Source organism: Sus scrofa, chromosome 2, assembly GCF_000003025.6.
Source record: "Sus scrofa isolate TJ Tabasco breed Duroc chromosome 2, Sscrofa11.1, whole genome shotgun sequence".
In the NCBI taxonomy this organism is placed as follows: domain Eukaryota; kingdom Metazoa; phylum Chordata; class Mammalia; order Artiodactyla; family Suidae; genus Sus; species Sus scrofa.
Genome location: NC_010444.4, coordinates 34599054 through 35752486, shown reverse-complemented (window position 1 = coordinate 35752486; position 1153433 = coordinate 34599054). Strand labels below are relative to the sequence as shown.

At 35.5% G+C, this 1153433-nt stretch overlaps 1 protein-coding gene and 2 long non-coding RNA genes across 4 annotated transcripts; 1 reads left to right on the top strand and 2 right to left on the bottom strand.

Moving 5' to 3' along the window:
- LOC106509395 lies at positions 57467–187735 on the bottom strand. 2 transcript variants are annotated; one of them, XR_002341543.1, is made up of 4 exons: positions 186974–187735; positions 185981–186126; positions 147854–147976; positions 57467–57560 (listed from the first exon to the last, which is right to left on the bottom strand). It is a non-coding gene; the product is annotated as an uncharacterized LOC106509395 (long non-coding RNA). The 2 variants fall into 2 exon arrangements; XR_001306932.2 differs by lacking the exon at positions 57467–57560 and adding an exon at positions 144820–145737 and having other exon boundaries at positions 186974–187734.
- On the top strand, positions 288313–821372 carry LUZP2 (leucine zipper protein 2). Its single transcript, XM_003122913.6, has 12 exons — positions 288313–288737; positions 522210–522327; positions 526333–526403; positions 531280–531361; positions 537521–537583; positions 654726–654788; positions 660075–660137; positions 720318–720392; positions 734725–734892; positions 774945–775037; positions 815956–816042; positions 818000–821372. Exons 1-12 carry the CDS (start codon positions 288676–288678, stop codon positions 818096–818098), a joined length of 1044 nt encoding a protein of 347 aa, XP_003122961.6. The 5' UTR covers positions 288313–288675; the 3' UTR covers positions 818099–821372.
- Positions 416083–429875, bottom strand: LOC110259288. Its single transcript, XR_002341542.1, has 2 exons — positions 428433–429875; positions 416083–419583 (listed from the first exon to the last, which is right to left on the bottom strand). It is a non-coding gene; the product is annotated as an uncharacterized LOC110259288 (long non-coding RNA).

Here is a 1153433-nt window from a genome sequence, read left to right as displayed (position 1 = left end):
GAGACAGCCTCTCAGGGCCTCCTAAGGCTTCCTAATGTGTAAGAGCCCCTGCTGTCCTGTCATGTCACAAGCCAGAAATAAAAGCTTTGCCTTGTGCTCTTTCTCAGCAAAGCTCTACGGTCTTTGAATTTCAGATGTAGGAAGAGACAAGTGCAACAATGCATATACTGTTGCTTGGGGAACAAAACTATTCTTGAAATGTTAGAAGCTCGAAAATTGCAACATATAAATGCAAAAGGTCTCTCAGATACCAAGTTTATTTTGTTATGTATTATTGCCAAAATATAAATAATTTTAATGCTGCATTGGGTTTGTGCATGTGGTCACGGGAGCACATGTGAGTGGCTGAGTCTCAATCAAGGTATGTGTTTATGTACCTGCTATGACCACTGGACATTTAGAATGGAGAATTAAACAACTTCTGGGATGGAGAAACCCATAATGTTCCCCTATTCAAACTCCATATTTAAGAGTGTGACTGGACAACAGATGTGCAAAACATTATAAACAAAGCAAGAATTCAAACTTAGTACACATAAATTCTGCTTAACTAGACAAAATTAGTAGTTCCAGGAACATTCTACTCCTATATCTTGCTTGTTCTCATTCATTACATTACCCCTACACACATACACACTTATAAAAAATAAAGCTCACTTTTCATACATGCTTCAATAGTGTTGCTTCTGAAGTTTGTTTTTTAAACATTTTTGTCTCTGAATGGAATGATATTCTTCCATAAAACATTATCCCTGAATTATTTACTTACAATAATTAAGAACTTACAGTGTGTCAGGTATTGGACTGATCCCACGAGACATGTTACAGATTAAATCGTATCTAAAGAAGTTATTCCATACTATCCTTTTAGAAGAAAAAAGTATTTTCTCTGAAATTCCACTAACATGTCAATTGAGCATTTCCTATAACTTACTTTGTTTTCTATGTTGCATTATAAGTATTTGAATTTTAAAACTTGCTAATTACATGTCACTCTGCAGCAATGTAAACATTTAAAAATATTATAAAAGAATGAATGAATGGAATGACTATATAACAAATATAATATTCTAGGAACCAATTTATTTTTTCAATGGAGCTATCCACTTTTAAACAGATATAATATCAAGGTAGTACCTTAATATCAAGGATAATGATGCAATTCTAAAAACTTTGGGTGTGTTCATTTATTATTCATGTAATAAATATTGTGTGCCTATTTGAAACATCAGTCCATATTAAACAACTGAGATACGGAGATGAATTAAAAAGACAGAACTTTTAATTAATCTATTAGCCAAAATTAATACACAAGCAAATAAGGCATTACTATCTAGTGAAAGAATAGTCAAAAAGTCATGGGGAAAATAGAATAATAGCATCTTTAGCATTTTAAATGACTGATTAATTCCACTGGATAGGGAAATATTTTTAACGAGATGATATTGCTAGGTATGTATTCTTAACTGAAATTATGTATAAAGGCACAGAATCAGGAAGAAAGCCTGGTAGAATAAACTATGATGTGAAACAGACCTTGATGTCAAACTATATTATAAAGCTATAGTAGTGCCAAAAGTTGATATTAACATAAGAACAGACAAATAGATCAATGGAACAGAGAGCTCAGAAATAAACCCACACATACATAGACAATTAATGTTCAACAGATCTATAATACACAATTGAGAACACATGCTCTTAAGTTACTAGATTATTCTGATTTTCACTATACTCCAAGAGTTGAGTCAATGACCTGTGACACCTGAAAATCTTCCTAGGTAATTGTGACATTCATTCTTTTTATTTTTTCTTTATTAAAGCACAGTTGATTTATAATGTTTCTGAATTTAAATTGGTACAACCACTATGGAAAACAGTATTGAGGTACCTTATAAAACTAAATATAGAACCACTGTATGATCCAGCAAGCCCACTCTTGGGCATATATCTGAACAAAACATTCTTTCAAAAAGATATATGCACCCCTATGTTCATCACAACACTATTCACAATAGCCAACACATGGAAACAACCAAAATGTTCACTAACAAATGAATGGCTTTAGAAGATGTGGTATACACACAATGGAATATTACTCAGCCATAAAAATGACAAAAATAATGTCATCTGCAGCAATATGGATGGAACTAGAGATTCTCATATGAAGTGAACTAAGTCAGAAAGAGAAGGACAAATACCACATGTTATTACTTACATGCAGAATCGACAATATGGCAGGGATAATCCTGTCTACAAAACAGAAACAGATCAAAGATACAGAGAACAGACTTCTGGTTGCCCAGGGTAATGTGGGATGGACAGGGAGTTTGAGGTTTGTGGATGAAAACTCAAATTTTGCTGAATGACATTCACTCTTGATTGAGAAGCATTACTTTAATTATAAAACTCTGCCACTTCTAAGACAGGGTTTATGCTCAGAATATCAGCTTTTTGTCCCCTTAATATAAATAAAACGGGTGGAGAATTCAATAAAAAGCCCAGTTACATTAAAGAGTCTTTCCTCCTTGAAGTGAAAAGTAAACCAGATGCCAAAATACTCCCTGCACAGTACAATGCAACAGTTCTTATGAAACAGTAGTTTGGCACCTTACTTTTTAATCTTGAGCAACATTATGTAGACTAGTCAATAAATATGGCATTTTAGTTTCATGCATCTGAATGGGCTAGACTTCAAACATGTACAGCATGAGGATACTATAAACACTTTGGGGCAACTGTCAAATGTTTAAAAATGTTCTTTCATATTTGTATCACATTTTTAATTGTCAAAAAGATAAAGAATGAGGTTATTTTCCCTGTTTGACCCCCAAATAACTTGAGTATCACAAAATGATATACAAATTAAAGTTATTGTTGGTTCCAAAAATCTTCTGTATTCTTATCTTGTCAACTGCCTTTGTTTAAAAGTGATTCTTCTCAAATTTGTGAAACATAGGGATTCAAAATTCAGCTCAGCAAAACATTTTTCTTGCATATGCATTTTTGATAAAAGTATTTCAAAAATTAAGAGGCCACATAGAAAGGGGAAGATGGTACATCCACCAGTATCTGAGAGTCATCAACCAAAAATTACCAAAACCTTTTCTGCCCTGTACATATGGATTTTATTCTTAAAACTAATATTTCCTTTCACTACTTATCCTCATGAACTGCTAATGGAAAATGTTTTTCAAAGGGGTATCCTAATAACAAACATCATTACATTAAAAAAAGTTGAGTCGATTTTTCCCATATGCAATCCAACAACAAGGCCTATTTATTCTGCCTCCTAAATAGTATTTCGGATGCATCCAGATATCCTCCATGTTTGCTGTTATCTTTCTAATATAGTCCAACATATATCTTGCCTGGCCAACTCACTTTTACTTAATAAGCTGCCTATTTCCACTATTTGCCTTTTTAATCTATTTCTACATAATTCCTAGATTAATCTTTTTAAAAGTTATAATAAAATCTTTCATGGATTTCCACTCTATGTCAATTACATTTCAAACTTACCTTGGCTTATATGTGAAATGATCATATATATTTTTCCAAATTAGTGCACCTTTTAAATTAATAAGTATCCAGGAAAATAGGTATAAACTAGTATTTTTTGGAGTTCCCGTCGTGGTGCAGTGGTTAACGAATCTAACTAGGAACCATGAGGTTGTGGGTTTGATCCCTGGCCTTGCTCAGCGGGTTAAGGATCTAGCGTTACCATGAGCTGTGGTGTAGGTTGCAGACGTGGCTCGGATCCCGCACTGCTGTGGCTGCAGCGTAGGACGGCAGCTACAGCTCTGATTAGACCCCTAGCCTGGGAATCTCCATATGCCGTGGGAAGCAGCCCTAGAAAAGGCAAAAAGACAAAACAAAACAAAACAAAACAAAAAATAGTACTTTTCATGTCAAACTGGTCCACATGAGCACTCGTCTCTATAGAGTCTGCATGAGATGATCTATATCTTTAAATCTTGATTTTGTTCTCCTCCTCTCAGACTGGTCCAAATATAGTAAACTGTTTTCAGTTCTTTAAAGGAAAAAAAAATTATCTTTAGTTATTTTCTCTACCTGGTATTCTCCCCTCTTTCCTCACATGATTTAAATGTCACCTCTTCACATCTTTCTTTTCTGAACATCCCCTCTGATGTCATGCTTCCAACCCAAATAATGATCTTAGATTCTTGAATGCATCTTTTATAGAATGATGTGCACTCTATTAATTTTTCTCTCCTCTACTATAATACATTGTAACTGATTGAAAATAGGGGCTATGTCTTATATACTCAGCACCTAAGCACAATGACTGGCATGCAGTGGTCTTTCAGCCAGCATCAGATAATAAAGGAGTACAAATTGCTGACTGATCCCTGGGGAAGGTGTGGCTAACACTGCAAGGTGGTAATGAGACATTGCTTCTCTGTGCTGTAACTTTAATGATAAGTCAGGCCTTATCCCAATAGCACATTATTCTCACCCTTGAGAAAATGAACCACAGGAAAAAAGTGGTGTGATTCACCGAGCCATGCCGTAACATCTTATATAGATGACTCCTGATTCTTAATTAGTAACCAAACTTAAAGACATCTTAATAGAAATATTATGTTGTGTGGTAAATAAAAGTGAAGGAGACAGGGTGGGGGGATGTGCTGAGGTTTGGGATGGAAATACTATAAAACTGGGTTATTATGATCATTGTACAACTATAAATGTAATACAATTCACTGAGTAATAAAAAATAAAAATAAACAGCTTTAAGAATTAATAATTTAATTTTAAAATAAAAAATAGAATCATAATCTTAATATCCCTTATTTCTCACCAAATTATAATTGTACCATCATAACCCTAGGGAGCTATCAATTCGTATCTGCACAATTATGATTATCAGTTTTATTTTTCCTTAAATGTATCCATCATGTCACTTACAAATTAATCTTAAACAAGGAATATGTATCCCAAATCTCCAGAATTAAGTAGTCATGCCTTATAAGTTATCACACTATGATCCATATTATATTACATTTTCCATGTCATCTTCCATTTTATCCACTTATATGTTTTGCCTCAGACTAAAATCAGTTCTCAAAATGAGAGACTGGGCCTTATTTTTGTTCCCTTCGGATCGAGCATAGGGTTTAGTAAGTAGTTTGTTCAAAGAGGTTCCTTCAAGTAATAAATTTCCTTTTTGATTGTGTGTTTTCCATATTAGGATATTTCTTATCTCCCCATTTCCAATAGGCAACTACATAAACACCTTGTCCTGATGTTCAAAGCCCTCTGTAAACTGATCCCACTCTAACTACCTACTGATACAAAAAACTCCCATACTACAATGCAAAATCATGCAGCTACCAACTGTAGAGTGATAAACACCATCCAAAAAAATATCACAAGGACTTTGCCTTGCTTCTTCCACCTTTTTGGAATTTTTGGATTTGAGAACATGTGTCTGTGTGTAATTTCTTTAAAAACAGTGGATTAAAGGGAAAGTAGTGTTCTGAGGAATACGATGATTGGGTGTTGGTATAAACAAGGCAATGAGTAGGACTTCTGATTGCAGTGGTCAGATCTTATGGATTCAAGATCAAAGTCAATGTTCTGTGACTTTGAATTTAGCCATTATCCATAGCAAAGCTTTTGATGTTTTTTTTCTTTTTTTTTTTTTTTTGAAATTTTGAAGTAGTCATAGGGTAGGATGTAAAATATTAGAAAACGTTGTATAAATGAGGGTTATTTTGTTTGCTTTAAAGGTATTATCAAAGCAAATGCAAACAAACATATTTCTTAGAAAGCTGAAGCAACTGGAAAATGGAAAAAGTTTATAAGCAATTTTATTATTGGTAGAGATACTTCATTTCCTTTTAGCTTTTTGTAAAGTCTTACTTTCATGATCAGAAATACCAATAATGTAAGTAGCTCCAGCAGCTTTTTACTACAGAAAAATTATCATGAGAATCAAAAGTAGCAAACCCATTTTTTCCTTCCAAGCATTATTAAATTGTCCAACATTTCAATGAACTTTTCTTAAATGTATACCAAAGTTTAGCCAAAAAATTATCAGTTCCTGACCCACTATAAATACCTCTAACAATTTCCATAAGAGTAAAATGCATTCACATAAAGATTTTAGAACATACCATGACATTTTATCATGCCAAACAAAACTGTATGTGATTGTTGCCACAATAATTCCTTTAAATAAATCTTTGAGTGCTTAACACCATTCATTTCACTTAAATATCATTTATTACTGATTTGAAGAGGTGCTTATGAACTAAGGGGATCAGAACTTTGGAAAAATATTAATAAACCGTGTAACTGTTAGTCCTGGGAAAACTGACTGAATTCACATTTTATCATTTAAATACTAACCCTCCCTTCTCCCAAACATTTATTCACTTAAAGTGGTTATTAAACCCAGGCTCTGGGTAAACTTGAATGTTCATCTCATTTAATTATCTCATTATTCATAATGTGCAGATATTTTTATTCCCATTTTGTGACTAAAGAATCTAAAGAACAGATTAGCTAATTTTCCCTTGGTCACATAACTAAAACAAAGAAAGCAAAATAAAGAACATTCTTCATCTCTAGTTTATTTTGCTCTGTAATTTAAGCCTGAATATCCTTCAGTTATTCACTCATTTCCCACCTTCACCAAGAAACATTTGTTGACCATATCATGCCATTTTACCTATATACCTTAAAAATACATGCTTAGGAAATGGGTAGATAACCTATTTCTAAAAGGTTTCATATATGGAGGTCTTGTAAGTGCTCAGTATATACCAGTTGAACACAGCAAGAAGCTGAAACAGTATGATGTTCCATAATCTACAAAAAATCTAGTTATTTAAATCTAACATTATTTAAATTCAATTGATCATTCAAAACTGGAATGTAGATGCATGATCTGATCCAATTAGGTTTTATGTGGATGAATTAACAGGTAGGCCAAGTGTCTATTCACTTTATTATTAATTGAAAATTCAATTAAAATATACTATTATTATTACATGGAATAAAATACCTCATAACTGACTTTCTTAACAAAACAATATTTTCCATATCCTCTGAAACACATACTGATTAATGGCCACAACCTACTGATGCTTATGGCTAGCCAATTACCTTACCATCCTAAAATATTAGTGTAATTAGTTTACCAAGAGTCAACTGAATAAAAATCTATCCTCTCCTAATGTTCAAATCATTTCTCTTACTAACTTTCTCTGCTAATAACATCATTATATAAATCCCGATTGCAAAGACTTAAAACTTTAATTCATTTAAAATATAAATGTATTTAATTAAAACATACAAACAGGGAATTCCCATTGTGGCTCAGCAGTAACGAACCAGACTAACATCCATGAGGATGGGGGTTTGATCCCTGGCCTCACTCAGTGTGTTAAGGATCCAGTGTTGCCTTGTGCCGTGGCATGTGTCACAGACGTGGCTAAGAACCTCCACTGCTGTAGCTTAGGTGTAGGCCTGCAGCTGCAGTGCAGATTCAACACCTCTCCTGGGAACTTCCATTTGCTGCTGGTGTGCTCCTAAAAAGACAAATTTTTTTTTAAATTTTTAAATTATGTAAATCATAAGTGTACTATTTTGTATGTTTGTCATTCATTACAATAAGGTTTATTATATCTTTAAAAATGATGATTTTTTACATCTACTTTAGTTGATTATACTAATGTAATTCTTACAAATCTTTTAAATTTCAGAAAAGAATGACGAGGACAATAATTGGCCTTCCCCTTTATATGAATTGACTTATATTTAACTGAATTTTTTTCTTATTAGAACCAACTCTAATCACAAAATTTTATTAAAATAGAACATCACAGATTTCAAATATATTTTAAAACATAATAATTTTCAAAAAGTAGGCTACATAGCACAGTAGAATGTTCAATGGAAAAGAAATCAAGAGGTTTTCCCTATATTCAACTATCCTCCTGGGCACATGAGAAGATGAGCCTCAGTAAACTCATCTATTACAGATAGTACGTAGGTGAAATCATTTCAAAAGTCACTTCCAGATCTACTTTTTTAGATCCTCCCCCCAAAAAAGGGAGGAAGCAAAGGACCCTAAGTATTTCCATGTTACTGTTTATGAATTTTAAACATCCTTTAAGAGTGCAATAACTTTCTTCTTATTCTGCAATACTGATGATCAGAATTCTGCTGAAGAGGATCATCAACTTCTCTCTGTAAATGTATGTGTACTGAAATAACTTAAACAGTTTTAAAATGGCAGGTTATCAAGTCAAGTGTTAACGGATGTGGTTTCATCGTCCTGAGATTTATTTGGAGGATGAGTCTTCTCTTTTTTTTTTTTGTCTTTTGTCTTTTTAGGGCCACACACGTGGCATATGGAGGTTCCCAGAATAGGGGTCTAATGAGAGCTGTTGCCGCCGGCCTGCACCACAGCCACAGCAATGCCAGATCCAAGCTGTGTCTGCATCCTACACCACAGCTCACGGCAACACCGGATCCTTAACTCACTAAGTGAGGCCAGGGGTCGAACCCGTAACCTCATAGTTCCTAGTCAGATTCATTTCTGCTGTGCCATGACGGGAACTCCAGAATCTTCTCATTTTTAATATAGTGTGGTGGCATTTAAGCTTTACAGCTTATCTATATAGCTGAATATTATTCTATTCTCTCATCTCTCATATCTGTCACATCTGAACTTTTACTATAAGTTCATAACTAACAGAATTCAAACTAATGCATTTATTATTCTAATGATGAGTTCCTTAGTTGTCCCAGGAGAAGCTTAAGCATATAATGTTAATTTGTTTGTCTCCATATAGTTCAGTTTTTCTTTAGATAAATTAGGTTTCAACAGAATTTATTTTATATATATATATATATATATATATATATATATATATATATATATATATATACCATGCTCACATTTGTGGAGCTTTATCTTGTGTGCATTAAACTTAATCAGCAAATGTAAGGAGAAAATTAATAATTGAGGCAATTTTGTACTGCATAATCATTTTATTTAAGAAAAGTAACATGAAAACAGAAAAAAGAAAAAAAAGAAAAGTCACATAAATCTTTAAATTTAAATCCTAAATAATGTCTGATTATAAACATTGCAAAATAAGGAGAATGACAAATGTAGTAGCAACACTGCATTCTTTTAAAAGATGACAAAATACTATATACACTTTGTAATATTGAAAAAATTTCCTGTTCTCTTTTTATCAGGGGATTATATAAAAAATAAAATTGGAGGTGATTATTAAAAAAATCACCTATTTGCTTTCCATTGTATAAATATGGTGAATCATTTATTTGTATGAGATAAAATTCCCTTTATTTGAATTATTATCTCACAAAATTGAAGGAACTGGCTTAATCATTTTAGTTACAAAACTAGCTTATATCTTTAATGAAAATCATAAATTTATATCCTAGAAAAATTTTTAAAGTTGAGTTCAGCAGTATACTTTTGTATGGCTTTAATTAACCATGGTTTTGCTTTATTTAAAACAAAATATTTCTAACATTATAGCCACATGAAAATCTATAAAAAGATGTTCTGAAACAGAAATAAAAACATTTGAAATTACTCTCATTCAGGGCCTACAAAGGCTTACCAGAGCTTTAAAGCTGAGTAAATGATTACATTTTTATAAGTATTCAGAGACTTGAGGCCTCTGTGGCACCTCACTGTTCCCAGGTATTCTGTTTTCCTACATCCCAAAACTACTCAGAGGAGGTTTCCTGGGTTCACATCAAGCTGCTAGATCAAGACTGGTGTCCTTTCAAGTTTTGAATAAAACAAACAAAGCTAAAACACCATTATTCACAGATGCATTCTTAGGGAAAAAATTGTTTTGAGCAAAGTAAAAGTGTTAAAAAATAATAACCTGAATAGTAGAAATGGCAATCTTAAATCTTTAAAACACTTAACAAAAAATATATTTTATGTTTTAAAATGTTTTCCACTTACATTTTATTTTTTCAATAAATAAATCATTGAGTACACACCAAGAAATTCTATTATTTTGCTTTTCTTTGTATATTTTAAATTTTATAGGTCATTTATTTTGTTATTATTGAAATGAACTAATTTTCAACATCATTTAACAAGTCCATTTTTCCCTTTGCAGAATTCAAACATACCAGAATATATGGCTTCTAAAATGTAACTGAAGACTTAAGTAATTTTAATGAAATCTACCACTGAAAATATCTATAGCTGAGCAAAAATTATTTTAATGTTCAACAGAACATCCTACTAGAAACAGTGACTACAAAATGGTATTATATTTAATTTTTCTTAACATTTTTTCCCTTACACTTATGAAGATAGATAACACTGTTTATAAGTTAAATTTCCAATGTGTATACTTTTATTTATTTTTAATTTTCCCAAATAATCTATTTTTGAAAGTAAAGCACAAAATTGTCAGGAGGTTATGCAAATATGCACATGAGGCTAAATTTTAATATGTTATTTTACTTGAAACTTTTCTGAATAGAAGTAGCCATTGAGAATTAGACACACTTAGCAATCTAAGAATCTTTTATTCTATAGTGAAGTCCATCATTTAATCTAGAAAACAATAAAGACATTTAAAAAGTTCCTTTGAGTACAAGCTATTCACATCATTTTTCTCTCTCCTTCTGCCAATGAGTCTTTACAATTTAGCATAAAAAAAATTCTTGGAAAATTATCACTCATCTGCCTATGGGCTAGTGTTTATTAGAAACGTTTTTAATATTATTCAAACCACAGAAAAATAGTCTTAATAAGTTTTCTCAGCTTTATAAATATTTGGAAAACATGAGTCTTTTTTAAACAAAATCCCACTTTATTTTCTAATCCACTTTCTAAGATCCAAAGTATACAGAATTGGATGCCAAAGGAAACCAAAGGAAGGAAAAAGAAAAAAATATGATGACCAAATATGAAAATATAACAATTAATTATAGTCAAAGTCATGAGGACAATATAACCATCATAGTAACATAAAGCCATTTTTGAGAATTTCTTTGGCCTTGTAAACCTAATGTTCAATATAAACCTAAAAAAGTTGATCTATTCCTTGAGCATTGTTGGGAAGTTACATGCCAGACAGTATAATAGTCATTCTGTAATTGTATTGTGTTCATTATATTTATTTATTTTTATTTTTAAAAAATGTTTTAGAGCTATAGGGGTGGCATATAGAAGTTCCCAGGCTATGGGTTAAATCAGAGCTATAGCTGCTGGCCTATACTACAGCCACAGCAATACCAGGTCCAGCCATGTCTCTGACCTACACCACAGCTCGCTGGATCTTTACCCCCCTAAGTTAGGCCAAGGGTCAAACCCACATCCTCATGGATACTAGTTAGGTTCTTTTCCACTGAGTCACAACGGGAACTCCTTATTATATTTATTTTAATACATAAATGCTCTAAAAGATGAATGCTATTGTTGTTCCATTTTATTGATGAGGATTCTGGGATAGAAAAATATTAAATCAATCATATCAAGATAACTTAATAAGTAGTAGAGTCCTGGTCTATTTCCAAAATTTTTATTCATCATCAATTCATATGACCTGTCCAAGGAACTCACATGAAAAACAGCCTTCATTGTCTATGCACAGAACCACATAATTACCAGTAACCTTAATATTTATCTTACACAATGCCCCAAACATGTGCTTAGATTGCACTCCACAGTACCCACCTACATATAAACACTAAGGACAGATAACTCATTCTCTTCCCTTCCATCTCTGGGGGAGGGGTTTCTTCTGACTCTGAGATGCATTAGTGCCAGACAATACTTCAAGGCTCCAAGTTCAATGACAAACAGCTAAGACTATCAGTCTCATAAAACTTACATAAAATGGAAAAGATAATTCAAAACAAATAAATAAGCAAGACAATATTACATATTAATAATTGCTTTGAAGAATCCTAAATAAGTTAATGGGATGGAGACTGAATACATTTTATTTATTTATTTTGCTTTTTTTTAAGGGCCACACCTGCAGCATATGGAAGTTCCCAGGCTAGGGGTCGAATAGGAGCTACAGCTGCCAGCCTACACCACAGCCACAGCAACAGGGGATCCTATCCCACAGGTCATAGCAACGCCGGATCCCAAACCCACTAAGAGAGGGCAAGGATGGAACCCGCATCCTCATGGATACTAGTCAGATTCATTTCTGCTGAGCCACGACAAGCACTCCATGACTGAAGTAGGATTCATTTCTGCTGAGCCATGACAGGAACACCATGACTGAGTACATTTTAAATTGAACAGTTATAGGCCTTTCTAAGAAAATTTAACCTAAAACCAGAATGATATGGAATTTCTAACTATGTGAAGATAAGGAGAAAAACATTCCATGCAATAGAAAAAAAAGATGCAGATTTACTAAGACAGGAAGCAAGTATGACTTATACTAGGTAAAGAAAAGCAGGTTGTAAGAACTGCTTGTTTGTCTGAAGAAAAGAGATTGCCTTAGAACTTCATGAGAAGGATGGGAGAAGGGACAGGACTTGGGACTTTTTTTCTTTTTTTTTGGCCGCATCTGCAATATGTGAAAATTCCTGCGCCAAGGATCAAAACAATGCCATAATAGTAATAACAGTGGATCCTTAACTGCTAGCCCACTAAGAAACTCCCTAAAGCTTCTTTCTAAGAGCAGACAGTTTTACACAAGGAAGGGACTTTTACTTATTATTTATTTATACATTTTTAAAGAACCAACCCTGTGTGTCAACTCAATGATAACAGGCCAGAATGAAATAGGGAAACCCAGTTGGAGGCTGTAGCAGTTAGATGATATTATCTTGGACTAAGTTTGCATCAGCAGAGACATTATGTGCGTCCTTTCTAAATAGGTTTTGGAAGTAAAATGCACAGTTCTCACTCATAGATTGCACGTGCAAGGGAAATGGGGAAAAGCAATAGGAGATTGTTTGCCTCAAGTTTTTGACTTGAGCAAAGAACGTTTGTTAATGATTTACTAATACAAGGTTGACTTAAGAAAATGAGATTTAATTCAGGAGAGAATCAATGACTTATTTGGGGACTGGTAAGATTGAGATACCTATTAGATACAAGAGATGAAATCTGCCTCTATGTTTTTCATCCACTTTTTCTGTTTCTAACTCTTAGTTCCAGAGTCATAAAGATAATCAATTCTTCTGCATAGCAGTACTTCAAATATTGGAGGTCTTCTTTGCTCTGCTCAGTCAGTTAACCTTCCCTCTAATGTTTGTCTTGAGACATGTTTTGCTCACAATTTCATTGTTCTCTCCTTTGGATATGCTTCAATTTGCTTATATAATCCAAAGTGAAGGTCTGAGAATTAAACATAAGTGGACAGAGCGACCCTTGAGAGATACTTTATTTTTTTTAATTTTTTTTAAATTTTAATTTTAATTTTAATTTTTTACAGAATAAAATACATACATTTAAACACAATTACATCCACACAGATTATTATATCATGGATCTTAAGGAACAAATTAAGTGACTCCCACTGGAGAAGTGGAATGGAAAATATGCTGAGACAAATAGGAAATTTATTCTATAATTTATCCCATTTTTATGGTTTTCATCTTTACTACTTAGTTTTATCAATTACATTTCAATTTTTCTTTAAAAATTAGCATTATATTAAAATTGTTATATTATGCAACTAAAATTTAAAAAGAAGAAAGCCTTATATACCATTAAATATTTTATATAGCATAATAAAAAGAATGACTTAACTGGTAAGAAAAACAAAAATAATACACCCTCTGAAAATAAGTAAAACATAAAATGCATAAATTGGTTAAAAAACAATGTAACTATATAAATATGTCCTCACAATTTGTTACATCTTATTGTTTCTTCAATATAGGCATTACACCATTCTAGGTGATGTGATAAACAAGACATTATAGACCTTACATTGTACCATGGAGAGAAATGGTTATTAATAATACAATTGTAGAACTATATTATTTAATTGCACAGTCACATTGTTTAATTATAATTATCATAAATTCTTTGATGGAGAGGAAATCGGAATCAGATGTAAGACTTCAGCATTCCAAGAACAATGTCAAATGACCCCCTTCATGGTGGATTATGCACTTATTTACTATGAGATATATTTCTTCTCCAGAGATTCCTTGTTTGTGTACCAATTGTAGATTTTTTGATTTGCAGTTATTCTGAAGTTTTGATATAAAAGTCTATATGTATATGAGATTGTTTTAAGTTGTTGTTCTCTTAATGGAAGTTCATCTCCAGTGTCCCGCATTTGTACCCACCTCTTCTCATGATTTCTGATTTTGATGGTATAATTGTGCATGGATGATTTTGTATCTTTACTGTATATAAACCTTTACTGGTAAGCCTTGTCATTTGTGGCATTTTTGTCTCCTGTTGTTGTCTTTTCTTTCCTGCCTAGAGAAGTTCCTTTAGTATTTGTTGTAAGGCTGGTTTAGTGTTGCTGAATTCTCTCAGCTTTTGCTTATCTGAGGAGGTTTTTGACTTCTCCTTCAAATCTGAATGAGAGCCTTGCTGGGTAGAGTAATCTTGGTTGGAGGTTTTTTCCTTTCATCACATTAAGTGTATCATGCCACTCCCTTCTGGCCTGCAGAGTTTCTGCTGAAAAATCTGCCGATAACCTTATTTGGGTTGCCTTGTATGTTACTTGTTTCTTTTCCCTAGCTGCTTTCAAGATTTTCTCTTTGTCTTTAATTTTGGTCAGTTTGATTAATATGTGTCTTGGTGTATTCCTCCTTGGGTTTATTTTATATGGTACTTGTTGTGCTTCCTGGATTTGAGTGAGTGGTTCCTTTCCCATGGGAGGGAAGTTTTCGGCTATTATCTCTTGGAATATTTTTTCTGTCCCCTTCTCTCTCTCTTCTTCTGCCACCCCTATAATACGGATGTTGGTGCGTTTAACATTGTCCCAGAATTCTCTGAGACTCTCTTCATTTGTTTTCAATCTTTTTTCTCTTTTCTGTTCTGTATCTGTAATTTCTTCCAATCTGTCCTCCACCTCACTTATTCGTTCTTCTGTCTCCTGTATTCTGCTGTTGGCTGCTTCTAGTGCATTTTTTATTTCCATTATTGTATTTTGCATCTCCTCTTGTTTGTTTTATATCTTGTATCTCTTTGGTCAGTGTTTCCTGTAAGTTATCCATCTTTGCCTCCAGTTTATTTCCAATGTCTTGCATGATCTTCAGCATCAACAGTCTAAAGTCTTTTTCCTGGAGGCTGAGAATCTCCTCTTTGCTTAGCTGATTTTCTGGGGTTTTTCCTTTCTCCCTCATCTGAGTTATAGTTCTCTGTCTTTTCATGTTTGTAGGTTTTTGGTGTGGTGACCTTTTTATAGATAATAGAGCTATAGCCTCTCTTTACTTCTGGTGTCTCGAGAGATACTTTAGAGAGGAAGATTTTAACACTTAAATCATAATGTGCCAAGCCCCCTATTCTAAGAAGTAACAGATTAAAAGATCCTAGCATTTAGAACTTTATCTTCTATCACTTAAGAAATTTGCATCATTTGGCCTAATTGAATTAATTTAGGAATAGGACAGGTTGATAGCTAAATAGGGAACAGAAAACTCTAAGGACGGTAGCTGAGGTTGTATATGAATGAGAAGTGCAGTGATACTGTATTAGTCAGCTAGAGGTGCCATAACCAAATACCACAGACTAGGTGATTTATATAACAAAAATATATTTTACCACAGTTCAGGAAGCTAGAAGTACAAGATCAAATGTTTAGCCCAACTGGTTTCTCCTGAGGTCTCTCCTCTTGTCTTGTAGAAGACCATCACTTTGCTTTGTCCTAAATGGCCCTGGCATCTCTTACTCTTCTTATAAGGTTACTAATCCTATAAGAGCACTGCCCACCTTTATGATATAATTTAATCTCAATTATCTCTTTAAAGGCCCTGTATTTCAAAATATAGTTATACTAGGGGTTAGAACTTCACCATATGGACTTGGAGGGCGGTCACAATGTAATTCATAGCAGTCGCGAGTTGGAGAATTTCCAGCAATGGGGAAAAGAATATTTAAAGGGCATGATGAATGATTTTATGCAACAGAGGGAGTGATGATTCTTTAGTGCACTATAAAGTGGGACAACATATGGAACTGTCTTGAACCAAAACTGGGTTAAACATATACTATTACCTACTTAGGACTTCAATTTACTCTTTAAACCATAAGACAAATCTCAACATATGGAATTGGAAGTGTCCTAAATGTTGCATATTCATCATTATCTAGGCAATGGGAAAAGTCTACAAAATAATGTCAGAGGCAGGAATAGAGCCTTGGTATTCTAACTTTTAGACTCTCACAGCCAAATTATGTAGCTAATTCTGTCAACTTCATTTAAGAAAAAGTAGCTTGAGTTTGAGACTATTTAAATTTGACAAACTGTCAAACAGAGAGAACATGAATCAACTAAGGCTGCTTTAAGATATTGGAAAAACTGCCCTATGGGAGAGAAATGAGACTTGATTTGTATTGTCCAGAAGGTAGAGCTCGGATCATTTGGTGGAAGTCACTGGGAAATTGTTTTACAAAAAGGCTCTTTTATCAATTATATTGCACATCAAGTTAATGTTTCATATTTTAAGAATGGGAGCTTCACCTCTGCAGGGGAACAGATAAGTTGAACAGCAACTTGAAGCGCAAAGGGAAATCAAACATGGATTAGATATCTGAATTATACGGATTTCAAAGTTTTTCAAACTCTACCACCCAACATTCTGCAATAAAAAATGCTTCTACAGCTTAATTCAATATCTATGAAAGACATTGAAACATAAATTTACTGAGATACTTAGTAGGAACTAAGACGATATTATTCAGTAATTTTTCAGCCCGTAATTGAGAATTCAAAACTGCCCAATTTGAAGTCAAAACTACTTCTGTTCCTAGATTCAAAATTCTCTTTTGAAACACAATAAAAATAATACTATCTTAAATTTCCCTCCTTAAGTATGGGAAGTAATACTCATAGCATACACACTTAGGGTTCAGATTCTGAATATTTTGATGTAAAATCTCTCAAGTATCCAAGATACCTTTTAATGGTCAACACATTCTCAATATGTTGTGAATTATTAAATATTTCTGTAACTAAAATAAAGCAGTTTATCAAAAGTAATTCAAACTTCAAATTTATGTCCGAGTTGTAGACTGAAAGAGGCAATATGAGAAATTACTGCTCTTCTCACCTGAGAAACTCAAATCTCCTATCTCTCATAAGAGAATGAGGAAGAGGATCAAGCTCTGCCAGGAGTGGGGGAGATGGAAGTGAGACCAAACTGGTTCTACTAAGACGTCATCCAAGCCTATGCCTCATTCCACCTCTGAATAGAAGCTTTGCAGATGTCAATGCACTTGAGTCATTGTCCATGAGGAGCCATTACCACTGAATCCATTCTGACTTGCAATATCCCAAAAGAACAAATTTCTTAAGGGAGAGATGAGTCAATGCTACTTTCTTCTTTCTTCATATCCTCAAATGAATTATATTCCTTTTTTTAAGTAACTGACAGAAACCATCCCATCAAAACAGGAGGTGCAGTAGGGAATATGGAAATAGCTGACATTCAGTTTATTCAAGTTCCCACGAAATCTATTCTAATATACAAATAAATGTTCTATGTAATTTGTTAAAGAGAAAATGTAAGAAATTCTATGGTAGTCATTACTAAGCTTCTTCCATTTACATTTAAAAAATTATTTTTATTGATTTTTAAGTAAGAACCAGAATAAGAATACTCACCCAATAAACTATATTACTAATGTCGATGACACTCAAAAGTAACATCAGCTCATGTACTATCAAATATTCAATGTTCTCACAAAATTGAAAAACAACATAAACTATTACATCTTATAAATACATATAATTCTTATATTTATAGATATTTGGAAGCAAGTATTTTTCTCAAATACTAATATTTCTATATTAAGAAAATGCATATGATAGATGTTCCTAAATAATGAAAAAATAATTTATCATGGAGGGAAAAAAGCCCTCAATTTTTCTAACATAAGCAGTATACATATTCAGTTATACACATGCAACCTTCAAATGTCATGCTTAATTACTGTCTTGGAACTAGTTTAACCACATGAATATGAATCAGACTTTGTAGTTATTTGGTCTTTTAAAAAATATCTGACTCATTATGCAAAATGAGCTTTTTTCAATCCCTGTTATTAGAAACAGGAATTTTATCATACATTAGTAATTCACGGAGAAAAATATGAGGAATGAAAAAGGTAAATAAAATTACTGACTAGATGTTTGATCAAAACATAAAATATAAGTCATATATATTAATATAACGATATATGAATAGGCAAATATCTATATGAATATAGTAATGGTGTAATCAAATTAATGGATTTTACTAAAGTGCATGGGCAATTGTTTTAATAGGGCAATGAACATTGAAGTGAATGTGCAATAAATCAGAGTTGCTTACAGGCAGAAAGGAAGAAAGTAATTTTGTTTTCCATGGGAATTTATTGGTAGAGAATTTCTGTTTGATGGACAGTGGGAAGCAAAATAAAACACAAAAGTAATGAGATAAAGATCATTTTGTACATTTGAATGTTTAAATGGCCTCAGTTATAGACACTCTAAATGAAGATGTTCCTCAAAGCAGTGTACTTACAGCATTCAAAATCTATTTCAAGATGTTTAATAAGATTCCATTTAATTTGTGAACTTTTAAAACTGTTTACTAAGAAAAAAACAAACGCTCATATAAACTCTGTCACATTCTGTTTGGTCAACTACAAATTTCTTTGTTTTTCAGTTGAAAAAAAGTAAAATGTACATGATATAATCTATTTTATATGTTTATTCTAATTATTTTATTACTTTATTGAGACATGTAGGAACTGTAGCACTTTAAAAAATATTATAGTTGATTTGCAATTTTCTGTCATTTTGTGTGGTACAGCAAAGTGACCAGTTTATATATATATATGTATACATATATATAATTGACTCAGTCATACATACATATATATATATATATATATATATATATACACATACTTTTTCTCACATTATCTTCCATCATGTTCCATCACAAGTGATTAGATATAGTTCCCTGTGCTATACAGCAGTACTTCATTGCTTTTCCACTCCAAATGCAGTAGTTTGCATCTATTAATTCCAAACTCCCAGTCCATCCCACTACCTCCCCCTCTCCATCGGCAACCAGGAGTCTGTTCTCCAAGTCCATGAGTTTGTTTTCTGTAAAAAGGTTCATTTGTGTCATATATTAGATTCCAAATATAAGTAATACCATATGGTATTTGTCTTTTTCTGACTCACTTCGCTTAGTATGAGAGTCTCTAGTTCCATCCATGTTGCTGCAAATGGCACTATTTTGTTCTTTTTTATGGCTGAGGAGCACTTCATTTATAAAAAAGAACAAGACCAAATGGACGAGTTACTATTTGGGGTTCACTACTGGGCTGAAAAGTTTATCTCAATCTATCTAGAATCATGATGTTATATTTTCCTATGAAATTCAGCACTAGTATATTTTAATTATTTTCAGCTACTTTGTGCTGGAAAAAAATCCAACACAGGTGAGGAAATTGCAGAGTAGATAATTTTATAAAAGTACAAAAATCTGATTTTTTAGAAAGACAGCAAATTAAAAATGGTATATTGTTCCAGTACCATAATTTATAATAATGGTAATAATAATTAGTTATTATTATAATCAGACTAATGATGGCATTAAAAATATAATTTATATAATACTTTCTCATATGTTTATATCAACTTATCCTCACAACAATCTTCTTTGCAGGAAAGGAAAAGTACTATTTTTACCATTTTATAGATGGCAAAACTAACGCACAAGAGTTATGTAACTTGGCCATGGCCATTCACTGAAATAAGAAATATTATGTTCATTAGATGACATGGCTTTATAGTCATGGCATGGGGTTTGCAATTGCTGGAATTAATTACACATCCAATTATGAGAAAAATTATAAAGTGACTAAATATACCAAGGGAATATTTGCAAATAATTACATCTATCTCAAACAAGGGAAACACAGGTCAGTATTTTTTTTTATCTTTTTCTCAAGAGTTGATGGTATTTAGCTAAAATGAGAATATCTGACTGAGTCTCTTTCTTCATTTCTCAAGATTCATGTTCCTCTTCTAAAGATATCCATGAGCTTATGGATTGTATTAGTTGAATTAATGCTATTCTCCTAGAATTCTCTTGTTGCAAGATTATGAATGCTATTTCTACTAATAGGAACATCAGGCCTATATATTTTTACTATCCAGTCTTACTGCCCAACTGCAAATTTAATTTGCTCATCAGTATTTTTTATTTCTGCTTTTTATGTTACCTCTAATTCCTTCACTTATCTCTGTTTTTGTGGTGTCTTCTCTAATTTTGAGTTATCTTCCCACTGTCCTACCATTTAATGTTTCCTAATTTTTTTCAGTCCCTATTATGTATTCTTTCATCTAGGTTTTAAACCATTTTTCACCTTCATTCTCTATATTATCCCATCTTTCTAGATTCCCCCTGGCTGTGACTCAATCTCTCTTCACTTCCAATTCATATTGCCCCAAAATTTAGCATATCATATCTCACTTTGTGTCAGTCATCAACCCAAAGTCATTTTATTTTGGGTCATTTTCTTCTGGTGCTTTATGTCACTAATGACTTCCAAATCACCAAATCAATGGATAGTTTTCAGACTGTCTCTCTGCAACCCTCAGGTGAATTTGACTGTATGTACTTTTGTTCCTGGATTCTTTTGCTCAGTCTTTTCTGTAAGATATGCCAATGTTATAATATTTATACAAATAGTGTTTTTATCCCTCTTGATTTATAATACTATGTTTATAAATATAAGTCATACATTGAGCCTCGGTTGACATATATCTGAGATGGGTGCAACTGAGGCTATTAGAGACACCATTGCTATGAATATCCATAAACACTTCTTTTACTGAGATAAGCACACAATCCTGACGGGATATGGCACTGCTGGGTCCTGGAGTATGCACACATTCACTTTTAGGAGGTAATGCAAAAGAGTTTTCCAAACTGTTTGAAGGTAATTTATGCAGCTATCAGCAGTGTCAGGGAATTCTACCTAATCTACATCTTCACCAACTTCTGTTATAACTATTAATTCATCAGAAAATGCAAGTAAAAGTTACCAGTGCATCACCCAAGAACACTAAAATGGTGAAAATAATACCTTTCCTTTGTTATACGGAAGACTCTTGTGAGGATTAACTGATGTGGACATATGTGAAAGTATTCTATAAATTATTATTATGTCTTTTTCATTTCAAACTCCTTGGATGATGCACTGGTAACTTACAGCTTTATATGTATTTTTCTGATAATTAAATGTGTGAGTAAACTTTTTATATGTTTATTGTTCATTTGGATAATCTCTTTTGTGAAGTTCATATTTCTTTATTTTAAAAATTTCATTTTCGGCTTATGGCCCAGCAGAAACGAATCCAACTAGTGTCCATGAGGACGTGGGTTAGATCCCTGGCCTCCCTCAGTGGGTTAAGGATCTGGCATTGCTATAGGCTGTGGTGTAGGTTGTAAATGTGGCTCAGATCCCACGTTGCTGTGGCTATGGCATAGTCTGGCAGCTATAGCTCAAATTCGACCCCTAGCCTGGGAAGTTCCATATGGCACAGGTGTGGCCTTAAAAAATAAAAAAAAAGCCTTTTCTGGAGCTCCCATCATGGCTCAGCAGTTAACAACTCTGACTAGCACCCATGTGTATGCAGGTTTTATCCCTAGCCTTGCAAAGTGGGTTAAGGATCTGGCATTGCTGTGAGTTGTGGTGTAGGTTGCAGATGTGGCTCAGATCCCACATTGCTGTGGCTGTGGTGTAAGCTGGCAGCTACACCTCCAATTCAACCCGTAGTCTGGAAATCTCCATGTGCTGTAGGTGTGGCCCTAATAAGCAAAAAAATAAAAATAAAAAAATAAAAAAAACCTTTTCTTTTTCTTTATTGGTTTGTAACATTTATCTAGGTATTTCTTTCATCTTTCATCAAATAAATCACATATCTTCTCTCAGTCTGTGCTTTTTTCTCTTTTATTGGTAAGTTTTGATAAACAGTAATTCGAAATTTCAATATAGTGTAACATCATTATTTCTTCTGGTATAATTCATGTTTTTTGTCTCAAGAAATCTTTGCCTACTACAGATAATAAATATATTGTTCTATAAAAGCATTATTGCTTAACTTTCACATTTAGTTCTATAACACGACTGGAATTTATCTTAAGGCACAGTGTAAAATACAGATCAAGATTAATTTGATTTTTTTTTAATTGTCTTTTTGACTTCTCCAGGGCTTCTCCTGCAGCATATGGAGGTTCCCAGGCTAGGGGTCTAATCAGAGCTGTTGCTGCTGGCCTATGCCAGAGCCACAGAAACGTGGGATCCAAGCCACTTCTGCTACCTACACCACAGTTCATGGCAACACTGGTACATTAACCTGCTGAGCAAGACCAGGGATCAAACCCACAACCTCATGGTTCCTAGTCAGATTTGTTAACCACTGAGCCATGACGGGAACTCCTAATTTGATTTTTTTAATGTGGATTCCAATTGACCTAGAATCATTTATTCAAGATTAACTTTTCACACATGCACCACAGTGTCACCAGTGCTACACAAAGTAATAATTATATGTCTGAACCTGAGTCTGCAATTACTATTCTATCCCATTATCTGTCTCTCTTTGTTCCAGTTTCACAATATCTTAATTAATGTCCCATTACAATGAGTCCTGCTATCACAAGTATAAACCTTCAGCTGTGTCCTTCTCAGACCCAATGTTTGTGGGTACTTGCATTTTCATTAAATTTAAAGTCATTTGTTAATTTAACAGATTGCTGGGTTCTTATCTGGATTTATTTGTGTCCATGTAGATCAATTACATAAGTTATTTTTTATCACATGATTTTTTTGTCACTTTAGTATTCTGAGAAGAGCTTATTACTAAGTATCAGGGATTTCTAATATTTAGGTGTAGCAAAGTTTTTAGTTATGTGAACAAAACTGGTATTTTTCCCGGTATAGAATGATGAGGGAGCACTTTTCAAAAGCATTTTACATTCTATCACTTTAATAAGTTTATAGCATTTTTTAGGAATGGCAGTCTTATACATGTATATTTTCAGATATATTTAATAGTGCTCCCATGTTTTTTGCTTTTGGTGGTATATACACAAAGAGTAACTAAGCTATTGTATCAAGTGGACAGTAAAAAATCAAAAACATTACTCCAGTGGGATTTAAAATCCCAGCTGCCATTAAGTATTATCAATTCCTTTGCCATTTCAGTTGTTACTTTTATCTCCTATAAATATGTGGCTATGTTAATAATATTTAAAACCTTTATGCATAACAACACTATGTCTGTATTTATTCAATTTGAACTCATTACACCTTGAAATAGGTGGAAAAAGAAAATACTAGGGACAGAACTGCTGCATTACTGAAATTGATTGTTATTTAGAGATTTGAGATTTCAAGCAGGGTAGGGGTTCTTTGTCAAAGAAAAGCTTTCAGGCTATAATTATTTCAGTGGGATTAGCAATCTCAGAACCCCACTAGAGTCAGGGAAGCTCTTCCTGGGTCTATCTCTTGAGGAGATGGACCCTGATAAATTCTCATTCATATCCAATCAGAAGGTCTCTTTTATCTACAACTGGATATAGATCAAATCCCTACTAAACTCCTAGGGTGCTAGGCTTTTATGGATTAGAGGTAGGCTAGAGAGGATAAACTTTATTATCTCTTAGACAAAGAAATCTCTGATCAGTGCTCATTAAAATAAAATGTTCTCAATTGCCAAAATGACTTCCATTATGTCTCTTATTGTTCAAGAACCTGCATTCTCCTACTACACAAAACAATTTATTTTAATTTTTAAAAGCTGCTTTCTTGTATTCTCTCACATAGGTTGGATGTTTTTAAGAAGTACAGACATTGTACAATTCATTTGCTTGTAGAATTTTTAATTAGGGATCCATGGGTTGCATTCATGAGTTTCCCACAGAATCATCAAAGCCAGCTTCTTCTTGCATCTTAAATTGCCAATTCCTTGCTAACAATATTCAATTTGAGAAACTGCAATAAGGCAAATCTGTACCCATGATTCTCAGAATCTTCAGAAATGCAGATTATAACTCATTAATAAAACATACCTTAAAACCACTTTTTCCATCAATCAAATTGTCAGAAAACAAAAAAGATTGGTTGTCCCTAGTACTAATAAAGGCATGTAAACTGGTAAAATCATGCAACTTTGAATTTAGGGCAAATGATAGTATCTTCCAGATCCAAAATGAACATACATCTGCAATATCATGATTATAGATATAATCATGATATTGCAGAAAAGAATTATGCAGCATTGCTTATAATGACACATGGCCTGAAACAAGCTAATCATTCATCAATGAGTAACTGGTGAAATAAATTACAAGAGCTCCATACACTGGAATACTATGAAACCATAAAAAAGAATAAGCTAGATCTTTATTTTGGTATGAAAATGCAACCGCACCTGTGGACAGAGAATCTCTGTAAAGCCATGCAGCTATCAGCTATATAAGAAACTACTCCCTAAACTAAAATATTTGAAATGAATAATATACAATTTCTCTCCCTATAGATACTTTGTTATGGGAAACTGTACAGTATTTGTAAGATCACAAAAAATAACAAAATAAAACCTACTCTTTCTGGAAATTACAAATACAAATCCTGTCACATTACTGTGCTGGATACCTACTCAGCTTTATTTGACATTTAACATACTGTATTATAATTAATCCAGGCAAAAATATAAAGTGACAGTGAGTAGGAAGTGTTACACAGCCAAATCACAAGGCTACAAATTATAAAAGAAGACTAAATTTTGCCTCAAGCAGCAGTGTGTGGTATAAGGCATCTTGTTTAAAATTCAGAAATGAACAAATTGTTATTCTATTAATTATGAATGTTTAAAGTTCAAAACTTTTATTAATTTGTTTTGAAGCAACCGTGTTAAAACTAGAAGGTTAGATTATTTCTGGTTTGAGAGTTGTATCTAAGATACTGTTAAAAATAAGTTTCTGCCATGTCTTCTAGCTTTAAAATACTCTGTGTATGATTATTTCTCCTTAAATTTTGGGGGCAAAGGTGGAGGAGACTGAACCTAAGTATTTTCAAAAAATACATTACAGTAATAAAGTACCATCTTTCTTATTCAGCTAAACTTGTTCAGTTAATGAAACATTGTCTTTTTTACTGTGTATACAGTACTATGCCTACCTCAGTGAGTGTCATTTCAAAAATCATTTTCTGATTGCTTATGAGTCCCCAGCTGATGTTACCATTTGATTCTCTATCTCTCAAGGACTAGAACACTATCATGTAGACAAACTCTAAAGAGTAGAAAAAAGTATAGTTTTTTCTACATAAGGGCATTTACATTTATGTTTTATTTTAAAAATATTCTATAGACATCATAAAAACACTAAAAATTAAAAGAAAAGAAATCAATAGATATTTTACACCCTTCCAAATCAATTTTTCATGTCTTTGTTCCATTTCATTTTTTTTAAATATACATCTATAATTTTGCATAGTCATAATCACAGGTTGGATTTTTTTTTATCCTACATGGAATGTATCTTAACTTGAAATATTTGAAGATGTGTTGTATACTATAGACTGAAGCTAAATATTTAAAAAGAAAATAGATTAATAACTGTAGTTAACAGAGGAAATTAAAAATTAAGTTGATAAATTATATTGAAATAAGAATAAATAAAAAACATTGAGGGTGAGTTGTAAACATTTTTAAAGTTTATATAATATTCAGTGAAAAATACTGAATTTTTCTCTTATAAATAATAAATCCCTCAAAATAGAGATTTTAATGATATAGAAACATGTAGAATTTGGAGAAAATATAAGTCATAGATAAGAAGAGAAACAGGATTAAAAAACAGGTTAAAATATAAGGTATTGAATTTTATATTAACAAACATACACCAAACAAGGTGGCTTAAAAGACCAAATGGATTATTCCAAACCTCAATTCACTCAAAAATTTATCTACTCATCCTCAACATAGTAAAGGCCATATATAACAAGCCCACAGCTAACATCACACTAAATGCTGAAAGGTTGAAAGTTTTTCCTCTAAGGTCAGGAATAAGGTTTTCATCATTGCTTTTCAACAAAGTACTGGAAGTTCTTGCCAGAGGAACTGGTGGGGGTGAGGGTGGGGGAAGGGCATCAGAATTAGAAAAGTAGCAGTAAAATGGTCTCTATTTGTGATGGCATGACTTTATATTCTTATATGCCATAGAGTATCCTAAAGATAAATAATTAATGTACAAAATCAGTAGTGTTTCTACACACTAATGATGAATCCCTTTTACAAAAACATCAAAAACAGTAAAATATTCAGGAATAAATTTAACTAAGGAGATGAAAGATCTCTATGAAAAATATTGATAAAAATAATTGAAAAAGACAAAAATAAATGGAAAGGTATCCCATTTTCATGAATTGAAGAAACAATATTGTTAAAATGCCCATATTACCCAAAGCTATCACTACATGCAACACAATCCCTCAACCCCCATCAGAATGCCAATTACATTTTTTTTAACAGAAGTAGAAAAAATTCTAAAATATATATGAAAAAAAAAACCACAGAATATCCAAAATAATCCTTAGAAAGAAGAACAAAGCAAGAAACTCCTCTTCCTGATTCCTATAGCATAAAACTACAGTTATCACCAGTACAGACTGGTATAAAAACTGATTCATGGAGCAATGGAACAGAGTCAAGAGACCAGAAATAAGCCCATACATATATAATCAACACAGGGGAATCAAGAATACTCAATGGAGAGAAGACAGTCTCTTCAATAAATGGAAATAGAAAAATTGGATATTTACATGTAAAAGAATGAAACGAGATTCCTATCTTAAACATCACTCACAAAAAAAAAAGTGGAAATGGATTAAAAACTTAAATAGAAGACCTGAATCCATAAAACTCCTGGAAAACATATGGAAAAGCTCCTTGACATGGGTCTTACAATGCTTCTTTTGGAAATGACACCTAAAGGATAAGCAGCAAAGTTAAAAAATAAACAACTGTGGCTATATCAAATGAAATTGCTTCTGCACCATAAAAGAAGTGATCGAACAATTTAAGGGCAACCTACAGAATAGGAGAAAACATTTTAAAATCATCTAAGTGATGAATAGTTAATATAAAATATATATAAATAATCCACACTATTCATTAGCAAAAATAAGCAAATAATCCAAATAATCCAATTTTGAGGAGTTCCTGGTATGGCACAACAAGACTGAAGGCATCTCTGTAGTGCCGGGACACAAATTTGATCCTGGCCCTGGTACAGTGGGTTAAAGGACCTGGTGTGTTCCACACAGGTAGCAACTGTAGCTCACATCTGGTCCTTGGCCAGGGAACTCCACATGCCTCAGGGTGGCCAAGAAAGAAAGAAAGAAACAAAAACAATCCAATTTTGAAATGAACAAATAAGAAGTACATTTTTCTTTCAAAAACAGGTATACAATGGCCAATAAGTACACTGGGTACTAAATACTGGGCAGAATTTTCAGCTAGTACTCAACATCACCCATCATTAAAGAAATGAAAATCAAAACCACACTGATATATCACCTCATGACTGTTAGAATGGCTATCATAAAAAATATAAGAAAGAACTATAGCCAATGAAGATGTGGAGAAAAGAGAACCCTTTTGCATTGCTGGTGGTCATGTAACTTGGTACAGACATTATGGAAAATAATACGAAGTTTCCTTTAAAATTATATATAGATCTATTCTGTGATACAGCAATTCCAATTCTGGGTATATACCCAAAAGAAAAAAATTACCATGTTGAAGAGCTATGTGTACATCCACGTTCACTGAAGAACTACTAGGTTGTTTCTTTACGATACAACTAGAATTTGAAACCAGGCAATCTGACTCTAAACACATATAGGAATTACTATGTAAATTTACACTAATTTAAAATGTGTAAGAGTGTATTAGGATTTGCTATGGAGAGGCATAGGAGAGCTAACAAGAAGATGCTTAGAGTTCAAGATTAGAGCTTTCCTAATGGTCCCCTGAATCACATGCATTTTCTAAAAGCAAATTTGAAGAGCTTGAAATGTGAAATATGGACTAAGAGCTAGATTACCAGAGCTTAAAGAACATAACATGAATCCAGAGTTATGAATAAATAATGCTTCCTAGGGGTTTTATAATAAGTTCAAGCTTGCTACATTTTATAGTTTTCAGTTGGCATTATTTTTGCTAAACATCTGTATAGCTTGTGACTGTGAGGCTTGTTACATTTGCATTCACCATCCTACCTTCTTTCAGATAAACATCTAATTTTTTTATCACAAAACTAAAACAATAAGAAATATTTTTGGTAATAAAAATTGTTGCCTATGTATCAAGAAGTGACTTACCTAATGTCCTCTGATCTTACATAGCCTGTAATGAATACATGCAAATGATCAAGTGGGAAAAAAATATGCAAGTTAACCTTGCTATAAGAAACTAGTGCTTTCATGTTTTTCTCTTTGTTTTCTCATTGAATTAAATGGGTTTCATTCTGCAATCTTGTTGAAAGACATAGACTTATGAGCTTATAGGAAATTCATTATTTTTTCTTCACCAATTCATCTGATACATATTAGTGAAATAACTACTATGTGCCTTCATTGGGGACTTAATAGTGAACAAGTCAACCAAGTCTCCTGCTTGTTACTATTAACAGAGAGTCTTATATTTTAAAAAAGTCAAAACTGAATCAATAAAAGAAATACAGATGGTGGGGAGTAAGTGAAGGTAAGAAATAAGGCATATACAGAATAATGGAAGGATCTTTAACAAAGTTATAAAATTTGGCTTTGATGTTTAACTTTCACGCTGAGAATTGAAGAAAACAAACAAGCTAACGGTGAAAATATTGTCATTAATTCACCTATAGATTCAACTATCAAATACAAACTTCCATAATTGGAATTTCCATCATGGCTCAGAGGAAACAAATATGACTAGCATCCATGAGAACGCAGGTTTGATCCCTGGCTTTGCTCAGTGGGTTACAAATCGGGTGTTACCCTGAGCTGTGGTGTAGGTGATCGCCAACGTGGCTCCAATCTGGCGTTTCTGTGGCTGTGGTATAGGCCAGTGGCTACGGTTCCAATTAGACCCCTAGCCTGGGAACCTCCATTTGCTACAGATGCAGCCCTAAATAGACAAAAAAAAAAAAAAAAAAAAAAATTCTATAATTTATCGTAACTTGGCTATAAAAGTCATATTAGATGGTGTTCTGCTATCAAAGATTAGGAAAGGGACTCCAGAAGCAACTAACAGTTTCTTTAGGATCAAGGGGTGCAGCACAAGGCAAGCTTAATTTTTAAAACAGCAATAAAATCTACTTGCATTAATAGAGAACTAAATATTCTTTTCAGAATGCATTTGTAGTTGTTAAAGTATTTAAACTTAGTAAGATACATTTTATTCCTGTTCTTCAGATGAAAAATTCGAGGCTCAGCGAATTTAGCGTACAATACAAAGTATACAAAGTTATTATAGTCATTAAAATTAATTTTGATCTCCTTGTAAATCTATTCTACTGCTGAATAGCATTGAGAACTTTGTCTAGATACTCATGTTGCAACAGAAGAAAGGGTGGGGGAAAAATGTAATTGTAATGTATACATGTAAGGATAACCTGACCCCCTTGCTGTACAGTGGGAAAATAAAAAAATTATTAATAAAATAAAAAAAAGAAAATCTTGTTGCCAAGTGTAAAACACCACAAAAATATTAATTTTGACATTATAAGAGTAATAATAAAAGCAATAGTTGCCCTTCAATGACTATCATTCCAGACATTTATGTTTATTGCCTGATTATATAGGACATTGATTCTGCAAGTTGAAATAATCAATCCATTTTACAAAATGGTAAAGCTGAGCCTTAGAGGAGCTCAAGCTAATAAGTGGGATATGAGTACTAAGTAGAATATCTAAAATTCAACCCCAAACTTGATGCACAACAACTTCAATGCACATTTCTTAATGCCAGTTGCCCTAAGAAAATGCATAAATGTGTTTTACCATAGAATGGGGAGGAAAAAAAAAATCAATAGGAATTAAGTGGCTACCACTGGGAACGTTTTCCCCTAGCTAATATACAGATCAATTGATGAGTTTTATTTGATACACAATTATTAGTGTACATAAACTTTCTAGCACACAACCTTAGTCACATAGGGAAAACACCAGTACTTTCAAATAAAAGAAAATCTCACATTATAATGTATTCCTATAGGACTTTTCAATTTAAAAAACACTTTCAAAGACTGTTTCTCAGGTAATTCTCAGAATAACCCTGTGATGTTGCTGTTATTATTGTATTTCTTTTTCACATGAGATCACTCCAACTTATTGAGGTGAAATGATTTCTTTAAGGTTCCATAAACAATAATAGCAGAACTAGCTTCAACCCATATCCCTTGATGGTATGCCTATGGCTCTTTACAGAGTATCATGTTTCTTTTCATATGCCCAAGTGTATAGGGACATAAAGAAGAATAGGGTGGAAGTTAGAGGATAACAATAACCATGTAGGCAGTTTGGAGATCTTATAGGAATATTTATCTATATTTTTTAAATTACCATAGGAAAAATGTAAACAGTACTTTTTGAAAGTAATTGCCTTGAAAATACCTGCTTAGTTTTTTGATATAACTGCTGTCAAAGGAGTCATAATTGATCTATAAACTGGATGGCTTTCCCACCCTATTGTGAAAAGGGTTAGTGCTGCTGGTTTGAACAAATATATCATCACTGCGGTGAAAGAAAAAGAAGCAAACAAGGATTAGGAGAATATGGAAGAAGAACAAAGTTTAGTAAAATTAGTAATTAATATAAGAGCCAAGAAGTCAAATCTATATTGTTCCTCTATGAAGTTTTCAAGAATTGTTAGGTCACTGGAAGCCCAATGATTAAAACAGCATTGGCAGGAAACATAACACAACATAAGTAAAGAGCACAGACTCTGAGCTTAGGTGGAACTGGCCTCAAATCACTAAATTCTCAAATTGCTAGCTGTTGATTTCAAGCAAATAGCTTAATCCTTCCAAGCTTTAGTTCCACCACCTATAAAAATAAAATATATACCTAACATCAAGAAAACAATTTAACTTTATGAAAGCACTGTGAGGCACATAGTAGGTATTTAGATACTCAATAGGCATTTTTAAAAATATCTCTCTTCTCTGTTAGTCTTCTGCAGAATGTATAAAATAAAAATGGATGAATAATACCACAAGAATATTTCCAAATGGAAAGTCTCTGTTTTTGCAGTGATTTTATTATTTTAATAACATAATGAAACCATATGCAACTAAAATTATATTCTAGAATGATGTTATACTCATGATGAATCTGTTTTAGATAATTAATATGTTTTGTGCAAGTTAATTTGTAATAAAAGTCTGACTGTATATATTTTTTTTCTTTTTATAGTTACACCTGTGGCATACAGAAGTTTCCAGGATAAGGGTTAAATCTGTGCTGCAGGTGCTGGCCTACAACACAGCCACAGCAGTCCCAGCTGCATCTATGACTTACTCCACAGTTTGCAGCAATGTCACATCCTTAACCCACTGGGCAAGGCCAAGGATTGAACCCGCATCCTCATGGACACCATGCTGTGTTCTTAACCCTCTTAGCCACAAGAGAAACTCCCTGACTCTATTTCTGATATTTGATAGGTGTTAGTTCCAATCTCCACCCTTCTCTTTCCTCTCTGTCCCACACCCAGGTGAGACAATAAAACAGACCAGGAACTCCTTTGCTTGACACAGGTGGAAAAATTCAAACCACACAAACCCTGGTCCTCTTACCTGGGAATCCTCACCCCAACCCCACCACAAATCACAATATAAGGCAAACCTATCATCTACTTCCCTTAACTGAAGCCATCTAGAACCAGGTTTGATATCTGTCTGTTCTCCCCAGAAAGCCCCATTATGTGAGTGAAATGCTTTGCATACTCTCTTGGTATGTGTATAGAGTTATTAATCCTCACATGTGAACCAATTTTGGGTGATGGGGTTTGACAGTACTCTCAAAGGGATGATTTAAAGACAAGATAATTTTCATAAGACAAAAAATCGTATTAAAGTGTGTGCAATAAAAATGTTGAGGACTTGAGAATATATATATACATATATGTACATGCATATACATATATATATGTATTCAAAATTCACATATGCATGTGTATTTGTCTATGTTTATATTTACACACACATAGGCCAAACTCAAAAGAAAAAGCACAATTTGTCTTGAAATTCTTAGAAAGTATGATGGCTGGAAGCACACTACAAGATCAAGAGACATGGAAAGAGGCTTTTACTCCTGATTGGGGCCACTAGACTCTAGCTAGGCTATCTTTTTAATATGACCCAATGAAACCTAGGTGTGAATAGAAATAACTTGTGAATAAAAAATAAAATGAGTGGTTAGAGATCCAAGACTTTGCTGTAGGTTTCAGTTCAGAGTATACTTTGACAGCTCTTTTAAATTCCATATCTCTTTAGGATGTGGAATGCCAAGAGCAGCAGCATTACCTCTTTGATCTCTAGAGTTCTTGGAATGAAATATAAAACTCTCCATCAGTGTGTACCTTCAGTGATGAGCTGAGGGATTTCATTTTGCAAAGTTAATTGGACAAAATACTGGCTCTCAGAACAGAAAACTCCATTTTAGTGTGATTTTAAGTAATGTTTTGACCAAAGTCTGCTACACAGTATGTGCACCATTAAATGGATATTTGAAAGAAAGTTCTGCATAACATCAAACACCTCCATGTTTTTTTTTTTTGAGAGAGAGAAAAAGAGAAAGACAGAGGAAGAAGCTTTAAAAACAGTTCAAAATGGATTTTATTATAATCCAAATTTTCTTACTAAATGTCTACTATGAGAGTACAGTATTCTTAATCTTTTCTTTAATGCCTAATTAATTCACATGAACATAGGAAACAGGCTTAGTGATGAAGGTTCTACTATTGTACTGTCCATAATACTGTACTATGTATTAGTACAATATAGTACTATTGTGCTCTCCATTATATTATACTCAATTATAATAGATTTAATGTTGACCACCATGAACCAGATAATTTTTTTCCTTTGCTTTCATCTTCACAAACACAATTTTCAAAGGTAATAACCACATTAATGAAGTAACTATGCAATTATATAATATTTGTTATTAATTTACTAAATGCTTTATTTATGTTAAGACACCATATATGAAATAACATATAACCTGGAAATTGGAAAGATTTGAAATATTCCCTCAATGGCTCCCAGGCAATAAATAGCAAGGTAGAACTTAAATATATTTATGTGTAATTCTGTACTCCATTCTCTTTAAGTATTCCACTATCATGCACAAAATAGGTCAGTTAGTCCACAGTGAATACTTCTGTTTTCATAGGTTCCTCCAGAAGTACAATGTTCAGTAGAGTAGCCAGGATCCACATGTGATTATTAAGCTGTTGAAATGTGGCTAATCAAAACTGAGATGTAATATATAAGTCTGATTTCAAAGACTTAACATTAATATATCTCATTACAGATTACATACATACAACATAAAATATCTCATTAGTAATGGATTATATTGATTGCATGTTGAAATGATATTTTTAATGTGGTGGGATATATTAAATATATTTAATCTCACCTGCTGAGATCAGGAAAAAGACAAGGATGTCCACTCTTGCCTCTGCTCTTCAACAGAGTTTTGGAAGTCCGAGCCACAGCAATCAGAGAAGGAAAAGAAATAAAAGAAATCCACATTGGAAAGGAAGAAGGAAAACTATCACTGTTTACAGATGACATGATACTATACCTAGAGAATCGTAAAGACTCTACCAGAAAACTGTTGGAGCTCATCTATGAATTTGGCAAAGTTGTAGGATACAGAATTAATACACAGGAATCAACAGCATTTCTATACACTAACAATGAAATGTCAGAAAGACAAATTAGGGAGGTAATCCTGTTTACCATCGCATTCAAAAGAATAAAATACCTAGGAGTAAACGTACCTAAAGAGACTAAAGAACTTTACTTGGAAAACTATAAGACACTGATGAAAGAAATCAAAGATACACAAATAGATGGAAAGACATACCATGCTCTTGGATTGGAAGAGTCAGTATTATCAAAATGACTATACTACCCAAGACAATCTACAGGTTCAATGCAATCCCTGTCAAATTACAAAGGACATTTTTCACAGAACTCAAACAAAATATTTTAAAGTTTGATTGGAAGCACAAAAGACCCAGAATAGCCAAAGACATCCTGAAAAAGAAAAATGGAGCTGGAGGAATCAGTTTCCCGGACTCCAGACTATACTACAAAGCAAAAGTCATCAAAACCATGAGGTAGTGGCACAAAGATAGAAATATACATCAGTGGAACAGGATAGAGAGCCCAGAATTAAACCCATGCACCTACAGCCAACTAATCTATTACAAAGCAGGCAAGTATATACAATGGAGAAAGGACAGCTTGTTCAATAAGTGGTGCTGGGAAACCTGGACAGTCACATGGAAAAGAATGAAATTAGAACACTTCCTAACACCATACACAAAAATAAACTCCAAATGGATTAAAGACTTAGATAGAAGACCAGACACTATAAAACACTTAGAGGAAAACACAGCCCACTCTCTGACATGAACGACAGCAACATCTTCTTAGATCCACCTCTTAGAGTAATGACAGTAAAAACAAAAATAAAACAAATGTGACCTAATTAAACTTAAACGTTTCTGCACAGCAAAGGAAACCCTAAACAAAATGAAAAGACAACCCACAGAATGGGCGAAAATCTTTTCTAATGAATCAACGAAGGGATTAATCTCCAAAATTTATAAACACCTCCTACTGCTCGATACCAAAAAAACAAACAACCCCATCACAAAATGGGCAGAAGATATAAACAGACAATTCTCCAAAGAAGATATATGGATGGACAAAAAAAAAAAAAACACATGAAAAGATGCTCAACATCACTCATTATTAGAGAGACGCAAATCAAAACCACTATGAGATACCACCTTACACCAGCCAGAATGGCCAGCATCAAGAAGTCTACAAACAATAAGTGCTGCAGAGGGTGTGGAGAACAAGGAACCCTATTACACTGTTGATGGGAATGTAAATTGGTGCAACCACTGTGGAAAACAGTATAGAGATTCCTCAGAAAACTAAAAAGAGAACTACCATCCCACTCCTGGGCATCTACCCAGAGAAAACCATGACTCAAAAAGACATATGTACTCCAATGTTCATTGCAGCACTATTTTCAATAGCCAAGACATGGCAACAACCAAAATGCCCATCAACAGAGGAGTGGATCAAGAAGGTGTGGTACATATACACAATGGAATATTACTCAGCCATTAAAAGGAACGAAATACTGGCATTTCTAGCAACATGGATGGACCCAGAAATTATCATGCTAAGTGAAGTCAGTCAGATAATAAGACACCAACATCACATCAAATGCTTTGACTGACATGTGGAGTCTGAAAAAAGGACAGACTGAACTTTGCAGAACAGATACTGACTCACAGACTTTGAAAAACTTATGATTTTCAAAGCAGACAGTTTGTGGGGTAGGGGGATGCACTGGGGTTGTGGGATGGAAATCGTATAAAACTGGAATTTGATGGTAATTGTACAACTATAAATGTAATATATTCATTGAGTAATAAAAAAAGAGTAAGTAATTATTTTAACAAAAATCATTTAATTTTATTATTTTAAAACAGACATCTTAAATGTGTTTTTAACTTTCCTATTATCAATGCCCAAATAAATCTCTTTCAATTCAACAAAACACGCTCTGTTTAGTATAACTTGAATTTTTGCAATGACAAATTCCCACTTTTCAACTCCATACATGGTCTTAGTATACAGATTGCAAACATAATTACATAATTTTTGCCCTATCCTAAGATCCATGTTTGGAAAATCTTAAATAAAAAACAAACAATTCAGAGATAATGAAAGGATCACACCTTCAAAGAAGTGAACTGTTTTTTACTTAGCTGTTTCCCTCAAAGTCACCCACAATTCTCCCATTTCTTTGTCTTCTCCTACCAATATTTGCTTTGTGAATCTTCACTATCTTTTTGTGAGATTAGGAACAGTTTAGTTTCTACCTTTGAAAATTCTACCTAAAGGGAGTCTTGTTAATACTCCGGGAAGAGCCCTTTTTAAAGGTAAAGTAAATGATAAATAGAAAGATGTTACAGCTAGCGTTTCCTTGGTATGGTCAAGGAAGAGCAAGAAAGCCAAGGTGATGGGAATGGAGGAAGCAAGTAGGGAGTGGTAACTTATATAAGGAAATTAGCAGAGGAATCAAATAAAACATGACTTGTAAATTGCTGTAACAATGTTAGGATTATATTTTATTCTGAGTAAGATGAGAAACTATTGAGGGTTTTGAGAGGAGGAGTTATATGACTTAGCAAAATGTGAAAAAAAAATCACAAATAATTGGTGAGTGAGTGACAGATATGGGAGAGTGAGGTGACTCAAAGTACAGAGACCTTTAGGAAGCTAACAGTGATAATCCAGGTAGCAAATGATGTAGTTTTGATTAGAGCAGATCTGGAAAAGTCGTGAGACTTTCCAACATGATTTGTTGGTAAATAAAATGAAGGAAAAAAGGAAAAATTTTAACTTTAGTGTTTTTATCCTCAACAGTGATGGTCTTGATAAGAACAGCTCAATCTATTTAATAAACCACTTTAGGAGTTCCTGTCATGGCTCAGTGGTTAACAAATCCGACTAGGAACCATGAGGTTGCGGGTTCAATCCATGGCCTTGCTCAGTGGGTTAAGGATCCAGTGTTGCCATGAGCTGTGGTGTAGGCCACAAACACGGCTCGGATCCCGCGTTGCTGTGTCTCTGGTGTAGGCCAGCGGCTACAGCTCCGATTTGATCCCTAGCCTGGGGATCTCCATATGCTGCAGGTGCGGCCCTAGAAAAAAAAGACAAAAATAAAAAAAATAAAGCACTTTAGTAAGATATAACTAACATTCAAATGCTGCATATATTTAATATATATAACTTGATCAGTTTGGAGAGAGTATACATCTGTGAAACCAGCCCCACAAATCTATTCCATAAACATATCTATCACCCCCAATTTTCCTTTCACTTTTATTATTACCAGCAGCAGTAGTTAATAGTAGTAGTAGTGGTGTTAAGAACACAACAAAAATCTACCAGTTTTAACAGAGTAGAGTGGGTTCAAGAAAGAATCAAATCACAAGAAGGAAGAATCATGGATAACTGTTCAAGGAGTTTTATTCTATAGTAAAACAGATGCAGGGGGTGGTAGCCAGGCAAGGATGCAGCTTTGGGAAAGGTTTTATAAACTTATACAGTTTCACATGTGGTGATGGTAATGGATGATAGGAGGAATTCATGGTGCAGGAGAGAAAAGAAAAACTCTTAGCACAAGTGCTTGAATAGGTAAGAATAATAGGAACAGATGAACAGTAAAGGGATGTTCTTATACTTACGTTAACTGTATCCACTGAAATTCAAGAATAAAGCAGAGTATAAGTTCACCAATTAAGTCACATTGTTAGATTTGGTATTGAAAATATGTGGAAGTTCTTTTCTGATTTCTTTATTCTCTCCAAAAGAATGAGAAATGTGAGTGTATGTTAGAAGTCTGAGGAGTCAAGATGTGTGAAATACATGTCTGGGAGAATGGAAGCGTGAGTTTATCAGCTTAAAGGAGTGAAATAGACGGGAACCCCTGAGAGATTAGAAGGTCATAAATTTAGATCGAGATCAATTATTAACTTGCTTATTTTTCCATATGCATGGAAAAAGATGCAGAGATAGAAATATTGAACTCAGACTGGAGATGAGTTAGATGAATTCTTAGAGACAGAAGCAGTAGAGTTAAGAAAATAATGATTAAGTCAATTGACCTAAAGCAGGAAAAGAACAGGAATGAGAATATAAGGTAAATGACAGGCAGAGGAAAAACTAATATTTAAGATGGGCAAGAGAGGCAAATTTTATTTGAAGTTGGCACATTAAAATGAGTAAAATGGAAAGATACTAGGTAGTCATTAGAAAGTGTGATGCTTTGAGATTTCGGAAGGCCGGAAATTACTGGAAAGAAAAAGACAAACTCATGGTAGTACTGGGAGAGGCGACTGAGGGTCACAGAAAATGGAAAGCCTAAAGATGTAAAAAGCTAGGTAATTGGAGAGAGAGAGAGAGAGATACACAGAGAGCAGGCATATTACTGGGAAATGGAGGAGAATGCCAAAATCCAGCAACAAGGTGTGGTCCAGATGATGTAATCTGATGTAATTAGCTTAAAATGAAGATGACAGAGAGGAGAGGGTAACAGTGGTATGCAAATGCTAATAAGGACCAAGATAGCACATTCATTGGGGGTAAGTTATAAAGTTGTATACTATTATGTGAGGCAGTGTCCCCAGAGGACATCCAGATTTCTCTTGGGGTGAGAAAGTTTAGGGGACATTCAGATAAGACATTAGGATAGAAGCAACTTTACTGAACCCATATTATGTGTTCCAGGCATTATAGAGAAAAAAAATTGAGTCATGAGGAGATAAACCAGAGTTTACAGATATGAATGAAGCATAAACAATGAGTACTGAATATCCTGTGATTACTAAGGTTAGCACAGTTAAAGGGCAGTCTGAATTCATCCTGAAAGTCTCTTAGAAGAGGTCAATGATCCATTTTAATTATAACCTCCTTCCTGGAACTGGTCTCTTAGACAGATTGTGATGGTCATTTGCGTAGTATGAGTAGAAAGAAAAAGGAAAATCTGCCAAAATTTGCAGCACTCTATGGGTTCCCTTTTTAAACCTGCCAACAGCAATGCCAATGCCAAGCAATTAATATATTTCTCAAAGGTGAGAAGTTATAATATAGTCGATAAATTTATGTTCTTGAGTATATTTTGAAATATTTAGCTAAAGAATTTCAAATAGTCTTTCATTAAATAACAGGTTTCTTTTTAAGCATAATTTTATGTAAGTATTCTTAAATAAAATACTTAAAAATGATAACTTTTCAGGAGTTTGCCTGTCCAAAGAGGTAATTCAATCTAGTGTTTCCTGGCAAGGAAAACATAGAACAGCTTCTTTCCTATTTTCATTGGTTCTCTATCTTCCTCATCATTGGAATCTGGTGATTACATGTCATCTAAAAGTAAAAACTCAAAGCGCTCAAAACATTATATATAAAAAAGCTTAAAAGACCTACACAGAATATAGCATGTATAGACTAGATCAGAATGGACTCCAAGTGTAGTCCATACACCACCTTATCAGAAATATCTAAGGTATTTATTTATTTGAGGCTGTATTCATGCCTGAAAGCATCTTCTGAGTCATATTCTCAATGTATAGGATGCTAAAAGACTAAACACACACATATATACACACTAAATGACAACTATTCTGGTTTCAGAGAGTAGGATTTAGAAGATGAAGAGACCATACATTTATGTTAATCATCAGGGATGATTGCTTTGACCAGGAGTATAGATAACCAGACTTTTCTTTCATTGTTACCATATGCTCTGTTCAGTAATGTTTTAAATTGAGTTCCCCTCAAGAAGCAGTCCCCAGACACAGAGACAAAATTTTGAGTACAAATAGTTTATTTTAAAGACGAAGGAAATATTATTTGGAGAAAGCAAAGTGTGGTGATTTTGTACTGTGTCAACTATATTTCTCACAATTACCTTCTCTGTATGGTTCCAGGTTAAAGCTGGCCACAGGTAAATGTGCACAAGTTTGGGAAGACAGCACCTATCATGCTTACCAGGTCAGGGGAGAATGCCAGGGATTTCTCTTGTTCAACCAAGTCTGACTGATCTGTTGGGTTGTCTTGGTAGTGAGTGGCAGTAGCCAGGTTCGCACCTCCCCTGATCCCACAATATCCCCTTGTCAGCTTCTTGGAGTGCTGGACAAGCACATATACAGTTATGTGGCAAACAGCTCTAAACTGTGAATCACCTGTGCAAATAAGGTCAGAGATGGTGTGAGACAAATGTGGATTCCTGTGTATCCTCATGAATTCCAGTATGCATCTCTTTCCCTCTCTTCACATCAAACTTCTTTTTCTGATTTCCAGGCCTGCCGATATAGCACAACTTCAAGCCCCCAAATAATGCAGAGGCAACAGCCTTCCATATTTTAGTCCCCTAGCTTTCATAATTTTGTAAATTTTTAATCTGTAGAATAAATCCTTTATTTCTTATCACTTGTAGTGATCCTACCTTCCTAGTCAAACTGTGATTCCTGAGACAGGGAGAAGAAGAAAACCAGTCAAGAAGGAATGATCAAACAAGCTACTACTATACTATAGTTGACTGGAGCTCAATTCCACAGAAGACTCTGGGAGCCAATACAAAACATGTCTTCTCTGCTAGAGTGAGAGTTCTAGCAGAGAAGGAGCTGAAATGCTTAGCCACCTTCTTCTGTCAATCACAGGTTAGCACCAGCTCTCAAGGAGTAATTCTCCAAGTTTTATAATCTGTCACATCTATGAGTAAATTAGGCTCAGGTGGCCAGATAAAGCCCTCCAGCAAAGAGACACTACTGCTGACAGATGGAGGCTGAATGACCTGAGCAGGACAGTGATAATAAAAAGATGTGTGAGTCACAGAAAGAATCATTTATGAGAACTTATAAGAATTAGTTCTTTTATCTTTATAGCAACTCTACAAATTATTCAGTATTATTTACATTTGTCTTATTCATTAACACAACAAAGGTTGGGACAGCTTTGGCAAACTTCCCAAAACTCACAGAGGAGGTAAGTGAAGGAGTTTGGCTTTAAACCCAAGTGTAAATAATTTCAGTGTTTTTATTATTAATAAAATCTAATTTCTAATAAGACATTTTAGAAAGTTTTCCAAATACATGGTTAATATTTTAAATATTAATTATATCTTTATACTACAAGAAAACAGTAACAAGATAATTTTAAATATTTATATTTTTAAAGTGCTGAAAAACACAATATGCTTACGAAAAAATTATCAAAAGTAATATAAGACCTCTGCCTTGAAAACTACAGAATGCTAAGAGAAATGAAAAATCTTAATAAAGGTGGTAATGTTAACATGGCATTCACCAAAAATTGATCTATAGATTCAATTTAATTCAAATCAAACCCCAGCAATGATGAGATCAATGTCATGAAGGCTTTCCCCCGTTTTCTTCTAGGAATTTTACAATTTCTGGTGTCACATTTAAGTCTTTAATTCATTTTAGGTTAAGTTTTGTGTATGGTGTAAAGTAAGAATTCTATTTCATTTTTTTTCATGTTGATGAGAGGTTTTCCAAACACTATTCACTAAAGAGGTTATCTTTTCCCCGTTGTGTATTCTTATAGTACCCTTGTCAAAGATCAATTGATTACGTATGTGTGGGTTATTGCTCTGCTCTCTATTCTGTTCCACTGAGCTGAATATCAGCTTTTATCTCAGTTTTATATTGTTTTCATTACTGTAACTTTGTAATACATTTTGAATCAGGAACTGTAATGGTTCAAAGCCACAATATGATATCACGTCACACCTGTTAGGATGACTATTATTATTTTGTAAAAAAAGATGACAAGCACTGGTGAGGATAGGAAGAAATTGGGACTTTTGTATACCGTTCATGAAAATGTAAAATGGCATGGCCACTATGAAAAATGGTATGAGGTTTTCAAAAAAAAAATTAAAAATAGAAGTACCATCAATCTCACATTAGGTACATATTCAAAAGAGTTGAAATTCAGGGTTAGCTGCACTCACATGTTCATTGAAGCATTATTTTAAATAGCATTATTTAAAATAGAAGCAGCCTAAATGCCCATTAAAAGACGACTGCATAAAGAAAAATGTGGTATACATACAATGCAATATTTTTAAAAAGCTTTTATTTAATTTATTTTTTTATTTTTGGCCATACCTGTGGCATGCGCAAGTTCCCAGGCCAGGGATAAATCCCACACTATAGCTGGGATCTGAGCCACTGCAGTGACAAAACTGGATCCTTAACCCATTGTGCCACAAGAGAACTCTCATACAATGGAACATTATTCAGGCTTAAAAAGAAGAAAATCCTCATGTGACAAATTAAATGAATCTGGAGTACATTATGCTAAGTGAAAGAATCCAGTCACAGAAGGAAAAAAATACTGTATTGGTCCATTTATATGCGGTATCTATCTAAGGTGGTAAAACTTATAGAAACAGAGAATAGAAAGATGGTTCCCAGGGTTGAGAGAGAGGGGGCAATGGAGTGGTGTTGTTATACTGCTAAAAAATTTCAGTTATGTAAGATCAATAAGTTTTAAAGATCTATTTTAAAACACTGAGTCTATAGTAAGCAATACTGTCCTGTGCACTTGAGGTTTGTAAATAAGGTAGATCTCATGTTAAACATCCTTACTACAAAATCAATCAACTAATAAATTTATTGAATGTCAGTTTAAAAAAATATATACCTCTTGTTGATAGTAAAAAGAATAATACCCAGGTCTAATTATTTACTGTATCACAAAATATAGAAAGGACACAAACAAAAATCTCTCTAGCACCTGCCTAAATAGTACCCTGACAGCGACAAAAAAATGGTATTACATGAATATCAGTGTTGCACCAAAATAACACAATTAAATTTGCTGCAGCACTAATTGATACCTATGTCATTATAATTATTCATACTAGGGTCACCAAAGTTAATAAATACTTGTTAATTGCCAAAGGCAATTTTTCACATTCTGCCTGGCAATAACCTGTAGCTGTGCCAGAAAAAATTTTTGCAGCATTAAAATCTGCTCTAAAGAGCTGCTGAGCATGTCATTTCACTAATAATTGATTTTCTTCCCTTCATTTTCACAATCCTTCAGGTAGAAAAAATACTGACTAATAAATTCACAACACCACAGGTAAAGATCTTTTCACATGTTCAGTTGTGATGCTGACATCCTATTGTGCTCCATTTGAATAACTGTGTATAACATTTCATGTCTCTATGTAAACTAATAAATCTTTTTTTCTGTATAAGAAAAACAATTATTGACTTTTATATTCTTTTTAAATAGTACTGATTACGTCTAAATTATTCAGCACCTTTAAAGCAACAATTTCTGAATATTCCCTTAGCTTTTAGAAAGAGTTTAAATTACAGAATTATGAATTTTAATTCATTGCTTCCTCTTTTATCTTAGTGTTTGCTGCTCTGCTTTGTCACATCACAAACACAGATAGTAGGAAAAAACATAGTAATTATGCAAAAATACCGATTTTTATCTACATATACATGAAAAATGTACGTGCAATTAATTGTTAAACATTTACTTAGTGCATGGTATGGAGTTCAATTTAATAAGAGTTAAAATGTAGTTTCTGCACTAATCAATATGGTCTTATAAGCTATGAGGTTAGTATGTTCAAATTTTTTGTTGTTGTTTTTGTTTTTGTTTTATTTTTGTAGCACAGCCACAGCAACGCAGGATCTGAGCTGCATCTGTGACTACAGCTCACATCAATGCTGGATCCCTAACCCACTGAGCAAGGCCAGGGATCGAACCCTTATCCTCATGGATACTAGTCAGGTTCATTACCACTGAGCCACAACGGGAACTCCTGCTCAATTTCTTTGATGAAGAGAAATCAAGACAGAATTATATGTCTTTATAATTTATTGGGAGTATCTTTGGTGAAAAAAAAGAGGAGGAAGTATGAAAAGATAGTGTGGGCCTTTAGACCAGTATATAATTCTGACATTTTTGAAGAAGTGAGGGGAGGAAAGATTGGACAAGGAGGAGATTCAGACTTCAGCAGAGTTCTAAGAAAGTTTGATTAGGCAAATAAAGAGTCCATGACAGAGTTGCCTGTCTGAAGAATTCAGAATTAGTATCTCTACCACATTAAGTTACTGAAGAACAGCCCACAGGAATAATATTCTCGGCACCGAATGCCATCCTCAATTTACAGGGAAAGCTGCTGGAGCTATCAGCTAACAACACATCTCCCACTGGGCATGAGCAGTGCATTTTCCTGAAAATATGTCACCACTTGAACCACACAAATCATCTTCACCATGAAGTCCAGCAAACAGCTTCTAGATAATTCCTCTTGGGCTCTTTTTCTGAGGGGAAAACCTAGAAAAGGTGTGTGTGGGGGGGGACCTAGAAAAGGGAGGGAAGAGAGTCATGGGACAAACGTTTCCATCACTGAAGTTGGTCTCAGGCTACAATTGGTGCTCATCCTCTCCAGTCAATCGACTATATATAGATCAGAAAATGGGCAAAGGATCATAACTTTGTTCTGCGACTATCACTCTCTAAGTCTTGTGCTTTATCATTCTTCTTTTCTAGTTACAGATTATACTAGTCATAGTTCTCCAAATAAACAGACCAATAGGTGATGAAAGACAGACTAGATAGGTAGATAGATAGATAGAGAGATAGATAGATATAGAATAGATAAAAAGGAGATTTATTTTAGAAATTGGCTCATGTGTTTCTGGAGGTGATTAGTCTCATCTCCAGCTGCAGAATGAAGGAGGAAGACAGTATAATTTAGACAAAGGTCCAAAGCCCTGAGACCTGGGGACTGAGTATGTAAGTCTTAATCTCAGTCTGAAAGTCTGAAAACCAGGGGTACCTATAACTGAGGGTAGGGAAAGATGGATGTCTCGGCTTAAGCACTGAGAAAGAAAATTTACTCTTCCTCTACTTTTTTGTTCTTTTTGAGCACCCCCCAGGTTAGATGATGCCCACCCACATTGGGGAGGATTATCAGCTTTATTCAGTTCAACAATTCAAATGCTAATCTATTTCAAGAACACTGAGAAATGCAGTTTTACCAGCTATTTGGGTACCCCTAGACACATAAAATAAACAATCACAGAGATGTTCAGTGGGACCTTCGTTGGCTGCTCATCTATTCTGCCCCTAGGGAGAACATGGCCTATTAATCATTTCCACAATTCCCTGCAGATCAAGTTCCCTTAGCTTTCTCTTTAACACTGCTGATAACTGAGGGTCTTCAGATTCCTGGCTGTTAAACACTGTAAGGTGACTTCTATTTCACGGAGTCCCACAGTTTTATTAGATATTAATGAGCCCAGCTCTGTACCACCTCCTTTGTTGTCACCACTTGCCTACACTGGAGTGTCATTACTGAACATTTTTGTGATGTTGATTCCCCTCTAAGCAGAACATTCCTAGTCGCTCTCAGCCATTCCATGTTGGTAACACTCTGGTGGGTCCTCTGTTCTCATACAACATACTCACTCCAGTATGACCACTTTGCCCTGTTTATTTATTCTTTGAGAGTTTGCCAGGACAATTGAGACATTACTTCACTAATTATTTTCCAGTTCTCTAGCTTCTAAAAGTCATTCAAGGAGGAATTTTGCTTAAGTGCTCAGCATAACCTTGTTAGTTAGGATATCAACATCCATATTCTGTTTACAGTTGTGGAAACCTAGCTTTCAGAGATAAGCACCTGGCCCAACATCATGTAGTTAATTTACAGTCAGAAGTAAAATGCAGATCTTTCTTGGTTCTAAAACCCACAGTAAATAAATAAGCAAAGATACATGTACTTAATGTTCACTACAGCACTATTTACAGTAGCCAAGACATGGAAAAAACTTAAAGATCCACTGACAGAGGAATGGATAATGAAGATGTGGTACTTGCACATACTGGAATATTAATCAGCCATAAAAAAGAAATAATGCCATTTGCAGCATGGACCTAAAGATTATCATTACAAGTAAGTCACAGAGAAAGACAAGTATCATATAATTTCACTTATACATGGAATCTAATTTAAAATGATACAAATTAACTTATTTACAAAATAGGAACAAACTAACAGATTTTGAAATCAAACCTATGGTCACCAAAGGAGAAACCATGATGGGGAGGGATAAATTAGGAGGATGGGAATAACATACACACAGTACTGTGCATAAAATAATCAACAAGGACATATTATATAAGCACAGGGAGGTCTACTCAAAGTTCTGTGATAACCTAAATGAAGAAAAAAAATGGATTTATGTATAACTGATTCGCTTTGCTGTACACTTGAAACCAATATAACATTGTAAGTCAGCTATACATTTTTTTTTTTAAAAGAGTGATCTGATTCCATTTTATGCATTTTGCTAGGATGTTTAAATTCTGTATCATGAGAATTACACAAAAGTCAACATATTCTGGCTTTTCCTGATTCACTTGGTCAGACACCCTTAAAATCCAATTATGGAGTATTCTTTTGGTTCTGTCCCACCATGCAAACTAATTCCTCCAGCTTCTTTGTGGTATAATGCATTTCCTCCCTTATTAGGCTCAGCACATTCCTGTCCAGGGTATGCTGAGATTTAACCCAAGTTAACAGTCTGGTAGCAGGAGAGGATATTTGGGTCACTTCTGAGGGAACACCTGCTACTTTGCAATGGGGAGGCTTCTGCAGCACCTTCTACCAGAGGAGTAATGCTAGCTAGCTATATTAGGGAAGGGTGGCTAGCCTCTCTAAACTCTGAGATTTGAAGGACTGCTGATGAGATAATCCCTGAGATAAGGTCTTCAGAGATTCCATCTAGATAGCCTCATTCACGTTTCAGGGTCTCAGTTTTCCCAACCAGTGTCCTGGACTTATAATAAAGGATCTACTTTGGGTGGGCATTTATTCATCTCCAAAGCTCTAAGACTCTGGTAGGTCAGCTGTTGTTCAGCTATTCTGGCTTTTCTACTTTAGAAGATAAAGAAATTTGTAAGCTATCAAAGAATTCCTCTATTCTCACATTTAGGCTTTAACTGTTACTAGTGCCTTCACATATCTCATTAATACCACTTAGCAATAATCAGCCAATGCTGTTGTCTTTGTATGCATTGTGCCCCCTCATATGTTTCCAATCCTTAAGTCATCAAATGCACTAGGGGTGTCTCCCCAGGTCACCAGCAATGACAGTAATGGGACTGTCATCTGTGCTTCATTGTATGACTCAGGATGGTGTCTTCCAGGAGGCAGTGAGGGAGCCATTCTTATTGCCTGTTTTCTTACACTGTATCTAGCTCCACTTGTTTTACTTTGGGTCCTCTGAAAAGCAGATGACAAGATTACACAAGCAAAAAGTGTATTGGGAGAGATTCCTATAAAGAGCAAAGGAGCTCAAGTAAAGGAGGAGGAAAACTTTCACACTGCACTGCAGTGCTTCCAGCTGTGAAGAAGGGGAGGTAAAGGAGGACTGGTTAGGAAGAATCTCAGTCTGCAGTTTAAGTGTAAGGAAATTTTGAAGATGGAGAAATGTAGCTCTCAAGCCAAGCTCTCCATTCAGAATCATTCCTCATTCGGCAGGAACGGACCTCTTATTATACTCATGCCATGCTTAGTCAATGTTTGGGAGCAGACTGTGGGAAGCAAAGTCTTGATTTGAATGTGGTGTAAATTTATTGGTGGGCAGCAGCTGGAACTATCAGTCAAATATGCTCTGTACAAGAGAAGAGTGATGTGTTTTCATGGTGTTCACATAGAAGAAGTAAATTGTATAAATAAAAATCTCAATACAGTATAAAGTGATAAGAACCCCATGTGCTATGGATGAAATGAACTGGCAGTTTAGAAAAGTGAAATTATTTGATGAAAAGGAAATAGGGAGCACTGGTCTGGAAAGAGATGATGTCTACAGGATATTTCATGAGGTAGGTAGTGATGGTAACTGGGGCTTAAAGAATGTGAAAAAGGGATAGGGCTGAATTTTGAGGTAAAGAGTTAAAAGGCACTCCATTCAGATGAAACAAAGGAAAACATGAGCTTCTTTGGGAAAGGGCCAGGAATAGGATTTGGACAGTGTGAAACAGAGTTACTGGAGAAATGCGTGGGAAGATTCTTGTGAGTAGAATTCATCATCTATTCTCCATTCTGGACTCTGAAATCACTTCTTATAGAACTCAAGTACATTAACTTTGTGAGATTGGTTGTTTTTTGTAACTACTATGAACTCAAGATAAGAAATATGATTACGATTTTTAAATTCTTGCACCTAAGACTATGCTAACAATGAATAATGTTCAATGAATATGTGTTAATGACCGGTTATCTATTAATAGAGATGAATAACTTTGGATGCCAGACTCACAAATTTTCCTTTTATTGCTGTTGTTATTACTTTCATTTTTTTCCTCATATGAGTCATCTCAATAGTAAATCAAACTTATTTAAATGAGATACTTTAAATAAACTTTCATAATAGTTTTATTATTATATAACAAATTCAAAAAGCAATGACATTTTAATTTTAGTTCACTGGGTTACCACGCTTATAGTAGAAAAAAAATATACGTAAACAAGTGATTAAAAAATTTAAAAAAAAATTAGTTCCCTTCCTCCCATTAGTGCTAGTGCTTTTTGACATTACTACCTAGCCACTTTTTAGTATTTAATTTAAAATGTATTATTCTTTTTCTGATTATAAATATAATTAAATCATCATAATATATCTAATGAGAAATAATCATACTTAATATTTTGATTTAGTTCCTTCTGTTTTATTTAAATATTTCTTAATTTCTTTTTAATAGGATTTAATTGGCTCAAGAACAGTTTCCTCTATATTTTAAAGATATGGTGTAAAAGAAGAGGTACAGGAGAATTTCAAACATTTTAAAAATAATCTGATGTCAGTTATTGCTTTGCCTTAAATAGCCAGTATGGCTCTTTCCTTTCTATAGAGAGATAATTTTTGATATTTTTTTTTTTTGCTTTTGCTTTTTAGGGCCTCACCCATGGCATATGGAGGTTCCCAGGCTATGGGTCAAACTGGAGCTATAGCTGCCTGCCTACATGACAGCCACAACAACAGCAGATCCAGCCACGTCTGTGGCCTGTACCTCAGCTCACTCATGGCAACGCTGGATCTCTAACCCACTGAGCAAGGCCAGGGACTGAACTTGCAACCTCATGGTTACTAGTCAGATTTGTTTCCACTGAGCCACAACGGGAACACCAATATTTTCTTTACTCATATTCATTATAGGAGCTTGGAAACAAAAGTGTTGCCCAAGTCATGGCATCTTTTCCTAATGCTTATTTTTGATTTTTCAAATTTCATTGATGTTATTATAAAATCTTTATTCTTTATAAAAAGATTTGTATGCATACTTTAAAGAATCTCACATGGATTCTTTCTAGGGCCACATCGTGGCATATTAAAGTTCCTGGGCCAGGGACTAAACCTGAGCTACAGCTGTGGCCTACAGCACAGCTACAGCAACCCTGGATCCTTCAACCCACTACCTAGGCCTGGAATTTAACCTGTGCCTCTGCAGTGACCCAAGCTACCACAGTCATATTCTTAACCCACTGAAACACTACTGGAACTCCTACCTTGGATTTTTAATATTCTCATATATTGTGTGCCTAGGGCTCTTGCTAAAATAGACTTGTGATAATATCTAAAAAAGCAGAACAAAGACTCAGTAGTATTCATAGTATTTAGAAATATTTAGCTGTTTTATTACACATAACACATATTATTAAATGCTTCTGTTTTCAGGATTATTTTTACCTTGGAGGAACTTAGTCACAAAAGTACATCATTTCAACTATTAAATAGAAGCACGGAATCATCTCTGCCTCTGTACGGAATTTGATCTGATTATTAATATTGAGTAAGTCTTCAAATTTACCACTAAAGCAAATCATTTAAATTGAGGACTTCAAGAGCTTCTTGGCTTTTGTGCTTAGTCCATTGAGAGGAAACGTAATTAACATAACTGTGAAACATAATTTCCTAAAGTGCTATTAAAAGAGTGCAAGGCATTTGAGCTTATGAAGTCACATCTGTTTGTGTCAGAAGCCTCACTGTCTAGTCCAATAAATACAATAAAGAAAATTGGTGTTTTGGAAGTTTTTTTCAAACTAAAAATTTGAACACTAGAGAATATTGAATTTTAGAGTTAAAAGAGATCTTGGAAGTATTCTAGTATTTGATGGCACATGATTTTTTTCCTCAAGCAACAAATCCACTTTATTGTTAGAGGTCACATTAAGTTCTATAGTAACAATTTTAATGCTGATACTGGCTTCAGTGGTGGAAAAAACCGACAGTTGTCCTTTAGTATGTATGAGAGATATCAAAATCTGAAGATACTCAACTTCCCTATATAGAATGGTGTACTGCAGTCAGTCCTCCATATCCATGGGACTTGAATATACCGTGGACAGAAAACACCATACATCCTAACTATATTATGGATAACAAAACCATACATGTAGGAAATAGACTGGTCTGATACTTACAGAGTATTTAACGATTTTAAATTTGACAATTTTAATTTAGTTTCTTCTAAACTTACATAGAGAGACATCAGTTTTCCAATGCTATGTAGGAATAATACCAGCAAATCCCAAGAAAGAATTTTGGACTCTCAGTTCCTAGATCAATGCTTTCTCTACTGTCTCATGTTTCCCCGTGAGGAAGTCCCATCAAAAGCTAAGTCTTTCATAAAGGCTTCTGAGAATGATTTTGCAAGCTGGTTTTATATATGTATCTATATATCCAAATAAAACATTATATATATATATATAGTTTGTATATATATACATCCAAATAAAATTTTATATATAAACTTTTATTTGGATGTATAGATATATGGCTTTCCAATCCTTATTTACTCACTATCTACAACTGTACAATGAAATTTAAGTGTATTGTTGAATCAAGATAGTCCATATCTAAGTTATTACTTTGATCTAGCACTTGTAAAAACAGACAGATTAGCTATGATGGTTCATTAATTTCTTTATTTAGAGATGTCAAACAATATCCACATAAATGTTTTTCAAAATGTTAAAGGGGTTTTCCTGTTCAACTTGTAGTTCCATAGATCCAGGCATTCACTTAATCCCTTTTGAAAAAATAAATTAAGTAGCAGGTAGGCATCTTTTGGCTCTGACATACCCCATGGTTTATCAAAATGCAGTTTCTCAGAAGCTACATTTTGACTTTCATTCAATACTATGGAGACAATGTTCTTGACCTAAAACCCAAATTCCTTAAATCTAGCTTAGTACTCCCTAGTCATCTATCTTGGGACTTATTTTCTCCCTTAGCTATGTACTTTCTACTTCCACAGACTGAAAATAATTTTCCCTTGGAAAGATAAAACTATAATTGTTTTTCTATCATTTGTAAACATTCTGAGATCAAGTAATAAGTAAATTCATTTTGTTCCCTTTCATACTCTAGGTATTTCATATTAAAGGGCATTTTGGATTTTAATTCTAAAGTAATATGATAATCTCTACTTAATTTTGAAGTATACTAATATTATAGACAGGATTCTTTTTTGTATGTTGGAGTAATTACTGATATCTTAATTCACCTTTTAATGGGTTTAGGTTCAACTAACATATTGTTACAATACATGTTATTTTTTCCAATAAGCATTGTCATAACTTTTATTGTGATGTATTTTAAAACTTAAGAGTAATACAAAGAGCCTTCTTATACACTTTACCCAGATGCATTAATTGATCCATTCCTTTATTATTTCTGTTCACTCTTCTCTGGATCAGCTGACAGTAAATTTCAGATATGGTACCTTTTATACATAATAATTTTACTGTTTACTTCTATAACTACAGTATGATAAAGACATTAATATTGATATTTCTACTATATGATATATATTCCGTATTTGCAATGGTTAATTTTAAGTGTTAAACTAACTGGCCATGGAGTGCCCATATTAAACATCATCACTGTGTATGTTTGTGAGGGTATTTCTGGATGATATTAGGATTTGAATCAGTAGTTTTCCCTCCCCAGTGTGGATAGGCATCTTCCAATTTGTTGAGGTCCTGAATAGAACAAAATTGGAGGAAGGAAGAATTCACTTCTTTTTTTCTTGAATGACTAATTGGGATGCTACACGACATCTTATTTTCTCTCAGCCTAAGACTGGGATTTACATTATTGGCTCCGCTAATGCTCAGGATACATATATACAGTTGACACTTGAACAACACAGAATATATAAGCAGCATTAGCAACGGAGAAGTTCAGAAATTAGCACTCATATATAAAGGAAAATATAACAAAAGATTAAAATTATTTTTTTGAGAAATTAAATAGTTTTTTAGCCAATGATTATAAAAATAGTTTATCTTCAATGAAAAAAAATCTTACAGTATACAACAGAATTAAAGGAAAAATAAAACTAAGTTTTTACCAAATAATATCTTATATATTTGTATTCTGTGTGTGTGTGCACACATGCATGTGTCTGTATGTTTGTGTGTGTCTCATAATTTGATCAACAAAATCTCATGGGTAAATTTCCATATTAAAAATTGTATGTGTATTTTTCTTTTTTTTTTTTTTTTGGCCATGCCTGTGACATGTGGAAGTTTCTGGGCCAGGGATCAAACCTGTGCCACAGGAAATGACCAGAACCACTACAGTGACAACGCTAGATCCATAATCTTACTGAGCCACAAAGAATTCCCTTTACTGCTCATTTTATTAGAATTCAAATACATTTTTAACAGCTAGCATTAAAGTTTTTCTTATGAAAGATAAATTAGTTTTATATCTGTAGACCATTTTGGAATAGGTACTGCGACTTTTTTGGTATCTTGTAAAAAGATATGAATAAAAGTGTATGCTAAATTTTTATACATAATACATATTAGAGGTTGGAAGTGAGATGGAGGCCAGAGAGATAAAAGGATCCTGACATCATAGGAGGCTAAATTCTGGAGAGAGAGATGGCTTCTGGGAAATTCCTATTTGCTGGTACATTGCCACACAACCTTAAAGTATTTTGTCAATACTCAGTTCTAGACAGTTTGGGACTTATGTGAGATACAATACATACATTGTTCTAAAACCTATGAAAATCTACAATAATATACAAATCTGGGGGATACTGATTTGCTTAAGGAATATTAAGTGAAAAGTAGCATGTTCAAAGTATAGGTTGCAAGTTCAGCTTCTGCAGGAAGGTGAACCCAAATGACCAAGAATCTAAATCCAAACTATCACATAGTTTTAAGGGTACCTGCTTTTTTACAAAATTTTTATCTGGTGAGGTTTTTCATTTTAATCTTTACCAAATTCATTTATCCAACATATATTAATCACAATTCTAGGCCCTGGGGGTATAATATAAAAACAAAGCATGTTTTTGTGTTCTCACAATGCTTACTATATGGTGCATATTTGTGAGTTAATTCAGGAATGAAGGGTAGCAGGAGATGGTGGAGTGAGGGTAATAAACAATATTTATGTGAAAAACAGAAATAATTTATAGATGCAAAATGATATTTCATTATATTAATTGTGCTTTTAGTTCTGTAGGTGTTTCCAGGACACATCTCCTATTTCTAACAGTAATCAAATAAAGACTCTTTCTTTCTGGTCTCATTATCAGCCTTAAAGATGCACTCAGGAAGAATATCACATGATCTATGTTTTTATCATCAGCAATTCAAATCTGAGTCCCTTCAGAAAAAGTAAAGTTCAGCTCTGTTCCAGTAGAAATTATCTCCTCTTGGAATTTTCTAATATATTTAGAATGTTGTAATAAGATTTTATTCGAGAATCAAAAGTACATTGATATTTTGTATCTAACCTGTAAGTGTTTTTCCCCTTAGTGAAATTAGTTACCCCTAATTTCTTCAATGACATATCTAATTTTTTGCCTATTGAACATAAATGTTCTTTTATAAAAGCTACCTTTTCATTAAACTCTGGTCTTTATGGTTGAGATTTTTATCAACCATATTAAATCATGAATATTATCCACAACTGGAATTACATCCCAGAAACATATTCTTCCTATATTAGGAAACTGCTGAAACTAATAGAATAACTGGAAATTATTTATTATGGCTTCATCTATCCTTGTTTGCCCCTTTCTCCTCATCACTGACTTTCTTGCATATGCACCTAAATTGCTATGCTAAAGAATTCTTAATTAATTCTGTCCTTAGAAGCTAAATTCCTGGTTTTCCATATCTCGCTTCCTTTATGAAGCTGTTGTTTATGCTAGATTATGACTGCAGATAAAGAAACAAACAAAATAAAAGCAATTCCTAGATGCCATTAGCAATAGATAAGAGAGACCATTAAGTAACATTTATTAAATGTTCATTATGGTCCAGATATTGTTAAACATTACAGAATCCATCTCATGTGTTCCTCATGTTCTTTCACTGTTTATTTCAGGAGTGAGCTTGGGGTGACAGAAATTACTCTAAAACAGTTTATAAGAGTGAAAATTCTGATTCGTGGTTTGCCATGTTTTTGGTATACTCTCTTTCACTGGAATGGTGCATTTCTTTATTGTGAAAGAAGTTAGCATATTTTCACTAATATAGCCAAACTTACTGTTCTTGTAAGGAAATTCCTGTTTACACAGGACTAAATTATCAGAGTCTTATTAAGGGAAATGTTGGCCTCATGCCCATGTGTATCAAGACTCATCATAACCACTTAAGGACTCAGGCCAAAGGAAGCCCATTTGTGTGATTCCAAAACCCCAACAATATAGGGAAATAATATAATGAATCACAATCTGGTTCATAAAATTTTCTTCCTAGATGATATATATATAAATTACATCAATATTTTGTTGGCCACTTTAAGTAACATGGTCATGCCTGATTTTAATAGGGGATCAGGAAGCATATTGATATCACATCTCCAAAGGGAGATAATTAGAAGTATTTGGTGAAGATCCACATTGACTATCACATACACGAAGCTTACTTCATCAATATCTGTGGTCTGATTTCACCATTTTAAATTTCACAAAAACACATTTAAAATGACATTTTTCAAAATGACTCAAGAGCTTACATTCAAATCAATTTTGTAAAGAATCCTATAATAAATGAAGAAAAAAGGTCTCACTGAAAAAATCTGCTGACAAACTGAAATCTAATAGTATTCATTTTTATATTAAACAGGTTAATATTTCTGCATGGATCATTTGATGATTCATATTTTACTTTAGGACCCTTTTTATTTATCAAGTTATCTTCCCTTAAATGACTCTATACTGCAAAATATATTACTAACATATCAAATACAGTAATGACCCTCCAAAACTTATAATCAGTATAATAGCACTTTTTCCAGCATATTATCTTCCACGCTTTCATCCATAAACAAATATATTTTTAAAAGGTAGAATATTATCAAAGGTACAACTTTTATTTGCTTTATTTTCTTATACATATTTTTTGTTAACATTATGTTTATAAATGTAATGGCTGATCATTTAAAATAATTTCTTTTATTCTTTAAATGTTGTTCACAAAATTCTATTAGGTATGTAGCATTAAAATAAGTACAGTCTATGATATGCATCTTGGAATTTCTTTGATTATTTCCTAAGAATAAATTGCTAGGGATAGAATCACTGCATAATTCAAAGATGATTATTAATCATATATTTTTATCTAATTATGTGCACCTATGATCCATAAAAGATTACTTGGCAAAATGATTAGTGAAATCTCCCCATTAAATGAGGAGATTTAAAATTTTTATATCTCTTATCAATCTATTTTAATTTCTTTCTACTCTGGAAATTGCATCTATTATTTGAACATCTGTGTTTTTATTAGACTCGGGACATCTTAATAAAATTTTTATAATGTACTTTAAACAAATCACTACATGAAAAAATTATGTGGTTTTCCTGACAAGTAATAGGAGTCCTATAGCATATATGATCTATATGATCTATATGCTATAGAATATACATATGATCTATACGTTAAAGAATAGATGATTATTCAAGATTCTTTTTTTTTTTTTTGTCTTTTTTGCCATTTCTAGGGCCGCTCCCGCGGCATATGGAGGTTCTCAGACTAGGGATGGAATCCGAACTGTAGCCACTGGCCTACGCCAGAGCCACAGCAACACGGGATCCAAGCCGCGTCTGCAACCTGCACTACAGCTCACAGCAACGCCAGATCCTAAACCCACCGAGCAAGGCCAGGGATTGAACCCGCAACCTCATGGTTCCTGGTTGGATTCGTTAACCACTGAGCCACGACGTGAACTCCCTCATTCAAGATTCTTAATAACATTTCTGAATGGAGTAAAACATTTTAAAGAATTGGAACAGTTGTAATTTTTAGTTTGTCTATTCATAAGTTTTTCACTTAAGAAGCATTTTTTGAGCATTTAATATGTGCCAGACTCTATGGTAATCATTGGAGATGAAAAAGTAAATGATACAAAGTTTGTATTATGGAAATGAGGTAATAAGAGGGTAAAGTTCACAATTTTCCAGTAAGAGCAGCCAGTAGTGTGGGAGGGAAAAGCACCAAAACCTGAAAAATATGTTACCAGCTATACTGCCCAATGTAATAGCTACCAACCACATGTACAATACAAATTTGAATTCAAATAAGTTAAATTTAAGTGAAATTCTTCAGTCACACTGAACATTTTTCAAGTGCTTAATGAACACATGTCACTAGGCCTATTATGTTGGCCAGTGTAGACTGTAGAACATTTCCATCAACACAAACATTTCTCTTCTATGGTCTAAAATATAAGACATGTGTGAATGAGGCTAGATTGACAATTACTCCCCATTCCACTTAACCTATTTAACTGTTGACGGGAAGAGAGGGGTTTCCTAAAGCTGAGTAAATCTTTTTCTTTCCTTTAACTCTCTTTTTCTTTATTTTACTTACTTTATTTTTAAAAAACATGTTGGATAAAGCTAAATAAACTATTATTTTAAGTTGTGATATTTTGTCTCACTAGATGTAAAGACTTCTATTAATCCAGGAAACATGTCTTTGATTTAGGTAATGCCTTGAATAGACCCTTTGGATGTGGAAATTCAAGGCAACTTTCCAGGCATGGCTCTGTGAGAATTCAGGAAAGTCAGTATTATTTCTTTTTAAAGCAAGTCTGTTTGTTCTGTTGCACTGGAGCTCCTCCACTTCAGAGACTCCTTGTCTTTGTGTTATTCAGGCACACATCAACCTTAAAATAGCATTTGTTCACCTGGGAAACAGTGAGGAAACTTAAGGACCTTAGCTAAAAGGATACAAGATACTGGTATGAATAGTTATTTGGTCCCTCAAAAGGCATGCTGCTTTGAAGGCTTCCAATAAACTTCAAGGCAAAAAAAAGGTAAATTTTATTCCAATTTATTTTGAATTTTATTTCTATAATCATCATCATACTATTAATATAGTGCCACTATGTAATAGTTGAAGCATTCCAGTGAGTAGCAACGGGAGATGGATACTAAAATGACAAAAAGAAAAAAAAATTAGAAAAAATAAAGGAGTGTGGAAAGAGTTGAAAGAGATCAAATTTGTTGGTTTGAATACAATACAGACCACTAAAGCTGGATTATACTATTATTCTATGGGTCAGCTGCATATAACATTCTGATGATGACAGACATTGGGATGTAGGAGATTTATGAATGAATTTTCAAAATCATCAGTGAATGGAGACAGATGATAGAAGCTTTGTTGATAACTATGATAACGAGGGGTTGAGCCTATAGCAGTAAAACGACGATTAAGAATTTCAGAAGTTTTGTTTGCTGTCATGGTTTGTTTGTATCAAGGAAGTGGAAAAACAATCTTTTTTTTTTTTTTTTTTTTTTTTTTTAAAGTCACACCTGTGGAATATGGAAGTTCCCAGGCTCGAATCAAATCAAAGCTGTTGAGGCCTATGTCACAGCTTGTGACAACTCCAGATCCTTAACACACCGAGTGAGGCCAGGGACCAGACCTGTATCCTCACAGAGATAACATTGGTTTCTTAACCCACTAAGCCACAACCAGAATTCCAGAAAAATAATATACTGACATTAGCTATACGGAGCCTGAAAGCTGCAGATAATGTCTCTAGACCCCTATACCTCTTGGGTGTGAGAGAAAAAAGTGCTTTCATTTAAGAGAGAAAGTGGTGTCTCCCAAAAGATCCAGTTGCAGTTGAGGAAAGCAGGTAGACGTTACATTGCTGTTAACATGTGCTAAGAGTTACGGAGGGTGAGTTGAGAGGTATTAGGAAGAACCTACCCAATTAAGGACTGAACCAGAGTACAAGAGACAAAAAGAATATGACTTTGGTTAGAGGAAACTGCATTTGTTTGGTGACAAGAATGACAGACATGGGGAGAGACTGTATCTCCTAAAGCTTGAATACATTCAGGGCCCAGGTGGAATGTGGATAAATCAGCAGTAGAAATCTTTGCTCAACGTTCAAGATAAGTGTTACTGAGTTGTTTGAGCATCTTCTGTAACAACAACAGCAGCAACCATCCATTTGCGTAAGTTAATGGTACAAATTCTTTGGCTTCTTGAATTTTTAACTTGTTAAAATTTTAACCATCTATAGTCTAGATGGTTCAAGATTTTCCATAATGGGCTATGAAATTTTAACCTGGGGGTTATGAGGCTCAAGGCAATCAATGTTTTGGGGTCCCTCTTATCTTTGAACCTACACCCACAAAGTTCATGCTCCTTTAGTAATTTAAGAAGAATTTAATGCATGCCCTCTTTGAAATTATTGTGCTAGCTGCAGATGTGGAAGATAAAACCTTTTCAAGCATGGAGCTAATAGTCTGAAGATTAAGATAATAAACAGCAAATTAAAAATAATTGTTTTATTTAATTACAGTCCTTGTAAATGTTCCACAAAGATTTATGAAATGCTACAAAAGTATATTGGAGGACTAGCTGGCCTAATAGAGAGAGGGCAGTGAGTGTTTAGGGTGAGTGGGGAAAGGAGAGAGAGGGAAGTTTTCTATAAAGAAATACAATTTCAGCTGAGAATTGAAAGAATACTGGTGTGAACTGAGGAGGAAAGCAAAGTGCATTCAAGGCAAATAAATTTGCATAACTTTATGTAAACAAAATAAATGAATTGTGGGAATGAAATGAACAATATGAGTCAATTACATTATCTTTGTATAATGACAGATGTATGATAACTTTGTAATGTATAGAAATACTGAATCACTCTATTGTGCACATGAAAATAACATAATGCTATAGATAAATTACACTTCAAATAAAAAAATAGGTAGACATTTCAAGAAAATTCATCAAATTTCTAATGATAACTATCTATGAGGGTAAATTATAGATTGTTAATTTTTACTTTATGCTTTTGTGTATTTCTGCAATGAATATATATTACTGTAAAAATAGAAAGAACACAACAAATGGCATTAAACGTTAAATAAATAAATAAACAGGTAAATAAATAAAGGTTTTAAGAAAAAGACGGGAATGCTGATTACTAATAGTTAGAGGACCACGTCTTGGCATACTGCTTCCTTCTGAACAGCCCCATCATGAGGTTGTAGAACCCCAATTTACAGGAAAGCCGGGTGGAGAATGGAAGGAGGAAGAGGTCACTGAGTTGCTTCCTTATTAGTGAATCATCTCAAACGTCATCACTGGATGTCACAGTGGCTGCAGTTTGGGATTCAAGATCGCCTTTGTTGAGGGGGTGATCTTTGTGATCTGACAATAACTACAGTAACTACAAAATGGGTTTTCTGCCCACTCCAGAAGACTATGACTAGCAGGCTTTTGTAATAGAAAAGTATTTTACTGCACAAAAATTGAGGTGAAAAGTTGTTTGTCTTAGGTGTTAGGTTCACCTAACATATTCACCTCCAGAAATGCCATAGAAAATATCTGAGTCTTTAAATAAATCTTGCAAAGTTTATCACTGTATGTGAGATGTCTTAGAGCTAATGTTTAATAAGTTAAAAACAGTTCTTTCCCTGAATCTCTAAATGGAAAGAGTCAATCAGTCATTACATTCAATCCACTAAAGCAAATATTCCCATAGTATGCCTATTCCTTCCTCCATTAAGGCTAGTTCCTCAGAATCCTTTAAGAGATACATCTGTACCTGATGCTGATCTTGAATTAGGTACTACTGAACTTGAATGTGAATGTTATAGAAAAAATGTATATAAATATATACATAAATAAATAAGTACACATACACATACACATATACCCACATATATATTTAACTAGAACCATGTGATAATTATATTCAGAGTCAATGGAACCTCCTTTCTTTCAGGGCTGGTTTTACTCAGGTGACTTTAAGAATATTTGATTACCTAGGTTCATCTTTGGCTACTATTTTTGTATTTTCTCTGTTCTTTTAAGTTTTATCTTCTGCTTACATCAAGCAGGTCTTAACAGCTACTTCTTACCAACTTATTTACTCATTCATTCAATAAATATTGGGTGTTCCTTATGGTAAGAAAATTGAAAGTTGGAAATTGATATATCATTGGAGAAAACAGAGAGAAATCCTTATCTTTGCCAGGCTCGCTACATTGATTTTTTATGTTGACTAACATCATCATATTTTATTTCATTAATTTCTTGTCCTATTCAGAATGAGGATTTTTTTTCCTATATTTTTCTCTGCCTTTTCTTCAGATTATTTCTGCTGTCAGTAGTATCTAGCATATACTGACCTGGATGCTTAGACACCCACTTTTCATCCTTATTTTCATATTACACAATCTACTGCTTTACCAATCCTCTGAATAATTGGCCATCTGTGCACAGAACAAAATAACTGCCATGATATTTCTGAAAAAAAGAATCATCAACAAAAAACCAAAACCCTGTTTCCACATTTTCAAATTTGCTTTTGAAACGCTTTCAGAAAAATCTCCACTAAATTTCTTTTGGAATGCTGCAGCAATTCTATTTGCTAAAGCAATGTCAGGATCGCATAATAACTCCTTTTCAATAAAAACTAAAAAAGTATTGCCAGTTCTTAGAAACATTGTTTCATTTGATTCCAAAGCAAGGAGATAATAGAATCTTTATTAAAAGCCTACATTCTCATGTTACTCCTGGAGTACTACATTCAAACTACAGTTAGTATAGGCAGTAGGATAGTAAAAGAGCAACACAAACAAAACGGAGATATAAAAGGATAACCGACAATTGATAAGTTAAAAAAGGAATAATAAAAATTATAATTCTAGTTTTAATTATGAAAGTAATTGTTATTTTGAATGAAGAACTATAATGTAAAATATTTTTAATGTTACAATTAAGGTTTTTATTAAAAATTATTCATGAGTTCTTATACTTAAACATCACGTACTAAACACCTTCTTTAGTGAGCCTAATATTTTTGCATGCAGTTAAACTGCCAGATTTCTAAATTCCATGACACACCTACACACGTAGGCATGAAAAAGCAAGCAGAGAGTGTGTTTTGTGACTGTTATTACTGGTGAAGAGTGATTCTGGAAGTTACCGGAAAGTTAATATTCTCTAAATTCATGGGAATAATATTTCACGGTGTTTAGACAAAAATGATTATTTTCCCCTCTTGGTGAAGAAGGCTATAAGGGGAAAGCCAAAGTATAAAAATCACTTTGAAATGATGGAGCAGAGAATGTGGTAGTGTTCAGAAAATACAGAATGAATTTCCTGACAGAGGATACACTGCTTTAGAGAGAAAGACAAAGTTTGTTAATCAAGTAATATAAAATTCAAAATGTGACTAGAGCCAAGTAATCAAGGGTAAAGCAGAAAACCTGTAACAGAATACTGACTCTTAAGATTCACTTTTGTTTCTTTTTTTTTTTTTTTTTTGTATTTTCTAGCGCCGCACCTGTGGCATATGGAGGTTCCCAGGCTAGGGGTCGAATTGGAGCTGTAGCTGCTGGCCTACACCACAGCTCACAGCAACACCAGATCCTTAACCCACTGAGCGAGGCCAGGGATCAAACACTCCTCCTTGCGGATACTAGTCACTTCATAACCACTGAGCCATGGTGGGAATTCCAAGAAACACTTCAAGAGAGTGTTTAGTAGACTGTCTAAATATGATGAAAATTAAATGTTAGCATTTTAACATTAATTTATAATACATAGATTTCAAGTATGTCATATAAATGTACACATATCCAAACACATACATGCACAATTCTTTTTTTTTTTTTTTGCCTTTTCTTGGGCTGTTCCTGCTGCATATGAAGGTTCCCAGGCTAGGGGTCCAGTCAGAGCTGTAGCTGCCGGCCTACACCAATACCACAGCCACAGCAATGCAGGATCCGAGCCGCATCTGCAACCTACACCACAGCTTACAGCAACGTTGTATCCCCAGCCCACTGAGCAAGGCCAGGGATTGAACCAGCAACCTCATGGTTCCTAGTCAGATTTGTTAGCCACTGCCCCACGACAGGAACTCCTACATGCACAATTCTAATTTATTATTTTTTCATATTGTCAATTGAAGAGCATTAGCAAAATGGTTTAGGCATTACCTAGACTTATTTTGGAGACAGGGAAATATACCAATGCCACATTTCCAAAATCTAGCGGATGAAGGTGACATCTATTCATTATTGGTTATTATTCTCTATTAGAAAATGTATTGTCCAAACTAAACCCAAATAATTCTGCTTGTCACTATGAGTTGAATATTACTGAGCACCACATTTAGCATACTCTATGGTTATTAACTGGTGCCTATTTAAGCTTACGCTTTAGGAATTTTTCTCAACTATTAAGCTACCTTTAATGAACTTGAGGTTATGTGTAATGCAGGTAAACTTTCAAATTTTAGGATATTTTCTAATCTTATGAGCTATGTGATTTTAGCAAAATTATCTGAATTAATCCAAGGCTTAGATTCCTCTTCTTTGTAATGATTGCCTGACTCGTTACATTTTCTTGGGCCCAAATGTGTTAATTTTTATGAAAACACCTTATCAACATTAAAACAGGATAGACATGAATTTTTTGGTAATGTTATACAAAAAAAATTCAAATTTTTTTTATATTTTTTTGTGTAATCCATGTTTAATATGAGAAACACTTTACTACTCAAAACAAATCTTTCTTTCTCAAACTGAGTCAAGAGCAGTGGTGAACTGTATAGTGTGTACTATGCTTAAAATCTCCATATAATATTTAAATAATTTATAAAGATTCACTTTTTTTTTCTTTTAAGTTTTTTTTTTTTTTTTTTTTTTTTAAAGGACTGCACCCACAGTACATGGAAGCTCCCAGGCTAGAGGTCCAATCAGAGCTGCAGCTGCCAGCCTATACCACAGCCACAGCAATGCAGGATCTGAGCCGCGTCTGCAACCTACACCACAGCTCATGGCAACGTCGGATCCTTAACCCACTGAGAGAGGCCTGGGATTGAACTCACGCCGTCATGGATACTAGTTGGGCTTGTTAACTGCTGAGCCAAAATGGAAACGCCAAGTTATTTTTTATCTATGTAAATTTATACATAATACAAAGCTTCCTAACTGAGTATGATACGGGATTCAGGTGAGCCACAAATGGTATGATATGCCATAAACAACGTTTGTAAATTTTTAGTTTTCAAATCATTTTGAATGATTTTGAGTGTACAGAAAACATTCAAAATAATTTTAACACTCAAATTTTCATAAAAATTGTAATATTTGTATGGCTCACTCTATCAAAATGCCTACATTTGATAATCTTCTCCTTATCTGTGTATAAAGGATTTAATACATAGCCCCAGCAGTCAGAAACTTCTCTTCTGGGATCACAAAACATCTGAACTTGACTTTTTCCTTGAAACATCAAAAAAGTGTGATTTTTATTGTAGATAGGTTAGAGTGAAAAATTTTTATGTTTCTTAAATATTAAAAGATCTAGTGTTCTTTTTAAAGTAATTATACATTTTTACAATACATGTATAAAGCATACATGTATGATGTATCATTATCAATTGTATTAGTAGTAGTATTTGGTTTTAGATGTTTCAATATAGAATATAATTAACTATGGTATTACTGAGTGATTGATTTTGGAATTGTAATGTTAACAGTTAATCAGATTTTCTCTCATGTTGGAACTGTGTTTTGAACTGCCACTTGTTTTCCAAAATATCAAACCGTGCTCACTTTTAAAAATTAAAATTATTCACTTTAATAATTCATAAAAGAAGCCTTTATATTCCACATAATTACTTTTTCAGAATGTTTATATTTTACGTGAGCATAAAGTTTATATTATTTTAAAATAATTAGTTATTGAATTAAATGAAAATTAATATAAAATATTTCCTATACTGTACACTGTACACCAGGATAATGGGTACTATGTAAAATAATTATCTCAAATTTAATATAAATTCCTCAGAGTGTTTCTATTCCATAGCCTAAGGGTTTTTCCTGTCTGAAATGTTTAATAATGCAATGGTGCCCATCAGACCACCAACAACCTTATCAAAAAAAAAAAAAAAGTTGAACTCACTTCAGCTTTATTTTTTTTTGTAAGTACAAATTAAAAAACATTATGATTCTATGAGATCAGTTATTACATTTTCATATCAAGATCAAGAGGTGTTTTGGAAAATACTGCAATCAACAGTTAAATCCAAAACGTCTCACATAGTTGCAAAACTGCTTATTTTCCTCGCTGACTTGCAATTTCCAATGCTATGTTTCACATCAATTCATCAAAGAATAAAAAATTTACTTCTGAAATAAACTTGTAACATGAAATGACAACACTTCAGATGACATAAAGACAATGCAAACCCAGACAATTATTAGATTTAAGAAATATCTATTGCATATAAATGAATTTAGAGATGTTAGTCTTTACATACAGTTAATAGTACTAGCCAGAACCTTTGAAGAGAAATATTTAAAATACATATATTTATTAGGGAGAACTATGCAAAAGAAATATCAAAACAATTAATGAATACTTAAAAAACAAGATCATGGAAACTTGCATAAGTTTGTGAGGATGGTGCTACTGTAACAAGAAATAGGAGACATAGATTTATATTTGCAGTAAGAAAACACTGGAACACAAATAAAATATGTTTTTTAGTCACAGAGACACGCTCATATGTATGCATATCTTACAGGTTTGAATAAAAAAATAAACATTAAATATATGTAATAAAATAAAAGTTTCTAGGTTCACCTCTTTCAGCTTCAATGCAAGAAGATAGGCTCAGTATAAGCACTCTTCAATCTTATGCAGAAGTGTTGGCTGTCTGGAAGAAGGATTTTGTCAAGAATTCTATCCATCTATCATGGTCATTTAGGTTGTTTTCTATATCTTAATGATTGTTAGTAATGTTTAAATGACCATAGAAATGTGGATATTTCTTCAAAATCCTGATTTTAATTATTTTGGATATATATATACACACACACACATATAAATATATATACACATACATACAAAGTGATGTTATTCAGCTTTAAAAAAGAAAATTGTGTCATGTGTACATCATGGATGGATCTGGAGGATATTATGCTAAGTGAAAGAAGTTAGTCACAGAAGGAAAAATACTGCCTGATTTCACTTATATGAGGTAATTAATATAGTCAAACTCCAGTACTACAAAGCTACAGTAATTAAAACACGGCGGTAGTGGCGCAAAAACAGACATATGGATCAATGGAACAGAATAGAGAGCCCAGAAATAAACCCACACACTGACGGACAATTAGTCTTTGACAAAAGAGGCAAGAATATACAATGGTGTGAAAAACAATTTTTTCAGCAACTGGTGTGGAAATGTTGGACAGTCCTGCGTAAATCAATAAAGTTAGAGTACACCTTCATACTATGCATAAAAATAAACTCAAAATGGCTTAAGTACTTAAATATAAGACATGACACCATAAAACTCCTACAAAAGAACATTTGCAAAATAGCTTCTGACATAATCACACTAATGTTTTCTTAGGTCAGTCTCCCAAAGCAATAGGAATAAAAGCAAAAATAAACAAATGGGACCTAGTCAAACTTATGGTTTCAGCAAACACAAATGACTTACAACAGCCAAGACATTAAAGCAACCTCAATGGCTCAATTTCCACCTACAGATTAATGAATAAAGAAGATATGGTATATAGATAAAGATAGATAGGTATAGATAGATGAGGTATATAATGGAATATTACTCAGCTATAAAAAGAATGAAATAATGTCATTTGCAGCAACATGAATATACCTAGAGACTATCATTTTAAGTGAAATGAGTCAGAAAGAAAAAGGCAGACACAATTTGCTCAACAATTTGAGAATAACCCCCACTTTTCAAATTTCTTGAAGGATAGCCATTGCTCTTAAAAAATGGGTTACTTAAGTGAATTTTTAAAATACATGAATGAACTTATTTGAAAATTGACAAGACTTTGAATGTAGATTAATGATGAAAGACTCAGTTTTAGAGAGGAGAAAAATTTTCACTTTGGAGAACTAAGTTTGAAATTAAAAAAAAAAGTTTAGTAGAACAACATCTGCATATTTTTGAAGGAAGTCTTCAACATTACTTTTAAACTATTGATATAAAGATCTCCATTTGATTTCAAAATCTACTTTTATTGGAAATCTCAACATATTTTTCCTTCAAGTTTGAGATATAATTGGCATACATTACTGTATAAGTTTAAGGTATATAACATAATCATTTAACTTAAATACATCATGAAATAATTACCATGATAAGTTTAGTGAACATCCATCATCTCAAATAGATATAATATAAAAGAAAAATGTATTTATCATGCTGCAATCAGAAGACACTGAGATGCAAATAAAATATATCTATCTTTAACATATATTTTACATATAATACATATCTTTTACATATAATCTAATTACATAATGGACAAGTGTTACTATTTGCTCATTATGGCATCATATGAGAACACTGAGGTGCACCCTAGGGTCAGTATATTAGGGTCAGATCACCCTAAATATAACCGTGGGTATATTTAGGGTGATGTGACTTCAAATATAGATTAGGTAGAATAAAAGGAAATCATTTTGGGTTCCTGAAGAAGCTTGCAAAGGTCTTGAATGGGATTGGCAGTCCCATTAATATGTGTGTCAGGAAATGAAGGAGCCATAGGAAGATGTCAGTGGAATAGAACACTGTCAATCTAAACAGCCCTGAAGGAGATCCAAATAAGAAAGTTTCATGAGATCGCTCACTAGAAGTGATCTGGCATAGCACTGATATTGTCATGAATAAAGAAAACATAAGTGGTTCTAAATATGAATGTCAAAATAATTATCACAAGGATTAATGCTTGGATTATCAGGCATCGGTTCTGAAGTCAATTTCCTCTTCAATTAGCAACATTGTGTCATGACCACCAAGGCCAGTGGCCTAAGGATGGTTAATGTCTATCAAGAAAAGCCAGAGAAACCCCTAGATTGCCCATAATGTTTGTTACTTTGGAGGGCAGTGCTATTTACCCTACAATACAAGTATACAGGTTCTGCTAGAGAACTGGAGCTACATTATTTGGGCACTAAAATCCCCACCAAGATTGCTTTGTACCTAATGTACCTTTTGGCATAAGTCACTAAATTGCCTTTATTATATAACTTAAAAAAATTTAAACAAACAAGAATCCTCCTCTAGAGAGTTTCTTTCGCAGTTGATACCATCCATTATAGCACACTAAATTAAGAGCATAAATGTACATTCAAATTGATCTGGGTTTAAGATCAAAATTTCTAGCTCTGTGGCCTTGAGCAAAGTCATAAGGTTCTTTAAAGCCTTTTTTCCTTCATCTATAAGATATTGATTACAGAACAATTCACATACAGGATTGCACTGTGTGAATTAAACGAGAAAATGCAGGTAAAGTTCATAGTCCATTGTTTACTACCTAGTGAGTTCCTGGAAGGAGTTCTCAAACAATCTAAATACAGAGGCTCAGGAAGCAGGGAACTCAAAATAGGAAGAAGTAAAGGGCAATTTCCAGGAACATGCTGGAAGGAGAATATAAGTTCATGAGCTCTGTGGCTGACATCATGAACCACCCATCCAGGTGCCAGTTATGCCAGAAGACAGACTCTGGAAGAGAAGTCTTTTTGGTAATGAAATCGGTAGAATAACTGATGGTATAAAGTATTTCTACAATGTTTACATTGCTGAGGGAGAACCTGGGAGGCTGAATGATACACAAATAGTAACCTAAGGGAATGGAAGGTGAGAGTGACAAGCATATCTTGCTTTTGGGTAGAAACGAGGAAGAGAGGGGAACAGGATGACTTTCCAGATGCAGAGCTCAAAAGGAGTGAAAGAGGCCTTTACAATGAGCTTGCCTACAGTAAACTATGTAAAATGCACTCACAACTCTCTCTCCTAACAACATAACTAAGAAGTTAAAACCTTGATATGATTTAAAAAAAGAGTGTATCTTGAGTTAGACCACAAAGCCTGCTATATTGCCTTAACCACAGCTGCTACCAGGGTCTAGCAAGGAGAGAGATAAAGAAACCTGCTTTGCTACATAAATAATTAAAATGCAATATGATGCCTGCTTAAATAACAATTTTAAATTACATACACACAGCAAAACAATACAGCTAAGGGATTAAAACAAATTGCTTGGGAGAGATAGGGAAACTCTCCAAATGTAGATGTTTGAGTTTGGGCCTTGTTATAGAAAAGTGGGACATCAAGACAGATGATCAAGACATCAGGACAGATAAATACCATGTCCACAGGCAGAATGTAAAGACAAGCAGGTGAAGGTAAGGTGAAAGCAAGTTTTTGTGGGAAGAGAAGGAAGCAAGTCACTGGGATGGTGGGGGTGGGGGCGGTTACTACAACAGATTCATTCCTGATTTTAAAAGACTTGTCTGGAGTTCCATCGTGGCACAGTGGAAACAAATCCGACTAGGAACCATGAGGTTGTGGGTTTGATCCTTGGCCTTGCTCACTGGATTAAGGATCTGGAGTTGCTGTGAGCTGTGGTGAAGGTCACACATGTGGCTTGGATCCTGCGTTGCTGCGGCTGTGGTGTAGGTTGATAGAGCTCCGATTAGACCCCTAACCTGGGGAACCCCCATACCTCCATATGCTGTGGGTGCGGCCCTGAAAAGACAAACGACCAAAAAAAAAAAAAAAAAAAGATTTGTCTCCACAGAGTTCCCATCATGCCTTAGTGGAAATGAATCTGAATCTGACTGATACCCATGAAGGCACAGGTTCGATCCCTGGCCTCACTCAGTGGATTAAAGATCCGCAATTGCCATGAGCTGTGGTGTAAGTCTCAGACATGGCTCACATCTGACATTGCTGTGGACATGGTGTAGGATGATGGCTGCAGCTCCAATTTGACCTCTAGCCTGAGAACCTCCATATGCTGTGGGTGTGGCCCTAAACAAAAGGGGAAAAAAAAAACATAAAAGACTTGGTTCCAGAATACTGTAGTGAAATTGGCCTTAACAGCTGTGAGAAATGGGATGTTCTGAAGACAGAAAAAGTTATCCTGTAAACAGATGTTTTAGAAAGACATAAACCTTATTAAGAGTGCTTAAATTGCATTGGGACATGAAATATAATAATTAGTAAAACAAAAAAAATAAAGGCAAAAATGAAAAATTTTGCTTTAGTTCTATGTATTGAAATTTGACACTTTCCATTAGCCTCTACATGGAATAAAACATGAGCCAGTGCAGCTGCCCACCCACAGCACCAGCTCAGGGTGGAGACCAGGAAGGAGGCACTCTGTGCTCTGGGAAAAGTGGCAGAACAGGTCTTCAGATAGTTAGACATTTTTTAGGAGAAATTCTTATGAGCCCAATCCTCGCATCTCCTAATAACTAGAAAAACACTAAAATCCTTCAATGATGACTGATGTCTGTGACCAGTATTAACCTTCTTAAGACCAGCAGCAAACTTCTGTAAAGTGTGTGCATGGCTGCATGCACCTTCCCCTTCACCTTTATGACTTATATCTTGATATTCCCCCTTTCCTCTTTGGGGCAGTATTTCAGATAAGCCCTGCAGAGGATATCATGAACCACTCAACCACCCATAGCAGCGGGGGTGGGGGTGGGGTGCTGCCTCCTGGGCTATGGTTAATTGGACAAAACAAAAGATGTCATGGTCGTCTGTGAAAACAGCCAGTCCCAAGCAAGGATGGGCCAGTGAGCCCTGAGGGAATTCAGGAAAGAAACGAAGACTGGCCTACAGCTGAAGTGTTCTCAAAGGAGTGATTCTAGTAAGCTCAGACTTTTACTTCTTCCCATAGAAATTGGTTTTCTGTAAATCTTTTTCTGTAAATCTGGTTATCTGTAAAACTTTTGTTCCTATTACCCTCCCTATGTTGCAAAAACTCATATATCCTGGCTTCTCCTCCAGCGGTTTCTCAGGGCTACTTGAGATGCTGTGTCCCAGGAGGGTTAAGTCCTAATTTCACCCCAAATAAAAGTTAACTCTCAACTTTCAGGTTGTGCATTTTTTAGTCGATAGTTCCTAGGCCTATCATAGAAAATTACCACAAACTTGCTGGCTAAAAATAAAGGAAATTAATTTCTCACAGTGCTGTAAATTAGATATCTGAAATCAAGGTGACCATGGGGCCTTGTTCCCTATAAAGGCTCTGGGGAAGAATCTTTCCCTGCTTCTTCCGACTTCTGCTAGCACACAGCAATCCTTGACATTCTTTAGCATTACCTGATCTCTGCCTAGGTCTTCGCATGGCATCTCCCATGTGTTTATATCTGTGTATTTTCTCTTCCTATAACACTAGTCATAGAAAGTAGGACTCATTCTAATGCAGTATGACTTCATCTTCACTTGATTACTTCTGCAAAGATCCTATTTCCAAATAAGGTCACAGTTTGAAGTTGAGTGGATGAAAACTGGAGGAGGCACTATCCAATCCACTGTAGGTCCAGCATTTGTCCCCACTGAAATTCATATCCAGCCCACATGAAAAATAAATTCTCCTCATTCTCATCCTACCATCCCTCAAAGTCTTAGCTCATACCAGCATCAACTCTAATTCCAAAATTCTCATCTAAATATCATCAACAGAAAGTTCCAAATCTTATTATCCAAATCATCGAAGTCAAGTATGCTTATGAAATTTTATTTGAAATCCATGATAGAGCTATTATTGCTAATTGCCATTGTCATACTTGCACAACTTAAATGGTAAGAAATGAATGAAACATAAGGCAAGGTAATAGATTTTAGGTGAATGAGCTATATGTTCACTGGGGAAAAAAGCTAGACACAAAGGAACATTTAAATCAAATACAGAACAGCCATACGTACCTCTGCTGATAGAAGTCAGAATAATGGTAACATGGGGAAGCAGATGTTAAATGTAAAAAGTAAGAGATATAAAGGAAACTTCAGGAGTGAAGGAACTGTTCTATATCTTGAGTTTGTTATCATGGCATAAAACATATCAAGCTAGGAGTTCCTGCTATGGCTTAATGGGATATGTGGCAGCTCTGAAGCACCAGATTCAGGTTCCATCCCCTGCCCAGCACAGTGGGTTGAAGAATCTGTCGTTGCAGCAGCAGCAGCATAGGTCACAACTTGGGCTCACATTTGATTTCTGGCTCAGGAACTCCATATGCCACCAGGTGGCCAAAAAAGAAAAAAAAAAAATCAAGCTGTACAGTTAAGGTTTATGCATTTTATTTAATTCACAATTACAAAATAAGTCAAAATAAAAAACAAAATACAAAAAAAAAATTCCCCATATAAAAACTCCCTAGAATGTTTTACATATACCTGATAAATCAGAGATGCTTTAAAATTTTAAGTAAACATAGGATGCAAGTATAAAAGAAATTCATAATAATCTAGAAAAAATGTTCCTTCATATTTCTTCACAGATATTTTATTTCCATCTGGGAATATAACATGTGTATGGTTTAAGATAACATCAGAGCATGATTCATTGCAACAAAGTTTAAAGCAAGTACTGTTTATTGGCATTTGAACAGTCATTTATGTTTTAAGTTAATATATTTTAATTCAGGTATACAGAGGCCTTTAAAAAGAGATTTCCTACTTATCTGAGTTTTTATAAACCCACAAACTTTCTGCAGTAACGTCATTAAAATGAAAGGATTTTTGGTGTATATACTAGCATCACATTAATCTCAAAAAGTCTAATAGGGTTTATAGTTAGATGACAGGATAAAAACCTAATGTCAGAGCTTAATCACTTAAAAAAAAAAACAGCACCATTGTGGTATAATTGATACACAAAGAGCTACACATGTACAATGTGTACAATAATGAGTTTGGGCATATGCAATCACTCAGGATATTTCCATCATCATTAGTAAAGCCTAAACTGTTAATTTTATGTTTTATCATTTTTGAGACTGAGCTGCTAATTAAATAGATTATAGAAAGGATGTTGCAAGACTGAATTAAGAAATTAGGATTAACATATAAGATAAAACTTGTAGGTCAAATTCTACTTAAATATCAGGGAAAAAAAGATTAATAAAATAGACCCCCTTAATCAGTTTTAGTTACTGCAGTCAACTACAGATTTCAGTGGTGAATTCTCATGTCAACCCATTGTCTTGCCTAGGACATGAATCTTCTCTGTCCCTGCAGATTCCTCCCATAGTAACTTTGTAGCCTTCTTGGTTATCAGATCTTTGAGATCAACTGTTGAGGTATCCCAGTGCTTATGTTCAAGTAACCATTATTTTACTTCATAATGGCCCCAAATCACAAGAGGAGTGATGCTGGCAATTCAGATATGCCAAAGAGAAGTCCTTCCTTTTAATTGAAAAGTTTAAAGTTCTTGATTTAATAAGGAAAGAAAAAAAATATATGCTAAAGTTGCTAAGATTTATGGTATGAAAAAGTCTTTTGTTTAATTGTAAAGAAGGAAAAAGAAATTCAGGCTAATTTTGACATCACATCTCAAACTGCAAAAATTACATCTACAATGTGTGATAAGTTCTTAGTTAAGCTGGAAAAGGCATTCGATTTGTACACTAAGATGTTTTGGAAGAGAGAGACATAACATGTATACACATAACATTTATTACAATATGTTGTTATAATTGCTCTATTTTTATTATCAGCTATAGTTGATAATCTCTATATTATATTATATAAATTAACCTTTATCATGGTGTGTATATTGGAAAAAAAGATAGTACACATATGGTTCAGTACTATCTGAGGCTTCAGGCATTCACTGGGGGTCTTGGAACATATCCTCTGTGGATATGAGGGGGGCTACTAAATGTTTAATGTGAAAAATCCAGCATTAAAGAAGCATTCTTTGTTAAATGACTAATTCAGTAATACCTATGCATTAAAAATCCATTTTAACTAAAAAATACCAAACACAGGTCTGCAAAACAAACAAATAAAAATGGAAAAGTTTACCAAGATGATGAAATCAATTCTAATTCAGAAAATGCGTAGGCACCAGAGTAGATATTTTCCAGTGTCTTATGACTACAAATAACTATTAAAAAATATAAAACATATAAAATAATTTCCACTAAACAGTGAATCATGCTATCCTTGACCACGAGAGATGAAAGCAAAATTTTAAGTAATTGAAAAAAACTCAAAGATGACTTGTGTTAAAAATATTTCTTCTTAAAGTAATATCAGCAGACAGCATCTGCGAAAACAAGAAAATACTGTTTGAGTTCCTCTCATAGCATACTCATTTAAAAATGAGGGATATTTTCCCTCTAAATAGATTCTGTTGGATCTCTAAATATCATTTCTAGCAAGATTTATTAGGTAAAAAGGGCAAAAATCCAAGTCCTCACATGATGTCAATAAGTGCCTTAGGGCTGATCAAAAGGATGCGTTTCCATTTAGAATGTCACATAATTATGGCTGGCAACTTGTTTACTGTGAATGCAATAACCTGAACAATCTAATAAAGATTCAGGAAATAAGCTTTAAGAAGATTATATAGAAAGAAGTCTTATTATGGTTCAATTAAAAGTCTGAAACACGAATACACTTCCGTTTTCATCAGTTAAAAGTCTGTAACAAGAATACATGTTTGTTTTCATCATTTCATAGAGTCTATTTATTCTCGAGTTGTTTACTATCTTGACTTATTCTCTTTACCTTGTATAAGATTCTGCAGCAGCATGAGTCATGTTGCTGGATAATAGTTTCAGTTCTCTTTGATCTTCAGTTTGATTCCAAATTTAATAGATACGGTTAAATATTGTCTTTGTCAATTTTCACTTGAATTCAGTCATTCTCTAAGAATCAATAACCTCAAGTACAAAATACTTGGTATTCCCCTCACTATGAAACCTGTGATTCACGTGGTATTGGAAAAGATCTACTACATTGGCTCTCAAACATCAACGTGTGTCAGCGTACTTGAAGAGACTGACTGTTAATTTAGGTTTTTCCAAAACCCCATCTATATTCCTTTTTTCCTTGAATCATTCCTGGCAACACTTGGACTAGTGACCATCCTCTGATAAGCCAATACTAAAAAAATATTAGAGGTACAAGAGAAGAACTGGAAGAGATGTCTGGTAAAGATGAAAGGGAGGAAGTCAGAAAAGTGGGGAAATCATTCAGTTCAAGAAGTTAGTTTGACCCCAGTGAGAAAGAGGGGAAAGGAAAAAATATTTGATACAAAAAAGGCTTAATCTGTAGTACAATTCTAAGAATGCTTTGGCAAGAGGATGTTATGGGCCAAAGCTGCCTGCTAAAGCAGTTCTGCATTCTACAGGAAGAACACCTCCTTCAGTATACCTACTCCACTGGCTAGGAGCAGCCTTTGTGCAAAAATAGGGCCAGACCTAAAAGGGCTATAGTTGGGATCATTAGTTAATTTTGTTCCCTGCAGAAAGAGATCTGAGTGTGACATTTTCATAGCCAACATAGCTTGTCAAAACACAAATTTCTGGGCTCTATCCTGAAGAGTTTCTCATTTAGTAAGTTTGGGGGTGGATATGAGAATTTACATTTCTCACAAATTGCATATGCTACTGATCTAGCAACTACATCATGGGAAATGCTAGTCTATATATAAGAGCATTTGCTGGTTCGCTTTCCTCTTTGGATATGTTAGAGTGGAAGATAATATATGTGTTAAAATTAACTTTTTTGATACTTTTGTTTTTTTCAGAGCTTTATTTAGTAATATACTGAATAGTTCAGTGAGTGTTAGGTTAGAAAACTGCATAAATGCTGCTATATGAAACTGCTTTAAAAGCACTTTGCTGGTATAAAAGAAAACCCCTGGGATTCCTTTATTGCTTTGTCTTATTACCTCGGCTAAGAAAACCTAACTTTCCTTCGTTATATTTTAATAGCTAATACCACATATATTAAAACAATACATTGAGAATAATACATAGAGAGACTAAGGTTATAAGGTGAGAGTATGGTTGGAAAAAAGGGATTTATTTAATGACCCAAATTTACTAAAGATGCTGAGACAAATCCCAATGTGTTGTATCCAGAGCACGTGATTAAGAAAAACAAAACAAAACAAAACAAACAAACAAATAAAAAACTTAATGATTCTCTTGCACTGGGAACACACAAATTCCCGCTGAGTATTTTCTTATGTAAAATAAATGTTTGGACAAGAATTACAGCGGGTAATTTAGATAATCAGACATTACACCAAGGGCTACAGCAATAAGCAAAATGATTTTTCCCAGCAAATGAGCGGGTACAAAAAATAAGATCTAGTGACTTGGACAAGAATGAGAAGTAAGTGGAGCTGAAATTCAAGAAAACCTGTGACCTATGAGGCAACACTGGTACTCAGTGATCCTCAAAAGATGATCAGATCTCTCACTGTTGAAAACAAAGAGAATACTAGAGGAGAGTGAAATCCATTTCCTGCAGCAGTGGAACAGCTAAATATTAGGTTCGGTAGAGAGGTGAATAATAAGATCCTTGATCTGAAAACTAGAATCAGAGAGAGGGACCAATATCCTAATAACATGAATTCAACCTTATTATTAAATGAATGAGAAAGTAAGTAATTAGCATAACTAATAATGAAGATAAAACTCATAGATATAGGCTGCACACTTAAAATTTGACATCACTGTAAGGAAGAACATAAGCAAACACTGAGAACATACTACAATTAATAAAATAGGTCAGAAAACTAGAAAAGAATATAGGGGAAAAAAGGCAAATAGAAATTATATTCAAAGAAGAGGTGAAGCATCCAACAAAAAATATTTCCTTAGTCGCATAGTTTAAGAAACCTCACCAGATATTTATTAAGTAAATGAGATTTTAAAAGTGTCTTAAAAAAAAATTGCATATATATCCTGCAAGTCATGTCATATAAGTACGGGAAGTAAATGGTACAACGTTTTCCAATGGAAAGTAAACTCAACTGGTCTGTGTTTTGTTTTATTCACAAAGTCCAAGTGAACGAAAAAGGAACTTCTGCCTCACAGCTTTACTTTTCCAAGTTTGTATTGAAGGTCATTAATTTTTGAAAAATGGACGCTTTCTATAGAGACATATATACAAGATAAATTCAACTGAACTCATATCTAAAGCCTAAAATATAAGAAAATAAATTTTAATAATTTAGTGTTGCTTGTAAATGTTAATTTTAATGAGGTTAGTTTTGAGTATGATGGAGTATACAGGTAGTGTTTACAGTTTCCTTAAGCCTAATTAAACAATATAGTTCTATACAATGTTGAAAGTATTATTTTTAGTAATTTTCCTGTAGGATTGGTAAAAAAAAAATATATATATATATATATATATTGGTTATAGCACCATGCGAATGAGTTTCCCATTGCTTTCTGATAATACTCTTCTTTGGACCTAACATAGTTCTTCTTCCACTGCTAATAATGTGAATGTAAACACTTCATATCTGAATATCCACTAATTGCTGGAAAAATTACTTTTTTTTTTTTAGTGTTTTTACTGCATATGCTCTATATTTAGTCTTTGAATATAGAAAGTATGTGAACTCAGTTTCTGAAGAGATTCTGTCTTAATTCAACATTATAGAAAAAAAATGTCTGGGGTACGCTATTTGAGAATGATGTTTTCATTGTGGTGTTGAGACATTACATTTTTCTTTTTTCTTTTTTTTTTCCCTTGTATTTTTGCCTTTTCTAGGGCTGCTCCTGCGGCATATGGAGATTCCCAGGCTAGGGGTCTAATCGGAGCTGTAGCCACTGGCCTACACCAGAGCCACAGGAACGCGGGATCTGAGCCGCGTCTGCAACCTACACCATAGCTCAGAGCAATGCCAGATTCTTAACCCACTAAGCAAGGCCAGGGATCGAACCTGCAACCTCACGGTTCCTAGTCAGATCTGTTAACCACTGAGCCACGACGGGAACTCCTACATTTTTTTTAATATGCTTTCATCCTTTCTTGAAAAGTAAATTCACATTCTGAGCCCTTGTTCCTGTCCATAATCCTCTTCTGTTCTGTGGCGGGAACTGAAAACGCAGGGTAGGGGAACATGGTGTATTTTATACTTGACTAATTTTTACACTAGGAATGACAACCAGATTATGTATGAACTTGAAATTATTTCCAACCAGGCAGTCATAGACACTATGAAGCACTACTATATGCCTTTTGGGCTCTTCCTTAGGTTTACCATTTAATTTTGAGTTTCAAGTTTATTTAAGTACTGCTATAGGGAGCTCCCTTGTGGTGCAGTGGGATAAGGATGTGGTGTTGTCACTGCAGAAACTTGGATCAGTACAGTGTCCTTCCTTGGCTCAGAAACTTCCATATGTCACTGGTGCAGCCAAAAAAAAAAACGAAGTGTTATAGATTAAACAATATGTCCACCCCCTCCCCACCAAATCCACACTTGAAAGTGAAAGTAATCCCTATTGTGATGGTATCTGGAGATGAGACCTTTGAGAGGATATGATAATGAAAATAGAACTCTCATGAATGGGCTTAGTGCCCTTATAAAAGAGACCCCTGTGCCATATGAGGCTACAGTGATAAGACAGCTACGGATGAATCAAGAAGGAACCTTCAGCAAATCTGCTTGTGACTTGATTTTAGACTTCTCATTTCTGGAGTGTATTAAAAACACATTTCTGTTGTTTATGAGCCACCAAGTCTATGGTCTGTTATAGCAGCTCAAACTTGCTAAGACATGTACACTGAGACTACAATAAAGGGCAGAGGGTAGGAAACATTTTTAACATTACACTATAAGAATTTTTCCTTTTGAAGATTTTATTTTATAGCATTTTAGATTTACACTGTAAAAAATTAATAAACAGAAACTCAATAGAGCCAGGAGACCAGAAATGGTAGCTTTTACTCTTTGTGATAACAGCAGAGCCAAGCAGAAGAACAAAGACTCCCTTTATTTCCTGGCAGGGACTCAGCCACCAAAAAGCCATGAAATCTTCGCTTACTGTCCTCCCAAATTTGTTCCCATCTATAAAGTCCAATGCCTTCCCTTGCTGTGCAAGAGACTCTACATGGCTTGCCATGATTCCAGCCTCTGAATTGCAACTGTTTGCTGATCCAAAATAAATCCATCTTTGTTGAAGAAATATCTTGCCATCTCTTTGCTTTAGGTCAACAATAGAACAATTGCTCAGAAATTACCACATTTGAAAGAACTAGAGCTCTGGAAGAGATCAAACTGAGTGCTTTCAGCACAGACTTCACAAGAAATTATAATGAGCTTAACTAATCAATACAAATTAAACTCCTGAACGCTTTTGGCACACAAAAATACTCAAGATTATATCTGATAGGGACATAACTGGCAAGAGCATTTTAAACAAAAACTGGAATAAAACATCTATAGAAATTTATAGTCCTTAAAAAATATTGAGAATCTAGATCTTTCTTAAAATTTTATACCTTTTTGAAGCAATGAGAATACTGTGAGAAAATATTTATCATAAAGATCTGCTGAAAAAACATAATCAATGAAAGAATAACCACAAACTGGGTACCAATTGCCATTATGAGGAATATCACCTCATATTCATAAAATAAAAAGTGTGCAATATAAGACAATATATAATGAAACGTCATATTGAATGAAGATAAATATGATTTTTAAAAAATATGAATAATATTGGGTTATAACAGTACTACATTTTCATACCACTTTATTTTAAAGATGCATCATATATACTAAGAGTTTTACATAGCAAGATACATTTGATAGGGATGTAACTAGCAACATCATTTTAAACAAAAACTGGTATAAAACATCTATACAAATTTATAATATCAAGTAGGTTAAAAGTCTTCATATGATATGGAAACAAATCTTACTACATATTTGCATATAATTTGCAAAAGACATAAACTACATAAATTCATTAATACTCATTTTTTAAAATTTTTCCAGTTTTAATGAGGTACAGTTGAAGTTGCAATATATTTAAAGGATGTGATGTGATGTATTAATAGATGCATATATTGTGAAGAGTCTCAAAATCATATTAATTAACATATTCATTACCTCATATAATTACTTTTTTGCTGAGAACATTTAAGAACTACTATAACAAATTTAAGTATACATCAATCATAGTCATTATGCCATACTTTAAATCCTCAGAATTCATACATTTTATAACTGAGAGTTTGTACCCTTTGACCAACCTCTGCCTATTTTTAACTCCATTCTCCCCATGCACCCCATCCCCAAGTTCCTGGCAGCCACCATTCTAATCTCTGTTTCTATTCTGCTTCTATAAGTTAAATTACTTCTTTTTCTTTCTTCTCCTTTTCTTTCTTCTTTTTTTTTTTTTTCAGATTCCACATATAAGTTTAAATGATCCCTTGTGGTATTATTTTTCTAATGTGTCTGGTTTATCTCACTTAGCATAATGCCTTCTAAATCCATCCATATTGTCAAAAATGGCAGGATTTCTTCTCCTTAAAGGCTGAATAATATTCCTTTATATATATCTATATACATAGATATATAGATATATATATGCAGCAATAATATATATTCATTGATGGACCCTCAGGTTGTTTCCATGAATAATGCCGCCAGGAACACAGGGGTAAGGTAGTCTCTTTGAGTTGGTTATTTTGTTTCCTTTGAATATATACTTACAGTAGGATGGTAGTCCCACTTCTAACTTATTAAGGAGCTTCCGTATCTTTTCCACAGTGGTTGAATTAGTTTATATTCTCATCAACAGTATATAAGGATTCTCTTTTCTCACATCCTCACCAGTATTTATCTCTTTTCTTTTTGATATCGGTCATCCTAAAAGGTGTGAGGTGATACCTCACTGTAGTTTTGATTTGCATTTCCCTCATGATTAGTGATATTGAACATATATTCATGAAGCTGATGGCCATATGCATATCTTCTTTAGCAACAAAGGTCTATTTAGTTACTTTGCCCATTTTTTAATTCAATTTTTTTTCCTTTGCTAATGAGATATATGAACTCCTTATATATTTTGGATATTTACCCCTTATTGGATATACATGGTGAAAATATTTTCTCCCTTTCCATATATTTCCATTTCATTTTGTTGGTGGTTTCCTTTGCTGCGCAGAAACATTCAATTTTATGTAACCCCACTTGTTACCTTTGTTTTTGTTACCTTTGCTTTTGGTGTCAAAAAAGAAAGTCATTACCAAGACCAATGTCAAGGAACTTATGCTTATGTTTTCTTCTAGAACTTGTGTGGTATCAGGTCTTACATTCAGGTTTTTAATTCATTTTGAGTTCATTTTTGAGTCTGATGGAAAATAGGGGTTCAATTTCATTCTTTACATATTGATATTATTTTCCCAACACCATTTACTAAAAAAACTATCTTTCTACCATTATGCATTCTAGCCACCTCTGCCGAAAGTTAATTGGGGGAGGAAGGCAAGATGGTGGAAGAGTAGGGGGACACGCTCGCCTTCTCCCACAAACACAACAAAAATCACATCTACAGGTTAAATGACTCGCACAAAACAGCAATTAATTGCTGGCAGAAGAACCTAAACTCCAATAATGGCAAGAATCTCGTGATATAACTGGGTAAAACAAGAGAAAAGAGGAGAGTGAGAGAAGGAGAATCGGGGCTGGACGGGCACTCCCAAAAGGGAACTGTGGAGGAGAAAGGGATCCCACACCCTGGAAAGTCACCTACTCTAGGGAAAGATCAACCAAATGGGAGGGACCTCCAGATGCAGAAAAGAGCGCAGCAATAAGTCTGAGATCTGAAGAGCAGAGTGAGAACTGAACAGATCATCCGAACTACTGGCACAGTCACCTACAACAGAGACGCTTGGGTGGGGGCTGGGCACCGAGACCTTGGCTCAGGAGGTTATTAGTCCCAGGGAACGGGCTGGGGTGGGCAGTGCAGAGACTGCTAGGGGGAGTAGGAACCTGTCAGTCGGGTTGTCGGGGCAGAGACTGCCTGGGGGACTAGGAAGCCTAGCATCGCAGGTGGAGGGAACAATACACTAAGGGCTTGTGGGGTGGAAAGCCACATCAGAGGTAACCTGGGAGAAGAGCTGGATCTGCAGGAGAGAAAAGGCACCACTGTTGGGAGGGGAGAGGAGGAGGGGTGGGCCACCATAGAATACTCCCCGTACGCCACAGTGAGCTCACTTGCCTGCCAGCTATCAGAAAGCTGTCCCTCCCAGTACATTCCCCCCTCCCCGTACACTCCCACTCCCCCTACCCCACGCACATGCACCGGACCTGAGGCTGCCTGCCACCCCGAGAGCTGGCCTCACTATTTGCAGGGAGCCGACCATGGCAGGGGCTTTCCCTGCCCTGGCCTGCCTGCCCCCTGGAGGGGCTACACCCATGCAGAGCAGCACCCAGCACCGCCAGCCCCCTGGAAAAGGCCCACAGCCCAGAAAAGCTGGTACAAGCTTGGCTTGGCCATACAAAATCTGCCTCCATTGTGGGGTGATCCTGCCAATCCTGGCTGCCCTGGGGAAGAGCCCCTTGGGTTCTCAGAAGCCTGGCTAAGCTGCTCCAGACATTGGGGGTGCTGCACTCCTGTGGAACAGCTGCCCAGCACTGCCAGCCCCCTGCAAGAGCCCGGACAGCCTAGAAAATCTAGAACAAGCTTGGCCCGGCGACACAAAATCTGCCTCCATTAGGGGGTGATCCTGCCAATCCTGGCTGCCCTGGGGAAGAGCCCCTTGGTTTCTCAGCAACCCAGCTAGGCTGCTCTAGTCCCTGGGGTTGCTGCACTCCCGTGGAACAGCTGCCCAGCACCGCTAGCCCCCCTGCAAAAGGCCCGCAGCCCAGAAAAGCCAGAATGAGCTCAGCCCAGCCGTACAAAAGCTGCCTCCATTGGGTGGTGGTCCGTCCAATCCTGGCTGCCCTGGGAAGAGCCCCTTGGGTTCTCAGTGGCCCAGCTGGCTGCTCCCACCCTTGGGGGGTGCTGCATTCCCACAGAACAGCTGCCCAGCACTATTAGCCCCCTCTGCAAGAGCCTCACAGCCCAGAAAAACGAGAGCAAGCTCTGCTCAGCACGTGAAATCTGCTTCCATCGCGGTACAGACCTCCCAGTCCTGTCTGCCCTCAGGAAGTCCTCCTTTGCTTCAGAGAGACCCTGTCAGCCCCATCCACCCTCAGGAAAAGCCATGCTGCCTCAAAGAAGACAACCAACAATGCCAGCCCCTCAGGAAACATTCCACAACAGTGCCGAGGCAAACCCTGCCTAGCCACAGGGAGTACAACTCCACCAAGAAAAACAAAACCAGCAAGATGAAGAAGCTGAGAAACCTCCCCCAGTTAAACCAATAGGAGAACTCACCTAAAGCAGTCAACAATGAAACAGATCTCGGCAGTCTGACAGACTTGGAGTTCAAAAGGGAAATTAGTTAAAATACTGAAGGAATTAAGAGCAGATATGAACAGTAATGCAGATGCCCTCAGAAAGGACTAGAAAATATAAGGAGGAGCCAAGAAAAACTAGAAAATCCATTTGCAGAGATACAAACTGAGCTAAGGGCAGTAAAAACCAGAATGATAATGCAGAAGAACGAATCAGTGATATGGAAGATAGAATAACGGTAATCACCCAATCAGGTCAGCAGACAGAAAACCAAATGAAAAAACATGAAAGCAATATAAGAGACCTATGAGATAATATAAAGCAGGCCAATCTATGAATAATAGGAATATCAGAAGGAGCAGAAAAAGATAAGGGAATGGAAAATACATTTGAAGAAATTATCACTGGAAACTTCTAAAGGATACTGATTTCAAGACACAGGAAGCACAGAGGGCCCCAAATAAGTTGAACCCAAATAGACCCACACCAAGACACATTATAATAAAAATGGCAAAAATTAATGATAAAGAGAGGATCCTAAAGGCAGCAAGAGAAAAGCAGAATGTTACCTATAAGGGAACCTCCATAAGGTTATCAGCTGATTTTTCTTCAGAAACTCTACAGGCCAGGAGGGAATGGCAAGAGATATTTAAAGTGCTAAAAGTTAAAAATATGCAACCTAGAATACTCTATCCAGCAAGAATATCATTTAAAATAGAAGGGGAAATGATTTTTTGTTCCAAAAAACAAAAGCTAAAGGAATACAGCAATACAAAACCTAGGCTAAAAGAAATATTGAAGGGCTTCTCTAAACCAAAAAGAAAAGAATGAGGAAGCCACAGTCAGGGAGCAGTCACTCAGATAAGCCAGCACACATGTTTAATCATGAACATGTTTAAAACAAAATAAAATTAAAAAGAAAAAAAAAGAGTCATCAAAATCATAAAATATGGGCAAGGGATGGTGAGGAAATAAATTCTCTTTTTTTAAAAAAAATTTGCTTTTCTTTCTTTCTGTTTTCTTTTTTTTTCTTTTGTGTCTGTTTCTCTTCTTAATTTTAGTATAGTAATGAAGTGTTTGAACCTGCAGGCCCATCAGGCTAAAACACATAATTATAGGAAGGGGTTAGTATTCTTTAAAAACAGAGCAAACCACAAATCGAAACCAAACACTGCATTTGCAAAAAATGAAAAGAAAAATACTCAAACAGAAAATAATTGGAGACCATCCAACCAAAAATGAAAGGAAGAAGGGAGAATCATAGACTCAGCTGGAACATGAGGTTTAAAATGGCAATAAATAATCATCTATCAATTAGCACCTTAAATGTCAATGGACTGAATGCTCTGATCAAAGTACACAGAGTGGCTGAAAAAGCAAAAACCTTCAATCTGCTGCCTACAAGCAACCCACCTTAGGACAAAAGACACACATAGATTGAAAGTGAAGGGGTGGGAAAAATACTTCATGCCAACATACATGACAGGAAAGCAGGAGTTGCAATACTCATATCAAACAAAATAGACTTTAAAACAAAAGACATAAAGAAAGACAAAGAAGGATACCATTTAATGATTAAGGGATCCATCCAAGAAGAGGATATTACTATCATCAACATATATGCCCCAAATATAGGAGCACCAGATACATACAACAAATATTAACAGACATAAAGGGAGAAATTGATGGGAATACAATCATAGTAGGAGACATTAATACCCCACTCACACCAACAGAAAGATCCTCTAGACAGAAAACCAATAAAGCAACAGAGATCCTAAAGGAAACAATAGAAAAGTTAGACTTAATTGACATCTTCAGGACACTACATCCAAAAAAATCAGAATACACATTCTTCTCAGGTGCACACAGAACATTCTCAAGTATCAACCAGATATTGGGACACAAAGCTAACCTTAACAAATTATAAAGCATAGAAGTTATTTCAAGTATCTTCTCTGACCACAATGGCATGAAACTAGAAATCAACCACAGGGAAAAAAAAATGAGAACAAATACTACTACATGGAGACTAAACAACATGCTAGTAAAAAACCAATGTGTCAATGAGGAAATCAAGAAGGAAATTAGGCGTTCCCGTCATGGCGCAGTGATTAACAAATCTGACTATGAACCATGAGGTTGCGGGTTTGGTCCCTGCCCTTGCTCAGTGGGTTAACGATCCGACGTTGCTGTGAGCTGTGCTGTAGGTTGCAGACGTGGCTCGGATCCCATGTTGCTGTGGCTCTGGCGTAGGCAGGTGGCTGCAGCTCCGATTGGACCCCTAACCTGGGAAACTCCATATGCTGCGGGAGCGGCCCAAGAAATAGCAAAAAAAAAAAAAAGAAAGAAATTAAAAAAATACCTTGAGACAAATGATAATGAAGACACAACCTCTCAAAATATATGGGATGCCACAAAAGCAGTGCTCAGAGGGAAATTCATAGCGATACAGGACTTTCTCAAAAAAAGAAGAAAGATCTCAAATTAACAATTTAACCCGCCACCTAAACGAGTTAGAAAAAGAAGAGAAAAGACCTAAAGTCAGCAGAAGGAAGGAAATTATAAAGATCAAAGAGGAAATCAATAAAGATTCAGAAAACAATAGAGAAAATACATAAAACCAAAAGCTGGTTCTTTGAAAAGGTAAACAAAATTGACAAACCTCTGGCTAAACTCAGTAAGAAGAGGAGAGAAAGAACCCAAATAAACAAAATAAGAAATGAAAAAGGAGAAATCACAATGGATACTGCAGAAATAAAAAAAAAACAACAACATGCGAGAATACTATGAACAACTATATGCCAACAAATTTGAAAATCTGGAAGAAATAGACAGTTTTCTAGAATCTTACAGCCTGCCAAAACTGAATCAAGAAGAAACAGACCAACTGAACACACCAATCACTAGAAATGAAATTGAATATGTCATAAATACACTCCTTACAAATAAAAGTCTAGGACCTGATGGCTTCACAGGTGAATTCTACCAAACTTATAAGGAGGATCTGCTGCCCATCCTCCTTAAACTTTTTAAAAAAATCGAAGAAGAAGGAACACTCCCAAAGACCTTCTATGATGCCACCATCACCCTTATTCCAAAACCAGACAAAGATACCACTAAAAAAGAAAACTATTGGCCAACATCTTTGATGAATACAGACACAAAAATCCTCAACAAAATTTTAGCCAACCGAATCCAACAACATATCAAAAAAATTATACACCATGACCAGGAAGGGTTCATCCCAGGTTCACAAGGATGGTTCAACATACGCAAATCATTCAAAGTCATACACCACATTAACAAAAGAAAAGTCAAAAATCATATGATCATCTCAATTGATGCAGAAAAAGCATTTGACAAAGTCCAACATCCATTCATGATCAAGACCCTCACCAAAGTGGGTATGGAGGGAACATTCCTGAACATAATCAAAGCCATTTATGATAAACCCACAGCAAATATAGTACTCAATGGGGAAAAACTGAAAGCCTTCTCACTCAAACCTGGAACAAGACAGGGATGCCCACTCTCACCACTGCTCTTCAACATAGTTTTGGAAGTCCTAGCCACAGCAATTAGACGAACAAAAGAAATAAAAGGCATCCAAATAGGAAGAGAAGAGATAAAACTGTCACTGTATGCAGATGACATGATACAATACATAGAAAACCCTACGGACTCAACCCAAAAACTATTTGAACTGATCAACAAATTCAGCTAAGTAGCAGGATTAACATTCAGAAATCAGTCGCATTTATCTATAATAACAATGAAATATTAGAAAAAGAATACAAAAATACATTTTAAAATTGCACCTCAAAAAATCAAATACCTCAGAATACACCTGACCAAGGAGGTAAAGGACTTATATGCTGAGAATTATAAAACTTTAATCAAAGAAATTAATAAAAATGTAAAGAAATGGAAAGATATTCCATGTTCATGGATTGGAAAAATCAATATTGTAAAAATGGACATACTACCCAAAGCAACCTACAGATTCAATGCAATCCCTATCCAATTACCCATGACATTTTTCACAGAACTAGAACAAACCATCCAAAAATGTACATGGAACAACAAAAGACCCAGAATTGCCAAAGCAATTCTGAAGAACAAAAACCGAGCAGGAGGCATCACTCTCCCAGACTTCAAGAAATATTACAAAGCCACAGTCATCAAGACAGTGTGGTACTGGTATCAAAACAGACAGACCGACCAATGGAACAGAATAGAGAACACAGAAATAAACCCTGACACCTAGGGTCAATTAATCTTTGACAAGGGAGGCAAGAACATAAAATGGGAAAAAGAAAGTCTATTCAGCAAGAATTGCTGGGAAACCTGGACAGCTGCATGCAAAGCAATGAAACTAGAACACACCCTCAAACCATGCACAAAATAAACTCAAAATGGCTTAAAGGCTTAAATAAAAGACAAGGCACCATCAATCTCCTGGAAGAAAACATAGGCAAGACACTCGCTGACATCAACCGCATGAATATTTTCCCAGGTCAGTCTCCCAAAGCAACAGAAATAAAAGCAAAAATAAACCAATGTGACTTCATCAAACTGACAAGCTTTTTGCACAGCAAAGGAAACCAAAAAGAAAAATAAAAGACATCTTACAGAATGGGAGAAAATAGTTTCAAATGATGCAATGGACAAGGGCTTAATCTCTAGGATATATAAGCAACTTATACAACCCAACAGCAAAAAAGCCAACAACCCAATGGAAAAATGGGCAAAAGATCTGAATAGACTGTTGTCCAAGGAAGATACACAGACGGCCAACAGACACATGAAAAAATGCTGAACATACTGATTATAAGAGAAATGCAAATCAAAACTACCACGAAATACCACCTCATACCAGTCAGAATGTCCATCATTAATAAATCCACAAATAACAAGTGCTGGAGGGGCTGTGGAGAAAAGGGAACCCTCCTGCACTGTTGGTGGGAATGTGAACTGGTACAGCCACTATGGAGAACAGTTTGGAGATACCTTAGAGATCTATACATAGAACTACCATATAACCCAGCAATCCCACTCTTGGGCATATATCCAGATAAGGATTTCCTTGAAAAAGACACATGTACCTGCATGTTCACTGAAGCACTATTTGCAACAGCCAAGACATGGAAACAACCCAAATGTCCATCGACAGAGGATTGGATTAGGAAGAAGTGGTATATATACACAATGGAATACTACTCAGACATAAAAAAGAACAACATAATGCCATTTATCGCAACATGGATGGAACTAGAGACTCTCATACTGAGTGAAATAAGTCAGAAAGACAAAGACAAATACCATATGATATTGCTTATATCTGGAATCTATTATAGGGCACAAAGGAAACTTCCTACAGAAAAAGAAAATCATGGACTTGGAGAATAGACTTGTGGCTGCCCAGGGGGAGAGGGAGGGAGTGGGAGAGATCTTGGGGTTATCAGATGCAACTTGGAATGGATTTACAACGAGATCCTGCTGAGTAGCATTGAGAACTATGTCTAGATACCTATATTGCAACAGAACAAAGGGTGGAAAAAAAATGTATACATGTAAGTGTAACTTGGTCCCCATGCTGTACAGCAGAAAAATAAATTAATTTTAAAAAAGTAGGTGGAATAAGTCAGTACATAAGAGATTCAACTGATTTTCAGCCTTCCTAGTATGGGATTCCTTTTTTAAAAGCAGCTTTCAAAAAAGTCCTTCTTTATGATAAATGTTTTATCTGGTAGCCCTTAAATTCTCATTGAGAGAGAATTTGAAGTTCACCCACAAGCAGGTTCCAATGTTAAAGACTAATTTCCCCAAAACAGTTGCTTACCTCTCTCGAAAAAGAGCAATAAATGCTATTTTCCAACAAGATACCTCCACACAATTATATTTAGTAAGAGACTAAATTTAAGCATCCAGAATAGTCATAATGTGCTAAACTCAAATTGGAGGCTAATAATTTATGCTTATTATCCCTCAAACTAATCCTGACTTTCCCAAAGTTATACAACAGTTAGCTTTATTTTTAAAATATTTAGGGCACATATAAGCTTTCAACTATTGCAAATTTTCTCTTTCATCGGAAACTAATTTGATTACTGCAAAAGTTGTTTTCTAATAAAATTATATTTTAAAATAAAAAAAGAAAGTTAATTGGACATATACGTGTAGACATAATCAGTCAGTCAATTTTAAAATAACCCTTTATTTATTCAAACTTGTCCCCAAAATGTATTGCCTCTTTTATTGCCCTCAAACATAAAAATTGAAATTCACATCAATTGCATTGAGTATTTCATTCAGTGAGTGAAAATAATGAACTGCATTTGAACCATATAATGTGTAGTAATTTTATGTATGACCACACAGTATACACATATATGCATATATGTATGTAAATGTGCATATATAATACATAAAATATAGATTAACATATACATATTAGAAATTTATTTTTAATAATTTGTTGCATTTTTGCACTTCCCTTAACAATTTGTAGATATTACTAGAAATTAATCTATATGTCTCTCATTATTTATTTTCATTGGTTACAAAATATTTCATGAGTTGAATGGTTGGTAATTAATTCAGTTATTTTTCTACTGATACATCTAAACTTTCTATTTTTTCCCCACACTGTGGTCTTTCAAACATGAATTTGATAATGTACACCTGCACTCCATCCCTGATCAAAGAAAGAAAAAAACTTTTACAAGACACAGAATCTTATCTGTTTTACTTCTTTTTTTATACCTTGTGCACCCTAAGTTACACATAAACACAGACGCGCACACATTCTGCATTCCTTATCAGAACTTAGCTCAGTTGTCATGTCTTTAGGAATATTTCCTTTGAATTTACTAAATATGTGTTTGTACTCAGTGAAGTGCTTCAGGTCACAATGTATTAGTCTATAGCACTTACTACTGTCATACTACATTAATTTGTTATTTGTGTGTAATTGTCAACCTTGGTTAAAAAAATAATATCCTTGATATAAAGATTTTTTTCCTGATTTTTAGTTTTATAATTCTTTTTTTTTTTTAATAGTCACATATGGAAGTTCCTGGGCCAAGGATAGAATTCATGCCTCCACAGCAAACTGACCTGTCATAGTTAGATTCTTAACTTACTGTGCCACAGGGGAACTTCTAGTTTTTTCTATTTCTTGTCATCTCTTTAAATCTCTAACAAAGCATACATTTTATAGCACTTAATATATTTCATAAATACGTGTATAGTAAATGCATAAAAATTATAAATCACATATTATAATTGAAAGTTTAAATTAATATTTGAAGAAAAGTTGGAAGAAATAGAATAAATCTGAGTAGTTTTAAAAATTCTAAACATCGGTAATCCAAAATATAAATTAAATTTTGAAGTATTTTAATAGAAAGACAAAAGAGACACATGGGATAGAAAATGTTACTACTTTAGACTAATTAACATGAAATTTCTTACAAAAAACTTAAATCTAAAAAGAATACTTTTATCTAAGGTTTAACAAAACTAATTATTTTCCCAAAAAATGATTTTTCTCATACCTCTTTTGAAATTAATATCTTAGGAATAATGAGAATAATCATAATTGCAAACATTTATGGAGAATTAATACATGCCTAGTACTTTATAAGCATTTTGCATACATTACAGCAAAAGCTCTTTATGTACCTTAACTCAAAACAAGTCTATTATTTCCATTTCAGTTAGGTTGACGTTATGTAGCCTGGCCAACTTCCTAGAGCTAGCAAAATGAAGAAAAGCAAGATGCTTAATCTTCCACTTAATAAGAGCAATTAATAACAATAAATAAAAAGATAGCACAGAAAAAATTCAAAGAGGATCTTCACATGGTTTGAGTTTTATTTCTGATTTCTTCTCCCCACATTTATTTTTGTTTTAAGCAGTTCAAGACACTTTTAATTCTCTATTGCTGAATAACAGACCTATAAAAATATAATGGTGTAAGCAGCATTGATGACTTTCATAACACTATGGAATGAATGTAGTTAGCTGAGTGATTCTTCTGTTGCACATGTCATCAGATGGGATTATTAATTCAGATGCATTCAGTTGATGCAAGGCTAGACTGAAAGACCCTGAAAGGAGGTTTCAATTATAATGATTTTTCACCAGACATGTCTTCATAGTGATCTTGGGTTCCTTGCAGTATATTGGTCTCAGGGTGGTTGAACTTTTTATGTGGTTTCAGAAGAAGGAAAGTGAAAGCTGCCGGTACTAGCAAAGGCTGAGCTTGAATTGAAAAGTCACTTTTACAAATTCTGTTAGACAAAACATGTCATGAGACCAGTCCAGATTTAAGCGAAGGGAGAATAGATCCTACCACTTGATGAGAAGGTCATTAACTACTTGGAGGGAGGGAAAGAATTGTTGGTGACTAACTTTAGGGGTTCCAGCACAGATTCACATCATGTTTTACTATTTTTTTTTCAAATACTTATTTTTCTAGTCTGCTGTGGAAGTGCTGGAAATACAATGTGGGGGAAAAAAGTAAAAGGAAATAATATAATTATAAAGAAGGCTATATAACCCAAATATTAGTATCTTAGTTTGGAATCTTGAACTGGCTCTGAAAAATTCTGATTTTTCTTCAGGCTTATACAAGGACAAAGAAGACCAAGCAGCTTGAGCCAAGGGCTAGGAGCAAGAAAGATGAATGTGGTTTTGGAGGACTGCACTTAAGTCAGTAAGACTCAAAAAAAAAAAAAAAAAAAAAAAAAAAAGGAACTTGATGAGTACATTAAGTATAAGATTAGAAAAGAAATGAAGGAACTAAATGTGGAGGACTTTGAACGAGGATCTAAACTCAACATTTTCTCCCAGAACCAGCCTTGGGTTCACTCTGAAATTCAGTAGAGACAACATAACTAAGGAAGAATTAAGAGTTATTTTGACTCACTCAGAGATGTCCAAATCTTGTCAAATGTTTGATCTGTTTTTGAATACATATTTTCCTGGTCTTGAAATATAATGACAAATGCTTTGAATAAGCATGTTCTTGATAGTGGCAAACCAATTATTTCCATGTAAAAGGTTTTAGAAAAATATATTCTAGGGAAAGAATGTAAACATTCTCCTCAGAATTACAAAGTTAAAGAAATTATTAAAAAGTATACCCTGCAATGAAATTATTATTTTTTAAACTCCAGCTAATAAATGTGGCCAGTCCTATTAAGCACGATAAATTAGAATCTAACTTCTACTGCATGAACTCAGGATACATAGTATGTTCCCATATTCCATACACATGCACATACAGCCTATCTGCCTGAATAGTAACAGCAATACACATATCACCAAAAGCAAAAGAAAACAGAGAGGGATGGATTAACCCAATTTTATACTCTTTTTTGATTGAAATCATGGTTGGTGAATAAGAAACAACAGAAAAGAGAGAAGCAACTTGAAGATTTAAAAATGTATTTTGAGTTTTTTTTTAACAAAAACTTACTTAATTAGCATATACTATGTACTCTCCAGCCCACTTTTCTAAACACTTTATAAATATTAACTTATATAAGCCTGATAACAACCTTTTACAGCAGAAACTACTAGTATCCTCATTTTACAAAGGAGATATATAAAGTTACAATCTTGTGGAAAGTCACATAGGTAGTTAATGGCAGAGCCAGGCAGACAAGTTCTTTGCCATTTCTATGTGCATTCTTCATGATTTCTTCTCAGTTTATTTCCCAGAAGGAATCAAATATGTCACTATTCACATATTCAACAAGATTCTTAGCAGTATGGATATAAATTCAAACTAAAATCCAACTTCCTGCCTTCTTTGAACTAAAATTTTTATTGGATAAGACAAGGATCAACTAAGACTATAGACAAGAACTTTCACAACAGGGTAAATAAGCACCATGAAGGAAATAAACCATATTTACCTGATGGATAACTGAGAGTAGAATGTTTCCATTATTAGTTGATTAGAAAAGACATTAAAGGAGGTAACATTTGAAGGAATTTCTACATAATGAGAAGGACCCAGCATATGAAGAATCAGGACAAAAGACTGCAGAACCAGGAAGCAACATGTGCACAGGCCTTAAGGTGGAAATGCACTTTGTTAAAGGAACAGAAGGAAGGTGAGTATAGTTAGGAGTGAGGGAGAGTGTAAAGAAGACAGGGTTGTAGCCAGGCAGGCAACAGACTTTAGTGGGGCCTGTGGAAAACAGTATAAAGGAGTCAATGTTTTATTATTAAAAAAAAAAAAAAAACTTTAGGAGTTTTAAAAGCAGGAATGTAACAGTACCAGAAGGAAGAGTTATTGTATGTTATTTTACTTTCTTAGTGATGAGAGTGTCAGATTAAAGTCATCAAAATTTTAAAAAGTTAGAAGACACTGCATTGAACTCTCCTTGCTATTCTGTTTATAATGACAGCTTCTTAGCATATGCAGAAGTATTTCTACATTTCATAGGAGACTATCAAGATTAGTGCACAGAAAAGATGGATTTCTTTGGCATATTTTCCTTTATTGTAGAGGTGGTATGCACAGAGCTTTCACTCTTGAAGAAGACAACTTTGGTTCTATTATATTATTCAGAATTTTAAAAAATAAAGATTTCTTCCCTTTAATTGGACAATATGTTTCTGCAGTTTTTATTATAATAAATTTTGCATATAAAATAGATACATTTCCTGAGTTTTAGTTTTTATTAATCCATTTGTCTGAATTTAACTCAGTATACACCAAAAAATTCCTTTACCTTGCCTGTAAGACTTCAACTATTTTTAACCTCTTTTAATAACATGCATTGATCTTCAGCTCTTATTTGAATGTTGTGTTCACTGAAAAAATTTTATAAAGTTTGATTTTATATAGTTTACTAATTTATAGTTTACTATTATTTTGTATATTATTATTACATGTTTCTAGTTATAAAGACTTTTCTCTTTTCCTGAAGATAGTATCTACTCCAGGTAAATAGAGGGTATTTAATTTAATTAAATACAAGTTCAAAAATGTTGGCAGAGCTTTTGGAATTACTGAAAGAAAACAATGTGAGGCAAAGCAGAGCCTGAGAAAGACAGAAAGCTGCTGCAAATATGATGGGCTGCCAAGCACAAGTTAAAATAAAAGCTGCACAGAAAGAATTGGAGTCATAAAGAAGGCACAGACACTGCCAGACACAGTAGTGAGGAGAGAAGGAAAGCCTGACTTTTCTCTCTGCTCTCCCTCCAGTCTCCCACCAGGCCTCTCAACTGACTAAACGTGACAGGAAGCCTGGTGGCAAAGGCCCCTGAGAAGTATAGTATGAAGAAGTATAATTCTGAATTCAGACCTCTGTTATGACTTGAAGATGAGGTTTAGGTTAGAAGGGTAGGGAACGAACCTATAAACAGATAACCAAATGACAGGATATAGACTCAACTAAGATCCCAGTAGGCAAAGATAAGTATATTTGACACAGATAATTTAATGAACAACTTTTATGAACTTTCTTTTATTTTCCATTGCTGCATAGCTGTTTCTATATATATATGTATGTATATGTGTATATATATACACATATACATATACATACATACACAATAATGCATTTGTGACCTACTCTGCAGCTTGTGGTAGATGCTGGATCCTCAACCCACTGAGTGAGGTTAGGGATCAAACCCACATCCTCACAGAGAGAACAATGGCTCCTTAACCCACTGAGCCACAACAGAAACTCCATGAAATATTAACGCCATTGGTAAAGCAAAGTTTAAGGTCATCTGCCCTCTGTATCAGAAACCTTAATTTCCATCCATTCTTTGCTTTGTAAAATTTAATTGTTTTCTTTTTTAGGGCATCTGGCCATGTACTAAACTTTGGGTTGTTTGTGACCATAACACCAAAACTACTTTTCTCCCACCATAAGTGAAAATCCCTTTCAATTTCAAAACAAAGTTAGAAGAAAGGTAGAAACATAGTTCTGCATGCCCAGCTTCTCTCCACAAATTCACCAATCAAGACAGACATTTCTGGAAGAAGGAAAGCAATAAGAAGATGAAGAGAGAAGCCAGGAGTGTTATGTTAGTTGATGACCAGATCTATGGAAGAAAGCATGAGAATAGGGAAGAAAATCAAAATCATATGTCTACTATATATAGTGTGTGTGTGTGTGTCTGTGTGTGTCTGTGTGTGTAGTGAAGAGAGATTTAATTTTGATTGAAGAAAAGAAAATTCTCATAAAGATATAAGTATAACAAATAAGGAAAAAATAATATGTTAATAAAAAGTGGACAGAGGAGGAGTTCTCATTGTGGCTGAGCGCTTAGTGAACCCAACTAGCATCCACAAGGACGCGAGTTCCATCCCTGTCTTCCCTCAGTGGGTTGAGGATCTGGCATTGCCACGAGCTGTGGTGTAGGTCTCAGACATGGCTCAGATTCCGTGTTACTTTGGCTCTGTCGTAGGTCAGTGGCTACAGCTCCGATTGGATCCCTAGCCTGGGAACCTCCATATGGTGCAGTTGTGACTCTAAAATGACAAAAAGACTAAAAAAAAAGGAAACATGGACAGAAGAGTTGGAGGGCTTGTGGCTATGACAGGTAGTTAGTTATTCATCTTTTATCATAGTGCATTTATAGGTTTTGATTGATTTTGACAGATCAAGAAATAAGAGTATAACCATATTAGAGTCATATAATTGGAGAAAATTAAAAATCAAAAATTATTTAAAATAACTGGTTTCAAGGCCTAGTAATGAAGTTTGTGTGTGAGAAGTTAGAAAAGGATAATTCAGTATTTATGTTTTCATATTTTTTTAAATGTATTCATGTGTGTATATACATATATATATATACATAATTATTGTTCAAATATATTAACCTAAATATTGATTTACTTACACTTACAAGTAAAAATTTTTCCACAAAACATGGAAAGAATGAAAAATTGAATATGTCACCGAGATGCTCTAAAACACTCATTCTCATATTCTTATGACAAAAGTCAGCAACAAAGGATAAACAGTTATGTAATATCTAATAAAACCCAAATTGACCAATCAATACATGTATTAGGATTGAAATATTTTACACTAACATTTATTTATTTAACATAGCTATTTTGTTTAATTCAATTCACTGATTAATATATATTAAACTATGTGTATATATATATGTGCATATATATGACATTTAAATCTTTTCCAGAAGATAGAAAGTTATCATTAATATTTGAAATCCATGCTTACATACTCATTCCAAATAGATGATAGTATTAGGCTCAAATATTTTAAAATCATCTCATTTCTGAAGTCCTATATTATTACAGGTATTTTTACAACTTACATTAACCTTCTTTTAATCCTCGAGTGATTTTTTTTTTTTTACAAATAATGATTTTATGTAATTACAAATTTAAAAGGATGCTTATGTTTCCATAGGTCTCTACAGCCCAAAAGTCATATATATCCCACTCTGGATTTCTAGGTTGAAGGGGTGATTCTATTTGGTCTATTTGATTTTGAAGAAATTATATTTTATATGTAGCCCACTTGCTTTGGATGTGTTGAATTTTATTTGAGTTATTTTCAAATGTACAACTTGCATTTCTACTCATAATTTCTTAAATATAATGGTAGCCAGTTTATTAAAGTATTAATATTAATAGGGAACAAGCCTTGGATTCTAAACATCTATTATGACACTATACTAAAGGCTTATTATTATATTGTGAGTTTAAAAATCATATACTCAATAAGCAACATCTTTAGGTCTCACAGGTGTTAAGGGCAGATAGTGATAAAAAGGCGTAATTCTGGAATGCCTAGCAATTTGCCACCTACTGTGCTGAGCTAAAATTAGGCAAAAAAGAATAAATCCTATTGGTCATTGGCTAGCAAAGTAACATAAACAGATTATTTCAGTGATATACGGCTTCATCTAAGCATAGGGAGTGTAAGAAGGCTTTTTAAAAATACCTGAAAAAAATTATCAACTGCTGGGAAATTACAACTAGGACTTAAAGAAGCCCAGCATAATCAAAATACTATATAGCCATACCTTGGTGACAAAGTGAAAGTTTGCCTTGCAAAGAATTGCTCAGCGTTAAGTCATCAAATCATCAAATTTCTTTCTAGCATGGATTTTTAATGAATAGTTCCATGCTTGAGTCTATAACTGCTTTTTCCTCCTGTTTCCTTCCCTATCAATTAAAAATATCTCGGAATAGATTTATGGGAAACTCAAAACAAAGCAAGTGAAGACACAGGGGAAGGGGCACAAAGCACGTTTAATTTATTTTGCTTGTTCTACTGTGCATTTCCTTTTGGGTTGGGTACAAAGCCCATATGTCTAGTCACATTTTCCTAATTGTGTTTTATTAACAAGTTAAAAAGATCTGTGTTGACATCTGAGAGTAATTTATAAATAAAATCATAGATAGAAGGATATATGAAAATGACATCCTCCATTTTTAGAAAACAAGGAGACCATTTCACCTTCTTCTTAAGAGTTTGGAGGCACAGTGAATCTAAGCCCATATTTCAATCTTTGCAATTCCTCTCTAGGAATTAAGCCCATAAGCACTTCTTATCATGAGGAGATACCTCCAAGGTTTAGGCTAAATAACCTTAAGACATGTAAGAACGTAACTCCAGAATTAGCTCAGGGATCTCTCAGGGGATACAAAGACGACTGTCTCAAGGTGCCATTCCTTGTCTATTAGGAAGGTAAAAGACATCAATTTTCTTTCTTCTGTTTTGCTGCATAAACTATGTGAGATTCTACTCTAACTTCACAATCACTTTCATACTCCACTAATGCATATAAACCTGTTAATGCTTACTCAGTAATAGTCTGTATTCTCCCTCTCTTTTATGATGATACCAAGGACTGTTAGCAAGATTGTTTTATTTCCCTATCATAGGTAAAGGTGACAAGACTCACAGAATCCCATATCAGTAGATTTTAAAAGTTAGATACAAAGTCAGTATAATAAATCATCAAAAATGCTCAAGGGGCAGATAGTGCTCATAATTAGATATATGCTAAGACCTGCAGCTGTAAAAACATTCTAAAATAGTTCAGTGAGAAGACTACATAAACAGTTAAATCTCCAAACACTGCATTCTTTAAGGTGTTTTGCCAGGCTTATGTATGATCTACAGACATAAATCCAGCCTTCTAGCCTTCCTGGAAGACTAGGAAGGTTTTTTTCTGAACTACACAGCACTATATTCACAGATTTATCATAGTTGTTTATTCTGGTGTCAGTTTCTTCTATACGATTCCAAATTGAAATCTGATCCTTTATACCCCCTGGATACTGAGAATCAAAATCACACTATTGTCTACATTAACATGACTTGGTTATTATACAGTCTTCATTAGTATTTTTTACTTTTCCCAGATTTCTATGCTAAAGCATTTGAATATTAATAATGGGAACTTCCCAAAAGGCTCACCAACTCTTCAACGAAAGCAGCAACAGATGGTTTGGTTCCTATAATATTTTAAATTTCCTCAAATGTCTCACTTGACTGTTTCTATCAATCCTGAACTACTGTACCATGATTTTGATTCAATCTCAATCAAGCCTTCACTTTGAAAAAGCTATTTAAAATCAAACTTCCAATCTCCAGTTGCTCCTGATTTTGGAGTTCCCTTCCTTCTCCCCATGGGAAATTTCTCCAAAAGCTTTATGAATTCACATTCTGTTACTGGTGTCTATAACAGATACACTCAGCTTTGTCTTATCAAAAGGTCTTATTGGTAATATACAGGGGAGTCCAACACTGACAGCCCTCAAAGGCACTGACTACTTTTTTTCAGATTTTTGACAGAAAAACTAACAAAGGATTAGCATAGCCTATAAATATCAAAAAAATAAAGCATTAAGTATGTCATTACTGAATAAAATATGTTTAAGATACTAGTTCATCCTTCCATAGACATAGGTGAGTGATATTTATAAAACTAATATAGGAGTTCCCGTCATGCCTCAGTGGTTAAAGAATCCTACTGGGAACAATGAGGTTGCGGGTTCGATCCCTGGCATTGCTCAGTGAGTTAAGGATCCGGCGTTGCCATGTGCTGTGGGTTGCAGACGCGGCTTGGATCCCGTGTTGCTGTGGCTCTGGCGTAGGCCAGTGGCTACAGCTCCGATTCCACCCCTAGCCTGGGAACCTCCATATGCTGCGGGAACGGCCCAAGAAATGGCAAAAAGACAAAAAATAAAATAAATATAAAACTAATATGTTAGTTTTTGTACTTGTTTATAGCTTTGCTTTCAAACAATTATATTACCATAGCAGTATGCCTCTTTCTCTCATAACTGGAAAAACTGTGTCTCAGTTTATCATCACATCAATTTTTTTAATGTAATAATATTTCCAACACTGCATTATGTATTCAACTGTAATACCATATGCCATAAAAATTTTCTAATGATTCATTCATTAGTTCATCTATAGGATAGGCTAACATAAAGCAATCATATTCTTTTTTTTCCTTATGAGTGCATGAATGAATAAATGCAAATAAATATGAACTTTTTCATATTATCTGTTCATTTTTTATGTCTAGTACTAGTAATACATGTAACATCTACAGTTTGCAGCATACAAAATAATACTGATATAGGTAAATTTATCTTGTAAACAGACGACAGAAAATTAAGGTATCTATAAATATAGTATAGTATTGAAGTACGCTTTTCTCTTCCTTATGATTTTAATAATATTTCCTTTACTATAGCTTACTTTAACAATACAGTATATAATACATATAATATACAACATACAACATAGTTTTAATAGATTTTTTTATGTTATGGTTAAGTCTTCCCATCAACAAGATGGTAAGCAGTTAATCTTAACTATTAGTAGCTAATATTTTGAAGAGTCAAAGTTATACACGGATCTTCCTCTGTTCAGGGGATTGGCACTCCTACGCCCTGAGTTTTTCAAGGGTCAACTGTATATTCTCTCTTTCCTCTGTATAAGTATATAGTGAGAAATGGAGAGTACACACACACACACACATATATATATGAGAGAAATAGAGAAATATATAATATACATATACAGTGATATATATAACCACATACGTTAACTTTTATAATAATCCAGTGAGGAAGGAAATAATATACTATTCTCATTTTATGATAATTTCCAATTTAGAATCATATAAAGCAGAAGTCTGAATAGTTCACTGCAAATAACTTATGACTTCCATTAAACTATAATACTTCTCCACCTTTTCCTTTGTAACATATATCTCTGTGGCTGGCATATCATGTTCTCCAAAAATGTATAGGAGCTACATTTTATCCAAGATAAGTGTACAATGGCAATAATTATTGGTTTTATCCTGAGACCAGTCTAATAAGAGTCAAGGGTGGAACCATAAAAGGAAAGCCATTTTGTAGTATTAGAGGAACATGATACACTCAGTCATCAAGTAAAAGATGAGTGTCTCTGGGGCAGAGCAATGTGAAATTAAATTCCTTTTAAAAGAATATCATTTGGCATATATTAACATGAATTATTAAGATCCTTTCCAAAGTAGAGGAGGAAAGCAAGAGTTTATTCTGACCATCTCAGAATTTCAGGAGCCCAAACAGCAAATTCCTTTTGTAATATCATTTACACATTTTATGTTATGCATCTTTTCTCATCTGTATTGGAGGTATCTCATAGGACTGCTGAGGTTAACTAAATGAATATATTTGAGTCATATAAAAAGCCTCATATTTATGTAAATGCCCTGTAAGGATTACCTATTATATGTTGTTTCACGACACTATCTAATTTTTGATATTTAACAGGTGTTTTGCTATTGTCTTTGTGTCCATTAAGATGAGTGAAGTGATAGAAAATAGAATTAAAATTGTGTTAACACTAAGGCATACCTAGAGGACAAATTTTTCTTTTTCTTTCTCTTTTTATTTTTTAATTTTTTTTTTTTTTTTTACTAAATTTCTGATGCAGGTATTTCTCTCATAATCTCTCATCTCTATTTATAATCTGGCCCACCCCATCAAATTTATTCCATCAACATTAACAAATAAACACACTTTATATACACAAAATTAAGTAAGATCTAATGAATGGCATATTTCTTGGTTATTTTAACTTTCTGAGATGGTAAGAAAAATGTTGACTTTATTATAAGCAAAGGATATTACTGAATATCATTCTTTTGGAACACTGAAGCTTCTGGAAATTATCTAAACATAGGAACATGCATATAAATTTTATCATTTATTAAGTTATTCATAATTCTTCAGAAATTATTACATGTGTGTAACTAAAAACAAAACAAACTGGTTACCTTCTACAGACAGAAATATACATTCCAGAGGAGGTTTAATCGATACCCCTCATACAAGGAAAAGCCAGTGTGAGATAATTTGCAAATTTATTTCAGTACTCCTGATTTATGAATATGTCTGTTATTTAGATTTTACTTAGAAGAATTTCTTACATTTTTCCAGTTGTCTTACTGAATTAATGAGTTAAATAAAATCTTTAACACAGGTTTATTTTATATCTGCATGAGTTGGGTTTTTTAAAAAATATTACTTTGTTAAAAGCATGAGATTTTTAAAAGTTAACATGATTAACTTATAAATAATTTTTGAAGGTTTTTTCATTTGTCTAAAAGTTTCAAGAAAAAAATTAATTTTTAAAATTAGACATGACTATTTTAAAATATTGCTAAATGACCACACTTGCATTCCAAAGGCAGATAACCATTCAGAAGAAATTTTATTCTTAATACAAACTTGTTTATCACTGACAACATAAGAATTTAACATAAGTGATCAGGTTGCCCAATATTTCTTTTGAAAAGTAAGTTCAAGACAAAATCAACAAAGACTGTTCATGCATAAAGTGTAGCAAAGGAATTCATATCTCATTGCTTTTATTTTAACAGGGTTTCACTGATGTTATTCTGGAGAGCAAGTTATAAACAGTAAAAAGAGAGAGGCTGAGATAGTCTGATAAGCAGATCTATTAAGTGGAACTGTTGGAAGTGGGGAGATTTTTTACTTGGTAAGTTGTAAGTCACTGGCTGGCTGTAAGGCAGCATATATATTCCTTTTTATGGCCATGGCCGCACTTATAGCATATGGAAGTTCCTGGCGTAGGGGTCGAATTGAAGCTGCAGCTACAGGACTATGACATAGCCATAGCAATGTGGGATCCAAGCCACATCTGTGACCTGTGCTGCAGCTTGCAACAATGCCAGATACTTAACCCACTGAGAGAGGCCAGGGATTGAATCCACATTCTCACAGACACTATGTTGGGTTATTAACCTACTAAACCACAATGGGAACTCCTTGGAACATTTTAATAAAATAAACCATGTTTATTAAGGATGCAGTTTTTCTCTGTGTGGCCATATCCTGAAACAAGTGAGGGTCTATGGGAAATTCTCAGTAGTCAAACTGTCCTAATGACCTGGCTGGCTGCAAGCATTGTCACCATGGAAAGCAACTCCTCTATCCTCATAGAATTTTCTCCTTTTTAAAGCCGTGTTTCCTATTGCTTATGCAATTTAGTTAAATTTTAAATATGCTATCTTCCCTATTGTTGCTTTGTTTTGTATGTTACTATTTACATTTTAATAAATTTATATCCTGTGTCTTCCTAACCAGATATGCTTTTTAAATGTAATCATGGAGTCTTCACCATTTTACATTATCAAGAGTAGAGATTGAAAGCTCAGTTGCTAATGAAGTTGAAAAGTCCCATCAGTGAATGCAAGTGTGTGGGATTCAAACCATTAAATATTAAAATAAAATAAACATACATCATTTCTTTGTTTTATCATGCTGCTTTTATATTTATTCCATCATTTCAAATGTAACTTTAATCCATCCATATTGATGCTGCTAGTTAAAGCAAACAATTTAATATGTTTAGTTGTAAGTAGGGATTAATTAATTTACAAAGCAAGATTTTATGTTAATCCCTAGGTCTGATATAACCAGTCTTTCAGTAGTGCCTGGGTCTTTCTCCACAAATGCCTTAGTTCCATAATTGACTCTTTAAAACCCCCAAAGATTCTGATATAAAAAGTAAAACCAAAAGACAAAATTATATGCATAAAGAGTAGTGATTAAATGCCTAAATTTATAGTACCAATTTGTGGGGTTCTTTTTTATCATGGGAGGAAACTATAGAGAAAAATTATCCATAAATTAAAGAGGCTAAAAATTGTGAAAACTTCCATACACATAGAAATGAAAAAAAAATTTGCTAGAATTGATCCATGGAGTAAAGATCTGAATGAAACATAATCATACACTTTTAAAGTCCACACATTCAAGGGGAAAGAGGACAAAAGAGGTTCCATGATGCAAATGTTTATTGCCTCTTCATAATCACATATTGTGAGTCTTCACCTGGAAACATACATCCAATTACTGCATGCCTCAGAAAATTGATAAATATTGGGAGGAGGAAATAATCGAAAGAAATGTGGTCTGTTCATTCCAAGGGCTAAACTGGAAGTTACAATGAACTGTGAATATTGATTTAATGACTATTCATCATTAAACCATATGCCTATGGACTTGCAGGTATTGGTTTAGAAGGGTAGGTGGCGATACATATGAATCTTTTGTACTGGAAATCTGAGTTTTTGCCTTAACATCTGTCTCAGAGACAAATGCAGATCATCAATATAAAAAGATACACTCAGAGATGGTCCACATGTTCACTATGCTATATGCATAGCAGTCTAGAAATTTAATATTTCAAAAAAGATGGCAGACATAAAGAGGAAGATATAGGCTTTATCATAGTAATATGGAAAGGATGGAGATTCTGATAAGCAACATGGGTTAGTTACTTACTCAAAAATGTGCTTGGCAAAACACTATGACTAGTAATGTATTATTCTAATACATAAAATCTTAATACATTTTAGTCTAGAGAATATAGCAGGTAAATAGGATCGTTTTCCATATGTGTAATAGAAATTTTCTATATGTGTAATAAAAATTGGATATAATAATATCCAAATATGCGATAATAACTATGTTGTATATTTAATGAAGTATACATCAAAGCTCTCTCTTCAGAAAAAAATACATGCACACACACACACACACATACACACAAAAAGAGAGAAATAATAACAGAGAGACAGAGAACTGAAATCAGCAGAGAAAAAAATTCTTTTTTTTTTTTTTTGTCTTTTCTAGGGCCACTCCTGCGGCATATGGAGGTTCCCAGGCTAGGGGTCCAATCGGAGCTGTAGCCGCCGGCCTACACCAGAGCCACAGCAACGCCAGATCCGAGCCACATCTGCAACCTACACTACGGCCCACAGCAACGCCGGATCCTTAACCCACTGAGCAAGGGCAGGGATCAACTTCATGGTTCTAGTCGGATTTGTTAACCACTGCACCAAGACGGGAACTCTGAAAAAAAATCTTTAAACTGCAGGCATACCTTGCTATATTGTGCATCTATTATGCTTAGCAGAGAGTGCTTTTTTTACATATTGAAGGTTTGTAGCAATCTTGTGTTGAACAAGTTATTCTATCTATACCATTTGCCAGCAGAATTTGTTAAGCTCATGTCTCTGCATCACATTTTGGTAATTTCTCCAATATTTCTAAATTTTTCATTATTATTATATTTTTTATGGTGATCTGTGATATTTGATGTTACTACTGTAATTGTTTAGGGGAATTATTAAATGGCATAGTCCATGTAAGAGGGAAAACTTAATTGATAAATGCTCTGTGTGTTATGACTGCTTCACCAGTGTGCTATTCCATGTCTCTCTCCCTCTCCTGCATCCACCCTAGTCGCTGAGACACAACAATATTGAAAGTAGGTCAATTAGGTTTTGGTTTTGTTTTTGTCTTTTGTCCTTTTTATAGAGCCACATCCACGGCAGATGGAGGTTCCCAGGCTAGGGGTCTAATCGGAGCTGTTGCTGCTGGCCTACACCACAGCCAGAGCAATATCAGATTCGAGCTGCGTCTGTGACCTACACCACAGCTCACGGCAATACCAGATCCTTAACTCACTACAACCTCATGGTTCCTAGTCAGATTTGTTTCCACTGCGTCACAACAGGAACTCCGAAAAGTAGGTCAATTAGTAACCCTACAATGGCCTCAAAGCATTCGAGTGGAAGTAAGAGTTGGCACGTGTCTCACTTTAAATTAAAAGGTAGAAATGATTCGGCTCAGTGAGGAAAGCGTGTCAAAGTCAACATAGGCCAAACACTAGGCCTCCTGCACCAAATAGCCAAGTTGTGAATGCAAAGGAAAACTAATTGAGGGAAATTAAAAATTTTAATCCAGTGAACACATGAATTATGTGCAGAAAGTTTGCCTGACCTGAATAGAAGAGCTGAACAATCACAACATTCTCAAAAACCTAAACAAGCCTAATCCAGAGCAAGGCCCTAACTCTCTTCAATTCTGTGAAAGCTAAGAGAGGTGAGGAAACTGTGGAAGAAAGTTTGAAGATAGGAGAGGTTGGTTCATAAGGTTTAAGGAAAGAATCCAACTCCATAACATAAAAAGTGCAAGGGGAAGCAGCAAGTGCTGATATAGAAGCTGCTGCAAGTTATCCACGAGATCAAGCTGAGATAATCAATGAAGGTAGCTACATTAAACAACAGACTTTCAATGTAAACAAAATATCCTTACATTGGGAAAAGAGATCTCTAGGGTATTCATAGCTAGAGAGAAGTCAATGCCTGGCTTCAAAGCCTAAAAGGACAGGTTGACACTATCATAAGAGCTAATGCAGCTGGTGAATGGAAGTTGAAACCAATGCTCATTTATTGTTCTGAAAATCCTAGGGCCCTTAATAAATCTATTCTGTCTGCACTCTATAAATGGAAAAACAAACCCTGGATGGCAGAACATCTATTAACAACATAATTTAATGAATATTTTAAACCCACTCAAACTTATTGCTCAGAAAAATTAAACAAATTAAAAAAAAGATTCCTTTAAAAATATTACTATTTACTGACAAGGTCACCTAAGAGCTATGATAGAGATGTATAATGAGATTAATGTTGCTTTCATGCCTGCTATCATAACATCCATTCTGCAGGCCATGGATCAAGCAGTAATTTCAGCTTCCAAGCTTTATTATTTAAGAAGTGCATTTCATAAGGCTATAGCTGCTATAGGTAGTTATTCCTCTGACAGATCTGGACAAAGTTAATTGAAACAATCCTAGAAAAGATTCAGCATTCTAGATGACATTAAGGATATTCATGATTCATAGGAAAAAGTAAAAATATCAATATTAACAGGAGTTTGAAAAGTTGATTCCAGACCTTTATGAATGATCTTAAGACTTTTAGTGGAGGAAGTAATTACAGTAGTGATGGAAATATAAGCGAACTAGAATTAGATGTGGAGCCTGACGATATGACTGGATTACTGCAATTTCATGATACAACTTGCACAAATGACTTGATTCTTAAGGATGAACAAAAAGAGTGCTTTCTTGAGATGGAATGTATTCATTGTGAAGATACTGTGATGGTTGTTGAAATTACAACAAAAGACCTTGAATATTACATAGATTGAGCTGATAAAGCAGCAGTAGAGTTTGAGAGGACTGACTCCAATTTTGAAAGAAATTCTATATATAAAATGCTATCAAACAACATTATATGCTGCAGAGAAATAGTCTGCAAAAGGAAGAGTCAATAAATGTGGCAAATTCCACTGTTGTATTATTTTAAGGAATTACCACAGCCATACAAGTTTCAGAAACTACCATCCTGATCAGTCAGCAGTTTTTAACACCAAGGCAAGATCTACCACTAGCAAAAAGATTGTAGTTCACTGAAGGCTCAGGTGATGGTTGGCTTTTTTTAAACAGTAAAGTATTTGTAAAAAGGTATATACATTGTGTTTTTAGGCACAATGTTATTGCTCACTACAGACTATAGTTGTACTACTGCACAGCTATAAACTACAGTATAGTATAAACATACCTTTAACATACACTGGAGAATCAAATACTTCATGTGACTTATTTCCGCATTTGCTTTATTGCAGTGTCTGGAACCAAATCCAAAATATGTTTGAGGTATGCCTGTATAGTTAGTGTTCATTTCTGGTAGGTAGAGTTCTTAGAGATGAAAGACCATAGTTTTTAAACTACATAGTCCAATAATGAGGATTATGCATAATTAAAGATACATACTTTTCCTCAAAGTACAAATTATGAACTTTTAGATTTTCAATCTTACTTTACACAGTAATATTGCCACTTTCCAAGAAGAAAGAAAGAGAAAAAAGATTATTAATCAGTTGGTACCTACTGTGTGATAGGTGTTATGAAAATACATCCTTATTTGTATTTTTTTAATATCCATTGAAATCTTTATTGTGCATGGTAAACTGGCGTTTTTACATGTAGGAGAAAACTAAGTGTATTTTATGCAAATTCATAAGTAATGGAGCTGTAATTCATATTTATACTTCTAAAGTTCAGTAATACTGCCATGGGATTGTGCCACAGTCGAAAATGATCCTTTGTAACCATTTGCTATTCAAATACTGACCTATTAAACATTTCTTCATGCCATAGCCAATAATTTGCATACTCAACAGAGGACACTGGCTATAAATTAGTCATATATAATTATACCACATATTGCACACTCTGTTTGTTCATAACAAATCTCTATTTTTAAATGAATTCTAGAGAAGAGATGATTGTTGCAAAGGTGCATAAGAAATTCTTACACTTAATACCAAGACAGTGAAAGGCACTGTGTTAGGTTTTCTGCACAAGCCAATTATATCCCTTTTGCTTTTCTCCCCTATACAGTCAAGTCTGGAAGACTACATTCTGAAGATTCTACATTCTCTAGAATCTCATTCAGTCAGTGTTCTAATTTATAGAGCAACAGTTACAAGCAGACTTACAAGCTTGGAAGGCAGAAGCCTTACATCATTGCCTATATTAATGGCAGGCATCCATGGCTTTTTCAGACATGAGATTTGACAGCAGCTTCTTGTAAATCTCACCTTCTTCATTGCATCATCTGTGAATTTTGGAAACACTTTCCTGACCTATAGCAGAAAAAACTTGTAGAATCTACAATCTATTACTAAGTCTGTGTGTTTTCTTGACCACTTCTCTAGCCCTTCCAGTTCTTCATAAAGCAGCTCATTTCCTGTATCAAATATTTTATTGCCTAAATACTCTAGAAATGCTTCTGTTTTCCTGAGTGAACTCTGACTGATATAGGAGATGCAAATGCATTGATTCTTACTAGTTAGTTTCTGCTTAGATACACCACTGTGCATCCATATGTAGGAAGAAACTTCAAGTCTAAAGATATAAACATCTAACATTTTTATTTATTTAGTAGGTATTATCAACTGAGATATATTCCCTTCCTGCATCCTGAGGTAGGTCTCAACCATTCTCTTTAGTAGGCAGAATTATATAAATTCAACACCACCAACAATGATTTTATATCAGTGTCACAAAGACTAACAGAGCTTTTTAGAGTCTCCATCAATTCCTCAAAGCTCTATCTTTCAAGATGTGGGCAAAGTTCTACACCTTCAACTACCAGATCTTTTATTGTCCTGATAGATAATAGATAATTCTCAGATTTCAAGACTTATTTAGAAGATTCATCATCTCTTGCTGTTATTATCTTATAATGATAATTATCAGATACTACTACAATCATTAATTGAAGGGATTGATATTATTAATCTATTACTAACAGGGGTTGCTGGGGCTCGATTTTAAGCTTGAAAGATATTTTATAAAATAAAATGCTTTACTTACGAAAATACAATTCAACATATCATTTTCTCTCTTTAAGGTACTGTTTTAAATTCTGATGTAATATCACCTAACTTTGTATTTTTTTCTCCTCACTTTGTTGTTGGCAGGAGGGATGAGCGTAAGTGGGAACAGGTCTGGAGCTAGAAAAAAAAAATGTAGACATCTAACAAACTGTATGTACTTCAAAAGAAAAAGTCACTTTGCTACTAAAAGAACTGATGAAAGTTGTTCTCTGGAACCAAATAAGGTCTGGCAGTTAATGGAAATCATTTACAAGTGAAATGATGAGGGAAGTGAATTATTTCATGGATACAGGAAGTTGGAAATATTAGTGTCACGGAGGTGAGCTTTTAAATTATTCCATCTTCACATTAGAAAATCACAATTTAAATTTTAACAATGTCATTTCCTTAAAGCTTAAAAATATCATGCTCAATTCCCAGTATAGGTCATATGGAGATGGGGCAAGTTTATAATCCACTAGAATTCCCTTTACATATTCAAGCACCTAGACAACTAAGGTTTATTTAGTCATATAAGCCTCCAAATAAAAATACTATTCTAGGCAGAAGGAAATCAGAAAACACATCTGATTTGAAACTTTACTTGTTGTCCCTGTTACATTCTTGAAATGCCTTTGCTGAGATTATACAATGATAAACAGTATAAAATAACCGAAAATTTGTACTAAGGACAGAACCACATTTTTAATTTGGCAAGTCATCAAAGAGGGTACGAACTGAACCAAAACATTTTGTTTTTCCCTTTCATTTCCCCATGTCCGTAAAGATTAAGGTTTCTGATAATTTGAACAGAGGTATTGATAATCCTAAAAAATAAATGTAGTGAGATTACCTTTGGAAACTATAATTTAAGGAATATTGAAAAATAGAATTTTGTTTAAAGAAATATAAGAACTCATATTCTATTGCCAGGAAAAGAAAAGAATAAAAGTTTTTTTCTGATAACATGCTACGGTTATGTAGTAATTTAGAAAATGAGGTAATTTATTTTTTTAGGTTCCTTAATAATTTGTTAATAGGATACTTTTCTCTATGCATCTGAGAACTTCCCAAAGGACAACCTGTCCATCCAAAATAAAGAAGGCTTCTGAGAGGTTAATTAAAACCAATCTCCCCCAAAATGATAATATAGATCAAGAAAATAAACACGGAGTTCCCGTTGTGGTCCAATTGAAACAAATCTGACTAATGACCATGAGGTTGCAGGTTCAATCTCTAGCCTCGCTCAGTGGGTTTGGGATCCTTTGTTGCCATGAGCTGTGGTATAGGTGCAGACGGGACTTGGATCCCACGTTGCTGTGGCTGTGGTGTAGGCTGGCAGGTATAGCTCCAAGTGGACCCTGAGCCTGGGAACCTCCATATGCCATAGGGTAGCCCTTAAAATAAATAAATGAAAATAAACAGCATGAATTGAATTATTTAATATTCTTTGAAAAATAAAATGAAATCCTTATGTTTTAATTTAATTTTTCAAATTAAATAGTCAAAATTTTCAACTCCTAAGTTAGTCGATTTTTTTGTATTTGAGCAAGTACAGTTTAGCTGACAAACCCCTGGTTCTTTTTTGAATGATTATGTACATTTGCATGTATGGACTTCCTGAAAATAAATTGTTAAGGATTCCCCCTCAAAAAAAAAAAAAAAACTAGTTCCAATGTATTTATTTTATAGCAATAAGATATTGCTTAGCACACCTATATTCTAAACCTCTGCAAGTCTGCATTCAAAACAGTTTTCTAGAACTAATAAATAAAGTTTTTTTTTTAATATGTGTTTGGAAAAGAGTGAGTCCCTATCACAAGACTTTAAGCCAATGTTGGAAAAAAAAATCTCTCTGAGGCACTGGAGCTATGGATGGGATGGCAATTTTAGTTACTGAGATAGAACTCAATCCTGGAAGCCCATCAGTTATCTGATGACCATTTAAAAACAAACGTAAGTATCTAAACTCAAATCTAATGAACCTTAATGTGTAGCGAGCAGGTTCCAGGCATTGTTAATAAGCTCCCTGAGTGATTCTCATCTATCTTGTTTTTAAACAATGCTGGAGAACCACGGTATTCAATTTTTTTTAAAGACATATACATAACAAGAACCTTTACTAAGAAAAAAAATCTATAGAGAATGAATCATATTTGAAGTGCATCCATCACTTAATTATAGAAGCCTAAACTGTTAAGATTAACATTAAATTCAGTTTGTCCATTCTGACCTGGTTCTCTATAATTAGCTGGCAAAGTGACTTGAATTACAGATCTCAGGGAAGCCAAGCACTATATTTTCATCTGTGTGATTACATTTTTTTCTTTCTTTCTTTCTTTTTTTTTTTTTTTTAGGGCTGAACTCGTGGCATTATGGAGGTTGCCAGTCTAGGGGTCAAATTGGAGCTGTAGCCACCAGCCTATGCCACAGCCATAGCAATGCCAGATCCGAGCCACATCTGCAACCTACGCCACAGCTCATGGCAACAATGGATCTGTAAAATACTGAGTGAGGCCAGAGATCAAACTTATGTCCTCATGGATATTAGTCTGATTCATTTCTGATGAGCCATGACAGGAACTTCAGTGCAACCAGACTTTCATTCCTATATTCAGTAAAAACTTACTAAGTGGACCAGACATTATTCTCTTGAACTCCTTGACATCTGATCCCCACTCTTAGACTCCCTATATGTATCTCTTTACTTGACACTGAGGCTATGAAGGATTGATCCTTTTAAAATATCCTATCTGACCCCAAGTTCTATTTTCAAGGATGTAACACATGTGGGGAGGAAGACAACCAACACATGGGCAGGTGCCCTATGTTTCTGAGAACATGTGGCCTGAGACCTAATCACTTCCCAGCAGACCCCAACAAAGACAGTGGCTGCTCTCAACTTTGATTCAGTATTGATTATACTTCACTTTAATAAATCTGTAAAAACGAACTCAAGATTTTTTGCAGCTAAGGATATTTATGAGCAAAAATTCAGAAGCATGCCAAACACAGAGAGATTCTAAACGGAGTAGAGAATATTTCCAACCGTTTGGTTCAGCTTCTAGAGAAAACAAACAAAAAATCTGAGGATGTGGGCAATGCAACATAAAAGATGCGCCTCTTAAAATATGGTAAGCACTTCTCATTGAATAATTTGTCTCAACAGACTTCCTATAAAATCTGCATTTAAAAATAGCAGAAGGAACTATATCTAGTCACTTACGATGAAGTATGATAATGTGAGAAAAAAGAATGTATACATGCATGTGTGAATGGGTCACCTTGCTGTACAGCAGAAAATTGGCAGAACACTGTAAACCAGCTATAATGGAAAAATACAAATAATTATAAAAAAGGATGTTATTAACATCTGACACTTTACATAGTGTCATTTTTTCTTGTGATCAGAACTTATAAGTTCTACTCTTTTAACAGCTTTCAGATATACAATACTTTTGATTAACTACAGCCACTATGCTGTACATTACATCCCCATGGCTCATTTATTTTATAACTAGAAGTGAATATGTTTCAACTCCCTTTCCTCATCCATCCACCTCCCACACCCACCTCTGGCAACCACTAATCTGCTCCCTGTACCTATGAGCTTCATTGCATACCTGAAACTAATCAATGTTTTACAAATTATACCTCAATAAAAATAAATTTAAAGACAAAAAAGGATATCTATTTTGAGGATGGGTCTTACAACATTTGCATTTGTGAACATACCTATATCAATATTCCAGTTGTATTCACTCAACTAACAAGATAAAAAAGAATCAAACATCATCATTAGTCTAAAATTGGCTGAGTATATAATATCAGAGAGAGGTTCTTTGTTTCATTAATTTTTTTTCACACCTACAATAATAATTCCACAGTGATGGCAAGTAAGCTTCAACTCATATGCCAGTGTAAAACAATTGATAGCAAAACAACAACCTATTAAGAAAGAAATCAAGTTCAGAATCATCAGAAAATTAAGCCCTGGAAGAATGTCTATTTCTGTCATGTGCCAGTGAATGGAGGTGGTGACACCTGGAATATATTCATGTCCACCATGTCTGTGTTATCACATTACATTATAATTATCTTTTTATATGTTATATCCCTGCCAATATAAGCTTTTGTTGGTCAGCAATTAGATTCTATTCCTCTTTATATCACCATTTACTTACACAATTCCTGGCACACAAAAGATACTAATAATTGCTGGATGGTTGTTCTTTACTACTTGGCAGACAGTAATACATGGAAGTGAGGAATTAAGTGATGATCACAGTTCTCTCCCTCTGCCAGGTAAGGTCAAATCTCTGTGTGCCTGTGTTGACTGAAATACCCCTCCAGACCACTACTGTGTCCAGACAAACCTAACATTCTGAGTAAAGAAATCAAACTAGACTAAAACGGAGATGTGCAAGTACCTGGAAGTATATTAAATAAACATGCATCATAGGTGTCAATACTTAAGATTTTGTATTATTCAGTGAAACTGAGATGATTAACTAATATCTCAGAGATAACCTGATATCCAGCGGATCTCATTTGTCTCCAAACAAGTTTCTTCTTTAGAAGCATTTACTTATCAATCAAAGATTTAATGACAATCTTGTTATAAAAAGAGAATTTGGAAAGATGTAAATAAGTTTATGGCATATTTTATATGACTAAGAAACTTGCAGTCCATGGACAGGGAACAGAGCAGCTGCAAAGAGACAAGGAAATCTGTGGAAAAGTAAATCAAGTCATCCAGTTAGTGGTTCAGTCCATTAACCCTACAGCCACTTTTGACATTGCCGTGTCCCTTCTCTACCATGCACTCTCATTTAATCAATCACAAAGTCAAATCTACCTGACAGATTTCTCTTGAGTTCTTCCACTTCTATTTCTATTATCACTGGCTTTTCCACTATCTACAGTAACTTCTTTAAGAGATACCCTTTCTCTCAGCCTCTCATCCTTCCAATTCACATTTTCAGTGAGAGTGATGTTCCTTAAACAATATGATTTAATCTGTTTTTATCTTGATTTAAAAGAATAACAACAATCACCTGCCTTATACCTTGCAATGCTCTCCTTTCTTCCCTGAACTTCAACTACCTTGTCTTTGCTAGAATTAGAGACACTGGTTCTATAAATTCAGAAGTATCATGATTTTCTTCTTTATATTTATTAAAGAAGTTGAACAGTGTCTGGTATGAATTTGGGAAAGGCACAGGAAAATTTAACAATATTGAGACAAAATACTGGAAGGATTTTAAAATAGTATCAAGGAAATATAACAGAGAAAACATTTATTTTGCCCTTACTGCAGCCCAGGCATCAGCTCATACACTTTTTTTGATACTTTCACAGGGGAGAGGCAATTGTATAGGCAACAAAATTGTCTGTCAAAGAAGTTAGAGTATTTATTCAAAATCAAATATCATTAAGTGGGCAAAGCTAGGATTCAAGAGTGAGATCTCTATGATTTGTTCTAGATGTAGGGTATTTTACATCTACAATGCAAGGTATTTTAAACATATTTTAAAGGAAAATAGGAGATTTATAAGACATCTCAGGCATGGAATAATGCAACAGACATAAATATTAGTTTGGCAATGCCATAGAAGCAGTAAAAACTGGTAGTGTGATCAAAAGGGATATAGGCTAGAACAGAATGAGGAAAAAGGAAAGGAGGAAATATCGTCTGCCCTTCTGCCATGAATTATACTGCATGGCAGTATAATTATAATTATCTGGGGTTGAGGGAAGAATTCAGAGGCAAACTTCGAGGTATTAAAAGAATAAATGTAAGGTGCTTTCTAGCCTAGGTTAGGAAAAGTGTTGCAAAAAAGAATCCAATTTCTGCCAATGTTGTGATAACCCACTTAGGTAACTGTGGTAAAAGGAAATAAAATGTGCTATGTCTAACTTTATTAGTTGAGAAAATCCTCCTAGCAAATTAAAAGGAAATGTAAGACTAAAAATGTAAAAATTATGATTATTTTGTCAATGCTCAAAGAATAACTTTGAAGTACACTCCTTGGAGGCAGTTATTAGAAGATCAAAAACAGATCCTATTTTAAAGTAAAAGTTCACAAATCTTGTTGGAAACCTCTGAAAATCAATTTATTAAGACAGTCATTCTCACTTGCTTTCAAGCATCTTTTAAATGGGAAAATGTTTATTAACAGACTGTTGGTATAGCATAGATGGTTTTAATAAAATAAAGTATGCATAACTAAGAAAGGAATGATGCAATCTGAAAATTATAAATATAAAATTTATAGACATGATTTTCTTAGCACTGGGAACTATGTCTAGTCACTTATGATGAAGCATGATAATGGGAGAAAAAGAATGTATACATGTATATGTAACTTGGTCACTATAATGCACAGTAGAAAAAAAAATTGTATTGGGGAAATAACAATAACGAAAATTAAAAAAAAGTAATTGTCCAAAGCAACCAGAAAAAAAATTTATAAACATGATAGCAAAGAGAAAGCACAGTGATCAACAGATTCAAACAAGGGATAAAAGGACAGAAAAAATTACCAAAAAAAATTTTATATGATTTTTTTGGCAGGATAAATTGTATGTTATATTTTATTATATCATGGCATCTGTGAATTTTAAGATAAAAATTGTACACTTAATGTTATACTAGTAGAACTCATTTATACAAAATCTTCAACTTTTTAGAAAGAGGCGCTAATATCAGATAATTATTTATATGAACACTAGTTTCATGGAACAAGCAAGATACCCATATTTGTTTACAAAAGCAGAAAAAATATAAACTGAAAATTCACTGTAGTATATGCTCTGAGAGTAGAAATTTAGGAGTAGCCTGAATGTCCATAAATCAGAATCTAGCTAAGAAAACCTCATTCATCGGATGAAATTTTAAATTTAAAAAAATTTAAATTAAAAAAAATCAGAAGGAAAAATGAAATATATACCTATGAGATATTATTCAGATGGTAACTATGGTGAGTAGTTTCAATTTAAATTTATTGCAAAAAAAAAAAGGTATATTGGACAACAGTGGTCCTGAAGGGAACAAATGGTAAAATTAAAACGTTATTTGTGTATAGTGGGATTGTGTGCTATTTTTTCCTATTATTTTAATTTTAATAAACCATGCTGTCCTTATCATTTATTATTTAAGTCTTTGGTTACATACAAAAATGTATCAATTATATGTAAAATTATAAATTTATTTTGGATATAAGTAAGTCTATTTCCATTTTCAGTTGTTTAAATACCACTTTGTCTTGCTCTACTTTCTAATGAATTTATATATCCCTGGTAACCAAAATAATGACATGCAGAAGTTGCTCACAAATAGTCTAATCAATAGCTTGATAAGTGAAGAATTGGATATTGCAGCCAAACTGCCTAGCTTTAAGTTGGAATTGCCATTTACTGGCTAGGTAATCATGAACAGGTTTATTCTGTATTGAACGACTTGGCTTTTTCATCAGTAAAATGTGTTAACAATAATGACAATATTTACTTGCACTATGAGGATTGAGTATGTTGAAACATGTGGAATATTTAGATGAGTGTCCAGCTCAGGAAAAGTTAATTACTATTAGAACAAGAGTAGAAGCTGGAGGCAGAGCAAGGTGGTGGAAGAGTAAGAGGTTGCACACACCAGCTCCAATAAACACATCAAAACAACACATCTACATGTAAAACTACTCCCACAGAACATCAACTGAATGCTGGCAGAAGAACTTAAACCTCCCAAAAGGGCAAGAAGCTCTTGACATAACTGGGTAGAACAAAAGAAAAAAGAAAAAGAGAGAAAAGGAATCAGGACAGGACTAGCATTCCCTGAGAAGAAGCTGTGAAGGGGAAAACTATCCCACCTCCTGGGAAGCCACCTAACTGAGGAAAGATCGATTGAGTTGGCTGGATCTTAAACACCCCGAGAAAAGCTTAGCAGCTGGACTGAGAAGAGCAAAGCAGAGTGAGAGCCACACAGATCATCTGAACCACCGGCCCAGATACCACAGCCTGAGTGTCCAGGGCTGGACACTGAGACTCAAGCTCCAGAGGTGAGGCCCAGGGAGAGAACTGGGGATGGCATGAGGGGCTAAGGAGCAGTGCACCACGGGCTAATGAGGGGAACACCACGGCAGAAGGGAATCCGGGAGAAGGTTCTGACCCGCAGGAGAGGCAAGGCCCCATTCCTGGGGAAGGGAGAGGAGAAGGGAAGGGCCACTATAGGAAACTCCCTGCACTGAAGCTTGTGCATGCCCTCAGGCCTAGAGGGTGGGGCAGTTCTGCCTAGGCTCCAGGCTGCTAGAAGCCTCTTGCTCCTTTAAGGGAGATTAGGCACTTCTTGTGCAGGCTACCAGTGGCCAGGCACCTATTGCGGGCTAAGGGCATAAGGGGGCTAAGTACAACATGGTGCCTCTTGCACGATCCACAGGTGGCTGGGACAGATTTCGGTGGTCATCTCTGAGGCCAGAGGGAGGCATGGCTTGCCACCACTAGGGGCATGTGAGGGGGCTCCACCAGCAACCCCAGCCACTCAGGGGTTTCAAAAAAAGAAAAGAAGAGGGCATTGCAACTAAGCACTATACACTGTTGCTCTCACTCCCCTTGGAACACACCCGTCCACTGCCACTGCCAAATGCTCTGGGTGTTGCTCAAACACCTGGTCACTGTCCCTTTCCAAGCCTATAACTAGGAGCAACTGGTGCAGCACCTCCTGCATGGGCTAAGTGGGACAGGGTGCTTCTTGCATGGTCTGCAGATGGTAGGGGCAAACCCCCACAGTTATGCCTGATTCCAGAGGTGGGCGTGGCCCACTGCCATTGGAGATATTTGAATGAAAATCACTTGCAGCCCCATTCACCTAACGGGTACCACAGAGGAGGGCATTGTGACCAAACACCAACAGTTGGTGCTCTCGCACCCCCGGAACACACCCACCCTGCTGTTGCCACTGCCAAATGTTCCAGGCAGTACCCACATGCCTGATCTCTGTCACTTCCCAGGATCCTGTAACTAGGCACACCCTTTACAGCACCTCATATGTGGGCTAAGTGAGACAGGTTTCTTCATGCATGGTCTATAGGTGGAAGGGGCAAACCACCAGTTATCGCTGACTCTAGAGATGGTCATGGTCTGCTCCCAATAGGGGTCCCTGAACAGGCACCACCTGCAGTAACAATCACCTCAGAGCAGGGTACTGCAATCAAACACAAGATATTGCTGCTCTCATTCCACTGGGAACTCAGGCACCCTGCTGTTGCTACGGCCAAATGCTCTGGTCACCTTGAAGATCTGCCTAGAGCTTGTTACCACTTCCCAGGGCCCTGCAACTAAGTAGCCTGTGCCACCTTCCTGCAGGTCCTTGCTGCTATTAAGAGCCCAATGACCAGGCACTGACTGCTGGCCTTACCCATTGCCTCCTTCTCCCTGAAAACACACTGAGCATCCAGGGAACAACAGCCTGCTCACACCGAAGAAAGAGTCAGCAAATATTCAAACTCCCACACCAAAAATAAATAGTAACCCCACAAAAAGTACAAAGGGGTTTTCTTGCATAGAAGTAGCCTTACAAGACTACAGTTTGGCTTCCCCAAACTCAAAGAAAAAGAAAAGCACAAGCAAGATGAAGAGGCACAGAAACCATTCCCAGTTAAAAGAACAGGAGAATTCACCTAAAGTAGACAACAATGAAACAGACCTCTGCAGTGTAACAGACATTGAGTGCAAAAGGGAGGTATTGAAAATACTGAGGGAATTAAGAGAGAATATGAACAGTAATGCAGATTTCTCTAGAAAGGAACTAGAAAATATAAGGAGGAGCCAAGAAAAATTAGAAAATTCATTTGCAGAGATACAAACTGAGTTAAGGGCAGTAAAAACCAGAATGAATAATGCAGAGGAACGAATTAGTGATGTGGAAGATAAAATAACGGAAGTCACCCAATTAGGACAGCAGACAGAAAACCAAATGAAAAAACGTGAAAGCAATATAAGAGACCTATGGGATAATATAAAGAAGGCCAATCTACACATAATAGGAATTCCAGAAGGAAAACAGGAAAAGGGGATTGAAAATATATTTGAAGAAATTATGGCTGAAAACTTTCCAAATCGAAAGCATGCTAATATTCAGATACAGGAAGAACAGAGGGCCCCAAAAAAACTGAACCCAAACAGGCCCACACCAAGACAAATGAGAATAAAAATGGCAAAAGTTAAAGAGAGAATTCTAAAGGCAGCAAGGGAAAAGCAAAGCATTAATTATAAGGGAACTCCCATAAGGCTATCAGCTGATTTCTCTACAGAAACACTACAGACCAGAAGGGAGAGGCAAAATATATTTAAAGTACTGAGAGGAAAAAAAAACTGCAACCTAGAATACTCTATCCAGCAAGAATATCATTTAAATTAGAAGGGAAATAAAGAATTTCTCAAACAAACAAAAGCTAAGAGTACAGTAATACTAAACCCATTCTAAAAGAAATACTGAAAGGGCTTCTATGAATTAAAAAAAAAGAGAGAGAAAAGAGAAAAGGAAGAATTAGGATGGAGGAAACCACAACTGTAAAGCAGTCATTTAAATAGGCCAGCATACAGATCTAAACATGAAGATGTTAAAAAAAAAAAAAAAGAGGAGTTCCCGTCGTGGCGCAGTGGTTAACGAATCCGACTAGGAACCATGAGGTTGCGGGTTCGGTCCCTGCCCTTGCTCAGTGGGTTGAGGATCCGGCGTTGCTGTGAGCTGTGGTGTAGGTTGCAGACGCGGCTCGGATCCCGCATTGCTGTGGCTCTGGCGTAGGCCGGTGGCTACAGCTCCGATTGGACCCCTAGCCTGGGAACCTCCATATGCCGCGGGAGCGGCCCAAGAAATAGCAACAACAACAACAACAACAAAACAAAAAAAAAGACAAAAGACAAAAGACAAAAAAAAAAAAAAAGACATCAAAATCATATAATGTGGGGAAGGAAAGTAAGAAAATGTAGATTTTTTTTTTAATTTTAATAATGTGTCTGAGCCTACATGACTATCAGGCAAAAGCAAGCAGATATAGGAAGGGCTTAACATGCTTAAAAAACAGGGCAAGTGCAAATCAAAACTGAACATTACATTCACAAAAACTGAAAAGTACTCAAGCATAAAGTGAAAAACCATCCAACCCAAAAAAGAAGAAAAGAAAAACACAGAATAAAATGGAAAACAAGGTTTAAAATGGCAATAAATATGTATCTATCAACAATCACCTGAAATGTCAATGGACTAAATGCGCCAATCAAAAGACACAGAGTGGCAGATTGGATAAAAAAGCAAAAACCTTCAATATGTTGCCACAAGAAACTCGCCTTAGAGCAAAGGACATGTACAGATTGAAAGTGAGGGGATGGGAAAAGATATTTCATGCCAATGGACAAGACAGGAAAGCAGGAGTTGCAATACTCATATCAGACAAAATAGACTTTAAAATGAAGGCCATAAAGAAAGACAAAGAAGGGTACTATTTAATGGTTAAAGGATCCACTCAAGAAGAGGACATTACAATTGTCAATATATATGCCCCCAATATAGGAGCACCCAGATACCTACAACAAATACTAACAGACATAAAAGGAGAAATCGATGGGAATACAATCATAGTAAGAGACTTTAACTCCCACTCACAACAATGGACAGATCCTCTAGACAGAAAAATCAATAAAGCAACAGAGATCCTAAAGGACACAACAGAAAAGTTAGACTTAATCAACATTTTCAGGACATTACATCAACCAAAAATCACAATATACATTCTTCTCAAGGGCACATGGAACAGTCTCAAGAATTGATCACATACTGGGGCTAGCACAAAGCTAACCTCAACGAATATATTACTACAGAAATTATTTCAAGTACCTTCTCTGACCATAAGGGCATGAAACTAGAAATCAACCACAGGAAAAGAAATGAGAAAAAAACTGACTACATAGAGACTAAACAACATGCTACTAAAAAGCCAATGGGTCAATGAGGAAATCAATAAGGAAATTAAAAAATACCTCAAGACAAATAATAATAAAGAAACATCCACTCAAAATCTATGGGTTGCCACAAGAGCAGTGCTCAGAGGGAAATTGATAGCAAAAAAAGGCCTTCCTCAAAAAAGAAGAAAGATCTCAAATTGACAACTTAACCCACCACCTAAATGAATTAGAAAAAGAAGAACAAACAAAACCTAAAGTCAGCAGAAGAAAGGACATCATAAGGATAAAGAGGAAATCAAAAAAAGAGATTGAAAAAACAACTGAATAAATCATAAAACCAAGATCTGGTTCTTTGAAAAGGTAAACAAAATTGAGAAACCTCTTGGCTATACTCACCAAGAAGAGGAGAGAAAAAACCCAAATAAACAAAATCAGAAATGAAAAAGGAGAAGTCACAATGGAAACTACAGAAATATAAAAAACCATGAGAGAATACTATGAACAATTATATGCCAACAAATTTGTCAATCTGGAAGAAATGGACAACTTTCTAGAGACTTACAACCTGCCAAAAATTGAATCAAGAAGAAATAGATCAGGAGTTCCCATTGTAGCTCAGTGGTTAACGAATCTGACTAGGAACCATGAGGTTTCGGGTTCAGTCCCTGGCCTTGCTCAGTGGGTTAAGGACCCAGCATTGCCATGAGCTGTGGTGTAGGTTGCAGACATGGCTCGGATCCCGCATTGCTGTGGCTGTGGTGTAGGCCAGCAGCTACATCTCCGATTAGACTCCTAGCCTGGAAACATCCATATGCCGTGGGAGTGGCCCTAGAAATGGCAAAAAAAAAAAAAAAAAAAAAAAAAAAGAAATAGATCAACTGAACATACCGATCACTAGAAATGAAATTGAATATGTCATAAAAACACTCCCTACAAATAAAAGTCCAGGACCAGATGGCTTCACAGGTGAATTCTACCAAACATACAAAGAAGAACTTATACCCATCCTCCTTAAACTTTTTTAGAATGTTGAAGAAGCAACATTCCCAAAGACACTGTATGATGCCACTGTCACCCTAATTCCAAAACCAGATGAAGATATCACCCAAATATCATTGATGAATATAGACGCAAAAATTCTCAACAAAATTTTAGCCAACTGAATCCAACAACATATAAAAAAGATCATATGCCACAACCAGGTAGGATACATCCCAGGTGCACAAGGATGGTTCAACATATGCAAATCAATCAACATCATACACCACATTAACAAAAGAAAAGTAAAAAACCACATGATCATATCAACAGATGCAGAAAAAAACATCGGACAAAGTCCAACCTCCATTCATGATCAAAACTCTTACCAAATTGGGTAGAGAGGGAACATCCCTTAACATAATCAAAGCCATTTATGACAAACCCATGGCAAATATAATACTCAAGGGAGAAAAGCAGAAAGCCTTCCCACTAAAATCTGGAACAAGACAAGGATGCCCACTGTCACCACTGTTATTCAACATAGTATTGGAAGTCCTAGCCACAGCAATTAGACAAAAGAAATAAAAGGCATCCAAATAGGAAGAGAAGAGGTAAAACTGTCACTGTATGCAGATGACATGATACTATACATAGAAAACCCCAAGAACTCAACAAAAAAACTACTTGAACTGATCAACAAATTCAGCAAAGTAGCAGGATTTAAGATTAACATTCAGAAATCAGTCACATTTCTGTATACTAACAATGAAATATTAGAAAAGAATATGAAAATATAACACCTTTTAAAATTGCACCCAAAAAATCAAATACCTGGGAATACACCTGACCAAGGAGGTAAAAAATTTATAAGCCAAGAACAATAAAACATTAATCAAGGAAATTAAAGAAGATGTAAAGAAATGGAAAGATATTCCGTGCTTCAGGCTTGGAAAAATTAATATTGTAAAAATGGCCATACTACCCAAAGCAACCTACAGATTCAATGCAATCCCTATCAAATTACCCATGACAGTTTTCACAGAACTAACAACAAACAATCCAAACATTTATATGGAACCACAAAAGACCCAGAACTGCCAAATCAATTTTGAGGAACAAAAGCCAAGCAGGAGGCATAACTCTCCCAGACTTCAAGAAATATTACAAAGCCACAGTCATTAAGACAGTGTGGGACTGCTACCAATACAGACAGACAGACCAATGGAACAGAAGAGAGAATGCAGAAATAAACCCTGATATCTATGGTCAATTAATCTTTGACAAAGTAGGCAAGAACATAAAATGGGAAAAAGACATTCTTTTCAGCAAGCACTGCTGGGAAACCTGGACAGCTGCATGCAAAGCAAAGAAACTAGAACACACACTCACACTATGCACAAAAATAAACTAAAAATGGCTGAAAGACTTAAATATAAGACAAGACACCATTGAACTCCTGGGAGAGAACAGAGGCAAAACATCCTCTGGCATCAACCTTACAAATGATTTCTCAGGTCAGTCTCCCAAAGCAGCAGAAATAAAAGCAAAAATAAACCAATGGTACCTCATCAAACTGAAAAGTTTTTGCATAGCAAAGGAAACTAAAAAGAAAACTAAAAGATATCTTACAGAATGGGAGAAAATAGTGTCAAATGTTGCAACCTACAAGGGCTTAATCTCTAGAATATATAAACAACTTGTACAACCCAACAGCAAAAAAGCCAACAACCCAATGGAAAAATGGGGAAAGGACCTGAATAAACATTTCCCCAAAGAAGATGTACAGATGGTCAACAAGCATATGAACAAATGCTCAACATCCCTGATTATTAGAGAAATGCAAATCAAAACTACCATGAGATAGCACTTCACACCAGTCAGAATGGCCATCATTAATAGGTCCACAAATAACAAGTGCTAGAAGGGGTGTGGAGAAAAGGGAACCCTCCTGCACTGTTGGTGGGAATGTAAACTGGTACAACCACTATGGAGATCAGTATGGAGATACCTTAGAAGTCTATACCTAGAACTACCATATGACCCAGCAATCCCACTCTTGGGCATATATCCGGACAAAATTGTACTTAATAAAGACACATGCACCCGCGTGTTCACTGCAGCTCTATTCACAATAGCCAAGACATGGAAAAAACCCAAATGTCCATCAACAGAGGATTGGATGAGTTAGATGTGGTGTATATACACACAATAGACTACTACTCAGCCATAAAAAAGAATAAAATAATGCCATTTGCAGCAACATGGATGGAACTAGAGACTCTCATCATGAGTGAAGTAAGTTAGAAAGAGAAAGACAAATACCATATGATCACTTATATCTGGAATCTAATATACAGCACAAATGAACCTTTCCACAGAAAAGAAAACCATGGACTTGGAAATAGATTTGTGGTTTCCAAACGGGAAGGGGAGGGAGTGGGAGGTATTGGGAGCTTGGGGTCAACGGATGCTCATGGAATGGATTAACAATGAGATCCTGTTGTGTGGCACTGAGAACTATGTCTAGATACTTACAAGGCAGCACGACAATGGGAGAAAAAGAATGTATACATGTATGTGTAACTGGGTCACCATGATGTAGAGTAGAAAAAAAAATTGCATTGGGGAAATAACTATTCAAAAAATAATAAAAAAATAAAGAAAAAAAGGGGAAAAAAGATTAGAAGTTGAAGAAGTATCTCTTGCAATTGAGGCAAGTTTTGCATCTCATTCATTGTTGCGCATCCCATATCTAGCACAGTGATTGGCATCTAATCAATGATCCAATATTTATTTAGTGACTCAAATAAGGTATGAAATAAAGACTACTTTTGAGGTTGTTTTAAAAAAGCTTTAAAAGTGAATTAAATATTATTTGCCAACTATAAAGGCAGGCTTTATGCTAAACAATGAATCTATAATGAGTCCTTATCCTAGGGGACTTAAAAGTCTGATGAGAAAAAAAGACAAATAAACAGAAAATGAAAGCACATGGTAATGAGTTCTTTGTTGGAGTTGTAAGCAGTTCTGAGAGCTCAGAAAGAGAAACTAGCTCAGCATGGAGAGGGAAAGAAATCCTCCTGGAGAAGGAGATTCTGCTTTAGTGTCTGGATGGATGGCCTTGCCATTCAGAAACTGCAAATACAGAAGAAAACAAATGTCTGAGGCTGTTGGGAACGTCTATGTTCATCTGAATAGGGGGGCCTCTGGAACAAACAGATCGAGTCTCTAGGCAATTAATGAACACAAGTAGATCTACATTTTGAGAAATGCTTTTAAAGGGGAAAATGCATTAATATGATTACAAAAGTATGTATAGAAGTGAATACTTATTAACACGAATAACAGCATATTACTAAGTATAAAGATATGGCAAATATCAAATATTTATAAAATACTTCCCCAAAATGTAATTGAAGCATTTACTTAGCTGTGTGTCTTACTTATATACTACTGTTTGGCTTACATTTTTAGTAATATACTATTAGCCCATCTCTTCCATGACAACAGTTCTGAAATAAGATTTTCTACAGAGAGAACAGAAGGATAATGCATCCTTCCTGCTGGTAGGTGATTGAAATGTAATTTTTATTATAATGGTTTGGAAAAAGCTCTCACCTTCACAATCCCTTACTGAAAGAAAACAAACAAACAAACAAACAAACAAACAAAAAAACACCCAAAAACTGTCTATAATTTAATCTGTAGTTTCTAACTCAAATTATGCTTCTTGCCAAAGGAAAAACCTTATGAAAAATCCTTTTGCTTCATCTCACTTGGCATGGTCCCCATTCAGCTGAGCCTGGATGCCCCTGCTTTTCTTCTCCTTCCTAAGCTTCCAGAGCATCAGGAGATAGGGGCAGGGGCATGGAAGACGGGGGTATGGAAAAGTTGCTATTAAGCCCGGGTCCTAATGCTTCCAAACAGGGAGGAGAACAATGCCTAGTGTGAGCCTTTTTCTTAGGTTCAAATACAGGGTCCAGAGAATTAATGAGATCCAACAAGGCAGTTCTTTTTTTTTTTAATTTAATTTATTTTTTATAGCAGAATTTTTTTTATTTTTTTATTTCCCCAAAACATTATTTTTTTCTACTATACAGCATGATGACCCAGTTACACATACATGTATACATTATTTTTTTCTCACATTATCAAGCTTCATCATTAATAAATCCACAAACAACCAATGCTGAAGGGGGTGTGGAGAAAAGGGAACCCTCCTGCACTGTTGGTGGGAATGTAAGCTGGTAAAACCACTATGGAGATCAGTATGGAGACACTTTAGAAATCTATACATAGAACTACCATATGACCCAGCAATCCCACTCTTGGGCATATATTCGGACAAAACTTTCCTTAAAAAAGACACATGCACCCGCATGTTCACCGTAGCACTATTCAAAACAGCCAAGACAAGGAAACAACCCAAATGTCCATCAACAGATGATTGGATTAGGAAAATGTGGTATTACATAATGGAATACTACTCAACCATAAAAAAGAACAGAATAATGTCATTTGAAGCAACATGGATGGAACCAGAGAATCTCACGCTGAGTGAAACAAGGCAGTTCTTTACTTGAGAAGGAAAGAGACTGGGTATGGAGAGTTATAATGGAGGTAATACTGGAAGCCCATTAGCCTCACCAAGATAAAAGATCAGCATGGAGAAATAGCGATTTGAAGCTGGAATAGTGTTCTAAGTCTCTAGCACAAGAGTTGGTTAGATTCTTTTTTTTTTTTTTTTTTTTCCCTGTAAAGGGACAAATAGTAAATACATTTGGCTCTGTGAGCTATATGGTCTTTGTTGCAAATACTCAACTCAGACAGCAAGAAAGTAATCACAGACAATATATAAATGCATAGATACAGCTGTGTTCCAATAAAACTTAATTTACAAAAATTAGTAGCCAATGGGTCTGACGCACAGCCATAATTTGCCAACCTCTACTCTGGACTATCATGAGAGTCTGAAAACTTAGAACAGGCCCCAGCACGGGAAAAAAATAAAATGAAAATAAAAATAAAATAAAATAAAATAAAAGCTCTCTGGTTGTCTTTGGAGCTAGAATAGGGAGGATTACTCCTTATGTCTAAAATAAAATTCATTGGAAGAGTTTATAAGCTCATTGGGTGAATCCAACAGATTCAACTGCTCATAAAATAGCCAAATAGAAATTTACAGAGGCAAGAAGTCATATATTTTAAATGAATGTCACAGACAACAAATGATACAGAGAGGAATAAAAATTATTTCATACTGAGTGATCAGAGAAGACTCCATAGAGGAGAGGAAATTTTAATAATCTCTTAAATCACAAAGAGAATTTAAGAAAATGCACAAAGTGGAAATGTAACTCAAGTGTGAGTAAATGGGAGCAAAAAGTGCAAAGGTTGCAATCCAGGATATCAAACACCATTATTCCAAGGAGCAATAAAAAATGGCTATTGAATGTAGCCAGTGTTTATGAGGAAATAGTCTAAACTATAGTTATACATGACATAGAGTCTGTTAGACTTTTATCTTCAGACCAAGAAGAAATACAAAGAGAATGATTCTCTTTCCTTGATGATCTATTCCATAGACACTGTAATTTTCAGAAGCAGAAAAAATAAGTACAAAGACAATCTTCCATGTAATAAATCCACCTGGACTATGTAGGCTGTGGAAGTTATCACTATTCTATAGTGCATGGGATTTGTAGCCTCAATCCCCTAGGACATTCTGCAAAATAGAGACAATTCAGTACACCCTTTCAGGAATTGCAATGATAATGAAGTAGAAAAAAAATAATATATTCTGCCTCCTGGATGCCTAGCTAGATTACAAAATAAAAATCTGGAGCTGCATTAGCTCTGTTATCTGTATTTGCAAGCAGTTCACAAATAGTGGGCTGAATGATATAGATTTGCACATTCAGTGTAATAGTACTGAAAAAGGAATAATAGTTAGCTATTTGAATAAGTAGTGAATATGTTCTCTCAAAACAAATTCCCACTAAAAAAACAAAAATATTAAGAACAGCTTTTGTGGACAAGGGATAGCAAAATAAATGCCAAAATGATCTTTGTTCTACAAACACTCAAGTTCTATTACATTATGTACAAGTATTCACTAACAAGTCTTATTTTCTTTTCCAATTTATTTTAACTCTATGAATACTTAAGTAGAAAATCTATCTCAAAGGTAAAGAATCTGTGTGACTTTATTAGGAGTTTGGTGTTAAACTTCTCTCTAAGACTTAAACTTTTAAATATGGAATTGCTCTTTAGTGCAGATTATTCTATTTGAATCAAACTATAGTTGATCCTTCTCTTCCACTCTTGTTCTCTTGTTAGTCTGACTGTTTAGAGAATGGAAGACTTTAAAAAAGAGCACTTTATATAAAACAATCTATTTAAAATGTTGACTTTATAAATGTAAACTTTAGTACCTGATACTAAATGTTATCTTTCAGAACGTTACTTTTTATAAATACGTATCTGGAAGGAATTTTTTTTTTTGTATATTAAACTTTCTTCTTATAAAAATATAACTAAATATTAGTTGTACTCAACTCTGTCAGATATTTTGCTATTGTTTTATGGTTTAACTTTTTTGATTTACATAACATCCATATGAGCCAGATATTACTACATTCTACATTTATTAAACTGAAGCAGTTTCACCAATTCAGTTTCAATCCATCTGATTCAAAAATCTATGTTCGTAAAGATGAAGTTATTGCCTCTTTAACTGTATATAAATATGAAGATATTTGCTGAAAGCACAGTAAACACTAACTAAATTCAAAATTTAAATGGATTTCAAATTTATAATGGAGATTTGGTTCCATATAGGAAAATAATTTTAAATTAAAAAAAAAGCCACAAACTCCATCTGCTTCTCTAAAGCAAACTAGTATTTATCCAATTAATAGTCAGTAAATACCAGCAATATTTAGATCATCTTGTATTAGGGGGCTTCAGATATAATTTCTGAAGGAAAGAGACCTAGGACACCTAAGAGATCTGTGAATAAGCTCCAAGAGAAGCTTATTTCAGATCTCCCTGACATTGCGTACACATTTTTGAGTATACACATAAACTTTTCTAGGTTGAGGGACCATGACTTTCATCACATTTTTAATATCAGTGACAATCCAAATTTAATTACCACTGTCCTGAAGGAAATGGACCAAGGTAGTACACTTTCAGACTAGGCCACTTAGGACATCCAACCTAAGTAAGAAGAGTGTACAAATGCCCCCAGAGACTTCTTCTAACCTATCATTCACTTTGGGGTGGAAGAGTCAAACTCTAGTATGTTCCTAGAGTTCTTGCTGTATAAGTGAGAATTCTAGAACATGAGTACAGTCACCTGTCTCTCTCTTTCTACCTTAGAGATACAGCTAATTTAGCAACTACACTACCAGGAATGATGGACTGACAGGAAAACCACTAGAGTTAGCTTGGATGATAATGACTCACCTATCCTTGTGATAAAGATTTTTTCATGGTCAAAATTCCCTAATGGATATTTAATGGTGATTTAAAAATGTGATTTCTGAGATCATATTTTAATACATTAAATGAGTGCTCCCCATTTCATTTCTAAGAATGGTAGATATAGCAGTTTTAATACGTGACAAAGTTACTGTCTTTCACATTTTCTCTTCTAAGAGTTATTTCATCATTCGCCGTCATTGTCATATGATTATTTAGTGTAGCAATCACAGTGTGGGGGAACATATTAAAAAAAAAAAAACATGCTGGAGTTTCAGTTTGCATGCTCAAAGAATGAATAAGGAGCAACTGGACAATGCTATTTGAAAACTAGGCTGCCTAGATTCCACTCATAGGAAGTATATGTCCTTTAAACTTTTCTCTCTTTTTTTGTTTTTTTTTTGTTTTTTTTTTTAAACTTCAAAGGAGGTAGAGGATTGCGGAAGCAGTGGTGGTGTGAGGTTTAGCCTAAAGATATTAAAGGTATGCAAATCTCTTTTGAGGCAAGTCTGTTACCCCCATTGTCTGAAATGTCTCATTAGCAGAATTAAACTCCTAGGTTAAAAGAGTTATTTGGGGTACTTTAAATGTATAGTACTTCACAGGACAAATGTTTGTGTAAACTTTTGTGTCTCTTTGGCTGGTTATGATTTAAAGATGAGTTTACTTACAGAAATAATCTTTGAGTGTCTCTCTAGCCTCATTTTTTAAATCAATGCTGTCACCTCCACTGCAATATGAGTTGGAAACATCATTTATTACATACAGCTTTTTGTTTCATATCTTTCTACTTAGACATCCGCGTATGTGTGTAGTTTTCTTCAACCGCTCTATCCCCCAAACTCTACTCTACCTTGTCTAATAAGCAAATTCTTCTTTTAAGAGACAGATTAAAACATCATCTCTTTGGTGAGTTTTTTTGTTTGTTTGTTTTGGTCTGTCTTTTTGGGGCCGCACCTGCAGCATGGAGGTTCCCAGGCTAGGGGTTCAATCGGAGCTGTAGCCTACACCAGAGCCATAGCAACGTGGGATCTGAGTCACATCTGCAATGTATAGCACAGCTCATGGCAATGCTGGATCCATAACTCACTGAATGAGGCCAGGGATTAAACCCGTGTCCTCATGGATGTTAGTCAGGGTTCAGTAACCACTGAGCCATGACGGGAACTCCAAGTCCTTTACTAATGTCCCTATTCTGCCCTTACTATCCCAGATGATCCTTAAGGGATTCTTTTTCTATGATCCCACTTGTACTATATCTTCACCAATGAGGTTCTATTCTTATAGCTAATTACTAAAGATAACTATTTTTTCTGAAACACCTTTAGAATACTTCAATTTATCTCTTGTTCTACATTTGCAAACCTATGAATATTTCAGATTTATAGAATAAACACAATTCATATCCATCAGTGACCGTTAGGACACAGAGAATTAAAGTACCAACACTCAATGAGAAGAGATAGTGATGGATCAAGGGAAGGTTTACTGATAAAGTCTATGAACTGAGTCCAATTCCTGATAATTACTTGCTATACATATTTCAGTTTATACTGATGCCATTTAAACACTGTATATTCTTCCATAATTATGTACTTCTGTAACCTTTATAATAATCCAAGACGTAAATCACAAGGTAAAAACACAAAATGGGAATTGAAGTGGGAATATACACTCCAAATGCAATAGAGTATTATTTATTTTATGGCTACTAAGGGTAATATTCAAAATTTTATTAATGTAAGAGTGTTATCTATATTGTTCTCAAAAGTTGAATATTCTCTTTGGAAATTCTGCAAGTTTATTTCATTATATCCAACCATTACAGCAAAAGCATGCTCAGTTCAATAGAGATAGGCCGTATATTTAATTATATATTATATTCCCAGAATAAGGCTGCAAGTAAAAAAAAAAAAATTCCATATAATCAAAGGTAAGAGCATCTAACACCCAAGTTTTTGACTGATATATCAGTGCATACATTTTGAATCTTCTCTAAATGGTAAGTCTATATTGCATGAAATGGTAAGTCTATATTGCATGAAGCTTTCAAGAGCACAGAAATAAGGCAATGCAGTTCCAATCACAGAAACACACTTACTGTATTGTATTACTACTTTTTTTTTTTTGTCTTTTTAGGGCCCCAGGGGTGGCATATGGAGGTTCGCAGGCTGGGGGTCAAATCAGAGCTGTAGTTGCCAGCCTATACCACAGCCAAAGCAATGCCAGATCCAAGTCACATCTGTGACCAACACTACAGCTCATAGCAATGCCTGATCCTTAACCCACTGAGTGAGGCCAGGGATCGAACCTGAGTCCTCATGGTTACAAGTCAGATTCGTTTCTGCTGAGTCACAACAGGAACTCCTATTGTATTACTTCTTTATTTTACCTTTCTTCATTTAATTCCAGCAAAAGGAAAGTGAAGAAATAGACAATACAATTATATTTTAAAACTAGGAACAGGTAAGTGACATAAAAGGAAGTAAGATTGCTACACTTCACTCATCTGTAGCTTGTGATAAAATAAATGCCTAGAGCAAGCCTAAAACATATACAGAAGGTAATATATTAATTAAAATGGAATGCTAAAAATTATTCAAGTAATCTACAGCAAGGCAAATAAAAAGAACCAGTTCAATGTGAAATATAGAGCCAAACATAAAATACATAATAAAATGTAATTAAATGATAAAAACACCAAGTATAAGACAGAGATTCATAGAATAGATAAAAAACATGACCCAGCTGTATGATGTCTATAGGAACTAACTAAAATATAAAAACATAAGCATGTTGAAAGTACAAAGATAGAAAAAAATATAAAATTTATATATTGGAGTTCCCATCATGGTGCACCAGAGATGAATATGACTAGGAACCATAAGGTTGCGGATTTGATCCCTGGCTTCACTCAGTGGGTTAAGGATCCAGCGTTGCTGTGAAGTGTGGTATAGGTCACAAATATAGCTGAGATCTGGCTCTGCTGTGGCTCTGGTGGCAGCAACAGCTCTGATTAGACCCCTAGGCTGGGAACCTCCACATGCTGCAAGTGTGGTGCTAAAAGGAAAAAAGACAAAAGACAAAAAAAAAAATTAAATATTAATAAAAAGTCTATATTAATATTACACAAATAGATTTTAAGGACAGAAAATTAATAGGAACAAAATGGCCATTAAATAGTGAGAAAATAATTAATATATCAAGAAGATACAGACATTCCTGTCATGGCTCAGTGGTTAATGACTCCAACTAAGACCCATGAGGTTGCAGGTTCCATCCTTGGCCTTGCTTAGTGGGTTAAGGATCTAGTGTTGCTGTGAGCTGTGGTGTCTGTCGTAGACACAGCTCCTATCCTGAATTGCTGTGGCTGTGACATAGGCCAGCAGCTGTAGCTCCAATTCAACCCCTAGCCTGGGAATCTCCAGATGCTGCAAGTGCAGCCCGAAAAAGCAAAAAAATAAATAAATAAATAAAAAATAAATAAAGATATAATGCTATATGTGTACATACCAAAAACTAGTGTCAAAATAATGAAGCAAATATATAAAAGCATGAAAAGATATGTAGACAAATCCACATTTATTGATGGATATTTCAAAATTGTACTTTTGGTTACTGGTAGAACAATGAGACAGAAAATTAACAATGTTAAATGCGGGGAGCCAAGAAGATACAAGGAGCCAAGGAAGGGAGCTTGCCTGAATGGTGCAAAACAGAGGGCAGGCTCCTAATCAGAAAAAAAGGACCTTGCCTGACAGCAGAAAAACCTGAAGGCAGGTTCCTAACCAAGGAAGGGAGCTCACCCGAACGGTGCATGCCAAAGGTGGGCTTCTGGTCAGGATGAAGGCCTGCCTGTACAGTACAAGCCGAGGGCAGGCCTCAGGTTATACGGTTCTCATTTTGAAGTTGATGGGGAAGAATTGGGGCTTTCCTAGGAAAACAATTTCCATGTTTGCGCCGGAGAACATGGATTGTTTCTCCGGTGACCTAGTCTTTCCTGTTTTATTTGTTATTCAGTTTTCCTCAGTCTTTCCTGATTATTTACTTATTATTCTTATTTTCCCTTCTTATTTTCCTGTGCTGATTTGTGATTTAACAAAATTACAATAATAATACAATAAGAATTTCATCCTGAAAGATTTTCCCCTATTTAAATCCAACTCAATTAAAACATAGTGTTTATCTACTAACTAGTTCTACAGTAAACTTTAGAGTTAGGATTTTAATAAGGTTCATAGAAGTTAGACATATATTATTCTTCATCAAAAGAAACCCAGCTGTGAGTTTTGTCCTTGATTTTAGAAACTTTTAGCGGTAGCTAGCTAAGTTGATTTGTATGTTTTCACACTGTCTCTCTGCCAAGGACACTTTGAAAACAGACACTAGTCTGAAGACAGGATTTTTTGTGTTTGTAACTTCTTCAGCTAGTGGGAATTGGCTGGCCATGAGATGGTTTGTACCGGGTCTCCTCTTTCCCACATGATATGCTGTGCCTGTTTGTCCTTGAACTGTACTCACTAAATTTAATTAGGCTAAAGATTTTAAAACATAACGTATTGCTACTGTACCATGTGATCAAAAAACAAAGCCCAACAGTTAACCAATGTACTTTTAACACTATGATGTAATCTGTAGTGAAAAACTGTCTATATAGTTAACCACCTATGACAATAAAATTTGAGCAGTCCAGTGCCCTGACAGAAGGGACAAAGAGGCTGTCTCTGTTCTTTCGCCGACACCGTCCATCTCCTATCAGGATGTATATACCCTGGCTGCTAGACCCGGTGTTGGAGCTGGCCTGCAGCAGTTAAAAAATAACTGCATAATTCCATCGAATAGGCCACAGCTGACATCCATAGATAATTCCAGCAATATCAGCAAACATACTCATTTGAAGCGCATACCAGAAAACTCCTCAAAATTGACCAAAAGACCTTAATATATTGAAAACAATTAAAATCATAGAGTATATTCTCTGACCAAAATAGTATCAATGTAGGAAAGAATAAACTCAATAGGATTGAGTTGTTCAAATCTTGTTTATTTAAATGATGGTTCTGGGGGGAGGGGGATGTTTGTTTGTTTTATGATTGGCCTTTAACTGGCTAGCTCGTATGAACTGAATTCCTGAAATATTCTCATGATAGAGTTTTGCATTCTCAAGGTTTTTAAATCACACTGCCTAAATAGTTCATATCTTTTGATTTGTGATAAACGCCTTTTCTCCTTCTAGGAGTCTGGAGCTTAGTAATGATTTCAGTAGCCATGTGCATACATGACCAAAATCCAATAAAATCCTAGACTCCTAGGCTCAGAGGAGCTGTCCTAGTAGAAAACACTTGCCAAGTGTTGTCATATTTACTGCTGGATGAAGTAAGCATTTCTACTGTTGCTCTACTGGGAGAAGGCTCTTGGAATCTTTTGCCTCATTTCCTCCAGATTTTGCTTCTTATGCCTCTCTTTACTGACTAAGCTTTGCATTCTTTTGTTGATAGATTTTAATTATTAGTATAAAGACTTCTGAGTTCTAGTGAACCATAACATTGGGGAACCCTCAAAATAATGTTAAACTTAAAATCGATAACTGAAGACCAAGAATGCAATTACCAAATGTTAGGAAATTAAGTAGGTCACTAGTAAATAATACATGAATCAAAGAGGAAACCTCAAAAGAATTTCTTTTTAAATATGTATAACTGAATGAACATAGAAACCAACATATTAAAATTTGTGGAAATTAGACAAATCAGGCTTAGAGGGAAGGTGACAGAATGAAATGCTTACGTTAGAAAAGAGGTAATATCTCAGATCAATAATCTAAGTTCCTATGTTAAGCTAGAAAATAAGAAGAGCAAAATAAACAAAGGAAACATGAAAATAAATAATAGAGAATAAATGAAGAAAGATAGAAAATACAACAGAAAATAAATGATACAAAGTTCAAATATTTTAATTTCTAAAAAAAATCAATAAAATTGATAAACCTCTAGTAAGTTTGACAAATATTAGAGGTATAAGACATAAAACATCAATATCAGTAATGAAACAGGGGGTATCAACAAATTTTACAGCCATTACAAGAATAATGACATTTCTCAAACAACTTCACACTTATAAATCCAAATAGAAGACATGGATAAATTCTTCAAAACCCACAAACTATCAAAACTCAGCCAGGATGAAAGAGATAACCTCAATAATCCTGTATCTATTGAAGAAATTAAATTTATTATTAAATAGCTCCTGAAAATCTGGATGTCCAGATAGTTACTGGAATATTTATCAAACACTATAAAAAAGGTCAAGGACCATCTTACATAATTTATTCCAGGAGATTCCTGATGATAAAGATGATTATACAAGTGTACTAATCAGTAACCTGATCAGAGAATATTGTAGATATAGAGACGGACATAGTAGAAAAATGGAACAGAATGTGAGGAATAGGCCAATTCATTAATTTTCGACAAATGAATATAAGCAACTCAATGTAGTAGAGACAGTCTTTTCAGTAGAATGTTCTGGAGAAATTGGGCATCCATAGGTTAAAAAAATACAGAGGAGAAGGAGGAAGAGGAAGGAGAAGAGGAGAAAAAACTTTGATCTAAATCTCACAACTCATATAAAATTAACCAAATTAACTCAAGATGGATCATGGTCTTAAGTGTAAAATACGAAATAATAAATCTTCTAGAAAAATGCTATAAGAGAAAAACTTACTTTTTTTTTTTTTTTTTTTTTTGCCCTGGTAAACAACAAAAACCTGCACAGTTTGACTACCTGAAGAATTGTTCAAGAACTTAAATACTTCAAGTACATATTCCTCCCTCAATTCATCTTCTCTTTCTACATTAAAAAATATTTCCTATTTATTTCACTTTTACTCCCATTGTATTGAATAAATCCAAGTAAAATTCGGATCATTTTAAAATTGAGGCAGAATTCTACTGAATGATTTTCCTAGAATTAAGCCATTTAGGATATGCTTCATAGACAGTTTCAAAATGTATATTCTTTGGCAGAGGGAAAAACAAATAACAGTCTACATAATTAAGTTGAAATCTTCAATAAAAATATTACCTCAATATACAATACTGATATTTTTGAAAATAGTATTTCTGGTGCCAAGAGTCTAATGCTGGCCATTCTATTCTTTAGACTGAAGTTTTAGAATGTTAAAATGGCAGTGTGATGATGTAAAATTAATGGCATCAGCATTTCTCCAAATTTCATGTTTGCATTTTGAATCAGCTTGCATTTGCCTATATTTTATATAAATCCTGAAATGGATTTAAATGTTTTTATCTTTGTGTCTTTTTGGTTTGGAGTTATTAATAACGATTGGGGAATAGCTGCTTTACTTTAAAAGATTGCTCCATCTAAGAATATTGTGTATAATTTAAGAAACTTGAGAAAACTATAAAAGCCCATCAAGCATCATTTATAGTCTCAGGTCACTAAGTTTGGTTAGCTTATTCTTCACTAGTTCATAAAAGTAAGCCGTGGATGATTTCAGCAATTTGTAATTCCTTTTTCTACTTCATTTTGGGAAGAAACTCAATGCCAGATTCCTGACTACAAATGCTAAATTCCCTTTTCTTTCAGTCATCCATCAAAGTATTTGCTTTCCAAATCATTTACAAAGTGTTTTACTCCCTCTTTCCTTCCTCCCCTCTTTCCTTTCTTTCCTTCATTTTTATTTTTCTTTTTATGCTGCATTTTGTAAGGAAAAGAGGATATTGGTATTTGTTAATAGGCTCTGGATTTTGCATATGTTCTTTTGTTTTGAGTGAGAAATTCCTCACTCTGATACCTGATTCTGAATACACTGGACCTCTGCACTCTCCAATAAAAGTGGGTACTAAAGAGAAAGATTCTGATACAGCAAGTAAGAATTTAACAATTTCTTAAGAGGAAAAAAATCAGTGATTTCATTTATATTGATTCCATCTTTGCCATCATCTGTTCACTTGTTCATTCTTTGTTTTTAATAAATTTTATTGAAAAAATAGACAAAATATATTGTACACATTTCAAGTATGCCATTCAGTGAGTTTTGAAAAAAAAGTGTACACCCAAGAAATCACCATCACAATGTGCGAAACATTTCCATCTCTTGGAATGTTCTCTAACTCTCCTTTACTGCTCATCCTCCAGCCACTAAGTCAACCACTGATCTGTTTTCTATTCACTAGTGTCCCCTGTTCCAGAAATTCATTTAAAAAAAAAAAAAAAGTCAGGCAGTATGTACTCTTTTGATTTTATTTTCCTCAAGACACTATTTTTATTCAATAAAATGTTTTTAAGACGCAATCATGTCCTTGCAGGCCATGATACTTTATTGAAGTGTAATATTCTATTGTATGAACCTGCCTCAATTTTTGTATCCATTCATCTAACGATATAAAATGTAATTTGTTTCCAATATTACATTGTTACATACAAAGTGGTTATATATCTTTTCTTAAAAATATTTTTGTATACATACGGTTCCATTTCTTTTAGGTAAGAATCTCTGGGTTAGGGTCAGTGTATGTTTAACTCTCAAATAAATAAACTTTGTTCCCCAGTGGTTGTAAAATTTTGCACTCTCACAAATTAAAAATTCCAATCAGTCTCTATTACTGCTAATCTTTGGTACTGTTGGTCTTTTTAAATGTGGTTTTAATTTGCATTCCCCCATGTCTCATTCATTATCTTCTTCTTCTTATTTTTATGGCCACAGTTGCGACATATGAAAGTTCCCCAGGTCAGGGACTGAATTCAAGCCAAGGCTGCAACCTACGCCACAGCTGCAGTGACACTGATCTTTCTACTACGCCAGACCAGGAATTGAACCCACTCCTCTGCAGACCTGAGCCACTTAAGTCAGATTCTTAACCCACTGTGCCACAGCATGGACTCTTCTTATTTATTTATCATCTTTTACAAGATACATATTAAAATTTTTATTTTTTTATTGGTGCATTAATCTTTTTAGGTTCGATGAGCTGTAAATTTTCTAAATTCTGAATACAAATAATTTGTAAAATATACATAAGGCAAGCATTTTTTATCAGTGATTGCCTTTTCCTTTTTTACAATTACATTGGAAGATCATTTTAATGAAATGTTTTAATTTTTCTTATATAATTATTAATTTTGTTTGCTATTTAATATTTGCCTACCTCAAAGTCACAAAAAATTCCTATGTATTTTCTTTTAGGATTTCATAATTTTAACTTTAATTTTATGTTTAGATAGATTTGGGATTATTTTCTGTGTATGCTGTGAGATAGAACTCAGAGTTCATTTCTTCTGTATGGCATCTATTATCCTAGAACTATTTGTTTAAAAAAACAACTTTCTTTTCACAATTTATTTTTTTAATGTTTTATTGTAGTTGATTTACAATGTTCTGTCAATTTCTACTGTACAGCAAAGTGACCCAGTTATACAAATATATACATTCTTTCCCTCCCCTTATCCTCTATCATGGACAGAACATTTTTAAATTTTTAAACCTTCAAAAAAAAAAAAAAAAAGTTTGGCCTTGACCAGTTTCTGGGGAGTAATCTCTAAGCTCATGGAATGTCCTACCTCATAAAAGTGTCTTTGTTTACCTCAGAACCTTGGGCCATGCCTCGTAGTCTACTCTGACAATGCATTTTATAATGAGAGCCTTGGGCCATGTAGTATCATCTGGACCTCTGGAGATACTGGAGACTAATGTCAGCCTCAGAGATCATACATACTTCACTGCCCCCAAATAAAATTCCTGGTTCACTAGGGCCTGGTTGAGCTTCTATGTTTGACAATACTCCAGTCTGAAAGAAATAAGTGCTGTCTACATGACTCCATTGGAAGAGCACAATAGGAAGCTTGCACCTAGAACTCTCATTGACCCTGACTTATACACCCTTCCCCATTGCTGATTTTAATGTGTATAGTTTCACTGCAATAAACCATAACCTTAAGTATAGCAACATTATGGAATTATATGAAATCTAACAAATTATTCTGAAGGAGGTCTGGGGAATCTCTCAAACCGCAAGTACTTCTGGCCAAAATTAATTACCTATATATGTGGTCAATAAGACTTCCTTTTTTGTTATATATTTGTATACTTTTTAGCTCATTGTTGGAGGCATGGATGTGCTACATGACAAAGAATGGAAAGAAAAGACTGGCATCATAGAGTGGCTGTAGAAGGTCAGTCTATACAAAATCTTATGACTCTTTCATGACCCTTGAGTCAAAACAAATGAGAACAACATCAAAGAATGGCATCTTGAAAACTAGATTGCTGAAACATTGATGTTGCTGATGGAAAACCATCAGCTCTGAAGTTCTCAGGACTGGAGCCTTGGGGATTTGTGGGAGAGACCATAGATGGCTTGAAGCAAACAACAAATTACGGCCTGGGAGGGCTAAAACATTTACGATTATGTGCTTAGGAATGCCTGTCACAGCATATCTTGTTTCCAATCTAATTGAAGTAAAATACCGATGTATCCCCTGCACATACAAGGAAGTAGAAAATAGTAAATAAAAACCATGAGTTGGCTGAGAGGGTGTCTATTGCCTCTTGAAGGCTGTAGCCCCCGATCCCCACTCTATTTCTTTGTCTCTTTCTTATTTCTGTGGCACTGTTGACTTTGGGACCTGGGTTGATGAGAAGGCCTCATCAGCTCATGATATCAATTATTGTAGCTATATATTATATTTCAATATCATTAACTACAAGCCTTATATAGCTTTTTAGAAAATATTTTTTGGCTGTTTGAAGTACTTTATATTTCTGCATATATTATAGAATCAGTCTTTCATTTTCTGCTAAAAACACTGCTAATATTTTGAATGCGGTCATCTAAAATATTGGACCAATTTGGAGTGAAATGACCTCTTAAAAATACTGAACTTTCTGATTCATGGTCATGGATATCTGTTCATTTAATTAATCTTCTTTATTTTTTCATCACTATATTCTCACCTCTTGACTTTTTCTAAATATCTGTCTTTCCATAGCATCTGTTTCCCAGTGCAAAAGCTGTCACGGTCATGCATGCTTTAGCACTTCAGGAATATCATGCTTCCCTTGCGAGAACAATAGGGGAGCTCAGTCCTCAGGCTAAGGAAGGACCTGGACCACCAACCAGACAAGGTAGGCTCTGTCCAAATCCAAAATAATTTTGCAATGTCAACAGTTATGCTAATCTACCAAGAATCGTTAAATATTAAATTTAAATGTCCAATATTAAATATTGGAAAGACAAAGAGAAATGGAGACAGGGAAGGAAAAAATAAAAGAAGTGAAAGAATAAAGTATGTTTTCTCTGTTACATTTCTATAACCTTTTAGAGAACAGGAACCATATTTTATTATTCTGTGTTACATACAGTCCTTCCCTTCCTCCCCTCACACACACTATAGCACTTCATCATGATTAAATAAAACCTTACGTAAAATCTCTAATGTATTTGTGATTTGTATTTGTGTCCTCTATTTACCAGTTTTTTAGAATATTCAGTATTTAAAAGGTAAAATGCTATACACACAGCTTTGATTCATGTAACATTTTAAAGAGTTGCAGCAACTCAATTTCTAAACCATATAGACAGAAAACAGAAGAAGCAGCTTCAAACACAATTTATACTTTTTTAAACAGTACATGGTTTTCCAGCTTTTGCTTGAATGCCAAAAAAAGGAAGATTCAACTGCCAAAAAAACCTACCTGAAAAAGCTTATATTAACAACACTTACCAAAAATTTTAAGGATTCACTACATTTTCTATTAATTTTCTAAATGAAAATGATCAAAAATTTCAAACAAATTTTAAGTTGTTGATTTTCTAACCTTCATAATACATTTCATAATACATTTTTTTCCTTTACTCTGAAGCAAAAATCTTTTTAGTTTTGTTTTCTTCCTTTTTAATTTCAGTTTATTAATAGATAAAGGCAAATTTTGTTAACTATAAATTATCAGTCTCCTGACATACTTAGATCCTATTCATAAGATATGAAACCTCATTAATTTAAGGCTGGTTGAAAAAAAAACAAAAATCCCTCAAAGTCTGCACAGTAAATGCCAAATCAATATCCAATTTATGATCTTTGTGTGCTCTTATACATATATGAAAAGATAAATGAATAAATATAAAAGGTTTAGCAAATAGACTATAGAAAGAAAACCATCTAGCAAAAGTTATTCTCATTTCTCATTTAACTCTTTGTTCAATAATATGGAGAAAATATTATATAGTGTGGCTTTATGTGTGTTTGTTGTTTTTACCCATTTCTGGTGACCTAATTATACATGGTAAATATGAGGATCTCTTGTCACAGGTTGATGTTCAGTGGAGAACATCCTGATAGAAGGGATACTAAAAAAAACGTAGCCAAAATTACTTGGCCTGTTGAAGTCCAATCATTTCTTTCATCAACTGTCACATCTATGGAATAACTATGGTCACAGGTGTGGAGTCTATGCATAGGATCAATTGCCGGGATCCCTAACATGAAGGACCCTTTAGCTATTGTTGTTGCTATTACCAGAACCTAAGTCCCTAATAAAGTGTGATATCCCAAGAAAAATCAACTGACCTCTCAATAATAAACTGACTTCAGTTGACCCTTTCTATCCTAGAAGAGACTACAATTCAGTCTAATAGAGATAGACACACAATCCAAATACATGCTTGACTTTGATATCAACCAGAACTACTGAGGGCTTAGAGGATGTCTGATCCATCAGTATGAGATCCCATATAGCATCATATCAAACCACAGGACCCATATAAAAACAGCAAAGAGTATGCAGGAGTAGGCATATGACCAGAGGATTTACAACTTATATCATATATTCTACAACCTAGAGTCTGCCAATGTTAAAAAATTATCAAAACACCTGAAGCACTAGGTTGGAGTCAATATTTGGCTAGGGTGATTTGCTATCCTTAGGAATTCAGTAAAAAACTTAAATCAATAAATTTTAGGTAGTGCTGTACCTCCAATAAATAAAATACACAGTATAGGGACCAAGAGTGGAAGCAGGAGTGACCTAACTTACCTCCAAATCTCACTGACTTATTTGAGGAACTCGTCCTTTCTGTTTCTCTAACTCTGGTTTCTGTAGCTTTCAAGGTCCTATTTCCCAAAAGGGAAATACTTTTTTCAGGGGAAAAAAAAAAACAAACAAGCAAACAAAAACAAAAAAACAAAACAAAACAAAAAAACAAGACATCCATTGAACCATAAGCTACAGCTGTAGCTTCAACATTTCAGGAATCTTATGCCAGTGAAGGAGTTGCTGGGTTGCAGGGATACTTACATGCTACAGGCTGGGGAGAAATGTATTAGCACCCAGTTGATCCATGTGGATACATTTTGTTATGCCCTAGCTAAATTTTTACGGTAAATAACAAGAGAAATAAGCAAGGCTTGAAAAAAGCCATGGTGATAAGTAGTTTGGGTCTCTAACAGATGACTCTGTTACACCTAAGCCACAAAACCACCAGAGGTGCTAGACTAGCTGAGTATACTGTAGAAGAAGATAACTTCATTATCATTTGTGTGTCCAATCCAGCTACATGAAAAGGACCGCAATCTCCCTAAACTTTACCTTCCAAGTTTCTCCCAGCACAGGAGTTTTTTTCACGACTTAATAAAAGAAGTATATTTCAATGACTCAAAGGGTTTTTAAGGGTAGATACTAATATGTACTTCCCATATTCCTTTTCAGGAAGGAACAACTTTAGTCCCAGCTGCCAGAAATGTAGCTGAGCAAATTTCAGCTGAGTACACTTTAAAAATCATCTCAACTGAAGAGTGCTGCTCTGTTTAAGTACATAGTCCTTGCTGGGAGGTACATGTTCAGTGATTGCTTGACATGGGAATATAAAGTTCTGTCCCCCTTGCTTTAATTCAGCAAAACTCTGAAGAGTTATTTCTATTCTCCGCACACAATTCTGCCCCCACTTTACTTCCACCAGTGTTGATCTCAAGAGCATTACTGAATAAAATTCCTGTTCACTAATCTCCATTTAACATTCTACTTCCTAAGAAACTCAACATAAAAATATGATCTCATAGACACTAAGATGCTAGTTTAAGATAAAGTATTGAAATTGAAAAATGTTATTCATTTGATTTCTTTTTATGAGTACAATAAAATATACCATGAATAAAAATAAAAATGTGCTTTTTGATTCATATGTTGCTATTTGAATTATAATTTAAAGGCTCAATTAAAACCAGACCTTAAATCAAAGAGACTTTGGAAACACTCTTTTGTAACTACATAGGCTATAAATCTTTGGTTCATACAAGGTCTATTTTAACACTAGATGAGTCCTTCATTCATTTAATCTGTTTAATGATATAACAAAGTTTTTAATAATAAAATGCATTAAATAATTTATAATATTTAGATTTATGGGAATTTTTATTGAAAATCTGATGGATATTAATAATAAAAGATAAATAATAAAGACATAATTTCAGAAAATGTGATACATAAATAACAACAATGGATAAGGCCTACCAACCTGGCTTTGTTACACTTGCTTTATTTTACTCTGAGGCTAATTAAAACTTAAATTGTTTTATCCTAGTTAGATAAAGCAAGATTCGTGTAAGCATTTACAAATTAGCTGTCATTTAGTGTGTTCTATAAAATAAAAGTTGTATAATGTATTCCATTATTAAAAACAGACAAAAATATTTGCAAACAAATTTTGAAAGAAGGTAATACTAAACCATGTCTTGAATAATCACAATTCATATTAATATATATGTCATTTAAAGAAGAAACTAGTAAAATACTCTTAATTACCACATGTGATTTTGCCAATGACATTAACTGAATCATTTGGGTCATCCATTTACACTTCTCTCAATAGTGAAATATATTTTAGGAAGTAATAGCTCAGAGATACCCTCTATTTATTCATATTCAACTAATTTTTGATGAGCTTCTACTATGTATAAGGAAGATGGCTACAAAGGGAAGAGAGAAATATAAATTTGGAGCTATTTGGAACTTGATTCAAGGGTGGAAACCAGAAGAGAAACAATCAAGTAAAATAATTACAATAGGTATTAAATTTTGTTAAGAAAATTAATAGCAAATGTATTAAAATATAAGCAACAAAACAGGGTAAAATAATGGCTATTAAATCATGATTTCAACCTTCATATATTTACTTTGTGTATTTGAATTTCTAACATAAAAATAACTTTTTGGAATTGTAGTAAATTTTAGCTAATTTAATTTAGACTGAGGGTGTTTTTTTTTTTAAAGTACTATTTGTGAATTTTTCACTTCTTCTAAGCACAAAAAAATAGTAGATCATCAGTTTTGTTACCTCAAAATATGACAAGAAGAAAAAAATTCCAGAAGAACTTACAACACTCATAATCACTTTTCTTTTGCTAAGAAAATTTGCAAAGTTTTCTTTGCTTCCCAAAGTTCCTTCTATAATGATGCTCTTTGGCTTCAGTTTTGGCCTGGGTAAAACATGAATTTTAATATTCAACCATTTGTCCTCTGTCCACAGTGTATATTTGGCATACCTACAGAATTTAGTGTTGGATAATTTCCACCTTCGTTTAGAAACTGGCATGCTTCCACTTTCTAAATAATGAGAATGCTGTAATTCATGTGTTCTTTTTTTATACAGGGTGTCAAAAATCCCAATCATATTAACAGCCCAATTCCAATAATAACGTTAACTCCTCTGAATAAAAATTTACATGAGCAGTTTTCACTGGTCTTGATGCCTCTCTAATTTCTTTTATTTTTTAAATTATGAGATATTTCAATCTTAATCTTAGCACATGAGTATATATAATATTACTTTAATTATGCTTTCTGTCAGCCAAGTGTATTTTATTTCAGACAAAAGAAAGCATGATTTTGCAGATCAATACTTACCAACAGTAATTTCCACAATGAGGAAGACTTTCCACAAGTATATCCACTACACAGTGCTGTTAAAATTATGGATTTTAATCCCAGAAATCAAGTTTGAATCCAAAGTGTGTTGGAGAGTATCTCAAACCAAGCAAATTAGCCCATGTAGGTCTGACTCTAGAAGTCAGCATCAATCTCCTATATTTTGGTCCACTAGAATTTTTTAGAAAGAAATCTTCAACTTTCACATTTAGGGAAACATAATGAGATAGCCACAACTAAGAACCTAGTTTATTTTAAAGTCACAAATATCAAAGAACAATGTAAGGGGTAATTTGAAAGCTTCATTTACAATGAATGTTAAATAAACCAAAATGATTTCTTTTTTTTTATCCAAAGCCATTCCTATAGATTATAGGGGAGGGACAATTTTCTCTTTACCCTTTAGGTTCTAGGCTGAGTTCCACTGGGTCAAAAGATTAACGAGAGAACAACGAACAGAAGTTTAATAACATTTATACCTCCTGTACACATAGGAGATATCCCAGCAAGCTGAGGAATTCCCTCAAGGAAATGGGCTAAGCCATCAACTTAAATACCACCTCAAGCTAAAGACAAAAGTAGATGTTGAGATAGAGGATGGAGGGAGAGGAAGGCCAGTCATGCAGGTTGTCAGGCAAAACACAACAGCCAAAGGTATGGTTGTTATGCAGATTGAAGTTCACATCTTCTACATTCATAAGAGTTTCTACTGTTTTAGTCTTCCTCCTCTTCCTGGTACAGAGAGGAAGACACACTTAAAAATGGAGATTTTCCTTATGCATGTAAATCTCTCTTACAAAAGTGTAACTGTTGTACAATAGTTGATATCAAGGCTAAAAAAGGGCTATATTTATTTGAGTATTCTTAAGAACTGTAATCCAGGACACAGATTTTGGTAAAACCAAAAGTGTGTTCCAGGGAAGAGAAAGAGCCAGTGTCTTATAAAGGCAAAAGCTGCAGCTTATTAAAGCTATCTTGCAAGAATCATGTTTGGCTGTCAAGAGTTATTTAGGGTAAGGGTCTTATAAGAACCTTGAGTTTTCAGAATACGGTACAGATGTTTTGGATACTTATGCTTAGCTAATAAGTAGAAAAAGTTCAGATTCTAACCAATCTGAAACAAGCATAAGTTCTACTTCCTCAATGGCCCACAGATCCATTTTGAGAACTCTCTTAGCAATATCAACTCCATTTTGATTTTCCTTTCACATTTCCCCCTTTCAACTGAGATTGTTCTTTGGAAAACACCCATCCATTTGGTTATTTGGCAATGGCATCTACTTTCTTGGTGCTGAGAAGGCTCATTACCAGAGATTCATGTACCACAAAGGAGGAAAAGAGGTGATTATATGAGAGGTATGTGTTTAGAGATTTTTATAGCCACATTTGAGCATCAAGTGGCCATCTAGGAAATGAGCCATTGTTGTCATTCAAAATAGCAGAAATTCATGGATCTTCATCAGGAGGAATCTTATAGGAGTGATTAATCATCTTCAGGCACTGAGCTATCATTATTCCTGTGCAGAGTGTCACAGTACAGCAGCAAAGATATAAAGCATTGACAACTTATGGAATACACAAGCAGTAATTAATAATACATGAATCAATAGTAATGCCATAAGCAAAGAATTTAGTCAATTTTCATCTGAGACAAATTAACCTTTTAGTATGTCACCAAAACTGGATTTGGGGTCACTCATAGCATTTATTTGCCTTTTCATATGACTTATCAAGTAGGTAACATTAGATGATTCATCTGGTACAAAAACACATCTAGCTTTTATTACAGCACAGGTACCACCTTGGAAGGCTATAATAATATCAAAAGCCATTGGATTGTTTAAGACTGGATTCCTTATTAAAGGTACCTCAGAATTTAAAAGATGTATAGCTTGTGGCTGTCATTTAGGGAATGTTGGGTACTTGTTGGGTAAATTTGGTTAAAGCTTATATATGTGTAATGACCTCTTCTAGTCCCAGTGAGGAAATGAAACATTCTGCCAAATTATCATACCAATGAAAGACTAACCTAGCTCATCTTGCTTTTTTAAGAAGAGGTAATTTTCAGGGGCCATGTTGAAGGTTGCACAAATTTGCCCTTGAGTCCAACGAAATCCTAAGGTACAATGTTTTATTCACCCCGGAGGGAGATAAGGCCAGAGGTTAGGTCCACAAAAGGATTAGTTTCATTTGAGGCTACCCAGTAAATACCATATCATCTATCCTAATGAATTCCAAACCAATTACTAGCTTTTGAAGTAACAATTTCAGTACAAGAATTACATGATGCCCATATGAGATGTCAGGTTTTTTTAGGCAAGTTCATCTTTATATGGTTAAGCTGTTGCCAATAAAAAGGGGCTTTGGTACTTACTCAAAGTCCAATATTAAGCATATATATCTGTTCCATAATGGGGAACCATGACCCCTAAAAGATGAAATGACAATCTTCACTTCTGGTCTGGTTCTTTCCCAAGATTGGGCCTTGGTAGCATTAACAGAAAGCAAATACTGAAATATGCTTCCTATTCTTATTGCCCTGTTCTATAGCTTTTCTTCAATTGAGTGCACAAATAAACAAGTGGGTCAACATAGTTTCAAATTCATCATAGGTGATTTTCGTCCAATGCAACAAAAATTTACAAGATGCGTATGTTTTAAACAGAAAATAAGCTGGAGTTCTAGACCATAGCTGCCCAGTGGCAATACTTTAAAAACCAAACACTGCATAACTGAGTACTCACTAAGATGAAGGATTCCTTCCCTAGATAAAGCTGACAATAGAGGATATCCAAATAAAAGCTCAGAACCTCAACCAAATGGGAGGTTCTGAACAAGGAGGACTTACCTCATAGTCCAAGGCCAATGAGGAGCCAGCAGAGTGAAGGGTGATTACTTGCGATGGAGGCAGAGGTAAATCACTCAAGATTCCGTTTCTGATATCACGCAATGTTGAAGAAAAGTATGATGGCTAGAAAAAACAGAGAGCTTTATTTAATGTCTTAGAAACTGCAATTCAGGAGACACAGATTTAGGTAAAACTGAAAGACTGTCCTGGAAAAAAGAAAGGGTCAGGGGCTTATAAAGGCCAAAGCCACAAGATTGGTAAAGTTGTAACAGTTATGATTGATTCTGAAGCAAAAATGGAAATATATCCTTAAGAGGCTGTTGCAAGTTGTTTAGGGTAAGGGTGCAATAACTATCTTGAATTTCTGGAACAATGTGAAGGATGTTCTGGATGCCTATATTAAGATAATAAGTGGCCGAATTTCAGTTTCCATCTGGGCTGAGATGTGTATAATCACACTTTCTCAGTGGCCTCCACACTTCATTTTAGAGAGCTCTTCTAGCAATTCCAAATCCATTTCAATTTTCCTTTCATGTAACTTCTACTAACTTTTTTTTGTTTGCTATTTCTTAAAAGTAATCAGCCTAAAATAATACTTATGTGAAAGAGACATATCTAAGGGTAAAAAATTCTACTTGCCTGCAAGACTAGATATGGAAATCATTTCCAAAAACGAAAATCTTTTTATCTGTCTTAATTTTATTTTATTTTATTTTTTTTTTTTTGTCTTTCGTCTTTTTGTTGTTGTTGTTGTTGCTATTTCTTGGGCCGCTCCCGCGGCATATGGAGGTTCCCAGGCTAGGGGTTGAATCAGAGCTGTAGCCACCGGCCTACGCCAGAGCCACAGCAACGCGGGATCCGAGCCGCGTCTGCAACCTACACCACAGCTCACGGCAACGCCGGATCGTTAACCCACTGAGCAAGGGCAGGGATCGAACCCGCAACCTCATGGTTCCTAGTCGGATTCGTTAAGCACTGCGCCACGACGGGAACTCCTGTCTTAATTTTATATATTAGGAAAGCTTTACTATATACATTTAAATTGATTTCAACTAAAGAAATAGCTACACAAAAGAAACAAATCCACTTTATACTTTTGATTTGGCTGACCTTCTTTATCCACACTTTATCTTAAGAATGTATTTTTTTCCGAAAAAGCAAAAAGGGGGTCCATTGATCATTCATCAGTTTATATATCCCCAATGTTGGATAAAACTAAAAAACAAACATACTTCACTATCATAGATTGAAAGTCATAAACTGAATGCCTTTAGAGGCAATATTCTCATATTTGAATATATTTTCTTAAAGTGGATGTTTCTGAAGAATAAAGGCAAATCTTTCCCACTAGCTTTATTTAAAACAGCTATGGCTGCTTCATGTAAATTTCAAAATATTCTACCAAACTGTGCTCTAGAAAATTTCATTTGCAAACTGTACAGGGTATTGTTTTTTGTGTCAAACAGAGCTCAATATTGGCTGAGAACATAAAGACTGGCCATTGATTGACAGCTAAAGAATCTGCAATCATTAATGTTGCAAAATTAATTAGCTCAATGACAAAACATGGGATAAATTATCTTCCTTCCTGAAAAATATAAAACATCCTGGCACAAAAACACATTTTGAACAAATCCACTTGGAACGGAAGCACAATTTGTATGACTCTTTGGCATAAGGATTATCTTAAGCTAGTTATTTTAAATTAATAGTTGATATAGAAGAAGCTCTGTAAAGATATAGAAGTTAGTTATCCTTTTGCAAGAGACCTTTACATTTATAAAAGAAATCTTTTTTTTTTTTTTTTTGTCTTTCTGCCATTTCTTGGGCCCCTCCCGCAACATACATCACAGCTCACGGCAACCCACTGAGTGAGGCCAAGGATCGAACCTCATGGTTTCTAATCAGATTCATTAACCACTGTACCATGACAGGAACTCCAAGAAATCTCCATTTTTAAAGGTATCTTTCTCTCTACACCAGGAGGAGAGGTATGACTAAATCACTAGAAACTCTTCATCACTACAGAAGGCAAAGACTTAAAACTGTATAACAATGACACACTTGTTTATTGTGCTTTGCTCTATAACCTCCCACAACTAAATGCCTCCATCCCCACATTTTCTTTTTTCTTTAGCTGGAAATGGTACTTAAGGTGATGGCTTGGGTGTTTTTCTAAAATTACTCACTTTTTCTCGTCTCCAATATGTATACAGGTGTACATGTTATTAAAGTTCTGTTTGTTTTTCTCCTATTAATCTGTCTTTTATTACAAGGAACCTTAGCCGAAAAACTCGAAGGATACAGGAAAAATAATTTTTCCTCTTCTACAACATTTATACACATAGTAGGTAAAAAAAGAATTCTAAGCCTAAGTCAAAACTGACTCTAGGAGTTTCCGTTGTGGCTCAGCCAAAATGAATTTGACTAGTATCCATGAGGATGCAGGTTCAATTCCTGCCCTCGTTCAGTGGGTTAAGGATCCAGCATTGCTGTGATCTGTGGTGTAGGTTGTAGACACATCTGGGATCTGGTGTTGTTGTGACTGTGACATAGGCCTGCAGCTACAGCTCAGATTCAACCCCTAGCCTGGGAACCTCCATAAGCCTCTGGTGCAGCCCTAAAAAACAAACAAAAAACTGACTCTAAACATTATACCCCATTCTATACAAACTCACACACTTGTTTTTGTATTTTGCTTTTTAGGTCTGCACCTGTGGCAGAAGGAGCTGCCTATTTTTTCTATGCCACAGCCACAGCCATAGCAATACAGCATCTGAGCTGCATCTGTGACCTACACCACAGCTCACAACATCACAGGATCTTTAACCTACTGAGTGAGGCCAGCGATCAAACCCTCATCCTCATGGATATGGGTTCCTAACCCACTGAGCCACAAGGGGAATTCCAACATTTAGTTGTATTTTGATTATTCCCTGACAACTGTCTGTAATGACCAACTTTAAGAAAATTTTTGTATAAGATACTTCACAGGATTGCTAAGTATAAGTTAATTAAATACTTGTACATATCAGTATGTTTTAAAAACTAAATATTTACATTTGCAGGGGAAAAAAATTTGCCACCCCAAAATATGGGTCTTTTGAGCTGATGGTTATTTTAGCCTGATTGCTTTTAGAAACAAAAGGCTCAAGAAAATCTTTTACCTCCTTCTCTCAACTGCTTAAAAGAATTTAGATAAAGGGCCTATTCCAGGAAAATAGCTATATCTATAGATAATTAAGGTATAATAGGATCTATATGTGAAAGACTGGGGGAAATTCAGCAAGGTCTCTTTGATCCTGTCTTTCATTATCTCTGTATAGCCCAGCAAACATTTATTTACTAAACATTTGCTCTCTTTCATTTCCCCAAAAATATCCTTTCTTCTCTTTAAAGCCACAAACTCCTACTCCCCTTCTTTTCTCAAATAGTCAATAAACTTCCATTGCCTAACATGTCCTTGGGGCCCATATTCTTATGAAACTCCCATATGTACATGATAATTAAATTTGGTTTTCTCCTGCTAATCTGTCTCATGTCAATTTAATTCTTAGACCTGCCAGAAGAATCAGAAGGGTAGAGAAAACCTTTTTCCTCTTACCCACACTGAGTTCTTACCTGGGGCACCATTTTGTTATCATGTAACTATATTTTCTGTAATCATTAAAATAAATTGTTTTGAAAATACACTATACTTATTACAATTAGGTTAAATATCAAAATCAAATGGTTAATAAAACCTGATTTATTTCTTTGGACTCTGGATAGTGTAGGAGACTGAAAATTTAAAGGATTTTTCCCTTTTTTGCATGTATCCCTCTTATAATCACTTCCTCTTCCCTTCACAAAGTACATATTAGATCAGATATGCAAATACAAATTATTTCTGGTTGTGATTTTGTTCTTTCTTACTAAAGAGAGAAAAGTGGTATCTGCAAGACATAGTGTGCACATGTCCAAGATTCTTTAAAAGATTCAGCCCCTACTTAATCAGATAGATCACATATGCAGAATACTTAAGAGAACATTCAAAGTAATTCTATCTACTGAGTTCATAAGAGCCAGATCAGAACCCGAAGAAAATAAGCTGAGCAAAACCAAACACATTTGGCAACTTCTATAAGTTAAAGTCAGTGTACCCATTGGTGCACTCAGAATTGGCAACTGTACATATAAGTATCTATCAATGAGCACTGGCTTGCAGATGAAAATGTTCCAGTTAATAGAAGAGGAAATTGCAGGGAAATAACATCTGTCATTGAAGATTTAGCTCTTAATACAGAGTAAGCCTTGTTAAAACCTTCTACCTAAACATAACTTCGATGTCCCAGAAAGTCCCCTACATTAAGATCTAAGTAAAAACAGCCAGCCACACACATATCATTGAACACCTCATGTCTGTATATGTGTGGCTATGTATGTATATCACTCTCACAGGGAAAACATCATGACACATGCTGATCCTAAGAGAGTAACATGGTTAGAAGGATAGAGCTAAATTTATAAGTATAAAATGAATAGTTTAACAGTTTTTTTGTCAGAGAGCTCTAATGGGAAAAAAAGAAAGGATTTAAAGTTAGACAATCTACATTTAAGCTACAATATTATTTTGGTAATAACAATGTAAACTTGGACACATTCCAAAACCTCTCTAGTTGTCAGTTTTCTCATCTGTATAAAAGACATAGTGCTACTATGTCCAGAAATGTATACCATGTATCCCTGGGACAACACCTAAGTAAAGATCCCTAGGATGCTTGAGAGACACAAACACCATTATATAACAATGTGGACTTCTACCCCATCTCTATCTGAGAAGAGGATCCACTACAGAGATGAAAACTCAAATTTCTGCCAAGGTGAGTGGTGAGCTCAGTCATACTGTTGTTTGGATCCCTCTCCTTCTCCAATTCTCCACTATTATGAAAGTTACATGAAATCAGGAATCTTTGCTTTATTAACTGATGAGAACCAAGAATTTGCACACATGACAAATTATGACACACATGACAAATTATGGGATGGAAGTGACAGCAGATGATCAGGGAGATTCCTAGTTACCTTGTTGGGCAGATTTTAGAAGTAAAGACAGCACTGTAGGAGTTCTTGTCATAGCGCAGCAGAAACAAATCCAATAGGAACCATGAGGTGGCAGGCTCGATACCTGGCCTCGCTCAGTGCGTTAAGGATCCGGCAGTGCTGTGAGCTGTGGTGTAGGTCAAAGGCACAGCTCAGATCTGGCATTGCTGTGGCTGTGACTGGCAGCTGTAGTTCCGATTGGACCCCTAGCTTGGGAACCTTCATATGCTGAGGATGTGGCCCTAAAATGCAAAAGACAGCACTATAGATACAATTTGCAATTGTCATGTGTTCATAATTTTTGTTTGTTTATATCATCTTATAGAATGATTATATGCTATTTAGAAACCCAGGACCAGTATATCAACTCAGAGGTCCAGCAAGAAAAAGGAGAAGAGCTACTGCTTAGGAGATATAAACCTTAAGAGACTGAGTAAGAAGATGGATTCCCAGAGTAAGAAGTAACTGGGAAATTATTATAAGAACTCTGAGCCTGTTTACTGGTCAAGGCCTGAGAAAGGGTCCAAGGTATTCTCTATACAGCCCCACCCAACATAGGTTAGTGGACAAACTAAAAACAATATAGGATTGAAAGTATTTAGATGACTGAAATGATTAGATGTCATTGTTATATGCTAATTTCCATACTATAAAGTGCAAACTGTCAGATTCCAGAAAAAAGCCTAGCATTTTGGTTAGTGCGTTTTGAATGAAGTAAAAGACAGAAGGTAGAGTGGTCATTTCAGAACAGAACAAAAACTTGAGTGAATGTAATAGCCAACATATGCATGATAATTCATAGGAAACAAAGTAATCACAGAAAAGAGGAATCTGTTATTATATCCTTCCTCTTATTTCCTTATGTTTCTTATTTGTGATGGAAAGTCTGCAAGAAAGTTTTGGGCCAAATCTAGATAAAGGTATGGGAACTGAATGAAAGCTGGTAAAACCATCTGACAAGGCAAGAGAATAATACATATTGTGGATCAACTGGAAATAACTTTGACCACAAAGCCAAAGTTGTTAGCTGATGGTTTTGTCACTGAAGCAATGGGACCCAAGGAGCCACTGAGGGTCATTAATCGGAGAAGAAAATAATAAAAAGCAATGTTTAACAAAGTTTAACTGATGGTGGTACCACAGGGAAATGTGATAAATGTGGGAAATTAAGCCGAAAGGAATAAGGCATAAAGGTAGGGAGTTTTGCTGTTTTGGATGTAAAGAATTTAATCACAGTGAAAGCAATGAAAAAAGATTATTGTAAAAATAGACACGTTTAAGAAAATATCAATACTTTTGACGTGTAACTGACCATAGAAGAAGAAAATGAGGAAAAGTTTAAAGTGATCTCTATTATTTTGGTCCCGAATCAAAATAGAGTAAATTTCCACTGAAGAAAAAGAAAACTGAGGAGTTTCTGTCATGGTTCAATGGAAACAAATCTGACTAGTATTCATGGGGACACAGGTTTGATCCCTGACCTTGCTCAGTGGGTTAATGATCTGGTCTGGCATTGCCATGAGTTGTGGTGTAGGTCTCAGACAAGGCTTGGATCTGGGGTTGCTGTGGCTGTGGCATAGGCAAGCTGCTACAGCTCCAATTCAGTCCCTGGACTAGAAACCTCCATATGCAGTGGGTGGGGCCCTAAAAAGACAACAACAACAACAAAAAAAAAAAAAAAAAAAAGAAAGAAAGAAAGAAAAAGAAAACTGGGATGGCAAGCATCTTACATGTTTATCATCTATGAGGTACTAATTTTTTTTTGCATTTTATTTCATTTAATATCCACAGAAGGCCTATGAGGTATCAACATTTCCCTGTTACAGATAAAAAAACAAAGAAACAAACAGGCTTTGAGAGTTTGGATAACTGGGTCATTGTTATCCAACAACAACAAAAAAATTTAAGAGATCCAGGATTCAAGTCTACGTCTGCCTAACATTAAAGCCCATATTTTTTCTCTGTTAGCTTGCTACAAAGTACTTTCACTATCAAAAATTAATGTAAAGACATTACAGAAAATCACAGTCAAGTCCTGTAAAAACATACTGTCAAAGTAATAACAACAAAGAAAAATGGGAGTATTCAAAATTATCAATACAAAACTCATGTTAAATAAATGGGAATTAAAATGAACATACAGGAGTTCCCGTCATGGCGCAGTGGTTAACAAATCCGACTAGGAGCCATGAGGTTGTGGGTTTGATCCCTGGCCTTGCTCAGTGGGTTAAGGATCCAGCGTTGCCGTGAGCTGTGGTGTAGGTCGCAGACGTAGCTCGGATTCTGTGTTGCTGTGGCTCTGGCGTAAGCCGGTGGCCACAGCTCCAATTCAACCCCTAGCCTGGGAACCTCCATATGCCACAGGAGCAGCCCAAAAAAAGGCAAAAAGACAAAAAAATAAATTTAAAAATTAAAACATAAAATGCACATACATATAAAATATATATGTTCAAAGCAAAACAATTGGTTTTACTGAAATTAATGATTTGCCTTGCTATTTTTGAGCTCTTATGGCTAGACTAATAAAAAAACTGACGCAAGAAAATTAATAGAAGTAAATGCTTTAATTCACATGCACAAATATGTCATAGAAGTAAGTTCTAAGAAGTGTTAAAGTAGGTAGCTTTTATACTTTTTAGACAAAGAAGAATGGACAGGACAAAGAAATTTAAGTTTGAGGTACCCAATTAGTGAAGAATCTAAGTGGAGTTTGGGCTTGGGGTTGTAAATAAAAGTAACAAGATTTATTTATATAGGATTCTCATTCAAATCCCCACTCTGTCAATAAGGATGTCCTACTTTCAGATGTATGCAGTTCACCTTTAACATGGGAGATTTATTTACGGCTTTCAGGGAGACAGAAAAGAGTGTAACAGCAATCCTCTTGCATTGGTTGTTTCTTAGGTAACTTTATTTCAAAGTTATCAATATACCATTGTAACATATTTGGGGGCAGTGCACCTTGAGCCCCCATACTATCATAAGAAATGTAAAGGCTTTCAGTATATATTTTTTAGGCTTTTAATTTTAAGGCAGTGTGGTTCATTCCAAAGTCAGAGGTGATATATTTGGAATCAAAGGAATGAATAAATGATTTTTTTTTTCTCATACTACCACCAACTCAAGTATAATTTAGCTTGACCCCATTGTTTTTCATTAAAACCCGATGTTTACCTCTCTCATTTGCAACACCACAGTACAACTATGGATTTATGTCCAGCCCTATACCCTAGATGGTTATAAGGTATAAGGATAAGAATTATTCTTTATCTCTGCATATCAAGGGTACATTTAGAACTTAGCATAATATCTAACATGAAATAAGAACTGAAAATGAGAAGAACAAGACCAACTAGTATCAATAGAGTTGGCCTAACTCTATTAACCTAAACTGGCATAAGATCTGTAAATCATTATTTTACTTAACTCTTACAATCCAATGAGGTAGGTATTATATTATATCCATTTTACAGATGTGAAAATTAAGACTGAGAGGAAAAAAGGCATTTGCTCATAATCACAGGATTAGGTAATTGCAAATTTGGCAGCCAAAGAATCTGACTCTAAAGTCAGTGTACTTAGCCACTCAGTAATTTCATCTTTTCATTTAATAGGCATTCGGTTATTGTTTGTTCAGTGAATAAAGGAAATAAAATAAATGGCTGTGTGATTACAAATGGAAATCATATTCCTCTAATCTATGGGAAAATTACCTTACTGGAGATAGACAACAAGAGCCTAACAGTATTTAGATGTATATATTTATCTAATAAACATAGGACACATTCACATTTCAATTTTAGTTATTCTGAGTGTCACAAAAAAGAGTGTCTATTAATTTATTAATTAGGGGTTCTTCAGAGAAACAGAGCCAACAGAATACTGGAGAAATATATATATTATATTTACATCCACTATTATGTACAATACTTTTATGTAGTTCTGTATATACATACAATTTTATGTAAAATATTATATATATATATATATAATATATATGCGCACATATAATTGTTTTACACAATCATGGAGGCTGAGAAGTCCCACAGTCTGCTGTTCAAGGTAGAGAATGTGGAAATCTGGTAGAATAATTCAATCTTAATCTAAAAGCCTGAGAACCAGGGAAGTAGGTAGTGCAAATTCCAGTCTGAGTCCATATGCCCAAGAATCAAAAGCATGGATGTATGAAAACAGAAGAATTCGTATGTTCCAGCTTAGGCAGAAAGAGCAAATTTCCCCTTCCTCTGTCTTTTTTGTTCCATCTGGGCCCTCAATGGGTTGGCTGATGCTGACCCATATTGGTAAGAGTGACATTTTTCATTCACTCTATGCATTCAAAGGCCAATCACTCCTGGAAGTACCCTCTCAGATACACTTAAAAACAATGTTTTATAAGCTATCTGAGAATCATTTAGCCCAGTCAAGTTGACACGTAAAATTAATCATCACAGGGCAATTACATGAAAAGGTCGGAAAATGCATTAACCCATGGATACGCATAAAATTCAAGATTTCTCTCCTGTTTGGGAATTCAATGGAATTAGAGACCTTGAAACCAGCTTGAAAAGTTGATACCCTGTTTAAATATTTTGTATATTGGGGGTGGGGATGGGAAGAATATGTATGTTTAAACTAAAGTTATGGGAGGAAAGACAGTACTTGTAAATTTTCAGAGATGAATTCTATGTTTTTCTATTCTTGGAACTATAAATAATGCTCAGTTTTTTTATACTGCATATGTGGTAGAAGAATATGATGGACATGTACTATAATATATTATTTTTAATAATACTTACACCTATTTTTGTGGAGACAAAATTGGTTCATTAAGTATTTGTCATTCTGCGTAGAATATTGCTTCAGAGGAAAATATTGGGAAAGATGCTTTCTTACGCTCTGTACCTTCTTACCTATTTGGACGTATGGCAAATATCTGTACTCTACGACAATGGGTTGGTTCCCAGTGATGAGAATAACATATACTTTCCATTTTCTCATATTAATATTCATAAAAAAACAATGAAAGTGAAATATAGGAAATATATGTAGGAACTTATAAGCAAAATCAAGGTAGGAGTTCCCATCGTGGCGCAGTGGTTAACGAATCCAACGAGGAACCATGAGGTTGCGGGTTCGGTCCCTGCCCTTGCTCAGTGGGTTAACGATCCGGCGTTACTGTGAGCTGTGGTGTAGGTTGCAGACGTGGCTCGGTTCCCGCGTTGCTGTGGCTCTGGCGTAGGCTGGTGGCTACAGCTCCGATTCGACCCCTAGCCTGGGAATCTCCATATGCCGTGGGAGCGGCCCTAGAAATAGCAAAAAAAAAAAGACAAAAAAAAAAAAAAAAAAACAAGGTAAAAGGGAGCATCCATTGGCTGCTGTTTCAAAGTGAAAACTCAATGTATACTTATACAATAGTAAATATGTAAAAAGCCTATGATTATTAATTTTACAGTGTATATTACTGGGAAAATTTTGTCTTTATTTTTATATTATATACATTATTAGTTGCAATTTGATGCACTGATTATGAGCCAAGCACTTGACTAAGGACTGCATGTATTATCTTCTTTAACCTTTGCAACCATCACATGAGGGATAGAAGAATATATTTAGTTGCAAAATTTTATTTTTTTAAATAAGTGCCTATAACGTTTATAATTTGCTAGGTACTATTTAAGCACTTCATAAATATGAATTAAATCTTTATTACAGACTTCTAAGTAAATACCATTCTTACTCATATTTTACAGATGGAAACTGAAGCAGAGAGATTAACTAATTTGTCCAAAATTGTACAGCAATTACACAGTTGGGCAGAGGTGCAAATCTAGTCACCCTGGCTTTAAACTAGAGATTATAGGGTGGTGAAGACATTTATACAGGTGTAAATAGATAATAATTAATAGGAATGAGTTATTAATTTGAAGTTTTTCTGTAAAACTACTCTTAGATCCAGGCAAGAGATTCCTCTGTCTTGGCTCCTAAACTTCAGAAGCCCTTCTTCTGTCCCCCCTTCTGTTGTGACCTTTCCATGGAGAAAGGAATACAGAAAGTGGAGGAGATGTACAACCTAGGACCCTTTCCCAACTCTCTCCCAAACCCCATACTGGTTCTTGAGCCTGCAGTGCCCTGCACACAAGATTCATGGCTGCTTCCACAGCCTGCTCAAGGCTCTTCACCAACTCTATCCTCTCTTAAAGTTGACTGCATTCCCAGTGTGTGTACTCAGGCCCAAGGAATTGCCAAGGGTGCCTTCTAAAGAAATTGGAACTGAGATTAGATGTGCAGGCTGAGAAGTCTGCAACATGTTCCTGAGACCATCCCAGGATAAGATGGAACAGTAAATTATGAAGAAATGGGCGGGCCTGTCTAGGGGCTTATAGCCAGATCCTTCTGTACCACCACACCGATGGTTTCCAAGAATTCTAAATCAAAATCTAGACATCCAAGTCATTAAAAATGTATCTTATACCACATATTCCTATTTCATTTATTTGTCGATGGACATTTAGGTTGTTTCCATATCTTGGCTATTGTGAATAGTGCTGCTATGAACACAGGGGTGCATGAATCTTTTTAAATTATAGTTTTGTCCAGATATATAGAGATTATCACACCAAGTGAAGTCAGAAAAAGAGACAAATACCATATAATATCACTTACATGTGGAACCTAAAATATGACACCAAAGTACCTATCCACAAAACATAAACGGAGTCAAAGACATAGAAAACAAACTTGTGGTTGTGAAAGGATGGGGGAAGGAGTGAGATGGACTGGGAGTTTGGGGCCAGTAGATGCAAACATTGCATTCAGAATGGATAAATAATAAGGTCCTACGGTATAGCACAGGGAACTATTCAAGTCTTCTGGGACCAACCATGATGGTGGAAAATATAAACATGAGAAGGGGTGTGGGTGGGTGTGGGTGTGTGGGTAGAATTGAGTCACTTTGCTATACAGTAGAAATTGACACAATATTGTAAATCAACTATAATTAAAAATGAAAAATGTATATTTTTCAAGGTAAAAGGAAAAGAAAGTATTTTATTTATTTTCAACTCTTGTTCAATACCATAAAAATACTGGGGATTGGTCTTTCCAGAAAAACACATTCCTACTCTTTATGATATTCTACTTCCTTAAATCTGGTTATAAACTGTGTGGATGAAAAAAGTAGAGCACACAACCTATTACTAACATGATAAAGGAAAAATGTGTTTCCCCTTATCAGCTCAATTATATTTCATTAGTACTGTGTTTGACAGATCTCTTAAATCTCAGAAAATCATAATATAAAGAATAATGAAGCAATCCTTCAATTATTTACCTGGTAGTGCATCTAAAAAATATGATACACTAAAATGTTAATCAATTTCAGATTTCCCAGCCTTTCATCGGCTACCATGATTTTCTCAAACCCTTTGTCAAATGTAAGGAAACATATGAGTTTCAGGTTTCTTTGCAGGTTTTTAAGTGTTGATTATAATTCTTTTTTGCTGTTAAAATACTCTGATTTTACTATATTTTATTAAAGGAAGTTAAATTTTTTTGTTTGTTTGTTTTTAGTTAGTTTTTTCTTAGTTATTCCATCAGATTAGCTATTCCTTTCATACAATGTCTCACAGTGTAGAAATTGTGTTTTATTTGATCAAAAAATGCTTAAGGGAGAGGAAGCAAGATGGAGAATGGGATTAAGACATACAAACTAATATGTAAAAAGTAAATAAGCAACAAGGATACATTGTATAGCACAAGCAAATATACCCATTATTTTGTTATAACTTTAAATGGAGTACACAGTCTTTTAATACCAATCTGAGTCAGTGTATGTTATACGTACTAAACTACCACAACATCTTAAATCAACTATACTTCAGGAAATGGTTACAATTTTAAACTAAACACAACTGTAAAAATTCAATATTTTGACTTTAGTTGGAATATCAGAACTGAAAACAAATATACCAAGACTAGCCAAAAAGAGTAAGAAGGAAAAGACAACCATAAAAGGTCAACATTTTTTATCAAAAGTGGAACTTCCATTTCAAAAGTCATTATTTTTTAAATTAAAAGTTAAAATATTTTTATTTTGAAAATTGAGCTTTGAAAGTCTTAGCATGCATTAGTGTAAATGATGTTCTACTATATTATATGAGTCAGCCAGAAGATGGACAGTACATGCTTCAGGAAAGCAAAAAAAAAAAAAAAAAAAAAAAAAAAAAAAAACACAAAAAAAGTTCAGAACCATATTGTATTCCACTTAAAAAGTTTTCTGTGTGATCATTTTGAATAGATTTTTTTTAATTAAATGATCATTATTTTATGAAGGTGAAATGGAAGTACTTGTCATACCTATCTAGCCCTCTTAAAAACATCCCCAATACTATACAGACTAAACTGGGCTCTTTTTCAGATTTCAACTTTTTCTGAGCCAATTTATGCTTCTTTACCATGGCATTATTACATAGTTCAGTTCAACTGCCTAGATAGAGACTACAATTCATCCTTTGTGGTAAATCAAGAGACATGTAATTCATAGTATAGTCTCTCAAAACAAGTTGATTTTTAAAAACCATAACAGATAATGAGTATACACTGCCATTTGGCACTGGAAAAAAAAAAAGAAAGAAAAAGAAAAAGAAAATCAAAAAGAGAAGAGATACTCAGCAAACTGCACAACAACAATCGGACAGGGGAAACACTGTCTGTCATTTCATGGCTTTGTCCATGCAATCCCCAGAATCAGGATGATTAGATGAATGACGTGGATTTTTCAGTTGTGTATCATATAAATACTGGCAAAAGACAAAACAGAACCACACGTGTGGTCTACTATAAAACGGCATTGTTACTCAGCAAAACATTTAGGAAAACAGATGGTTGTAGAATTTCAGCATAGATTTCAGAAAGCATTCTTATTTATATTGTATTGTTGTGTAAGCTGTGATTACACAATGCTTAATGTGTAAGAAATGTTTGAAAAGTGAGATATTTCAACAAATGTTCTATTTGTTGGATAAAGTCATTTGACTCACTTCTTCCCTCCACCCCCACACACCAAGTCAAGGAATTTTGGAAACTGAGAGACTCATTATAGCAATCTTTTAACAGACGTGGCTTAATGCTAATCAAAGGGCAATTTTAGACAAGTTTATGTTCTATAGTTAAAATAGATTTTGTTGTTGCTGTTTTCAGTGTGAGATCTTATACTTTGCAGCAGCACAAAAACACACTGATGGCAACATTTAAAAGGCCTGCGTATGTATCTTTGGGGAGAAAGAATAGTTAACAGTGACATGATATTTTTTTCTATCATTTTTGTCAAAAACTATTTAAGGTTTTTAGCTTCTAAGAAATCTTTGAATCCTTTTTGGGATCTGCTAAATCTAATTCTAAAGAGGGAAGTGAAATAAGAGTGAAATATAGACACACTTGAAAGAATTATTCATTAAGAACAGAAATTTAAAATAAAATAGAACTAGATGTGCAAAGCCACACATTTCAAGAGTTCACAAATCTTTTGTTTTTGCTGTGGCTACTTAAGGTGTCTTTGGCATTTGGCTAATTCATGCTGAAGATAGTATACTGATGAATATATTAATGTCTTATACACATCTGTTACATTCAACAAATGGTAGAGTAAATATTGTATTGGAATACTTCTGAGTACAGATTCTATGTGGAGTGCATTTGTGCATCAGACTCTATGGTGCTAGATATGGGAAACAAAACATTAAGCAGAATGTAACTCCTTCCCTTTGAAGAGCTGACAATTTATACTTTTTCAATTGCCTTATTTTGATAAATAAGCAAATATGAGACACAGAATGTTACTATTAAATCATAAGTATTGTGTTACATAGAAAAAGTTCAGGTTATAGTTTAGAGTCTATCCCCATGGAATTCAATGATTTTGTATACTCATATCCAATCAGGTTAGTAACACTTTTATCATAAGTTCTCTTATCAGTATGCTGTATACCCAAAACTAACACAATATTGTAAAATAATTATGCCTCAATTAAAAAAAAAAAACTTAGGAGTTCCCATTGTGATTTAATGGTAATGGACCCAACTAATATCCATGAGGACACAGGTTTGATCCCTGCCCCTGCTCAGTGGGTATATAAGGATCCAGCATTGCCATGAGCTGTGGTGCAGGTCATGGAGGTGGCTTGGATCCTGCATTGCTGTGACTGTTGCATAGGCTGGAAGCTGCAGCCTCAATTTGACCCCCAGCCTGAGAACCTCCATATGCTGCAGATGCAGCCCTAAAAAGCAAACAAAAAAGAAAAAAAAAATTTTTAAGGATTTCAGAAGTGGAAAGCAGCTTTTCTTCACTTCATTTACATTTCTAATTCATTGTCTAACAATCTCTAGCATCTTCACTTCCAGTCCTCCCATGGTTTCCAAATCTAAAAGGTCCTCAACGTCTCATATTAATAATTTTAACAATAACTGCCAAAAATAAGTTACACAATATTTGTATCCTATCTTACACATTCCTTGCATTTAAAAATCCTTAAAATAATCATATGAGGTAGGTAATATAATTATTCTCTTTTTACTAAGGAGATATTTGTTTTTGGAGTAATCAATACCCCACTAATCAATCAATTGATTGCTTGATTCAACAAGTATTTACTTACACCTACTCTTCCCCAGGCATTAGAAGGGGCATAAAAGCACAATTTAAAAAAAAAATTCTCTGCCTTCACAGAGTTCGTAATCTAATAGTGGGACAGTTAAATTAACCAACAGCTCTAATAGAATGATTTCTAATAAATGTATGTTAGAGAACAAAAGAAGGCCATCTAAAAAAGTCAGCGAGGGTCTTAAAACATTTCATAGTGTAGGGACCCTTAACTAAGTACAAATTATATAGAGAGAAGTTTGTGAGGGGAGTAAAAGTCATTGCAGGCAAAAAAGAACAATACCCATTAATATAACTTGATTATTTGTAAGTCATTTGTACTTCTGTTAATCACATGTTCTGCAAGAATGATTGAAGCAGTGGGCATTCAACCCATGAGAAAGTAGCTAAATGCTGGAGCCAGACTCAAAGGATTTTGTTTCTTTTTTTATTTTTTTTTTTAATTTTGTCTTTCTGTCTTTTCTAGGGCCTGTACCCATGGCATGTGGAGGTTCCCAGGCTAGGGGTCTAATCGGAGCTGCAGTCACTGGCCTATGCCAGAGCCACAGCAATGCCAGATCCGAGCCATGTCCGTGACCTACACCACAGCCCACGGCAACACCAGATCTCCAACCCACTGAGCGAGGACAGGGATCAAACCCTCAACCTCATGGTTCCTAGTCAGATTTGTTAACCACTGAGCCATAATGGGAACTCCAGGATTTTGTTTCTTATTTAATTCACATCAGATATCATGATTTGATAAAAGCTGCATCTGCTTATTAAAAAATATTTAAAAGTTAAGATTATGATTAAACTTTGATGTGAGCATGTGATTAGGATATTTGATGGAGGGATGGATGAGATCCTGAAGAATTTTGGAAACTGTTAAAAAAAATTCACAATTAAAAAGCTCTTGCAAAACACCCATCCTGGATGTTTTCTGAACTGTTAATTTTGTAGCTCAATCTAGCTCTGTGTAACTATATGGGATTCCTCCCTTCCAATTGCGTCTTTCTACTAAAATTGTTATCAATATGTCACTACAATTTCAAAGAGAACATTATTTTGAATAGCAATTTACATTTACTTATTTCTGTTTTTTTTTTAATCACTCCATGATCCAAAATTTTCTCCTACTAAGTTTTTTAAGTTAGCAAGACAGCATAGCATTTAGAGCATTAGCTCTTAAATCAAGCAGACTTAGCCTTTCCTAATGCTGGCAGTGCAGGTAATCCCAACGCAATCTTACTTTGCAGGAACTATCACCAATGTCTTGCCATTAAAATTCCTCCGAACTGGAGGCTGACTGAGTTAATGACCATTTTTAATTTTTCTAGGTTTGTGTCAGTCATCAGTCCTTTGTGGTTATCACTGTAGGAAACACATTTCAAAGTTTATCATGTGGAACTTTTGAAGCTAAACAAGAAGACAGAAGGAAGCCACCTTATTTTTCTCTACACATAGGAACTTAGAGCACAAAAACAGCTCTCTAAATAAATCTCTCTACCAGCATGTTTTCTACTTTCTTGAGTCATTCATATTCTAGAAATAAGTGAAAGAGTTCAAGTGTTATGAAAAAGGTTCTCCTTCAATCTCTTTATAAAATATATATGAGGTCATTGTTTTATTTTCATTTTTATCTTATTAAAACATTCAAAATGGTGGCACAAAGAATCCCATTCTAGCGTATTACATGAGAGTTTAAAATTAAATCCAACTCTGAATTTTAACATTGTTTTCAGTAGTTCCCTAAAAACAGAGGTTTTACATACAATTTATAAACTAGAGAAATCAAAGCTTGAATTCATAGTAGAGTCAGATTTAGCAAATTCTAAAGAGAGAAATGAATTAAGAGTGAAATCTGAATAAATGCTTTTGTGGCTTTCTCATATACTGAGAGTGTATCATACTTCCATAGTATATAGTGAACAAGAAAAATTTGGGATACTTTTGAAACCTCTGGCATCATATAAATATTTTAAGGCACTGTTTAAATTGATACAATATCTCAGAAAAAAAGATAAAACACAAAGCAAAATCCATAAAAATATGTATCGTTATTGTTTATATATGTGTGTTCAAAATTTATTATAAGTCTATCTTCAATCAAACTATAAAGAGATGAATAGATAAACAGACATATTGAGAGATGCAGTAGACAGTGCAAAGGCAAGGGACCATACTGACAGCTGTGAAGAATAAATCATAAGGGACTGTGGTAGGCAGAATAATGACCCCAACATATCACCTTATATGGCAAAAATGGATTTTGAAGATATTAAGGATCTTGAGATGGGGAGATTGGCCTGGATTATCCAGGTGAACACAATGTAATTACAAGGGTCCTTAAGAGCAAAAGATGAAGGTGGGGGGGGCAGTCAGAGAGAGATCTGAAGATGCTATGCTGATGGCTTTGAAGGTGGAGGATGGAGTTACAGCAAAAAAATGCAAACAAAAGTATTTTCCTAGAAGCTGGAAAAGGCAAGAGAAAAGATTCTCACCTAGTGCTTTAGTAGAGATTCTGTGCTTGATGACATTGTGACTTCACCTTGTGAGATCCATTTCAACATCTAACCTCCAGAAATTTGCATTGGTTGAAGCTACCATATTTTTGGTGATTTGCTAAAGCAGCCAAAGGAAAATAACAGGGGAAGTAAAGATATCACCACAGAGATAATGTGGGAGGTCACTGCAGTAATTAACCCAAGAACGAATGGGAACTTGGACTAAGGTGCTTACAGAAGAGAGGGTATCAAATGTTTGAATTATAGATACTACACAGCATTTTGAAGGACAATTTTAATTGTTTACAACTCAATTAAGTATTAGATGTAAGGGAAAGATTGAGGTCAAGGATTAAGCCCAGCCTTTTGGCTTGAGATACTTATTTATTGAGATGGATAAAATGTTGAAAGAATGGAAGGAAGAAGTATCTATTAGACATCCAAGTGAGTTTGTCAAACAGCCCACTGGCTATTCAAGTCTAATTTAAGGAATGAAAATTAGGCTTGAAAGATAAACTTATAAGTAACCACTTTTTTTTTTCTTTTTTCGTCTTTCCTAGGGCGCACCTTAACCCACTGAGCCAGGGATTGAAGCCACAACTTCATGGTTCCTAGTCGGATTCATTAACCACTGAGCCACAGCGGGAACTCCTGTAAGTAACCACTTTTAAATAATATGTAAAGACAGGCCAGGGAGGATGACCTTCAAACAGAATGAAAAACATAGAAAAGAGGTCCAAAACCTAAGCTCTGGGTCTTTCCAACTTTGGAGATGGTGAAACTAACAAGAAAAGAAATACCAGAGGAAACTACAAAGACTAAGCAGTAGCAACAAATAAAATAGGAGATATGGAACAGGTGAATATGATGAAAAGCCTGGGGAAAGACAGAATCTGGGAGGAATGAAAAAAATGCAGCAAATGTTGACGAGAAGTCAACATAAGGCCTAAGAAATGATTTGATTTCAGCAATGTGTAGGTTATCTGGGGCCTTGACAATAGCACTTTCTGTAAAGTGTTAGGGAAGGAGTCTGACTAGAGGAATTTGAGTGGTTTGACTTGCTAATTTGGTAAGTATGGACACATTTCTTAACCTCTGAAAAAAATGTCAGTTTCCTCCTCCGGAATATGAGATAATTATTCATATGTTATAAAGTTCTTGTGAAGATTAAATGATGGAATGCTTGTAAAGTGTCTCTTACAATTTCTGGCACACAGAGAAATGTTAACTAATTTCCTTCCTTTTCTGTTCCTCTACTACATTCCACTGAAATAAATATTGTATTGATATATTTTACACAATGAATAAGAGACAGACAAAATATGTATGCAATCTGGGTAAGATGCGAAATTACTCTACACTTTAAGACACTGATATGACTACATAGCTCCCATTTCTTGATTCATGGAAAATCCAGTAACCTCTGAAGAATTTCTGTAATCTTTCATGAGTTCCCATTCTCTGAATTACCACTGGTCTGAACAGTTTGATGCTTCTCAATTAATTTAAGGATAATTTTATTCTCCCTATCAATTTGTTCACCTGCAAATAACAGGAAGCCAAAAAATAATGTCTTAGCATTAGAAAAAATGTTTAATCACCTTATAAGACCAAATGTAGTGATTCTCAGCTGATGAAGAAGAACAGTGATGCCACAGAGAAGCCAGGGAAAGCAAAGCTGGCTTCTGCTTTCTTATACAAGTTATTTTCTCTCAAGATTTTTACTCTGTGGTCACACAGTAGCCGTTCTTAAGTCCAGAGCCATAGATTACCCAGAAAGGAGAAAGAAGAAAGCAAAAGATCAAAAGTGTACGTCAGATAATTTAATTCTTTAAAAATAGTATTCCTGTAAGGCCCACCTGCACCTGAGGCATATGGAAGTTCCTGGGCCAGAGGTGGAATCAGAGCTGCAAGTGCAGCCCATACCACAGCCACAGCAACACAAGATCCCAGGCACATATGAGAACTGTACTGCATCTTGCAGCAATACTGATCCTTAACTTACTGAGCCAGGCCAGGGACAAAACCTGCATCCTCATGGAGGCAATGTGGGGTACTTAACCCCCACTGAGACACAATGGAAACTGCTAGCAACTTTCAATTACATCTTATTGTTAAGATCTAAATACAATATCATCTCTCAATGGGTTTGAAGGATAACTACTGTTCTTTCCAGCCTAGGTAATAGAAGAAAAAGAGATCTGTGAAAAGTAAGAATTATCAAATCCAGAGTTTATATCTGTTTGATGCAGATGTCAACTCAAGGCAAGAATTATCAAATCCAGTGTTCATGTCTCTTTGATGCAGATGTCAACCCACATACACACTGATAAATATACTCCTTATACATAAGCGTAGACACACAATGCTGAAAGTGAGAAAAGACCTATGATGAGCTGAGAGAGACAGAAGTTTTATGTTGTAGGAATGCACATTATTTACAAATTATTAGAAATATCTATATATTTCTACATGCAAATGTTCTCTCTTCTATTTTGTTTGCCCTAACTCCAAAGCAAATGGCAAGAAAGCAGTTTACTTTCGCACTTCAAAAAAAAAAGAAAGATCCATTATACCAGTACAAAATATTAATTAGTAAATATTAAATAATAATGGACTTTTATTTAAAAAGGAAACCAGGTGATTTTAACAATTCTCAGTCATTAAGATGGTAGCATAGAAATGTTTCTTCCTTCCTTTTCTCTAAAGCTGTTAACCAAGGCAGACAATTGGTACATTAAGGCATAGATTGAAGAACATAAAGTGTGGTTTGAGAATAACTCAAAGAGATGTTTTTTTTTTTTTGGTTTTTTTTTTTTTTTTTTATCAGCTCATATGTATGTTTAATGCAGATACTTTTGCACTCTCTGGACATAACCCCCTAACTACTGTTACATTTTTAGTAGGGAGAAAGAGATGGTTTTAAGTGATACACAGATGGATATTTTTAATTGTAATATATTTTTAGTATCTTTTTGAAAAAAAAGCCTATATATCAAAAGAATGATTTTTATGAATGTGAATGCTTACACCTAAGCTATATAATAATAAAGAAAAATACTAAATAAATAATGGTTATGGTGGTAGTTTGATAAAGTGAAAACTGTAACATTAAAGTAGAATGATTAAATTTGAGAAACATTAGATCAGGCCATTTTAGATTCTCTCTATGAAAACACAGAAGCACCCAAACCATCTCCAACTCAGAAAGACCAGGCCATTCAGGTCCGCAGGAGGGTCCTCGGAAAGATGTCACAGACGTGTGAAACTGAAGAAAGTAACCAGAGAAGCCACAGAATACATTCAGCAAAGAGGATATAAAAGCTGCTAAACTGCTCATGGGAGCCAGGGGAGAGATTAAGCAGTATTTGTTCCTAAAACCCTCTGTTTCTTCCTGTTCATGTTTCCTTGTTTCCTTGCTATCTCAGGCCCTCTGAGGTCAAATGATTCCTTCCCTGTGTCTGATCAGATATGGTGCTATTGGTTTTAAGAAGCAGTGTCATATTCTCCTGAGACTGAAGTCAAGAGAGATGTCCATACTACCTGAGAGCTAGTAGGCACAAAGGAAAGTCTTTTTTTTTCTTCGACCAGCCTCCTTCCAAAGAGCTGCCCAAGACATGGTTTCAGGGATGCTGTTACCCTATGTTCCAGCCACCTCAAACAACTGCTCAACTTATCACTGATGCTCTCAAACATAGGTGCAGTACCAGATATTTCACTTTTTTCATAATCCATTTGACAATATCAAAAACTTCAGTAATAGAGACATGGAATTGATTGTTAATGATATGACTTTGGACAAAGTAGTTTCTTTTATTAAAACCTTGAATCTCCAATTCTAATCGATGCACTTATATATGTATACATGATTATGTACTTATAATCATGTATATAAATTTATACATACTGCATATACATTTATAAATACATCTGTGATTTTAAAAATTAAATATATTTGCTTTTCCTAGACAGAGAGATGATGTAATCGACTATACCTAGAAGCACATTTAAATTAACCATACTAATTCTCTTGAATAAGATTTATTATAATCACTATACAGACAGATTCATCTTAGATTACCCAGGTTAATATACTGAAATGGACTGTACTTAAAAAAAAAAAAAAAAGCCCAGGATCCTCTGGAAGCCTAAACCAAAAGTTTAGTTCAGTGGTTCTCATCAAGGGATGAGCCAAGTGTGTCTTCTCCCCTCCAACCCACAGGAGATATGTGACAATATCTGGAGACATTTTTGGTTGTCACAGCTGGGCAGGGGTCAGGTGTCAGAGGCATCTTGTGTGTAGAGACCAGCTCTGCAGCTAACCATTCTACAATGCACAGGATAACCTCCATAAGCAAGAATCATTTTGCCCAAAATGTGAACAGTCTGGGAGGTTAAGAAACCCTGCTCTAGAAGGATATGGCGATTGTTATAATTTGATTCAGAATCTTAGTCCCTATGACTGTTGGCTCTACGGAAGTTGTTATATAAAGTGAAAAAAATATATAGAAATACGTATAAATAGAAAAACATTTTTTCTGCAATCTCATCTAATGCTATCTTTGCAAAGCCAAACATTCTAAAAATTAATTAGCTTGGAGTTCCTCTTGTGGCTTAGTGGGTTAAGAATCCATGGAGTTCCCATCATGGTTCAGCAGAAATGAATCTGACTAGTAAGCATGAGGATGCAGGTTCGATCCCCGGTCTTGCTCAATAGATTAAGAATCTGGTGTTGCCATGAGCTATGGTGTAGGTTGTAGACGTGGCTTGAATCTGGTGTTGCTGTGGCTGTTGCGTAGGCCAGCAGCTACAGCTAAGATTCAGCCCCTTGCCTGGAAACCTCTTTGTGCCTCAGGTGTGGCCCTAAACACACACACACACACATACACACAAAAGAATCCAACTGGTATCCATAAGGAGGTGTGTTCTATCCTTGGCCTTGCTCAGTGGGTTAAGGATCTAACTGCCACAAGCTGAGGCACAGGTCACACATGTGGCTTGATCTGGTACTGCTGTGGTTGTGGCATATTCCTGGGGTTGCAGCTCTGATTCAGTTCCTAGCCTGGGAACTTCCATATACCAACGGTGTGGCCCTAAAAATTAAAAAAAAAAAAAGTTAACTAGCTTGGTCTTCTGTGTATACAATTAGATCTATGTCCATCCTTTTCTATCTTGCTCTCTGCCTTAGAGTGCTGATCCCATCAGAGGGATTCAGATTCTCTCTGAGTTTGGCCAATGGGATCAACTGAAGAATAAAAAGAGAGAGAGGGGTATGCTTATATATTTCTTTCCTTAACTCTTTCTTTGCCAAGTAATCTGTATCTGTTTCCCAAAAGTCTAATGTTTTCCACATGAATTTCTCCTTCCTGGGTTCCATAATCTCTCCCTTTTCTCCCATTTTAGAGTTTTGTATGTTAATATCTCTACTGTTATAAACTCAGGGTTACTGAACTATTCCATTTCTTTTTCCTACTCTGACTCCAAACTTCTGATATAATTCTCGTGCAAATAAAAAGCCTTGAATTACACTGAGTAATCTTGTGCTTTTAGCTACAGAACTAAACCTGTTTTTAAGTATCTTTTGTGTCTCTGTGTTTATCTAGTGCATCGCTGCTGCTTTATGTCATGCCCACCTAAATGACCTAATATATCACCCAAAAAGTAGCACCGAGGAGAAAAAATAAAAATACATACAGTTCATAAAACACAAAATTTTCCATGTGTTCTACTATTCAATCACAATAGAACATGAAAGATAATAGTGGATGAAATCAGTTCTTACAGCTTGTGAAAATGTCTCAATTACCTTTGCTCTATTAATATATAAGATTTGACAATTGTTCTCTAGGTAGCAACTAAGATCAGACTATGAACATATGCTTGTGGCAAACTTAGCACTGTCATGTCAGATTGTGCCTTCACCCCACCATCTGCTTGCCATATATCTCCTCCAGACCCTTTTCCATCCTGCACATGGAAGGTAGCAGTAACTTCCTAGTTCATGATCCAATCTCCAGTATTCCTACACCACTTCATTCAGCAAAATACTGCTATTCTAAAATGTCAGTTTGATCTTCCCTGCTTAAACTTTTAGATTTTTTTTTCACATTTGCCTACTGAATACTGCTAATCTCCTTAGCAAGGTTTTTTTTTTTTTTTTTTTTTTTTTTTTTTTTTTTTTGCAAACTGAGCTTGGTTCCTTTATGACAAAAGACACTATCTTACATTTCTTCAGGAATCTGCACTACACCAGTTAAAAGTAATAGGTTCACTTCATACTAATTTGAAAAAAAAGGTCAGAATATCAAAGTCTAAATAATTAGTTGTCTGTTAACAGTTCTTTTATAGTGAAAACAGTGCTTTGTTAAAAAAAATGTGTTTGATTCAGCTTATAACTTTTTCTTGAGGTATCCATCAAACTCTTGTTTGCAGTAGAAATGTTCTATGTGTAATTCCTCTTTAATTGCCCAAAATATTAAAAAGGAATTAAGATTTAATGTGAGTCACAATTTTACTTCTTCGGAGGAATTTAAGTGAAGAATATCATGGCTATGAATAAAATGTGGCGCCACTGTTATGATTCAGGCTGTAGCACCAACAGTTAATCCATTATTGTTTTCACATCATCAGTGCAAATATCAGCACAGAGAAAAAGACAAATAATTGCTCAGTATTACTAAGAAAGTGGCTTTTGCTGACAGACACCTTAAAAGATTTTCAGGTACCCATAGGGTTCCATGGATCACATTTTTGTAACTGCTGCTATAAACACTGAATTAAGGTCTTCAAACTGCTTCTGTCTTTCTCAGAAATCTCTGCTTATTGCTAACAAAGTACAAGAAATCTAGTTGAAGAGAAGAAAGATGGAACCATGGACCTTATGTTCTGGTATTCATGTTGTTTGTTCAGGGCTTCAATTATGTGTCTTCTATCCCATGTGTGCCCTTGGACCTGGGCCAAGATGCTGCTCCTCTCTGGAGCTTTACTGCAAGCCTGCCATCTGTGTTTCCATAGCATTTTTATGTGGCATATGACAGTTTCTATCATATTGCTTATAGCTATTAATTTGCATGTCTTTTTCCTTTGATAAAAATTGAGTAGGAAGCATGTTTTATTCACTTTAGCACCTTGATACCTAGGGTTGGTACATCATAGATACTAATAAAAAAAAAAGGAGAAAGAAAAAATAATGAAACAGTTCAGAGGCAGTGGAATTTCTAGCTGTGGGGTTAAGTTTTCATTGCAGTGACTACTGACTTATTGGTAGGCATCTTTTATGGCAGGCTTACTATATTTCAAGCATGGTCCTAAGTGTTTTCCACATATCTCACTTAATCCCTATACATTTTTTTTTACATACATCATGTATTATTCTCAACTCCTCCCATCTGTAACTTGTTGAAACACAAACTGAAGGCTAAAATTATAAGTGAATTTTTTTCCTAATGTTACTCCACTAACAAATATTGGAGTCAGTATTCATAATATAATACTTATCTGAATGTTAGAGACTTCCCATCCAAGAAATAAAGCATGTTTATGGAGGCTTTATTATGGAACTTTGTTTGATGACAATATCACCTGTGTATGTTGATCTGAGAACACACGTCATGATCGGATAACTATTTTTCCACTCAGGTAGGGGATTGCTTTTGGTTTCCATGATGTTTTTATGGCACTGACTTGTTTTTTCGTGATTTTTATTGAAATATACTTCTGTATGAAAATACTTTTCTCCTGGTCCTATTAGCTTCTTCACACAAAATAAGTCTAAACTTGTGTCATGTTGCCTGTCTCGTTGCATTTAGCTCAGGGACCTTATAGTCTAATGGTCAATGGCCATGGCTGGGGAAGAGAAAAACCAGTTTTAAAAGCAGAATCACTCCTAATCACTGTGAAATAAAACTTAAGTGGGCTTCTCCTCTCTAAAGGCTATGATGTTCTTATTTTCTAGATGCAATTCTCCTCTCTAAAGGCTATAATGTTCTTATTTTCTAGATGCAATTATCTCCTGGTAGCAGACTTCCCCAAACTGCACTCGGCGTATAGGGACATATAAGCATGATTTAACTTGTTGCTACTAGAAAACAGTCTGTCTTGATGGGGATATCTTGATGCAGGGAGTATCCTTCCATCAGGAAGATACTTAGGTAGGCAGAGTTTTCAATGAAGGTACATTTAGTAATTCTGGATTATAATAGTTTGAGGATAATATTCCCCTTAAAGTCAAAGTGAGTTAGTTATCTCCCACTTGACTGCAGAGGGATTTTTTTCTCTAGGCTACAGAATTCTTGGGGGTTTTTGTTTGTACGTTCATTTGTTTTGCTTTTTTTTCCCTCAAGCACTGTACTTCCTCACTACAGTACTGGATTCAATGATAAAGTTCCTTCTCTGTACTCTATCCTTCTAAAATGAGCACTTTTCCCATATTCACCTCGGCCTTCTCAGTTCAGGCAATGCCCTGGAGATACCTGATCCAGAGTCTCATTTTGCTGTCAAACCATTCAGTGGTTTTTGACCATGGCCCACAGGAAGACATACATTGTACATCAATAGCCATGCAAAATAAGAATTTTACAGAAGAAGTTTTGTCTTACAAAGTGCAGTATACTTTGATAGCCTTTTATATATTCTCTCTACAGGTCCACTAAATTGATTATGTGATTCACTAATAGGTCATAATCTTCTGTTTGAAAATGATAATCTATTCTAAAGTATTTCCTCCCAAAGTGTAGGGTTATTAAAGAAAAGCCATCTAAAATTCATGGATAAAAATACATATTTACCATAAGAAAACCAATGGTGCACTGGTTCAAAAATTTTGCCATGCATCAGAATCACATGGAAGGTTTGTTTATACATCCACAGATTACTGGGCTCCATACCTGGAAATCTGATGAGCAATCCAATAATTTGCATTTTAAATAAGTTACCAGGTAATGCTAATGCTGCTGATTTAGGGGATACACTTTGAGAATCACTGGTCCAGGGGAAAATCAAGGATTTCCTCCCGCTGAGCCTTTATTTAAAAGATATGTCCTCAGAGTTCTAAGGATGCCCCCTTGTGGCAAGCCAAGTTAAAACTTTGGAAGACGACGCTTTCAAAATACCAGCAATGAAAGTAGTAGAAATAACAATCAAAATTAAAATATCCCCTCCACATTATCTAAGATCTTAGACATTAAATGATAACAGAAGATACTATGAAAAACTCTGTTAATAAGTTTGAAAATGCAAATGAGAAAAAAATAAAAATAAAAAACACCCTCTGTCTCTCTCACAAAGAACTATGTAAGCAATAAAACATTGTGGTCAAAAAGCCAGAATTTAGAATCAAATGAACCTGGGTTCAAAGCTACTATTTTAGTATATAATACTGAGCAGGCTACTTAACTTTGCTAATTTTTATCTTCCTCATCTATAAAGTGGCATAGTGATAGCACTTTATACCTCTTAATATTATTATTATAATTAAGTGCATTACTATATAAAGACTGGAGGATCCTGATTTAAAGTTTAGGCCATGAGACTGTGTCCTCAATTTAATATCTGGAAGTGCAACCCTTGGGCCACTAGTACGCACATTCCCACTGTCAAGCCTTCCATCAAATGCATCTTTCCCTAGATACATCCAGAAAGAAGTGCTATTCATACCAAAGAACTACTGTGAATTCAGAACTCCTATATATCCTTTATCTCTCCACTGGAAGTTTGCTCCTTCAGAACAAGTGAATGTGCTACACAATTCCTGGCTGATGACAAGACTAAAGGTTGATTGACATAGCTGATACCAAGACATTCCCAGAGATTGTCTTCTTTACACTGTAGACATGTCTCATGTATGTGGTTCAAACTGAATCCCATGCCCTGGGGCTTGCCTGTGACACCAATGCAGGTGTCTATTGCAGGCTCCAGTGCAATGATTAGAACAGTTTTCCTTTCAGTTCTGCGCTCAACCAGAAACGTACAACAGTGACATGGGCCTGAGTCTCCAGTGCATGGCTCTTTTTTTCTTCCTTTTTCTTCTTTTATTGAAGTAAAGTTGATATATATATTGCAGGTGTACAATATAGTGATTCAAATTTTTAAAGATTATATTTCATTTACATTTATTAAAATATTGGCTAAAATAAGGCTATATTCTTGATGCTGTATAATATATCCTTGTATCTTTAGATGCACTCAATAATTTCCCTGCACCACAATCACATAAACAAAAATATTCACTCTTCAAAAACAAAACTAAAAGCCATTAAAAACACAACTACTGGAGTTCTCCTTGTGGCTCAATGGTAACTAACCTAACTAGTATCCATGAGGACATGGGTTTGATCCCTGGCTCCACTCAGGGGATGAAGGATCCAGCGTTGTTACAGATGTGGCTCAGATCTGGTTTTGCTGTGGTGTGAGCTGGCAGCTGCAGCTCCCATTCAACCCCTAGCCTAGGAACTTCCATAAGCTGCAGGTGAAGCCCTAAAAAAGAAACAAAACAAAACAAAAAAAAGTTTTTTTTCATTACTAATAATTTGCCTATTTTCTTACTATCTGAAAATAATGAAAGGAAAGTAAAATTATCAATTCCTGCCCTAAAGGAGCTCATTGTGTAACTAAGGAGATAAACACATACTGAATTTCTTTGATCTAAAGAACTGTTCCCACATTTGAATATTTCTCAGATTTAGATGATGTTTTAAATGTAGTAATGTTCTTTTTCTTTCTGAAAGTAAAACCTATTAATAAAATCAACATCATATTTATAAACTGTGGTTTATAATTTCAGAATCAAAACCAGGAAAGTAAGAAACTAACTATAACACAAGGGCTTGTGTAAATGTCTGAGCAGATACTTGTAGGTTATATACCTGTTGGGAGACGATTTTGAATAATAGAAATTTTGAGAATTGAAAATGCAGACACTGACTTTGACACACACGCACACACACACACACACACACACGTTCTATGTCCTGATCCCACTACCAATATTTTTACAGTCATCACTATCAAAATTCATAATTATAAACCTCACAATGTTTTGATATAAAAGATGGCTGTTCCTCATCTCTGGGAACTGACCAACCTCAAAGCATTATTAATAAACATATGACAGCCCTCAAGTATTTAGAAATGGTAGTATAAAAATAAATCACAGAAAAAAAAAACCCATAAATCCCAACCTAAAATGTTAAAGCATGTTAATAAAATATAAAACCTGTTCCTGCATTACTTGAAAAGAATATATCTTTCTTGATACGGATAAATAAATGTGACATGTAAAGTTTCAAAATTGAAACTTAAAAATTTAATTGCAGGACTGAGGATGAAAAATATCTATATATTTGGTTAGATTGCAAAGGAAAATAAATCCCATAGCTTTACAAAGAAGCTTACATTTGCCTAGAAATGACAGCAAAAAATGAATGATGCTGTCTGAGAAACAATGTCATTCATGAGCAAAGGTTGGCATCTGGACCTGCTTTTAATCAGACAGCTCTAAGCTCTGCAGTCAAACTAAAACCTTCTGTGCCGCTGTAAATATTCACTTCCAAATGTATACATAGTTTTAGAAATGCACAATGATTCTCTGAAATAGATGCCTGTAATTTATCTGTTCATTTTGTTAAAACTGTGACATCAACCAGAAGAAAATAAAATTTGTTAAGTATTTTCCTTTAAAATATACATTTCCATCTCATTGAGTGATGTTGAAAATGCTTATGAATGGTGCTTAGTTCCCCATCAGGATGACTCATTCAATATACATAAGCAGATGCAAAATGTATGAGACCTATTTACAGAACTACAATAATAAATCTATATAATACAATCTTAGACTTTAGGCGTGGCATTAAATTCTTCTTCATTTTGGGTAAATCACTAGAACCACCAAAGCCTTGTTTTCTCATACCTAAAATGGGATAATAATATCTACCACATGGGTTGTTACAAATATTTAATAAATAATCCGGAAGTTCCCATTGTGGCTCAGCAGTAACAAGCTGACTAGTAACCATGAGAATGCAGATTTGAACTCTGGCTTCACTCAGTGGGTTAAGGATCCAGCGTTGCCGTGAGCTGTGGAGTAGGCTGCAGACACGGCTCAGATCCTGCATTACCATAAAGCAAAAAAAAAAAAAAAAAAAAAAAAAAAAAAAAAAAAAAACCTACACAAAATATTTTGTCTGGGGCCTGTTAGCTCAACAAATTGCACCTTCATAGCTTTATTATGATCCTCAAAGTAGAATAAAAGATACATGGTATGAATTAACGGGTTTTCTTATCTAAAAAATATATACAGGGAGTTCCCTTCATGGCTCAATGGTTAACCAACGTGACGAGGAACCATAAGGACGGAGATTTGATCCCTGGCCTCCATCAGTGGGTTAAGGATCCAGCGTTGCTGTGAGCTGTGGTGTAGGTCACAGATGTGGCTTGGATCCCCTGTTGCTGTGGCTGTGGTTCAGGCCAGCAGCTGTAGCTCAGATTTGACCCCTACCCTGGGAACTTCCACAAGCTGCAGGTGCGGCTCTAAAAAAAGTAAAATAAAAAATATGTACAGGAACATCTCCATAAATAAAAATAAATGCCCAAAGAAAACACATTAGAGAGAGATTATATTCTTACAGATGAATTCACTAAAATGTTCATTTAAATATTGCATTCCTTGAATTCACTTAAAATCTGACTGATAACATTTGATTTGTATGGGAATTTGCAGAAGTACATATCATATAAAGCATGGTATATCTGTATGTCTTTTCAAAATGCCAAAGTCCATATACTTTATAGATCTGTAAATTAAAAGTTATCTTCTGGTCTGAATGTTTCTATGTTTCAAAAGAACTTTTCATTTATAGGAATGGAAGTTTTATAGTAAGTATCTGTGAGATGAGTGAAATTTGGGCCTGAAGATTTACAGACAGACCATATCTAGCTGTGTAAACTACATGCATGCAGCAGACATGTAGCTGTTTCTGTGGCTGTGGGTCTGGAAGGGGGAACAGAGGAGGCAGACCAGAGTGAATAGAATTCCTTGTCTTTTACAGATTTGCAGCATATCAGAGAATATATGGAATTCCAGCTGGTTGAGTTTCAGGGTTTCTTTTTCATTTTGTACTGGGCCCTGAAACTTGTGTAAGAAAGTCTATATAGAGTTAATAAAAAAAAATCTAAAGGGAAAAGGATAGGTTTTTTTTTTTTTTTTTTTTTTTTTTTTAAAACATCATCAGAGGAGTGCTATGCCATAAGCAAAAACTCTCATAAGAAAGACTTTCTAATTACTGAGTTTGTAATCTCTGGATGCTCTTACACATGGGTGCTCAAATATAATACTCTTGTCTGCCACATAACCCTCTCTATCTCTCACTGACATGAATTAGCCTCCGAGATCTCCGTATCTTACTGCAGGGGTTCCGTTTATGAATGCCATTGCTGCTTCAGTTTCAGATCTAGAGAAACACAAGCTATCCTCCAATAACAGGCTATTCATTTGACTCAAACCATGACTGTCAGTTTCATGTGAAGCTCTGCCTTGAGTTCTGCTGGGAAGGTGCTGTGAAATCATCTGAAGGACAGGGATACAGTTTCAACACTGACTCATTTCATCTAGGTTCAAGGTAAGGTCAACAAACTCAGAACACAGATTCAGAGCCCATTTTCTATATGCTTTATCCAAACTTTATTCATATTCACAACTGAAAATTTTAAATGTGTGTCCTTGAACACAGAAACAATCAGGGAAATAGCCTAAATTTTGAAATCTTCCATGGGTTGGAATTAAAGACTAAACCACTTACTTGACAAGTGAATCACTCTCTAAACGAATTTCCTCATTAATAGTGGATCAATTGTATCATATTTGTATGTTTTTTTTTCCACAAAAGATGGAAAATTATAACCGAAGCCAACAATCAGTAGTAGAGGGAAAAAGATATGTGGATATTTGCCTTCTTTCGGCAATTTATAATCTGAATTCCTTTGAAACACTTAGGAATTTTCCTGCTTGTGAAACAAAGCCCTTTATCAAAATTTAAAATGTTAGATACTTACTCTCCTGACATTTCCAGCAATAAAGCTAAGTGGCATAACGTAGAGTCCCTTAATCACATGCATTCACCCAAAATTTTGAGTAATAGGCTACTGATGCCCATTAAGAATTGAGGACTGTCTAGAACCTCTTCTGCTGAGCATGGCCTTAGCAACCTCAGATAAACTAGGTTGCAGAAGCATCAAGGGTGACTATTCTAAAGGCTGTGCTAGTGCCCAATGTCAATGCAGTAAGCTCTGATGTCCATTACCAGGGGCAACGATACTAGTGTCTGTGCCAGGGCAGCACTGCACCACAGTTTATAGCATTGTTCCTCTGCTGTGTATGTGTGTGTGTGTACATATATATCCCCTCCTTGATTATAAGTCCTTCCTGGAGATTCTGAGTCTTGTCTGACAACCTTTAAATAAATTTTCTACTTGTATTAGCTAGAGTTGTTTTCTCTTGCTTGAACTAATAACTCTGATTGATGCAGCAGATGATAAATATATTCACATATTCCAAGAGACCTTGACAAATGACACAGAGATAAATAAAACTTCATTTCTAAGCAAAGATTTCTAGTCTAGAAAGGCCAGCCAAATCATATTGATGACTACACTTTGGAGGAAAAACAATAGATGTTTATTTCATTGTGTTGGAGAAATAACTGCTGAATCTGAATGCACAAGATCACTTTCAAAGGAATAAGTTAATTTAAAGAAAGGAATATCACTTGCTTTAAGTTTCTGTGGATGATATGGATAATATAAAAATCCTCATATAATATGACACTGTCATGCCTAAAAGATGTTAACAGACACCCAGGGCCAAGTTCATAGAAGACTCTCAGGAAAGGCCTTTTTTTTTTGGTCTTTTTGGGACCACACCCATGGCATATGGAAGTTTCCAGGCTAGGGGTCAAATCAGAGTTGCAGGTGCCAGCCTACAGCACAGCTCACAGCAATGCTGGTTCCTTAACCTACTGGGCAAGGCCAGAGATTGAACTGAGGTCCTCATGGATATTATTTGGGTTATTACCCCTGAGTCACAACAGGAACTCCAGGAAAGGATTTTTGACTTGCCTCTATAACGTACAGTATAAGGAAAAGGTCTACATGTATTCTTGGCATCTCAGTTGCTGAGAAAGAAGTCTGATATTTCTGATGATCTTATAGAAGATACCAGGGAATCATATATTTGAGGCTCTCTGAAACTGATGAACCCTCTCCTTTACACAAAGAAGATATGTGTTTGACTTAAAAGTCAAAGAAGAATAGAAAGTGTCCTGGAATTTTGGCAACAATAATCCACACATTTCCCTTATTTGGTGCCCTGTAATTCCTTTGATAGTAGAAAGGAATCCAATTACCCCCAGCCTTGGGTGTCCTGGCCTTTTCATTGGATTTACTTAACTTCTTTACTTGACCTCTCTCTCTGGTATCTATTCCTCTTTCGGGAGGTTCTCTGGGATTGATTTGCTTCTTATACCTAGTCTCAAATATACCTTTTGGACTTTATGTAAAACATAGTTTTTCCTCTGGTAAAACTATGGGATTTCTATGATTTAAAATGACACTTCGTCTCAGTTTTTTGTTGTTTTTTTCTTTGGGCCTCAGGGTTCTTTCTCCTTTGGACCCAGTTCTGCCTTCCTAAGCCACTTCCTGGCATCAATACATCAGCCAAAGTCCCATCTCTCTCCCAAGTACAAGGAGGAAACTACATCCCATACTTATCAATGAAAATCCTTCAGCTGAAAGAAAAAATCTCCAACTAAAACAGATCTAACAGAATAGACACTCTATTCCTCAATCAGACATTTATATTAGAAAGTTTTAGTCTTGGTATAGTCACTTAGTAATAATATGAATGACTCAAAGACATCACATCTTTCCACAATGTGGAAAGAATATTGTCGATATCTTTTCTCATGGCCCCAATATTTCAGCTATATCTCCAGACATATTCCCATAAGAGAGCATCCAAAATAGGAAGGAAGGGAACAGGGATTAAGTGGGTCATTTTTCCTATGACTTTCCACTTTAACCAAGAAGGGACATTTTTCACAGAATATTCTAAGATGATCCCTTTCATCTCACTGTGTGACTCATTCCCTCCATTAAAACAGTGAGTTCCGGCTGTGCTCAGAAGGTTAAGAACTTAACATTGTGAGCATGAGGGTTCAATCCCTGGCCTAGATCAGTGGGTTAAGGATCTGGTGTTGCTACAAGCTGCAGCATAGGTTGCAGATGCGGACTGGATCCTGCATTGCTGTGGGTATGGTTTAGGCCTGCAGCTTCACTGGCCCAGGAACTTCAATATGCCACAGGTGTGACTTTTTTTTTTTTTAAAAGAATGTAAAATGCCCTGGGATAAATACCTTGGCAGCCAACAAAATCTGATTTTATTTATTTATTTAATAAGAAAGAAAGTGTTTTCTTTTGGATAAGTAGCCGACTGTGGGTGTGATATCATGGCTTCCAACAAGGTTTAGAGAGAGGGAACAACTTCTCACAAAACTCTCAGGTTTTAAATCAGAAGTTTAGGACCATGATCCAGATTTCAGTAAAGAGGTTATATTGATTATGACTAAAGCATAAATTGTACCATTCAGTCATGAAGGGGGAACTCTTTGGTGTCTATGATAAATGTCTTTGCTTCTGTTTCCTTTCTTCACTTTTGAGGCATGATATGAGGCAGGGATGGCTGCAGGAGTAGTGGAGCTGAGATGTCCACATGAAGGAGATGAATTGCACCCACACATTTTTTCTAAAGAATTCTGGATCTTGGCAGGTGAAGAAGTGAAAAATTACACGTAGAGACCAATGAGCCAAAGGCAGATATAAACCTTGCTTTGTATGAAGCACTGCACCCTGAAGAGACTGTGGAGATGTGGCTCATGGTTTTAAATGTTAAGAAAGAAGGATTCAGCTGAAAACTATTCTGACTATATCACAGAAAACACTGTTGACTAGCTGGGATATCTTCTAAGATAGAAGGCTTTAGAATAGACTTTTAAAACAGAAATTGTAACAGCACATCCTCAGTCAATATCCATGGATGCATAACACAGTTTGTAATTAATTACCTGTATTAACAGAATAGGTTGGATCCAAACAATTCCCACACACTAGAATCATCTTTGTGAACTTTTACTCTTCTGTCATATTATTTGCTCCAGAAAACAGTCTTGAACTTGACTCATCAACCTTATTTTATCTTTAATAAGGGAATTTAAAAAATGTCAATGTAAAATAACTGAGCAATGTCAGTAGCAATCGATTTAGGGAGTATAACTGTAGCAGTAGTAATAAAATATAAAATCTTTCACTGACATTTTATTTTCCTGACTGGATGAAATAGCTAGTAGTACCATCGATCATTTTTTTTAACCTCATGCTAAGGACCTGATCTCTCATGTATTATTTTTAATGGTTATAAAACCCTGTCTCAGAAATAAATAAACTGTTTTAATTCACTCAGGGCTATGCAGCCAGTATTAAAATTACAGGCCCCGTCTTCTTTCCTTTTTTGTCTTTTTTTTTAGGGCCACACCTGTAGCATATGGAGGTTACCAGGCTAGGGGTCGAATCAGAGCTGTGGCCACTGGCCTACACCATAGCCACAGCTATGCCAGATCCAACCTGTGTCAGCAGCCTACACCACAGCTCAGGGCAACACCAGATCCTGAGCGAGGCCAGGGATTGAACCTCATCTTCAGTCAGGTTCATTTCCGCTGAGCCATGATGGGAACTCCAGGCCCTGTCTTAGAATTCTAATAGGTTGCTTTGGAAAAGCTACCTTGTCCCATAAAACCTGTTTTATCTTGGGACAATAACAGATAGATGTTTTCTCAGGATGCCAGATGAACAAAAGAAGAATAGGAGAGAACAACAAAGAAAGAGTTACTGCTTCTATTCTAAGTAAAGGTTGAAGGAAAACCTAGCAACAAGGCTGATAAAATATTGCTTCCATTCCAGGAATAGAAGTCAGGATTGTCCAGAGAAAAAAAAATAATAATAAATAGGATGTGTATGTGTGTCTAAGTATACAGATATAGGTATAGATATATTTCTTACGGAATTTCTTGTCTTTAGGGGTTTGGGTCTTTTATTCTAAAAACTTTCAACTAATTAGATGATGTTGACATGATGGAGAGTAATCTACTTTATTAAAGTCAACTGATTTGAGTGTTAATCTCATCTAAACAAATATCTTCACTGCAACATCTAGATTGGTATTTCACCAAAAATTGAGTACTTGGGTGCTATTGCCAAATGAACACATAAAATTACTCATCATATCAGGGAATTGACAGTTGAAAAACGCTCACAGAACATTGATAAAACATAAACTGAGACAAATCATCCCCTAATACTGGCGTTTGCTACTAAATCTTAATATATTAATTATATATTAATATATCATAAGTAATATGAATAATAGTTCACACCAACCTTTATATCATTATATACAGTACATATCACTTTCCCTCCATCAAGTTAATGCACAAAAACATCTCAAACTATATTCAATAATTTAAGTATTAAACATCTAATACAAGACATGCAATATGCCAAGCACAGGAGACAAAAGGAGAAAAAAAAAAGACAGTCTCTGTCCTCAAAGGGGCTAATAATCCGATGAGGGGATCAGAGAAATAGAATGCCTTTATGTAAAACAATTAAAGTTCCTGTTGTGATTCAGTTAAGAACCCCACTAGCATCAGTGAGGATGCAGATTCAATCCCTGGCCTCACCCAGTGAGTTAAGGATCCAGCATTGCCCGGAGCTGTGGGTTCAATCCCTGGCCTCACTCAGTGAGTTAAGGATCCGGCATTGCTCTGAACTGTGGGTAGGCCTGCAGCTGCAGCTCCAGTTCAACCCCTAGCCCGGAACTTCATACTCCGCAGGTGTGGCCGTAAATCAAACCAATTAGGTCTTCTTTTTATTACTCGTCAGTGTCAAAGCCAAGGTTATTACCTTTCTTAAAGCTGCATTGTCACATCAACCATTGTCTGATAGGTTGATGAAGGTGAATTCTGTACCTCCAAAAAGATATCTTCTTGTTATGGACAATTTACCAGCATAAATAGAAATATTAACAAAAATTTTCAAATCAGTAATAACAACTTATTGGAAATAGAATGCATACACATTAAGGATAAAAGAAATACAAACTGCAAGGATTTTATAATTACAATGGAAGTCCTTATATTAATTATGGATTAACACTAGAGTTTTAAATATCCAAATGTCACATAGGTACTGAATAAAAATGTGGAAAGGGCCTTGCTCAGAGTATTGAATTAAAGTTATTGGTTGCTCCCAGAATCAGTGAGAAAACAGGTACTTTTGATTTAAATCTGAGTTCAAGAATCTGCTTTGTCATTACCAGGTACCAAGCAGCACCTGAGAGTAGAATGCTCTTAGGATTATTTCCTTATTTGCATTAAATTTGAAGCATAGGAAAGCACAAGAGAGTATGTCACAGGAGAATAGATAACGAGATTGTCTATTATATTTTGCACCATTTATATCCTGTGGTATATAAATTGCTAATATAATGTGAAGTAAAATTGTTTCTCTTCTCTACCTGCATAATAGCTGCTGATATGCACATACACACAAGACACAGACACACACACACACACCATCCCTGTGAAATAGAGCATGTAATTCTACATTATGAAATTATCCTTATTAGACACACCTAGAATGATTTCTTGCTGTCACTTAAAGGTGTCTCGTGTTATCAAAAAAGCCAAGAACTCCTGAAATACACTGGTTTATACAGGAATAACTAATAGGCTTAGAGGCTGGTGAAGACTAGCAAGGTAAAGGGAGCAAACACAGACATGAATTTTTGAGCCTCACCTTTGTTCCTGTTGTTCTCTGAAAATTTCATTTCTCCAACTAATGGACTTAAGAAGACATGGGTTGATGGGAGATGTGATTGGAGAATGTCACGTCCTCCGAAGCTATCCAGTAACAAATGTGCTTTCCATACCTTTTGTTTCATTCTGGAAAGAAAAACAAATTTTGATAAATGTTTCTTAGAACACCACGTAAAAATGAAGAGAGGGTGAGAGACTAAATATCAAACCGGAGGCTTTTCAGCTTAAATCACAAAACTTTAGAGATGGATAAAATTTCCTAGACCAAACTTCTCTCTTTAGAGCTGTAGTGACTATTAGTCAGAGAACTGGAGGTTAAACTGTTGTCAAAGAGGGGGCTTACTTTTCTTTTCATTGTATTTTAATTATAAAATCATAGATTCACATTTATAAAAATTGTGAAAATAACTGTTTTGGGGAGTAGAAAATGTTATAAGAATAGAAAAATAATGCATATATTTTTTTTAAATAAGGTACATTACTGTGTTTTCCCATATAGTCTTTTGTCATTACACAGACAAAAATCTTCTCTATTTAGGAAATAAACTTCTATTTAAACTTGTGACACAGAAATGTTGGTAATATGGATAAAGAAAAAATTAAATCAGATTTATATATTTAAGTTTCAGGATCAGAACCTTCCTAAGCAAATAGAAATATTAAATTATCTTCTAATTATTGTAATGTTCATGGATGCATGAATAATTTTAAAATCATGTTTTAACTGTGTACAAAGTAATATAGTAAATACAAAGTAATATAGTAAATACATAAAGCAAATCACACATGTATCAGTTAAATACGTAAAGTAACTTAATAGTATAACAGTAATAATAGTAATATAAACACTTGCACTAACTTTAAGGGTTTTCTCCTGAGGTTTAACATTGTTCTTTCATTTGGAACACATTCTTTGTTTCTGCATTTGCTTGACTCTACCTGTTGGTTTTTATGAATTTAATAAAACACCCACCTCTCCCAGTCTTGAAGGAGTGGCCTCTTGCACGAAATAAATCTTATCTTGCAACACTGTCCTCTCTCAGGATTGTCTCGCATACCTTGGTGATTGTCCATGCAGCCTATTTTATTTTTAGAGGCTCAAAGTAGTGGAAGATGTGAGAAGACCGGTCTGTGTCCCAAAGGGGAGGATTTCAGTCAGCATCTTGATTTAAGCCGACTGGAAGCCAGAATCTCAAGCAACGTCTTTTAGAGGATATTTACACGTGGGACTGCCACCTGTGCCTGGTGATGGATGTGGAGGTGTCTCCCCGGGCAGCCACCAAAGAACTGCACCAGACATAAAAACGGGGGCTCAGGTCTGAAATCGTGGCGCCAAACGTAAAACCCAGGGCACCAGACGTAAACAGGCATCAGACGTAAAACTGGGGCAGCAGGCATGCGTGAAAGCTACCCCGTAGAAATACCGGCGCCCTGGAGCTCGCAAAGATGGCGCCTGCCAGTGTTTGTCCGCTGAGGGCATGCCAGTGGCCCCTCAGAAGATGTCAAATAGATGTCTCCCCTCAGGCCGACACTCTGAGACAATCAAAGAGCCTCTCCACACAAAGTCTGGACGCAGCTTGATCTGACGCTTCCACGCTGGGCCGGGAAGGTGAGTCCTCACGTGCTAGAGCCCTGGGAACATTCTCAGCCTGCTTACAGGTGTGTCTTCTGGATACAAGCTCCCATGGTTTTCAAGGGAAATGTTTTGGAGGCCTGCTTCTCAGGTGTAGGTCTTAGAAGTCAGGGGTGCCCTATGTGGGCTTCAAGCTCCTCGCTCCTCAGGGAGAAGCTTCCAGTGTTGAAGTGCCTCGGGAGTATAAGACCAGGGGTGGTTGAGCCAGGGGTGGGATTTCTGGCCGGGTTGAGTCCCAACCTCTCCTACCTGCCTTCTTGCCGCTTTGCTCTCCTCCACCCAACATAGGTATTGCTGCGCCAGTTTTCAGGGTTTAATTCAGAGAAACCTGTTCTGTATGTAGCTGTAGATTTGACATGTTCTTTGGATAAGCTGAGTTCGGGATCCTGTCACATCACCATCTTGAACCTGAATTTGTCTAACTTACATAATATTCCTCCAGTATGCTCCCCAGTCCTCAGTTTGATTTTTTTTTTTTTTTCTGTTTTTGCACTGGGCAAACAAATCTTTATTCCTGAAGCTGAAAACAGGCATGCTCTTCCAATTGGGCCAGTGCCCCATCCCAGGCCTAGCACATTGAACTTGGAGACCCAGGCCCTCCATCCCTGAGTCATGTTCTCTGTATGTGTATATAGAGGGGATTCCCGGGTGACATCTAGAGGTAGCCCAGTGTCAGGAGGTTCTTATGGGTACCCTGTCGCAAGGTGGGCAGTCTCAGGCAGGGGGACAGCATCCCCTTGTCTCCCTCATTAAAGCAGCAGCTGTTATTTTCAATTTGCTTTTTTATATTTTTATTATTCCTTTGCCTATTTAAAATAGACTTAACACACATATATGTACATTAAGACAGAATATCACTGAATTTGACATTTTTAAATCTCCTTAGAAATGGTGCTATAGTGTATATATTCATCCATGTCTTGCTTTTTTCAACACTGTCCAACAATCTGTTTGTAAAATTCCTCCTTATGTATGTTATATGACATGCAAATATAAGTTTGCAACAACCACTCTCATACTGTATTCACAAGCCAGAAAAAGTATTTTATGAACAATATTTTTCTACCTAAGCCAAATAAGGTGTATCAAATACTTAGTATTTGATTGTCATTTTATCTGTTTATGATCAATTTTGTAGCATAAAAGTAAATGCTAATTTTGAGTCTAAAGATGGCTTCTCTTCCATCTCAGGCCCAATATAAAATAGTATCTTTATTTACCTCCCAGGTATTTTGAAGAATATTTCTGACCATGATTTATTAGCAAGAATAATACTAGGGAATTTGAAATTAAAATGAAAGGGCATGATTGTCTGTGGGAGGTAGGGAGGGCCTCCAGATAGACAGTTTTAAGGATGCTCTCCAAATTTGAAAATATCATATTTAATTTTGTGTAATTTATTTCTGTAATTTTATTTCTTCCAAATTTTATTAAATTTTTAATTTTTTATTATAGAGATTTACACTGTTCTGTCAATTTCTGTGATACAGCAAAGTGACCCAATTATACATTTATGTACATTCTTTTTTTCACATTATTCTCCATCATGTTCCATCACAAGTGATTTTCCAAATTTTAGAGTGATTTTATCACATACACATTACACATACCTAGAAGACAAAGACAATCAATTATTGGGACAATTTCTATATGAATCATCAAAAGAGTTTTTTCCTTAAAAGAATGGATACAATAATAGAAAAAAGATCTGTTGTGCATTAGTAGTCACTAAAACCCTCTCTCTTTTTGTTTTCATGACACTACATTGACTGAATTCCATTCCTGTTTATGTTCTAACTACTCCGCAAGAATACACTCAATATTCTGATTGCCTTTTAGATGCCAGGTACTGTTCTTGGAACAGGGAATAAGCCATAATGAAAGACACGGAAGGAATCATTGACTGCCTTTGTCAAAAACTAAGCAGATCTACCTCATGTGGGTTTCACTCGGACTAGACACTTTTACACTTAGTTTACCTGGACATTAAAAGAGAATACTCTCGAGTTAGATCTTCAGCTCTGAAACTTCAATATGGCAGGTAAACTGCTAATCTGGCCTTCCTTAAAATTATATTCTTGAAAATATGTCCCTAGCTGATAAGTAAAGAGTGCCCTGTGTTAGGGACAGAGGGACACATTCAGCAGTGGAAGTCTGCTCCTGGCTGAATTTAGCCGCTCTTGTCATGAATAATTCAGCACAGACTCCAAAACTGAATACTAGCAACATACTAAAAAGAAAAATGTGACAACTACCCGGGATGACCCTCCTTTGATTTTCCTAATTATATTAAAGCTTCAATTATATTAAAGCTTTTTACCTGATTTAAATATAATTTCACTATGATTGTGTACTGTGTAGGGGTAAACAGATACAGTTTTTTTTTTTTTTTTTTTTTGTCTTTTTGGTCTTTTGTTGTTGTTGTTGTTGTTGCTATTTCTTGGGCCGCTCCCCCGGCATATGGAGGTTCCCAGGCTAGGGGTCCAATCGGAGCTGTAGCCACCGGCCTACGCCAGAGGCACAGCAACGCAGGATCCGAGCCGCGTCTGCAACCTACACCACAGCTCACGGCAACGCCGGATCATTAACCCACTGAGCAAGAGCAGGGACCGAACCCGCAACCTCATGGTTCCTAGTCGGATTCGTTAACCACTGCGCCACGACGGGAACTCCTAGATACAGTTTTGAATCACTGAACTGGGCCTTACCTTGCACTTTCCCATCCAGAGTTTCCAAAATTTTCTTAGCTCTCTCTGTTTTTATTAGACATTCAAGGAATCTCAAACACGTGCTCTCTCTACCACCTAAGACTGCCATTTGCACTTAAAAACATATTACAAACAGGGAAACATATGAACTGCAGATAAAAAGGAGACATGCTGTATTCAGATTTTACCACTAAGAGGCTGACAAATGGTTGGAGGCACTAATAATCTAGCCTTCAATAATGAGGATAATTCTATAGCTTAAATTCCATTCAACAGAGCCAGGTCATTCCAGAATTTGGCAAGACAAAAATGATCACATCTATAGCCAGTCAGGTCAGCTCAGGATGAGAACATAATAAAGAAGGTGGATTCCATTCTGACACCAGCAACTTTTGTAAGATTCCAGACAGGTAGAGAAATTCAGAAAAAGAACAGATAGTTCTGGAAACAGATTTCTAATAAACTGCTGTGAATTGCTTCTTCAAGTAATAATACCCCTTTTTAAGAACTACTATTTTTAAATACTGTCAGTTAATTGTACTACCATAATCAACCATTATTGCAAACATTAAGATGATGTTACTTTTTTAAGGTTCTGATACATGTCAATCACAAGACTCACGTCTCATATTCTACTTTTCCTAAAGAATTAGTTCACAAAGTAGATATTATAATCCCAGCTTCATAAGGAAAGAAACTTGTTTACTTCATGATTCACTTCATTTAATTGACTTCACATGATTCTGATTTTATAATCCCAACTTTAGGGAAAGAAACTTGTTTACATCATTGATTATTTACTTAATTTAATTGACCTCACATGATTCTGATTTTATCTCAAATGGTAACTACTTAGGCTCAAAGAAAACACATTCCTATATAGACACAATGGTGTTGCTTCATATGCTGCATGTCTAAGTTTCTATATACTGTTTTTCTCCGCCACATGCATCAGTGTCTCTCATATTATTTTTTATTCATGGCAATAGGTATTTTGTGAAATTATTTTCAAACTGTTGTCTCTTTGTGCCACAAGAATGTAATGTCCTCAAGGACAGAGAATATGTTTGTTTTGTTGCTGCATGTGCAGAGGTTAGAGCAGTGCTTGGTACATAGTTGGCACTCAGGAAATATTTGTTGAATGAATGGACAAAGAATATCTTGAGTAATAATGTGATAAGTAGCAGAGCCAGGATACAAGCAAACTTGGGTTTTTCTTGAGTGGCCAAAGCCTATATTTCCTTTTATGTTTTTTATTCTACATTTCACGTTTTATATATAGCCTCTTAGCTCAAGGTTATCAGGTTTTACATATGATGACATTAGAATCTCCGATAATTGAAGAGTTTTGTCCAGTGAGAAAAACCCAGCCTGCCAGGTGTGAGAGCATTGCCACAGCTTTCATGTCTACCATATAGGCACATTATCTGGGTGAATTAGATTCTTGAAAGAAAATATATGTCCTGAGATCCACTAGATTGTAACCAAGATTAGACAATGATAAACTCATAGAATGTATATCAGTTTTACCCCCTCAGCACATCAACCACAATAATAGTCGAAAACTCCAGGGTTAGAGCTGAGTTCAGCTACTGGAAAATAAACCATGGAGCTTTTTAGTCAACTGTATCATTAATATCAACTTAAACATTCCAGTGATTATAAAAATAGATAACATAAGTGTAGGTTCTGTTAAAAAAAACAACAACTCTACCTCGGAATGTTTTGAGTTTATTACAGTTTGCAGAAACCATCTAGGCAAATACATTCATTCATTTATTCATTCCCTTCATAAATACTTAATGAGTACCTACTATGTACTTTTTGCAATACTGGGAACCATGTACCGTTATAAGTGCCAAATGTCAGAGGGAATACTAATTAATTCAGATAATAGACTATGTTAAACTGTCCAAACAAATATTATTTAGTTTTATATCTAATCTGGAAATATCACCAAGCAGTCTACAGCTGGTGCTTCATATCCACAGGTTCTGCATTCTATATGCAGTTTGTTGAATTGGTGGATGCATAACCCTCAGGTAGGCAGGCTGACTAATGTGTCATTTTATGTAAGCAACTTGAATATCCAAGGATACTTGTTTCCATGAAGGGCCTGGAACCAATTCCTCACAGATATGGAGGGAGAACCATATGTTAATGTACTTGCTTTGTGGGTTTTGGTAATTCTTAAAAAAAGGTACCATATGTGTTTGACACTAATTTTGTGCAGCCATTTGTACCATATCAATACCCGTAAGACATAGCAAATTTACTCCACTTCTGATTTTATTGCTTGCACATTTTTCATTTATTTACAAAGTAGAATTCAAACTGACTAGGCTCAGGATATGCATTAAGTCATCACTGCTTCCTCATCTTTAGTAAAAAAAAATTTTTTAATAGAATGGACCTAGGAATGTGGATAAGGATTGGTAAGCCTTGGTGATCTCTAAGACCTTTCTTGTTATCTGTCTCATCTGCTCTTGTGCATTCATTCTTGGTGATCTTGAATTGTGACATCACTATCAATCTAGTTATTTTTGCTTGACCACAACATTATTTTTACTTCTATCCCCTCCAGTAATCTTCATATTTAAAAAAAATCTGTCACAAAAACTTACTTCAAGTCCTGTGTTTTATCTGCCTCTGAATGCTCAGTCAGTTTTACTAGAAATGTCCTGAAGCAATGATGGACCCTTCATGACTTGGCTGTAACCGAACTTTTCACTTTCCTCTTTTGGTACTTTCCTGTGACTCCTTTAAAATATCTATCACTTAATTGCAATGTATACATGTAAGGATAACCTGACCCCCTTGCTGTACAGTGGGAAAATAAAGATATTAAAGAAGATGTAAAGAAACAAAACAAGAAAATAAAATAAAATAAAATAAAATATCTATCACCCCCACACCAAGCCCTATCCTACCACACACATACATATACACTTTGTACTTTTCTTAACATTATATTAATTTCCCCATATCCATAATTCCACTGCTATTTTTCTTAGGCTCTGTCTGATGAATTCCTACTCATTTAGCCAGACATCCTGGCACAGATGCCACCACTCATGGGACTTTTTCTAAACTGCATGGCTTTGTGGCAACCTGTGTATTTGCCTATTACAAAAGTTACCACTATTATTGTAAACTCTTTCTTTTCCCTTTGTCTCTTTTATGGCACAGACAAGGGGCTTTTCTTCATTGTGATGCTGTAATTCTTAGAAGGACGTGTGAATGTCTGATAAATATGATTGAATTAGACTCGTAACAAGAAGATGCCATGATTCATTCAACTAGACATTTTTGTCAGGTAATTAAATGTGAGATTAATTTAAAATTAATTACTATCACAAAATAACAACAAACATGCTATAATTTTCTACGTATAGGATCCTTTTCTTATTTCTTATTAACGTGCTAGGGCGAAAATGAAAATCTTTATTTTAGGGAGCATTTTACTATAGAAATATCAATGTTTTAAATAATGATGAAATTTAACTTTCTGATTATTTTGTTTCTTACTTGGAAGTTAAGTGCATAAGACGTGCTTACACCCAGGTGCATGATACTGTTTAGAATCTCTGTGATAAATATGTTAAGAGAAAATTTAGTTCCGGGAAAGTGACATGAATCAGATCAATGAATGGAGTTACATTATATGCCATAGAAATTTTATGAGCTTGAATTTACAATGTCCAGTGTACAAATGTAAAATTATGTATTAGTAAAACATTCTAGATAAAATACCAAAGAAACTAGGAACAGTTTTGAGCTCCAGGAATGTTATGAATTTAAGTTCTTTTGTTTATACTCAATCAGAGAGATAAAATTGATTTGACTCCACATTTATTTAGCAAATAACATTTGGATATTTTGGGGCTATCTACAGCAGCTTCTCTTGCCTAACCTTAAATCCATTGCAGATTTACTTTCCCTCACATAAAATGCTAATCCTATCACTCTCTTCATTGCAGTTGTTCAATGCTTCTTAAGAAATGAGTGAAAACTTCTTAGGTGGTATAGGAGGCTTTTCAAAAACAAGTTCCTCATACCTAAAATCATATCCTGGCCCTCTACACCTTACATGCTATGCTTCAGTCATACTCTTCTGCTTGTTGTGCTACATTTTGCTGTGATTGGAGACCTCCACTTGTTTACATGCTATTTTATCTGCCTGGCCTTGCTTGTCTGCTCAGTAAATCAAAGCTCCTATTGGAGTCCCCTTCCTAATGCAGCCTATCCTATTGTACTGGTTTTAAAGTTCCATTATAATCATAATCAGTATTTTTCATTGTTATTTTAATATTATTTTTTTAATAAGCACCTGTTACATTCTTCTTATTACACATGAAACAAAAGATAGAGTGATGAACAGTAACATTTATCATCTCTGATATCTGGATGTATAGAGATGACGAGTGGGAAAGTTAGTCAGTATGAAAGCAATGACAGTAAAGATGGTCCTAAACTTCACAAAGTTTCAACTTAATTTTTTTACTTTACAGTGGTATGAAAGTGATATACATTCAGAATCTTGACATTTTTAATTTTGAGCTTTTGCCATGTTAGCAATATGTGGCACAGTGCTCTCTTGTGATGTTGGACAGCAGCAGGGAGCCTAGACTTCCAGTTGGCCATGTGGTAAGAGGATAAACAACTGATACACTGACGGCCATTCTATACCCAGACAGCCTTTCCGTTTTTCACTTTCGGTACAGTATTCAATGAATTATATGAGCTGTTCAGCACTTTATTATAAATGAGCTTTGTGTTGGATGATTCACCCAACTGTATGCCAATGTAATTGTTCTGAGCATGTTTAATGTCGGCTAGGCTAAACCTTGCTGTTCAGTAGGTTACATGTAGTAAACACTTTTTTGACTTTCAACTTTCTCAACTTACAATGGATTTATTAGGATATAATGTCATCGTAAGTTGAAGAAGATCCATAATATGACAGAGAAAGGTGTGATGTGAAATTATAAGGCAAGGAAACCAAACCAAGTGAAAGACTAAGTCTTCTCTATGGAAATGATATTTTTAAGTTGAGACCTAAACTCATATCAGCCAAAAGTATTTCATATTAAGAAAGCAGTGTGATATAGGAAATAGATGAAAGGTTTTGTCCCTAGGCAGAGGAAGTAAAATTCTCATGTAATCTTTTGGGTTTTTTTTTTTTTTGACTTTTTTTTAGGGCTGCACCCGCTGTATATGGAGGTTCCCGGGCTAGGGGTTGAATGAGAGCTGTATCTCCTGGCCACAGCCACAGCAACACCAGATCCAAGCCGCATCCTCCACCTACATCACAGCCCATGGCAATGCCAGATCCCGCTGAGCAAGGCCAGGGGTCAAACTCATAACCTCATGGTTCCTAGTTGGATTCGTTAACCACTGAGCCACAACGGGAACTCTCAATTCTCATGTAATCTTGAGCGAATCATTTACTTTGTGCCTCAGTGTTCTCCACCCTAAAATAGAAAACATAATATCTAAATCTCCTTGAATTACAGAGATAATTATATATAACATAATATGAAAAGCTTATATCATTTTTTGATATTTATGGAATTAAAAGCCTTACCTTTTCCAGCAAACCATGGTAAGAAAAGTGAGAACTTCTGAAGATATTAGGCTCAATCTCTGTGGAAGAGTCTTTTTATTTTTTTTATATTTTGTTATTATATTTGATTTACAATATTCTTTCAATTTCTGCTCTACAGAAAAGTGGCCTGGTTACACATATAAACAGATAGATAGACGGATATAGATATATACATTTTTCTCACATTATCCTCCATCATGTTCCTTCACAAGTGGTTAGATATAGTTCCCTGTGCTGTACAGCAGGATCTCATTGCTTATCCACTCCAAATTCAGTAATTTGCTTCTACTAACCCCAAACTCCTAGTCCATCCCACTCTCTCCCCCATCCCCCTTGGCAATCACAAGTCTGTTCTCCATATCCATGAGTTTGTTTCTTTTCTGTAGATAGGTTCATTTGTGCCATATATTAGATTCCACATATAAGCAGTATCATATGGTATTTGTCTTTCTCTTTTTGACTTACTTCACTTAGTATGAGAGTCTCTATTCCATCCATGTTGCTGCAAATGGCATTATTTTGTTCTTTTTCATGGCTGAGTAGTATTCCATTATGTATATGTACCACATCTTAATTAATTCATCTATCAATGGACATTTAGGTTGTTTCCATGTCTTGACTATTGTGAATAGTGCTAAAATGACCATGGGGGTGCCTGTATCTTTTTCAATGAAAGTTTTGTCCGGATATATGCCCAGGAGTGGGATTGCTGGATCATATGGTAGTTCTATATTTAGTTTTCTGAGGTACCTCCATACTGTTTTCCACAGTGGTTGTACCAATTTACATTCCCACCAACAGTGTAGGAGGGTTCCCTTTTTTCCACATCCTCTCCAGCATTTGTTATTTGTAGACCAGTGTGAAGTGGTACCTCACTGTAGTTTTCATTTGCATTTTTCTCATAATTAGTGATATTGAGCATTTTTTGATGTGTATGTTGGCCATCTGTACGTCCTTTGGAGAAATGTCTATTTGGGCCTTCTGCCCATTTTTTTTTTTTTTTTGTCTTTTTGTCTTTTTAGGGCCACATCCACAGCATATGGAGATTCTCAGGCCAGGGGTATAATTGGAGCTGTAGCCACCAGCCTATGCCATAGCAACACAGGATCCTTAACCCACTGAGCAGGCCAGGGATTGAACCCACGTCCTCATGGATACTGGTCAGGTTTGTTACCACAGAGCCACAGTGGGAACTCCTTCTTCTGCCTATTTTTCAATTGAGTTGGTTGACTTTTTGCTGTTGAGATGTATGAGTTGTTTGTATATTTGGAGATTGAGCCCTTGTCAGTTGCATCATTTGAAACTATTTTCTTCAATTCCTTAGGTTGTCTTTTTGGTTTTTCTTTTTATGGTTTCCTTTGCAGTACAAAACTTGTAAGTTTGATTAGGTCCCATTGGCTTACTTGTGTTTTTATTTTCGTTGCTTTGGGAGATTGACCTAAGAAAACATTTGTACTGATGATGTCATAGAATGTTTTGCCTGTGTTCTCTTTTAGAAATTTTATGATGTATTGTGTTATGTTTAAGTCTTAAGCCATTTAGAGTTTATTTTTGTGTGTGGCGTGAGAGTGTGTTCTACTTTCAATGGATTTACATGCAGCTGTCCAGTTTTCCCAGAACCAGTTGCTTAAGAGACTTTTTCCCATTTTATATTCTTGCCTCCTTTGTTGAAGATTAATGGAAGAGTCTTGGAATTAAATGAGAAGAATGGTCTGTGAATGGACATATTAACATAATGGCTTTTATAATTAAATATATGATAATTAGTTCCAGGCTCCAAAGAACTGCCCATTTGAGCATTATAGATTGTTCAGATGGAAGTATTTTAAAAATATCTATAATGATCAACTAATCTGAGATGGAGAAAAAATATTGCTGGTGGAAGTCTTATCTTTGACCATTCTCTTTGGAAGAAAAGTGTAACTCAAAACGGACAGCATTTTGAACATAAAAGTATAAATATATACCCAAAGGAAATGACAAAAAGGAAGATGTAAACTTTTAAAATTTTGGTTTTTTTTCCTACTCCCTCTTTTCCATTATTTAAAAGGTTGCCTTAAGAAAACTATCCAAATGTGAGTTATTCTAGACTTGTTATAATATGAACGAAATATATCCTAATTTGCTATGGATTGTACACAGTTGATAAATTTTGAATTTTTAAATACATTTTATAAAAATATATATTTTGTACATCTATCAGAGATGCAATTCAGTCAGTGGTTTAATTCATTGATATACCAATATTCTTAAATGCGCTCTAAGGCAGTTTGAAACTGTAGAAAATAATTGTTTTTAGCAAGGCTCTTTGTGTTTAACTTGGAAAGACTCTCTACTTACAGCAAGGGTGCATAATAATAAGTCCTTGGCTTAATACCTGGACCTTAGCACACAAAGGTATTCAGGCTTTTATAAAAATGTTTTTGAGAGCTTCCTATCCTGGGGTCGGGTGGTGGTCCATTACTAGACCTTGATTCTGCTTTCTGTAGTGAGGCCCTTTGTCCATTTTCCTCCACAACATTTCACTACAGTCTATGGGAGTTTTTCTTTTTTTTGCATCCCCATTCTCTACATTTCCATATCTATAATAAATACTGGGGAATATATCCTCCTTGGGAAGTAGTGCATTGTTCTCAGCCTGTGTATTGTTAAAGAAAATTAATGACTAAAGAGTGTTGTTAAGTCTACATGAATCTCTGGAATTTTTAGTCTAATAGTTTATTTGGCACTTGAAACTTAGTTTGACACAAAATTCTTTTATTAATTTTTACTTTGCCTTATTATAATTGTATCCTTTTATCTCAGCTTTAGGAGAATACTTTAAGACTATCTAACGTCTGTTGTATACCTACACCTTTAATTTGATCTTTGCCCTGAGATATGTTAGCTCTAAGTTCCTGAGCCTCAGTTTCTATCTACTTACTTTTTTCCAAGGGGCTCTTAAAAGTCCTCATAGAAAGATGGCTAGCTTCTCCCAGAACAAGCTGTCCAAGAGAAAAAGGCAGAGGGTATTATTATTTGTATGGTCTATCCTTGCATGGAATACTAACATATAAATTAATGCAATATGTGCAGCATCTTTCTGCTGAAAACCAGAAACATGTATGAAAGATATCAAAAGGAAGGTAATCTAATAAGAGAGATATGCTGACATTATTAATTAAAAGATTCAGTATCAAAAAGATGTAATTGCTGCCCCAAATTATCTATAGATTCAATCTAACCCTAATCACATTTTCATCATAAACTTTTGTAGATATCAACAACCTAACTCAAACTTTCTGTGGAATGGCATTTGAAATATATATACAAAAGAAGTCTGAAAAGGAAGAAAAAATTTGGAAGATCACATTATCTTTTTTCAAGTTTTTTATAGTGCTAAATTTATCAATACAGTGTTGGCAAAATGATAAACATAGAATAATGGAACAAAATAGAGAATCTACATTTGAACCACACAAATAGATTTAATTGATTTGACAGAAATTCAGAAGCAATTCCATGAAAAAGAATAGTCTTTTCAACAAATGATGCTGGAAAATTTGAATATGCCTATCTTAGAAAAATGGACCTCAACCCTTATTCTATACTGAAATATCTATAACTATAAAAATTTTTAAAGAAAACATCTCTGTGGACTTGGGTCAGGCAAATGTTCTTTAGTAGAATATAAAAATCACACCCAGAGTTCCCATCATGGTGCAGTGGTTAATGAATCCAACTAGAGAACCATGAGGTTGCGGGTTTGATCCCTGGCCTCACTCAGTGGGTTAAAGATCCGGCATTGCTGTGAGCTGTGGTGTAGGTCGCAGACGTGGCTCAGATCTGGCATTGCTGTGGCCCTGGTGTAGGCTGGCGGCAACAGCTCTGATTAGACCCCTAACCTGGAAACCTCCATATGCCGCAGGTGCAGCACTAAGAAGACAAAAGACAAAAAATAAAATTAAATAAAAAATCACTCTCAATATATGAACATCAATAAATTGAATTTATCAAAATATCAAATTTGATATTTGAATTGAATTTATCCAAAATTAAAATTTCTAATGTTTGAAAGATAATGTTAAGAAAAATAAAGGACATGCAACAGATTGGGAGAAATATTTGCAAATAAAACATGTGACAGAGTAATTATATGCATACTATGAAAAGAATACTCAAACTCAGTAAGATGAAGACGCACTGCCCAATAACAAAAAAGCAAAAAAAAAAATGTTTTTGACTTATTTAAATAAATAAAGCCAGAATAAAAAGATTACACAGTATATGTGTTTATGTGAATTTTTGAAGAGGCAAAATTGTAAGAACAGAAAGTAGATCAGTGGCTTCCTGATTCACTCTGGGGATGAGGAGTTGACGAAAAAGTAGCAACATTAGGGAATTTGGGGGAAGTGATGAAATATCCTCTACCTTGTTTGTGGTTATGTAACTGCATACAATTGTCAAATTCAAATAATTGTACATTTAAAAGGGTGAATTTTGCTCTCTGAAAAAAAATTAAACTGAAAAAAATACTGTATAGGTGTCTCTGAAAATATTGATAACACAGTACCCTCAATCCTCATTCACTCCATAATTTCTGTCCTCCTCTGATCCAGTGCGACAACAACGTAAAACTTAATGGGTCAAGGGAAATGACATGCTTCAGATAACACATGCTTTTTAAAAAAAAAAAAAAAAAAAAAAAAAGAAGGTGAAGGAGGAAGAAAGGAACTTGATATCAGATACTCAAAATATAGTTTTATATATTAAAATTGACCATGAGAAATTTAGTGTGAAGGATGGGATTGAAGTCCTTAAATGACATTGTTTGCATATGTACCTTGTAAGCTATCTCAATCTTAATTTTTTAGCTCATCATGCCTTTTATTCAAATTGCATGCCGAGTTATCACTGCGTAGAATTGGCATTTTATTTGATTATTGAAAACCTATTAAATTTTACTTTAAAGATTCAAATTTCTACCCTGTAATCTGTCATTCTGAGGTTTTTAGTTTCCAGATTTATGTTGGTGGGGCTTAGGGGTTGCATTCCAAGACAAATGACTTCTGCCTTTATTTGGTTTCTTTTAATCTTCTGTCAGCCGAATACTTCACATATGGCCTCAGCTGAATACTACACATATTCACTTAATCCAGCTCATCAAAGCTCCTTTATGGATTTTCTTTTAAATGTGAACATGTATATATTTGATAAGTCTTCATTAATCACTTTGTCATTAATCCAAATAAGTGTCCTCAGATTTGTGCAGTAATTTTCAGGCTGGCAACTGTCTTAAAATAAAGGTATTTTCAGCCATGGTCAGTGAGAGTGAATGGCAGAAACTGAGGTCCTTCATATCTCTGCTTGTTAATCACAACAGAAAGGCATTTAGGAATTTCATTACCACCTACAACAATCTCATTTGAGAAAAAACTGTTGCTTATCATGTCTTGGACTGCAAAGAGTCAGAAGAAAAAAATCAGTAACAAGAAATACTGTTAAAGTCAATAAAACAATATCAAGCACGTCATCTTTATAAATAAAACTTCTGACTAAATTAGACAATGTTTTTACTTTTGTGTATAAGAAAAAAACACTTTTTTAAAGCTGAGGAGATAACAGTATTGGAATTTGTATCTTTAAGGTATATGTAAAGGAAAGCCAACAGAAAAGGGCTTAAACCAATGAAGGAAATTAACTAGCCCAAGTGACTTGCAAATTGAGAAAAGTATGCTAACCATCAGAATCAGTTTGATCCAGCACCCTCAACTGGTGACATCCAAGGACGTAGGTTTGGTGTTTTGCTCTGCTCTGCCTTTTTCAAGCATCGTTTTGCTCTCTTTGGTTAGCATCAGCTCCAGAAGCAACATGCTTCGCTGTTTAGATTGAGAGAGATTGCAAGAATCTCTCATCCTCAAATATCAAATGAAAATTCATGGTTTCAACCACGATTGAAAAGCCTAGGTGCCTATTCCTGGAACAGTCATTGTGGCTCTTGATTGACATGAACCAGAGTTATAAGCCCTTACTGAAATTAGCACTAGCTATAGCAAGGGAGATGGACTTCTTTGATTGGAAAAGCAAATGGAATTCTAATCCCTGTAGCTAGGGGTAGGTTTAGACCTACCAATCATGTTTGCTATATTAAAATGAGGAAGGGTAGCTGAGCAAGCAGATTGCTCATCACATCCTAAAGGACATACAGTCGGTGCTGGACAAAACTTTTTACTGTTTGATAATTTATTAAATTAATGGCCATTGTAGTTTTACCAGTTATTAAAAATATAGGCAAAATCCTTCACTATTCAAATTCTATGTTTTTTTTTTTTTTTTTTTTTTTTTTTTTTGTCTTTTTGCCATTACTTGGACTGCTCCCGCAGTATATGGAGGTTCCCAGGTTAGGGGTCTAATTGGAGCTGTAGCTGCCAGCCTATGCCAGAGCCGCAGCAACGTGGGATCCGAGCCACGTCTGCAACCTACGCCACAGCTCACGGCAACGCCGAATCCTTAAGCCACTGAGCAAGGCCAGGGATCAAACCCGCAACCTCATGGTTCCTAGTTGGATCCATTAACCACTGAGCCACGAGGGGAACTCCTATGTCCTTATTTTATAAATAAACTTAGTAACTTCCTTGGAGAGTTGTTATGAGGATTGGAAAAGATAGTGCATGTAAAAGTCCTTTGCCAACTGAAATATGCTATCTTTGAAATAATTTTTTGAAGGTATTGACATTATTTTATAAAATTATTTGTAGTATAACAAGACTTCACATTTTGTTGTTTTATGTTATTTTGGAATGTTTTAAAATTATTTTTTACTGACAGAGTTTTCAAACTTGAGCACTTGAAAGCCAGTACAATAAAATAGAAAAATATACCCAAATTAGTTTTCTCAAGTTAAGAGTGCAACAAGAATCAAAGAAATTATATCTTTTTAGTAAGCACTGAACTTTTCTTTTTTCTTAGGAATAAATAATTGTGAAGGATAATCAAATAGAGAATTGCTTTAGAAAAATATAGTAGTAGAAACTTGAGTGAAGTGAGTGAACCTATTTTTTAAGCATCCTACTGCACATTTTTTTGCTTTTTTTGGGGGGGGAATGGGGAGACTAACTTTAATTTCCAAATTCTAGATCTAGACTAAATATTGCAAGATTCAAAGAAACCAAAAAACGAAACCAAAACAACAACAAAAGCCTAAATCCTAAAATAAAAGATTCATCTCAGCAAATAGGGAAATCATTATCATAATTGTCACTGGGTTTTTTTTTTAATTATTTTTTATTGTTATTTCCTACAACACACTTTTCTTTTCCCCACTGTACAGCATGGAGACCCAGTTACACATACATGTATACAGTCTTTTTCTCCCATTGTCATGCTGCCTTGTAAGTAAATAGACATAGTTCTCAGTGCTACACAACATGATCTCATTGTTAATCCATTCCATGAGCAATAGTTTGCATCCATTGACCTCAAGCTCCCAATACTTCCCACTCCCTCCCCTTCCCTCTTGGCAAACACAAGTCTATAATCCAAGTCCATCATTTTAGTTTCTGTGGAAAAATTCATTTGTGCTGTATATTAGATTCCAGATATAAGGGGTATCATATGGTATTTGTCTATCCCCTTTTGACATATTTCATTCAGTATGAGAGTCTCTAGTTCCATCAGTGTTGCTGCAAATGGCATTATTTTGTTCTTTTATATGGCTGAATAGTATTCCGTTGTGTATATATACCATGTCTTCCTAATCCAGTTGTCTGTCGATGGACATTTGTGTTGTTTCCATGTCTTGGCTGTTGTTAATAGAGCTGCAATGAACGTGTGGGTGCATGTGTCTTTTTTTAAGGAAAGTTTTGTCCAGATATATGCTCAAGAGTGGGATTGCTGGAGCATATGGTAGTTCTATGTATATATTTCTAAGGTACCTCCATACTGTTCTCCATAATGGCTGTACCAGTTTACATTCCCACCAACAGTGCAGGAGGGTTCCCTTTACTCCACACCCCCTCTAGCACTTGTTATTTGTGGACTTATTAATGATGGCCATTCTGACTGGTGTGAGGTGGTATCTCATGGTAGTTTTGATTTGCATTTCTCTTATAATCAGGGATGTTGAGCATTTTTTCATGTGCTTGCCATCTGTATATCTTCCTGAATAGAAAGGTTTATTCAGGTCCTTTGCCCATTTTTCCATTGGTTGATTGGCTTTTTTGCTGTTGAGTTATCTAAGTTGCTTTTATATTCTATAGATTAAGCCCTTGTCAGTTGCATCATTTGAAACTATTTTCTCTCTTTCTATAAGATGTCTTTTAGTTTTCTTTTTGGTTTCCTTTGCTGTGCAAAAAGCTTATCAGTTTGATGATGTCCATTGGTTTATTTTCCTCTTATTTCTGTTGCTTTGAGAGACCGACCTGAGAAAACATTCGTAAGGTTGATGTCAGAGCATGATTTGCCAATGTTCTCTTCCAGGATTTTGATGGTGTCTTGTCTTATATTTAAGTCTTTCAGGCATATTGAGTTTATTTTGGTGCATGGTGTGAGGTGTGTTCTAGTTTCATTGATTTCCATGCAGCTGTCCATGTTTCCCAGCAATACTTGATGAAAAGACTGTCTTTCCCATTTTATGTTCTGGCCTCTTTTGTCAAAGATTATTTGACCATAGGTGTCAGGGTTTCTTTCTTGGTTCTCTATTCTATTCCATTGGTCTGTCTGTGTGTTTGGGCACAAATACCACACTGTCTTGATGACTGTGGCTTTTTAATATTGCTTGAAGTCTGGGAGAGTTATATCTCCTGCTTGGTTTTTGTTTCTCAGGATTTCTTTGGTGATTCTGGTTTTTTTTGTGGTTCCATATAAATTTTTGGATTGTTTGTTCTCGTTCTGTGAAAAATGTCATGGGTAATTTGATAGGGATTGCATTGAATCTGTAGATTGCTTTGGGTAGTATAACCATTTTTACAATATTGGTTTTTCCAATCCATGAACATGGAATATCTTTCCATTTCTTTATGTCTTCTTTAATTTCCTTGATTAATGTTTTACAGTTCTTGGCATATAAATATTTTACCTCCCTGGTCAGGGGTATTCCCAGGTATTTGATTTTTTTGTGTGTAGTTTTAAGGGGTATTGTATTTCTGAATTCTTTTTCTCATACTTTTTTGTTAGTATACAGAAATGCGACTGATTTCTGAATGTTAATCTTATATCTTGCTACTTTGCTGAATTTGCTGATCAGTCCAAGTAGTTTTTGGGTTGAGTCCTTAGGATTTTCTATGTATAGTATCATGTCATCTGCATACAGTAACAGTTTTATCTCTTCTCTTCCTATTTGGATGCCTTTTATTTCTTTTGTTTGATTGCTGTGGCTAGGACTTCCAATACTATGTGGAACAGCAGTGGTGAGAGTGGGCATCTCTGTCTTGTTTCAGATTTTAGTGGGAAGGCTCAGCTTTTCTCCATTGAGTATTATATTTGTTGTGTGTTTGTCATAAATGACTTTAATTATGTTAAGGAATGTTCCCTCTATACCCAATTTGGTAAGATTTTTGATTATGAATGAATGTTGGACTTGGTCAAATGCTTCTTCTGCATCTATTAGATGATCATATGGTTTTTGACTTTTCTTTTGTTAATGTGGTGTTGTAGAACCATCCTTGTAAGCCTCGGATGAATCCACCTGGTCATGGTGTATGATCTTCTTTATGTGTTGTTGGATTCGGTTGGCTAAAATTTTGTTTGTTTAGAATATTTGCATCTATATTCATCAAAGATACTGGCCTCTAGTTTTCTTTTTTGGTGGTATCTTTGTCTGGTTTTGGAATTAGGGTGATTGTGGTGTCATAGAATGTCTTTGAGAGTGTTCCTTCTTCAACCTTTTGAAAAGGTTTTAGGAGGATGGGCACAGTTTCTCTATGTATGTTTGGTAGAATTCACCTGTGAAACCATGTGGTCCTGGGCTTTTATTTGTAGGGAGTGTTTTTATGACATCTTCAATTTCATTTCTAGTGATTAGTTTGTTCAGTTGGTCTGTTTCTTCTTGATTTAGTTTTGACAGGCTGGAAGTCTCTAGAAAGTTGTCCATTTCTCCCAGACTGTCAAATTTCCTGGCATATAATTGTTCATGGTATTCTCTCGCATGTTTTTTTGTATCTCTGCAGTATCCGTTGTGATTTCTCCTTTTTCATTCCTTATTTTGTTTATTTGGGTTCTTTCTCTCCTCTTCTTAATGAGTCTAAGCAGAGATTTTGTCAATTTTGTTTACCTTTTCAAAGAACCAGATCTTGGTTTTATTGATTTTGTCTATTGTTTTTTGAATCTCTATTTTATTGATTTTCTCTTTGATCTTTATGATTTCCTTCCTTCTGCTGACTTTAGGTTTTGTTTGTTCTTTTTCTAATTCATTTCGGTGGTGGGTTAAGTTGTCAATTTGAGATCTTTCTTCTTTTTTGAGGAAGGCCTGTATTGCTATGAATTTCCCTCTGAGCACTGCTTTTGTGGCATCCCATAGATTTTGAATGGATGTGTCTTCATTATCATTTGTCTCGAGGTATCTTCTAATTTCCTTGATTTCCTCATTGACCCATTGGTTTTTTTAGTAGCATGTTATTTAGTCTCTATGTAGTCAGTTTTTTTCTCATTTCTTTTCCTCTGGTTGATTTCTAGTTTTATGCCCTTGTGGTCAGAGAAGATACTTGAAATAATTTCTATACTCTTAAATTTGTTGAGGTTAGCTTTTTTCCCCAATATGTGGTCAGTTCTTGAGAATGTTCCATGCACACTTGAGAAGAATGTTTATTCTAATTTTTTTTAGATATAATGTCCTGAAATTGTCAATTAAGTCTAAATTTTCTATTGTTTCTTTAGGATCTCTGTTGCTTTACTGGCTTTCTGTCTAGAGGATCTGTGCATTGATGTGAGTGGGGTGTTAAAGTCCTACTATGATTGTATTCCCAGCAATTTCTCCTTTAATGTCTGTTAGTATTTGTTGTATGTATCTGGGTGCTCCTATATTTGGGGCATATATGTTGATGATTGTAATATCCTCTTTTTGAACGGATCCTTTATCCATTAAATAGTGTCCTTCTTTGTCTTTCTTTATGGCCTTCATTTTATTTTTTTATTTTTATTTTTTTATATTTTCTAGGGCCACACCCATGGCATATGGAGGTTCCCAGGCTAGGGGTCTAATTGGAGCTGTAGCTGCTGGCCTTTGCCAGAGCCACAGCACTTCAGGATCTGAGCCATGTCTGCAACCTACACCACAGCTCATGGCAACACCAGATCCTTAACCCACTGAGTCAGGCCAGGGATCGAACTCACAACTTCATGGTTCCTAGTCAGATTCATTAGCCACTGAGCCACAAAGGGAACTCCTGGCCTTCATTTTAAAGTCTGTTTTGGGAGTTCCCCTCGTGGCGCAGTGGTTAACAAATCTGACTAGGAACCATGAGGTTGCGGGTTCGGTCCCTGCCCTTGCTCAGTGGGTTAACGATCCGGCGTTGCCGTGAGCTGTGGTGTAGGTTGCAGACGCAGCTCGGATCCCGCGTTGCTGTGGCTCTGGCGTAGGCTGGCGGCTATAGCTCCGATTAGACCCCTAGCCTGGGAACCTCCATATGCTGTGGGAGCGGCCCAAGAAATAGCAAAAAGACAAAAAAAAATTAAAAAAAAAAAGATAAATTAAAAAAAAAGTCTGTTTTGCCTGATATGAGTATTGCAACTCCTGCTTTCCTGTCTTTTCCATTGGCATGAAATATCTTTTGCCATCCCCTAGCATTCAGTCTGTATGTGTCCTTTGTACTAAGGTGAGTTTCTTGTAAGCAGCAGATTGAAGGTGTTTGCTTTTTGATCCAGTCAGCCACTTTGTGTCTTTTGATTGGAGCACTCAGTCCATTGACAATTAAGGTGATAATTGATAGATGTTTATTTATTGCCATTTTAAACTTCGTTTTCCAGTTGATTCTATGGTTGTCCATTCTTCCTTTCTGTTTTTGGTTGGATGGTCTCCAATTATTGTCTGCTTGAGTACTTTTATTTTCATTTTTTGTGAATGTAATGTTCAGTTTTGATTTATGCTTGCCCTGTTTTTTAAGTAAGGTAACCCTTCCTCTTATTGTATGTTTTAGCCTGATAGCCCTGTAGGTTCAAACACTTCATCACCAAAATAAAATTTAAAAAAAAAATAAAAAAAAAAGAATCTATTCATTTCCTTATTTCCCTTGCCCATGTTTTATGATTTTGATGTGTTTTTTTAAATGTTATTTTATTTTAAACATCTTCATGATTATATCTGTATGCTTGCTTATTTATGTGACTGCTCTCTGATTGTTGTTTCTTCCATCCTAGTTCTTCCTTCTTTTTTTTTATTTTTGTTTGGTTTTTTTTCATTTAGAGAAGACCTTTCAGTATTTGTTTTTTAGATTTTTTTTTTGTTGGAGAAATTTTTTATTTCCCCTTCTATTTTAAATGATAGAGTATTCTAGGTTGGATAGAGTATTCTAGGTTGTATATTTTTTCCTTTCAGTGCTTTAAATATCTCTTGTCATTCCCTCCTGGCCTGTAGAGTTTCTGTAGAGGAATCAGCTGACAGCTTTATGGGGGTTCCCTTATAAGTGACACTTTCCTTTTCTCTTGCTGCCTTTAGGAACCTCTCTTTATCATTAACTTTTGTCATTTTTATTATAATATGTCTTGGTGTAGGTCTGTTTGTGTTCAACTTGTTTGGGGCCCTCTGTGCTTCCTGTATCTTGAAATCAGTATCCTTTAGATTTGGAAAGTTAACAGCGATAATTTCTTCAAATATATTTTCAATCCCCTTTTCTTTTTCTTCTCCTTCTGGAATTCCTATTATGCATAGATTGGCCAACTTTATATTATCCCATAAGTATTTTACATTGCTTTCATGTTTTCTATCTGCTGTCTTGTTTGGGTGATTTCTATTATTCTATCTTCCACATCACTAATACGTTTCTTTGCATTATTCATTCTGGTTTTTACTGCCTTTAGCTCCATTTTTATCTCTGCAAATGAATTTTCTAGTTTTTCATCACTTCTTATATTTTCTAGTTCCTTTATGAGGGGGTCTGCATTACTGTTAATATCTGCTCTTAATTCCTTCAATATTTTCACTATCTCTCTTTTGAACTCCAAGTCTGTCAGACTGCAGAGGTCTCTTTCATTGTTGACTGCTTTAGGTGAGTTCTCCTGTTTCTTTAACTGGGAATGGTTTCTGAGCTTTCATCTTGCTTGTGTTTTTCTTTTTCGTGGTGGAGGTACATTCCTTGTGGCCAGACAGGGCTTGCCCTGGCACTCCTGGGCCTTGGAGGTCTTCCCGGGGGTGGATGGTGCTCGGAGGATTTCTTGGGGGAAGTGCAGCATTTTCCGAGGGCAGACAGACCTAGCCTGCTCATTCCGAGACAAAAGAGTGCTTCCCAAGGGTGGGTGGGACTGGCCTGTGCACACTATGGTGGAAGCACCTGTGGGCAGGCAAGGCTTACCCTGGAACTCCTGATCCACGGAGCTCTTTCCAAGTGATGATGGTGCTGGGCGGATTGCTCCGTGGGAGTGCAGTGCTTCCCCAGGGCCGACAGGGCTAAGGAGCACTTCCCAAGGGCCGGTGGGACTGGCAGGTGCACACTGCAGTGTAGGCACACTTTCCATGGCCAGGCAGGGCTTGCCCTGGCACTCCTGGGCCACAGACCTCTTCTTGAGGGCGAGCGGTACAGCATGGCTTGCTTTGCAGGAGTGGGGCACTTCCTGTGTGCGGGCAAGCTGGCTGGGGAAAGCTGCAGTGGTGGATGGCTTTCCAAGGGTGGGGAGGCCAGTCCGCAGGGATGGCAGGTGGTTTCTGGCCAGGCATGCACAGGGGTTGGGGAGGGGAGATGCACTAGGAAGCTCTGCTCTCTGATAGCTGGCAGGCAAGCATGCATGCTGGGGTGCAAGGAGTATTCTATGGTGGCCAGCCCCTTCTTCTCTCCCTTCCCCAACAATGGTACCTTGTCTCTCCTGTGGGTCCAGACCTTCTACCAGGTTCCCTCTGTTGTGGCTTTCCACTCCCCATCCCTTAGCGTATTACTCCCTCCACCCGTGATGCACTGCTTCCTAATCCCTCACGCTGTCTCCACCCCACCAACCCCAGCCTGCTCCCAGGGACCTACCTCCAAGCCTAGGTCTCCATGCCCAGCCCCACCGTGTGTCTCAGATTTTGGTGTCTCTGCCAGTGGTTCATATAGTCTGTGTGGCTCTCACTCTGCTTTTTAGATCTCAGACCTCCTGCCACTCTTTTCTTGGATTCTGGAGATCCCTCCAACTCAGGTGATCTTTCTGTCAGTTAGGTGACTTTCCAGGGTGTGGGTTCCCTTTCTCCTTCACAGTTCCCTCTCTGGAGTGCCAGTCTGGTCCTGATTCCCCTTCTCTCTCTCTCCTCTTTTTTCTTGTTTTACCCAGTTATATCAAGAGATTCTTGCCATTTTTGGAGCTTTAAGTTCTTCTGCCAGCATTCAGTTGTTCTTTGTGAGTCGTTTTATGTGTAGATGTGTTTTTTTGTTGTGTTTGTGGGAGAGGGTGAGTGCATCCCCTTAGTCTTCCACCATCTTGCCTCCTCTCAATTGTCCTTGTTAAATCAGTTTAAATAATCCTTAACTGAAGAGTCATATTAGCAAAAATAGATAAGATTTATCTCCACATACATTGCATATGAGTGTGTGTATACTTTTACATATGCAAATATAGAGTTAAATAATCAGTCTAACCCTTAGCAAGTAGGTAGTCCTTTCATGTTATCTTTTAAGAATATGTGTTTTAATTCATATCCCTTTTTAAAATTAATTTCAAAAATAGGAATAAATTTGCACTGTATGTGAATCATGATATATTAGCACAAACAGGCAACTTATCAGCTTGCTGATTCAGTTGGATTTTCATAGACAGATACACTCAAATATATTAAATATAAATAATTATGAATATGCTCATTTCAATTTCCCACAATTTCATCTTTATTTTTAATTACACAGCAACACTGATTACCAATAATGTTAAGTATAAACTTGAACAGAATGGCATTTCTTAGAACAATCAGAGAGCTTGATTAACCAAAGAATGGTGGAAGGTTTCTTTTCTTTGGCCTATGCTGATATCTGAGATACTTGAGGCCACTGAATATATTGCATCGTGCTTTAAAAGGCCAGAAAACAACAATGTGTGGCAAATGTACAGAAGCTCATAGTATGAGAGGTTAGTATTTTGCCTTTTTAAAATTAAAAGTGCTTTAAATATCAAATATACAGTAAAGGAAACATAGCTGCATTACTAAGAACCCATCTACTAGGCATAATGATTAAATCATAAAGAAAGGATTGAATTCACTCCTTCAACTCATACTGGCTATGTGAATGTGGGCAATTTATTACTTAAAACTACTTGCTTTTCCATTTTCTCACCTGAAAATGACAAAAAATAAATAATAAGACCTATCTCATAATTTCTCATGAAAATTTCATTATATATGTGTGTGTATGTATATATATATATATATATATATATATATATATATATATATATCTCCTTCTAATTTGGGCCTTGAAATATCATAGGTGCTAATATAAATAGTAATATTTTATTACATTAGATTTAAAAATCTGAGTAACACAATATTTTGCTAAAAGTTAGATTTTTGTTTTAAAGAAAAAGAGAAAGTCCTTTGGATATCTGTATCGCAAAGTACTTTTCTTTTGTGTGAAAAACCACACTTGTGGTTGCACCTGGGAAGGGGGGAGGCAGTGGGATGGACTAGGGATTTATGATTAGTAAAAGTAAACTATTATATTTAGAATGGATGGGCAATGAGGTCCTACTATACAGCACAGGGACTGTTCTCGTGAGATAGGGCATGATAGGGGATGATATGAGAGAGAGAAAAAAATATATGTATATGGATGGGTAACTTTTCTGCATTCCAGAAATTGGCACAACATTGTAAATCAACTATACTTAAGAAAAATAAATATATTAAAAAACACAGTTCCCACAATGGGATAGCCAATTCCCTATGTCTGTCTTTCTATCTGGCATTTATCTATTATCTGTCATCTGTCTAACAGTCTACCTAATCTTCCACTAGTTCTGCTTCTTTGGTTGAACCCTCACTGATTTAGATATGGTTTCCATTGTAAATTATTTTGAAAAAAAAATCACAAGACCTATTCCTGTTTGAAAATTTCAATAATGTTACATTAAAGTTTCTAAGACAATCTGGAATAAAGAACCCTAACTTTTCATCAAAGAAAATGGAAAACAATTTTATACTTATTTGAACTTACATTGTGTGTTTGGATTCTACATAATTATAGAATATTTGAAAAGTGGTAAGAAAACAAACATCTTCCTTCAAGGAGCTCGCTGTCCTTGAAGGAAAAAAAAAATAGAATTTTTGACTGGACTAATTGGTATAAAATGCTTTTACAGCACTTAACCAGCCAGTTGATGGATATTTGTGATTGAACAACTCCTGTACTGAAGATTGTTTATTTTATTGACAGGGTAATCAATAAAGGAGATTTAATGTGTTCTAAACAGTTACTAAACTTTATCCATCTTATTCTTAATTAGGGTTGTTTGTGGTTTCTTTGACTACCTTTTTTATTCAAAGGGGGAAAGGATGTTAAAACATAGAATATGGTTTGTAGCTCCAGTGAATCTTGGCACAATCCAAATCTCATTTAGATTTAATAAATTATTAGAGCTAATTGTGTTCTGACAATTTCTCATTTGGAGATGTAGCTCTTAATGATTTTGGTATGAGGCATCTTGGTGCTAACACACATTTGAAATTGTCATATGGTGTTCAATGAAGTTGTGGTGCTCCTGTTTTATTCCAAACCTATATGATGTTAATTTTTCAGAAGCAAAATTTATATTTTTAAAATGAGTGCATATTTTATTTATTTATTTATTTATTTATTTTTGTCTTTTTGCTATTTCTTTGGGCCGCTCCCGCGGCATATGGAGGTTCCCAAGCTAGGGGTTGAATCGGAGCTTTAGCCCCCGGCCTACGCCAGAGCCACAGCAACGCGGGATCCCAGCCGCGTCTACAACCTACACCACAGCTCACGGCAACGCCAGATCATTAACCCACTGAGCAAGGGCAGGGACCGAACCCGCAACCTCATGGTTCCTAGTCGGATTCGTTAACCACTGCGCCACAACGGGAACTCCAGAGTGCATATTTTAAAATCAAATCAAACAACTCTTGAAAAACTAGATAATAATTGCAGTGCTATACAATGCCAGAATATATAAAGGTTGATATATTTTTTCCTACATTTTAACATGAGGTACATTTATGAAATTTATGATTATTGAATCATTTAATTTCCACAAATATCAGTTTTGTTTCTGGAGCCTCAGTTACTCACCTGGCCAGCAGATAAAGGGAGTGACATTAAAGATGGATAAGAACCTCTAAACGTGGTTTCAATAGGAAAGAACAGAAGAGGCAGGGTAAATAGATTCAGGATTGGTAGTTTGAATAATGTCAGGGGTCTTTTAGGACTGGGAAGTTTTCCATTGTTGCTTGGTACCTTGCCCTGAGGTAATCAGAACAAGAAAATAGTGGAGCAGAGTCTGAGTCTGCTCAAGTAAGGCTCTGTATTGGTTGCTTTGCAAATGAAAGGAGCACTCTCAGGTGAGTCTTTTACTATCTCAAAGAACTGCTTAGCCTTGGGAGAGGGAGTTTCTCCAGAATCTGCAAACCTCCATTTGTCAAAGCATCAGAAATACAGAAAATAAAAAAGCTTGAGTAATACTCTGTCTCCTTTCTCTAACCACACAGTTCTCTTCCCAGGAAGCAAACAGTACTAATAATTTTATTTTCAGATATAATCTATGTGTTTTCTAATATATGCAGTTGCACATTTTTTTACAAAGTATTTGCATACTGTACCTTCTACTGTAATGCACTTTGCTTTTAGTTAACTATATATAAATACTTATATATTAGAAGATTTTTATATATGGCTTCCAATTTTTCTTTGATTTATTTTGCAAATTAGTTCTGAAGAATAACATTAGATTAATATATTTGATCATTCTTTTGAAGGACATTGTTTTAACCTCTTGTTATCACAAATGAATTTATAAGAAATATGTTTATTCATATGTAATAATACATATATGGTTATTTATAGGAAACGAGAAAAAATGCTGAATTAAAGGGACATGGATTTATTTATTTATTTATTTTTATTATACTTGATTTACAGTGTTCTCTCAAATTCTGCTGTACAAGAAAGTGACACAGTCATATTTTTCTCATATTATCCTCCATCATGTTATATCATAAGTGGCTAGGTATATAGTTCCCTGTGCTATACAGCAGTATCTCATTGCTTATCCACTCCAAAATTCAGTATTTTGCATGTACCAGCACCAAACTCCCAGTCCATCCCACTGCTTCCTCCTCCCCCCTAGGAAACCATCCCTTGGCAACTGCAAGTCTGTTCTCCAAGTCCATGAGTATCTTTCTTTTCTGTAGGTAGGTTCATTGGTGCCTTATATTAGATTCCACATATAAGCAATATCATATGGTATTTGCCTTTCTCTTTCTGACTTAACTTAGTATGAGAGTCTCTAGTTCCATCCATGTTGCTGCAAATGGCATTATTGTGTTCTTTTTTATGGCTGAATAATATTTCATTGAGTATATATATCACATTTTCTTAATCCTTTCATCTGTTAATGGACATTTAGGTTGTTTCATGTCTTGGCTATGGTCAGTAAGGCTGCAGTGAACACAGGTGTGCATATATCTTTTTCAGTGAAAGCATTGTCCAGATACATGCCCAGGAGTGGGCTTTCTGGGTCATATGGTAGTTCTGTATTTAGTTTTCTGAGGTACCTTCATGCTGTTTTCCATAGGGATAGTACCAATTTACGTTCCTACCCATAATGAATAAGGGTACCTTTTTCTCCACACTCTCTCCAGCATTTTTACTTTGTTGACTTGTTAATGATGGCCATTCTGACCAATGTGAGGTGGTACCTCATTGCAATTTTGATTTGCATTTCTCTAATAATTAATGATGTTGAACATTTTTTCATGTCCCTGTTGGTCGTCTGTATATGTTCCTTGGGGAAATGTCTATTCACGTCTTCTGCCCAGTTTTCAATTGGGTTGTTGGTTTTTTTGCTCTTGAGTTGCATAAGTTGTATTTTTTAGATATTAAGCCTTTGTCAGTTGCATCATTTGAAACTATTTTCTCCCATTCCATAGGTTGTCTTTTTATTTTTTTTAGTGGTTTCCTTTGCTGTGCAAAACCTTGTAAGTTTGATTAGGTCCCATTGGTTTATTTTTGTTTTTATTTCTGTTGCCTTGGGAGATTGACCTAACAAAACATTTGTACTGTCGATGTCATAGAATGTTTTGCCTGTGTTCTCTTCTAGGAGTTTTATGGTGTCTTGTGTTATGTTTCAGTCTTTAAGCCATTCAGAGTTTATTTTTGTTCATGGTGAGAGGGTGTGTTCTAGTTTCATTGATACACATGCAGCTGTCCAGTTTTCCTAGCACCACTTCCTAAAGAGACTTTTTCCCATTTTATATTCTTGCCTCCTTTGTCAAAGATTAATTGACCATAGGTGTCTCGCTTTATTTCTGGATTCTCTATTCTGTTCCATTGGTCTGAATATCTGTTTTTGTACTAGTACCACACTGTTTTGATTACTGTCACTTTATAGTAATGTCTGAAGTCTGGAAGAGTTATGTCTCCTGTTTTTTGTTTGTTTGTTTTTTGTTTGTTCCCCTCCCAGGGTTGCTTTGGAAATTCGTGGTCTTTTATGGTTCCATATACATTTTTGGATTGTTGGTCATTTGATAGGGATTACACTGAATCTGTAGATTGCTTTGGGTATTATGGCCATTTTAACTATTCATTCTTCTGATTCAGGAGCATGGAATATCTTTCCACTTCTTTGAATCCTCTTTAATTTCCTTGAGTAATGTTTTATAGTTCTCAGCATATCAGTCTTCCACATTGTTAGTTAGGTTTATTCCTAAGTGTTAAATTTTTAGCGGTGTGATTTTAAAAGTTATTGTATTTTTGTATTCCTTTTCTAATATTTCATTGTCAGTATACAAAAATGCAACCAATTTCTGAATGTTAATCTCATATCCTACTACTTTGCTGATTTCATTGATCAGTTGAGTAGTTTTTGTGTGAAGTTCTTCAGGTTTTCTATATATAGTAGCATATCATCTACATAGAGTGACAGTATTACCTCTTTTTTTTTCAATTTGGATATCTTTAATTTCTTTATTTTGTCTGATTGCTGGGACTAGAACTTCCAATACGATGTAGAATAAAAGTGATAACAGTGGAATTCTTGTCTTATTCCAGATTTTAGTGGGAAGGCTTTCAACTTTTCTCTTCTGAGTATTTTATTGGCTGTGGGCATGTCATAAATGGATTTTATTATGTTAAGGTATGTTCCCTCTATACCCGCTTTGGTATGAATTTTTTATCAAGAATGGATGTTGGCATTTTTCAAGTGCTTTTTCTGCATATATTGAGATGTTTGTGTGGTTTTTGACTTTTGTTAATGTGGTGTAGGACATTGATTGATTTGTATATGTGCAACCATATTTGATGTCTCCCACTTGGTTGTGGCGTATAATCTTTTTTATATGTTTTGGATTCGGTGGGCTAAAATTTAGTTGAGAATTTTTGTGTCTATATTCATCAAAGATATTGGCCTATAATTTTATTTTTTCATAGTATCTTTGATTTAGTTATTAGGGTGATGTTGGCTTCATAGAAAGTCCTTGGGAGTATTCATTTTTCTTCAGCATTTTGGAAAAGTTTAAGAAGGATGGATATAAGTTCATCTGTGTATGTTTGGTAGAATTCACCTGTGAAGCCTTCTGGTCCTGGACTTTTATTTATAAGGACTGTTTTCATTACATATTAAATTTCATTTCTAGTGATCAGTCTGTTCAGTTGATCTGTTTATTCTTGATTTACCTTTGGTGGGCTGTATGTCTCTAGAAAATGGTCCATTTCTTCTAAGTTGTCCAATTTGTTGGCATATAATTATTCATAGTGTTCTCTTATGGTTTTTGTATTTCTGCCGTGAATATTGAGATTTCTATTTTTCATTTCTTATTTTGTTTGAGTTCTTTCTCTCTTCTTTTTGGTGCTCCTGGCCAGAGGTTTGCCAATTTTATTTACCCTTTCAAAGACCCAGTTCTTGGTTTTATTGATTTTTTCTTTTTCTGAATCTCTATTGATTTCCCCCTTGACCTCTATGGTTTCTTCCCTCTGCTGACTTTAGGATTCATCTTTTCTTCTTTTTCTAATTCATTTAGGTTTTGGGTTAAGTGGTATATTTAAGATTTGTCTTCTTTTTTGGGGAAGGCCTGTATCACTATGAATTTCCCTCTGAACATTGCTTTTGCAGCATCCCATAATTTGTGAATGGTTGTATTTTCATTATCATTTGACTTGAGACTTGTTTGTTTGTTTGTTTTTAGTCTTTTGTCTTTTTAGGGCTCACCCACAGCATATGGAGTTTGCCAGGCTAGGGGTTGAATTGGAGCCGTAGCTGCTGGCCTACACCACAGCCACAGCAATGCAGGATCCGAGCCATGTCTGCGACCTATACCACAGCTCACAGCAACAGCAAATTCTTAACCCACTTACCAAGGCCAGGGATCTAACCCACATCCTCATGGATACTAGTCAGGTTCATTAACCACTGAGCCACAGCAGGAACTTCTTGAGGTATTCTTTTTAAATTTACCTTTTCATTTACTCATTGACACATTGGTTTTTTAGTAGCATGTTTTTTAGTCTCCATGTAGTCATTTTTTTCTCACTTCTTTTCCTGTGGTTGATAGAATAATAGAAATCACCCAGTCAGGATAGCAGACAGAAAACCAAATGAAAAAACAGGAAAGCAATATAGGAGATCTGTTGGATAATATAAAGCAGGACAATTTATGCATAATAGGGGTTCCAGAAGGAGAATAAAAAGAAAAGGGGATTGAAAATATAGTTGAAGAAATTACGGCTAAAAACTTTCCAAATCTAAAGGAAATAGATATCAAGATACAGGAAGCACAGAGGACCCCAAATGAGTCAAACCCAAACAGGCCCACACCAAGACATATTATAATAAAAATGGCAGAATTTAAAGATAAATACAGGATTCGAAAGACAGCAAGAGAAAAACAAAGAGTTAATTATAAGAGAACCGCCATAAGGCTATCAGCTCATTTCTTTACAGAAACAGTACAGGCCAGAAGAGAGTGGCAAGATATATTCAAAGTTTTAAATGGGAAAAATTTTGCATCCTAGAATACTCTACTCAGCGAGAATATCATTTAAAATAAGAGAAAGAATTTTTCTAACAAACTAAAACTTAAATAGTGTAGCAATACTAAACTCATTCTAAAAGAAATACTGAAAGAGCTCCTGTAAGTAAGAAGAAATGGGATGAAGGAAATCACCATTGGAAAGCAGTCACTTAAATAAGTCAGTATACAGATCCAAGGGAAAAAAAATCTATTGTAAAAGCAGTGATAAACACGAGGAACAGCAAAAGGACAAACATGATGATGTTCAAAAAGGGCACAAAATCATAAAATGTGGGAAGCAAAGTAAGAAAATCTAGACTCTTTTTTTTTTCTAGAATGTGTTTGAGTCTATATGACTATCAGACTAAAGCAAACAGATGCAGGAAGGGAATAACGTACTTGAAAAACAGGGCAACCACAAATCAAAACCAAACATTACATTCAGAAAAACTAAAAAGAGGAGGACACAAGCATAAAATAAATGGAAATCATCCAACCAAAAATATAAATAATAGAGAAACATAGAATCAACTGGAAAACAAGGTTTAAAATAGAAATAAATACATATTAACCAATATTTACCTTAAATGTTGAAGGACTGAATGCTCCAATCAAAGGACAGAGTGACAGATTTAATACAGAAAACAAGAGCTTACAATATGATGTCTACAAGAGACTCACCTTAGGGTAAAGGACACGTATAACTTGAAGGGATGGAAATATATATTTCATGCAAATTAAAAACAAGAAAGCAGGAGTTGCACTACTCACATCAGACAAAGTAGACTTTAAAATGAATGCTATAAAGAAGATAACAAAGAATACTATTTAATGATAAAAGGATCCATTCAAGATGAGGATATTATACTCCTCAATATATATGCCTCTAATACAGGTGCACCCAAATTCATACAACAAATACTAACAGACATAAAAGGAAAAATTGATGGGAATACAATAATAGTAAAAGACTTTAACACCCTACTCACATCAACAGACAGATCCTCCAGACAGAAGGTCAGTAAGACAAAGAGATCCTAATTGGCACAATAGAAAAATTGGGCTTAATTGACATTTTCAGGACATTGCATCCAAAAAAAAAAAAAAAATCAGAATCTACTTTCTTTTCAAGTACACATGGAACATTCTCAAGGACCAGCCACATTCGGGGGCACAAAACCTCTGCAAATTTAGGAGTATAGAAATTATTTCAAGTATCTTCTCTTACCACAGTGGCATAAAACTGGAAATCAACTACAGGAAATATGTGAGAAAATGGATAAACATTTAGAATTATGATGTATGTTGACAAATTTTCCTGTTAAAGATCATTACAGTTTGCATTCTCACCAACATTTGAGAAAGTCTGTTTCCTTCACTCTCAAAGTCATGCTAGCAAAGTATTTATCAATTTTTTAATCTTAAGAAAAACCATATTTCCTCTATATTTATTTAAGCATATATATAAAACACATGTAATTATTAATATTGATATATTTAATATTTATTTATGGTTTTTTAGTTATAATCAACATACTTGCCTCTTACATTTCCTTTCTCATATTCTTCTTTTATGGTTTTTATATTAATGCCCTACCAGTTTTATAAAATACTTTTAGGAATGGTCCCTCCTTTTGCATTTTTGAATATATGATAGGGATTATCTGCTTCTTGAATTTATGTTAAAAATTGCCTTAAAATTGTGACTTGCTAAGTCATAACATGTGGCTTTCATGAATCCATATGAGTCAAATTTATGACTTTTACCCATGACTTTCATCTGTTTTCTAATTTGGAATTTTGCATGTATTTTAAGTTCAAGACAATTTAATAATATTGTAAATCAAAGTTTAATATTCCACGAGTTGTCTGATTATTTTATTCACAAATGAAAAAAATAAATGGTGCCCAAATTAGAGAAATGCTTTGCCTAAGAATGGATTAATGATTTTCTTAATACATGAACTTAAAATCCCTCTGTTGTTCACACACATACTTATGTTATTAAAGATTTCTTAGTAGCACTAAGTTTGCACCACTAAGCTTTTTTTCATTAAAGTCCTCGTTCACTTTTCTTTTTGTTGATTTATTAGTTTCTGAGAAATAGATGATTCAACTAGAGTAGTCTGCTTCTCTTAGAAATGTTTTACAAGTTGCCTAAGAACACAGCATGTCACATGTAAGCGTATTCTCACTAACACATTAAAATTATGATACTACTGTAGCATATTTGCTCCCTGACCTTATCCTACTCCACAAGGACTCAAGAGAAAGGACACCCTTCCCATGGTATGTATTCCTCACCACTACCCCATTTTGTTCTTAAGTTTTAGTTCTTCATTTTAAATGAAGAAATAAAGCCTCTACTGCAGATGAGTGATGGCAGGAATGAGGGATGATATTCTTTAACCTAACTCTACCCTTACTAAGTTGGCTCTCTTGTCATGACAGGTCCATTGACATAGTAATAGCTTAACCCAACAAAACTGTCACAGAGCTTACAAAAATATTTTGCACAATTTTAAACAAAGCTTTCCCAGCTATTAAGTATCTATCATGTATTGAAACAAAGAAAATTTCAATAATAACAATATTGTATTTGTATTTGCATTTGTACTCTTGATACCTACTAGAAATAATATGGTGCTATAAGGATGTAAATTAATATTATTTTGATTTTTCTATTTTTTATAGGTAAAGTAGTGAGACTTCTAGAGATTCAGAGAGGTGCCATTTTGTGAAAGATTATGCATTTTTTTACCCTCTAGCCGGGCATTCCTCTGAATTCACCATACTTGCATTATTATCACTGAGCTTTTTCCTGAGTGTAAGAAAACAGGATGCTTAGCTGCACTTATAATCAAGCATCAACTGAGAAAAAAAAAAATCACCTTTCTGACAGTTCCATCATGAATATTACCTCTATAACAAGAGAAGCCAAAAGAATATTGAGGATACATCAGATGTGATTAAGCTCTATATTTGAATACCTTCCCTTCTCAAGACTCATTCCAGAGTATGACATGATATTTGTGGAAAGTTAATAGATACAAATTCATATTTAATGTGATGTGTCACAGTTTATTTTTTGATGCTGAAATTATTTTCTGTAGACAGAATTCAGTAAGATATAAAAAGGAAACATTGCCCTTCCTTTGGAGTTTCAATGGACTAATGTGTGGTTAAACAGTGAGTTTATTATGTAAGGATGTCAGAAATCATTAATGAATGCATTTCTAGTACAGAAAAAAAAAAAAAAGCTACACCAGTGACAGTAAAATCCACTCACTTGGTTTAATTTTTAGAGCTCCGTTTCAAAAAAGTCTGACAACCAAATGTTGCCTGTATAGGGACATTTTTTTTGCCTACAGTTGTTTTGAGATGCCAGATTTCAAGGGGCTGTTTGCAGATTCCATTTAGGGGATAAGTACTTAATGCCCAAATTGGTTAATTGAACCTATTAATAATCAGTAAATAAAATTATAATACACAAAAAAAGAAAGATGAAAGTATGTCCTCATCACTTTCTCCCAGGATCTCCTACCCTGGAAATGACATTATTGTTATTTTAATAAGTGGGAATTAAATAATCTTTTCTTCTTCCCCATTTCTAGCAGCATAATTTTTTTTCTTTTGCAAAATTCTAACAAAGAGGAACTGCTTGGCTCCAGTATCCAGGCATACTACTTCAGTGACTTTTAACAAAGAAGGACTGGCTAGACCAGAATGAGTGAAAATATCTTAGGCTATTCAGACCGAATGAACCATGAACCCAATGTGGTGCCACTTAGCCATTTAGATGACAAAAATCCCTCTCCTTTTTTTTTTTTTTTTTTTACTTTCTTTCAAAAGTTATTGTTCTTTCTCATTTGATGAATACATGTTTGCAAATTATTTAATAGTTTAAATAAGTTAAATTGAGTATTAACAATGATGTGTAATTTCTCACTTAATTGAACTGTACGTGTATTGTAAAACAGTTTGTTTCAAACTAAAAGGGAAAGATATCTTCATAATCATCCAGTCTAAATCCCTTGCTTTACAGAAACAGAAACTTTTGCTTTGGAATAAAAAATGACTTGCCCAAATTCAAACAGCTAGAATCCACAGTCCTGCTAAGTATGTACTGTTGTACCCTATACTCTGACCACATATGTGTTTTAATTCCTTTTATATCTCTGCTACACATTTGCATATACGTGGAGTTCACCCTCCTTCTTTCTCTATCATTTTGTACACTAGACCATTTCAAATGTCATTTAAAAAGCTTTTCTTACACCCTAATAATTCTAGTAGGATGTACTTTCTGCTTCCTTTACATCTACCTTGTTATTTAACTTTGAGGATCTAAGATCCACTCACTTTTAGTATTATTATTTGTTTACTTGCTTCAATTCTTTTTTCTACCCTCCTTCAGCTATAAGTTTATTGAAGACAGACAGTTATTTTATCTTTGATGTTCTCTATTATATCTAATATAATATCTCATTTAAAACAATCAATAAGTACATCTATTTTTTGTTTTTAATTTGCAGCTGTATTTTAACTCAGGACCCTGACTTCTGACTCAAAGCAATGTAGCTTTTTTTCCTACTACACTGCATAGTAAGCAACACCAGCAGACAAGTCAAATAGATAAGGAAGACTGTATTCATGACTATTGCAATAGAGGAGAGTTCCTCCTTTGAAACAAAGGGTAGGATAGTTTTTAACACAGGGAAGACCTGGTGGAAAGGTAGGATATTTATGAGGATTTTGGTAAATGTGTTTAGGTTATCTATTTGCTAAGTAGCTCCTAACTTGGGTTTCCACATTCATATAGAAATTGGGAGATAGGGGTGCTATTTTTTTTTAAATAAATACATTCAAAGAAGTGCTCCCAGGTGCCCAAGAAAGACTTTCATATGTATTAAAACTGGCGAAAGTCTAAGAGAAGGTTTACATTGCCAAAAAGAAGTGAAAGAATTTACAACTGCAAGTTTTCCAAAGCAAATGCTCTAAAAAATAGAAAAATAAAAGGGGGGAAATCTGTGGCTTACAGTTAGGAAGAAACCTATCTAGAATTTAATTAAGCTGAAGAGTAGGTTAAGATCATTGGTAACCCTCAATTCTATTAACAGTGATACTATAGTTAATTTTTGAGGCAAGTAATAGGAAAATTATTCCTTTTAATTATTATTAAAAAATGGACTAGTTAGCCCTTTTACTCCTTTATATAATCAGAAGTTCCAAGGAACTGTGGGTCCAGGACTGGTTAACAGAACAGCCTAAGGATGTCACTAAAGACTATTTCTTGATTTATTTGTTTATTTTATTATAGTTGATTTACAGTGTTTCTTCAATTTCTCTTGTACATTAAAGTGACCCAATCAAATAAAGTTCCCTGTGCTGTACAGTAAGAACACATCACCCATCCATTCCAAATGTTACAGTTTGCACCCATCAACCCCAAACTCCCCATCCATCCCACACCCTTCCTCTACCACAGCCACTACCCCCAGCAACCACAAGTCTGCTCTCCATGTCTGTGATCTGTTTCCATTTTGTAGATAGGCTCATCTGTGCCGTAGTTTAGATTCCCATGTATAAGTGATATCATATGGCATTCAGCTTTCTCTTTCTGACTTACTTAACATAGTATGAGAATTTCTAGTTCCATCTACATTGCTGCAAATGGCGTTATTTTGTCCTTTTTTGGATGAGTAGTATTCTGTTGTATATACATACCACAACTTCTTAAACCATATATCCATCCATGGATATTTAGGCTGTTAACTTATCTTGGTTATTTTGAATAGTGTTGCAATGGGGAGTTCCTATTGTGCCTCAGCAGTAACAAAACTGACTAGTATCTGTGAGAAAGCGGGTTCAGTCCCTGGCCCTGCCCAATAGGTTAAGGATCCAGCATTGCCTTGAGCTGCAGTGTAGGTTATAAACAAGGCTTGGATCCTCCATTGCTGTGGCTGTGGCATAGGCCAGTAGCTACAGCTCTGATTTGATCCCTAGCCTAGGAATCTGCATATGCTGCAGGTGTGGCCTTAAAAAGACCAAAAAAAAAAAAAAACTGTTGAAATGAACATAGGGGTGCATGTATCTTTTTGAATGAATGTTTTGTCCAGATATATGCCCAGGAGTGGGATTGTTGGATTATATGGTACTTCTATATTTAGTTTTCTGAGGTACCTCTATACTTTTTTCCATAGTGGTCACATCCATTTCTGATAAAACCTCTCCAGAAAGTGGGCATAGAGGGAACCTACCTCAACATAATAAAAGCCATATTTGACAAACCCACTGCTAACATCATTCTCAATGGTGAAAAACTGAAAACATTTCCACTAAGATCAGGAACAAGACAAGGATATCCACTTTCACAACTACTATTCAACATAGTTTTGGAAGTTCTAGAAATGGCAATCAGAAGAAAATGAAATAAAATGAATCCAAATTGAAAAGAAGTAAAACTATCACTGTTTGCAGATGACATGATGTTATACTTGGAAAACCCTACAGACTCTACCAGAAAACTGTTAGAACCCATCAATTAATTTGGCAAAATTACAGGATACAAAATTAATACACAGAAATTGATTGCATTTTTGTATACTGACAGTGAAAGATCAGAAAGAGAATTCAGGGAAACCATCCCATTTACTATCACATCATAAAGAATTAAAATACCTAGGAATAAACCTACCTAAAGAGAGAAAAGATCTATACTCTCAAAACTATGAGACACTGATGAAAGAAATCAAAGTCAACACAGATGGAAAGGTATACCATGGTCTTGAATTGGACGAATCAACATTGTCAAAATGACTGTACTACCCAAACCAATCTACAGAGTCAGTTCAATCTCTATCAAATTACCAAGGGCATTTTTTTCACAGAACTAGAATGGAATATTTTAAAAGTTATGTGCAAATACAAAAGACCCCTAATAGCTAAATCAGTATTGAAAAAGAAAAACGGAATTGGAGTAGTCAGGCTCCTTGACTTCAGACAATATTACAAAGCTATAGTTATCAAAACAATACAATACCAGCACAAAAACAGAAATATAGATCCATGGGACAGGATAGAAAGCCCAGAAATAAACTCAAGAACCTATAGTCAACTAATCTATGACAAAAGAGGCAAGATCATGCAGTGGAAGAAAGATAGTGTCTTCAATAAATGGTACTGGGAAACCTGGAAAGCTATAGGTAAAAGATGCAACAGAAAGAGACTATTAATTTCTAATATTCTACTGTGGTATGTCCCCCATGCTGGCCAAGTCATTATCATGGTCGCAAAATTAGAACTAAATCTTCAGCCACTTCTTATAATGACAACAGTATATTTGGGACAACCTATGGAATGGGAGAAAATAATTGCAAATGATGCAACAGACAAAGGCTTAAGCTCCAAAATACATAAACAACTCATACAACTCAACAGCAAAAAAAACCCAAACAACCCAGTTGAAAAATAGGCAAAAGACCTTAATAGATGTTTCTCCAAAGAAGACATACAGATAGCCACCAGGCACATGAAAAAATGCTCAGTACCACTAATTATTAGAGAAATGCTCATCAGGACTACAATAAGGTATCATCTCACATCAGTTAGAATGGCTATCATTGATAAGTCCAAAGAACAAATGCTGGAGAGGGTGTGGAGTGTAAATTGTTACAACCACTATGGAAAACAATATGGAGGTACCTCAGAAAACCAAATATAGAACTCCCATATGATCCAGGAATCCCACTTCTGGGCATATATCCGGACAAACATTTCATTCAAAAAGATACATGCACCCCTGTGTTCATTGCAGCATTACTCACAATAGCTAGGACATGGAGACAAACTAAATACCCATCAAGAGATGAATGGATTAAGAAGATGTAGTACATATATGCAATGGAACACTACTCAGCCATACCAAAGAACAAAATAATGCCATCTGCAGCAACATGTATGGAACTAGAGATTCTCATACTAAGTGAAGTCAAAAAGAGAAAGGCAAATACCATATGGTATCACTTATATATGGAATCTAATATATGAGACAAATGAACCTATCCACAGAAAAGAAACAAACTCATAGACTTGGAGAACAGACTTGTGGTTTCCAAGGGGGGGTGGGAGGGACTGGTATTTTAGTAGATGCAAAATACTGAATTTGGAGTGGATAAGCAATGAGATCCTGCTGTATAGCACAGGAAACTATATCCAGTCACTTATGATGAAACATGATGGAAGAAAATATGAGAAAAATAATGTGTATATGCATGTATAACCAGATCATTTAGCTATACAGCCAAAATTGACAGAACATTGTAGCTCAACTATAATTTAAAAAAGGTCTCAATCGATTTCTAGGTAATATATCCTTTTAGGCCTCATTGGCTAGAATTTGATCACATTCTCCTTCCAAATGTGAACCTAGAAGGATGAATCAAAACTCTTGATTATTTTACCACTATCAAGATTTACTCCTGTATTCATTGAGTAAGAATGTGTTTTAAAAGTTTTTCTTTTTTTAGAGTTCCCATCGTGGCACAGTGGTTAACGAATCCGACTAGGAACCATGAGGTTGCGGGTTCGGTCTCTGCCCTTGCTCAGTGGGTTGAGGATCCGGCGTTGCCGTGAGCTGTGGTGTAGGTTGCAGACGTGGCTCGGATCCCGCGTTGCTGTGGCTCTGGCGTAGGCCAATGGCTACAGCTCCGATTAGGCCCCTAGCCTGGGAACCTCCATATGCCGCGGGAGCGGCCCAAAGAAATAGCAAAAAAAAACAAAATAACAAATAAAAGTTTTTCTTTTTTTTATAAGAGTATAGAAATGATTATGGGGTAAGCAGCCAAAAATGTTAATAGCGATGTTGAGCATAATTTGTGTTTTTGTCCATCTGTGTGTCTTCTTTGAAGAAATGTCTATTTATATCTTCTGCCCATTTTTTGATTGGGTCACTTATTTGCTTTTCGGTGTTGAATTACATGAGTGGTTTGTATGTTTTGGAGATTAATCCCTTGTAGGGCACTATATTTGCAATTATATTCTCCCATTCTGTGGGGTGTCTTTTTGCTTTTTCATGTTTTCCTTTGCTGTGAAGAAAGCTTTTAAGTTTAATTAGGTACCATTTGTTTATTTTTGTTTTTACTTTTATTATTCTAGGCAGTGGAGTGAGTGTTATGTTTTCTAATGTTATTATAAACAATACATTTTATATTGCTTTTTATATTTATTTTGCTGGTATAAACCATGCAGTTGATCTTCATATCAATTTTAAACCTAGAAATTTGCAAAAGTAATTGATAATCCTAATAATTTTACTACTTATTTTCTTGGTTTTTTTTCTATGTAAGTTTTCATCATAACTTCTCTAAATACTGACAGTTCTGCTTTTTTCCCAATTCTTATATTTTTTTGTTATTTTCCTATATTACTGCCTTGGTTACATCTTGGGTTCAGTATTGAATGGAATTGGTTACAGTGGGTTTTCTCCTTTTGCTCCTGATATCAGAATGAAAAGTTTTGACTTTGGAGATTGAATAGTTTTGTTAAGTATTTTTAACAAATTAGGATAGTTTCCTTTTTGTCTACTAAGAATGTTTCCCATGCAGGTGAATTGATTGAAGATTTTTTAATTTATTTCAGAAGTTTCTTTATTAGATTACAAAATGCATGCAGAAAGGTGATCATATTCATGTGATTATCACCTAGATCAAGATAGTGAACAGTAACAGCACTCACACAAAATCCATTTATACTCTCTGCCGGTCACTTTTCCTTTCCTTCCCCTCCCACCCATAGATCAGTAATGCCTGATTTTAGAACTTATATAAATAGAAACATGCGATGGATTCTCTTTTGCTTTAGTCATCTTTAACTCAAATTACTTTCATGATACCCATGTTGTTACGTATAGCTGTAGTTCTTTCAATGCCATTGATAAATGGTATTCAGTGTTTTGACCACTATATGTTTATGTGTTCCAGTGCTGGTGGTTATTCATGTTGTTTCCAGTTTTTGCATACTATGGATGGCACTGCTCTGAATGCTCATGTGCATGTAAGTTTGAGAACACATATATGCGTTTATATTACATACATAACTAGGAATGGAAATTGAGATATAAAGTATGCATTTGTTCAACTTGACTAGATATTGCCAAATAGTTTACCAAAGCAGTTGTTACCATCTTATACATTCATCAATTGTGTATGTGAGTAACAGTAGCTCTAAATGAATATATATGTATTTTTCTACTTTCTATCTATCAATCATCTATCTGTATATGTATCTATCATTTTTGAGTTTAGCAATTTTAATTAGTATGTAATAGTCTTCAATTGTGGTTTTAATTTGCACTTCTCTGATGATGAATGTCATTAACAAACTTATATCATCATTTATGAAGTGCCTTTAAATATAAATTTGTACATCCATTAAGGAAAACAGCATGAAGGTTCCTCAGAAAATTAAAAATTAAATATAAAAATATGATATAGCAATCCTACCTCTTGGAATATACTGAAAATAATTAAAATCAGGATTTCAAAGAAATATCTGCATTATTATGTTCAGTCTAGTGTTATTTATATTAGCAAAGACGTGGAAAAAAACTTAAATGTTTATCAATAAATTAATGAATAAAATGTCGGATATCCATACATTAGAATATTAACCTTAGCTATTTGCTACAACATGGATGAACTTAGAAAACATTATGCCAGACACAGAATAAATGCTACAGAATTCCACTATTTAGGAATCTAACATAATTGAACTCATGGCAGCAGAGAGGAGAGCAGTGGTTACCAGGCACTGAGGGAGGGGAGAATTGGGGAGAAGTTATTGATCACAGTGTACATAGTATCACTTATGCAAGATAAAAAAGTCCTAGAGATCTACTGTACAACACAGTGCATGTAATTAATAATATCATATCGTATATTTAAAAATTAAGAGGATAGAAATTATGTTAAAAATTCTTATTAAAAAATAAAGGAGGAAGCATCTAGAGGTGATAGTGACGATAGTTTTAGAGCATTTATCTCTTTCAAATATATGTATTAAATATATGTACAGCTTTTTTGGATGCTAATTTTTTTTTTTTATCTTTTTAGGGTCACACCTGCAGCATATGGAGGTTCCCAGGCAAGGTGTCAAATCAGAGCTGTAGCCACTGGCCTACACCACAGCCACATCAACATGAGATCTTAACCCCATCTGCAACCTACGCCACAGCTTATGGCAACGCTGAATCCTTAAGGCACTGAGTGAGGCCAGGGATCAAACCTGAGTCCTCATGGATACTTGTCAGACTAGCTTATGCTGAGCCATGATGGAAATGCCATGTACAACTTTTTCGTATGTTAATTAGAGCTTAACTATTTTTTCTATTGAGTTGTCTGCATCTTCTTAATTGAAATATAAGATCAGATTGTTATATAGCCTCTGTCAAGCTCTTTGATAACTATATGTATTGCAAAATACTTTCGTCTAGCATATGGCTTGTTTTCTATTTTTTAATGACATTTAAAAAATGAACTTATTATTTATATAATCCAATATTTTATGCTTTCTTATGTAGTAGAATTTTTGCCTACATCCAAATTTTGAAGATACTCTATTTTGTATTCAAAAATTTTGGTTCTTTTTTATTAATCTACCTTTGACGTTTAGGTTTAGATTTACAATTCCTTTACTATTGATTTTTGCATATAATATTGTATTAGTTTTCTGTTACTGGTATAACAGACTGCCACAAATTTAGTGCCTGAAAATACACAAATCTGTTATAGGTATTTGGTGTTTTCTTAACTTATTTTCTGTTCCATCTGTCTATTCTTGTGTTGACATCATGTCATGTTAATTACTTCTATTTTTAATAACTCTTTGTATCTGGCAGTTATGCAGCTAAATTGTTTTACTTCAAGTTTACCTTGGCTTATAGAGGTCTTTTGAATGATTAGAAATATTTTAGATTGACATTGTCAATTTCTAGGAATTTTATTTGTACTGAATTAAATTTGGGGAAAAACTGACATCTTTTTAACATTTTTTATATATTTAGATCTTCCTTATGTTTCTTCAACAACATTTTGTATTTTTCAGTGTAAAGATCTCTAAGCTTCTATGAGATTTGTTAATAGCTGCTTCATGCTTTTTATTTTTGTTTTTCAAAATATTTCTGTTTTTTGCTAATACATGAAGTGCAATGTATTTACCTATATTAACCTTTATTCAGTGATGTGTTATGTTTATCATTTTGAATAACTTCTCTATGGACAGCCAAATACCCTGCTCTGCTTTTAAAAGAATTTTAGCTTAACTGTAGGCATTTTAGTCCAAGACACATGGGAATTAAACAAATGTTATAACTGGACACCTGAGAAAACAATTGATTCTCTAATATTTCCACCAAAAGCTATGCTAAATAGTCTCTTACTCACCAGCCTTCTCTCTGACTATGTAAAGCTTGTATTCTCATCCTCTGTCCAAACCCAGAATCAACAAACACTCTCAGGGAAATATTGGCCATCAGAAGGTCAGCTGACCTCCCTGTCGTATGTCCTTCTCTGGAATCTTAGCTCTTAGTATTTAAACTTAGTCTTTTAGCAGCTCTCTGATGCTTTTAACAGAAGAGTCTTGTATTTTATCTGACATTATTATTATTATTATTTGTCTCTTTTTAGGGCTGCACCTGTGGCAAATGTTAGTTCCCAAGCTAGGGGTCAAATCTAAACTGCAGGCATACGCCACAGCCACAGCAACACAGGATCCAAGCCCTTTCTTTGACCACAATTCACAGCAAAGCCAAATCTTTAACCCACTGAGCAAGGCCAGGAATTGAACTTGCATCCTCATAGATAATAACTAGTCTGGTTCTTAACCCACTGAGCCACAGTGGGAACCCCTCATCTGACTTCTTTGATTTTTTTTTGGTGCTGATCTCCATCAGACCTTAGAGGGATATTGCATGTTGGATTTTATCTAGTTATTATGTAAAAATATTTAATTAAAATATATTTTAATACTAGAAACTAAGTTTGAGGAAGAAAAATTATTTAATCTTTTCCTAATGGATTACTCATGGATCCTGGTCAGGCTCATTAACTGCTGAGCCACTATAGGAATTCCCTATTTAAATTGTTTTTGATCTAATGTTTGTACACTGTTAAAAATATTCCTTGTATACTTCAAAGAATATATACTCTAAATTTGGAACACAAATTTCTATAACATCCTGATCGACTTTGCAAATAATTGTAATTTGAATCTTCTTTGGAGTTCCCATTGTGGGTCAGTGGCTTATGAACCTGACTAGTATCCATGAAAGTGTAGGTTCAATCCCTGGCCTTACTCAGTGGGTTAAGGATCCAGCATTGTTGTGAGCTGTGGTGTAGGTCACAGACAAGGCTCAGATCCCACATTGCTGTAGCCATGGCGTAGACCTGCAGCTGTGTCTCAATTTGTCTCCTAGCTTGGAAACTTCAATATGCTGCAGTTACAGCCCTAAAGAGCTAAATAAGTAAATAAATAATTAAATCTTCTATTTCCTCTGTTTGTTACTCCTGAATGTTGATTAATTGTACTCCCTCACATATTTTCTTTTCGGTTTATGAGTTTATGTTCTTTAACTGAGGGGTTTTTGTAAATATAAGGTCTGTCCTGATCATCTTTCTCTCCACACAGCTTTGGATTGGCTTTTGCCAGAAATCAAAGCAATAACCTGGCCTCAGATTTTCAATTATTATTATTTTTTTTTTTGTATGAGGGGTTCCGTCGTGACACAGCGGAAACTAATCCAACTAGGAACCATGAGATTGTGGGTTCGAACCCTGGCTTCACTCTGTGGGTTATGGATCTTGCATTGCCATGAGCTGTGGTGTAGGTCACAGATGTGGCCTGGATCTGGCAATGGCTGGTGGCTGGATCTGGTATGGCTCTGGCATAGGCTGGTGGCTACAACTCTGATTAGACCCCTAGCCGGGGACCTCCATATGCTGCAGGTGCAGCACTAAAAAGACAAAAAAAAAATTGTATGAGGTTTCATTTTCTCTTTTTCTCTTAAACAAATTGCTTTCATTCTTAGAAGCTTTAAACAATGAACATATATTATAATTTATTATTTATAAATTATAAATGGGCCAGGAATTCAGGAGAAGCTTAACTAGATGGTTCTGGTTTAGGATTTTTCATGAGGCTACAGTCAAAGCACTGGTCAAAATTTAGTCATCTGAAGGTTTCAGTGGGTCTGAAGGATCCACTTTCAAGATGGCTCACTCATGTAGCTATTGGCAGGAGGCCTTAAATCCCTGCTTTTTATTGTTAAATGTTTTATTTCCACATGAACCTTTTTATAAGAATGTCTTAAGTGTCCATACCACATGGTAAGAAATTCCCCCATAGTGAGTGACTCAAAAGAGAATACAAGGAGGAAGCTTCAATAATTTTATGCCATACTCTCTAAAATCAGACATTATACTTCTGCCATATTCTATTTGCTGTGAATGAGTCATTAAGTCCAGCCTACATGCAAAGGAGGAAAATTAATTCCACTTTCTAAAGGAAGAAGTACCAATAATTTGTGTATGTATTTTAAAATCACAGCAATTTTTATAGAATTTGCATGAAATATAAGTTCAATGCTGATAACTAATTAGGAAAAGCATTGTTTAATGTATCTTAGGAAGTAGATTTTTTCTTACTCAGATGCAAGGCTCAGATAATTTATCTTTTTCTCCCTGTTTAGAGTTGTATTTTGTTAGTTACCCCTTTTTTATTGTTATTTCCCCAATACAATTTTTTTTTTCTGTACAGCATGGTGACCCAGTTACACATACATGTGTACAATCTTTTTTCTCCCGTTATCATGCTCCATCATAACTAGACAAAGTTCTCGTGCTACACAACAGGATCTCCTTGCTAATCCATTCAAAATACAATAGTTTGCATCCATTAACCCCAAGCTCCCAATTCATCCCACTCTCTCCCCCTCCCCTTGGCAACCACAAGTTTATTCTCCAAATCCATGATTTTCTTTTCTGTGGAAAAGTTAATTTGTGACATATATTAGATTCCAGTTATAAGTGATATCATATGGTATTTGTCTTTCACTTTCTGACTTACTTCACTCAGGATGAGAGTCTCTATCCATCCATGTTGCTCCAAATGGCATTCTTTTGTTCTTTTATATGGCTAAGTAGTATTCCATTGTGTATATACCACATCTTCCTAATCCAATCATCTGGCAATGGACATTTGTGTTGTTCCATGTCTTGGCTATTGTGAATGGTGCTGCAATGAACATGTGGGTGCATGTGTCTTTTTTAAGGAGGATTTTGTCCAGATATATGCCCAAGAGTGGGATTGCTGGGTCATATGGTAGTTCTGTGTGTAGTTTTCTAAGGTACCTCCATACTGTTCTCCAGTGATTGTACCAGCTTACATTCCCACCAACAGTGCAGGAGGGTTTCCTTTTCTCCACACCCCTTCTAGCATTTATTACTTGTGCAGGCAATTCTGCACAAGTAATTACTTTTATTACTTGTAATTACATTTATTACTTGTAATTACTTTTTTATTATTTATTTATATATATTTATTATTTATTTATTTATATTTATTTATTTATATATATTTATTATTTATTACTTGTAATTACATTTATTACTTGTGATGGCAATTCTGACTGGGGTGAGGTAGTATCTCGTGGTAGTTTTGATTTGCATTTCTCTAATAATCCGGGATGTTGAGAGCATTTTTTCATTGAAACATTCAAGGGTGAAGCTATATGTGGAGATGTCAGTATGAAATCTCCATTGTATAAGTCCAAGGCATTGACTCATTATCTCCACCCCGCCATTACAAATAAAGCCACATGGTCACTAAGGTTCTCGCATAGCTTTAGGACAGCAAATACACTCTTGCTCTGTGCTCTATACCCTCTAATTTCCCTTGCTTTCTTCAACGTGAAAATACAACCATAAATTTTGAAATATGTTTATTGTATAATATCCTGAATGCTTAAGGTTTTGTTGTAAAAGCTGTGACAAGATAACCATTCTAATTCATTAGAAATGGAATCTCTGAAAAGAGATTTATAGTGGAGTCATGCACGAAATCTCAATCGAAGTATTAGGTACCACAAATCTACAGTAAGCTTTTGGCTAGCCTTTGCATGTAATTTTCACTGACCAATTCTGCCTGTACATATTTCTAAAATTATTTTTCTTCTTCTCTCTTGTACTGATTCTTCTACCTTTGATGATGCATCTAACTCTGATAGGTTCACACGTTTTCAAGGTGGCTGAGTATCAAGACTTCGTATTCACAAAACATTTCAAGTTACCATTTGCCCAAACATTGTTCCATCCTAAGAGAAATTCTTAATTTTATAATTAAATTTAATATATAGCTAAAATTATTATATATAATTATCATGATGTAAATCTTTGAATTTTAGTTATCAGTCTTTCTATTTGTTACTTTTCTGGTGGTAAAGTATTAACTATTTTTATCACCATTTAGCAAAAGAATGGTAACATCAGTATTTATTGTATTCTTAATATTCACAAAGCACTAAGTTAGGCAATGGAATACAAAAATGGAAAACAGTCTAGTGTTACTTTCATAGAGCTAATATTATAAATATTAAAGAAAACTTGGTGACACAATGCACTGTAATATGTAAGTTGAGTGCTTTAGGGAATAATAATGAGAAGAGGGATTTTTTTATTATTCAGTGAATTTATTACATTTATAGTTGTACAATGATCATCACAATCCAATTTTATAGGATTTCCATCCCACAACCCCAGTGCATGCCCCCACACCCCAAACTGTCTCCTTTGGAAACCATAAGTTTTTCAAAGTCTGTGAGTCAGCATCTGTTCTGCAAAGAAGTTCAGTCTGTCCTTTTTCAGACTCCACATGTCAGTGAAAGCATTTGATGTCGGTGTCTCATTGTCTCGCTGACTTCACTTAGCATGATAGTTTCTAGGTCCATCCATGTTGCTAAAAATGCCGGTATTTTGTTCCTTTTAATGGCTGAGTAATATTCCATTGTGTATATGTGCCACTCCTCTGTCGATGGACATTTAGGTTGTTTCCATGTCTTGGCTATTGCAGATAGTGCTGCAGTGAACATTGGAGAACACGTGTCTTTTTGAGTCACGGTTTTCTCTGGGTAGATGCCCAGGCGTGGGATTGCTGGATCAAACGGGAGTTCTCTTTTTAGTTTTCTGAGGAATCTCCATACTGTTTTCCACAGTGGTTGCACCAGTTTACAGTCCCACCAACAGTGCAATAGGGTTCCTTTTTCTCCACACCCTCTCCAGCCCTTATTGTTTGTAGACTTTTGGTTGATGGCCATTCTGGCTGGTGTAAGGTGGTATCTCATGGTGGTTTTGATTTGCATTTCTCTAATCACGAGTGATGTTGAACATCTTTCCATGTGCTTTTTTTTTGGCCATCCATATGTCTTCTTTGGAGAACTGTCTGTTTAGATCTTCTGCCCATTTTGTGATGGGGCTGTTTGTTTTTTTGGTATCGAGCTGTAGGAGGTGTTTGTAAATCTTGGAGATTAATCCCTTGTCAGTTGATGCATTTGCAGATATTTTCTCCCATTCTGTGGGATGTCTTTTCGTTTTGCTTAGGGTTTCCTTTGCTGTGCAGAAACTTTTAAGTTTAATTAGGCCCCATTTGTTTGTTTTTGTTTTTACTGTTATTACTATAAGAGGTGGGTCTGAGAAGATGTTGCTGTCGTTTATGTCAGAGAGTGTTTGGCCTGTGTTTTCCTCTAGGAGTTTGGTAGTGTCTGGCCTTCTATCTAGGTCTTTAATCCATTTTGAGTTTATTTTTGTGTATGGTGTTAGGGAGTGTTCTAATTTCATTCTTTTCCATGTGGCTGTCCAGGTTTCCCAGCACCATTTATTGAACAGGCTGTCTTTTTCCCAATTGTATATTCTCACCTCCTTTGTCATAGATTAGTTGGCTGTAGGTGTGTGGGTTTGATTCTGGGCTTTATATCCGGTTCCACTGATCTAGATTTCTGTCTTTGTGCAAGGACCACACCGTTTTGATGATTTTTGCTTTGTAGTATAGTCTGAAGTCCGGGAGCCTGATTCTTCCAGCTCCATTTTTCTTTCTCTGGATGTCTTTGGCTATTCTGCGTCTTTTCTGCTTCCAATCAAACAGTAAAATATTTTGTTCAAGTTCTGTGAAAAATGTCTTTGGTAATTTGATAGGGATTGCATTGAATCTGTAGATTGCCTTAGGTAGTATAGTCATTTTGATAATAATTAACTCTTCCAATCCAAGAGCATGGTATGTCTTTCCATCTATTTGTGTCATCTTTGATTTCTTTCATCAGTGTCTTACAGTTTTCCAAGTAGAGGTCTTTGGTCTCTATAGGTAGGTTTAGGCATAGGTATTTTATTCTTTTGCATTTGATGGTAAGTGGTATTTCTTCCCTGATTTCTCTTTCTGACCTTTCATTGTTAGTGTATAAAAATGCCATTGATTTCTGTGTGTTGATTTTGTATCCTGCGACTTTGCCAAATTCATGGATGATCTCTAACAGTTTTTTGGTAGTCTTTAGGATTCTCTAGGTATAGGATCATGTCATCTGCAAACCGTGATAGTTTTCCTTCTTCCTTTTCAAGTTGGATTCCTTTTATTTCTTTTCTTTCTCTGATAGCTGTGGCTAGGACTTCCAAAACTATGTTGAAGAGTAGTGGCGAGAGCGAACATCCTTGTCTTGTTCCTGATCTCAGCGGGAATTCTTTCAGCTTTTCACCATTGAGAATTATGTTTGCTGTGGTTTTGTCATATATGGCCTTTATCATGTTGAGGTAGGATCCTGCTATGCCCACTTTCTGAAGGGTTTTTTTTATCAGAAATGGGTGTTGGATTTTGTCAAAGGCTTTTTCCACGTCTATTGAGAGGATCTTCAGTTTGTTAATGTGGTGTATAACACAGATGGATTTGCAGATATCAAAGAACCCTTGCATCCCTGGGATCAATCCCACTTGATCATGATGTACAATCCTTTTAATGTATTGTTGGATGCGGTTTGCTAGGATTTTGTTGAGGATTTTTGCATCAATGTTCATCAGTGAAATTGGCCTGTAGTTTTCTTTTTTTGTGGTATCTTTATCTGGTTTTGGTATCAGGGTGATGGTGGCCTCATAAAACGAGTTTGGGAGTATCCCTTCCTCTGAAATTTTTTGGAATAGTTTCAGAAGGAGAGGTCTTAGCTCTTCTCTAAATGTTTGATAGAAGTCGCCTGTGAAGCCATCTGGTCCTGGACTTTTGTTTGTTGGAAGTTTTTTAATCACAGTTTCAATTTCAGTTCTTGTGTTGGGTCCATTCATCTTTTCTATTTCATCTTGGTTTAGTCTTGAAAGATTGTAGTTTTTTAAGAATTTGTCCATTTCTTCTAGGTTTTCCATTTTATTGGCGTATAATTGCATATAGTAGTCTCTTTTGTTCCTTTGTATTTCTGTGATGTGTGTTGTTACTTCTCCTTTTTTATTTCTAATTTTATTGATTTGAGTCCTCTCTTTTTTCTTGATAAGGCTGGCTAAGGTTTTATCAATTTTGTTGATCTTTTCAAAGTACCAACTTTTCGTTTCATTGTTCTTTTCTGTGGCTTTCTTTGTTTCTATTTCATTGATTTCTGCTCTGATCTTTATGATTTCTTTCCTTCTAATAACTTTAGGTCTAGTCTGTTCTCTCTCGAGCTGCTTTAGGTATAAAGTTGGGTTGTTTATTTGAGCTTTTTCTTGTTTCTTGAGGTGGGCTTGTATTGCTATAAACTTCCCTTTTGGAATGGCTTTTGCTCCATCCCATAGGTTTTTGAGTGTCGTAACTTTGTTGTCATTTGCTTATAAGTATTTTTAAATTTCCTCTTTGATTTCTTCAGTGATCCATTGGTCGTTTGGTAACATGTTGTTTAGTCTCCACATGTTTGTGTTTTTTGCAGATTTTTTCTTGTTGTTGATTTCTAGTCATATAGCATTGGGGTCGGAAAAGATGCTTGATAGGATTTCAATGTTCTTAAAGTTACTGAGGTTGGCTTTGTAGCCCAGGATGTGATCAATCTTAGAGAATGTTCAATGTACACTTGAGAAGAATGTGTATTCTGTTACTTTTGGATGGAATGTCCTATAAATATGTATGAAGTCCATCTGGTTTAATGCTTCATTCAGGGCCTTTGTTTCCTGATTGATTTTCTGTTTGGATGATCTGTCCATTGCTTTAAGTGGGGTGTTAAAGTCCCCCACTATTATTGTGTTATTGTTGATTTGTCCTTTTAAGGTTGTTAGCAGTTGCCTTATATATTGTGGTGAATCTATGTTGGGTGTGTAGGTATTTAAATTTGCTATATCTTCTTCTTGGATTGATCCATTGATCATTATGTAGTTATCTTCCTTCCCCCTTAAAATATTCTTCATTTTAAAGTCTATTTTATCTGATATGAGTATTGCTACTCCAGCTTTCTTTTGATTTCTGTTTGCATGAAATACTTTCTTCCATCCTCTCACTTTCAATTTGTATGTGTTCCTAGAAGTGGAGTTGGTCTCTTGAAGACAGCATATATATGGGTCTTGTTTTTGTATCCATTCAGCCAGTCTATGTCTTTTGGTTGGGGTGTTTAGTCCATTCACATTTAAGGTAATTATTGATATGTAAGTTCTTATTGACATGTTATTAACTGCTTTGGATTTGGTTTTGTTGCACTTTTTTCTTCCCTTCTTCTCTTGTTCTCTCCTCTTGGGGTTTGATGAGTATCTTTAGTGTTGTATATGAGTTGATTTTTCTAATTTGTTTGTGTATCAATTGTAGATTTTTGCTTTGCAGTTACTCTGAAATTTTGATATGTGTCTAAATGTATATATATGAGACTGTTTTAAGTTGGTCTCTTAATGGCAAGTTCATCTCCAGTGTCCTACCTCTGTACCAACCTGTTCTCATTATTTCTGATTTTGGTGACATAATTGTGCGTGAATGATTTCATATCTTTACTGTATATATACATTTACTGGTGAGCCTTGTCATTTGTGGTAGTTTTGTTTCTGGTTGTGGTCTTTTCTTTTCTGCCTGAAGAAGTTCCTTTAGTGTTTGTTGGAAATCGGGTTTAGTGTTGCTGAATTCTCTTAGCTTTTGCTTATCTGTGAAGCTTTTGATTTCTCCTTCAAATCTGAATGAATGCCTTGCTGGGTAAAGTAATCTTTGTTGGAAGTTTTTTCCTTTCATCACGTTAAATATATCATGCCACTCCCTTCTGGCCTGCAGAGTTTCTGCTGAAAAATCTGCTGAGAACCTTGTTAGGGTTCCCTTGCATGTTATTTGTTTCTTTTCTCTAGCTGCTTTCAAGATTTTCTCTTTGTCTTTAATTTTGGTCAATTTAATCAGTTTGATTAATATGTGTCTCGGTGTATTCCTCCTTGGGTTTATTTTATATGGTACTCTTTGCACTTCCTGGATTTGAGTGGGTGGTTCCTTTCCCATGTGAGGGAAGTTTTTGGCTATTATCTCTTAAAATAGATTTTCTGTCCCCTTCTCTCTCTTTTCTTCTTCTGGCACCCCTGTAATATGGATGTTGGTGCGTTTAACATTGTCCCAGAGTTCTCTGAGACTCTCTTCATTTGTTTTCAATCTTTTTTCTCTTTTCAATTTCGCATCTGAAATTTCCACTAATCTGTCCTCCACCTTGCTTATTCATTCTCTGCCTCCTGTATTCTGCTGTTAGCTGCCTCTAGTGAAGTTTTTATTTCAGTTATTGTATTTTGCATCTCTTCTTGTTTAAGTTTTATATCTTGTATCTCTTTGCTCAGTGTTTCCTGGAAGTTATCCATCTTTGCCTCCAGTTTATTTCCAATGTCTTGCATCATCTTCAGCATCAACAGTCTAAAGTCTTTTTCCTGGAGGTTGAGAATCTCCTGATCACTTAGCTGATTTTCTGGTTTTTTCTTTCTCCCTCATCTGAGTTATAGTTCTCTATCTTTTCATTTTTATAGGTTTTTTGTGTGTTGACCTTTTTATGGATGGTAGAGTTGTAGCCTCTCTTACTTCTGGTGTCTGCCCCCCTTGTGGCTGAAGTTTGTACAGGGGCTTGCTGTAGGCTTCCTGATGGGAAGGAGTGATGCCTTCTCACTGGTAGGTGGAGCTGATTCCTATCCCTCTGGTGAGTGGGGCTTAGTCTCTGGATGGGATTAGAGGTGGCTGTGTGCCTGAGGGGTCTTTAGGTAGCCTCTTTACTGAGGAGCGGGGCTGTGATCCCACCTGATTTTTGTTTGCCCTCGGGCTTCTTGGTGCTGACGGGTGGGGCCAGAGTTTCCCAAAATGGCCACCTCCAGAGAAAGGCACACTGATGAATATTCCCAAGAATTTGCTTCCAATGTCCTTCCCTCACAAAAAGCCATATTCACTCTTGTTTTCCCAGGAGGTCCTCCAAGGACTGCAGTCAGGTTTGACCCAGATTCCTATGGAGACATTGCTTTGCCCTAGGACCCAGTGCATGTGAAAGTATGTGTGTACCTTTTAAGAATGGGGTCTCCATTTCCCCCAGTCCTGTGGAGCTCCTTGCACACAAGCCCCACTGGCCTTCAATGCCAGATGCTCCAGGTGCTCTTTCTCCCAGTTCCAGATCCCCACATTTGGAGTTTGATGTGGGGCTCAGAACTCTCACTCCTGTAGGTGAGTCTCTGTGAAACAGTTACCTTCCAGTCTGTGGGGCTTACCATCCAGGAGGTATGGGGTTTCTTATATCGTGTAATCACCCCTGCTGCCTCTTGATGTGGCCTCCTCTTTGTCTTCTGGGGTAGTATATATTTTTGCATGTTTCTGGTCCATTGGGTGAATATTGCTCAGCCTTTAGTTGTGAATTTTCTTATTTTTAGGAGAGAAGTTGAGCTCCAGTCCTTCTATTCTGCCATTTTAATCCCATCTGAGGGATTGTTTTTATGTAAGTTGGAATAGGGGAGGGAGAATTAATAGAGAATGTTTTATAGAGACAGACTTTGAATTAGTCTTTGAATGATGGAAATAAACAGTTTAGTTGAAACTGAGCTGGTGGTGGGGAGGAAGGTAGCATCAGATGCGGTGCAAAGGAAGAGACAGTGGAAAAGACAGAATCTCAGGAAGATAAATAATAGCAAGGCCATTGGAGACATGAGTATTCAAGGAACATTCAGACAACAACATGTGTTCAAATATCTGAAATACAGGGTATAACTGGTGTATGACAGTGTGGTAAAGAAGGTTGAAAGTTTGTAAGGCTTTGAACAAGATGATGTGGATTTATGATTTATCCTATGGGGGTGGATTATAAACAAGGTGATGAGAGATTTCAGATAAAAATGAGAATTCAGATGATAAATTATTAAAATGCTAGGATGTTCAGGACTTTTGTTAAAGTAATGCATGTTTGAGACTGGTCTTCCTAGACTCAAGTCACAAATTTGACCAGTTAAATTTCCTTCAGAACAAATGTTCCTTAATTTTTTGTTGTTGTTGTTGTTGACTGTCATTGATACATCTGAACTGCTTTTCAGATACACAAACCACTGATGTCTAAATTCTTTGAGTATGCTTCCTTTGTTATTAAGGGAAAAAAAAACTGGGAAGATAGCAATTAAAGAAGGGTAGTGATTATACTTACTTGCTATGACTGTTGTAAATCTAAGATGGCATCATGTGAAAAAGTTCACATGGCATAATTTTGTTTTTTATTTAATTATTTATTTACTTTTGTCTTTTTTAGGATCACACTCATGGCATATGGATGTTTCCAGGCTAGGGGTCTAATTGGAGCTGTAGCTTCTGGCCTACACCACAGCCACAGCCACACCAGATCCAAGCTGCATCTGAAACCTACACCATAGCTCACAGAAATGCTGGTTCCTTATCCCACTGAGTGTGCCCAAGGATTGAACCTGCTTCCTCATAGATGCTAGGCTCCTTCCACTGAGCCATGATGGGAACTCCTGCACTGCATAATTTTAAACCAATCCTTATGACAAAGTGAACATTTGATGAATGGTTTACTTAAACTCTCATAAATTTGGCTCAAATATAATTTTTTTTAATACCTTGGGTCTCTGGATGCCACCACTCCAGCCATGCTTAAGATAATTTGTTAAAACTTAGCTCATTAGGGTTGTCATTTAATCTAGATATCCACATATCTCAGAGAAGAAATGGTTCTTTCAAGTAAAATTGACACTGATTCATATAAATCAAGGTGATTTTAGTAAAAACATGCAGGAATTTCAACCAAACAAAATTTATGAGTTTATGTTAGAGTAATGTTTATGTTTTGTGAGCTTGTTTCCCTTTCCTTTGTACATTAGATAACGCAAGGACTCTGACTTTAACTTGGGCAGTAAGATTTTCTTTTTACAGGATATAAACTAAAAGACATTGAATTGTGAGTTGAGTCACTCAGCCAAAATCTCTCTAGAAACTCTCTATAAATTTATGGGAAATTGTGACCAATGCCTTCAAATCTGTTTTGTTTCCCATCACTCTGAGTTGCTGTTTACTTGAATTTTTTGAATTTCAATTCATAGAAATTTTATCATCCTTTTTTTTTTTTTTTTTGTCTTTCTGTCTTTTCTAGGGCCACTCCTATGGCATATGGAGGTTTCCAGGCTAGGGATCTAATCAGAGCTGTGGCTGCTGGCCTATGCCAGAGCCACAGCAACTCGGGATCCATGCTGCCTCTTCGGTCTACACCACAGCTCAGGGCAACACCTGATCCTTAACCCACTGAACGAGGCCAGGGGTTGAACCCTCAACCTCATGGTTCTTAGTACGATTCATTAACCACTGGGCCTTGATGGGAAGCCCAAAATTTTATCTTCTTTTTAATAAATTAATGAAAAATCTGGACGTTTGACTGCAAAGCTTAGTACACCTAGACCTCTCTCAGCAAGGTCTACATTGATTAAGCAAAGAAGAAAACATTCAGTTGACAGGAGGTGGTTTTATGACTCCATACTTTTTGCCAAACCAAGTAATACTCATCTTTTAAGCAAACATAAATCAAATAAAATACTTAAAAGTTTTGGGTTGCTTTAGAGACCAAATGGAAGGGGAGAAATAGTCTCTCATTAGCATCATTCCCAAACAATGAGAACTTAAATTCTGCGCTTCAGATCTGTCATGTTTCAGTTTCTTTCTTTGGCACTAATACTGAAACTTTCAGTATAATACAAAAACTCCCTGTGCTTCAATTTCTTTCACCTTACAATAACAACAGGAGAATACTTGGCCTGATTTTTTTTCACTGTTTTATCTTCAGCACCTAGAACAGTGATTGATGCCTTAGACTTCAATAATACTGAATGGATGTATGAACAATCTTGTTTGGTTTTAGGTTAAAATGAAGCAATGTATGTGTATGCTCTATTGATGAAGTTTGTTCCAGTAAAAGGGAAAAAAAAATAAACAACAACAACAAAAAACAATTGCTAACACAAAATGAAAACCAACTGAGAAGCATTATAATTGATTATCATACCAAAACTGCAGCCTGGATAGCTGTAAATCTGGCTGTAGAACTGAAGGGAATCTTTAGAAACAGGGCTTTTAAAACAAATGTCCTTCTTCTAAGTCTGTTTTTTCTGAATGTTGTCTTTATTCTGTCAGAGAAAATTTTCTATAATAGTTGACTGCCTAATCCTAGGCTGAAATCCTCATAGCTGCATGATCAGAGAGGAAGGAGTTTCTTCTCTCCCAGCTCCAATTTTTAAGGAAATGCTAAGGAAGTGTTCTAATTGTGATGAGGAGGTACTTTTCTATTATTTTGGGGAGGACAGACATTCTTTGCAGAAAATAGAACAGTAGCCATTAAAAATCACTTAAAACAATGTTTTACACATATAAAACATTTAATACATGTTAGATCATATTACTGTTGTTTATAGTTAAGGGTGAGAGCAATGTATGTGGAACTGGCAGTCAGAAAATGTCAATTTTAATCTGGCTGTCATTTAAAAAAGATATAAATTGGTGTGGCTCTCTCGTCATCACATGCTTTAAGTATAGTGTCAATGACAGCAATAGTTCACCTGGCTTTTGCATTTTTTTTTTTGGCCACGCCCTGAGCATGTGGAATTTCCTGGGCCAAGGATTGAACCTGAGCCGAAGCAGTGACCCAAACCACTGCAGGCAATGCCAAATCCTAAACCTGTTATGCCACAGGAGAACTCATACCTTGATAAGATAAAATTTGTTTATGGTGCCTACCACAGTGCCTGGCCTGTGGTAGATTGTTCATAAATTCCATTTTACCCCTCTGTTCTCTTAACGAATGGGTGGTTTTCATCTCAATTCTGACATTTTCTGTGAAGCCTCAGAAACTCACTAAACTTCTCTGTCTCAGTGTCCCCCTCCACCTGTTAACTTGATGACTAATTCCTTCCAAATAAAATTGTTTGGAAATTAGAAGAAACAGTATAAATGATCATAAGCCTTTGATAAGTTACATTTAATATTTAGACAAAGGGATAGTTATACTAGCTGAAAAATAGGTTTCACCATATCTCTTTTAAATAGCTAACACTAACTCAGACACTGGAAACTATAAACTAAAAAACACATTGAAATGTCATAATATTATCTAGTTATAACAGATAAACAACAGATTCCAATATTACTGTATAAATTATTGATGTTGCATAAGTGAGCGTTTATCAAGCTATTTGGTGAGAAATAAAGATGACTAGAAATAAGTGAATATTAGAGAAAGCCCACAGATACGACTGCTGCTAGACTCAAGGAAATCTCACTCCTGAAAGTGAGGTGTTAGCAGGCTTTCATGTCTAGCCCACTTTCCATCAATTTTGAAATATATTTACATGATAGATTCTTAACATCTTTCTTTTTTAAAATCTTACATATGTATCTTTAAAGAACTAGTCTTTACTCATCATACTAAAAAAATAATTTGTGGTGTAGAAAGAACCCAGCTGCCACAATGAGGAGTCTCCAGATATGAATTTATTACACATTACTGGATGCAGGTGAGAAAGTATAAGTTTTTATCAGAAGGAAGCTTCCAATTATACCAACAGGAATTAATACTTCCAAGGTCTATAAAATTTGTAAGGTAAAATCTATGATCGAGGCCATATGTTGAGATGAAGCATTATTAGGTAAGACTACCAGGGAAGATCTGGGATTTTGAGAATTTTCTGGAATGTGGGTGAGCTGTTGAAGGACTCATTTGATGAGCAGTGAGGCTTTGGAAGAGAAGTGATACGTGATACTAGAATTTTATGGCCTAACCAGGTATATCCTGGAAGGAAAAATAAGCTTTCTATTCTGAATGATTTTACATTAGAGTGTATTCTGCTAGATAGCCATCCATGTGCAGTGAGATACTACTCCACCCTGTATGCCATATGCATCCCTCTTTCCATGTTCTGTTGTGTTACTCTACTCAGAATGCATTTCATCTCTGCTTCTCTTTTTTTGAAATGACTTATACTTCAAAATTTAATCTAAGTTTTCCAGTTTTGTGAGTGGCCAAAGGACAGAAATTGTCTACAGAAGTCACAGATTTGTATTCTTTCTTTCTTTCTTTCTTTCTTTCTTTCTTTGTTTGTTTGTTTGTTTGTTTCTTTCTTTCTTTCTTTCTTTCTTTCTTTCTTTCTTTCTTTCTTTCTTTCTTTCTTTCTTTCTTCCTTCCTTCCTTCCTTCCTTCCTTCCTTCCTTCCTCTTACTTTCTCTTTTCCTCCCTTCCTTCTTTCTTACCTTTCTTCTTCCTTACCCTTTCTTTCTGTCTTTCTATCTCTCTCTCTTTCTCTCTTCCCATGCCTGGAGCATGTGGAAGTTCCCAGGACCAGGGATCAAACCCATGCCACAGCAGCAACCCTAGCTGTCACTATAGTCACAATGCCTAATCCTTAACCTGCTGCACACAAGATGATGAGGCCAGCTCATCAACCCAGATCACAAAGTCAGCAGTGCCACAGAAATAAGAAGAAAAAGACAAAGAAATAGAGTGGGAATAGGGGGCTTCAGCTCTTCGAGAGGCAATAGCCACCCTCTGAGCCAACTCAAGGTTTTTATTTACTATTTTCTACTCCCTATACGTGCAGGGGATACATTGGTATTTTACTTCAAATAGATTGGAAGCAAGATATGCTAGCACAGGCATTCCTAAGCACATAAAGTAATCATAAATGTTTTAGCCCTCCCAGGCCGTAATTTGTTGTTTGCTTCAAGCCATCTATGGCCTCTCCCACAAACCCCCTAAGGCTCCAGTCCTGAGAATGTCAGAGCTGATGGTTTTCCATCAGCAACATCAATACTTCAGCAATCTTGTTTTCAAGATGCCATTCTTTGATGTTGTTCTCATTTGTTTTGCCTCAAGGGTCATTAGAGAGTCACAAGACTTTGTAAAGTATAGACTGACCTTCTACAGCCACTCTATGATGCCAGTCTTTACTTTCCATTCTTTGTCAACATCGCATATTCATGCCTCCAACATCAAGGGAACTCTGTTCTTTGCATTTCCATTGCATTTGATGATTTTCTTAGTCCTTATGTGGTTCAAGGTACTTTTAATAGTGTTTGTAATTTAAATTAGTTTATTACATATTATTTAGATGTAATCATAGATTCACATGCAGTTATAATAATACAGAAGGATCTTGTGACTATTTACCTAGTTTCCTCCAAGGGTAATGTTCTGAAAAACTAGCATAATATCAAAACCAAAATGTTAAAATTGATAGAATCAGGACTCAGAATATTTCTATCACCACAAAAATCCTTCATGTTGCCCTTTGTTAGTCATGCCCACTTTCCTTCCAACACATCTGCTGTTTAACCCCCAGGAAACACTAATCTGTTCTCCATGTCTATAATTTTTTCATTTCAGAAATATTATGTAAATGGAATCATACAATATGCAGTCTTTGTAGATTTTGCCTTTTTTGCTCAGAATAGTATCTTGGAGATTCATCCAAGTTGTTGGCTTATTTTTATTATTAAGTAATAGTATTTCATAATGTAGGTAGGTCCACCATAATTTGTTTAACCATTCATCCACTGAAGAACATCTGGATCGTTGACAGTTTGGGGATGTTAGAATAAATTTTCTGTAAACATTTGTGCACAGGTTTTAGTCAATACAAGTCTCCATTCATTTTATTTATCTGGGATAAACACCCAGGTGTACAACTTCTAGGTCATATGTCGGTTGTATGTTTAGTTTTTTTTTTTTAATTTTAACAATTGCCAAACCGTTTTCCAAAGGGACAGAACCTTTTTACATTCTTGTCTGCAATGTAGAAGTGATTCAGTTTCTCTACAGTTTGCTAGCATTTGATCTTCATCATTTTTTAAAAATGATCTATTCTGATAGATGTGTGATAACATCAAATTATGTTTTTAATTAGAATTTCCCTAATGGCTAATGATGGTGGACTTCTTTTTTCATGTATTTATTTAATATATGCTTATCCTTGTGGGTAAAATATCTCTTCCTGGTTTTTGTTCATTTTGTGATTGGATTTTTTTTTTTTATTGTTGAGTTTTGAGAGTTCTCTCAATGTTCTATATACACTTGTCCTTTGTGGTATTTTCCTGAAGTCTGTAGCTTGTCTTTTCATCATCCTTTCAGGGAATTTTGTAAAGAAATAGTTGTTTTTAAAACTTTGTATGAAGTCCAACGTATCAGTGTATTCCTTTTTATAAGTATCATACTATTGATGTCAGTTTGAGAACTCATTGCCTATTGTTAGCTCCTGAATATTTTACCCCGTTTCCCCCCAAAGTTTTATAGATTATGTTTTGCATTTAAGTGGGGTGGGGGCCACTTTCTCTACCTCCTAGTAGGGATCAATGTGTTGACTCCCTATTTGATCTTCTCTGACACAACACTAGCTAGTGTTTTAGACATATCCTAATAAGAAAGCTGGTAAGAATGAAAGTCTAGGCTGCCCATGCAACTTTGGTTGCCATGGGTAAGGATGAGCTACCATTCTTCCGTAGTATTTGGCTAGATTAAAACAGTTATTGTCCAAACATTTTCTCCCTTGCTAGGCTGTCTCTTTCATAGTCTTGGGTAAAGAAAGCACACTTTTATTGGGCTTATTTTGTGTGTGACTGTTGGTGTTTCTGGGTTACCAGCTTCTTCAGGTCAAAGTGTGTGAATACTAGAAAAGAATACACAGTTCACTCTCCAGTCTTTTGTTCCTTGGGTCACAATATTCCAGTCTGTCTCCTCACCACTTTTTATAACTTTCTTAAATTATTTCACATATAATGTCCAGGATATTTAGTTATACATGGTGGGAAAATTAGAAAAGTGTGTAACTTTGCCATTTTTCCAGTATCTTTCAATGGTGTTTTAAATTATGTGTGTGGAGTGTGTGTGTGGAGTGTGTGTGTGTGTGTGTGTGTGTGTGCATGCATGTGCACATGCACTATGTCTCCCAGGTATTTCTTAAGTCTTTGAGACCTGATGTGTTGTTTTGTGGCTTGGCAATTGTATATATCATAGCACCTGGGTTTATGGTTGCAATGGATACTATTAGTTTTAATATTCAACCTTACCACTTGGCAACATCAGAAAGGTGGCCCTCTGTAGCCACATCTTTGCTACTGGGTCTTGTTCTTCAGGCTATCAGTAGACATTTGACTCAATTTGGGTCATTTGAAGTCCTGTTCCTGAGAGATTTAAATAAAATGTAGAGGTATGTAGAAAGAAGATGAGTTCAGAGATTGACATAGAGAGATTAAGAAAGATAACAAGATTATTTCCGTATCTTCATGTAAAGAGAACTTTGAAACTGAGGGTAGCTGCATTCTTCCATTTGGGCCAAAGAGGGTAGTCTCTAGAAAGAAAAAGAATGAGCCAACACATAAGAAAATCAGGGTAAGAGACACAAAGAGAGCTCACTGCCTACATTGCATGTTGTGTTTAGATCCTGTTCCAAATCTTTCCCAGAGCAGGTACCATTTTACATCATTTTTCATGTCCCTTTTTTTTCATCCTTTCCCACTGTAACTACACTTGGTTTCTTCTATTTGTGATCAAATAATAATAATTCATGCAATAGCATATACACATTGGATGCATATGTGTGAACCCATATTCCTTAGCTTCTCTTACTTTCACTTTGATGTTTTTTTCCTTTGTTACTTGGTCCTCTCTTATTTTATGTTGACAGTAGTGGACTAGCATTATAGGTAGAGGACTAGTAAGAGAATATTTCAATTTTGTTTTTCCATACCTTCTATCCTAAGACTCACAAAGTACATAATACTTATAAAATACTGTCCACCTCTGGAGTTACTAGCAGATAAAAGTACATTAAACTGCATCCATTGCTTGGAAGCAGTGGAAGATTGATATTCATTCAGTTTGACAATGCATATCTAATTGCCCACTTATTAGTGCAGTAACATTATAGACACTTTAGAGCTATGAAATATTTATATAGAAATGCCTGACTCATAATTTTAAGTAGATGCACCAAGTATGTTTTGAGGACTTTATGACATTTGGAGTTTATAATTATTTACTTCATTAGGAGGAGGGATGTTAAAAGTATTTACTGAAAGTTACAGGAAAGGGTTCCTATTCCTGTGAGCATTATGGTTCATGAACTGGTGGGAAATCACTCCTCTTCTGACACAAGATTTGGTGGAGTTATCAACAGCAAGCTCGTAAAAGCCCTAGGTAAGATCTAGGATCTTTATTAATGTGAAAATGTTTCCTTAAATAGAAAAATTCATTGCACAGAGGTACTTTAAAAAAAAATTAGAGTATAGTTGATTTACAGTGTTGTGCCGATTTCTGCCATTTGCATGGCAGATGGATGCAACTAGAGTTTCTCATACTAGATGAAGTAAGTCAGAAAGAGAAAGACAAATACCATATGATACCACTTATATGCAGTATTTAAAATATGCCACAAATTATCCTATCTACAGAACAGAAATAGACTCACTGACATGGTGAACAGACTTGTGGTTGCCAAGTGGGTGGGGGGTGGGGGAGAAAGTGGACAGGGAGTTTGAGGGATGGTAGATGCAAACTACACAGAGGTACTTTTAAAGCCTCTTTAGAAAATTCTCTTTATTGTTTGAGAGAACCATATACCAGCAACATAACCCCATTGGATATTTAATATATTAGTTATTATCATTTGGTTTTCTTATGGAAATTATATATAGTTTAGGATACGTTAAGACTCAGAATGTTTTTGACTTATTTCACTCAGTGTGAGTCTCTAGTTCCATCCATGTTGCTGAAAATGGCATTATTTGGTTCTTTTTATGGCTGAGTAGTATTCCATTGCGTATATATACCACATCTTATTAATCCAGTCATCTGTCAGTGGACATTTGGGTTGTGTCCATGTCTTGGCTATCATGAATAGTGCTGCAATGAACATGCGGGTGCATGGGGAAATAAAAAAAATTTTAAAAAAGAATACCTTTTCACAATCAAAAAAAAAAAAAGAAAGAAAGAAAGAAAGAAAGAAAAAGACACAGAATGTTTGGAAAAGGGCTAGGAAAATGTCCTTATCTAGAAATGAAGATGAGGGTCACTTGTAATTTTCATTCTAATCATGATAACCTGCTGTGGATGTCCTTTACTTTAATCTAATTTAGTTCACAAGACAAAGGATACACAAGTACAACTATCCAAACAATAATTTATGGAGCAGCAACTATGTGCCCAGGGTGGTGAAATCAGTTCTCTATATTCATTGTTTTCCCTAATTCTCACAAACACCAGTGAAAAAAGGAGTATTGGCCATTTTGCATATGAAGAATCCAATTTTTTTTTCTTACTCAATGAATTTATTACATTTATAGTTGTACAATGATCATCACAATCCAATTTTATAGGATTTCCATCCCACAACCCCAGTGCATGCCCCCACACCCCAAACTGTCTCCTTTGGAAACCATAAGTTTTTCAAAGTCTGTGAGTCAGCATCTGTTCTGCAAAGAAGTTCAGTCTGTCCTTTTTCAGACTCCACATGTCAGTGAAAGCATTTGATGTCGGTGTCTCATTGTCTCGCTGACTTCACTTAGCATGATAGTTTCTAGGTCCATCCATGTTGCTAAAAATGCCGGTATTTTGTTCCTTTTAATGGCTGAGTAATATTCCATTGTGTATATGTGCCACTCCTCTGTCGATGGACATTTAGGTTGTTTCCATGTCTTGGCTATTGCAGATAGTGCTGCAGTGAACATTGGAGAACACGTGTCTTTTTGAGTCACGGTTTTCTCTGGGTAGATGCCCAGGCGTGGGATTGCTGGATCAAACGGGAGTTCTCTTTTTAGTTTTCTGAGGAATCTCCATACTGTTTTCCACAGTGGTTGCACCAGTTTACAGTCCCACCAACAGTGCAATAGGGTTCCTTTTTCTCCACACCCTCTCCAGCCCTTATTGTTTGTAGACTTTTGGTTGATGGCCATTCTGGCTGGTGTAAGGTGGTATCTCATGGTGGTTTTGATTTGCATTTCTCTAATCACGAGTGATGTTGAACATCTTTCCATGTGCTTTTTTTTTGGCCATCCATATGTCTTCTTTGGAGAACTGTCTGTTTAGATCTTCTGCCCATTTTGTGATGGGGCTGTTTGTTTTTTTGGTATCGAGCTGTAGGAGGTGTTTGTAAATCTTGGAGATTAATCCCTTGTCAGTTGATGCATTTGCAGATATTTTCTCCCATTCTGTGGGATGTCTTTTCGTTTTGCTTAGGGTTTCCTTTGCTGTGCAGAAACTTTTAAGTTTAATTAGGCCCCATTTGTTTGTTTTTGTTTTTACTGTTATTACTATAAGAGGTGGGTCTGAGAAGATGTTGCTGTCGTTTATGTCAGAGAGTGTTTGGCCTGTGTTTTCCTCTAGGAGTTTGGTAGTGTCTGGCCTTCTATCTAGGTCTTTAATCCATTTTGAGTTTATTTTTGTGTATGGTGTTAGGGAGTGTTCTAATTTCATTCTTTTCCATGTGGCTGTCCAGGTTTCCCAGCACCATTTATTGAACAGGCTGTCTTTTCCCCAATTGTATATTCTCACCTCCTTTGTCATAGATCAGTTGGCTGTATCTAGAAAGAAAGCCCAGAATTAAACCCACGCACCTACTGCCAAGAATCCAAGTGTTTTGATGAAGTTAAGCATTGATCCACAGTCACATATACAGGGAATAGTGGAACCAGGTTCTGAACTCATATCCAGCTATACAATTTGCTGTGTTAATCAAATTGCTATATTGTCTTTTTGTGAGTGCCACATTTTTTTTCTTCCCTAACCTTTAGACTATTTTTATTCTCACCAAAGGGAGCCTTTGCAGGAATTAATTGGTGTTCAAAGGTCTAGTGTTTCTCATTAATTCATAGTATCCTTCTGAAATTCTCTAATTTCCTTTTAGGAAAAAAAAAGGATTTACAAATGATAAGAATGTGACTAGTTTATCTCAGACAATGATCATGGATAGGAACTGAATTTTTCAAATATATAAGACACTGTGCAATTTAAATGGATGACTCTATATATCCTTCATTCACCCAATCTGCAGTTTTCATTCATACATGCTAAGCTTTAGAAGATGCATTCCTTATAAATCTTGTATTTTTATGGCTACATGATACGGAATAATAAAATTAGTCATGTTGCTTGGAATCTTAACAACACAGATTTCACCACTTTGTTTTAGGGGAAAGATTTAGTAAAGACAGCAAGAATACACTCAGCTAAATTGAATACATATTAAACTTGCAAACAATATATGTGGATTAGCTAAGGGCAAGATACAGGCACTGTCGCCCCAAAGGAAAAAAAAAATGTCTCAATAGTCTACTGGGATGATAAACTATCATTTCAAGTGTTAAAATAAAACTATCAGATTTTGAATATGAATAAGATTACATCTACTTGAAAGATTTGAGAGAGATGAAGCAGGAAGTTTCTAAAAAGGAGATATTTGAGATGGGACTTGAAAGGGGGTTATGATTTTAGCCATAGTGGAAAAGTTCATGAGAGAAAATAAGATACTCATGAGGAAAGATATAGATAAAGCGAGGCCATTGAATGAGGCATTGGGTACAGTAAATCTAGAGCAGATTTCCAAAGTGACTAATGTTAAGTCATGCTGAATGTCAGACTGAAGTTTTTGTGTATCATTTTATGAGAAGTCTTGAAGATATTTTTGGCATTTTTGTTTTGTTTTGTTTTGCTTGGAGATAGGGTAGTCCAACATTATAAGCATGAATGGTCACTTGTATGGGAGAGTTAAACCAATCTGGAGTGATAAAGTAATCCCTAGCCCAACCATAAAATATGTCATTAGATATTGATTTAAGGGGAATAGAAAAGCAGAGGGACAAGCTAATGCAAGTTGTCTAGGCAGCAGAAAATAAGCATCTAACTAAAGGTTTAACTGAAAAGATCTATTCTGGGGATGCTATAAAGTTAATTAGAGCCTTGGTTCTTGGCCAGTGGTTATATAGAAAAGATAGGAAAAACACATGCATTCATAAATGCTCTAAGAAGATATTGGAAAGAAAACACATGTGTGAACCTCTTTTTATTCTTAGAATCCCTCCTGTAATTAGGTATTTATTACAATGATATAGATGGTAGGAATGGAATTTGGAATCTAATGTGACTCCAGGAATTGTTATACTGCCAGGCTTCATAAAGATAGGAAGATTCATGAGCCAAGGCTGTGCTAGGGGTCATAATGTCTTGTGGTCCCTGCTGAATCAGGAGTTTGTTGGTATTTAATTTAGGACTCTGCATTATCATCACAGACACTTTGATACTACATGCTTTTTTTTTTTTTTTTTTTTTTTTTTTTTTTTTTTTTGCAGTTCCCAGTGAAAACTAATGATTCTCTCTCCAAAACCTAAATTCTGGATTCTAAAGAAAGGGAATATAATGGGCCTATTTTGTACTTCTTTATGCTTGCTGTCACTTCTATCTCACAGGCCACCAGACAGTGATATCTGTCACAATCATTTTTGACTGAGAATAGTAAAGTCTCAAAAAATACTCATTTAAACGAAGCAGAAGTCTATTTCCTTCATGTTAAAGAAACTTGGAGGTAAAACATCCTAGAAGGTGTGTCAAGGGAGCAGTATCCTTCTCATTGTGGCTTCTATTTCTGGGGTAACATCAAGGCTATGATATTTTGGCCATTATGTTTACATTCTATGCATCAGGAGGGAGAAAGAAAGGGGAAACTTCCTAACTAGAAGGAATTGTGTGCATCTGTTGTTCATTCATCTAAGACAGGAGAAAGATAATTGATATTGAGAGGCAAATAGTGGTCTCTGGCTTAATTTCATAGTAAGTTGGCGACAGGTTAAATGCCTGCCACTGGTTCCAGATCTATGGTCGAGTCAAAGCAGAGCTATGCCAGCTAGAGACCTGCATAACCTGCCTATGCCACTTTCTAACAAAGGGCAGTTTTCCTTAGACAAAGGCTGAGAGCAAACCGGCATTATGATTGGCTTGCCCAGGACAAGAAGGTTGGGTAAAAAGCAGGTTTGGGGTATAGTAAGCTTGGTAGTAACAGGGAAATTGATGAGATGAATTTTGTCCTCATTAAGTTTTTACTGATGGCGGGGCAAAACTGCCCATAACCATGTTTCTGCGGGCCAAATAAAATTAATACAAACTAAGCTATGATATTATAGTAGTAACTCAGAATCTATGCAATCATAGTCTGCTTTCCAAAGGGGACACGTGGCCTCTTATACTATTTAGAGTTGTAGAATTGCTTTCACTTTCATTCTAGCCATAGGCTTTTCCTGCACTCTCACCTCTGAAGTCAGGAGTAAGAATTCTGCATTTACTTGCAAGTGGTAAATGGTATTCTGCATGAAGATTTCAGTCTTGTTACTTTCCAGTGCACACTTCTGCTTCACAGTATGAGAGGGTTCAGGACCATGGCTCATCTGTGCCCCCAGAAGAGCTAAAAAGGTCAGTGAGTTTCTCAAATTCAGAGGCAATTTATTTTTTTCTTATCAACGGGCTCCTGTCAGAGTAGTCAAGGCAGTCTGAAGTGGGAAAGGTACCAGACCCTCCTATATTAAAATTTGAAAACTCTATCCCCAACCAGTGCATCACATAGGAGGCTGCATTCCGAAAGACAAATGAGTACTTGGAAGAAACTTCAAAATATCTCTTAAGATTTACCTTTGAGGATTTTTGTTTGGAGCCTATCTTTTAGGCTCCTAATTTCACATTATTTATGTTTCACATGTGCACATGCACGCACATACACACACATCCTTATTCTAATTGTCATTTAATCCAAATTCTACCCAACCTCTTATGTTCAAAGCTCGATTTTCTAACTTGTTAAATTTGACCTTCTGCTTCACTTATTTCTCCTTGGTATCATCATCTCTCTTACTACAATCCGAATATAACCTATGGTGTTTCTGCTCATTCTGTAGCATGCATTTTCAACTGCACATTAGAAATTGTGTCTAGTACAAGTTAATATTTTGTTATGGTGGATATTGTTTTAGGGTTTTTTTTTTACATTTGCATTAATATTCACTTTTTTAGACTATTCATCTTTGTAGCTTTTGTATATGCACAACAGAAATAAGTTTGGGTTCATCCAAACACTTTGTAATTAAGAATGGTTCCATATGATGCTCTGTGACTAGGAACTGCTGGGTCAGGTAAACAGATGAGTGTGCTCTTGAATTTATGCCAAAATATCAATTTTTATAGTGTACTTATTTTTTGTTTTGGGGTGAAGATTGTATTATATTCAAAATAAAGAATCACCTGAAAAGTAGTATAAATTTTCCAAAGCCTTATGAAGAAATACTGTTATGTGAGGTAAGTCTGTAGTTTGTGACTCCTCTTAATATAGCCCTATGAGCTGAAGAAGCAGTGGTTCCCACCTCAACTTCCCCTCCCTCACTGCTCCCCCACTCCCCAGCAGCAATAAAAAGCAGCACGTAAGCTTTTTCCTAGACTCCGTTTTCTGGGAACTTGGACGGTTATCTCCCTAGGGCAACATGGACACGTTTCCTTCATCTGAGGTACCTGGCCATCTTCTGCTTGCCATTCATAAAAACACAGCCATTCTGTGTGTTCCCAGTGATTTATTAGATTCATCAACTCTTTCCCTCTGTTCTGTGTGGCATGAAAATTGAAAGGCAGCTATGCTCACCACTATACAACCAATGCTATTTGTGGCATGGAAATTGAATTTAAGGGAAAGAGACAGAAGCCAATGCTAATTTCACCAGAACCAAAAGCTCCTAATAAAATATTATCTCTGTTTCATTTTTAACCTTCCTTAAAGTTCCCTCCTTTATTCCACCTGCTAAGGGCCCGTTGGAGCTCATGAGGCCTTAATTTTCATTCAGTCTCACTTTGCTATGGCAAATACCAAAAATTTAACCTATGGGGGTTAAAATTCTTAATAAACAGTATGAAGACTCTCTTTGAGTTGTTTCTACTACATTGCAATCACCTAGGAAGGGAAGGAATTAAAGATGTAGAGCATGAGCTTTCCCCTTCTGAAGCTACAGGCAGACTTAGGAAAGATGTGTAGAGACATGAGAAAAAAGATGGAAATTTATTCACTCAACAGTTTTTTTAAATGCATCCTATCTGCTGGGCTTTTGAGCATCTGTAATTCAGTAGATACATAACACCAGCACTATATGTGTATCAGAGTAGTGGTAGCTACAAAAGCCCTGGACTAGCAATAAAAGACACTGCTTTTAGGTTAAATCCTGCTTTTGAATAGCACTGTGACCTTGAGCAAATCCACTGTCCACTCAGGGACCCATTTGTCTCATCCATAAAATAAGAATGTTGAGCTGAGTAAAACCCAGTTCTCTTCATCTAAAATACAGTGATACTAGTTCCTTTGTGTGGCATTTTATTATTCACTTGCAAAATGAGAAGATTTGCAGGGGTGGCTTACTTTAGTGATAGTAAAAATATGTTTTTTCAAATATATTGAGTGCTATATAAATGCAAAGCAGTTGTGGGTGGGTTTAGATATGTTTTAATGCTTTTATGTTAGCTTTCATAAAACCACTACACTATGCTACAACATTTGAGCATCTGTTATATTTCTTGCTCTATATTTGTGTACTAGGAAAAAATTTAAAAAGAACCTAGTTTACAAACATGTATTTCCAGAACTAGACCAGAGCATTTGTTTATTTTTAGTGAACAAAAGAGTAAAAAAAAGAAAGTTAAAACCTGCTGCTAAGTTTTTGTTTTTGTTTTTTTTTTTATTTCTAATTCATTTCTTTTGTATATGTATTTCTTTTCCTTTTCCGGCTATTTACTGAAATCTTGTGGTGAAATAAGACATTTTTTCACTTTGTTGCAGGTGATTTATTCACTGTCCAAACACAGACTTTATCTCTTGTTCCTAAAAAACTTTGCACCCTATTCCCCTTACACCTATGCTCTTGGTGTCAATTGATTAGCACTAGTGGAAGTTGTGAGCTGACTTTCCAGGGAATAGTGAAATGGGCTGAAAATACATGTGAAAGTTGAATTGTAACTATTAAAAGGTCTTTTGACATAGCCTAGGTTTTGTGCTAAGAACATCAGTTTTTGCTGCAAACTCCACCACTAGATTATCGTGTGTTTAGACAGTTTCTTAACACTTCTGAGTCTCAAAGATCTTACTGCAGAATTAAAAATCTCTTTTGTTTTGGAGGATGTTAAAAAGAGTGGTAAGTACCTGGCAAATCACTTAGTATGCTGTATATGATCAATAGATATAAAATAATCCCCCATCCCTCAGCATTTTCAACCCCATTGCCAAGTTTGCCTTTTATTATCATCCATGAAGTAAAAAGCTAAATATGTATCAAATACATATTTATGACTTGCACATTGTCTGTGTCTTTCACTAAGTTTCTAGGAACATATAATTCCAGCCTGACAGTGTATAGAACAAAGTAGGTTTTAAATGTATATTTGTTAAGTCAAAGAATGATCTGTATTTATATTATGGTTAAGGCTACTATCAGGATTATCATAAAAAGTACTAAAAAGTTAGAATTTATGCTAACTTACGTGTAAAACAGAAAATAATGAGGAGCAAAAGGCAGTGTCAGTTTTTGTATTCTCAATATTTCATACTAACTGGCATTATAATTTTAGGCCAGTTTCAGAGTTAATATGTGAAGAAGAATCAAACTAAATAAAAAGGGGGAGGCAATGCTTTCTAGTTGTCCACTGTTTTTTCTTTATAACCCTACTGGTATATGAAAGTTTTGAATTACTGGATTTTAGAGCTGGCAAGGCCTTTGAAATCCTCAAGCCACTATCGTTTCCATCAATACTTGTAATCATTCATACATTGATTGAGCACTTTTGTCCAGTGAAAAAAATGCTAGTCAGAGAAAGCTTGTCTCTTTCTCTTTGTCCTTTTAAGATTTTCACTATAATTATGGATAAATCCAGCCACTCATTCAACATGCATTTATTGTCTACAAGTCTCTTTGGAGCCAGACATCTTGCTATATGTTTGAGACAAAGAGATAAAATAAACAGTCCCTTTATGCAAAAAGTTCACAGTCTTGAGAAGGGGACCGACAAGTAAAACAACCATCAGTAAGTGGTCTTATATAAACAGTAATAAGTACATAATAATACTTATTTATTATGGAAAGTTGCTGGTATGGTGACCTGCAACAGCATAGTGGATTATGTAATACATGGACATAATTTTAATATGCATGTGATATTTAATTAGATACAGAAAGATGAAAAGATGATCAGTAAGAAAAACCTGAATGTATAAAGATAGGAAGGTGAGACTAGCATGCGTTTGGTGATCCACAAGTGGTTCTGCAGGCACTGAGGTAGGGAATTCTGAAAAATCACAGTTTATGAGGCTGGAGAGTGAGCAGGATTAACACCTGAAGTATCTAGTATGTCTGTGGAATTTCAGCTTTGTATTCTGTTTTAGGCTGTGAGGACAGGTAGCATGGTGATATGATAAAACATTGTGGAAGATGGAAGGGAGAAAAGGAAAATAGGTTATTGAGCTAGACTTCTAAAATAATAGGAAGATGATTCAAAAACTATAAACACAGCTAAAACTGCGTTTGGAATTAAATATACACATTTTAAAGACTGTGTCTTGGGAGTGGAATATGAACCATGGTGGATAGTAGGATTCATTGCAAAAAACCACCTTCCAGAACAAAGACATGGTATCCCACCTGCTGTGCATGCTGCTGGCTGACAGCTCTCAGTTGTCTACCTCTTTGGAGATTGCCTTTAGATTTGAAGTGAGGTTCCTTGCCCATCAGGCATACTACCCTAGGTCTTCTGTATCCAAAGACTGAATTTGGAATATAATATTTGAACCTCTTAACCCAATACTGAAAAAGGTCTGAAAAGCTGGGTCACGCTCGCTTCAGGACTCCACCTACGGTCCCGCTGAACTACATGACAGCTCAGTTCTCACTCTGTCGAATGATGCTTACTCCTCTTTGCTTTCACAAATACAACATTTTCTTTATCTCCTATACACTAACTTCCATCTCAGAGTCTGCTTGCAAGTACCAAACAAGAAATGTATAAAATTTTATTTTCCATATTTACCTTATGTGAAATGTCTTTTTGTCTTCCACTAAATTCTATTTAATTTCGGAACCAAATATTCCTATTACTCATTATTACTTACCACCTTCTGTAATAGGTACTCATGTCAATCAGCAACAAAATTTAAATTTAAATATAATCAAATTACTATTTTATCATCTCTTAGTATGAGAAAGCACATAGGAATAGTGATAATCCCATATATAGATATTTTTCATAATCATAACTATTTTTAAAAATTCAAGTCTGATGGGACAGGCTAGAAAATGGTTACAAGAACTCAGGGAAGACCATCAATGAAAAGAGTCCTAATGGGATCTGTGGCCTTTGGTGGAGGGACAGGGGCACAGTCAGTACTCAGAGGACCCCACAGATGGAACCCAGGGAATAACATTTCATACATTCTTTTTATCACTTGAGTTATCTCTCTGTTTCCTCCAGTTGAACCCAACCAGAAGCAAAAGGGCAAGGAAAATTGTTGATATAATAGCAGCTTTCTGTTGATCAAAGCATGATGAAAAAGGATGGAACATAGCTTTAAAGGAGAAAATATCAAGCACAAGTCACAAAAACTAAAGTTGCCGTAAGTGATGGATCTTTTTGGAAAAGAAAATATGTAGTAATTATAAAAAAGATAGTGAACAATTGCTTAGTGTTTTTAACTCTTCCTTAACACTATGACCACTATGTACTGTAGAAAAATATTCAGTCAGTATTTAATGGATGATTAAATTTTAATGAATGAATAATTCTATTTTCCTTAATGACAGCTCTAGGCTCCATTTCTTATTGTCTTTTTGTCTTTTAGGGCCGAACCAGTTGCACATGGAGGTTCCCAGGCTAGGGGTTGGAGCTGCAGCTGCCGGCCTATGCCACAGCCACAGCAGCACAGGATCTGAGCCATGTCTGCAACCCACACCACAGCTCACAGCAACGCCAGGTCCTTAACCCACTGAGCAAGGCCAGGGATCAAACCCGCGTCCTCATGGATGCTAGTCAGGTTCACCCACCAATGAGCCATGACAGAACTCCAAGATTCCACTTCTTATTACGGCTCTGAACTTAATCTCTGGATTTCATTTTGGTTTACATATCTTCCAATTATTACAATTGGCTATAGATGGGCACTGGTTGATAGCATTTTCCCTCCCATCCAGGACTGATTTCATCTCTCTTTTATCTTTATCCAGATTTCTATTCAGTTGCTCTGTCTTGCATTTGGTATTTTAAATAGCTCTTTCACTTTTTTTTTTTTCCTCTAAATTCTTCCCATCACTGTCCTATTTCACACCATCATGATGTTTTCCCTGGCCTATTAAGACAGAGCCCATATTTGACTCCTGCAAATAGTTTAACTCTACACCAATCTTTACTCCACACTGCAATTCTAGTAATTTCCCAAACTTCAAATATTTTCCATTTAATATATTTTGTTGTCTTCCATCAAGATAAGATAGTAGAGGACTTGTGCAGTTTCTGCAATCTGGCTTTTGTTTTATTCTTAAGTCATATATTTCATCATTCTCCATCATCTCCTCTGATTCCCTGAGTTAGCCAAATTGAACTTACTTGATTTCTTCAACAAAGCATGTTCTCATATTTCTGCTGCCTGTGGATGTCTTTCCTGCAGCAAGCCTCACTTCCATCTCCATCCAAACACTACTTCCAGATCAGCTGTTTATGCAATGTCTATCTTTTCTGAGGGATTTTAAGTTCCATGGTCTCTTCTACTCTCTCACCTCCTCTGTTTCTTTTTCTCCCCCTTTCTTACTCCTATTCCCATACATTAGCACAGCACCTGTTATATATCTTTTAGTTTTTTAGTTAATAGATATTTGTGGAATACATCATGTCTTCCAAGAGAGGGATTGACATTATTTTATAAATTTATTGAAATATATTTTAATTCTAATAAACTAATAAAAAGCATAAAAATAAAGATATTTAAGAGCAAAATTGGCTTTTTGCCATTCATTTATAGTAACTTACACAGAAGCATCAAGAGCTGGAACTTATTTCCAGATATTGAGATCTAAACTATACTGACAACCGAGGCATTTTTTATGTATTAGGAAAACACAAATACTCTTAGGAATAATATGAGTCCTATACATATAAACTGTCTTCACAGAGAATTTCTACCATCCTGTACAGTCTGTATGTAATGGAAGATATTTTACTTCTTTCCAAAAATTCTTTATTTCAATAAATTTTCATTAAGCAGCAAATATTGCTATACCTGATATCATGCTAGGTAGTGGAGATAAAAATAATCATTAAAAGAAGCAAGGATCCTTCTGTTATGAAATTAGTATGTTAGTTTAGGAATATAATCAAGAAACTCAAAAACTACATATCAGCTGAGATGCAGATAAACAATGGAGGAAAATAGATCAGAGCAAATGTATCAGATAAAACCTAGTCAAATGAAATAAAAAATATTGAGTTATGTAAAATATATTTATCATGAAATTAATTACTAGATAAATATCCTTAATTACCGAAAGAGAAAAGGAAAAAATTCTAAAGTGTAGCAAGAGTAGCTACAAAAAGCACCTGCTACCCGTGGGGCTGAAGAAAAACTTAAATTTTGAGGAAGGCCCCGCAGGATTGATATTAAGACCACTAAAGAGGTTGTCTTTCTGCTGCTCAAATACATTGTTTGCTGGCACCGTAAAGAGGAAACTGGAAGAATAGCTCAACACCATAGGAAATGCTAAAAGGGCTATCCTGAACATGCCACTGCACAAAAAACAAAAACATGAAGAAAGAAAAAGTTTTCCTTTCCTCCTCCATTCTTGTCCTCTCATTTTAGTGCCTCCATTGTCAGAACTTGACAGAGAGCCAGCTGGCAAAAGAGAAGTGTATGTTTAGCAACCAACTCCCATAGCAAAAAGTGGCTATGAAAGGATAGGTGTGAGGTCAAGAGGCAATACATTAATAACTAGCACAAATCCCTCATACTGTAGGATTTTATCAGGGGTCTGTGTGAAGTAAGGAATCCAGCTATAGATTTCCCTGGAGGGGAAAAAAAATTCAGAAAGAGGAAAGAAAAATTGCAAAAAAACTGAAAGCTGGGTCACATTTGGTAGGCTTGATGAAGAACAAGGAAGCCAGCATTGCTGGAAGGGACATAGGAGATGAGTTCAGAGAGATAACAAGGAAACAAGACAGACTCTTGCTTTGAGTGAGATGGGAATTGATCTCCAGAGGGTTCTGATCAGCAGAATGATGTAATCTTAATTAATTTTAAAAAGTCCACTTTAGTGTCTGTGTTGGAAAATAACTGGGTTGTCGTGAGGAAAACTGGAAGATAAAATAACCAAGTATGATAAATGAAAATAGCTTGGATTGAAGTGGTTGTAGTGGAGGTAATAAGAAGCTGTTGAATTGAGTATGGAAGTAAAAGTTGGCAGAGTTTAATGATGAATTGTAGAGGAAATGTATGAGAGGAAGAGAGAAACAAAGAATGATGACAACTTTTTTTTCTTGACCTGCTGAAGGGATCAAGATGTCATGGAATTGTGATGGGGAAGACAGTAAGAGTTTCAGTATGAAAAAAATAGTTCAATTTTAGATATTTTAGTTGTACTATGCCTGTTGGACATCCAAATGGGGATGTCCAGTAGGCATTAGGATATATTGCAGGCATAGGAGTGATCCAAGCTAGAATCTTATATTATATTTACAGTCATTGGCTCATAGATTTGGAGACATTATGTAATCTGTGAGATTAATATTAAGATCAAGTGCAAATAAAGAAATAAAGAATTGGACAGTAAGCTTGGGGACATGATAATATTTACAGGTTGGGGCTATGAGGAGAAGCCAACAAAGATTTTAAGACAGGTGGCCAATAAGGTCAGATGAGAACCAAGAAACCCTAGTAATACAGGAGTGAAATAAAAGAGCTATTAAGGAAACGTTATCATTTTGAGCCAATGTGGTTGATAGGGGAGTAAGAGAAAGATAAAAGTTGACCATTGGATTTGTACCCTTGCAGCTACCCACATTACTTCCTCTCTTTATCTATAATTTCTCCTTGTCCAATTAACAACCAATGAGATGCAGTTTTTCCTTGTAGTAATGCAAGTGGATCACAAATTCAAGTTTTAAATGGTTGCATAATTACGTAACTGGAGACTACACTTTCCAACTTCCCTTGCTTTGTGATTATTTATACCCCATGGGATGTAATGTAAGTGCTTAGTTTCTATTTCAAGGTCACTTTCTTAGAGATGCTTACGTTCCTCTTTCCTGTTGTTTTAGAAGTCATAATGACTGGAGCAATCTTAAAATCCATTGTAGCACAGGACGCTATATCCAATCTCTTGGGATGATGGAAGATAATATAAGAAAAGGAACATATATATATATATATATATATACACACCCACACACACAAACACACGTATATATGTACATATTTATATGTATATATGACTGGGTCACTTTGCTACACATTAGAAATTGGCACACCATTGTAAATTAACTTTAATAAAAATATGAAAAAAAAAACAAATTTTGAGCTTAGTAAGTTTAAGTCCTAGAGAATAATGAATTATTATTCGCATGATTGCTAAAGGAAGGCCAGAGAGAAAATGTTTATTGAAAACTGTCACCAATGAGATCAAGGTATATCCTAACACCCTCCACCCCCTCATAAAGATCCATTGGTTGTTTTAAGTATTTCTATCATTAAAGGAAGCTTAGATATTGTAGTCTGGTGTTCTTTCTCATAACTAGGGAGAACCAAACTAATTCTAATTTAGTGTCATTGTACTTAGCTCTTAGAAGAAATGTTATGTAAATAAACTCTTGGTATCTTCTTACTTTCATTTTGTTAGGGTATTCCAATGTTAATATTTTAATATGTGTGACTGAGTGATTTAAGATAAATTAGGTTATTACTAAAGTTTAAGATAATGGTTCACTGGTATTGCTCGCTCTAGAAACAAAACAATTTCCTGAAGAAGTTAGGGAATAATTCCCAGTTGCTTCTGGCATCATTACAATATTCTAATACAGTTTCCTATGTGGAATTTAGGTATTTCCTTTGAGAGACAAAGCTAACCTATGTCAGAAAGAGTCCTGGTCTTGCCTAGAATGAGAAGAATGAGAATGAGAAGATCTAGTTTTGTGAGAAAATAAGTGGTATTTTTTATTTACCTTCAAGCAGAAATCCCCATAAATACGTGAAGGCCAGACGTTAGGAAGAATGACATCTCCAGGCAATAGGACAGTCTGTCTGTATTCTAAGCCATGACCCTGCTCCTGATTGCATTATCTGGATTCAAATCATGAGACCCTTCTATCACTGTAACTTTCAGAACTCACTTAGACAGGTTCTTTCTTTTTCTCTTTTTTTTTTTTAAATTAAAGTGTAGTTGATTTACAATATTTCTTCAAGTTCTTTTGTTGTACAGCAAAGTGACCCAAGCAGACACATTTCCCTGTGCTTTACAGTAGTGCCCAATTGCTCAGCAATTCCAAATGTAATAGACTACATCCAAAAAAAACCCAGAGTGCCTCCCCCCCCACCTTCCCCACTGGGAACTCCAAGTTTGCTCTCCTTGGCCATGATCTGTTTCTGTTTTCTTTTGTTTTGTTTTATTTTTTTAGATAGGATCATCTCTTCCAATTTTATATTCCACAAATAAGTGATATCATATGATATCTGTCTTTTTCTTTCTGGCTTACTTCTCTTTGTATGAGACTCTCTAGTTCCATCCATGTTGCTGCAAATAGCATTATTTTGTCTTTTCATGGCTAATATTCTATTGTACATATTACCACATCTTAATCGTTTCATCTGTCAATGGACATTTAGGTTGTTTCCATTCTTTGGCAAATAACACTGTGACGAACATAGGGTTGCGTGTATATTTTTTAATGAAAGTTTTTTTTCTGGATAGATGCCCAGGAGTGGGGTTGCTGGATCATATGGTAGTTCTATATTTAGTTTTCTGAGGTAAATCCACACTGTTTTCCATATCAGTTATATCAGTTTACAATCCCATCAAAAGTGAAGGAGGGTACCTTTTTCTCCAAACCCTCTCCAGCATTTTTTTTTTTTCTTTTTGCTATTTCTTGGGCCGCTCCCACCGCATATGGAGGTTCCCAGGCTAGGGGTCTAATCAGAGCTGTAGCTGCCAGCCTATGCCAGAGACACAGCAACACGGGATCCGAGCCGCATCTGCAACCTACACCACAGCTCACGGCAACGCCGGATCCTTAACCCCCTGAGCAAGGCCAGGGATCAAACCCGCAACCTCATGGTTCCTAGTTGGATTCGTTAACCACTGCGCCACGACGGGAACTCCTCCAGCATTTGTTACTTCTTGACTTGTTAATGATGGCCATTCTGACTGGTGTGAGGTGGTACCTCATTGTAGTTTTGGTTTGTATTTCTCTAATATTTAGTGATATTGAGCATTTTTTTTTATATACCTGTTGGGCATCTGTATGTCTTCTTTAGAGAAATGTCTGTTTAGGTCTTCAGCCCATTTTTCAGTTGGGTGGGTTTTTTTTTTTTTTTTTTTTTCTTTTTCTGTTGAGTTGCATAAGTTGTATCTTTTGGAGACTAGGCCTTTGTCTGTTGCATCATTGGCAAAGATTTTCTCCCATTTTGTGTGTTGTCTTTTTGTTTTTTTAATGGTTCCCTTTGCTGTGCAAAAACTTTTGAGTGTAATTATGTCCATTGGATTATTTGTGTCTTATTTGTCATTATTCTTGGAGGTGGATCAAACAAAATGTTGCTGTGATTTATGTCAAAGAGCGTTGTGCCTATGTTTTCCTCTTAGGACTTTTATAGTATGTAGCCTTATATTTAGATCTTTAATCCATTTTGAGTATATTTTTGTGTATGGTGTTTGAAAGTGTTCTACTTTCATTCTTTTCCCTCTAGCTTTCCAGTTTTCCCAGCACCATTTATTGAAGAGACTATCTAACACTGTATATTCTTGCCTCCTTAGTAATAGATTTGTTGACCAGAGGTGCTTGTGTTCATTTCTGGGCTTTCTATCATCTTGCTATTGATCTATATTTCTTTTTTTGTGCCAGTATCATATTTTTTTGATAACTGTAACTTTGTAGTATTGTCTGAAGTCAGGAAATTTGATTTGTCCATTTTCATTTTTCTTTATCAGTATTGCTTTGGCTATTCAGGGTCTCTTGTGCTTCCATACAAATTTTCAAATATTCTGTTCTAGTTCTGTGAAGAATCCCCTTGGTAACTTGATAGGGATTTAATTGAATCTGTGGATTGCCTTGGTAGTATAGTCATTTTGACAATATTGATTCTTCTAATGTAAGAGCATGTGTTCCATCTGTTCGTGTTTTGATTTCTTCCATTAATGTCTTATAGTTTTCAGAGTATAGGTCTTTGTCTCTTTAGGTGGGTTTATTCCTAGGTATTTTATTCTTTTTGATGTGATTGTAAATGGAATGGTTTCATTGATTTCTCTTTATGATCTTTCATTATTAGTATATAGAAATGAGTTGATTTCTTTGTATTAATTTTGTAGCCTGTAACTGCCAAATTCATTGATGAATTCTCAGTTTTCTGGTGCTGTCTTTAGGGTTTCCAGGTATAGTATTATGTCATCTGCAAACAGTGATAGTTTTACTTCTTCCTTTCTAATTTGTATTCCTTTTATTTATTTTTCTTCTCTAATTACTGTGGCTAGGACTTCTAAAACTATGGTGAATAATAGTGTTGAAAGTGATCATCCTTGTCTTGTTCCTGATATTAGTGGAAATGTTTTCAGTTTTTCACCATTGGGAGTAACATTAGCTGTGGTTTTTCATATATGATTTTTATCATATTGAGGTAGGTTCCCTCTGTGCCCACTCCCTGGAGAGTTTTTGTCAGAAATGGGTGTTGAATTTTGTCAAAAGCCTTTTCTGTATCTGTTGAGATAATCATATGGTTTTTATCCTTCAGTTTTTGGATGTGGTGTATCACACTGATAAATTTACAGATATTGAAGAATCCTCGCATCCCTGGGATGAGTCCCAGCTCTTTCTGAGAGAAACAAATACTGGGTTTCACAATACTTTATTTTGCAATATTTTTCACACCTCATCTCTCTTAAAAACACTGTGCTATTTATCCCAAGGTGCTGCTTGATGTTTTGTCAAATTTAAGATCCCATTATACTACATATAATAACAATCTAAACTATTATCAGTGATCCTTATATGTGAGATACTGTTTTAATTACTTTACTCATTTACTCCTTACAACTCTATAAAGTATAGGCGATTATTATTCCCATTTTACATTTGAAAACACTAAGGCAAAGAGTAGAAGATGAAGGGAGTTCCTGTTGTGACTCAGCAGGTTATGAACCTGACTAGTTTTCATGAGGATGCTGGTTTGATCGCTGGTCTCATTCAGTGGGGTAAGGACCCAGTGTTGCCATGAGCTGCACTGTAGGTCAAAGACATAGCTTGAATCTCACAGTTGCTATGGCATAGGCCAGCAGGTGTAGCTCTGATTTGACCTCTCGCCTGGGAACTTCCATATGCCGCAGGTGCAGCCCTAAAAAGAAAAAAAAAAAGAGTAGAGGATGAATAATTTACTCAAGGTTACATAACTGATACCATTTAGAGTTAGGTATTCATGATTGACAAGAGATTCTGAGATTTTAATCCCAACTTTATATTTAAACTATAAAATAGTCTAAAAACACAAACGCTTTATTATCATTATAGTTTGCTTACCTACTTAATGCCTTACATAGGGTCTTAGTCAATATTGCTCTTTGAAACTTATAGAAAAGTTAAAAAATTGTGTTCTTTGACTATAAAGAAAGGTCTTGGAGATTAACACAACACCTTGATTTTATTTGCCAGTATTCAGTGTTTTTTCTGAGAAGCCAGTTTATGCTGTTTCCCCAAATTTATAATAGGAGATCATGTATTTTGTTCATGTGAAATCTTTTACCTAAGAATTGCAAAAGACTCTACAAGTGTTATCTCATTAACAATCTCATCATGTCTATATCATATGATATCTCTGAAGTAGGTGGCAAATAATTGAAACTCAGATGTATTACTTGACTTATCCAAGGTCACAGACCCAACCCTTCATAAAAGCAAATAAAAAATGTGTAGATTAATTTATATTCAGTTCTCTTGCTGCATTACTGCATACCAACCAAGGTCTTTCCTCAATTATAGTCTCAAAACAGAGTTGCACCCTTATTTGATAGGTCCTGAAGTAAAGGTTAGATCTGACATTGGCATCTCTCTCTTTGCTGTGGTAATAATGACAATGTTTTAAGTTTGTGTGGTGGATGATAACAGTTTGGTCATTTTTATTGTATCATTTGATTTTCCAGATGTCCTAGGAGGTAGATAGGTTAATTATAATGATCCTCATCTTCAAAATGAAAATACTGAGACTTAGAATAATGAGTACTAGTTTTATTGAATGTTTACAGTATGCATGCAGAAGGTTTTACAAGTTGTATATCCTTCAAGTCTAAAAGAAAATTAATGTGTTAGGTACTAAAATTGTACCCATCCTAAAGTGGAAGAGACTAGAAACTGTGATTCAAGAAAGTTAAGTGATTTGCTGTGATTATAACAGACTGCATTTCCCAATCTGTTTATTAATTCCCATGCTATTGGATCTGAGGACCCAGGAAGTCATCTGTAGTGTAAATATTGGAGGTAGGTATCATCACTACATCACACACACACCACACACACACACACACACACACACACACACACACACACTCATACTCATCACTACACACACACACACACACACACACACACACACACCCTTCACCATTATCATCATTCATCATTATCAGTGTCTTAGATTTGGTTCCCTCAGAACAGACTGAGACAAACAGGTTTTCTGGGAAGAATCTTTAGGAGATGTGCCTGAAATGAGGCAGATTGGATAAGAGAAGAAACTGCCTTGAAATACAAGTAGTGATTCAGTTGATCCTTTGAGGAGCATTTTTGTTGAGAGATGGCCCTTCACATGTTCCCCAGATTGAGCAAGGAAGTTCACCTTGATATCCAGACACAAACCTGTCATTGGCTAAAAATAACCCCTGGAAAGGAATAACTTTGGGGAAGACAGGTCTTGGCAGTAAACAACAGTTCCCTCTAAAAGCAACAGTTGTGAGCCACTGCAACAGACATTTCCAACAGAGAGAGTAGCTATGTGGGCTGAAAAGAAGGATTCTGAGCAGAGCACTGCAATGTTCATTGCAATCAGTAATACTCATTATGCATACATCTATGTCAGGTACCTCAGTCGGGTACTACACTAAGATCTTAAATGCATGAACTTATCCAATCTTTACAACTTTAAGAGGTAATTGGCATTATTATTCTTATTTTATAGTTGATGGAATTAAAAATATTTCCCCAGGAGTTCCTGTCGTGGCGCAGTGGTTAACGAATCCGACTAGGAACCATGAGGTCGCGGGTTCGGTTCCTGCCCTTGCTCAGTGGGTTAACGATCCGGCATTGCCGTGAGCTGTGGTGTAGGTTGCAGATGCGGCTCGGATCCTGCGTTGCTGTGGCTCTGGTGTAGGCCGGTGGCTAGAGCTCCGATTTGACCCCTAGCCTGGGAACCTCCATATGCCGCGGGAGCGGCCCAAGAAATAACTAAAAAGACAAAAAAAAAAAAAAAAAAAAAATTTCCCCAAAACTATACAGATGCCACCTTTTGTACTTCGCCACAGTGTGCTGCCTACCTATATTCAAATTGCTATTCCCAAGTTTTATAAGTATTATCTTAACTTCTCTGAAATCTCACAGCTATATTTTCTATTCAAAATTGATTTGGGGGTAGGTTAAATGAAATTAAATGAAACAACAAATGTAATACACATACTGTCTGGCACATAGAATGCATGCAACAAATTTGTAGTTCATTGTTGTATTCATCCATCTCAGAGAGACTGGTTGGACAAGTATATTCTAACAGATGATTGATGTAATCTTTACCTCTTATTGCCTGAAACTGCCACATCACTCCATACGTGAGATAGAATTTAGGAATGGGACTGAAGAGCAGAAAATAGTTTCCTGGGAGTTCCATCATGGCTCAGTGGTAACGAACATGACTAGTATCCATGAGGACATGGGTTCGATCCCTGGCCTTTCTCAGTGGATCCAGTGTTGCCATGAGCTGTGGTATACGTCACAGATGTGGTTCGGATCCCAAGTTGCTGTGGCTGTGGTGTAGGCTAGCAGCTACAGCTCTGGTTTTACCCCTAGGCTGGGAACCTCCATGTGCTGCGGGCATGGCCTTAAAAAGCAAAAAACAAAGAAAAAAACAACAAAAAAAGAGAAAATCACTTTCTCACCTCAACCCTCCTCATACAGTACAACACTGAAATTATTGTAGCCTGTCTGTGCAGTGAGGCTTAATTTAATTCTTTGGTCACTCTCACCTTGAGAAAAGAAATTCCTACATCATCATCAGGAGATTCTGAAATTCATGGCTAAATACAATACAGAAATTCCTGCACAGAAATAGAACATGAGAAGAGACCTAGGGACTAATTAGGCAATTTTGTTTTTAAGTTTTTATGTGGTACTCTGTACACATTAAAATCAGAAAAAAACTAACAAGTTTTATGTTCCATCTCTGATGTGAGATGATACTTACTTCACATTACCTAGCAAAATGCCTTGCACTGCCAGTACTTAATTAAAAATGATTATAAATTAATGATGTATTAGGACAGTAAACTTATAACTTTTTTTTCTGTTGACATCCTAGATCCAGCATCCAGTGTGACCTTAGATGTCATTTACCCCTCCATACTTCATTTTTCTATCCACTATAGTAGGATTACTTGTTTTTATTTCCCCACATACTTTGAGACTTTCAGAGTGCTGTAAAGTCCAAGTTTTATTACCCAATTACATTTTTATGCAATTGCAACCAAATTTTTGTGCATTCTGTTTCTTTCAAATAGGTACATTTTCTATTTGAATCTGATTGATTTTGCAGTGAATGGGTGAGGTCTCAGCATAAATCCATGTAGTTGTTTGGTGGACAGCTGTATTTCCATAGATATCATGAAAATGGAATGCAGTGAATAGAAACTTAAGTTATCAAATGAGAATGAGAGACCTGAACTAAATGCAGACTTAAATTTTACATGGGTTTTACACAGTTTCTTTCACATTCAGATGCTAGAGTGCTGCAGTGTTGAAGGAAAATGCGCCTGAGATAATTCTAATGAAGCAATGCATGAAAATAATAGAAATCTCAGTATTGCTAGCCACAAAATAAAAGGCAAGAAAGCACACCTGGAAGTATAGGAAAACAGTATGGGAAATAAATCTGGGGAGATGTTTAAAGTAAATGTAATCGGGAGTTCCCGTCGTGGCGCCATGGTTAACGAATCCAACTAGGAACTATGAGGTTGCCGGTTCTATCCCTGGCCTTGCTCAGTGGGTTAAGGACCCAGCATTGCCATGAGGTGTGGTGTAGGTTGCAGATGCAGCTCGGATCCCGAGTTGCTGTGGCTCTGGTGTAGGCCGGTGGCTACAGCTCCGATTAGACCCCTAGCCTGGGAATCTCCGTATGCCTCATGAGCGGCCCTAGAAAAGGCAAAAAGACCAAAAAAAAAAAAAAAAAAAAAGTAAATGTAATCAGTATCTGCCATAAGAGTTGTCATACCCAGTTCCTCAAGAGAGGGAAAACAAAAGGGGATTGGCAATAGACATCACTTTTGAATATATCATATAAGTCACGAAATTCAAGTAAATGAAAGTTCAAAAGTGGTGTGGAAAGGCTTAACGGGCTAATGTGATGTTTGAGGTGAATCAAAATGTTATGAATTTATATGCATGTTTGTTTTATACTTACAATAACCCATCCTAAGCCAGTGTTGTGACCAGAGTATAGAATATGCTGATTAGGTACATCTTAAGGTGTATGACTACTTCTGAAACCAGGACATTGTGTCAGCCCTATTCAGATCACCACCTAGAAAAGACAGAGATTCTTTAACAAAGGGAAATAAACTGTTACATACAGAAGGAGGATAATGGGCAGCAGAGCAAGCAGAAAAACATAGCAAATATCCACCAAGACTGAGCATGATCCCTATTATATATAAAATTGCATATGTGCATGTGTGCATGGATGTATTACACAGATATGCTATATATGTATATATACAATATATATTGTGTTTATAATAAAATAATATGTATAATGTACACATTTACTTACTTCCTACTCAGAAAAAGTAGTGGAGCAACAAATATTTGGTGGTTATGATCTTTATGCAAGGTCACGTTGGGTTGAATTTTGGCATGAAATTTTCAGCTTTGATTTCAGTAGCATGTACAAAGGTATGTTTGATATCTGATTTGGTAAAATGTAAGACTGCCAGTATGACTGGGAACATTTATATTCCTTGATATGAGTCTTTGGAAGAAATGCCGTAATGACTATCAAAGTGTGTGGTCTAATTTTTGGGTTTCATAGAAAAGAAACAGAAACAACTAAAGCAAATGTGTGACTTTTTTAGAAATGGAGAAGTAAACTAACATATATTGATAGTTTCTTCAGTACAATTCTGATGCTGTAGTTTTTTATTATACTGTTCCCTAAAGAGGCTGTATGTATGTATGTATGTATGTATGTATGTATGTATTTTTAATATAATGATTTTTATTTTTCCATTATATCTGATTTACAGTATTCTGTCAATTTTCTACTTTACAGCAGGGTGACCCAGTTACACAGACATGAATACATTCTTTTTTCTCCCATTATCATGCTGCATCATAAGTGATAAGACATAGTTCCCAGTGCTACACAGCAGGATGTCATTGCTAATCCATTCCAAAGGCAATAGTTTGCATCCATTAACCCCAAGCACCCCATCCATCCCACTCCCTCCCTCTCCCCCTTGGCGACACAAGTCTATTTTCCAAGTCCATGATTTTATTTTCTGTGGAAAATTTCATTTGTGCCATATATTAGATCCCAGATATAAGTGGTATCATATGGTATTTGTCTTTCTCTTTCTGACTTACCTCACTCAGGTAAGAGAGAGAGTCTCTAGTTCCATCCATGTTGCTGCAAATGGCATCATTTTGTTCTTTTTATGGCTGAGTACTCTTCCATTGTGTATATGTACCACATCTGCCTAATCCAATCATCTCTCGGTGGACATTTGGATTGTTTCCATGTCTTGGCTATTGTGAGCAGTGCTGCAATGAACATGCATATGCATATGTCTTTTTCAAGGAAAGTTTTGTCCAGATATATGCCCAAGAGTGGGATTGCTGGGTCATATGGTAGTTCTATGTGTAGTTTTCTAAGATACCTCCATACTGTTTTCCATAGTGGTTGTACCAGCATATATTCCCACCAACAGTGCAGGAGGGTTCTATTTTGTCCACACCCTCTCCAGCATTTGTCATTCGTGGACTTATTAATGATGGCCATTCTGACTGGTGTGAGGTGGTTTATCATGTTAGTTTTGGTTTGCATTTCTCTAATAATCAGTAATGTTGAGCATTGTTTCGTGTTCTTGTTGGCCATCTGTATATCTTCCTTGGAGAAGTGTCTATTCAGGTCTTTTGCCCATTTTTCAGTTGGATTGTTGGCTTTTTTTGCTGTTGAGTTGTATAAGTTGTTTATATTTTAGATATTAGGCTCTTGTCAGTTGCATCATTTGAAATGATTTTTTCCCATTCTGCAAGTTATCTTTTTGTTTTCTTTTTGGTTACCTTTGCTGCACAAAAGCTTGTCAGTTTGATTAGGTTCCATTGGTTTATTTTCTCTTTTATTTCTGTTGCTTTGGGAGACTGACCTGAGAAAATATTCATAAGGTTGATGATGTCAGAGAATGTTTTGCCTCTGTTCTCTTCCAGGAGTTTGATGGTGTCTTGTTTTATATTTAACTCTTTCAGCCATTTTAACTTGATTTTTGTGCATGGTGTGAGGGTGTATTCTATTTTCACTGATTTGTATTCATCTGTGAATGCTCGCTGAAAAGATTATCTTTTTCCCATTTTATGTTCTTGCCTCCTTTGTCAAAGATTAATTGACCATAGATGTCTGGGTTTATTTCTGGATTCTCTATTCTGTTCCATTGGTCTGTCTGTTTTGGCACTAGTACCACACTGTCTTGATGACTGTGGCTTTGTAATAGTGCCTGAAGTCTGGGAGAGCAATGCCCCCTGCTTGGCTTTTGTTCCTCAGAATTGCTTTGGCAATTCTGGGTCTTTTGTGGTTTCATATAAATTTTTGGATTGTTTGTTCTCGTTCTGTGAAAAATGTCATGGGTAATTTGATAGGGATTGCAATGAATCTGTAGATTGCTTTGGGTAGTAAGGTCATTTTTACAATATTAATTTTTCCCATCCAGGAACATGGAATATCTTTCCATTTCTTTACATCTTCTTTAATTCCCTTGATTAATGTTTTATAGTTCTCAGCATATAAGTGTTTCACCACCTTGGTCAGGTGTATTCCCAGGTATTTGATTTTTTTTGTGTACAATTTTAAAAAGTATTGCATTTCTGTATTCCTTTTCTAATATTTCATTGTTAGTATACAAAAATACGACTGATTTCTGAATGTAAATCTTATATGCTGCTACATTGCTGAATTTGTTGATCAGTTCAAGTAGTTTTTTTTGTTGAGTCCTTGGGGTTTTCTGTATATACAGTATCATGTCATCTACATACAGTGGCAGTTTTACCTCTTCTCTTCCTATTTGGATGCCTTTTATTTCTTTTGTTTGCCTAATTGCTTTGGCTAGGACTTCCAATACTGTGTTGAATAACAGTGGTGAGAGTGGGCATCCTTGTCTTATTCCAGATTTTAGTGGGAAGGCTTTCAGCTTTTCTCCACTGAGTATTATATTTGCTGTGGGTTTGTCTGTCTTAAATGGATTTTATTATGTTAATGTATGTTCCCTCTTACCGTGTTGCCACTTTGATAGTTTTTATCATGAATGGATGTTGGACTTTGACAAAGAGGCTGTATTTAAATTAAAACCAAAATAGTGCATTTTTATAAAACCAAGAAACAGGGAGTTTTAACCACAGAGAGAGTGGAAGTACTGTATGAGCATCTTTAACTGCAAAAATTCAAACATAGAAGACCTTAAGTTAGAGAACTTGTATATTGGTTGTTTTTAAGAGGTACTGTAGTTCCATTATTTGGCACTTAATGTGTTTGAGCAGCATTATTCTAAGTAATAAGCAACAAAAAACAAAAGTTAGATCCCAAAATGTATATTTGCTTTACACAATCTATATTTTAAATCAATAGTGCAGATCAAGTTAAAAAAAATTCTGCTTATGGAGGAAGTGTGGTATAAAAAAAAGTTATTTTAAAATAAAAGCTGAAAACAACCAGATTAGAAATGAGACAACTTGAGATCACTTTCTCCTCAGAAACTAGTGAACTGTATTGACTTTGGGATATTTACAAGTTCTCAATTTTTCTATCCCTAAAATAGATAAATTGAGTTCAAATCCAAGCAACTGATTCCTGTTATCTGTGTGATTATGGACAATCTATATAACTTCCTGAGCTCAGCTTTTATATCTATACAACAGAAATAAGAATATCTACTCCACTGAATTGTTGTGAGGATTAGTTGAATTCTTCTTTTTATAAAGCACTTGTAAATATCCATACATTATGTGGAAGTTAGCACTCCCCGTTAAAGAATATATTGTATCCTTGAAAAAAATTAATAAATAAATATGCAAGTGTTTTGCAATTCTAAAAAACTCAGATTTAGCAAGTAATAGGTTAAATTCTATACCCAAAATAAAATAAATATAAAAGGTTTATATACATCTGGTCATGTCACAGATTGATATTATCTATTGTATAATCTCTTGGAGCATAAGAAACTACTATAAAGCATAGCACCATAAAACAATCTCAGTTTCTGTTGGTAAGGAATTTGAGAGCAGCTTAGCTGCCTAGTTCTGCTAAATTCTGCTTATGGTGTCTCAACAATTTACATTCAGGTTTTCAGCCAGGGTGCATCACCTCAAGGTTACCTGTGCTACAGAATAAACAGAATTGACTTACCACTACTTTCCCATGTTCCATTGCCCCCAGATCTACACTGGTACTACGTGATAGGGAACTAATTGTGGTGGGAATAGCAGGAAGCAGAGCCATTTGGGGTTATCTTCGAGGGTACCATGACACCCTTATTTAAAATATTTCAGCGGCTATCCATCACTTACAAGATAAAATTCAAGCTCTTTACAATGAAATGGAAGTCTTGTAAGAAGCTGACCCTTCCTGATTCTCCAGGCTTGTTTCTCATACTCTGTCACCCATGTAAACACTCCATTCTAAATAGTAATGCAGTCTTCTTCACTTTACAGCATAAGCTATTTGTAGTTTTTTAATAGTGATATTATACTGAAAATACATTTTTATATTATAGTTATAGCTAATAATTATTAGGCACTTCTATGTCCTTCTTAGTCGTATTTAATCCTCACACACTGGTAGTATTATTTTCCAGATAAAAATGTTAATTCTCAAGTTTCAAGATAAAGGAAGAATAGCATGAGAAGAATGCATGCTTTCAGTACAACCTAGAGTGATAATTTAACCTTGGCTAAAGTCTGATATATGGTCCTCAAATGATCTTTAAGTTAATGACTGTTGATGTCATATTGAATGCTTATAAAGCAACAGGACAGTGTGTGTGCTTGTTGAGATTCCTTAGCATGATGTATCATATCCATTTGATATCTATGCTGGGTCCTGAGTTTTATTTACCGGGGCTGGCTGCATAATGGGAATGTACTTATGTGATCAGTTCTCCATAAATGTCTTAACCTTTGAGACTCCATTCAGTTTCCAAAGGCAGAGATATCTTACATTATTCCTGTGTTCTCTGATAGAGAGAAAGTTGGTCTTGTGTGATTCTGGTAAGGAATGGAATCTGAAGACTTCATGTGATTTCTTTTGATACTGCCTAAAGAATTTTTCTCCCAGTTGCTTTTACTTTGTGTCCTTTGTTGTAACAAATCTTCTTCATGAAAATAATCCACTGTTGGATTCTGTGACTCCTGATAACTTTCTGAATGTGAGGGTAGTCAAAGCCTCTGATCCAGTGAAAGGCAATATGGTATTCAAACTGGGAGAGTTTGTCTCTAGAGTCAGAGCTCTGTTATGACCTGGGATCAGCATTCATAGTCATATTCTTGCCTTGTAAACTCCGTATTATCCCCCATGGTTTGTATAGATGTTATCTTCCCTAAGAAGATTTCTTGACTTCAAAAGCTGAATTAAAACCATTGAATAGTAACTTTTGCTTGCTCTTCCAGAGAACTTGTTCAATTGCTTAGTAATTTCATATTTACATTAAATGCAGCTCCACTGAAATCTTCAAATTGTCATAATTGACTGGTAAAGTTTACTAGGATGCTCTTAATAAACTAATAGATAAATGGGTGAATGGATTAATGGATAGATAGGTAGAGGATATCCTAGCCAGTGTTTTATTACAAATAAAAATGACTATTATAAAAAATCCCATTTTGTAAATAAATTTTACATAAAGTGAAACACAGATATCAAGTGTAAAATTTTATAAAATGCCTCAGTAATTTATAATATGCATCAGTAATTAAAGCTAATAAAACTTAAATTTTTAAAATTTGATGAGCTTTAAAAAATTTGACACCTTTGTAACCAACATCTTAGGATATAAAACATTTTTGATTGACCAGGAAAATCTCCTTATACTTAATTGCATTCAGTAAATATCCTTTTTTGGCAACTGATGGTCTGATTTTTATTACCATAGATTAGTTTCCCCTATTGTTGAATCTCATATAAATGAATCAGTTATAATGAAATTTCTGCTATATGGCTTACTTGGTTATAACTTATCTATTTTTAAAACTCTTATGAATATACATCAAATATGCATCCATTCTTGTGTTGATAAATATTTGAATTGTTTACAAATTTTGTATAGTTATGAATATAGCTATTATACATATTTTTATAAAATTCATTTTGTGTATGCACACTGTCATATCTATTGAGTAAATGACTAAGATTGAAATTGCTGGGTCAGAGTATATGCATATGTTTATAGGAAGTGGCCAATCCACAGCGACTGTGCCACTTTATAATGTAAATAGAATATATGAGTTCAAGATGTACCCTTAAACTCTGACTCCCTTGAGTCTCTTTTCTTCTTGAGTTGTATTTAAAAATTTTATTCTTAAGTACCAACACAAAGTCATTATATCTTTATGATGACTTTATATTTTTATCAGTAAGCAATACACCTCTTTATCTTTATTACTATTTTATATCATGAAACATTTTTTTTCTAATGTTAATTTAACCACTCAAGTTTTCTTATACAAATGTATTTATTTGTTGGGTCTTCATATTTAAAATGTATTTCTTGTAGGTACAACCTCTAGTTGCATATGTAACCAATCTGACAATCTCTTATTTTTGATCAATGCTCTTAATTAAATTTCAATTAAATGTAATTATTAATATAGCTTGTTTATGTCTACTATTTTACCATTTGTTTTCTATTTCTCCCATATAAGCTAGTGTTCCTCTATTCTTTCTTGCTTGCCTCCTTTTGGACTAATCTTTCTTTGTTATAATTTTTCTCTTTCTGTATTTTGGAATATGTACTGTATGTACTTGCACTTAGTTTTAATTACTTAGTAAATATTATGCATTCATATTTTTCATATTTTACCTAAGGTTTTACAGCTTCCTATAACAGAACAAAATATCCTTCTATTTGTATAATTCCTTTACCATCTCTATCTCTTGTGTTATTGTTGCCATATATTAGTTTTATATTTTCAAGCCATAGAATGTAATGTTACTGTTTGTTTTTTTTTTTTTGCCCACGCAACTCCTGCATGACAGGCGTTTTATTCATGTGCATGATCTCGTTGTAATGTTACTGTTTTTTTTACTTTCATTGAAAAGAATAAGAGAAACGATAGTCTTTTGTATTCACCTATGTACTTTACTGGAAGTACTCATTCTTTCCTATAAATTTGCTTATATTATATCATTTCCCTTCAGCCTGAGCAATGTCTTTTAGCGTCTGTGATAGAGCAAATGTTCTGTTAAGAATTCTTTTAAGGTTTATTTATTTGAGATTTCTTTATTTTGCCCTCATTTTAAAAGGGTATTTTTGCTGAATATAAAATTATAGATTTATTACTCTTCCACTGTCTTCTCCACCTTATTGTTTCTGTTGAGAATCTGTCATGAATACTGACATTACTTTGTATTATGATGCTCCTGTTTAAGATGTTCTCTTTTACTTTTCTTTTTAGCAATTTGAATATGATATATATAAATATAGTTCATCATGGATTCATCCTGCTTAAATTTGGTGGAACTTCTTGCACATGTAAAGGTAAGTTTTTTAAATGTATTTGGCACTTGGAGCATTTTTAAAATACAATTTATGTGTCCTAATGTTTTTCTCATATCCCTTTGGGACTCCAAATATAGACAATTTAATATGATACCATAATTCACTAAATTCTTGTTCATATATTTCTTCAATTTATCTCCTCCTTCAGATAGGATTATTTCTATTTCTGTGTCTTCAATTTCACTAACCCTTTATTTTTCAGAATTGAAACTGCATTTTTATTTTATATATTATATTTTAAATTCCAGAATTTTCATTTGTTTATTTTTTTGTGGTTTAAATTTCTCTGCAGTCATTGTCTACTATTTCAGAATATGAAGTAGATTCAAATATAAATTTCAAAATCTGTGTTGCTTTGGGTTCTATTTCCACTAATTAGTTTAACTTTTGATTATGAGTACCTGTCCATGTTTCTTCATGTGTCCAGTAATTCGATTCTGTGCTTGACATTATGCTGAATAAACTATTGAGATTCTAGATTGTGTCATCTTCACACTAATGAATGTTGAATTTTCCTCTCTAGTTAAATTACTGGTGCTCTTTATATTACTGTCAGGTTTTTAAAAATTATTTTTGTGGTGAATCTCTGTCAGTTTTGTCATTAGTTCTGAGAAACATCTTTTATACCAAGTTATGACTCTTATTCCAAAAGCTAGCACTTTCTGGAGTTGCAGCTAAATGCATAAGGTATTTACAAAGCCATGTTTGGGCTTCTCCAGTCTGGATGAATGAGAATTACAATAGCTCGTAGTTTTACAAGAAATTTTGTATCTCTATTCCAGACTCATTGCAACCACAGAATAGCCGAACTAGGCCTTTCAAACTCTGGTTTGCATTTATGAAGCCCAGTCCTTGGCCAAAGATCTATGGTAAATCTCCATGCAATATTTTGGAGGTTTTTACAAAGCTGCTTCTTCCTGTGGTACTATTTCTTACAACTCCTAAACACTTTAACACATCAAAACATTGCCTCCTCAGCTCATGGGATTATTGTTTCCTTTGTACTCAACCTTCCTATGATATAGTGGTTAAAATATTCCTCTTGAGAAAGCTGGTATGAGCATGGCTTGCTTTCTATGATCCTGCTCTTCCTATTTCCCAGTGCTTGAAATAGCCTTTTCATTTTTTCTCAAATGTTATATTTGTTGATAGTAGGAAGATAAGTCCTATACCAATTATTCCTTCATGCCTGGAAGCAGACTTCTCGTCATTAATTATGTTTCGAGTTAAATATATTGTTGAATGAGAGGATATTTTGTCCATAGTCCAGTGTTACATAAAGTAAGCATGGAAAAACTATGGCTTAGAAATGTAGATTTAACAGTGGTTCTGTAATGAGAGATACTCATAGAAGAGCCATAAATTGGGTCTTAAATTTATCTGTTGTGAAATTCACTGAGACAGGGCAGCAAAAGGAAACCAGGAAATAAACCAGATGCCATTGTTTAAAAGTTAGGTGGTTAGGTTAACTGATCCAGTGAATGGATCAATTCAGCAGACCAGATTCTTTTGTAAATATAGTGACAAATATGAAAATACTCTTAAAAACAGAGCTTAAATTTTACACATTAAAACATTGCAGTGCTTAGTACAAAAGACTTCTTTAGTTTACACAATGATTCATTGAGGTCTCAATACTCTGGTGAATTCCCAGTGTAATTGCCAAAAGCAGAATTATAATTTATTTCTTCCATGTGGATAAAAGAAAGCAGAGCAACAGATTTCTTTTTATTGTGTTTATCTCTTTCTCCAAGTGCACTGACCTTGTCCCAGAGTAACTCACATACAGGGTAATACTAACAAAGAAGAGGACACAGGATTATATCCAGGGCAACACGTGTAAGGTAGATAAGGTTCCTGAGTACCTTTTCCTTTCTGAGGAATCCCCACTCCAGGGCTCTTGCACAGACTTCTAACCTTTCATGTCAACCAGCAGAATAACGTATCCAGAAGATGGGGAATTCAATGGGTCAAAGCCATTCAATGTATTTGACTCAGCTCAAGAGAACTAGAGAGCATAGATTTTGGTCTTGGTTTTGCCTTTTTTTTTTTTAATATTTTTGTTTTGTTTCATTTTTGTATGGAATACAGACACTTGTATTAGCTTTATCTTTTTCTTTTCTTTCTTATGGTATATTTGGTTAAAAAGGGATAATTGGCTTTAATAAAGTAAATTTCCTTCAGATAATTTTCATTAGCAACAATAAAACAGTGAATGTGAAAGCTGTAAACATATTTCAGTGAACCATGTAAAACACCTTTTTTTTTTTTTTAAGATTTTAACCCATGGGTCAACAAATATCTGAATAAAATCAGTGACTGACTTAGAAAATATATAAATTAAAACATAATTCCTACAATATCTTTACCTTCTTTAGCACCAAGAAAAGTGAGAAATGTCCCTCTCCTATTCTTAATAGATTTATAGCGTAGTGAGGAACAGAAGCATATAATTATTAACATTATAAGTGCAATATCAAGGCAATCTGCCAATGCCAAAATACACTAAAAAGGGACACATTACCTAGTTTCTGGTGCCAGATTAGTGAAGGAAAATATTCTAGAAAGAGGTGATGACCTTCGTAAGTCTTAAATAATTAAAGTAAGCTACAGTTGTCCCTCAGTAACTGAGGGAGGAATTGGTTCCAGGACCCCCACAGATACCAAAATCTTGTCATGCCCAAGTCTCTTTTATAAAATGGTATTATAGTATTTGCATATAACCTGTGCACATCCCCCAGTATACTTTAAATCATCTGATTATTAGTTATAATACCTAATACAATACAAATGCTATCTAAATAGTGGTAAGTGCATTGTAAATGCTATGTAAATAGTTGCCAGTGCACAGCAAATGCAAGTTTTTCTTTTGAAACTTTCTGGAATTTTCTCTTTCAAATGTTTTTTAATCCATGGTTGGTTGAATCTACAGATTTAGAACCCACAGATTGACTATACAGGTAAGATGAGTGAGTGAATCCTTTTGGAAAAAGGACTAACATGAAAGATGGTAAAGGCACATCAAAAAAAATTTCTGTTGCTTTGTTTAGAGTGCAACGTGGAGGTAAGGCGAACAGAGAATAGACAGGTATTGAAAATATTAAGAATAATTCCCTAGGATATTTAAAGCATTAAAAATATTTGCAGTTAAGTATATTATACTGGGAGGTGAATTTGAGAAATATCCACCTGCTAGTAAGAAACACTTTAGAGTCAGGAGTTCCCTTTGTGGCTCAGTGGTTAACGAATCTGACTAGGAACCATGAGGTTGCGGGTTCTATCCCTGGCCTTGCTCAGTGGGTTAAGGATCCCACGTTGCCATGAGCTGTGGTGTGGATTGCAGACGCGGCTCGGATCCCGCGTTGCTATGGCTCTGGCATAGGCCGGCGGCTACAGCTCTGATTCGACCCCTAGCCTGGGAACCTCCATGTGCCGTGGCAGCAGCCCAAGAAATGGCAAAAAAACAAAAAAACAAAAAAACAAAAAAAAAAGGAAAAAAAGTAACACTTTAGAATCAAAAGATGATAAACCCTAAACTTGTGACAGGTTCAACATAGGGGCCCCATGATTACCATAAAGAAATACTTAGGAAGTAAAATCTGTAGAACTTGTTGACAGACTAAATGTGAGAGAAGTGAGAGCTAAAAGTCATGATGATTCCCAGGTTTCTAACTTGAGTGACTGAATTTTTGGAGATATGAAGAAATAACAGAAGGGCGATCAGATAGAAAGAGGACACTAAAAAGGGGCACATTACCTAGTTTTTGTGATTGAGTTTGACTTTGAGGTACCCAAGAGAAATCTATATAAGGGCTCAGTCAAGAAATCTAGGCTGCAGATTTAACGTATTGGAATAGTAAAACAAATCAAACTAAAACTAAACAAAAAAAAAAAAACTCTAAATTCACCATGGAAAGAAAAATATAGAATTTTATAAAAGGAGGCTCAAGGATGAACCTCTATAAGATTTTGGAGTTTAGAATAGAAAAGGAGGAGTTCCTGTTCTGGCTCAGCAGGTTACAAACCCAGCTAGTATCCATGGGGATGTGGGTTCAGTCCCTGGCCTCACTCAATGGGTTAAGGATCCTGCATTGCTGTGAGCAGTGGTGTGGTTTCTAGATGTAGCCTGGATCTCATGTGGCTGTGGCATAGGCTGACAGCTGTAGCTCCAATTTGACCCCTAGCCTGGGAACTTCCATATGCCACAAGGACAGCCCTAAAAAAACAAAACGAGAGAGAGAGAGAAAAGTAAATGTAGAAATGATGAAAACATAGTACTCTGAGAGAGAAGAAAGAGCAGGACAGTTAAATGGGAGGAATGATAACCTTTTCAACAAATGATGCCAGCACAATTAAATACCCACATGAGAGAATTAAATTGAACCCCTATCTCTTACCACATGCAAAACAGACTCCAAATGAATCAAAGCGAAAACAATAAAACTCCTAGAAGAATGGAGTTCCTGTTATGGCTCAGTGAGTTGAGAACCTGACTAATATACATGAGGATGCAGTTTAATCCCTGGCCTTGCTCATGGGGTTAAGGATCTGGACTTGCCACAAGCTGCAGCATAGGTCATAGATGCAGCTTGGATCTGGCACTGTTGTGGCTGTGGTGTATAGACCAGCAGCTGCAGCTCTGATTTGACCCCTAGCCTGGGAATTTCTAGGGGAATTCTATATGCCATAGATGGTGAGGCCCTAAATAAAAAACAACAACTTTTAGAAGAAAATACAGATGACTCTTTAAAAGCACAAGTAACAAAAGGGAAAAACATATTAATTGGACTTCTTAACAGATACCATCAAGAAAATGATGATCTCCATAGATTAGGAGAAAACATTTTCAGATCACATATCTAAGGATGATATCCAGGATGTATAACAAATTCTTAAAAAAAATCATGCAATTAAAATGGGAAAAAATTGAATAAGCGTATTTCCAAAAATTGTATATGAAAGGCCAACATATGCAGGAAAAGATGCTCAGTAAGATTAACTATCAGGTAAACACAAATCAAAGCCACAATGAAAGACCACTTTATAACCACTAGAATGGCTATAATAATAATAATAATAGTAGTAATAATAATAAATACTAAATAATACCAAGTGTTAGGATGCAGAGAAATTGACATTTTCATATGTTATAGTGGGTATAATAGTGCAGCTATTTTGGAAAGCAATTTGACAGTTTTTCAGAAAAATTAAACATAGCATTATCATATGACCAAGAAATTCCTCTCCTATGTATAGACCCAAGAGAACTGGAAACCCATGTTTACAAAGGAACCTCTATATGAATGTTCATAGCAGTATCATGAATAATAGGCAAAACATGAAAATTACCCTAATGCCCATCAATTGATGAATGGATAGACACAATGTGTTGATCTCTGTAATGGAGCATTATTCAACAATAAAAAAAAAAGAATTAAGTACTGATAAACACCACAACATAGACAAACTTTGAAACAATATTAAATCAGTCATGGAAGACCACATATAGTATGATTCAGTTTATATTAAATGCCAAGAATTAGACAAATCCATAAAGACATTAATTAGGTTGGTTCTTGCCAAGGTTTGGAGAAGAGAGAACTAAGGGAGTGGTGGTGACTACTGGTAGGTTCGGGGTTTATTTTAAGGGTAAAGAAGATGTTCTGGATTTAGTAATGATGATTTCATAACATGGTAAATGTATTAAAAAACACTGAATTATACACCCTTAAATGGTGTTTGGGTACCTGAATTGTCTCAATAAAACTGTTTTAAAAAATTGCTTCAATGTCTCCCAATTCTAGCATTTTATGGAGACTAGCCCTACAGTGAAACTACATGGGTTTTTTTTTAATGTCCTTTTTTTTTAATGTCCTTTATCCAGACTTGAGAATAGTTACTGCAGAAAACTTTTGCTGAGTTCTGTGATGTGACTTAGCATAGGGCAAGTGATTTCAGCTAAGTGAATCTCCTATCTGCACTGCTGAATTTTAACATTCATATACCAACTCTCTGAAGCCATAAGATCAATTCTGGATTTGAGATTTTCCTGTGATAGTGTGTACAGAATATCATGGGTGATGGAGACTTAGAGTCTTATAATTCCTTAAGAAGAAAAGTTTGCTGGGAGGCAGATCTATACTGGAATTCAGAATATGATACATCAATCCTCTAAATCTGCAGGAGCTTCCACAATCTCACTTAGGTTCACCATCCAAAATGTGTTTGCCTGATGTTCCTATGCCCTCCTAAAGTTAGATATCTTCTTTTTCTGCTTACAGAAAATCCGTAAAGGTCAACAACCTTGTGGTTTTGTTATTGGCATACAATACAGTGGCACAACATATCTAAAAGTTGTTTTTTATTTAGGGCCTCACCATACAACTCAAATAATCACTATCCAAAGTGAGCATGAAATCTATTGTAGATAATTATGGCAGGAACAGACTAAAATATGTATTTTTCTTTGGAGTTAGAGTTCTGTTATAAGAAAGTATTGTGCAGTTTGTTTGTTTTTTGTGACATACAAATCACAAGTGAGTTGATTTGTATATGTCTCGTTATATCTGTTGTGGATCTTTGTATGGCCCAAGAGGACAGTATGCAGTTTGCAAAAGTTATTACTCATCTATTTTATTGGCCTGGGGTTTAAAGCAATATCTGTTCTGTATGAGTGAATTAACGTTAATCCCATTAGAAATAAAAACAGATCAGCAAATTAGACAGTTAATCATTTAAACTTGTATCCTTTTTAAAATAAAACTTTATAACAAGTGTATTTTTCCCACAACTAACATCTTCAAAGATGACGCTAAAGGGGATATTTCATCTAAATTTTACTGTAAATGGCTTGTCCTTGAAACAACTGGAATATGAGGTAGACCATCTGGATAGGAATTTCTGGAGACTACCTGACTTTTGCCCTTTAGGATCTTAAGTACATGTCAATCTCTATTTGAACATCAACTTTGTATTAATCACTGGGTTAGTTATGCTAGTTATGATGTTCTGTAACAGTAGGGTTTGCTTAAGATTTAGAAGAACCCAGTTCTTTGTTGAAAAAAAAAAAATCCAGTCTTCGGTTTCCTCATCTCTGTAATAGGGATAATTTCTGTTTCTCTAGATTGGCTTTTGTAACAATCTAATGAAATAATGTGTAAAGTAGTGCTGCATAGATATTTCACCAGGATATTCTGCTGAACTATGAAAAAAAATATGTATACCATGTTGTAAAAGTCTTAGAATTGAACACCTCAGAAGATGAAGTTAGCTCTGTTTTCCAGAATCACTTTTGCAAAATGTATTTGGTTTGATTTCTATTATTTCATTTTTCTAATTAATTTCTCAAAATAAAGCTTACTAAATATCAGATGTCCCTTATAGAACATTTAGAAAACATAGAAAACACAATGAAAGATAAAATCTTCTACCTTCCAATATCACCACTCTGAGTTAATTACTGTTAGTATTTTGATGACTTTCTCAGTTGCATTTCCTCACCTGAAGAAAAGCAACCCTTTAGGTGAATGAAACTGGGCCATCATCTCCAACCTCACTGCCATTTGCTGGTAGAAACAGACAAATTGAAATTAGAGGAAGATTGGGAATCTTTAAAACACAGAAACATTAGACCTCTGAACTGGCCCTAAACCTCTTTATAAGTCCTCATCTGTGGACTAAGAAGCTTGCAATGGCAGTACCAGCTCAGGGTGCATTTCTGGACGCTGCTCACCCCTGCTGTCCTTCTATCTGCATCAGACAAATCATTGTACATGTCTAATTAGAATAATGTTTTAACACTATCTCTTGAGCAACATTTTCTCAAACAGTGTTTAATCAGGTGAGGGACACCTGCCTGTGACTCTAAGCTTCTGCGAGTCTTTCCCAGTTAATTCTGTCTCACCTCTTGCCTCTCAAGCCAGTTCAGTTAGTGGCAGATTAGCTTTCTCTCCTGTCCCCCGCCCTGCGCCCCCCTCCCCATCCTCTGGAGAAAGGGGGATAAAAGATCAGCCCCAGGCCGGTGTGCAGCCCGTTGACCTGGGCGCGCGGGGCCATCGCTGGGAACCCCCTCCCTTTCCCCGCGCCGCCTCCGGTGCAAGTGACAACGCGCCCTCCAGGCTCGGGAGCGGCGCTGAACAATCCCGGGTAGGGCTCGCCTCGCTGGTGACATCACTCCCGAAGATACTCCCCACTCTCAGCGCCTGCCTTCGCGAGGCGTCCGTCCGTTTGTCGGTTTCCTTCCGTCCGCTGCTGGAGAGGGCTCATTGCTGGCGGGGACAGAGCCGGGCACCGAGGAGCGACAGGACCTGGAGGAAGAGGGAGAGCTAAAGCAACGAGGAAAGGAGGACCCCGGCAGGCGACAAGCATGAAATTCAGTCCAGCGCACTACTTGCTGCCTCTCCTGCCGGCTCTGGTCCTCAGCACCAGGTGAGTCCAGGAGCGTGAGTGACCTGAGCTGAGGGGCGCTGCGGGTAGATTGGTCCCACCGTAGGTCACCTACGGGGGCCAAGGACAGATATTTAAGCTGTTTATATCTCCCGCCTAAGTTAGGGGGTCTCTCTGTAGTCCTCTCCCGTTTCAGAAGGACTCTGAAATCCTCTGGGAGAGGGGAGCCCTTTTCTAGTTATCCTAGTCCTTAAAGAAATCCTCAGTATTCCTCCCCAGTGAGGGGACCATGTACCTTTGCCTTCCAAAGACTTGTCTCCCTCAGGCAGTCCTACTATCAGAGATAAAATGTGTTAACAGACCAAAATAAAGAAAGGAAATTAGACAAGGAGAGTGTTGTCACCAGGCAGTGTCTTTACATCGGAGCTGCCTTAGTAACCAAAGAGTTTAGCTCTTCCCCTAAGTGTGTCTGATTTTAAGGTACAGAGAACCAAAAAACAAAACAAACAGAAAAAGATTAATCTTGGGAGATGATAAGCGTTGCACAAAAGTTCCTAGACTTGAGAAATGGTCTATTTTAACGTCTTGAGTAGGCTTAGAAGTGGGCATTTTTCTTTTCTCTGTCTAATGAACAGGTCTAATTAAAAAGCACACAAGGCGATTAAAAGTTAGAAAACACTCCTAGAGTGCTGATGCAAGGACCCAAGTCAGAAACAATTAAGTAGTGTACTCCATCACTGGCCATAGATGGGACTTTCAGCCCCAGCACAGAGGAGCTATTTTTAGTGGAGGTTTCAAATGCTGTGATTGAATAGAGTTTTGTGACTCCCCACTGTTGATCAAGTCCCAAAGTTGGTGATGGGCTTGCATTCTTCTTCCTCAAGGGCAGCACAAAGGTGGACTGTTTCATTGCCCAGGACTGAGCCTTTATTCTACATGGCCTGAACATCATATTGGCAGCAACCTCTTTTCCTTGGCTACTATAAAATAAAATGACCCACACAGGATGAGGATCTTTTCAATTCTATGTGAATGGAAACATTATCTGATTGTGCATCTGATTGAAAATGAAGAGGGGAAATAGGATTATATCTAATTCTTAAATTGAGAAGTGTGAAGGAAACTCATTATCTGTGAAAAATCAGAGTAGCAAAATTCTTGATTCCATTCCTAATCAACATGCTCTCTTTTAGGCTCCTGTAACCAAACTTTCCTTTTAGCATGAGGACTATTTGATTAGTTTTTGCTTGCAAACAAGACCCAAATGACTTTGCTGGACTAAAATAGAATATGGGTTCTTTATTTTCTTTAAGGATTGCTTGTCACTGGACTTCACAAAATCAGGTGGTTTTAAAATCACTTTGTTTCCTGGTATTATAATAACTTGTTCCACTTACAGGGCCCATTTTAATATTTGTAGCTAACTCCAAACATCTCGGTATAAATCATGCATAACAGTCATTTTTTGAAGTGTTTTGGCATTTACTCTGAATGCTTGTGTTGTGGTTTAATAATTACTTATGGATTCTTCTGGAGAAAGGAAATCCTTAAAGTTTATGGGACTTAAGTAGATGTCTGCCAGCATATGCAGAAAATAATAAAATATTTAAACAATGGAAGCCCTGCCCACAATTATTTTAATACAGTGAATCGCTAGTGTTCCAAAAGTACATTTGCTTTTTTAAAATGCTGTAATTTAAGTGATTCAGAAAGCTCTATATTCTCTAGTTTCCTAAGTTTTAGTGTTGGTTATATAATACAAAAATGAAGAGCCATCATCTTTCCATTCATAAAAATGTTAATTTTTATTAGGATAAATTTGTAAAAAATAATCAACATGCTTTTCTCCAACCATAATTAAATTAGTCATTCCTAGTTTACTTTAGAAATGAAACTTCTGAAGTGTTGGTTACATGTGAAAACTGTGACAGGTGTTCTTTAAATTTTTTCTCTTGACAACTCACCAGAAAGAGCATGCTGCCCTTTAAAATGTGAAACTTCTCCTAATCAGTGACATGTCTTATTGTGATTACTCTATAACAATTTATTTTGCTGGTACCTAAAGTACCTCATGACAGTGAGAAAACTTGACAATTTTGTGCTATCTATATGTCATTTTGCAAAGAAGAGCCTAGGTTTCAGTGGATTCTAACAGAAGTTTATTTTCTTTGTATTATTTAAGGATTTTGTAGGCATTTGGTTAATATATGGGTTAGAGCCTAAAATGAACAAATTTGCAAGAAGAGTTGCATTAGTAGAGGTGAGCTTATTGTCCTGCTGAGAAAAACTGTGTAGCTGAGCCATGGCCACCTGTGACAGTGGGCTTTCTAGCCAAAAACTTCTGTTAACTTGGTTTCTTAATCAGTGGTCCTATTTGTGAAGCAAAAACCATTTCACATGCTTAAATTGTGTTGGATGCATTAGCAGAGGGTGGCAGTTGCTAGATTTTCCTATAGCCTTTGGGTGTTATCATGTTTTTGTTGTTGTTGTTAAGGTCTTTTCAAAGTGAGAAAAATAATGCAGATCTGAGATTCTTCATTGAAAAAAAAATGTATTTTCGTCAACATTTTTTTCTTTTGGGATCATTCTTTAATACTTTGCTATTATCTTTCTAGTAGGTATAAATTCAGTTCTTGTTTTAAAGTAAAACAAAACAAATGCTGCAATTAGAGAAAGATAGTTAATATAGCATAGTATTCTAACCACAAGGATGAAAACTCTGAAACAGTTTTGCCTTTTAAATATGAATTTTTGAATAGCTGTCAGTCTTCGATTGTTCCTCATCCCCACCTTTTCTGTAGGGGCTTTACATGTTGAAGCACAAACATTCCATAATTTTCACCATAGTGCACAATATTCATGCCCCACAATCAGGGTTGCTTTATTTGTCCTGAAAGAAAGCTAAATGTTCACCTTCAACAATAGCCTAGAACTGTTCCCGGTTTTACTAGTAAAGCCCATAGAGTTAAAGAGAGCTGTTTAATTTCCTGGCATATTGTTTCTCCTGTTTAGAAAGTACATACAAATTCAAAAAAATGAGTTAATGTTATGAATATTGTAGCTAATGCAGAAACCCATTTAACCTGTACACATGTAAATGCCGTCAAAGAAAGCAAACATATGTGTTGGTTTAATATCTTCAGAGTAGAATGACTTTACTTTTTAAATAACTTTGTTCTGTAAAAGCATTAAATTGCTATTCCAAAGCAGCTAGCAATTCACTTCAGAAAGATGTAGTATAGGTACTGAAAGGAATAGTAGGGTGAAAAAATCTTTAGAAGTTCTTGGTGAAAAGGGACCCATGGAGTGCTGGAGAAGGCTTGAACTTTAGTGTGCTGAACCTCTGTTCCTTTATGCTGTGAGTCTACTCTTGATAACTTTGGATTATTAAGTTTTAAGTGACTTAATGGGGAGAGAACATGGCAGGGAGGAGTGAAGGTCTACTGACTTTTGGTGGTTTTCCATCAAGCAAGAACTTTAAGCAGATGGTTGGTTAGAGTCCTCCCAATAGGAGTCATCTTAGAGGTCTGTCCTGGGCCCTCAGATGAGCAGTCACACCACATGATTACTTTGGGATCTATTTTTAGATGGTACTATATATTGAAGATGCCCCAGGCCTATTTGCCCTGTTCCTTAATCTAACCTCAGAATCAAGTTGATAAATAGGATAAAGGAAAGACAAGAGTCACAATAAGAACACAATAAGCACCCTAAATTTGATCTTTAAGTAAATAAATATGATGTTGGAAGGAGTTTTACTTTAATTTTCCAAACGGATCCAAGGTGATATGTGTCCCCCCCGCCACAGGCCCTGGGCACTTTTACATGACCCTGCACACATTTCTTTTTAAGAACTGCACCATTCTATGTAATTGAATTAGAGAAATGTCTACATGATAGTAACAGAAAAAATTTTAAATTCCAGTTCTGGGCTTTAGTTGTCTATTTCCATTGGCTGTGTTTAAAATGACTGATTCGTGGAGTATCTTTGTGTTAAATTTTCCCTATGACTAATGAAAGAGATACCTCAGACATTTATGAATTGGCTGTACAATTGCCCCAGACCAAAGTACATGTAATTGAAAGGGAGAACTTGATCTTCTACCCAAGAAGCAAAAATCACTGAAATCAGTGATGGGTATATGGGTGTAATGAAATTATATTTTCCCATGTGTGTCAGGAGAGCACATGGTGTGTGTGTGTGTGTGTGTGTACATGTGCGTATGCATGCCTGTTTGTGACTGACCTTGGAGGAAAATATTTTTAATAAATAGGGCTAAGTAATTTAAGTAACTTGATTAAATGAATAATGCTTAAAATTAAATTTTATTTTCTAGAAAACAAAAAAATCCATTGGAAGTTGTTTTCATAACATTCAGAAATGTTTTTGATATTTTCATTATCACACATCAAAAGTGTACCTGCAGTAAGTCAATTGTTGCATAAGGCATCAAAGTAATAAAATAATGTTAGTTATAAATGCATTGCCCTATAATATGTAGTCACTTTCAGAAGTAATTATATATATATATATATGTGTGTGTGTGTGTGTGTGTGTGTGTGTATGTATAAGATAAAGTTGGATAAATATTAACAGCAGAGATTTTAAACAAAGTTTGAAGTGTGAATATAAGAAAGAGTGAATGATATCAATTAAAGAATACCAAAAATAACTTCTGCTTTCCAATAGCAATGAGAGAAATGATATTTTGTAATCAACTGTAATATTGTGCAACACTTGTTAGCTGTGTGATGTTAGGTGGTTTTATCCTCTTTATCCAGTTTTTTCATGTAGGAAAAAAAAAAAAAACTCATTTAAACTGTCTGAGGGAGCTGTGGTAAAGTCTGAATGAGTTCATTTAAAAAAGAGTTTACCATATCCCCTGGAACACAGTAAGTACTTAACAAAGGTTTAGCCTGTTTCAGTATTACTAAATGGTTGTTATTTTCATGAATTTTTTGTATCTTTATTTATCTGGACATAGCAGAATAAGTGAAAACTTGGATACAAATCAATTGGATGACACAAAATTAAAAGTCATCATCCAGAAGAAATAGAAGAGGGGGAGCAGGAGAAATAATGAGGATTATGTGATAACTATGCTGGTCCTTTCAAAAATATTTTGGTGGCCAAGTGCCTGGATGGTGCTATGCACTTTGGAGAACACCATGAAAAATTATAATATCTAATTTTATCATATAGCTTTAGCACAAAAGTATATAATTAGCTATTTAACTTGTTAGCTACACATTAATTAAATTGCATTTATAGTGCATAAATAGTAATGTCAAATCAAAGCCATAAGCATCAATGAATAAAAAGTTACTTTAAAACTACATAGGCAAGATTGATATAAAAGTTTTTACAATTTTATTTTCTACTTGTTAATCAATCCCATCATCCATTAGCAAGCTGTAAAGGGACAAGCACTCAGAGAAATTAAGGGAAGAAAATGTAACATTGAGATTTTTTTCTCCTATTGACCACTGTTTAAGGATTGCTGATACAGAAAATGTTCAACTACTATGTTTTAAGAATCATCACATAAAAGGGCTTTTATACTAAGCCAGTTTTTAAAACAGCTTTAGAGATTATGTAGTCTCAACTAGTTTGCACATAGTTTGTCATAAACTCTTCGTGTTTGTGGAGTGAAATTCTGACTATTAAATGAAAAGTGTGTATTTTTGCCATAGATTACTGTATGTGTATGCATATGTGTCAATATATGTCAACTGAGTAGACCATAGACCATAGGGTATGATTTGCTAAGGAGAAGTAAAAGATATAGATCATGTCAAGGCTGCATCAGAAAAGGGCACGTGTTTACTGGGACATTGAGAAATGTTGCCTCATGATTATAGGATAAAAAAAAATTCATAATAAACCATTCCATTCAGACACAAGCTAAAGTTCAACCAAATAAACACTGTGCTCTGAGAATGCTTTCATAAACACTAGGAGATATCATTATACCATAGGTAGTGATTGCATTGCAATTATGTCTAACTTGTTTGGTGCTGCTTTTGAGTGTTTTAATCTCTTTGAGTGTACTTTAAAGAGTCTGTTATTGGGAAACATGCTGTGAATGCAATGTTGTATTCTCATCCAAAGCCCTTCATTTTAGAGGTGAGAAAACTGAGGTCCAGAGTGACTGAGTCTTGTCTAAGATCACAGAGGAAAATCAAAACAGGAACCCAGAGCTTTCTCCAGTACTCTTTCTCTTCTCTCATGTCATGATCGCTTCCCAGGACATATTTTCTGTAATTAAGCCACATTGGTGTATATATATATATATATGGTGCCTACCTTATATCCAGAACTGTATTAGCTATTGTGAAGTATAAAGTAATTTTAAAAACTTTCTGATCACATAGAACCATTATAGAACAACAGGTTATAGTCAAAAAGGGAGTTATGGTAATAAGGAATTCAATACCGTTTGTTCACCTGTATTCAGTTGTGGGTTTTTTTGATTGTTTGTTTTGTTTTGTTTGTTTTTGTTTTTTTGAAGAATGAGTTGGCCTAAAATAAGATTTCAAGGTAATTTTCAAAACCCAAAGCACTGATGAGTTCTCACCTTTGCACACAATTTATCTTGCAAGAGATACACCCATAATAGTTCTTGTTTATTTTTCAGTTTTATTATAATGTGATATTTTTATGCTTTGGGGATCTTTTCATTGATGTAAATGTAGTTTACATCAATGAAAAGTTTATCTTTCCTATAAATTCAGTTCTTAGTAGACATTTGCTTATATACTCAACACCTATTAAATCTATACTTCAATATATGGTGTTATTTAATGGGTAGCATACCGAACTACCTTATAAAGATTAGATCCTAAATATGTTTATATCTAGCTTTAATGTATGATGAAATTGCATTTCATGTAGTTCAGATGTCTTTAGACAATTTATAGTTATATAGCATTTTTTAGAGTCAGGTGGTCATAGATTTCATTCTGCACATACATACTATAAAATCTCTGCCTTTATATAAGTTTCTTAATCATTCCGAGATTTAAATTTCTCATTCATAATATGGAAGATAATAAGTTCCTTAAGGGCCACTAGAATTGAAGAAAGTACATTTAAGTCCTGTATCAATGCATGCACATTGCTATACCCTGTAGTCCTTCAGGAAACCCTAAGATGTATTAGCTATCATTGTACATAGAAATTACAGTTTAGTGGTTGACTTTGCATTGGACACCTCAAGCAATAAACATTTAATTATTTTATTAAAAATTAGAGTAAATGGTTTCCTTAAATGAGTTTCAAAGTTCTTAACCGACACAGCCAAAATGATGAAATTGTAGTTTATTCTTGATAAGATTCTTTTAGTGGGAAAGGTGAGAAGAGAATTGAGCTCAGTGAATGATTCTTAAGAAAAATGAAACAAAAAGAATGCAATGACTTGCTGCTTTCCAAAGTAGTCCTTTGAGCTGAGCTAAGGTATCAGCAAAGGTTAATGCAGATTCTGGGCCAGGTTTCATCGCATATCCCCTATGGAGGATATGACTTTCTGTTCCTCTTGTTTAGTCATCAAAAGGGTTATGAGGGTTTCTAGTTCCCTACCCTTTAGACTCTGTTCAAAATACAACTCTGAGCATCTAGAAACTCTTGCTCAGTGAGTAGCTTGAGATAAATGGGGTAGGAGTTACAGGACATGTCTGTGCTGTCATATGTGTTAAACCCAGAGAATATGGAATCAAACAGATTTTCGGTCAGCCTTAATTACTACCTGATATTAAAAATGTCAATTAATAGTTCCTAGGCTTATTTTTCTCATCAATAAAAAGGTTGTAACATTGCCTCTCTCATAGATTTGTGAAGATGGTTGAATAAGCTAATGTACATAAAGAATAGTGTCTAGCACAGAGAACTACAACTCAGTATATTGTCAATCTTACATTATGTGAATGAAAGGATTAGAGAGATTTTTTACTGAACCAGAGTTTACTTGAAGTTTAGAAAGAGCAGTCCTTATTAATTAGCATAGGTAAGACAAAAGTGTTGGTGAAGAGATTTTGGAGCCCAACCTTATTATCCTTTTTTATTACAGATAAAAAAAAAATCTGAATGGATAATTTTTCCTCCAAGCTCACGTGAATTATTTGTGGTCAGTGTGAAAGCTAATTCTGTCTTATCCTAACCAGTTCCAGTTAAGGAACACTGATTTAAACACTTGCAACATCCTGAAGAAAAATGGTGTAGAAAAAAATGTCTGGTATGAGTTTTTGCGTCTGAAAGCTCCAAATTATGTTTCTAATTGTGTTGCTTACCTGGCCAACCATTAAATATAATTATTGACGTTATATTAATATGTCATGTTAATGCCTTTAAAGAAGGTATATTTTTCAATTTTACCTAAAAATGACAGGACCAAAGTGCTGTATCTTAAAGTAGAGAACGTAAATACCCTCAAACCTTTGGAGAAGTTGCAAGTTCTGGATTTTATAATTAAGTTGTTTCACAGTGGGGTGAGGTTGGTCATGATCCCTACAGAATGGTGGAGAAGAAGGGACTAGGGTGGCAGAGGGAAAGAAGAAACCTAGCACAGTAGGGCACTCTGAATGCTGTGTACATGGGCAGAGATAGTAGAAGTAGAAAGTAAAGTCCCCAACCACTAAGTCCACTAACCTCCCCTTCCCCCATCCCCCCTCTCTATTTTTGTTATTTTGTTTTTAATTTTCTCTCTTCTAATGGGGGCAATCATTCATTGCTGGGCTTTGCAGTAAACTTAAGTTCTTAGTATTGGTCAGGAAAGAGAGAGGGGACCCTATAAAAGAAACAAAGAAATGCATGAAAAATTGAAGTGGCATGTTGGCAAGAAGCAGACATGGTTGAGTAAGCTTTATATTGTTGAGAGCATGTAGCTTTTTCCTTCATGTGTCACAAAGTGAAATGTGAGCTCATTGTGCACAAAAGAAGTTCACATAAAAGTGGGGGCAAACTGTTTTTGTTTTTGTTTCTCTGACGCTACAATTTAGAAAAACATTAAAAAAGATATTGAATCGCTTTTGTAGGTTGTAGGTATGTCTTTATTTCAATTGGCATTATATACTATGTAAGGTACAAATTCAGCTTGCAATGTTGAGGACTAATTATTGTCCAGGAAATGTGCTAGATGCTAATAACTCTGTCATTCAACCCTCACTCGCTTGCAACACATTGTACTTATACATGTTTTATCATGAGGGAGGAGTTTTGGACACATTAAATAATAATCCCATATTTTCACAGCTAGAAAATAGTCAGATCCTGGCTCATCATTTCTGAGAATCATTTTCTGAATGAAACTATAGCACTGCTTGTAAAATCTAATCTCTGTTTAAATCACACTGAAGAAAAAATAATTTATAATACAAATAAAAATACTGAAACTAAACTATCTTGGCAAATAGCTACATGTTAGAATCAGGTGGGACAGGCTATATTAAAAATGCTCTTAAAGCAGCCAGCCAAAAAAAAATTCATTAGTTTTAAGCCAGATAAATCGAAGCTTGTACTTTAAATACAGAATTGCAAGCTAACTTCAGTATTTCTATGTAGAAAACATGTATGTCCTCAGATCAGTATTTTTCAAAGTACATTTCTCAGTGTACATAAATCAGAATTTCCTGGGGCGTTTATTTAAAATGCTACATCAGGAAGAGTTCCTGTTGTGGCTCAGTGGAAATGAATCTGAATAGCATCCACGAGGATGCAGGTTCAATCCCTGGCCTCGCTTAGTGGGTTAAAGATCCGGCATTGTCATGAGCCGTAGTGTAGGTTGCAGACACAGCTCAGATCTGGCATTGCTTTGGCTGTGGTGTAGGCCAGCAATTGTAGTGGTGATTCAACCCCTAATCTGGGAACCGCCATATGCTGCAGGTGTGGCCATAAAAAGGCAAAACATAAAATAAAATAAAAGGTGACATCCTTGTCCCAAACATTGATGAATTAGATTTTGTGTGGGAGAAACCAGGAAATTTTTATTTTAATATGGAATTCGGATGCTGTGTATGTACATGGAAGCTTGGAAACTGCTACTTCTATGTTTGAAACGGTAGAGCCTAGAACACTTGGATCTTGGAGACTTGCTTAACATGGACATTGCAGCCGAAGTCAGGAGGATGGAAAAATGGTGGTGCTTTAGTAAAAATCACACCTATTTTCCCATATATATAAATAAATGGAATAGGTATCTTGTCACATATGGAGCTGCATTTATCAGTCAAGTTACATGAAAATAAGTCTACGCCTCCTGTGCATTTCAGCAAAGGGCTGAGAAAAATGCTCAAATAAATTAAATGATATAAAGCTATATGACATGGATTTATCAGGGGCATACTCTATTTAAAAAGCACTTGACAGCAAGGTAAAATCTCGTAGATAACACTGAAAAGAATGGAAACTTAATCCACCTCCTCCTTTACATTCTTCACTTCAGGTTATAAAGTGGTAGTGAAAACTAAGATATGTGCATGAAGCTATATCACTGCTTGTTTTCCTACTTTAGGTAGGGCCTTTGAGTTTTTAGACCAGGGAAGAGTAATGTTTAGCATGGTAAAAATGAAAGTTTTGATCTCCCTTCTCCCCCTTCATTAATTAGTAGCAGTTGGTTTTGACTGATGTGGAAAAACAGATTTTTGGAGTTACCATCCTGGTGCAGCAGAAATGAATCCAACTAGGAACCATGAGGTTACGAGTTCAATCCCTGCCCTCGCTCAGTGGGTTAAGGATCCAGCGTTGCCATGAGCTGTGGTGTAGATTGCAGCCTCGGCTCGGATCCTGTGTTGCTGTGGCTCTGGTGTAGGTCAGCAGCTGCAGCTCCAATTAGACCCCCATCCTGGGAACCTGCATATGCCACGGGTGCGGCCCTAAAAAGACAAAAGACAAAAAACAAACAAACAAAAACAGATTTTGTTGTGATTAATCTTCTGTATTAACAATGTGCAGCTGTGTCAACCATATTTGCCTTTGTTCACCTCCGGAGTAATAAAGGACTCAAACAATGATAGGATAATAAACAAAATCCAACACTTCTATATCTTTTCTTAATTAAAAATTTATTGGAGTATAGTTGATTTACAATGTAGTATTAACTTTTAGCTTACAGCAAAGTGAATCAGTTATACGTATACATATATGTATTCTTTTTTTCCCACATAGATTATTATAGACTATTGAGTAGACCTCCCTGTGTTACGCAGTAGGTCTCTGCTAGTTATCTATCCTATATATAGTAGTATGCATGTGCCAACCCCACCCTCCCAATTTATCCCTCCCCCCTCAGTTTCCCCTTTGGTAACCCTGAACTGGATCTCAAAATCTTTGATTATGTTTCTGTCCTACAAAAAAGTTCTTTTGTGTTATTTTTTATTGGATTCCACATATAAGTGATATCATGATATTTGTCTTTCTCTGCCTGACTTACTTCACTTAATATGATAAATCTCTAGGTCCATCTATGTTGCTGCAAATGGCATTATTTCATTCTTTTTCATAGCTGAGTAAAATTCCATTGTATATATGTACCACATATTTTTTATCCATTCCTCTCTTGATGGACATTTAGGTTGTTTCTATGTCTTAGCTATTGTAAATAATGCTGCAATGAACATAGGGTTGTATGTATCTTTTTGAATTATGATTTTCTCCAGATGTATGCCCAGGAGTGGGATAGCTTGGTCATATGATAGTTCTATATTTGTGTTTTCTTTTTTATTTTAATTAGAGTATGGTTGACTTACAGAGCTGTGCCAATTTCTGCTCTACATCATAGTGACCCAGTCATCCCCCCCAACAAATACATACATACATACAAACATTATTTTTCTCATGTTATGAGTCTACCTACAAAAAAGAAACAGATTTACAGACATAGAAAACAGACTGCTTGTGGTTGCCAGTGGGGAGGGGGAGGAATTGGGGATGGACGGAGAGTTTGGGGTTGGTAGATGCAAACTATTACATTTAGAGTGGATAAGCAATGAGGTCGTACTATTTATAGTACAAGGAACGATGCCTAGTCTCTTGCACTAGACTATGATGTAAAATATGAGAAAAGAATATATGTTTAATGTCTTAAAATGGGTTAATCCTCACAATAGACTTCTTATGAGGTGGTTGCTGATGTTATCTCCTTTTTATACTTGTGGGGATTAAGACCTACAGGGGTTAGATTACTCACCCGAGGTTATAAAGTGGTAGGTGGTGGCCTCTCAAGTCCAATGCCAAATCGTGCCTTTAGCCCTTGTTCTTAATCACTGTGCTCCAGCACCTCCTAGTGTGCCACTTAGAACAGTGGTGCGGCCCCAATTCTGCATCAGCCTCGTTTGTCCCTTCTGATTTACACAGTGAGAGGACAGAAAAATGTAACTTCCTCTCAGGTTTCCTCTAAGCTCACAATTAAATATGACTGAAGATCCTTTCTTTAATGTTCTAACTAAAATAATGTTTATTTTTATTGTGAAAGAAAATTAGTCATGTATTTGTGCAGTATTATCTTTATACGTGGAGGCTGTCTTTTAAAGTCTGTCAGGGATCTATGGTGTCCTACCATTTGGCTCCAGATGGCTCCCAAGTTTCAACTGTGGAGTTTAGAAACAAATGGTAGGAATCAGACTGACCTGCATTCTGATTGCAGCTGTGTGATCCAAGGGAGCTATAGTTACTGCTTGGACTTATAATTTGATTTTTTAAATTATGACATTAGTTAAAGGATTTTTTTTTTCTATGTGTAAGAATTGTACCACATTATTTCTTTACTTTACTGTATTTAATGCATTTTTATACCTCATTAAAGTACTTTATAGATTAGGACTTTAAGGATTAGAAAAGTTAATATATCTAAAATTATAAAATTACTAAAGGAGGTAAAATTTGAGCCCACGATTTGATAGTCGTAGCCTCAAGGTCAGGGTCTTCTAGAGTGAAAGTTAACATTAAAATTTGTTGTGTTAGGTATTTGGGGAGAGACTCAGAAAAAAGAAGATGTAGAGAAACACATGGAGGCTATTGTGAAAACCAGACATGGGCCGTTCAAGTATATCTGTGCATGAACAAAAGGGTCTGGTGCATAGTAGCTGTATGCTCTGTTTGTAAGCAAGCCCTCACAAAATCCCCATGTCGTGAGCAGTATCACCTTTGTTTTAGAGATTTGAAAAGCAACAAACTCATTATTTGAACTCAGCCTATATTGAAAGCTGACATCATAATAAAAGATGAAGAATGGCAGCCAGATTTTCCTTAGAAAGTTAAACTAGAACTTCACTTCCATTAGTAGTCAGAAGATGGCACTGTGAAGTATGAAGTATAGTACAGTTATCTGTTCTAGATTTAACCTATTTATAAACTGACACATTCATCTTAAAACTGATGTCTAAAAAAGTTTGGCTTCATTTCATATCAAAATAATTACTATATAGATATATTACTATATTCTTGATCATGTATGTATGCATGTGTAAATATATACTATATAGTATGTGTACAATTTAAACAAATTATCAATTTTTTTTTCTTGTCTTTTGCCCCTCCATGGGCATATGGAGGTTCTAAGGCTAGGGGTCTGATTGGAGCTGTAGTCACAGGCCTACGCCAGAGCTACAGCAATGCCAGATCTGAGGCGCATCTGACACCTACACCACAGCTCACAGCAATGCCAGATCCTTAACCCCACTGATCGAGGCCAGTAATTGAGCCTGCAACCTCATGAACAAGAACTCTTTTTTTTTTTTTTTTTTTTCTGAGAAGTTTTTGTTTTGTTTTGTTTCGTTTGTTTGCTTTGTCTTTTTGCCTTTTCTAGGGCTGCTTCCAAGGCATATGGAGGTTCCCAGGCTAGGGGTCTAATCACAGCTGTAGCTTCCAGCCTACGCCAGAGCCACAGCAGCTGGGGATCCGAGCCACATCTGCGACCTACACCACAGTTCACGGCAATGCCCGATTCTTTACCCACTGAGCAAGGCCAGGGATCGAACCCACAACCTCATGGTTCCTAGTCGGATTTGTCAACTGCTGTACCAGGATGGGAACTCCTTTTTTTTTTTTTTTTTTTTGAAATTATCGATTTAGTTCACATAGTTATTGGACAATTTTTTTGGAGAAATTATCCTTGAAAATAGGCTTTATTTGGAGACACAGAGCTGTCAGTTTGATTTTTAGATGTATGGTTTCCTCCTTAGTGGAATTAGACCTGAAAATTTCATAATGTACCCATTTCCCATATGTGTTCTTATTTAAAATAGTTTTCAAGGGCAGTCTTGCCGGGAAATAGGCATTATGTGAGGGAGACAAGAGTATCTGTCATTTTTTTAGTGTGTAAATTTAAATTTTTGTACATTCCCATATGTTTCCACATCATCCTCTGTAGCAATTAGTAATAACTCCTTTTTATAGATGAGGAGACTGTGATAATGATAGGTAGATGGCCCAGAGACAGGGCTGAGTTTCACTTTCATAAGACTTTAGTAACTTTGGGATCTAGAAAGTTGGAGTGTTAATGAAGCAGAGTTGCCTTGTCTTAGTCTGCTTTATCTCCTGTAACAAAATAGCATAGATTCAGTGACTTAAGCCACAAATATTTACTCTTCACAGTTCTACAGACTAGGAAGTCCAAGATTAAGGTGCTGGCAGATCTGGTGTCCACCGAGAGCTCTCTTCTTGGTCTTCTCATTGCACCCTTACATGAGAAGAATCATTGTCTTGTGTGTCTTCTTTTAAGAGCACTAATATCATCATGAGGACTCTACCCTTATGATCTCTCATTACTCTCAAAGGCCTCACCCCCTCATTCCATTCTAGTAAGGATTAGGAGTTTGACATATGAATTTTGGGTAGAACAGAAACATGCAACCATAATATGCCTATTGGAAGACGAAGCAAGGCTATTAGCCTGGTGGGATTAAAGGAGGTGATGTGTATGCAACATTTGACATGTTTGGTCACACATAATTTTGGTCCCATATTTATTTGTGTGCTTTTCATAAGTTGTCATGAATAGCTGCCTATAGGCCTTACCTCTTTAATCAGCCACAATGCACTTTCTTGGTATATATCAGAAAACTCCAAATAACAGTGCCTTAAATAAGATAGAAGTTCATCTCTCTCTTCCCTAAAATATTCATAGAGGAGGAAATGCAAGACTGGTTGATTCTCATGGCCAGAAGCAGGTCTGCTTTATAACTTTCCTGAACCTGAAGCACCTTTCCCTGCATCAAAGATATATGTAATGTTTTGTGACTGTGTTGATTTGAAGGTGATATATTAATATTATATATACTTAAGCCTAAAAGTTTACTTTTAAAAATTTAAAAGAAGTTTTAAAATGCTTATGGGGTCCCCCAAAGTGTCATGGGCCTGAAGCACCGTGCACACAGAGCCTAATGGACAAGCTGGCCCTGTCAGCAGGACCCAGGCTCCTTCCCGCTCTCTGGACCCTAGCCTTCATGGTCCAAGAGGGCTGCCAGAGCTCAACTCACCCTTTTGATCAATAGCATGGAAGAGAGGCCCACCATCTTCCACGTATAAGTATTTCTTACTTGCTATACATAGGAAGGCTGAAACTTGCAGTCTTCTTCTTGGGATGATATAGTCAGGTAAAAAATCAGGGTTTTGTTACTAAGAGACAAAGGGAAAATGGGTATTGGAAGCTCTGTCTTATTTACTTTGTCTTCCCTTCCGACTGCTTCTCAAATTCTCTGCTAGGTAAATGATTTCCATTACTCCAAAATAAGCTTTTCTTTTCTGAGTACAATGAAGTAGACATTGGATATCTCTCACTAGAAATTAAAATAAATGCAAAACAAAGAAACAAACAAAAAAATAGATGATGGTAAGTTTTCTGTATGGAGTTTACTGTTTTTATTTATAGGTAAGATAAAAGCTTATATCAGTGGGGTTTTGGCTAAGAGATGGGAACCAAAATAGGAAATAGTTTGAGCTTCAAGATAGGGGTATTTGTAATTAATTATTTTATGTGACTCCAAGACATTTACCAACAATGAAATAATAATCAATAGATGGTAGAGCCTTGAACCTAGTACATCTGTTCTGAAGGTGACCACTTTCAAGGTAAGATTAACATGTATTTTAGGGCTTCATACAGTGGTTGACACTTAACAAGTACTTAAATATGTGTTTTACTCTTTGCCTCTGTGGTTTTCTTTGTACCTTTTTTGTAGGTGAAAAGAAGATGATATAGATGATTTTTAAATTTTAAGGTAAATGATGATATTTTTTCAGTAAATTATGTCTGTGCTTTAGGTTAACTAACAAATCACACTGTGATAATATTCAACAGGCATCCACACATTTATATTTGGATCTTAAAGTACCAGGGGTTGCCATTTTCTCAAAGTCTCCCGCTTACAAGGAATTTTTCTTCAAGGGGAAAAAAAAGAAGGTTGAAAAAAAAATGTGTATATAGCTTTGGCCAATGGGAAGAGGGGTGCTGTGGTTATGGAAACAGAGTGACTGAAATAGTGAATCTTGGATACTAGGCTAACCAGGCAAGAGGGTGAAGCCCAGATAGTGCTGGAAGCAAAGGAGAAGTAAAGGGGCTACATATCTCCACAGGGACTGAACAATACAGTAGTGGATACAGGCTGAGAAACCAGAAGGGTGTAGTGGCCAAATATTGGAAGTATAAACTTTAAGAACCGTCTTAGAATCATAACATTTCAGTTCTCAGTGGGTTTTTACTTTCTACTGCAGACTTTAATTTTATGAAATGTATAAATTGAGGCTCTTAGATGTCAAGTGACTTATCAAATGTGATGCAGTTATTTAATAGTGTGACCAAAACAGGGGAACAAATCAAATAAAAATACAGCATCAGTCTTTCAAAAAACATCAACAGAATTTGATCATAATTTACCTAATGTAAAGCTTTTTGAAAAATTGTAAATGAATAATTTTTTCATTTCAAATGTCCAAATTATTTTTAACAGAAATATGAATCTTAAAGAAGTCATAACGACTTTGGGTTCTTACTTGGTCTCTTTCTAACTCTTACTAAGAAAAATTTAGTATTAATTTATAGGTGATAAAATAGCTTTTCTTGTCAATTGATCTTTTACATTCTGATTCTAATATTTTATCCTTTCTGGCATGTTTTTATTCTTAGTCTCTCTTTTTCTTTATTATGATTATTTTAACAAAGTAGGTGGTAATTTATAGCCATCTGAGACATTAATTTTTATTTCAAATGATAGAGACCAGCTAATATTACAAGATTCTCTTGGAGATAAATTAATAATGCATTTGTTGTCCTGCTGGTTAACCAAAGTGAAATCATTTTTGCCTGGTTTCACATTCACAAAAGTTTTGATCATGTCTGAGCTGGAAGCATCTAAACATGTAAGAAAGTCTACAGAGTCATAGGATAATTAGTCATGATTCTGTAGTAATCATTGGTAATGTTTTAGTTTATTTTTATAATCAATGTAGCAAATAAGAGAAAGAAATGGATGAGATTTGTCCCAGGCCAACAACTATGTTTTAAAGCACTTTCAGATATAAATTTATCAATACCCACTTTTAAATGATATTTCTGTTTTGAATGTCTCTTTAAAGAATTGAAATCATAATTTTTAATATGATCAGGATCTGTATAGCACACAAAAAATAGAGTTTTTTCTGTGACTTCTCTCTATCCATCATCCCTTACAGCTACAGTAAGTGGCAGGGCCAAGATCTGGACTCTAGACTCTTGATTCCAAAGCTTTAATTGTACCATGAAAGATCAGTCGATGTACCCCATCTATCCTAAGCAAAGGCTCAATTCTCGTAGAAATGTGTAAATTGTTCTTTCAGGAAATCACCAGCTTTTGTCTACCAGTAACCTTTCAGACACTGAATGTAGAAAGTGTTTATCCCAAAGAAGTGGTGAAAGGGTGATAGGCTGGGAAAATAAGACTTGCCAGACAGAATGCTAAGTGGAGGACAAAGTAAGAATGGAGCTGATTTAGTGTTTGGTATGTACAAGTTTAGCACATTCTGCCTGTATAGTCAGGATTCCCTGGCGGCGTTTTGTGATAAGAAGCACATCTGAGGAAAACAAACAATGCATCAAAACCCCCAGACCTTTGGTAAATACAATGTTTTAAAGATGAGTACTGAGCACAGTGACCATAAACAGATGCCCATGGTGCACCCCTGGTAGTGAAGCAGAGTTTGTTGAAGAGGAGATTGAATTAGTGGGAGAGAAATTCTCTACTTAGCACAGGCGGTGACTTTCTGTTGTTTGGGGGGGAGGGGTTTGTTTTGTTCTGGCTATAAAAAGGGATCTAGGAGACAGACTGGCAGAGAGAGGGAGATAAAGAGTTGGTGATGATGAGTCCCTTATTCCTCATTCACAGTGAAACTGAGTGCATAGTAACATGAGAAGAATGGATGCAGAATAAGTGAGTTTGCCCATATTGCTGAGCCACGTGAAGCAAACCATAGCCTCTGTATCTCGGGAGAGCAGAGCAGGTAGAGGAATAAGGAAGGTATGCTATGGTATTTAGGGGAAATTCAGACTGGGATCATGCCCCTACCTCTCTCTAGCCCCATTTTCAGCTGGATAACTATGAATTTCACTTTATGGGGAGTGGTAAGGCATGGTGAAACCAACTGAATTTATGATCTTATATAAGAAATTATTAGCCTAATTCTGTGGTTAATGATTGTGAGGGTTTTTTTGTTGTTGTTGTTTGTTTGTTTGTTTGTTTTTCCTGGAGAGTTTCAAGGATGAGGAGATTGAGATTATGACAATACAGCAATGCTACATGAAACTAATTCTCCCTACAGGTGTTGGGGAGAGCAATGCTGTTGGCATAAGCCCCTCAGATGAGAACAGTTTGTTGAAGTGGGCAACTCTGGAAAAGCCCATTTCACAAAACCAAGGGAAGGTTGGGACAGGCTCAGGCTCTTTAGGATTTGAATGTAAATACTGAGTTTTCATATGACTTTGGGTCAGGAATTCCAAAGAATTGAGTGACTAGACTATTAGCAACAAGCCAAAAGTTGTAGTGAACAATCACTGTCATTAAGATTTTCTGCTGATTTGAGCCCTACTGTTTATTCATAAAGGAAGCTGAGAGGTCAATCACTTGCTGTTTCCCAGATTTCTGAGGAGAAACTAGAGCCAGGCAGCCTATCATAAATTCTTAGAAGTTAACCCAGAGTCTTGGTTGCCAGGGTTTTTTTGTTTGTTTGTTTCATTTGTTTTTCTTTGTTTTGTTTTTTTTTCTGGAGTAGATTATGGAATCATATGCTCTGCTCAGTAGCCACGGTGTGTGAGTTTAGAGAAAAGAAATGGATAGTTATGCTGGGGAGACCATGTGTTCCCTAACTTATTCTCTTCCTGAAGGAGAGGTGAGTCTCCTGAAACCAGGAATCCTGAGCAATAAATGACACTTTTGGCAACCAACAAGATAATAACTTGTCAATTGTTTGGTTTAATAGTAAATTAGGGTATGTAAATTAAATCAACTAATACTTACTAAGAACCTATACATATTAGGGAATAATGTTAAGTGCTTAGGGGCCCAGATGCATGAGAAATTGACTTTTATGGAAGTAAGGGAGACCAGATATCCAAACAGAAGAGTAAAGTTCCCCCTACCTCTGGGAATAGAGAGGAGAGAGTTTTAGAATTTATCACAGAACTAAATGAATTTTCTATGAATTTCAACACTAAGAAGTATTCAGGAAAAAAATTGTCTAGGAAAATAAATCTTAGGAAGAAAACAACTATGTATAAAGCACTAAGATTAATAAAATCATAACAATAACATTCAAAGTTGTAGCTAAGAAGAATTGTAAAAGTTAGTAGAAAATATATGGGCCATTTGCCGTTCTTCCATATTTAAAAAAAAAAAAAAAAACCTTTCTTCTAGTCATATAAATTTGAATTAAAATTGTCACACAAATAAATTTCATTTGACTTGAAGACCTCAAGCAAATTCTACCTTAAGAATTTATATATAACTAATGTATTATCACTAGTTACAAGTATACTTTATATAATTTTCAAATATGCGAAGGATGTTTTATTGGGTTCGCAAATAAGTGACACAAATCTTGCTTTGAGCACACACTACATGCACACACACATGCACATACAGATACACATTCATACACATACATGCATGCTACATCTTCAGCTTTGTATAAAGTTATATAATAACTGTACAGTCTTGCCTGTGTCAGGGTGGAGAATCAGGTTGACTGGAAATTTTTCAAAATTAAGTTCCTATCTCCATAAGATAAGGAGAGAATTAAAATGCAGCTGGCAAGGGAAATAACAGAGAGAGAATATGTTGCAGGGAATTGAGAGGATATCAGTTTGGTCCGGTGCCCAACATTCCATCTTGTGGAATATTCATATGAAAAAATAACATATTGTAATGGGTTTTAGAGGCTGTAGTGGATTTTCTGCTGGTGTCTGGCCAGATTTTCTTCACTAGAAGTGTCCCCTCTGTTGATTGTTTTTTGTGGTAACAGTTGTTTTTTTGCTACCAGTAGCTAAGAAATAACCCAAAAAGTAACAAAAAATTAATCTTTAATGAGATTTTTGGCCTAATCCTGATTTTATTCATCCAATATTTTTAGCAACACCTCCCCAATAGGGTTCTTCTCTTTATCCCTATGATTTAAGGATTTTCTGTCCCATATCACCACCCCTCACCCACAACTAATTAGGCTTCCTCTTCCATCCTGTATACTATACACCCTCTCCCTCAATCGTCTCCTATTGTCTCCATTGTCCCCGGTACCTTATCCCGAGTTTATACAGTCAACAACCACATGGGTCTGTCTCTGTAGTTCATGCTCCAGAGCTTCCCTTGGGACCAAGTAGAGCTACTCTTCTGGTAGGACCACTTCTTTGCTGAACGTTTTTGTCCTATCATGTTTTCTTCTCACTTGTGGAGATAAAAGAGTTTCCAAAGAAGGCTCCATTTAGGCTTTACTTTTGGGAAAACTGACCTGAAATAGAGGTTGATCTAACTGGATTTGAATCTTAGTCTTCCACATTACAAGTTATGTGACCTTGAATGAACTGTTGAAAATCCTTTATGATAATCTGTTTCATTTGAATTGGAAAAATAACCAATCTGGAAGTCCTGTTGTTAAGATTAACAGATAACAGCTTTAAAACACCTGACACTTATGCATACTTAATATATGCTACTTTTCGTTACCATTCAATTATGGAAATTAATGTAAAACTTAAAGGTATTTTTTTTTTTTTGAAATGCAAGTAAGTTTTCTGTGAATTTGAAATTCTGTGACCACTCAAGTTGGAATAACCTCTGTGATGCAATCCATGCCTGAAGGTTCTCTCTGTAGATTCCTTTCCAGGGTTTGAGAATTTCTTTTTACCATATATATTATTTTTCTTTTGTAATCCTTCTTAACACAAAATATATAATTTTTAAAAATCATGTTTTCCCTGATCTAAGTTGAACCATATAAATGAAATCTTATTTGATAAAGGTAGTTGCCTGTCCAAAAAAGTGTTGGTAAAGATTAAGAATACTGGAGTTCCTGTCGTGGTGCAGTGATTAACGAATCTGCCTAGGTTGTGGGGTCAATCCCTGCCCTTGCTCAGTGGGTTAAGGATCCGGTGTTGCTGTGAGCTGTGGTGTAGGTCACAGACGCGGCTCGGATCCCGCGTTGCTGTGGCTCTGGCGTAGGCTGGCAACTATAGCTCCGATTCGACTTTAGGGAGTTCCCGTTGTGACTCAGTGGTTAACGAATCCGACTAGGAACCATGAGGTTGTGGGTTCGATCCCTGGACTTGCTCAGTGGGTTAAGAATCTGGCATTGCCATGAGATGTGGTGTAGGTTGTAGACATGGCTTATATCCTGTGGTATTGTGGCTCTGGTGAAGGCCAGGCCAGCAGCTACAGCTCCAATTTGACCCCTACCCTGGGAACCTCCATATGCCTCGAGAGCGGCCCTAGCAAAGGCAAAAAAAAAAAGAAAAAACTTTATGTTTCTGCTCAAAGTTTTCATGTTGCATCTGAAAAAATAAAAATTCCTTTATGTATTTACACTTAGGGTATGTGAGAGAATCTCTTTAATTATATCAAAGTCCAGCCTTTTTAATCACAGAGAAAGTAATTCCCTTCCTATAAAAATCAGTTTCTTTTATATTCCTGTTTTTAAAACAACATGTTCTAAGAATTGTTTTTTGAAATGTGGTCTGCTGAACATTTTCTATCCATTAAATTTCTACTGATTTGTAAAATAAAACAGAGGTGTTGAAGGGGAAATGATTCTTTGAAATGAAGGGACCGAAAGGTCTTTAATTTATATACTTTATTAATGAATAAAATAACAAATACTAACAGAGGATAATTAGACAGCACTTATATGTTAAGATATTACCACATTTAATCTATTTTTTCTATATGATGTATCAATGAGTAACCTACAGCTTAGTTAAGAGACTTACTTCAGCTAGTCATTTAGTCAGTGATGGAACCATAATGATTGAGCCCAGGGACGTCTGAAGGCAAAGTCTAGGTTCTTTGTCACTTTAACCATAACTGTTTAAATCTTTTGAGTATTTTGAAGAAAAATCTGATACAGCATTTTTTTCCCTTATAACATTCTATATTTAGAGATTAGCCTAGTACAAAATAGATAGATATCTGAAGGTATATTATCCTTTCCTTAAATCTTCAGAGAGAAATCTGAATTCACTTGATTTAATTTTGGGCTTTAAATGACTCTCTCTGTATCTCTCTGTCTCTGTCTCTATTTCTCTTTCCAGTTCTTTCTCTTTCTCCCTTTCTCTCTCCTGGCTTCCAACTCTGTCAAAGGGAATCCCTCCCCACACTGATTTAATTACTTTAATTTTTGTGAACTTGGTAAATATGTCTTTAGATTTAGGTGTTTAGGATAAATCAGGGTGAATTCTAAGGATAGAAAGTTACTTTTCAGAAACAAGAAATATTTTAATCTCAAAAAAGCATAAAGAAGTACCATAGCCTGGGTGAGAGAAGGGTGCAGCCTCTTCTTCCTCCCTAAAACAAATCCCAGTAAAACTGCTAAAAACTGAAACTGACAGCATTAACGGCCTGAACTTAGCTGGAACACAGATTGGGACTTGAACCCATGTGCCGGTACTCAAACCCAGCCTAAACCCAGACTGGGACATAAACCCATGGTTTTAAATTAGAGTCACTCACCCCGTGTCTGGACTCACTGAGGTTCAGGTTTTTCATGTCTCCACGCAGAAGGAATTCAGTGAGAGATAAAGTGATAGGCAAGAAATAGATTTGTTAGGATAGGACGCTTGTGAGAGATGCAAGAGAGTAGGCATGGAAGCTCTGCCCAGAAGATCTGGTGGGCTAGTTTTATCATCCAAGGGGAATGGGAGTTGGAAAAGCCCCCTCTTCCTTTCTGGGAGTCGCAGCTTCAAATCCACAGAAGGGTGGTCCTCAAACTCTTGCCCTTGGTCTGAATATCACTGCAGGCCTAAATCCCATCCCCCACTCAATGACCTGAGGCAATTCGCAAGGCTCCACTAATGAAGCAAGGCTGCCTAGTTCTGATGGCTTTTTGAGCAGTTTATTTACTTACAATGATCTCCCATTGTCCCCTAAGTTTCCTTCGTTATCTGTGGTCCTTTTTTGGGACTTCTAAAACTACCTATGTCTACTCCATCCCATTTAACTATTAAAAAGGACATGTTTATTGACTGTCCCAAATACAGTTGTTAGAACATAAGTTTTGTTTTTGTTTTTGTTTTTTTTTAAATATCAGAAGGGAATAGTAGGTATTAATACAAACTATCAAGTTGTTCTTTTCTTGGTCTTTCCACTATTTATTTGTTCCTAGTTCAAAGCTAGTCAGCAAATGGAGGAGAACGGCATTATAAACTAGTTTGCTCTCACAGTCATATCTTTTTTTCTGAGTTCTTGCTCTACATTTTGACTTCAGTTGTTCTTCAAGCAGTTGTATTTGAGGACTGTCAACATCACCACTCACAGACCCTAATGCTTTACTCTAAAGGAGCCTTGAGTTTCAGAGAGTCCTGTGTGTCACTGAATAATGCAATCTGCCATCTGGGAGAATCTAGGAAATTGGATGTAGGTTTAGGGGAAAAGACAAAGATGTGAAGTAAAGTGTCTTTCTTACAAGGTTTTATTGTTTTGTTTTGCTTTGTTTTGTTTTTTATCTATTTACAACACTTTGAGCTTAAGTCTACTAAGGACAAAATTGAAGACAGGATGCATAAGATTTCCAGTCAGGACTGGACTGTGAACATATTGGAAGAACAGATATAATACTTCTTACCCCTCTACCACTAACTCTGCAGAATGTTGTTAGCGAAGAGGTTTTGCATCTACCCAGGGAATAGCTTCAGTGAGGCTACACATGTACTAGAATGTATAGTTTTCTTATTTCTTGGTTTTCTTTATTTATTGTTTTTTATATGAGGAGTTGTGCTTCAGATTTTAGTTAAGTATTACTGTCTAGATATAGCTAATTTGTAGTAATAGTATGTGCTTCCTAAAAAAGAATTGGAAAAAAAAATAGCTGCGTTTTTTTCAAGAAGAGATTTTGGTCTTTTAAAATTTGTGAGTGAACACAATTATCAGGAAATTTTTCACTTCATTTCAATGGCTTTAGACATGAAAACATTACCAACACAGCCTGGGATATTATTTTTCTCCTCTGTGCTAACTCAATATAACATCAGCATCAGGAACAAAACAACAATAGCAACACCTTTTGGTGTCAGGCATCTATAAATATTTACTTTTAATATCTGATTTCTTCAGTTTCACTAGTTTTCTTAGGTGATTACTTCATTTCAGAAGCTTCATAGTTATTTGACTCTAAAGTAGCACTGTAATGCATAAAATCTGTAATATCTAAAATCTTAAATTTTGAAGAATTTGAATGGTAGCATTTTGAGGATTTTACTCTCACAGGATGAAATCTGGTGGAAAGACAGCTGTCAAGATGCAAAGAATTACTACTACCAACAGAATTAAATGAATCATACTTTACAAAAAGTTGCTGTCTGTTCCAAAACTCACTAGTGCATGACCAAAAGGAATGTTTGGAAATGGAACTCTTATCAACACGAAAAGAAGGCAGAATTGAAAAATGATTGAAATGAATATATGACGTGTGTGATCACCTTTGGACATCACTTTGAAGTACTCTGTGCCATGGAAGTCAGGTGTAATTTTTATATTTTCCTGTCCAGGGAAATCATATATATAATTTTTAAAGGTTACAAGATTATTGAGATTGCATAGGAGAATCTTTGTGTATAAATTTAAAATTTAGTAAGCTGCTGAAAAATACTTAAAATTTTTACCAATGGAAAAGAGATAGAAAACGTGGTCTTGTCTCTCACATGCATTTTACTGTGTTCAGTTATCCTTTTGTGCTGGAAGAAGGAGAACAATGAAGCAGGGGCCAACATAAAACCTGGGCCAAACTAGATTTAGGAGATGTGAATGTTTCACATCACATTCAATAGTCAATAGTCTTACCATTGAATGTATATTCATATGTAGTGAGAATGCTGAACCTTAACCACTTCGATGTAGGTCCCCAGAACTTTGTTCCTTTGGAAAATGAATTTAGCAAAGAGACTGAGGGTAGTGAGGTAATTTAGTGTTTATTTAAAGAGAAAAGAAAGAGAAAGGTACAGAGAAAAAAACACACACAGGCAGGCTGGTTGGTGGAGAAGGTAGGAAGGGAGAAAAAGACAGAAAGAAAAGAGTAAGAGAGAGAGAAAAAAAAAAACATATGCTTTGGATGTCATTTAAATCACTCTCTTGGGGGCAGTCCTTCTAGGCTTCCTCTGGCCAGTCATCTTGCTTTTTCTGGCTTTGGCCCGACTCAGAGCCCCGCAGAAGGGTCTCTGGGAAGTCGATAGGAACTACTTTGGTTTGGTGCCCCACCTTTCTCTGACCCCGGAAGAAACTTTCTGCATGGGTGTAGTTCTGGAGGTCTCCTTGAACTCAAGAAAGAGAAATAGATGCTATCTTTTATCCAAGCATGATGCAGCTTTTATCTTGAAGTTATTTGTCCACAGAGGACAGATTACAGTTGCTCAGCCTGGGACCCATCTGTCTCCTGCTTCATATGTATATTCTTTTCATAACCATTTTTATTGAAGTATGGTTAATTTACAATGCTGTGTTAGTTTCAAGTATACAGAAAAGTGATTCATATGTATATATGTATATACAGACTATATACAATGTGTAAGTATACAGAAAACACAAGAAAGGGGTGCGGTGGGGGTGGGGGAGTCTGTTTTAAAATGAAGAACAGTGTTAAAAGTAGACTGTGTATTTTTTAATTCCCTAGGTATGTGTTTCTACACTTGGATATCTCTGTAAATTGGTACTGTGATTTGCTGTAATTTTTAAGAGACTCTTAAGAAACTGCTCTAACCTGTTAAGAGAATGTTATACAGCAATATCCTTATACTTGAAGGCAGCAGAAGAGTAAAAAGAAGCTAAGCAGTAGGTATGGCAGTGTTTTTCAGGGGAGGAACAGCTTAGCATTTCAAGGTTAAAGAAGGAAAACTTGATGATGTAATTTGTAAACTTATAGTATACTTTCTTTATAAATCAATTTGTCATTGCCCACCTTACTTTTCAAAAAGTAATGAAAAATCTTTCATAGAAGTCCCCATGTCTAGTTTAATTAAAAGGAAATGTATTTGGAATTACAAGTTTAATAACTCTAGTTCCAGTGAAGCAGATCACAATGAGGGAGCAGCTGCTTTGGAATTCAAAACAGATGGTGCCTTTCTTTTTCTATTTAGATTTCCCTTTTGGAAGTGATACACCCATTGAATATCAGTTAAGTTGTGATTTCATGATTTCTATATCATGAAACACTTCTGGAAGAATGATGTTAGCAATGTCTTATAGTTTGCATGAGTATTTCCTTTGCTGATCTGTAAACATAACCAAATTAAATATAGGAAATATTTTTTTTACAAAAAAATTAAGAAATTAGAAAGTGCAGAAGAACATTTTTTATACAATTCAATATTTGGCAATAACTAGCCCAGAGATTTTCTAGTAAGTACGAATAGCTTGTTTTATTAGGAGGGTGTATTACCTATCAGGAGAACAATAAAGAGAGTTGTTTGAAAGAAAGCTATAGAACCAACTTGCACAGGAGGCTTTCATAATAGAGCACCTACCCCTTAATAAACATGTCTTTAAACTCGTAACAGAACTTAGCACTTTGTGTCAGAAGACAGTAAATAGTAATTGGTATAAATATTCACATGCTCTTATTTACCTAATTCTAAAACTTGAATCTTTATCAGGTCTTTCTGTCGTGTTGCTGTGGGTTTTTGTTGTCCTTGTTGTATTTTCATGAAAGAAGGAAAATCTGTTGATTTAATTACATAATACAAAGATATAACATAGCCATGGAACTGTTAAATTAATCTATAGGCAAGTCCTGGATGTGTGAGCAAGGTGGAGGCTACTCATTTAGTCTGAAGGTCCTTCAAATGCTAGATCTGTCATAGGTGTCTTTGTGTCCTGCATAACTAATTGTCAAAGCTTGGCCCCTGTGTTGAAAAAATATATTTTGATAAATTATCAGGCTGTTTGCATTTGAGGTGACATTAAACATTTTTTTATTCCTAATCCTAAAGAATTTTACTTGGGCTTTTATGTAATCAAGTAAAGAAAGATGTAAGAGCAAATAAAGCTGCACAATCATCCTTTTGACAAGAAGAAGCTCTCTGGGCTTCTTAGTTGAATCATTGGCTTTGAAGCAACTAAGAAAGAATATTATAGCTTAAAGCAAGATTTATGTCCATAGTGAAGCTATTCTATATGTATAATTTGGAGGAGTCAGTAAAGACTTTTTAAGAGCCTTTCTATTCTCACTTTCTGTGTTCACTTTTCACACACACAAAACACAGGACTGTCCTCCTTGTTTCCTACATCCACATCATAATTGCAGACTGAAGATTTCCAGTCAGATTTCTCTCTACCAATCCATACTTGGTATTTCAGTGATTATCTAATCTCAGTGTGTATAAAAATAGTCTTGACAATTTATTCTATAGTAATAGAATAATCTCAGTGTGTATAAAAATAGTCTTGACAATTTATTCTATAGTAAACCTCTCGACTTACTTTTAATCAGCACCAGCTATACAATGAGAATCCCTCTGGCGTGAATTTTTTTTTAATGATTTTTAAAAAAATAGTTTATTTTAGTTTTAAGAAATCTGGGGAGTTTATTTATAGTTTATTTTAGTTTTAAGAAATCTGGGGAGTTCCCATCATGGCTCAGTGGTTAACAAATCCGACTAGGAATCATGAGGTTGCGTGTTCCATCCCTGGCCTCACTCAGTGGGTTAGGATCCGGCGTTGCCATGAGCTGTGGTGTAGACTGAAGATGCACATCGGATCTGGAATTGCTATGGCTGTGGTGTAGGCTGGTGGCTATAGCTCCAATTAGACCACTAGCCTGGGACCCTCCATATGGTGAGGGTATGGCCCTAGAAAAGACGAAAAAAAAAAAAAAGGAAATCTAAGTGTTCTCCAAGATTTAGGTCCCTGTATGTTGTGCTTGATATGATATTCTCTCATCAAATTTGCGGCTTAAGGAAATGACTCGTTTTAATTTGAAGTAACATTTAATTTTCAAAATAAAAATGTTTATTTTTCATGGCATTGTAGACAGTGTAGAAAACATGAAAAAGCACAAATGAAAAAAAAAAAAGTAAAAAAACCCTGTATTCAGTATCGTTAACATTTTGTATAAGTTGTTCCTATACCAGGGATCATGTATACTGAGTTTAATGGTAGTTAGTGAATAAATTAATACATGTTAATTCACTTAAAATATCAAACCCTGATTTATTTAAAAAAAAAACAACAACTTACTTGAAAATATGTTAATTCACGAATAAGAATCGTTAAACCAAAGACATTGGTAATGGCTTTCATTTCATCAGAGTAGAGTATTTACATTGCCTACTTAGCTCTAAATCAAGAGCTGGTAAATAGTATTCACAGGCAAATGAACCATAGGAGATAACAGCATTACTTTAATTGAGGTCCTACCTAATCTCTCTGTATAGGTAAAGATTCAGTGGACTTGGTTTTATTAGAATCCTGCATCATTGCTTTGTAAGATATTAACTCTGACCCCAGTGAAATATCTTTAATCACAGTCTTTAGACTAGGCAGTGAGGCATAAAACATTAGATAAAAGTGCAAATATAATTCATATTTTTTACACAATGTAAAATAAAGATTTGTTAATGTGTTCTTTTGTGTCAAGCCCTCTTTAAAAAGCAGAGATCAGGTAAGGCATCAGGACAGTGAAAAGTTGAATTGTTATTTCCACTTATTTATCTCATGAATGAGTCAGAATTTATATTTACCCTAAACAAAGATGTTGGACAGATGCTGACATGGGATCAGAGTCTAGTTTTCAAATTAGTTTTCTTGGTTACTGGAAGTGTTTCAGAAATTGAGCTGGCCAGTTCCATCATCTTCTGCCAAGTGATAAAGATGTTAAATGCTACATGTCATTACCAAAACTAGTATATTAAATATTTTAAAGCTAAAATATAATGTATAGCCTGTGCATTAGAATTCAAGTCATGAACCCTGGTCTCTTGATACAGCATGCATCAATTTTAAAATTTAAAAATGCATGGCCCAATTTTAAGGATTAGGTATTCACCTGAGAATTTGAACTTTGATGAAATATGCTGGCAACAAGCAACAGCTTTATTGACAAGAGCTCTTCTTTAAAAAGACTCCATTCTAATGACTTCTGAAGCACCTAGTTGAAAAAGTTCCTTTTTTTTTTTTTTGATAGACCAATTCCTTAGCTCCTTCAGGAGCCTTCCCAGGCAGCCAGGGATTAATTCCCAGTGGCAGCTGCTGCACCCAGCAATGGGATCCTTTAACACACTTCCCCAAGCCAGGGATTGAACTAGCGCCTCCACAATGACCCAAGCCACTGCGGTCGAATTCTTAACTCTCTGTGCCACAGTGGAAACTGAAAAAGTTACTTTTTTTTTTCTTTCTAATTCAGAGCTCACATATTTTACAGTTTAGCTAGTGATAAGCCACACTCTCCCTGAAATCCACTGAATACCATAGAAATGCTATTTTTACTTAGCAAGAACAATGTTTTTAGACTTTAGCCAATAAACTCTTTCAGGGTCCTTGGCACAGCATTTGCGTAGGAGGAAATGAATACTGCACTTGCCACAAAGTACATTGAATCAATTTAATTATGAAATATTTTGTATCAGTTTCTTTAAACAATTAAAATGAATAGGGACAGTATTGCTCAGTGAGGAGAAAATGAAAGTTCTTGCCTTCAGTATCACATCAAGTAAATCAATTTTCTGTCAGTTTAGAGAATCAAATAAAGTTATATTTCATCCTTTTTCTGATGTTTTCATATCATAATCTCAAAATCATTGAATCACAAGCACTTAACTCTTAAACCGTAACTGTATACTTACAGTTTAAATGGCTTATGAATAAGCCCAGGGTCATGAAACAGGTACAATGATGGTGTCCTTGAAAAGACCTAAGGTTTCTCTCTCCATATTTTTGCTAAACTTCCCTTCTGTGAGTATTCATTTGTTTTTATTGGGGGTTTCACTGACTAAAACCTCTGCTGTGGTGAAGCTGACACAAGCCTTACCAATTCCAATTCTTTTCGATTTGGCATGCTGTGGTGAAAACATCATTTTAAGAATTATATACAGGTAGAATTTGAAGAAACTGTAATAAGTGAGCTTTCTTTGTCCTCAGGCACATTCTCATTCTCTTTTCAATAACTCAACAACTACTTTTGTTTTTGTTTTATGTTTATTTATGGTTTAAGGTGGCTCAAATTTATATAAATATAGATTGTATGTGCAGAAAACAATATGTATGTGGAATTAAAATTAAGACAAATGACAAAAGATAAATTTTAAAAGATTTAAAATCGAGGACCTAATGAGGACAACAGAAAAAATACAGATTAAAAAGTATACAATTACAAAAAAATACAAGATTAAACTAGAAGGCTTACTAGAAGTTGGCTATAAAATTGGAGGTAAATTTTTTTTTTTTTTTAGGAGGGTACACTTTTGCCTGTCACTGAGACCAAGAAAACTTGGTTTCACAATTGCCCTGAGATATGGTAGTACACAAAATAGTAAACAGGATTTTCTTCAACATCTTAAAAATGAATAGAACAATGAGTTCTGTAAGACTATTTTTCATGCTATTCAAAATTAACTATACAAGCTTGGGGTAAGATTTAGCAATATAACATTAGTGCAAGGCAATAAATTTTTAGATTTGGCATCAAAACCACAATCCATAAAAAGAAAAATTGATGGGGAGAAAATATTTGCAAATCACATATCCAGTAAGGACTAGTATCTAGAATATGTAAATAACTCTCAAAACTCAATAGTAATAAAACAATCTAATGAAAAAATGGGCAGTGATGCAGACAATTCAACAATGAGGATATACAAGTGGCAAATAAACACATGAAAAGTATTCATTCAGTAGCTTTATTCATCAAGTAAATGCAAGGTAAGACCACAATGTGATATCAGATACACTTATGAATGAATCAAATAAGAGATTCAACATCAAATGCTGGCAATGCTGAGGAGAAACTGTTTGATTTGCACATTGCTGCTATAAATGTGAAATACTAGAGCCACTCTGCAAAACACTTTGGCAGGTCTTTAAAAAACTAAAAACTAAACATGCAACTATCAACTATTGTGCAGTCCAGAAATTGCATTCTTGGACATACTGAAAAGTCCCGAAAACTCATTCCCACACAGCTGCCTGTGCATGCTTGTTCATAGGAGCATAACTTGTAATAGCCAAAAACTGAACTCCAGTAAGTAAATGATTGAACAAATTTTAGTATGTCCATACCACAGAATATAGTAATATTCAGATATATGTGATGACTTGCATGAATCTCCAGAAAATTATATTGATTGAAAAAGTCAATTCTGAAAGTTTATGTACTGTATGATACCACTCATACAACATTCTCGAGATGGCAAAATTTGGACATGGAAAACAGATTAATAGTGTCCAGCTGTCAGGTATGGGATAGACATGCCTAGGTTGGTGGATTGATTGTAACAAGGATTTTTGTGATGATGAAATATTCTGTATCTGGACTACATCAGTGTCAATATTCTAATTTTGATATTGTACTATAGTTTTCCAAAATGTTACCATTAAATATAACTAGAGAAAAATAACATTTTCCTAACAACTGACTGCACATGTATTTATATTTTGTTTCTCAAAATCAAATTTTAATTAAAAGAAAACTTGGTGGTAGAATGTTGCATCATGGGTGTTACACATTTGGTTTGCTCAGGCCAGCCTAATTGAAGAATATATTTCAATATTGTCTTCCCATAAGATTTTGTCAGCATCATCCTGCCTTCCTGGCCTCTTATCAACTTGTAACAACAAGTAGAGAAATAGTCTTCCCTTAAAAATTTTCAAAACTGTTTTTATGTATTAAAATATTAGTTTTTCTAAACTTGAATGGTTAGGAGGCATAATATCACACTTTCTGGGAGCAAAATTAAGTTCATATGACTGTAGCATTATGAATACGCTGTCACAGTTGGGATCAGATTGGGGTTCTTTTAATGTGATGATGAGAAATCAGGACTTAGATTAATGCTAAAGAAACCAGGGGAAGATAATAGTAATAGATATGTTAGGGTACTACTATTTTTTCTGATTTTCTGATATTCTCTGATATGTTATATGCACACATGCATAGGTGTGCATGCATACACACACGTTCACATACAAGTATTTTTCCTAGGTAACACGTATTTAAGAAAGGACCTTTAGGAAATCTTATGTATGCTTTTGCAGCATATATTTCTTGAGTATAAAGTAAAAACTCAAATTTAAATAGGAAGTAAGTAAGTGGGATCCAGGAATGTGCACAGAGATGTGTAGAAACTAACAGTACTAACCCTTATTTATTCTTTAGATTTTATATTAGGACGCATCTACAAAGGCTCTTTTTATTTTTATCCATCATTTTAATGAACCTCTTAAACCAAAATAGCATACATATTTTCAAATGCAAAAGGGATGATTTAATATTTTTCACTTAAATATGTATTTTCTTCCTTTCCATCCAGGCTTCCTTTCTCTTTCTATCTGTCTATCTTTGTCTCCTTTTTTTTTTTTCTATAGAGAATAAATATTGTTTGAAGGGAGATATCCATCACTGTTCATGGGTTGATCTGTATCTCTTTGTGCTTGCTAAAGCAATCATTCTACTATGAATTGCTTAACTTCCTGTAGGGCTCCAAAGCTAATACATCAATTAGCGATAATTAATCAGTTATGTCACTAATGACATGGAGAAAAGAAATGCTCACAAGTACGTATTATTACTTATGTTACTGACAAAGCTTTTCTAACTGAAACTTGATTCATCAAAGTTCTATTCATGTGTGATTTATTGACTCAAAAGCTATGATTTTATATCATTAATAATTAAAGTAGGAGGTCTAACTTTGGTTTGAGGATGCAGTTTTGATCCTTTTTACATTTTTTTTGGATAAAATATAATGCCAAAAACAATCTAAGAGTTATCACTTGTAACCTTACACTGCTAATTTTGGTCATCTTGCTCTTTGAATATGAAACTGTATATGTATGTACGTGCTATGTGCTTCATGTGATTTTGGTAAATTAGGTTCTCATGTTTAAACAGCCTTCAGCCAGATTATTTTAATACTTGCCAGTGTTTGGCAGTTCCTGTGATATATTAGAATCTAGTGATTAACCTGGGCTTTATTTCTATTTAAGAACTTATCTTTCTGTGACAGGCCTTACTTTGTGTTTTTAGTCACACTGGGGCAGTGGTTTCAGTTCTTCCATGGAAATGAACCAGTCTATTAAAGTGTTCCCTTATCCTTTTGCTCCCCATTGCAAGGCAGCAGTATTCAGACAGTACTTCAGGAGACACCACTGTGTGTCTTGGAGGTGAAATTCTACACCCCTGTAGATGGTTTTAGGCATGAACTGGCTTAGTTCACTTTAACATGGGGATAGTAACTCCAAAGATTTTTGCCCATAGCTAAATTCTTTGGGAATGGATTCTGATGCTTTTTATTATCTTTTATTGGAATACAAGCAGTGAGTCAGTGGTGACCTCCAGTCATAACTCTCTTATCACATTTGGGATTCTGGGAGCCAAGTTTCTTTCCTTTAATGTAAATATTTTTAAAAAATTGTATTATGGCCATTCAAAGAACAATATATTCTGAAGATATTACTTTTGTTCTTCCTCAATATGTTTATCTTCTGGAAAAGAGATAAATGTGCTTTGGTATATTTTGCTGAAAAGAGCAGACGAGAGTTAAGGCTACTCTGAATGTCTCCATGAGAATATAGATGGATTTTTTCTTTTTTTTTTTTTCTTTTTTTTTCCTTTTTAGGGCCACACCCATGGCATATGGAGGTTCCCAGGCTAGAGGTCTAATCTGAGCTACAGCTAATGGCCTACGCCACAGCCACAGCTACCCTGGATCCAAAATGCCTCTGTGACCTCCACCACAGCTTATGGGAATGCCAGATCCTTAACCCACTGAGCAAGGGCAGGGATCAAACCTGCAACTTCATGGTTCCTAGTCAGATTCATTTCTGCTGTGCAATGATGGGGACTCCCCTAGATGGAAAATTTAAAAAAATAATTTTAATTAATTACGTATCAGTTCAAAAGTATTTTTATGTATTAAAATAAATTTTCTAAACTTCAAAGGTTAAGAGGTACAATATCACACACTTTCAGATAAGTAGCTGTGTATCAGGATATGTTTTGGAATATTTGGGGCTTTAGTAGTTTAATGCTGACTGGAATATGAGAGTCTCCATTTACTTTCTTTGATTAAATAAGACTCTCTCTCTTTCCACCCCCCCCCCATATATATGTATGTATATGTTTTCTGCCTCACTCTGTCTCACACATGCCATTTGTAATTGTTGGCATCTCCTGGAAATTTCTTTCTGTTCTTTCAGTGCTTTTATTCTTCAGTTCCCACCCTTGCCTCCCACACACAAACCCCACTTAATCCAGCCTTGAGAAAATCAGTTTTTACACTGAGCATGCTCTTTTTTTCTTACAAATTGGATCACTCAGCAGTCTGCTTCTGGGTCATTGCCTCATTTTCTTTGCAAATGCTTCAGTCTTCTTTAGAGTTTTAAAAATTTCTCAGAGTCTTAAAAATCTTTCAGACACAAAGTTCAGAATACAAATAGAGCTGAATGAAGTGCAATTTATAATTGGTAGTGCTGGAGGATTTGGGTTTGTGACCATAGAGATGAGCATTATGAGAAGCAGGAAATTGCAAATTCACAGGTCTGGACTTCCGTTCCCTGTTAGATGTCTTTGCAGAGGTCTCTCAAAGTGACTGTTATTGAAAATATAGCTCAATCCTCTATTCATAGTAGTTGGGAGCATTTTGCTTTGGTGGAAGTAGTATAAAAGTTTCCTTTCATGAAAATGTGATGGCTAATTGAAAATGCAAAAGGAAGTAAATGATTCTTTAGAGTCAAAATCATCTTTCTCAGCATGTTTCAAGGGACACTAGTTTCAGTAGACATTAATAGGCATTAAATGAGCAAAATAATCCTCTTGGGGAAATGCTGGGTTTAGGAAAGTTAAACAAGTTTCTTTATTGCAGGAATTTTTATAATCTTTGATATACTAATGTGAATGAATCTCCAAGGAGTGGATAAATATGCAGAAATCACCAAATTAATTTAGCCACCAAAGAACATCTCATAGAAGTGTAGGGTTCTTTGAAGAATGCGTTGGGAAATGCTGTTATCAATGCTGATAGCATAAATAATTTTTTAAGGATGATTCTAACCTGGTGAAACATTCTTTTTTTTTTTCTGAATGTAAGTAGTAACCTCAAATCTGAGGTCAAGCCAGTTCCCTTATTAATGCTGAAGTAAATATTCATTTAATTTGCTCCCACCACCTGATCCTTTTCTATGGCGTGACCAGAACAAAGCAGCTTGGAGAGTCTACTTTCTATCAAGAGGAGCTGAAGACGGTACCCACCCATTCAAACTCTGGAATCCTGCAAAGTAAATTACCTTCTACGGTTTTCTAGTCATAAATTCGCTGGCTGCTAAAAAGAAAAGAAAAAGATACTAATTCCTAATTGCCATCAGTATAAAGTCCTGAAAGATAGAGGTGCTATCTGATATCACATTGTATTCCCTATACTGCTCACTGTGTTTTATACATAATATGTCATCAGTCAGTAGCGTGCTGAGTTATATCCAAATTAAACTTCAGAACATTAAGGAAGTTTGAATTAAACTTAAAACATCCAAATTAAACTAAACATTCTTCTTAGATTGTGTGCATAACTTGGCTTTCGTCTGATGACTTACTTCTTCAATGATACCTATTCCCACCCTCTAATCCTAATCAGTCAAAACTGTCATTTTCTTCCATCACACTATATTCATCCTCCATATCATACAACTCACTTTAGTTTCCAATCACCTAATTGTTGATGTAATTTCATGGGATTTTTCCCCCTGTATGGGACAGTAAGTTCCACAAAACAGAGACTAGGTCTGTTTTGACCATTATGTATTTATACACAAGATCTAGCCTAGAAACAAGTATATTGTAGCTATTCAATAATTAGAATGAATGAATAAATGTATAAATGTGAGCATGCTTTGCCTTATCTCAGTGCTCAGCTTGAGGCAAAATATTAACTCAGGTAGTCAGTGTAGGAGCATGGACTTCAATGCATTCTTTGATGTGGCCATTGGTTAACATTTGTGGCTTAAGAACTCCAAGAGAGTAACATCCTCACAGGCCTTGTTTACTATAGAAAATGTACCTATGCCTAGATGGACATTAATCCCTAATCCCCTGTCAGTCAGTTTACAGGGAAAAAGGGCAAAGAAACTATGAGACTTATGGGACATTTCCACTCCTAAGACCCCATTGGAGAAGGACTGATATAGGTAACTGGGCAAGGCCAATGGGAGGAAACCACCTCTTTCTGGACCCCACATTGGTAAAGCCCCTTCGTTAAGTAGTAAAAACCCCTATAGGACAATAGAGAGAGGGGGCTCTTCTCCCTCTCCCAGTAACCCTGGGAGCTATTTGCTTTCCTTTAGTAAAAACTTTGCTTGCTTGCTGCCTGTGTGTTCACGGAGTTCATTCTTCAACTGCGGTGAACAAGAACCCTGATTCTGGTTATCATCTTTCTGGCATCTAGCTCATGAGATCAAACTACTGATTCAACCATATAGCAAAAAACTCTTTATGCATTAGCTTTCCAAGGGGAAAGAACATAAGTAGTAATGTGTAACTGCTAATCATAGCCCTCCTGAAAGTGTATGCTATATGTTCTAATACCCAAAAATAATCTTTGAGGAGTATTTTTTTGAGAAGCACATTAGAATATAAACACACATAATTAATTTGTCATTAGAAGAGACACTATTTCTGCCACTGATATTGCCCTCTTTGAACAAAAGTTAGTCTATGCTTGTTCAATGTTAGGAATTTATAGGTTGAAGGCTTTTAACTGCCAAATTATGGATAAATAAAAATGTTGTTTTGCTGAAATCACTGGTAGTACTATAGCAGTTCTCCACAAGTGGTAATGTTTACCTCATTTAGTAGGGCAAAAGAGTATGAATATTTGACAAAGTTAACCAATAATACAAAATTAGGTATCAGTAGTTTAGTAGCTATAACTTGTCAAGTTATATAAATCCATCTATAAACTATTGAAAAATTTTTTGGAGTTTTATCATCTATTTGAAAAGTAACAATATTAACTTGTATACTTTTAATAGGTTATTATAAATTACTGATAAATATCCCCATTTGATCTCCAAAATATTTATGGATCTCCAAACCATTTTGGGAAGAGAAGCCATTTGTGGGGTTTTTTTGGTTTTTTTTTTTTTGGTTTTTTTTTTTTTCCTGAAAATAAAAATACATCAAAATTTTGTTTTTACTTTAGAGTTTTATTTCTTGTGGAAGTTTTGATTGAAATGCCTACAAATCTTGGCCATTAGCATACTTTAATTCCTGTTCCTTTTCTTCCCTCCATATCCTGGCTGCAAATTTCAATACTATTACCTTTCTTTGTTTAATACAATCACAGTATCCATATTTTAATACTAAGGCATCTAAAATTCAAATGCAGTGCAAACAATTACAGATTCACTAAGAAGATTTACATCATTATCTTCACTTCAGTCCTTCAGGGCAAGTTAAATGCACAACTTCGTCATTAGCATATTTGACCTGCCAATTTTTCTGCTTGACATCTGGAACAGTTGTTAGGTGTGAAATTTAATTTTTGATTAAACTATTGCTCATGAGCTAAGTGCCAGCCTATTTATCATATGCATATATACACAACAACATAGATATAAATATATAGTATTTTCTATAGTAAAAATACCACCTTTCATTTTCACATTCTTGTTTAACTATTGCCCTGTATTGTATGACTCTCTAGAAAATACATCTAAAAAAAGATCTGTATTTGATTTTTAAAAATACTGTACCAAGTACCATAACCTAGTCAGCTAGTCTTCCAGTTGATGGACATTTGAGTTGTTTATTTTCTTTTGTTTCATTGACTATCCCTGTGTATACAACAATTCATTATTATCATCAACATATTTTTGGGATGCAATTTAGAATTAGATTTTGGAATGTTTGCCAATATTAAAAAAGAGATAGAAGTTCCGTCATGGTGCAGTGGTTAACAAATCCGTCAAGGAACCATGAGTTTGCGGGTTCGGTCCCTGGCCCTGCTCAGTGGGTTAAGGATCCAGTGTTGCTGTGAGCTGTGATGTAGTTCCCAGACGCAGCTCGGATCTGGCGTTGCTGTGGCTGTGGTTGTAGGCTGGCAGCTACAGCTCTGATTAGACTTCTAGCCTGGAAACCTCCATATGCCACGGGAGTGGCCCTAGAAAAGACAAAAAAAAAGACCAAAAAAATAAAGGAGATAGATTTAGTTACTTTTTCAATGTATTTATGGTCTATTTTCATTTCTTTTTTATGTAAACTGCAGTTCAGAATCCCTACTCATTATACTATGGGATTGTTCATCCTCATTTTCTTGAAACATAATGATTAAATAAATAGATACATAGATCAATGATAGTTGATAGATAGACATTAACCTCTTGTTGGTATATAAATGCATATATCATTTTCAAAGTTGTCACTTTTTTCCCATCTAAAAGTGGTTTCCTTGAGTTCCTGCTGTGGTACACTGGGTTAATGGTCTGGCTTTGTCTCTGTAGAAGCCCTGTGGCATGGCTTGCAGCTTGGCTCAGATTTGATACCTGGCCGGGGATCTTTGACATAGTGCGGGGTTGTCTGAAAAAGAAAAAAAAAAAAAAAAAAAAAGCATTCTCCTAATGGGTTTCATCTACACACTTGTAAATTTCATTTTTTTTTCTAACAAATAGAATAAAATTTCTAAGATATCAATCAGTTTGTTTCAGTCTGTTGCTTAAATTCTCCATCCATACTGATATTGACCACACCAAGTATTTTTCCACTTTTTTAGACCTCTTAATGTGTCCTTTGGGCCTGAAGCATTTTAGTTCCATTCTTTCAAATGCCAACTTCTCTTTATTTAAGATGCAGCAGATGTAACATTTCCCCAGAGAGAATGTCCCTGACTCTAAAATTTCTTCTTTTCCTTTCCTTTATCCTTTAATATGATGCCTTTTGTTACTGCATTGTGGCTCTTTTTACTGAGATTTGCTTTTTCATTTATTTGTTTACTTGATTTTCTTTTAACTAAAGTGTAATCTTAATTTAAGTTGTGTTCATTTATTGATGCCAACTTAGTTTATAGAACCATTTCAGATATATAGTGGATATTTGTTAAATATCAATTGAATTAGTTGGCAAATAGATCCTCAATATGAAATATTTAACATTGTAGAGATCTCTTTATATCGCTTTGAAATTGGTATTTTCATATCCATTTGTTTACTCTTTTTTGCCAGCATGATGCTTGCTTAGTTGTTTTATTCTTAGTTTTATTTAAAGCCTCCAATCTCCTAAATCATTTTATTTGACTTTCAAACTGTCTTCTCTGTTTCTCTGATGTACTTTCAAAAAGATATGTCTAGAATTTAAAATATTTTGGTCTCCTGATGTAAAAAAAAGTAAACATAAAATTTGTTCTTGCTAACTTGTATTACAAATTCCATTCCATTTAGCTCTTCCTTCCTTTATTCTTCCAGGGCCTTTGTCAGGAGCCTCTTGTATTTATTTTATTTGTTTTATTTTATTTATTTATTTATTTATTTTTGCTTTTTAGGGCCACACCTATGGCATGTGGAAGTTCCCAGGCTAGGGGTCCAATCGGAGCTACAGTTGCCAGCCTACGCCACAGCCACAGCAACACCAGATCTGAACCATGTCTGTGACCTACACCACAGCTCATGGCAAAGCCAGATCCTTAACTCACTAAGTGAGGTTAGGGATCGAACCTGCAACCTCATGGTTACTTCAGATTCATTTCTGCTAAGCCACAACAGGAACTTTTTCTTTTCATATTTTTTAAAACAATAATTGTTTGTTTTGTACGAGTTTTGGAACCTCACTTACTAGCTCTTTGTAGTAATATCTTTATTATCTATTTCACTCATACTCTGCACATATAATATATGGTATTCAGCATAATAATATTCATCTTGCTGAAATAATAGATGAATAGCACATAGGGATTCAATATATTTGCATCTCTCCTTATCTGTCCAGGTTGTACTCTATATCTTTCTGCTAAATTATTTTAAATAATATTTTAATTATTAAAATATTTTTAAAACATTATTTAAAAAACACAAGAATTAGAAAAAATTCCACAAGGACAGATATCACTCCTTAGGCTTCTTTTAAAAATGTACACTTATTTTAGTACAGGCACTAAAGCGTCTCCAAATCCATATAAATTCTGTGAGAATGAAAGGAAATTGCTTTACCCTGTCATTTTCTCTTTGTCTATTTAATATATGTCTCTAAATCTTTAAAATGTCTTAATGACAGACTAGTTTTGGGACGTTAGGTGTTTTCATCAGGTTGCTTTTAAGAATAAATAATTTTCCTTAAATTTCACCCATCTCTTAAACTTTTAAGATGAAATACAAATTTAAAATATGTTTTTATAAACACTGTAGTTTTATACATGTATATTTAAAATATATACACATGCACCTACATGCACAAATACATAGATATAGCAGTAGCAGATGAGAATTTTAAAAGAGAGATAAATTGACAGACAAGGTGATTGAATATTCAATGTTTTTTTTAACTTCCTACATCTAGTAAAGATAAGGAAACCATCTATAAATCTCTTACTGTAATTATCATAAGGAGGGACAAATCAATATTCCAAGAATATAATTTTTTATGGCATTGAATTGTAAAAACAGTTCTCATATAGGACCTTCTTTAATTGTTTAAACAATGCAATAGAGAGTGTCACCTAGAAAAAAAATATGTATGTATATATTTTTGCATTTTAGAGCTGCACCTGCAGCATATGGTGGTTTGCAGGCTAAGGATTTAATCACAGCTACAGCTTCTGGCCTATACCACAGCCACAGCCACGCTGGATCTGAGCTGCGTCTGCGACCTACACCACAGCTCACGGAAACACTGGATCCTTAACCCACTGAGCAAGATCAGGGATCGAACCCACAACCTCATGGTTACTAGTCAGATTTGTTTCTGCTGTGCCATAACGGGAACTCCATAGAGAAATATTTTCAATGAAGATGTCACTATTTCTTTTGACGTCCCTTAGCAATGCAAATTATCTAAATTCTTACAAATTGAATGTATAAAATCTCCTTTAGAGATTTCTCACTGAAGAGAAATATGAGGATGAAACTTGTCTCTTAAAAATTTGTTTATACAACGATTTTTAAAATAAGTTAGCATGTTGACTTAGACAATACTACCAATCTAAATCCAAGAAGCACTTGAATGCCATAATGATGTACTGAATATGTAACTGTTGAGTAATTAAGCACAGGTCTACATTCTAAAATTCAATTAGTGATTGTTAAAAGACACTTTGCCTACACATGTAAAAATTTTTAATCTTAGATATTTAGTTCTGATATTCTAAGTTGGTTTCCTGAAGTGTGTTTCTAAGACAATCTTGAAATTGTATAATGAACTGAACTCAAGACTTTTGTGTTAAAATATGTGTGCTGAATTTAAATAAAACACATATGTTTTCAAATCAGAGATTCGTTTATTAGTAGTACAGAGTAGGTACTACTGATAAAAAGATCTTTTTAAAAATGTCTTGGCATCACTTCTGAAGCAAAATGTGTTAGATTTCATTGAGGTATATTTTATTTCATTTTTTAATTTTTTTTATTTTTTATTTTTTGTATTTTCTGGGGCCACTCCCACGGCATATGGAGGCTCCCAGGCTAGGGATCTAATCTGAGCTTTAGCCACCGGCCTACACCACAGCCACAGCAACACGGGATCCGAGCCTCATCTGCAACCTACACCACAGCTCACAGCAACGCTGGATCCTTCACCCACTGAGCGAGGCCAGGGATTGAACCCACAACCTCATGGTTCTTAGTCGGATTCGTTAAGCACTTTGCCACGATAGGAACTCCAAGGTATATTTTACAATTTTTTGCTCTAGTCAGAAACATTAAAATAAAATGTTTTGTAACAGATGATTACAAATACTTTTTCAAATACCACTTATTATGACAGTTTTTTGTTTGTTTTGTTTTGCTTTTTTGCTTTATAGGGCTGCACCCTTGGCATATGGATGTTTCCAGGCTAGGGGTCAAATGAGAACTATAGCTGTCAGCTTAGGCCACAGCCAGAGCAACATGGGATCCGAGCTGCATCTGTGACCTACACCATAGTTCATGGCAACACTGGATCCTTAGTCAACTGAGCAGAGCCAGGGATTGAACCCATGTCCTCATACATACTAGTCAGGTTTGTTACCACCGAACAACAATGGTTAATCCTTACTATGATAGTTTAATGCCAAAGAGTCAATATTTTCCATGATAAGATCTACCCAAAAATGGAACTTTATTCTTAAGGAAATTAAATGTCTTTTAATTATGAATGTTATATTTACTACTTTGCATCAACTTAAAAATATTAAATTAAGGCGTTACAGTCATGGCGCAGCAGAAACTAATCTGACTAGGAACCATGAGGTTGTGTGTTTGATACCTAGCCTTAGTCAGTGGGTGAAGGATCCAGCATTGCTGTGAGCTGTGGTGTAGGTCACAGATGCGGCTCGGATCTGGCATTGCTGTGGCACTGGCATTGGCCAGCAGCTATAGCTCCAATTAAACTCCTAGCCTGGGAACCTCCATATGCCGTGGGTGTGGCCCTAAAAAGGACAAAAGACACACAGACACACACACAAAAATGTTAAATTAAACCAAGCTGTGTTAACCGGAAGACATACAGTATTGAGCTACTTGTGTGCCTGTTTTTCTCAATTAGTTTTTTATACAGTCACTTCTCTAAAATAAAAGGCACTGGTACACTACCTTCATGCACTCAAAAACCATACACATGTACATACACACACACACACACACACACAATAGAAACATGAATAGGTAAGACCTAGATGAAGATATAAAACTGAAATTAAACACATGAACATGTATATAAACACCCTTATAAGAACACAATATTAAGGAGCAAAATAAGTCTATGTTCAAATACTGCCTATGTCATAGGATTTTTTACATATATTGTGACTTTTGATTGTCAAGTGACATACACGTTAATGAAGACCTGTATTTTAAGCAAGGAGGAGTATAAAGATAAGTATAGCCTGAAATTCTATAGTCATCAGTAAGCAAATTCACCATGTGTGACATGTTTTAGATTTCTCTTTATATCTTAAAAAATGCTTAAGTTACCATAATAGGAGTTTCTGTTATTTATATTCATACACATTCCTGAGAAATAGAGTAAGTCTATATTTCAGAGAATAGATGGTTTATCAAAAATTAATCATGTGAGTTTAATCACCTAAACATCACAAGTAAATATGTCAACAATGTGCCTTTTCCCTTTTTCATTTGATATTTGTTAAACTGATAGTTATGTTTTTTCTAATGTTAAGTGTCAATTTGGAGTATATTTCTTTATGTGAGAAAATGCTACTTATAGCTAATATAAAGAATGTATATGGGGAGAGGCAGTGAGGATAGCCTTTCAATTTCCATGTTTCCGTGAAACAAAATATTTTGTATAAGTGCTGGGACAAAGCCCTTATCTGGGTTTTACCTATGATTATTCAAAACAATTTTTGGCAGTATGTTAGTTTACTAGTTTAAATGATAATCACATTCAGTCATACAGATAAATGGTTCATCATTCTTTTCAATGGCTATGTCACTTAACAGTTTAGCTCTCACTCACAGATTTATGGTGATGATCAATGCCAAAGACTATATTTATTTAGCAGTGAAACTTGAGGTCTCAGGGTTGCTGAATATTACGAGGTTTCCTCGTTTTGACTAAAAGAGGAAATTTTTTTTTTTTTTTGGTCTTCTTATCTGTCCCTGTTCCAGAAAGATAGGACATGGCAGTAAATATAATAGAACTGGACAGTCATTACATCAGGAAACATTGTATCAAAAAAGTATTAGGGGGAGAGTTGGCTTATTTAGTTATTTTTGGATGCACATTATTTTTCATGACAAGCAAGTTGATCATGTAGATCATTTAAATTTATATATAAGAAAAACGAGGAGTTCCTATTGTGACTCACTGGGTTAAGAACCCAACATAGTGTCAATGAGGATGTGGGTTCGATTGCTAGCCTCTTTCAGTGGGTTAAGATACGATACTGCCACAAACTGCCGTGTAGTTCACAGATGCAGCTTGTATCCAGCATGGCTGTGGCTGGGGTGTAGGCCTGAAGCTACAGCTCTGATTCAGTCCCTAGCCCAGCAATATGCTGCAGGTACATGTTTTTTAAGGTGAATATTTGATTTATTTAAAGTATGAGGAATGAATCTATGAAAGGGATACATTGACTTAGTTTAGCCACTTTAACAAGACAGCTAATCTTTATATGGGAAAGCCACTGCAGATCAGAAGTCCTAAAAATCTAAAAACACCTTTATTTTGTTCTCAAATTTGACATGACTATATCTATGTGACCATGTCTCTGGTAGGACATATCCTACACTTTGTGCACTATCCCAGAAATATTTAGAAGCTTCCAAAGAAAATGAAGGGCTTCTTAACATTTCATATGAAAATGTCCATGAGCACAGATACAGCTAAGATGAACTGCAGTATTTCTGGATAGCCAAATTCAAATATTGTTGAAGTAGATAATTTCAAATGAGACAAATTATATGACTCCAAATATTCACAATTTTAGCTAAAGATACCTATATAGTCATGTTGCTGTTTATCGTAATTTTGGATACATCAGTTGGAAGATATAAACAAAATTACTGTTGTTTAGAATGGAGAAATAAGGGATTCCCATTCTCTGGGGTGAAAAAAAAAATACGGTTAAATATAGAAAGGAGAAAAACCACTCTCCCATGAAATGCCTGACTTATAAAAGTATATCCTGTGCAATAGATTTTAAAATATAATATTATACAAATCTATAAGTGGCTGTGGGTTTGAGAAATTTTATGATTCTAATTCCCTGTTGCATAGTGTAACATGTCATTCTCATTACAATGACTCAGATGTGCTAACTCTTCTGATACTAATTGCTAGAGATGACAGTGTACCAGAAATATTTTTAAACAGAACCTGCCTACATTTATATATTTAAAATATAAATCTAAAGCATAAAGAATAATTTTGAAGTTTCATTTTGTCTTATTTTTAAAACTGTACACTGGGGTGTAATGTAATTAACACTGCTGTACATTTTATAAAGAAGTTGTTAAAAGACTAAATTCTAAGAGCTCTCATCATAAGGAAAAACATTTTCTTCTTTCTCTTTTATTTATATCTATCTGAGATGATGGATATTCACTAAAGTTATTGTGGTAATCATGTCATGAGGTGTGTAAGTCAAATTTTGCTATACACCCTAAGCTTACACAGTGCAGTGTGTCAATTATATCTGAACACAAGTGGAAACAAACAAAAGAAGATGATGATCTAGGAACAGAAAAAAAAAAGCTGTACCCACATTATTTGACATTTGATTAACACTATTATCAGAGAAGGACTGATTTTGTTACCTGGGTAGGTTATTAGAAATGCTTAATGGAGTATTAATTACATTCTCACATTGAAAGAGCATTTGTTTATCTTGCAGTCCAGACCTGAGCATCTACTTAGACTTGAGGTGTCTCAATGTATATCAGATGCCAGTGCAGCCTGGCCACCTCTAGAGGAAAGGACTGTATTTCACTATTGAAAATCTCTCAATAGTAGCAAATTGAGTCTTTTTAGTTACTAAAAAAGGTCGTCTCCTTTAAATCTCCTTACTCTCTTTCTGCACAAAAAACTGATTTTTAGTGCTTTAAACCTACAGAAAAGCTATTTTACGTGCATTCAAATGAAACAAGAAACAAATTGAGGGTAATTATCACATTTTTTGAGATTTTGACTACAATTTTTCATGATATTATTTCAGATTTAAATATCAGCTTTGTTATCTAAGATTAGAAAAGTTGCCTTAGAATTCCAATTTGCTTAATTTAGGAGGATGATAATTCATAATATTCACATATATATTACAAAGTATAATTAATTATACGTACAAGGGGGTAGATGTTTTTGAATCATCTATTTCAATACTATACAATATAATATTAAATAATCCTTTAGTTAAAAGAGAAATCATAAACAAGCATAATTTTACAACTAAATTACAAAAATATTTTATGGAGTTCCTGTCATGGCTCAGTGGTTAACGAATCCGACTAGGAACCATGAGGTTGTGGGTTCGATCCCTGGCCTTGCTCAGTGGGCTAATAAGGATCCGGCGTTGCATGAGCTGTGTTGTAGGTCACAGACGTGACTCGGAGCCCGTGTTGCTGTGGCCCTGGTGTAGACTGGCAGCTACAGCTCTGATTAGACCTTTAGCCTGGGAATCTCCATATCCTGCCGGTGTGGTCCTAGAAAAGACAAAAAAAAAAAAAAAAAAAAATATATATATATATATATATATATATGTATATAGTCTATATCATAGAATATTACTGGGCAATTTAAAGAATGAAGTACTGACACATGTTACATGATGGGCCTTGAAAACACTGTGCTAAGTAAAATTATCCACTAATAAAAGGACATATTTCATGATTCCATTTATGGAAAATTCTAAAATAGCCAAATTCATTAAGTACAAATTATACTATTGATTCCTACAGGTTATGTCTTGGTTTGGGGTAGGAGAGTGAGTAAAAACTGCTAAGAGGTTTGATGTTTCTTCTTCAACATTGAAGAGGTTCTATACTGTGATTGTAGGGATGATTTTACAATTTTTATTTATATACTAAAAAATAGTGAAAGGTGTGCTTTAAGTGAGTGGAGGTTATGGTTTGTAATGTGTATCAATAAAACTATTAAAAAAAAACCCTGAATAACAACAGCAACACCTCATATGTCAAAATTTGACTCAATCACAGTATTACATATGGGAAATATACAGCTTTAGTTACTTTCAGATCTGATAAGAATTGAATAAATAGAAATTTAGGGATAACTTTAGAACTGGTTCATTTTCAGTATAGCTTGTCAAACACATTTTAGATTTTTTCTCAATTTTATTGAGAAATATCTGATTTTTATCATTATCTAAGTTTAATTGCATCTAACATTTGTGCTACATATTACATTCCATACATAAGTGATACCATGTGGTATTTGTCTTTCTCTTTCTGACTTCACTTAGGGAAAGAGTCTCTGGTTCCATCCACCTTGCTTCAAATGACATTATTTTGTTCTTTTTTAAGGCTGAGTAGTAGTCCATCGTGTATATGTACCTCATCTTCTAATCCATTTATCAATCCATGGATATTTAGGTTGTTTCTGTGTTTTGGCTGTTGTGAATAGTGCTGCAGTGAACAAAGGCGTGCATGTATCTTTTTCAGTGAAAGTTTTGTCTGGATAGATGCCCAGGAGTGGAATTGATGAATCATATGATAATTCTATATTTAGTATTCTAAGGTACCTCCATAATATTTTCCAAAGAGGTTGAACCAATTTACATTTCCACAAACAATGTAAGAGGGTTCCCATTTCTCCACACCCTCTCCAGCATTTGTTACTTATAGACTTACTAATGATGGCCATTCTGACCAGTGTAAAGTGGTACCTCATTGTAGTTTTGATATGCATTTTTTTTTTCGTCTCTTAGGGCCACACCCACAGCATATGGAGATTCCCAGGCTAGGGGTCCAATTGGAGCTGTAGCTGACAGCCTACATCCACAGCAATGCAGGATCCGAGCTGTGTCTGCAACCTACACCACAGCTCATAATAACGCCAGATTCTTAACCTACTGAGCAAGGCCAGGTATCGAACCCACATCCTCATGGATGCTAGTTGGGTTCGCTCATCACTGAGCCATGACAGGAAGTTCTTGCATTTCCTTAGTAAATAGTAATGCTGAGCATTTTTTCATGTGCCTGTTGGCCGTCTGTATTTCTTATTTGGAGATAATGTCTGTTCAGGTCTTCTGCCCATTTTTCAATTAGATTGTTGTTTTTTCGCTGTTGAGTTGTATGAGTTTCTATATTTTGAAGATTAAGCCCTTGTCAGTTGCATCATTTGAAACTATTTTCTCCCATTCCTCCCATTTGGTGGGATGTAGGTAGGTTATCTTTTTGTTATTCTTTTTTATGGTTTCCTTTGTTGTGCAAAAGCTTGTAAGTTTGCCTAGGTCCCATTGGTTTATTTTTGTTTTTATTTCTTTTGCCTTGGGAGACTAATTTAAGAAAATACTAGTGCGGTTGATGTCAAAGAATGTTTTGCCTATGTTCTCTTCTATAAGTTTATGGTGTCTTGTCTTACGTTTAAATCTTTAAGCCATTTTGATTTTATTTTTGTGCAAGATGTGATGTTGTGTACTAGTTTCATTGATATACAATGCAGCTGTCCAGTTTTCCCAGCATCACTTGCTGAAGAGACTGTCTTTGTCCCATTTTATATTCTTGCCTCCTTTGTCAAACATTAATTGACCATAGCTCTCTGGGTTTATTTCTGGGTTCTCTATTCTGTTTCATTGGTCCGTATGCCTGTTTTGGTACCAGTACCACACAGTCTTGATTATTTTAGCTTTGTAATACTGTATGAAGTCTGGGAGAGTTATGCCTCCTGCTTAGTTTTTGTTCCTCAGGAATGCTCGGCAATTCTAAAAGTCTTTTATGGAACAAATATGTCTATTGCTTTGGATAGTACAGCTGTTTTAATGATATTGATTTTCCCAGTCCAGGAGCATGAGATATCTCTCCATTTCTTTTAATCCTCTTTAATTTCCTTGATTAATATTTTTATAGTTCTCACCATATAAGTCTTTCGTCTCTTTGATCAGGTTTATTCTTAAACTGTTTAAATTTTGGGGGTGTTATTTTAAAAGTTATTGTATTCTTATATTCCTTTTCTAATATTTCATAGTTAATATATAGAAATGCAACCAATTTTTGAAAGTTAATCTTGTATCCTGTTACTTTGCTGACTTTATTGATAAGTTAAAGTAGTTTCTATGTGGAGTCCTTTAGTTTTTTCTAAATATAGTGTCATATGTCATCTGCATGGAGTGACAGTATTATCTCTTCTCTCCCAATTTGGATGTTTTATTTCTTTCGTTTGTCTGAGTGCTGTGGCTAGGACTTCCAATACTATGTAGAATAAAAGTGGCGAGAGTAGAATCCTTGTCTTGTTTCACATTTTAGTGGGAAATTTTTCAGCTTTTCTCTTTTGAGTATTATACTGGTTGTGGGCTTGTCATAAATGGCTTTTATTATGTTAAGCTATGTTTCCTCTGTACCTGGTTTGGTAAGAGTTTTTAGCTTGAACAGATGTTGGATTTTGTCAAATGCTTTTTCTGCATCTATTGAGATGACAATGTGGTTTTTTACTTTTACTTGTTAATGTGGTGTATGACGTTGTTTGATTTGCATATGTTGAACCATCCTTGTGAACTTTGGATGAATCCCACTTAGTTGTGGTGTGTGATCTTTTCTATATGTTGTTGGATTCTGCTGGCTACAATTTTGTTGAGAATAATTACATCTATATTCATCAAATATATTGGCCTATAATTTTCCTTTTTGGTGGTATCTTTGTCTGGTTTTGGTATTAGAGTGATGTTGGCTTCATAGAAAGTCCTTGGGAGTATTCCTTCTTCTTCGACCTTTTGGAAAAGTTTAAGAAGAATGGGTGCAAGTTCTTCTTTGTATGTTTGGTGGAATTCACCTGTCTGGTCCTGGACTTTTGTTTGTAGGGAGTGTTTTCATTACATATTTAATTCATTTCTGGTGATCAGTCTGTTCAGTTTATCTAATTCTTCTTGATTGAGTTTTGGTGGGCTGTATGTCTCTAGAAAGTTGTCCATTTCTTCTGGGTTATCAAATTTGTTGGCATATAATTGTTCATAGTATTCTTTTATGGTTTTGGTATTTCTGCAGTATCTGTTGAGATTTCTCCTTTTTCATTTCTTATTTTGTTTATTTGAGTTCATTCTGTCCTCTTCTTGGTGACTCTGGCTAGAGGTTTATCAATTTTGTTTACCCTTTCTAAGAACTACTCTTGGTTTTATGGATTTTTTTTTCTATTTTTTTGAATCTCTATTTTATTGATTTCCTCTCTGATCTCTATGATTTCCTTCTTTCTGCTGACATTAGGTTTTTTGTTTGTTCTTTTTTAATTGTTTTAAGTGGTGGGATGTTGATTTGAGATTTTTCCTTTTTTTTGAGGATGACCTGTATTCCTATGAATTTCCCCTCTAAGCATCCTGTAGATTTTGAATGGTGGTTGTGTTTTCATATCATTTTTAAATTTCCCTTTTGATTTACTTGTTGACCCATTGGTTTTTTAGTATCATATTTTTTACTCTCCATGTAGTCAGTTTTTTCTCATTTCTTTCCTTGAGGTTGATTTCTAGTTTCACACCTTTGTGTTCAGAGAAGATACTTGAAATAATATCTATATTCTTAAATTTGAGTTTAATTTTGTGCCCCCATATATCATCAGTCCTTGCAAGTATTCCATGTGCACTTGAAAAGAATGTATTTTCTGATTTTTTTGGATGTAATATCCTGAAAGTCTAACTTTTCTATTGTGTCATTTAGGATCTCCTTTGCCTTATTGATTTTCTGTCGAGGGGATCTGTCCGTTAATGAGAGTGGGGTGTTAAAGTCTCTTAATATTATTTAATATTCCCATTATTTTCTCATTTTATGTCTGTTAGTATGTATCTGGGTGTTCCTATAGTAGGGGCCTATGTAATGGCCTCTTCTTGAATCACTACTTTAATCATTAAATAGTGTCCTTCTTTGTCTTTCTTTATGATCTTTTTTTTTTTTAAATCTTTAATGTCTCATGTGAGTATTGCAACTCCTGATTCCCTGCCTTTTCCATTCACATGAAATATCTTTTTCCATACCCTCACTTTCAATCTATATGTGTCTTTTGCTCTACAGTGAGTCTCCTATAAGCAGCATATTATAGGGGCTTTTTTTCTAATCTAGTCTTCCACTCTATGCCTTTTTATTGGAGTGTTCAGTCCATTGACACTTAAGGTAATTATTGATAAATATGTATTTATTGCAGTTTTAAACCTTGCTTTCCAGTTATTTCTGTTTCTCATTTGTTCCTTTCTCTTTATTGATTTTTATGGTTAGATGATTTCCTTTTATTTTGTTTCTCTTATTTTTAGTTTTTGTGAATGTATTGTTTGGTTTTGATTTGTGGTTGTTCTGTTTTTCAAATATGTTAACCCCTTCTTTTGTATGCTTGCTTTAGCCTGATAGTCATTTGATAGTCATATAGGCTCAAACACATTCTTAAAAAAAAAAAAAAAAAAAAAAAAAAGTCTAGATTTTTGTACTTTCCTTCCCACATTTTATAATTTTATGTAACTTTTCAATATCTTAATGTTTATCCTTTTGCTGTTCCTTGTATTGTCATCACTTTTACAATATTTCCTTTTTTCTCTTTTAGATATGTTTATTGGCCCATTTAAGCGAATACTTATCAATTGTGTTTTCCTCCTTCCGTATTTCTTCTTCATTTTTATTTAGAGGAACCCTTTCAGTATTTCTTTTAGAATGGGTTTAGTATTGATGTACTTTTATTGTTTGTTGGATAAATTATTTATTTCCCCTTTTGTTAAATGGTATTCTTACTGGATAGAGTATTCTAGGCTACAAATTTTTCCCTTTTAGAATTTTGGATATGTCTTGCCACTGTGTTCTGGCCTGTAGTTTTTCTGTAGAGAAATCATCTGATAGCCTTATGGGGGTTCTCGTATAATTAACTATTTGTTTTTCTCTTGCTGTCTTTAGAATCCTCTCTTTTTCTTTAATTTTGTCATTTTTATTATAATATGTCTTGGTGTGAGCCTGTTGGCATTCAACTTGTTTGGGGCTTTCTGTGCTTCCTGAATTTTGGTATCTGTTTCCTTTAGATTTAGAAAGTTTTCAGACATAATTTCTTCAAATATATTTTCTATTTCCTTTTTTTCTCCTGAAATCTATATTATATGTAGATTGTCCTGCTTTATATTATCCCATAGATCTCATATTGTTTTCATATTTTTTCATTTGTTTTTCTGTCTGCTGCTCTTATTGGGTGATTTCTATTATTCTATCTTGCAAGTCACTAATCTGTTCCTCTGCATTATTAATTCTATTGTTTGGTGCCTTTAACTCAGCTTTCATCTCTGCAACTCAATTTTCTCATTTTTCTTGGTTCCTCCTATGTTTTCTAGTTCCTTTCTAAAGTAATCTGCATTACTTTTTAAGCCACTCTTAATTCCTTCATATTCACTGTTAATTCCTTAATTATTTTCACTCTTTCCTTTTTGATCTCAGTGTCTCTTAGACTGCAGAGGTCTATTTCATTGTTTGCTGCTTCAGGTGAATTCTCTAGTCCTTTTAACTGCGAATGGTTCCTGAGATTCTCATTTTGCTTATATTTATCTCATTCTGTGAATTTAGAGAAAATAACTATTGTAGTCTTAGAGTGTTACTTATATGTAGGAGTACCCCTGGTTATTTTATGAGGGCTTTCTATTTGTGTGTGTGTGTTGGCGGTGGGAGCTGGATGCTTCCTGTTTGTTTTTTCAGTGTGTGCAGACTCTTATCCCCTTCATAGGGTGCTCCACTTGCTTCCAGGGAGATGGATGCACTTGTCAGGGCTACTAGTTGGACAAGTGGGTTGCTGGACCCTTGACAGTTACAAGGACCCACGGAAAAGTGGCACAGGCTGCTCCTAGTTGCAAAGCCCTGGGAAGTGACAGTCACCCTCAGACAGGTTTAGGCAGTGCCTGGAGCATTTGAACTTAGCAGCAGCAGGGCGTGTGCATTCCCAGGGGAGTGAAAGCAACAACGTCTGGTGCTCAGTTGCAGTGCCCTCCTCTGTGCTGACCTCTGAGGTGACTGCTGCCACAGGTAGTGCCTATTCCTGGACAACTAATGCTGGCAGACCAGACATTTCTCTGGCTGGTTTGCCGCCTATGCCTTAGTGCATGCCGGAGGTACTGCCACCCACAGCCAGCACAAAAGTGGCCATCATCCATAAAGCACACAAAAGGTGCTGTTGTCCATAGCCCACTCAAGAGGCACCTTGCTGCCCATAGCCCCACCCTCCAAGAGTCCACACATTCTCAGAGAAAGCTATTCCTATGGTGGTTCGCCTCTCTTCCTCTTGCCCTCCCCAACAATCCTGCTTTCTTCTGCAGGGTTAGGCCCCCTCCTTGGTTCCCTTGGATGTGACATTCTGTTCCCCAGCCCTTGACTCATCACTCCTTAGCCCCTCAGTCTGTCTCCACACAGCCAACCCTAGTCCTCTCCCTGGAACAGACATCTGGAGCCTGAGACTCAGCACCTAGCCCTATTCTGATCGTTTTAGGATGTGGTTTGCTGAAGGTAGTACCAGTTGTCTGTGTGGGTGGCTCTCTGCTGTGCCCTTCTCAGTCTAGCTGCTGTGCTTTTCTTTGAGGTTTTGAGTTCTCTCCATTTTGGCTGATTTCCCTGTCAGTTAGGTGGCTTCCCTGGGTATGAGTTCCTTTCCTCTTTCACAGCTCCCTTTCAGGATTGCTAGTTCAGTAGTGATTCCTCCCTCTCTCTTTATCCTTTTGTTCTGCCCAGTTATGTGGATGGTTTCTTGCCCTTTTTGGAGGTTTAAGGTATTCTGCCAGTATTTAGTTTTTTTTCAAGTCATTCTACACATAGATTTTTTTTTTTTATTTGATGTGTGTGTGGGAGAAGGTGAGCATTGTGTCTTACTTCTCCCTCATCTTGATCCCACCCCCCACTATCATTTTAATTTGCATTTCCTTAATGACTAGTGATGTTGAACACCCTTCTCATATCTGTTTGTCTTCTGTATATCTTCTTTGGAAAAATATTTATTCTAATTATTTGCCCATTTTAACTGGGTTATTTGTTTTACTGCTATGGAGCAGTCTGAGTCTTTTACATATTTTGGATAATAACCCTTTATCAGATATATGGTTTGCAAATATTTTTCCCATTCTTTAGATTGTATTTTGACTTTATTGATGGTTTATTTTCTGTGTAGAAACATTTTAGTTTGAGATCTATAAATATATTTAATCAACTAATCATTTAATTCAAAAAAATTCAAAAAGTTGAATTTGGAGCAGCATAACAAAATCAAAGAAATAAAAATTTTAGGAGTAAAAGTAAAGCAAGAAATACATGGTGTAGACAACAACCAACTAAATAGACTGTCTAAAAAAATTAAATTCTTAGAAAAATATATAATAGAATTAGCTCATGATGAAATACAATACTGAATAAATCAAGTCTAAAAAAATTGAAAATGAGAATTAAATATATCACCTTTCATATTTTCATTAAAAATAAACAAATACCAGACAACACCAGAGGTGTCTTCACATACAAATAGCACTGTCTTTACACACTACATACACATGAACTCTACCTATTTTCCAAGAATATTTAATTTTTATATAAACTCCTCTAGAAAATAGAAAGGGCATAAAAGCTAAGCAGTTTATATTATGAAGTTAATTTAACATTGTAGACAAAACAAGATAAGGAAAACTGAAGAAAGGAAAAATAAAGGTCCATTGTTCTAAATGTAAATGGAGTATTTAAAAACTACATTTATTGGGGTTCCCATTGTGGCTCAGTGGAAACAAATCTGCCTGGCATCCATGAGGATACAGGTTCAGTCCCTGGCATTGCTCATTGAGTTAAGGATCCACTGTTGCCATGAGCTGTGGTATAGATCTCAGACGTGGATTGGATCTGGCGTTGTTGTGGCTATGGCGTAGGCTGATGGCTACAGCTCTGATTTGAACCCTAGCCTTGGAACTTCCATATGCCTCAAGGGTGGCCCTAAAAGGACAAAAAAAAAAAAAAAAAGAATATAGTGGTTGCACAGAAATCTCTCTTGGATTTAAGTCAAATTGAAGCAAATAGAAAGCATAAGTGTGAAAAATCAAAGTAATTTCAATGGGAAAAAGTTTATCTTGCATTAAGTAACAAAGACCTAAAAATTCAAATCTTGACCAAAAAAGAAATAACAAAACCTGTGAAAAAAATCAATATTGTAATTATTTTAAGGTATATATCAAATTGAGTAATGAATATTATTCAACATTGATAAGTGAAATTCTAAGTAGATGTATTTGTGGTTCTTATTAAAGACTTTTTGTTGGATATTTAAATATTTTTTAAACATTTGTGAAAGCAATTCTATTCATCACATTTTTAGATGGTGCTAAATTAGACGTGTTTCTTAATATCCTAAAACATAAGCAAAATGAAAGTCTTGGCAGATGAGAAAATTAGTCACATACCTGGATAATGTTTTTTGATGGAACATGGACCTAATGAGTAGTAGGCTTCAGAGAAAGCAATACAGCCATAGCTTTGTAAAAAACTTATTGAAAATAAATGTGTCAGGCAAAATTTTGTAGGTTATAATTGATGATGACTCAAATCAGAATCTATGGAGAACTCATCATCTTCATAGCAGAACTAGAATTCACATTCTCCTCCTATCAAATGTTCTTAAGAATTATACCAAGGAAACCACTTGGCACAGATGAGATCCCTAAAAGTATATGGTATTTTACATGGATCTTGAAGGATGTGTAAAGTTTTCCAAGTGGAGAAAGATAAGAAAAGCAGTCCAGGAAGAGGTCAGAGCCTATGAAACACTGTATTGTTTTTATGTGAAACAACTGAAGTCACGTGTAGTTCTAACATAATATGAGGGGGAGAAAACTTAAGAATAAGAATGATAATGTGGATGAGGGTTACGGAAAGAGAGCTTTATGGGGGTTCTGTAGAGTTGTTTTTTGCGTTGAAAAACTGGATCAAGCAGATTAAAAACTAACAGAATGAGCTATATAAAGATTTTAAAATACGTAAAATAAGTGTTTTGTAGGAAGGCTTTGAAACACTGAGAGACCACTGTCATTGTATATTTAAATTAGTAGGGTATACTTTATAGCATAACATGGATTTGTAATTGGTTGTAATTCAGTGATAGTTCTAAAAGGAGTATTATCTATTTAATATGATGCGGGGTCCCAAAGATACATTACATTCTAATTTTTATTTCAATGGTAGAATTTTGTTCTCAAAAATGAATCCTGGGAAGCGATAATAAACACAACTATAGGAACAAGAATCTATCAACAGTACACAATAAAGAAAGGCTACAATTGGCACTTAGGTCATGAGTTAAGGAATGATGAAAAGATGTGATTATAGGGCCTAAGAAGATAAGAATCAAGGAATTAAAATTAAGGTACTGCATTCATGCAGACTTGTTGATCATAAGCCCTTTATGAATTGGAGTTGATTAATCATCTTTTGATGAAACACTTGTCTTTGGAAGAGTGAAATGGGGTGAAACTACTTGTGAAAACTGAAAAGCTTTGCTCATGCAAAGGACAAGGTATATAGAAGCTGGAAACAAGGATGGGTCTGACCGTTTCCTCCTTCTGTTTGAAAATGGAGAGAATTGGGAAGTCAGAGGAGCAAGTGAAGAATGCAAAAGGAATTATCAAAGAACAATTCAAAAAATAATACTTCATATTAATGTACAAGTTTATTTTTATGGGCTAGGACACAGTGGACACTGATGTTCTGTGGCATTGAAAATCTGTCATGAAAAGTTAATTTACTGACGCATATTTATTGAGTATCTACTATACAAAGGTGCTCTTTTAATTTTAGAAATACAAAGTAGACATATGTAGACCCTGATCACATGGATTTCAAGTTAGTCTGCCTCATTTTCTTGTGTTTTAAGTTAGGGATAATTTTCTATGTTGTTGAAAAGATTAACTAGAACACTGTCAAATTTCTGATAAATTCATTGGAGTTCCCGTCGTGGCGCAGTAGGTTAACGAATCCGACTAGGAATCATGAGGTTGCGGGTTCGGTCCTTGCCCTTGCTCAGTGGGTTGATGATCCGGCGTTGCCGTGAGCTGTGGTGTAGGTTGCAGACGCGGCTGGGATCCCGCGTTGCCATGGCTCTGGCGTAGGCCGGTGGCTACGGCTCTGATTAAACCCCTAGTTTGGGAACCTCCATATGCTGCGGGAGTGGCCCAAAGAAATACCAAAAACACAAAAAAAAAAAAAAAAAAAAAAAAATTTAGTCACCTCCTGCCTCCCTATTTCATACTTGCCTTTATCCCTCTGATTGTCAACACAGTCATGTGGTGATACGCGTTATTCTGGTACTTTTTTTTTTTTTTTAAGGACCATACCCATGGCATTTGGAGGTTCCCAGGAAAGGGATGGAATCAGAGCTATAGCTGCCAGCCTACACCACAGCCACAGCAACAGCAACATGGGATCTGGGCCTCCTCTGTACCACAGCTCATGGCAACGCTGGATCTATAACCCACTGAGCGAGGCCAGGGATCAAACCCACAACTTCATGATTACTAGTCAGATTCGTTTCTGCTGCACTATGATGGAAACTCCTTATTCTGGTACTTATTTGACCTCAATTAACTCCAATTTCAGGGACGCCAACTCTTCTTTGTTAGCATAAGAAAATGGAAGAAGATGAGGGAAAAAGGGTATGTGAACATTCAAGAATTTTTTTTAAAAAAAACTAGTATAATTATAAAGATGGATAGCTCCTGTTCTATGATTTTATTCTATTTTATTTTATTTCACATTATTTTATGAATTATGCATTTCGTAACTATACTTTTAAAGTTATTTTTGAAGCAGAATGATGATTAAAGAGTATATATCTTATTTTTAAAATGAACTACTCCATTTTCTTCCTTAAAAAGGAAATGAAAACCTAAGGTAAGTAAAATAGTTGTTCAAGTGCAGAGTTCAGGTTAAACCCAAGAACAGTGTATTTAACTTGACTTTTAGTCCACTGAACTATTCCGTTTACTTGATTGCCTCTACTTGAAGATTTGAAAGTGTGTGAGGCATAAGCTTTGAATATATAATTTTTCCTCTCAAAAACATGTATTCAAATAAAAAGCAAACTTTGCATTCTAGGTGAACTCTTTAAATGCACTCTGTAGGCTTGAATATGCAAATATTCAAGTTCTGAAAGTTTCCTCCTACTTCATTCAAAGAGTTAAAACCAGTATTATGTGGTATCTAGTCACCTAATTTTATTTAGGATGTTAGCACAAACTGTATCACTAAAAGAAACATGTGACTCTAATAGCACTGGAATTGAGGTTTAGGCAGCATATTTACATGCTTAATTTCTGAGCAAAATGGGAAGGTTGTTCATAGCTGTTCAGTTTCATTTATCTAGAAGCCACATCTGGTTCAGCATCTGAGGGGCAACCAAGGCTGTGCTTTGAGCTAATAAGTAATCAATAATTCGATTTATAAGCCAGAAAGAAAGTTTCTCATAGGTTTTTAAAGGATATTTGATCTTTTCAGCTGATAATACCTTCTGAGGATGACTAATCAAGGGACATTTTCTCAGTTAGCATGGATAGACTTTGTTAGTTGATTCTTCTTTAAATGTATATATTTAAGATAAATTAGATCTAGTGCTCCATAAATAAATGGATTTATTTATTTATTTATTTATTTATTGAGGGCTGTACCCATGGCATATGGAAGTTCCTGGAGTAGAGGTTGAATGGGAGCTGCAGCCACTGGCCTACGCTATAGCCACAGCAACACTAGATCCAATCTGAGACCTGTTCCATAGCTCATGGCAATGCAGATCCTTAACCCACTGAGTGAGGCCAGGGATTGAACCTGCATCCTCCTGGATATAAGTTGGGTTCATAACCTGGTTGAGGCACAATGGGAACGCTAATAAATGGATTTTTTAAAGAACCCTAGAAAATGTTTTACTACCTTACCTAATTTAGTGATCCAAGATCTAGAGATAAGGATAGGTATAGAGAAAATGGTGAAATTATTTAACCCATGGAATATTATTTCTATTTAATTATGTACTGCATTTAAACAGTAGAATAAGGAATTCCCACTGTGGCACAATGGGATCAGCAGTGTCTCTGCAGTGCCAGAAGGAAGGTTCAATCCTAGATCCCTGGCTGGCATGGTGGGTTAAAGGATCCAGTGTTGCCACAGCTGTGGCATAGGTTGCAACTGCAACTTGGATCTTGTCCCTGGCCCAGGAGCTCTATATGCCACAGGGTGCCCCCCTCCCAAAAAAAACCATGTAGGGTAAGATTTTTAACATAACGGCTAAAGGCATTCCCACCACACAACTGGATTTTCAGTGAAATGCAGGCAGATAAACATGGAGGAGACTAGATATAATTGTCCTTTGAACTTTGTGTATAGGCCTGGCTAACAGGAAATCTTGCTGCATATGCTGGCCCCAGAGTAGCAGATACATTAAAAGAAGAAAACACCTGAAAGACTAACTATTTTAGAATGGTCCTTGATGCTTAAGATCCAAAAGAGTTTCAAAATAATCCAGGAAGATAAACAGGCAAATTGGTGAAATTCTACTCACCATCCTTGTGAACATATATGAGTCATATTTGGAGAGAAGATAACAAAACAAATTCTAGTCTAAGAAACTTACTGATAGTCAAGAACAATACAGCATTTATTAGTATTATGTTTTCTTGAATAGCATAACAAAACAAAGAGAATAAAAAATACTACCACAGATATAGTAGCAGATGCATTTATTGAGACTGCACTCCTAAAGTTCTCATTCATTTCCAGATTAATATTTTTAAAGTACAAAACTAATAACCCTGGTAGGAGCTAGGTTTTAATTGCAAGTCTAAACAATATCACAAAAATGTAGGCAGAAAATAACGTCAACAGTGAAATTAAACAAGTACTTCATCACTAAAAAAAGTAAAATACTTTAACCACAAGTAACTAAATGTCACATATTAAACTTCCTCTTAATAAGTTATTATTTTTTTGTTGTTAATTTATTTTTTTCCCACTGTACAGCAAGGGGGTCAAGTTATCCTTACATGTATACATTTTTCCCCCACCCTTTGTTCTGTTGCAATATGAGTATCTAGATAAGTTATTATTATTATTATTTATTTATTTTTGTCTTTTTGCCATTTATTAGGCCACTCCCACGGCATATGGATATTCCCAGGCTAGGGGTCGAATCAGAGCTGTAGCCACTGGCCTATGCCAGAGCCACAGCAACACAGAATCTGAGCCCCGCCTGCAACCTACACCACAGCTCACGGCAATGCCGGATCCTTAACCCACTGAGCAAGGCCAGGGATCGAACCCACAACCTCATGGTTCCTAGTCAGATTCGTTAACCACTGAGCCACAACAGGAACTCCAATAAATTATTATTTTAAGGTTAAATACATTAAGCACTAGTTCTTTTGCCTGTGAAATTAATCATTTTGAAGAAAAGGAATGATAACAGTTTATCAGGAGATATAAAATCCAACAATTTAACACAAAATAATTGCTATACAAATTATGTAAAAGTCCAGTTTCTACATTAACAATAATAAAAAAAAGTTACACAGCATGAAAATATAGAAAAAGCATGATGGATTTACAGGAAAATAAAGCAGACATTAAAATGTACCTTTATTGTGCCTAGATGTTGGGCATAGAAGACAAAAAATTCAAAGCAGCTATTATAAAAATATTCAAAGAATCAAAAGTAACTGTTGAAAGAATTAAAGAGGGAAGAAAAACACTCACTCATCAAAAATGAATAACAATAAAGATAGAAATTATTTCTTAAAAGACTAATGGAGGTTCTGGAGTTAAAAAGTGCAATAAGGAGTTCCCATAGTGGCTCAGCTGACATGAGTCTGACTAGCATCCATGAGGACATAGGTTCCATCACTGGCCTTGCTCAGTGGATTAAGGATAAGCTGTGGTGTAGTTTGTAGACACAGCTAGGATCTGGCATTGCTGTGGCTATGGTGTAGGTCAGCAGCTACAGCTCTGATTCAGCTCCTATCCTGGTAACCTCCATATGCAGCAGGTGTGGCCCTACAAAGACAAAAAAAAAAAAAAAAAAAGACAAAAAAAAGTGCAATAATATAAAAATAATCAAGTAGTGAGGCTCAATTGTAGATTTAAAAAATAATTAGTATCATGCAATCTTAACTACAAAGGGAGATAAAAGCACAGAAAAAAATAGAAGAGCCTCAAAGAAATTTGGAGTACTAATAAACATGTCAATATATACATTTTAAAAAGTGCCAGAGAGAATAGAAAGAAAGAAACAGGAAAAATTTTTGAAGGAATAATTAGCAAAATTTTATGAAAATGCTATCCACATTCACTAAGATCAGCAAATGCCTAGTAGGTCTAATAGACACATACCCAGATGCAGACTCAAAATAGTGAAATCCAAAAATGAGAAAAAATCCTGGAAACAGCAGGAGAAAAATGACTCATCATGTATAAAGTTTATGTATGGTATAAGGTTATAAATGCATATTATATTCCCAGTATAATTTACAGATATATTTCAGATACAGTGGAGGATAGAAAGCAGTGTGATAACATATTCAAACTCCTAAAATAGGAAGAATAAAAACCTGTCAATAAGGAATTTTATATAGAGGAAAACTCTCTCCAAATTAAGATATAATAAATACATTCAAATTAAACACAAACTGAGAAAATGTTTCGCTAGAAGATCTACTTTAAAAGCAATAGGAAAGAAAGTTCCCAAGGAAGTCACCCTGTAGAGGAATTCTAACATACACACACACACACACACACACACACACACACACACAAACTTTAAAAACAGAATATATAAAGAATAAATCAATTATTTGTTTATTCCTTCATCTGTATGTGGATATCTGAATTATTTTTAGTTTTGGCTATTTAAAATAAAACCAGGAGTTCCCGTCGTGGCGCAGTGGTTAACAAATCTGACTAGGAACCATGAGGTTGCGGGTTCGGTCCCTGCCTTGGCTCAGTGGGTTAACGATCCGGTGTTGCCCTGAGCTGTGGTGTAGGTCGCAGATGCAGCTTGGATCCCGTGTTGCTGTGGCTCTGGCGTAGGCCAGTGGCTACAGCTCTGATTCGACCCCTAGCCTGGGAACCTCCATATGCCGTGGGAGCGGCCCAAAGAAATAGCAAAAAGACAAAAAAAAATAAAAAAATAAAAAAATAAAATAAAACCAATGCTGATTTGAATACAAAATGTTAAGTAGGCACATGTAAAAGACTGAATATTTACATATATATTCTTTTTTTTTTTTCTACTGACAGACTGAAAAATAAATTGCGTAAAAACAATTATAGACTATGTTGGAGGGGGGCGACAAAAAAATGGTGAATTTAATTAGCAGGTAGAAATGAAGAAAAACACAGAGGGTAAATAAGAAAGTTATTTAAAAATCATGTAAATGTATTTGTATTCTCCTTTCCTTTCTTGGCTTTTTAAAAGGATATAAGGTTATTCAAGTAATAATTATAACATTGTAGTTTTAGGACTGTACCCTACATAGCAGAGTTATCTGTAACAGTAATAGCACATATGTGGGGAAGAAAATGGAGCCACAGAAGGGTCCCTTTTATACCTTACTATAATTAAATTAATATAAATCTAAAGTAGATTATGATGATGTATATCCTAAACCTTGGATATGTATCATAAGAAAATAACTTAAAGTTAATAATCACTAAAGAAACTTAAAATGTTATTCTGGAATGTATGCATTTAATATAAAAGAAAATAACAAAAGAAGGAACAAAGAAAAAAAGAGACATATGGGAGGGAAAAGGCAGATGGCAGATGTTATTCCAACCATGTAAGTAATAATAACAAATGGGAGAGCATTTAAAAAACATGAGAGGTTTTAGAATAAAGCTTAAAGAGAAAAACAGTAAAAAAATAGCTACAGCTACTTCAGTTTGGTAATTGACTTAAAACATAAAAAGGGACAGTAATTTGAAACAACAACAAAAAGAGGAAGGGGAAAATAACTTAGCAGAAAAAGTACTATTTTATGAGACATTTTTATACAAACCTCATGATAATCACAAAGCAGAAATCTAGACCAGAGACCAAACCATTTAAAAAAGAGGAAACGGAAAAACATCATAAAGAAAGACATAAATGGAAGAGAAAAGAAACAATCAATTTACAGTTATACTCAAAAGGCATAAGGGTCGAATTTACCAATGAAAAGACACAGAACAGCTGGATGGATTAATGGACAAGACCCTATGATATGCTACCTCCTAGAGTCTCAGCTTAGTTCTTAAGACAAATATGCTCAAAGTGAGGGGATAGAAGATAATACTCCAAGCATGACAGCCAAAAGAAAGTGGGAATAGCTATACTTGTATCAGACAAAATAGACCTCAAACCAAAAAGAGTAACAAGAGACAAAGATGGGCATTATAGTGATAAGGAGAGTAATTCATCAAAAAAACATTATGTATTAATATATTAACATAGGAGTATCGAAATACATAAAATAATTATTAACATAACTAAAGGGAGAAATTTATAGGAACATGATAATTGTAGGGGACTTCAACATCCCACTTACATCAGTGGATAGCTCATCCAAATAGAAGTCAACAGGAAAATAGCAGCCTTAAATCTTAGATGAAATTTTAGACCTGATCAACCTGACAGATTTATACAGAGCATTCCGTTCAAATGAACTAGAGTACACATACAATTTAACAAGATTGTGAGTTCCCAGTGTTGCTTCAAGTCACTAATTCATTCCTCTGCATTATTCATTCTGATCTTAAATGCCTTTGAATCGGCTTGCATCTCTGTAAATGAATTTTCTAATTTTTCTTGGCTGCTCCTTATATTTTCTAGTTCCTTTCTAAAGAAATAAAAACAAAAATAAACCAATAGGACATAATCAAACTTAAAAGATTTTGTACAGCAAAGGAAACCATTAAAAAAAAAAAAAAAGACATCCTATGGAATGGGAAAAAGTAATTTCAAATGATGCAACTGACAAGGGCATAATCTCTAAAATATACGAAAAACTTACACAACTCAACAGCCAAAAAAAACCCCCAAAAAACAAAAAACAAACCAATTTTAAAATGAGCACAAGACCTGAATAGACGTTTCTCCAAAGAAGATTTATAGGTGGCCAACAGGCACATGAAAAAATGATCAACATTACTATTTATTAGAGAGATGCAAATCAGAACAAGTATGAGGTACCACCTCACACCTGTCAGAATGGCCATCATTAACAAGTCAACAAATTACAAATGCTGAAGAGTGTGTGGAGGAAAGGGAACCCTCCTTCACTGTTGGTGGGAAGGTAAATTGGTACAACCACTATGGAAAACAGTATGGAGGTACCTCAGAAAACTAAACATAGAACTACCATTTGATCCAGCAATCCCACCCTTGGGCATATATCCGGACAGAACTTTTGTTGAAGTTCATAGCAATGCTATTCACAATGGCGAAGACATGGAAACAATCTAAATGTCCATCGACAGATGAATGGATTAAGATATGGTATATATACACAATGGAATACTACTCGGCCATAAAAAGAACAAAATAATGCCTCTTGTAGCAACATGGATGGAACTAGAGACTCTCATACTGAGTGAAGTAAGTCAGAAAGAGAAAGAGAAATACCATAAGATATCACTTATATCTGGAATTTAATATAAGGCACAAATGAACTTTTCTATGGAAAAAAAAAAAAACTGATGGACTTGGAGAACAGGCTTGTGGTCGCCGAGGGGGAGGGAGTGGGATGGACTGGGAGTTTGGGGTTAATAGATGCAACCAATGCTTTTGGAGCAGATAAGCAATGAGACCCTGTTATACAGCACAGGGAACTATATCTAATCACTTGTGATGAAACATGATGGAGAATAATGTGAGAAAAAGAATGTATATGTATGACTGGGTCACTTTGCTATACATCAGAAATTGACAGAACACTGTGAATCAACTATAACAAAATTTTTTAAAGAAATTGAGAGATCGGGAGTTCCCGTCATGGCTCAGTGGTTAATGAATCCGACTAGGAACCATGAGGTTGCGGATTCGATCCCTGGCCTTGCTCAGTGGGTTAAGGATCCGCCATTGCCATGAGCTGTGGTGTGGGTTGCAGACACAGCTCAGATCCTGTGCGTTGCTGTGGCTCTGGCATAGGCCAGCAGCTACAGCTCCGATTAGACCCCTAGCCTGGGAATCTCCATATGCCGCGGGAGCAGCCCTAGAAAAGGCAAAAAGACAAAAAAAAAAAAAAAAAAAAAAAAAAAAAGAAAGAAAGAAATTGAGAGATCAAAAGTAAAAAGAAATTTAACAGAAATTTACAGCTATACAAGCTATAAATTGTTTTTTAAACTTTTTTTTTCTTTTATACATTAGGAAATTTAAATTCAGGTAAGAAAGGATTTATCTGAAATGATACAGTTAAAGAAGACATAAGGGTAATAATGAAGGTAAAGCCTATGTTCAAATATTAAAAAAGGTAACATGTGAAAGAAAAGTCATTCTATGGATTCCCATGGGATAGCAATAGTATCAATGAATGAAAGATGAAAGTTTTAGACAGAAAGACTACTGTGCATAGTATGAAAAAAAGTAAATCTGACAACTTAAGCTTCTTTAAATCAGATGGGCTGCCATAAGGAGCAGTGGTTTCCCCAGTTACGGAGATACTGAGAAATAAATGAAATTCCACTTTTGGTGGTAGTTTGAAGGATGGATGCATCTGTCAAAGATTGCATGAACTGTCTCTTAAGACACATTCCATCTCTAAGAGTTTGTAATTGATTATTTATGGGAAAGTGATCTCCTTTGTTTAGTGCTTCTCAAGCAATGGAAGATGTGCTAAAAAATACTTTGAAATGGTCCTTTGCTCACTGTCCATCCAGTCTTTCAGAGTTTTCTTCTGCTGAATACCTCTTTTAGCTCCCATTTATTAGAAAAGGCATTTATATATCATGAAAAAGTGTTTCCCTGCTCAAATTGTATGTTTAGCATAGCAAATACATTTAACTCAAGTGCTAGCTACAAATTAGACTTTATAGCTGCCTGAGGTTGTGTCATATATGATTCTATATGTACTTTGGGTTCAAAATTTGGAGTCACATTCTATGAGCCAGGTATTAGGCATCCATGGCATAAATCAGGGAACAAATTAGTAGTTAATTTGGTGTGTGAAAAAAGCAACATGAGCATATGATTTAATAGATTAGAAAAATGTATAATTTTTGGAGTTCAAAAATTATCTTTTTTATGTTCTGAGAAGTTGAAACTAAGTCTCCTTGAATATTCTACTGATTTTTACCGGACTTTTGAATCTTTATCCATCTTCTTAGAGATAGGTAAGTCTATTACTTAGCCCCAAACTTTTCCATCAAAACAATATGCTTCTAATTCCTTTAAACTATCTCTAAGAAGGGATTTCCAAGAATATTATATCAGTATAGAAACTGTCATGTATAAATATCATTATCTCTTTTAGAGGAGTTGACTGAGTGTCCATTTGTGCTACTCTTTCTGTATTGCTCGTTATTAAACTGTGCAAGGCTGTCTTTTGTTTCCATATCGATATGTGAGGACAGTTACATGAATGTTCATTCTTTAAATTCTGAAGTTGAATGTACAGATGCACATGAACTAGCTTTTGGATGAAACACATAAGAACAATAACCGATGGTGAATGTTTGGGATGGGAACACAATAAGTAATACTATTGTACCGTCATGTTAATTCTGCTTAGAATAATCATGTAGCAAGTTTCACTGTCAAATTTAACTATCCTAAAAAGTTGATTTATTTCAACTTTTAGAACATTGTAAAAATCTTATTATTCTTGTAAATTAAAGGTTAAAACTCTGTTGACTAGATTTGGTAATTCAGACCTGATTAGTTTTCTTGTCATTTTTATCACAATAAACTATAATAGTAATTAATGTAAACATTTTGTTTATATAATTTTATCTGGAAAACAAAAGATATTGTACTCTGAAGACTCATTACAATCCTGCCTCTCCCTATATGAATACAGGGCTTATTAGCCATTATATAAACATAAAAGTGCTCAATACAGAAAGGAAATGGGGGGCTCTATTTCTCAACCTTATAGTCCAGAAACCATGGACAGCCAATTTTCTCTTCACAGTTCATCATTTCATGTGTGACTCTTCTTTGTGTGCAAGGGTCGTGGCATGCAAAAGCTGAAAACAAAATTAAAGGGCAAAGCTTTTATCTGTGACACAACTGATAATTGTTCTGCATCAGGAATCGCAGATAAAAATTTCTCAGTTCCTAACCATTCACAGTTTAGACTGAGTGGTTCTCTAAATGATCTAATTTCCAGTTGCAAAATATTTCCCATTATCTAAAGACACAAAATAGTTTGAGCTTTTCAAAAACTTGTACAGAAGAGTTTCTTTTCTTTTTCTCTTTTTTAAGCATAGATATTAACAACTTGAGAAAATTTATTCTTAAATATCAGACACAATTTTAACATCTTTAATGAAGTATGATTAATGTGTAAAAAGCGGTACATATTTTATGTATGCAAACAAATGTTTGGGGTTAAGTGTAAACCCATGAATCCATCATCACCATAGTCATAACCATCACCTGACAAAGTTTCTTCCCACTTATATTACTAGTTTGTGTCTGTGGTGGGGGGAAGGTGGTCTAGTAAACTTAATATAAGATCTACCCCTTAACAAGTTTTATTTATTTATTTATTTATTTTTTGTATTTATTTTTTTATTTCTTTTGCTTTTTAAAAAGTCTTATCAAATTGTTATCATATACTTGTTTTAAAATTTTGTGAAAATTTTCTGAGGCATATATTTTTGTATTCAACATAGTATTACTTAGATTGAGCTAGATTGTTGTTCACTATTTTTCACAGTTGTATACTATTCCATTTTTTGACTCTGCTACAAAAAAATTTGTCCATTTTCCTGTCAAAGGCCTTTGGGTTGTTCCAGTTTTTTAATTCTTACAAGCAGTGATGTATATCAACAGTCTGTCTTCTGGTGTATGTGAACCAAAAATTCTCTTTGAAGTGATTACTGGGTCATGAAGTATATAAATGTAAAACTGTACAAGATATAAGTTTTACATAGTTACAATTCAGTATTGTTAGCCATAGGCACTGTACTGTATAGTAGATCTCCATAATGCGTTTATCATTCATAACTGAAACATCTGTCGTTTGACCACCACCTCCCCATCCCATCCTCCCCTCAAACCCTGGCAACCACTGTTCCACTTTATACTTCTTTGAGTTTTTAAATTATACATATATGTAAGATCATGGGGTATTTGTCTTTCTGCAGACACAGCTTTATAAGTACTTAAGCCCATGACAAAGATGGTTTTTAGTTGGCTTTCAGCTAATATGTAAGCAAAAAAATCACTAAGCAATGATAGATGGTAGATTTATATGCATATATATATGAAATTATTAAAAATAAAAATAGTTATTTTTCAAATGTATTATTTTAAAGTGGAAAGTTGCCCAAGTAATAAGTACTGGTACTTATGATAAAAAGATCATTGAAAAGAAATACCTTCTATTTTCAAATGCTCATTTTTACATACCCCTCTATTGCATGAGATTCTTCCTCATGGTTCTCATAGGGACTGCATAGCTACTGTCCTAATGCAGATCTTGGACATCACATTAATTTGGATTTTCTCTCCAGTTTACAAATTGCTAATTCTTTGTCTTTTCTAAATAAACCTCTGTTAAAAACTTGTGAAATTTTAGTTTTAATCAGGGCTTCCCAAGTTTTTTTTATGAGGAATGATTTTTCTTCAGATGCATGTGTAGGGCTTGCCATAGCATTTAAAGTGTAGGTACTCAACAGCTATTACTATTATTAATATCTTCCTGTTGCGTATTAGCATGCTAATTAGGAATTCTATTTTTACTTTAACACTTAGTTTATTTTATTGCTTTACATATTCAGTGTACCATAGTTAGTTAAGCTTAGGCATTTAAAGGTATTGGAAGTTTCCATTAAATTATTCAGGAAAGAATTGTTCATTTCCTCATTTTCTATGGTATATATAAATAATACAGACTAAAATACTTTGCTTCTTTATGAATATTCCCAAGGATTTATACAACCTAAGTAGAAACTAGAAATCCCTCAAATCATTTCTTTCAATACTTCATTACCTATGGGAATATTTAATACATCTAATTGAATCATTTTCGATTTTATTTGTGATTGAGCTTCATATTTGCTTACTTTCTATTTTTCTTAGCTGTGTTTGTGTGTGTTTGTGTTCATATGTATATGTGACTTATAAATAAGCATACATATCGTGCTGTTCTGGAAAGTAAATGTTACTATTTTCAGGGAATTAATGAAATCATTGTCAAAGAAAAATTGCACTGAAAAATAGTGCTGAAAATGTTAAGGGCTATTGCAATAGGAGAGAGAGATTGAAAGAAATTCCATTGAGGCAAAAGGTGGGAGAGTTTTAAAACACTGGGTGAGCTATTGGAAAAGTATTGGAATGTGTTGGAAAGGAGTTTGGCCTGTATCATCAGGTCATCTATGTTTCTAATAGGCAGTTATCAAAGTTGGGCCCCTACGTTCCCACAGAGACTGGGAAATAAGTGTGCTGTCTTTCCTGATGATTGCAGTTCACAATGATGACTCCCAGGTCTTTGAGACAGACCTTCCTGGAAGATTACCAGCTTAAAGGGGCAGAGAAAGAACATAAAATTCCAAGTTTGTACACGTCCTAAGAAAGGGAGGGTTAGGAGCATATAGTCAGGAAGAAACCTGTCTAAAGTTTAGTCAAATTGAGGAGGAAGTTGAGTTCATTTGGTCATTACTTTATAGATTATTCTTTGCTGCATTAAAGCATTTCTGTCATTACCTCACAAGTATTTCTTTCACTCACTATCTCTTACCATTTGAAGCTTTGACTCTTTTTAATATAATTTCATCTTTTTAAATTAAGGTAACCAAACTCTATGGAAGCTTGGGCCAGTTAAAAAATAATGAAGGAATAAATGAGAGTGAGAATCAGATTTCAGGGTACTTATCCTGGCACTTTCTAACTGCACTTTTCTTATTGACCATCGCTTTTCCTGCTAATTTATCTGGTCCATTCTTTCTTTTTCTGTATTTGCATAGTAGGTTACTATATTTTGGTGTTCATTATTTGAGCTATGCATTTTGGATGAAATTCTTAGTATTTAAAATATGAATAAGCTCATCTAATTTGATATTATTTTTTATTTAATTGACTTGTTCTCAGTTTCCTTATTTATATTTTAACACAGATTTAGACTAGAATGTGTCGAGATCCATGCTCCCTATGATATATTCTTCCATGTACTAGTAATCGCCATGTATGAGAGGTTTTTTTTTTTTTTTTTTTTTCTGTACCAGCAAAAGCACTTAAGCTGGATAATCTATTTAATCCCTAAAGTACCCAGTGAAGCACATTTTTCCATTATACAGAGGAGAAGACAATATACTAAGAGAAAAAGATGGCATGGTTTGTCCATATAAGAACCTGCAGTCTTGATCAGATTTATCTTCAACCACATAACAGATTTCTCATCACAATAGGGCACTGCCTCATGGTCTTTCATCCTTTTCACCTGACTCTCTTCCTTGCTGGGATGCCTCCTCTCTTTATTCCTTTTGATTTTTAAAAATTATTTCCTCTGTCATCATTTTCTCTTTTTCTACAATATGCTAGGGACAGGGCATTCAAATTCAGTTGGGCAAGGACCCTACACTCAAAACATTCACCATCCATCCCCATTTTTATCATGATGCTATATGTGGAATTTGATATTCCCTCAGTATTTCTTAGTGAATCGGTGAATGGAGTAATGAAACTCTACTTAATCTAAAGATAGTTCATTTCCTCTGTCATATTTTTCTGGAAAAACAAATGCTAAAAATAGTGTCTAGCACTTAAAGTTAGTTTTAGCTCAGGAGTATTTTTCTGTAATCTGATATATTTATATTATAAATATTTTAATGATTATTTACTAATGGAGATAGGGAAGGAGTAATCATCATGATTTGAGGCTTTCATAAGATTATTAGAAATTTTATATGAATTAGCTATACTATCAATGTAAAAAAAAATGCTGTTTTAAAAGTAATTGACATAGTGAAAATCAAAAAGTACCTAAATTGCAAATGGAAAACAGTCACCCAAGTAAACCAAAAATGCTAATAATCTTTTCCAATGAATCATAGAGAATTAACTTTTTATCTATAAAAAGATAGATACATAGGTGATAGAACAATTAGAAAAAGAGAAAATTTTAGCACAAATACTTAACCAGCAAATTAATTTAGTTATTTATAAAGGTAGATTGCCTGATACTATATAAATATTATAATACATTTAGTGTTAATTTCACTGATTATGAGAAATATAATTATAATGAATATAGTTTTTTAAAGTTATTAAATCAGAATAAATTAGTGATTCTATAAAGAAAAACACTCTATAAACAGTAATTATACATTCCATCACTGAATGTTTAAGAATTGATGCTTTTTCACTATTAGAGAAATGCAAATCAAACTTACAATGAGGTACCACTTCACGTCAGTCAGTGGCTCTCATTAATAAGTCTACAAGTAACAAATGCTGGAGACTGTGCAGAAAAGGGAACCCTCCTACACTGTTGGTGGGAATGTATATTGGTACAACCACTATGGAAAACAGTATGGAGCTACCTCAGAAAATTCAATATAGAATTACCATATGATTCAGCAATCTCACTCCTCAACATGTATCTGGACAAAACTTTCATTCAAAAAGATACATGCACCCCCATGTTTATTGCAGCACTGTTTGCAACAGCCAAGACATGGACACAACATAAATGTGCATCAAAAGATGAGTGGATTAAGAAGATGTGGTACACATACACAATGGAATTGTACTCAGCCATAGAAGAGAACAAATAATGACATTTGCAGCAACATGGATGCAGCTAGATATTCTCACACTAAGTGAAGTAAGTCAGAAAAAGAAAGACCATATGATATCACTTATGTGGATTTTAACACAGATTAACCTATCTGTAGGCAGAACAGAAACAGACTCAGACATGGAGAGCATACTTGTGGTTGCCAGTTGGGAAGGGAAGGGAGTGCGATGGACTGGAAGTTTGGGGTTAGTACATGCAAACTGTTACATTTAGAATAGCTAAGTAATGAGGTCCTGCTGTATAGCACAGGGAACTGTATCCAATTACTTGTAATAGAACATGATAGCAGATAATATGAGAAAAAGAATGTATATACATATATAACTGATTTGATGTACAGCAGAAATTGACAGAGTATTGTAAATCAACTATAATAGAATTTTTTAAAGATTTGATGCTTTTGACATTTGTATGTTCAATCTGACCTTTTTTAAAATCACCTCTTAAAATCATTAGCAATTTTATTGTAATAAATATTTAATTATTTATTTGAAAAAAAATCAGCTGCTGCCAAAATGACACTGCTTCTTTTAAATAACCTTTTAAAAATCAAAATATTGTGACATCATTCATTTATTATGCATAAATTCTTAAAATGAACTTAATATTTTAAAGTCATGTCTTTATAAAATATTTTGTTCATCTGTTTTTGACACAGAGATTCTTTTCTGTACTTTGAGGTAAGCACAAATTTTCACTCAGAACTTTATAAGGTTGTAGAATTAGAGCAAATTTAGGGGAAAAAAAATCCCTTCTGTTTCTTGTAAATTCTGTATTTCATAATTAGATATATTGTTAGAGTTAAAAATAAAAATAGAGATATAAAAATGCAAAATTACCTCTAATAATTAAGTAATCAGATACCTTATTGTTTACCTTATTCTATTGGCTATAAAATAAAAGGATTTAAATGAAATTTAAGAGTTCATGTTGTGGCTCAGTGGGTTGAGAACTCGACATAGTGTTCGTGAGGATTCAGTTTCGATCCCTGGACTTGCTCGATGGGTTAAGGATCTGGTGTTGCCATAAGCCGAGGCATAGGCCACAGATGCAGCTTGGATCCTCCATTGCTGTGGCTATGATGTAGGCCTGCAGCTCCCGCTCCAATTTGACTCCTAACCTGGGAACTTCCATATGCTACAGATGTATTCCTAAATAAATAAATAATTAAATAAAAATAAATTTTAATAAAGACTTAATATGACATAAAAAAGTACAAATTTCCTGGCAGGCATTGTAAAGAACCATCTTTATATATTATAAAGAACCATTTGTATATATTAAAGAAAAAGCTGAAATTCAGATATATTATTATTCATGATTGTGCCTATAGTGATGCAGTTTGTATATTAGTTAAATATTACATTCAGTTCTAACAATTGAATTGTTGGAATTCTAACAGTTCTAACAATGAAACATATACAATGATGGCTTTAATGCAAGAGAGGTTTTAATTTGCATGTATCATAAGAAGTCTGGAGCAAGTCATTCCAGGTCTGGGATGATGGCTCTATGTTGACATCAGGATCCTGGACTTCTTTTTTCTAGTAATTCACTCATCTTCAGCATGTGCTTTTTCTCCTCGTAGTGAAATCTCCCAAACTGAGTTCCTTTTATATTGGAATAAAGAAAAGGGAAAAAGTCAAAGCATAAATGCTCATATTTTACCCATTTATTTTAAGAAGCTTTCTCAGAAATCCCAGGCAACACTTTCAAAACTTACATCTCATTGTTCGGAAATATATGATATAGGTCAAAATATACTTTTTTGTATTCACACTTGGCTATCATCAACAAGGATAAAATGAAGGAAAAAATGTGACCATGTTTTTTGGTTAACCAAGTATCTCATTTCTAGTTATTTAAGAAATAGAGCTAGCATTCGAAGCCAGATTTGCCTCATTCCAAACCCAGGGCTGCTAATCTTTATTTTATAGAATATTCTTTCATTTCTCTAGAATACATTAATATTTTAAAACTTATTTATAAATAATAGCAGAGTGTTATATTAACGCTCTATTGACAGTATCATTATGTGAATTTGAAAATTATGCCATATTCATTAAATCAATAGGAATTGGAAGGATCTTGGAAAACTATATAAATGAACTGGCACACACTCACTACCTCTGTAAATTTTTTAACTTTTTGTTTTATTTTTACATTTTACATTTTTTTCTAACTGGACAGTTTAAGATTTTTGCTATTTGGCAGATTAAGCTTTCTTGATTAAATTGCAATTGAAATATCAAATGACTGTTTTGAAACTTCAAGATTGGAAGAAATACACTCTGTAGCTAGGGCACAATTGCCTTCATGTGTTGGATAATGTTTAAGATAGGCATAGCAATTTTGCTAGATAATAATCTCCATTCTCCTATTTTTGGGGAGAATAGAAGCCTATCTCTGAAGAATTTCACAGGGGAAAGTTATTGCAACTGATCAATATGCTTCTAGTTTTAACTTTTAATGCATTGCTTTCCAAACTCATACTCTGCAAACCCAACTGCCCCACTACCAAATAATGATAGAAATGAAATATTGTGTGATTGTATGGATTTTTGTTCTTAGATTATGTTTAGAAGTTAAGTCCAGATGACACATTGTTTAGTAGACTGAGTAGCAGTTGGAGGTCATTAGAATTGAGTTAATAAATTCCACAAAATATAGAGATTAAAAACATTAAAAAGAAAATCACTTGGGAACATTACAGTGGAGAAAAATCAACATAAGTAGTTTTACCTCTTAAAAAACATGAAGGAAATGTCCTAATAATAATAACTCTCAAAACTTCCTTATTTAAAAAATAAGAAACCATATATTAGCAATTGCCATATATTTTGTTAATTCATCCATACCACAAATACTATTTAAATACGTATTTTACAGTAGTCTTTTAACCTGACAATAGTCTTTTAAGGTGAGAAAGACTGTACTTATCCCCAAATGGCCTACACAATTAACTACAGAAATTTGCAGGCAAGAACTTTATCTGCTCATTATACCTACATTCATAGCTGCCAGGATAAAATAGGTATATAAAATATATGGATAAACTAGCAAATGAAATTTATTAAAGCTAATTTGTTAAAGACTATTTAAATACCCAGTTTTTAATTCTTCTTAAAAGAAGTACTGGTAAATTCCCGTCATGGCTCAGCAGTAATGAACCCAACTAATTCCATGAGGATGTGGGTTTGATCCCTGGCCTCGCTCAATGGGTTAAGGATCCCGTGTTGCTGTGACCTATGGTGTAGGTTGCAGATGTGGCTCAGATCCCACATTGCTGTGGATGTGACATAGGCTGGCAGCTGCAATTCTGATTCGACCACTAGCCTGGAAACTTCCGTGGGCTGCATGTGTGGCCCTAAAAAAGCAAAAAAAAAAAAAAAATAATAATAATAATAATAATAATAATAAATAAAATTAAAAAGTACTGGATAGCTTAGTTGTCACTTTAGTAAGATTTAAGATTTCCTGAGTTTCCTGATGTTTAATGATTTTCAGCTATAACCCACAGGACTTTATACATACATCTGCAAATCCTTCTTTATTCATTTCTAGGAAGCCAGTTAACTTAGTGAAAAAGGAACTTTATGTTTTATTGTATTCTGGTGCTGCTTAAGGACAGCACTGTTTAAATCCTTTGTAATTGTTTCAAAAGTTGTGTATCAGGCAATTAAGAGTAAAACAGCTGTGTATCTAGTTGCCTACAATACTAGAAAGATTCATTTTCTTTCTCTATTGCCTGTCATGTCAAATAAAGAGGCTGAGAGTTTATCTGTGATAAACATACTCTCTTTAATGCAAGGGGACATTCCCTTCATTTGAGCACCTAGAATAGTGTCAGCCTAAATCTCCTTTTGCTTATTTAATTAGCAAAAGCTCCTGTTAATCACTTTACAATGAAACTTTTTGAGTCTCACATTGAAAAAATATAATCCTTTCACAAAACAACAAAAAATTAGAATGAGCTCAGTAATAAAGGTAATTTGCATTTTTTAGCAAATGTGTTAAACAGCTGATGAATTATTCAACACTTGGTATTGGTTCTGCAGACATAATGAACCTCCCTAATTTGAATTCCATACCAAATTATAACTTTTATTCCATGTTTATGAATTGAAAAGTGTTCATTAGCAAAATGCTTTCATCAATGTACTATTTATTGTTAATAGGGAAGTATATATATATATATATATATATACTTTTTTTGGCTGGGAATTTTGCTCTAGTGTTACAAGAAGAATTCCTTCCACTGATAAAAATAACTTTATCACTATTATTAGTTTTACTGCCATATTATGAGCAAAATATGAGTGTAAATCTACTCATTTTAAAAATAATATTGGGTTTGTTTCCTAGGCGTCACATGTTGATTACATAGAACACAATTATAAATCTATTTCTCAAAGCCCTGAGGCTGATTAGCTCACCTCAGTTGTGAGGGGCATAGAACAAAGGTCTAGCAAGCTAGGACTGTCTATTTAAAATGCTTCGTATCATAATATTTCTTCAAGGAGTTCCCATTGTGGCTCAGCAGGAATTAACTTGACTAGTATCTATGAGGGTACGGGTTTGATCCCTGGCCTTCCTCAGTGGGTTAAGGATCTGGCTTTGCTGTGAGCTGCAGTAAAGATCACAGAGGTGGCTTAGATTCCACATTGCTGTGACTGGGGCATAGGTCAGCAGCTATAGCTCAGATTTGACCCCTAGCTTGGGAACTTCCATATGCAGCGGGTGTAGCCATATAAAGACAAACAAACAAATAAACATTAAATAAACACATACATACATGTATACATAATTAATATTTCTTCAAAAGGAAAAAAGCATTTCTCAATTTTTAGGCTTGGGTGTATACTTTCAATGGAAAAATAAACTTATAATGATGAAGAAAGTACTTTCACTAAATATATGTATATATGACCCTGTCCCATGCATTTTTAAAACACCATGTTATGTTTAAAATCCAGCAGATGCACCAATCATCTGCAAATAACAGTAGTCTACAAGTATTTGCTAGCCTGTATTGAACATTTGCTGTGTACCTGGCTCTTAAGTGTTTTCACACATTTCTCATTTTATCCTCACAACAAACAAGATTGGGAGATATATGTTACTGTACAGTTTCATTATGATGAGTTGACACAAAGGCAATTGAGTCACTTTCCTGAAATTCAACAGATCATGGCTAAAGAAGGTGTTCAAAGCCTGTCCGGACTGACTTCATAGTCCATGCCAGTCACTCCTGAATACTGGTGCCCTCTCTAAAACATACTGCTCATGCTTCCTATTGAGCCACAGCCTTTATTCTAGTAAACATGATTTTATATGGAAGAATATAAGCTTTGCACACTTCTACTACATAATATTAATAAAATAGTTCATGAAAGAATTTAGCAAATTCTTATATCTTCTAATAGGAATCAATGCTGGTCATTTACAGATCATATAATTATAGCACATTTCTGTTTAATAAAAGTCTTTTTCTTTCCATGAATCTTATCCAAGTGTGTCTTAGGCAGATAGTTTTCAAAGAAATACCTTGGCTTACTACAATTCCTAAATATTTTTCTGCTAAATAGAAAATTACTAAAACCACAGGAATTAGCAAGATACGTGTCTCACATTTCACTGTAAAATTTAGATTTAAGATTTTCTAAAATAAATTGTACTGATACAAATCTGTTCTTCACTTTTAGTAATTTGATTTTTTATGTAAAATTAAAAAATCATTCTTAATAATATGGTTCAAGTCCTTGCACCTGACAGGAGCTCAATAAATATTGCTTTCTTCCTGCTCTCATTTGAATCTTCCTAAACAATGTCCAGTCAAAGTGAATGTAATTAGTACTGTGGTTTTCTATTAAATTTACAACTGGAAAAATGTGTGCTTGACTCCAACATCTTCTGGTTTTGTCAAGATTTGTGATTTTTTAATTTTTTTAATGTATTTGTCTTACCATGTATGAACACTCATGAATGAGGCTAAATTTATCTTCAAGCATAAGAGAATAAAAAAGGAATACATAAAAGTAGACTAGATATTCAAAGCATATTCACATTTGGAAAAGAGATCTAGAAGAGAAGACATGTGATAAAAGCAACCATCTGCAGTTGTTTCTCAGATTTGATCGAGGCTGTCAATGGACAAAAAAATATGAAGGAGAGAGTATCAATAAGATGTCTCATGGATGTTTCTACAGCCAACTCTTAGTAATGCTTTGGCCTCTGTTCTATCTTCCTCAGAGTTGTTCTAGTAATTTATATATATAATATCTATAAACTTCTAGAATATACATATATAATCATCTTTTATATAGAGTAATCATATATAATTATTCCAGAATATATATAATTTTCACATTTAAAAACAATTCGCTCACTGAAATTCCTAGATACATAAAATATCCTAGGGCTGTTTTAACTCATATCAGGATGAAAAAGAAGCTAACAAACAAATATGATATTTTAGCCATTTGCCAGGAACTGGAATACACTCTTTCTCATTTTCCACTCTACCACCATGTCCTGTTTTTTTGTTTGTTTTGTTTTGCTTTGTTTCTACAGTGGTCTGGACTCCAAATAGAGGGCATATTTTAAGAGAAGCAGTATAACATATAGGTTAAGAGCAGAAACACTGAGATGTGGCTAGGTTTTGTGAGGAACCTATTTTGGGATCTAACATCACGTGTTGCTTTGAAATATCATTTCAATTTTAATATTCTAAATAACCAAGAAAAAGTTTATTTGGCACCCTATGCCCAACACATCCAAACTCTAAATTCTAGATTTTATTTCCACGATAGGGGAAGAACTAAAGTTCCTCATTTATCTCTTGTTCTGATTTGCTTAGAAAGGAAATAAAGTGTTAATAATTTTGGGTAGAGTGAAAAGGAAAAGTCAAGATATACCCTGCTTTTAAATTACTTTTACTTGCATTATTTTCATCTTTCACTAATTCAAATACTTACATATTAAGTGCCTACTATGAACTAGATTCTCTAAAGACTGTCAGTGAGTAGAATAAAGTCTACTATCTGGATACCAAACTCTGATCTTATCTGTAGAGATCAAATAAAACTTGCTGACTTTCTAAAATCTGTCCTACCCCACCCATAAGGCTCATAACCCCTGTTATTGAGAGGTGGTCACTAAATGGCCAATATTCTGGCATGATACCCATAATTCTTTAATATTCGATATATTAGAAAGTTATTCTTTATATTTAACTGCCAACTCTTGTGCTGAAAATTGATAACAATTCATTTCTGTTCACCAGAGAAGAAAACAGCTGGACACTTTTCATTCTGTAATTATACCTCTAATCTGCTGCTTTTGGTTAAGTAGGGAGAAATGATTTGGTTAAGTAGGGAGAAATGATTTATTGTCTTACAATCAGACAGAGCCCTCAATATTGCTTTGTTGCAGTAACAGCTTTTTCACAGTTATTTTGATCTCCTAAGAGAAGATTGACCTCCTTTAATACAGGGTCTGTAGTCATAGTAATATCTGTTGTACCTACCCTACGTATACAAATGTTGTTGCTTAATGTATTATTTTGCTAATTTATATATGTCATAGGCAAACTGCACAAGTGGAAATTAGGTACTGATTTGAAAAGAGGCTAGAAGAATGCATTCAGTCATCAATTATTTAAGCCTCTGTTTTTGTCAAAGTTACAGTTGTAAGTCTAGAAATGTATAAGTGATGACAGGTAGTCCTTTCTCTTGTGTCAGTTTATTTTAGTCAGGAGATATGAAGATACACATAACACACACAACGCATTCTACTCCAACAACAAAATCAAACACAATAGCCATGACGTAAAACTGCATGGTGTAAGTATGGCACATGCTACTTGTGATTTTGCAGCATATTTATTTAAGGAACTTATGAATAAAAGGTCTCTATTGAGTAACAATACTTTTGATGTTGAGCTAGGAATCAAGGCCAGGTTCTTATGGATACTTTGCTGAATATACTTCTGTCCTTAATTATGGAGCTTTTCTGTTTACTTCCAATAATTTTTTTTTCCCTAGCTAAATCTTCACAAAATAAGAATGCAACAAAGCATTTTCTTTTGGAAAGATATCACTTTCCTCTTTCCTGGGAGTTCTGCAGTAGTTTCCTATTGCCTTTGTGTTCATCAGCAGAATTAAAAACACAGGATTATTGAAATTCATTGGGCTTATTTCTAAAATGTATTATTCAGAACTCTATTTCTATTAAGTGTCCTTTGAAAAAGAATTCTATAGTCAAATAACTTTGGAAATACTATATTTTATGTTCCCATCTTGAAAAATCAGAGTGAATGTGAGCATGCTGAACAAAGTAATAGAAACAATCTTAACTTCAATTAATCAAATATTTCTTAAACGTTCTTGATGATGCTCTTTATTGCCTCTCTTCTGTTATAGCTTGAAAAACACAGGTTCTGAGGATCATCTTAAGTTATGTTGAATCTGTATAAATAGTAGCATAGTTTTGTCAGTTCTTGTCATTAAATTGTAATTTTAGCTAAATGCCCTATCACCTTTTTAACCTGCCATTTATTATTTTCTTCAAGAGTATAGAGGTGAATATTCAAGAACTTCTGGCTTCTTAAATTCTAATGTTTGTATTTATTTATTTATTTATTTTGTCTTTTTGTCTTTTCTAGGGATGCTTCTGTGGCATATGGAGGTTCCCAGGCTAGGGGTCTAATTGGAGCTATAGCCACCTGCCCATGCCATAGCTACAGCAACATGATATCCAAGCTGCATCTGCGACCCACACCACAGCTCACAGCAACGCTGAATCCTTAACCCACTGAGCAAGGCCAGGGATCAAACCCGCAATCTCATGGTTCCTAGTCAGATCGATTTGTTAACCACTGAGCCACGACGGGAACTTCAAATGTTTATATTTCAGGAAAAAAATGACAGTTTTCCATTTAAATTATAAATAAATCTATTATGTTTTCAGTTTTATAAAAACAATTCTACATTTTATTTTTTTCTTCATAAACACTGTAGAGTTTTTGGAGTAGGCATTTAGGTTTTTGTTTGTTTGCTTTTTAGGGCTGCACCTACGTCATATGGAATTTCCCAGGCTAGGGGTCGAATCAGAGCTACAACTGCGAGCCTATGCCACAGTCAAAGCAACTCAAGATGCTGGCCACATCTGTGGCCAATGCCACAGTCAAAGCAACTCAAGATGCTAGCCACATCTGTGGCCTATGCCACAGTCAAAGCAACTCAAGATGCTAGCCACATCTGTGGCCTATGTCACAGTTCATGGCAACGAAGGATCCTTAACCCACCGAGCAAGTCCAGGGATTAAACCTACGTCCTCATGGATACTGGTTGGCTTTGTTCGTTACTGCTGTGCCACAATGGGAACCATGCATTTAGGTTTTTGAAGAATCTGTGCTTTGCCCTTGTATTTGATACCAGTTAAACTGTTAGTCAGGGATCTTTCTTCTTTTAAATGTTATAATGGTACATGATTAGAGTTAAGAGTTCGTAGGTAAAAAACAGCTGATGTTTAAAGAAGACTGAAAGGAGCTAAGTTCTTGTATGCATGTTGCCTATAAGATCTAATTTCACTCTCCTGACAGCTCTTTGAATTAGATGCTATTATTCCTATTTTATCAATAGAGGCTTATTTTGTAAGAGTCATATCCAATAAGTGGCAGAGCCTGGGTTTAAAATCAGATGACTCCTCTCTTCTTTTGTTGACTCCTCCATGGAGCACTTATATATTCTCTCTGTGTGGTGGTGTGAATGCTAAAAAAATTACAAGGACAGTTATAAACATGAGTAAATTTAGTGAAAAAATACAGAAAACACATAAACAGACTCTTTCACTCCCTCAGATTATATTCAGTATTTAATTGACTTGAAAATCTTAAAACATGGTAAGAAGACCTCAGTATTGCTATTTCTAAAGAAAAAAGTTCTGCTCCAAACATTCAGTAAAACTGTATTTGACTGGGCTTGTCCAGCTGCCATCAGCCAGAATTCAAGCTTGCTTGTGAATCAATAGCCAGTGTCAGGTCCAAATTGAATTTTATTGCTGTTAGTTTCTTGAGTCATCATTTTATGTATCACAACATTGCTTAAACCAACAGAAAGGATTTTTTCCAACTTAATTTTTTTTCACTGATCTATGCACTTCAGAAACTGCTTTATTTTTCACATTCCTTTTTTGATAAGTGGTATATAATATTTTAAAATAGAGAATATTCATGTACTTCTGGTTTTTGTTTTTTTGTATTTGTGTTTTGGGGTGTGTGTGTGTGTGCTCCCTGTCTTCTGCTGAAAGAGTTTTCTTTATGAGTCCTTAAGAATCGGAGTTCCCATCGTGGCTCAGTAGTTAACGAATCCAACTAGGAACGATGAGGTTGCGGGTTCGATCCCTGCCCTTGCTCAGTGGGTTAACGATCTGGCGTTGCTGTGAGCTGTGGTGCAGGTCGCAGACGTGGCTCGGATCCTGTGTTGCTGTGGCTCTGGCGTAGGCTGGCAGCTATAGCTCCGATTCGACCCCTAGCCTGGGAACCTCCATATGCCGTGAGAGAGGCCAAGAAATAGCAAAAAGACAAAAAAAAAAAAAAAAAAAAAAAAAAAGGAATCTTTTCTAGGCTCTTAAATAAAGCAATGGCATGCAGGTAAGGGGTGAACAAAGTGGTAAGGGTGACATTTTTACCCCCTCATTTAAAATGGATTTTTCTTAAAGATCTGCTCTCAGCCAGACCAGTTTTGTTCAAAATTTTGTTTTATTCTCACAGGAGACTGAATCTTTGTAGTATGATTTATGAATGCTGTTTCTAACATTAAATATTAGATGACTGATGAAGACAAAAATTAGCCAACTTATAATTAACCATGTTCAGTAGGAGAGAAATAAATCACAGGAAATTTCAAATACATTTTTTTTCATGGACCTATACCATTTACTGTTCACTCTAATCTTTCTCTTCCAAATTTTGACCATGCCTGCTAGTCCCTCAAAATTAGCTATCACTCCTCTTTTTCTTTCTCAAATACCTTTTTGTGGAGATGCAAAGAAGAGACTAAAACCCACGGAATTACTATCAAAAAAGAGCCAATGTTTTCAGTGGTGGTTCTGGGTACTTTCTATAGAAATGGAAAGGTAAATAAACAGAAGCTTATGTGTTCAATAATAGTCTGTGGAAGCAATAAATCTAAACTTTGCATTTTCAATCTCAAACTCAATAATCATATCACATTACTCTCTCACTTCAGCAATCTGATCTGGAAGCCATTATGCTTCCTTTTGGTTTTATTTTGTGTTTTAGAGTGGTCTTATTTGTGAAATTCAGGTAGGTATTTACTTAACTCTTCCTAAGACATCTGAGAAGGTTCTTTTATTTCTTTTTTTTTCTTTCTTTTTTTTTGGCTGTGGCATGCAGCACGAGGATGCTGGCATCTCAGTTCCCAGACCAGGAATTGAATTGAACCTGGGCTGCAGTGTTGTAAGCACCAAGTCCTAATGACTAGGCCACCAGGGAGCTCTTGAGGAGTTTCATTTTATAAACAAATCATATGAAAAATGTATCTTATTCTCAGGCATACCAACAAAATCTTCTTAGCATGGGTTCAGATTCCCCTCAATGAGCTTATTATCTTAATTTTAGTGACCTGACTTTCAAAGAGGCAGTGACCATTAAAAAGTCATAAATTTTCATGAAATAAATCTTGATCTGTTTTCATGCTTAATGACAAAGGATACGTGACCTTGTTCATGATTATTATAACTCAGTATTCCATTTTAAATTAGAAAATTATGAATGGACTAAGGGTGATGACATTAGTGTTAAAATTAAAATGTGTGAAAGTCATGGGGGATAATTAATCCTCAGCAGGGAGCCCAATCCTCTGTTGCTTCTATAGGAGGATTCAATTACAAATATTCTTTGGGGACCTATAATTTTTGTATTTCTCTTATAGAATGTTATTAACTCTATAATATATTCTTTCTGTTTTAACTCACTGTATTAATTTAAAACCCAATTATATTTGTTGAGTTTAAGCTATCAAAGCTTCTATTCTTAGGTAGGTAGTACAAATTAAAAATAAGCAAATAGTTTTATTGGCTATCCTGAATAATTCTTTAAAAAAATAGGTCAGGGGAATTTTCCTATATCATAGGTCAAAACAATTTGTATTATGACTTTTTTTTTCCTAGAGGGTTGGATGAATGGACACAGGTATATAAATTCCTGTGAGAACCAGGGAACCTTGGAGCAGGGTGTGGGTGGAAGAAGGCATTAGTTTGGGATTTTATAAGGGAGAATCAGGTGATTGTTATACCCAAAATATTATTTCAGATTTTTCTGATTAGAATTATTTTCATGACCCACTAAGGATGAGAGAGAGATCTGGATGAGGGTTTACTTCCTAGACTTGATTCTTAAAAAAAATAAAAATAAAAACTTTTTGGTCATCCTATTCCTGAGGTATTCTCTTCTATAATCACTGGCACTGGTGTGAGTCTCTCTCAATTTTGTGAAACCAGCCATGAAATATAACAGTGTGGAAGTTATAGGAAAATATTTAGAATGTTTTTTTTGAAACAAAAAGCATCTTCTGTTAACTAAATATACATACTGATTTCTGACGTCCCTAGCAAGTAGTGGAAACAGAAATAAAATGGTTTCTGCCTTCAAGAGATTCTAAGCCTAGACAACTTTGCTATTGCTGTTGTTTAAGTAGATGAAATATATGTGATCAATGCAGAAAAACTATGGGAGCAGAGAGGAGTAAACAGTGCATATGGTATAGAAGTATCAGAGAAGGATTTCCAAGTTGTTCCATGGATGCTAGACATTATATGTTCACCCGAATTTTCCTTTTGGGGAGGAAGAGATGTTATTCAGTACAGATTTCCTGACAAATGAGTCCAAAGTCTAATATGCAGAGAAATGCTTTTTTTCTTTTTTCTTTCTTTCTTTTTTTTTTTTTTAGGGCCATTCTCCCAGCATATGGAAGATCCAGGGCTAGGGGTCCAATCAGAGCTATAGCCGCCAGCCTGCACCAGAGCCACAGCAACTCAGGATCTGAGCCGCGTCTGCGAACTCCACCAAAACTCACAGCAATGCCGGATTCTTAACCCACTGAGCGAGGCCAGGAATCGAACCCGCATCCTCACTGATGCTAGTCAGGTTGCTAACCGCTGAGCCATGATGGGAACTCCAAGAACTGTTCATTTTTAAACTTCTTTTTCTTTTTGCTTAGAAATCTATTTACAACTTTGATCTGTCTTTCTTGTCTCCAATTATAAATGTATGTTTTGTATCAAATATTTACTTTATACTGAAGAGGAAACAATCCCCTTATTAGGTGAATCAGCATCTATCCCTTAATTTGCTGGGCCACTGTTGACTCATGGATCATGCAGTTTACAGACACCAGAAGGTAAGGATTAAAGGAGTAAATGCCAGAGCTTCCTATTTGTGAATTAGATATCTCACTGACAGCAGTAGCAGTTTCCCTGAAACTGAGATTGGCAGTAATACATGATCTGAGTAGTAATTTATGACTTCATTTAACTGGTCCTTTGAGGATGTGAAGAGAATTGGATTTTTTTAATTAGAAAAGTGGTTAAAGGAAATGTGGATAGCAAAAGGAAAAAAAAATAGAGCTTTGGAGGAAGGAACCTGGCTTTCTCGTCTGCTCCTAATGACCTTGAATAAGACAATCAGGAAAATATCCCAGCCTGTTACCCATCTCCAAATCCCCAGTTCAGGCTCAATTAAAAACAAACAAAATTTTTATTTTTTTTAAAAAAGATTGTATTTAAAAATAAGGATACAAAGGATTTCCCATTGAGGCTCAGCAGAATCAAACTCAACTAGTATCCATGAGGATGTGCATTAGATCCCTGGCCTTACTTAATGGGTTAAGGATCCAGCCTTGCCTGGAGCTGCCATGTAGCTTGCAGGCACAGCCCAGATCCCTAGGTGCTGTGGCTATGGTATAGGCCGGCAGCTGTAGCTCTGATTCACCCCCCAGCCTGGGAACATCCATAGGCCCCAAGTACAGCCCCTTTTAAAAGGAAAATAAAATAAAATAAAATAAAACAAAACAAACAGTAATACTAATATGAATAATAGCTTCTTTGTGTTGTATACTTATGGGATTCCAACACCTCATTACTAACAATTTACATTACTTTTCTCACTTTATCCTCACAATTCTGTGATGAAGTAACACTATTATAGATGAAATGCTAAGCTCTAGAGAGAATAAGTGATTTTCCCAAAGTCAACTGCTCATGAAATGAATATTCTAGCCTTATATCCATGTTTTTCTTGTTTACAGATATATATAATAACTGTTTCCTAGCCTCCTTGGGCCTGAGCTGCATTTGGAAGAATAAATATCCCTACTTACTTAATGTTGATGGTTTATATTTCTAGATCAACTCAGACTTAAGTTATTAATTTGGACATTTGCCTGTTTCATTCTTTCTCCCACTTCATGTAGATAAACTTCAGCTTCCATAAAGTCCAGAGCTTATAATGTGGTAGCCATTGGACATGCCATCTTATTATCTTTTGCATATGTTCTTATTATTCCTACATCTCTAATTCATCACTGTATTCTCATCTCTCTACATCTCTTTTAGAGGCTGGTGTTTCCTGGTCTTCTGTTGCCTCCAGTGTTCTACCAAATACTCTCTCTCTGTCATTTCTCTGTGTCCCTACTTCACAAAGCCACTGTGAGAATAAGTGAGATGATGTATGTGAGTGTGCTTTACAAAACTTAACACCTTTAATTTCCTCCTCAGCAAAATGAAGAGGATTCAACTAGATACTCTCTAAAGCTCCTGTGGCTTAGTGATTCTATTATCTGTGATTTATTAACTTGCTATTCAAGTGAAAGTTATTCTGACATTAGACTCCAAATATCTTAGTTTACTGCTGAGGCAGGCTCTAGTAAGCATTACATAAACTGAAGGGAGAATTGAATACACTCGAAAGAATTCAAAAGATTCTTTACATTAACTGAATCTCAAAGTGGTGCTTTAGGTTACAATTTTTATAAAGAGGTCTTTTGATTTTCTTCAAATCATATGAAGTACATACATAATTGTAGGTTAGCATTTTAAAAAGACAGACTACTGCTTAAAATTATATGACAGAGAAATTCTTCTTGCTATCTGACCTTGACCTGTTGCTTCATTTGCTTTCAGTTTGGCTTATGGCTAAATTTGAGCGAGGGCCTTTTCAGCTCCTCTGATCCCAAACCGAACATTCTCAATTCAAACACTGAAACTTAGTCATTCTGTGACAATGACTATGTTCACAACTGAAGTAATTGGGGTTTAGGGAAAAAATACTGAATGCTTTCTCCTAGAGTGTGATATTCTAGTTAAGATTTCAATATTTGGGTTATTTTAGTGTGATTTATGTGCATTTAACATTATTTTATTTTCTCCTTTGATTTACAAAAATTAAAACTTATGTTCTTGTGTGTGTATTTGACATTCAACTTTCCATCAAGAATTGTGAATGTTTTATAGAATATTGTTACAGTAGAATAATCTACTCACTTTTCAAAATAAATAACTGAAGGTGTATAACGGTAGCAGAATATGAGACTCTTTGTAAACTGTGCCTTGTTATTCTTAATATGGTGGTAGAACTACTAAGTATACCAACATATGCAGTTCCTTTCCAGATGGTAATGTTTTATTTCATACTTTCAATTATTAAACACAGTTAATTTTTATCAGTAATTCTAATTAACTTTATATTACTATTTCATCACCATTTACCTTGTGATGGAAATAAAATATAGAGGTTAGTAATTTATAAAGATTGAGTCTCTTATTCTTTATACCATTTAAAAGTCATCTACAGTGTCTTCAGAATAGGAAATACATTAACCATATCCATGCTTTGTAAAATGATTCTCAAAATATATGATTTTTAAAAATGTGTTTAAAAATATAATTTAATATAAATCATATACATGATTTTTTATTTTTTTGTTTAAAAACAATATACTTTAAAAACTATAATATAATCATATATTTAAATTTAAATATATAATTAAATATAGTATAATATAGTCATATATTTAAAATATATGATTTTAAAAATTGTTCTTTTTTGGCTTGTGTACACAAATATTAATATTGATTTGAAATACACAAAATATTAATAGTCATGGTTTTTGAACATTTATGATACACTAGCAAATAGATTTGCAGTATCTTTAATTCTTTAAAATATGAATAATTTCCTTATTTTATGTGGGGAAAAACAAAATGGAGAAAAGATAATTACTTGACCAAGATCACACACCAAGTGAAGGGCAAAATCATGCTTCAGACACAGGTCATTCCAAGTACAAAGCACAACTCTTTGCATATCCACTACTGCTGCCCTTCTGGTTTTAATATAGTTATTGTTTTGGATAGCAGTTAATTCAGTTACCTTTTACTCCACTACTTACTGGAGTCCAAATATCTTAGTCATAACTGATGTTCTTCTGCATTCCTTTGGACAGATAAATGGGAATGATCTGTATTATGGGACAGATAAATGGGAAAGTGCAGTAAGAATGAAATTTTGAGCTGCTTTTGTCCAAATTCTGACTGTGCCTTTTAATTGGCTACATGAAACCAGACATTATGGGGAATTTCTCAAACCCACAGCATGACTCCAGCTTCACATATCTTATATGACCTTGAGCAAGTTATGTAACTACTCAGCAATTCTCTTTTGCCATCTAAAAAAACTGTGATGATAATATACAACATTTCAAATTCTGTGATATTGAGTGCAATCCAGTTCACAAAACAGGCTGCACTTTGAGAGAAGATAGTTGTGTCTTTCAGAAAAATAAAAAAACAAGCAATCACTTTGAAAAATATTTATTTCTAGGATATTCACTAAGAATATTTGAGCAATTATTACCCAGGTCATATTGTCTTTTAATTAAAACCTAATGCCTACCAGTTTTTATTATAGAGTCCTTTTCAGCCGGTTGTGACTGCTCCGTAATACACTGATTACATCCCATGCAGATTAACAAAGAGCCATTGGGGAAAATGACCTGGGTAATAGAGTGCTGACTGGAAATAGAAAACTCTGCTAGGGCACATTCTACCTTTAATTGGGCTATTGAGCTAGGATCTTTAGGTTCACTCTTCCTTATAGTAGCCATTCCTAATATACTTTGTTATAAGTCTCTTGGTGCTTCATTCAATGAGATCTATTCTTTTCACTGATTTTGGTAATTAGAATTTGTGGAACATTCACATTTGATTTGGGATTTTAACTTTCCAGCAACCTTTTTAGCAGGAGTATTTTACAATATTTTAAAATTCAATTGTTTATTTAAGAGATGGAACCAAAATAATATGAGCAAAAACATGTGACATACAGATGAAGGGAAGCTATGTGTTTCTTATATTTCTCTAGTTTTATATTTTTCTCAGTTCTCATTGTCTCAGTATGACTGTCAACATTATAAATTACTTGACATATATCTGGAAGTCTTATACCAACCTTCGTTAGTGCCCCTGACATGGACTTCTGAATGCTAAAGCTTACCAGGAGAGACGTGTGCAGTACAGGTTGTGTAGTCCAACCAAAGCAATGGGAGGGTGCTGGGAAAGAACCTTTGCCTAGGTGGCACTCTCTGTCTTGGAAAAGAGCACAATAGAAATGACCTTCTAAATAATGCTGCCAGGGAAGGTTTTACCTAGTGTAAGGAGAGGTAATAAAATATTCCTTTTAAAAGTCAGAGCTATATAATAACAATGATAGTGAAAGAGAATGAGAATCACAAAGAAAGAGGCCAGTCTTTCATTAGAATGCTTTGTGCTTTTAAGAATAGAATCCATTACAGACTTCTATCATTGATGCGTACAAGTCACACAAAACTCTTTATTTTCCCGCTGTCTCCAGTGTGTTTTAGGTGTTCTCCTGTAAGATTTGAGCAATTTGATTATTAATCTTTGCCTTTATAGGCTGTTTTTCTTTGTTTCAAAATATAATGGACTGGATAATGGGGAATCTTACTTAGAAGGTGTGGCCTGTTCAGAGTTTTATATGGCAGTGCACATTCAGTAAGACTCAGGGGTCTGGTGGTGAAGCTCTCCTACTAGGACTCTCAGCTTCTCCCATGGATCCCATCCACACTGGACAGCACTGTTAGATTAATCTATCTAAAATGTACCTGCTACTCATTTGCTTTCTAAATAAGTTCAATTAAGGTCTTCTATCGTATGCTTATAAATTAATTCACAGCTTTATTTCATTATTCCCTTATTCCTACCACACTCTCATTTACTTTATCTCTTCCTACTTCTTTCCCCATACACTGTATCTTCTATGCTTTACCTTCATTATCCCTCTCCCTTTCTCCATGTCCAAGTCTTTACGTGAGTGTTACATCCCTTAAAATGCTGAGACTGCCTGCTATGGCCCTTAAGCTAAAATTAACTTTTCTCTGTTCAGAGCTCTGTTCAGATAACAGTGTATCTCAATATTTCATGTAACATTTTTTCATCCTCTACTTTACATTATAAATGTAATTTTGGGGGCCTGTGCTTATGGCATGTGGAATTTCCTGGGCCAGAGATTGAACCCGCGCCATAGCAATGACCCAAACCACTGCAGTGACAATGCTGAATCCTTTACCTGCTGCAGCACAGGGGAACTCCTAAATGTAATTTATAGTTACACATTCTTAGGCATTGCATTATTTCTATTACCTTTAGCTAAATCATAAGCTTCCCTAATAGTAATTTATTATTACTTCTTATGGTTTGGGGATTGATTGGGTTCAGGTGATTACTTCTTAAGAGTATTTCTGAGGTAGCAGGCAGATATCATGTAAAGGTTGACCAAGATGGCTCACTCACATAGCTACTGGTTGATACTTGCTATTGGCTGGGAACTCAGCTGGTTCTGTCGTCTGCAATGCTATAATTTTCTTTTATTTTAGGGTGACCAATTTGTCCTGGTTTTCCTAGAGCATTCCTTATTTTAGCACTGACAGTCCTATATCCTCGATACCCCTTACAGTTTTCAGCAAAGTGGGATGCTTAGTCACCCACTCAGCCTTAGGCATCTCACAACTTGGAGGCTGGGTTCATGGGCTCAAAGCGTGAGTGTTCCAAGAGTATTTTGCAAAACTTACAAGACTGTTTATGGACTGACCTCAAACATTACAGATCATCACTTCTTGTGAATCTTATTAGTGAAGCAAGTCACTCAGGGAAGCCCAAATTCAAGAGGAAGGGAATTAAACCCCACATTGAAGGAATGGCAAAATCACAGTATAGGAGAGAAATTGGGGTAGAAGATATCTCTGGAAGATATAATCTGCCAAACCTGTGTTACGTAATTTTCAGAGGACAGGATTCAATTCATGTTTGCATTACCTCCATGTATCTTTCTCAGAGTACCTTGTACTTAGTAGACATTTAATAAACACTTAAATACAAACAAGGAGGAAACTCTTTATCCTAAATTTATTATTAATTATTCCTTATATTTAAAAATTACATTCAATTTTGATTAGATCTTTCTGAATTTATGTAGTTGAAAGTGACAAATTTGCATCCATTAACCCCAAGATCCCAATCCATCCCACTCTCCCCCCCACCCACCAGGCAACCACAAGTCTATTCTCCAAGTCCATGATTTTCTTTTCTGTGGAAAGGTTCATTTGTGCTGTATATTAGATACCAAATATGAGTGATATTATATGGCATTCATCTTTCTCTTTCTGACTTATTTCACTCAGTATGAGTCTCTAGTTCCATCCATGTTAATGAGATCCTGCTGTGTAGCACTGAGAACTATGTCTAGATACTTACAACGTAGCATGACAATGGGAGAAAAAAAATTATGTATACATGTATGTGTAACTGGGTTCCCATGCTGTACAGTGGGAAAAAAATGCGTTGGGGGAAATAACAATAAAAAATAAATTAAAAAAAAAGAAAAAAGAAAGTGACAAATTTGGATCAGGAATAAGAGAATCCAAAAGAGGAAATGTCCCAGAGAACATCCAGAATCTGTTACTGATTTGGAACTTTGGCCAGTCTATAATAGAGCCATGGTTAATGTTTGGAAAGGCAATAACTAATAGCATAGTTGAAAAATTAATGCATTATTTTACAGATATACAACTATAGTAGTGGAAAAGATGAAACAAATAAGGAAATCATATTTATGCTTTAGCATTTACATTCAAATTTTTGGTGTACTAAGGAAAAACATACTCTCAAGTTATATAGGGAACCAGACTTTGCTGTCCCAGTAAGTTTTGTCATCCTTGTATACAAACAGCCCCACTTCCTCTTACTTGTCCTATATTAGATCCTATGAAATATCATACACCAAGTGAAATGTGATAAATTTGAGGCCTTATTATGTAAGGAAAATTATGTAATTGTCAATGACTAACAATTAAATCTTGTGCTAACCTCTCCTAAGTAATGGATTTGCATCTCTACATTAGCCTTGGTAAGTTAACACAGAAATTTGGCATTTGTTGTAGAGGTTTTGAACATTCTTAAAGATCCCTAAAAAATGAGTTCTGGGCAGGGAATGCTGTGCTTCTCAAATTCTAGCAAAGAGGAAGTTTAATCTTGGTCAGTATAGAGGGTCAATTCCATTAGATTCTCAAAAAGGGGTCAGTCACAGTTTGTGGGCAGCTCTGATGGCATTCATTCAATGAGCTGAAGCACAGAAGTTAAGCTCTGATGAGTACCAACAGAGAGTGCATTTTACAGATCCAGATGCCCTCTAATTGCTTCAAAATGTCAGGTTCTCCAAGAAGGAGCAAAGAAGTGCAGGCAGTGGAGAACTAATTGGTTTGGGGACATGCAGCTTTTCTAGGTCATTGATTTACATTAGGCTCAGGTCAGTAGTAACTCAAATTCATTCTCCTCGGTAGCAGAGTACTTTATGAAAAATCAGGCCTGGATGCAGTCCAGTTTCTGCTGGCTGGTGTTTGGACCTTAAAACCAAAGTACAACTATCAGCATTGTTGGTATATTAGGGATTATTCATATTTGAGATTTTTGACTTCAACATTAAACTATTGCCTTTTAGGAAATGAGTCCATTTTTCACAAAAGCTAGTTAGGAAGGCAAGACTGTGACTGTTTATGCATATAGCATCAAAACATTTCAGAGACCTGCAGAGAGAATGTACGAGTGTAAAACAGATGATCACTTTGTTAATTTTAGTGAAGAGGTGGGAAGTGATTCTGATAATGAAATGTAAAAGAACCAATATTTACTGCCTTTGTTTTCAAGGAGCTTATAGGGCCCTCAGCATAGGACTAAGCTTCATGTCAGTGCCCTGCTTCTGGGATAAATTTTGGCTCCAGAGACATGGAGTAAATGTAATAATTTTGTTGTAACTTTAAATGTTTAGCAAAAACTTGTTTCGGTTTTCCTAAGACAGAAGATGTCACATGCATGTTGCTGTGTTACTCATCCCGCCTCTTCTATATGCCAGAGTAGCTTGGCTTTATCCGTGTCCTGGTGAATTTACAAACTATGATGACTCTACCTTACAATATACCTGGAATCATCTCCATGTTTGTCCACATCAGCTCCATAAGGCACGACAGACAGTAATGTAATCCCAATGCATGAGCTTTGTATTTCTTGAGGCATCCATTCAGTAACATGTATAACCTACATTTTACTTTTTCTCTATTTATCGAACAGTATATTACAATATATTCTAAAACTATTTCATATGTTCCTGCCAATAATCATACATAAATCAGAATAAATTTTTGATTTTAAATTGTGTGGCTATCTTAGAGGAAAAGATTATGTTGACTGAGAAATTACGTAAGATTCATGAGGCATGTTGCCTTTGAGGTCATCTCTGAGAGACTGGTAGGATTTTTGTATCAGTAATAGGATCTTAGGAATGATATTTCCAGTTTATGGAACACTAGCACTATCATCAGTGATGATGGAATATAGTGAATATATTTAGGAAAGTATATTTATTGTTGAAAGCAAGGAGCTTATTAACAAGTTAGTTGAGTATTGGCTAGGGGAGACTGATGCCTTATTATAGAGCATCTAAAATGGCATTAAAAATATGTAGTCGATGGGAGTTCATGTTGTGTTACAGCAGAAACAAATTTGACTTATATCCATGAGGATGCGAGTTTGATCCTTGGGCTCGTTCAGTGGGTCAGGGATCCAGGGTTGCCATGAGCTGTAGTGTAAGTCACAGACTCAGATCTGAAGTTGTGGCTGTGATGTAGGCCAACAGCTGTAGCTCTGATTCAACCCCTTGCATGGGAACTTCCATGTGCTGTGATGCCGCCATAAAAAAAAGGAAGTCAGACAAAGGCAGATATCATATGATATGACTTATGTGTGGACTCTAATAAAAAGGATACAAAAGAACTTATTAATAAAACAGAAACAAACTCACAGATTAGAAAAATAACCTTAGGTTTACCATATATGAAACTGTAGTGGGGAAGGGAGGAATTGGGAGGATGGGAATAACATATACACCCTACTGCATAAAATAGACAATTAACAAAGAACAGCACAGGGAAATCTGCTTGGTAATTTGTAATAACCTATATGGGAAAAAAAGGATATATGTAAAACTGATTCACTTTGCTGTACACCTGAAACTATCACAATATTATAAGTCAACCATATACAAATAGAATGTTGAAAATAAAACAAGGTATGTCTGTAAAAAAAAAAATTAATCAGGAATCCATAGGCAGTGGCAATTATCAACAGATTCCAATTATATTTGTGTTAATCCAAAGAGGAAAAAATGATCTCTGTTCCTCAGGATTTCTATAAAAAATAAAAATCTTGGCTCAGAGATCCTTAAGAATCAAGTCATCTCCAGATATTAGAATGTAGGGATTCAAATTGATGGAACAATAATATTGGGAATAATTAATTATTGTTATCATTGACTGTCAACATTCAAGAAATCTGTGCAGAAAAAAAAAGTAGAAAGCCAACCATTTTTAACCCCTGTTTTCAGCCAAAATGTATATCCAGTTGGACTATGTCATGATGATATTATGATTGTGAGAAGTGGGACAAATGTTTATACTTTGTTTCAGTAGTAGAGTGGTAATCTCAGTAAGAGATTGCACTTTGAGTTGCTAGTAGGAGAAAATATGTCAGGTCAAAAACAATATCTTTGCAGATGTAAAATTAAGTTTAAATATTAAGCAGGCATGCTATATATCTGTGTGTATATATTTTTTTCTTCAAATGTGTGTTAACATTTTCATATTAAACATTTAATTTGAATTGTTATTCAGCTCAGGGAAATCTTATACATAATAATACACACGTTTGCTACACAATAAATTTTCCTTCTGTATAGCTCTATAAGGGATAAAACATACTTTAATTTTCTTTAATCCAAATCCTTGGTCACCATGTAGCTTTACATACTCAGAAGTATCAGACTTTCTGACCCTATGTTTAGCGCTTCCCATAATATGGTGAGCGCCATTAGTTTTAAAGACCTTTGAGGCTTAAATTTAAGTGTCCAGATATAATCAGATTAAGAGGGAGAATGGGACATGCAAAGCCTCCGAAAGAGAATAATTACTTTTTGTGACAAAAATTAGCAAAGCACTAGACTCTAGATGAATATTAAGACTGCCTTTTTGTTTCATAAATGGAAGTTTAATGATAAGTAAAGCAGAAAATTGCATTTTTCTTGTAATGTACTTTTGGTTTAACTCCTGGCATCTTCCACCATCTCTGCCTTATGTAGAATCACATTAGATTTAAGTTTGGATTAAAAAGAGTGATGATAATTCATTCTTTAGTCAGGTAACAAACATTTATCAAGCACTTGCTTTTTGCCTTGTAGCCAGATTTGTTAGACCAGGTCTTGGGAATGTAGAAAAGAAAACTGGAGTTTCCTCCAGAAAGAGTCTTATGAGAGACAAGTGCTATACTAAATGAGTGCTATACTAAAATATAAGCCATAGAAATATATATTTTTTGTACAAGATTATGGACCCTCAGCAAGTAAATAAAAACAGAAGACTAATTTTGCCTTAAATTTTCATCTGTTGAAACTGAAACAGAAGAGTTTCTTAAAACTGGGCTGAAACAACAGGATGGTGTAATAAATGGCTTCATATAGAAGTGGCCCCCTGATTTAAATCTTTAAGCAAAATTTGGCATCAGATGGATGAAAAATATCACTACATTGGCAGGTTGGATGGAAATAAGGATAGAGAAAAATTAATATGCACATATCTATATTTTACCATGTTCAGAGAAAACAAAAGTCATGCTTTTGTACCCTGAAAATAAGCTAATCATTTCCAGAGAAAAAGGGGCTATTATTAAGAAATATGATGCTAATGCAGATAGTCATGCCATCTTCAAAGACAGAGCTTTGCAGTAGTCTGAAATCAGTTTGATTTTGTGTCTATCTAAAGCATATCCTTATGGAACATGGGATGGCTGCTGTTGCTGACAGCACAGTGCAATAGCTTTGCCTCCAGAGAAGTAATTCCAAAGATAGGCTTACTGCCAGCACTGCAAATCTGCTGACACCAGAATGTCAGGGCCAATTAGGGATTGGTATAGTAATCACAGTGAAGTCTTTGGGTCTGTTCAAATGGCCAAATGGTGTTTGTTTGTTTTTGTTTGTTTGTTTGTTTTCATTCTCCAAACCATTCAGTACACTTTGGAATCTTTTTCAGTAATCTAGGTAGATAATGATTGCAAAATTTGTTTGATGTTATACTAATTGGATTATCCACTGTGTGCTTAGCTATCAAATGTTAAGCTTCCTTTTCACTGAGAAATGTTTTCTCCCTCAACAATGAGGATATGAAGAGAATCATCCTTTGGGGCTTGAGATATTTTGATTTAGGATAAAGAAAATCTAACACACAGATTCCAAAGGAAAACTGAATTTCTAGATTAGAATCAAGAAGATCTGCTATGCTGTAAATTCTCAGGTATGGAATGTATCATAACCCCAGGTCTCAGTTTATGAATCCCGACCACACCATTACTTCCTAGAAGTCATCTCACCTCTCTTGAGAGCTTACTCCTCATTTATGTAGAGTCCTATCATCTTTGAGTCATTTCGTTGGAATATCCTTCCTTATTTTGCCTACAGTTGTCATCTCTTGAGCCTACCCTCCACAGGGTATTCATAATTGTCCTGCATCAGACTCTTCTGACTTTCAAATTTAAACATAGCAAGTAGGAGCCATTGACCATGTCTTCAGGCTGAACAACTACTGATTCTTTGAGCTCATTCTCCTCTGTTAACTCTATTTTGTCTTTTCTTCCTCCTCAGTTACCATGTTTTACAGTTTTTCTGTGTTCCTTTTAAAAGGCAGAATCACTTGAGACTCATCATTGGTGTGATATGCTGAGATATTTATCAATAACATTCTTAGCATTTTGATGACGTTGCTGTTGAACTCCGATCCAGCTGCTTGCTGCTTGGAAATCAATACCCAAGAGGCAGTTGTAGGTAGAAAGGGAAGTTGCTTTTAATCAGAATGCTGGCAACCTGGGGAGAAGGTGGACTTGTGTTCCCCAAAAACCAACTCTGAAGATTCTCCTCAGCCATGACAGTTTTTAAGTGAAAGTAATCACAATTAACCACTGAGATAGGGTATTAGACTAGTAGCCATTTCACACTGTTTATGGGCCCCTCCACACTTTGTGATGTTTCTTTAGATGCTATCTTGTTCATACAGTTTGTGAGATTACTGGGAGGGGAAGCTAGGGAAGAGACCTGGTTATTGTTAGTTACTTATTCTTCATTTCTACTTATTTGATTTAGAGAAAAAACCAGTAGGTTAGGTAAGGTATCATGTGATCCAAAGATTGGAAAAGTGTGCTCAGGCCCGAGATGAGCAGAACATGGGGGTGCCTGGTTTAAGATTAGTTATAACATAGCTTTGCTAACGTGACAAGAAGAGGGGATTCATGCTGAGGGTAGTTTCCTGCAAAGAGCTGCTTGCAACATTACTAAATTTTGGAAATTCATGAAGAAATAAAATAAAGTTACTATTTTTCATAAGTCAAAATGCTTTGCCATTCATTTTCGCACCTAAATTTTAGTGATGGAAAGAAATCTAAATTTCTTTTTGTGTGTGTGTGTGTGTCTTTTCTCGGGCCACACATTCGGCATACAGAGGTTCCCAGGCTAGGGGGTCTAATCAGAATTGTAACCGCCAGCCTACACCAGAGCCATGTCTGTGACCTACACCACAGCTCACTACAACACTGAGCAAGGGCAGGGATCAAACCAGCAACCTCATGGTTCCTAGTCAGATTTGTTAACCACTGAGCCATGAGGGGAACTCCAGAAACCTAAATTTCATTACTGTTCTTTTTTTTTTTTTTTTTTTTTTTGGCGCCAAGGCATATAGAAGTTCCCAGGCCAGGGATCAAACATGTACCATAACAGTGACCCAAACCACTGCAATGACAATGCTGGATCCTTAAACTGCTGCACCACAAGAGAACTCTTCAATACTGCTCTTTGTTTTTAGGTTGTTAAGTAAACTTATAAAAATATCATCTGTGTGTTCCCGTCCAGAAGATATATTGAACTTATTCCCCCTGGTGTTTGTGAGTGTGATTTTATTTGGAAATAGAATCTTAATGTAAATTGAGATTGAACTGAAGTAAACTGGGCCCTTAATCCAGTGACTGGGGTCCTTTATAAGAAGAGGACAGGAGACACAGGTGAGGACACACACAGATGGGAATATGTCACATGAAGACACAGATACACAGAGAGATGTCCTGTGACACTAGAACAGAGATTAGAGTTACACTTTGCAAACCAAGAAACAGCAAGGATTACTAGTAACAACCAGAAGTGAAGAGAAGCAGCACTGCCCTGCCAACATCTTGATTTGGGTTTTCTAGCCAGAACTGTGGTACTTTGTTATGCAAGTACTAGGAAGCTAATATAAGGCTGTTGGAGCTTTAGAGGCTCAGAGAGATCTGTATTCAAATCTAGTTGTTTCACTGGGAAGATGTGTATTAAGCACACATCTCTTAATAGCCTCAATTAACAGTGCTCAAATCTGTTACATGTAGATAATGGCCCTTTAATGGTGTTTTTAAGCTTAAATGAGATCATGCGTATTGAAAGACTAGTACTTTGGCTGGTGCTGGGAAGATGCTCTGTAATGGTAAGCATGAAGACAAAGGATGGGGGGGCCTGCTGTGTGCTAATTACATTCACATTACCTATGAAAAGAGATGTTCATCGTTGTAAGTTCAATGAGAAAATTAGGTCCAGAGCCATGAAATATCTTGGCAAAGTTATATAACATTGTTGTTAGGATTTTCACTCCTGTGACTTTTAAGACCCTCTGTTACTCATATGACTATATTATCTCATACAGCAGCAGGGCCTTCACAAATGCAGTTAGGTTTACTAATACACTGATGTGAAAATACAGAGATTCTTTTGGATTATTTTGGCTGGGCTCAATGTAATCACCTGAGCTTTTAAAAGAGATTACCAACCCAGATGAAGGAAGAAATGAAAATGAGAGAGATTTGAAATATGAGAAGAATTCAACACCCTCTTCCTAAATTGAAGACGCAGAAGTGTATATAGCAAAGAAATGAAGACCTTATCCTACAAACTCGAGAAACTGAATTCTGGGAACAACAAAATTCGTTTGGAAACAGATTCCTTCCCATCTAATGCAGAAAGGAACACAGCCTTATTAAAACCTTTATTTTTGTCATATGAGACCCTAGACACAAATTCCAGCTATGTGGTGCTGACTTTGTGGTCTACATTATTTTAAGATAATAAATGGGCATTGTTTTAAGCCACTAAATTGGTGATAACTTGTGAAGTAGAAATAAACGAGTGATTGCGATTGGCTCTGTTAAGTTAAAATAACATAATCCTGATTCCCTGTGTTAAAAAATAAAATGAGGCATCTTAAAAATTTTAAGAGTGTAATTTAGCAAAAATTGATTCCAGTTGGGCAGTGCCAAACTGGGCCAACAGGAACAGGGAGAAAGACTTATGTTGAAAGAAAAAAAAAAAAAAGATAAGCAAAGGAAGGAAAATACACTATCAGCTATTTATAATTGCCAGCCAGTTGGCTGTTTGTAATTGGTTGTCCCTAGTGTCTTGATTTCAGAACTTTTAGGTATTTAGAGGCTTAGATTTCATTTTGCTTTCATAGGCTACCAGGGTATTAGAAACACCTCAGTCTGACATACCCCTTGTTTAATAATTTAAAAACTGTATTGGTTTCTTTTTACCAGCTTACTTAATAGATTAAATATATTTTATTTTATTTTATTTTAGTGGCTGCACATGGAAGTTCCCAGGCTAGGGATTGAATAAGAACTGCAGCCGCCAGCCTGCACCACAGCCAAGGCAATGCAAGATCCAAGCCACATCTGCACCCTACACCGCAGCTTGCAGAAACACTGGACCCTTAACCCATTGAGCGAGAGCAGGGATCAAACCCGTGTCCTCATGGATAACAGTCAGATTCGTTACCTCTGAGGCGCAAAGGAAACTCCCTCTGTGTTTGTTTTGATTTAAACAAAAATATTTCTAAGAAAGCTGAATGTGAGAAGTTAGGTATTATTTTATTGGGTAGTCTATCCAAATTGTTCTGAATTTTCTCCACCCAATATATTTCATATTATTATTTTAAAAAAGTATTTCATTTTCACTGTATATAAAGAGCAAGAATTAAATGAGCTCCATTATTGCTAGCACTTACCACTGATAAAGACACAACATAGCACTTTGAAATCTCTCTGACTTAGCTAGGTATGTCATTTCTTTTTTTTTTTTTTTTTTTTTTTTGGCTACAACTGTGGTATGTGAAAATTCCCAGACCAGGGATCAAACTTACATTGTAGTGTGGTCTGTGCCACAGCTGTAGCAACACAGGATCCTTCACCCATTGTGCCACATGAGAACTTCCAAGATATGTCAATTCTTGATCATAACAGCAATGCAATATTGTTCAGACATAGGTGTTTATAAATAAACTCTGATAAATATATATCTCTACATAAACAGGAAAAAGAGATACAGACATTATTGACACATAATTATTTTTATAATGTTAAATGTGAACCTAAATCTATCAGTCTCCCAAAGCAATAGAAATAAAAGCAGAAATATACAAATGGGACATATTTAAACTTGCAAGCTTTTGTACAGTAAAGAAAACCATAAACAAAATAGAGAGACAACCTATGGACTGGGAGAAATATTTACAAATTATGCAAAAAACAAGAGCTTAATTTCCAAAATATGCAAAGAGTTTATACAATTCAATAACAAAAAAATAAACAATCAAAAAATGAGTGGAAGACCTAAATAGACATTTCTCCAAAGAGGTCATTCAAATGGCCAGTAGATACATGAAAAGATTCTGAACATTGCTAGTGATTAAAGAAATGCAAATCAAAACTACAATGAGGTATCATATAACACAGGTCAGAATAGCCATCATTAAAAAGTTTATAGGTAATAAATCCTGGAGAAGCTATGGATTTCCACACTTTTGGTGGAAATCTAAATTGGCTCAGCCACTATGGAAAACAGTATGTAGGCTGCTTAAAAAACTAAAAATAGAATTGCCATATGATCATCAATTCCACTCCTGGGCATATATTTGGAGAAAACCACAACTTGAAAATATATATGCACTCCTATGTTCATCATTCTTTACAATAGCCAAGACCTGCAAGCAACCTAAATGTCCACTGACAAATGAATGGATGAATATGTAGTGTGTGCACGCACTCATACACACAGGCATACACAATAGAATCCTACTCAGCCATACATACAAAAGAATGAAATAATGCCATTTTCAGCAACATGAGTGGACCTAAAGATTATCAAACTAAATGAAATAAGTCAGAAAGAGAAAGACAAATACCATATGATATCACCTCTATGTAGAATTTAGAATATGATACAAATGAACTTATTTACAAACTAGAAATGGACAGATACAGGAAACAAACTGTGGTTACCAATGGAGTGGGAGAAGGATAAATTAGGAGTTTGGGATTAGCAGATACAAACCACTGTATATAAAATAGATAAAACAACAAGTTCCTACTATATGACACAGGGAGCTATATATTCAATATTCTGTAATAAACTGTAATGAAAAAGATGTGGAATATGAAAAATAATATGGAATGTATACATCTGAATCTCTTTGCTGAACTCCAGAAACTAACACAAGATTGTAAATCAACTCTACTTCACTACAAAAAAAGTAGAACTAAATCCAGATATATTGAAATGTTATGTGGACATTTTCTTAGAAAATTCATATTTGGAGTTTAGGAAAGGAGATTTTTTTCCTTTTAAATTTTTTGCATCAGATTTTACAGGTTGGATTTTGAGGGTAGTGATTACAGCCATTAAATCACCCCTAACCTAGAATCAATGTTAAAATACCAACATAAAGTGAAAATATTACCTTTATTATCAAAGATGCTGAACTGAAAAGTTGCCTTGGATGTAGAGCCACCACTGGTCTCTGTCAAATTCCCTTCAATACCAAAGTTGCTTGTCAATATGAATAACTCCCTTTCAGAGAAGTCTTTCTTCATTCCTTGAGGGGAGTAGTGGAGTGAGAATAAGGGAAAGTAGAGGTTTCTTGTTATTATTTCATGAAGAATAATTACTATTTTATGATGGAACAGTTGTCAAAGGTAGAGCAATGTAAATCTATTTTAAAATTCACAGCTTGGGTAGACTATCTAGGTACCTTAATAATTACATAATGTAATTACTATAATATCTAAATTTCTAAAGTGAAATTTACTTATCACTTTTTGTTCCACTTGCATATGGTTATAGCATATTTCCTTTCAAATATTCAATAAAAATCTGGTGTATTTGGTTCAATGGTATGAGAGGTAGGTTCTTTTAAAGAAGTGTAGGGTCTGAGATTTCCAATTTAAAATACAAAGGCAGAGTAAAAAGGCTGGTAAGCTTTTAGGAGGTGCAGTTTTCCCATCCAGTCTTGGCATCTAGCTCCCAACAAATGATTCCAAAGTTATTTCTGAGTAACCCAAAAGAGCTGAGCTTGATTCTCATTTTTTGAAAGGAGGACAATTTTCTAGGAGGAGATTTAGTTCATTAGCTTACATGTCAGAGGAATCTTTATCTCAGGCTTCCAGATGTTAATGCCTTTTGGAATATTTGAATATCATCCAAGTGAGAGCCAAAAATATGTCACAGAAACTAAAACATTGTGAATTCAGGAGACATTGCTTGTATCTGAAAATACAGTACATGTTTCTTCTCATGACCATGCTATTCTTCCAAAGAAATATTTTATAAAGTGTGTTGTGAGAGAAAGGGGAAATAGCTAAATATCTAGTTATATACATGTATAAGAATATAACTCAGCATGTAAATATGAATTTTTTTTCTGAATCCATATTGATGTAATAAGTGAAGATGTAATCTTATTTACAGAACACTCTGTGATGAACTTATACTCACGTCCAGCTAATATGTTTGCTATGAAACCTTTTTGTGAGGTAGTAAAGAGAGAAAAATACAGGAATACAGGGTTAGTAATCAAAGGACCTGATTTCATGTTCTCTTCTCTTACCATTGATGATATTAGTCATATTGCTATATTACATAACCCCTCTATCCCTGAGTTTTATCATTCGTAAAGTGAGATTTAAAGGATATTATCTACAATACATTTAATTGTGGGGATGAATTTTGAGATTTGTCTGTGTAAATTAAAATGTACTAAACAAATGTTAATTCAGCTTTTCTTCTAGCTCAGTATTTAAAAAATCAGATGTATCATTCTACCCTCTGACCTTAACCAACATGCTAAATCCTATGGTTCTTAGCATTTTCTACCATGTCTTAATGGTGTAGTCTACTTTTTCTATAGTATGAGGTCCTCAAAAGTATACTTTATTTTATTCATCTTTTGTTCTCCATTTCCCACTTCATATATATCTCACATGTATTTGCATTACTATCTGATGGATAAGTTAATTCATTCAAAAGATGACGTTTGAAGATATAACATTATTCAGGTTGTGATTTGTGCTAAAAACACAATGTTAAAGTAGAAGTGGCACCTGTTATTCCTAAATGGGGGAGTTTCATACTATAACTAAACAAAAGTAAATTGAACTAACAATGGCATTAAGATACCTTTTTGGCTTTTTCTCCTTATAGTACCCATTTTTTGTCTCCTATAGAAATGCAGAAACATCAATAACATGATATTCTATGGAGACAGTGAAGAAAATAGAGATAAATGGATAGCATAGAAAGCCAAGAAAGAGGGTAACATCATAGGCAGTGACACTCAGTAACTGAGTTCTGATTTTAGCTCAGTCCTGTATTCTTTGTCTGACCTTGGCCCCATATTAAATTTTTAGTCTTTTAACATTCCCAAAGTAATGAAGTTACAAGTAATAACTTTACATACTTCTAAAATTATGTATTGAGATTGTTCACTTATTTGACCATTTTCTTTAAGAAACCCATGCTCTAAACTTTAGAAATGTCTTCTTCAGATGCCTGCTGTGATTTTGTGGAGACAGTCTCTAGTTTGATTATAATATGACTAGTATTTAAGGGAGATATTTTATGAAATAGTTCCTAAAATGCAAATTTATTTTTGGATATTATCTTTTAGGGAGAGGTGTTAATTGAAATTTCATCCTGACCAAGCTGGAGAGATCTGCCAAAAGAGAGCAGGAGGATATATGTATATATTAGGTGGCCACTCTGGCTGCATGTGGAAGTTTCTGAGCCAGGGATCAAACCCATACCACAGCAGCAACCTGAGTTTCTGCAGTAACAACATCAGATCCTTAACCCACTGCACCTCTCTAAGGGCTCCCCACTGAATTCAGACTAATAACAGTCTTTGAAATTAGGTTTCATATAGAGTGGCATCAACATCAAAGGACAATGCTGAGTTAGAACTTTATATTGTAGATACTTATCAGAACCATTTTATTTTTTTTAATTTTTAATTTAATTCTATTTTATTTTTAATTTTATTTTATTTTTTTACAGAATAAAATGCATACATTTAAGCACAATTGCATTCACACAGATTATTATACCATGGATCTTAAGAAACAGAATGACTCCCTCTGGAGAAGTGGAATGGAAAATATGCTGAGACAAATAGGAAATTTATTCTATAATTTATCCCATTTTTTATGGCTTTCAACTTTACTATTTAGTATTATCTATTACATTTCAGTTTTTCTTTAAAAATTAGTGTTATATTAAAATTGTGTGTATTATGCAACTAAAATTTAAAAAGAAGAAAGCCTTATATACCATTAAATATTTTATATAGCATAATAAAAAGAATAACTAACTGGTAAGAATAGCAAAAATAATATACCCTCTGAAAATAAGTAAAATATAAAATGCATAAATTGGTTAAAAAAACAGTGTAACTATATAAATATATCCTCACAATTTGTTACTTATTGATTCTTCAATATAGGCATTACACCATTCTAGGTGATGTGATAAGACATTATAGACCTTACATTGTACCATAGAGAAATGGTTATTAATAATACAATTGTAGAACTGTATTATTTAATTGTACAGTTGCATTATTTAATTATAATTATCATAAATTCTTTGATGGAGAGGAAATCAGAATCAGATGTAAGAAGACTTCAGCATTCCAAGAATGATGTCAAATGACCCCCTTCATGGTGGATTATGCACTCATTTACTATGAAATATATTTCTTCTCCAGAGATTCCTTGTTTGTGTATCAATTGTAGATTTCTGGTTTGCAGTTATTCAGAAGTTTTGATATAAGAATCTATATGTATATGAGATTGTTTTAAGTTGTTCTCCTAATTGCAAGTTCGTCTCCAGTGTCCTGCATTTGTACCCACCTCTTCTCATGATTTCTGATTTTGGTGGTATAATTGTGCATGGATGATTTTGTATCTTTACTGTATATATACCTTTACTGGGGAGCCTTGTCATTTGTGGAATTTTGGTTTCCTGTTACTGTCTTTTCTTTTCTGCCTAGAGAAATTCCTTTAGTATTTGTTGTAAGGCTGGTTTAGTGTTGCTGAATTCTCTCAACTTTTGCTTATCTGAGAAGGTTTTGATTTCTCCTTCAAATCTGAGTGAGAGCCTTGCTGGGTAAAGTAATCTTGGTTGGAGGTTTTTTCCTTTCATCACGTTAATTATGTTATGCCACTCCCTTCTGGCCTGCAGAGTTTCTGCTGAAAAATCTGCCAATAACCTTATTGGGGTTCCCTTGTATGTGACTTGTTTCTTTTCCCTAGCTGCTTTCAGGATTTTCTCTTTGTCTTTAATTTTGGTCAGTTTGATTATTATGTGTCTCAGGGTGCTCCTCCTTGGGTTTATTTTATCTGGTACTCATACTTCCTGGATTTGAGTGAATGGTTCCTTTCCCATGTTAGGGAAGTTTTCGACTGTTATTTCTTGGAATATTTTTTCTGTCCCCTTCTCTCTCTCTTCTCCTTCTGGCACCCCTATAATACAGATATTGGTGCATTTAACGTTGCCCCAGAGTTCTCTGAGGCTCTCTTTATTTGTTTTCAATCTTTTTTCTCTTTTCTGTTCTGTATCTGTAATTTCTGCTAATCTGTCCTCCACCTCGCTTATTCATTCTCTCCCTCCTGTATTCTGCTGTTAACTGCTTCTAGGGAATTTTTTATTTCAGTTAATGTATTTTGCATCTTTTCTTAAGTTTTATATCTTGTATCTCTTTGCTCAGTGTTTCCTGGAAGTTATCCATCTTTGCCTCCAGTTTATTTCCAATGTCTTGCATCATCTTCAGCATCAACAGTCTAAAGTCTTTTTCCTGGAGGCTGACAATCTCTTCATGGCTTTGCTGATTTTCTGGGGTTTTTCCTTTCTCCCTCATCTGAGTTATAGTTCTCTATCTTTTCATTTTTATAGGTGTTTGGTGTGGTGACCTTTTTACGGATGGTAGAGTTGTAGCCTCTCTTACTTCAGGTGTCTGCCCCCCTTGTGGCTCAAGTCAGTATGGGGGCTTGCTCTAGGCTTCCTGATGGGAGGGGCTGATGCCAGCCCACTGGTAGGTAGAGCTGATTCTAATCCTTCTGGTGGATGGGGCTTAGTCTCTGGATGGGATAAGAGGCAGCTGTGTGCCTGAGGGGTCTTTAGGTAGCCTGTTTACTGAGGGGCGGGGCTGTGATCCCACCTGGATTGTTGTTTGCCCTGGGGCTTCTCAGCCTGACTGATGGGTGGGGCCAGATTTTCCCAAAATGGCCACCTCTAGAGAAAGGCAGGTGCCAAATATTCCCTAGAGCTTTGCTTTCAATGTCCTTCCCTCACAACAAGCCACATTCGCCCCTGTTTTCCCAGGATGTCCTCCAAGAACTGCAGTCAGGTTTGACCCAGATTCCTATGGAGACCTTTCTCTGCCCTGGGATCCAGTGCACGTGAAAGTCTGTTGAGCCTTTTAAGAATGGGGTCTCCATTTCCCCCAGTCCTGTGGAGCTCCTGCTCACAAGCCCCACTGGCCTTCAATGCCAGATGCTCCAGGGGCTCTTTCTCCTAGTGCCATCCCAGCATATGAGGGTTTGATGTGGGGCTCAGAACTCTCACTCCTGTAGGTGAGTCTATGAACCAATTAGTTTTCAGTCTGTGGAGCTTCCTACTCAGGAGGTATGGTGTTGTTTATTTCGTGAAATCGCCCCTCCTACTTCTTGATGTGGCTTCCTCTTTTTCTTCTGGAGTAGGGTATCTTTTTTAAGGTTTTCAGTCCATTTGGGTGGAAATTCCTCAGCCCTTAGTTGTGAATTTTGTTGTTTTTAGGAGAGAGATTGAGCTCCAGTCCTTGTATTCCACCATCTTAATCCTCTCCCAGAACCATTTTATAAGAAGAAATCTTTCTATAAGCAAATGTCATTTCTAATTTAGCTCAAGAGATGAAATAAAATGAAGAATCTTAATTATTCCTGAGAACAATAACCTTATTAGACCAAACTTTTCAAGATTTATTATTTGGGATATTATAATGACTTGCACCTGAGCTTTAAAAAAAATTGAAGTTCCACTTCTTTTTTTTTTTTTTTAATCTGTCAAAGACTTTGTCTAAAGCAATGGAGATAGTAATGTGATATCCTCTCTCCTGTTTTGAAGTATCTTTTAAGAATTAAAGTATAGATAGTTATTCTATTGAATTGATATTCAATGTCTCACAGTGTTTTAATGAGCATAGATTTGCCTATTTATTGCAATACATCTGTATATATTCATCAGCCATTTTAGGGCTAGGTAGAGGAAAAGAGCCCTAGACATCTCATAAACTGTTGCCTGAGTCAGAGCCTCTCCAGCATGAAGCTAGTAGTATTCCCCTACAGATTAGATCTGCAGAATTTGACTATGACCTGGGAGGAGAAGTCTGTGTCCTTGTCTGCAACCATTGCAAGGTGGAAGATGTACCCTAGATGTATGTGGCAAGGTGGAAGATGTACCCTAGATGTATGTGGCAGGCTTAGATGACTGAGGGCATCAATCACTCTTATCCCACCTACTTCATAGGGCAGAAGTTCCAGTATAAGAAGAAAGCTAAGACCTAAATACATACATGAAAGCTACTGTCCCAGCCCCTTGCCTCTTCATAGAAGGTATCATCTGAGAGAAGTGATCCACCAATACTAGCTCTGTAGCAGTGGTGCCAAGTGTTAGGCATATTTGCAAGCTGTAACAGAGAACTTGGAAGCTCTCCACAAGTGGTCTGTTTTTATCCAGAACAAGAATGTGCAGCAAGTTCAAGACTGCTCTGGAAAACAGTTTAGATTATAGCAATTAAGGGGAGGATGAAAGCAACATGAGTGCAACAAGTTTAATTTATAAACCAGCTAGAAAATCACCAAAGAGAAAGCAGGAAAGAGCAAAGTACAAAGATCCCTCCCAATGTCTTCATTGGACAAATGTCTGTTTAGGTCTTCTGCCCATTTTTCAACTGGATTTGTTTTCGTGATGTTGAGTTGTATGAGTTGTTTTTATATTTTGGAGATTAAGTCCTTGTCAGTTGCATCATTTGCAACAATTTTCTCCTATCTTTTAAGTTGCCTTTTTTTTTATGATTTCCTTTGCTGTACATAAGCTTGTAAGTTTGATTAGGTCCCGGTCCCATTAATTTATTTTTTTAATTACTCAATGAATTTTACTACATTTATAGTTGTACAATGATCATCACATTCATTTATTTATGTTTTTATTTCTTTTGCCTTGGGAGACTGACCTAAGAAAATATTAGTGTGATTGATGTCAGAGAATGTTTTGCCTATGTTCTCTTCTAGAAGTTTATTGTGTCTTATCTTATGTTTAAGTATTTAAGCCATTTTTAGTTTATTCTTGTGCATGGCATGTGGGTGTGTTCTAGTTTCATTGATTTACATATAGTTATCCAGGTTTTCCCAGCACCACTTGCTGAAGAGACTATCTTTTTTCCATTTTATATTTTTGCCCCCTTCGTCAAAGATTAATTGACCATAGGTGTCTGAGTTTATTTCTGTGTTCTCTATTATGTTTCATTTGTCTCTATGTCTGTTTTTGTACCAGTACCACACAGTCTTGATTAGTGTAGCTTTGTAATATTGTCTGAAGTCTGGGAGAGTTAAGCCTCCGCTTATTTTTTTTTCCTCAGGATTACTTTGGCAGTTCTGGGTCTTTTATGTTTCAGTGTACATTTTTGGATTATTTGTTCTCGTCCTTTGAAAAATATCATGGGTAATTTGATAGGGATTGCATTGAATCTATAGATTGCTTTGGGTAGTATGGCCATTTTAACAACATTAATTCTTCCAATCTAGGAGCATGGAATATCTTTCAATTTCTTTGAAGCCTCTTTAATTTCCTTGATGAATGTTTTATAGTTCTCAGCATATGAGTCTTTCACTTCCTTAATCAGGTTTATTCTTGAGTAATTTTTTTGGCTTCCATTTTAATAGGTATTGTTTTTTAAAATTCCTTTTCTAATACTTCATTATTAATATACATAAATGCAAATTATTTCTGAATGTTAATCTTGTATTTTGCTACTTTGCTGAGTTTATAGATGATTTCAAGTAGTTTTTGTGTGGCATCCTTTGGGTTTTCTATATGTAGCATCATGTCATATGCATACAATGACAATTTTACTTATCTTCCAATTTGGATACCTTTTATTTCTTTTGTTTGTCTAATTGCTGCAGCTAGGACTTACAATACTGTGTTGAATAACAGTAGTGAGAGTGGGCATACTTGTCTTGTTCTAGATTTTAGTGGGAAGGCTTTCAGCTTTTCTACATTGACTATTATGTTGACTGTGGTTTGTCATAAGTGGCTTTAATAGGTCTACAGATAACAAATCCTGGAGAGGGAGTGGAGAAAATGAACCATCCTACACCATGGTTTGAAATGTAAATTGGTACAACCACTGTGGAAAACAGTATGGAGATATACCTCAGAAAACTAAATGGAGAAGTACTGTATGATCCAGCAATCCCACTCTTGGGCATATAGTCAGACAAAACTTTCATTCAAAAAGATACATGTATCTCTGTGTTCATTGTGGCACTATTCACAAAAGCAAGACATGGAAACAACCTAAATGTCCATTAACAGATGAATGGATTAAGAAGCTGGTGTATATTTACACAATGGAATACTACTCAGCCATAAAAATGAATGAAATAATGCCATTTGCAGCAACATGGATGGAATTAGAGATTATCATACTAAGTGACTTAAGTCAGAAAGAGAAAGACAAATACCGTATGATATCATTTATGTGTGGAATCTAAAATATGGCACAAATGGGAGTTCCCATTGTGGCATAGTGGAAACAAATCCTACTAATATCCATGAGGATGCAGGTTCAGTCTGTGGTCTCGCTCATTGGGTTGGGGATCCAGCATTGCTGTGAGCTGTGGTGAAAGCTGCAGATGTGCTAGGATCCTGCATAGCTGTGATTTTGGAGTCAGCTGGCAGTTGTAGTTCCAAATTTGACCCCTGGCCTGGGAACTGCTGTGTGCTGCAAGTGCGGTGCTAAAAACAAAACAAAACAAACAAACAAACAAAAAAAACAGAAAATCAATTAAAATATGGCACAGATAAACCTTCCTATAGAGAATAAACAAACCCATGGACTTGGAGAACAGACTTATGTTTGCCAAGGAGGAGGGAGAGGGAGTAGGATGGACTGGGAGTTTGGGGTTAGTAAGTGCAAACTATTGCATTTAGAATGAATGAGAAATGCCTGCTGTATAGCACAAGGAACTCTATCCATTCATGTGTAATGGAACACGATGGAAGATAATATGAAAAGAATGTATATATATGTATAACTGGGTCACTTTGCTGTACAGCAGAAATTGACAGCATTGTAAATCAATTATAATAAAAAAATTTAAATCCCTCTTGAGTCACAATAAGCCTCAAAAATTAACATAAAACTTCACCCCTCCAAAAGGGCTCACATTTAAATGAATAGACTATTTAAAACAATAGAGAAATCACCTGGCAATCAAGGCTACTAACTTAGTCAAAGAACAACTGAGACAGACAGATTAATAGGTCAATAAAATAGACAGTGAAAGAGACACTCCTGTTCCCAATTTTATAGGAAAGGAAAGAGGTTCAAAAGAGACTAATGCCCTGTTCCATATTTACCCAGGAAGTAGGATAAATCAGATGCTGTCCCTTTCAATTTGATTTTCCATTCTAAAATCCATAGTTCTCTCCTCTGTCTTCTGGTTTATTTATTCACCTTCTACCCATAGGTGACTATAAGCAAGGGCAAGAGTTCAGTAACATAATTATCTATAAGTGGTTAGTAGTGTCAGGTCTTAAGGGGACATGTGTTTCTCAACTGACATACCAGTAGAATCTTCATTTCTAGATGGGTGAAGTGCAGATCTTTATACAATACACAGATAATATTGGTTTTATTAAAACCCATCTCTTCTCTTCTGGGTTCTTGTGAATATCATGCTGAGATGTTAGAATAACTGTTCACTTGATCCATCCTGTTTTCTAGCATACTGGTCTTTTAGTCTCCTGGATGTTGATCATCTTGGGATATGGAAGCAGAGGAGTAGCTATTTATGAGAAAAGTCTAATGCTTAGGTATCGTATGATTTGTTTATAGAGGTATTTGAAAATACACAATAATTAGAAATGTCCCAATCTACTGGAAAGACAAGCTTTTTTTGTAGAAATTCAGACATGGTTTTAGGTGTTTACTTTATAGCTGTGTGTGTGTGTGTTTGTATATCTGCATATGTCTGATTATAGGAGGTGGGAATGGTTTTATCTAGTCTTCCTTTGTGATTCCATTTATTTAACCAGCCTTATAAATGTACCTTGGGTTCTATGTTTGTTACTTAACTTTATAAGGTACAAAGGGCTCTAATGTGTTCCTTACTTTAAGGTAGTATTTCCTAAGCTTTGTTTCCAACCCAGTCAAGAGCCAAAAAGAAAGAAAACACTAGAGATTATGCCAGGTAGAAAATAAAAGACTATGACATTTTTCAGACCTGAGCTTATGTTTTCAGAAATTTCATAGAATTACACAGTTGATTTTTAGAAAATGTAGTTTATGGGATTTGGAGTCAAGTAGAACTTAAACTCTACCCCTGGCTCAAACTGGCTATAGATACTTGAGTAATTAACCTTTACTAACTGCCTCTGCAAAATGTAAATAATGACACTTTCCTCCCCCTAATAGAGGGGGTTTTACATAAAATTATCCATTTGGTGCCTAGCAGAAAGCCTGAAATCTGTTAGGTGTTTTATTGACCCAACTTTACTTCTCTTTCTACGCCATTGACCATCTTGATTAGAATCATATTCTATGTACACTTCGATATATTGCTAAAACTGAGCATTAACAAGTGACATTTTCCTTTTTCATGAAACACTGTTTCTACTCAGAGCAAATTTCCTCCATGGATTCTTCAATTACAAGGTCAGAATCATACCTCCTGCAGAAGTGTTATAGTAACTGTACCATGACATCAATGAAGATTGATCATCTCTCAATTATCTTCACTGTTATAGTCAAGACCATTGGAGTAGATACTATGTTTTAGAGAGATTACTAGTTCAATCATGTGATAATTCCTACTCTCTTTAGATGGCATCTTGCATAACATAAATATATTTTGTAACAAAAATGCTTGGAATTTCACACATCAACAAGTATATAGACCCAGAGTTCTCTTATTTAAGTAAAGTGGCTGCTATGTGGAGAATCAGAAATTTGAATTTAGTTCTTTTGAGGTATCACATTCTATTTTTAATTATTCATTTATCTGTTCTAAAAATTTAAAGCAACAGTTTTCTTCATATAAGGACAGTGTTGAGTACCAAAGTGGTATAGTGGAGAAAAATGCCAGATGTAGAGACAAGAGATCTCTGTTCTGGTTCTCTCCTTGACACTACCTAGCTCTGTGATCTTATAGTCAGTCAGTGGCATAGAGTACATATTTCCACCCTTGCCCTATTTTTCATATGTGTAATATTGCTCTTCCCTTGCTGGAACCATTCACTAAAAATTATCCTAAAAATAAAAGTAAGGGTGTTCCTGCTAGAATAGAAAGAAAGATTGAGTTACAAATTCATGGCTTAATGTCACAGTTACAATTCTTTTTTTTTTTTTTTAAATGGCTGTACCCACAGCATATGGACATTCCCCGGCCAGGGCTTAAATCCAAGTCACAGATGCAGTAATACTGGATCCTTTAACAAACTGCACTGGGCCAGGGGTTGAACCTGTGCCTTTGCAGAGACCTGAGCCACCTGAGAGTAGGATTCTTAACCCACTGCACCACAACAGGAACTCCTGATTCTTAATCAGTTGAACAGACTTAAAAAATTACTAAACTTCTTTGAGACTCATTTACTGCTTATGAAAAGAGAGATTGAACTAAATCTCTAAGACTTTCTGTTTGTGTCTCAAATTTAAGCCACATGTAAAAGAATGAAATTAGAACACTCCCAGCACCATACACAAAAACAAACTCAAAATGGATTAAAGACCTAGATGTAAGACCAGACACTATAAAACTCCTAGAAAAAAATGTAGGCCAAACACTCTCTGACATAAATGACAGCAACATCTTCTCAGATCCACCTCTTAGTGTCATGACAGTAAAAACTAAAATAAACAAATGGGACCTAATTGAACTTAAAAGTTTCTGCACAGCAACGGAAACCCTAGACAAAACAAAAAGACAACCCACAGAATGGGAGAAAATCTTTGCAAATGACTCAATGGACAAGGGATTAATCTCCAAAATTTATAAACTCCTTCTGCAGCTCCATACCAAAAAAAACAAACAACCCCATCAAAAAATGGGCAGAAGATATAAACAGACAGTTCTCCAAAGAAGACATACAGATGACCAAAAAACACATGAAAAGATGTTCAACATCCCTCATTATTAGGGAAATGCAAATCAAAACCACTCTGAGATACCACCTTACACCAGCCAGAATGGCCATCATTAAAAAGCCTACAAGCAATAAGTGCTGGCGAGGGTGTGGAGAAAAAGGAACCCTATTACACTGTTGATGGGAATGTAAATTGGTGCAACCACTGGGGAAAACAGTATGGATATTCTTCAGAAAACTAAACAAGAACTACCATTTGATCCAGCAATCAATCCCACTCCTGGGCATCTACCCAGAGAAAACCATGACTCGCAGAGACACATGTACTCCGATGTTCATTGCAGCACTCTTTGCAATAGCCCAGACATGGAAACAATCTAAATGTCCATTGACAGAGGAGCGGATCCAGAAGATGTGGTACATATACACAATGGAATATTCATAAGCCATTAAAAGGAACAAAATACCAGCATTTTTAGCAACATGGATGGACCTAGAAATTATCATGCTAAGTGAAGTCAGCCATACAATGAAATACCAACATCCAGTGCTTTCAATGACATATGGAATCTGAAAAAAGGATGGACTGAACTTCTTTGCAGAACAGATGCTGACTCACAGACATTGAAAAACTTATGGTCTCCAAAGGAGAGAGTTTGGGGGGTGGGGGGATGTGCTTGGGTTGTGGGATGGAAATCCTGTGAAATTGAATTGTGATGATCATTATACAACTACAGAAGTGATAAATTCTTTGAATAATAAATATATATATATATAAAAGATAAATTGTAATCATGCATGTGCACACACATACATATACGTACTTAGAAAATATAAAATTTTATCTAAACATGTTTAATTGTTCAATTGATTAATTTTTATTAGAGATATACTTTGGAATTCTGGTATATATTTATTGCAATGAAGATTAATTTATAAGGTACTATACTTCAGTAATCCAGGTTAACATCAGCATATGAAATGAAGTCTGAGTTTGAGTATAAAATGTTATTTAAAATATAAGACAGAGGTTTTTCCCTCCTCTGCAAAATGAGCAACTCCAACAAATATCTTAGGGTTATCAGGCTGATTCTAAAGCCACATATGTGACACATGGCTGAGTTTAAAATATTTAGATTTCTACTCTAATTTTATTCACTAGTTGGCATGAATGTATGTCCCAGGACTGGCCATCACTTCATTTCTCACTTTCCATGGAGGAAAGTGCAGAGAGCAATGTAAGTACAGGAAGTTCAAGCTGGGCCTGATAGGAACTGTATAGAGTGAAATGAGCCAGGGTAAATTCAGATCATATGTTAGGGGATTAATACTCAGTGATAAATAGTGTTCTCAACTCAATAAGACTGTGAGGACTGGAAAAAGGAAAGGCGGAGTGTTGAAGGATAACAATTGCTGAAAATATGCAGGATTTAGAAGCAAGTGTAAAAGCAATACACAGAAGTTAAGACAGTTTACCTCATGACAACCACAAAATAGGCAGCTTTGTTTATTACTTGTCAGCCATAGTACTGTTTTAGAACCTCAGGGAAATCCATTTTCAAAAATACGATCAATAATTCTGTGTTGTAGCAGTCTAACAATTACTTTCTATAAATCCAAATGAGAGGAAATATTAATGGTGTAATGATGGAAAAATGCATTCTGGAAGTTGAGATTGCAGGGAAACCCCAGGATCACAGGGAATGGTAGCCATTTCTGCTCTCAGAGCTGGTTTTTGAGCTATGTCAGCTCTGATGAGTATCAAGTATCTGTTTGGGGAAGTCTTACCTCCTTCCCATGAAGACAGTAACCACACAGTTCTCCGTGTACTACATTGAAGACAAATAGAATGAACAAGATTATTAAAGTTGCTATAACTGGCTGTCATATATTTAGCCTAGTGTCTTTGCCTATATCTAGCCTAGTGTATTTGCATTAAGAGGGACATACTATCTTTCTTATCACTGAAAACTCAGCTTGGCCAGCATGAGTGATGGAGCTTTTCACTGGGTAGGGGCCAACAGTAGGAGCAAAAATCTTCTCTACAGCATTGCTCTCCATTACCAGGAAGCTGACACATGGGAAATTTAAATTGAGCTATTACTAGACAGCAAAGTGTGACTTCAGCTGATTGAATGTTGTGTCTGTGTACAGAGTGACATGTTGCCCACAGAGGTATTGATTAGCTTCGAGTGCTGGGAGAGCTCAGACTCCATTTTTAGTTCTGGTCTATTGCTCTAAGGTCATCAAGAATTTGCTGTACCTGCAACAACTTAAAGTGCTTAAGTGTCCGTTTGTAGGAACTTTAGATCATTTGAGAAGGCTGACTGTATGGCTTTCTGGTGAAGATTCTGGACATTGTTAAATAGAGTTGAAATTTATAACTAAAGCAACTAAATGAAAAATAATTGTGGGCTGAGGAAGGAGTACATATAATGTAGACACTTCTCATTTGTGCTTTAAAAAAAATATCCTGTGTTGACAGATCTATCTTTAAAAACCTTGTTGGATGTAGGTGCTACTTTGGGGTACAGTATCCCACATTCATCACCATTATGTAGCTGCTGTTTATCAGGTACAGGATTCAGCCCAATTCTGTGACCATTTACATGAGAGTAGCTGTGGACCAATCAATATGCTAGGTTATTGGCATATAATGATACTAAATGATAATGAATATTTAAAGAGTGCCTGCTACTGCATTGCCTTATTTGATCCTCATGCAAACACAGTGAGGTAGGAATACTTATATCCCCACTTTACATATAAGGATTCTAAGAACCTTGTTCAAAATCACATAGCTCATAAATGATGGAACCTCTCAATTCTGCCTGACTCCAAAATTACTTTTTAACCAAAATCATATATTTCCATTGAATGTGAGAAGACACATCCCTTTTTTTCATCTTTTTAGCTTTTATTGAAGTATAATTGATTTATAAGTTTATTCAACCTTTTTGATTTACAAGGCTATAACTTTGTGTTCTTTGTATTCTCTCACATCACTACCACAGCCTTCTAACACAACCTTGTTAATTTCTGCTGTATAACAAAGTGATTCAGTTATTATATACACACATCCAGCACAGGGAATTCTACCCACTGTTCTGTGATAATCTATATAGGAAAAGAAGGCACATGCCTTGATCTCAAGTTCTCACTGTAGAGTGGGACAGTGAGACATGTAAACTCATCACTTTCGAGTTTATTCTTCCTCTTGACATCCCAGTGCACTTTAGAGGAAGTGCCATTGTCCCCACTCTAGCCTCTAAATTCCTTCCTGATATGGTCACTAACTCCTTCTGGATCTTTACCCCCATCACCTTCTCTATACTTTCTCGCTTCCAGCCATAATGATTTTCCTCAGTCTCTCTGTTTTATCCCCCATTTGGGGCTCACTTCTCTGGTTCAGTCTTCATTATTTAACTATTACTACATCTGGGGATCACAATTTAGGTATACTTTCTTGGACAGACCTTTCTAATTCACAGATATAAATTAATTCATAACTTTGTATTCCCATATCACTATCATAATTATATGTTTACAGTGATTTTTTTTTTATTGTGCTTTCCCATAGCCTTAAAAATCCTGTGGGGAAGGATTATTTACATTTATAGTTTTAAATATCTTGTAAGTATATTAATGAGTATGCTACCAAAGTAGTTTTAATCCTTTTTTTTGTATTTTTTTGGAGTATAGTTGATTTACAATATTGTATTCATTTTAAGTGTACAGCAAAGTGAATCAGTTATAGATATACATATATCCATTCTTTTTTCCCAAATAGATTATCACAGAACATTGAGTAGACCTCTCCGTGCTATACAGTAGGTCCTTGTTAGTTTCTATTTTTATATGTTGTAGTGTGCATGTGTTAATCCCATCCTCCCAATTTATCCCTCCCTTTTAGAAAATAGCATCTTTGATGATAATTCAAAATTAAGTGAAATTTCAAATATCCATTCTACCTGGTCATACTTTGGTACATATGAGGAAACAAATTGATAATATTGATGAATAAGTAAACATTTGTTGAATGAGTTAATGAATAAATTAATGAATCAATCTATTCAGGCATCCTTGCCCTAAAAGGAGGCATTTGTCAATGGTGGCTCAAAAAGAACATTTAAAGACCTAGGTCTGCACAGAGTGCACTGATCCTAATTTTTTCTTATCAGTTGGTTAACTTTGGAGCTAAACCTCTTTTCTGTATTCATAGCTTTAAGGAGTTGAAGGTATTAAAGTAGCTGAAAAAGAGCATAATAGAATAAGTTGTGATAATATGGGAATTAAGGCTAGCGGCTTTTTTTTTTTTTTTTTTTTTTTTACTATGGATACGTTAGTATTACATCTTTGTGATAGGTTTCATGTCTTGAATTTTTTAAAAATCCCTTACTTGACGTAACTTTTTTTGCTATATAAATTAAAATACATGTGATTTCCACTGGTCTTACATTTCAAAATCTTACAAAATTAAAACATTTGGATCATTTTTTCCAAAAATGTTCAGCCCTTACAGTGTGTAAGAGTTGTTGTGCTAGCTACTGGGAATGTAATAATGCCAGTCTTCACCCTTATGGAGCTTGGAGTTTAAAGGAAAAACATAATAATAAAAACTAACACTTTATGGTCCACTCCTCTAAGGAACTTACATATCTAACCCATTTAATTTTCATGAAATCTAGTGAGATAAATACTCTTTTACCCCCATTGCTTATACAAACACCCAGACTATAATATATAAAACTTTGCACACTAATGGAAATTTAAGTGTAATATATGCTATAGTAGATGTGGGAGTGCCCAAGCAAGATTTGTTATACCGTGTCAAAGAAATATTGAGTCAGAGTTTGCCAAGAAGGTAACTGTGGTCGAAATGGAGCTGTTACTGGGAAATATAAATGGCATTTACAAAGGTATTGTATTGATTTTCTTCATTATGATCAGTCCTTGCCCTCATTAGTCTGGCATTTATTGATTGCTCATCATATGTCATGCTTATTTTTAATGTTATATAAAAATTATCCCTTTTAATTCTCACAACTAGCCAGGATGTAGCTGCCACATTCATTGTGTTATGAATGAAAAAGTGAATGCATAGAAAATAACCGTTATTTATATATTCTGGCTTTCATAAGAGCATGTCATGCCTAGGAAATGGTAGATAAATTGGGGTTATTAGAATATTAAGATAATCATAGGGGATAATTTATCCAAAATTAGCCCTGAGTCAGACCATGTGTATGATGTCATTGATACGTTCATGAAGGAATGTGTTAAGATTTATGTTTTCAAAGACCATGTAGTATAGAATGTGAACAAGAGACCAATTCAGATTAAATTATGTAATTCTAAGTCTAGAAAGGTGAAAGTTGAAACAGAAAGTGGTTTTGAGGATAGAAAAAAATGAATTCCAAAACTAATTAAACCTAGAATTGATAGATGTGATCATTTGTATGGCAGGAGGTAGAAAGAAAGAAACAAAAGGAAGGAAGGAAGGGAAGAAGGAGAGGAAGGAAGGAAGGAAAGGAAGGAGGGAGAGAGGAAGGAAGAAATGTTGATTAAATAGTTTCACACTTGGGCAGATTGGTGGAGGGATGGGGTCATTATCAGAGGAAATGCAGGAGAGGAACAAGTTTGAAGTTATTTTAATTCTGAACAGATTGTATTTTAAATGCCTGTGCTATAGGAGAAATAACATTCTAGAGCTGCCAAAAGCTTACTTTATTTAAATAAATGAAATCATTATGACTTTACAAATTAGTGCTCTCTGTTAAGTAAATGATTATTTTGCCACAACATATTTCCATTAAATGTGATCTGCTTTCATTTTCTATTGTGATCATGTTTACCTTGAAGGTAGTCTATTAGTACTAGTGTCTCCTTTCAGAAATATAGTTTGGTTTAGATCTCAACTTTGCTTAAACACTACAGTGATTTTGTGAATGATTTCCTTTCAAAGAGAATCAATGGTGAGCAAACAGGTGGATATGTAATTCATATCTTCCCTATGGATAGAAACATTCCAACTGGATAATAATATTCATCATCTAATCTGTGTATTTTTACATAACTAATTGTATTTAATGTTCTCCGTGCACACAGATTTTTATACCTATTCCATGGCATATTGTTTTAAGAATAGAAAACCTGTGCACTAGACCTACTTACTTAATTTTCTTTAGTGAGCTTCATCAGTCCTTTTCTCTCATAGAAATTTATTCACTTTTTAAATTATTTAACTTGATCTTTGCTTCTTACTAAGTTAGAGAAACCTAATGATGCTGACATTTGTTAAATATAATATTTAACAAATAATCAGGTGAAGCATCTTTCTGCAGAATCCACAGGGATAAGTGTTCCTGCCACTTCTACTCTAGGACCACACTCCGAATGTTCAAGGAAGAGATCTTTAACAACCACCTCCCTCTCTCCAGTTACCTGGAGACTTCTGTCTTTCAACACTGCAATGGCTACTTGGATACCAATTCTATTTGCATTGTTAATAGTATTTCTCTGACTTGTGGAGTCCAAGAACAAATGAAATTTCAGTTACACATACAATAAAAAGGTGACTTCATTAAGACATAGAAGGGATGATTTCATATTCAGTCAGGAAAGTACATTAAAACATACACATTTGCACACGTACACTTAAATTTTAAAGCTTACTGCACTTACCTTTTTTTTCCTTATTCAAGCTTGGAATGAAGAGGGTTTTATCATTAAAAAGTCCTGCTTCACATTTTTCCTGGAACAAATAAGACCTGTGCATGCTGAATTCGAAATGCATGTGAGAGAGGAAGCAGCAAAAGTCAAGCTGAATCTACATTATTTGAAAAACAAACCCAAATGAAGATAATGTGAACAATGAGTATTTCTAACATAAGGATTGCGAAGGGAGGGAACAATAAAGTGATTAAAAATAAAAACAGGGAAAAAATGTAAATTACAAAGAGAATGATATTAAGAGGTGGCAAAACTATCATTCAAAAAACATGTTTAATCCTGACTTAGTCACTAGCTTAATCTTTGTTTTCGCCTTTGTTTTCTGTTTCCAGAAATTTCTAAAAATCCCTTCTCTCCATTTGTGAAAACTCTGTACATCTTAAGCCCTGAATAAAAATATTTTATTAGTAAATTTAGCAGCCATTCCTAATCTCCCAGGCAGAGGTAATTGCCTCCTCTCTGTATATTCTGTTTACCTCTATGGTACATGATGCTATCAGCCTGTTTCTTTAGCCATGTTTTAAATGTCTCTGTTGTCCAAAAATATAGCACCTGTCATAAGATGGGCCTAATAGATTATAATAAATGTATGTTGAACAAGTATATAAATTAATTCTATCTCTCTCAAATCTAATTCATTTTTACAATAACTACATTATATATCTATCTAAGCACAAACCAAGAAATACTTGCTTCCTCTTTCTCCTCCCACCTCATCTGATCCAATCTTCTGTAAATCCTCTCTATTCTAGAAAACATATCTGTACTCAGTTTCTTTTCATTTCTACTCTCACTTACACTATAATTCAAGCCATCATCATCTTTTTCTTGGACTTTTGCAGTATATTTTAACTGACCTTACTTATACATTGGAAAACAGAGCCCTGTATGTTAGCCTATGCCAGTCTTTGAGATGTCATCTGCTCATTTCCTTTTATTCACTCTGCTCTAGCCACAATGATTTTTGTGTTTCTCAAATGTATGAAAATTGCTCCTGATTAAGGTCTTAATACTGCAGTTTCTCTTTGTTAGAAAAGCTTCCCCTAGAACTTCCTATGACACAGTCCTTTGTGTTTTCAGAGAGATATTACCTAATGACTCACCTAAAAGTTGCCTTTCTTGACAGTCCCTACCCACTACTATCACACCATCACTTTATTTTGTTTTCTTTATTCTTGTACTTATCATTTAAAACCACCTTGTTGATTTGATTACTTCTTTGTAATTTACATCCCCAATTTCAATGTGATGTCTTGGTATCACAGATGCTATCTTGTATATGGTTCTATCACAAGAATACAGAACAATACCTAGCATATAATACTAATACTCAAGAAGTAGGTGTGTCGCATGTATAACTGAATTGATTAATGTATCTACATATCCTCTTCCAGGTTCAATAGTTAAGTTTAAAGTTTGTCATTAGGAGATCATAAAATATTAATTTTGGGGTCACAATTTTATTATTTTTTTCGAAATACATTTTATAGACCTAACTTTTCCCCCTATATGCAGAGATGATAAAAAGGAATCCCTCTTACCTTTATCCAGTTTCTCTGATGCTAACTTCTGGCAAAACTACTATGTAGTATCATGACCAGGATATTGACGTAGAAAACATTAAGAAACAGAATAGTTCCGTCATCACCGTGATCCTTCACGTATTATTTACTTACCTCCCTCACACACATTCCTGTCCTTAATTCCTGACAACCTTTTAGTGTCTTCTCCATTTATAAATCGCTATTTGAAGAATGATGTATAAGTGAAATAATAACAATGTGTAAACTTAGGAGTTTGACATTTTTTTTTCTCCTCTAGGCATAATTCTCTACAGATTCATCCCAAACTGTTGCTTTAATTCATAGTTTATTCTTTTTGTTACTGAAAATTTGGATGAGCCACAGTTTGTTTAACCATTCATCTGTTGAAGATTATCTGTTTTTTTTTCCAATTTGGGGGCTATTACCCATGCAGATGCTATGAACATATGTGAACAGGTTTTTATGTGAACATAAGTCTTTATTTCTTTGGAATAAATGCCCAAAAGTGCAATTGCTGAGTCGTATGGCAGTAGCAGTATGTTTAGTTTTCTGTGCAACTGACAGTTTTGAGGAGCAGCTGTAGCATTTTACCTTCCTGTCAACAATGTATTAGTGATTCAGTTTCTCCACTTTTTTACTTTTGTTGTAACACCATTTAAACATTTTATTTTTGCCATTTTGATAGGTGTTTGGTTATATTTAACTATACTTTTAATTAGCATTTCTTTAATATAGCTTATTATGTTGAACATTTTTTTCTTATTTTTATTTGCTATCTCTATAACCTCATTGGTAAAATGGCTTTATAGGTCCTCTGCACATCTTCTGGTTAGAATTTTTTTTTTCTAAGTTGGAGTTTAAGAGATTTTTATGTATTCTAGATTCTAGTCTTTTGTTATATTCATAGTTTGCAAGTAGGTTCTCCCAGTTTATACAGCTTTGTCTTTTTCTCTCTCAATACTCTCTTACACAAAGGTTGATTTTTAAGATTTATGAAACCAAACATAAATTTTTCCTTGTATGAATCATAGTTTTGGAATCGAGTCTTGTCTAGCTCTAAATCCAGAAGATTTCCCCCTATGTTTTTCCTCTGTGTTTTTTGTTCTTCTCAAAATTTTTTATAATTTAAAGTCCATGATTCACATTGACTTAAATTTTGAGTAAAGTATGGAATTTAAGGTAGAGTCTTATTTTTTATTGCTTTGTCCATGGATTTCCCATTGTTTAAGCACCATTTGTTGAAAAGTGTGTCTTTCCACCATTAAAACCACTTTGCATCTATGTCAAAATCCAGTTAGTCATATTTGCTTGAATGTATTCCTGAGTTCTCTATACTGTTCCACTGATATATGTGTCTATTCTTCCTCCATCAATACATCACATTCCTGATTACAGTAGATATATAATATCTTAAAATTGGGTAGACTGAGTCCTCTCACTTTATTCTTCTTTTCAAAAGTATTTTATCTATTCTGCATATTTTGCCTTTACATATGCATATAATCTATTTAAAAATTAATATTGTTTTGATAAGAATCATGCTAAGCTCATATCAATTTGGAGAGAATTACCATCTTTTTTTTATGTTGTATTCCAATCCATGAAAATGGAATGTCTCTCCATTTATATAGATACTATTATTTTTCATCAGTGTTTAAAAATTTTGAGCATAAAATCCTATACATCCTTTGCTAGATTTGCACCTAAGTATTTCTTTTCTTCCCATTTGCAAATGATACTCTATTTTTAATTTTACTGTCAACATTTCACTGACAGCACATAAAAATAAAATTAACTTGTTATATAGTTTTTTGGTATGCTGCTGCTTTTGAATTTATTAATTCCAAGATTTTATCTATTTTTTTGAATTCTTGGGATTTTTCTGTGTAGGTAATCATGTTATCAGCAAAGGGTAACAGTTTTATTCCTTCAAAACTTCATTATCTGCATTTTTAAAAAATTTTATTTTCTTACCTTACTGCATTAATTAGAACATCCCACACTATGTTAAATAAGAGTGGGGGAAGCAGATATCTGTGCATTGTTTACAATCTTAGGGGAAAAGAATTAAGTTTTTACTTGTAGATTTTTTATAGATGCTCATTACCAGATTGAAGAGATTCTCCTTTATTCTTAATTCTCTGAGTTTTCACATGAATGTGAATTGAATTTTGTCAAAGAAATTTTTTGCCTAAATTTCTATGATCATGTGATGTTTCTGCTTTAGTCTGCTAATATGTTGGATTGCCTTGTGTAATTCCTCAGTATTTAACAACCCTTGAATCTAAGGACTAAATACCACTTGATCATGGTATATAATTCCTCTTGTATGTTGCTAAATTCTGTTTATTAATATTTTGTTAAAAGATTTTTGATCGGAGTTCCCGTCGTGGTGCAGTGGTTAACGAATCCGACTAGGAACCATGAGGTTGCGGGTTCGGTCCCTGCCCTTGCTCAGTGGGTTAACGATCCGGCGCTGCCCTGAGCTGTGGTGTAGGTTGCAGACGCGGCTCGGATCCCGCGTTGCTGTGGTTCTGGCGTAGGCCGGTGGCTACAGCTCTGATTCGACCTCTAGCCTGGGAACCTCCATATGCCATGGGAGCGGCCCAAGAAATAGCAACAACAACAACAACAAAACAAAAAGCCAAAAAAAAAAAAAAAAAAAAAAGATTTTTGATCTATATTCATGAAGACTATCGATCAATAGTTTTTTTTGTTTTTGGTATTTTTATTATTATATTCATTTAGTCTTGATAATCAGGGTAATACTAGCATAATATCTTATGCTATTATTATTATTAGCATATTATTTTATTGGAAGTGTCTCTTCTGTGAGATATTGAACAGAACTGGTGTTAATTACTTCTTTAAACATTTGATAGAATTCTTTAGTGACACCTTCTGGGGCTGGCAGTCTGTTTTGGAGTTTTTAAGTTACAAATTATAGATATCTGTTGCCTTTAATAGTTTTAAGGCTCTTCAAATGATCTGTTTCATACAAGATGAGATGTAGTAGTCTGTACTTTTCAAGTGGTATGTATAGTTCATCCAAGTTGTCAGTTTGTAGAGTTGTTAGTAGTATTCCATCTTGATATCTATATAGTTTGTACTGACATCCCTTGTTTCATTTCTGATATTGGTAATTTATACCCTGTCCTTTTTCACACTCTTGCTGGAAGTTTGTCAATTCTATAGATTGTTTTAGAGAACCAGATTTTGATTTCATTGATATTCTGTATTATCTTTTGTTTTTAATTTAATTTATGTCTGCTCTTATATTTATTATTTCCTTCCTTCTGCTTGATTTGAATTTAAATTGCACTTATTTCTGTAGGTTCTTCTGTTATAAGCTTAGGTTATTAATTTGAAATTTTCTTTTCTCTCATGTAGGTATTTAGTGCTATGAAATTTTCTGTCAGCACTGCTTCAGCTGTGCTATATAGTAATTTTGATATACAGAAATTTCATTTTAATTCAAATCAATGCATTTTAAAATATTGCTGTTTTCCTCTTGTTATGTACAAGTATGTTGTGTAGTTTCTAAGAACTGCATATTAACTTTCTCTTATCCAGCTGTACTTTGAGCACCTTGTGGTAAGAGAACACATTGTGTATGATTCCTATTCTTCTAAAATGGTGGAGGTTTATTTTATGGGAAAAAATGTGGTATATCTGTCTTTTCGTTTTCCTTTTTTTTGGCCATACCCACAGCTTCTGGAAGTTCCCAGGCCAGGAATCCAACCTGCAGCACAACAGTTACCAGAGCCACTGCAGTGACAACACTGGATCCTTAAGTGTTGGCTTAGCCACAAGAGAAATCCAATATGTTATATCTAGATTATAGGTCCCATGGGTACTTGAAAAGAATGTTTATTCTTCTGTTGTTGGGTAGAGTGCTACATAAATGTTAATTAGATCCCACTGGTTGATGATGCTTTCTTCTATATTCCTGCATATTTTCTGTTCAGTTGCTCTGTGCATTGTTGCTAGAGGTTTTGTCAGGGTTTAAAAGGTTCCTAAAGCTCTGATGATATTTTTTCAGTCTATTTTCTCTTTTATTTACATAGGGCAATTACTATCATCCTATCTTCATGTTTGATGATTTGTTTCCTCTGTTCTCTTTATTCTCCATCTGAGCTCATCCACTGTGATTTTTATTTTGGATGCTGTAATTTTTAGTTATGAAACTCTATTTAGTTTTCCTGTATAATATCTTTTTATTTTTGATGTCTTTGCTGAGACTTCCTATGTTTTCATTTGCTTCAAGTATGTTTATAATTACCCAATGAAGCATTTAATGATGGCTTCTTGAAAATCATTGTCAGATACTTTTACCTTCTCTGTTATCTCAATGTTGATTTTTATTGTCTTTTTCATTTAAGTTGAAATTTTCATGATTCTTGCTATGATAAGTGATTTTTTAAAAACCTAGACAATTTGTGTATTATATTATGAGACTCTGAGTCTTATTTAAACCATCTCTTTTAGCTGGCTTCCTTTGATACCACTCTGGTAACATAATAGGACAATGCGTTGTTACTGTCACGTAGTGGAAGTACTAGTTCCTCACTAATCCTCCTTTGACAACCTAGGGAAGAAGGGCATTTCTCATTACTGCTGGACAGGTTTGGGAGTCTTCACTGTCTCATTACTGCTGGACACGTGTGGGAGTCTTCACTATCTATATGGCCTGCACTGACATCACTTGAGAGGTGGGGTGTGTATGGCATTTTTACCTCTGGACAGCAGTGAAACTCTTGAATCCCAACTAGGCCACATGCGACAGCACCACAGGTGGGAGTGAGAAAAGCACTTCATTACTGTTTGGCGGGGTTTAAGTCCAGCTTCCCCACAGTCTCCATTGACATGTTGAGGAGAGGTTGCCATGACCCACTAGGGATAAGCATCCTTCTATGATACCATCATGTTGCAGGGTTTGGACTACTTCAGTATAGTCTGGCAAGGATGGAGGTTGGACTACTCACAAGTCTTACTGGCGAGAGTTAAGGGGTGACCATTGTTGTTTTTTCTTTTCATTTTGTTTTTCTGCTGTGCTCGACTGCAGTTGAGAGATAATTTTATATATATATATTTTTTTTCGTCTTGTCAAGCTGTCCCTTTTCACATCCTTTGGCTAGAGACATTAAGTTTTTGTTGAAACTCTTATTTCCTTTGTTCTTCCAAAGTTTCCGAGTTGTGGTTTTTACAATTCCAAGCCTGAGATACATAAGATAAAAAGAAAACCAAAGTCTTCACCAGCATTTACTTCCTTGAGTTCCAGGTTTACTAACCCATCTACTTTGCTAACCATCTTTCAAAGTCTTTGTGTGTTTGTTTTATATATAACTACCAGAAACTTTAAGTTGGAAAAATAGAGAAAAAGTCCATCTATTTCATCATTTTGGAAATAGAAGTACTTGTAATTTTATACTACAGTTTACTGAATAACCTTAGATATTTTATGCAACATTTCATTTTACAAAATATTTCTCCATGAAACTTGACGTGCTTCAGATAAAGGTGCCATTACATTCTTATCCTTACCTTTCATAGAATTTGTTTCTTCTGGTAATTGTAATCACTTAGCATTTTTGGATAAAGTTTATTTTTGATGCATGTGCAACATCTCTTCACATCTCCTTGAAGAACAAAAGCAGGTTTTATTTACCCTCAGGGCAGTTGGTCCAGTGCCTTACACATGAAAGGCACTTGTATATTTTCCTTAAAAAATAAAAGTCATTTGCACTTGCTGAAACTTAATCAGAATGTGTAAAATGTTGGAATTTCTATGTAATAATTATGGCTCAGTGGTGACAATCCTGACTAGTATCCATGAGGACATGGGTTCAATCCCTGGCCTCACTCAGTGGGTTAAGGATCCAGTGTTGCTGTGGCTGTGGTGTAGACTGGCAGCTGTAGCAGCCCAAAAAAGCAAAAAAAAAAAAAAAAAAGACGATTGTAGTTAGGTATTTGCAAAATCATTAGTCATTCTTAGAAATAGTACTAGTATTTTGGACCTATATTTGCTAAAAATAAGTGTATCTTTTCTCTGTTTCTCATTTAGAAAACTAGACTTTTTTTTTTCTCTAATGCCAGAGGTACTTTGTGAATTCTAGTTTCAAAATTAAATAGACACATTTTAGTTATAGAGTCCAGAGCTAAAATATAATTATCAGTAATTCCATAGAAAATTGTCAACTAAAAAGAAGCTTTTGAAAGGATGAGAATTTTATTCTGTTGCTTGTATGTTTTACCCGCACCAGGAGATAGTAATTTCCAAACCTTTACCATAAAAATTGGAATGAAAGTTCTTAACCATTTTTAATTCAAATGAAAGCATTTTAATTCTAAAATTAAATGTTCAAATAAGTTAATATCCATTTTTCAATACAGAAATATTGAATTTAACTTAAGTTTCAATAAGATATTATATCTCTCTACTTCTCAATTTTTTCCTATTTAAAGTTGAAGTAATGATAATACCTGTTCATTTTTTCATAATGGCAATATAGCAAAAAGAAACTCACTTGAAAGTAATTTATAAATTATTAACTTCTACACTGTCCACCTCTCCATGCAGTTATGTGAATTTAAAAGAGTGAAAGAGCTTAGAATATGTCAAAATCACAGTATGTTATTATCTCTGAAGGGTGATATATTTTAGATTAATAACGTGGTAGCAGATATGATGCCAGAATACAGTACCAGAATCACTGAACTGTTGAACATTTAATTCCATCATATAATATATATTGTGTGAACACATGACCCACTTGTGGATAGTTGAAAATAAGTTCTGTGGAAGACATATACACACAAACACATCTATGCACATATCACATATACATAAACTCACACTGGGAGTGAGGAAATTAAATTACCCCAAAGAAATTCAGAGCAAAAATCAATTAAGTCTTGATGTGATTTACCAGAAATTTAACCTATGTCCAGGCCTCATTTTCAGTGAGTGCCCAGGAGGTGACCATGCTTTCTGTTAAATATTGAAAACCATCCATTCCAGTTGGAAATAGCCTTATAAATGTCCATCCCCACTCACTGTCTACCTTGGCCTCTTCCCTGGAACTCTTACCCTTAGCACTGTCCAAGAGTTAATGTGTGTATCAGCAGGACTTTCATGATATATTTCAATGCAAAAGCAGCCACCTGTCTAGTTCGTTCGTTCTTTCTTTTGCATTCTCAGCACTTATCAGGTCATTTTATATAATAAGCACTCAATATAAGTTTGTTGAATAGATGAAATGGTTTACTTTTTATTTAAGTATAGTTGATTTATAATGTTATATTAGTTCCAGGTGTACAACATAGTGATTCAATATTTTTATAGATTATCCTCCATTTAAAACTAATACAAAATAATGACTAGTTTACCCTGTACTATACAATATATCCTTGTTGCTTATATATTTATTTCATAAACAGTAGTTTGTATCTCTTAATCCTATACACCTTTAACTATTTTGATGCCTATTCTTTCTTACCTCTTTCTTTTTTTTTTTTTTTTTTTTTTTTTTTTTTTTTTTTTTTTTTTTTTTAAATTAAATTTTATTTTCCCACTGTACAGCAAGGGGGTCAGGTTATCCTTACATGTATAAATTACAATTACAGTTTTTCCCCCACCATTTCTTCTGTTGCAACATGAGTATCTAGACATAGTTCTCAATGCTATTCAGCGGGATCTCCTTGTAAATCTATTCTACGTTGTGACTGATAAGCCCAAGCTCCCGATCCCTCCCACTCCCTCCCCCTCCCATCAGGCAACCACAAGTCTCTTCTCCAAGTCCATGATTGATTTTCTTTTCTGAGGAGATGTTCATTTGTGCTGGATATTAGATTCCAGTTATAAGTGATGTCATATGGTATTTGTCTTTGTCTTTCTGGCTCATTTCACTCAGTATGAGATTCTCTAGTTCCATCCATGTTGCTGCAAATGGCATGATGTCATCCTTTTTTATGGCTGAGTAGTATTCCATCGTGTATATATACCACATCTTCCGAATCCAATCCTCTGTCGATGGACATTTGGATTGTTTCCATGTCCTGGCTATTGTGAATAGTGCTGCAATGAACATGCGGGTGCATGTGTCTCTTTTAAGTAGAGCTTTGTCCGGATAGATGCCCAAGAGTGGGATTGCAGGGTCATATGGAAGTTCTATGTATAGATTTCTAAGGTATCTCCAAACTGTTCTCCATAGTGGCTGTACCAGTTTACATTCCCACCAACAGTGCAGGAGGGTTCCCTTTTCTCCACAGCCCCTCCAGCACTTGTTATTTGTGGATTTATTAATGATGGCCATTCTGACTGGTGTGAGGTGGTATCTCATGGTAGTTTTGATTTGCATTTCTCTTATAATCAGCGATGTTGAGCATTTTTTCATGTGTTTGTTGGCCATCTGTATATCTTCCTTGGAGAAATGTCTATTCAGGTCTTTTGCCCATTTTTCCATTGATTGATTGGTTTTTTTGCTGTTGAGTTGTATAAGTTGCTTGTATATTCTAGAGATTAAGCCCTTGTCAGTTGCATCATTTGAAACTATTTTCTCCCATTCTGTAAGTTGTCTTTTTGTTTTCTTTTTGGTTTCCTTTGCTGTGCAAAAGCTTTTCAGTTTGATGAGGTCCCATGGGTTTATTTTTGCTCTAGTTTCTATTGCTTTGGGAGACTGACCTGAGAAAATATTCATGATGTTGATGTCAGAGAGTGTTTTGCCTATGTTTTCTTCTAGGAGTTTGATGGTGTCCTGTCGTATATTTAAGTCTTTCAGCCATTTGGAGTTTATTTTTGTGCATGGTGTGAGGGTGTGTTCTAGTTTCATTGCTTTGCATACAGCTGTCCAGGTTTCCCAGCAATGCTTGCTGAATAGACTTTCCTTTTCCCATTTGATGTTCTTGCCTCCCTTGTCAAAGATTAATTGACCATAGGTGTCAGGGTTAATTTCCAGATTCTCTATTCTGTTCCATTGGTCTGTCTGTCTGTTTTGATACCAGTACCACACTGTTTTGATGACTGTGGCTTTGTAGTATTTCTTGAAGTCTGGGAGAGTGATGCCTCCTGCTTGGTTTTTGTTTCTCAGGATTGCTTTGGCGATTCTGGGTCTTTTGTTGTTCCATATAAATGTTTGGATTGTTTGTTCTAGTTCTGTGAAAAATGTCATGGGTAATTTGATAGGGATTGCATTGAATCTGTAGATTGCTTTGGGTAGGATGGCCATTTTCACAATATTGATTTTTCCAATCCATGAACATGGAATATCTTTCCATTTTTTTACATCTTCTTTGATTTCTTTGATTAAGGTTTTATAGTTCTCGGCATATAGGTCCTTTACCTCTTTGGTTAGGTGTATTCCGAGGTATTTGATTTTGTGAGGTACAATTTTAAAAGGTATCGTATTTTTGTATTCCTTTTCTAATGCTTCATTGCTGGTATACAGAAATGCAACTGACTTCTGAATGTTAATCTTATATCCTGCCACTTTGCTGAATTTATTAATCAGTTCAAGGAGTTTTGGGGTTGAGTCCTTAGGGTTTTCTAGGTATAGAATCATGTCATCTGCATACAGTGACAGTTTGATCCCTTCTCTTCCTATATGGATGCCTTTGATTTCTTTTGTTTGTCTAATTGCTGTGGCTAAGACTTCCAAAACTATGTTGAAGAGCAGTGGTGAGAGTGGGCATCCCTGTCTTGTTCCAGATTTGAGTGAGAAGGCTTTCAGTTTTTCCCCATTGAGGATTATATTTGCTGTGGGTTTATCATAAATGGCTTTGATTATATTCAGGAATGTTCCCTCTATACCCACTTTGGCGAGGGTCTTGATCATGAATGGATGTTGAACTTTGTCAAATGCTTTTTCTGCATCTATTGAGATGATCATATGATTTTTGACTTTTTTTTTGTTAATGTGGTGTATGATGTTGATTGATTTGCGTATGTTGAACCATCCTTGTGAACCTGGGATGAACCCAACCTGGTCATGGTGTATAATTTTTTTGATATGTTGTTGGATTCGGTTGGCTAAGATTTTGTTGAGAAGTTTTGCATCTATATTCATCAATGATATTGGGCGATAGTTTTCTTTTTTGGTGGTATCTCTGCCTGGTTTTGGAATGAGGGTGATGGTGGCCTCATAGAATGTCTTTGGGAGTATTCCTTCTTCTTCAACCTTTTGAAAGAGTTTAAGGAGGATGGGCACCAATTCCTCTTTATATGTTTGATAGAATTCACCTGTGAAGCCATCTGGTCCTGGGCTTTTATTTGTAGGGAGTGATTTTATGACCTCTTCAATTTCATTTCTAGTGATTGGTCTGTTCAGTTGGTCTGTTTCTGCTTGATTCAGTTTTGGCAGGCTGTAAGATTCTAGAAAATTGTCCATTTCTTCCAGATTGTCAAACTTATTGCCATATAGTTGTTCATAGTATTCTCTTATGGTTTTTTGTATTTCTGCTGTATCCGTTGTGATTTCTCCTTTTTCATTTATAATTTTGGTGATTTGGGTTCTTTCTCTCCTCTTTTTAGTGAGTCTGGCCAGGGGTTTATCAATTTTGTTCACCTTTTCAAAGAACCAGCTCTTGGTTTTATTAATTTTCTCTATTGTTTTTTGAGTCTCTATTTTATTGATTTCTTCTTTGATCTTTACAATTTCCTTCCTTCTGCTGACTTTAGGACTTCTTTGTTCTTCTTTTTCTAATTCATTTAGGTGGAGGGTTAAGTTGTCAATTTGGGATCTTTCTTCTTTTTTGAGAAAGGCCTGGATTGCTATAAATTTCCCTCTGAGCACTGCTTTCGCAGCATCCCATAGATTTTGAGAGGTTGTGTCTTCATTATCATTTGTTTCAAGATAGTTTTTAATTTCCTTCTTGATTTCCTCATTGACCCATTGGTTTTTTAGTAGCATGTTGTTTAGTCTCCATGCAGTAGGTTTTTTCTCTTTGCTTTTCCCATGGTTGATTTCTAATTTCATGGCATTGTGGTCAGAGAAGATACTTGAGATAATTTCTATGCTCCTAAATTTATTGAGATTCGCTTTATGTCCCAATATGTGGTCGATTCTTGAGAATGTTCCATGAGCATTTGAGAAGAATGTGTATTCTGATTTTTTTGGATGTAGTGTCCTGAAGATATCAATTAAGTCTAACTTTTCTATTGTTTCCTTTAGGATCTCTGTTGCTTTATTGGTTTTCTGTCTAGAGGATCTGTCCATTGATGTGAGGGGGGTATTTAGGTCTCCTACTATGATTGTATTCTCATCAATATCTCCCTTTATGTCTGTTAATATTTGTTGTATGTATCTGGGTGCTCCTATGTTTGGGGCATATATGTTGATGATAGTAACATCCTCTCCTTGGATGGATCCCTTAATCATTAAATAGTGTCCTTCTTTGTCTTTCTTTATGTCTTTTGTTTTAAAGTCTATTTTGTCTGATATGAGCGTTGCAACTCCTGCTTTTCTGTCATGTCTATTGGCATGAAATACTTTTCCCCAGCCTTTCACTTTCAATCTATATGTATCTTTTGTCCTAAGGTGAGTTTCTTGTAGGCAGCATATTGAAGGTTTTTGCCGTTTTATCCACTCAGCCATTCTGTGTCTTTTGATTGGGGCATTCAGTCCATTGACATTTAAGGTGATAATTGATAGATGATTATTTATTGCCATTTGACCCTCGTGTTCCAGTTGATTCTATGGTTCTCCATTCTTCTTTTTTTTTTTTTTTTTTTTTTTTTTTGGTTGGATGGTCTCCTGTTATTATCTGCTTGAGTGTATTTTTTTTTTTCATTTTTTGCACATGCAATATTTGGTTTTGGCTTGTGGTTGCCCTGTTTTTTAAGTATGCTAACCCCTTCCCATAATTGTGTGTTTTAGCCTGATGGTCCTGTAAGTTCAAACACTTCATTATTATATTAAAATTAAGAAGAGAGACATACATACAAACAAAAAGGATTATTTACCTCCTAACATCCCTTGCCCACATTTTATGGTTTTGATGACTCTTTTATTTTTTTCTTTTTAATTTTATTTTGTTTGAAGCATGTTCATGATTAAATCTGTATGCTGGCTTATTTGAGTGACTGCTCTCTGATTGTATCTTCCTCAGTCCTAGTTCTTCCTCTTCTTCTTCTTCTTCTTTTTTTTTTTTTTTCTTTTCTTTTTTCTTCCCTTTCCTTCCTTTCTTTTTGGTTTAGAGAAGCCCTTTCAATATTTCCTTTAACCTGGGTTTTGTGTTGCTGTACTCTTTAAGTTTTTGTTTGTTGGGAAAAATTTTTATTTCCCCTTCTATTTTAAATGATATTCTTGCTGGATAAAGTATTCTAGGTTGCATATTTTTTCCTTTGAGCACTTTAAATATCTCTTGCCATTCCCTCCTGGCCTGTAGTGTTTCTGCAGAGAAATCAGCTGATATTCTTATGGGGGTTCCCTTGTAGGTAACATTCTGTTTTTCTCTTGCTGCCTTTAGGATCCTCTCTTTATCACTAACTTTTGCCATTTTTATTATGATGTGTCTTGGTGTGGGTCTGTTTGGGTTCAGTTTGTTTGGGGCCCTCTGTGCTTCTTGTATCTTGAATCCAGTATCCTTTAGATTTGGGAAGTTTCCAGCGATAATTTCTTCAAATATATTTTCCATTCCTTTATCTTTTTCTACTCCTTCTGGAATTCCTATTATGCGTAGATTGGCCCGTTTTATATTATCCCATAGGTCTCTTATATTGCTTTCCAGTTTTTTGATTCGGTTTTCTGTCTGTTGACCAGATTGAGTGATTTCCATTATTCTATCTTCCATATCACTGATTCGTTCTTCTGCATTATTCATTCTGGTTTTTACTGCCCCTAGTTCAGTTTGCATCTCTGCAAATGAATGTTCTAGTTTTTCTTGGCTCCTCCTTATATTTTCTAGCTCCTTTCTGAGGGTATCTGCATTGCTGTTCATATCTTCTCTTAATTCCTTCAGTATTTTCACTATTTCTCTTTTGAACTCCAGGTCTGTCAGACTGCAGAGATCAGTTTCATTGTTGACTGTTTTAGGTGAGTTCTCCTGTTGGTTTGACTGGGGGTGGTTTCTCAGCTTCTTCATCTTGCTTGTTGTCTTCTTTCTCCTGAGGGAGTTGTACTCTCCGTTATCGGGTAGTGCTTGCCTTGTCACTGCCCTGGAATATTTCCTGAGGGCTGTCGTTGTTGGTCAATCTTTTTTTTGAGACAGTGTGGCTTTTCTGGAGTGTTGATGGGACTAACAGTGTTTCTTTGAAGCAAAGGAGGACTTCCTGAGGGCAGACAGGACTGGGAGGTCCACCCCACGATGGTAGCAGATTTCACTTGGTTCTCAGCACCCCCTGGGGTCTTGGGCGGGTAGCAGGGCCTTTGGAGACTCAAGAGGCTCCTCCCCAGAACAGCCCGACTCAGAAAGACCGTCTGAGATCTTTTCCCAAGTCGGCCAGGCTTGTTGCAGCTTTTCTGGGCTGCAGGGGGTCCTGCCTGGAGCTGGCAGTCCTATGCAGCTGGTCCACTAGGTCTCAGCACCCCCTGGGGTCTTGGGCGGGTAGCAGGGCCCTTGGAGACTCAAGAGGCTCCTCCCCAGGACAGCCTGACTCAGAAAGACCGTCTGAGATCTTTTCCCAAGTCGGCCAGGCTTGTTGCAGCTTTTCTGGGCTGCAGGGGGTCCTGCCTGGAGCTGGCAGTCCTATGCAGCTGGTCCACTAGGTCTCAGCACCCCTTGGGGTCTTGGGCGGGTAGCAGGGCCCTTGGAGGCTCAAGAGGCTCCTCCCCAGGGCAGCCCGATTCAGAACGACCGTTTGAGATCTTTTCTCGATTCGGCCAGGCTTGTTGCAGGTTTTCTGGGCTGCAGGGGGTCCTGCCTGGAGCTGGCAGTCCTATGCAGCTGGTCCACTAGGTCTCAGCACCCCCTGGGGTCTTGGGCGGGTAGCAGGGCCCTTGGAGGCTCAAGAGGCTCCTCCCCAGGACAGCCCGACTCAGAAAGACCGTCTGAGATCTTTTCCCGATTCGGCCAGGCTTGTTGCAGCTTTTCTGGGCTGCAGGGGGTCCTGCCTGGAGCTGGCAGTCCTATGCAGCTGGTCCACTAGGTCTCAGCACCCCTTGGGGTCTTGGGCGGGTAGCAGGGCCTTTGGAGGCTCAAGAGGCTCCTCCCCAGAACAGCCCGACTCAGAAAGACCGTCTGAGATCTTTTCCCAAGTCGGCCAGGCTTGTTGCAGCTTTTCTGGGCTGCAGGGGGTCCTGCCTGGAGCTGGCAGTCCTATGCAGCTGGTCCACTAGGTCTCAGCACCCCCTGGGGTCTTGGGCGGGTAGCAGGGCCCTTGGAGACTCAAGAGGCTCCTCCCCAGGACAGCCTGACTCAGAAAGACCGTCTGAGATCTTTTCCCAAGTCGGCCAGGCTTGTTGCAGCTTTTCTGGGCTGCAGGGGGTCCTGCCTGGAGCTGGCAGTCCTATGCAGCTGGTCCACTAGGTCTCAGCACCCCTTGGGGTCTTGGGCGGGTAGCAGGGCCCTTGGAGGCTCAAGAGGCTCCTCCCCAGGGCAGCCCGATTCAGAACGACCGTTTGAGATCTTTTCTCGATTCGGCCAGGCTTGTTGCAGGTTTTCTGGGCTGCAGGGGGTCCTGCCTGGAGCTGGCAGTCCTATGCAGCTGGTCCACTAGGTCTCAGCACCCCCTGGGGTCTTGGGCGGGTAGCAGGGCCCTTGGAGGCTCAAGAGGCTCCTCCCCAGGACAGCCCGACTCAGAAAGACCGTCTGAGATCTTTTCCCAAGTCGGCCAGGCTTGTTGCAGCTTTTCTGGGCTGCAGGGGGTCCTGCCTGGAGCTGGCAGTCCTATGCAGCTGGTCCACTAGGTCTCAGCACCCCCTGGGGTCTTGGGCGGGTAGCAGGGCCCTTGGAGGCTCAAGAGGCTCCTCCCCAGGACAGCCCGACTCAGAAAGATCGTCTGAGATCTTTTCCCGATTCGGCCAGGCTTGTTGCAGCTTTTCTGGTCTGCAGGGGGTCCTGCCTGGAGCTGGCAGTCCTATGCAGCTGGTCCACTAGGTCTTAGCACCCCCTGGGGTCTTGGGCGTGTAGCAAGGCCCTTGGAGACTCAAGAGGCTCCTCCCCGGGGGAGCCCGTCTCAGAAAAACCGTCGGAGAATTAGGTCGATCTATTCACGGCCTGGCTAGGCTTGTTCTAGCTTTTCTGGGCTGCAGGCCTTTTTTAGGGGGCTGGTGGTGTTTGGTGCTGCTCTGTGGAAGTGTAGCCCCTCCAAAGGGCAAGCAGGCCTGTGCAGGGAGAGCCCCTGCGGTGGTAGGCTTCAGGCAATTGTTGAGGCCAGCCCTCCTGGATGGCAGGCAGCCCCAGGTTCGGCGAGAGCGTAGGGGGTGGCGGGGGTGGGGGGAGGGAATGCACTGGGAAGCACAGCTTTCTGCTAGCTAGCGGGCCTGTAAGCTTGTTGTGGCGTGGGGGGTATTCTATGGGGACCCACCCCTTCTTCTCTCCCCTCCCCAGCACGGGCGCAGACCAGGCTCTTCTCCCAGGTTCCCTCTGAGGCGGCTTTCCACTTCCCCGCCCCTAGAGTATTGCTCCCTTCCTCTGCGACAGCTTTGTTTTCTAGTCTCCCAGGCAGTCTCTGCCCCGTCAAATGGTTTAGAGACCTCCCAAGCAGTTTCCGCTCTTCCCCGCCCCCTAGCCCGGGGACTAATCTCTGGAGCCGAGGTCTCGGTGCCCAGCCCCCACCCCCAGGCGTCCCCCGGCCCTTTCTTGGGGACTAACCTTCGGAGGCGAGGTCTCGGTGCCCAGCCCCGACCCAGGTGTCCCCCGGCCCCCTCTCGGGGACCAACCTTCAGAGCTGAGGTCTCGGTGCCCAGCCCCCACCCAGGCGTCCCCCGGCCCTTTCCCGGGGACTAACCTCTGGAGCCGAGGATTCGGTGCCCAGCCCCCACCCAGGCGTCTCAATTTTTGGTGACTGTGCCCGTAGTTCAGATGGTCCGTTGGGTTCTTGATCGTTTTTCCGTACTCCGACTTACTGCTACACTCTTCTCTGCATCTGGAGATTCCTCCGGTTGGTTTGATCTTTCCCCGGTAGGAGACTTTCCAGGGTGCGGGATCCCTTTCTCCTCCGCAGTTCCCTTTCGGGAGCGCCGGTCCCGCTCGGATTCACCTTCTCTCACTCTCCTCTTTTCTCCCGTTCTGCCCAATAATGTCACGAATTTCTTGCCGTTATTGGAGTTTAGGTTCCTCTGCCAGCGATTGGTTGTTGTTCTGTGCGAGTCATTTCTTCTGTAGATGTGTTTTTTTTTTTGTTGTGTTTGTGGGAGAGGGCGAGCGTGTCCCCCTACTCCTCCGCCATCTTGTCCTCTCCCTTTCTTACCTCTTTCTGAAGACAAAGGATGATAAGTTTGATTCTATTTTGGTTAGCATTAAATTTGCTTGGTCTTGTTGATGGAAGGGAACTAAACTTCCAAATCTGACTTTTGTTTTACTTCTGGCCTCCACATCTCTCAGCTTCAACATGTCTATCTATAAACTGCCTCCACTGAACTACCACAGTGTGTCTTGACATTGGAAATATTATCTGGTATGCTTTCCTGACTTCTGACTAAATAATATGTATTAATCCTTTATCCATTTGCACAGTGCCTCTGCCTAGAACTCTTACTGACACCTCAGACGGAGCTCAGGGGCACTCCTGAGTGTTCTGATAGCATAATTCACTTATCCCTTTATAGAATGCTTCCCCCTCCATGTAATGACTGAGTTACCGTATGCCTCTTCCTCTACATTTCGTTTTACTTGGGGAAGGAACTATGCTCTCAAGAGCTCATTACATGGTGTCACACATGAATGCACAAGTAGACTCATTGTACTGAAGTTTAATTTATAACAGGCCCTGTGCTGGACTCTTAAAATTTTATCCTGGTTAATTACTGTTTTAAAAGTCAAGAAAATTGAGATTCATAGAAAGAAACTAACCTGCTCAAGGTTAGTAACATAGAAGCACCATCTGAATTTGAGCTGGAGTCTGAGTTTAAGCCCAACCTGCATAGTAATATCTCATTGCATTTGTAGAGACGGGTAAATCTGTGTTGTTGTTGTTGTTTTCCATTAAGACACAATAGACATTGGACATTCATGGCTCGCTAAGAAGGTATCATTAATCTCTCATTTGATTTTTTTTTTCCGCATTGAACAGTTCATCCCATGTGAATCCTATCAAGAAATGCTCCATGGTGGATATATCAATAAAATTCAAATGTTCCTGCACTTTTAAATTTTCTAAGTCACTAGTTAAAAAACCTAATATTCTTAATAGTGAAAGTCTTATGATTCTATTTTTACTTTATTTTGCTCTTTTTAAATGTTTCATTTAATGAAATATTTTTCATTAAATGTTTTGATATTTCAAACAGTTTATGATCTCCTTTATTCTTACAAATGGGTTACAAATAAAGTTGTGTGATGTCTGCTTTCTATTGCCATCACAAAACATTGTCTGTCTATACAGCTCTACTCCTTAGTTTAACTTCATTGTCCTTAAAAATGAAAAAGTAAGATAAATGCAAATGGTGTATACCTTGTAATCTTCTTTCTTACTCTGCCATTTTCTTGTTCTTCCTTTATATATCTCTTTGTCAAAACTACAGAAATTCCTCCCACACTTAAGGAAGGTAGACTCGCAGGTTGGTAAAATCAGGGACTTATCTTAAAGACCACTAGGTTCTCAGCTTAAATGCTAAACCGCTTGCCCATAAGGTAACCTTATTTTATCTTTCTGAACCTCAGTTTGCTAATCTGATAATAAAAAAAAAATAGAAATAATAATAATGCCCACCCTCGCAAGTAAGCAATTCATCATTTTCCAGTCTTTCCAATAGTGTTGAGGAAGGAATGCCCAGACCCCGCTCTAGTTTTTCTAAGAGTGAGACATAAGCAGGAATTTACTGAATCAAAAAACAAACATAAAACCCCAAGACTGTCATTTTCTTAGTTCAAAACCCCATCCTGTTCTCATCATAGGCTGGAAACACAAAAACTCAAGGGAAAAATATAGAAAAAACTTATAATGGGATATGCAAATCTAACTAAGTCATAGTGGCTTAAAATAACGAAATCAGGGTTACTGAAGGAATAATTTTGTCATTATTTTAAACTACAAGCAGAAAAATGAGTTCTGGACTTTCTTTTTGTCTTTTTTTTTTTTTTTTTTTGGTATGGCATTAATAGAGAAACACAGAAGGGAAATTGGTAGTCTTTAATCAAAGAAGCACTTTGTATGATCTCATTAGAAGATACATTCCATGTGAACTAGAAATATACCTCTTTTGAAAGGGCTATATTCCTATCAAATGGTATGTATGGATCACTGAAGAGGCATGGGTTCGATCTCTGGCCCTTCACAGTGGGGTGAAAGATCCAGTTTTGCCACAGCTGCAATGTAGGTTGCAGCTGAAACTTGGTTTCAGTCTCTGGCCTGGGAGTTTCCATATGCCACAGGTATAGACCATAAAAAAGTAGAGAGGAAAACTGATAAACAGATAACTGAAATGAATTTTCTAGACTTGCTCAAGTAGTATAAATCCAATACCTATCTTAATGCCAGCATCATAGATTTTATTGTCTAGTCAGTATTCATTCATTGAGGTATTGATCTATTTATTAACTCTTAGTAATATTCACTTGAGTACCTAGTGTGTTCTTGATTCTGGGGATAAGGGTAATAATAACAATTTCCCTACCCCCAAAACTCATATCTCAGAAGCAGAGACAGAAATAAAACAATGATGACAAAAAATAGAATAAAACTTGTAATCAAGGATAGTGAGTAGAAGATATTTTTCATGTCATTTTTTTCAAGATCCTATTGAATTAGAAGGTAAGAGAATGAAACATGTAAAATCATAATTTCACAGACTGTCCCTCTTGAAGGATAGGAAAGAAAATAGGTCATGGTATTTTATTACAGGTATGAATCATATGAATCTATATCATAGAGATGACAGGACATAGTTTTTTAAAAAAAGTATGGACTTTGGACTAGAAACAGCAGACCTGCTTTCTCAATCTATTACGTTATGATTAGCTGAGTAGACATAGGTGGTTTGCTTTTCTTCTCTGAGCCCCAGATATAATAATATAAAGTACTTTCTATAATGCCCAGTACATCGTTCCTCAGAAAAATATTGTTATAGTTGTTAATCTGTATTTAAGAAGGCGAGTGATATAGATAGGCTAATAGATTTTGATAAAATGAAGATATCAAGGGATAGTGCAAGCGGATTAGGATCGGTAAGGAAAGACAGTGAGAGAGAAGGATCAATGAATACTCATGGTTATATGAGATGTTGGAGATTACGATTTCATAGGTGAAATATTTGAGAGAAATAACAAAGTCCAGATTCATCCTTTGTTTTCTGAAGTGTAGGGTAAAGTCCTTGGAGAAAAGACTTGTGTGTGTGCACGCACAATGTTGAGAAATAATTTATAGTTATCCACAGAAATTCAAATTTTCTAACTGAGGACCAGAGCCCTCAATTAAAGGAGGAATATAACCAAACCCACAAACTGTATTGATGAAGTGGTATATGGGAGAAGATTAGCTGGGTAGCTTGAGAATTGAACCATATCATTATACGTGAGGATGGCCTTCGGGTATATGAGGAGTGGGAACATGAGTAGTTAAGAGCCAGAGCTTGGGGATTCAAAGGTTGGTACATTTTAGCTTTTTAATATTTTAGCTTTTTTTGAATACTTTACGTAGGGTCTTTAGAGTTACAACTTATAATGTGCCAACCTATTAAACTTATTGTCTTTATAAGTAGAGCTTTGTCTATGAAATGCTGAGTAAAGGAGTGGCTATTGGCGATTCCTTAATAAATGGTAGCTTATCTCCATTATCCTCCTCCACTGAGAAAAGATAGAAATGAGAGTGGTCCTGGAGGATAATCTGGTTTTAGCTAAGATAAGGAATATAAGAGAAGAGCCTGTATTCTCTAAATTGTGCATCCTATCATCTGCAGAGAAATTCAGAAACATTCATTGCAGCATGTTCTAGTGATCATAAGGCTTTAAAGCACTGACACATAAGCAGGGGAAAACAAATTAAACTACTTCTCCACTGTGAAGTCTTAAAACACATTCCCAAGTGACATTGCACAATGACTTAAAATTGTATTTTTCCCTTTTAGACATTCTGTCAATAGTACCTATTTCCTTCTCTCCCCAGTAGACTTTCATCAATGAGAAGGTAACCTTTTAACCAGTTAATATGGTTGAAGTGGGAAACCACAATCAATGAATCACAGAACTTGGTAAATGACACAGCCAGTTGGATAATCTCCATCTAACCTTTACTGAACTTTAGCCAGTTATTTTTAAAGAAAAGACTATTGTGAACCAACCCTAAAGTCAACATAATGATGAAGGCTGATCAGTGTCAAAATGAATGTTAAGAGCAATAGAGAGAAAATGGCATCTTATTCCTGAACTCTAATCAACATTAATTAATTGACATCATGAAGTTGAGTGTCTCCTCTACTTTATCATGGTTTTGATTCAGAGTCTGAGAACTGTATGACAACATCCCACAATATGTGCCATGCTATTTCATGTGTCACATGAAATGACACGTTCTGGGTTACTTTATGTTAGAGATCTGCCATCTCCAGTCCACGGGTCAAATATGGCCTGCTGCTTATTGAGCATTACTGATTTGAGCTGTGCTGATACAATCACATTTGTTTGTGTTATATTCTCTCTGGATAATGTCATCCTAAGTTGAGTAGTTGTGTCAGAGATCAAATACTTCCCAAAACCTAAAATATTTACTATCTGGCCCTTATAGAAAATAATTTTCAATCCCCTCTATATATAATAAGAAAGCTTTGAGGGTTAGGAAGATATTCTAATTTTTTATACTTTATTAAGGCAAGAATTTGTTTGCACATTCTCATAAGTAATACGTTATTCTCTACCTCATGGATATTAAAGTAACAAATCCTGTGTTCTACAAGTTATACCAGTGAGAATTGTATTTTACTTCAGCACTAAAAGTTCACTTTGTAAGAAAACAAAAATTCTGCTTTTTTAGGTTAGATACAGTCTATCATCATTATTATTACTTCGGGGGGAGGGGAAGGAATTTCCCAAAGCTCCCTTGAATCACACAAGCCTAAATAAAGTATATTTTGAGATGGTTTTCATCTTTCTGTTATTTAACTAACATAAAAGGGAAAAGTTAATATATTAACTTTTGGTTCATTGGAAAGTCAAAAGTAAACCAGCCTGTTTAAAACCCTTTTAATGAAGATATGAGGAAATAAATAGTACATATAGTCCCATAGTACAGAAAACTATGCAAAATGTTATTTTCTGAGAATTAAAATTTCACAATCAATATTTAACATTTCAGAGCAGACATAGGAAAAAGCATGTTAAATAGCTACTAGGCCAGCAAGATCTCACCATTGTCAAATAACCGATTGTCAGAAAAATATGTCCATAGATAGAATGGAGGTATTCCAGCCTTGAAAAGAAGACTTCTTGACTGCCAGAGATGACAGTACTCATTCTGACAGTGTCATGGAGGATACCAGCCTGTCTCTTCAGGGTTCCCAATATATCTCTTATATCAGTTAGAAAACTAGTGTTCTGGTTCAAATACCCATCTCTGAGAGTTAGCTTAACTTGAATCTTGCCTGAACAGTAGAAACTCTTTGAAGTACTGGGGATTCAGCCATTTGAGCCTGCAGAGGTGAGAGCCACAGCCTGGGCTGAGATAGTCTCACAGTGTAAAGCCACATGTCATGCCTCTTGGATGACAGAAAAGAAGTGTTTCTTGTCAATATATAGAGCATACTATATGGCTTATTATTCTTTAAGTGTAATACAGTAGACAACAGCCCTTCCCCCCCAAAGTGTTTGTGTCTCTGTGTGTGTGTATATTAGATTGAGTTGTGTTAATTATTTTTATATATTCTAAATAGGCTAATCACAATCAAAGCTGGAAAAACAAATTAGACTGTGAAATATTTACCATCTGAAGGATTTTCCGTCTTTGACACTAGTTGAGGTGGTGACAGTTCATCTATGTTGAAGAAATTGTAAAGTAAATTATACTCTGAAATAAGCAGGGATGGTTGGCACACTTTTTATATTTGCATGCTTTTAAATTTTGGAGCAAAGATGATTCCTGTAAAGTTACCCCCTCCAACCCCGAACCTACCTACCTAGGAAACATACCTTGTGTATTCTTGTAGCTTTTGTTTATCCTTAAGAAACATGGTGGTCTTTAGTTGCTTATACTTTTCTGTTCTTTTCAAAGCACTGTAGGAACTTTTTCAGTAATGTACCATGAATCTCCATAGAAATTAAAATGAGAATTGGTTTCTTACCTATTATTCCTATAGATGCACTAACACACTTAAGACTGACTGGAATCATGCCCCTTGAAGTGCTTCTTTTCTTTCCCCAAGATAGGTACAACATGTCCTGATTTATTTATTATAAATAATAATATTTATTAGAAATTTCAATTTTCTATACTAAATCAAATTTATTAAATATAAATACAGTTATATAAATTGTATTAAACATAATTATAATCCATAATTGTAAAATAATTTATTACTTTGTAAAAAAGTAATTACCTCATGCTGGTCTGGTCTTGCATGTAGAAAAGAAAGACAAGGGAATAGATGTGGGATTATACACACATACATGCATACATATATATATATATATATATATATATACACACATACATACACACACAGAGTACAAAGCAATATGCTAAATAAAGGAGTTCACACAAGAGATTATATATACTATGATTAATATATAATACATTGTACATTACATATAAACAAAGCTATCTGCTAAATTCTGTAGGGAATGCAAAACTTTCTGTAACAAATTTATCTTCTCAGGTGAGAGTAAAAAACTTAGTGTAGAAAACAAGACATGTTAATAAAATGCACCAGTCTCTAAAAATGACCCTACTAGCAGACAGCCTGCTACTGCTGCTGCCTATTTCTGGCACCAGACGTGATCTGAAATGGGAATGTGATACAGATAGGACTTGGAAGTGAAGCATTTATAGGTCTTGGTATTTTACATTAGTTTTCAGAATAAGTGACATTTCAGGGTATGTTGATACCTACAAATTCACTGAAAACCTACAAGATGTTAAACTATTGAAATGTCAAGACAAATTTAAAAGATCTCATGTAGGTTTCAGGAGGCTATCATGTAAAACCCAATATCATGTAAACATCTATATATTCGGATATTGGGATGGACCTAAGAAATAATAGGCATTTCACGGTTTTGTGAAAGGGCATGTGTTTTTCTAACACAGTAATTATTTTTTCCTCCAATAATTTAACATAAATCTACGTAAATTGTCTTCTAGGAAAAAAAATAACGTCATGGATTTGCATATAAGAGAAAAGATTATGGTCCACTAGATTCACCCATACCATTACCACTGGTGTTCTAATGTGAGTGTAGGTAGGACAAGTATGCCTTTTTGATGTATGTCTGCAGGTATCTCGAGTAGGAATCACAGAATTATCCATGTATGAATCCATATTCTCTACCAATCAAAGCTTGAAAATCCCTGTCCATTCATCAGAGCTATCCTGATATCATTACCAACACGCAAGTCCATATATCAAAAACAGATGTACTCCAGTATCTCACAAATTCTACCTAACATATGTGGGGAAGGTAGGCAGTTACAATGCACTAATCGTAATCAAAAAAGGAGACAGACTTTTCAACATGTTAAGAACATGCAAAATCTCACACAGAACATAAACCAAACTGATGAAATACGTTTACCTTATAGGCATCATGGGCTTATTAGGATTTAATCTAATCTGTTTGAGAGAACACAGTTTAAATTCCTGCAATGAAGTAGTATGTTTAAAAACAATATAGGCTACAACCAGTAGATATTAAAGGGGTAAAAGATTACTGAGCTGTTGTTTGGAAAGCAAAGCTGGAACCTAGAAAATCAGTAGGATCTAGAAAGGAAATCTGAGCAAACAGAAGTAAAACATTATGGTGCTTTGATATGAATTGCTTTTTTCAGCCCTAACGACTGTCTTGTCCCCTTGACACTAGGCATGTTCAAAATTACCTTTATGTGTATGTGGCCCTTTTGCAATTTTTTTTTTTTGTGCTCATGTTCAAAGTCATTCAGGAGCAAAGGACATATAAAAACATTCCATCTGAAAATAATAAAATAAAACTACAATACTTTCAAACATTTAAAAATAAAACTAGACATTTAGGTCACCTCAAACCAAACTCAAATATATTAAGGTTGACTTTAGTTGTCATTTTATTCTTAGCAAAGGATACACAAGTTATTTCATTCAAAAATTTAAAAAAAATAACTTTCTGAAAGATCAGGTTTCCATTTCAGCTATATAATCATCCCTTTTAAAATATCAATCAATCAGAATCTACAAAGTGTAAGATAACCAAGAGAAAAAATAGTGGAAAAAACTATGTATTTATGCATTTTTCTAAGTTGTGTTTTAGTACACCTTATCATTACAAAGAAGTCCTTATGGATATAAATTGAAATGTTCATGTAAGCTGATATAGCTCAGATAAAAATACATTTTTTAGAAATTGAGTCACTTTTTTCAAAAGTTTTATGTAGAAAAATTTATAAATTTTGACCTATTTCATATATTTAATCATCACATGTTTTCTACCTCAAAATCAATTAATAAATCTCCCAAAATGTAGCCATTTATATTTATACAATTATGGACAACAATATGGATTTTATACTCTCATTAAATGAACCTTTAACTTTTTTGTATGTGACATGTACAATAATTATTATCACATTTGACATCTTTCAAATTTTGATAAAAAGCATAAATACATATTTTTAATTTCTCTGTCTATTAAAAAATTAAGTCTAAACTAGTTTAATTATTAAATGGAAGAAGTTAAGAGCACACACTCTGAAGACAGGAGACCTGAGTTTATATAGCAAGGTAAAAACTTAACTAGAAGTGTATTTTTTTTTTATTTTTTAAAGTTTTATTGAAGTATAATTGATTTACAATGTGTGTCTTTTTCTGCTATACAGAAAAGTGACCCAACCATGCATATATGTATATTACCTTTCTTAAGTTATCTTCCATCATGGTCTATCCCAAGAGACTGGATATACTTCTCTGTGCTATACAGCACAACCTCATTTCTTATGTATTCTTAATGTAATTGTTTGCATCTGCTAATCCCAAACTCCCTGTCCATCCAACTCTCTCCCCCGCCCCCTTGGCAACCACAAATCCTTTATGTCTGTAAGTCTGTTTCTGTTTTGTAGATAGGTTTATTTGTGCCATATTTTAGATTCCACATATAAATGATATCATATAGTATTTATCTTTCTCTTTCTGGGTTACTACAGGTATGTTCTTGAGTAAATTATTTCTCTGTGCTTCACTTTACATGTACATGAGTTTTTTGAGTATTATATGTTAAGAAGACTTAGAACAGTCTAAGAAAATTGGATAAAATAAAACATAGTATTAAAAACAAAATAACTTTAGAATTCTCATTGTGGCTTGGAGGGTTAAGAACCCGACATAGTCTCCATGAGGATGTGGGTTTGACCCCTGGCCTTGCTTAGTGGGTTATGGATCCAGCATTGCTGCAAGCTACAGCATAGGTCATGGATGCATCCAGGATCTGCTCTTGCGTAAGCCAGCGGCTGGAGCTTTAGTTTGATCCCTAGCGTGGAAACTTCCATATGCTGCAGGTACAGCCACAAAAAGGAAAGAAAAAATATATTTTTTTAAAAAAATGGTGCAGAGATTCTGTTCATTTATTTGCATTACCTGCCTGCCTGGCCCCTGTAGACAGTTGAGTTGCAAGTGAGAAATAATAGGGGGCTATGTTCACAAAATTGAAGGTGTGATTGACCTTTCCTCCTATTTCTTTTATTTTTTAAACAAAACATCAAAGTGAACAATTGCTTTACTTTTTGTTTCTTTGTTGTTAAACAGCCAAGTACTTCTTAGTTTGAATCTAGCAAAGATGAATGATTGCACACCCTTGTAACTCAGTGCTCAATAAATCAGTCTTTCATTTGATCTCTGTTAATGGCCATAGTATTTTTAGACAGAACATAAAGTTATCCTTGTTACTTCAAAATTATTATGAAAACAAAAGGGAAATAATGATTCTACCAATTTGAATTTCTATTAATGGGAGTACAAATAGTGACACTATGTGTACTTTATTAAAAAGTGCTACCAAAAATCAAATGAAAACACTTGCTTTTATTTTGCCATTGCAGAACATGATACAAAACACTTTTGTTTTGCAGATATATTTCATATGCAATATATAAGATGTCAAACATCACATCAGAAAATGGTATGTTTATACTTAGAAGCCATAATGTATAAATTTCAATATGTAGTAAAAGACAATTTTTTCACTAAACTAGACAAAGTATGTCATATTTAATATATCTGTTTACAAAGTATGCTTTTTTTCTGAAGTGATCAATTTAAATAAAGTTAATGCTAATTTGGTTAAAGATGTTAGAATCTAGGCATTTCTAGCTCAATGTCTTCTATAACACAATAGGAAAGAATCTAAAAGAATACAAAAGAAGAAAATTTATCTTTAGTGAAACTGAGAGGGAAGAGAGGCTGTCAGATGCTTTAAAACTTGGAACAAATCAACACAAGATGCTAAGGAGGACATTTGAGGCACACCACAGCATTGACTAAAAGGGGGGCCTCAATGCCTGGTGGGACCCCACAGCAGTACTTTACTTGAAATATGAGGCAGGTTTTGCAAGCCTATCTGGATACTTGGTGACACTGCAGTGATAAGAAAAGTGGGGCTGAGAAGAAAATGAACCTCAGAGACATGCCATCCTTACCAAGAACATGTCGCTAATGTGGCAGGATGAAGGAGACACTGGGTGGCAGTCTACTCTGGAGCTTCTGATTACTGTCAGCTGAAAAGAAGTAAATTGACTCCAAGTTTCTACTCAACAAATAAATAACCTGAGATAAGTGAGATTGCTCTGGGAACTAGGAAGAATTTCTTTATTTGTCTAATGGGACTGCAGGCATATCATCTGCCTAACTGATGACGTGGTGTAGTCCTGACTAAGCATCAACATGTCAAATTATAGATGCTTCCAGCCACAGCTCACTCCTCAGTTCTATATCATTAATACTTTTCAGGAAATATCTGGACTGGTAAGAATGTCCTCTATTCAAAAACAGTAAGTAGTAATTGGAAATCAACATGGACTCTCAGTAGATATAAGGCATAGATAACACAGTATATTTGTGGTACAGGGGTTGAGCCTATATTACCTGGCTCGAATGCTATATCTGTCTTTTAAATTGAGTCACTTCTCTGCAACTTTTCCCATGAATAAAATAGGGGCATGTCATAACTCTTATCGCTGTAAGAGTATACACTGTGTAAAACATATCAATTGTTTGGGAAAAAAAACTTGGAAGATGTGCAAAAATAAAAACACAATATCTCCTCTTGATCTACACAACTAACATTCTAGTCTAGCCCATAATCATCATTTGCTGGACTACTTTTAAAGTTAAATGTCCTGTCTTCTTCCTGCCCACTCTTACTAGCGCATTCTTGAGAGATTAATGCTGTCTCTTTCTTGCTCTCTGACACACACACCAGAGATATAACAAAAGCTGGAAAATGAAAAAAAAAACAAAAACCCAACTTAAAAACAAAAATATATTGTATGATGTAAGATGAAAGAACTTATACATAAGACTACACACACTTGTAATTTTAATAAATGAAAGTAGGATGAGTCCTTTTTATTACAAAAAAGAGATATTAAGAACCATTAGGAAAATTTGAGTCTGTAAGGTAGAAAGTTGAAATGATTGATTAATGACTAGAAAAAAACTACTATCAGAAGTCTGATTAAATTAATAAAATCTTTTGGCATGAAAACCTATAAACAAAAGGTGTAGATAATAAATGGAGAGTTAAAACATGAAAGTACTATGGAACTATCCTACATTTAATTAGGCAGTGACAAAACAAAATTGTATGTATGAAAACAGTAATTTTCAAAATAGTGCTCTAACGTGTAGTGTATTAACTTATTAACTTGAAGTCTTATGATAATTTCCTCAAAATTGCCAATAAAATATGTATAAAACCAACATAAATTCCCCAAAGTATAAATTGTACAGATTAAACTTCTATCATCTACAAAAAAAGTGGCATTAAAAATTAATAGCATAGAAGTTCCCGTTGTGGCTCACCAGAAAATGAATTTGACTAGTGACCATGAGGATGCAGGTTCAATCCCTGGCCTTGATCAGTGAGTTAAGGATCCAGCTTTGCCATGAGCTGTGGTGTAGGTCGCAGACACGGCTCGGATCTGTCATGGCTCTGCTGTGGTGTAGGCCGGTGGCTATAGCTCAGATTCAACCCATAACCTGGGAACTTCCATATATCACGGGTGCAGCCCTAAAAAGACAATAATAATAATAATAGTAATATAAATAGTCTTAAAAAAATCAAACAGAAAATTCCAAATTCTAGGATATTTTATAAAACAAAATTTTCTAAAAAATTACTAGGATGAAAGCTGCTTGACAAAACCATTCAAGCTAAAATTGCAAACCAGCAAAAATAAAAATGAAAATTTAAATGTACAGAACTTAATATAGACTGAAGCAGGTCTTTCATAGTCTTTTTTAAAATATATATTAAATAAGATAGAAAAAATAAGAACTTTGTTCAGAAATTAGGACAATGAAAGCAACTTAAGGCAAGCAAACAAAAAATTTATGATGAAATGGAAATTAAGGAATTGTAATGTTGAAACAAGTAGAAATATTAAAGACTATAATAACTTGTTTTAAAGATAAAATTAATAGATTCAACATTAACTGAGTAAGGAAAAAAAAATCTCAGTACAAAAATAAGGAATAAAAATGAACAATCACAGATTCCCAATTAAATACATATTTACAAATTAAAGGGAATTCTTTTTGCAGAATTGATTTTCCTAAAAAAATTCACTTGGAAGAAAATTTTTTAAAAAATAGAGAATTTTAAAAAATCTAACCAAACCAATTGCCAGAGGGAAAAATAGGAAATTTTTAAAAACTTGACAAAGAGCTACTGTCCAAAAATAAAAACTAAGTTCTTACCTTCTCTGCACTGCTCTGTCACTTCTTCACAAAGACAACCTCTTTGTCTATGGCAGTAATTTTCATATCATGAATGCATGTCATTTGTTTTTAATTAGATTATTCGTTCTCTAAAATGAATCATTTTCTCTTTGTTTTCTTAATTCGGCAGTCTACATTTTCACATTTGCTTTTTTATCTTGATATTTTTGTGTTCTATCGTATGCAATTGATTTTCCTAACTATTTATGGCAACACTGTAATGTTATAATCTTATCCTTGAGTGCATAATTTTCAATCCTCAAATTTTCACCTATCTTCTGCATAAATGATATATTCCTTTCATTTAGTGTTTGGTTATGACTTGTTTGCCGTTCACTAGTCTATTTTTTCAATTTGTTCATTTTGGGTGTTTTTGTTTGGTTGGTTGGTTGGTTTACTCTGAGTAGTTCTGGGAAGACAGTCTGTTACCTTGACTGTAATATATATAAATTCTCAGTCACTGCAGTTCCATTTTTATCTGAAATCACTTTTTTTCCTCTCTCCATTACCATCTTAGTGCACTTTCTTCTGCACTTCAATGCAAGGAAAAGAATAATTCACTTGGAGCTCTGTGAAATGCTTTATTTAGGAAAATAACTCTGTTTTACTTTGTTTTTTTTTTTTTTTCCTAAAAGATTATGTTAAATGTCTTATAGAAAAGGTACCCTTTGTGTTTGCTAATTATGGCTCATTGCAGTTAGGCTCCTAAACTCCAGCATATGCTAAAGAACAGGTATTGGTGTACTGTCTTCATAGATGATAACATTTCAAAGTGATGACTCCCAGGTCCTTAAGAAAAACTTTTCTGGGTTGTAGAAGATTTACTTCTCAAAGTGACCAGGAAAGAATTCACAATGGGAGTGCAAGAGTTAGAGAAATGTGTGGTTGCTTGGGAGAGGTCACTATTTGACATAAGGGACTTTCCTCCTCAGGAGGGAAAGAATGAGCAGACTTAATTGGATTAGGTTGTCCATCTAACATAACTGATGATTTCGTTTGAACAGAAACTGTGTGAAATATATCTGAATAAGAGTTTAGATGATTTAAACTGTCCATAAAGACATGCAATCTATCCAATAGATGAAGGATTGGAGTTCCCGTCATGGCGCAGTGGTTAACGAATCCGACTAGGAACCATGAGGTTGCAGGTTTGATCCCTGGCCTTGCTCATTGGTTTAAGGATCCCGCATTGCCCTGAGCTGTGGTGTGGGTTGCAGACGCAGCTCAGATCCCGTGTTGCTGTGGCTCTGGCATAGGCCTGCGGCTACAGCTGCGATTAGACCCCTAGCTTGGGAACCTCCATATGCTGCGAGAGCGGCCCAATAAAAGGCAAAAAAAAAAAGACAAAAAAAAAGATGAAGGATTTGTATTTATTTAGATAAGATTTTAGTATATCACTTAAGTTGTGAAAAAATACAGTATCATTTATGACAATGACATAAAAGCAATGTTGGAAAATTGTAAGAATCCAGGTCTTATTAAAGCTCTTATTGAAATATGCTTAAGCAGGCATGGAATATTGTAATGGGATATTACATGGGATATTAGATAAGCATTTATAGTTATGAAAGTGCTACAATAAAATGTTAGATAATAACATAAATTGCAAATTTTATTAAGGTTTGAATTGCTGACTTTCTAAATTTATGTCCAATAAAATGCAATATGATTTATAGAGATTTCCTTTTTTTATGTTGAAGTATTTTTTTCTCTTCTGAGAAAAGACATGGTACACATTTGTCTAATGAGACAAAAAAATTCACTGTTTTTTCCAGGGGAAAGAAATCCATTACTTAAATGGTTTTCTAATATAGCATGATTTCTCATCTTGCAGATGATGATATTTTTAACAATCTAAATGAGCTCAATTTCAAGATTCATACTTGCAGATTTATCACCTTGCTTACAATTCACCATTCACTTAGGAAATTGGAAAGAACATATGGTCTTAACAAGCAATTTGACTTTTAGAATTTTGGGTGAATATATGGAAAAAATCAGAAATGTAGTTTCTGATTTTTTCCATGGCAAAGTTGTACAGCTCAAAATGTTTTCACCACATTTGAAAAGGATATACTTATCCTGAAAAACAAGAAAAAAGGTCCTCTAAGATGGAATTTCTACTAATTAAAGTGAGTAAGACACATTTATTGTTTCAACATTAACACATAAAAGACATTTTAGGAGTTCCCACTGCGGCACAATGGGATTGGCTGTGTCTTTGCAGCACCAAGACAGAGGTTCCTCCCTGGCCTGGCACAGTGGGTTAAAGGATCTGGCCTTATTGTAGCTGGGAACTAGGTCACAACTGACAACTGCAGTTCAGATCTGATCCCTGGCCTGGGAACTCCATATGCCATGGGCAGCCAAAAAAGAAAGGGGAAAAAAAAAGTTTTGTTTTGTTTTTTTAAATTTCCAGATCAGACTAATTGAAAGCCATCTTGCTATTTCTAGTTTACAGATACCTTGTTTTTATCATTCACAATGATTTATCTTTGAAAATCAGAATTCTCTTTACACTGAATATACAAATGAAAATATAGAAATAAGTGTTTATAGGATTGAATTATTATTTAGAATAACCAATTTTAAAATATTGTTAAAATCGTATTGTTCTCAAATAAATTAGTCTCTAGCTTTATAAACAGGCAAGTATTTTAAGATATAGAATTTTCATTAATAAACATATGCCTTTATCTGGTAGAATTGTAGTATAGTTACATTGTTTTTTCACATACTGGGATTGTCTAATTTTTAAGTTATATACATAAATGTTTACACTTTGCACAGTAAATCCTATGGATTTGAGAAATTTATAGTGTTGGGCATCCACAGATATAGTATCATCGTTGTATAAAATAGTTTTACTACCCTAAAAAAAGTCCCCTCTGTTTCCCCTATTCAAATCTTCCTTCAGTACACTAACTGAAACTTCTCATATCCAATTTTATTTCAATATATTGTTCTACATCTAGAACTGTTTGAAACCTCTTTCAAGGTGTGGAGGAGGAAATAAATATTCCTCCATCCTAGTAGATTCTTGGGGCTGATCTAAGAATTAAAGTGACCAAGACCAGAGACAAATTAACAGGAAAAAAAAATCAAATTTAATTATGTATATATGGTGGTTTCATAAGAAGGTGGGGCCCAGGGACAAGTTAGGCAAATCCCATTTGAGAGGAGAAAGAGTAGGAGTTTGGGACTTCAAAGGAAAGGAAGGTGATTTACAGGAAGATGCAAAAAGCAAATCTTTGATAAACAACTGTTTGCTGGGCCTGCAGAGACAAGTCCCTCTCAGGGACACAGAGAGGACTTTTGATTAAAAAAGACCTTGCTAATTTTCCTGTAGTTTACCACACTTAGTTCATTTTATACTTTAGTTGTCTATGGCGATAGTTATTCCTGAAACAGGTTCTTTCTCTAAATCATTTTAGGTAGTTAAGGGGTGGAAATAAAAGCTTTACCTGATTTTTTTTTTTTTCATTAAAAACAATCAGCCTCAAATAATCTTAAATTTTAGCCGAAGAGACACATTTAGTGGTGGCAAAGTTTTGTTCCCCTAAAGTAGAAAGCAGAGAACCATTAAGTAATTTTATATTAGAGAATAATATGCTCAGAGTTGAATTTAAATATGTAATTTTCACTGTGAAGAGATTGAGAGAATTCTGAATTGACTACAGTCTATACAAAAGGTGGTGAGAGCCTAAATTTTAAAATTGAAATAGAGATTTAGAAAGGTACTATGGATGTGCAAGAATTCAGAAATACTTCAAAATTAAAAGCAGGACAATTTGATGGCTTACTTGCACTACAGAAAGGAAAATAAATGCTACATATATACGAGAATTATTGGTAGAACCAGGTCTGAGAACCACTTATTTCCATTAGACTACAAAACAAAGATATTTTCCCCATGTAGATACTACCAGAGAAATGTTAATTTTCCTTTCAGTGAACAAAGCAGATTTTCGTTCCCCTTAAAACTTTTCCACCTCATGCCAACTACATGGGGCCCTATTCCTTAACCTTGAGAGCCAATGAATAATCAATCAGTAACAAAGTTGCTCAAATGATCCTGAACAACTTCTGGGTACTGGCTTTATAAGGCAAGTGGGAGAGGATGGGTTAATTGTGTTATCCTTATTTCATATTTTACACACAAATTAGTCATCGAAGAGGGAAATTTTGTACGCCATCCCTGTTGGAATTACTTGTATACTTCCATTGTTGGAAACTGTTTCCCATGGTTGTACATTTCACTCTGGAATATTTGCAATGAATAGGGTATTAATACATTCACACTGTAATTGCCCTCCATTTATACAATTGGTACCAGATAGGCCTGACCTCCAGGGGCATAGAAAACAAATTGTATTTCCTCTTCTAAATGACACTATTCTCAAATAAGCAAGCAGTTTTTACATTTGCCCTCCATAACTTGTCATTACTTGTATAGGTTCAATAACTCCCATCCCACTACTGAGTATTGATGCAAAATAATTCCACTGTCTCCTATTTTCCTTTGAAAGTGTGCAAAACCCTAGACAAATATTTTTCATCCAACACACTCTTTTTTGGATGAAAGACATTTTTGGTTCTTTCTTGAGGTTTTACAATGTCAATTGCTGACCATTGAACCTGCTTACACACTAACAAGCGCAACTTTCAGATAAGTCTGTAAGAAGAGCATGAGAATGAATCCTTCACAGTCTGCTTTTCCTGGGAATTTCAGTACAGCCCACTCAAATGCTGTTTATAATTGTGCAATGAAAAGTAAATTCTCATCGGCTATCCTCTTCCTGTTCATGCTCCATCAAGTAAAATGCTACATATACTCTCTGCTACCCTAACTGTATGGATGTAGCTAGAATGGATGGCTAAAATGATAACATGCTGATTTGAAGTGAATCATTTGTTTTATGCACATTGTTTTTACCCTACATGCAGATCACAAAGCAAATGAAAGAACAATTAAATGGAGGACTCAAACAGGGACTAGAACATTGACACGAGTATTCAAGTAGCCAAATTTACAAGTATTAGCTCACAGGGAACTAAATCAAAAAGGTGGCTTTCGGAGTTCCCATCTTGGCTCAGTGGCTAACGAATCCGACTAGGAACCATGAGGTTGCAGGTTCGATCCCTGGCCTCGCTCAGTGGGTTAAGGATCCAGCGTTGCCGTGAGCTGTAGTGTAGGTCGAAGATATGGCTCAGATCCTGTGTTGCTATGGCTGTGGCGTAGGCTAGCAGCTGTATCTCCGATTCCACCCCTAGCCTGGGAACCTCTGGGTGAGGCCCTAAAAAGACAAAAAAAAAAAAAAAAAAAAAAAAAAAAAAGTAGGTTTCTTGACTATGTCAGATGAAAAATTTCTTGAAGTTTTTTATTAGTTTGGTTTGGGTCCCTCTTTTATGTATTACTAGAAATATTGCTAGAACTAAGTACAAGTAAAACAACAAAAGTGAAATACATAGTTTCTGGCAAAGCATTTAAGATAAAAAACACAAAACAATTGAAATATATGTATACATACATATATTTTTATTAGGGTGAAGATTCAGGGGTATTTAATATGTATTAAAAATCACTTGTTGGACAAGTGATTTTAATGCCTGTTTTGCTATCTTTCCTTGCCTGTGTCTTTCTATTTGTCTAACTCTAAAACTTTTGTTCTAAATTTCAAACCTGCTTATAAGTAGTAGTAATTCTGTGTAGCTTGCTGGCATTGTGCTCAATAATTGTCTGCCTTCTTGGCTTACTAACAGACTAGTTATGCTTGTTGCAAATTTGAGAGAGAAAGAAAATATGTTTTCAAAGAGAGAGACCATAGATAGTGGTACAGTCAGATATTCAGCAATCTCCACATCCCTTTCCACTCTTAAAACAATTTTATAGAATACCTTTTAAAAAAATACACTGAAGCAAAATTATCTCATTTGTTGAAAGTTTTCCTTATTATCAAATTAGTTCTTTTCATAATTGTAAGATGCAAGACTGTAACCATTCACATTCCTTTAAATTGTAGATTCTCTGAGGTTTCTTGCGTACACAGAGCACTGGAATCATGCCACAGCAACAGGGAACCTTTAAACCAAGAAGAGCATTTGATAGCTGCCATCCTTGTGTTCAGACATTTCCACAAATTTCAGGTTCCAAAGCAAAGAGAAGCATACTGTGTCCAATTTATCTAATTAGCAGGATACCTGCTAGTTGGTCTATTAACAGTCTGTCAGTACTCTTATTCCTTAAAATAGTTTCACGAAAACTAAAACATATACGTTACTTGACTTTTCTAATTTCAGTGCTTCTAATATTTGCACTTTGTTGTGCTGTTATGGTTATTTCTTGAGAGAGTATTAAGTAATAATTATGTAAACAATATAAACAAGAACACTTAACTTGGATATATAAATTGTGTGTGTGTGTGTATACATATCTTTAAAAAGAGTCATTCTCTTTTCCCATAAAAATAAACTCTCATTAACTTAGTCCATTAAACTTTATGTATTCAAATGGTTCATTCATTTTAGGAGGCAAAGGCTCTACTAAGCAAAGATTAGATGCTATCTCCCTGGGAAGAAGGCAAACCTGGGTTCAAACCCAGCTCTGTCACTCATTACACTTGTTTGGTCTTGGGCTGGTTGTACTCCGAGCTGGTTCTTCATCTGTAACAATCAATCTAGCGTGAAGGACTCCGTTTAGCTTCTATAAGAGCTCAGTGAATGCTGTTTTCTGTGTTTATGTTCATTGAGTTTTGAACACAAGCACTGTGTACATTTAAATAGGAGAAGGCATAAGTGGATATTTGACATTTTGATTTTGAAAACAAAAAAGGGAAATGTCAAGTACTTACAACAATTCATTATATTAGTGTTTTAAAATATATGTTAGTGGGAGTTCCCATCATGGTTCAGTGGTTAGCGAACCCGACCAGCATCCATGAGGATGCAGGTTCTATCCCTGGCCTTGCTAAGTGGGTTAAGGATCCAGCATTGCCGTGAGCTGTGTTGTATGTCGCAGGCACAGCTTGGATCTGGCATTGCTGTGGCTCTGGCATAGGCCAGCAGCTACAGCTCTGATTGGACCCCTGTCCTGAGAACCTCCATATGCCGAGTTGTGGCCCTAAAAAGACAAAAAGACTCCCACCCCAACTAAAATAAAATAAAAAATATATTAGTGTATTTTTCTAATTTTACATGACAGAAAGCCCAACCAACAGTTTCACATTGTGTTAAACTTCCTCATCTAAATAAGAAGTCAGGGAGTGTGTTGTCACTGGCCTTGGTTGGCAGGGTCAGTGCTACCATCAGGATCTTTGATCTTTGTGTTTTACCATATTAGGATTTAAACATCTGTTCTTCTGTTTTGTAATCTCATGGTTGTCATGACTCCATGACTTCTTCAAATGAAATCTCCACATCCATGCTCAAGGAAGGCTGTGCAGGGTACCAGTCACTTCTGTTCCTTTTATCAGCAAAGCAGGTGCTTTCTCACAGTCCTTCAAGACCTTTGCTGATATCTCATTGGTCATATTTTTGTCTGGCAGTTTCTCTAAGGTGCAAGGTATGAACTACTACAGTAGATCCTATAATAGTCATCATGGGAAACACCAGTATTTTGTTAGACATCATGCACTAATTTTATAGTTTAGTATGTGTTGTTTTAAATTAAATTACATATGAGGAAGAAACACCATTAACTTTTATTACTTAGGACCTTTGAAGTTTAATTCAGTTCTAATAGAAGAGGTTATTGCTTCATCAGTTGGGACTTTGGGGGGCAGGGACACTTCTCTTTTGCCTCAAAAAAAGTAAAAGAAATAGTTGGTGGGCCAAATGCCACTTGAGGAATTGTTTCCTATCTTATTTCATTCCCCACTTCCCCATGCTCATTACAACTTTCTGTTTCTCGAATATGCTAGGCTCATCCTCACTCAAAGGCTGTTGTTTTTTCAATCTGAGAAGTTCTCCTCTGTCCCCCTACATAATTTAATGACTTTAGTACCTAGTTAATTCAAGTACATTGATTAAATTTTTGTTTTATAATAACTATGGTTATTTTTAATTGGTAAATTAATAAACTTATAGAGAAATAAAATTATGAGGATTCATAGTGTAGCCAGGAATTAAATGAACAAAAATAAAATTCCTACTGAATAAAAACTCATGAAAAAGTAATAGCATTACTTTTCCAAAAAATATGTGCCTAACCAATTCATGACAATCCCAGTGAAGCTCTGGAAATTTTCCCTCATGAAAAAAGTAGACTGTTTTCAATTTGATGAAATAAAGTGAAATGTAATTATATACTAAACATTTTACTAATTGCAAATCACTCACACAGAGAGAAACAAAAATCAGCACTACTTTGGGTATGTGGCTTATGCTATTATCTAAGCTTCTCTAATTAAAATATTGATCTTTTTTGTTTTGTTTATTTTACCTCAAGGATGATAGATCTCCATATGATTGTCTCTCATTATTTCTGAGATACTGTTGTTGCTTTTGTAATTTAGTTGCTTCAATTCTTTTTTGCTCTTTTATTTTAGCCAAAATATCAAATTATATGTGTGTGTTCGTGTGTTTAATACCACAGTTTCCCTCTTGAGTCCTTTGCTATTCAAGAGCTATGCAGTAACCACCACCCCCACCACCAATCATTTTAAGGAGGCAAGGTAGTTGGAGAAAACTGTTCATCTTACCAAAACATTTGTCTTCATTTCTGTCATTTTATTGAAGTCCTACCTTTAGAACCTCCATTCTCTACCTGCTATGCCAGTCCTTTTCTACCTCTGAGAATCCATTCTTGGCTCTGCCAGTTTCTCTCTGCACAATCCCATGGCTTCACTTATGTTCTCTAGTATGCCTTTTAATTCTGTAACCTAACGCTAATCTAAGTGCCAGGTTACTGTTCACCATTGACACAGAAACAATCTGCTGTTTAATTGCATACATCATCTTTAATTCAACATTCCCAAAGCTGATCTTACCCTATCTTTATAAGCCTTCATATTTCCCCACTTTTTAAATTTTTGTCTGTTGGACATGTATTCATGAGCTTATCCATGTATGCAATCTGCTAGCTGTAACTACTTCATCCCTTTAATTCAGCCTGGTTGCAAATTGTTTCTTATTAACATTATCCTTCCATATCATCCACCATGACTGATCTAATTAGCTCTACCAAACACATGGTTCCCCCCAAGATTACAAACCTAATTTTTCAACCTCCCAGGGATCTCCCTGAATCCATTCTTTCCTTCCCTACTTTCCCCGCCTTTTTTCTCTCCTTCTCCTCCCCTCCCCCTTCCCTTGCTCTCCTATATACTACACATTCAGAGGATTAGTTATGAAACATTTCACCTGACCTAGTATGCGAAGCCAATGGTCTCCCTCCCTACTACCTATCCAGTAATTTCCATGAACAATCTTTAACATCCTATGAAACTAATACATGAGGTACATTGCATATACATCCTAATTTATGAGTATATACAGTCAATCTGAGATGAGAGGTTACTTCCAGAAGCTAGGGTGCAAGTAGAACTGCAAGCCTCTGGGAGTGATTGCACCATGGTGAAGGAGTCAGATATAAGAATGAGAGTCCCTAGTGGCAGCTATGAATCAAAATTGGATAATGATCCTGGGAAGAATGTAGATACTAGAAATTGAAACTGTAAGAGCTCTGTTAGTAAATGTAAATGACTATTATTAAATTCTCCTACTCTACAAAGTTAGGTGAGCAAGAAATATCCAACTAGTTTTTATTTGTTAATGGATCCCTCCAAATAATTTCCAGCAAATCAATGAGGAATTAATTTTCAGTCATTATTAGGATTTCCTCTTTCCAGTGAAGAGATTCTAGAGGATATGCTTCCCTTTCTGTCATTAATCTCTTGTAATATAATCAAGTATAAAGCCTGAACATCTAGTTAAATTGAGTAAAGGCAAAATAGGGGAGAACATATATAACTTAATACAAATTTCCTCCACTATCTGAAGGGATAGCATTTCTATGAAATTTTTTGTTAGCTGAAATGGTTTAAAATGCAGAAGCAATTGCTTAGGAAACATCTTACTAACAGATGCACAAAATAAATTGTGATAAAGCACAGATGCTCAGAAACATAGATCAAATCTATGGCAGCTTGATGCTGACACATTGAGTGCAATTCCTGGGAAGGAGCTTGGTGGTGCCACTCTCACTGCTGGGGGTGTGCCCTGCCTCTATAAGGGTTTCTTGCAAAATAAACACTGAATGTTGTTTATTTTGCTCTTCATCTTTTCTAGTAAGAGCAAAAATCCTCTTCAAATTTCTTTTGGGTAGTGAAAACAAGTACTAATCTAGCTCTTTTGTAAAACCATCCTTTCAAAAAGCAGAGGCTAACTGTACTTTGACATATTCTTCTCCCTTATAAAGTTTTTCTTAATAAAGAAAAATAATTTCCATTCCTTGGGCCTTACCCTCCCACCAAGAAATAGTGATGGTGAATGGACAGACTGAGTCTTCCCATTATGTTCTGTCCCACAAACTTTAAGTGCCTACTCAATAGGTCATATTTCTCCATGGATCCCAAAGACCCCACGATGAGAGTTTTGATCTTGGACATCTTTCTTCCTTATTCTATTTACAATTCAACCTCACTGGGAGCTTTCTAAATATTTGGGGAGCATTTTGGCTTAATGGAGTCGATGTGAGTATTAAATTTCCAATTTCAAATGGTCTTAATGTGAAGGACCCTCAATCTGAATCTTCAGTCTCATCCTCATTCTCTTAAGTTTCTCGTCACTGAAGCACTATTTAAAAGTGTTAATCACCTTGAAGTCTGGGCTTTTCAAGTGCTCAAAGATTCACTGTCATATTTTGGCTTTAGGTAATTTACATCTCTCTTCTGTTTTGCTACTGTGCTTCAGTCATAGTCATGGGTGTCATCTCCTAAAGTCAGGAGTTTCACTTCTGGCGTATGGTTGGTGGGGTTACAGCTCTGACAAAAGGCTGTTTCCATCCAGGCAAAAAGTCTTCCTCTCAGTCTAACACATAATCTTAAGTCACAGGTTTTATTTCCAGGCTTGGGATAGTATTACTCTTTTTATTATTTCCTCGGTTGCTGGAAACTTGGGTGACTAATGTCCTCCTTTTTCAGAAATAAATTCACTTCATTTTCAGGAATTTGTAGAGTTAAGTTGATTCTTAAAAATCACCTCTCTGCCCCGTCTGTGTTTATGTCTTCTTGGGGACCAGAGATAAATTAATCTTTGCAGCATGTACTGAGATTGCATTTTGCCGCTTTCTTACTTCTGCTGACCAGCCTGTATCTATTCAAGGCTATTATGGCTTTCTGGAAAACAAAGTCAAATTCCATTCTGTGTTATTTCCCCAATGGTACTGGTTTCACCTCAGTTGACTTTTTATCAGTGTCATGGCCTTTTTTTTAAAATTAATTGGCTGGATGGGGTAATGTCTCCACAAGAAGATATATGTTGTACAGATATTTTAGTCATCTCAGACTTTTAGTCATCTCGGTCAGCCTCTATATGAAAAAGAATTGTGAGTCAGAAACATCAGGCAAACTGAAATGTCAATACTTTTGTTTAAATCACCTTTTTCAGTATATTTCACAAACATACACACACACATGCACACACCCACGCACACACACACACAAACTAGCAAAATTTCTATTACTTTTCAAAGCATCAAAACATGTTTCTCACATACAAAATAAATAAACAAGGTAAAGAAGGCAACTGTAACTGCTTCATTCAGTACATTTTAAAATATTCTGACAAGTCATCATAGAAGCAATAGGAGGGAGATCTTCTGTGGTAGGAAATTGAAGAGGCAGAAGCCAGCAGTGGCGTAAGCCAGATTCCTGAGGCCAGAAGCAATGCAGTCCCAAATGATCAATGAACATTCACCATGTTAATCCTTAGAGACTTAAAAAAATACTTGACAGTGCTTTGCAAAACACTGGAATTCCCACATAAGCGTGTAGGATTTAGATCCAGCAAAATTTGTGTTTTTGTTAAGATGAGAGCTTGTATCCTCTTAAACCAGAAGTCTAAATGCTTTGGATTAATGTGCACAGTCTTCTTAACTTTGTTACCTTGGGAAAATTTCTTAACTTCTGTAAGTCTCAATTCCTCATTTTTTGTAAAAGAATAAATAACCTGTGAAGTGCCCAGTACAGGTTCTGTAGGCATTTAAAAACTGTTAGTTCTTTCTCTCCCTGCTTGTTCTCAAACACCAGGCACATTTCTTTCTCCATGTCTTTGTTCTTGTCATTTCTCTTTTCTCTTAACATGTTCATGCACCTTGATAGGTTTCTTCAATTCAGTGATGATAAATACATTTTTATTTTGCCTCATTTGTCTTGTAAAATATTCCTCATTAGCATTATTCAGCTCACACTAACCAACAGGACTGTGAATTATGCTCTGAAATAATAGGCAATTATTTTCAATATGACATCTTTTGATAGATTATTCTTCCCTGTTTCCTCTTAGCAGCATTATTAGTTCACTCTGTAGGAGCTTATTAACTGATTGAGAGTAGGAATTATGTTCTTTGTTCTACTTGTTAAAGTACCTAGATCAGGGCTGACCATCTAGCTGGCAAGTACCTAAACATTTGGACACAAACACAGACAAATACACACATACAGACACACAGAAACTACAGCAATACTTGTTAGTTGTGTGCAATTGAAAGGGCTTTTACCAAAACTGAGGTGAAGGGGTGATTTTTGCTAAATAAATATCTGCTTTGTCTGTTAAGGATCTTTTCTAGAAAAAGACTGACCTCCCCAAGCAAAAAGAAACTGTTAGCAGACTGCCTTTGAACTTGAAGTACAACTTTCTCTGGGTTACTAGCCTGCTGGCTTACCCTGTAGATTTTGGACTTGCCAAGCCTCTACAATAGCATGAGCCCTTTTTTTTTTTTTTTCAAATCTCCCTCTCCCTCTCTGTCTCTGTCTCTCTCTTTTACATGTAAACAAATGCACATATTTTGTTGTTTCTACTACAGTATTTTATGTGCCAAGAGGAATTTTAACCAGTCTTTTAAACCAAATTTTTGAACTGTGATTGACATATAAAAACAGTGAATAGTTAATGTATGCAACTTTCTGAGTGTGGAGATAAGTATTCATCAGTGAAAGTATCACTGTAATATATGTCATAAAGATGTCCATCACCACTAAAGTTTCCTTTATTTATTTTGTTATGTTAATAAAAATTAACATAAGATTTACCCTGTTAGAAAATCTTTGAGTCTACAATACAGTATTGTTAACTATAGATACCATATTGAACAGTTGATCTCTAGCATTTACTCATCTTTCCTGCCTTTGTACCCTTTGACTAATAGAAACCATGCCCAAGTTCATTGTGTCATATCTTCTAACAGAGATTCCTTTAAAGCATCTTGTTATTAAGTTGAGGAGATATGAATAATTAAAGGAGGTTTATGTTAAAATGCTTACAAGTTAACAGGTAGATCCTCAGATGATAGTAATTCAAAATGAGAAAATTAGAGGAGCTATCATTTTAGGTGCACTGTGAAGAATATTTAGTGTTTACATACATGTAGAGGGATGGAAAATAATATTCCACTTGTACAAAAATAGTGAGAGAAATAAAATATGAAGATCTATGATAATATTTAAGAAGCTTATGCATATGTCTTCGTGACAAGTGAAAGATAAATGAAAAAAGTTTATATTAGTAGGAGGTAAGGCTAAAATCTTATTTGGTATTATAGGTGAACAGTGATTGAAGCCTAAACTAAGAGATTCATTACGATTTCATAAGGAGAAATTAAGACAGTTGATCATTCATGACAATGATTCACATATTAAGAAAACTTCAGGTTTGTTTCTATATAATAAATATTTATTATGTTTTAAATGCCTACAAATAATAACATCTCAGACACATACCAGGGCTCAAGCCACTTTATAGTGAAATAACTTTTGTTGAAAAATTTTACTATGTAATAATATATGTTATTGTAAGTTATAATATTAAATTGTAAATTGTATTAAAGATTGGATTTAGGAGCTAAGTCGGAAAAGGTGTGATGGGGAGGGGAGATTATTTGTGGCATTGGAGACAAAAAGGCACATGAAATAAAAGATTAATGATTTTACTTTTATATACAAATATATTCATCTTTTTTCTTAACTTTTTTGTCTTTTTTAAAAAAATTTTACTAAGGATAGTTGATTTACAATGATGTGCTTAACTTTTTTTTTGTCTTTGGCCCATGGAAATTCCCAGGCCAGCCATCAAATGGGAGCTGTAGCTTCAAGCTTACACAACAGCTATAGCAACATGAGATCAGAGCTACATCTGCGACGTACTTAACTTTTTGAATGTATTATGATATAGGGTAGTTCCCATTGTGGCTCAGTCGTTATGAACCCGACTAGTATCCATGAGGATGTGGGTTCTATCCCTGGCCCCATTCAGTGGGTTAAGGATCCGGCATTGCCATGAGTTGTGGTGTAGGTCGCAGACAAGGCTCAGATCTGGATACTATGGATGTGATGTAGGCTGGCAGCTACGGCTCCAATTAGACCCCTAGCCTGGGAACTTCCATATGCCGCTGGTGCGGCCATAAAAAGACCAAAAAAAAGAAATAGGAAGAAAGTTTTAAGCAAGATAAAAGGTGTAACTTGGCTATTAATCTATTTTTTTCACATTTTGGGTGAATATTTATACTGAGTAATCTATAATTTTCATATAGTGAGCCATAAATAAACAAAAAACAAATCCACATATAATTTCACTGTATTGAAAGATAAAGACAATTATACTGCAGAAAAATATAAAAGAAAAGCTTATGATTCATTTTAACATGAGTCGTTTTATTGTGAAGTGGCAATTAACCATGGAAAAGATGTTTTCATTTTGACCCCTCTCTTTCAATTTCACACTGGTATAATTAAGACCTTGAGCTCAGTTGTGCTTTTGTCAGAGGTTAAGACAGAATGGTCTTTTGTTAAATATATGCATGTGGTCAGAATTGTAATTATGCGTGATTTCATTACTTTTCAAGTACCTTGAAATAAAATGAAACGAGACTTGGGAAACAGCTGTCTGCCTATGTCTTGACACAATGATTTCAATATTGAAGCTTTTCTGTTTTAAAGGGATTTGAATAAATGGAGGTTCAGGGGATGTTGTGGATTATGATCTGGGAAATGAATGGCAAGTGAGAGATTTCCAGGTGATGTTAAACATACAGGGTCTCGAGATCAAAAGCTCTTTGGATTGCAGATACTTAGGAGGGTGTTACAAAAAGTAACAGCATGAAAACTTAATCTCAAAGTACAATACTTAATATTTTATCGAGAAATGTGTGCAGATTGAAGAGATAATATTGTTGAGTTTCTGTGCAACGGAGGAAACCTCAAGAGGAAGCAAATGTGTGGTCTGAAATGTCAGGAGAGTGTCAGTGTTTGAAATGTAGTGACAAACCCATCTGTCCACTGGAGTTTGCTGTATCTAAGTGATATTTTTCCCCTGTAACTTGTTCAAAATCTTTTGCTATGTTTCTTACCAATCCCTGGGCTACATTTAGAAAACTAACCCTTTTTGAGCACTTCCTAGATGTTGGACTCTGTGCAGTGTGAAGAGTTAGGGTGCTAACTCTATTTTTTCCCTAACTACTGCACTAGTTAAAGTTTGTCCTAGTTTTATAAATGAGGGTTTGCCCACTGTGAAAAACTGTTGAGATTTGAACAAAGTTCTGATGTGCCTCAATCTCCTTGTTTAGTTCTTTAAGAAATAAAAGCATGGTTTTGAGACCTGGCTTGCTATAATTGTTTAAAAGTTTCTATTGCTCTTCAAATATAAACAGGTAAAATTCAAAATAAGGAAGCTACGTCTATTGATTCCTATTATTGATCAAGAATGTTGTACCTTTCTAGGAAAAATGTATTTTAACTATTGATTGGCTCCTAAACAATATCAAAGTAACTATCTCCATTGTAGTAATGTTTAATTGATTTGCAGTAAATAATCACAACTTTAGCGAATTGACCAGGGAAAAAGCTCACATGGCTAATTAGAGTAAATAAGGAATGAACAAGCTGGTAATCAATTTAGAGAATTAGGCATGGGCCTGGTTACCTAGGTCCATGTTTGACATGGTACTGCTTTTCTATTGCTGCTGTAACAAATCACCATAAATTGAATGACTTAATACACTGCAGATTTATTAGGTGACAGCACAGAAGGTCAGAACTCTGGACATTTGTGTTGCCAGAGTAAAATCAAGGTAGTGCCTGGGCTTCATTCCTTTCTGGAGGCTCTGGGGAAGAATCTGCTTCCTAGCTCATTCCAGTTCTTGGAAACCATAAGTTTTTCAAAGTCTGTGAGTCAGTATCTGTTCTGCAAAGAAGTTCAGTCTGTCCTTTCTTCAGACTTCACATGTCAGTGAAAGCATTTGATGTTGGTGTCTCACTGTCTGACTAACCTCACTTAGCGTAATAATTTCTAGGTCCATCCATGTTGCTAAAAATACTGGTATTTCATTCCTTTTAATGGCTGAGTAATATTCCATTGTGTATGTGTACCACAGCTTGATCCACTCCTCTGTTGATGGACATTTAGGTTGTTTCCGTGTCTTGGCTATTGTAAATAGTGCTGCAATGAACATTGGAGTACATGTGTCTTTTTGAGTCATGGTTTTCTCTGGATGGATGCCCAGGGGTGGGATTGCTAAATCAAATGGTATTTCTGTGTTTAGTTTTCTGAGGCATCTCCATATTGTTTTCCACAGTGGTCACACCAATTTACATTCCCAGCAACAGTGTAATAGGGTTCCTTTTTCTCCACACCCTCTCCAACACTTATTGTTTGTAGACTCTTTGATGATGGCCATTCTGGCTGGTATAAGGTAGTACCTCAGAGTGGTTTTGATTTGCAATTCTCTAGCCTGGGAACCTCCCTATGCTGCAGGTGGGGCCCTAAAAAAGACACAGCCCCCCATATATATTTATATAAAATAAACTGAACTCATGCCCACCGACACCCAGACAGGTAATTTCAGTGACTATAGTAAGCATCAAATCAATGAACACCAAAAAAAATTCTGGAAGAAAGAATGAAAACAATTGATCAATATATGAGAAGCACTAAAATTACAATAAACAAACAAAACTAAAGCAGAAAACACAAGGAATTAATAAGATTAATGTGAGATTTTAAAATAAGCACAGTTCTCAGCTTCACAGTCATAGGAAGACATCACATTCATAAAACAAAGCAGTTTGCCATGAAAAATCACCATGTGTAGATAATGAAAATTTCTTATATAATCCTTTTTTTTAAGTACCTTAAAAAATGGTTGGGTTGCTATGCTGTAAAGCAGAAATTGACACAACACTATAAGTCAACTATAATTTTAAAAATGTTTAAAAAACCTATGTTTCAATACCTAATTTTAAAATAAATAGCATTTAAAAATTCTTAAACGGCAGAAGGAATTAAGCCAAATTATCAATTTATAAAATAGAATGTCCAGACTAAAATTTCTGCCAGCATTCAGGAAGAAAGAAAAATGAAATCAAAACATAACCTGTATATATTTTTCTAGAGAAAAACTGAAATACTTCATGAACTGTAATACCCCCAAAATATTATTAAAACATTTCCAATTATGATAAATATCCAAATCTTTGTAAGTAAAGAATCTGCACACTAAGGTAACAAAACTCATTTGTAGATGTGTAATATTTGAAAGAGATTATACAAAATCTTAAAAATTCCTAGGGAGAAAACAACAACAAAGTTAATCTTGAGAAAAGAATTATATTAAAATCACTCATCCAAGTGGCAGCATCTTTGCAGAAGACAAGGGCGTCATATTTTCAGAGTGGCCAAGAAAAATTGCTTTTGATCTAAAATCCTATAGCCAAATCAGGGTACACTTTTTGTGAGGGAAAATTTAAGACTTTAAATGAATGAGAAAATAATTTAAGATAACTAAATTATTTGAAAAAATTGGGAAAGATGAAATTGTTTTAAAATAAGCAAAAGTAATGAACATTCATATCTTGCATTCCAAAGGAAATCACTTTTAACCTTTTGATATATTTCATATAGTTTTCCGTCTATGTACATGGTTAGGATATTGATGATTACATTTTATAGATAATATCATAGTATTTTTCCTTGATATTATAGTTTTTTACCATAATAAAAATGCTTTAAATATACATATTTTATTTTATTTTTTAAATTTATTTATTAATTTTTTACTTAGGCTGTGCCTGCAGCATATGAAAGATCCTAGGCCACAGATCAGATCCACACCACAGCTGTGCACAGAGCACTGCAGTGACAATGCTGGATCCCTAACCCACTGTACCACAAGAGAACTCCCAGACATCTTTTTAATTTCTTATTTTATTGGCATTATGTAGTAATTCACTTAAATTTTTGCTATAAATTCCTTTTGCTGCTTTTATTGTCTATTTTACTATTACCTACAATGTGATTACCATCTTTATATATGTATATATGTGTGTATATGTATATACTTAGATTTTTTTTTTAAAGTTTCATTTTTTAAAATGGATTTCTAAGTGTAATGTAAGCAGTTTGATCATTTCCCAAACATTTGGGACACTCAAAAAAGTACTCCCTAGAAGAATTTGACTAATTGCATTCATAGGAAATGTGAAGGCTCGACATTTGTAAATAGGAAGATCTGTGAATGGCAGGTTGGAGGGATAGAGAGGGAGGAGGTTGTTTAAAAAATAAAGTTGAAGGTGAATTCAGGGGAGAGGGATTTAAGAAAGCAAGAACAAATCAATAGGTCCTATTAAAAGCTCATACCTGCAGAAATCTGCAGGGGAAAAAAAATCCTTTTAAGTAGTGGCAGCACACAGAATCAGACAGGTGCCTGTAAGTGTGTGTCTTCTTACCCCTTGCTAGTCATTTATTTTATAAGGAAGAATGTCATAAAAAATAACTTAACATGTAGGGGAAAATTGCAGAAAAAAATGATACCAAAGTCTTATATCAGAGAGATGAAGGTTTCCAAGACACCTCTTCAGCATTGGAAAAGAAGAGATGAATAGTCTTTAAGTTAACATTCAAACATGAAATTAAATTGAATGCACGGACTGTTCTGAGATGTTTTAATTTTCTTTCCCTATATATAAAAGCTGTGAAATTAAGAGAAAATTCTATAATTGAATCTTTTCCCCCGACTTGGAAGAGAGGTTTCCCTCAAATAGATTCAGATTTGAATCATGGAAAAGGCAGTACCCACAGAATGAGTCATTTAAAAAAAAAAGTTCTTAAAAGTTTGGAAGTCAAGGCTTTTTTAGTGTTATTGCTATTATAAAAGTGATGAAGGATTGTTTCAGTTAAAACACAAAACCAAACAAAACCAGCATCCTATTGAACAATTTGGAGAAGAAGGAAAGCATGATGAGAACTACACAAACTGTCTTATTCTTGTGCTTTTTATAGTCTTTATTTCATTACTCATTTACTCTGCTTTTCTACAAGTCATTTAACCTTTTCAGCCCCAGTTCTCCTGCCTGATTTTTTTGTGAATACACAGTGAAAAAAACAGAGAAACGTGTGTGTGTGTGTGTGTGTGTGTGTGTGTGTGTGTGTAACTAAATCACTTGTACAACAGAAATTGGCACAATGTTGTAAATCAACATACTTTGATAAATGTTTTAAATTTAAAAAACATAGAGAAACATCATTCAATGACAGCTGTATCTATGTTAAATGACATTATAATATTTTCCATGAGACCCCCTAACTATTCTTGCATATTCAAAATACACAACATCTTAACTTCCCCAAATTATGTGCTCTTTAAATAGGCACACCTGTCTTTATTGTGCTTTACTTTATTTCACTTCACAGACAATTGTGCTTTTTTACAAAATGAAGGTTTGTGACAACCCTGTGTTGAGCAAGTCTGCCAGCACCATTTTTCCTACAGCATTTGGTTATTTGGTGTCTCTTTGTTATATGTCAGTAATATCTTGTGATATTTCAAATTTTTTCTTTATCATTATATTTGTTATGATTGATACGTGATCAGTGATCTTCAGTGTTACTACTGAATTGCTTTGGGGCACCAGGAAATGTGCCCATATCAGATGACAAACTTAGCTAATGCAGCTGTGACTAAGTTGGCACTCATTTACCATTTAAAAAATCCTAGGGTCCTTAAGAATTATGCTAAATCTGCTCTTCCTGTGCTCTATAAATGGAACAACAAAGCCTGGATGACAGCAGACAGATGGATTCTTGGAATTCAGCAATGGTTTTGAGAAGGCTGCTATTGTAAAACATTTGTTTAAAATGTGGTTTACTGAATATTTTACCTCTGCTGTTGAGAAATACTGCTCAGAAAAAAAAAGCAAGATTTTATTCAAAATATTACTGCTCATCAACAATGAGCATGTGGTCACCCAAGAGACCCATGATCTCTGATGGAGGTGTACAAGGAGATTAATGTTGGTTTCATGCCTGCTAACAGAACTGGACCCGTTCTGCTGCTTATGGATCAAGGAATCATTTCAAATTTCAATCTTATTTTTTACAAATGTTTCATAAGGCTATAGCTGCCAGAGATGGTGGATCTTGGAAAAGTCATTTGAAAGCCTCTGGAAAGGTTTCACCTTTCTAGATGCCCTTGAGAACTTTCCTGATACAGTGGAGCAGGTCAAAATGTCAACATTAACAGGAGTTTGGAAGATGTTGGTTCCAATTCTCATGGATCAGTTGAGGATTTCAAGACTCTTTGGAGTAAGTAACTAAAGATGTGGTAGTACTAACAAGAGAACAGGAATTAGAAGTAGAATCTGAAGACGTGAATGAATTGCTATAATCTCATGATTAAACTTTAACAAACGAGGAGTTGGTTTTTATGAATAAGCAAAGAAACTGGTTTCTTGGGATGTAATCTACTTCTGGTGAAGATACTGTTGAGGTTGCTGAAATGACAACAAAGGATTTAGAATATTACAAACTTAGTTGATGAAACCGTACAGGGTTTGAGAGAATCGACTCCAGTTTTGAAGGAGGCTCTACTATGGGTAAAATGCCATCCAGCAGCATTGCACACAACAGAGAAATCATTCCTGAAAGGAAGAGTCAGTTGGTATGTCAGACATAATTGTTCTCTTATTTTAGGAATTTGCCACTGCCATACCAACTTCAGCAATCACCATCCTGACCATTCAGAAGCCATCACCATTGAAGCAGGACCATTCACCAGCCAAAAGACTATGACTCGCTGTAGGCTTACATTATGATTAGCATTTTTAAGTATAAAGTATTTTTAAATTAAGGTATGCACATTTTTAGACATAATACTATTGCATAATATTGCATATTGCAGACTCCAGTATGGTACAAACATAATTATGTTTAATATGCACTAGGAAACAAAAATATTTGTCTGACTTGATTTATTTTGTTACTTGCTTTAGTGCTGTGGTCTGGGACCAAACCCAAAATATTCCTGAGGTATGCCTATATATAAATTTAAAAAATTTGAATGCATGCTATATTAAAGGGAGTTAGATTATACTGCTCTGAGGAATGGAGTTCAGAGTGTTGAGAACACAGTGTTAGTATATTCAAAAAGCTTGTTTTCATCCCTAAGTTTTCTGACTTGCCTTCCAGATTTCTAAGAACATTAAACTCCCAGTAACCCAAGGACATGAGCAAACATAGAAAATGATAAATAGTCTTAGTCAAAAATATAGAATATGCCATCTAAGCAGACAGATGGACTCTTGGAACTCAGCAATGGCCTTGAGAAGGCTGTCATTTGCATTGGCTTAACAGAATTTGCTTCCTAGCAGTCCATGCACCCTAAAATTCAAGTCTTCTGACTCCTTTCAGGGCAGTTAATTGTGCAATGCAAAAACTCAAAGAATAAAGAAAACTCATAGGATGGATACTTTTTTTTTCCCTGAGTTTATAAATTAAACTTTATAGAAATGAGAACTATAAAACAGCAAAATGGATAACAACTAATATCAACTAATGACGAGCACATTATTGAGTACTGAAGGGAACAAATACATTCTGCCTTCAAAGGATCATAATACAAGTTTGATCTAATGATTACAGGAAAACCACTGAGGTTTTCTTGCCTTTTTAATCATTAATTTCACCACTAGTATTTATCTGGAACTTTTTTGCTTGAAAGTAATAGCAGCTCAATTCCAACACTTAAACATAAAAAGAGAATTATATGGTCTCATTGGAGAGTCCAGAGTAAGTCTACCAGGCTTCAGTCATAGCTGAATGCAAGAACTTCATGAATGTCATCAGAATTTGGTGGGTGTTTAGATCTTGTCTTTCTCCTTGTAGTTTTATTCTCAAGTTGTCTCTCTCCATGTGGAGAAAAATGACATGCTAAAATGTCCAGAAAATATATCTACACAGACTGGTAACACCTGTAGAAAGAGAATGTCTTTTTCCTCCACTATTTCTTGAAAACCATTAGGATGTATTATGAACATGTTGGGCCCACGTATATCCATCATTAAATTAATTACTGTAGTTGAAGGTATATAATCCTCTGACTGATAACCTTTCTCTGTGGCAGAAAGTTGTACAAGAGTGACTCCCCTAAATAAATAATGTGCCTTTTCTAAAAGGGAAATAAATATGGGGCCACAAAACAGATATCAATTATATTGCAGATCCCCTTCTCTCTATTAACTCAGCATTTCTCATGAGATATAAAATGCACAAAAATTAGATGAGCAGAAAGGGAAGGTTTAAATATGACTTTGCACAATTAGAACTTGAGTATACATTGTATTTTTCTGCATAGTTAAAAGTTAATAATATCTTATTATTAAAAGTTAATAATATCCAACCATAGGTATCAAAAGGATGCTTAGAAATATGTAGTCAGACTTGAGCTTTCATTAAATTATTTTCCCTTTATACAGAACGGCTAGGTTAAATATCTAGTGAAAGAGGATCTTATTAACTTGCTGCTAGCAGGCAGCAGGGTACAACACTAGAATGGGAAATCAGAGCTGAGTTCAAAATCTGTCTCTGATAGTAGCTGCTTTGTAACATTGGGAAAAATATTCTTTTTGACTTGAGCTTTCTTTTCAGTGGAATAAGGACATTAGGGCAAGCGATGCTTGCTCCACAGGTTTATCCAGAAGCAAAATAAGCAGTCTGTCCCCCACATCCCCCCATGCATCAATTATTCCTCTGTTCCAAATTGTTTATTATTCTTGTGCCCAGTTGTTTTCAGTTTTACTCAGGCATAATTTAACACCCACTAGTTTTCAGTCCTCCTGCTGGAATAAAAATATATATATTCTTTCTAGACTCTCTAAATGCTGTCTTGGTTAGTATTAATGATTTCCTTTTAAATAATCTCTTAATTTTCATAGAGATAACTTTTGGGGATTATAGTTAATGCTATGATCACTGTAATTCATTAGAGGAAACTGCCAAGAATCTAAAGTTCTGTCTTATGAAAATGGCTATCGTCCAATACATTGTGTGTTTAGGTTTGTGGGTGGAAAGATGGGGTGCTTTGGTTTATTTTAAGTGGGCGCATTTTGTACTAACTACCAATAACTTCACCTCATTGGTTTTATTTGTACACTATTCATGTTTGGTGTTTGAGGAATTGTGTTTTGCTAATACTATACCTAATTGGCATCTGGAATCTTCCAAGGCTTTTTTTTTTAATATAATGATTTTTATTTTTGTCCATTATAGCTGGTTCAGTGTTCTGTCAATTTTGTACTATCAGGATGGTGACCCAGTTACACATATATGTATACATTCTTTTTTCTCACGTTATTGTGCTCCATCATAAGTGACCAGACATAGTTCCTGGTGCTACACAGCAGGATCTCATTGCTAATCCATTCCAAAGGCAATAGTCTGCATCCATTAACACCAAGATCCCAGTCTCTCCCATTCCTTCCCCCTCCCCCTTGGCAACCACAAGTCTCTTCTCCAAGTCCATGGTTTTCTTTTCTGTGGAAAGATTCATTTGTGCCGTATATTAGATTCCAGATATGTGATATCATATGTTATTTGTATCTCTTTCTGATTTACTTCACTCAGGATGAGAGTCTCTAGTTCCATCCATGTTGCTGCAAATGGCATTATTTTGTTCTTTTTATGGCTGAGTAGTATTCCATTGTATATATGTACCACATCTTCCTAATTCAGTTGTCTGTCGAAGGACATTTGGGTTGTTTCCATGTCTTGGCTATTGTGAATAGTGCTGCAGTGAACATGTGGGCAAATGTGTCTCTTTTAAGGAAAAGTTTTGTCCAGATATATGCCCAAGAGTGGTATTGCTGGGTCATATGGTAGTTCTATTTGTAGTTTTCTAAGATCTCTCCATATTGTTCTCCATAGTGGTTGTACCAACAAACGTTACCACCAGCAGTGCAGGAGGGTTCCCTTTTCTCCACACCCCCTCCAGCATTTGTTATTTGTGGACTTATTAGTAATGGCCATTCTGACAGGTGTGAGGTGGTATCTCATGGTAGTTTTGATTTGCATTTCTCTAATAATCAGGGATGTTGAGCATTGTTTCAAGTGCTTGTTGGCCATCTGTATATCTTCCTTGGAGAAGTGTCTATTCAGGTCTTTTTTCCATTTTTCCATTGGGTTGTTGGCTTTTTTGTTGTTGAGTTGTATAAGTTGTTTGTATATTCTAGAGATTAAGCCCTTGTCAGTTGCATCATTTGCATGATATGATACTATATACATAAAACCCTAAGGACTCAACCCAAACACTACTTGAACTGATCAACAAATGCAGCAAACTAATAGGATTTAATATTAACATTCAGAAATCAGTTGCATTCTTGTATATTAATAATGAAATAGTAGAAAAGGAATACCAAAATGCAATACCTTTTAAAATTGCACCCCAAAAAATCAAATACCTGGGAAAAAACCTGACAATGAGGTAAAAGATTTATATGCTGAGAACTATAAAACCTTAATCAAGGAAATTAAAGATGTAAAGAAATAGAAAGATATTCCATGCTTCTCAGTGGAAAAAAATAATATTGTAAAAATGGCCATACTACCCAATGCAATCTACAGATTCAATGCAATCCCTATCAATTTACCCATGACATTTTTCATAGAACTAGGACAAACAATCCAACAATTTATATGGAACCATAAACCATAAAATTTACATGGAGCCAAAGCAATCCTGAGGAACAAAAACCAGGCAGGAGGCATAACTCTCCCAGACTTCAGGCAATATTACAAAGCCACAGTCATCAAGACAGTGTGGTACTGGTACCAAAACAGACAGACAGACCAATGGAACAGAATTGAGAACCCAGAAGGAAACCTAGACACCTATGGTCAATTAATCTTTGACAAAGGAGGCAAGAACATAAAATGGGAAAAAGACAGTCTTTTCAGGATGTATTGCTAGGAAACCTGGACAGCTGCATGCAAATTAATGAAACTAGAACACACCCTCACACCCTGCACCAAAATGAACTCAAAATGGCTGAAAAACTTAAATATAAGATAAAACACCATCAAACTCCTGGAAGAGAACATGGGCAAAAGATTCTCTGACATCAACCTTATGAATATTTTCTCAGGTCAGTCTCCCAAAGCAACTGAAATAAGAAAAAATAAACCAATGGAACCTAATCAAACTGACAAACTTTTGCACAGCAAAAGAAAACAAAAAGACAACTTACAGAATGGGAGAAAATAATTTCAAATGATGCAACTTCCCAGACTTTAAGAAGCAGATTCTATTGATTTAGGTCATGAATCTTGAAAACTTTTGTCCTAAAGAAAAGGGAGGAAAAGAAGAATTCTATTTGAGGACCTTACTTACCAATCAAATCTCCTTTAAGTATCCTTGGCTATGAATTTTTTACTTTTAATATATAATGGTAGGATATTAAGTTTATAGAGATGGCACTCAATTATATGTTTATCTGTCTATATTCTGAAATAATGATAATTTAAAAAACTAAAACATCATTATAGCAATTTATTTCCAATATATTTTTAATTAAAAACAATACTGTAAATTTAAATTGAAAGGGTAAAATGCAGTCTAGTTAACATTCCTTAGAGAAGCTTCTTGATATAATCTTGCGTTTTCACTTTTGTCATTTAAAAATATAGTGTTCATATAATAAACACTAGTTTTGGAGTCAAAAACACTGGACTGAGGTAGCTCTGGTACTAATAACTCTATGACCGCATATACAATTGTTTCAGGCAAGATATTTTATATTAACAAGTGTGTATACCTGTTTTGATTTCTAGAGTTTTAAATTAATTGATAGAAAACACCTTCATTTAAAAATTAATTTAAAACATTCTAAAAAGTTTAGATTTTCATTTCATTTTAAAAAACAAATTACCATTTTGCTTATATAAAATCACTGTTTATAATTATATTTTTCTCAAGAGGGCTAAGCACTTGTCACCTACAACTCCTAATTGAATAATCCAGCTTCCCCTACTAATTTGGAATATGGTTGTTTCACTGTAGCTGTCTATATTTTAAAGTCATTACCAATCTGAATTGATGGGTTTTCATAATGAATTTTTATTTTTCCATTAAGGTTAGTTCGTCCTCATTATTCTTTCTTTTCAAAGATAGCCAGTTCATTTTGCATATATTCTTTAAAATTAGAATAATTAAAAATTACTTTCCAAAATCCTACTGATATTAAGTATCAATTCAATTCACATTATCAATTTATGGTAACTGATGTAATTTACATATTTACTACTATGAATCTTGCATAGCAAGAAAACAGGAATTTGTCTTTGAATCTGTTCAGAACATTAGGCCTTCCTAATGACTGTGAGATATACAAGTAACTAATGTAATTAATAGGCTAAATAAGTGAGGGAGGAGTATTGCACTCGAAGCAATAGGAAGGTGCATTTAATTTATTTATTTCTCATTTCCTTTTTGCTTCTTCACAGATAAAAAAGCATTCTCTATTTGGCATGCCTGGAGCTTATTAATATACTGATAGCAAACATGAGGGAATGGGCTTTTCAGCGAAATGTATTCTGGAACAGTTACATTTTTAATTGAGAGATGTCTCTCACAATGTGATTTATTAAGTATTTTGCAGTGTACTTCTGTACAAATATTGAACTCACACATATATTCTAAATTGTGCAGTGAACCTATCTTTTTCCTTCTAGTCACTTTAGAAGTAGCTGCCAATTTTTCAGTAAGGTGACATTAATCTCCCTTAGCACAGTAATGTACTAACTATGAAAAGAGTTAATATTGTATTTTTGTTCGTCCAATTTATTTTTTATTATTTTGGGAAAGCCACCATAGACTCCTTAACTTTTTTGGCAAATGATATATATATTTGTTATATGATTACAATATACATTATCACACCATACTGTATTTATTATATATAACTGAATTAATTTAATAACTCAAAGGAACTCTTTGGGAAAAGGCCCTTTAAGATTAAATGAGTTGTCCAATATTGTATAGCTATTAATTAAAGTAGTAATAATTAAATCTCTTCAAAATTCTTGATTTACCATCTCCTCATTTACGAACGAATAGAACACATGTAAAGAGGGAGAAATCCTTACAAAACAATATGCTGAAGGCCTGAATTACGGATAACATATCCAATGTAAATAATCCCTCTCAATTTTAAAATCTATCACATATATCTTTTGTTATGTCCCTTGAGCAGTAGTCTTACTTGAGGATCACATGTCTGAATGTTTTTTCCTGAGGAAAAGGTCATGGTTATCATGTTGAAACTCCTGCCAGCTGCCATTTAAAGCCTGTTCTCCTCACTCTGTGACCATGAGAATATTTCCTGTTTTTGCCTCTGAAAAGACCAATGTGGTTTGAGAAGCTATCCCATGTTTAGCCTCTACACCGGCTTGACGTTTTCCACCTGATTATAGTGTGTCCATACCAGATGGTAGGGACAAGGTTGGATGGGAGGAACTTTGATTTTGATTTACCAATTTTTGCCCTCTCAGAGATCTTGTTTCTTCTTTGTCTTTTTATCTCCTGTTTTACTTAGGTGAATGCCTCATGTTATTTTCACCCTAAAATTAACAAACCTATTCCCGAAGGTTTCCAAACTCAGCAATATTGAAATTTGGAGTCAGGTAATTTTTTGTTGTAGGATCCTGTCCATTGTTTAGCCGATGTGACACATACACCTCCAGTTGTATCAACTAAAATGTCTCTAGACAATGCAAATGTCCCATGAAGGGCAAAATTAACCTCATTTGAACAGTACTGCATTAGCTCCTTCTTTTTAAAGAAAAAGTTCTGGGAATCTAGGATTCATTTTCCTTAAAAAAAAAATTGAGGAGTTCCCATCCTGGCTCAGTGGTTAACAAATCCGACTAGGAACCATGAGGTTGAGGGTTCTATCCCTGGCCTCGCTCTAGTGGGTTAAGGATCCTGCGTTGCCTTGGGCTGTGGTGCAGGTCGCGGACGCGGCTCGGATCCCGCGTTGCTGTGGCTGAAGCTACAGTTCCGATTTGACTCCTAGCCTGGGAACCTCCATATGCCGCAGGCGCAGCCCCAGAAAATACAAAAAGACCAAAAAAAAAAAAAAAAAAAAAAAGAAAAGAAAAAAAAATTGAAATGTGATTGACATGCAGAAAAATCTGTACATCTTTAATGTATGTGTCTTGATGAGTTTGAATGCCTGTGAAACTGCCGCCATACAATGTCATAAACATAACCGTCATCTATAAATGTTTCTCTTTTTTCTTATAAGAACATTTAACATTAGATCTACCATCTTAAAATTTTTAAGTATTAAATATAGTATTGTTAACTATATGCACAATGCTAGACAATAGATCTCTAGGACTTATTCAACTTGTGTAACTGACTTTGGACCCTGTGACCAACATGTCCCAGTTTACCATTCCCCTACCCTGCGGTAACCACCCTTTTATTCTCTGCTTCTATAAGTTTGACTGTTTGAGATTCCTTATATAATAAGGGGGATCCTGAAGTATTTTTCTTCTAAATCTGACTTATTCCACTTCATATAATGTCCTCCATGTGGTAGTAAATGGTATGATTCCCATTTTTAAAAAAAATCATTTTATGTGTATACTGAATTTTCTTTATCCATTCATTTGTCTGTGGATATTCAGATTATTTCATGACTTTACTATTGTAAATATTCTAAAGTACTGTAAATTTTATAAAAAATATCTTTTCAGTGAACATGAGGATACAGATATATCTTCAAGAACTTGATTTCAATTTTTTTGGGTGTATACTCAGAAATGGAATTGCTGGATCTTATAGGCATTCCTTTTTTTTTTTTTTTTTTGAGGAAATGCCATGCTCTTTTCAAAAATTGGCTATTTACATTCCTACCAACAATGTAGAAGAGTTCCATTTTCTCTACTCTCCTGCCAGCGTTTGTTATCTCTTATCTTTTTGATGCTACCATCCTAACAGATACAGTGATATCTCTTTGTTGTTTCAACTTGCATTCTGTGATGTTGAACATCTTTCAATATACCTGTCAGACATTGTGTGTCTTCTTTGTAGAAATATTTCTTCAGAACTTTTGCCCATTTTTAAATGAGGTTGTTGTTTTTTGGTATAGAGTTGTAGGAGTTTCTTATGTAATGTGGATATTGACCTTTTATGAGATATATGATTTGAAAATGTTTTCTCCTAGTACGTCAGTTGCCTCTGCACTTTGTTGCTTGTTTTATTTGTTGTGCAGAAGCTTTGAGTTTGATGTAGTCCCATTTGTCTATTTTTGCTTTTGTTGCCTGTGGTTCTGGTGTTATATCCAAGAAAATTTTTGCAGGGCCAGTGGCAAGAGGCTTTTTCCCTATGTTTTCTTCTGGGAGTTTTACAGTTTCAGGATTCTTTACTGCTCTAAGTTCCTCTCCATGTGTTTATTCCTCAATCTACCACAATTTGGTTTCTACCACTGTCTGGGTACTGAAATTCTTCATTAACACAGCCATTAAACTTCTAGTTACTAAATCCTTTGAATATTCTGCCTTTCTATTGAATTCTGAAATACTTGACATTGCCAGTCCTTTTCCACTTAATGAGACTTCTTTGTATACAGCCACAATTTTAACCTGGTATTTATTTGTCACCGTCCTGGACATATGTTCTACATGTTTTTAATTATCATAATAACTCTAGAGTGGGAATTGTTAGACAGATTTGACAGTATTGAACACGGTTCTCTTGAAACCTACTTTATTTTTTCTTATTACAAAGGTTTTGTCATGGGACCAGACTCCAATTCTTTTATTTCCTTTTGCCATGTCAGCTGGTGACCTTTTTCTCTTGCTAGCCTCAGACTTCCTCTATCTATTTTGTATACTTCCCTCCCTATGTTTTAGTTTCAGGATGAAACAAAGTTACATCACCTGCTCCTTCTCTGGTGTTCCCAGAGATAGGTGCCCCAGACCTTTTCATTGTGTTAGTGTCACTAGGAATCATCAGGAGGGTAATAAAAACAACATGAAAACAGAACAAACAGAAATGTAGTGAAGGAACTCAGTTTTGAGAGTTCTAAACATTGTGGGATGTGTTCTGCAATTTAGAATTCTCTCAGATACAATAAATAAAAGTCTATTTTACTTCTCTCTTGCTGTGGGTAAAGAATGGATTGCAGGTGGTAGCTGCCATGTGGTCTCACAAACCATTTCTCAAAAGATTTGGTTTCCTTGAGTCTCTCTATTCTGTAAGCAAAAACAATCTGAACAGCACTCTTTATAGCAAATAGTATTCATATTATTGTTCATTATTTTTTTTCTATTCATCATTTCGATTGTAAAATACAAAGTGAATAAGATGCAGTTATCATGTTTTCCCCCCTCTAATTTACCATGTACAAAGTGGCATTTACATCCCTTTTTATTGTTTATTTAGTACATATTTAAATGAGTTCACATGTTCCTGGGCAACCCCTGTCATACACTTTATTTCTCTATGTTCCTAAACAACAAATGCCACTATCCTTGGACATACTAAAAATAAAAATGATAATAATGATTGGGGTTGGATTTCCTGTGTCAATCTCTGTTTCTCCTTCCTCTCCTTTCCTCATCTTCTTCCTCCATGTACAGTTTAACTTTCATATGTAAGATCCAATGAGATTTCCCCTTGTATCATTGTGCCAGAGATTAATTGGATAAGAAGCTTTTCATATATTTTAGTTAGCATCTTCCTTCTTTACCACATAGACAGGAAAATGTAATGTTTCAATTTTAACTTAAAAATGTAAACTGAGTTTCACATAGAAAATTGTTCATGTATCATGTATATTTTTAGCAAACTGGAGTTTTTAGCTGGTTTATAGGAAGTGAGCCAAGCTTTTGAAACCTGCCTCCTTAAGGGTAGAAAACATGATACAGTATCATCTTCACAGTAGACATGACCTTGATATTTGTTTTTTATCACTTTAAGAAAATCAGGCTGTAGTTCATGGACAAGGTAAATCAATAAACTCTTTAAAGGGAGATTGGGTTATCTGAACAGTAATTTTATACCATAGACCCATGCCTAGGTGAAAAATAGACCCTGTTTTCTCGTACATACTTGTGAAAAGAAAGCATGTGTGGCATTTCTCAACTCTGTTGTAAAGCTTTCAAAATATGCTTTCTATTTAAGGAATATAAAGTGTCTCAATTTTCTGGCAATTTTTATGGCAATTTTAGGGTCTACAGATGATTTTGGATTATGATTATAAACTATAATCTCCATAAAGTGAATTTTTGCTCATTTTTATATAATTTTAACATTATGCATAGTGTTATAAGTGCTAAATTGTATAACAGGAAATTAATTCATTATATAGGATTTTCAAAATAGAAATATCATAGTTGAAAATGAAATATTCCCTTGTCCAACATCTACTCTTATGAGCTTTGGAATAAAAATTACTGTATCATAATTTAATATGTTGTGACTATTAATGGCTGAAATAAGAAAAAACTTAAAATTCATTGAAAGATACCTGATAACCATTTAAAATAATAATTATTATTATTACTCTTAATAATTAATCTCTGTTGTACAAAATTCCCGATTTTTAATCATATTTCTGAATGCATACAAAACCCAACAAAATGCTAATGCAAGATTTTATTCTTCATCTGTCAGAATTAAAAGCGTAGATTACAAATCAGTGAAATATTGTTGGATTATGAAAGAGCTTCCAGAGTATACTTTTTATAGGCTGAACTTTTTCATATGAAGTCCAAATGACTCCATGATGTAGTTTCTGAAAAATCACATAAATGGATCGTCTGCTGAAGACATCTTCCTTAAGTGGGTACCTTATTTTTTTTCCCCAAACCCCAAGGTATTAATTAGAACACACTCCCAACACATTCAATAAAAGCTGTTTACACTATCATTAAAATAGCAATTAGGGACTGAAATAAAACAAACTCAACATGACACTTATTAGCTGTAGTTAACAGGTAAAGAAAATGGATGAAACTCATTGACCTATTTAGGATTTGACAAATTCTATCTAATGCAGAAGTAGCGGTAAAACTTTCTTAGGCATGTCTGATTTTGTAATTATTCCTTGGTAAAGTCTCTCATAGCTTTTATAAGAACATAACTCAAAGATAGTATTATAAATTACATAACTGAAAAATTTTAAATCAAGCAATAGACTGAGGAAGTATTTTCTTCTAATTTCCTGTCTTCAGATATACTTTAAGTGTATTCATGTTTGTCTATCTCCACTGTCACTATTTTAACTGAAGCCTCCATCCTCAGCTGCCTGGCACTGAGTAAGAGACTTCCTATTTCTTCCACTCCAAAATCCCTCCAATCTATTTTCCACTTAGAAGCCATCAAAATCTTCCAAATCATAAATTACCCTCTAAAATCACTTCTTTTTGCTCCTAAAATGGTGTACCAGTACTATTCCATGTCTCATAAATCCATGTCTGATTCTGTCCTTGTTTTACCTTGCATTTAACTTATCTTGTGCTTACTTTCTCCCTTTTCCCAGCCATGCTAGACTCTTTAAATGTCCAAAAATTGCTCTAATCTCAGAGCCTCCTCACTTGTTCTTCCTTCTATCTGGAATTCTAAAGCCCTGCATTTTACACAGCATACATTCTGACATTTTTGGGACTCTGCATGTCACTTTTCATCAACATCTCCCCTTACCTCTCTAGGTAGCTTGAATTATTTTTCTTATTGTTCCTTGTTTATTTTCTATAGGTTAATTACCACAATTTGTAAATGTGAATATAAAACATGTTTTTTGGGATGGAAGAAATATTCTTCTACACATTCTAGGTTCTTCTCCCTGCCCTAAGAATTACTAGAGACAGATTAACAGGAGAACACCAAAGTTTAATAATACATATACATGAGAGAGACCCAGGAAAACTGAGTTGCCCATTAAAATATCTGAAACTTTCACCTTAAATACCATCTTCAGCTAAATACAAAAGAGAATGTTAAGTTTAGTGGCTTAGGACTTCAGAAAGAAGAAAGGCAGTCAATCCACATGAAGATGGAAAAGGAAGTGTTTGGTAAACAGTGTTTGCTGGGACATGTAGAGACAGACACCGAGTAGACATGGATCTCTAGGACTTTCCCCCACCATACCTAGCACTCATTCATTGCAGATATCTTTGGTGATTGCTCTAAAATTTTTCAGGCAGTTAGGGATAAGTTTCTTCCTGGGTCTTTTGAGAGCTTGATTCTTTTTAGCTGGAACCAAATCACATGCCATTGTTTCCCTGTACATGTACATTTTACACACACATACATATTGATACATTTGTGTGTGTTCATCCTTGTCTCTCTGTTGATCTATCTAGAGAGGGAGAAATGTAGGGAAGAAAAGATTGAGGTGATTAGTAGATCAATAGGTTGATTGTTGCTTTTGACTTATTTGACCATTGCTACCTCCATAAAGGCAAGGACCATGCATATTTTATTCACTAAAATATATCCAGAGCCTAGGATAATGCATGGCCCATAATAAATTGTTATATTGTTCATGGGTTAATGAGTAAAAAGAATGAATGAAATAATTAATATCTAAGTTCAAAAAGGTAGATGATCATTAACCACATTTTAGGAATTTTAGTCCAAAGCTTTCCACTGTGAAACATCAGACCCCAAGTCACAGCAGAATATTCACCTCTGATGCACAGCTTTTCCTTAGTTTCTCGTTTTCACTGTTTTCCAAATGTGCTTGTTGTAATTGTCCTATAATCAATCATTTATTAAACACTCTAATTATATGTTATATGTCCCCAGTTACTTATAAGTGAGCTCCAAGTCTTTAAGACATTGTTTCCATTTAAGAAAACAAATATCCGAAGTATCAGCTATCCATAGTACAGGTTCTTAGGTAGATTCTTATTTTAATATATGCTTGTTAACTTTGAAATCAGAAGAGATCAAGGTTGTCTCAAAGGCAGGACTTTCAGTCCCTCTGGAGAGTACAGTACACCTCCCAATGTTAATTTAAGCTTCACGAATGAGGGGTGAATTTATTTGTGAGAGTTCATATCATCATTGAGAAGCATTTCTTCTACCCTGAAAGATTATTTTCTGCAAAATAAGATATAGTGCTGCATCAAGGCATCCAGCCTGCTCTGCAAGAGAACAATCCTTGGCATTTAGACTAAGTGTTATATCCTCTAGGAAATGAGTTGTGAGGGTATTTTTCATTTTTAACTTTTGATTGTAGTAACATTTTCAGTAAGCGTATATGGAGACAGATGCTGCTAAGTAGGTTTATTTTCACTGGGTCATAAAATAACATATGGGTGGAAAGAATCCAGTTATTGCTTTGGTTGAAAGAACTTATATATCATGGAAAGATAATGGTTCACATCAGATGGGATGGGTCAGATAGATTAAAGTCTGCATCTCAGCTCTGACCTTTGTAGTACTGGTGATCTTTGGCAAGTTGTCTAACTTCTATAAGCCTACTCATATGTTACATAAAGGCACTACATTTTTTAAAGACATAGTAGATATTTGACACATAGTAACTTGAAGCAAAGGTAACAATAATGTATACAAGTTGTATTTCCTGGAGCACTGCAAAACTGAGACATGGAATTAGAGATATTTCAGTATGTAGCATCAAACATTTTATCCATTCATTGTTTATTTCAAAAAAAGATTAAATGGCTATTAAGGTGACAGACACTGAGCTAGGCTTATTGTTAAATAAAACCCCAATGGTGTCTTTTCTCACAAAGTTATACTTGTTATTATTTCAATTTCAAGTTTTTTTAAATATCTAATTTAGAAAACATTTTATTTATTTTGAAAAGATTTATCAAGATAAATGTTGCATTTTACCAGCTGTTATTCTTGTTTTTTTAAACATGACACAACTTTTTGGAATTTGCCCTTGACCTTTAGGATATTCATGGGAATGGCAGTAACAAATAGGTATTTCTCTAGTATTTTTATGTGGCAATTTATAATTAATATAACCCATACTTAGTAGGATTACAATCACTAGCTAATTTAGTTGCCTCCTTCACCAGACTAGAAACGTTAGCTAGAGAAGTGCTCTGCCTTATTTGCTGTTATGTTATAGTATGCACTCGCTGTTTAATACTGAGCGAATAAATTAATAGATATATGAGTATTTCCCATGATTACACATGCTGTGTGAGGTATGTGTAAATTACACATGCTGGAAGTCACCATCTAATTTTGAAACACTGTTGTTAAAAAAGAAAAAAAAGAAGAAATTATCCAAATTCATGAATCGACATTGATGACATTTTTTAAAATCTTTTATTTATGTGTATTTTTTTTCTACTGTACAGCATGGTGATCCAGTTACACTAATATATATACATTCCTTTTTCTGACATTACATGTTCCATCATAAGTGACTAGACAGAGTTCCCAGTATTACACAGAAGGATTTCATTGCTAATCCATCACAAAGGCAACATTCTACATCTGTTTAGCCCAAGCTCCCCATCTTACCCCTCCCCCTTGGCAACCACAAGTCTGTTCTCCAAGTCCATGATTTTCTTTTCTGTGGAAAGGTTCATTTGTGCCGTATATTCGATTCCAGATATAAGTGATATCATATGGTATTTGTCTTTCTCTTTCTGACTGATTTCACTCAAGATGAGAGTCTCTAGTTCCATCCATGTTGCTGCAAATGGCATTATTTTGTTCTGTTTTATGGATGAGTAGTATTCCACTGTGTATATATTACCATGTCTTCCTAATCCAATCATCTCTTGATGGACATTTGGGTTATTTCCATGTCTTGGCTATTGTGAATAGTGCTGCAATGAACATGCGGGTACATGTGTCCTTTTTAAGGAAAGTTTTGTCTGAATATATGCCCAAGAGTGGGATTTTTGGGTCATATGATAGTTCTATATATAGTTTTCTAAGGTACCTCCATACTATTCTCCATAGTGGATGTATCAGCTTACATTCCCACCAACAGTGCAGGAGGGTTCTCTTTTCTCCACACCCCCTCCAGCATTTGTTATTTGTGGACTTATTAGTAATGGCCATTCTGACAGGTGTGAGGTGGTATCTCATGGTAGTTTTGATTTGCATTTCTCTAATAATCAGGGATGTTGAGCATTGTTTCAAGTGCTTGTTGGCCATCTGTATATCTTCCTTGGAGAAGTGTCTATTCAGGTCTTTTTTCCATTTTTCCATTGGGTTTTTGGCTTTTTTGCTTTTGAGTTGTATAAGTTGTTTGTATATTCTAGAGATTAAGCCCTTGTCAGTTGCATCATTTGAAACTACTTTCTCCCATTCTGTAAGTTGTCTTTTTGTTTTCTTTTTGGTTTGCTTTGCTATACAAAAGCTTGTCAGTTTGATGATATTTTAAATTTATTTCCACAGGAGTTCTTGTGGGTCAGTGGTAATGAACCCAACTAGTATCCATGAGGATGCGGGTTTCATCCCTGGCCTCACTCAGTGGGTTGTGGGTTAACAATCCAGCGTTGCCACGAGCTATAGTGTAGATCGCAGACATGACTCAGATCCTGCATTTCTGTGGCTGTGGTGTAGGTCAGCAGCTGCAGCTCCAATTCAACTCCTAGCCTGGCAACTTCCGTATGCCACAGGTGCAGCCCTAAAAAGCAAAAAATAATAATAAAATAAAATTACTTGCACTAAAAATGAAAATTGATAAATGTTGGAAAACCAAGTGCAGTTTGCCTAATTTCAGTAAAGTGTCAGATTATCAAGGAATATTTAGGAAATCAAGATTCTCAATTAAATAAGCCCCCTACATTAGGAGAGCTGACCCACTATGCTACCTAGTAATGTGTGACAGGGATAAAGTGATTAATTCAGCTCCGAAATAATCCTTGTATTAACCATCTTGAATTTAGTCTTTGCTCAAGAAGTTTAGAAATCTGATGAGAAATTGTAGGGAAATGAAGCAGCACAAGTTTCACCACATTTCTTTGTCTAGTCTGCTAGCCTGCCTTCTAATAAGTAAAAACAAACAAACAAACAAACAAACAAAAAAACAGTTGGTTAATGCTGGTTACAGAACCAAAAGAAGAAAACTGAAAACTTAGATGAATCTATCTTAATATATTATATCTTGAATAGTTAAAAGCTGGTAAGATGTTAAAGGAGAGCATATGCTTAACTTTCCCATAATTGTTACTATTCATAGTCATAACATACTTTATCTAATTTGGATACAAAGATATAAATATAGACTGAACCTTATTTAATTTGCATTTTTGCTCCCCGTATAACATATAATGTATTATTCATACAAGTTTTCACTGGAGTCACAGTAAAAGCTGATGAATATGGAATATTTTAGAAAAAGGCCTTTTGTCATTAACTCTTCTGTCTTTGTTTATTCTGATGGATTTCTTAGAATGTCATGTAGATAAGGAAAATCAATGGGAATAATTTGCAATGTGACAGAAATTTTCTTTCTGTCCAAAAAAAAAATACAAATGTTTCTACATGCATTTAAATGTTTTGCATTGTATTTAAAGTAACCATTAACTTAGAATGATGTTTCTTACTTCAAGAACACAATTTATTCTTGGAAAAATGCCGTTAAATCATATCAAATTAGCTTTGTAATACTTGGTGAGCTAATGCCAATAATGTGTGGTACAAATACATTGGAGTAGACTATGAATTTTGGGGAGAGTAAAATGAATGTTAAAACTTTTTATATTAATATAAACATTAAATATATTCAGTCTCTTAGTACAAGATGTGTTGAAAAGTGAAGCTAATTCTTTTATGTAGTCCACCTCTATCTGATGAGGAAAAGATATGGATGATTCCAAAAAATATTCAAGACTACAATAGGCTGGATAATTTTATCAACAAGCTATATTGAGAATCTATCAATATATCTATTGCATTCCTACTATAATCTACTATACATGAGGTAGTATAGATATGCAGACATTATAAATATAGACTATATAGTCCATAAGAGAGTTAGATTTCTCTTAAGATTTGGAAAGCTCAAAAGAAATGCCTTATCTCTGTACTAACACCTATAGTTATTAACAATCTGTCTTGTTACTTTCTAAGCAAGTAGTGTTGTAGACCTTTTCTATGAAAAAACATTTGGGGCATTCTCCAAGTCATAGATTCTAAGAAGCACGGTATTTTAGAGCAGTTAAGGAAATCACAGAGTATTCATCAAGTTCAGCTCCCTTATTTTTGCATGGCACTTGGTGTTATAGTAGTCCAAAGTTTGAGAGGCGGTTCTGAGTGTTTTAAGAATATGAGCTATAGAGTCAGAAAACCTGGGTCTAACCCACCTTACAGTATAACTAGTCTCGTGACCTTGGGAAAGTCAACTGCATTCAGAGTCTGGGGCTAATTCCCTTTTCTGAAAAAAAAAATAAAGACACTAATAGGTCTTCTATGTGTATTTTGTGAATATTATTCGAGACCAGGTGTATAAAGTTCCTGGCCAGTCACCATGACTATGTTTTGAGCAAAAAAGTCTCTGATCACCTGTCTCCCAACAAAACTTTTCCGGTTAATGATCTCACAGCACAATTAAGAACTTTAGTCCAGCAATGCTACAGATAGAAAATAGAAGAAAATAAGTGGAGAGGCTTATCTCTACCATCTCACTCCCTATCTGACCATGGAATATTTACTTTCTTTCAGTCTACTGGCTATTCCTTTTCCCTTGTGGGAAATGAAGTGGTTAAAGAAGGACTGAGACACTAAAAAGTCTAGGTCAGACCAGAGCGGCATTTCCACAAAGGAAGCACATTCAGGACTCTCTTAATCCTGCTCTGTGAAGGAGAAGCCCTGCGGTGATCTTTTAAAAAGATTTAAAAACCTTCTGACATGTTTGCCATCTAAGCAAGTCTAGTGCTGCTGCAGGAGCAGCACAGAGAAGCTGGAAGCAACTTTAGAAAGTGGAAAAATAATGAGCCTTGTTCCTCTTTTGCCGCAAGGGTGTTAGCAACTCTATGCCCTCTATTTTGCCTGTCTGGAGGCAAATTCAGGGAGAATTTACCCTGTATACTATTCTTTTTCTCTCTCTCTCTCAGCTTTTTTTCCTTTTCTTCTTGCTCCCCAACCACTGGTCAAGCAGTGTGAATGGATCATCTACTATCTGTAAGTTCCAGTGGTGCCAAGGTGTACAGAGAATGGAAATGTTGATGGCCCTTGTCAGATTCTTGTCAGCATCTCCTTATAGATGGGCGGTATGTTTCCAAGGAATATTGTATCATCCCTCAGCACTGCCTAATGTCATCCCCTGCCTTTAACTAGGGACATGTGGTTTATCCATTCTCATAAACATCTTATTTATTTCTCCTCTATGGCATCCACACAGTGCCTATCTGCCAGCAGTGTCTCTTGTACATATCACTGTCCCTGAGCTAACTCAGCTCATTTCCTTTAATCGGTCTAATACAATTAACCTCAGTCTGCATCTTTTCACTGTCTAGAGGTCTAACCATCGATGCAAACACTGAAGATCCAAAGTAGAACTCACCCTCCCTTTATTGTTACCTCCATTCAGCATCCAGGATCCTGTCCTAAACCCTTAATCTCAGGGGAGAGTCTTACCCATCAATCTTTTTTCCCTCTTATTGTCTGCATTAAAATACTAGCCAATTCTTAGCAAGTCTACCTCTGTAATATTCCTCCTTTGTTTACCTTGTCTCAGTTTTTCTCCATCTTTCCCAAATCAGATCCTCAAAGCTTCTCTCTGGGATGTTTTCAACAGCCTTCTCACTGGCTTCCCAAACAGCATGATTTTCCCTTTTATCACTTTCTCCATCTAATTACCCACCTGACCTTTCTGAAGGTTATTTTTGTTTACAAACTGTTATTTGCTCCTAAGTGTCTGCAGGAGACAATAATAAACTTCTTAAACTAGACCTATAGATTATCCTTTCCTGGTCCTATTTCATCAGGATTTCACTCCCTTTCAATGTAAGAACTGCTTTGCATGTTCTCCTTGATTTCCCATGACCTTCCACATCTATGAACATTTGCATATACTGTGCCCTCTCCTACAGATTTTCCCCTTCAGTTTTCTTAGGCCTAGTCTAATCTTCAGGGTTGTTGCTAATAATGTGTCTATGCCTTGGACACTTTATGATTCTTAATCATACTGATGGCATAAATGAATCCTAAGGAAGTAGAGACCACAAAACACAGGAGCAGCAGCCTTCAGCCAATAATAGAGTTAGAAGAAACTGATATATTAGTCTGTATTCTCAGGAGAAACAGAAGCAGTAAGATTTATATTCATTATAATATATATGTAAAGAGATTTATTATAAGAAATTGGCTTGCTTGATTATGAAGGATGAAAAGTATCAAGATCTATAATCAGTAAACAGGAGACCCAAGAAAGCCAGTGGTATAGTTTCAATCCAAGTCTAAAGACCTGAGAACTAGGATATCTGATGATGTAAATTTCAGTCTAAATCCGTGTTCAAAAGTAGAAGGCCGGTGTGTCGGCTCAAATACAGGCAGAGAGACAAAGAAAATTCTGTCTTATTCCACCTTTTTGTTCTTTTCACATCTTCAATGGGTTGGATAAAGCCCACTCACACTGGGGAAGGCAGTTTGCTTTTACACAGTCTAAGGCCTCAAATGTTAATCTCCAAAAACAACATCCCATACCCACACAGAAAGCTTTTACTTTTTTAATTTAAAAATTGTTTTCTAGTTTCACTGAAGTATGGTTGACTAATAAAAATTATATTTATTTAAATTACACAACACGAAGACTTAATATATGTATCGACTGGAATCATATCAATTAATGCATATATAATGTCCTGTAGTATATAGTGAGAGCATAAGATTTACTCTCTTAACAAACTTTGTATACATTATTAACTCTAATCACCATACTGTACATTAGATTTCCCTTACTCATCTATTTTTTGTCTGTCACATCTGTGGCACATGGAAGTTCCCAGACTAGGGTCGAAGCAGAGCTGCAACTGCTGGCCTGTGCCACAGCCATAGCAGTGCCATACCTGAATTGCATCTGTGACATACATGGCAGCTCAAGGCAACGCCAGATCCTTAACCCACTGAGCAGGCCAGGAATCGAATCTGTGTCTTCATGGATACTAGTTAGGTTCATTACCACTGAGCCACAATGGGAACTCCCTCGAACTTACTTATTTTGTAATAGAAAGTTTGTACCCTTTGACCAGCATCTCTCATTTCCTGATAGCCATAGCTACCATTCTAATCTCTGGTTCTATGAGTTTGGCTTTTTTTTTTTTTTTTTTTTTTTTTGGTCTTTTTTGCAATTTCTTGGGCTGCTCCCATGGCATATGGAGGGTCCCAGGCTAGGAGTTGAATCGGAGCTGTAGCCGCTGGTCTGCACCAGAGCCACAGCAACGTGGGATCCAAGCCGCGACTGCAACCTACACCACAGCTCACAGCAATGCCGGATCCTTAACCCACTGAGCAAGGCCAGGGATCGAACCCGCAATCTCATGGTTCCTAGTCGGATTCGTTAACCACTTAGCCAAGACAGGAACTCCCGAGTTTGGCTTTTTTAAATTCCACATACAAGTGAGATCATACAGTATTGTTTTTCTTCCACATACAAGTGAGATCATACAGTATTGTTTTCTTTCTGGTTTTATTCACTTAGCATAATATCTTCCAGGTCTATCCAAGTTGTCACAATTGGCATGATTTTCTTTTCATGACTGAATAATACTTCATTGTATATCTATACAGCATTTTCTTCATGCATTCATCTGTTAGTAGGTACTTAGGTTGTTTTCATACCTTGGCTATTGTGACTAATGCTGTAGTGAGCATCAGATGCCTGTTCTGGATACTGATTTCATTTCCTCTGCATATATACTCAGAGGGGCTGTACCAAATTACATCCCTACCAACAATGTTCAAAGGTTCCCTTTTCTCCAAATCCTCAGTAATGCTTTTTATCTCTTATATTTTACTGATAGTAATTTTAACAAGTATAAGGTGATACCTTTTGCAAAAAAATTTGTTGGAGTGTAGTTGATTTGTAAAATTGTGTTAGCTTCAAGTGAACAGTAAAGTAAACCCGTTATACACACACATACAAACACACACATATATATATGTATCCTTTTTTCTTCAATTCTTTTCCCATATGGGTTATTACACACTATAGAGTAGATTTCCTTGTGCTATAGAGTAGGTCCTTGTTACCTATCTATTTTATATATAATAATGTGTATATGTCAGTCCCAGTGCCCTAATTTATGCCTTCCCCCTGATGTTTCCCCTTTGGTAACCATAAATTTAGTTTCAAAATCTTTCAGTCTTATTTCTGTTTTGTAAGTTCTTTTGTATTATTTGTTATTATATTCCACATAAAAGTGACTTCGTATGATATTTGTCCTTTTTTTTTGTCTTATTGTGGTTCTGGTTTGCATTTCCCTGATGATTGGTGATATTGAGTACCTTTTCATATACCTCTTGACCACTTGTATGTCTTCTTTAGAGAAGGATATTTTCAGGTCCTTTGTACATTTTTAATTGCATGATTTGTGTTTGTTTTGCTACTGAGTAGGAGTTCCTTACATGTTTTGGATATTACATCTCATCAGTTACATGGTTTGCAAATATTGTCTCCTTTCTTTGGATCACTGTTACATTTTGATAATGCTTCTTTTGCTGAACAGAAACATTTCAGTTTGATGTAACTGTTCACATTTTTCTATTTTGGCTTTGTTTCCTGTGCTTTTAGTGTCATATCCAAAAACTAAGTGAGAAGACCAATGTCAGGGAACTTTTACAGACTATTGTTTAACCAGCTATCTGGACGCTTTGTGATCCAATCAAGTTAATGCATAAACGTGACCATCACACCTAATTTCTTTCCCTTATGGGAAGAAAACTATGAGTTGTGTTCTTTATCTCTGAGGTCTTTAGCTGTTTTGATCACCAGTTGCTCGTAGTGTCAATATGTTCATTAAGTCAATTCTATTAGTTTCTTTCCCCTACCCATCTCACTTCCAAGCTCCCCAACTCAATTTTCATGAGATCACTCAAACTGTTTGCACACAGATCTTTGTTTAACGATCAGCCAAAGTCAATACTCAATCATAAAAGTCACCTCCATGCAGCCTTCCTTGATTTCTGCAGCTTAGGAATGCTTCCTACCATTTTGAACTCTTATGTGACTCTCTAAAAGGGTCATTACTGGAGTTCCCGTCATAGCACAGTGGTTATCGAATCTGACGAGGAACCATGAGGTTACAGGTTCAATCCCCGGCCTTGCTCAGTGGGTTGGGGATCCAGCGTTGCAGTGAGCTGTGGTGTAGGTCACAGAGGCGGCTCAGATCCCACATTGCTGTGGCTCTGGTGTAGGCCGGCGGCTACAGCTCTGTTTCAACTCCTAGCCTGGGAACCTCCATATGCCATGGGAGCGGACCTAGAAAAGGCAAAAAGACAAAAAATAAATAAATAAATAAATAATAATAAAAGAGTCATTACTTCATTTATTTTACATACGGGTTTTCATTTTATCTTTCTTGATATTGTTATGTTTCCTGATAAGCAAGAGGTGCAGTACTCACTTTCAACTTCATATTTCCCACATTCCTTTGTCATAGTATATGATATTTTTAGCAAATTATTCCCCTATGTGTGTGTGTTTTCCCTACCTTTTTTTTTTTCCCATGTGGGAGAGCTATTTGATTGTCTCGGTCATTGCTTAGGGGAAATATTTCAGGAGATCCAAAATTAAAATGTTCATCTACTATATATATATATATATATATATATATTTTTTTTTTTTTTTTTTTTTTTTTTTTTTTTTTTGCTCTGGGGAGACTCTAAGGGTACATTGGGAAGTAGAGACACTTGTCAAACAGTACTAGGTTCTTTATGCAAGTGCAATTAAGTGATGCTTCCATATTCTCTCATCCTCCAGTTGCAGAGAAATGTTTTATTGCCTAATTTCCTTCTATTCCTTCAGAGAATGGAAAAGTTTTACCACTCAAGTTTTAGACAAGCTAAATTTCATTTGAGATGTAGAGCAGGATCTTCTTTTTTGATTTCTTTAAAATCTTGGTCATTGACTTGTTGAGGCTCTGGTTTCAACTAGCCTTTTGGGTTTCCATATAGCTCTATCATTTAATATCCTCATGCTGTATTTTCTTTAATTTCCTCCCATTCAAAATTCTACACCTACCCTGAAGTATTAAGTCTTTTTTTTTTTCTAGTTCAAAGGGTGAGAGGCATAGTTAACCTCCCTCTAGTGATGCTGTTTTTGTGGTGTAGATCAAATGTCAGGTACCTGCTGCCTCGAGCCCTCATTTATTTGGAGTTACCCTATCTCAGATATCTTAAAAAATGACTCAGGCTTCTACTTCACGAATGTAGAGAACTCACCATTACCTTACCGTCTTAATATTTCCAAGGGTTTTAAAATGTAAAAGTCTTATGTTTATTGTTATAATGTATTGCTCTGAATTTCTTCTGCTGCTGAATTCCCATTCTCATACTGTAGCTCATTATTTTGCTTTATTCATTTTACTCTCTGAAAGTACTTCTTCAACAAAGGATTGTATGTCCCTGAGGTTTTACTGAGGATATTTAAGTTATTAGAAGATGATAGATATCATCATAACCTCTATCCAATATATATTATTTCTTTCCATATAATTACCTAAGCTAAATTGTATACAAAGAATGCGTTATTGACTACCGTTCTTCCTAGAATCCTGCCCTTTTGACACATTTCTAAAACCCATCCTTACTCTGACCTTGCTTATCTTTATCTTGAGCAAAACTTTCTTACCGAGGCTTCCACTAAGAAACTTATTTCACTTTACTTTGAACCTACCAATGCTCAAATGAATCCCAGGGGAATGGTAGACAAACACATGTCACTCTAGGAACAAAATTCAAAGTTCATATCTCTTCACCATCTAGCACCTGCCTACCTGTCATGTCTTCTCATCTCTTACCTCTCCTCCCAGCCCCATTGCAGGTATCATATATTCTTCCCTCTTCCCATGCACCTTTACATGTCCTCTTATCTTCCAGCTATGACAAGGTATCCATTTCTTCCTCTCCCATGCTGTTACTGACATCAAACATCATTCTTCTCCTAGAATACTTTGGAATTGCCCTCCCAACAAAGTCTATTTTGGATACTTCCCCATGCTACTCCTATAGCATCCTGGTCATGCCTCATTTTCCTCATGATATATCATATAGGGCAAGATAGTTTTTTTCAGGGCAAGGATTATGGTGTGTTCATTGACGTATTATCAGATATACTGCAATGATGGTTTCTGGAATGTATAGTTGGTAATAATAAATGTTTGTTGAGTGAATGAATAAACTTCAATGCATAAACAAACTGTGAGTCTAGGCTACTTAATGTCCTTCTTTGACCTGTTCCCAAATATCTTTGAAGGAGAATTAAAGCAAATATTAGATCACTGCATATTTAATAGAACCAGAAATGAGGAGTATCATGTTTGATTGACACTCATATATTGTTTTCACTCCTCCCAAATTCAAGAAATTATTTAGCTTATCATCATTGAAAGCCTAGGTAAATCAAACATTTTAGTAATTATCAAGAGTGGGGGAATTCATCCTATGATTTATTTTCAATATGCAGGAAAGTAGTGAAAGAATAACTTATAAAACACTTGTGGATTTCCCTAGCAGCCAGGACAGAGAAAGATTCGGCATTGTCATTGCTGTGACTGGGGTTTAATCTCTGGCACAGGAACTTCCACATGTCATGGGCATGGCCCAAAATATAAATACATAAATAAATAAATGTAAACACTTATAATCATGCTTTTAGCAGATTTGAAAAGAAAAAAAGAGCTCCTGAAAGTAAAATTTTGACTGAATTGCTCACTTTATCATTTGAAACTTACTGTTACAATTTCAGATATTCTCTTCCCTGAATCATACTATGTTTAACTGTTGTGACATTTAGTGTTTTGAGCAATTGCTCATGAAACAGTGCCCCAGCATAAACAATTCAAAGATTTTTTTGGCATACTTCCATGTTAGTTACAAGATATTAGACACCTCCCACATGTCGTCTGAAGAGCCTTCCCCCCAGTGAAACAGATAAGTATCCCAGATACTATATTTTTCAAAATCCTTCTCCTGCAGTGTTCTTAATATAAATGTAAGTACATCTGTCCAGAATACTGCCTTACCATTGAAACTGTTCCATGCAGTCCACATAATTAGTCACCCACCTGTTATTTGTAACAGGATATTTACTACCACTCAGGAGTTTGGTTTCCCACATATGTTCAGCTCTGTTGGCAATAGAGATTGTCTAGTTCTTATGAACATAATGACTTCCAGAACTTAGCCACTTTTGAGTGCATTCTTCTAATTCTTGTTGAGTGAGCCTCAAACTTTTCACTCCTTAACTTGAGCCCCTCAGCATTTCCTGCTGAAAGACTAACCCTGCTCATGTTCTTTTCTTTCTTCTTGCCAAAGTTGTCTATTAACATAATTCAGATTTGAGATGTCCCAGCATAGCTTTAGCTATCACCTGTAATGCCAAGGGAACCAGCTGTGTTGTACTTAATTAAACTGGACTGTGATGAATGTTCCTTATGCTGAGGTAAAGTTAGGAAAGGAAAATAAAAATGCTGTACTATAGAATTATCCATGAAGTTTAATTTGATTTATTTAAAGGATAATGTTTATACAGAGATAATGCCTAGTCTGATTATGGTTTGGGGTTTGTAACTTTTTGGAATTAAAATATCCTTTTTATATGAAAATATATATAAATATATATATTATATATAACATATATGTATATATAAATATATATTATATACATATATGTTATATATAATATATAGAATATATAGAATATAATATACATATATGTGGCATATAATATAGAATATAATATATTAAAATACATCTTAAAATATCCTTGTTTAGCCAGATAAACTTTTATCAAACCCACATTGGTCACAAAATCATGTTTTGAGGGAATTATATCAGTCTTTGAATTTCAAAATTAGAAAGAAATCATTGTCATAGCCAGTAGTCACTCTTGAGAAACAATGTAAAAGTTAACGGTGATGTAGATTTACTATCTGCCAGATCCTGTCTTAAATGCTTTGTCTATACTGACACATTTAAATCTCATAATAAGCCTCTGAGGTAAGTGACTGTACTAGTCTATTTTACAGTGGACACACTGAGGCACAGAGAGGTTGTATAGCTTGCTCTAGGTCACAAAGCTATTCAGAAGCAGAGGTGGGCTTTTGCCTAGCAGAGTTTGGCTGTAGCAAGGATATCTTTAACTGTTAGGTTAAATTACTTCTAAAAGCAAAAGGACTTTTTGCATACCTCACACTCCTACCTGGGGTGACTGTGGGAGCTTAATCTTTTTTATTTATCCCATTCTATTCCTGAATTCATAGATTCTCTCCTACTCATGCTCAGGCATAATTGTTCATTTATATGTAAGTCACACATCCACTCTGAAACTCAGTGAAATTTGAATGTCTTCCCCCCAGAGTTGGTCTGAAGGGTTAAATATATTTGAATTTGATTAGTAAAGCACTTAATATTAATAAAGAAGTAATAGGCATCCTTTTTTCAAAGGGAGAGCTTACCCAAACCTTACTTGCTGTTTATGTAGATTTTTTATATTTTAATCAAGATTGAATTTTCTATACTATAAAAGAGGCATATATTAAATATATGTTCATTTTTATTAAATATGCACAACCAAGATCCCAAGATATAGAACATTCCCAGCACCCTAGTAAAGCTCCCCAGTGCCCTTTCCCAGTCAGTACCCATTCATCATTTTCAAGAGATAGCCACTACTCTAGTTCTACCACCAGGGGTTAGTTTTGCCAGTCATGAACTTCATGTAAGTAGAATCATTCAGTACAGACTCCTTTGCATCTGGCTTCTTTAGCTCCATGTAATATCTGTGGGCGTAGCAGTAGTTTATTTTCTTTTTATTGCCATAATAGATTTTCACTGTGTGAATTTATACTACAATTTATCTTTCTTCAATTGATGAAAACTTTGGCTGTTTCCATTTTTTTTTCTATTATCTATGAATCTTTTTAAGGTAATCTTGTATATGCACTTTTGTGGACATATATATTCCTTTCTTCTGAGTGTTCTCGTAAGAGAAGAATTGGACAGTTACATATTTATCCTCAGTAGATTAATAAACTATATCCCAAAGGGTTGAATAAATTTATACTCCCACCAGCATATATGAACACTTTGGTTGCTGCTCTCCTTCTCTAAGAATTGGTCCTTTAGGGGCATTTATATGAATGTGTTCACATTCATATCTAAGCTCTCACCCTTGCACAATGTCATTTTTTCTGACACTATCCTCTTGTCAGGTGCAGATCCTACCTTTTTGGCCAAAATTAAGTAAACAATGATAATAACAAGGGCAGCAATAAAAGCAAACGTTTGTACAAAAGGTCATATCTAGTGCTTTATATACATGATGCCATTTAGGAGTTCCCTGGTGGCTCAGCAGGTTAAGGATCAAACATATTCACTGTGAGGTTCTGGTCACTGCTATGTCACGGGTTTGATTGCTGGCCTGAGAACTTCTGGATGCCATGGGCAGGGACAGAAACACCACTTAATCCTCAAAACAAATCCAATGCCATTATGATCCTCATTTTACTAATAAAGGAAACAAATTTAGAGAAATTAAGCAGTTTCCCCAATTCTATGCAGCTAGTAAATTGCATGGCCAAGGTTTAGGTTCAGGAAATCTGTTTTGGAAGCATTGGAAGCTACTATGACATTGTTTGAGTCTGTGGCTGTTCCACAGGGCTGATGACTGGACTTCTACTAGATGTTCAGGATTTTGGTCTTCACATTATACCTGCTTTTTATAAGTGATTCCCTATCAATTATGCATCTTAATAATCTGGTACTGCTCAATCCCAGGCTATGACTGAGGCCCTCTTTTGTCCTTTTACTTGCTTTAAAAATTTTTTTTTGATTAATCTCTTAAAATCTTGTTCCCAACGCAGCAACTGAGGACTACTTCTTAACGTCAGGCTTTTCCACTCCTGACATTAATGCCAATGTAAATCACAACTGCCATCTGGTTCCCAGCTACGTTGATTTATTAAGAAATCTGTAGCCACATAAGAGATTCATAATGCCAGGCATGTCACTGAGCTTCTCTCGTGTGTCATCATACCTCCTGGGTACCTGGGTACCATCTCTGTTTGTTGGTCTATCATGGCGTGACATTTACTCTGTCAGTTCTGTCTACCAGCTGGAAGATCCGGTTAGAGATTCCAGCCCTTGCTTCACTGTCTTGCCTCACTGTAGTCAATAGGACTCCTTACTTTATTTTTTCTCCATCTATAGATAATTTAGACATATCTACAGATATGTTTATATTTTCTCTTTTTTGTTACATCTATATATATATTTTTTTCACTTTAATTCTTCAGAACTGGGTTCGCTCATAACCCAAAATTGTTCTTTTCTTGTGTATTCATTTCCTTTTCATAATGCTTTCTATTCCTACTTGATTTTTTTCTTTCTATCTCTCCCTCTGTGCCTCATTTAGCCAAAATCTTTCTTCTCAACCCATTTAATAATTTACTTCTCAGAACTTTAGAAACTATGAAAAATAAATGCAGCAGTGAGGATTCTTAGAGAACATCTGAGAAGATCTAGAGAAACTGTACATCTTTTTTATTACATATATACTTTCCTATTTATAGCAAGTATGCTAAGACATCAGCCTGAAGAAAGAAATAAAGATAGAATAAGACATTAGGGATTTTCCTCACTATAATAACTTTGTTTAAGTTTGCTAAGTTTTCAGTTCTGCAGTACTTATACATTGATATAAATTAACTACATTAATTATTAATTGATATTAATTTAAATTTCTGATAACTCAGAATTAAAATATATATATACACATTTTTTTTTGGCTTTTTAGGGCTGTACCCATGACATATGGAAGTTCCTAGGCTAGAGTTGAATTGGAGCTATAGCTGCCAGCCTATATCACAGCCACAGCAACACCAGATCTGAGCTGGGTCTGTGACCTACATCATACCGCACAGCAACCCTGGATCCTTAACCCACTGAGCAAGGCCAGGGATCAAACCCGTGTCCTCATGGATGCTAGTCAGATTCGTTTTTGCTGAGACATGACAGGAACTCCCAGTAATGCCCTTCTTTTTCCCTGACTACATGATCTTTCCTGAACAATTTTTGTTTTTACCAAGGGGTTGAACCTGTGTCCTCATGGGAATTAGTTGGGTTCATTAACACCGAGCCACAACAGAAACTCCAAAAAAAAAAAAAAATAACGTACTTCTGCAAGAACTTGTTTTAGGTCTTCAAGGTAAGAAGGTCTTGAATAAAAAGACTGAATAAAGATATTTAGGTGTTTTTAACAAGTTTTGCTGTTAGATTTTTGGATTTTGTTTAGGTCCCACTTTGAACAAGCTTCTTTGAGGCTGATTTCCCATGTAGCTAATACAGTTTAATTTCTGGACTCTTCCATTGCAACAACTGTCCAAGGTCCTGGGAACATTCCCAATAATGTGATAACATGGGCTTGAATTTTGCAGTGTTTGCAAAAGTAAAGTTTTTATGTTTTATTTGGTTAAGACTGCAATTCCTTTCTACTGCAATATCCTTCAAGTTGCTTTCTCTTGTGTCTAGCACTATTATGGTAGCAGAATTTTAGAATTTTAAAAAGGAAGTGGAGTTGAGGCTATGTTTAAAATAGGTCTAATGGGATAAATATACCTGGTTTAAAGTCAATTAAGTTATTCCATATCATGTGAGGTGTTGAATGATGATAATCCAATCAACAATTTCACCTAACCCCCAGGTATCTTGATAGGTAGATACAAGGCCAGTGGTTAGGCCTCGTCAACACAGAGGTTCTTTTTATTTATTATTTATTTATTTATTATTATTATCATTTTGCCTTTTCTAGGGCCACTCCCATATGGAGTTTCCCAGGCTAGGGATCTAATCGGAGCTGTAGCCGCTGGCCTACACCAGAGCCACAGCAACATGGGATCCGAGCCGTGTCTGTGACCTATACCACAGTTCATGGCAACACCAGATCCTTAACCCACTGAGCAAGGCCAGGGATGGAACACGCAGCCTCAAGGTTCCTAGTCAGATTCGTTAACCATTGCGCCATGACGGGAACTCCCAGGGGTTCTTTTTTTTTTTTTTAAAAAAAATAAAAGCTGGACTTACCATCGTGAACATGTATGTTTTTCTTTCTTTTTTGTTGGGACACTCAGGAATTAGAATTTATCAGAATTCCTGTGTTTTGACAGCAAAAAACAGTAACAATGAAACAAACAACAAATACATTCATTGTAATACCACAAATACATTCATTGTAATGCCACATGTTGCCAGCAGTCCAGGATGTGTTGTACAGCTTCTGACACATTTTGTCCTGGAGAAATCCAGTGTTCCCCCACAAAATGACAGGAAAATTACTTAAAAAAACAAGTATCCCCTTGGGAGTTCCTGTTGTGGCTCAGCAGTAACAAACGCTACTAATATCCATGAGGGTGCGGATTTGCTCTCTGGCTCCACTCAGTGGATTATGGATCCGGTGTTGCCATGAGTTACAGTGTAGGTCACAGATATGGTTGGAATCTGGTGTTGCCATGGCTGTGGTATAGGCCAGCAGCTACAGCTCTTATCCTAGCCTGGGAACATCCATATGCCTCAAATGCAGCCCTAAAAAGCAAAAAAACAAACAAAAATACCCTTAAAAATGCTACATATACTCAACCATAAATCAATATCAATTGCAAAAAAAGTATTTCAGGAAATTTAGTAATAATATGTAATCTATTTTTCTAAATATAGAAATGCTTGAGACTTTTTTCGTTTTTTTAACTTGTGAATAATGTTTTCTTGTTCAAATTATTAAGTAAATATCCATATGTCCCCGCAATTTCTGTTTTTTAATGGAACCCTGTGTTTCAAGACCCACAAACTAGAATTTGTCCTTAAAAGCTATGATGGGAAGTTAAAATGGATTTACCCTTCTGGCATATGAAATCTAGAATTTGGGATGTTTCAGGATTTACAGGGAATAAGAAGTTTCATTATTTAAAAAGTACTATGAAAAGAATAAGAAAAAAAAAGCAAAGATAACCATTATAGTAAAAGATGGGATTGGTGGTAGGGGATTTAATAAGTCATCAGTTGGGAACTTATGCATTTTTAGAAAATTATCTGTCTGTATTTTTGCCTGGCCTAGAATATTGCTTGGTGCTAACTGCATGTGTAGCACCCTGTGAGCAGCCAAATGGAACTTTTTAAATCAAAATTTCTTGTGAGTTGGGATCAAGCAGAAGTATAAAGGTTTCCCCAGAGAATTCTGTTGTCCCAACTACATCAAGATACTGAATACTAGCAAAAGAAAAAACATCACAAGCTGACAATACAACTACAAAGAAATAAAGTAGTAAAGGCCATACCAGGAATGTGAAGTTCTTCCTAGCATTAAATTAACATTTTTAAATCCAAGTTTACAAGAATATAGCCAAAAACTGTTTTAATGTTTATTGTAAATACATATACATACCCCAGAGTTTGAAAACAAGTTGATATCTATGGTCTATAGCACATTTAATGCCATTATTTTACATTTAGCACAATTAAATTATTGTAAAAATACCTAGCTGAAAAATCAGCAATTTTTACCCAGCCCCACACATCATGACATTTGGCTGTATACTGAAAAAAAAAAAAAAAAAAGTTGTATGATTTTTTTTTCTTACCCTAATAAACTATACACATGAAATAAACAAAAACTTTGGTAAGAATTACCCATAACTTTTCATTTAGGAGAATATTAAACCATTCCTTTCTAATCCATAAAACAAGGAAAATACACTTGGATTAAAATCATTTGGAATTTCCCCTGCAGATAGCTACACATGGAAGTCTATTTGATTTTCACAACTGCAATTCTATTTTTTTTATTGACATTAACTTACTTTTGAGTGACAGTTACTTTTTTATGTTTCCCCGGATTTTACAAATAGAGGATAAATTTTTATTCTTTACTGAAAGTGAGTAAAAATCTGTGTTTTGAGTATACCAGGTGCCATTGAAATAACTGATTAGTAACTGGCTTTCTTCTATTAGGTATGTTATTTGATTTTTACAGTATTATTTTACTAATTTCACTTATTCTTCTATACCGTTGCATTCTTTATGCATGATCAAATCTCCTTTGTTTACGAAATAAAAGCAATGTGATCTTCTACAGCTCTGGTTGATTTATTGCAGTGTTACACTACTAGAATAGCAACAGTTTCTGTGAATTTTAGAATAATAGATCATAAAGACAGTCTCCCCCTTCCTAAGAGTGTCTAAGCAATGAATCTTCAAAATTGATAGTATTGAAAGTTTTAAAGATAGAAACTTGAAGAGAACCAACATGTGGTAGGTACATGAACTTGAATTACTCCTCCACATATATTCTATCTTAAATGAAATAGTTGATTGTTGGTGGGCATGGAAGGAAATTAATTTATATGTTGATTAAAATAAAACAGAGGGAGTTCCCGTCGTGGCGCAGTGGTTAACGAATCCGACTAGGAACCATGAGGTTGCGGGTTCGGTCCCTGCCCTTGCTCAGTGGGTTGACGATCCGGCATTGCCCTGAGCTGTGGTGTAGGTTGCAGACGCGGCTGGGATCCCGTGTTGCTGCGGCTTGGATCCCGTGTTGCTGTGGCTCTGGCGTAGGCAGGTGGCTGCAGCTCCGATTCGACCCCTAGCCTGGGAACCTCCATATGCCGCGGGAGCGGTCAAAGAAATAGCAAAAAGACAAAAAATAAAAAAAATAAGATAAAACAGAGCATCTTATTTTCATGCTTAAACGAACCTTTTTTTCAATGGAAAATGTCTTTGCTTTCATAAAAAAGAACAACATATTTCATTTCTTATTCATTTGAAAAAAAGACTTTTTTGGTATTGTGTATAACTGAGTTGGACTTCAGTGGAATATAGAAGTTATCGGAGAAAAGCATAGACAAAGGTCACATTCACTGTACTTCATGTCTTTGAAAATGTGTTTGGGGATTTACATGAACACATTTTATTTTATTTTATTTTATTTCCATATACTTTTTTATTGTTGATTTCTTTTTAAAGGTCTGTCTCTACAGTGATTCTTTTTATTTTTTATTTTTTATATTTTTATTTATTTTTTATTTTTATTACTCAAATTAATTTATCACATCTGTAGTTCTATAATGATCATAACAATCTAATTTCACAGGATTTCCATCCCACAGCCCAAGCACATCCCCCCACCCCCCAAACTGTCTCCTCCAGAGACCATAAGTTTTTCAATGTCTGTGAGTCAGCATCTGTTCTGCAAAGAAGTTCAGTCTGTCCTTTTTTAAGATTCCACATGTCAGTGAAAGCATTGGATGTTGGTGTCTCCTCCTATGGCTGACTTCACTTAGCATGATAGTTTCTAGGTCCATCCATGCTGCTAAAAATGCTGGTATTTCATTCTTTTTAATGGCTGAGTAATATTCCATTGTGTATATGTACCACGCCTTCTTGATCCATTCCTCTGTAGATGGACATTTAGGTTGTTTCCATGTCTTGGCTATTGTAAATAGTGCTGCAGTGAACATCGGAGTACATGTGTCTTTGTGAGTCATGATTTTCTCTGGATAGATGCCCAGGCGTGGGATTGCTGGATCCAATGGTAGTTCTATGTTTAGTTTTCTGAGGAATCTCCATACTGCTTTCCCCAGTGGTTGCACCAATTTACATTCCCAGCAACAGTGTAATAGGGTTCCTTTTTCTCCACACCCTCTCCAGCACTTAACTATTTGTAGACTTTTGGATGATGGCCATTCTGGCTTGTGTAAGGTGGTACCTCATGGTGGTTTTGATTTGCATTTCTCTGGAACAGGATAGAAAGCCCAGAATTAAGCCCACGCACCTACAGCCAGCTAATCTATGACAAAGCAGGCAAGTATATACAATGGAGAAAGGACAGCTTGTTCAATAAGTGGTGCTGGGAAAATGAGACAGCCACATGGAAAAGAATGAAATTAGAACACTCCCTAACACCATACACATAAATATTCTCCAAATGGATTAAAGACCTAGATATAAGGCCAGACACTATAAAACTCTTAGAGGAAAACATAGGCCAAACACTCTCTGGCATAAAGGACAGCAACATCCTCTCAGATCCACCTCTTAGAGTATTGACAATAAAAACAAAAGTAAACAAATGGGACCTAATCAAACTTCAAAGTTTCTGCACAGCAAAGGAAACCCTGAACAACACAAAAGGACAACCCACAGAATGGGAGAAAATCTTTGCGAGTGAATCGACTGACAAGGGATTAATCTCCAAAATTTATAAACACCTTCTATAGCTCCATACCAAAACAACAAACAACCCCATCAAGAAATGGGCAGAAGATTTAAACAGACAGTTCTCCAACGAAGTCATACAGATGGCCAAAAAACACATGACAAGGTGTTCAACATGAACACACTTTAAAAGCTGAATATCATCAATACAAAATAAGTGATTCAGATACAGAAGATATAACAATGGTCAGTAAATATGTAAAATTATATCTCCTGTCCCTAGTTATAATGAAAATGCAGTATAAGGAAATAAGATTGGAAAAAAATAACTAAATGGATAGATAAAAAGCCAAAGTATACTTAGGAAGAGGTAGAAAAGACATTATCATACACATTATTGATGGATGTATGTAATGATGAAAAACTTAAAGTGATCATTTCATTTACTTTTATTTCTGCTCAAAATCTTGTGATGGTTTCAGATTTCCCTTAAAAGGCAAAGGCTTAATAGTGTACTAAAAGTCCTGTAATTTTTGGACTCTTGGACTTTTTTCCTCCTCATTGCCCATTGCTCACTCATCCAGCCACCCAGGTTCTCTTTGATATTCCTTCAACATGTTCGGTGTGATTCCAGCTTAAGGACTTGTTCTGATTTCTCTGTCTAGCATGTTCTACCATTTATTGGTTAAGTTAATTTCTTCACATGCTTTTGCCTTTACTTAAAACTTGCGGTTTCACAGAGGCTTATCTTAGCGCTCCCACACAACAGTACGTGTCTTTTCCTATCTGCAGTGTCAGTCTTTTTTTTTTTTTTTTCCAGTGATTAATCCCATATCTAGAATCTACATTAATATATACCCATTGATTAAATAAAAACAAAAAATTACAAATAAGTATGCACAAAAAGTTTTTTAATTTTAAGATTGCTTATTAATAAGAAAAATCTAGAGATACTCTAAATGACCATCAGTATAAGCTACTATTATATCTGTTCTAAGAAATATTATACAATATTTAAATTATTGTGGACAATTAATACATGGAATGATATCAGAAATGCATAACTAAGTGACTAAAGCAAGTTTCGGAATTAGTGAGATTTGGCCTAATTATATGGAAGGAAGGGAGCATCTGCTTTTAAATTCTATGTGATACCTAAGAAAAGCTTTCTAAAGATGTACCTCATACTGATAACAGTCATTACCTTTGGGAAGGGAATTATGGCAGGAAGGGAAAGTACATGTAAAGAAGAATTTATGAAATTGCTGAGTTATTTCCAAGGGGAATATAATGGTGTGTGTTTGTGTGCTTTAAATTACAAATAAAATGAGTGAATTGACAAGTTCAGAGTAAGGCCAAACCTTTTTTGGGATGAGATATCATTTGTGTGGAACTTAAGATATGCATGCACTTGAAAAAGTAAAGCCTGTGAGATGGAAAAAGAAGGGACAAATAGGGCATTTGAGATGGAAGTTTACACCAGTGTATGCTTTCAGTGGTAGAGGTTACAAGGGGAATGGCAGATATACAACTTCAACATGAGTGGAAGTTTCTTGTATGGCCATGAATTCTCAGATATGGGAAAGAATGACTAAGGTCCAATTATAAAGGACTTTGCACAGCAGGCTATGTATTGGGTATTTTAGTATATATGAATCGGAAGCCTTGGGTGGGTAGATGGCTATATTTGAGTAGGAGAGTGGAGGCATAAGCTTTAATGGGAATAAAGAACTATATCCACTCTAAAAGGAAAGAAGATATATATAGATGAATTTAAGGGAATAGATTTGACTTGAGGAACATGAGGCAGCTTCTCCATGTCTTCCGTTTCTTCAGTGAACTCTTCAATCTGGTGCCAATGAAGCAAGTGTAAGATATGTGGGAAAAAGGAATAAAAGAATCCAATTTCAGCGTTCCCCATTGTGGTTTAGCGGTAATGAACCTGACTTGTATCCATGAGGACACAGGTTCAATCCCTGGCCTCTCTCAGTGGGTAAAGGATCTGGCAATTCATTGAGCTGTGGTGTAGGTCACAGACACGTCTCAGATCTGGCATTGCTGTGGCCGTGATGTAGGCCAGCAGCTACAGCTCCAGTTAGACCCCTAGCCTGGGAACTTACATATGCCACCGGAGTAGCCATTAAAAAGACCAAAAAAAAAAGAAAGAAAGAAAAAGGAAAGAAATCCAATTTGCAGGTCATTCCAGAAAAATGGCATTTAAAAGGGAAACGTGTTGGGATGGCCACATGGTGTGAATTTTCTATGTAAATTTTGTCATTTCTGATTGCAAGTGAGAAGATCCAGTTTGGTTATGTCATCATCATCAAATACTCTATTGTGCTTTGGTGTTAAGTGGAAGTAACAACTGTGTTCATCCAGATAGGTTTTGCTATTTCGTTAATTGGAGCAAGATTGTGTGTGTGTGTGTGTGTGTGTGTGTGTGTGTGTTACATTTATAATTCATTACATAATATTAATAACATATAGTATAAGTTATTATGATGACAAAACATGAAATCTATGCTGGTCAAGCATATGAAAATAGAAGGAGCCTGAAAAACACCAAAAAATGGGGAAGGTCAAGAATTATAAATCACTCACATAAGGTCAGATAATTGTAGTGAGAGTGATAGAATACATGATTTTCCAGTAAACATGCTGAAGGTATTTATTATTTTTTAAACAAATCCCTTAGTGCCTGATCTAACTACCATATCCTGGGAAGATTTTTCCTATTGGTTTCTATATCAGTTCATAGGCTTGCAGTTAATCCCATGTATCTGGGAGTGACCATATAAAGCCACCAACTGTTCCTACGTACATCTTTAAAATCCATTTATACATTATAAGTGGTCTGGTGGCCTCAATTCTAAAGGCTATACTCAGAGATACTTAGAGATTAGCAGTTTAATATAGAAGTCAGAAAGAAAGTTTTTATTTGTTTGTTTGTTTTGCTGGAGTCTGATTTTAGAAAGCTTAATTCAGGACAATGATTTAACTAAAAAGACAGTAGGGGAGCTTTCAGGCTACATCATGCTTAAGTAGAAACTCATTCAACATATATTTTAATGGTCTAACTGTAAAGCTAATAAGAGAATTAGTCATGCAGATATAAGGTGTGCTTTTGTCATTTGAGTTACAGGAGAGCGTGACATGATTTTCTAAGCAAATCGACACTTTAGAACCAATATAAATATAAAATCTAATTAGAATAAAAACATTGATCTTATTTATCTAACCCACCTGCAAAACAAACACACATGCATACATAAACATGTCCTAATACAGAAGCCTTTAGACTCTAGATTGTCAGGATATCCCAACACTTCAGACTCTTCAGAAGGGAAAGAGAGAATATATGAACCAAACATGATACAGTCACTTGATTTATTTGTATGTTTTCTTTTTTGGCTACCCTGCAGCATATGGTGTTTCATATGGCCAGAATCAGATCCGAACCATATCTTTGACCTACATCAAAGCTCTGGCAATCCTTTAACCCACTTTACAGGGCTGGGATTGAACCTGTGTCCTGGCACTGCACCCCAGTCACTGGGGAAAATTACAAAATGTTGAAATTCTAGTTAACTGTGCTTTGCTAATGAAAAACATAATCAATGATATTTATTTAACTTGTTATCAGTGTTATGTTATCATAGTTAGGAAGATCCATGCTGATCTAATAACTTTTTTAAAAAAACCAATCCTCTCATTACCCTGAGCAATATTTGCTCCTCCAGAATCAAAATGATCTTGTGGCATTTTGCCTCTTAGAACCTCAAATTGCTCCCCTGAGTACTGGTAGCTGCCAAATAACTTCATGTTCCCTGGTCCTGACATTTAGAGTCCATACTAAGGTGTTTGTAAAGTAAACTAACCAAAGTGGACTAGGTTTCCTCTCCTATGCAGGATGGGTAGAGAATAGTGGGAACCTAGATATTAATTCAGTCCACCAAGCAGTTTTCACCATGATTTCAATTGAAGAGTACTTCTTTTTTCTCTCCTTAAATATATTGCTTAGTGTAATGTACTCAGAATAGGTCTCTGCTGCCTTCTTCAAGGGATTTGCTTTTCATGAATGGAGGGGAAATCCTTATATGTTGGAGCACTTGGGGCTTATTACAAATGTTCTTTAAAGTATTATTACTATCCCCTGCTTGCCAAGAAAACTGAGCAAGGTCAATGCCATATTGATCAATTTTCTCTTTTCTAAAAATTAACAACATTTCTATCCTGGAGTCTAGTTTTTCTCTCATGTGTAAAAAAAAAAAATCCAAGTTATTATTTCCGCATGTATTTGAGAAAGTTCTCATGTATACTTTGTAAAAGAAAAAAAAAACCTATATTGTGAAAGAGTATCAGGTTTTAACTTTTTTTTTGGCATGGCATTAACTACTTTGAACTTATATTGCCTTATTAGTCAGGAATATATGTCAATGAATTGAGTATATATGAGAGCATTTAAAGTAAGTGCTGTGTGGTATTGTGATAATTACTTTTTCATAATCATATATTCAAATTCATACATTCCTTAATATTTAAAACAACTATATTTATAAAGGGAACAAAATTATGCAAAATTTTTTTTCTGTTTAATTTCATTTTGAAATGAATGAAGGACAAAAAAGATTATGTAATTCTCTAAACTTCCTGAAAAAAATCACATTAAAAATGTCAATGGGAGTTCCTGCCATGGCTCGGTGGATTAAAAATCTGACTGCAGTGGCTTAGTTTGCTGCAGAGGCACAGGTGCAATCCCTGGCCCAGTGTAGTGGGTTAAAGGATCCAGTTTTGCCCCAGCTGTGGCTTGGATTCAGTCCTGAGCCCAGGTACTTCCATATGCCATGGGTGAGCCAGAAAATTTAACAACAAAAATATAAACCTTTGGGAGTTCTTGTTATGGGCCAACAGGTTAAGAACCCGAAATTGTGTGCATGAGGATGCAGGTTCAATCCTTGGCCTCGCTCAGTGGGTTAAGGATCTGGCATTGCTTATAAGCTGTAGTGTAAGTTGTAGATGTGGCTTGGATCTGCTGTTGTTGTGGCTGTGGTTCAGGCCAGCAGTTGCAGCTCTAATTAGACCCCTAGCCCAATAACTCCCATATGCCACAGATATGGCTGTAGAAGGAAGAAGAGAGAGAAAGAGGAGAGGGTGGGAAGGAGGGAAGGGGGAAGGAAGGAAGGAAGGAAGGAAGGAAGGAAGGAAGGAAGGAAGGAAGGAAGAGAAAAGCAGCAATGAAGATAATTCCCTGGTGGTGCAGCGGGTTAAGGATCCAGCGTAGTCACTGCTGTAACTTTAGCTGCTGTTGTGGCACGAGTTTGACCCTGGCCTGGAAACGTCCACATGTCATGAATGCATCCCCCCCCCCAAAAAAAAAGCAACAGTGAAGGAATAGACATAGTACAGAAATGACATATATGTAATCTCAGAATCTCTGTAGATGTTTTAACCTGGAAAGAAACATTCAAGTAAATTTATTATCCACATAATTTTATTATCACATTTTGAGCCTTGGACTTGCATGTTTTTAGAATAAACAGTTATCTCTGTTTATCTACAGAGAACACACATACATATGTACTTTGTTTCTTTTTTTATGGCTGCACTCAAGGCATATAGAAGTTCCTGGCCCAGGGATTTTTATCTGATCTGCAGCTGCAGCAATGACAGATCCATTAACTCACTGCACTGGCCCAGGGGTCAAATCCACACCTCCATAGTGACCTGAGCCTCTGCAGTCAGATTCTTAACCCACTGTGGCACAGAGGAAACTCCACATTATATTTATATATACTTGAGTATAAACTTGAAATCTCTCACTTTGCATGCAGGACATTTCTGTTGTTGTTTTTTTTTCATACTTGTCCTCCTTGAAATTAAAATACAAAATAAAATCATTTATCTGATCTCTAATACCAAGAAAAATGAAGATTTTAAAATATTACCTTTCTACAACTGTTTTTACTCTATTTTAGATTTTTGTATTTAGAGTAGTTTGTTTCTACCTCTTTAGAAAATCAAGGAAGAGGAGGAGATATAGACAGAAACCAAAAAGAAAGAAATATGAAAGAGGGCCTGTGGCAGGGCATTTCAAAGTCACATTTCATTTTCTATTAATTTTTTTCCAACCCTGTTAATCATTTGATGGAAAATAAAACCAATTTGGATGTGAATACTGAGAGACAATTTATCCAGTTTATGAAATCACAAAACTAGCTTTATATTCTAAGATCTTAGACTGGAGAATTTAAAGATTTGGTTTCAGTATATGCTAAAATTAGGCTTTCATCTTTATATTTGTTGAGACACATTAATAATAATAAAAAAACCAGCTTCACCAATTGAAAATGATTTGCAGTAGCAACTTTGTAACAACAAGATCACATGTAAATTGCCCAGTCTTTTTTGCTTTTTAGGGCCGAACTCACTGGCCAAAAGATATGGAAGTTCCCAGGCTAGGGGTCGAACTGGAGCTACAGCTGCCATCCTACACCACAGCAATGCTAGAGCCAAGCCACGTCTGTGACCTTCACCACAGCTCACAGCAATGTCAGATCCTTAATCCAATGAGTGAGGCCAGGGATCAATCCCATAACCTCATGGATCCCAGTTGGGTTTGTTAACCACTGAGCCACAAAGGGAACTCCATGCCCAGTCTTTAGAACAGAAAATTGGGGAGAGAAGCTGAACAATTGCAATTAAAATGTTGCATATGACCTCCACCAGTTGGAATGTTACCCACTGACATCACTGCTCACCTTGATTAATAAGCATCTCCTCACACCTCCTAGACCATCACAGAGTGACATTTTACATTTTCAAGTGTGGCTATCAGTTTAAACTGTGTAAACATAGATTCGTAATCTCTGATGGTTATGCTCATAATTTCAAATAAAAATGGCATACGCAAACTGTGGAAACATAACCAACTGGCCACTCAGTCTCCAGCAAGGTAAAATGTGAAATATATGCTCATAATGCTGAAAAAGAAAAAGTGTCCTAAAGCTGCTTATTTCCTTTATAGAAAATGCTGAGCAAAAGCTTCAACTAAGATTTGTAAACCCCAGGATGAAACTACCTCCTAGGGCAATGGAAATTTTTTTACTGTGAGCTGTGCACACTTCTTCCCTGAATGAAGCAAGGCATGGTTGTATTCTAAGACAGAGAAAAATTGCCTGGAAGTGTCTGTTCTGTTCTGTAATCTGCTCTCGTGAAAAAAATGATGATGAAGATGATGGTGATGATCATTTCTGCTTTTTCTAATACTTTGGCCAGGAGGTGAGGGGGCATAAAATTGTAACATGTATTAAATGTTAGGAGTGTACTATTTAACTTATTATAACAAATGTCACCTATATAGGAGTTGCCAAGACTTCTGATCTTCTCTTTCATATGTTTTTTTGTTTTTTGTTTTTTGTTTTTTGTTTTTTAATTTGTAGTCTCCATTCCATCCCATGGGAAGAGGGAATTCCGATGTGTGTCTCCCTTTAGTACTATCAGGATTCTCTGAGGTCCCTCTTTTCTAAGAATTGTTTGCTAAGATTCCTTGTTTCCACTAAACAATGTACCCTGCCCTTCTCTCTGTCCTCTTCATCTGTTGCTTTCTTTCAGTTCTTTAATATCCCCTGTGTAGTGACCCTAGTTGAGAGGGCAACCCCACTTTCATGCAATGCCTCATAAAGTACAACTAACATGAAATGGATCCTGAAAACTGCAGACAGTGATAAGGCAAGGCACTGGACACAGCTCAGAAGCCAGTGCAACATTTAACACTGTATAAGCTAGTCTTATTTTTGAAGGTCTCTTTTTCAGCCTACTACTGGATAGCCATCATGTATCAAGTTTCTTTTCCTTCATTTCTGGCTACCCACCATTTGCTGAATAACTTCTCTTTCTCTTAAATATCTTCACTTATTATTTCTTCTTCTCTTCTCTTCTGTCCACCATAGTAACTGCTTTGGATTACCTTTCACTCCTCTTTCTACTTTTTTTTTTCTCAATAAAACTAAGCCATTTGTTTAACACTGTGATCGTGGGCCCATCTTCACACATCCAAGTAGTTATCAAACATGTTGGTAGGAAGGAGGGAAGGAAAGAAAGAAGGACAGAAAGAAGGAAAGAAAGGAAGGAGGGAGGGGAGGAAGGAAGGAAAGGGAAAGTAAGAGGGAAAAAAGAAAGAAAAAATAATAAAGCTAAGTGTTAATTCCTGTTCCCTCTGTACCTACTATCTCTTATAGAAAAAATTCCAAAATTTCTTCAAGAAAGGTGAAACTATCTCCAGTTTTCAAATATGAAAATAAGGCTTTAAGATATTAAATGAAGTGGCCCAACTCAGAAAACTAGAAAGTGGCAGGGCTTGAGTTCAAACCCATCCTGTAAAATATCAAACTAGAGCTGTGTGTGTGTGTGTATTTATGTCCTTGCACCTACATATGCGTTTGTGTGCTTACACAATATTTTAGACCAAACCATGTATCAAGTAAACCCTATTGGATCACAGTTCTTAAAAATATTACATGGATCAGATATTAACTAGACCTGTGATGATCATGTCCCAATATATACAATATTGAATCATTATATTGTACCATTAAAACTAATACAATGTTACATAGCAATTATACCTCAGTTTAAAAAATGGAAAACAAAGAAGAGCATATTGATTGTCAAATGTTAGATGAACAATTAAAACTTTTTTAAGTGTCATAATGATTTATTTCCATTTTCTAAATTGATTAAATTTTGTTACAAATTACATTTCATGTATCCCTTCTCACGCCTAGCTCTTTGAATATTATCCTTGCACTTGTGGTCTTGAAATGTAGGCAGTTCAGCTTTGGTTCAGGTCATCTTCTGCTGGTAGACTGTTTGTGGCCAAAGAACTCTACTAGGTGTAGGGAGTACAGTGCAAAGGGAAAACACACTCTTATAGACCTGCCCAAATACTTGCCTTTCCTTGGTCTATCACACATCTTTTATCTTGTAGATGTATTGAATACACCAGAAAGTACTTTATTAAAGTATCTTTACTCATATGTTGTTTACTTATTTCTTTTTATTTCCAGCTTCCAACCCATTATTAACAGAAATGTACGCTTGAATAGGAGAAAATAGGAAGGAGAGTATAAAAATGTGATTTAATGTTTAGTTAAGGTATTAGAAAGATTAAAGTGACTTTTTTTCTTATAGAAAATAACTATGAAACATTAAATCAATAATGGAAGAAATAGTCAAAGTTCATGAATGGTTGATTTATTGATTAAAAACAAAACACCCCTATGGCTAATATGAAAAAAATTCAACTATGTTAGTAACCAGAAGTCCAGATTAAAGAAGAGATGCTATTTTTTCGTGAATCACTTGCAATTTTTAAATCTATCTTCCCTCTCTTTCTCTCCCTTCCTCTCCTTCCCGCCCCCTCCTCACTCCCAACCCCATCTATCTCTCATCTTTCTATCTGTAGTAGGTTCACTCTTGGCACTAATATATATATATAACAATGCCCTGACTTCCTAAATATGAATTTATTTGGGAAAAGACTTTACAGATTTAATTAAGCTCAGAAGTTCATCCTGAATTTAGTGTGGACCCTATGTTGGATTTAAAATTATGGTTGGTCTTATGAAAGAAAGCTAGAGGGAGATTTGAGACTCAGATGGAAAACAATTCTTCAAAATATCATGTAATGATGGAAGGAGAGATTAGGGTCATGCAGCCACCAACAAAGGAATGCCTGAAACCATGAGAGAGAGGGTGGAAAAGGAAAGAAAGTTTTTTTTATCCAGAGCCTTCTTCCCTACTCCTTGATTTTAGATGTCTGGCCTCCACACACTTGAGTGAAAAAAATTTTTCATCCACTCAGTTTGTGGTAATTTATTACAACAGTTTTTTGAAATTAATACTTCATCTGCCTATTTTAAGAATAATAATTCTAGATGTCTGATAAAAATACCAAAACCTGTGGTAGACATTTTTGTTCAAAGATTGTAAGTTTACACACTGGCAAAAATTTTATGGAAAGTCTTTGGCAGCTCACATTCTGAGTCTTAAACATTTAAGTAATACTGTTTCACAAAATAATTTTTCTTTTAGGTGGTTTCTTATGGAAATAATCAGAAACTTAGATCTTGACACTTCTACTTTAGAAATTCTCATATGGGAGTTCCCGTCGTGGCACAGTGGTTAACGAATCCGACTAGGAACCATGAGGTTGCGGGTTCGGTCCCTGCCCTTGCTCAGTGGGTTAACGATCCGGCATTGCCGTGAGCTGTGGTTGCAGACGCGGCTCGGATCTTGCGTTGCTGTGCCTCTGGCGTAGGCCGGTGGCTACAGCTCCGATTCAACCCCTAGCCTGGGAACCCCTCCATATGCCGTGGGAGCGGCCCAAGAAATAGCAACAACAACAACAACAACAACAAAAGACAAAAAAAAAAAAAAAAAAAAAAAAAAAAAAAAAAAAAAAAAAAAGAAATTCTCATATGGTTAGTCTGTGATGGGGCCCAAAAGTTTAAATTTTTATTAAACGCTCAGAGCAATTATTATCTGCCAGGTCTTACAAATACTAGTATTTCATTTGATTTTGAATTTTTTGTCTTACATGTAACATCATGAGAATGTATTCCCTTATCGTATTTATAGTAGATGTAAAGAAAATGGACTCTTAAAAAATTGGTTAATTATGCTTATATTTGAATTATGCAGTCATGGGTGATATTTATTGATTATTTTCATCATAGATTCTCTAAATAAGCAGGCATGTATTCATAATCAGATACAAACTATACAAAGATCACACTGCAATGGGATAAGTACTATAATGAAGATACAGGTAATGATGTATGGGAATAGGGAATAATAACAGTTAATTAGCCTAACCTGAGTTAGGGGTGGTTAAAGGTGTTTTACCCAAGAAGTTGACATTTATACAGAAAATGAAGATAAGGACATTTCAGAATGAGAATAAATAATCAAGACATAAAGAGCTAAACTTGCATGTTTTCATAGTATGGGTTAAGTTTTGTAACATATTAATATTTGTATTACCAACTGGTATTAGAAGCAAATTAGAACAGACAATTCTGTAAAGAAGTTTTGAATCAGGTTTTACATGGTTCTAAACAGCAAAGGTGCATTTCTTTAAGAAAAAGAGTAGAGTGATCAGAAGCTTATCTTAGGAAGTTAATAGTACTAGGAACGTAAAAGCTGGGTTTATGTTATCAAGTAAGTGAAAATGATGAAGATCAATGGAAGTGAGAACAGTTACAAAAAATCCATGCAAGCATCACCTTTATTAAAAAAAAAAAAGAAAATCTACCTTACATAGAACCTTGGTGCATATCATCTTTGAAAACATTGGTAACTTTGTATAAAGCTGGTTACAAATCTGGTACTAAGGAATGCCAAGGCATTGACACAAAACAGTACATAAGATTCACTTAAAGTAATTGTTGAGAAGATATATTAATTCTTGACAGAATTTAATGCTCCTCCTTCTTTCCGATCTACACCACCACAGATTCTAATTCCGAAACTTTGAGTGGGATTCAATAATTTCCGTTTCTATCAAGTTCCCAGAAGATGCTGATACTTGTGGAACTCAGAACACATTACAAATGACATTACTGCATATGATGTTCTTTGTAATATTTAGGATGAATTCAGGTATAATTACCTAAAAGTCTGACATAGACTTAAAAATAAAATTGTTTAATAATCTCACATAACAAAAAGACTGCATGTTGGGCCCTCTAGAGCCGTTCCTGCAGCACAAATATATCATTAAATAGCAGGGCTGTTTTTATGTGTCAAATCACCCATCTCTAGCAAGCTCCCTGCTCGCCTGTGTTTGGAATTGATGTGTCATGTTCCCCAAATTTTTATCACATCTTTGAAAGTAGGAAAAGGGAAGAGGAAGCAAAAGATTGCCAAAGTAGCAAACTATTTACTTTTTTCTTTTCTTTCTTTCTTTCTATCTTTCTTTCTTTCTTTTTTTTTTTTTTCCTTTCAGCCACACTCCTGGCATATGGAAGTTCCCAGGCTAGGGGTCGAATCAGAGGTGCAGCTGCCAGCCTACACCACAGCCACAGCAATGCGGGATCTGAGACACATCTGTGACATATACACCTCAGCTCATGGCAACACTGGATCTTTAACCCACTGAGAAAGGCCAGGGATTGAACCATTTCCTCATGGATACTAGTCAGGTTTGTTACCACTGATCTGTGATGGGAACTCCCACTACTTCCTTTTTTTAATCTCTATTTTTAATAAGAAAAGAAAAAGAATTACTGAAAACCCAGGAGACTTCTTCCTATCTCTCAGTGTCTATGATCTGTCACATGACATAGATATCTTTGTTGCAGTGGAGGCTGAGAAATTATACAGTTAGTGTTTGCAACCTCTAACGTGGGCCGGCTCAGCCAGTAAAATAAGGGAGAAGGGACTGGCTAGTGCTAGGAAACCAGCTATATCTAGTGCATTTTAGAAGGATAAAAAGAAGAGCTCATTTGGTGAGAATTAATCTAAATATCATTCCAGGAGAATATAATACCATATACAAAGACACAGTATTATAAGAGTAGAGTACATAGTATTAAGGAAATAGAATACCATATATTTTGACTGGAATATAGAGTATTCTATATTCTGTGGGAGAGATGAAGCTGAATAGAGGTAAACATACTTTTTTTGCAATTGTTTCCAAGTTTTTAGTTATCATATGCCTATTCATACTTATTACAATATTATTCTTTAAGTTATCATTAAAGGGATTCTATTTCAAATCTTCCAGTAATCATTCAGACACCTCTTTGTAAGTAGAAGCCTCATTTGCTGAAGGAATCCCACTACATAATACATATGGGGCACAGCTTATTACTGATAAATAAGCATGCAAACAGCCTTTCATTGCACTTTCATGCTCTCTGCATTTGTAGCCATACTTATATCTTGTGGTCCTCAAAAGCAATCAGAAGGGAGGAACTAGGGATTATGGGGAGAATTTAGTTGGGTGGTTCTTTCTGTTCAACAGCAGTGATTCTATAGAGAGAAGCTCATGGATTAAATACCTGCTATAGTGTTTGCCTCTCTTGGCTGCTGGTTTTTCAGATCCTTAAAACATGAAAAGTTTAAGTAAACAGGAGCCAGGATTCAGTCCTACCTCAGGGAAAGTAATAGAAATTCACTGCTCTGGTGAGAGGGTTTTATTTTGCCCCCAAGTTATCTATGGTTATCATTTACTGGGATTGACTCATTTAACATTTTAATAGGCCTCTGCACTGTCTTCTGGACTGAAAGAGAAAAATCAGTAGGGTAGGATTTCAGAATCACTGTGAAGTCTTGAAAGGAAAAAATAAAAGAAAAAAACTAATGTCAGTGAAAGGTGGTGGTTTTATTATTCTAGAGATGCCTCTGCACAGTCAGGGATATCATGCAGGCCTTATAGCTTTTTTTTCTCTCTCGCTTTAGAGTCTCTCTCTTTGACTAGTTACAACTTTCAGAATGGCAGGATCTGAAACCACTTAGCATGTGAGGCTTGCAAAATCAATATAACTCCTATCAGTCAGAGACACCAAGCAGAAGATTCATTTCATGCATCAAACAGAATGCAAAGCCATGGATTCCTCTACTCCTAGTGAAACTTTTGTATAGATATGGGAAGTTAATAAAAACCTAACACATTGATCGTGTATTGGCAGCACCATTTATCTCTGTGATTAATAGTCTTACATTCCATGCCAGTGCTATAGAAAACCCTTCTGAAAATTTCTGCTACTTTTTGAAAGTAGCCATCTTTTCTCTGGTATAGATTTTTTTTTTTGGTCTTTTCTAGGGCCACACCCATGGTATATGGAGGTTCCCAGGCTAGGGGTCCAATTGGAGCTGTAGCTGCCAAGTCTACTACACCAGAGCCATAGCAATGCAGGATCTGAGCCGTGTCTGCAACCTACACCACAGCTCAGGGCAATTCCGGATCCTTAACCAACTGAACAAGGCCAGGGATCAAACCAGCAACCTCATGGTTCTTAGTCAGATTCATTAACCACTGAACCACGACGGGAACTCCTGGATTTTCTAAATGACAAAGGATTTCTACTACTTGAATTATCCATTAAGAATACAACCCAACTTCTCACTATCACTGAACTTAATAAATATCTTTCCCATAAATTTATCACACATTATTGCAGTTGTGTATTTTAGACTGTAAGAACCCCATTAAGGCAATAACTATGTTTTAGACATTTCTAATTTTCAGACATAACTAGAAACTGATCTAAAAAACAAAATAAAAACACAGCATATTTAATTAACTTGAATGAAGAAGGAATGCTAATATTTATTGAGGGAGCAGAGTCAAATAAAGTAATTCCATATTTATCAAGAACAAGCTAGAATTCCAACTATACTTAAACATCTGGTGCTATATTCTTTTCTTCCTAGCTAGTTAGATAGTTGTTAACTTCTCTCACCACCATTAAGCCATTCACTAATTTCCAGCGGGAACAGCAGTAAGGGAAACCTTTCTTCTGCGTGAACATTTAAACATGATCTAGGACAAAATGGGACCAGTCTTTCTTTCCCTTGGATACACTGTTCCTGCACATCACAAACATCTAAACTCTGCAGAGATGAGCTTTTTTTTTTTTTTTTTTCCTGAACCTACCATTGGTAACATATTTTGTTAAGTTTTTGTCCTTCTTAAGCTTAAGTTACCACTGACTCCAAGATTCATCTTATATCTGAAGATAATTTTGAAAAACAAAGTAACTAAAAGTCCCAAATGACCGTCTACTCTTAGAGCAAGCATTCTTTATAAGAAGATCAAGGATTATAAACCAAAGTCTGCAGTGGTGTCAGAGTGTTCATTCCCACAGGGTGTTCCTGTGTCTTGTGAAATGTGATGTAAAAATTTTGCCAGTTTATGTGTGAGAACATTTTTCTAGGGAGAGTATTTTCATAATATATGTATCATAATATATCAAAGAGGCTAACAAACCCATAAAAGTTTAAGAAACACTGCTTGTGAGCTACTGCATTGGAGATAAGCATTCAAATTCTGAATATTCCATACAGATAGTATACTATTCTCAGTCCAGTAGGAATAATATTTTTTTCTTCCCTCTCAGCATTGAAAAAGATTGCTGCAGCAATGCACTTAGTGTCTTGTATTTAGGACTGTGTTGTCATTAGGAAGAGGCGATTCTTTGAAAAAAATTGCATCCATCATGGCATAATGCTTACATCATGAGAGACATAAAGACTCCTATCTCACGCTTCCTTCATGACTTATACTAAATAAATGACAAGCATAATTATTAACACTACTGAATTCTTCTCTCTCCCTATCTCTCCTATTTTAGAGAAGTTAAGTGACAATTTGCAGGAAACATAATTAAAATATCTTCCCAAGCCAGAGAACATCTCCACAAAGATACACAAGAAAGAAAACACTTTGATCAATGACTGAGCATTAAACCAGAATGTGATGTGTATCCCAAGCCGTCTTCTAAAAGTTTGCAAAGGGAGAAAGAACTCTCAGACTTTTGTATAGCCACAGAGACATGACTTAATACATTTTCTCAGTACAAACAGTAATTCTCAAGTACGAGGATTCAGTGCTACTGGTCTCACATAGCTCATCCTGAATTCATTTGGTAGTTGAGATATTCATCTGTATTAGCCAATCGGCTTCCTCCAAAGGAAAAATAAACATCTTACATCTTTTTGACAGGAGGTAGTTTTGTAACTTGAAGGGAGGTGCCTGCTACAGATTGCCCCTTATTCTTTCACGTAAATTGAGAGATAGGGATGCTATCTTTAATGATGACTATATTTCAAAGAAATGGTTCCCTGGTCAATTGTGAAGGATATTTTTGAGCCTTAAAGCTGACTATTGGCTTTTTTTAAATCTCTTATGAAGATTTACATATATTTCAAAAGACAGAGAAGTAACTTGTTTTCTAAAGTAAATGCTCTGAGAAAGAAGGCCTTTTCCTTTATTATTTTTTTTTTTATATGAGTACACCCATGGCCCCTGATTTTCAACAGGGAAAATTAAACCTCTTATTTTATTCCATTTTATTTATTTATTTTTATTTTTTAATTTTAATTTAATTTTATTTTTTTGCTTTTTAGGGCTGCTGCCATGACATATGGAGGTTCCCAGGCTAGGGGTCTAATTGGAGTTACAGCTGCCGGCCTATACCACATTCACGGCAATGCGGGATCTGAGCCGTTTCTGAAACCTACACCACAGCTCATGGCAATGCCGGATCCTTAACCCATTTTCCCTTACAGTACAACATTAATGATATTTTCAGATGTTTATCAATTTGTGACATTTAATTTAATTTAATCTATTTATGTCACAGATGTGGAAACTGACTAGCTGATTAGTGATAAAAATCTGAAACTCAAATTTTGATTTTCAAATAAATATCTAATGAGTATGCTAAAACATGCATCATGTCAGTGTCACTTTTCTACTTTTTATACATTTTTTGTTGTGTGCTCTCCATGTGTTTAAGTATTGCTCTAGTAAGGAAAGTATTGCTGTAGTAAGGATATTCTGTCGTAAGAATAGATATCAAAGATACACGCAGTATTTACCTAACTGTGAGGGGCAGCTGTGTGGATGCCGGTATATCAAAGTCATGTGTCTTCCTTAGTGGGCTCATTTGTAAAACTTCAGTGATTTTTTTAAAAATTCCATTTTAAAACTTTTGAGTTTGTTGTATATACATGCATATACACCTGATTTTATATAAAGGTATCACAATCTCTTTTTTCCTTTTCCTGTTTGTTTGCTTGTTATCTCCTAAATTCCTTCTATCTGCAGTCCTCCTCTGCCTCTGTTAATGTGTTCCATTTCAAATTTCTGACTTTACCAATATAATTCTATGTAGGCACACACAGACACAGACATGTTTGTGCATTCACAGGGCATTATTCATTATCGCTAGTGTTATATGTAAGTATATAAATGCATCACACTCTTTATTCTTTTACTACTCAAAAGTATTTCACAGAAATCATTCCACATCAACTGGAGCTCTAACTGATATATAATTTAATCTTAAAATAATATGTTGTTAAAGAAAACCTGGAGTTCCCAGTGTGGCTTAGTGAAAACAAATCTGACTAGTATCCATGAGGATGCAGGTTCAATCCCTGGCCTTGCTCAGTGGGTTAAGGATCCATCATTGCAGCGAGCTGTGGTATAGGTCACAGATACAGCTCGGATATGGCATTGCTGTTGCTGGGGTATAGGCCAGTGGCTACAGCTCTGATTTGACCTCTAGCCTGGGAACCTTCATATGCTGCAGGTGCAGCCCTAAAAAGACAAAAGAAAATAAAATTAAAAAGAGAATAGAACCTAGGCCTACAGTAGTTGAAGTAAGAAAGACGTATTTTATTCAAGGACTATTGCAATTGGGGAAAAAGATTTCAGTAGAGAACAGTGCTGGAGGACACAATCTTTAGGGCATTAGCCTGCTGTATCCTCCTTCAACTGGCAAAGCAATTAAAAACAACTCATTTCTACTTCACCAAAGCACCCCACCCCGCCAAAAAAAAAAAAAAAAAAGCAATAAAAGTGGTGCTTAATCCTGATTACAGCCTAGATAAGTAGGGATTTATATAGCTAAGGAGAGGTATGGGAATAAGTAGATGGAAAATTACTAAGAGGGAACATCAAAGGTAAGTGAAGATCCTGACCTACCCAGCTTGATGGGATTCTTGGTAAAAGCAGGCCAAAGTGGTCAGATATCATCTGAGCAATGGTGGAGGATAAGAGCTTGTTGATATGATATCAAAAGTGATGAGGTACTGAGCAGGGTGGGTTCTGGCTAAACTAATTTAGCAAGAGTCTTGCTGTGGCTGGGTGAGGCAGGCCTGATATGGATGGATGCTGAATTGAAGCTCAGCTCAGGAGAGAGCTTAGAGGAATCTGACTGAAGTTTGGTCAGGAGAGCATCTTCACCAGAGTTTGTAACATAGTTTATTCAAGTCTCATTATTTTACCTCTGGATGTTTTCTTTGATTAATGCTGCTTTAAATTTAGGTTCTTAAGGCATGGATAGATAGATTCCCAGGTGTAGGGTTGGTGGGAGAAAAGTTGAATGTTTTTAGTTTCAAGTAATCTTGCCTACAGTCTTGCAATCCTGCAATCTTTAACCATGTTTGTGTGAGAGATCCTTCTTTCCTAAAAAATTATTTTCTAGACTTCTGTATGTAGGGGCACAGAATGAATTCTGCCATACATCCACAGAGTGGGATTTGGGTTATTCTCTTAGTTTGCATTGGCAGACCTTGAAAGGAAAGGACTATGCAAATATCCTGGTGGTCACATTAAATGTCGGGTCTGATATAAAGTAAAGGAAAAGAACGGCTTCAGATAACACAGATGCCTCTTAGCAAAATAATTCACAGCCTTTGAGCCAAGATTCAGAGGAGTTTTATAGCTTTTTTGAATTTTCTGAGGGAAAGCTTTGCAAATGTTTCCTAGGATATAATTCCCTGTGGTCTCCAATTTAGTCCCTGGCCAAGCCAAGTAAAAGTTACTCTTCTTCAGACTCCCTGCCTTTGAATAAATAATAACCTATGCTTTAGAATAGCTTTGACAACTAGAGAAGAAGATAATTTAAATATTTCTTCTTTTTGACATATTTTTGATTTGGAAATGTGACTATATATATTCCTAAATATATTTTCTTTGGTGATTCACAGAACAGTAAATTTCCTATAGAAAGTATTCAAAACTCCTGAGCACAGCATTCAAAAGTTTTGATCATTTGAATCTTACCAATTTCTTCAGGTTTTGCCCAATAGCCCAGTAAGTACCCTGTATGCAATTTAGACTACATTACTTTCAGATTTACAATTTATATGCACTCAGCACTTTCCCATTTGCATTGCCATCACATATATTTTTCCCTCTGCTTAGAATATCTTTTCCCTTTGCTGCATTTAATAATCCTATGCATTCAAGCCCCAACACAAATATATTTTCTTCCATGAAGTTTTCTATGATTGCTTAACCTGAAGTTGATTTCTTTTAATGCATTGGTCCTATCACATTTTCCACATTTCTGTGTGTGTTCTATTTTACCCATATATTGTCAGCCACTGGACTAGGGATAATGTATTGCTAATATTTATAATTTTTTCAAGATTCCTCATGTAATTCTTTTTTTTTCTTTTGATGGACACACCTGAACTGTGACTTGCTTTGTACTATCAGACGTGATGTCTTGTGATTCCAGAATTAAACCTAAAAAAATACTCTCTTACCTCTGCTAATCCCCCCTAATTCCCTTAGAACCCTGATGACCTAAAGTATGAGTAAGGCCAGCTAGCTTACTGGATGAAGAGAAACATATGGGACTGTAGCCTTCACTCATAAACTGGCTTTATGTCAATCACAGTGCAGAGCCATTTAGTTGACCAGGAAATCACCAAGGAGGCAAGACTAAGCCCAGCCAAGAGAACTGCCCAGTTGCACACAGACCAAATTTCTGATAACCAGAATGCTGAAATGGACAAATTCCTGAAAAAAAATGTGTCTTATTAATGTTGACAGAAGGGCAATTAAGATATAGGAATAGTTAAAAATATGTTGAAGCAATGAATCTGTAAACACCTTCCCACAAATGGTACTGCAGACAACATGATCTTACATGTTATCGGTTATACACAATCATTTCATATAATAGGAAAAGAGGGAATACTTCCCAGTTTGTCTCATGAACTAAATGTAACCTAGATCCTAAGCTTGATAAGGACTTGATGAGAAAGGAAATTTACAGATATATTTCTCCCGTTAGAGTAACTGTAAATATCCTAAACAAAATATTAATAATCTAACAGAATTATGTATAATAATTCATTTCAATAATGAGAAACTTATTTCATGCAATCACTAATTATACACCTAAGATGAATCAATGTAACTCAGCACATTAATGGTATAAAAGAAAATGAATCATCTCAATGAATGCATTCATGAGACAAGGTTTTTGTTTTGATACTGCTGTATTACAAATTATTCCAAAATCCTGTGCCTTACAATAGCATTAATTTTTCAAACTCAGGTTGAAGAGTCATTGGGGTGTTTAAGCTTCAGAATATGAATGAAATTCAGGTTCATTCTGTGGGTTGAATTGTGTCCTCCCAAAATGTATGAATTGAAGGCCTAACCCCCAGTCATATGTAACATCATTTGGTGAAGAGTGTTTACAGAAGTTAAAAAAAGTGAGGTCATTAGAGTGAGCTCTAAATCAGTATTACAGGTGTCCTTATAAAAAGCAAAAATTTGGTCATGAAGTCACACATAGAAGACAGTGTGAAGAAATACAGGGAGAAGACAATCATATGCAAGCCAAGGAAAGATCCCTAAATAGATTCTTCTCCCACAGCACTTATAAGAAATTAACTCTACCAACAACTTGATTTTGAATTTCTAGACTATAGAGTTGAGAGACAAAATATCTGTTGTTTGAGCCAACCATCCTATGGTACTTTGCTAGAGCAGCCCCAGCAAATTAATACAATAACTAATCAAAAATATAAATAGGTAAAAGGCATAAGCAAATAACTTATAGAGGAAGAAATACACATGCCAATTAAAGTAATAAAAATATAACCATACATGTATTAACCCCAACTTCCTTAGAAAATTGACAGAACACAGTAAACCAACTATAATGAAAAAAAAAACCATGTTATATTAAAAAAACTAATATGTATATATATGTGTGTGTGTATATATATGAAACCAATCTTTCTAAAGAAGTGATTGGAAATTATAGCAGAAAGAGGATAGTGTTGTCCACTCATGCCATCAACAAATATTCTATAAAGGAAGGAGAACAATCTTCAGTTCAGGTGGAAAGTGTTGAGGAGAATATCAGAATATACTGATAATAGATGTACAGACTAGCCAAGTTTACAGGACAGCAATTTACTAGCACCTATCAAAATTAACATGTTAACTTTGCAGTGAAATATTTCCACTTCTAGGAACATATGTCATAGAAACTTTTAGGATAATATATATTTTTACCCACTTATATGGACTTCATTACTTTTTAAGAGAGAAATAAAAATTAAAACTACCTTACATGTCCAGTGGTAAAATATGTTATATACAGGCATAATGGATTTTAATACATGTAAACATGGAACTCCAAGACAAGCCAGTTGCAAAACATAACTGCATGAGGATTGTATTTTTTGTTTTATAGTATGGAGGAAAAATAACATATATTGAAAGAAAATTATGCACTCATCCGTAAATGTAAGATCTGATAAGATGCTAACCAATGCTTCCGTTAAGGTGAGTTACTTCTACAGAGTAATGTAATTTCCCCTTTCATAAGGGCTTTGAATGATGGAATCTAGAGTGGTTCTATAAACACTTCTGCCTGTATTTTTCTGATAAAATATATCCCCATGGCTCTTAGTGAATTGGCCAGAAAATAAAGGAACTTAAATTGGTTTCTCTTTCTTCATGAAGTTATTTGAAAGCCAAAAACGAATATAAGCAGGAGTTTCCATTGAGGTGCATCAGAAACAAATCCGACTAGTATCCATGAGGATGCAGGTTTGATCCCTAGCCTCACTCAGTATGTCGGTGATCCTGCATTGCCATGAGCTGTGGTGCAGGTTGCAGATACAGCTCCAATCTCACATTGCTGTGGCTGTGAGTATGGGCTGGCAGCTGTAGCTCCGTTTCAATCCCTAGCCAGGGAACTTCCATATGCCGTGGGTATAGCCCTAAAAAGCAAACAACAAAATAAGATAAAAATTAATGTAAGTAATAACAAAGGAAATTCTATTCGTGATTTTATTTAAAGACAAATAATAAATGATAAATAAATCCAGTACTGAAAACTTATATAGGTGACAGTGATGAAAATAGTACACAGTAAGTTCTGTGATGGGCACAGTGAATATTTAACAAGATCCTAGCCAATCAGTATGTTCTTACAGTGTAATGGCAAAGGCATTAGACACTGGGAAATGATTAATGTGCCACTTCCTTAATATGTTTTTGGATGTCACTATTCCTATTGATTCAAGTTCTTCAGCTGTAAAATGAGATTAATACTAGTACTTTTTAATACTAATGCTTATCTAATAGAGTTGTTCTGAAGATTGGATGAATATGTATAAGACCATCTTGCATATAATACATTATCAATGCATGTAATCTAACACTGTGGTCACTTAAGATAATTTTGGAGATATATTTCTAGTCACAAATGGTCAGGAGAAACAAATCAGGCCATGAAGTAAAGTTCTATAATTAGAAGTAATGATGATGTGTCTTTCTGTTCGTTACTTGACTTTACTAGTGAGACTGGAAAGAAACCTAGGGCATTAATACATGTCCGATTATTGGCTAATTAATATTCATCAGTGAAAACCCCAAGGCCAGGAAGAAATGTTGAGATTCTTGCGGTGGAGCATTCTAATTTTCTTCAAATGAGAAGAATGTAAATAGTGCTAAAAACTTGCAATTAAAAAATCAGAAAAAGTTAAGAATTATAATAGAAACCTGTTGTAGATAGCATACATTTATTAATTACAACTAAAACCACTGGTAGTCCCAGTTCCTTTATTTATTTATTTTTGCTGCCACACCTGAGGCATGTGGAAGTTCCCAGGGTAGGGATCTAAGACCTGCGGCATGTGAAAGTTCCCAGGGTAGTGACCTGAGACCTATGACCTATACCACACCTAGCGGCGACAGCAGATCATTAACCCACTGAACAGGGCCAGGGACTAAACCTGCATCCTCACGGAGACTATATGGCCTCACTGAGGCTCAATGGGAAACCCCTAGATCCTTTATAATTTTTCAGAAAGATTGTAAATTTATTAAATTTCTCAGTCGTAAATAAATTTTTAAATTTAATATGAATCACATAAGTTGCTCCATCTAACACCTAGCAATCAGGGTGAGGTTGTGTAACACTGCATTTTACAGACAAAGGAACTAAACATTAGAGAGTTTGGGACATTTTCCTATAGGTTTAAAATTGAACTTGTCAATCTAACTTTCACGAAAAAAACTGTTTATACTGTGAATTCTCTCTCCGTGAAGGGCTGTGTTCCGCCATTGCATAAACCAGATAAATGACAATAATAATAACAAACTCCTTCCCACTCTTTCCCCATAATACACACACTTGCAATTTCTTTTAATTAATTATATATTATTGATTCAACTTTATATATTTTGCTGAAATAATTCCAAGCTTACTTGTTTCTATTGCTTCTCATGTAATTTTGGCCAGTACTGTCCTTTACCTAGATTATCACAGACTTAACAGCCTACTTTTCTCCATGTTTTTCCACCCTCCAATGCATTCTTCAATATTTAGCCAGGGAAATCTTTCCAAAACATAAAGTTGACCATACCTCTCCCTACTTAACACCCTTCAATTACTTCCTCTTGTTTGTAAAGCGTGCACACACTCCTAACCTTCATTTGAGTTTGCATACTTTTGCCTTGTCTCTTCACATCCTCCTTTCAGCAACAAAGCTCTTAACCCCCTTTTCCTACTCCCGAACTTCTGATATTTATACACTTAAATTTTAATTCATTAAAGCTTATTTTCATTAGTATTTATACATGCTTTCCCCTTTCATGTACCTAATTTCTTTTTTTAAAATAAAACTTTCTTTACTTTTTATTTATTTTCAATTAATGATTTTTTCCATTATAGGTGGTCTACAGTGTTCTGTCAGTTTTTACTCTACAGCAAAGTGACCTAGTCACACACACACACACAACACACACGCACATAAATATATACATTATTTTTTTCACATTATACTCCATCTGTTCCATCACAAGTGACTAGATACAGTTCCCTGTGCTGTACAGAAGGATTTCATTGCTTATCTACTCCAAATCTAATCGATTGTGTCTACTAACCCAAACTCCCAGTCCCTTCTACTCCTCCCCTTCCCCTTATGTAGCTAATTTCTGTTTATCTTTCAAAACATATATATTTTATATTACTTTTATCAGGAAGTCTTCCCTGGATTAGCACCTGTAATCTCTAATCTCTTCTGTGCTCCAGTTAATCATTTTAATCTTCCCCTATGGAGTATAGTTCTAGCATGCACTGGCAATTATCTGTTCCTTTGTCTAGATTCTTCCCCTCCACAAACACACTCAGCATAACATATACAAACATACATGCATACACAAACATGCATACTACTTACTCAGTCACTCCTTGAATTGGACCTTAGGGTAGTAACTTAATTTTTCTGAACCCAGTCTTTCGTAGTGGCAACATTAGAATTATAATATCAGTCTTATCTCATGAAAACCATGTGAAAAAATAAAAAAATGTATGCATACATATATATATATATATATATATACATACACATATGATACCAAGATAAATAAAGCTTTAATTCATGTAATGGTTAACAAGTCTGTTCAGATTTCACCATAATCCCTGTGTTTATTTATTGATTTTTAGAGGTATTGTGCTTCTTCCAGTACTTCTTTAACAGCAGTAGATTCTTAGCTATATTTGGAAAGGGGTGAAAAATGCACTTCCTTTCCTACAAATCAAGTGTGAAGCAAAGCCCCTACATTCTGTTCTGGTTCAACCCCAGGTTTGTCCCCCAATGTCAGAACCTGTCTATATCTATGAGCCACATTGGTTCAATTCATATCTCTTGCTGTAAAACTTCAAGGACCTTAGAAAAAAGTGTGATAATATGGAAAATACCTATTTTCCAAGAGGTATCTGATAAACTGTTATACAGGCAAAAGATATGCAGTGTTGCTCCGGAACCTTTCTGGAGCTGGGACAGACCTCAATGCAAAATGAAACCTTTCTTTTATAAAACTGGCTTTTCAATTTTCTTCTTTTAGATGAACTAATAAAAACAAACACCCTGGTAATTAGGGTTTCAATTCATCAGACTTTGCTTAAAATGCAAGGGTTTATGATCATGGCCAAAGTGGCTAGAGCCAAGTGGAAGCATTTGGGGGCTCTCATGCCTTTTCTTTCTGTGTTAGACAGGACTATGAAGAGCTGGAAAAGCAGCTGAAGCAGGTCTTTAAGGAGCGAAGCACCATCCTCCATCAGCTGACAAAGACATCAAGAGAACTTGATGGAATTAAAGTCAACCTTCAGGTAAGATGAAAACAAATTTTCTCAGCTGCAAAGGATAAAGAGTCAACTTGTTTGTCTTAGTAAATTAACACATAAAGACGTCTGCATTTTTCACCAGTTCAAAATATACTTCTGTGTTTGAACATAGGAGTTATTATTACTATTATTATTATTGTTGCATGAGCTTTGAGAAGAAATACCATTTGAAATGCAGTCTGAGAATCTGTGGTTTGCAAATTCAGGAATGAGAAAATTGTGTGTGCTTGGCAAAGTCATGAATTTCACAGAGCTTCTAAGATCATTTTGACCCCTGTGTTTTTTTATATTACAAACGATGAAGAGTAATTATGGCCAAGAGTTAAATGAATATAGAAATGATCTCTAGAAGAAAACTTTAAATTCCTCAAAGGATAGTTCTGAAAATGCTTTAATAAACCTTATTAGTAAAGTAGGTAAAAGCCTTAGAGAGTGTTGTCTGTGAAAACATAATAGGCACTCAGTGAAATATCAGTCAAAAACCAAAGACATCTATATCTGATAAGAAATTTTCTGAAACAACTAAGAATGTATTTTAATATTTGTCTTTAACATTATACTTATTGTATACATACTATGCACTAAAAGCTTTCATATATATTACAGGCTTTAATTCTCATAATATAACAATGAGAGTAGATACTATAAATGTGATTATTTTTCTTGTTACTCATGAGGAATCATGCCTGAATGTTACAAAGTAAACCAGAGGTTAAATCCAGGCAGTGCCCTGATTCCAGGGCCTTTCTGTTAGTTATTATTGAACCAAATGTTTCTACACCATGTATAGTCACCGATGTTCTTAGCTTTCTCTGATAATGATGATAGTAACCACTATAGTTTATTAAACACGGTCTCATGTTAGGTACTCTTCTCCCAGTGTTTATTTAATTTTCATCTGCTGATTATGCTGTGATTATCATGAGTCTTATTTTATAGGTGGGAAAACAGAATTAAGAGAAAGGAAACCTTAAGAGCACAGAGAGGAGTTCCCGTCTTGGCACAGTGGTTAACGAATCTGACTAGGAACCATGAGGTTGTGGGTTCAATCCCTGGCCTTGTTCAGTGGGTTAAGGATCCGGCGTTGGCTGTGGTGTAGGTTTCAGACGTGGCTCGGGTCCCATGTTGCTATGGCTCTGGTGTAGGCTGGTGGCTACAGCTCTGATTAGACGCCTAGCCTGGGAACCTCCACATGCCGTAGGAGCAGCCCTAGAAAAGGCAAAAAGGTTAAAAAAAAAAAAAAAAAAAGCACAGAGAAAATTAGGAGGCAGATATGTTACTTTTAACCTAAATACTGAAGCTCTTGTTCCAGAAGTTGTATTACATCCTGAGAACATGAAAATAGAAAAATCAGTCAAACTCCAATAAGACACAGTGACAAGTAGCAAGATGGTGACAGTGCAGGAATAGCAGTTCCATGATTGAAGTACACAGAGCATTAGGGCCGCACTGACTGGAATGAAAATGGGTGCATGTTGATTTCCATAGGAGACTGATGCCAGAACTGCACCTCATAGACACATAGAAATTCACAAGTTTTATTAGACTGTGAAGAATATTTAAGACAACTGTACCTTTTCAGAGGTGTGGAAGGACTGTCACATTAAACATTTTTCAAGCATATGTTGAAATAAAGACCCATGAAGGGTCAGTATTCACAATATTTCCAGGACATTCAGTCTCTCTATATTAGTAGCCTAAGTTAAGACATCTAATTTCAGCCTAGGAAATTACTTGAAATAAATGTATAATTTTGTGGAGTTGCCTTTTTGAAAAGGAAACACTTCAGTTAACTAAATATAATTGCAGTTTTTAAAATACCTTTTATTTATTTTGTGCTAGCCACTGTGCAGGATGAATTTTTGGTTGTTTCTTTTTTCTTATTAAACCTCCTTAACAGTCTCTTCCAAAATTTAGATAATATTTTATTCATTGTAAAATGAGGAAACTAGACTCCTATGTCAATGGGCCACAGAAATATCCCTAAGTCAGGCATCTAATAGTGATTCAGTGCTTCAAACTCATGGTAAATAACCATATTGCCCATTGTACACATTTTTTTCCCAGTGGGGGTTCATGAAAACATGAGATTTGAAAGTCTTGTTCATCTCTGTAACCATAGCACCTGGATGGCATGGTAATACAGATCAATCAATAAACATTGTGTTGCAGTGGCCGTCGTGGCTCAGCGCTTAACAAACCCTGCCAGTATCCATGAGGACCTGGGTTCAATCCCTGGCCTTACTCAGTGGACTAAGAATCCAGCATTGCTATTGTGAGCTGTAGTGTAGGTTGCAGACATGGCTCAGATCCTGCATTGCTTTGGCAGTGGTGTAAGCTGGCAGCTACAGCTACGATTCAACTCCTAGCCTGGGAATCTCCATGTGCTGCAGGTGCAGCTCTAAAAAGCCAAAAAAAAAAAGGGGGGGGGTTTGATTAATTAGTCGATATATAAATCTTTAGTATCCTTAAAAACATGAAAATTATTTTCTAAGACATGCATCACACTTCTCTGGACATTTCTGGGGAAATAATCATCAAGTGCTCTCCTGATCTTCTAATTGGATATCCCTTGCAGACTCCTATATGTTTACCTGCCCTTTTGACCTTTTCATTTCTTTATCTCATGTGTTTTATTTCTTTAAATTTCTTGAGGATAGACTGGTGCCCTTTTAGTCTTGATTTCCTTCAGCATACCCAGAGTATAGCAGACAAATGAATAAGCATACTTTCTTATACTTTTTACCAAATGATTTCACACATATCTTATTCCCTTTGAGTTTTCCAATAATTATCTAATGTAGGGTCTGCAAAATTCTTATCCCTGTTTATCAGATAGGAAAGCCAAAGGGCAGATTTTGTGACCCACCCCAGGTCATATGGCCATGATGTACTTTGCACTGTAAACCCATGATTAGTGCTACCACTCACACCCAACCTGCTTTTTTTGTATTTTATGTCAAGCTACTTTTTCCAAATAAACAGAGCACTTTTTACTGGCTGCTTCCTAATATGACTTCATTCAGCCAATTTAGAGAAGGTGCTTCTCTTTTGAAGTTCACCCCACCATATTACTATCAGAACACTTACTACATGAAAATTGTTTCTAGCATTAGGTTAAAAAATTGGAGAATGCAGACACCATGCCTTTGTTGTTAAATATTAATTAAACAGAGCTTTTGTCATTTTTGTTATTGTCAGTTACTTACTTGTCACAGATGCTTTTCTTGTAAATAATATGATTGTCTCTGCTTCAACTTTTAACATCAAGAAGGATAGGTTACCCTGTTAAATAGTTCACTGAGTATGGACATGGAGGCTCATTGGGAAAGTTTCATTACAGATTCTCTGATGAGAAAAGCTCAGTGGGCTTTTCTCTTTTAATTCATGGTCTATCAGTGCTGAATTGCCCATAAATAAACATTAATGACTGAGATGGCATTTCGTTCCTTAATATATTTTGTATACAGAACAGTTAGAATTTTAGATGACTCTAGTTTTTCTATGTATTCTAATGTATTACTCATAAATAATAAAAAGATAATACCAAAAAGGTACATGCCCTTTGATTGCTTTGATCTTGAATGATTATTACTTAGCTTATTTAGGGAGATGTTTTATGTTCCCTTGTGTTTATAGAAACTATGCCAGATCCAGTTTGACATGACTGCAGATAACATAGTAAAAAGTTCAAATGAAGAGAAGAAAATATATTTTATATTTACTTGTAAGACCTAGATATTTGGAGAGTGGTTTCTCCTCCATTGAAGGCTGACACTCAGTTCATTTCTCTTTCACTCACTGTGTAGCATTTTCACTAGTTGGTGTCATAAATTGTGCATTCTCAGAGCCATGGGGACCATAACAGCCTTGTTTGCACATTATTATTTCAGGGCAAAAATGCAGCCACACCTTGTGCATAGACACAAAGCTAAAGTGCTCTTCAGTTTATCACCTGAATAAGACTTACTCTTCCCACTTTTTTATCAGAATTTGAAAAATGATGAGAAATCTGCAAAAACAGATGTTCAGAAGCTTCTGGAAATAGGTCAGAAACAAAGGTAAGACTTTGTTTTCCTTTTATTTTCTCATTTTTTTCCGCAGACTTTCTTCAGAGACTTCACAAGAATAAGTTCATTGTAAATGCATTCATTTATTTATATTATTACTTATACTTGAATGTATGAAAATCTTGTTCAAATGCAGATTCTTATAAATGTAGGGTGGCACTTGAGAATCTGCATTTCTCAGTTCTCTGATGATGGGTGCTGCTGATATGATGCTACTTGTCTGCAGATCTTAATTCAATTTTTAAGGATCTGGAATACTTTCTTCTATTATCTTAGTAAGATGGACCCATATAAGTCTGTCCATCAGTAAACAGATCCAATAACATTGACCTCAGTGGGACTTTTGTGTGTGTGTGTGTGTGTCTTTTTAGGGCCGCACCTGCCGCATATGGAAGTTCCCAGGCTAGGGGTCAAAACGGAGCTATCGCCTCCATCCTACCCCACAGCCACAGCAACACCAGATCAGAGACATGTCTATGACCTTCACCACAGCTCATGGCCACACTGGAACCTAAACCCACTGAGTAATGCCAGGTATCGAACCTGAGTCCTCATGGATACTAGTCAGATTAGTTTCCGCTGAGTCACGATGGGAACTCTGGACATTTTTAATAGTATCAAAACTTGATCATGGTGATTATGGTGGGGGTGGTAAGGAATGGGGTAATCATTAGTAACAAAGGAGAATTAGAACAATTGTATCAGTGCTGGCTTGTTTATTTTTGAAGGAAGTGAATTATGAGCTAGCTATCTATGCAGTATTAACAAGCTATATGGGAGTTCCTGTCGTGACACAGTGGTTAACGAATCCAACTAGGAACCATGAGGTTGCGGGTTCGGTCCCTGCCCTTGCTCAGTGGGTTAAGGATCCGGTGTTGCTGTGAGCTGTGGTGTAGGTTGCAGACGCGGCTCGGATCCCGAGTTGCTGTGGCTCTGGTGTAGGCCGGTGGCTACAGCTCCGATTGGACCCCTAGCCTGGGAACCTCCATATGCCACAAGAGCGGCCCAAAGAAATAGCAAAAAAAAAAAAAAACCAAAAAAAAAAAAAACAAAAAAAAAACAAGCTATATGACTTGAAATGGTGTCTTAAAAAAAAAAGCAAGTTATTTTAAGGTAGAACCAAGGTAACATTTGTTATTTCTTATACATTTACAAGAGTCTCTGCTCTGTTAGATGCTTTATACATATTTCTCTTGTTTTAACACCACAATTATCTTACAGAGTAGATATTACTATCCCCATTCAGTAAAAAGGAAATTGTTGCTCAAAAATGCTTAGGTAAATTGCTGAGAATTGTATTAATTGGAATTTGCTCTGCTGTGTGTTACCCATACCCTTTCAAGTCAGTTTAATGATCCAAAACAAAAAGCTGTTAAAAAGGTGGACAGATGCTATACTGTTTATTCCCTTCTCACCATCCTATATCTTCTTCACTGTCCTTGCCTCTTGACCCAGAAACCTCTTGTCAATGTCTATGAAATGTTAAAAATATCAAATATAGTGCCTTATGTTGACTCTTTTTATTATTTAAGTAAAATTATTATTTCTTTAACAATGAAATTCTCTCCAAAATCCATGATTAAAAAGAGCACATATAAAATATGTGTATGAGCATGTTTCCAAAAGTAGCCCATTTCAACTTATTTTATTGATTTTATCTCCAAGTCCAACTACAATGGAACAAAATAAAAATCATTAATAAAATAAAATAAATTATTTTATTGGTTTGAAATAATCCACCTTTTAAAACACCTATGCTCACTATCACACAAGTATTTGTGGTTCACTGAGTTACTGGAGAATTATAAACAACCTTTTCCTTTCAATAGAAATAGCTCGTCAGAACAGACCAAGAGTCATTTAAAATTTTTACTCTTTGTAGAGTCTTCCATGTTGGGACAGAACAATAAATAAAACATGCAGGCTTTTACATGGGAAAGAAAGAGAACATTGCATTGATTCTTCATTGTTACATTTCTAGAAATATTTAGACAGCCTAGATAATATTTGTAGGAGAGTCCTCAGTCTCATGGAGAGACTCTTAAGCCAGGCTATATGAGGAATAAGAGTATGTAGCCACAAAATAGAAACCCTGGAGGATAGGAGAAGTACCCTGAAGTTTCTGAAAAGATGTCTTGGAAATAAAATCAAATAAAACATTTTATTCTTTCAGTGGTTGGTGGGTGGAGATGCTGAGGCTCTGTACTAATGGATATTTACTCTATCGAGTTCTATGAAAATGAAAAGAAAGCCTGTGATGTTATGACAATACATACTGGTAACCACTGGGGGAAAAATACCTTCCTGTAGAATTATTTGGTGGTCTTTTTATATTTATAATTTGGGATGGAAGATGTGAGAAACAGCTACCTTTTTAAAATCCTTTGTAACCATAAAATTCTATGCTAAAATGTACTCAACATCTAAGAAACAGCACCATATCACTGGAGCGAATGGTTCCTTAGAAGTTTGTGTACCTCCATATAGTTTGTGCAAGTTCCAGTTGATGGTGCGGAATGGTTCACATGCAAGTTGACAAGGAGTAGAACTATTTCTCATAGGAGCGGAACTTACCGAGTCTGTCAAACAGGAGGTTTGGACCACCTAAAGCATGAGAGCAGGGAGAATGTGCAGAAATAAGTCTGAAAAAGCAGAAGAGGAGGTGGAGAGATTCAGCACTTTCAAAAGGCCCACTTGCTATTCTGTCTGATAGATTTCCTTGCCATGAAAATGTGCAAAATTTTCTACCTTCTCCAGTTTTTAATGTCTTTTAAAGGTTAGTTTTTGTCCTACTCCCTATTGCCTATAGATGTCAGTATGTGGGCATTTTTGAATATATATGTGTATGTGTGTATATATATATATGTATATATATATTCACACACACATACACACATGTATGCACATATATACACATTTTATTTTAAATAAAATGTATAATATAATTTAATTTCAAATAATGTATAAAATTAGAATTTTAAAATCCAGAAATAATCATAATTATTGTAAGATTTTATTGTAACTTTTTTAGTTGGAAATAAAATAGTTCAATTGCATTTTTATTCAGTACTTGTTCAGGATTTCAATGTTAGGGCTGACATTGTAGATCTTTCCTTTCTTTCTCTCTGTCTCTCTCTTTCAGTGGACGTAGTATAAAGACTCTAGAATTTGAGCACATAAGCTCCAGAACACAATACTACCACCTCTCTGTGCTTTAGTTTTCTATTTGTAATACAAAATTACAGTTTGATGTGAAGTTTTCATAGTGCCTGGTATACTGGAAGCCTACAATATATGTAGATATTATATTATGCCACAAATCCTTGGTATGGAAAATATCAGAAATGGTAATGGAAGTCTAGATTTTAAGTGTCCATATGTGGAGCAGTTCTGATAAATGAAACCTGTTTGAGGCAGTAATTGAAGCTGAGACTTAAAATCCACTTTAAGCAAAAGTGTGTTAAAGCTTTAACCAAACAAGCATAAATCATCTAAGAACCAAAGTGACTGTAATTATTTTATAACTTGTCCCTATTACATTTTGCCTTAATAAACAAAATCCAAATTGATTCCAACAACCAGTCTCTCATGAACCTTCCTGAAATGGAGAGTGGAACCTAAGAGTTTCTAGAGTAAGAAATCTGGGGGGCATCATTAAATCCTTTTAGATAAAAGACCTCTTGTGGTTGTGCAGAATGTGGTGGTCAGAGAATTGACATAAGGAGCTTGAGTATTGCCAGTGGTTGTGACAATGATCACATATGTAGTAAGTGATTGTTTTCTAAACATTTGCTAAGTATTTTTCCTACATTTATATATATCTTCTAAACTTCACTACAAACCTATTAGGTAGTTCTATCATTGTGCCCATTTTATAGATGAAGAAAATGAGCCAAAGAGTGTATTCTCCTACCCTTCGTCTCTCTGTATGCTTACATATCAAGAAAATATTGTTGTTCCAGAAGTTTACTTCTGATAGTAGTTTGGGAATTTCAAATTAGTGTGTGTGTTGGTAAAACCAGAAAAGGCTTCTCTTTGCTAGTTGCTGTTGCTTTGAAGGAGTTTATTTTTCTAGCCATACTGAACATATACCTATACCACCTCACTCATGCACTAACTTATCTGACATCTGAACTTTTTAAGTGGTAGCTTAGGTGATAAAATGAAGGCACATAAAGATGATACAATTTGTCATGACTGAATAAATCCTAAGCATTTGAGAGGAATGCATATTTATGAAAATACTTAATTTTAATGAGTGAGACAGAATCTATATATCCTACTGAGCTGGAGATAACAATGTGAATATATATGCAGAGGCATATTTCTCTTACTATACCCAATAAATTAGGCAGCTCTCATATTAGAATACATTTTTTCTTTGTTTTTTAAAAAAGTCTTAGGCCTTATACAGGTTGTCTAAAACACAGTGCTTTAGAATTAGTCAATTAGGAGCATCCAAGGGAATGATAATTTGATCAGCAAGTCTGTGGTAACATTTTTTTCTAAACAGTATGCTCACATCCTGTCATGCTGTCACTAAAATTAGCTTTCCTACTCTAATTATTATATTGATTTGATTTAACACATTATGCAGCTCACAGATGAGTCACACAGTGGGATTTTTATAAGACACAATAGCAAGGCAATTTCCTTTATATGAAGCTCACTTTTAGTTGCTTGCATGGGGAAGAAAACTCTATTACCAGAATCCTGAGATATATCTTATATGGTTAACTGTGTCTCTATACATTCTACTTACCTCTTTCTAAATGGATATAAACAGCAAAACCTCCTTTCATAATGGACATAAGAAATAACAATTATGTTATGTCTCTCTTTTGCTCTCTATTTTCTATTCAACAAGAGAACAAATGAAGTCTCTCCAGGAGGCCCTGGAAAATCAACTTAAAGAGACTACTGAGAAAGCAGAAAAACAACAGGCTACTGTAAGTTTGCTTCTTTTCTGTGTTTTATGCTTCAGGGATAGAACATTGTTAACTGTTTTCCCCTCCAAATCCCTATGGGGCAAACATACCTGTAACAAATAAAAATGGGAATATAATAAAGAAAATGCTTTCACCGAGATTATAAAAATCCTTGGTCAGCATTCATTCAAAAAATGTTTTTGTTGTATTTGATTATTAGGGGGTTTTCTAATTCCCAACCCTTATTTGTGGATGAAAAACCAAGAGCAAGCGTGCTAGAGTGAGGCCCCTTATCAGTGGCTCTTGAATTTGGGGGTGTAACTGACCTTGAATTAAGTTGAGCTATGCGATTCCTAAGCCACAGCCCACATCCACTGAATAGAAGTCTCAGTGGATGTTGATTAAAGAGCTGATTAAATGGGCCATCCTGAAAGATTTGCGTATTTAATCTGCCTATTTATCTGCCTATCTGTCTATTACAACTTCATAAGTAATTCTTATATAATGCAAAGTTGAAGGATCTTCTTATATAATGCGAAGTTAAAGAATCAAACTTCTCTGCAGATTTCCTCTCTCAAAATGATGTTCTATGTGTCCCCACATTTCAGTTCCTATAACTAATACTCCCCATAGGCAGAAGGGCTGGTGATCTGGATAGTAGTGTTGAAAACCAAGATTTCTGATTGTCTAGACCCACTTTAAATACCATCTGTGGGGACTGGACATTTTATCTTGTATGAGGACCTGAGTTTGTTTCAAAATACAGTATATTAATAGAAAATCTGAAGTTTAACAAGACCAGTGGATCAGGAAATGACTACCTTTGGACAGACAGTTTATTTCTCACAGCTCTCAAGAATGGAGGTATGCCATTTGACAGGGGACAATGCAGGGAAACACCAGGTCAGTCACAAGGCAAAGTGGGGAAAATGTAAACGAAAGGCATAATTGTGGTTTCTGTGGAAAATAATGGGTGAGGCAGGGTAAGCAGGGCTAGGATTGGCCAGTTTGAATGATTTCAGTAGGCTCTGGGGCATAGGGCTATTTGGTACCGGGCCCTGAGGTAATTAAAGCAGGTGTATAGTGGCCTGGAGTGTAAGAACCCAAAACAGGGGGTGGCTGGAGTTATGAGCTATCTATTGGTTAGTTTGTATTTGAAAAGCATACTGCTGGGAGAAGTACCCTTTTGGGGGATGGTGATGGAGCAGCGATGAGAGAGGTACAAGGTTAAGATAGGATGACTCCTGTCATTTATTAGAGTTGTCTATATCAAGGCTTGTCTGCATACGTGTATAGGGTAAATGTTAGAGCATCAAGTTTACAGGAGCTGGAGATAGAACAGGACTAAGGTGAGGTCTCCATCCAGATCAGTTATCTGGGATTCCAGTCCCTTTAAGAACTGCCAGCCTGCCTTTCTTTTGGAGGCTTCCCTGAACAAACTGGATTAGAGTGTAGAGTTTTGCTTGTGAAACTTACCCTGTCTGTCATTCAGGACACCTGCTTTCTGGAGACAGTCTTTGTAACAATGACTTTTGATTTCCCTGCCTACAGGACTGTTTCATGTTAATAAATTCACTGTTATCTGTCTGGCTCACCTGTAAGGATGAAAATATTTGTTCTTCTTTGCTATGCCATAGCCAATACTCACCAGTTACCTACAATGTGTCCTAATATCTTGCTCTTTGGACATCAGGTTTTACATAAAAGAGTAAATGTATTTTTAGCACCAACATGTTGATCCATCCCCTCAAGATCTGACCCAGCCTACCAAAAAAACCCTAACTGCAATCATGTTTCTGTCTTGACCTATTGCATTTAATCTCAATTTCTTTATAACCCAGTCATAAATTATGGCAGTTAGAGTGCTCACAGGTACTGTTTTCTTAGATCCTCACAATAAAGCCACACACTATTTTTTTAAACTGAAGATGAATTATTCAGCTAATTATTTGGAGGAGCCAAGACGTGAACGTATGATTATTCCAATATGTTATGCAAACTGTGTCTAAATCCCAAAATAAGAAAGCTATAACTGTTGAAAGGCTCAGCAAAAGTTAGCATAGCCAAGTATGGGAAAAGTGGCACAAAGGATGCATGATTGGGAAGGAGTCAGCCTTACCCTTGTCTCAGAATCATTGTAGTACTTTACTTAATGTACAATATTGAATCTTGAGGGAAATTTTTCTACTAAACCAGAAACTCCATAAATTTATTCATAACCTAACATGTGCTCCAGAATAAGAATATTCTGAGTTTAGGTTCCTACTGAGCCATCTACTAGTCCTGTATATTTGAGCAAATTCTTTAACTTCTGCAAATTTCCTTACTTGCAGAATTTGGGGAATAATTCAAATTAAAATTATATACATAATTTCCCTAAAAAAAGTATATATGGCATTCAGTAAATAGTAGACACTAAACTAAATTCGAACTACTCAATAAAAAGAAAAAAAAAGAAAAAAATACTTATATTATCCAATTGAAAAAAATGTGATCAAAAAATTGCTGATGGCAAAAGTATAAATGCATTAGAAATTACAATAATTTAAGTGGGTTAAATCTAGTAATAATTTTTAAAAGACAGAATAACTGCAATTAAGAAATTATAGCAACACAATCAAATGTGCTAATTTAACAACTGAGAAGACCACACACTTAAAATAAGCAATATAGGAATATATATGCAAAACAACATAAAATAAATACGTAATTGACAGCAATGTTAATGTCTGGCAAATAGAATTTATGGAAAAAAATACAATGTATAGCAAAGCACATATGATAGCAAAATAAAAATGAGCAAATAAAATGAGATAATTATAGCTATAACTATCGTAAACTTACATCTACTTAACAAATCAGTTTAATGTTCATCAATCTATAAGTGAAAGGAGAAACTGGCAAATACAAAGATCTTAAAAATACAACTGATAGTAACAAACTAGTAGGTATATATAGAAATCTGTAACAAAGTGACTGTATTCTTAAGTACATGCAGAACATTTATAATAATTTTATAGAAATAAAATAAATATTATGAGAAACAGTTCACAGATAATGTAAATTCCTAAATAAATATAAAATAACTAAATTTCTGCAAGAAGAAATTCAGCACTTGAATAGCTGAATATGGTGGAAATTTTGTTGTGCAAAAAGGCCTCTTTTCCCAAGTGTTCTAGGGCTAGAAGGCTTGCATGATGCCTTCTACTAATTTTCAAAGATCAGTTGATTTCAAATATAGGCAGATATTTTCTAGAAAATAGAAAATGATTGACAGTCATCTCATTTTATAAACATCATCACTTACGGTTCCAAAATCAGTGAATGAATCTATGTCTAAATTAATAGCTATTCTACTAATGAATGTAGATATAACAATCTAAAAACAAAGCCTACATGAACAAAATATATCATCATAATCAATGAAATCACTGAATGCAAACACCTTACAGAAAGAAAACTTATCTTTTGGAGGGAATGCATTTTATTGTTGGTTTGGGTTTTTTTTGTTTTGTTTTGTTTTGTTTTTTTTTGGTCTTTTTGTCTAAAAAAAGACATATGGAGGTTTCCAGGCTAGGGGACTAATTCGAGCTGTAGCCTCCAACCTACGCCACAGCCACAGCAATGCCAGATCCGGGCCGCATCTGCAACCCACACCACAGCTCATGGCAATACCGGATCCTTAACCCACTGAGTGAGGCCAGGGATTGAACCCGCAACCTCATGGTTCCTAGTCAGATTCGTGTCCACTGCACCACAGCAGGTCCACATTTTATGTTTTGAATTGAATGACATAGATCATTCTAAGTCAGAATCCAAAAAAAGATAACAAAAAGTTTAACAAAAATGATAATTTAACAAAAACTTTTTTAAAATATGTCTCTGGTAGCATCTAGAAGGCAGGTTTCATGTTACTGGGACTCATGACTTTTAAACTTTAGTAAAGACTCAAACAGTTTGTGATTTTTCTTCCTATGTGAAGATTCTAATTAACTAAGCATTAAATTAATATATATTTTAATTGTTGCAAATAAATTCAGTAATTATTTTTTCTGCTCGGAAGGCTATTATAGTTGGTATAATTGAAAGTTGGATAAGAAGGGAAGAGTAAGATCATTATAATTGCTCACTCTCAAATAGAGGGAAACACTAGGATTTAATTCTATAAATATTGTGCTGTTTCAGTTTTAAGTGCAGATAATTTTATTGCTACCCTTGATTATGTATCTAATTACTGTGTCTTCTTCCATGAAAACATTGTATATTTTATTCAAAAGATATTTAAAATACCAATTTTATTTAGTTAATCCATAGTAAAATGCTATAAAGATTAAATGTGATATTGCTTTTAAATCACAAAAATATAAGAGAACATAAAGTTTGGAAAATTAAATTGAAAAAGCAGTAAAGCTGTCTTGATCCAGTTCTTTTAGAAAATACTTTTTATGACCATGTGAGCATGTTTATATCTCTAAGAGATAATGGAGTGGCAAATCTTTCAAACTTGTGAAAAACCTAAATTACAGCAAGAAAAAATGAGTTCTTAGGTGTAACCAGAGTAATTAATGATATTAATGCTTCTTGGATGCATTTCACTACTCTTGTTAATTTTTATGGCTTAACTTGCCTAAGTGAGACATAATTGGTCCAAAGGAAAGAATTAGCTTCAAGCTTTGATTCTCATTAGGAATGAAGAATTGTTACGTTTATCCATTCTTTACTCAGAGTAAATAAATGATACTTTCTGTCTCTAAAAATTATTTTATAAATATCTTCTAGGAATTCTAATTTTTCCAGAGATGTTAAAATAAGCTGGGATTCTAGACCAGTTGTTTCAAAATTCTGTAACTTTGTAATATTCTGAATGTATTTTAGGTCCTAAATGTTTGAATATTCTAAAGTTTTTCCTTCCCTGTTTATCATTTAAATAATTATATTATTGACATTGCAGTATATTTTAATTACACTGTTAATTAAAGTAGGTGTTAATTATGGAGAATATATCATAAATAGCATCAAAATAGGAGGATTTAGGGAAAATAATGGTATTGGTTTTAGAGCAGGTTCTTCATACAAGCAAAATGACTTTAAATAATCCATGACCCAAACTAAAGATAAGTATGTAACATATAAAAACATCCTGGTGCTCAATAGCTGCTTAGGTACATGTATTGAGAGCCCTGACTGTTAGCTTTTCGTTTTGTAATGCAAATGGATGACTTAAGATTTAATTGCAGAGGGAGCCACTTCAGCAAAGTCTGTCTCCAGTACACATCTTACCAACCACTGACTTGATGAAAAGCCAACTCCATATTCCTACTTTTTCTGCTACTCAGTCTCTTTTGTTGTAGCGGTTTTGGTTAATTTAATTTTTCTATTTATTTTCTTTTTATTAAGGTATAGTTGATTTACAATGTCGTGTCAATTTCTGCTGTACAGCAAAGTGGCCCAGTCACATACATATGCGTGTGTGTGTGTATGTATTCTTTTTTCATATTACAAGTATTAACTCACTGTCATATTTTCATATACATAGTGAACCCTCAGTGAGCATGAAGTCCCAAATTTTATTTACTGTGCTATACTGACTTTTTTTAAAGTTATCAGGCAGATGAATACTATGTTTATACAAATGCAATTCGAATAGCTGGCCTAAGGTTACAGATTCTATGACTATCATATTCAGGAGGAAATATCATGGTTTCTTTGGTATAGATTTATAAGGTTCCATGCTATAGTATTTATAAGATTCCATGCTTTTGAGGTCAGAAGCATCAGTACATAATTGTTCTCAAACTTGACCATATGTCAGAATTATTCAGAGAATATTTTAAGAAAAGAGGTTCCTAGACCCAACTCTAGAAATTAGTTTTGTTTGTTCAAGAACAACATTTTTAAAAATTAAAGTTTATACAGGTAAGAGAATCACAGTCATAATGTATTTCTCAGTTTTTTTAAACTATCTTTTATTATGTAAGAAAAGGGTATTTTAATATAATTAATGTATATACTTATAAATCAGCAATAAAAGTTTTTGGTTAATAAAAATTTAATCTTTTTTTCAATATTTGTTGACAAAGACATAATCATTTTATTATACCTCAAAGATCATGAAAGTAAATTTATAAAAGTTATAGAAGCAAATTTTAAATGTCTACATAATATTCTATTTATTTTCAGATTGCTTTTTTAAAGACTGAAATGGAAAGAAAGAACAAAATGATCCGAGATCTTCAGAATGAGGTAAGACTTATATTTCAGAGAAATTTTATGTAAGTCAAAGGATACACACAAACATACATACTGATTTGCCATAAGCACTGGAACACTAATCACATGCTAATTTAACTTTTAGGTATATATTCATAGAGAGGAACTTTAAGGTTAAGAATTTCAAGAGTTCCCTTCGTGGCTCAACAGTAATGAACCCGACCAGGATCCATGAGATGCAGGTGTGATCTCTGGTCTTGCTCAGCGAGTTAAGGATCCAGCATTGCTGTGAGTTGCTGTGTAGGTCACAGACCAGCTCAGATCTGGCTTGCTGTGGCTGGGGTTTAGGCTGGTAGCTGTAGCTCTGATTTGTACCCTAGCTTGGGAACCTCCATATGCTGCTGGTGCTGCCCTTAAAAAAAGGAAAAGGATTTCAGAAGATTCCTGCTTTGACATATATCTGATAATGCTGTTAGTTCATATCTCCAGTTCACTTTCCTTGTAATTATATTTTTTTAGGTCAATATTAAGCATTTATTTATTTATTTACTTAGTCTTTTTAGGGCCACACCTAGGGCATATGGAAGTTCCAGGCTAGGGGTCTAATTGGAGCTGTAGCTGCTGGCCTACACCACAGCCACAGCACATCTTATCCTTAACCCACTGAATAAGGACAAGGATCGAACCTGTGACCTCATGGATACCAGTCAGATTCATTTCTGCTGAGGCACAATGGGAACTCCATTAAACATTTATTTGTATTTCGTAAATATACTTGTCTACCAAATTGCATAATAGGCAGTGAAGATGAAAGCTAGTTAGAAATAGACTTCATGCTAGAAAAAGCCAATCTAGAGAGAAAAATTTATGAGATAATCTGAGAGTAATATAGATTTGAACATAAATAAATAAGATGTAAGCACTTTCCTTAAGCCTATAAAATGTAAAGATCCTATAAAATGCTGTGTGCTTTTTTTCTATTTTGAGTTTTTGTCTACTTGTTATAGAACTACTTTATTTTCTAAAATTACTTTTTTTTCCTTGAATGCAATTAGTTTCTTAGGACTATTAAATCATGATTAATTAATGATACGTTTTAGAGATCAGTCCTACTAAGGTTGATTTTTTAATCCTAAATCAATTGCTTTAATCATTACTAGTCTCTTTTACGCTCCTTCTTTCCTTCCTTTCATTCCTCCTTCCTTTCTTCAATTTTTTGAGACATTTCAATATCAGATGAATTTATATTATTCCTAAATTGTTTTCACTTTTAATGTGCAGATTAGAAAATAGAATTTATAGATGCCTTGGTGTCAAGATTCAGCCTTTGAACTCTGACTGTGATGTTAAAATTATCAGACATACAAAATATGTACAGGAGAAAGGAAAACAGGAAAACTTTTAAGTGACTTTCTTGTGATTCTATTGTGTTTTCATTTCTTCCTAATGATTTTTTTCTTCTGAGTCTTCTTAAGAAAGTCTAATGGAATGAACTTGCCAGTGTTTTCCCTGAGGCCTAAATCTTCTTAGATTTACTATTTATGGTGGAAATATAAGCAAACCAGAATTATCAAAATACTGGGCGAACTAGATAATTTCTTATTCGTTGGGTCTCAGTGAGAAGGCCAGATTACTCAAGTTACAAACTTATTATGGATCAGTTAAGACAAAAGGAATGTTTTAAACAATGTTAAAGTCAGTATTAAATAGTAAAGAAAGTACAACAACAATATGAAACCAACTGCTGAATAATGAGAGGATTGTGGGCTAATTTATATCTCTCTATATATATATATTATCAGTTAAATTTTAATATTAGAAAGTTTTTTTAATTCTAGAATTCGACTAAGGAGCAATCCCTTTTAAAATCAAACTATAAATGATTTGTAACAAGTGCATGTGAAGACTAAAAAATACTTGCTCTGAGAGGATACTTTCAAAGTTTAATATTATTTTTCTAAGTGTATAGGCGAGAATAATTCTAAAGGTAATACAACTCTTTAGAAGCCATGGCTGCCAAATGTAAGTTTTATAATTAAATTAGCTATTTACTTTATTCATATTGTAAATCTGCAAGACGGTGATTGATAACCTGAAAAAGGCTTTGACTTCTCTAAGAAAACCTGATAATGAACATATTTTATCCACTGTATGATTTCAGTTTGACTCCTTTGTACTAATTCCTTGAAATTTTAGATTTATTATTTTGACAAATGATCAGTTTATAGAGATTAAACAAAAAATTGATCCATACTCTACATAGTAAAATTATTTAGATACCGCTTACTTGAAAGATGTTTTGTTCAGGAGTTAAAAAAAAAAAAAGTGAATCGATTGAACAAAATAGAAACAAAATGCAAAGAGATAAGAAAGACCATACAGGTATAAAGGGATTTCTCTGAGAAGCTTTAAGTCTCCTGAATGATTTCTTCTGAGTGAGGATATTTGGAAAGTCCCAGTAGAAGAAGGGAGTTTTGCAACATTATTAAAGAAACATCAGCATTTTTTTTTTCATATGTGAAGGCAAATGTCTTAAAAGGCACTTTTGCATTAGCAACTAGAGATTTAATTTTTTAAGATTTAACACATCCCTTGGAGGGGGAAAATATTTAGACTTTATTACTAAGCAAATGCTGTGTAGGGCAGAAAGCATTTTTATTTTTATATCCAGGCAGTTGTATTTGGAATGGAATACATGGGAGCCCATGATTCAAAGACTGTGTTCATAACTGGGAAAGACCACTGCAGAATATTCGGAAAATAAGGACAGCAAAGGGGGAATACAGGAGGAAAAGGAAGTGTAGGGTTTTTTACAGAGAAAATAAAGAGTGAGACTGGAAAGAGAGTAGCTACGAGTTAATCAGAGTATTTGAGTCTCCTTCATTTTATCTGTCTCTAAGGGTATCTGTCTTCACATGGACGCCACATTACACCTGTGTCTGCAGTTGTTGTTACTCACAGAAGCTTTATTAACATTTAGGTGGTCTTGAGTTCCCATTGTGGCACAGTGGAAACAAATCCAACTACTATCTATGAAGATGCAGCTTTGATCTCTGGCCTCGCTCAGTAGATTGAGGATCTGGCATTGCCACAAGCTGTGGTATAGATCGCAGACACAGCTCCTTCCCACCTTGCTATGGCTCTGGCATAGGCCAGCAGCTGTAGCTCAGATTCAACCCGTAGCCTAGAAACTTCCATATGCCCCTAGTGGGCCCTAAAAAGCAAAAAGAAAAAAAAAGGGGGGTCTTGGCCTTCTGCTTTTCTCCTTATATTCACTTTCATGGAACATTCAAGTCCAATCTATTCTGCCACAGCATGTATTTCTTTCTACCAGATCACCTTATTAGCAAGAAATAAAATGTGGAATGATGTAATTAAGTTTAAAAAATTATGTTGGTTTTTATATAATTTTTCCCAACATGTTAAGGCTTGAAGAAATCAGGGGAAAGCCTTATAAAATTTTAGAGAAATTTTTATAATACGAGGACATAAGAAACAGGCAAAAGGGGCTCCCTTTATTGTATATAGTAGTGGTTTAGTGCCTTCAAAACATTTAAAAATTGCTTTTTACCATACAAAGCTATATCACCAAATGGTGAGTATATAGAAGACTCTAGACTTTATACTATTAAAATAAGAGATCAGTAAAATTATGTATCAGAATTTAATTCTGATGATAATGTACTTTATTGGAAGTCAGTTCCCTTTAGGATATATGTTTCAAGAGAAAAGAGTAAATCCTAAGTATAAGACTGCAAAAGAATGAGTATGATTTGGGGGGGGGAATGCTAGAAAATATTAGAGTGTGGTTGTATTTTTATCACTATGGTCATTATTGTATTAATATTATGATTATAGAATTACATAGTAAGTGGCATTCCCCATCACAATTTTCTCATTGGTACAACATTTTTAATGTACGCATTTGCAGGGTATAAGAAATGTAAAAATTGATTTATAGTAGCTATAGCACCTTTTTTGTTTTAGTAACTTCCTAATCTGTCTCTAATTCTGATGTCTCTTATGTAATCCATTTTTGCATTTGGTTACTTATTTTGCATTTTATATTTGGATATTTTATGGTTACAGTAAATATTAAAAACCTGCACCAGGATATTAAAAAAAAACCAAAAACTAAAACTCAACCTTCCTTCTCTGACTTCCATAACTGCATCATCATGTAATAAAGGCAGTTTTATGGATTCCAAAGCTTAGAATGCTCTTTGACTTTGCAATTTTATAACACTCTCTCTCCATTGTCATTTCTAATTTTCTTTAATTTTATTCATTGTTTCCCCTAGGACAAAATATGCTTGTCTATACTCGTTATAGACATAAGAAAGGCTCAAGGGAAGAGTAGGATTATATATAGATATTGAAATATTAAATTTGGCATTGGGACAAGCATCTCTGGTTAGTTTGATATTCCCTAATGAAATGTGTAAGTCTGATAATATTCAGGACTTTTTAAAGAAATACCTATCTGGAAATACTTGGATTAGATTGGTATTAAAATATAGGCTATATTAAGCTAGTGAATAGATAGAAAAGAAGGGAAGGGAAGAGAGATTGTGTGAGTTTGATAATGTTCAGGACCTTTTAAAGGAATACATAACTGGTAATATTTGAGTTAGATTAGTATTAAAACATAGTCTATAATAAGTCAGTGAGTAAAAATATGAGAGAAGGGAAAAAAAGAGAAGGAAAAGAGAGGGGAGAAGAAAGGAAGGAAGAGAGGGAAGGAGGGAGGAAGGAAGGAAGGGAGGAAGAAAGGAAAGAGGAAAGAAGGAAAGAAGGGTGGGCAAGTCGGGGGAGATCATGTCTGATTAGCAAAGCTTAAGTCATGTCTGCCCTTGGGAGAAAGGATTTGTTTATTTCTCTTTATTTTATAAATAAAGGATTTATTTATTTTTAATTTTTCCCTGGGAATATGGGTAAAAACTGAAGAATTTTCACATTGTGGAAACATCGTTCCAAAATTTGGTAGCTTGTATTAACAGCTTTTCTTAAAGAGGGTTGGGGTCTCTGGTAATCAGCTTTAGTATATGTTAGAGGATCTGAGTAGTTTAGAGACATGCTCTAAATAATACTGATAGAGTATGCAGTTGTGCATGTGTATCTGTTACAGTATCTTGTGTGTATACATGGCCTCTTGCCTATCTATCCTTATCATGTGATTTGAGCTTTGTTTTTAGATGAATTATTTCCTCAACTAGATGTTGACTCTTCTAAGGTAGAAGCCCACCTTCCCTGGGTGTTCCCCAGTTGCTCAGTGGAATAAGGATCCAGCGTTGTCATTGCTGTGGTACAGGTTCAATCCATGCCCTGGGAACTTCTGCATGCTGAAGGGGCATACCCTCCCCGCCCCCCCACATAAAGGAAAGGACTAATAATGTAAAATTGAGAATGAAGAGACAGGAGGATGGGGTAGACAAGAGGTACAGAGTTACTGGCAGTATTGTAGTTTTAAAGAAAAGAATCCTACATTGCCTAAAATATTATAATTCAGATTTTTCACACACACAACAAAAACCTACAGGGCCAGGACTTTATGTATAGCACCAATGAATTCAATAAACTGAATAAACATATTTGGACACTGTCCAAATATGGATATTGAAGTCAGTTTCCTTAATTTGCTATTCTCTACAATAGGGATAGTTAGAGACCTTGAAAGATATCAGGGAATCTCTGGCCTTCCTGAAATTACAAGTTTTGACAGAAAACAAGTATAGGGGCAGAAGTGTATTTTTTACAGGAGAGGATGTAGATTTTCAGGGAAAGACTATGACTGAAACCAAAAATAATAATAAAGGTCAATAACATCTGATCTAGAGAAAACTCTAGTAAATTTTAAGAAGAAAACCCATTTGGGGTCAATACTTGTGCCTGTAAATCTTCTGAAAAATAAATTACTCCATTTTCTTGCCTCAATCTGCACACTCAGGTGAAGATGATGGGATATGTCATAATGTGATAGAGTGCTTCGGGGTCATCCTTCTGAAATGGATTCTCATGCCTTCCTGAAGATGAAATAGGGGCATGAGTTTGAGTTCTTATATACTGAGTCCAGGGCAAGCCTGGGATGTTTTCAGATAATTTCATTATAACATGTATACTTTATTCCTGCTGGTTTGCCTGCCTTAAAGTGATTACTTCTGAGAAATCTTAGTCACCTGGTTATTTTGGTTAATTGTGTAACTAGTATTTAAAGTTTATTATAACCCATTTGTACTAGTTCCTAGGGCTACTGTAAAAAGTTGAGTGGCTTAAAACAATAAAAAATGAACTCTTTCACACTTCTGAAGTCCAGAAGTCTGAAATCAAAACATCACCACAGGGGAGTCCCTGTTGTCGTGCTGGGGGCCCAGAATCCAGCTGCAGCAGCTCAGATTGCTGCAGAGGCTCAGGTTTGCTCCCCAGCCAGGTACAGTGGGTTAGAGGATCCAGCATTACTGCAGTTGTGGTAATTCAGTCCCTGACCCAGGAACTGCCACATGCCACAGGTGCAGCCATTTAAAAAAAGAAAGAAAGAGTGCCACAGGGCTGCACTCCCACTGCAGGTTCTATAGAATAATCTAGGTTTCCAGTTTTGCCTCTTCCTACTTTCTGGCGCTCTCTGTCAATCCTTGACAATCTTTTGTTTGTCAAGAATCTGCATTTCCATCTTCCTATCGCCAGTTCTATGTTGGGTTTTCTCCTCCTCTTTATAGATACCTGTTATTAGATTTAGGATCCACACCAATCCTGCAAAACCCTGATTTTAATTTAATTACATGCGCGTAAACACTTTTCTAAATAAGAGCACTGTTTGAGGTTCCAGCTGGACATGAATTTTGAGATGATACTATTCAAATGTCTCTATTATTTATGCCATTTTGTATATTCCAGTTGAAGATCTTTGCTTTTTCTTTTTTTTGAACCGACAAGGAGGGAACATTTTATTAGGTATATAAGTCTTAGCCAGTTTTTTAATGGGGAAAAAGGAAAGATTTTATTCAATATAAATCTATCTATGGAAGAAGTCTAATATTACTTGTTTAGATTGTATATATAAGGTTCATTTATCTATATATTCATTTGTGGAATAAACATATAACTTAATTCCCAACATTGTCTCCACATTTTGCTATTTCCTGGGGTATATGAATATTATTAAATTTCAATTATACAAAACAATCTCTGATCATGGAGAATGTAAAGAATGGAATTAAATATTGTATAACAAGTAATAGTGTGCCATATATCAATAATTACATAAATTGCATACAATATCTACAATAAAAACATTGAAAAGCATTTTATAGTAAAATACTTAAAGGGGCAGAGGAACTCAATGACCTACTCAAGTGTGATCACTATCTGCATCATTGAAGGGGTAGGTTTTGAAAGAAATGAAGAGATTAGAACTTATGGCTACTTTTTCATCATCAAGGAAGCAAAAATGAAAAAAGGCTAATGTTTCAAAAATTTCCTTGTAGGTGAAAAGACTGTTAAATGTTTATTGGTGTGAAGAAAGTAGTTAATTTTGATGATTGTAGCTAAATCCAATTTCAGGCCATTTGACTTTCAAAATATATGCCTTTAGTCCCCAAATCGATGCTGTATGTGTTATAAAAAGGGGTTGGAGTAGCCAAACTTATTGACTCAGCCAAAGGTTAATAAATCAAAAAATATATCTGAAAAGTTCCACTCTCTGATGGAATTACTCAACAAATTTTCTAGTACTTAAGGACATAGAATTTTTACTTGGTGTTTCTAAAGGAAACTTGGACTGATGTCTTATAGGAGATGTCAGTCTACATAAAATCTCATTTTATTTACTGTTGCAATCAGTTAATTCTGCCAAGTTCTAATTTCCTGCTTCAGAATGTTGGGTATATGCCAACATTACATGCAATTTTAGGAATAATTCTCAGTTGAAATGATATCTTTTACCTGTGGCTGCTTCTGGGTCAGTTTTTCCATTATGTGCTAGAAGAATATCTAGTGTTTCCTGTCGTTCCTCAGTAAAGGAGAAAGTTTGATTTCTTAATGTCATAACTTCTGTAAACACTATTTTATAAGTTTTAAGAACCTCTGAATATTATTTAGTAAATGAGAAAATAGTGCATGAAAGACTTTTAGCATATATTTAGATATTTAGCTGTTAACAAATGGAAACTATATTATCATCATTATATTTCTTTCATTGGGTTCTGAGGTAAAATTTGTTCATCTGTAAGCAATATTATGGGAGTTCTTTTGTGGTACAGTGGGTTAAGGATCCAGTGTTGTTTCTGTAGTGGCCTGGGTCACTACTGTGGCCCAGGTTTGATCCATGGACAGTCATGGCCAAAACAAAAAAACAACAACAAAAAACGCAGTACTATTACAAGAAAATATTTGCTTAGAAATAGTTCTAAATAAACAAAAACACTAAAACTTAATATTTCACTTAAATAAAAATACCCCAAGGTAAGACGGAACTCTACCTCTCTAACTTTTGGAATATCTCATTCCGTCTCTCAGTGTCTCTCTCCATATGGCAGAAGTGGAGAACTGACAAGAAGTCCCAGAACTTTTTGATTAATAGTCTGCCAGTTTAGAAATAGACAAGTGAGAAAATCTTTTCAGACTGCAAAAGGAGAAAAATCCCAAGGAAGAGCCTAAATTGTTTTGCATGCTTGAGCCAGTCACCTTGGACAGGGGAAATGGGGCACTTAGGCCAAGTCTGAGTCACATTTCTATCCTTTTGTTAGATGGGAGCAATCCAACACAAAACAGAAATGGATTTCCCACAGAAAAGAAAGGTTCATTGCTAAAGAGTGTCTAGATATTGGACTGATAAAATAAAATGAATAAAGAAAACCACCAAATACTTCTATTGCTCCCTGTTATCCTCACTCATTTTCTAATTAACCCCCAGATCAGAGCATTTAAGTAATATTTTAATCATTTCAAGTCTCAAGTCATACATGATTCATTTGTATCACTATACCTTTGTTATTAATATTCCCTTGTATATAATTTCACCCTCCTTCCAAACATATTAAGGATCTTTAGTTTTCTCATTTTCTATTTACTTGCTACATTCAAATTCTTAATAAAAATGGCACTAGGGAAGCTTTAGTCATATAATATTAGGTAAATGATCTCCTTCATCTCTGTACCTAGAAGGAAATGGGAGAACTGCTTTGTTTTCAATCTTCAGAGATACACTATTTTGTTCTATTTGCTTCTCAATCCTTCCTTCAAGCCATTATCCCTCCTTTGTGCATCATGTATCCAACATTAGTAAAGGGACCTAGTGCCTGACCATCCTTAATGCCCCAACTCAAAAAAAAAAAAAATGAATTTCTTCCCCTTCATGACACCTTTACACCTTAAATAGCCTTGATTCCAAGAACATAGACTGGGAGTTCCTGACTTGGCTCAATGGAAGCGAATCAGACTAGTATTCATGAGGACGCAGGTTTGATTCCTGGCCTTGCTCAGTGGGTTAGGGATCCAGTGTTACCGTGAGCTGTGGTGTGGATCACAGATGCAGCTTGGATCTGGCATTGCTGTTTGTGGTGTAGGCCAGCAGCTACAGCTCCAATTGGACCCCTAGCCTGGGAACCTCCATATGCCTCCATATCAATTTACTCCTCCTTTCATAAACGATCCTTTTGTAACGTGCAATGCTGTTTGACAAAATTTTATCCACAGAACTTCTTTCAAAGTTAGAGTCGATCCTCTCAAAGCCTGCTGCTGATTTATCAACTAAGTTTATGTTGTTATTTCCACAGTTTTCATAACATCTTCATCAGGAGTAGATTTCATCTCAAGAAACCACTTTCTTTGGTCATCCATTAGAAGCAACTCTTCATACACTAAAATTTTATCATAAGATTACAGAAATTCAGGCCTCATTTCTAATTCCAGTTCTCTTGGTAAGTTCTATCACATGTGCAGTTATTTCCTGCATTGAAGTCTTGAATCCCTCAGTCATTCATGAGGGTTAGAATCAATCAATTTAATTTTGATAAATTGAGCTCTTCCCATGAATCATAGATATTCTTAGTAGTATCTAGAATCATGAATTATTTGCAAAAGATTTTCAAGTGACTTTGCCAAGATCCATGAGAGGAACCACTATCAATGGCATCTGTAGTCTTACAAAAAGTTTTTTATATAATAAGATTTGCAAGTTGAAATGACCCCTTGATCCATAGGCTTGTCCATCTGCATTTCTTAAACTTAGGTAAAAGGAATCTCATTGTTCATATGAAGAATGCACAGGAATGGTGAGCAATGTGTAGAAGGGGTAACTAAACAACTGAGAAGGGAAATCTTCAAGAGGTGTCTTTGTAGCACTAAAAGTATGGTCTGAGGGCAGTTGTGGAGAGGACATTCCACAGTTTAACTTTAGTCTCATGTACTCTTATTGGCTAAAGAAGACTAAGACAATTGACTAAATGGTCTACTATGTACTATGAACAAAAATAATTCCTCACTACTAGATTTTGAGGTGCTATTAGGACTGAATGTTAGATAGGAAAAACAGCCAATACATACAGTGATATTGTCATAGGGACTTAAATAATTTTATAATGACAAGAAAATAAGTCTTCCAAAATATTAGGAAGGAGGATCCAAATTTGGGAACTTCAGCTCTGAAGCATGTATTCTCCCAGTCCTCTGCTGTATAACTTGCCTCACTTTAACATTTTCTTCCTTCCTTCTCCCCGCTCCTTCTCTTCCTCCTCGCCCTCCTCCTCCTTCTCTTCCTCCACATCCTTTTCCTCCTTCTGTGTCATCTCTACTACTACCATTTAGGAACCCAGTGCCTATCACATAGTAGATATTCAGTAAGTTCTTATTCACTGTTTTATTCCTAGCTATATATATTTTTTATAATAGAAAACATTTTCACCAAGAAATAAAAACTGCCACTGTCATTGTCACGCCTGTGGCTAACAGGTCACATGTGTATTTGTACCTCTTGTTGGCAAGTCTTTTTGTATACATGATTTCACCTAATCTTTATACAGTCCAGCCATTGAGTAAAACACATTCTGAAATGGAAGGAAGAGATTAGGAATACTAAAATCTTAGAGACTTTTTCAAGTTGCTTAAATTCATAGAGCTGGAAAAGAAACTAAGCACTCAATTTCCCCTCTCCTTTGAAGGTGCTTTACTCACTCTACCTACTGTTCTCCCAGCCCTGTGACTATTGACTTTGAAGTAAATGTGAAAATAACCACCTAAATAGCTGTCTCTTTTAATCTTTCTAAACATCACATGCAGGTAAGCTCCCTATTCTTGCCATAGCTATGAGAAAATAAACCTCTCTGTATAATTTTCGTAGAGCTGCTTTCGTTGCGTTGGATGTCACACCTCTCATATATCCATGGATTCCTTCTTTCTAGATATAATCATACCTCTGTTGATATGATGGAGAACTGTTACTCTGGGGCTTTCAATAAAGTTACATGTACCCTTTTTTCCTAAATGAGATTGACAGAATTTTTATAACTTGCCATTCAAAGTTACCTGATAAATGTTGTTAGAGATGATAGATATGATTAAAAAATAAACCAATTTTGATTTTAAATGGAAAAAAATATATAAAACCTCAACTATTAATTGATATTGTATTTACAAATGAGATTCTAATATTTTCCAAGTTTGAGGAGGAAGGTTTCATACCAGAATGAATGTGCTGGTATGCATTTTGCATTATTTGTACATAAAAAAGAGAAAAATAATTTAGCGCTCTCTTGTGCTGCAGTAATAGTGGTATGTTTGGCTGTTGAAAGATGTTTTGCTTTCGATAAGTGTTTTTTTTTTTTGCTGTATATCTCAAACTAGTTTTTATAGACAATCTCAAGGGTTTTACACTTTTCTAGATCTAAGTACACAAATTTTATGTATTGTATTCTTTATGTATTAGTTCTACTTACATATTGTCTGCACTCACTACCTCTCCCAGTCATCAGCATAATTTAAAGTAAGGCAGTATGATAGAAACAGCCATATGTCCACCAATAGCCATCCTCTCAGTCTTCTATTTGGTACCAAAATAAATGATCTTTAGCTGGAAATGTAGGTGTACTTTGCAAAGTGTCATCTTTACTAGCCTCCTACATCATTTGCAGTTAGTCAGGTCTACATGACTATGTTCTGGGCAATGGAATTCAGACCCTTCCCGTGTAAGTTGATTGACTCCCTCATCTGCTGCCATCACAAATGATATCTGTCTCTCTGGTGTGACTTCCATCACATTGCTGGTTAGTTTCTGTTTAATGCGGCTGTTTTAAAATGCTACACTCTCTAAGGAATTGCTACCCTATAAATTCCTCAAGGCTGAAAAGAAGGGAGGAAGGAGCAAAGAAGTTAATAATCAAAAGCTTGAATAGGTAGGTAGTTTTATGATTAATGATGTGTTAAAAGGTGTGCCAGCTATGATTATAAGTGTCAATATGAGAATTATTAAAGTGTGGACCTTGTTTGGAAATGGTTAACTGAGTAATTTAAATAGCCTGTGACCTGTGAAGACATTGTATTTACTCGGCGTATTAATGATGTATCGGCAGAAGAGTCTGACATTTCATTAGGAAGTTTAATGAGCTTGACAAGATGATCTTCGTGATCAGTTCAGTCCTAACATGTTACTATAATATGATGATAATAAAGATTAAAAAACTTATTTAAGATAAAGAAATCATATCTTATAATAAAATTATGGCTATGATTCTATTTAACTGATGTTACATGCCCTATAAGCAAGATTTCAAACAGTGTCTAGCCCACCATCCTCCTTTCACAGATGAAAAGCTGGAATCTCAAAAATCTAGGCTCTTTGTGTGGTTGTATTATTTCAAGTTGGCACTGGTTGTAACTCACAGAAATCTTAGACATGACATCCTATAAACATTCTTCAAATGCAGTTATTTGAGTTTGTGCTTATAAACTTTAAGCTTTAGCCCTTTAGGTAGAGTCAAGGGTCATGGCAGAGTACACCCTTGTATTAACTTATGTTTGCTTGGTGGGAGTGTTTGTCGCTCACTGCCACTGGGTACATAATTACCTTTTTGTGTAAACTCTCACAAATCCCTCAGGGTTGTGAAAATACTGTATTGTATGTCTTGAAGAAGCATATTATGCTTTTCATGATTTATATTTTATGACTTCATCAGTAACATAGTAAATATATTTATACATTTAATAAGACACTTTAAAGAGTAAATTTATTTCCCAATTACAATTGTATTGGAAAAAATAAATAAAAATAAATAACTAAATGAAAACTACCCCTTAGAGTTCCCGATGTGGCTCAACAGTAGAGAACCTGACTAGTATCCATGATGATGTGGGTTTGATCCCTGGCCATGCTCAGTGGGTTAAGGATCCAGGTGTTGCCTTGAGCTGCGGTGTAAGTCACGGGTACAGCGCAGATCCCGTGTTGTGTGGCTGTGGCTGTGGCATAGCTCCAATTCAACCCTTGGCCTGGAAACATCCATATGTCATGGGTGTGGCCCTAAAAAAAGACAAAAACAAAACAAAACAACAAAACAGGATTGTGGACAGACAAAAAAAGAAAAAACAGGGATAAAGAAAATAATAAGATAATGAGTTCTATTATCTTACCATGGGAAAAAATAGAATATATGAGCTTATCTAACAAATACAGTCCTGACCCTGTGTAAATAGAATATGCTTACTTTCCAATCAGTATATATACAAATTTTCTCATGGTACCACTTTTTTTGATAAACATCATATTAGTGGCTGCTTATTTGTAACACCTGCCCCTTGCCTAAAGACATGTAACTACCTAACTAGCTAGCTATTATATATGTAATTACTGATTTAATGATTACAAAGCCCATCTCTTTCCTGGAATGAATTTTATATTCATCTACATTTTCTTCTAGATATTCTTATGATAGATCAAATATCCAATGATAAACTGTTACATGAATAATAAAAATGATGCTATTTGTACATTCCATAGTAGGAATTGTACACTTGGAAAATAATGACTGCCACTAAAACAGAGAGTTGACAGTTTTTCTAATCCAATTTAGGCCTCAACACAATTGAGGAATGAGTGGATTAACTGTGAATAGTCCTATTAATTCAAGTTATGCAACTCTGACCTATGCTCTTTGATCCCCTGAAATGATTTAAAAAGAACTTATTATTTCAACAGCTATAATTGGCCATCCTTCTGGAACTCTGGCCAATTAAGTTCTTATAAAATTAAATTATTTTTGATTATTTCATACCTTCCAAAACCTAAAGCTCAGTATTTAAATATCACTTGTTTTTTTCCATGACTCAAGATGCTGAAGTTAAAAGAAATTGAGTTGAATGTATACTGGTTGTAAATTCAGAAATTTGAGGAGGATCATCCTTATTTTCTTCAAGTATAAAATTGAGATAACTATAATAACCTACCTCATAGATGTACCATGAAAATATAAATGCGTGGAGAATGCTGAGAACTTTCATCTTAGCATCAGTATCTCACTAATATTAGCCATAATCACCATATTTATTATTATCATTGTGAATTAATTGACAAAACCGCATAATATTGTCAACTGATTTTTCATTCATATTTATTAAAAGTATCTATCAACATGAGCAGTGATAGGTCTGTGGAGGAAAGCTCTCACTATTTTTAATTTATTTCTCTAGTAAGAGTTTTCATGACACCCACTCATATTTATTTTCTCTGCAAGGTCCTTCCCTCACATTTATTTTCTTTGTGGTATGTTAGAAACAGATGAGAAAGTCAGTATAATATACAATAATTGCCCTTATAGCTAAGAAACCTAGCTTCTCAATGCAGCAGACCTAACTATGGTATACCTGGGGCATCAACATAATATTTTTTTTATTATTCAAATGAATTTATCTCGTCTGTAGTTCTATAATTATCATAACAATCTAATTTCACAGGATTTCCATCCCACAGCCCAAGCACATCCCCCCACCCCCCAAACTGTCTCCTCCAGATACCATAAGTTTTTCAATGTCTGTGAGTCAGCATCTGTTCTGCAAAGAAGTTCAGTCTGTCCTTTTTTCAGATTCCACGTCAGTGAAAGCATTGGATGTTGGTGTCTCCTTCTATGGCTGACTTTACTTAGCATGATAGTTTCTAGGTCCATCCATGCTGCTAAAAATGCTGATATTTCATTCTTTTTAATGGCTGAGTAATATTCCATTGTGTATATGTACCACACCTTCTTGATCCATCCCTCTGTAGATGGACATTTAGGTTGTTTACGTGTCTTGGCTATTGCAAATAGTGCTGCAATGAACATCAGAGTACGTGTCTTTGCGAGTCGTAGATTTCTCTGGATAGATGCCCAGGAGTGAGATTGCTGGATCCAATGGTAGTTCTATGTTTAGTTTTCTGAGGAATCTCCATACTGCTTTCCACAGTGGTTGCACCAATTTGCAATCGCACAAACAGTGAAATAGGGTTCCTTTTTCTCCACACCCTCACCAGCACATATTGTTTGTAGACTTTTGGATGATGGCCATTCTGGCTGGTGTAAGGTGGTACCTCAGAGTGGTTTTGATTTGCATCTCTCTATTGATGAGTAATGTTGAACATCTTTCCATGTGTTTCTCAGCTATCTGTATGTCTTCTTTGGAGAACTGTCTGTTTAGATCTTCTGCCCATTTTTTGATGGGGTTTTTTGTTTGTTTGTTTGTTTTTTGGTTTTTGGTTTTTTTCCTTTGGTATTGAGCTGTAAGAGGTGTTTATAAATTTTGGAGATTAATCCCTTGTCAGTCAATTCATTAGAAAAAATTTTCTCCCATTATGTGGGTTGTCTTTCTGTTTTGTTTAGGGTTTCCTTTGCTGTGCAGAAACGCTGAAGTTTGATTAGCTCCCATTTGTTTATTTTTGTTTTTGTTGTCAATACTCTGATAGGTGGATCTGAGAAGATGTTGCTGTCTTTTATGTCTATGTTTTCCTCTAAGAGTTTTATAGTGTCTGGTCTTCTATCTAGGTCTTTAATCCATTTGGCGTTTATTTTTGTGTATGGTGTTAGGGAGTGTTCTAATTTCATTCCTTTCCATGTGGCTGTCCAGTTTTCCCAGTACCACTTATTGAACAATCTGTCCTTTCTCCATGGTATATTCTTGCCTGCTTTTTCATAGATTAGTTGGCTGTAGGTGCATGGGTTTCATTTTGGGCTTTCTATCCTGTTCCACTGATCTATATTTCTGTCTGTGTGCCAATACCATACACTTTTGAAAACTGTTGCTTTGTACTATAGTCTGAACTCACAGAGCCTGATTCCTCCAGCTCCATTTTTCTTTTTCAGGATGTCTTTGGCTATTCTGGGTCTTTGGTACTTCCAAACAAACTGTAAAATATTTTGTTCAAGTTCTGTGAAAAATGTCCTTGGTAATTTGATAGGGATTGCATTGAATCTGTAAATTGCCTTAGGTAGTACAGTCATTTTGGTAATATTAACTCTTCCAATCCACGAGCATGGTATATCTTTCCATCTATTTGTGTATCTTTGATTTCTTTCATCAGTGGCTTATAGTTTTCAGAGTACAGGTCTTTTGTTTCTTTAGGTAGGTTTACTCCTAGGTATTTTATTCTTTTGGATGTGATGATAAATGGGATTGCTTCCCTAATTTTTCTTTCTGCTCTTTCATTGTTAGTGTATCAAATTACTGTCAATTTCTGTGTATTAATTTTGTATCCTGCTACTTTGCTAAATTTGTGGATGAGCTCTAACAGTTTTCTGGTAGAGTCTTTAGGATTCTCTAGGTATAGTATCATGTCATCTGCAAATAGAGATAATTTTACTTCTTCCTTTCCAATTTGGATTCCTTTTATTTCTTTTACTTCTCTGATTGCTGTGGCTAGGACTTCCAGAACTATGTTGAAGAGTAGTAGCGAGAGTGGACATTCTTGTCTTGTTCCTGATCTCAGTAGGAATTCTTTCGGCTTATCACAATTGAGAATGCTGTTCGCTGTGGGTTTGTCATATATGGCCTTTATCATGTTGAGGTAGGTTCCCACTATGCCCACTTTCTGAAGGGTTTTTATGAGAAATGGGTGTTGGATTTCGTCAAAGGCTTTTTCTGTTTCTATTGACAAGATCGTATGGTTTTTATTCTTCAGTTTGTTAATGTGGTGTATCACAGTGATGAATTTGTGGATATTGAAGAACCCTTGCATCCCTGGGATAATCCCACTTGATCATGATGTACAATCCTTTAAATGTATTGTTGGATGCAGTTTGCTAGGATTTTGTTGAGGGTTTTTGCATCAATGTTCATCAGGGATATAGGCCTGTAGTTTTCTTTGTTTGTGGTATCTTTGCCTGGTTTTGGTATCAGGGTGATGGTGGTCTCATAGAATGAGTTTTGGAGTATCCTTCCTCTGTGATTTTTTGAAATAGTTTCAGAAGGAGAGGTGTTAACTCTTCTCTAAATGTTTGATAGAAGTTGCCTGTGAAGCCATCTGGTCCTGGACTTTTGTTTGTTGGAAGTTTTTTAATCACCATTTCAATTTCAGTTCTTGTGATGGGTCCATTCATCTTTTCTATTTCATCTTGATTTAGTCTTAGAATATTGTACTTTTCTAAGAATTTGTCCATTTCTTCTAGGTTTTCCATAACATAATCATTTTTTATGAAAAGCCTATTACTACCGATTCCTATCTGTGTGCACAGCCTCATCACCACAAGAGTTGGTGGCTGAGATACCCCTTGAGTGGAACAACCTGGGTGTATTCACTAATTCTCCTTTACTAGATGCTATCTCGCAATTACATAGAAACCTCAAAAATAGGATAGGTTAATTAGGATTGGACACAGAGTTCTGGAAAAAAGTTTTATAATGTTTTCATAATCACTTAAAGCACCATAACATACAAAAAGCATAAGTAAAAATAAGAGATGAGAAACAAGAAATTGAATTTACATGTCGAATAATTCTTTATGCATCTCCAATTATATTTTTATCTCCATCTCTATTCGGTATCCTCAGTAATTGGTCTATCATTTCAATATATATTACATCATATGTATGTATTTGTCCAAATAAATATTTATATCTACCCATACACACATGGAATGAAAACTGAGATCCCAAACTTTATCTCTGACTATTCTAAATTTTTTTTTGTCTTTTTGCCTTCTCTTGAGCCCCTCCCACAGAATCTGGAGGTTCCCAGGCTAGGGGTCTAATCAGAGCTGTAGCCACCAGCCTACACCAGAGCCATAGCAACCTGGGATCCGAGCCGCACCTGCAAACTATACAACAGCTCACAGCAATCCTGGATCCTTAACCCACTGAGCAAGGCCAGGGAACGAACCCACAACCTCATGGTTCCTAGTCGGACTCGTTAACCACTGCACCACGACAGGACCTCCCTCTAAATAATTTTTTTTTACAATTATATTATCAAATGTAAAACTGTTAAAATTTCAGTTTTGGATGAGAATCATCATTTATGTGTTCTCTTCATGTGCATGACACATTGTCTATTCCAATATTTGACACTCTTTCTATAAACAACTAGATAGACGCTTTTAACAAGTACCAGGACACAGTATTTATTTTATTGTCAATGTGGTCTTTTCTTAGTTAATGAAAGATATGACAGCTGTTTGAGGTTTTGGTTTATCTGTCAGTTTGGCCCTAATTGCCACACACACATCCATTAATGGCACAACCATTTCATTGTCCCTTAATCACTCCATGTTCTTGTGTCTCTTCTTTTTTTCTTCCTAGATTGCATCACTCATCCTAGTATATCACTACTTTGGATATTTCTTTATCTCCTTACCTTGACATACACTCATAACTAAATCCCAAATTTAGTTAAATCTAAGTCTCCCTATGCCTGTACCAATGCAGGAGACTGTGACGGGTGAAATGAAAGAAAGTTGATGATTGATCTCACTTTGAATTTTTGATCAGCAATCTTAAGTGACCCCTTACTGCTCTTAAGAAGTCCTGCAATCTTGTAGTTTTCACAGTCTTAATTCATTATAAAGTAGTTGCTTATTTTGTACTTCATTTTCTCTCCTCAAATGTCATATGCCTCCTCTTCAAATCACACTTCAAATAAGTTATTATCTCTGTATATTAGTCAGGTTTTTCCAGAGAAACAGAACCAATAGGGTGTGTGTGTGTGTGTGTGTGATTTATATACTCTGTCTACTTATCTATCTATATAAAGATTTATTCTAAAGGAACGGCTCACATGATTACTGACTCTGGTAAATTCAAAATCTTCAGGGTAGTAGGCTGGAAGACTGAAGACCCAGGGAAGAATGAACTTGCAGTTCAAGTCTCAAGGCTGTTGGCTGTAGAATTACCTCTTGCTTGGAGGTACTCAAATTTTGTTCTACTCTTCCTTGACATGGTTGTATGAGGCCCTCCCAGGTTATGGTGGACAGTCTGCTTTACTTAGAGTCCACCAAGGTAAATGTAAATCTCATCTAGAAATACCCTCACAGAAGCATCCAGAATAATGTTATACCAAATATCAGGGCACAGCAAACCAGCTAGGTTGACACAAGAAATTATCCATCACACTTGCTTTATATTTCATCAAAAATAAAAGCCATCCATGCTGGATATTGTTCATTTACACTTTCAGGTCCACTTTCCACTCATCATTACACGGCTGTGTGCCCCATAAGACGGTATTCTATGAACTGCATCAATTTGTTCTTTTGTCTTTTGGCTTCCAGTTGTCTTTTACCAGTGGGAATCGCTGGCAGCTGATGGAAGAGAGCTGGGTAGTGAGGCCAGGATGTTTATATACCCTCTGTACATGGATTTTAAAAGTTTACAGTTTCTCCCAAGGTATATCTCTCTAACTTTCTGCTCTTGAATTTATTGATACTCCTTTCTTTTATACCTTCATGTCTCAAATAGTTAGAGTTTTAACCTACTGCATTACCTCCTTCACAGTCCCTACATCTTGGAAAATAGTTCCTCACTTAACACTGTTCAAAATTATTTTGACAGTCCCATCTCTTTCTGATGGAAACCTTATTAATACCTATCAAAAAGCAGTATTTCACATGTTCTCAGGACATTTAGCAATCTATCTGCCTTGTTATGGCTTATTCTTCTTCACTCTGTATGCTGGGTGAAATAGCCATGCTCTTATTTAAAGTCAACCCTTATCCTTATTCATAGGACATAGGATATACAATCTTCTCATTCTCAAGAATTTCTAATAATTATCACTTTTCTATTTAAAAAAATTATAGTTGATTTACAGTGTGATGTAAATCACCAAGTGACCCAGATATATGTGTGTGTGTGTGTGTGTGTGTGTGTGTGTGTGTGTGTGTGTATGCATAAAACATTCTTTTTCTCACCTTATCATCCATCATGGTCCATCACAAGTGGCTAGATATAGTTCCTTGTGCTATACAGCAGGATATCATTACTTATCCACTTCAAATATAATAATTTGCATTTACTAACCCCAAACTCCCAGTCCATCCCACTCCCTCCCCCTCAACCTTGGCAACCACAAGTCTGTTCTACATGTCCATGAGCTTGTTTCATTTCTGTAGATAGGTTTATTTGTATTACATATTAGATTCCAGATATAAGTGATGTCATATGGTCTTTCTCTTTCTGACTTACTTCCCTTATTATGAGAGTCTCTAGTTCCATCAATGTTGCTACAAATGGCATTATTTTATTCTTTTTTATGGCTGAGTAGTATTCTATTGTGTATATGTACCACATCTTGCTTAATCCATTCATCAGAAGATGGACATTTAGATTGTTTCCATGTCTTGGCTATTGTGAATAGTGCTTTAGTGAACACAGGGGTGCATGTATCTTTTTCAGTGAAAGGTTTGTCATGTTATATGCCCAGAAGTGGGATTTCTGGATCATATGGCATTTCTAGATTTAGTTTTCTGAGGTACCTCCATACTGTTTTCCATAGTAGTTGTACCTATTTACATTCCCACCAATAGTGTAGGGGGGTTCCCTTTTTCCACACTCTCTCCAGCACTTGTTATTTGTAGACTTACACATGATGGCCATTTGAAACTGTATGAAGTGGTACCTCATTGGCGCTTTGATTTGCATTTATCTAATAATTAGTGATGTTGAGCATTTTTTCATGTATCTGTTGGACATCTATATGTCTCCTTTGGAGAGATGTCTATTCAGGTCTTCAGCCCATTTTTTGATTGATTGTTTTTATGCTATTGATTTGTATAAGTTGTTTGTATATTTTAGAGATTAAGCCCTTGTGAGTTGCATCATCTGACTCTATTTTCTTCCACTCCATAGGATGTCTTTTTTGTATTTTTTATGGTTTTCTTTGCTGTGCAAATGCTCGTAAGTTTGTTTAGGTCCCATTGGTTTATTTTTGTTATTATTTCAGCTTTGGGAGACTGACCTAAGAAAACATTTGTATGGTTGATGTCAGAGTATGTTTTGCCTTCTAGGAGTTTGATGGTATCTTGTTTGATGTTTAACTCTTTCAGCCATTTTGAGCTTATTTTTGTGCATGGTGTGAGGGTGTGTTCTAGTTTCAATATTTTACATACAGCTCTCTGGTTTTCCCAGCACTACTTCTGGAAGAGACTGTCCTTTTCCCATCTTATGTTCTTGCCTCCTTTGTTGAAGATTAATTCACCATAGATATCTGGGTTTTATGGTTCCATATAAAGTTTTGGATTGTTTGTTCTAGTTATGTGAAAAATGTCATGGGTAATTTGATAGGGATTGCATTGAATCTGTAGATTGCTTTGGGTAGTATGGCCATTTTATGGTATTCCAGGAGCATGGAATATCTTCCATTTCTTTGAATACTCTTTTAATTTCCTTGATTAATGTTTTATACTTCTTAGCATATGTCTTTCCCCTCCTTGGTCAGGTTTATTCCTAGATACTTAATTTTTGGAGGTGCAATTTTAAGGTACTATATTTTTATATTCTTTTTTCTAATATTTTGTTGTTAGTATACAGAAATGCAACTGATTTCTGAATGTTAATCTTGTATCCTGCAACTTTGCTGAATTCGTTGATCAGTTTGAATATTTTTGTGTGGGGTCCTTAGGGTTTTCTATATATATAGTATTATGCCATCTACGTAGAGTGACAGTTTTACCTCTTCTCTTGCTATTTGGATAACTTTTATTTCCTTTGTTTATCTGATTGCTGTGGCTAGGATTTCCAATACTATGTTGAGTAAAAGTGGTGAGACTGGGCATCCTTGTCTTGTTCCAGATTTTAGCAGGAAGGCTTTCAGCTTTTCTCCATTGAGTATTATATTGGCTGTGGGTTTGTCATAAATGGTTTTGATTATATTAAGCTATGTTCCCTCTATACCCACTTTGGTAAGAGTTTTGATCATGAATGGATGTTGGATTTTGTCAAATGTTTTTTCTGTATCTATGGAGATGTCATGTGGTTTTTGACTTTTCTTTTGTTAATATGGTGCATGATGTTGATTGATTTGCATATGTTGAACCATCCTTGTGAACTTGGTATGAATCCCACTTGGTTGTGGTGTATGATCTTTTTTATATGTTGTTGGATTCAGTTGGTTAAAATTTTTTGGAGAATTTTTGCATATATATTCATCAAAGATATTTTTCTATTGCTTCTTGAATCTCACTTTAATTAATTTCCTCTCTGATCTTTATGATTTCCTTCCTTCTGCTGACTTTAGGCTTTGTTTGTTTTTCTTTTTATAATTCTTTTAGGTGGTAGTTTATGTTTTCATTTTGAGATAGGTCATTATTTCTATGAACTTCCCTCTAAGAAATTCTTTTGTGACATCTTATAGATTTTGAATCATTGTTTCCCTTTCTCTTATGCATCATAAATTTCTCCCTCTATTTTTTAATTATAATACCGTTTTATCACCCATCTTTGAAATGTCATGGCTCACCCCTACATCTGTCTTCAGTTACTGCCTTATTTCTCAGTTCCTTTTTATAGAAAAACTCTTCAAAAGACTTTTATTCTTACATGTATTTTCATCTTCCAAATTCATACTTGAACCCACCCCATGAAGAAAGTTATTTCTTTTCAAGGTCAAGAATTAGTTCCATACTACTAAATCCAGATGTTCCTAGTTCTCATATTGATTAAATTATCAACAGTGTTTGAGATGCTTGCTCACTTCCACATTCTTGAAACATTTACTTCAATTGTCTTTCACGATTCCATGTCTCTGGGTTCTTTTCCTTTCTCACCTACCATTCCTACATATTTTCCTTTGATAGCTATTTATTATGTTTCCTTCTATTTTATTGTTGGAGTATATTAGACCTCAGTGTTCACACATTTTCTCTTTTTGATTTACACTCACTTTCCAAAGAGTCTTTTCTATTTTAGGTTTGTGAGTGTCACTGACTGGTGCACACTTTTCATCTTTATATTTTATGCCCAGATTTCTCCTTTGAGCTCCACATATGTTTGTACAAATGCTTCCTCAACATATATATTTGTGTGTTTAAATGATACTTCACATATACGAGTTTCAAAAGCAATGCCTCCTACTCTGTTCCTCAAATGTGGAAGTAATTAAAATAAAACAATGTGTTATTATCTTTGATGCCTCTCTTTTTCTCATATATGAAATCCATATTAATATTTCAAAAGAATAATGGAATTTTTAAATTTGAAAGCTACCTTAGGATCCCATACTAAATCTACCAGTTTATGTTGTTGTCAATATTGTTTAAATAAACAAATCTTACTCAAAGTCAGATAAATCTATCCTATGTTTTAGATTGCTGTATTTTCAAGAATCTTTTTTGCTATAAATTTATATTTAGCTTCAAAGCTACACCTTTCAGTTAGACACAATGAAACTTTAAATGGATTTCTAGGCAGGCAGCTTTGGTATGATATATACAAAAATTTATAGAATTTTGGTAAATATATTTTAGCAATATCATGTCATGATATGAAGAAAAACTGCTTAAAATTCAGAGATCAAAGTTAATTTATTATAGCCTATCTACTAATCATTTGTTGCATATACTAAGTACAGATACTTAAGTTCTTTAAATGTTTTTATTGGTTTTTCAATATGCACAACTTGTATTTAAGGTGTACAATTGTTTTGAAGTTTTTTTTAAGTCACTACCAGCATGTTAAGCAATTCTTATGTTTTATTTTGACGTTGTATGTATTACTCTGACATAATAAACTCAATAGTGTATTTATTTTTATTACTCCATGAATTTTATTACATTTACGAAGGTACAGTGATCATAACAACCAAATTTTATACCATTTCCATATTAAACCCTCAGTGCATCCCTCTGTCCCTCAACCTATCTCATTTGGAAACAAGAAGTTTTTCTAAGTCTGTGAGTATCTGTTCTGCAAAGAATTTCATTGTGTCCTTTTTTTAGATTCCATGTAGGAAGTGAGAGCATATGATGTTGGTGTCTTAATTTGGGCCCATTAGTTTTATTTTTATTGCCATTACTCTAGGAGGTGGATCTAAGACATTGCTGTGGTTTATGTTAGAGAGTATTTGGCCTATGTTTTCCTCTAAGAGTTTTGTAGTATCTGGTCTTCTATATAGATCTTTAATCCATTTTGAGTTTATTTTTGTGTATGGTGTTAGGGAGTGTTCTAGTTTCATTCTTTTACATGTGGCCTCCCAGTTTTCCCAGCACCACTTATTGAATAGGCTGTCATTTCTCCATTGTATATTCTTGCTGCCTTGTCATAGATTAGTTGATTGTAGGTGCATGGTTTAACACTGGGTTTTCTATCCTGTTCTACTGATCCATATTTCTGTCTTTGTGCCAGTACCACATGGTTTTGATGACTATAGATTTGTAGTAGAGTCTGAAGTCAGGGAGCCTGATTCTTCCAGCTCTGTTTTTCTTTTTCAGGATGTTTTTGGTTATCCTGGGTGTTCTGTGCTTCCAAACAAACTGTAAAATATTTTGTTCTAGTTTTGTAAAAAATGTCCTTGGTAATTTGATATGGATTGCATTTAATCCATAGATTGCCTTGGATAGTATAGTCATTTTGATAATATTGACTCTTCCAATCCACGAGCATGGTATGTCTTTCCATCTGTTTGTGTCATTTTTGATTTCTTTCATCAGTGTCTTATAGTTTTCAGAGTGCAGGTCTTTTGTCTCTTTAGGTAGGTTTATTCCTAAGTATTTTGTTCTTTTTGATGCAATGGAACATGGGATTGATTCCCTAATTTCTCTTTCTGATCTTTCATTGCTAGTATAGAAATGCAGTTGATTTCTTCATATTAATTTTGTATCCTGTGACTTTGCCAGTTTCACTGATGAGCTCTAACAGTTTTCTGGTAGTCTTTAGAATTCTCTAGGTATAGTATCATGTCATCTGCAAATAGTGATAGTTTTACTTCTTCCTTTCCAAATTGGATTCCTTCTATTTCTTTTTCTTCTCTGATTGCTGTGTCTAGGATTTCCAAAACTGTGTTGACTAGTTTGATGTACTGAAGAAGATGCTTGATATGATTTCACTTTTCTTAAAGTTCCTGAAGCTTGATTTGTGGCTCAGAATGTGATCAATCTTAGAGAATTTTCCGTGTTGAGAAGAATGGGTATTCTGCTGCTTTGGGGTGAAATGTCCTATAAATACCTATTAAGTGCATCTGGTCTAATGCTTCATTCAGGGCCTGTGTTTCCTTATTGATTTTCTTACTGGATGATCTGTCCATTGCCATAAGTAGAGTGTTAAATACCCCCACTATTACTGTGTTATTATCAATTTCTCCTTTTAAGGTTGTTAGCAGTCGTGTTATATGTTGTGGTGATGCTGTTTTGGGTGCACATATATGTAAAATTGAATAAGGAAAAAAAAAAAAAGGGAGTTCCCATCACGCGCAATGGAAATGAATCTGACTAGAAACCATGAGGTTGCAGGTACAATCCCTGGCCTCACTCAGAGTTAAGGATCTGGCGTTGCAATGAGCTGTGGTTTAGTTCACAGACACGGCTCGGGTCCTGCATTGCTGTGGCTGTGGTTAGGCTGTCAGCTACAGCTACGATTAGACCCCTAGCCTGGGAACCTCCATATGCCACAGGTGCGGCCCCCCAAAATGAAAAAAAAAATGTTATATCTTCTTCTTGTAATGATTCTTTGATTGTTAGGTAATGTCTTTCCTTGTCTCTTAAAATATTCTTTAAGGTCTACTTTTTTCTGATATGAGTATTGCTACTCCAGCTTTCTTTTGATTCCCATTTGCATGGAACATTTTCTTCCATCCTCTCACTTTCAATTTGTACGTGTCCCTAGAACTGAAGTGGGTCTCATGAAGACAGCATATGTATGGATCTTCTTTGTGTTGAATAGTTTGATGTGACTGATCTTTCAGTCAGTCTATGTCTTTTCATTGGGGAATTTAGTCTATTTACATTTAATGTAGTTATTGATATGTATGTTCTTATTGCCATTTTATTAACTATTTTGGATTTGTTTTTGTTGCTCTTTTTTCTTCCCGTCTTCTCTTGTTCTTTCCTCTTGTGGTTTGATAAGTATATTTAGTATTGTATTTGAGTTGGTTTTTCTTATTTGTTTGTGTATCAATTGTAAATTTTTGGTTTGCAGTTATCGTGAAGGTTTGCTATAGGAGTCTATATAGATATGAGATTATTTTAAGTTGTTGGTTTTTAATTGCAAGTGCATCTCCAGTGTCCTGCATCTGTACCCTCCTCTTCTCATGATTTCTGGTTTTGGTAGCATAATTTTCATGGATGATTTCCTATCCTATAAATGCCTTTATTGGTGATCCTTGTCATTTGTGGTATTTTTGTTTCTAGTTGTGGCCTTTTCTTTTCTGCCTAGAGAGGTTCCTTTAGTATTTGTTGTAAAAATGATTTAGTGTTGCTGAATTCTCTTAGCTTTTGCTGATCTGTAAAGCTTTTGATTTCTCCTTCAAATCTGAATGAGTGCCTTACTGGGTAAAGTAATCTTGGTTGGAGGGTTTGTTCCTTTTATCACATTAAGTATATCATGCCAATCCCTTCTGGCCTGCAGAATTTCTGCTGAAAAATCTTCCACTAACCTTTTTGGCGTTCCCGTATATGCTATTTGTTTCTTTTCCCTAGCCGCTTTCAGTATTTTCTCTTTGTCTTTAATTTTGGTCAGTTTGATTAATATGTGTCTTGGAGTGTTCCTCTTTGGGTTTATTTTATATGGTACTCATTGTGCTTCCTGGATTTGAGTGAGTGGTTCTTTTACCATGTTGGGGAAGTTTTCAGCTATTACCTCTTCGAATTTTTTTCTCTCTCTTTCTCTCTCTCTTCTCCTTTTGGCACCCCTGTAATATAGATGTTGGTGTGTTTAACATTGTCCCAGAGTTCTCTTAGACGCTCTTCATTTATTTTCAATTATGTTTCTCTTTTGTGTTCTGCATCAGTGATTTCAACTAGTCCATCCTGCACCTGGCTTATTCGTTCTTCTGCATCCTGTGTTCTGCTGTTGGTTGCTTCTAATGAATTTTTTACTTCATTATGGTATTTTGCATCTCTGCTTGCTTATGTTTTAAATCTTATATTTCTTTTCTCAATGTTTGCTGTAAATTATCAGTCTTTTCCTCCAGTTTATTTCCATTGTCTCACATCATTTTCAGCATCAACAGTCTAAAGTCTTTTTCCTGGAGGCTGATAATCTCCAGATCACTTACCTGTTTTTATGGGGTTTTTTTCTTTCTCCCTTATCTGCAGTGTAGTTCGCTGCCTTTATAATTTTTATAGGTTTTTGGTGTAGTGCCCTTTTTGCAGACAATATATTTGCAGCCTCCCTTACTTCTGATGTCTTCTCCCCTTGTAGCTGGAGCTGGTACAGGGGCTTACTCTAGGCTTCCTGATGGGAGGGACTGGTGTCTGACCACTGGTATGTGGGGCTGATTCCTATCCCTCTAGTGGGTGGGGCTCTGTCTCTGGGTGAGATTAGAGGTGGCTGTGTGCCTGGGGGGGTCTTTAGGCAGCCTGTTTACTGATGGGTGGGGCCTGATCCCACCTGGATTATTGTTTGCCCTGGGGCTTCTCAGAGCTGATGGATGGGGCCCGGTTTTCCCCAAATGGCCACCTCCAAAGAAACACAGGCTGATAAATATTCCTGAAATCTTTGCCTCCAATGTTCTTCCCCTGTAATGAGCCACAGTCACCCCCTGTTTTCCCAAGAGATCCTCCTGGAACTTCAGTCTGGCCCAACCCAGATTCCTGTGGAGGCTCTGCTTTGCTCTGGTACCCAGTGCACATGAAATTCTGTGTGTGCCTTTCAAGAATGGGGTATCCATTTCCCCCAGTCCCAAAGGGCTCCTGCACATAATCCCCACTGGCCTTCAATGCCAGTGCTCCAGGTGCTCTTTCTCCCAATGCCAGATCCCCAGGCCTGGGGAATTGATGTGGGGCTCAGAACTCTCACTCCTGTAGGTGAGTCTCTGTGTTGCAGTTACTTTTCAGTCTGTGGGTATCCCACCCAGCAGTTATGGGGTTGTTTATATGACATAATCACCCATGCTATCTCTTGATGTTACCTCTTCTTTGTCTTCTGGAGTAGGATATCTGTTTTTGAAAGTTTCCAGTCCATTTGGTTGAAGGTTGTTCATCATTTTATTGTAATTCTGTTTTTTTTATGCGAGGTGAGCTCCAGTCCTTCTATTCTGATATCTTAATCCCATCTCCAACAGTATATTTAATACTTATGAGCTTGCTAAGTATCCAGAGTTTGGCTCTGTGCTATCAGAGGACCAAAGAGCAACTGACAAATAACCATATCTTCCAGGATCTAATAGAACTAATATAGCTACTAGCAAAAAAAAAAAAATTTTTTTTTTTTTTTTTTTTTTTTTTTTTTGTCTTTTGTCTTTTTGTTGTTGTTGCTATTTCTTGGGCCACTCCCGCGGCATATGGAGGTTCCCAGGCTAAGGGTTGAATCGGAGCTGTAGCCACCAGCCTACGCCAGAGCCACAGCAACACGGGATCCGAGCCGCGTCTGCAACCTACACCACAGCTCACGGCAACGCCGGATCGTGAACCCACTGAGCAAGGGCAGGGACCGAACCCACAACCTCATGGTTCCTAGTCGGATTCGTTAACCACTGCGCCACGACGGGAACTCCAAATTTTTTTTTTTTGACTATCAAAAAGGGCTAAAATTCCCCCTTTATTTTAAGTAAATACCTTACTAGTTATTTTCTTTTGTAGGAAAAGGGGGAATGATTTGTGAACCAATATTTTGGCCTTTCCAAACTGTAGTGCTGTTATTTAAAATTTTGAAATTATCAGAAACATCCTTTCCGTGATCCACATTTCAGTGAAAGCGGCAATGTGAGCAGGATCTTTGATATGATAAATGTCAAGGATTTTCTCCTAATGCTCAGGTCTCTTTTTGAGTGAGTTTCTCTTTGTTCATTCCACATAGAAAGCAGTTTCTTTCCTTTTCTTTTTCTTCTTTTAACCTTTAAGATTTTGAAATGTAATTCTTCATTTCAAAATTGTCCAATTATTTCCTCCACATATAGAAAAGTTTATTTCGCTTTTGTAGCCTATCTTTCTTGCACGTCTGTGTTCAAGGGCATTATCTTTATGTAGTAATAAGATAGTCCCCAAATTACAGTGGTTCGACTTAATTGTGTTTGTTTGTTTTTTGATTTTGCAATGGTGCAAAAACAATAAGCATTTACTAGAAAGATTACTTTAAATTTTATTATTTTCTTGAGTTAGTGATATGCAGTGTGATACTCTCTCTGATGCTGGGCAGTGACAGTGATCAGCAGATTCCAGTCACCTCAGGACCACAGAAGCTGATACATTTACAACCAATTCTGTATCCGAAAGAACTATTTTAACATTCAGTATATTATTCAATAAATTACATGAATAATAAATTATACTTTATTACACCATAGGTTTTGTGTCAGATGAGTTTGCCCAACTGTAGGCTAGACTAAGCTATGATGCTCCATAGGTTAGATTCATTAAACGCATTTTTGGCTAATGATATTTGCAACTGACAATGGGTTTTTAAGGATGTAACTCCATTTAAGTCCAGGGAAATCTGTGTAGCAGAACCACTTATAGTACTATTTAATGAGGACCTCATCTATGTGGGGAACTGCATTGGGCTTTTTGTTTTTGTTACCTCTCATCTCTATAGCAAATGATTAGGGTAAATATTATAAATTCTGACTTACAGGAAAATGTATTGAAGTTCATTGAAGTCAAAATGCTTAATTTTACCCCAATAATAAAAAGCAGACTGGATTTCAATCAAGTTTTATTTGGCTCTAAAATCCAATAAGCAATAATTTCCTTTTGTCAAGTTCTGGCATTTTCTTATGCCCCATGTTTCCCCTCCTTTCCACATCACTACTGCTCTTCCTAATTAGCTTACACACTGATTCTACCTATGTAAACTCAGTGGCAGCCTTGGGATTGCCTCCTGTTCCAGCCAGAGATGTAGCTCATCTGGGATAGAAAGCTCTCTTGAAACAGCTTCCAAGATTTGCATTTTTAATTTTTTTCCCAATTTTTTCACCAAAAGATCTTGGCTTCTTAATTCCCATAAGGCTGGTCCACTTCCTGTATTGATTCTCTTCCAGTGCCTTGATGCTTAAATTCTGGTTAAATCTGAGCTTAAATTTTAGCTGAGCAGCTTAACCGTGGGTGAGTCTCTTCACAGTGCTTTACTTGGATACTCACTAAAGGATTCAGGATCCCATGCTAAGTCCCACACTGAACAAGGTCAGATTGTTTCCTTTCTTTTCCCTCTGTAACATTACTGATTTGGTGTTTACTGATGTTTTCACTTTTCTAGTTTCAAAGGTTGGCTTTAGAATACAGAACCATTCAGACTTGTATATATGTCATCAATTGTATATTTGATTTAAGATTTTCTTATTTATTTTGAAACAATTCTGGGTGGCCTTGTGAGTCTGAATCTGCCCTCTGTGGACAGTTCCCTCACATGTACATATGATCTATTAATGTTGCTACCTGAAACTCTCTGTGGATGTGCTCTGCTCATAGTTGGGCTGGAGTGAAAAGATTTATATGGATCCCCCTTATTCTCAGCTGTAAAAAAATAAAGAACATCCTGATCAAATCTCATCAAAGAACAATTGCACTAGACAAAGTAAAACGGGCATAGAAAACTTTGTTCTAGGCTACTGCAGTAGAGGAGAAAAGCCAGAACAAAGCCTAAACTCAACTCTGCTAAAATAAATGGCAGGAGTGGCTCTGGGGTGAGCTGGTGGAAAAATACTAGAGGAAGTAAGGAAGAGACATTAATCAGTGGGCCGTGCAGTGCACATTGAATTTTTCCTGAGTTTGCAGGTGGTTTTCTCCATGGTTAGTCTACCTAATCAATGCCCATAGAAGTTAGGCTCCTATCTTCCCACAGAGACTGGAAGTTAGGGTTATCTTTTCTGATGATTATATTTCAAAGAGATGGCCCTCACATAATTGATGAAGATATTCCTGGTAGTAAGACTGGCAAGAAGCTCTTAAAATTTTTACATCTCAAAAAGGCAGAGAAAAAAATTATGTCATCCTAAAATATATGAATGTCAGTATATGAAAATATATAAATATGTAAAAGATTATAATTATGTCAGTTTAATAAAGTTAAGAGATAAATTTTATGAGGACTTTAGCCCTAGCACCAGCATTTCAGATAGCCTTGAAAAAAATGCTCCAAAAAGATGGGGGGGATGTCAGAATATATGTCATTTTGGTAAGGGGGAGAGGTATAGGCAATCAAGCACACTTTCTATAGAAGATTGCTGCTATACATGGGGAGCAGATATCATCACGAAGGATTTTGGTGCTTTTATGAGGGGATGAAAGAATTGGGCTCATAAAGTCACCTGCAGACATCTATCTGAAGACTTGTTCTGCCTGTTCCCAGAGCATAGACTGCCTCACTCCTGATTTCCACCCTGAGCTCCTTTCAGGGGGTGTTGAAGATCGGCAGCTGCAATGTTCCATGATTCAATCTGTGTAGAGGCAGACAGCAAAGTGCCAGTCTCCAGGTCACGATTACAAGCTTACTGAAGTCAAGTCCCAGGAAAAGGGAGGTCAGACCCTAGAGTCCGGAAGCAGCATGTTTAAAATTTAGTCAAGCTGATGGAAATGTTAAGGTTTTTTTGGTCACCTTCATTTAATATGATGCATTACTCAGTAATCATAAGTTATTTTCTTTATTTTACCCTCAGCCTACAAACTAAACACCCCCTAGGCAATAGCAGCTGTTCTAACGTACTTTTACTAGTTGCATTGAGAGATTTTATCTTTCTCAAACCTAGAAATGTATATTTTATACATTTCTGCTTTTTCTTTTGTGTTTTGATTCCATTAATCATATATTAATAGGAAGTTTTAAAAGTATTCATTCTAATACTGAGTTTGAGAAGAAGCTACAATCTTTCCTCATGTTTGTCACTTCAACTTATAGATAGGTAAAGATAACACTTTTAGAATGCATATTCTCCATCTAATTCTAAGTAGAAGGTTAAGAATTTAACCAAAGAGCATAGCTATGCTAGCCTTGTTAAATCCCCTTAGCAACCAATGTAGAATTTGAGAAGAAAGTACCATTAAACCAAAGCCCAGCAGAAGAGAAAAATCAAAGGGCTTGCAAGGAAGGAAAAGGTTTTCCTCAAACCACACAGGGCCCCCATCTGAAAATTAAATGGTAAGGATGGATTAACAGGAGAAAAGCATAGAAATTAATTTAATAGAAGTTTTACACGACACCGGAGCCTTTTAAGGGATTGAAACCCAAAGAAACAGACCTTTTTTATGCTAGGTTGAAGAAGAGTGACAGTCATGCAGAAATATGATATATTAAAGAGTATCCACTGAAGAAAAACACATTACCTAAAAATTGCAAGTGACGTTTTATTTAGGGATCTTACTAAGGACTACAGCCCAAGAGACAGCCTTTCATATAGCTCTGAGGAACCACTCTAAAGAAGAAAGAGAAGAGCCAGGATGTACAGGAGTTTTTTGTTGGGAACAAACAAACAAACAAAACAAACAAATTAAAAAAAAAAACACACAACAACAGCTGAACACAAAAGACTACTGCTAATCATAAAGAATAGACATCTCGAGTTAATGATTCTAGCATTTCTGTGTATAGGAAGATGCAAAGATTTGGGATCATTGAAATTATCCCTTACATATGCGTCTTAACTCTCTAGGGCCAATATCTAGGACACATAGTGCTTCCTGTTTTTCTCCATCCTTAATTCCCCTCGGTAGTTGCAATGGCTAATGACTTAATTCTGGATGTCACACATTATTCTTTGTTTACGGGAATGGCAGGCACCATTTCCTGTCCACAGGAAATTATAATCTGTGTATTTTTTATGTTAGGTTTGATGAAGAGCGGGTATTCATATAGATAAGATAGGATAAGGAGTATGAGGTAATTATAGTAAACCAGGAAAAAGTCCCATTTGTTGGGATTCTTTTTGATTTCCCTTTGTCTTCCCAGTAAGGCTGTTCCTTTCCTCTGTATTATGGTTTTATGACCTATACCAAAATGTTAACTTTAAGTTTACAGGATTTTAGAGTTTGAAGGGATTTGAGGATCATTTGATCATAAATAATAACTTTAATTATTAATTTCTTTGAATATTTGTGTTTAATACTGTGACAGATATAAGTTCAATATTGTTAAAAGTCACCAACAGAGTAGAATTAAATTTTAATTTATTAGGAGTTCCCATTGTGGCCCAGTGGTAACCAACTTGACCAGTATCCTTTAGGATGTAGGTTTGATCCCTGGCCTTGCTTAGTGAGTTAAGGTTCCTGCATTGCTGTGATTGTGGTGTAGTCCAGCAGCTACAGCCCTGACTAGACCCCTAAATTTAATTTATTAACCCCCTAGCCCATTTCAGTCTCCAAAGTGTTTATTGTAATGACACATCTCATCATTATTTTTTTTCTTGATCATTAGTATTGTAATCACTGAAAATTATATGAAAACATAACATTATGCTTGAGTTTAAGTTATTTTGTACTCTTTTTCATCACTTTTGTCATATAAAAATGTGATTTCAGTTCTTTAGAAATACTTTCTTTTTTTTCTTTTCATTAGTTTGTTTTTGGCTCTGATTGGCTTATCTTGGCAATGATTGGTAGGAGGTCAAGAATAAAATATTTTTGTGTTCAGAAATTTTACTAATTATTCATTAACTGTATTTGATGTCTATAGCATGTGAATTAAAGGATAAGAGCAATAATGATAATTATGACAAGAATACATCTTACAGAGCAATTTTAAGAGCTTTATTACATATAATTTTCCTAATATACATATGAAGGTGAATGTACTGACCTCATTTCACTGATAATTTATAGGAATTATTGCAAATCTCACAACTGAACCAGGTCTCTGGACTGAAATCTGAGTTCTTTACAGGGTTCTAAGCTATAGATATGTCACTCAGTGTTCTGTATTTCTTCTCCTCTCTTTTTAGAGTGTTCTTGTGTAATTTGGACCTTGTGCCCTCAGACTAGTTAGGAAGCTATGAGAAACATAAGACACTATACTACATTGAGATTATGTGGCTCACTCACTGCCAATCTCTCATATCCAAGCACCCCAGTATTATACATCACCTCATTGTGCTGTGCACATGCCTCCATGACCCTGGTTGGCTACAGGGAACCAATTCTGTGTGGCTGTGCTCTTTTCCTTTGTCTGTGGATGGTTATGAACCAGAGTCCTTACTGTGCTATCCAAGAAGCCCTCGAGGGGTTCCTTTCTCTCTGTAGACCAGGGCCTTACTTAGATACTGGATAATTGTACTGAGTTCTCCAATTTTGGCAAAGCTTTGTATTTCTGAATACAGCTTGAATTGAGGGCCAGGTAGAATTCCTTTGAAACAGAGTGTGGTGAAAATGTTGAATAAGGAGGGGCATATTTTTTAGGGCTAAAAATTGCTCTGGTATTTTCAAGACCTTATGCAGATGGGACATTCAAAGCTGCATTCTTCCAAAATCCCTTAAGTTTATCTTTTTTAATAAAGTGATTAGAATTTTCTATGTTTATCAAGTTCTTCCTTTCTGTGTTCTCTGCCACTCTTCTAGTTATATCTTTTATGACAATAAGTATGACATTATTTTACCATTAACCGCAAATTGTTGGTTCACTTTTCTCACTGACATGAATTGCTTATAAAAGGTAATATCAACTATAACTTCATTTAGTTTTGAAACAATAACCATTTGTGTGTGTCTGTGTATGCGTGTGTGTAAGAGTAAGGAATAGAGAATAAAGAGCAAAAGTGATAGTAAAAGAGAAGAGATCAGAAGGTATGTACAACACCTTTTGGCCCTGATTGGAATGCCTAAAAATCACAGGACTAGCTTGTGATCAGGCTGCTGATGAGCTGTGGTTAGGTTCCATTTTTTATGGCCAATTTGGGCTATAATTTCCTTAGATGGTAAAAGTAGAAATTCCTATCATAGATATTTAAGTGAAGTATTATTTCACACGACATGATTTAGATAATATACACGTTTTGTTTGCTTGGAAGTATGTACCTAGCAAACCTTAGTTGAATGGACTCTGAAGATACACAGATAAATGAAATAAATCCTTCTGAAGAATAGTGCAAGCTAGCTACATATTAATGTTTTATCCTGTACAGTAAGCCATCCTTTTGGAGAACAACACACTATGGTAGATAGGGGTTCAGACTTAAAGTCAGAGCAGCTATGTTGAAACTCCAGCTTACCGCTCACTAGCTGTGTGATTTGGGGCAAGCAATTCAAACATGTTTAGCCTCAATCCCTCTTGAATGACTTGGAAAAAGCAACATTACCAATGTAGGACAGTTGCTAAGAATTAAATACATTTATGTGTATGAGGCACTTAAAAGTAAGAACTTAATGAGCGAGTAGCATATTATAAAATAATGAACAATTCTGAATTTTTATCTTTGTTTAAAATTACTTTTCTGTAGCCTATTTGCTAATACTCATTTTTGTATACTTCCTACTTGCCACATAAACAAACAAAAAAGTGTCTTTATTCTGTAGCTACACCCATAACTTTGCAACCAAATAACATATATATTTTTTTTCTTACTTGGATCTGTCCATTAACATTCTATTTTTTTATTACTCAAATGAATTTATCACATCTGTAGTTGTATAATGATAATAACAATCCAATTTCACGGGATTTCCATCCCATAACCCAAGCACATCCCCCACCCCCAAAACTGTCTCCTCCAGAGACCATTAACTTTCTCTCATCCCTTTGACTAGAATACTTCATAGCTATTGGAAAGTTTGTTATTATTTGAAAGCACTATTTTAGCTTCTCAGTGGGATGCTGTGAGTGTTAAACTAAATATTGTAATGTGTTTATTAGTACATGGTAAAGGAGGCAATAAAATTTCTAAATATGAGAGTTGTATGGATCATCATCAGATTTGAAGAGTAAATTGTGCAGTTTCTAAACACTGTGTTTCTTAAGCAAGTGTGCTTTTTGACACTTAGATTGTATGTTTAGTGTGCATAGGATGGTGTAGATGTGGAGATATTTGGATGGCAAGCCTTGCCCTAAATGCACAATGGCACTGCTGTTACTTGTGACAGAGAAGGGACTTAATGAATGTAAATTCCTTTCCCAGGTAGAGATGTTTTATAAGATCATTTAAATCTTTGTTTTAAATCTTTGTTTTAAAAATTGCCCTTTTGTTTATCAAAATATTTGTGGCATCACACATCTAGAGTCTGATTGATTCAGAATTTACAATTAGATTTGTTAGTTCAATAGAGGTAGAAATTTTGAAAACCACAGTAAATGATGATATCAATGAAAATGATGGTAATCTTTTCTTGAATACCTAAAGTTTGGCACACAAATTTATAACATACCCTTAAGATTAGGCCTTGAACATATCTTACTGATAAATTGCCATAGTAAATGAGAATTTTAAGAGAAGTGCTTAATAAGTTTAGCTCATGAACAATATACTAAACATAACTGGAAAAACAAGGCAAGAGCCCAGATTTGATATTCTTAATTCCATTCTAGAACACGCTACCCACAGCCTTCCAGGTCCTCTGGTCTTAGGTCCCATACAGTGTTCTCCATCCAAACCTGCCTTTTATCTTCACAGTTGAATGAAGAGACCTTCTCACTTCCCTTCTCCTGTCACAAGTGAAGCCCTGAAGCACCTCCTCCTCCTTTACCGTCAGCCTTTGACTATGTGTCACTTTAGGTTAGATTGCGATGTCACTTAGCACTAACTCTCCACTTGACAGAGTCAACAAAACCACCTGCATGAGTGAACATTGTTACTATCAAATATTGATGAATGGAAGAGATGTATGACAGCAGTCTAGGCAGGGGGTACTAGATTCTCTAGACAAACATATTTGGAGATGTAGTAAGTGCAGACTCATCTCCCCATGTTGTATTGAAATACCTACCACTCAGCTCAGTGAAGATTTGGAGAAAGCTAAAGAGGTTTTTAGTTCAGATCATACCCTTATTCATCTCCAATTTGTCATTCCTGCTGGGAGACTGATCAGCACCCTGACAGGACTGGTTCTGTGGAACTTTATTTTAGACAGTTGGGGAAATCATGCAAATTTTAATACAAGCTCAGGTTGAAAGCTCCTAGACAATGAGCTTCAAAATTGGTTTTCCTAGAATTCTTCCTTAAACCCTGCAGTTAGCATTTTTTGTTTTATTTTGTTGGAAACTATTTTATGATTATATGGTTTTAGTTCAAATATATAATAAAAGCTGTTGTGAATTCTATTTGCATTTCTTTGTCAGATCAAAATGATTTGTAGAAAAAATGTAGAATAGATTTAACCTCCCAAAACCTTTTTTGTTTCAGGTTAATCATGAAATCTGTTTATTTTCCCTTTTTAATTATACTTGACTTCAAACTATAAATTTGCTAAAAGGACTTTTACTTATAAAACAATTTTCTCTGAAAGTTTATGTATCACAAGGGAATATTGCTTCTGATGAATCAACATACAACCTTCATATCAAGAAGGTGCAAATAAAAGGATTTCTAGAAAAATTCTCAGCAGGGGCAATTTTTTAAAATTATGGCCGGCAAATAAATATTATTTTTCTACTCTAAGAATGGAGCCGCCTACCTCCACAGCCCAAATCTTCAATTCACTCTCAAAGCCTCTTAGATATGCCGTTAAAGACATACTTTATATATCTTCTGAGCATCATATATTTATTTACAGGTTCGGGTGATATAGTATGTCCTTGGAAAATTATGTTAAACATTTTTGATGTGTCAAATATTACAGTAGTATTGTGGAATACGTGTCATTCAGTATTATAATTGTTATTATCATTATTATTTAATTAATGAGGTTTAGCATGTAGTCCAGAGTAACACAGCTAACAAAAAAGAGATCCTCTGGTACAACTCTATATTGTTTCACAAAGGATACTGGAAAAATGATGCTTTGGATTTTTTTTTCTTTTGTCTTTTTTTAGGCCCACACCCCCACAGCACATGGAAGTTCCCAGGCTAAGGATCTAATCAAAACTATAGCTACCAGCCTACACCACAGCCAGAGCAATGTGAGATCTGAGCCGTGTCTGCAACCTACACCACATTTCACAGCAATGCCGGATCCTTAACCCACTGTGCCATGCCAGGGATCAAACCCTCATCCTTGTGGATACTAGTCGGCTTCATTAACCACTGAGCCATGACAGGAACTCCAATTTGGATTTGTATTAGAAGGGATTTAACAGGATTCAGGTGGCGATAACCTAGTACGTGATGTAAACAACCTTTTCTTAACTCTTATTGTTGTAAATGTAATAAAAAGTATGATATAATGAAAAGACCCTAGGGGAAAATATTTAGTTTTGCCATTTAATAACTATCCCAGGTTTGAAAAATGATTTAACTTCTCTGAGCTTGTTTCCTCATCTACAAAATGGGTTTAAAAATATTTACTCCAAATTATTTTTATCAGTGCTAAATTAAATAATGTATATAGTTGTCTACCAGAGTCTCGATAAGTGACATAATAATTAAGGTTTATAAAAAGGCTTTTCTTACAGATACTCAAGGTGAATTGGAAGGACTTATGAGGAATGAACATTTTTTAATTATTGAGCATTTTAACACATCGAAAGGTTGGAGAAAAATGCTGAGATGTTTAAGCACGCAAGGCAGGTGCCAAAGAAAAGACAAAGAAGCAGGGCAAGTGTTGGCAGAGAGAGGAGGGAGTGGGTTCACTGGCTAGTCAGATAAAACCTAAATTTCTAGTTGGTCTCCCAGAGTTAAAAAGGGTATAGGAAGCACCTCCTGATGCCATACTCTTTCATTTTTCAACATATCTGGTTTTTATTCTCAGAAAGAATTGGCTTGGCAAACACTTATTGACTGACATAGCCCAGGCACAGTGATAAAAGGGACTGGAGGCTTGGAGTCTGAAGATGTCAGAAATAATCTATGGATGTTATTTAATCTTTTAAGTCAAAGTGGTCATTGAAAATTTTCTGGCCTACCATTTTCCAAATTGTGTGTCTTAGTTTGAAGTTTTCTTGAGACAGACCCTGAGACAAAAATCCAAAAGTAAAGCATTATTGGGGGGAAGTGGAATAAACAGTGGCAGAGCATGGAGAAGAAAGAAAGAAGGGAAGGTAAAGAATTTTAAGGATGACGGAATTTAATCTTCCTAAAGAAATTTTTAGATGACATTGTAAAACTTCTCTTGGGTAGTGGCCAAGGCTGATTCCAGAGATTTATGTATTTATTTATTGTCTTTTTGCCTTTTCTAGGGCTGCACCCATGGAACATGGAGGTTCCCAGGCTAGGGGTCTAATCAGAGCTGTAGCCACTGGCTACGCCAGAGCCACAACAACGTGGGATCCGAGCTGATTCTGTGACCTATACCACAGCTAACGGCAATGCTGGATCCCCAACCCACTGGGCAAGGCCAGGGATCGAACCCACAACCTCATGGTTCCTAGTCAGATTTGTTAACCACTTAGCCACAATGGGAACTCCTGATTCCAGAGATTTTAAATTCCACGATATTCATATCTTGCAACATAAACAGAGGAGTGTGCCTTGGTGGAAAACCCCCCAGCAAAGAAACATGGTTAATGGGATTCAGATGGTGGATTGACTAGCGTGGAAATACTAGGGTGAGAAGATATGGATAGGTTAATATTATGCTCTGTAAACATGTATTATGTAGATGCTAATTTACAGAGAGTTTAATGGCCAAAACCCCTTGGGAAAAAGCTAGGTGAAACTCCAATATGTTTATTTTTCTTCATTTGTGATTACATAGCTTCAGCAGTGTTATGCTCGAGTTGGCACTTATTACTTGGTGAAAGCTGACTGTTAAACATTCAGAGATTTTGTGAGTCTGTTATTAAGCTGTTGGTAGCTTGAAATTGGATATTGTGGGGACATTTATACCATAGAAATTGGCAAATGATCAGCCTTCACCACACCCAGAGTTTATTTGATAAATAAAACACAACACCAAAGTCATGCAGATTTTCTCAGACTGTTTAGTCGTCTGTCCTTAAATTACTGGAACATAGATTGTATGGGATCATACTGTGTCATTTGATGGCCAAATCCAATTGCTTCTTTTTAAAAATGAGGAACATGCTTATAATGATTTTTTTTTCATTAAAATTTTTTTCCATCGTGCTTAAAAAGAGGTAAAGCAACGTGGACCGAAATTATGTGGTCAGCAGATATTTATAATCCTGTTGCTAATGGCCTCATGTTTTCTTTCTTCTTCTTTTTTAATCAGTTTAAATTACTTACTAATTTTTTTTTTCTTCAGGTTTACTTCCTAAAACAAGACTTTGGGATGTAGAAGAAGCCACCTCAGACAAACTTTATTAAAAAGTCTTTACCCTCTCCTTAAAAGGTCTCTCTAATAACATAAGCTCCTTATACAGTGCTCTATTGGAATCATGTGGGAGTTTGAAAGCTAGAGACTGGCTTAACAATAAAAAGTAAACAGACCTAGAATTAATATATTTTAAAATATATTGGAGTGTAAACAGACTGATTTACTAGCCCTCAAAGAAAACAGACCAAAAAGGGAATGCCTGTTGTGGCGCAGTGGTTGACAAATCTGACTAGGAACCATGAGGTTGTGGGTTCGGTCCCTGGCCTTGCTCAGTGGGTTAAGGATCCGGCATTGCCGTGAGCTGTGGTATGGGTCGCAGACGTGGCTCAGATCCCACGTTGCTGTGGCTCTGGCGTAGGCCGGTGGCTACAGCTCCGAATAGACCCCTAGTCTGGGAACCTCCATATGCTGCAGGAGCGGCCAAAGAAATGGCAAAAAGACCAAAAAAAAAAAAAAAAAAAGCAAAAATGGACCAAAAAGAAGAGAGAAGTGGTGATCTGGATACATCACACCAAGTCATTCCTTGGTTAGAGCACTATGTCCAGACCACTGATATCGACAGATGGTGGAGCACAGTGGTGATAGTGTTTATCCTGAAAAATGAAGCTTAGGTCAAGGTCAGAAGAGAAATAAAAGCACTGTCATCAAATAGAATCCAAGTCACTCATTATTTTGAAGTGTGATTTTGCAGGAAGCTTATTCTTTGCATTGTCAATTTGGTAGATTAGTTGCCAAACAAAATTTAAAATACTAGTAATAGAAGTAAAGACAACAATGGATATTTTGAAGTCTTTTAGAGTTTATAAAACACTTTAACATCACCACTAGTTCAAGTAATTTTTTGGGGGTTAGGCAGTATAAATTCTAATAATGTTTAGCTTATGCCTCTGTGAAGGTCACTAACATGTTATCTTGTATTTATTTAAGCTTCTGACTAGATTTGCAGTGTACTCACTTCTGAAGGTTGGCAAATTCCAATACTCACATAACCTTTCCTGTAGATATTATCTGATAAAATGAGGCTTAGAAAATTTAATTCTTTCTCTGCCAATCTGTAGAATGGAAGAAAAAGTTTTCCAACCCGAATTCTGACTCCAAAAGCCCAATGCCACATTCTCTAGTAAAGATAAGCCTTAGGATGCAAAGCTAAAAAAAAAAAAATCTAATACCTTGATTTAATGGAAGTTCTTGTATGGAATTACTCTGTAGTTCACATTGCAGGAATAAATAAATAAAATTTTATTTTGTTTACTATGTAAGTTTTCTGTATGACTCACCAGCAAGGTGAGTATCTATAGTCCTTAACCAGTAATATACTTAACAGTCAAATGTAACAAATCTTGGGTGTCAATTCTAAAATTAAGAAAAAGATTTTCCATTTAAATTCTGTGTATATTATAATAAATTGGCAGCTCTGATATAGCCAATTACATATAAGAACATATACTTCAAGTTAGCTGTGCATGTAGTTATGCTCTACATGTAAGGAGTCCCTCTATTTGAAAAATTTGCTGATAAAGATCTACATAAAAAGAAATATTTTCACATGGTCTATAGCATGAGACCCTCTTCCCCTAGTAGGTTTGAAAAACATACATATAAATTGAAAAATATGAGGGGGCAGAACCAGATCTGGATAGGAATCCATCAATAAAATTAAAGAAGCAAAATGAACCTTGACATACTAAGTTATAGTAATGACGACTGAACAAACTGCAAAGGGGATAGAGAACTAAAGATGACACAGTTGTCTTTATGAAGTGTTCCTAGAGATACTATTTAGTTTCAAGTTACTCCAGCTTAAATTAAAAATGCTATCAAAGAAAGCTGTGTTTCCATGTGAGCTCTATCATTTATTAAGTGTATCATTCTGAAAATTCAGATCATTTTTTTTGCCAAAATGTCAAGTCAAACCAAATAAATGAAGGAATAAATTTTTAAAATACATATTGACTTGAAAAATTTTATAAACCTCAAGTCATTCAAATGTGGAGTCAGAAGGGGATGATATGGCAGAATTGCTGAGGAAGCAAACCAGTAATTTGCTGACATTTCACAGGTGATCTTTTTTAACTGTTTACTCTTTCAGCACCACAAATTCCTATTCCCATATCAGCATCTCACCTGAACCTTCAGATTCCAAGGACACATTTTCTTCCTTCATCACTTTTCCTTAATTTGTGAACAGTTAAGTGTTTGGAGGAAATAGACTGCATAAAAATAGCATAATCAATTGTTAAGGTAGATAGGGAATAGATAGTTTTGGAGAAACGTGCCGATTAGCTTTCTTAAAATGAGGGATTCAAATAATATTTTTTTCTTTATTTTCTTCTGTGAAAAGGGACAGAATAGAGATTTTAAACTTTTGCTTATGCATATCTTTGTGTTTGTCACTGTGTAGTTGCATTTGCTCAAGCAATTGCTGTATAAAAATGAATTATAATAATAAGAGTATAAAGGAGAAACTCGCTATTTTTAAATATTAAATTTTTCTTTTTATGTTTTTACAATAGGGAAAGTAGATATTAACTGCTGCAAAAACACAATGGAGTCTTCAGAAATGGTTTTCCCCACTGAATTATTGAGTGTCAGGATTTAAACAGCATATAACTACAGAGGGACGGTTAAGTTTACAAGTAGTTGTGTTCTGGGTCATTGACAGCCCTACTTTTTGTTGCTAATTTGCTTTTTTAATTAATTTACTGCTATCCCTTTAGTTTGTAGATTTCAGAATTGGAAACTATTTTTTTGTAAACCTCAGGAAGTCAAAGAAGAAAAGTAATCACCATACACACACAACACACAACAAAAAATCAATTTTACTTATAGATTTTTCCAAATTTTTGTGCATTTTCCTTGGTTGTGGTTGGCATGTTAGTAGACTCATTTTTGTAGGTTAAAAATAACTTTTAAAATAGATATTTCATACAAATCAACCAAAAAGATAAAATAGACACAACTGTTTTAAGGGTGTACATCAAGATATGAGCTATTCTTTCTGAATGGGATTCCCTAAAACCTGGTTAATATAATCTGAAAAATGTTAAGCCATTTCATTTAGTTGTAAAACTAGTGCTGCTTCATTTAATTCAACAGATACTATTCAGTGCCTATCCTGTGCCGGTACTAGGAAAGAACATTTAACAGAACGGCCAGTATACCTGCTCTCACAAAGTTTACATTCTAGCAGCTGAAAGAAAATTGAAGATATGTGGGTAAAAAATGTAACATAAAATAAAAAGTGCTAAGGGAAAAAATAAAGCAGGGATGAGTATTTTGTGTGAGGGAGTGGAGTTGCGATTAAAGGTGATGGCCTGGGAAGGTCTCTAGAATAATTGAAGTCCTAAAAGAAGTGAAGGGCATACCATGTCTGCAGAAAAACAGCAGCCCATATGTACAGCAGGTCAGTGTAGGATGCCAAATGCTGCTTCAGTACATGCTCAGTGGTACTGATTTGCCACGTACCTTGTTGCTGTAGGTTCCCCAGCTCCATGAGTCTCCTCTTTGAGTCTCTCTGGGTTCTGAACCAGCATCCCCATGGCAAACACTTCCAGATTCTGAGGGTCATGCTCCTTGTTGAAGTCAGAGACAATGAGAAATAGACATGGGTCTCAGTTTGTCCACATGTGTTCCAATTAGTTTTTATAGGTGCTGGTTTTTTCTCAAGGCTTCTACTTTTCCTTGCTCACCTTGTTTCCTTCCTAGAATTCTTAGTGACTACCTGTTATGATGTCTTAGTGGGATTTTAGGCTCACAATAAGATTCAGAGGTAATAGATTTCCATAAACTATTTCACCAGCTCCCATAATTGTGAAAGTTTTAATGCCTAATATAAAGTCTGTATCCTATATCAGTAGTACTGGTTTTGCTTCTGTGATTGAATGCTAATTAATACAATAATCAAGCTTTAATATCTAATAGCCTTCTAAATTGTAGCGTATCTACAACTCACTTCCTGCTGCCTTCTAGGAGAGACTTGTTGTCCTCACAGTTTTAGCCAACACCGTTAATGTCAACTTAATCCTTTTTGTTTTTTAGCCAAAATTCATGGAGCCATTTTTGATGTTTCTTTTTTATGTGTACCCTAACGTTTGTCATTCTGGAAATCTGATTGGCTCTACCTTTAAAATATATGCAGTATTCAGCCTTTTGTTCTTCCCCCTGTATGACTCTCCACTGTGGTCCAAGCCATCATCATGTACTTGGATTATATAAGATTATACATAGGGAGTAAGTGTAGATAAAAGAGAGAAGGGACATAAAAGGTATTTCAAGTTTTCAAGATCAGGCAATGCAGAGATCTGCCAAGGAAGCTAAGAAGGAAGAGCCAGAATCTTGGGAAGAAATTCAAGTGAGTATGGGAACCTGAAAAACCACATGAAACCAACCAGCCAAACCAAGAGAGAAGTGATTCAAAGAAAAGAAAGCTATCATTTGCCATTTCTCCCGAGGACTTATGCATTATTTCATTGGGAAAGTGGGCTACAGTGTTTGATCAGAGTTGCTTACCTGCATATAATAAAAAAATTATGGGAGTTTCTTTGTGGCACAGCAGGCTAAGAGACCCAGCTTTGTCATTGCCACAGCCTGAGTCACTGCTGTGGCACAGGTTTTATATATCTGGCCTGGGAACATCCACATTCCAGAGGAACAGCAAAGAAAGAAAAAAAGAAAAAGAAAAAGAATGTATGGTATATGGCAGACTTGTCCTTATAGTTTTATTCAGTGGTAGAAATTTATAAAATGTATGTCCATGCTCTTCTGTTGGGATGGATTGCAATATGGTGTGTGTTTGATGTGAAATTCTTCACTCCACGCTTCTATGGATATTTCATTGATGTTGAATATCACCTTGAAATTCTTATTTATTGAGTCCACACATCAGTGGAAAAGCTTACAAAGATTTAAGAAAAAAGAATGCCCATCTTCAATAAGCTGTCTTCAATTTCTCTTCTTCTCCTGAGCTCATTGTTTACTAGTAAATAAAGACTCCATCAAATCAAGCCACGTGAAATATCAATAACTATTTACCAGTTGCTCTTACACTTAATAAGCTGACTCCGGAGAGTGAGCTGTTCTTTCCAGCTCCCCAGATGATTCACTTAACCTCTTTACCCTTTAAAGATACGGATATATTTTTCCTTGACACAGTTCATGGAGCTAATATCACAAAGCAATTTGAATATCACACAAGAAAAAGTGAAGTTAAATTTTTCCTCTGGGTTTGAATGGATTGGGGTTGAAGGTTATTTTTTTTTCTTACTGCAAAGGGGACCAATGATATATTTTTGCCCAACCAAAGAATTAAGGAATGGGACATGCATTCTCAGAGAAATATCTAGTGAATCAATTTTGCTTTCATTAGGCATGTGCATATTTTAAGACACATGTGAAATCCTGAATTGAAGTAAATCTAAGGATCTGGATTTTGGAAAACAACTTTTGTCCTAGTGCTGCTTGTGGTACAGATTATCCATGCCACCCAGATAATATGCCTAGGAATCATTTTAGTCCTTCCCTTTTACTCCACCACATTTATTCCCTCTCAAATCTTATCTATTCTTTCTTTTCAGCATCTTGTTAATAACCTATTGCACATTGTTGCTGTTTTATTTCAGAATAACTAGTCTTTCATATTGCCTAATGTTATCATCTCCATCTGATCTCCTGGCCTAGTCATATAGTTCTTTATTCCATCTCAGTGTGCATGACATATACAGTTCTCCTTACCTGGCCCCTGTTTTCATTATCCCAACCCTTCACCTGTCACTCTAGAAATAGAAACTTTTCTCCATATGTGCTCAGTTACTCAGTGCTGTTTTACATGTCGGGCTTTTTAATAGTTATTGTGAGACACTCCTCCCCCTTCTGCATGTCGGATACCTCTTCTTCCTTCTAGACAGGAGCAAAGATTTTGATTTGTGTTCAAATCCATCTTCCCATTATGTGGCCTTGGGCAAAGTTCTGAGGTTTTTCTGGGTCTTTATAGTTTGTCACCTGTAAATTTGAGATAATAAGACATATCCCAGTGGTTATCATGATGATAAAGTGAGATAATTAATCTTTGCAAAGCCCTTAACATAGTGTTCAGTACCTAGCAAGCAATTGGGGACAATTTTATTATTATTATATTTTGCGCAATTCCAATTTGTACATCATGTGAATCAAATTTTGCTTATTTCTTCTCTGTGAAACACTTCAACCATATGTATTTCCCTAAATCCAGGAGAATTAATTACTCCCTCTTTTGCCATAATCCTGTACATTTGTAGATAATACTAATTATTAACACAGCTTATTTGTATCTCTGTCCAGTTCATCAGACTGTGAAACATTTATTTATCCAACCTTGCCTCTTGGTCTAGAGCCTCACACATAAGTGGTAATTCATAAATATGTATCAAAGAGAAGAATGACAAGTAAGATCAAGTGGTTTCTATTGTAAAAGCCCCAGAGAGATAAGAGAGGAGCCCTCCTCTTTAATCCTGGAGAATATGTATGTGGTACTTAAAGACCGCATGGAAAAAACGGACTTCTTTCTAATAAATGTAGATGTTCTCTTTTCTTGTGTTCTGAAATTAATTTTCTGTGGAGAACAGCTCTTTCCCTTTCAATTTATCCCTGGAGAGACTCCTCCCTTTCTTCCAACTTATCTCTTCATTAACCCACACAGCTAAAATGGTTTGCTGAGCACATAGTCCCATGTAGCTTATAGGTGTGGTGCACCATCTTCAAGGGGAAAGATTGAGATTCTAGTATGTTGGGAATTTCTCAGTATTATTCAGGAATCAATATGAGAGCAAAATCAGTTATTATTTTGAAGCTGCATTTCCTGAGCTGTGTTAATTTCTTAGCTTGAGAGTAGGAGAGAGAGTTTTTGTCATTTAAACATGCAGTTTTAAATTTAAAGTGGAAATATATTCATTGCTCTACAATTAAACCCCCTTACAAATTTTTTATATAAATGACTTATCAACGGATCTATAACATACCTATAATTTAATTACAAAATGCTATTATTGCAATCTCAAATAAAAGAACTTCAAGTCAATCAGTTATGTATTTTTAATTCTTATATTCAGTATTGTTTTTATTGTTTCTAAAAATATTTTCTATACTGACACATGCTGAAAGAAATTGCAAAAATATATCTCAGATGATAACAAAGTTTTAATCGGGAATTTAGTTTTAGGCATTTTGAAGAATAGTGAATTAGATTTCCTGAGACATTAGAATATTAGCTTAAAACAGCAACATTTCTCTTAAAGTAAGGAAAGAAGTATTTGTTTTCATCCTCCAGAACTCTTACCTCCACTTATCTGAGTGAACCATCCTCCTGGAGGGCTGACATAGCTCTTCATCATGAGCTTTCAAGGGTATTATTAAAATAGCTTGTCAAAACATCCTTTATAAAAACATGATAGAGGAGTCCCCTGGTGGCTCAGAAAGTTAATGATCAGGCGTTGTCACGGCTGTAGCTCAGGTCCCTGCCATGTTGGGGGTTCTACCCTGGCCAGGAAATTCTTTTTTTTTTTTCCTTTTTTTTTTATTACTCAAATGAATTTATCACATCTGTAGTTGTATAATGATCATAACAATCTAATTTCACAGGATTTCCATCCCACAGCCCAAGCACATCCTCCCACCCCCCAAACTGTCTCCTCCAGAGATCGTAAGTTTTTCAATGTCTGTGAGTCAGCATCTGTTCTGCAAAGAAGTTCAGTCTGTCCTTTTTTCAGATTCCACATGTCAGTGAAAGCATTGGATGTTGGTGTCTCCTCCTATGGCTGACTTCACTTAGCATGATAGTTTCTAGGTCCATCCATGCTGCTAAAAATGCTGGTATTTCATTCCTTTTAATGGCTGAGAAATATTCCATTGTGTATATGTACCACACCTTCTTGATCCATTCCTCTGTAGATGGACATTTAGGTTGTTTCCGTGTCTTGGCTATTGCAAATAGTGCTGCAATGAACATTTGAGTAAATGTGTCTTTGTGAGTCGTGGTTTTCTCTGGATAGATGCCCAGGAGTGCGATTGCTGGATCCAATGGTAGTTCTATGTTTAGTTTTCTGAGGAATCTCCATACTGCTTTCCCCAGTGGTTGTACCAATTTACATTCCCACCAACAGTGTACTAGGGTTCCTTTTTCTCCACACCCTCTCCAACACTTATTGTTTGTAGACTTTTGGATGATGGCTATTCTGGCTGGTGTATGGTGGTACCTCAGAGTGGTTTTGATTTGCATCTCTCTATTAATGAGTGATGTTGAACATCCTTTCATGTGTTTCTCAGCCATCTGCATGTCTTCTTTGGAGAACTGTCTGTTTAGATCTTCTGCCCACTTTTTGATGGGGTTGTTTGTTTCTTTGGTATGGAGCTGCAAAAGGTGTTTACAAATTTTGGAGATGAATCCCTTGTCAGTCGATTCATTAGAAAAAATGTTCTCCCATTCTGTGGGTTGTCTTTTTGTGTTGTTTAGGGTTTCCTTTGCTGTGAAAAAACTTTGAAGTTTGAGTAGGTCCCATTTGTTTATTTTTCTTTTTTTTTGTCAATACTCTGATAGGTGGATCTGAGATGTTGCTGACGTTTATGTCAGAGAGTGTTTGGCCTATGTTTTCCTCTAGAAGTTTGATAGTATCTGGTCTTATATCTAGGTCTTTAATCCATTTGGCGTTTATTTTTGTGTATGGTGTTAGGGAGTGTTCTAATTTAATTCCTTTCCATGTGGCTGTCCAGTTTTTCCAGCACCACTTATTGAATAAGCTGTCCTTTCTCCATTGTATAGTCTCGCTTCCTTTGTCATAGATTAGTTGACTGTAAGTGCATGGGTTTAATTCTGGGCTTTCTATCCTGTTCCACTGATCTATATTTCTGTCTGTGTGCCAATACCATACACTTTTGAAAACTGTTGCTTTGTAGTATAGTCTGAAGTCCAGGAGCCTGATTCCTCCAGCTCCATTTTTCTTTTTCAGGATGTCTTTGGCTATTCTGGGTCTTTGGTACTTCCAAACAAACTGTAAAATATTTTGTTCAAGTTCTGTGAAAAATGTCCTTGGTAATTTGATAGGGATTGCATTGAATCTGTAAATTGCCTTAGGTAGTACAGTCATTTTGGTAATATTAACTCTTCCAATCCACGAGCATGGTATATCTTTCCATCTATTTGTGTATCTTTGATTTCTTTCATCAGTGGCTTATAGTTTTCAGAGTACAGGTCTTTTGTTTCTTTAGGTAGGTTTACTCCTAGGTATTTTATTCTTTTGGATGTGATGGTAAATGGGATTGCTTCCCTAATTTTTCTTTCTGCTTTTTCATTGTTAGTGTATAGAAACGCTATTGATTTCTGTGTGTTAATTTCATATCCTGCAACTTTGCCAAATTCGTGGATGAGCTCTAACAGTTTTCTGGTAGAGTCTTTAGGATTCTCTAGGTATAGTATCATGTCATCTGCAAATAGAGATAATTTTACTTCTTCCTTTCCAATTTGGATTCCTTTTATTTCTTTTACTTCTCTGATTGCTGTGGCTAGGAATTCCAGAACTATGTTGAAGAGTAGTAGCGAGAGTGGACATCCTTGTCTTGTTCCTCATCTCAGTGGGAATTCTTTTATCTTTTCACCGTTGAGAATGCTGTTCGCTGTGGGTTTGTCATATATGGCCTTTATCATGTTGAGGTAGGTTCCCGCTATGCCCACTTTCTGAAGGGTTTTTATCAGAAATGGGTGTTGGATTTCATCAAAGGCTTTTTCTGTTTCTATTGACAAGATCGTATGGTTTTTATTCTTCAGTTGGTTAATGTGGTGTATCACACTGATGAATTTGTGGATATTGAAGAACCCTTGCATCCCTGGGATAAATCCCACTTGATCATGATGTAAAATCCTTTGAATGTATTGTTGGATGCAGTTTGCTAGGATTTTGTTGAGGATTTTTGCATCGATGTTCATCAGGGATATAGGCCTGTAGTTTTCTTTTTTGTGGTATCTTTGCCTGGTTTTGGTATCAGGGTGATGGTGGTCTCATAGAATGAGTTTGGGAGTATCCCTTCTTCTGAAATTTTTTGAAATAGTTTCAGAAGGAGAGGTGTTAACTCTTCTCTAAATGTTTGATAGAAGTCACCTGTGAAGCCATCTGGTCCTGGACTTTTGTTGGTTGGAAGATTTTTAATCACCATTTCAATTTCAGTTCTTGTGATTTGTCCACTCATCTTTTCTATTTCATCTTGGTTTAGTCTTGGAATATTGTACTTTTCTAAGAATTTGTCCATTTCTTCTAGGTTTTCCATTTTATTGGCATATAGTTGCATATAGTAGTCTCTTATGATCCTTTGTATTTCTGTGGTGTCCATTGTTACTTCTCCTTTTGCATTTCTAATTTGATTGATTTGAGTCCTCTCTCTTCTTTTCTTGATAAGTCTGGCTGTGGGTTTATCAATGTTGTTGATCTTTTCAAAGAACCAGCTTTTCATTTCATTGATCTTTTCTATGGTTTTCTTTGTTTCTATTTCATTGATTTCTGCTCTGATCTTTATGATTTCTTTCCTTCTACTAACTTTAGGTCTTCTCTGTTCTTCTCTCTTAAGCTGCTTTAGGTATAAAGTTAGCTTGTTTATTTGGGCTTTTTCTTGTTTCCTGAGGTGGGCTTGTATTGCTATAAACTTTCCTTTTAGAATGGCTTTTGCTGCATCCCATAGGTTTTGGAGTGTCGTATCTTCGTTGTCATTTGCTGCTAGGTATTTTTAAATTTACTATTTGATTTCTTCAGTGATCCATTGGTTGTTTAGTAGCATGTTGTTGAGTCTCCACGTGTTTGTGTTTTTTGCAGTTTTTGTCTTGTTGTTGATTTCCAGTCGTATAGCATTGTGGTTGGAAAAGATGCTTTACATGATTTCAGTTTTCTTAAAGTTACTGAGGTTGGATTTGTAGCCCAGGATATGGTCAATATTAGAAAATGTTCCATGTGCACTTGAGAATAATGTATATTCTGTTGCTTTTGGATGAAATGTCCTATAAATATCTATTAAGTCCATCTGGTTTAATGCTTCATTCAGGGCCTGTGTTTCCTTATTGATTTTCTGTCTGGTTGATCTGTCCACTGCTGTAAGTGGGGTGTTTAATTTCCCCACTATGATTGTGTTACTGTCGATTTCTCTTTTTAAGGTTGTTAGCAGTTGCCTTATATATTGTGGTGAACCTGTGTTGGGTGCGTAGATATTTAAAATTGTTATATCATCTTCTTGGATTGATCCTTTGATCATTATGTAATGTCCTTCTTTGTCCCTGAAAATATTCTTCATTTTAAAGTCTATTTTGCCTGAGATGAGTATTGCTACTCCAGCATTCTTTTGATTCCCGTTTGCATGAAATATGTTCTTCCATCCTCTCACTTTCAATTTGTATGTGTCCCTAGAAGTGAAGTGGGTCTCGTGAAGACAGCATATATATGGGTCTTGTTTTTGTATCCATTCAGCCAGTCTATGTCTTTTGGTTGGGGCCTTTAGTCCATTAACATTTAAGGTAATTATTGATATGTATGTTCTTATTGCCATTTTATTAATTACTTTGGATTTGTTTTTGCTGCTGTTTTTTCTTTCCTTCTTCTCTTGTTCTTTTCTGCCTATAGAAGTTCCTTTAGGAGTTCCCGTCGTGGCGCAGTGGTTAACGAATCCGACTAGGAACCATGAGGTTGCGGGTTCAATCCCTGCCCTTGCTCAGTGGGTTAAGGATCCGGCATTTCCGTGAGCTGTGGTGTAGGTTGCAGACACGGCTCAGATCCAGCGTTGCTGTGGCTCTGGCGTAGGCCAGTGGCTACAGCTCCGATTCGACCCCTAGCCTGGGAACCTCCATATGCCGTGGGAGCGGCCCAAAGAGATAGCAAAAAGGCAAAAAAAAAAAAAAAAAAAAAAGGATGGGGTCTCCATTTCCCCCAGTCCTGTGGAGCTCTTGCACACAAGCCCCACTGGCCTTCAATGCCAGATGCTCCGGGGCTCTTTCTCCCTGTGCCAGATCCCCACATGTGAGAGTTTGATATGTGACTCAGAACTCTCATTCCTGTAGGTGAGTCTCTGTGAACCAGTTAGTTTCCAGTCTGTGGAGCTTCCCACCCAGCAGGTATGGGGTTGTTTATATCACGAAATCACCCCTTCTACCTCTTGCTGTGGCCTCCTCTTTTTCTTCTGGAATAGGGTATCTTTTTTAAGGTTTCCGGTCCATTTGGGTGAAGTGTGCTCAGTCTTTAGTTGTGAATTTTGTTGTTGTTAGGAGAGAAGTTGAGCTCCAGTCATTCTATTCCACCATCTTCCTGGCCAGGAACTTCTGCATGCCATGGGTGCATCCAAAAAAATCCTGCAAATAAATACAATAAGAATAAAAACTAAAAAAATTAAAATGTAGTAATGATGCTTAGTTTCCATACTGGATTGAGAAACAGAGCCACAGGCTATAGTTCTGATGTATTTAAATTTTTAATAGCTATATGCAGTATAATGGATTAGGCGTCAGGTGGAATGCTGATGTCTCTACTTAGAAGTCAGGTTGGCTTATATTATTAGAGCTCTCTCCTCTCTTCTTTCATTTATTAATAAACACATTATGACTTTTATGAACCTAATACTTCTATTTACAAATATAGTGATTGACCCTGTTAGCTCTAAAATCTTTTATTTTTTTCAATTTTAACATTCTGCATCCCTTTGTTAGTGACATCAAAGAGCTAAAAATATAGTTTCTAGCACTGAATGGTGGGATTAAGTGTAAGTGAGTGCTCCTTAGAGTGTAATTAAGAAGATTTGAAAAAATATTGCTATGCTAATAAATGAGGACAAGAGCTCATAAATTTAGTGGCACTTAAAGTATTTTTATTTTTTGTACTGAAAAAATCTTGATGGCAATAATAGTAATAAGTGCATATATATGTATATATATGTAAATATACACACACATATACACACGTTATTAAAATAGTCCCACAAATTATGACACTATAACAAAAATCTTGCCCCAACCAAAGATTGATTTTTTTTGATTGATGCTATGAAATCAAACATCTGGATTCAGCGTTTGCTCTGTCGTTTGGTCACTTGCTAAGCACTGTGTTAAGTACTTTACAAACATTAGTTATCTCCCTCAATTCTCATTTCAACAGAAATAAGTATTCTTATTATTTTAAATTTAGAGGGTAACAGGTTACATACAGGATATGTAACTGATATAGATTTTGTAGAAAGTTTGCTTTCCTTCTGAGGGGTATGCTAATTGTTTTTGTATTTTATAACAACTATTTTAATATTTCAGCTAACACAAAGAAAAAATTGATTTTGTAGTATCCTATCATGTTTTAAGACATAATCCCTGCCCTCAGGGCTCACATTTAAAAAGATAAATTCTTACCAAATCACAGAAGAACAATATAGCCCAGTTGTTGTGCTATAAAACCAGACTTCGAGATTCAGATTTGATACTTTTGTAATCTGGTAAGTAATAATACTCCCCTGATAATAATTTCCACATCTGATTTATACCTTAATTTTGCATATTTTGTTGTAAGCATTAAACTAATATTGTCATTAATAATCATATGACGTACTTAAAATTCATCAAAATGTAATAACTAAAAAATACAGGAAGATCTTTAAAAATCTGATTCCAGATTCTGCCACTTATTCCTATATAACTAGGGATATAGTGTGAAGATATATAATATCCCTGATTTACAAATGAGAAACAGTCTGAGAGAAGTTAAATAGGACAATAAAAATTATAGACAAATAAGTACAGAGTTTGAATCTGAAATCCAAATTTCAAAAAATGTTTGTCTTCAAAGCCCTCATACTTTTCAGTTAAGCTGCAAAGATTGCAAATAAAGATTTTGAAGAACAAAGTCAATTCTCTAGAATCACTGAGGATTTTGTGAGATTCTTCTTGCTGAAGAAAGCCATTAAGTGAGGGATTAATACCTTTTTAAGTCTGCAGCACAGCTTCTAGACCTCTGTCCTTAGCAAAAACAATGCATAGCAGTTTGTTCAATTCCAGAGTAAAATGTGAGTAAAACAAAAAAAATCCTCATTCAAGAAATGGAATTAACAAGCACATCACAGTTTTTGTACTACCTATTTTTCCTCTTGCAAGTAAACGCCTGTCATAAACTGTGTCATATATTTTATATATTGTGGACACATCTCCCAAGTCATATTTCCAAATGTTTAGATAATAAGATTTATTAGTATGTTTTTCTGGTTTCTACTGGCAGACTACATATGCTTACTGAATTAGTGCTCAAGAAAAATGCCAGGCATGGGTCACATTATACTCAAATAAAGATATTAAGGCACTAGGCTAGAAAATTCCCCAAGGTCTTTGAGTGGCAGCAACTTAGTTCTTTAAAACACCTTTACCTCCATTACTTTAAATAGATTGTCAAAATAGAGTTTACTGTCAGTGAGAAAAATTTCAGAAATCTTTGCAGACAGATGACAAGATGGATGATGTGTCTTGCAGGAAGATGATGATCAGGTTCTTTGTGTCAAGAAGGCAGGCAATAAAAGTGACTGCATCTTTAAGAGAATTCAGATAGAACAATTTTCTTTGCCTTTATGAGAATGACTAAGTTTATTATCTAAGTTGAAAAATACTGGGCTCCTTTTGTTTCTATACCATTGCTATAAAAATGGGTTTTTAGAAATTGGCATAGTGCTGAGAATCAATATATCACATGTTCTTCTGGCTTTATAACACATATCTCAGAGGTGAGGGGAGGTGGAGGACAAAAGGAAACACAGTCCTTACAAGAGTCTTCTCTTAGTTATTTGCATTAAATATATTTTTGTCTTTGTTTTATATAGTGATTTTTTCCATTATAGCTGCTTTACAGTGGTCTGTCAATTTTCTGCTGTACAGCACAGTGACCCAGTCAACACATACATGTAAAAATTCTTTTTTCTCACATTATCGTGCTCCATCACAAGTGACTAGACATAGTTCCCAGTGCTCTTTAAGAGAGAAAACCTGAGCCTTTAAACATTCAATTTCCTTTTTTTAAGTGTGATAAATTTGAAGAAATTATGTGTAAAATTTAGGAGAAGTTTTACCTTATTTATTTGTTCACTCAACAGATGTCTACTGTGAGCTGGCTGCATATCATGCTCTGTGTTAGACAATAGACGTTCCTTCTACTTATCCTTACTAATGCATCCTAAACATAAGTTTCACCGAAAACCTTCCTCAGCCCCTGTACTTAGTGTGACAACTGCAATATATTCTCATAAAGCCCTTAATACCTAGTCATGCATTTTATTGTTATTGCTACCTAATGTCCATCTTTCCCAATTGTCCGTAATCTTGCAGAGATCAGGAGCCATCTCTGCTCTCTTAATTACTTTAACTCAAGTATTCATGGCAGGAACTCAACATTTTTTTAAATATGTTGAGCAGGCATACATGCAAATAATGAAAACATGAAATAATATTCAATTTAATACCATTTTGTTAGGAAGTACAATGAGCACATAGGACTGGCAAAACCTAGGTATCTGGAAATGTCAAAAATCATGGGACAGATGATTTTGAGATAAGATGTGTTTGTTTCTGGGAAGAAAAGGTGAGGTAGATGTAACAGGAAGTAAAAGGGAAAAAAAAAAAAAGTCTGCCAGCATAGCATGTTTGGGAAACTACAAACTGGAACAGAGAAAGTGAGATGTAGGATGCCAGGAAAAGATTCCAGATTCCAGGCAGGTGGCAGGAATCAGCTTTTGAAGGGCTCTCCAACCACTTAAGGATTTCCAGCACGCACGCACACACACACACACACACACACACATACATACATACATACACAAACATATACATATGTATATGTATATTCATATACATATATATGAATGAAGAACTTGAGAAAGTACATGGTAGAATGGTAGGATTCAATTTTTGTGTGAATAAAAATACTCCTATTGTGAATTGTTGGGCAAATAGCTTCTTCTGGCCTCAAGTATCTGAACACCACTATATGCCTGGAATACATAGATGGTTTTGGTACTTACGTATCTCTGTTGATCTGTGCCCAGAAACTTTTCTGGAAATAGGCATTTGTAATACTGTTTCAAACTTTTCTGAATTCTTTACATTTTATCTAGAGTACTTTGTCAATTTACTATCTTGAATTACTTTTCACATTTTATAGACCATAAAGCATTTATGGTATATAGTGTGATTCTCGCTGTTAATCAAATTCATATCACCTTCCTGGAAGCTAGATTTTCCCTTCCTTCACAGTCATGAGAGGTTTTTCTTTGCTTCTCACAATGACTTATAAGGAAATGGTTACTTTTTAGAAAGCAACAGTATTCATCAGAAAGTTAAATAATACAGTTTCTTAACATTTAAATATTTCTACAGTAATAATCTCTGCCGTAACATGGCTCTTTTTCCTCCTCTGAAACAAAATAAAATGTAAGCAAAATATTAAATGTAAAAAATGAGAGTGAAAATCCCAATCCCACCTTAAATTAGCTATTAAATTTAAAGTATTCATATATTTTATTGAGTGGACAGGAAAGCTGCATGAAAATGTCATAGCAGGAAAGTCCTCAGTCACTCATTTGACATTTATTGAGTATTTTATATGCACAAGAAAAATAGCACTTAGTTTGTACCCTCAAGGAGCTTTCAGCCTAGTGAGACAAAGAGGAGAAACCTTTGAAATAAAGTGTGGAAACTGTTGTAATAGGTGAACACCCAAAGTAGTAAGATAACACTTGGCCTGTGGACTTGAGAGAAACTTTGGTCAAGGAGTTGGCATCAGAATAGGTGGCAGGCATGCACAAGAGTTCCATCGGGTAGATTCTGAAAGGAAAGCACAGAAAATAGCATTTTGATATTACAGATAAAGGGAAATATGTGTTAGCTTCAGAGAAGCGTAATGTGTCTTTGTGTGCATGCATGTTGTTGGAAGGGGGGCAGGTTTAAAGAGTAAGGGATGAGAATGACAAGGTGGTTTGGAGCCAGTAGTGATGTAAAGCCACCAGAGTGTTTAACATAAGGGGATATGGTATTTAAACTTGTCCTCAGAAGGGTAATTTCATACTTACATGGAAAACAAATTAGGCAGAAAGGGAACTAGGATCAGGCTTAACTAAAAATGAATGTTAGGGAATTAACAGTGATATTAGTGAAAAATAGGATTTGATAATCATTTCCAAGATGACTTTGGTGACTGATTGGATAAAGTAATATGGGGGAAAATGGAGGCAAGAAGATTTTAGAGGCAGCTCAAGTAGTTGGATATGGGGTGTGTTATAATCCAAAAACCAGAGGACAAAATATTAAGATGAACAAGTAGTTCAAGGCTCAGTGGTTATGAACCCAGCTGGTATCCATGTGATGTAGATGTGGATTCACATTTCACTTTGCAGCTAATAAATGGATTTACAAAACAAATCAAAGTATGGAAGACATTGGAATGTCTTTCAGACATTGTTTATAGGAATAATGACTGAATAAAAGTCACTGTCTCATATTTCAGGAAGATGTTGCCTTAAAAATTACCTAAATGGAAAAAAGCAAATGTAATACACACATAGATTGTTTTGTGTAATTACATTTTTTCCTTTGTGGAACATCATTTTTTGTGATATGTGGCATTCACAAATGTACACATTTTCCAACACTAACAAGTACCTGGAACAGAGTGAATTTTTAGTAACTATTTGTAGAATGAATGAGTTTATGCATAAATGAGTGAATTAGTTTAGTTCTCCAGATGCTATCTGCAGACCATTGCACTAACGGCATTTTTGAGTTCTAAACACTGACTCCTTTTTACTAATTCTATTAACTATTTTATCAACTTCATCACCCTTTCAACTGATATTAAGCTTGAAATTTAACATCTTATCACACTGCTCTCACACTCTACTTGACATTTTATCTTGCTAAGCAGGATTTATGTTAGTAAACATGACTTAATGTGGTTTTTTCAGTTGAAACTTGCTGATTGTAGCTTTCCACTCGCTATTGGCATATTTGGAAAAACAAAACAAAAACAGCTTTTAACACTGTCTTAAAACTTTAAAGACTGTCTTCTTATATATATATTTTAAAGAAGTCTGTGTGGCAACAAGAGCATAATTTTAGATTTCTTGAGTGGATAATAATATGAGAATAATTTTAAATATAATTAGAACTGCAGGCGGGGTGCAGAGAAGTGTAGCTGACTATAGTCCTTCCAAATGTGGTTCACTGAATGGCACATTTTAAAAATAATTACATTATAAGACAGCAGTGTCAACAAAGATATTTGAATGCTTATAAATTAATATTAATAGCAAAACTGAATATAAATTCTGGAGTAATTAACTTCTATTCACATCTTGGTTTAACTGAATTTGTTAGGTGACCATTGACAAATTATTTAATATCCCCATTTATTTATTTTGGTTTTTGTTTTGTTTCCTTTGGATAATTGGGTAAGGTATGCCCTTTATGAGGATTAAATACAAAGCATTGTGTAGCATGCCTTATGCAATGTGGAATAGAGCAGACCCTCAATGGATATTATTTCTCTATTGAAATATTATTTTCTCTGCTATAGAAGTCTAAAGTCAAATTGTGATTTTTTTCTTTCTTTCTTTTTTTATTTCTATGATCTGGTAGTATTTAAAATTGACCTCTGTTTTCCTCCTGTTCTAATCTGAATGGAGCCTAAGAGTCTTTTCTTGCTTTTTTGTCCTTCTGAACAGCACACATTGGCATACATTTGTATACCATTCTTCTTAGGTTCCTTTCATGTATATTTTTGTACATAATCTCTTATGGTGTATTCTTATCACAGGAATGTGTATAGATATGTGTGTGAATATTAGGGAAAAGGCTTTCTTTTTTTTCCCTGTGTTTTAAAAACCTTTATTGAGGTATAACTGATGTCAAAGAATGCCTATATATAATAAATACAATGTAATGAGTTTGAACATATACACTTGTCAAACCATCTCCATGATCAAGATTATAGACAAATTCACCACCTTCAAAGTTTCCATGTGGCATTCCCATTTTATGGTAAGAACATTTAATATGAGATCTACCTGCTTAAATTTTTAAGTGCATTATAAAATATTATTTGGAGTTCCTGTCATAGCGCAGTGGAAACGAATCCAACTAGGAACCATGAGTTTGCTGGTTCGATCCCTGGCCTTGCTCAGTGGGTTAAGGATCCAGCATTGCAGTGAGCTGTGGTGTTAAGTCACAGACCCGGCTCAGATCTGGTGTTGCTGTGGCTGTGGTGTAGGCCAGCAGCTATAGCTCCAATTAGACTCCTAGCCAGGGAACCTCCATATGCTGTGGATGCAGCCCTAAAAAGACTAAAATAAAATAAAATATTATAGACTATAGGTTTTTGCTATACAGCAGATACCTAGAACTAATTCCCACATAACTAAAATTTTATATTCACCCATTAAACAACAACTTATTTCTCTCTCCCTTCCCCAGTGCCTGGTAACCATTTTTCTAGTCTCTCTTTCTATGAATTGGACTATTTTAGGTTCTTCATGTAAATGGAATCATTCAGTATTTGTTCTTATGTGGCTGCTTTATAACACTTAGTATAATGCTCTCAAGATTCATCCAGGTTATAAATGATAGGGTTATTTTCTTTTTTAACTCTGAATAATATTCCACTGTGTGTATATACAACTTTTTATTTATCCATTCATCTATCCATGGACACTTGGGAATTGTGAATAATGCCAGGATGTACATGAGAATGCAGTTGTCTTTTTGAGATCCTAATTTTAAGTTTTTGAATGTGTATTCAGAAGTGGAATTGCTAGATCATATTGGTAGTTCTATTTTCAATTTTTTGAGGAATATAACTATTGCCCTACTGTTTTGCATAGCAGCTACACTATTTTGCATCCCCATCAATAATGTAGAAGAGTTCCAGATTCTTCTCATCCCCACCATTTATTTATTTTGATGAAAGCCATCCTTACTGGCATTAGTTGATATTTCATTGTGGCTTTAATTTGCATTTCTATAAGAATTAATGATTTGAGCATCTTTTCACATACTCTTGGCCAGTTGAGTGTCTTGTTTGGAAAAAAAAGTCTATTAAAGTCCTTTGCCAATTTTTAAATCAGATTGTTTTTCTGATGTTGATTTATATGAATTCTTTATATATTTTGGATATTAACCCTTGTCAGATGTGGCTTGCAGTTTCTTTTTTCTATCCCTTACACTGCTTTCTCTCTCTGTTGATTATTTCTTTTTCTGTGTAGAAGCTACAGTAATTAAAACACTATGGTACTGGCATACTGATACGCAGATAGACCAAGGAAATAGGATAGAGAGCCTAGAATTAAAGTCACATGCATACAATCAAATTGATATTTGGCAGGTGACAAGAATACACAATGGGGAAAGGATAGTATCTTCAAGAAATGATGTTGAAAAAAAAACTAGATATCCATATGCAGAAGAATGAAAATGGATCCCTATTCTATATCATACACCGATAAACTTAAAATGGATTGAAGACTTAAGCATAAGATGTGAAACTGTAAAATAATAGCAGAAAAATCTTGACATTAGTCTTGAAAATAATTTCTTGGAAATTGCATCAGAAGCAAAGATAACAAAAGCAAAAATGGACAAATAGGACTATATCAAAGTGATTTTTTTTCCCTAGATGGCACTGATTTTACCAAAGTGTTAGGTTTAAAAGTATTATTACTACAGTATTTGCACAGCCCTCATTCTTTGTGTTGGTTATTATTCTTTTAGGATCATAAATCCCAGGAATTTTCTAATATTGCAGTGTTGCCTGCTCTTCACTCTTGACTCTTATTCAGTGGGTGACACTTTTTTCAAGGGTCTCAATATGTCCACTTCCCTGACTCATTATTACATATATTGATGGATTTAAATATATGGCAGTACTTTCCCATATTGCTTTTTTATCCATTTTGAGAAATAAATCTATATGCATGATTAAAAAATAAGTCCCTACATGTAGGTGAATAAGGTTTACATTGTTGATTTGTCCTAAATTATTATTTACCTGTTTGTTAGCTTTAAAATTTGCATCATAATATCCCTTTTTTCCATAATTCCTTGTTAGTAAAGAAATGTCAAAATTAAATATTCATTATTGGTTGTAGAGGTATGGTCACAGTTATTTTTTTTTATTCAGCAATTTTTTTATATCCTTTCAATACATGTCAGGAATGCATCTAGAGTTGGTAATACAATGAAGAACTAGCCAGATAATTTTCTGTTGTGTTAGGACATATGTTGGAACAAGAAAGTCAGGTAGAGATAAATGCTATGGAAGTTAATACAGCCAGATTATATGATACAGGGCAGTAAGTGGGACTTGTCATAGTAGGTTTCTCTAACAAGTAATAAGATTTTAACTGAATCCTAAACAGTGAAGAAAAGGCAGACATATGACAATTTAGGTGGGTTGTCAGTGTTTCAGGAAGAATTGAAAGCAAATTCAAAGGCACTGCAATTGCAAGTCTTGATGTGTTTTAGGAATACTTTTATAGTGAAAGAGTAGTTGACAAAAAGATAATTGAAAGATGAGTTTAAAGAGGTGGGAAAGATTTGTATCATAGAGGACCTTAGAGAGTGTAGAAAAATAAACATTTTAACCTAGATTGAGTGTAATGTGCAATATTAGCAAATTTAAGGAGGCATTTATTATAACCAGATATTCATTAAAAGAATGATTGTCTAACTCTGAATGAAGTATAACGTATCATGGGATAGTATCAGAAGCAATAGATCCAACTTGATGACCTCTGCAGTACTTCAGGTGAGGAGGACAGTAACTTGGGCTATGCTAGAGACCTTGAAGAAGAAGAAACTTGATCATGTTCTGGAGAAAGAATCTATAGTATCCACCAAAGGCACAAGGGAGATGTTTACATACAGAAATAAATCAGTGCTTTTTCCTGTTTGGGGACTGAGCAAGTGAGTTGCACTATTTATTATCATAGGAAAGACCTGAGGTCACTATTCTTAGAAAAAACATGTAATATTTGGGAAAGATTTCTGGAAGACAATTTATTAAGGTTGTTACTTTTTCTTAATAAATGGTGTGATAAGAAATAAGTCACAAAAATCACTCTAATCTTAGTTTAATCATGTGAATTAATTCAGGTTGTTGTAATTTACTTACAACTCTAGTCATATAGTATGATGAAACTTAAATTACAAACTCCAGGAGTTTTCCTCTTCAAAAGCTCTAAATATATTTATTTTATATAATTATCTGATTCTTAGAAACTTCAGAAAATGCTTTTTATGCTATTATGTTATATGAGTTATATGCTTTCAAAACTCATTTTGTGTTCATACACAGTACCTTGATATTGAACAATAAATCATTTTCAATTATTATATTAATTCAGCAAATTACAGTCTTTTAGATTTTCATGCCAAAATGAAAATTTTGCTTATTATATGTTATACTTTAGTTAATGAAAATACAGGGCTTATACTTCACAGAATTTTTATTCAGTGAAACAATATTAAATATGATACTTGTTATATATATATATGTATATATATATATATTTAAGCACATACATGTGGATTCATGTGCAAAGCTACACACACAGTTCAAGGCAGAATATTGTATCTAGAATATTTGGTCTAAAATATCATATACCTTTTCCATCTTTTGTAATGTGGATTCTCATCTTTTAAAATTGTGTGATGAAATATTTCTATGATTATTTCTATTAAATAAATTAAGGTATGAGAGAAGTTTATACCTCCACTATATCCACATTGCATTAAGGACAACATTGTAGCAAGGCCATTTGTATTGTTGTAATATGGTTTCCTTAAGATCACCTTCATATCAATGTCAACTCCCCCAAACTGAATGCACAATATGTTCCATTTTCCTCCTTTTCCCATCCTTTCTTCTCCTGATCATCCTCCTCCTCTTTTCTCACTTTGTCAGAGAATTGTGTCCAGCCTTATCCTCTTTATCTCTTTGCACAATTTCTCCTTTATGAAGCACTTGACTTGGCACTGTCCTTGGTGCTGAAATCTAGATATCAAAATGATTTCAGTGGAGCATAGCTAAGATCTGAAGACAAAGTGAATAGATTATTTTATGTTCTCAGATGAAGAGAATATTTACAAAAAAGAAAAAACTACATTATTTTCTTTGGATAAGGGTTGGTTCCATGATCGGTAATTTTAAAAGTAGCAATATTCCTTATCTATTTATTCCACTGCAACTCCACATATTGGCCCAAACCTTCTTTCCCTTTTGAATGAAATCAGTGTCATGGAAAATTCTTATACACTTTGAAAAATAGTTTATAGCTATTTATTTTTTAGAAAAATCTTTTCACTTTAAGTGAAATACAGTTTTTAAATTATAAACCAATTGGCTTAGGGAATAATTTGGGAATACTTGAACTGTCTTATCTCATCTTGGATTACTAGACTCTCAAGACTGGTGCTCTGTAATTATAGTCTTATAGATAGTGAATATGGTTATGATAGTCATGTCTGTTTGTGATTCTGAGATGTCTTGAAGAGGAAAACCTATTTGACTGTCACTAAGTTGGGAGATTATGCTTTTCGTATACTGTCAAAAGTCATACAGAATGCATGCACTGTGATACATACAGAGAGCCTTCTTCAGAGATGTAAATTCACAGTACACTAGCAACTCTTGTAAGAGAGAACTAAACTTTATTTTTATTTTTCCCATTTTCAGTCCTCTTTCAAACAGTGTTAATATCACCTTCAACATATGGCTGGTGTCGTGACAGAAACTTCAATAACAGGACAAAACAAATCAATTTGCCATTGTAGTATTCACTCTCTTATTCTAAAAGCTTACCTGACCATAGGCTGAAAGGTCTGGGATTTAACTGAAGATATTTCTGCAGTGAATAGACACAATTATATAGTAATTGAATAGTAAACAATATTTATTTCAGTAAATTAAAATATTTTCTGAGAAGATAACCTTATCTAGTTTAGAATTGAAGGAAAAGGAATCTAGTATTTCTTAAGGTAAAACTATAGAAAATGGAAATATCTCAAGGATGCTGATAAGTGAAGATCCCATAATATGTAACTCAGCTAATTAAAAATATCTTGACATACAGGAATATCAAAATCATGTAATATCCTCCTAATAAAAATTACAATGACATTGATTTCTTCAATTAGCATTAGAAGGTTGATTTAAAATCTCCAGTAAGAATACAGTGATGTAAAAGAAAGACATAAGGTTTCACTGCTCTCTAAAATAAATGATGCAGAATATTGGATGATTCATTTAACTTATATAACAGCATATTTAATACAAGGGACTTAGATTTGTATTATTTACATGGAAATGATTATAAATTAGCTAAAAACCAAAGTGGCTTGTCAATGCACAGTGAGTAAGATCTCTGAGGACATACCTAGAGGAACAAAGTATATTTTTGCTTTCTTGAGGTCCAAGATAACTTAAATATTTTTTAAAATTTTATTTGTAGACCAACTAAAAAGTCATGGGGAAAGCTTAATAAACATTCCTGATGTAATTCAACAACAGTGGTGAGGGAAAATTTCTTGCCTTTATGGTCTTTGTATTTTGACAGTGGAATCAGATCTTGATGAAATAATACTGAAACTGATTGCTCTTAAGAAATAACATATTCAAAGGTTTTGAGAAAAGAGTGAGAGTAGCAGACAAAAAGAATTATGGTAGGACAGTATGGCTGGAACTAGAATAGATTAGGGGGCATAATGCAAGTTGAGGCTAAAGAGGTAGGTGAGAACCAGACCATGCAAAAACTTGTAATGATATCTGCTGTGTCTCTGAGGATAGGACCTGGGACTCTGCATTTATAACAAAGAATCGAGTGCTTCTTATTTCTGTTCATTTATCTTTGAGAGGATTGGCCTATGGACGATCCTCATTAACTGCTTTTAGACACCCAGGCTTTGTGGATAACCCATCAATGTGAGGTATAATCACAGAAGAATGGAAATGGATGTCCACATGTTAGAATAAAGGGAATTTGCATAGTCTATATCTTAGACTGGACCAAGTTGAACAGTATTAAATATGTTCTGTAGATCTACAACTTACAGGTTTTGATATCCTAGCTTCACAAATTTTAGTAAAGCAAAAAAAAATGAATGGAAAGAAAACTGAAAAGAATTAAAGAAGGAAAAAATAGGGTGATAAATAAGTGCATGAGGTCCTGATGACTTCTTCTGAAGAATGCAAAGAGATAATGCTTGGTCACAAGGTCAGAACATAAATATTGACTTTTTTCTTCTGCTTTTGTATCAAGTCACATTTGCTTTTCAGTCTTTTACAATAATATGGTATTTGGGTCAAAATATATAAATGTTAGGAATGACTGATTTGTTTTCAATGTTCAAGGCTATAAGAAGCTTAGAATCTGTTTCAAGTATTTTCTTAATTACCCACATAAAAGTTCGCTATGTTTACTACTCCATTGAGAGACTCAGAATAGGAGAAAACATACAATTCTGAATTAATAATTGCATTATCCATTATTGATATCCAGCTCTGCGAGTACCTCTCACAACTACCACCCCTATGGAATAAAAATATATCTCCTAATATTATCTGTCTTAGTGGATTGGTGTACTTTTATTAGCTTCTGAATGATGTCTCATAACCTAATGAATTAAAAAGCAAAATTCAAAACTGTGATGTCTCACTGTCAGCCCCAAATTTATTTTTCATTAGCCAGAGAAAATGCAACTACCCAGACACTTTCAAGCTGGGATGGAAAAATTGTGACTGGGCATCAGGGTCAAGAGAGCCATAAAGAAAAGTCAGTTTACTTTTAGCTTCTTTTTCAGTTTACCATGTTGAGCATTTTCACTTAGGATTTACAAAAAGTAATGGGTAGAAGGAAATGGCACTCTGAAATCACTGTAGGAAGAAGACAGTGAGTAGCCCTGACTTTCAACTTCAAATCAAAGAGAGAACAAGGATGTTGATATATCTTCCTATATATTTTTGAAAAGGAAGTCCTAGCATGGTGAAGGTTCTGTTAATTTCCTTCAGGAGGAAATAGCTGACTACTGAGAGAAAAAAGCTCTACTGCCAACTATTTTATTCCCTTTGAAAAGAGAAGCAGAGGGAGGCAGATAATCCTGAGTAACCTGCTTCAGAGGGTAAACAAAAATGAAGAAGTAACAAAGATCAAGGTTGGGGGATGGAGGGAGAAAAGACTGCTTGGCAAGACTTTAGCAAAAATAAAGAGGTGTAAGAGTGAATAGGGATCACCCCAAAATAAAAAAAAATGGCACAAAAGCTAGAAATAAAATAAACTGAAAAGTCCAGAGCGTGCACGCGTGCACACACACACGCACACACATCACAAAAATAGGAGGTAGGAAAAAGTACACCTCTCTTTTTATAAACAAGAAACTTTGAAAGTCAGTTATTTTGAAAGTACTTAATTTGATAGTTATACTTAGAAAAGTAAACCTGGACTCAGAATTAATTGGTGATCATCACTGCTGTGACAACGTCACTCCTGAAATGAGTAGACACTGCAATGAATGTATATCTATCAAGAGAAATGTTGATAAAGTGTACAATCAAAATGAAAGTAAGTATTAGACTACTATCTTATTAGAGTTTCCAGAGAAGAACATGATTATCTGAGATTGTAGACATGTTGTGTTTCATTTAACTGGAGGCTGACTTTGAAAAGATAATTTCCTAAAGTTCTAAGTGAGTGTAATTTGATCAATCCAGTGTTAACAGCTGACACATAATTCCTATAAGACATACTTGTGGATGGATAAAAGTTTATATCTTATTATAAATGTTTTTCATCCTAGCCTTTCCTCTCATAGGAAAGGAAATCAGTCCTCTCATAGGAGAGTAGCAGTGATGTGTCAAGCAACAGATCTAAAGACTCAATAAAATCATTAAATTCAGTAGAAAAAAAGTCTGATTTGGTTAGGGATTATTGAAACTATTTAAATAATTCAAATATAAACTTTGTGAGAAAAAATAAGCAAATTCTACCTATTTGCTTCTATTGCAAAACTATATCTGTGATATAAGCTTTCATATTATATTTATAATTTAAAACCTTTTAATCATCCTTCAGGTTTTAGCTCCTGTCACTTCTTCCTCATAAATTTCCTGATAGCCCCCTTTCCTCCCTCATCTTTAAGTCTCTCTCTTATATTTTCTTTGTGCCTATAAATTTTTCCTAACTTAATACTTATCACATTAGTTGGTAATCGACCATTTATTTGCTATAATAACTAAAGGGACAAAATCAAGTTTACCTCACTGCTATAGCTATGTGATTTGGTGCAGTGAATAACACAAAAAACACAGAAAATACTTAATAAATGGCCGTAGCTGATATTAATAGAAAGCTTGTTAATGTGTAGAACTCTGAAAATTGAGTGCTATACTTATCTATATTTTATTTTATATTTATACTTATTTTATTTTTAGCTGTGTCCATACATGTGGAAGTGTCCGGGTCAGGGATTAATCCCATACCACAGCAGGGACAACACCAGATCCTTAACCCACTGAGCCACATAGGAACTCTTTTATTTGAATAATAAATGAATAAACTCTAAATCAATAAATTGGGATTTTTTTTTACCTGTTCAGAGTCTTATAAGAAGCAAAGCTGCAAGTCAGACTCAAGAGGTCTATTTCTAGGCCTAGCCTTTTAGCCATTTTATTGTATTTCCTTTCAAATAGAGGAAAGAAAGGGCTGACTATCTAGCACTTAACATGTCATACTGACATCACTTCCTTATATGTCATCTCTACTGGTAAAAACTACTCAGAAGATATATAACAATATCTTATGCAGCACAATGTCTGGCTCTTACACTCAAAAGGTAGAGCAATTCTGTTAACTTTGTAGAAGTTTGATGTAGAAAAGTACAGTGAATTCATATGATCACTATGGGGTCACTTGTGTAAGCAGTGTTCTTGATAATAATTAGGATCTTGAAAGAAACTAACATCTCCTAAGAAGGAGTTTTGGAAAAACAATGGAAGCTTGCTTTAGTGAAATCAGAACAAGATGCTTTTCACAGAACTTTGAAACAAAAGGTAGTCAGTATAGTACATATCCTTGAAGAAAAAAACAATAAAAGGGCATTTGGAAATACATTGTGGATGATCTTAAATATTTCAGAAACTTGTACAGTTAGCAAAATTGACACTCTCTTAAGATTAGACATAAAGAAGAGTTGAGGAATAGGCATCAAGTACAAACTTAATTACTATGAACATTGTAGCACGTCATGTAATTAATACATGAATGTATTTCTGTTGCTTGCACCTATCATCTTTTAAAAAAGGAAATTAAACCAGTTGTAGTGTGGAGTGAAAGTCTTTAAAAATGCTGGAAAGGCCAAAGTAAAATAGTTTATTTTCCTTTTTTTCCCCTGTCTGGTAGAGTAGTGTTTGTAGTGCATAAATTTCTACTGTGTAGTATTGTATGTATTGTGTGTGTTGGCATTTAAGATTCTGGGACGAGAGAGAGATAGATGTCCAGTAGGATGTTAACTGAATTAAGACCATGTCACTATATTTACTGATGCATATCTAGTGCATAGAATATTAAAAATTACGTTAGATGCAAAATAAATATGTGTAGAATTATCAAATTAATGCATGACTAAAATATGAATGTATTTTTCTCCTATGAGATTTGTTTTAATAGAATTGGATGCAATACATCAGAGGACTTGCTATATGTAATAGAAGAAAAGAGAATTCAAATATATCTATGGGGTAATGAAAGCCATTACTGAGATGAACCTTGAGAAATGAATAGAACAAAATATGAGAGGAAATTTCACACTAGGAAATTTTGATGTTATCATTTGATTTGGTGTATATTTATTAAATTATCATATTATCGTAATATCCCTGACCCTCAACCAAAAGTAAAATTAAGTACTAAATAATAAATTATCTTGTTATTAGTCACAGAAAGTTAATAAGGTAATAAAACAGACTTTATATTAAAAAAAACACCTCTTATTTCTCCAAGTAGGTGTTTTCCATTTCAAAAAATCTGCTTTGGAAATATAAAATAGAATAATATATACCACAACTTAGTTTTCTATAATATATTGATAATGATTCATTCTCTTTTCATTCATAGACTGAAACATGACTTAGAAAATATGAAAAAAACACGTCTTAACAAAGTTATTAGTATCCATAGAAACTGAAAATTGAGAAATACTATGGTTTATACAAAATTCTGTATATAATTAGAAAGTAATGAAATTGGAATATGTTTGCATTTTATAAAGTGCTTTACTATAAATCCCAAAACAGAAGTTTCAAAGATATTGTTAGAATTGAAAGAAGACAGTATTGGATATATGCATTGCCATATATTTCTATTAAATATAAATACATAAAATAGAGTGAGTCCACTGTACTTTAGTACCTTGCATAATGACCATAGTTTAATGGAAAGAACACTCAACTAAGGCCAGAGATCTGGATTCCAATTCCGTATTTAGTTCTGTCAAACCCCTTTGGTGATTTTTGGACTAATAACTTCATCTCCCTGGGCTTCAGTCAGTGACCTTAAGTGTAAAATGAAGCAGTTGAGCCAGGATATCCCTGGCATCCTTGTAGCAATGTTATGTGTTCTCCTGGGTATAGCCATTATTAACAAGAAAGAAATGGATGGAATGGGATAGATAAACACAGAACGGGGGGAAAATTATAAAAGTGTCTCAGAATGATAATAAGTAAACACTTTGTTATAAGCTGCTCTCTCTCTTTTGTATCAACTTTGCAAATCAGAGAAGTGCGTGAGGGATAAAACTCATTAGAAATAGATCAGGAGAGTATTTTGAAAGATAATATTCACCAAACAAACGGAAATTGCTAACATCAAAACAGAACTATTATTAATTTTGCTGAACATTAGTTTCCAGTAAGTGCTATTTAGCTTGTTGAGAAAAAAATATTTTGCACTTCACTGTTAAGATTCTATAAAGATTGATTTGCATTTCTCTAATAATCAGGGGTGTTGAGCATTGCTTCATGTGCTTGTTGGCCATCTGCACATTTTCCTTGGAAAAAATGTCTATTCAGGTCTTTTGCCCATTTTTCCATTGGGTTGTTAGCTTTTTTGCTGTTGAGTTGTATAAGTTGCTTGTATATTTTAGAGATTAAGCTCTTGTCAGTTGCATCATTTGAAACTATTTTCTGCCATTCTGTAAGATGTCTTTTTATTTTTGGTTTCTTTTGCTGTGCAAAAGCTTGTCAGTTTGATTAGTCCCATTGGTTTATTTTTTCTCTTATTTCAGTTGCTTTGGGAGACTGACCTGAGAAAATATTCATAAGGTTGATGTCAGAGAATCTTTTGCCTCTGTTCTCTTCCAGGAGTTTGATGGTGTCTTGTCTTATATTTAAGACTTTCAGGCATTTTGAGTTTATTTAGGTGCATTGTGTGAGGGTGTGTTCTAGTTTCATTGATTTGCATGCAGCTGTTCAGGTTTCCCAGCAATGCTTGCTGAAAAGGCTGTCTTTTTCCCATTTTATGATTGGATTAGGAAGATGTGGTATATATACACAATGGAATACTACTCAGCCATAAAAGAGAATGAAATAATGCCATTTGCAGCAGCATGGATGGAACTAGAGACTCTCATACTGAGTGAAGTAAGTCAGAAAGAGAAAGACAAATACCATATGATATCACATATCTGGAATCTAATATATGGCACAAATGGATCTTTCTACAGAAAAGAAAATCATGGACTTTCAGAATAGTCTCATGTTTGCCAAGGGGGAGGGAATGGGATGGCTGGGAAGCTTGGGGTTAATAGATGCAGACTATTGCCTTTGGAATGGATTAACAATTAGATCCTGCTCTCTAGCACTGGGAGCTATATCTAGTCCCTTATGATGGAGCATGATAATGTGTGAAAAATAGAATGTGTACACATTTGTATAACTGGGTCACCATACTATACAGTAGATAAAATTGTATTGGGGAAACAACTATTAAAAAAAGACTTCTATAAAGATTGAAACTCATAATCTGGTTTCCTACTTAGCCCCAAGCAGAGATCCTTCCTTCTATGCCAGAAGTACTCAAACTTGGCTGTCAATCAGAATTACTTGAGGCTGTTTTATAGAAGCAAGCACAAAAACAAAACAAAATAAAACTTATTTCTTGCTTCTACTCTGGACCAGCTCAATCAGAATTTGTGAGTGATGGGACTCAGACACCAATATTTGCATAACCACCCCACAAAGTTGATTCCATTGTGCAAATAGAAGAACCACTGTAAGCTCACTGTCTCCCTCTCATAGACATTTGATTCATTCGGAGGAGAAGATTAAATGTAGGCTTAGACTGACCCTGCTGACATTTATCACTAATCCTAATAGAGTGCAGATAGCTATTGTGGTCTACCTTATCATTTTCCTTCTAAAGATAGGCATGGGGTTACTAGTCCATAAGAAAGGAAAACAAAGTATTTGCATTGATAACATGTATTTATGGTTCTTGAAAGTGCCACCACTTTTTTATTTAGTAAAGTTTTACATTTCATTAAATGTTAAATTTTTAAAGCTGCAGTGTAGTTTCATAATATAATTTAAATCTTTCAGTTCATAGATAAGAAAATTAAGGCTTATAGTGTGAAAATGGCTTGCTCATGGTGACAGAACCAAAGATTTGAAAAGGTAGGTCAGGATCCAAGTTTCTGGATGTTCCTTTCATTCTACATGAAACCCTGTTGCCCCCTGACACTTCATATTCCTACCAACAAAAGAACTGGGAAATGTCATAACTATTAGGAAGTTTGACATTAGCAAACTCAGTGTTTTAAATCCCTTAAATACAGAATGCATTTCTGTATCTGTGTTGCCAAAGTAGTGTGTGTTTTATTCATCTTGTAAATGAATGCTAATCTATTAAGGATTATGTTTTTCACTTTCATAAGTTATTAAGAAGTTATTTATAAAAACTTCACTTTGAAATTCTGAAGAAAGATGAAACAAAACCTTACTCAGGTCATAGTGTCTTCCAGATATAAATGCAGATATCATGTGGCACTCAATATTTCAGTAGTTAATAAATGGGCTTTGCAGTCAGAGTTGGGTTCAAATTTTGGCTGTCCAACTTTCAAAGTTAGAGCCATAGTGATCATGTGTGAGTTATGTAGCCTGAATATTCTTATTAGTATGTGAACATTAATGATGGCAGCAGCAATGGCAGTATCTGATTTGAGCACAGATAAGGATTATATCCAAGGGTTTAGCCAATTGCTAAGCATAGAGTAAGTGCTCATTAAGTTAGTATTATCAATAACTATAAAAACCTTAAAGTTTGTTATGCCAAATAGTATTAAGTACTAGAGAATTAAGTAGAATGAAAATGTAGTATTTAAAAACACTGATTTCCTAACTAGTGATGTTGAAATTATATCAAACTTGGTGGGGTCCAAGGAAGTTGAAGTGGGCTGTCCCAAAGTAGGGAGAATAGGGGATTGGAGCTATTGGATGGAGAAAAAAGGATAACCACAAGGAGGGGAAAAGTGCTGGGAGCTGGTGTTTGCATGAATTAGGAGGAATTCCCCACAGATAGGCAATGAAAATAACAGGAGATTTATTATATACAGGGCATGGTTTAAACGGTTAACTGTATAAAGGGAGGCAGGTTTTTTTCTATCTGAGAAGGACGTTATAAAGATGGTAAAGGAGAAAACCTGTTATGTAAGATGATTATTGGAGTACGGTCAAATTTAAATGCATATGCATATAATGTGTGAAAGATGTCATATACATTAATATAAGTAAGTGTATAAATCCATATATCCCCTAGCTCTGACACGAAAGAGCCAGGATCATCCCAATAGCTATGAGCGCATCACAAACCCAGATCTCAGTTTCACAATAGTATTGTCCAATGTAAAGAACTAAGATTGCCTGGAGAAATAAATGATTACAGTGCTGGGTTATGGAAAGAACAAGATGAACCTAGAAACTCTCATTGTACCAAAAAATAAGAAATTTCTCAAATAATATTTGAGCATAGAAGAGGACGCAGAAGCCAGTGTGAATAGGTAAACTGGGCAAATTTGGGAAAAAATGAGCAAAAAAATAAATAATGATAGTTTCCATAAAAATAATAGGAAACCATGAAAGCATACTTGAATAGAAGGAAGAAAGGGAGAGAAGGGAGGGCAGAAGGAGGAAAACCAATAGGAAGTTTGAGAATTAGGATGCTTACATAGTCCTGAAATACTTCTCCCCCAAATACCTATTAATTAGTAATGGAAAAAGAATTATAAGTCTAGAGGATACTACCTTAATCAAAACTAATATGACCAGTAAAAGAACATGTCAAATTTATTTGCCACTTGATAGGATTCAATGAGAAAAACACCATTATCTCTGTCATATTTCTTCCAAAATTGCATAGCTTTAATCTTATCAAGAGGAAATATCAAACAAGCTCAATATCAGGGACATTCTAAAAAATAACTGGTTTGTAATCTTCAAAAATATAGAGGTCGTGAAACCTACAAAAAAAGGCTTAGGATGATTGAAGGGCACTAAGGAAACCTGTCAACCAAATGCAAAATGTACTCTGGACTGGAAGTTTTTATAGTAAACGATGTTCCTGGGATAAATGGAAAAAGTTGAATGGAGTCTAGCATTAGATGGTAGCAATGTACCAATGCTGATTTTATTTTTGATGTTAAAGTTATTTGGGGATATCCTTGTTAGTAGATGCTTCACACTAAATTGTCTGTGGGCATTATGTTGAACTAACTCGAATAGTTAAAGAAAAATCAATTTTAACTCTACTTAGAATTTTTGGTACTTCCAGAGTCTAAAAAATATAAATTGTAAATATTAATCACAATATTAATCATAATATTAATAATAAAAATAATGGAAGAATCAACAATAACAAAAACACCAACTCTTGGCAGACTTTGAACTGACATAGAATCATGGGTAGAATTTAAATCCTTCAATGTCCATCTCATCTAGTTTGCCTCTGTGTCCTATCCTCTCCATGTCCCCTGCCATTTCTGACATATAGTAGATTCGTTTTTGTGCTTTTCTTCAAAGGGCATAGATGTACAAAATTATAGTTAATTAACTTATTAGTTATATTAAATAAGAGATTAGTGGCTGTATACTGAAGAGGGGAGGTTTTTAGGTCTACTTGGACAAGAGGTGGTTACTCAGGATGAATAGCCTTGGCTAAGGCTTCTGAACAGACAAAAGAGAATGTATGCCTTCAAATTAGTGTTTAGGGATTGTCTAAGACCTGAGAAGCTGTTGAAGGAGGGGATTATTAACCAAAAATGTGTGGAATGAGGACAAAAATAGGCATATTATGAGACAGGGATCAAGGCTCTGGAAAAAGTGCATCAGGGTGACAGATGCTCTACATTTTTTAAATGACTTGTAGGAAAATAATGGCTGAAACTGAGAAATCCATGTATCTGGAAACAAACACAGTGGTTTATTTCACAGTGATTGGATTCAAGCCTTGAGGATGGAGAGATACCCTTTTGAGCTCTAAATTTTCCAAATTGTCTCCACCTTCATCACCTTAGTGTCTATCTATAAAACAATATACCTTGTGGGTCGTTTTGAAGCAAAGTGACTTGGAGATTAGAAAGATCTGCTTGGAATTTTGATTCATGAGCTCAAGGTGTGGAAACTCCCCCCACTGCTCCTCATTTTAGTGTTATGCTTTCTTTTTATCAGAATGTATGTGTTTGATCTTCATAATACTCCTGTGAGTGGTAATCTAGTCTCTTCCAGATGAAGAGACTGTAGATGGAGTTGCATAATGATTCTATGTAAGGGCAATAGAGATAGTAACAGGTAAAATGCATAGAGCATGTACGTATCAGGCACTACAATAATCACCTTCTTTACCACAACTCTTATTTATTATATGTTATTATTTTTGTCTTTTCATATGTGATATAATTAAGGCTTAGAAGAAAGTTGAAGTAATTTTCCCAAGGTCATCATTGATAGTAGAGCAAAATAAAATTACATCAATCTGGTGCCCACAATTCAATAATTATTATACTCTACTGCCTTAGCTGTGAGAAATGGGTATATGTTGCCACTACTACTTAAAACAATAATGTCTAATCTGCAATATTTAATGTGTTATGAAATGTTCCTATATATTCTAATTTATTGCATTCTTACAATATTGTGAGGGAGAGGCGGTTCAGTTTATTGTATTTTTGTTTTTTGGAAATGAATGGAGACTCAGATATGTTAAATCACTTGTCCAAAATATAGATTGCTGGAGACACAGTTCAGGTCTTACAGCTCTGAGCATCTGGCTCTTTCCCAGGCACTGTTCTCTCCACATATTAAAGCCTTTGTTACTAAGACCTCACGTTGTAGGTTGTAGAAGTGGTAAAAGAGCTTTTGACTATTGTCTTGAGGAAACATGCTGAGAGCATTTCAAGTCATTTTTGTGGATGATCATTTTGATTTTGCATGAGCATTCGGTTTTTTAACGTACTTTTCTCCCCAAGTTATAAAGTTAAACAGCTTAAATGTACGTTTATTTTCTACTTTAAATTGCATTTGTATGGCATCATGAGATATTCAGTACATCAGTTTTTTTTTTTTTTTTAATACTGGGTTCCACAAACATTTAAGGAATGAGAAAAGACTTGGACTCTCTTGAAAAAATGCGTGTGTTCAAAATGGTTTACTACAGTTTAGAAATTTTGAAGCTTTCAACAAGCCCATGCTCAGATTCCCCATGAAGAACTACTTTTCTTTCATAGTCCTACCTATTGTTAGCATTTATGTTCCAGGAATTATTCTAAATGTTTTATATTTTATGTCTAATTTTATCCTAGTAACTGCTGTATGATGTAATTACAGTTAGCATTATAATTTTTTATATGGAGAAATCGAATTTCAGCTTGTATTCTCATAGTATTTATTTGCCAAAATGATCATATTTGAGTTCCACTTGTAATTGTCTTTCAGTTTTTGTGTATATATTCATTTAAAGAGTTTATAAAATGGCTCCAACTCTGCTAGAAATGATCCTCTAGGAACTCTATTTTGTGCATTTTTTTATCCTTGGAGTGGAGGAAATCTTTATTGCAAACCTAGTTTTTGATTACTAAGCTGCTTTTATCAATGTACTATTTTCTGGAATAAGGCCCCATGAAATGGATTAAACATCTTTGTTCTATTTTTTTAATCTTTTTTATTGTTGTTGTTAAGAAACCATCTACTTTTAGAGAAGCTAAACTTTCAAGGATGTAGAGACTAAGATGCTATGAAAAATGGTGCTAAATATAATCAAGTTATGAATCATTAATATTCCAAATTGCATGTGCTGCTGAATTTAGTACTATAATATAATACAATATTGATGAGGAAAAGATTCTCAGGCTTTTATCTTTATGGAATCCTTTGTCACTGCTAAATGATCATTGTAAATATCCTGAAGACAGCCTGATAACTTATCTGATGAGAGTCATCTAATTGTTAAAACACAATTCCTTTCAGAGAATATTAATTCTTATGAAAGTAAAAAAAAAGAAAGAATTGAGGACAATGGTACACTCTAGGGTTACTTTTGCATGGCAGTCAAATTATGGCTGTCTCAGTTTGTTGTGTGATTTTTCATGATCTAAAGGAGGGAATCAAAATGATAGTGAGTTAGTTAGAATAGAGTGAGAATGAAGCTTAATTCTCATTCTTGGTACTGATGATGTAGTCTAGTAATGTAATTAGAACATATCTGGACAAGACCCTTGTCATAAATCTCTGTATTGATTGTTGGCTCAGAGATCATGGCACTAGCCTCTGTTGTAATTTGCCACAGAGAGAAGAAATGTGGTTTGCTATCCTCTTTAATACTGATAAACTAATGATGATGACAAATATTACTTAATTTCATGTAACAACACCTTGAATATGTGTGAAGAAAAAAAAGGGAGTGATTTATTTTTTCTCTGATTGTATTTAAATAGCAGACTTTTAAATATGCAAAGTCTAAATAAAGAGTCCCAGATCTGTACATTGTTGGATTAAATAACTTTTAATTTTTTTAAATTCAGCTTATATTCTTTGGTTTTATACTCCTCAAGTCTTCCTTCTCCTAATGTCTACACTTTGGCTTAAAACAAAATTAGGCTTCTCCCCGCCTAGCTCAAATGTTAGCATGCCCAGTAACAGGAGCACACTAGAAAGGGGAATGGACGTATGCAGGAAAAGTTTGAAAGAAAGTCAGTGGTTCTCTGATACTGTGTTACTTCTTGTTCCGAACTTTGTTCAAATTATAAAGCTCTGTAAGGAGTGGAAAAAATCATAATACACAGGAGTAGGAAGAGATTTTAACCGTCTAAATCCACAATCCTCTTTTGCAGATAGGAAAGTCCTAGGTGAGTTCCTTAAATTAGTAGTTTTCAGTCCTGTCTGATGACAAAATTACCTGTGAATCTTGTAAAAATTTCCTACATCAGGCCTTTATCTTCTATTTGTGGGCTCTCCTCCTGAAAAAGTTTACTCAAAATATTTGGAGATGGGGCTTAATGATTGTACTTTTTTAAAACAGAAACAAAAGTACTTCATATATGAAGCCAAGGGTAAGACTATAGCATTAAGTAAATTTGCCAAGTCTACAAATGTATTAAATAAATGACAACAGAGAAAGCATATCTCTGAAGACCTGATATTTAGGTCAAGTCTCATTCCACGTCCTTTTCATGAGTTAACAATATCATTCTGTCTACTGAAAGCCATATATTTGCTAACCAAAATGTTAGTGCAATATTAAGCAAAGGGCTCCACACTTCCGCAGGTTGATAATAAATAGAATTATACTAGTTATTAATGGCAAAAATTGTCACTTGCTTCAGTATGCCTTGTGTATCCTTAATTCCTGTGAGAACAATGCAGCGTGCAATAAAGTAATGGACCTTGAGTTGGGAATGGTCTTTGCATGGGGCAGATGTGATCATAAGAATAATTCAGGTGGAATCCTACCTCTGACCCATGTGACAAGTTATATATTCTATAAAATCCTTCTGCTCAATACATTTAGATTTTTCATAAATGAAAACCATATTACTTTAAATGCTTTTCAAACTCTCAAAAGAGAATATCAATTCCCAAGCACAGATAAACAATTGAAATGACATTATGAAAGGAACTTGAATTCAAGAGAATCCTAGGGGCAAATGCGCATACAAGATTAAGCAGCACATAGATGATCTAGGTCTTTGTTCCAACAATTAAACTTAAGCCCTCGAATAAAGCTGGGATATTCAAAGGGGCTATAACTACAATCAAAGTGTAGGCTGAGGGTGAGTAAAAAGGACATCTAAGGTAAACTTTCTGCTTCTGCAGTGTCTCTGGGTTACAAAAATGTAATGACAAAGATGATAACAATAATATCTTCTCTAAGACTTTAAGGTCTCTAGAGTAAATATTAGCATAGTATCAGTAAACCCAAACATCATCACAATGAATGTAAATAGACGAAAACATTCATTTAAACATCTAGAATATCGTCAATTATATTTAATAAATACAAATATATGCTGTACATACTCAAAATATTGAAAATAAAGAGAAAAATACAGATGTATACAAAAAACACTAAGATTTTTGTATATATTCACATCACACACAATCATTATTAAGAGAAACTTTAATATGAAAATATACATTCCGAGGATGATCTAATAATTCAAAACATATATTAATCTAATAATACCTTTATAAATTATAAAACAGAATGGCTATTAGAGTTTAAGAATGAATTAGCAACTCATGAGTTAAATATTTGAAAGACCAGATAAAAATCAATAAAGATATACACTATTTTAAAAATACAATCAACAAGATTAGTTCATTAAGCAAATGCTGACTTCCTCACCCAACAATTAGAGAATACACACTAGTTTCAACTGTGAAGTAAAAATCTTAATCTGCCAACCATAGTCCCTACGCATGTGCTACAAATCAGTAACAAAAGTATATACTTTTGTTTATAAATAAATACTTTAAAATCACTCATTGGTTCGAAAAGAAACAATAATGATATTAAATAATTGAACTGGAGTATAATGAAAATACACCATTAACATTGGTATGATGTAGCTATAATAATAGTCCAAGAGGGAGTTCCTGTTGTGTGAATCTCACTAGGAATGATGAGGTTGCGGGTTCGATCCCTGACCTTGCTCAGTGGGTTAAGGATCTGGTGTTGCCGTGAGCTGTGGTGTAGGTTGCAGATGCGGCTCGGATCTGGGGTTGCGGTGGCTGTGACATACTGGCGGCTACAGTTCCGATTAGACCCCTGGCCTGGGAACCTCCATATGCTGAGGGTGTGGCCCTAAAAAAAAGACAAAAAAAAATAGTCCAAGAGGAATATAGTATTTTTTATATTAACTTACATTCCCACAAGCAGTGAACAAGTGTTCCCTTTTCTCCACATTCTTGTCAACATTTGTTTCCTGTCTTTTTGATGATAGCCACTCTGACAGGTGTGAGGTACTATATCATTGTGGTTTTGATTTTCATTTCCCTAATGATTAGTGATGCTGAAAGTATTTTCAAGTGCCTGTTGACCATCTGTTTGTCTCCATTAAAAAAATGCTTATTCAGGCATTTTTAAAATTGGGTTGTTTTCTTTTCAATACTAAATTATATGAATTATTTTATATGTCTGAGTATTAACCCCTTAATGGACATCACATCCTCATTTACAATAGTCAAGATATGGAAACAAATTATGTATTCCATTAGCAAGGAGATGAAAGATAAAAAAAAATATTGTGTGTGTGTGTATATATATGCGTGTATATGTATATATAATGGAATATTGGTCATAAAAAATAATGAAATTTTGCCATTTACAACAACATAGATGATCTTGGAATATGTTATGCCTAATGAAATGTCAGACATAGAAAGGCAAATACAGTATGCTTTCTTTTATACTTTATATATGGAATCTAAAAATTGTAACAAATGAGCTCATGTAACAAAATAGAAACAGAGTCAAAGAATACAAAAAGAATGAGGAAGGGACAAATAGATGAAGTTACATTAAGAATTATAAACTACTAGATATAAAATAAATTAATGCATGTAATCTATAGCATAAGGAATATAGTCAGTATTTTATTTTAACATTATGTGAAGTATATTCTATAAAACTACCAAATTACTGCATTATATACTTGAAACATATTATAAGCAAACTATACTTCAATGCAAAATTTTAGAAGTAACTTTTTATGTTAAAATGGTTAACTAAAATAATAATGAGCCAAGCATCCAACTTAAAAAGTTAGAAAAGAAAAAATGTAAAGCAAACCCAAACAAATAAATAATAGACAAAAAGAAAACAGTGGAAAATACAATAAGGAAAATCAACAATAATAAATTTAAAAATCTAAAAATAGATTCTAAAGTTTTGGTGACTAAAAAAGATGACTAAATTAAGCAACCTTATAAATAAAAGGTGTGTGTAGCTACAAGTGCCAAAAGATATTAAAAATATAAAATAATAGAATGCTCTGAAAAATTTGGTGATTTTTTTTTGTCTGTTTGCCTTTTTGCCTTTTCTATGGCCATTCCTGTGGCATATGGAGGTTCCCTGGCTAGGGGTCTAATCAGAGCTGCAGCCGCTGGCCTATGCCAGAGCCACAGCAGTGTGGGATCCGAGCCTCGTCTGTGACCTACACCACAGCTCACAGCAACGCTGGATCCTTAAACTACTGAGCAAGGCCAGGGACCGAACCTGCAACCTCATGGTTCCTAGTCATATTCATTAACCACTGCGCCATGACGGGAACTCCTGGCGATATATTTTAATTCATACACAAATATGTACAAATGTATATAGTTATCAAAACTGATTAAAAAAATACAGGGAATTGACATAACAATTAAAGAAACCGAGTGGTTAGAATTCTTCCCAAAGCAAAACGAAAACAAAAAAATACAAAAAAACCCAAAGCAGGCCCATTCGATTTTACAAATAAGTTTTATAAAAACTTATTAGAACAAATTTCCTTAATCTTGTACATTTATTCATAAGATAATGAGTGAATTCTTCTCAACAATTTTTACATAATATTAAAATGTAAAATATGACAGTGTTTGAAAATAAAATTATGGTGAGACAGCTTAATTATAATCAAACAATTCTCTATACTGAGTCAAAATCTTATTTCACATGCATTTTACTGAGGCTGTACAGCAGAGGAGGGTGATAACTTGGTCTTTCTAAGCTAAATTTTTTGGTGGAATCCTAGCATTTTCCTTTTACAGTTGCAAATCCTTGAAAATGTTATTTTTTCTCTCTGTGCCTCATGTCACAGAACCTTTTAAAATTGTTGAACAATTCTAAAACAATTACTAGGATGTAAAACAATGTTAATATATGTAGAGTACATAGGATGTTACCTGGCACAGTAATATAAGCACTTGATAAAGGTGAACTCTGATTATTTTACTCTCTTGAGCTGCATTCAGAGATGAACTAATGTAAATTCCATGAAATAGTTGTCTTATAGTTTAAAGTAATTTAGTATGATCTCAGCCACCCTTCACTCTAAATCATGTATTTTTTAAGTTAAAAGCCTTAATGCCTTTATCAAGTCTTGGTATAACCTTGTTTAGACCCAGCAGCAGTCTTAACAGTTCTCTTCATTGGGGGTATATCCTAGTTCAATGTTTTGAAACTAGGATTCATGCTTGGGATTCAAGTCTATTCCAAAGCATGCATACACTTTTTTTTTTTTTTCCTGGGGAGAAGGCCCATAGTTTTCATTACATTTTACTAGGGTGTCTCTTACATGTGATGTCTACAATTGTTCTCAGAAGGAAGCAGAACTTTTCACACACCCTGTATCTCTGTTGGCTTCAGTAAATCCTCTGAGGACCCCTTCTTCAGTAATAATTGTTGAGTACACTTTTAGGAGCCTACCCTTAGAGAAGCATCTTTTTTCTGTTTTTCTGAAACTGAATTTTCTCATCTAAGCCTTCTTCCTGCCCCAGAATGGAAAAAATAATTGTTTTTCTGCCTTACTTCTTTTTCCTGATAAATTATAACCAGTATATTGAGAGAAGCTCTCTTTAAAGATAAAATTATTCTTTTCATATAGCACAGTGGTTTCCAAGGCAACTCAAATAACTTGGGGGAGAAAGTTTCTAAGAAGTTGTTATCATCACACCTAGAAAAAAATGGAGTATAAAATAATGTTAGGTTGTTCTGTATATCCACCTGTCTTGACTGTCTCACCAAGAGCATTTGGAACAACTAAAGAGCTGTTACCAAATGCAAAGAACATTGATGATCCATATAAAGTTAGAAAATACTACTATGTCCTTTCCTTTTGAGTGATAATGAGCCTATGAACAATATAATCAATCCTTAGGGATGTTCCTAGGAAAAGCAAGATGAAGCATAGTGTGAGTTGTGCTGAACCTGCATTATTTGAGAGGAGGAGACAAACAACAGTAGCAGCAAGAGATACAAAAAAGAAACAAAAACTTCTAAGATAGCCTCAGGTCCATGGCCACACATCCATATTCAGGAGTTCACTTTTTGGCTTATCTTACATCTGTTTTGAAATGCAATGTTCTTGAAAGATATAACATATTTATCACTCATCAATCATAACAGCTGCATTCAATCACATTTCTATGGCTTGTTATAGTCTATTGAGATATTTAGTGTGTACCTCCACTCCCAGCCCACTAATTAGCCAGGAACACACTTAGTACCAATGGGCTCCAAGTTTTCTGGTCTTGTTCCATGTAGACACCTGTTTCTGATCCCAAGCATCTCACATCTACCAACACTTACTTTATTTACTTTTATTGTTATCTCACTTCTTTCTTATTTCCAGATAGTAATCTTCATAAGTACAGAGTTAATCAATACTTATGCATGCTATTATAATTCAAATAGAGTTCATAAAGTTCTAAATACTAGACAAGGAAAAAATTGAGTTAAATAGAATGAAATACTCTTTGTCCGGAGTCACTTTCAATTTATGTGTATGTACCTTTACTGTAGAGGTTACCATATCTGACTGCACATATCACCTTTTGTGAACCTCTTGTCTCCTCTAATCACCTCATTCAGTGCCCAGCCTCTTCTCCCATTGACCTAACATAGTGCTTTGCCAAGAGTAGGTGTTCAAGACATTTTTAGTGATGGTGTACATATAAACACTTGACTTGGTCATTTTGCCCATGGCAAATATAGAATAAGTAATGATTTTTAAAAATTAAAATATAAAGGTCCAAATATTTTGCTGATTCCTTCCTAATCCCTTTGAAAGTTCCAGACTTGCCCATCCACCGCAAGCTGTGGAGCATAGGAGGTGGGGTGTGGCTCAGTGCTCAATCTCTGGGATTATTCAAGACACTCCTACCCTCTCTGCCACCAGCTTTCTCTTATATCTCCCATATTCACACTAAATGTCTTATCATACATTTCTAGTAATTACTTTAGCCCTGTGGAATGTATTTTGTAGATTTATTTTTAATTGTCCCTTTTATTATTCTTCACAAATTATCAGGAGCCTTCCTTAATTCTTGTGTTCTCTCCTCATATCCTCATAAGACTACAACTAAAGAGTCCTCACAATTCCTGGCTCACAGGAAAAACTGAAATAATCTCGTGGGGGTAATTCTCTGTGTAACCTCCCTATCAGGGAAGGTAATTAGGTGTATTTTTTGTTGAATCCCATGGTGACTATTCTATTGGCCATGACAACCAGCCTGGAACAAGATGTTCTAAAGGAAAACTGCTCAAGAGTTTTTCTTAGAAGCAAAGTGACATCTGCCAGATTTAATGATCCATTTGGTAACATACCTAAAACCACATTTTTTTTTTGTAACAAATCTATTGGAAAGAGGAAATGCAGGAGACAATGCTTATCAAATGCTACTGTGTGCAAAGCACTGTGCTATATGCAGAGAGGAATAGAGCAAGAGGAAGTTAGCATCCCACTTAGAGTTGTGCAGTTGGGAAGGTAGATGCATCTGTCAATAGAAAGTGTAATATGAAAAAATGGGGGAATGTTTTTTGGGGGCAGTCTTTGGAAGTCTAGAAAGACATCATAGGAATGGTGATATCTTTGCTGGGCTTGATGGATTTTGTAGGGTTTCAGTCAGTGAAGAATTGCAGAATGTGAGAAAATGGCAGAAATACAACCAGAGTGCTTGGGAAATACCCAGATTAATTCGAAAACAAGATTCTCAAAACTTCAGATGATTCTGAAGATTGATTGAGGCCACACCAAGGTTGACAGTTGCTGCTAATGGCATTAATTCCAGTCCTAAAACCTCTTTGCCCAGGGAAGCAGGGCAGCAACAGAAGTTGAGTAACATCTCTTGGCTTTAGGGGATTTATTTTTAAAAGTTTGTAGGCCGCCCAATTAAGTGACAGTATGAATTTTATGGAACCTACTCTTTATTCTTTTTCTCTAAGAGGACAAATTAATAAAATAGTACATTTCCACCAAAGAAAGGAGGAAGGATTCATTTCATGAGCCAATAGAAAGTATGTGCATTCTTATCTTATGATAAAAAAAACTAGAGATTTGAAGCCCCCTGGAATGTACAAGATATAATTTTCACTTGCATCTTGATGGTCTGGGTTAATTGCTATTGTTAGATTTTTGCCACATTTTTCCTTTTGGCAACATATCAAGGAAGTACTGGGTTACATATAATATGCTTCACTCTCTCTCTCTCAGCTATGTCATTCAAGTTATGGTGTTCTCTCTTCTGTCCCTGTTATTCTTAACTAGAAATTGTAACAGTTGGAGTTCCCATTGTGGCTCAGCAGAAACAAATCTGACTAGTATGCATGAGGTCGAAAATTCGATCCCTGGCCTTGCTTAGTGGGTTAAAAATATGGCTTTTTTTGTGAGCTGTAGTGTAGGTCACAGACATGGCTTGGATCTGACGTGGCTGTGGCTGTGGCAAAGGACTGCAGCTACAGCTCTGATTCAACCCCTAGCTTGGGAACCTTCATATGCCACAGGTGCAGCCCTAAAAAAAAAAAAACAAGAAAAAAAAGAAAAAAGAAATTATAACATCTGACACATCCTTTCTGCTGCAATTTAAGCCTACTTTACGTGTGGACTATAGGCTCCTTGAATTTCCCTTGACAAAACTGCTTTATTGTCATGGAGACTTGAAATACTCCTGTTGTTTCTGGGGTGTCCTGTGAAACATAGTCACTGCTCTACTTCTTGGGATGCTTTTTGGTCAATGAACTTAAGGTAAAATCTCAAGACTGGAAGGTTCCAGGAAATCTGATATTTTCTTACCTCAGAATTCCCTCCCACAAATCTACAAACAGGGAAAAGAAGGCCAACATCTAACCCTCTACTCATCTCTCAGTAGTTCTCAAACTATGGTATAGTGAGTGACCTGTGTGTTCTTTTTAGAATGTTAATTTAGTCCCATATTCCCCAGTGTTACATCTAATCAGTTCTGATATGGGAACTCAGTTGGATATCAGTGTAAACAAGAACCTGAAGTAATTCTGTCATAGATATATGTAATTTTATATATTATATATAATAATTTTATATAATTACATATATATAATTTTATAAATCTTCCTGTTCTGATGTGAGGCCAGGATCTCCATAGTTCTCATTAAACCTTGTCTAGCCATCTCAAAAACAGAAAATTTCTAGGTGCACTCATCCCATACCTTTGGGCCATTATCATAATTTAAACAAAATCTATGGTGAAATGCTACAAATGTTCTGCCATAATGAGCACCCGCTTTGGACCTAAGTGCAGCAATTTTGGGGTGAGTTAAAAACCTCCTCAAAAGTGTTTTTTTAGAGTAAGCTTTAGTGCTACTTGTTACCCACAGCTGTTCCTAACTCCTTTGAACCTCTCTGCCTCCAACTCTTGCTCCCATGGACTCATCTCACTATTCTTGTCAAAGACATCTAGAAGATGCTAAAGATCGTGACTATCTAAATGGAGCTTTCTCCTGGATGTAATCAGGAGAATGGAAAGGCAACAAGGTAGAGAGAAGTATAGAAAGAGTCAGTAACCATCCAATGATTCGGTCACATAGCAGATACAATTGATTTGCCCATGGGTTTTTTGCATATTGGCCAGGTGTCTTTGGAATGTCTCCCTTACCACCTTTGGGAATCTGTCCCTCAAAATGGGGACTTTACCACACTGTGACAGAGTCCTCCTTTGGTAGTTTTGGGAGCTGTTCAGTTAATTTGTGCGGATAATGAATTAAAAACATTCTACATACTGACAAAGCAAATGAGAAGACAGCTTGGATCGCAGAGGGTAAAATGATGTTGATATTGGATAGGACCAAATAAATTAAGAGTCTTTTTTTTGGTTTGTTTTTATGGCTGCACCTGTGGCATATAGATGTTCCATTGGGTCCTTAAGCTACTGAACAAGTTCAGGGATTGAACCCATATCCTCACAGATATTGTGTTGGTATGTTGGGTTCTTAACCCATTGAGCCACAACAGGAATTCCTTTGAGTCTTTTAGACAAAGCTATTTCACTTATCTGCCATGTGAAGCTGAAGTTGTTTGTTTTTTTTTGCTTTTTTTTTTTTTTTTTGCTATTTCTTGGGCCGCTCCCGCGGCATATGGAGGTTCCCAGGCTAGGGGTTGAATCGGAGCTGTAGCCACCGGCTTGCGCCAGAGCCACAGCAACGCGGGATCCGAGCCGCATCTGCAACCTACACCACAGCTCACGGCAACGCCGGATCGTTAACCCACTGAGCAAGGCCAGGGAGTGAACCCGCAACCTCATGGTTCCTAGTCGGATTCGTTAACCACTGCGCCACAACGGGAACTCCTTTTTTTGCTTTTTAAGGAAACATCCCCACTGGTTTTAACCTTGTCAGATTGGTATGTAGCCCCGCCACCTACTTTTTCCCCAAAACTAACCTGACGCTTAAATCTCCCCCTCACCCACAGAAAAGACTTTTTGTATCCTTGCAAAAAGCTGTTCTTTCCACTTATTCTTGCCTCACAGTGTTTCCTTCCCCCTTACATTCTGCTTCCCCATCAATCTTAACATTTCAGGTAGCTTCTTAATTCCTGAGTCACTCTTGTGTGCAACCTTTTCTAAATTTCCTTCCAGTCCTGTCTACTCCATACTTAGTGTCAGCCTCAGTGCTAGCCTGAGTTAAAGGTCAGGGCTTATTACTGGCTGAAGGAGAGGTTAAACACCAGTTAGGTTATAATCAGATTATGCATATTTGTGTGTGTGTGAGAGAGAGACCGCGCGTGCATGTGTGCAACTTTGAAAGCAAAATGTAAATACTACTTTTTCTGAGAAGCCTTCCCAGCCTTCCCGGAATACTGATGTTCCTCCCCCTGGGTTCCACAAAGCCTGATATCAAAAACTAGCATTTACTGGAGTTCCCGTCCTGGTGCAGTGGAAATGAATCTGACCAGGAACCATGAGGTTGTGGGTTTGATCCCTGGCCCCACTCAGTGGGTTAAGGATCCGGCATTGCAGATCACAGATGTGTAGGTCACAGATGTGGCTCAGATCTGGTGTTGCTGTGGCTCTGGCGTAGGCCAGCAGCTGTAGCTCCAATTTGACCCCTAGCCTGGGAACCTCCACATGCTTCAGGTGCAGCCCTGAAAAAGATTAAAAAAAAAAAAAAAAAAAAAAACTAGCATTTACCATGTCAGTAGTATAGTATGTTCATTCTATGTCTATATTTCTCAGTGTATCATGTATTGAAGGAAGATGGCAGACCTCATTCATCTTCATATCCTAGCTCTAATCAGATAGTCTTCTACAGAATCAAAGTCAACATTATTGGAATTATGTAGGATTAAAGGCAAATTGAGGCACCATCTATCTACCTGGTGTTCCAGACATGTCATCTCTTTAGGAAAATTTCTTTATAGACATTTTCAGAAATGTTAATAGACATCAAGGATAGGCGGAGGCCTTGGATATCTTAAATGAGTAGAAAATAACAGTGAGAATGTGCTAGTTGATGAAAGAAGGAGAATGTGGGAATTGTGTCTTTTCTTTAAGGATAATACCACCCTGGACTCAGTGACTGCCATTCTTAGTGATACAGCTGAGTAGAAACCAGAGATAATAATAATACAAGTGATAAATGGAATGATTAAATACAAGGAGGTAAGAGGTGGCAGACAAAAAAGCAGCCTAAATAGAGTTATCTGGCAAGTCATGTACACATGATCCAGTAGATACCAGTCTGAGCAGAACCCCTATAAAGGGGAGGAGAGCTTGAATTATTGTTATAAGGAATGTCATCTTGTGAAGAGAATATTTTATTGTTTTGCTGTTTGCCCTTAGTGAGTACAAAGTTACCATGAAGGTTGTTGTAAACTTTATCAACTTTTGAATTTAGAACAATCTATCTCGTTATCTTGTTACCATTCCATTCCCCATCTGGAGGGATTTTCTTTTGGTTGTGGTGTTACTGTCTCCCTCTGCTGCCTTCTGCCTACAGGAGCTGAGGGAGGCTAGACCCTTCTGCTATTTTGCCCTCTTGCACAATCACATTATCTAAAACTCCTGATCATACACATTCTGTCATAATTTTGAATACTTAGAGAATATTTTGAATGATCCCTTAATAGCAGTTGTAGTGTAATCTTGGCTGTCGTTTCTCTGCCCAGTCTCCTGAGTTCACATAGGTCTTACCTTTTTTCTAACCCTCATTCTGCAACCATCCTATAACTGTCAAATTTTCTGAGTATAGCTTCTCCTATATTTATGTATATATATGCATATATATATGGACATTTTTTATAAGATAGCAAACATCTGTTTCTGTTACTTGCAACCAAGAAATATGTCTCTTAAATTCAGGATTTCCTGGTTTTGGAGTAAGAACTTGAGTGAAGAAACATAGTAAATCCCCCAAAAGGATCCAAATTCTCTGTGTTTTTGATGCTGCTGGCTCAAAAATTACCCAAGAAATTTCATTTATTTTAATCTCTGTCACCGACTCTCATTTATACAAAAATCTTGAGGGAATTGCTATTGGATAATATATTTTATGGTAAACAAAGATTCATGTGATTAGAGTTTTTATCCTGATCATTTTCTTGATAGGAAATCCAATAGCTATGGTTCTCTATTGGGGTCACAGATTATGATCTAAATGTCAGAGAAACAATGAGGAGATAAATTGGCCATGGGATAAATGTCTGTTTATTCATTTAGTCATTTCTTTTGGAAAAACCTTTGTGTTTCTTAGCTAAAGAATAATTTTTGCTTGGTGCTTCTCTTTCCCATATACTATTTTTAGCCTCTTTCTTAAAAAACGATAATACTGAGTTATAGTGTAAGAAGAATCGTCAGACATTTAAATGCATTGTCAGATTATTTCTTAAAAGGGTTATACCAATTTATTATCTCTTTAGTAGTGTTTTAAAATAACTTTTCATTATGCTTTCTCTTTTCCTCTCTTACTAAGTACTTCATATTCTCTGAAAATTTTGAAACAAATTTGATAAATAAAAATATGGGAGTTCCCATTGTGCCACAGCAGAAACAAATCCAACTAGGAACCATAAGGTTTCGGGTTTGATCCCTGGCCTCTCTCGGTGGGTTAAGGATCCAGCCTTGCCATGGGCTGTGGTGTAGTTTGTAGACACATCTTGGATCCTGAGTAGCTATGGCTCTAGCATAAGCCAGCAGCTACAGCTCAGGTTGGACTCCTAGCCTGGGAACCTCCTATGCCTCGGGTGTGGCCCTAAAAATCAAAAAGAAAAAATAATTTAAAAAGTTATCTCTTGTGAATTTGAATTAGGTTATTAGTCAGGTTGTCTACCACTACAATTTCCTCTATGGAAATGGTCAATTAGTGACCATTGAACCACCAATACAGCGTTCTTTTTTATTTCGATATAATTAGTCTCTTTAAATTTAGTCATCTCTCTCATCAGAATGCTACCATTAACCAATCATCATGTATACTTACTTACAGAGATTAGCCATTCTTCAAACTGTGCTGTCAACCTGAATGGATGCCCTCTGGGCACCTCAGTCTTGATTTTAATTGCCAGAAAGTCCTGAATTCACTTGAAATATCCAGACCTCTAGTCTGCCTCTGAAGACTCACCAGACTCTCTTTAAATCAGGTTCTGAGACATCCTTCAGCAAAGAGAAATGTTTCTCAAATTTATTTCATCATGGAATTATTTGTAATATTATCATAATTCCTATTCCATAGGGCCAGTTTTTTTTTTTTTTTTTTTTTTGGTCTTTTTGCCATTTCTTGGACCGCTCCCACGGCATATGGAGATTCCCAGGCTAGGGGTCCAATTGGAGCTGTAGCCGCTGGCCTACGCCAGAGCCACAGCAACGTGGGATCCAAGCCGCGTCTGCCACCTACACCACAGGTCACGCCAGCGCCGGATTGTTAACCCTCTGAGCAAGGGCAGGGACCGAACCTACAACCTCATGGTTCCTAGTCGGATTCATTAACCACTGCGCCACAATGGGAACTCCCGGCCAGTATTCTTTAGGACCACATTAAGAATTGTTTAATTGCATCAGGAAAATTATTTAATTCAGAACTTTATGAAGCCAAAGTAAACATTTCTTTCAGAAAGATTAGCTTACATTTTGGATGACCTTTCTGTGTAATGTGCCGTGGAGTTACCTCAGGAAGTAAATTTTCCCAAACTATAATGATACAGAAGTGCTTATACAATTGTTTCTTCTCTTCTTATCCTCCTTTACTAAGAAAGTGATGGAAACCTAGACTTAGTTACATTTGATTCTGGTCTTTGATGGTTGTCCTCTTTTCCCTGCTTCTCTTCCCCCTCATCCACCTCCCACTTTGTTTTTATCCTTGGCCCCCTCTTTAACCTTCTTCCCCCTAGTTATGATAAATGTTCAAATGTTGTTCTGATTATCTTTCATGTGCCCAGACACTATTATCTCCCATATCACTCTGCACTGGGATATCAATTTCTTCTACCTGAACCATTATCATTTGCAGAATTTTCTCAGTCTTTACTTAAAATTACTGAAAATTCTCCTTACATACCAGTGCTAGTCTAATTCAGTAGTGTTATGAAGGAGGTTTGTTCCCTCTAATATGCTTTGCACAATGTTTGGTACTAATTATGGGTACTTAAATCCATCTGGAATGATTTCACGCTGTATTTGCTTGCTGTATTTGCTTCTGTCTCAGCTGCACTCCCTCATCCAAGCACTTTGTTCTCTGCCCTGGCTGTAGCAGCTCAGTAGTGCATCTATGAAACTGTTTAAGGAGATTAAAACATTTTGGAGGATTAAAAGTCATATTTAAAATGTTAATTACCTATCAATTCTTCAAAGCTCCTCTCTTCCTGCTCTGTTCCCCCGTTTTATACTCACAAAAATGGAGATTAATTTCAGCATATGGAAGCAGTAAAATCACATACAGATTTTTAAATTAACCAATAAACTCTATATTTGAGGAGAATCTTACAGTCTTTTAGTTTGTGCATCAGTCTCAACAACATATAAATGTATAGCATATGCAAAATTGCATTTTTTTATATTTACAAAGCAGTTGTACATATATAATTCCCTTTTATTCTCACACTAACATAGTGAAGAGGCAGACATAATTATAGATGGAGAAACAGAGGTTTTGAAATGTCACAGTACCATGTCCATGGTGACAGCTTGTAAGTTGGAGACCCAGGAATAAAACATATGTCTTGTGAATTCCATTCCATGTTTTTATTTCCTCTCTAACAATATATAAAATAAAAAGAAAAAATCTTGCTTTTTGATGTAAAGAAAACCGTGTTAGAAGATTTTTTCCCTTGTTCTAGTCAAATCAGCCAAGTACAGGTGCACACTGCATGAGCAGATGGAAATGCAATTAAGACAGATGTAATGACAGTTCATTCACAGACTCTAATGCTTTCAAACCCCAGTGCTAGTCTAAAAGCACAGATCACAGCAGGCATACCACAAGAAGAATCAAATGTGGGCACAAGATTTGTACAAGCTGTAGATCTTTTCAAATTTTGAAAGTGAAGTGACATTTAGAGATTTTGAAATTCTTCATCTATTCATAACTTCCTTAAGTAGTTGATATTTTTTACAATGTTGAGTATAATTAGAAGAAAATACGGGTGAACACGCAATCATTGATTATTTATGCACTACAAGCTCAGCATAAGAATGATAGAGTGACAACAGCTTTGGTCTTCAGAGTGTGAACTGTTATATCTGTATCATGCAAAGAGCCTAGATTAGCACTTGGGTCAGACATTCATAATCACTTCCCCCCTCTTCCGTCAGGAAAGCCATTGGACCTCAGATATTAATTTCAACATTAAAAATTGCACATTAGGCCTCCTGTTTGGTTTAAGTTACAGGCACTGAGGAAAGATGTGTCAGATTAACATCTTCATAGGTCTGAGGTGGCAATGCTGAAACCACCTTGTTATGCTTGGAGTTATGCTTGGAGTTATGCTCTCAACCTTCTTATTACTTGGGAGACAAATTGTACAAAGGTGCGCAAGAGTACAGGACCTGCGGTCAAATAAAGATCTCTGTCCACCTCTTTGGGGCATTGTGTAAAGCTCTTTGCCCCTCTGAATGCCAGTTTAGTTTACTTGTCTGTTGTAGAATCGTACTGCATTTTGCTAGCTATCTCACAGTATTGTTAAGAAGCTTGCATAAGATAATGACTAAAAGTTTGACTGTTTTAGTGATTCCTATAATTTCTTCCTGTAGTATTTGAATTATAACACCTGCTGGGAATTAATAAGCATAGGAAAACCAACCTGAAGATAAGTAGGACAGCAGTAGGAGGCTGGAAGAGAGATCCTGAAAGAATTAAAATCTGTTTCTTCCTCTCACCCTGTGGTGGTTTTAAAGCTTACTGTGTGGAAGACTCTTCTGGGCTGAATTACTAAAGATTCTGATTCACCCAGTCTAGGCAGGAACAAGGATTTTGATACATTATTAAATACCCTTTGTGGTTCTGAATATGATTTGAGGTCCCTAATGTGAGAAATAGTGACTAAACATTTTATCTATGATGTTTTATCACCAGATGTGTCTTGGGAGCAAAATTCATAATTGATTTTACAGACTCATGGAATATGAGGCACTAGGTAGACTAATGTTTTCAGCTGGAAAAGGAGCTTTGCGTGTGTTCTGCTAATCAATCTGAGTGCTAAAGATTTGTTATTTACCAGTTTTCACCTCCTATATTATGAGTTAAGATCCAGGTTCTAAATTAATGTGAGAAAAGTGTGATCAAATGCGGAAAAAATGAAAGTTCTCCAAAAAAGCTGTTCCCTCTGTTCTAATAAGATATTCCACTTTTATCTGAGCAAATTGACACTCAAAATAAATGCTTTTCCAACCTCCTTTATAGCTAGCTGGGCCATGTTCTGGCCACTGTCTATAAAAAGAAGAGATATTGGTACCTTCCAGATTATATCCATAAAGAAAAGGTGTTTATTCTTCTCATCCCACCCCCCAGCTCCCACTCCTTCCATAATGATGAAATGTAAATATAGAGGTGACGATCTCATGGACCAAACAGTTAAGGGCAACACCAAAGAAGTGGCAACACATCAAGTAAGAGGAGCCTGGTCCTTAACACCTTTAAGAAATTAAAATCACATCACTTTCACTTCTATGTCAAAAAGGCAGAGAAAAATAAATGTGTATTGTGTTTAAGGTTTTGCTATCCTGGGTCTCTGTGACAGAGCTAAACCCAGTTTGTTCTAACTAATAAATGTATGAAATGCATACTTAGGATTCGGACAGTGAAACATTATAATGTGAAATGCTCAGCCTTAGTCATCTCACTTGCAAAATGAATATTCTAGCACCTTATGAGGACATAAGGCTATTTATTAGAAGAAACAGAAGATATAAATATGCATTCAAATTGCATGATAAATGCCTACAACTTTGTTAATGAACAGTCTTATGTTGATTTTTATTACCAGTGAGTGATTTATAAATTATTTATGACTATAAGTCCTTGACTTTATGATAAATATACTTCCTATGCTAAGGTTAGTAGAGTAACCGAGATGGAAAATATCTACCTCCAACTCTAAGCTTTAAGTGAGATTCGAATAAACTCCAGGCCAAAAGACTTTAAGTGGAAAACACTAGCCCAGTCTACATTTAGCAGCAGAACTCTGATGGGCTGGCTGGAAACCATAACCACAAGTCAAGCAGGGGTAAAGTTGGGTTTCAAGGCCCTTACAAAATACAAAGGAAAGTCTGTGAAAGTGAATATTAGAAAGGTTATTTGGATGGCTTATTTATTATTCAGGAAGATTGTACAGTACAAGGTTTATGTTAAAGGTTTTTGAATCATATTCCCATCATCATGAAAAATAGTCCTATCCCAGTATTGCAGCCAGAAAGATTTATGGGTGTGATTTTACCGTATTTGAGAGGTCTACTTGGTAATGATACTAGAGTAGCATTTCAAGGTAGCCATCTGTTAGTCAGATAATCTGTATTATTTTATATTATTCAAAGTGGGGTGGTGGAGGTGAAAGAATGGGAGTAGTTAACTCTAAAGTATTTGCAGGTGATATGAACTAGAGAGATTTAGCTGTGAGCACAAAACCAGAAATGGAAAGCCCACTAGATTCTGTCTGTATAAATCTGGGGCAAGGCACCACATTGGCTTTCAGCAGTGCTTCTCAAACCTGAGTGAACAGTATCATCGAATGGCTAGTTAAAATACAGAGTGCCAGATCTCACTCTCAGAGTGATTTTGTAAGTTTGGGTCAATTTGGGACCCAAAAAGTATCCAAGTTATGCTGATGCTGCTGATCCAGAAAACACATTTTTGAGACCCACTGGCTTATAGGAAGTCCCTAGTCAAGTTTGGTAGGTAAGCAAATTGTTTCTGCATTGATATCTTTCAAGGCCACAGGGTTCCCCTAATCCTCTACACACATAAGTGTTGGATTGTCAAATCCTAGATGGTGAAGACTGCATCTTTTTCGTTATTGTAACTATGAGTCTTTGCCCAGACATGGATATTTCTTAGCTGCTTTGGGATTTTTTTTTTTTTTTTTTTAAGAGGAAGTCTCCCTGGCTTCCTTCTTCTCCTTTACTGTGGCAACACTCCAGGCAGCAGTACATCCTTTCAAATGTGTCTGTGTTGTAAAAAGTGCTTTGTATAGTGTGTCAATAATTGCTTCACAAAAGAGGATTCTCCTTAAACTGAGTCATTATGTACAAAGCTGCACTTTTGTGTGGGAGCCTTTAAGGTTTTTATGAGCCTGGGCCATGGAGACAGGAGATCTGATGGATGTCAAAACCTGGGTTTGAATCTTACCTTGGCTTTGATTTTTATTTGCCCTGTAAATGAAGAGATTCACTTAATCTTAAATGTCTTTATTTCACTGTTACTTGGGTTTTATCATTTGGAATAATTCTAACTTACCTTATGATGATATGTCAAGTCTTTCACAAGTTAATGCATTTAAAGTTCTATTATATTACTCGTCACTCAAGTGAAGGATTTTTGGTTCTAGTTTAAAGAAAATAAAAGTTATTTTTAGTAAAGTTATTTAATAATAATAAAAAGAAAGGGCTGAGTATTTGCAAAAACAGAGGTAGAACAGATGTCTTAGCAAGAGAGCTGTGTGCAATGGAACAGATATAAAGCTATCTATAAGGTGGGCAGGATGTATATAGGGAGGCTGATGGTGTGGGAGGCTGATGGGAGTCTTGTGTATAGTGAGGCTAATGGTGTGTGCTTTTCTATGACTTCCTCATGGCCAAAGCTAGAGCACTTGACTGTGTATTTTGGATAAAAATGAAGAATAACTAGAATATGTTGAAAGTAATTTGATTTTTTAAATAAAAATGCTTCACATATGCAGTAAAAAGTGAATAATATTTACCTACTATACAAAATCTTTCTTGCTGGGGCCACAACTTTACAAGCAGGAGTCAACTTTACAAGCTGGGGCCACAACTTTACAAGCAGGAGTCAACTTTATTTTCATTTGTCATACAATGAAAATAATCACTGAAAATTCCAATGTAAACACAAATTAAAATGAACAAATGGTATTTACTGACATGAATGATATCTGCATTAAAGCAAAATGCCTTTAGAAGCATACTGAAATTTCAGTAAGCAGATTTTATAAAAATTTCATAAAGACCAAAGAAGGTAAATATAATTACTACATTTTATTTGTATAAAATTGTACATCTGTGAAAATATGTCAATTTGAGAAAATAATATTCTTTATTTAGTGCACTTATTTTAGTAAATAACAGAAATAATGTTCATAGTTTAATTGTGATCTCTGTTATACTATGTATTATTCAATAGATCTTAAGTTCTGAACTATTAATCTGCTAAGGCCGCTTTAGGAATATTAAGGTTTTATTATAGTTTTTAAAATATTGTTATTAATATCCATCTACTTATGCAGTCATACTGATATCATTCCAGAAAGAATATACATTTTACGTGAAAGATCTGATATACTTGGTTTAATACACCAGTTATTCTAGTCTTTTGTTTTGTAGATTGTAGGGTCAGATGTTGTTTTGTTTTTTGATAAAGTCAAATATATTTATTTGATGTAATAGATTTTATATTTTAGAGTAGTTTCAGGTTCACAGCAAAATTGAGTTAAAAATACAGACATTTATATCCCCCATATTCCCACATACCTAATGGCTCTTCCACTATCAACATGCTACACAAGAGTGAGTGTACATTTGTCAGAGTCAATAACCCACATTGACACATCATTATCACCTAAAGTTCAAAGCTTACATTAGGGTTTACCCATGATGTTGTACATTCTGTGGGTTTTGACCAACGTATAATCACGTAATCCAACCTATTGTCTCATAGAGAATAGTTTTACTCCCCTAAAAATTCTCTATAATAATTTGAATAAATAAAATTCTCTGTAATAATTAGCTATAATAAATTGCCTATTTATCCCTCTCCCCCTCAAGCTCTTGGAAAACAATGATCTCTTCACTGTCTCCATAATTTACCTTTTTCAGAATGTCATACTTTTGGAATCTGATAGTAGGTAGATTTTCAGATTGATTTCCTATAATTAGTAATGTTCCCTTAAGTTTACTCCATGTCTTTTCATGCCTTGATAGCTCATTTCTTTTTAGTGCTAACTAATACTCCATTGTATGGATGTGCCCCAGTTTATTCATTCATTCATCTACTGAAGGATATCTTAAATTGCTTCCAAGTTTTCACAGTTATGAATAAAGCTGTTACAAGGATGTTTGTGAAGGTTTTATGTAAACATAAGTTTTTAACCCCTTTGAGTAAATACCAGGGAACACAATTGTTGGATCCTATGTTAGAATATACATATTTCTGTAATAAATCACCAGACTGTCTTACATAATGGTTGTACTATTTTATATTTTTACGAGCAGTGAATGAGAGTTCCTGTTGTTCCAGATTCTTGACAGCATTTGGTGTTGTCAGTGTTTTGAAATTTTGCCATCCTGAGAGATGTGTAGTGGTATCTCATTGCTGTTGCAATTTGAGATTTCCAAATAGCATGCGATATGGACCATCAGCACATATTATTAGTGCCTCTTTTAACCTACCATGCGTGGGTTACAGGAGCATTCATTTAATATTTAAAGAAGAAATAAATGAATTATAAAATGAATAAAATCAAAACCAGGCTTCCGTCTTTAATGGTTGAATTTCTGACCCTATTAGAGGTCAAAATTGAGATGCAGAGAGGGAAATTTGCCATGAAATCCTTCAGCATCATCATATGGATAGCTGCCTCATCCTCAGCATTCAGAGTGTCTGCAACACAGTTGTTTCCTCCAAAAGCAAAATACTCATTCACATGCTCTCTAAATAATTTTGCTAATCATAATTAGGGGAGATTTTGTATGAGAACTCTTTTTTGGTACATACCTTTAACACATTCTTTGATGTGGGTCATAAGATCATAAGTTCAAAGCATATTGGTTGTTAGTATTATAAATATTGGAGAACCTGAAGAGAAGGGAGACGCAACCACATGGCCTTTAGGCAAGTAAGGATGAGCAGAAATAAAGAAATTTAAATAATTAAAGAGTAATTCATTAATTAATTAAAAACCCTCCATCACATAATGAATCTGCTTACCCAAATTCCAAAATATATAAAAACCCCAGTGCTAAAAAGACAGTAAACAAAATTCACAAGTAGAGTTCAGTGTAGATAATATTAATTGTTGGAAGGATATGACAAGAAGTTTTATTTTACTTTATTTTATACGGAGAGGATTTATTGGTGTCCATGAATAGGGAGGGGTCAGTGTTGAAGCCCTTACTGGTGCAGGGCTTGCCATTTGTCCACAAGGCCACAATTAGGGGTATATGTGACACCAGAGCCTTCCTGAAAGAGACACTTTACAGTCAGCATCTCTTCAAATTCATCCATATTAAACTTGGTGAAGCCCTACTTCTTGATGATGTGGCTCTTCTGGCAGCCAGGGAACTTGAAAGTTGGCCCTGCTTAAATCCTCTGTCATGTGCTCGCTGTTATGCAGCTTGGTGCCAATACACATGATGTCTTGGCCAATGCGAATTCTGATTGCTGTGCCCTGGTGCGTTCCAGTGGCATCCTGAATACCTGTCTAACGCCTAGATTGGATACAGCATGAGGTCACACCTTAATTTCCACTGTAAAGAACTCCCTCCATCGTCCCTTAGGGCAACCTGTATTGGCAACAGGCTATGTACACTGGTGAGAAAGCTGCTGTGTATAGTCTTTACACTCAAGCCTTTATGGGGGGGGGATGTATAATTGGCTAAATTTGCTGCAGAGATTAAAATTTTAAAATTAGTGCTTCATATAACACTAAGAGATAACTGCAAACATGTGAAGAATATCAATTCTTTGTAAAAATGTTAAGAGAAAATAAAGGAACAGGTGGATATAAAATAAAAACAATTATCAACCTTGAAAAAATTATGTACTTATAATTATTGAAAATTTAAAATAAAAATAAAACAATTTTAGAAATAAACACTTCTGTCTGAACAAGTTTGAAAAGGGAAGTGACTCAGAGCATAAATTAAAAAACTAACTTAGAACTTGACGCAAATGAAAAGGGGTGTGAGTATGTGTGTATAGGTAAGGGACATGGATAAAAGACTGAGAGTCTATAATATGTCTCTAACAAAAGTTCTTAAAAGATTGGAGAGAATAGTGCAGGTGCAACATTTAATTCTGAATACTTGTTTAATGAAGCCAATTAGGTGTTGAATGACTTACATACATCGTGACAGAATGGGAAAAGACAAGAATACTCCAAGATTTTGAAGATGAATAATCAGAAAGATGGTACTGTCTTTAACTTAGAAAGATAAGACTGTAGGTGAAGTAAGCTTCGGGAAAAGATGACACTAATGGATATCTCAAATTTAAGATTATATATAATGGATTAATTACAGTTGGATTTGAGAAGTCTAGCTAGAAGATGTAAATTTGGTAATCTTTGTCAGAGATTGTATTTAAAATCTTTACCATGGATGAGCTCAATGAGATAGTGAGGACAAAAAAAAAAAAAAAAAATGTCCCAGTACTCAGCCAGAGTTGAGATGTATCAGAAATAGTGGGGATTAACAAAAGCCTATTGCAGGAGAATCTTAAGAAAGAAAGAAAAAGAAAGAAAACAAAGAAGGAAGTGTTTCAAAAGACAAGTTAAAAATATATATATATGTATATATATCTAGGAAAGGGAGTTATCAATTCTGTCAAATTCTGGTAATAAAACAAAAAAGACAAGAACCCGAGTTCCCGTCGTGGCGCAGTAGTTAACGAATCTGACTAGGAACCATGAGGTTGCGGGTTCGGTCCCTGCCCTTGCTCAGTGGGTTAACGATCCGGTGTTGCCGTGAGCTGTGGTGTAGGTTGCAGACGTGGCTCGGATCCCGCGTGGCTCTGGCATAAGCTGGAGGCTACAGCTCCGATTCGACCCCTAGCCTGGGAACCTCCATATGCCGCGGGAGTGGCCCTAGAAATGGCAAAAAGACAAAAAAAAAAAAAAAAAAAGACAAGAACCAAGAATTGCCCCATGGATTTGGTAGCAATGAGATCATTGCACAAAGTTATAAAATATTTTTTTAAGTGCAAATATTGCTTATAGATAGATACATGTATGGCTATTGTATACCAAATTCAGGCTAGGGCATATGAGAAAACTAGGTCTCTTTTTCACATCCCTCATTAGTGAAGTCAGATTCATGGTAATACTAAAACAAAATAATTATTCTATCAATGCCCCAATCACTTCAATGTATAAGACCATCAACAGATCTAATTCATGTCAGCTTGGCACACAAAAGCAAACGGTAAGCCTGTACTTCCTGTCACACATTGTAGAATTTCCCAGTGTTCATAGATGGAGAAACTCCATGTATTAAGTAAGTGATCTTCCTTTGAAATTTATAACAGTTCAACTTTATCATCTGGCTTGATCTATGACATCAGATCTCTGCTAGTACTAGTTTTGAAAGGAATTGCTCACAACAGACAATATTTGGCAATCTTCAATTAAATTATAAATAATAAACTAGGTCCAAGTTTATTTTTATGATTAGGAATTAATGACCTTTAATCATGATGAAGGCAATGGTAACTAATTAGCAAACATGATACAAAACAAATTTTAAAGTTAATGACATTAATTTTAAATGGCATAGCATTGATATGTCTTGTGCAGTTGTACTGCTTGATTTTGAATGTGCACATATGTTCTAACATTTTTTTTATCTCATTCCTGAGGAAAAGGTAAAATAAACTTTGGTAAAACTAAAAATAAAAATAAAAATAAAATCTGTTCTCCCACAAAGTCTAAGTAAGGGGGAAATCTCTTGTTAGTTGGTCTAAGTCTCTCGGCGGGGTTCCTAGGATGAACTGGCGTTATTGGGCTGGGAATGCCCAGCAGCATTGCAAAGAGAGGGTGGCAGGTGTTCAAGTCTTAACTGGGCAAACCAGGAAGAGAATATCCTCAGGAGTAATTACAAGTGAATTAGCTGATCCTTCTTAATGATTTCACAACAGATTTACCTTGCTTAGTTACTGCTCTTGGGGCAAAGTTATTTTATCAACCATAATTTATTTCATTGTCTGGAGGGGTATTACTGGCTGTTGAAAGTGCATGTGTCTGGAATTAAAAGCTCAAAGACCAAGTCCAGGTTTATATACAATATTGCCCATGCATTATTCAGTAGAAATCCAGGACTTTTCTTTATAGTTTTTGGCCTGTTTGTTTTTCCAAGAGCAGAGAATTAGTAAAAAACTAAACAGAATGATGAAGACAATGTGTTGGACTAATGCCAGGTTAAATAACATCATTAATCCTCAGGTTTGTCATTTCTAAAATGGAGATGATTAATAATTTTTTGCCTATAGGACTGTGCAGAGACTCAGTGAAGCAAAGTATGTTGAGCACTTTGTATAATAACTGGCATAAAATCATAACATCAACAAACGGTAATTTAAGGACACACATCTACTCAATACTTCAAGTTTATTGTTATAATTGTCCTATAGCACGTTCTTTTTTTAATTTTTATGTAATGATTTTTATTTTTTTCCATTATAACTGGTTTACAGTATTTATTCACCTAAAGCAGACAACAATGAAACAGACCTATGCAGTCTAACAGACATTGAGTTCAAAAGGGAGATAGTGAAAATATGAACAGTAATGCAGATTCCTATAACACTTTCTATGTCTAAGGTGTACAACATGTTACCAGACATATTTATACTTCGTAATATGATCAGCACCACAGCATTCACTAACACCTATATCACCTTGCAAAATTACCATTTTTAATTGAATTTTTTTAATTTTTTATTGTTATTTCCCAATACAATTTTTTTTTCTACTATACAGCATGGTAACCCAGTTACATATACATGTATACATTCTTTTTTCTCCCATTATCATGTTCCATCATAAGTGACTAGACATAGTTCCCAGTGCTACACAGCAGGATCTCATTGCTAATCCATTCCAAAAGCAATGGTTTGCATCTATTTACCCCAAGTTCCCAATGTTTCCCACTCCCTCCCCCTCCCCCAGGTAACAACAAGTTTATTCTCCAAGTCCATGATTTTCTTTTCTGTGGAAAGGTTCGTTTGTGCCATATATTATATTCCAGATATGTGATAGCATATGATATTCGTCTTTCTCTTTCTGACTGACTTCACTCAGTATGAGAGTCTCTAGTTCCATCCATGTTGCTGCAAATGGCATTATTTTGTTCTTTTTATGGATGAATAGTATTCCATTGTGTATCCATCTTCCTAATCCAACAATCTGTCAATGGACACTTGGTTGTTTCCATGTCTTGGCTATTGTGAATAGAGCTGCAATGAACATGTGGGGGTTCAAGGAAACTTTTCAAGGAAAGTTTTGTCTGAATATATGCCCAAGAGTGGATTTGCTGGGTCATATGGTAGTTCTATGTATAGTTTTCTAAGATACCTCCATACTGTTCTCCATAGTGGTTGTACCAGCTTACATTCCCACCAGTAGTGAAGAAGGGTTCCCTTTTCTCCCACCCTCTCCAGCAGTAGTTATTTGTGGACTTATTAATGATGGCCATTCTGACTGGTGTGAGGTGGTATCTCTTGGTAGTTTTGATTTGCATTTCTCTAATAATCAGAGATGTTGAACATTTTTTAAATTTTGTTTATTTTTATTTTATTACTAGTTCTTAATAGTTTTTTCCTCAATACAATTTTTTCCACTGTACATCATGGTGACCCAGTTACACATACATGTACACATTCTATTTTTGCATGTTATCATGCTACATCATAAGTGACTAGACATAATTCCCAGTGCTACACAGCAGGATCTCATTGCTAATCCATTCCAGAGGCAATAGTTTGTATGTATTAACCCCAAGCTCCCCAACCACCCCACCTTGGCAACCACAAGTCTATTCTATAAGTCTGATGGCCATTCTAACTGGTGTGGGTGGTATCTCATGGTGGTTTTGATTTGCATTTCTCTAATAATCAGGGATGTTGAGCATTGCTTCATGTGCTTGTTGGCCATCTGCACATCTTCCTTGGAAAAATGTCTATTCAGGTCTTTTGCCCATTTTTCCATTGGGTTGTTAGCTTTTTTGCTGTTGAGTTGTATAAGTTGCTTGTATATTTTAGAGATTAAGCTCTTGTCAGTTGCATCATTTGAAACTATATTCTGCCATTCTGTAAGATGTCTTTTTGTTTTCTTTATGGTTTCCTTTGCTGTGCAAAACTTGTCAGTTTGATTAGGTCCCATTGGTTTATTTTTTCTCTTATTTCAGTTGCTTTGGGAGACTGACCTGAGAAAATATTCATAAGGTTGATGTCAGAGAATCTTTTGCCTCTGTTCTCTTCCAGGAGTTTGATGGTGTCTTATCTGATATTTAAGTCTTTCAGGCATTTTGAGTTGATTTAGGTGCATGGTGTGAAGGTGTGTTCTAGTTTCATTGATTTGCATGCAGCTGTCCAGGTTTCCCAGCAATGCTTGCTGAAAAGACTTTTTCCCATTTTCTGTTCTTGCCTCCTTTGTCAAAGATAAATTGACCATAGGTGTCTGGGTTTATTTCTGCATTCTCTATTCTATTCCATTGGTCGGTATATCTGTTTTGGTACAGTACCACACTGACTGGATTACTGCGGCTTTGTTATATGGCCTGAAGTCTGGGAGAGGTATGCCTCCTGCTTGGTTTTGGTACTTAAGATTTGCTTTGGCAATTCTGGGTCTTTTGTGGCTCCATATAAATTTTTGGATTGTTTGTTCTAGTTTTGTGAAAAATGTTGTGGGTAATTTGATTGAGATTGCATTGGCTCTGTAGATTGCTTTGGGTAGCATGGCCATATTTATAATTAATTTTTCCAAGCCAGGAGCATGGAATATCTTTCCATTTCTTTACATCTTCTTTAATTTTCTTGATTAATGTTTTATAGTTCTCAGCACATAAGTTTTTTTACCTCCTTGGTCAGGTATATTCCCAGTTTTATTTGATTTTTGGGGGTGCAATTTTAAAAGGTATTGTATTTTTGTATTCCTTTTCTAATATTTCATTGTTAGAATATAGAAATGTGACTGATTTCTGAATGTTAATCTTATATCCTGCTACTTTGCTGAATTTGCTGATCAGTTCAGGTAGTTTTGGGGTTGAACCCTTAGGGTTTTCTATATATAGTATCATGTCTTCTGCATATAGTGACAGTTTTACCACTTCTCTTCCTATTTGGATGCCTTTTATTTCTTTTGTTTGTCTGATTGCTGTGGCTATGAATTCCAGTACTATGTTGAATAACAATGGTGAGAGTGGGCATCCTTGTCTTGTTCCAGATTTTAGTGGGCGGGCTTTCAGCTTTTCTCCCTTGAGTATTATATTTGCTGTGGGTTTATCATAAATGGCTTTGATTATGTTAAGGAATGTTCCCTGTATACCCACTTTGGTGAGTTTTGATCATGAATGGATGTTGGACTTTGTCAAATGCTTTCTCTGCATTTATTGAGATGATCATATGATTTTTGACTTTTCTTTTGTTAATATGGTGTATGACCTTGATTGATTTGCGTATGTTGAACCATCCTTGTGAACCTGGGATGAATCCCACCTGGTCGTGGTGTAAGATCTTTTTGATATGTTGTTGGATTCAGTTGGCTAAAATTTTGTTGAGAATTTTTGCATCAATATTCCTCAAAGATATTGGCCTATGGTTTTCTTTTTTGGTGGTACTCTTGTCTGGTTTTGGAATTAGAATGATGGTGGCATTGTAGAATGTCTTTGGGAGTGTTCCGTCTTCTTCAACCTTTTGAAAAAGTTTAAAGAGTATGGGTGTAAGTTCCTCTTTGTATGTTTGGTAGAGATCACCTGTGAAGCCATCTGGTCCTGGACTTTTATTTGTAGGGAGTGTTTTTATGATATATTCAATTTCATTTCTAGTGATTAGTCTGTTCAGTTGGTCTGTTTCTTTCATTTCTTTTTTTTTTTTTTTGTAATGAGAACATTTAAGATCTATTCTCTTAGCAAATTTCAAGTACATTATTATATCACTGGTATCACCAAATATAAATCACAACCTTGTATGTTAAATCCCTAGAACTTATTAATCCCCTAACTAGAAGTTTGTATTCTTTGACCAGTGTCACCCCACTTTTCCAACTGTCCAGCTCCCAGTAACCCCTATTTTACTCTCTTTTTCTATAAGTTCAACTAATTGTAGATTCCACATGACATACAGTATTTGTCATACTCTGTCTGACTTATCTCAGTTAGCATAGGGCCCTTAGGGTCCATCCATGTTGTTGCAAAAGGCTAGATTTCCTTCTTTCTCATGGATGAATAATATTGCAAAATGTGTATGTATAGACATAGATATATAATCAATATCACATCTTCTTTATCAATTCATCTACTGACAGACACTTAGGTTCTTTTTATATGTTAGCTGTTGTAAATAATGCTGCATAAACCATGGTGTGCAAGTATCTTTTCCATATCTTGTTTTCATTTCCTTTGATTATAAACCAGAAGTGGGATTGCTGGATCATGGGGTAGTTCTATTTCTAATATCTTAAGAAAACTCCATATCATTTTCCATAGTGGCTGCACCAATTTACATCCCCACCCTTAGTGCACCAGTAGTCCCTTTTCTCCACATCCTAGAAAATACTTGCCATGTCTTGCATTTTTTATAACAGCTGTCCTCACAGTGAAGTGATGTCTCACTGTGGTTTTACTTTGTATTTCTCTAGTAATTAGTGATGTTGGGCACACAATCATGTTTCTGTTGGCCTTTTATCTCTTCTTTTGGAAAATGTCTATTCAGCTCTTCATCCATTTTTAAAAATTTTATTGTAATATAGTTGACATATAAAATTTTATTGTAATATAGTTGACATATAATGTTACGTTAGTTTCAGGTGTATAGCAAAGTGAATTGCTGAGACCAGCTCAGCAGGATGGGGCTGAAGAATGGGTGCTATGGAACTTAAGGAAAAAAAAGTTAACATAAAACAAGACACAGAGACATTTATCTTAAGTAAAGGTTGGAACAGGGGACTCAAGGTCTCAGGGACCAAGAGCCCTGACTCAAGAAACCACACTGCTTTTATTGTGCTCTTGAGGATTACATCAACCGAAAAGGGGGTTGTAGGTGCAGGATATAGGGTTTTTTTTTTTATTTTATAAGTTCTTTTATTATTTTCAAAGTCACTTAGCTGGTAGATGGTTAAACTTTTCCTCTAAACTTTGGGCACTTAAGAATCATTAGCATTTGAGTTATCTATGCACAGCATTTCAGAGAATCCTCACTGTGCTTCTGCAAACAGCACGCCTATTTGCTGCAACCCGTGTGCCTAGGTTTGCGCCTTGGTTCTCTTTGCTAATGAATATTCTGTTAACGATCACTCATAAGCCACTTGGTCATGAGGTTCCTCTTTCTCTTATTCTTTAGAGGACATATCATGCTTGTGCAAATGGCGTGCCAGTCTGCACAGGTCCAGCGTGCCTAGACCAACACATTATGTCCTCATTCAGCTGACCCTGTGAATAACTTATGCCTTTAGGTCTTTGTTCTTAAGCTTAAGTCATTTACCAGCACTGTGACTGTTTTTCAAGCAGGAAGGTGGGATAAAGTAAAGAAGGACAAGATGGAGTTTTCAGCAAAGAGGCTAAGAAAATATTATAAAAACATGTCTCGCAACAATGAATCAGTTATGCATACACGTATTTCTCTTCTTTTTCACATTCTTTTCTCATTATTGCAAAATTTTGAGTAGTTTTTTTTTGTTGTTTCTGAGTTGTATGTATTTTAATCCTCCCTCTGAAATATTGCTTGAAATTTAACTGCTAATTAAACCTATATGGAAGAAAAATTTAGATATGTTATTGAATTTAAAATCCAGAATTCTTTCTACTTCATTTTTCTAAAGAGTAAATCTCATCATGTGACTTTCACACTAACCATTCAACGCCATAGCTTCAGTAGCTTACAGGACTCTGTTTGACTAACGCCAAAGCACCTCTCCCATCTTAGGGCACAACTCTTTTGTGCATTTGGTGGTCTACTGCATATATGCTTCTCTTTCTCTCTTGCTATTTCTTATTTGATGACTCCTTTACACATCTAAAGACAGGTCAGTATCACTCCCTCAGTAGGTGCCTCTCCAGAGACTTCAGTACTACTGTGAGTCTCCTTTGTGCATTATGAACTCCTTAAATAGAAGGGTTCTCTTAGCTCCATTCCTAGAACATAAAAGGTTTTACTAAATGTTGACAAGAATATTAATACTTTTTTTCATGAAGTTATTTCAAGAATAAATGACACCTCATATATTTAGCAACCTTTTTATCCCCCCCCCCGAGTGGTCTTTTGTTTTTTATAATGATTTTTATTTTTTCTATTATAGCTGGTTTACAGTGTTCTGTCAATTTTCTACTGTACAGCATGGTGACCCAGTTACACATAAATGTATACATTCTTTTTCTCACATTATCATGCTCCATCATAAGTGACCAGATATAGTTCCCAGTGCTGCACAGCAGGATCTCATTGCTAGTCCATTCCAAAGGCAATAGTCTGCATCTATTAACCCCAAGCACCCCATCCATCCCACTCCCTTTCCCTCCCCCTTGTCAACCACAAGTCTATTCTTCAAGTCCATGATTTTCTTTTCTGTTGAAAGGTTCACTTGTACCGTATATTATATTTCAGATATAAGTGATATCATATGGTATTTGTCTTTCTCTTTCTGATTTACTTCACTCAGGATGAGAGTCTCTAGTTCCATCCTTATTGCTGCAAATGCTGGAGGGGGTGTGGAGAAAAGGGAACCCTCCTGCACGGCTGGTGGGAATGTAAACTGGTACAACCACTATGGAAAACAGTATGGAGGAACCTTAGAAAACTACACATAGAACTACCATATGTCCCAGCAATCCCACTCTTGGTCATATATGTGGACAAAACTGTCCTTGAAAAAGATACATGCACCTGCATGTTCATTGTACCACTATTCACAATAGCCAAGACATGGAAACAACCTAAATGTCCATTGACAGATGAATGGATTAAGAAGGTGTGGTATATATACACAATGGAATACTACTCATCCATAAAAAGAACAAAACAATGCCATTTGCAGCAATTTGGGAAAGGGGTTTTAATGACAGCAGAAGCAGTTTCTTTTTCCAAGAGAAATGTCTGTGTTAAAGGAAGAACAAATCAGAGATAAAGAGAAATACTATTGACAGCAATAACTTCCACAACACACTCTTCTTTATAAGAAAAATTAGAGGGCTTATTGGCTAGAAACTTATCTTCCACTTCTAAAATTACATATATGATATGTAATTATATATATTATATATATTGTATATACATAATGAACACATAAACACATATATATAGGGTAACACCGAAACCCTGAATCTTCTTGTATGCTATCTTAATCATCAAAATGATTACCCTACTTTTGCAAAACAAAGTGAATTTTATTGGAATAATAAGAGCTGATATTTATTGAGTGCTTACTCTGTGACAGTCACTGTTATAAATGTTCTGCTATGTCATCTCGTTTAATACAACTACCCAATTACATGGGTCATGATAGTTACCTCATTTAATGATGGGAAAAACAAAAGCACTGGAGGTTATGAGATGCATCCAAAATTACAGACATTATATAAAAAAATGAGATTCAAGTATAGTTGTTCCATCCTAAGAACACAGCCAGCTATGCCATATTATATCCATACTGTTTGAATTTTAACTTGTAGATATGAGGCCAGCCAACACAGAGAGAATCTAATTAATATACTCAGTAAATTGGACTGTATTACAACTATATATTACCTGACATCAGAAAAAAAGTCCTTAATTTATGTTCCCTCTCAATAATAGGACAATAGTCCTGAAGCTTTAAGAAATCTGATAAATTTCTTGGATATTTTTCATTATTGTATATATACTAATAACACATGTTTAGGGCTTAAACAACTTACAGTAGATATTAGAGCTACTCTGGTGCTAAGAATGAAACTCTGCACATTTTTTGATTGTTTTTTTTTATATTGAGCTGCAGTAGATGTTTATGTATTTTGGAGTTTAAACCCTTTTCAGTTGCTTCATTTGGAAATATATTCTCCCATTTTCTGGGCTCTCCTTTCACTTTTATTTAGGGTTTCCTTTGCTGTGCAAAACTTTTAATTTTAATTAGGGCTCATTTGTTTATTTTTGTTTTTATTTTCATCATTGTAGGAGGTGAATCTGAGAACATATAGCTGGGTTATATGTCAGAGAGTGTTCGGCCTATGTTTTCCTCTAAGAGTTTTGTGGTATCTGATCTTACATTTAGGTTTTTAATCCATTTGGAGTTTATTTTTGTGTATGGTGTTAGAGAGTGTTTGAATTTCATTCTTTTGCATGTAGCTCTCCTGTTTTCCCAGCACCACTTATTGGAGAAACTATTTTTTCCCTTGTATATTCTTGCCTCTTTTGTCATAGATTAATTGACCATAGGTGCTTAGGTTTGTTTCTGGGCCTTCTGTACTGTTCCATTGATCTATGTTTCTGTTTTTGTGCCAGTACCATAATGTTTTGATTATTGTAGCTTTATAGAATAGTCTGTGAAGACAGGAAACCTAATATAAATAGACATTTGTCCAAAGACGACATACAGGTTGCCAAAAAACACATGAAAAGATGCTCAGCATCACTAATTATTAGAGAAATACAAATCAAAACTACAATGAGGTACCACCTTACACTAGCCAGAATGGTAGTCATCAAAAACTCTATACACAATAAATGCTGGAGAGGGTGTGGAGAAAAAGGAACCCTAGTACACTGTTGGTGGGATTGTAAATTGGTGTAACCACTATGGAAAACAGTATGGAGGTTCCTCAAAAAACTAAAAATAGAACTACCATATGACCCAGGAATCCCACTTCTGGTCATCTATCCAGGGAAAACCATAACTCAGAAAGATACATGTACCCCAATATTCATTGCAGCACTATGTATAATAGCCAAGATATGTAAGCAACCTAAGTGTCCATCAACAGAGGAATAGATAAAGAAGATGTGGTACATATATACAATGAAATATTATTAAGGCATAAAAAATAATGAAAATAATTGCATTTATAGCAACATGGATGGACCTAGAAACTATCACATGTTAGACAATGAAAGACAAATATCATATGATATCACTTATATGTGGAATCTTTAAAAAATGATACAAATGAACTTATTTGCAAAACAAAAAGAGACTCACAGACTTTGAAAAATGGTTACCAAAGAAAATAGGTTGGAGGGGGTGGGGTAAGGGACTAATAAGAGGTTGATATCATATATAAATAGCTAATACAACTCAACATGAAAAAAGAGAGAGACAGTTAAAAATGAGCAGTAGAACTGAATAGACATTTTTTTAAAGAAGAATGCAAGTGGCCAGGAGGACCATGAAAAGCTAACCTTCAAGGAAATGCATATCAAAACCACAATGAGATATCATCTCACAAGGGTCAGAATGACTGTCATCAAAAAGAATATAAAGAACAAATGTTGATGAGGAAGTGGAGAAAAGGGAACCATTGTACACTATTGTGGCAATGTAAACTGGTATAGCCATTGTGGAAAACAGCATGAAGTTTTCTCAAAAAACCAAAAATAAAACTATCATGTGACCCAGCAATGCCACTCTTAGGTATTTATCTGAAAAAAACAAAAACACTAATTCAAAAAGATACATATACACCAAAGTCCATAGCAGCATTATTTTAGTATAATTTAAAGAGAGTATCGAAGTTGTTTTTTGACCCAATGTATTTCAGATTTCTAAAGCTCTGCATTTATATTATAGTGTATATAGGTGGCTGATTCCCTTTGGCCTTTTTAATTAATCCATTATCTATTGGAAACTCTTTTACAGACAATTTTATCTCCATCCATTCTGAAATTCTTTTTTCTTCTACGTGGCTTAGAATAAATAAAAAAGCTATATATACATTCCTTATGTATTCCTAGTTTCCATGCAACTGAGTTTTTCAAAATGGATGAAAAAATTTTTCTCTAGTTATTTGATCTTTGGCCTTGTTTAAAAACAAAAACAATCTTGAAATTTTAAGGTATCATCATTTATTAAGTGAACTGTCTGACTTAACTTTCTTGGGGTGGAGGGAACCATAAATATAAATGAAAAGGTCATAATGTTGTAGACACCATCCTTATTTCAGAAACATTAAAAAGTGAAAAATTTGTGCAGCCCAGGAATTGATGAAATACACATTCATGGTTTAGATCTCAGTTTGGTATTCCATTCCTTTCCTGACATGTCCTCGGTAAGGGAACCTTAAGGGATTTGTAAAATATAGTAGCATCTGCCAATATTTTAGAAGCAAAATATTAAAGTTACATATTATTCCTAAACTCTATTTTTTTCCTATGGAATATAAGTTTTACAATTGCAGACTTATTTGAAAGGACATGACCATTTTTCAGAGGTTTTAAAAACATTTAAATTGAAACAAATGTCAATCTCAAGTAATAATATATAGTGGTTTCTGTTCAGTTTTAGGAAGTTCTCAAATAGAAGTGCTTCTTGCAGTGATCACAGCAATCTCTGGTTTTATTTTGAATACCACTGCAGGTGTTTTTACGTTTCATTTACACTAAATTGCGCCTTGGAGACATTAACACATGTTTTTAGCTACCTGATGGCAGTTGGTATATTATTTAAATCCAGAAAATAAAGTGATAAACACATTTACATAATTTATTATATTTGATAATCCTAACTGTTCCCAGATTTTGAATTTTACCATGAAAATTCATTGAGACCTCATCAACTTACCTTGTAATTAAGTACACTGATTTATAGCCTCTCATTCAATTGTCACAATAACTCGATCCCTGTCATAATTATAGATACCCCCTCTTATTTTGGTTCCTACCTATTTTCTGAGCCTTATTCCCCAGGTTTTCTTGTCATCTTATAAGAAATTGTCAATAAATTCATGCTTTGCTTGATTTAACCATTACTGGTTGCTCTTTTTTGGAAATGAAGATCCTGATTAATACCTAATTTCATCTGAAAGCACTATGTAAAATGGAGACTTAGAGTGATTTTGGAATTTTTACGTTAACATATATCAAGGTTGTAGAGATATGATAGGTTTATATTTCATTCAGTTTGTAGCCCAGAATATATGTTAGGCTGGTGCTCCCATGTAAGCTATGCTGAAAATGTGATGTTTTAAGTCCTCAGGCAAAAATCAAAACTAATTTCATCATATGGATAAGTATTAAATGACATTTTTATGATTTATTTATTTATTTATTTATTTATTTATTTTTCCTTTTTAGGGCCGTACCCATGGCATATGGAGGTTCCCATGCTAGGGGTCTAATGAGAGCTACAGCTTCCAGCCTATGCCACAGCCACAGCAATGTGGTATCTGAGCTGTGTCTGAGATCTACATATACCACCGCCTGTGGCAACACAGGATCCTCTCAACCCACTGAGTGATGCCAGGGATCAAACTCGAAACCTCATGGTTCCTAGTTGGATTTGCTTCCACTGTGCCATGACAGGAACTCCATAAATGACATTTTTAGGTAGGTTCCCAAGAAGCTACTTTCCCAAAAAGGTTGTAAGGACCTTTGTTTCAAACCACCTCAAATCTGTACAGCATCCAATTGGAAGACATTCCTTTAGCAGATAGTAAGTGGTGTCTGCCTTCCGTTGAGAGAAGCCAAAATAGGTGGACGTATTCTCTAGATATAAGCTTTGATGTTTGGATTTTTGAAATTTTATTTATCTTAATGTTTTAGATATTTTAACTTTTTATTTTGAAATAAGTGTTCCCAGTTTTATTGAGAAATAATTGACATACTCCGCTGTGTAAGTTTGAGTACATCACTATAGTTTGCTCTGCATATATTGTAAAATGATTACCACAGTAAGTTCTGCAAACAACCATCTTTTCACATAGATACAATAAAAGAAGAAAGGAAACAATGTTTTCCTTGTGATCAGAACTCTTAGAATTTTCTCTCAATTTTTCTGTATGTCATACAGCAGTGTCAGCTATAGTTTATGTTGCATATTACATCCCTAGTATATATTTATCTTATAGATGGAAATTTGTACCTTTTGACCACCTTCCTCCAATTCCTCCTTCCCCTTCTTTCTACCCTACACCTCTGGGAACGTAAGTCTGATCTCTTTTTCTGTGAGTCTGGTTCTTTGCTTGTTTGTCCTTTACTTTCTCCGCCTAATGTATGTCACTTAGCATAATGTCTTCATGTTTCATCCATGTGTCACAAATGTTAGGATTTCCTCTTTTTAATGGCTAATATGTGTATGTGTGTGTACATATATGTTTGTCACAACTTCTTTATCCGTTTGTCTATCAGGGAACGCTTAGGTAGTTTCCATCTCTTGGCTGCTGTAAATAATGCTGGTATGAACACAAGAATACAGCTATCTTTTCAAATTAGTGTTTTCTTTTTCTTTAGTTATATTCCTAGAAGTGGAATTGCTGGATCATATAGTAGTTCTATTTTTAATTTTTTGAGGCTCCTCCATACTGGTTTTCACAGTGGCTGTAGCAATTTATAATCCCACCAAGAGTGCACAAAGGTTCCCTTTTCTTTGGATTCATGCAGCATTTGTTATCTTTTGTCTTTTTTAATTTTTTAGGGCCACACCCACTGCATATAGAAGTTCCCCGGCTAGGAGGTGCAGCTGCTGACCTAAGCCAGAGCCACAGCAATGCCAGATCTGAGCCACGTCTGTAAACTATACCACAGCTTGCAGCAACGCTAGATCCTTAATCCACTGAGTGGAGCCAGGGATCAAACCCGTGACCTCATGGATATTAGTGAGGTTCGATACCACTGAGCAACAAGGAGAATTCCATTTTTTGTCTTTCTGAGAATGACCATTCTAACAAGCATGAGGTGATAGTTCTTTGTGGTTTTAACTTGCATTTCCCTAATGACTAGTGATGTTGAGGATTTTTTCATATACTTGTTGGCCTCTTGTATATCTTCTTTGATGAAATTTCTATTTAAGTCCTTTGTTCATTTTTTAATTATGATATTTGATTTTTTGCTGAGTTGTATGAGTTCTTTACATGTTTTGAATATTAATGCCTTATCAGATATATTGTTTGCAACCTTTCTTACCATTCCATAAGTTTTCATTTTCTTGATAGTTTCTTTTGCTGTGCAGAAATTATTCCATTTGATGAAGTCTTCCTTGTTTTTGTTGTCGTTGCTTGTGTTTTAACTATCAGATCCAAAAAGACATTACAAATATTGAATAACAAATTTATACAAAATGTTCTCATGTGCCTTCATCAAAAATCTTTAATATAACAGCATATATAGATACAATTATTGAATCAGAAAATTAACATTAATTCAATGTTAATAAACAAACTATAGACCTCATTTGAATTTCAGCAGTCTTTCCATTAAAAACTATGTCCATAAAATGATGAAAATAGAAATGAATAAATATCTTATGTACAAAAAATAGGAAAAATCAAAAAAGAAAAATAGGAAAATTTAATAGAAAAAATTTGTTCGCATATGTCAAAATATCATAAATAGACATGAACATAAGGAAAACTAAGGTATTTTTTAATCTATAAACTGAGCAACACTGCAGAGTTAGAACATTAGTATGTATCCCTTTATTGTAGTTTATTAGCTTTTAAATATAGGAATAATGTTTATTAAATTCTTTTTAAAAACTCCAATCTTGTGTGGTGTTTTATGATACGTACAAATATTTGCAAAAAAAAAAAATCACTTGAGTGGATCAGGGCAACCCTTCATTTGTGTATTGAAATTCTAAATGAGTTTTTTTAGAATGTTGGCTCTTAGCTAAAAATAAAAAATTAGACAAAGGATTCTTTGAAACTGAGGCAGCTCTACCTCCTGTTGGCATGCCAGGAAAATAAAATAGGAAATGATGTTCATAAGTAGGTGGGAATTGTGAGTGAAGAAGTCTTAAATTTGATGTATTCATTCATTCAGTTATTCATTCATGCTGAATAAATTTAACTCAATTTGCTTATGATGCTTATCAAATTGACTCTCTTTAGAGTCATTATATATGAGATGTACTTCACATTACATTGTTTGCTCCTGTAGAGATAGTTAGTACAAAGTCTAAATCCTGTGGATTTTACAAAGTTTTCTGCTAAAAGAAGCCTAGGTATTCGGTTAAGGGGCAAAGGCAGAAAAGCCTGAGTGTAAAGATGGAGACATAATTAGAAAGCTGTAAGGGTTTAGGTTCAGATGGCTAACACATTTCTGAAGTAACAAACATTCATCTATGAATCTAGGTCAATTATGATAGATTGAAAGGTTTACCATATCAGCTGTACTCAGTTCCAGCAGAGAGAATACACTTTTGAGTCTGGGAAGAAAAAAATGGTTTCTGAACATTAAGAAACCCTTTGAGTGCAATGCACAGGTGTCAAGAATACAAAAGGACTCTAAAACCATAGCCTTTAAAGGAAATTCAAACCCCAATGTGTCTGCACTATACTAGACTGCATTCCAAGGTGACTAGCATTCAGGTGATGGTAGAAAGAAATGCTTCCTGTTTAAACGGTCACTTTCATAGGTTGGTATCATTTACAAATTTGAAACTAAAATTATTTTATAAAGCAAGTTATGTAAATATAATAAAATCATGTTAAATGTAAGACAAATGAATGTTCCATGTTTTCTAATGAGTTAGTTAATGCTAATACATCAGAAATTTTATTGGGAGTTCCCCTTGAGGCTCAGTGGTAACAAACCCAACTAGTATCCATGAAGCCATGGGTTCAATCCCTGGCCTCTCTCAGTGGGTTAAGGATCCGGCATTGCCATGAGCTGTGTTGTAGGTTGCAGACGCAGCTCAGATCCCGTATTTCTGTGGCTGTGGAATAGGCCATCAGCTGCAGCAGTTCCTAGCCTGGGAACTTCTATAGTCCACAGGTTGCAGCCTGAAAAAGATTTTTAAAAAGTTATTGAATAAAAGAAGCATTTTTTATTACAAATTCTACTCAGTTTATGCAAATCTATTATATCTCATATCATGACAGACTTATCTGTGAGTAAAACATAGAGAAATGCTGCTGACATATTTAAGGAAATTTTTAATATTTTATAACTTCTTAGCAATAAAACTATGTTTCTTTCCTCAGAATAAAAGCTTGAAACACAAACTCTTGTCAGGAAACAAGCTATGTGGCATGCATGCAGAAGAGGTAAGTTTTCCCTTCTTATAGCTTCAACCAGATAGAAACAATGTTAGTACTAGATTTTTTTTAAAACTCTGGTGACTTTTTTCCCCTGTAACATGAATACAAACATTGGAGTGAGAAAATAAATAAAATTTTAATTATAATTTTAACTAGGAAGTGATGGCGTATACATCATTGCATTGTATTTGTCAGAACTACATCACATGCCTAGCTAAGTTGAAGGGAGACTAGAAAACACTGTTAGGTTGGTAGTCATGTGCTCATACAGAACTTGGGATTTTTTTTTCTTAGTTAAAGGAGGTGAAAATACTCTTGTGGACATGTAAAAGCCATTATTATGACCACTGGAGTTAAAGTCTTACATACAATGTAATAACCCATTTATAAGGTTTTTATAATAATATACATGAAATTAATAGAAAGTGTTAATACGTAGAAACTAAAGTTCGATGCCCCGTAAATGAATAATCAAACTGAGTAACTTACAGGTATGAGTCTATGTAGTATTTTTATTCATTGTACTTTTTTATTTGGATATAGAGGGACTTTTATATTGTTTATATTTGCTAAGTTTCTAGAACTATTGTATATGTGCAGTTTCTGAATATTGCTTGTAAGAGGTTAAGTAGGTGGAACTAAGTTTTAAATCAGTACCATCTGTGTTGATGCTATGGTCTGACAGGGTTGACCTATTCCCAAAGTCCCCTCAAGGGCCATGTACATGAAAGATAAGTGGCTCCTAGGAGAAGATGTCTGTGGAGTTTAGAAACAAACAGAAGAATGTAAAAATAAACAACAGTCAGAGTCTCCCTACATTTTTTTAGCCCTTTAGTTCAAGAAAGATTCATATGCGTTTCTTCTTCCCAGTAACTTAGAGGATGTATTATTTCTGCATTCTTATTTATGAATTCCTAGATATTTCTTACATTAGTAATTTATAATGTTGGAATAAATTGAAATATGTTCATTATAATTTATTTGTCTTATCTCTTTATTTCAATTTCTTGATTCAGTAGGTCAGTACAGTTGGCTTCTGACAGTGATGTCTGTGAAAAACTATTTCTAATATTTGAATCTTTCAGTGGTGTATCATTTACAACACTTGCAAGAGTCTATTCTTTTCCGTTATACTTCCAGCATTAGATGATGATTCAGTATTATTAACAGCATCACAGCATAGCCCTCCACTTTGAAAACTGTCTTGCATGGTTGGAAACATTCTAAATAATAGGAAACTGAATCACAGTTACAGTTGCTTCATTGGAAGATTCGTAAGCATTAAATGTATGCTTAGAAAATTTATTGGTCTTCATTCATATCAACACATTTTACTAGGATATAATAATCCCATGAGTTTCCTATAGTTTATTAGTCACTATAACCAGCTACTTTTCTTTTCTTTTTTTTCTTTTTTTGTTTTTAAACAGACTTCTTTGAAAGCAGTTTTAGGTTGATAGCAAAATTGAGCAGAAAGTTCAGAGAGTTCCCATATACCCCCTGTCCCCAGACCCAGCCTTCCCCATTATGAATATTCTCCACCAGAGTGGTGAGTTTATTGTAATGATTGAAACTGCATTTGCACATCATTAACACTCAAAGTCCCTACATAGAGTTCATTCTCAGTAGTGTAAATTCTGTGGGTTTTGACAAATATGACATGTATCCTCCATTACAGAGGCATATGAAATAGTTTCACTGGCTTAATCTGTGTTTTAGGAAGCCCTCCCAGGTGATTCTTGTGCCCATGTAAGTTTTGAAAACTATTGCAATATCAGATAGAGTTTTATAAAGCTAAGTTGAAGAAATAGCCAAAAAATTAAAACTGTATTAAATCCTACATCAAACTGAATCTTTATTTGTTTTATTCTACTCTCCTCTCTTGTTTTTACTGAAGCATTTACAATATTAGTTTCAGGTATACAGCATAATGATTCAATATTTTTATGAATTATATTATATTGAAAATTATTACAAAATTATGACTATATTTCCTGTTCTGTATACTATAGCTTTGTGGCTTATTTATTTTATATACAATAATTTGTATCTCTTAATCCAATACACCTTCCTGCCCTCCCAGCTTCACCCTCCCCATTCACTAGTTTGTTCTCTATATCTGAGTCCTTTTCTGTTTCTTTTTTATTTTTATTTTATTATTTATATTTTTCTTTTTAAGGCTGCATCTGCGGCATATGGAAGTTCTCAGGCTAGGGTTGAACCTGACTTGCAGTTGCCAGGCTATGCCTCAGCCACAGCAACACCAGACCCAATCTTGGTCTGTGACCTCCACCACAGCTCATGGCAATTCCAGATCCTTTAACCCACTGAGTGAGGCCAGGGATCAAACCCACAACCTTATGGATACTAGTCAAATTCTTACTCCACTGAGTCACAATGGGAACTCCCTCTGTTTCTTTTATAATTTAGATTTATTTGTTTTATTTTTCAGATTCCACATGTAAGTGATATCATATTTTTCTTTCTCTGTGTGACTTATTTCACTGTTTACCCTCTAGTTATATCCACCTTATTGAAAATGGCATAATTTCATTATTTTTATGGCTGAGTAGTATATTATTATATGTTATAAATATATCACAGCCTTTTTTTTTTTTATTCATCTATTGATACGATACTTTGGTTGCTTCCATGTCTTGGCTATGGAAGTAATACTGCTGTGAACATTGGGATGCATGTATCTTTGTGTTTATATTTTTTATGAAGTGTGGTTGATTAACAGTGTTGTGTTGGTTTCTGGTATATAGCAAAGTGATTCAGGTATACATATATGTATATTCATTTTCATGTTATTTTCCATTATGGCTTATTATGGGATATTGTATATAGGTCCCTGTGCTATACAGTTGGATCTTGTTGTTTATCTATTTTATGTAAAATAGTTTGTATCTACCAATTCAAAACTCCCATTCCATCCCTCCCTGAGTTTGTTTTCTATTTCTGTGGGTCTGTTTCTCTTTCATAAATAAGTTCATTTTTGTCCAAGTTTAGATTCTACATTCAAGTGATATCATTTGGTATTTGTCTTTCTCTTTCTGACTTACTTCATTTAGTATATCTCTTGGTCCATCTATGTTGCTCCAAGTGGCATTATTTCATTCTTTTTTATGGATGATTAGTATTCCACTATGTGTGTGTGTTTATTTTATCTTCTTTATCCATTCATCTGCTGATGGACATTTAGTTTGTTTCCAGGTCTCAGCTGTTGTAAATGAGTGCTGCTGTGAACATTGGGGTGCAAGAATCTTTTTGTATTACTGTTTTCATTTTCTTCTAATATATACCAGTCAGTGGAGTTGCTGGGTCATATAGTAGTTCTATTTTTGAGTTTTGAGGAAACTCTGTACAATTTTCTGTAATGACTGCACCAATTTACAATCCTATCAGCAGTGAACCAGAGTTCCCTTTTCTCCATATCCTCACCATAATTTGTTATTTGTAGACTTTTTGACAGTAGCCATTCTGACAGGTGTAAGTTGGCATCTCGTTATGGTTTTGATTTACATTTCTTTTGTATTTCTGTTATCTTTTGTAGAATATCATGTATATGCTATTATACAAAATACAGCTTTTGGTGATTGGATTCTTTTCCATAATAAAATACATTTGCATTCCATCCATATTGTTACATGTTTTAAATTTAATTCATTTTAAAAAAATGCCTAACAATATTTTAGTATTCCATTTCATGTATGTACCATAATTTGTTTACTATTTACCAGTAAATGGACCTGTGAGTTATTTCCAGATTTGAGCTAGAATGAATAAAGATACTATAAATATTTATGTGTATATCATAATTTCTCTCAGGCAAATACCTAGAAAGAATTCCTGTGTGATTTATCTTTATAAGAAATTGTCACACTGTTTTCCAAAATGACTGTATATTTTGCATTTCCTCTTAACTGTTTTTTCCAATATATATTTATATGACAATGATAATCTGTTTGGATGTGTTCTTTTTATTCTACCAAAGAGTCAGGACCTACAATCTTTGATGTAGAGAGACAAATAATTGAGGTCCTTAAGTTAGAATGTGTGAAATTTGATCTGTTCTGGAAAAATGGAAATGATTGATCAGCATCTATGGATCACCAGAACATAGCATATTCCAGATCGTAGACAAAAACGTCTCATGGGAGAGATTTTTTTTGTTATAAACACTTTTATGTTTGCATTATTCTGAAGGGCAAACCTTCTTCACCTCAGCATCTTAGCATTCTAGCTACTTTCCTCATTTTCTGTCGCATTTGTTTGCTGCCTTCCCTTTTTATATATGTCATCTTTAAACTTGTTTGTCAGATTAAACTTATTCATATTTATTTTTTTAAGTATGTAGTTGAAAATAAGCAATGAGGGAGTTCCTATTGTGGCTCAACAGGTTATGAAACTGACTAGTATCCATGAGGATGCATGTTCAATCCCTGGATCTGCTCAGTGGGTTAAGGATCAGTCATTGCCTTGAGTTGCGGTGTAGGTTGCAGACACAGCGCAGCTCTCGCATGGCTGTGCCGTAGTGTAGGCTGCCAGCTGTAGCTCCGATTCAGCCCCTGGTCTGTGCACTTCCGTATGCCATAGGTGTGACCCTAAAAATAAAAGAAGAAGCAATGAGGAGTTCCCGTCGTGGCACAGTGGAAATGAATCTGACTAGGAACCATGAGGTGGTGGGTTCCATCCTCACTCAGTAGGTTAAGGATCTGGCATTGCCATGAGCTATGGTGTCGGTCACACAGAGCTTGGATCTGGCATTGCTGTGGCTGTGGCATAGGCCAGCAGCTGCAGCTCTGATTAGACCCCTAGCCTGGGAACTTCCATATGCTGCAGGTGCAGTCCTAAAAACCAAAAAAAAAAAAAAAAGAAGCAATTAAAACTGAAGCGTATGTACATAGCCTCTAAAATGTATTTGTTAATCAAAAAATAAAAAATAAATAAAATGTATTTATTGGATATGCCTAGGTGAGTTACATTCTGTGGGGAGGGGGGCAGGGTGGAGGAGGCTGAAGAAAGAACAATAAGCCACTTTCTTTAAATGTTATCTTTTAAACAATATACTTCCTTTGAACGGATTTTGGGTTTCTTTTCTTGCCTAGAATAGCTGGATGTCTGACTCCCAGAGCAGAGATTAAACTTTCCTGTTTCATTTCTGAACTAGTTGAACTCTCTTTTGTTTGGCTGTAAAAATTCATTCTTGTGCAGTTTAAAAGAATTTTTTCATCAAGTTTGAAAATATAAATGACATCAAGTCACTAATCCATGTTTTTGTTCTTACAGTCAAAAAAAGTCCAAGCCCAGCTTAAGGAGCTTCGTTATGGGAAGAAGGATTTATTATTTAAGGTGAGTATCTTTTCACCTTCCCCCTCCAAGTGATTAGCTCAATACCTAAATCGTGTAAAATATTATTTAGCTTAAATTTAATTTACACATTTTTTCAAGAATTATTAGAGTTTTATTTGATCGAATTGAAGATGCTTTCATTTTATTGCCTACTTAATTAATAAAACAAATACAGATATGGTTTCCTGGGTACATACTTAATCAAAGGCAGGCATCCATCCAAAATGTTTAAAGTCTTTTTGTAAACTTCAGTTATTTTAATTTAACATGGAAGAATATTGTCTTTCAGAATATTTACATTGAGGAAAGCATATAAGTTTCCACAAATGAGGTCCACTGTTGACCTACAAAGTGACTTCCAGAGACCTCTGCATAATTTTTTTATTATTGTCTTCATATTTAATCATGGTTAATTGACTTTGGTTATTGACACTTTCCTTTACAAGACTGTCAAGTCAAGAGCTATGTATAGGTATATATCTAGCATGAATTATAGTTGTGGTTTACTGACTAATGGCCCCCTAAATATAACCACCTGCTAATGCCTGGAACCAGTGAATGCTATATTTTATGTCAAAGAAGACTGTGCAGATGTGATTAAGTTAAGGATCTTGAGGTGGGAAGATTATACCTAGTTAGCTAGGTGGATCCTAAGTATAATTGTATAAGTTTTTATAAGAGTGAGACAAGAAGGCCTAAATTAAAAGAGTATGTGACCACAGAAGCTGGAGAAGGAAAGGCAATGTAAAGGATTTTCTCCTATAGCCTCTAGAAAATCAGCCCTTCCAATACCTTGATTTTGTTCCATAAAATTAGTTTCAAACTTCTAACTTTCAGAACTACAAGAGAATAAATTGTGTTGTTTTAAGCCACTTGGTTCATAGCAATTTGTTATAGCAGCAAGAAGAAACAAATACCGATACTTTCTTTTATCTCCCTTGAGCAGAGGAGATGGGGTAGATTCTTTTAATTGTGTTATGGTACATCTGCATTCCCCAATGCAATGAAATGACAGAGCATTAGGCTCTTAGTAGTAAGAATAATAATTTGTTTAAAAATAAGCACAAATTGCTTTGTGTGTAATGTCTATTCTGTAAAAGTGTTTTCATTACAGTGATCATCCCAATCTGTGTATATCAGGTTGTTGTTTGTTTGTTTGGGGGGGGGCACATCTGTGGCATATGGAAGTTCCCAGGCTAGGGGTCGATTTGGAGCTGCAGCTGCCAGCCAACACCACAGCCATGGCAATGCCAGATCTGAGCCTTGTCTGACTTACAACATAGCTCTCAGCAACACCAAATTCTTAATCCAGACTGAGGCCAGGGATCAAACCCAAGTCCTCATGGTTGCATGTCGGACCATGACAGGAACTCTGAATATCATTGATACTACCACTGAGCCATGACAAGAACTCCAAATATCAAATTAAAATAGAGAAAATTATTTATTTTATTTCATGATTAGAGATAATTGTTTATTTAATAGTTTAATGTCAATCCATCCCTTGTTTCTTCCAATGAAAACAGTAAGAAATTACTATTCACTCTTTTCTGACACATTTACTTTTAGCTTAGTTATAGGAAGGTAATCCGAGTAGGTAAACCAATGTTTGTTAAATTCTGATTCCATTCAAGTCATGATTCTGTGCCATTTAGTCTTCCATTAATATTTCCTGCCATTCCTTTAACCTCATTTATAGTAAGCTATGCCCATCACACCAGGAAAACTGTGAATTATTTCTCATTAATGCTTACTTACTGACTCTCTGCTCACTGTATGTGATAGAGTTAAGATAAAACTATAAAACCCAACATATTTGCCTGCCTGCCTTCAATCGTTCATAACAAGACTCTTAAACTCAGGGTATTTACATTCATCTTGTCCTTAACATTTTTAAGAAGGATTTTTAGATACTATATGTTTTAATATAGGTAATTTTCAAATGGTAGGATAGAACATTTAAAAAGTTAGAAATAGGAGTTCCCACTGTGGCTCAGTGGGATAAGAACTCAACTAGTATCCCTGAGGATGCAGGTTTTATCCCTGGCCTCACTCAGTGGGTTAAGGATCTGGCATTGCCACAAGCTGTGGCACTGGTTGCAAACACAGCTCAGATCCGGCGTTTCTGTGGCTATGGCATAGGCCTGCAGCTGCAGTTCTGATTCGACCCCTAGTCTGGGAACTTCCATGTGCCACAGGTATGACCCTAAAGAAAAGAAAATTCATAAACAATTTGAGTTAAAGTTTTAGAAAACAATAATCCTTGGGAGTATCATTTTAACCAATTGTTCAATTGGCCTTAGCTATTTTCAGTCATGAACAACAAATCATTGAAAGTGGCAAAAAAATAAAACCAAAACCAAACAAACAAAAAAACACTCTCTATGTGTGTGTGTTCACATTTGCCAAAAAAAAAACTAGTTCTTTGCATTAGTGTAATTTAATAAAATGAGGAATATAATACAACAGTTTCAAGCTCCCTAGAGCTGATAAGTATTATATACTAGGCTGGGAGATTTATGTAAAGACAGAAGATCATATGAGGCTTCATAATTGTTTTTTAATTTCATTTCTCAAATGGAGGAGTTATAGATAGAAAAGTTGGGAGAAAAGAATGAAGAAATCCAATAATTTTCAGTGATTTACTTCTTTGTAATATTACAATTGTTAAATATAGATTAGTAATCTATCATTTTTCAGCAATTACCAAAGTTGAAATGTGTTCAAAATCTATCTTATTTGGAAAAATGAGACATTATTTGTAAGCTTTGTTATTTTATGTCACTTTGAGAGGAGCACTTATGTATGAACTCAGTGAACTGTGTATGAATATACCATGTGGTTGCATAATTTAGGATGCCATTCATCATATTCTCTGCCCAAGACACTGTTTAAGAGCTAGGTTTTTATTAACTCCAATAACAAGAGGTCTAGAGACATGGCAATTTTGGTTGCTACATTTACTTATTCAGCAGCTAAACAGTATAAGCAAGGACCCAGAGTTTTTTGTTTACTTTTGTTTCACACTTTTTCAATTCATGATCCTCAATTTACTGACTTGTTCTAAGTTTTGATTCCTCATTGAATCATGTTAGTGTCTAAGAATCTCTATAACTGTGTACAAAGTCAGACAAGAAAATTGTGTGGAGGGAGATACTTGTCCTTGAGTGTTATAATTTTTGTAAAGGAAGAACATTTTTTAAGAAGTTTCCCCAAACTTGAGCATGTATTCATGCAAAAGTGAGATTTCAGTGTTTTCAGCATCTGCTATGAAAGATTGCTTTTTTCAGAAGTAAAAGAAATCTAATTGTTTAAGGAGAGGCAACAACACTTTCTGCTATAATGTACTCATCCACTCATTTTGATGAGAGCTTACATTTTTGTAATCTTATTTGCTTATTTTTATATCAACAGTGCAGATTTTAGATATTGTATAAACATATGTGAAATGAATGACTGGATACATATACTCATACATACATGCATACATAAATAAATATGTTGCAGTAGTAGATAATAGAAACTAATGTGTGTAGCTGTAAAGTGTTTGTGACCACAAGAATACAGCCATGCATCTATTCAAATGAGTCCACAAAATACTTTAGGTAATTATTTGTCGAATCCTGAGATAAGTGGTAAAACACTTTATTTCCCTAAGAATAGTTTCCTGAGAACCTCTTCAAATTTGAATAGATTTGATGATTTTTAGCAAAGATAATCTTTGAAGAAGCAATGTGTACAGCAGAAACACATGAATTTTATCCTTAAAAAACCAGCAGGTGCATGATATACTAAATGTGATGAAAGGAAAAAAACCTCCAACCAGGATTATATTACCCAGCAAGGCACTCATTCAGATTTGAAGGAGAATCAAAAGATTCACAGATAAGCAAAAGCTAAGAGAATTCAGCAAAACTAAATCAGATTTACAAAAAATACTAAAGGAACTTCTCTAGGCAGAAAGGATAAGGCCACAACCAGAAGCAAAAAATACCACAAATGACAAAGCTCACCAGTAAAAGTATATATACGGTAAAGATACGAAATCATACATGCACAATTATGCCACCAAAATCAGAAATCATGAGAAGAGAAGGGTACAAATGAAGGACACTAGAGATGAACTTGCAATTAAGAGACCAACAACTTAAAAAAACAATCATATATATATAGATATAGATATAGATATACACTCCAATATATAAACTTCAGGGCAACCACAAAACAAACATCTAAAATTGATAAACAAATAAATAAGAAAAATCAACACTAAAGATAGTCATCAAACCACAAGAGGAGAGAACAAGAGAAGGGAAGAAAAAAGAGCAACAAAATAGTTGATAAAATGGCAATAACAACATACATACATATCAATAATTACCTTTAATTTTAACGGACTAAATGCCCCAACCCAAAGATGTAGAATAGCTGAATGGATACAAAAACAAAACCCATGTATGTGCTGTCTTCAAGAGACTCGCTTCACTCCTAGGGACACATACAAATTGAAAGTGAGAGGATGGAAGAAAATATTACATGCAAACAGGAATCAAAAGAAAGCTGGAGTAGCAATACTTGTATCAGACAAAATAGACTTTAAAAATAAGAATATTTTAAGGGACAAAGAAAGTCATTACATAATGATCAAAGGACCAATACAAGAAGAAGATATACAATTTTAAATATCTACAAACCCAACATAGGTTCACCACAGTATATAAGGCAACTGCTAACAACCTTAAAAGGACAAATGGACAATAACACAATCATAGTGGGGGACCTAAACACCCCACTTACAGCAATGGACAGATCAACCAGACAGAAAAACAATAAGGAAACACAGGCCCTGAATGAAGCATTAAACCAGATGGACTTCATAGATATGTATAGGACATTCCATCCAAAAGCAACAAAATACACATTCTTCTCAAGTGCACATGGAACATTCTCTAAGATTGACCATATCCTGGGCTATAAATCCAACCTCAGTGACTTTAAGAAAATTGAAATCATATCAAGCATCTTTTCTGACCACAATGCTATATGACTAGAAATCAACAACAAGAAGAAATCTGCAAAAAACACAAACACGTGGAGACTCAACAACATGCTACTAAATAACCATTTGATCACTGAAGAAATCAAAGTGGAAATTAAAAAATACCTAGCAGCAAATGACAACAAAGATACAACATTCCAAAACCTGTGGGATGCAGCAAAATCTGTTCTAAGAGGAAAGTTTATAGCAATACAAGCCCACCTCAGGAAACAAGAATAAGCTCAAATAAACAAGCTAACTTTATATCTAAAGCAGCTCGAGAAAGAAGATAAGACATAAAGTTAGTAGAAGGAAAGAAATCATAAAGATCAGACCAGAAATCAATGAAATAGAAACAAAGAACACCATAGAAAAGATCAATGAAACAAAAAGCTGCTTCTTTGAAAAGATGAACAAAATTGATAAACCCTTAGCCAGACTTATCAAGGAAAAAAGAGAGAGGACTCAAATCAATAAGATTAGAAATGAAAAAGGAGAAGTAACAACAGACATCACAGTAATACAAAGGATCGTAAGAGACTACTATGTACAACGATACTCCAATAAAATGGAAAACCTAGAAGAAATGGACAAATTCTTAGAAAAGTACAATCTTCCAAGACTAAACCAAGATGAAATAGAAAAGTTAAACGGTTCAATCACAGTAGTGAAATTGAAACTGTGATTAAGAAACGTCCAACAAACAAAAGTCTAGGACCAGGTGGCTTCACAGGTGACTTCTATCAAACATTTAGAGAAGAGCTAACACCTCTCCTTCTGAAACTATTTCAAAAAATCGCAGAGGAAGGGACACTCCTAAAAACAGTCTATGAGGCCACCATCACCCTGATACCAAAACCAGACAAAGATACCACAAAAAAATTAAACTACAGGCCAATTTCTCTGATGAGCCTAGATGCAAAAATCCTCAACAAAATACTAGCAAACTGCATCCAACAATACATTCAAAGGATTGTACATCATGATCATGTGGGTTTTATACCAGGGATGCAAGGGTTCTTCAATATCTGCAAATTCATCAGTGTGATACACCACATTAACAAACTGAAGAATGAAAACCATATGATCCTTGGAATACACACAGAAAAAGCCTTTGAAAAAGTCCAACATCCATTCATGATCAAAATTCTTAACAAAGTAGGTATAGAGGGAAACTACCTCAACATGATAAAGGCCATATATGACAAACCCACAGCAAACATCATTCTCGATGGTTAAAAGCTGAAAGAATTCCCTCTGAGATCAGGAACAAGACAAGGATGTCTGCTCTCTCCACTACTATTCAACATAGGTTTGGAAGTCCTACACAGCAGTCAGAGAAGGAAAAGAAATAAAAGGAATCTAAATTGGAAAGGAAGAAATAAAACTATCCCTATTTGCAGATGACATGATACCTAGAGAATCCTAAAGACTCTACCAGAAAACTGTTACAGCTCATCCATTGAATTTGGCAAACTGGCAGGATATAAAATTAATACACAGAAATCAACACCATTTCTATATACTAACAATAAAAGGTCAGAAAGAAAAATTAGGGAAGCAATCCCATTTACCTTCACGTTCAAAAGAATAAAATACCTAGGAGTAAACCTACCTAAAGAGACCAAAGACCTGTACTCTAAAAACTATAAGACACTGATGAAAGAAATAAAAGATACACAAATAGATGGAAAGACATACCATGCTCGTGGATTGGAAGAGTTAGTATTATCAAAATGACTATACTACCCAAGGCAATCTACAGATTCAATGCAATCCCTATCAAATTACCAAGTAAACTTTTCACAGAACTTGAAGAACAAAATATTTTACAGTTTGTTTGGAAGCACAAAAGATCCAGAATATCCAAAGACATCCTGAAAAAGAAAAATGGAGCTGAAGGAATCAGGCTCCCTGACTTAATATACTACAAAGCAACAATCACCAACAGTGTATGGTACTGGCACAAAGAGAGAAATATACATTAGTGGAACAGGAATGAAAGCCCAGAATTAAACCCATGCACCCACAGCCAACTAATATATGACAAAGGTGTCAAGAATATACAATGGAGAAAGGACAGCTTGTTTAATAAGTGGTGCTGGGAAAACTGGATGGCCACATGGAAAAGAATGAAATTAGAAAAATTCCTACACCATATGCAAAAATAAACTCCAAATGGGTTAATGACCTAGATATAAGAACATAAACTGTAAAACTCTTACAGGAAAACATAGGCCAAATACTCTCTGACATAAACGACAGCAACATCTTCTCAGAACCACCTCTCAGAGTTTTGACAACAAAAGCAAAAATAAACAAATGGGACCTACTCAAATTTCAAAGTTTCTGCACAGCAAAGGAAACCCTAAACAAAACAAAAAGACAACCCACAGAATGGGACATCTTTGCAAGTGAATCAACTGACAAGGGATTAATCTCCAAAATTTATAAACACCTCCTATAGCTCAATACCAAAAAAAAAAAAAAAAACCCATCAAGAAATGGGCAGAAGATCTAAACAGACAGTTCTCCAAAGAAGACATACAGATGGACATAAAACACATGAAAAGATGTTGAACATCACTCATTATTAGAGAAATGCAAATCGAAACCGCTATGAAGTACCACCTTACACCAGCCAGAATGGCCATCGTCAAAAAGTCTACAAACAATGAATGCTGGAGAGGGTGTGGATAAAAAGGAACCCTATTACACTGTTGGTGGAATGTAAATTTGTGCAACCACTGTGGAAAACAGCATGCAGTTTCCCTAAGACAGCTAAAAATAAAACTACCATTTGATCCAGCAATCCCACGCCTGGGCATCTACCCAGAGAAAACCATGACTTGAAAATACACATGTACTCCAACGTTCATTGCAACACTATTTGCAATAGGCATGACATGGAAACAACCTAAATGTCCATCGACAGAAGAGTGGATCAAGAAGGTGTGGTACATATACACAATGGAATACACTCAGCCATTAAAAGGAATGAAATACCAGCATTTTTAGCAACATGGATGGACCTAGAAATTATCATGCTAAGTGAAGTCAGTCAGACAATGAGACACCAATATCAAATGCTATCATTGACATGTGTAATCTGGAAAAAGGATACAATGAACTTTGCAGAACAGATACTGACTCACAGACTTTGAAAAACTTATGCTCTCCAGAGGAGACAGTTTGGGGGGGTGGGGGGATGTGCTGGGGGTTTGGGATGGAAATGCTATAACATTGGATTGTGATGATCATTGCACAACTATAAATGTAATGAATTAATTGAGTAATAAAAATAAAGAATTAAAAAAAACAGCATGTGCTCACAATTTCAAGACATGTTGATAAATTCAGTGTCCTTACTAATGTTTGAGAGCTGATTTTTTATTGGGGAAGGCTGCTAGCAACAGTAAACATTCTCTACTAAAGAAAGAAGTGAGGTTCTATGCACTGTTATTTACCCAGGACTTGAGTCTGTTTTTATCCTCCTTGATTCAATTTGGAGTTGATATTATCTGGAACAGCTACCCTCCATTTTGTTGCTTTTTTATATTTACACTTTATTTTCTATTTCAAAAGTATTATTTTCTCACTTTGGAAAACATATCTAAAAGTATAAGGCCCCCCAAAAAACTCACTTAAAATCCAATCACTTGGAACACATTCCATATTTTGAATTGTTTCATAAATTAGTTCCTTTTCTACTAGGCATAGTCTACTTTGTGACTAATGTATATGGTTAATATAGATTATATATTGTATATATTCTGTTTTTTACATAATTTAAAACATAAAACAAGTATAGTTATCATTTCTTTATAAAAATTGAAATGCATGATTTCCATGAAATGTGCCAAAATGACTTTTTCTTATAAAAATATGAGTGCATTATGATTTTAATTTATACTTTGATGAAAAATTTCTTATTTTAACTTGAGGCATAGTTTTTATTGACTATGTGTCTAACTATAAATTAATTCCTTAAAATTAATGAAAAATTTTAATGTTATTCATACCTAATACATATTATTTTTGGAGCTTGGATTTTTTTAACTTGAATGAGGAAAAAATGACAAATATAATCATATATTTTTAAAGTGCTGATTTGATACACATGTACATTGTGGGTTATTACCAAGATCAAGATAATTAACACATCCATCACCTCACATAGTTACTTGCTTATATTCGAGTGTGTAGTGTGAATGGTTTAGGTCTACTCTTGGTGACTTCAAATGATACAACACTCCAGTATTAACTGTAGTCACCCTGTTATATATTCGAGCCTCCGAACTTACTCTCCTTCTAAATGAAAATTTATACACTTTGACATCCAACATCCCATCTCCCCTCTTTTCTGCTCCTGCCAACTACTGTATCACCATTCAGTGCTTCATTTCTATAGGGTCAGCTTTTCAAAAAAATATTCCACATATAAAGTGATACCATACAGTATGTTCTTTCTCTGTCTGACTTGTATCACTTAGCCTAATGCCCTCAAAGTCCATCCATGTTGTCTCAAATGGCCTGGTTTCATTTGGGAAAGACTTTTGGCTGTGAGGGTATCCTTTGTTCCTGGGAGAGCACAACAACATAGTCTTCATGAAGCTCCATTGGCTGAGGTCAGTATTAGCACAGACTGTGGGGATCCACTGCTCAAGACTGTCAAGTTCCTGTGATTGATGGCGGTGGGTAATGTCATTGGCTTCTTGAGGAGCAATGGCTGCTAAGATCTTCCTATTCTTCCATTTTTGCCTGTGGGAGAAAGTTCTAGCCAAGGGGATCCCTATTGGTAACTGGCCTGCTATGCTGGCCCTCAGGCAGTAGTGGACCAGAGTCCAAGGATCAGATGCATGTAGAACTACCACAGCACCTGGGTCCTGAGGCACAGGTGTACTTGTACAGCAGTGCACTAGTTTTCATTGTGTGAGCATCTACAGATCTCTAAGGAGCTATGTAGTCTGAGTTTCTAGAGCTCTCACAGTGACTCAGATTGAGTGTGGGCAGGGAGGACACAGTACTGTAGACCCTGGGATGACAGAATACAGCAATGACTTGAGCACAGAGTGCTGAATGTGATAGCAGCACAGTCTGAAACAAGAATAAATAAATAGGTAAGTAAATGTAGTCTTCCCTGCCTGACGTAGTAAAGTATCATGCACCAGGTGGCTTAAACAATAGAAAAGTATTTTCTCACAGTCTGGAGGCTGGGAAGGCTGAGATCAATGTCTGGCAAGGTTTGATTTCTGATAAGAGCTTTCTCCTTGGATTGCAACAGCCACCTTCCCACTGTGTCCTCACATGGAGGATAGCTGATGTCTCCTCTTATAATGACACTAATCCCACAATATCAAGGTCCTTATTGCCGGAGGCCAGCTCCAGTGGCCAGGGAGTGTACACTTTTTCCTGATTGGAGAGGGACGTGCGTCGGCGAATGTGCATACGGAGACAGCCTCTTTGTCCCTTCTTTTAGGGTGCTGGACTGCTCCAATTTAATTGGCATAAGTGGTTGATTATATAGACAGCTTTTCACTACACATTACATCCCAGTGTTAAAAGTACATTGGTTAACTATTACATGGTATTGCAGCTATACATCATGTTTTAAGATCTTTATCTTAACTAAACTTGGTACAATTTAGGGGCAATTAGGTACAATACATCATGTTTTAAGATCTCTATCTTAACTAAACTTAGTGAATACAATTTAAGGGCAGTTAGGTACAATACATCATGTGGGAAGGAAGAGACTCAGTACAAATCATCCCATGGCCAGCCAGTCTTTACAATTTGAAGAGGTCACAGACACAAGAATTTGGCATTCACAAATCTTGTTTTTAGACTGGTGCTTAGATTTAAAGCGTTATATTTACAGTGTAAGTAAATATAAACCAACTTAACTAGCTATCACTTAAAAGCTAGGTTTCTTGGATAATATATGTCTAACTTCTATGAACCTTATTAAAATCCTAACTCTAAAATTTACTATATAACTAGTTAGTAGATAAACACTATGTTTTAATTTTAACTAAGTTGGATTTAAATAGGGGAAAGTCCTTCAGGATGAAATTTTTACTATATCATTGTTGTAACTTTGTTATATCACAAATCAGCACAGGAAAATAAGAAGGGAAAATAAGAATAATAAGTAAATAATCAGGAAAGACTGAGGAAAACTGAATAACAAATAAAACAGTAGGAAAGACTAGGTCACCCGAGAAACAATCCATGTTCTCCATTGCAAACATGGAAATTGTTTTCCCACGAAAGCCCCAATTCTTCCCCATCAACATCAAAGTGAGAGCTATGTAACCTGAGGCCTGCCCTCGGCTTGTACCTTACAGGCAGGCTTTTTATCCTAACCAGAAGCCCACCTTCGGCTTGTACCATTCAGGTGAGCTCCCTTCCTTGGTTAGGAACCTGCCTTCAGGTTTTTCTGCCATCAGGCAAGGTTCTTTTTTCAAGTCCCTGCATTTTCTCGGCTCCCCGCACCTTATGACATCATTTAACATAATTACCTCCTTATAGGCCTCATCTTCAAGTACAGCCACATTGACTTTCAACATATGACTTTGGGGAGAGATACAATTCAGTCCATTGCTGTAAGTTATTAACTAAGTAATACACGCAAAAAAGCAGTAACAGACTTTGTTGTTTGATAGATTATAACATGAAAAGTACTATTCTAATTTGCTATAAAAATGATTACTCATCATCTTGAACATTTATTTTAAAATGTAAGCCATTTAATTTCATTTATTTACTTTGGTGGTATTGTTTTGGACATTTCAAAACAATTTCCACAGTGCTCCCCAGTCACCAAAAAGTGAATTTATCAACTTTCCTATTGGGTAGGGAATGAGAGACAGTTTGAGTTCTGATACTAGGTTTTCAAAAGGAGATTTTGCTGAGTTTAGTTGGAAATTATTCTCTGAACTCACTTTCATGTTCTATATGCTAAGGAGTAGATATAGTCTGGGTAGGAAATCTTCTTAACATATATCTTAGCCATGACAAGTTTCCTGAGCCAAGTTTGTGTGGAGAATGGAGTTCCCATCGTGGCTCAGTTGTTAACGAATCCAACTAGGAACCATGAGCTTGTGGGTTTGATCTCTGGCCTTACTAAGTGGGTTAAGGGTCTGGCATTGCCCTGAGCTGTGGTATCGGTCACAGATTCGACTCAGATCCCGAATTGCTGTGGCTGTGGTATAGGCTGGCGGCTACAGCTCCAATTAGACCCCTAGCCAGGGAACCTCCATGTGCTGCAGGTGTGGCCCTAGAAAGACCAAAAAAAAAGTTTGTATGGAGACTAACATGTGTTTGTGCTTTTACTGAAGGTTCTTTTCAACATGTCATATTGCTAACATGTGGTCTCTTTAAATCATAAGCATAATGTCAATCATCATTTAATATTATGTTTATACTGCATATACATTTATGGAATATAGTACATGCCGTGTTGGTGGTAAATATGCCCCCACATTTTATTGCTTCCATCTAGATGTGTAAGCTTGAATCTGTAGAATTAGGAAATCTCCACTAATAATGGCAACTGGTATATATTGAGCACTAACCATGCACTTGTAAGATATTTTGCTGTGTGCCTTACATGCATTATCTCATTTACTCCCCAGAATAACTTAGGTATATACATAGGATGCATTGAGTATTTGTGTGTATACACACACACCTAATGTGTGTATAGTGGGGTGAGTGTAAAGTGAAGCTTAGGAATTTCCATGGTGGCACAGCAGAAACAAATCCATGAGGATTCAGGTTCTATACCTGGCCTCGCTCATTGAGTCGAGGAACTGGCATTGCCATGAGCCATGGTGTAGGTCGCAGATGCAGCTTGCATCCGGCATTGCTGTGGCTGTGGCATAGGCCAGCAGCTGCAACTCTGATTTGACCCCTAGCATGGGAACCTCCATATGCTACTGGCGTGGCCCTAAAAAAATAAAATATATTATAATATATAATAAAATAAAGTGAGGCCTAAAAATTAGTGGTCCAAGGTCATCTATATAGTAAATATGGTATAGAACAGAAAGGATTTATATCAATAATACACATTCATAAAAATCAGGGTCTGTCTACCCTTCCTTTTTTTGTTATCTTACTTTCTCTTACTTTCTGTGGTCCCTCTGGTGACTGGGTCTCCATTTCACTATTTGTCGTCTTCTCCACTCTGAACTCCTGACCATCTTCCAGTTGCTTACTCGTTGCCACACATATTGAATTTCCCATCTTCCTTTGTCCTCTGGTACTTCCATATTCTTTGTCAATGTCCTGACCTTCAGATGGACCAATGGATGTGTCCATCCTTCCCCCCACATTCCAGTCTTCTGAGACATTCTATTAAATGCATTCTAGTTGTTTGCTCCACTAAGGGAAGGATGGTTGTCTATGGCTATTCCTGTTATGTATTGAATAAAACCAACTTAATAAAGCCACATGTCATTCAACATTTGAAATAAAAGTGATTTAATTAAATTACAGCCTACACAGAGTTTATAGTTTAATGATAAAAACAATGCCTTATGTATATTTATGATTTTATACTTTACCCAGTGTTGTAATAAACATTATTTTATTTGATCCTCACTATATTCTCTACGAGACAAAGAAAAAAAGTTGTAGGATTCATTTTTCAATGAGGGTATTGAGGCCTTGAGAAGTTTGACAATTATAATTACAAAATATTTATTTGTAAAGCTAATTAGCATATTGAAACCATCATTATTTATTTTATTTTTATTTTTTTAATTTTATTTTGCTTTTTAGGGCTGCACCCAAAGCATATGGAAGTTCTGAGGCTAGGGGTTGAATCAGAGCCACAGCTGCTAGCCTACACCTCAGCCACAGCTATGCAGAATCCAAGCGGCATCTGCGACCTACACCACAGCTCCCTACAGTGTCGTATCCTTAACCACTGAACAAGGCCAGGGATTGAACCCGCCATCTCATGGTTCCTAGTCAGATTTGTTTCTGCTCTGCCACAACAGGAACTCCCTATTTTGTTTATTTTAAAAAATTGAACTGAAGTTAGGTTTTTTTGACTCAAGTATATTTGACAGGAATTTATATTCATTTGTTAACTATTCCTACAGCATAGGTACAGAATTATACCAAAATTCTGACAAATCTCTGGTGTATTTGGTGATAGTCCCTATGCACTCACTCTTTCTGAAATTCAGACTCTGAAATGGCCTGTGTTCTCATTGATATTTTCTCTAGAAACCAGATGTATTCAACTGGTTTCTGCTTCTGAAAACAGGGGCATTGCCAAATGAATTCCCAAGCATAGATGACAACAAGTGTCAGATTATTTTCTAATGATTCAAGTCGTCTGTTAAGGGAATTTTGTAAAGCAGTCACCCCTTAATTTTTAAACCCTTGTGTAATTTAATATAATTTTGTGTGCATCTGTCTCTCATCAACTTACATTTATCTCATCCACTCGTTAAACCATTTTTTGATGAGTGAAAACATTTTCAGTGCCATTCATTTGTTATGTGTCAATTTATCTCCAGTAAATGAGTTTTGGCCCTAAAAATGTAGGAATATTTCAGAAGAGTTTAGAGAGGTTACTGATTTTATTTTCTTACACTATTTAACAAACTCATTTTCAAAACACATTCATTTGTATCTTAGTGGGAAGTTTTCGATTTTTTTCAGAAATGGTATCTAGTACACCTAAAGATTGAAAGGGGCAAACATACATAGCTGGAAATAAATATAACTTGGTGACATAAAAAAATAGTATCTGTAGGTAACATTCAATTCATTTGCTTAAAAATATAAGCATCCTCAGTACAAAAATAAGACATTTTCAATTTAGAATTGACAGTTGCTTTAAAACAGGGGCTTCTTTTCTGACCCAGTATATTCGTATCTACCCTAAAAATTAGATTAAGTACTTTTTAAAAATACAGTATAGGGGTATATTCTATAGTAAGAAACAGGAGAACTTTAATTGACCCTATCTACATCAACCCAACTTTTCAGGCTTGCTCCTCCCATGTTCTAAAGCAGAAAAGCCAAATGCCTTATTAATTATTATTCACCAGGTAATATGGTATATATGCAGGTTTTGAAAGGGCATATATGTTTTTTATCATGTCATAGCAACTTTAATTTATTAAACATTAATTTTTCTCCAAAAAGTTTCAGAATATTTTAAATACTGAAAATCACTAAAAGTATAGGACTTTTTAAAGAAACCAAGCCTAGGGCTTTTGAGTCTCTTACCTATGATTACATAACTTCAATCTAAGCTTTTCAACTCATTCATTTGTCCAAAATTATTGGTTGAGCCTGCAAAATCTGTCTGGTATTGCATTTTTTCTATTTGACCAAGGTTGTTTAATTTTTTTTTTGTTTGTTTGCTTTTTAGGGCTGCACCTGCAGCATATGGAGGTTCCCAGGCTAGGAGTCAGATAGGAGCTGCCTACACCACAGCCATAGCAATGTGGGGTCTGAAGAGCCATGTCTGCAACCTACACCACAGCTCACAGCAATGCCAGATTCTTAACCCACAGAGTGAGGCTGAGGATTGAACCTGTATCATCATGGATACTAGTTGGGTTTGTTACCAATGAGCCACAACAGGAACTCCAGTTATTTCATTCTTTAGCAAGGTATTTGAAGTCAGTGGATGAATTCCCAGAAGATATTAACTCGTCAGAATTTTCTCATAATTTTTATAGGTTACCTATGGCATTTTTCTTGGAGAGGAGCTTGTATAATTTACCAGATTATTGAATGAGCTATACATATACAAAGTTTAACAGTTTAAGAACTATTGCTTTACATATTGGCCTTCGCCTTGTACCCTCTAAGCACTTTTAGGCAAAGATAAACAGAGCTTTCTCTGGCTGTTATTGAGAATACTGTGTTTGTTCCAAGTTTGTCTTTTTCTTATTTCTCTGTTCACTTATTAGAAAACGTGTATTCTATAACTGCCAGGTTGATGATTATGCTAGAAATTATTTTTAGATGTTTGTAACTTTAAATAATATTTTTTAAATTATACCATTTTCACTAAATGTTATCATTAATTCAAGCTTTAAAAAAATGTTTTGACCTATTTCATAGGAAAATAAAACATGTTAAGTGGTTTAAGCCAGTTATTGAAAATACATTTAAAAAAGTGAATATCTTTTTGTGTCCCCTTCCCACATTCTGTCAAAGAGTTCTTTTCCACTGAGCTTGGATCTAATCTTGAAGTCATTCTCATGCCAAGGAGCTCCTAAAAGTTAGTCACAGTTGGTATCTATCTGCCCTCTCTGACTGAGCTCTAAATGTTTTGCCTATACCCAGTCCTATACTCAGTCTATAGAGAGCTACTCCACAGTATTTGCTCACCATTGTCTTACCATTGTTGCAAATGATAACTACAATATATTTGTAAAAGCTTTGCAGGGACATATTCTAAAGGCTAAGAAATGTTAAAGGATGTGGCATAAGTGGAAATCTTTGTACAGAAAATCAAAATGAAGACAATTAACTTTAGACCAGCCCTAGAACAGTTCTCTTTGGGTCTGAGGGGCTGGGATGATCCTTGAATTGCTGACTTTTCCTACGTATTCTATCCATCATGTTGCATGTGTGTCTTTGCTTATCGAGCTGTGCTCCCACTGAGAGGGGCTCTCGGTCTAATAGGTTCAGCTGATTTTGCACAGGTCCTTGCTTGGAGTATATATACAACAGTGGTGTCATCATAAGACCTTTGGGGGAAAATCACTCCTTTTGAGGGACTTGTCTGGGACACTGCTATTATAAGCTCTAGGCACAGCAGCCACGAATTGATGCACTGGTTTCTTTAGGTCCTAAATGCTGCTGCTGCTTCTTTTTTAGTGCATTCAAACAATTTTTTCAATAGGAGACATCTGTTTCTTCTGCGCACACTGACATTTCAACATGTGTTTCTGATCAGAAGTTGTCTTAGGTTCTGAAATGATTAGAAATTATGGCCTTGGAGTTCCTGTCGTGGCTCAGTGGTTAACGAACCCAACTAGCATCCATGAGGATGCAGGTTCAATCCCTGGCCTCGCTCAGTGGGTTAAGGATCTGGCATTGCCCTGAGCTGTGATGTAGGTTGCAGATGCAGCTCAGATCCTGTGTTGCTGTGGCTCTGGCATAGGCCGACGGCTATAGCTCTGATTTGACCCCTAGCCTAGAAACCTTCATATGCCACCACTGTTGCCCTAAAAGACAAAAAGACAAAAAGACAAAAAAAAAAAAAAAAAGAAAAAAAGAAATTATGGCCTTTTGCAAAGTCGTATTTGAGCACATATAAGTACCACTCAAGTTCGCGTGACATCCTCAGACGGCTTTTCATTTCTAATTAAAATATAAAACAATTACAGTAGTATATCTCTGTTCTAAACATAATTCCTTGTTTTGAATATAAAATAAAAGGAAAGAATAATGAAGAAAACATACAGCAGTTTCACTCATTGTACATTTTTTAAATGCCTTGTTTTCTATATCCTTTATCTTAATGGTGATGCTAGCCATAATTTCAGAAAACAAAGGCAAGTTATCATTCTCCTTTGAGTACTTCTTTTGGTAACATGTTTAGATGTTCTCCCTTGTCACGGCAGGAGACATTTCCAAAGCATATTTGTGAATTTACTTGACTTATTTTATTTCATTTCATCGACATTAACTCAGTTACTAGGATGTTTGTTAACCTATGCGTAATAAAAGAAAAGAAGCCAATTACCTCTGAGGTAATTGCATGGAAAGCTGCTGCAACAGACACAACTCACAGAGGAATTTTAAAAAGGAGATTTCTCCATAAATTTCATAGTTTTTAAAAATGAATGCACAGCTTATGAAGGCAAAAGCAGAATCCCTAAGTAGTACACACTGAGAGTCTTTTACCATGGCAACAGCCACGTCAATCACTGACTCTGATGTATTTCTAAAGAAAGATTTCTTTTTTTTTTTTTTTTCTTCTTCTTTTTTATCTTCCCTACTATTGTCATTTGGACTTAAACCCTATTTGAGAAACAAGATCAACTCATTCCATAAGTTTTCAACAATATAGAACCTTCGTATTAGAAGAGTCCTGTAACACCTTCAACTCTAGTCTCATGCAGAATATTGGCTCATCTCTCTGACAATGTTGTCTCTGATGATTAATGTTCAATAATTAAGGTTCACAGCATTTCACCTCAGGGTTTTTGGGGGGCTTTCTTTTCTTTCTCACTTCTGATTGTTCAAGAATCCCCTTCTCACCGTAAATTACAGTTGATTTTTTTTTTCTGTTATGGCCACACCTGTGGCTTCTGGAAGTTCCCAGGCCATGAATTAAATTGGAGCTGTAGCTGGGGTCTACACCACAGCCATGGCAACATTGGATCCAAGCTCCAGTGGATCCTTAACCCACTGAGAGAGATCAGGAATCAAACCAGCCTTCTTACAGAGATATCGGGTCCTTAACCTACTAAGCCAAAATGGGAACTCCTATAGTTGATTTTATTTTTTTTTTCTTTTGTCTTTTGTCTTTTTAGGGCCTCACCCTTGGCATATGGAGGTTTCCAGGCCATGGGTTGAATCTGAGCTACAGCTGCCAGCCTATACCACAGCTCACGGCTCAGTGGAACCTTAATCCACTGAGAGAGGCCTGGGATCAAACCTGCATCGTCATGGATGCTAGTCGGATTCATTAACCACTGGGTCACAACGGGAACTCCCTATAGTTGATTTTTTGTATACCTATCTGATTCCCACATAGATGCCAAGCTCATTCTATAAAGTAATGTGTTTTACCCCATGGTCTCTTCTTCCTGTTCCTTTTTTATTCTTTATCTCTATTTGCCCACACTACTAAGACTCCTTCAGAAGGAGAATTGAGTTACATGATGTAACTGTTTTTCAGTCCCTACTCATTTGTAGTTTCTTAACCATCATTGAGTAAACTCAATTTAGTGCTAATGATGAAATAACCTGGGAAGGCCAAGTGGGCTGTATTATTTGAATAGGCAGTGAAGTGCATTTCATCTCTCAGAGCTCATGCTATTTAGCCAGAAGCCAAAATTTATAGTTACAGCACACATTTTTCCTCTCAATTGCATAATCTCAGCTTTTTTTTAATTGAGGTGTAATTGACAGATAATATTATATTAGTTTCAGGTATACAATCTAATGATTTAAATTTGTATATAATGCAAAATTATTATGAGAATAACTCTAATTAATATCTGTCCCCACACATAGTTACAATCGTGTGTGTATGTGATAAGATTTTTAAAGAAAGATCTACTCTAACACCTTCCAAATATGCAATATAGTATTACTAACCAGAATCATCACATGTATATTATATCCCCATGACTTACTTATTTTGTAACTTGGAGTTCCTACTGTTTGGCCTCCTTTACCTATTTCATCCACCTCCACACCCCTCCACCCTGGCCTCCAGAAACCAATTGCTTTTTTTTTCTTTTCTCAAAGTCACAACTAGCCTCTCCTCCCATCCTGCCCTAACCATTGTTTCTCCATCTTTAGAAACAGAAGCATGAACCTTGCCCAAGCCTGAGAGAATCCATGTGGGATATATAATATGAAGTACAGAAACTCTATGGTCATATGCAGGGTAAAATCTTTCAGCTTTGTTGGTAATTCTTGCAGCACATCAGATAAAACTTATAACAATTAAGAGGCATCAATTTGTATGCTGCAAAATGTTGAGTAAAGCATTCTAAAAGAAAGGCTCTTTTACAACTTTGACTAACCTATATATAAAATATCTTACTTATACCAACCCTAAGCATCATCTACTGAATATTTTGTCCATTTCTTCTTCCTTGGTATGGTAGCATGGTGGCAAAAAGAATGTGTGGTTGCAGTTTAGGGGATCTGTGTCCTTTATTATCAGCAAATGAATTCTACAGAATATTTTATACACACTCCATTTTCCATAAACTGTTTTTGTTTCTGGTTTTGTTTTTCCAGAGGGAGGAGCATTTTTCGAGATAATACTAGGTCATTTTTTCTGAGTCTAAAGTGGAAAGTTGTTCTTAGTTTCAGTGTCATTGGTTTCATTCAAGAAATGCATCACATCTTTTCATTTCAGCCCTTCATATTTTGCAATTTCTGGGATGTATGAAACTATATTCCAGGCCCCTTTTTTTCTCCTTTATGATGTAAGGTTGCCTTGGAAACCTGGGGGATATCAGTTCATTTCCTTGACTTTAGACACATATATATTTGAATTTATTTATTAAAAAGGCAAAAGGATCTTAAGAATATTCTAGAGGAGAAATATCTTTTTTTAAGTATTTACATGGTTATCAAGGACTAAAGGCATAACAGCTTTTCAGAAATGAAATTGTTGAGATGTAATTTTTTTCTAATAAATTTTTACATGTGTGTTATTAAAGAAATTGATAGAGAGGTCAAGAACTAAATGCAATTTCTTACCATAATTGCAGTTGACCATTGTCTGGAGTCAGAGATGTGAAAGAATTACATTATCTTTTCCAACTGCCTTTAACATTTGTTTGCAAGAATAATAATTGAAAGCTGTCTCTAATCTAATTAGGTACTTGTGTAAGAAGCCTTTGCTATAATAATTTGGTTTCATGCTGGGTTTTATCTTGGACAAATTTGATATGCTGATATACTGATAATGTATTCATTAAAATTTATAAAATCTTCTAAAATAATAATATTGAAAATAACCCTCTGGAATTTTTTTCTTTCAAATTTAGCAGAAAGTATGTTAACTCAATATTATTAACACTCTCCCTTTTTCATGTATTTAATTTGCTTTTAGTTTAGATACATTGTGGATAATAGTGATCTTATATTTAATATTTTACACTTATTTGAACCCTTTTATTTGCATACTGCTTGGATTTTAATGTTATCTTACTCTGTAAGAGTTTGGCAGCAATCCAGCACAGTCTTATAGACTACCTATTCAATTATGTCTGTTTTAATACTAACACCCAAGATTTACTGAATGAGAATGGTCTATTGGTGTTTCATAAATTCTAACATGTAGAGATCAACATGTGTCTTGTTAAAAGGATTCTCTGATTCAATAGATCTAGAATGGGACTTGTGATTCTGCATTTCAGACAAGACCCTAGGCAGTGCTGACTGTAATGGTCTGTGAGCCACACTTTAAATGACAAGACCCCTGGGCATTTAATTAATATAATGTGGAAGGGTTTCACTTTTATTTTTCTTAATTTAAAAATTCTATAGACATTGACATTGTAGAAAGACCAAGTATTTGAAATAAGGTGATCTGAGTTCCCTTTCAGACTTTTATTTTAACTAAGTACTATTTCTTTTGTATATGGACCTCTGAAAGAGGATATTTGCATTTGTTATTTAACCTCTGCCTCCCACCGCACCTCCCATCCCACCCCTACTTTTTCACTCATCACAGCTGACATTTTGTAGCAGTCATGGGAAAACCAAAGTTGGACAGTAAGTTGCCCCGCCTTCAGTCCACAAGGGAGATGGGCTAGTTTACAATTTTAATACATTATGGTAAGAATTGAATAAGTACTTTATCTATACTCTTGGGAGAGAGGTCAGTGAAGGAGAATCAAAAATCAGTAGACCAATTACTGTATTGGGACTGGCTTCATGAAAGAGTGACATTGGATTAGATTTTGAGAACATTGCGCCAGAGTCTATGCTTGGGAAATACTCAGTAAATATTTGTAGGAAGGAAGGAAGGAAAGGAGGGAGGGAGGAAGAGGGAAAGAAAAGGAAGGAAATGAAGGGAGGGAGGGAAGAAGGGAAGTCAATGAGTAAGTGAAGTATTTTGTCTTTCTTGAGAAAACAGTTTAGCACATGCACTACTGTTTAACAAATTGTCATAGGAACCTGGTGAAATGCATGGTACATGTGGAAAGAGGCCAGAAGAGACTGGCAAAACAGATTTTGCCAAATCATGGGGGGCATTGATGGTGATGTTGATAATTTTAAGAGAAAAGAGCCAGTGGTTTCTATGAGTAGTACTTCTCTTTGTTGGTGGGAAAAATGTTTAAGCTCCCAATCAAATCAGCTCCCATCTCTGATTCCTTCTTCTCTTCTCCCAGGGGCCTGGGTATAGCTTATCTTTCTAGTCAGCAAGGTATATACCAGCAATAACTTGACATCATGTAGTTGCCTCTTCTGATCAGCAGGCCTACAGGTTCTGGTTCTGTTTTTGTTCTCATCTTTTTTTCCCCTTTATTAGCCACCTACTTAAATGTCTTTTGACTTTAAGGTGCGTATAGGACAAAAGAAGAGAAGAAAGGAGGCTGACGATATGGAAGTATTATTTTCAGACAGTAGACAAAAAATACCCCCACATTATACTCTAATATTTTTGTATTTCTTTTTAACAAGCAATTTAATGAAAATGGAAACTGTATTGCTACTTAATGGGGTATAAAATTTTTCTCATTTAAAATTATATGCTAGGCTGTGAAAAGAGAAGTAGAATCAAATATTCTCAGTAATAAGGAAAAAAATGGGAGCACTTGGATTGGTCTTACCTATATTAGGCATTTATGAAGCCTAAATTTTATTCATAACCATTCTTACTATTTTATCTCCAATCCATATAAGAGGCAGGATTACACATCAATTAAAAGCAGAGACTCTAGATCCAGGCCTCTGTGTAAAATTTAATACTGACTGCCAATTTCAGTATGCATTTGAAAATAAGTAAATGCATATCTCTTTTTTTCTTACCTGTAAAATGAGATTAATGAAAGCTTCTACATAATACAGTTATTCTGAGAATATAATGAATTAATACAAGTAAATTATCAATTTACAACAGTGTTGGCACATATTAAGCCCACAATAAATATTATCTATTATTGTTAAAGAAGGATCATTCTTTTGATGATAATATTGATAACCTAGTGTTGGTGGTTCCAACACTAACTTGGATAGAATCCAGCCTCTTTCTACTCTTTTTTTTTTTTTTTTTTTTTTTTTTTTTTGTCTATTTTAGGGCCGCACCCACGGAATACGGAGTTTCCCATGCTAGGGGTCTAATCAGAGCTATTGCTGCTGGCCTCCGCCAGAGCCACAGCAACGCCAGATCCGAGCCATATCTGCGACCTGTACCACAGCTCACAACAATGCCGCATCCTTAACCCACTAAGCAAGTCCAGGGATCGAACCTGCAAACCTAGTCGGATTTGTTTCCACTGCGCCAAGAAAGGAACTCATCTTTCTACTCTTAAGTGAACTGAGCAACCTCTTGGAGCTATTTTCCCAGCTGCAAAATAGTAATCTTTACTACACTATAGGAACAGTAAATGTGTAGATAGTTTATGTGAACAGCAAGTTCTGATTTCCTTCATCTTCCCTTCTGGGTTGTTTATTTATCACAGATAGAAGTATAATTTTTTTGTTCCCCTTTTCCATATTCTCAAGGCTGAGGGAAGATTGAGAGGTACTGTTTTGTTTAGATGGGAGGGACATAAATAGAATCCACAGGGTATCACACTGGGAACATCCTCATAGATTCTTTCATTATATCAAGGAAAATGTATAAAGTCAGTTTGTTTCCAGCATCCCTATATGATGGTGCTATGGCACCCTAAGGTGTCAGCAATCAATGTTATACTTCCTAATACTACCAAGCTTTTCTTGTATCATACTTGGGCTTTACTTTTTTATTGCTAGTTATGATTTTCCAAAAGATTTGTAAGATTTTAATTCAAGATTTTATATGGTAAATTATATTTCTATTTCGAGGTTTCACCTCTTTAGTTTCTCTTTTGAAAGACAAGCATATTCATTTCAGTCTCTAACTGCCCAGATATGAAAAGAATAACGTGTCTCTAAGAAGTAATCCACCAGGGTCAAGCAGAAATTAATGAATTCGATAGATGTTTCTCAAATAAAACTCTGTGCCAGACCTGTGTTGGATGCAGCTTATGTAGCAGGACACAGTCCAAATATAATGTATTTTGAAGGGAGTTTAATGTCTCTTTCAGATAAGTGGAGACTTTGAGTAATGCCCAACATTCCAAAGCAAATTAATTTGTACTCTTACATTTTCTTGATCTAACCTCCAACACAACTGCATCCTCCATCAAAAAGAAAATTTCTTGTTTATTTATTTATTAAAAATTATCTCTGTTGAAGTATAATTTGCATTTAACAAACATATTATTTCAATTGGATGATTCATTGCCTTTTGAAAAATATATATGTCATATACACTGTGTAACTGTCAACATAATCAAGACATGTACCATTCCCATAATCTCAAACATAAAAGTTACCTTGGTCTCCTTTAGGGTCAGCGCCCTCTCCCAACTTCAAGCTATTGTGCATTTTCTAACATGTCATGGAAATAACAACAGTATAATGCTTTTAAATGTATCCATATTGTTGCATATGTCAATCATTTGTTCCTTTTAAAATTTCATTTCTTCTAATTTAATTTCCCTAGATGAATACACCACAATTTTTTTTTCTCCATCAGCTAATTATTACTTTGGTTTTTTCCAGTTTGGGATTCTCATGAATAATGCTGCTATGAATACTCAAACAGAAGTTTTTGAGGGCGTGTGCACATACATTTTCATTTTTTAAGGGGTTAATTTTGGAAAGGAATAGTTAAGTCATATAGTATATGTAATTTTGTGAAAAACTGCCAAATTGTTTCTAAATTGAATGTACAGTTCTCACCAGCAAAGTATAGGAGCAACTCACTATACTTTCCCTACCATACTTGGCGTGGTCAGTCTTTTAAATTTTGCTCTTTCTAATCATGTATCATGATCAGCCAAATCATTATAATTTTAATTTCCCTAAGGTTAATGATATTTAATAGTTTTCTTTTTTTGGTTTATTTTATCTTTTTTATTTCCCTAATGCATTATTTTTTTTCTACTGTACAGCATGGTAACCCAGTTACACATACATATATACATTCTTTTTTCTCACATTATCATGCTCCATCAGAAGTGACTAGACATATTTCCCAGTGCTACACAGCAGGATCTCATTGCTAATCCATTCCAAAGGCGATAGTCTGCATCTATTAACCCCAAGCTCACAATCCAACCCACTCCCTTCCCGTCCCCCTTGGCAACCACAGTCTATTCTCCAAGTCCATGATTTTCTTTTCTGCGGAAAGGTTCATTTGTACCATATATTAGATTCCAGATATAAGTGATATCATATGGTATTTGTCTTCCTCTTCTGACTTACTTCAAAAATCAATGAAACTAGAACACACCCTCACACCATGCACAACAATAAACTCCAAATGGCTGAAAGACTTAAATATAAGACAAGACACCATCAAAGTCCTGGCAGAGAACAGAGGCAAAACATTATGAATGTTTTCTCAGGTCAATCTCCCAAAGCAACAGAAATAAGAGAAAAAATAAACCAATGGGACCTAATCAAACTGATAAGCACAGCAAAGGAAACCAAAAAAACAAAAAACAAAAAGACAGCTTGTAGAATGGAAGAAAATAGTTTCAAATGATTCAACTGACAAGGGCTTAATATCTAAAATATACAAGCAACTTATACAACTCAACAGCAAAAAAGCCAATAACCCAATTGAAAAATGGGCAAAAAACCTGAATAGTTTTTATATGTTTTATATTTATGTATCTTCCTTGTTGTAATGTCCCATTAATGTTTTGCTTTATTTATTCATTTATTTGTTTGTCTTTTTGCCTTTTCTAGGGCCATGTCCTCAGCATATGGAGATTCCAAGGCTATGGGTTGAATCAAAGCTGTAACTGCCAACCTACACCAGAGCCACAGCAACATGGGATCCGAGCCATGTCTGCAACCTACAGCACAGCTCAGGGCAACGCCAGATCCTTAACCCACTGAGCAAGGCCAGGGATTGCACCTGCAACCTCATGATTCCTAGTCCGATTCATTAACCAATGAGCCAGGAGGGGAACTCCCTGTTTTGCTCTATTTAAAAAAAACCTCTAATTTTGTATGGGATTGTTTACTAATAATTGAGTTGCAATAGTTATTTATATGTTCTAGGTATAAGTTTTTATCAGATATGTATTTTTTGCAAATGACATTTCCCAGTATGCGGCTTGGCTTTTCATTTTATTAACTGTGACTTTCATATAAAAAATAGTTTTATTTTTTATTAATTAGTTTAACTATTTGATATTAGAAATTTTTGTTTCTATCTAGGAAATATTTGCCTAATCCAAGGTCATAAAGAGTTGCCTCTCTTGGCAAGTTTGTGTTCTCTCTTAGATGTTTTAAAATTTTGGCTCTTATGGTCTGTGATACAACTTGTTAAATTTGGTGTAAACCATGAAGTATTGGATTGTGAAGATTTTTTTCTTTATTGATACTCAGTTGTTTCAGTTTCACCATACCTTATTTTTAACATAGTTATGATTGAGCTGAGAGTTGACCAACTGATGGTATAGAAGCATACCGAGAATAGTGTACAAACTCTTATGCCCCATATGTCATGGATTCATGGGTTTCTAAATAAGAAGTCTGTAGACAACTCCTTTGATTAGAGATGTATGGTGACTTGTTTTTATACTTCAGCAAAACAATTAAGTACTCTGAATCTAGAGTATTCAAAAAAGTTTGCTACTGACTAGAGTGATTTTAGTCAAATTGTTCAACTTCCGGGTTTTAATTTATTCATCTGTTAAATTGGGGAAGTTCATAATTTTGTGCAGTGCCTAGTAGAGAATCAAATACCTTATAAATGACAGCTGCTCTTATCCCTCTTTTTCATTTTCATTAGCTCCTTATTTCAATCAAGGAAAACATACTTCCCAATTCTCTCCTATTCTACCCCAATGTAGTACTCTGAGCTCAGTTGTCCCATGCTTGGTTTTACTGTAGTTATCTGTGTGTCTGCTGCCTTTCTTTATAGAACTGAACTCTTTTTTTGAGAAAGGAGATAATCTAATACTGATTTATTCTAGTTTAATTAATTGAAAAAAAGAAAAAAATTGAGCGCCATTATCCCTGTACCAAATAGTTCACCTCTGTGCCATGGGCTAAAAATTAGATATGGATTTTCATTAAAAAATTCCAGAAATAATAATAGAAATTATTACTTTAAATGTTGACTATTGGTCAATGCACTACTAACTCACACCTGCATGATGATATATAATTCTCCCTCTAAGGCAGTAGTTTCCAAACTTACATGCCCATTAGAATCATGTGGAATTTTTTTTTTTTAATTCTGAAGGCCAGGCATAATCCCGTACAAAATAAACAAAATTTCTGGAGTTGGAAGAAGGGCATTTTTTTTTGAGCTTCCCTGTTACCTTCAAAGAGCAGTTAAGTTTGGGAACCACTACCTTAAGATCAGTCCTGCTATTATCAACCACAGATTTCAGATGAGATAATTGCATGTCTCTAAGAGATTAAGGCCTTCTGATTCTAGGACCCCCATGTACCCAAACATTATATTTTATAAATTACAATTAAACTAAAACCTCTAAATATATGCATATGATCTTGCATATGTAAGATTATATATTCATATAAATATAATTATAATACACATATTCATATATAAATACAGATTGGAAATATATGAGAATTGATATAGAGCAGAGAGTAGGAAAATTAGAAAACCTAATATCACTTTTGTGGATGGTTGAGGGTGTTGTGGTCGGAGCATCTAAGAAACATTGTGAAGAGAAGAGTTTTCACCTGAGTTTAGAAAGAGAAGTCATTTTGCAAGTATAAAATTGGGCAAATTTCTATGGAGCAGCCCTCTATTTGGTCAAATGGCCTGAGGCATGAGAGAGCATAGGGAGTTTGAAATTTTGGCAAATAGTGAAAGGAACTAGCTAGCAGTGGCCTGGAAACAGCTGAAAGATGTACCTAAGTCAGGTATTGGAGTCGCTTATATTCCAGGTTAAGGACTTTAAACTTTACCATTTATTAGTTTTGCTGAATTTAATTGAAGATTAGTATGAATAGAGTCACCATTAATGCACGTCATAAGCTCATATCTAAGTTTATGCAATGTTTTGACTTTGAGTACATTGCTATAGACAGCAGTGAGTACCCATTCTTCTCTTTAAATCTTGCGGTGAAATCCTAGTTCTTTGCAGGCTGGAAACCACATTTCAGCATTAATTGCCAGATGCCACTGGCAAGAAACACATTTCCCTGAATAGACTCCTACTTGCCAGTTTCAGAGATTAGCAATATAATTAGATGTCAAAATGCATCCTTTCCACATATTTTTCCACTCCTTCCTGCTGCTTTCATAATAGGAAAACCTAAAAGGAATCAAGCCGGTGAGCTTATCTAATCCTGGAACTCATATACCTACAATAATAAGCAGATACATGTTTCCAACATGACTACACATTTATTTATAATCACGAAAAGTAATCATAAAATTTTCCTTCTAAATACTTTTCTTCATTCTAACATTCTCCATGTTGGTTCAGACTCTCCTCACTTCTGACATCAATATTTTCCTTCTCTAATCCATCTTCCATACTGTCAAAAAGAAGGACAGTTTGTTTAAATTTAAATTTACCCAGTATCCCAATCCTAAGTCTATCCTTATCTGTCCAGTCATTATAGGATTAAGTCTAACCTCCATAGATGATTTGCAAAGTTCATCCCTATCTCTTCAGTCTCGTCTATATCCAACCATGAATAGTAGAAGTACTGAATTTCTTGTAGTTTTCCATTTCTCATCTCTGTTTTTCTTCAACTATTTTTCTTTGTCCTGTATGTCTTTCCAACCTTTTTTCCATTTGGTTACTTTGTAATAATTTTAAAATTGTTATTGATATATACTTCAGATAGCATGAAATTCACCTACTTGAACTGAAAATTCAGTTTTATTATATTCATTTGCTTCTGCAGCTATTACCAGAATCCAATTTTCAATCATTTTCATCACTACAAGAAAATACGGATGTCCATTAGTAGTCACTGTATCTCTCCCCACATTGTCCATGGTAATTGCTAGTCCAATTTTTATCAATGTAGATTTTCACATTTTGAACTCTTCGTATAAATAAAGTCATAGTAGTTGGTGTTTTGTGCCCGACTTCTTTGAGTTAGCATAATATAACATGTTTTCAGATTTATCTGTGTTAGAGCATACCTATTCATCAAATTATAGATATTACATTGCTTCCAATTTTTGGTATTATGAATAATGCAGAGAAAAAATATATTTGGTTCTTCCTTTTTATCCAATCTGACAATCTCTGCATTCTGATTGAGTTGTTTTATCCATTCACATTTGGTGTTATTATTTATATGGTTGAATTTAAGTCTGTGATATTTTCTTTTGGTTTTGTGTCTCAAGAAAGTTTTATTACTCTGATACTACTTTACTGCCTTCTTTAGTATAATGAAATGTCTTCTAATGCAACATTTTAATTCTTTTGCATTTTTAAATATATTTTGAGTTTATATTCTTCTTCTAGGGCTTATGATATACATAAATGATCAGAATCTACTTTAGATTTATTCTAACTTATTTCCAGTGAGGGATAGAAATCTTATACCTATATAACTTCATTCTGGCCACACACACATCCTTTTATTTTCTTTCATTTTTATTCATATCATAACTGTGTATGCAACCTTTTGTCTTTTAAAGAAGTTGAGAAAAGATAGGAGAATGATTAAAGAATTTTAGAATGTATTTTATTAGCCTCCTTGTTTGAGATTTCTGCTCTTCTTTATTCCAATATTTTCTATGAATTCAGGTTACACAAGTTGTCATTTTATTACTCCAGTTCAGCTTTGTTTCCACTCCCCTTGTATATTTTTTACTTTTTTAATTTTTATTTTTTTGCTTTTTAAAAATTAGAGTTGAGTTACAGTGTTGTGTTAATTTCTGCTGTACAGCAAAGTGATACAGTTATACATATAGATACATCCTTTTTTAATTACGGTGTTTATTTTTTCCATTATAGCTAGTTTACAGTGTTCTGTCAGTTTTCTACTGTACAACAAGGTGACCCAGTCACACATACATGTATACATTCTTTCTTCTCACTTTATCATGCTCCATCAGAAGTGACTAGATATAGTTTTCAGTGCTATACAGCAGAATCTCATTGCTAGTCCATTCCAAAGACAATAGTTTGCATCTATCAACCCCAAATTCCCAATCTATTCCACTCTCTCCCCATCTGCCTTGGCAATAACAAGTCTCTTCTCCATGTCCATGATTTTCTTTTCTGTGGAAAGGTTCATTTGTGTTGTATATTAGAATCCAGACATAAGTGATATCATATGGTATTTGTCTTTCTCTTTCTGACTTACTTCACTTAGTATGAGAGTCTCCAGTTCCATCCATATTGCTGCAAATGACATTATTTAGTTCTTTTTTATGGCTGAGTAGTATTCCATTGTGTATATATATACCATGTCTTCCTAATCCAATCATCTGTTGATGGATATTTGGGTTGTTTCCATGTCTTGGCTATTGTGAATAGAGCTGCAATGAACATGCGGGTGCATGTGTTTTTTTTTAAGGAGAGTTTTGTCCAGATATATGCCCAAGAGTGGGACTTCTGGGTCATATGGTAATTCTATGTATAGATTCCTAAGGTATCTCCATATTGATCTCCATAGTGGTTGTACCTCCGACCAACAGTGCAGGAGGGTTCTCTTTTCTCCACACCCCCTCCAGCATTTGTTATTTGTGGACTTATTAATGATGGCCATTCTGACTGGTGTGAGGTGGTATCTCGTGGTAGTGTTGATTTGCATTGCCCTAATAATCAGAGATGTTTTTTCATGTGCTTGTTGGCCATCTGTACATCTTCCTTGGAGAAATATATTTTCAGGTCTCTTGCCCATTTTTCCATTGGGTTGTTGGCTTTTTTTGCTGTTGAGTTGTATAAGTTGCTTGTATATTCTAGAGATTAAGCTCTTGTCAGTTGCATCATTTGGAAACTATTATCTCCCATTCTGTAAGTTGTCTTTTTGGTTTCTTTTGCTGTGCAAAAGCTTGTCAGGTTGATTAGGTCACATTGGTTTATTTTTGCTTTTATTTCTGTTGCCTTAGGAGTCTTACCTGAGAAAATATTTGCAAGGTTGATGTTAGAGCATGATTTGCCTATATTCTCTTCCAGGACTTTGATGGTGTCTTGTCTTATATTTAAGTCTTTCAGCCATTTGGAGTTTATTTTTGTGCATGGTGTGAGGGTGTGTTCTAGTTTCATTGATTTCCATGCAGCTGTCCAAGTTTCCCAGCAATGCTAGCTGAAAAGACTGTCTTTTTCCCATGTGACGTTCTTTCCTCCCTTGTCAAAGATTAATTGATGAATTGACCATTGGTGTCCAGGTTTATTTCTGCATTCTCTATTCTGTTCCATTGGTCTGTATGTCTGTTTTGGTACCAGTACCACACTGTCTTATGACCGTGGCTTTGTAATATTGCCTGAAGTCTGGAAGAGTTATGCCTCCTGCTTGGTTTTTGTTTCTCAGAATTGCTTTGGCAATTCTGGGTCTTCAGTGGTTCCATATAAAGTTTTGGATTGTTTGTTCTAGTTCTGTGAAATATGTCATGGGTAAATTGATAGGGATTGCATTGAATCTGTAGATTGCTTTGGGTAGTATAGCCATTTTTAAAATATTAATTTTTCCAGGCGCATGGACTATCTTTCCATTTCTTTACATCTTCTTTAATTTCCTTGATTAATGTTTTATAGTTCTCTTCATATAGATCCTTTGTCTCCTTGGTCAGGTGTAGTCCCAGGTATTTGATTTTTTGAGGTACAATTTTAAAAGGTATTGTATTTTTGTATTCCTTTTCTAATATTTCATTGTTAAAATACAGATATGTGACTGGTTCTGAATGTTAATCTTATATCCTGCTATTTTGATGAATTTGTTGATCAGTTCAAGTAGTTTTTCTTGATTTCTTCTTGATTCAGTTTTGGCAGACTGTAAGTATCTAGAAAGTTGTCCATTTCTTCTAGTTTTCAAATTTATTGGTATACAGTTGTTCATAGTATTATTTTATGGGTTTTTTTAATTTCTGCAGTATATGTTGTGATTTCTCCTTTTTTATTTCTTATTTTGTTTATTTGTGTTTTTTTTTTCTCTCCTCTTCCTGGTGAGTATAGCCAAGAGGTTTGTCAATTTTGTTTACCTTTTCAAAGAACCAGTTCTTGGTTTTACTGATTTTTTTTCTATTGTTTTTTGAATCTCTATTTTATTGATTTCCTTCCTTCTGTTGACTTTAGCTTTTGCTTGTTCTTTTTCTAATTCATTTCTGTGGTGGCTTAATTTGTCAATTTGAGATCTTTCTTCTTTTTTTGAGGAAGGTCTGTATTGATAAGAATTCCCTTCTGAGCACTGCTCTTGCGGCATCCCAGAGATTTCTAGTGGATGTCTTCATTATCATTTGTCTCGAGGTACTTTTTAAATTCCTTCTTGATTTCCTCATTGACCCATTGGTTTTTTAGTAGCATTTTGTTTAGTCTCCATGTAGTAAGTGTTTCCTCATTTATTTTCCTGTGGTTGATTTCTAGTTCCATGCCCTTGTGGTCAGAGAAGATACTTGAAATAATTTCTATATTCTTAAATTTGTTGAGGTTAGCTGTGTGCCCCAGTATGTGATCAATTCTTGAGAATGTTCCACATGCACTTGAGTAGAATGTATGTCCTGATTTTGGGGCATGTACTGACCTTAAAATGTCAATTAAGTCTAACTTTTCTATTGTGTCCTTTACGATCTCTGTTGCCTTATTGATTTTCTGTCTAGAGGATTTGTCCATTGATGTGAGTGGGGTGTTGAAGTCTCCTACTATGATTGTATTCCCATCAATTTCTCCTTTTATGTCTGTTAGTATTTGTTGTAGGTATCTGGGTGCTCCTATATTAGGGGCTTATGTATTGACAATTGTAATATCTTCTTCTTTAATGGATCCTTTTATCATTAAATAGTGCCTTTCTTTGTCTTTCTTTATGGCCTTTGTTTTAAAGGCTATTTTGTCTGACATGAGTATTGCAACTCCTGCTTTCCTGTCTTCTCCATTGGTATGAAATATTTTTTACCATTCCCTCACTATCAATGTATATATATGTCCTTTGTCCTAAGGTGGGTTTCTTGTAGGCAGCATATTGAAGGTTTTTGCTTTTTTATCCAATCTGCCACTCTGTATCTTTTGATTGGAGCATTCCGTCCATTGACATTTAAGGTGATTATTAATAGTTATATATATTTATTGCCATTTTAAACCTCGTTTTTCAGTTGATTCCGTGTTTCTCCTTTCTTTCTTTTTTGGATTGGATGGTTTCCATTTATTTATGTTTTAGTACTTCTTAGTTTTTGTGAATGTAATATTTGGTTTTGATTTGGAGTTGCCCTGGTTTTTAAGTATGTGAACCCCTTCCTGTTTGGGTTCAACTTTTTGGGGACCCTCTGTGCTTCCTGTATCTTGATATCAGTTTCCTTTGGATTTGCAAAGTTTTCAGACATAATTTCTTCAAATATATTTTCAATCCCCTTCTCTCTTTCTTTTCCTTCTGGAATTCCTATTATGCGTAGATTGGCCCACTTTATATTATCCCATAGATCTTATATTGCTTATGTGTTTTTTCATGGTTTTCTGTCTGCTGTCCTGGTTGGTGATTTCCATTATTTTACCTTCCATGTCACTAATCTGTTCCTCTGTATTATTCATTCTGCTCTTTAGTGCCTTTAGCTCAGTTTGTCTCTGCAAATAATTTTCTAATTTTTCTAAGCTCCTACCTATATTTTCTAATTCCTTTCTAAAGGAATCTGCATTACTGTTCATATCCACTCTTAATTCCTTGATATTCAGCCTTAATTCCTTCAGTATTTTCACTACCTCCCTTTAGAACTCAGTGTCTATCAGACCACAGAGGTCTGTTTCAGTGTTTGCTGCTTCATGTGAATTCTCTTGTTCCTTTAACTGGGAATGGTTTCTGAGCTTCTTCGTCTTGCTTTTGTTTTTCTTTTTTGTGAGTTCAGTGAAGCCAAATGGTAGTCTTGGGGGGCTGCTTCTATGCAAGAGCACCCCTTTGTATTTTGTGGAGGGTTACTATTTATTTTTGGTGTGGGGGGTTGAATATTAGCTGTCTCTTCCTTTGGCATGAGAAAGCTATTATCCCCAGGGTGCTGAGTGTGTTTCAAGAGAGAAGGAGGCAATAGGTGGGGCTGGTAGTCAGTGCATAGTTGCTGAGCCCTTAACAGCAGCAAGTACCTGCAAGAAGGTGGCACAGGCTACTCCTAGTTGCAGTGCCATGGGAAATGGTAATGACCCTTAGGCAGATTTACAAGGTGTCCAGAGCATTTGGCAGTGGCAGCAGCAGGGTGCGAGAGTTCCCAGGGGAGTGAGCAACAACAGGTAGTGTTTGATTGCAGTGCCCTCCTCTGAGGTGATTGGATCCGCAAGTGGTGCCTGTTCAGGGACCCCTAGTGGTAACAGGCCATGCCCACCTCTGGAGTCAGTGATAACTGCAGTTTGTTGCCCCTGCCACCTGCAGACCATTCAAGAGTCACCCCATCTCGCTTAGCCCACATAGGAAGTACTGCACAGGCTTCTCCTAGGTGCAGGATCCTGGGAATTGACAGATGTCAAGCGAATGGGCACTGCTCATTCTGCAGGAGCAGCAGCAGGACCAGTGTGCTCCCAAAAGGGTGTGAGGGCAGCAACAGGTGTGTTTGGTCATGATGCCCTCCTCTGGGGTGGCTTTGAGGTGATTAGCCTGCAAGTAGTTTTTGTTCATAGACCCCTAGTTGTGGCAATCCACACCCACCTCTAGAGTCAGAGATAACTGTGGTGGTTTGCTCCCGTTACCTGCAAACCATGCAAAAATCACCCTGTCCCACTAAGCCCACCCAGGTGGTGCTGTACCAGCTGTTCCTAGTTGTAGGGTCTTGGGAAGGAACAGTAATCAAGCCCCTGGGTGCTGCCCAGAGCATTTGGCAGTTGCAGCTGCAGGGCAGGTGTGTTCCCAGGGAAGTGAGAGCAATAACGTGTGGTGCTTGGTTGCAGTGCCCTCTTTTTTTTTTTTTTTGCCTGCCCCTGAGGTGACTGGGGCTGCAGGTGAAGTCAACTCACAGGCCCCCAGTGGTGGCAGGCCATGCCCCCTCTGTCTCTGAGACGGCCGCTATGGTCCATCCCTGCCACCTGTAAATCGTGAAAGAGCAACCACATCACACTTAGTCCCCCTTTGCCCTTATCCCACTCAAGAGATGCCTGGTCTCTGGAGCCTGCACAAGAAGCACCCAGTCTCCTGTAGCCTGAGCAAGTGGCATTTTGCCACCTGTAGGCTGTACCAGAGGTGCCCTGCCCTCTGAGAGCCCCCTCACACGTGCACAGGGAGATTCCTATGGTGGTCCTCCCCTCCTCCTCTTGAGCTCCACAACAGTGGTACATTGCTTCTCCTGTAGGCCCATACCTTCTCCCTGGGTTCTTCTGCTGTGGCGTTCCACTCCCGAGCCCATAGCACTCCACTCCTTAGCCTCTCAGGCTGTCCCCACACAGCCAACCCTAGTCCTCTCCTTGGGACTGACCTCCAGAGCCTAAGTCTCAGCGTCCAGCCCCCGCCTGAGCATTTCATGCTGTGGTGTCTGGGCCAGTGGTTCAGAAGATCTGCGAGGCTCTCAGTCTATTCTGTCCTCCTTGGTCCAGATACCGCGCTTTTCTCTGCAACTTTGAGGTCCCTCCATCTTGGCTGATCTCCCTCTTCGTTAGGTAGCTTCTCAGGATGCGGATTCCTTTCCTCTTTCACAGCTCCCTCTAAGGAATGCTAGTCCCATTCTGATTCCTTTTCTCTCCCTCTCTCTCTCTCTTTTTTCTTTTGTTCTATCAAGTTATGTCAAGAGTTTCTTGCCCTTTTTGGAAGTTTGAGTTCTTCTGCCAGCATTCAGTAGATATTCTGTGCCAGCCGTTTTACATGTGGATGTTTTTTTTTGAAATGTTCATGGGAGCAGGTGAATGCAATGTCTTACTCCTCCACCATGTTGTTTTGTCTCCTCTTTTATTCTATTAGTCAAATATATCACATTTTTATAGGTTAGTTGAGCTCATCACATCACCATTCTGGAAACCTTGCCTCAATTCTTATACAATTTTAAAACTAGAACTCAGATGATGTCTTCTCCCAGAAACCTTTCCCAGTTCCCTAGGTTGAGGTATGTGGCCATTCTCTTTTCATACATTATATTGAAAGTATTTTTTTAATGTTTCTATTTTCAGGTTATAAGTTCCTCAGATTTTTTCCTACCTATCTGCCCTCCAAACCTTACTTAATATTTAAAATGCAATCAAAGTCCATACTCATTAGCTCTCTCTTCTCCTCTCATGTCTGGAAACACTCCTCTATTTTTCATGAGCCATGTAAAAAATACATGCATTTACTACATTGCATTTAAATTATATTTCTTTCACCTTAATAGTATCTGTATACTTTTCAATTACTTTTTGTTTTCTTTGTGTCTTTAGTATCTAGGCAAGCACCAGAAACATAGTAAATACTAATGTGTTAATTTAACACATGCATTATTGGAGAAAGCTATGTGACAGATACTCTAAAAAGTATTGGAGAGACACACATGCACACTAACAGATGTTATATCTGCCCTCATGGAGCATATGACTTAGTATATAAAACAGATATTGAGCAAAGAGTGAAACAAATGGACTAAAAAAATGAGAAGCACTGAGATGAACTTGCACCCAATGTTCATAGAGTTAGTAATATCATACGATGTCCTGGTTGTTGTGATGAGGGAGTGAAAACAAAGATGAAGTCTTTACATCTCACAAAAAGCAAATGCTATTTGACTTGGCAAATAGGATCAATGGGGGAAGAGTTCCAAGCAGAAGGTTATGCATGTCCACTGCCCAGGGGCAGAGTAAGCATGGCACTCCAGGATCTGAGAGCTTACTGTGGCTGGAACACCTGATGTGAAGGAGGGTAGAAAGAGAGATGTAGTTAGAGTGATAGGTAGTACAGTTGAGCATAAAACTGTGTGGGGGTTAGGGGTGCCAACCCTGAACAGTCAAAAGTCCATGTATAACTATTGTCAGCCTTCCATATCCATACTTCTGTATCTGCTGATTCAAACAACTGCAGATCCTATAGTACTGTTGTATGTATTTATTGAAAAAAAATTTGAGTGTAAGTGGACCTGTACAGTTCAAATCTATGTTGTTCAAAGGTCAACAGTACTGAGATAATATAGGGCTTTCAGTGTGTGTTTAAGATTCTATTTTTTATTCTTGAACAGTAGTGAGCACACTATAACCAGTTCTAAATGATGATGTGTTTTTGTATAGCCCGTGTGTTAGAAATTGATTTTGTGTTTTTAGATGATTTTTAGGGAGTTCCCGCTGTGGCACAGTGGGTAAATAATCCAACTGCAGTGGCTCAGGTCACTGGAGAGGTATGGATTCCATCCCTGGCCTGGCACAGTAGATTAAAGGATCTGGTGTTGCCTTAGCTGCAGTGTAAGTCTCACCTAGGCTCAGATTCAGCCTATAGCCTGGGAACGTCCATATGCTAAGGACATGGCTATAAAAATGATTTTTTAAAAATCAAAAAGAGAATAATATTTCAGGCTAGGTAGACATACGAAATTCAATTTCAATGTCCAAAACCTCCCTCCCCCCAGTACGAAAATACAGTTATACTCATATCTTTAAGTACTGCTTATGGTTGCTTTTGCCACAGGAGCAGAGTTAAGTAGTTGTGACAAAGGCCATGTGGCCCTTTATAGAAATGTGTGTCAATCCTAGTCTTAAGTAATAGAATATACTGAAATGTTTTAACCAAAACATTTAAAGGCACATAAAGGCCTTTAAAGGCACATAAAGGCATTTAAAGGCACATGGCCATATTCTGTTTTCTTTTGTTTTGTACCACACCTGCAGCATATGAAAGTTCCCAGGCTAGGGATTGAATCTAGCTGCAGTTGAGGCCTAGGCCATAGCCACAGCAATGCAGGATCTGTGTCACATCTGTGACCTACTCTACAGTCTGTGGCAGCACCTGATTCTTAACACAGTGAGCGAGGCCAGGGATTGAACTCATGGATACTAATTTGCTCCCTAACCTGCTGAGCCACAAGGGGAACTCACATGTTTTGTTTTTCTAGTAATGGCAACTTAGAGGAAGGAAGATCAGTTCAAAGATGAGTCTGGAGTCCCCAGGACCATCCCTGTGTTGTATAATTTGCCAGAAAGACTCAAGGGATTCAGCATCTAGTCATACCCATGACTGTGGCTTTATTACAGCCAAAATATACAAAGCAGAATGAACAAAGTGAGAAAGGGCATAAGGTAAAATTCAGAGGATACAAAAGCCTGGATTCACTTTCAGTGAAGTCATGCAGGTACTATACAGCTTAATTCTTGTATCAACAAGTGTGATAATACATGTGAAATGGTTTCTATTAGAAAAGTGTGCCAAAGCCTGGAGTCACAGTTTGTATGGATGCTGGAGACATAGGCATGTGCACCTCTACTTATTGTAGTAATTCCAAACTCCCGGAAGGAAAGTAGGTTTTCAGCATAATCCATATTATTTGCACAAAGGGTTTAGTAACACTGAGCCATTCTTAATCAGTGAGTGATGGAAACCTAATTGAAATCCAAGACCCCAGATGCAAGTCAAGAGCCAATCAAGCAAGCAGGTCTTTGTAAATATAGCAGTTTCTGTTCTGTTATTGCAGCTATTTTCTGCACATGATGTTTTTGCAACAGTCCAGAATTAAATGGTAGTAAATTGGACTGAGTTGCTAAAGTGTAAGTAGAGAGAATGGACAGAGTCAAAAGATATCTAGGAGGCAGTATGCAAATGATTTAGCAGAAAACTGGATATGGTAGCCTAGGGGTAAGAAGATATCGAGGATTATGCAGGAATCTGGTTTATGAGTAAATGTTGATAAACTGATTTCTACAGTTCCATAGTACTTCCAGTTGAAGAATAAACTGATGGAGGAAATGTCTCATTTGATCAATCTGGTAATCTTACATTTCAAGAAGTGCTGAAATAATATATACATATTTTTATATAAATATATATTTAGTTTGGACTTGCATATATGTATAATATACATATGTGCATGTATACAAATATAACTTAGGGCATTCTCTGAATGTACTTTTAAAATGAAATTTTTCACCCTAATGGTCTGAATCAGTTGAAAAAGAGCACAGCCCTCAGAAGAATGGAAATCTAATAGCAGGCTTATTCCAGAATTAGAGGATGAGATTATGACTAGTAGTGGCCAAATCTGAGACATTTAATACTACCTTCACTCACCAAAATCACACCTGCATTAGAGAAATTGGTGTGTGAGGTAGATATACACAATATCCAAACCACATCTTTATGTATAGAGCCCCAAGAACAGGGCAGAGTTGGCTCCACAACTGCTTCTAAAAATCAGTCCCTGGGCCCTAAATTTCCTAAAGCATAAAAGTCACAAGGTAGACAGTTTTTTGTAAGGTTATAAAAGGACAGCAGGAAACAGATCTATACCATGATAAATATAGAAAAAAGAATTCATTTTTTTCATGATTTTGGATATTCATCAGTCATTAAATCCACACCCCTAGATGAAAAACAGCAGACAAAAGATCCAAGAAACATCCTCCTCATTATTGATGCTTAGAGAATAAAGGGAAAGCTTCTTCCTGAAACTACACACACACACACACACACACACACACACACACACACACACACACAGATCTAATTTATTTTCTATTGACAAACATAGTTTAAGATTGTTCCAAAATGTAGTGTTCTTCTCTTCACTAACACTTAGATGGTTTGTGTTGGAGAGCTGTTATTGTCATTTACATGTATATTGTCATATATATTACATATACATTGTCATATACATTACTCTAAGGATTTCTGATTTAAATTGTAAAAGTTGAGAAATGATTAGAATTTTGGGGACTAATTTAAATACTTTAACTGAAAGACATCGTTTCACTTTCTTTTCTCTTCCGAGATGAGCTCAGTATAACTTCTTTGTATCTCAGATGTCTATCCTGAGCTGGTTAGATAGGTTCTGGGTTGAGTAGACAGATAGGTGGATGCGTAATAGATGGATAGATGAACAGAGACATGGATGAATGGGACATGGTTGAATGGGTGGATGGTAGGTAGGTAAATGGAGGAAGGCATGGATAATAGGACAGGGTTGTGCAAGTGGAAGAATAAATCATAATAAGTAGGTAAGCTGACTAGTAGCTGAGTTGATAAACAAGAAGATGAGTAAGTGAGTGACACATGAGGAGACACCTAAGGAAGAGGAAGAGTAAACCTTATAACACCTCCTTGCAAAGTTTAATTTACTAAATTGCCTAGGGGGAAAAAAAAGATTTTCCAGTGTTATGTACAAAAAAAAAGTTTGTTTAGAAAATGTTTATTCACTCATTAATTACCCGTTTGTGAGTTTCTCAGTTTAGGTGATGATCACTGATATAGGATTACACTAGGCCCTCTGGAGGCTAAGGAGGTAAAGCTAAGAGATAGTTGCAGGACAGGTGAAATAAACATCTCAACCCCCATTTTGACAGCTACAATCACAAGTCATGTAACCTTGCTAACTGTAAGTATAGACCAGTAACATATGAGGAGGGCCAACAGAAAGCAATTATTTTTATTGTCTTTAGAGAAGCAATATAGCTAATGGACACAAAGATCAACTTTGCCGAAAACCAAAGTGACAGTTCTACCGGATAATTATTCCAAAGACACCCCCCCGCCCAAAAAAAAAACACTGCACATCATTTTTTTGCATTCATCATCTCATGTAAGCTTTAGAACAATCCTTCAATGTTGTTGAAGATTTTAGTACTGTTTAACAAGAAAGAAGTCAAACAGAGGGATTAGGTTAATTATCTTTGTCAGGTTCATTCATTTAGCTCTAATTTTTTTTTAAGATTATGATGTACCTCACATGAAAAATCAGTTAATCAAGACGTTAATTTGAAAGTTGATTATTTTCTCTCTGTGCTATCTGTTGTTTCATGAAGTATTTATCACATGAAAAATCAAGTTTATATTCAGTATTCCTGTTCTTGGTAAATTGGAGGGAAAGAGTAAGTTTGATGTTGCTTTGTAGTTCACTATCATTTGTGATGCAATGAAATCCAAACAGCATAATAATTGGGGGAAAAAGTTACGCATTATCTTATATAACCTCAGATCAATAGTTTTAATCAGATGAAGGTTTTGGATTCATGTATACGGATACCTACTGTCAAATTCTAGTAAGGTACCCTTGGGCCATTAAGGTAAAGCCCCTTTAAGATTTTCCTGCCTCTTTTGCTAAATTGTTTAACAGTAATACTTAAGTATACTTAAGAGTGTTGCAAAGTATAACAAAGTAACATTTAAGTATAAGCATGATTCTTGGCACATGATAAATACTCCACAAATTTTCACTACTACTATTATTCCTATTTTATAGATAACAAAACTGAAGATTTTAGAAAATAAGGGTATTGGTGATAATCTTAAAGCCAGCAAACAGAAAAGGAAAGACAATAATAGTATTGTAGGTTATATATTAGGACTCTAATCAATATCTCTAACTATATACATTTTAATAATAAATATTGGATAAAAGAATTTATGTGACTATTTAAGCAGATTTGTGCTTAGGATCCAGTGGTATTTTATCCTTACTAGTGGTTTTGGTCATTATCCTAATTAGCTCAGTGAAATATATTTAAACATTAGGAAAATAGAATGTGTGTTATTAGCTATCAGAAAAATTTCAGTCAGCTTTTCTCATCCAGTAGTACAATTTGGAAGCTAGTCCTTGTTGTTGTTGTTGTTGTTGTTGTTGTTGTTGTTGTTGTTGTTGTTGTTGTTGTGTTTTTTGGTAGCACAGAAAGAAATCCTACATCCATTTTGCCATTCAAAATGTGATAAAAGTCTGTCAAAAATTAAAACTCCCACCAGAACTTTATACCATCTTCTATTGTAGCATATACCCTATATCAGATGGAAAGTAATTGCTGGTTTATGCATGATAGCTTCCCCTACAGTACCCATTCTTGGAGGACAGAATCTGCATCTTATGCACCTTCATAATCCTCAGGGTTTTCACATTGATCGGCACAGGATAGATAACTGATAAATATTTGTGGAATCAAATTGCATTGATTTGAATACAAGTCATCATTTTTTTTAACAATTTGGCAGATGTATTGGCAACTGAGTGTGGGGATAATTTTAAATATACTAATAAGATGACTAAATATTAAATAATGTGATAGTAGCTTTATTTAAAATGAGACTCTGTCTCTTTATTCATAATGTAAATTATTATTGCTATGATTATTATCTTTTTCTTTTGTTAGACAAAAACTGTATGCCTTGATCATATTTTAAAAATATTTCCAACCTTACAAAGACTTTTTAAGTCATATTATTGTGTGAAGATAATACATACAGTTAACTAATTTTTAGAGAGACTGATAAAACCAGGTGCTTTTCCAGGTCCTTATATGATTCATCAGTGAACAAAAGTTTTCTACTTGGTAGAGCTTTTGTTCAAGTAGATGAGATAGGCAGAACTCAATAAATTAAAAAATAATTTTGCAGTAAATTAGAAAGTTAAGTGTTATAGTGAAAAGGAAAGTAGAGAGACATAGAAGATGGAGAATGCCAAGTGGGAAGTAAAGTAGTTTGCAATATAAAAGTCTAGAATAAACTCTTTAAACAAGTGACTCTTGAGCCAAGAATTAAAAGAAATTAAGAATTTGAGAGCAGGTGTTCCTGTTGTGGTGCAGGGAAAACAAATCTTACTGGTAACCATGAAGATGTGGGTTCAATCCCTGGCCTCACTCAGTGGGCTGGGGATCCGGAGTTGCTTTGAGCTGTGGTATAGGTTGCTCAGATCCCTCATTGCTGTGGCTGTGGCATAGGCTAGCATCTGCAGCTCCAATTCGACCCCTAACCTGGGAATTTCCATATGCTGTGGGTGCAGTCCTAAAAAAAATAATAGTAATAAAGGAGAATTTGAGAGAAATAAGGGTGGGCTTTGATCTGATCTGAATTTGAATTTATTTTTTGTAAGTATCATCTACATAGTTTATTGGAACTCTAAACTTTTGTGTTCATATCTGGTAAAAACAAAAAAGAATATTTACTTCATCCAGCTTTTTAATTTATTAAATGCCTGTGTAAATTGTTTAGAACTTAACTTGCATGTACCAAGCTTTGTTTATTGTATGCTTAAAAAATCAGAAGATGCTAAAAATTGTGGTTGATGTTATATATAATTGCATGAGGGGTGAGATATTTACATCAGTTGCAAAGTAATTTGTTCCATTTCTGGATGAATACCACACTTCTGGGGCTTTGGTTATTCCCTAGAGTGTGCCTTACCCCTGTAATTTTCAAACTGTGTCTTTTGGCTCTACTTTTAATTCAAGTAAGAACAGCAAAATAAGTCTATTGGGAAATAGGCCTTAGAAATATATTGAAAACTGCCTACTAAAATGCATTAAAATGAGTTTAAAGGAAAAAAGGGTACACATTTAGAATAGTAGGGAATTTGACAGGCTGGCATGTAGGCATTTCAATACCTGCTGCTTTCAACAAAATTCACTTCATGGAATAAAAATTTTGAAAGGATGTTTGGAACAAGCATCCAGAGCAGCTGCCGTATTTTGGCAGTGGCAAAATTAAACAATTGGCTTCATCCAGCCTTCAAAATGGCAGGAAGATTTGCACAGATAGAGGGGAATGTGACATTCAGGCAGATTCACATAGAAAAAAAATACCTATTCAAAATATTTACCACTGACTTAGTCCTGACATCTACAAAATTTTGTGCTGGATTTTATCCATTGTCCCTTCAGCACTCTTGTCAGTAATGTTAATAAACCATAAATTCCTATGCCTGTTGGAAGGAAGTGCAGCCATTGTCTGTCATGTCAATTAACTGCTAAAAAAGAGATTTACATGATGGACTGAAAAGCGTCCTGGAGGAGCATTCTTTGGACAGTCAAATGAGGAATAGAAATTCTCAAATGTTCAACTAGAGAGTGTGTTCTTGTAAACACTGAGGCTCTTCAGACACAAATCAGAAAAAAAAGGTAGTAAGTGCTTGGAAAAATATAAGAAATCTTTTTTTTTTTTTTGTACAGTATGTGGTGTCAGCGTCAAATTTTCTCATTTGCTCATTTCCTCATCCAATATTTATTACACTTCCAGAGGGTACCCAGGACTATTTTAACAATTATCTATTCAATGGTTAGCAAAACAGAAGCAGTCCTTATTGTGAGCAAGTCTATTATCTAAAGAGGGAATGCAACATTAATAATCAGGTAAATAAATAGGTAACAACTATAATAAATAAGGATGAAATTTAACCAGTATACATTAACTTAAGCTTGCAAATTGTTTAAATATTAAGGCACTTATGTACCAACCATAAAATAGCCTTTATCTCCTTCATCCTGGCCCTTTTCCTAGAATCCTGCACCTTCCCTCCAGCACACTTACCTGTCATTTAGCAATACATGGTTAACACTTATTGTAGCAAAATGGCTCTGCCATGACAACTTGAATAGCCTTGGATATCTTCACATAATTCACAAAGGCAAGACTAACCTACAGTTTAACCCAAGTCTTAGTAGAATGTTCTATGATCCTCCATGGAACCTAGTAGTATAAATAGTCTTGTTAGAAGCTATTGAAAACTGCTTCTCATTTACCTCTGTATCTTCGCAGGAGGCTGCAATGGTGCAGTTCCCTCCCTGTCTGCCTTCCCAGTACCTGTAAGACACAGGAGTTTCATATCATACCTTTCCCCCTCTTTTGGATAGAGCTATAAGCTATAAAACAGCTATAGTGGCAGCGAGAACCACTACCTGTGTTGCCTGTCATATGGCAGCCCTGGTTTGATGTCATCCACTGATACTAGAGATGTGGACTGCCAATGCCATGCTATCTTCCTTATGTTTTGAGTGTGAGTAATAAACTGTCCAAATTGATTTGGGCTCATGTCTTTTTCCTGGCTAGATCTATGGAAATGTGGCAAGATGCTTAGGAGCTGCCACAATGCCGCAGCTCAGAGACTACTTGACTGCTTGACACCCATCAATCAGAACACTCCCAGAATCTGCTCCAGTATTGGGGGTAGAACCACATGTGTTGGTTCACATCTGTACCACACCAATCATTTTGTATTTTGAATACCACAACTGATGAAAGTAATAGAAAGGAAAATATGGTATTTCACAAGAGAATATAAAATGAGCCTAAAATTATGTTTGCAGTTCAGAAATGGTTCTCTATGAGAATTAGTTTATCAACTGGGTTCTAAGGGGTGAGTAGGAATTGACCAGGGCAAACAAGTTAGTGGGGAATTTTCCACAGTTCCAGGTACATGTGATGACCCTGAGGTATATAAGAATATGCCTCATTTATAAAGTTCCTAGTGGTCTAGGAGTTAAGGATTCAGTGTTGTTATCACTACTGTGGCTCACTGGCCTGGGAATTTACACATGCTGTGGGTGTGGCAAAAAAAGAAAAAAAGAAAAAAAGAATATTCTTCATTTAGTGAACTATAAGAAAAGCCAATGAGACATTATACAGCCTGTTAGGTCAAGATTTCTCTTCTCTTCTGACAGCCTAGTAAAACATATGTAATTCTACTGGTAAAGTTGGAGTTCCTGAGACTTCAAATAGAACACCAATATGATTTTATTGCATCACTGTATGGAAGACACATTGTTAGCTTTACTGATATATATAGAAATGTTTAAGAAGCCCTTTAGACTGTGAGCTTCATAAAGTTAGGGATATGGCTTTGTGTCATATTTATAACTGATCTCATTATAATAATATAATATCTGAGTGTAAGAATAATATATGATTATTATTGAGGAAGGAAAGGAGGGAAGGAAAGAGAGTAGACAGGAAAAGAAGAAAGGTGGGAGGTCCTCTATTTAGAGAGGTACAAAGTTTATAAAATGCCTTGGATTTATTAGGCGTGCAATAAATATCTATTGAAAGATTGACTGGGAGAGAAGAAAGATATAATGAAGAAATTACATATACTGAAACACATAATAAAATTAAAATGATTTCCCTTCAAAATGACCATGACAGCATGCTAAGATTTTTATAACATGTTATTATTAAAAGGGGATGCAGGAGTTCCTCTTTTGGATCAGCAGGTTATGAACCCAACTAGTATCCATAAAGATACAGGTTCAATCCCTGGCCTTTCTCAGTGGGTTAAGGATCCAGAGTTGCTGTGAATTGTGGTGTAGGTTGAAGGCATGGCTCAGATCCCTCATAGCTATGGCTGTGGCGTAGGCCAACAGCTGCAGCTCTGATTCAACCCCTAGCCTGGGAACTTCCATATTCAGTAGGTACAGCCCTAAAAAGCAAAAGAAAAAAAAATAAAAGGGGGATGAAAGTTAAATAATAAAATGAATAAGTTATAATCTGAAATAATTAACCTGACAGTAATATAAATTCCAAGTTAATAGCATACATTTGTGATGTATGTGCTTCACAAAGGTCTCCATGAATAATTTTTATTTATTGGCTTGTTCAGGGCAATTTCAATATTAGAAGGTGGACACACTCTAAACTAGTCCCATGACCAGCATTATAGGCCAGTATTATTATTGGCATAACTCGAGTGGGATGAATTGTCTAGTCAAACAAAAATAATGACCCCTAAAGGTAGTATAGTCACAAACTACAAAGCCTCAAACTGAATGTGAAGAAGTTTTTGTTTTATTATAAAGACATTAATAATAACTAAAGTTTTGTTTTGTTTTATTTTATCAAGGACAATAGGCTGAAAGAAAGTTTCATAGAGGAGTTCCCGTTGTGACTCAGTGGTTAACAAATCTGACTAGGAACCATGGTGGAATATGTAGGATGACTTTTTGGATGGGAGAAAAGTAGAGACTAAAGGCAGAGAACATAAGTAAATAGCTGCAGCAATCCTGTAAAGAGCAGAAAGTAGGGCATACCTTTAGTAACCATAATAAAAAGTATAGAGAAAGAACAAACAGAATTTATGACTGACTGGGCATAGGCAGAAAACTAGCAGAATTAAAATGTGTGAGATACACAATAATGATCCCCAAAGCAATCTACATGCTGATCCCCAGAACCTGTGCATATACTATTTTATATGACAAAAGAGAACTTGTAGAAATGTAAAAAGTAAGGATCTTGGCATAGAAAGATTACCCTGGATTATCTGAGTAGTGTCATTTTATCACAGAAATCTTTATCAAAAGGAGAGCCAGAGCCAGAGAAGATGATATGCCATTGAAAGTAGAGGTTGACTGAGTAGTATTCTATTGTGTATATATACCACATCTTCCTAATCCAATCATCTGTCTGTAGACATTTGGGTTGTTTCCATGTCTTGGCTATTGTAAACAGTGCTGCAATGAACACATGGGTGCATGTGTCCTTTTTAAGGAAAGTTTTGTCTGGATATATGCCTAAGAGTGGGATTGATGGGTCATATGGTAGTTTTAATGTATAGTTTTGTAAGGTACCTCCATACTGTTTTCCATAGTGGTTGTACCAGCTTACATTCCCAACAACAATGCAGGAGGTTTCCCTTTTCACCACACCCCCTCCAGCATTTGTTATTTGTGGAACTCCCATAGTGAGTGAAGTAAGTCAGAAAGAGAAAGACAAATGCCATATGCTATCACTTATATCTGGAATATAATATATGGTACAAATGAATCTTTCCACAGAAAAGAAAATCATGGACTTGGACAATAGACTTGTGGTTACCAAGGGGGAGGGAGTGGGATGGATTGGGAGCTTGGGATTAATAGATGCAGACTATTGCCTTTGGAATGGATTAGCAATGAGATCATGCTGTGCAGCACTGGGAACTATGTCTAGTCACTTATGCTGGAGCATGGTAATGGGAGAAAAAAGAATGTATACATGTATGTGTAACTGGGTTACCATGCTGTACAGTAGGGGGAAAAAATAGTGTATTGGGGAAAAAAAATTAATAAATAAAGAAGAGTGGAAAAAAAAAAGTTGATGTTGAAGTGATATAGCCACAAGCCAGAGAATACAGGCAGCCTCTAGAAGCCAGGAAAGACAAACAGATTTTCCACTAGGGTTTCCACAAGAATTCAAGTTTGTCAACACCTTGACTTTGACCCAGTGAGATTTATCTTGGATTATTACTTCCACAATTTCAAGGTAGCAAATTTGTGCCAAGACACTAAGTTTCTGATGATTAGCTACAGAAGCAATAGGAAACCAGTGCAACATTCCATAGACAGTAGCATAAGGAAAAAGAAGGTTATGCCTTTCATTTTATACAGCCTAATTTTAAGGAATCAGAAGCATGTGATGATTTGCCATATCTTTAAAGAAACTTTAAAAAAAAGACATGGGAATAGGATTGTTTGATGAATCACAGGTGTAATAGGATTTAAGCTTTTCATATATCTCATCTTGTGCTAAATATAAGAGGAATAAGGAGTAGAATATAAGAAAGAGAAATATCAAGGAAAAGATGAAAAGAGTTGAAATAAGAAGATAGGTGGAAATTTTTCAAGTCATAGTGGGCAATTTTCTAAAAGAGAACATAATCAACTATTTTATATAATACAGAAAGGTCCAGGACAGTGGAAACTATGGTGAGCCAGAAGTGTTTCAGTCCTTGAAGAACTTTTAGTTGTTTATTATTATTATAATTATCATCATCATTATTACTATATTACTATTCCTGCATAATAGTAAAAAAATAAAATAAGGTGGCATTCCAAGGACAGAGCAATGTAAAAAAGAAGTTAAAACTGTGCCATTGATAAAATTGTCTGTTTTGCAGGTATACTATAGGGCCTATATTGTTCAATTTAGTTTTCAATTCATTAGAACAAAATCAACCCAGTCCAGTACACCTGAAGTCAGACAGCATACTATGTGCTACCAAAACTTAATTCCAGTCCTTTGTTTATTCTGTTTCCTCTTTTGTCAAATGTAGGTATTGTATGAGAATGGACATATGCACCTGCCACAATGTATTAATTATAAAATGATTTTTTAAATAGATGATAGCAAGGAGAAAATAAGAAAGCATATAGCATGGGGAACGCTACTCAATATTCTGTAATAGCCTATATAAGAAAAGAATCTGAAAAAGAATGACTTTGCTATACATCTGAAACTAACACATCATTGTAAATCAACTATACTCCAATATAAAATAAAAATAAAATTAAAAAGGAGAAAGAAGAAAACATAGACCAACATTAGGTAGAAGAATATATGTGGGTACACAAAATACCCATCAATATAGTAATGCAAAAATAATAAGTATTTTCTAATTTACTTAGGCTCATTTAACAAGCATTCGATATATCTATAAATTTATATAATTAATTAGCAAGCTGACAGTGTAGTTTCAAGGGCCAATTCTCATCTAGGATTTTAACATATACAAGTATATATTGAGTTATATGTATACTTGAATAATATCTGCTTAAGAAAGACACAGTTCAGGTAACTTTCATTTCTTTACCATCTCTTTCAGATTAATAATTATATAGCATAGCATGACCTGGTCCTCTCACTCTTTATAACCTCCTAAAAAATTTAGTATATTCAGAGACAAAATGGATTCATGATAGAGATTTCTACCTTCATGAAGTAAATTAATTCCACAGTAAAGAAAGCAGATCCTTCTAGATTGTATCTCAAAGCAGTATATTCAATCCAGGTTTGTATAGACCACAGAAACTTCTCAAAAACAATGTGAAAGGAAGTATCTAACTTCTGTCTTTCATGGAAGCAAAATGGTTTTTATTTTTAATGACAGTCATGGTAAATAAAACTTCCAGATATTTTTAAACCATGTTTTAGAATTTCTAGATGTGTAGTTGAGTTTAGGACTTGTTGAGATCTAAAAAGCTAAATAGTGTATCAAGAAAGTAGCTAGGAAGTTTTACCATGACTACCAAGAGCCATGTAAGGAACCAAAAATCTATAAGAAGATATTTGGGCATTAAAGATAATTTGCCTATGGCAGCTGTCTAATCTGTAGTGGTAAATAATGAACGGGTGGAAAATCACTCCTCTTTGCTTACATCTCTTTCTCTGTTTTTCTTTGATATCAATTCTATATGCATAATACTCGTTCTATTTTACATTTAAGAAATTATTTTTAGTAATATGAATGGCATACTAAATTATATGTGAAATTCACCTAGCATAAAAGTAAATTTTAAAGGATTCATTTTCTACTGAAAGCTTTATTTCTTAATCTTTACCCCAGACCTGCACTTAAATTTATAAGGAGGCAACATATAGTACTTGTTAACTTTGTTGTTTCACATCAAAGTTTTTTTGGAATATTTCTGCCCACAAATAAAGGATAATGACAAAAGTTGTAACCATTAAAAACAGTATGTTGATGGTTTAATAACCCACAAAAATGCTGAATGAATTCTACTAGATTTTTGAAATAATTTGAGTGAAAGGTAAAATATGAGATTATAAATTTTGAAAGCAATTTGATAAAAAGCCAGAGATTAGTAATATTTAGCAGGTACTTTTCCACTTATTAAAATAATTAATATAATAGTACTATAATTTTACATTCAAAAGTTTGAATTACACCTATCAATTTGAAAAGATATATAGAAACAGAATTTAGGAAAAGAGCAATGCAAAACGTATGTAGCATATAAAAAATGGCTCATTTTGTAAAAGGAAATATAATCAGATGCTATTTTGTCTACTCTAGTATATTAACTGGAGCACTTAAGGAATCATAAATTCCATAGTCTTGAAAAGACTTTTAAAATAATCTACTGTAAAGTTCTTATTTAACACAAGGCATCTGAGATCAAACAGTAAGTGGCGAAGGTCATGCAACAACACTGACTCTGAGATCATTATCTCTCATGGAATAATTTTTTAGAGAGTTTAAGTGATTATCCAGACTATTATAGTTTTCTAGTGAAGAAAATGACATTTTATTGTAGTTTTAATTGCTTTATTTGATAATTAAGAATGTAGGATATGTTCTCATAAGCTTATTTGTCATGTGTATATCAGCTTATTCAATTCTTTGCCACTTACCCTGAATATCATAAGAATATTCATTTTAATAGCTACTATTAAATAGTAACAGCCACTGTTTTTACAGTGTTTTCCTATTATATCCATCATATGAGCCATCTAGATATTGGCTACCATTGTTTACCCACTTGTTTAACTTTGGGTCATACATTTCATTTCTTTAAATACTGCTAAGATTTTATTTTGTGCTAGACATTGTCATTTTATAAATTATGGAGATTCTAGATTTTATCTTCTTCTGAAGATCATTAATTTTTTTGTCCAATAATGTGGTTGAATACTGATATTTACCTTGATAGCTTTATATTTTGTCAGTGCAGATATGTGAAAAGTCCAAGATAATACTTAAGGTCCCCTCAGTTGTCTGAGCCAAAGCTCCAAAAATCCTCTCCCAACCCCACCTCTCAGAATCTTGTCTAAGTTTTGATTTAGAATTTATTAAGGTAAGCCTAAAGTGGACTTTTATTAGGTCAAGACTCAGCAGACTATTTCTGTAAATTATCACACAGAAAATTTTGAATCTTTGTAATCTTATACAGCCTCTATTGCAACTACTCAATTTCACTGCAATAACACAAAAACAACTAGACAATGTACAAATAAGCAAAAGTGACTGTGTTCCAGTAAATTTTTATTTACAAAAATGGGTCAGATTTGGAGTTTGGGCTGTAGTTTACCAACAACTGCTCTACTGCAAGGCTATTAATCTAAAGGCTGTCACTTTGATGCCTGTGTGGTGTTTATAGGTTTATGAATGTCTCTGGAATTCTCACATCCATCTGCAATGCTCAGCCTCTAGTGTTTCCATTCTGTTGCCAGCTGTGTAACAGTTACTTTGTGATTAGCCTGGGTAATATATTGCTCTGTGTATGTACAGCCCAACTCTCAGCCAAGGACTTGCAGGAACATTCCCCAACAACCTGACTCAGTCCTGTGCCCTGCTCTGCTCACCTACTCTTCTCTGCTACCCTGCCACAGATACTCCAGCTATTTCATCTGCCCCACACTCTGATTTCTGCCCCGACAGCTAGTTCAGCTACAGTGGTCTGCCTGGGCCACAGCTCTTTGCATTTAGGTCAGGAAATTGTCCTCCAGTAGAAAGCTGGTGTAGACATGAGTCCTACCTCATGAATTTCCCCTATTTCAGGTTCAGAGCCTGGCATAATCAGCTCATAATTGTTTATGAGAGGAGGACTAGCTCAAAAGCAGTCACTGTGTCATGTCCAGAAGAAGCTTTGATTTTTTTATTTTAAATAACAAAACTATAAACATCTAACAATAATTTAGTTAATAAAATGAATTTTATGTACTCAAAATAACTGAAAAATAAGGTTCATTTGACTTCAGATGTGGTTTGTGAAATTTTCTGTCACCATTTCCTGTTTTATATATATATATACATATATATATATGTATATATATATATATATATATATATATATATATATATATATATATATTTCCTGTTTTACATGCTTTGCTTTCTTCCATAGGATAGTTTTAACTTCTTGGTATTCTCTTTTATTTTAGAAATAATGCCCATTAGAGCTTAGACTTAAACATATTCATACTAGACTACCTAGAGAAAGAGAATATACTTTTTATTCACTCACTTATTACAATGGAACATCTTTCATTGCAGAAGCTACCAGTAAATATCTTCTTGTCTCTGGCCTGATGTTAATGAGGTGCCTAAACCTAATCACAATCATTTGACTAGAGAGCTGAGAAATAGTAATTGCTTTTAGAAATTGCATCCTCATCTCTGGAACTGAGGTTTGAGATAATGTTTCCTAAAATATATGGCTGAGGAATAGTGTGCAGCAGTCTCCTCCAAAATCTAGATGTTCTTGAGAGGAGGAACGGAATTGATATCAAGAACATAATAAAAGATTATCCACGATAGGTTTTTTGTTTTGTTTTGTTTTGTTTTTTGCTTTTTAGTGCCACACCTATGGCATATGGAGGTTCCCAGGATCGGGTTCTAATTGGAGCTGCAGCGCCCAGCCTACACCACAGCCACACAAGGCCAAATCTGAGCCGCATGTACAACCTACACCACAGCTCACAGCAATGCTGGATCCTCAACCCACTGAGTGAGGCCAGGGATCAAACCTGCAACCTGCAACGAATCCTAGTTGGATTCATTTCTGCTGCATCAGGACAGGAACTCCTATGGCAGGTTTTCTTTAATGGCCACAACCCCTACTTGCACATACACACGCACAATGGCAATAAGTTAGTTAAACATTTAAATTTGAAAAAGATTATATATGTCTGCTCTTATTTCCCAGGAAGATCCTTACTAAACTTTATAATTTTTACATATTAATGTTTACTTTTAATAGCATTTATAACCAGATGTTATGCTAAGCTGTTCCTATGCAGTTTGAGATCTACATTTGGTCCTTTTACACAATTAGTCATTCAATTCCAAGTCTTTCAGAGTTACTCTCAAATTATTAATATTGAAGTGAACAGGTGTTGCCTCAAATAATCTGATCACCAAAGATAATCCAGATACTAGAGGTTTATACCTTATGAGAATGAGTAGAATCAGGTAGGAGTTGTTGACTTTCTGCCTCCTTAACTCAGTGATAAAGTAGAATGTAGAGATTACAGTGTTGGTGTTTTGTTCTGTGTTACTTCTCTTGTCATTATCCATAGCTTTTAAGCTAGTGCTGCTGAGCAGAGAGTATGTGCCTCATATATACGAACAGAGGCATTGAGTCATACATAAAAAAAGCAATTCTATCAGTATCCTTTCACCAAATACCAAGTGCACTGTTCTAAGTACTTTAAAATAGCTCTTTTATGAATTTATTATCCTCCTTGGATAAATAACCTTAAACATACAAAATTCCTCCAGTAGTCTGAGTGGTCTCCAAAAATTCTAACCAGAAACTATATTAATACATTTTAAGCACATGCCATTCAATATATGTATACTTACTGGTTATAAGTTGTGTACACTCACATCTTTAGTGGTTAGGAGAACCAGTTTTATATCCAGACTGCTAGGTTCGAATTGCAGATCTGTCATTTCCCCACTGTGACCTTGAGCAAGATATTTAATAAATGTGTCTCAGTTTTCTCATTTTAAAAAGGATGGAAGCAATACTCTGTACCAAATACAATTGTTGTGAATATATTTTTTATTTTACTTCCATATTATGCACATTATAAACATAAACAAAATGAAAGGAAAAGAGTAATGAAACTTAGAAAATACATAAATATATTCTAATACTTTTCTATTAGAACAACCAAAAGATATTTTAGAATAAAAATGTAGAATACAAAGTATTTCATAATACCACCTATTTTACATTATTAACGCCTAAATTAAAATGTAGAATTTCTAATGTTTTCTTCCTACACTCCAATGGAAATTCCCTTGAACGGTCTATCTATATTTCTGCAAACATGCTGCAACAAACCTGGGTAAGGGCTCTTATTGGTTCTAAAATGTAGAACAAGTATTGTCTTATTAATAAGCAAGTAGCAGACATATCATTAGAAAACTTGTCGAGATTTCTAAACTTGTTTTGCTGATGCACCTACAAGCTTATTGTAATTCTGAATGTTACTTCCAGGTCCCTCAGTGACCTCCCCCCAACTCTCATTCTCTATGCCTTCAACCATTGAGTCACAGTAGTCTTGTAAGATTATTATAACACTGCAGTGGCCAAAACACCAGGAGGAGGCTCTATTCTGAATCCCCTTCAGAGTCTGTATACATACTTCCCTAGATGGTCCTCTCTGGGACCATGTCCAGCTGAGTCTTTCCAAGCAAGAAGGCCATGCCGGAAAGGAGTCTGGCTAGACATCCTTATGCTGGTACCCCTGTGGTGCTTCTTTTTACTATGTTCCTTCAGAAGATTAAGTAGCTGAGACTTTAGCCAACATTCGAAAGTCTGTGCTCTCCCTCACATCTTTTCAGTTTAGCCCAACATGGTCAGGGGTTTAATCTTTTTAAATATTGTTGACTCATTATGTCTAAAGCATTGCTAATTGTTAAGATACAATGGTGACAAAAAGGTTTTAATTTCTTATATATTGACATCTAAGCTGTTTATCACTCACTTGTATTCCAGTCCATCTTATAGTGTGTGAGAAAGAAGAATTATTGTGCATGTCTTAAGAAAGTCAAGATTTTGACTTGTTCCTACTGCTTTCTGTGTCTTGGTAGGAACACACACATACACACACAACACACACACACATAGACGCATACCAGTGTAGCCTAGGTGTTATACTTTTTTTTTTTAACCTTTTAGGGCTGTACCCATGGCATATGGAAGCGCCCAGGCTAGAAGCTGAATTGGAGCTACAGCTGCTGGCCTAGACCACAGCCACAGCAACACAGGATTCGAGGCACATCTGCAACCTACCCCATAGCTCATGGCAACGCCGGATCCTTAACCCTCTGATGGAGGCCAAGGATCAAACCTTCATTCTCATGGATCCCAGCCAGGTTTGTTACTACTGAGCATGATGGGAATTCCACCTATGTATTATATTTGTCTGAGATGAACTGATTTTGGACTAGATTTTCTTGGCCCTGGAAAAAAAAATGGTTTTCTGAGTTAAAATCTGTTTGTTATAATTTTATATTAGAACCTATTGCATAGGGGAGTTGCCGTCATGGCTCAGTGGTTAACAAATCCAACTAGGAACCGTGAGGTTGCAGGTTCGATCCCTGGCCTTGCTCAGTGGGTTAACGATCCGGCATTGCCGTGAGCTGTGGTGTAGGTTGCAGACGTGGCTCGGATCCCGCGTTGCTGTGGCTCTGGCGTAGGCCGGTGGCTACAGCTCCAATTAGACCCCTAGCCTAGGAACCTCCATATGCTGCAGGAGTGGCCCTAGAAAAGGCAAAAAGACAAAAAAAATGGGGGAACCTATTGCATGGGAAAACTGTGCCCCATCTCTGTCTCTGGTATGTGTACTATCATAAATGATGATAATTTTGAAGCCAAAAAAAAACTTTTCTTTTCAATACCTGACTGCCAGAAGCCTTGGAACCAATTTTCAGCTCAGTCAAGACGAATGGAAACAAATTCATGGCCCCATTATCAGTGCCTTCTGCTGGCACTCCCCAATATCTACCTTCCATTACGTTTACAGGCCATATAAGTTTCCCGTAGACCTCGTGTGTTTAATTTATGTTTAATAGTCTAATACATTTAGTGTTAAAATAATTTCAAGTCTACAAATAAATATTTTCATATTCTACAAACCTCAGTGAAATTCACCAGAAAATTAAAAAGAAAGTAGGTGGGTGTTCTTACCTAGAGGGAAGGAAGTGGAGAAGGATCAAGATAATCCTTGTCCCAGTGAGCTTTCTGAAACATTGAAGTAGAAACCTAATGAATGATTAATGAATGAGAACCTCGCAGCTTTATCCATTTGCCAAAATTTTGTAAAACGGTTCATTGGAGTTTCAGATTACTACCTAGTCCTTTCCATTTGCTTCATTTACCATGACTATACATTTATGTTTCTTACAAGAAAAAAAAAAGACAGTTTTTGCATTAAATACAGCACTGATTTCATCCTTCATAATCTAGCTCAATTTAAGGTGGATCCTTGAGACAAAAATAGCACGGAACAGCCCCAGAAGTAATAGACTGGATAGCAGAGCCAAACTAGCCTCCAGGGTAATGTGATCTATAAAAACCTGGAGCTATGGACCTTCATACTTTTTAAGTAAATTAAGAATTATTTTATGGACTCTAGCTTCTCATGTTATAAAGATCAAAGGGGAAAATATACTTATATGAAATTAAATGTTGTAATTTTTGGTCTTACACTTACTAGGAAGAATACACTGACCTCTCAGGCCACCCTGAAGAACTCCTCCTCTGTTCTCCATTGCAGCTTACACACACTCTCAGCTTAGCATTAGTGTCTATTATTGTGGCTTTCACTTTACATGCTTGCTACCTCATGTCTGCTTTCAAACTATGCACACATATGCTATTTCCATCTTAGTCCTAACAAAACTAATCCTTTCATAGATACATATTCAAAGACTGGGTGTGAAAGATACTTAAGAATCCTGACTAGTCCCCCTTAAGTAGCCCTACCTTCCCTCCGTCTCCCCCATGGGAGTTAAGTTAAGAAAATAAACAAACAACTTAAAACAGATAAAATTCACTATCTGGTAAACTCTCCTGTCTTTTGTAGGTCTTCTCATGGTTTAAAACTCAGAGAACTGTTTTTGTTTTCTGAAAGCTTATAGATACTATATATGAATTAATCCAGTAGCTGGTCCTTTCATAACTAGGACCAAATTTAATAATATCAGTATCTGCAAATCCTGTATCTGCAATTTTTATAGTCTGTTGTCTCCCAAGATCTCTTGACTAGATGTTACTAGGTTTGATGAGTTTTTAGAAGAGGTAAACACTTGAAATCCTGGGAACTGCAATAACCTCTCAAAGGCATATTTGCTATTTCTTTTGGAATTCATCCCACCTGCCCTGATATAGACGTCCCAGATTGCTAAATCACTGCACACCCTGAAGTCATTCTTTAATGAAAGTCCTTTAGTGTGGATGACAGGATTTGGGCTGAAACACACACAGGAAGAGAAAGGGATGGAGATAGGTGGACTTGTATCCATGCAAATGCCTTCTGGACTGCAGATAACAAATGACAGCACCTTAGAGAAAGTAGCTGCCCACCAAAAGGGATCAGGAGAAAGAAAATATCATGAGAACCTTTGTGGGTGTAGAAAGGGATACCAAACATGGGGAATTTCCGGCCACCACTAACTGCTCTCCAGCTGGTGGTCAGGATCCTTGATTGACACTGAGGCTGGTGTTGACACTCTTGCTCTCTTCCCATATTGGTTTAAGGGAGTTTGCCTATAGCCAGCAGGTGTGTGGGGTAGCCACTACCCCACGGGGGCCAACTCACTTCTCCTCCCCATCTTCCCTAACTCCTGTCCTAGGCCTAGAAGCCAGGGACAAACATAAGGGCCACTCTTCTTCCTTCCTTTGGGGCTCAGTCCCATGAACAGAAGCTGGCTCTGGCAGGGCCTGTGGTAGTGGGGTTACAGGAGAAGTCTCTGTGAGTGCTCTGTGGTTGAGGAATGCAGCTGGGCCCAGGACAGCCAAGTTGCAGAGCCAGCAGGGTGGCTCGAGCCCAGGCCAGGAATGGTCCTGAAGCCCTCCTGATGTGGGGTCAACTGGCTAGAAAGACAGAGACAAACCAAAGCCAAGGGACACCCAGGGTTCAGAGCTTGTCGGTGTCCTTAAATTGGAAGCAACCATCTTCATCAGCTCTCTCTCTCTCCCTTTTACTAAGAATGGTTTTATTTTTAAATATCATTATACATTTAAAAGTGAAAAATATGTATGTATTTTTTTTCTTTTTATAGCTGCACCTGTGGCATATGGAAGTTCCCAGGCTAAAGGGTGATTGGCGTTCTCAGCTAGCAGTGATAGCAATGCTGGACCCAAGCTACATCTGCAACCTGTGCCACAGATTGCAGCAACACCCTATCCTTAACCCACTGAGTGAGTCCAAGGATCAAACCCACATCCTCATGGACACTATGCTGGGTTCTTAATCCACTAATCCACAACAGAAACTCCCTGAACATATGTATTTTATATACATAATTTAGGTAAATGTTTGAGGACAACAACTGCCTACTGGAAAATTATTTTCTTGAAGAGTAAAGTGGGGAAAATATCACAGATCAGTTTAGGAGATGCAAACTATGCATGGACACAGAGAACGGATATAGGTTTTCATAATCAAAAGTAGTATCCTCACCCTCTCCTCCTACCTAGGTTTGCACAGTGGGGAAAATAATGTTAATTGAGGACAGAGCTACAGAGTACTGTTTCTCAGACCATGACGGAGAGAAGGGCAACAAATAGGCATTTTTAGTGATTGGACACAGCCTTGCAACAAGCCCACAGCATGGTAACACTCACGGTAGAGATCCAGAGTAGTGACATCCCCGCCACTGAAGAAGCGATGAGCCCCCTCTGCTGACTTCTCCCAGCCCAGCCCAATCCCCTTGCCGCATAAGAACATCCGAAAGTGCCTCTGTTCCTTCCAGATTTCAGTTCTTTTCATTGGCTACATGTAGGAGAGGGGCAAAAGCCAGAGGTATAGAGGGGCTCTGAGGCATGAGATAAGACTGGCCCTTCTGCCTGTCTTTTATGAGCTCACAAAGCATCTCCTTGTCAGTATATAACTCTAGTGTATACCATAGCTAGGAACTGGTGGAGGTGGGACTTTAGAACATCTTCCAAATCTGAAGCTCTTTTCTTTCAACAGTACAGGTGTTGACATTTGCAAAGATACAGAGTTCTGGTGGAATAGATAATTATATTGGTTTAAAGCTAAACAAAAAAAGTGAATACTATTATTTTAGTCTTCTCAGTGTGTGTTAACAAAATACTACATAATGAATGGCTTCAACAACAGACTGTTTTCTCCCAGTTCTGGGGGCTAGCAGTCTGTGATCATGGTGCTCGTAGATTCAGTTTCTGGTGAGAGCTCTTTCTGGCTTGCAGATGGTGACATCTCACCATATCTATACTTCATGTGAAAGTGCAGAGATGTCTCTGCTGTCTCTCCCTCTCCTTATAAGAACAACTGTTCTGAGGGATTAGGACCCTAACTTTATGACTTCATGTAACTTTAATTATCTCCATAGAGGCCTTATCCCCCAGTACAGTAACATGGTGGGAGTGGTAGTTATAACTTCAGCTTATGAATTTTATGATGGACGTCATTCAGTCCATAACAATTAGAAACATAACTAATGGATTTCTATTACAAGTGTTTTCAGGGACTTGAGCTGGAACTTTTCAACCAAATGTTTGGATCCAATGAAGCATGTAGTACATATTCATCCAGAAAAACATTTTCTGCAGCTTAACCTAGTGACTATGTAATAGAATATTTCTAAACTTCATTCTAAATGAATTTTACAAGGTTACTTTTTTTGTAGTTCTTTGGCAGTGAATGACTGGCCAACACTTAAAGTGAAGAGGGATTATAGAATTTATAAAAAGATATACTTTTCTTTCATTTTACAGGCCCAACAGCTTACTGATCTGGAACGAAAATTATCTGTGGCCAAAAATGAGCTGGAAAAAGCAGCTCTTGACCGGGTAAGTTGACATCTGCAACTTTGGTTTTAAAGATGAAGCTGGGGTATACTCATTGCTTCCCTTGATTTATTATTGCAGATTTAGATGCTGTGCATGTAAGATGGTTATAGAATTCATGGATGTTTGTGCATACTCTTTTTTTTTTGGCCATGCCCACAGCATGGGGAAATTTCTGGCCCAAGGATGGAACTTGTGCCATAGCAGCGACCCATGCCACCGCAGTGACAATGCCAGATCCTTAACCCACTGCACCATAAGAGAACTCCTCATGAGTGTTTGATATTCTCTTTGGAACCCAATTCTTTTTTGTTTTTTGCTGCCATAGTAAATCACCTCAAGACTGAAGGTTGATACTCTATGATGGCATGGTTTTATTTTTCACCTCACTGGTACACTTGTTCTATAATACAATGAGTAAACGTACTTTATTTACTGTTACTTTTTTTTTAAACACAGACATTTATTTTCTCACAGCTCTGGAGGTAGGGGAGTCTGGGATCAGGGTGCCAGCATGATTGATTGGGTTCTTGTGAGAGCTTCTTTCTGGCTTGCAGAAGACTCCTTTTTGCTTTGTCCTCACATGGCACAGGGAGAGAAAGAGAGAGAGAGGCAGACAGAGACAGACAAATGAGTAAACCTACTTTACATAATCAACAAAGATGCCATGTATTAAATTTACATAATGAGTTCTAAGCAAATAGAAGTGTTCTTGGAAACTTTTCATTTTGGAAATCTTAAACTTCTCAAGGTAGAGGCATAAAAGAAGACAGATAGCTCTCTTAAGCAATTCTGCTCATATAAAGATAATGCAAGAGTAGGTGACAGTTCATCTTTATAACAGCTTTACTGAAATTTAAGTCATATACTATATGTCACACTTTTAAAGTTCACAGACTTTTACAGTCATCACACTAATTCCAAAAGATTTTAATTTTTTTAAACCTCGTTTCATCTAATTCATTTTGTTTTTATTATTTTTATACATTGTATTACAATTGTATATGCTCAGAATAATCTGCAATTCCTATATGATGACTACCTTTGCCTGTCAATGCCCTTCATGGGAGACATGCATGGAGAATAGGGAATTGGTATATACAAAGGGAAATATAATATAGAGGAAGGAATTAGTCATATAATATAGAATTATTGTTCTGCTGCTAAATAGTTATGGTATCTGAAAATTTTCTTAATATATTCTTTCATTTTTAAATCAAGTATACAAAATTGTGGGAAGAAAAAATTCTTTTTTTCTTTAGATCACTCAGAACAAAAGGGTATAATGATTTAAAAATTATTTCTTTGTTCATTCAGCATCTATTTATTGAACATCCAATGTAGTTTTTTCTAATTCCAAGAAATTATACCTAGCAAATAGTAATACAGTAAACTCTGAATCTAAGAATTGAATCATAGTATTTCAGACTTGAAAAGACAAGTACTTCCAGTGCTCTCAGTCAGACACTTGAAATATCTATGATAAAGCAGTAGGGATAATCTAGGAATAATCTGCATTTTTATCACAACTTCAACCCATTCAGGCCTAAGATCATTTTTTGATTAGACTGGAGTTATCAACCAGCTAACAGTGGAAAAATAGACCCTCTCCTTGTGGAAGGTATCATCTGGAGGATTTTTGGTTCATTTATACATAATACTTTATGTGCAATAAAAATATTTATAGGTGTTCCTATTGTGTCTCAGTGGTAACGAACCCAACTAGTATCCATGAATGAGGGTTGGATCCCTGGCCTCGCTCAGTGGATTAAGGATCCAGTGTTGCCGTGAGCTGTGCTGCAGGTTGCAGACGTGGCTTGGATCCAGCGTTGTTGTGACTGTTGGGTAGACCAGCAGTATTAGGTTTGCTGAGGGAAACATGCACAAGCCTAGGTTGGTAAAGTGAGAGAGATTTATCAAGGCTTCAGAGGGGTACAGACCAATCTCAAGATGGCACCAGACCTGACTGTGAGGAGATGCTAGGCTTATAAAGGATCTGTGGCTGGAATCTGAAGCTGGAATTCATGGTGGGAACTTGTGGCTGGAACAATAAGGAGGAGGGGAAGGTCAAGGGAGAGGTAGGGGGTTGAGTCCTGTGACAGGAGGCAGTTAATACTTGTAGATGGTTAATCTATGCAGGCAGGTGTTTTTCTCAGGCCATTCTTTCTTGCTTCATCCACATTCTGGGAGAGGGTATTCACTTCAAGGTGAATGGCCACTTTTGGGGCATGGGGAGTGTTTGTCTCCATCCTCCTGGGAACCTATCAGGCAGCTGCAGTTCTGATTCAACCCCTAGGCTGGGAACTTCCATATGCCCTGGATGAGGCCCTAAAAAGAACAACAGCAACAATAAAAAATATAGACATGTGAAGAAAGAATACAGCATTATCAATATAAATGAAGAAAACAAGAGATGTATACCTAGAACTGATTCAGATATTGGAATGAAAAAAATAGTCAAAAATTTAACAACTATTATATCCATATATGCATAATATTTCTATAAGCATATATATAAATTACATGTATATTATAATAGAAGTAAAGCAGATGAGAGGATAGATTGTCACCAGACTTGGAATCTATTTTAAAAAGTAGATATTCTAGAATTAGAACAATATAATTCATGTAATTAAGATTTTAACTGAGAGTTAGCGATTAAGATGGCAGAATAGAAGGACTGGAGCTCAACCTCTCTCCTAAAAACAACAAAATTCACAACTAAAGACTGAACACTCTTCACCCAAATGGACCAGAAACCTTAAAAAAGATATCCTACTCCAGAAGAAAAAGAGGAGAACACATCAAGAGGTAGGAGGGGGGATTTCATGATATAAACAACCCCATACCTCCTGGGTGGGAAGTTCCACAGACTGAAAACTAACTGGTTCATAGACTCACCTACAGGAGTGAGAGTTCTTACCTGTGGAGATCTGGCATGGGGAGAAAGAGCCCCGGAGTATCTGGCATTGAAGGCCAGTGGGGCTTGTGCACAGGAGCTCCATGGGACTGGGGGAAATGGAGACCCCATTCTTAAAAGTTACACACAGACTTTCATGTGCACTGAGTCCCAGGACAAAGCAAAGTCTCCATGGGAATCTGGGTCAAACTTGACTGCAGTTCTTGGAGGACATCCAGGGAAAACAGGGGTGAATGTGGCTTGTTGTGAGGGAAGGACATTGAAAGAAAAGCTCTCGGAAATACTCAGGAGCCCTCTCTTTCTCTGGAGGTGGCCATTTTGGGAAAATCTGACCCCACCTATCAGTCAGCTGCTGAGAAGCCCCAAAGCAAACAACATCCCAGGTAGGATCACAGCCCTGCTCCTCAGTACGGGCTACTTAAAGACCCCTCAGGCACACAGCTGCCTCTCATCCCTTCCAGAGACTAAACCCCACCCACCAGAGGGATTAAAATCATCTCTACCTACCAGGGGGCAGGCATCTGCCCCTCCCATCAGCAAGCCTACAGCAAGCCCCCCAAACCGACTTCAGCCACAGAGGGGAAGACACCATAAGTAAGAGAGGCTACAATTCTATTATCTGTAAAAAGGTCACCACACCAAACCTATAAAAATGAAAAGAAAGAGAACTATAACTCTGGGAGAAAGGAAAAACTCCAGAAAAACAGCTAAGTGAGGAAGAGATTCTTAGCCTCCAGGAAAAAGACTTTAGACTGTTGATGCTGAAGAAGATGCAAGACATTGGAAATAAACTGGAGGCAAAGATGGATAACTTACAGGAAACACTGGCCAAAGAGATACAAGATATAAAACTTAAAGAAGAAGAGATGCAAAATACAATAACTGAAATAAAAAATTCCCTAGAAGCAGCTAACAGCAGAATACAGGAGTCAAAAGAATGAATAAGCGAGGTGGAGGACAGATTAGTGGAAATTACGGATATGGAACAAAAAGGAGAAAAAAGACAAAAGAAATGAAGAGAGTCTCAGAGAACTCTGGGACAATGTTAAACGCACCAACATCTGTATTATAGGGGTGACAGAAGGAGAAGAGAGAGAGAAGGAGACAGAAAAAAATATTCCAAGAGATAATAGTCAAAAACTTCCCTAACATGGAAAAGGAATGACACACTCAAATCCAGGAAGCAGAACGAGTACCATATAAAGTAAATCCAAGGAGGAATACCCCGAGACACATACAAATCAAACTGACCAAAATTAAAGACAAGGAGAAAATGTTGAAAGCAGCTAGGGAAAAGAAACAAATAGCATGTAAGGGAACACCGAAAAGGTTATCGGCAGATTTTTCAACAGAAACTCTGCAGGCCAGAAGGGAGTGGCATGGTACACTCAACGTGATGAAAGGAAAAAACCTCCAACCAAGATTACTCTACCCAGCAAGGCTCTCATTCAGATTTGAAGGAGAAATCAAAAGCTTCACAGATAATCAAAAGCTGAGAGAATTCAGCAACACTAAACCAGCCTTACAACAAATACTAAAGGAATTTCTATAGGCAGAAAAGAACAAGAGAAGAAGGAAAGAAAAAACAGCAGCAAAAACAAATCCAAAGTAATTAATAAAATGGCAATAAGAACATACATATCAATAATTACCTTAAATGTTAATGGACTAAAGGCCCCAACCAAAAGACACAGACTGGCTGAATGGATACAAAAACAAGACCCATATATATGCTGTCTTCACGAGACCCACTTCACTTCTAGGGACACATACAAATTGAAAGTGAGAGGATGGAAGAACATATTTCATGCAAACGGGATCAAAAGAAAGATGGAGTAGCAATACTCATCTCAGGCAAAATAGACTTTAAAATGAAGAATATTTTCAGGGACAAAGATGGACATTACATAATGATCAAAGGATCAATCCAAGAAGATGATATAACAATTTTAAATATCTATGCACCCAACACAGGTTCACCACAATATATAAGGCAACTGCTAACAACCTTAAAAAGGAGAAATTGACAGTAACACAATAATAGTGAGAGACTTAAACACCCTATTTACAGCAGTGGACAGATCAACCAGACAGAAAATAAATAAGGAAACACAGGCCCTGAATGACACATTGATCCAGATGGACTTAGTAGATATTTATAGGACATTTCATCCAAAAACAACAGAATATACATTCTTCTCAAGTGCACATGGAACATTTTCTAATATTGATCACATCCTGGCCTACAAACCCAACCTCAGTAACTTTAAGAAAATTGAAATCATATCAAGCATCTTTTCTGACCACAACGCTACATGACTAGAAATCAACAAGAAGAAAAAAAACTGCAAAAAACACAAACAAGTGGAGACTCAACAACATACTGCTAAACAACCAATGGATTACTGAAGAAATCAAAGAGGAAATTAAAAAATACCTAGCAGCAAATGACAACAAAGATACGACACTCCAAAACATATGAGATGTGGCAAAAGCATGTTCTAAGAGGAAAATTTATAGCAATACAAGCCCGCCTCAGGAAACAAGAAAAAGCTCAAATAAACAAGCTAACTTTACATCTAAAGCAGCTCAAGAGAGAAGAACAGACAAGACCTAAAATTAGTAGAAGGAAAGAAGTCATAAAGATCAGACCAGAAATCAATGAAATAGAAACAAAGAAACTCATAGAAAAGATCAATGAAACGAAAAGCTGGTTCTTTGAAAAGATCAACAACAATGATAAACCCCTAGCCAGACATATCAAGAAAAAAACAGAGAGGACTCAAATCAATAAAATTAGAAATGAAAAAGGAGAAGTAACAACACACATCACAGAAATACATAGGATCATAAGAGACTACTATATGCAACTACATGCCAATAAAACGGAAAACCTAGAAGAAATGGACAAATTCTTAGAAAAGTACAATCTTCCAAGACTAAACCAAGATGAAATAGAAAAGAACTTAAATTGAAACGGTGATTAAAAAACTTCCAACCAACAAAAGTCCAGGACCAGATAGCTTAACAGGTGAATTCTATCAAACATTTAGAGAAGAGTTAACACCTCTCCTTCTGAAACTATTTTAAAAAATTGCAGAGGAAAGGATATTCCCAGACTCATTCAATGAGGCCACCATCACCCTGATACCAAAACCAGACAAAGATACCACAAAAAAAGAAAACTACAGGCCAATTTCACTGATGAACATCGATGCAAAAACCCTCAACAAAATACTAGCAAACTGCATCCAACAATACATTCAAAGGATTGTACATCATGATCAAGTGGGATTGATCCCAGGGATGCAAGTGTTCTTCAATATCCGCAAATCCATCAGTGTGATACACCACATTAACAAACTGAAGAATAAAAACCTTATGATCCTCTCAAGAGATGCAGAAAAAAACCTTTGACAAAATCCAACACCCATTTCTGATAAAAACCCTTCAGAAAGCGAGCATAGCGGGAACCTACCTCAACATGATAAAGGCCATATATGACAAACCCACAGCAAACATCATTCTCAATGGTGAAAAGCTGAAAGAATTCCCGCTGAGATGAGAAACAAGACAAAGATGTCTGCTCTCACCACTACTCTTCAACATAGCTTTAGAAGTCCTAGCCACGGCAATAAGAGAAGTAAAAGAAATAAAAGGAATCCAAATTGGAAAGGAAAAAGTAAAACTATCCCTATTTGCAGATGATATGATACTATACCTAGAAAATCCTCAAGACTCTGCCAGAAAACTAAGAGCTCATCCATGAATTTGGCAAAGTCACAGAATACAAAATTAATATGCAGAAATCGATGGCATTTCTATACACTAACAATGAAAGAGCAGAAAAAGAAATTAGGGAAGCAATCCCATTTACTATCGCATCCAAAAGAATGAAATACCTAGGAGTAAACCTACCTTAAGAGACAAAAGACCTGTACTCTGAAAACTATAAGCCACTGATGAAAGAAATCAAAGATGACACAAATAGATGGAAAGACATTCCATGCTTGTGGATTGGAAGAGTTAATATTATCAGAATGACTATACTACCTAAGGCAATCTACAGATTCAATGCAATCCCTATCAAATTACCAAGGACATTTTTCACAGAAATCGAACAAAATATTTTACAGTTTGTTTGGAAGCACGAAAGACCCAGAATAGCCAAAGCCATCCTGAAAAAGAAAAACGGAGCTGGAGGAATCAGGCCCCCAGACTTCAGACTACACTCCAAAGCAACAATCATCAAAACTATGTGGTACTGGCACAAAGACAGAAATGTTGATCAGTGGAACAGGATAGAAAGCCCAAAATTAAACCCATGCACCTACAGCGAACTAATCTATGACAAAAGAGGCTAGAATACACAATGGAGAAAGGACAGCTTGTTCAATAAGTGGTGCTGGGAAAACTGGACAGCCACATGGAAAAGAATGAAATTAGAACAGTTCCTAACAGCATACACAAAAATAAACTCCAAATGGATTAAAGACCTAGATATAAGACCAGACACTATAAAACTCTTAGAGGAAAACATAGGCCAAACACTCTCTGACATAAACGTCAGCAACATCTTCTCAGATCCACCTCTTAGAGTATTGACAACAAAAGCAAAAATAAACAAATGGGATCTAATCAAACTTCAACGTTTCCGCATAGCAAAGGAAACCCTAAACAACACAAAAAGACAACCCAAAGAATGGGAGAAAATCTTTGCAAGTGAATCGACTGACAAGGGATTCATCTCCAAAATTTGCAAAGACCTTCTGCAGCTCCATACCAAAAAAACAAACAATCTCATCAAGAAATGGGCAGAAGATCTAAACAGACAGTTCTCCAAAGAAGACATACAGATGGCTGAGAAACACATGAAAGGATGTTCAACACCACTCATTATTAGAGAAATGCAAATCAAAACCACTCTGAGCTACCACCTTACACCAGCCAGAGTGACCATCATCAAAGAGTCTACAAACAATAAGTGCTAGAGAGGGTGTGGAGAAAAAGGAACCCTAGTACACTGTTGGTGGGATTGTAAATTGGTGCAACCACTGGGGAAAACAGTATGGAGATGCCTCAGAAAACTAAAAAGAGAACTCCCGTTTGATCCAGCCATCCCACTCCTGGGCATCTATCCAGAGAAAACCACGACTTGCAAAGACACATGTACTCCAATGTTCATTGCAGCACTGTTTACAATAGCCAAGACATGGAAACAATCTAAATGTCCATCGACAGAGGAGTGGATCAAGAAGGCATGGTACATATACACAATGGAATATTACTCAGCCATTAGAAGGAATGAAATACTGGCATTTTTAGCAACATGGATGGACCTAGAAACTATCATGCCAAGTGAAGCCAGCCATACAATGAGACACCAACATCCAATGCTTTCACTGACATGTGGAATCTGAGAAAAGGACAGACTGAACTTCTTTGCAGAACAGATGCTGACTCATGGACATTGAAAAACTTATGGTCTTCAGAGGAGAGTTTGGGGGGTGGGAGGATGTGCTTGGGCTGTGGGATGGAAATCCTGTGAAATCAGATTGTGATGATCATTATACAACTACAGATGTGATAAATTCATTTGAGTAATAAAAAGAATTTAACTGATGCATTTAATAACAGATTGGATGATTGGATATAGAATTAGAATAGTGAAATGAAAATTTATATCAAATACCTATACAATGTATAGAAAGCATAAGTAAATGGAAAGTAAATAGAGAATAAGAAGTGTATGAGATAGTTTCAAAATGTATAAATTATATAATTTTTGTTCCAGTGTCAGGGACAGGCACAAGCAATATTTGTAGAGATAGTGGATAAAATTTTCCATAGCTTTGAGAGATATCAACTTCAGATTAAAAAATATAAATAATCCACAATCAACTTAAACACAAGGATAACCACTTTCTAGTCAAATTATTGCATATAAAAAAGATGAGCTAAAATATAAAAAGAATAGTAAATGATAGATATCATATCAATAGTTATATTTTAAATGGATAAAATATACCAAGTACAAACCTAAAATTATAAGACTACATTGAACAAAAATTTTATGATTCATACAAAAGACATCTTTAAAGAAACCAGAGCTCTGTCATTAGAATAGGAAAAATAAGGTAAACTATGCCTAAGAGTAATACAAAGAAAGCTGTGATCAGTATAAAGATCATTAAAAGTAAACTAGAAGTAAAGAATTTTTAGTGCTTAAGAGAGGTTCATATGGATCAGTCCAAAGGAAAAAAATCATAATTCTAAATCAGTGTGCATACAGCAACATTTCTTTAAAATGTATATAAATTTCAAAAAGTGTTCTTTGGAGTTCCCGTCATGGCTCAGTGGTTAACGAACCTGACTAGCATCCATGAGGACATGGGTTTGATCCCTGGCCTCGCTCTGTGGGTTAAGGATCCGGCCTTACTATGAGCTGCGGTGTAGGTCTGAGACTCAGCTGGGATCCCATGTTGCTGTGGGTGTGGCGTAGGCTGGCTGCTGCAGCTCTGATTCAACCCTCTAGCCTGGGGACCTCCATATGCCACAGGTGTGGCCCTAAAAAGACAAAAAAAAAAAAAGTTTAAGACCTGTGCACTTTTCCATTATCTGCTATATTTCAATACAGTTTATTAAAATTAAAATGTACTTATTAACCTTAGGGACTTCCCATCGTGGCTCAACAGAAATGAATCCAACTAGTATCCATGAGGATGCACATTCAATCGCTGGCCTCACTTTAGTGGGTTAAGGATCCGGTGTTGCTGTGAACTGTGGTGTAGGTTGCAAACACATCTCAGATCCTGCATTGCTGTGGCTGTGGCGTTGTAGGCTGGCAGCTGTAGCTCTGATTAGACCCCTAGGCTGGGAACTTGCATATGCTTCAGGTTCAGCCCTAAAAAAGAAAAAAAAAATAGACATGATTCTTTAGAAGTTCCCATGTGGTGCAATGGGTTAAGCATCAGGCATTGCCACAACTGTGGCTCAGATTGCAACTGCAGCTCGGGTTAGATCTCTGACCTGGGAACTTCACATGCCTCAGGTGTGGCCAAGAGAGGGAGAGAGAGAGAAAAATAAATGACTCTATCAAATTGGTATAATCAGAAAATCAGAAGTATATACAATCCTAAAGTTCAACTAGAGCATCTTTTCCCCTTTCTTTTCCATCCCTGCCATGATCTCCACAATATGTTTTAAATTCTAGAAAGATGTTAAATTCCCAATATCCTGAAGCAGGCTGGCCCTCTCAGAAATTTTAACACCTATGCCTGTTGGAACATTCTTCTTCACACTAAATATTTTCCCTTATTTGATTTCAAGTAACCTACTTAGTCAATGACTAAGTTTGGAATGATTTTTGTTTTTTTGGTTTTATTTTATTTTTTGCCCCCTCATAGCTAGGAGCTATGAGAAACAGAAAACACTCATGGTACACAGTCTTGTACTCCCAATCTCTCACCATTTTTTGGGCACCATAAATTAGAAAAAACATTATATATGGATCCATGAGGTTAGAAAAACACAGAGTAAATATGCGTAATTTAAGTACATGTTGGTTATAAAAACTGGTTGTATTTCATGGGAAATTTATGATTGGTCATAAGTTGCAGAACTCAGAGGTAATGTAGAATTTTTCTTTCTGTGTCTTAACCATCCTGTGCCTTCCTCCTCCCCATTTTTACCATCACCACTATGTGCCTAGCTCACATCACGCCAGTCTGCATTCAGATGAGAGATTATGTTGAAGTTTTAAATAAAGTTCTCCAGAGCAGGTCTGTCTGTGTTCACATCATAACTCCTTCACTGAATGACCTTGTTCCAATCCCTCAGACTATATTTCACAGTAAAATTAAATAGAAATAAAATTCACTTTATAACAACAATAAAAAATTATAAGCATCAAAAAAGTAAAGTATTAAAAATTCTTGGCACATGAGAAACACTAAGTAAGCATAGTAATTATTTTTATTAGTGAATGACCTCATAGAGGGACTGCTTGTCTGTGGTAATTTTTTCTCTTTAACCTTTAGGATCTTGCCAGTCCTTTTGCTACAGTGAACTATAAATGCATTCCCTATTACTGGGGGTTGAATTGAACAAATCTAATGTAAGATATGTATGAGGCTCATAAACTATAGTCATAAAGCCAGGGGAAAATGCTAGTTCACTTAAAATAGATAAAAACTACAATTTAATGAAATCACTCTTTACCTCTCTGTCATATTTATATGAGAACTTTTTATTCTCCTCAGGTGTCTAGCTCCAAAGAATATTATATCTGAGCTTCAAATAGGCTTAAATACTTCATAAATATTATGAAGACATCTTTACATGCTCACATTTCTCATGAAAGAAGTCTCAGTTAACTATCTCAGTATCAGCAATAATAATTTCAAGATCTAAGAATCAGTCTTGGTTTTCTAAATGATCACCTATTTCTTTGGCAATATCTTATGAATTATAGTTAGCCTCAGGTACCAGAATATAAAAACAACCTAATGGTTTGGAAATCTATCTCTCAAATTCTCATATTAAAAAAAAAATCATTTGGAAGTTCCCTTGTGACACAGTGGGTTAAGGATCTGACATTGCTGCAGCTGTAGTGCAGGTCTCAACTGCGACCCAGGTTCATTCCTGGCCTGGGAACTTCTATATGCTGCAAGTGCAGCCAAAAAAAAAATTAATTAAATTAAAAAATAAAAATTCCTCTTGCAACTGACTCTTACATAATTCCACCCAAGAAAGCATAAATTGTTATATCGTATTACAGATGATACAGGTTAGGTGATCTACACATACTCTCAGGACAAAGTAGTTAAAGAATGAGAACTTTTTGTCACAGTGTGTCTGGCACATAGCAAGAGCATAATAAATAGTTATTTATTAAATAGGTGAATCTAATATCATCAATTAACAAACATGCTATTTATCCTAAATACAAGAGACATAGAGATCAGCTATAGAAGAGAGGCAAAGATGGTGAATGAACTTACAGAATTATTAGAACTAATTTCAGGTCATAAATAAAGGTAAGGGGAAAGCCTTTGTATTCACAGCTTTTCATGATCTCTCCAAAGCCATCGGCCAATGATGAATCCAGATCTCTCTGCGAACTTAATATTTTCATGTAAAAAATCAAAGAATGGAGTTCTCTTGTGGCTCAGTGCACCTGGAGTTGTCACTGAAGTGGCTCGGTTCACAGCTGTAGCATGGGTTTAGTCCCAGGCCTGGGAACTTCCACATGCGGCAGGTGCAGCCAAAGAAAAACAAACAAAAAAAATTGACATGAATACTACCCTGTGAATTTTTATTTGTCAGAATATGAGAAGTTAAGGATATTGTTGTCTTTGCAAGATGTATTTTGCTGTCTCCCCCAAAATGCATTTTTCTGAGAGAAGTTGTCACATAGAGACACAAAAAACTGCCTTCTAAATCTCCCACAATCTTAAGATCATATATATATTAGCAATAATTTCTTACAAGCTGTACATATTATACAGCATAATCATGGGCATTTTAATGTTTGAAATATTACTATTTTGTAGTTTATAATATACTGGATAAAATGAGAAATATTTCATTATTTTCTCACATAAAACAGAGTCAATCTATATTCTCTGGAGAATTTACTTTATTAATTTTATAAATATTTATTGAGTTGGAAACTGATGATGCTGCAAATAAATATACCTCAAAGAAATCACACTGTGATGGAAATAGATAAATCAGAAGTTCCCACTGTGGCTCAACAGGTTACAAATCCAACATTGGCTCTGTGAGGATGTGAGTTTGATCCCTACAGCTCCAATTTGACCCTGGCCTGGGAATTTCCATATACCACAGATGTGGCTATAAAAAGAATAAAGGAAGGGAAAAAAGAAATAGATAAATAAACATATTACATTATAAACATAAGATAATTTTCAGTGATGACAAGTACTACATAGGATATAGTTTAAGAAATGTGATAAAGCCTTTGAGAAAGAAGTGTTCTGTGAAAGGGTGATTGGGGACTATGTTTCCAAGAGGATAATATGTAAGCTGAAACATACATTTTAAGTAGAAGTTTCCTAGGCAGATATTTGAAAGAGTATTCTCCAAGCAAAGGAAACAGCGAGTATAAGGGCTTTAGATGAATGTTTGATGTGCTATAAAGGACATCTTGACAAGCAGGATCTTCTGAGACTTTGCATTTTACTACCATGTGGCAAAGGAAGTAGGGAAAGTGGTTTTGTGGGAGGAGAAGAACAGAGCAAAAATAAGGCTTATCTTAGGAGGGAATAGGTTGTAAGATCTAGGGAAAATTATACTTTATACACTGTGCCTCCTATTTCATTAGGTGACATCTTGTTCCAGTGAACCTCAAATTGAATGGTGGCCTTACCTGCAGTTTCAAAACAAACTGCAGTAGCATTACAAGTTAAAATGTAATGACATTGTGGTATAAAATCATCATCTGGGTCCTGCTTATGGACTGTGTCAAGCCAAACATGAGCAGTGTCAATAACAGGCTGTTAAGTTAGAGGGACTAGCTAGAAAGATAGGGGTTTCTTTGTTTTTGTTTTTTGCTTTTAGTAAAAAGTTGACCAAATTACAGCAGCTTTGCTCACAGAAATCTGTGGCCTTTGGCAGGAAAAATCTACATTGTAATGAAGGAATGGAGATAGAATCTAATATAGGAGGCCAGGTCACAGGCTTATGATCCAAAAAATAAAGAAAGAAAAAGAAATTAAAAACTAAGAGAGTAAGAATAGGTTGAAACATAAGTGCAAAGACAGCTTACCACAAGGCTATGAAAGGGGAGGAGTTGGAGGTTTCTTTTATAAGATGTTGATTTGATTCTGATATCCTAGGTGACCTTGACAATTTCAGGAGACCTATAGGAGCAAATGAGATGATTGCACCAAAGTTCAAATGACTAAAAAGTAGCAAACATGAACATCTCCAATTTTCTGTGGGAAAATTCGTTGTGCCTTAACAGAGTTTACTGAAAATAGATATTTGAAACTGCTAACTTGATGCTTTTCATTATTTATTCTTAGCACCTGAGTATAGCCACTAATCAGAAATTTGTTTATTTTGTCAAGATATATGTTATTCCCTGTTATATATATATATATATATATGTATATATATATAAACACACACACACACACACACACACACACACATACATATATATCAGGGAAAATGTAAGATCTATCTCTTAATTTCAATGTTAAAAATATACCAGGAAAGACATTACCTCCTGAAAACCAGACTGCTTTAAAGGACATATCGTAATGGAATTACTTTTGTAAATTAACATGTGTTTCTGTGGGGAGTGAGTGTAGGCTAGGAGGAAATGGAGAATCCAATCAGGTAAATGATGACATATAAAAATTGTGTTATCTGTTGTCTTCATAGGAGTCACAGCTGAAGGCAATGAAAGAGACTGTACAACTCTGCCTCTCAACGGTTTTCCGTGATCAGCCTCCTCCCCCTTTGAATTTCTTCAAGCCAAATCCAACTCAGAAGTCCATTCCATTCAAACCAATTCAAACTACAATTGCAGAAACAAGGACAGAAAGCAAGGTATATTTTGTTTGTGCTTTGAAGAGTCAAATCATGTAAGGTACTTTATAGTTCATTTTATATGATCATCACAGTGAATCCAAGTGAGATCTCAAATTCTTTGGAAAATCAGGTAGTAAATGGGAGATAGTAACCCAGTTTGTAAAGTCTCTGTAGTCACTTGGAAGATGTTGGAAAACAATTTTTCTTCAGTACAGAGACAGCTGTGCATTAGGATTGTCATTATTATTATTTTACCATAGTTAAAAGATAGTACCTTTTATTACATTCCAGTATATACCAAAGGTTTAATTTGGAAAATACTGTCTCCTAGGGAATAACTATCATCTTTACAAAAGTGGACACATTTTTCAAGAATTAATTCTGTAGTTCTCAACACTTCTTGTACATTAGAATTACTTGGGATACTTGTAAAAAAAAAAAAAAAAAAAAAAAAATCTGATGCTTGAGACTCACTCCAGACCTGTTAAAACAAATTCTTTCTGGTTGGGCTCCAGTCAACTTTAGTTTTTAAGAGCTCGCTATGGGGATTTTGACAGCAACTGACTTATAGAAATCTCCCTCCAAATCCCTACCACCACCCTACTTTAGACAGGATGAAGGGGCCTTTCAGTTCTGCTTTTGTTTCAATCATCAGAACTTTCAATTTCCAGGCTCTACTCTTAAATCAGTCTTGACAACCTGAAGTAGTTATTGAAGAAAGGAGTTCAGGGTCAGTCAGTATATTTGAAGGTGCTGGCTCTCTTATCACTTGCCTTGGGATCACTTGCTATTAAAATAAGTGTTACAGACACCAGTCCAACTTCTAAAGCAAATCTGTAGTGGGCTGGGTCGGGGGGGTGGGGGCAAAAAAACCTGAGAGCCACTGTTAACAAATACCTAATGATACATTACATCTGGGGCTCTCTTACTGCTTATTTCCTTGATTCCTTATATTTGGGTGAAAACAGGATACCCTTCACCCAAATATAAGGAAAATTGTAGATTAGAGACAAATTGTAGATTAGGGAAATACTGTTTTCAGGACAAAGAGTCAAAATAAAGTAAAACAAAGTAAATATTATAATATTCTGTTTTTACCTGTAACTAGTAGATTTCTGGACAACACAGATTAATCTGTATAATTTCAAGTTTCTCTGTCAAAATCATTTAAAATATGTATTTCCATTTTATATTATTTTGTTTTTATTTTGTGCTGAAAGATCTCAGAAATTTTAGACCGACATTTTTCACCTTTGTATCTTTCTGCTCCATCTTTGAAAACACTAGGTCTAGAGTATTTTTTAAATTTAACCAAACTTGGGGAATAAATTTGCATAATATTGTTTTTTTATGTGTAGGAAAAATTCTGGGTAAATTTACTGAAACTGGCCATTGATTAAGTAGTTACCCACACAATCTCCCTCACCTACTGTTGTGGTCTGTGCACTCTGATAAGAAGAGAATTTCCAGACTCATATCAGGGTGAATAGAAAGAATTTATTGAGCATGGCAAGATGGAGAGAATGTAGAGTTTATTGAGATAAGAGATGTTGCAAGCCCAGTGGGATGATTTCCTGATGATCTGGGAGAGCCTACATGGGGCGCTTGGTCCTGTCTGTTTTTATAACCCATGTAATGCCGTATACTCACTGACCTGCTGATTGGTTGGGGAAAGAGGGGTCTTATGATACATTTACTGGTTGGTTGGGAGAATATAAGGGCCCTATAGAAGTAGGGTGAGCAGCAGGCCACATACCTTTCATAGTAGGGGGTAGGAAGGAGTAGAGCAGGCCACTCAAGGTGGGGGAAGGGGCATTACAATGAAATGGCTGGGGCAATGGTAAGGGTCTGGTAATTCTCATCTCAGCCAGAGCCTTTTTTTTTAAATGTTTTATTATAGTTGATATATATATATACACATTTTCCCACATTATTCTCCATCGTGCTCCGTCACAAGTGACTAGATATAGTTCCCTGTGCTATGCAGCAGGATCGCATTGCTTATCCATGCCAAATGCACTAGTTTGCATCTGCTAACCCCAAACCCCCAGTCCATCCCACTCCTTCCTCCTCTCCCTTGGCAACCACAAGTCTCTTCTCCATGTCCATGAGTTTGTTTCTTTTCTGTAGATAGGTTTATTTGTGCAATATATTAGATTCCAGATATGTGATATCATACGGTATTTCTGACTTCATTTAGTATGAGTCTCTAGTTTCATCCATGTTGCTGCATATGGCATTAATTTGTTCTTTTTTGTGGCTGAGCAGTGTTTCATTGTGTATATATATCATATCTTCTTAATCTATTCATCTGTCAGTGGACATTTAGTTTTTTTCCATGTCTTGGCTATTGTGAACATAGGGGTACAAGTATCTTTTTCAATGAAAGTCTTGCCCTAATATATGCCCAGGAGTGGGCTTGCTGGGTCATATGGTAGTTCTACACTTATTTTTCTGAGGTACCTCCATCCTGTTTTCTATAGTGGTTATACCAATTTATATTTGGCCAGAAGCTTTGAGTTAATTCTCCTTGAAGGGGCCTTGAAGCTCAGCACCTACCAGAAAGCCACATACTGCCTCCTCTTCATGTTAGCCTAAAAGAAGAGCAAAGGCTCAGCCTTGTTAAGTCCAGTGACTTTAGGTAAAGCACCTTTGTAATTTTACGGGCACATTACACTTATCACCAACTCAGATTACATTTATTTAAGCCCATTATTAAAATTGGGCTCTTTAGTACCTTGAATGAGTGAAGGAAATTACTGATTGTTTACTCTAACTGATTTACTGCTAATAAATATTGTCCTGTCATTGAAATAAATAGTAAATATTTATTATTTCTCTTGGCTAATGACAAAAAAACCAGAAAGCATTTAGATACATGTGGTTTGGAGATTGCTCATTTCTCAAAACAAAAACAAAATAACAGGAAACTCTAATTAAGATAAAGTTCAATAAATCTAAGCTGATGTACTACAGAGCATTCTGTTTTATTGATTATCATTAAAAGTTTCTCTGGCATTTATGTTTTGCTCATATCCTTTATCTTTTCAATAGCAGTGGAAATTGTATTTTATGTGTATGTGGGGCTTGAATCTCTATATGCAGGTAACATTTGAAAACCATGAATAATATAAGGTGACATGAGCTTTATGTCAGAGAAGCAAACTTTTCAGTCATGGAAGATCTTTTCTCTAAATACAAAAAAAAAAAAAAGTAGTTTTAAATGAGGACATTTAGCTGCTAAGTCTTCAGAGTTGGCTAATTATAGCCACTGTGATATTATGTCCCTTTCTGGATGCTATGAGACCATCACGTCACTTAATCTCTCTGCACCTCAGTTTCTCAGTGTTTTTCTTGGAATGTTGTGACACGAACATTACAAATCATATTTTTTTCTTATTATCTGTGATATGTGTGATATATGGCTGTTCCCATCTGCTATTTTTTTTTCTTTTTGTAATCTTCAACTCTTCTTTGAAAAGAGAAGGACATTTGAATGGCTTTTCCTAAAATCTGTGAAACATGTCCAAGTAAGCAATTTTCAGCTCACATCTGAAAAAAAGACAAAATAGGCCCAATATGTCATTTTATTTTGTCCTCCAGATGATTGGATAATGCAGACAAATTTTTATTGCATCGTGCATGTGTGTGTATATGTGTATATATGAATATATATATACATACCTATCAATTGTGTATATATATGTAAATATATATATATACACATTCACTGTGGACTTTAAAAGATACAGATTTCATTAGATAGGGAGTTCAATATTATAAGAATTTATTGACAAAAACTTAAATGCTAATTTACATATTAGTAAATTAGCTTTTTTTAATTTCTGGAGCATGTCTGCTACATAATCTTTTAGTCCTACGGCTTAAGTTTCTGCTGAGGAAACTCAATCAGGTTTTCTAGCCTCCTTTCCTTCATTGCATTCTCCATAGCTATTACGTCTGCTTCTCTCTGATTTGAGTGAATTTTTTTCTTGCCTTCCCAGTTAGGTTATTTTTTCTATTCTCAGTGTTTATTATAATATTCTAATAGCACAGTGTTAATTCTTTGTGGTTCTTGGTCACACCTGGAATACAGCGATGGCTGCATACTCCTCTCCCCTTAAGGGAGATAGGTATGCTTAGCTCATGGATTTGCTCTATCTTATCAAGTATGTAGAGCAGTGTTTCTGGTGAATTGAACTGAAATGACCACACTTGCTACATTTCTGTTTTAGTGACCTCAGGATGCTGTAATAAAATGTGATGGACTAAACAATAGACATTCATTTCTCACAGTTCTCGAGGCTGTAAAACCCAAGGTCAGAGTGCTGCAGGGTTCCATGCTTAATGATGACCCTCTTCCTGGATTGTAAACAGCCGTGTGCTCACATGGTCTTCTCTACATGTGTTTGCATGTAGATAGAGATGAATCTCTATCTCTCCTTTTCTTTATAGGGACACTAATCCCACCATGAGGGCCCCACTCTCATGACTTCATCTAAACCTCCAGAAGCCTCCCACCTCCTATTACCATCACATTGGAGGTTGGGACTTCAGCATAAGATTTTGTAGAGCACAAACATTCAATCCATAGCAGTGCCTCTCTTCTCATTGGACATTTCCCTTATAAGTTAGACAATTTATATTATTGAGTGTTCATTCAGTGCCTCGTATTCAACTGATTTATTTTCCATCTGTATGTCAGGACTACGCTCATCACTGAAGATGCAAATTTGAAAGGGCACAACCCTGACCTCTTGGAAATTTCAGCTTAATTTTTCTATAAAGAGAAAAGAAAAAAATTCAAAGAGTGTATAGTTGATCAGGACTCTTTTTTTTTGGTATTTGTAATTCCATATTCCAAGTGGCTTTAATTAAAAATAAAGATGAAGGAGATACTTAGATGCACATGAAATCATGTCTTTGCTAAAAGATTATGTTATTTTATTATGTAGAAAATATCATTCCAATAGAGAGATAAAGAGCAAAGGTATGAACTAGGAGATCTGATTTTAATTTTGCATAAAATGACTCTAACCAGAATAGAAACAAGCAACCCAGTCACAGTCTATTTCACCAATCCAGGCAGATGACAGTGACCTGATCTATGGTGCTGAAATGGAAATGGTATTCTAGATGTAATTGAGGCACAGAACTGCAATGACGTTGTGATTAAGTGAAATGCATGAAGAGAGAAAATGAAAATCAAGAATAACACTCAGTGCTTGTATCCATCTGCTGTGACACAACAGACCAGAGAGTTGTTTGTTGTTGCTGTTTGTTTGTTTGTTTTGTCATGCCACTTCCTGGGCCAGGGATTGAACCCCCACCACAGCAGTGACACAAGCCACTACAGTAACAATTCCATATCCTTAACCCACTGAACCACAAGAGAACTCCAACAGGAGCTTTTATTGGAAGAACCCACAGTGGTTTGTTTTATAGCATGCTAAGTGTTAGATGTCTTTCACACAGTCAAGTGACCATACCCATTAGAGGTTTATACACTTGAATCTGGAACTAAGGCAAGGCACCTGAGTGGAGAGAAGGGGTTTGGCATCATCACCATGGACAACAATTAAATATTGGAAATTGGTTAAATTACCTGAAGAGACAGTGTAGAATGAAAAGATGGGGGGGGTAACAGAGGACACTAGGCAAGAGGAATAACTTGATCTTGGTTTTATGTGTAGTCTAATAGGTGAAATGCTTAAATGCTTATAGCAAAAGTGTACCCCTTTATCTTTTGTTGAACTACACTTCATTTTGTAGGTGAGCTGAGTACCATGACTTTTCCATGTCTGTTTTACTAGTACAAGAAAACAGAATATGTGTATCATTGTGTATATTTAGGATGGTAAATATGCCAGTGGCTTGCTGGAGATGGCTCATACCTGCCTGTAAAAGCTGATTATTAAATTTTCAGAATGTGTACTAATCAGCTCATAAACACAGCCATTATTAAATATTGCCTATATATACTTACAGTTAAGTAAATACTGCTAAAAACAAGTGTAAATATCAAAACTACTAGTTGATGCTACTATCTCTGAATAGACTATGTCTTGAAGATATTATATCTTTTGGTTCCATATAGTGCAAGTACTGTATGATGGTGTTCTACTGATTTCTCTAACTTCATGTTCAATGATATCCCCTTTATAGATTGAAATTGGTAATACTTATACAATAGAAATTGGCAAATACTACAAATCGGGGTCCTCCTAACCCCTAGAGATAGTGAATAACATGCTTTTGTCTGTGTATATGAGTGGTTGTATGTTTGTGTGTGTATGTGTGTGTGTGTGTTGAGCCTTTAAGATAGGCCTACTGGGCATCATTAATAATATACAAATAATACATGATCAAAATATTTATTTTTGTCTTCCATCTGTGTGGTAGAGCTAGATGCATAGTAAGTGCCAAGAAAAAGCAAAATAATTATTAAAAATCTTGTATAACTAATGCCACATTCTGGTAAAAAATATTTTTATGTATTCATTGTACTGTTTTACTTATATTCATCTTATTATAAAATATTAAATGTGACTTTAGGAAGTTCTCTAATACTAAGCAGGTTAAGGATCTGGAATTGCCACAACTGTGATGTGGGTTCAATCCCTGGCCCAGGAACTTCCACATGTCTCACATGCAAAAAAAAAAAAAAAAAAAAAAATTTAAATGGGGGACAAGGAACATATTACCAAGCAGTCTACAACTTTTAGATGAATAACATGAGTTATTAATACAGTAGCATAATTGGTATTTATAACTGCATGATAGGGAGTTTAAAAGCTAGGATTCCCTCTATACACCAGTGTGATGATATTTACTCCTCAGAATTTCTGGGAGGATTAAACAAGATGAGAAAAGTGCTGGACAAAGCCAATTCCCAGGCTCCTCCCTTCTCTCCTTTTCCCCCAGGGCTGATATTGCCACAGGACGGGATGCAAAGGAATCTGAGCTAAGAAGGCAGGGCCCCTGCTCCTCCCAGCCCTGGTTGATCTGCCAGGACCTGGGCCGCTGGTAAGAAGATGCGGCTGTGCCTGCGCCAAGCTCTCAGGGGTCTCGTGCCCCAGGGAGATGGAGACTGCCAGGCTGTTCCCTCCTCCCCACCACAGGGTCATCTGCTTCCTTGGCTGAGACTCAATGGTCACCACAGCAGGGCAGAAACCTATGAAAATAGAAAGGTCTTGTGTTTCTGTCCCAAGTGTTCCAGCCAAGACTCTTGAGGGCCCAGGGAGACTTCTGCCTATGTAAATGGGCTGTACATTTCATTTACATCCAAAGAATTGAATATAATGAATACAAATACAAGGATTATTTTTTAAAGAGAGATGAGATTCACTAGTCAGGCTAAGTAAATGTTTTTTCTACAACTTTCTAATTTTGAAATCTTAATCAACTACTCCTCTCATATTAAGTGTCCATATATATAAAGAGAGGATAATAACAGCACCAACTTTACAGAGCTGTTATGAAGATGAAATAAGAAAAATAACATACAGCATTTAGCATAGGTAGTAGTGTCCAACACTGAGAAATAGTCAATAAATGTATTAAATAATGCACTATATCTGGAAATGAGGAAAACACTTTTAGAAGACTTAAGATTTTTGATAGGACATTAATTAAAACAAAAACTATTTGTTTTATTGTGAAAATATAAGAATACATTTATTCAAATAAGTACAACTATAGTTTTTTTAAGCTTAAAAGTGTAGGCGGATCCATACAATGCATTTAATGTCAGTGATCACAAGAGTAAATACTAAAAAAAAAAAAAAAAAAAGGAGAAAATCAAGAGAGCAGAAATGAGAAGCAATTCAGAAAAGTAGTGTAGACGAAAAAATGATGAAATTGTGTTATGAAAGCTCATTATTTCATTCCCACCCAGGCAGTCACCACCTTCTTTGTTTTTCCTTTCCTGCAACTCATTGCCTTGTATTTAGCTTCAGTTGACATTGGTAAAGGTTACCGCAGTGGCATAAGCTTAATTGGACAAGGATGATTTGTTAATTTTTTTTTTCCAGTTTGGTAGAAAATGCCAAAGTCATTTTAGGGCAGTGGAGTTTAAAGGCATTCAAGCGAAAATTGCATTCTGCTTGGTGCCTAAAGGTTTAAAGCAAGGTGGATTTGTATTTCCCCCCCTTTTTTTTTCCTGCCAAAAATCTGCTGCAAAGTAATTTCCAAGAACTCTCAAAACAGTGCACCTGGAATCATCAGAGACCAAAAGTTTTCAACCAGACTGCATTTTTTTAATCATTAGGAGCTTTTCTCAAATCTGATGTCAACACTTACAATTCTGATATTATCCAGCAGAAGTTCAGGCTAGTTTGGAGAATCAGTCAAAGCTCCCAGATTACTCATATTTTTAATCAAGTCTGGGAACTATGAAGATCCTTTCTCTAGGAATAGGAAAGGAATCTAAGACGGAAGCCTTCCCTTTTCCCCTACTTTCCTGCTTCTAGAAGATATTTCCCAACTAGTCCAGAGGTGATCAGTTTTAGACATCTATTTTTCTATTAACTATCTGTCTAGCAAACCATTTAGTTATCTGTAACATCAACCAGCTGATTGTGTTTCTTCCATGCTATGAAACTATATATTATATCTTTGTACGTCCAGGGTTACCATGAAAATAAAAATGAAGACATGAGTCTAAAACATTTGTATACAATGTAATGTTTCATCTAAGGAGTTTCATTTGGGTTTCATTTTTGATTTTAGGAGGTAATAATTGCTTGTTTATTTTCCCAGCAGATATGGCATTTATGTGGCAAAGAAGCTAAGTCAAAATTATACCATATTTTAATATTACTATATGAATATACATAGTACATAGGTACATAAATATTTGAAGAAAACACTATAGGTTGTAAGATATATATTTAATCTGGCAAATATAAAAACTAAAGCAAAACAGGTCCTTTGATGTTTTCTATCAGTGGTGTGCAGATTTGTACCCTGGGATGGTCTGAAACCAAATTCTCATTTATTCTTCATCACTGGCACACGTGTAATAAGAATATTACTTATATAGGTGTTCCCGTTCTGGCTGAGTGGGTTAAGAACATGACATAGTGTCAGTGAGGGTGTGGGTTTGATCCCTGGCCTCTCTCAGTGAGTTCATGATCCAGCAAGCTGTGATGTAGGTCACAGATGCAGCTCAGATCCCACATTACTGTGGCTATGGTGTAGGCTGACATCTGCAGCTCTGATTCAACCCCTGAGGCCCTAAAAAGAAAAATATGTATATATATTACTCATATAAATTTATTAATTGGGTATCTTCATGAACTTCTTTTAAAGATATTTGTTAGCAACATGAAGATATAATTCATTTAATCCTTCTGAAATTAAAATAACATAGGAACAAAACAATTTTTGGTGGAAATGTTAATTTATATGTCTAGGAAGGCATTCTGATATTCAGAGAAAACTCTACCAAATAACTTTTATGTAAAGAAAGACCAACAGTTTCCATTTTCCTTTTTTTTCCTCTCTTAATTGAGACATTATTGGTTGATTTGAGGATCAATGCACAGATATTTCAATTTGTACATAATTCTTAATGTACTGAAATTCTAAAAGGTGTGTAGTTGTGATTGTTTTTTAAACAGTTATTCTAGTGACTTTCCTGCCTGAATTTTGGACGCAAGCATTTCTTAAAAGTGTATCAAGTACCACTATCCTCAAATTACATAAGTCTCATTAACTGACAATTTAATATCATATACACCACATATTCATATTGTCAATCTCACATAGCACATTAACAAAGTTACTAGGGAAATTGGACTACTGCCACCACCAAAGATGTTACAAAGCACATGAAATTCTGACAGGAAGAGCCACAATCAAAGAGTGGTTTTCTTTAGGAGAAAAAAAAAATTCTACTAAAAAACATGAGGATAGAAGTAATTTTAAATGTTCAAGACATATTAAAGGCCCAACTGTTACCCCAAATTGCTATTTAGTATGTTGAGTATTATAGGGTATTAAAAAATAAATAAATAAACTTCCCCACTTATGGAATGTTAAGCTAACACCCAAGATAATCAAAACCTCCCATATCAATACACTTCTCCTCTTTTTTTTTTTTTTTTTTTTTGTCTTTTCTAGGGCCACACCATGGCATACGAGGTTCCCAGGCTAGGGGTCTAATTGGAGCTACAGCTGCCGGCCCGTGCCAGAGCCAAAGCAACACAGGATAGGAGCTGCACTCGCCACCTACACCACAGCGCACAGCAACATTGGATTTTTGACCCACTGAGCAAGGCCAGGGATTGAACCCACAACCTCATGGTTCCTAGCCTCAGTTAACCACTGAGCCACAACAGGAACCCCACTTCGCCTCTTTCCTGATTAATTATACCAAAAAAAAAAAAAGGTCAGGAAATTATATCACCTCTTTAGAAGAAAGCATTTACATTTAAAAAATATGATGATTCCCTCCTTCTTAAAATTGCTTCTAGAACTACTAAAACCTTGTATTTACAAAATACTAATGAAGATATTCCTGTAGATTGTACAAGAAGGGAGACAGGAACCACTGATAAGATATGATATTAAATAATACACAGTATTAATCATCTGTGGCTTCTTTCTCCCTGCTTCATCAGAGACTGGACTCTCCTTTTTAGTTTCTCCATTTTCTGCAGCCAATTCTTTAGTATCCTGGTGAGCCACTTGAGCCTCTTTTCCTTTTTGTTTGCACTTTTTTTGGTGAAGATTCATCCTTTCCTGCCACCTTTGTTGGTTTCGCATACACGCTCACAGAAGGTTAGATGCCCATCACCACTTTCCTCTTGTGCTCCTGACCACCACCCCCTTTAACAGACCCAACCTTCATCTTGAGTGACCTCGTGAAGAGGGCTCCACGGGGGACCAGGGCCTGGACCCACCCCGAGCTTCCGTTAGCAGTGCCTAAGAACCAACAAATAATTTGTTCTATTTTCTTGGCCTCTATTTTTATTAGAATTTCTTAGATGCTCATCAAATAGTAATGACTTTGGTGATGCCTTCAACCCAACAAAGCTTAAGTTATTTTAAAAGTCTTTACCTTCTTATCACCACTTGGCTACTCATAAATAAGACTCCAGTAGCTTCTCCACTGATTATCAATCCACGGGACATTTTATCCTTAATGCTAGAAATTATTGCCTAACTTTTCTTTATATATATAATGATTTTTATTTTATTCCATTATAGCTGGCTTACAATGTTCTGTCAATTTTCTATTGTACAGCATGGTGACCCAGTTACACATACATGTACACATTCTTTTTTCTCACATTATCATGCTCCATCATAAGTGACCAGACATAGTTCCCAATGCTACACAGCAGGATCTCATTGCTAATCCATTCCAAAGGCAATAATCTGTAACTATTAACTTTTCTTTTGTCTCTTTGGATTCAGTAGTCTTAATCCTAAAAAAAAATTACCTACAAGAGTTATTTCCTTATAACTCTTACAAAAGAAAAGGACATCTATAAAGAATTTAATTAACTTGCTAGGATTATTTTGTCAACAATATTTTTTTTTCCTCTCTGGAAATTATCCTTTCATTTAATTTTATATCTTGCAGAGACTCAAAATCTACTAAAAGTTTTTTAAGAAGAGAAACCTTTTGAGATTATGATTTTAAGAAATTATTCTAGTAATGACATAAAAAGTTTAGGAGGACATGGTAATAGAAGCAAATAAAATTCGGGGGAGAATAATAGCTTATTCTTGATAAGAGAAAATGAGACCATGACAGTGGGAAATAGGGGTATGGATTTGAAAAATGCAAATGACATAAATTTGAAGGACTTTGTGAAGATGAGAAGACTGGATGATTCTTTTAAGAAAATTAGCTGTGAAGAAAGTGGCCAAATGAATGGGGCAGGGGGGAGGTCTGAGTAGGATGAAGGGAGATTGTGTACAGTTTTAGTAAAAAGAGAAGAATGAGAGAAGTTAATGACAAAATTTAGAGATACATCTTAAGGATTTGAAATTCTAGAAGAAGCGTCAAGAGATATGAATAAGATCACATGGGGTAGTTGGACATGGAGAGAAGTAGGGACAAACCAGCTTCTGAGGTGGGAGATAACTTGGTAAAGATGAATGTAGGTATGGATACATTTTGATGTACTGGATAAGAGTTCAAAAAGGGTTAAATACCCCATGGCCATGGCCTGCCGTTTACCAGTGAAAATTAGATCCTCACTGACTTTGCAGACCATTTGTCCCTCTTGACAAATGCCTTGGAAAAGCTTACCTGCCTTCTGTCACATACACACTAACTCCAATCTCTAAATTCCCTCCAAAGTGCTCCTGTTAATACCCTACTTTGTTTTCCAGTCTGGGTGAACAGAGTAGGACTTCCTTAAGAGAGATGACAAGAAGGCAATGAAGTAAAATATTACTTCAAACAAAATATAGCAAAATAAAAGTAATCAGTATAATGTACATGATATGGAATAAAGTTAAAAATTAATTCTGAAGGAGGTTAGTACATGCATGTATATACAAGTCAATTTAAATTTGTAAATAAAATGCACTGTGGGGTTAAAATCATCTAGAGTTTACTAGTTTCTAGTGTACTAAAGCTAACTTCTTAAAGATAGGGTTACATTCTAATCTTTTCTATCTAAATAGCATCATACTGTATGTAGAATGAAGCTAAAAAAGTGCTTTTCAGTTGTAAGTTTATGCTGCTTTCTCACGGTCCTTTTTGGGCATTATTAACCAGCTTCATTAGGTGGGCACCCCAAGTTTGATGACTTCTTTCTTTAACATCAACTGTCATAGAAACCTGTGTTGGAATCTTTGACTAAATCTAGTGCCACAAATCATGAGTAAGAGCACAGAATTTGGAATTCAGCAGACCAATTGTACACCTTGGCTTTTGTCAATTATTTGTGTGTGAAATGTTGAGAAATTGAACCAAAGATTATGATTATTCCTTTGTGAAATAGAGCTAGCTATAAAACAAAGCCTACTAAACTAAAATGCTAAGTTTATAGTATGATAGTTGGTATGTAGTATGTTTAAGAGCATAGATGCCAAAGGCAAACTGCCTGGATTTGAATTTGTACTCTGCCACTAATCAGCTGTGTAATAGATGCAACTTTTTAAACCAATTCCTCACCAGTAACATGCAGATAATTTTCTTCAGAAGTTGTTATAAGGATAGGCTAAATACTGTTTTCAGACTTATTTGTTCTGATAAGATACTGATGAATGTCCATCTCTGCGGAAGGATTGATCACAAAATTCTCCATGGATTTTGACAATAAGAGAATAATTTTGAGCATTCATCCAAAGAATTCCCACAGAAGAATTTACAAAAGCAATAGGAAACATAATGTCCTTTATTTGCTGAAAGTGATTATATTCTTTGTGCCAGAACTGATGACAGACCAGAGAATTACTTGTCATCTTGATCCACCCTCAGTGCACTGTGAATTAGATTTAAATATTTCAAAGAAAATTAGGAATAGTAGCTTTGCTTTTCATCACGATATGAAGTGCATTGATATTTAGGATTTAAGGAAGTCATAAATAGTGTTTTTGAGTCCACTAGAATGCTGGTGTTAGGTTTTCCTATAACATATGTGGCTCTCTTTGATCTCCTCTTTGTGAAAGCAAGAATATTTCCTGAGTGTCTGCAACTACCTAACCTACCTAACCTAGGAAGTTATTCACATCAATTATACTCTAAGAGCAAACATTTCCCCTTCTTTTCCAGTTGATCAAAAATAATATTAATGATCTTGAGAATTTTAATTTGCATAGCTCTTTGTGGCTTTTGCTGTTTTATTACATTATCACAATAAATAGGGCAGATTTTACTATAACCATTTATTCAGAATATAACTTAAATATAGATCCAGGTTTTCTATGCCAAATCTAATACACCAAACCATCCTCTCAAAATGTGTGTTACTTAGAACTTTAGAGATATTCTAACAAAAAGGAATGAACATTTAATGTGCACTGCTTCTTATGTATCACAATACAAAATTTAGAAAGCATTTGCTCTGTGACTGACTTACTAATAACGGCTTTGGACAGGTTCTCTCAGTTAAAATCAAGAACATTGTGAGGTACTATTGAAAGTATTCTGATGTTATAAATGGGAAAACTAAGGCTCATGGAGGATAGTATCTCATCCTAGGTCTCAAAACTAGGCCACTGGCAACTAAGGGTTTTTTTGGTTGTTTTTTAATCAATTGAGGTAAAATTGGCATGTGAAATTAAATTTATTTCAAATGTACAACATAATAATTTGATTTGTGTATACACTACAAAATGATCACCACCACAAATACAGTCACCATGTTACCATGCAGTTAACTTCCATTACCCACTTCTCCCACCCTCAAACCTCTTCCACTGGCAATTACCAATCTGTTCTTTGAATATATAAGTTTGTTTTGTTTTGATTTTGTTTTGCTTTGGTTTGCTTTCGGATTCCACATACAAGAGAGATCGATCATATGGTATTTATCTCTTTCTGTCTGACTTATTTCACTTAGTATGACGTCCTCAAGGTCCATCTGTATTGTTGCCAATGGCCCAACACACGTTTTTGTATGGCCAAATTAAATTGCATGATGTATATATACCACATTTTCTTTACCCATTCATCTGTCATGGCCACTCAGGTAGCTTCCACATCTTGGCTATTCTAAACATATAATGCTGTGATGAATATAAGGGTGTATGTATCTATATATCTTTTCAAATTAGTGGTTTAAAAAACTTTGGATAAATAAAGTGGAAATGCTTCCTCAAATGGTAGTGCAATGAACATTTTGAGGAATATCCCTGCCATTTTCCATAGTGGCTGCACCAATTTATATTCCCACCAATAGTATATGAGGGTTCCCTTTTTTCCATACCCTCCCAAACACTTGTTATTTCTTGGATTTTTTGTTAATACTCATTCTAACACTTGTAAGCTGAAATCTTATTGTGGTTTTGATTTGCATCTGCATGTTGAACATCTTCCATTGTGCCTGTTGGCCACCCATATGTCTTCTTTGGAAAAATGTCTGTTTAAAACTTCTGAATTTTTTATTTTTTTATTTTTTTGCTATTAAGCTGTGTGACTTCTTTATACACTTCGGATATTAACCCCTAATGGGATATATGATAACATGTGTAAAGTGTACAACACATTCATAAGTACTTAGTTAATATTAGCTTATGGTAAGTAAGAGAATATCTGTTGAGCCTACATTTAACTATATACATATGTATATGGTTAAAATCCCTGAGGTTTCAGGAAATTTGCCAGTGATGCCACTAAAAGTCACATAATGGTTGATGGTTTAATTCAGAATAGCAAACTCCTGGGGAGATGATACATATTTTCATTATTAGAGTTCTTCTATTGTTCACCACAATACATTATGGCTAATAGTAGATGTTAGATTAATGAACAAACACATGAATAAATTAATGAATGAGGAATCTTACAGAAATAATGGTCCCATATTAGCCAAATTACAATGTTTTTATGAGAAGCCATATCTCTTTCTAAGGCTGTTCATGACCATAAAATAATTCTATCATGGAGAGTAAACATATTCATTTTAATAACAGCTGTGGCTGTGAATTTTCATATTAGACACATGCACGTTTCATATTTCATCATTAGTCATGAGTATGCTATAAGTTTTGGTACCCATGATGGGAACAGCTTGCCTTAATTCATCCTCCTACTTTTGCCAGTTATTGCTGTTAAGGCTACACTAGGGTCCATGGAATAGTGAGCATGGGGTTCTCACCATTTATTTTCCAACAGAATATGTAAGATATTATAAATTTATTTTATTATTTTATTATATATTATATATTATTCTTCTATTCATTACTCAAATGAATTTAACACATCTGTAGTTGTATAATGATCATAACAATCCAATTTCATAGTATTTCCATCCCATAACCCAAGCACATCCCCCACCCCCAAACTGTCTCCTCCAGATGCCATAAGTTTTTCAATGTCTATGAGTCAGCATCTGTTCTTCAAAGAAGTTCAGTCTGTCCTTTTTTTACATTCCACATGTCAGTGAAAGCATTTGATGTTTGTGCCTCATTGTATGGCTGGCTTCACTTAGCATAATAATTTCTAGGTCCATCTATGTTGCTAAAAATGCCGGTATTTCATTCCTTTTAATGGCTGAGGAATATTCCATTGTGTATATGTACCACACCTTCTGGATCCACTCCTCTGTCGATGGACATTTAGGTTGTTTCCATGTCATGCCTATTGCAAATAGTGCTGCAATGAACACGGGAGTACATGTGTCTTTGTGAGTCGTGGTTTTCTCTGGATAGATGCCCAGGAGTGGGATTGCTGGATCAAACGGGAGTTCTCTTTTTAGTTTTCTGAGGCATCTCCATACTGTTTTCCACAGAGGTTGCACCAATTTACATTCCCATCAACGGTGTACTAGGGTTCCTTTTTCTCCACACCCTCTCCAGCACTTACTGTTTGTAGACTTTTGGATGATGGTCACTCTGGCTGGTGTAAGGTGGTACCTTAGAGTGGTTTTGATTTGCATTTCTCGAAAGAGTGATGTTGAACAACTTCCCATGTGTTTTTTGGCCATCTGTATGTCTTCTTTGGAGAATTGTCTGTTTAGATCTTCTGCCCATTTTTTGATGGGGTTGTTTGTTTTTTTGGTATGGAGCTGTAAGAGGTGTTTATAAATTTTGGAGATGAATCCCTTGTCAGTCGATTCACTTGCAAAGATTTTCTCCCATTCTGTGGGTTGTCTTTTTGCGTTGTTTAGGGTTTCCTTTGCTGTGAAGAAACTTTGAAGTTTGATTAGGTCCCATTTGTTTATTTTTCTTTTTATTGTCAATACTCTGATAGGTGGATCTGAGAAGATGTTGCTGACGTTTATGTCAGAAAGTGTTTGGCCTATGTTTTCCTCTAAGAGTTTTATACTGTCTGGTCTTCTATCTAGGTCTTTAATCCGTTTTAAGTTTGTTTTTGTGTATGGTGTTAGGGAGTGTTCTAATTTCATTCTTTTCCATGTGGCCATCCAGTTTTCCCAGCACCACTTATTAAACAAGCTGTCCTTTCTCCATTGTATATTCTTGCCCCCTTTATTAAAGATTAGTTCGCTGTAGGTGCATGGGTTTAATTTTGGGCTTTCTATCCTGTTCCACTGATCTATATTTCTCTCTTTGTGCCAGTACCACATGGTTTTAATGATTGTTGCTTTGGAGTATAGTCTGAAGTCTGGGGGCCTGATTCCTCCAGCTCCGTTTTTCTTTTTCAGGATGTCTTTGGCTATTCTGGGTCCGTCGTGCTTCCAAACAAACTGTAAAATATTTTGTTCGAGTTCTGTGAAAAATGTCCTTGGTAATTTAATAGGGATTGCATTGAATCTGTAGATTGCCTTGGGTAGTATAGTCATTTTGATAATATTAACTCTTCCATTCCACGAGCATGGTATGTCTTTTCCATCTATTTGTGTCATCTTTGATTTCTTTCATCCGTGGCTTATAGTTTTCAGAGTACAGGTCTTTTGTCTCTTTAGGTAGGCTTACTCCTAGGCATTTATTCTTATGGATGCGATGGTAAATGGGATTGCTTCCCTAATTTCTTTTTCTGCTCTTTCATTGTTAGTGTATAGAAATGCCATTGATTTCTGTGTGTTAATTTTATATTCTGTGACTTTGCCAAATTCATGGATGAGCTCTTAACAGTTTTCTGGCAGAGTATTGAGGATTCTCTAGGTATAGTATCATGTCATCTGCAAATAGAGATAGTTTTACTTCTTCCTTTCCAACTTGGATTCCTTTTATTTCTTTTACTTCTCTGATTGTCATGGATTTCCAAAACTGTTGAAGAGTAGTGGTGAGAGCAGACATCCTTGTCTTGTTTCTCATCTCAGCAGGAATTCTTTCAACTTTTCACCATTGAGAATGATGTTAGTTCTGGGTTTGTTGTATATGGCCTTTATCATGTTGAGGTAGGTTCCTGCTATGCCGACTTTCTGAAGGGTTTTTATCAGAAATGGGTGTTGGATTTTGTCAAAGGCTTTTTCCGCGTCTATTGAGAAGATCTTCCGTTTGTTAATGTGGTGTATCACACTGATGGATTTGTGGATTTATCCCAGGGATGCAAGGGTTCTTGCATCCCTGGGATAAATCCCACTTGATCATTATATACAATCCTTTTAATGTATTGTTGGATGCAGTTTGCTAGGATTTTGTTGAAGATTTTTGCATCAATGTTCATCAGTGAAATTGGCCTGTAGTTTTCTTTTTTTGTGGTATCTTTGTCTGGTTTTGATATCAGGGTGATGGTGGTCTCATAGAATGAGTTTGGGAGTATCCCTTCCTCTGCAATTTTTTAAAATAGTTTCAGAAGGATAGGTGTTAGCTCTCTCTAAATGTTTGGTAGAAATTGCCTGTGAATCCATCTGGTCCTGGACTTTTGTTTGTTGGAAGTTTTTTAATCACAGTTTCAATTTCAATTCTTGTGATTGGTCCATTCATCTTTTCTATTTCATCTTGGTTTAGTCTTGGAAGATTGTACTTTTCTAAGAATTTGTCCATTTCTTCTAGGTTTTCCGTTTTATTGGCACATAGTTGCATATAGTAGTCTCTTACGATCCTATGTATTTCTGTGATGTGTGTTGTTACTTCTCCTTTTGCATTTCTAATTTGATTGATTGGAGTCCTCTCTCTTCTTTTCTTGATAAGTCTGGCTAGGGGTTTATCAATTTTGTTGATCTTTTCAAAGAACCAGCTTTTCATTTCACTGATCTTTTCTATGGTTTTCTTTGTTTCTATTTCATTGATTTCTGGTCTGATCTTTATGATTTCTTTCCTTCTACTAACTTTAGGTCTTATCATCTCTCTCTAGCTGTTTTAGATGTAAAGTTAGCTTATTTATTTGAACTTTTTCTTGTTTCCTGGGGTGGGCTTGTATTGCTATAACCTTTCCTCTTAGAACAGCTTTTGCTGAATCCCACAGGTTTTGGAATGTCGTATCTTTGTTGTCATTTGCTGCTAGGTATTTTTTAATTTCCTCTTTGATTTCTTCAGTGATCCATTGGTTGTTTAGTAGCATGTTGTTGAGTCTCCACGTGTTTGTGTTTTTTGCAGACTTTTTCTTATTGTTGATTTCCAGTCGTATAGCGTTGTGGTCGGAAAAGATGCTTGATATGATTTCAGTTTTCTTAAAGTCACTGAGGTTGGGTTTGTAGGCCAGGATATGGTCAATCTTAGAGAATGTTCCATGTGCACTTGAGAAAAATGTGTATTTTGTTGCTTTTAGATGGAATGTCCTATAAATATCTACGAAGTCCATCTGGATCAATGTATCATTCAGGACCTGTGTTTCCTTATTGTTTTTCTGTCTGGTTGATCTGTCCATTGCTGTAAGTGGGGTGTTAAAGTCCCCCACTGTCTAATTTTATTTTAAAATAAAATATAAAAGCTGTGAATGACTATGAATGTCCTTTCCTTGGATAGCAATACACCCACCCTATTTAAGTTATCTGAGACACACCAAATAGTTTTTTTTTTTTTACAAATCAGATTTTAGATTGTTCAAAATAATCCTGTACTTACCGCACAAAGCTTGATTAAAGTACAGAAAGTGCCTAGTTGGTTCTTTGAATCCCTGGGAACCTTTAATTTTGTCACTGCTCATTCTCCATGGCTAAATTTACTATTGGACTGTAATACATTCTTGATACTGTTAAAACATATATAGGAGAGCGCTCCATATCACTTGTGGTGACATGGTGTCAAAGGATGTTGATCACAAGGGCATTTCTTTGTTTCTTATGTAAAGACAAAGGGGCAACATTCCCCACCCCCTTTCTACAAAATTAACTATTTCTAAAACTAGTGTTCACCTTATTTTCATAGGTTATGAATTTAGTGTCCTATTAATACTAGAATTAGGATCCTTTCATGAACATCAATCTGCACAGCTGAGCACTTAAGAAATCCTATTTGACATTTCTCAGGTTTTCACTTAGGCAAAAGACAATATCCTATTCCCTATGTCTCCTTTTCTTGAGTCCCTAACCTGAATAAGACTCACTGTAATGATAATGATTCTTTCATTATTATCTGCTTCTAGCAATACTGTTTCACCTGACTGATTTAAACCCCTTCCTGCCAACATCTCCACACAGTTGCCCAACCATGCCTAATCTTGTCACACCAGCTAGGCATCACAAACATTAATCTCCTTCTAGTGTCATTCTTCACAACTGGAAAGGTATTCCTATCTCCCTGAAGTGATAGTTCTCACTGCCTCCCCATTCCTCCTGCTGATGCTGCTAAATCCAAGAAATGGCCCAGTAAAATCCCAAATTGCATCATACCACTACCAGGATGATCAGAAACATGGCCTTAGTCTCATTAAGCTTTTACTTTTACCAGAAAGTTAATAGCAGACCTCCTCTAGCTTCTCCATATGTTCAATTTTATTGACATAAAATAGATAAAATATTTTCATTTTTGGCTTTAAAATATGTGGGAAAACATTTAATGAGATTATGCATTTATTTTCTTTTCACTTTTAGCCATTTGCTCATACTTTGAGATAAACCCATACTTTGAACATGTATATGGTATCAAAATTTTGTTACATTTGCATGCTCATAGACATAACAATAATCATTTATAAAATTATATTAATTATTTTTATTATGAAATTAATGCTCCTTTGTATGGACAATTTTAGCAAATAATGTTAATAATAGTAGTAGTAGATGACATTTTATTGAGTTGTACTATGTGGATATGAACTTATTTAATCCTAAGAAAATTTTAGAAGGAAGACATATTATTATCCTCACTAAATATTTTTCTTTTGGAATAATCATAGACTTAGAAAAATATTACAAGAATAGCAGAGAGTTCCTGTATATCATTTACTCACCTTCCCTTAGTTTAGCATCTTACATAGCCATGGTGTATTAAAATTGGCAGTGGTATCATACTGCTACCAAACTGCAGATCTAACTTGGGTTTCACTAGCTTTTCTGCTAATGTCCCTTTTCTCTTTCAGGATCCAGTTCAGGGACTACATTGCATCTAGTCATCATGTTTCCTTACTCTGTGACAGTTTTTCAGTCATCCCTTGTATTTCATGACCATGATGACACTTTTGAGGATTCGTGGTCAGATATTTTATAGAATGTTCCCAATGTGGGTCTGTCTGATGGTTTTCCATGCTTAGATTGGCGTTATGGATTTTTGTAAATAATATCACAGAGGCACTGTGTTATCATCGTGTCAGGTATCTATGATAACACTGATGATGTTAACCCTCATCACTTGGTTATGATGGTGTCTGCCAGATTTCTTCACAAAGCTAGCATTGGTCCCTTTCCATATGTTATTTTGGAAGTGAATCATTAATTTCAGCGTACACTCAAGGGAAAGGTATTTTCTACCCACTGAAAAGGAGAGTACCTAGTATGTAACTGAAAATGCTTCTGTAAGAAATATTTATCCCTTCTCCCCCACCTATTTATTGATTCAATCAAATTTATATCAGCACAGACTTAGAGACATTTATTTTGGATTTTAGGTTATAATTCAGTACTATTATTTATTTATTTCATTTAAAATAGACTTTGTTTTCCAGAGGAGTTGTAGGTTAGCAGCAAATTAAAGCAGAAAGTACACAGAGTTCTCATGTATTACTGCCTCCTCATGCACACTAGACTCTTTCAGTATTAATATCCCCCACCACAATAGTACATTTGTGACAACTGATGAACCTACATTGACACATCGGGTATCATCCAAAGTCCATAGTTTACATTAGGGTTCACTCTTGGTATCATAAATTCTGTGTTTTGACAGTTGTATTATGACACCTATCCACCATCATGCAGAATTTATCCTCATTTTTCATATGAGTAAACTGAAGAACAAAAATATTAAGTTGTTCATAGAGGTGGCACAATTGGTTAACATTTTATGAGTGATATAATGCATTTATTTATAATCCATTGCAAATTTTACTTGAATTGTTTTGCATATTATTTCCTTATAGATAAATACTGTGATTGATTTATGCATGTCATTATTTATGATTTTTTTCATTCTCCTACATTTTAATCAACATACAAGTGACATTTAGAGAAACATCTGTTTTATACTGCACCATAATAGTCGATTTTTTAAAGACAGAGAGATCCTGTTTGTTCATTTATATGTCCCACTTCCTTCCTCATTCACATTTTCCACTCACTGATAGAGTAGGTGGTAAATGATTGCTAAGTAAATGATTATCTAATACATTATTGAGCTTAACATTTTATCAGGCTTACACTTGAAGCTGACATTATGGATTTCTGAGGTTTCTTGAGGCCACTGTTAGAGGATGAAATTGAGCAAAATGGTATGTATTTTTTATTTGGTATCTCATACTTTACCTTCTTAAAAATGACTTCAGAGTTTCACATCCTGCAATGTGCTTTTGTGGACTCTTGTTGAAAGCCTCATATTATTTGGGGGGGATTTGACGCTTCCACCTGTATTAGCAATCCTCTGTAAACTGCAGCAAGCATGTGATCAAGGCTTTAGACATTTTTGAAAATCCAATGTGTTTTCTAAAGTCTAACATTTTTGTGTATAAAAATGGGAATGGTTTGACAGTAAGCTTACAATGATGGGCACAGAAAGGAGCAACAACAACAAAATGGTCTTTACTTAGGGGATGATTACTTTGTTTAATACCATATACTCTAGCTAATAGGACTAGTAATTTTCTGAAAAAAATTTTAAAAGCAATAAATGTCCAAGAAAGAACATTTTCTATTTGTGATTTCCCAATAAAATATGATCATGCACCTCCTCAGTTTTAACTGACCATATATCCCTCTGGTGAAACTAGCTACTTTTGGCTATTTTTGGACACTCCATTTTCTGAAGCTGGGTATGAGGTTTTTAGAACAAAACTCTTTTGTTCTTGAGAAGAATCACATTTGTTGCAACATTATGCATCCCTTTATGTTTCACTAATCATATCTTTCTGTTGTCATCCTGTGGAGTTCTTTTCCTGATGATGGAAAGATTCCATTCATATGCAAATGAATGGATACTGCTATCATCAAATGCTTCAATTTTGATTCCACATTTTATCACCTGCAAAGACTATTTTCTCCTCTACTTCTCTAGCACAAACATTATACCTTAAGGATATGAATACTTAGAATTTTTGAAGCCTTTCATCTCTATGATATTTTAGGACTCTGAATAATTTCTCTTGTGGTCTAATTTAATACTACTGATTGGACTCCTACAATGGGACTCCTACAATCTACAATAGATAAAATATGTAATAGGCATATGATAGTGTATAGCCAAAAATACAATTTTGAAAGTTATTTAATTACAACCCACTCTAACCATATTGTAATTATATGGGGATGTTCTGGAAATAGCAGAGTAGAAAGATATAAAGCTATTGGATCCTGGTGACATCATTGAATGACACAATTAACCAACTCTAGAAATTCTGTACTTTGGGATTTCTATTTGAGATAATAAACCCTTAAATTTAAGCTTTTTAAACTGGGGATTATATAACTTGTACCTAATTGATTTAAACTGATATTGGAGTCCTCAGTATAGTTAGGGAAACATAAGCACATCAAATATCAAAAATAAAATACAACCTGCATTCCTTTGTGTCACAGTAGGTTAAGTATTGGTGTCCTCACTGCAGAGGCTCAGATCACTACTGTGGCATAGGTTCAATCCCTTGCCTAGGAATGTCCCCATTTTGTGGGTGTGGCCAAAAAGAAAAAAAAATATAATATGCATCCTTAAAAAAAAAATCTTACAAAGGATGGAGGTTGAAGAACACTTTATCTTCCATGAGAGATTTTGGGAAGGCTCTAGTGCAATTTATATTAAAGTTATGTTTTCAAAATAAGTTGCTAGATCAGCATTTTGGAGGACGCAATATTGGCGAATATAGGGAATTTGTGAGGGATGGAGGTGGGGAGGAAAGAGGTAACTATATATCATGGGGATGATTTAGTGGGTAGAGCTAAAAATGAAAGTTGGGAGGTAGGATTAGAGAAATTCTAGAAACATAAACATAGAGAAATTCATGCCTTGCACTCTAACTGGATGTTTCCCCACTTTTCACCATCTCCCAGGCATATTGCTTTTGTTTCTTTATTTGTTTTGTTGTTGTTGTTTTGCTCCTTAGCATTAGAAGTGTCCTCCCTCATTAGTCCTGTGCCTATTCTGCTTCCTCAGTTGGAAGAATCTCCCTTGGCCTCTTCACCTGGGGAAACACTGCTCATCCTTTAGGTCTCATTTATGATGTCACTTCTTCAACAAAACCTACCTGACCCTCCACATAGAGCAGCTCACCCTGTTGTGTGCTGTCCTCTCAAAGCCATGTAAAGTCTTCTTCATAGTCATTATCTGAATTGTTTCTAAGCAAAGATTCCTGGAAGTGCTTGTTTCACATGCACTTCTCCTATCAGACTGGGTGTTCCATGAGTGCAAGAAGCACATCTGTTTTGTAGTCTGCCATATTCTGGCAACATCATGGTCACCCAATATATAGTTTTTGAATAAATAAGTGGAATACTTTTTATTAGCCTAAAAAGGAAGAGAGTGTGTACAACAAGAGTTGTGGCAAAAATACTTATTTTATGAAGGGCTGTATTTTATATCAGTTGTTCTTAATCATTTGGGATTTTGCAGACTTTTAAAAATAATTTTCTTAAAGCAATGGACTCTGATGAAAGAAAACAATACCTATAATTTAATATCAGTAGACATCAGTTTAAGAAGCCCTGTTTTAAAAATTATTTTTGGAAAGTTTTGAATTTAAACTGGATTTGAAAGTTATCTGTGTATTCCATGTTTCTAAAAAAATATTGCTAGATGGCAACTTGTAGCTTCTTTGTGTTTCTATTAAAAAGATGAATTGGAATGCACCTAATTTTTTAATAGGAAACTTTCAAAATACCCAGGGGAAATGATTGACTAAACTTTAGTAGATACAGTTTAAGCTCTGGAGATGAAATGTTACATTGTGAATACTGCTCTTTATAATGTGTTTCAAAGATGCCCCATTTGGAAAGGGGCTTATAAACAATGTAGGCTAAAAAACAAACAAACAAACAAAAAAAAAAACAAGCAAAAACATAATTTGGAGTTCCCTATTGGTTTAGCAGGTTAGGGATCCAGCATTGTCACTGCCGTGGCACAGGTTCAGTCCCTGGCCTGGGAACTTCCACATGCTGCAAGTGTGGCCAAAAAACAATCAAAAAAGCATATTTAACTTTACTGGCCTTAAACATCGTTTTTTTTTTCTAATTAATTTTTATGTAGTTTAATATTAAGGTTTGCTATGATTGAGTATTTTAGTGAGGTCTACCATTTGCTTGCTTATTGAATTTAGGCAAGTTTCTCAAATTCTGAATTATGGTTTCCTCATTCTTAAAAGGTTACTTAAAAGGTAACATGATGATTGCTGAGACACAACAACAGTACTTAGATTTTTTTCTGACCCATGTCAAGGACTCTATAAATAGAAATTATTGTCATACAAAAGCAAAAAAAAAATGTTTTTCTTCTTTTATTTATTTTTCTCTTTTTGCCTTTTCTAGGGCTGCTACCATGGCATATGGAAGGTCCCAAGCTAGGGGCCTAATCGGAGCTGTAGCCGCTGGCCTATGCCAGAGCAACACGGGATCTGAGCTGTGTCTGCTGCCTACACCACATCTCACAATAATGCAGGATCCTTAACCCACTGAGCAGGGCCAGGGATTGAACCTGCAACCTCAAGGGCCATAGTCAGATTCATTAACCACTGAGCCACAATGGAAACTCTCTCACTTCTTTTAATTATTTTAACTTTTTAACCCAGTAAATAATTATACCTACCTAAAGTAACCTCATTGTTCCACATTTTCATCAAAATGTAACCATTCACTCCTCCAATATATTTTCAAATAGTCCTCCTTATGTGTATGGTTCCCACACATCCATACATGTAGTATCTGTCAGGTTCCTGAATTAATCTAGGATCTTAAAATTGTCAGCAATACCACAGGGCATAAGCCATATATTTACTGATTATTCTTCAGAAATTACTAGTATAATAAATCATTAAAAGATTCTTTTTGACATAAAAAAGATTTATATCACTTAAATATTAATAAACATGTGTTACTTATAGAGTAGTAATTAAGTTTAGTGAGCAGTATTCATATTCAAAACACTGGAAACACTAATATTCTATTTCTCATGATTCAATTAGAATAATTCTGAATAAATAATGTATGCAGTTATTTACATTATATTTACTTCATAATTTATTACCCAACTATATTATTTAGAAATTGAGTTTAGAAATATCCATGAAGATTTTTTCCTCTCAATCTTCATAAGTGTTATATTATATACTAAGGTGTTTGTGTGTGTGTGTGTTTAACTGAATTCAGTGTCAATGAGGTTACAAGCACCAACTGTACGAGTAATTGTGCCTAATGTTGTCAAGGTGTTAAATATTGTTTATGTGCCATCTGAGTTCCCTGTTACTTAACGGATAAAATCTAAGCTCCTTGATCTGGAGGTCAACTCCATTAACTACTGGATATAACTTTTCCACTAGTGAAGGTTTCTCCTTGACATGTTCATGTACCATTTTTAATTCTCACAAACCTCATTTCTTTTTAGAACTCTTTCCATTTTACCTTTTCTGAAGTCTGAATCCTTTCACAAATCCTTTTTTCCTTATATCAAAATCCAATTATATAAGACAGTCCTCAAATCTAGTTTCTAGCCTCAATTCCTCCATTACACTGCTTAAAATTCTTTTGAACAGGATAAATTTCACTCTTACATACATTATTTTGTAGTTTTTATTATTATATTCTTATTTTATAAATAGTCTGATATTTCAGGGAAAAAAATTAAATAGAAAGCAAATGATTTAAAAACAGCATTAAAAAACCCTATAATCACCCCAAATTAAAAAAAAAAAACAACCTCACATACTTTATCTTCCTAAAGTTTGCTTAGTATATACTCATTTTAATACATTTTCATAGAACAGGATGATATTGGGTATGATGTGAATAAATTTATATTTACAAAGTATGGTATTTCCATTGTGGTGCATCAGATCCCTTGAGGATCCAGCATTGTCACTGCAGTGGCTCAGCTTGCAGGTTCTATCCCTGGCCCAGGAACTTCCACATGTAGCAGATACAGCCAAAAAAATGTGGACATAACACTTACCTATGTGTTTATCTAAGTTGTGTACATAATAATAAACACACATAAGTCCATCAGCCAACATAAAAGCATGTTTGGAGCATTATCAATATTAGTGACATTAGTTGTGTATTCATGCACAATTCCTATCCTAAATTTTTCCTGTTTGTAATTTCCAAGTTCTATCTGTACGGGTGTGTGTGTTTTAGCCTATATACATTTATCTTTATGCAATATAGCTAGTTAGAATATTTTTGAATTTTATAAAAAATATATATGCTTCTCTTTCTGTAACTAGCTTTTCATCATTTAATATTTATTTCTAGGATGGACCCATATTTGTTGCTTGCAGCTGTAGCTTAATTTTCATTACTCAATTGAATTATAAGATAATCCTGTAATTTATTTCTTCATTCTTTGATTGATGAACATTTGGGTTAATTCAGTTTCTGTGCTTGTGAGGAATGAAGTTATGAACATTGCTTCATATCTCTTGGCAAAGCCACATATAAGACAGCCTAGAGTAAGTAACTAGATGAGGAATTGCAGGATCAAAGGCCATGTGCCTATAAGCATTACAGGATATAGAAAAAACTGTTTTCCAAACATGAATGTTTGAAATTTATTTCCTACATATAATGAAGATGCATTACTATTTTTCCATTCCACATTCTCACCAAACTTGGCATTATAAGCAAAAAGTTTTGCTTATCTAATATAAAACAGTAAGTAGCTCACTAGGGTCTTAATTTGCATTTTCTTGATTACCAATGAGGTAAAGCCATCTTTTCCTAGTTTAATACAATTTTTTCCCATCATAAGACATGACTATACCTTTCCCATTTTTATTTAAATTTTGTCAATTACTTACTGATTTATAAAGATCATTTATATGTTCTGAATACCAATCTTCTAATATATAAATAAGTATTCGTGGTTTATGTGTGTGGTGAGTTTTGTTTTTCTTTTTTTGTTATCTTTTTCACATCTTTCTATAAAAAGTACTGAATTTTCATGCAATCAATTTATTTTATAATTTATGCTTATTTCCTTTTTAATTAAAAAAATTCCTACCCTGAAGTCATAAAACTGTTCCCCTGTGGCTCAGATCCAGTGCTGCTTTGGCATAGGATGTAGCTACAGCTCCAGTTCAACCCCTGGCCCAAGAACTTGCATATGCCACAGGTGTACCCATAAAAAGAATAAAACAAAAAAACAAAAACTGTTATTCTTTATTTCTTCCAAATACTTTATGGATTATTTTTGCTACATTACTGAATCCATGTAGAATTGTTTTAGGGCATAGTGTGATCTTATAATAGCATGAATTGTTGATTTTTCTCAATAACTGCCATATAGTGCACCTTTCTCCACTTACTTAAAATCTCTCGTTCTGCTAGGTAATATCTGGTTTCCTTATTTTTTCCTTCAGTAGGTTTTGCAAAATGATATTTTTCTAGAAATTTTCCAAGTAAATGGTTTAAATGTGTTGCTTTAGAATGTTTACAGTATTATCCTTATATCTCTGCTGTAAATATAAGTATATAAAATTTCTCATTTTGAATCATTCATTTGTGCCTCTCAATATTTCTTGAAATTAATCTATTTCATTAATATTTTGAAAGAATCACCTTTTTTTCCCCTGCTTATACTTTCTATTCTGGCTTCGTTTTGTACTTCCATGACTGTTCATCCTTTCTTTATTATCAGGATTTTTCTTCTTTATTTCATTTACTTGTGAACTTTTTTGAATATTTTAGACTTTTCTTGTTTTAATATAAGTAATTTGAAATTACATATTTTCCTAAAAAGGATTACTTTAGCTTAAATTCCAAGCATTTAAAATATGACATTTTTATTTGAAATTCAACTTAACATTTTTAAATGCACCAATTTTCTCTTAAATGTACGACTTATTTATAAATGTATTTTTAAACTTTGAAATACAATGCTCGATTTTATTAAGTTACATGGCAAAAGCAAATTAAGGTTGTAGATAGAGGTAAAGTTACTAATCACCTAACCCTGTAGGTAAATGACCTGGAATTACATGGATGGGCCCAAAATAAAGAAAAGGGACCTTAAAAGAAGGCCAAAAGAGCAGGAGGAAGTTGTGACTGTGAAAGACACAGAGAAATACAAAGTTGATGAGTCTGAAGATAAGAGGATGAGAGTTTATGAGCTGAAGGGCATGAATGGGCTCTAGCAGCTGAAAAAGGCAAGGGATTGCATTTTTCTCTAGAGCTTCCTGAAAGGAACATAGTTCTGCCAAAACCCTGATTTTTAATCCATTAAGACTATGTCAGATTCTAATCAATAGAAATTTATGATAATAAATGTGTGTTGTTTTTTGCCACTAAGTGTGTTGCATTTCATTATAGCAGCAGTAGGGAACACAAACACTGATAGTGCACCACATTTAGTAATGTTATAACTGGGACAAAGGAGTAATCACTGTTTTTTTGTTTGGTTTTTGTTTTTGTGTTTGTTTTTAGGGCTGCACTTGAGGCATATGGAGGTTCCCAGGCTAGGGGTCAAATCGGAGCTACAGCTGTTGGCCTACGCTACAGCCATAGCAACGCAGGATCTGAGCTGAGTCTGTGATCACAGTTCACGGCAATGCCAGATTCTTAACCCACTGAGCCAGGCCAGGAATCGAACCCACATCCTCATGGATCCTAGTTGGGTTCATTAACCACTAAAGGGAACTCCCATATATTTTACTTTTCTTGACATGAAGATATATCAGCAAATTGGCATATAACTTTAATACCTAATACCCTAGAAATGCCATCAAATGTTGTTGCATCTTTTCTCACTCTCTTAGAATCATGGAGATATTATCATATTTGCCTCAATCTTCAGTAAGTATTTGTGAAAAAGGAGTGCGTGAGCTGGGTTCAATGGCTTTGGTAGAATCTATGGTTACAGGAGACAGGGAAGAAAACAAATTGCCATAGAGGGTGCATATTGAACAAAGGCACAAAGAATGGTATGTGACTTATTCAAAGGCACAGAATTTTATGGGGTTTCTGCAAGGGAGTCCTAGCAAACAAAATCATTTTTTATAATTGTGATGGTGCTTATTTATGGTATTAATTACAGACAGTTTCTGCTCATATTAGACCGAATGGAGATTTGAGCAAAGATTTGTTTTTGTTAAGAATCCAGTTAGCTATTTAGTTTCTAGGGAATAATTTGTTGGCTTTCATTTAGAAATAACTCTATTATGCAGAATCCCACAAGAAGGCTTGTTTTCCCTCTTAGCAATCGTCTAAATTTGGCAAACAATTTAAGACTGAAGAACTGGGGAGAAACAGAATGCCAGGAGCCTTTGGGCTTTCAAGGTAAAGCTGTTGTTCAGGAAAAACCAAAGAGTGGGAAATAAAGGAATAACCAAGGACAAATGGTGCATGTGTTTTCTGCTGAAGCATAAAACAAGGACTTCAGTAGAATTAGCATAAAACCAGGAGGACATGAACTCAGGCGTGAAAACTGTCTATGAATTTATATATATATATGTGTGTGTGTGTGTGTGTGTGTGTGTGTGTATATGTATATATCACTAAATTGGCATAAGATTAAATATATATATTTAAATATAACTATATATTTTAAATACAACTCTATATATAGTAGCACATTATCTTAGGTAGAGCAAAGAGAAAGAATTGTCCTTTTAACTTTTTGTTTGACACCTGGGCCATCTACCCCCAAAATATTTCAGTCGTAATTACAGACAATTTTTCAAATCACTATCCTTGTCTCATTTTGTATACGTGAATTAAAGTAATGACTGGTAAGATTATGGTTGATTGATAAGCTTACCATCCCTCCTTATGACTTGATCTCTCAACAACGTATAAATATGTAAAGAAACCAGAGATTTTTGCTAGACCAAAGTTAATGATGAAAAAAATAAAATAGTATATTTGGCAAATTTATTTTAATAAATCACATATAAGTATTTGTATTCTTCAAGTAGAACATAATTTTGCATTAATTTTTTTTTAAATTTTCTTAAAGTAGTTACTTACTTGTCCACAAAATAAGCCTTAATGAAGTTCAAGTATGTTTGAGAAAACTAGACTCTAAGGCCAAGAATACTCTGTAGAGGTCCTCCTTCTTTTTTCACCAGTATCTTGCAATACAGAAACTAGACCATTGTGGAAAGTTATTCTATAACTTGAGGGTATAATGGGGGCTTATAGGAAATGATGAAAAATTCTGTCAACCACTGTCACATCTAGTAAAGAGGTATTAAATTGTAGGTGGAAGAACAAGGAAATTGGAATCTCACAGCTTGGGTTAAATCACTAGTTCTGTTCTCTAAAAGCTATTTGATTTTGGTGACCTAGGAAACCTCTCAGAATCTTAGTTTCTTTACTCAAAAGATGGAGCCTCACAGCATTTAGTCGAGACCTCATCTGAGGAGTTATGTGATGTTTCTATTTTAAATAATATCAATCATCTTCCTTTAGTCAGCCTTGATGCTAGTTGTGAGACATTATAGAGATGAAAGAGGCATTATATTTGCCTTTTAAAAGTTCATGATTTCATTTATTGGTCAAGATTTCTGGGAATTAAGTCAACAAAAGAAAATAACAGTTTAAATCTCTTCATTCATCTTTACTCTCCTCATTACAAGGGAGGTATGGCCCCCTTCATCTATTTCTCCCATCCCCCAAACCTCTACCTCTGGCAACCACCAATCTGTTCTGTGTAACTATGAGCTTGTTTCTTTTTAAATGTGTTTTGTTTTCCTTTTAAATGAGATCATACAGTATTTGTCTTTCTTTGCCTGACTTATTTCACTTACCATAATACCCAAGATCCAGCAACATTATCCCAAAGAGCAAAATTTCATTTTTTTCATGGCTGGATATAATATTCCATTGTATAAATATTATACCATATTTTCTTTATTCATTCATCCACTGAATGAATGTATGCTTAGATTGTTTTCATATCATGGCTGTTGCAAATAATGCTGCAGTGAACATGGAAGCTGCATGAATCTTTTTGAGTTAGTGTTTTTATTTTCTTTGGATGAATACCCAGAATTGGAATTGCTATATCATATGGCGGTTCTGTTTTTAATTGTTTTAGAAACCTCTATGTTGTTTTCTGTAGTGGCTACACCACTTTTAAATTCTCACCAAGAGTGCACAAGGGTCTCCTTTTTCCACACCTTCCCCTAAATTTGTGATTTGTTGTCTTTTTGATAATAGCCATTATGTATGAGGTGCTATCTCATTATCTCATTATGTTTTTGTTTCTTTGTTTGTTTTTAAATGGGTATGAGTTGCTATCTCACTATCTCATTATGTTTTTGTTTCTTTGTTTGTTTTTAAATGCCCCCATCCACAGCATATGGAAGTTCCCAGGCCAGGTATTGGATCCAAGCCACAGTTTCAGTCCAGGCCACAGCTATGGCAAGGCCTGATCCTGTAACCCACTGCCCTGGGTTGGAGATCAATCCCATGCTTCCACAGCAACCCAGGCCACTGAAATCAGATTCTTAACCCACTGTACCACAGCAGGAACTCCTCATTGTGGTTTTGATTTGCACTTCCCTGATAATTAGTTATGTTGAGCATCTTTTCTCATACATGTTGATCACCTGTATGTCTTCTTTGGGAAATGTGTATTCACGTCTTTGGCCCATATTTTAATGAGATTGTTTGTTTTTTTTTTTTTTTTTTTGCTATTGAGTTGCATGAGTTTTTTATATATTTTATTTATTAGCCCTTTATCAGATATGTGATTTGCAAATATTTTCTCCCATTCATTAGGCTGCATTTTCATGTTGTCCATGTTTTCCTTTGTTATGCAGAAACTTTTTTGTTTGATGTAGTCCCACTTATTTATTTTTGCTTTTATTGCCTTTTCTTTGGTGTCAGATCCAAACTATCATCACCAAGGAGTTCCTGTCGTGGCTCAGTGGTTAGCAAATCCAACTAGGATCCATGAGGTTGCGACTTCGATCCCTGGCCTTGCTCGGTGGGTTAAGGATCTGGTGTTGCCATGAGCTGTGGTGTAGGTTGCAGACGTGGCTCGGATCCTGCATTGCTGTGGCTCTGGTATAGGTCAGCAGCTATAGCTCCGATTGGACCCCTAGCCTGGGAACCTCCATGTGCCACGGGAGCAGCCCTAGAAATGGCAGAAAGACAAAAAAAAAAAAAAAGACAAACTATCATCACCAAGATCTATGTCAGGGAGTCTACCACTTTTGGGAATTTTATGCTCTCAGGTCATACATTCAAGTCTTTAATCCATTTTGAGTTAATTTTTGTGTATGATGAAAGATAGTGATCCAGTTTCATTCTTTTGCATTTCAATTCTCCCAACATTATTTATTCAAGAAACTGTCCTTTCCCAATTGTATATTCTTGACATATTTGTCATAAATTAATTGGCCAAATATATGCGAATTTATTTCTGAGCTCTCTATTCTAATCCACTGATATAATGTGTTCATTTTTGAGCCAATTCCATATTGTTTTGATTGCTATAGCTTTGTAACATACAATTGACCCTTGTATAATACGGCAGTTTAGTTCATACCTACCACCAAGCATTTGAAAATCTGGGTACAGTCGTTCCTTTGTATCTGTAGGGGATTGGTTCCAGGACCCACCAAAGACAAAATCCCAGCTGCTTAAGTTCCATAGTTGTCCCTCCATATAAGCAATTCCTTATCTGTAGATTCAGTGAAGGATCATGTGCTACTATATTTATTGTTAAAAAAATCTACATTTAATTGGATCTGCACAGTAGAAAGCTGTGTTATTCAAGGGCCAACTGTAGCTTGAAATTGAAGTACGATACCTCCTTTCTCAAGATTCCTTTGTCTATTCAGGTTCATTCGTGGTTCTATATAAATTTTAGGACTTTGTTTTATTTCTTTAAAACTATCTTAGAATTTTCAGAGTTCCCATCGTGGCTCAGTGGTTAACAAACCCGACTAGGAACCATGAGGTTGAGGGTTCAATCCCTAGCCTCACTCAGTGGGTTAAGGATCCGGCATTGCCATGAGCTGTGGTGTAGGTTTCAGACACGGCTCGGATCCTGTACTGCTGTGGCTGTGGCTTAGGCCAGCAACTACAGCTTCAATTTCAAACCCCTAGCCTGGGACCCTCCATATGCCATGGGTGTGGCCCTGAAAAAGACAAAAAAAAAAAAAACTTAAACTTTTCATATGGCTTGCAATTAATCTGTAGATTGCTTTGGGGAGTATAAGCATTTTAACAATATTAATTCCTCAAATCCATGGACACAGAATATCTTTCCATTTAATTGTCTCCTGCAGTTTCTTTTATTACTGTCTTATGTACAATATACAGGTCTTTTTCCTTGTTTACATTTATTCTAGGTATTTTATTATTTTTGATGCAGTAGTAAATAAGATAATTTTCTTAACTTATGTTTTTAATAGTTTGTTATTAGTATATAGAAACAATAAAACTCTTTATATTTTTTATACTGCAACTTAATTTATTAGTTCTAATAGTTTTTGAGTCTTTAGGAATTTCTGTATTTAATACTGTCTACAAACAGTGACATTTTTACATCTTCCATGCCAATTTTGTTGCCTTTTATTTCTGTTTCTACCATATCTCTCTGGCTAGGACTTCCAATACCATGGTGAACAACAGTGATGAGAGTGGACATCCTTATCTGTTCCTGATCTCAGAGGAAATATTTTCAGCTTTTCACCATTGAATATGATATTATCCATGAGCTTGACACATATGACTTTTATTGTGTTGAGATATAGTCCCTCTATGCCCACATGAAACATTTCATCATAAATGTAATTGCATTTTTCATGTACATTTCCAATCTATTGAAATGATCATATGATTTTATCCTTCACTTTATTAATGTTGTATATCACACTGATTTGTGAATGTTGAATAATCCTTGCATGCCTAGAGTAAATCCCAGTTTTTCATGATACTAGATAATTTAAAAAAATATTTTCAAAATTTTTGGCTGTGCCTATGGCATATGGAAGTTCTCAGGACAAGGACTGAACCCAAGCCAAAGCAGTGACCCAAGCTGTTGCAATGGGCAATGGAAATGCTAGATCCTTAACCCACTGCATGATAAAAGAATTCCATATACTTTAAGTGTAATGTTGAATTGGTTTACCAGTATTATTGAGAACTTTGCCTATAATTTTTTTGTGGTATTAGGGTAATGCTATACTTGGAAAATAGCATTATACTTATTCTATTTCTTGGAAGAGTTTGAGAAGAATTGATATTAATTAATTAATTTTACTTTAATTGTTTGGTAGAATTCACCAGTTAATCCATGTAGTCCCAGATTGTGGACATCAAGACAATGGTATATTAGTAAACACTAAAATGGTATGAGCTGTCCGGCCATAGAAAGACATGGATGAACCTCAAATGCAAATCAGTAAAGAGAGAAGCCTATATGAAATGGCTACATACTGTATGATTCCATTCATATTCTAGAAAAGGAAAAACTACAGAGAAAATTTAAAAATTCCTTTGTTTTCCAGAGGTGAGGAAGGTAGGGATGAATAGGAAAAGAACAGAGGATTTTTAGGGCAGTGAAAATACTATGTATCCAACATAATGATAGATATATGTTACTATACAAATATCCAAACCTATAGAATTTCACCCAAGAGTGAAGCCAAAATATAAACTATAGATATTGGGTGATTATGTATGTTAATGCATATTCATCCTTAATAACATTTGCACCCTCTGGTGAGTGACGTTGATAACAGGGGAGGCTACGCATGTGTGAAAGCTAGGGATTTATGGACAATCTCTGTACGTTCCTATTAATTTTGTTGTGAACCTAAAACTACCCTAAAAAACAAATAAGAGAAACAAAAAAATATACTGCGGTTTCAGTGTTCCTGACCTAATTTAGTAGGGTAATGGAAAACAGTGGCCCTCCAAAGTTATATACATCATTGTCTGAAGCCCTAATTGACGCATGTGCTATTTCAGACACCAATTTCACATTTCTTCATCTCCAAAATACATGATCTTTCCGCCAAAGTGAGTTTTGATTTTTCTTTAACTTGTTGGAGTCAATAAGGCTTCCTTCTACAAGGAGCCATTTTACTGATTGCAAATGCCTACATTAAAATTGCACGTATTATGTTTAATGCAACCAGGTTTGCATTTGTTAGGATGGTGGAAGAAATTATGAACAGTTAATGAAGAGCTAGCAGGATCTCTTTGATATAAAGAACCCTGTTTTTAATCTTTGATCTCAGTTTCAAACACACTACTGTTACTGAGTGGATGAACAATAAATGTTTGCTGACTCATATTGCTGGAAATAATTCATATTGCCACATTTGGGGAAGATTTGTCTAATAACCATAAATATGACCATTCCTCTTGATTCAATACTGATCTTTAATTTTTATTTTCTTTTTATCCTGAGAAATATATCTAAAATGTTGAAAAGAAAATACAAGTAAAAAAAGGAAAATACAAGTAAACAAAAAGTATTAAGTATAAAATCTGTACTAGCATCTAATGATGAAATGATGAATAAAGCATTTCCCAGTGTTTAAAACAAGAAGTAGGGTAATATGAATTATCATGCAAGCTGCAATCAAGCAAGAAAGTTGGTGTTCTTCACTATATTATCTATATAGTTTAAAATTCAAACCCACCAAAATCTTTAACCTTCATATACAGCTTTGGAGTTCCCTGGTGGCTCAGTGGGTTAAGGATCTGGCACTGTCATGCTTCTGGCTTGGATCAAGGCTGTGGCACAGGTTTAATCCCTGGCCCAGGAACTTCTGCATGCCATGGGCAAGAACTGACTCATATTGCTGGAAATAATTTACATCTTTGCAAGTCTATTCTATGAAATAATATCTAGACAAGTAAAGGATAGATATACCCTTAAAAAGATAAAACATATTTTATATATGCAAAAACAGAATCTAAAATGGCATGGCACTCTAATTGTGACTATGTGAAATATCCACACATGAGAGTATCGACAATCTGAAGATTAGAATGCAACATTGAGAAATAAAAGTAGTTACTTCTAGAATAATGGATGATTGAGTTTTATATTTCAATTTCCTTTAGATGGTACATGAAATTTACAAGGGTATGTTGGAAGTATTTATCCAGTGATTTGGTTATTTGACAGAGACAAAATACACTGAATTTCTCCTTGCCTTTTAATGTGATTACTCTATTTTTCAGGTTTTTTTCATTTGTCCTTCTTGCCGTGAATGCAGGAGGGAGACCTCTTTCACTGTTATTGTTTGTTTATTCCCCGTTTTCTTTTTAACCTACTTCTTCAAACTATTAGTTGGTTATGGGAAGACAAGTGGTAGTTGTCCAGTAGATTTTAGGTGAATCGAATGAGTATTTTAATTCATATTAATATTATTAACACTGCTATTTAATATCACCTATCTGTTTGAGTCCCAAGTATTTTAACAGTACAGAATTCACCCTCCTTGCTATAAACTTAGCTCTGTTTCTGTAGAATTTTCAGTTTTGTAGGCTATAATATTTCCTCTCAGCATATGATCACTGCCCAGTCTCTTTGATTGCCAGATTAATCCTTCAGTATAGCCTTTTTAGCCATGGACATGGTTACTTTTTATTGCTCCTTTCTTGGTTTTCCCACCCTAGTTCTCTTCTGTTTCATTTTTGCCTATACACTGGTGCTACATTACACTGACTGGGCCTCTAGCCATGCATACACCTGCTTTAAACAGTGAATTTCCATTTTGCAGCTAAATTAAGTACAAACTCTGTAACTCAACTTTGGGACCCACTCTCAACTTTGTGGCATTTTTCTCATGATTGCTGTACTTCTAATCCAACGGGCCTCTACCCTCTAAACCAACAGGCCAACAACCCACTCTTCTCAGCATATATATTTTTTATATTGTTTCCTTCACTTGGAATGCTTTTCTTCATTGTTACCCTAATTATTCAGAGGCCCGTTTTTAAGAGTATCCTTTCCATCATGCCTTTTCTTATCATCCCAAGTGGATTTGACTTCCAGTCCTATAAAATATACACAACTCTGCTTGTTTCCCTTTTTGTTAAGGTGCTTTATATTTGAGCTGTTTATGTGAATATCAATTAGGTCCTGTAAACTCTATGATGATAAAAACAATGCCTTTCTCATCGTATATCCACCAATGATATCTAACACAGAATCCGGGCTTATTCAAAGATATTTTGCTTTTCTGTTTAATTTTCTTATTTCCTGGGAAGATTTATAGGGAGATCAGAAGATTGGGTCTTAAACAAGGAAAAAAAGGAGAGAAAGAGAGGAAGAGAGAAAAAGACACTTAGTGCTTTCTAGATCTCACACAACTAAGTTAAACATCTTTGAGTATAATGAAAAAGAATTTTAATTAATTTATTCAATAAATTATTATTTATTATTGTACTTAAAACCCACCATTTGAGTAACTTAATGTAGGAACTATTTTAGTCAACTAATATGCTTTATTTTCTACCGTTTCTCTAAGATACTATAAGCTTTCTTAATTTTTTTATATTTACTATCCTACTAGTATTAAGTATCTTTGGTTTTATTTTTATAAAAATATTATTTTTGCAAGAAAATTCATGGAGTTTCCGTCATGGTGCGATAGTTAACGAATCTGACTAGGAACCATGAGGTTGCAGGTTTGATCCCTGGCCTTGCTCAGTGGGTTAAGGATCGGGCATTGCCATGAGCTGTGGTGTAGGTTGCAGATGCGGCTCGGATTCCGCATTGCTGTGGCTCTGGTGTAGGCCAGTGGCTACAGCTCCGATTAGACCCCTAGTCTGGGAACCTCCATATGCTGTGGGAGCAGCTCAAGAAAACGCAAAAAGACAAAAAGACAAAAAAAAAAAATTATCCTGCTGGGGAATGTAACTGCCTGTGGAAAACCAGGTCAGTGCTATGTAAAAAGCAGTGCAAGGAAACCCTGAGTGGTTTGAATATTTTGACCAGACTGTGTTTTAATCTTCCCAGACCCCTAGTGGCTAGAATTATCTTTTCTTCCTCTCCTGTGATCCACTGAAATCAAAGTTTTAGATTCACTGAGTTTAGTTTTTGTCTGTCTTACAACAGTATTGTCATAGATTGATGAGCATAACAGTCTGTTCAAATCAGCTCTGCCCAAGAAACACATATTTGAGTGGATAATCTTAGATAACCTGTAAGGATATTTACATATCACACTGATGGCATACTCTTCCCTGGCCAGAGAAGGGAAATATTAATTAATACTTAATCATTAATTTAATTTAACATTCCTAAAAAAAGATGAATTTTAGAATAATATTTAGGGTTTCTGGAGGTATAAAACAGCACTTGATTAGTTAGTGAACCATTAGAGTGAATATAATTCTCTTCATAAATTACAGTGAGATGTTAGAAAACAACTTATTTCTTATTTTAAAAAAATGAGATGTGTACTTACTATTTCCTAGATACCCTGGGGGTTGAAATAAAGACAAAAGACAGGATTCTAGCTATTTGAAGAACCCAGATCCTTAAAATAAAAGCTTATTATGCAAGACATAAAAAAAATTTCAGTGGGAAAATAATCCCAGTGGACATCATTAATGCAACAATGAGTATAAATTATTTTAGTTAGTTTCATAGGTAATATTTTTGGTATAGTTTTTAAGGTCTCTAGGAAAATGTACAAATTTACATTTTATTCTTTTTTTTTTATTGTGATGTTGCCGTTGTATCATGTTTTACAATAGTCCTAGGATCTCTGTTGAACCTATGCCTCCTTTTTTTTAAATGTTCTCTCTCTCTTTCTCTTTCTCAAGATTCTACAGCTCACTCCTGAAAACAGTGAGAAATCTCAACTTGAGACTACAAAGGAAGAAAATCAGAGTACCCCTGAGTGTGATACCCAAACTGTAAGATTAACCTAAAGTGTTTTTAACAACATTCAACATGATAACAAGGGCATAAGTGTTTTTACAATCCTAGTTCATGCCACTATGAAACTTTCTCTTTATATGCAATATCTATTGTCTAAACATTGTACTTTAAAATTTTAAAAATAAGATATTCTTTAGATGTGAATCAGGTAGGTGTTCCACTATGAAATGTAATCAATTAGGGGTACTAGGAACTTGAGTTTTCAGAAAGGTAAGCGGTCATTCCCAAAATTGTATGACAGAAAACTCTTTTTTTTTAAGATAAAAAGATGGATCATGTATTGTAGTGTTAGGACTCTGGGATACATATGTGGAAAAACAATTAAATTTAATCTATCTTTCATACTTGTACCAAAATGAATTCTAAAATAGTCAGATTTAATGTAAAAACTGAAATTCTTCACAATTAGAATAAATCACTTTTTTTCCCACTGTACAGCAAGGGGATCAAGTTATTCTTACATGTATACATTTTTCCCCCACCCTTTGTTCTGTTGCAGTATGAGTATCTAGACATAGTTCTCAATGCTACTCAGCAGGATCTCCTTGTAAATCTATTCTAAGTTGTGTCTGATAACCCCAAGCTCCTGATCCCTCCCACTCCCTCCCTCTCCTATCAGGCAGCCACAAGTCTATTTTCCAAGTCCATTATTTTCTTTTCTGTGGAGATGTTCATTTGTGCTGGATATTAGATTCCAGTTATAAGTGATATCATATGGTATTTGTCTTTGTCTTTCTGACTCATTTCACTCAGTATGAGATTCTCCAGTTCCATCCATGTTGCTGCAAATGATATTATGTCATTCTTTTTATGGCTGAGTAGTATTCCATTGTGTATATATACCACATCTTCCGAATCCAATCATCTGTTGATGGATGTTTGGGTTGTTTCCATGTCCTGGCTATTGTGAATAGAGCAGTAATGAACATGTGGCTGCATGTGTCTCTTTTAAGTAGAGTTTTGACAGAAAAGTCTTAAAATATTAAAAGCAAACACAAACAAATGAAATCCCAAAGAATGTGATTCAATAGTATTCTCATAAAAGAAATAAACCCAGCATAATATAGACATTGCATTAGAGGAAGAGAGATCCTTACCCTTCAAATGATAATATGGAACTTGTGATACATGCTTTCGTTTTAGCTCTGTAATAAGTGTAATGAAATTTAAATTCTGGAACTTTTGCATAATTATAGATCTATCATGTCTGGACTTGAGAAACAACAAATGACAACAATTGAATTTAATGGATTCAAAGTTTGGCTTCAACTTAGTTGACAAAATAAATAGTGTCTACTGAAACTATTTTGATTAAAAAAAAATCAGGTGATAGCAAAGGAAATAAGGCAGAATAGAAACGTAAGTTAAACAAGTCAGTCTCTTTTTCCTCTATTGGCTGCCAAAGTGAATTTAGAAATATAAATTTCTCAATTGTTTTGCCTTCACAACTTTGTATATTGAAACATGTACCCAAACCATATAATTTAGTACATAATAAGGTTAATGAAAAGTGGAAATATAATATTCTTTAATTTACTTCCAAGGGAGAGGGAGTAATAAAGATTTGGAATTGGAAGGAACATTTTTGGTATAGTTTGAAGAACAAAGAGATCTCTGTGACAGTGTGAGTAAAGTTTCAAAGATAGGAAAACATCAGAATAATATGAATAGAGAGTAGAGCACAAACAGTGGTGGGATATGTGCCTCAGAAGAAAATTTGGTTTTTAAGTAGGAGGAAAACTGGATTCCCGTGCTAAGTTTAATTAGTTAAGGTTTTCAAATGTTTGTGTCCAAATAAGTGATAATACCATTGGGTTAATTTTTAAGGAGAGTGCTTTGGTTTCTTGATATAGTTTCTTAAAACTATCAAAAGATCATTTTGCTGTATATACATATATCAAAGCATTATGCTGTTGATTTAAAACCAGTACAATGTTACATGTAAATTATAGCTTAATTTTTAAAAATAATAGTCTTAGAAGGTTCTGGCCTGCACTCTTATGGGTAAGAGTCAGGCTTCTTCTTTAAATAGTCCTGCTTTGAACTCTTGGATTATGAAAAATTCAGTTGCCTTTTTTCTGCCCTTGTACTGATGTCTTAGTGCCTTGAGCAAATGGTTCATGGAATGACAGGGCCAAAGTATCTGAAAGGATAAAGAACTAGGACTTCAACAAAATATTCCCATGGAAGGCAAATCTGAAAAGTTCTATGTATTTTGCTAAGCTTTCCAAATACAAAATTTTGGTCTACTTTTTTGGGGGGGGTCAGGAACGAGGTATGCTCAAAATCATAAATAGTTTTTTCATTGTTTATTCTGCTCTCTAATTTGTTGTACTTTCTTATCACTAGTAGGTCCTCTCCCTTCAGTAAGTCCCATAAGCAGGTATTACCTTGGCGAAGGTTTGAATCTGTGTCCCTTCAAAAATAATGGCATTTGTAGCAATACAGATGCAACTAGAGATTCTTATAACTAAGTGAAGTCAGAAAAGGAAAGACAAATACCGTATCACTTATATGTGGAATCTAAAATATGGCCCAAAATAACCTACCTACAAAACAGAAACAGACCCACAAACATAGAGAATAGACTTGTGGTTGCCAGGGGAGGGTATGGACTGGGAGTTTGGGATTAGTAGATGCAAATTATGACATTTAGAGTAGATAAGCAATAAGGTCCTACTGTACAGCACAGGGAACTATGTCCAATCTCTTATGTTAGAACATGATAGAAGATAGTATGAAAAAATAAGAATGTATTTATGTTTGTATGTGAGAGAGAGAGCCTGGGTCACTTTGCTGTACAGCAGAAATTAACAGAACATTGTAAATCAGCTATACTTTAAAAGAAAAGAAGACCTACCTCTACCTGTACAGGCAAGAATGCTCTCTCTAACCTGACCTCAGTCCCCTAGATCTTAGTCTTTGCAAATCTCTGCTTCCAAGAAACTATACTTTCTAGTATACAGAGTGTGCAATATTCATAGGCTATATACTCAGTTATAGTTAAAGGCCAAAGATAGTAATATAAATGAATGAAATAAGCCAATTTTAATCAGTAGGAATTAGTAGGACTAGTGAAAACATCAGTTTTCCAATTACAGATTTACTGATCTATAGTAATTCTTAGACCTGTCCTCAGTGTAGTATCACATGGAGGTTTTTTGTTTTTCTTTAATATGGGGTAACCTGGAACAACATAAAAATTGACTCAGCATCTTGGTATATGGAGTCTAGACAATTGTTGCATTTATTTTTTTATTTTTCCAAGTGATTCTAATGTACAGGCCAGTTTTACTAACAGTGTATTTTACATGTACATGATTATTAAAATCTTCTGAGGAACTTTTAAAAATGAAGTTTTGGGAGTTCCTGTCATGGCTCAGTGGTTAACGAACCCGACTAGGAACCATGAGGTTGTGGGTTCAGCCCCTGTCCTTGCTCAGTGGGTTAAGGATCTGGTGTTGCCATGAGCTGTGGTGTATGTCGCAGACGTGGCTCGGATCCCACGTTGCTCTGGCGTAGGCCGGTGGCTACAGCTCTGATTCGACCCCTAGTCTGAGAATCTCCATGTGCCATGGGAGCGACCCTAGAAAAGGCAAAAAGAAAAAAAAAAAAAAAGAAAAATGAAGTTTGGTTTTGTTTTGTCTTTCTCTCTTTTTAGGGCCATACGCAACGGCATGGAGGTTCCCTGGCTAGGGGTCTAACTAGAGCTGTAGCCACCAGCCTACACCAGGGCCACAGCAACACAGGATCCGAGCTGTGTCTGTGACCTGCACCACAGCTCACCACACCACCAGATCCTTAACCAACAAAGCAAGGCCAGGGATCGAACCAGCATCCTCATGGATGCCAGGCAGGTTCGTTAACCTCTGAGCCACGACTGGAACTCTCAAAGATTTTTATAAATGTTTCAGTAAATTCTAAATAAAGAAGACTATGTATAACATGTAATTTTTTCTTTTAACCATGGCCTTGACAACACTGTTCCCAATCCAGGCAATTCTGAGGCAGGTGGTCTGTGAGCCTTAATTTGAAAAACATTGGTTTAGATAAGAAATCATCCCTTTCATATGTTGTTCAGACCTAGAGTTTCTGCTTCTCATACCCTGTTGTGTTTGCATTTTAGAGAAGGCAGTGCCTGAATAAGGCTCTATAATGGTAATGATGAAAGACTGTGATGTGAGTTTTGACAGTAGGTAGGGGGAGTTCTATCCTAGGACCCTATGTGTCTTAGGTAACCATATAAGACCAGCAATGATATAGGACTGTGAAATTGATCAGGAAGTTGATGTTTGAGTTCCTCCATTGCTAAGCTTTTCATGAGAGAGCTAGTGGACCATCATCTCTCCAGGTTATAGTGCCCAGAGTATAATTAATCTCAAGCATGGAGAGCTCCATAGTTCCTTTCCAGGATTTCCTGATGGTTAGAGACTAATTCAGCTGACTCCCTCTACCTTTCAGGAAAAAGTGGGGCAGATCTTTATATCTGTGACAGCTCCTGTTATTCAGCTTGTTTAAATTCACCCAAAATATTCTTATTTGTTTTAAATGTCATGAAATACATTGTTAACATTTCAGTACAGCAATGAAAAATACCTTTAACTTGACTCCAACAAGTTGGTAACTCAGTCTCCAATTTGGGTTGCTTTAATTGAATTTCCAAACAAGGTATCAAAACATAATCTCATAAACAAAATAAATTTGCCATATTCTCTGGGAAAGTGCATTTTCTTTTTTTTTTCTTTCGTTCTTTCATTTTTTTTATTTATTTATTTGCTTTTTTTAGGGTCACACCAATGGCATGTGGAAATCCAGGCTTGGAATAGAATCAGAGCTTCAGCTGCTGGCCTACATCACACAGCAACACCAGTCTGAGGCATGTTTGTGACCTACACCACAGCTCAGGGCAACACCAGATCCCTAACTGACTGAGTGAGCCCAGAGATCAAACCCGCATCCTCGTGGATACTAGTCAGTTTCATTTCTACTGGGCCATGACAAGAACTCTGGGAAAGTGCATTTTCTGTTACAGGAAGGATAGTTATATTAGGACAAAGTATGACCTTATTTTCTTTTTTTGGAGACTGAGTATAGTTAAAGAGATGCATATATATGCCACGTTGACAAGAGGTGGACCTGTGATGACAAATTTTATGTGTCAAAATGACTGAGCTAAGGGATGCCCAGACAGCTGGTAAAGCATTATTTCTGTGTATGTCTCATAGGATATCTCCAGAAGAGATTACATACATTTGAATCAGTAGACTAAAAAATGAAGGAGGCATCATCTAATCACTTGAAGGCCCAAATAGAACGAAAATACAAAGAAAGTACAAATTCTTAACCTCTTTGAGCTGGGACCTATATCTTTGTCTGCACTTAGAGAGCAGACCTCTGGGTCTGGAGCCTTCACAATCTGGAATGTAACAGTAGCAGATCACCCACAACCGTTCTCAGGGCTTTGGTCTCAGATTGGGAGACATACCACCAGTTCCCCTGGCTCTCAGCCCTTCAGACTTGGACTCAACTATGCTACCAACTCCTTTGGTTCTCATCCCTTCAGACTTGGACTGAATCCTGCCACCAACTTTCCAAGTTCTCTAGCTTACAGAGGGCCTGTTATGACATGTCTCATCCTCTACAGTGACATGAGCCAATTCCCATAAAAATCTCTTCATAGATCCATACTTATATATCCTATTAGGCCTGTTTCTCTGGAAATCCCTAATATGATCACTTTTTCATATTTATATTTTGTGTATTTATCGTGTGTATATTTTGAAACAGACACCTGCTGTTTCATAAGACTTTTATTATTTTTTATTATACTTGATTTACAATGTTCTGTCAATTTCTGCTCTACAGCAACATGACCCAGTCATTCATATTTTTTTTTCTCCTAATTAGCCTCCGTTACATTCCATCACAAGTGACTAGATATAGTTCCCAGCATTACATAGCAGGATCTCATTGCTTATCCATTCCAAATGAAATAGTTTGCATCTGCTAACCCTAAACTTCCAGTACTTTCCACTCCCTCCTCGTCCCACTTGGCAACCACAAGTCTGTTCTCCATATCTGTGAGTTTGTTTCTTTTCTGTAGATAGGTTCATTTGTGCCATGTATTAATTCCACATATAAGGGATATCATATGGTATTTGTCTTTCTCTTTCTGACTTATTTCACTTAGTATGAGAGTCTATAGTTCCATCCATGTTGTTGAAAATGGCATAACTTTGTTCCTTTTATGGCTAAATACTATTCCATTGAGTATATGTACCACGTCTTAATCCAGTCAAATGTCGATGGACGTTTAAGTTGTTTTCATGTCTTGGCTATTGTGAATACTGCTGCAGTGAACATAGTGGTTCATGTATCTTTTTCAATGAAGGTTTTGTCTGGATGTATGTGATTGCTGGATCAAATGGTAGTTCTATATTTAGTTTTCTGAAGTACCTCCATACTGTTTTCCATAGTGGTTGTAGCAATTTACATTCCCACCAATAGTGTAGGAGGGTTCCATTTTCTCCACACCCTCTCCAGCATTTGTTATTTGTTGACTTGTTAATGATGGCCATTCTGACCACCGTGAGGTAGTACCTCATTGTAGTTTTAATATGCATTTCTCCAATAATTAGTGATGTTGAGCATTTTTTCATGTGCCTCTTGAGCATCTGTATATCTTCTTTGAAGAAATGTCTATTGGGTCTTACCATTTATTTCGACTGGGTTGTTGGTTTTCTTGCTGTTGAGTTGTATACGTTGTTTGCATATATTAGGGATTAAACCTTTATTGGTTGCATCACTTGAAACTATTTTCTCCCAATCCATAGGTTGTCATTTTGTTTTTTTTGTTTGTTTGTTTGTTTAATGGTTTCCTTTGCTGTGCAAAATCTTATCAGTTTGACTAGGTCTCACAGGTTTATTTTTATTTCTGTTGCCTTGGGAGACGGACCTAAGAAAAGATTTGTGCAGTTGATGTCAGAGAATGTTTAGCCTAGCTCTCTTCTAGGAGTTTGTTAGTATCTTATGTTAAAATCTTTAAGCCATTTTGACTTTATTTTTGTGCATGGTGTGGGCGTATGTTCAGTTTCATTGCTTTACATGCACTTGTCCAGTTTTCCCAACAACAGTTGCTGAAGAGACTGTCTTTTTCCCATTTTATATTCTTGCCTCCTATGTCTAAGATTAATTGATCTTGGTGTCATAAATGGCTTTTATTGAGTTAAGGTATGTTCCCTCTGTACCCGCTTTGGTAAGAGATTTTATCATAAATGTATGTTGGATTTTGTCAAATGCTTTTTCTGCATCTATTGAGATGATCATTTTTTGTTAATGTGGTGTATAATGTGAAATTGTGATGACTCTCACTTGGTCATGGTGTAGTATCTTTTTTATATGATATGGGATTCAGTTGGCTAAAATTCTGTTGAAGATTTTTGTGTCTATATTTATCAAAGATATTGGCCTGTAATTTTCTATTTTGGTAGTATCTTCATCTGGTTTTTGTACTAGGGTGATGGTGGATTTATAGAATTACTTTGGGAGTGCTCCTTCTAAGGAACACTTTAAGAAGAAATTTGTCATATGTTTCATGGAAATCACTTGTGAAGCTATCTGGTCCTAGAATTTGTTTATAGTGAGTGCTTTTATTACATATTCAATGTCATTTCTAGTGATCTGTCTGTTCAGTTGATCTATTCTTGATTCACTTTTGGTGGGCTATGTGTCTCTAGAAAGTTGTCCATTTCTTCTAGGTTGTCAAATTTGTTGGCATAAGATGGTTCATAGTATTCTCTTAGGGTTTTTTTTTTTTTTTGGTATTTCTGCAGTATCTGTTGAGATTTCTCAAAAGGAGAAATGAAAAAGTCATTTCTTATTTTGTTTGAGTTTTCTCTCCTGTTCTTGGTGAGTCTAGCCAGAGGTTTGTCAATTTTGTTTACCCTTTCAAAGAACCAGCTCTTGGATTTATTTGTTTTTCTATTGTTTTTTGAATCTCTGTTTTATTGATTTCCTCTCTGATCTTTATGATTTCCTTCCTTCTGCTGACTTTAGGTTTTGTTTGTTCTTTTTCTAATTATTTTAGGTGGTAGGTTAAGTTGTTTATTTGAGATGTTTATTCTTTTCTGAGGAGGGTCCGTATGGCTATGAAGTTCTCTCTAAGCTTTTGTGGCATCTCATATATTTTTAATGGTTGTGTTTTAATTATCTTTTGTCTCAAGGTGTATTTTAATTTCCCTTTTGATTTCCTCAGTGACCCAATGGGTTTTTTAGGAGCATGCTGCTTAGTCTCCATGTACAGTTTTTTTCTCACTTCTTTGTCTGTCATTGATTTCTAGTTTCATGCCATTGTGGTCAGAGAAGATACTTGCAACTCATGTTTTCCTGGCTTTTCCATTCACATGAAATATCATTTTTCATCCCCTCACTTTCAACTTATATGTGTCCTTTGCCCTAAGATGAGCCTCTAATAGACTTCATATTATAGGGTCTTTCTTTTTTATCCAGTCTGCCATTCTGTGTCTTTGATTGGAACACTCAGTCCATTGACAGTTAAGATAATTTTGGTAAATTTTTATTTATTGACATTTTAAAGCTTGTTTTTCATTTGAGTCTGTTTCTCCTTTTTCCTTTCTTTTTTATGGCTGTATATTTCCTTTTATTTTATGTTTGTCTCTTCAGTTTTTGTGAATGTATTTTTTTTGGTTTTGATTTCTGGTTACCCTTTTTTCAAGCATGTTAACCCCTTCCTATAGCGGCTTGCTTGAGCCTGATAGTCATATAGGTTCAAACAGATTAAAAAAAAAAAAAAGTCTAGGTTTTCTTAATTTCCCTCTCCACATTTTATGATTATGAAGTCCTATTTTTAACATCTTCATGTTTGTCATTTTGCTATTCCTTGTGTTTACTGTCACTTTTACAACACATTTTTTTTTCCTTTTAGATTTGTATACTGGCTTATTTAAGTGATGGCTTTCCAATTTTTATTTCCTCTGTCCTATTTCTTATCTTTTTTTAGAGGAGCCCTTACATTATCTCTTTTGGAATGGGTTTAGTATTGCTATACTCTTTTAGTTTTTGTTTGTTAGAGAAATTCCATATTTCTCCTTCTATTTTAAGTGATATTTTTTCTGGGTAGAGTATTCTAGGCTGCAAATTTTTTCCTTTTAGAACTTTTAATATATCTTGCCATTCTCTTCTAGCCTATGGTTCTTCTGTAGAGAAATCAGCTGACAGCCTTATGGGGGTTCCTTTATAGTAAACTCTTTTTCTCTTGCTGCCATTGAATCCTCTCTTTAAATTTTACCATTTTTATTATAATATGTCTTGATGTGGGCCTGATTGGGTTCAACTTGTTTGGGGCCCTGTGTGCTTCTGGTAATTTTATATCTGTTCCTTTGGATTTAGAAATTTTTCAGCCATCATTTCTTCAAACATATTTTTATTCCTCTTTTCTTTTTCTTCTCCTTATGGAATCCCTATTATGTGTAGATTGGCCCACTTTATATTATCCCATAGATCTCTTATATTGCTTTCATATTATTTTTTCATTTGGTTTTCTGTCTGCTGTCCTGATTGGGTGATTTCCATTATTCTATCTTCCATGTCATTAATTCGTTCCTCTGCATTATTCATTCTGCTCTTTAGTGCCTTTAACTTTTTAGCTTGCATCTCTGCAAATGAATTTTCTAACTTTTCTTGGTCCCTCCTTATATTTCCTAGTTCCTTTCTAAAGTAATCTGCATTACTGTTTATATCTGCTCTTAAGTCGTCCTCATTTGCTCTTACTTCCTTCAGTATTTTCACTATCTTCTTTTTGAACTCAGTATTTGTTCAGAGGTCTCTTTCATTATTGCTCCTTCAGGGGAGTATTCCTGTTCTTTTAACTAGGAATGGTTCCTGAGCGTCTTCATTTTGCTTATATTTTTTTGTTCTGTGAGTTTAGGAAAAACAACTACTGTAGTCTTAGAGGGCTATTTATAAATGAGAGTACTCCTGGGTATTTCGTAAGGGCTTACTATTTATTTTTGGCATGAGAGCTGCTTTGCTGTCTTTTTCCTCAGTGTGTGCAGGCTCTTTTCCCCTTGATAGAGTACTGTGGTTTCTTCCAAGGAGTTGGAGGCAATGCGCAAGGCTGGTAGCCAGTGCCTGGTTGCTGGCCCCTTGACAGTGGTAAGGACCTGCAGGGAGGTGGCACAGGCTTCTCCTAGTTGCAGGGCCCTGGGAATTGGCAGTTACCCTCAGGCAAGTGTAGGCAGAACCCAGAGCATTTGGCAGTGGCAGCAGCAGGGTATATACATTCCCAGGGAAGTGAGAACAACAATGGGTGGTGTTCAGTTGCAGTGCCCTCCTGTGTGCTGACCTCTGATATGAATGGGGCTGCAGGTGGTACCTGTTCATGGACCCTTAGTCATGGTGGGCCAATGCCCACCTCTGGTGTCTGAGATGACTGCCATGGTTTGCCTCCACTGTCTGTAGACCATGCAAGAGATGCCATGTTGCACTTAGCCTCCTGCTGCCCTTAGCCCATGCAAGAGGTGCTGGGCCACCTGCAGTCGACACAGGAGGTGGCTTGTCACATATAGCCCACATAAGTGGCACCTTGCTACCCCTAGCCTGAGCCAGCGGTGCCCTGCCCTCTGAGAGTCCACACATGTGCAGGGGAAGATATTCCTATGGCAGTCCGCCCCTCCTACTTTTACCCTCCCCAACAGTGGTGCCTTGCTTCTCCCTGCAGGCCCAGACTTCCTCCTGGGTTCCCTTGGCTGTGGTGCTCCATTCCCAAGTCCATCATACACCACTCCCTAGCCCCTCAGGCTGTCTATACCCAGCCAACCCTAGTCCTCTCCTTGGAACTGACCTCTAGAACCTGAATCTCAGCCCCCAGCCCCATCCAAGCATCTCAGGCTGTGGTGTTCAGGGGCAGATGGTCTGTGCAGCTCTCATTCAGCTTTGTCCTTCTCAGTCCATCTGCTGCACTTTTCTCCAAGGCTTTGAAGTCCCTGTCTCAGGTGATCTCCCCATCAATTAGGTGGCTTCAAAGGGTATGGGTTCCTTTCTTCTTTCAGAGTTCGTTCTCAGAAGTGCTAGTCCTGTCCTGATTCCTTCCTTCTCTCTCTCTCTCTCTCTTTTTTGTTTTTTGTTCTACTCAATTATATATGAAGGGTTTCTTGCTGTTTTTTGGAGATTGAAGGTCTTCTGCCAGTGTTCAGTGGACTTCTGTGTGAATCGTTCTACCTGTAGATTTTTTTTTTTTTTTGGTGTGTTTGTGGGAGAATGTGAGCACCATATCTTACTCCTCCAACATTTGATCCCTTCTCCTATACGACATTTCTTTAATCAGAGATTAATCAGTGCCACTTAGTTTTATACAATGAGTGGAAGTGTATGGTGGTGGTTGAGTTAAATTTTTATTTGAGTGCACTTAACTTGATAAAATTAATAGTTGGCAAATGTATTCCCATTTTTTTAATGTGTCTTTTTACTCAATGAAATCTAAAATCTAAAAACTACAAAATGAGGAATTTTTAAAATAATAAAAATGAAATGAAATAGGGGACCTGAATGAAGCAAATAAATAATTAAGAGAATGAGATAAACAGAGTATTGAAAAGAGAAATCCATAGGACCTTGAGTTTAAGCAAAGATGCAGGAATAAGGATGAAGTCTAATATGAGCTCCAATTTTAAGGTCAACTGGAACAATTATATTATTATTCTCAAATAAAATAAACTGTAAGAAGAGAAATCTTGACAATTTTTTTTCCATTTACTTCTGAACATAAGAGATTTATGCTCTCTTAATAACTAGAATGAACAGAAGTATACATTGGAGCTAATTATTTGTGGAAAATTAACATATGTCTTGCATGCTGTAGAAATCACACACACTTAAAAGTGTATATTTCAATCATTCATTGCATTTATTGAGTTGTACAACCATTACCACAGTTCAGTTTTGGAATATATCTGTCTTCCTAATAAAATCCTACAAGCCTTTTTTAGCTATTCTTTATAAAGACAGCCACTAACCTAGTTTCAATCAGTATAGATTTGCCTTTCTGTAAATTTCATATAAATTGATCATATATCATATGGTATTTTGCATTTAACTTCTTTCTATTTAATTTTTGATTATAGTTGATTTAAAGTTTTATCTTAATTTCTACTACATTTCACTTCTTTTATACAGCATAATGACTTTGAAGTTCACCCATATGATAGTATACATCAGTTGTTTGTCCCTTTTTATTATAAATAGCACCCATTGTTTGGTTTTGCCACATTTTAATTATCTGTTTACCAGCTGATACCTTTTGGATTGTTTCCACTTTGGGGATATAATGATATCATGAACATTTATATAAACATCTTTGTGAGGACACATGTTTTATTTTTTCTTGAGTATATATACTCAGAAGAAGAATGGGATATTGTATATTTTTCCTTAACTTTTTAAGAAATACACAAAGTGCTTTCTAAAGTGGCTATATACCATTTTATACCCTAAATCAGTAACTTATGAGAGTTCTAGTTTCTCCACATCTTTAGCAACACTTGTTCCTGTATGAATTTTTGCTTATAAAGCAAATTCTAGTGAGTGTGAAGTCCAAGTACAAAATGAAATTCATTGCAGGTTTAATTATTAATTTCCTAATGGTTAGTATTGAGCATATTTTCATATACTTATTATTAGCAAGTCATATATTTTCTTTGGTGAAATGTCTATTTGAATAGTTTTCTCATGCTTTGTTGGGCTGTTTGTCTTCCAAGCATTGAGTAGTAAAATTTGTTATAAATTCTGTATATAAATCCTTTATCAGATATACAGTTTGAAAATATTTCTCTCAGTATGTTTCTTGTCTTTTCATTTTCTTAAGTGTCTTTTTTAAAATAAAGAGATTTTAGTAGAGTTTTAGATTTACAGAATAACTGAGCAATAGTTGGAAGAGTTCCATATAACAACCAGCTGTCTTTATGTAATTTATTTCTAGTTTAGTTCCATTATAATCTGATGGCATACTCAACATTTGTTCAAATGTATTTTATGGCCCAGAATGCAGTCTCTCTTGCTGAATGTTCCATGTGACCTTGATGAGAATTTGTATTTTGCTCTTGTTTGATGAAGTACTCTACATAAAAATGTCAGTTAGATCCATTTGATTTATAATGTTTTCAGGTAAACTATATTCTTACACAGCTTTGCATTGACCCTTGTATTATTATTGTCTTTATCCCCAATATTTTTCTTTCTCTGAAGTATGCTCTGTCTGCTACTTCAACTTCTGTTTGATTAATATCATGGAATATCTTTCTCTATCCCCTCTTAATCAATCTGCATCTTTATATTTAAAGTTAGTTCATTATACACGACATATAGTTTTAATCCCTTCTGACAGTCTCTGTTTCTTATTTTTATATTTAGACCTTACACATTTAAAGAAAATATTTATAGCATTGGATTAATGTTTTCCATATTTATAAATGTTTTGAGTTCACTGCACATTTTCTTTCTTTTTATCATTCTTTTAATGTATTCTCTGGTTTTAATTGAAAATTTTATGATTCTAATTAATCTCCTCTTGGCATATTAATTTTACTTATTTTGTAAAAATTGTTCATGGTTGTCCTAGAGTATATGATATACATTTACACGAATCCAAGTCCACTTTTTTCTTTTTCCTCTTATAACCCCACCAATGGCATATGTAAGTTCCCAGGCCAAGGAGTGAATTTGAGCCATAGCCATGACCTATGCCAGCAGCAACACCAGATTCTTTAACCCACTGCACTGGGCCGGGAATCGAACTTGCATGACCTCCTCAGCAACCCGGACAACTGCAGTCAGATTTTTAACCCACTGGGCCATGGTAGGAACTCCCAAGTCCACTTTCAAATGATACTACCATTTCATGGGTTGTAAAAGAACCTTGCATTAAGGTATTTCCAGTTTCTTGATTATAAATTGCTGTCATTCATTTCATTTAACTACAACCTTAACACCAAATAACATTGTTACTGTTATTTTGAACAAACTCTTAGCTATTCTATTAATTAGGAATAAGATAAATGAAAACATTACCTTTATTCATTACTCTTTGGACATTATTCCTTTCTTTTTGTAGATCAGAATTTCTCAACTATATCATTTCCTTCTGTCTGAAGAACTTTTAACCTTTCTTGAAAAGTACATATACTGGTAACAAATTCTCTCAGTTTTTGTTTTTCTGAGGTCTTTATCTTCACTTTTGAGGAATAATTTTATGGGATAAAATTTCAAATTTTTTCTACAGTAAATATTTCACTCCAGTCTTTTCTTGCTTAAAATTTTTTTGAGTAGAGTCTGAAGTCACTTTTGTATTTAACTCTGTATTTAACTCTGTATTTAACTCTGTCCCCTCTCTATTCTTTCATATATCTCTGGTTGTCTGCAGTTTTACAACATGCCTAGATGAAATTTTGTTTTTTAAATCTTTAAGGATTTGTGGTTAGATTCTGTCTTTACCTTTGCAAACTCTCATCATTATTACTTCAAATATGTTATCTGTTATTTTCTTATCCTTCTAGTATTCCCTTTACCTGTATGTAACAGCTGCAATTCTTGGACATTCTGTCCATTGTTAATGCTTTTTGCATGTTAGTATAGTATGTTTCCTATAAACATGTCTTCAGGTTCACTGATGTTTTTAAATAGACCATGTCTAGAATATTGATGAGCTCATCAGAGGCATTCATTTCTGTTGCTTTTTAGCATTATCATTTGAGTCTTAGATTTTCCCATCTTATGCTCACATTTTAACATTTGTTCATCACATCCACTTTTCCCTTTAGAGCCTTTAGAATATTAACCATAGTTATTTATTTTATTTTATTTTTTATTCTTTTAAATTACTCAATGAATATTATTACATTTATAGTTGTATAGTGATCATCACAACCAAATTTTATAGCATTTCCATCCCAAACCCCCAGTGCATGCCCCCACCCCCCAACCTGTCTCATTTGGAAACCATAAGTTTTTCAAAGTCTGTGAGTTAGTATCTGTTCTACAAAGAAGTTCATTGTGTCCTTTTTTTTAGATTCCACATGTAAGTGATAGCATTTGATGTTGGTGTCTCATTGTCTGACTGACTTCATTTAGGGTGATACTTTCTAGGTCCATTCATTTTGCTAAAAAATTCCAGTATTTCATTCCTTTTAATGACTAATATTCCATTGTGTATATGTACCATTTCTTCTTAATCCACACCTCTGTCAGTGGACATTTAGGTTTCTTCCATGTCTTAGCTATTGTATATACTCCTTCAATGAACATTGAAGTACATGTGTATTTTCGAGTCATGGTTTTCTCTGGATAGATGTGGGATTGCTGGATCAAATGGTAATTCTATATTCAATTTTCTGAGGAATCTCTATGCTGTTTTCCACAGTGTTTTCACCAATTTACATTCCCACCTTTTCTCCACACTCTATCCAGCATTTATTGTTTGTAGACTTTTTGATGATGACCATACCGGCGAGTGTAACCAATATCTCATAGTGGTTTTGATTTGCATTTCTCTAATAATTAGTGATGTTGAACATCTTTTCCTGTGTTTTTTTGGCCATCTGTATGTCTTTGGAGAATTGTCTGTTTAAATCTTTGGCCCATTTTTTTGATGGGGTTGTTTGGCTTTTTTCGATATTGAGCTTCAGAAGGTGCTTACGAATTTTGGAAATTAATCCCTTCTCAATCGTTTCATATGCAAATATTTTCTCCCATCCTGTGGGTTGTCTTTTTGTTTTGTTTAGGGTTTCCTTTGCTGTGCAGAAACTTTTAAGTCCCATTTGTTTATTTTTGTTTTTATTGTCATTACTCCAGGAGGTGGATCTAAAAAGACATTGCTGTGGTTTATGTTGGAGAGTGCTTGGCCTATGTTTTCCTCTAAGAGTTTTATAATATCTGCTCTTATATTTAGGTCTTTAATCCATTTTGAGTTTATTTTTGTGTATGGTGTTAGGGAGTGTTCTAATTTCATTCTTTTATATGTGGCTGTCCAGGTTTCCCAGCATCACTTATTGAAGGAGCCGTCTTTTCTCCATTGTATATTCTTGTATCCTTTGTAATAGATTAGTTAACTATAGGTGTGTGGGTTTAATTCTGGGCTTCTGTCCTGTTCCACTAATCTATATTTCGGTCTTTGTGCCAGTACCATATGATTTTGATGACTGTAGCTTTGTAGTATATTAAGTCAGGGAGCCTGATTTCCTCAAGCTCCATTTTTCTTTCTCAGGATGTCTTTGACTATTCTGGATCTTTTGTGCTTTCCAACAAACTTTAAAATATTTTGTTCTACTTCTGTGAAAAATGTTCTTGGTAATTTGATAGGGATTGCATTGAATCTGTAGATTGCTTTGGGTAGTATGGTCATTTTGATAAATTGGTCTTCCAATCCAAGAGCATGTTGTGTCTTTCCATCTGTTTGTGTCATCTTTGATTTCTTTCATCAGCATCTTAGAGTTTTGTTTTGTTTCTTTAGGTAGTTTGATTCCTAAATATTTTATTCTTTTTGATATGATGTTAAATTGATTGTTTCCCTAATTTCTCTTTCTAATCTTTCAATATTAGTTATAGAAATGCAGTCGATTTCTGTGTGTTAATTTTGTATCCTGCTACATTGCCAAATTCGTTGATGAGCTCTAACAGATTTCTGGTAGACGCTTTAGGATTATTTAAGTATAGTATCATGTCATCTGCCAATAGTGATAGTTTTTCTCTTCCTTTCCAATTTGGATTCCTTTTATTTCCTTTACTTCTCTGATTGCCATGGTAGGACTTCAAAAACTATGTTGAATAGCAGTGGTGAGAGTGGGCATCCTTGTTTTGTTCCTGATCTCAGTAGGAATTCTTTCAGCTTTTCACCATTGAGAATGATGTTAGTTCTGGGTTTGTCATATATGGCCTTTATTACATTGAGGTCGGTTCCCATTATGCCCAATTTCTGAAGGGTTTTTATCAGAAATGGGATTTTGTCAAAGGCTTTTTCTGTGTCTCTTGAGAGGATCATATGGTTTTTATTCTTCAGTTTGTTAATGTGGTGTATCACACTGATGGATTTGCAGATATTGAAGAACCCTTGCATCCCTGGGATAAATCCCACTTGATCATGATGTACAATCCTTTTAATGTATTGTTGAATGCAATTTGCTAGCATTTTGTTGAGGATTTTTGCATTGATGTTCATCAGTGAAATTGGCCTGTAGTTTTCTTTTTGGGTAGTTTCTTTGTCTGGTTTTGGTATCAGGGTGATGGTGGTCTCACAGAATGAGTTTGGGAGTATCCCTTCCTCTGCAATATTTTGGAATAGGTTCAGAAGGATAGGTATTAATTACCTCTTCTCTAAATGATTGATAGAATTCGCCTGTGAAGACATCTCGTCCTGGACTTTTGTTTGTTGGAAGTTTTTTTTATCATAGTTTCAATTTCAGTTCTTATGATGGGTCCATTCATCTTTTCTATTTCATCTTGGTTTAGTCTTGGAAGATTGTACTTTTCTAAGAATTTGTCTATTTCTTCTAGGTTTTTTTGTTTTATTGGTACATAGTTGCATATAGTAGTCTCTTACGATCCTTTGTATTTCTGTGATGTCCATTGAAACGTCTCCCTTTTCATTTCTAATTTTATTGATATGAGTCCTCCTCTTTTTTTCTTGATAAGTCTGGCTAAGGGTTTATCAGTTTTGCTGATTTTTTCAAAGAACCAACTTTGAGTTTCACTGATCTCTTCTATGGTGTTCTTCATTTCTATTTCATTGATTTCTGCTCTGATCTTTATAATTTCTTTTCTTCTGTGACTTTAGGTCTTATCTGTTCTCTGTCTAGCTGCTTTAGCTGCAAAGTTTGGTTGTTTTTTTGAGCTTTTTCTTATGTCCTGAGGTGGGCTTGTATTGCTATAAGCTTCCCTCTTAGAACTGCTTTTGCTGCATCCCATAAGTTTTGGAGTGTTGTATCTTTGTTGTCATTTGCTTCTAGGTATTTTTTTTTTGTCTTTTTGTCTTTTCTATGGCTGTACCCATGGCATGTGGAGGTTCCCAGTCCAGGGGTCTAACCTGAGCCGTAGCCACCAGCCTAATCCAGAGCCACAGCAATGTGAGATCCAAGCTGCATCTGCAGACCTCCACCACCACTCACAGTAATGCCTGATCCTTAACCCACTGAGCGAGGCCAGGGATGGATCCCAAAACCTCATGGTTCCTAATTGGATTCGTTAACCACTGAGCCATGACAAGAACTCCTGCTTCTAGGTATTTTTTAATTTCCTCTTTGATTTCTTCAGTGATCCACTGGTTGTTTAGTAGCATGCTGTTTAGTCTCTATGGGTCTGTGTTTTTTGCAGTTTTTTTCTTGTTGTTGATTGCTAGTCATATAGTTTTGTGGTCAGAAAAGATGCTTGATATTAATTCAACTTTCTTAAAGTTGCTGAGGCTTGATTTGTGGCCCAGAATGTGATCAATCTTAGAGAATGTTCCATGTGCTCATGAGAAGAATGTGTATTCTGATGCTTTTGGATGGAATGTCATATAAACATCTGTTAAGTCCATTTAGTCTTATGTTTCATTCAGGGCCTGTGTCTCCTTATTGATTTTCTGTCTGGATGACCTGTCCATTGCTAGAAGTGGGGTGTTAAAGTCCTCCAATATATTGTGTTATTGTCAATTTCTCCTTTAAATGTTGTTAGTACTTGCCTTATATATTGTCGTGATCCTACATTGGGTGCAAAAATATTTAAAATTGTAAAATCTTCTCGGATTGATCATTTGATCGTTATGTAACGTCCTTCCTTGTCTCTTGAAATATTCTTCATTTTAAGGTGTATCTTATGTTATAAGAGTATTGCTACTCCAGCATTCTTTTGATTCCAGTTTTCATGGAATATTTTCTTCCATCCTCACTTTCAATTTGTATGTGTCCCTAGGAGTGTAGTGGGTCTCTTGAAGACAGCATATATATGGGCCTTGTTTTTGTATCCATTCAGCCAGTCTATGTCTTTTGGTTGGGGTATTTAGTCCATTAAAATTTAAGGTAATTATTGATATGTATGTTGTTATTGACACTTTATTAACTATTTTGGATTTATTTTTGTTGCTCTTTTTTATTCCCTTCTTCTCTTTGTCTGTCCTCTTCTGGTTTGATGACTGTCTTTTGTATTTGAGCTGATTTTTCTTATTTGTTTGTGTTCCTTTTTTTTGGCTTTTTCTAGGGCAGCTCCTGTGGCATATGGAGGTTCCCAGGCTAGGGGTCTAATTGGAGCTGTAGCCACTGGCCTACGCCAGAGCCACAGCAACACCAGATCCAAGCCACATCTGCTACCTACACCACAGCTCATGGCAACACTGGATCTTTAACCCACTGAGCAAGGCCAGGGATCGAACCCACATCCTCATGGTTCCTAGTTGGATTTGTTAACCACTGAGCCACAATGGGAACCCCCGTTTGTGTTTTAATTTGTAGATTTTTGGTTTGCAGTTACCCTGAGGTTTTGTTATAGGAGTCTATTTATATGTATGAGACTGTTTTAAGTTGGTGGTCTCTTAATTGAAAGTTCATCTCCAGTGTCCTGCATTTGTACCCTCCTCTACTCACAATTTCTGATTTTGGTGGCATAATTGTGCATGGATGATTTTGTGTCTTTACTGTACATATGCCTTTACTGGTGAGCCTTGTCATTTGCGGTATTTTTGTTTCTGGATATGGCCTTACCTTTTCTGCCTAGAGAAGTTCCTTTAGCATTTGTTGTAAAGCTGGTTTAGTGTAGCTGAATTCTCTTAGCTTTTCCTTATCTGTAAAGCTTTTGATTTCTCCTTCAAATCTGAATGAGGGCTTTGTTGGGTAAATTAATCTTGGTTGGAGGTTTGTTCCTTTCATTACATTAAGTATATCATGCCACTCTCTTCTGGCCTGCAGAGTTTCTGCTGAAAAATCTGTCAATAACCTTATCAGAGTTCCCTTGTATGTTGTTTGTTTCTTTTCCCTAGCTGCTTTCAAGATTTTCTCTTTGTCTTTAATTTTGATCATTTTCATTAATATGTGTCTTGGGGTGTTCCTCCTTGGGTGTATTTTATATGGTACTTGTTATGCTACCTGGATTTGAGTGAGTGGTTCCTTTACCATGTAAGGGAAGTTTTCAGCTATTACCTCTTTGAATATTTTTTTTGTCCCTTTCTCTCGCTCTTCTTCCTTTAGCACCACTATAATGTGGATATTGGTGAATTTAACACTGCCCCACAGTTCTCTGAGACTCTCTTCATTTCTTTTCAATCATTTTTCTCTTTTCTGTTCTGCATCAGTGATTTCAACTAGTCTGTCCTCCACCTTGCTTATTTGATCCTCTGCATCCTGTATTCTGCTACTGGTTACTTCTAATGAATTTTTTATTTCAATTATGGTACTTTGCATCTCTGCTTGCTTAAGTTTTAAATCTTGTATTTCTTTGTTCATTGTTTTCCGTAAATTATCAATCTTTGCCTCCAGTTTATTTCCAGTGTCTTGCATCATCTTCAGTGTCATCAGTCTAAAGTCTTTTTCCTGGAGACTGATAATATCCAGATGACTTAGCTGTTTTTCTTGGGTTTTTTTCTTTCTCCTGTATCTGAGTCATAGTTCTCTGCCATTTACTTTTTATAGGTTTTTGGTGTAGTGTCCTTTTTGCAGACAATAGAGTTGTAGCCTCCCTTACTTCTGATGTCTGCCCCCCTTGTGGCTGAAATTGGTATGGGGGCTTGCTGTAAGTTTCCTGATGGGAGAGACTGGTGCCTGCCCACTGGTAAGGTGGGGCTAAATCCTATCCATCTGATGGGTGGGGCTTTGTCTCTGGGTGAGATTAGAGGTGGCTGTGTGCCTGGTGGCTATTTAGGCAGCCTGTCTACTGATGGGTGGGGCTGTGATCCCACCTGGATTGTTGTTTGGCCTGGGGCTTCTCAGCACTGATGATTGGGGCCTGATTTTCCCAAAATGGCCCCCTCCAGAGAAATACCCACTGATATATATTCCCAGGAGCTTTGCTTCCAATGTCCTTATGCACAATGAGCCACATTCACCCCCTGTTTTCCCAGGAGATCTTCCAAGTACTGTATTCAGGTCTGAGCCAGATTCCTATGGAGAATCTGCTTTACTCTGGGACACAGTGCACTTGAAAGTCTGTGTGTGCCTTTCAAGAATGAGGTCTCCATTTCCCCCAGTCCTGTGGAGGCCCTGTGCACAAGCCCCACTGGCTTTAAATGCCTGATGCTCCAGGGACTCTTTCTCCCAATGCCAGATCCCTAGGCATGGGAAATCATGTGGGGCTCAGAACTCTCACTCCTGTAGGTAAGTCTCTGTGATACAGTTACTTTCCAATGTGTGGGCTTCCCACCTGGCAGGTATGGGGTTGCTTATATCACATAATCTCACCTTCTACCTCTTTATGTGGCCTCTTCTTTGTCTTCTGGAGTAGGATGTCTTTTTGAAAGTTTCCAGTGCATTTGGTTGAAGGTTGTTCAGCATTTCATTGTAATTTTGTTGTTTTTATGAGAGAATGAGTTCCAGTCCTTCTAGTCTGCCATCTAATCTCATTGATAATTCATTATTTTTAAATGTTTATCAAGTTGTCATAGTTGTGCCTGACATTTAGTCCAGTGCAGGCCACTGAATCTGTTTTCTCTTTGATCCCTGAATCTGGCTAGGGTTCTTCCTTCTGATCCAGATTAAGTGGTATTCCACCAAGAAGGTTGAAAAATCTTCATAAACTTTAACTCACTCTCATTTATCCCACTCAAGATCATCAAATTCCACATATCCCTATCCTTCACGGCTGGACTGTGTGTGGCTCGTGGGCCCTGTTCCCACAGCACTGGTTGGCATGCATGGCAGGTGGCACGTGCTCCCTGCTCTAACCATAGTTATTTTAAATTCCCAGCCTAATACATCCAAAAACTTCTAAGTTTAACAATGACAAATGGAGTGTCTACTAAAGCTTAGAGTGGAAACCTGAGGAGGAAAGTCAGAATGTAATGTTGGTTAATTTCATTTCTATTTCAAAAAGTGACCCAATGTGTAGCAATGAATATTTAACTGTTTTTAAGGGCCACACCCTTGGCATGTGGAAGTTCACGGGCTAGGGGTCAAAGTGGAGTTGTGGCTACCAGCCTATGCCACAGCCATAGCACACCAGATGCAGGCTGCATCTGCAACCTATACCATAGCTCAGAGAAGTGCCAGATCCTTAACCCACTGAACAGGGCCAGGGATTGTATCTGCATCCTCATGGATACTAGTTGGGTTTGTTACCACTGAGCCACAAGGGGAACTCCATAAATACTTAACTCCTCTGAAGCTCATTTTCTTCCTGTGAAAAATAGAAATTGAAGCCCCTTAGTTTATATACCTTGTTAAAAGATCCAGTGAGTCAATGCAGCTTAAAACCTAGGATATCAATGGCACATGCCAAGTCCTTGATGATTACTACTTTCTTTCCCTTTATGAAAAGCTATGTCTCAAATCCTCAATACATATTTTTGATTTAAGTATTATAATTAATTTCTCCCAACAGAAAACATGATGATAAAAGTAACCTTAAAAACCATCATTTGAAGCAGGGAGTAGTCTTATTCACTCTTACTCTCCAGGGCAAAAACCAGATGCAACCAAGGGAAATAGCTATAAGATAGAGATGATTTCAGTGAAATATAAAGCCAAACTCAATGAAAAAATATCTGAAAATAGAATTAGTTACTAGAAGGCATGTTATATTACATGAGAGAATAGTGAAAAACTACCATTCAGGAAATGAAGCATCAGAGTAGAAGGACTATTTTGAGAGAATCTCTTTCTATTCCAGGATTCTACACTCATCAGCAACCTCACTAAGTGCTGGTTAGAGTCAAGCAATCTCTTAGTAAATAAATAGAAAACGTGATGCATTTTGATTCCTGAGACTAAAAATCATAGTAGAGAAAGCCTGGAAATTACCACGTTACTGTTTCCTAACAGGTCACTTTGGAAAGTGATCTTATTATTCAGATCTCTTTTCTATGTAATGTAGATGAATAGTTTTCAAACTTTTGCCTGCCTATGAATCATCAAGTCAGCCTGTAAAACTGCTTTTACAGGTAAGGCTCCAGTCCCACAGATTATTATTCAGTAGATCTGCGGCACAGCCTGGAAATGTGTATTGTTATATAAACCCACCTAGTTTTGTTTTTTTTTTCCTGTCAGTATTTTTTCCTGTTAAATATTTTGAGAAACTTTAAAGTTGATTTCTTGTGGGTTTATCATGATGATTATATATAATAGATATTAAATACACAATATTCAATTCTATCATGAATGTTCTTATTAGTTCAGTCTAAAAGAAAAACTGCTTTGCAATTTTCATATTCAAGGTCTCAATCTCTTATATGGGCAAGGTTCTAAATCTGGAATTAGAGACCATGCATATGCTTAGATATTTCCATGGATTCATTCCACTTCATGTCCTATACAAAACAGGGTCACTTAGGAAAATGGCCTCTGGGTGTTCTTGGTAGACTTAGAAAACTTGAAATGGATGACTAAAGGCTTATCAGCATATTGGTCTATCAGTTTTGGGGATGTATGAATTCCTTCAAAAGCAGCTTTGCTTAAATGATAATTTTGGAATCACATGGAGAAAACAAAGGATGTACCTGTTTCACTCCACTTTCCTGCAGTTTACAAATGTGCCTCATATTGTTTAATAGCATATAATGAATTAAAGTCATTGAGCATTTTATTTTAATTTTCACATAGGGATTAAGGCTTACTATTCAATGTGAATGTATTTTTACAGTGTTTCTGACTCCTCTAGGTAGCACACACTTAATATTTCTTAATGTGCTGAGGAAATGAAAGGCAACAACAGCTTATGTTTAGCATTGTAAGCACTCCTCACTCAGATTCTTGCCATTACACCTGCTTGCAAGTCCCCGACCAAAGGAGCTTTATTCAGCAACAGATCATTGTCTAGGGAAATGAGAGGAGAAAATGTGCAGGAAATAAATCTAGAGCTGAGAGTAGAAGATTATGCCAGCGTTTTCATGTTAAAACAACTTTGGCAGAGATTTTTAAAATCCTAGTTTGTGAGTTTATCCAATATTCATTGTGTGACATTTGATGCCCTGATGAGATGTTGGCAGACACTAGGTTAACAAAATTTTCTAGGCAAGTCATGATCTACTGTAATTTGGATGAGGGGCCATATACCATTGCCATTCTGGGCTACATTCCATCAGAGCATCTAAAAGAGGTTGGCTTCATATAAGGAATTCTTCATTATGCTACTGTGGTCTTTTTTAAGAAAGAATAGATATGCCTCTAGATTATGTAGACAGAATAGATAGTTTCCTAAGGTCTTTAGAACTATTTTCTGCTTTTCACATTAGATACAAATTTCCATGTTTACCCTCCTGTAAAATCTTAATTTAAAGCATACAAAATGTAAGCATACAAAAAAGTGAAGTAGATACGGTAAAACTAGGAGTTCCCATTGTGGCGCAGTGGGTTAAGAACATGATATAATGTCTGTGAGGATACTGGTTTGATCCCTGACCTCAGTCATTAGGTTAAGGATCTGGTGTTGCTGCAAGCTGCAGTATAGGTCACAGATGTGGCTCAAATATGGTGTTGCCATGGCTGTGGTGTGTACTGCAGCTGCAGCTCAGATTTGAACTCTAACCTGGGAACTTCCATATGCCGCAGGTGTGGCCATTAAAAAAAAAAAAAAAAAGGAAAGAAAGAAATAGGCCATAAAAAATAATGGTTATCCTAAAATTCAGTAAGTATAAATAATGTGCATGCTGATATTTATTATAAGGAAATTAGCCAGTGATGTGCAAAATTCAAAGCTTGATCTGGTCAATAATTCTTTGACCCCCTTCTACATTCTCTGAGATACAGTGGCTGTCTCCTCTGGGTCCCCATAATGCTTGATTTATACACGTATTTTATCCTATATCAACATCCCATTTTTCAGGTTAATTTTTTGTATGAGGTTCTAATTTTGCATTAGATAAAAATCAATTTATCTAATTTATCTAGACCAAGACTATCAAAATATTAGTATTTTATTTAGCACCAAGCAAAATGCTCATCTTAACAGAAGCTTATATTTTCCAAAATATCTAAAATTATAAAGATAAGGCTTCATTTTCAAAAATTAAACTATTTATATAAAGGATGAAGAATTAAGATTCAGAGAAAGAATGTGACTTACCTAAAGGAGACTGGTTAGGGGACATAGTGTCAGGTCCTGCCTTTCTCCCAGTCTATAGTCTGCCATTAACTAAGTTCAGAGCCATCACCTTGATTCAGCATTATTTTCAATCTTCAAACTTCTTTCTCAGTTATGCTATTTTTAAAATTAAAGAGTAATAGAATATTGTTCTATAATAAATATTTTAAAAAGCCATTTCATAAAAAAAAGTGACATCAGAGAAAATTTTATCCAAAATGTGTATATGTTTCTAAATAACTTGGTACTTATTCCAATTTTTCCCCTTTACAATATTCTGAAAAATCATGCTTGTTTTTAGCTTCCAGTTTGTCCTAGATATTAATTAAATAGGAAGATTGAGTTGGACTTTTTACCTCTCAGAGATAATTTTTGTTGGTAGAATTTCAGGTTTTCCATTTAGGAATTTGCATTAATTATTTTTGAGGTATTTTCAAAGAGAAAGCTCATAAAAGATAAAACCAATCTCTTGTGAAATGGAGCCAAGTGTTCAATACCATTAACAAAGTTGTAGTAATCAGCAGAATCAGAGATATAAACTCAAAGAAAACTTTAAATAAATCTCTGATAAATCATTTTATCTGATTTAATAAAGTATTATTTTCTTATTTCTTAGACAGGGCATCTTTTATTTCTTGGAGAGGGAATTTCTAGAGTGTGGTTTAAAGTAAACAAAATGCAAGAGTCTATTCTTTTGTAGGTTTTCCAATGATTTTTTTTCCCTCTGTCTTAGTGCTGGGTGGTTTTGGTCAACATTTGTTAAGCAGAGTCCTAGGTGTCAGATAGTGGTCTGAGGTTAAAGAAAGACCTCAAGCTAAGGGAAAGTGAAATAGAAAAGTTTCTTACAGGTCTCCTAGAGGAGATACAAGGCATGCCTCTTGGGCCACATTCTGTGGGGGTGGGGTGTCAAGGCCAACAACTAGCATCAGGACCTGAGACATATGCCTTCCTTAGGGATGGTGAGGCATCCGTGCTGTTCCAGGCTAGGCTGAATTGGTCAATTCAAACTCACTTAACCACACAAAATGGTTAACTTTGTTCTTCTGTAAAATACCAAAGTCTAGGAACCTCAACATTTATTGTCATTTATTTTCTTCCATTCATTAGTGGGAGATGAAGGTGGGACTCAAATTCATTTGTATGTGATAGCTAAGCCTGTTATATCCACGTTAAAATGGGAATCCTGATAATTATTAGTGGTACCCCAGTATTATAGTCTGCCCCATCATGGTGGGGTTATGTATTCTTTTTCATGCACAGAGGTTCAATTATTTAATTTTATGGGCATGTCTCAACAAGATTTGTTGTTACTCTTCCTACTTCTGTGGCCACAGTATAACATTTTGTCAGATGGCAGTTTGTTGCCCAAATCACAGAAACAAACTGGTTATTCTGGTGGTGCTGGTGAAACCATGTATGTGAGCGAGCATATATAATCATTTTAATGAAGACCTTCATGGCTCATCTAATTTCATAATTTACAGACCCAGCTGTGCTCCTCCCTAGCTCTCCTATATAATTAATAGGTGAGCTGCCTATTGAAGTAGCTGAATCTGTGCAGACTTTCAGGATCAGTCTTCATATTCTATTACTTGAGTTTCTAGGAATAGGTATAATATCAGGTTGAATTTTATCTAATCGAGAGAATGTTTTGAAGGCTTGTGCTAACCTTTTATTATACTATTTTGTGCTATACTCAAAAAAACCATTTAATTTTGTTAATCTCTTAAGCAAGAAAATTGTTCCTTTCTATAACTAATCATTCACTGTAGTTAGTTAAATATATTTCCATTCTTTCCAAGTAAAAGTACATTTTTTAATCATACACCCATGAGGGAAATTGACATCTGCCCCTTTCTTGTAGTTCAAGTAAAATAATTGGAGATTCAAACTGATAAGAAAATAAAAGGTTTCTATGCACTGTTGGCAACATAAATATACTTTTATGAACCTGTCTATTGTCCTATTGGCGAACTATACACAGAAAGCAATCCACGTGTGGATGGTTATATCCAACTGAAGAGTGATAGGTCAGCCATGCCTGCAAGAAAAAAGTAAAAGGAGGAAAGAAAAAAATAAAAAGAGAAAGATGAAAAGGGAAGCAGGGAGGGGAAGGGGGAAAGGGAGGGGAGGGGAGAAAGGGAGAGGAAGGGGGAAGATGAAGAGGAGGAAGAAATATGGATATAGAGATAAAGACAACAAAAATTAAATGGACAAACAGACAGCTATGTGTTGTATACTATTTTGAAACCAACAAAGATGTTAAAGCACAACAGTTAACTTGCCTGATTTGTTCTGCTTTGTTCTGCTTTGACATTTGACAATGTATTACATAAACTTTCTGTTTTGCATTGCTGTGATATTACCTATATAATTTTATATTATATGCTCTAAGTATTTTTCACATTAATAAATATCCTAAAATGTTTTCATAATTACACAATCTCATGTTATTATTTTATCATTATTTAATTAACCAGCCCACTATATTCATTCTATTTTGTTGTTGTTGCTGTTATACAAATCACCATATTAAATATACTGAGTGTAAAGATTCTTCAATTACAAAAAATCTTATTTTTAACAGTGGGTTATTTTTTTTTCACAGAATATCTCTAAGGGACATTATCCCGAGTGAAATATCCTGAATCATAAACATATTTAAAACCACTGTATCTATATTGTTAAATTATTTTCCAAAATATATGTGTCAATTTATTTTTACACCAGCCTCTCTTAGAAGAGATAAATGGATATGGAGGGAAAGAAAGACAGAGAAGAGTGCATTTCATCATGTTGTAGCCAGTAGTAAATACATAATTGTTTCCTTGTTTGATTGAAAAATAGCTTATTAATGTAATGATTATTTATATGATTAGATAATACCATTTTTCCTCAGTGACTTGAGAATGGCATTGTATTAATGCAAATGCATCTGAAAAAGTTAATTAGAACTACATTTCTTTCTAAACTGAGTGGACCATATAAATCATTATATAAGCAATGGCCATTTGTTGGATATATAACATCAGGGAGTCAGCTATTATATAACAATAGATAAGATTTACTGAGTATCTTATATGTATCCAGTGCTTTGTTTCAGCTTGTTTACAACATTCATCTTTGTCTTCTTCATCATCATTGCTACTACAATAAATTCAGACCTTACTGGTGAGAGGCACTAAGCTGAATAACCTACATGACCATTGTACTTACAACAATTATAAAACAAAATTGTTGCACATTTTCAAAATACGGAAATTTTCGGAGAGGAGGCAAGATGGCGGAAGAGCAGGGGGACTCGCCCTCTCCCACAAACACAACCAAAAAACACATCTACACATAAAATGACTCGCACAGAACAGCAACTGAATGCTGGCAGAAGAACCAAAACCTTCAGAAATGGCAAGAATCTCTTGATATAACTGGGTAAAACAAGAGAAAAGAGGAGAGAAGGGGAATCAGGACTGGACTGGTGCTCCTGAGAGGGAACTGTGATGGAGAAAGGGAACCCACACCCTGGAAAGTCACCTCACAGTCGGAAAGATCAACTGAGTCAGAGGGATCTCCAGACACCGAGAAAAGCGCAGCAGCAGGTCTGAGAACTGAAAAGCAGAGCGAGAGCTGCACAGATCATCTGAACCACTGGCACAGACACCAAAGACTGAGATGCTAGGGTTGGGGCTGGGCTCCAAAACCTAGGCTCCAGAGGTTAGTCCCTGGGAGTGGGCTGGGGTTGGCAGTGTGGAGACAACCTAAGAGAGTAGGAAGCGGTGAGTCGCAGGTAGAGGGAGTAATATGCTAAGGGCTTGGGATTGGAAAGCCACACAACAGAGGGAACCCGGGAGAAGGTCTGGACCCACAGGAGAGACAAGGCACCAATGTGGGGTGGGGGGAGACGAGGAGGGTTGGGCCACCATAGAATACTCCTTGTGCCCCAGCATGCATGCATGCCTACCCGCTAGCAGAGAGCAGAGCTTCCCAGCATATCCCCTATTCCCCACTCCATACACGCCTGGCTGGAAGCCACCTGCCATCCTGGTGGACTGGCCCCACCACCTGCGAGAAGACAACCACCACAGTAGCTTTCCCCAGCCCAGCCTGCCCGCACACAGGAAGAGCCCCACTCCTGCAGAGCAAGCGAGGCCAGCACCGCCCGCCCTTGGGAAGAGCTCTACGTCCCAGGAGCACCAGGGTAAGCCCTGCCCAGCCATGCAAAGTGCACCTTCACCGCAATGTGTACCTGCCAGTGTTGCCCACCTTCAGGAAGAACTCCACTCCCATAGAGCAAGCCGGCTAGCACTGCCTGCCATTTGGAAGCCCAGGGAAAGCCCTGCCAGCCACAGGGAGCCCACCTCCACCACGGTGAGCAGCTGCCAACCCTGCCGGTCCTTGGGAAGCACCCTCCGCCTCAGAGTGAGCCAGCTAGCCCCACCCGTGCTAGGGAAGTGCTCCACTCCTGCAGAACAAGCTGGCCAGCACCACCCACCCTCGGGAAGAACTCAGAGGCCCAGGAGCACCAGAGCAACAAGCCCTGCCTGGCCATGGGAAATGCACCTCCACTGAGGTGCACACCTGCCTGTCCCATCCACCACTGGGAAGTTCTCCTTTGCCTCAGAGTGACCAGGCTAGCCCTGCCTGCCCTCGGGAAGCACACTTTGCTACAGAGTGACCCGGCTAGCCCCACCCGCCCTCAGGAAATGCCCCCCAGTCTTAGAGCAGGCCTGCAACACCTCCCTCCCTTCGGGAGTACTCTGCAGCAATGCCAGAGCAAACACTTCCCAGCCACAGGGAGTGCACCTCTACCAAGAAAAAGAAAAATGCAAGCAAGAGAAGCTCAGAAACCATTCCCAGTTAAAGCAACAGGAGAATTCACCTAAATCAGTCAACAGTGAAACATACCTCTGCAGTCTGACAGCCTTTGAGTTCAAAAGGGAGATAGCGAAAATACTGAAGGAATTAAGAGAAGATATAAGGAGGACCCAAGATAAACTATAAAATTCATTTGCAGAGCTACAAACTGAGCTGAGGGAAATAAAGACCAGAATGAATAATGCAGAGGAATGATTCAGTGATGTGGAAGATAGAACAATGGAAATCACCCAAACAGGACAGACACAAAACCAAATGAAAAAACATGAAAGTGATATAAGAGACCTATGGGATAATAGAAAATGGGCCAATCTATGCATAATAGGAATTCCAAAAGGAGAAGAAAAAAAAAAGGGGATTGAAAATATATTTGAAAATTATTACTGGAGACTTTCTAAATCTAAAGGATACTGATTTCAAGATACAGGAAGAACAGAGGGCCCCAAACAATTTGAAGCCAATTTGAATACCCACAACCAAAGTGTATTATAATAGAAATGGAAAAAGTTAATGATAAAGAGAGGATTCTAAATGAAGCAAGAGAAAAGCAAAGTGTCAATTATAAGGGAACCCCTATAAGGCTATCAGCTGATTTCTCTACAGAAACTCTACAGGACAGGAGGAAATGGCAAGAAATATTTAAAGTGCTGAAAGGAAAAAATATGCAACCTAGAATACCCTATCCAGCAAGAATAGCATTTAAAATAGAAGGGCAAATAAAGACTTTCTCCAACAAACAAAAGCTAAAATAATACAGCAATACAAAACCCATTCTAGAAGAAATACTGAAAGGGCTTCTCTAAATTAAAAAAAGGGGGGAGGGAGAACTAGGATGGAGGAAACCACAGTCAGAGATCAGTCACTTAAATAAGCTAGCATACAGAACTAATCATGAAAGTGTTTAAAATAAAATTTAAAAAAGACATCAAAATCATAAAATGTGGGAAAGGGAAGGAAGGAAATAAATAGATTCTTTTTTTATTATGGTAATGAAGTGTTTGAACCTACAGGACTATCAGGCTAAAAGACACAATAAGAGGAAGGGGTTAACATACTTAAAAAACAGGGGAGCACAAATCAAAACTGAACATTACATTCACAAAAAATGAAGAGTACTCAAGCAGAAAATAATTGGAGACCATCCAACCAAAAAAGAAAGGAAGAATGGAGAATCATAGAACCAAATGGAAACAAATACCTCTCAATTATCATCTTAAATGTCAATGGACTGAATGCTCCAATCAAAAGACAGAGTGGCTGATTGGATAAAAAAGCAAAAACCTTCAATCTGCTGCCTACAAAAGACTCACCTTAGAGGAAAGAACACATATAGATGGAAAGTGAGGGGATGGGAAAAAATATTGCATGCCAGTGGACAAGACAGGAAACCAAGAATTGCAATACTCATATCAGACAAAATAGACTTTAAAATTAAGGCCATAAGGAATGACAAAGAAAGACACTATTTAATGATAAAAGGATCCATTCAAGAAGAGGATATTACAATTGTCAACATATATTCCTCAAATATAGGAGCACCCAGATACCTACAACAAATATTAACAGACATAAAAGGAAAAATCGATGGGAATACAATCATAGTAGGAGTCTTTAAAACCCCATTCATATCAATGGACAGATCCCCTAGAAAGAAAATCAATAAGGCAACAGAGATCCTAAAGGAAACAATAGAAAAGTTAGACTTAACATTTTGAGGACATTCCAAAAAAATCAGAATACACATTCTTCTCAAGTGCACATGGAACATTCTCAAGAATTGATCACATATTGGGGCACAAAGCTAACCTCAACCAATTCAAGAATATAGAAATTATTTCAAGTATCTTCTCTGACCACAACAGCATGAAACTAGAAATAAACTACAGGAAAAGAAATGAGAAAAAACCTACTACATGGAGACCAAACAACATGCTACTAAAAAAAAAACAATGGGTCAATGAGGAAAACAGGAAAGAAATTAAAAAATACCTCAAGACAAATGATAATGAAGACACAACCACTCAAAAATCTAAGGGATGCTGCAAAAGCATTGCTCAGAGGAAAATTCATAGCAAAAAAGGCCTTCCTCAAAAAAGAAGAAAGATCTCAAATTGACAACTTCACCCACCACCTAAATGAATTAGAAAAAGAAGAACAAACAAAACCTAAAGCCAGCAGAAGGAAGGAAATCATAAAGACCAAAGAGGAAATCAATAAAATAGAGATTCAAAAAACAGTAGAAAAAAATAAATCAAACCAAGTACTGGTTCTTTGAAAAGGTAAACCAAATTGACAAACCTTTGGCTAGACTCACTAAGAAGAGGAGAGAAAGAACACAAAATAAGAAATGAAAAAAGAGAAATCACAATGGATACTACAGAAATACAAAAAAAAAATGCGAGAATTCTATGAACAACTGTATGCCAAGAAATTTGATAATCTGGAAGAAATTGACAACTTTCTAGAGACTTACAGCCTGCCAAAACTGAATCAAGATGACATAGATCAACTGAACAGACTGATCACTAGAAATTAAATTGTATATGTCATAAAAACACTCCTTACATATAAAAGTCCAGGACCAGATGGCTTCACAGGTGATTTCTACCAAACATACAAAGAGGAACTTATACTCATCCTCCTTACACTTTTTCAAAAGTCTGAAGAAGAAGGAACACTCCAAAAGACATTCTATGATGCCAACAACACCCTGATTCTAAAACCAGATGAAGGTACTACCAAAAAAGAAAACTATCGGCCAATATCGTTGATGAATACAGATGCAAAAATTCTCAACATAATTTTAGCTAACTGAATCCAACAACATATCAACAAGATCATACACCACAACCAGGTGGGATTCATCCCAGGTGCACAAGGATGGCTCAACATATGCAAATCAATCAACATCACACACCACATTAACAAAAGAAAAGTCAAAACCACATGGTCATCTCAATAGATGCAGAAAAATCATTTGACATTGTCCAACATCCATTCATGATCAAAACTCTCACTAAAGTGGGTATACAGGGAACATTCCTTAACATAATCAAAGCCATTTATGACAAACCCACAGCAAATATAATACTCAATGGAGAAAAATTGAAAGCCTTCCCACTAAAATCTGGAACAAGACAGGGATGCCCACTCCCACCACTGCTATTCAACATAGTACTGGAATTAGTAGCCACAGCAATGAGACCAACAAAAGAAATAAAAGGCATCCAAATAGGAAGAGAAGAGGTAAAACTGTCACTGTATGTAGACAACATGATACTATACATAGAAAACCCTAAGAACTCAACCCAAAAACTACTTGAACTGATCAACAAGTTCAGCTAAGTAGCAGGATATAAGATTAACATTCAGAAATCAGTCGCATTTCTGTATACTAACAATGAAACTTTAGAAAAGGAATACAAAAATACAATAACTTTTAAAATTGCCCCCCAAAAAATCAAATACCTGGGAATACACCTGACCAAGGAGGTAAAAGACTTACATGCTGAGAACTATAAAACATTAATCAAGGAAATTAAAGAAGATGTAAAAAAATTGAGATATTCCATGTTCCTGGATTGGAAAAATTAATATTGTAAAAACGGCCACACTACCCAAAGCAATCTACAGATTCAATGCAATCCCTATCAAGTAACCCATGACATATTTCACAGAACGAGAACAAACAATCCAAAACTTTATATGGAACCACAAAAAAAAAAAAGAATTGCCAAAGCAATCCTGAGGAACAAAAACCAAGCAGGAGGCATAACTCTTCCAGACTTCAGGCAATATTACAAAGCCACAGTCATAAGATAGTGTGGTACCAGTACCAAAACAGACATATAGACCAATGGAACAGAATAGAGAACCCAGAAATAAACCCAGACACCTATGGTCAATTAATCTTTGACAAAGGAGGCAAGAACAGAAAATGGGAAAAAGACAGTCTTTTCAGCTAGCATTGCTGGGAAACCTGGACAGCTGCATGCAAAACAATGAAACTAGAACACACCCTCACACCATGCACAAAAATAAACTCAAAATGGCTGAAAGACTTAAATATAAGACAAGACACCATCAAAGTCCTGGCAGAGATTATAGGCAAATCATGCTCTGACATGAACCTTACAAATATTTTCTCAGGTAAGACTCCCAAAGCAATAGAAATAAAATAAAAATAAACCAATGTGACCTAATCAAACTGGCAAGCTTTTGCACAGCAAAGGAAACCATAAAGAAAACAAAAAGACAGCTTACAGAATGGCAGAAAATAGTTTCAAATGATGCAACTAACAAGGCCTTAATCTCTAGAATATACAAGCAACTTATACAATTCAACAGCAAAAAAACCCAATAACCCAATGGAAAAATGGGCAAAGAGCTGAAAAGACATTTCTCCCAGGAAGATATCCAGATGCCCACAAGCACATGAAAAAATGCTCAACATCCCTGATTATTAGAGAAATGCAAATCAAACTATGAGATACCACCTCACACCAGTAAGAATAGCCATCATTAATAAGTCCACAAATAACAAATGCTGGAGGGGTTGTGGAGAAAAGGGAACCCTTGTGCACTGTTGGTGGGAAGGTAAGCTGCTACAGCCACTATGGAGAACAGTATGGAGGTTCCTTAGAAAACTATACATTAGAACTACCATATGACCCATCAATCCCAAATTGGAGCTACAGCTGCCAGCCTATACCACAGCCACAGCAATCTGTAATCTGAGCCACGTCTGCAACCTACACCACAGCTTAACCACAATGCTGAATCCCCAACCCACTAAGAGAGGCCAGGGATTGAACCTCCATCCTAATGGATACTAATCAGATTCGTTTCCAATAAACCACAAAGGGAACTCCCTGTAGCTATATTATGAATGAACTTATGTACTAGTTAAATATGCATGTGCTTTATGGACAATTGGAAATCACAAATTTGTATGTGGGGTGAGTTTTCTGATTTGATTTGATTATTGTTATGCAGTGAGTTAGCATCTTGGACTGACTATATGCTAGGAAGACATTTTTGGAGGCTGAGCTGCAGATGGATTGGGAAAAGGCAAGATCAGGCTTTTATTAGTTCATAGTTCAGTGATCTAGGAAGTAAATAAAGGGATAAGCCCCATTATCAATGAAAGGATTGAAGTCTAACATACTGAATTGTTTTACTGAAAAATGATTTATAGTCTTAGCCATGGAAGAACTGACAGCCCATCATCTGTAAGTTCATTTTTCCAGGCTAACATCATCCTAAAAGACGTCTACTGAAAAAACACATAACAGTGAAACTGTGTAAAGTATTGTTTTTGTTGTTGCTATTTTACTTAGATTGTGCATATCAAAGGGAGTTGAGATACCTGATCATCGAAGTGATAAAATTTTAATATATCTTGCTTGTGATGGGAACTTAAACATACTTGGATGGTATATAGTGTATAAGTTTTAGGCATGAAGAGAACATGGATCATTTGAAAAATAATTCTTTTGGTATTATTCTTTGAGTTATATAATTTGGTAATGGACTTGTCAAATAAGTTCTGGAATTCCAACTCCACATATTTGGATATTAAATCTAATATCCGAAAAAATTTAGCAAAGTTTCAGTTTCATGTAAGCCCAGTGAGAGAAGGAAAGGGATTTGTCTTTACAAGTCCTGGTGATTTCCAGCATAGTACAAGTGAGACAGGAGTGCTTATAAAAATGGCAGGGATTCCAAACCTTTCACTGAAGGAAGAAGGTTCTACTGATGGTATTATACAGAATGATCACTTTAGAATCCTGTTCATGTATCTCTTTTGATTCTAGCATGAGAAGCATTAACCTGTACATTTTTTTAGAAAAGTAGGCATATTACTGCAGGATATTTACAATATAATCATCTGTTCATAACTGCTAAATCAAAGATGACATCACTGGTTGGCTTCTAAGTTCTTTGGTGCTTTGTCCCTACTCTGGGCATCTCTCAGCAATTCTTATCTCACTCGACCTCATCGCCGTTACCTCTGATGTGCTCTTCTTCATCACATGTCTACTTTTACTTCTATGTCTGTATAACTCTGCCACATAAAACTTTACCCCTTATTCAAGGATCAATTCCTCTCTCAGCTGCTTCATGAAAAAAATCCTATGTCATGGTAATTAACCAAGAGTCATATTTCTTTTTTTTTGATAATACATCTCACTGATTAATTGGCCCCCAATATGTACCTACTGCTTACTAAGTTATCATTTATCTACTCTGAGCCAGATACTCTTTGAGGGTTGGAAACTGAGCGGTGTAAAAGACAGACACGGTCTTTACAATAGTTCTTATATGCTTGTGGGAAAATCATGAAATAAATGCATAAACAAGGACATACAAAAGAGAAAATTAAAAGTGAGATGGGGTAAGTGCCCTTAGGTCATGTTCAGTGGCATCATCAGTAAAAAGGAGAGCACAGGGTTTGGGGTCAAGCATGTTTGTGCTTAAGTTCTAGTTTTCTCACAACTGATATCAGGGGACATTCCTGTTATCTTCTTAGGCTTCATTTTAGTCATCTGAAAAAGGGATATCACTCACAAATAATTTCTGTAAATATTAAAAATACAAAATCAATATGCATAGTGAATTTGTGTGACATGTCTTAGATGCATAAGAAGCATTTGTTTAATTCCTCCAGGTGACTGAGACCAATTACTCCTCTTTCCTTCCCTGTCATTTGTGTGGTCATAAAAGGCAAAAACAAAAAGAAAATTCATTGTCAGAAGCAAAAATTACTACAAATTTTTCCTTTAAAACTCTGTCCACTCTGGATAACTTTCTTGCCCACAGTTAAAGTAAGTTCCCCCCCCTTTTTTTTTATCAATAACCACACCTCTCATTCTGTAGTAGAGCTTCTCTAAATGAAGAGAATTTGTTTTAAAAATTACATTGTTATTTCCAAGGCAGCTTTCTCAGAAATTAGACCCATTGGTTTAATTCTATATGAAGTGATTCTGAATACAATTTCAAACCCATGTTTTATGGCTAAATCTGTAAATATATAAACACAATTTTGTATAATCTTGAAACACCTCTATTTTCTTCTTGGTCTTCCTCCAAGAGAAAAACATTAATTGCATTATTTTTTTTATCGTTTTTATCTACTGTGTCACAAGAGAGGTGCAAGTATAAATGTTTTTTGCATATTCTCAAGTCCTCACTTCTTTCTCTCTTTCTCTTTTCCTTTTCCTCTTCTGTCTCCTGTTCCTCTTCTTCCTCTACGTGTGGGAATTGCACAGATGTTGATTCTGCAGCATACTTTAAATTTGTAATGTCATTGTCAACTCATTGTTTTGTAATCATCAATGAGAATAATAATAATAATAGAGAAATCAAGAGAATGTTTACTTTGTTAGTATTTATGCTGAATATTTTATTGTTTTTTTTATTTATCTTCAAAATAACCCATGAGGAAGCAGCCCCATTTTATAGCAAAAAATCTGAGACACAGAGATAACTGATCAAATTACTTGATCAAGATCAACAGTAAATAAATATCAAAGCTAAAACTTGAACCAAAATTTATTTTACTTCCAAGCCCTTTTTACCATTTGACACAACTACCTTTATACCACAATATTAGAAATGGGACTTCTTGCCTTCCTTAACTACAGTTCTCTGGAATTTTTGGCAACCTGAGTGATATTTGCAAGAGTGAACAGAACTCCACAAAGAGAACTCTCCTTTATGTTCTCACCAAGTGAATGCCTGTTCATCAATGCCTATAAAGTTGATAAGATGCTTATTAATGCATAATACCTACAAGTTATAATACTGTTGCCTTTCTGAGAAACACTAGGAATTTTATGAACCTTATCTCATGAAGTTTCCACAACGACAGTGAGACACAGAAAAAAATAAATTTAAAGGTAGTGTTCATTATAATATCAAAGTATCAAAAAAGGTTGGATCTGTCTTCCAGCCACACAATATTTTCTTTAATAAGTTTTCATTGTTCAGATGATCAAAGGCTTGCCTCAAATAGTTGGCTGTGCTTGCATCAATAAAAGAACATACTCCACTGCAAATCCTGTGGTATCCTTCTTATGATAATGACCTCAAGTAATACTCCACACACACTAAAAAAGATTTTAAGGTAAAATAGACTTGGGAAATGGTTATATCATATCTCCTAAGAGATAACTGATTACAAAGAAGTGGATTTCAAATTTCACTGTGCATATGAATTGCTGGATTACTAATTAAAAATTCAAGTCCTGTATTCATGGGACTGAATTATCACCCAGGAGTATTATTTTTTAACAATCGTCCTATATGATTATGTGGGCATATCATTCAAAAGCAAAGTTTTGAGAAACTGGGTGTTAAAGACCCTGAGAAGAACTACTTTAAGTATCACAATTTAATGATCAAATAAATTTTTCCCCAAATTTGTATGACTAACGAACTCCATTAAGCCAAAATAGATATTTGGCTAACCTTACACTCTGCAGGTTACTTTCTACATTTTGAGATTGATTTTGTACATTTATTTTAGTTATTATTTTTCCAAGGCGTAATGCTAGTATAATAAAAACAAAGGTCGGTTGCATTGTTATAATAAAAACTACAGAAAGAGCTATCTTTGTGCAACCATTTTGGAGCCTGTATCAAATAAACCTAAATCTCATCATATAAAAACCTCAGGAATTATGAAAATTCTGAAGGAATGAAATATTTTCATAGCAAATATTTGTTTTCTTCATCTGTTATTTATTTATTTATTCATTCATTCATTCATTTATTTATTTATTTATTTATTTATTTTTGTCTTTTGTCTTTTTAGGGTCACACCCATGGCATAGGGAGGTTCCCAGGCTAGGGGTCTATGTAGCCATCAGCCTATGCCAGAGCCACAGCAACGCAGGATCTGAGCCCTGTCTGTGACCTACACCACAGCTCATGGCAACGCTGGATCCTTAACCTACTGAGTGGGGCCAGGGGTCGAACCCACAACCTTATGGCTCCTAGTCAGATTCATTAACCACTGAGCCACGACAGGAACTCCATGTTATTTATTTAGTGATTACATATTGAACACTTGCTACCTAATAGGCATCTAGGTGATATCTAGGGCCTCTTATCTTTAAGGAACTTATAGTGTATGGAAGTGCCACACTTGCATATACATATAAAACCATTAAGTGCTAATGTTTTTAATGAATTATATCTTTAGAGCAGGAAAGCTTGAAGAGTCTATCTAGTAGTGAACACAAAATGCTAGGGAGGGAACCAGTAGCAGGTGTTTGGGATCTCGTAGTGAAGATTTTCATGAAGTTGGAGGCACGGGGGAGCAAACCACACAGGCACAGAGGGTAAAGTAACATGGAGACTGTTTAAGTAAGATTCATATAGTGTGCGAATAGGAAGCATGTAAAAATAACTTTGCTTTAAAATCTGAATTGGAGTAGGCTAAATCTCCTATACAACTTCTTTAGTTATCAGCCACTCCTAGAATTAATAGAATGTTAGACCTCAAAGCCAGTTTATGTATCCTCCTTTTTTGACACCAAGGAAAGAAACTGACTTGTTCAAGTTTAGAGTTACATAGTGGCCATGAACTATTAAACCTCCAGTTTCCATTTTATATATTTCATACAGAAAAAGGATTACAGAAAAATCACTAAAAAAAAACCATATTCTTACACTACATGTTTTTTATGGTTATCTTGAAATGTGTTAAAAAAATAAAAGGATGAAAAAAAAGGAATGAAGGGGAGAATGAGAAGCAGTAGGAAAGGAAGAGGGGAGAGGGACAAAGGATGAAGGAAGAAAGAAGGGAGGGATGAAAAATTAAATATTTTAACCTTGGTTAAAGTGAAAATGAAGGCCAACTAGACTATGCTGCCAGTAATTCATTTTCTTCAAGACTATTGAGGCTAATACATGAGATGAGATTTCTTGGTTAGTAAAATACGGGGTCTTATTCCCCGAAATAACCTTTTTTTTAAGCTGTTGAAGATATTTAGCTACACAGGTTGGTGATGTTGATGTTAAACAAATAGATTGGCAGATATATCTTCAACAAGGATGAGTTTATTTGTGATATGCAGAGAATTACATTTTGGGGTCTGTAATCATGATGAGTGAGGTACAACTCCCCACAATGCAAAGGAAGAACTCTTTTTTAGAGGGGATGAGAAAGTTGGGTGGGCTATAGTAAAGAGGACATGGCGTCTCATGAGGTGAGCTGTTGCCTGGAAAGACAAGGAGACTTTCTTCCTTTTGTTGGACTCTGATATTGTTATGAGAGCGCTCCCTTTTGGTCTCCTGACTATTTAATTGCGATTTCAGATTTTTTTTTTACAATGATCATATTGTTTAAATTGTTTCCTGATTTGCAATATTGATGTTCCTGCAAGCATACAGTCTGTAAACATATTAAAATCTTAGGATCTAGACACATCATGGATATATAATATAGTAGTTTTGTTATCCTTTCAAAAAAAATTTTTGGCAAAGAAAGTATTTTTCATTTGAATTGAATTTTATTGTTGTTTTGGCTGCCTCTCATAAGCATCACTTGAGATCCTCAAATGGACCATGAATGCTTATGAACACTTGCTCTCTCCCTAAGATCTATTCATGTTATGATAATTTTGTCCCTGCCTTGACCTTTCAGCTGTCTCAAAGGGAAGGAAGTTTATCAATGGGAAGAATTCAAGGGAAATTTCCTATTCCCGTCCTTCATTTAATTTAACTTCATTGACCTATTTTCTATTGCAGCTTTTACAGGAGAGCACCACGTGCCCAACGAAGCAGGAAGAAATGACCACAAGCAATGACACTAAAGAATCAGAACCTGTCCTACAGGTATTTTGTTTGTTTTGAGTGTCAGAAAGCACTTTTTAAAAAAAATTTATTTATTTGAGTATAGTTGATTTACAATGTTGTGTCAATTTCTGCTGTACAGCATGGTGACACACACACATATATATATACACACACACATTATTTTTCTCATACTATCTTCCATCATGTTCTATCCCAAGAGATTGGATATAGTTCCCTGTGCTATAAAGAAGGACCTCATTTGCTTATCCATTCTAAATGTAATAGTTTGTGTCTACCAACCCCAAACTCCCCATCCATCCCACTTCCTCCTTCCTCCCCCTTGGCAACCACAAGTCTGTTCTCTATGACTGTGAGACTGTTTCTGCTTTGTAAATAGGTTCATTTGTGCCAAATATAGATTCCAGATATAAGTAATATCAATAGTATTTGTCTGTCTCTTTCTGACTTATTTCACTTAGTGTGAGAGTCTCTAGTTAGATCCATGTTGCTGCAAATGACATTTTTTACGGCTGAGTAGTATTCCGTTGTATATATGTACCACATCATCTTAATCCATTCATCTGTGAGGGACATTAAAGTTGTTTCCATGTCCTGGCTATTGTGACTAGTGCTGCAATGAACATAGGAGTGCCTATATCTTTCTGAATGAAAGTTTTGCCCTAATATATGCCAAGGAGTAGTATTGCTGGATCATAAGGTAGTTCTATACATAATTTTCTGAGGAAACTCCAGAGTGTTTTCCATTGTGGTTATACCAGTTTATATTCCCACCAACAGTAAAGTAGGGTTCCCTTTTCTCCACACCCTCTCCAGCATTTGCTATTTATAAACTTGTTAATGGTGGCCCTTCTGATGTGTGTGAGGTGCTATCTCATTGTAGTTTAATTTGCATTTCTCTAATCATTAGTAATTTTGAGAAAGTAATTTTGGAAGCCATTGGATTCCATGATTTTCTCTCTTTCTCTAGCTAAAGGAGGGAGGATGTATTACCTAATACAAGATACATCATTCACCTATTACCTCTGAACCTTTCACCAACCACTGTATCTGCCGCTGTTTGACTAGCTGAGGTCCTAGAAGAAAAGGGTGATGGAGGCATCTCACCCCTCCCTTACAACCAATAAACAAAACAAAAAAATAAAAAGAGAACAGGAGTTCCCGTCGTGGCGCAGTGGTTAACGAATCCGACTAGGAACCATGAGGTTGCGGGTTCGGTCCCTGCCCTTGCTCAGTGGGTTAACGATCCGGCGTTGCCGTGACCTGTGGTGTAGGTTGCAGACGCGGCTCGGATCCCGCGTTGCTGTGCCTCTGGCGTAGGCCGGTGGCTACAGCTCCGATTGGACCCCTAGCCCGGGAACCTCCATATGCCGCGGGAGTGGCCCAAGAAATAGCAACAACAACAACAACAACAACAAAGACAAAAAGACAAAAGACCAAAAAAAAAAAAAGAGAACAAAAATTATATATATATATGTATATATATATATGTATACACACACACACACACACCTTATAGGACAAAGAAGATAAAAAGAAAACTTGAGAAAGCAGAGAAGGTAGAAAGATGTATATATCCCCCACAAAAACAAGTAACAAAGGAACATGACTCTGGAGTTTAATTCTGAACTTCTATCTGATTGTTCTCTATTTGACCAAATATATTACATGATAGCAATTATTAGGATTCATCTTTCTTAACACAATATTTTTCAGTTTGGAGATTAGATTAATCAGAGTTTAATGGTTTGGGCAGTTTGCTCAAAATAGTTTGTGAAATATTTTGCCATTTGTAGAAAGTATTTTATGTGCTTTTATAACATAGCAGTATTAACATATTTACACTTATTTTTGGTCTGACATTAGTTTTCTGTAAGATATTTGCTGTGATTATGAGTTATTCTGTTAGGATTTTAATTTTTACATTAAACATTTTTATTTTGACTCTCCTAAGTGTCTTTAATGTATTGTTTGACAGGATGTGCCAGTGCCTCCTTGTAATGAATGTGAAGAAGAAAAAAATCCAGAACAATTGACCCCCACTGATGGGAAGGCAACTAGAGAAAAACTACTGTAAATACCAAGAAACTGTGTTAAAAAACATCCCTTTGCTATTGTCTTCATACTCTTTTTAGACCCCAAGCTTGATGGAAATACTAAGTTTTTAAAGCATGCAACTTTTTCACAGTTTTATGTAACTTTATAAAGTAGTCTACCACTTTTCCAAAAGATTCCAGGCCAATTATGATCCTTAAGCAATAACCTAATTAAAATGGATATCCACAGTCATACATAGTCATTGTCATCAATAAATTGCCCAATATAAACTGGTCTTTTTTGAACTCAAGTGCAGTATAACATTAAATTCTTCTGGTTCATTTGGGTATCCAGTACTTCGATGATCTAGTTTTTGAAATCAACTGAAGAATGATTAAATGTTGTGAATCCTCAGCATTCTTAGAATCCAAATTGAAACCATATCATGGAGAGTTTGTTTCATGCCGGTTAAATGGGAGTTGCTTTGGTTGAGGTTGGAATCTGTGCTGACCCAAATATATTATTTATATAAGGGCATTCATTGCTATTCTCATTATTATTATTATTCAGAACCATGTTTAAATATAACATCAAGGAAAACTGTCAGGGATTTAGTCAGTATAACAGAATTCATTAAATAGGTTTTGTATGATGTAGACAAAATATCAAGGATGAATGACTAAGTTCCTGACAAAATTTATTAGATTTTTTGGCATTCTATAGACACACCCCTATGGTTGTCCACTGGAATTACTCCAAATTAGAATTCAAGCTGTTTAATACTCAGTGTGATTTTTGATATGAAATTGGGTAACAGAATGCGGAATGGAAAGAAGGTCTAAAATACAAAATGAAAGCAGAAAATATACATTTTAAAATGGGGATTTGATGAGAGTAAAACAGCCAGAAATGAATCCCAATTTGTATATTTTGAAAACAAATGCATATTATTAAAACAAATCAATGGCTGTGAGATTTCTGAATAAGAATACTGCTGATCAAATAAAATTCATTCTCAAATACTGTGAACCTACCCTGCAAGCAGGAGGAATTGACACTGATTGATGAGATGGATATAGCATTAAACTTGCAGGCTAAAATCAATGGCTTAAATGATGCAGTTAGAATGGTCTGCCCCAAACAATATTCACTTCTGATGGTTAGATCTGTTTTGCAAAAAAAGCATATTAAACCCTTGGTCTTATAGAATGGATGTGCCAGGCCACAATTATTACATTTGGAACACAGTATCCTGGCAGCCTGTGCTTTATATTTCACTATAGTGAAACTTGTAATCAGTAGATGAACTTAAATTCTGAGGTAGAACGGTACCACTTTGATCACATTGACATAGTTGAAGAAAATTAGTGATCTGGAGAAATGTCAAACTATCATTAAAAGTAAAAGTAAAACTCTGATACTTTCATGTAGCAGTTGTAATTGCTGAGTAATTCAGTGACATTCATGAGTGTTTTTCATATTACACGCTACCTAAGAAAGAAAGATAACTAGTTTTACAGATGATTTATATAATGTTTTCAGGTGAAATATCCAGGACAGGAGAAAATAGCAGGGTCTGAAGTTCCTGCTGACACCTTCTCAGTTCTAGAAATCATTTAATCTATGAGATGGAATATTGCTCGTTTCCCAAGTCCTATTCCTTGTAATTTCCCTACTGTGCCTAGAAACCCTTACCGTCTCTAAAGATTTTTGAAAGGGAAGTAGATAATTTTAGTTTTAATTTAGGTTTACTTTCCTACCACCACCCATGGCTCTAACTTCCCTCCTAGAGTGTATGAATCCTATGGAAAGTTAATTATCATTTCACCTCAGCAAAGTATGTTTTAAGGAATCTTTGGAAATAATAAGGAATCTTCAGGCTGATGTCTGAAATTTTTATAGGTAACAAGATAATTTGGCTTGCTATTAATCAAATTTGAACAGCTTCACATGTAAATTATTTTTCTATGCTCTAAATTCCTATTCTACTACATGAAATATAATCAGTTTGCTCCTCAATTACTGGTGTGATCAAATGGGCTTTGAGTATAATGTATCCACTTTTTATCTTTAACGATAGATAGCATTATGCATCCTGCAGAGTTTATTGAAGTATATTGATTGCATTGTTTGTTTAAAAACAAAAGGAATTTGCAGTAGAAGAGCTTTATGCATATTTTAAGAAATATTCTGGGAGTTACTTTTAACAGTTAATTACAGGATTTTTAAATGTACTATGACGACATAGACATGCTAAAAAATGAATGCATACTAATAAAATGAATACATTTTATTTATTTCTCTCAATCCTTTAATTGTTTTAAAATAGCATCGAAGAGGTTTAAAATGTGTTACATGTGTGGCTTTTGCCCATAAGAGAGGTGCCGTCTCCTATTATTTCTTTAATTTGCATCTATCTAAATAGTTACTGTTTTTGAGGAATTAACATTCATAGCCCAACTATTCTCATATGAGAAAAAAATAACCAAAATGTTGATTATAGATAGTACCATTATGTTAGGTACTTGTGATGGTAAGAAGTGAATAATTACTTATATTTTTCCGTAGTATGAATTGATTCCTATTGAGAAACAAATATACTTTCCAATGGGATAACATTTTAATTCAGGTACTACCAGAACTAACCATTTATTTCTCTCTAGTTATTTAAAAATACTAATCAGTGCTATATATTCATTCTAAGGTGGGAATTGGTTTTGGACTTTGTGTTTCCTTTTATATGCATTAACTCTATAAATTAAACTAGTGCCTAAAATGTGTAAGACCGAAATGAAAGCTGACTATATCTATCCCATGCCAACTTTCTCAGATGAAAAGTGAAAAATTAACTTCTCTGTGATCTCAAATCTCTGAACACTGAATATATTCCATGGCTATTTTTTTTTCCTTCTTTAGTCACATATTTAGCATTGAAGTGCTATTTGAGAGACATTTCTGCTTATAAAGTGGACTGGATTAGAAGTCTAAGTTATATGTGAAGGAGACATTTACTGTTTTAGACTGACAGTGTGAATAGCTGGATTAAAACAATATTTGTGAACTCTGCTATAATGGTTTTATTTTTGTAGTTCAGTTACTGTAATTAGCACTACTTACAGCAGAGACTGAAATTATTATTGAAATCAGAGAGTATGGTAAGCTGGTCAGAATTAGTAATGAAAACATATTTGTTGACTTCTTAGACATCTTAGTCTTGTGTACAGTCTTAAATTTCCCCAAACTATTTGTTCATCTGGATTATGTTATAGAATATTGATGGTCAAGTGGTGAAGAATAAAAGGTACTAAAAAGCGGCCTATTTTTTTTTCTTTTTGTCCTTTTAGGGCCGCATCCATGATATATGGAGGTTCCCAGACTAGGGTTCAAATTGGAGCTGCAGCTGCACAGCCACAGCAACGTGGGATCCAAGCCACGTCTGTGACCTACACCACAGCTCACAGCAACGCCAGATCCTTTACACACTGAACAAGGCCAGGGATCGAACCTGCAACCTCATGGTTTCTAGTTGGATTCGTTTCTGCTGTACCACTACAGGCTGCCCCAAAAGCAGCCTATTTTTAATCAATAAAGATTTGTTACCAAGACTACAATGTATATAATCCTACATAAACTAATCGAAAACACGTATTAATGTTTTAAAATAGTACTTGTTTCTTTGTTTTATCATCTAAGAACCTTTTTGAAATATCATTCTGGAAATTTCTTCAATCTCTCTTGGCCAGTGTCCAAGAAAACCTTTATTTTGGGATGTGTGTGTGTGTGTGTGTAATTTTTAATAGAATTCCATGTTGGCAGAGATTTTTACCTTTTTGTTCAAAATGAATCTCAAGTGCTTATAACTAGCTGCCCCATAGAAAATGCTCAAATAGTTGTTCAGTGAATTAATTTAGAACCTGAAAGGACGCACAAGGTAGCATATTCTGGTATAACAGGAAATCAAAAGACACAATCTTTTAGCAAAAGAATAAATATCTTGTTTTAGTTCTGTTTTTTGTTTGTTTTATTTTGTTTTAAGGCTTATTTTTCCTTTGCCTTTTGTGTGAAAGTTTTATCTATGGGCCTATAGGTGTGACTTTAAGCAACATAGATATGGCAATGCCTGGATGAATTTTGGAATGCAGCTCAATGTAATAGATATAATTTACATGGCACCTGTGTCTTTGTTTGGAACCCAGCTTGGAAATTCACCTGACCTTGTAGAGGTCACTTGATTTCTTTTGCTATTAGTTTCTAACTTTTGGACCTTAGGTGGTTGAACAAAGATTCTCCATTCTGTTGAGCCATTGTTTTTTTTAGCAGACATAAGCAAAGGGCTGTTGAGAAGGTAAATGGATATCTAGAGGATGGGGCTCACTCTTAAATTATTCTTTTACATAATTTATTTGTTGAGCTGACACACTCTGCATATATTTTTAGTGGAGAAAGGGAGTCCAAGTCTAAAGCGATTTTAAAATTACTGAATAACATAATCTCTACAATGATCCCCTCTATCTATTTGTTCATTCAGTCATTCAGTAAATATTCTCTGAGATTCTAAAATGTGCCTGCAGTTCCACTTCTTCTTTGATGATCCAATAGTAATTATGAATATTAATACTGCACTTAATATGTACCAGCACTGTTCTAGTTTTTTTATTATTAGTTTCTCAGGATTTTTTTTTTTATCTTTTTATGGCTGCACCTAGGGCATATGGAAGTTGCCAGTATAGGGGCTGAATCAGAGCTGTAGCTGCTAGTCACAGCCACAGCCATACCACCAGATTCAAGCTGCATCTGCGGTCTATACTGTAGCTTGTGGCAATGCTAGATAGATTCTTAGCACACTGAATGAGGCCAGGGATCGAATACACATCCTCATGCATACTGGTCAGATTCTTAACCCATTGAACCACAGTGGGAAATCCTCAGGATTATTTAAGATAGACAGAATGCTTACTTCACAGATGAAGAAATTGAGGTAAAAAAAAATGTTAACAAATTGTCCAAGATCACACAGCTAGTAAGGGGAAATAGGATAGGGATTTGGCCATGAATTTCTGGAATCTTTATGCTTGACCATTTCACTATACTGTCTCTCCTTCAAATGCCAGAGTCCTGCTTTTGTGGAGTTTACACTTTAGAGAAAGAGGTAGCCATTAATGAAGGAAGCACACAGAAAAAAATGTATGACTGCTACAAAGTGTCTCTATACAACATGCCATGGGACAGAGGTGGGACGGTATAAGTATATAGTAGTTGTGTGAAATTCTCACTGAGGAAATTATACTAAACTGAGGAGTTCCCATCATGGCTCAGTGGAAATGAATCCAACTAGGAACTATGAGGTTGCAGGTTCAATCCCTGGCCTCATTCAGTGGGTTAAAGATCCAGTGTTTCCATGAGCTGTGGTGTAGGTTGCAGACGCAGCTCAGATCTGGCATTGCTGTGGCTGTGGTGTAGGCTGGCAGCAACAGCTCTGATTAGACCCCTAGCCTGGGAATCTCTATATGCCATGGGTGCAGCCTTCAAAAGGCAAAAGACCAAGGAGAGGACTAGGATTGACTGGAGACAGTCTCAGGGGCTAGGGAGTGGTGTGCCACAGGCTGGGGAGCAGAAGCAAGTCGCCATTTCTGGGGAGGGCAAGAGGAGGAGGGGCAGACAGCCATAGGAATATCTTTCTCTGCATACATGTGGATTCTTGGGGGTGGCAAAGCTATTGGCAGTAAGACACCTCTTGTGCGAGTTACATGTGGGGGCGCCTTTGCATGGGCTAAACACAGTAGGGTGCATCTTGCATGGTCTATAGGCAGTGGGGGCAAACCACTGCAGTCACCTCAAAGTCCAGAGGTGGGCACAGCCCACCACCAATAGGGGTCCGAGAATAGGCATACATGCGACCCAAGTCACCTCAGAGGTTGACACAAAGGAGGGCACTGCACTGAGTGCCAACCATTGTTTGTTGCTTTCACTTCACCAAAAAAGCACACACCCTGCACTGCTACTGCCAAGTGCTCTCGGCACAACCTACATTTGCCTGAGGGTCACTGGCACTTCCCAGGGCCCTGCAACTAAAAAGCAGCCTGCACCAACTTTTCAGCAGGTCCTTGCCACTGTCAACGGCCCAGCTATCAGGCACTGGCTAGTAGCCCTGCCTGTTGACTCCATCTCCCTAGAAGCACACACAACACTCTATTAAAGGTATAGCACAAACCCTCATAAAATACACAGGGGTGCTTTTTCATATAAATAGGCCTCTATGATTACAGTAGTATTATTCCCTAAACTTCATTTGCAGAGATGCAAGCTAAGTTAAAGGCACTAAAGAGCAGATGAATAATGCAGAGGAATGAATCAATGACTTGGAAGGTAGAATAATGGAAATCATCCAATCAGAACAGCAGACAGAACATCAAATGAAAAAAAAAAACACGAAAGTGATATAAGAGATCTATGGGAAAATATAAAGTGGGCCAATCTACACATAATAGGGATTCCAAAAGGAGAAGAAAAAGAAAAGGGGAATAAAAATATATTTGAAGAAATTATGTCTGAAAACTTTCCAAATCAAAAAAAGTAAACAGACATCAAGATACAGGAAACATAGAGGGTTCCAAACAAGTTAAACCCAAACAGGCCCATGCCAAGAAAGATTGTAATAAAAATGGCAAAAGTTAAAGAGAGGATTCTAAAGACAGAAAAAGAAAAACAGAGTTTATTATAAGCAAACCCCCTTAAGGCTATCAGCTGATTTCTCTACAGAAACACTGCAGACCAGAAGAGAGTGGCAAGATACATTTATTGTTCTAAATGGGAAAAGTTTGAAGCCGAGAATACTCTACCCAAAAGAATAAAATTTAAAATAGAAGGAGAAATATGGAATTTCTCCAAGAAACAAAAACTAAAAGTACAGCAATACTAAACCCATTCTAAAAGAAATACTTAAAGCACTCCTCTAAATAAAAAAGAAATAAGAATAAATAGGATGGACAGTTCCTGTTGTGGCTCAGCAGTTAACAAACCTGACTAACATCCATGAGGATGTGAGTTCGATCCCTGGCCTTGCTCAGTGGATTAAGGATCTGACTTTGCTGTGAGCTGTAGTGTAGGTCGCAGAAGTGGCTTGGATCCCAAGATGCTGTGGCTCTGGTGTAGGCCAGTGGCTACAGCTCTGATTCAACCCCTAGCCTGGGAACCTCAATAAGCTGTGGGCGCAGTCCTAAAAAGACACACAAAAAATACTAAATTGAATGGAAGAAATCACAATTGGAAAGTAATCATTTAAATAAACCAGTATACAGATCTAAAAGTAATTATATGTATTGTGAATATATATATATATATATATATATATATGTATATATATAAAGCAACAGTAAACACAAGGAACAGCAAAAGGATATGATGATATTAAAAAAGGACTTAAAATCATAAAATGTGGGGAAGAAATATAAGAAAATCTTTACTTTTTTTTTAATGTGTTTGAGCCTATGTGACTATCAGTCTATAGCAAGCAAATATAGGAAGGGTTTAACATACTTGAAAAACAGGGCAAGCACAAATCAAAACCAAACAATACATTCACAAAAACTAAAAAAAAGAGTACACAAGCATCAAATAAAAGGAAATCATCCAACCAAAAAAAGAAAGGAACCAAAGGAGAGACATAGCATCAACTGGAAAACAAGGTTTGAATTGGCAATAAATATATATTTACCAATAATTAGCTTAAATGTCAATGAACTAAATGATCCAATAAAAACACATAAAGTGGGAGTTCCCATCACGGCTCAGTAGAAACAAATCTGACTAGTATCCATGCGGACACAAGTTCAATACCTGGCTTCACTTTGTGGGTTAAAGGATCCAGCATTGCAGTGAGTTGTGCTGTAGGTCACAGACATGGCTCAGATCTGATGTTGCTGTGGCTGTGGCATAGGCCAGAGTCTACAGCTTGGATTCAACTTTGATGCCTAGCCTGAGAACTTCCACATGCCATGTGTGGAGCCCTAAAAAGACAAAAAAAGAAAAAGACTCTACAACTCCACAATATGCTGTCTACAAGAGACTCACCTTAGGGCAAAGGACACATAAAAATTGAAAGTGATGGGATACAAAAAAGATATTTCATGTGAATGGAAAAGACAGGAAAGCAGGAGCTTTAATAGTCATATCAAACAAAATAGATTTAAAATGAAGGCCATAAAGAAAGACAAAGAAGGACACTATTTAATGATAAAAGTATCCATTCAAGAAGAGGATATTACAATCATCAGTATTTATTCCCCTAATATAGAAGCACCTAGATACATACAACAAATACTAACAGACATAAAAGCAGAAATTGATGGGAATATACTAACAGTAGGAGACTAAAACACCCTACTCATATCAGTGGAGTGAGTCAGGTCCTCTAGACAGAAAAGTAATAAGGCAACAGAGATCCTAAATGGCACAATAGAAAATTTAGACTTAATCAACATTTTCAGGACATTACATCCAACAAAATCAGAACATACATTCTACTCATGTGCACATTGAACATTCTCAAGGATTGACCACATACTGGGGCACAAAACCAACCTCAACAAACTTAAGAGTAGAGAAATTATTTCAACTATTTTCTCTGACCACAATGGCATGAAACTAGAAATCAACCACAGGAAAATAAATGAGAAAACAACTGACTACATGGAGACCAAACAACATGCTACTAAACAACCAATGGGTCAATGAGGAAATCAAAATGGAAGTTTAAAAATACCTTGAGACAAATGATAATGAAAACACAACAATTCAAAATCTATGGGATTCTGGAAAAGCAGTGCTTTCAAGGAAAATTCATAGCAATACAGGCCATCCTCAAAAGAGAAGAAAAAATCTCAAATCAACATCCCACCACTTAAAAGAATTAAAAAAGAAGAACAAACAAAACCTAAAGTCAGCAGAAAAAAAAGGAAATCATAAAGATCAGAGAGGAAGTCAATAAAATAGAGATTTAAAAAACAATAGAAAAAAATCAATAAAACCAAGAGCTAGTTCTTTGAAAATGTAAACAAAATTGACAAACCTCTGGCCAGACTCACCAAGAAGAGGAGAGAAAGAGCTCATATAAACAAATAAGAAATGAGAAAGGAGAAATCTCAACAGATATTGCAAAAATACAAAAAAAAAACCCAGAATATTATGTACAATTATATGCCAACAAATTTGACAACCTAGAAGAAATGAACAATTTTCTAGAGACATATAGCTTACCAAGATTGAGTCAAACGGAAATAGATCACTAAAACAGACCAATCACTAAAAATGAAATTGAATATTTAAGAAAAACACTCCCTACAAACAAAATTCCAAGACTAGATGGCTTCATATGTGAATTCTACCAAATATACAAAGAAGAAGCTACACACGTCCTTCTTAAACTTTTCTAAAATGTTGAAGAAAAAGGAATAATCCCAAAGACATTCCATGAAGCCACCATTATCCTAATACAGAAACCAAAGATACTACCAAAAAAGAAAATTATAGGCCAATATCTTTGATGAATATAGATGCGAAAATTCTCCACAAAACTCTAGCCAACCAAATCTGACAACATATCAAAAAGATCATATACCATGACCAAGTGAGATTCATCACAAGTTCATAGGGATGGTTCAACATATGCAAATCAATCAGCTTCATACACCACACTAACAAAAAAGTCAAAAACCACATGATCAACTCAGTAGAGCCAGAAAAAGCATTTGATAATATCCAATGCCCATTCATGATTTAAAACTCTTACCAAAGTGGGTATAGAGGGAACATACTTTAACATAATCAAGGCCATTTATGACAAACCCACAGCCAATATAAAACTCAAAAGAGAAAAGCTGAAAGCCTTCCCAACAATATCTGGAACAAGATAAAGATGCTCAGCAGTTTTAGTCAACATAATGCTGGAAGTTCTAGAATTATCAAATAAACAATCAAATAAACAAAAGAAATAAAAGTACCCAAACTGGAAGAGAAGAGGCAAAATTGTCACTCTGCACAGATGACATGCTATTGTATAGAAAACCCTAAGGACTCCATACAAAAACTACTTGAACTCATCAATTAGTTCAGCAAAGTAGCAGGATATAAGATTAATAGTCTGAACTTGGTTGCATTTATGTATACTAACAATGAAATATTAGAAAAGGAACACAAAAATATAATACCTTTTAAAATTACACTCAGAAAAATTAAATACTTAGGAACAAAGCTGACCAAGGATGTCAAAGACTTATTGCTGAGAAATATAACAAATTAATCAAAGGAATGAAAGAGGAAGGAGATGGAAAGATATTCCATGGTCCTGGATTGGAAGAATTAATACTGTTAAATACTGTTAACCTGACCATGCTACCCAAAGCAATATAGAGATTCAGTGCAATCCTGATCAGATTACCCATGGCATTTTTCACAGAACTAGAACAAACAATCCAAAAATTTATATGGAACCATAAAAGACTAGAATTGCCAAAACAATCCTGAGGAACAAAAAACCAAGCAGGAGGCATAACTCTCCCAGACTTCAGGCAATATTACAAAGCCACAGTAATCAAGACAATGTGGTACTGGTACCAAAACAGGCACATAGACTTATGGAACAGAGTCAAGAACCCAGAAATAAACCCAGACACCTATGGTCAATTGATCTTCAACAAAGGAGGCAAGAATTTGAAATGGGAAGAAGACAATCTTTTCAGCTTGCGGTGCTGGGAAAACTGGATAGCTGCATATAAATTGATGAAACTAGAATACACCCTCACACCATGCACAAAAATAAACTCAAAATGTCTTACAGACTTAAACATAAGGCAAGACACCATAAAACCCTAGAAGATAACATAGGGAAAGCATTCTCTGACATCAATCATAACAAATATTTTCTTAGGTCAGTCTCCAAAGAAATAGTTTCAAGTGATGCAAATGACATCACTTAATCTCCAAAATATATTAACAACTCATACAACTCAAAAGAAAAAAAAATTTTGAGAAATGGGCGGAAGACCTAAATACTCACTTTTCCAATGACATACAGATAGATGGCCAATAGGCACACTGAAAAAAATGCTCAACATAACTAATTGTTAGAGAAATGCAAATCAAAACTACAATGGGATACCACCTCACACAGGTCAGAATGGCCATCATTAGTAAGCCTACAAATAATAAATGATAGAGAGGGTGTGGGGAAAAGGGGACCCTACTACATTGTTGGTGGGAATATAAATTCGTATAACTACTATGGAAAACACTCTGGAGGTACCTCAGAAAACTAAATACAGAACCACAATATGATCCAAAAATTCTACTCCTGGGTATATATCAGGACAAAACATTCATTCAGAGAGATACATGCACCCCTATGTTCACTGGAACACTATTACAATAGCGAAGACATGGAAAAAACTTAAATGACCATTGGCAGATGAATAGATTAGGATATGATATATATACAATAGAATACTACTCAGCCATAGAACATGCCATTCGCAGAAGCATGATGAAAATAAAGACTCTCATACTAAGTGAAGTGAGTCAGAAGGAGAAGGACAAATGCCTTATAATATTATTTATATCTGGAATCTAATATTTGGCACAAATGAACCTATTTACAAGAAAAAAAAAACTCATGGACATGGAGAACATACTTGTTGTTGCCAAGGGGTAGGGGAAAGGAGTAGGATGGACTGGGAGTTTTGTCTTAGTAGATGCAAACTATTGCATTTTGAATGGATAAGCAAAGATATCCTGCTGTATAGAAAGGGGAATTATGTCTAATCACTTGAAATGGAACATGATGGAAGATAAAGTAAGGAAATTTAAAAAAATATATATATATATATGTATATATAAAACTGGGTCACTTTGCTGTAGAGCAGATATTGAAAGAACATTGTAAATAAACTATAATAAAAAATAAAAAAAAGAAATATCCAAAGCTATTCTTCATGCCTTTCCTTGTAATAACATGTTAAGTATGTAAATCTTAGTGTACACTTTGCAGAGTCTACATCTTGAAATGGTCATGTTTCCAACATAGAATAAAATGCACTGCTGACACTTTGCTGATGAAATCCATAGAAAATGACTTAACCAGGTGATTTGGACATAGTGAAAGAGGAACTATACAATGGGTAAAAAGTGGGGATATTATGCGTAAGAGAAATTGGTAATTAAGAGCACATTTTAAATCCACATGTTTAATCTGTGAAATAAATCCCTCTGAAGTAAATGCAGCATAAATAAAATTGAATGTACCTACTAGATGTGTTTCCAGTCACCTGTTACACAGTGTTAATATGTAGATACTGGATTGAATATTAGCCTAATAAATGTTTGCAACTTTGGAAAGGTGTGAGATAGAAAATAAGTTTTCCCTGAATCAGCAGAACTGTGGACCAGTTATATATGTTCCAAAAACAAATTAGTATCAAGTTGATGAAATAACTTATTTGATCTTTGAAAAAGGAAGCACCTTCTCACATTTTACTCCCCTGGAAATGAAGAGATAAAAAGGGGGAGAAATATGAACCCTTGAAGAAATATCCTCATTCATCTCATAATTGACTCATTTTTTGAATGAAAATTTAGGGCAGATCTTTCTCCTCTGCAACTTTAATCTCACTTTCTATTTCCTCTTTGATGATCACTTTACTTGCATTCATGGTTTTTTGGTTTTGGAGTTTAAAAATTTTAGAAATTTCCAGGATCTATTTGTTTTACTCATGGACAGATCATCATTAACTGAAATGTAATAATTGCTCACTTACCTTCTCATGCATATGTATGTACATGATACACACTTACACATGCTCCTGTCTGCATTCGCCCATCATAGGCATTACAATAGTAGTATCTATGCATATGTTTGTGCTTTCTGGCATTTGTGAATATTCTATTTTGTGGAAGCATACACTTAGTATATGATTACCATCATATATCTCTATCCATGTACATATATGCCTCGATGCATATATGCATAGTTAAGTGAATGCCCAGTCCAGTTACAATGACTATGCTCTACTGAGCTAGGCTAGGCAAATGGATTAGCATCTTAAATCAGTTATATAATGTTGACAAGCATCCCCATCCCTCAACTACCACCAATGCTTGCCTCATATACCCCTTTATGTTTCTTTCATTTGTCTAAATTTAGACCTAGAGTAGGGAATTACATTTGGAGTTATTCACTGGATGGTCTAAAAAGGGGAATTTCTTTCAGCATGATTTTTTATGTATGGAGCCTTAAGGGAATTTACCGACTATCTTTAAAGTAACCGAAGTATTCCTTTTTTAATTTGGGGAGGATGAGGTGAGTAATTATACTATTCATTATACTACATGCTCTGACAGTAATAAAGCAGAGATACCCACACAGATAAATAAGAATGAAATCATAAGATCAAGGAAAAGGAGGTATTTCACTTATCTCAAATGTTAATGAGATAATGTTCTCATGACAGGAATTTGGTATAGAAGTCTCCTCCAGGTACTTTTAAATCACCACACTTTTTAAAATCAGTGTCTTTTTATGTGTAAATATTTTGCTTAGGTTTTTGTCTTTTTTCTCTCTCTCTTTAAAGGGATACATTATTACTCTGTTAGCAATGTGTTTAATTTGAAATGTGGGTAAAATACAAGTAAATGTATGGCTGCAACTTGCAGAATAAGATATTAGTTACTCCATGATACAGCTGGTAAGGTTAAATGGCTTTTACTTAAGATCTGGGGTACTTCACATAATTTTGTTTTCTCAGATAATCTGAAAATAGATTTGTCTGATGGATGCATACAGCATAAGTTTGTAGGAGCTCCCACTTCTATTGTTCAACACCTACTGTTAACTATTGTTCTTTCACATCTCATAGATTTTAATGTCTCTTGTTATTTCCTTACAGATTAATAAATTCTCCTCTAAAGGAAGACCTGTGTGCATTGCTTAAGCCAAGGGTTAGAGCACACATGATGGTGGTGGTAGATTTATTTTTAGGAAATCCTTAAAAGCCTTCCTGAGCTTGGGTCTCAATTTTGTGACTTGAAATATACTATTTCCAGATCAGATTTCCATAACTTACTTCACTGTGTGCATATACCTAAACCTTTAGGAGTATACACATTATCACACCAGAAGTGTTACAACATGATTATGAGCAGGAACCTGAAGTCAGATTGATTGAGTTAAATTCTTTGTTCAGCTTCTTAACTGTGTGACCTCAGACAATTAGCTAACCTCTGTATGTCAATATATCACCAGTAAATTGGGAATAATAAAATGGCATACCTCATAATAATAGCTATTTCCTTTAAGTATTCTTTTGTGGGACAAACAGTAACCACTTAATATACACTATGTATTTCTTTTTTAAAGGTATCCATACATTTACAAAAGCCTAGTAGGAAATTTAATACACATTTGTAATTGGACACATGTATAGTATATTTCTCTTTCTGAGTGTGTATGTGTGTGTGGGGGGAGAGATTAACTGTAGTTACGTTTTGTCTTGCTTAAAAGAGAACTCTAATTTTGATTATCTAAAGAAAGATAAAACTGGATTTGTCTAGATAACGCTATGTTGAACTCATAATTCTTAAGATAGATGAGTCAAAATATGATCATCCTTTTAAATCCCTGGGTAGAGGCATGAAATGTCTCTGCACTTATTTACACAATATTATCAAATAATTTTTCTCCTATAAACATCCAATTTCTGTCTCCTGTTGAGAGTGAAAAATACTAATTAGTTTCCTAAGAATTTTATAAGAATGTAATTATGTCCTTTACTCTTTTGTGTAAATTATTTCCCAGATTTTTTTAACCTTAATAGGTAATAACATCTGGGAAAAATGAGAAGTTAATTTACCTCAAATTGCAACCATAATAATGTCAGTAAGATGTATTATAGGCTCTAATCCAAGTAGATGTTGGAAAATTCTTTCCAAAAATTGAGTGAATAAAATATTTAAATGCTTCAGTAATATTTTATAGAATAAGAAAAATATATGCATTCCAGATTATTCTTTTGCTTTACCATTTTTTTTTAACTTGCAAAGGCCTTGTTGTAGTTTTTCTGGGTCCTTTAAAACACCAATAAAACGTTAATCAAAACCAAGCCTCATTTCAAATTTTATGGTAGAAATGATTCTACACACATTCATTACTTTTTTGAAATTAGATTTTTATTCTCTTTTGGGAAAGAGAAGCATCAAATTTCCTTTTCAATCTTTCTGCATCCACACTTCAAAGCTTCAAAGCCTAGTGGACTTCTTTATACCCTCCCTTTTTCCCATTCTCCCTTTATTAAAAGAAAATATGTGAACAGACTCCTTCCTGATGTGCCCTCAAATTTCTTTTGAGGGAGTAAATGAGATAAGGTCTCTGTGGACCTAAAACCCCCTTGAAAAGTTTGAAATTCTTCTAACCAACCACTCATTAAATACAAAGGTTTTACACTCTATGCTACAGTGTATTCACTACATAGTATCCACACGGATTCTTTAAAAAAAAAAGAAAAAAGAAAGAAAAAAAAAGGTTACATTTTGACATTTCTCTCTTTAAAACTCCCCAAGGGTTTTCCAAATCACTGAGAATTATATTTGAAAAAAAGTATCCTCATCATGGCCTACTAGACCCCTCAGTGCCAGGCCTCCCTTTCTTGGAGAGATGAAGAATTTCCTACCACTTCTGCACGGCTCACTTGACTCCCTTCATACTGGCCTCTTTGCTGGGCCTTGAACCTGCTGAGAAGCTCTTGTCCAGTGTCTTAGTCCTGCTGGTACCTCTGCCTGTGAGGTTTCTCTCTATATATTCAGCTCACCAGGTTTATACTCTATTTAAATTTCACCATATAAGAAGGATCATCCTTGGAATTCTGGTTGTGGCTCAGCGGTAACGAACCTGACTAGTGTCCATGAGGATGCAGGTTCAATTCCCCCAGCCTTGCTCAGTGGGTTAAGGATCTGGCATTGCTGTAATCTGTGTTGCTGTGGCTGTGGTGTAGGCCTGCATCTACAGCTCTGATTTGACACCCCCGCACCACCCGCAAAAAAGAAGGATCATCTTTGATTTGCCTATCTAAAAGGGTACCCTTATCCCATCCACTCTACTGTCATCACCATCAATTCCCTTACTTTGTTTTTCTTCTCTGCATAAAATGCGTCAGTCTCTCAATGACTTTATATTACATAGGTATTTGTATATTTATCAGTCTCCTACTTCTAAATTGTAACCTCCTAGAGAGTAGGGCTTTGTTCTATTTCCTTTCTTGCCATGTTCCCAGAGCCTGGCACAACTAGGTACTCAGGAAACATAGGTTGAACAAATAATGTAAAATACATTGTCTCAGGTGGCTTCAGTTCTTCCATTGCATCAAAGTGAGATGAGACTTATGCTGAATGTTTAAAAAAAAAAAAATCCTTAGTCCATGCCTGTCTCTGGAGGAAAATCAGCCTACTGGCCTTGGGTAAGTCACTTAAAACAGGAGAAGGATAGTTTAAGCATTTATGCTTTATGAAGCTATTTAAGCTTTATTTACTCTCCATTTTATTTACTCTCCCAACCAAATTTCCCTAAAATTCCTAATAGAGCTACTTACAGAAAAATGAACACAAAAAGTTTGACTCTAAAAAGAATAGCCATAGCTTTTGCTAAACAAAATGATGAAATAATTTGAAACAAATGTAGGTGACTTTTAGCAAAACAATTCAGTTTTCTTAATAGACCAGTTTATCAGATTATGAACGCAATTGTTTGAAAACTACCTGACATGCCCAAGGCACATGAATCCAGAAGTGATGAGAAAGTTAATGTTGTCCTATGTATCCATCATTTAATGTACCTCCTACTTTTAAATTTATATTAGCAGTGCAAAAGATTCCTCAGCTATTCCTTAGCCTCCAGAATTACTGCAACAGATTTCCTTGTTCTGCATCTGAGGACTCTGCTTTTTTTTTTTTTTTTTCAAGATGAATCTCTCCAAACTAAAGTTTAAACCATAGTAGTTTATAAATAGTCTATGCCACCTATATGATGATTATTCTTTACATGCCAGAGCTGTCTTAGTTTCCTGTTATAGGAGAACGACCTTGTTAACACAAACTTTCTCTGTTCTAAGGTTTTTCCTTGCAGTATACTTACAGGCTCTTCATAACGGAAAAATTATCCACTGTCTTCCAAATATTGAAGCTTTCAGCCAGAAGTGAAGCAATGTTGCTTGGTGCCCCATTTCTGGTCTACTTCTTGCACAGAAATAAGCATGCTAGACAATGTCAACAAGTTGGCAAGGCAGTGGCTTTTTTTCCCCTTTCCTGCTTAGATGTATTAAAACACTGAATATGGTTACTGATGGCTGATACTACAATTCATTTTTTCTAACCACAATTATCTAATTGGCATAGAGCATGACTATAATGGGATCTCCACAGAAACAGCTCCTTTTGGGTTTCTGGTTTCAATATTTTTAAGAGTAAACTATTATAAAATATTTTGAACTGTGATTTAATTTCTCCCTTCAGCAGGACAAGGGGTTTTTGTATTTGGCAATGGATTTTAGGTATGGAAGGGGCCTCCAGATATCTTACAGTGGAGGAACAAAACTCTAGCGAGTAGGGAGCAAAAAAATTGGCAGGAGCTAGAAGTCTGCCTTTACCATTGTCAGAGAAGTGACTGTGATCAACAAATCGGTCATTGTTGATGATTGTGAAAGGCCTTACAATGTGAATATTTTCAACAAGTATGCTAGTGAGTAGGTCATTAAGGAACCTGAACTTGGACATTTCTCGAATACATTATAATCTTAGCCTCAAGTCTTTCCACATCTTCAGAGAAGATTAGAGGAAGCAGGTGGCCTTGAATTCAGTTAAGTTGCTATTTTGTCTCCTTCAAGAAGCAGCAATAATTCCAAAATTTATTTTTTTTTTCTGAGTGGGTTTTGAGTCAAGATAGTAGCCAAAAATCTTTAAAGAGATGGAAATAGGAAATATGGGTATAAAAAGCACATCAGAATATTTCATACTTTACTTGCAACTTTTTCAGGACTTAAAGTCCAAACTTCCCACCAAGAACCACAAAGCCTTACAAGATCTGGCCTCTGGCAGTTTCCAATTTGACCACCTCCCCTGCCACTCACCACTTCTCTCACTGCTCTCCAGCAAAAAGGCTGGCAGTATACATATAACACTGCAAAAATCCTACTAGGGCTACTAATCACAATCACAGTATTTTACAGTTCTTACAAGGTACTCGTAATTCTTCCAACCACATCATATACATATTTTAACCCAATTTTCACCACAGCCAGCAAAATGAGTTATATAATTTTTACATTTTATATTTGAGGACACTGAAGCACAGAGAATTTAAGCAAATCACCCAAAATCACATACCTGCTAGGTAGCAGGGTTGGATCTGAACTAGGCAGCTTGACTTTAGAGTTAATCCTCTTAACCACCTTGCCTCCCTGCAAACCAGACCTCTACTCTCTCCTGCTTATTAATACTCTCCAATGCCTGGCTGTCTCATGTCAAATAAAATTCAGTGCAGGAGTTCTTTGAGTTCTGATTCCTGCCTGTCCCTTTAAACCTGCCCTTTCCCATGAATCAGTTCTATATTTTGAAGGACCCAAGGCTAAATGAAATGTGGCGCCATCGGTTGACAATCATTGATGTTTATGACAGTGACAGAGAGTATCAAACCAAGCAGAGGGCCCTTCTGAGATGCAGGACCCTCAGTGGTAAAAATGTCCTTTACGTTACCAGATCACAAATAAAACTAGCAACAGCTTTTTGTTATTTTATGATGCCCTATTAGACTGTACACTCTAAGAGAACAGGGGATCCAGTTTAAACTGCTTTCTGTTATTTAGCAATTAGCACAATTCTGGGCACCATAGATGCTTAAAAAGATGTTTTGATGTTAATTGACAAATTGAAAGGTTTCAAGCAGTTCAGGCAGAGACTAGCACTTGGAATTTTACATAAGCATGTTCTCTAATAGCACAGAATGCTTTAAATACAAGAGTATAAGAAGGTCAATGCTGAGACTTAACCTCACTGTTCTTTATGAATAAAAAGATCTTACCACTCTCAGCCTTAGGCCCTTTCTCATTTTCATAAATCAAAAATAGCACAGTTAACACTTGCTACCTCTAGGTTCAAACCTCACTTTAATACCGATTATTTAAAATATGTAAAATGAGATCTGACCCAAGCTGCGTAGATTAGATATCCATTGAGGAAGTGTGGATGCGGGCATACTAAAAACTTTTGAAGCAATTATTATAGAGCATAATTTTAACTAGAAATGGCATTATTGTCTGTAATATGACAGTCCAAAGATTTTGATGCCTACCTAGGTAAAGAAGTTAACCCCTCTACGGCTATTTCTTATCTACAAAACTAAGAAACTGGATGAGATGACATACATGTCTGCTTTCAGTTCTGGAATTCTGTGACTATTAAGACAACCTAATTTATTAGTGGGAGCAAGTAGTTTGCCTTCTGGCAAAAACACTTCTTGTTTATTAGAAAAGGTTTTTAAGATTGTACTTCTTGCACTTGACCCAAGAACTTTTTCCTTGTAAAAATCATCTTCAGCCCTCCTTTAGAGCAAAAGAATTTTCTATTTTACTAGCATTTTAAAAATTAATTGTATGACTCATGAGACCATTGCAGGTGCCATTTACTCCATCCTAAATAAAAATTTCATAATGTCAGCTGTTCTTAAAAAATAAAAAAATCTTGTAAAAAATCTATTTGTCCGGTGGCATTCTTATTCACACATACCACAGACCTCTAATAATTACATATTACCAACAAAAATGTTTATATTTAGAAAATGTAACATTTAACATGTATTTCTATTACTAGCAAGATAGAATGTTTCTCACCAGATAATGAAAATGACTGCTTATATAATCAGAAACAATTTGATATCTATTTTTTATTATTCCACCTTTATTAATTAGAAGTCTATCAAAAGCCATTAGTTTCCCCCATTTAATTAGTTAATTAATTAACTTATTTTTAGTAGTTTTGACTGGAGGATATTTATTTTTCCAATGACTCATAATCCATTATTACCATTGTTATTATTTTTTATTATGATAAGAACACTTAACATGAGATCTACTCTCTTAAATTGTTAAGTACACAATACAGTATTGTTAACTTTAGGCACAACATTGTAGGACAGATCCCTAGAACTAATTAATATTGTGTAACTGAAACTTTATATCCAATGAGCAGGAACTCCCCATTCCCCCTTCCATCCAACCTCTGGAAAATACCATTCTCTCTCTGCTTTTATGAGTTTGACTATTTTAGGTACTTCATACAATGGAATTATGTGGTATTTGTCCTTCTGTAACTGGCCAATTTCACTTAGCATAATGTCCTCAAGGTCTATCCATATTGTCACATAAATAAGGATTTCCTTCTTAAAGGATAGATAATATATCATTGTATATATATACATTTTCTTTATCTATTCATCCATCAATGTATATTTATGTTGTTTCCATATCTTGGCTAATGTTTATAATGCTGCAATGAACACAAGTTTGGATTTATTTTTCAAGATCCTGATTTCAATTATTTTGTATATAAATACCAAAAAGTGGAATTGTTGGATCATATGGTAATTACTCATGTCAAACTTAAAAGACCCTGAATAGCCAAAATAACCTTGAGATATAAAAAGAAAACTGGAAACATCACTATTCCTGGTTTAAAATATATTGCAAAACCACAGTAATTAAAGCAGAACAGTAATCACATAAAGACAGACATATAGACTAATGGAAGAGAATAGAGAGCCTAGAAAAAAAACCCTTGCATATACAGTCAAATGATCTTCTAATAAGAATATACAGTGGGGAAAAGAGAGTCTCTTTGATAAATGGTATTGTGAAAACTGGGTATACTCTCCATTTCTTTAACAAAAATGCATTTTCATACTTTATACCTTTCCTTGCCAAATACACATGCAACTTTCCCTGTATAGCTTGCATTCAGATTTTTTCCGTCATACTTTGATTTCTACTTGTTTCTTTTACATATGTTGATTACCACTTTTAATCCTTAGTAACCTTAACATTCAGTGAAAACTAGGAAGTGTGCAGTTGAAAACTGTAGAACATATTAATAAGCTAAAATATGACAAACTGAAATTCATATTCAGAAATTAATATTCCAGTATTTTGTCTTATTTGGAAATGACCTAGATATTTGATGAATATTTATCATTTAACTTAATTTAGCATAGCTTAAGGTTTCAAATTATCAAAACAACTGTTGAAATGACTTTTAAGTAGACATATCATAAAAAATAATTATTATTGAAAAGCTCATTTATAAATTGTCATACCACTTCTATTTAATTCACTTGTTCATAAAATTATGCTTGAATTACTCATGAAAATTTCATGAGACATTAAACAAAGCTAGTCTTCATCTTAAGTTACTTTGCTTATTGACAAATTGGGCAAGTATCAAAAATATCAGAGAAGCACAGTCCTCTTCTCACAGCAGAAACGAATCCAAGTAGGAACCATGAGGTTGTGGGTTTGATACCTAGCCTCATTTAGTGGATTAAGGATCTGGCATTGCCGTGAGCTGTGGTGTGGATTGCAGATGCGGCTTGAATATGGTGTGGCTGTAGTTGGCAGCTGTAGCTCTGATTCAACCCCTAGCCTGGTAATCTCCATATGCCATGGGTGTGGCCCTTTAACAAAAAAAAAAAAAAAAAAAAAAAAAAAGGAAAAAATATCACAGAAGCAAAGAACCTAAAAAGTTAAACATACAGTTCTTCCTTTAAAAAAAATGTTATTCTTGACATGAATCAAGCCATTTATTTTCATTGTACTCTTTGCTTTTAGGTTGAATTTATAATTTGTAATTTTATAATCTTCAACATCCAGTAGAGGCATCATACGCTTGTTTGATTAGTAAATCTGGGCAGAAAAAAATATGTTCTCATTATACATAATGCTGACAAATTTGGAGACATGCCTGTTTTTATTTTACTGACAACTTTAAAACCAACTTTATTATCACAGATTATCCCAGATCATGTGCACAGGGAACTATATCCAATCACTTGTGATAGAACATGATGGACAGTAATATGAGAGGAGTTCCTGTTGTGGCTCAGCAGGTTACAAACCTGACCAGTAACCATGAGGATGAGGGTTCAATCCCTGGCCTTGCTTAGTGGGTTAAGTATCTGACATTGCCATGAGCTGTGGTTTGGGTTGCAGACATGGCTTGGATCCCATATTGCTGTGGTGATGGTGTAGGCCAGCAGCTGCAGCTCCAATTCAACCCCTAGCCTGGGAACTTCCACATGCTGCAAGTGCAGCCCCCTCCCCCCCAAAAAAAAGCATATATATATATGACTGGGTCACGTTGCTGTACAGAACATTGTAAATCACCTATACTTTAATAAAAATAAATTAAAAACAGGGCATTTTCTATATTTTTCAGTGTTTTAGAAATAATTTATGTGAGTACTCATTTATCTTTTATGTTTTTTTTTTTCCTTTTTCTTTTTTTTGGTCTTTTCAGGGCAGCACCTGAGGCATATGGAAAGGAAGTTCCCTTCCCAGCTAGGGGTAGAATTGGAGTTATAGCTGCCAGCCTACACCACAGCCACAGCAAATTGGGATCCGAACCACATCTGCCACCTACACTAGAGCTCAATACAGCTCACGGCACTGCAGGATCCTTACTCCACTGATCAAGTCTGGGGACTGAATCCACATCCTCCTGGATACTAGTCAGTTTTGTTACCACTGAGCCATGATGGGAACTCCTCACCTATATTTTATCTAATTAAATGGAACTCCTTTAATAGACTTTGTAAATTAATTTAGTAATACCATCTGCAGATAGAAAAATACCACATATCTATAACATACATATGGAGAGACAAACATACAGACAGATGCAAAGATCTTATGGTTTTCATTTTTAAAATGTAACCACGAGTCAATAAAACATAATAATGCAAACTCATTGATTTATAGCCACTTGACATTGTTATCTGAATTGTATTTCTGGCAAATGGAAAAAAAAATAAGATTAACCTACTCAATATAAGGACTAATTCTTTTTACCAATATTCAGAGACAAGGCTTTTAAGATTCTCTTTTGCCCTGATATGTAATCTATGGAAGCTGTGGACTGGATTACCTTTTAGGCAAAAGACTGAGGAGACATCTAGCAGCCGTCAGGATGTCTCTAAGTCTATCTAAGTAGATAAAATATCTACTCTGTTTCCAATGAGACTTTTTCCTTTTCAGCTTCAGGTAGCTGTGTTTGAAGGTTTGTTACAAGCCTGGGATGGAGGGTAGGGGGCCTACAGTTCAAGTGACTCTAGGGAGCTGAGGGGCTGAAGTTGGAAGGAAAAGATGTGGCAGAAATAGACTGAAGGATGGAGGAGGTAGGAATTTGGAGGACATATCAAAGGATCCAAGGGAACTGGATAGAAGATCTGAGGTTGCAAAAGGGAGGAGGAGGAGAAGCAATGAGAAAGAAGAGAGCAGTTTGAGGGTAGTCAGTTTGGGGTGATCTCAAGTTTCCCTAAGAAGGCAATGAAGTTCAAAATTACCCTAAGTGATGGTGTTCCCTGGTGGTTCAGCGCATTGAGGATCCAGTGTTATCACTGCTGTGGCCTGAGTTCAGTTCCTGGCCTAGGAACTTCCACATGCCATAGGTGTGGCCAGAAAACAAGCAAATACAAAATTACACTCAGTGATATCATCCCAACAAGAAAGAGGTGGATAGAACTGTCAGAACATATAGTCTTCATGGGTTTGAGAAGGAGGTTTTAGTCTGCTGAGAATTTCCCACTTGAAGAGCAGAACCAAATAGAGAGAACAGAGATTCTTTTAAAAAATAACTCTTCAGAATTCTCGCTGTGACTCAGTGGGTTAAGAATCCGACTATAGCAACTTGGGCATGGGTTTTGTCCCTGGCCCAGCACAGCAGGATGAAGGATCTACCACTGCTGCAGCTGTGGGTTGGATACAATCCCTGGCCTGGGAACTTCCATATGCCATGGGTGTGGCCATAAAAATAAAAATAAATAACTCCTATTAGTCTCTAAATATAAGCTTCCAATTAGGCCAAGTTCTGACCGTAAAACTGCTCACTCTATCTATCTATCTATCTATCTATCTATCTATCTATCTATCTATCTATCTATCTATCTATCTATCTATCATCTATCTATCTATCTATCTATTTTATCTATGTGTTTATCTATCTAATTACCTACCTACCTTTTTCAAAAATCTTATAATCGGGATTTAGGATAAATGTGAATAGTCCTGGAAATGTTTAACTCTTTCAAACAACAACAACAAAAACCCAAAAAACAAAACACCAAGGTATATCTATTGAGTGACCAAAAAGAAAAAAACAAAAAACCACAGTGTAACAAGAATTTCATTATTTGACAATTCATGCAAGAGTCTTCCCCAGAAAAGGTACATCTTTTGCTTCTTTAGCAATCATCCTAAGATTCAAAACCACTTCCAAATGTAGAAGAAAGAAAGGAAGGGAGGGAGGCAGGAAGGAAGGAAAGAAAGAAAGAAAGAAACAGAAAGACAGTAAATCCTCCTTGAGAGCTGGCAATGGGTGTATATTAGCTACTATTTCAATGCAACCTAAACTTCTGTCTGACTGCATTCTTCAGGCCCCCAAACTGATGGTTGGCCTCCTAAACACCAGAACTAGCAAACTGCCTGCCTTGATAGCAGAAAGCCAAGACAAACTTTCAGGACACAAAACAAACAAGAAAGCAAGAGTTGTCCCTGGGAGTGAAACAAACAAACAAACAAACAAAAACAATAACCAGTGTATAGCCCAAAGCCATGTCTAACCAGAATCACCATCCAAATAACTATTTTTTTCAAATGTTTTTCTCCTCCCAGTCTAAAGTTAAAAGGAAGTGATGACATACATTTTTTTTTTTACTTCCCCTCTCACTGGGCACTACAGACAGAGAGCCGGAAGAGCTGACCTTGGGATTCTTACCCTTCACAGCCCTTTGCTAGTTTTCCCAGGGTCCCATCTGTAGGCTCCAGAGTGATAGGTCTGTCTTGGCCATCCCTTCATGGTCAGTTGTAAGGGAGGAAAAGTATATTTTCCATCTACTCTTAAATTCTCTACTGGGACCCCTAAAACAAAAGAAAGATTCACAAGAGAAAAACATACAAATCTACTGAATGTAAATTTTATGTAACACAGGATACTTCATGAGGAAATGAAGATCCAAAGACACAGTTAAATCTGATGTTTTCATGAGAGTTTTGATGAGGAGTGAAAAGTCATGGAAAGATGTGATAAAACAAAGACTATGAGCTGAGTGCTGTAAATAGGTAAACTTCCTTAGTGGGGCTTGTTCATCAGACTCCTTTCTGCCATTCCTTCATCTTCATAAAGATGAATGTTCCATTCCTGCAGGTATAGGAAGGTCACCTCTCATGTGACAATTATATGACTGCTTCAGAAAAACTATCAGAAAGTCCTTCCTGGCTTTTGTGACCTGACTCTTGGGAAGCTCTAAAAGTCCTTCCTTCACATGCCATTTCTCAAACTCCTTTAGCTTGAAATTTCAATATGCCAAAGTGCCACATTTTGAAGGAGTGTCTTGGACCACATCACAGGGAACCCCTTCCAACAAGAAATAAGGTAATAATCTGTACTTACAAGATTCACTGGCAGTTTATGGTGATAGTGGTGTTTTGTTAGCTTGTTCTTGTTTTCCTTACTTGCTTTGTTGGTTTCTTAATAATGTAATTGCTAATCCCAATTCTGGTCATTTTAGTTTGCTATCTTAATTATATTTTTGTTGAGTAAAATACAATTAATTGGAAAAGTGTCAAAAGTCTTCCCGTTGTCAATGCCAGAAGGTTGAGGTGTAAGGACAAAACTGAAGGAAATATCCAACTGCTGTGTAATGGATGGCCAAAGAATTAAGTATGCCTAAACAATGAAGCCTCCTTAGAAATCCAAAAGGAAAAAAGCCAAAAAAAAAAATCCAAAAGGATAGGTTTGGAAAATTTCCAGCTCAGTGGATGTGTGGACGTTTGGAGAGGGTGGTTTGCTCAGAGTGGGCATGGAAGCTCTGTGTTCTTTCCCCCGAAGGAAAGAGAATTTACCTCCCCAAAATGTGTGCCATTGGCATGAGAATTATTTTGAGATGGAAGCAATCAAGATCCTGCAAACTCAAGAAAAACTTTTATCCTTTTCTTAATTACCTAAAATAATTTAGATAGAGGGCTTCCTGGCTCAGAAAGAGAACTAATATCAGAGATTTTATTGTTTCAACTGGAATGACCTATCTTTATGTCACAGCCAACATCTAATTACCAAACATCTGCTCTTCTTACTGTCCTATGAATTACCCTCTTCCCTTTGAAGCCCCAGGCCCCTATTTCATTCCTTGGCTCAGGGTAGCATATAAGCTTGAATTATCTGCCTTGTCCTTGAGTCACCTTGTCTTTTCGGCACCACCTTGTATACCTAATTAAACCTATACTCTATTTGGTTATTAAAACAGCCAAAGAACCAAGAAGGGTAAAGGGAAAATTTTTCCTCCCCAACAACTCATGCTTTGCTCAATGTACCTCTTCCATCTGGTTGTTCCCGAGTTATATCCTTTCATAATAAACTGGTAAATCTAATAGCTAGCAAGTTTCTCTGAGTTCTATGAGCTGCTCTAGCAAATTACTCAAACCCCAGGAGGGAGATATTAGAACTTCTTATCTTTAGCTGGTCAGTCAGAGGCCCAGGTAACAACCAGACTTGTGACTGGATTCTGAATTGTGGGGCATGGGCAGTCTTTCAGGACTGAGTCCTTAACCTGGACTATTTGATTCTATTGCCAGATAGATAATGTCAGAATTGGATTGAATTGCAAGGCACTCTGCCTGTATCATAAAATTGCTTGTTGATCATGGACATAAATTGAAAATTGGGTGACAGGAACACCTTTACTGTAGAATTCCATGTATTTGGATTTTAATGATTTATATAGAGATTATTTATTCTTAAAAATAAATAGACAAAAACATTTTTGTAGGAACCTCAGATGATAAATGGAGAACTCTAAATTATTTATATTTTTCAAGTGAATTTGCAACTGCACACTTAGCAAAAAGCATTATAATATAGTCCTAAGCATGAGATTCCATTCACATATTTTCTCATGTATTTCCCTAATTCATATATGTTCTAAATTCATCACTGTTTTCATTCAAGTTGAAAATAATTGTGAATAAGCCCTTCAGTGCATAAATAAGTCATAGGTTCTTGATTCTTGAAATGACAAGAAATATAATAAAACTAGTCACTTAAGATATTTTTCCTTTAAATATACCTAAATCAATCTCCAAATAAATATAATGCTACATTTATATTTCCTTAGGGTTTAAATGTACAATATACAAACCAGCATGGAAGCAGTATAACATGGAGAAAAGAATATTGAATTTGGAGTAGGAAATGGTTTTAAGTATCATTTCTACAACTCAATTCCTTTAGATAAGTTACTTAGCCTCCCTGGGTGTCATAATCCTCTTTTGTAAAATGAAGATATTACATTTTGCACAGCGTTATTGTAGTGATTAATGACAGTGCACCTCAAAGTGTATTATAAAGCATTTTAATGCTGTAGCAAAGTTTAAAGAAATCTTCACTTTTTTTTTCCAGTATATACTCTTTAGGAAGGCAGTAGCAGATACCTTCTGAGGTTTTTATGCATAGCAGGTGAGAAAGAACTAGCAGGCTTGCCACTAACTGTCTTCATTTTGAGGAGTATCAAGAAAGAAAAATCCAGAGTTCCCGTCATGGCTCAGTGGTTAATGAATCCGACTAGGAACCATGAGGTTGCAGGTTCGATCCCTGGCCTTGCTCAGTGGGTTAAGGATCCAGTGTTGCCATGAGCTGTTGTGTAGGTTGCAGACGTGGCTCGGATCCTGTGATGCTGTGTCTCTGGCATAGGCCGGTGGCTACAGCTCGGATTATACTTCTAGCCTAGGAACCTCCATATGCTGAGGGTGCGGCCCTGGAAAAGGCAAAAAGACAGAAAAAAAAAAAAAAATCCAGACCTACTCAATGACTCTTGAACATGCAAATGGCAGAGTTCTTGGTAAAGATATAGATAGTCCTTACTACCAGGAGAGTCCATATCTACAGAATAGTTTTAACAGGCTATCTCCGGCTCATCTAGAATTGCTTATAGCTATAAAAACAAACAAATAAAAACAAAGTTCTGTGAAGTTCCCATCATGGCACAGTGGTAACAAACCCAACTAGTATCCATGAAGATATGGGTTTGATCCCTGGCGTAAGTCAGTAGGTTAAGGATCTGGCATTACTGTGAGCTGTGGTGCAGGTTGCAGATGTGGCTTGGATCCCACATTGCTGTGGCTGTGGTGTAGGGCAGCTGTAGCTCAGGTTCAACCCCTAGCCTGGGAACTTCCATATGCCACAAATGCACCCCTAAAAAAGAAAAAGCAAACAAACGAACAAAAACCAAACCAAAACAACAACAACAACAACAAAAACAAAGTTCTGAAATATAGAGCAGCATTCTATTTAAATGTCGGTAAAATGGTGTATTTCATTATTTTATGATCAAAATGTTTTCCTTTTTGTGTGAGATACAAACACACACACACACACACACACACACACACACACACACAGGAAGCCTTCTTTTGTTAAATAAGTATCAGGGAATGTCTTAATTTGCCAAGAAATAAAATATACACAGTGTTAATATCCTACACTTTCTCTGCTTCATCTGTGCCTCTCCATTGGTTGTATGTTTGAAATTAGAATAAATATTGCTCTAAGAACTTCAATTCTCATGAGCCTGAGTTGCAGCTTAATTACCTGCTTATGTCTTACAGGTTTCAAAGCTTGTTTCAACTTCAACATCATCATCATTCATTCATTTGCTCAAGCTAGAAACCTGGGAATTGTCCTTGTTTTATATATATATAAACCACACTATCTAGTCAATAATTATATCCTAGCAATTATATTTGTAATTATATCTTAAATGCATTTATCTCTGCTATTGCTTAAAGGTTGAGATACCATCTCTCACTTATAGGTAAAGGGATAGACTGCTAGCTTGTCTCACTGTCCCCACATCTGCCTTCAACACTGCTAGAATCATCTGTGGTTTTGATAGGGATGGAGTAGGCCCAGGGAGCTGTAGAAGTCCCAATAAAGGACCATAGTTAAAGAGGGAAACTTAGGGGACACTGGGAGATCACTGTGAGTTAATAACTGCTCAAGAAAGCCATTAGCACAAAGCAGGCTTGTTTGACTAGCGGAGGCATGAGAATTGCCACAGGTGGTTGGGTGGGGGATGGTGCAGCATATGAAAGTTCCCAGGCTAGGGGTGGAATAAGAACTATAGCTGTTGGCCTATGCCAAAGCTGCAGTAAATCGGGATCCAAGCAGTGTCTGCGACCACAAGTCACGACAATGCCGGATCCTAACCCACAGAACGAGTCCAGGGATCGAACCAGCATCTTCATGGATTCTAGTCGGGTTCATCAACCACTGAGCCATGAAGGGAACTCCCTGTTTTGTTTTGTTTTTTGTCTTTTTCAGCATATGAAAGTTTCTAGACTAGGGGTCAAATTGCAGCTGCAGCTGCCAGCAGGCCTACATCACAGCCACACCAATGCCATATCTGAGCCACATCTGCAACCTATGCTGCAGCCTGCAGCAAGGCTGAATCCTTAACCCACTGAATGAGGCCAGGGATTGGAGCCGCATCCTTGTAGGTACTAGTCAGGTTCTTATCCCCTTGAGTTCATAATGTGAACTCCTAGGGAACTCCTGTTAATTGCTTTTCTTCTAAAGGCCAAAATGTTTTACCATTTCTTCTGCTACAGCCCTCCCTCACTTCACTCTCCATGATCCAATCATACCGATGTTAATACTGTTCCTCAGTCCACTCAAGATTTTCTCAGGCCAGGGTCTGAACCTAGGCTTTTTTCTCTGCAACAATTTCCCCAACTACTTTATGTCTTACCTTAAATTTGACTTTCTCCTGATAGATTCTCCTGAATTAGAAACTTTATTGTATAATCTTTCTTTTTCTTCTTCTTCTTCTTTTTTTTTTTTTTTTTTTTTTGTCCTTTTGCCTTTTCTAAGGCTGTTCCCTCAACATAGGGAGGTTTCTAGGCTAGGGGTCTAATCTGAGCTGTTGCCGCTGGCCTACACCAGAGCCACAGCAACTTGGGATTTGAGCTGCGTCTGAGAGCTACACCACAGCTCATGGCAACACTGGATTCACTGAGCAATGACAGGGATCGAACCTGCAACCTCAAGGTTCCTAGTTGGATTTGTTAACCATTGTGCCACAACAGGAACTCCTATTGGATAATCTTAATGACTTTTTCTTTTCTTCATTAGAAACTGCACCAAAGCTGCAAATAATTGGCTAGTGACTTGTTTAACACCTAAGGTTTTGTCAGTTCTATTTGTACTGCAAGCTCTTTGAGGGTAAGGATATTATTCTCCTATTCATTGTTATAACTTCAGGGCTCAACACAGAAATTAACAGAGGGATAGGCTCAAAAAGTTTCCCTAAATGAATGTAACAGCTTGATTCTAGGTGATTAAAGGACAATTAATAGCCACTCTATCTTTTTAGATATTTAAAATAGCATTACCCCCAGCTCTTTCCTCTTCGATTGCTGTTTTGATTTTAAAAGTTGCTAAAGTACAATACTACTGTCATGATGAATTAATGACTATAGTGATCTTACAAGGTGAATGTCAGGTTCAAATAAAGAGGCAAATCCTCTGAGTATTTATTAAAGGAATTTGTTGAGCATGAAGACTATGAAGTATTTTCTTTTTCCTGAGAAAGAAATATGAAATATTCAGAGACCAATGACTCTCTCAGGAGTTAAACAGGAAACACAAACCATGGATGGATGTAAGACCAACACTATACTTTCACAAGTTGATAAGGATTAACTCGTCATGTAAAACAAGTATGTTCTAAACACTGCTATTAGAGTTCCAACGATCTTCAGTTCAGAGCTCCATTTTAGAATTCTTACTTGCTACTCTGCACAGCTTTAGAATCTGTAGGTTGAGGCTAATATTCCAGTTCATTATTTATAAAAGGAAGGTATCTGAAGAAAATAACAATATATAAAATCATTCAATTTCTAGCAGAAGAACTAAACATCTGTTTGTTCTCAAAAATGCTTCTGGTTTTTAACAAGCTTCAAAGTGTGGCATAAACTCTTGTAAAGACAAAGAAGCTATTTCACCTGGCTTTAGCCTCCATTTCACTACCTGGTAAGATTGGTGGATTCTGAGTTTGACTTGTCACTTATGTCATTTATGGAAAGGTTTCAATATGTTGATGGCCATGTTGAGTTTGCTTAAGTATTCCAGAAAACTTTTGGTTTTTGAACAGATATACTTACATTAATTACACACTGCCTTTTTAAAATTTTATTATAGATGAGTATGTATGCCATTAAATATAGAATAGTTGAGACATTTTATGTGTTATAGAAACTAGTATAACAAGATTGGACTTACACTAAATGCATTTATACATAAATAAGTAATAAGTAACATATCAGGTGAAAATACATATGTACATTTGCTAACCACTACATTACCAAATATTATTACATAGTAATTTCATCTTAAATATTTAATCATGGAAACATTTAATCACTTGGGTTTTGAAAATTCATTTATAATTGTAACTGTATACCTCTCTTTCTAAGCAAAACACATTGATAAGAACTTTTTGTTGGTTACTTGACACAAGCCCATCATAAACTGCAATATATTCTACAACAAATGATGATGTTGACAGGAAGCACTGAGCTGCTAAAGAAAGGGGTCCAGAATTTGTCACAATGGCATGGAAATTATTTTGAGCTGAAGACTTTTTTTTTTTTTTTTTTTTTTTTTTGGCTTTTTGCCATTTCTTGGGCCACTCTCGTGGCACATGGAGGTTCCCAGGCTAGGGGTCTAATTGGAGCTTACACCACAGCCAAGGCAACACCAGATCCAAGCCGCATCTGTGACCTTCACCACAGCTCATGGCAATGCCGGATCCTTTACCCACTGAGCAAGGCCAGGGATTGGACCCGCAACCTCATGATTCCTAGTTGGATTCATTAACCACTGTACCACAACAGGAACTCCTTGAGCTGAAGACATTTAATAATCAATAAATGCAGGAAGAAGCTGTCTCTGGAGTTCCCTTATCTGCCTAAGAATAGATCCTCCCCAAAAAAGAACCCAATTTTCCTAAACACCCTCCCCTAGAGTTTCTTTCCCCAAGGAAGATTGCCTTTCATCACAGGAGGGGAAAGAAAACATCACACCCAGCCCAGACAGACATGGACACAAATATCAAAGTTCCCAACTATTGTCCCAAGGCTTCATTTATCTTTCCTAAATTCTACTTACATCTTTCACCTCCCTTAAGTGGTCTTTCTCCACCTTTCTTTTCCTTAATGTATTAATATATTAGTTATTAAGATATTATATACTATATATGCTCTCAAATCTTACTACTCATTTGGGTATGTGCAGGTAAATTTAAAAACTAATAAATTTGCATGTCTCTTCTCTTGTTAATTTGTCCATTATCAGTTTAATTCACAGGCCCCAGAAATGAAACCTCAGAGGATCAAGGAAAAATTTTTCCTCCTCCATACCAACAGTATTGGCCATCTTCTACATGGTGCAAACTGCTTTACCTCTTTTCATTTAAGGTCTTCTTTCTTTCCTTTCTCCCTTCTTTCCTCCTTCCTTTCTTCCTTCTTTCCTTTTCCCTATTCCTCAGCTCTCTGTCACTGGCACTGCTTTCTCTGTTTCTCTCATATTAATGTTCTCTTGTGCCTTCCATCATCAATTATCACTTCTTGCCATTAATAGAATAATTTTCTCTAGGCTGAGAAAATACTCATATGTTTCAGAATTATTTCTGGAAAAAAAGGCTAAACAGGTTTTCCCTGAAGAGTAAAGTGGATGGATTTTAGTGCAGAACCCTCATAACTCTGGCAGAGGATATTTTTCTTTCCTTTTGTATTTGATATGTGTTCCAGGTAATTTATTAGCTACAAATATTTTCTAGATGAGTAAGGCAATATCAAAGATATATATATATATATATGTGCATTTTCTAGATAATTTTTTTCATTTTATGAAAAATATATGTTTATATATATTATATGTATGTATGGATATATGTCTATATGTATGATTTTGTAGTGAATCACACACTTAAACAAATTAGCTCTTTCGGTACTGCTATTTTGAATTTAATCACATGTCTATTCTGAGTATAATTTTTAATAACAATTTATAGTTTATGATAGTTTTGAGAATGACAAGAAAATTTTCTATAAGTTTAGTAATAATACAATTATCTATCCATGAAACAAACATTAACATTTGATTTCTCCCTAAAAGTAAATTATTTTATGGACATGTAGTTTGTACTTTTCAGTTAGAAAAGATTTTTGTCATCTACTAAGTTCTAGGCGTTGTATTCCCTAGAAGTTTAGAAAGACAAAGATGAATCAATAAGGCTCCTGAAATTCAGGCATTAATTGGGGGTTAAGAGTGAGGAAAGGTGCATAGAGGAAGTAACGTGTTTTTGTTGTTTTCCTATTTTAGGGCCACACCCACAGCATATGGAGGTTCCTAGTCTAGGGGGCAAATGAAAGCTCTAGCCGCTGGGCTAGGCCACAGCCCCAGCAACGCCAGGTCCAAGCCTCCTCTGTGACCTATGCCACAGCTCATGGCAATGCCAGATCCATAGCCTGCTGAGCAAGGCCAGGGATGGAACCTGCCTTCTCCTGGATACTAGTCAGATTCTTTTCTGCTGAGCCAAGACGGGAACTCTGAGGAAGTAACTTTTAAGCATCTGTGGTAGATCAAGTAGGAAAACTTCCTTAGTAACCATTCATTCAAACAAGGACAAGTAGCAATGGAAACAGTAGGTACCAAGTAATTAGGTAAGAAGCACATGGAACGTTTTTTGGAATTGTGAATAATTCAGTAAAATTCACAATTTCTCTCTCTCTCTGCATCTCTGTCTCTCTGTTTTGCTTCTCTGTTTTTGGTAGTAAATATATGGAAGCAGATTGCTCATCTATGTATTTGGTTATTCTTCTGAAATAACTATTATTTTTATTGCTGTACTTATTATTATATGTCTGTATAAAACATGTTAGTCATGTAAAGGACATGCATGAATAAAATGACCCTAATTACATGGCAACATGAAGCAAGTATACACCGAGATTATGTAGGGTTAATTCTCCAAGCAGAATATTTCCATGTGTGAAAAATTTTGGTTTTTGTTTTATTCCTATTTAATATACTTAGTATATTTATTTATTTCCGCACTACTTTTTTTTCTTTCTTTTTTTTACTATCACTTTTATTTCAAAGAAGTTATCATCTGGTGTATACTTTGACTGTTTAGTTAGAAAAAAAATCATACCACATAGCTCCCAGATATTGCTCTTCAAATCCTACCTCTATTGCTAACTGGCTGTGAGACACCAGACAATTCCCTCGGCCTTGCTAGGTTTCAGTGTCCTCATTTGTATAAGTAGAGATTTTGAATCCATGATCTTCTCACGACTGCCTGAGTCAAACTAATTACCTCTATTTTTCTATATTTCAAATTGATGTTCAAGTAAACATTTTCTAATCTACCAGTCCCTATACTTTAAAACAGTGGGAATTTAGAAAAGTATGTGCCAGCTTTGTATATTTTCCTTTATGTCTGTATTAGCATCTTCTTTGAGCCTAAATAAAAATATTTGCTCATATTGAGACAGCTTGCTATATTTGTTTATAGAGTAATTTCCATTACGACATTCTTGGAGAAGAGAAAAGAAATTATAACTTCTTAAAATCACTAAACTTATCAGATATCTTATCCAGCTTTTAATTAAGAAAGGTAAATGGTTTTGTTTTCATCTTGCAAATGAGAAAAATGGTTTTCAAGAGTGATGGTTTATTTCATGTGTATTTTACCACAAAAAATACACTTTTAAAAGAATTATTATATGTTTAAAATAAACATTTGAATATACATATGATTTCAACCTAGATCTGTATGGGGGGGCAAGCCTAATAGTATTATAATATTTCTCTGTTAAGAAATGGATCAATTACACAGCCTATAAACTCTTGACTGTATCTGTTGGGAGCACTTCCATTCTATCTCTCTTTTTTCCTCTAAGTTCTATGTTTATTATCATTTATTAGTCTTATTAGTCTTTTCATCTTTCAGTATATAACTCTATTTTTTTTTTTTTCTTTTTAGGGCCACACTTGCAGCATATGGAAATTCCCAGGCTAAAGGGTTGAATCGGAGCTACAGCTGCTGGCCTACACACAGCAACACCACATCACAGCAGATCCTTAACTGAGTGAACAAGACCAGGAATTGAATCCGCATCCTCATGGATCCTAGTCGGGTTCGTTAACCACTGAACCACGAAGTGAACTCCTGTTTTCATTTTTCAGGAACACTTTCAGGAACATCTTTCAGGAACATCTTTTAGGAACATCTTTCAGGAACACTTTGTTAGCCTTTCACTATTGTTGATAGCCTTTTCAACTTGTTTTTGAAAAGGCAAATGTATTATTGATCTTAAACCACTTAAATCACTACAACACAGTTAAACATGATATAGCAGAGTGGTTAACTACACAAGCTATGGAGCTGGCATTTTTTGCATTTGAATCCAGATTCCAAGGCTTCAATAGGTTTGCAATCTGTGCAAGGTAGGTGAGCATTCTGGTGCCTTAATTTCCTTGCTGGTAGAGTGGGAATAATGAAAATAGTATCTAAAGTGAAGGATTGATTGTTGGATGAAATGGCTAATTTTATGAGGAAAAAATATTAAATACAGAAAGTCAGGTAATAGTCCTAAGCATTCTCTTTATATCAAGGGGATCTTATACTTTTGGAGTCTTTAAGTTACATCATTTAATTTGAGTTTCTTGTACTCATCTTAATAATGATTAACGTGTTTGGGAGTTTATGTGACTGTGAAATTCTGACCCCCAGTTTTCTTGACCTCACACCTCTATGATATTATTGCATTATTCCAGGCTATAATCTCACATCTTTGATTCCACATTGTAATCAAACCTATATCTGCATTGATTCATTTTATAGCATGGGTCTGAAGCTATTGATTCCTGAGATGCACTCCCTTATCTTAGGAACCCAGACTTGACTGCTCTAAAGAAAATGCCTGAGCCATCTTCTCTTCTCCAGACAGATTTATCATATTGGCTACACCAATAACTAGAGAAGGGGACTCTGAAACACCAGGGCTTGTGAGCTTATATTTGGGTAAGAGGTAGATGATGAGTAAGGTCCAGGATATAGCACCAGAGAGAACCTGACACCTGTGTTCAAAATATTGGGGATGGAGGCACAACCTGCTGGGTTGAGGGAAAATTCGTCCTCAAGATGGTGCACACTGTTTATCTTTGTTTATAGATTTTCCATCTTAAACCTAAATGTTAGATATCATATTTTCAAATAATGGATAATAGCTTTTGTTTTCACAAACAAAACAGATTATATATCATGTATTATAAGCTGTCATATTTTGTATTTCAAGCCCTGTTATGTTTTGGACATGCACTGTATATTTGTGTGTAGGCACATGTGTATTTATTTATACAATAGAAGACTTGGTTCATATCACATTAGTTTTTACTAAATAGTAAAGACCTAGAAAATTTTGAAGGCTGGGGGTAAAGACAGACACTTCAAGAGGAAAGAAAAGCTATTTCTGTGATAGTGTTTTGCTGAAAGTAGAACAATAATATATTGACTATTTTGAAATACCAGTTTTGTGTAAAAGAAGATGCATGCATTTGCACATTCTTATCTTTTTAATTATATAGTTTGTTATATATGTAAGGTGGGTGCCTTTTGCTTCCTTTGTAATTCTCTCCCGCAAGTTTTGTGTAAGTGCTCGTCAGAGTTATCACTCAGGTGTGATTGATAATTTAGGTTAGATAGCAATAGTTATATCTAAAAATAGGGAATGAACATAGGTGCCATAGGAACCAATTATAAAGGAAAATATAATATAGCAGGTATAGCAGGTACATAAATGGAGCCAGTTTCTAATTCATTTAGGTTATGCTTGAGCCTGATCTGAAATTTACCACTCTCATGAAGTGGAGTGCTGCTGGGCATACCCAACATTATACTTTGATAGATGAGACTGACCTGGGTAAGGAGGTCAGGTTACATGATAATTTAATAGGCCATGGAAAGAGTTCTACCTTTCCTAAGCCCATATTAGTAAGAAACTGCTTATCCATAGAATAGTTATATAGAGAGAATGGAATACTATTGCTCCAAAATCCTAAAGCCTTGTGCTATGTTCATCACATAGGGGCCACCAAAGGCTCCAAGTAGCATCCCATTCAATATACAGACTTCAAAAATTATCATCATCTCCAGACTCTGTATGGTCCATGTAAGCAGAATAACTTGTCTGGCATCAAAACCCATTAATAAGACTTCTCTTGCTTTGAGTCCCACATAGAAGTGGCAACTTTTTGGATTTCTTGGTAAAGCAGCTGCAATAGTATCTCCAAAAAGGGCAGATAGTCCTCCAAAATTCAAAGAGGCACACTAAGTATTGTGCTGCCCTTCAACATAGAAGAGGTGTATTTATACAATAATAACCATATAATTATACACACGTACATGCACACACACACACATATAAATGTAAATTTTATGGACATGAAAGACCCCTGAATTTATTGATATGTATTTCCTAAAGTATACATCTTATAAAGGTATCTAGGCTTGTATTACTTCCAGTTCATCAACTTTCATCTGCATGACATCATCATGAATACACACCATGGGATAGAGAAGCAATCAAATTTACAGTGTAATTGATATGGCTCTGGGTAAGAGGACGAAGCTGTGTTATTGGACCTACTAGATCTGTACAAACTGTCTCTGGTGTCCTTAGTAACAGGCAGAGGAAAAAAAGGGCATTTACCAGATCAATACCTGAGTATCAGGTGCTAGGATGTGTTGATTTGCTTTGGCAAAGAAATTACCTCTGGAGCAGCAGTTGAAATTGAAGTCACCACCCCATTAAATTTATAATAATCCACTGTCTCTCTCCAAGATCCATTTGTCTTCAGCACAGGAAAATAAGCAAGTGATATTGGAATGTGATTGGAATCACCAACCCTGTGTAATTTAAGTTATTGATGGTGAAATTAATCTACCAGTCTTTCTAGAAAGGCACCATTGCTTTTGGTTTGCTATTTTGGTAGTCAGAGACAAATCTACAGTCTGGCACAAGTCCTTTTCTATCATAGTAGCCCTTACTCCACAGGTCAGGTAACCAAAGCAGTGTTTCTGCTAATTGCTAGGTATATCTGTTCCAACTCTGAACTTTGGGATTGAAAAAATTACGCTAGTGTGGGTTTGTGGGTCCCACTACATCCACTATTCGATGGTCCTGAGACAACTCCATTAATTATGTGACTCTCACAAAACCCAGCACTCGCTGGTGGACCATAGTGGCAATTTTTAACTTCAGGAATTAATGTTAGTTCAAAGTCAATGACTGATAATCTCTGAATATTCATTATTTGTCCTTCCCTAAGGTAAAATCACCCTGATATATGATGGAGAAAGACTGATGGAATACCTTTTTTGGTAAGACAGTACTTCTTCCTCAAGGGTCCTTATCCTCCCTTTCTTTCTAAGGAACTTGGTGAACTGCTTCAAGCCTGGAAATTGACACAGGAGCTAGAAGTCTCTACTCTGACCATTTGAAATAGGAGTTGTGTCCACCAGACTTTGGACTTTTGAGTAAAAATGTAATAGGCTAACAAATCACATCAGTCTCAGGGATACCATGATAAACTAGCCAGCATCAAAGAACTTAAGTTTCTGCTGCCCATTACAGCAATCATTACATGATCTACCACCCTTCTTCTTCCTTGCACAACCTGTATATGTAGCTACCACCTTTTGGTTCAAAAGGGAGATGCAGGAGTTCCCACTGTGGCTCAGTAGTTTAAAACTCTGATGAATATCCATGAGGATGCAAGTTCCATCCCTGGCCTAGCTCAGTTAGTTAAGGACCTGGCATTGCCACAACCTGTGGCCTAGGTTGCAGATGTGACTTGGATCTGGCGTTGCTGTGGCTGTGGTGTAGGCCGACTCCACCCCTAGCCCAGGAACTTCCATATGCTGTGAGTGTGGCCCTAAAAAGAAAAAAAAAAAAAAAAAAAAAAAAAAAGCAGTGCAAGCTCTCATTGCTGCTTTCATATTTAGGCATTTTGGCAAACAAGAATTTAAAAGTAACAGAGAAGGATACACCTCTGCTCTATTCATGTTCTAGGGCTATCATAAAAAAAGTACCACAAACTGGGTGGCTTAAACAATAGAAATTGCTTTCTCACAGTTTGAGAGGTTAGATTCTAAAATCAAGGTGATGACAGGGGTAATTTTATGCTGAGGTCTCTCTTCTTGACCTATATCCCCTTGGTCTTCAGATGGTTTTTCTTTCTTTTTTTTGTCTTTTTGTCTTTTTCAGGGTGTATCTGTGGCATATGGAGGTTCCCAGGCTAGGGGTCCAATCAGAGCTAGAGTCCAAACAGGCCTACACCACAGCCACAGCAACGACAGATCCCAGCCGTGTCTGCGACCTACACCACAGCTCACAGCAATTCTGCATCCTTAACCCACTGAGCAAGACAAAGTATTGAACCCACAATCTCATGGTTCCTAGTTGGATTCATTTCCACTGCACCATGACAGGAACTCCCAGATGGTTTTTCTGTGTGCTAATCTCTTCTTATAAGGACACTAGTCACATTGAATTAGGGCCCACCCTAAACACCTCATTTTATCTTAATTACCACTTTAAGGACCTTATCTTCAAATATGGTTACAATTTGAGATACTAGGGGTAAGGACTTTAAAATATAAATTTGGAGGAATGCAAATAGCTCCAAATATCTTCCTTTTAAGGACATTGCTCTATAGCACATTCTAGTAATACTTGAATTCTATTGACTGAAAGTCACACGACTACTGTACATGTGAGGCCATATGAAGAGTTAAAATTGAGATGTCTATTATTGAGAAAAAAAATGTAAGAGTTAAGGCATAAATAGGAATCTCAATCACACTAATTGTGAAAAAAAATTAGACTTAAAAAATCAACTTAAACAGAACTAAAAACATGATCAGCAATCCACACAGAGCTTACATACTTTACATGCCTATGATAATTATTTTGTTGCAAGTAAAAACAAAAACTCTAATTTCTTGGAAAAAGGAGAGGATTTCTTAGAAGAAAATGAAGTTAAGGTAGCCCAAAAATCAAAGGAGAGAGATACGATATCGGAACAGAATCAGAAATCTAGAATGACACAACTAATAAGAACATCTTCAAGATGTGACAAATGCAGTAGATTTGATCCCTTTGTTTCCCATCTAATTTCATCCTTAAATGATCAAATTCTTGAAGTTTCCATTGTAGCTCAGGGGGTTAAGCACCCGATTAGTATCCATGAGGACGCAGGTTTGATCTCTGGCCTGTCTCAGTGGGTCAAGCATCCGGCATTGCAGATGCAGCTTGGATCGATCTGATGTTGCAGTGGCTATGGCATAGGCTGGCCGCTGTAGCTCAGATTCAACCCTTAGCCCAGGAATTTCCATACGCTGTGATTGCAGCCCTGAAAAGAAAAAAAAAATTCAAATTCTTAGGGTAAAGACTAAGACACATCTATATATAAGTGAAAGGTTGTCTAGGATTTTTGAGAAGAACAACACAGCCTAATGAAATAGTGGGTTAGGGTGGGGAAGGTGGATATATAGAAGAAAACCAATGTGCTGAAGATGCTTTGACCACAGAATGATGATATGGATATTGGACAGAAAAAAAAACAAAATAACTACCCCAAGCTAGAGTTTCCAAAATACACATTTTAAAAAAAATTAAGGTAATCTAAATACTAAATCCAAATGCACAAAAATATCATAAGAATTAAAAATGAGAGTTGACAGGAAAAGAAGCTTAAATTCTCTGCCTGAGAATAATGAATGAGAATTAACTGCAGCAAATGATTATTTTAAAGTCATTTAGAATTAAATTAGCTTATTTACATCAAAAATTCAAACACATAGTGCATTAATCAGAGATCTAAAATTAAAAGTTTCTTATAAAACATTGCATATAATACTGTAGTCTTGAGGCAAAGAGAGTATTCCAAAAAGAGATACAAACCTCATAAAAGGAAAATAACTGGATTTGACAGCATAAAAATTGCAAAAGCCTACACAGTCAACAAACTATGTACTCTGATCTCATTAGAATCTTTGTGACATTTCTGTATATTTTAAGAGGTGAATAAAAAATACCACATAAAAGTCACATGAAAATGGAATCTGCCTATATTTTATCCTATAAAAATTCTAATATTCATACTTCTGAAGGTTTTCAGTATAGATCTTGCATTTGGTACAAATGTCAAATTAAGTAACATTTATCTGTCTTTAAGGGCTGGGTCAAAAAAGAATTTGCTGTTAGTGCTGAGCATTAGGGATGGTTCCAAGTTAGCTGTCCTGCCTCCTGGGTATCACCCTTTCAATAACAATCTTTATTCTTTAGTTGGTTTTAAGCAGTAGAAGCAGTTATTAGGCAGGCTCTACAATGGATGTTATCTTTAGTAAAGTGAATTAATTACAAGTTAATGCCAAATGGGAAACATTTTCTAGATAATGTTTTTTTTTAAAAAGGGAGACTCTTTAGTATAAAGTTGATATTTCAGTGTACCACTGTTATCTTTGATTCTAGCACAAATAATTTAAAAATATGGGTTGTGCTGCCTCTGAGTAATTCCGGCAGCATCTGGTATGTGGGGTTCACCTAATTATTACATTCAGCTTTTTGAAATTTTTAAATTAAAAATTTAAACTTAAAAAGTCTGCTATAGCCCCATACACACATATGTACTTAAATATGTATGAACACACACAGCGGTATGTATATTTACACATATGCATGCATACGTAGGCATATAAACATACCAGATATAAGGGTGTTTATATGTAGGTATATATGCACATACATAGTAATATGTATACACATACGTATTTGTGTATACATTTATACACTATATAATAAATATATAATTACGTATTATGATTTTTAAATAAATATAATTTATGGTGGAACAATAGTCTCATTTGCTTTTCAAAATATCTTTATTTGTTTCTGTGAGAAATATTTTTCCAGCCATAAATGCCTAAATCTCTTTTGATTCAGAATCTGTTTCAGATAGACCATTGTGTGCTTCTGATTCACAAGCCTGCTCCACAATTGATCTTCCGCCATGGTTTTGTGACAGTGTCTTTCTGAAGCAGGCAAAGAATAGATGAGATAATGCAACCTTCTTTATTTTATAAGGATTGTATTTTCATTGATTGACATCTGAACCCAGAGGAAATGTGGTTTTATTTTCCACCAACAAAGTGAACCAAGTTTAACTGTCACCTGAATTCTCCCAAATCAAATATCCTTTTTATCATTCCAAAAACAATAGAATGGTTTCCACTAGCCTAAGCACAAAGCCTGAAGCTTAGCTCCTTACTTCAATTTATCATGATTTATATATAATTCAGAGGAAGTCAATTAATTAACTTTATATTTTGGCTATTATTAGACATTCTGGAAACCTTTATCGGAATTAGAACATTTCTTAGATTTTTTAAATACCTTCGTTTAGTTTTCTAGAAATGATGGTACATATTTTTTCTTTGACAATAACTGAAATTCTTAGTATGGATAATAGCATTCATATATGAAAATTGCACTACAGAAATAGTGATTTTCTCCACTGTTTTTTGAAGCCTTAGAATGTAGAAAGGAGGAATAATTTGTCGTATGTCTATTCTATGACAGGTTTTGAAACTATTTTAAAGTGTTTATGCTTTTATTCCTTGCTGTTCCTTATGTGAAGTGAAAATAAATAACCAAAATTAATCATTAAGAGGGAAAACAAACATTCACTTCCTTAAGGGAACTGAAAGATTGAATTATGGTCAGACTAAGTAATGTTCAGAATCTTCCATGTTCAAAGGAAAGGACTGTGCCCAGATAGTCTTGTTTAGAAGATTTATGTATCATCCACCAGCCATAGCCAAGTACCAAAACTTAAATTGGTCTTTATTATAGCTGGGCCATAAAAGGGAAAAAAAATTCTAACTACAGATTTCTGATGTTAAAAATATTTAAGCATTTCTGCTACCACATGCAATCTGCTGAAACCCATATAGAAAATTCAACATATCTTTAATACAAATATCTCAATGAAAGGTTTTACTTCCAACGATATTAAGGAAGACTAACACAAAAGGAAAGAATATCACTAAAAGGCTACAGAAAAAAGAACTGTACTAAATTTGGGGGGTTTTTTGGTCATAAATATCAATATGGGAGGCAGAAATTAGGTAGCATATGTGTTAAAACACACTGCATTTGAAATTTTCTTCTCTTTAGACAAGGTAAGTCACTTTCCCTGGCTGGGTCCTCAAAAGACTTTCTGCCTTGTCAGGGCAAAGGAGATAATTCCTAACTAGACAACACCCTTGTTTATACCATGAATAGCAATGTCTAATAAAGTGTCAGGACTGAGAAAAATTTAGATCACCGATTCCAAGCTACACACAAATCCATTTAATTGCTGTGTGAGCTTTGCTTCTGAAAGCGTGAGGAATGGACCAGAAGCATAAGTGTCAATAGAGGCTTGTTAGGAATGTAAAATCACACCCTATCCTCACATACTTTTTCAGGATCTTCATTTAAACAAAATCCCAAGGTCTTAATTTGGGAAACCCTGCTTAATGATATTTCTTCCAAATGTTTATCCACATCCAACATCTCCAGTTACTAGGTAATCAGTACCTTGCTATCCTACTTCATTTTTGGATATCTCTAGTGATTATAAAGATCTTTCTTATATTAAGGTAAAACCCTGCTTCTTTATTACTTACATGCAATTAGCCCAAGTTCTTCTAGGGCCAATCAGGATGAAGTTTATTTCTCTGCTTCCAGGATAACCTTTTAGATAATTCAACACTATCACTTGTTCCATTTCCTTAATATTCTCCAATTCCTGTAGTCAGGCCTCACAACACAGAGCAGTTATTTCCCAGCAATGCTGGCTGCTCTCTATGAACCCTGACAATTCTATCTTGATGATTTGGAATCAAGATGTGATCAGTCTGAAAAGCAGTCCTCCAATGATCAGTGCAGTGTTAAGCAAAAGTGATGCAGTGTTAAGCAAAAGTGATGCAGTGTTAAGCAAAAGGACATTCTGCACCTTTTTTCTCTGTGAATGCAGCCCAAAGATTGTATTGCCTTTACTTGGGAAAGTGGAGACATGACATTAACCACAGACTCAATACGTTAACCTGAATGTCTGTAGCCATGCTGGGCTTGTCTTCATTCTCTACCATTTTTTATCTGATATATGCCGAATTAATTATTTGGACCTTGACATGTAACTCTAAACAAGGGGAATGTTCATTGCTATACACAATTTTTTGCATTCTTATATGAAGCAATTTTCTTATAAATTTACTGTGTTAGACTAAACACATCATCTCAGTTTTGAATCATGATTTCCCCAAGTTATGAGTTTGCTATTTCTTTGACTTAAAGCCTTTTAAAATGGATGAAATTTTCTGCTATTATCATGCACCTCTAAGATCTGAAGGCTGTGATTTACTTTCTCATGCTGCTGTCTATATCTCTATGTCTATCTATGCATCTATCTAACTACCCATCTACCATCTATGTTTTTTTTTCCTGATCAGAATACATTTTTTTGAAGAAAATATATAACTTTAACTCAACACTCAGTTAACTAATTTTATTTGAAAAACAAAATCACTATAATGACAATAGCCAAAAGGACACTTACATGAACTGATCCCATTACCTTTTAATTTTCTCTCCTATTACTCTTTCTCTCACATCTTCCTTTATTCCCCTAATCGAAAGCTGTCTTAATGCCTAACCCAACCACCCTGCCACTTACAGACTCTATTTTTTACGCATTTTATTCATAGCTCGTTACATCCCTTAAATACTAAATTTTGCATACTAATTTCATTTATTGTATGCCCCACCACCAATACTACACACATACCCTTGCATGCTTATTTGTGAGTTTTGTTGGTAATTCTATCACCAGAACATAGACTGATGTATAGCACTCAGTAAGCCCTCAAAATTCTACAAAATTCTATGCTGAATAGATAAATGCATAACTGTTTTTCTCCTTTAACCCCATCTGAACAGTTTTTGCATTTATGGATTGGGGGGAAAACAGCATTTACTTTACAGAGTGTGTTAGAATTTAAAGCAATAATAGAATTCCTAGCCCAGAGTACACCTTGACTACAGCTAATCTTAAGTTTTAGAAGATAACTCCTGACAATAGACTGAATATCTCACAGTCCACAAAATATGGTATAGCAAAATCATGTAAATTAATAGATGAATCTGTAATTTTTTTTCTTCTTTCTTTTTAATTACATCATTGCCAATAGTTATAAAATTTCATAGAATTATTCTAACCTGTATAAATAATTTCTGTTCAATTTCTTCTTTGTGCTTGTTTTTACTGGAAGTCATCTTTTTACTATTCCTCTTGGTTCATAAATTAATGATACGGAGGTGAAGAGAAGCAATGCTCAGCTCTGCCCTGGAGGAGTGGTGAACCTCTAAGTGTCTGCAGGCATGAGTGCAACAGCTTTGATAGTATGTCTGCTCAGTAGCTTTCTCTGTATACTTAGTAATTTCCTCTGGACACTATGCCTGCCATGTACTGGGAAAAAAAATGTTGCTGTCTCCATATGTGAACCTATATTTAGGAAATCTAGTTAGAAAAAAAAAAGTGAACTTTTCTCAGGTATCTTATATCCAAATTGGATCCTCTGTATATCATGCACAGTTACTTTTCTCTCTCTTAACCCTGTCTGAAGTTCAGTCTACTAAGTTACAGATTGAGAAAAACGGCATGTGCTTTACAGGGTGATTGTGAAAATGTAAAGCAACAGTTGAGTTCCTAGCCTCTAATGGACCTTAACTGCAGCTGTTCTCATGATTTAGATCTTTCTGGCAGTGGACTTATTCTCTGAATATCTGATGTTCATTGATTTTTTTTTTTATTCTGCTAAATCCAGCCTAAAATGATAGCCTAAAACAGTAGACGTCTCCTTTAGAACTAGCTAGAGGTGAATTCATGCAGCATGGTTAATGCTTTTTTTTTTTTTTTTTTTTTTTTGTCTTTTGTCTTTTCAGGGCCACACTTGTGGCATATGGAGGTTCCCAGGCTAGGGGTTGAAGCAGAGCTGGAGCTGCCGGTCTATGCCACAGCCGCAGCAACGCGGGATCCGAGCTGCGTCTGTGACCCACACCACAGCTCAAAGCAAGGCCAATGCCAGATCCTTAACCTACTGAGCAAGGCCGGGGATTGAACCTGTGTCCTCATGGATATTAGTTGGGTTTCTTAACCACTGAGCTATGACAGGAACTCCTACACTTATTGCTTTAATGATACTGCTGTCACTTGTCTCTAAGATACCAAAGGGGTCTTACTTTCTTTGGGATGTTTAGTAAAAGTAGTGCTTAAGTATGGAAAATATTTTTTGTACTACAATCCAACTGAAAAAGAGATATCGGATGTTAATAAAAGCTAGTGATGAATGTTTCAGAAAGAATTAGGAAAATAAGGCATGGAGGCAGGAAGAAAGGAAAGAAGGGAGAGAGAGAGGAAAGGAAGGAGGAAGAGAAAGAAAGCAAACAAGCAAAATTGTCACTTTATACTTGTAAAAGGAGTGTTTGAAAACTCATTTGTGTAGATATAGTTATACATTTGAAGATGTTTGTGTGTGTTCAGAGCTTGCAAGCATGAAAATAAAAGAATTAAACTCTATAGCATCAAAACTCTCTATACATAGTAAACCAGATGATTGATGATTTTTAAATTTCTCAGTTTACTAATCTTATATGTTTTACATTCTCCTCAAAACATTCATATCTTCTCAGCCAGTTATACCAAGTATTTATTTTGTTCTTTGTTAAATCATTTAAAAAAAGATCTTCAGTGTCAGCATAGCCTATGAGGACAAGTATGGGAAGGGGAAACTCAAAGGGAGAGAACTCAAGTGATGAAAATTGTGTAAATTTGGAATAAGTGCCAGGGATCTTGTTGGTTCCCCCTGACTAAATATTCCTGCTCTTTTTGCATATTCATTTCTTACTGAAAATCTGTTTTTTTACTAAACAAAAACATTTTTTTTCTTTTTATTTTTTTAATCTTTCATTTGTGGACTCTTCCTCAATAGATAGTATATTAAAATGAAATTTATAAGCTAAGTCATTTTGTTTCTGTCCTATTTTTTTTCTAGGAAGGACTATTTGATACATTGTGCTAAGTGTATGAAGTTCAAACCTGGTACTCATCCGGTGTCTGATACTGGGCAGCATAAATAGAATTTATAAACCTAATTCTCCGAATTAGTAGTTTTCCATGTGCTCCGTGGACCAGTAACATCAGCATCAAGAAACCTACTAGAAAGGAAAATTACCTGTTACCATTCCAAATCTGCACTATCATCAGAATATTTTCAGATGGGGCCCAGAAATCTTCCAGATGATTCTCAGGCGTGGTAACATTTGAAAAACACTACTCCAAACAGTGGCTCTCAGATTCTAGGATCCATAAGATTTCACAGTGTGGGTCTCAGTCCTAAAGATTCGGATTTATTGAGCCTGATGTGCTGTGTAGGGAATCTGTATCACTTCTAGAACATTCTGAAGACTGTACTCCAAACACTAAACCACAGCTGCTCAAGGGTAATCCTTAAGCATAACAGCTGTTTGCACAGGAGCTTCTTTAAAAGGCCCGGGTCTTTACCTCCAAGAGGTAAGTCTTTAGAGAGTAAAAAAACAAAGAAACAAACACTCTTGATCTTCAAAATGCTGTTCGGCCTCTTCTCAGGATCACACTCTTGTCCTACCATTCCTAGCTCCCCTGTTCAGCTTTATTTTTAGCTATTTCCTGACTTACATTCTATATGATTCTCATTATATGCATTTGATCATAGTGTTACTTTTGTATGGAATGGCCTCTGTCCTAATCTTCCTGTAAAGCATCTGTTTTCAAATTTTCCTTTTTTTTTTTTTTTTGAAATTTTTCCTGAATATCCATTTTCTGGCAGAAATAATTATCTCCTAAGCTTATTCATAGATCACTTTACATATACTTCAGAAAACGTACTATAAACATTTCATATTGTTTTATAAGTAATTGTGCATTCACATAGTTTTCAAAACACTAAACAAACTCATTTAAGGATGAAATGGTCATTGGCTAAGGCAAGTGTAAAAATGAAAAACGGATAAGGCTTCTTCAAGAAAGTCCAATATAAGAGTTCCCGTTGTGGCTCAGTGGAAGTGAATCTGACTAGCATCCAAGAGGATGCATTTTGATTGCTGGCCTTGCTCAGTGGGTTAAGGATCCAGGATTACAGTGAGCTGTGGCATAGGTCAGACGTGGCTGGCATCCGGCATTGCTGTGGCTCTGGTGTAGGCCAGCAGCTGTAGCTCCATTAGACCCCTAGCCTGGGAACCTCCATAATCCACAGGTGCAGCCCTAAAAAAAAGAAAGTCCAATATAGATGTTTATGACAAGAATATCATTCATATTATTTTTACCTATGGAGATATTATTATTTTTTAATAGGTCAAAAAAATGCTCTATTTTGTGGTATGGCTATGAAGCATTTTGGAAGCATTTCTGATTTATCAAATTGAAATTGAATTTGCTTTCATATGTTTGAGAATACTCCCGGGGAGCGTGATTTAGGGCTCAGAACTCTCACTCCTATGGGAGAATCTCTGCAATATAATTATTTTTCAATTTGTGAGTTGCCTACCCAGAAGGTATGGAATTTGATTATATGGCAAAAGTGTCCCTCCTACCATGTCATTGTGGCGGCTTCCGTGTCTTTGAATGTAAAATATCTTTTTTGGCAGGTTCCAGTTTTTTTGGTCAATGGTTGTTCAGCAGTTGTGATTTTGATGTCTTCATGAGAGCAGGTGAGCTTAAGTCCTTTTACTCTGCCATATTGTCTCCCAGTCTGATGTCACGTTTTCTAGTGTCCATTCATCTTCCAATGGACACTAGTTGGTTCCATCTCTTATCTACTGTGAATAATGCTGCAATGAATATAAGAATGCATATATAGTTTCTACATTCTGTTTCTAATTATTTTGGATGATCAGAAGTGGGATTATCAGGTCTATTTTTAATTTTTTTTGTATTATCTAGGTCTATCCAGGTTGTTGCAAATGCCATTATTTAATTATTTTTAATGGCTTAGTAATATTCCACACACACAGATATATATACACACACTAACTATATACTCATACTAAGTGAAGTAAGTTAAAATAAGACAAATAATACATGACATCACTTATATGTGGAATATAAAAAAACATATACAAATGAACTTATTTACAAAACAGAAACAAACTCATAGACATAGAAAATAAACTTATGGTTACCAAAAGGAAAGTGGGGAAGGGATAGATTAGGAGTTTGAAATTAACATATGCACACTACTATAAATAAACTGCGACCTACTGTATAACACAGGAAACTGTATTTATTATCTTATGATATCCTATACTGGAAAAGAATCTGAAAAAGAATACATATACACACACATAACTGAATTACTTTGGTGTACACCTGCAATTAACACAACATTATAAATCAACTATAGTTCTTAAAAACATTTTCTTTGAGGAGACTCTATACCATTTTCTACAGCAGCTTCACCATTTTACAACTCCCTCAACAGTGCACAAGAGTTCCAATTTCCTCATATGCTTGCCAACATGGGTTATTTTGTATGTGTTTTGCTTGTTTTTATAATGGTCATCCTAAGAGGCTATTTGTTTATCGATTTTGGAATTGTGTCTATTCAAGTCTTTGTCCATTTTAAAAATCAAGCAGTATTTTTTCTTTTTTTTTGGATGTAGAGTTATATGAGTTCCTCATATATTTTGGATATTAACTCCTTATCATACATATGCAAATATTTTCCCATTCTATGCATCTGCCTTTTTACTCTGTAGATTGTTTCCTTTGATATGTAGAAACACTTCAGCTTGATGTGCACCCACTCGCCTATTTTTGCTTTTGTTGTCTCTGCTCTTGCTTTCATATCCAAGAAATTATTGCTAAGATCAATGTCATGCAACTTTTACCCATGTTTTCTGCTAGGAATTTATACTTTTAGGTCTTACATTTAAGTCTTTAATCCATTTTAAATTGATTTTTTGGTATAATGTTATATAAGGGTTTAATTTTATTCTGTTACATGTGGATATCCTGTTTGTCCAGCAGCAGTTTTTGAAGAGACTATCTCTTCCCCATTTTGCATTCTTGGCACACTTGGGAAAATTACATGAATGTATGTGTATGGGTTTCTTTTGTTCCACTGTTCTTTATCCCTGCCTTTATGCTAGTATAGTGCACATTTGATTACTCTATCTTTGTAATATATTTTGATTTGAAATCAGGAATTTTGAGGATGCCAGCTGTGTTCTTTCAAAACACTGTTTTGGCTTTGCTATTCCATATTAAATTTAGGCTTGCTTTTCTGTTTCCCCAGAAGTGTCATTGGGATTTGGCTAGGGATTACACTGAATCTATAGAATGCTTTGGGTAGAATGGCTATTTTAACAATGTTAAGTTTTCTAATCCATGAACATTAAATGTCTTTCCATTTGTTTGTGTCTTCTTTAGTACTTGAAGCAACACCTCACAGCTTTTAGTGTACAAGTCTTTTACCTCCTTTAAGCTTATTCCTAAGTGTCTTATTCTATTATAAGTGAAATTGTTTTAATTTCCTCTTAGATTGTTCTGATCTGATCTGAATCTGATTCAACTGACTTTTTCTATTAACTGCCACACTACTCACCTTGATGTTCATGTTATTTAATAAAATCCTTTTGTGGTTTATTAAATGAAAAACATATTTAAAGCCACTAAAAATTCATAATTGTGCACAACAAATGTAATTCACTGTCATTCATTAAATAACAAAGGCAGAGGAAGAAAGAAACTAATATTCTTATTTCAGATGGTTTTGACATTTCTGAAGGATATCAGAAAAATCATACATATATTTTAACCCTGTAAAATTTTTCAAATTAATGTTAATTATATAGTGATCTAAATTTTGCTGAGAGTCAAATTTAATATAGTGTTTTGAATTTTCCAGAGCATATCATGTTTTGTCAAAGTTTCTTATTGATGTTTCCTTGGAGATGCTAAAATAGCAGTTTGTATTGAAAAAATAATACACTTAATTTAACCAGATCCATGAATATTATAAGAAACATATAAGCAGTTCCTTAAAAAATAACTTGAAGGATATTTAGCTCATCTTTATTTTATCCCTCAGGTAACAGGGCTAATGTAATAGGAAAATTGTTTGAAAAATAGGTTTATGTAATATTATCTAGTTAAATTTCTTAAAAACCTGAAAATAATTATTTAGATACAATCCAAAGCAGCCTTTAAAACTTTTTGATACTTAATACTTCATGATTTGTGGGTTTTGTTTTTTTATTTTGCCACTGATGGAAATCTGGTTTCTCCAGGAAAGTAATATTTAGTTAAAATACTAAAGGAGTTGAAAAACATTTCAGAATAGAAGTATGATTTTTCACAGTTGGGATTTTAACTTAAGGATTTATATCTACCACAAATTCAAATAATGTCATGTTTAATTATATCTCGTGCTTTAGGAGGAACCAGTCTGATCTTGCTTCCTCTTTACAGTGTTTACCATATGAAAATTGAGGTTATACATCTGAAGTGCACAGGATTTTCAGAGAGCATCTGTACACTTTAGTTCCTTATAAGCCACTTTCTTTTCACACACTGTGCACCCATAATGAAAATATTCAGACTTGAATAGTTCTTTTTTTTTTTTTTTTGACTGCAGCAGTGCTACATGGAAGTTCCCAGGTAAGGGATTGAATCCAAGCCTCAATGGCGACATATACCACAGCTGTAGCAATGCCAGATCCTTAACCCACAGCATCTGGTAAGGAATAGAACCTGTGCCTCTGCGCTGATCCAAGATGTTACAGTTCATAATTGTGCACAACAAATATAATTCACTGTCATTCACTAAATAACAAAGGCAGAGGAGGAAAGAAACTAATATCCTTAACCCATTTTGCCACTCCCAATAGTCCTTTAATTCTTATGGCCATGATGAAAATAGTGTGGACTCTGTGTGTGAGTGTTTGAATTTAATAATAATTGATGAAGCATGAATATTTGTTTATGTCTTCTACTTTTTACTGCCCTGACAGAAACAGTCAGTCACCTGGTAGGATTTTGATGCCAGGTTCTCATTTTTTTTTTAAATGATGTCAAAATTTCTACAGTGGTTCATATATTAAGCAAAAAGGATCATTAATATTTTATGAAACATTAATGACTAATACATGCTTTTACTTAAAAAAATTATTTATTTACTTTTTTGCTTTGGTTTCCTTCTGTACTTAATTGTAAACACAATGTCATTAGAGGAATTTCTGGCACTCCTCTTTCCATAGGACTAGCATCTTCTCTGCATTCTCTTAATGATAATTATTTAGATTTCATACATTGTTGAATTTCTAAAATAAATTCTTTTTTTTTGTCTTTTTTGCTATTTCTTGGGCCACTGCCTCAGCATATGGAGGTTCCCAGGCTAGGGGTTGAATCGGAGCTGTAGTCACCAGCCTACACCAGAGCCACAGCAACGCAGGATCCGAGCCGCGGCTGCAACCTACACCACAGCTCATGGCAACACCGGATTGTTAACCCACTGAGCAAGGGCAGGGACCGAACCCGCAACCTCATGGTTCCTAGTCGGATTCTCTAACCACCGCACCACAACGCGAACTCCCTAAAATAAATTCTTCATAAATGATGTTTGAACTGTCTTGAAAAGGAGTCATGATCCCTCTCAGACAAATAAGAACACTAGATCCAGAGTCAGCACAGGGATTTCTCCAAGTTCCTTAATGTCTGAGATGGAAATGCAAGCAAGTTTTATTTATTTGCTTAAGCCTGAACTACCTCATCACACGAGGGCTTTTCCTAAAAATCTCCTGTCATATCAAATGTAACCATAAGTCAAAATTATAAGCATTCTATTTAGTCATCTAATTCTTTAGTAAAGCTTTAAATAAAGTCTCTTCCTGCTGTTAAAGAATGGGCATGACTAGGGGATGATATAAAATTTGTAACACCAGCATTTTATCTCCCTTATTTTTGTCTGGTTCTGGATTCTGTGTTCTTAAAATCTATGCTATGAAAAATGCCTGGCACAGAATCCATGATTATTAAATACTTGATGTTGTCTTTTCCATTGACTCCACTCACATGAAAGAACATAGATTACTTTTAGAATGCATATACAATTTCTTTTCACTGCATTTTAATAATCCATGGTTTCTTCATGCTGGCTGGATCCTGAAAGGATCTATAGCTTTCTGGCTATGGTATAAATTCCCGTCTTGACTATCTTTCATCTCTATAGAAGTTCCCCCTCCCTCAGGTGATGTTAGACTTTTTAGACACCCCCTTCCCCCAATCTTGTTTGAATGTTTTAAGGACCTATGTTTTTCATTTAAATCTCTTTTATCTTAAGAAATTTTTCTCCTGGTTGTCATAACAACTTCTCCCAGTTTTATTCCTATCTCTATGACTGTTTCTTTTCAGTCTTTCTTACTCATCCTTCCTTTCCAGGGCTAAGTCTCTAACTGTAGGAATTCTCCCTCCTGGATTGGATCTGGACATCTCTAACCATATAGTCACATTATAACAGGAGAGTCTACATTTATACTATAAAAATACATGAAAATTAGGATTGGAAAAAATATCAAAGGACATGGGGTAGATTTAGAGACTCATTATTAACTCTATCTCCTTCATGTAATCACAAGCCTTCTCTTTTATGGTATCTTTCATTTTCAATGTTGTCTATGCATTCACTTTGCTGTGGTGACTAGATCTAGCTACTATTCTATTTTGTTGTTTCTTAATTTCATGTCTGTATTGCTAGCACTGCAAAGGGATCCATTCTTATTGTTACCTAGTCAAACTTCCAAGACAGTGAACACTTTTTTATGACTTATGACTTCTCTATGACTTGGTGGCTACTTTCCTCTCTAACCTTATTTCGAGTCAATAGTTCATGTGCCCAGAACTATTCATCATGAACTGTATTCCCCAGACCCTGACCCATCAAATAATAAGATCTTATAGCTAGGTAACAAACCACTGTGGGATAGAAGTGATACATATGAGATTGACCATGAATAGTATCAAAGGATTCCAGCAAACTGGAATATGAGCAGGTAGCCCAGACTTGCGGGACTCACTGCTCTTTCACCAATGCCCTCCATCAGCCCATGGATATAGCTTCTGGGGAATCCCATGTACCTATCTGAAAGAAGTAAAAACTTGAGCTTATTTTATAAAAATAAAGTCATCTTTCTTTACATGCATGCAAGATGGAAAAACAAACGTCCACAATAAAATGACCTTGAAAGAGAGTGGTGAGGAAAAATCTTCCCAATAGGCAGTGTCTCTGTCCAACTACCTTAGGTATAAAGAGAACTGGCCCAAGTTTAGGATACATGTCCACTCAATGACTTGGCAAAAAGCTTGCCTCGTTGGTCAGGGGGCCAAGCAAAAATACTTGAATGTCACAGATGAGGAGGTATAGGAAATTGGCATATGGACAGACATGTGGACATGAACATAAAATATAAAGATCAGTGTATCACATGTTAATGTCCATCATGGAGCATGTGCCATGAAAGAAACACTAAACATCTCTGTAGACACAATCATCTGGCTGAGTGACTTCAGACACACTATCAGTGTCCAGTTGGGTGGAAGCACAATGGAAAAATGAACCAATTGAACAGTGGTGGTGATTGAAACTATGCACTGGCCTAAGAGCATGAACCATATTTCTGAAGATAATTTAATACTGATGCTGTCAAATGCCTAATCTACTAGCCGCAGAGGCCAGTGTTGCCCCTCTGATAATGGAACTTATCCTTGAAGTGACTAATCAGTCACTTGATGCCAAGTTGTTTACGTAGGACCCTTATCAGATCTGGAAGAGCTGGAGGTTTTATTTCTCATGAAGAGATACAATTGCCCATGACCTTTAAGGCTTTTAGGCAGCACTAATGTCTGAGGATTCACTGTGTATTTGATCCATTAGAATCAGATCCCAGATAATATCACTTTAGATAAGGCAGGTATTTGGAAGCAAAGGAGATATGTGAGAGAACACATGATCGTGGGGTCCGCTGGCCATATATCATCACACATAGAATTACCCCAAATCAGTTGACTGACAGAACACTGTACTAGCCTACTGAAATCACAGCTGAACCACCAGCTCAGAGGGAGTACTTTTATAAGAATGCACAGGATGCATAGATATTCTGTAGCAAAGATCTTTGTTAGGTGGTATCTATAAGCTGGAGGGAGAATACCAAAAGGAGGATATAACACAACCATACTATCAAGATTCCACTCAGGCTCCAGACACCAAACAAAGAAGAAACCAGACTCCAGCAGGGATGAAGGTCCCAGGACCAAGACAATTGAAGGAGCTGTTAAACCTCAAAATAAACAAGAGCCAAAAGGACTGTTAAAATTCCTACTTAATGACCTCAATCCTTCTTCCCTGTTTCTAAGCCCCCTTCCCTTTTTTTCCTTGAGACTATGTGACCTATCAAATGAAATCCTAATAATAAAAAAGTCCTTGCCCCAGTAATGGGGGGACTGAGTCCTCTCTGCTCAGTGGTCCAGGCCACTCTTTTGGTCAATAAACCTGCTTACAATCTCAATGCTCCAGGCTCCATTTATCTCAACTCCACTGACCTAACAAACTTCATGTCACTGTTTCCCCAATAGAGAGAATATATGGATCCTGGAACCAACATATATGGGAAGTGGTGCCCTACCTTCTGTAATTCTCAGTGACCCCTTTGGGAACACTGTGCTTCCCATCCCTGCAACCCCACCATCTATACATAATGCTAGAAGCTCCAGTTTCCTAATGAGAGAACCATTTTTTTAGAGGTTATTATGTAATACCTTAAATTTTAAGTCGTGGCTATCACCTGGGCATTTGTATCAAAGGACAAACAGGCAAAAAGAAGAAGAAACATTTCTTAGAAAGAGTAATTGATCTTGATAATCAGGGGAAGCAGGCCTATAATTTCACATTAGAGGAAATACCTGGGGGATCAGCTGACTCACTTGGCTGCCTCTTGGTACTCTTATGTCCAATTTTTACTGTAAATAAAGAAGAGCAGCCATCCCAAGCTGAAAAGGATGTGGTGGACAGGGATTTAGATCCTTGGTGATAAGAGGATAAGGAGTGAAAAAGTCAGGGATGACTCTGAGAATGACCTAGATGAGAGAGTACAGGAGAGAAAGGATGAGTGTCAGCTGAAGCATTAAGAACAACTCTAGTCACAGGTGTAATTGTCCTTTCTGTAACTTTTCTATTTTCCCTCAGGAAGAGAGGACCATTAGAATCCCGGAGGCTTAGCTGTTCAAACGTGCAGAGAAAAACTAGAACTGGATCTCAATGGCACAAGGATTAGGCTAGCCATACTACTCTTCAAGAAAGTAGCTGTTGGGGTTTGTTTGTGGTGCAGTGGATTAAGGACCTGGTATTGTTACTGCAGTGGCTTGGTGGCTGCAGTGGCATGGGTTCGATCCCTGGCCAGGAGAGCTTTCACATCCCACAGGTGCAGCCAAAAGCAAAAGAAAAAAAAAGAAAAAGAAAGTAGTTGTTGAGAGGGCTGGAAAGATGGCAGAAGAGTAAGAGGATGTGCTCACCCTCTCCCACAAACATATCAAAAATATACATATACATGTAAAATGATTTGCACACAACATCAACTGAATCCTGGTAGAAGAACTTAAACTCCAAAAAAGGGCAAGAAACTCTTGACAGAACTGTGTAGAACAAAAGAAAAAAATAGAGAGAGTAAAGGAATCAGGATGGGTCTAACACTCCTATAAGGGAGTTGTGAAGGAGAAAGGAAACCCACACCCTGGGAAGCCACCTAACCAACGGAAAGATCAGCCAAGTTGGAGGGAACTCCAAGAAGCTGAGAAAAGCACAGCAGCAGGTCTGAGATCCAAAAAGGGAAGTGAGAGATGCAGAGACCATCTGAACAGCTGGCACAGACACCACAGACTGAGACACTTGATGGGGGCTGAGCGCTGAGACTTAGGCTCCAGAGGTCAGTCCTGGGGAGCAGGCTGGGTTTGGTAGTGTGGAGACAGCCTAAGGGACTAGGGGGCAGTGAGTTGCTGGTGGGTGGAGTGGTATGCTAAGGGCTGGGGATTGGAAAACCACGGCAGAAGGAACCCAGGAGAAGGTCCAGACCCACAGGAGAGGCAAGGCGCCACTGTTGGGAAGGGGAGAGGAGGAGGGGCAGGGCACCATAGAAACTCCTTGGGCCCCAGTGTGCACGCTTGCCAGTGGATCGCAGAGAGCTCAGCACTCCTTCCCAGTGCCTGCACCCCACCCACATGGACCCAGCCCTGCAGGCATCCTTGCACAGTCCCAGTGCCTGCGCCCAGCCCATGAGGATCCTGCCCCACTGACACCCTCGCACGCTCCTGGCACCCATGCCCCGCCCACGTGGATCTGGCCCGCTGGCACCTTCACGCAATCTAGGCACTCATGCCCCACCCTCATGGAGCTGGCCCTGTCAGACCACCCTGGACTGTGCCAAACTACAGTTTGGCTTCCCCAAATTCACACAAAAAGAAAAATACAAGTACGATGAAGAAGTTCAGAAACCATTTCCAGTTAAAGCAACAGGAGAATTAACCTGAAGCAATCAACAATGAAATTGACCTCTGCAGTCTGAAAGACTTTGAGTTCAAAAGGGAGGTAGTGAAAACATTGAAGGAATTAAGAGAGGATATGAACAGTAATGCAGATTCCCTCAGAAAGGAGTTATATAAGGAGGAGCCAAGATAAACTAGAAAATTCATTTGCAGAGATACAAACCGAGCTAAAGGCAATAAAGACCAGAATGAATAATGCAGAGGAACAAATTAGTGACATGGAAGATAGAATAATGGAAATCACCCAAACAGGACAGCAGACACAAAACCAAATGAAAAAACATGAGCAATATAAGAGGCTAATTGGCCAATCTATGCATAATAGGAATTCCAGAAGGAGAAGAAAAACAAAGGGAATTGAAAAAATATTTGAAGAAATTATGGCTGAAAACTTTCCAAATCTAAAAGATACTGATATCAAGATACAGAAAGCACAGAGGGCCCCAAACAAATTGAACCCAAATAGGCCTACACCAAGACATATTATAATAAAAATGTGAAAGTTAAAGAGAGGATTCTAAAGGCAGCAGGGGAAAGGCAAAGTGTTAATTATAAGGGAACCCCAATAAGGCTATCAGCTGATTTCTCTGCAGAAACACTACAGGCCAGAAGGGAATGGCAAGATATATTCAAGTGCTGAAAGGAAAAAATATGCAACCTAGAATACTCTATCCAGCAAGAACATCATTTAAATTAGAAGGGGAAATAAAGAATTTCTCCAACAAACAAAAGCTGAAAGAGTACAGCAAGATGAAACCTATTCTAAAAGAAATACTGAAAATGCTTCTCTAAATTAAAAAAAAAAGGAAGAACTAGGGTGGAGGAAGCCACAATTGGAAAGCGGTCACTTAAATAAGCCAGCATACACATCCAAAAATAAAGATGTTAATTAAAAAAAAATCAAAATTATGCAATGTGGGTAAGGGAAATAAAAAATAGATTCTTTTTGTTTTTAATGATGTGTTTGAGCCTATATGATTATCAGACTAAAGTAAGAAGATATAGGAAGGTGGTAACATACTTAAAAAACAAGGCAACCACAAATCAAAGCCAAAAATTACATTCACAAAAACTGAAAAGAAAAATATTCAAGCATAAAATAAATGGAAACTATTCAACCCCAAAAAAGAAAAGAAGGAGAAATATAGAGTCAAGTGGAAAACAAGGCTTAAAATGGCAATAAATATATATCTATCAATAAGCACCTTAAATGTCAATGGACTAAATGCTCCAATCAAAAGATACAGAATGGCAGATTGGATAATAAAGCAAAAATCTTCAATCTGCTGCCTACAAGAAACCCACCTTAGGACAAAGGATACATATAGATTGAAAGTGAGGGGATGGGAAAAGATATTTCATGCCAATGGACAAGACAGGAAAGCAGGAATAGGAATACTCACATCAGACAAAATAAACTTTAAAACGAAGGCCATAAATAAAGACACAGAAGGACACTATTTAATGGTTAAAGGATCCATTCAGGAAGAGGATATTACAATCATCAATATATATGCCCCTAATGTAGGAGCACCCAGATAACCTACAACAAATACTAACAGACATAAAAGGAGAAATTGATGGGAATACAGTCATAGCAGGAGACTTTAACACCCCACTCACATCAATGGACAGAACTTCTACACAGAAAACCAATAAAGCAACAGAGTTCCTAAAGGAAACAATAGAAAAGTTAGACTTAATTGACATTTTCAGGACATTACATCCAAAAACTCAGAATGTACATTCTTAAGTGCACATGGAACATTCTCAAGAATTGATCACATCCTGGGGCACAAAGCTAACCTCAACAAATTTAAGAGTACAGAAATTATTTCAAGTATCTTCTCTGACCACAAGGGCATGAAACTAGAGAACAACCACAGGAAAAGAAATTAGAAAACACTTACTAATGGAGACTAAACAAAATGCTACTAAAAAACCAATGGGTCAATGAGGAAATCAAGAAGGAAATTAAAAAGTACCTTGAGACAAATGATAATGAAGACACATCCACTCAAAATCTATGGGATGCAACAAAAGCAGTGCTCATAGGGGAATTCAGAGCAATACAGGCCTTCTTCAAAAAAGAAGAAAACTCTCAAATCAACAACTTAACCCACCACCTAAATGAATTAGAAAAAGAAGAAACAAAACCTAAAGTCAGCAGAAGGAAGGAAAGCATAAAGATCAAAGGAAATCAATAAAATAGAGGATAAAAAAAAACAATAGAAGAAATCGGAGTTCCCGTCGTGGCGCAGTGGTTAGTGGTTAACGAATCCGACTAGGAACCATGAGGTTGCGGGTTCGGTCCCTGCCCTTGCTCAGTGGGTTAACGATCCGGCGTTGCCGTGAGCTGTGGTGTAGGTTGCAGACGCGGCTCGGATCCTGCGTTGCTGTGGTTCTGGCGTAGGCCGGTGGCTACAGCTCCGATTCAACCCATAGCCTGGGAACCTCCATATGCCGCGGGAGCGGCCCAAGAAATAGCAACAATAACAACAACAACAACAACCAAAAAGACAAAAAAAAAAAAAAAAAAAACAATAGAAGAAATCAACAAAACAAAGAGCTGGTTCTTTGAAAAGGTAAACAAAATTGACAGACTTGTGGCTAGACTCACCAAGAAGAGGAGAGAAAAAAACCCAAATAAACAAAATCAGAAATGAAAAAGGAGAAGTCACAACAGATACTACAGAAATACAAAAACAATGAGAGAATACGATCAACAATAATATGCAAACAAATTTAACAACCTAGAATAAATGGACACTTTCTGGAGACTTACAGCCTGCCAAAATTGAATCAAGATGACATAGATCAACTGAACAGACCGACCACTAGAAATTAAATTGAATATATCATAAAAACACTCCTTACATATAAAAGTCCAGGACCAGATGGCTTCACAGGTGAATTCTACCAAACATACAAAGAGGAACTTATACCCATCCTCCTTACACTTTTTCAAAAGTCTGAAGAAGAAGGAACACTGCCAAAGTCATTCTATGATGCCACCAACACCCTAATTCCAAAATCAGACAAAGATACCACCAAAAAAGAAGACACTCGGCTAATATATTTGGTGAATATTGATGCAAAAATTCTCAACAAAATTTTAGCCAACCGAATCCAACAACATATCAACAAGATCATACACCACAACCAGGTGGGATTTTTCCCAGGTTCACAAGGATGGTTCAACATACGCAAATCAATCAACATCACACACCACATTGACAAAAGAAAAGTCAAAACCACATGGTCATCTCAATAGATGCAGAAAAATCATTTGACATAGTCCAAAATCCATTCATGATCAAAACTCTCACTAAAGTGGGTATACAGGGAATATTCCTTAACTTAATTAAAGCCATTTATGACAAACCCACAGCAAATATAATACTCAAGGGAAAAAAGCTGAAAGACTTCCCACTAAAATCTGGAACAAGACAGGGATGCCTACTCTCACCACTGTTATTCAGCATAGTACTGGAATTAGTAGCCACAGCAATCAGAAAAACAAAAGAAATAAAAAGCATCCAAATAGGAACAGAAGAGGTAAAACTGTCACTGTATGCAGATGACATGATACTATATATAGAAAACTCTAAGAACTCAACCCAAAAACTACTTGAACTGATCAACAAATTCAGCTAAGTAGCAGGATATAAGATTAACATTCAGAAATCAGTCGCATTTCTGTATACTAACAATGAAACTTTAAAAAAAAAAAAGGAATACAAAAATGCAATACCTTTTAAAACTGCACCCCAAAAAATCAAATACCTGGGAATACACCTGACCAAGGAGGTAAAAGTCTTACATGCTGAGAACTATAAAACATTAATCAAGGAAATTAAAGAAGATGTAAAGAAATGGAAAAATATTTCATGCTCCTGGCTTAGAAAAATTAATATTGTAATAATGGCCATATTACCCAAAGCAATCTACAGATTCAATGCAATCCCTATCAATTTACCCATGACATTTTTCACAGAACTAGAACAAACAATCCAAAAATTTATATGGAGCCACAAAAAACCCCAGAATTGCCAAAGCAATCCTGAGGAACAAAAACCAAGCAGGAGGCATAACTCTTCCAGACTTCAGGCAATATTACAAAGCCACAGTCATCAAGACAGTGTGGTACTGGTATCAAAACAGACATATAGAACAATGAAACATAATAGAGAACCCAGAAATAAACCCAGAAACCTATGGTCAATTAATCTTTGACAAGGGAGGCAAGAACATAAAATGGGAAAAAGACAGTCTTTTCAGCTAGCATTGCTGGGAAACCTGGACAGCTACATGCAAAGCAATGAAACTAGAACACACCCTCACACCAGGCACCAAAATCAACTCAAAATGCCTGAAAGACTTAAATATACGACAGGACACCATCAAACTCCTGGAAAAGAACATAGGCAAAGCATTCTCTGACATCAACCTTATGAATATCTTCTCACACAGTCTCCCAAAGCAACAGAAATAAAAGCAAAAATAAACCAATGGGACCTAATCAAACTGACAAGCTTTTGTGCTACAAAGGTAACCCAAAAGAAAACAAAAAGACAGCTTACAGAATAGGAGAAAATAGTTTCAAATGATGCAACTGACAAGGGCTTCATTTCTAAAATGTACAAGCAATATATACAACTCAACAGCAAAAAGCCAACCACCCAATGTAAAAATGGGCAAAAGACCTGAATAGACATTTTCCAAGGAAGATGTACAAATGGCCAACAAGCACATGAAAAAATGCTCAAAATCCCTGATTATTAGAGAAATTCAAATCAAAACTACCAAGAGATACCACCTCACGCTAGTCAGAATGGCCATCATTAATAAGTCCACAAATAACAAATGCTGGAGGGAGTGTGGAGAAAAGGGAACCCTCCTGCACTGTTGGTGGGAATGTAATTTGGTACAACCACTATGGAGAACAGTATGGAGGTACTTTAGAAAACTATACATAGAACTACCATATGACCCAGCAATCCCACTCTTAGGCACATATCCGGACAAAACTTTCCTTAAAAGAGACACACACACCCACTTGTTCATTGCAGCACTATTCACAATAGCCAAGACATGGAAACAACTCAAATGTCCATAACAGATGATTGAATTCGGAAGATGTGGTATATATACACAATGGAATATTACTCAGCCATAAAAAGAATAAAATAATGCCATTTGCAGCAACATGGATGGAACTAAAGACTCTCATCCTGAGTGAAGTAAGTCAGAAAGAGAAAGACTAATACCATATGATATCACTTATATCTGGAATCTAATATATGGCACAAACTAATCTTTCCACAGAAAAGAAAATCATGGACTTTGAGAATAGACTTGTGGTTGCCAAGGGGGAGAGGGAGGGAGTGGGGTGGATTGGGAACTTGGGGTTAAAGGATGCAGACTATTGCCTTTGGAATGGATTAGCAATGAGATCCTGCTGTGTAGCACTGGGAACTCTGTCTAGTCACTTATGATGGAGCATGATAATGTGAGAAAAAAGAACATATGTGTGTATGTGTAACTGGGTCACCAAGTTGTACAGTAGGAAAAAAATATATATTGGAGAAATAATTAAAAGAAAAAAAAAGCAATTGTTGACCAACAGTGGGGAGTGTAGTAAGCAGACAGCATCTAGGTGTCAGTTCCTCAGGGTCATTCACTTCACTGGATATGGGGTACTTCTCAGGGCAACTTGCATACGGTGATTGAAAGGGACAGAGGCATAAAGCCCCAGCCATTTTAATCTGTCTCAGGACAACTCTGACAGGCAATATTCACTCCAAAGTTCCTTTGGTGGTGGGCAAAGGCTTGACTGATCATGCATCACTTTGACTTCTGTTTAATCCTGCTTCCACATGCATCTTACACCCAATCATCATCCCATTGTCAACTTCTGGAGAACACAAATTACAACAGACTTCTATTTATTTTAACTACACTGGATGTCTAGCCTTATGCTAAAAGAAACAGAGATATAAACTCCTCCTTATATAAAAGGTTGTTAAACCTGGGACTATGGTTGGATCTTAGGGGCTCACAAAATACCAAGATATTTCATGTAAATGGTATTTGTATGGGTTTATGTGATAAAATGTGTATGTGTATTGCCACTTATTTTTTCCCCATGGAGAATATGCATGTACATCCTATGTATATACATATATATTTGTGTGTATGTATAATATACATATATATGTATATATACACATATATTCATATCAATTAATAATATGATTATTAATATCAATGCAAGCATGGAGTTAAGGACAAAATGGTCATTGGCTGAAGCAAATATAAGAATAAATAAGAGGAGTTACCATCATGGCTCAGTGGTTAACGAATCTGACTAGGAACCATGAGGTTGAAGGTTCGATCCCTGGCCTCGCTCATTGGATTAAGAATCTGGCATTGCCATGAGCTGTGGTGTTAGGTTGCAGATGTGGCTCGGATCCTGCAATGCTGTGGCTGTGGCGTAGGCCGGCAGCTACAGCTCCAATTAGACCCCTATCCTGGGAACCTCCATATGCTATGGGATCGGCCTTAGAAAAGGCAGAAAGACAAAAAAAAAAAAAAAGAATAAACAAGAATGTCCAATATAGATGTTCAGTACACGGATATTATTTATATTATTTTATCCATGGTAAAACTCAGTATATTTTTAATAGATCAAGAAAATGCTTTACTTTGTGGTATAGCTATAAAGCATTTTGGAAGAATTTCTGGTTTATCAAATTAAAACTGAATTTGCTTTCATGTGTTTGAGAATACTAGAGGCTAATTGTAATTTTATTTATAAGTTATAGAAAAATATGCAAATTTTATTCAGTATATTATTGAGGCTATCCCAAAATATCCCAGGGTCTTACAGTCACCTTAATGCCCTGTGGCCTCCTGAACTCAGTAATTAATCAACTTTGACTGCTCCAGCTGTGACTGACTTTGAAGCAGGAGATCACATGCTCACAGATACATTAGTTGTTTTGTATTACTGCTTTTAAGATTTAAATAAGTTTATTTAAAATCTGCATTTAAAATAATTAAAATTAAGGTGTTTATATCAATACAAGCTATAGATAGATAGATAAATTAGAATTTATATAAGGATAAGAGTATCTTTTCCCAGTCCACTATTTTCCTAAAGGAAATAATAGTCACTCATACTAACATGAATCCAGACTTAATCAACATGCAAAAAATGTTAACATATTCAGAATTTATTTCAGTTATGCAGCACTGTGAAGATGTGCACTAAAACAAGCCAGCAAAGTAAAACTTTAATGATTGCAGAGAAATATCTTCTAATTATGCTAACCATTTTTTATTCTTTCACATCTCTGAAATGTTAATACTGTAAATAAGAAAGAAGTCTGCTTCACTGAGATTTGAATGTGGATAGCCATATTTGTGTTGAAGGGTTTTCAAGATAACTTGTCAAGAACATTGACATAATAAAATCCTTAAATATAACCTAAACACAATTGACTTTGCTTGAGGGAAATACAGACCTCCAAAAAAAGGAAAAGTCTGGTGAGAGTGGTCCTGGCGAGTTTTTATCTTCTGCTTTTATTATAGAAAGTCAACACTAGCAGCTAAAATAATTCATCAGTAGGAAGTTATTCAAGCTATAGAAAGAGTGAGTTTGAAGGGCCAATATGAAATTCCCACAATATCAGTATAGACTGCCTAATGTGATATATCACATATAGGTTTTCCTGGGGAATCACTGACTGCAGCAGGAAAGAGGATGATTTTGTGTAAGGCAGGTAAAAGTGAAGCATATCTTTATGTACTGGGATGGCTTCATTTTATCTTTAGAGCAGTTTCAGTTGGAAGTAGCAGGAAGGAAGAAGTGATAGAAGGAAATGATTAATGCATTTAAGCATCAAGTTAACAATGAGGAGCCTGAGGCTAGTGAGTAGATCAGCTGACCCAGTGCAGTATTTTTATGTTCCTAACAGTCAAGTCAACGGCAAAAAGACAAGAGTCCCAGCTCCCAGACTTTTGGGTCTTGATGTATCTCCAATGTCAATCATTAAAAACACAGTCACTGCTGTGGCACTAGGGTTTACTCCCTGGCCTAGAAACTTTCACATGCCACCTCAAGCACCGCCAAAACCAAAACAAACAAACAAAAAATAACAACAATAACAAAAATACTGCTTAAATTTTCAGTTTTACAAATCTAAGCCATGAAATATTTACTTCTTAATATGCAATATTAGATGCTTTTACATACTATATTTAATTATTATGACATCCTAATGAGATAATGGTTACGGTCCCCATTTCATAGATAAGAAACAAACAGACAAAAATGAGATCTACCAAGGCCAGGAAGACAGTTATTGCAGAAGTATGGGAATGATATCCAGGAATGATTTAGAGTTTACTGTTCTCATGTATAAAAATCTGGCACTTTGGCATTTGGATTTGTTACTGAGTTAAGTCCTATGAATCCTGCCTCAGAGGAGAAGGATTCTTCTTCTGTTTGGGTTTCAGCAGCTGAATAACAAAACTGAAGCTGCGATTGATGCTGCACAAACAAGTTTTATTCAGTGGCCAAAGAACAGAGAAGTGGATAACTTAGTTCACAGATCAACCTCTCTCCCATGTGCTGAGAGGGATTTACTTTTAAAGAGTTAAGGCAAAGAAAGGGAGGAAGAGTGCATCTAATGATGGGGAGGCATTATTCTTCTGTGGAAGGGGCAGGGACTTTTTAGGAGTGCAGTGCTACCCTCTTTCCATCTTTTTTTGGTCCATAATGCCTAGTTATGGCATTAACATGTCATTTAATATGCTAGTTTCAGTGTACAGTGAGACTCAGGGTCGATCTGAGATCAGATTCATACCATCTTGTCCCCATCTAGGTCCCCACTGGTTCCATCTGGTTTTCTGTTTGCAGCTTCCTTTCTTATCTCTTTAACTTAAAGGTTTATGCTAACCCTTGTTAAAGGCAGGGATTGGAGGGATTTGAGCAAAGATCTGGAGCAGCTCTGTCAACAGATTTACAAATTTAGGGATTCTAATTTAGGATTATTATATATTTATGTATTCCTGGTGAATTCAACATTTCAAATATTTTAAAATGTTCTTTTTATCTCTAGTAATGATTTCTGTATGAAGATCTACATTATCATACATATCATAGATATTACAGCATATATATGATATGCATACCTATGTATTTTAACATTTACATGGCATATTTTTTTATCATTTCTCTCTCAGCTATTCATTATTCTTGTCTTTTTTTGGGTTTTTTTTTTTTTTTTGTCTTTTTGCTATTTTTTTGGGCCGCTCCGGCGGCATATGGAGGTTCCCAGGCTAGGGGTTGAATTGGAGCTGTAGCCACTGGCCTACGCCAGAGCCACAGCAACGCGGGATCCCAGCCGCGTCTGCAACCTACACCACAGCTCATGGCAACGCCTGATTGTTAACCCACTGAGCAAGGGCAGGGACCGAACCTGCAACCTCATGGTTCCTAGTTGGATTTGTTAACCACTGCGCCATGATGGGAACTCCATCCTTGTCTTTTTTAATTTATGTGGTGTATTTAATGTGTCTAGCAAGTGTTATTTTTAATTTACTTTTCTTGGGTTTTTAGGGCCGTGCCCATGGCCTGTGGAGGTTCCCAGGCTAGGAGTTGAATGGTAGTTGTAGCCACTGGCCTACTCCACAGCCACAGCAACACAGGATCTGAGGTGTGTCTGCAAGTTACAGCACAGCTCAGAGCAATGCTGGATCCTAAAACTACTAAGTGAGGCCACAGATTGTACCCCCAAACTCATGGTTACCAGTCAGATTCATTTCCACTGCGGCTCAATGGGAACTTATCAATTAGAAAATTTAGATTTATCATTGATATATTTTGGTTTAAATCTACCACTTTACTATTTGTTTTCTATTTGTCCTTTTTTTCTTTACTTACATCCTTTATAGCTGACTACATTGAAAAATATATTTTTCTTTCTATGTGTTTGGATGTTATACACTTATATTTCATTTGTGGTTACCTAAAATTTCAGATGTATACCTTATGAAATTCTAATATTAAGTGATGCTAATTCCTGATTCATGAACAAGGAAAGAATCTTTATATATCCAATTCCTAAAATAAAAGCTATTTTCATGTAATTCACATTTATACCATTTAAACCTTACTAGATATTACTATTAATCATATAGAGTCAAGAGTCATTTAGATTTATCCATATATTTAGGCTCTAGTTACGGTCATTTTCTTTTCAATATCTCTAAGCTTCCATTTGAAATTATATTCCTTGATTCGAAGAATATTCTTCAATATTTCGCTTGATAAAGGTTTGCTGATTGCAAAATCTCTGTATAATTTGCTTTTCTAAAAATGTATTTTGGGAGTTTGTGTTGTGGCTCTGTGGAAATGAATCTGACTAGTATCCATGAGGATGCAGGTTCGATCCCTGGCCTCACTCAGTAGGTTAAGGATCTGGTGTTGCCTTTGAGATGTGTGTAGGTCTGAGACACAGTTCGGAACTGCACTGCTATGGCTGTGGTGTAATTTGGCAGCTGCAGCTCCCATTCGACCTCTAGCCTGCGAACCTCCATGTGCCATGTGTGCAGTCCTTTAAAAAAAAAGGACAAAAAAATGTATTTTGTTCTTCAAGGACATTTGCTTTAAGTATTAAAGTCTGGCTTGGTAGAATTTTTTTCTTTCAGTGTTATAAAAATACAATTATACTATCTGTTGGACTCCATTGATTATGTTGTGAAGTCATGAACAACTCTACTTGCTCATTTGGACATAGTCTCTATTTTCTGATTGCTTTTAAGAATTTTTTTCTTTGTCATTATGTTTAATGAATTATCACTGTGATGTGTTTCAATGGATTTATTTTTATGTACAATTTGCTTTGGGTTTCTTTATTCTGTGGGTTCCTATCATATCAATTTCTGATCGTTTTCAACAAAAATGTCTTTCCTGTACCCAGGATCACTTTCCTCTCTGACTAGGGACTCAAGTCACTTATATTCCATCTACTCATTGTATATAACACTCTCTTTCTACCTCCTATTTTAATTTTTTTCCTATTTCTCATCTAATAAAGACCCAGAAGCCAATCAATAGGGGGAAAAAAATCTGCTAGAATCTTTAAGCTAAATAAAAAGTCTCTGAATACTGTACTGAATATTTTAAGTCTCTACAATAACTACTTTACTTGGTGATTTGGTATATAGTATTTTAAGTTCCCATTTAACTATGTGATTCTGTGTAATTTTCAAAATACAGGAGGGATTTCTATCTGTATAACTGAGGTGAGGAATACTGGAACATTTATTGTTTCAGGAAATACCTCAATGGTTTTTCTTTAGTACTGTAAAATATTATCTTAATAAAATCATAATTTTAAATAGCATCTTTTTTACTCTTTTTGAGGATTCATTTTAATTAAAATTTTTTTTTTTTTTTTGGAGTTCCTGTCATGGCTCAGTGGTTAATGAATCCGACTAGGAACCATGAGGTTGCGGATTCAATCCCTGGCCTTGCTCAGTGGGTTAAGGATCCAGCCTTACCATTAGCTCTGGTATAGGTCACAGATGCGGCTTGGATCCCACATTGCTGTGGCTCTGGCGTAAGCCAGTGGCTACAGCTCCAATTGGATCCCTAGCCTGGGAACCTCAGTATACCCTGGGAATGGCCCTAGAAAAAGGCAAAAAAAGACCAAAAAAAAAAGAATTTTTTTCTCTATGGATATCAAACTACTAACAGTAGATAAAATGATCTATTGTCATCCCATAACACACATTGAATTAACAGAAATTTCTTAGGCATTACATATACACATATATATATTCAAATGAACATTGATAATTGAAAGCCATTGTGTGACAGTATGAAGAATTAGCATTTTTTTCCCCCCATGAATAAAGAGAGATAAGCTAGGTGTGTGGCATGAGTTCAAAGCAGGTACCTCTAAAAGAAAATTTAATTAAAATCTCCCCTTTTTCTACAATTCCCAAGCACACTACCGTTGATTAGCCCTTTATACGCACTTTGCCACACAGCTTATTGTGAAAATTTAATCACTGTAGTACAGATGTTGGGTGCTTTACTTAAAGGTTGGGTAAAGTGTTGTTCAGAGGGGTTAGAAGCAGTATTTAAGCACGCCATTGGTGGGAGGGTGAGGTGGATTAGATAATAACTAAGAACTCTATAATTCAGTTAATCTGTAAAATCTAGTGGCCCTGGAATTTAAGGTCTATGGGGAATTTGGAATCTTTCTTCAATAGCAAACACCTAAATTTCCTGATAAATATTGCTAGTTTACTAACTGGTATTTATGAATTGCCTCTGGGCATAGTGGGCTCTTGCTCAGGTTGTTGGTGATAATTAATGATTAATTAAATTTAAATTGAACAAATACAGAAAGTGTCTACTTTGGAGTCAAATAGAATTATGTAAATCATATTCAAAGCTTTGTTTCGGAGATTTAGAGGTCTACAGATGTCAGAGTTAAAATTTTTGCTAATAAATGTTGTTAAAAATATGAACTTCTGGAATTCCCGTCGTGGCTCAGTGGTTAACAAATCTGACTAGGGACCATGAAGTTACGAGTTTGATCCCTGGCCTTGCTCAGTGGTTCAAGGATCCGCTCTTGCCATGAGCTGTGCTGTAGGTCGCAAACGCAGCTCGGATACGCGTTGCTGTGGCTCTGGTACAGGTCAGCGGCTACAGCTCTGATTAGACCCCTAGCCTGGGAACCTCCATATGCCCTGGGAGCAGCCCAAGAAATGGCAAAAAGACCGAAAACAAACAAACAAACAAACAAAAAAAACCCAGTAAACTTTGTAGGTCAATATCATTCATAGTCTCCTACACAATATTTCTTGGTTTTCAGTTTCATTTTTCATGTCATATATCATGGAACAAAGCGATTTTAAGAGCAGAATGATTAAACTCTTCAATTTTCCACTGAGAAAGAAATATCCAGGGAGAGGGTATGAGATGATTAACATTCTTGGAAAGCATTAGATTATTGGGTTGCTAACTGGACTTTGCCTTCTTTGGCATTTAGATCCTGGACTCTAATGATTAAGTCTTTCCTGAAATGTTCAGATTCAGACTTTTTAATAGTATTGGTTTCAACTATCATTAATTTCAAACATAGTACTTGGCCAGAGGTTCTGCGTCTATTTTTTTTTTCAGGAATTAGACACAAGTTTTAAGCATTCTTTGGAGTAGCGGGGGCTTGGGATTCAATCTGAGTGAAATCTATGATCAGAACCTAGAGTGAGAACCTCTAATTCAGCGTTAATCTGAAATCTCATAGCTTCTGTTAATATGTACTTATTCTGAATTGATATATATGAAGATCACATTTTTTTAAGACAGAAATTTTGAATCTCTTTGCACTGAGTACCTACCTTTATATTGTTTACCATTAGCTCACTAGTTTTCATTTATTGTCTTTTGTGTGTAGCAGAATTTTACCTAGATTATAATGATTACTGGTGATTACGTAAGCTTAGAGAAGGGCAAATACAGAAAGTGTGTTCTCTGGATCTTGATACCATTGTATCACTAAATATGTTTTGCAGAATTCCGAGAGGAAAAAGTTGACAAGCAGCAGTGTACGTGAGGACTGTGGCATATCATTTGGGTGTGCCTAATTCAAGATCTGAAAAATAAGTTGCATTGTCCCCTAGAAGTAGGAGTTTTTCTCTCAATTTTAGTTAGATTTTCCACATTTGAATTTTATTAATACATTCAATAATTTTTGAGTTCCTTCTCTGTGCCATGCAATAAGGATCTATATCCTTATAGTTTACATCGTAATAAACTTTGCAGATTAAAAGCGAAAGAGAGTCTGAAAGTCTTCTAACAGTTTTTATTAATTTCTGATGAAAAATAGAGGTCTCCATAAATACTGATATAGTGTTTACGGCACTCAGAATTCTTGGGAGAGTTCTGACTATTAGGTATGTGCTATATCATGACTTCACCTATTTTGCCAGTTCTTTCCTTTCATAAATTCCTTTTATTCTCTGAATCTGACTGAGAGAAGATTATGTCTTTGATAAAATCTATTTTTATTTATTTTTAGTTTGGAAATGTTTTTACAAATTGCAGCTCTTAGTCACCTGGCAGTTGGCCCATAAAAATGTCAGTTCTTACTTGTAATTAATTCCTCATCCTCTGTGTCACACACAAAAAAATCTTTAATGAATCAGAGAAAGTAAATAGGGACTAAGTCAGGTAAATCTCTGTGAGGACAGGAAGAAACTAGAGGCTTTGTCTTCCTAAAGATAAAACTGATATACTTTTGGGGAATCTAGTTAAGCAAATTGATCTTTTTCTATAAATATCAAGTGAAAATTCTGCAAGATTTTGAGATATACTTGGCCAATTATTTTGCCTTTTTTTGGAACAGAAAGAACACTGATAAAGAGTTACCTGAGACAGTAATACAGTGATAAGTGTCACAAAATTTATAGTCAAATTATAAATTTTATAGCAAATATTAATGATTAATATAATGTGGTAGTCAGTACAAGTTAAAAAGAGAAAAGAAAGAAATGTTTATATGTGAAACCCATGATTTTCAAGATAGGCTTTCATCTTCATTGTTCTAAATAGTGTGAGTACAAATTAAGTGGTATATAATATGACTGATGAAGGGAGGTATAAGACCATAGTTAATATCATGACATTAAAAATAATTGAAAACTCAGTTTGTGACAGATAATTATATATCCTCCTGTAATTATCAAAATTATATATGTAATTAATATATATTATATTTATATACTACATAATGTAATTGATAACATAATAATGTGACATAGAACATGATATATATCATAATTATATTTTACCCTGTAGAATAAATATCATTGTGGTCTAAACTATTGGGAACCTACACACAGTTCACTTTCCCTTCCATGTCACTTCTCTGAGTGATGAACCACTAATATTCTAAGCCCATTTCAACAACCATGACCTCTTATTCTGAAGCCTCTCCTGCAGTTAGGGTTGGCCATATTACTAAATTCTGGATAATGATATCTAACTGAAAATCTGTCAAAAGGTGTGCACTTGAGTCTTGAAAAGTTTTCTCTCTTGATAAAATAGCAGAGTCAAAGCTAATGCCAAGAATGCTGATATGAAATCCATAGATGCAAGCAACCGTCTTATGACTAGGAAAGAATAAAAATAGAGGTCATACTCCAGTTCACTATGGATGGTGGAGAAGAAAAATGAAAGAGTTTGTATTCCCACTGGCAATATCGAGTAGCTAACTCAACAGCTGCAAAGATTTCTGGTGAGAAAAATTCACTTATATTTGTTGAAACAGCTATTAAGTACTGTGTCCCTTATAGCTAAACATGTTTTTTCTAACCTACAGAAATTTATCTTATTGCCAGCATGTATTGACTGAGGCTATGGAACCCTTGATGAAGCACCTGATACTTGAGCTGACTTAAAATTCATGCTCATTCAATTTATTCAGTGAACTAGTAATAGTAGATTAAGAAACGATTGACAGAGAATATGGTGCATGGACTGTCTTATAGCACAATGACAGTGTTCATTTTTAGAATGTTTTTACTATAAGAAGATATTTAGTAAGAGCCCAGTCTTCATCTTCCAGCAAAATTGAGAGAGTCTTTATTAAGATTTGAAAGGACTCAGAGTTCCCATTGTGGCACAATGGAAATGAATCCGACTAGGAACCATGAGGTTGTGGGTTCGATCCCTGGCCTCACTCAGTGGGTTAAAGATCCAGCGTTTCCATGAGTTGTCATGTAGGTCACAAATGCGGCTCGGATCTGGTGTTGCTGTGGCGGTGGCATAGGCCAGCAGCAACACCTCCGATTAGACCCCTAGCCAGGGAATCTCCATATGCCCTGGGTGCGGCCCTCCAAAGCCAAAAAAAAAAAAAAATTTGAAAGGACAAATTAGTAATGTAGCGCTTTCATAGTTTGTCTCAAATTCAATTTGCCAAAAGTAAATTTATTTTTCTTAATGAATATCCAAACATTTTTTAAAACTTGGCTAAAACTTTGCTTTTTTTATGAAAGCATCTGGACATTTATGTGAGAAGCATCTTTCACTCATTTTTTTCTGGTCAGAAATGTACATTATTATGCAGAAAATTTATATGGATTCTTTTATAAAGAAGCTGAGACCTGGTTGATTGCTTCATATGAAGCTGAGACCTGGTTGATTGCTGACTGTGTTCTGTGATGACCATCTAGCTTGCCTCTTTTCATATTATTTGGCATTTAAAAAACAGATGGGTAGGCACAGGTAGTTTTAGCAGTCCCAGTAGAGGATCATAGATAGGGAAATCTAGGGAACTTTGGGAGATCACTGTAAGTTAATAAATTGCTCAAAAAAGCCCTCAGAACAAGGCAGACTTGCTTGACTAGTTGAAGTGTGAGAATTGCCTCAGGTCATGGGTGGGGGATGGGATAAGGCCTTGGGATAAGGCCTGCATTCAGATTCAGACCAAGGGCAGGAGTTTGAGGACCACCCTTCTGCTGATTTGAATACATACCTTCTGCTGGTTTGAATACAGGACTAAGGAGGAGCTGCTACTCCCAGAAAGGAAGAGGTGGGCTTTTCCAACCCCCATGCCCCTTGGAGGATAAAACTGTAGCCCACCAAGAATCCCAGGCCAAGAATCAAATCTGATTCTTCAGCTGCAACCTATACCTCACCCTAGGCAATGCTGGATCCTTAAACCAGTGCTGGACCAGGGATCTCCCACACCTCTGCAGTGACCCGAGCCACTACAGTTGGATCATTTGGATTCTTAATTCATTGTACCACAGCAGGGAATTCCTAAAAAACTTTTTTTTTTTTTTTTGAGACATTGTATCAGAAATTTGGAGAAGATATACCTTTACTCTTTATTCCTATCCTCTTCCATGAGAATTTTTCCCCCCATTTTTTTGTCTTTTTTTTTTTTTTTTTTTTTTGGCATTTCTTGGGCCACTCCCACAGCATATGGAAGTTCCCAGGCTAGGGGTTTAATTGGAGCTGTAGCCACCAGCCTATGCCAGAGGCACAGCAACGCAGGATCCGAGCCGCGTCTGCAACCTACACCACAGCTCACGGCATCTCCGGATGCTTAACCCACTGAACAAGGCCAGGGATCCAACCAGAAACCTCATGGTTCCTAGTAGGATTCGTTAACCACTGTGCCACAACAGGAACTCCCATTTTCCCCCATTTTATTACTTTTCTTTTTAGGCTTTTATATGGGAGTCTGTGATTTCTAGAATATTTTTCCATTTTTAATGTTCAAAGAATTTAATCATTTATTGCCCCTCTAACTGTACTTTAAATGTATATTATATATTTTCTATACTTCCATTTAATATACTAAAAATTTGAAAGTACTTAAATATATTCAGTAAAATAGGTAAATACAAATTTATTTATTTATTTATTTATTTTTGTCTTTTTGCCTTTTCTAGGGCCGCTCCCATGGCATATGGAGGTTCCCAGGCCAGGGGTCCAATCAGAGATGTAGCCACCGGCCTATGCCAGAGCCACAACAATGTGGGATCTGAGCCGCGTCTACAACCTACACCACAGCTCACGGCAATACCAGATCCTTAACCCACTGAGCAAGGCCAGGGATTGAACCCGCAACCTCATGGTTCCTAGTCGTATTCGTTAACCACTGCGCCACCATGGGAACTCCGGTAAATACAAATTTAAAGTATAAAATTAGGAGCTGGAGAATTAATAGCAATGAGAAAGGAATGAAATGTAGATGTGAAAACTTGTATTTCCAAGAAGTTCTTAAAATGAGCTACAAATATGTGTTCCATAGATAACATTTACTAAATGCCTATTATGTACCAGGCATTGCATTATACTGTCCAACCAATGCCCTTCTCCTGCAGTACACACTCAAGTAGTTCCCTTACAAAAACTACTTGTAGTTTCAACGAGTACTTGGACATCAATTATAATCAGAGTTAATTTGCCTGTCATAATTAGTTTATTACAGTTTAGTCATGGTTTGGGGTCATATATGATCTCCTTCTTGGAAATATGCAAGCTGACTAAAAGTTATTGTTAAGTGGCATATATTTTCTTTCTATCTATCAATCATCTATCTATCATCCAACTATCTTACATGAAAATTTTGTGCAATAGCATTCTGAATCTTCTTTTAACAGAGTTATAAACAGAATAGCCTGTTCTCCACCTGGGTCATATTCTTCTTTTGGATTAGGCTGAGGTGTCATTAAGTTACATTATTGTTCTATACCATCTACACAGAGATAAGCTTTGTATTATGTAAATTAAAACTCTAAATGATCAATTATATACATTTCAGTTATGTCTCTCAAATATATATATATATATCTGAATGATTCCAACAGTCAAGCTAATTTCAAGTTAATTAACATATCATTACTTACCTAGTTCCTTTTTCTTCCTTCCTTCCTCCCTCCCACCCCTTCTCAATTCTTCCCTCCTTCCCTCCCTCCTTTCTTCATTTGTGAGAACACAGCAAATTTCAAGTACACAGCACAGTATGATGACCTATAGTCATTATGCTATACAGCAGATCCTCAGAACTTATTCATCTTATAACTGCAAGTTTGCACTCTTTAACCAAGCTTTCCTCATTTCCCTACCTCCTGTACCTGAGACCCACCATTCCACTATTTCTATTAGTTGAAGCTTTTGTTTTTGTTTTGTGTTTAGATTTCTCATTATATGGAGGAATACTGCAGTGTTTACCTTTCTCTGCCTGGCTTATTTCTTAACATTCTTATCTCAGAAATGATAATACCATTTTCTTTATCAAAAGTTTTGAAAACAGTAAGATTATTCCTACAATATTTTACATTTTTAGAAGTTATTTTATTATGGGTCCTTTGCATTTCACCATACATTTTACAATCAGCTGATAAATTTCTGAATCAAAATCTGCTGAGATTTTAATAAGGATTTTCTTAAACTATGATCTGAAAATTTATAGTTTTAATCAGGTTTGGAAATTTTTTCAACTGGTATGTTTAAATGATTTATTCTATTCCCTTTCTTTCTTTCCAGGCTTGGAGACGCCCATCTCATGTTTAACAGGATGCTTAAAATATCCTATAGCTTAGGAGTCCCTATTGTGGTGTGGCAGGTTAAGGATCTGGCCTTGCCAGAGCTGCAACATAGGTCACAGCTGAAACTCTGATTTGATCCCTGACCATAGGAACTTCCATATGCCAGTGACATGGAAAAAAAAATCCTATAGCTTATGACAGTTTTGTTTATGGCTATGCAAACCATAATGCTTCTTTCAAAAATGTTCTATTGCTATTTCTTCACCTGCATTAAAAACCTTTCATTCTTCAGTGTCTAATCTGTTGTCATTAGATTCAAGATAAATTTTATAAAACTTAGACATTCTATTTTTTGTTTCCAGAAATTTAATGAGAATTTTTAAAACACTTTCCCTATCTCTTTAGCATACTTAGCTTTATTCTACCTTCTTAAACATATTGATTATAAATTATATTAACAGTTTTAATATCGTTTCAATTAATTTATCACCTATTATGTCCCTGTTTCTAATGATTTTTTTTCTCTTTATAGCTTATAGTTTCCTGATTTGTTGCATGTCACATAGTTTGTGTTATATGCCAAACAAATTGTTTTGGTTGAATATCAAATTATGAATTTCACTTTTTGGGGTACTGTACAGCTTTTTTTTTTGCCTTTAAATAGTCTCGAGCTTTCTCAAGAAACTACATGTACATGTAAAATTAATAGCTATACAATATGCATATATTACCAAAGGGGAGACAAGCAAATTCTTAGATGTCAGGACAGAATAATTTCCAAAATGCAAAAGCAAGAAGAAATCGAGCAAGAATTTGACCATTTTTCTTACGTCTGAATTTCCCATAGACTGTGGGAGTAATTCTCAGAAGCTTTTTCACAGAAGAAATGGTTATCTCTAACTGGAAACATTAATACCACAATTTTAAAGATTAGAAAATATCTATGAAAAACTTTTTCACAAACTATGATGAACTGTACATACACTATCATAGTATAATCTTTGGGAATCAGAAGATATGACTTCTATTTTTGTTTCTGATACTAGTTGACTCCATAATTTATAGAAATTATTTAATCTCCTCACCTATAAAAGGAGTATACTTTCCATCCTACTCTAAAATGTAAGAAAAATAAACACAATAAAATCATTACCAACTGTGGTGTAAGAGAGGATAATAAAATAAGATATTGTTGGTACTTATTTTTTCACTGGATTCTAAATTTGTTTCCAGACCTGGTTTAAGTTTTCAGGGAGCCAGTAGTAGAAAAGCAGTAACTCTAGAGTTAGGTGTTAAAATATCTTTAAAGTGATTCAAATTAAATAACAATCGTGACTACGTATTCAGCACTGACTATGTGCTCTTAGATAATAAATTTTGCTCAATTGAGCTTTAATATGATATCACAGAGCAGTCTTTGTTAACACTTTTGACATGTAAAGAAAATAGTTCTGTAAAAATTTACGTCAAAGAGAATAGCTGCTTAGTGTGTGTCATACAAAGAGTTGGAGGTGGAAGCAAAAGTGCAATAATTTTATCCATGAATTGCAGGGAAAATAGACAAAACACAAAAAGGAAAGCTAAAAGACTAACATTGCCTAAAGTACCATTTGGTATTCTCTTAACTCTGCTAAGAGGAACTTCTGCTTCTAGGAGTTCTTTTTTACATATCATATGGCAGCATTTTTATTCCCTAGGAAGAGCTTGAAATGAAGCGACAACAATTCTTAAGAGAATTGCCTACATGTTTTGTTAAAATCTTAAATGCAATGCTACTTAGATTTTCAGATGTCCTGGGAATATTTCCAACTGTTTCTCCATATTTCTACTCGCTTCAATCAATACTCTATTAAGCACAATGATTTTGTAGAACTCAGCCATGAAATTTTATGACTAGATTTTCTATCCTCTTGCATCATTAAAAGACAAAGGGTCTCTGCACAATTTACCAGAAAACTTCAGACAAAAAGTCCTTTTTTAGCAAATTAAGCCAGTATTGCTAAATATTGTCTGATATTAACTTTAATGAAAAGCAATCCTCCCAGTCACTATAGATCATCAGAGATCTCTTTTGGATTTAATTGAACTTGGTCACAGACAGGCTCTTGGAAGGCTTGAATATATTTTGATATGGTCAGTTTTCCTGGATGGCATGTAGGAAACCAGGTGAAATAATATTAAGAACAGCTAGATGAGAAGTTTATGAAAAATTGTTCTTGGTTTTATAAAAACTAATTCATTGGATTTTATGTAGTTCAGAGAGTTATGGAGAAAGAAAATATTTTGATTTCAAAATATCTCCAACATACTAAAAGTTAAAATTACTTAACAAGAATTAATGCTATATATAATGTTTCCTTATTGAAAATGTCTAATCACTTATGATGGAGCATGATAATGAGAGAAAACAGAATGTGTACATGTATGTGTAAGTGCGTCACCATGCTGTACAGTAGGAAAAAAATTGTATTGGGGAAATAAATTTAAAAAATAAAATAAATTACAAAATCTAAACTGAATCTTTCCAATAAATGGATTGAGGAAATTTATAAAAAGATATATGCAGTAGGACTTACAAAACAAAAAATAAATAAAATGCACAGAGAATGTAAGAAAACTAGGCCGATAAGGTTACTGCATTTGAGCATTAATTTTAACTCTGAGCTTTAAGGCTAGGTTAAATGGAGATATATCTAGATATATATATACACACACACACACACACACACACATACACATACACACACATGTTTATTATACATTATGCATTTCATTTTATGCATGGATATGTTATTTATATATATATGAAAATTTTTCATTATAATAATTATAATTTATTATTACTTAATATGTTAACATTTGATCTGAGTACAGTCAGATCATTACCCTCTCATTTTAAGTCTCACAACAAACCTGTGAACTACATATATTAACTTTTGCCATTTTATAGTCAAGGACATAGAGCTTTAAAGAGGTTAAAGTAATTTATGAAAAGTTACACCACTTGCATATGTCAGAAACAGGTTACAAATTCAAATATGTCTGATTCCATATTCTGAGTATTATTTAGTCAGGCCCCTGGGGGTTAATTATATGATAGTTCTATATTAAGTCAAAAAATTACACAGTGGGCTATGTTAACAACAATTTATTGTTATTATTGTCTTTGGGGGTAAGAATGTTTTAGATAGCTAATGATGTAATTTCAAATATTTAAGTTTTGCCTTGACTATCTAATCTTTTTTTCACATTTTATTTTAATTATCCTTAAAATATAGTTGATTTGCAATGTTCCATCAAGTTCTGTTGTACTAATTATCATTAAAATATAGTTGATTTACAATGTTCCATCAAGTTCTGTTGTACAACAAAGTGACCCAAACCCTCAAAAGGCCCATGCATACTACTCCCTCCCATTTCCCCACAGGAACCCCAAGTCTGCTCTTCTTAAACATGATCTGTTTCTGCTTTTTGTTTGTTACTTTTAGATAGGATCATCTGTTCCATATTTTAGATTCCACAAATAAGTGATATCATACAGTATCTGCCTTTTTCATTCTGGCTTATTTCACTTAGTATGAGTCACTAGTTCCATCCATGTTGCTGCAAATGGCATTAGTTTGTCTTTTTTATGGCTGAGTAATATTCCATTGTATATATGCACCACATCTTAATCCATTCATCTGTTGATGGACATTTAGGTTGCTTCCATGTCTTGGCTATTGTTTTTTTTTTTTTTTTTTTTTTTTTTTTTTTTTTTTTTTTTTTTTTTTTTTTTTTTTTTTAATTTTATTTTCCCACTGTACAGCAAGGGGGTCAGGTTATCCTTACATGTATACATTACAATTACAGTTTTTCCCCCACCATTTCTTCTGTTGCAACATGAGTATCTAGACATAGTTCTCAATGCTATTCAGCGGGATCTCCTTGTAAATCTATTCTAAGTTGTGTCTGATAAGCCCAAGCTCCCGATCCCTCCCACTCCCTCCCCCTCCCATCAGGCAACCACAAGTCTCTTCTCCAAGTCCATGATTGATTTTCTTTTCTGAGGAGATGTTCATTTGTGCTGGATATTAGATTCCAGTTATAAGTGATGTCATATGGTATTTGTCTTTGTCTTTCTGGCTCATTTCACTCAGTATGAGATTCTCTAGTTCCATCCATGTTGCTGCAAATGGCATGATGTCATCCTTTTTTATGGCTGAGTAGTATTCCATCGTGTATATATACCACATCTTCCGAATCCAATCCTCTGTCGATGGACATTTGGATTGTTTCCATGTCCTGGCTATTGTGAATAGTGCTGCAATGAACATGCGGGTGCATGTGTCTCTTTTAAGTAGAGCTTTGTCCGGATAGATGCCCAAGAGTGGGATTGCAGGGTCATATGGAAGTTCTATGTATAGATTTCTAAGGTATCTCCAAACTGTTCTCCATAGTGGCTGTACCAGTTTACATTCCCACCAACAGTGCAGGAGGGTTCCCTTTTCTCCACAGCCCCTCCAGCACTTGTTATTTGTGGATTTATTAATGATGGCCATTCTGACTGGTGTGAGGTGGTATCTCATGGTAGTTTTGATTTGCATTTCTCTTATAATCAGCGATGTTGAGCATTTTTTCATGTGTTTGTTGGCCATCTGTATATCTTCCTTGGAGAAATGTCTATTCAGGTCTTTTGCCCATTTTTCCATTGATTGATTGGTTTTTTTGCTGTTGAGTTGTATAAGTTGCTTGTATATTCTAGAGATTAAGCCCTTGTCAGTTGCATCATTTGAAACTATTTTCTCCCATTCTGTAAGTTGTCTTTTTGTTTTCTTTTGGGTTTCCTTTGCTGTGCAAAAGCTTTTCAGTTTGATGAGGTCCCATGGGTTTATTTTTGCTCTAATTTCTATTGCTTTGGGAGCATGTCTTGGCTATTGTGAATAGTGCTGCAATGAACATTTGGGTGCATATATCTTTTTCAATGAAAGTTTTGTCCAGATATATGCCCAGCAGGAAATTGCTGGGTCATGTGGTAGCTCTATATTTAGTTTTCTGAGGTACCCCCATACTGTTTTCCATAGTGATTGTACCAATTTACATTACCACCAATGGTGGAGGAGGGTAACTTTTTTTCCTACACCCTCTCCAGCATTTGTTATTTGTTGACCTGTTAACGATGGCCATTCTGACTAGTGTGAGGTGGTACCTTATTTGAGTTTTGTTTTGCATTTCTCTAATAATTAGTGATATTGAGAATTTTTTCATATGTGTGTTTTCCATCCATATACCTTCTTTGGAGAAATGTCTATTTAGGTCTCCTGCTCATTTTTCAATTGGTTTTTTTTTGTTGTTGTTGAGTTGCATTAGTTGTTTATATATTTTGGAGATTATGCCTTTGTCTGTTGCATTTTTGGCAAAGATTTTCTCCCATTCTGTGTTTGTCTTTTCATTTTTTTAATGGTTTTTCTTTTTTGTGCAGAAAAGTTTGAGTTTAATTTGATCCCATTACTTTATTTGTGTCTTTATTGTCATTATTTTAGAAGGTGGATCAAACAAGATGTTGCTATGATTTATATCCAAGAGAATTCTGCCTATGTTTTCCTCTAGGAGTTTTATAAGCAACTATATGCCAAAAAAATAGACAACCTAGAAGAAATGGATTCTGACAAAGGTACTATCTACCAAGACTAAATCAAGAATAAACTGAAAATATGAACAGACTAATCACAAGTACCAAAATTGAATATGTGATTAAAAACCTTCCAAAAAAACAAAAGTCCAGGACCAAATGGCTACACAGGTGAATTCTATCAAACATTCAGAGAAGAGTTAATACCTATTTTTCTGAAACTCTTTCAAAAAATAGAAGAGGAAGGAACACCCCCAAGCACATTCTTTGAGGCCACCATCACCCTGATACCAAAACCAGACAGATACCACTAAAAAAGAAAATTACAGACCAATACCACCGATGAACATAGATGCAAAAATCCTCCACAAAAATACTAGTAAAAAGATCATAAAACATAATCAAGTGGGATTTATCCCAGGAATGCAAGGATTCGCCAATATTCACAAATCTATGAATGCGATGCACCACATCAACAAACAAAAGAATAAAAACCATATGATCACCTCAATAGATGCATAAAAGGCTTTTTACAATATTTAAAATTATTTTTGATAAAAATTCTCGAGAGAGTGGGAAATAGAGAGAACCTACTTCAAAATAATAAAAAACATATATGAAAGCCCCACAGCTAACATCATTCTCAATGGTGAAAAATTGAAAACATCGCCACTAATATCAGGAACAAGACAAGGATGTCCACTTTCACCAATGTTATTCACGATAGCTTTCAAAGTCCTAGCCACAGTAATCAGAGAAGAAATAGAAATAAAAGGAATCCAAATTGAAAAGGAAGAAGGAAACCTATCACTGTTTGCAGATGATATGATACTAAGAAAACCCTAAAGACAGAAAACTACTAGAGCACGTCAACGAATTTGGTGAAGTTGCAGGCCACAAAATTAATACAAAGAAATCAATTGCATTTCATTATACTGATAATGAAAGATCAGGAAAAGAAATCAGAGAAACCATCCCATTTACAATTGCATCAAAACAAATAAAATACCTAGGAATAAACCTACTTAAGGAGACAAAAGACCTATACTCTAAAAACTCTAAAACATTGATACAAGAAATCAAGGATGACAAAAACAGATGGAAAGATACACCATGTGCTTGGATTAGAAGAATCAATATTTTCAAAATGACTGTACTACCCAAGGCAATCTACAGATTCAGTGCAGTCCCTATCAAATTACCAAAGACATTCTTCACCAAATTAGAACAGAATATTTTAAAATTTGTATGGAAACACAAGAGACCCCAAATAGCCAAAGCAATATTGAAAAAGAAAGATGAAAATGGAGGAATCAAGCTTCCTGACTTTAGACAGTACTACAACGCTGTCTAAAGCAATATGGTACCGACACAAAAACAGAAGTATAGCCCAACAGAACAGGATAAAAAGCCCAGATATAGACCCAAGTACCTATGGGCAACTAATCTATGACAAAGGAGCATGGAACATACAGTGGAAGAAAGATAGCCTCTTCAATAAATGGTGCTGGAAAAACTGGAAAGCTACATATAAAAGAATGAAAGTAGAACACTATCTAACACCATACACAAAAATAAACTTGCCTTAATATAAGACCAGACACGTAACTATCTAACCTTGCAATGACACATTTAATACCTATTTTTGCACATGAACATGAAATAAAGTGCATAGATCACTGTGAGCCTTGGGTTCCACATAAGTAAAAGGGAGGGAGTTTACAGTAACTAATTGTATTGTTTTGGGAATGCTTAAATGAGAGAATGTATAAATTTCCTAGTACAATTACTCACATACCACTGTGTTCAATTAAACACTATTTCCCTTTGTGATGCCTCACACTGCTATGTGAATAAAGAAATTTCTGTGTGAACATAGACTAAGTGTTTAACCACAACTGATTGATTTTCTTCACCCTATTGATAGTGTTGATTTTGTCTATTCTCAATTTATAATAAATGAATATTGTGCTGGGTAATCTTATATCAACTTGTTATGCTGGAAACTTCATTTTCTTGGACAACTTCCCATGCATATTTTCACATTGCAGCTGGCCAACAGGGCCTAGTGTTATGATGGGAAGATAGAAGGGGAATAATAATCATCACTATTGAAAGTTCATCACAGTCATATACAGTAATAATTTCAGTCGTAAATACTGGGTTCTAGCTTTTCCACTCCATCTATGGTTCTTCTCAACGTTTGGACAAGCAGTAAAAAACTTTTTTTTTTTTTTGTGGGACCAGATGGCAATTTACAGACATTATTGAGTATCCACTATATCTGGCATTTTTCCTATTTCATGGAATTTGGATTGCAGGTTATAGAAAACTGCTCGAACTAGGTAAATAAAAAGAGAAATCTATTAGAGGGATACTGAGATATCTTTCAGGGCCCAAAGAGAGTTGGAATTACTTACTCCCATCACCTCAAATTGAAGTAGTCAGGTAACTAGCCCTGCTATCTCTTTTCCCCTACACTGCAATTCTCGTAAAAATACTCCTTTTTTGTGGTTCTTTCGATGGAAAGTTATTTTGCTGTTTCTTTATATTGAAAACACTCAGTTTAGGAGCTCCCATTGTGGCTCAGTGGTGATGAACCCAATTAGTATCAATGAGGACATGGGTTTGATCCCTGGCCTTGCTCTATAGGTTAAGGATCTGGCATTCCTGTGAGCTGTGCTATAGATCACAGACATGGCTTGGATCCTGCATTGCTGTGGCTGTGGTGTAGCCAGCAGTTATAGCTCCTATTCAACCCCTGACCTGGGAGCTTCCATATGCTACGGGTGCAACCCTATAAAGCAAAAATAAATAAATAAAGGAATTTTAAAAAATAAAGGGAAACTCTCATTTTAATTTCTTCAGTTCTAGTCAAAGGATATTTCTGAATTTCTCTTTCAAATTTCTTAAAAACCTGGCCATCTGTTCAATTGCCATCCAGCAGAGTTGAGTATAATGGCTGCCAATGTACTTCCCCTCGAGGAAAACTCTGAGAGAAAGGATGTTATTGCATCCCTGGAGATATTCCCAGGATGCCTTCCACAGCATTGTGCTGGATGACTTCAGTATGCTTAAATTAAGTAATATTTTTAATAACTTTGCATATTAAGTCAGTTGGAAAGCTGAAAATACAGTGTCACTCAGTTGATGCTACTGTTCTGTGATTTGAATCCAGTTGGCTATAAGTTTTTTTGTGTGTGTTTTTAAGTCTGCACTCGTGGCATATAGAGGTTTCCAGGCTAGGGGTCTAATTGGAGCTACAGGTGCTGGCCTACGCCAGAGCCACAGCAATGCTAGATAAGAGCCGCATCTGAGACCTACACCACAGCTCACGGCAAAGCCGGATCCTTTACCCACTGAGTGAGGCCAGGGATTGGACCCATAACCTCATGGTTCCTAGTCAGATTCGTTTCCACTACACCACGATGGGAACTCCAGTTGGCTAAAACTTTTAATCCAAATCAAAACATTAGAATCCCTATAAAAATATAGAGGCTTAAAAAATATGTGGAGTATGTTAAGGGGAGCATTTTTTTCACAAATATGAACTATGTGAACACTGCCCTTAAGTTCTGAATTTGCTCTTTGAGGGGGAGACAGAGAAGGAGAAGAAAGAAGAGGAAGCAGAAAGAGAAGGGAAAGGAGAGGAAAAAGGAGGAGGGAAGGAAACAGTTTGCAAGTATGAACTTTCTAGAAGATGAGCCAATGATCAAATACTTAGAAATGATTTGACACTTATTCATAAAATCCTGTATTGATGCTTTTAAGTTTGATTATGATGGACATTTTAAGAAAAGCAATACAAATTCATTATTGGGGAAGAAAATTTTAAAATTCATCCTCAAAGAGGAAGAGAAAAAAAAGCTGCTCTGCTCTAGAAAGGATTTGGTTGACTTTTTTCTTCTTTGTACATTAGGTTTAATTTAATTACGTGTGGATAAATGGCATCATGATAGAACTGGTCTGCAGGCTGAGTTATGATGAATTCATGGTCTCTTAAAATGCTACATTCCTTGATAGGGAACCCTATCAACTATTATTTTGTATTCATAAAATGTAACCTGAAGGACTCAAAAAAGCATGAAGTGTATTTCATATTTGTAAGGTTGGCTTTAGGGGAAAAGGCAATTCACAGTGTCTGTTAGACTTCATCAACGACTCTAGATCACTCCTCCATACTCCTCCATACTCTGATTTTTTTTTTTTATAGCAAGAGATATTGGGTGGTTTCTGATGTGACTGGTGTAAAAGAAAGTGAAGGTGTGGGTTAAGGGAGAGGGAAAATAATCATTAAACCAGTATAAGAATGCCATATGGGTATTCCCACGGTGGATCAGTGGGTTAAGAACACAAATTGTATCCATGAGGATGTGGGTTCAATCCCTGGCCTCACTTAGTAGGTTACAGGATCTGGCATTACCATGAGCTGTGGTATAGGTCAAAAATGAGGTTTGAATCTGGCATTGCTGAGGCTGTGATTTAAGCCAGCAGCTGCAGCTCTGGTTTGACCCCCAGCATGAGAACTTCCATATGCCGCAGGTCTGGCCATAAAAAAACAAACAAAACAAACAAACAAAAAGCAAAAAAAGAAAAAAAAACCCTCTGTATAAATGTTAAACAAGGAATTTATGATGATACTTGAAATATATTTGTGTCCTAAAATACAGAGTGAATTTAACTGGTAGTGATTATCTACAAAGCTAAAATAATATAGTTTTATGAGTAAAGATTTAAAAGAATGACTTAGGTAGGCTTGACCTTGGACTATCCAGCTTGGCCTATCTCTGGTTGTAAATGAAGGAAATTTTGTGAAAAACTGCCACTCGTGGGTAGATGCCTGTTAGGACAACAAGGTCAAGACATGAATTTGCTGCAATAAAACTTTCTTCAATAAGAAGATATAATTTTCTGTATACTTGATAATGTACTTCCTATATACTTGATATGGGGCCAGGGAAGGGTTTAGGAAATAGTAAGTCCTTGAGATATAAGAGCTACTTTGTTTTAGACAAAAACAGAAAGAGCCAGAGTGAAGGACTGTATGATTTTTTTTCCCCCAACTTGACCCTTATCTCCCAAACTCCCAGCTCCACTGGCATTCTTCTCCCACATATTTAAAGAGACAACACCACCTCTATTTTAATAGCAACAAATGGGCAAAGATGGAGCCTAAAACATTTGCAGATGGAGATGAAGACATGGTTGCTATTCAGGAAGAGTTGGAGAATCCTGTAAATAAAAGGACAGGGGAGGAGTTCAGGCAAGAGGAAATAATTTACAGTGAGCAATTCATCCTGTTTTGCCTGTAACTGAAGCCTTTCCTGGAACTTGGGACTTTCCTTGCTAAAATGAGAAAATTCTCTCGGGCAAATCAGGACAATTGGTTATTCCAGAAGAGAGAGGTGGGTAAAATGGTAAATGTGGAAATGGTTTATTTAAGACACCTTCTGAAGTCCATATGCTCCAGCAATCTTACTCCTCAGCATATATCTGGACAAAACTTTCATTCAAAAAGATAAATGCACCCCTATGTTCAATGTGGCACGATTCACAATAGTCAAGACATGGAAAGAGCCTAAATTTCCATGGACAGATAAATGATTTAAGAAGATGTGGTACATATATACAATATATACTACTCAGCTGTAAAAAAAAGAACAAAATAATGCCATTTGCAGCCATATGAATGAAACTAAAGATTCTCATGCTAAACCAAAAAATTGCAAAAAGCAGTAATTTTCCTTTAGGGTCCCACTATGTATTTGCTTTGGGAAAACATGCATGTATGCACACATAATCATACAAATATATTTTATTACTTTTATGTAACATGACAAAAGTTTCTCCTGTCCATGGTTCTCTGCGGTCTTTATAAAAAACATACATTTAATGGCCATAACATCAGTGGTACTAATACACCATTTCAATATGATTTTGTATTTTAGTTAGATTTAATTTTTTTTTCAATGATAGATTTTTCATCAATAAGCACTATTTTGTAGGATAACATGTTATATATGTTGAGTTAAAACCTCAGAATAAATTTCCAGGGTCAGGTCACCAGGTATTTACACATGTATGTCTTTCTTTGTGACTTTCTATCTTGCTACCATTAAGAAATGTATACTAATTTGGAGTTCCCGTCGTGGTGCAGTGGTTAACGTATCCGATTAGGAACCATGAGGTTGCAGGTTTGATCCCTGGCCTTGCTCAGTGGGTTAAGGATCCTGTGTTGCCGTGAGCTGTGGTGTAGGTCGTAGATGCAGCTCGGATCCCGCATTGCTGTGGCTCTGGCATAGGCTGTTGACTACAGCTCTGATTAGACCCCTAGCCTGGGAACCTCCATGTGCCGCAGGAGTGGCCCTAGAAAAGGCAAAAAGACAAAAAAAAAAAAAAAAAAGTGTATACCAATTTGAATTTTAATGAATATCTATGCTTCAATTATAGTAAAGTTTCAATAGCTGTGTGTTTTTTTAACTGAATTTTCAAATAATTTTGTAGTGTAAAAAATAGTGATTCAGGGCTATTTTAATAAACATTTATGCTTATCAAATGTGAACACTTTCCCATGTATATATTTACTCTTACTTTCCTTTTAGTGTCAACTATTTTTTTTGTAGTCATTTAACTTTAAACAATTACACTCTTAAATGTGAAAGTTTACATTTGGACATTTTCTTCTTTGGGCAGTTCTGAATTGCTTGCAAGGCTAAAAGAGAGAAAAAAAGGTTCATTTGGCATTTCCATTTGCAAAGCTATTACATCCATTAGTATGAATGACATATCATGTCACAGTGAGTGATATTTGATAGATGACTGGGACAGCTGGAGAATACAACTCTTTAGATCATGTTTACAACTTCAATGATGCCAGATGCTCTTTTCCTAAAGCTGCCTGAGTTTGAAATGACTAACGGGCAAAATAAAGTTAAAGTGAAAAAGTATGATAAATGAGTGTTTGGAAGGCAAAGTCAAGGATATAAACAGGTAGCCTTCCCCTTGAAACCATGTTTTTACAAGACAGACTATAATTCTTCTGAATGACATAATGTAAATATCATAGAAATTGGATTTAAAGTATAATTGATGACACTGTTTACAGGAAAACATAAATCAAGAGACAAACAAAACAAGGATGCAACATATGAAAGACATAGAATATGGAATTATGGCATAAGAATGATGAAGAGAGATCTTGAGTTGTAAGGAAATTATAAGCCATTCATTTTTTTTCAATGATATTTTTTAGATAGTAATGGTTAAAGTAACACTCACATGGGAAATGAAAAATAGCATGCCTGTGTTGGAAGTCCCCACCAATAGACTAGTATGCAGTATAATTTATATTTGGCTATAATTAATCATCCCCTGTCCCTTGCTTGTATTCGAAAGCAGTGGCTAAATGCTAAAGAAAGGTTCTGCTGGAGTGCAAAACTCTCCAGTGGTTACATCTTCTATTTTGGCTGATAAAACACCCTTGTAAAGTTTCATTTCTGCATTTGAGGCTTACTCATGCTGTTTGGGACTTTAGAATCATCTCTACTTGTGTTATTTTTACACCCATATAACATGGATAAGGGTGTTCCTTCTGTCACCAAGCCTGTCAAAACAGAAACTTTAATGCCTTTTTTGTATAGTTGGGAAAACCAATTCTGAATAGGAATAAGTGTGTATACTCTGAATATTTTTTTGCTTGTAATGATTTTTGAGGCAGAATGAGGAAACTGATATTATGATAATTCAGCTGTCCTTTCAGGCAATCTAGACTTTCGGTGAACCATCACCTGGCAAAACCAAGTTCAAATTCCCAGTTTTTAATTACCCAGCTAGTATGGATCCCTAACAAATGACTTAAACTTTCTGGGTCTCATGTAGGATAAAATTTAGATAAAATGCTGTGTGACTTATTTGGGAGGATTGAAAATAATTCTCTTTTAGAAATTTTATAAAAACAAAAAAAAACAAATACGAAATTTGGCCCCTGGGAGGAAAATAACCCTTCAAATATTGTGCTTCTTTCCTTCAATTTATATTTAGCTGATGTTGGTACTTTAGCAGATCTACATTTAGTGTCCCAGATATCTCATTTGTCTGTGTTTTCAGGATAGCTGCATACATGTTCAATTGACTTTGATTATGCAAATATACCTACATTTGGAAGGATGGTCAATGACTCTAACAAAGTTTGGAAAAATTGTGCTTAGCAATAGGACAGTCTGTTGAAGGTCAAACATGGCTAAACATATGAAGACACACACACATATATATGATATATATATACATATGCATAAGTACACACAAGTACACACAGAGAGACACAAGAAATGAGCTAAGAAAGAACTTGTGAAAGATTAAGGCTGATAACAAGAAAAAATACAGGTGATAACGATGCTCCCATAATTTGTTTCCATTAATAAGAAAATGAAGGATGCCCAGATAAACCTCTCAGAGGGATATGCACTATCTAGTTAGTCCTAATTTTTCTGCTTATTAGTTGGGGATGGATCACTTTCATCTATGTCTCAGGGGATAAAAAATTCAGTCTGGATGTTGAATACTATAAACCTTATTTGGGGAAAAGTAATTTAATATTATGGCAAATCCAGCTTAAATTTCTTTTCAAAGAAAAATAAAACATAAGGTGTACTCTAACAAGCAATTAGCATAAATCACAGGTTGGTTAAACCTGATTTTAATCTGGGAGTGAGAACAAATGTCAACTTTACGGCTTGTGTTTTGATTAGTTGTAAGCATATAATTTTCATGCTCTTGTACAGAAATTGTCTATGTAGAATATATTTTAGGTACTCAATATCTATAGTGTAAATAACATTATTTTCACACTGAAGAATGTATATTGATTCACAGAAGGATTGGTAATTGCCTTTGACAGGTCTAGATGTCCTAGCTTCTAGCATAAAAGAGAAAATCTGGGAGAACAACAGTGACCCTTACTCCAGCCAACAAATTTTATTTTGCAGAACTGTTCTTAAACTTCAATATTATCTGCTGCATTTTGTTTTTGAATGATGACTCTGTCCCCTTGGCTTTTAAATTCCCAAATCTCATCTGTCTGTGCAGTTAAAACATCTGTGCCCTTTGTTTTTCATCAACAATGAAGAATTCATTTAGGTTCACCACAAAGTGCAGTGATTCACTTGGCTTGCCATTCAGAATTGGGGAGGTGGATACACTTTGTGCTCACAACAGTATTTAATTGAATAAATTTTTAGGGATGGGTAAGGGTTATTATGATTCAAAGTCCATCTCTTGATCTGTGGCTATCAACAACAACCATCACAGAAAATTTTCTAATAACATACCTCCCTTGTGAAAGCCCTTTTGAAGCACTTCCTCTATACAGTACATTCCAGATTAGATTGTGTTTTAGTTTTTTTTAACTTATGTTGCTTCCACACAATTTAAGTGTCTTTAGAAAAAAATGGGAAAATGAAAAAAGATGCAGAAAGAACAACAACAAAAAAGAAAATTGGAGTTCCCGTAGTGGCGCAGTGGTTAATGAATCCGACTAGGAACCATGAGGTTGCAGGTTCAATCCCTGGCCTTGCTCAGTGGGTTAAGGATCCAGCATTGCTGTGAGCTGTGGTGTAGGTCACAGACGCAGCTCAGATCTGGTGTTGCTGTGGCTCTGGTGTAGGCCCTCTGATTAGACCCTTAGCCTGGGAACCTCCATATGCCACAGATGCAGCCCTAGAAAAGGTAAAAAGACAAAAAAAAAAAAAAAAGACAATTGAGGTAAGCAATTGTGAATGGCAGAATTTTATAGATGTTTCTATAAGATGCTTTGAAAGAAATAAAAGAAGCTGTGTAAAATAAATTCAGGCAATCATTATGTACTCATATTCCTAAAAACAGAACTGAAACCTGTTTAAGAGAGGCTGAGTCCATTCATTCATCCAACAAATGCTTATTGTCCAGTTATGAGACTTGCACCTACAAAACATTAAGGATAGGTAGATAAATCTGATAACTATAATCCCCAACCTTGTGGAATCAGTCCCATTGGAAAACACAGACATAAAATAATTCCAGAAATAACATAATGGGATTATAACTGAGTGATTCAGGCCAAAGCAGTTCTAGCATGCTATGATAAACTCTAAATTAAAGTCACTGTGGGTGGAGCTGGGATAATACTGCCCGCTGGCAACACTAATTGGGATAGCTGCCCTGTATCCTTCTTGTGTAACTCTTCTGGCAATAGAGCTTAACTATGCATTTCTATCTTGAACATTCATGTTTTTTATATCTCCTTTGAACATTTGAAGAAAAAAGGCAAAGGCTATTTAAAAACAAAAGAACCTAAAAAAACCCAAACCAAGTCATAACTCAAAAACTAGAGCTAAACTGTATACTTAGTTTATAGTCTCCACTATGGCTAGCATACATCTGGTCATTTCGTGATACTCTCCAAATGTTACCACTAATGCTTTTTCAGCTGACTTACATTGATGTAATAAGCTTGAGAGTTCAATATTTAAATGTATTCAATCCAATTTCAATTATTCTGAGAGTCAGAGATTTATCACAAAATTAAATTATATTATTCATGGACATAGAGTAGGATTAGATAAATTGGTAAAGCATAAAATAATACTTATGCTGATTTAAAGGTGATATTCTCTCAGAGACAGAATATAATGAAGCGGGAACTTTCTATGTCATGTTGGAACCCCACACGTAAAGTAACATCGATTTTTAAACAGAAATGTGTCACTTGTGAAGCTAAGCCTTATGGAGATCCTTACTTGGAAATCCTCATGTGTATGTGGCTGTATGTCTGGAATGTATAACTAAGGTAACATTTGTAATAATGCTCAAATAAATTTAAAGTAGCCTAAAAATGCTAGAGCAGAAGATCTGAACCAAAACCGAACTGCCCTTTTTCTCATTGCCAAACAGCTCTAGAGAGTTGACAAGTATGACAGTTAAAAATGACTATTTGCAACTCAGTGCTATTTAGCTAGCAGTTTCCTCTTAGGAATTTATATTACGAAGAAGTTTATTTTGTTATATTTTAATAAAATAAGGACTAAAATAAATAATATATATCAAAAAGAGTAAGGACTACTTAAATATTAGACATTACTTTTTAATGCAGTTTCTTTATGTGTAAAATGGGTAAAAATATCAGCCCTCCTGGAAGTTTCATGTTTCTTCACCACTGAAACCCCTTTTCCTACTCCAGATAGGATAATGACCTTACAATGCTTACTATATGCCTCATCATTTCTAAGTGTTTTGTACATATTAATTCATTAAATTCATAAAAAATCTAGAAAGCATATGCTACATTTGTCCCCATTTTACAGATGAGGTGCAAGATTGTACAGCTACTAGTAAGAAGCCAGTGCAAGTTTATGCACCTGTTCATTCTGGCTCCAGAATCTGTATGCTTATCTCATATACATATCTTTGTTGTGGTTCTCTCCCTGCCTTACATTTTTTCCCTGCAACCTCTTTTAAGTAAAACAGGTCACATTTTGACTTTAAACCCATATATAATATCCTCAAATAATCCTTTATTTTTCCTGCGTTCTAGCTGGATAAGACCCCAATGTGCTGTTAAGGAACTCAGTGCTAATGGCATTTCATCTCACTATTTAATTATTTCCCCCCCATCTTCCTTATTAACTTGAGATCCTTAGCGACAGACATATTACATTCCCAGTTAAAGTTTGCTGGATTTATTCTTGAGTGTGCAGGAATTACATAAATCATATGTGAAGGAATTACTTGAGATAATTTGGTAAAACTGCTTTGAAAACTGTTAAGTAGCATGTAAATATCACAGGTTATTGCTCCTCTTCATCATAGTAAGGGTCTCTTATGGCAATAAGACATCTCAGAAAGAGTTTGTGTAATTTCATATATATATATGAAAAAGAAAAGGAAGAAGAGAAAATATTTCAAAAAAAAGAAAAGCACTGATTTATGTCCACATCAAAGTGTTTTCACACTGGAAAAAATGAAAAAGCAGTGGCATCCTATACATTGAGAAGGCAGAATGGAAAGAAAATCACTTTTTGCATGATCCTCAGCTTTTTATATGAGGACAACTTGACAGTGGTTTTCTCAACCTGACCTGATAAGGAACAGTTGAAGGAATCATAGAAACTTATGACTTTATTTTATTCTATTGAAATTGAAAACAATATAAATTGACACAAAATTTCAATGTGTTCAATATAAGAACACATGATGATACTCATAGCATAGAATATAGACTTCAGAAGAAGACATTTCACAGCAAAGAATATCATGTTATATATGGCAGAAGTTTCAGTTAAAGAATGGTGAGAGTACAGCCCAGATTAATTATAGTTGTCTTCCTAACAGTGATCAATGGCCTATTCAATGCTTGGATCCATGCGGTCGAAAGAGAAATGCCTGTGTTCTCAGAAATCTATCGTGGTATCCAAAGAGAATTGATAAGGCCTTTATTCCAATGACAATGGATTAATAAGTAAAGTCTACATCTAAATTATCATTAGGAATCTAAGAGGCCCTGAAGAGAAAGTTAGCATAAAAAAAGTTTTATTTATTTTTTAATATGGTAGCCTTAATACAGATTGACCTTCTTCCTGACGGAGTATCCTAAAACAAGTTGGTATCCAGCTTCCTCACCTTTACCATGCAAGTTGTTATAGCCTCCTAATCTGATTCTTATGGAGCCTGAAAGAGACAATGCATATCAAGTTGTACATCAGACATCAGTAATAGGTATTCTAAGCAGGGTTATCATAGCTATTAATATTAACTGCATATCAATGATGGTGATCCTAGTTATTGGAAGTCTAAAGTATCAATTATTTCATTTTCCAAGTAGGTAAATATATTGGTCAAGATTCTCTAAAGAAATAGAACCAGTAGAATATATATGTATATCTTTGGGATATGCATAAAGGATACAATACATATGATAAGATGTATATGTGTGTGGATTATCTATATAAACACACACACACACGCACACACACACATACACACACATACGTATATATGGAGAAATTTATTATAAGGAACTGGCTAACATTATTAAGAGGCTGGCAAGTCCCAGCTCTGCAGGGTGAGTGCTCAAGTGGGAGATGACCCAGGACAGCCAATGGTTTATTTCCAATCTAAGTCCCAAGGCCTGAGAATCAGAAGAGCCAATGCTTCAGTTTAAATCTAAAGATAGAAAAACAATCAATGTCTCATTTTAAAGATTATCAGGCAGAAAAAAACTCTCTTTTAACTGCAGTTAGGGCAGGCTTTATGTTTTATTCAGGCCTTCAGTTGATAGGATGAGGGCCACTCAAATTAGGGAGGGCCATCTACTTTACCCAGTCTACAGACTTAAGTGTCAATCTCATCTAAAAACACCCTCACAAAAAAATCAAACAAACAAATAAAAAAACCAGAATAACGTTTGACTAAATATATGAACACCCTACGGCCCATTCAAAGATGCCCATACCTAAAAGTAGCCAACACAACAGATTTCCTGATTTCCTTTAGTATTTTATCCAATGTAATGAGTTTCCAATTCATAGGAACAATAAACATACCTTTAAACAATTACTCTACAGATAAGTATTTATACCATCTAAAATCTAAAATACTTACCTTTCTCTTTCTCCATGTGTATCTTTTGTTGATAATAAAATCACAATAATAAAATTATATTTATTAATTTATTTTAATTTTATTTTATTATTTTTAATTTTATTAATTTATTTTAATTAATTTATTAATGAATTTTGATAATAATTTTTAAATTAATTAAATTATGATAATAAAATCACCAGCATTTCTAGTAACGAGTTAGAAATGAGAAGACATTACAATGCTTTTATTTCACACAACATATTTACATTCAGGTTTTAGGAGTATTTTGATCATCACAAATGCCAAATCATCTAACAAAGAGCCTTTCAGTTTTTAAAACCCATATGCTTTACTATATCCAGCTTCGATAGTAAAATATATTGGCTATCATCTATTGTGCCAAAAATTGTTCCAGGCTCTCCCACAATACTATTCAAATGATCTTCAACAGCCCCCTAACCATTGTCATGGTCAGTAAGTAAGGCTGCTGAATTCAAACTCAGAATTATGAACTTAATTAAATATCACCTCTTTTCACTATATCTAGCTCCTTTAACTATAATAAATTATCATTTCATTTTTCACTGATGACAAATTGCATGCATTATAAAACAGGTTTTAACTTTACAGCAGTTCTTAATCAATTCTCTTTATTTGCATACACAATACAATCACCGATAGTTACTCAAGACAAGGTTATAATTAGTCTCAGCAAGTGATTAAATCTATAGTTCTTTTATCCCTGATTCTCATTGGTAATGCTGGCATCATCAAATAGCTCAGTAACAATAGAATATTAACTATTCACTGTGAGAAATAAAATCTTGTTTCCTAACAAACTGTTTTAATACAAATTAGGCTAAAGTGAAAGTACCAAGTTGAGATGGACCGTGGAGGAAGGATGACTTTATTTGCAGCAATGTAAACTTTCAATTTTAACTGGTGATTTGAATTCTTAATAACATTAGTCCTTGCCCTAAAATGTACTTGGTACCAGGGTGAAAGTCACCCTGGTTACTGAGGGAAGTGAACTGGATAAAATATCTAGGCCTATGAATGTTACAGTTTAATGAAAAGAATTGCATATCTGTGGATAGCATTGGGAAAGATAAAAAAAATACAAGCGAAACTTGGTATTCATTCACTGTCACAGGTATCAACACAGGTATCAAAGGAATATGTGGTCCCATTTTTACAGAGGAGAAAATCGGTTCTAGATTTCATACCTTGACCAAAGTAACAAAGAATGAAGAAAAGCCTTAAAGTTTCTAATGCCTGTCAAGTCAAGGAGAGACAGTAAATTATCTATGAGAACAACACTGAACATCGAAAATTGCCAGGCACCACCCTAACTGCTGGAGAATCAGAAGTGAACAGGACAAATCTACTCAGGAATATAAGAAATACTGCATTCACTGTAGTTATAGAAGGTAGGAAGCCCTAGATACAAGGCAAGAATTCACAAAATAAATAAATAAATAAATAAATAAATGTTCTCCCCGAGCTTACTTGTTTCTAGATACAGCCCTTGTTGTCTCCAACATTCTATTTTCTGGTTTGTAGTCATGACCAATCACTCCTTTCAGCAACATGCATCAACAGTACCTTTGGCATCACATAACCACGACTATCTTCTCTGATGAAAACATGCCTGCTTAGAGTCTTAGGCCTTCCAAAATCACCAAGCTCAAGAACAAGAAGCGAAATTCCTTACATGAATGATTAGGGGACTAATGGCTACCCTCACCTCCACTTTTCAACTTCTGGACACGTGTTGTGTAGCTAGAGGAGAGGCTATGTTCTATATTGTCCACATGTTTAGGGCATATACCACATCCCACTGGACAGTGTTTCTGCCTTGTCTAGTGTTTTCTCCCAGTTGATAATAGAGATTTTAGAAGGCCATACTTTTTTTTTGAGTGAGGAGGCGTAAATAAAGCCTCTGAAGGCATCTCCAAGTGCTTAAACCAACTTATTAAATCTTAGACAAGCCTCATCAAACTGGATTTGGTTTTCCTTGTGTTTTAAAACTCTTTGTGCATTTGTTTCTCCTGGTCCCAATGCTCTTAGAATTCATTCCCATGTGGGTTCCTCAATGTCCTTCATATTCAAAAATGTCAAAGCCCTATAACTCCTTCATTATTAGCTTAGGTCCTCTTAGAAAAGGCCTTCCATTTATGATCTGAGTTATGGCAGATCCACCTCTCTAACGGCTTAGTGATAATCATGGATGAATAGAAATATGTCCTTTTTACAAAGAAGGTTAGGCCTTGTCTGTTTTTACCCAAATGCCCCATTTCATGTCTCAGGCTCCTTCCACCATCACTGCACTTTTAATATGAGCTCTGGCAATTCTGAAAACTTAATTATTTCTGCAATCTGAAAACATTCAGGACTTGAGACTGACAGGTCATGTCTATTCTGTACATACATGAAATAAAGAACTAAAAAAAAAAATGCTATAGAGACTTTCTCATTTTCCTCTCCTGTCTTGAACTGGGCAGTAATTTTCTTTTTAAAGTTTGTATATTTCTTATACTTTTGCTAGAAGCCACAGCCTATGCTGTGGGTTAGGATTAGGGTTAGGGTTAGTATATTTCTTCCACTTTTGCTAGAAGCCACAGCCTATCCCACATTTCTCTTTAACTGCTATTGTCTTATTAACCAGGTGCCACAGACACTTCATTTTCTGAAAACCTCCTTTCACTTCCTATCTATCCACGGGAAAAATGTGAATAATCACAATGCTACCACAAGCCATGCATTGCCTACAACTTAATTAATCTTAATTAATATTGAAAGATACACATGAGCTCATAAAATATATGATCGAACCAACTCTAGATTCTTATTTTCAGGATCTGTTTTCCCAGGTCAATTCCTGGTACAAATTACTACGTGAGTCAGGAACACAACAGGAAAAGAAAAATAGATGCACAATCAAAAAAGATGAGAGCAGAACTTAAGAGATGAAATACAAAGTTACGAATGGGGTTAGGCAATCTCAGGGTAAGACTGAAGGATCCTGGAGCTAATAGTGGTGGGGAGTAGCTGCCACTACTAGGTCTGAAAGGAAAAGAGGGTGATGAAGGAGTTATTAGCAGAACCCTGCATGTAAGCTGTACCTGGAGATGAGGGCAAACCATCAGGAGCCGTGGCCCTTAGGAAAGGAACTCATGGCCCAGAAAGGACAGAACCAGGAACATAAATCCCTCTCCCTCTTCTCTCTTACCTTATCATTTCTTGCTGGTGCCTCCTACCAGCTAAAACCCAAACATCAGGATAGTTTCAGGAACCCCAAATGATATAGCCCATAAAAGCACACTCTATAAAATCAGAAGGTAGAGAAGGATAGAAAAAAGATATAAAATCTCACACAGTATAACTGAAGAATTGTCATCTTTCCCTGCTGTGCTTACAACTGTCCACCTGGCAATATATATCAACTAAAAGAATGTGCCATTATGTTCTGAAACTTCATATATATTGAACGAAACCTGCTACTCCTTATGTGTTCTCAAACTCTGAAATTCAAAGTTTAGGTACCTCTGCCTAGATACTACTTAGCTGATCTGCATTTTCACAAGCAGCCTTCATGAGCTGTTTCCCCTAGCCTGGGAACCTCCATGTACTGCAAGTGTGGCCCTAAAAGCCAAAAGCCAAAAGCCAAAAAAAAAAAAAAAAGAATAAAAAGACTTTATTAGAAGGTATCAGGTAGCTTATTATGTTTCTAAGAGGTCAAGGATCAGGCTATGAGTTATGCAGTCATAGAAATCAAATTATACCATGGAGATGTTGCAGCAAAGACCCTCTCCAACCAATCAGGTTGGAGATAACACAGGGCACTGGGTATGAAAATCTCTGATGCCATGCCCAAACCTAAATGTGCTCACAAACATCCTCACTGGATAAATGGATTAACCAAAACCCCTACTTGTTTATATTGTTTTCCAAGAAGACAAAATAAATAAGAATTGCAGAAATATTTTTGAGGTGAAGCCACACAAAAATCAAATTTTCAGCATTCGCCCTAAGGGAGAGAAGTATTTAGATAGGGATAGAGATTTTGAAAGTATAAGAAGCTTAAAAGATACACTCCCTTTCTCCTTTATGAATAAAAAACAGTTCAAGGTCGAAGTATACATTGCTGCCTTACAGCCTATGGGAACAGATTAAGAGTTTCACAAGTCATCTAGCTCAATGGTTGGGCTTAGCAATGAAAAACAAGTTAACATAAGCAGTGTTGCTAATAACTAGTATTTAGGAAACCATATAGTAAATCAGCAGTGCTTCTCAATTGGAGACCTTATTAAAATGAAGATTCTGATACAGGAGGCCTGGGGTGGGACCTGAGAAGTGCATTTTTAACTAGCTTCCAGGCGATAGCTATGCTATAGATCCTAACCCAAATGTTGAGAAGAATGTTTTAAATGAATATATTACTAAGAAGGAACAACAGATATTCTCACAGAAGAAAACATTCAATGATTAAATACGTTTGGAAAATTCTGGCTTAAATTCCATCAAATGAGTTTATTTCTTATAGAGTTCTCAGGGTCTTTGATAAGCTGACACACACAAAGACAGCCTAGGGCATGGAGGGCAGGCGTAGAGTAGGCATCCATAATTTTGCCTTTTCAAATTTATTGAACTGGTTTTATATATTCCATCTAATCCAATATCAAATGAGTGAGATTTTCATGACTCAGACTATATACTTTATTCTAGATAGGAGGAAACGGAGGAGGCCCCCGTTGGTAAGAAATTTCTCTAAATTGCAAAATGTGTAGTGCAGAATATGCCTTCAATTTATAGCCTCTTGACCTAGTCCAGGCAGGTTAACAATTCTATTAAGTGTTTAAGACACTGCATTCTCTCCTATTGATCCTCTGTCATCTGTTATATATAAAAAAAGAAAACAATATCTTTCTTTGTTACTTTTATCTTTCCATTTTTCAAAAAAAACTTCTCTGTGCTCACCTACAGGGATTGGGTTGTTCTTTTTTCTGTTTTATTCCTTTTCATACAATATTGTTGTTCTGGATGATATAATCACCAACCAAGATATAATGACAAATGTTTCAATTAATATATCAAAAACTTTGGACAGAGTAATGTATGCTTCATTTATTCTTCTTCAATATTACTTATTTTCCTAAAAACTGCCAATAAGCCTGTAATTTTAAAAGGTATCATTTCTTATTAGCAGTGGCAAAATCTTGAAAAAATTTTTTAATGTAACAGGGTGATGTTGTCAATTATGACTATCTACTTTGCAGCCCAAAAGGTGATCCAAATTGGAAGACAGGGCTATTTATTCATTAAAAGTACTAAGAGGCTATAATCATTAGAATTTCTATCCTGATCTGAATTAGACCTTACAAAATCTTTAGAAAATAATTGTGTGCAGATCATCGAGAGCCCCAAGTTAGCAGAATTGGTGGATATAATAAATTTTATAAAAAATGAAAATTTCACTAATTGAAATTAAAAAGGAGAGTTTGCACCTTTGAAAAACAAGCCCATGGGTACATTTCCTCAATTCAGTTTAATCAGTTTTAGCTACATTAATTTTCGCCTAAGGGGATCATTGCTTGTGTGTTCATACTTGGTGGTTATTTATTAGATCATTAGGTTCAGCTTTGAGCACATAAAGTAATAAATGCCTCCCAAAGCTCAAATCAGAACTTGCTTTCTACAGGTTAGCTGCATTTAAGCTTAGAGGTTTCTACATGAAATTTTTTATTTCTCTTATAAATTTTAATAACTTTCTCAGCTCAAGTGCTTATCTGTTCTTCAATTTTAAATACTTCACAGAGAAATACATTGGAATGACTGTGAAGGGACATGATGCTGACTTGAAAAGCTGCACTTTGGATTTTTGCTCTCAATCCACCTAAGACCATGTCCTACATCAAAATCAATGACACTGAAGATCCATTGAGTCTCCTGATATACTGAGATCACTTAGTATTGTCATTTCCTATCCTCACAATTTATCCTTCCTGGGAAAGGTGAGTGTGAGATTCAATAATTGTGAGATATTCTTAAAACTGGAAGTCATTTACTTATTAATTTAATGATTATTTAGTGAGCACCTTTTATATGCCAAGGTCTCAAAGAAACAAATTAATACCTGCTATTTTATGAGGTTTATAGGACGGTACTTTTCAAACTGTAACGTGTACATGAACCAACTAGGGATCTTATTCAATGCAGGCACTGCTTCTGTAGGTCTGGGTGTGGCTTGCAATTCTGTTTTACTTACTAAATCTCAGAGGATGACAATACAAGATTCTAGAGAAGGGAGCAAAAACAATAAAAATTAAAAAAAACAAATTAAGCATAAACTGTAGAGTGTTCAGTAGAGATATGTGTTACAGAGAATATAAATCAGGAAACTGTAAAAGAGAGTACTGGAGAGAGTAGATGGAATTTTAAATAGAGTACTCAGGAGTGGCTTAAATAATGAGGTGACATTTGAGTAAAGCCTGAAGGAAATATGAGAGCAATGCAAGTAGCTATTTAAAGGAAGAGAGACTTAGGTGGAAAAAAGTGTAAGGCACTTGACTTGAGCAATAACGAGGAAGTCTCTGTCACTCACAGGGAGTGTAAAGAAAAACAGTAGAAGAGGTCTGGGTGTTAATTGGAGAGATTATTTTTTTAATGACTATGCCTGCGGCCTATGGAAGTTACTGGGCTAGGGGTTGAATCTGAGCTGCAGCTGCTGACCTATGTCACAGTCACACCAAAGCATATGGCAATGCTGGATCCTTAACCTACTAAGCAAGGCCAGGGGTCAAACCTACATCCTCATGGACACTATGACAGGTTCGTTCTTTCTTTCTTTCCTTCTTTTTTTTGTCCTTTTAGGGCTGCGCTCACAACATATGGAGGTTCCTGGGCTCACAGGCTAGGGGTCAAATTGGAGCTGTAGCCAACTGCTAGCCTACACCACAGCCACAGGCACACCAGATCTGAACAGTGACTGCAACCTATACCACAGCTCATGGCAACACCAGATCCTTAACTCACTGAGTGAGGCCAGGGATTGAACCTATGTCCTCATGGATGCTAGTCAGATTCCTTTTCTCTGAGCCACAACAGAAACTCCCCTATGTCGGGTTCTTAACCCACTGAGCCACAATGGGGACTCCTAGTTTGAGAAATTTTGTAGATGCTTTGGACTTTAGATTTTATTTTGAATAAAATGGAAACATGTACTTCTGATCTATAATTAAAGGGGCTCACTTGGGCTACTCTGTCAAGAGCAAACAAAAGGGGACAACAGAGGAGCATTGAGACCAGTTAGGTGGCCACTCAACGGTAATCAGAGAAAGATGAACAGGATGAAAGCTTGAACAGGATGATCTAGTGAAGGGAAGAAAAATACTCACTAATCATGTTATTGATTTATTTGTGAGTAAAGTTCATATGCCCAATGCACAGCAAGGCCAAATAAGCCAAAACATTGGAGTTTGGAGCAGAGAAAGGCTTACTGCAGGGCCATGCAAGAATAACAGGTGGCTTGTGCTCAAAAACCCCCAACTCCCAGATGTTTTGTTGGGGAAGTTTTTATAGGTGAAATTTGGGGTGAGGACTACAGGGTGTAGGACTTTGGTTGGTGGTAAGGAAATAGGGCATATTCCAGGAATCTTGTTCTCAGCCTGAAGTTGCCATCCTCCATCTGGGTGGGGGCCTTAGTTCTGCAGAAGAGCTCAAATATATTTTTATGCATTTCCCTTGAGGAGGAACCAGAACCCTGCCCCAAGTTTGCACTATTGTTTCTTGTCTGTTCCTCCTTTGTTTCTGCATTCTCCCCCTCCCCTGATAAGCAACTGCTTGAACTTGCCCTTTGGAGCTCAGGAAAGGTCAAAGAGGCTGAATGAAGCCTATTTCCTATAAATAAAAACATGGGGGACCCACAAAGGGGTTGCACCTGGGAGTCCCACAGGGTCCTGCTCAGTTTCATTTTGATAAAAGAGAAGATAAGAAAATTTGATGGATTAGATATAGCAATTAAGAGAATGAGAGAAGTGGATTTCCCTGATGGTGCAGTGGGTTCAGGGAGCAGACGTTGTCACTCCTATGCCATGGGTTCAATCCCTGGCCTGGGAACTTCTGTATGCCAGGAGCATGAAGAAAATTAAAAAAAGAAAAGAAAAGTAAGAAAAAGAGAAAAGAGAAAAATAATTCCAAGTATTAATTGGAAGAAAGGAACTGCTATAGAAATGATGAGGCTAACTGTGAAGCAGGTTTAAAGGGAAGATGAAGTCAGTGTAAGATGTGTTATGTTTGAAAGGACCATCAGGCAGTAAATTAAGGTCATGAGTGACTGTTTGGATATATGTGTCTAAAGTTTACTCACTAGATGACATGTAGATGAATAGATATTAAATATAGCTGCCTTTAACAAATATGAGGTTATATAATATAATGGAGCTAGCATAGGTTAAAAAGAGAAGAATTCTTAAAAATAAGTCCCAGAGAACTCCATTTGTGGAAACCCAAGGTATGAAAACCAATCGGCAAAACAGAATGAAGTGTTTGCTGGAGTGAGGAGAAAAACCAAAATCACACAAAACATGGATGTATCCTCCTGGGAGGGCCAAAAAAAAGGACATTTCAAGGAGGAAAGGACTGTTTAACCTAATGATTTTTTCTAGTGATGGTTTAAGTACAGCCTAGGCTGAGAAATCACAATTGTAGTTAACAATGGGAAGGGCACTCATTCCCTGACAACTGTCAGTGTAGGAGAATAATAGCCTGATTAAGGTGGGTACAAAAGAAATGAAATTGGAATCTATATCTATCTATCCATCAATAGTATAAATTACAGACCATTTTGGGGAGAAATGTTAAAAAGGAAAGAAAATTGGTGAAATAGGGCTTGGGTGAGGGTTGGCTTATTTGTTTTGTTTTGGATAGAAAGTGTAACAGCTTTTTTTTTTTTTTTTTTTAAATGCTATTGAGAAAGACAAAAGAGAAAAGAGACAGGAGAGAGAGGAAATGCAGGAGCGAGGGAATGGGACTAGAGCTCGAGTGGACGGACTGACCTTGCCGTCAGCATCCATCATTCACTGTCAGAGGAGGACAGCAGGCAGAGTTTGTGGAAACTGATGCAAGTCAAATGTTAAAATGCGGCAAGACCCTGGTATTCCCTTTTGACTGCATTTTTATTAGTGATAAAACAAAGTGAAGATCTAGAAAAAGGATAAACAAGGATGTGTTGTAGATCTGAAACCAACTCCCCCTAAAACCAAATTCCCCTATTTTAGGATTGACCTCTCTATCCAAGATAGTATCCCTTCCCTGTCCAATACTCATTCCCCTCAAGATTGAGGAGTATCCAAGAAAATGGGGGATTGAAACCAAGCAGGATCCCATGGGGGTCTCCCAGGGAAAAAACACTTTTCATGTCCCTTGTTTCTTATTTGTAAGAAAAAGGCTTTCAGCCTCCTAGACCTTCCCTGAGTTCCAAAGGGCAGATGCAAACCATTACTAATTAGGAGAGTGAGGGAATGCAGAAACAATAGTGCAGCATGGGCCTGGGCCTGGTCCCAGGATGTACATAACAATCTGATACCTATCTCTGAGATCTTCTATAAGAGCTAAGTCCCCCACCCCCACCCACCCAGATGGAGGATGGCAACTACATGCAAAGAACACAGACTCGCTAGAAACAGAGAGCTGATGATTCAGATTCCTGGAACACCACCTCATTACCTCACCACCAACTAATCAGAATAAAGCCATGCACCCTGCAGCCCTCACCCTGTGTTGTGTTGCTTTTAAATACTCTTCCATAAAAACCACTGCAGAGATCAGGTCTTCTGAGCATGAGCCACCTGTTCTCCTTGCTTGGCCTTGGAATGAATCTTTCTCTGCTCCAAACTCTGATGTCACTGTTTGTTTGACTTCTCTGTGCATCAGGCACACAAGCAAGGGTTCTACAACAGGCTTCAGCATAGAGAACGCTGTCGAAATACTTATGTAGAAGAATGAAAGAGACAATAACTAGAAAAATATGCTATGGCTGCCCATCCACAGTACAGATTGTTCCTGTTTCAAATTACTTAGACATGATTCAAAACTCTTAAATGTAGAATTCTTCGGTACTATAACTTCAAGTTTCCCAGTGTTCTCCAGGCCAACTTCACAACTCTAGAAATAAACTCCGATGTTAAAATATTGCTAGCCACACTTTACAGGAGGCTTGAAAAGTTAAAAGTTTTCACCTAAGTGGTAATAGGAGGAGAGAGAGAGAGGGAGGCTCTCTTTAGCCAGACCTACTCAGAGAGTAGCACTGAGGTCTACTTACCATTTCACTCATTCCACAGCCAGTGGAATGAGAGTGCAAGGAAGCTAGAAAAATGGCAGCATTTTCTCTCCTACTAGAAACTTCTAAGGGCACGTTTACTAATGCAACTTCAAAGGGTTCAGATAAAGAAAAGATAAAGCCAGACAAGATGACCATAGTTCCTGCAATGTAGAGGAAATTGCCTGTGTAAAAAAGTCAATCAACCTGGTAATCAATTCAAACACAGGGAAGGAGGAAACAAGGAAGTCCCTATTTCTGTGTGATATTTTTAACCTACAAAAACCTTCCCAATGGTAAACCTGACTTAGGAAGTATCTTACAACACACCAACTATAAAGTATCACCTCCTCTATCTAGAGGCTTATACTTATACTCTCTCAGCATATGCCTTTACCGCATGTCAACCAAACTACATAATGAGGATTAAATTCTTCTTGTGTTTGATATCCCAAATTTCTAGAAAAATTGGGGGCCTGTGGACCTTGTACTTGTCTTAGTTGTTCATCTACCATTCAGTCTCTATCTAGACCCCAGTTGCTTTGGTTTTTCTTTCTTTTTTAAAAAAAATTTTATTTATTCCACAGATTCCTTGCCAGATTTGGCCTGTCTAGTTTTCACCCTTGTCCTTCTCTTTTTCACCCTTGTGTTTTATTTGCTTGTTCATTCTTTCTTTGCCCAGATGGACTCAGAGCCCATTTAGTCAAACTCTAACATTTAGAACCCTAAACTCAGTGTCGTCTTCAGGTAGGCTGGCATTCTAGTATCTCTTCGAGGGTCTCGCAAAGAAAGTCCAGACACCTTAGAGCCATGTCCAGAAACCTGGAATATCAATAGTGCTACCTGCTTCCTATATTCAGTGGATAAACAAGGTCTGTCATTTCACTCTTCACATTATTTCCTTTGGCTTTTCCATCCTCACTCTTTTCCACATTCACTGAAAGTTATGGTATGTGTAGCTCACTGTCCTGAACGATGGAGCTAATCACCTGACTGATTTCCTCACTTTACTTCCACTGAAACTATCTCTACATAGAGGTATCGATTTAATGTTCTTAACATAGATATCTTGACTCATGCCCCACTTCTCACAAACGACAAGTAGTTCTACATTATCTATACTAAAAAGCCCTAACTCATTGAAGTAGCAGTTAGAAGATTTAACAAACTTGACCCCCTCCACCTTTCTAGACTTACCAGCTCTTGTTTCTGTATAGATACTTTAAGTATAAGCAACACCAAACCCCTTCATTGATATAAACTGTGTTTTTAAATACTCAGAATCCTACTGTCATCACCATCTAGGATGGTATTCTCACTATATTGCCCACTTCTAAAAACACCAACTTCTTCCTTCAAATGACACATTCTTCACTGTAGTCATCTTATTCTACCCAAAGCAAAATTAACTTGCCCTGTCTCTGTTCACCTAAAGTGCTTTGTTCCTCTGCTACAATAATATCTGCTCTGTGTCTTGAGACCAACTTTCTCATAAATTAAAGAAAGCATTACATACTATAGGAAGCAGCTAATACCCAGCATATAGCTAGTGTTTTGCATCATTTGTTGAATTGATATTCTTTCAAATGAAATTCCATTTTCACTCTTCAAAGAGTGTGCTAATGAAGGACTAAAGTGGAAAATCAGGGTATGACTGAAAATCCCCCAATTTTTCCTTAGTTTACAATTTTATAATCGTTGATTAGAACTTTTTCTAAATGGTTTATCTTGAGATTATGAAGATTCAAGGTGCCCCAAAGCAATAATTTCTAGAAGTAACATTACACTTTAGCAGGGACTAGTTTTTCTGATTAAAAAAAATATTATTAACTTTACAGGGAATTGTAGAGATGCAAGAGTAAAAGCAAGAGGCAAAAAGAAGTACTGGCTTAGCAGTTTTGCATTTTCCTAACAGAAATGCACCTCTCAGACAGGGTCAGATAAAAATTAGTGCAATTCAGGGAATTTTGCCACTGCTGAGTACTCAAACAAAAGGCTCCTTATTTTTTTCTGAACCCAGGAGATACAGGAGAGAGAAAGGGAAAATGAATAGAAGTGGGAAAATACAGAGGTAGAGTGAAGAAAACTGACTTGGCCAAAGTCCTAAATAAGGAGCTATCTAATGGAGGCACCTGAACTAGGAACGCAATAATGTGTAGGAGCAAGCCAAGCTTAGCAGGGCCTGGAGTCTTTGATTGGAACTCCCTCAAAAAAAAAACCTGCAATGCACCAAATGTGCATCAATTCTGGTGTGGAAAGTGTTGCCTCCATGAAGCCTTCAAGGCAAAGTCTTGTCATTGCCCATCATTAGATTTGAAGGATCACAGGTAGGGTTTAATCATGGAGCTGGTCTCTTCAAATCTATGCCTTGGTTCCTCAGGATCCAACTGAGAAGCATAGGCTACCCCATCATGGACTCACATGAGCCAGGAATTGTGGGGGTGGAGGTCTGTGGGTGAGTTTGCAAGAGGCCCGCAGAAGAACAAGGCCATGGTCATGGAAAAGATCACTCTAAGTAGGAAGATCAGGTCTGCTGGTGGGGGGAGAATGGCCCAAAAAGGGATTATTCTACTGTCAGTTTCAGCAATTTAGGTACAATTTGAGATTTGGCAATCACATGCTAGGATGAGAGACAGAGTAAAAGACAAGAAGGTTGCCATGACTGCAACAACAGATCCCACAGAACCTCTTCAGATGTTCCAGTTGATTCTAACTTTGTCAGGAACAAGTTGCCATTTAGGGAGGCATTTTACTCCTACAGTGTCAAAATCCAGTTGTGGCAAAGAATATCAGGTCCGGATTAGTAAATGTGTGGTACTAGAGATACCAGAGAGGACTTCGGTAAGAGAAATGATCATTTGCGCTATTCAGCTGCACATAGATGTTACTGTATGTTCTGGACAGTGGTGATATAGTCAACAGCTCATCCAGTTCAAGGTAGTGGCAATTGCTCATAACAGGGGTAGAACTTGGGGGCAGAAGTCACAGGGTTAATCTGACAGAGGAGAGACTGGGTTTTCTCCTCATTCTCTGCTCGTAACTGAGCCCTTAGAGCCTGAAGGTTTTCATGTCCTATAAGTCATGGGGCTGCTTCCCATCAAGTGTGTTACAGGAGGTCCATTCTCCATTCTGTATATGGACAAGGAGACCAAGCCTCAGGGTGGCAAACCTAAATATTGTGGTTTGGATTATTCTGTGGATCAATTAAATTCTCCAATTTATATATGAATATCTACATCATGGGGCAAGCCAAGGAAAGCAACAGGGGCCCCTTACAAAAATATAGAACTGGAGACTTCAACTTGATGGTCATTATTTTTGAGGTTCTTAGAGGTAAAAACCCAGGCTCTGCATTCAAGAAGTAAATTAGAAAAGAAGCTACATCCCTCAACAACTTAAATAGTTGCCCTAACTTGCCAGTCTTTCAGAAGGGTTCCAAAGGGATAAAAGGCTGTGGTCGTGTCTCCATGGAGACTGAGGCATCAATGATTGTAAAATAAGGATGTACAATTGAAGGAAGGGGGCAGATTTCCTGATTAAACGTGGCAAATGAGAAGTACACATGTGCAGGGGCTTCAGGATTGCTTGCCTGAGCTATGCAATTCAGAACTGGGTTAATCTCCTCCTGTCATCCACTTAAGCTTGTGTCTTTTTTGTCCACAAAACACCCAATCACCTTTGTAGTTTTGGGGTTCTCTGGAGCATGGAAAATCCATTGTCTACTACTTCATGAGGGCCTATAGTTGTATACTCTAAGCTGCAATTTTGGGGCCATTATCAATGCAAGGTGCTCTGGGAAGCCAAACAGGAAAAATATATATATAGTTTTGTAGGGTCTGGAGGGTGGACAGAGTAAATGGAACTTAAGTAGATGGCTAGGCCAAAGCAAGAAAAATTGCATGTTAGAATTTCAGTTAGAATCCAGTGTCCTCTGGACAGAATGGGAAACTCAATACAAACTACAAACTAAGAATATGCTGGACTGTTGTCTCCATGGATGTGACCATGGGCAGTGTTTTTAGTGCTGGCCAGGTTCTGGCAAGTTGGACAGCTTTTCAAACCTTTCTGAAGTTTTCTAATGGCAGTGGCAATCTACTCACGTAGGCCCTGTCTAGGATCATGTCTGTATTTTTGTGAGATTTCTCTGGTCAATCCAGGAATTTATTGGAATGATGAATTTCACATGCACTTGATCTGGAGCTAAAAGCAATTCAGTACCTGCAATTAGTTGAAAAGAGTGTTCTATTCATTGGCTATGTTTTTCTTTATCAGTATAGACAGTTTCCTGATAAATATCCGCATGGGAAATTATTATTATCCACATGGGTAATCTAATAATCTTATTAGTAGAAGAGCTGGTATTTATCCAAAATGTCTCATTCCCATAGGGTGGCTTGGCTTATATGCCAGTTTGAGGCAAGACAGTGGCCCAACAAAACAATCAGATGATTAATCACAGCTCACAGATCAATGAAAATACAGCATAGTTCATTTGCTGGTGTGGCCTGAATAATCATCCTTACAATATAAAGCTCTGCCCATTGTGCTGAGCATCCTTTACTGTAAGGGATGGGCTGTTCTCAGATTAAATTGTTTGGGGAAGGCAATGATACTAGATGCAGGTGGTCAGGTAGTTTCATGGTTTTCCACATGCCTCACTAAGACGGCCATAGTTATATCCATTTCCATTGGGATAGGGGTCAAAGATTAGGAGGAGGCACATAGAAAATACATGTACAGCAATAATGGGAAGGACTATTCAGGAATGGGAGTCATAACAATGGAGGTTGGCTGGGTCCCAAAGGGGACTCGCCCATAGCTGGTTACAGCAAGGGTCCTGGTGGTGGTGGCCTCAACCCAAGACCAGAGACCATTACCTTTTCCTCCTCATTCTGGTGCTAAGGATTGTGGAAATCGCAGTCACCTGTGCACTGGTATCTAAAATGCCTAAGAAATGAATTTTTCCACTGAATCTGACCTTGCCATAGGATTTTGGTTTCCCATAGTGACAGAGGGACCTTGGTCTAATCTTTCTAATTTACTTATTTTTTCACTCATTTATTCATTTTTTAGCTTTATTGAGGTAGAATTGACAAACCAAAAGTGTATATATTTAAAGTGAGCAACTTAATGTCTTGTTACATGCACACTGTAAAATTATCACCACAATCACGCTAATTAACATATCTATCACATCACATAATTACCATAGTCTTTTTTTTTTTTAAATTTGTGTGGGTTCTGGGAACAATTAAGATATACCCACTTATCAAATTTCAAGTATATGGCAGACTATTGTAAATTATAGTCACCATACAGTAATTTGATTTCCAGACTCATTCACCCTGCATAACTGGAACTTTGTACCATTTAACCAACATTTTTCTACTTCCTGTTGCTCCCATGAGCCTAGCAAATACTATTCTATCTTCTTTGACCATGATTTGACTATTTTAGATTACACATGTAAGTGATATCATGCAGTATTTGTTTTCTTTCCCTGTATCTGGCTTATTTCACTTAGCATAATGATAACAAATGGTGAGGATGTAGAGAAATTAGAATCCTTAGCACTGTTGGCAGAAATTTAAAACCGGCAACAGCTCAGATGCCCACTGATGCAGGAAGATTGAAGAAAATGTAGCACTAAAGAAAGGAAGTCCTGTCATTTGTGACAACATTGATGAACCTGAAGGACATTATGCTAGGTGCAATAGATCTTAATTATTTTTTTAAAGCTGAAAGATCTAGCTAAAATTTGGCAGGCTTCTTATATTCATATTCATATGGCCACTCCTCCAGGGAACAGAATAGCACTTGTTTGTATGTATGTGTGTCTATGAATAGAATGAGAGGAATAAGGAGAAAACTGAAGGAAAGTGTGGGATACACAAGGGAAGGATTTTTAAACAGCCTATAAAAAAAGCATGAGTGAAGGAGTGGAGTCTGGCTTTCTTACACTGAAGTAGTAGTACTTTCTTCCAGTGATTTCTTCTCCTTCACTACCCCCTATGCAGATTCACTCCATCTTCCAGGCACAGTCATGCTGCTCAGTCCAATTTCCTATGACATCTGCTATCTCAACGATGACTCACTGAATATGCAAATGAGTGGAATTTGGTTTTTTATAATAATGTAAAAGTTTTCATTTTTATTAATCCTTAGGTAAGATGTAATCAACCTTTTGTCAGCCACGCTTCTCAATTTGACATCACCACAGTATGCCTGAGTATCAAATGGAAACTGACTTCCTGCTCTTCTATACTTTTCCTCACTCTAGCTTTTTGAAGAAAGCGCATTCTCTGATCTATTACGTTTTTTTTTTTTTTCCCCCAGATTAGTCTGGTCTGGGTAATGAGTTATGAAGAATGGGATGTGTAATATTGTAGATGTATTTAATGTTAATTAAAATTGAGGGACGGATGCTTTTACTGTGGCTAGAGATAGTAGCAAATTTCATTATTTGGAAGCATTCACTTTAATGATGAATTATTTATTTTCTTTGGTAATTAGTTAAGAAATTTATCCTTTACCCCAAATTTTGGCAAGATTCTAAACTCTCAGTGCAGGGGTGTATTTTTGAAAAGAAAACTAAAACAAACAAAGTAAGGGTGATAATGCCGACCTCTCATTGCCTTTTGGATGCTGGAAGGATGGTAACTATCAACAAATATTTGCAACACTGACATTAAAAAACAGTTTAAAATGCCGTCTTAAAATCTTGGAGGCACCGTTTCTCTAACTTTAGACCTGCAACAACCTGAAACAGAATTCCCTACAAGGCAGAATTTCCAAACAAGAATTTCAAGGGGATCAAGGAATGGTAGTCTACATTTTTTGTTGATGTCCTCTAGAGTCTTTGTACAGCAGATTATGTTGGGAGAGGCATCCAAGCCAAACACCTGAGAGTTGAGGATTATGTTGGCAGATTTGGACCTGTGCTGCTTGAAAGAGGTGCACAGGCCAGAGTAATTCTGCTTGTTCCTCCAGCCCACAGCACCCTCACCAAACCCCTGGGAATAACTAAACCAGAGTCAAAAAAGAACTACTCATCTCCCTCACTCACTCCATAGTCATTGTGCCACTATCATAAGTGTGGAACTGCTTTAGGCAATGGAGATAGAAAAGGTTATCAAAAAAGTGAAAAAGAAAAATAAGAGTTTAGAGTGAAATGCAAGGGAGTGAATGTGGGAACTTAAGTTGAGGATAGGGTGGAACATGGCTGTACACAATGAGAACAGGCTGCTCCAATATGAAAAATACAACAGACTAGTTAATATAGCCAAAAAGAGAAGACTCACAGATATAGACAATGAACCAGTGACCACCAGTGGAGAGAGGGGAGTGGGGAGGGATAGCAGAGGGGCAGAGAATTAATAGGTACAAACTATTAGGTATAAAATAAGCTATAAGGATATATTGTACCACATGGGCCATATACTAATGAAAGCAAGGTGTTCTTTCCTCTCTGCTTCTCACTGAATTCTCCTTCTTATTGCTTTCTCAGCATATCAGATGTTTTTGTTTTACTTTTGTATATACACTGGTCCAAAATGGCTGCTCCATATAATGGGCTTTTTTTCTCTAATACCCCAATTCTGCAATCCAGATTAACTTTTGTCAGGCGCTCCATGTTTGGGTTGACTCTTCATTGTGTTATATTTTCACTTCTGGATTGATAATCCCAGGAATTAAGTCAGGACCTTAATATTTTCTCAGAAGAAATTTTGAGACAGGCATTAATTGCCATCCTTTAATCAGAAATGATTCTGTATTGTCAGATTACAAATATCTTCCCACTCCTCAAGCACCATTTGTGCCCCTGAATTATAGCTATAAGTAAAATTAGAGATATTTCTATTGTCAGAGAGGGGAAATTTTTGCCTTCTATTCCTCTGGAGTTCTGCGGCTGGACTAATAATAAAATAAACAAAAAGCAGATTAACAGGAGATAAAGACACATTTTAATCCATGCATATGGAGGTCACGTATAAATGGGACCTAAGAAATGGCCAAAGCCAGCAGCTTTTATACTTGTTAGAAAAAGAAACAATACATTTGTGAGGAACTGACTAACAAAGAAACTTAGGTTTTGGGTACTCGGTGAAGAATCTAAACAGAATTTGGGCTTGAGGTAGTAAATTAAATTAATAAGAGTGGGGAGTTCCCATTGTGGTTCAGTGGGTTAAGGATCCAGTGTTGCTGTGAGCTGTGGTCGTAGGTCACCAATGCGGCTTGGATCTTGTGTTGCTGTAGCTGTGTGTAGGCCGATTTGACCCCTTGCCTGTGAACTTCCATATACTGTACCTGCGGCCCTAAAAAGAAGAAAAAAAAAATTAACAAAAGTTGTTTAAACATACATAGGCTTCTCAGCCAAAGTCCCTGTCTCTGGCTCTAAGAGGAGATGTAGAGAGTACACTTTTTACATGAGAGATTTATTTCTTGCTTTCAGGGAAGCAGAAAGGAGGGTCAGTGGATTCCTCTTGCATTTGCCATTTCTCAAGTAATTTTAATTTAAAATAAGCAATACCCCATTGAGGCACATTTGGGGACAGTCTATCTGGGGCTCCAATACTTTAAAAAGGCTCTGGAGACCTGGTATATAATTAAATTTGAAGCACCACAAAGCATTTAGCACATCCATATGCATTGAATTGTTATATCTACTATATAGTAGCCACCCTGCTAAGTACCTTCCAGGTAGCCTCTGATTTAGAGCATATTTTTTTCCATTAGTGTTTTTGTTTATAGCATTTAATGAATGGGCCCAAGTAGTGCTGAGAGCTGTGGACATGGAAGGAAATGGACAGTATTGCTGGTCTCCATAAATTGAATTTGACAATTCCATTGGATATTATAAATTGACTCCTGAAGCGATGATAAAGACAGACAAGATAAATCAAGTACTAAATTGAGTTGTATAACCCTTCATTACCATATAAACAATGTAAATCTCTACCAACAGAGTACCAAATTATGTTATACAAACTTGTTCTAAATAAGTGGATGAGGTAGGGAGGATGTTTTAGATGAAAAATTCAGGAGAGGCAAAGCATGGAGGTGAGGATGAGTGTAATTTTATGGTGACAATCAGGATATCATTGTGATCCAAACTGTTTTCATAATGTCTACTCTATCCTTAGAGGAAAATTATGATATCAAAAGTGCAGATAAACCAAGAAGAATATTAGCACTCTATTTTAACCATGAGCACATTTTTATACCTAAAATCGAAGACCTTTTTATATAATCACTTTTGTAAAGGTTCGTCCTGAAGGAATATTACGTAAAGGAGAATCTGGACATTGTGAACCCTGATGATGAAGGCCAAAACCTGGATAGATTTAAATAAATTCTCACCAATGAAACGATGTTTTGAATTTGCTAATTTTTTTTGTTTCTAATAACATAATACTGAACAACCTTAATTATTTAATCTGAAATACCTCCCAGTACAGGTTCAAACATGGTGAACTTGATGGCCAATGTCAAAAAGCTACTGAATTTGAAAATAATAATGATAAGGGAGTTCCCGTCATGGCTCAGTGATAATGAATCCAACTTGTATCCATGAGGACATGGGTTCGATCCCTAGCCTCTCTCAGTGGGTTAAGGATCTGATGTGGCCGTGGTGTAGGCTGGCGACTACAGCTTGGATTCAACCCCTAGCCTGGGAACTTCCATATACCATGGGCGCAGCCCTAAAAATCTAAAATAATATAACACTAGTGGTAATAATAATAATAATAATAATAATTCCAGTATATCAGTTGTTCCAATTTTGACATCCATCAAGCACTTACAATGTTGGAATTTCTCCATAATTTTGCACAGCTATTTTACTTGACTGTCAGAAATAAACATTGGAAAAGTTTGTATCCTTTGCTCCTGTTTTATTCTTTAATCTGTAGCATTTCTCACAAACTTAAGCAAAGTATATTTCTTTATAACTTTTAATACATGCTGCATATGATGGGTCTAAGATAGTCTGTAGATGGATTTTTTTAGTTAGTTTTCTGGAAAATAGAAGAGATAGCTGTGTTTAAAAGATCAAGGTCATAACTAAAAAAGTTCCGAATATTAATTTGTAATTTTTTCCAAGCTCATTCCTATATAAAATTAAGGTGATGGGTAAGAGATAGCATGGAGGAAGAGACCATAAATATAGGTATTTATGGCAAATGACATGTATGTAGTTTTCCAAAAAGAGAATACAGAGTCAGAAAAAAAAATTAAAACCCATCACAGTTTATTTCCATTTAGAAAACACAGTTGTGTATTGGAAAGCAGGATCTAGAAATTAACTGTTATCCTCCATGCCAGACTAAGTGTTCAATCAGCAGCCTCAATTTGCAGTGATTTAAAGAATAAGAGGTGAGGCAGTGTTTAGTTATATTTACTTTTAAGTGAAAAAAATAAACAAAAAACGGGGCAAATATACTTTTAAATTTGTCTATGACTACTGTCTTTTAGAGGTAAGAAAATAACATTTATTTTCAAACATATAGCACAATGAAGTACATTCTGTGGAAATGTGCTTGTTTTGGATACTACAATATTTTATTTAAAAATGTGCTCATATGTTGGAGGTGATTGCTTTTTGATTCCAAAGCACCTACGTCCAGGACAAGACCCTAACTAGGGTAAGGAGTTTACAGGAAGTTTCCCCTTTGTCAATTTCAATTTAAGTTACTTGAATGGAAAATGAAAGAGTAAATGTTTTAAAATCCAGTCCTAAAATGTCCAGTTCTGAGTGTAAACTGTGAGAAAAGGGGCACAGGTGAACAAGGCCCTCTGATTGCCTAAGAGATACTTGGGGAATTTGTGAGCCTGACTGTGGAATGCGAGAGAATCATAGTCAATATATTGAGTTGCACTAGAACAAATCAGGTAATAATTAAAATTAAAATATTTATGATCTTAGGTGCTCATAAGAGCAGAAAAATCTGTCTATAAACTATCCCACATTCGCTATAAGCATATCATGTTAAATAAAGCCTGTCAGAACATGGAACAAAAAGAGTTCTTGCCAAAATAAATGATGTTAGTGTCAAAATACACTTTTTTCTAACATGCAATATTTTGGAAAAGTGATATGAAAGGCAGAGCCTAGTAAAGTCTCCATCAAGTCATTGACCATGCAATTGTGGTCCTCCTCCTTAGAAAGTGCCTATACATTTAAGTGTCACAGTTTTATAGTAAGGCCACATTGACTCAGAATCATGAAGGGACACCATTTGCAGGAGATGCAGTATATCATTTAAAAGTCTTGGGTTTTGTCAGTCTGGAGAGTATGGCAGAATATGAAATCTTAGTATTTCTACTCCACTTGACTTCCTAATAACTGCCCTTGCCCTTCCACCACCAGCCATGGGTAAAGTACAGGTCAAGATGATTGATCACCCTCGAAATTAGCCTGTGTATTCTGACAACTCCAGATGTGGCAAGAAAATAACAATCTCAATATTAATTTACAATAATCTGATATATAAAACATTTGTTGAGCAGGTATTCTGTATGAAGTTCTGGGCAAATCTTCTGGGATAGAAAAATGTGGAAGATATATTTCTGTTTTCAAGGAGGGATCTTACTGGTTTGGATAAACAAATATGCCGATGAAATATCACACAATGTGATCAGAGTAAAATAAGAAGCAAGAACATAGATCTAAAGAAAGAAGGAATAATTACTTGAACTTGGGTTGGGAGAATACTTTCAAAACAGCTCAATGAAATAACTTTAATCTGAGATTTGGAGCAAAATAGGTTTTCTAAGAAGACAAAGAGAAAAGGACATTATAAGGAGAGGAGCTCAAGGGCATATTCAATAAACCACTAACAGTTATATGCTGATTGTAGCATACTAGAGAGAGAAAGGAATCTAGGACAATTCTCAGAATTCACATTTTCACCTGTATAGTGTTATTTGGAAAATAGAGCAGTGTCTGGAAAAGGGCAAAAAGATTAACACTCTGGGCTTAAACAAACAACAACAAGCAAATAAAAAGGCATTGTATCCATCACAGACATGACCAAAAAAACAGATCAAAATTAGGTAATTTTCAGGAGTTATACTAAGTAGACTGTTTTCAAAGGTGTATTAAGGATGAGGTAAACCACAAGGGCACCATGACCAGCTCTATGGGGTAGAAAGGGAGCAATTAACCTGCATGGGGATTCAAAGATGAGTGGAGAGGGACTATGGTCTTTGACCATAGAAATGCAGCTTCCTGGGACAACGCTATAGGCTGGAAAACTGCAGAAGAAAAAAAAAAACAAAATAAAACAAAAACCTAAAACAACAACAATAACAACGAAACCCTGCCCTGATTATTTTCTCTCTGTCCCACCTGCTATTGTTCATTTCCAATGTTTAAAACAAAAGGAAGCCAGAAGCCTAGGAATGATCAATGGCTTCCACCCTGGGCAATACACAGAGCAGAAAAAGATAGAAGGTTCATTTGAGGAGGCAAGTGGAGGACATCCAGTCCAGGGCTCAACTACCAGTTTTAGGATTTACTGTTTACAATGAAGGCACATGAAAATTACCCAATAAGATGCTTTCCTCTGAAAATATATTAACTACAAATTTGTAAAACGGTAGAGATATTTATGCATATCTATTTATAAGCCATAAAAATCATGCATGTGAATGTGTTTTATTCAGTTGTCATCATAGTTAAGCCAACTAACTGAAAATCGTGCAGTTTCATGAGCCCAACTTACAGGTCAATTCATTCTATACCAGAGAACAATTACTAGGCTCACTCCATCTGTTCCAAATTACAAGGTGCCTGATTTTACATGAACACGCTATTTCCTGTGACTTAGGTAAACAGCCCTCATTATTGAGGTAGTGCTAAATTTTTAAGTAATATGAAACATAAAATGACAAAGAAATAGTATCAAATTAGATAGGTGGTAATAGTCTTAGAGAAATCACAAATACTGTATTTTGCTTGCTATAAACACCAAAAACTGTGTAAAAATTGTATTCAGATCTTGTCAGTTACCCCATGCCCTGAGCATCTCTGTGACTTACGATGCTGTGAGAATACAAAGTGATCATTTGTTAGAATGCATGAGTCTAGAGACTCTTTGCTATGAAAGCACAATTTCACAAGATAATAATGGGCACAAATATTAGAAATCTTTTCTGTGAACATAAATTTGATGGACTACTAAAGAATTTTGTTGTTTTCTTGACTCTAGGTTATAGTAAGTGCCATAAATTACTCTGTATTATTAACTGCAATTGATTGGAACAGAAGTTGCAAAAACAAGGGACTATAGAGGTCCATAGCATTAGCAATTTTTAAGCAGCTTACTTATATTGTATATTGCTGCTGAAAATGATGTTTGTTTTGAATAAACAGAGGGACATAATATTTTATTTTAGTGTATATTTTCAAAAATTCATTTTAGATTTGTGGAATTTTAGAATTCATAAATGAATTCCAGAATTATTTGGAAGCTAGAAACCAAGCAAAGATTTCCCTCTGTCTCTTCCCACTGTATGGTTCCTCATCAGTTCAACACACACAAACTACACATTGTCTTAGGTTAATCTTACCTCCAAATCCTATGTCAACTGTACCATATGGTGTTTTTTCAATGAAAACTAAGACCACTTTACTTTGATTCTCCAGTCTTGATTGGTGAATTTCCAGTATTGATAGATTCCTATTCTAATAAACAAGCATATCAGTTATATGGGATAACTGAAAACACATGAAAGTATAATGGACAGCTTATCTACTTTAATGTATCAGTACTTTACTATGAGATCCCTGATATAAACCTCAGAGCACTTTAATGAGATAGGGTAGCAGTTCAGTTTTTCTGATACCGAAGAGCAAGCCACACTGCTAGTAAAAGAAGTTCCACTTCTCAGACTCATTTGTGTTTTGACTGTTACATCATATCAAAATGCTTCCCATTTAATCATACTGCCCTTTGTGTACATGATTGAAAATTGGTGGCATCTTTTTGTCAGAGTGACAAAAGTCATTTCACAGAAATATGAAATAACTAAGATAATTAAAACATTAATTAAATGCTTATCACATGTGATGCAATGTTTTGAAAGCTTTACATTTATTTTCTTATCTGATCCTTATAACAACTTCATGACATTGTTATTAATATTATTATATTCATTTACAGATTTGGAAAAATGTGAAGGTTATTGTAACAGGATAATTACACAGCTTGCAAATAGTGAATCAAAATCATAAGGAATAAGAACTAGGTTGCTTAAATTCCTTTTTTGTCTTTAAGATAAGTACATACTGGGAGTTCCCGTCATGGTGCAGTGGTTAGTGAATCCGACTAGGAACCATGAGGTGACGGGTTTGATCCGTGGCCTTGCTCAGTTGGTTAGGGATCCGGTGTTGCCCTGAGCTGTGGTGTAGGTTGCAGACGTGGCTCAGATCCTGTGTTGCTGTGGCTCTGGTGTAGGCCAGTGGCTACAGCTCTGATTAGACCCCTAGCCTGAGAACCTCCATATGTCAAGGTGCAGCCCTAGAAAAGACAAAAAAAAAAAAAATGTACATACTGTACATTATAGAAATAAATATTGTTAAAATTATTTTAATTCTCTTAGGGAATCAAAGGTTTATCAATGCAACATACTGTGGGATAACAACACAAAAGTGTTCTAATTTATTTTTTAATAAAATCTCCTTTTCTAGGAGTTCCCGTTGTGGCTCAGTGGTTAACGAATCCGACTAGGAACCATGAAGTGACGGGTTCGATCCCTGCCCTTGCTCAGTGGGTTAAGGATCCTGTGTTGCCGGGAGCTGTGGTGTAGGTTGCAGATGTGGCTTGGATCCTGCGTTGCTGTGTCTCTGGCATCGGCCAGTGGCTACAGCTCTGATTAGACCCCTAGCCTGGGAACCTCCATATGCCACAAGAGCAGCCCTGGAAAAGGCAAAAAAAAAAAAAATCTCCTTGTCTAGAAATATCTTACCTCACAGAATTTGTAAAAAAAAAAAAAATGAGTTTTCTTACTCTTTGTTACTGTCATATTAATATTTAGATATTCTGATTTTATTGTTTCCTCTTGAAAGAGATTGAGTGAAGTGGTTTTAGTAAAATGAAATAAAAATGGCAATAATGAATTCATTTTTAAATTATTTCTCTTTCAAATTTAGGACTACCAAGAAAATAGTTCATAGTGGAGACTGTAACTGAATTTTTTTTTTTTTTGTCTTTTTGCCATTTCTTGGGCCACTACTGTGGAATATGGAGTCGAATCGGAGCTGTAGGGGTCGAATCGGAGCTGTAGCCACTGGCGTACGCCAGAGCCACTGCAATGCAGGATCCAGGTGCGTCTGCAACCTACACCACAGCTCATGGCAACGCAGGATCCTTAACCCACTGAGCAAGGCCAGGGATCGAACCCGCAACCTCATGGTTCCTAGTTGGATTTGTTAACCACTGAGCCATGACGGGAACTCCAACTGAATATTTTTATGAGCAGACTGCATAATGCTTGAAAAGAATATTCAATAAATATATTAAAACATGTTTGACATCAAAGTTTGAGTCCATGAAAATTATCTACACCTGTTATTTTTAAATATTAGCTTCAAGAAAATCACTCATTTGTTAAGATGAGAGTATACAGAATACTAATTCCCAGTTCAAACACAGTGAATCAGAATTTATTGCCAGGTCATTAATTTAGGTGCTAAACAGGTACCTCGGATGTTTCTGCTTTGCAGACAAGTTTGAGAAGAATGATTAGCTTATAGCACCCTCACCACCACTACCAGGACTATCATAGCTACTGTTTAAGACAGTAGAATAACCTCAATAATATAATAGTTCTTGATTAGAGGAACTACCCAAAGATCATTACAGGTCTGAAGAAAATCGTTAGAACTTCTGTTCATAAAATGCACATAGAATATTGCAATTCTTAAAAATGCATCTTTTGGAGTTCCCACCATGGCTCAGTGGAAACAAATCTACTAGTATCCATGAGGAGGCAGGTTCGATACCTGGCCTCACTCAGTGGGTTAAGGACCTGGTGTTGCTATGAGCTGTGGTGTAGGTTGTAGCTGCAGCTCTGATTTGACTCCTAGCCTGGGAACCTTCACATGCCACAGGTGCGGCCCTAAAAAAGACAAAAAGATTTTTTTTAAATTAAAAGTTCATCTCTTTACCAAATTCTCCCCCCTAGTCTACCTAAAGTTTTGCCTCATAAAGTTTATAATGTTTTATATGATTTATACTGCTGTCCAACATGAAAATTTCATATTAAATTTGAGCAGAAATTTTCTTGGAAAATTTTCTATTTCATCCTGAGTACAAATTTAACTTCCTGAGGCAGTCATGATCTAGGAAAATCAAAATATATTTCCAGTAATAAATATGCTTCATAAGCTTCATGGTCTGTGTTAAACTCAAGGCTGCATATATTTACTTATATTCTTTAAGAATTAGATGAAACTTTGTAGTTAAGATTGACTATCATGACAAGTAAAAGAGCATTTATGTGTCCAATGACAGATGAATGAATAAAGAAGATATTACACACACACACACACACGCATTCCTCAGTCGTAGAAAAGAATGAATAATGCCATTTGCAGCAACATGCAGAGAGCTAGAAATTATCATACTATGTGAAGTAAGTCAGAGAAAGACAAATATCATATGATATCACTTACATATGGACTCTTAAGAAAATGATACAAATGAACTAACATAAAACAGAAACCAACCCAAAGACGTAGAAAACAAACTTATGGTTACCAAATGGGAAGGAGGGGGGAGGGATAAACTAAGAATTTTGGATTAACATCAACACACTACCATATATAAAATAAAGAACAATGATGTACTGTATAGCACATATATATTCAATATCTGTAATACCTATAATAGAAAAAATAATGTATATGTGTATATATGTGTATGTATGTATAACTGAATTGCTTTGCTGTACACCTTAAACTAATACAACATTGTAAATCAAGTATACTTCAATAAAAAAAGAAAATAAAAAAGAAAAAGAGCACTTATGGTTTTATTTGAATACAACAGGTCTTATCTCCTTAACCTGCTATAGTGCTCTTTATATCGACAGTAATCGAAATGTAAAGCCCCCTACAATTTCTCTTTCAGCTTGTTGAAAAAAGTAGTAATTAATTGGCTAGAATCACTAAGATTTTTTTTTCCCTCTCAAGATTGTCAATTGTAATCCTAATGTAGACTCTCAAATTTCACAGGTTTCAGTTGTAATTTTTATTGACTCTCCAACCTGTTGGGCAAGCGGGGCTGGGGTGGGGGGTGGGGAATAAAACTAAAAGTATGTGGTGAATTGCTGTTACACTATTACAGTCTACTCAGTTCAATAAATAATTTTTTTAGGGCCACACCCATGGCATATGGAAGTGCCCAGGCCAGGGGTAAAGTCAGAGCTTCAACTGCCAGTCTACACCACAGCCACAGCAATGCCAGATCTGAGCTGCATCTGTGACCTACACCACAGCTCATGGCAATGACCACTGAGTGGGGCCAGGGATCAAACCTGCATCCTCATGGATAGTAGTCAGGTTCTTAACCCACTAAGCAAAGATAGGAACATGTTTAATCCAATTTCTATGTATGTATGTATGTACTTTATTTATTTATGTAATGATTTTTATTTTCTCCATTAGGGATGATTTATAGTGTTCTGTCAATTTTCTACTGCACAGCAAGGTGAACCAGTCACATGTACATGTATATATTCTTTTTTCTCACATTATCATGCTCCATCACAAGTGACCAGACATAGTTCCAAAACAAAAAGACGACTTACAGAATGGGAGAAAATAGTTTCAAAAGATGCAAATGACAAGGGCTTAATCTCTAAAATATACAAACAACTTACACAACTCAACAGCAAAAAAAGCCAACAACACAATGGCAAAAATTGGCAAAAGACCTGAATAGACATTTCTCCAAAGAAGATGTACAGATGGTCAACAAACACAAGAAAAAATGCTCAACATCACTGATTATTAAAGAAATGCATTTCAAAACTACCATGAGGTGCCACCTCACACCAGTCAGAATGGCCATCCTTAATAAGTCCACAAATAACAAATGCTGGAGGGGGTGTGGAGAAAAGGGAACCCTCTTGTACTGTTGGTGGGAATGTAAATCAGTACAGCCACTATGGAAAACAGTATGGAGATACCTCAGAAAACTAAATATGGAACTACCATATGACCCAACAACTCCACTCTTGGGCATATATCCAGACAAAACTTTCCTTGAAAAAGACACACTCACCTTCATGTTCATTGCAGCTCTATTCACAATAGCCAAGACATGGAAATAACCTAAATGTCTGTCGACAGATGATTGGATTAGGAAGATGTGGTATATATACACAATGGAATACTGCTCAGCCATAAAAAAGAACAAAATAATGCCACTTGCAGCAACATGGATGGAATTAGGGACTATCGTCTCAAGTGAAATAAGTCAGAAAGAGAAGGACAAATACCATATGATAACACTTATATCTGGAATCTAATATAAGGCACAAATGAATCTTTCCACAGAAAAGAAAATCATGGACATGGAGAACAGACTTGTAATTCAATTTCTAAGAAGCAAAGACTGAAGGACATAGTGATGAGGGCCTGTGGTCACTGGCTTTCCCAAGCTGTCACTATAAGTTGCTGCTCTGAACATTTCCCTTGCCACTTCTAACCATCTTCTAGTTTGAAACTCTAATATGCCTTGAGCCCTATTACACATACATCCAGTAATGCCTCAAGTGCATCTGAGTCGTAATTCCATAAAACTTTCTTGAAAAACTCAAAATAGGGATATATCCTTTTTAGAGATCTTGTTAAAATTGTTTATTGTGGTTTCCTGATTTTTGTGTAGTCTAGATTTTAATGCATTTTAGAGGTCCTCTTTAAGAAAACTAATACAAAATGAAAGAAATAAAAGTTTTTCTTTTATATCCATGGCATGCTATTTTCTTGTTGCAGTCATTCTGTCAATTGGTTGGAAAGTAATTTGACCACTGGGTGCATCAAGACCATTTGCTTTCATAAAATGTTTCATTTTAAAGCCTTGGAAGTGATTCATGTCATGAATATTCAATGATAACTCTCTTAGTATCGAATGACTGAATATAATCAGCCATTTATTTGTTGAATTTCTGCTAAGTGCCAGGGATTATGTCCAGCATTTCACATACATGGTCCCAATTAATGCTTAAGACAATGACTAAGGCATACACTGTTTTCCCCTCTTTACACATGAGAGGATTGGGAAAGGAGGGTTATTGAATTTACCCACAATCACGGAGCAGTAACATAGGCAGGGATTTGAATTTCTGTCAGTCTGATCAGGTAGCCTGGATGCTTGTACAATACAAAGAGCATTCAGAAATGATCATTTCCTGAATATCTCCCAAGATGGCATTTTAGAGTTAATCAGTGTCAAAGAGAAAGCTGATTTTTATTTGGAGGCAATTTAAATAGGCGAAATATCATAGCACTACAGGGGTAATTTCTCCATTGAAGTTATTTACTGCATCATATTCTGAAATTATGTTTATACTAGAAGTTCAATAGCATATCCTGAATTCAACAAGTTATCATTGCTCTCAACAGTCTCTTTAGCCTGTAGCCTGGATTACCAAAACTGAGTCCTAAAAGTCTTTCTGTTTATGTTTGACCTTCTGTACTCAGCATTTTAAACTTCAGCCAGATGTGTGAAATATCAAATTATTCTAGTCCTACTCAAAATCATCCAACAGTTTCTCTTTACACTGAAAGATTTGACTATTGACCTCTCGCCTTCTCTGTGCAACTCTTTTCCTCTTTCACTGTGTAATAGCCTTGCTGACCTTTCTGAACCTGAAAAGAAACAAAGTCTAGTCTTTTCTCAAGTCAACTATATTTGACTGGAATGCTGTTCTTTTGGAGAATCCCATGACTTATCCCATAACTGTAGATAGAATTGGAAGGATCCTTCTTCTACTTCTTTTTCTCCTTCTGAGATTGCCCTCCTGCCAGTGCCTTTCCAGCAACCATGATTGCTGTGACTTGGTATCCTAGTAATAGGCCAGAAAAACTATTATTTTTCCTCCAGAAGCCCCATCCTGATGCCATAAGCTGCAAAAATGGAAACTCACTCCAGGTAACTCCCCTTCCTGGGTACACTGGCCACCAGAATCTCTCTGCCTCTCACTCACCAGTGCTTGCTGCTATTTGCTCTGTGTATTCTCTCCAAATTTTATAGTTATTACCTGTTGATCTAGCTAACTTGGCAATGAAAGAAGATCCACTTAACTTGAAGAAAAATGTTTCACTTTTGATTATCGGTCTCCAAGTTTAATGAATAAAGATAACCCATCTCCTTATCATTTTCGTCTTTTATATCATATAAAAATTGACTTTATAGGTTTTATTTATTTAAATGCTGCCTAAGATGATGTAAGACAACTAATTTGAAATTTCCAGTACGAAGTTGAAAGTGACGGACTAACAGTCAAGAAGATGGGCAGAACTGGCATGAAAGGAACACAGTAGTTGAAGCTGGGGCATAGATGTGGTGGAGAATGTGGAGGGAGAAAAAGATCTACAAATTTATGAATTCTAAAGGTTTGTCAGATACAGAAAAGTAGACACAGACATTAAAGGAAGTCATAGATGGTCCTGAAGAAAAGCTATGTTTGTTGATATAAAATAGAAGTTATGTCTTTGGCTCCATAATACAATAACTTGGGTAGGTTACTGAATCTCTTTAAGCTTCAATACCTCATGTGTGATATGGAAACTATCTCCCCAGTAGTTTCTTTTGAGAACTTAGTGGTATTGTGTATGTAAAGTTTTAACCTTTTTTTCAGTTAGCTTTTGTTGGTATAATGTTTTATTTATGTATTCTACAAAGTAATACTATTAAATACCTATTATATGCCATCCCCAGTAATAGCATTTTAAATCAATAAAAAGCAGCCCTTACTCTCTTGAAACTGAGAAGGTGGAATAGACTATTACAGTAGAAAAAAATACTTGTCTTACTTAGAGAAGTACAATGGACCATGAGGAGCAAATAGAAGAACTATCTACACTAGATTCAAGAAATCCAGAGGAAGTGATAGTAAAACGAAGATTGAAAGGTGAGTCAGGGTAAACAGGTGAAAAGGAAGTCAGCAAAAGATGCTATAATATTTGTAGGAAATTGTGGTATATGAGTTTATGGAGTCACAGCATACAAATCTTTTGGTCATTGACCACGCAGAATGGAGTAATGAATAATTTGTTAAAATAAATACTAATAAATCCCCATGATTATAACCCATGAAAATAGAATATGGAAAAAGAGAGGTTTTTTTGCCCTTTTTAAAAAAATCTCAATAGAACACACTGAAAGGCTAACATGATCCTCTTACTCTTATCTTTAATACATATATCACACAATTGTTTAATAAAAGATAAACATCTTTGAAAAAGAATACTTCCTGAACATGGAATTTTAGATGATTGTATTGTTTATACTTACTTTTAAGTTAGTACCTGGAAATTAGTATTCTAATGAAGTCACAGTTAAAAAGTAATCAGCAATAGAAATGGATATTCACATGTTAAAATTTATCAGTAGGGAGTTCCTGCCGTGGCGCAACTGGGATCTGTGGTGTCTTGGGAGAGCTGGGACGCAGGCTTGATCCCCAGCCCAGCACAATGGCTTAGGGATCTGTTGTTGCCGGACCAGTGGCTTAGGTCACAACTGAGACTCAGATCTGATCCCGGGCCGGAAACTCCATATGCAGCAGGGAGTCCCAAAAGAGAAAAAAAAAAAAAAAAAAAAAAAAAAAAAAAAATCAAAGTAAGGTTTTTTTGCATGCTAAAGGCAATGAGTTGGCAAGAACATTTTAAGAGTTTTGGAGTTCCTTCGTGGCTCAGTGGGTTAAGGATTAGGCATTGTCACTGCTGTGGCTCTGGTTACAGCTGTTGTAAAAAAAATAACTTTCACGAGTTCTAGAATAACTGTTCACATTTTCTCTAGGCTATGATTTTAAATAGTAGGGGGAAGAGAATAAAAACGTGGGAGTCAGGACACCTGAGTTCTGGTTCTGACATTTGGCATCTAGGTTAGTGACATTATCTTTGATTCCTCCTCAGGTAAAATGCAGATGTCGCTCAGGGCTTCCCTCTACAAAGTCCTTAGGGGCCCCAGCTTTTTCATATAATTGTTCTGCCTTGCAATATCTGCTGAATTTTGAAATTTCTGTGAACTTCCAGAAATTTACTGTTTACACCTCATTGACAAGAATCTGGCACTTGTCTTTCTGCAACGGGAGATGCAATATTTATTCTGGAATGTTGTGCCCCCACATAATAACTTAGGTTTCTATTTTTCTGAAAGTAAACATGAATGTTTGGCTACATCTAGTGGTTTTCTCCACAGAAGCATTAATAATAATATTGTAATAGTAGAATAGAAATAATATTAATAATAAATACAATTATACTTATAAACCATTCAGAGTGGCCAAATGCATTTTTTGTGATGTCTCAGAAGCAGTTTTAATTTTAGTGACACTATAGCAAATCTCTCTTGCCTTACTTACTCTATTCTTAACATTTTTCCCAGGCAAATGGACTCAGGGCAAGTGAGCTAGTGTTTATGTTTAACTTTTTTTAATTTTATAAATTGGCATTGAAAAAGCCAGTTTACTATTTTGAATTCATTTACTAAATACAAGTGACGATTTTCGTCATTGATCAACAAAGATTATTTTCTCTCCTCCCATTATGGACAGAATTTACTTCCTTACTTCACTGATGCTGGTCTTAGTCATATGACTTGCTTTCACCCTGGAAATGTTAGTGGAACTGATTGAAACAGGGACTCAAAAGTGTGCTTAGCATTTATGTTCCAATCTGTCAGGGAAAAAATCCTGCTTTAGTTGCTTTCCACCAGGTCCCCAGCATAAGACATACTGAAAAGATCCAAATTTGACCACTAGCCTGAAACAGAACTAAAGTCTCAATCACACTTCTGCTAACCCAGAATTTTTTGTTTGTTGCATAGAAAAGCTGACAGATACACACTGTTAGCGTTATCTCCTCCAATTTAATAGATTTCCTTTTTGATTAGTTCTACCATTTAAGAGACACCAAGCAATTCTATCTTGGGAACTCATTTCATCAGGACTCTTTAATCTGGATACGACATTTTGGTGGGTGCCTTATCTTCAAGATTAGTTCATATTCAGTGAGATTTTAAGTGGCAAGGCTTTGTAACACAATGAAATGCTGAAAAAGGCCTTTTAATTAATGTGAGACCACAGGCAACTTCAATGACATTACATTTGTCATTAATGTATGAAGATCTGAGAGGCAATATTGCCATGTAACTCTTCAAAGAAACTCCTGGTTTGATTGAGGTTAAGTCTCAGATTGCTGGTCAGCTTGTATCCCATAGGGTGGCTTTGATATTAACGAGGTGATTTCTATCTCTCCACAAAGTCATCTATAGGTGTTTCCACACAACCATATATGTGCAGGCCAAAACAAACTCCTCATAATCAGCTTTGTTTTTTTATTAACCAATTCCTTTACTTCAATTTTTATTGACTTGATTTTTTTTTTTTTAAATTGGGCACACCCACCACATATGAGAGTTCTCAGGCTGGAGATTGAATATAAGCCATAGCTTTGATCTACATGGCAGCTGTGACGTGCCAGTTCCTTTAACCCACTGCTCTGTGCTAGGGATCAAATCCAGCCCTCCACAGAAACTCAAGCCATTGCTGCAGTTAGATTCTTAACCCACTATGCCACAGAGAGAACTCCTCCAATTGAGCTTTGAGAATAGTTACATTAACTCAAAGACCTAGGAACACAAAATGATTCAGAAAATCTCCTTTTATTGGATTGATATTAATCTTAATGCAACTGCATTACTACAGTATTATTAATCATTGAAATGATTTCCCAATGCCAAATCAATGCAAATCCAGAAACATAATTACTTACAAAGTTTCCAGATTAATTCTTTGTATATATTAAACACACATTGATTGCTGATCAATAATTTGTATTTACCTGCACTTTAAGGAAATTAAAAGATTCAGTTGGTGCTATATAAAACTAAAAACAAACTAAAATATTTTCTAAATGAGTTGATTGGGGTTTCAATGAATTATTTTAGATATATCAATGGCTAAATTGTTTATAGAAATAGACAATTCCCATATTATTTTCCTTCTTGTGAAGATAAATAATGAGTTTAAGACTTGAGAAGATATTTTTTTTAAATTCCAAAAACTAATTTTTCCCAATAAAACATTTTCCTAGTGCTAAAAACAATTTTATCCTTTGAACATTTTTTCTTTTCAGGAAACCTACTGAATTAGGCAAACATTGAAGGAAACCTGTGAAAACACTGTCACTTTTAAACTTCTACTTGCTATTTATTTTATCCAAATTGTCTTATAAGTTAATAAATACCAAATTAAAACTCTTGCTTACCTCTTGCCTTATGCTTTGGCACACATAGCCTCCATTTTGCCTACTTTTTATGCAATTAAATGTGCTGAGATCCAGCTAAGATCCAGTATCATGTCAGATTCAGGAGTAACAAACATGAACATGAAAAAGCCTCTGCTCTTTTTCCAGCAGAGGTCACACCAAAACTCACAACCCGAGAACACTGGGAAGACTTCTTAAACAGAGAAAGGTGATCTTGAAAAAGAATCGTCTTTCCATGAAAGAGTCCAACAGGACTTCTTGAGGCACAGGGACCTAAATTGAGGAAGATCTTATGAAGAAAGAAGGAAAGTTCAGTTTTCCAGATGGAAGAATGTTTAGTGCTGGACAAGTTTTTAGAATATGAGAGGGATTTACATCTATGGGATCACAGTACAGTGCATAAAACTTTGTATCCAGATTCAAACCCAATCTTTGAATCTGGATATAAAGATTGCAAGCTGATGAGAGCTTTATGCCAGCTAAAGGTTTTAGATAGCCTATTTTGCCTCTGAGAAGTGCTAAGCTAAGAATGATTTTAGTTAAAGTCAAAGTCAGCTTTATTTGTAATACTCTACTTCTTAAAAGCTATATTAATATATCACTCCAATAATATTTTAAAATGATGATAAAAATAAACAAAGGTGGAAGTAAATATATCCAAATGTTTAAGAAAATTGATAATGAAATTATGAATATGAGCCATTTTATGGTCTTCTTTGAACCATTTAAACATATATATTTTTTAAAATTTCTTTTTTTTTTAAAATTTTCCCACTGTACAGCAAGTGGGTCAGGTTATCCTTACATGTATACATTACAATTACATTTTTTCCCCCACCCTTTCTTCTGTTGCAACATGAGTATCTAGACATAGTTCTCAATGCTATTCAGCAGGATCTCCTTGTAAATCTATTCTAAGTTGTGTCTGATAAGCCCAAGCTCCCGATCCCTCCCACTCCCTCCCCCTCCCATCAGGCAGCCACAAGTCTCTTCTCCAAGTCCATGATTTTCTTTTCTGAGGAGGTGTTCATTTGTGCTGGATATTAGATTCCAGTTATAAGTGATATCATATGGTATTTGCCTTTGTCTTTCTGGGTCATTTCACTCAGAATGAGATTCTCTAGTTCCATCCATGCTGCTGCAAATGGCATTATGTCATCCTTTTTTATGGCTGAGTAGTATTCCATTGTGTATATATACCACCTCTGCCTAATCCAATCATCTGTCGATGGACATTTGGATTGTTTCCATGTCCTGGCTATTGTGAATAGTGCTGCAATGAACATGCGGGTGCATGTGTCTCTTTTAAGGAGAGTTTTGTCTGGATAGATGCCCAAGAGTGGGATTGCAGGGTCATATGGAAGTTCTATGTATAGATTTCTAAGGTATCTCCAAACTGTTCTCCATAGTGGCTGTACCAGTTTACATTCCCACCAGCAGTGCAGGAGGGTTCCCTTTTCTCCACAGCCCCTCTAGCACTTGTTATTTGTGGATTTATTAATGATGGCCATTCTGACTGGTGTGAGGTGGTATCTCATGGTAGTTTTGATTTGCATTTCTCTTATAATCAGCGATGTTGAGCATTTTTTCATGTGTTTGTTGGCCATCTGTATATCTTCTTTGGAGAAATTTTCTAGAATCTTACAGCCTGCCAAAACTGAATCAAGTAGAAACAGACCAACTGAACAGACCAATCACTAGAAATGAAATTGAAGAGGTCATAAAATCACTCCCTACAAATAAAATTTCTGAATCTTAAAAATAAAAACCAAAACAGAAGATATATCATAAAACTGAACACTTAGATAATGGGTTAATGAAGGTAGAAACAGCAATATAAAAAGTAATAATTCAGAAGTTCCCATCGTGGCTTAATGGAAACAAATCTGACTAGTATCTATGAGGATGCAGGTTCGATCCCAGGTCTCTCATTGGGTTAAGGATGTGGCATTGCTGTGGTGTAGGTCACAGACATGGTTCAGATCTAGCATTACTGTGGCTGTGGTGTAGGCCAGGGGCTAGAGCTCTGATTCAACTCCTAGGAACCCCTGGACACCTCTATATGCTATGGGTATGGCACTAAAAATGATCAAAAAAAAAAATCAAGTAAGAAGGGATGAGATTTTGAATGAGGTAGTACACCTTGAGAAGACCAAATTTAAAAGCTCACTTTCATATTATACAGAGAGAATGATGGGGGGGGAGGAAAAGCTTTCATTTATAAATGAATCTTTTCTATTACAGTGAGTTGCAGGTTTCTCTTCATATAAATATAGATGTTTGCCTCGAAATTTATAGTTTTTAGTTGTTTGTTACAGTCAGAATTAGAAAAATATTACAAAACCCCAATGAGTCAAATATGATAACTACAAATTATTTTCTAATTTTTTACAAAGAGCCTTTTAAGTTGGCAAAGGAACATTGATATGAAGAAAGATTACAGCTAAGTGTTAAGAGGAATCAATCCACTCTTTTAAGTCATATAAGAATAAGGATGCTGTTGTCTTCATTGCCCAGTAAAGAAAAGAGCGAAAGATTTTAAAGTTATGTTTGTGGCTCCTGTTTATTCAGCCTTGAGCATTACAATTTACATCTTTGTTGCCTGAGATTAGCACTGTGAAAATTTGTAAGACTTAAGTCCTTTGGTACTTCACTTAATTTCAAATAATTTGAAGACAGCTATGACTCAGTCTCTCTCTCTCTCACTCTCTCTTTTTTAATGGCAACACCTGAGACATATGGAAGTTTCCAGGACAGGGACTGAATCTGAGCTTCAGCTGCAAAGTATGCCACAGCTGCAGCAATGCTGGACCCTTTAAACTACTGTGAAGGGCTGAGGATTGAACCTGTGCCTCCATGGTGACCAGAGCCACCACAGTCAGGTTCTTAACCCACTGTGCCACAGTGGGAACTCCTTAACTCTTCTTAACTTGTCCATTTCATGGGAGCTGGGGAAATCTCACAGGCCAAGACTAGTTAACAAGAGTCTGCTAGTGTTTTACCAAGATCAAAAGGAAAGAGATGGAGTAAGTTCAAACCATGGTTTCCGGTAATAACCAAATAGTATCAGAAAAGCATTTTTAACCATCAAGTCCTAGTAAAGACTTGATGAGGTAAAGACAGATGATAAGGGCTCAGGAGCGAAGGTAATCAATAAATAAAAGCTCAAAGTAAGATAAGGTGACTAGATTCATTACAAAGGTTCTATTAAAAATAAAGCACAAAAGTGGAGGTCTGCTGTTATTCATTTGTTTTTAACTGGGCAATGGGTACATAAGAAACTAATGTTATCCTGTTTTTATAAACAATAAAACCAAGACTCAAAGGGCTGTGGTATCCTATTTCATTCCAGGTGCTCATCTCTGTAAGAATCATGGCTTTTATTCAAACTTAAGTTTTTTTCTGACTTCCATAGTCATAAATGATGACAATACATATAAATCCTGAGAAATGATAAAACCTTTTGAAAACAGAGTTTAGCATGATTAAATTTGGTTTTTAAAAGGAACTTGTTGGCCTAATTTATAGGTAGAAAAAAAAAGAGCGAAATACTATATCTCCTGCTCAAACAATCTCAGTTCTTTTATTATACATCCCAACTGTTTGTATAGCACATTGCTCTTTGTTATTCACTATCCAGTCTGCTAATGACCTGGATTCAAGAGTTTTATATAATTACTTGGAAAGCTGTCAGGGGCTATCCATCTTTTATATTAAAAGTCTATAATTATTATATGATATAGATATATACATATATATATATACCAATCCATTCATGCATTTCTTATGTATTTTATATACTCAATGAATTCCATGACAAAATCTTTTGAAGATTATTAAAATGAGAATAGCAGAGTTAAAACTCTGAAAGTGATGGGAAATACAATAGAGCAAAGGAGCAAAATTCACTTACAAGGGTAAAAGTCATGTTTATTTTTTTTAAATTGAATAACCTGATTCCAAAACCAAGAGCATTAATGTTTCTATAGAATATTGGTTTAGACATACATTTATTCCCATGGAAAGAGTTAACATACAAATTTAGTTAAATTTCTTCTAAAATGTAGAATGTTGACAAGATTGGAAAGACTAACATTTTCATATCTTCTGTAAGTCAGGAATGCTGGCAGGTGACTTAAATTTGTTATTTTATTTGATTTCTGTAATGACCATGGTAGAAAATGATTATCAGCTACATTTTATAGATGAAGTAATTAAGGCTCAGAAACATTGCCTAGAGTCACACACACAGCTAGAAAATGAGAAGTCACTCAGATAACAGTGGCAAAAATCAGATTTAAACCTAGGTCAGCATAGCTCTGAAACCTATATCCTTCCAATCCTAGATATTTTCATTCAGTCACAAAAGACTGGCCAGGTACCTATCACATAACCAACATCAATCTATACACTATGAGGGGTGAAAACACAGAGAGAGTCTCAACCCTTTTGTCAAGAGTTTATAATCTAATCAGAAAACACCATCAGGAACAATAATACGTGATTATGAAATACAAACTTAATTGAGTCCCACATAATTTGGAGATTTATTCAAATGAGCTTATATTCTTTAGGGATTTATGATAGATTTGCAAAGAAGAAAGGAACTAGGAGTTTTCAAAAGTAATAATATGAATATGAGATCAATTCTAGCATAGGAAAAATGGTATGATACCAACCTAGAAAAACGTAAGATTGATTTCCCGTGTAATCATTTAAGCACTGTTATGTTATTTACTGTATGCCTTAGTTTCTACATCTGCGACATGGAAATAATCTTTCACAGTGTTGTTGTCAGGATTACTTAGGAAAATGTATGGGGAAGCAAGCAGTGAACTGTTATGTTAAAATTCAAAGAAGTCACCAGAAGGTGCACATTTTTAGAATGTGAAATTCCAGCTACACTCAGAGTAATTAAATACTTAATCTAAGACTGTCAAATGTTTTATAAAAAGAAAAGAAAATACCAAAGCTGTATGCTCTTAAATTTTAAAATTCTTTTTTGAAACTTTATGATTCATTGAGATATTTGCTTATATAGCTCACTGATGTTCAAGAAAAGCCTAGTTCTTAAATAAGATCTTGAAAGAAATCAACATCCATACACTGCCCCAAAATTATTCAAAACCAGAACAAAGGAGAAAGGTAGGCACATTCCAAAGTAGGAAGTACCTGAGAGTTCAAGCAGGTACAACGAACATCAAAAACTTGAAAATATGACTAGAATATATTATTCAGGAAGTGAGATTGTGTTTTATACGTGTTTTTTTTGTTGTTGTTGTTGTTTTTTTTTTTTATGGCTGTACCTGCAGCATATGGAAGTTCCCTGTTCAGGGACTGAATCCTAGCTACAGCTGCAAACAATGCCACAGCTGTGGCCATGCAGGATCCTTAACCCACCGCACCAGGCCAGGGATCAAACCTGTACCTCCACAGTGACCCAAGCCACTGCGATTGGATCTTTAATCCACTGTGCCACAGCAGGAACTCCTGCATTTTATATTCACATATCGAACACTGTCATGGTATGAATTTAATATTTATGTAACATATTCCAATGTGAAATTCATATCATGATTCACATATGGAACACACACACATACATATATCCATATGCAAACATACATACATATCAATATATATATGCATATATACATATTCAGAGGTATATATACACAAACATTCATTTACTCTTCAAAAGAAGTCTTTTAGACATTTGTCAGTATTTTCTGAATGAGAAAACCTAGGCATACAAAAGTTAAAATGTTGTTATTTGCCTACTGTAGAAGGATGTAATCTTCATAACTTTACTCTAGCCAGGGTTTAACACTCAACCAGTATAGTCCCATTTAGTAAAGGTATAGTTGAAGGTCTCAATTCATGTAATAGTATAGCTTTCTTCTTATACAAAATAATGATCATGACTGAAAACGAAGTATATGATTTGTGTGGCCACTGTGGTATATAGTAAATAAAACCTTCATAAAGTAAGGTGGCCTAAGTCTAGGATCTTGTGATAGGGATGGATTGGATAGTTACACAAGTAGTTGTCATAGTCCCAGTAAGGGACCATAGGTAGAGAAGGAAACCTAGGGAACTTTGGGAGATCACTCTAAGTTAAGAATTGCTCAAGAGGGCCATCAGAATGAGACAGACTTGCTTGACTAGTGGAGGCAGGAGATATGCCTCAGGTCATTAGGTGGGGTATAGTGTGAGGCCTGCATTCAGGTTCAGACCAAGGACAGGAGTTGAAGGACTACCCTTCTGAGGATTGAATAACCACCATAACAGTCCTAGTTTGACCTCATAGGGTCAAATGCTCTCTTACCAGATATCAAGGAGGAGCCACTACTCAAAGAAAGAGGAACTGGTGTTCTTTTCCCACTCCCACTCCCCTTGGATTATAAAGCCGTAGCCTACCTAATTCTCTGGGCAGAGCCTCCTTGACTGTCCACTTACATCTCTCACAAGCATCCTATGTTAATAACTCAATTTCTTGTCTGTCACTGAATCCCTTCTCCTTGGAGACACAAAGAATCTGAACCTCAGGAAGTCCAGACACTCTGTGAGTGATTCTAATTTAAAAACTGTGGGGTCAAGTCCCCATCTGGGTTTAGGCTGCGTTCAAGTCCCAATCTGGTTTTGATTGGGTTCGAGTCCCAGCATGTGAGTTCAAGTCCAAATCTGGGTTTAGGCTGGGTTTGCATCCCGGCACATGGGTTCAAGTTCCAATTTGGATTCTGGCTAGCTTCGTGTCATAAATTCTGTCAGTTTCACTAGTGTTACCACTTATTGACTTTGTGATATTAGGATAATTTTCTTATACAACAAAAACTATCATTTAATGAAAATTTGCCATTTGCTAAATTTCATAAGAAGCTTTACATCTGTCATATCATGTAATCCTCATAAAATTTTGCTTTGAAGTTGGTAGTGTTAGAGCAGAAAATCAAAGAAGAGGCAGGAGCCCTGTGTGCTTTGATTTCAAGCAAGTTTTTATTGATCAACAGATTGGCCAGGAGCACTGAGAGAGAATTCAGGCTTACCTCGCTTAGGGAGCAGTTAGTTATATAGGAAAAGGGGTAGTTTCTATCTTTAGCATAGGTTTGTTCTTGGGCTAAGTCAGCATTCAAGGGCTAGGGGGAGGCAATCTCCAGGAAGTTGTAAAGAAACATCCCATGACAAATGACTGTTAAAGTTTAACTTGTCTCCAGACACTATAAAACTCTTAGAGGAAAACATAGGCTGAACACTCTCTGACATAAAACACAGCAATATCGTCTCAGATCTACCTCCTAGAGTAATGACAATAAAAACAAAAATAAACAAATGGGACCTAATTAAACTTAAAAGTTTCTGCACAGCAGAGGAAACTCTAAACAAAACAAAAAGACAACCCACAGAATGGGAGAAAATATTTGTAAATGAAATGACTGGCAAAGGGATTAATCTCCAAAATATATAACTCCTGTAGCTTAAAACCAAAAAAAAAAAAAAAAAAAGAAAAAAAACTGGCAAGGGATTAATCTCCAAACTATATATCTCCTGTAGCTCAATACCAAAAAAACAAACAACCCCATCAAAAAATGGGTAGAAGATCTAAAGATCTAAAGAGATAATTCTCCAAGGAAGACATACAGATGACAAAAAAAAAAAAAAACAACACATGAAAAGATGTTTAACATCCTAAATATTATATAAATTCAAATCAAAACTGCTATGAGGTACCACCTTACACCAGCCAGAATGGCCATCATTAAAACCTCTGCAAACAATTAATTCTGGAGGTATGGAGAAAAGGGAACCTCCTTACACTGTTTTTCCAAATGTAAATTGGTACAACCACTATGGAAAACAGTATGGAGATTCCTCAGAAAACTAAAAATAGAATTACCATTTGATTCAGCAATCCCACTCCTGGGCATCTATCCAGAAAAAAACTGTGACTCGAAAAGATACATGTACTCCAAAGTTCATTGCAGCACTGTATACAATACCCAAGACATGGAAGCAACCTAAATGTGCCTCAACAGAAAAGTAGATAAAGAAGATGTGGTACATGTACACAATGGAATATTAGCCATAAAAAGGAATGAAATAATGGCATTTGTAGCAACATGGATGGACCTAGAAATTATCATGCTAAGTAAAGTTAGACTGTGAGATAAAAACATTATATGCTATCACTTATATGTGAAATCTAATAAAAGGATAAAATGAACTTTGCAGAACAGATACTGACTCACAAACTTTGAAACACTTATGGTTTCCAAAGGATACAGGTTGGTGGGGGAGGGATGGGCTGGGGGTTCAGGATGGAAATGCTCTAAAATTGGGTTGTGATGATCGTTGTACAGCTATAAAAATAAAATAAAATTCATTGAGTTAAAATCAAAATAATAATAATACTTAAATAAAATAAAATAAACAAGAAAATAAAAAAAATTTAATTGTTCTCCAAGGTAGTTCATTGTTGGGGTAGGGATCAGCCTTCCAGATTATAGATCTGATTAGAGTTTTGGTGGGTGACACCTAGCAAGTCATGTCTTATTCCCCACATAAGAGGTAGTATTGTAATCTTCATTTTGCCATTGGGAAAACTGAGAAGCAGAGCACATGTGAACTTCCCTAGGTCATCCTAGGGAAGGGAGGGGTCAAGATTTTAACCTTGTTCCAGGAACTCAGTTTTCAGCTACTCAGATAGCTGTTTCTCACCTTGGCCTGTGAACTCATTTCTCTCATCTTTTAAATGAGGGTAAGAGGCTCTACATATAAGATTATGATGATGATTAGCTCATGGATTTAGACCCTACCGTGTCTTAGCATACAGTGTGGCCTGAGGCATTTTGGAGGGTAAATGCTCTACAAAGGAAGTCACAATCTAGCTTATCACCTGTAACTGCTCATTTCTTGAATTAAGCCAGAATTGATTTCTTATTGTCAACAGTGCAGAGCAGCAAGACCTTGTAATGGTGAGGCTGTTTTGTATAGAACATTGCTATGGACACTAATGGCCTTTGTCTGGATTTGCTAGCAAGCAAGTTGAGGACCAGCCATGCTGTTTAATTTCTCTGCCATGCTGAGAAATTAAACCACTGGAAAATGTACATTCTTCTACATTTCACATTATCTTTGTACTTAGAAAGCTACATTTTAATTTTGAAGAAATATTTTATTGAGAGACAACTAGGATCTGGGGAGGTATAGCACTAACTCAAGGTAACACAGAATATGGACACTTTGCTGGAACATCCTGACTGAGGCATTGTGACTGAGCAGGGCCTTATGGGGCCTTCCTGGGTAGGCTCTTCCCAGATGGACTGTGCTTTAGTTCCTCTCTGAAAGATATGGCATGCATTTCCTGAGTTGCTTTACTAATGTGAACTGCCCACCCCCAAAGGAAGGTGATAACTACTTGATGACTCTGAGCACAGAGACCCAGGCCTCCTGGAGCCTAAAGACTGATAATGTTAAGTGATACTGTGACACTGACCTGTTACCTCACCATCAACCAGTCAGAGAATTGTGTACAAGCTGATCACAAGCCCTGCAACACCTGCCCTCCTCCCACAACCTGGCTTTTAAAAATGCTTTGCTGAAAACTCTTAAGGGAGTTTGGGATATTTGGGGGCTTGAGCCAACTATCTCCTTGCTGCAATAAACCTTTCTCTGCTCCAAACTTTGATGTTTTAGTTTGTTTGGCACTATGCAATGGACACGCTAACTTGAGCTAATACCATCAATATCCTTGTAGGGGTGTGGAAAAGGGAATAGGGAGCTTGGCAAGAGTGAAGCCATCTTGCTGCCACTGTCCATCTTGGTGAACTTAAGGTGACCCATACGAGGGCTCTGAGAAAAACGAAGTCATTAGGACTTGAGAAACCCTGGGCCCCAGTTGTTCTCAAGATGTTCCAAAAATAGCTAGATTGTTCTTGAGGTTAATCATTAAAGTAACAATATAAGACATTCTGTACAGCTATACATCTTTCTGTATCCTTCATGTAACTAAAGGTTAATGTAGCATGTTAGACACATAAGCAAGCACTAAAAATGTATCTCCCCCTTTCTGTCTGGGGTCCATGATTGGGAAGTGATTCCCCGTGGACCTGCTGGCATAACAAAGCTGTTCTCCATCTTCCTCGAGTGTCCTCGGAGGTGATTTCTGGGAATTCTACAATAGCCTGAGCTTCAGAAGATAATTTCTTAGTATATTAAAATTCAATAAGTATATATCTTAACATATATGCATATATAAGATATATAAGTATATTGATAAGCAATATCATCAGTGCTCAAGTTATATGAAAATATTAAAAATACTCAACAGGTTCTGTATTTATTCATACATTTCTTTGCAAACTCTTTGGGAATAACATGGGAATCAGTGAAGATTATGAATTCTGAAGCATTGGTTTTTATTAATTCTTGGAACTTAGGTGAATTTCTTCATCTTCTAATCTTTACACTTTCCACTTGGAAACAACAATAAATATTGTCTACTTTGTAGGGTTGGTGTGAAAATAAATTGATTCAATATGTTCCATAAATGACTGAACATATGTCAATCATTTAATTTAGTACATTGAGAGGTGAGTGCACAATAGTGTATTTTATTAATTGAAGTATTTAAGTACACTTTTATCTTATTTTAATTGTTTTTGGTCTTTTTAGGGCCATGCCCACAGCATATGGAGGTGCCCAGACTAGGAGTCAAATCAGAGCTATAGTTGCTGACCTACGTCACAGCCATAGCAACACCAGATCCGAGCCACATCTGTGACCTATACCACAGCTCACGGCAACTCTAGGTCCTTAAGTCACTGAGTGAGGCCAAGGATGGAACCTGAGTCTCCGTGGATGCTAGTCAGATTCGTTTCCACTGAGCCATGAAGGGAACTCCTAGGTAGTCTTTTAAATTCATAAGTATTTGAAAAAGTAAAACAACTATAGAGTTGCAGTAACTGATTTGAACTAACTTGAATCAATGAAAGGAAAACTGAGGAATACATGATGGAAGAGGATTTTTTTTTTAATCCAGTGCTGAGTCATGTGCTAATGAATAGGTAAAAATAACTTATTAGTCAGTCATTGAGGAAATAATAATAAATTGCAGACCAGACACAATTTATTGAAATATTTAGAAATAGTTACTAACTAGTCTTTATTTTAGTCTTGGTTCAAAATGTTCATTAGAAAAATATACATAAATAAAATATCAATTAATCCTTTTAGTCCAGGTAAAAATTGTGACTTTTTTGGGGGGAGGAGGTTATTTTCTAGGGCTGCTCCTGTGGTATATGGAGGTTCCCTGGCTAGGGGTTGAATTGGAGCTGTAGCCACCAGCCTACGCCAGAGCCACAGCAACGGAGGATCCGAGCCACATCTGCAACCTACACCACAGTTCATGGCAACGCCTGATCCATAACCCACTGAACAAAGCCAGGGACCGAACCTACAACCTCATGGTTCCTAGTTGGATTCGTTAACCACTGCACCACAACGGGAACTCCCAAAACTTTTTTAAAAGTAGAGAACAGGAGTTCCCATCGTAGCTCAGTGGTAATGAAACCGACTAGTATCCATGAGGATGCAAGTTGGGTCCCTGCCCTCTCTCAGTGGGTTATGGATCCTGCATTTTCCTGAGCTGTGGTGTAGGTCACAGATACAGCTCGGATCCCATGTTTCTGTGGCTGTGGTATAAGCTGACAGCTGCAGCTCCAATTCCACCCCTAGCCTGGGAACTTCCATGTGCCACAGATGTGGTCCTGAAAAATACATAAATAAATAAATAAATAAAAATTTTAAAAATTAAAAAAACAAAAGTAGAAAACATATTAAATAGATAAGAATACTCATAGCGCCTTCCGTGAACTTACTTTAAATTTTATAAAGCTGCCACAATGCAAGTATCAGAGTGCATTGTTACCATTTTTACCACATTTTAGAGAGTGCTATTTACTAGCTAGTAATGTTAGTTTTGTTCAAAGGCAGTCTCTTATGGAGGGTAAGTGCATTGGCTCTGGAAACTTACCTTTATAATGGGAACTGTAAGCATAATTACACCCACCTCTTTGAATTCTGGCATATAGTAAGCATTCCAAAATGATAGCTGCTATAAACCTGAAATCATCCTTGATGCTTTTCATTTTCATCACACTCCAGAGTGATTCCATTAGCACATCTTGTCAGCTACAGCCTCAAAATATATCACATTGCTGAATGCATCTCTCCACAGCCACTGCTAAAGCATTATGTCTAATCCACCATTAGTTTTCACCTCCACTGCAGCATTAACCTGCTAATTAGTCTCCCTGCTGCTGCTCTTAGCAGTAAAGCTGATTTCCACACAGAAATGGTAATGATAGTTTAATAGGTAAATCAGATTATGTGACATTCCTATTCAAACTAATTCCTCTCCCAAATTTATACAAAAAAACAAAAAATTCACATGTAGTGACTGCATGTAAGCTTCCCCTTGCTCCATCTTGTCCACTTCCTTCACATATTTCCAACAAGCTTTGACTGGAGGCTTCTTCCTCTCACTTCCCTTTAGTTTCTCTTTAGGAAATAACCTCCTGGGTCTTTCTTTGTCTCCCTTGAACATGCTATATTCTTACCTGTTCTTCTTTTTTTTTTTTTTTAGATTGGATCATTTGTGCCATATTTTAGATTCTGAAACAGATCACGGCCATGGAGAACAGACTTGTGGTTACCAGGGGGCAGGGAGTGGGATGGACTGGGAATTTTGGGTTCGTAGATGCAAACTGTGATATCTGGAATGGAATGGAATGGATAAGCAATGAGGTCCTACTGGACAGCACAGGGAACTAGGTCCAATCTCTTGGGTTGGGACGTGATAGAAGATAGCATGAAAAAAAATAATGTACATATATGTGTGACTGGATCACTTTGCTGTACAACAGAAATTGAAGAAGCACTGTAAATCAAATATATTTAAATTAAAAATAAGTTAATGATCAGAATTAACCTTTAAAAAAAGTAGTCACTACTGTTGTTTCACAACAGTATCCCGGGGACCTCTGAACAATGCAAGTTTGAACTGCACAGATACACTTACAGGTGGATCTTTTCCAATAAGTTGTATGACAGGACTTCTTACTGAAGTACTTGTTGAAGTACATAGGTGCAGAACTGGGGATACTGAGGACCAATTATAAAGTTATATGCAGATTTTTGACTTGTCAAAGCAATAAGTTTCACATTGCTCATGGGTCAACTGTATTTACCTCTTGTCCCTCCTCTTTACCAGAATATACAGTCAAGGAAGTCAGAATATTTGCTTTGATAACCCATGCCTTACCTCTGCCTAGAGATATACCTGGAAAATAATGGACTGTTTATACGTATGGAATAAATGAACGGGCACTATTCCAGGTCTTTGAAAACATTATTTCATTTACTCTTCAAACCATTCCCCTAAAGAGGTAACAGTCTTCCTATCTTTTCACATTAAAAAACTGAATTATGGAGTTGTGATTGTGGCACAGTGGAAACAAATCCGACTAGGAACTATGAGGTTGTGGGTTTGATCCCTGGCTTCGCTCAATGGGTTAATGATCTGGTGTTGCTGTGAGCTGTGGTATAGGTCGCAGACGCAGCTTGGACCTGGCGTTGCTGTTGCTGTGGCTGTGGCATAGGCTGGCAGCTATAGATCCAGTTAGACCCCTAGCCATGGGAACCTCCATATGCCATGGGTGTGGCCCTAAAAATCCAAAAAAAAAAAAAAAAAAAAAAAAAGAAGAAGGTCAAATTCCTTTCCTGGAGGCAAAGTACACCTCACTATAAGTCAGGATATATAAATCCAATGAAATCTTAATGATTTCAGAGTGCCCACTATTTCCACCTTGCTGTGCTCTTTATTTCACCTTTTTGAATCAGAAGTCGGGCAAATTACAGTTTTATCTCTGCAGCAAGCCATTACCATGACACCATAGGTCAGTGTAAGATCCCTATTAAACAGTCTGTAATTTTGTAAGGATCTCATCTTCAGGCCATTAAAATCAAATCAAGATACTGTTTGTTTTTGATAATACGCTTTCATCTATCTTATTAGCTCTACCAAAATATGCAATATGAATACTTTATTTAAAAAGGCAGGGTGGAGTGAGGGAGTGGGATGGACAGGGAGTTTGGGATTAGTAGTTGCCAACTATTACATTTAGAATGGATAAGCACAGGGAACTATATCCAGTCTCTTGGGATAGACCATGATGGACGACAAGAAAGGGAAATTTTATATATATATACACATGAGACTGGGTCATTTTGCTCTACAGCAGAAATTGGCACAACATTGTAAATCAACTATACTTTAATAAAAAAATTAAATTAGGACTTAAGGTAAAAAAAAAGTTATGTGCAAATTTGAGTCTGAGAACTTCATATTTCTCTGTAACCTTATGAACCTTGTATCTGATTCAGTACCCCAGGGCTTTTCCTAAGACGGAATTGAGAGTCAGCTCTAGTACATCCTCTTGGAACCTTTGAATCTTGACACACTTAGTATAAAGCTACTGTTTTCTCTACTTTAGTCTTTGTAATTATATTTCATGTAACTTTTCAACTGCTCAAATAAAATTGTGACATAGTCCTATGACATTGATAATGATAGCTGATTAATTGGTAATAAAATTCAATTTTAGAAACATCCAAATCCTCCTTTCTCCTTTACTGAATAAGCACCTTTGGTTGAAGAAGACATTTATGAAATTTAAGAATTGCACATGTAGATAAACAGAGTATATTTTTCCTATGAGAGGAGTTGGGAAGCTAATGTAAATGCTTCACAGAACTAGTAGATCCAAATAAAAATTTTTTCCATTATGTCCCATTGAAATATATGATAAGCTGGCTGACTTCAAATATTTGCATTGGGACTATAATTTTAAATACCTACTGTGTATAGAATTGCTTTTCATGAATTATTCTTGAAAACTGTTTTGAGAAACTCAGGAAGCAGAAATCCAATATTACAGGGATATGCATCATCTATGTACATTGTATCTATCAAAGAACAGAAGATTTTTTAAATCACATTTTCAATTTTTTTCCCTGTAGTTATTTCTTGTGTCCTAGCTAAAAATATTGACCTATTTCTTCTGGATGTTTAATAATTTTAGCTTTGAAAATTAGGTCTATGGTCAAATCCAAGTTGATAGTTTACATGTGGTGTGTGTTAAGAATCAAGGTGTTTTTTTTTTTTTTCTTTCCCCATATGGTTATCTAATGGTTTCAGCATCTTTTGAGAGAAAAAAATATTTTCTCATTGAATTATCATGATTTGTTGTTTAAAATCAATTTGCCTGAACGATCAAAATGTTCAGGATTATTAATGGCTTTTGTTCTGTTCCACTGCTCTATGTTTCTATCATTATTCCAATATCACTATTATGAATATTATTGCTTTATAATAGTTCTTAAAATCAGATCGTACAACCTTCTAACATAATTCTTCTTGCTCAATATTGCTTTGGCTATTCTAGATTTTTTTGCTTCCCTGTTTAAAATGTTAAGTCAGTTTGCCAGTTGTCAACTTCTCAGACTATACTCTACACCCTTGCAAGTAAATCTGGGTCCTATGTGTAGGTTTTGGTTGAGAAATCATTAAATCTACAGTTTATTTTGGAGTGAATTGATAGCATATAATTTTTTGTGTTTTAAATCCAAGTACATGATATATTTTTCCATTTACTTAGCTATTTGATACTATTTTAAATAATGTTTTTATTTGCTGTTTGATAATTTCTAGGATTTAAAATTACAGCTCATGTTTATTATTTAGTTTTTTTTTTATTTCGTTATATATATATATTTTTTTTTTCTACTGCACAGCATGGTGACCCAGTTACATATACATGTATACATTCTTTTTTCTCACAATACATGTTCCATCACAATTGACTAGCTAGAGTTCCCAGTGCTACACAGCAGGATCCCATTGCTAATACATCCCGAAGGCAACATTCTGCATCTATTTACCCCAAGCTCCCAGTCCCTCCCACTCCCTCTTCTTCCCCCTTACTTTAGTTCAATCTTAATGTGTTTTATTTATTTTTCTTCCTATAGTGAACTGGGTAAAAAGCCAAATTTAATTATTTTAACATATATCATGAGATACAACTCTAGTTTTGTTATTTAACTTATTAGACATGGTTATTTATTGATATATCCATTCTCAAGTCAAGGAAATTTATTTTCATCCAAAATTTGCTGATCTATTTTTTCCCCCATGAATTGGTGTTAAATTTTATCAAATGCTGTTTTCATACCAATCAAGAAGGTCTTACATTTTTCCTTTAGTCTGCTACTGTGGTAAATCCCATTAATTGCTCATGGAATAATAAAATAATTGCATTTCAGGAATAAATATGATCTGGTCTTTCTATTGTATCATTTTTTATATATATTTCTAGACTCAATTTACTAAAAATTTTAAAGAAATATTTGGCTTATATTTTTAGTATTCTTTTCTTCTAATGCCTCTGTTCAGCTTTTGAATTAAGGTAATGATAACCACATAAAATGAGGTGTCCCTTATTAGCACAAGAAAATGTTAGCCATTCAAAAAAATAGCATTATACTATTCAGTAGAATTCAGGACAGGAAATGTGAATCCTTTAATAATGCTGAGGAAAATCTAATATACAAAAGCAGGTTAAATTATTAATGAGGATTTTATGTTACTCTTTAAAACGAAGACGTTTGCTTAGCCTTGTGGTATTTATCCCTTACACTGCACTTAATGAAACTGCATCAGTAATGTGTAGGAAACATCTCTGTTAACAATGGAAAAGCAAACTTTTTTCATTGAGGAGGCATCAGTTGAATACTAGGCACACTGGGCTAGGCATGAAAATTTTAAAAAATGTCTATAATCAACACTAGGTCTTTTTACTGAATCCAATAAGCTTCATCACAGCATGGGCCATTTTTTGTTTGTTTCATGTCTATGTATTGTGTGTCTAGAACATGATTCGCTGTTTGTAAACTTGATGATAGAAAATCAATAGCCATTGCATTCATCATGTCCCATGAACTATGTAATCTTATTTGAATCTCACAAAAACACAATAAAGTCTACATTATCATTTGTATTTTACTGTTGAAAACTAAGCTCAAAGCAATTAAGTGACTTGCCCCAAATCAAGCACATGTTGAAGAGAGCAGGACCAGGAATTTAAATCCTAAGCCTTCTACATTAGTTAGCTCAGGCTGCCGTAATAAAACACCAAGATAGGGTGGCTTAAACAACAGAGAAGTATTTTCTCACCGTTCTGGAGACTGAAAAGTTCCAGATCGATCAAGATCCAGTACAGTTGGTTTCTGGTGAAGGCTCTCTTCCTGGCTTACAAATAGATACTTTCTTGCTGTGGGCTCACATGGCCTTTCCTTGGTGTGTATGTGGAGAGAGAGATTTCCCCGTGCCCTCACCTCTTGGCTTTTTTATAAGGTTCCAAATCATATTGGATGAGGAGCCTACCCTTATGAGCTCATTTAATCTTAGTTATCTCCTAAAAGTTCTGTCTCCAAATACAGACACATTATGGATTAGGACCTAGGATATTAATTTTTTGGAGGGGGGGGACACAATTTAGTTCATAACACCAACCATATACTGTTTTTGACTTTTTCTACTTTTTTTTTTTTTTCTTTTGTGTGTCTTTGCCATTTTTCTTGGGCCGCTCTCACGGCACATGGAGGTTCCCAGGTTAAGGGTCGAATTGGAGCTGCAGCCACTGGCCTATGCCAGAGCCACAGCAATGTGGGATCTGAGCCACGTCTGCGACCTACACCACAGCTCACAGCAATGCTGGATCCTTAACCCACTGAGCAAGGCCAGGGATCGAACTCGAAACCTCATGGTTCCTAGTCGGATTCGTTTACCACTGAGCCATGACAGGAACTCCTGAGTTTTTCTACTTTCTTATACAAAAAAAACACCAATGATCAGAGTTCCAAATTTACATTACCTATGACACTGAGAATGAAACTGTTTAATTTCCATTTCACTTTTTAATCAACTTACTTATACTTTATTCTCTTTCAGTCTTTCTCAAAAGAAGGACACTTACTTCAGAAATTCCTTAGAAAACTCAAGAGGATTTAATTGCTCTCCCAACATATTAAATTTGCAAATGGTTGTTAAGCAAAGGAACTAATAATTTCTAATGTCTGTAATTTTACCCAAAACTTGACTTGGCTGGAGATAGATAATAAAAATATGTTTATGATTTTTGTTTTGTTTTGTTTAAACCCTGTGAAGATTTGTATTGCTTTTGGTTAAGTGAGAATTTGATTATAATCCCCACATACCAATTCTTAGCAGCTTGCTTCTGGGTAACTGTACTTGGGACAAAAGTTAAGAGCTATCCTCCATTGAGTTCACTGATTATTCATTCTAAATGTAATAATATGATGGAGGATAGTATAAGAAAAAGAATGTATACATATGTATGAGTTGTTCACTATGCCGTATAGCAGAAATTGACAGGAACTGTAAATCAACTATACTTAATTAAAAAATGAAAAAAAATCTAGTTACTAAAAAAAAAAAAAAAAGCCAAGAGCTAATTTTATTGAGTCTTCCACTAGTTGCTTCTCTTCTCAAAAGAAATAACTAAAGATTGACATTTATCACCACCAAATGTTTAAAAAAAATAAACTAAAATAATAAAGGCTTCCAGGCAACATGGCAATTCCAAGGTCTAGGGGGCAAAGAGAGCTTTAGAGAAATGTTCTGGCCAGTATCTGCCACTCCATCCAAATCTTCCACATTACTGATTTTATTTCATTTTATTTTGTCTTTTTGGGCCGCACCCACAGCATATGGAGGTTCTCAGGCTAGGGGTCCAATTGGAACTATAGCCACTGGCCTATGCCAGAGCCACAGCAACAGGGGATCTAAGCTGTGTCTGTGACCTATACCACAGCTTACAGCAATTCGGGATCCTTAACCCACTGAGTGAGGCCAGGCATCCAACCTGTGTCCTCATGGATGCTATCAGGTTTGCTAACCACAGAGCCATGATGAGATCTCCCACACTACCAATTTTATAATCTATTCCAGACTTGGTTTCTTCATTTTGAAACATTTTTTTTTTCTTCAAGGTGTTTTCAACAAGAGTTTCTCTATTTAATGTGTATTAGTCACTGAACACTAAAGATAAAAAGTAGGTATCCTTCCCCCCACCTCTCCTCATAAGTGTGATGTATAAACCAGAATGGTTTTAGCATTCCATTGTCTTCATTACCATACCTTTACAATTCCGGAAGATTTTTGCTCAGGTAAATGTCTCTATGACTCATTACAGAAATCTTCCCCAAATTGAAATGAGTCTTTAAAGAGATCCATTGACTTTTCAAAAAAGGGCCTTATAAAATAGGATTTAACCTAAAGCTCTTCTGAAACTGACCCTCAAAACCATCATTTTGATGTTTCCACCAAGCCTAATCTGTTGAGAAGCAGAAAAGATTTCCCTGATGGATCCATGATCTGTCTTGGTACTACCACCTAGATCTTAGTGTTCTACTAAACATAAGCAACTTTACAGGAGTATCAATTTCAGACAAGCCCATCTCTGACCATGATGGATCAGAATACAATAGAAGTATAATGCGTCTGTAAAGAGACAAAACATGGGCATTTTCCAAGACAGAAATACCACATATTTACCACTTTCATCTAAAATGAATAATTACTGTTCCTTTGCCAACAACAATTTTATTTTTAAAAAATTATTTTTAATTTTATGGCTGCACCTGCAGCATATGGAAGTTCCTGGGCCAGGGACTGAATCCAAGCCACATCTGAAACCTATCCCACAGCTGTGGCAACCCTGGATCCTTTAATCCACTGCTCTGGGCCAGGGATCAAATCCACACCTCTGCAGCAACCCAAGCCACTGCAGTTGAATTCTTAACCCATTGTGCCATGGCGGGAACTCATATAGTTTTAATATCAATTAAGTTTTCCCTCTACTTAGATAAGATTATTGAGATAATCATACTATAAACCCCACAGGAAGAAAGCATGTTATCTAGTGCAAAGCCACTCTTTCTTGGATCCACTCCTAAAATCCATAACACAAATCCAGATCCTATAATAAATCATTTCTAAATCCTCTTACTGAGAAGCTCCTTGCCTCCCTATGGCATGGGTTCTGTCTCTCTGAAATAAGTATTTAAACCAACTTGTGGAATTGCAAGTTTGTTTCTGCTCTTCTTTGTCTATAACTTTTTTCTGTCACCATTCTTATCCAACCTTAATCGAGTTCCACTCCACCTCTACCCCTCACATTCCACCCTCCAGCTCACAAACCCCTATATTGAAAGGTTCACCTTGAACTAAACTTTCTATAAATTCAGATCTTTCCTTTCTTCCTCAGAGACACTACCTGCTGATCAGTGTTCTCCCTATAAACAATAAAACCATCTGGGTCTTACATGCAAGTGGGTAGCTGATATTTGACACTATTCTGAAATAGGCCATCTACTAGCCCCATGATAGAACCAACAAATGTAATTCAAGTAGACTAGAATGAAGCCTTTTTAACATTTTATCCTAAACATTTTTGGCATATAGTTATGTTTATTTAGGGCAATATACTGTTATTTAACTTATAATTTATACTGTTTATGAGGACACAACTCAGGTTTTTATGATTGACTATCTTCCTCTAAGTGATCTAAATTGTTCTTGTCATGTGCATTTTAAAAATCTTACAATGACTTCCAATTGCACTTAAAATGTAATTTCATTCCTTACTTTGGCTTAAAGACGCTAAATGATATGGCACCTGCCTATCTGTCAACTTTCATCTCCTGACATCTCCTCCACTTGTTCAGCCCCATTGGCCTTCTTTTCCTTTCTAAGGTATATCAAAGTTAGCCCTTCCTTAAGCTCTGGCAATCAATACTTCCGCAGCATGAAAATCCCTTCCCCTGAAACTTTACAAGGATTTTTATCTTTCAGGGATTATTCAGTGGACCTCTCTGGCTTCTATATATAGCATCATTAAGCAAACATTACCTTAGGCATGTTTTTTTCATTAGCACATCCTGCATTTATTTCAGTTATTAAAAAACCTCAAACACCTTAATAGAAACTATAAAATTACATCACCAGGTTTTTGTATGGTTACAAATTAAGGTAATATGACTTTGGATCAAATTTACCAAACCAGGTACCCAAGAAACATGATCAAAGACCAAAAGTAAACTATTAATTTCCATTTGTGTCCTCTGCTTTTAATCTTGATTCCTTTGTATGTTTGTTAAATTAAAAATATTATAAGAGAAACTGTAGTTCTTTAATACATTTCCATTTTCCTTTTTTAAAATTTTTAAATTATGTGATCAGCTTGACTCTCACCATGAAAATGTATCTAAGGCCATTTCTGATTGAAGTGAAGAAGTTAACAAATCAAATATGATGACATACCTAAAAAGTAGGTTTGGCCAGGTTTTTTTTTGTTTTTTTTTTTTTTTGCTGTTTAAATGCAGTCCTATGATTCTAATATTTTAAAACTTTCTGAAGTAACAATTGGATCTTCTGGATAATATTAACTGACCTGTGTTTGTTTTCTGGTTGTCCATGGGGTATAACATAAAAGTAGAATGAAAATGATGATTAAAAATTGATGCCTATTCTTTTTCACATAATCATTCTTAATAAAACAATATGGGTTCTGGGTTTCATGAAGGGCATTGATTAGTACATTAGATGGAGAATATAAATTATCTCATCAAGAGAATAATCAAAACGATTTTCACCGAGCTGTTTATCCATTAGTATGCTTTGTCTGTTTTAAATCTTGAACATTACTGAGTGTCACTTTATGTGTACAATATAAAAAGCTATTAATGAAGGCCAATATTTGATGATAACATCTTTAATTTTTGTTTAAGCTAGGGCAGGCACAGTATAAGATACTAGGTAACTACTTTGCAGAATCACTAAAACAAAACTATTTTATAAAGAAAACAAACATGATGAAAACTACTTTTCAGAGAGTTGGAATGTTCAAAGTTCTTTAAACCATTGTTGACAAAATCTATTTCCAAGATAACTGAGGTGTCTTAATGCTTTTGAGTAAAGATAAAAGTATGATGAACATAAGTTAAAAGTGAACGTAGGGAGTTCCCTTCATGGCTTAGTGGTTAATGAAACCAACTAGGATCCATGAGGATGTAGGTTTGATCCCTGGCCTTGCTCCCTGGGTTAAGGATCTGGGGTTGCCATGAGCTGTGGTATAGGTCACAGACGTGGATTGGATCCTGCATAGCTATGGCATAGGCCAACAGCTGTAGCTCTGATTCGACCCCTAGCCTGGGAAATCCCATATGCCACAAGGGTGCCCCCCCCCAAAAAAAGAAAAAAAGGAACATAAGCTTCAATATCACCGTATCAGTGATTAGATTGACATACGTATAACTGTACAGCAGAATTATATTATTTTCCTTAGTATTTTTCTTCATCATTTTAATAATTTGCATTAAAACTATTTAGGTTTGTGGATTTCCAGGTAAAATATATCAAGTAAGACTCTAGTGAATTAAAAAGTAAGAGATGAAGAATTCGTTGAATTTCTGACTTGCCAAAAAGGAAGACTGAGGAAAAATAACGAAGGTTTAGATATTTGTTTCGGCATGGCCACAAACTTTCAGAGTGAATGTTGAAATATCAATTCACTTCTTTTGTTTTTATTGTTCTAATATGCAAAACAAAGACGTTAGGCTTGTACCAGTTATAATACTCCATAAATTATTCTTTAAAAGTAGTAAATAGCAATAATAATCTGGGCACTGGTTATCCAGCTATGTTTACATTTTCATATATATTTATTTGTACACCAAGGATTTGTGTTTCAACTAAAAACAATAATAATAGTTACAATGACTAACACACATTAGTAATGAATAATGCGGACACTTTAAAACAACGTTATTGTAAGGAGTTTGTTGGGAAGGTACTAGTTCTCCATTTTATGGATAAGAGCTGAAGCAAAGAAAGTGTACTTTGGTCAAAGTCACTGAGCTGGTAAATTATAGGCTTGGTGTTTGGAATCAAGAGTTAATTCTGTTAACTGAAATACTATGTTGTTTATTTCTCTGATAATGTTTGACTCTTAACTTATTATGATACATTGCACTATTCCAGGTATAGAAGTGAGAAAAATAAGCCAGGTCACTTCTCTTGCTCAGCTTGCAATCTAACAAAGAAGAACGGACATGTAGATACTAATAGTGTGCAATAAATCCAGGTCTTCTCCCTTCCTGGTTTGTGGAAGGCTGTACTGCCCAGTTGATTTTGAAGTTAGGCCAAATATTTGACTGGTTCTGTGCTAGGAGCCGAGTTTCAAGAATGGAATCCACCTGATGACAAAGTCCAGGGGACTCTGAAGAAAGGAGACCAGTGCCTGGAGATACATACCTTGGCTTCTGTTTTTTTGGTTTTAATAATTGATCCATGCCTTTCTTACTGTGGCTTAACTCTGTGTTCTTTTTGCCTTAAGAAAGGAATTTATTATTCGCTATTTAAGCTTCAACCTATTTTTGTTTGTTAGCCTTTAGTTTATCTTTGGCGCTATGGCTCCATGCTGTCTACTTCCAAAATAATAGCTTCTAGGGAGGTTTCTGTTTTTTCATATGATGATTTTAGATAATATTGGCATGCTTTATTTAGGCAGCACAATTATTTAGTTTTTACAATATAGTATGTAGGCATTAGGAATTGACAATTATTACTACTTTATTGTATAAGTATAAAAATCTATCAGTGTTAGAAGTTAAAGTAAGATTGTTTTTAGGTAGTAAATAGACATTTGTGTTAAAGGACAATGAGGTGTATGTGACATTTACAAGGTTGTTTGTGACCTGTATGTGCCTCTAGCTTTCTGCTTGTTTACTCTTTAATGGGTTTATGGTGTACTTTCCCTGATCCAGGTTGCCTTTTTCTATCTTTACACTTAATCTGTAACCCTGGAACAGTTATGAGATATTGATCTTTTTTGCTGATGTAAGTTTTAAGTTTTTTTCCCTATATAAGCTGCTGCTGTTCACCAATAAATTCGAGACTGTTTGAGCACTACTAGAGAGTGTGTGTGTCTCCGTTATTCCTGTGCCTGCCACCCCTCCTCTACATGAAATCCACTGACCTCCGGGGCAGGACCCCGGGAGTTCTGGCCAATGAAGTAGGAGCAAAAGAGACATGTCTCCCAAGTATTCTTAGGCAGAAATAAGCTCTAAAGCATTCTACAGGCTCTCACTTTTCCAGCCGACATAACCTAAAGGAATTTTTGTTACAGAATTTGCAGCCATAAGATGGTAGAGTCTGTACCACTAGGGATCTATAACTAGTCTTCTGAAATAGATCTCTATTTTTAATGTCCTCAAACCACAGTGAATATGCAATGTGAGTGAGAAAATAAACCTTCATTGTACAGACACTGGGCTTTAATGATATTAATTATCTTTATATTATATAGCTAATCCTAACAAAACAACAGTTATTGAACAAGGGATGGGTATTGATAATGGGGTTAAGAAACTAGAATTTGTTCTTCTGAAGAAGTCACATATAAAGTATAAAATGAGTCCTGAATTATAAATAGGAGTTTTGTTGGCAGTGGGATGCATAAGTACAAATTAGTGCTAAAGAAAGAATAAATGAGTAAATCATGGACACTAGAGTTGGGTAAAATCAAAAAAAGGTTGATATTTTAAAATATAATTCTGCTGGCCATGTGTCAAATAGACTGGAGGGAGAAATATATTTCATATATTGTATGCAATATATCAAGAAATTATATCATTGTTTAGATAAGAAATGATGGAACTAGTGCAAATGCATTAGCAGTGGATATGGTGAAAATGGACAGATTTTATCAATATTTGGTAGATAAAAGAGGGGGTTACTGGTAGAATGGAGCAGAAATTTTGTTGAGGAAGAGAGAGTGTCCAAAGATAATACTCAAATTTTTGCCATGATCAACTGATTCCTTTAGTAAAACTGACTGAAAAAAATTGAACATTGCACCAAAAAAGATTTAAGATGGTATAGAAAAGTACATTCAAAAGTTGAGTCTGGGAGTTACCATCATGGCTCAGCAGAAACCATTCTGATTAGCATCCATCAGGACTCAGGTTCAATCCCCGGCCTTGCTCAGTGGGTTAAGGACTGGGGTTGCCATGAGCTTTGGTGTAGGTTGCAGACATGGCTTGGATCTGGTGATGCTGTTGTTGTGGCATAGGGTGGTGGCTACACCTCCAATCACACTCCTAGCCTGGGAAACTCCATATGCTGTGTGAGACCCTAAAAACACCACACACACAAAACAAAGTCTTCTGAATCTGAAATGCCTCATAATACCCAAGTGGAGATTCCAAGGATTTGTTCATAGTTTTTCTTTATTATCTTTTTTTTTAACATAGAAGAGACTGGAATATTTCAGATTCCAGATGGAGATGAATTTTTCCCTGATTTTTTTTTTTTTTTTTTTTTAAGAAACAGAAGAGATGTAGTCCATGAACAGGAAGAAATTTGGTCCTTAATACAGTGGAAATGAAAATGTGTCAGTAAAACTCTCTTACAACTTGAAACTTCTCAAACAGGTGTTGAGAGACCTCCAGAAGATTCTTTCATAATTAATATTTCAGGGAAATTCTGACATTACGTATCTTCTTTGAACATTACTCATCAGGGAAACTAATTTTTTTTCTATGCAAAACACATATCAATTCTTTCATCTTTCCTAAATCAAAACAGAAATCCCTCCCCATTCTTTTCTAATCAACTTTGCATCCAGCTCAACCTCTGTAGTTTCAAGTATTTCAGGAGATTATAATCTCGCTCTCTTTTTTTTCATTTTTTGTCTTATTAGGGCCACACCTGTGGCATATGGAGGTTCCCAGGCTAGGGGTCAAATCGGAGCTATAGCCGCCGGCCTCTGTCACAACCACAGCAGTGACAAATCTGAGCCACGTCTTCGACCTACACCACAGCTCACGGCAACGCCGGATCCCTGACTCACTGAGCAAGGCCAGGGATAGAACCTGCAACCTCATGGTTCCTAGTTGGATTTGTTTCCACTGTGCCAGGACAGGAACTCCATAATCTCTCTTTTCTAACCTCCCATCACAATATTTTGTGTAGTTAACCATAAATGCCTTAAGTGGTTATCTAAGTGTTTTTATGTTTTTTTTTTTTCAGTTTGATTGTAAAGCAGACTGTGTCTTGTACATTATATTTGATGTAATTTCAAAAAACTTAACATATTAGTCACACAGTAAATGGTGTTGAACATGAAAATGCTCTTTTTGAAAGAAGTCAACAGTTTGATTCAACCAACTGTGATGGAAACAACATATGTTTTTCCTCATACTATTTACCAGTTAAAGATATACATGTCCATTTAATGTAAGAATGATTCAACAATACAACAAAACAGAGCATCCTAATTGCTACGCCATATGTAAAAGTTGCCATGGAAATATAGTGCAGTGTAACTGGTATTTATAAGCAAAAATAAAATTTGTTGCCAGAAGACTAGATGCTTTTTTGTCTAAAGCTACTTCCTTATGATGTAGGGCTTTTTTAAAAACAATATCTCTGAAATTCTTTAAATTTTTCCGTTAGATATGAATGATGATAATGTCAGATAATATCTGATAAAATCTGATAATTTCAGATTTCAGTCTGAAAATCAAGTAAAATATATGCAAGATTGTAAATATTATATACATAAACTGAAAAGTGGTATACAAATGTGAGTTATTAGTGATTTTAACTGGCATGCCAGAAGACAGTCCATGAATACAAAGGGTTTTGAGGCAAGTGTCCAAAATGAATGTAGCTCCTGATTTCAAAATTATGTGATGTTGTTAAGAGGCAAGGAAGCAGAGAACTGACCTTGACAGGTGAGGTGTGTGATGTGGAAGTAGGCACTGGGAATTTAAGAATATTTAACACATCTTAAATTAAGTCTGTGTTTTTTTTTTCTCTTTTTACAGTCACATTTGGAGCACATGGAACTTCCCTAGCTTGGCATCAAATCAAAGCTTCAGATGTTGGCCTATGCCACAACCAGAACAATGACAAATCCAAGCTGCAACTGCAACCAACATGGCAGTTCATGGCAACAATGAACCTTAACCCACTAAGAAAGGCCAGGGTTCAAACCCACATCCTCATGTATCCTATATAGAGTTCTTAACCTGCTGAGCCACAACGAAAACTTCCAGGACATGTATTCTTAAACAAAGTAAATGACATTCTGAATAATAGGTATTATGTTAATATAAATGCAGAAAGTAGGTGAGACATCATGAATTTTAGAGATAGTTTTGTGTTTTTAAAGTCTGTTTCCTCCCAAGGGCTGGGTTCAGGTCACTAATGTCTCCCACTGACTACATAGTAGAGGTAAAAATTCACTTCGTGAAAAAATTTTTTTTTTTTTTTTTTTTTTGTTTTTGTCTTGTCTAGGGCCATGCCTTCAGCATGTGGAGGTTCCCAGGCTAGGAGTCTAATCAGAGCTGTAGCCACCGGCCTATGCCAGAGCCACAGCAACACGGGATCTGAGGCACGTCTGGACTTACACCACAGCTTACACACACAACCTCACCACATGGCAATGCTTCACTGTGTCACAAAGGGGTTTCTAGAAAATGCTAACATCTGGAAGTATATTCATTTCAGCAGCTATGTGTTGTGGAAAATTCCAGCACACTCACATGGTGTGAGCAGTCTCTTAAAATGTGTGCATTTTATTGATCCACAATGAAAATTTCATGGAAAAATATATGCCAACATTTTACTTTGCAGAGTCAAATGTAAGAGGATTGGATTTTATTAAGGTAATGTGTATATGATTTCAGGCATGAACTTCTTTATAATATAAATTGAAAAAATAAAAACTGAAAAAATAATTTAGATGAAACTGGAAAAAAGGCACAATCCAAAACCACAATCTAGAAAGAGGAGCTGACCTGGTGATGGGGAAATTGTCTTCTGTTAAGACAAGCAGCCCAGAGGCAAAGCTAAGTGAACAGTAAAGTTTCTTTAATGAACAGAACAAACTGTTGCTAGTCTGTGTTTATCATATATCCATAAATCAAAATGTTGCATAAAATGGGTCCGGAGATGATGAAACTTCAAGACTGATGATGAGACAGGTCATCTTGATGACTAACAACCTTCTTCAACAAAATAACAGACCAAGTAAAATAAAGCTTCTTAAGTACAAGTAATAACCAGACAGAAGTAATAATGTGCTCTGTATCAACCCCAATGAGGAAATAAAGGAAAAACAGAATCATATAGAGAGTCAAGAGGCAAATAAAGAATATGCACTAATCACATGAGAGTAATTTTGCAGCAACAGTTGTTGAAAATAATGGGCTTGTAGTTCCCAGTGAGTGTGGATAAATAAGGCTTCCGTAAAAGAGGAAAATGTATACAAATATACATGTTCATGAGATGAAGGAAAAGTGAGGTAGAAGACAGAAAATGAGTAGAAGAGAAAGATAAAGCCATAAAGGAAAAGAAAGTCACATTAGAAGCAGAGGAAATGGAGAACACATCATTACAAACATCTATTAAGAGCGCTAGGTAGTGATCTTACAAAATGGAATGAAAAATTGAAAATAGAATTTAAATTAAATATTTCTCAAATAATATATATGAAATATAGATGACAGTAATATCACAATACCATAACTGGTGTCATCTGGTAGTGAACATATGAAATAGAAAAAAATATATAAAATGGAAAAGTTTAAAGATAAAATAAATTCCCTGAATAAATGAAAACTGAATTCAGAAAAAAGTCTTCCCTATATTTCAGAGAAAAAAATTTAACATAGACTAATAAATAGCATTTAGCATTTTAGGTATCATCTAGTTTTTATTTTACTTCCAATTCAATTTATTAGAGGAATTTTAAAATTTAATGTGGAAACTTGAGTGCTGAGGTGTAAAGCATATTAGATAATGATTTCCAAAGGATGGGATTAAGATGGTAGAATAGAAGGACTGGAGCTCAGCTTCTCTCCTAAAACACAACAAAATTCACAACTAAAGACTGAGCATTCTTCACCAAAATGGAACGGAAACCTAAAAAGATATCCTACTCCAGAAGAAAAAGAGGAGGCCACAGCAAGAGGTAGGAGGGGAGATTTCATGATATAAACAACTCCATACCTCCTGGATAGGAAGCTCCACAGACTGGAAACTAACTGGTTCGCAGAGACTCACCTACAGGAGTGAGAGTTCTGAGCCAGACATCAAAATCTCAATTGTGGGGATCTGGCATGGGGAGAAAGAGCCCCAGAGCATCTGGCATTGAAGGCCAGTGGGGCTTGTGCTCAGGAGTGCCATGGGACTGGGGGAAACAGAGACCCCATTCCTAAAAGGCACACACAGACTTTCACGTGCACTGGGTCCCAGGGCAAAGCAAAGTCTCCATTGGAGTCTGGGTCGAACCTGACCACAGTTCTTGGAGGACATCCTGGGAAAACATGTATGAATGTGGCTTGTTGTGAGGGAAGGACAATGAAAGCAAAGCTCTCATGAATATTCAGCAGCAGTGCCTTTCTCTGGAGGTGGCCATTTTGGGAAAATCTGGCCCCACCCGTCAGCCAGCTGCTGAGAAGCCCCAGGGCAAACAACAACCCAGGTGGGATCACAGCCAAAAGACCCCTCAGGCACACAGCTGCCTCTAATCCCATCCAGAGATTAAGTCCCAATCACCAGAAGGATTAGAATCAGCTCCACCTACCAGGGGGCAGGCATCAGCCCCTCCCATCAGGAAGCCTACAGCAAGCCCCCCATACCAACTTCAGCCACAAGGGGGACAGACACCAGAAGTAAGAGAGGCTACACACCAAAAACCTATAAAAATGAAAAGACAGAGAATTATAACTCAGATGAGGGAGAAAGGAAAAACCCCTGAGAAAGAGCTAAGTGAGGAGGAGATTCTTAGCCTCCAGGAATAAGACTTTCGACTGTTGATGCTGAAGATGATGCAAGACATTGGAAATAAACTGGAGGCAAAGACGGATAACTTACAAGAAACACTGACCAAAGAGATACAAGATATAAAACTTAAACAAGAAGAGATGCAAAACACAATAACGGAAATAAAAAATTCACTAGAGGCAGCCAACAGCAGAATACAGGAGGCAGAAGAACGAATAAGCGGGGTGGAGGACAGATTAGTGGAAATCACTGATGTGGAACAGAAAAGAGAAAAAAGATGAAAACAAATGAAGAGTCTAAGAGAAATCTGGGACAACATTAAACGTACCAATACCCATATTATAGGGGTGCCAGAAAGAGAAGAGACAAGGAGACAGAAAAAATATTCCAAGACATAATAGCTGAAAACTTCCCTAACATGGAAAAGGAATCACTCACTCAAATCCAGGAAGCACAATGAGTACCATATAAGGTAAATCCAAGGAGGAACACCCCGAGATACATATTAATCAAACTGACCAAAATTAAAGACAAGGAGAAAATCTTGAAAGCAGCTAGGGAAAAGAAACAAATAACATACAAGGGAACCCCGATAAGTCTATTGGCAGATTTTTTTCAACAGAAACTCTGCAGGCCAGAAGGGAGTGGCATGATACACTCAACGTGATGAAAGGAAAAAACCTCCAACCAAGATTACTCTACCCAGCAAGGCTCTCATTCAGATTTGAAGGAGAAATCAAAACCTTCTCAGATAAGCAAAAGCTGAGAGAATTCAGCAACACTAAACCAGCCTTACAACAAATACTAAAGGAACTTCTGTAGGCAGAAAAGAACAAAAGAAGGAAAGAAAAAACAGCAGCAAAAACAAATCCAAAGTAATTAATAAAATGGCAAAGAGAACATACATATCAATAATTACCTTCAACGTTAATGGACTAAAGGCCCCAACCAAAAGACATAGACTGGCTGAATGGATACAAAAACAAGACCCATATATATGCTGTCTTCACAAGACCCACTTCACTTCTAGGGACACATACAAATTGAAAGTGAGAGGATGGAAGAACATATTTCATGCAAACGGGATCAAAAGAATGCTGGAGTAGCAATACTCAAATTAGACAAAATAGACTTTAAAATGAAGAATATTTTGAGGAACAAAGAAGGACATTACATAATGATCAAAGGATCAATCCAAGAAGATGATATAACAATTTTAAATACCTACGCACCCAACACAGGTTCACCACAATATATAAGGCAACTGCTAACAACCTTAAAAGGAGAAATCGACAATAACACAATCATAGTGGGGGACTTAAACACCCCACTTACAGCAGTGGACAGATCAACCAGACAGAAAATAAATAAGGAAACACAGGCCCTGAATGATGCATTAATCCAGATTGACTTAATAGATATTTATAGGACATTTCATCCAAAAGCAACAAAATACACATTCTTCTCAAGTGCACATGGAACATTCTCTAAGATTGATCATATCCTGGGCTAGAAACCCAACCTCAGTAAATGTAAGAAAATTGAAATCACATCAAGCATCTTTTCCGACCATAACGCTATATGACTGGAAATCAACAACAAGAAAATAACTGCAAAAAAACACAAACATGTGGAGACTAAACAACATGCTACTCAACAACCAATGGATCACTGAAGAAATCAAAGAGGAAATCAAAAAATACCTGGCAGCAAATGACAACAAAGATACAACACTCCAAAACCTATGGGATGCAGCAAAAGCTGTTCTAAGTGGAAAGTATATAGCAATACAAGCCCACCTCAGTAAACAAGAAAAAGCTCAATTAAACAAGCTAACGTTACATCTAAAGCAGCTCAAGAGAGAACAGAGAAGACCTAAAGTTAGTAGAAGGAAAGAAATCATAAAGATCAGAGCAGAAATCAATGAAAAGGAAACAAGGAAAACCATAGAAAAGATCAATGAAATGAAAAGCTCATTCTTGGAAAAGATCAACAAAATTGATAAGCCCCCAGCCAGACCTATCAAGCAAAAAAGAGAGGACTCAAATCAAATTAGAAATGAAAAAGGAGAAGTAAAAACAGACATCACAAATACAAAGGATCATAAGAGACTACTATATGCAACTATGTGCCAATAAAATGGAAAACCTAGAAGAAATGGACAAATTCTTAGAAAAGTACAATCTTCCAAGACTAAACCAAGATGAAATAGAAAAGATGAATGGACCAATCACAAGAACTGAAATTGAAACTGAGATTAAAAAATTTCCAGCCAATAAAAGTCCAGGACCAGATGGCTTCACAGGCGATTTTCTATCAATCATTTAGAGAAGAGCTAACACCTCTCCTTTTGAAACTATTTTTAAAAATTGCAGAGGAAGGATACTCCAAAACTCATTCTATGAGGCCACTATCACCCTGGTACCAAAACCAGACAAAGATACCACAAAAAAAGAAAACTACAGGCCAATTTCACTGATGAACATCAATGCAAATATCCTCAACAAAATACTAGCAAACCACATCCAACAATACATTCAAAGGATTGTACATCATGATCAAGTGGGATTTATCCCAGGGATGCAAGGGTTTGTCAATATCTGCAAATCTATCAGTGTGATACACCACATTAACAAACTGAAGTGTCAAACCATATGATCCTCTCAGAGATGCGGAAAAAGCCTTTGACAAAACCCAACACCCATTTCTGATAAAAACCCTTCAGAAAGTGGGCATAACGGGAAGCTACCTCAACATGATAAAGGCCATATACAACAAACCAACAGCGAACATCATTCTCAATGGTGAAAAGCTGAAAGAATTCCCACTGTGATCAGGACCAAGACAAGGATGTCCACTCTCACCACTATGCTTCAACATAGTTCTGGAAGTCCTAGCCACAGCAATCAGAGAAGTAAAAGAAATAAAGGAATCCAAATTGGAAAGGAAGAAGTAAAACTATCCCTATTTGCAGATGGCATGACACTATACCTAGAGAATCCTAAAGACTCCACCAGAAAACTGTTAGAGCTTATTCACGAATTTGGCAAAGTCGCAGGATACAAAATCAATACACAGAAATTGACGGCATTTCTATACACTAATAATGAAAGAGCAGAAAAGGAAATTAGGGAAGCAATCCCATTTACCATCATGTCCAAAAGAATAAAATACCTAGGACTAAACCTACCTAAAGAGAAAAAAGACATGTACTCTGAAAACTATAAGACACTGATGAAAGAAATCAAAGATGATAAAAATAGATGGAAAGATATACCATGCTCATGGATTGGAAGAGTTAATATTATCAAAATTACTATACTACCCAAGGCAATCTACAGATTCAATGCAATCCCTATCAAATTACCAAGGACATTTTTCACAGAACTCGAGCAAATATTTTAAAGTTTGTTTGGAAGCACGAAAGACCCAGAATAGCCAAAGACATCCTGAAAAAGAAAAATGGAGCTGGAGGAATCAGGCTCCCTGTCTTCAGACTATACTACAAAGCAACAATCATCAAAACTGTATGGTACTGGCACAAAGACAGAAATATAGATCAGTGGAACAGGATAGAAAGCCCAGAATTAGACTCACGCACCTACAGCCAACGAATCTATGACAAAGGAGGCAAGATTATACAATGGAGAAAGGGCAGCTTGTTCAATAAGTGGTGCTGGGAAAACTGGACAGCCACATGGGAAAGAATGAAATTAGAACAGTTCCTAATAGCATACACATAAATAAACTCCAAATGGATTAAAGACCTAGATAGAAGACCATACACTGTAAAATTCTTAGAAGAAAACATAGGCCAAACACTCTCTGATGTAAAAGACAGCAACATCTTCTCAGATCCACCTATCAGAGTATTGACAACAAAAACAAAAATAAACAAATGGGACCTACTCAAACTTCAAAGTTTCTGCACAGCAAAGGACACCCTAAACAACACAAAAAGACAACCCACAGAATGGGAGAAAATCTTTGCAAATGAATTGACTGACAAGGGATTCATCTCCAAAATTTATAAAAACTTCCTGCAGCTCCATACCAAAACAACAAACAACCCCATCACAAAATGGGCAGAAGATCTAAACAGACAGTTCTCCAAAGAAGACATACAGATGGCCAAAAAACACATGAGAATATGTTCAACATCACTCATGATTAGAGAAATGCAAATCAAAACCACTCTGAGGTACTACCTTAAACCAGCCAGAATGGCCATCATCCAAAAGTCTACAAACAATAAGTGCTGGAGAGGGTGTGGAGAAAAAGGAACCCTAGTACACTGTTGGTGGGATTGTAAATTGGTGCAACCACTGGGGAAAGCAGTATGGAGATTCCTCAGAAAACTAAACATAGAACTACCATTTGATCCAGCAATCCCACTCCTGGGCATCTATCCAGAGAAAACCACAACTCGCAAAGACACATGTACTCCAATGTTCACTGCAGCACTATCTGCAATAGCCAAGACATGGAAACAACCTAAATGTCCATCGACAGAGGAGTGGATCAAGAAGGCGTGGTACATATACACAATGGAATATTCCTCAGCCATTAAAAAGAACGAAATACCAGCATTTTTAGCAACATGGATGGACCTAGAAACTATCATGCTAAGTGAAGTCAGCCATACAATGAGACACCAACATCCAATGCTTTCACTGACATGGGGAATCTGAAAAAAGGACAGACTGAACTTTGCAGAACAGATGCTGACTCATAGACATTGAAAAACTTATGATCTCCAGAGGAGAGAGTTTGGCGGGGGGGGGATGTGCTTGGTTTTGGGATGGAAATCCTGTGAAATCAGATTGTTATGATCATTATACAACTACAAATGTGACACATTCATTTGAGTAATAAAAAAAAAATAAAAAAGTTAATGTGTTAACTAATCTCATTATCTTTTATTATTCTTAAAATTATTCCTGTTATTTTTATAGGGTTAAGAAAATGAGCTTTGTGTAATTAAAATTCTTTAAATTGGATGCAGAATTTCTTTATTTTAATAAATGGCCTATTCATATAACTGTTCAACAGATGCTTTAATTACATATATGAATTCTGCTATATTGGATGTGTTGCTCTACAAAATTAATTCAGTTTACTAATAAGTTTATCTCTCAAATATCCCATAACCTTATCCATTTTTTGATCTGCTCTTTATCACCTAGTAAATTGGGAACATTAAAATTACTTTTTTGATGTATTTTTTAATTGCTTAATAATGTCCATATTTGCTTTCTATATTTTGATACTATATTATGAGGTCCATACATGTTTAGAATTCTACATCTTCCATTAAATTGAAATACATTCATTATACATATGTTCTTTTGTATTGAATGATGCTAAAATCCCTTTACTTGAAGATGACATAAACACTAACCACAACAATAACAGGCAAAAATTTCAAGCTCCTACTATGTGACAGTACTGTTTTAGTTACTTTATATTTGTCATCTTATTCATTTATTTTATTTTTTTGTTTTGCCATACCTGTGGCATATGGAAGTTCCTAGGTTAGGGGTCAAATTGGATCTACAGCTGCCAGCCTATACCATAGCCACAGCAATGCCAGATCCAAGCTACGTCTGTGACATACACCACAGCTCATGGCAATGCCAGATCCTTAACCCACTGAGTGGGGCAAGGGATTGAACCCACATCTTTAGGGTTACTAACTAGTCAGGTTTGTAACCCACTAAGCTGCAGCAGGAACTCCCTGTATCATCTTATTTAAATGCTCATAATAAACTGATGAATAGATATTATTATCAAATTTTTTCAATTCAGATGATATAGATTAGTAAATACAATTTCAACAAAATTTGCAAGAGCAAATATTCTAATTCAGATGGTCTGGCTCCAGAGTTCATGCTCTTAACCAGTACTCTAGCTTCCTTTTGATTAGTGTTGCAAGCAATGGCTCTTTTTGGTCTTACATATTAATAATCTCTTACAAATAATATAGCTGGATTTATTATTACCTGATGCAAATTTTATATTTTTAGTTTGGAATTTATTAAATTTAAATTTATTGTCATAATTGGAATTGTAATCATCTAACTTTATTTTACATATATTGTGTTTAATATTTTTTCTGTTTTCTTTTTAACTGAGGTGCATAATATGTAAAGTGCACCAGTATTAAATATACAACCTAATGATTTTTTTTTTTTGTCTTTTTTTTTTTTTTGCTATTTCTTTGGCCCGCTCCCACGGCATATGGAGGTTCCCAGGCTAGGGGTCGAATAGGAGCTGTAGCCACTGGCCTACGCCAGAGCCACTGCAACGCAGGATCCGAGCCATGTCTGCGACCTACACCACAGCTCACGGCAATGCTGGATCGTTAACCCACTGAGCAAGGGCAGGGACAGAACCCGCAACCTCATGGTTCCTAGTAGGATTTGTTAACCACTGCGCCACCACGGGAACTCCCCAACCTAATGATTTCTGATGCATCTATACAATTGTGTAATTACCACCTCAATTTAAGACACAGAATATTTACTTTATGTGATAGTTAATTTTTTTGTATTAACTTGACTGTATCACAGAGTAGCCAGATATTTTGTTAAATATTATTCTGGGTGTGTTTGTAAAGGTGTTTCTAGATGAGATTAACATTTAAATGTGCAGACTGAATAAATGAGACTTCCTCCCCAAAATAGGTACCCTTCATCCAATCTGCTAAAGGCCTGAATAGAACAAAAAGGCAGCTCCCTCTCCATTTGTTTGATTTTTCTCTGAACTAGACCTTTGTCTTCTGCCTGTGGACTCAGACTAGAACTCTACCATTGGCTCTTCTGTGTCTAGAGCTTGCTGACTGAAGATCTTGGGAATCTCAGCTTCCTTAAACCTGTGAACCAAATCTTTGTAGTAAGTCTCTCTCTCTCTCTTTCTCTCTGTGCATGCGTGTGCATGTGTGTGTTTATATCTCATTGGTTTTGTTTCTCTAGAAGACACTGACTGATACACTTTGCCTCTTTGAGTTATTTTGTATTTTCTCTTTAATTCCTTGAACTTTATAGATTCTTTTTTGTTTTACTAATGATATTTAAATTTTAATGTAATACTTAATTTGAAACATCAAACTTTCCTATATCTCCATCTTTCATCAAAACATTGTAAAGAATTTTAAAACATTTTAAATTCAATCACCTCCTTCCTACTCACATAAGTTAATCTCACAACATTTAAATTCTACTTCAATGAGGTTTTTGGTACTTATATTTGTCATCATCATCATCATCAACATCATCATTGTCATAACAACTTTCTGAAATCCAAACCCATATCTTTCTGCTACCAGAAAAGGAACTCTTAACCCATACGCTCCATTTTCTCTCCACGTGCATACAGGCAGGGTAGAGAATACAAATTACTATAAAGAGAATCCCACTTTAAAGTGAATTTTATATCTGAAAGTCTTATGGGTTCAAGAGAAGAAATAAAGTTGTGGATAACTGTGGATGAAAGAATGTGCTGCAATGGAAGGGATTCATGATGAAGACCCCACATGTAACATGGGGGTGGGGTTGCATACATAAAAAATGGGACTAAAGCCACTGGGATGGTCTTAGTCTTTGTCTTTTTTTAGTAATATAACAACACTTAGAATAGTTTAATATCTAACTTGGCATATGCCCCAACTAAACACTTTAATGCACGTTTTTATTTTCAGTTTTGCTACATAAATCATTCAAATTAATCCTTTTGTTTGGCAGCAAGAGGAATCCTCATTCATGTTGACATGGAAAATTATCCCTAAGGAGAAAACATGGACATGCTTATAAAGGTCATAAGCATAGTTTCTGACCAGTTAACACAGTTTTATGTTTTTGCTATAAAATTCCTTCATGGAGTGTGAAAAGATATGTGTAGAAAGACAAATTTGAGATCAGAATACTCTCAATCAAAATCGTGTGACATAAGGTTAGCAAACAATTTACTTTCCTTTAAGAAATAACTGCACTATGAGTTTAGCTTTAATGGGCATGTTATGTAATGAAATCTTTAGCTAGGGGTTGAGTAATTGGAAAAAGATAAAGAAAAGGAGTGTTTTATGTGACCGTGGAAACATATGCAAAGTTTAGTTTTTTTTTGTTTTTGTTTTTGTTTTTTTTTTTTATTTCCCCACTGTACAGCAAGGGGGTCGGGTTATCCTTACATGTATACATTGCAATTACATTCCCCCCCTTTCTTCTGTTGCAAGTTTAGTTTTAAAAGCATAAATGACTATAAATTAAATCACTCCTTAGCTAATGATTTGAAGGCTTTCTCTATAAGCTTTTAACAGTTTAATTATTTAAAAACCGTCTTAATTACAACTTTTGAAAAAATAAAGAAAGGTTCTAGAAAAAATGTATCTATAGCTTAATTTGATTTAGAAATATTAAACTTACTTTTAAATTATTTTTTTTCCCGCTATACAACATGGGGATCAAGTTGCTCTTACATGCATACATTTTTCCCCCACCCTTCGTTCTGTTGCAATATGAGTATCTAGACATAGTTCTCAATGCTACTCAGCAGGATCTCCTTGTAAATCTATTCCAAGTTGTATCTGATAACCCCAAGCTCCCAAATCCCTCCCATTCTCTCCCTCTCCCATTGGGCAGCCACAAGTCTGTTCTCCAAGTCCATGATTTTCTTTTCTGTGGAGATGTTCATTTGTGCTGGATATTAGATTCCAGTTATAAGTGATATCATACGGTATTTATCTTTGTCTTTCTGACTCAAAGCAATCCTGAGAAACAAAAACCAAGCAGGAGGTATAACTTTCCCAGACTTCAAGAAATATTAATTTTAAATTCTTAACTAAGCATGAAAATGTTGTTTGAATTCCTATGCCTCTACTCAGCACCTTGAACAAAAAAACAATCCCATACAATTATTTTCATTTGTTTCTTATCTTAAAAATACTAGTAAAATAATAAATGATAATAAATATTTATAAAGCAATTAATTTTTGCCAGCCATAGTTCTATCTTATTTAACTCTCATGATGATCCAATTTGGATGTACTCTATAGAGAAAAGAACTGAAGCACAGTTAATAAAATTAATAAACTGATAAGCCATTAATAAAGTTACAGTTTGTGTGTGTGTGTGAGAGTTTATTTTTTTAAATTTATTTTTGGCCACGTTCACAGCATACAGAAGTTCCTGGGCCAGGGATCAAACCCATATCACAGTAGTAACCCAGGCTGCTACAGTGACAACAACCAGTACTTAACCTGTTGCACCACAAGGGAACTACCCATAGAATTTAAAAATAACTCTGTGATGAAATATATGAAAGTAATAGCAGTTTAGAAGGAGTTGTGAAGGTTAAAATACCCATTATGCTGTGATCTTAGGCTCATGTCAAATAAGATGTCATCTAATAGTTTCCTATTATTGACCCTAGAGCCTTTTATTTATTTTTTTCCATTTTTTTATTACTCAAATGAATTTATAACATCTGTAGTTGTATAATGATCATAACAATCTGATTTCATAGGATTTCCATCCCACAGCCTAAGCACATCCCACCACCCCCCAAACTCTCTCCTCTGGAGACCATAAGTTTTTCAATGTCTATGAGTCAGCATCTGTTCTGCAAAGTTCAGTCTGTCCTTTTTTCAGATTCCCCATGTCAGTGAAAGCATTGGATGTTGGTGTCTCATTGTATGGCTGACTTCACTTAGCATGATAGTTTCTAGGTCCATCCATGTTGCTAAAAATGCTGGTATTTCGTTCTTTTTAATGGCTGAGGAATATTCCATTGTGTATATGTACCACGCCTTCTTGATCCACTCCTCTGTCGATGGACATTTAGGTTGTTTCCATGTCTTGGCTATTGCAGATAGTGCTGCAGTGAACATTGGAGTACATGTGTCTTTGCGAGTTGTGGTTTTCTCTGGATAGATGCCCAGGAGTGGGATTGCTGGATCAAATGGTAGTTCTATGTTTAGTTTTCTGAGGAATCTCCATACTGCTTTCCCCAGTGGTTGCACCAATTTACAATCCCACCAACAGTGTACTAGGGTTCCTTTTTCTCCACACCCTCTCCAGCACTTATTGTTTGTAGACTTTTAGATGATGGCCATTCTGGCTGGTGTAAGGTGGTACCTCATCGTAATAAAGTTAACGTTTTAAATGTACAGTGGGAATACATTTGTTTCCAGAAGATTGTTGTGAACATTAAGATAGTTAATTGATTAAAATTTGCTTGATACACTGTAAAGTATTAGCCACGCATAAGTGATTCATTGCTAGCAGTAGTAAAAGTATTAATAAACTAGCTGTATCAGTAGCTTCTAAACAATTAACAGAAAATCATCTCATTTTCTACACAGACTATTTGTAGTGCTTTATTTTAACCAAAGAATACCTTTATTTTACCATCCATAGTCAAGTCTTTTCCTGTTTTATAGTGTAGTTGTTATGGTCTTGACAAGGTCAGAAGCTGACTTTGAAGTTCAGGTGTGAAATGTCTATGACAAGAAAATAACATTTCAATGTTCCTCAAGATAGATGAATTTAAGCCAAAGCCTTCTTTGGGGTCCAAAATAAAAAGACCTCATCAATTGAACTGCCCAGTTAAGGGGTTTATTATCCTCAAATAGCTGCTGTTTGTAAACGCTCCTATAACTTGCCTGACCTTGCCCATTAATGACATTCTTCTACGCACTTGAAAAGCACAATGTCTCCAGGAAATAAATGTTCTTTAAGTGTAGCCATAATGCTCATACTTCTCAATCACAGAACTCACAGGTGCATGTACATTCTGTTTTAATAGGGTCTCATCCAGGGTGCCACTTTACTGTAAATCGCTTGCTATTTAATCAAAGAAACATGGCTGTGTTCACAAAAACCACTGCAATCACAATCAGATACTGAGAGGATGCCTTGAGAAAAGCAGGTGTGCCAGTAGCCAATTTTAAGTGGTGTGTAAAGGACAAATGTATCCTTTTTTTCAAAATCTGTCATTCTTTAAGAAGTTTCTTCCTGGTTCTTGGAAAGAAATTTGCTTAGCTTGAATTACTAATTCTCGAGCCTACTATACCTAAGATTTTTTAAGTCTGACTGTTTATAAAGATATGTAACATAGCTATTGTATAGCCAATAGTAATTAGGGTGATTTATTTTAGAGAAAGTAGACTTATTTTTTATACCAGTGTGTGTCATTAAGAAAAGATGATTCTGGAGTTCCCGTGGTGGCGCAGTGGTTAACGAATCCGACTAGGAACCATGAGGTTGCGGGTTCGATCCCTGGCCTTGCTCAGTAGGTTAAGGACCCGGTGTTGCTGTGAGCTGTGGTGTAGGTTGCAGACGCGGCTCAGATCCCGCGTTGCTGTGGCTCTGGTGTAGGCCGGTGGCTACAGCTCCGATTAAATCCCTAGCCTGGGAACCTCCATATGCTGTGGGAGCGGCCCAAGAAATGGCAAAAAAAAAAAGGAAAAAAGAAAAGATGATTCTGTTTGTTACTCAATATGATGTACCTATTACTACTTAATCCTTAATTTGATCAAGGCTGATCAACTTTTACAAATATTATGTTGTGAATGATATTAACTCATCATATTTCTAAGGTAACAGTGAAACTTTGGATGTGTAGAAGTCAGCACATTTAAGTGAATTTATAAAATACAATTGCTCCTTGAACAACATGGGGTATTAGAGCTGCCAACCCTCCACACAGTCAAAAAACCACTTATAACTTGTGGCCGGCCCTTTGTATAGGCAGTTGTTCCATATCTGCAATTCAGCATCTGCAAATTCAATCAACTCCAGTCATGTCATACTGTAGTCTTTAGTACTGGAAAAAGCCCACATATGAGTGGATCTATACAATTCAAACCCATGTTATTCAAGAGGCAACTGTGATATCTAAGTTAAGAACTAATACCCTCCTTTAGACTAGAAAGTATCCATTCTTTCATGTTGGTTTGATATCCTTGCAACACTCATTATGCCTGTTTCAATCTTCCATGAATAAAATACCAAGGCAGACTTAGACGTACAGGAGAGTTATTAGAGGTAACACCTATGAAAGACAGAGGAGGAAACAGGAGTGGGCAAAGAAAGATCTGAGAAAACAGTGCAGAACTGACAACAGTGCAGGGAAATCAGAGTGGAAAGAGGGCCCATTGGGACAATCATTATAGTGCTTGGCAGTTCAGAAAGCACTGAGAAAGCTATTTGAGCCACCCCAGTGGGAAGCTCTAGCATAAACTTTGTCCAGAGAAGTCTCACTTTGGGGAGCAATGGCCAGAGCTTACCATCCCTCCACCACATTGTGGCATGCAGAATAAACACCCCCAACTATTCCCGCATTCCAATTTCCTGAACCTATGGACATTTCATGTTCCATAGTAAAGAAAAATCAAGGTTTCAAATGGAATTAAGCTCTTTTCTCATCATCTAACTTTATGTAAGGTGAATAGTCTGATTAATCCAGGTGTTCACAATGTAATCACCATTGCCTTAAAAAGTGGAGGCTCTGGAAAAAAATTAAAAAGGAGAAGAGAAGCCAATAACTCTTAAATACTCAAATATTATCAATAGATTGCAACACAGAAATACTGTAGGTTCTTATTCGGAATTAATTCCAGGGATTTTTAAACAGCATATATATACAAATATTTATCTTATTCCTAATTTTCCCCTTGGTTTTCCTGTCTTTTTAGAAGACTTTTCATAAACACAAGTGAAAGACTCCTTTTGCACTGTTTTGTTTACACTGGAAATTTCCTTATTGATTCAGATTAATGCCTCCATATGTAATGTAATAAAGATTCTGACTCCATTTTTGATGTTTCAAGTCCCATCCTTCCCCATTTTCCTTCTGTGCCCCATGTAAAGTAGCCAAGAAAAAAGCTGAAACACTCTCTTTTAGGCACCAGCCTGAAATTCAAACCATGCAAACCTAAACTAGGTAAGCCAGAGGAATCCTTACCCAGCCCCACGCCCTAATAATATTACACACTGAAGCCATCAGTTACTACGTTATTTAGCACATTTAGGATCAATGTGAATGGCTGTCTTGCTCTCCTAAGAAATTCCATCCTGTGAGGAGTAAACCTTTTCATATCCTGTTCAGGTGTGTGGCATCAATACTCTCATCATCTGAACCAACTCTGGGTGGGGATTTGAGCCTGCCATCTGCTGTGTGGCCACACAATATGTAAATATGCTGACATCAGTAACATAAATGTTCAAACTCTCAAGTCAGTCTCTGTCATAAACCAAACATTCCCTGATTAAATTCTCTGAGACCATCTGAGAGTCAGAAAAAAAAAATTATCAGCATTTATTTTGGGGTTTGATATAAAACTGGAAATGTCATTACTTTTCCTGTGTTAGTAAATTCCTAAGTTAAAGATATTTGACCCATGTTATCATAGCTACAAATGGGAGATCACTGAGGTTTACTGTCTCACAAGCAAACATGGGGGCAAAGTTCACCCTTTAATCAAATTTTTTTTCATCAATGAGTCCATATATGTATTTAAAATAACTTTGAATAAGATATAGAATAATAAAAGCACTGTGAAGACTACAAAACTTAATAGATCAATCATCCAGTTTTCCAGGAGGTCAACTATACAGAGGACTAGGGGTGGTACTGTTCCCAGAGTAGACTAGTGGCTCGGCTATAAATAATCAGAGTAAATAATCAGCGTAGACTAGTGGCTAGTTGTAAATAATCAGAGGGACTCAAATTTGAATTCAATTCTATGGTATACCAGCAGAGGAAATTTGGGTAATTTATTGAACCTCTCTGTGCTTCATTTTTCTTAGGACAAAATAAGGTCATGATTTTGTTTGTTCTACAGGGTTTCATTGCTGCTATGATGGAACTTACTTGTATGTATTCATGAAAGTCTTTTCTTATACATTCGGGAAATTTGCAAGCTGGTCATTAAGCCTCTGGTAGCCTGAAATTGGCCATGATGGAAGCATTTTAACCATGGAAAATAACAGCCACTACAGCCATGGGAGGAGCAGTCTATCAGTACACCACTGGTTGTCATAATGATTATGTGCCTCATAAAGCATTTGGACATGTCTGGCACACAGCAAGAGCTCGATAGATATAATGTTCAACACACATGCTTAATTATCTTTCAAAAAGACGTTGAATAAAAATGAAAGCATAGGAGTACCCCATTGTGGCGCAGTGGTTAACGAATCCGACTAGGAACCATGAGGTTGCGGGTTCGATCCCTGGCCTTGCTCAGTGGGTTAAGGACCCGGCATTGCCGTGAGCTGTGGTGTGGGTTGCAGACTTGGCTTGGATCCTGCATTGCTGTGGCTCCGGCGTAGGTCAGTGGCTACAGTTCCGATTAAACCCCTAGCCTGGGAACCCCCATATGCTGTGGGAGCGGCCCTAGAAAAGGCAAAAAAAAAAAAAGAAAAAAAAGAAAGCAAGCATATAGTTAATAAAAGATATGAACAGGATATCTAGACATAGGGCAGAATTAAAGCCATTGCGTAGTGAAAATTTTGGAGAGACTTAGGTCTTATATAATAAACATGATACGAACCATCAGTGAGACAAATCAGTCAGACTGTGGTTTTGGGGAATCCTTCAATGGCATATTGTGTTTGTTTTGGTAAGCTGTACTTCTTAAGGGTTTGTATTTCCATTTAGTTAAGATTGTCAAGCATATTGACTTTAAGTTGTAAATAAAATTCCCTTCTAATCTGTACTATCTGTAGTGATAACACTTCTTGATTTTGATCATTTGTGTTCCTTTTCATATTTTTTTTCTTTTTGAATCTAAAGAGGTATTTATGAACATTGTCGATTTTTTCCACAGTACCAAGTTTTGGGCTTTGTTAATTATCTTTATTGTTTTCTACTTTGTTGATTTCTGTTTTTATCTTTTTTTTTCCTCCTACTTACATTTTTTTTTTGTTTGTTCTACTCTTTATAAAATACTGAATTCTAGAGCTCTCACTGTGCCACAGTGGGTTAAGAATCCAACTGCAGCAGCTTGGGGGTCACTGCAGAGGCATGGGTTTTATTCCCAGCCCAGCACAGTGGATTAAAGAAATTACTATGAGGTACCACCCTTACACTGGCCAGAATGGCCATCAAGAAAATGTCTACAAACAATAAATGCTGAAGAGGGTGAGAAGAATAGGGAACCCTATTACACTGTTGGTAAGAATGTAAATTGGTGCTGCCACTGTGGAAAACAATATGGAGATTCCTCAGAAAAGTAAAAATAGAATTACCATTTGATCCAGCAATCGCACTCCTGGGCATCTATCCAGAGAAAACCATGTCTTGAAAAGATACATGTACTCCAATGTTCTTTAGAGCACTATGTGCAATAGCCAAGACATGGAAACAACCTAAATGTCCATGGACAGAGGAGTGGATAAAGAAGATGTGGTACCTACACCCAATGGAATATTACTCAGTCATAAAAAGAAATGAAATAATGACATTTGTAGCAATACAGATGGATGTAGAAATTATCATGCAAAGTGTAGTCTGATAGTGAGACACAAATATCATGTTATCACTTATACGTGGAATCTAAAAATAGGATACAATGAACTTCTTTGCAGAACAGATACTGACTCACAGACTTTGACAAACATATGGTTTCCAAAGGAGACAGATTGTGGGGGAGGGAATGGGCTGGAGGTTTTGGCAGGAAATGCTGTAAAATTGGGCTGTGATGATTGTTGCACAACTACAAATGTAATAAAATTCATTGAATTAAAAAATAACAGTAAAATCAGTAATCACTAGGCTTTAAATAAAGGAGTTACTATAATTAGCATGTCTGGATTATCCAATCAGTTAAAGCTCTTAAGTACAAAAGTTTTATTGTCATTAGTGATGTATTATATTTTCCATACTCTCATGTCTCTCCTTCTGACACTCTAACTATAGATATCTGAGAACTTTTGATGTTTTCTCACAGGTCCCTGAGGTTCTATTTTCAATATTTGTATCTTGATTTCTCTCTCCTTCAGAGAAAACAGGAAGGCATTTTCATTAGAGGAAGCAGCATGTGATATATAAGACATAGAAACAGAAATGAGGATTGTGTTTACAGGGTAGAGAAAGTAAATAATACCTCTGCCAGGTACTTAGCCTATGTACCTAGTCCTTGGTATTTTTATTTTAGCAGTGCAACAAACTAAGATACACCACTTATGATGAAAATGATGCCATAAAAGGAAAGAGGATTTTAGACAACTCAAAGTCGTTTTCTTTTCAGTCCTTCTTTCACCTGTAAACAGAACACTCTTGGGCTTATATCCGGACAAAACTCTACTTCAAAGAGACACATGCACCCGCATGTTCATTGCAGCACTATTCACAATAGCCAGGACATGGAAACAACCCAAATGTCCATCAACAGATGATTAGATCTGAAAGATGTGGTATATATACACAATGGAATACTACTCAGCCATAAAAAAAGAATGACATAATGCCATTTGCAGCAACATGGATGGAACTAGAGAATCTCATCCTGAGTGAAATGAGCCAGAAAGACAAAGACAAATACCATATGATATCACTTATAACTGGAATCTAATATCCAGCACAAATGAACATCTCCTCAGAAAAGAAAATCATGGACTTGGAGAAGAGACTTGTGGCTGCCTGATGGGAGGGGGAGGGAGGGGGAGGGAGAGGGAGGGAGGGGGAGGGAGAGGGAGGGGGAGGGAGGGAGGGGGAGGGAGAGGGAGGGAGGGGGAGGGAGAGGGAGGGAGGGGGAGGGAGAGGGAGGGAGGGGAGGGAGAGGGAGGGAGGGGGAGGGAGAGGGAGGGGGAGGGAGGGAGGGGAAGGGAGAGGGAGTTTGGGCTTATCAGACACAACTTGGAATAGATTTACAAGGAGATCCTGCTGAATAGCATTGAGAACTATGTCTAGATACCCATATTGCAACAGAACAAAGGGTGGGGGAAAAATGTATACATGTAAGGATAACTTGATCCTCTTGCTGTACAGTGGGAAAAAATTATAAAAAAAAGAAGATATGATTAAACTTGACTGGATTTTCTAATAAAAAAAGAAATTAGAAGGTGTTAGTAGAATGTGTGTGAATCAACACATAAAGTTTTAAAAAGTTGAGAGAGTTTTGTGTAGAGTTTCTAGAATGCATATACATGTAAACACAGTGAAATACAAGTAATATAATTTTGTAATTCACCAAGAGTAAACCCTAAAGAGTAAAGTATTGATTTTGGGTGATAATGATGAGTCAGTGTAGGTTCATCAGTTGTGCAGAGGTTTGTGGTGGGAACAGAAAATATATGGAAAAATAAGCAATTGCTGTACATTCTGCTCAGTTTTGCTGTGAACCTAAAGCTGCTTTTAAAAAATGTATTTAAAACAGAAACAATTCCCCCCAAAATAAACCTAAAGTAATAACGACCAAAACTTTCCTAGGGTAAAAGCTATTGCTTGGATTTTTCTAGAACAGTGTCATTTGCCAAAAAGTTTAAAATGTAAATCTCTACAACTTTCAATTATTTCCTTGGGAAATAAGTTTCATATTGACTAATATGAAATAAAACCCATTTGTAAAGACTTTCTCTGTGGATGACATGAAGTTATTTCTTTTGCGTGCTATGAGGAGTTCTAAATCTCCATTTATTCATTCTATGCTATACAAATAAAAGACGACAAGTCTTTGATTACATGGTTCCACTTGTGATACCCACATTCCCATAGCAGACACCTGCCATCATGACACTCAGTTTCTCCAAGATCTCCGATTTCTTGTTAGTACCACAATCCAGGCAGGCAGTTCCTATTGTGTCTGCCTAATGAGTTGAAACCTGTTTGACATCTGAGCAAAAAAGTGATGAACCCTTTTAACATGATTTTAAATTCCTTACCCCACTGCTTAGGAAATGGAATTTGGTTAGCTTTGCTGGCAAGTGCATCCAGGAGGGAGGAAAACTGACCTAATGGTTTTAAAACAAAATCCCATAAAAGTCTAACTGTATGGGTTAAACACAGATGAAGTCTTTCTTGATGACTTAAAAAGTCATCAATAATTTAAAAAGTCAGCAATAATGCATTCTAAATAATTGAGCTCCCAGATACTGACTGTAAATCTGAAACTTAGGGGTTCGCATTTTGCTTAGCAGAGGAGGGATACTTTTGTATTTCGATGAAGTTATGTATGATTCAAAGAGGAAAGTTTGTAGAATCTTGAAATATTTTTCATATTCTAAGCATTTTTGTGCATGGCTAGTGAACATAACTATTAGAAATAGCGTCCTATAAGTAACAAAGTAATCCTTGATGATTACAGAACTTGGAAACATCTCTCAGTAATGTAAACATCATCTATCATTCATTTACTATCTACTATATACCAGGTGTTTTGATAAGTGTTCTACACTATATTTCAGTTGATCCACATGATAAGCTTATGTGCTGGGTTATTTTTAATCTCCTTTACAGATGAAACTTGTTTGCACACCATCATAGGATGTAAATGATGTTTCTGAAATCAGGCAGTTAGCATCCAAACCCTAGGGACCTTTTAATCATAACAACAAATTCTGCACACAACTGAGAATACATAGTCCCTATTTCACAAAACATGTCTAATATTTCCCAGGCTCTTTAAAGTGTTCACACTTTAAATGCTCTCTTTATGTTTTACTTTCATAACAATCCTGAGATAGCTCTGATGGCAATCCTAACTGCAGAAGAAGCAGCTGAGATTCAAGAAGGCTAACTGATTTACGAAAGTTCCTAAGTTAGGAAGTAGTAAAGTCTTTACTTGAAATCAGAATCTATAACTATAAAGCCCAACTCTACAACATTCGTTTTGAGTTTAAATATCAGGTATGTCAATGTTTACAACTCAAAATCATTGCTTAGGTTAGGCTCACAGATAGTAAACTATGATGAGAATTATTTTACTCTAGAGTCTCATCAGAACTTCAGTTATTGAACAGCATTTATGGGTAGAAGTCAACCAAGTGAGCCCATTTTTAAAAGAAGCTTGTGTGATATTGCCTAATACCATTCAAATATCTCTCCTACTAACATATTGAAGTCCCAATTCTACCACTAGCAATTCTTCCTTTGAATTCTGGTACCCTCCATTTTTAAACACAAACATTCCAGAGGATGCTATCCTCATGCTGTCTTCTTCTCCTCAGTGCATACAAGGAGAGTGCGCCTGGCATCGTGAATGCACTAGGACTTTGGAGTGGATAGGATAAAGAGAATTTTAGAATCAGCACTAAAGAAAGGATATTAGGCTTCAAGTAAATGTTTCTCCCAATGTGAAGTATTGTCCTAGGTAAGTTCTAAAGGTGGAAATAAGATAACCTGTGATAAATGCCCTTTAGTAGAGGGTTAGACTGATGATATTTATACCACAGAGGCTGCTGCACGTCAGGAAACTGATACAAGGGCACAGAGAAGCACAAGGATGAGGGAGACCCTCTTCATAACACTAGAAGCAACGTGTTTATCTTGACCATTGTCTTTATTTGATCTAGTTTGCCTTCTTGAACTTCTCTCTTAGAGATAAGTTTCTCATTTGTTACTTGGAGCTGATTACTACTGTTATTTCATAGAGTTGTAAAAGATTACATGCATGAACATAAGAATTGGTGAGTACTACATATTTAATGAATGTTACTTACTAAACCCAAACCCTTATATCTTAGATTTTTAGGGACAAAAATCTTTTGTGCATGTAAAAGGAGCTCTTCACAGGCTGATTAAATCCTTTGGAGTAATTGTGCTTCAAATCCCTGTTCTGAAACATATTAGTTTTCAACTCTCTCATAAACCCATATTTCTCCAGTGGGAAAATCTGAAGAAATAGATCAAATGTCCCTGCTTACTGAGTAGGCAATATCTACTTATTTTATCAGCCCCATTTATGGTGACAGAATTTGTAGTCTACAGATATGACTGTCATACATCCTTGATTTTCTAGATACTCTCAAATCAAGGAGCTTTTTTTTTTTTTTTTTTCCTAAGAGGGACACTACTAATTCTATAAACAAAGTACATTCCTAAGGTTATTTACACAAATGTACCATTAAAAGTTGTTTTACAATTTGCCAAATTAAGTTACTAATGGGATATATTGGTACAACCATATCACACAGAATGATTTGGTTTATCTAGAAAGATGAAGGCACACATACTCCATGTTCAATAACCATCACCATTTTGGTAAAAATTCCAGACTTCTTTTTAAGGAATATTTCACCAATTACAGTGGTCTAGACCTGGTCTAACAGAATCAAAGTTGTTTGTTCAGTTATGGATATTTGTGATTTAATTTGGGCCAGCTAGAATTAGGTTTAACAGTTCTGTTGAAAGTATTGAAATGCAAAAGTTCTCATTTAATCATAAAAAGATAATAGGATGAAGGTGGTAGGAAAAGATGGAAGGATGAAAATCTAGAACTCGCAGGAACAAACAAGGCTATTCTGTGGACATTTCACTCTTGAAAATAAAGCCAAAATAAAAAAAAAAAAGAGAGAACAGACTCAAGAGAAAGAGATTATATTCTGACTATGTTATTTGTGTCCATTAAGCCAGATATTCTTGCAAACAAAGTAGCTTATGACTTCAGAGTTACATGGATAGATAATATTCTTCTGTCTTTAAGTCAGTTTAAATTTGGATTCAGCAATTTGCAACCAAGAGTTCTGATTAACAGAGGCTTAATAAACTCAATGTAGTGTTGCATTTAAACTCATCTGTTAAATTAAGCTGGATTTATAATCCTCTTAAAAATTACTCATCAAATATTTATGAAACCTTCACTATGCCAGACATTCTAATAGGTGTTATAGTTAAAAAGGTGAATAATACAGTTTTAGAATAAAGGAAGGTCATTGAATATGACCTGAACTACATTTAAAGGGACACTCACACTGCATTTAGAAAAACAGACTATCTGAAGTTTGGAGAACTGACTTCTTGGGTGTGGAACCCACTCAATTACACAAAGCTTCACATTCAAAAGGGTCCACACTTAGTTTAGTGCACTGTTTTTTTTGTCTTGAAATTCTTGATGATTTTATTTTTAACTCTGTTTTACAATTGAAGTCTGACAGGACAATGGACCAGGAACATGAGCAGATGAGAGATTCACAATGTACATGCTTGCTGTTCCTTGCCACCCCATTCACATATAGCTTCTGTGAGGCCCTTTGAATGGAAAGACTATAGGAAAAACAAAAAGAAAAGGAAAAAACTTTACATTTTAGTACATTTCTTTTAAAAGAACTTTTGTTTTAAGTAGAGAGACTTTACATTTCATTTTGCCCTGGGATTTGCAAGTGATGTAGCGATACCTGGATTAAAAAGAGGATGTCAATTTAGAAGACTGAAATCACTATACTATGATGGCATTATTAATCTTATATTCATCTCGAGAAGCAAAATCAACTAATGAAAAGGGGAGAATGACCTCAAAATCTAGTGTGGCTGGAGTTTAAAAATCCATTAAGAGAGACATGTAACATGGATTCAAGAGATAGGCAGAATCCAGGCTATAAACCTATAAATATTCTTGTAATAGACTATGCATTTGAAATAAAAAGTTTTAATTAGTGAGGATAGGACAAAATAATTTTATTTTTTTATTTTTTTTGGCTGTACCCATGGCATGCTGATGTTCCCTGGCCAGGGACTGAACATATGCCACAGCAGTAACCCAAGTTGCTGCAGTGACAACACCAGATCCTTAACCCACTGAACAACAAGAGAACTCTGAGATATAGATTCTTTAAATGATGATTTTTCTATGTTTGTGCATGTTTAAGATACTAGAGATGGAAAAGAGTAGAAACAGTTCAACTAGATGGTGAGACCATGTTAAATTTCTCTATTGAAAGTTCTACAGAATTTATATTAATAAATCACAAATATAACTACAATTAATACTTATATTCTATACTAATAATAATCACTAATAATTTTAATTGCCTTTGTATATTTATTACTGATGTTAACTGATTTATATCAGTTTATTGATTTTTGTATCTTCACAACCCTGCTATGCCTTTTACATGGGCATGTATTTTTGTTTTATATCTTTTTAGCCAATTTAACTAAAATTACCTTATTTATGATAGGTTTTAATTTTTTTTTTTGTCTTTTTGATATTTCCTGGGCCGCTCCCGCGGCACATGGAGGTTCCCAGGCTAGGGGTTGAATCAGAGCTGTAGCCACCGGCCTACACCAGAGCCACAGCAACGCGGGATCCAAGCCGCGTCTGCAACCTACACCACAGCTCACGGCAATGCCGGACCCTTAACCCATTGAGCAAGGGGAGGGACCAAACCCGCAACCTCATGGTTCCTAGTTGGATTCGTTAACCACTGCGCCATGACGGGAACTCCTTAATTTTTTTTTTTTTGAATGCTTGAACATGGTTTTCAGCAAATATGTTTTAAATAAATAAATAAATAAATGAATGAATAAATATCTGTGCAGTTATTATATATTCAAGGTAACTACAATATATAGAAGGCTATAAAATATCAACAAATAGGGAGTTCCCGTCATGGCTCAGTGGTTAATGAATCCGACTAGGAACCATGAGGTTGTGGGTTCCATCCCTGGCCTCGCTCAATGGGTTAATGATCCGGTGTTGCCTTGAGCTGTTCTGTAGGTTGCAGATGTGGCTCGGATCTGGCATTGTTGTGGCTGTGGTGTAAACTGGTGGTTACAGCTCTGATTCGACCCCTAGTCTGGGAACCTCCATATGCCACAGGTGTGGCCCTCAAAAGACAAAAAGACAAAAAAAACCAAAAACAAATAAAATGTTGACATGATGTTGTGATTTAGCTAAACAACCAGGAAGAGATGTTGAATAGGCTGCTAGAAATATGAGGTTAGATCTGAATAAAGTTCTAGACATACATTTCTAAGTCATCTGCAGAGGCATAATAATGGTCAAAATGGAGTGAATTGATTTCTGGCAGAAACTGTGAGAAAAGTCAAGAAACGCAGAAAGGAGAGAACTTAGATTAAAATTTAAAAACCTCATCTGAGACTGTATATTCAGGTGCAGTGTTAGTAAATTTCATAAAATATCTTCTGTAAGTCTGTTTTGAATAGTGATATTTTTATGAATCACTTGCATGTAAGATATAAAAGAAAATGATGACCCAGGACTGCAAGCTATACATCCATATCTCTTATTTATAGATGAGAGAATGGAGGTTCAGAGGGTTAAGTCAGTTTCCCAAGGTTCTAAGAGAGAGAAGAAGAACTTCAGTCCACATTGGGCAGATTCTAAAAATGCCAAATAGCTTTTGACTATAGTCTTTTTCCATAATGTGATCACTTCTATGAGACATATTCCATAAATACAGAATGCACTGCGTATCATAGCTGCCATGCATGTATTGAAGATCCTGATAAACTTTCAGTAAGAAAACCTGCTTAATTTTGCCTGATGTACTCTCCCCACATTCACTTGGGTGTGGGCATTGTTTCTTTCTGCAGAGTATTTGTTGTACTTCTATCACTAACTACATACATCTCCACTGCATCTTTAGGGAAAGGAATTTTCTATTCTGGCACAGGTGTTTCACAAGAGTCATTGCGGCCAGTCTTCCTGAGTAATAAGCATTCAGTTTAATAGAGAAGGAGAAAAATGAGATCTCAAAAAATGCTGAGTCATTCTTATTTGAGAATCCACTTTTCTGAATAGGTCAAAACATGTTTAGCTGTGTCTTATATTCTGGCTGGTATAAAATAAAACAGCTTGAAGCACATGCCTTACCAATCCCTCCATTCTATAAACCATGTTTTCTACTTTTTAGGTAAGTTAAATTGGTAATTGTGACAGTTTTCACAGCCTTGGTGAGTTTCTTTAAGATAGGAATACCTATCTTTGACATCAAGACACAGTTTTTTTGTTTGTTTTTGTTTTTTTTAATGTTGTCTTTCTGAAGTTTCTAAAATATCGCAGCAGTATCTATATTTTTAATAAATATTTTGTATTATATATGAATCTTATACACATACACACACACATATATATATATTCACACACATTTTTTTTTCCTTTTTTTTTTTTTTATATGTGCACTTATGGTATACAGAAGTTCCTGAGCTAGGGGTTGAGTCGTGAGACCAACAGCATAGTCTCTGCAACTCTGGATCCAAGTCACATCTGTGACCTATACTGAAGCTTGCAGCAGCTCTGGATCCTTAACCCACTGAGTGAGGCCAGGGATTGAAACTGTATCCTCATGCAGATTACCTCATGTCCTTAACCCCCTGATCCTTGATGGAGCTCCTATATATATTTTTTTGTTTGTTTGTTTCATCAATTCCAATTTGGGCCCAAATCTCTTTGAATGCATAAGAACTTGAACTCTGAAAGCTTTGATAATTGATAGAGAATCTGTTCATTCTTCCAAGAGAGGATTCCAGACTACTCTTCTCTTTTTTGCAGACAAAGAACATCAGAGGCAGAGAACTGAGGCCTTGTCTGGAGTTGCAGAAATGTACTAACCACCTTTCTCTAGATCTGCATAGTGATAATAAAAACCCAGATATGTTTCCAGATAAAGCGTTCTTTCATTTGTTTAATCTTCAACAAAACACCATGAAGTGGGTACTATTGTTAACCCCATTTTATAGATGGGGAAACTGAGACAAATACTAAGTTCCCTAAAATTATGTAGCTACTAACTTGGTGCTCCAATATTAAAATTGAGAGAATCAGGCCCCAGAACCCATGTTTTTAGCCACTATGTTGTGCTACCATGATTTTACTCATTACCATTTAGGTTTGGGGTGTTGGAACCAAGAAACCAATATAAAATCTATCTGTGTTAAAATGAGTAAGATTGCCCATGGTCATTTCTGGCAGAATATGTTTGCTTGTTTGCCTCTGAGTACTCTAAACATATAAACAGAATAAAGACATTTTACACAGAAATACTGTGGTAGTTTCTCATGTTGACACATGAAATTTGATAGTCTCAAACTATCACTTAAGGCTCTCCCCAGCCATCAAATAAATATGATATGTATCACATAAATTTACTTTCTGAACTTTATTGAGTCAGCAACAAGGATATAGATGTTTCCAAGAGATTTACAAGTTTGTAGAAAAAAGGACATTTTTGGTCAAAGATGCTCTTAATCAAAAATTATATTTAACCAGATTTCTCTTCCTTCTCTCCTGGCCATCCTCTCAGCCCATATAACACAAATGGAGAATGCCTGCGGGATTAATAATTTTAAGCCAGTCAAAACTCAATTTGCACCTCATGTTCATCACTTTGTAGCTACAGGCAATTTGTTCATTCTCTCTGAGTCTCAATTTTGTCACTAAAAAGATTCAATTTTTTGTACTTTACTGGCTATTTTGAGGATTAAGTGGACTGACTCAAGTAAAGTTAGTATCTCCCATAAAATCTGAATATAGGATTGAACTTGCATAAAGGTTAATATACGCTAATTCCTTCTTCATATCATTTGGATGATACAGATATGACTGCAGTTTGAGATAAACATGTATGTTTTTATGTTACCAATGATATTCATTTATACTTTCATCAATTCAGTCACAGTTATATTTTTTACTTGCTAATATTAATAGGACTTCATTTAAATAGTTTTTTTGTCAAAATTTCTCTCTATAAACAAGGATGGCCACAATCATAATAAATAAATCTTAACCAAATTCTTATTTTAGAAAGGAGTTTTCTAAAGTATATCCTCAATTATAAACAATTTTTCCTTTCAAAGTAGCATGAGTCATATCTACATTTATGGTAATGTGTGTTTCTAGGGGTAATGCTTATTCTGAGGGTAAAGCATAGTATGAAAGATTTTTTTTTTAAGATACATTTGTTATCGCTGTAAACAGAAAAATTAAGAAAGGAAAAAAAATGCCAACAGTATAAATGGAGATTTAGATTTCAGTTCCTATTTCTATGCTGCACTGAATAGTTAATGCTTTAGCACACACACTGACTGTAGATGATTTATCTTTACTTAACAAAAATCTGCCCAGTTTAAACAAAAGTGTGAATTATTAGTAGGGGTATTAGTAGAAGTAGTTTTAATTCTAAAATAAAATTTACTTTGTGAATTGTATGGGAGGACAAAATCAGATCTGTCCCGTTTTATGTGGACAGATACACAGACTGGGCATAAACCTTATAAACTAAGGTTTTCAAGCTTAAGCACACTAACAGGCTTGCTTCTTCCTCCATAGGACAAGCCTCTCATAAAGTTAAGTGTTTGATGTCTTAGTATATATTTGCACATTCACAAAGCAAATAGATTCAACCTAATTAAACTATTTTTTGAAGTTTAAATTCCTAGAGGACTTTCTAAATCTCAAAGAGGTTGCTACCAAAAATGGAAAGCATATTCATTTTGCCTGTATACCTTTTAGAGATTCATGAAGAGAAAAAGATAAAATTTTAATGTAAAACTAAAAAACACTTAACAGAATATTTACTTAGTATATTATACATGTTTATATTTGTATGGATGTATATATTTAGTGTGTTTAGAGGTAGATGCTAAACTAAATGGTTGTGACATAGAATCATAGATTGTTAAGGCTCAAGAGAGTTTAAGAGATGACTTGGTTCAATCACAGGGATCTTTCTAAAATATTCACACCTTCCATGGTCCTGAAAAAATATATTTATATTTAATATGTATATGTAAATCTTTGAATCTGTAGCCAGTCTCTAAATGCCATTTTAATTCATTTATTCATTAACTTGTTAACGTAAACAATATCTATAAAATGCTTGTCATATATTAAGCATTTTTCTGGACCCTACATTACTGAGCAAAACACAATAATAATTTCTGTACTTGAAGAATTCATATTCTGTAGATGGTGGAACTCCTTAAACAATAATGGTCAAATATGCACATTATATTGAGTGTTGGAAAGTTATAAGGAAAAGAATAAGTAGGACAGAGAGTGGAAGATTAAAAGTGCGGATGTCAATTTATGTAACGTAAAATTATTTTAGATATTCATATATGCATAAAGAGACTGTAACTATACATGATGATAAATTGCTACAGGTGGGAAAAAAAACTCTGAAACATTTTTCCATAAGAAGAATCGCCCTCTATTGATTACTTATAGAAATCATCTTAATTGGTTTTCAAGGAGAGTTTGACCTCTCCTGGCTTGGAGGCTTAAGAGCCCCAAATTTAATTAATATGGAACCACAAGCTGGTGACTTCCCATTATGCTTGTTAGGAGTTGTGTCATGGCATCAGAAGAACAAGTAGAAATAACCTCTGTCCCTAACCATAAAGTCTCCTGAAATTGACCCTGAGACTTGAGTGCAATGTACAGTTCTCTAATATTTCAAACACCAGGCAAGTTACTTCTTTATTTGCTTTTCTCACTGCCCGTAGGACTCTTACACTAGGTATCTATCAAAACCAAAGTTTTATAACTGAAGTTACATCCCAAATATCACCTTCTCAAAGGGAAATTTCAACCACTGTATTTAAAACAATCTTCCCGCCAAGGTACTTTGGCTCATATTATCTCCTTTACTTCCCTTTTTAGTGCTGAATCTGTCTCATTTGCAGCTATAACCCCGGGTGTAGCAGAGGGCCTGGCAGAAAGTAAATCCTCAATAAACATTTGTTGAGTAATTGCTGATCTCCTCTAATTGTTCATGGTTAAAATTTCAGGATAAACTTATTTTTCCTTTTATGATCACACTTATAGCATATGGAAGTTCCCAGGCTAGGAGTCCAATTGAAACTGCGGATGCAGGCCTACACTGTGGCCACAGCAACACTGGATCAGAGCTACATCTGTGACCTACACCACAGTTTGCAGCAAGGCTAGGTCCTTAACCCTCTGAGCAAGGCCGGGGATCTAACCCACATCTTCACTATGTCAGGTTCTTAACCCACTGAGCCACAGTGGGAACTCCTATGTTAACAGCTTTTAAATGTTAGTTGAATTCAATTCAAGAGTAAATGGAATTAAATAAATTAACTCTTGGTACAAGTGAAAAATGGTATACTTTAGTTGTTATGAAAATGGATTCAGAAGTCCAAGTTCTGGCTTTGTCACTAGTTAAACATACATGTTTGAGGAACTTGCACAAGTTCTTTCTGCCTCCATTTCTTTATTTGTAAAATAGGAATGTTTTTTAACATTCACCTTAAATTTTATCTACCTTAAAGTGCATCTTTGTGACTGCACCTCTGAATAGTATAAAAAGGACACAAGACAAATACAACACAATTGCTCCAATCTTCAACTAAATCACCCTTGTCTTGTATGATAGAACTGTTTCCACAGACTCATTAAGGTGGGTGCTTACAGGGGAAAAAAAAAAAAAAAAGGGAAGAAAGCATACAGATAGGTCATACCAAAGCTACAAATTATGTGGCTATGGATCCATGTGTTCGCTGGAAATTAACTAGAGTTCCGCAGGGCACTTTGATCTAATGTTCCTAAGTTCTACCCTATGTCCCTAGACACCCAATGTCAAAATCAAGGTTTACTACAACATAAACTTTCAATGTACTTTCCATTATTTAATCTAACTTTAAGAAAAATATTTTTTTACTTCCTGGATAAATTATATGAGTTATATTTTATCTATACATGTTATGTGATAGTAGCTTAATGATTCCCTTGGCCTAGTCATTCAGCAGAAGTTATATTAAAACATAAGTAGTTCTTCTTTTTGTTTTTTTGTTTGTTTTTTATTTTTTAGGGTTGCACCCACAGCATATGGAAGTTTCCAAGCCGGGGGTCAAACTGGAGCCACAGCCACAGCAATGCAGAATCAGAGCCACCTCTATGACCTACACCACAGCTCACGAAAAGATCCTTAATTCTCTGAGCGAGGCCAGGGATCGGACCTGCATCCTCAAGATCCTAGTCGGGTTTGTCAACCGCTGAGCCACAAAGGGAACTCCCAAAATAAAAGTTCTTTATAAGGCTAAATGAACTTTATGAAAATAAATATTTTCATTATACCTGAATATCTATTTTCATTATACTTGTGCAGAATTCCTTGGAACTAAAATGTGTCCACTAAATCTTCTTATAAAAGCAGACATTGGAGTCAAAGCTATTATGAAAAATATGAAAGATTCAGAAGAAAATGCATCAGGCAGGGAGTTCCCATCCTGGTGCAACGGAAACAAATCCTACTAGGAACCATGAGGTTGTGGGTTCAACCCCTGGTCTCACTCAATGGGTTAAGGATCTGGTGTTGCCATGAGCTGTGGTGTAGGTGCAGACTCGGCTCGGATCCTGCATTACTATGGCTGTGGCTGGACCCTAGCCTGGGAACTTCCATATGCCACGGGTGTGGCCCTAAAAAGCAAAATAAATAAATAAATAAATAAAAGAAGAAAAGCATCAGGTAAATTGGGTATATCCTTCTTAGGTCTGAGAAATTTCAATGTCCCTTTGGGTAAAATGGCCTTGGGAGTAGACGAATTTTTTAAATGTAACATTTTATGAGCAGAGAATTATTTACATAGGACAACCTGTGTTGAGATTTTCAATCTGCCTTTTTGCAGGTTCATTTGTGTCCCCCCCCCACCAAAATTCATAGATGAATTCCTAACATCCAAAACATAACCTTATTTGAAATTGTATTGTTGCAGATACAATCAATTAAAATGAGGCTGTTAGAATAGGCCCTAATCTAATATGACTGGTGTCCTTATGAAAAGGGGAAATTTGGACATGGACACACAGACACTACAGGGAAAACACCATGTAAAAATGAAGACAGATTCAGGTAATGCTTCTACAAGCCAAGGAGTATCAAAGACTGCCAACAACTGTCAGAAGCTAGGGGAGGGGGAAGAACACACTGTTTCTCACAGCCTCAGAAGAAACTAGCTTTGCTGACACCTTGATTTTTTTATGTCTTACTTCCAGAACCGTGAGACAAAAAGTTTCTCCGTTACAGCAACCCTAACAAATAAATACAGTATCCTAATAAAATACATACAAAATATAGACTTGGCAAACCCTTCTCGTCAGACAGAAAAGCAGTCTATGTAGCATAGGTCCTAGAAAGACCCCCTCACAGAACCCTTTGTCCTTATCATGCCTGATTTCTCATACAACTAATTAATTCTGGACTATAAAGGACTGCTCTAGAATTTTTACTTTTCTATTTCTATCAAATCTCGTTGACATTCACTAACAACTACATACATTCCTGTTCTGGATGCATTCTCCATTTATATGTAAGCACATTTCCTTTCTTTAAAAATTTGTTGTTTAACTAGCAAAATAGATGTAGGCCAATACTTGATGTATTCAAGGTAACAAGTGCCATAGAGTAGCAGTTAATGGCTAGTATTTGCAGAACACTTGCCAGACACACTTCTAACACTTTGCAGAGGTTATTTCAATTAATTCTCCCAAGACTTGCATGACATGGATATGGTTAAAAAAGTCTCATATTACAAATGAGGAATTTCATACCCATTGACTTAATTAACATGCTAAAATCAAGAGTTAATATTGTTGGGGCCCTGGGCAAGCTACCCCAAAATATGTCTCAATACCATATTAATTATTTTGAATTAAAGTGACATAAGAAACATCAATGCAAGCAGGACACTTTGACCCTGATTGCTCTCTTCCTGAAAGCTAAATAAATCTTTCCTGTGTGAAAATGTGCTCTCCCCATACCTGCTCTGCAGAGTAGGACACTGATCACTAGGGTCAGGGAATTCAGGGTTGAGAAGCCTATATAAACAAATCTCATTACTTCTACACTAATTTACAGGTAGAATGCAAACGTTGCTTTAATGCTGTTCTAAGTACCAAAAAAGTTTCATTGTCTGATCACTACCTCACAAATTTATCATTGCTTTGACTAACAAAAGCTGCCTGCTTTGACCACTGCCTGGTCCCATCTCTACAAGACCTTCATATATACAAATTAACATTTATTTATTTCATATGAATCTACTAATCCTATTTATCAATTGTATTACTGGTCCAGACACATGAGCTCAAGAGAGGTAGAGGGGGAAATTTCCCCTCCTTGACAATACAATCGTATAACAGAAAAATGAAAGGCTGAATTACTCATTCAAAAGAAAGTAGAGAGGTTTCAAGGAAAACAACAACAAAAGGTATGTGGCATTTGAACTGGATTTTAAGATGCATAGGGGTTTCCAGAAGGATAATTAGAGGAACATTTCATTCAAAGGGAAGAGATCAAACAAAATCATCAGCAGAGGTACCAGAGTCACACTTGCCTTTGAGAATAGAGATGGTAAGACAGCACATGGTAACCTCTGGATGTACTGCTTTTCCCCAGAGTATAGTAGGAAATAACTAGATTCAAAGCCTTAAATCTATACTGTACTCCCTGCTCCATGAATAAAGTAACAATTAATTATACCGGCATTTCAGACACAACTGGTTGACCACCAATCTAAGTGTCTAATGCTATTTTATGCTACTCTAACCCTTTGTACCCTGAATTACATGCTGTTCCTCTTGCCAGCTCTGTGCCATACAACCTCCATCACATACTCACACCATCCCTCAGCACACCCCACTGCCATACAGCAATCTTCACTTCTAAAATGCATCCAGTTGATTCTAGTGCAAAGGAAGAACCGACCATATTTTGAGGAACAAATTATGAGCCGGTGTATGGTTTACATTAACTAATGAAACACTCAACTAGAAAAGTGGCATATTTATCCAGCCATATATTGTGCATATATATATATATATATAAATTTTAAAAGTTTTTTTTAATCTCTAACTTTAGAAAGCAAAAAAACCTTTTTGATTTTTCTTAACAATATCTGCCTAGTTTATATATATCTTGCCAATGTAAAGTTACTCATGGTTATTTGTTTGATCTTTCAAAAATTACAAGAATATTACAAAAATAGCAGGGTAATAATAAATCCACACAGTAATTGTGAAAGCAAAGTTTAAGTTAGTGATCCAAACAAATGTAAACTCTAATTTTTAAAGACAAAAATTGGCTTTGTCTTGAAAACTCAATTTAAAGTGACTTGAGATGTTTAACTCTTAGAGAACTTAGCATACAATGTCTAATAGAAAACTACCAGGAATGTCCATGAGGTACACAATATTGTCAACTAACACATTCCCAAATCAAAATTCCACAGAGATCAGTTTTATTTGCTTACTTATTCTGCTTCCTTAAAAATTTTAAAACACTAATGTCGAGTATTGAAGAGTCTAAGTGAGAAATCTTATCAGAGTAATCTACAATTTTTAAAACCTTTTAAGATGAGTCTATAATCAGTCAGTTTTGGGAAATGGTCACCATTGAAAGTGTGTTTCTTAAATCAATAGCCTCAAAATATAACTAATGACCCCATGTACTAAAATGTATATAAAAAACACAGATTCTTAAGTTCTTTCCTGACACTACCCCAGCAGGATCTCAAGATCTGGAAGCCCAGGACTACAGATTTAAATAAATTTTTCTGATGATTCTAATGAATGCCAAGTTTGAGAATTTCAGCACTGCTTATAGTAGAAATTGTGTTTTTTAACAATTAGTTCAATATTTTTGGTGTTATATCTGTGTATATGCACATGTGCTTTTATGGAGAAGCTTAATTTATCTCAGTGATCAGAGGAGATGATACTATCCAGTAAATACAGACAACAAAAAAAGTTCAATATTATGATGGGAAGTATCAGAGGCTGAATTAAAGGGCACAAGGACATTCCACTTTCAGTTCTGTTACTAACTGGCTGTTTTGCCTCTGGTCGTTTAACCTAATCGTTGGAGGAAGTTATTATATGAAGAGCTTTCCAGACAGGCATTTTTTTTCCTGCAGCAATATCTGTTTTTCAAGTAGAACAGATAAAAGAGAATTTTCTCTAATTGAAATGGGGCCTGAATTCTCTAGGGCAAACTTGGGGCCCCTTAATCCATGTTTAGAGGTCCAAGGAAAACAATTTAAAGACCAATGATCTAGATGATCTTAAAAATTTTTCTAAGTCTTATATTTTGTATTTATAAAATTCTAAAGAGAGTTTTGTCTTGTCTTTATAGGTCAGAATTAATAATCCCCTGGAAACATAGACTAAATGTCTAAACTGAATTCCCTTTCAATGAGAAAATTGTGTCCTGGACATTCTATAATATTTAAACTAAAAGATAGCAAGAGAAATCTTATTTTAAATAACTGAGTTAGTGCCATGCAAAGAAAATTCCTAAAATATTCTTGAGTTACATTGTATAGCTTTTCTTCTGCATAGGAAACAGTATGTGTCCTTGAATATTTCTGACATATCTATTTAAAGATGCAAAATGAGGAGCCTTGTTATTTGTGCAGTGTATGAAGAGGTTCTGTGTTCATAAAACCAGATTCATCCTTGTTTTGTTCCAGCTTCAGTCTATTGTTGGCCTGAAAGAAACAGACTGCCAGATACTACTCCAGCAAAGATGGGTTTTTCTGGGATCAGCAGAGAATTGCATTTCTGAATCCCCAGTAATGGGGAGCCACATGCAAGTCTCTGCACAACAAGGGAAGAAGAACACTTTTATAGATGGGAAAATGCAGTTGCAAGAACTATAGTAAACAAAGAGTCATGGTTTTTTTCATTGGCTGAGTCCTTGACGGGAAAGAACAGTTTTTCTTTGGGCTCCGCTATGTCTCAGGGTGTGAGAGCTCCCCCTTGTGGTATCCCAACTGTATTGACATTTCTGTTTATTAATATTTTACACTACAGTAACCAATGTTGTGGGTAGACCAACCCTTGTGGTTTATATTAAGATTGCAAGACTCCCTTCAGTGATAACCATCAGGATACTTTGGAAAAAATAAAGGTTTATTATTTACAAGAACTAAAAATTACATGGCACATTTAGGGCCACATAGGGAAATCAAAAAGATGCAGAGAAAAAGAGAGAGAGAGAGTACCTGGAGTTCTGCTTTTATTGGGAGTCAAGGGTGGGTATCTAGGGACTCATGGGCTCTCTTTATTGGCGAATTCAAAACAAAAGAGTGGTATTTAAACGAATGGCCTAAAGGAGCAGTTGATCAAAATCAACCACCCAGATCTCTAAAATGATGGAGATTCAGGGTGGGGAGGAAGCCTGGCTATTTATCTAGTTTGATGACTTTATTTGAGATAGTCCTCTAGAAGTGAATGCTTTTTTGAAATGGATGTCTCAGCAATCAAAGTTTAAACTCAAACATTTGCATCATAAAGCAGAAAACAACAACTGTTGGGGCTTACACTATAGTCCTAACCTCTGATATCTCCTTTGATAACTCAGATGTTCCAGTTGATTCTAGAACAGCAGAGATTTGAACTTTGAGGATCCACTCATAGATGCAGCATTTTTTCAATAAATATGTTACAGTACTATGTGATTGCCGTTGTTGAATCCATGGATGTGGAACCATGGACATGGAGTGCTTACTATTAACGTATGCAAGAATTTTAGACTGTACAGTCCCTGAGTTGTTCAAGGGTCAAGTGTACTTGTCTTTGAGATTCTGATTCGAAGTAATACTAGAGGATAAAATATTCATTATAAAAAGAGTTATTCTAGGACTTCATGTTAACCAAATATACGGGTTACTGGGTGCCTTGAAATATGTATTTTATTCAAATATTTTTACCACTCTGTCAATCCCCTAATATTTATTATAAAAACTTTCGAACTTATGGAAAAACGGAAAGAACACCCCATACAACCTACAAAATATACTTTGCCACTGTGAAATAAAATTCATAACTAACGGAAAGGCAAGCAAAAATGTGAACGCAAAAATTTTTCTCTGCTCTTTGGCCTCCCCTTTCTCCCCTACTCTGCACTGCGTATCTGCACTGTGCATACACCAAACCTTCCCCATGGCTGGAAATATCTGCTCAAGCATAAAGAGATACATCCTCAATGAGCAAGCATCAGCAAAACAACTCCTTAAAAGGTAACATTCCTTCCTGATCTTATGAGGTCATAATGACACTTAGCTCTGAACTGTGAAGCCTGCAGATATTAAGGGACTTGGATGCTCAAGCCCCTTATAGAAAACAGCATAGTATTTACATATAACTTAGGCACATCCTCCCATATATTTTAAATAATCTCTAAATTATAATACCTAATGCAATGTAAAGGTGTATACAAATAGCTGTAAATGCCATTAAGTAGCTGCCAGTGTGCGGCAAAGTCAATGTGTGCTTTTGAGAATTTTCTGATTTTTTCCCTGATGTTTTCAAAATATTTAAAAATACTTTTGATTATTGATTGAATCTGCAGATATAGAACCTGCTGATGTGGAGGGCTGATTCTACTTGCAAACCATCTTTAAAAAGTCAGCAGGATAAAATGCAAAGCGCCTGGCTTTTCTAGTCATCAGCTGTGTGACCTTGGATAAAACATTTCATACTTTGAGCTTTGGTTTGCTCATATATCAAAGAGAGATAATATATAACTTGCTTCATTTGGATGACCTATTATAAGATAATAAATGCTTTGCATTTAAAAAAAAATATATATAACTTGCTGTCTTGCAGGACTGTATATTTTTGGACTAATGGCATATATATGCGTGTGTAGACACACACATGCACACACATGTATTCCTAGGAACAATTATACTGTTATAAGAGCATACTGAATACATACTATTATGTATTCCAGGAACCATTATACTGTCACATTCTAGGAACCTTTATAATACTATTCAATAAAACTTAGCTATTACTTTTAAAAATAGCAGAAACAACAAATCAAAACCAAAAATATCTCGCATGAGATATTGTGTTTGTTGTTTACTGTTTTCAAATATAAATTGACCTAAGGATAATTAAAGCTTTCTAAGGCCAACTTTCCATAGGAATCTTTCTCAGTTCGAATTTTAAGAGATGAAGCACTGCCACTACATCTTTCAATAAGTAGAAAAGGAAAGCAAATAAGCTCCTTTTAGAGTCAGAGATAGCTTGTTTCAAATTCCAGCTCTGTGTGTAACCCCTTGCTGGGTAACTTTGGATTGATCACTGGTGGCCGTGAAGTGGTCGTAATGGTGAGAGCACAGAATCCTAACTACCAGACAGCGAGGGCAAGCCAGGAGTAGGGGCCTGAATCTTTGTCTGCTTTGAAGAATGAATTCAGCAAAGAATCAGAAAGCACTGAAACAGATAAAGTATTTATTAGGAGAAAAAAGTACCTGTGGACAGAAACACAGCAGGCTCAGAGAGAGACATGGCTTGGTTCTGGGGAGGGAGATTAAATCACTTATATGGGACAGTTCTTCTGAGATTCCTCTTGGCCAATTATCTTGCTTTGTCTGGTCTTGAGTCCACATTTGGTCTAACTCAGGGTCCTCCCCTATGTGTGTGGACATCTTCTAGCCATGATGGATTCTAGGCGAAGGGTTGCCGGCAAGCTGACATCACCTATTAAGGTCTGGCCTTCCCTTCTCTGACCTCTGAGGAAACTTCTTGTGCATGTGTAGTTTGGGGAGGTCCCCTTGACCTCAAGAATTAGAAATAAGTGGTTTCTTTATCTTTTACCTGAGCAGGACTTGGCCTCTCCTTGTTCCTGACATTATCCTAAGGTATCAGTCCATGGGGGAAAGATTCTAGCTGCTCAGCCTGGGGGTCCATCTATCTTCTGCCTCAGGATGAATTGTTATGTAATCTTGATTTCAGTTTCTTCCCTTTAAAAAATAAAAGTCAAATACAGAGGTGTTATGGCTTTCTTTTCTTTTCTTTTCTTTTCTTTTCTTTTCTTTTCTTTTCTTTCTTTCTTTCTTTCTTTTTCTTCCTTCCTTCCTTCCTTTCTTTCTTTCCTCTTTCTTTCATTTTTTTCTTTCTTCCTTCCTTCCTTCCTTGTCTTCCTTCCTTCCTCCCTTCCCTTCTTTTTTTTGCAAGGAATGAGTACAATTCAATTAAATATTTTCATGCATAAGGCAGTGATGGACACAGAATAGGTACTCTGTAATGTTAGTCCTTTCCCGAAATTTAAGATGTTTTCCTAAGATTCTGGATCTTTTCTTCATCCATCAGTGAATCCTCTCCATCATATTTGAACTGCATTGGTTTACTGGGCTCTTCTTAGTCCTTCACAAATGCTTTTTTTGAGTCTCAAAATAGTTTCTATTCTATTTTCCATTTTACCATGTTATCGATTAGGCATCAAGTACTCAAAGATAAATTATAAATAAAAGAGTCAAATAAAACACACACACACAATCCAGGTGAGACAACTGGGGTAAGTGGGAACTTGAGCTCTCAAGATATTTTCCCTGGTAGAATGTTTGGACAAACGTGTGTAAAGATACACTAAAGGACTGTTTGAGGTAGCAGAAGGAAAAGTGAGAAAATGCCTACATTTATCCAGTGTCTACCTAAACAAAAGATCTGACCCAACTACTGCTTACTGTTGAAATTAGATTTCTGCTCTTTATTTTTAAAGGAATACGATAACATTATGGAGAGTTATAATGACTATACTCAATAAATCTTTCATACCCTCTCACCTGACTGCAATACTTTTAAAATGGTTAGAAAACACATGGGGGAAAAAAAAAGTTTGCTTGTAAAATTACCTGATATACTAAAGGCAGAATAAAGAATATTGAGAAAACAGATAAATAACCTTTTAAGGTTATAGTTTTCACAATATTCATGCTGAAATATAAGGATTTCTTAACATAAACTTTCCATAAATATAAGATCTAGGTGTAACAGTAAACACACAATTTATTTTTTTTTCTTTTTAGGGCCCCACCCACTGCATATGTTGATTCCCAGGCTAGGGGTTGAATCAGAGCTGTAGCCTTCAGCTTACAACACAACCACAGCAATACCAGATCCAAGCCACATCTGTGACATACACTGCAGCTCACGGCAATGCCAGATCCTTAACCCACTGAGCATGTCCAGGGATCAAACTTGCATCCTCATGGATACTGGTTGGGTTTGTTACCACTGATCCACAGCAGGAACTCTACATGACCTAATTACTAATGGTAACATTATGATGTGAGGTTTGGGGCAACATAAGTATTTTTAGCATGTTACCTCTGCCCTTGCTCATTAGTACTATAAAACAGAAAGATTTTTGAGTTATTGATAATATATCATGGGTTTGTCACATTGCACATTGTTTCTTGTTTATTTCTCTATTTGTCTTCATCTTAACTTTTATGGATGTGAAAGTCAAATTATTTTTGCTTTTTAGGGCCGCACCCACGGCATATGGAGGTTCCCAGGCTAGGAGTCTAATCAAAGCTATAGCTCCTGGCCTACATCACAGCCACAGCCACAGCCATGCCAGATCCAAGACATGTCTGCGACCTACACCATGGTTCACGCAATGCCGGATCCTTAACCCACTGAGCGAGGCCAGGGCTTGAACCCACAATCTCACGGTTCCCAGTCAGACTCATCTCCACTGTGCCACGACAGGAACTCCAAAGTCAACTTTTTAAAACATACCATAATAGTAAGCAGTGATTTAGTCCTTAAAAAAATCACATTTGATATCAAGATAAATGTTTCACTGTCATAATATAAGCTCCATTTGAGCAGGAATATAATCTGTTTTGTTCAGTGTAGTCTGTGTCCAGAAGAAAATAGTGTAGAGTAGGTGGTCAGTAAATACTGTGTATGGAGTTCCTGTTGTGGCTCAATGGTGAAAACCCGACTAGTATCCATCAGGTTGCAGGTTCGATCCCTGGCCTCACCCAGGGGTTAAGGATCTGGTGTTGCCATGAGCTGTGGTGTAGGTCACAGATATGGCTCCATCCTGGCATTGCTGTGGCTGTGGTGTAGGCTAGCAGCTGAAGTTCCGATTTGACCCCACGTGGGATCTTCCATATGCCACAGGTGTGGCCCTAAATTAAAATAAGTAAATAGATAATGTGTAAATATATCAATAAGTGCTTTGAAAGTAATAAATCCCCAAATATTTGAAACAGAGTTCTGGGGAAGGAAATATTGGAAATAGAGTTCTGGAGAAGGAGAGAGAGAAAGGGAGAACATTCAAAAGGGATGACACCTTAGTCTAAGCAACTTTGAAAATATTTTGTTTCTAAAATTGAGGGACATGACAACGTTAGACTTGGGTGATCTTCCCGGAAAATTCATAGAGGGGTTTTGCGCGTCCCAGAGTAAACATGTAGTTCTAAGACTGCATGAGGTCAAGAATATCATCCAGGAGATGAGAAGAAGAAAATATCTTTGAAACATCTCTCTCATGCCCTGGGAAGATTTTGGTAAAGATGAGCTCATAGTAACAGGTGACTTCTCCCTTCCTTGTGAAGCTGTCAAAATATACTACTTTGTTATAATTGTTTTAACGTTTTATTGGCATTTGCTTCCTTTATCATTGGCCACTTCTGAAATGTAAATCTTCTGGTCTTGGCTTTTTCTTTCTTATAAGTTAGCGTGTGTGACTATGGGAGAAAATTCACCCTATGTGAATGCATTCTCTTCACTTGTGCCCTGAGAGACAGCTTTATAATTCAGGATGGTGGATTCACTACAATGCTCCAGTTTGGGGCCACTATCATTGGTCACATTAAGAACCCCTAAGATGAAAGGAAGCTTTTGCCCCAGTAACAGAACATCGGACTTTTTAGTGCTGTCCTTCCTGCATGGCTAAGGCAGCCAACTAAAGATGCTTTCATGATTGTGATTGGTGGTGTTGCTGGTATAGGTGATATGTGGGTTTTCCACTGCTTCCCACACTGCACCTGCAGCATATGGAAGTTCCCAGGCTAGGGGCTGAATCGGAGCTATAGCTCCCAGCCTACGCCACAGCCAGAGCCAAATGAGATGCGAGCCTCCTCTGTGACCTACGCTGTAGCTTGCAGCAACACTGGATCCTTAACCCACTGAATGAGGCCGGGGATTGAACCTGCATCCTCACAGACATTGTGTCAGGTTCTGAACACACTGAGCCACAGCAGGAACCCCTAACTGTATTTTTATATGCAGATGTACAACTCTGCAGGGATGGGCCCCCTAACCACCAACCCCTCTGTTATTGTTCAAAGGTCAACTGTAATAGGTGGTCAGTTTTCTTGTTGATTTAATGCATAAAGTTAATGTTAATAATACATTGGGCCAGGCTAGGTGTCCATGATAAGAAAAGGGTAAGACTGCCTCTGTGGTCAGGAAGCTCTCGGTTTAATGGAGGAAGTAGGGGTGTGTGAGTGTGTGTGTGTGTGTGTGTGTGTGTGTGTGATTACCACATAGGTTGGTAAAAACTATCAATGCTGCCAAACACCCCAGTCCCTTAATAAATTAAGGCTACTTAATTCAGATTCATGTAGTTGGACAAGATCAAGAAAAGTTTCCTAGAGGGTGCACTAGAGTAAACTGCAAAAATAAACCTAAGATTTGGCCAATTCGAAAGGAAGAAATAGATATTCTAGGAAGAGAAGTACAAACCAGCATAAAAATGAATGTCCCAATTGGTACATAACCAAGTTCAAGAGAGAGAAGAAACTCCCCTGTCAATTTTCTTTTTTTTTTTCTTTCCCTCACTCTTTTTTTTCCCTCTTTGTTCACCAGCAGTACCAGTGCTACCACAGATACATACTTTCTCCAAAGAAAGAAAAATGTCATTATTATAAGAACAATAATCACAAGTATTCTTCCAAATGGTATAAAAGTCAGATTCCTAGACTGTATGAAAATAGAAATCCTTCATATCATACTTGGTATACTAACATCTTCTTGCTGGTCATTATTGTTTCATCTTTCAGCAGTGGAGCCTTTATCTGGAAATGCTCTTTTTGCTAAGGCAGTATGGTGCTAAACTTTCAGCTGAGGGCATTGGTTTGAAAATGTGAGCAAGATTTTTCGTACAATGATTCACTAACAAACTTCATGATCATTTCACTCATTCAAGTAAGAGTGATACTTAAGTTGCATTCCTGTTCAGTGCAGGGTTAATTCTTCTAGTTTTATATTTTGGAAATAGTACTAAAACCGACTTTATTGATTTCATTTATGCATTATTTAAGTGCACAATATTTTTAAAAATATTGTAGATCTCACAATATTTCAAAGAATAATATTAAATTTAGTTATTTTAATGATGATGAATAATGGTTTGTCACATTTGTTAAGATTTCTCACATATGGGTGTGTGTGTGTGCGCACACGTGATTTTTCTTGGTATGGGGGGATAAGACCAATATATTAGTTCATGCATTTCCATTTTTCATTTGTGCCCATCTATTTCCTAAAACCTTTCTTATTAAATTTTCTTTTTACCTGTTTTTTTGATCCCTATTTTCAGACCCCCAACTGTAATTCCAAATAAACCCATCTTTCCTGAGAAATACCTGGCAGCCTATTTTTTTTTTAGATCAACAATATAAATATAATCAGAGTCCAAAATTATTGGACACTTTTGCCATCTTTACTACTTCAGCCCATGTCAAGTCTTCACCTTCAATCTGGATTACTGTACTAGCTTTCTGACTAATTCATCCTCTCTACCCACCCACTCAATATACACTTAACAAAAGATCCCAAGGGATTTTGTTCAAATGTCATCGAGATCATACCACTCCTCTGCTCAAAACTGTCAAATGGCTTCTCTTCTCAAAGTTAAGAACAAAGTGCTTAGAGTGGCTTAAAAGACTCCTGACATGATTTGCTTCCTAGTTACATCTCAGCCTCATCTTTCTATTAGTCTTCCTCACTGCTCTGCCCCTGCCACATTGCTTTCCTATGATTTTTGTGACATGTGAGGCCACCTCTGACTCAGGACCTTTGCAGTTGAGATCCCCTCCACCTGGAATGCTTTTCTTTCATCACCCATATGGTTTACCTCCTCAAATTCTTTAGGTCCCTCTTCAAAGGTCATTGAGTCCTTGAATGATCATCTTTTGGCCCAGCTAACATGCTCATAGATTTTTCTTTTTGACAAAAAACAATATTCATGAAACTATTCCATGAAAAATTAATAAATGTAAAATCCTATATATATGATATACATATATTTATATATACACATGCATATATACATAATATTTTCTATATAGCATGTGTCATGAAATAAGCATTTGATAACTTCCATATTTTATATTATAGAATATGAATTATAATTTTATACTTAACATATCTATATATAATAGAACAAATGGAAATATTTATGAAACCATCAATAATAGAAGTCTAGATTAATAAAATGATTTAAAAGCATAGGTAATATACAGAATTTCAAAGGATTCTTTTGAAGATTATATGGCAATGTCAAATATAAAACACACTTAAACAAAAAATCCAGCAAAGTTTCTCTATTTTTATCTATGAATCACTGCAGAGCTGTGTCTCTTTTCATCTACACACTCAGTTCTTGATACATGGTAGTGTCTCAATAAATGATTATTCAAAGAATAATGTACAAGTATATGTATATATTAATATTTATGTAAATTCATATTGATGATTAATGTGTAGACATGAAAAAATAATTATATTCCTTTTGCTGGTCAATTTCAATTTTTTAAACATATTTTCTGCAATAACTAAAAGTCTGTCACAATGTGTTAAGAAACCAAAAGCAAAACCGTACATATAGACATATTTAAATAAATGTATGTGGATGTATGATATGCTTTTAGAAACACTATGTGGAGTCAAAAACAATACATTGCTAGTTATTACTAAGAAATTAGTAATACTGATCATGTCATATTCACTGTAGACTACAGACTTAATGTGAAGTATATATTTTATACAGACATTCTCAGCCACAATATGTCAAAGGACCAACATTGAAAGAAAAATAAATTTAATTGTTGATGTCACCTAATATAAAAATATATGTTTTCTTGGCTAATTATTACTGATATCATTGGTAGTTGAAATTCTGATGAAGCTGTCATTTGTGTCTTTAGTTCTTAAGACTTGAGAATAATTCAAAGTTACAGAGTTTGTAACAAGATAACACTTTAGTAACTGTTTTTTTTTTTTTTTTTTAATAGCGTGGGCTTTTTTTTTTTTTCCCTGCTGTGCCCATAGCTTCACAAGTTATTGAGCCAGGGATCAAACCCATGCCACAGCAGTGACCAGAGCCATAGCAGTGACAACACTGGATCCTTAACTCACTGAGAAACCAGGAAATTCCATGGGCTTTTAAAAATGCATTCACTATTAAACACGGTCAGGTACGTAAAATATATTTATAAATATGGAAAATAACATTTAAATAATGGCCATCAAGTCCCATTTAACACCTGAAACTAGGCTTCTAGATTTATGAACTAATAATATCAGCTCTGAAGTCAAAAGCCGGTGGCAAATTGACATAGTGAGCAGCTACACTAGTGATTATGTGTGTCCAATTATAACCACCTTGTCCATCCATTATGTCCCTGTCCATTTGTTCTTATTTAAATTTATACATGGATTACTTGTAATAATTGCTGTCATATGATTGAAATGAATTATGTGAAATCTAGACAGTGTTTAAGAAAATATGTAACTTTTACTTGAAAATGTATCAGGAAAATCATATTCTGACCTTAAATATTTTGATCCTCCCTCAATTCATGTCTCTAAATTCTATTTTCATAGAGACTATATTTTCCAAGGTACAGATAGGAAATAAAAACATCTCCAAGTTTTTAAAGTCAGAGGGAATTTAGTTTAGAAAATTAGTTATGGAAGAGCTGACAAGGCAAACAAGAGATGGAGAGACAAGCTAGTGATTGTTAACAGTAGGAAGCCTCTCTCATCCCTGAAGGAGGAGGTAATGATACTGGAGCCAGGGCTGTGGTTTCCGGTTTGAACCTGGGTCTCTGATGGGGCTCTTTATTATTTCTGCATGATGGTGTGGTGAGAGTGGGAACAAAAGATAGAAAGAGAACAGCGATGAAGCAGCGGGTAAACAAAACAAAACAAACAAACAAACAAACAAAAAACGGGCTGAAAGAAAGCTACTTGCTCTTGGGCAGAAGAGGATAAATGACTAAATGGTAATAAATACTCTGTAGTTAAGGATAAGAGCAGAGAGTGAACACACCTCATTTGTTTAATTACACACCAATCAACAAACATTCATTGAGAACTTCTATCAGTATGAGTAATGTGCTAAGAAAGAAAAAAAAAGCAAAAAAAACAATAGAATCTAATCTCTGTGGGCTACAATTTCTTAGAGGCAAATAGAAGAGACTGGAATTACAACATCAATTTCAATACACATTAAAAATTAAGAGAGATGCTTTGTGCACTACTGAAGCTCAGAAAAACAAGGATTAAACCAGTATGAGAATCACAAAAATAAGTTACTCTTATTTTGACTTTAAAATATCAACGGGATGGAGCTGTTTAAAAATGAATGCTGAGGGGTCTGCATAGCCATAGAGGCTTAGGAAAATACATTTTGACTGTAGGTTTGTAAGATTTTAGGGAAGTTGAAGTGACTAAGACAAAAAAGCATCCTTGAAGTGCTGGGTCATGCTAGAGTGGTCAGCAGAGCCCTGGGCTGAACTGCATTAATGATTTGCCTCAGTCAAGCCCTGCTATAAGCAGCTTTCTCATTTAGACTCACTCCATGGCTCTGTAGAGCATGTCTTGTGGACAAGGGCAACGACCCTTAACCCTTGAATACTTTATTTAGTGTTACACCTCCCCAAAGAACTAGTGCCAATGGCCACCTTGTTACAGGCTCTAATGGTCAGCTTCCTAACTATGTACTGCTGGTGTTACTCTCAGATCTATGTAAAGTTTTACTGAGTTAAAGGTTTTATATAGTCTTTGACACATCTAATATTCACAGTTGTGATCTACTTCCTTCCTTTTGGTTGAGCAAATTCTCTAGCTGCTTTGGCCAAAAAAATGCTGAGGAAGTAAGACTGTGAGTTTTGTGACCAGGCCTTAAGAAACTGGTCTTTAAAACAAAGGAGTCTTAAAAAGAAAAAGAGGTTTTAAGTTACATTTTGTAAAACATGCCCATCAGGCACTAATATATTCTTGGGGGAAAGAAACTAAAGAATACTCTTTTATGCTATTATTAAACTAATATGTTAGCATGAAAAGCAATGAGAATCCATAGTCATCATCAATGAAAAAGCAGATACTTGAACATGTATGTATGATAAATGATCCCCAAAGATAAGATTACAGTTGACACAAGCATGAATTTTATTTCACATCCCTGAGCTCTATCCATTCATGAATCTAACACTCACAAGAAAAATAAGACAGAAAGCACTGGGGACAGACCACCCAAGTTTCCAAGATGCAGGGTTTAGGATAGCTACTATTTCAATTTATCTCCTAATCTACTCTGTAAATGTAACTCGTGTGTCTTTGTGGGAAGCACTGTGTTTTTAGATGAAATTTCTTCCCTGTTGAACTTCATGATCTGGCAGTAATGTCATCAGTCAAAATAGAGGTTAGATCTCAGTGGAACAGACTTTTTATTTTCTTTTAACACTCTTCCAGTAGCCAACTACCAACAGAATGGTGGTTCAGCATTATAAAGAAAAAAATCCCCTTTGTGATAATGCAGAGTCATTAATAAGGAATAAATGAGCTTGCCCTATATATTTATCAAAACGTTCAAAGAGTTTTCACTTATATAACTTTGATCTTCACAATGGTCCCATAACATATTATGAGAATGTTAAAGCATCTATAGTTTACAGATGGGAACCTAAAGCTCAGAAAATTAAATTCTTACTCAAAGATAAAATCCATTCAGTGGCAGAACCAGCTTTAATTGTTGAGAATTACTACTGGTTAGTGGTTAAAAACATAGGCTTCAGAGTGTGATCAACATGGATTCAACTTCTGCCTCCATCAGTCTTATGCCTTGAATTAAATTGCTCTATATTTTTATACATATTCTACCTTCAGGATAAGAACACTCAGCGAAATAAACATTTTAAAGAAAAAATGAGATAATACCCCTAAAAAATGATGTGACATATTGTTTAATAAAGGCTGTAGATAATGATGGTGATGATGGAAATATGCATAATGATAATGTATTTCACTCAGTTTTAGTGTCCATTTAAAAATAATATGCATCTATTCAATAATCATCAAAAATTAATGTAAAAGTGGTCAAGTGATGTCACATACCTGTTGTAAATCGCAGTAGACTGCAAAAGCAGAAAAAAGGGAACAGAGATGGAAAATTAGTATTGTGTTTCTACTGTACACAATAGAAAAATTGCACAGGAATTATGATAGGATTACATGGATTATCCTGTAAGACACTCATACTCATGAGGCAGTTATCACTATCTTCATTTGGAAAAAAAAAGAAAAAAAGGTTTATAGGATCAGGTAAATTATTCAAAGTCTTAGATGGGACCAATGCTGAAAAAGAAAATGAACTAGTAAGGGAAAAAAAAATATATATATATATATATACATATATTTATGGCAAAACAAACAAGTCAGAATTTTTTTTTAAAACCATATAACATGGCTATTTTTACATGAGCCTTTCCCAAAGTGCAATGTGCATCTGTATTATACATTAACCAGACCTCCTGAAAGCAGGAGGATATTACCAAACTTTGACAAAAACAGTCCCTTTCTTCAATGTCAACATTGTGATTTTAAGGTTAATCTTTCTTTCTTTTTTTTTTTTTTAATCCTTTACAGGGGGTGGCATTGACAAAGGCTCACTCTGTACATACATGACTGACAAAAACATCACTGATGAATGTTATGTACAATGTTAATCAGTCAGTGTGATACATAAATTCTTTATCTCAAGAATGTATAAAACTGCATCTCTAACCCCTGACCAGTGGAACAGTTCTCAGAGCTTCTGAGAGTCTGTTTCCTGGGTTATAACTCTCAGTTTGGCTTGCATAAATTTCTCTTTTCTTTCATCTTAGCATGATTGTTATTTTTCTGTCAACAGAACCTATGTCTCTCTGACCAAAAATCCCATGTTTTGTCACACATCAGAAATAAATGAGATCACAAAAAAAGACAGAAATAGGAGCAGAGAGGATCTCAGAGAGAGAAGGTCAAAGAGATAAGCAATAATTAGGAGGAGGGATCACTCCTAGTCAATGGTGTACCAATTCATTCAACCACTAGGAGGAGTACCTTTCTGTTTATTTCCCGCAGAGGCTTAGTTTCCTCATTGAGACTATAGGATTTGTACTCTATGATCTTGAAGATTTAAGACATTTGCTAGAGACTTCCAGTGACTTTAATTCAAAAAGCATATCTCTGGAGTTCCTGTCGTGGGTCAGTGATAATGAACGTGACTAGTATCCATGAGGACACAGGTTCCATCCCTGGCATTGCTCTGTGGGTTAAGGATCTGCCATTGCCGTGAGCTGTGGTGTAGGTCACAGATGTGGCTCTACTCATGTGGTATAGGTTGGCGACTACAGATCCAGTTTGACTCCTAGCCTGGGAACTTCCATATACTGCAAGTGCGGCCCTAAAAAGCAAAATAAATAAATAAATAAAATTTAAAAATTAAAAAATATTAAATAATAAAAAAGCATAACTCTAACGCAAATGTTTCTGCTTCTATCTCTACCTTGTAGCAGATAGGGAGTAGAGGCAGACCATTGGATTTTCTGACTTAAAGTCTCTTCCCTTGTTCATCCTGTTTTATGAAATGTTCCATATCTTAGTTTCCACCCCTACCATTATTTACCTGCATCAGTGTCTTTTGTTATTTGCAATCCATTTAAGGAAAAAATAATTCTACAGGCCAAAATACCAAGAAATTGATATGTCCATTTTGTGACCAGATTTCCCAGGGAAATGCCTGAGGTATTTCCCATGAATCAGAAGACAGTAATCCCTATTTCCTGGTGACTTAATATCAGATTTTTACGAAATGAAAGGCCATTCTACACACTCCACCGTGGGAAAGAAGGCATCATAGTTTGAGGTGATTACAGAACACTACTTCTTGTCCAGGTCTAAAGAGGCCCACTGGGAAGTCTGATGAACACCAGTAGCTGATTTTAGGTTAAGAACTAATTCACAGAGTTCTCAGTGTGACTTGGCAGTAAAGAACCCGACTAGTATCCATGAAGATGCAGGTTCAATCCCTGGCCTCGGTTAGCGGGTTAAGGGTCCAGTGTTGCCATGAGCTGTGGTGTAGGTTGCAGATGGAGCTTGGATATGGCATTGTTGTGGCTGTGGCATAGGCCGGCAGCTACAGTTCCAATTCGACCCCTAGCTAGCCTGGGAACTTCCATGTGTAGTGGGTACAGCCCTAAAAATGAAAGCAAAAACAAAAACAAACAAAAAAAAAAAACTAATTCATGAAATCAGGAGAGAAGAACTGAATCATGAACAATGTATTTTGTCACATCATTGTTTAATATTCAGATAATATTTTAGAGCATCTGTCTGAATTCAATTTTAAATCTCAGGTTTAAATTTTTCAGTGAAGTAGATTTAATGTACTTTCTAAATATGTAAACCATAAAGACCAGAGACTTATTTTTAGAGGAGACATTTCTAGACCGTTCACTAATATTAGATGTACAGGGAATATTTGTATCTTTCCAATACCATATTATGTTGGTATTCTCAATCTCCTCTCAGTTCTGATAATTGCTTTTATGATGCAAAAGAAACAAAAGTTGTTACTAAGTAATAACATAATAGAAAATTCTAAAGTAGTTTAATATCTAAGATAAAACAAAGAAGCAAGCACATGTATTGAATGTCAATGATAATTTACTTGCAGTATTTATTTTGTTCTCATAACAAGCCAAAGAATTAACTGAAATTATTAGGCCCACTTTAACATTAGGAATCTAGGAGGAAAGTATATGTGTCAAATCCACAAAGTAATGTTGCAAGTAAATTGTGGTTCTGGGATTCAAGTCTATCTTAAAGCACATAGATGCTATTGTTATCCCCTTTTACAGCTTAATTCATAACCATTAGGGTCTGTCACTTACCTATCAGTTCTGAAAACTTTTATCAAAGCATTCACACACATATTTTCTTGTCTTTGTCTTGCTACAGCAGAGAAGTTTTCCAACTTTGCTATAAGAACAATTCTTCCACTTGCGCTTAAGGGCCCATATCCATCTCATTCTTTCCCATTTTCAGAAACCCTCGACCAAATATTGTCTATAACTTAAGGTCTTAAATAGTTTTCAACATCATTTTCATGACTAATAGAGGAATAACAACTGAAGATTTATATGTCTCTAATCAAAATTTGTCACTTATTCTTTCTGGAGCAACATGAAACATTTAATATTGAACATCTAAACTGTGATTTCACCCTTTGTGCTGGGTGTGATTAATTCATGTTGCAAAGACTGTTACAACCACAAATAAGCCTATGGGTTTGAAAATTGGAAAGGGCTGACACTATGAAATTTAGGCAGGAAACGTCAGTTCTGTGTTAGGGCTTGGGATGGACAAGCAGGAATAGAAGTCACCCCAGAGTTGATCAGAAGTCAGTATGAGGCCCAGTGTAGTCCCCAAACTTATAAATAATTGACTTCTTATGCAACCTGTGTCTGTGAGGAGGAAAGACATAAAATAGAGGTGAGCAATTCAGTGTCAGAGCAGGGTAGACTGTCTGTCCTCCCCCTCCATGGCAGGAGAGCCCTTGCTTGAAACAAAAATGTTTACTTTTTAATGACCAAAGGTAAAGATGGTTCTATACTCTGCTTTATCACTGTAATTGTGCATTTTTTAGAAAAAATTATATCAGATACTTTTGGAAGAATAAAGCTCCTTACAAAAATGAGAAAAGGAAAAAATAAAGTGAGAGAAATGCAGAGGTATATAAAGGTATAGAAAGGCTGATCTGATGGTTTTCAGATCTGAAAATAATTCTATATTCTTTGTATTTTCTCAACCTAATCTAAAAAATAATATGGGAACAAGTGTGTATGTTTTGATACATGTTCTGTTTATCATGGTTTGTGATGGTGACATGTGTGAGACAAAGCAGTCCATAGGAAAATGGTGAATCAGAATGCATTCACACTATGGAATACTATTTGGCCATCAAAATAAATAGCTAGATGTGACAGATTGTATTAGTGTTTGTAATCTTACCTGCCTGTTCTAAAATACTTGCCTAGCTGAGGGAAGACTTGGTTGTATGTCTTGTCTTACCGCTGAAACATGAGCAGCGGTGAAGAGGGTAGCTTCCAAGATGAAGATTTAAGAGCCAGGGCATCCTTCTTTCGTGTTGTCTAAAAAGGGAATGATTTCCCAAAGAGGGACAGCTCCATCAGACTGAGTCCCATGGGGAGAGCTTACGGAACTGAGTGACAGCTCTCCCTTCTTAGATGTGTAACGAATAAATCAGTGTGATTGTGGTAAATCGATTGGATCTGAGGTCACAGACACATTTGTTATTAGCACAGTATGATGTACCCTGAACTGACTGTAATGTAGATTTCAGTCTACAGACAAGGTGGTCCATATGGTTGGGTCCTGGTAGAGAATCCAAAGTTATAAATGCTGGTTAGGTCTTGCAGCCCTTTGGAATATTAGACATTTTCCTCCACTATCGTGTTCAGCATATGTCATTCTGTGTTGTCTTGTGACTTAACTTACTCTGGTTATAGACCTAGTAAAACAGGAGGGGAAAAGGGTCAGGTCCTAAGGGAAGCAGGTGTTGTTTTGTGGAATAGAGGCCTCTATGTTTTCCCCCTTCCTGGAAGAGAATAACACTACCATTTAAGAGAGAGGGGTGAGCCATGTACTCTGAGCCAAGGTTCAGGTATTCAAGAAGGTAAAAATCTTCACAGGCATCCACTCAGATGCCTCCATCATACTGGTTAGAGGTTTCCCAACCTGAGCCTTGGTCTTGTTAAAACAGACCCATCTCAGTTTATCCTTTACCTGTCCTTAATGTTCAGTCTCTCTAACCATCGAGGCCTGTGCTGAGTCTTTGACTTCCCCCATCTTCCTGCAATGGATGATAAGAACTCACCAAAGAGGGCTTCCAGATTTAAAACTTTGATTTTAATTGTCTGGTATGCACCCTGATCTGTTCATTATCTTTTTGTGTATGTAAATGGTGCTTTGCAATAGCCATTGAATCTCATTGATCTTAGAGCTTCAAATCTTTCACGTCTTGAATATTGATACAGCGCACTAGCTAGGCTACTTGTTTCTTATAACCTAGCACATGCAACAGCAGTGATATTTTTCAAGTAACTGGACTACTAACTTGTGCCCCAGGAATATGAGATTTCGTTTAAAGATAATGAAAATATTTTAAGGAAGATTGTTCTGATAGCTGTACAACTCTGTGGATATACTAATAACATTGAATTGCGTGGTATGCTATGTAAACTAATCTCAAGATAGCTCTGCTCCAAAAAAACTTAGAAAAGTGTGCTTTATAAAAATGATGATGATATACATTTAATGACATTATATTAACCATTAATTACTACTATTATCTCCCAAATATTTTTTGATATTTCCTAGGAAATATGCATTTTGTGTGAAAGTCCAATGAGTTTTATTTTAAATAGTGATATGTTGCCTTTTATTATAGTTTATCGTCCCATGTACATCTATTTTCCAATAAACAGAGAGGACTTTTGTGTCAAGTATCTTACTATATGACTTTATATCTGCTTCAAATATTCAATGAATGCTTGAAAGATGCACAACTATAGGGTGAAGCACTTATAAAGCCTTTTTTATTTATGACTTTACTGGAGATATTTTATGTGCTATTAGAGGTCAGAGTAGATACAAACAGAGGTACTCTTGAGCTTCAAATATCATCATAAATACATTCAACTTCTATCATGCTGTAGGCAGACACATTGTGTAGACACACAATGTTGCCTGAAAAATTGAAATATTAATTCCCATGCATAAAGCTCACTTTGATATAACTGACTTTCAAATGAGAAAATCCCTATACCACAACATTTCCTACAAGCAGCCTCTGTTCCCCTTGCAACATATTGGATCATTCTTCATGCAATTAGTGTTATATTATTATTCAGTTTTTCTAATAAAGATCAAGAAAAGGAATGACATACTGGTGATATATTCATGATTTAAAGTTGTGAAAAATAGCATGCAGACAAAAATAAGCAAGCATACTTGGGATGATGGCTGTAGCAAAAAAGTGTGATGCTAGGTCAGGGTATCTTGATTTTAGTGTCAAACTGCCTTCAACACTTCTTATCCAAATTCTTGGACTAATTTTGTGTACTGGAAAATGCTAAGGAATTTATCTTAAACCTGTCAGCCCTCCTCAGGCTCCAGAATGATTTGAACAGACCTCAAGCTGAAGTCCAACCAGTGGTAAAGACAACACAACTCGATTTGTTCTATTCTTCATCTTAACTAGATCCAAATGGCTCTGCAATAAATGACATATAATTGTCCCAGGAAAGGGAGTGATATTAATCATAACAATCTGTTTTCTGATGAAGAACCAGACTTTCGATCTATATAAACATGGCCTGCCCATGGAATCAGCCTATGAAATAGGCCTATCTCTCTGAGAAGGAACAAAAAGTAAAACTTCCTTTACTAAATTTATTCATCCCTTGGGCTAACATTAATCATGGGAGTTCCTTGCTACTATAAATTTTCTTCCCATTCCAATAGCCTTAAAATCACATATGTGTAAAAACAATTAATTTAGCTTTCACTCCATAGTAGGTTAAACCTCAAGAAATTATTGGGCTGGTAATTTATTTTCAGGTCGCTTAAATGAAATTTCATCCTTATTTTCTGAGAGCAGTATTTCACTCCAGAGTTCCTGCCAAACAAAATCTCCATTAAGAAGTTCGAATACATATTTTTTACTAGCCTAAGATTCTGTACTGCACTACAGAATATGACAGCACAGAGGTAAAAATAAAAATGCATAATTTGAGAATTATCTATTTAAAAATGGGTAAATGCATAGTTTATATATTCCACTAGTGCATACGTTCTGATATGATTATAGTAGGTATTAAATTACAATTTTATTAAGTACATTCTTTGTGAAGAACATTACATCTGGTATTGAGAAAAAATATACTTTTTTATTTAATGATATCTATAATTTTTCTTAAGACTTTTAATGTCTTTAAATATTCTAGATTCTAAAACCAAATGGACAAAGTGCAACACCAAGCAGAAAACAAATATAAGAATATAGAATTGAGGAGAGAATTCAATGATGGGAAGCTATTCAGTAAAAAAGTTTCAAGAGGAGGGGAATTTGTGTCTGGAGCTCAAAAGTCACATTCAACTTGGAAAAGTTATGGGGTAGAAAATAGATACTCTAGGTTGGTCCATAGTGAAATATGTGAATAAATGCAGAGAGAAAAGAGTAATCTACTGAGAATTACATTGATAATTATAAATAAGGGCAGCTAATATTTATTGACAACTTATTTTTCTTCCAAAATGCTTGGGTAGGTGCATTACTTCTTATCTCAACATCTTCATCAACTCTATGAGATAGTTACTACTATTATTTCCATTTCTATTATCAGGGCCTTAGGCCACAGTGGTCACATTAAATAGCTAGTAAACTATGGAGCCAGGTTTCGGATGAAGTGAATTTAACTATAAAGCTCACTCTATTTTCCACAGTGTGCTCTATGTTATTCCAACCACATGCAGATAAGATTTGGGGGTAATATACATAAAATTTCTGAGAATATCTTTAAAATAATTATTTAATCCTACCCTAATCAGTCATAAAACTAATGTATGTTCTATCCTTGTATTACAACTCTTAATATTCTTATTTTAGCATCCTGATATTTAAAAAAAAAAAAAAGATGCTTGAGGACCTGAATTATGTTTGGCTCAGGACATTATCATGCACAGAAAGACCTGTTAAAGAAACAGTTGTTGGCTTTAATTCACTCCTGTTGATATCAGTTAAAGAGAATGCATCTAATGGGAATATAACTCATAGGGAAAAGTCAGTGTTTCTGAAGAGGATGCCTGAGGAACTGATATATGATATGACAAACAGAAGTCACTAGAGTGACTAGTGACTAGAGTCATAGTGTCCCTTCACAGGGACATAATGTGAAGAAAATATAATTTTATTTATAAAATATAATATACATTATATTTTTATAAGTGTATCATATGTACTTATTCATATTATTAAATCATACATAGATAGTTGGGAGTGATAAAAATAAATTATCACTTATTATAGATAGATATGTAACATATCTATCTACAATTTAATCAAAACAGCAAAATGATCTCTAAAATGCCTGAATAAGTCAATTTGAGGAGATTGGAACTGAGTGGAGACTAACCCTGATCCCTATAACTTAGATTTATTCTTTCACCAAGCTATCTCTGATTGGATAAAGGCAAAACAAAAAAAGTCATTATTTGATAGACAAGATGTTTTTTCAAAGTTTTTGGAAAAATATCTGAAAGTATAAAGAGGAACAAAACTACCTATGGGCATATGGGCATATGCATACCACAAATAAAGGATATTTAAAGTTAATGTGGATTCCATAAGTTTAGAGATAATATACTCCTGATTGTGAAACACATAGCCATAGCAAAACAAAACAAAGCAAAAAAAAAGCACATATGAAGAAAACCAAAAAGGAGGTCCAAGCTCAAAAACAAGATTAGTTTAACAGACACACACTTCTATACATAAATAAATAACTAGGACCTACAGTATAGCATAGGGACTATATTATATATCTTATAATATCCTATAATGGAAAAAGAATCTGAAAAATAATACATGTGTGTATATGTATAACTGAATCATTGTGCTATACACATGAAAAACTTTAAACTATACTTCAGTGACAAAAAAAGAAGAAACCAATTCTGCTGACACTCTGATCTCTAAATCTTGCCTTCAGAATAGTGGCAAAGTAAATTTCTCCTGTTTAAAAAAAATACAAAAAAAAAAAGAAAACAAGATTAGCATGGTCTTGGGTCAGAAGAAGGAGAGAGTAAGAGCAGAAGTTTGTTCTCTGAATTTTATAGAATGAAGGAGCAGCCTGCACTCTTGCTTTGTTTAACTATAGGGATAACAATTTACCAAAACAGGATGGTACTAGAGCCAAAATCAGGCAGAAGTTAGGACCCAGTTAGGATTTCTTTAGTTATAAAAGGAGCTCCCCAATCTCCCCACACATGAACAAAATAAGTGTACCTAGGAACACCTCATACTTGTGGTAAAGATGCAGCATGTAGCTTGTGGTTGAAATGAGCTACTAGCTAGTTGGTGAATGGACCTTTGATGTCCACAATATTTCCCTGTAGAAAGGTCCCTAAAACCCATGTAAGATTTGATTCCTGACTGGAGAAACCGAAATCAGGTATAGGTAGGTAATCAACAGGTATAATTGAGCAGAGGAGAAAAGAGAAGCAAAGTTAAAGGATCAAACAGAAAACTAAAATTCCCCCCCCAAATAAATCTTCAAACCCATATTCTAAGACATGTAAGAAACTGATTTCTAAGAAAGAAAATCTAAATCAGACCACAGAGACACTGCAAGAAAAATCAAGCTTATGAAACAGGGTAACAAGATTTCAAGATGATATTTAGGAAACTCAAAGATGCCAATGAAATAATAACATTTAAAATAAAAGGTTGATAAACATGAAATATCTTCTGAGTGAAAAAAGCATTAAAAGTAGGTGCTATAAAAACAGCTCCAAAACTTGAAGAAAGTATGGTTATTAAAATAATATAAAATAAAATTATAAATGAGTTGAATTTTTGTATGGCTATGTGATTAAAAAGATAAATCACATCATGGACAAAAATAACAAAGAATTCATTAAGAACAACCTACAGAAAAACAAACATGTGCATATAGTTTCTTGATAACCATCTTCAAAGAACTTCTCTATTAATGTCATATTTACGGTATCAGGCAAAAAAAACACGTTTATCTTAAAAGCTTCCTAAACAATGCCATATGCAAAAGCATTATCAGGTCTAATATTTTGGAATAAAACAATAAAGAATGTATTGAAGAATTTTCATATTCTCCCAGAACCTGCATTCAAACAATCCTGGGGAAATAAAAAATAAATCACAACTATGACAGAAAGCATTTTACTTATGGAACTTTTAACAGGTTTTATCAGCTAATTTGAACTACAATATTATATTTTAATTAGAAATAAAACATATGTTAAAAAGAAACTTAGTCAAAAGCATTTTTTAAAAAGAAAGCTTTAGCATGGTGAAAATATGTGATTGTGGTTATTCATTTGATCATATCTAGTCATTTAATAGGATACATACCTTTGGTTTTAAGTGTGTGAGTGAATAAAAGGTAATATAACCACAGATGTCTCTCTATTATTAGAACATATTCATAAGTATTTGGAGATAGACAGATCCCTTAACATAAAAGTGCATATATACATACATACAAAATATCCTACCAAATCTAATTCAGTGATGTTATTTCTAAGAAACTTTACTTTCTGTTAATCTTACTTTCAATTTCCATTTAAGAGTCTGTTTAAGAACAACTTAAGACCACTCAGTGGTCATTTCCTACCTGTTCAGTGGCCTGAGCAGTGGGAGCTGCAGCCCAGTCCCCAGTGGTGGGCTGAGCGGCCGTAGTCTTCAGTAATGAATTGCTGGATGGGCCCAGAGGGTAGCTGCAGACCTGTTTGCAACCTCAGATACAGTAGCAATAAATCTGAGAGCTGGAGCAGTCCATTCACCCAGAAAGTAATTCCTCCTGGGTCACAGTCTTTCCAGCAGATCATCTCTGCAGAAGTACAGATCAGGCTGACCTTTTCCTCCTCCCCCAGTATTCACAGAGATGAGGCCACACATGCACAGAACTTCCTGGCCTCTCGCATCCACCATAGCAGACCTATCACGTGAGCTCCCTTGCTGTTGCTGGGGGATAGTGAGGTCCACACAGTACAGCAGCCAGTCTGTATGACACAGTGATGGTAGGCAGGTCAACAGAAAATGCCTCTGTGGTCAGTCCTGGATCAGGAACAAGAGAAGTCTTGGCTCCCAGAAGGTTGCTTGGAACTCATTAGGGAGGGTTCCAGGAGTGAAGCAGCCAGCGATAGGAGTGGCTCCAGTGGCAGCAGCAAACCTCAGCACAGTGCACTGACCAGTAATCTTGGAGGATACAACACCAATGTTGTCCTGTTTTCAGAGGCAACAATGGCAAGAGCTGTCAGCAGAGGCTTCTCCCAGTCCTCTTTGGGTGTGTAAGTTTAATGCCATCACTTTTTCTTTTGTAGATGTACTGTTTGGTAGTCAAGACTGATGCTATCTAGGGTTCTTGCTGCAAGAAAGTTGAAGACATCCTTCTCTTTCATTTGCAGGACATCAAGGGATTTGGACATTGTGAAAATTTTCCTTTAACTTACGAGATGATCTCATAACAACTCTGCACAGAATCCTCTCTGTGTAGTACAGAAAAGCAGGGATGACATTTTTAATAAATCAAGAAAAATATTATACTAGCAAAAAATAAGTACCTATTCATAGCAGAAATATTGGCAAGTTTCAATTAATGCAAAAATAGTAAACCAGGTGTGAATATAAGTTAACTCTTATTTAACTCTGATGATGTTGATATATCATGTTTATTGGCTAGCAGTGGTTGACTGTAACAATATTTAAACAGATGGCATTAATGTGGCTTAGGCAGCTAACAGATTTTTCCTGTGGATGTGGAAATATGTAGCATACTTTCATGTTCTAATCCTGAGAAAAATAAAATGATAATATCAATAACATTTTTAAAAATAATGCTTTTCTCATAAATCAAGAGGAGAGAGATTTGTTTTTCTTCATAGTGGTCACTCTTTATGCTGTTTAATTAGGTAGGTTGGGGTGAGAATACTCACAAAAGTGATTCTGATGTACTTACTCATTTTAGTGACATCATTCATATTTATTTGTCATAATTTCTATTCTAGGGGCAAGGATCTATCCTTTTTTAAGCTTAAATAAATATGTTTCTCCAAGGGGCTGGATTATCGGGTGAAACCTATAGTAGTCTTGGAATAAAAACCCATTAATTTTCGGAGTCCCTGCTGTGGCTCAGCAATAACAAACCTGACTATTATCCATGAGGACGCAGGTTCAATCCTGGCCTCACTCAGTGGGTTAGGGATCCGGCATTAAGTGAGTTGTGGTGTAGGTTAAAGCAACACAGATCCTGTGTTGCTGTGGCTGTGGTGTAGGCTGGCAGTTGCAGCTCTGATTTGACCCCTAGCTTGGGAACTTCCATATGCCACAGGTACAACTCCCCAAAAAACAAAACAAATGAAAAAACAAAAACCCATTAATGTTGATATCAATGGTTATATGTTTTGTTCATTGTGATTTCAGCTCATTTCTCCATGAGTCACAATGTAAATCTAAAATACTTAACTTCCTTCTTTTCTCTCAAGATAATTTAAAAAGACCATGTAGTCAACTTGAGAAGATCCTGAGTTTTAGAAGCAGTTATCCAGAGTGACAATGAGGAAAGAAAATTAACTTTATGAGCCTCAGAGTTTTAGTCTAAATACTAATATTTGCCTTGCAAGATAGATAGCATTAAATAAAAAAACAAACAAACAAATAGTAAAACACTGTGGAGTGTCTATATATCAAGTTACCCACTGCCTTAATGATGTACATCTATATATACCAAATTTCAGTGGCTTGTAACAAGAAGTATTTTCATATGCTTATAAGTTTATTTATCTGCTGAAGAGTCTTTTCATCTATGCTACACTCAGTTGACCTCAGCTGGGTTTCCTGAGGAGCATGTGGTCAGTTGGTGAGTTGGGGAGGGACTATCTGTTTTTAAATGCTATTAGCTGCGGTAAACTGTCTTTATTCCATATGACCTCATTCTCCAGCATTTCAGTATGCTAACTGGTATATATTAGCATATAAATTGATGATGGAGCTGGAAGGAGATATGGAGTCCATGATTAAGAGAGGAAATGTGCAAGATTCTTGAGCCCTAGGCTTGGAACTAGCATACAGCTATTCCTGGTCAAATCAAGTGGCAGCAACTCAGATTTGAGGTGTGGAGAAACTGACTCTTCTTCTTAAAAGGGTTTGTAAAGCCTATCGATACACATTGGAAGAATTGGGAGCATATGTGTATTTAATCTACCACAACCTGTCCCAAAGGAAGGAAGGAAGGAAAGAATAAATAAATAAACAAACATACTAATTTTATTCCCTATCTGTAAATACTATGCATAGATTGATTGACAGAACCCATATAAAGGGAAATATTGGATATATAAATTAATTTAGATCCAGAGTACTTATCTTTCTAAATAAATAGGATGGCACAATTTCCTTTACATAATTTCACAGATTTGCCTTCATCTGGTACAGAGCTCACCCACCAGGCTACCTCTTCAGTTTACCACTCATTTCTCTCACCACCCCCTCCAATATGTCAACTGAAAGGGCCATGGACTATACAGAGGCAAAAAGGCAGTTTATTAGGGGTCTTTGAAATACAATTTGGGGATTGGAGATTCTGGAGAACCTCAAAATAGTCTCTCATCAGACATGAGGAAAACAGGGAGAAGTTCATACAGGCTTATGTGAGTTGTTTACCAAGAATTTGGATTGGAGGATAAATTTGTTCTACACATCAGACTGGGCTATGGAGCACATTTCAATTATTCAGTGATTTAATTTTAGAGTGTTCAGCACAAGTTCAGTAGTGAAGATAGAGGTCCTCAGGTCATGTCTCAGTCATTCCAGACAAAGTTCCTTTCACACATATATCCACAATGACCTTATTATGGGGCTTTTGCACATTCTAATTTTTTTTCTCCATTTCTCCTTATCTAACAGATATCTCCACACACTCAAATTTTCAGCTAAACATATGTTGGTTTGATGTGGAACCCTAGTCTATGCCTATCTCTTTCGGAGTTGGGGCTTTTTCTGTCAGCCTCTTCTACTAGATCGTTCCTCTTATAGGAGGAATTTTCACCTTACTCTGGTGTCCTGATGCTTGGAACATAGAAGGGGTTAATATACATTCAGTGACAGAAGCACAATTCTTTCAAAAAATAATGTTCTACAGAATTGCATCCCATATATTTAGATTCATTTTTTTAACCCACTTGGGCAGAGCATCATATTAAATATAGGCCAGGATAAAGACAGAAAAAGCAGATTCTACAGCCAAGAAGCTTGTTCTTTTAGGGAGAAAAAAAAGTAGATCTAGAGAGAAATAATATGAAGTACTACATTTCCCACAGTGGATTCAAGTTTGGAAGTCAATCAAGCATGTTCAAGATCCAGAATATTTTCTCTAGTAGAATAAAATAACAGGAGATCTGGAATACAATCATATTGAAATATATAATTTAAATGGAAAACCTAGTGAGAAACAGTTGAACTTTCTTTGAAAACTCAGTAGCAGACAATACTAAATTTCAAACACCTGCAATAGGCAAATATTTAGTTACATTTTGCAGATAGATGCATATCAGGATAAGCTTTATAAGTCGGTGTGGTAGACTTCTAAACTGATTGTTTTAATTCTATATAGGAACAAATAATACCTAATTAAGCTTCAAAGCTTCTACACAGCAAAGGAAACCATTGACAAAACAAACAGACAACCTACTGAATGAGAGAAAAGATTTGCAAATGATATGACTGATAAGGGGTCAATTTCCAAAATATATAAACAGATCATACAATTCCATATAAAAAAACAACCCCATTAAAAATAGGCAAAAGACCTGAGTAGATATTTTTGTAAAGAAAACAATGATGACCAATAGGCATGTGAAAAGATGCTCACTGACAATCATTAGAGAAATGCAAATAAAAACCACAATAAGATAGTTTCTCATACCTTTCCAAATGGTTATCATCAAAGAGATCAGAAATAGGAAATGTTGGCAAGGATATAGAGAAAAGGTACCACTTGTACACTCTTGGTGGGAATGTAATTTGGTACAGCCACTGTGGAAAACAGTATGGAAGCTCCTCAAAAAAATAAAAATAGAACTACCATATGATCCAGCAGTTCTACTCCTGGATATATATCTGAAGAAAATGAAAACACTAATTCAAAAACATATATCCATTTCAGCATTATTTACAATAGCTAATATATGGAAGCAAACCTAAGTGCCCATCAAAAGGTGAAAAAAAAAATATATATATCTCACACTGTCTTTATCTATTCACACACACACACACACACACACACACACACACACACACACACGCAATGAGGTATCACTTAGCCACTAAAAAGAATGAAATCTTGTCACTTGCAACAAGGGGGATGAAACTAGAGAGTATTAGGTCTAGTGAAACAAAAGAATCACTTATTATGTGGAATCTAAAAAATAAGCAGATTTATAACAAAAAAGAAACAAACCCACAAATGTAGAGAACAAAGTGGTTACCACTGGGGGCAGAGAAGGAAGGAGGAGCAATATAGAGGTATGGGATCAAGAGATACTATGTATAAAATGAATAAGCAACAAGGATACATTGTACAACACAGAAAACTATGGTTATCATTTTGTAATAAATTCAAATGGAGTACAATCTATTAAAATATTGAATCCCTATGTTGTAAAAAATATTACATGGTGAGTACAAGAGCAGAGAAAATTTCTTTTACAGGAAGGACACAGGGTGTAGAGTGTTAGGAAAATATTCTGAGAGAAAGTGTCACCTAAGTTAACTTTTTAAAAAACGAGTTGGTTTATTGAAAGATGGTGAGGGATTCTACAGGCCAAGTGTGAAAGGCATTTCAAATGACAATGTGTGTGGTCTGGAGCAAATATTTTGTAACTGACTACAATTATTTTCAGCTGTCAGTAGTGAAAACAGATTACACACTGAAAAATTCACCTAGAAACTAGCATTTTTAACATTGGTGGTACCATCCACAAGAGGTATTGTGGAAATTGTAGGGGGAGTGCAGTATTGCAGTTTATAATTAGAAAGTAATGGTGACATGAGTCTTTGTTTAGTGTGCCCACGACCACACTAAACAGAGGTGTTGTTCTACATTCAACATGACTTTAATGTCCTTAGCAGATCATCATGTAGACAAAATACATACACACATGCACACACACACACCTGATTACCAGAGATGAACCATAACTATATAATTATTTCTACAGAATAACAAACTTTTTCACAAGAGTCTAAAAGAGAGTAAATTTCAGGAGTTGTTTAATTTATAACAAATAAATGCATTCATCCATAAAGCTAATTAAGGAAAACAATATTTGTCTCATTCAGAACTTTACCATGGACTGCTCAAATTTCATAAAACAGTGTCACTAAGTGTTGCTTGAAACTTGAGTTGTCAATACAGTGCTATTCTAACACTCTTAGACATTGTTGCATTTATGACTACTGTGTTTTACATATAGGGACAACCCTGTATTCACTTCACTAGGTTTTACAAGTCATCATGCTTAAAAAAAATATGTACTGAAAGATGTCTTATTTTGTTATAAGTAACTTCCCACTTATATCAATTTTTTATTAAAATGAGGATATTATTTTAATTGTTTATATAAGTTTGTGGGTAAGTTATATTACCCATGATATCTTCCTTTAACACTTAATTTTTTTGTTTGTTTTTTGTTTTTTAGGGCCCCACCTGTGGCATATGGAAGTTCCCAGGCTAGGGGCCAAATCGGAGCTATAGCTGCCAGCCACAGCAACAGCAATGCCAGATCTGAGCCACATCTATGGCCTACACCATAGCCTATGGCAACGCCAGATCCTTAACCCACAGCCTCATGGTTCCTAGTTGGATTCGTTTCCACTGTGCCATGATGGGAACTCCAACATTTAATTTTTTATTAAAAGAGGAAACTGTCTTTGAGAAAACTGAAAATCACTCAGTTTTATCACTCAGAAAACTGAAAAATATTTCAAATTAAAAAAAATCAACACCAAGACTTTATTTACATTTGTTCACATATAAGATGTGAGATGGAAAACAGCATAAAACAGAGTTAATATATATTGCGAAATTACATTTAATTAGTTAATTATTATCACATAAATAAAAATGAAACTCTTTACAACTCTTTCAGTATTTTCTCTGGCAACATTTCACCTAAAACATTGAGAAAAAAAAATCTAGTCTTTCCTGTACTTCTAAGACTCTTATTTTAAAAATGAAGTATGTTTTCTTCTTCATAAACTCTAGGTGTATATGTTATATCTGCATTTTATTTATTAATACCTAGGTGCTTCACCTATTGGCACTGTGTAGTGTAGAATTGTATGGTAATGTGCTTATTATAACTGAATAATATATCTACATATCTATTTATTTAAAGAGCAGATTTAGAGTTTAACATCCCTTTAGAAAGGGGGTTCCTCATTCATTTTCAAGGAATTTGGTTGTAAATTTAATTTACCAATTCAACTAATTATGGTTCCAAAAGTCTTCTAAATATCAAGCATTAGTGTAGGAGGTAAAATTACAGAGACATAATCTCAGTCAGTGAAACCAAACTAATAACTCATGAAAAATGAAATTAAAAACTTTCATTTGCCAAGGCAGAATATTAAAAGGATTACCCTATTATTTTATATGTTGGCAATCAACACACCACAATCAAACCATTCTTTCCTTACCCAGTTCTGTCTGTTAGAAAATCCTTTTCTCTTGGAAAAAAAACTATTGTGATACACACTCACCAAGAACATAGGCTCACATTTATATATGAAGTAGGCATTTCTTTTCACTGTAGTCATCATCTTCTTCTCATTCTCCTGCTCCTCCTCAGCCTTTTTCTTTCTGTTGTGTTGTGTTTTGTGTTGTGTTTGTGTCTATCTCCTCTGTTCTCTAAATCCGATTTCTCAAATCCCCTTAGGAAGGAGTATATGCACTTAGTTTCTATTCCCAGGTGTGTTTGTGTTTTCAACAGAAGTGAGAAATCACTTCATTGTTAATGGAAAGTTAGAGGCAGATGGGAAGAAGGCCGAGAACTGTTTATGTATAAGTACTTAGGATTTGCTACTTAAGGAGGTTGTTGGAGTCATGTTAATATCCTGAAACCTTGCCACTCAGGCGAGAGTTAAAAGGAAGAGCCAGTCTTTTCCTTTTTCTTCTGTACTGAATAATCTCTCCTCTAACCCATTTCACAACTGTATATATTCCACATTTTCCACCACATGTCAACAACTAAAAGTACAAACAATTACTGAAGCTGAAAATAGGAGTAATCATGGGTATAGATTGGATACGTAATTTAAAAAATCCCTTTTTATATACTGTTAAACACTTTTGAGATATCAGAACTTCCCGCATTCAACCAGGCAACCAATACACCACAGTAAGGAAATGCCACTAGAGGGCCAGGATGTCTACATGCTAAAAGAGACAGAAAACGAAAATACCTCTGAGAAAAAATGTTTTATGTCTTTAAATAGTCTTCTCAATTAATCTACTTAGAATATATTGTATATATGTAGCATTTTCTTGTGAATATTTTGTCACTTTTTGACACTTGGAAAAAGGTCATGTGATGTGTTGTTTGATTACAGATGATCTGGACTTTACTAATTCTTTTGATTATTTGTAATGTGAGACAGCAAAGTCTCTAAAACTGGTTGGGTAACAGTTTCCATATCTGTAAAGGGTTTAATTAATACACATTGTTCATTGTTATAGGACAGGTTCAATGAGAGTACAAGGGTATACGCATTTAGACATTATTTTAGTATTTACAACAAGATATTCTATTAAGCCATATATTTGAAATTCACAGAGAAGTATCAAGATGGTGGAAGAGTAAGATGTGGCACTCACCTTTTTCCCCAAACACATCAAAAACAAAACAAAACCTGCATGTAGAATGATTCACACAGAATGTCTACTGAACATTGGCAGAACCTCCAAAAAGGGCAAGAAACTCTCTACATAACTGGGCAGAACAAAAGGTAAAAAAAGAGAATGAGAGAGAGAGAGAAAAGGAATCAGAATGGGCCTTTCACTCCTGAGAGGGGGCTGTTAATGAGGAGAGGAACCCACACCCTGGAAAGCCATGGGGAGAACAGCTGAGATAGAGGGAACTCAAAGTTTCTGAGAGAAGTGCAGCAGCTGGACTAAGGAGGGCAAGGTAGTGTGAGGGCAGAACAGATCATCTCTAGCACCACCCTTGACACCACAGACTGAGACGCATAGGTGGGAGCTGGGCTCTGAGACTCAGGTTCCAGAGGTCAGTTCCAGGTAGAATACTACAGTTGGCTGTGTGGAGACAGCCTAAAGGGCTATGGAGCACTGTACCATGGGCTGGGGAGCAGAATGCCACAGCCAAGGGAATCTGGGAAGTCTGCACCCATAGAAGCAAGGCACCATTGTTGGGGAGGGCAAGAGGAGGAGGGACAAACTGCTATAGGAATCTATTTCCCTGCACATGTGCAGACACTCAGAGGGCAGGCTGCCTCTGGTGCAGGTACCACTTATTTGGACTACTGGGCTAAAGGAGACTGGGCACCCCTTGTGAGGGCTACAGGTACCCTAGCACCTCTTGTGTGGGCTAAGGGCAGCAGGGGGTTAAGCATGATGCAGCACATCTTGCATGATCTACAGATGGCAGGGACAAAACATAGCAGTCATCTCAAAAACCAAAGGGAGGTATACCCTGCTAGCCCTAGGGGTCTGTGAAGAAGCTTAACCTGAGGCCCTAGTCACCTCAGTGGTTGGCAAAGAAAGGGCACTGCAATCCATTGTAGCTCTCACTCCCCTGAGAACACACCTGCCCTGCTTCGGCCGCTGCAAAATGTTCCAGGCATGGGTACCACCTACACATGCCTGATCACTGTCACTTCCCAGGACACTACAACTAGGAGTAGCCTGCATCACCTTCCTACAGGTCCTTGCTACTGTCAAGAAACACACAGCACCCTATCAAAGGGATAAGAGCCTGCTCACACCGAGGAAAGAGAGCAAATATCCAAATTCCCATGCCAAAAACAAATAGTAACCCCCCCCCCAAATACAAAGGGGTGCTCTTGCATAGAAATAGCCCTCCAAGACTACAGTAGGTGGTTCCCCTAAATTCACAGAACAAGAAAAATATAAGCAAAGTGAAGAAGCCCAGGAACCATTCCCAGGTAAAAGAACAGGAGAATTCACCTGAAGCAGCAAACAATGAAACAAACCTCTGCAGTCTGATAGGCACTGAGTTCAAAAAGGAGATAGTGAAAATATTGAAAGAATTAAGATGGAATATTGAGGAACTAAGAGTGGACATGAGTAGTAATGAAGTTTACTTTAGAAAGGAACTAGAAAATATAAGGAGGAGCCAAGGAAAATTAGAAAATTCACTTGCAGAGACACAAACTTAGTTAAAGGCACTGAAAAGCAGAATGAATAATGCAGAGGAATGAATTAGTGACTTGGAAGATAAAATAATGGAAATCACACAATCAGGACAGTGGACAGAAAACCAAATGAAAAAACATGAAAGCAATATAAGAGATCTATGGGATAATATAAAGTGGGCCAATCCACATATAATAGGAATTCCAAATGGAGAAGAAAAACAAAAAGGAATTGAAAATATATTTGAATAAATTATGGCTGAAAACTCCAAATCAAAAGGAAAAAGATATCAAGATACAGGAGGCACAGAGGGCTCCAAACAAGTTGAACCCAATCAGGCCCACACCAGGACATATTATAATAAAAATGGCAAAAGTTAAAGAGAGAATTCCAAAGGCAGTAAGAGAAAAACAAAGTGATAATTATAAGGGAACCCCCATAAGGCTATCACCTGATTTCTCCACAGAGAAACAACAGGCCAGAATAGAGTGGCAAGATATATTCAAAGTTATAAAATAGAAAAATTCGCAGTCTTGAATACACTACCCAGCAAGAATATCATTTAAAACAGAAGGATAAACAGAGAATTTCTCCAACAAACAAAAACTAAGAGTACAGTAATACTAAACCCATACTAAAAGAAATACTGAAAGGGCTTCTCTAAATTAAAAAAAAATGTAAGAAAAAATAGGATGGGAGAAATCACAATTGGAAAGTAATCACTTAAATAAGATCAAGTAATCACTTGGTCTGGTTTGTATACAGACCAAAAAGGAAACAAACAAACAAACAAAAAACAAAAAACTATTGTAAAAGTGATGATAAACACAAGGAACAGCCAAAAGACAAACATGAAGATGTTAAAAAGAGGATTTCAAAATCATAAAATGTGGGGAAGGAAAGTAAGAATATCCAGACTCTCTTTTTATTTTAAGGCCAAAGCAAGCACATATTAGGAAGGGATTAACATACTTGAAAAACAGGGCAACCACAAATCAAAACCAAAAAATACATTCAAAAAACAAACAAACAAAAAAAGGAAACAAGTATAAGATAAAAGGAAATCATGCACCCAAAAAAAGACAGGAACAAAGGAGAAACATAAAATCAACTGGAAAACAAGGTTTAAAATAGCAATAAATACATACTTATCAATAATTACCTTAAATGTCAATATAATGAATGCTCCAATCAAAAGACACAGAGTGGCAGATTGGATAAAAAAGCAAGGGCCTACTATATGCTGCCTACAAGAGATTCAGCTTAGGACAAAGGACACATATAAATTTAAAGTGAGGGGATGGAAAAAGATGTTTCAAGCCAATGGAAAAGACAGGAAAGTAGGAGTTGCAGTACTCATATCAGACAAAATAGACTTTAAAACAAAGGCCACAAAGAAAGATAAAGAAGGACACTATTTAATGATAAAAGGATCCATTCAAGAAGAGGATAGTACAGGTGTTCCTGTTCTGCATGGCCCAGTGGTTAATGAATCCGACTAGGAACCATGAGGTGGCGGTTTTGATCCCGGCCCTTGCTCAGTGGGTTAATGATCTGGTGTTGTCGTGAGCTGTGGTGTAGGTCGCAGACGCAGCTCGGATCCCACATTGCTGTGGCTCTGCGTAGGCTGGCAGCTACAGCTCCAATTAGACCCCAGCCTGGGAACATCCATATGCCGCAGGAGCGGCCCAAGAAATGGCAAAAAGACAAAAAAACTCAAGAAACAAACAAACAAAACAAACAAACAAACAAACAAAAAAGGATAGTACAATCAATACATACCCTGAATATAGGAGCACCCAGATACATACAACAAAGATTAGCAGACATAAAAGGAGAAGTCAATGGGAATACAATAAAAGTAGGAAACTTTAACACCCCATTCACATCAATGGACAGATCCTCTAGACAGAAAATCAATTAGGCAACAGAGATCCTAAATGACAGAATAGAAAAGTTAGACTTCATTGATATTTGGAAGTCATTACATCCAAAAAAAATCAGAGTATACATTAATTTTAAGGGCACATGGAACATTCTCAAGGATTGACCACATATTATGAGGCACAAAACTAACCTCAACAAATTTAAGAGAATACAATTTATTTCAGTTATCTTCTCTGACCACAATGGCATGAAACCATAAATTAACCACAGGAAAAGAAATGAGAAAAAACTGACCACATGGAGACTAATCAACATGCTACTAAAAAACCAGTGGGTCAATGAGGAAATCAAAAAGGAAATTAAAAAATTCCTTGAGACAAATGATAACGAAAACACAACCACTCAAAATCTTTGGGATGCCACAAAAGAAGTGCTAGAAGGGAAGTTCATAGCTATACAGACCTTCCTCAGAAAAGAAGAAAAATATTAAACAAACAACTTAAAGTACCACCCAAAAGTATTAGACAAAGAAGAATAAACAAAACTAAAAGTCAGCAGAAGGAAGGAAATCATAAGGATCAGAGAGGATATCTATAAAATATAGATTCAAAAACAATAGAAAAAAATAAAACCAAGATTTGGTTCTTTGAAAGGGTAAACAAAATTGACAAAACTCTGGCTAGACTCTAACAAAACAAAATAAGAAATGAAAAAGGAAAACTCTCAAGAGATTTTGCAGAAATACCAAAAAAAAGAGAAAATACTATGAACAATTATATGCCAATAAATTTGACAACCTAGGAGAAATGGACAACTTTCTAGAGACATACAGCCTTGCCAAAACTGAATTAAGAAGAAATAGATCAACTAAACAGTCCGATCACCAGAAATGAAATCGAATGTGTAATAAAAACATTCCTTACAAACAAAAGTACAGCACTGAAAGGCTTCACAAGAGAATTCTACCAAACATACAAATAAGAACTTAACACCCATCCTTGTTAAAATTTTCAAAAATGTTGAAGAAGAAGTAACATTCCCAAAGATATTCTATGAAGCCACCATCAGCCCAATAACAAAACCAGACAAAGAAAATTAGAGGTCAAAATCGTTGATGAATATAGACACAAAAATTCTGAACAAAATTTTAGCCAACTGAACCCAACAACAAATAAAAAAAATCCTATACCATAACCTAGTGGGATTCATCCAAGATTTACAAGAATAGTTCAACATAAGCAAATCAATCAACAGCATACACTACATTAACAAAAGTAAAACACACACACACACACACACACACACACACACGATCATCACAATAGATGAGGAAAAAGCATTTGACAAAGTCCAACATTCATTCATGATAAAAACTCTTACAAATGGGGGTGTAGAGGGAACATACCTTAACAAAATCAAAGCCGTTTATGACAAAACCAAATGGGAAAAAGCTGAAAGCCTTCCCAGTAAAATCTGAAACAAGTCAATGATGCCCACTCTCACCACTTTTATTCAACATAGTATTAGAAGTCCTAGCCATAGCAATGAGACAAACACAAGAAATAAAAGGCATCCAAATTGGAAGAGAAAAGGTAATACTGTCACTCTATGCAGATGACATGATACTATCGATATACAGAAAACCCTAAGGACCCCACTGATAACAAATTGATCAACAAATTCAGCAAATTAGCAGGATACAAGATTAACTTTCAGAAATTGGTTACATTTCTGTAAAATAATAATGAAATATTAGAAAATGAATATAAAAATACAATACCTTTTAAAATCACACCCTAGAAAATTAAATACCTGGGAATATACCTGACCGAGGAGGTGAAGGACTTATATGCTGAGAACTATAAAACATTAATCAAGGAAATTAAAGAGGATTCAAATAAATGGAAAGATATTCCATGCTACTGGGTTGGAAGAATTACTATTGTAAAAATGGCCATCCTACCCAAAGCAATCTACAGATTCAATGCAATCCCTATCAAATTACCCATGACATTTTTCACAGAATTAGAACAAACAATCCAAAAATTTATACGGAACCAGAAAAGACCCAGAATTGCTGAAGCAATCCTGAGGAACAAAAACCAAGCAGGAGGCATAACTGTCCCATACTTTGGCAATATTACAAAGCCACAGTAATCAAGACAGTGTGGTCCTGGTACCAAAACAGACATTCAGACCAATGGAACAGAATAGAGAATGCAGAAATAAATGTAGACACCTACAGTCAATTAATCTTTGACAAAGGAGGCAAAAATATAAAATGTGAAAAAGACAGTCTTTTTGGCAAGTATTGCTAGGACAACTGGACAGCCACTTGTAAATCAATGAAACTAGAATACCCTTTGAAAATGGCTTAAAGACTTAAACACAAGACAAGACAAGACAACATCAAACTCCTAGAAGAGAACAGAGGCAAAACATTCTCTGACATCAACCTTACAAATGTTTCTCAGGTCTGTCTCCCAAGGCAACAGAAATAAAGGCAAAGTAAACCAATGGGACCTAATCACACTGACAAACTTTCGCACAGCAAAGGAAATCCTAAAAAAAACAAAAACAAACAAACAAACAAAAAAAACAGAGAGAGAGAGAGAGAGAACCTATGTAATGGGAGAAAATAGTTTCATATGATGATGCAATTGACAAGGCCTTAATCCCTAAACTATGCAAACAACTTATACTACTCAACAGTAAAAAAAACTTAACAACCCAAATGAAAAATGGGCAAAAGAATTGAACAGACATTTCTCCAGAGAAGATATACAGATGGCCAACAAGCCATAAAAATGTTCAACATCACTGATTACTAGAGAAATGAAAATAAAATCTAGTATGAGATACCACCTCATGCCAGTCAGAATGGCCATTGTTCACAAATAGCAAATGCTGGAGAGGGTATGGAGAAAAGGGAACATTCCTACACTGCTGGTGGGAATGTCACCCCTCAGTTCATTGTAGCCCTATTCACAATCACCAAGACATGGAAACAACCTAAATGCCCATCGACAGATGAGGATTAATAAGATGTGGTACATGTAAACAATGCAATACTACTCAGCCTTAAAGAAGAACAAAATAATGCCATTTGCAGCAACATGGGTGGAAATGGAGACTCCCATATTAAGTGAAGTAAGTCAGAAAGAGAAAGACAAATACCTTTTGATAGCACATATCTGGAATCTAATATATGACACAATGAAAGTTTCCATGGAAAAGAAACTCATGGACTTGGAGAACAAACTTATGGGTGCCAAGCGGGAGGGGGCAGAGTGGGATGGACCGGGTGTTTGGGGATAGTAAATGCAAATTATTGCATTTGGAATAGATAAACAATGTGATTCTGCTGTATATGTAGCACAAGGATCTATTTCCTGACACTTGTGATGAAATGTGATGGAAGATAATGTGAGAAAAAGAAAAAAAATATATGATGGGGTCACTTTGCTGTATAGTAGAAATTGACAGAACACTCTAAGTCAAGTATAATGTAAAAAACTAAAAATCTTATAAAAAATTTGAAATTCAAATTTTTTTCTCCATTACCAATGGTCTGTTATTTACATTACAAAATGTTGTATTTCTCAATAAATTTTCAGACAACTTTATCAGAATTTAAAACTATTATTTTTTTTTTGTCTTTTAAGAAATATGTTGCAACTTAACTCAGAACCTTGCACTGTTCAGTCTTTGTGTTATGCCAAACTATACTTAAGGCTAATTTTTCCCTGTAGAAACATAGCTGTCCTTGTAGGTCAATAATGAGCAATTCATTCATTTCACCTAGGTTAAAATATTTGTTTAACTTAAATGTTATAGAAGCAAAAGCTCCTAAAGTCAATTCAAGAGGAGATTCAGCTCATGTTCTCTAGTATGTAGCAGGCTATCAAAAAGCAGTTATAGCTTTTTTGAAATGATATTATCACTAGAATAATTTTTCCAAATAAAGATTTTACAGAAGTGTCTTTGTTAAATAAACTGATATTGAGAACAAGAACTAAATGCAGTCCATTAACTTAATAGTTGTCAATTGCTATCTAGAAAAAGAGATCTGAAAGATTACATTTTTCTTATCAAGTACTCAACAATATATTTTTTCAGGGACAAAAGATGGAAGTGCTCCAACCTCCTTTGTATACATAAAGTGTTTTTGCTATAATAATCTGTTTTTGAGTCTAACTTAAGCAAACTTGATATGCTGATTTGCTGACCATGTATGTATTAAAATTTGTAAGATTTTCAAAGTGAACAGAATAAGTTCAGAGTTGGAAAACTTCACAGCTTATGAGGATACTGTGAGGAGGCTAACTGGTTGGGATGTATAAGAAATATTCATAAGAGAAATTAATATTTGACGTACATTTAGAAAGAGAAGGAGTCTGCCAAGTACAGAACTGTGGAGAGGGGACTGGGGAAGAGACAGTGGCATAAACCAATGCACAGAGATATGAGAGAATGTGGAGAGTTTGGGTATAACAAATAGAAAAAGATACCAGTGGTGACCTAACAGGAACTGAAAGATAGTGGGGAACACGTATGCCAGGCTGAAAACCTTGCATTTTACTCATTAGCAATCATAGCTTTTGAAGTTTAACTTAAATTTAACATGGATGAACCACCTTAAATGAAAGTTATGTGTCCATAGCCTGCATCCATGCAAAGTTCTGATTTAAGGGAAAAGATGTTGAAAGTAGCAACAGTAGAGTCATTCCCTTGAAATCTCTGCAATGAAATCCTAAGTCTTTTACAACCTAGAAACATATTTCCAAATGAGCTGCCAGACGCTACTGGTGAGAAGCATATCCCTCTTTGCCAATTTTAGAGATTAAGCAACATATTCAGGTGTCAAAATGCATCCCTTCCCCATTTTCCTCCCTGCTGTTTTGATAATAAGAAAATCAAAACCAATGAAACAGATGATCTTACCTAAGTCTGGAATTCAGAAGCAGGAGATGTAAGAGATATTTCAATAATAACCTCACATTTATTTATGATGATACAAAGTTCAAAGAAATATTTCATTCTAAATATTCTCCTACATTTATACCTCCACTGTTCTTTTATCACTCCTTCCAAATCATTGTAGGAGACTACCACATGGGTCCACTGCCTCAGTCTTCTCCATCTTGTCTCCTATGCTGCAACATGAATAGCTGTCTGTCCAAAATGCAAATGTGCTTATGTCCTTCTCTTTCGAATCCCTCTTATCTCTCCAAACCTTATAGGATTAAGTTCAGTCTCCTTATAGGTATATAAAGTTTTCCAAAAACCTTCCTCTTACTTATCTTTCCAGATTTTATAGTACATATTAGTCCCTAAAAGTCTTTTATGTGCATTTCTCCATTTCTTATCTTTGCATCCTGAATCTATTTTTGAATATAAGAAATGGGTTTGCAAGACAGGTTCCAGACTAGCTATAATGCAAATTAGAGACTAGTTTTCATAAAATCCTGAAAGTGTGACAGAGAGATGGGTCCAGAGATGCTTCTGGAATGCAGTCTTTAGGCTATAAGTCAGCTCTATCTATCATGCAGATATTAGGAAGGGAAGAATGTTTATTACACGGGGGGGGGGGGGTTCCAAAATGAGGAATAAAAAGAAGTCACCAAGCAAATGACTTTAACTTTGCTGCATGGAGAAAAATGGATCAATGGATTTTAAACGTGCAGCCCATCATTCACACAAATCCCCTCCTCCCTTAGTGAGAAGGAGTTAAGAGAGAATTCAGAAATATATCTTAAGTATTATTTCCTTCTGGAAAATGAAAGAGTTTCTTCTGCAACTGTAAGGAGAATGAAGTATAAAGAAAACACATCTTTTTCTTTTTCTTAATAAACGTAAATTTGTTATAAAACATACTGTTTCTCCTTTCATTAACATAAGTGGTATTTTTAACAACTATAATTACACACACTTTGTATATGTTAGTTTACAATGGTTCATTGCCTATCTTTGCACAATGCAATGTGAGATGTATACAGTATGATAAGTCTGGTTAAAAAATATGTATCTGTGTTCTCTTGAGGCATGCCATGAAAACACAATATTGAATGAAAATTACATTGCCTGATTCCTCTGAAGCCTGTGGTTCCCAGTGCTGGGCTATGTGCCAGAATCCTTGTAGAGATATCAAAATATTTGATACTCATGCTAAACTGTTGGACATTCTGCACAGAAGGGTTGAGTTGGAGCCTGAGTATCTACACATTTTCCTCAAATTACACATTTAATTATTTTTTTCTGTGTAGCTACGTTGCTCTGAAAATTCATGATTTACATAGCAATGAAGAGAGGAACATCAAAAAATTATTTGCAAGCCATTTGCAACTTTAAAAAATTTATTAACTAAAGGAAATTAAGCTCCATCTCCACTCTTGTCTGAGATGAACTTAACGAAATTTTTTCTTATCCCGTAAATATCTAATAGAGCTTAATGTTTAACTTACAATTAGTTTTAATAATGTCTGGTGACTGGGTAGATGGATACATAAATGCATAGCGGATGGATGATAGATGGATTAGTAAATGCATTGATATGCCTTGATTGATGATCTGCATGATATGCATGATCTGTAGATAACACATTGCAGGTGTGTAATGAGTGGAACAGGAAGGATTGTTCAATGAATTGGCAAGTAGTTGGGTTGACGCATGAAAAAAACTAGTGAAGGAATGAATGAATGAATACATGAATAAAGGATGATTAAAGGAAGAGGAACAGTAAACTTTCTAGGATTTCCTTGCCATGTTCTAATCTACTAACCTGCCCAGATTAAACAAAACAAAACAAAAATTGAATTTTGTCATGTTCAGTAAAACAATTTCAGTTTGAAGAAGTTTGTTCATTAATTTTTTGGTGTGCATTCCAGATCATGACCCAGGAACAAGCGAAATGCTATGGGGACTGCAGTAGATAAAATTGATGTGAGCAGCTATAAGACTGGTAAACATTTTGACCCAATTTTACAGCTCTAGTTTCAAAAATGTAACCTCTCTAACTATAAGAAAAGACCAGTGACAGATGAAGCAGGCCAGTGGAAACCAAGCAGTCTTGTCAGAAGTCTATGGGGAGGCAACAAGGCAGGACACAGGCTTATAAGTATGAAGAATAATTTTTACTGAAGCCAAAATCACAGGCATGAACTCAAGAAGATTATTCCAAAGGCAAAACAACACTCATTGTGTGTCAGCTTTTAGTCCTATAGGAACACACTAGTTGTGATCAGGCTTGGCAGAGAATGGGATAAACCAGAGACAACTATGAATTATATGTGGTTTAAGTTTTACCTGCAGAAACACATCCATGGGCTATTCAGCTGAAAGGATTTGTCCAAATACAGAGAAACATTATGTTCAGATGCTATAATGCAAAGATATTTACTATTAAGTTCATTAAGAAGCATTTAAAAAGTAAACTAATCAAGTGATTGTAAACCTGTTGTTCTACTGTATCTCAGGTTTTATTTCTAATTTAATTTTTATTCATTTTTCTAATTGTTTTTATTAATTATTTATATATTTTATTTTTGTTTTGTTTTGGTTTTGGTTCTTTGCAGGTGCACCTGTGGCATGCAGAAGTTCCAGGGCCAGGTATACAGCCTGAGCCACAGCAACAACCTGAGCCACAAGCAGCAGCCCAAGCCACTTCAGTGACAATGCCTGACCCTTAACCTGCCAAGGCACACAGGAACTACATTTTTGAAGAAACAACTTTGTTGAAGTATGACTTACAGATAAAAATGTATGGATTTTAAGAGAACAGCTTTATGATATTGGACAAATGTCTAAATCCATGTAAATACTAGAATGAGCATTTATAAAACATTTCCAAAACCCCAGAGACTTTTCTGTGATTCCATCCCCACAAGTTAGTTTTGCCTGTTCTACAGTATTCATCATTCATTCATCATTCATTCAGTACACATTCTTTTGGTTTTAACTTGTTTCATCTTGCACAATATTTCTGTTATCTATCCATTTTTTTTTTGTTTCAGTAGGTTGTTGGTATAATGACTGAGTAGTGTTCTACTGCATGATCATATCATAATTAGGGTCCATTCACTTTCTCACATGCTTTTAACTATTTGCTTAATCCAAAAAGTCTTTATATTGGTAAAATATTTTATGTTTATCAAGTGTGTTATACTTAACAGAATCTGACTTGATTCTCAAATATCAGCATTACCCATCAAATGCATAGAATGCCATTGTCATTCCCATTTTATAAGTGGGGGGTTGATAAAAATACCAAAAACTAATATCATTTTCTTGCCTATATGCTTGGCAACAGCCATAAACAGAATTCAGGCCCCTATACTCTTGGAAATCTATTTCTAGAATAATAGCATAATTTCATTATTTTGGTATTTCCTTGTGCCAGGAAGTATGATATATTAAATAAGTATCTCACCCTATTTATTAGAATATTTATTTTAATTAATGTCTTTTAAAGTATGTACATCAAGATTCAGAAGTCCTTCCTCCCAAGTTACACACTAAAGAAATTCCGATTTGGTTGTATGGGCATGAATCAACATCTTAATAAATTTTTCTTCTTCTTCTTCTTCTTTTTTCTTTCTTTTTTTCATACCTCCTTCCTCCCAAGTTACACACTAAAGAAATTCAGATTTGGTTGCATGGGCATGAATCATCATCTGAATACATTTTTCTTCTTCTTCTTCTTCTTTTTTTCTTTTTTTCATTTTTGGTTGCCCTGTAGCATATGGAGTTCCTGAGCCAGGGATCAGATTCAAGCAACACCACAGCTGCCAGATCCTTAATCCGCTGTGCTGGGCTAGGAATCAAACCTGTGTCCCAGCACTCCAGAGACACTACTGATCCTACTGCACCACAGTGGGAAATCCTCAATACATAATTCTTTATTGCCATTGATTCCATGAAACTTATCTTAATTTCAGTGTTTAAGCTGGTTATATATGAAAACTCAAGCAAAACATACATATAGATACCAACATTCTTGCAGTATAGTAAAAAGAGAGTAAAAAAGAAAAAAAAATGTATTTTGGAAGTTATCTGTTCTGCAATTAAAAAGTGACTCCAAGAGATGAGGAGAGTTTTGGGAAACAAGATAACTAGATTTCAAAAAAATTGGTGGTGGTCAAATTACCAAAAAATGAATTTCTGTATTTTAATAGTAGTATTAATTTTCATTATTATCACACTGTTTATTGAGCATGAACTCAGTACCACATGTTTTGATAATAATTTTAATGCAATATGTTAAAAACTTACAATTATCTTGGCATGCTATAGTGTGACAATCATATATTCATTCAATTAAATATTTATAGAGGTCCTTTCATGTTCTAGGCACTGCTCCAGATGTCAATGAAAGAGACATCTTTGACATAGCTTATATTCAAGTGGGTGTAGATAGGCAATGATTAGTAATCAAATAGGTAAAATCTCAAAAAATGTATTAATATAGTATATTAGAAAGGGGAATGTAATTTTTTTTACAAAAATAGATTAGAAGAAGTGTAGTTAGAAAGTTTGGAAAGGAGACAAAAGGAAGGTCAGATTGTAGTATTAAACAAGGAAGGCAGAGTAGGCCTCCTTGAGAAGGTAACAGCCAAAAACTCAAGGTCATGAACAAGAAAAGGGAAATGAGGATGGACTTTGGAGTCATTAACACCTGTGTTTAATAACTCATTTGCTATTTTGCTTCCTTACTCTCCAGGATCCTCATGCAGAAAGAAAAAATTGGAATACTTGCATTTAATGCTATTTTAAAGGTAACAATATTTTAAATTGCTTGAAATATGCTGTATATAGTAAGCACTGTACATGTGTTTCTTAAAAAACATACTTAGTTCAAGGGAGTTCCCATTGTGGCGCGGCAGAAACAAATCCGACTAGAAACCATGAGGTGGCGGGTTTGATCCCTGGCCTCTCTCAGTGGGTTGGGGATCTGGCGTTGTGTGAGCTGTGATGTAGGTCGCAGACGCGGTCGGATCTGGCGTTGCTGTGACTCTGGCGTAGGCTGGCAGCTGTAGCTCTGATTAGACCCCTAGTCTGGGAACCTCCACATGCCACAAGTGTAGCCCTAAAAAAGCCAAAAAAGCCAAAACAAACAAACAAAAAAACTTAGTTCAAAAGACATATTTCATTATGTAAGACATCAAATACTAGCATAGGTTCACAAGTTCTCTGACCTTTCTCTGCCAGGTACCCCAATTTCTGAGACTCCAGGTAATTTATAGAATTTTTGCAATGCATTTTGATTGCAAGAACCTGTGTATATTGGCGCTATTTATAAATTCAATGGAAAATAAATAATTCACGTTGAGAAACACAGCAGAAGAACATATTAAAATCCCTAAAGTTATTGAAAATGAACTCACATAACAATACTTTTAGAATAATGGAGAATTTGAAAACCTAATATGTGGTGATTTAATTGTTCACTGACTTTGAGATAATTTTTTGGTTAAAGCAAATATTTTATCAGAATTTGGGGGACAAATGTCTGGTGCATTTGTATACTTTATCAGTGACACACTCAAAAACTGTCTCCATTCAGCCTTCAAATGGCAGAAAGATTTTCTTAAGTAGAGAGGACCATCACATTCAATCTTATTCCACTAGATAAAAGTACCCATTGGAAATATTCATCACTGACTTAGTAATTCTGACAGCTATAAAATTTTTATCTATTTTATCCCTAGCTTCTCAGTATGGTTGTTCATAACTTTAATGAGCCATCATCCCTGTACCTGGTACAAAGAAGTGTAGCCATTTTCTGTCAATTTCATGATGAACCATAATGACTGACTCCAGGAGGAACATTTTCTAGTTTTTTTTAAGGAGTACATTCAAGCTCTCCCACGTACTCAGCTAGGCAGTGTGTCCCTACACATAAAGACTAAAGCTCTTAAAACACAAACTCGAAAATCATAATACCAGATGCTTTGGAAGAGAACACAGAACCTTTTTTTCTTAATAAAGAATGTAGCAGAGTATTAAGTACCAGCAACAGCATCATTTGTTTATTCATTAGTCACTCAAGCTGTTATAGTTTAAATGGTTATCAAACAGTTTTTATTGTGATGAAACATATTATCTAGTGAGAAAGATGGGGGATAAGCAATAACACAGGTGGAGAGACAAGTGTAAACTGTTTTTAGGATGACTAAAATACAGTTGTATGTGCCAGAAGAACATCGAGAATGCATAAAATATTAACATGCTTCTGTAACATGTGTTAAACAATCATAACCTAGGTCAGTCTGGCCCATTCCTTTGAATCTTTCCTAAAACTAAATGTATAATAACTCTCCCAATGGGGCAAACCAGGACTCAAGCATAAACAAGCATCAGTACTGTTAACCATAGAAATTGTGAACTGTATAATTTGCTATATTATATATTATAATGATACATCTAGTTAACATACTTGGGAAAAAAACATAATAAAAGAAACTGAACTATATGCCAAAATTGTATTGGGGTGATGAGAAATGAGTATCTTTGAGAAAAAGGAATTACTGCTAAAATCTGAAGAATGAGTGATTACACATTAAATATTCCTAATTGTAGAGTCTTTTATGTACAAGAAGTATGGCTGTGCAGAGGTACTGAGATGTGAAAGGGCTTGGCACAATCAACAAAAGAAGGCTAAAGTGGCTTCATTATAAATGGCTATAGCATGGGGGCAAGGCACATTAAAAAAAGTCAATGTGGTTATGATCTTGACATATTCCAAATGTAACTTGGTTGGTCTGAAAATGCAATATACTGGACACAAGCCGTTTATCAGATATATACTTTGCATTGGTTTTCTCCTTTGGCTTACCATTTTGTTCTTTTATTAGTCCCTTTTGAATAAATTAATTTTGATTAACTATAACCTATGAATGTGTTATTTTGTATTGTGCTTCTGGTGTTCATATTTAAGTAATCTTTTAAAAAAAAAAAAAACCATAAGGTCAAAAAGTTTTCCTGCTATAATCTCTTCCAGAAGTACTACAGCTGTAGGTTTACTATTTAAAGTAAACCAAACCTACTACAGTTGTAGGTTTACTATTTAAAGTAAACCAAACCTACTACAGTTGTAGGTTTACTATTTAAAGTAAATGATCCATTTTGTGTAAATTTTTATATATAATGCAGGGTATGGACTATGGCTCATGTTTTTTCATATGTTATCCAATTATTCCAGCACAATTTATTGATGCATTTGTTCTTCATGTATATTTTATTTGCTCTATTAAAAAAAACTCAACTGAATAAAGAATGTATGAGTACATCTCTGGACTCTATGCTATTTCATGGATCTATTTAGATAGGTAAATTTGAGTTTTAAGAAGTCCACAAAATTGGAACATCTTTCAGGCATTAAAATGAATTGGTATCTGGTCAAGAGAAAACAGGTGAAAAATGATTTAAGAAATTATAGGTATATCCAAAACCAAAGTCATTGAGGACTTCTTGTTTTTATTTATAGAGAAGAGGTAGAGCCACAAGAGATGTAGAAGATAGCAAGAAAACATTCATATGGGCATAATAAATAAATGAAGGATAAAGTTTTTCCCAGGGTTCTTAAAGAACATTTTTATAAAGAGGAGATTCTCAAAGATGGGTCAAATACTATGCCAAAGTAAACAAGTCAAGCCTGTAACAATTCATTGATTTCTCACCCCTTGTAAAAACCTCCATCAAAAAAAGCTGAAGAGGAAAAAAAGTTTAAAAATGAATTACCATAAATATTATAATTCTAAAACTGCAGCGCTCACAAGGAAATTGAACCCCTGGGATGGTAGTTTTACAAGCTAGAGGAGTATAAGTTAGATGTCAATATCGTAATGACAAACTCTGTTTATTTCACAAATATATTGGGGACACTTATCCCCTTTTAAACTATGAAGATACAGTGTTCCATAACAGAAACCTCCAGAATAACATTTAAGCAAATATCTGGGTACTGTGGCTTACCCAAGTTGACACATAAAATTAACCATCACAGTGTTTCATTAAACAAAAATGTTTATATTAACCTTTGCTACTACGAAGCTGTAAAATAGACCATCGCACTAATGATTGAGTCAACAGTTGGTCTACTTCTGACTTTCAGATCATTTGATAATTAATTAAGTTGATAAATAATTAAGTTTGGCACCACACTAATGATTGAGTCAACAGTTGGTCTACTTCTGACTTTCAGATCATTTTCCTGATATAACACAGGAAATATTACCTTCCATGGTAGATGGAAAAAAGCCTCTCTTACCGAAGTTTATTCTGAACACAGAGTGTGCAGAAAGTTTGTGATGTCAATACTCACTTGTTCTGTTTTATAAATGACATTCATCATGAATAACACCATCAGACATTTTCTGAATCTTATAATTTCCGAATCTGTGGTGAAGGATCAAGGTTCTCGTTAGAACGATAAATGACTATATAGACAAGGGCAAAAAAGTGTTGTTGCAATGCCCTAATATGACTCCTGAGACATAAAATAACAACAACAACAAAATCCAGATGTCTAGACTTTAAAGGTGGTTTAACCTCTAGTAACTTTCTTATCCGAATGGCAAATGTAGTAATGGATATGAACTGAAAATTATTTCTCCCTGTCGGCATACTATATTTTCCTTTATTATCAAGCTTCTATAAACTTAATCCAAAGGTGATTTTTTTTCTAAGTATGTGTTTTTTTCTGTGTTAGACTGGCTAGGCTTTAGTACTCAGTTATTGATGTTGTGCATATGTTTTACAAATGTGTTGTGAAGATGTTTTGCAAATGTGGTTAACATAAACAGTAGTATGACTTCAAGTAAAGGAGATTATCCTTAATAATACTGATAGAACTCATCCTATCAAGTAAAAAGTTTTGTGAGCAAGACTGAGGATGTTTTTCCTGGAGAAGAAATTGTGACTTATTTATTGCCCAAGAGTTTTCAGCCTGCAGGCCTGCCTTACAGAGTTCAAACATTTCAGTCCCCAAGAGACATTTTATTTATTAAAAGCTTGTTACCCAATAAATGAAAAGCATAAAAGTGTTCTGAAAAAGCTACTTCATGCAAAAGTATAAATAAGTGGCTTTCTTCTGAGAGTTTTACTTCTTCAGCTTTCTTCCATGTACTTTATGCCAAATGATGAGTCAATATTCATGTTTGTTGATTCATATCCACAGCTTCTCTGAATTATCCAAGTCCACAAAGAAAATATATCAATAAGATTTGATAGGAAACATAGGAAACAATATTTGATAGGAAACAATGTTTTCATATTTAAATAACTCAAAGAAAGACTGAATGAATTCCTCAGGTTCTCAAAATTATATTTCTGGATGAGAAAAAACATGGAAAAAATTTGGGGGGGCTAAGATGTATGAAACATCAATCCCACACTTTATGACCATCATTTTATATATATATATATACACACACACACAACACACATATATAATTATACATTTATAAATATGTGTATATACACACATGCAAATATATATATACACACATATGTACACATGCATGCATATATACTCACACACACACACTTACATACTTATTTGAAGAGAGAATAGATTTTGGAAAGAAGTAATTATATGCGATAGCATTTACCAGCTCTTTCTACTGAATAATTTCTTCAAAAAATAGCTAAAAGTCAACTGAGCATTTAATCAAAAGTTCACTAATAAATAGAATTCCATACTATTCCCATGGGCAATCTCTAAATATGCATCATTTTAATTGTTAGTAAATAACCAATAATGATTACAGAAAGTTGAAATAGCCCATTGCATAGGTAAATTCAAATCCAAAAATATTTTATTTCAACACATGAGCTGGAAATATTTCTGACTTTGAAATGATCCCAAACACTCATAGGCTCTCACAGTTAGAAAAGACACTAAAAGTAAACCTAACCCAAAGTAAGTGTTTTACAGATGAATTCACTGAAGTCACTCAGTGATTGGTTTAGACCGACCTTGTAACAATTTAGCTCTGACTTTGAGAAAATTTCACTACTGAAATAACTTTTTGAGAAACTGAGTATTGACCAAAAACATTATACTTACTCATTTTCCTCCTAATACTCAATACTTTTGAGAATCTCTTGAAATCTACAGATTCTTTCCAGAGAAAAATGCACCCACATATGTCATATAATATCCATAGATAGACTGAGTCAAAAGAAAAAGGGAGCGTAAGAGGTGTATACAATGTCTCAAAGTAGTCACCCATAAAGTATATCAAATTAATCAACTACAAAGGAAATACCACAGAAAACTTGAGAACTTTCATGAGAAGATGAGATTGACTGATTTAAGAAATCATAGGCTACCACATGTGTGTAAAGCAGTCATCCATAATCCATCACTGAAAACAGAAGAGGAGCAGATTCTTCCATTTCCCCAGAATGCACATCAATCATCAATCAATCAATTAATCAACAATCCAATAGAAAAAAAAACATATATTCTCTTAGGAAATACTACAAAAATATCATAAGAAAGCACTTATTATTTTAGATATTTGTTTGTCAAAAATGTCACATAAATACAAACCCTACTTTAATAAAAATGACCCCTTTTATAAAAATGTGCATTATGTGTAATTCTTACATTTGAGAAAAATTCAATTTGTCTGTACTTTTTCCCAAAGGAGGATTATATAACTTTAATCTATTAAAATGAAATTCATTTTTAGTAGCACATTAACCAGATGTTATGCTAAGCTATTTCTGCATAATTTAGAAACTAAATTGTCTCCTTACACATATGTTACTGATTCAAGGCCAATTCTCTCAATGTTAATCAGAAGATATTATCAGAGATAGGAGCAGGTGTTGCAACAAAAACCCTGAGGGTCAAAGTTAATCTTGATTTTAACATTTTAGTGTGAGTGTGTGTGTGTGTGTGTGTGTGTGTGAGAGAGAGAGAGAGAGAGAGAGAGAGGGACAGTGTTTAGGGATTGTTGACTTTCGACCTCCTTAAAAAGATGGCAAAGTAGCAAGCAGAGATATTGTGTATTTGTGTACTAAATATACCAAAAATTAACCATACAATATAGATCAGTGCTACCAAAGAGGATGCATTGCTTAATAAATACTTATAAAGGAGCTATTTTTTAATCATTTATTTATATACATATTTTTTTCTACTGTACAGCATGGTGACCCAGTTATACATACATGTATACATTCTTCTTTCTCACATTACGTGTTCCATCATAAGCGACTAGACAGAGTTCTCAGTGCTACACAGTAGGATCTCATTGCTAATCCATCCATCCCAAAGGCAACAATCTGCTCCTATTTACCCCAAGCTCCCAGTCCCTCCCACTCCCTCCCCTTTCCCCTTGGCAACCACAAGTCTATTCTCCAAGTCTATGATTTTCTTTTCTGTAGAAAGGCTCCTTTGTGCCATATATTAGATTCCAGATATAAGTGATATCATATGGTATTTGTGTTTATCTTTCTGAATTACTTCACTCAGGATGAGAGTCTGTAGTTCCATCCATGTTGCTGCAAATGGCATTATTTTGCTCTTTTTTATGGCTGAGTAGTATTCCATTGTGTGTATATACCACATCTTCCTAATCCAATCATCTGTCAATGGACATTTGGGTTGATTCTATGTCTTGGCTATTGTGAATAGTGCTGCAATGAACATGTAGGTGCATGTGTCTTTTTTAAGGAGAATTTTGTCCAGATATATGCTCAAGAGTGGGATTGCTAGGTCATATGGTAGTTCTATGTATAGTTTTCTAAGATATCTCCATACTGTTCTCCATAGTGGATGTATCAGCTTACATTCCCACCAACAGTACAGGAGGGTTCCCTTTTCTCCACACCCCCTCTGGCATTTGTTATTTGTGGACTTATTAATGATGACCATTCTGACTGTTGTGAAGTGGTATCTCATGCTAGTTTTGATTTCCATTTCTCTAATAATCAGGGATGTTGAACATTGTCTCAAGTGCTTGTTCGCTATTTGTATATCTTACCTGGAGAAATGTCTATCCAGGTCCTTTGCCCATTTTTCAATTGGGTTGTTGGAAAACAAGGTTTAAATTGGCAATAAATACATATCTATCAATAATCGCCTTAAATGTTAAAGGACTGAATGCTCCAATCAAAAGACACAGAGTAGCAGATTGGGTAAAAAAGCAAAAACCTCCAATCTTCTACCTTCAAGAGACTCACCTTAGGGCAAAGGACACTTATAGATTGACAGTGATGGGATGGGAAAAGATATTTCATGCCAATGGACAAGACAGGAAAGCAGGAGTTGCAATACTCGTATCATACAAAATAGACTTTAAAATGAAGACCATAAAGAAAGACAAAGAAGGAGACTATTTAACGGCTAAAGGATTCATACAAGAAGAGCATACTACAATTGTCAATATACATGCCCCTAATATAGGAGCACCCAGATACCTACAACAAATATTAACTGACATAAAAGGAGAAATTGTTGAGAATACAATCATAGCTTAACACCCCACTCACATCAATGGACAGATCCTCCAGAAAGAAAATCAATAAAGCAACAGAGATTCTAAAGGAAACAATAGAAAAGTTAGACTTAATCGACATTTTCAGGACATTACATCCAAAAACTCAGAATGTACATTCTTCTCAAGTGCAAATGGAACATTCTCAAGAATTGACCACATATTGGGGCACAAAGCTAACCTCAACAAATTTAAGAATATAGAAATTATTTCAAGTATCTTCTCTGACCACAATGGCATGAAACTAGAAATCAACCACAGGAAAATAAATGAGAAAAAACTGACTACATGGAGACTAAACAAAATGCTACTAAAAAACCAATGGGTCAATGAGGAAATCAAGAAGGAAATTAAAAAATACCTTGAGACCAATGATAATGAAGATACACCCACTCAAAATCTATGGGAGGCTGCAAAAGCAGTGATCAGAGGGAAGTTCAGAGCAATACAGGCCTTCCTCAAAAAAGAAGAAAAATCTCAAATCGACAACTTAATCCACCACCTAAATGAATTAGAAAAAGAAGAACAAGCAAAAGCTAAAGTCAACAGAAGGAAGGAAATAATAAAGATCAAAGAGGAAATAAATAAAATAGAGATTCAAAAACATTAGATAAAATCAATCAAACCAAGAGCTGGTTTCTTGAAAAGATAAACAAAATAGACAAACCTCTAGCTAGACTCACCGAGAAGAGGAGAGAAAAACCCAAATAAACAAAATCGTAAATGAAAAAGGAGAATTCACAACAGATACTATAGAAATACAAAAAACCATAAGAAATACTATTAACAATTATATGCCAACAAATTTGACAACCTAGAAGAAATGGACATCTTTCTAGAGACCTACAGCCTGCCAAAACTGAATTAAGAAGAAATAGATCAATTGAACAGAACAATCACTAGAAATGAAATTGAATACATCATAAAACACTCCCTACAAACAAAAGTCCAAGATCAGACGGCTTCACAGGTGAATTCTACCAAACATACAAAGAGAATTTATACCCATCCTCCTTAAACTTTTTCAAAAGGTTGAAGGAGGAACACTCCCAAAGACATTTTATGCCACCATCACCCTAATACCAAAACCAGACAAAGATACCACCAAAAAAAGAAAACCATCAACCAATGTCTTTGATGAATTTAGATGCAAAAATTCTCAACAAAATTTTAGCTAAATCCAACAACATATCAAAAAGATCATACACCATGAGCAGATGGGATTTATCCCAGGTGCACAAGGATGGTTCAACATATGGAAATTAATCAATGTCATACACCACATTAACAAAAGAAAAATCAAAAACCACATGATCATCTCAATAGATGTAGAAAAAGCATTTGACAATGTCCAACATCCCTTTTGCTAAATTGTGTATAATAGCCCTTCTATCTCAGAATGCTTTCCCAGTCACTGTTAAGTTTCCCCAGTTCCCTAATTCATTAGCCACCTTAGATGAATAATTTTATTCAGGTAGTCTGAATGGTTCTCTATATTAAAAAAATCATTCCTTTTAAATTTCTTGAGCATATACCCTTAAATATGCTTATACTTTACTAATTATGCATTATATACATTAATTCTTGTAGTGGTTCTAAGCCAACCTGTTTAGATTTGAAGTGCAGCTCTGCCACTTCCTACCTTTGTGACATTTGGTAACTTACTACACCATCAAGTACCACAGTTAGCCTTATCGTAAGAGGTGGTAACAACGGTACCCATTTCTTACAGTCATTGTGAGGACTGAATTGTTTAATATATGTTAAGCTTACAACAATGTTGTGTTTATTAATAATCTCACTCAATAAGTGAGGGATTTTATTGGTAATTATTATTGTTGCTGTACAACTGCATTATGAACAATTCCCCAAATAGAAAAGAACAAAGGGATTACCCATATACACATACATTCATGCACACATTTTATATATATATATATATACACACACACATACATGTGTGGGGGTTGGATATATGTGTGTGTTGGTGTGTGTGTGTGTGTGTGTGTGTGTGTGTGTGCATAGTTAGAGAGGGAAAAAGAAAGAGAGAAAAGATGTAATAGGAGGAAGAAGAGGGGAGGGAGGATGAAAAGGTCTAATACTTTCTTTCCACAACCCATCTTATGTACCTCTTGGGTGACTGCAACCCAGTTTGAACACCACTACTCATAGTTTCCATCATTATCTTAAAACACATTTGTGCATTTTTTTTTTTGGTCCCAAGGAAACTGACAAGTTACATGCTTTTAATTTCAGTCAAAATAATAATCTTTGTGAATTAAGGTTTCTTCTCAATTTTCTGACCTTCATTCACCATTGCCAATTACAAACCTTTTGCACATCCTCTCCTCACTCCTTTGCCTCTCGAGTTCTTTTAATTTTGCTGCTATGATGAAAGTGAGAAATACACAGTTAGATGTGTTGTTAAAAGTCCCCAAATCTTTGGAAAATCCCATATTTCTTTATTATGATTTTAGAAAGACCAGTATGCTTGTAGTGAACAGGGTCCCTGTATCCATTTGAAGAGTCAGATCTGCTTGATATTTTTGCAGTAGTACAATCCTGTTACCTCTCCAAGCAGAAGAAAGTGCTATCAACTGTTCATGTGGGTATGAATATCCTGACACTTAGCTTTCATTGCTTCATTCTTCCCCATTAAGTTTGTCATTGGATAAACTGAGAATTTAGGCAATGTTAAGAGCTCCAGACTTGCCTCCACATCCCCTCAGTTTATCCCAATATCATGCAATTGAAATTTTAAAAAATCGTTTTAAATTTTGGATTTATACAAAAATATCTATTATGTGTCAGATACCATCAGGAAAAAAATACCATTAGGAAAAAAATAATAAGGGAAATGTTCTAGTCTTCCTTATGAAAAAATGCAGAGCAGACTCTCCCTTGCTTGTATTTCAGTCCAATCTTCAGTGGTAGTGAGAATGAGTGATAGCACATATAACGAGAAAAAAAAAATCTTTTGACTGTTCATCCTACGTTGTATGCCTTGGGATGAAAATCATTAAAAGTGCAGCTTTATCCTCAGTTTTAGGAAGAACCACGAATGTGGATTATATTTTCTTGGTTCTGGTAATAATTGATTTTTCTGAGTTGAATTATGACCTTGGTTTCTAAGCCTTTTATTTTGGAGCTTATTGCTTGGAATAGCTTTGCTCCTTCCATGTCTCTGGTATCTTTTCTGTTCCTTAATAATAAGAATTGTAAAACAGGCTGTGTTTTACTTTACACTTGGCTTCAAGGAAGATTGGGACTAAATTTACAATTCAGCTTACGGGCAAGTACCTTGAACAATATGACCTTATTATCAGCATGATTTCGGCTGCCCTCCACTTGCATTCTTATCACCACACCCATGTCACACCTTCCATTACAATTTATACTTTCTCTGGGCCTGTTATGCTTTTATTTGCAGTTAAGATTTCATTTGTGTTTGAAGTTTTACATATAAAAGAAGGTAGGTTGTAAATTATAACCTATAAACCTAATGGAGGTTCATACTAGGATTTTACATTTTTTAAGTTAATTTACTTCATTTAAAACAAGTTTAAAAATTTGATAAAGCCCCTGAACTCTCATGAAACTTGTGATGGTTTAACATTCTGAAATCATGTTTTTTTAATATGTGTTTTATGACTTTAATGCAAGAATTAATGCAAGTATATGACTCTTTTAGGAATACTATTGAATCTATCACAGTGTGGGACATTATCTACAATTCCAGTAATCACCCTGACTGACTCTTTCTGTAATATTCTAGCTCCCAAGATCTGGTAGCTAGTTTATACCAGTTTCACTGAGGCCCTGAATAATTTAAATAATGGAAATCCTGGGAGCTAATGGCTCCATAGCTTTAAAAGATGTATTTTGCTACTCCTATTTGAATCTATTATCCCTGCCAGGTCACATGCTTTCTAGATCGCTTACTTTAACTCTTTTTATGATAGGTCAATTAAAAGAAACCCAGGAACCATATTCACTTTCATTTACTATTTTACTGACATATTCATATATTTACTATGTATTAGATAATATTCTAAGTGTTTCACAAATGCTTGATAAGTTAATTCTTAGACCTCATATTAGGAGGTCTCTGTCATTATCCTTAGTTTACAGAAATGTAATTTGAGGCATAGAGAGGCTAGTAAATTGGCCCCTTACATAACCAGTAAGTGGTAAAGTATTTGTATGCCAGTTCTCTTGGTCCAAGGTTCATCTCCAACTCAGTTTGGCTGCCTCTCCAGAAGTAATGAGCACCACAGAAATTACCATGTTCATAGATAGGGTAAATGGGAAGTTTGATTGTGCATAAGTAGTTTTGTACAGTCATTGTGGATAATATGAGGAAAATTGGATCTCATCTATACAGTGGAAGAGGTAATACTCAGAGTTCTCATGTACCCCATTATGTACATTTTACATTACTATGATGGATTTTTTATAATTAATGAACCAATAATCAGTATATAATACAATAATACAGTATTAAGATTCATACTGTAGTCATTTTTCTTACTTTTTCAAATTACCCAATGAATTTTATTACATTTATAGTTGTACAACAATAATCACAACCAAATTTTATAGCATTTCCATCCCAAACACTCAGTGCATCCCCCACACCCTCAAGCTGTCTCCTTTGGAAACCATAAGTTTTCCAAATCTGTGAGTCAGTATCTGTTCTGCAAAGAAATTCATTCTGTCCTTTTCTTACATTCCACATGTAAGTGATAGCATTTGATGTTGGTGTCTCATTGTCTGACTGACTTCACTTAGCATGAAACTTTCTAGGTCCATCCATGTTGCTAAAAAATTCTGGTATTTCGTTCCTTTTAATGGCTGAATAATATTCCATTGTGTATATGTACTGCATCTTCTTTATCTATTCCTCTGTTGATGGACATTGAGGTTGTTTCCATGTCTTGGCTATAGCAAATAGTGCTTCAATTAACACTGGAGTACATGTGTCTTTGAGTCATGTTTTTCTCTGGGTAGATGCCCAAGAGTGGGATGGCTAGATCAAATGGTAATTCTATTTTCAGCTTCTGAGGAATCTCCATGCTGTTTTCCACAGTGGTTGCACCAATTTACATTCCCACCAACAAGGTAATAGGGTTCTGTTTTCTCCACACCCTCTCCAACACTTATTGTTTGTAGACTTTTTGATGATGTTCATTCTGGCTGGTATAAGGTGGTACCTCAGAGTGGTTTTGATTTGCACCTCTCTAATAATGAGTGATGTTGAACATCTTTTCATGTGTTTTTTGGCCATCTGTAGGTCTTCTTTGGAGAACTGTCTATTTAGATCTTCCACCCATTTTTTGATGGGGCCGTTTGCTTTTCTGGTATTGAATTTCAGGAGGTGTTTATAATTTTGGAGATTAATCCCTTGTCAGTCAATTCATTTGCAAATATTTTCTCCCATTCTGTGGGTTGTCTTGTCATTTTGTTTAGGGTTTCCTTTGCTATGCAGAAACTTTTAAGTTTGATTAAGTCCCATGTGTTTATTTCTGTTTTTGCCGTCATTACTCTAAGAGGTGGATCTGAGAAGATGTTGCTGTCATTTATGTCAGAGAGAGTTTGGCCCATGTTTTATTGTATCTGGTTTTATATCTAGGTCTTTAATATATTTTGAGTTTATTTTTGTGTATGGTGTTAGGAAGTGTTCTAATTTCATTCTTTTACATGTGGCTGTCCTGTTTTCCAAGTACCCCTTATTAAAGGGACTGTCTTTTCTCCATTTTATATTATTGCCTCCTTTGTCATAGTTTAGTTGACTGTAGGTGTGTGGGTTTAATTCTGGTCTCTCTATCCTCTTCCACTGATCTATATTTCTGTTTTTGTGCTAGTACCATATATCTTTGATGGCTATAGCTTTGTAGTATAGTCTTAGGTCAAGGAACCTGATTCCTCCAGCTCCATTTTTCTTTTTCAGGATGGCTTTGGCTATTCTGGGTCTTTTGTGCTTGCTTTCCAACAAACTAAAATATTTTGTTTGAGTTCTGTAAAAAATGCCCTTGGTAATTTCATAAGGACTGCATTGAATCTGTAGAATGCCTTGGGTAGTACAGTCATTTTGAGAATATTTATTCTTCCGAACCAAGAGTATTGTATGTCTTTCCATCTGTTTGTGTCATCTTTGATTTCGTTCATTATGGTCTCATAGGTTTCAGAAAACATGTCTTTTGTCTCCTTAGGCAGGTTTACTCCTAAGTATTTTATTCTTTTTGATGCAATGGTAAATGGGATTATATCCCTTATTTCTCTTGACGATTTTTTTGTTTTTAGTATATAGAAATGCAATAGATTTCTATGTATTAATTTTGTATTCTGTCACTTTGCCAAATTCAGTAAGGAGCTCTAACAGCTTTCTGGTAGCATCTTTAGAATTTTCTTAGTGTCCTGTAATCTGCAAATAGTGATAGTTTTACTTATTCCTTTCCAATTTAGACTTATTTTATTTCTCTGCTTGCTGTGGCTAGGACTTCCAAAACTATGTTGAATAGTAGTGGTCAGAGTGGATATACTTGTCTTGTTCCTGCTCTCAGTGGGAATTCCTGCAGCTCCTCATCATTGAGAATAATGTTAGTTTTGGGTTTGTCATATGTGGCCTTTATTATGTTGAGGTAGGTTCCCTCTATGCCCACTTTCTGAAGGGTTTTTATCAGAAATGGCTTGGATTTTGTCAAAGGCTTTTTCTGCATCTATTGAGAGGATCATATGGGTTTTATTCTTCAGTTTGTTCATGTGGTGTATCACACTGATTGATTGGTGGATATTGAAGAATCCTTGTATCCCCAGAATAAATCCCACTTGATCATGATGTACAATCCTTTTAATGTATTGTTGGATGCAGTTTGCTAGGATTTTGTTGAGGATTTTTGCATCTATATTAATCAGTGAAATTGGCCTGTAATTTTTTTGTGTGTGTGGTATCTTTGTCTGGTTTTGGTATCAGGGTGAAGGTGGTCTCATAGAATGAGTGTGAGAGTGTCCCTTCCTCTGCAGTTTTTTGAAATAGTTTCAGAAGGATAGGTGTTAGCTCTTCTCTAAATGTTTGATAGAATTCTCCTTGGAAGCCATCTAATCCTGGACTTTTGGAAGTTTTTAAATCACAGTTACAATTTCAGTACTTGTGATTGGCCCATTAATCTTTTCTATTTCATCTTGGTTTAGTCTTGGAAGATTGTACTTTTCTAAGAATTTGTCCATTTCTTCTAGGTTTTCTGTTTTATTGGTGTATAATTGCACGTAATAGTCTCTTATGATCCTTTGTATTTCTGTGATGTCCATTGTTACTTCTCCTTTTTCATTTCTAGTTTTGTTGATTTGAGTCCTTTCTCTTTTTTTCTTGAGAAGTCTAAGGGTTTATCAATTTTGTTGATCTTTTCAAAGAACCAGCTTTTAGTTTCATTGATCTTTTCTATGTTTTTCTTCGTTTCTATTCTGCTCTGATCTTTATGATTTCTTTCCTTCTACTAACTTCAGATCTTCTCTGTTCTCTTTCTAGCTGCTTTAGATATAAAGTTATCTTGTTTATTTGAGCTTTTTCTTATTTCCTGAGGTGGGCTTGTATTGCTATGAACTTTCCTCTTAGAATGGCTTTTGCTGCATCCCATAGGTTTTTGAGTGTTGTATCTTTGCTGTCATTTGCTTCTAGGTATTTTTAAATTTCCTCTGATTTCTTCAGTGATCCATTCATTGTTTAGTAGCATGTTGTTGAGTCTCCATGTGTTTGTGGTTTTTGCAGTTATTTTCTTGTTGTTGATTTCCAGTCATATAGCATTGTAGTTGGAAAAGATGCTTGATATAATTTCAATTTTCTTAAAAATGTCAAGGCTTAATTTGTAGCTCAGGATGTGATCAATCTTAGAGAATGTTCTGTGTGCATTTGAGAATGTATCTTCTGATGCTTTTGGATGGAATGTCCTATAAATATCTATGAAGTCCACCTGGTCTAATGCTTCATTCAGGACCTGTGTCTCTTTATTGATTTTCTGTCTGGATGATCTGTCCATTGCTGTATGTGGGGGTGTTAAAATCCCCCAACTATTATTGTGTTATTGTGGATTTGTCCTTCTAAGGTCGTTAGCGGTTGCCTTATATATTGTGGTGAACCTATGTTTGGTGCATAGATATTTAAAATTGTTGTGTCTTCTTCTTGGATTTATCATTTGATCATTATGTAGTGTCATTGTCTCTTGAAATATTCTTTTTAAAGTCTATTTTGTCTGATATGAGTATTGCTACTCCAGCTTTCTTTTGATTCCTGTTTGCATTGAATATTTTCTTCCATCCTCTCACTTTCAATTTGTATGTGTCCCTAGGAGTGAAGTGGGTCTCTTGAAGACAGCATATATATGGGTCTTGTTTTTGTATATATTCAGCCACTCTATATCTTTTAGTTTGGGCATTTAGTCCATTAACATTTAAGGTAATTGTTGATATGTATGTTCTTATTGCCATTTTATTAATTGCTTTGGATTTGTTTTTGTTGCTCTTTTTTTCTTCCCTTCTTCTCTTGTTCGCTCCTCTTGTAGTTTGATGATTATTTTTAGCATTACATTTGAGTTGATTTTTCTTATTTGTTTGGGTATCGACTGTAGATTTTTGGTTTGCAGTTGCCCTGAAGTTTTGATGTAAGAGTCTATATATATGTGATTGTTTTAAGTTTTTGTTCTCTGAATTGCAAGTGCATCTCCAGTGTCCTGCACTTGTACCCTCCTCTTCTCATGATTTCTGATTTTGGTAGCATAATTGTATATGGATGATTTTGTGACTTTACTGTATATATACTTTTACTAGTGAGCTTTGTCATTTGTGGTATTTTTGTTTCTGGTTGTAGCATTTTCTTCTATGCCTAGAGAAGTTCCTTTAGTATTTGTTGTAAAGCTGGTTTAGTGTTGCTGAATTCTCTTAGCTTTTGCTTATCTGTAAAGCTTTTGATTTCTCCTTCAAATCTGAATGAGAGCCTTGCTGGGTAATCTTAGTTGGACATTTTTTCCTTTCATCACATTAAGTATATCATGCCACTCCTTTCTGGCCTGAAGAGTTTCTGCTGAAAAATCTGCTGATAACCTTATTGGGGTTCCCTTGTATGTTATTTGTTTCTTTTCCCTAGCTGCCTTCAATATTTTCTCTTTGTCTTTAATTTTGGTCATTTTGATTAATATGTGTCTCAGGGTGTCCCTCTTTGGGTTTATTTTTTATGGTACTTGTTATGCTCCTTGGATTGAGTGAGTGGTTCATGTCCCATGTTAGAGATTTTAGCTATTATCTCTTCAAATATTTTTTCTGTCCCTCTCTCTCTTCTCCTTCTAATACCCCTATAGTACACATATTGGTGTGTTTAATGTTGTCTCAGAGTTCTCTATGACTCTCTTCATTTCTTTTTTTTTTTTTTTTTTTTTGTCCTTTTGCTATTTCTTGGGCTGCTCCTGTGGCATATGGAGGTTCCCAGGCTAGGGGTCTAATTGGAGCTGTAGCCACCGGCCTATGCCAGAGCCACAGCCACATGAGATCCGAGCCACGTCTGCAACCTACACCACAGCTCATGGCAATGCCGGATCCTTAACCCACTGAGCAAGGGCAGGGACCGAACCCACAACCTCATGGTTCCTAGTTGGATTCGTTAACCACTGCGCCACGACAGGAACTCCCTAACTCTCTTCATTTCTTTTCAATCTTTTTTCTCTTTTCTGTTACACATCAGTGATTTCCACTAGTCTATCCTCCACCTCACTTATTCATTCTTCTGCATCCCATATTCTGCTGTTGGTTACTTCTAATGAATTTTTTATTTCAGTTATGATATTTTGCATCTCTGCTTGCTTAAGTTTTAAATCTTGTATTTCTTTGCTCAATATTTCCTATAAATTATCAGTCTTTACCTCCAGTTTATTTCCAATGTCTAACATCATCTTCAGCATCAACAGTCTAAAGTCTTTTTCCTGGAGGCTGATAATCTCCAGATCACTTAGCTGTTTTCCTGCGGGTTTTTTTCTTTCTTCCTTATCTGAGTTATAGTTCTCTGTTTTTTCATTTTTTATTGGTTTTTGGTGTGGTGTCCTTTTTGCAGACAATAGAGCTGTAACCTCTCTTACTTCTGGTGCCTGCCCCCTTGTGGTGAAATTGGTATGGGGGCTTGCTATAGGCTTCCAGATGGGAGGGATTGGTGCCTGACCACTGGTATGCGGGGCTGATTCCTATCCCTATATGGGGTAGGGCTTTGTCTCTGGGTGAGATTAGAAGTGGCTGTGTGCCTGGGGGTTCTTTAGGCAGTCTGTTTACTGATGGGTGGGGCTGTGATCCCCCTGGATTATTGCTTGGCCTGGGGCTTCTCAGCGCTGATGGGTGGGGCCAGATTCTCCCAAAATGGCCACCTCCAGAGAAACACCTGCTGATACATATTCCCAAGAGTTTTGCCTCCAATGTCCTTCCCTCACAACAAGCCATAGTCACCCCCTGTTTTCCCAGGCGTTTCTCCAAGAACTGCAGTCAGGTCTGACCCAGATTCCTAAGGAGACTTTGCTTTGCTCTGGGAACCAGTGCACATGAAATTCTGTGTGTGTGGCTTTCAAGAATGGGGTCTCCATTTCCCCCAGTCCTGTGGAGCTCCTGCACACAAGCCCCACCGGCCTTCAATGCCAGATGCTCTGGGGGCTCTTTCTCCCAATGCCAGATCCCCAGGCCTGGGAGCTTGACATGGAGCTCAGAAATCTCACTCCTGCAGGTGAGTCTCTGTGATACAGTTACTTTCCAGTCTGTGGGGCTTCTTGGTGTGGCCTCCTCTTTGTCTTCTGTAGTAGGATATCTTTTTGAAAGTTTCCAGTCCATTTTGTTGATGGTTGCTTAGCATTTAGTTGCAATTTCATTGTTTTTAGGAGAGAAGATGAGCTCTAGTCCTTCCTTACCACCATCTTAATCTCATTTTTCTTAGTTTCTACCTTTTATCTGGAGCCCACCCAAGATTTCTTATGTTTAGTCATTATGTCCCTTTAGACTTCTTTTTTCAGGGACAGTTTCTCAGATTTTCTTAGTTTTGACCACCTGAACCATTTCGAGGAGTACTGCTTAGGTATTTTCCAAAAAGCCCCGAAAATGGAATTTATCTGATGTTTTTCTCATGATTTTACTAAGGTTGTCTGTGTTTGGGAGAAGGACTACAGAGGTAAAGTATCATAATATCAATGGTACATGCTATTAGCATGATTTATCACTGTTAATACTGAATTTAATCACATTGCTGAGATAGTGTTTGTCAGCTTTAACCACTGTAAAGTGACTCTGTTTTTCTCCATTTATGTTATTTTAGGAAAGTAGTCACCATGTGCAACTGATACTTAAAAGGTGGAGAGTTATATTCTATCTCCTTGAAGGCAGAGCATCTACATAAATTATCTGGAATTCTCTTGTACAAGAGTTTATCTATCTTCCCCCATTAATCATTTATTTATATTGACTATAAATAAATTATAGTTAAGCATATTTATTTTATACTTTATATTATAATGCAAAATTATTTTATTTTTTTGTTGTCCAAATTGTTTCAGCTTTGGCAATTGAGTGCTATTTTAGCTTTAGTTGATCCCTGTATATTTTTGACACACAACACTATTGTGAGGGTTTTGATTTGCTTTGTTTTTCAAGCACTTTCTTATTTTTTTTGCACTATAGGACTCTCTTGTATATTTCCTGGTCCATTTCTAGAAACAGTCTTCTCTCCAAGGACATTTTATACTCTTATTGAAGGATGACATTAGAAAACAATATTTAGCCACTAGATGTATTTATTATTCTTGAGATGCCTTTGCTTCTAGTCCCACTGAACTGAAAATGCATAATAACATTCACAAAAGGATATTTTTAATCACATATGGATTTCAATATCACATATATAAACCATAAGTAAAGGCTTGCTCTGCCCTAATCTCTGATAGGAAAAGTGATAATTCAAAAACAAATCAGTTGTAGACAACGGCAGAAAGATAAAAGAAGAGCATAAAGTAAGAAGAAAAATAGCTTCTCTTATCACCTATTTCTCCCAGACTTCTCTGTAGCCTCTCACACTGTGGACATGATTGCCTCATGGAAGTTCTTTTGTTGGTTATCATCTGGGATATCTCACTTCTCATATTGTTATGTGTCAGCCCACCCACTCAATGGCGCCTCACTTTTACACAGCTTATGAACTTCAAACTATTGTCTTCTCTGATATTCCTTACCCCTTCTTTTTGGTGACCACATTCATACACAGTTTTTGCTGTGCTTTTCATCACATATATATTTAATTATTAATTTTTTTTATCTATTAGTCCATTTTTTTCTTGAATCCCAGGCATTCATTTCTGTCAGAAAACTGGTTACCTGCACCTGAAAAAAACAGCTGCCCCATAAATTTCAAGCCCAAACTTATTGCCCACTTCTCACCTTGCTTCTATAGAGGCAATATACACCCTTAACTACCAGCAAGTGTATCACAAAATACATTTTCCCCAACAATCAGCAAGTCAGCAGGTGTATCGGAGACCAACAGATCAAAAATGCCCCATGCAGATGAAGCACACACTTGAGACCAATCAGCACTCTGCCTTCACACATGCACAGTGGGCCTGGGGAGGAAAAATCCAGGTCTTCACTCCAGTCTGCAGCATGGGGATAAAAAGAGAAATGCAAATGGAAGCAGGGCCAGTCACTTACTTGGAGGGTGGCCTGCTTTCCCTCTGAGAGTGCACTTGTGCTTTAATAAACTTTGCTGTAGCACTTTTGCTTTGACAAACTTGCTTATGCTTTCTAAGGCGTCGGACACAGATGTTATACTTTCAGTTTAATGAACTTGCTTACGGTTTCTAATGCATCCGCTGCTTCAATTCTTTGCTGTACACACAATAACTGGAAAGACAATGTAGCTGTAACACTGCAACAATCATTGAGCCCTGCAAGTGCCAGCACTGGAACATCTTTAACAGTTGTTTCCTTATTACTTGTTCTGCTTCCTCAATTAAACTATCTCACATACACCATAAAATGGTCTCCTAATCGTCAGTGTGTTTCCTTCACTCTCAGATTCAGCATTTCTTAAGCACACTTCCCTTCCTGAGACTTTTCGGATTAAAGAATACTGAAAGCTTCCTAATCTTTACTGAGAAAGTAACAAACTTCTCAAATTGTCATTTACATCTGTCTGGGATCTCTTTTTATCCACCTTTCCAGTTTCTCTATGACTATCTCTACTGTCCTTATTTGGAAGGGAGTCAGAGATTCCAGTTTATCATAGTATTCTTTTCTTAATCCAGGTGCTAATTATAGATGTGTTAAATTTGAACAATGCATCAATCTGCACATCTTTGAAATGTGCACTTTTTATATGCAATGGTTAAATTAAAGAGTGATCATAGACAAGATGAAAGGAGATATGCTAAGGCATTTCTAGATTCTTATATTGCTCAGAAAGAGACTAAAACTATGGTTTATATATAGCTCCAGTTAAGATATTCAGTTTACATATTTTATATTTATTCATAAAAGAAAAGGAAGAAAATTTGTAAGTTCCAAATTACTAAAAATTAAAAAATCAAATGAAATTCAAATAAATAAAAACCTAGTAGGAAAAGCTAAATAGAAAATGTCATAGATAAAGATACTAATAACAATTGTAATGAAAAACTATTATAAGGAGTATGAGCTTTTTAAAAAGAAGTATTGAAAATACCCTAAAGGTATAAACAATGCAATATTTTTTGAGGATATTAAATAAGACTGAGTAAACATGAAAAATATTTAAATTCAAGGACAGGAAGATTAGACTTTATAAAGATATAAATTTGCAACCATTATTTGATAAATTCATTATATTGGAGCTGGATAAATTACTTTGGGAAATTGTTTGGTGGTGTGTATTTAAGCTGGATGTATGCATAATTTATTAGTAATTGCATTTTTGAGTGTATGAGTTTGTGTGTATGTGTGTATACATTCATACACACACATATTATATATATTTATATTTATCTATAAAATATTGGAGTTCCTGTCGTGGCGCAGTGGTTAACGAATCCGACTAAGAACCATGAGGTTGTGGGTTCGGTCCCTTCCCTTGCTCAGTGGGTCAATGATCCAGCATTGCTGTGAGCTGTGGTGCACGTTGCAGACGCGGCTCGGATCCCGCGTTGCTGTGGCTCTGGTGTAGGCTGGTGGCTATGGCTCCGATTAGACCCCTAGCCTGGGAATCTCCATATGCCGTGGGAGCGGCCCAAGAAATAGCAAAAAGACTATATATATATATATATATACACAAAATATATATATTAGGGAATGTCATCAAGAGGACATGATGGCTAGTTGATCAATGACCTAGACCTGGTCACACCCTTTCCTGTTCTTGGGGTATATCTTCTGCCCACCATTTCCACAGTGGGAATAGTTTCAAAGATGAAGCCTAAAGAAATGAGTGCATTGTTGAGATTATCTGGATGGTTTACAGGACTGAATTCTATTAAGGGCTCTGTATAAACTTTTAAATGTTTCTGGCTGGCTGATGCAGAGATACATATCTCTTGCAGCCACATAAGACATGTCTCTTCTATAAGTTTCCCTGCTTACTAAATCTGCCACCTGCCAATCTGGAGTGGTCCAACTCTATCTTCAGACTCTCCTTGCCCTCTGTGCATGGAGGCCTGTTTGCAAACTAACACATATGTATAAACACATATATATATACCCATATGCATACACACTCATTACATGTATATTCCACTTCTAAGTGTATATTCAAATACATGTACAACAGAAATGTATGAATAGGCAAACTAACAATACAATTGCAAGTATATTCAGAGCAGTATTATTCATAACTACATTATTAATAACAAAAACTGTAAATAACTCAAATATCCATATCAAATTAAATAGATAAAAACATATACATATAAATAAAAATGTAGAAATTGAAATAAACTGTGACTACAAAGAAAAGCATGGGGAGATTTCCAAACTATAATATGACCAAATATGGTAAATGCAAAGAATAAAAACCCCTACCAAAGTGGGTATAGAGGGAATATACTTTAACCAAATAAAAGCCATTTATGACAACCCCACAGCAAATATAATACTCAATGGGGAAAAGCTGAAAGCTATTCCACTAAAATCTGGAAGAAGACAAGGATGCCCACTCTCACCACTGTTATTCAACATAGTACTGGAAGTCCTAGCCACAGCAATCAGACAAACAAAAGAAATAAAAGGCATCTAAATAGGAAGAGTAGAGGTAAAACTGTCACTGTATGCAGATGACATGATACTATATATAGAAAACCTTAAGGACTCAACCCAAAACCACTTGAACTAATTAACAAATTCAGCAAAGTAGTAGGATATAAGATTAACATTCAGAAATCAGCCGCATTTCTGTATACTAACAATGAAATATTAGAAAAGGAATACAAAAATACCTTTTAAAATTGCACTCCAAAAAATCAAATACCTGTGAATACACCTGACCAAGGAGGTGAAGGACTTATATGCTAAGAACTATAAAACATTAATCAAGGAAATTAAAGAAGATGTAAAGAAATGGAAAGATATTCCATGCTCCTGGGTTGGAAAAATTAATATTGTAAAAATGGCCATACTACCCAAAGCAGTCTACAGATTCAATGCAATCCCTATCAAATTACACATGGGCATTTTAAACCTCTCTGTGCTTCAATACAAAATGAAGTCTGCTTCATAAGGCTCATGCAAAGGATAGATGATGTAATAAATGCAAGTATTTAGAAGAATGGAAAGTTCTAAATAAACTTGCAGTCATTTTATTATTAGTGAACAAGATCATAAGGATTGCCCCTCTGTGATAAAAATTCCCTTCTTAACTTTGGAGTTTCCATCCCTTTATGGTATAGTGAGTATTTGAGTCCAAGGAAGCTCATCTAAGTTTTATATGGGGCCCATAAACTCCAGCCATAGAGCCAAGAAGAAATATTGTGCTCACTTCAAATGGGTGAGAACTACACTTTGATGAAATACCTGCTTATCCCTTTCTGTCATATTTACATGATGTTTTTACCCTTTTTGGTTGTGTAACTCCTAAGAATATTGTACCTGCACTTTAAATATCTTAAACAAATCAAAACATTATGAAAACATTTTATCATTCTAGAATACTTCTCAACATCTATTTAAAGAATCACAACTCACTTTCCTGATACAGATCAGTAATTTTAACCTCTAGATGAAAGGATCAACCTTGACTCAAATTTCCTTGATATACAATTACATATTGGTTAATACCTTATGAATTACAATTTGCCTTAGCAACTGGAACAATAAAAACATCTTTGTTGTGGAAATCTTGCTTACCCAGAGGCCACCCAAACTATCAGTATTTATTGCATTTTTCTCTGGTACTTTACACTTTTTTTTAAAAAAAATCGCATTTTGGAGTTCCCGTCGTGGTGCAGTGGTTAACGAATCCGACTAGGAACCATGAGGTTGCGGGTTCGGTCCCTGCCCTTGCTCAGTGGGTTAAGGATCCGGTGTTGCCATGAGCTGTGGTGCAGGTTGCAGACGCGGCTCGGATCCCGAGTTGCTGTGGCTCTGGCGTAGGCCGGTGGCTACAGCTCCGATTCGACCCCTAGCCTGGGAACCTCCATATGCCGTGGGAGCGGCCCAAGAAATAGCAAAAAGACAAAAAAAAAAAAAAAAATCGCATTTTACTCTCATTAACAGTTTCACCAGAAAAGATTCACATTTCATATTGATTTAATCATCTGTGGATAATGAACCTAAAACAGAGAAATGAGGCAACTTAGACCTTAGAGAACCTTAGAGATATGAAATCCTAACTCTTTCTGCCATAGCCATTCCCCTAACAGAATAGTTAGAAACAATATATTACCAGATACATAAATGAACATATGCATTAATATAGGAACAGTAATAAACATATTATCAGTCCCGACTAAATCTGGAATGACCCAAAAGACCTTCTAAAAATAAATCAAGAATGTTAAATGACTTTCCAGTGTTCATACAACAGTTTTGATAATAAAGTAAGGTTAAAGTTCTCTGATCTCCATTGCCTATGACTTCCATAACCAGTGGCTGATCTGCCCCAGATCACTGTGGGGAATTCATTTAAAGAGTAAAAGTATAAATTAGTTCTGCCATATGTTGATTTCCATTTTGCAGAAACTAGGAGTTAGGGTCGTGGATGACTTATCCCCAGACAAATTGCATTTTCTGCCATGACTCAAAAAATAAATAAGCTGTTATCTCCACCAGATTAAAATCTACCATTATAAGATTTCTCCTTTATATATCACAATGGTTCTTAAATTGCTTTTCACATAATTTCTTATAAGACATATATTTACAGCACAAGAAAATTTAACGTGTGAATTTAAAATGTTTATATTTACTATAAAGTATAATAACTTATAAGATATGTTCTGGAAGACAACACCACAATTTTATTCTAGTGTGAATTTAAATATTGCTTATAGTATTCAAAACAGAGAACAACATGAAAAGCTCTTCTTGATTTAAAACAATTTTGGTACATTTCTCATACTTTACTGAGTGCTTTCTACTGGCCAATCACTGTTGAAGGAAACAAAGAGAATATGTTCCCAAAGGTTCCTCAAATAAATTACAACCTAACGAAGAACATCGCACAATAAACACAGAAACTGTTTTTTTTTTTTTTTTTTTTTTTTTTTTTTTTTTTTTTTTTTTTTTTTTAGGCATAGTGGCAGAGTGGCAATGAGTTCCATAAATGACATCAGCTAAGGAAATTTAATGGTTGATGCCTTATGGACTGAAAGGTAGCAAGAAAGTGTGATCACATATTGAATCATCAAGAAGATGGTATTTGAAATGAGTCATCGATACTAAATGGAGGAGAACTATTTGGATTACAGCAAGAAGAATATTCCAGGCATGAGAAGCAGAGGCTGTGAGATGGGTGTGAGGCTGCTGTATTTGAGGGAAAGGAAGAAAAGGATAGTATAGTCAAGACACAGTGGGTGGGTAAAAGGTGAAATTAGAGAAATAGCTGTGGTCTGACTATACAGGATTTTTTGGTAAGGAGTTTGCATTTTATCTTAATATTGATTCAATTATTAATTTAATTTAAATAGACTATTTATTGCCATTTAATATTAATTGCTAAGCAGATTTGAAGGATTTGTAATTTGGGTGTGGGGAAGAAGACAGTTCAAAATTTAAGACTGCTCTTGGAAAGGGAGCAGATTGTAAGGTCTGGGGTAAATTACCTTGCATAGAGTTTATAGCATATATCATCAGATAGCTTTCTGTATGAGAAAATTTTAAGGTAAATAGTGACCTATAGATTCAAACAATTGTACCAATCAGTAAAAAATGAACATTTTATTTTGCTATGTTGTACAACAGATGTTTAAATCCTACTATAGGGACTGAGTAAACCAAGTCTGGGTAATGCATACTGTTTGTTTTTAGCTTCTGAGTGCAATGATATTTGTTTTGTTTTTTTGGGGTTTTTTTGGTTTTTGCAATGATACATTGATTTTTTTGTTGTTGATGTTTGTTTTTTTTCCCCCTTTAATCTATGCTTCAGATAGATCAATTAAGGCAAACTACCCCTTAGGTTTGCAAATTTATTATATATGATGTGACTCTTTTTGATGTGAGCTAAGATTTGATTAAAAAGTATACATAGTCCTAAGACAAAAATAATCATTGTTGCTTCCTGACTGATTTGACCATTTAATGTCTGCATATCAAACCACATAGGCTTTGGATCCTGTCCAAGACATGCTTGACTCTATCACACTGACTCTATCCCTAATATCCCATGGCAATATGCAAAAGAGAGAACATGTTTAAATAGCTCTGTGCCAGCTGGCTGAGTTCACTCTGACACAGTGGTCTGTGACTTCCTGGCCTGCTATGAAAGAGAAGGGAGAGGTCAGCCAAAAGGATAGTCCCATAAACCATATTTTGATCTATGTAATTTAATGTGTCTTTGTGGCCAAACACTCTCTGACATAAACGACAGCAACATCTTCTCAGATCCACCTATCAGAGTATTGACAACAAAAACAAAAATAAACAAATGGGACCTAATCAAACTTCAAACTTTGAAGGAAACCCTGAATAACACGAAAATACAACCCACAGAATGAGAGAAAATCTTTGCAAGTGATTCGACTAACAAGGGATTAATCTCCAAAATTTATAAACTTCTGCAGCTCCATACCAAAAAAACAAACAACTCCATCACAAAATGGGCAGAAGATCTAAACAGACAGTTCTCCAAAGAAGACATATCGATGGCCAAGAAACACATGAAAGGATGTTCAACATCACTCATTATTAGAGAGGTGCAAATCAAAACCACTCTGAGCTACCACCTTACACCAGCCAGAATGGCCATCATCCAAAAGACTACAAACAATAAGTGCTGGAGAGAGGGTAGAACAAATGGAACCCTAGTACACTGTTGGTGGGAATGTAAATTGGTGCAACCAATGTGGAAAGCAGTATAGAGATTCCTCAGAAAACTAAACAGAGAACTACCATTTGATCCAGCAATCCCACTCTTGCACATCTACCCAGAGAAAACAACGACTCGCAAAGACACACGTACTCCGATGGTCATTGCAGCACTATTTACAATAGCCAAAATATGGAAACAACCTAAATGTCCATCAACAGAGGAGTGGATCAAGAAGGTGTGGTACATATACACAATGGAATATTACTCAGCCATTAAAAAGAATGAAATACCAGTATTTTTTGCCACATGGATGGACCTAGAAACTATCATGCTAAGTGAAGTCAGCCATACAATGAGACACCAACATCAAATGCTTTCACTGACATGTGGGATCTGAAAAAAGGACAGACTAAACTTTGCAGAACAGATGCTGACTCACAGATATTGAAAAACTTATGGTCTCTGGAGGAGACAGTTTGGGGGGTGGGGGGGATGTACTTGGGCTGTGGGATGGAAATCCTATGAAATCAGATTATGATCATTATACAACTACAGATGTGATAAATTCATTTGAGTAATAAAAATTAATATGTCTTTGTTAATGAAATAGCACAAACATATTTTCAATGCCATAAAGAGAAAAAATATATATATATATCAGTGATGTATGTTAAATCATTCACTAAGAAAACAATCTGCTGAATCCTATTTGTCAGAAACTGAGGTACATGCCAATTTTACAATATTGAACAAGATAGACAAATTGCTTATGTTTGCATTTATGTTTGCTAATAAAAAATACATTAATGAGTACAAATGTAAAAAGGTCATTTAAAAAACAATTGATTTCTACATGCTATTCATTCACTTTAGTATTCTCCCTATCTTGTTTCACCACTGCTCCATCCCATATTTTTAGATTCTTACACTGTTTTACACAACTTGACAAGGCAAAGTCAGTGAGAAGTAAAAGCATGTCTGTCCAATCTCTAATGCACACCTAGTGACAACAGCAGCTGTTTCTATTGTTATATCTGCTCTTAACGGTTTTTTTTTTTTGTTTAATTATATGCCACATCTGAATAGAAAACAGAGTACCATGGACTTGGAATGACCTTTTCAAAGAAGCTGGCTGTTTAAATAGAGGGTTTATTAAAAGGTGCTAATAGAGGGTGTTTTAAGATGTTTATCCCTGGTACATTTTAAACAGAGCTATAATGCACTGGGTACATTATTTTATCAAGCAGAGAAAATAGCCCTGTGGTTTCACTGAGGCAGTGGGTACAATAGTGGGGTCTTTTCTTTGTCTCAAGTTGTGCAGGGGATTTAGTCCTGCAGCTAAGAGCCCTCCACATCTCCCTTATCCCAAAGCCACAAGTGCTACGCCTGAATGAATGTTAATGAGTCATTCAAACTGCTCCAAAACTCATGAGTTTTCCCCTGTTGCTTTATGGCCCTCTTCATTTTGGCACCTAGATGTTCACTTTCTTTCATTTGAACTTAGATTTATATTTTTTAATATATTTTATCAGCACTTTGAAATATTTTTAGTAGTGGGAGCTGGGCAGGAGAAAAGAGCATAAGGGATTATCTGCATTAGTTCATTCTGCTTTGTTGCCTTAATCAGAATTTACCCCTGTCAAAACTTTGAGTCATGGAGTTCATATATAAAATTCTAATCATCATGCCAGATTCCTAGTTGTTTGATTCTTAGAATATTATTTTTTATGTGAAAATGCATTAAGGTCAATAATTGCTATAATTTACTATCATCACATTTGATTAACTCCTGTCCTCCTGTAAGACTCAGAGGAAGTGAGAGCCAATAAACATCAGAGTTTGATCTGAGATAACAGTATCCCAATATACAGAAAAACTGAGTGGGGTTTTGGATAATCTGAGTGAGAGAACACACATTTCTGAGGGAAGTGTTCTTTTTGTTTTGTTTTTCTTTTCTTTTCTTTTCAGGGATGTACCTGCGACACATGGAAGTTCCTAGGCTAGGGGTCAAATGTGAGCGGCACCTGGTGGCCTATGCCACAGCCACAGCAATGCCAGATCTGAGCTGAATCTGCAACCTATACCACAACTTGCAGCAACATCAGATCCTTAACACCACTGGGTGAGGCCAGGGATTGAACTCATATCCTCATGGATATTAGTAGGGTTCTTTGTCTGCTGAGCCACAGTGGGAACTCTGGAGGTATTCTTAATAAGGTCAGCTGCTTTTAACAGAATGTTGGCAGGTCCTTATTAGTTTATCTGAATTTTTTCTTATTTCAAAACTATATAACTATCCATCTAATTAATATGTTTCTCACTAGAGAATGATTAATTTATTCATAGTGTTCATTCATTCAACAAAGTCTTAGTTGCCACCTATATCCTAGAAACTAGATATTCACTGGATTAATAGTGAGAATGTTATGCCCCCCAGATACACAAAGTAAGTATTCTGTTTAATAGGGATTTTAAAATATAAAATCAACAGAGTAATCTTCCAAATTCCAGTATATGTGAAAGAAAGAATAATAATGTGAAATAAAGAATAATAACTTAAGAATAGAGACTATCAGAGGAAAATTGCATGAAATATGATGATCAGGTAGGCAACACTGAGATGAAAAGTTACCTGAGACTTGAAGCCTGAGAAGGATGGCTGGGCAAAAGTAGATGTCAAATGGGCAACTGGATATAGGATTTTGGACTCAGAGGAAGTCTTATGTGATTATATTTGTATTTGTGTAAAGATGAGTAGTGGAGATTTTAGGTGTGGATGAAATAGCTCAGAAAGAAGGACTGTATCAGAAAATTATAAGACACTAGAGAAAGTAATTGAAGATAACACAGATGGAAAGCTTTACCATGTTCTTGGATTGGAATAATCAACATCATGAGGATGATCTTATTTCTTAAGGCAATATACAGACTCAGTGTAATCCCTATCAAATCACCAATAGCATTTTTCACACATCTAGAACAAAAAAAAATTTAAATTTGTACAGAAACACACACACAAAAAACCCTGAATAGCAAAAGTAAGCTTGAGAAAGAAAAAATGAAGCCGGAGGAATCAGGTTCTCGGACTTCAGACTATACTACAAAGCTAAAGTAATCAGAACAGTATGGTACTGGAGTTCCCTTGTAGCACAGAGGGTTAATGATGTGGCATTGACACTGCAGTGGCTCAGGTCTCTGCTCTGGTGCAGGTTTTATCCCTGGTCTGGGAATTTCCACATGCTGTAGGTGCAGCAAAAAAAAGAAAAAAGAAGAAAAGAAGGAAAATAAAACAGTGTGGTACTGGCCCCAAACAGACATATAGATCAATGGAACTGGACAAAAAGCTGAGAAATAACCCACACTCTTATGGTTAACCTATGACAAAGGAGGTAAGAATACACAACGGAGAAAAGACAGTCTTCAATAAATGGTGCTGGAAAAACTGGACAGCTACTCACAAAAGAATGAAATTAGAACATTCCCTAATACTACACACAAAAATAAACTCAAAATGGACTAAAGGCCTAAATGTAAGACCAGATGCTATAAAACTCTTAGAAGAAAACATAGACAGAACACTCTTTGACATAAATTGCAGCAATATCTTTTGGATTCATATACTAGAGTAGTGAAAATAAAAATAAAAATAAACAAATATGACAATTAAAATTAAAAGCTTTTGCACAGCAAACTATAAATAAGATGAAAAGACAACCTACAGAATGGGAAAAAATATTTGCAAATGAAGCAACCAACAAGGGATTAATTTTGAAAATATAGAAACAGTTCATACAGCTCAAAAATAAAACATGCAAACAAAAAACCTAATCGAAAAGTGGGCAGAAGATCCAAACAGGCATTTCTCTGAAGAAAACATACAAATAGCCAAAAGACACATGAAAAAATGTTCAATATCAATAAATATTAGGGACGTGCAAATCAAAATTACAATGAAGTATCACTTTGTACCTGTCAGAATGGCTATCATCAAAAAGTTTATAATAATAAATGCTGGAAGATTGTGGCGCAAAAGGAATCCTCCTGAACTACTGGTGGGAACACAAGTTGATATAGCCGCAATGGAGAACAGTATGGCAGTTCCTTAAAAAACTAAAAATAGAGTTACCATATGATTCAGTGATCCTCTCCAGGACCTATATCTGGGGAAAACTACAATTTTCAAAAGACACACATATACCAGTGTTCACTGTAGCACTGTTTACAATAGCCAAGTCATGGAAGCAACCAAAATTTCCATTGATGGATGAATGGATAAAAATAAATATTCCATTGTATATATATTAGAATATATGGAATATTAATGTGCCAATGGAATATTAATCAGTCATAAAAAGAGAAGGAAATAATGCCTTTTGCAGAAACATGGATAAACCCAGAGATTAACATACTAAGTGAAGTACATCAGACATAGAAAGATGAGTATCATATGATATTGCTTATATGTGGAATCTTAAAAAATGATACAAATGAACTTATTTACAAAACAGAAATAGACTCTGAGACACAGAAAACAAAATTATGGTTAACAAAGGGGAAAGAGGGTGAAGGATAAATTGGGAGTTTGGATTAACATATACACACTGCTATACATAAAATAAATAACAAACAAGGACCTACTACATATAGCATAGGGAACACTACTCACTATCTTATAATAACCTATGAGGGAAAAGAATCTGAAAAAAGCATGCATGTGTCTATGAAGCCAGAATATAGACTGAAAGGGTACAATGGTCCAGGGCACAGTTGTCTTGATCTGCCACATTTAAAGGCCAAGAAGCTTCTGCTTATGATCATCTTATGATCCAGAGGCCTAGGAAGACTGAAAGAGTGAGTCCTAGAGGCCTTATAAGAGACTATTTCATGGGAAGAGTGATGAATTATGGTGACGCTTGCTGACAGGCCAGTTAAGAAGTGCTCTGATGATATATTTGAAAAAAAAAAAAAAGACATCTTTGATAACCTATGGAAGTACTGTTTAAATAAAGCCTTTAGTCTCTGGTCATCTTTTGGAAAACTAAACCTTTGCTTTATTAACAACATTCAAGCAGCTATCTAAGTCAATATAATCTTTCTGAACATTTATATACCAGTTTTAGACCAGAAAGACAGGTACTCATTGTGATGCTTAGGATTTAAAAATTTTCTTCTAAGAATAGTATATAGTAGGCTGAGCATAGATTAGCCTGAGAGTTAAAATCCCATGGCAGTGGTGGGGGGAGGCACAGTCTAAGGGGATTCCCCACAGTTTCATGTGTTTACCTCCAGGAAATGTTCCTGCCCTCTCTCCAGGTCATTTACATATATGTGTGTGTGTGTATACATATAAAGTTTAAGGCTTCTTGGAAGAATTAGAACCTCTTAGATGTCATAGGATAATTATGACTACTTTGTTGGGAATACATATTTGCTTATCCATGGCTATTGTGCTTTTCTCTTCAATGTATGTTTTCATTTCCATTCTAATTGCTGCAGTCAGAGATACAGTCTTGATCATTAATCATTTAGCCTAAGGCCACAATCTCTGACCTCTCCTTTCTCCTGATCTCTTCCTTCCCTCCCATCACCTTGGCCACACTGCTGACTTCTGCTGTCTAAATTAATAACCTGCATTACATAATTTCTCAATCCAGAAGTTACCCTTGGGTCCTCAGCAACTACAGGATGAAGTCTGAATGTGACTCACTACAACCGAGTCCTAACCCACCTTCTAACTTCAACCCCGTGTATCCTCTTCCCCATTCACACTTGAATACAAGCTAGTAACTTTCATGCATAGGGACCTCAATTCATTTTGTTCTGTCAGCTTGAAAGGTCCAAAACAGAGTAAATGAATTTCTAGAAGACATTCATTTGCAGAGCAATTTCACTATAAATCTGTTTTCATAGGGAATGCTGCTCCTCAATCATCAAATTTAATTGTCCAGGAACTACAACTGTGCTATCTCCAATGCCTGAGGGAGTTCCTCCATAAGTTTTACTTCACACAGTCTGAATTTCTTTTAATGTTTATAAACTAACTTTATAGGTTTAAAATTGAATTTATATTGCATGAGCATTTCTTATTATTTTCACTTGTTTACTGAATCCCTCAAAAAGTTATCTAACTGCATTAGTATTTTACATATTAGCACAGAAAATGTTATCCTTTTAAAAGCCTAACAATAATAATAGCTAAATATTAATTAAAATAACTATTTGCTGGAAACTTACAATGTAGAAAGTACTATGCTACTCACTTTTCATGAATAAACTCATTTAATACTTATAACAGTAATAGGTTCTATTATTATCCTCACTCTACAAATGAAAACACTAAAACAGAAAAAATAATTATCTTGAGAAATATTATACTAAACAACCAAATATTGAATTTTGGATTCCAATTCAGGTTGTCTGATCCCAAATTCTGTGAATAATGAACTCATCTTCAAATATTCCTTCATTGTCTATATTAGGAAAGAGGGGAATTTTTAAAAGAGTTTTTTAATGCTCCTTTTTAAGTAGACTGAATTAAATTTTAGATTAAATTATATACAACTTAAAAAGCTTTAAAATCATGGCACAAAAAATATTAAAATATGTCAAATTGGTACAGCAACTTTTAACTAGAAATTACTATAGTTATCACATAACAGATTCCCCTTTTTTAAACACAAAGCATACAGTTTCAACTGAATATGTGTATCTCTTTTAGTATCTGGCAGAATGCTCAGTAAGAGCATTCAATAAGTGCTTCTTGAAATGCAAATATAGTCACCCAGAATCAATAAGAAAAATTTTACTATTTAAAAATGCTTCATTATAATCGCTATTTTAATTTAAATTATTTTTATAATGAGTATATATAATTCCAAACAACCAGCATTCCACTTCCTTATCCAGTGTAAGTCAATTGGAGCCCTGAGACAGTCACATTAAATGTCATTTTATTTGGATCTCAGCACAGAAAGACATTTTTTTTAATTTTTGTGATTTTTCCCATAAATTCAAGGAGCAATTAAATTCAGAAGCAATATGACCAATTTTACTTGAACTATCTCTTTGTGCCTAATAATAGCCAGCCCCCTTGATGTGTGGTATTATGCACTCTCAAATCTTGAAGTCCTAACTATTGAAAAGCAAATTAAAATCTACATTTTTAGAATATTAATTATAATACTTTATACTCAATTAGTACCTTTCATCTAAGGACTTCAAAAAGGCATAGAAATGTTAAACTTTTGTGGGATTTAAGTTTCTTTTAGATTTGTGTGAAAAGGGATCACATATTATTAGACATGAGAGTTGCCCAAATGATTAAAAAACATGATTTTTTTTCTACTTTCTATTTTTAAATTTGAGTATATATGAAAGGCCCAAGATGAACCAAATGCAGTATACCTTTTTACACACCTTATCATATTATATTCAAATATTGAAAAGTAATGTTTAAAACTTTTATCAAAAGGAAGAGCTATATAGTCATGGAATAGATAAAAGAGTATTTCAATCATAAATAGTTTGGTCACCATTAATGTACCTTTTTTTTTCCATTCACTCCTAATGTGAACTTCCTTTTCTTCTTCTTTTTTTTTTTTTTTTTTTTTTATTTAATGGTCTCACTCACAGCATATGGAATTCTCGAGCCAGGGGTTGAATTTCAGCTGCAGCTATGACCTACACCACAGCTGCAGCAACACCAGATACTTTAACCCACTGTGCTGGGCTAGGGATTGAACCTGTGCTTCTGCAGTGACCACAGCCATTGAAGTAGGATTATTAACCTACTGTGCCATACATAGAGGGAACTTCTGAACTTGCTTTTTCACATCTCCATTTTCACTTCTACTGTGGGCCTTTTAAGGATATTTCAATCCATTTTGAATTTAATATTTCACTCAGATGTGTTTAAATAATATTTACCGTAAGAAAATTCGTCTTACTTCCTAGATAGTTAATTACTCAATGTTTGACATGGGCAATACACACAAACCCACCTTCCAGACTTTGACCAACCTGAGCAGCTACATCTCTCTCAATGGCCCTTCCCATAGAAGTATCAGGGAAGGGTATTTACGAAGATAAAAGAGTCACCATTTCTGCTCTGAAAAAGCTGAAAGTTTTAATTCAGAGAGAATTTCTGAATGCATCACAAGGCCAATAATTTCACAGTTCCAATAATGGCATTCATCTTGTGTTCCTCATAACAAGAGGCTTTCTGTCTACAGCTTGGTTGGCTTTCTGGATATTTCATTTCATGTATTGGTCTTGCAATATTAAAAAAAAAAAATAAGTCCTTTGGGGAACAAATAATTTCATGGTACTCACCCCATGATGTTCTTACCCTAATTAGTGGTCTATGTGAATACAGAAAGTATTCTTTGTCAGGAGACTGACAAGCCTTGCAGGTGGACATACTCTACAAGATCATGAATAAATATCTCAAGGTCCATGCTGGACAATGGCCTCCACCATTTTATTTGGTGAACAATATCAATTCATAATTGTTTTTTAATCCTTGAATTCTTGGTTGAAAGGTATATATTGCACGCAATTTAAGTGAATGATTAGGTGAGTTCTGACAAAGGTAGACAGCTGTATAATGATAACCACAATCAAAATTATGTGAAACATTCCTTTTGCCCCAGCAAATTCTCTTATATTATGGGGAACTATAGGAAGGAAAATTATATTTAATTGAGGCCTCAGACCTGCCAAGAAGCTTTACTTCTATTATCTCATATCCTATGAATAAATGCTATTAATTTTAACATACTGATGAAAAATAAAAATAGCACTGTGATAGTGGAACTGGCTTTCTCCAATAGGTTTGGCTCCCCCCCAAAGCTTATCCTTTTTAACTGGACCAACTTATTTCTCTTGGGAAATTACATAAGAGGCAAGCTAGCTCCAGTTCATACCAAAATTAGTATTTACTCCTTTTCTCTAGTACTAAGGTTTTCCTATAAGAAGGTCAAGGTAATAATTGTATTTACATATTATTATTTTCTATTTCAAAATATCTTTATGGCAAGATCTAAAGAAAAATGGGTAGTGAAGATTTAGGTGTGCAAATCTTTGTAGGGCTTGTATATTCTTATCTATCTCCCTTTTATCAGTAACATTTGCAGCTGCCTTTGTTTTTCACTTGTGATGATTTCTGCTTTAAATTTACTTCAACTTACCCATGTGTTGTGAATGAACCCTGTAGTCTTCCTGATGAATATGTCTTTTGGCTTTGTGTATGTGACATAGATGAATTTGTCCTTTGTGTCATCCTTGTCCCTTAAACTTCTTCTATGATGGCAGTCACCTTGCTCTGGTAACATTGTTTTCAAATTTATTATAGTCAATATAGTAAACATTTTGAACAGAAATTATACAGATGACTCTTGAACAATGCAGGGGTCAGGGATGCAGCTCTTCCCTTAGTTAAAAATTTGAGTATAATTTATAGTTAGCCTTCTGTATTCACAGTTTCACCTCATCTGCAGTTCTTCCCTATCCATGGTTCCGCATTTGCAGACTCAACGGTCAAGAGTACTGAGGTACCACAGTATTCATTATTGAGAAAATCCACACATAAGTGGACTCATGACTTTCAAAGTCCTGGTGTTCAAGTGTCAACTATATATCCTATCTCTTCAGGTCCTGCACACAGGAAGGAAACTGCGACTTAACAAAACCATTAAACGGATGACTGAGTGATGGAACAAATGTAGCAGAGTGGAAAGGCGGCAGAATGAGTCGTTGAGAACATAGACAAGGAGTTTCTGTTGTGGTTCAGCATGTAAAAAACCTAACATAGTGTCTGTGAGGATGTGGGTTTGATCCCTGGCATTGCTCAGTGGGTTAAGGATCCAGGATTGCTCAAGCTGAAGCATAGGTCACAGTTATGGCTTAGATCCTACATTGCTGTGGCTGTGGCCGTGGCATAGGCCAGCAGCTGCAGCTTTGATTCAACTCCTAGCCACAGAACTTCCAATATGCCATGGGTGTGACCATAACCAAAAAAAAAAAAAAAAGAACATATACAAGTAACTAAACACTTTGAATCTGGCTTTCTTTTACAGAGTTTTGAGAAAATTAAATGAAAGTTTGCAGGCAAAGTGCTTATGAACCTCCTTGGTATATAATAAACATTTAATATGTATTATTAATATGATGAAATTGAGAGCCCAGAGTCAGAACTAATTTTTCAGCCTTGCCAACTCTTCCAACACAGGTTATCCTCTGGAGCTCTCAGTTCTCTAAGCTCTCTCTCAGCTGAGTTCCACTTATTTTCTCCTTAATGAGGTTACTTCCTTGTAAAGAATTTTAGATATTACTTATTATATTAATTTCACAGAAAATTATGTAGTAAAGTATAGAAAAAAGGCAGGTAAAAATAGAGAACAGGTAAAAATAGAGAATAATAACTTACGTACTTTGAAGGCTATGCATTCTACCAAAGGTCATGGAATATAGCCGAGGTGTTATTATTCCCAGAAATTTGGATCTGGCAAGCACCCTACTATGGCTTTTAGTTTGATCAGTTTGTGAAATATTTTCATTAAATGAAACTTTTAGAATATTTAACATGGATCCCCAGGCAGAGTTTAAAGGCTTGGCCTTGGGCTTTTTCAGTGAAAAATGCAAGTAAAACCCTGGGACTCTCTACTAAAGAAACATTTTAAATATGTAATTTTGACTTGAGTTCTAAAATTCTAAGTCAGGGAATGATTCTTTAAAATGTTTCTAAATTACTATAAGGGGTAGTTAATCTCTGGCCTGGAGGAATGTAGAAATCTCTATTCAGATAAGTCTTCAAATAACAGTTGTAATGTAGTATCTAACAGGTGCTAAGTATTTAATGCTCATTTTCTCTGATAGAATCAAAACCCCAACATTGAAAGTGTTCTTGCCCCCATTTGGCATATGAGGAAACCAAGACTCGGAGAAGTTAACACAGTTTGACTGGGGTCCCATTGATTTTAATTCCTAGGCCAGGGAACTAATTTATTTACTTGTTTATTTTCTGACTCTAAAACTCATTCAGTTTCCCCAAGGTCAGTAGTATCTCATCCTGGTATTAAGGTATCAGAAGCAATATAATTTTTTCCAGAAATAGCCATGCTATTTTCTCTCTCTCTTTCTTCCTTTCTTTCTTTATTTTGGCTTTTGAAGGTCTCACCTGAGGTATATTGGCAGTTCCCAGGTTAGGGGTTGAATTGGACCTGTACCTGCCGGCCTATGCCACAGCCACAGCAACGCAGGATCCGAGGCGTGTCTGAGACTTACACTAGAGCTCTTGGCAATGCTGGATCCTTAACCCACTAAGCAGGACCAGCGATACAACCAGAGTCCTCATGGATCCTAGTCGGATTTGTTAACCGCTGAGCCACGAAGGGAACTCCACTATTTTCAAAAGAGTACTATTTTGAAGCTCATGTTCATTTTCATTGAATTACAAGCCACTCTTTAATTAAAAAACAATATATTTCAAAGTTTAAGAAAATTAAATGTTTTCAATTTTTTTTCTCATGCTATGGAGAAAATGTGAAAATGGAAAAGTGGTATATAATTCTTTCTCATTGTTTGAATTCATATGCGGCTTTTTTTTTTCTCCCAGCTTTATGAAGGTGTAATCGACAAATAAAATTGTAAGGCATTTAAAGTATACAATATGATGATTTGATATATGTATTTGTTATGAAAGGATTCCCACCATCATGCTCAGATATTTATCTTTTTTGGTAAGAACATTTAAATTTTGCTCTCTTGGGAAATTTCAATTATATAATACAGTATTATGAGCTATAGTGGTCACCATATTTTACATATGGCCTTTTTTAAGTTAAATGGATGAGATAACTCTAGTGCCCTTTCAGAAGCGAACAAGTCAAGTATGCCCATTGCTTAATGCATAGCATTAACTGAAAAGTTACAGTGTCATTAGTTCACAGCTGCCCACCCTCTGTGCACCAGCATCATTAATGCAGCCCTTTTAATCCTCTATGTGGTTAGCAAGGACCTTCATCTCAGCATGAAAAATATATTAAAATTTTAAATGGAACTGACAAAGTCACCTTATATTCTGAACACATTTCTTCTTTCTAATGCTCTTTTAAAAGCTTGATTGATTTCCTTAAATGCATAATATTTTCAGGAGAAAATACAATGAATAAACAAACATAGGCATGCTAATTAGGACAATTATATGTATTTATTTTATGTATATATATCAAATTAGCAAATATTTTTATATCAACCACCCGACTTGGCTAGGCTGCTATTCTCTGAGCTGGCTTAGGTGTCCCTCTTGTGGTTTCCCCATGTAAACTTCTACCACAGCACTTCAGTTTTCTCATTTGGGGTTTATAGATTTGATTACCTATTGCAAAAGACCTCTTGGGTTCCTGGCAAAAACACTGATTCTGAAAAAGTGAAACCAAGGGTGTTGATTGACAGGATGAAAGATTTTACATTATTAAGGAGAATAGAGAGTTAGGCTTAGGAATGGAAAGGAACAAAGACTGTTCCAGAAGCCTGGGAGGCAAGAATAAAAAAAAAATTAAGGAAAAAAATCCTGGAATTCCTGTCGTGGCTCAGAGGAAACAAATCTGACCAGCATACATAAGGATGCAGGTTTGATCCCTGGACTTGGTCAGTGGGTTAAGGATCGAGCATTGCCATGAGCTGTGGTGTAGGTCACAGACAGGGCTTGGATCTTGTGTTGCTGTGGTTGTGGTGTAGGCCAGCGGCTACAGCTCTGATTTGACCCCCTAGCCTGGGAACTTCCATATGACGTGGGTGTGGCCCTAAAAAGACTGAAAAAAAAAAGTCTTGTATCTGGAGAATCTGAGCAATGCCCCCTCCCGCCCCTACCACTGGAATGTATGTAGCCAAGCCTTTGTAGAAGTTTTATATGCTTCAGTATTCAAATTCCAGGGAGGCTGTGTCCAATTAACTTACTTCAGGATTCCTGTCCATAAACTGGGTAGGGCAAGGCATATATTATGCCAAGTCATCATGGGATCCTATATATTTGCTGCCTCCACCCTATTTATCTCTTGAGAATGCATTAAGTTTTCAGAAAGAGATGAGGGACTGTCAGGAAAGCAGGAGAGAAATAAGACCAAATACTAACCAGTTTGTATATTCTTTGAGGTCCACTTTTTTTTTTTTTTGATAGCAAGTTCCTAGCGTAATGTTGTCACAGTTGTTGCTAAATATATGTTTTTTGACCTTACTGTGCTACCATAAAAAAAAATTCATTTCCTTTTCATTCTATATTCATTCTTCCTTTTCTTCTTCTCCCTATGCTAGTAAGTGATAAAAGAAAAAAAAAATACTATACAAAGATGTACTTTGGGACTTAAGATATGCAAGTTTCAGCAGATGCAGTGGGGATTAAGGCAAGATGTCTTCTCAGCAGAAGTAACAGCCTAGCATGAAAAATAAAAGACAATGCCTGGGATCAGTTAACATGATTTAGAGTGGGACTTGTAATATGCAGACTGATGCTCATCACAACATCAACTCTGATAGCCAAAACCTAAAAGAACTTAACACTTCAACCACTGAAGAATAATTCTACTTTGTTTGACAAATTTAATCAATAGAATGCTGTTTGGAATGGTAAAATACAAATGCACAACCTACAAAACAACATGACAACACTTTATAATTTATAGGTTGAAAAACAGAATAAAAAGATAGTACAGGTCCCATAGTTTTAACTGTGTAAAATATGCACATGTAAAGATATGAACAAGGAATCTGAGAACCCAGAGAATTAAACATAACTCATGCTAAAATAATAGATGATTTTAATTTTTAATTTATTTTAATGTAGTTATAATAGTGTTATAAAATAAATACAATTTACAGGAATAAATCAAGCTACACAGTTTTGAGATTACGCCGCAAAAATAAAACATACTAAAATTGCTGTTGTTTGTTCTCAATAGCTTTGTATTCTAGTTCTACCTACAGGTTTTCATTCATGGGGGGACGTATGGAATGTGAAATAAATACTAGTTAGAATAAATGCTTTTCCTGACTCTTTCTCATGCTCTGCTTTTTACTGCTTGTAATTTTTACTGGGAGTTGCAAGTGCTTTAAACCCTCTTTTTTTTCTTTTCTTTACCTGAAGACCCCCTCCTTTACCTTTCATCTCTATTTCAGTTTAATTGTCCAAACTATGCAGGTTCTTTTCTTTTTTCTTCAGATAAGTGTCTCTTTTGTCACATGAGCACTATTAATACCTTAGTTCAGCACTTTTGCTATTTCCACCTGATCTTCAGTATCCCTTTAACTGGATTTGTCCATCAATTTCATCTCCATTCCAAATCTTTGCACTGAAGATTGCAGCCACAGAAAGGTAGGAACCTAATGACATCATGATCCTCCAGTAAAAGTGCTTTAGGTAATTACCCATGAATTATTTAATAATATACACACTCTTGGCCAAACAGTGGAATCTCCTTCCTCTTAAGTATTAGCTTCCTTGCCTGAATTCCTCTTATCCCATAACCAGCCAAATTGTCTGACATACTATTTCTTGATCATGATTCTAACTCCCCCATCTCCATGTCTTCACTTATATTATTTCATTCATGCTCTCTTTCATTGCTGCTATAATCTGTCAAACTTCTTCCTATCTTTCAAAGCCCATCTCAAAAATACACTTCCAAGATTCTTATTTTTCTAAAGAGTTTGCTGTCAACTCTGTCGTTCAACACAGGCCTCTTCTTGTTCCCCCTTTATAATTTTTAATCTGCTTTATATTGGAATCATTTATGTAAGTAATATTAGATTATATAATCTCTCTGAGGACAAGGACTACTCATTTTTCTCCTACTGGGTCCACCATCAGCATCCGTCTCAGTCTGCTGGCCTATGTGTTAGCTGAAAGGCCAACTCCAAAGCTGAATTTAAAGCATAATTAGCTTAGCTATGTTCCTAGTTTAGAGGGAATATTCAGAGTGTGTAATGGCAAACACAGACATACAAAAGGAGGACAAAAACAGAAAGAGGGAAACAACAAGGAAAGAGCAGTATATCTATTCGTATTACACAACTAAGTCAATCTTGGAGAAATATAAAGAAAAAGGGAAACTTATTTAGTGCTTAAGGCCAAACAGGTAAGGTTAGTATATCAAGGACTGCTTTAGTAAAATAGATGTCTTATTATTTTTAAGATCATAAGACACCCTGCCTGCTAATATTTTCCCCTGCCTGCTCAATCCTGGCCTGGGGCTCTCTAATCATGTGTCTTCCTTTTTCTACCTGTCAGAGCTCTCCTTTAATGGCATCTTACATGGGATTCATATATTACAGTTGCACTTTATGAAAATACATCTTCACTTTCTTGTCTAGTCAGAAGTCCTCTGAATTAGAATTTTAATCACCTCTAAAGTTTCTTTTTTTTTTACTTTAGATTGAAAGAAATCAGAGTACATGGACTGCAGATCATTGCATTCCCTTCCAATACCTATCAAAATGCTTGTCATAGCAAATGCTTAATATTTATCAAACAGAATAAAGCTAGAGGGAATATATAGCTCAAAAATATTCAATTGCATACAAATTTGAAAAAATAAGGAGTGTAGACTGCCTAGAGTCACTTGGTCAGTTAATAGAGAATTTGTATGAGACCCCATGTACTCTTTTCCAGTCTAAAACTCATTACTGGCTCTATCAGCTGGCCTCAGATTTATTGCTTTCATTCAGAATCTTATTTTCCTTTTTTTAACTTAATTTTTTTCCTCATTTATTTCAATATCTGAGGATTTCTGAAGAGTAAAATATTGTTAAAGTGTCCCTTGAAATAAATGAAACAAATGGTAATATTGCAGATAAATTGTTACAAAATTTCCAAAAAAACTTAGAACATAATTGCAAACAGAGAAATTAATTGCAATTTTTCTCCTTTGCAATAGTCAAGAAAAAAAGTTGCTTAATTTTAGTGTCTAGCCTCATCTATCTCTTGAGAGGTAGGAGGTTTGAATTTTATTCTGTCATAGTTAATTCCAGTTTCTATAGTTTTGTGTGCCAATTATCATTTGCTTCTGATTTTGCTGTGTTCTTCAAGGGTTTTTCAGGAAAAAAAAAAAAAAAGTCCTACGAGACTCAATTTAATGAGCTTCTCTTGCAATACAGAACCAAGGTAATGCAGACAAACCCAAGCAACACCTGTCAATGAATCATTGAAGAGCCTAAATTCCTCTTTTGGCTTTACTTATGTTTCATTTCTCTTTTTTTAAAATTCCAGAGAATTGAATCACTGTAAGGAAAAAAAAAAAAAAGAAAAAAAGAAAAACCATGCCTCATTTAAGGCTTTTCAAGAAAATAAGCTGTTAGCCTCAGTTATAGGGATGCTTGCAACATGTCCTTTTTAACACATATTTGATTCAACAAAAATTCGCATGGGATATTTGCACTGAAACCAGAGATGTGCATATAAAATAATATTAAAATTTCTAAATGGTAGATCAGATGGCCTGGTCTGATTATCTGGTAGCTATGTTTTATCCAATATGATGACACCAAAAATAGCAAAATTGCTGCTTACATACTCAGAGGACCCATACATTTATTGTTAACATACAGACTTTTTGACTGAAAGAAAGGAAAACTGAGAAAAGAAGAAGAACAGAACAAACTAAACTTAATTGAGTACCTACTTTGGGCAATGTATTTTATTAGAAATCTTCATACATTTAATCTTTCAACAGCCTTTTAAGATAAGCATAGTTTTATCTCCTTTACAGAAAAATCAGAATGTCAGATAAAGAAGCTTTTTCAAGTTCAGACAGCTAAGTAGTAAGGAATTTGAACCTGCGGTGTACAAATGCTTCACTCTTTTTGCTATGTTACCTCTAGAAATGGACCAAGAAGTAACCCACATCTATTTTGTACCTACACTGCATTCCCAAAATGTGTATTGCATCTATTATATATTTCTATATTTTTAATACCAGTGTCAATATTTTAAGAATAAGCATCATTATACCCATTTTTACAAAGAGCAAAGAAACCAATAGAGGTTAAGTCTGTGTTTCTCCAATACCAATCCACAAACGAGGAATAGTTTGTGATAATGTTTTCTATAGTCGATAAACAAAAAAGGAACCTGAAGGAGTGAGAAAACAGGGGAAAAAAAAAACAGTGAGTTTTCCGTGAATCAATCCCTGGTTTCTTAATTTAAAGCTTACTAATTTACTTTGATATTAGATATTTCTTGTGTTTTAGGGGTTAAGATGTAAAGGATGGTAACTGGATTTTTTTAATTTTTGGTTTGTTTTAATGTCAAATTTTGTGGCTATTAATCTCAATTTTGTTAGTGATACTTAATTTCACTGTTCTAGACATTACGAACTTTTAGGAAGTTAAAAATACTTTAGATTAGTATTCTTAGCATGTTATTTAACTTATATTTTCACAGCTAATACTAGATGAAGTTGGGACACAAAACAGATCAAAAACTGTTCTCTCCTTATTACAATGCTATTCTACTGATTATTTGGGAACACACCAGTGTAACATCCCTCCCAGCAAACTGTGTGCTGTTTTAAGAGGTAAGTGTGTGTTTGCAAAGAGGTAAGTAATTAGAAGGATTACCTCACCTATAGTTTTGGAGTTATCTTGCATGCTTCTGTTGCTAGATTATCACGTTTTGGCAGTTGTCAAAAAGCTGGCAGATCGTTGTCAAAAAGCACAGAAACCAACTGATTATTGGGATAGTGTTGATGGAGATTAGTGTGTGTGATGATGTGTAGTCATTTCAATAAAGATAAATTCATGACTCATCTAATTTCATAATTTATAGACCCAACTGTGTTGCTCCCTGGGTCTTTTATATAATTAAATGGGCAAGCTGCATATTGAAGCAGCTGATTTTGTGCATGATTTTCTGATCAAACTGCATATTTCATTACTTAATTTCCAAAGGTAGGAACTTTTTCTAATTAGGCTGAATTTTTAACTAATCAAGATAAGTATTTTGGAGACCTGTGCTTATCCTTTCATTGTATTCACTTGTTTAGTTCTTAAGCTTAGTGCTTGCATTTTTTGTTCCCTTTAATTAGAAAGCAGTTCTTCCATAAATTTAATCAATTACCCACTACATCTAGATACATGAACATCTATCGCATCCCTTGGTGTTATACGCACAAGAATATTTAAGGAGGAGACAAATTTAGATTTAGTTACTTAAAAGTTATATGATCATATTCTCTGGTGGAGAAGGGGAACTAGAAAGGAAGCTTATAACCTTTTAACTCCACAGAATTTATTAGCCTTGGGATTTGTCCTTTAACCTGCTCATTAAAAGAGAAAGTCATTGGCCGTGGGACCATAGTAGGATATTGCCTGAGCAAAGTCCTAGACAATGTGAACTTGCAGGCTAGAATAGGAAAAGAACAAGTAATGTACTGAGTTTACAGCACTTAGTATACCTTAGTTACGGGAACTAGGCAATAGTGGTTTTTTTGGTTTTTTGTTTTTGGTCTTTTTGCTATTTCTTGGGCCGCTCCCACGGGATATGGAGGTTCCCAGGCTAGGGGTCAAATCGGAGCTGTAGCCACCGGCCTACGCCAGAGCCACAGCAACGCGGGATCCGAGCCGCGTCTGCAACCTACACCGCAGCTCAGGGCAAGGCCGGTCGTTAACCCACTGAGCAAGGGCAGGGACCTAACCCACAACCTCATGGTTCCTAGTCGGATTCCTTAACCACTGCGCCACGACGTGAACTCCGGCAATAGTGTTCTTGGATAAAGGCTCTAAATGTAGAAATGATGGACTACAAAATATTGATGTTAACCTACTGGGAAATGGGAAGTCATAGTTTCTAGCAGTAAGTTAGTACTTTTTGTCTTGTTTTTACTTAAATTTTTGTATTACATAATATAATGAAATCTACGATTTTGAAAAACACCTTTTTAGGCTGACCCATGAAGAGATTAGAGAAACATGGATCTCCAGGAATTTCCCACTATGGCTCAGCAGTAATGAGCCTGACTAGTAACGGTAAGGATGAAGATTTGATCCCTGGCCTTGCTCAGTGGGTTAAGGATCCAGTGTTGCTGTGGCCGTGGTGTAGGCCAGCAGCTGCAGCTCAGATTGGATCCCTAGCCTGGGAACTTTCATAGGCCACTGGTGCAGCCCTAAAAAGAAGAGAAAAGAAAAAAAAGAAAGAAATGAAACATGCAGCTTTAAAAAGTTACAAGGTTTAATGTGATGATTTGAAAAAGAGGTGTTGGAGCCAACCTAAGACTTTTAAAGGGGAGAAGAGAACCAGACCTAAAATAAACACTGGCTGAGATCACATTAATATTTAATCTTCCCTAACCCCAACTCTGTCCCCATTTTTATTAGAACTCTAGAAGATTTCAGCTACATTTACAAAGCTGCCCCCAAAACCTACAGAAGTACTGAAGGCGATCCAAGTTGTGGGCAGCTAGAGAGAACCCCAAGAGCCAAGTACAATGCTCATAGGGTAGGACTTGGTGACACACCCACTGGACCTGGTAGATGAATGACTTCATAATTCAAATGACTTTATCCTGACAAACTTGGACCCATCTACTCAGAGTCAGAGAACAAATGCAGTAGTTCAGGGTTTTTAAATTAGTTTCATAAAAAATAGTTTGCAGTCTTGCCCACTGGAGGACTCCCACAGGAACTGCCAACAACATTCATTTTATACCCTTAAGAGAAAGCTTTCATCTTAGAGTAATATGATAGGGAATCTGTATGTACAAAATAAACTGGATATATTATTTTTGCTTTTTTTTTCCCCTCCCTATTATTTTCTGGCCAGAGTGTTTAATGGGCAAACTTAGAAGATAGACTATCTCCTAGCTTGTAATAAATGATAAGATTATGGGATATCTTCCTTGTGCTAGTCCTTTGTATTGTACAAAAGGTGGAGGAGGGAAAGACAACTGGAGAAAAATGTAGGTTGGAGGCTAAGTCAAGCTACAAGTGCATGCATTTTGGTCAAAGAAAGATGTTTTATTTGGAAAAGGGATTTTTTTTTTTGGTTATTCATTCAGCTGTAAAATGTAACTGATAAACAAATTCGTCAACTGAACTTGAAACTATGACTTAACATTTTTGAGTTTTCAGTAAACTCAAACTGACTAATTTAGCCCTCTTTCATCTTCTTGCCAGCAAGGAAAAGAGAGCTCCCTTGACAAGTCCATGCCAGCTCCAAATTGATTCTGCTCATGACAGATGTAGGCAAGAAAGTCTAAACAGGTGAAGAGTCCCAGGAATCTTTCAATAAGTTTAGACAATCTCCAGTGACTGGGTGTTTGAGCAAGAACTTAATGTAATTATTTCTGTAGAGTTCTGTTTGGGTACTACTTAATATAGGGGTTCTCTAATCTAGAGAAAGATGTGTGAAAATGCACATATATATGTAGGCACACTGCCAAAGTGATTGTGATATTATTTAACAGTTATGAATTATGTTATAAAAACTTCTGCTAATCCTGTAAATTCATCTATGAATTATCCTTCTATAGCCATCTCTTTGTTCTGCATTTCAACCAGTCGCATTGTTTTTGCTATCTTTTCCCTCAACAAAAGTCTCTGTATTAAAAAAAAAACTCTACCCATTCTTCAAGGCCCAGTTACTCTCTCAAGTCCTGCATGAAGATATTCAAGGTCATTTTAATAAGCCAACAGTCATTTAATTCCCTTGTCTCTGAAAGATACTTACAACTGATTCATCATTCTATTCAGGAGAATCTATGATTAGTACGCTTGTAGGAAATCTAGAAAATATATGAATATAAGAAACCTTTTTATTAATGTAAATTGCTTTAATAACCATAAAAATATAAAACATGATACTAAGGTCAAGAATGCAAAACACTAATAGTAAGTATAAAATAATAGAAAAAGATCATAGGCTATTAGAAATGATCAGTTTGGAGAACAAGAAGGACTTAGTTGAGATTTCAGTGGCAATGGCTCCATGACTTTGAGAAAGTTGCTTACAGTCTTCAGTCATTTTACTCACTTAAAAACAGGTAGAGCATATCTCTTTCATAAGCTTTTCGTGAGGATTAAAACATAAACAGTGAAGCCTATTTCAACATATGATAAAAGACATATCTAATAGCAATTCACCTCCTCCCTTTGTCTTTTTATAACTCAGTTCACTTGTAATCTGGAAATATTATTTACCTCATAAAATGGTGGAGACATTTAAATGAAATTATTCATGCATAAATACTTAATATTCACTAATATAAATATTCTGTTAATATTCAGTAATCAAAATTGTCTGAGCATGTCAGACTACCATGTGTATTTGTAAATATAGCATGAAATACTACATAAAGAAACGTATAATATACAGCACAGAAAATATTTTGAGTCAAAAAGAAATAACAGAAATCATTTTTCTTTTTAAAAAATTATATTAGCTACTTTATGGTCCTTTTTCTTTCAATGTGAATTGTAGAATACATTTCTTTATGCATAGAAAAATTTTGCTAAAGTTTTGACAGGAATAGCTTTAAAGTGATAGATCAGTTTAGGGAGAATTTGCATCTTTGCTATGTTTAGCCTTCCAATCTATAACACTGCATGTTCTTTTAATTATTTAGACCCTTCTGATTTCTTTCCCCAGCATTTTGTAGTTTTCAGCATATAAGTCCCATACATCTATTGTTAGATTGACAACAAGTTATTTCATTTTGGGGAGATATAAATGGTATTGTATTTTTAATGTTGATGAAAACATATTTATCGCTATTCTCTAGGAATACAATTTATATATATGTAGACCTTATATTGCAATCTGAATCACTAACTTTTAAATTTTTTGAGTTTTTAAATTTTTCTATATAGAAAATCATGCCATCTTCAAATAGGGAAGAACCTTTTTAATCTGCGATTTCCTTTTCTTGGTTTACTGTGCCAGTTGGAACTTAAAACAATCTTGCCGAACAGCAGTGGTGAATGTGTTCTTGCCTCGTCCCTGATGTTTGGGAAAAAGGATTCACCATTAAGTATGATGGTAGCTGTAGGTTTCTTTGTGGATGTTCTTTATAAATTTGAGGAGGTTCCCTTCCATTTGTAATGTTCTGATAGTTATTTTTAGTAAGATTTTTAAAGAGCAGATTAATGTTTGTAGTTAAATTGAGAAAAATATATGAGTGTCCCATGTACCCTGGCCCCAGCCTTACACATGCATAGTCTGCAACATTATCAACATCCCCCAGAGTGGTATATTTGTTACAATTAGTGAACCTCCAGGGAACACATTGTAATGATCAAAAGTCGACAGTTCACATTAATGTTCACTTTTGGCATCATACATTCTATGGGCCTGGCCTATTTATTGGGCTGTAGTGCCAGTGACAGTTCAGTTTTCTGCTATTTTGATCTTCTGGTGCAACTGAGGTTCTCATTCAGACACTGTTGGTGTCACATGTGGATAAAGTTGCTTCCATAGGCATCATGCTATTCCTGGGTAACTTCTCAAGCCAAGTTCTATTTCTACTATTACAATGCTGCCTTTTTACTACAATATAGGAAAAAGAGCAATTCTCCTTGAAATCAGCATTTGTAGTCATCTGGAATATTTTCCATGGTTATTCCACCCCCTCACCTCCAAGGCAGGGTGCATGCTATTTGTAGTGAGAGACAGGTGGGAGAGAACTCCATCAAGAATTCACATCAGCTTTGTATTGTCACAAAGCAAAAGTCAGCTTCTACAATTGCTACAATGCTGATAAGATATTAAGACATGATTCTTGCAAATTATAATTATTTTAGACTTATCTCTTGCTTTCTCCCTGAGAAACACTAAAATCTTTATGAATATTATCTAAGTTTTCATAACGTCTGAGAAGCACACACACAAAAACAAAGTTAAAGGTGTTCTTATCAATAAGATCAAGGTATTAGATAAGGTTGTTGCTAATACCCAGCCATCAATCATTTTCTACATTTTCAAATTTAACAAACAATGTTTGGATGATCAAATAATTTTATCCTCACAATTATCTGTGCTTCTATTAATGAAGGAATCCACACTGCAGCATATTCTAAAGTGCCTTTCTCATGACTATGATTTCAAGAGATATGCTGTCTATGAAATCTTCACCATACTCTGGGAAGCACATACTATATTTTTCCTTATTTTATAGAGGAGGAAACAATTACAAAGATGTTGCATAGCTGGCCCATGGTTACACTTGTAGTAAGAGGGCTAGACATTGCCCTAGAGTCATTACTTGCATCCATGCAATTAATCAGCATGTCCTATTGCTTATCCAGGAAAGGCCAGAGCACTGTGTTAACACCGCTTAAATTCTGGTCAGAGAGACAGTCATTAAGCAACATAACATGTAACTAAACACATAATTACAAACAGTGATAACTACTACCAGGAAACATTAAGGTCCTGGCGCAAAGGGATCAGAACTTGTTGGAGCTGTCTGATGATTTCACTGGGGAAAAAGTATTTAAGTTCAACTAACATATTCTGTATAGATCTTCAAAGCCTCCAAAATGAAATTTTGTAATTTTTCAGATACTGTCTTGAAAATATATTCAAATAACCAATTTTGGAAATGTGGTGTATAGAGAATGAGAGCATCATTTAGGACAAATGACTTTTATTCTGTACCAGTTAAGACTTATGAGAGTCCTCAGATCAGGTGTTTTTTTTTGTTTTTTGTTTTTTTCTAAACAGCCACACCTGGGCTAGGGGTCAATATGGAGCTGCAGCTGAGGCCTAGGCCACAGCCATGGCAACACTGGATCAGAGCAGCATCGGCAACCTCTGCCACAGCTTGCTGCAAAACCTGGTCCTTAACCCGCTGAGTGAGGCCAGGGATGGAACCTGCACCCTCAAAGACACTGTCAGGTTCTTAATCCACTGAGCCACAATGCTAACTTCTAAACTTATTTATTCCATAGACATTTTATATTCTTTGTCTGTGCCTCTATCTTTCTTTGCCTCTCTTCCTCTCCCACTCTCTCCACTATATCTCTAGAGTTTGTGTTCATATCAGAAGACCAGAAGTTTGAGATTAAAATTTTCTATAGCTGGAGTGATTCCTGTGTGCCATAGCAGCATCAAAAGAAATGAAAATTCTCTGTACCTCTGTTTTCCCTTTATCTATCTTAGCTCAAACCCAATGGCTTAATTCCTTTGATTACATTCTACTTTGTGCCATTTAGACACAGGGGTATCTTCAGAACTGTTAGCACAACACATTATTATCCCCAGCAACCCCCACCCTCCACCCCACAGAGTGAAACAGTGTTCCTGGCTAACAAAATGAGCAGACCTCTAGTTTCCATGAGTGATATCTTTACCAAGAGAGAGAAGAGTGAGAAAGCCTAAGTGTTCCTTTCTTTTTCTGATTCTAGCTGGTCTTTAACATGATCATCATGTAAAATCTGGTGTTTGAAAGAATATTCCATCTGTACTATTCTAGTTATGTGTGTTTAGCAAACTGGTCCTGCTTAAGTTTAAAGGATAGAGTAAAACTAATAATAGGAGCCATCTCTCTTCCCAGCTTCTACTCATCCCTTGTTAAGCAAGCAGCACATCCAAGATGATAAGCACTCATCCTGTGAATTTCAGATCATTTCCCCTGGGAATATTTCAGTGTTGGTCCTAAGCCTTACAGGGATGTGTGCACAGAAACTCTTCAAAGCTCCTACTGTGTCCTTCTTGAAAGAGTCATTTGAATCTGTAAACTGGTAAATCTGCGTCCAGTTTCCAGGTTGTCAGGTGATGGTCATATTTCCAGCATAAGCCAAACACACCATAGATTCTTTATTCAGGAGCCATAGGAAGTGTTTTTGAGAGAGTGACATAGTGTAGGGGATATGTTTGTAAATGAAAATGAAGGATTAATTAACATATTGGCAAACTCATAACATTTAGCCCTCCCCCCAAAAAAATGCTGTGCTTATGGCATATGAAAGGTCCCAGACTAGGGGTCAAATCAGAGCTGGAGCAGCTGGCCTACACCACAGCCACAGCAATGCCATATCCAAACTCCATCTGCAACCTACACCACAGTTTGTGGCAATGCTAAATCCTTAACCCCACTGATCAGGGCCAGGGATCAAACCTACATCTGCATGGATACTAGTCTTGAGTTCATTACCACTGAGCCACAACTGGAACTCCTATATTTACTCTTAATTCCTGAAATCAATGTTGCTAAGGATTCTTGCCATTATGAGCTAAAGTGTTGAAATAAAATTTACTTATTGAATTTGGGTCAGTAAATTCAACCAGCTATTGAACTGCATGCATGCTTACGTTAAGCCAGGGAATGTTTGAAAAAATTGAGCTTGAAAGAAAGAATTTTGATTTCAAATTTGTGATACGGTAGTGCAGGCTGTATTTGTATTACTTTCCCTACTTAAATGATAACAAATATGTGTGTTCAGGAAAGTGAATTAGGTGATCATGAAGGTAAAGAATTCTAGAATCCTTGGAAAAAAAAAAATGAATCGTCTCAAAATTTAGTCTCCTGCTAGTAAATTGTGAGGTCCCATTTAGGTGTTTCCACATTAATTTGAATATACAGAGTAAGGAATTAAAGAATTAATCGCAGAACTTTGGAAGAAATATGTTCACACTTCCTCTAGAGAGGCAGAACAGCTTTTTGATGAACACTTAGAGCAAATCTGTTAACCTCACAATATAATGTGGATGGCATATCATTTCTTCTTTCATTATCACTTAATCAGGTGAGTAAAAATTGAAAGGTGTTTTGGTGTTTGAGTTCCCTAATAAATCTCACATCCTTCTAGAATGTATCTGTTTATTCTTTAAGATCTCATCTATTGGCTGAAAATTATTAATCCTGCTTGTGTATGTATTTATGTAAATATATGCATTCTTCTATGAGTGCATATTACTCTGTATAATCACATTGCAAACATCCTCATAGGTGCGCATTTATGTATTCATTTTGTAGTTTCTGGCATGTGGGCACATTAATGTTAGCATATACATTAAATATATGTATGTGCCCATATCCATTCATCCCTATCATGTATGGTAATACGTACTCAGGCCTGTGTCTATGTCTAATAATATGATCCTGCAAAATGTAAGAGTGGGTGTTGAATTTTTTTTTTTTTGGTTTGCTTGTTGTGATTTTATTTTTTTTAAATATTCACAGGATTATATACACAAGAATTTGAAAAGCACGAGATGCTAAGACTGTAAAATCATTAGATATTATTTTTGTGTGGCGTTTCAACATAGTTGCAGTGACACAATATCTTAATGCAGGCTTTCCACAGCTACCAAGGCTACGATTTGATCTAGGAACATACTAGAATCCATACCTGCTTCATCAACAGGCTTGGTTCATGTCTTCTTCACATCTGCTCATTTGGCTACAGTTGGACCTAGACTAAGGAGTTACACTGGAATCATCCATGGGATGCCCAAAGAGCTGATTCATTTCACAGAGCTGTGTATGCAGAGAACCCTACAAGATTTTTGTAAGTTACCCTGATTTATATCTAAGGTTTTTTTTTGTTTTTTTTTTTGGCTATACTCAAGGCCTATGGAAATTCCCAGACCAGATATTGAATTCAAGCTACAGCTGCAACCTATGCTAGCTCTGGCAATACCAGATCCTTAAACCACTGCACTACAGAAGAAATTCCCAAGTTATTTTTAAATTGGATGCAAGGAAGCAAATATGTCAGATAAATCATTGTGACTATGCTCAAAAGGCATGTGCAGGAGTTCCTGCCATGGCTCAGGGGTTAATGAATCCGACTAGGAGCCATGAGGTTGCGGGTTCGATTCCTGGCCTTGCTCAGTGGGTTAAGGATCCGGTGTTTCTGTGAGCTGTGGTGTAGGTTGCAGATGCGGCTCGGGTCCCACGTTACTGTGGCTGTGGTGTAGGCTGGCGTCTACAGCTCCGATTCAACTCCTAGCCTGGGAACCTCCATATGCTATGGGAGCAGCTCAAGAAATGGCAAAAAGGCAAAAAAAAAAAAAAAAAGGAATGTGCATTATTAGGGAAATCATAACTATAATATCAAGGAAACTAGAATATTTCATTTGTCTCTAATAGCAATAGGTAGAATGTTCTTATGATTGCAGGCAGTGTTGGTTGTTGGACATGAATTATTTTTTAAAACTTAAAAAAGTTCCTTCTCTACAGCAGTATTTACAATAGCCAAGACATGGAAATGACCCAAATGTACATTAACAGATGAATGGATTAAGAAGATGTGGTATATATACACAATAGAATACTACTCGGCCATAAAAAGAATAAAATAATACCATTTGCAGCAACATGAATGGAACTAGAGATTCTCATACTAAGTGAAGTCAGAAAGAGAAAGACATACCATATGATATCACTTATATGTGGAATCTAAAAAATGGCACAAATGATCCTATCTACAAAACAGAAACAGATCATGGACATAGAGAGCAGACTTGTGTTTAACACTGGGGAGGGGGAAGAGAATGTGATGGATGGGGAGTTTGGGGTTGGTAGATGCAAACAATTACATTTGGATTGGACAGGTAATGGGATTCTACTACATAGTACAGGGAATTCTGTCCAGTCTCTTGGGTTAGAGCATGCTGGAAAATAGTACGAACAAAAAAGAGAATGTGTAGTATGTGTGGCTGGGTTACTTTGCTGCATAGCAGAAATTGAAGGAACACTGTAAATCAACTATACTTTAATTAAAAAAATACATAAAAATTTTTCTGTCTAGTTTGAAACCAGTGTCTATGAGTAACAGTGTTTACTTTAAAAAAAATGATACATTAAAACTCTGTTCTCTGTGTACTGTATTTGACAATTTAGTTGATGCTCGTCAGATGTATAACAATAACTTGAGGATGAAAATGCAAATTCTTCTCTGGATCACTCACCAAACATTTGCTTTTATCTAAGATGTAGTGTGTATTATATAATCTTCACAGATAATCTCTGGACTAAAAGTAGGTAACTAAGTCAGTTATTGCTCCTCTCCAATTTGTTATCTAACATCTCCACTTGTTTCCTAAGATTTACTTAAAGAACAGAATTTACTCTCACCTCCGAAGTCTGACCTATGTATTTTGTCTGGGTTCACAGATGAGGTGTGTGATGATGGCCTTTACAGAGGGCTGTAGAGATCCTCCTGAGCGTGGGTCTCTATTTGCTGTCATGCAATAAACTGCTCAGAATGTATATGATTTGCTTATCCAAAGGTAAGGATAAGCATAGTAAGGTACAAACCGTTAGAGGACATATGTATATATTCAAAATGGTATAGCATAATGGTGAAGAACCAAGACTTTGGATTTGAACTCCTCGGGGTTTCTCAGTTCAACTATTAACTGGATGAACTTAGGCACATTGTTTATCCATTATGTGCCTCCATTTTATCATTTTTAAATTAAGAATAATAAGAATGCCTGTCTAATCATCACAATAGATATCTATTTGAATATCAAACAATATAAGCAAATACCTGGTTCACAGGCCTTCCATAAATATTAGCTATTACTATATATACAACATATTTAATATGTTTGCATACATACATGCATAGGAGCATAATCATACATGTAAAATCGTACACAAGTAGTGGTTTTAATGTATATCCTCCATGACTATAACCCTGTGTGTAGGGAAAAATCCATATATTTCCACATGTCCTTATATTCAAAATGATCATACATACATATGTGTAAAAAATTCTCTAAATATACACACATCAGCTTTCATGCATTGAACATATTCAGCAAGTGTATGTAGAAGGCAGGCATTTACATATATGGCAAAAAAATTATAATGGAATTCTGTTCTCTTGAACTATTTTCTAGATCTTTTCTCTTATTTTTGTTAATAAGAAACATGGATAACCTTAAAGAGAACAAAAGTTAAGTCGTACTGGAGTTCCCTTCGTGGTTCAGTGTTTAATGAACCTGAATAGGATCCATGAGGACGCCGGTTCAATCCCTAGCCTTGCTCAGTGGGTTAAGGATCCTGTGCTGCCGTAAGCTGTGATGTAGATCGCAGACATGTCTTGGATCTGTGGTGTTGCTGTGGCTGTGGCATAGGCTGGCAGATGTAGCTGTGAATCGACCCCTAGCCTGTGAGACTCCATATGCTGTGGATGCAGCCCTAATCAAAGATATGAAAAAAAAAGTCATTTTTATTTTCTGTAACTAAGAGATATAATCTTTTATTGAAAAATCTTAGTCTACGATTGCAATGAGAAAGTTTTATTTATTTTTTAATTAAGTGCCTCAGTAGCATGTTGAAGTTGTTTCATTTGATGTTCTTATACAAAGGGTATAAAAGTATACATTTCAGATCATGTCTTTGCTTTCACAGTTTTAAAATTCTTCCAAAGACCTCAGAGCAGTAATACCTGAGATATTTAAAATATTGATAAAGCATTACTCAAAACAACCACAATTCATATTTTATAGCAGAAAGTAAGTATTCAACCCACCTTTTTGAATGGTGATTTTCTTTTCTCATACAGGAGACTGAAACATCACCTTTTCTTTTCAATCTTTTATCATTACTTCAAGCTCTAAAGCCTCTGTATGAACTCTTTAATCTTCTCAGTCTTTTTTTCAAAGGAACACAAGTACATAGACTCATGTGAATGGGGTTTTTCTTTTACTGAATTCTCCTTGGAATGGTTGGACTTAAATCTCAAAAAACCTCTTGCAATAAAAACTTTATACTTCTTGAACTACTCTAGTAGCTTCCAATATTCTCCCTGTTTCCACTCCTGTCACTACAAAATACGCCCAGTACACTTTCTTTCACATCTAAATATCTATTCTTTAACACCTAAATCAGGTCATGACACTGCCTTCTCCTCAAGTGTTCCAGTGGCTCCCCATCTCACTCCGCATTTGATTAAAACCATGTTTTAACATAAAAGATTTTTGCCCTGACCTACTAGACCCTCAGTCCTGTCTACCTTTCTTGACCTCATATCATTCCATTCTCCTCATGGCTCATTCGGCTCAAATCACACTGGTCTCCTGTATATTTCTTTACTTTGCTAGTAAACATCTCCCCCAGGAACTTTACTTTTACTATTCTCTCTTCCAGTCAATGTTTATTCTTACTCTCAATGTTCATTCTACTCAAATAACTCTTCAAAAGAATTTATTTTTTTTTTACAGAACTTCTCTATCCCAAAGACTAGCCCCAGCACGTTGCTTTCATTATATATTATTTTCTTTCTTATTTGTCTTAAATAGTGAACTGACTATATACAGTGAACTGTGTATGTGTATATATATGTATGTGTATATATATAATAGCATATATACTATGTATGCACACACATATACACATACCTCTTACATAGGAATACCTTGTGATTACTGTCACCAAATTTTCATACTGACAAAAGCAGATTAAAAATAAGTTGTGTCAGTTCTGAGACAGCTGTTCTTAGAAAGGCCTGCTTGAGGGAATGGCCATTGGCTGGAACCTGGAAGCTTGGGTTTCAAGAGGGTTCCTGCCAATTCCTAATTAGATTAGAGTGATTTATTGCATCTAGATGGTTTGTGCAAACAATAAGGTTTATGCTGAACATATGCTTTTCTTCTGGGAGTCTGGAAGTTTGTAACACTGTAAGCAGAAGTCTTCCATGGGAACTCTGCCAAACATACACCATGGGACTGGGTCTCTAAGGAGTTTTCCTGGTAGATAATGCTTCACATGTGTTTTCTAAATCTATTGATGGATGAACTAAATGCACTCTGTGTGACTCCATGACAGAGAATTCTTCGGACTCTTGGAAGTTGTGCTTGGTTTCCTCAGACACTATGTCCTTTTCCTTTTTCTGATTTTGTATCCTTTCACAATAATATCATAGCCATAAATACAACATTATGATGTGTCCCATGATCCCTCTAGTGAATCACCAAATCTGGGGGGTAGTTTTGACACAGCTACATTAAGTTATAAATAAGTCAACTTATTTCCTCTACCTGTCTGAATATAAAATCTATCCATAGCTGTACTGAAGGTGGATAATACCAATAATATTTCTAATAATAATAATCTAATCATCTGTCATACAGAATGGCTGTGATGAAATCTCCTAGGCAACAGCCTCCTGCAAAATCTGACTCCACTATTTCTTGGCCATTGTAAGTTGTTAGGAACTGTGATTTTATTTCTCTCTATTGCATAAAGAGGTTTGATGTGATATAGTATTTTGGGTGTTAAAGGAGTTTCTGCATATTGTCTTGAAAGATAGACTTGATAATGAAAAACATATCAGAAAAGGAAGAATAATCTGGGAGCTAAAAGTTTGTTTCCAACAACTTTGGAGAGGAAATTTTCCCACTGATTATAATAGAAATAATATATGACAATTGGCAGTGTGCTAGCTGTTTGGTAAGTCATTATGAAACTTGAACTTGGGCCAATTTTTGAATATATTACAAGTGTTGGCCTCAGACCCTTCTGTGTCTTAAAGGATGATAAGAAAGTGCAACTAGGCAGGAAGTCACCAGAAAAGCTGCTACTTTGTGTATCTCAATATTGAGAAAGTTTCTAAAAGTGAACGTCAGAAACATCAACATCAGAAAGTACTCTTTTGAAGTAACATGTCTATAATCTCCAATTTGAAATACAGAACTAAATCTTTAGTAAAGGCATACAAATGAAATAAAAAATGCAAATTAGATCATTCATTCTTTTGCTTTTAAGTGTCCTATTCCTAAGGTGCAAACTCATCACCTAGTATCCTATTCCCCTCCTCTGCTCATGGGGCTCCAGTCACACTGGCCTTGGTGTTTCTTTCTGTTCTTATAAATATATATATTTAACTGTATGGCCCTATCTGGGCATTTGGAAGTTTCCAGACTAGGAATTGAATTCAAGCTGAAGTTGTGACCTATGCCATAGCTGTGTCGCCGGATCCTTTAACCCACTGTGCAGGGCCAGGATTGAACCTGCACCACCATAGTGACTCAAACTGCTGCAGTCAGATTCTTAACCCACTGTGCCACATCAGGAACTCGGGGCCAGAGTGTTTCTTCATTGCTTCAACTTGCTTCTGCTTGGGGCCTCTGTACTTATGTATCCACCTGCCAGAAAGGACCTTCCTCCATTCATTTCATGCCTCTCCTCAGTGAGACCTTTGCTGACCCCTAATCTAAATCAGAATACTCTCTCTCCTGTGATTCTCAATCCCTTTCTTTGTATCATTTGATACACATGCCATCCCCATTCCCTATTCCTTACTCACTGGATTCATACATGGGTGGCTGGAGTGTTAGGAGGGAAAAAGAATGGATTGTACAGAAAATGTGGAGAAATGTTTTTCCACCTTAAAAAAAAATCTAAGGAAATTTCTTCTCTGTTTCAGACTCATACTGGGGCTTTTGCTTTTTTTTTTTTTTTTTTTACTTTAGTGTGTATTGTTATCACAGAATCCTATAAAATCTCTAAGTAATCTTTTTGAGTCAAATTGTCTCTTTCTTATTGTAAGCACACCAGGAAGCCAAAGGACTACAACAAATACAATTGAGGCTAGGGAGTTCTAACCAAAAAAAAAAAAAAAAAGAAGAAGAAACATCAAAATCACCATCATCAGTATTCTACCATCACTGACAACTATAACATTGCCTCTTCATTCTGTGCCTTAAATACTGTAGCAGGTCTTTCATGTATATTACTTCACATAATTCTTATAGTAATTTTATTTCTATTTCTATTTAGGGAGCCTGAGATTTATATTAGTTTAACACCTGGCCCAACTCAATGTCATGCCCCTCACAATTTCCTCACTTTCAGGGATTTAAATTACCACAAATGTTCTATGAGTTCACCATTTTTTGTTTTTTGTTTTTGTTTTTTTCCCTCCTTGTATTTCTTTTCATGCAATGGGCTATAATTCAGCCACAAAAAAAGAATGAAATAATGTCATTAGCTGTGACACTGATGAACCTAGAAATAATCCTACTAAGTGAAGTAGCATAACTGTTGATGGGACATGTCTGGATGTTTCTTCACCAACCAAGAACTATTTATCATAATGGTATACTATTTCTAGACGCTATACCAACTCAAAAGAGATGATTTTCATCTGCATGAAATTTCTGCAAGTCACAGTAAGGGCAAGTTATATTTTGTTCTTAGGATATAATAAACTTAATTTCATTCAACTTCCTTTGATTGGGTGAATGATATTCAATCCCTGATTACTATTTCCTGTTGATCTGAGATCTGACAATGTCTTAATTATCTTCCTGTTTCTCTATAAAGAGATTAAGTAATGCAAATTCAAAGGCCATTTAAGTTAACACTGCACTATGATGAGTTTCATAGCAGGGGAGAATCAAAGATTTATTTTGTTAATGTTTGACACTAATTGTTTCACTTTTGAACATTAATCAAGCAAAGGAGGGGTTTTCTTTCCTTTTTTTGTATTTTATTTCTGTCTTGAGATTAATTTCATGGGCATTTCTGAAAATATGTCTTCTGCGTCCCAATGTAACAGTAAATTTTTGAAAGTGATTCAAATTTCGGGAGGATGACTGAGACATTACCTAATTGCTATCCTGTCTTTGCAGATGCTCAACATAGCCATCTGCATTGTAGAGACAGTACTAGTTCTAGTAACAAGGGAGTTGATATTATCTAGTTTATTCATTAATGAGTTCTTTTTTAACATGGGATATTGTGTGTGTGTGTGTGCGTGTGTGTGTGTGCGTGTGTGTGTGTGTGTATGTAATCTTTGGATGTTTTTACTATTCTTGGTCACTCCTACGTGAATAGGCATATTACAAAATAAAATATGTCACCTTTCTCCATGAGATTATATCTGGCAACTATGTAAGCATTCTCTGATTGTGTACCCCAAAGAATTTGGAAAATAGATATCTAAAGTTAAACTACTGAATAATAGTCTCAAGTATTATGAAAGAGACAAACTGAATCAATATCCTTCACCTCTAGTGTGCTAAAACTGCATTCAATCTTGGATTGCTTTCTATTTCATAGATTAAATGGGGACATTGATACTCATCCTTGACCTGTTTTCTTTCCCCTATATTTTTGTGTCATTAGCCAATCATCACATTAATCTTTGCAAAATTTCACAATCTCTGTCCTCTAATGCATTTCTACATGCCGCTATGGTTTGTCATCAGTTTTCTGAACTATTGCACTAGCTTAAAACTACCTCCTCAGGTTTCAGCATTGCAAAATCTTTGATCCCTAAACCATACACATTTATATTCCACAAGCCTGCTCGAGATGTATTTCTGAAATGTCTGACTATGCAGCTCATTTCGTCTTCAAGAATTATCAAAGCTCATAATAATGCTCATCAAACTCAGCTAATACATCTAATTTTAGATGGAATTTATTTTACTTAAGGTATAAACAGCAGTAATTCTCTACATAAAGAAAACTCTTTTTATATCTCTTAATTAATTTTAAGAATCCATATTTTTATTCTCCTCCTAAGTAGAAGTAGTATTTGTTTCAATATGAAAAATAGTTTTTAAATTATTCAATATGGAATAACTCTGATACATCAAGAATTCAAAACAACTAAGCCATATGATTTCCTAAAGCACATTTAACACATCCCTGTAACTTCAAAGATCTTATTTGTTGCATCAATTAGCTATTGTAAATCAACTGACACAAAATCTCAGGGGCATATTATAATAAGTATATATTCCATAAAAGTCCCCTCATGGTTCAGCAGGTTAAGGATCTAGCATTGTCACTGCTGAGGCTCTGGTTACAGCTGTGGTAGAGATTCGATCCTGATCCAGGAACTTCACAATGCTGCTGGTGTGTGTGTGTGTGGGGAAAACATATATTCCCTATGTGCCTGTACTTATGAATGGATGAATTCCTATGCTTTAAGTGGCAGGTTGCATTGGGTTTAGCTTCTTACTGTACCTAATTGCTAACCCATACTACATGGATTTATTTTGAAGCTCAGGCTCTAAGGGAAGCTGAAATACCTTGGAAGTACTTATCTTGTCAGTAACAGAGTTACAAGAGAACAATTCCCAAGATACAGGAACACTGCAAGCCCTGGTGCACAATCATAAATTATTACCTCATTGTCAAAAACAGTCATGTAGCTAAGTGATTAGTGAAAGTCCAAGTGCTGGACTTGTTTCTAAATGTTTCTAAGTTTAGTTGAATTTATAGATCCCTATATGAAACAATGTAGTTGTATTCATATTTGTGCCCTTTTTTATATTAAAAATTACATGTAACTAATATATCTTTGCACACAATAGTAGAATAAAGGAAAAAAATTAAATGGAACAGTGCCTACACACAAAAAAAAACATATTCACACATACATATATATCATTCTGAGAAAATATTTGCGAGCAATACACATTTTATATGACCCTTATATAGACTTCAGATACAATTAGCATATTAGTGAGAAGGTTTTAAAATGATTAATGTATAGAAAATTTGTATAAAGTGCAAGATGAGAGCCATGAGTAAGCAGCATTGTGGAAAAAAGTTCAAAGACAAAGTTTAGAGCATAAATGGATATCTGTGCTATTTCTCTTTGCTTTCAGGCTGTGGTTCTTGGAGTTGGTTCAGCTAATGTAAAGAAGGAACCAGATTGGATATAGAACCGTCCTGCTCATAGGTTAAGGTGGTACATCTAGTAAAATTGAAATTGAGAACTGTTACTAGCTTTGGACAGGGATGGTAAATTAAATGTGTGCTTTTCATATCTGTTCACTTTAAAATTCACAGTTTTCAAATTATTGTATGAAACTATTTTAAAATGTAATTATATCTGTGATTATCTTTTTATACATTATTTAATATTATAAAGAAGCAGCATCACTTGATATTATACAGTTAGACTATTTGACAAAAGCAACTTAATAAAGTTTTTTTAAAGTTCTGCTTTGCTCATATAGGTTATTAAAGAATATTGATCAGGGTTCCCTGCGCTATACAGTATAATAGTGATTATCTATTTTATATTTAGTAGTGTGTAAAGATGGATATATGTATAACAGGATCACTTTCCTGTATAGCTGAAACTTACACAACATTGAAAAACCAACTATATGCTGATATGAAATAAAAATTAAATTAAAAAAGTTATGCTTTAGAAAGTCACATTTATTTGAGGATATTTTCCTCAATACCTCTTCCTTTACAATAGGAGATGTTCAAAATCCTGTGAGGTGATAGTATTCATTGAAGAAAACACAACTGAAAGACACTTACAAGCAGGAAAATCTATTGCAGCTAGTAATAAACAAGATGACAACTCAGTTTTTCTCACGTCCTAAAAGATTTTCAGAAAAAAATTCTCTAAGTGCAATACACCTAAAATGACTGCTTCCCTATCTTGAGGTATATCTTCTGCTTCAAAGGTCCTAGGTTAGTTCACAAAGAGGCAAGAAGTATTTGACATTAGAAAGTAAAGTGAAGTGATTGCGTGTTACATCTGTTATCCAAATTTACAAGCAGTGATAGGACAACTGGTTTATTATTCACAATATGACTGTGATAGCACGGATGCAGGGTTGGAAAAAGAAATCTAGGGAAGTAATGATACTTTTTTTTAACCCTCTCAGTTAATTTATACACTGAAGACACTGTCATTGGAGCACTTCCAAGGTCCTGAGGGATTTTCTGGAGCTTCTCAGAAAGATGCCACCATGATTGGCAGTGTTTTGACATCAATGTGTGGCAGATGTGCTATCAGCCTTCCATTCCTTGAATATGTTTCTTGAAAAACCTGCCTGGGCCCTGTTTAAGTGCTAAATTCCAAACACTCTTATAACACCCAACATAAAAGCAAGAGTTCAAGTCTGTTGTCAAAGATAGATGGGGCAACTTTAGAGCCAATGTCACTCTTTTTTTCACCTTTAACTATAGCAAAATTGATAGTATGAATCTGAAGTTATTTTAAAAAATAAAGCCAAATTTGAGGATGTAAGGCATGCTTTGCATGTTTTTATTTTAAATCAACTTGCTCATTAGAATATGCCTGTGGCGGAGTTCCTGCTGTGGTTCAGCAGGATGAGGAGCCAACATTGTCTCTTTGAGGTTGCAAGTTTGATCCTCAAAAGATTAAAGATCTATGTTGCCACAAACTGCAGCATAGGTCACAGATGTGGCTTGGATCCAGTGTTGCAGTGGCCATGGCATAGGCCTCAGCTATAGCTCTATTCGACCTCCCCAGCCCAGGAACCTCTATTTGCAGCAGGTGCGGCCATAGAAAGGAAAAAAAAAAAAAAAAAAAAAAAAAAGTCTGTAGCTAGTGCAAGCCTCCTGCCAGGTAATTTTTCCTCCAATCTCTTACATTTTCCTTAAGCTGTCTATGTGTTTTCACTAAGCACAAACCCCTGGGCTGCCTGCTGGAGTCTATTAGTGTGGTCTGGTCAAAGCTATTATTATCTGAAGACACCTCTCAAGTTAGATAAGGCAGGATCTCTGGGAGTTTTCTGAGACGCTGAAGTTCAATCCTGGTCAGAGAGGTAATGAAAGTAGTTGACTTTAGGCCATTCATAGCACAGTTGTTCCATTCTTTCATGTTGAACACAATCCAAAGGCCATGAGAATGAGAGAAACTTGTGGCTTTGCCAGAAGTGAGGTTATTTATAGTTTCTCTGATCTGGAGAAATATTACAGTTAATGCAATGATTGGTGAAGTTATTACTCCTTCTCAGAAGTGCCATTCTCTAATCAAAGCTCATCATTTCTGACTTAGCCGCCCACTTGTCCCCTGGGTCTATCTATATCTGCACATTTATATTTATACTTTTTATCTCTATCACAACCCTTGTAAATGTATTTACTTCTCTTTTAATTTAAAGGAATAAGCACTTTTTATAAGTAGCACAATTTTCACCCAAGTCATGTAACTTTTGCAGATCAAACATGGGTCCCTGGTTCATTGTTACTTTCAAAGAGTATGATTTCAATGCCTGATTGAAATGTCATGTAATTGAAAATCCATCTCATCTTCCACAATCACTTGGTGTCCCATTAGTCACTGATGCATCTTTATAAAGATGTAGAAGCAACCTTCCCTATATCCACTTTTCAAATGGGGGGACTACCTGACACTTGACACAGAAAGATAGTGTTGCATTATTTCACCATCCTAGGCAAGCCTACCCTAATTCCCCTACCGGAACATTCCTGAGGCTCTATATACTTTCCTAACTGCCAATGATACCTCAGATGTCACTGGATCCTAGGGTCTATATGGCTGGCCAGGTAGCACCATTGTGTTGTGTCAACTAAAATCTCTCTCTTGTTCTGGGCTCCAGGCAAAACCATCAACCTTGTGGTTTCTCTAGTAAATGAACTGGAACATAATAACATAATATGATATCTGGATCAGAGTGTAACTATCCTACAGAGTGAGCAGAGCTAGGTCTGGAAAATAAAAATAAAGACCCCCAATATCTCTCTCCTCTCTATTTTCCTGTAATCTACTACAGTTATTCTCAATTACTGAATTTACCTGAAAATCAGTGTGAACATGACCCTGCATCGTAAAATCCAAAGATCAGACACCTTTGTACACAATAATGAAGAAAAGAAGAGAAACAGGATCTAGTGGAGTAAACGGAGAATAACCAATACAATATGTCCAAATAGAAATCTTATTAGCCAAGGAGTAGAAAATGCTTTCAAACTAGAGAGACTATTACAGGCAATCATTCAAATTGGCTTTTCATTTTCTAATGTGTAACAAATAGCACATGAAGAGAACAGATCTTTACACACTTGATAAAAAAATAATTTTAAAATATTGGCAGGTTATTAACTGGGTTTATAATTTTATGTTCTGGCATGGTCTGATTGGTGTCTGAGACTCAGATCTAGTTTTTTAATCATAGAAAGGAATGGTAATCAGAAAACAAGAATTCTCAACCTAAGTATGGGGTGGGAGAAAAGAATAATTATTGTAAATAAAGTTGATAAGAATTTGAATATTCTCATTTCCTATTTTGTTAACAAAAATTTACTTGCTCTTATCCTATTCATTTTTTTCTGATCAACGTAGAGAAATCTATCCACTCTGTAGAGTAATAAATAATCTGGAATTGAAGTATATATTAATATGGCTTACACCATTACATCTATACCAGTTGTTTATGACCAAAGTCCATTTTTATTTGCTATACCCATTTAAGTTGATGGTACCTATTCTTTTCCACTTGTTTTTTACATTCCTGTGTGTAAGTATAATAATAACCTTACATTCTCAATTCCTTCTCCTGGATAACCTTGCATAGATTTCTCCATACGGTTGGATAAATGCTTACACTGCCACCACCTCTTTATATAATCTTTAAGATAAGGATGATTTGGTTAACAACCTCCTCTCTCTTTATCATCTGATATCAAAGTAACATTCCCTTTTTCTTACTCATTTCTGTATTTATTAGGTATAATATTGTATAACAAGTCACACAAACTCTCTGACTATATAGCAACCATCTATTCTAGTTATCACAGCTGTATGTCTGCTAAGGTGTCAGCTGACACAGGCAGGGCTCACCTAAGGGGCTCTGTCTCTAGCTGCATATTTGGCTGTAAATTTCATTCAGATATGCTTAGTATGAATTTATTCTGTACCCAAATTAGGGGGTGTGGCTATCTGAGGATATTTACTTTTATACTGATATAGTAGAGTTGCAAAAATAAGTTCAGCCTCACAAGCACATTTTAACCCTCTGCTCATCTCACATCTGCTAACATCTCATTGCCTACAGCAAGATATCTGACCAACCCAACTGGTAAAATAATCTTTTTACAGAGTAGGGGAGGGAGTGTGAATATTTTGAAAAACAACCTACTCTATCAAAATGTTTAAGTCTAGCTATATGCAAGTTTTTCTGTCTAGAAAAGCAGTTAAGAAATTTCATTACTTTTTCATATAATGGAAATGATAGCCTTTGCTATATCCACAGTAATTTCATGCTAGAGCTCATCAGTACATTTCATCATATTCTGACCTGCCAACATTAGCTGTGCCTTCACAAATGTCAACTTTGTTCTCCATTAGACCAGGCTTCACTTTAAAGGTTCAGGATTTCTTTGCCTCAACTTTATTTTGCCAAGACTTTCAAAGGAAAATATCTATTTATATACTGCTGTGCCTTACATCTATATTTCCTGAATTTTGTTAAACATCCAGCTTTCTCTCTATTTATTTTTTGCAACAGAAACTTAGGCATATCTTTTACACTCTTGCAGAGTATATGGTGAAATGCAGTATAGTAACAAATTATAATTATGATTTATCAGCCATCTTTTTTATAAGTTAACTGACTCCATATGGACAAAGATTATGACCCAATCTAGCATTCAATAGTATATGCTCAGTGTTTATTCAGTGTTTGTCATGCAGTAAATAGGCTTTTTGTCTTTTCTAGGACTGCAACCATGGCACGTGGAGGTTCCCAGGCTAGAGGTCAAATCAGAACTGTAGCTTCTGGCCTACACCAGAGCCAGAGCAATGCACAATCTGAGCCATGTCTGCGGCCTACACCACAGCTCATGGCAAGCCTGGATCCTTAACCCACTAAGTGAGGCCAGGAATCAAACCTATAACCTCATGGTTCCTAGTCGGATTCATTAACCACTGAGCCCACAACGGGAACTCCTAAATACATAATTATTAAATAAGTTATCTCATATTTATTGTATTCCGAGAAGCATGGAAATTATATTTACTATGTAATTCTTGTATGCTAGACATTTTAAATTTCATTTAGTTTATATTTTTACTTTGTATAATTTATAATGCTGATGCATGTATATATTTATATATTTTCAAATAAAACTAAAAATGCTGATAAATTAGTAAAAAATTCATAAGAAATGACTATCAAAGTCATGACCCTTGCAAGTAGTAGAACTACATGAGTATTATTCCAAATTTTATAATCCTTATAATATAACCTAAGGCTTCTTACCTGTTTAGGTTAACTGTTGTTCCAACATGTTTTTCATGTAGTAAAACTTCAGTTTGGGCAGGAAAGTTTATTTATGTAATTTATTTATTTTATTAAAGTATAGTTGATTTAAAATGTTGTGCCAATCTCTGCTGTACAGAAAAGTGACCCAGTCATATATATATTCCCTTTATCATATTATGTCATATACATATATTCATATATATATTTATATGTATACACATATATATATTCACTTCTTCATATTATCAGGAAGGTTTATTTAAAATGTGCTTTAGTTCCACTAGAAAATTGAAGATTCAGAAGATTCAGAAATGGACTTTGACACTAATGACCTATGTTATTTCTTGAATCAAGATCATGTCATAATGAAGGTCTCTCATCACTGTAATTTTATATAGAGTTGCCTAAAATTATCTGAGTGTGAAGTCTTCAAAAGTGGGAGACGTTCTGTTAGGGAATCTAATTTTATAAACTTCAATATAGATTTGAGCTAATGAAAAGATACGTTATGATTTAATACCATACTGCATATTAAAATCTATAGGGAGGCTAATTTAATAAAGATCACAATCACTGTTGTAGAATAATATTTTGTAACCACTGGTATTTAAAATCCAGCTTTAATTGGAATTTGAATAAAAAAGATATTCAGTGAAAACTCTTCTAAGTTCAGCCAGTGATTGGCACAATTGAAGATCAGGCTTCCTGTAGGAATAATTCTTCATGCTGAATGGACCAACCAAACTACAATCATACCAATCACAGTTCTCCAAAGCAAAGTCATAATGATGATTTGCATTTTAAAATGTTCATATTATTTATATTTTGTTTTGTTTCTGGTTTGCAATAGTGGAGCTGTATTATGACATATAAACTCCCCAATTCATTAACAGAATCTCCCAAGGAGATTGCTGTGGGCTCATAACTAGACAACAATAATATGTGACAGAAAGCACTTTGGAAGTACTGAGGATTACCTATGTTTGAATGTCCAGAGAGCTAAAGATTAGACACTGGTTGGAGTTTCAAGACTGTGAATAAAGTTTCAGTCACATAACAGCATGTGACAAAAGCCCTGTGAGTGAGTCTGTCAAATGAATATAACTTTGCCCAGACAAGCTGAATGGACAAAACTTTTATTTCATACACTATATGAAGCAAAATGAAGAGAAGTTGCTACACAAAGAGCAAATGTCTTTAACTACAGGACCTAAAGCAATGATCATAGCAATAACAATAGAGAGCATTACCAAATTTTTATGTCCAAACTGTGTTAAGAGCTTTATAAGCCTCAATTAATTATTAAAATAACCCTAAGAAGAGGATTCTTTGATCAATTATGCTTTATATATAAGGAAATGTCAAGTGAGATGGAATACCTTTATGAGGTTACTGGTACTAAGTAGTTTTTTCCCCTTCCATTGGAATTATACTTTTCTTTTTAATTCTATAAAAAAAAATCTCCTTTGATACACAAAACTATCCATTTTGAGTTCCAGAAACTGACTCAAAGTAGATAGAAATCCTAAAGTGGAAACTGGTACTTTTTCAGGATGTTTGTGAGAAAACAGTTAAAGTTGTTAAATATGGCCATTATTAGAAATTAAATGATATAAACTTAGATTTTTTTTTCTTGTTTCTTCTGTTTTTATTTTTTTATTTTTATTTTATTTTTTTTTATTTTCCCACTGTACAGCAAGGGGGTCAGGTTATCCTTACATGTATACATTACAATTACATTTCTTCCCCCACCCTTTCTTCTGTTGCAACATGAGTATCTAGACATAGTTCTCAATGCTATTCAGCAGGATCTTCTTGTAAATATATTCTAGGTTGTGTCTGATAAGCCCAAGCTCCTGATCCCTCCCACTCCCTCCCCCTCCCATCAGGCAACCACAAGTCTCTTCTCCAAGTCCATGATTTTCTTTTATGAGGAGATGTTCATTTGTGCTGGATATTACATTCCAGTTATAAGTGATATCATATGGTATTTGTCTTTGTCTTTCTGGCTCATTTCACTCAGTATGAGATTCTCTAGTTCCATCCATGTTGCTGCAAATGGCACTATGTCATCCTTTTTATGGCTGAGTAGTATTCCATTGTGTATGTATACCACCTCTTCCAAATCCAATCATCTGTCGATGGACATTTGGATTGTTTCCATGTCCTGGCTATTGTGAATAGTGCTGCAATGAACATGCGGGTGCATGTGTCTCTTTTAAGGAGAGTTTTGTCCGGATAGATGCCCAAGAGTGGGATTGCAGGGTCATATGGAAGTTCTATGTATAGATTTCTAAGGTATCTCCAAACTGTTCTCCATAGTGGCTGTACCAGTTTACATTCCCACCAGCAATGCAGGAGGGTTCCCTTTTCTCCACAGCCCCTCCAGCACTTGTTATTTGTGGATTTATTAATGATGGCCATTCTCACTGGTGTGAGGTGATATCTCATGGTAGTTTTGATTTGCATTTCTCTTATAATCAGCGATGTTGAGCATTTTCTCATGTGTTTGTTGGCCATCTGTATATCTTCTTTGGAGAAATGTCTATTCAGGTCTTTTGCCCATTTTTCCATTGATTGATTGGTTTTTTTGCTGTTGAGTTGTATAAGTTGCTTATATATTCTAGAGATTAAGCCCTTGTCAGGTTGAAGAAGAAGGAATACTCCCAAAGACATTCTATGAGGCCACCATCACCCTCATTCCAAAACCAGGCAGAGATACCACCAAAAAAGAAAACTATCGCCCAATATCATTGATGAATATAGATGCAAAAATTCTCAACAAAATCTTAGCCAACCGAATCCAACAACATACCAAAAAAATTATACACCATGACAAGGTTGGGTTCATCCCAGGTTCACAAGGATGGTTCAACATATGCAAATCAATCAGCATCATACACCACATTAACAACAAAAAAAGTCAAAAATCATATGATCATCTCAATAGACGCAGAAAAAGCATTTGACAAAGTTCAACATCCATTCATGAGCAAGACCCTCGCCAAAGTGGGTATAGAGGGAACATTCCTGAATATAATCAAAGCCATTTATGATAAACCCACAGCAAATATAATCCTCAATGGGGAAAAACTGAAAGCCTTCTCACTCAAATCTGGAACAAGACAGGGATGCCCACTCTCACCACTGCTCTTCAACATCGTTTTGGAAGTCTTAGCCACAGCAATTAGACAAACAAAAGAAATAAAAGGCATCCATATAGGAAGAGAAGAGATCAAACTGTCACTGTATGCAGATGACATGATACTATACCTAGAAAACCCTAAGGACTCAACCCCAAAACTCCTTGAACTGATTAATAAATTCAGCAAAGTAGCAGGATATAAGATTAACATTCAGAAGTCAGTTGCATTTCTGTATACCAGCAATGAAACATTAGAAAAGGAATACAAAAATACGATACCTTTTAAAATTGTACCTCACAAAATCAAATACCTCGGAATACACCTGACCAAGGAGGTAAAGGACCTATATGCCGAGAACTATAAAACTTTAATCAAAGAAATCAAAGAAGATGTAAAGAAATGGAAAGATATTCCATGTTCCTGGATTGGGAAAATCAATATTGTGAAAATGGCCATACTACCCAAAGTAATCTACAGGTTCAATGCAATCCCTATCAAATTACCCAGGACATTTTTCACAGAACTAGAACAAACAATCCAAACATTTATATGGAACAACAAAAGACCCAGAATCGCCAAAGCAATCCTGAGAAACAAAAACCAAGCAGGAGGCATAACTCTCCCAGACTTCAAGAAATACTACAAAGCCACAGTCATCAAAACAGTGTGGTACTGGTACCAAAACAGACAGACAGACCAATGGAACAGAATAGAGAATCCGGAAATAAACCCTGACACCTATGGTCAATTAATCTTTGACAAGGGAGGCACGAACATCAAATGGGAAAAGGAAAGTCTATTCAGCAAGCATTGCTGGGAAACCTGGACAGCTGCATGCAAAGCAATGAAACTAGAACACACCCTCACACCATGCACAAAAATAAACTCCAAATGACTGAAAGACTTAAATATATGACAGGACACCATCAAACTCCTAGAAGAAAACATAGGCAAAACTCTGACATCAACATTATGAATATTTTCTCAGGTCAGTCTCCCAAAGCAATAGAAATTAGAGCAAAAATAAACTCATGGGACCTCATCAAACTGAAAAGCTTTTGCACAGCAAAGGAAACCCAAAAGAAAACAAAAAGACAACTTACAGAATGGGAGAAAATAGTTTCAAATAAACTTAGATTTAAATGTGTTACATTGAAAACAAAAGTAACACTCATTGAAATTCATAATTTCCCAACAATTTTACTAAATTTATTATAACTTAGACTCTTGAGATTATTTAAATACATTGTATATATACAGTAAAAATACAGATTTTTTTTCACAGTGTCAAATGCTCACTGATGTTGGTAGGTTGAAAGAGGCTATCATGCAAATTTACCAGTTTAGAAAACAAAATTGGCAAATGCTACAAATCAGGGCTTGATCCATTGTTTTGCTAATTGTTTAGAATTACTGGGGAAATGTTGATAGTGCTAATTAAACTTAAAAGTGTCTATCTTCATCCATTATATTGTAAATAGTAAAAAAAAAAATCAAGGAAATAGTCTTCCTTCATTTAATAATTACATACAATTTAGTAAAAAAGTCATCTACAACTGTGGGGAATGAGCAAAGATTTGGCTTATGTTTATCTTGTTCCACTTTCGATTTATACATTAAGTGAAACAATAAATATTTATGTCAGAACTACATGTGTTTTTTAATTGTGACTACAGGTTGGCCAAAGTACAAAAGTCAGAGAAAAAAATCGGTAAATACATTATGGATAAATCAATTATAATAAAGAGTGCTATATACTTATTATTATTTATAAATTGTTTCCACCCTGTTTTTCTCTCTGTTGGCTTTATTCTCAGCCATGCTCTGCTAGTTTATGACAAATAGGTCCACCAGACCTATGCTAAAATTTTACCCCCTTCAAGATCTCAGCAGAAGGAGGATGTGTCTTTCCCAAGGGTCAGCAAAATCTCGTCTAGGTCATAATCAATCTCTGAATATGTGATTGTTGCTATGGAAACAGAGTTCAAATTGGTCAACTTGGGTTGCCTTCAGCACCCTCTGGAGTCCAGCAAACATTTAGATGGGTTGTCTCATCAAAGCCATAGTTAACTGAGTATTTGTTAGTATAGAATAATTGTTAGTTCTCCCATGATGCACAGAATTATGCATCATGAATGCATCAAGAATGCATCAAGATGCATCAGAAATGATGCTCAGGACACAAACATTTGTCCATGATGTGTGCATTCCTTGGGGAACCCAAGATGTAAAATATGAAAGTAATTTGCCTTATGTCACAAAGAAAATTACTAGAAGAATAGGCATAACTCCTTATACCCAGGATCATCAATCTTTCTATTAGCTCTCTTGGGTACAGATTTTAAAATTTAAGCCTGATATCATAATAAAAGTTTATTCTTTGAGAATAAGCATGTTCAATGCTTTTTTAAAAAGCTAAAGTATTTCAGAGTAAAATTTATTGAGTATAAGATTTATGATCAACCTGAATAATGTATAAGGGAAAAAATAATTCCTATAATTTAATGAAAATACTCTTCATATGTCTTAGAAAACAATTTTAAAGATATTTTTTAAAATGTTGACTATGCTTAATGCATATATATATGTGTATTTGTAATTTTGAGTAAGCATGTAATTTATCTTATAATCTATTTTTTTTTTTTTTTTTTTGTCTTTTTGTGTTTTTCTTCAGCCGCTCCCTCGGCATATGGAGGTTCCCAGGCTAGGGGTCGAATCAGGGCTGTAGCCACCAGTCTACACACCAGAGCAATAGCAATGCGAGATCCGAGCCGCATCTGCAACCCACACCACAGCTCACGGCAACACCGGATCCTTTAACCCACTGAGCAAGGGCAGGGATTGAACCCATAGCCTCATGGTTCCTAGTCGGATTCGTTAACCACTGCGCCACGACGGGAACTCCCTTATAATCATTTTTTATATACAACTTAATAATAAAAGGTAAACTAAGATTTAGTTCAATTACATGTGAAGAAATTACATGTGAAAATTACATGTGAAGAAACAAATTACATGTGAAGAAACAGAAAGTTTGAAAAATATCTTCCAGACTTGAATAATGAAGTCTATTCTTTAATTGCAACAGTATCAAAATAAAAAACAAACATAAATGAACAAAAACTTTGGAGTGATCTTTCCTATGTATATTGATGCAGAAATAATCTCCCTTTGTGAATCTTCCCTAATCTGATGAATAAATTCAATACAGTAGAAAGACAATACCAATAAAATAAATTTTACAGGTTGACAAGTTATATATTAGTTTTTGTTTTTTTGTTTTTTTTTTTTTTGTCTTTTTGCCATTTCTTGGGCTACTCCTGTGGCATATGGAGGTTCCCAGGCTAGGGGTCGAATCAGAGCCATAGCCGCTGGCCTATGCCAGAGCCACAGCTATGTGGGATCCGAGCCGCGTCTGCAACCTACACCATAGCTCACCACAACGCCGGATCCTTAACCCACTGAGCAAGGCCAGGGATCAAACCCGCAACCTCATGGTTCCTAGTCATATTCGTTAACCACTGCGTCATGATGGGAATTCCTATATTAAATAGTTTTTGATAAATAGATTAGAAAAGCTCAGAAAACATTTTTTTGAAAAATAAACAACAAAGTAGGACAATTAAAAAAAAACTATTAAAATATTTGTGCCTGCAAAGCTCTCTCAGAAAAGAAATTCCAGAAACATTTAATGTTATATATAAATGCAACATACTCTAGTAATCCTAACAAAACAACAAAAAGTGATTCAGTTAATTAAAATAAATGGATAGATATTTTGGGAAAATTTATACCCACAATTTATATTATTTATCAAAAGCAACTCTAGATTGATAATATAAGGAAATTATTTTTTAAATACAAAAATTCCTACACTGCAGTAAGTTTTCTCAAACAAGTGTCCTACTCAATATATACCCTAATTAATGTTTCAGAAAGAGACTGTGTTATAAAGTAAGAATGGGCATCATGAATAACTATTTCTCCTCTCAGTGATCCACATTATTTAGTAACATGCTATAGACAGGAAGAACTGCAATGGAAAAACTCGTTTAACTTTGTTTAGTCCAATTGTTTCCAAACATATTTGATTATAGAACATAATTCCAGTAATATTGACTCCATCTTATTTTCGCACAAATGTTTATGGAGACAACATTTTAAGAAATATAAATCATGGTTATTGGAAAATCATTCTAAAGATAAAAAGATTCAGAAATTTAGGAAGGTAATGTTTGTGTGTTTGACTATAATCCTTGATTAATAAACACTTCTCACCCATGTAAGTTGACTAACTCCATGTAGTGTGTGACCAGAATTTCTGTTCCACAGATAATTCTCAGTATATATTTTACTTAGTAGTTACTCTATCTAATAATTTCTGAAAAATAATTACTCAAGTAAGAAGAGATGTAAGAATCATGAGCTGTATTCATTTCAGAATATAAAATCACAAAACATTTAAATAGGTAAATGGCTAAGAAGCCTAAAAGAGAAATTCATATGAGAAATAATAGGACAGAAATAATATGTAGAAAACTGTTTGAACACATTAGGAATGATTCTATTAGAAATGTTTAAAACTACAATATTAAAAATGATTTATAATTTTCTATACATTGATTTAGGAAAAAAACATAAAATAATACTATTAAAAGTCATGAAATTAATGTAAAATGGTTCATTCGAATATTTCATGTTCTGAAAATTATATTTTTTTAGGAAAATAATACGGTAATACTAATTATAAAAGCAGGTAAATATGTGTGCATATTCATTTGTTCCATAAAGGTACTCTTTAGAGTATTTCCTAAGTAAATATTTGAATAAAGAAAATAGGTATATTCTTTAAAAATGCTTATAATGAAGCACACTTTATGTTTTATCTCCTGTCTTCTTTCATTCCATCATATAATTGGAATAAGCCTTCTGTTTATCTTCAACTGAATCTAATCCTAACATAATGTACATGGTTATAGTAAGTCTCTCCATCATGGAGAATCCTCTTCTCTTTATACACAAACAAAAAGGGCAGGACTTAATCCAAGCTTGCTTATGAAAGTATTCCATCCTTGTGGTCCCAGTTGTTGGCTTGAGGATTGTAATGTGACCCTACCTAAACCAATGAGATGCATTCTCAACATCTGGTTTCTATGTGCTAGAAAAGAAATAGTATTTCTCCTTATTAGAATTTCAAGTTATTAATACATTCAAAGCTGGACTTGCTCACATCCATCTTTTATGGCCAGATGGAGTAAACTGACAAAACAGTGAAACCAATTCTAAAAGGAGAGCAGAATCAAGATAAGAAAGGAAGCCCTCAATATCACCTGATATCTTGGATCTAGTGTTTTCTCTGGTCTCTTCCCATTTATTTCTTAAAAGGCTAATCTGCAGTATTGTACATGGCATAATAAACACCTGAACAGATTATTTTAATCAACTGATCCTCTGTATGACAAAAATGTTTTAAATAATAATTATGTAATATCCAATAACTATGATTTCCTTGATTCATTATTTAGTTTTAAAACATAATTAACCATAATTAAGAAAACAGGAGTTCCAGTCGTGGTGCAGTGGTTAACGAATCCCACTAGGAACCATGAGGTTGCGGGTTTGATCCCTGACCTTGCTCAGTGGGTCAAGAATCCCGGCGTTGCGGTGAGCTGTGGTGTAGGTCGCAGATGCCGCTCGGACCCCGTGTTGCTATCTATGGCTCTGGTATAGGCGGGTGGCTACAGCTCCGATTCGACCCTTACCCTGGGAACCTCCATATGCCACGGGAACGGCTCAAGAAAAGGCAAAAAGACAAAGAAAGAAAAAAAACAATTTTCAGTTTTAAGGGTGGTATTTACTTTCAGTAAAATTGTTTTTATGTGAACTAAAATTTAACCTTGTCAAAAAACACAATAATTTGAACAGTTCCACTGTTTTAAATTCTGAACAAAAATTAAAAGCACAAATACTTCTATAAATTTCAGAATTGAGTAATTGCTAATTTTTCAAATTTCTAACTACTCTGATCAGATAAATTTAAAGCACAGCATATTCTCCAAAGGAAAAAGAAAAGCTGAAACTGTATGTGTCAGAGAATGACTGTCAACTGGGAGTTATCTGATTTAGACTGACTAAGAGATTTATTACAAAGTAAATTAAAAAAAAAGTATTTTTTTTTTTTATTTTTGTCTTTTTAGGGCTGCACCCATGGCATATGGATGTTCCCAGGCTAGGGGCCTACCCCACAGCCACAGCAACTCAGGATCAGAGCCATGTCTGCAACCTACACCATTGCTCATGGCAACGCCAGATCTTTAACCCACTAAGCAAGGCCAGGGATTGAACCTGTGTCCTCATGGGTGCTAGTCAGATTCATTTCCACTGAGCCAAGACAGGAACTCCCTGAAAAAAACTCTTAATTTATATATATTTAAAAGCAGTGTTAATCACAGAAAAAAAATAGAATTTATAACAACTTCTTTTCAGGGAGAAATATTTTTTGTCACAGATATTGTTTAGGTTTCCAGTCTGGTTAAGAACCAGTCTGGTTTTAGATATTTTTGTGAGATTTTAAACATTTTTTTCAGAACGTACAACCACTAATTACCTGAACCAGGCAAACCATTCTTGCTGTTTTTCCTTAGTTGAACCATTGGTGTCTGGCATATGTTAGCACTCAAAATATTGTTTGAATGAAATGAGAGGGATCCAGAGAAGCAATTTGAGGGAAGTTAATATACCTATAGTTTTGATTTGGCAATTTGAGAACTGCATTAAAGATTTCAGTGCAGAAGTCAAGGAGCCTGTTGGATACAGTGCCCTCAGGGCTCAGAGGAAAATTCCTGGCTAGACACAGGGATTAGATATTCATTAATTTACAAATCTTATTAAAAGCTCCACAGTACAAATCTAAAAAGAGGACTGAGGACTGAGTACCAAACACTGGAACAGACACGCAGTTGGAGATTTTCTGGAGAAGATAAAGAAAACTGGGATAGAGCAGACAACAAAGGAAAAATAACACTAGATGGGTGTGGTATCAAGGGAAATCTAGAAGAGAAAACCTTAGAAAAATGAAGGAAGATGGTAATCATATTTAATGCTGTTGAGAGATTGGGAGGAGAATCAAAAATTACCTGTGGGGGGAAAAAATTACCCTGTGGAGTTTCCATCGTGACTCAGCAGAAATGAATCTGACTAGCATTCATGAGGACGCAGGTTCAATCCCTGGCCTTGCTCAGTGGGTTAAGGATCCAGCGTTGCCATGAGCTGTGCTGTAGGTGGCAGATGCAGCTCAGATCTGGTATTGCCGTGGCTGTGGTGTAGGCCAGCAGCTACAGCTCCAGTTTGACCCCTAGCCTGGGAACCTCCAAATGCCATGGGTGCAGCCCTAAAAAATAGACTTACATGCACAAAAAATTACCTCATGACTTTAGCAACATAAGTGTCATCGCAGATCTTAGAAGTCTGAAAGGAGTAAGTTGAGGAAAGAATGAGTTATGCAGTGGAGATAGCAAGTTTAAGTAAATAATGAGATGTGAGATAATTTTGGAAATAGGCAATACGTATGGAGAGTTGAGGTGGTAGTTTTTTTTAATAGTGGTTGTTTTAAAGACATATTTGTGTCCAATAAAACTATAGAAAAAATTATATAGATGAGAGAGACAAAAATTATAGAACAATCTATTTAAAAACAAAATGTAATGCAGTGCTTTTGTGAAGAAGAGGCAAAATTCTTCTTTTGTTACCAAAAGAAGGATGACTATAAATTAAATTGTTCTGCATAAACTAGAGGGAATGATATGAATCATTAAATTATGAAATGTAATCTATAATATAAATAGAAACAGAATCATGACATTATATTTAAAGCTATATAAAATGTATATCAATAAAGAATTTAAGGGAAGATACACTATTTCATTCACTATGGAAGTTAATTCATGTGATTATATTTTTTACCTAGCATTTTAATCATGTTACTCCTTATCAATTTTTCAGCAGAGCTTTTGACAAGCTATTTAAAGATGAATTCTTATAACAAAATTAACTAGCTTAGTAAGATAAAAGTGAATTTAATTTTTCTCCATATTACTGACACATAAAACAGTGAATTTCGTAGCTGGAAAGAGAAAAAAAGAACAGATAGAGAAAAAGAAGTATTAGTAATAAAAATGAAAAAATAGGATATTTATTTTCATATTCAGTTTTCATTTAAAACATTTCCTCCTTTGAAATTTGTTTCTAAATCCAGACAAAACTTTCATTCAAAAAGATGCATGGGCCCATGTTGTTTATAGCAGCACTATTCACAATAGCCAGGACATGGAAACAAACTATATGCCACCAGCAGATGAATGGATTAAGAAGATGTGGTACATATACACACTGGAATATTACTCAGCCATAAAAAAGAACAACATAATGCCATTTGCAGCAACATGAATGGAACTAGAGATTCTAATACTAAGTGAAGTAAGTCAGAAAGAGAAAGAGAAATACCATACGATATCACTTATATCTGGAATCTAATATATGGCACAAATGAACCTTTCCACAGAAGAGAAACAAACTCATGGACATAGAGTACAGACTTGTGGTTTCCAAGGAGGATGGGAACGGAGTGTAATGGCCTGGGAGTTTGGGATTAGTAGATGAAAACTATTACATTTGAAGTGGATAAGCAATGAGATCCTGCTGTATAGCACAGGGAACTATATCCAACCACTTGTGATACAACATGATGGAGGATAATGTGAGAAAAAGAACGTATGTGTAACTGGGTCATTTTGCTGTACATTAGAAATGAACATAGCATTGTAAATTAACTATAAAATAAAAATAAATAAAAATAAAAATCATTTGGTTCTTCCTCAAAAAAATTAAAAGTAAATATCAAATTATAGAATAATCACAAACTTTCAGACTTTCTTTTTTACTCATTATAGATGCTTTCCAATTTCAACTACTTCATTTAATTTATGGTAATTCATGTTGTGAGCATATTTATTTTATTTTTATTATACCACAATTCTTTGGCTGGTTTAATTTGTCTTACATAAGTGCATCAATTTCAAGAAAACAGTTTATATCTTTGATGAATGGTGCAGTCTCATATAAATCATATTTTATTCCTCTTTACCAAAGGGACTCCAATTGTTAGTAAAATCATTGTTTCCCTTTGTGTAAAAAAATAACCTTACCTCAGCAGCTTCTACTAAGGATTTCTTAATTCAGAAAATCTAGAGTAATCTTCACCTTTCCTTCAAAGACTATTCCTTGGAGTAGAAGATATTACATATTCTATAATTTTCTCATGTATTTAAATATGTCTTCTTTTTCAAAACCAGTGAGTTTTTCTTATAAACAATGTAGACTTTTTAATCTGTATTTCTCAAATCTAGATTACATATGTTTTTTAAATTTCACATCCACAGGAGATCCTTGTGGAAGCAAACTAGTTATAGTTTTCTCTTTTTTTAATCCACTATTGAGAAACAATTGAAATAAAAATTTACATGTTTGAACTATAGGATGTGATCATTCATATGCCTATGTATTATGGAATGATTACCAAAATCAAGATAATTAATGCAGCCATCACTCCACATAGTTCACATTTTTATGTGTGGTAAACACGCCTAAGATCTACTCTCACAAACTTTCCATTATACAACATATTATTAACAATAGTCACCATGTTGTACATTAGAACTTCAGAACTTACTTGTCTCCTTGAAGTAAGAGTTTTAACTAAGGGACACAATCCTCGGCTCCCGCCCCCGGCCCCAGGGCTGAAAAGGTAGCTGCATGGCTTTTCAGCCATGCTGGCCTCATACCATCCTTCTTGTGATTGTGCAGCAACTATGTGCCCTATGTCCAAGCCAGCAGCCCTGCTAATCATGCTCCAAGTATTGCTTGTAAGTTTCACTTTTGTAACCTTGCTTGCTCAGTTTCTTGGGCAGGAACACTGTCTTCTCCATGAAGGGGGAGGTCCTGGGCTGCTTACATGGGAAAAACAAGACCCTGTACTGTATCAAAGTTGCTGAGAACAAAGACCTGGTGCTTCAGACTCCAGAGGTGACTCCTCTGAGCCCCCACAGGTGCTGAATAAACATTGCTTTTCCACATCTCTGAGTGCCTTTTGTCTCCTTCCACTGCCACAGTTTGTGCAGTTTCTGCAACACCTTAACTAAAAGTTTGACTTATATCTTCCCATTTTCCCATCCCCCCCAGCCTCTGGCAACCACATTCTATTTTCTGTTTCCATTTAATCAGCTTTTTTTTTTTTTAATCCACCTGTTAAGTGACACCATACAACAAACCTAGCTTTGATAACCTCAATCCTCTGCAGTGAAGGAGACATAGTAGGCACTTGAGACATGTGATATGACTTGGGGGAGATTTCAGAAGACCTGTCATCATTTCTTCAGGTGTTGTTTTGTTTGTTGTTTTTTGCAAGGTGAAAAGAAAGTATTAGCAATAACTGAAATTCAATTCCTACTTTTCCAGTGGAAGTGCAAAAATGAAAGGAAGGAAGGAAAAAAAGTAGGAATAAGAGAGGGAAGGAGGAAGGGAGGAAAGACAATAATTACTAAATAAAATGACAGACCTATTGGCAAACACATTAATTGTATTTACTAGTCAGAAAATATTTAGGTATAGAATGTTTTTAGCAAGTTGAATTTCTTATCTATTGAATTGACTATGATAAATAAACATTGATTGTATAGATTTATATGCTAGGCATTCCTACAAAATATCACACTGTATGATTATCAGAGTGTAAAATGGAGAGGTAGTATATCAAAAGTGCTTCATTCTTCATGAGAATGAAAATTCTTACAATGAAAATGAAAATAAATGCTCTGTTTGCAACAATTAGAGAGATTTAAGACAAAAATACAGACCACAGAATATTCTTATTTGGACAGAAAGAATCTAAGATTAATGTCTCCTGCTTTTCCTGGGGCTCTGAGGGACCTATATCATTGAATTTATTAGTGAAGTTTAACACTGGGAAGTTATCCAACTTATATGTGTCTAACTGGACAGTTTGTGTTCTTACATTCACAGATAATAAAATATGGAGCCTATGTTCTTTCAGTCTTGGTCCTCAGGATAAACACTGAGGAAACTTAGTATGCTGTTTTTCTAACTCCTTTTCATACTTTTACCAATAAGTAGGCATCTTGATAATAAAAATGATCATAAAAAAGAAGTGTTTGTATTGAACCACATTGTTTTTTATTTGTTAGAAGAATATGCATTACAGTGATCAGAAATTGTAAACAATCATACCTCTACTACTTCAGTTAGTGTTAGGGAAATAAAAATTATTTTTTCAGAAAATATTAGATGTAATCGTTTTATTTGACATATGTCCTTTTGAGATAACTACAGATACTAAAAACATCTTTTTATTGGATATGTGAATCAGTAGCATTTATGTAAATTCCATGTAGGAAAGAAGGGTTCAGGGACCACAATCTCCACATGGTAAGCATTTTGAAGATACAGTGAGAAAGCAAGCACACCACATTTGCTTGGACTGAAAGTTTAGGGTAGCTTTCAAGTCTAAGAGTGATGGAGAAGGAGATAAAGCCTGCCGTACTCTAAGCCAAAGTTTGTTGCAGACTCTGGCCTGTAGAAAAAAATAATTTATATGTGTTACATCTGAAATCTTTCCCTGTTTTATAATTTCTTCTCTCTTCTATGTATTTAAGATAAAAAATAAGTTAAGCGTATGCTTGTGTGAGGGTGTGAGTAAGCGAAGAATTTTGGAAAGTATGATCTGATGGAGATCATTTATCCTTGACTAAAGGCATCTAGAGGGGGCATTTGAAAGACCCTATGGAGGTTGTCTGCCTGGTTATAATCCCAGCACTTCCAGTTGTTTAGTTTCTATAGGCATATTTGTGCCTATGTTACTGTATTTATTTTATCTACTTAATGATATTAGTCTAAGAATTGAATATGGTTCATACAGTACTTAAATTTATACCCGGCTCAGGCTAAACTCCCAGAATGTGTTAAATTCTTTCTTTCCTTCTTCCTTTTTTCTTCCTCCCCCCTCTCCACTCCCCTTCTTTCCCTTCCTCCTTTCTTCTCTCTCCCCTGCTCCCCACTAGCCCTCATGCTCTTCTCCATTTCGCTTTCTCTCTCTCAAAAGCTATGTGGATAATAAAGTAAATCTGGTGTGGCAATTGGACTTGGTCAATCAAAATATAATTTACTAAACCACCCTCACCCTCCTGTCACTAAATCAAATATGAAGAGATTGTTTTTTTTTTTTTCTCACATGGTGCATAGCTTTTTAGGAAATTATATATAGAACTGCAACTGCACAAATTATTTATATGTATGATATATTAAACACACAGGCACACATTATGAAGAAGAGACTGTGGAAACTCACCAACAGAGTGATCGTCCTTTCTTTTGATAGCAGGTATGGGGAGGTGATTAACAAATTCTTTTTATATATTCTTTTTTTTTTTTTTTTTTTTTTTTTTGGATTTCTAGGGCCGAAATTGTGGCATATGGAAGTTTCTAGGCTAGAGGTTGAATATTACAGCCACAGTCACAGCCATGGCCATAGCCATGCAAGATCCAAGCCGTATCTGCAAACCACACCACAGCTCAAGTGGCAGATCATCAACTGACTGAGCATGCCAGGGATCAAACCCACATCCTCATGTATACTAGTCAGATTCATTTCCAATGAGCAACAGGGGGAACTCCCCTAATGGTTTCTAAATTATTAAAAATTTTATCTCTTTCTATAGCATTGGGGTTTTTTTATTCTTTAGTAAATGGAATAAACACTTGGAAATACATTTTTTTTTTTTAAGTGAGACATATTGGAGATACTCTCGTGTAAAAACGAACTCTAAATTTTCACTTTTTTCTCTCCTGGGACTTAAAAACAAATAAGTGTTTATTAAAAGTAATTTTAAATAATTAATAAAGAGCTGAATCTTTAGATTATGTTTATACTAATTAAAATGATATCCAATTAGAGAAGTAAAAATTAATCATCGTCAATTTAGGAATTTTTAAAGTTATTTATGCCCTGAAATTTTGTATATTTAAAAAAAAGTCTCATTTGAGAGACTAAAATAGTTTCATTGACTTTCTTCTATTGCATCAGTTTGTAATTATCCTAGGCAATTTATATTCTCTATTTAAAATCATCTAAAAATCTAACCCAAGGCCAGCAAGAAATATCTCACTTAATTCTTACAATAAAGTGAGACCCTCTACCAGCAAAAAAGATTAAAATTCACTTAAGGGTCAGATGATGGATAGTATTTTTTTATTAATAAAGTAGTTTTTAACTAATGTGTATACACTGTTTTTTAGATGTAAAGGTATTACAAACTTAAAAGCCTAGAGTATAGCATAAATATAACTTTTATAAGCACTGGGAAACTAAAAAAAATATGTGTAACTCACTTTATTACATTATTTGCTTTACTGCAGTGGTCAAGAACTGCACCTGTGATATTTCTGAGATAGGCCTATATTATTTTATTTCTGAGAGGTACAAATATAATTAAGAGGGAATGTAAACTTATAATCTCAGCAACATGGCAGAGACTTGTCTCTTTCCAGTTCTCCCCAAATAAAACTATAAACCTGGAAATAAAACAACAGGCAAACAAAGAATACTGACAAATGTCTAAAAAAGGAGGATCACAGAACTGGAAGAACAGCACCTCATGAACCTCTGATCTGTCTCCTGAACTCTAATAATGCAACAAGAAAGAAACCCTTTTCACCATAGATTGTATGGAACTCTAATAAAGCAGCAGAAAGAAACCCCTTTCACTATGGATTGTATGGATGTCTCACTAAAAATATGAAGAAAACAATGCACCAGCAGGTGATTCCTAATAAAAACAAATGTCTTGGACTTGGGAGCATTCTTAGCCTATAAGAGCTGTAGACTTCTTTTGGAATTGAACTAACAAGTGGAAGCCAGGATTATGGAGCCTTCTCTATCCCTCTGTGGAGTCATGGGAAAGGGTCCTCCAACTTCTACTTTGAGACACTAGGCAAACCTGTGGCATGACCAGGGGAGCTGCAGTGAAGTGGCCCAAGATGGGCCAGAGTCACCCATCCCTCACTTAGAGGCATCAGCAGCCAAGCAGGAAGAAGTACTTTCTGCCCTTGCAGGCAGAATTAGCAGGGGCTAGCAGGCAGCAGAAACAGGGATGAGCATTAACTCCAAGGACACAAGAAAAATCAGACCAGGAGTATCACAAAGACTCTAAAAACTAAATTGATACTGGAACAGCCCCCCCAAAATAAAACAAATTCTGCATGCAAACCTCACCAGGTTGCCTATTTGCTAAAGTAAAAGATTTAAACATAACACAAAGTCTTCTAACATAATAGGCGAAATGGGCAAAATAAATTAAAAAAAATTTAATAATGCCAAGAATTAGGAAATTCATAATTTGAGTGAGTCAAAAGCAAACACTGCTTGCTAATGTAGAGAGAAATCAGAGATTGGAATTATCTAGCAAAGATTATAAAGTAGCCATCATAAAAATATTTGAAAAAGCAATTACAAACAGCCCTGAAACAATTAAAAGGGAGAGAGAAAAATCTACCAAAGCAATAAAGATATTAAAAAGAACCAAATATATATTATAACACTGAAAAATGCAAAACAGAAAATTAAATAAAATGAAAAGGCTCCATAGCATAATAAATACAACAGAGGAAAGAATAAGTCAGTATACTTAAAGAAAGAACAATAGAAATACCCATACGAACAAGAGAAGAAACGCTATACAAAAAATAAGTGAAAAAGCTTTCAAGATTTGTAGGAAAATAATGAATAATCACAAAACATGTGTTTTCCAAATCCTAGAAAGAGAAGATAAAGAGAATAATGATGAAAAGTAAGGGCTAAACATCTCCAAATTCAATAAAGGACATTAACTTACAAATTAAGAAAGCTGAATATGTTCAAAAAAGGATAAGCCCACAAGTATTCCTGCCAATTCACATAATTAAACTCCAAAAGTTAAAAACAGAGAAAACTTTTTGAAAGTAATGAGATACAGTCCATTACAATAGAGGAATAATGACTTGAATAACAGAGTTTTCATGTGAAACCATAAAAGCTAGAGGAAGTGATATGACACATTTTTCAAATGATAAAAGAAAAAAAAAACTGTCCTCCTGGATGCTATGGCTAATGAAAATATCCTTTAGGAATGAAGAGGGAATAAATAACTCTCAGAAAAAGAGAACCTGTCACCAGCAGACTTACTCTTAAAGGATGACAAAAGAAGGGCAATAATTGCAGAAGTTTTAGAATTCCAGAAAAAGGAGAAACAACGGGATTTATAAAATACTGGTAAATACTCTCCTATTTAGCACAAATTTTTAAAAATCAAGTTTTATGTCTAAGACAAAAACGAGAACAATGCAAATGTGGTGCAAAATAAATAAAGAAGAAATAGTATAACAACATTTGCAAACTGAGGGAAGCAAAGAAATCTAAAGACAAATAAGGATATACATTTCACCTGCAGTGATAAAATGCTGTTTCAGTAGACAGCAATAAGTTATATATTTATATTGTAATAACTAGAGTAACCACCAAGAAAGCTATGCAAATCATATACTCAAAAATGTTACAAATATAGAAAGATGGGAGGCTAAAAAATGTTCAAGTTAACCACATAAAGAAAAGAAAGAGAAATAAGAACCAGAGGAAAACAAAACAAAAACAAAGAAACAAAAAACCCAAATCAACTTCAAGACTTAGGTTGAACTCAACAATAATTGCAATAATATAAATGATTGACATAAGCAAATTAAAATATAGCCTAGTAAATAGAAAATTTAAGAGAGAATCAAACTATGTGCTATCTACAAGAAGCTTACCTCCAACATAATGACATAAATTGAAAAAATTGAAAACAGCTTACCATTACCACAGATGAATGGGGGATAAAACCATTGAGACTGACTCATTTAGAAGATAAGGGAATACTATGAACAATTTTATGTTCATAAAATTCCAAAATTAGAAGAAATGGACTAAGTCCTCAAAATCAGAAACTACCTAATCTCTGTAAAGGTGAAACAGACAATCCAAGTAAACACAGAACCTTTAAAGAATTTTAATTCAAAATTTAAAAACTCCTAAAAAATAAACTTCTAGTCCCAGATGGTTTCACTGGAGAATTTTACCAAACATTTAAAGGAGAATCAATGCTCATTTTATACAATCGCTATCAGAATACAGGAGAGAAAACATGCTCCAATTCAATTTATGATGCCAGTATTGTATTGAGATTGAAACCAGATACTATATCAAAAAATTATTTTAAAAATGATATACTTCATGAATATCAACATACAAATTCCTATCAAAATATTAGGAAATAGAATTTGACAATATATTAAAACAATTACACAACATCACCAAGTAGAATTTACTCCAAAGATTCAAGGCTTGTTTCAGTATTTGAAAAGTAATTAACATAACTGACTCTATTAATAGGTTTAAGGAAAAAATTGATGAATAAAAAGTATTTGAGGAAATTCTAACGCCAGTTTATGATAATAATTCTCATCAAAGAAGGGGTAAAATGGAATTATTCATTCCATTGACGAAGGTAAAAGACTGAATGCTTTCCCCCTAAGACCAAGTCAAGAATGACTTCTGGCCACTTTTTTCAACATAGTACAGGACATCCTAGTCAGCACAATAGCAAGAAAAATAAATAAAAGTCATATATATTAGGAAAGAAAATAAACTGGCCCTATTTGAAGATGGCATAATTGCCTACTTAGAAAATCCCAACAAGCCTATAAAATAATAACAATAATATAACAACAACAACAGAAACAAAATGACAAAAATTCTGAGAACTAAGAGAACTCATCAAGGGTCACAATAGATCAACACACAAAAATCAAGTGTGTTTTCGTATACTGGAAACAAACATATTGGAATTATTATCAGAAACACAATGTAATTTTTGATGGCTCCAAATAAAAGAAAATCATATCATCTTAATCTAACAAAACATGTATAGGTTTATACCCTGAAAATTATAAAATGTTGATGAATGAAACCAAGGAAGACCTAAACAAATGGAGAATCATAATGTGTTCATGTATTGGAAGACTCAATGATAATAAAGAAGTCAAGACTAAAACTGGTACAACCTGAAATCTGAATGAGGTCAATCAATTGCATTTAAAGTCATTTTTCTTGTTGTGATATTACAATTATACAAGATGTTACCAATCTTCCATTGAGCTGTAAGCACATTGTTATGGCTGATGAACACGAAGAATCAACTGCAGTTAAGAACTATAAAGGAAATTGGCACAGTAAATACTGGCCATGTGGGTGGATTTGTGCTTATGAGGTAGGAGGTAGATGGCCCTGGGCTGAAAACAGCTGGGAACTGTTAGGTCAAGGAAACTGGTGTTTCTCTTTGACACCTTAAAGAAAAAGTTACTTGAAGGAGCTGAGCTTAGCTGGAATAGAGAGAAAAAATTGTTAGTCTGCTGGGGAAGAAGGAGGCAGAGGCTGAAGCATGAGACCACAAGTGGAGTTTGTTGACCAAGAGAGTGGTTGGGAGCTCTGAGCAGGTGAGAGTTGGGCTCCCCCACCACAGGGCAGTGCTTGGTTTTTTTATAGACAGGGGTCTTTTTGTTGAGCCATGTAGTCTGTGGGCTGTCTTTGTCTTTGGGAACTCATCTCTAACTCATCTGTTCGATAAGGAGTGTGTCTTTTTAGGCATTGTTTTATTTTCCACCTAAGAAAGATGACCACGTCAGTCACTCATGGGGGCAAGGAGAGCTCCCCAATTACACATGCATAGTAAGATTCCTAGTGGTCAGAAAGGGAGGGGGCATAAGGCCATAATAAGTCCTGATATCATCCTGGCATCCTTCACTTTGGAATCTACCTTTGTCAAAAGATGCACAGGCATACTGGGGAGAGTCCTATGCCCAGTCTGGTGTGAGAATTAAAACAAGATAATTGGCTACAGGTATATATACAAAGACCCAGAAGAACTGTGATTTAAATCACCTCTCTGACTTGCTCCTCACTGAGCAGAATGCCTGCACCTACTCTCCTCTTTAGGGTGTGTATTACATCTTAGTTTCTGACTTAAGTAAATTACTTTTCTGTGTCCTCTCTCACATGTTGTACTGTGACTTTAATAATATACTTTATACCTGCTTTCACAGTTTTTGTCTCCTTGAGACATGCTTGCTTTCAACAGGGGGCAAGAATCAGGGCAATTCTACTTTTAGCTTGTAGCTAATCTAGTGGCCAGGACTCCTGGTTTTCATCCAGGCTGCCCAGGTTCAGTTCCTGAGCAGACAATTAAGATCTCGCTCCAAGCCATCACTCACTGCTATCTTTCCAAGATCACTTACAGAATGAAACTGGACAAGTTCTTACCATGAGTGCTGTCAGCGAGGAAGACATTTGTGTATTTGTATGAGCAAGCAGATGAAGGGGTGTAAATGTGGGTATGCATTTTTGCATATATGGGACAAAAGGAAGTTGTTTGCTTTCCTCTGAAAAAAAGATGGAGTTTATTCTTAGGCAACTGCTTTTGTTTAAAGCTTGATGGACTACTGTTACTAAGAATTAGTGGTGGTATTTTCTCATATGTGAGTGTTCTCCAGGAGCATTGATATAAGCTGGTATGTGCATTTAAGTCCTTGGGGGCCAATATCAACACCAATTAAATTTGCTTCAAGAGAAGTTTATGAGTGTCCAAAATTCTCTTTTCTTTTCCTAAAAAGACAGATGGTTATATTCAAATAAACAGGCTGGCTGTGTGGAAATGAACTGTGTTTAAAACATGAAAAAGGGTTATACTTTCTTGTACCTAGAGATTATTATTATTTATTAAAAAAAGAATCTCAAACAACACAAAGAAAAGTTAGAGGTGTTTGGACTGAGTTTTGTTTTTGTTTTTTTCCATTTCTTGGGCCGCTCCCTCGGCATATGGAGGTTCCCAGGCTAGGGGTCGAATCGGAGCTGTAGCCACGAGCCCACGCCAGAGCCACAGCAACGCCAAATCCGAGTTGCGTCTGTGACCTACACCACAGCTCACGGCAACGCTGGATCCTTAACCCACTGAGCAAGGCCAGGGATCGAACCTGCAACCTCATGGTTCCTAGTCATTTTTGTTAACCACTGAGGCACGACAGGAACTCCTGGACTGAGTATTTTAATTGAAATATTTTTAAAAAATACTATATTATATTCCTCAAGTTTAAGATGAACACTTTTAATATTTTTATATTTTCCAATAGTCCACTTAATACATTCTCAATTCACAAATGCTATTGTGTAACTTTCTGATGTTTGAACCTTTCGGTACACAAATAAATGACAGATTCTTGATTATTGAAAAGGATAGTTAAAAGTTCCCTTACATGTTTTTTTTTTTTTATTCAAACATATGCAAATCAATAGTGAAAAATATAGAAACTTATATCTGCATTATTTTAGCTTTTAAATTTACAAATTACCAAGCAGCAAGGAGGCAGTGAGATCTAAAGTAAACTATACATTTTAATCAGAACTGAATTTGAAAACCATTTCCATTTACTTGGATACATTACTCAACCTGTGTATCAAGCTCTTATCTTTAATACTGGCAACATCTGTTGCAGAGGATTGTATGTGATAACAATGCATGACTAAAATGCCCTGGAGTATGTTATAGAAATTGTTCATTTTTCTCAGTATATGCTTTTTAGGGAAGTAATAAAATAGAGACTTTCCTTCCTAACAGTTTTTATGAAATAGTCGCACTTTTAAGGATAAGCTTCTGACAATGAAAGTATAGGTATGATGATCTGCTAAGATTGATGTCTCGCTTTAGTCAACCTCCTCAAGTGTTTAGGGGAAGCTTTTTCTGAGCATGACATACCTACTGTAAAAGGAATAAGAAGATTTTGAGAGGTCTGTGCCATTAGAGCATTTGGGATATACTTCATTTGTTCTCTTACTGTTCCTAACACCAAATCCCGCATACCTTTAGATCCATTTCTCTCCCCAGTACTGAGTTCCAATAATCTTGACTTCATCTCGCTCTATATAGATAGGTACACAAAATATATATTCAAAATTATAAATATACACATATATGTACACATTTGACAAATAACTTTATTATGAGAGAGAATTGTGTGTATAAGCATATCTCTATTTGGCAGAGAAATGGCACTACAAGTTGAATACACTGTCTCTTCATTTTCTGTAATGCCTGTCATTTCTCTTCCAATAGTTCTGCCTATGATCTTGAGTCCCAATTATGTTGGTACATAAGTCTGAGAAAAACAGTATACTGATGCCTATGAGCTATTGGTTCAGCAAGGCCATTCATTGTTTGTTGTTTTCCTACCACATACTAACATGTCACTAAGTTTTAGTGAAATTACCAAGGAAAATAAAGAAGCCTCAGAAGAATCAGTGTCAATATTATTAGTGTTGCTACTACTACTGAAGACTGTAAGTATTATATTTCCAAGCATATGTTTCTGTGACTATCAAAGAGTTCTACCGTAATATAAATTAGAGCCTAACTTCAGGAAATTACAGTGTGGAATATGTAATTTATGGGCACAGAGCATAGAATATGAACCTATGATCACCTATCACAACATTATTAGCATTTAAATTGTTTTCCAAGTAAAATTCATATTATTTCTAAGGCAATTTCAGAATTCCTTGTTTTCATTATCTCTAGAAATCACTGGTTTCTTTATATATATGTGTCATATATACTTATATATATCATTATTACATATAGTCTAATTATATAATAGATCTAATCCTCCCCCCAGTTTGTCTATAAGCATGTCTATAAGGAATACCAAGTTCTGTTTGAATAATTATCTATTATTATCTCTCGTCTATCTATCTATTTTGAATGTGTGCCAATCAATCCTAAACTTTCTTTGGGTCTTGGCCAATATCACTTTGTAAGAAACACTGAATCCTTGCCTTTCTTGTCTGTACATTCAATGAAGGCTCTAGAAAGAAAACACAACAAAAGGCAATGGCAGGAGAAAACTATCATTTTGGACAGTTTCTTCACCCTGTTTGCAGGAGCTCAGTGAGGGACTGTGTGATTTTCACCACCTCAGTGGATTTTCACAGGATTTCTTCCAGTTAGGGTGTAAGAATCATAGACTCCAAAGCTGTAAGAGAACTTACTGACCTGATTAGGGGGAAATGAAACCACATATCCTTTGATCTTAGATATCAATGAAAAATAAGAAACCTGAACCTGAACCCTAACTATGACTTTAACCCTAACACACATTTACTTATATATTATACATATATAAATTATGTATATTTATAGCAAATATATATATAACATATATACATATATCACATTTATATAGCATATATTTATGGATAGTTTTATGTATATCCCCATGACTTAACATACCCCCCAATTTTTTTCCCCATTGAGTTTTGAAGAAATTTATTTTTCCATCTTTCACAAAACTAAAATTACACAGAACTGGTTTTTGACAGATCAATCTTGCACTTTTGAGACATGGACCTATACCAAGATTGATCTTTCAAAATGTTTTGTGACAGTCTCATTCTAAAGCAGGCAGAAGATAGCTGAAATAATAAGAAACCATTTATTTATAGGAATTGTATTTTCATTGATTGACATCTGAACTCAAAAGACATATGGTTTCCTTGTATCCTAACAGGGTGAATCAAGTCTGTCAACCTAAACTCTTTCAAGTCAAATGCCCCCCCCTTTTTTTTTCCATCTGATAAGCTGAAGACTGGTTTCTCTTTTGGGGCACAAAGCTTGGCACATAGCTCCTTGCTCTGAATTAAAATTCTCATGATTTACCATGCAATCTCAAACAAGCCACCAAATGATATGTTTTCTGTTCTAGCTTTCTCTTAATTGGTAGATATCTTGGAGACTTTTGTTAAAAAAAAAAATGAATTTCTACATTTTCTTAGTATCCTCCAACCCCTTTCAGCCTTCTGGAATTCATTGGTACAAATTAGTTAAAAAAATGACTAGCATTCTTAGCATGGATAGTAACAACTATGAATATGAGTTGAAAATAGAATTAAAGAAATGAGTTTGTTTTTTTGTTTTTTTTACTATGATTTGAAGCTTCAGAGTGAGGCAGGGGAAGTTGCTGATCGTTTTGAAGTTCTATTATAGGATTTGAAAATAATTTTTAAAACTTTACTTTCTATGAAAACTAAAAGTGAAATCAACCATCTAGCCTAAAAGTACACACAAAGTTCCATGAAGGAAACTTTCTTAAGTAGCAAGTACTGCATGTCATTTTCAAAGATGTAATTATGGCCATAGCTAAATAATACTTAGAATCTTCCATGTGTCAAAAAAGATATATTATCAGGCATTCTCATCCAAAAGATTTAGATGATTCAGCCACCATCCTTCAGCTTTATAGTCAAGGGTCTGAAGTTTTAGCTGTCCCCTCTATTATAACTGGAACAACAAAGGAATAAAATCACAAGAAATGCCTTTGGATTTGAGTAATATTATATTACAAATGTTTACCAGCCACATGAAATTTGTTGAAATCCACATGCAGTTAAATATGACCTTAATGCAAATATCTTGGCACAGTTTCACTTCTAACAATATTAATGAAAGCAAGGGGCAGTGATACAAAATTAGAGGATTTGGAGTTCCCGTCGTGGCACAGCAGAAATGAATCCAACTAGGAACCATGAGGTTGTGGGTTTGATCCCTGGCCTCGCTCAGTGGGTTAAGGATCCGGCATTGCCATGAGCTGTGGTGAAGTCACAGATGCGGCTTGTATCCTATGTTGCTATGGCTGTGGTGTAGGCCAGCAGCTGTAGCTCCAATCAGACCCCTAGCCTGGGAACCTCCATATGCTGTGCGTACAGCTCTAAAAAGCAAAAAAAAAAAAAAAAAAAAAAAAAAAAGAAAGAAAAGAAAAGAGAGAGAGAGAGGATTTATTTAAAGGCACCAGAAAGTAGTAAATGAGCAGTGTTTTGTTTTGTTTGTTTTTTCCAGAAACTTTTAATATAGAAGGCAAAAATTATGCAGTGTGTATGGTAGCACATACCAGGATGTGGATTTCCTCACAATGGACTCTCACTTGATTTTCTTGAATACTCATTGAAAAATTTCACCTCTTTCTACTATTAGAGTGAGATGGAGTAGAAAATTTTACCCTGAGATAGTTGGATGTTCATAGATACAAAAAGAAACCTGCAAAGGAGTCTGCTCAGTCCCCTGCATTATATACTAAGCATGGTGTATGGACATGTAATATTAGCACCAAATGGGACAGTTTAGAAATACAAAACAATCATCTTTCTCTTTTACCTAAGGAAACAAGATCTGCATGTTAACAAGACCCACAGGTGAGTTTTGGACACATTAAATTTGAGGTTCGCTGCTCTGAAGTATATTTTCCAATGGCTCATCCTGAACACAACCTAAAATTTTCCAGCTATTGAAAAATAACTGTCGAGGATACCCTATTTCTAATTTGAATCATTTTAAAATTCTTTCTTATATTAAGGCAAATTCTGCTTCCCTGTTACATCTATCAAACTAGTCAAAATTCTCCAGTCTAGCTTAACGCATAATAAGTCCAGTACCCTTCTTAGGACAGATATGGTCAGATGACCATCTTTCTTTTTCCTTACTCTTAATTTCTTTGAGCCATTCTTCAGATTACACAGTATTCACATCAGTTTGGCTATTCTAGTGTGAACTCCACTCTGGTGACTGTCACCAAGATAAGTGCATCAAAAGTGAATCCAGTATTCAAGGTTTGGTCTAATTAAAGAAGAGGTGAGAACAATTAACATTTCCTTAATTCTTAATACTCTAAAGCTATTATATTTGCCTATACTTGAACAGGTTTCATTTTAGGGGGGTGAAGAGGGAAGGATGTGCATCAACATGTTATCTCATATTGAGTTTATAGACACCAAAAATCCCGTGTCCTGGAGTTCCTGTTATGGCTCAATGGTAATGTACCCAACCAGTATCCATGAGGATGTAGGTTCAATCCCTGGCCTCACTTAGTGGCTTAGTGGGTTAAGGATCTGGCATTGCCATGAGCTGTGGTGTTAGATCACAAGATGCAGCTTGGATCCTGCATTGCTGTGGCTGTGGTATAGGCTGGTAGTTGCGGCTCTGATTTGACCCCTAGCCTGGAACTTCCATATGCAACAATTGTGGCTCTAAAAAGCAAAAAAAAAAAAAAAAAAGGAATCCCTTGTCCTTTTCAGCTTCCGACATTGTGACATTATGCTAACATCATGCCACTATTTTCCTCTCTCTATAGACTGATTTGATATTTGGCCCAAAGATAAAACTTCTAAAGACTGGTCATGCAAAGTCACATGCAAATATATGACTCTTTCTCTGAAGTAGTTTTGATTAGCTGTAGTTCTTTATATTTATCCCTTTAAAATTTCGTACACCAATCAGCCAACTTACATGATTTGAAATCATGATTTTTTCTCATCTTAAGAAATTGCTATTCTTTCTACCTTAATCTTATTTAAAGCTGAAAACTCATGCTATTATTAACCATATGTAAGAAATTAAGATTTTAATGTATTTTTCTATAGAGCAGTTCTTAAATTTATAAATTGTATTGAGTAACTGTGACCACATATATAGTATTTTTTTTTCCCTCTGATGCCTGGGTGCACAATATCCTTTATAAATCTACTTAAAGATCATCATCATCATCTTTTTTTAATATGTGCTTTGGACTCAGAAACTAAATGACATGTATTTAGGACTACAAAATGCCAGGATCTGGTCCTCAGTGC

Coding starts and splice junctions, on each gene's coding strand:
- LUZP2 (XM_003122913.6), top strand. CDS start 288,676: ATGAAATTCAGTCCAGCGCACTACTTGCTGCCTCTCCTGCCGGCTCTG. Junction 537,584..654,725: donor TCCGAGATCTTCAGAATGAG/GTAAGACTTATA, acceptor TTCTTTCCTCAG/AATAAAAGCTTGAAACACAA. Junction 734,893..774,944: donor AAACAAGGACAGAAAGCAAG/GTATATTTTGTT, acceptor CTCTTTCTCAAG/ATTCTACAGCTCACTCCTGA.